At 42.2% G+C, this 930,921-nt stretch overlaps 4 protein-coding genes across 13 annotated transcripts; 1 reads left to right on the plus strand and 3 right to left on the minus strand.

Annotated features, from left to right (window-relative positions):
* Positions 1–2,540: 2,540 nt before the first annotated feature.
* Positions 2,541–413,176, minus strand: LOC132818418 (centrosomal protein of 128 kDa). Of its 4 annotated transcripts, none has more exons than XM_060829432.1 (23): positions 413,063–413,176; positions 376,786–376,942; positions 373,926–374,012; positions 370,222–370,339; positions 368,369–368,490; positions 365,755–365,846; positions 364,814–364,886; positions 356,551–356,667; positions 321,061–321,144; positions 311,713–311,787; positions 309,880–310,006; positions 298,635–298,795; positions 248,352–249,353; positions 246,104–246,268; positions 207,263–207,439; positions 197,095–197,154; positions 186,917–187,109; positions 67,602–67,663; positions 56,077–56,100; positions 44,243–44,320; positions 15,436–15,549; positions 8,015–8,123; positions 2,541–6,464 (listed from the first exon to the last, which is right to left on the minus strand). In XM_060829432.1, the coding sequence occupies exons 2-23, from the start codon at positions 376,933–376,935 to the stop codon at positions 6,343–6,345; spliced, it is 3,312 nt and encodes a 1,103-aa protein (XP_060685415.1). In that variant the 5' UTR covers positions 376,936–376,942; positions 413,063–413,176; the 3' UTR covers positions 2,541–6,342. The 4 variants fall into 4 exon arrangements, with proteins under 4 accessions (XP_060685415.1, XP_060685416.1, XP_060685414.1 ...); XM_060829433.1 differs by having other exon boundaries at positions 67,614–67,663; positions 376,786–376,949; XM_060829431.1 differs by having other exon boundaries at positions 376,786–376,949.
* A 28,204-nt stretch (positions 413,177–441,380) lies between these two features.
* On the plus strand, positions 441,381–520,338 carry tshr (thyroid stimulating hormone receptor). Its single transcript, XM_060829005.1, has 13 exons — positions 441,381–441,547; positions 470,543–470,614; positions 475,884–475,958; positions 480,328–480,402; positions 481,848–481,922; positions 491,083–491,160; positions 500,092–500,160; positions 509,938–510,015; positions 511,203–511,391; positions 513,071–514,451; positions 515,838–515,905; positions 519,699–519,863; positions 520,113–520,338. The coding sequence occupies exons 1-13, from the start codon at positions 441,381–441,383 to the stop codon at positions 520,336–520,338; spliced, it is 2,718 nt and encodes a 905-aa protein (XP_060684988.1).
* Positions 520,339–538,033: 17,695 nt separating this feature from the next.
* Positions 538,034–602,284, minus strand: gtf2a1 (general transcription factor IIA, 1). Of its 2 annotated transcripts, none has more exons than XM_060829443.1 (10): positions 602,081–602,284; positions 576,293–576,394; positions 570,037–570,259; positions 568,313–568,371; positions 565,864–565,954; positions 563,196–563,344; positions 554,474–554,578; positions 553,702–553,980; positions 552,827–552,916; positions 538,034–539,964 (listed from the first exon to the last, which is right to left on the minus strand). In XM_060829443.1, exons 1-10 carry the CDS (start codon positions 602,108–602,110, stop codon positions 539,857–539,859), a joined length of 1,236 nt encoding a protein of 411 aa, XP_060685426.1. In that variant the 5' UTR covers positions 602,111–602,284; the 3' UTR covers positions 538,034–539,856. The 2 variants fall into 2 exon arrangements, with proteins under 2 accessions (XP_060685426.1, XP_060685425.1); XM_060829442.1 differs by having other exon boundaries at positions 568,313–568,395.
* Positions 602,285–684,154: 81,870 nt separating this feature from the next.
* ston2 (stonin 2) lies at positions 684,155–825,203 on the minus strand. Of its 6 annotated transcripts, XM_060829436.1 has the most exons (6): positions 825,048–825,203; positions 802,054–802,305; positions 764,182–764,331; positions 703,971–706,274; positions 688,693–688,895; positions 684,155–686,720 (listed from the first exon to the last, which is right to left on the minus strand). In XM_060829436.1, the coding sequence occupies exons 2-6, from the start codon at positions 802,142–802,144 to the stop codon at positions 686,637–686,639; spliced, it is 2,832 nt and encodes a 943-aa protein (XP_060685419.1). In that variant the 5' UTR covers positions 802,145–802,305; positions 825,048–825,203; the 3' UTR covers positions 684,155–686,636. The 6 variants fall into 6 exon arrangements, with proteins under 6 accessions (XP_060685419.1, XP_060685420.1, XP_060685421.1 ...); XM_060829437.1 differs by lacking the exon at positions 802,054–802,305; XM_060829438.1 differs by lacking the exon at positions 764,182–764,331.
* Positions 825,204–930,921: the final 105,718 nt, after the last annotated feature.

Genomic DNA, 930,921 nt, shown 5'->3' on the forward strand with positions numbered 1-930,921 from the left:
CAGGGAGACAAATATGCTAGGGCCTGAACATTTCAGCCAGGAGATCAGGTGTTAGTGGTCCTGCCTCAAAAGCCCAGTTCAATGACCTGCCCACAGCGGCAAAACAGCTCAAGGTAGTGAACTGCCCCACTGAGACCCCAGACAGTGGCAAAAAGAGGCTGTGTCATGCCAACTTGATAAAGCCAAACCACCATCAAGAAATGGACAAGTGGGTAACAGTCTGTCCTATTGCCTTAGAGGATGAGGGTAGCCCTGGGGACAGCTGGAGGAAGACATGGGTGAGACCCACATTGATACTAACCAATACAGAAATACTCTCAAAGTTAGATTCCTTACTCACTCATCTAAGCGCAGCACAGACTTGCTGATGCTGTTCACTGCATTTAAAAAGTTTAAGCAGAGAAATGCCAAGCTCCACCACCCTCATTCCACATGGTGTGGATGTGATAGAGGCTCCTCCCATGAGGCAACCTCTCTATTTTCTACACCCAGTAAAATACCCCCAGGTTCCAGAGGCAATTAAATACATGTTGGAGCACCAACTCAGAGAGCTTAGCAGCAGTAGCTGGAGCTCCCTGGTAAGCCCAGGTGGACATCTCCACGAGCTTGTTTTATTCATTCACAGGAAGAGGACATCACTGGCTAGGCCAGCATACACTGCCCATCCCTAAATGCCCTGTTGGTAGGTAAGAGTCAACCACAATGCTGTGGATCTGGAGTCACATGCAGGCCTGACTAGGCAAAGATAGCAGCTTCCCTTCCCCAATGCGCATGAATGAATCACATAGACTTTTTTTGACGAATGACAATGGATTCAGTCATGGTTAGACTCTTAATTCCAGATATTTATTGGATTCAATTTCACCATCTGTTGTGGCAGGATTTGAACCCGGGTTCTCACAACGTTGGCTGGATCTCTGGATTAACAGTCTCCCCCTACTACAATGACTGTAGCTGATTTCTATCCAATACCTCAGCTGGAAGATTGCATAGCTAGGGTAATTAATACACCCTACATCAAAAAGAAAGATGTACTCAAAGCATACTGGCAGATCCACTTGACTACCCCTTCCTGGGCTCGCCTGTCCCAGAAGTGGAAACATCCTTTCAGCTTCAAATGTCAAGGGTCAATGTCAGATTCAATAAGCTCTTCTAGACTCCAAACCTGAGAAGTGAAACCAAAGCCCAGATGCTACAGGAAAGGTTATTTGGGAAAGGGTATGGGTGGGGGGATGTGCATGTTCAAACTGATGGAATCAGAAGAAAGGCTTTCAGACAAAACATTGCTGCATCTGACAAGTATTATACCTGACTTGGAAATGCTGGATGCAGGTGCTGGGTAACACAAGTAACCAGTTGTTAACATGGTCCATCCATCTGTGAAATGAGCTGATCATTCCCTACCCTTTGCTGCGCAGATGAAGATCCTTTGGGAAATGAACAGGTTTCTTCAGTCATTAAAGTTGTAAATACAGCATTTATTAAAATTCTTTTCATCTTATTCATTTCTTTAAAAATCAGTATTCCAACAATCACTAAATCAATCTGCACAGTGATTTTATTCAAACAGCAAGTCAAATATGCTTTAAATAACCTGAGTGGCAAATTACAGCTCAATCCAAGTAAATCCATAATGAATTAAATACTGGGAGCAGGATGTCCGATTAATTTCAGATGGAAAATAAAAGTTATATTTCTGTGCACCTTGACTCTTCAAATTCTACAAAGATTAAATACTTTGTCATGTAAAATGCAAGTTATGGTGTCAGTAAATAAATAGGTTTTTAAATTTGTATGGTATCTAATCACATGAAGATATCTCAAAGCACAAAACACACAGGATTATGCAAAATACAATTGGGAAGATGTCACCTCCAAGACACTACACCGTTATATTTTCAAGAGACATTAGTTGAGGCATGAATTCTGACCGAGGCTTGGAAATAGCTCCTCCTCAAAACGTGTCAGAGGGATCACTAATGTCCATCTGGTCCACCAGAACAGGCAGCTCAGACCTCAGTTTGACAACTCACTAGATGGGTGAACATAGTGAAACACTGCCACACTGAATATTTTATATCTTGGCCCTGCACATCTGGTGCTGTAATGTGGTACTGCCAGAGAGAATGGCAACAAATGTCTCTTCAGAACATGGGTGGCCACAGAGCCAGTGCTCAGCAGCAACACTTGCCAACAATCTTGCATTAGGATTGCACACAGAATTAGACAGTGTGTAAAATGCTGGCCAGTACACAGGGACTAATCAATTTACAGCACAGGACGAGGCCAAATATGACTCAGATTAATTTGCTCTCAAACGTGCACCACTACAGCCAGCAAGACTGTATAAAGTCAGGACGTGGAGGTGTTGGACTGGGGTGGACAAAGTCAGAAGTCACACAACACCAGGTTATAGTTCAACAGATCTATTTGAAATCACAAGCTTTCTGAGCGCTGCTCATTCATTAGGTGAAGTGCATTTCACCTGACGAAGGAGCAGCACTCTGAAAGCTTGTGATTTCAAATAAACCTGTTGGACTCTAATTTGGTGTTGTGTGACTTTTAACTGTATAAATTACTGACTTTAAACAACAACTTCAGGAAGTGTTTTGAGTAAAGCATTATGAGGCTTTCTGACTGGTGAGAAAATTACTCATCAAGGCTGGTGAAATGAAGCGTTGGAAAGAAATTAGCTCTTGGGCATTTTTGGCTTGAATGACAATGTAAGCATGATATTCAAGTACTTACAGGACCATTAGGGAAGCCTAATTAATGGAAGTAGGAAGTGGGTTTTTGGCAAATTAGTTAATCCTCCAAATGACTGTGAATACTGTGAGAATGGAGAATCATTTTATATATTAGGACTGGAAATTTTGGAAAATGATAGATGCTGATTTTGTCCAGTTGAGTTAAACTGCTTGACAGGATTAGTATGATGTATTTAATATACTGAAAAGTCTTTGCTGGGATGAGATGGACAGTAATTAGGAATCAGCTGTAGGTTTAAAACATACCTTTATATTAAATAAAACAGTATATTTTATTTTGCTATGGCTCTCCAATATTAAATGACAGGTGAATAAGGCATCCCAGCTGATTTGGAACCAAATAAGTGATGCTTCACCTGAGCCATTGGCTCAGCAAAAATCCGTAGTTTTCCTACCTGAGGATATTGTGTAAGGAAGACGCTGATTGTGCAAAGGAAGTCAGTCAATCATTCGAATTCAGTATTGTACAAGGCACTTCAACGATCAATGGAATTCCAAAGAGTGGCCTCAATTTCTGTAGGCCAGCTCCAAACATCCTGTTTCTGTAATATCAGGGTTGTGAAAAATGCTGCTTCACTCAAACTTGTTCTCCTCATGATTTGGAGATGCTGGTGTTGGACTGGGGTGTGCAAAGTTAAAAATCACACAACACCAGGTTATAATCCAACAGGTTTAATTGGAAGCACTAGCTTTCGGAGCGCTGCTCCTTCATCCTGTTGGACTATAACCTGATGTTGTGTGATTTTTAACTTGATTCTCTTCAAATTTCTTCAGATATTTGGTGCAAGCAGCAGTTGAACACTTTCTCCCTGCCCCACAATTTCTGCAGTTTTTAGTATGTTTCCCCAGTGGGGCATTTAAGTGCAAGGTTTCTGCAGAACCGCATGAGACTCAACCGACTCTTTACACTCAGTACAGTGTGACAGATAGTCTTCGAAGCAGTTAAGTCAACCTAAATGGATACAAGAAATACAACTTCTGAGATGTATGGGATCTTGTACGCATAATGACTTTGGCATTCTATGAACTGCAAGATCATCATCTCCTGAAATTGACGATAGCCGCCATGATTTTTGGCCATCAGTCTGAAGCAGAGCAACGTTTCTCCATGGACCGTCGGAAATAAGGTCCCACCTGATGACTGATGAGAGGATCAAAAAACAGGTTAATAAGGCCTGAAGATATAAATGCCTGACCTTTCTACAATTCAGAACAACGTGCAGAATGGCTGGACCTCATCCATGAGGGCTGTGTCTGGATGGTATAAGTTGGCAAGGTCAAAGCTAGCACTTACAGCACCTTGTTGAACCAAATAGGAAGATTACAGGAGAAGGAGAAGGAACAAGATTTTACCTCTGCTAAAGACCATACTGAATTTCATGCACCTAATATAGGCAACTTTCACAGACCCTCACCTGCCTAATCTTACTAGACAACACAAAGCTACATAAGGGTCTGAGTTTGACTGCAGGCTTTTCAACCCGACATCAGGTCCACATGGAGTCTGAACCCAACTTGCCAGTGCAATACTCAATGGTCCAATCTTCCTGAATGTGCCCTCAGAGATGCAGAAACACAAATCAAGAGGCCCAGAGGTAATCCTGTATATCAGAACATAAGGCAAACCCTTCCACAGGTATCAGCTTGGACTGAGAGTGTGGCCTTACCTGCTCACCTACTCCAACAGCAGCCCACAGCAGGGAAGCTGCCTCCACTGAGCTTGTAGTCTCAGCATGCACTCCAGATCTAACCTCCCACTGTGTAAAAATGTCTTTTCTTCATATAACCTTTCATTCTTTAGCCAACTTCTACTAACATAAACAGTTTCTCTCTACCTACTTTCTGTCCAGATCTCATGATTTTGGAACACATCTATCAAAGAACCCCTCAACCTTCCAGGAGAACAGCCCCAACTCCTCCAAATGAAGTCCCTCATCTTTGTAACAATTCTTGTAAATTTCTTCTCCACCCTCTCCCACACTTTCAAATCTTTCCTAAAGCATGGTAGCTAGAATTGGATGTGTTAGTTGGTTGCTGAAGCAATTTTTAAATAAGGTTTCACTGCAACTTTTCTTAATTTTGAACTTTATGGATAATCTCTGAAGAGAAGGGAGTTGTTGGGGGAGAGGTAAGCATTATTGAGCTACAGCACAGCATGGCTATTGTCACATGTGTTTGTGCAGTAGTCAAGGACCCGAGTCAGCTCCATGAGAGAGCTGTCCCAATGCAGCTTTCTCCCCATTTCGAGGCCCCACGCACTTCCAAGGCTCTCTCCATGAGACTATGAAAATCAGGCTTATCAGGCCCATCTGCTCCCACCACAACATTCATTTCTGTTTCAAAAACAGCAACCAAACTCTTTCAGGTTTGGAGGGTTCGAAAGAAAGGACAGAAGTAAATTTGTGAGGTCTTACCTCAGTGAATTGCAAAGCCAACATTGTTAGAGAGAAAACACCCCAAAAGAAATGCAGATGCTAGACAGCTGAAACAAAAACAGAAATTGTTGCAAAATCTCAGCAGGTCTGGCAGCATCTGTGGAGAGAAATCAATGTTAATTTTTTGGGTCCCATGACCCTTGCTCAGAACAAGGAACGTTAATTCTAATTTCTCTCCACGGGTACTGCCAGACTTGCTGAGATTTTCCAGCAATTTCTGTCTTTTTAAAATTAGAACTCTAACAAAAAGACTTCCTCTGTGGGCTTCTGACAGATGAACAAGAGTGGGGCATTTGGAAATGGCTGATACTCTTACAGTCAGTTGTGGTGCTGCCCCACCTCCATTTTGTTTATGCCTGGGACATAACTGAGCAAAACTTTCATTTACTTAAGGGTTTTAGAATTGTCTGTGTTTCAGTAAAGCTGAATGCCTGAAAGAGAATAGGATAACAGTAGATGAGTGGAGGGCACCTCTTTGTCACAGGATTGACAGATGCCCCAAGTTGCAGCTTCATTAAGAGAAGTTGTCAAAATAATGGCCCTCCTCACAAAAAAGAGCAGATACAGAGAGAGATAAGGGCGTCATTCTGTTCTTCCAGCCTAGAACTTCACTGCAGTTCCTTATGTTATCTTCAATGAGACAGATCTAATGCTGAAGAACAACCCTTCTCACATATTACCTCTGCTTTTAAATTGCTCTAAGGGATCATTTTTAAAGCTTCCTTGAATATCTGAAACCAAGAGCCTCTGGCCATTACTGAGCTAACACCGTCCTCCATGAACTGCATCGGGTGGAACCAATGCAAAATGTTTTACATTTTCAAAAAAAATATATATTCGTTCATGGGATGTGGGTGTTGCTGGCTAAGACAGCAATTATTGCCCATCAGTAATAAACCCTAATAAATTGTACTCTTTCCAATATTAATTTCAGCACACACTTCTGGTGTTGGTAAATACAAAGAAAATAAATTGAAAAGACTGTTTTTAAAGGCACTCGGACTGCCTGCTGCTGTCTCGTATATAATGGATGGGAACACATTTCAGTAAATGCTCTCAGCCACCCTGCTTGATACAAGGTAAGCTGACATCCATTAAAGCTGCTGGAAAAACACACCAAGTCACTCGGACTTTATGGCCTAATACTTGTCTTTTTCTGCAGGAGACTTTCTTCCATTAGCAGCCCTGCTGAGCTCTTGTCCTTGGCTTGCATCTTCCTTTCTGAAAGGCAGATTTCTGCGTCTGCTGCTGTCATCTGGTGCTGCAAGGAAAGGAGATTACAACAAGCTAAGTGATATTCCTGCAGAAAGGAGTTAATGACACTGACATCCTTCACTGTCCACTCAATAATGCTTTTTTTTAAGCTGTATTTTGGAGGGGAAGGGCATCCTGAATGTGCCCACTCAGTGCAGCAAAGAGTCTGGAAACATCCATGTACCCTTCAAGATGTGCATAACTGTACAGCAATATGACCAAAGAGTGGTTATTTGGATTAAAAACACCCTCTTTCTCTCGTTTAGATTACTTACAGTGTGGAAACAGGCCCTTTGGCCCAGGTCCACACCAACCCTCTGAAGAGCAACCCACTCAGAGCCATTCCCCTACATTTACCCCTTCTTCTAACACTACGGGCAATTTAGCATGGCCAATTCGCCTAACCTGCACATCTTTGCACTGTGGGAGGAAACCAGAGCACCCAGAGGAAACCCATGCGGACACAGGGAGAACATGCAAACTCCACATAGACAGTTGCCCAATGCAGCGATTGAACCCAGGTCCCTGGCGTTGTGAGGCAGCAGTGCTAACCACTGTGCCACCATGATGAGGAACTGCCGGTGTTGGACTGGGGTGGACGAAAGTAAAGATCACACAACACCAGGTTATAGTCCAACAGGTTTAATTGGAAGCACTAGCTTTCACAGTGCTGCTCCTTCATCAGGTAGGTAATGAGATGGGATCATCAGACACAGAATTTATAGCACAAGATCATTGTGTCATGTAACTGATATGATATATTGAACAAACCTAGATTATTGTTAAGTATTTCATCTTTTAGAACGGGTTGCAGGCTTTGATTCATTAATATATAAATCCCAGAACTTCTTTCAAGTCACAATCCTGAGATAACTGAGGGTTTTATAAAAGAAGGTGACATCTCAGCTCAGACAATGAGCTAAACGTGTGAGGTTAGTCTGTCTGTATTCTAATCTTGAGTCAGACTGGTTCTATTTCCAAAGTAGGAATTTATAAAATGTCACATGGATTGACTGCCTGTAGATTGTGTGCTTTTTGAGCAAAATAGAATGTATCTGCAATTACAATTCTGCAAATGCAAATTCACCCTATAGACTTAGATGTGTGTGCATGCATGTAAGTGAGTGAGTGAGTGAGTGAGAGAGAGAGAGAGAGAGTGAGTGAGAGTGTGTGTGTGTGTGTGTGTGTGTGTGTGTGTGTGTGTGTGTGTGTGTATACATGCAGTGTACTTGGGATTTGTGACTCTTCTTCAAACAGTTGTGTGCAGAAACAATGGAAACATGCCCATTGGTACCTCATTGACATTTCTGTAAAAGTAAAGATAAGTTCTTGCCCCACAGAGCAGAAATACTTTTGCAAATGTTGTGTTAGGATCGGCACAATGGCTACCTCTGAAGAAAACCAGTCTTAAGCACTCATGAGACTCTTGTCAGCAACTTTGTAATTAGAGATATCAATCATTACAGAAACACTGACCATTACCAAAATCCCACTTTTATCATAATGCTGCACTTGATACATTAGGGTGTGGGTTGAGAGAACTCTGCGTATACTCACAGCCTGTTTTTGGAGTGGAACAGCTAGGAGGGGAACCGTTTTGATTGTATAGTGCAACAGGAAGACTTTCCAACCTCTCCCTCCTTAAGATACTGTCAGACTCTTCTTCCTGATTATCAGGGAGAGGTAGTAAAAACAAAATCAGTTTAAGAAACACAAAGTAGTCAACTTCTCTTTCATCAGGACCTTTTGAGGTTAATATTTATAACCTGTTTCCAGTTCCCCTGAGGAGCTGGTGGCAGTTCTTCATCTTGAACCTCTGATGTTGGCATGCTTTGCAGCAGTAATTTAGTGGCTTGCTTGGTCACCTCAGAGGAAGCCCAAGAGATGCAACCGTATTGGGGTGGGCCTGGAGTCACAAAGACCAAACAAGACAAGGACCTCAGGTCTCTTTCCCGAAAGGAGGTCTGTAAGCCAGTTTTGTTTTTGCGTTCTGACAACTGTACTTTTACTAATAACAAGATTTTGTTTTCCTATTTCCAGAACTTTTAAAAAAAATAGAATTCTCATTTGCAGTAATGGGATTTGAACTGGATTATTAGTCACATATGATAATCCCACCATAGCCACAACGCATGGCTATTAAAGTACAATTTAAAAGCAGCTGGTAACTTAAACGCTTTCACCAAAGATATTCCAGTGTGGAAGATAACTTTATATGATACAAATATGTAGCATTGTGTTATAACACATACAATACGATGGCACAGTAACTAGAATTTAGGAGATTTGTGCTTGCAACAGTGACATTTAGTATAAAAATGCTCAGATAATGGTTGCTGTTTTATAGTTACAGGTTCCCATGGCAACTAACATACTCTAACGAATTGACCTGTAGTGACCTAAATCAAGTCTCTCTCACATAAGATATATGCAAAGAGAATGAAACCAGTTTGCCACTGTTTTTCCACAATGCTGGAGAAGGAAACCATTTTTCTTCGTTCTATAAAAAATCCACTTTTCATCTACCCACTGGTGAATCTATTGTGTACATCTGTGTACATCTATTCAGTGTCTCAATCCACACACATTCAGTTTTATCCTCCTTGGATAGGTTACAAGCAGCAGGAGAGTTGAATTCTTGCAGAAGAATTGCAGGCCAGAGAGAGCACAGAATGAAGTAACTTTCATTATCTCACACCCACTCAGAGGAACAGCAGGAATGGGAGTAGGCCATCCAGCTCTTTGAGTCTGCTCTGTTTTTCTACCATGGCTACTTTACCTACTTTATCTCTAAATCCCTTGATACCCCTTCTCTAAAGATCTCTCCTCACACCTCTCCACAGAAATCGAAATTACACTGGAAGAAATATATAAAGCTGCCCCTGCTTGAGGGCCCTCAAAAAATATTGGAGTTATACAGTCACATAGGAAGAGATTGGCTATCAAAGGAGCTTCACATAGAACATGTCACCAGGGAACCAAGAACACAGGAAGGGTACGGTGAATAGAACAAATGGTCGACAAAAGGTACTGCAGGCCTACAATAGTAAGAATTTTCAACTCACTAATGAGTTTCTTTTGGTAACTTCTTCAATTCTTTTAGAAGTGGAGATGCAAAGTGTTTTTTGCCGTCAAGAGATTGTTAGTCAGCAGAATTCTCTTCCGTAGACAGCAGTTGAGGCCGGGTCATTGAATATATTCAAGGCTGAGTTGGATAGATTCTTGACTGACGAAGGGTTGAAAGTAGAGTCAAGGCCACAACCAGGTCAGCCATGGTCTTATCCAATAGCATAGCAGATCTCGGAGGACCAATGGCCCAGTCCTGTTCCAAATTCCTGTGCTGTAGCACTGAGCTGTAGATCTCAGCAGGTCCTACATCCAGCCTTGCTCTGTTCTGAGTTGGTGACCACTGTGGTTGTAATTGCATTTAAAGGAGTTGGAGGAGGTTTGTATTTTATACTCTCTCTCGGCAAGATTGGAGCTATAGGGGAATTTAATTCGGTGGGATGGTAGTAAATGGGGAGCCACCTATTTCCTGCCTCTGCAGGTAGATCCACAGACCACCTTCCCACACACTGCCAGTTGAGGCACCTAAGGAGAAAATAATTCCCAATGAAGGGCCTCTTCATACCAGCCCTGGTATTAACCCAGCGACAGGTTGGCTTATCAGTATGGGGACTACACCATGCAAACCTGTATGGGTTGCTATGGCCTGCTGACTAGGGTTCCTTGTTCAAAGACACTCTGTGGGATATAGATTTGGGAAAATAAGAGGGTGTCATTGATGATTAGGCTCCTGCCCTTGCAGGTGATTCCCCACAATCCCCAAAGATGTGAAACACCCTTTGCCATCTTGCAATGATCCAATGAGCGTCATTCTGGCGCCAGTCTCCATCCCCCAGATGCCGCAGCTGTGTGAAAGAGTCACAGTACTCTGATTTGCCAGCAGCTCAATGGTCGGGACTTTCTAGCCCCAGAAGTCCAGGTCCAACGGTAGACCCACTGGGGACTTCTCAATTGTTTGGCCGGGATTAATACTGGGGTATTAATACTGGACTTCAACTTGGACCGGGACTGTGAACCTTAGCCTCTAGACTATCCCTCGATCGAGGAGTCCCCAACGTGCTGGAGGATGTGAGGCTCATTGTTTTCTTTTCCTTCCTTTTATTATTTATTAGATGTTCATAGTTCATAGAACATAGAACATTACAGCGCTGTACAGGTCCTTCGGCCCTCGATGTTGCGCCGCCCTGTCATACTAATCTGAAGCCCATCCAACCTACACTATTCCATGTATGTCCATTTGCCTGTCCAATGACGACTGAAGTGCACCTAAACTTGGCGAATCTACTACCGTTGCAGGCAAAGTATTTCATACCCGTACCACTCTCTGAGTTCAGTCTTTTATTTTTCTTTCCTTTTCCATCTTTTATTATTACTCAACAAATGTTCATATTTATGCAAATTACTACAGTTGAGTCTTCCCTTAACGACATTTAACCGAACCTGAGGAGAGCTTCTTGGACACACTCGGTGATCCAACACAGCAGCTCCAACGACACTCTCAGGAAGCAGGATGCCATCCACAATAAAGCAGCCTGCTTGAGTGACCCCCAATCTATCACCTTAAAGAATGCCTGTAACCATCCACACACAATGGCAGCAGTGTGCAGTCACCACCAGATGTACGGTTGCAAAGGTTCCTTCAACAGCACCCTCCAATCGTGTAACCACTGCCACCTAGAAATGCAGGGACAGCAGACAAAGGGCTCTCACCACCTGCCAACGCCCTTTCAAGCCACACGCAGTTCTGAATTGGAACTGTATCATCATTCGTTCACTGTTGCTCCTTCAAAATCCTGGACCTCTCTCCCTCACAGCTTTGTGGGTGTACCTACACCACATAGACTGCAGCAGTTTAAGAAGAAAATAGGGTATCTCACCAACACTGCCTCAAAGGTAATTAGGGATCATGCTGGCTATGGCGGTGATGCCCCTATCTCAAAGCGAGTACGATAGGCTGGGAAATGGAGGCTAAAACTAGAAAGAGAGAGAAATTCTTAACAGTCTTTTCAGTCAGGGCCTGTAATTTATTGTCCTCCAAATTTAAGAAGCGGTGTTAAACAATTTTGATCGTTGGTTTTATTCAGAAATGTTGCCAGTTTGCTTAGGTATTTGAACTTGGAAAACAATATTGTTTTCTTTCCCTTATTAGAAACTGTTACACAGCTTGTGACTGAGTGGTCAAAGAAACAACGTTACATGTGACCCATCATGGGTCAAATAGTGAGAAATAATGAATAAGCTTGATTTATTTCCTGCTTAGCACAGAAAGCTTTGAATTGAATGCTTATGCAGATAATCTGCCCAGAAAATTTTAAACCATTCAGATTCTCCTAGAAACAAAGGCACTGTGATTGTCTTACTTAGTAACACTGTAGAAAGTAGGCTGATTATCGTACATTGGAACTTCAATTCCCTGGCACTGCATGGATCAGGTCAACTGCTAAATAGGCAAAGGTTCATCGAAAGGAAGTGAAACAAGTCGTCACCATCACTAGAATAAGAAAATTTATTAGAGATGGCAATACTACGGGAGAAAATTGAGGGTCAATATCTGAGAGAGTCACCGTCACTTACTTGTCAGTCTTGGTTTGACAGTAACACTCTGAATGAGAAGGGGATAGGTTCAAGCCTCACTGCAGATATTTTGCCATGCTGACAGAAATGCTTTCATTTGGAAAAGCAATTAAATACCAGTCCTGCCTGCTCTCTCTGAGGAACATAAAGGTTCTGCAGAACAAGGGAGATCTCAAGGGAACATTGCTTCCCTCCCCACTCCACCCTACTTCAGTGGCTTATTTGTATAGGTTTGCTCTCTACATGGCTGAGCTATTTTCTGTGTTAAACGCCTTTTATTAACACTTCTTATTCATATATAGTTCTCCTCCATTCTCATTAGCACTCCCTTTTTCATTTGCTCTGGGCATCCTCATCATCTGTTCTACCTGACCCTTCTGCCCTGACGGCAACAGCATAAAAACTGTCATTTTCTAGCCTCTTCAAATACTGATAAAGAGCAATACTGAACTCTTAACTATGTTCCTCTCGCACTTTTTGTTTTTAAATCTCTAGCATCCATAGTACTGTACTTTGCTTCTTTTCAGGAATTCAGTACTAATTTCTCAACCTTTACAGCTGAGGTGGCTCATTCCTAAAACCATCCTTGTCAATCATTTCTGTACACTTTCCAGTGCCTTTACATCCTTCCACAGGGCAACATGCAGAACTAGATGCAATACTTCAGCTCAGGCCAAATTATTGTCTTATGCAGCTTTAACATAGCTCCTTGTTCTTGTATAAATTAGAGTGGTGCTGGAAAAGCCCAGCAGGTCAAGCAGCATCTAAGGAGCAGGAAAATCAATGTTTCGGGCAAAAGCCCTTCATCAGGACTCAGGCTTTTGCCCGAAACATTGGTTTTCCTGCTCCTCGGATGCTGCCTGACCTGCTGTGCTTTTCCAGCACCACTCTAACCTAAACTCTGGTTTCCAGCATCTGCAGTATCCATTTCTGCCTCCTTGTTCTTGTACTCTACGCCTCTGCAAATAAAGGCAGCGGATACATGGGACCACCACCAACTGCAAGTTCCCTTCCAACTACTCACCATGCTGATTTGGAAATAAAATGTCATTCCTTCACAGTCTTATGCTTTGTTAACCACTCTCCCAACCTGCCCTGAACCTTCAAGGACTTCTGCACATGTACACCCAGGTCCTTTGTATTTGTCATACTCATTATAATGTCTCTCCATGTTTTTCCTATCAAACCAAATCACTTTACATTTCTCTGCATTAAACTCCACCTGCCACTTAATCTACCAACTTGCCATTTTGAAATTCCACCTTCTCACAGTTTATAAGCTTCCAATTTTTGTATTGTCTGTAAACTTTGGAATTGTGTTGTGTACTCCAAGGTCTAGGTAGTTTATATATCAGAAAAAGCAAGGATGCCACACTGACCCCAGGGGAACTCCACTGCAAACCATTAACCAGCCTGAAAAACATCCATTAACCACCACTCTGTTCCTTGTCAATCAGCCAATTCTGTATCGGAATTGGCCTATGAAAGTCCACATCTCTCCAGAAACAAAAATAAAGTGTTTTTCCGTTAACCACATGAAATTCTTTGCTGAATAATTAATAGAACCATAGAAATTGACAACACTGAGGCAGTCATCATGCCAGCCTCTATCATATCCAGCCTGAACCCTCTTTCAGCTCTTCATCTGTAGCCTTATAGACTCGAATATCCAACTTGCTAGTTTGCTTTGAATCACATGGAGATTTACTTCTCTGAACATACTGCATGTGATACATTGTCAAAAGCCTTGAGAAAGTCCACGTAGACTACATGAAATGCACTGTTTTCATTCAGCCTCCTCATTAACACCTCAAAAAATTCAATCAGATTACTTAAACATGACCTAGCCTCAATAAATTGATCCAAACTTTCATCAATTAATTCATACCATATAAAAGGACTATTAATGCAATCTCTCAGAAATTTTTCCATGATTTGCCTACCAGTGAGATTAGACTGACTGGCCGTAATTATTTGATCTACCTCTTTCTCCCATCTATTAGTTCAGATGACATTCCATGCAGGCCTGTCAACCAATTCGTTTTGTAAGGCACTAAAACCTTTAACACTTGCTCTCACGCTGTTTACTGCCTCAATAATTCATACTTCTTCTAATTTACAAAGTCTTCTATCTCCCTCTTTTGTACCTTCAACACACTCCACAAGGTCCAGATTTTCACTCCTGAGGCAGATGTAGCAACCATCAGAAATGTTGTGGCTCATCACATTCGACTCAGGAGAAAGTATTGCTGATTGAGGAGGTCTTCATTTAGATGCCTTCTTCGTTAAGTAGTACGTCCTCCAGCCCTCATCCATCACATCCCCCACACACTCCACAGGCCCATCCATTCCTATATCTCTAATGGCCCCTCATACGTCTAATACCATCCCATTTCGCACCTACACGCAATATGTCCCTCATATACACCATGCCAACTTCATGCCGAATTACACACTCCATGTCAACTGACCCACTATCTACCATATGCAGACCTCAGGAACCATGTTCAGATGAAGTTCTAAATATCTATCATAGCCTTCACTATCTTAAGAAAAATGCTTGCTCTCATGATAGGCCTTTCAAAACGTGTAAATACCCTCAAGTTCATCAATCCTTATAAAAACAGACCACATAAACCCATCAATCAAGACATCTAAATCATCCAGCTGTCAATGAACTGTGAACTTAGGATCTCCCACTGAGATAATGACAGGTTGAAAGTAGCCAAATGTCAATAACGGTAAAATGATAACCTTTGAGGTAATGCAATTCTACAAGCAGTTATCTAAACAGTGAGCCCAGATTTTTCAACCTTCACTGGCATAGGCAGGTTGTTTATTTTTGGAAGGGCTGGGGCTTTAAATGATTTCAGAGCTTGAAACAGTTCTACAAGATCTTATGTGCCCATCAGGAGAACCACTAGAAGTACCCTAAAAAATTCATAACTCCATCAATTCATAACTTCATAATTAAGACCCTTGCAGCAAATGGATAAGGGTCTTTTGGATCTGCGCACTGCGCACAAAAATCTGGGCCTTTATGTTTTCTTGATCATCCCAACTCTCTTCATTTTTGTTTAATCCTACAAATGAGCTCATTCATTTCCAGATTCAGTTCTGACACCTGAACCATTAACCTATCTTTCCCTCCTGCATACCCTCACATATCGATTCTCAGCATTTTCCTCTTTCATTTTTGGTACTGACCTCAACTGAGCTGGGAAGGTGACTCAATGTTAGAACATTTTTCTTTGAATAAAATCCTTGCATTAAAGGCTCCTGAACTGAATTACACAAAAAGACATATCACTATAAATGGAATGCAAATCCTGCCTTACCTGGTATTTTCGAATCTTCCTTGTTGAATCTCGCAGCTGCTGCTGCAGGGAAGTCACTATCTCTTTGTATTTGGAGTATCTTTCTTCTATCATTTCTCGGTGACGCTGGGAATCCTTCAAATACAGAACATTTTCATGGGGAGGATAAACAGCATTAAGGTGCAGAAATATCCTAGCCACAGTGGGAAGGAAATTCTGAGATATCAAATTAAAATTTATTTTAACATGCTGCACAGTAAGGTGAGGAAGTAGTTTTGAAATCGGCTCATTTTTGTACCAATGAAACACGCTCAGTTTAGGCATGGTCAGAAGAAGAAAAATATGGCAGCAACAAGCAAAAATGCTGAAGCACAAAGCAGGTCTGTAAGTGACGGTAAAGAGAAAAGACAAGCAAACGTTTCGAGTAGAGGTTCTGTGGCGGAAACTCCCGGGAGATGGAATGCTGACAGCCTAGGTGCCCTCCAGTTCATCCCCCCCCCACCCCCCGGCCCAGGAAGAAACATAAGACTTAGGAGGAGTAGACCATTGTGCCTGCTCCCCCATTTACTAAGACTCTGGCCAACTGGTCGTAGTCTCAACCTCATCTTCATTCTATCTAACTCAGCCTTGAATAAATTCAGTAATTGTTTTATGAGGATAAAAAGTCCAAATACCAATAACCCCCAGAGGAAAAAAAAATTCAACTCAGTCTTAAAAAGGAAATTTCTTATTTTTAAGCTATGTTCCTGAATTCTAATCTTCCCCACAAGGGGAAACATCCTCCGAGTATTTACCCAACAAGTTCTCTCAGGATTGGTTTCTGCAAAATGACATCTCATTCATTTAAACCTGAATGGCTATTGCCTCACCCTTCAGTCTTTCTTGATAAGAGAAGCCCTTCATTCCAGAAGTAAATCTCCTTCCCTCAACTGTTTCAAGTGCAATTAAATCCTTTTCAAATAAGAAGCCAAATCTGTACACAGTCCTTCAGATGCGGTCTCAACAATTTCCTGTACTAATGTAGTATAAGCTTTTTACTCTTGCACTGTATTCTCTTTGTAATAACGGCATCATTCCATTCATGTTCCTAATCACACATATCTGATCGTAACTTATCATGATTCATGTACCAGGACACTCAGATCCCTCTGTACAATATTTGTACAATAGGTTGTGTAGAGCTGGTGAGAGAGCATCTCATTAGCATGTGGTAGGTAGGTGCTTATCTGATGCCTTCCTGTGATGCTGTGGTAGGAGTGGAAGGAAGAATAATTTATCCAGTGAAGTCTGCAATTCAGCTGCTTTCTGGAATTCGCTCCCTGCCTCTCCCCCTCCCAGTCCTGCTTTAACAATTGAACTCACTCCCTTGACTGAGTTATGGTTCAACTTCCCAAAATTTCCTTCTTTGAATGAGCGGTGTTATCCCTCTGTGAAGTGCCTTGAGGCAATGTCCTGAGGTAGGAGGTTGGGTGTGTGTGTTCACTGGAACTTCAGCAGTAGATTACATACTCAGGGCTTGGGGTTGAAATTTGAACTCACCACCTTCTGACTCGAGTGACACAGTTATGCACTGAGCCATAGCTACAGCACTTAGAGTTAACCGCTCCCCGCCAATGTCAAGGCTCAATGAGGAGCATTCAGGAATCTCAGATAAAAGGGTCCCTCTTCTTTTATAATGATGACCCTATCCATACTCTTAATCAATTCTGGCTGGATCATTTTATTGGACTAAATGCTAAGACTGGAAACTGGCAGGTTAACATTTTGTTAAACTAATTTGGCAAGAGTACAAACCCGAGTCAGCAATTTTCATGATGGCGCCTAAGGGGATCCTTGTCAGCCTGAAATCACTATCCTCCTGAACGTTTTATCTTTGCACAGACTTACTTTTCCAAGATGTCTTTTAAATTAAATACCAGTTAACCTTGGTATTCCCCTGTTGAAGCCATGCAGAACTGCTCGCTGGCCACAAACTGAGTAGATGCTATTTTCACACTCACATGCAATCAATACAGTTTATCATTTGTGAGGTATTTTACGAGCTATGATCAGCATAAAACTGATGTGGTTTGAGAAAAATATTGATAACAGAAACATATACATTCATAATAACAAGTTAATCTGGCAGAAGGTTATAGAGAAATCTGCCCCATGCACCCTAGTCAATCTTCATGCCATTCAACGTACGGCAATAAATCTCCTCCTTCTTCTCATTTCATATAACTTCTCTTGGGCATTTTGTCTTCTGTGCTTTTCCATCTTGCCTCGCTGCTTCTTCAATCTAATGAAGATGAAGATCTATAACCCCTTGCACCAGTTCACATTCTTAGACACTGATGACTATAAGTACTACTACAAAAAACAGATCTGTTGGAAGGCCAGTTACCACAGTGCTTCATGCAGACGGTGGGACACAAAATCAAGGCTCCATTTGCCTCTTTGTGTGGATGTAAGGAATCCTGCGGCATTATTTGAAGATCAGAGGATTTGTTCTAGAAACTTAGCCAACATCAACCAACACAGCTAGTACACATTATCTGGAGATTCACCTCATTGCTATTAGCTTGCTGCATGTAACCTCCCATTGATTTACATTTAGATTTATTGTCACATGTATATAAAAACACAGCGAAAAGTGTTTTCCGTGTGCAAATCGCAAAGGATCACCGTGCTTCAGCGTCATTTTGAAAAACTGAATATAATGCAAGAGGTTACAGCAATAGAGTTCATCGCTCCCTCTGCCACCCCTCGGTTCACCCCACTGTTAAGAGACAGAGTTCACAAAAAAACTATGAAAAAATTAGCAGAGTGCACAAAGTCCCCAATTTATCTGTCAGACAGACTCAGGTTAACAGAAAACATAGACTGGGTTGAAGTCCTTTATTACTTTGAACCACAGGTAAACTATGAACTGTTGTCATGTAACACTTACTTAAAATTCTAACCCTTTCTAAAACTTCCCGAAAGCAAACATAAAGCCAAACAAACAAAAGTTGTGTTGTGGGTAGAGGAGAGGTAAAAGAGAGCAGTTCATTGTTCCCAGTCCACAGGGTGTGCTAAGAGTTTTGATTGCCTGGATTTTCTGTTCTTCAACCTTTTTTCTCCAGATTGGTTAAAAGCCACAGCTAAAAGAACTTCAGGCTTTAGGTCATTTCCTGGAAAGAAAGACATGCAATCTACTCCTTGCAGCAGTCCCAAGGCTTCTACCAATATTGTACACATCCACAAGTTCAGCCATCCCACAGGCAATAGCTCATGTTAGGCTGACTGCCTTTGTCACACACAAATGGTCACAACTCCGCAAACCAATCGGTAACCTGTGCCAGCCGAATCTCACTTTGTATACACCAGACAAGCTGGCCTTATAAAAACAACCTCTCCAAATGCTTTAACTCAGCAACTATGTGCGCATGACTTGCAATGATTTGCAGTAACTTGCTTTTAAAAAGTGCAGCGATACCTTCCACAAACCTTCAGTTTAAAACAATCCTTTTCCCACTTTAGTCCACATTCAAAACTATCGAGATATAAACAAAATATAGTCTTGACATGTACAAAAAAAATACTATTAGTATATTTACTTACACAGGAATACAGGAACAGAGTAGGCCATTCAGTTCTTCAGACCTGTTCCACAATACAATTTGATTATGGCTGATCTTAATCACAGCTACTCAGCTTAATTCCATAACCAATGATACACCTAAATGAACAAATATCCTCGCTTCAACAGCTGTTCTGTGCAGTTGGACATAGGTGGAATTAATAATTCCCACACTGTATACTATCTGTCCGAGTTTGTCCAAGTTCTTCTACAACTTCCCCAATTCCTCAACACTGCATGCCCCTCCATCTCTCTTTGATTTATCTGCAAACTTAGCAATAATGTCCTCAGTTCCTTCATCAAGATTGTTAATGTACAATGTAAATAGAGTTATAAAAGTATACAGCATGGAAACAGGCCCTTTGGCCCAACCCATCCATGCTGACCAGAATAGTTTTGGTTCCAAAGCAGATCTATGCAGAATCATCAGCTGCCATCCTGAAAAAGACCACTTTATCCCCACTCTCTGCCTGCTGCCAGTCACCCAATCCACTCGGTACCTTACCCCAACACCATCGGTTCTTATCTTATTTAGCAACGTTCTGTGCAGCACCCTGTGTTTGATTTGATTTGATTTGATTGATTAATTGTCATGTGTGCCTCAGTACAGTGAAATGCTTTGTTTGCCAGCAGTATAGGCAGATCATAGTAAACAAATGCATACAGATCATAGATGAAAAAAACTGGACAGAGACATTCAAGTTACTTCGCATAGGGTGTGTGCAGGCAAGATCAGCATTATATGATGTTAGACAGTCCATCCATCAGAATAGTAATGGCAGGGAGGAACTGTTCTTGAACCTTTTAGTATGCGTGTTCAAGCTTCTGTATCTTCTGCCTAACAGAAAAGTTTGTAGGAGAGCACTACTGGGGTGTGATGGATCTTTGATGAAGTTGGTAGCCTTTCCGCAGCAATAACAAGTCTAGAGGTTGGCTTCTGTGATGGTCTATGCTACACACACAACCTTCTGTGGTTTCTTATGGTCCTGGGCAGAGCAGTTGCCGTATGAGGCCATTATGCACCCAGACAGTATGCTTTCAAATGGTACATCTGTAAAAATTGGTGAGGGTCTTTATGGACATGCTAAATTTCCTGAGCCGGCTGAGGAAGAAGAGGCATTGTTGTGCCTTCTTGACCATTGCATCTACATGGGAAGTCCAGGAAAGATTGTCGGTTATTATCACTCCTAGGAACTTGACACTCTCCACCCTCTCAACCTCAGCTCCGTTGTTGTAGATGGAGGTGTGCTCTCCTCCCTTCTTTCCTCTGCTGGTTTTTAAAGGCTTCCCAATAATCTTCACCACATTATATGCTTTCTCTTTTGCTTTTATGCTATTCCTGATTTCCCTGGTCAGCCATGGTTACCTCATCCTCCCCTTGGTATGTTTCTTCTTCCATGGGATGAATTTCTGTTGTGTCTCCCGAATTAGCCCCGGAAACTTCTGCCATTGCTGCTCCACAGCCTTCCCTGCTAACCCCTCTCTCAACAACTCTGGCCAGCTCCTCCCTCATGTCTTTGTAGTTACCTTTACTCAACTGAAACTGATTCAAGTTTCTCTCTTTCAAACTGCAGGGTGAATCTTATCATATTATGGTCATTGGCCCCTAGGGGTTCCTTCACCTTCAGCTCCCTAATTAAGCCTGCCTCATTACATACCACCAAATCCAGAATTGTCTATTCCTGAGTGGGCTTTACCAAGAGCTGCTCCAAACAAAAATCTTGTAGATATTCCATTAATTCTTTCTCTTGAGGTGCACTTCTAACCTTATTTTCTCAATCTATCTGCGTATTGAAGTGTCCCACGATTATTATAATAATAGGAGCAAATTACTGCAGATGCTGGAATCTGTACTGAAAATAACAAATGCTGGAGATCACAGCAGGTCAGGCAGCATCCATGGAAAGAGAGCAAGCTCTTGTTTCAAAATGGTGCCTCTTCATTAGAGTTGAAATGAAGTGTGGAGGGGACAGCATTTATGTGATAGTTTGGGGGTGGGGTGGGGGTAGAGGGTGTGGGGTGCTGGTGGAAAAAAGATGTTGCTAACTCAGATTAAGTGATCGGAAAGTGAGACTGGCAGAACAGTGGTGTGTCTCTTGTCAGACCTGAAAGGACAGTAATTGGGATGGGGGAGGGGAGGACATGATAACAAGCTGAAGGAAAGGGAAGATATGGTTCCCAGTTTGAAGGTGTTGAACTCAATATTAAGTGCAGAAGGCTGTAAAGTGCTTAGTCTGAAGATGAGATGTTGTTCCTTCAGTTAGCACTGTGATTCACTAGAGCACTGCAGCATGCTGAGTACAGACATGCGGGCATGTGAGCAGGATGCTGTGTTAAAATGACCCGCAACAGCTCATCAAGTGCCCATGTCCTGCAAGGACTGCATCCAATTTTCCGAGTTCGTTTGCCTACATCCCATCTGTTCCAATGGTGCCACCTTCAAAAACAGCGCTGCTAACATGGCTTGCTTCTTCCATGACCATGCTTTCCCACCCACTGTGGGTGACAGGCCCTCAACCACATCCGACCCATCACCTGTTTTCCCCCCCTTTTCCCTTCCTATTACTTACACCAGTGTTAAGTGCCCCTTGTCCTCAATTTTCAGCCCACCAGCCTCCGCATTGAAAGGATCATTCTCCGCCATTTCAGATAACTCCAGCAGAGCACCACAATCAAACACATCTTCCCCTCTCTCCCCCATCTACATTTGGCAGGCATCATTCCCTCTGGGACACCCTAATATATTCCACAACCATTAACACCAACCCTATCTCCATGGCACCTTCCCATGTAACCACAGAAGGGCAAAACCTGCCCCTTCAGCTCCTCCCTGCTCACCATCCAAGGGTCTAAACAGCGTTTCCAAGTGAAGCAGCATTTCACCTGGACCTCCTCCAATCTTGTGGATTGTATTCACTGCACCCAATGCGGCCTACTCAACATTGGAGAAACCAAATGCAGATTGGGTGACTGCTTTGTGCAACACCTTGGGTCTGTGCACAGTCAGGACCCCGACCTTCCCATAGCCGGTCACTTTAACACAGCATCCTGCTCACATGTTCCAGTGAAACACAGTGCAAACTGGAGGAACAACAGCTCACCATCAGGCTAGGCACTTGACAGCCGCCTGGACTTAATACTGAGTTCAACATCTTTAAAATGTGAACCATTTCTTCCCTTTCCTTTAGCTTGTTGACATGACCATCCACCACCCTCCCCCCCAAATCCCACTTACTATCCTTCCAACTCTGACAGGAGTCACACCATTGCTCTGCCATCCTCAAATTCTGATCATTTAATCTGAGTTATCAACATCTTTTCTCCACCAGCACCCTACACCCACTACGCCGCTCCCCCAACCCCCCAAACCTATCGCGTAAATGCTGTCCCCTCCAGACTTCACTTTAGCTCTGATGAAAGTCATCTAGACATGAAACATTAGCTTGCTCTCTCTCCATGGATGCTGTCTGACCCGCTGTGATCCCCAGCATTTGTTGTTTTCATTGCTGTAATTGTACCTTTCCTACATACCTATTCTATCTTCTGATTTATTTTCTTCCTCACATTCTGACCACTGCTAGGAGGCCTTTACACCAAGGCTCTAGCTGCCTGCTCAGGTGAACACAAAAGATCACATTGCAATATTTCAAAGAAGAGCCAGGCAATTATCTTAATGTCCTGGTGAAGGTCTATGCTTCAATCAACATCAGTAAAACAGATCAGTAAAACATTATCCCATTGCTGGTTTGAGGGAATTTGCTATGGACGACTTACCTGCTGAGATTCCTGTATTATAATAGTGACTACATTTCAAAAAGTGCTTGTGTTTTGAAGTGCTTTGCAATTTTGTGAGAAACGTTAGCTTTTCTCTGGCTTTCTTTCCTTCAAATGGCCCACTTTGATTTGAATGCTTTAAACACGGTTAAAGCCAAATACTCAATCAGATTTACCCAAACTGATTCTAAGATTAAGCTGCAGGTCCTACATTGACTCTTTTGCAGAAAATTATCTCTCATCATGTTGTGATAGCATGCAAACCATCTTACCTCTTAACTCGCATTAACACATGGTGAGGGTGGCTACTAACATGGTTCCTTCTACTGCAATTACTTCTTCCAGTCAATAATCAGCGCTCACTACAGCCTTTGAATTTCTTTGTAATTTACAAATAAAACTAACCTCAGAACAGTACTTCAATGTAAATCAATAAATTAAACTTCAATAGGTCCTGTAACAATGAAACAATTTGTTTTAGTTCTCTTGATGTTGATGTAGAAAATTGGTATGTGTGTGTGGAATAGAATGCTATCAGTCAATGTCAAAGCAAGAAACCTTAGCCTTTCAGTTATTTGACAAATTTCAATAATCTTACAAATAATGTGCAAAATGTTCCCCAGTGGAAACACGAGCAATCAAGCCAATCTAAAATCGGTCCTGGAAAACTTAAAGGGAAACTACATTATTTTGTTTGTTGGGAATATACAATCGTTTAGAAGAATATACAACCTAACAGATATCGAATTTGTGTTGCTAACAAAAAAAAAATGCAATTTTGAATAGATAACTACATATAAAATTATGCAGGATGATATGCCACATTTTACACAGTACTGTCCATCCACACTAACCTTATTTCCCTGCATTTAGTCCATGTCCTTCTAATCCTTTCCTAACCATGTATTTGTACAAAGGCCAAATGCCGTTTTAAGTGTTAATGTAACAGCTTCAAACACTTCCGCTGGCAGCTCATTCCATAAAGGCAAAAGTGAGGACTGCAGAATCTGGAGATCAGAATTAAGATTAGAGTGGTGCTGGAAAAGCACAGCAGGTCATGCAGCATCTGAGGAGCATGCATACCACCCTGTGTAAAAAAGCTTCCCCTCAGATACCCTTTTATTCTTTCCCCTCTAACCTTAAACTGATGCCCTCTAGTCCTTGATTCTCCAACCCTGGGAAAAAGACTGAGTGCATTCACCACATCCTTGTCTCTCATGATCTTATACTGTTACGACACAGGGTAAGCCCCCCCAGCTAATTTAAACCAGCAACACAGAAAATATTTACCCCGTGCAGTAATCTGTGAAAATTTGAGAGGTCAAGAATTACATAAAGTAAAAATTTTAAACTTCATTTCTTAAAATGTAACAGAGAATACTTGACCAACAACTATTTACAACTTCCTCTAACCAATGTTTTACTTTCCCTTGTATAATAATTGTCCGATAAAACCCCCGATTAAGATTTACTAAAACATCAAATTTCAAAACCAGCCAGCACTTCAAATCTTCTCTTTATATCTCTCTCTGTAGAGTTGCTCTCCAGGTCTGAGTTGATGTCTTTCTCTGTGCAAACTCTTTCCCTAGACAGGTACCTCTCAGAGAGTTCTGACTAGCAGCTACATTTGTTGGTGTTTTGGTAGTTGTCCCTCAACTGTTCAATTTTTCCCGGTCTTACATCCCCAAAGCATCAGATTTGTCATTGGTTTTTAATACTATCAATATATTAAATTGATTGGAGTTTTTTTTGGGGGGGCGGTATAATTTAAACTGATTGCCCTAATTCAAATTTGTTTTTGTCTCCAGGCAACCAGCTACTCTGGCTGCTGGACCACATGCTACATTATATCTTATTCAGAACACTTGGTGCTGTCAGGTAGTTCTGCTAGCTTTTATCACTCTTAAAGGTACAGTACACCCACATCTTCATAACAATACCCTTATATAAGATCACCCTCATTCTCCTACACTCTAAAGAAAAAGGTCCTAGCTTGTCCAACCTCTCCTTATAACTCAGAACCTTGAGTTGTGGCAACATCCTTGTAAATTTCTTCTGCACTCTTTCCTATAGCAAGGTGACCAAAACTGAACACAATGCTCCAACTGTGGCCTCACCAATGTCCTGTAAAACAGCAACATGGCTTCCCAACTTCTGTACTCAATGCCCTGATTGATGAAGGCCAGTGTGCCAAAAGCCTTCTTCACTGCCGTACCTGTGGCTCCACTTTCAGAGAACCGTGCACTTGAACTCCAAGGTCCCGCTGTTCCATTCCACTCCTTAAGGCCCTACCATTCATTATGAAACTACTAACTTGATTTGACTTTCCAAAATGCAAGGTTTATCTATATTAAACTCACTTGCCATTTCTTGGCCCACTTCCTCAGCTGATCAAGGTCCTGTTGCAATTCCTGATAACCTCTCTCACTGTCCATGATACCAACTATTTTAGTGTCATCAGCAAATTTATTAATCATCCAAATCATTGATATAAATAACAAACAGGCCCCTGAGGGACTCCACTAGTCACAGGCCTCCAGTATGCTAAAGCAACACAACTACAAGGTGACAGATTGTACAGCAGCATAGGCAGAGGCCTGAGAGCAGGAAATCAGCCTATCCTCTTGACTGAGGATGGTGCAAGGAATCTTGGAAAAGGAATCTTTGTTTTGAAAGAACAAACAGAAGTTTATAATAATGTAAATTGACTTCAGTGTAAGACTTTTGCCTATCTATTGGAGGAACATGCTAAACATTCAGACATTTTAATTTGCACATTCGCTGGCGAGGCTAGCATTTATTGCCATCCCTAAGTTAAGAGGGGACCAAATTGCTGTGGGCCACACCAGGCAAGAATGGCAGTTATCTTCCTGAAAGGACATATAATCGACAATGCTTTCATTATCATCATTTGACTCTTCGTTCCAGTTTTCTAAAAAATATCATGATCTTCAAATTTCACCATCTATCATATTAGGATTTGAACCCAGATCCCTGGAACATTACCTGGCTCTCTGATTACTGGTTCAGCAACAGTACCATTAGATCACTACCCCTGCATTGGAATTAACATGAAGTTCAGGACTATCTTGATGCATAACTCGAATATTTCCATCAAATTTTGCATATCTACCGAATGCTAAGAATGATATGAATTGTTTTCCTCCAGTGAAAGTCTCACCACTCTCAAACTCGGTAATTTGCCATGCCTTTCCTATTCTTTGGACCTCTCAGATTTGTTGTGGTCCAACTGATGCAGGTAGTTCCCTTGTTCTCAATCTGGGCGGCACAGTGGCTCAGTGGTTAGCACTGCTGCCTACAGCACGAGGGTCCCAGGTTCAATTCCTACCTCGGGCGACTATCTGTGTGGAGTTTGCACATTCTCCCCATGTCTGTGTGGATTTTCTCCAGGTGCTCCGATTTCCTCCCACAATTTAAAGATGTGCAGGTCAGGTGAATTGGCCATGCTCAATTGCCCATAGTGTCAGGTGCATTAGTCAGAGGGAAATGGGTCTGGGTGGGTTACTCTTCAGAGGGTCAGTGTGGACTGGTTGGGCCAAAGGGCCTGTTTCCACACTGTAGGGAATCTAATCTAAAGACTTGGCTTCCTTCTAATAGGTTGAAATGGTTTATAGTATCCCTTTCTTGCCAAAATGCCCTGCTTTGCATTTGTTATGAACTCACCAGTTCCAGTATAAAATATCATAGTAGGTATCCAATCATTCCTCCATAAACCAACATCACAAAACAAAATAAAGCAGGACAGAAAGGGTATAGTGATTGACAAAATGATGGCAAATGTCCGTAAAAGGTTGATTCTCATCAACGGTGTCTTTTTGACTTTCTTAGTATTAATACCTCAGTACTTATTTCTCCCAACCCATGATAGAACAAAGAACAAAGAAAATTTACAGCCCAGGAACAGACCCTTCGGCCCTTCAAGTCTAAGCTGATCCAAATGTACTGTCTAAACCTGTCAGTCAATTCTTAAGCATTTGTAATCCTCTACTCCCCTACTCATGCATCTGTCCAGACGCATCTTAAATGAACCTACCGCGCCTGCCTCTACCACCTCTGATGGCAACACATTCCAAACGCCCAACACCCTCTGTGTGAAGTACTTGTCGTGTGTATCCCCCTTAAACTTTCCACCTCTCATGATCTCTGGCTATTGAATCCTTCACCCTGGGAAAAAGCTTGTCTCTTTCCTTTTTGTGTTCTCATCTACATGCTCTCCATTAGTGACATCTAATACAAACATAGGACGAGGTTCTACAATTATCTTAGTGACACATAGCTTTACTTCCATGAAGTTGCTTGACAGTTCCATTGCCCTTGTTCTGTCAAAGTAATTGCCGAGTATCCAGCCTTTAAGCAGCCACAAGGCAAAACCACATCTTCAGAACTTGCTGGTTTCATCCATACTGTTATCATAGACAATGTGACATATTCTCTGCATGCCCTCAGCAGAGTGGGAGGGGGAGTTGAAATGTTGGGCCACAGGGCGGTGGGGTTAATTGGTGCGAATGTCCCAGAGATGTTTCCTGAAGCGCTCTGCGAAAAGGCATCCTGTCTCCTCAATGTAGAGAAGACCGCATCGGGAGCAACGGATACAGTAAATATTTACTGTATTTACCATCTTCATGACCTGCCCTACCTGCCTATCTTCCTTTCCACCCATCCACTCCATCCTCCTCTCCGACCTATCACCTTCATCCCCCATCTCCATAAACCTATTACACTCTTAGCTACCTTCTCCCCAGCTCCACCCCCCTCCCATTTGTCTCTCCACCCCAGAGGCTCCCTGCTTCTTTCCCGATGAAGGGTTTTTGCCCGAAATGTTGACTTTCCTGCTCCTCAGATGTTGCCTGGCTTGCTGTGCTTTTCCAGCACCACTCTAATCTTGACTGATCTCCACCCATCTGTAGTCCTCACTTTTACCCTTGGGTGCATATCAGACAAGCACCTTTCCTGAGGACAAGGTGCCCACTATGGGGATCACAGAAAGTGGTATTTTCTCCCCCACTCAATTTTCTGGTCTGGGGTCAGGAAGCCTTAGAAACACATATCTCCTTGCACGACGAGAAAGGAAACATTCTAAAAATAACCCTAAAATTGCTTACACCTTTGAATGTTGCTGTTGGATGATGTATTTCATTATAGAATCATACAGTACAGAAGGTGCTCATCAAACATACACTAAATCTATACAAGTCCAGTTTCCAACAACAGACCCATAGTCTTGAATGTTATGACATTTCAAGTGCTCCTCCAAGTGCTTGTTAAAGGTTGTGAGCTTACCCTCCCAGCCAGTGCATTCCAGACCCCTCCACTACACCCTCTGAGTGAAAAGCATTTTCCTCAAATTACCTCAAAATCTCCTACATTTCATTTTAAAAGTGTGCCTCCTTGTTATGACAAAGCTAGCATGGTAACAATTATTTATTGTTTTATTAATTATTATTAACTGATCTTTTTCAATTCCAGAAGCTGTTATCGTGAAATTGGAATCCATACCAAAGCATTCAGCTGGGTCTCCAGATTCCTAGCCCCCTGTAAATTACCGCTACACCATCACCTCCCTGTGGGTGTTTTATCACAATGATTCACCATAAGGAACTGTACTACAAAAGTACATTGACCAATACTGTGTAACTATTACTATACTTTTTTCATTGAAGGAGCCAAATACATTAAAAAGATGTAACCTAATGTTACTGCAGGTCCATGTTATCAAGCTTCATGCTGTAATTTAGATCAACTGATAGCTCTGGCTGTTAAACAGAAACAGCTTCTGAAAGTTGAAGACAAAGAAACTGCATCCTCTCCACTGATTGCCAGGCATTGTGCTTTGGAAGGGAAACTGTGTTCTACTCTGTTCTGTCGCCTTCATGAAATGTAGCAATCATCATTTTATGACACCTGTAGCCATGATGAATGTTTGCATGGTTTTAAAATTTAATAGTGACTTTGCTCTATTGATCTAAGAATTAAAAAATCTTTTGAGAAATTGTAATAACAAATGTCGGTTTGCTCACTGAGCTGCCAAGTTCATTTCCAGACATTTCGTCACCCTACTAGGTAACATCTACAGTGGGCTTCAGGCGAAGCAGTGTACATGACTCCTGCTTTCTATTTATATGTTTGAGTTTCTTTGGGTAGACTACAAACCCACCAACACACTAAAACAGCAGCTAGTGAACTTGAAAGACCCCATACAGACAAGCAAAACTAATGTCACTTACAAAATACCATGCAAAAACTGTAACAAATACTGCTTTGGACTAACAGGCAGAAAACTAGCCACCAGGATACATGAACACCAACTAGTCACAAAATGAGATGACCCTCTCTCACTAATATCCTTACATGCAGACAAGGAAGGATGCAACTTCGACTGGGACAACACATCCATCTTAGGTCAAGTCAAACAGACACGCACGAGAATTCCTTGAAACATGGCATTACAACCAGAACTCTATCAACAAACGCATTGAGTTAGACCCTATCTACCACCCCCTGAGAAAAAGAACAGGAAATGACATCACCACAGGAAATGACATCACCAACCTTAAGAAACCCAAACATATAAATAGAAAGCAGGAATCATGCACACTGCTTCACCTGAGGCCCACTGAAGATGTTACCTAGTATGGTGACAAAACATTTGGAAATGAACCTCCCAGCTCAGCGAGCAAACCCACATCCAGAACCTGAACCTGAGCTACAAATGTTCTCAAAACAGAATACACGGTTGATGTCTTTTCATGATTATTTACCATCCAAGTAGGAATCTAAAAGATGATGTTCTTGCTCTAGAGTAGTTTCTTTTTCTATTACCAATGTTAGTGTATTTAAAATCAGGAGTTTATTATATCAGTAGCACATTAATTTCTTTCCAATGATTTTAAAATTATTTTCAATTCTACTGCATGGATCCTGAAGACTGCATTGCACACTGGGTCACTGGTTCTGAAAGATATATGGAAGCAGCACCTGACAGGGCTTGGTTGATTTGAAGTGGGCATATGGTGGCACAGGCAATCTAAAGGGGCATGAGAAGGAACAGGGATAGGAAGAAGGGGAAGGGAAGAAAGATGAGATTTTAGCGCACTGGCATCCATACTGGGGCAGGGAGGAACTGTACCATTGGGATAGGCTCCACCCGAGAACCGAACTGGGACCAGGAAAGGCTAATAGGATGGTCACAAGGACTTTAAGCTGGTTAAAAAGGTTGGGCTCAGGAGACATGTATTATAATTTCAAGAACAAGAACAGAGACTATGGAAATGATCAGGGATCTAACTTCAGGAACAGTAAGGGGACAATTACGAGAACTGGATGGTCAATGCAGAACTGAGGGTGTTTTACATAAATGCACACAGTTTATGAAACAAAGTAAGTAAGCCTACAGTGCTGACTGAAATTGGCGGGTTTAATGTTGTGAGTGTCACAGTGACGTGGTTGCAAGGGGTTCTGGCTGTCAATTAAATCCATGAACATGCATCCTAAAGAAAGGACAGGCAAATGAACAGAGGGGGAAGGGTTACCTTGTAAGTAAGAAATTAAATTGATGGCAACAATCTATCAGGTCAGAATGCATAGAATCTCTGTGGGTAGAGTTGAGAAACTGCAAGGGCAAAAAGAATCTGATCGGAATTATGCTTCTGTCTCCTCTCAGTAGTCAGGATGGGGGGTAGAAAATAAATCAGGAAATAAAAAAGGCATATAAGAGAAGGACTACTGCAATAATCATGGGGTACTTCAATATGCAAAGGGACTGGGAAAATCAGGTTGGTAGCAGATCTCAAGGAAGGAATTTGTGGAATATCTTTGAGATTGTTTTGTTGGAGCCACATGTTGGCAGCGATCACTAGGAAACAGGCAATTCTGGATCTGGAGATGTGTAAAGTGGCCAAGCTGACTAGGGAGCTTAAGGTGAAGAAATCCTTAGGGGATAGCGACCATAATATGATTGAATTCACCCTGCAGGGAGAAGCTTTATTCAGCTGTAATGGCATTACAATTAAATAAATGTACCTACAAAGACATGAGGGGAGGAGCTGGCCAGACTTGATTGTTAGGGGACCTTAACAGTGAAGATAGTAGAGCAGCACTGTCAGGGGTTTCTGGGCAAATGACAGACTGTTGGCCTGACCTTGGTCATTAGTAAGAGTGTACAGTCCACTATTAAGTATAATATTCATGGTAAAATGGGTGGAGTCAGCATGGCTTCATCAAGGGGAGGTCATGCCTGACAGATCTGTTAGAATTTTTTGAGGATTTAATGTGCAAGTTAGACAAAGGAGAGCCATTGGGCATGATGCATTTGGATTTCTAGAAGGTCGCTGACAAGGTGTCACACAGCAGGCTGCTGAATAAAGTGAGAGCCCATGGTGTTGGGGGCAAGGCACTGGCATAGACAGAAGATTGGCTGACTGGCAGAAGGCAAAGAGTGGGGATAAAGGGGTATTTTTCAGGATGGCAGCTGGTGTTGAGTGGACTTCTGCAGAGGTCCGTGTGAGGATGACAATTATTCATGTAAATGACCTTAGTGAAGTAACTAAAGGCATTGTTAAGTTTGCAGATGACACAAAGATAGGGGGAGGGATAGGTAGAGTTGAATAAATGGAGAGGCTGCAGAAGGGCTTGGAAAGGTTAGGTGAGTGCACAACAATTACAATGTGGTAAAGTGTGAGGTTATGTACTTTGGTAGGAAGAATAGAGGCATAGATTATTTTCTAAATGAGGACAGGCTTTGGATATCTGAAGAATAAAGGGTGTTGGAGTCTGAGTTCAGGATTTTCTTAAGGCTCAGCTTAGGAAGGTGAATGCAATGTTAGCATTTATTTCAAGAGGACTAGAATACAACAAAGGAAAAGACCAAAGGATGTTACAGCACAGGAACAGGCCCTTTGGTCCTCCAAGCCTGCACAGATACAGATCCTCTATCTAACCCTGTCATCTATTTCGAAGGATCTGTGTCCCTCTGCTCCCTCCCTATTCACGTACCTGTCTAGATAGAACTTAATTGGCGTTATCATGCCCGCCTCTACCACCTCTGTTGACAATGCGTTCCAGGCACCCACCACTCTCTGCGTGAAGAACTTTCCACACATATCTCCCTTAAACTTTTCCCCTCTCACCTTGAACTCATGACCCCTAGTAATTGAGGCTCCCACTCCGGAAAAAAGCTTCTCGCTACCCACCTGTCTATACCTCTCATGATTTTGTAGACCTCAATCAGGTCCCCCCGCAACCTCCGTGATTCTAATGAAAATAATCCTAATCTACTCAACCTCTCCTCATAGCCAGCGCCCTCCATACCAGGCAACATCCTGGTGAACCTCCTCTGCACCCTCTCCAAAGCATCCACATCCTTTTAGTAATGTGGCGACCAGAACTGTACACAGTATTCCAAATGTGGCCGAACCAAAGTCTTATAAACTATAACATGACCTGCCAACTCTTGTACTCAATACCCCGTCCGATGAAGAACAGCATGCTGTGCCTTCTTAACTACTCTACTGATCTGCATTGCCACCTTCAGGGAACAATAGACCTGAACACCCAGATCTCCCTGTACATCAATTTTCCCCAGGACTTTTCCATTTACCATACAGTTCACTCTTGAACTGGATCTTCCAAAATGCAGCATCTCGCATTTGTCAGGAATAATCTTCAGCTGACATTTCTCTGCACAACTTTTCAATCTGTCTATATTCTGCTGCATTCTCTGACATGCCCCTTCATTATCTGTTACTCCACCAATCTTAGTGTCATCTGAAAACTTGCTAATCAAACTACCTAAACCTTCCTCCAGATCATTTATATATATCACACACAACAGTGATCCCAATACGGATCGCTGAGGAACACCACTGGTCACAGTTTTCCATTTTGAGGAACTCCCTTCCACTACCACTCTCTGCCTCCTGTTGCCCAGCCAGTTCTCTATCCATCTAGCTAGTACACACTAGACCCCATGCAATTTCACTTTCTCCATCAGCCTACCATGGAAAACCTTATGAAACGCCTTACTGAAGTCCATGTATATGACATCTACAGCCCTTCCCTTATCAATCAATTTTGTCACTTCCTCAAAGAATTCTATTAAGTTGGTAAGACATGACCTTCCCTGCACAAAATCATGCTACCTATCACTCAGAAGCCAATTTTCTTCCAAATGTAAATTGATCCTATCCCTCGGTATCCAATAGCAGGGTTATATTGCTGAGGCTGCATAAGGCTGTGGTCAGACTGCATTCAGAATATTGTGAGTAGTTTTGGGCCCATATCTAAGGTAGGATGTGCTTTTGCTTTGGTCCATAGGAGGTTTACGAGAATGATCCCAGGAATGAAGGGCTTGTTATACAAGGACCATGGGTCTGTACTTGATGGCGTTTTGAAGGATAAGGGGTGTATCTCACTGAAACTTACAGAATACAGAGAGGCCTGTCTAGAACCCAAGGGCACTACCTCAGAGTAAAGGGACTGAGATGAGGAGGAACCTCTTCAGTTTGAAGGTGGTTTATCTTTGGAACTCATTGCCACAGAAGACTGTGGAAGCCAAGTCATTGAGTGTGTTTAAGACAGAGATAGGCTTCTTGATTATCAGTTCTGAGTCGGTCCCGACTCAGAATGACCTGAAACACTAACACTGATTTCTCTCCACAGATGCTGCCAGACCTGCTGAGATTTTCCAGCAATTTCTGTTTTTGTAAACATATGAGGATCTTGATTCGAATTCCACCATGGCAGATAATAAAATGTGAATTTGAATTCAATAATAATCTGGAATTAAAAGTCTGATGGTGACCATGAAACTATTGTTCATTGTCAGAAAACTGATCTGACTCACTAATGTCCTTTAGAGAAGGAATTCTGCTGACTTTACCTGCTCTATCCTACATGTGACTCCAGATCCACACAATGCAATTGACACTCAACTGCCCTCTGACAATTAGGGATGGACAATAAATACTGGTCCAGTCAACAGTGCTCACAAATGCAATGATTGAATTTAAAAGTAGTCTATTTGTCTCCAGTTCAAGCTCTGCTCCCTCTCTGCCCATTCCATTCCCTCCCTGGAAATTCTCTGAGGCTGAACCAGACAGTACACAGCCTTGTCATATAGATAACTCCATACCTCCATAACGGCCACCCATTTCCACCTCCATAATATTGCCTGACTCTGTCCATCTCAACTCGTCTATTGCTGAAAACCTTCATTACGGAGAGATTGTTGGACATCAAAATTATGAATCTAAGATCAAGAAAAGCACGTACGTTCATTAAATCCCCTTGTTCTGGACCTCAATGTTTTAAATGGACAGTCTCCAACAAAATCATTTCTACATTCCCTACAAAAAGGAATCCCTAGTTTCCCGAAAAAAAATCAAAGGTGATAGCAGCATAACATTTCTTATGCAATGTCCAATAGGTTGGTGGATACAGATGCAACAGTAGTCTTCGAAGGGAATTGGACAAATGCTTACAGGAGATACTGCAAAGGTAGAGGTAAACAATGTGGTGGCATGTGCCAAAACAAGATGGGATTTATCATCATAGAATCCCTACAATGTAGAAACAGGCCCTTCGGCCCAACAGGTCCACACCAATCATCCGAAGCGTATTCCAACCAAACCCTAACCCCTGACTAATGCACTTAGCCTACACTCCCTGAACACCACGGGGCAATGTAGCATGGCCAATTCACCTAACCTGCACATCTTTGTGTTGTGGGAGGTAACCCATGCAGACATGGGGAGAATGTGCAAACTCCACACAGACAGTCACCCAAGGCTTGAATCAAATCCAGGCCCCTGGTGGTGTGAGGCAGCAGCACCAACCACTGAGCCACCATGCCAATACTGACATAGCTTTTAGAATGGTTGCAGGATCATGTATTAGAACAGTGGATGAGGTTGAAGTGCCTGTAAAATGCATCAGAAATAACATAGCAAGTTTGGGGTAGATGTCAGAATTGGCAAAACATTTAACTTCACATCTGGACAGTCAGCAGAGAAGAATTGTCAGCAATAGCACAGTACCAGACCCAATCATTCATTTCATGGGTTAAAAATTAAAGAAGGCTATTTGGCTGACTAGCAGTCTTTTCCAATTACATTTGTCAGTGAGCTATAAGCACCACCAGCCTTTCAAACCACTGGCAGGTGTGAGTGAAGTTTCATGGCAGGGAGTTAAAATGGAGCTCAGGTTAAATGCATGCAAATGTTTACACTTTGCTGGCTGACGTTAACCCATATGGACGAGTTCACTCCAGTTACTGGCCTACACTAGCCGACAACATCAAAGTGCATCGACTGGCCAACTCACCACAAACATTCCATAAAAAGATCACATTATCGGTTGGAAGGTATTTAAGAAATGGGCAAGAAAGTGGAGTGGAGGACGAGATGAGACCAGCCATGATCGTATTAAATGGTGGAGCATGTTTGAGGGGCTCCTAGTTCGAATGCAAGATGTGCGAAGTAAACTGCATGGATTAATGATAGCATGTCTCTTTGGATGGCCACACTACGGCGGATAAGTATATACTGATTACTAGCTGCCAATGTACTTCAAATAAGCTGTAGGTAGGCACAGTTTATACACTTAAATCTGATGAACAGAAGTTTATATAAAAGTTAAAGAGGAAAATTGAAATGAAGCAACCAGGGAAATGCAACACAAACAGGTTAATACTGAAAGGTCAGGAGGTGATTTCTAAACAGAACCTGTCATATGAAAGCATCAGGAGTTGTAATCTTTTTCCATTTTAACAAACTGTTATTAGTCCCTTAAAAACTGAAAGAACTGCAGATGGTATAAATCAGAAAGGTGAGAGGGGAATGATATAAAAGAGATTTAAGGGGCAACTTTTTCACACAGAGAGTGGTATGTGTATAGAATGAACTGCCAGAGGAAGTGGTGGAGGCTGGTACAATTGCAACATTTAAGAGGCATTTGGATGGGTAGATAAATAGGAACGGTTTGGAGGGATATGGGCCAGATGCTGGCAGGTGGGACTAGATTGGGTTGGGATATCTGGTTGGCATGGACAGGTTGGACCGAAGGGTCTGTTTCCATGCTGCACATCTCTATGACTATAACAGAAATTGCTGGAAAAGCTCAGCAGGTCCGGCAGCATCAGTCAGGAGAAATCAGAGTTAATGTTTCTCTGATTCCTCTTCACCTGTGTTGCCAGACCTGCTGAGCTTTTCTAGCAATTTCTGTTTTTGTTACAATCCTTGAGTCGGTCAAAGCACACTGCTTATATTTACTTCTCTGCACTTTACGAAATGTGATGACTGAGATTTATCATGGTTATATTTTTAGTTGCTTAAACTCTTCACTTAAAATAAAGGCTGCTTTGTTGGAACACATTGCTGGTGGCATGTTGAGTTTCTGGGAAATGCGTCATTCAGAGGCAAACAGCAGCACCTTTTGTGCATCAGCTGATAGATCCCAGAACTTTTACTGAGCATCTACTGTATTAGTTGTGAAATAAATGGATGAGTACGCAAAGGAAAGATAATACAATTTCCCCAATGCCATCAACAAAAAGGTCAACTTTTAAACCTCCTGGAGCAGTTTAAACATCCACCAACAACAGTTACGGACAGCACTTTTCTATCTTCATGAATTTAACCATCAACTTGACATTTGAGAAACTCAAATGGCAAGAAAGGCATTCTATAACCCACTGCCTTGTTAAACCTGCTGGTTTTGGACACAAGACCTGCGCCTTGCATCCACAATATCAGTTTTGCATTACTTTGCCACCCCAATCCTCTCCCAAGATACATTTTCAAGATAAGTTTGTTTTGTTTTTGTGCACAGGCAGGGGCAGGGAGAGAGAATACAATGTGATTCTTGAATTGCATTCTGTTTAACAAAAATAGTAAAGGGAGGAAAAACATAGATAACAATATTTAATTCAACACAAAATTAAATGGAATTGCTTCTTCAAGCCCTTTAATATCTCCAAGTAAATTCCCTTTTTTGATGCCACCTCTAAAATATTTGCAATTCATTATAATTCACTTCGCCTTCCCAAATTGCATTTGGTCTTGGGGACTATTAGTTTCACCATAATTATATAAGGTATGCTGATTAGAGCTCATGCTTATCACTATGTTCTATTTAATGCCAAGAGCTACACTGGTTGAGTACAAAACTGACTGATGCTGCCGGACAAACAGTAGTTGAATTTTATTAAGCAAAGGGGATCAGGGATATGGGCCAAAGGCAAGTGTATGGAATTTCACCACTGATCACACATAATCTCATTGACATATGGAACAGGCTGAAGGGCTGAATGGCCTATTCCTGTTCCTAAACACCATGTTTGAGCAATGTGTTAGAGTCCTTTGAGAAAGTAACATATGTTGCAGTTAAAAGGAAACCAATAGATGTGCTGTACTTGGACTTCAATAAGACATTTGACAAAGTCCTGTATCAAAGGTAAATGAAAAGTCATGGTATAAGAATTTGCATATTGTCATAAATAAACGATTGACTGTCTAACAGGAAGCAGACAGTAGGCATAAATGGGTCTTCTTCAGGTTGGCAAAATGCAGTGAATGATGCTGGGATCTTAATTATTTAAAGTTCATAGATAGTACTTGGATGAAGGGACAGAAAGTATGGCTGCCACACCTGTTGATGAGACTCAGCTAAGAAGGAGAGTAAATGGTGATATTGATAACTTTAGTGAATGGGCCAAGATGTGGGAATTAGATTAGATTACTTATAGTGTAGAAACAGGCCCTTCGGCCCAATAAGTCCACACCAACCCACCGAAGCGCGACTCATTCCCCTACATTTACCCCTTCACCTAACACTACGGGCAATTTAGCATGGCCAATTCACCTAACCTGCACATTTTTGGATTGTGGGAGGAAACCGGAGCACCCGGAGGAAACCCACGCAGACACGAGGAGAATGTGCAAACTCCACACAGAGAGTCGCCTGAGGCGGGAATTGAACCCAGGTCTCTGACGGTGTGAGGTAGCAGTGCTAACCACTGTGCCATCGTGCCGGGAAATGGAGTATAATGAGGGAAAGTGTGACAATATCCATTTTGGCAGAAAGAATAAAAAGAAACATATATATCTGCAAGATGCAAAGTGAACTGGGTGTCCTTGTGCACTAAATAGAAAAAGCAAGTATTCAGGTACAGCAAGTAATTAGGAAAGCTAATCCAATATTATAATTTCTGATCTGAAGATGGGTGACTGACCCAAAGCATTAATTCAGATTTCTTTCCACAGATATTTCCAGACCTGTTGAGCTTTTCCAGCAATATTTGCCTTTGTTTCTGATTTCTCACATCTGCAGCTCTTTTGGTTTTTTAACACAAGTAATGAGGCTATGTGTTGGTTATATGGGGCACTGGTGAAACCATATTTGGAATAAAGTCGCCAGAGTCCCAGAGAAGATTAGGACTGCTCTCTCACCAGAACAAGATGACTGGTGGTGCTTTGAGGGTCATCACACCTCAGCTGGCGCAGGAGTTGAATCTACATCGTTGACATAACTGCATTGCAAACTAGCCGTCCAGCCAAATGAGCTAACCAGCACTCCCTGCACATTGTTCTTAAAAATGGGAAACATCTTTTCAGCACTCACCCTGTCAACATGTTCTCAATGAAATGGCGCCAAATTCTTTTTGCTGAAAACAACCTAAGGAGGGTTCCTGTCAGTGCTTGCCTTTGTTTATAGCTGACATACTAGAAGTTGCTTTCCTTCCTAATGTTGCTGAAAGTCATGCTGGGCTCAGACCTCTAAAGATTTTCTATTGGTCACCTGCATTGGGAGGGGCAGGGAGAATGGTAGCACAGAGGAAAAACCACTGAAGTAAGAATTCAGAGGCCCAGTGTAATATTGTGGGATCATGGACTTAAGCCTCACTATGGCAACTGATGAAAATTAAAATTCAATCTGAAACATTAAGCCACCATCAGTAATGGTGACTATGACAATGATCATCAATCTTTGTAAAAATCCATTTGGTTCATTAATATCCTTGCGGGAAGAAAATTTGCTTTCCTTAACCTAGTCTGGCCTATATGTGACCCACGAAACAAAGTACAAAGAACAATGAAAATCACAGCACAGGAACAGGCCCTTTGGCCCTCCAAGCCTGCACTGATCCAGATCCTCTATTTAAACCTGTCGTCCATTTTCTAAGGATCTGTATCCCTCTACTCCTTGTTCATTCATATATCTGTCTGGATACATTTTAAATGACACTTTAGTTCCTGCCCCTGCCACCTCTGCTGGCAACACGTTCCAGGAACCCACCACTCTCTGCATAAAGAACTTTCCATGCATATCTCCCTTCAAAATTTCCCCTCTCACCTTGAACTCGTGATCCCTAGTAATTGAGTCCCCCATTCTGAGAAAAAATGCTTCTCATTATCCACCCTGTCTTTTCCTCTCATGATTTTGTAGACCTCAATCAGGTCCCCCCTCAACCTCCATCTTGCTAATGAAAAAAATTCTAATCTACTCAACTTCTCTTCATAGCTAGCGCCCTACATATGACACAACATCCTGTGAATCTCCATTGCACCCTCTGCAAAGCATTCACATCATTTTGGTAATATGGCGACCAAAACTGTTCGCAGTATTCCAAAATGTGGCCAAACCAACGTCCGATACAACTGCAACATGACCTGCCAATTCTTGTACTCAATACACTGTATGATGAAGGAAAGCATGCCGTATGCCTTCTTGACCACTCCATTGACCTGTGTTGCCACCTTCAGGGTCCAATGGACCCTGAACACCCAGATCTCTCTGCACATCAATTTTCCCCAGGGCTTTTCCATTTACTGTGTAGTTCGCTCTTGAATTGGATCTTCCAAAATTCATCACCTCGCATTTGTCTGGCATTTCTCTGCCCAGCTCTCCAATCTATCTATATTCTGCTGCATTCTCTGACAGGCCCCTTCACTATCAGCTAATCCGCCAATCTTAGAGTCATCTGCAAACTTGCTAATCAGACCACCTGTATCTTCCTCAAAATCAATTACATATAACACAAACAACAGTGGTCCAGCACAGTTCTTGAGGAACACCATTGGTCACTGGTCCCCATTTTGAGAAATTCCCTTCCACTGCTACTCCTGCCTAGCCAGTTCTCTATCCAAGTGGTTGATTCTTGACTGTCTAATGAAATGACTCAACAAGGTTCAACGGCAATTAGGGATGGGCAACAAAGAGTGGCCAGCCCACATCCCAAGTAAGAACGAAAAAGCTTTGCTTCTCCAACTTTCCAAGTTGGCAACACAACTTGCTATCTGTCTGCCCACTTTAATTGCTTTCATTATCTGTACTCACTTATTGATTAAAAAGCTGGTGGGAGGAAGGTAGGCTTTGGGACACTAACCCAACAAGCTTCCTACTCCTCTCATGCTCCCCTCCCACCAAATTGGAAACATTCCTCCCAAGGGTTGATTTTTTTTGCAGGCTTGTGGAGTGCAAATGGAAATACAAAGGTAGAAAAGTGGCTGCATCGTAAACTGGAAACAGCACCAACCATCAAAATACCCATCAGCTTTTCTATCACCAACTGAATTATCCGTCAACATTGAAATATCTCTGAAAAGAAGTACTTGCATTATATTGTGCTATATATCTTTCAGAAATCTCTCAAAGCACTTCACATATAATCAATTACTTTCAAGTGCGGTGACTGTAATCTAAGTAGACTGAACAAACAATGAAAGACAGCTAAGTAACACTTACGGCTGTAGAGGAACCGCTGCCTTCTCAATGAAGTTAAAAATCACACAACACCAGGTTATAGTCCAAAAGGCTTAATTGAAAGGACACTAGCTTTCAGAGCACTGCTCCTTCATCAGGAGGTTGTGGAGGACACAATTGTAAGGCACAGAATTTATAGCAAAAGTTTACAGTGTGATGTAACTAAAATTATACATTGAAAAAGACCTGGATTGTTTGGAATGAACATTTTGGTTTCAGTTCTTTCATATGTAAACTGCAGAATCTTTTTAAATTTACATCCTTAAGTGAACTTTAACAATTGGTGTCATGTCGGCCCAGATAATGTATTGAAGGTGTGAGCTGCACTGTGTGAGGCTGTCTGTGCCACAATGGTCAGACTGATTCTAATATAAAAAATGGATTTACAGAATTTTATGGAGTCATGCAGTTTTTGAGCAAAATAAGATGTAATTCTGCAAATACAAATTCACCCCACAAACATATGTGTGTGTGTGAGGGGGTTATCAGTGTCTGTGAAAGAGTGGGTTTATGTATGTGAGTGTAAAAGGGTATAAGTCTAGGAGAGGGTACATGTGTGCGTGGGAGCGTATGTGTGAACGTATGAGAGAGAGCTTGTGTGTGAGAGAGGCTCTGTGTGAGTGTATGAGTCTGTAGGTAGGTATGTGTGTGTGTGTGTCTTTGTATGTGTGTGTGGTAGTGCAGTGGGGTCACCTGTAGTGTGACATGAACCCAAGGTCCCGGTTGAGGCCATCCCTATGGGTACCAAACGTGGCTATCAGCCTCTGCTTGGCCACTCTGCGTTGTTGCCTATCCCAAAGTCTGCCTTAGAGGACAGTCGCCCGAGGGTCAGAGGTCGAATGTCCCAGATCGCTGAAGTGTTCTCTGACTGGGAGGGAACACTCCGGTCTATTGATTGTTGTGCAGTGTTAATTCATCTGTTGTCGTTGGCTCACTCAGTCTCGCCAATGTACCATGTCTCAGGGCATCCTTGCCTGCAGCGTATGAGATAGACAACGTTGGCTGAGCTGCATGAGTACCTGCCATGTACACAGTGGGAGGTGTCCCCACGCATAATGGTGGTGTCTGTGTCGACACTCTGACACGTCTTGCAGTGCCTACTGTGACAGGGTTGTATGGAGTTGTCCTGAAAGCCAGACAGTTTGCTACGAACAATGGTCTGTTTGAGGTTTGGTGGTTGTTTAAAGGTGAGAAGTGGAGGTGTGGGGAAGGTCTTGGCGAGGTGCATATCCTCATTGATAATGTGTTGCAGGCTCCGAAGAACATGGCATAGTTGTTCAGCTCCTGGGAAGTACTGGACTATGAAGGTTACCCTGTTGGTTGCAGCACGTGTCTGTCTCCTGAGGAGGTCATTACGGTTTCTTGCTCAGACAGATCATTGTTCATAGCAAACTGCCTGGCTTTCAGGACAACACTATACAACCTTGTCACGGTAGATGCTGCAAGACATGTCAGAGTGTCGACACATATACCACCATTACGCGTGGGGGCACCTCCCATCGTGTATGTGGCAGGTACTCATGCAACTCAACCAACGTTGTCTATCTCATACGCTGCAGGCAAAGATGCCCTGAGGTATGGTACACTGGCGAGACCGAGCGGAGGCTACGACAACAGATGAATGGACATTGCAATACAATCAACAGACCGGAGTGTTTCCTCCCAGACAGAGAAAATTTCAGCGGTCTGGGACATTTGACCTCAGAGCTTTGGGTGACTGTCCTCTAAGGCGGTCTTTGGGACAGGCAACAACAAAAAGTGGCCGAGCAGAGGCTGATAGCCCCATTGGGATGGCCTACATATATATATATATATATATATATATAATGCACACACACACACACACACACACACACACACACACACACACACACACACACACACACACACACACACACACTCTCTCTCTCTCTCTCTCTCTCTCTCTCTCTCTCTCTCTCTCACAGACACTCATAACTTCCACACACACACCCTACATGCACACACAACCCTAAGTGTGTGGGGTGAATTTGCATTTGCAGAATTACATCTTATTTTGCTCAAAAACTACATGAATCCATATAAGATCATGTAGATCCGTTTGTTAGATTAGAATCAGTCTGACCATTGTGGCACAGACAGCCTCACACAGTGCAGCTCACACCTTCAATACATTATCCGGGCCAACATGACACCAATTGTTAAAGTTCACTTGAAAATGTATCTTTTCAAAGTGTTTTGCGATTTACATATGAAAGAACTGAAACCAACTTTGTCATTTTAACAGATGAGAAACTTAACAAACAATCCAGGTCTTCTTCAATATATAATTTCAGTTACATCACACTGTAAACGTTCGCTATAAATTCTGTGTCTTATGAACTTATACTCCACCTCTATGTGATGAAGGAACTGTGCTCCAAAAGCTAGTGCTTACAAATAAACCTGTTGAACTATAACCTGGTGATTTTTGACTTTGTACACCCCAGTCCAATACCGGCTCCTTCAAATTATGACTTCTCAATGAATGCAATGGACATGCAGGAGCATACTGACCAAATGCATTGTGCTCCTGTGATATACAACCAACTCAAAGTTCAAAGTAAATCTATTCTTAATTGCATTCTGTTCCGAGATACACCTCATCAGTGCTGGCATGTGGATAATTCCTATGAGAACACGTTGAACAGACAGCAACCTTTTTCCAGGTATCAATGATATTGTGGTGCAAGAAAAAAATGCAAGAAATGCAGCCATTCACATATTTCTGCAGGAAACTTAGAAGGGTCACATTGGTAAGTGTCAGAGGGCTTCTTCCACTCACGGAACTCTACTAACCTGAGAGTCAGTGCCTTCATTAGAGATGAGTAGGAAAGAAAGAAAATGGAGAAGGAAAGACCAACCTTCTGGTCAATATTCTCCTTGTACAATACTGTACTGTGCAATAAAATACAAGAACTCAACCTGACACCGAGAACTTCAACGGCCTGTCCAAGACAATGTTCATCAGATATGCAGAAATTGCAGCTGGGAAGGGTGCAATCAGGTGGTATCACATTGGTTGCCAGTTATATGGCAACTGTTATTTTCTGAACATCAAACAGGGAATGTCAGATGTGTCAACTGTGGCTATATGTTCCATTCCTTCCCACATGCAGTTTTACCCCCACGTGCTACTGTTTAGATACTGAATTGCTTCCAGTGTGCTTCTGATACTTTCTGCTTCTATTTCTGGTTATAATTTGTCAAAATATTTTTCTGTTGATTCACACAACAGGATTTCTGTTGCAATTCTAAATTTCCCCTTTGTAGTCCTTCCCATTAAAGGGAGGTATGATTAAAGGACACAACCTTGGCAAATTCACAGTATTTGATACAGATTGAGTTGTAGTTCACAGATCAATACTTCATCTAAACTAGCAACCCTGGAATCCCAGGTACAGGTCCAGTAAAAAACTGCAATGTTCTTGGCCTTAAGGCTCTAACACAATATTTCCATATAAAGAGATCATGCCTGGAGACAAAGGAGTTCCAAATATTTTCAAAATCTATCTCCAACTTACCACAGTTAGAGATTAAGTGCTTTAGGCTTTACAATGTCATGATAAAAACGTCACGGATTTTCAACTAATTGTTTCCACATTTTTATATTTTGAAAATGGGCAATTAAAACAATCATCAAAATGTCCTTACCTCCAAATCCCGGATGCCGTCTAGGATACTTAACCTCTCTGGCACCGATTCAAGATGGTCCAATGCCATCCGTGTGCTCTAAATTCAAAACCAAGGTAAAACATATTAACCTCTCTATTTTACTGAAACCAGCCTCAATGTAGTAACACTTTTCTCATTAGCATCACACAGGGTCAAAATTCTCCTTAATAACAGAACACACAAGCCAACTTGTTCATTAGTAACAATACACGAATCAGTGTTCTTCAGAATAGTGCACGGTTCAGTGTTCTCTTTTGTTGATAATGAAAGGGATGTCAAGCGCTAGACCTTCCACAAGCATTCTATCTTGTAAAATACACTCGTATTTGTGCAGATTAACATTTGTTTTGCAGCATTTTTCTGCTTTGCTGAGCAAAGGTACAGGATTCTGGTAGAGGACAGGATGGAAAAAGGTCACAGGGGTTACATTGCAAACAATATTACAATAGTTTTCCTTCTTCATCCCCCCCTTTCCAGGTGTTGGTTCAGGCTAGACAAAGGTACCACAGCCATTTTCCAGTTTCCTACCAAGGTGCCTATTCTTCAAGTATTAACTCAGGCTGCATATGCTAAAGGAACTTTCAATGGTGAATCATGGGCAGGCAGGTTAGAAGCAGGAGAAGGGCACTCAGCCTCTTGAGCCCACCCCATCATTCTATAACAGCTGGTTTCATTATTCCCTATTCCCATCCATCACTGATAACATTTCCTCCTCTTGCTGATAAAGCATTTATCTACCTTTACCTTAAAAATATTCGAAGACTCTGCTTTCACTACCCGATGAGAAAGTTAGTTCCAAAGACTCACAACCCTTCAAAAGCAAAAATAAATCTAATTTCTGTTTTAAACAGGTGAAACATGATCTTCAGACAGTGATCTCTTCCCCTGGTACTAGATTCCCCTACAAGAGGAAACATCTATTCCCTATTCAGCCTCTCAAATTCCCCATATGTTTCAATCAAGTCTCCTCTTACTGTTTTAAACTCCAGCCAAAACCTGTCCAACATGTCTAACCTATCCTCATAAAATAATCTATCCATTCCAGGTATTAGTCAAGTGAACGTTCTCTGAACTGCTTCACATGTTTCATTAAATAGGGAGACCATTATTATAACAAATGTCCTACATATCTGAAGCATTACCTCCTTATTTTTGTACTCAATTCCCCTCAGGATAAATTATAACATTCTGTGAGCTTTCCAAATTACTTACTGTACCTGCATACTAACATTTCGAAATTGGACCAGCCAAATGCCTCTAGAATCCCTTACCCTCTTTAGATAGTATGTTTCCTTCCTACTTTCAGTCTTCCTCCCCTTTTGAATAAAGGAGTTACATTCATTATTTCACAATCTAATGGAAGCTTCCCTGAATCTAGAGAATTTTGGAAATTTAAAAACAACACATCAACTACCTCACTTATCACTTCTTTTAAGGCCCTAGGATAAAATCCATCAGGACCCAAGGACTTGTCAGCCCACAGCTCCAACAAGTAGTGGGGAGGCATTGACCTAGTAGTATTATTGCTGGACCTTTAATCCAGAGACCTAGGTAATGTTCTAGGGGCCTGGGTTCGAATCCTGTCACAGCAGATGGTAGAATTTGAATTCAATAAATACTTGGAATTGAGTCTAGTGATAATCATGAAGCCATTACCGATTGTCAGGAAAAATCCAACTGGTTCGTTAATGCCCTTTAGAGAAGGAAGTTATCTGGTCTGGCCTACATGTGACATCAGACCCATAGCAATGTGGTAAGTAGCCCTCTGGGCAATAAATGCTGATCTAGCAGTGATGCCCTTATCCGCTGAATGAATAAAAAAAAGTTGCTCAGTACTACTACCATGGTGATTGCAATTTGAGCTCCTTACATTTCCTGATTAACCACGAAAGTGAAGACTGATGCAAAACATCTATTAAATGTATCTGCCATCTCCTTATTTTCTTGTTTTAATTCTCTGGGTCAATTTTCTATAGGATCATTGCTCACTTTGTCAACGCTTTTCTTTTTAAAATGTCTATTGAAACTCTTACTACCTGTTTTTAGATTTCTAGCTAGCTTTCTCTTATACTCTAATGTTTTCTTTTTATCATTCGTTTAGCAATTCTTGCTTTTTAAAAATATATTTTGTCCAATTTTTTGACCTGCCTCCCATCTCTTCACAATTATATGTTCTTGAGGTTTGATACTACTTTTAAGTCAGTAACCAAATGGAGTTTGTCTTTCTGGTTAAAATGTATCTATTTTACGTATTCTTGCATATTCCTCCATAGGTTGTGACTGCATCTCTACTGACCTTGCTCTTAACCTAATTTGTGAGTTTGCTTCAGCAAACAATCAACCCCCACCCCCACAGCCTCCGCATTCCAAAACACACACCCACAACCCTCAATCCATCAAATCCTATCTATTTGTTCACATTTTGAAACCAGACCCGGAGCAGAAAGCGACAGGCATGGAACCTAATTCTCACTAGCCCATAAGGACTGATGCACAATTATATACAGTACAAGTCAACTAACCAGTGCACCAAACTCAGGGCTTTCTGGTCTATATCACAGTCCAGAATATGAAAAGATGTCTGCAAACTGAATCCAAAAACTCGCGAAAGCATAATTTGCTGCTGCTGATGTGACACTTTGGCCAAAGAATTACAACCAGTTGTGCAATTGCAATTTCAAGATTAACATCATCAATGCTCTACGCAGAGACTGGACTTTTAGGTTGTAAATATGCCATGTCTAAATACAAACTGGACTTCTAAATTCACAATATAGAAAAGCTGTTCTTGCCAAGGCAAAGGATAAAAGCTTTACCAGGGATCTAATCGCATCGTACCTGACCTCGCTCGATCCTGACAGAGTTTCTGAAACGGAAAGTGTGCCAGCTCTCAGTACTCTGATAAGAACATAAAACCAGGTTAATAAGGCCATAAAAAAGCTAAAATAGCAAACAAAGTACTGGCGTTCATTTCTCAAGGGACATAACTGAAAAGCAGTATGCTAAATCTACACAGAAACCTATTTAGACGATATTTTGAACATTTCAGACCTGAAAATTATGTAAAGGATTTAAAGGCACTGGAGAAAATGTGAAAATGACTTACTAGAATGGGGCTAGAATAAAATATTACAACCATCAGTGAAGATTGAATAGGCTGGGACTGTTTTCTCTAGAAGAGTAAAAATTGATGGGTGAATTGAGAGGGCTTTTTACCTCATGGCATGTATTTGATAACCCAGATGTAAATCTTTCCATTTTGCAGGCAAGACAGAACTAGAGGCCATCAAAATAAGATGATTATTAATAATTCAGACTGGAATTCAGAAGAAACCTCCTAACCAAAAGAGTAGGTTGAATATGGAACTCACCATTAACTGAGGTAAGTAGAATGGATGCAGTTTAGAAGAAGGTAAATATACAGGAGGGAAAGGAATAGAAATTATGTTTAAAGGTTAGATTAAACAAAATCGAGGCTAATGTGGAGAATAAATACTGACACAAACCTGTTGGGCCAAATGGCCCGTTTCTGTAGCGTAAGTACAACCTGACATTGAGTAAAAAAACTCATTGAACTATTTAACTTAACCAGTTCATTGGACATGCTATATATCAGAAATTAGTTAAAGAATATCATGCCATGGATCAGAATTGCTAAGTACCATGGATATTTTAAATATGTAAATCCAAAATATGTTTTTTTTTAAACTGGGCTCAAATAACCAAAAATGGCTACAGTTGTAAATTAAGTGAGTTTCTGGAGAGAGAGAGAGAGAGAGACATGGAATATCATACCTTCGGAGGTGAAGGGAATTTTAAACAAGAGCCCTTCAAAGGGAGGTGGGGTCAGGTAGGCAAGTCGAAACAGAATGCACTGTGATATCTTGTGAATACTTTATTCTTCATTCATGGGACATGGGCATCGCTGGCTGGGCCAGTATTTATTACCCATCCCTAATTGCCCAGGGGGCAGTTCAGAGTCAGCCACATTGCTGTGGGTCTGCAGTCACATGTAGGCCATACCAGGTAAGGATGACAATTTCCCTCCCGAAAGGGCATTAATGAACCGGATGGGTTTTTCCAACAATTGTCAATGGATTCATGATCATCATTAGATCCTTAATTCCAGATTGTCATTGAATTCAAATTTCACCATCTGCCGTGGCGGGATTTGAACTTGGTTCCCAGAACATTACCTGGGTCTCTGGATTAACAGTCCAGCAATAATACCACTAGGCCATCATCTCCCCACCAAGAGTTGGACTGAAGGGTCTGTTTACGTGCTGTATGACTCAGTGACAAAGATATGAAGGGCTGGTGACCCCTACTTAACAGCGAGCCACCCTCTTTAGATTATTTCCCAACTTGCAGACACATTTTGCACTTTTCCCTTTGGACAGGGGCTGAAACTTCAGTTTGAACTCTACTGGAGTATGCTAGTGGGATTTAACATTTTTGTGTGATTCAGCCTAAGTTCAAGCATTAGCATGCAGTGAAGGTCACATTTGAAGAAATATTCTCTAGTCAGTTCCAGAGAACAGCCATATCCGACTCAAAATGATAACTCTGTTTCTATCTCAACAGACAAGGCCAGACTTGCTGGGTTCCCTCCAGCATTTTCTGTTTTTACCTCCTAGTCACTCTTACATTTTAGATAAAGAAGAAGGGTCACTGGACCCAAAACATTAACCCTGATTTCTCTCCACAGATGCTAGCAGACCTGCTGAGCATCTCCAGCAATTTCTGTTTTGTTTCCGATTTCCAGAATCTGCAGTTCTTTCGGTTTTTATCTGTATGAAGACAGTGCTGAGCCAGTTAAAATTTAACATTGGGGTCTTTGGTAGAATTGGCATGACTAATTTGTTAATTTGGACACTTTCAGCTTTTTGTGTTTTTATTGGAGCATTGGATAATGGACAGGCAATGCATTTAGATCCATCAGGTATGCACTGAGACTTTAGTTCTGTTGCAAAACACATTCATGTTCCATTACTATTTAAGCGTCAGTGCCAGCATGTTTCATTTCATCAATGAGGGCATTGTCAGCAAGGCCAATGTTTGTTGTCCATCCCTAATTTCCATTGAACTAAGATACTTGCTAGGCCATTTCAAAGGACAGCTAAGAGTCAACCGCATTGCTGTGGGTAAGACCAGGGGTAGATGGCAAATTTCCTTCCCAGAAGGACCTCAGTGAACCAGATGGGTTTAAATGATAATAATCTATTACAGTAAGGATATTATTAAGGTGGAAAAGGTTCAGAAAAGACTTACCAGGATGTTGCCAGGAAGGGCGGATCTGAGGTACAAGGAGAGGCTGGATAGCTGTAACATTTTCACTGGAGTGTAGGAGGTTGAGGGTGACCTTACAGAGGTTTATAAAATCATGAGGGGTTCAGATAAAGTGAATAGCAGGTGTCTTTTCCCTAGAGGGAGATTTCAAGACTACGCATTTTTAAGATGAAAGATTTAAAAAAGACATGAGGAGCAATTTTGTTTTGCAAAGAGTGGTTTGCATGTGGAATGAACTTCCAGAGGAGGTGGTGGATGTGGGTACAGTTACAATGTTTAGAAGACATTTAGATAAGTAAATGAATAAGAAATGTTTGGGGGGATATGGGCCAAGCACAGGCAGGTGGAACTAGTTTAGTTTGGGATTATGGTTGGATCAAGGGGCCCGTTTCCCTGCTGTATGACGTTATGATTCTCTGTTTAGGCCTGATTGTTCACATTAATTGTTAACAACATGTCTAATGACACAGAAAGTCATATATACAAATTTGCTAATAACACAAAGTTAAGTAGCAGTACAGACAATATAAAATTACAAAGTGAGACTGATAGATCAGATGATCTGTGGCAGATGAAGTTCAATGAAAGCAATGTGACGTCAACAATTTTGGACCAAAAAAGGATAGTTTAGGGTACTTTCTGGGAGTTATGAAGTTAAATGCAATGGATGTCTAAAAAGCCTTAAAAGTTCAGGTTCATAGATCTTTAAAATACCATGAACAGGTGCAGAAAACACTCTAGATAGCTAATGGAAGCTGAAGTTGTGCTGCAGTTATACAAAACCCTGGGTGGATCTCACGTGGAGTACTCTGGGCACCACAAAACAATCTGGGCGCCACACCTTAGGATAGATACATTGGCCTTGGAGGAAGTACAACATAGGTTACAAGAACAATACCTAGATTTCAGGAGTTATGTCGAGACATTGTATAAATTAGGCCAAAATATTAACAGGAAAAGACAGGGCAGATAAAGATAAACCATTTCCACTGGTTGGTGATTCTAAAACTGGGGGGTATAGTCTAAGAGTTAGGGTCAAACCATTGAGGAAACATGTTAGGAAGTATCTACATACAAAGTGTGATGGATGTTTGGAAGTTTGGTTCACAAACAGCATGGATTCCAGATCAGTTGTTAATTATATATCTGAGATGGATAAATATTCGTTCAGCAAAGGAATTAAGGGATATGGGCCAAAGGCATAACTATGGAGTTAGGCCAAACATCAGCCATGATGTTAATGAATGATGGAACAAGCTGAATTGCCTGCTACTTGTTCCTTTAATTGTCTTGTGAGTCATTGAGAGAAAGAGCACAGAAGCAGGCCTTTCGGTCCAACTTGTTCACACCGACCAGATATCCTAAATTAATCTAGTCCCAATTCCCAGCATTTCGCCCAAACCCTCTAAACCCTTCCTATGCATATACCCACCCAGATGCCCTTTAAGTGTTGTCATTACACCAGCCTTCACCACTTCCTCTGACAAATCATTCCACACACACACACCACTCTCTGTGTGAAAAGGTTGCCCATTAGGTCCCTTTTAAATTTATACACTCCCACCCTAAACCTACACCCTCTAGTTCTGGACTCCCCCACCCAAGGGAAAAGGCCTTGTCTACTTACCCTATCCATGCCCCGCATGATTTTATAGATCTCTATAAGGTCACCCCTCAGCCTCCAATGCTCCAGGGAAAACAGCCCCAGTCTATTCACCCTCTCCCTGTAGCTCAAACCCTCCAGCCCTGGCAACATTCTTGTAAATCTTTTCTGAACCCATTCAAGTTTTACTACATCCTTCCTAAATGTGGGAGACCAGAATTGCATACAATATGCCAATAGTGGCTGAACCAATGTCCTGTACAGCTGCAAAGTGACCTCCCAACTCCTATACTAAACGCACTTTGAAGACCTTAGAATCCCTACAGTGTGGAAACAGGCCCATCGGCCCAACACTAACCCTCTGAAGAGTCTTCCACCCAGACCCATTCCCCAATGTTATTATCCTGCATTTATTCCTGACTAATGCACCTAACCTACTGATCGCTAAACACCATGGTCAATTTACCTGACCTGCACATCTTTTGAATTGTGGGAGGCAACATGGCAAGAACCCCATGCAGACATGGGGAGAAAGTGCAAACAGTCACCCGAGGCTGCAAATGAACCCAGGATCCTGGCGCTGTGAAGCAGCAGTGCTAACCACTGAACCACAGTGCCACCCAATAAAGACTAACTCTGTGCAGAGAAAGCAGAGTTATCAGCACTCTTAGTTCTGAGGAAGGGTCACTGGACCCGAAACGTTAACTCTGCTTTTTTTTCCATAGATGCTACCAGATCTGCTGAGCTTTTCCAGCAATTTCTGTTTTTGCTTCTAGATTTTTGATTGATTGAATGCAAATTCCACCAGCTACCATGGTGACATTTGAACCTACTGCTCCTATCACCCCTTATACAATGCAAAAACAATGTCCACCCTGTTTAACATCATTGGAATCAAACTCTTTCAAATGACTCTCAGGTTCTGTGACAGCACACAAAAAGTTGATGAAAAGATACATTGCACAGCCAAGCAAGGTGCTTGTATCATCATGTTTGCATGGAAGATTCATGTCTATTGAAACTATTCAAGGTCAGTTATACTCGATTACAAAAAATGATTGAATTAAACTAACTTGTTTGAAAGCTGCATGTCCAAGCATGAATTGCTAAGACAGTTGTGATGACTATATCTGTCCCCACTATTGCTTATAGAGACTCCCTGAAATTTAAAACATATGTGACAACGCCAGGAATTTTGCACTTTACTAATAAAAGGAGCAATTGCAGCAAGAGCAGGTTCTTAAAAATGTGAAACCAAAAGAGAAAATGCTGGAAAATCTCAGCAAGTCTGGCAGCATCAGTAAGGAGAGAAAAGAGCTGATGTTTCGTGTCTAATTGACCCTTTTCCAGCATTTTCTCTTTTGGTTTCAAATTCCAGCATCTGCAGTAATTTGCTTTTATTCAGTCTTAAAAATGTGAAACTGGGTGGCTGCTGAAAGAGAGAATAATATAGAGGAATGTTGTTACATTTTCTGAAGAGGTTAGTAACTTCTATAGAAATTCAAACTTCCAATTAACAGCTGGAGGAATGACAAAAGAATTCAAGTTTTAAAACATTTACAGCAGCCGATAATGATAAAGCACCATTGCCTAAACGTGATTTATTTTTTGTTGGCTACCTATACTTTAATTAACATAGAAGAATTTTCCCCTTTTACATTTATCATTCAGCATGCTCCTCACAGAATTAAATTCCCTAGAGCAAACCATCCACAGTAATGTCCAGTGATCATCTTTCAAGCACTTTATTTAGTTTTTGAAGAATGTCAAAAATTCACCTCCAGCAGTAAAATCTGGTGCAGTAATTCTCATTCCCTCAGTCATACCAAACAAATCTGATAGAAGTTGACCGCAGTATGCATTTCCTCGACTCCAGCCATGGTCATTTACAAAATTAAGAAGCTTCTTCTCTCTGCTGACCACACAGAACGGTCATTCACTCATTTGTAGGGAAGCCTGTGACCTAATCTCAAAAATGGCTTCCCTTCACTTGGCAATGTGAAAGACGTTAACCTTGTATTTAGGTAAAAGTGCTAATTAGCTATTCTATACCTAAGTCTCTTTCACCTTAAAAGCAAATGGACAGTTAACAGCACATTTATTTGCAACTGTATAGCTACAACACTTGTTCAGGAATTTGGGAGACTCGTCATATACTCAGGCAACCTTTGAATGGACTTGTCCAATGTTAATGTTGATCTCACTCCTTGCAACTTCTCTGTGGCTGTAACACTGTATTCTGCAAACAATTCTGCTACCCTGATGCACTCTGTATGGTACAACCTGCCTGTCGAGCATGCAAAGCAACACTTTTCACTGTATTTCGGTACATGTGGCAACAATAAATCAATCAATCAATCAGATGTTGTTGCCATTGTCTCCTTCTGTGAATTATTTGTACCCTTTTCTCAGTAAAGCGATCTAGCCTTCCTTTGATCCATAACAATTAAATCCCCAAAGCAGAACACACAAAATAAGAAGCAGGAGTAGGCAATTCGTCCCCACAGGCCCTGCTCCACCATTTAATAAGATCATGGTTGATCTGAATACAACCTCCAATCCCCACATTTCTGCCGACCCTGCTAACCTTTCAACCTCTTACATATCAAGAAGCTAGCTACCCTTGCCTGAACCTTCTTCATTTACTCTAATTTCGGGGCACAGTCATAATTGTCCAAACATCATCATTGTTACACTGTGTTAAACAGGCACACTAGAGGATTCCCAGTTCAAAACCCACAGATAAAGCCTGCTTCAACCACCCTCTCAGAATAGTTCGGAACAGTTGAGCCCAGCACCTAATGGGAGCTGGGGAAGTTGCTAGGAGCAGAGTTGGAGTCGGGCAGATGCTAGTATCAAGACAATGGGATAGATTTCTTTTGGCTGATACTAAGCTGAGGATCTGTTTTCTGTTTGGCTTATTGGGAGGCTTGAGGCTAAACAAGCTGTCAGCAAAGGTGGGAACAGTCTGGAGTCAAGGGTGTTGGCAAAAGAACCATGACTGGGTTCGGTCACCAGCACAAATATGAAAGTTATCCTTGCATCAGTGAATGATATTCCTGAAAGAAGAGCATGTCAATGACATTAATTTTATATTTCTAAATGGTATTTCAGTATGGTAAACACATACATTGAGAGTGTGTTGCTAGAAAAGCACAGCAGGTCAGGCAGCATCCGAGCAGTAGGAAAGTCAACGTTTTGGGCAGGAGCTCTTCATCAGGAATGAGACTGGGAGCCTCGGTGGTGGAGAAATAAATGGGAGGGGGGTGGGGCAGGGGAGAAGGGAGCTGAGAGTACAATAGGTGGATAGAGGTGGGGGTAAAGGTGATAGGTCGGAGAGGACGGTAGAGGCGATAGGTGGGAAGGAAGATTGACAGGCAGGATAGGTCATGAGGACGGTGCTCAGCTAGAAGGTTGGAACTGGGGTAAAGTGGGGGGGAGGGGAAATGAGGAAACTGATGAAGTCCACATTGATGCCCTGGGGTTGGAGGTCCTGAGGCGGAAGATAAGGCGCTCCTCCTCCAGGTATCGAGAGGTGAGGGAGTGGCGATGGAGGAGGCCCAGGACCTGCAGATCCTCAGCAGAGTGGGAGGGGGAATTGAAATGTTCAGCCATGGGGCGATGGGGTTGGTTGATGTGGGTGTCCCGGAGATGTTCTCTGAAGTGCTCTGCGAGAAGGCGCCCGGTCTCCCCAACGTAAAGGAGACCACATCGGGAGCAACGGATACAATAAATGACGTGTGGAAGTGCAGGTGAAACTCTGATGTATGTGGAAAGCTCCTTTGGGGTCTTGGATGGAGGTGAGATGGGAGGTGTGGGTGTGGGTTTTGCAATTCCTGCAGTGGCAGGGGAATGTGCCAGGAGGGGAGGGTGGGTTGTTAGTGGGCATGGACCTGACCAGGCGGTCACGGAGCGAACAGTCTTTGCAGTAACTGTTGAGGACCCAGGTGGACAGCTAATGCAGGTTGTTGGATCTCAGTGGGCATTGCTTTTGGAATTTCTAAAGAAACTGGTATCAGCTTGGCACCAGATGAATGTGAAACGTATTATCTGAAACCATCTGTGTAACTCAGAAGAAAGTGTAATGCACTGAGTCTCAATAAGAAATGCTCCTTTTCAGGCAAAGTGGGAGCTGCATTGGTTTTGTAGCTGTCCACCTGGATCTGCTCTCTGACCCAATATTATACCCGTACAGTTATTTTTGCATTACTAGTAATTAAATTGTAAATAATTTAGTGCTAATTAATGATCAAATAAGTACTGCCCATGGTTACTAATTCATAATGAGACGCTCAGATGGAGTAAAGAGAGAGCTCCTATTTCTGATCACAAGGTGGTGCATAACCAGAAGTCCAAATCTCAGGGAACTGATAAAAAACAAGAGTGTTGAAGGATGAGATTTTATTTCACTTCAGTGAATTGTAGTGATTTGAAATGCACTGCCTGAAAGGGTAGCAGAAAGAGATTCAATGGTAACTCTCAAAAAAGAATTAGATGTATGCACAGACATGGGTGAATACTGTGTCTAATTGGGTAGCTATTTTAAAATGTCAAATGGGTAAAGTGGTCTTCATTAGTGATGTACGATTCTGCGATTGGCAGAGAAGAATTCTATACCATATTGGATTGAATTCACCTTCCAATTTCCGCTATTATAAAATATTCAATTATCAGCCAGCTTTGCTAGTTTTCAAATTGCTGCATTGTACACTTACAAATTGAAGTGGTTCTATGAATAGTCTTAAATTGCATGGCTGATTCTTTTACTTGTTCATTCATGAGATCTCGGCAAAACTGGCCCATTATTGCCTATCCCAAATTGCTTATTCAGGATTCCTGTGCATGGAACAGTCAATCGTAAACACAGACTGAATGAAAAGTTATAGGCATAAACAAGGATTTAGCAAAATGAAATACTCACACTTTCTAAGTCTGCAATCCTATCCTGGAAAAAAGAAAACAAAAATGCAAATCAGTGATTAAATTCTCAATAATTGTCAGGCCCCAGAATTTACCACAAGATGATCATTCACAAATCAAAATTAGCAGAGTGTAAATTCTATCAGCTTCTTAGAAGAGAATAGACAAATTAATGTTTCGGGTGCTGGAGGTTAGAGTCAAGAGTGTGGTGCAGGAAAAGCACAGCAGGTCAGGCAGCATCCGAAGAGCAGGAGAATGAAGGGCTTTTACCCGAAACGTCGACTCCTGCTCCTTGGATGCTGCCTGACCTCCTGTGCTTTCCAGCACCACATTCGGGAACTTAATGTTCCAGATGTACAGCAAGTTAAAATGATCTAGAAAGCACTATATGTAAAAGATGGTAGAAACAGATTCAATTGCCACTTTCAGAGGAGAATTCAAGGCGATGGTGAAATACCTCAGGTAATCTAGTAACACATGAAGCTGAGTGACATCTTTTCATGCTGTGTGATTCTACTTAGACCATTCTCACTCAGAACTCAATCATGACAGCAAACTCCTAGGATGAAAGTGGAAACTTTTCAAAATGTCCAGAAATTAAAGAAATCAAAAACCTGCATAGACTAAAGGGAGATCCTGGCTCATGACCAACTGCAAGGAAAAGGCACATTCAGGAAGGTACTGAACAGTTTGAGATCCTTCATCAGGAAAGTGCAGATGTGAAGTTGAAGCACCACTGGAAGCGATCCAACTTCCAAACAACACACCTATCTAACCCGGAAAACACAACCCATCCCTCATGTTATAGTCTGCAGATTTTGCAGAGACTTATCAGCTACCTCAAAACCCATGAAACTGGAAGTACTGAGGTGCTGCCTAAGAAGAAGCCTTTCAGCAGATCTGGGATGTAAAATTATGAAGTCCCTCAGTATGGCTTAACCAAAACAAGAAATACTGTAAAGTAAAAAAAAAATGCAACTTCTGTTTTCTCCTATTAACAAGTTACCTGGCCGTCCAGGTCATAAAGACAAAACATAAAGGTAAGGATATTGTGTAAAAGTTATATATAGCATTGGGTAGCCCATATCTCGAGAGCTGTGTGCAGTTTCAGTCATCTTAATTAAGAGAGGATGTAAATTCACTGGAAGCAATATAAAAAGGTTGACTAGATTCATATTGTGCTTAAGGTGTATAATATATTATCATAATTTGGGAGTTAAAATCTTAAAGTAGAGGTAAAATAAATGTATGATTTCAATTTTATGCAAGCTTTTTTTAAAGAGGTCAGCAAATCATTTGGAACTGTAAATTGAAGACATTAATTCTAAGAAGGCATGTGATTTAAGTTAAATGCTGAGCAGGATACCTATGCTGTTGACTGATGAAATCTACAAAATTGAACTTTTATGACATACAGAGGAACTAAACCAGGACCCACTAGTTTTTTTGAGTTCAGCTCAGAATTAGATTTCTGTAGTAAATTGTAACGAAGTCAGCTAGGTGAACATCATATAATATGAGTTCCCTGATTGGAGCTGTTAATCTGGACCAATCAGGGAGCCCTGGCAGACAGATATAAACAGGAGTGTCAGATATCCTGTTCACTCCAAGAGCTGGCTCATCAGTGTCTAGTACCCTCCATGTGTAAATAAAGGTGACTGGATGACTGGGTGACAGGATACCAGCCTCTGTCCAGTTATTTTAGTTTCAGTTCAGGAAACAGTTTGTCTTCAGCAGAAGGGTTTTAGTTTGTTAAGTATCCAAGCTTTGAGAGTTTGTGGAGAGATTTTTCAAGCTATCAGTACTGAAGATGGTTAAGATATAGATCTGCAAAGTAGTCTGCAGGTCAGCAAATAAGGGCCACTTAACTAAGAAATTAAAGAAAACAACCAAAAGAACTAAGGATGCTGGAAATTGCTGCAAACATTTTGAGCAATTTTCACTTCTGTTTAAGTAATTAAAAATTAACACTTCACTAGGAACAGTAAACGATATCAGAGTCATAGAGTCAGAGATGTAAAGCACAGAAACAGACTCTTTGGTCCAACACATCCATGTCGACCAGACATCCTAACCTAATATAATCTCATTTGCCAGCATTTGGTCCGTATCCCTCCAAATCCTTCCTATTCATATACCCATCCAGATGCCTTTTAAATGTTGTAATTGTACCAGCCTCCACCACATCCTCTGGCAGCTCATTTTATTCACGCACCACCCTCTACGTGAAAAAGTTGCCCCTTAGGTCCCTTTTAAATTTATCCCCTCTCACCCTAAACCTATGGCCTGTAGTTCTGGACTCCCCCAACCCAGGGAAAAGATCTTGTTTATTTATCTTATCCACGCTCCTTATGATTTTATAATTCTTTATAAGCTCACCCCTCACCCTAAAGGAAAACACTATTCAACCCCTCCCGATAGCTCAAATCCTCCAATCCTGGCAATATCCATGTAAATCTTTTCTGAACCCTTTCAGGTTTCACATCATCCTAGGACCTTACCATGAAGTGTATAAGTCCTGCTAAGACTTGCTTTCCCAAAATGTAACACCTCGCATTTATCTAAATTAAACTCCATCTGCCACTCCTCAGCCCAATGGCCCATCTGATCAAGATCCTGTTGTAATCTGAGGTAACCTTCTTCACTGTCCACTACACCTCCAATTTTGGTGTCACCTGCAAACTTACTAACTATACCTTCTATGTTCATATCCAAATGACGAAAAGTAGAGGACCCAGCACTGATCCTTGTGGCACTCCACTGGTCACTCCAGTCTAAAAAGCAACCCTCCACCACTACCCTCTGTTTTCTACCTTTGAGCCAGTTCTGTATCCAAATGGCTAGTTCTTCCTGTATTCCATGAGATCTAATCTTGCAAACCAGTTTCCCATGAGGAACCTTGTCAAACACCTTAGTGAAGTTCATATAGATCATATCCACTGTTCTGCTCTCACCAATCCTCTTCGTTACTTTATCTAAAAATTCAATCAAGTTCACAAAGCCACGCTGACTGTCCCTAATCAGTCCTTGCCTTTTCAAATACTTATAAATCCTGTCCCTCAGGATTCACTTCAACAACTTGCCCACCACCGATGGCAAGCTCACCGGTCTATCGTCCCCTGGCTTGTCCTTACCACCTTTCTTAAATAGTGGCACTACGTTAACCAACCTCCAGTCTTCCGGTTCCTCACCTGTGACTGTCAATTAAACAAATATCTCAGCAAGAGGCCCAGCAATCACTTCTCTAGCTTCCTACAAAGTTCTTGGGTACACCTGATCAGGTCCTGGGAGTTTATCCACATTTATGCATTTCAAGACATCCAGCACTTCCTCCGCTGTAATATGGACATTTTGCAAGATGCCACCATCTTCCACATCCTTCTCCACTGTAAACACTGATACATAATATTCATTTAGTATCTGCCCCATCTTCTGCGGCTCCACACATAGCTTGCCTTGCTGATCTTTGAGGGGCCCTATATTATCCCTAGTTACCCTTTTGTCCTTAATGTGTTTATAAAATCTCCTTGGATTTCCTTCACCCTATTTTCCAAAGCTATCTCATATCCCCTTTTTTCCCTCCTGATTTCCCTCTTGAGTATACTCCTATTGCCTTTATACCCTTCTAAGGATGGGCTCGATCTCTGCTGTCTATCCTGACATATGCTTCCTTCTTCTTAACCAAACCCTTGATTTCTCGAATAATCTAGCATTTCCTGCACCTACCAGCCTTTCCTTTTACCCTGACAGGAAGATACTATCTGTGGACTCTCGTTATCTCATTTTTGAAGGCTTTCCATTTTCCAGCCATCCCTTTACCTGCGAACATCTGCCCCCAATCAGCTTTTGAAAGTTCTTGCCTAATACCGTCAAAATTGGCCTTTCTCCAAGTTAGAACTTCAACTTTTAGATCTGGTCTATCCTTTTCCATCACTATTTTAAAACAAATAGAATTATGGTCGCTGGTCCCAAAGTACTGACACCTCAGTCACCTGTCCTGCCTTATTTCCCAAGAGTATGTCAAGCTTTGCACCATCTCTAGTAGGTACATCCACATAATGAAAAAGAAAATTGTCTTCAACACACTAACAAATTCCTCTCCATTTAAACCCTTAACACTATGGCAGTCCCAGGCTATGTTTGGAAAGTTAAAATCCCCTACCATAACTACCCTATAATTCTTACAGATAACTGAAATCTCCTTACAAATTAGTTTCTCAATTTTCCGCTGATTATTAGGGGGTTTATAATACCCAATAAGGTGATTATCCCTTTCTTATTTCTCAGTTCAACCAAAATAACTTCCCTGGATGTATTTCCAGGAATATCCTCCTCAAGTACAGCTGTAATGCTATCCTTTATCCAAAATGCCACTACCGCGCCTCTCCTGCCCCCATTCTGTCGTTCCTGTAGCATTTGTATCCTGGAACATTAAGCTGCCAGTCCTGCCCATCCCTGAGCCATGTATCAGTCATTGTAATGATATCCCAGTCCCATGTTCCTAACCATGCCCTGAGTTCATTTGCCTTCCCTGTTGGGTCTCTTGTATTGAAATAAATGCAGTTTAATTTATCAGTCCAACCTTGTTCTCTGCTTTGTTCCTGCCTGCCCTGACTATTTGACTCACTCCTTCTCCCAACTGTACGAGTCTCAGATTGATCTTGTTCCTCGTTATTTCTCTGGGTCCCACCTATACGCTCCACCACCACCGCCCACCGCCCCCCCCACAACCTTTCTAGTTTAAATCCTCCCAAGCAGCTCTAGTAAATTTCCCTGCCAATATATTAGTCCCCTTCCAATTCAGGTGCAATCCATCCTTCTTGTACAGGTCACTTCTACCACAGAAGAGATTCCATTGATCCAGGAATGTGAATCCTTCTCCCCTGCACCAACTCCTCAGCCATGCATTCATGTACGCCATCCTCCTATTCCTACCCTCACTAGCTCATAGCACTGGGAGTAATCCAGATCTTACTACCCTTGAGGAACATCTTTTAAAGTTCTATCTTTCTATATTCCCCCTTCAGAATCTCATCCTTTTCCCTTCCTATGTCAGTAGTTCCAATGTATACAATGACCTCCTGCAGGTCCCTCTCCCCTTTGAGAACATTCTGCACCTTCTCTGAGATATCCCTGATCCTAGCACTGGGGAAGCATTATACCACTCTGATTTTTTGCTGCTGGCTGCAGAAATGTCTGTCTGTGCGTCTAACCAGAGAGTTCCCTAACACAATCAATCGCTTGGAACCCAATGCTCCTCTCATTACATTAGAGCCAGTCTCGATACCAGAAATTTGGCTGTTTGTGCTACATTCCCCCACAAGTCCATCACTCCCTATATTTTCTAAACGGCATATTTGTTTGAGATGGGGATAGCCATAGGAGACTCCTGCACAACCTACCTGCCCCTCCCACCTTTCCAAGAATTAGCCTATCTACCTGACTGTACCTGCGGCTTTTCTCCCTTTCTATAACTGCCATCCATCACGCCCCCTAGCTCTTGGTAAATTCCTTTTTGCCTCTAACTGCCACTCTAACCGATCCATGTAAACTGACATGATTCACAATAAAAGACACTTCCTGCATCAGTAACACGGAAACTCTCCCTAAACTCCCACATCAGAAAGGAAGAGCACATCACTCTACTAAAAGCCATTTTTGCTCCTTCAAAGTCTACAGACCTAGAAAACAGCACCATTGACAGTTTGTTAAGATCTTTCTAAAGTGACATATGTGTACAAAGCTTTTAGATAATACACTTATGTTCATTGGATAAAGATCACTGACAGCCTGCCATGAATATTTCTGGGGAACAACCACCACGGTAACCAAATGCAAAGATTAAACTTATCACTTATCAAACTTGGCTTCACTCTGTAACTTAACATTAGCAAGGATCATAACAATGCTAACTAATAACTGAAAGAACTGCCGATGCTGTTCTGAGGAAGGGTCACTGGACATGAAATGTTAACTCTGATTTCTCTGCACAGTGCACAGATGCTGCCAGACCTGCTGTGCTTTTCCAATAGCTTCTGCATTTTTTCATAACAATGTTACATTTGACAGGTTTCTACCCAATTAATCAAACTCTCTCAACCCACCTGCAACCTCCTTATGTCCTTTTCACAAGACACATTTCTACCCAATTTCATGTAATCTGAAAATTTAAGTACCTGGCCTTCATTCCCCTCAGTTCACTCTTTCAAGGGGTCAGTTAGTTCAGCTGGCTGGACAGCTGTGTGATTCTTCAATGCAGCGTGACACCAATAGCACAGGATCAATTCTCATACTTGATTTCTCTACCTTGCCCCTTGACTGAGGGGTGGTGATCCTCAAGTTAAACCCATCATTAGCCATCTTTCTCTATCTCTCATGAGACACCAGCCTATGATCCTCTGGAACTATCGCAGCCTTCAATTCACGCTTCCCGTTCATTTAAGTTTGAGGTCCAAGCAGAGATCCCTGCAGGACTCCACTCGTCAAAACCTGCCAATCAGACAAAGACCCATTTTGGCATGCTCTCTGATTTGTGTCAGCTGATTTTCTATCCATGCTAACACCTCTGAGGGCTGTGGAAGCTTAATCACTGAGCATGTTCAAGATAGAAATTGATAGATTATGCCAATAATAAAGAGATTTGGTGGTAGCGGGAAAAATGGGTGCAGAGACAATCGATTGCAATCTGTTTGAAAGCAAAGCAAGCTTGAAGAGTCAAATAGCGTATTTCTGCCCCTATCTACTATATTCTTACATGGCATTTCCATTTACGGATTTTCAGCATTCCATTGTACTTTTCTCCTCAATTTATCCTGGGTTGTAAATTTCTGGGAACAGAATCAGCATTTCACAGTTTATCACAGTTATCTTTAATATAGTTAAACTGCTGAATTAGCACAAGTGTGGAATTCTTGAAAATATATTTCTGAACATGGTCTATTATAAAATACTGCCACATTGCAGCAGGCTCTATATTTTTCTCACTGATTTGTAGAATAAACCAGTGTATTTTTTCAACTTAAAAACAAAATTATCTGCAGGAATTTCAATCACCTGAGAGCCCCATTACTTAATGGAATTGGATCAGAGTCCAGTAACAGTGCATTAAAGTTCAATTGAATGTTTGGGAGGAGAGAGGGTTTGAATAGAGGAAGAGTGAGAAGGGATACAAGACGGAATGCAGAAGTGGAGTGGTGGGGCAAAGTGCCTAGAGGGCGGGGAGAAGGGACACAGAGTGACAAAGGTACACGGCTCACCATATTGTACTGCACTTTAATCTTCATTTTTAAACGTCCAGTTCAAATTCTATTTTAATTAGGTATTTTATTGCTTTAACAAGATTTCAGCTATAAGCTCCAACAAACACAATATTTTATTTCAGGGTTCTATTCCCTTAGCTCCTGAAAGGCATCCGCAATGCACTTTCTTTCCAATAGCAATGTTATTTTGCCTCCTTTTCTTCTCTGTTCAATTTAAATAGGCAATGTTAAAGTGGACAGGCAATCCTGAATTAATGAACATTCGACTTACACATGCTTGTACTCATAAGCAAGATCCCATTACACTATTAATAATAAATATCCCACATGTGGGATCTGTGTGGTTGTACTTATAAACTGATATTTTATATTGTAATGTATTGTGTTTGGCATGCAAACAAACTGATTTACAGTCATACTCAGGAACAAATCCTGTTCGTGACCTGGACACTACTTAAAGGGTTTTACCACACACAAAACCCAAACCATTCAGCATAATAATTGAAAAAAACATGGTCTAGGCAGCACCTCTAATTCAGTGATTTTTAAAAAAATACATAAATAAGCTAAAGTAGTGAAAACTATCGTTTGTTTGAAGTTTGTCATTGGCTGTCAAATACTTTGAGACATTCAGAGTTCTTTATATTTGTGCAAAAAAAATGGTCAAAAATGTACTGGATTGCAGTACCAGCATCCAGTGGAACTGATGGGTTTGAATATACAATGAACATCAGAAAAATATATAGACTGATTACTAATTTTCAAAACATTCTTGAAAATTAAAGTAAGCTTTCACTTGTAAAGTGCCTAAAATGTAAGGAGAGAGATATTTCTATTGATTTACACATTAAGTAATGGTTAAGGAGTTAACTGAATGAGCATGAAACAAAAGATTGCTGATGCTGGAACTCGAACACAAAAATAAAAATTGCTGGAAAAACTCAGCAGGTCTGGTAGCACCTGTAGAGAGAACGCAGACTAAACATTTCAAGTCCAGTGACCCATCTTCAGAATGCAGAGGGCTTTTGAGGCTGAGTCATTAAGTAGTTTTAAGGTTGAGATAGAAAGCATTTTAATCAGTAAAGCAATCAAGGGTATTGAGGGAAAAGGCAGGAAAGCGAAGCTGAGGATGATCAGATCAGCCGTCGTCTCACTGAATGGTGGAACAGACTCAATGGGCTGATTGAAGTGGGAGAAAGTGAGGTCTGCAGATGCTGGAGATCAGAGTTGAGAGTGTAGTGCTGGAAAAGCACAGCAGATCAGGCAGCAATGGGCTGAATGGCTACTCCTGCTCCTGCACTTTATGGTTATATAGTCATTTGAACCATAATATCAGAATCAGAATTGGCTTTATTATCACATGCACCCAATTGAGTGCAGTGAAAGGTTTGTAATGGCACTGTTTTAGGTACAGGATACCTCAGTGTTTGGTACAGAATCAAAAGAGGAATAAATAGTACAGCATTGGAATACAAGGTTTTCAAAAAGTCTCGAATTACTCAAAAAGCCAAGTATAAGAATAAAACGTCTTTTCAGAAAGTACTCAAATTACAGAGCTTTTCACCAAGTCCTTGCCAGCAGCAAGATCCCCCTCATCCTTCTAAACTCCATCCAGTACAGACCGAGCATCCTCAAATGTTCCTCACGTGTTAAGCTTTTCATTCCTGGAACAATTCTTGTGAACCTCCTCTGAACATGCTCCAGGGCCAGTACATCCTTCCTGAGATATGGGGCCCAAAACTGTGCACAAAACTCCAAACATGGTCTGACCAGAGCCTTATAGAGCTTCAGACATACATCCCCTGCTTTTATATTCAAGTCCTCTCAAAATAAATACTATCATTGCATTTGCGTTCCTAAATACTGATTCAACCTGCAAGTTTACCTTGAGAGAATCCTGGACTAGAACTCCCAAGTCTCTTTACACTTCAAATTTCTGAATGTTCTCCCCAGTTAGAAAATAGTCCATGCCTCTGTTCTTCCTCCCAAAGTGCATGACCTCACACTTTCCCACAATGTACTCCATCTGCCACTTTCTTGCCCATTCTCCTAACCTGTCCAAATCCTTCTGCAGCCTCCCCACCTCCTCAATGCTACCTATCCCTCAACCTGTATTTGTATGATTTGCAAACTTAGCCAGACTGCCCTCAATTCCTCCATCTAGATCGTTAAAGTATAAAGTGAAAAGCTGTGGCCCCTACACGGAGCCCTGCGGAACACCACTTGTCACCGGCTGCCATTCTGAGGAGGGCCCTTTTAATCCCCACTCTCTGCTTTCTGCCAGACAGCCAAACTTCAATCCATGCTAGCATCTTGCCTCTGACACCATGGGCCCTTATCTTACCCAATAGCTTTCTGTGTGGCACCTTGTCAAAAGGCCTTCTTAAAGTCCAGGTAGATAATATCCATTGGCTTTCCTTGGTCTAACCTGCTTGTTACGTCCTCAAAGAATTCAAGCAGATTTGTCAGGCATAACCGTTCCTTGATGAAACCATGCTGACTTTACCTTATTTTACCATACACTTTCAAGTGTTCAGAAATCTAAACCTTCACAATGGATTCCAGGATCTTACTCATAACCAAGTAACGGGCGGCACGGTGGCACAGTGGTTAGCACTGCTGCCTCACAGCGCCTGTAGACCTGGGTTCAATTCCCGCCTCAGGCGACTGACTGTGTGGAGTTTGCACGTTCTCCCCGTGTCTGCGTGGGTTTCCTCCGGGTGCTCCGGTTTCCTCCCACAGTCCAAAGATGTGCGGGTCAGGTGAATTGGCCAAGCTAAATTGCCCGTAGTGTTAGGTAAGGGGTAAATGTAGGGGTATGGGTGGGTTGCGCTTCGGCGGGTCGGTGTGGACTTGTTGGGCCGAAGGGCCTGTTTCCACACTGTAAGTCTAATCAAGGTTAGGCTAAGCAGTCAGTAATTTTCTGTCTTTTGCCGTACTCCTTTTCTAAACAGAGGTGTCACATTAGTGATTTTCCAGTCCTCTGGGACCCTCCCTTAGAAGTCTGAGATGTAGTCCATCTCGTCCATGTGATTTATCCACCAACAGGCCATCGAGCATTTCTAGTACCTTCTCCTTGGTGATAGCCACCATACTCAGCTCTAGCCCCTGACTCTTGAATTTTTGGGATGTTACTCGTGTTTTCCACTGTGAAGATGAACAGAAAGTAATTATTCAGTTCCACAGCCATTTCCTTGTTCCCCACTACTATCTCTCCAGCGTCATTTTCCAGCTGCCCAATGTCCACTTTTGCCTCTCTTTTGCCCTTTATATATCTAAAGAAAATCTTACAGTCTTCCTTTATATTTCTGGCTAGCTTACTCACTTACTCACATATTTAATCTTCTCCCTTTGCAGTTCCTCAATTCTATCCACACAGATCCTAACCATCTGACTCTACTTTGTTTCTTACTACTGATTTAATTTCACTTCTTACTAATAAGGCAATCTTACCCCCTCTGCACATCTAACTATCTTTTTGACTTTGATCTAGCAGCAATAGAGGAACTGCAACATGTTACCAAGACAGGATTGAGATCGACTTGAAGGGAAACTTACAAGTCAATGATGTTGCCATGTGCCTGTTTTTCTACGAAGTAGAGATTGTGGGTTTAGGAATTGCTACTGAAGCAGCCCTGGAAAGTTACTATAGTTCAAGGTTACTGTTAATGTACCTTTTCAAGTGTGATGTTTTGTCTTGGATCATGTAAGTTTTCAGTGTCTTTCAAACTGCTTAGGGCACAGTTCGGTACATACGAAAAGTTATATGAATAAGGAATAAAACATTTGTGATATTATCTATTTTTATGAAACAATCACTGTTGCCTTCAAACAAACAGAGAGAATGCTGAGAAAGACAGCAGGTCTGGCAACAACTACGGAAAGGGAAAAACAGAGTGAATGTTTTGACAAGGTATGAGTTATGCAGAAGAAGAAGTGTTCTTGACCTGCTGAGTTTCTCCAGCATTCTCTGTGTTTGTTTCAGATTTCCAGCATCCGTGGTATTTTGCTTTCACTGTTGGCTTCAAGATGTTTTACCCGCTACACACCACTCTGATGACAGTAAGAGGAATGAGAGCAAAAAACAGTGTAACTGACCCAAAAAGTTGCTGTAATATTGATTTGGACAATGAAAAGAAGCTCCATGTCACTGCACCATCTTCAACAGACATACATAGTATCATTCCCATGCACTTTCTCAGTTCTACAAATGTTGCTGCCTGCTCCTTACGAGCTTTTACGTTACATGAGAAAAAGTCATACTCACGTCATATCGTACCTGCAATGCTCTCATCTCTTCATCCTTCTGACACATCTTTTGCAGTAACTCTATTGAAGGACAATACATAAACCAATATTAATTTAGGAAATCAAGGACTTTATTTTTATTATCACTTAGAACCATTCTTCATACTACTAGGATAAATTTGAGCTTATCTTAGATGACACTCAGGGCTGACTGGAAAGGTGGAGAAAGTGAGGACTGCAGATCCTGGAGATCAGGGTCGAAAAATGTGGTGCTGGAAATGTACAGCAGGTCAGGTAGCATCCAAGCAGCAGGAGAATTGATGCTTTGGGTATAAGCCCTTCATCATCTCCTGCTCCTCAGATGCTGCCTTACCTGTTGTGATCTTCTAGCACCACACTAATTGGACAGGTTCGGACCTTACTCCAATTCTAGTCCCTTGACATCCACAATTTCAATCGTTCCACCGTTGATGGCTGCAGCTCGGTCCTAACCACTGGAATTTGCAAAACCTTTGCATCTCTCTTACTCATCCTCCTCCTGTTGGAGACTCCTTAAAACCCAATTCAGTTACAAAATCTTAGGTCACCCATCCTACATTACTCGTGAAAAATGGGATCAGAACACAGTACTTGCTCTTTGAACACAGTTGAAAAGTATTTTTTCTCTCCTTTCAGACTTTAACAAGTATCAGGCTGCTATCTGTTATTCCTGTATTTGGGAGGAATTTTTTTTTTGCCATGTAGATTCATAAAGGTTAGAGAAATCACACAGGTCACAAAATCGCTTCACACTCAAATTTCTAATATGATCTTAAGCCTATCAGATCTCCCCAATATCATGATGCAGTGTTCTAATTAGACACTTCTGCATTCTTTAAACATCAAACCCCTCACAAACCTTTAACATATATAATCGATATATCTAATAGCATATTGCCTCACCTTTCCTTTCTTTTGTTACTATTTTTAGTTCTCCAACCTTCTTAGACCTATTTTATATCGAGAGCTAGTACTATATGCTGCAAATCGCCAGCCCAAACTGAAGCAATTGAAACTAATTTCTCTCTTGCTGATAATGCTCTGGTAAAAACCTCATTTATCTCTCCACTCTGCAGGCACCCTGCCTCTATTCCTAAGGAGGTGCTTTTGCCAGAAACGTCGATTTTCCTGCTCCTCGGATGTTGCCTGACCTGCCATGCTTTTCCAGCATCACTCTAATCTAGATTATAATGCTCTGGTAGTCACTGAGTTTGGCAAGTGTGGCCACAATTAGTGAAGATTGGGGACAACATTTCATCCTCACTAACACTCAACACTGGAGTCCCCCCAGGGGTGTGTACTCAACCCACAGCGGACTTACTGTATACCCATGACAAGTTCGCTGATGACACCACCATAGTGGGTCAAATCTCAAATGGCGATGAAACTGACTACTGACAGGAGGTGGAAGATCTGGAAAAATGGTGCTCTGAGAACAACCTAGCCAGCAAAACCAAGCAACTCATTACTGCCTTTTGGAGGGATGTTACTCATGCCCCCTCTAATATTAACAGCACAGAGATGGAACAAGTGGAGAGTGTCAAGCTCCTGGGAGTGGTCATCTACAACAAGCTTTCTTGGACTCTTCATAAGGTCGCATTGGTTACAATGGCCCAACAACGTCTCTTCTTCCTCAGGCAGCTGAGGAAATTCGACATGACGGTGAATACCCTCGCCAACTTTTATAGACGCATCATCGAGAGCATTCTGTCTGGATGTATCACCACCTGGTATGGCAACTGTAGCATTCAAGACAGTTACAGAGAGTGGTGAACTTGGCCCGGACATTTACTAAGGCCAACCTCCCATCTGTAGAATCCATCTACCAGGCCCACTGTCAAGTTAAGGCCACCAGCATTCTCAAATATCCATCCCACCCTGGCGATGTTTTTCCAAACCTCCACCATCAGGGAAAAAAGGTACAGAAACATGAACAACAAGCTCTAGCTGATTTCAAAACAGTTTCTACCCTACTGTTGTTAGAATACTGAATGAACTCACAAACTCATAACATTCGCCTGGACCTGTGTTTTGGTTTTTGCTGCTGTACACGTGACAATAAATTCAATTCAAGAGTACAAAACTGGCCCTAACTGATACTATTTTGGCAATTTTACCTTCGGAGGATGGCTAAATGATAATAAATAGGAAGATCAAAGGATGTGTAGATGGTTTGAGGTGGCACGATGCTAGTTACAACATGAGACTGTAGTGCCATTGGACAAGAACACAGCTTTTCTAGTGTTGCTTTAACTCCACTTTCCTGCCAGCTCCCCCAAAATCATCAACTCACCTGTGACCAAAAAATCTGTCTATCTCAACCTTGAACATATTCATTGTCTCAGCCTCCAGAGCTCGTTTGAGGAGCGAATTCTAAAGACTAATCACCGAGAAAAGAATAACCTCCTCATTTCTTTCTTACATGGGTGGCCCATTAATTTGAAACTGTGATTTCTCATTCTAGACTCTCCCATGGGAGGGGACATCCTCTCAGCATCAAGCTCTCTCAGAAATATTACAGGCTTCAATAAGGTTGCTTTTCACTCTTTGAAACTCCAGTGAGTACAGGCCCAGTCTGCTCAATCTTTGCATTTATGACAAACCCCTAATCCTGGAATCAATCCATGGAACCTTCTCTGAACTGCTTCCAATCAGGAAAGTGAAGGAACTTTTATTTACATGGCAGGTTATCATTTCCATGGGACACTCTGAGGTGCTGCACAGCTAATAAATTACCTTTGAACAGCAGTCTATGTTTATACAGGCAAGTATGGCAGCCAAGAGTAAAACAACGAATGAGCAATTAATCTGTTTTTAATGCTGTAGGTTGAAAGGCATATGTTGGACAGGGCTCTGGGAAAACTTTGAATTGTGCCTTGGGAGCTAATGCAAACAAGAATCCAGTTTAAAGCTTTATGCAAAAAGATGACACCTTAGACAATGCAGTATTGAAAAGTCCACGCATACATTCACAGATTCACGCATATCCAAGCTCACATATATTGATTTAAAGCTGGCATAGTGCCACTGGCTCCTGATATGCCAGTTCTTCTACAGTCAACAATACCCAAATAAACTACCAGTACTGAGACTACAACCATGGGAGATCTTGCCGTCTCTTTGCTGTCATCATTTGCAAATGCAGTAAGTTTTCTCTGAGGTTGTTACCTGCTAGTGGATCCTGGGTGTTAGAATCCAGCAAGACCAGCAAGCACCAGTTCATGTAAAGACCTCTTGTATTTATTTTTCTATACTTCTTAATTGTAATTTTTTTTAATTCGCTGAAATGTAAAAAGGACTGTTTTAAAAAAACACAAGGGTTGTTGAAGTATTACAGCACATTTTAAAAGCAAGCCACTTAACACTCATTATAAGTGCTGTTTACACAGCTGCTGGTTCATGCAATGATGGACAGTTTGCAGATGAGCTGCAGCCAAGGTCTAAGTACAACTGGAGATCCAGCCAGAAACAAGAAGCTGACTGGTAACTGATCACTAGTCCACAGACCAATGACAAAAGCCTCTACCTGTCAACTACATAATTGCCTCTCAGGTCACTGAAAAGCTTGGAGCTGTGAATGAGATAGTGAGAATCAATCAGGTCTCTGCAACTTCAGTCAGTGTCTCTGTTCTCTGCAGAAAAAAAACACTAAATCTGAAGAAAAGCAGTCTGTTTTGTCTTCAGCAGGTTATGTAAGCCGTGATGTTTAATAAGTTAGAGACCTTTATAAGGTGTGAACCAGTCACCATGTGCCTCCTGCAAACAAGGCTAAGTACTGGAGATGAAAATTAAGAAGCACCATTCTGGCAAGCACAAGAATTCTCTCAGCAAACCTTGCAAACAGCGACCATTAAACTGCTTTCCCAATCTTTTTGTCCATCCCCATACCCATTATTTTGTGCAAAAGTAGAGATTGCTGGAAAAGTTCAACAGGTCTGGCAGCATTTGTGGAGAGAAATCAGAGTTAGCGTTTTGGGTCAAGTGACCTATAGAACAATTCTAAAGTCCATTTATTTGTAATAAATAGTGATTCCTGTTAAATACTATTACCATCCATGCACTCTGTCAACCTGGGCCTGAAAGACAGTAAACTGGGAAATTCTGCACACGTTTTGAAATCTTTAACTTTTTGCTGATGACTTTGCAAATTGACAAGGTGTCATACAATCATCGAGGACGACATCAAAGAAAATGGCCTTTTGACCTATTGATTCTGTGCCGGTCAAAAACTACCACCTAACTATACAAATTTCATGTTCCAGCAGTCAGCCTAGAGTCATGTATGCCTTGGCATTGTAAGAGTATATCTAAATTCTTCTTAACCTTTGTCTCTGATGTCTGCAGAAAAAGACATTTAAGCTTGAAGAAAACCAGTTTATTTTTCCTTCAGCAGTTTATGTAAGATGACTTTGGGAATAATGGGGCTTGACTTCAAGTGTGCTATCACAGTGGGATGGAACAATCAATAGAAAAGCGACTACAGGCACTCAGGTCAGCCGTGCATCCATTGGCAGCATTCGCCTCTGGTTCAGAAGACTCCGAGTTTTATTTGCACTACAGAAATTTAAGCATAAAAATCTAGGCTGACATTTCAGTTGAGTTCTGAGACAGTGCTGCACAGACAGTGTGCGATATTTTGCTGATACACTAAAATGAGACCATGTCTGCACTCTTAAGTTAGATGTAAAAGAACTCTATTCTCTCATGGGATGTGAGCATCACTGGCAAGGTCAGCGTTATTTCCCTCTCCAATTAACCTTGAAGTGAGAGGCTTGCTAGGCCATTTCAAAGGGCAGTTAAGAAACAACTACATCGCTGTGGGACTAGAGTTACATGTCCACCAGACGGATGCAGTAAGGTTGCAGTACAGTTTCAAAGAAAACCAGGGGAGTCCTTGCTGATGTCCGGATCGATATTTATGTTTCAATCAACATTAATAAAAGATAATGATCTGATTATTATCGCATTGCTTTTTAATGGGAGTTGTTCTGTGCCTGTTTTGGTTCCTATGTTATAATAGTGACTACAAGTTCTTCAGTGCCTGGAGGGAACTTTGGGTCATCCCAAGACATGATGATGCTGAAATGCAAGACATGTTCTTATCAAATGCATGCAATTACTTTTATGTGCTCAACTTGTCAACATATACCCAACACACTCCCAGCTCCTCCAGTAACATTGTAAATATATGTTATCCAAGTCACATAGGATTAAATACTATGCGGAATTGACAGCAAAGAAACTTTGAGCCATTCCGCTGTACTTCATCTCATCTTATCTACACACTGTTTTATTCCCTTCCTTACTTATTTGGCTAATTGCTCAATAAGTTTATTTATGCTATGCACATCAACCAATCCATGTAGGAGTAAGGTCCACGTTCTAACAACTCTGAGCAAATAAGTTTTGCATGAATTCCTTCTTGGAATTATTGGTAACTATTTGGTATGGCTACTAATTTTGGACTCACTCACAAATGAAAGCATCTTCTCTACTTCTACCCTATTATCCCCTACTTAATTTTGAAGGTCTCTGTTAAGTTGACTCACAGCCCACAAAGGCTTCTCTTTTCTAAGAGGAAAGAAAAGTCTCATCCTGCTCTGCCTTTCACAATAGCTTTAACCTCTCAGTTCTGGTATCATCATTTAAAATTCATTACAGAGCTTAATTCAAATCTGAGAATCCAGTTTTGCCTAAAATCCCATTACCACATGCACCCACTTTGATAAGGGTTTTTTTAAAAAATCCATTGATTGTCATCCTGTGTAGGTTACATTTACAGCTGACTGAACAAGCTCATCTCCCAGCAGTGCCTTGTGCACTATCTCAATTTCAAATCTCTCAGTTCTTCCTCAAATCCACTCGGTTATCCTGATCTGAGCAATCAAAGTTATCCACGAGCTGGTATTTTTAGCATAACTCAAAAATCATTGCTTTGGTCTATAAAGCCCCATCTTTATATGTACCCTGGGCCCATCACTGCTAACCAAACACATTTAAATTCCTTACAGATGAATATCTTTACATTATTATGGGCCATGTGACATGCTACATTTGTCACATAGCCGATATCAATGAGTGCTTTTCAAGTTGTAATAGCCATCTCAAATTTAAAAGTCAGTAGAATTTTACAGCATGCTCAGATAGTTGCTCCAACATAGTGTTTAGTGTTCAAGGCTGGTGCTGATAGACCACCAAGTGCGAATGATTCAGTATGTACAATCACAGAGTCTGCAAGTTCCCTTTGGGAGTGCTTGAAGTTGGTCCAATGCTCAGTGTTAGCACTGGGCTGTGCAACGCTAGTTTCATACTTATTTTTCCTAAGGACCTGTATGGTCAGTGCATAATGCAGAGAAAAAAAAACTTGCATTTTTCTAGCATATGAGCACATTGATACCAAGTGAATCCCATACAATCATTTGATGTGTAAAGGTGCTTTTTGGTGGTAAATCAGACAGCCATGGTATACACAGCAAGGTCCCACAAACTGCATTGGTCAGTTAATCTGTTTTGTTGCAAGGGGAATGTTGGTCAAGGCACTTGCAGATGTCTCTACTCTTTTCTAACAGTACCATAGACATTTAACAGACAGATAGGTCAGTTTAATATCCCATGCTAAAGGAAAGTATCCCTGACAATATGGCATCAAAGTGGTGGGCCAGATTACTTCCTCAGATAGAATTTGAACCCATAAGCATCTGTCTTAGTGGGATCAACAATATGAACCAAACCAAACATTCTGCATAACATTTGAAAAGAGAATTCGGGTTGAAAGACCATTCTTTCACTTTCAGTCCTTCTGCTTTCCATTCTACCCAGCTCTAAGTTCTCCGCCCAGCTATATAAGAATGGATTGCATTCTGAACCAAGGCTGACACCTCAATAAAGTCCAACTTAGGCTCTCTTCTCATAACGAACCTTCGATGAGATCAGAGAAGATCAAAGCCCAGAACAAGAAAGTTAAGCATAAATCTTTCCAGTGTGGTTGAATCAGTACAACCCAAATGAATTTGTCACTGGAGAGAACCAGCATGCAGAGACGGAGACACTTCAAGTCAATGACCTTGCATCACCAGACTTTTGCAAAGTATTCCCGGAATTTTAATTTTCCTTTCAGATTTTCAGCATTCTCTGTACTTTGTTCATTATTTGTTCAAGTATCCTTCTGGCACAGCAAGACAAAATTAGAAACTGCAGAAGCTGGCCAATGTTGGCAAACTTCAACAGAGTGAGTAGGACTGATGAGGCAAGATGGTTTTCATTTGTAATTTGATGGAATAATAAACCTATTTTTACAGATTTTAATGATACTTCAATTAAAAAAAAACTATTCTAGATTTGCCACACAAATGCTGCCACAATAATCCCCTGAGGGAATTCTAGTGTTAGTGACCTGTGCAGATGTTGCTCCAGTTCTCAAATGGTTAATAATCCCAATCTCCTGTAGCTTCAGCCCCAGCATCTTCCATTCTGTCTGAAGCTCGCTGTTCATCAGCCTCAGAACCTTTAACCTGTTTAAGTAAGGTGCATCGACAGGATAAACCTTCAGGGCTCAATCTATCATGTAAGTTACAAACCTTTCAATGCTGCAGCCGTGGTCATTACTACAGGCAGAGCCAAAAATAAATCCTTATTTGCCTGCACACAACATTTCTGTCACTATTTATATTCAGCTCCTGCTGCAGGTTGGAACTGCCAATCCCCAAGAACTGTGGATACTAATGACATCATCTCATGTTGACCTAAATGGAAGTTTACACTTCCCCTTCTTATTGAGCTCCAAACCACTTTTGCAGATGAGAAATATACTACGTGCAAGGTCCTGTTTGCTTCAGGGCACAATTTCATTAAGCATATGCCATCATATTAGACATGATATGCACATTTGCCCCAACCTTATGTGGATGCATCACAGCCTGGTACAGTAACTGCTCCGAATAAGACCGCAATTATTTTGTATTCTGTTTTATTACCCTGATGTACTTTTGTAAGGTATGATTTGTTTGGTTAGCATGCAAAACAATGCTTCTCACTGTATCTCGGGTATATGTAACAATGATAAATCAAATCAAATTATTTCGACTTCACTGACTTCCCTATTTTCACCAACCAAACATACATTCCTCCACAATAAAACCGATATTCCATTAAATGGAGTTAGTGTATCAAAATGCTCCTAGGTTACAAAAGGTTGACTTTGCTCTCTCCATGGTGCTTTTCTCAACATTACCATAGCCTTTTTACAGCTGCTGATATACCTCATTATTTTTATTAGCTCATCTGAGTTGTAAGATTGCTTCATTTTAAAAACTTTTAACTCAGGATGACCTCACATCATCGAAATGTTTCATTAGCTAAGGAAAACCTGCTTTAGCGAGTGAAGCCAATTAAAAATGGATTTGTTGCAACACTGAACTGAGCAAATCCATTCACTTTCCAATAATACATCCAGCAGGAATTGGTTTAGCTCAGTTGGCTGGATCACTGGTTTGCAGAGTAGTGTGATGCCAACAGCACGGGTTCATTTCATCACTGGTTTGAGGTTACCATGAAGAACTTTGTTTCTGAACCTCTTCCATCGCCTGAAGTCTGGTGGCCCTCAGGTTAAATCATCACCAGTTGCTTTTCTCTAATGAGAAAGCAGTCCCTATAGTCTGGCAAGGTTATGGTGACACAACAACAAAAATACATCCAGCCCTTGAAACAAGTTTTTGTAGTGACACATTCAAAAGTTACTAACCTTACACTGACAACTTCTTTATTTCCCTTCATTGTATCTTTATTATCTAGTAACACATCATCCTCAACTAGGAAGGATATTATTAAGTGGGAGAGGATTCAGAAAAGATTTACCAGGATCTTCCCAGGTATGGAAGGTTTGAGTTATAAAGAAAGGCTAAAAAGGCCTTGTTATCACATAGTCTCCGATTACACACTACCACTGCGAGCCACTGACAGTCTCCATTGAAAGGTATACACCCTCTTAGCCAGATTATTATTTACTCTTTTGTCTGTCCAACTGTTCTTCTCTCTCTTTGGGCTCTATCCTCACCTATCATTTACTCCTTACTCCCTTCCTCCACCCTATCTTTTGCACGTAAACCGACATTTCCCAGCTACCATCAGTTACGGGACCAAAACATTAACTCTGATTTCTCTTCACAGATTCTGCCAGACTTGCTGAGCTTTTCCAGCAACTTCTGTTGTGTTTTTGATTTACAGCATCTGTAGTTCTTTTGGTTTTTATTTAACTCATTGCCACATCTCTTGTAGGTATGCCTGACTTGAAGAGGTTCTCCTCCTGTCTCTGTCGGGATTTCCATTGCAATCTTATTTCTTGTCCACTGGCATTAATTTGACTGTCACTCCTGGTGTTGAACCAGGTGTTTGCTCAAACCCAATTCCACAGCCACATCATAATTCTCAGAGTCTGCCTCCGGCTCAGACTTACTCCATGTGGATCCCAAATGAATTTTTATCCCTCGTGCTTTGAATCTGCCCAGGATCACATGATATTCAACATTCGCAGATAGCTGCTGTCACTGCATCCTGAGATTCACATTTAGTACCATGCGGCATCACATGCACACTCTTGATCTCTTTCTCCAACAGCATCGCATCACATTGGCTAAGGGCTGCACCATTCTGTATTTCCACTTCGTTCTCCGGCTCATTCACTGTGTTAACAAGAAACCTTTTCTGTTTTCATCAGGCATCAAGTCACACAAGATGCAACAACTCAGAAATACCCATGGCCCTATGGAATCTCCGTCCCTGCCCTCCCCAAGCCACACCTCCCTGTCGGGTATTCACCTTCCCTCCCAACCTTCTGCTCTCCAATGCTTAACGTTCTGTACTCAGCAAAGGTCTTAGCTTTATCCCTCTACACCCCCACCTTAATGAATTTTGGGCATGACGTAACATCAAACCTTTCTTCTGCCATCTTCACCTCCATGCCCATTTCTTTGGACAGGAGTCTTGTCCCTATGCCACAGATCTCTTTATCCAGCTCCGATATTCAATTTGGACTCCTCCCTCTGGCCTTCTACCCGTTCTCGATTTCTTCAATAAGAACTATCAATGTGATATTGGTTACTTCAATTTTTCTGCCCCTCTCATCCAAACCAACCTATCGCCTTCCGAACTAACTGCACTCCGTGTGCTTAGATCCAACCCTGACTTTGTTATGAAACCTGCCAATAAGAGTGGTGCTGTTGTAGTCTGGCGTACTGACCACTATATTGCAGAGACTGAGCACTAGCTTTCAGATATCTCCTAGCCTCCTCTGGACCATAATCCCACTATGGCACATCAGGCCATTGTATAGAGTATGGTAACTGAACGTATTTCATCTGGAGATCTCCCCACTCCCCTCCACACCCACTGCCTCCACGCTGATAAATCCTCACCTCATACAGCTCACTTCTACCTCCTTCTGAAAGTCCACAAACAGGATTGCCAGGGTAGCCCCATTGTTTCAGTCTGTTCCTGCCCCACGGAACTCAGCTCTTCCTACATGAATCAGTCTTTTCTCCCCTGGTCCAGTCCCGCCCAAATGCATCCACACTTTCTCTGACACTTTACATCAGTTTCAGAATTTCCGTTTTGCAAGATCCAGCCACCTCCTCTTTACCACGGAAATGCAATCTCTTTATATATCCATCCCCTTCCAGGATGGTCTCAGGGCTCTCCGTTTCTTCGTTAAACAAAGGCCTGAACCATCCCCACTCACCACCATGATCTGCCACTAGGCCCAGCTTGTTCTCACCATCAACAACTTCTTGTCTAACTCTTCTCATTTTCTGTAGGTCAGAAGGGTGACCATGGGTACCCGGTTGGGCCCCAGTGATGCCAGTCTCTTCAAGGGGTATGTGGAACATTCCTTACTCCAGTCCGAATCTGGACCCTATCCACAACTCTTTCTCCGATATATCGATGACATCATCAGCGTTGCTTCCCTCTCTTGTCTGGATTGGAAATGTTCATCGATTTCACTTCCAATTTCCACCCTACCCTCATTTTCACCTGGTCTATCTCTGATTCCTCCATTCCCTTCCTCGGCATCTATGTTTCCATTTCTGGGGATTGACTGGCCACCACTATCTACTATAAACCCACCGACTCCCACAGCTACCTGGACTACACAGCACTTTACCTGCACTTCACTCAATCTAATCTACTGCATTCGCTGCTCACAATGTGGTCTCCTCTAAAGTGGGAAAATGAAGCATACGCTGAGTGACAACTTCAAAGACATCTACATTCTGCCCACAAAAAAGATCCTGAGCTTCCAGTTGCCTGCCACTTTAACCCATCATCCTGTTCCCTGGCCAACACCCTGTCTCAGGCTTGTTGCAGTGCTCCAGTGAAGCTCAATGCTGGAAGCGCAATGCCTCATTTTCTGCAGCCCTCTGGACTCAATATCGATTTCAATAATTTGTGGGCCATGTCTTAGCTCCCTAGTCCACATTGCAAGCCTTGTGATCACATAGTGCGTAATAGGATGTGTGGAACTATCTACTGTTAGTTACTAACAGTCTCCATTAACAGCTACTCACCCTCCTAGTCAGATCGTTATCGACTCCTTTGTCTGTCCAACTTCCTGGACCGCTCTATCTCCATTTCCGGCAACTGATTCAACACAGATATTTACTTCAAATCCACCGACTCTGACAGCTACCTGGACTACACCGCTTCCCACTTCCCCTCCTGTAAAAATGCCATCCCTTACTCCTAATTCCTCTGCCTCCATTGCATTTGCTCCCAGGAGGACTAATTCCATTCCAGAACATCCAGATGGCCTCTTTCTTCAAGAACTGCAACTTCCTCTCCCATGTGGTTAACAATGCTATCCAGTTCATCTCTTCCACTTCCTGCACCTTTACCCTTTAACCATACCCCTCAATCTCAACAAGGGAAGAACCCCCTGTTTTCACCTTCCACACCACCAACCTCTGGATACATCGCATCATTCTGCGCCATTTCTGCCACCTATAAAGAGACCCCACCACCAGAGACATATTTCCCTTCCACCTCTATCTGTATTCCACAGAGACCATTCCTTCCGTGACTCTCATGTTAGGTCTACCCAGCCCCCCAGCCTCCAAACCCCATCAACCCACCCTCCACTCATGGCACCTTCCCCTGCCACCGCAAGAGGGATAAAACCTGTGCTCACACCTCCCCCCCTCACCTCCATCCAACAGAGGTTTTCTGCACATCCAAACCAGTCTGTTGCTCCCAATGTGGTCTCCTCTACATTGGGAGACTGGAAGTGGAATGTTTCAGAGAACATCTCTGGGTCACATGCACTAAACAACCCGACCACCCTGTGGCTGAATACTTCAACTCCCCCTCCCACTCTACCAAGGACATGTAGGTCTTGGGCCTCTCCACCACCAAATTCTAGCCACCTGATGCTTGGAAGATGAATACCTCGTCTTCCGCCTTGGGACCCTCCAACCACACGGGATCAAAGTCGATTTCACCAGTTTCCTCATCTCCCCTCCCCCTAACTTATCCCAGATCCAATCTTCCAACTCGACACTGCCCTCTTGAACTGCCCTACCTGTCCATCTTCCTTCCCACCAATCCATTCCACCCTCCGCTCTGACCTATCACAATCACCCCCCACCTTCATTCACCTATCACATCTCCATCTTCTACCCAGACCCAACCACTTCCATTTACTTCTCAGCCCCATTGGCCACCCCCTCCACCACATTCCTGATGAAGAGCGTATGCTCGAAACGTCAACTCTCCTGCTTCTCGGATGTTGCCTGACTGGATGTGCTTTTCCAGCACCACACTTTTTGACTACTTATAGGGAGCAACTGCTGCCATTATCTTCTATGACATTAGAGTCATGTGTGTCAGAGGTGTGGTGGCACTTCAAGCTTGAGTTGAACTGATTGTAGGTTCAAGTTCACAATATAACCTTGAGTGTTACACTCAATTTTCTGGGACCATAGTTCCACTGCTATTAAACAGAGGCATCCTCACGAGGTTCTAGTAGTTCAAGTGAAAAATCAAGATTACGGTTTGAGGTCATTCCCACCTTAATCAACACTCCCAAAACAAACAAAATCAACTAGTAAGTCATCTCACTGTTTGGTGGATCTTTCTCGGCACAAAGAAGCTGTAAATTTGTGTACTTCATGAATGTTGCACTTATTTATACAGCATGGGAAATTCAGTATTTCAGAGATGTGGTAGGATATTTTATGAATGCCTTTTAAATGTTTGCAATCAGGGTTTCAGCAGTTACAAACACAGCCAGCATTCTCCAATAAAGAAATGGAATTTGTACATGGATCCAGAATTCTAGAAGTGTGGTGTCATTGAGGAAGGCCACTGATATCTTAATTTTACAATTACCATCCTTCTGCTGATGTCCTTCCCTATGTCCTACAGGCCTCAGTTTCTGCACTCCTTGAGTTCAGGATCCATGTACATATCCTATTTTTTCTCTGCTGATGAATATGAATGTGGTAAAGCATTAATACAGAAATACATATACAATTTTGAACTTCAAGTCACTTCTGAGAATTAACAGGACATCAGCCGCAGTTCCTGGAAATATGGTCTTGGAGTGTTTACTTTGACATGGGTATCAAGTGCATACCTTTGGCAATTCATATATAGCATCCTTCACCAACACTGTCATTGACAACCCTTTAGTGGCCAGTCCCCAGTCGGTTAGAAGCAAAATGGCCAAAGACGCCTCGTTTTCCATGCACTGTTTGTAGGTGATTACAAAAAGCAGCACAGTGATAAAGCATAGAGATGCCCTCGGAAGATGTGTCAATGTCAGAATGTAGCCAACCGTGAAAGGATGAGGGAAAAGAAGAGTCTTCCTTTTGACAGTCTCATCCATCAAAGAGCCTGCAAGGTGGAAAAAGGCTCCAGTGTTTGATTTTAAACTGCCAGTGAGCTAAATTGCAGAGTGTAGCAAGTTGCCTGAAGCAGAATTTGCTCTCATTATGCAGACCCAGTACTGAGAATGCTTGTGTATCAAAACTCAAGCTCTGGGAGCAAAAGGGAGCTTTTTTGGGTGTGGACGGGGGAGAGGTATTGCTTTCATTAGTGAAAATCCCACTTGCATATACTTAGCCTTGATTAATAACGCAAGTTATTTATTTCCCTCTATGAAATCTCAGGTCTTTGGAGTAAAAGGCTACTTTGTAGTCCAACAGCGTACAGTGAATAAAGTTAGAAAAGTCTCATACACACAAACTAAGGAACTTCTGGATATGAGTGGATTCGCTGGTGTCTAAATGAAGGAATACAAATGGATCTCCTTTAACTTACTATTCTTTAAAAATTAGTACCCAATACCCTCAAAGTATTTGTGATTTTGAGATTGTTAATGCAGAGATTAGAACAATGTTGGGTAAATTGTTTAAGGGTGCTAGGAGCAAATTACTGCAGATGCTGGAATCTGTACTGAAAACAAAACATGCTGGAGATCACGGCAGACCAGGCAGCCTCCATGGAGAGCAAGCCAACATAGAACAGTATAGCGTAGTACAGGCCCTTTGGCCCTTGACTCAAACATCAGCTTGCTCTGTCTCCATGGATGCTGCCTGACCTGCTGTGATCTCCAGCATTTGTTGTTTAAGGGTACTGCTTTTTTTTCACTTCAACAAAGGCAAACTACTGCAGATACTGTAAATCAAAAATAAAATCAGAAATTACTTAAGAAACTCAGCAGGTCTGGAAGCACTCGTGGAAAGAGACACAGACTTAATGTCTTGCGCTGAGTACCTTGCCTGCTCAGAAGAAACGTCAACTCTGTTTCTCTCTTCACAGTTGCTGCTAGACCAGCTGAGTTTCTCCAGCATTTTGATTTTATTATGCTGTGTTTCACTTCTATGCTACAAGGTGCTTTGATGATCTGATATCAGGAAGGTACTAAAATGGAGCTATTATCCGCCTCTCAAAGTCAAAGTATTATCCCTTTTCTATACGCCTTCAACAGCTTCAAACTAACTGACATCATGAGTGTGTTTTTGGATCCATCCACTAATCTTGCATCTCCTGGTTGTCCCACACTCCTCAACATTCTCTCTCTTTTCCATCCCCTAGAACACAAACTGTAGCCAGAAGGCACACAACACCAGGTTAGAGTTCAACAGGCTTATTTAAAATCACTTCACCTGATGAAGGAACAACACTCCGAAAGCTTGTGATTCAAATATATCTGTTGGACTATACCTGACGTCATGTGACTTCTGACTTTATCCATTCCAGTCCAACACCGGCACCTCCACATTACAAATTATAGCAAGTCGGCATTTTGTCTGCAGGAAGGATACTACATGCTATTATTTCCAACTCAACAGCAGTGGTATGCTCCAAACGTACTGTGTCAGCTGTAAATCACTCAAGACTGTTCTCAGATTGTGAAAGGTTCTATATGATTGCAACTTTTTTTTTGAAAAATAAGTACAAATGCAGTTAATTTCACAAAATATTGGGAGGGCAACCAAGTGTTTCATTAATACCTTTCCACAGAGTGACATACAACATGTAGCAATACTGCAACTTAATAAGCACCCTAATAGGAGGTTCGAAAACAATCAAACCTCCCTCTCAGTGCATACCTGCCACCTTCTGCAGCTTGTTGGATAATTTTGGCAACATAATGCCCAGCCAAATGACTTTAAGATCCTACCGTCAAAGGTGTCCTCAAACTTGCTCCAGTGTGAAAGCCTTCCTTCGGCCCTTCATGCATCTTTCCATTTCAAATACTGGTTCATTGTTTGCGTTACCTAGAATGTAGACCCCAAAGAGCGTGCCATTGAAAGCCTCCTATGTAACCATGCTTTCACTTCACCTTTAGCCCCTCCTCAATCTACACATTAAATTCTTTTCCTCTCTTTTCTTAACTCAGACCCACATTCTTTTGTCACAAATCCATAGCCCTGTTTCTTACTCAAAATAATATTAGAAGCATCAATTTATTACTGGTTTTAGAAATGCTGAAAGCATCTAAACATTGGTTCCAGGCAGTGACTCAGAATTTCTGATGATTGTGGGGCCCAAAGATTCTTGGTCTGTTTGGGGTTCAGGAGGAGTGGGGCCTTTGTTGAGGGGAACCAGCAGCCAATTCTCACCCTTTGGAATGCTGTCTGAGCTGCTGTGCATTATCACACTCGTCCAAGTCCTTTTTTCCTTCCCTCACAAAATAAATGAAGTTTAATACTTCTATCTGCAATTGGGGAATAAATTCTAGCCAATACTTGAGGAGAGGCAGTCGTGAAGCAGTTAATGAACTGGGATCATAGGTTTGAATCCCACTCTGGCAGTCAGTGGATTTTGATTTCAATAAAATTTAGGAATAAAAAAAAGTTAGCTTCATCATGATCACTGTCAATTGTCGTGAAAACCTATCACTAAAGCCTTTTAAGGAAAGAAATCCACAGTCCTTACCCGGTCTGGCCTATGTGTGACTTCAGACCCACAGCTATGTGACTGACTTTTAACTACTCTCTGGGCAATTAGGGATGGGCACCAAAGGCTGGCCTGGCCAATGACACTACCATTCCATGAATGGCAAAAGAAAACCATTCAGAGCATATTACTCCTAGATTACATCTCTCATCAACTTATTATCACATGTGCAAATTGAAAATGTAATAAAATAAAAATATATGAATGAATTAAATGAAATGCCCAAACTGGAGAAGAAACATCCATGAAGGAATCAATCTCTTCAATCTGCCCAGATAAAAACCTAGCACAAAAGCGAAAGAAGCACCCGAAAACCCGTGCAGCCCAGATACCCGATGAACAGGCTGTGTTGACCCAACACTGAACTTTTAGTCACCTCAGAACCCACAACACCAGACTGGAAGAAAGTCATCTCAATCCTAAGGGGCTGCCTAAGCTGAAACATTATTCAGGGCAACCAGGAGGAACTCTCCTGCTGTTCTTCGAAACAATTGCGTGGTGTTTTTCACACCGACCCGAAAGAATGCAGCCATGTCATCCAAAACACAGCACCTCTGACAGCATAACTCTCCCGTTTGTGCTGCACTGGGTGGGTCAGCCTAGAATCTGATGTCAAGCCTCTAGACCAGAACTTGAATTTCTGCCTCAGAGGTGCAAATACTGACAACTGAACCAGTAAAATCAAGTTTGTGAATGTGATTTTACACTGCATGACAAGGTCTTTTCCGCTTTATAAAATGTTGGCAGTCTAGATATGAAGAATAAAGTTATGGCATGAAAACATTTTTGTTTGCTGAAGGAATAGACATGCTTTTTCACTGCTCCAGATCTGCCAAATGTCTCACGACACTTCTGTAATACCATCGATGAGTGCTCAATCCTTTGAGGCTAAGGTTCAAATTTGAAATGAAATCACAGAGTTCAGGATTTTCTGCTGTGCTGATCAACTGCAAATCAAAATGGCAGGAGTTTCACAATTTATATAAGCTGAAATTGACTCGACTCAAAGTACAAAATTGCAATTTGAAGAAAAAGTCAGGATTTAGATTCATTGCACTTAAGAAATCAAATGGAAAAGTTTGCTAAACTGAATATAAAAATCCTGCCCACCCGATTCATGACTAAATGACAGATCAAAAGATGCGCATTGAAAGCCAAAACACAAGCTATGATATTCTCAGATTACTTACTGAAGTACACAGTGGAGATGTAGAGCTCGATTCAGAAATAAAAGGGGACCTGGGTGATCGATGGCATTGAATGTTGATACTTCATTATGCTACCTCTCCAGCTAAATACTTGTAAGATTGGCAATTTTCATGCAAGTCCAGCTTGGTTTGATCCTGTGCAGAAAGCAATTGAAGAGTACTACATGACACATCACAGGATGTCCTAGGTTTAATTCCCAATTTGCATTGATCTGTTGTAGCTCTGTTTGCCGAGCTGGGAGTTTGTGTTGCAAGCGTTTCGTCCCCTGTCTAGGTGACATCCTCAGTGCTTGGGAGCCTCCTGTGAAGCGCTTCTGTGATGTTTCCTCCGGCATTTATAGTGGCTTGTCTCTGCCGCTTCCATTGTTAGTTCTTGCTGTCCGCTGCAGTGGCCGGTATATTGGATCCAGGTCGATGAGCTTGTTGATAGAATTTGTGGATGAGTGCCATGCCTCTAGGAATTCCCTGGCTGTTCTCTGTTTGGCTTGCCCTATAATTCCTGATGAAGGGCTCTGGCCCGAAACGTCGAATTTCCTGTTCCTTGGATGCTGCCTGACCTGCTGTGCTTTAACCAGCAACACATTTTCAGCTCTGATCTCCAGCATCTGCAGACTTCACTTTTTGCCCTATAATAGTAGTGTTGTCCCAGTCGAATTCCTGTGGCTTGTCATCTGTGTGTGTGTTGTGAGGCACAGGTCCAGTAGTTGGACACAATACACTTCGCATTCAACAACCAGATATACGAACAAATCAACACAACACCCATGGGCTCACCGATCTCTGGACTCAAAGCAGAAGCAGTAATGCAAAGGTTAGAATAAACAATCTTACCGCAAATACAACCCAAACTCTGGGTCAGATATGTGGATGACACCTTTGTAATCATTAAAAACACAGAAATAGAGAACACACACCGGATCATCAACACCACACTCACAGGAATCCGATTCACAAGAGAGGAAGAAAAGGACAACCAGCTCCCATTCCTAGACGTGATGGTACAGAGAACACCGAACGGAGAATTCACCACAAGGGTATACAGAAAAGCCACACACAGACCAAGTCCTGAACTATGAAAGCAACCACCCCAACACACACAACCGAAGTTGCATCAAGACACTGTTCAAAAGGGCCACAACACATTGCAGCACACCAGAACTGCAAAAAGAGGAAGAACACCTATACAAGGTATTCACCAAAAACGGATACCCGTGCAATTTCATCAACAGATGCCTAAGGGAAAGACAACGGAACGAGGACATGCCGCAACCCAAAGGACTAGCCACACTACCATACACCAGGAGCATTTCTGAACTGACAGCCAGACTACTGCGACCACTAGGACTCAGAACAGCACACAAACCAACAGCCACTCTCAGACAACAACTCACCAGAACGAAGGGCCCGATACCCAGCATGAGCAAAACCAACGTAATGTACAAAATCCCATGCAAGGACTGCACAAAACACTACATCGGACAAACAGGAAGACAGCTAACGACCCGCATCCATGAACACCAACTAGCCACGAAACGACATGACCAGCTATCCTTAGTAGCCACACACGCAGATAACAAGCACCATGAGTTTGACTGGGACAACACTACTATTATAGGGCAAGCCAAACAGAGAACAGCCAGGGAATTCCTAAAGGCTTGGCACTCATCCACAAATTCTATCAACAAACACATCGACCTGGACCCAATATAGCGGCCACTGCAGCGGACAGCAAGAACTGACAACTGGAAGAGGCAGAGACAAGCCACTATAAATGCCGGAGGAAACATCACAGTAGCGCTTCACAGGAGGCTCCCAAGCACTGAAGATGTCACCTAGCCAGGGGACGAAACGTTTGCAACACAAACTCCCAGCTCGGCGAACAGAACCACAACAACAGCACCCGAGCTACAAATCTTCTCCCAAACTTTGCATTGATCTAGCAGACTGAAGGCAGGCAGCTGCAATGGGCTTCATTGGCCTGTAAACTACGTCAGGGCATTTGGGGAGTGATAGCAAAAGAAGTCAAGATTCCTGGTCTTTAATACAATCCAGTGAACATGGGATGGCTGTCAGGTAGGAAGATGCACATCAGTTGAGAAGAGAACTTGACTGACTGCAGTGCTGTTAAAGGTCAAGGAGCCTGCTTAAATCAATCTTTAAATTCTCAGAGATCAATGGACTGCTTGAGCAAGGAAGCGTACATTAGAGCCTAAAAGATGGAAAAAGTTAAACTAAATTAAGCACCTGTAAAATAGTAATGGACAGGGAATTAACAGCGTTGCAACATCACACGGCCTCTGTCTGCTGATTGTGCTGCTGAACACTGTTGTATTTATCACAAAAGCAAAGTACTGGAGATGCTGAAAATCTGAATAATTACAGAAAACACTGGAGAAACTCAACAGTTCTGGCAGCATCTGTGGAGAGAGAAAAAAATGGAACTGAAGAGTCATTGGATTCGAAACATTAAATCCAGTTTCCCCTCTCCATAGATGTTGCCAGACTGGATAGGTTTTTTTCAGCACTTTGTTTTTGTTTTTTGCACTTACCCTGTTCTTTTCCATCCTTTAGTCCCCATATAAGTGCAATAATGAAGTTTAATAAACCTACCTAGATACATTCTTGAGTACATCTCAACCAACCTGTTCACTAATGTATTAACTATATTTCATATATTGTAAAGTAAAATATTTATTGCATAATGACATGATCCATTTATTGTTTGCACTATTCTAATCTAATGTAGGCAATTCATCTTCCCTGTACTCATCATAACCAATGATGACAAAAAGAAAAACTTGCATTAGGATAGCACCTTTCAGAATCTCAGTCCATACCGATGTGCTTTATAGTGTCAAATATACTGTGTTTGTGGTACAGTCCACTAGAATAAAATATTGAATGCAGTCACTTTGTAATGCAGGAAACACAGCAGTCAATTCTAAATAATAAAATTCGACTGTACAACAATCTCAATAACCTATGAATATAAAAGCTGCCATCCAAATCACAACAAAGAAACAGCATAAAACTGTAATACATTTTTGTGAATAAAGTGACACGGGGCAGACACAGCTTTATTCAAATTACTTGTCAAACATTCTGTGCTGACTCATAGCTGCCAGGATATGAAGATGCAGTTCAATTCTCAGCTTGCTGAAACAGAACTTGCTTTTATCAGATTTCAGTACAGGCAAAACATGGTCTAGCCAACCCTCACATTTCAAAATGATGGCCACTTCCCACTTCCACTTTGATCAATAGAATCAGATTATATTCCAATCACTATAATGTTGCCCACAAACTAATTAATAAGGTCCGTCTGTGACTAGAATGTTAAAATATGAACATAAGAGATATTAATGAACCCATCAGGAATTGAGTTTGTACGTGGGGACAGAAACAGTATTAATTTTTCAGGTCTGTGATGATTCATCAGAACTGAGAGTAGTCAGAACGAAATTAGGTTTTGAGCAAGTGAAAGGGTGAGGAAAGAAAAAGGGAAGGGATGATTCCCCACTTTCAGGGTAGAATGACATGAGAAAGGATTTATGCTTTTCATTGTCCTGACTCCACTAATACTTTTCCAGTGTATGGTGGATGGTCTTTTGCCAGTTGAGGGACCAACTAATGCCCACTTAAGGTCTTCTATCCATCACTGCTGGCAAACTACTACTGGGGAGGCAGGCATTTAACAACCAGGAGACCGCCTCATAAAACCAAAACCTCCCTGTGAGTTCAGAGAGACATATGAGACAGAATGCTCTTGAAGTGCATCATGTCGTCTCTGAGAGGCCTTGCCAGGACAAAGGACCACCAGCTACCCCACCATCTCCATTCCTGATTATCCTGGATCTCATTTACCCACATTCAAAGTCTCCTCCAGTTTAGTTTCACGGCCTGCCACAGTCCCAGAAGTGGCCACTGCTCCTACAGCCAACAAGACTGCTCGATGTAAATATCATTGAACACTGAGATTGCTGCTGATCTGAATCTAACCAGTCACATGGCAGCTGTTAGCTTAGATGCTCTGGCCACAGACCTTCCCCCATTGCGGACGTGCTGCATTCACTGGCTTTTAATGGGGAGTCGGGAGCACAGGTAGGTTAGGAGCAGGAGGAGGCCAGTCAGTACATTGAGACTCTTAGATCATCAGTAGCGACCATTTCCACTTTCCTGTGCTGCTGGCCAATCTGGACAGCTGGTGATGCTCAGAAATGGGACTTCCTTTTCTTGAATTCCCATTCTAAACTCACCAAGGTCAACCCCTATGTATTGTTGCTATGGGAGTGAAGTCTTATGGCATACTGGTAGTGTTCCTCCCTCTGGGACAGAAGGTCTTGGTTAAGTCCCAAATAAAAGGCATTTGGATGGGTACTTGAGTAGAGGGATTTAGAGGCATATGAGTCAAGTGTTGGCAAATAGGATGAGATTAAGTTTGGACATCTGGTCAGCATGAACGAGTTGGACTGATGGGCCTGTTTCCGTGCTGTATATCTCTATGACTCTAAGTGTCATAACATGTTGGAACAGGTTGACTAAAAGTACATGCTACTGTTGCAGAGGAGCCAGATTTAATTCCTTGAACTGCCATCCAAACATCTATTCAACTAAGGATTGGGAATGAGGAAGATAGGTCGTCGCATTCAATCCAGATCCATAATGGGATAAATTGGAGGTAAATTAGATATAATTCACAAAACAGCAACAAGCCATTCAGCTATGCTAGGTCGATGCCGATCTTGCTGTATTCAAATGGCTCCAGCAATATATTGACGAAACTAATAAAAAAAATTCCAATCTAATCTGCACATAGGCATAAGGCTCCTGGAAAAAAAGACTTTTCAACTTGTAAAACAGCTGGTGCTGCTTTCTTGTTGCTCAGAATAGAAGCTGCTTTCCTGCTGATGAAAGGAAATTTCTAGAGATTTTTAAAGCAATATTTCTCCTGTAGATATTTTTTAAATAAGCTGTTTGCAGTGGTTATAAGCAGTTCCGGAGCAGGTCAGACTTGAACCCAGCTCCCCACACCCCCATACTGAGCCTGTAAACGTGCTGCCAGACTAACCTTTCCTCACCCTTGCCCCAAACATTTAACACCATTGTCATATACCCTTCATGTTGCGCCAACCTGTAAACTATTCTAAGTTCATCCCCCTACACTATCCCATCATCATCCATGAGTAGTCAGATGAGTACTTTGTTCTTGAAGTCCAAGGTTGATGAAGATGCGCCAAAGTAGAACCGAGCATACAGATAAGCATGAATTTGGCTTTGATCCTTAGAATCTGCTGAGTTAGCAGACACCCAGGTTGAGGTCTTACCATTGTCCCCAGGTTGCTCAGCTAAATGGGAAATGAACTTCTACCGTTTTCTTTGCTAGCTGTGGCCACTGCTGAGTAATGTGGATGTGCACAGTGGATATTGATTGAAAACAGAATGGAGGTTTAATTTGGTGTTCCTGACAATGAAATAAAACAGGGTTGTTGAGATTTTGGAGAAGGTTTGTAGCTCAGGGTGTGGATCACTGAGCAAACAGAGGGTTTTCAATCGTTTTTATTCTGAGTGATGTGAATTCCACAGAATGCCTACAAAACAAGTTTTTTTTTGTTTTTTGCATTAAAATTTGTCACACAACCAAACACAGATGGCTGAAAAAAAAAGTACATTTTGTCAAAGCTTTTTATTTTGCATTCATCAGGACATTTGCAAGACCACCAATGTTTATACTGAACTAAAATATATTGTGAACACTGAAGATCTGAAGTAAAAACAGAAAGTGCTATTGAAATTCAGCAGGTCTGGTAGCATCAGTGGAGAGAGAAACAGAATTAACATTTTGATTCCAATATGAGAGTCTTCTTCAGAGAGTATTCTGTATGAGAACAAAGCATTGTTTAGTTGCTAGATGGACTCTGATTGGTAGGGGTGTTGCCATGGTGGATGACAGAGACTGCTAACAGTTATTATACAGGCTTACTCATGAATAACCACAAATCAAGGAACTGGAAGGAATTCAGTACTGGTAAAACCCAATTAAACTGCAACAAACATAAAACATGGATACAGTAATGGAACATTCACAATCTTAATTGACTACATTTAATTTAGCAACATTGGAACAACATTCCTGCAAGGTGTCAGAGAATGATTGCAGCACAACATGAAGCTATTTGAACCATTGCATCCATGCCAATTCTGTGGAAGAGGAACACTCCCTTGACTCTTACCTTGGCTCTGCAAATAGCTTTGCTTCAGATAATTTACCTAATGCTCTTTTGAAAACTTTATTTAAGCCAGCTTCAGCTAGAGCATTCCAGACCCCAACAACATGCTGTGTGCAAGGAATTCTCTCAGTTGACTATTGCTCCTTTTGCCGAACACCTTAAAATCGGTCAATAAAAACCAAAATAACTGCAGATGCTGGAAATCAGAGACAAAAACACAAATTGCTGGAAAAGCTCAGCAGGTCTGGCAGCATCTGTGGAGAGAAATCAGAGTTAACATTTTGAGTTGAGTGGCCCTTTTTATGCTGAGCTTCTCCACCAATTTCTGTTGTGTTTGTAACCTTTAAATCAGTATTCTCTGGTTCAAACCAGGCTGCTGAATCTTTAAGTCTACCTCCATCTTCTCTCTCTCTCTTAACATAAACTATTGGAGCAACGTCCTCTCATTGGTTAGGTCCATCTCCTTGATATTCACAGAGATTGATGTGAATATCACCTTGTCCCTGAACACAAGTCATCACAGAAGGAAAACATTAGGAAGACTGCACAACCAGACTCCTGAATTGCAGACTGGCACAACAACAGCTGATATTTTTGCAGATTTTGGCTCCACAGTGGAGGATGAATGCACAGAGCAAATGCACTTGGATGCTTTGAGCTGCAAGGATTACAAAGACAAAGAATGACCTGAAGAATTAAGATGGTTTACGGTGCAGACCCTGGAGGAACGGGATTCGGCAAGGGGGTGGGGGATCCTAGAATGAGGGGACAAAATCAAGTGCAAAGATTTAAAACAGCACAACAATTTTATTTTAATACAATGTCAACAGTCTATAAAATGTACAAGTGGAGTTAATCACCGAAGTAGAATTTATGTCAACTTTTAAGAACAGATTCAAGAGACAGTCGAAAGGAGAGCAGATAGAAAGGTTATGAAAGCAGGTTACAGGGTGCAGTGATGGGAATAGGGTTACGTTTTACGTGAAGAATAAATGTCAACATAGGATAGTTGTATTTTCTATGTTATTTGATGTCAGTGCCAGCAAAGGTCTATATATTCACAAAATCGTTATGAACCCAGTTGATGGTACAATTGGACAAGTCAGATCCTAAAACTAAATCTGGTTTGATAGAATTTTTTAAAATTTAGTTAGCTAACATGGTGGTTAATCTCATGAGGCTGCAGGCTTCCTTTAACAACAGAACTCAACTTATTAGACGCACAAAGAAATGAAAAAGAAATACAAGTTATCTAAATATCAAAAACTGCAGAAACTAAAACACACAGTGAAAAGAAACTTAACCTGATCCCTGACACTATCCACTACAGAGACTCAAGTCCAGAGAAATTACCCCTATATCTCAGTCTTACTTAACTGACTTCTGACAGTTCTTTTTTGATATTCGTTCATGGGTGTGGATGTCACTGGCTAAGACGTTAAAAATCATGCAACACCAGGTTATAGCCCAATACGTTTATTTGGAAGCACTAGCTCTCAGAACACTGCTTCTTAAGGAACAATGCTTCGCAAGCTAGTGCTTCCAATTAAACCTGTTGGAGTATAACTTTTAACTTTGTATACCCCAGTCCAACACTGGTGTCTTCAAATACTGGCTAAGACAACATTTATAGCTTATTCCTAATTCCATAAGGCAGTTAAGAGTCAGCCACATTGCTGTACATCTCGAGTCACATATAGACCAGACCAGGTAAGGACAGCAGTTTCCTTTCCTAAAGGACATTAGTGAACAAGGTGAGTTTTTCCTGACAATCTACAATGATTTCATCGTCATCACTAGATTCCTAATTCCAAATTTTTATTTAGTTCAAACTTCATCTGCCATGGCAGGATTCAAACCAAGAACATTACCTGGATTAACGGTCCAGTGATAATACCTCTTTGCTTTGGACTGTGGAGACAATTTGGTAAGTCCTTTTTGACAATACAGATGTGAACCTCTTCACAAATCTGACAGCCCAATCTTTCTCAGTTTGATGCAGATTTCTAACCATGCAGATTTCTATCCAAACTCTCCAAGTTTAGAACTTTCACACATTAAATCCATCTGCTGAGTTAATTTACTCCCTGAATTGCTCCAAATCCTCTTTCTAGGAGGGGAACTAAACTGGATTCTGAACCTCTGTAAAAACTTGTGTCTGAACTGAATATTTAAAAAAAATACTTGGTTGTTATAGATTGTTTTGAACTGAAAACAAAGCTAATGGCTTTACATCATTACCACACCTGTCGCAAACACCCATCGCTATAAATCTCTTTCCATTAATAGCAGAGGGATTTGCAGTCACCTGCTCTCTGATACTTACTGGATTAGGTCACCTTTCTGGAAGGACTCTTTGATTTGTTTTTTTATATAAAAGGAAAGCCCTTCACAAAAGCAGTTGACATCCATATACTACTATTCTGAAATCCAAACTCCAAAAACAGTATTAATATATGTAGGTCTTTCATCTTTCATCGCAAAAGAACAATTTAAGACATTGTTCAGGTACATGTCATTCTGGTCATATTAGCTCAAGTTATACACTTATTATTGCAAGTTATAAGCAAATTACTGTATTTCACCATCAAAATAGAAAGAAGGAGCTGCCATGTAAAGCTTCCTTACAGGAAACAAATTTACAACGCATTGACCAGCTTGGCAAATAGCATTTTATGGAGCAAATATGTGGCTACCATATGTTACCCAGCAATCACTGAAAACGAAATGTGTTTAACAAAAGCAACTCCTGCATCACCAATGTACTTACAGCACTGTAGTTAATAAAGGCTGCCAGATACAATTTCCTTTCCCTTCCCAAAATGACAAAAAAATGGCATCTGCATCTCAATGCAGGACAGGCTCAATGTTATTTTGTTTTGTCAGAACTGAAATTGTTTTCAATGAAAGCTAATTTACAAAAGTATTTTGCAGCAAAAATCTCCTCAATACGCTAATGTTAAACACCAAACAAGTGCACAGGCAACACAAAGCAAACATGTGCATCTCAGGCACTCTGTAGAAACATGTATACTCTTGTCACTCTATGCTTCAGCAACAGTGAAATCTCCTCATAGTCCATCAAGTATAGCTCCTTGACTGGCTTACAACAACCATCAAGTATTCTTTGATTGAAACTCAATGATTTCCTTTTAATTATCTGCAAGTACATAAAGCCAATGAAACCACTTAAGAGAATTTGCTGAGGTTGTAATTACAGAAGCAGCTTTCAGTCATCAAACTGATAACAGCATTCTATATGGGGGAGCCAGGGCATTAAAACCAGGCTTTACATGGCCAACATATCATATTGTTTTACATCAAGTGAATGTGCCAACTGAAAAAAAAGCAAAGACTTAGACTCCCCTTTATATTAATCAGTGGAAAATTCCTATATTTAAATAATTAGAAGATGCAAACTATTGTCTTTGCCCCCGACACATTTCATTTCTGAACCACTGTCAGAGGTTGAATCATTTTGTTTCCAATCTTAGCATCCAGTTGACCTCAAGCTGGACTTCTGACACCAGCGTTATCCTCCACAGCACGGTGGATCAGTGGCTAGCACTGCTGCCTCACAGCACCAGGGACCTGGGTTTAATTCAACCCTTGGGTGACTGGCTGTGTGGAGTTTGCATTGTCTTTGCCTGGGTTTCCTCCCACAGTCCAAAGATGCTAAATTGTGCATAGTATCAAGGCTAGTTGTATCAGTCGTGGGAAATGCAGGGTTACAGGAGTAGGGCCTCCTTTGGAGGGTTGATGCCGACTCGATGGGTTGAATGGCCTATTTCTACACTGTAGGGACTCTGTAATAACAATTCCCTTGAGGCACATAGCTTCTGGTCTAGAAAAGCCTTGTGTTTCTAATTCTTTATATCTGTGATCTCATCACCCTGTCTCTATAACCTCCTCCAACGCTATAGCTCTTCAAGATCTTTACATTCCTCCAATTCTAGCCTCTGCATAGTCTCAATCTCCTTCACCCCACTATTGGCAGCTGTCCATGAATCAAGCCAAATTCTTCAAGAAACCTCCCTGCCCTTCTTTGCTCTTTTAAGCACTCCATTAAGCCTACATCTCTGAACAAGTGGTAAATCACTTTATCTTTAACATGGCTCAATGACAACATTTTTTTGATAATGCTCTTATGAAGCAGCTGGGAACATTTTAGATTACCCATTACTTTGCTTTAAATGTACTTTCTCATTATAACTATACTAGTCACAAGAGTTTGTTGCCCACCAAAGAAGCTCTACAGCCCAATGAGTGGAGAAATCACTGGACAAAATCGCAATGCATGAATTAACAAATAAAAACAGGGTAATATAATATCCGAGACAGCAATAACATCACAAAAAAAAATCTAATTGGACTTTAGTTATTCAGTAGCTTTCTTTTTAGGAATAGCAATTGACAATATAACCTTGGAAAATACATTTTAATTAAACACTTGCCTGATGAGTCAATAGCAATTACATTGACAGATTTGAACTGGCTAGTTTAACAATGCACAGTTTCATAAAGTTCTGAGTTTATTTAAAAAGAACATTACACATTAAGTGAGGTCTATTAGTCATAGAATAGCATATACAATGGTTCTATATTTTAAAAAAAACTCAGCCTTGCTCAAAGAGGATGGATTCTAAGTAAAGGAATACTCAATAGGACAGTCAGCAGCCGGAAAAGCAAAATAAGTCCTTTCAGATTGGACTTGCCACAGTTGTTTGTATTATGGGATCTGCACAAGTGCAGAAACTGTCTCACCTACCACTCTTCTGAAACCCAACTCAATTTCCTTAGGACACTGATGAATAAAGGACATTTATCCATGACTTCAAAAAAGTCATACTGTCACCTTTGTCGTCCTTTTAAAGAATCTACCTTCTGTGGTATCTCAGAGATCTTCACATCTAGTGCATCGATGTACAGATAGCTTGGTCTCAGCAAATGTGGTTCTGGCTTTGCAGATTGCAAAATACCACAATAAGAATGAGAGAAATGGCTAATCGAATTCTAATGATATTGAATTGGCAAGACACCAGGAAAAATGCCTGCTCTTTATCATGCCATGGGATCAATGACATCTATTAAAGGACCAAAATGACTTTCATTATATTTGATTACTTACAGTGTGGAAACAGGCCCTTCGGCCCAACAAGTCCACACCGACCCGCCGAAGCGCAACCTACCCATACCTCTACATTTACCCCTTACCTAACACTACAGGCAATTTAGCATGGCCAATTCACCTGACCCACACATCTTTGGACTGTGGGAGGAAATGGGAGCACCCGGAGGAAACCCACGCAGACACGGGGAGAACGTGCAAACTCCACACAGTCAGTCGCCTGAGTCGGGAATTGAACCCGGGTCTCAGGTGCTGCGAGGCAGCAGTGCTAACCACTGTGCCACCGTGCCACCGGTTCAGTAGGACCATGACTCATGTGTGTTCCTAAATGCACAACTCTAGATCTAAAAACACAGAGTTAAAAATCACACAACACCAGGTTATAGTCCAACAGGTTTAATTGGAAGCACTAGGTTTCGGAGCACCGCTCCTTCATCTGGTGGACAACCATCTGTTGAAGGAGCAGCGCTCCGAAAGGTAGTGTTTCCAATTAAACCTGTTGGACTGTAGCCAGGTCCAACACCGGCATCTCCAAATCATAAAAACACAGAGTGCAGCCAATGGAGAATCAGGCAGCCCTCACCATTGCCTCACAGTAAGAAACTAGAGAATCATTCAATTTTCCATCTAAGGCCTGAGAAAAAGAAAGCTTATCCTCATAGCTAATACAAATCTACTCCGAGACATGAGTTACTTTCAACAGAACACAAAGGGTTATTTCACCTTTAATTCCTATTCTAAACCAAACTCTAGCATTAATGTTGGTCTGTATGCTTAGGGTTAGTGATTAACACATCTAGGCACTCATCACAAACAGATGAGATTGAGGGGTCAAGGATAGCTCCATGAGATCCTTGATGTTATAATATTCTATTTATAATACAATGCAGCCACAAATCTGCTATTACTGAAATTGTTGATAGTTGTATCGCAAAGTAAATCTACTTCTCGCAGGCCACGGTTTGAAGTCTGGCGCACAGAAGGAGATTTACAAATGTGTCAGTGTAAATTCCAAACACAAGCTGTCACTTGCTATAACTGTTGCAAGCAAATTCAATACATGCACCCAAGGTGGCAAATTATTGCCACCCACCACTTCAATTGAATCACAGGCTGCGTGTGTAAATGCACCAAAGATCCACCTGCTCAGCAGGAAGTGTTATTTTATAATGGTTCAGCACATTGTTGGTCCGCCTTTCTCAGAGGTAATCAAGTAAAGACTTCAACAATGATATCTTCAACCTGCTACACATAATTGGACACATAGTTACAAAGGCAAATTTAATTTCCTTTTCCACTGCACTCATGCCTCTTCAGCTTAAGGCAGTAAAGGCAAAAAAAAACGTCAACAACTAATTTAATAGAGATTGCTGGTTGCATATAAGCTGACAACATTCTGACACTTTATATTCAGTGGACATTGTCTATGGATTCTAAGAATATTTTTGACAAAGTGCCACATGAAAAGCTGTTTAACAATAAAATTACAGCTCATGCAATCAGAGGGTTACAGTCAACTTTGATATAAAAATTGGTTTAAGGATGGAAAATAGCAAGTGTGATAAATGGTTATTTTCAGATAAGAGGATTGTGGAATTTTTCTTTAAAGGGAGAGGCAGAATACACAAATTGATACAGTTCTAAACAATGAGATATGTACGAACAGAGGGACCAGTGAAGTCGTGTGCACAGATCTTTGAGGGTGGCAGAACATACTGAGAGGGTAGTTCGCAAAGTACATGAAGGCTTAAATAGTGGCATTAAGTACCAAACACAAGGAAGTAATGCTGAATCTTTCTAAAGTCCAGATTATGCCACACCTTGAGTGTTTTGCCCAGGTCTGGTCACTTTAGGAAGAATGTGCTATTCCTTGAGACAGTGCAGAGGAGGTTTACCAGAATGATTCCAGGGATGAGGGAGTTTAGCTTCAAGATTAATTTTGAGAAGCTGAGGTTTTCCTTGGGGCAAAGGAGTTTGAAGGAGATTTGATCGACCTGTACAAGATTATGAATGAATAAAGAAAAGAGGTTCCCATGAAGAGATGGTACCAAAGGGCGGGGGTGGGGGTGGGGGAGTGGCAGTTTGTACATAAGAGGCAGAGGGAGGATAAGCAAAATAACTTTTTTTTAAATCTGGAACTCGCTGCTTACAACACTGGTAGAAGTGGAAATGGTCGTTGCTTTTAAAAAAATGCATAGGCATTTGAGAAAAATAAACATGTAGAACCATGGGTGTAGAACCAGGCAATAATTAGACTGACTGTGTTGTTCCACAGAGGCAGCATGGATTTGACAGTCAGAAGAGTTGCCTATATTTTTACGAGACAAAGGAGCAGATGTAGGCCATTCAGCCCATTGAGTCAGCTCCACCATTCAATGCGATCACAGCTGACCTGATAATCTTCAGCCTTTCAAATCCTATCTATCTCAGTCTTGAATATACTTAATGGCTCAACAGCCCTCTGCATTAAAGAACACCACAGATTCGCTAGCCTCTGCGAGAAGAGATTTCTCTTCTCTGTCTTAAATGTGTGACCACATGAGATTGTGCCCTCTGGTCTGAGACTCTCCCAGAATCGGAAACAGCCTTTCATGTAAGCATGTTGTATGTTGAGTGATACAACTAAAACAAAACTGACCTTACTGAAGTCAGGTGACCATTTCTTTTCTACTCACTCATAGTCTAGAAAGAACTAAAACAAACTACATGTCTGGGAGTAAAGTAGATGCTAGACTTAACTGCATGAGTTGATTTCAACCGTTCAAAAAAAGATTGAAGAGGGCTCTGTCTTATGACAGCTACAACTAATTGATCCATCAAGAAGAAATATGAAAGATCGTTGTGGTTCTGTTTGCCGAGCTGGAAGTTTTTGTTGCAAACGTTTCGTCCCCTGGCTAGGCGACATCAGCAGTGCTTTGGAGCCTCCTGCAAAGCGCTTCTTTGATGTTTCTTCCGGCATTTATAGTGGTCTGTCCTTGCCGCTTCCGGGTGTCAGTTTCAGCTGTCCGCTGGAGTAGTTGGTATATTGAGTCCAGGTCGATGTGTTTGTTGATGGAGTTTGTGGGTGAATGCCATGCCTCTAGGAATTCCCTGGCTGTTTTCTGTCTGGCTTGCCCTATGATAGTGGTGTTGTCCCAGTCAAATTCATGTTGTTTGTTGTCTGCGTGTGTGGCTACTAGGGATAGCTGATCGTGTCGTTTCGTGGCTAGTTGATGTTCATGTATGCGGATTGTTAGCTGTCTTCCTGTTTGTCCTATATAGTGTTTTATGCAGTCCTTGCATGGTATTTTGTATACTACATTAGTTTTGCTCATGTTGGGTATCGGGTCCTTCGTTCTAGTGAGTTGTTGTCTGAGCGTGGCTGTTGGTTTGTGTGCCGTTATGAGTCCTAAGGGTCGCTGTAGTCGTTAATTTCAAAAACCACTAATCGCGAATGGACCCGGGCCATAGAACAGGCCGTCACTATAGGACAGAACAGGACAACACACCACAAAAAAACGGCACTAAAAGAAAAAATGGCCGAACTAACACGCAACAAAGAGGACACTACAACACACACCTGGGTTAAAAATCTCTCCCACAAACAGCTCACAGACATTGAAAGAACAATACGGGCCAAGGGACTCAACTACAACCACAGGGATGCCAAGACAGCAGACTTCCTAGCAGCACAGGAATGCACACTCAGGAACAATGGACTGACAGAAGAGACACAACAAACAGTGAGACAAACTGTCGTACCCATGATGATAAGGAAAAGACAAACACATAACCTCAACACCAAGGAGAGGGAAGCACTGAAAGCACTAAGAAACGATAAGAACATAATCATACTACCAGCGGATAAAGGCAGAATGATGGTCATCCTAGATAAATCAGATTACATCCAAAAAGCACAACAACTACTCGCAGATACCAACACCTACCAAATGAAGGAATGTGACCCCAAACCACAACTCACCAATAGAATAAATAACACACTAAGGAATCTACAAAAAAACGGACAGATAACCAAAGTGGACCTACAAAGAATGAAACCGGAAAGCAACAACACCCCCAGATTCTACGGACTACCTAAAGTACACAAACCAGACATCCCACTCAGACCCATAGTATCACTACCAGGGACACCAGCATGCAAACTGGCCAAAGAACTACAACAGAAACTGAAACACCTGGTCAGCGGATCCAAACACTCCATACAATCAACACAGGAATTCTTGAACATCATCAGAAATATACACATAGACAAAGAAGAAACCATGATCTCATTCGACGTGACAGCACAGTTCACTTCGATTGACAAAACCCTAGCCAGAGAAACAATAACCAACCTACTGGACATACAGAACAGAAAACAGGACGCGGAACCTATCAACAAAGACGGCATACTTAAACTACTGGACTTGTGCCGCACTACACACTTCACAATCAACAACCAGATATACGAACAAATCAACGGAACACCCATGGGATCACCAGTCTCGGGACTCATAGCAGAGGTAGTGATGCAAAGGTTAGAATAAACAGTCCTACCACAAATTCAACCCAAACTCTGGGTCAGATATGTCGATGACACCTTTGTAATCATCAAAAACACGGAAATAGAAAAAACACACCGGATCACCAACGCCACACTCACAGGAATCCGATTCACGAGAGAAGAAGAAAAGGACAACCAACTCCCATTCCTAGACATGATAGTACAGAGAACACCGAACGGAGAATTCACCACAAGGGTATACAGGAAACCAACACACACAGACCAAGTTCTAAACTATGAAAGTAACCACCCCAACACAAACGAAGCTGCATCAGGACACTGTTCAAAAGGGCCACAACACACTGCAGTACACCAGAACTGCAAAAAGAAGAAGAGGAACACCTATACAAGGTATTCGCCAAAAACGGATACCCGCGCAACTTCATCAACAGATGCCTAAGAGAAAGACCACGGAACGAGGACATGCCACAACCAAAAGGACTAGCCACACTACCATACATCAGGAGCGTTTCAGAACTGACAGCCAGGCTGCTGCGACCCTTAGGACTCATAACAGCACACAAACCAACAGCCACGCTCAGACAACAACTCACTAGAACGAAGGACCCGATACCCAACATGAGCAAAACTAATGTAGTATACAAAATACCATGCAAGGACTGCACAAAACACTATATAGGACAAACAGGAAGACAGCTAACAATCCGCATACATGAACATCAACTAGCCACGAAACGACACGATCAGCTATCCCTAGTAGCCACACGCAGACAACAAACAATATGAATTCGACTGGGACAATTCCACTATCATAGGGCAAGCCAGACAGAAAACAGCCAGGGAATTCCTAGAGGCATGGCATTTACCCACAAACTCCATCAACAAACACATCGACCTGGACCCAATATACCAACCACTACAGCGGACAGCTGAAACTGACACCCGGAAGCGGCAAGGACAGACCACTATAAATACTGGAAGAAACATCAAAGAAGCGCTTCGCAGGAGGCTCCAAAGCACTGATGATGTCGCCTAGCCAGGGGACGAAACGTTTGCAACAAAAACTTCCAGCTCGGCGAACAGAACCACAACAACGAGCACCCGAGCTACAAATCTTCGCACAAACTTTGAACACATATGAAAGATCACTAGACCAGTGCTTAACATAAAATTCTTGGGTGAATAGCACATTTCAAAGTTAACAGTGATGAGGCACTATGTTAAAACCTTTAATTCATGCAGAGGATGTGGACGCCATTAGAAAGACTACCATTTATTGCCCATCCTTGATCGCCCTTGAGAAAATAGTGGTAAGTCTTCTGCTTGAACCACTGCATTTGATGGTGAAGTTCCTCTCAGAGTAGTATAAGGTAAGGAGTTTCTCTTGGCAGAGATGGTCACTGCTTGGCAGTTTCCACGTCACAATTGAATTGAGTGTTAGGTCATGCATGCTGTTTCGTTATCTGAGGAATTGCAAATGAAGCTTAAGTATCTTACTGTTCAAATTATGGTGCTTTCTCTGATGACTGTATAAATCAACATTTTACCAATTCATATACAGATAACAGAGGGTGCCAACATGATATTTCAACCCATTATCACATGATTAAAAATAGAAACAGAAACATCAAACTAACATAACCAAGACCACAGATTTAAAAATCAATCAACTGTCAGAATTTTAATTATTTTGATTGAGAGCAAATTACTTTAAAGCTGAATCAATTACAATTTGTTTTGTCAATTGAAGAAGTCTCACTGCCTTTTGAAATAATCTCTGCAAAGCTGAAGATGTCAATTTCGTCTCCACTGCTACTTAAAGACAAACACTTGTTAAAGATTGTTACATTTGATCCTCCAACTACAATAATGCATCTACACATTTCCTGCCCTAATTCTGACCACTCCTTTCATTTCCTGAAGCTGTTGGACACATTTATACAGCTGTCTATTGGTCCATGGGGGATGATCGAGAATAGCTTGCCCCCAATATTCCCTGGCTCTGTACTACTTTAAAACTGCGTATCTTGAACATCTTGCAGTTCTGATGAAAGGTTATTGATTTGAATCGTCAGCTGTTTTTCTCTCTGCAGATGTTGAGTGTGCAGAGCATGCAAACAAAAATGCAAACATTTTTGTTTTGTATGAAGTTTTCACATTTCCAGATTCCACACTGTTTTACTTTTATTACAGTCTCTTGTTTGTTCATTTGCATTATTCCCAGCAGTTAGTGAAACCCACCAAGAGGTTATGTTAGTGGCTCATCCCAGTGGGTAGCATTCTCACTTCTCAGTTACAAAACTAATGGTTTAACTCTCATCTTGAGACATGAATTCAAAGGTTTGACTGGCATGTCAGTGAGGTATGGAAGAAGTGTTGCCTTTCAGATAAGGCATTAAAATTGAGGCCCTGTCTACCATCTAGGCACATCTTAAACATTCCTAACAGCACCACCTAAAATATAAGGAGAACTCTCACAGCATCTTGATCGACATTATGCCTAAGCTGAAAATGTGTTGCTGGAAAAGCGCAGCAGGTCAGGCAACATCCAAGGAACAGGAAATTCGACATTTCGGGCATAATTTCGAATTTCCTGTTCCTTGGATGCTGCCTGACCTGCTGCGCTTTTCCAGCAACACATTTTCAGTTCTGATCTCCAGCATCTGCAGACCTCACTTTCTCCTCGACATTATGCCTAATCCAACATTATCAGAGCTGATATTCTAGTTGTCATTTTACTGTTTAGGGGATCCAGCAGTGTACAAATTTGTTCCAAATTTCCTATATTACAACAGTGGTTATGTTACAAAAAATTATTAACTGACTATAAATTGCAATGCCCCAAGGTCAAAAAAGAATTCTATAAATACATGCATGTTTACGATCCATGGAAACACGGATCTTGACTAGCACAAGATAAATTGAGCAATTTATTGCAGAATGCTTGGTATTCAAGAGCTGCCCATCAAAATGTGAACACCACCACAGCAATCTCTTAACAAACGGCATGACTGCAAATTCATATCTGAAAATTTTAAATGGTGAGCAATTATATGCCTTAGAGAACGCAGTGAGACCTTTACATTGATGGAGATGCACAGATATTAGAAAGCTGTTCCTCAATGCTTATTGGGACTTTGCAGTTTCTGTTTGATCTGGTTCAGGATACAGAAGCAATGGTTAGGATGGAAAAATATTTATAAGCATGATACCAGAGTGGGTGGAGCCAACTGGAAACAATGAACAGACATAAAAAAGGTGAAAATCATACAATCATGGAGTATTTCAGCACACAAAGGGGCTCTTTGGCCCATCGTGCTTGACTAGTCATCAAGTAACTATTTATTCAAATCCTTGGTCCCTAGCCAAGCATGCTATGGTACCACAATTGTCAATTTTATTCACTCATGGGATGTGGACAATGCTGGCTTGGCCAGCATTTAATGCCCATCCCTAGCCTAGCTGTGCTTGAGAAGGTGATGGGTGAGCGAACTTTTTGAATTGCTGCAGATTACGTTTCTGTAGGTTGACCCACAATACCATTCGGGAGAAATTCCAGGACTTTGATCCAACGATATCGAAGGAACTGCGATATTGTTTTCAAATCAGCATGGTGAGTAGCTTACCAAATTAATCACATGATAGGGGTTTCAGAGTTGGTTTGATACGAGATTTATAAGCCCGTAGATCCTAATGACTGGTACCGCATTCAATGACCCATCCCATTGAACATTCACAGAGCGCAGCATGCCGACTGTGCTCAGAAAACCCGTGCTTGTGAGCCTCAGAAATAAACATCCACCAGTAGATACGTTTCTGCGACTGGAAATAATTCATTTATTAATTCAAATCAATTTAAGATAATCAGTTAGGCTCTATATAAGCTATATTATATAAATGCACAGGATCCTGTCTTATTTGGCAGAAGTAAATTTGTGGATACATTACATCTTTTTCATAAAAACGAATCATAGATAGAGCCAATTTTTGCTGTAACACCATAGCAACACCCTGCCTCATCAGAATCTTTATGCCTGGTCTGAGAATTAAACTTAACAGTTAACTATTCTTGCGGTATCTCCATGACAATGGTGGTCCAACTAACCAGCAGCCTTTCCCCATGCTGTCCCTTATTTCAAGTCTATTTCTTGCAACCTGGTTCTGATGAGGGCAAGACAAAAAGCTATTGCATCCTTTTAACAATGTTTAATTTCAGTTTAATTACTTACTCACTTACCAGACACTCTTCTCCTGTAGAAGATTAAGAATCTTCAAAATCTGAATCTGAAATATCTAGAAAAAGCTAATGAAATGGAGTGCCTTTTTCTTTTATCCCCCAACTCCCTAAATCACCCTAATCCAGAACTCTACTGGCTCACTAAAGTACTATGTTGCACTAAACTGGCTAGTTTATATGCTCCTAACATCTGACCTACTTACCAACGAACCAGTTTGAGCTTCTTCTTTGTTTAATTAGATCTAGCTACTATTTCTTAAGATTGTGTTTTAACTCTTTAGTTTATAAGCATAAAAATATTGGAAAGGAAGAGAGGAAAAGAAACTGAAAAAACTGAGACGCTTGACTGGCAGTGGAGACGAAATGCCATGAAACCATCAGGACCATATCCAACCAAAGCTGACAATCTATAGAGGAAGAAACGGGAGAAAAAAGATCAACAAGGCCCTGCAGTGATTAAATCAGGATGTTCTCCCCAACTCCACTCCAGAGCTGAGGAACCAATCCAACTGCCATCATATTTGATATTAAAGGCAGATGCCTCTGGGTGTATGCCTGTCAAACTGGTGGGCAAAGGACATATGTGGTACTAATTACAGGAATATGTCAGCAGATTGGGATCTAGGATGCCCAGCTGTACTTGTAATGTCTGTACACGGAAGAACTGCTGCACTGCAATTCTGTCAATAATGAGGAACTTATACTTTCTACATCCTACCGGTGACATTTCCTGGCACAATTTAAACAGGCATAGACGCCCACATCTCTCACACCTCTCTCTCTCACAAGTTTCTATGAACAATGTTTGAACCTTTACATGTAAGACTACCAAGATGTGTGAGGCAATTTAATGAATTGATGATAAGTAATATTAAAAAGATAAATTTATGGTTATTCAGATAATTAATTTTAACAAAAATGAAAAGGACTTTTTTAAGAAAATGTTTTCTTTATTCTTAAAATTATTGGTTTATTAAAGTGGCACCATACTATCCTACTGAAGCAAACACTTTGTAGACTGAAAGAGATTCAGTAGAGTAATAGATAAGACTACATTTATACTGGCAACTTTCCCTGCATCATAACACAGACTTTGACTGCTATGTCACAGAACACTGACCCTGACATTTCCAATGAAGAAGATCTATTTATCATACTTTACTTTTATGAATCTAAGCTGCACAGCAGGTTCCCAGAATAGGGTTCAATATGATCAGACAGATCACATTGTGCACTGTATTGTCTGGAGCTCAAGTTAGTTATCAATCGCACACTTCCTTCAGGTTTATTTAACAGTAAAATATCTGTTGTAATCCTTGTATTACAAAACATTGTTTATTGGGCGTTAGCTAATAACTGCCAATAACCAACTGTTTTTACCATTGTTAGTTAATGAATCATTTTTAATGCGTTTAAATTATGAAGATGTAACAATCTAGCTCATGTCTTTTAGAACATAGAACATCACAGCATTTTATTAACCTTTTTTCCATGGAATCACAGAACTTCTGTAGTGCAGAATGAGGCTATTAGGTCCATCATGTCTGCATCAGTTCTTTGAATGATCAACTCACCTGCTCAACATAGCCCTGTATATTCTTCCTTTTCAGATAGCACCATTTTCATTCCAGAGGGCATCAGGCGATTAATTGATTAGAAATAATGTGCAAGAATACAAAGAAAAAGCAGAAGATTGGCACTAAGTAATGACGCTCATCTGACGAGCCTGTGCAGACATGATGGGCTGAATGGCCTCCTTCTGTCTGTAATACTTCTCTGATTCTGTGATTTAAAGGCTTCAATTGAACTTGCCCCATCATACTCTCAGGTAGTACCGAGCCGGAAACTAGTCACTAAACAAAGATGTGCAAACTTGGCCGTGCTAAATCATCCATAGTATCCAGGGATATGTAAATTAGTTGTCTTAACCACAGGTCCTACAAGGTTACAGGGATAGGGTAGGGGGATGGTTCTGGGCAGGATGCTCTCGAAGGTTCGGTGTGGATTTGGTAGGCCGAATGGCCTGTTTCCGCACTGTGGGATTCTGTGAAACAATTTCACCTCATGTAAAGCTGTGCCCTCTCATTCTCAATGCTTACAAGAGTGGGAACAGTTTCTCCCTATGTAATCTAATGATGATGTACTCCTGAGAAAAAGACAGAATATTCAGGTGATTATAAATCACTACCATCAACAGGAATCAAACCAACAGCATTATTCAAGACAGTCAGCTTAGCTTGACTGTTAAAGCAAAATAATGCAACAGGTCCGGAGCACTTGTGGAGAGAGAAACGGAGTCAGGGGTCCAGTTAGCTCAGTTGGCTTGTTTACGTTGCAGAGTGATGCCAAATGTGAGCTCAATTCCCGCACCGGCTGACGTTACCATCAAGGATTCTCTTTCTTAGTCTGTCTGTTTGCCTGCGGCATACTGAACTTCAGGTTAAACCACCATTGTGTAATGAGAGAGCAGACCTATGGTGTGGTAAGACTATGGTGACTTTATATTTCACCTGGTGGGATACCCAAAGTATGCTGTTAATTTTGGGGTTATTGTGAAAGTAGCAAAAAAGGCAAGATTGTCCTTCGTGATATCATGGTACCTCAAAGTGGTTCAAAACTAACCAAATATTTTTGAAGTATAGACACAACTGTATTAAAATAAAATTTAAAATTTGCATCAGTTGATCCTTAGAGACTCCTCTGGCCCACATCTTAAATAATTACAAACAAAAACTGAGTTCACTATTACTACAGCAGACAATATTAAATGGCAAGATGATATAACCAGTAACAGGAGGGACGATCTTAACAAGTGCTAGTTGTTCATATAAAATATATGTGAAACTTTAAATTGTCTAACCTTATTGCTGATTTTTGATTCCCTCCCCCTTCAGGAGATAGTGCTCAATAGGTCTTGGCCCTTGCTAATGAGTAATCAATGATCAATCAAGCTCATTTTAAAGGATTATGAAGTCATAGAATTCTAGAATTTTACAGGACAGAAGGAAGTCATCCAACCCATCATATCTGTGCCAGCTCCTGAAAGAACTCCCAGCTAATCTCACTCTATCTCCATGTCCATAGCCCTTTAACTTCATCATAGAGTCATACATCATGGAAACAGACCGTCTGATCCAACCACTCCAAACTAAACTAGTTCCACCTGCCTGTTCCTAGCCCATATCCATCCAAACCTTTCCTATTCATGTACCTATCCAAGTATCTTTTAAATGTTGTAATTATGCCCACATCCACCATTTCCTCAGGATATTCACTCCCCATGCAAACCACCCTCTGTGTAAAAGGTTGCCCCTCATTTCATTATTAAATCTCTGTCCTCTCCCCATTAAAATGTGTCCCTAATCTCAAAATCTCCCATTGCAGGGAAAAACCTACCATTAACCCAATCTATACCCCTCAAATATATCTAGCTCCTTTTGAAACCTCCCATGGAATCCACTCCCACCTCTCTCCCACGCTGCGCATTCCAAATCCTAAAAACTGTCCGAGTAAAGAAGTTTCTCCTGTTTCTTCAGTCCCTGTTTTCAATATCATAAGGTTTACATATATTTCCACCACTAAAACCCATTCATCCTATTATTAGGGGTTTTTATTCGACAAATTCAAAATGAATTGATTGCCTTGATCTCTCCTGAGTCTGGATATTGACCAGATCTTGTTTCATTTGAACATGGACTACCTCAGCATCTGAGTCATCATGAATGGTGCTGAACATGGTGCAATTATCAGCAAACTTCCCTGCTGAAGGTTTGTAGTGGAGCTCCTCAGGGGTCAGTATTGTGATCTTGCTTTACCTGATATACACAAATGATCTGTATCTTGGTGTGCAGAGGACAAAGTTTGCAGATGACGTAAAACTGTGAGGACGATAGTGTGGAACTCCAATAGGGCAGTGACAAGTTGGTGGAGTAGGCAAATAGGTGGCAGATGAGGTTCAACACAGAGAAGTGTGAGGTAATGTTCTTTGGCAGGGAGGACATTGAAAGTCAATGCAAAGTAGTGGGTACAAGTCTCAAGGATTGCAGGTGAAGAGGGACCTGGGTTTATATATGCACACATCAGTGAAGGTAGCAGAACAGGTGGAGAGAGCAGTTAATAAAGTGGTTAATACAGTGTCATCAGCTTTATTAATAGGGGGATAGAGAACAAGAGCAAGGAGGTGATGTTCAAGTTATACAAGACTGTTGCCAGATCTCAGGTGGAGTATTGTGTACAGCTGTAGCAACCACGCATTGGATTGATGTGAATGCACAGGTAAGGGTGAGGAAGTGATTTACTAGAATGGTTCAAGGAATGAGAAATTTCCCTTATGTGGAGAGACTGAAGAAGTTTGGACTGTTGTCCTTGGAAAGAAGATGGTTCAAGAGAATCGAAAAAGATTTTCAAAATTATGATTGAGTTGGATAGAGAAGACAGGGAGAAGCTGTTCCCACTTGTAAAAGGAAACAAACAAGAAGGCATATTGTGAAATGAAAGTGGGATGAATGAGAAAAAGCTTTCTCACACAGAGAGTAGGTCAGGTATGGAATGTACTGCCTGGAAACGTGGTGGACGTGGATTCAACTTAAGCTTTCAAGACGACTTTGGACGGTTATTTGGATAGAAATAGTGTGCAATGGAGAAAGGAGATTGGCGCAAGGGTCTGAATTCCAGCAGAAAGCCTATCAAAAGCTGATTATCTGTCTCATTGCCAGAAGATCTCCTACTTTCAGACTTTGTGCAAAACTGGAAGATCTCCAAGCTTGGTCTCTGAAAATTCATGCTCTTTAATATCTTTTAGATAAATACAGGGTCCCATTTCTGGCTTTTCCTCATTCAATGCAATAATGTGGCAGAGCTTTGTGCTTTGTTTTAAGTGACTTCAGAAAGACAGAGTTAATGAAAAACCAATTCTCAGCAGCTGTAAAGGACTTAGAAGCAGGATTAGGCCTTTTGAGCCTTCTCTGCCTTATAAAGGATGCCTCTTACTCTTAAAACTGTACCCCCTAGTTCCAGCTTCCACAAAAGAAAATATGCTCCCAATATTGAATCTATCAAGTCCCCTCAAGATTTTGCGTATGCTAACAAGATCACCTTTAAGTCTTCTAAAATCCAATAGGTACAGGCCCAATCTGTCCTAATTTTCCTCATAGGCTAACTCGTGCATCCCAGAAATGAGACAGATGAACGTCCTTGAACTGCTTGCAATACAATTTTATCCACTCTCAAATAATGCATCTGTAAAGAAGTGGCAATGTCCCTTTGGCAGGCAGGCAAAGAGAGCACAAAGGTGACTAGTCTCATCCACATTTTCGATGAGAGCTGGGTGATCTTTCCTGTCAGTACAATTCTGTGCTCAGAACTAAGAGGTCAAAATCTGACTTACGATCAGCTGTCTCTCTTTAAACTGTTAATGTGTGTAAAATTGTAGCGTAGGAAAAGTAGACAAAAATCATTATCCCTAACAGCCAAACTCATCAAGAGACAAGTTTGCAAAGAACATTATTAATGCATCTACATTAGTATCTGTCACATGATGGACTTCTTTTGGCATAGACACAGTGCTGTGGCTGCTCAACTTCAGAAATCAACATACATGCTACATCATTGGTTCAATGGTATCACATCTACAGGATTTGCAGATTATTGGTTATTTCCAAGAAATACATTCTACGGTATATACTTTAATTCCTTCTAAACTGACCCTATCATTGTGTTCGAAGTACTTGTATCAATAGCAATGTGTTTAACGATTTCAATGTATTTTCAGAGACAAAAACAAACTGCAGATGCTGGTTTCTAAGGTAGAGAAGCAGGAGGCTGGGAGAACACAGCAAGCCAGTCAGCATCAGGAGGTGGAAAAGCCAATGTTTCAGGTGTAACCCTTCTTCAGTCCTGCTGGAATAATGATAATCAGGATTGCAAAGAGATAAGAGTGTTCAGAAAATTTCTGAATGGAGCATCTAGGTCATTTGTCAAATGGTGTATGTTACCAGAGTGCTCTACACAATCAGTAGGAGGAGCTGGATATAGAGTCAGAGAGATGCACGGAATGGAAACAGACCCTTCGGTCTAACCTGTCCATGCCGACCAGATATCCCAACCCAATCTAGTCCCACTTGCCAGCACCCAGCCCATATCCCTCCAAATCCTTTATATTCATATACCCATCCAAACTGCTGATTTAAATGTTGCAATTGTACTAGCCTCCACCACTTCCTATGGCAGCTCATTCCATACCCTACCACCTTCTGTGTGAAAGATTTGCCCCTTAGGTCTCTTTTATAACTTTCACCCTAAATCTATGCCTTCTAGTTCAGGAATCCCCAACCCCAGGGAAAAGACTTTGTCAATTATGTCCCTCACAATTTTATAAACCTCTATAAAGTCACCCCTCAGCGTCCGACGCTCCAGGGAAAACAGCTCCAGCCTGTTCAGCCTCTCCCTGTAGCTCAGATCCTCCAACTCTGGCAACATCTTTGTAAATCTTTTCTGAACCTTTTCAAGTTTCACAACATCTTTCCGATAGGAAGGAGACCAGAATTGCACGCAATATTCAAACAGTGGCCGAACCAATGTCCTGTACAGCCGTAACGTGACCTCCCAACTCCTGTAATCAATACTGTGGCCGGCACACTGGTTAGCACGGCTGCCTCACAGCGCCTGAGACCCAGGTTCAATTCCCGACTCAGGCGACTGACTGTGTGGAGTTTGCACGTTCTCCCAGTGTCTGCGTGGGTTTCCTCCGGGTGCTCTGGTTTCCTCCCACGGTCCAAAGATGTGCTGGTCAGGTGAATTGGCCATGCTAAATTGCCTGTAGTGTTAGGGGTATGGGTGGGTTGCGCTTCGGCGGGTCGGTGTGGACTTGTTGGGCCGAAGGGCCTGTTTCCACACTGTGAGTAATCTAATCTAATCTAATCTACTCTGACCAATAAAATAAAGCATACCAAACGCATTCTTCACTATCCTATCTACCTGCGAGTCCACTTTCAAGGAGCTATGAACCTGCACTCCAAGGTCTCTTTGTTCAGCAACACTCCCTAGGGCCTTACCATTAAGTGTATAAGTCCTGCTAAATTTTTTTTACCAAAATGCAGCACCTCGCATTTATATGAATTTAACTCCATCTGCCACTTCTCAGCCCATTGGCCCATCTGGTCCAGATCCTGTTGTAATCTGAGGTAACCCTCTTTGCTGTCCACTACACCTCCAATTTTGGTGTCATCTGCAAACTTACTAACTGTATCTCTTAAGCTCACATCAAAATCATTTATGTAAATGACAAAAAGTAGTGGACCGAGCACCAATCCTTGTGGCACTCCACTGGTCATAGGCCTCCAGTCTGAAAAACAACCCTCCACCACCACCCTCTGTCTTCTACCTTTGAGCCAGTTCTGTATCCAAATGGCTAGTTCTCCCTGCATTCTGTAAGATCTAACCTTGCTAACCAGTCTCCCGTGGGGAACCTTGTCGAACGCCTTATTGAAGTCCACATAGGTCACATCTACTGCTCTGCCCTCATCAATCCTCTTTGTTACTTCTTCACAAAACTCAATCAAGTTTGTGAGACATGATTTCCCTCGCACAAAGCCATGTTGACTATCCCTAATCAGTCCTTGCCTTTCCAAATACATGTATATCCTTTCCATCAGGATTCCCTCCAACAACTTGCCCACCACCAACAGCAGGCTCATATCTCAAAATTTCAAATGAATAGCATTCTAACAAAGGTGAGGTTGGGAAAGGGTGGTGGAGGGCAGCGGTAGCAAGCTAGTCACATCATATAGGTGCAAAGAGTACAGCACAGAAATAGGCCCTTTGGCCCTACAAGCCTGCAATGACACATGATGCCTTTCTAAACTAAAACTCTTTTGCATCTACATTGGTCAAAACCCTCTGTTTTACCTGCCTATTCATATATATGTCAAGATATCTCTTAAACACTGCTATTGTATCTGCCCCTATCACCTCCTCTGGCAGCACATTCCAGCTACTTACCATCATCTGTGTAAAAAAACCTGCCTTTCACATCTCCTTTAAACTTTCTTCCTTTAACCTTAAAGTTATGTCCCCTTGCAATTGGATTTTTCACCATGAGAAAAAAACTTCAACTATTCATGTCTCTCATAGTTTCGTAAATTTCTATCAGGTCATGCCTTCTGTCCAATTTCTCCTCGTGGCTAAAACCTTCCAAATTAGGCAACATCCTGTGAAATCCTTTTTGTATACTCTCCAAAGCCTCCACATCCTTCTCATCATATGGTGATTAAAATTGTACAAAATATTCCAAATGTGGCCTAACTAAAGTTCCATACAACTGCACCATCACTTGCCAGTTTTTATACTCTATGCCTCGACCCATGAAGGCAAGCATGCCTAATGCCTTCTTGAACACCTTATCCACTTGTGTTGCCATTTTCAGGGAACTGTAGACTCTCTGTATGTTGATGCCACAACAGTTCTGCTATTTACTGTACGTTTCCCTCATGCATTAGATCTTCCACATTGCATCATCTTACATGTAGTTGGATTAAACACCAGCTGCTTCAAAGACTCGGTCTGTCTTCAGTTTCCTCAATCTTATGGATACCTCCTTTTCTTTTGGCTAAGCTCTCAACTTCTCTTGTCATCAAGGTTCTCAAATCTTTTTACCTTTCATTTTCGTAGGAACATATTGGTTCCAAACACTAATCAACTGGCTTTTAAAAGATTCCAACATGCCACATGTGAATTTATACCCTCAAACAACTGCCCCCAATCTACATTCTGTAGTTTCTGCCTAACATTGTGATAGTTAGCCTTCCCCAGGTTAAATACTTTCACGTGGGTTCTACTCTTATCCTTACACAAAAATAAGTTAAAACTTGCAGAATTATGGTCACTGTTCCCGAAATGCTGCCCCAGTGAAACTTCAATTGCCTGGCCGGGCTCATTCTCCAATACCTGGTCTAGTACGGCCCCTTCCCTAGTTGGACTATTTACATAATCTTTCAAAAAACTGTCCTGGACACACCAAACAAATTCCTCCCCATCCAAGACCCTGGCACTAAGTGAGCCCTAGCGAATAAAGGGGAAGTTAAAATCACCACAACAATCCTGTTCTTTTTACACTTTTCCATAATCTGTTCCTCTAACAGCCGTTGGCTGCTGGAAGGCCTATAGTATAATCCTATCAAAGTGACTGCACCCTTCTTTTTCCCAAGCCCTACTCGTATAGCCTGGTTGGATGTAAATATAAAGCTACTAGCAAACCACTACAGAATAATTATCATGGGACAGAGATTATTGTGAACGATCCTTACCATTCCTTGGAAAATTGCTTTTCCCCAGTTATGATATCAGTAACATCAAAAAATGCATTATTCTACTGAATGCAATGTCAATGAAAAGTAAAGAGGAATACTGATAGCCATTATAGTTGAAATGAAGCACAAAGTATGCACTTAAAACATTTGAACACTGACAGATTAATAAGGAAACCAATATGCAAGTTCATTGACATTCTATCATTGAGCTATGAATTTATGGATTATCCAGGACATTGCATTAAGATTGAATCTACATGGATCAAGTTAAAGACTAGGACAAAAATTGTCCATTCATCAGGTATCTGATAAACCCTCAACCATCAAAGTGTTTTACATTTATTAATAGGATCAAGCCGTATTTCTCTGGAATAAAGAAACTGAGATGAGTTTTTCATTTTCATTTCTGTTACCTTCTGCAAGTGAATCTATATTTGAATTAGACTTTGCAAGGTTGATAAGGAGCAACTCCCCAGGAAGAAAGGGAGGACAGAGAAAAGATAGCAAGAAAATGAAAGGAAATGTAGGTATCTTCCACAGGCATATCATTTTTAAGACAAGGTCTACAGAAACAGATCTTGTAGACATCATCTTGAGGTAGTTAGCTTAAGGTTAGAACATTAAGAAGAAATAAAAGCCATTGGTCCCAAAGGAACTTGTTCTTTATCCAAATTCCACTTAATTTCTTCCCTTACTCAACAACTTGCATTTCTCTAGCATGTTTATGTAGCAAAGCACTCCAAGTTGTTCCACTGGTTCGGTCTAATCTTCCTCTTTCTCAGGCCTTTTCGTCTCAAGGCAAAACCAGATCGATATTTATAACAATCAACAGTAGTTGCACAGCTATTACTAGGCTAGCTTTTATTTCAGATTTTTAATGACCACTCAAATTTGAACATCTACCAAGATGGAATTCAAGGTCATGTCTCAGAACATTAGCCAGGGGTTCTGGATTTACTGACATCACCACTACACCACTGCTGTCCCCCTTTGTTGTTGTTAGATGGAGTCAAAGGTCATCCAGAACAGCCAAAGAAGGCACATTTCTTTCCCTAAAGGAAGTTTGTGAACCAGATGGGATTTTACTATAATTGATGATGGGGTCATGGTCACCATTACTATGAATAGTTTCAATTCCAGATCTTATATTAGAGTCATAGAGATATACAGCACAAAAAACAGACCCTTTAGTCCAACCTGTCAATGCTGAACAGATATTTGAAATTAATCTAGTCCCATTTGCCAGTGTTGGTCCCATATCCCTCTAAACCCTTAAACCCTTCCTATTCATACCCATCCTGATGATTTTTAAATGTTTTGATTCATTCAGCCTCCTCCACATCCTCTGGCAGCTTATTCCATATACACACCAACCTCTGCATGAAAAGGTTGCTCCTCGGGTCCCTTTTAATTCTTTCCCTCTAGTTTTGGATTCCCCCACAATGGGGAAAAGACCTTGCCTATTGACCCTATCCATGCCCCTCACAACTTTATAAACCTCTTTCAGGACCCCTCTCAGCCTCTAATGCTCCATGGAAAATAGCCCAGTCTATTCAGCCTCTCCCCATAGCTCAAACCCTCCAACTCTGACAACATCCTTTGTAAATCTTTTCTGAACTTTTCACGTTCATCCTTCCTATAGGAGGAAGATCAGAACTTCACGTAATACCTCAAAAGTTGCCTAATCAACGTCCTGTACAACTGCAACATGACCTCCCAACTCCTATACTCAATACTCTGACCAATAAAGGCAAGCATACTAAACGCCTATCTACCTGAGACTCTGCTTTCAAGGAATTATGAATCTGCACTCCAAGGTCTCTTTGTTCAGCAACACTCCCAGGACCACACCATTAAGTGTATAATCCTGCCCTGATTTGCCTTTCCAAAATGCAGCACTTCACATTTATCTAAGTTAGACTCCATTTGCAACTCCGCAAGATCCCTTTGCATTCAGAGGTAACCTTCTTCGCTGTCCACTACATCTCCAATTTTGGTGTCATATGCAAACTTACGAACCATATGTGCTATGTTCACAGCCAAATAATTTATAGATATGATGAAAAGCAGTGGACCCAGCACTGATCCTTGTGGTGCACCACTAGTCACAGGCCTCCAGTCTAAAAAGCAACCCTCCACTACCACCCTCTGTCTTCTACCTTCGAGCCAGTTTTGTATCCAAATGGATAGGTCACCCTCTATCCCATGTGATCCAACCTTGCTAAGGAGTTTACCATAAGGAACCTTGTCGAATGTCTTTCTGAAGTCCATATAGATCACGTCTATCACTCTGCCCTCATCATCCTCCTTGTTATTTCTTGAAAAAACTCAATCAAGTTTGTGAGACACGATTTCCCATGCACAAAGCCATGATAACTATCCCTAATTAGTCCTTGCCTTTCCAAATACATGTAAATCATGTCCCTCAGTATTCCCTCCAACAACTTGCCTACCACTGACGTCAGGCTCGCTGGTCTATAGTTCCCTGGCTTTTCCTTACCATCTTTATAAAATAGTGGCACAATGTTAGCCAACCTCCAATCTTCTAGCACCTCACCTGTGGCTATCGATGTTATAAATATCTCAGCAAGGAGCCCAGCAATTTCTTACCTCATTTCCCACAGAGTTCTAGGGTACACCTGATCAGGTCTTGGGGATTTATCTAACTTTATGCGTTTTAAGATGACTACCACCTCCTCCTCTGTAATATACATTTTTTTTAACATGTCATTATTTATTCTCCCACATTCTCTATCTTCCATATCCTTCTGCACACTGATGCAAAATATTCGTTCAGGATCTCCCCCATCTCCTGCAGTTCTACACATAAGCGGCCGTGCTGATCTGAAGGGGTTCTAGTCTCTTCCTAGTTATCCTTGTGTCCTTAATGTATTTGTAGAATTCCTTTGGATTCTCCTTAACGCTACTTGCTAAAGTTAACCCTATTTGCCAAAGAATTGCTTTAAGATAATTACTTTTAACTGTGTTTTGGCAACTGTACTTGCTAATAGTATTTACTAGACCTGCTCCCAGGGTTTTTTAATTCATTCATGACACAAAGGTGTCACTGGCTAGGCAGCATTTATTGCCCATTCCTAATTGCTCAAAGAGCAGTTGAGAGTCAACCACATTACTGGAGTCAATGTAGACCAGACCAGGTAAGGATGGCAGTTTCATTCCCTTAAGGGCATTAGACAACCAGATAGGCTTTTTCACGATTCAACAGTGGATTCATGACCATCATTAGGTTCTTAATTTCAGGGTTTTTAAAAAAATATGGAATTCAAATTCCACAATCTCCTGTGGTGGCATTCAAACCCAGGTCCCCAGAACATTATCTGGGTATCTGGAGTCCACTGATAATACCACTCGGCCATCGTCTTCCCATTTGTTAATACAAATTAAACAACAGCGGTCCAATAAAGTATCCCAAGACTTTGTTCATATGCTATTTTCAGCCTGAAAATTTCCATTTACTGTCACCCTCTAACTTAAAAGCAAGAATTAATATTCTAACCAGCTGCAAACCTCACTTGCTATTCCAAGATTCTTATTCCTTAGCCATTAATCACCATAGTGAAAGCTTGGCAAAAGCTCTTTGAAATATATAGCAATTACATTTCTCTCATCATTGTACTTGATAGGTCAGCATGGGCCTTCAATACTGAGTAATATATATTTCAGAAAGCTTTGCCAAGGCTTTACACTGGTGATTAATGGCTAAAGATCAAGAGCTTTAGAACAGCAAGTGAAATTAACTTGAATATTGGCTCAAAAACAAGAAACTGAGAAACTCTCAGATTAGAAAGAGCTTTTCAGCAGACTATCTCAAGAGCAAATCTTGGGAATCTTGACATGTCTCAGTGGGTTGCAATCTTGTCTCCAAGTCAGCGGGTTCCAGTCCAGATCCAGATACTTGAGCAAAATATCAAGACTGACACACCAGGACAGCACTGAGCAGTGCTTGTTTTTTGATGAGACCTTAAAGTAAGATCCCATCGGCTATTTAACTACTGTACAAGGTTCCATACACCAATTTGATGAAGAGTACTGGAGTTAGTCTTGGTGTCCTGGACAATATTTATCCTTCAAATTTATTCTCATATTGTTATTTGCTGGAGTTAGCTATGGGAAAATTAGCTGACTCATTCCTACATTGTAATAGTGACTTCACTTCAAAAGCACTTTAGGATGTCTAGTGGTCATGAAAAGTGCTATATAAATGCAAATGGAAATAGGAGCGGAAGGAGTGCTTTTATCATGATCATGATGATTTGATAATCGTTAATTCCATGTTCCTGCCTTATCCCCATAATCCTTGATTCACATACTGATGTGAAATCTGTCTCAGCCTACAAAAAACATCAAGACTCAAACTCTACTGCCTGAGTGGCAAAGAATTCCACGATTAGATTAGATTAGATTAGATTACTTACAGTGTGGAAACAGGCCCTTCGGCCCAACAAGTCCACACCGACCCGCCGAAGCACAACCCACCCATACCCCTACATTTACCCCTTACCTAACACTATGGGCAATTTAGCATGGCCAATTCACCTGACCCGCACATCTTTGGACTGTGGGAGGAAACCGGAGCACCCGGAGGAAACCCACGCAGACACGGGGAGAACGTGCAAACTCCACACAGTCAGTCGCCTGAGTCGGGAATTGAACCCGGGTCTCAGGCGCTGTGAGGCAGCAATGCTAACCACTGTGCCACCGTGCCGCCCACTGTAATATGAAAGCACTTGCCCATGTGCCGAGTTCACTATCCTCAGAGAAGAAATTCCCCAAAACTTTATTAAATGTGCAACCCCTTACTCTGAAACCACGCTCTCCGGTCCTTATATATCCCATACAGGGAAACAACCTCTTTGCATCTACCAGGTCAAGGCACCTAAGAATCTTCTATATTTCAATAAGATCATCTCTCATTCTTTAAACTCCAATGATTAGAGCCTCAACCTACTTTGCCATGTAAGAAAATCCCTATGAACCTGATATCTAGTGAACTTTCTCTGGACTGTCTCCAACGTCAGCATATTTTTCCTTAGATAAGAGGACTAAAACCATCATCAATATTTCAGGTGTGTTCTGATTAACACCGTTTCATACTTCATCCCTTTTGAAATAAAGGCCAACAATCAATTTGCCTTTCCAATTATCCACTGAATTTGTATGCTTGCTTTGTGTGATTGATGCATAAGGACTCTCAAATCCAAAATAAAAACCGAAACAAAGACAGAAACTGCACAAAACGTTCAGCAGGTCTGGCACATTAGTGAAGAGAAATCAGAGCTAATGTTTCGGGTTGTGACTCTTCCTCAGAACCCTCAAATCCAACTGGACTGCAGCTTTCTGCAGTCTTTCTTCTTTTAAATAATATCCAAATCTTTATTCTAGGATCTGAGGAGGGTATAGTAAATATTACTAAAATGTCCCAAAGCAATTTTCAGCAAATGAAGTGCGTTTCAAGTGAAACCACTGTTCCTAAGATAGTTAACGCAGCAACCAATTTGCACAGAGCAAGATTACACAACAGCATTGGGACAATGAGGTCATGAAAGGTGCAATGTAAATGCAAGTCTTTTTTTCTTTCATATTACAGTATAACTTGTTATCATGGTAACTAAATCCCAGTGCAACATCATTAATGCACAAGTTAGAAAGCTGTAAAGAGCATGACATTTTATTTGACTTTATTTTTGATTACAGACAGAAATAGAAAATTAGAAAAGTTAAAACCAAGGACTGTGGAAGGAATTGCTGCACTTGTCAAAACAAATTACTGAACCTCATTTGTGTGATATTTATACTGTTGCCTTGTTCAAGCAGTGGCAGGAAACGGTTTGTAGGTGAGCTAGGATGTGCACATAAACTGAGATTAAATCAGTAACAGGTTGCTGAGTGGTTTAGGAATTTTGACTAGTCATTGGATGCCAAAGGACATCAGCCTGATGACAACTCTGATGTTTTTCTTGGGTAGCTGAATAATTTCTGGGTGTGAACAATACAGGCCAAAGACTTTGGACTGCTGAAAAAGGCAGATGGTGTGACTCTCCCTTTCTCTTCAGTGAAGTACCTTAAGCCCAAATAAAGCTATTTCATTTTCATTCACTAGCTCCTGTCAGCCGGTGTCAGAGACATTATCATTTATGAACCAATCGCTCTGTGCCTCTTGCAAGAAGTGAAAGAACAGAAGGATTTGGAAAACCGAAGGGATCCCCGCATGGAATTCTGAGAACTGGCCTGCCCGAAACGTCGATTTTCCTGCTCCTCAGATGATGCCTGACCTGCTGTGCTCTTCCAGTACCACTCTAATCTAGACTCGTTGAACAGTTCTCCGGTTTTCTGTGCTCCATTCACTGATCCAAGGACTTGAAAATATTGAGGCCAACGGAGGTGGATCTCTAGCTCACCACTGCAAAAGATGGAGAGCTTCTTGGCAAAATGGAAAGTCAAAGGCAGAGTAACAATAACAACAAATACAATAATAAATGAAAAAACATGGCCACCATTCACTGTGAACAGACTCATACATTGTCACATCTGACTTTCAGGAAGCTATACGAATAAGGAAAGTCTGCCAAAGTTATCAAGGTAAGACTGTCATTTTAGTTGTACTACACTCTACTTGCAGTTTGTTGCTAGAAGCAAATGCCTCTATATCATACCAAATCAGTGCATTGCATAACTCCATCATATTAATTTGTGCTAATTACTGTGCAAAAGTATTTTTTTAAACTGAAGGCCATAGATGAAGTCACAACTCAGTGATAATCTTTCAGCTTGGTGCTTCTTTACTTTTAATCACATCTTTGTTGTTTACTTTTTGTTTTACGAAAGTACTTTTTCACATCCAACACATCAATTCCCACCACAACTGCTAGAGGAGATTGATTATTACACCAGAAATCTTTCCCTCAAATGAGAACAAATTGTTTGTGTCTTTTCACAGTTCAGTGATCCATAAGTTTAAGCAATCCCCATTTTGTTTCCCTTAAATCACTTTCACGGCTTTGATCTTTTGATGAGAACAGTCACAGAATTGTGCATGTTCAAACCAAGGCTTCACATAGAATCTGAAACTATTGTGTAAACTTAAGTTCTTGGACTTGGCACGCAGATGGTGTAAAGTGGGCACCAGAGAAAACTCTCTCTTTTCCTGGGTAACGGGATAGAATGACTGTAAATGGTGCAAACAATGACAAGTAGTAATGAAAATGAACATATTAGCAAGTATGAAGAGGATGCAGATGACAGGGGTGATCTGGTTGTGATTTTTCTCTTCAACATTGGGGAGTTTATCTTGCATAAGTGAAGAACAACTGATCATCATTCAAATCCCCCACCAATGTATATCTCTGTACCTCCCTACATTTACAGTTGAACATTTCAAGGTGATTCACAGGACATTCGTCATATATAAGATGACAGCAGTGTAGCAGTGTTTGGGCCCAGGCCCCGAGCCCAGTGCTCATCCATTCCGTTTGCCTTTCTTTCTTCTCTCTCTATTTTTCAACTTTTGCTCTTCTTTACTTGCTTTCCTTTTACAGCGGCATCAGTCCCCTTCCCGAAGCCTTGGCAGTGGCAGTATCGATCCCCTTCCCAGAGTGTCAGCAGTGGCAGTATCGATCCCCTTCCCAGACCGTCAGCAGTTGACCGTCTCCCAGGGTGTCGGTAGAAGCGGGCTCCTTTGCTGAAATGACAGTCCCTGGAGGCAGCAGCAGCAGCAGCCATATCAGCCAAAATGTGACACCAGCTGCTTTGAAGTGGTGGACCCTGTGTCAGGTTTGAGCCCAATGTGAACTCATGGCAGTAGAGGCAAAATGGCACCAAAGATTGGCAAAACAGCTCCTGGATAGGCTGGGCCTGTGTGCCTGATGGCGGAGGTAGTGGCACTGCCATTCAAGCTGTGGCAGCATGTGAAGACCCAGAGGACCTGAGTGTTAGCAGACTGAGTGATGGACTTTGATTTACTGACAGTGAGGACTCACAGCGGACGCGGGTGAGTGTTCTGGACATTTCCTTTTCTTCTGGCTATTTCTTTTCTTCCTGCTTCTGTCTTTAAGCCTGCCTTTTTTTATACTAAGATAGCACCAGAGAAGAGCACCTTTGTACACTTTTCACAGTACTTCTGTAATCCTGTATTGAGTACACATGACAATAAAATCTAACCTAACCTAACAAAACTAAAGAAAGAGACTGGGATTTTATCAAGTTGACATGTGTCTCCTCCAGTGGTTGGTGAACAGTAGGGTAGGCCGAGTGGAATCAAGTGCCATTCAAGCAATTAACTGGCTTTTGTTGGCCCTTCCCTGAGAACAAAAGCTACTGACCAATTAACTCATCACTGCTGCCAGCTGCCAATGTCAGCAAAGCACTCACCCGAAGATCAGGGTTATAAAGGGATCCCAAGTCACAGGTTGAGTGCAAGTGGTCGTGGGAATCAGATCGTTGAGAGGAGCAGTCAAAGCTCCAAAGGGGGATTTCAGCCGTCATTCCTTGTTCCATCTGGCATACAGTGCCGGACAGTGAAGGTCACAACTGGTTTTGCTGGGTGGCCTTCCAAGGTGCAGGAGACAAGTGTCTCCTTCATTTAAGCCCTGAGACACCAGTAAAATAAGGTGGGTATCAACCGACTCAATAATGAGATTAATTAAAATCTTGATGCAAGCAACGAGGAATTCTGCAGGACACTGCCTTCTAACTTGATATGAGACAGAGGTGCATGGGCCTGGTTAACATGATCCCTGAAGTAATGGACGACATAGATTCCTGTCCAGTCAAAAAAGTAGATTTAAACAGTCATAAAGGAGAAAACATGGAGAAGTTTAAATAGGGAATTTAGAGTGTAGGCCTAGAAGGCTAAAAGTAAAGCTGCCTGCAATGGGGCAAGGAGAATAGGGATAAGTAAGATGGTGAAGTTGGAAGAATATAATCGGATGAATCTTCCCTTTCTTTGCGAAATTTAAGTCACATCAGGTTCAGAGAAGTGATTATTGCAATGAGGATGAGCGAGTTATCTTGCTGGATAAGACGATTACACCAAAATACATAGGACCAGAAATTAGGCCATTCAACCCATCAAATCTGCTCTGCCATTCACTCATGGCTGGTAGGTTTATCAACTCCATTCTCCTGTCTTCTCCCAGTAAACCTTGATCCCTGAGATACTCAAGTATCTATCTATCTCAGTCTTAAATATACTCAATGACTTGGCCTCCACAGCCTTCTGTGGAAATGAATTCCATAGATTCACCACTCTGTGGCTAAAGAGGTTTCTCCTTATTTCCATTCTAAAAAGACTCTCCTTTACTCAAAGGCTTGTGTCTGGGTCCAAGTCTCTCCTACCAATGGAAATAGCTTCCTAACATCCACTCTGTCCAGGCCATTCAGTATTCTGTATGTTTCAATTAGATCCCCCCTCATCCTTCTAAACTCCATCGAGTATAAACACAGAGTCCTCAAACGCTCATCATATGTTAAGCTTTTCATTCCTGGAATCATTCTCGTGAACCTCCTCTGAACCCCCTCCAGGGCAAGTACATCCTTCCTGAGATATGGGGCCCAAGACTGCACACAATATTCCAAATGGGGTCTGACCAGAGCCTTATAGAGCCTCAGCCATACATCCCCTGCTTTTATATTCGAGTCCTCTCAAAATAAATGCTATCATTGCATTTGTGTTCCTAAATACTGATTCAACCTGCAAGTTTACCTTGACAGATTCCTGGATTAGAACTCACATGTCGCTTTGCACTTCAGACTTCTGAATTTTCTCCCCATTTGGAAAACAGTCCATGCCTCAATTCTTACTACCAAAGTGCATGACCTCACATTTCCCACGTTGTACTCCATCTGCCACTTCTTTGCCCACTCTCCTAACCTGGACCTTAACAATCTCACCAGATTAATCCTGTTTGAGCCCTCAAGTAAAGTATCACACCTGACTTTCATCCCATCTTACCACATGCCAGTCCCAGAATGACTGATCACTCACCAGATATCCAGGATATGACCAGGATCTCCAGTGCAGCTGACATCTTTGAAAGAGCATTATGCACCTAGAAAAGCACTATCGCTCCGGAGCTGTCCTGCACAGTTTCAGACAGGGAATCTAGAATGTATTAACTATTACCTGCAGCATTTTCCTCATTCGCTTTCACCCACTCCAACCCATGACATCACCACATGCCCTCTGTTCTGCCGACCTACTTACTCCGGCCACCTCTCAATCTGCATCAAAAGTAAAATGTCCACTTTCATCTTCAGTAATACCTGCTTCTCTCCCATTCCAAGAGGAAACAGCCCGCAATAGGGCAGAAAAAGTCTGTGTGACATTTGGCTCCTTGACCTTTATGATCCTGACCGTGACTGCCCCAAACAGGCCCTGGACTGGGATTGGAAGCTGTCCTTGACTTACTGTGCCAGGATCCTCTGAGAGAAGGCTGTCCCTCTTGATGTGTCTGATGCCTCCTGTCCACCATGACAACCTTTCAGGCTTTGTACTAAATGGCACAGAGAGACAGTAGTGAAATGAGCCTGGCATCTCTGGCTGACAGGGGAAAGTGTAAAAAGTCAAGGCAAGGCAGGGAAGCTGTGAGCATTCAGATGGACTCAGAGTGAGTTGTACTATGAGAGTGAGCAAAGAACCTGAAGGCCGTCTTTCGTCACTTCACGTAACCCCGCCCCCACGCTTATTTCCGTCACGACGCATGCCCCCGCCCCCACGCTTGACTCCGCCCCCACATCGAGCAACGTCGCCACGTCTAACTCCGCCCCTACTTCGATCTCTGTCCCCGCCCCTAACCCCGCCCCCAGCCCCAGCTCCAGTCCCACACCAGGTCCTAGCTCCCAGCCCTGCCGGATCTTCACCGTCCCTCCAGACCTCCCCCTCTCTGAGGATGAAAGATCAGTCCTCAGCAGGGGCCTCACCTTCATTCCCCTACGCCCTCGGATTAATGAGTTCAACACGCGGCGAGATATTGAACAATTCCTCCGCCGCCTTCGCCTCCGTGCCTACTTTCACAACCAAGACTCCCGCCCACCCTCTAATGACCCCTTCTCCCGCCTCCAACACACCCCATCCACCTGGACACCCCGTGCTGGCCTCCTACCCGCCCTCGACCTCTTTATAGCCAACTGCCGCCGTGACATTAACCGACTCAACCTGTCCACCCCTCTCACCCACTCCAACCTCTCACCCTCAGAACGTGCAGCCCTCCACTCCCTCCGCTCCAATCCCAACCTCACCATCAAACCCGCAGACAAGGGAGGCGTGGTGGTAGTTTGGCGCACTGACCTGTACACCGCTGAAGCCAAACGCCAGCTCGCGGATGCCTCCTCTTATCGCCCCCTTGACCACGACCCCACCTCCCACCACCAAACCATCATCTCCCAGACCATCCAGGACCTCATCACCTCAGGGGATCTCCCATCCACCGCCTCCAACCTCACAGTCCCACAACCCCGCACCGCCCGTTTCTACCTCCTGCCCAAAATCCACAAACCTGCTGCCCCGGCCGACCCATTGTCTCAGCCTGCTCCTGCCCCACCGAACTCATCTCCCAATACCTCGACACGGTCCTGTCCCCTTTAGTCCAAGAACTCCCCACCTACGTTCGGGACACCACCCACGCCCTCCACCTCCTCCAGGATTTTCGCTTCCCCGGTCCCCAACGCCTTATTTTCACTATGGACATCCAGTCCCTGTACACCTCCATCCCCCATCAAGAAGGACTCAAAGCCCTCCGCTTCTTCCTTTCCCGCCGCACCAACCAGTACCCTTCCACTGACACCCTCCTTCGACTGACTGAACTGGTCCTCACCCTGAATAACTTCTCTTTTCAATCCTCCCACTTCCTCCAAACTAAAGGAGTTGCCATGGGCACCCGCATGGGCCCCAGCTATGCCTGCCTCTTCGTAGGATATGTGGAACAGTCCATCTTCCGCAACTACACTGGCACCACCCCCCACCTTTTCCTCCGCTACATCGATGACTGTATCGGCGCTGCCTCGTGCTCCCACGAGGAGGTTGAACAGTTCATCAACTTTACTAACACCTTCCATCCCGACCTGAAATTCACCTGGACTGTCTCAGACTCCTCCCTCCCCTTCCTAGACCTTTCCATCTCTATCTCGGGCGACCGACTCAACACAGACGTCTATTATAAACCGACTGACTCCCACAGCTACCTGGACTACACCTCCTCCCACCCTGCCCCCTGTAAAAACTCCATCCCATATTCCCAATTCCTTCGTCTCCGCCGCATCTGCTCCCAGGAGGACCAGTTCCAACACCGCACAGCCCAGATGGCCTCCTTCTTCAAGGACCGCAGATTCCCCCAGACGTGATCGACGATGCCCTCCACCGCATCTCCTCCACTTCCCGCTCCTCCGCCCTTGAGCCCCGCTCCTCCAACCGCCACCAAGACAGAACCCCACTGGTTCTCACCTACCACCCCACCAACCTCCGCATACAACGTATCATCCGCCGCCATTTCCGCCACCTCCAAACGGACCCCACCACCAAGGATATATTTCCCTCCCCTCCCCTATCAGCGTTCCGCAAGGACCACTCCCTTCGTGACTCCCTCGTCAGATCCACACCCCCCACCAACCCAACCTCCACCCCCGGCACCTTCCCCTGCAACCGCAGGAAATGTAAAACTTGCGCCCACACCTCCACACTCACTTCCCTCCAAGGCCCCAAGGGATCCTTCCATATCCGCCACAAGTTCACCTGTACCTCCACACACATCATCTATTGCATCCGCTGCACCCGATGTGGCCTCCTCTATATTGGGGAGACAGGCCGCTTACTTGCGGAACGCTTCAGAGAACACCTCCGGGCCGCCCGGACCAACCAACCCAATCACCCCGTGGCTCAACACTTTAACTCTCCCTCCCACTCCACCGAGGACATGCAGGTCCTTGGACTCCTCCACCGGCAGAACATAACAACGCGACGGCTGGAGGAGGAGCGCCTCATCTTCTGCCTGGGAACCCTCCAACCACAAGGTATGAATTCAGATTTCTCCAGTTTCCTAATTTCCCCTCCCCCCACCTTGGTCTCAGTCGGTTCCCTCAACTCAGCACCGCCCTCCTAACCTGCAATCCTCTTCCTGACCTCTCCGCCCCCACCCCACTCCGGCCTATCACCCTCACCTTGACCTCCTTCCACCTATCCCACCTCCATCGCCCCTCCCCCAAGTCCCTCCTCCCTACCTTTTATCTTAGCCTGCTTGGCACACTCTCCTCATTCCTGATGAAGGGCTTATGCTCGAAACGTCGAATTCTCTATTCCTGAGATGCTGCCTGGCCTGCTGTGCTTTGACCAGCAACACATTTGCAGCTGTGATCTCCAGCATCTGCAGACCTCTCTTTTTACTCGAAGATTTTAAAGAACCTGAAGATGCAGCCTGGCCCAGCCCGATGGACAACACTGAAGTGCGGAAGTGCCCTGGAAGTGGATTGTAAATGTGCCATGACAGTTCTTAGAGGTTGGCACATGCTGGATGCCAATGTTGTGCACATGGAGGGGGGATGTAGACGGTGTCCATGGGTGTTGGTGCCTGGAGTCCAACCTGGAAGTTTGGAGCAAGCAACAAGCTCAACCTATGAAGCACCTACTCTGGCTTCCACGTCGGGTTTACCTGATTGCAAGCTTGTTCACCATATTTGGTAAGGTAAAAACCAAAACATTAATCAGCTGAGTTGGGTCATCAGTGAGGACCTTAATAAGTGATAATCACCAACAAATTGCAACTTACTCCTGCCCAGTGAGAATCTCACCATGCTGTTTGTGAAAACTGTAAAGGATGGAAGTGAGATGATTTCAACATTGAGATTCGCCTCACATGACCTCTCTCCCAATTCTGCCCCAAATCTCACTATAGCCACCATTGCTCAGCCCCGACAATCGGAAGGTTCACTTTTCCAATTGGCTTCAACCAAAACAAAGCAAAATTAACTTTCATTTGCATTTATGGGCAAGTATTTTCAAATAAAAATTATTTTATATTCGCAGGTACATTCAATGCCCTGGCTGCTGAGTGTAAATTTTGACAGCTTGTAACCACCTGCTCAGAAGATTAAAAGTGCTATCCCGCAATTGAAGAAATGCCCAGAGACCATAGCGTTCCATTTAACTGAGCAATTATCAAGCTCAGCTCAGCAACACCTTGGAGTGATACACAAGGCAACAAAAGAAAGAAAAACTTGCAAGGCAGAATCCTCCAGGCCTGCAGAGAGCTTTTTAAAGGGGTGAGGAGGACACTAATTGGGCAGAAGGCCAAAACCTTCTTGATGGTAGTCCTCAGGCAGGTTAGCTTCCCCAAATTTAATGGCTAAGAACTTCTTTCCCATTCATTAGCATTCCATGGATATTCATTAACACCCTAGAACACTGGAATTATGTTCATGAATCAGTCTTGTTAAGTAAAAATGGGAATAAGTATTCACAAAGAGAAAGTGAGGTCTGCAGATGTTGGAGATCAGAGCTGAAAATGTGTTGCTGGAAAAGCGCAGCAGGTCAGGCAGCATCCAAGGAACAGGAGATTCGACATTTCGGGCATAAGCCCTTCTTCAGGAATCTTCATTCCTGAAGAAGGGCTTATGCCCGAAACGTCGAATCTCCTGTTCCATAAGTATTCACAACCCAACTATATATGTGAGGCATGCACTTGGTAGGGCAGACAATTTCCTCCATAATCCAGTGACTACAAACTTCTTCATTAACTTGGCTTTATCAGAACAAATCTGACTCTGCACAAACACTTACAGTGCAGAGGGAAGCTTGAGTCAGCCAGCTCACCAGGGATGTCTTATATGGTGTTGCTTGTGGTTCGTACACCTGGACAACATCTGGGCTTAGCCTGAAATGTCACAAGTGACATTTGTGTCACACAAATGCCATGCAATTATTGTCACCAAGAAGAATCGATCTAACCACTGTCCCTTGATACTCAATGGTGTTACAATCACTGAATCCCCACGATCAACATCCTGGGGGTTACCATTGACCCAAAACTCAACTGGACAGCACATAAGTACAATGGCTACAAGAGCAGGCCACAGGCTAGGAATCCTGCAGCGAGTAATTCACCTCCTGACTCTCCAAAGCCTGCCCACCATTTATAAGGCAGAAATCAGGAGTGGGATGGAATACTCCCCACTTGCCTGGATGGGTGCAGCTCCAACAACACTCAAGAAACTTGACGCCATCCAGGGCAAAGCAGCCCGCTGCATCGGCACCACATCAACAAGCATCCTCACCTCCACGTCTGTGACTCAGTAGCAGCAGAAATTCACCAAAGATCGTTAGACAGGGTGTAATGATTGCTTTCATCTGGAAGGACAAGGACAGCAGATACATGGGAATATCATCACCACCACCACCAGAAGTTTCCAAGCCACACTTGGAAATACATCGCTGTCGCTTCAGTGTTGCTGGTTCAAAATCCTGGAACTCCTTCCAAGGGCACTGTGGGTCTACCTACAGGGACCGCAACGGTTCATGAAGGCAGCTCCCCACGACATTTTCAAGGGCAGCTCCGGACAGACACTAATCACTGGCTAGCCAGTGACGCCCACATCCCATGAGTGAATAGATAAACACAGTTTTGTGTTAGGTCAAGAAAAGGAGGAAAAAGACAAAATGAAGGAAACCTTTGTGGCAAAGTGGTAGTGTCCCCACCTTTGAGCCAAAATTTCTAGGTTCAAATCCCACCTTCTCCAGAGGTACGTAATAATGGTTGACTGGATTGATTAGAAAATGTCAAGAGAAGGAATGAATAATGTCAATAGAACCAGAGACAGGAAGTTCACAGAGTTGCAGTCGAGGATGAGCAAGTAGCACATCAAGAGGGGACCCAGGGTCCTCAGAGCTGTCCATCAAGACAGAGAGTACTCAAGACATTGCAGCTACCCACAGATGAATGGAAGACAGCGCCAAAGACATCTTCACATGACTAGTGACAATGTCACCTAATTGGTCACCTTGTACAGATTTGCAGCTGTGTGGCTTTGAAGGGAGCACTATGCCGTGGTGCTAAAGATAACAACAGCATTGAACTTCCTAGAAGTTTTCAAACCAAAACCAGTGGGCCACATGAGGCAATTCCCAACTGGCAGCCCATAATTGCAATCATGGATTCACTGACACCATTCACAGAAAAGAACACGGTTTGTCCAGTTTACTATGGATTTAGACAGCCAAGGTGCCTGAATCAAACAGAGATTGCTGGAAAAACTCAACAGGACTGGCAGCCACTGTCATACTGTACTTGAAACTTTAAGTCTGTTTCTCTCTCCACAGATGTTGCCAGACTTGCTGAGCTTCTCCAGCATCATCTATATTTGCTTCATATTTCTACAGTATTTTGCTTTTTTTTAACAATATGTGCATGGCACGGTGACACAGTGGTTAGCACTGCTGCCTAACAGCACCAGAGACCCAGGTTTGATTCCAGCCTCAGGCAACTGTGTGTGTGGAGTTTGCACATCCGCCCCATGTCTGTGTGGGTTTCCTCCGGGTGCTCCGGTTTCCTCCCACAGTCCAAAGATGTGCAGGCGAGGTGAATTGGTCATGCTAAATTGCCAATAGTGTTAGGTGCATTAGTCAGAGGGAAATGGGTCTGGGTGGGTTACTCTTCGGATGATCAGTATGGACTTGTTGCCCGAAGAGCCTGTTTCCACACTGTCGGGAATCTAGTCTAAACACTCTTTGATTTTTAGCTATTGATGGGTTCCCTCAGGTCCAAAGGGCACACATGGTGCTCAGAGGTTCATGGCATCATCCAGCCAGATTCCTGAACAGGAAGCGATTTCACACCCTCAGTGTCCAGCTCATTTGCGATCATGTGCAACAATTCATGCAGGCGCGCCCCCACTTTATACACAGCTGTCACACACTCAATTTTTTCAATTTACTCAGAGGATGTGAGTAACACTGGCTATGCCTGCATTTATTGCCCCTCCCTCATTTCTTAGAGGGCAGGTAAGAAGTTCCACATTGCAGTAAGGTCTACAATCAAATGTAGGCCAATGATATTATCACTATGCCATTGCTACCCCTCAACTCCCAGGTTCTGCAAATGTCTTCCCCTCAGCCTCCCATCACATTACCTCCAGGACTAGGTTTTGTGTGCTAATGGGTACACTAAGGCAGCACTGGCTATCCCAGTGCACAACTCACGGTCTGATGCCAAACGCCACTTCAGTGTTGCTTACATATCCACAAGGACTTTCATTAAACAGACAGTTGGTTTTCTCAGGAAACACATCTGTTGCCTAGCAACAATGAGATGCACTTCTCTATTCACCAGTCAGGGTCTTCAGAAGAGCGATTGTATCCTACATCTTGCCTAACCTAGCTCCATAACAGGTTGAGAACTTAGAAAAGGAGTAATTGGACAGTCTCGTCGCCTGAAGAAGAAAGGGAGTGTATCAGGAATGTGGAGGGAACCAACACTGATGTTCAGCAGCTAAGACAGAATTGAGAAGAGGCAGACAGGCACAAGAAAACTTGACATCAGCTAGCATCAACACATGTGGACATTCAGAACTATGGCAAGAGGTATTCCTGCCCTTAACAGTTGATTTACAACTTAATATTTTAAAGTCACTTTGTATCTTCCCTTTGTACCAACAAGTATTCAGTTTTCTGGCCAATAGGAGATCGTGCAGGATTAAATGCTAGTTTTGCATTTCTGGATCAAACACACATTTACAGAAGACGTTCATTTTCCATTGAGTTACAGAGGAGCTAAATATGCCAATGAATCCCAAAATCCAATCATCTCACTTAAATTTCCACTTTCCATAGGTGCAGAGGACAGCAATAAATAAGAGCCTCAGCACTCTGCACTGCTGTACATGATAGACATGAACATTTTCCTTCAAGTAGTCTACAAGGAAAACAAATCATCAGAAGATTCACAAAATCAAAGAGATCACAGGGCCACAGTGAAAGATGATGTACTTTAGTTAAGTGTAATGTTAAACAGAAGGTTAGCACCCGTGTACCCAAAGTGACTTGAATATTCTTTGATAGTTATTTTCCTACTTCTCCACCGTTTTGCCATGTTGGCAGCTCAGACAGTTTTGGCAGGTGACCTCTGCTGGCCCAGGCAGGCTGCCTGCACAGGAGTAGCATGCATTAATGATAAATAGATGTGCCAGTGCCACAGCTGTGAATGCCTATGTGTCTTAATAGTTAGAAGAATGTGGAATCCAGGAAGTTAGAAGTTAAGGTTAGTTAAGTTAGGTCCTGATTGAAAGATGGTTCAGCATCAAAGAGTTAATGCAATCAATAAAGCATAATATGATATCAGAAAGTTAAAAATCACACAATGCCAGGTTGTGGTCCAACAGGTTTATATGGAAGCGTTAGCTTTCAGAGCGCTGCTCCTTCATCGGGTAACTGGTGGGGCAGGATCATAAGACGCAGAATTTAAAGCAAAACCTCATAGTGTCATGTATCTGATATGATCTATTGAACACACCTAGATTGCTGTTAAGTTCTTCATCTTTTAGAATGGGTTGCAGGTATCGATTCATTAATGCGTAAATCCCAGAACTTCTTTCAAGTCATATTCCCGAAGTAACTTAAGGTTTTATCAAAAAAAAGGTGACATCTCAGCTCAGACAATGGGTTAAAGTTGTGAGGTTAGAGTCTGTCTATATTCCAATCTTGAGTCAGACTGGTTCTAATTATCAAAATAGGAATTTATAAAATGTCACATGGATTGACTGCCTGCGGATTGTGTGCTTTTTGAGCAAAATAGAACGTATCTGCAATTACAATTCTGCAAATGCAAATTCACCCTATAGACTTAGATGTGTGTGTATGTGTGAATCGATAACTGCAACCCATTCTAAAAAATAAAAGACTTAACAACAATCTAGGTGTAAGTAGGCAAAAGTGAGGACTGCAGATGCTGGAAACCAGAGTTTAGATCAGAGTGGTGCTGGAAAAGCACAGCAGGTCTGGCAGCATCCAAGGAGCAGGAAAATCGACGCTTTGGGATCAGGAATACAATCAGGTAGCCTCCAGGGTGGAGAGATAAATGGAGGGGGGCGGGGGGGTGGTGGGTGCTGGGGAGAAGGTAGCAAACAGTACAATAGGTGAATGGAGGTAGGGATGGAGGTGAAAGGTTAGAGGAGAGGGTGGAGCGGATAGGTGGAAAGGAAGAAAGGCAGGTAGGATAGGTCATGAGGTCAGTGCTGATTTGGAAGATTAGAACTGAGGTAAGGTGGGGGAAGGGGAAATGAAGAAACTGATGAAGTACATATTGATGTCCTGGGGTTGAACTGTTCCGAGGCAGAAGATGAGGTGTTCTTCCTCCAGGCGTCAGGTGGTAAGGGAGCGACGGTGGAGGAGGCCCAGGACCTGCATGTCCTTTGCTGAGTGGGAGGGGGGAGTTGAAATGTTGGGCCACAGGACGGTGTGGTTGATTGGTGTGGGTGTCCCGGAGATGTTCCCTAAAGCGCTCTGCTAGGAGGCGTCCAGGCTCTCCAATGTAGAGGATACTGCATCGGGAACAATGGATGCAATAAATGACATTGGTGGATGTGCAGGTGGAACTTTGATGATGTGGAAGGCTCCTTTGGGGCCTTGGATGGAGGTGAGGGAGGAGGTGTGGGGACAGGTTTTGCAATTCCTGCGGTGGCAAGGGAAGGTGCCAGGATGGGAGGGTGGGTTGTTGGGGGGCGTGGACCTGACCAGGTAGTCACAGAGGGAACAGTCTTTGCGGAAGGCAGAAAGCGTTGGGAAGGGAAATATATCCCTGGTGGTGGGGTCCATTTGGAGGTGGCTGAAATGTCGGCCGATGATTTGGTTTAGGCGAAGGTTGGTAGGGTGGAAAGTGAGCACCAGAGGCGTTCTGTCCTTGCTACGGTTGGAGGGATGGGGTTTGAGGGCAGAAGTGCGGAATGTGGATGAGATGCATTGGAGGGCATCTTCAACTATGTGAGAAGGGAAATTGCGATCTCTAAAGAAGGAGGCCATGTGGTGTGTTCTGTGGTGGAACTGGTCCTCCTGGGAGCAGATGCGGCAGAGGCAGAGGAATTGGGAATACGGGATGGCATTTTTGCAGGAGGTGGGGTGGGAAGAGGTGTAATCCAGGTAGCTGTGGGAGTCGGTGGGTTTGTATAAAATGTCAGTGTCAAGTTAGTCGTCATTAATGGAGATGGAGAGGTCCAGGAAGGGGTTTGGAGGTATCAGAGATGGTTCAGGTGAATTTAAAGTCAGGGTGGAATGTGGTGGTGAAGTTGATGAACTGCTCAAATCTAGGTGTGTACAATATAAGAACATAAGAACTAGGAGCAGGAGTAGGCCATCTGGCCCTTTGAGCCTGTTCCACGATTCGGTAAGATCATGGCTGATCTTTTCATGGACTCAGGTCCACTTACCTGCCCTCTCACCATATCCCTTAATTCCTTTGTTGAAAAAAATCTATCTTAGCTTTAAGAACATTTACTGAAGTAGTGTGAACTACTTCACTGGGCAGGGAAGAAGTTCCTTCTCAATTCAGTCCTAAACCTGCTCTCTCTAATCTTGAGCTATGCCCTCTTGTCCTAGTTTCACACACTAGTGGGAACACCCTTTCTCCTTCTATCTTATCTATTTCCTTCATAATTTTATATGTTTCTATAAGATCCTCCCTCATTCTTCTAAATTTCAAAGAATCTAATCCCAGTCTACTCAGTCTCTGCTCATAAACCAATCCTCTCCACTCTGGAATCAACCTAGTGAACCTCCACTGCACCCCCTCCAGTGCCAGTACATCCTTTCTCAAGTAAGGAGACCAAAACTGCACACAGTACCCCAGGTGTAGCCTCAGCAACTCCCTGTAAAGCTGCAACATAACCTCCCTGCTTTTAAACTTAATCCCTTTAGCAATTAAAGACAGAATTCCACTTGCCTTCCTAATTACTTGCTGTACCTGCAGACCGACACTCTGTGATTCATGCACAAGAACACAATATATCATATCATTTGCATGACACTATGAGTTGAAGAGTGTGGTGCTGGAAAAGCACAGGTGGTCAGGCAGCATCTGAGAAGCGGAGAATTTACATTTCGGGCATAAGTCTTTTATCAGGAATGAGGCTTGTGGGCCAAGTGGGCTGAGAGATAAATGGGAGAGGGGTTAGGCTGGGGAAGGTATCTGGGAATGCAATAGGTAGATGAAGGTGGGGGTGAAAGTGATAGGTCGGAGAGGAGGGTGGAGCGGATAGGTGGGAAGGAGGATGCACAGGTAGGTCCATTCTAGAGGGTAGTGCCAAGGACAGGTAGGACCATTCAAAAGGGCAGTGCCAAATTTGCAGGATGCCTACCTTAAAGAAGTTCTCAGGATGCCCACCTTGAAGAAGTTGTCCTCCTCCATCTACAATGATCTCCAGCATCTGCAGTCCTCACTTTTTCCACATGGCACTATGATCTTTGCGATAAATTCTGTGTCTTATGATCCTGCCCCACTTGCCTGATGAAGGAGCAATGCTCCAAAAGCTAGTTCTTCCAAATAAGCCTGTTGGACTATAACATGATGTTGTGTGATTTTTAACTTTGTCTACCCCAGTACAGCACCTCCACATCCTGATGTCAGAAGTCACACAATGCCAGGTTGACATGAGTTCAAACAACAACTGCATATCGAGTAAAAGGTGAGGTCTGCAGATGCTGGAGAGAAACGTCGAATTTCCTGTTCCTTGGATGCTGCCTAACCTGCTGTGCTTTAACCAGCAACACATTTTCAACAACTGCATATCATCAACATATAGCCTTGATCTCAAACTCATCTGAATTTTAAAACAAGGTTTGCTTTACGATTTAGATGCCAGTGTTGGACTGGGATGGAAAAGCTCAAAAGTCACACGACACCAGGTGACAGTCCAACGGGTTTATTTTATATCACAAGTTTTCAGAACACTGCTCCTTCATCAGCTGAAGATTGGAGGCTGAATGTCCTTTACTGGTGTAGTGTTCCCCAGCTGGGAGAGTACATTCATGTCTGGTAATTTTTGTGCCATATCCATTCATCTGTTGTTGTAGCATTGTGCCTTCTGATCTTGTCCACCCCAGTCCAACATCGGCACTTCCACAGCATAATATCATGTATAGGCCAGAAATACTTGTTCATCATGGTATATGGTGGTATCCTTGTGCCATGTAAACCTCTCGTACAAAGCTATTAGTTGAGCGCATTGTTCAGGTTGTGAAGAAAGGTCAATGTATTGGTGGCGCTTGAGCTGTCGAGTGGCATAGCTCTTTTTCTGTTTTATGTATGAACTTTAGTAGAAGAGCAAGAGGCAGTAACACGTGGTCTTACATTGGTCACTGTAATGAAGTGAAATTTGTTGATTGGATGAGGCATATGATGGAGATGCCTGGCACCCAATCATGGATGCAACAGTCCTCTGCATTCTTTTCTGCAGTTAGCATTAAAACTCATGCTGCCAACTAACCTAGCTGCTTGAAGCATTGAGTAGACATGATTAGTATGATGGCAGAGTATACCAGCTGTTCTAACCCCTTGCAACAGCACTACAGCCAGGTTCTCTTGAGCTAACCACATACATCTCTTTGCAGGTTGCCTTAGTCAGTCGGCATTGTCTCATTTGGGGAGAAATACTTGGAGAATCTTTAAGTAAATGTTGCCGCTTTTTGTCCGGTCTCCTCACCCCACCGGTGGTTGCCGATGAGCAGAGGCGAAGTTATGTTCCTTTGCAGTAAGTGTTTTTTGCGAGTGCCTTTTAAATATGGGAGCCAGAAGGTCCTGGTGTGGGCTGAATTTCCTGCCCATTAAATTTAGCATCTGACCTGTAATATGAGCAGAATGTAACTCTGCAGGAAAATCTGACCTGCCTCTGAGTGAATGTATTTCTTGCCTTTATGCCTAACTCCATACTCTTGACACGATTCAATCCTCTGTAACTTTCACCAACCCAGGCAACCCCAAAGCACTTTACAGCCAGTAGGATACTTCTGAAGTGTAAACAGGCAAACAACACATCGAATTATCACACAGCAAAATCCTAAAACCAGCAATATGACAATTTCCAGATAATCTGTATTAGCAATGCTTGATTGAGGGATAAATATGGAAGAAAATAAATAATGAACAAAGTGCTTCTCCTGGGAACTCTCACTCTGCTTCACTCTCCACATAGTTTTGGAATCACATTGTAATGAGTCAAAAGTGACAGCATTATTGCATCCTTAAATTACTTTGCTCTAACTGACTTAATTTAGAACAGAGCTGAAAGATCCTTTTCTTGTGTTTGCTGTTCAGCGCCCGTTAGACCTGCACTTTCTACAAAGCACTAACAGCTTCTCTTGAAAAGGTTAATAATTGAACAAGTTTATGTACAAGAAATATTACTTTCCCAACTCAGAGTTCAGCAGGATCCGAGGGATATAATTAGTTCTTGCAGGCAATTTTATAAAACATGTAACAATTTTAAAGATATCATGTTTATATGCTAACCCAATTGCAATTTAATTCTACCTCACTGGCAAAGAAGGGCAAGAGATTTCTCTGGATTTCCAAACATTACTCCTCTCATTCAAACATCGCAAAACTTTCAGTAAGTAGGATGTGCCTCCAGCAAACTTAGAGTCACAGAGATGTACAGCATGGAAACAGACTCTTCGGTCCAACCCGTCCATGCCGAATAGATATCCCAACCCAGTCTAGTCCCACCTGCCAGCACCCGGCCCATATCCCTCCAAACCCTTCCTATTCATATACCCATCCAAATGCCTTTTAAATGTTGCAATTGTACCAGCCTCCACCACTTCCTCTGGCAGCTCATTCCATACCTGTACCACCCTCTGTGTGAAAACTTTGCCCCTTAGGTCTCTTTCATATCTTTCCCCTCTCACCCTAAACCCATGCTCTCGAGTTCTGGACTCCCCCCAGTCCAGGGAAAAGACCTTTCCTATCCATGCCCATCATGATTTTATGAACCTCTATAAGATCACCCCTTCACCCTTTGACACTCCTGGAAAACAGCCCCAGTCTATTCAGCCTCTCCCTATAGCTCAAATCCTCCAACCCTGGCAACATCGTTGTAAATCTTTTCTGAACCCTTTAGATTGGTGTATTTTTGCCTTCTGGGATATTGTCGTAATGATCTAATAATTAAACCCAATTGTACTTACTTGCTTAATTGGGTTACAAATCCTACTTACACTTCTGTCTATTGGGTGACAGTAAGATTGCTTTCTAACAGTGTCTATTTCCAACTACGTTATTTTATTAATTCTGAAGATGTGGGCTACGTCCATAAGGCCAACATATATTACTCATGCCTTGCTGCCCTTAAGAAGGTTGGTAAGCCTACTCTGTAAAGTCTTGCAGTCTCCATAATGAAGATATCCCACAGTGCTATTGATTCAGAAGTCCAGAATTTGAACACAACGTTGCAGGAACAGCAATGTATTTTCAAGTCAGGACAGCCTTTGTTTTGGAAGTGATGCATGACAGTCCCTGTTGTCCTTTCTAGCAGCTGTCAAAGAAGCCTTGATGAGTTGTTGCAGTGCATCCTGGAGAAAGTACACAGTACAAGAGATGGTTTGCTCGTGATGGAGTAGATACACTTTCAAAGTGATGGAATGTTTTGCCTTGCATGGTGCTGAGCTTCGACCCTTGGTGTAGCTACAAATGTCAAGACAAGTAAAGAATCGTCCTTCATTTTCTGAATTGTATCTTGTAGATGACAAAGAGACTTTGAGAAACCAGGTGAGCTCCTTGCCACAGATCACCCAGCCTCTGGAGTTTGAAGGTCTACTGATTTATCACACAAAAGTCATTAAGCAGATAACACAGTACAGAAGGTACCAATGAATAAAAATACACACAATTAGAAATGTCTATTTCAATTTTCTGCTGCATTTCAAGAAAACAGCTTTTTACCATAGCCCTTATGCAGGGCACTCCACTTGCAAATCAAATTCTGAAAGAGGTTCTGAGTCTGGGTAAATGCCAACAATCTATAAAGGCACGCAGCACCTAAAGATTCACACATTTTAATTCCACTAACAACATGTACAATGGGGCTCCACATCATGATCCAACCGAGAATCTGGTTTTGACACAGCACAGATTCTCTTAATTATTCTGTGAAACTGGTCTGCAGTTTCATGAAGACAAGCCCTTGGAATTCTAAAACGATTAGAAACACATTGTCTACATGCCTGGTGTTTTCACACTTTAATGTTGATCACCACAGGGAGCATTCACTGGCATGCTCCACTACCAAACCTAATTTACTAAAATTCACAGTTATAAGTGTAAGACTTCCTTTCTTTTTAATTGAGTAGGAACTGGATCTGACAGTTCAGAAATAATAAGACAAAGTTTTTAAGCATGCTTTCAGGTTTAACAAAGCTAGCAAAATCCACTTCTGATTTGAACAAAATGACTGAGCTTCCTCCCTTCAACATTCCCTCCTTACATCAACACACTAATTTGCTTGATGTTGCCAGGATATATAATGTCACAATACTAAGCACAATTCATCATCTTCAAAGGGAATTAACTAATTCAGCCACTTTGAAGTACTGCTGATTTATGCATCAAATAAGAATCTGGACCAAACCAATCCCCTTAAAATGTCACAGCTGCAATATTTACAATATACAAATAGCAATTTCACAAGAAAATAAAAGCACAATTGCTGCCATCCCTCATTTTATGAAGGTTCCAATTTCAAGAATTGTTCTAGTTCTCCCTTACCCAATCCATTAAATTTATCATTGGTGTAAATTTGCTTACTGAAGGTTACTAGGAAATTCAGTCACCTCAGATAAAACCAAAATTCCAAGTAGAATTTGGCATAAAAACTTTCAATGTCCAATATCATGAAAATACCTTATACTCTGATTGTCTAGACTGCTGTCTGTAAATTTCATCAAGCATTGCACTGCATTCCATGAGCCTCTTGGCTGGAAGATATGAAGCCAAGGCCACAAAGAACTAATAAAAGGTTAATAATTTATTCACACTCCAGGCACTAAAAGTCTAATTTCATCATAAAAATTATTGCAATTTGTTTTTTTTAAAAAATCAGTTCACCAATGAGGAGGGTGGTAAGTTAAACGTTCCTTTTAGCTTTGTTAGAGCTAGCACTGAAGTTTGGAATCTGGAATGTGAAACCTGAATCAGTGATGGAACGACATTAAATAGCAATTTGCAGAAGTTGGATTTTTTTTTATTCATTTGTGAGAAGTGAGTATCACTGGCAAGGCCAGCAATTATTGCCCATTCTTAAACACTAAGAGAGCAAGTTTAGACTCAACCATATTGTTGGTCTGCTGTAGTCTTATTTAGGCCAGAATGGAAAGGATGGCATATTCCGTTCCCTAAATGACATGAGTAAACTGGATCGGTTTTTATAACACTGATCAGAATGAGGGAGATTTCACCTAGTGAGACAGAGGCTGAATGAGTACATCTCAGAGTTTGGTTCAAATTGGGAATTCAACTGGTAAATCTTTTTTCATCGTTCAATTTTAAAGTATAAGTCAGATTCAGACTGAGAACTAATAGCCTTTAAGCTAAAACAGCCTGTTTAATATTAGCAGTTGCTCATTCCATATCCATACCACCTTCTGCGTGAAAAAGTTGCCCCTTGGGTCTCTTATATCTTTCCTCTCTCACCCTAAACCTATGCCCACTAGTTCTGGACTCCCCAACCCCAGGGAAAAGACTTTGACTATTTATCCTAACAATGCCCCTCAAGATTTTATAAACCTCTATAAGGTCACCCCTCAGCCTCTGACACTCCAGGGAAAACAACCCCAGCCTATTCAAACTCTCCCTATAGCTCAAATCTTCCAATTCCTGCAACATCCATGTAAATCTTTTTTGAACCCTTTCAAATTTCACAACATTCTTCCAATAGGAGGGAGACCAGAATTGCATGTTATATTTCAAAAGTGGCCTAACCAATGTCCTGTACAGCCGCAACATGACCTCCCAACTCTTGTACTCAATACTCTGACCAATAAAGGAAAGCATACCAAACGCCTTCTTCTCTATCCTATCTACCTGCGACTCCACTTTCAAGGAACTATGAACCTGCACTCCAAGGTCTCTTTGTTCAGCAACACTCCCTAGGACCTTACCATTAAGTGTATAAGTCCTGCTAAGATTTGCTTTCCCAAAATGCATAATCGTGCATTTATCTGAATTAAACTCCATCTGCCAACTCTCAGCCCATTGGCCCATCTGGTCAAGATCCTGTTGTAATCTGAGGTAACCCTCTTCACTGTCCACTACAGCTCCAATTTTGGTGCCATCTGCAGACTTGCTAACTTGATTGAGATTTTTGAAGAAGTAACAGAGGATTGATGAGAGTGGTGGACATGATCTGTATCGACTTCATTATGGTGTTTGACAAGGTTCCCCATGGGAGACTGATTAGCAAGGTTATGTCTCATGGAATACAGGGAGAACTAGCCATTTGGATACAGAACTGGCTTAAAGGTAAAAAACAGAAGCTCACACCCAAACCATTTTTGTAAATGACGAAAAATAGAGGACCCAGCACCGATCCTTGTGGCACTCCACTGGTCACAGGATTCCAGCCTGAAAAACAACCCTCCACCAGCTTCTGTTTTTTACCTTTAAGCCAGTTCTGTATCCAAATGGCTAGTTCTCCCTGTATTCCATGAGACATAACCTTGCTAATCAGTCTCCCATGGGGAACCTTGTCAAACGCCATAATGAAGTCGATACAGATCATGTCCACCACTCTCATCAATCCTCTGTTACTTCTTCAAAAATCTCAATCAAGTTTGTGAGACATGATTTCCCACGAATAAAGCCATGTTGGCCATCTCTAAGCAGTCCTTGCCTTTCCAAATACATGTACACTCCCTCCAACAATTTTCAAATCACCACGACCACCGACATCAGGCCACAAAGTTGATCTCAGGTAGGGAGAGGTTGAGTAGGGTGTGGCTGTATTCATTGGAAAAAGTGAGGACTGAAGATGCTGGAGAGCAGAGCCAAGAGTGTGGTGCTGGAAAAGCACAGCTGGTCAAGCAGCATCAGAGGAGCAGGAGAATCGACGTTTCGGACATAAGTCCTTCATCAGGAATGAGGTCTGTGGGTTGGGGCTGAGAGATAAATGGGTGGGGTCGGGACGGAGCTGGGAAAGCGCGAGGTGAATGAAGGTGAGGGAGAAGCTGATAGGTCAGAGGGAGCAGTGATGGACAGGACCGGAGGGCGGCGCCAGTTTGGGACTGGGATAATGTGAGGGGAGGGGAAATGAGGAAGCTGTTGAAATCCACATTGATCCCGTGCGGCAACCGACTAACTATAGACCTCTCCACCACCGTCTCTGGCAATCAACTAACCACAGACATGCACTACAAGCCCACCGACCCCCACGACTACCTAGATTACACCTCCTCCCACTCTACCTCCTGTAAAAACACCATCCCTTATTCCCAATTCCTCTGCCTCCTCCACATCTGTTCCCAGGATGACCAATTCTACCTCAGAATGCCCCAGATGACTTCCTTCTTCCATGATTGCAACTTCCCTTCCCAAATGGTTGACGATACCCTCCAGCACATCTCCACTTCATGGACCGCTGCCCTGGAACCCCATCCCTCCCAATGGAACAAGGACAGAACCCCGCTGGTCCTCACCTTCTACCCCATCAACCTCCGCATACACCCCATCATCCTCTGCCACTTTTGCCACCTCCAAACGGACCCCACCACCAGAGATATTTTCCCTTCCCACATCTATCTACATTCTGAAAAGACCATCCCCTCCACGACTCCCTCATCAGGTCCATCCCCCACCAGCCAAAACCCGCTCCTGGCACCTTTCCCTGCCACCGCACCTGCGCCCACATCACTCCCTTCACCTCTGTCCAAGGCCCCAAGGGATCCTTCTACATCCACCAGAAATTCATTTGCACCTCTCCCAATGTCACCTACTGCATCCGTTGCACCCGGTGTGGTCTCCTCTACATGGGGGAGACATCTATCTGCACCCATCGCCGTGAACTCTCTTCTCTATCATGTATCTAACTCAGCCTTTAATACATTTAAAGGTTCCACTTCCCGAGAAACAGAATTCCACACACTAAGTATCCAGTGTGCAAAAACAAAACTCAAGTCTTAAAAGGAAGATTTTTTATTCTTAAATACATCCAGGTATATTAGTTCGAGAAGACATCCTCAAGGAATCCAGCCTATCAAGTCCCCTCAGAATCTAACCGGTTTCAATAATATCACCTCTCATTCTTCTAAATTCCAAAAAAAAGGTCTAATTTCAAATGTTTTTTTTAAGACCAGACCTTCAAACCAGGAATTAGGCAAGTGTTACCTCCTTTGAACTGTTTCTAAAGTAATCAAATTGCTTTCCAAATAAGGAAACCGAAACTGCATTCAGTATTTCAGAAGCAGTCTCACCAATATCCAATACAGTAATTTTAAAACTGGGGAGGTTTTGATGGGAGAAACATAAATAGTCAGGAATTATTCAATGTCTAGATGCAAAGTTGGAGGCAGGTGGGCCTGCAAAATTGCAAAGAACTGGTCCTGCTGCCAGGACATTGTATGGAAGGCAGGAGTGGTTGCAAGGAGGAACAAATGGAAAAGGCGATTGGGGGCCATTTTATGCTGCAGTCTTTGCAGAAGTGACCAGTTCTCCCTCTGACACACAGCTAGCTGGCTGCACCATTAAACATTGTTAAATCCACAGCAGCCCCACCGATGGAAAATGGGGAGGCTGCCTGTGAAAATATTATCAAGTGGGTCCCACTATCAGACAATGGAAGCTCGGGCTCCTACTTCTTAATCTTGACATCAAGGATCTCAATGCCTAGGTAAAATCTAGCCCACTGTTTTTGACTGTTAAACCATATTCATGCACACATTGCTGGTACATATATTTCTTTTTAAATTAGATCACCTAATATGGCAAAGCTAAATTGATTGTACATCTTCAGCTGCTTTGAACTGGTTGCACTGCAGTATCTTTGTTAATGGTGACAGGCAGGGCCTTCTGAAATATTGACCTAGCAGTGATAAAGGAGCAATAATAAGTACCTAATTAATTGTTAAGTACTTACTGTGTAGGTTAGCAATAAGTTCCTAACACATAATAGCTTCAGACTGGGAGTGAAGCCTGAAGGCTATTGCAATCTTGGTCACAAGCTTTTGTGTGTTACAACACTGCTGCTCTTGTTTCTCTGCAGTGCAAGAGGTCACAGAAATGAGAAGGGATTTTGAAGTAAGCTTGGTAACTCGTTGAGGTATACCTCAAGATAGTGCAGCCACAGTGATGGGGGTACTGGATAAAGCCCTGAAGCAACAATAATGATTATACCATGTACAGGGTGCTAGATGAGGCAGAGCTAAGTTCCAGGCATTCCATCACACTTCTGACAATTAGTGGTAGAGGGGTTAGGATTAGTGTTCCCATGAAGTTGCACAGCACAGGCAATCCACAAGTCCACCCCAATAAGTTAAAAGGTACAATGGCTGTGGGAAAAAAAAATTAAAGGGGTCAGACAGAAAATCACCCACTCACTCCAAAATAAAATTGGAGCATACATTGGTCAGGATGCAAGTCATTCATCAAAGAATCAACAGTTGTAATGCTGTTGGTCTTGGTGCAGTTGGTTTAGCAAAGCTCATGCTGTGTGACTCTCACAGTACTGTTTCTGATTGTCCCTCTCCCATTATCAGGAGGAGAAGGTGAGGACTGCAGATACTGGAGGTCAGAGTCGAGAGTGTGGTGCTGGAAAAGCACAGCAGGTCAGGCAGACCTGAGGAGCAGGAGAATTGACAGAAAATTCCTGATGAAGGGCTTATGCCCAAAACATCGATTCTCCTAGGATGCTGCCTGACATGCTGTGCTTCTCCAGCACCACACTCTCAACCCGACTCCCATTATCAATCACACAGCTGAAGTCAGGGAACTGGGCAGTAGACATGATTGGACTTCCTTTTCACTGTCTGATATATGCATGGTGTAATATTATCTGCATTTGTCAGAGCCTGCCAAAAATATGTTAGGCCCTTCTGCAAACTGCTTTGTTATTGAAATAGCTAAAGATACAACTATCTACAAAAAGTCCCATTTGTGATCCAATACTAGGAAGAGAAGATCACTGATGCAGCTTTAGTTGGAGCAAGGTCTGTTCTGTGAGGAATACCTGCAGGCAAGTGTTATGGCTGAAGTAGTTTGTCTCCGAGTACTTTCTTTTGCAGGGTCGCTGAGAGTTTCCCATTGAACTCTATCGACCTCTGTTTCTCTAGGGCTTTTTTGCACTTTGCTATCTTGATTGTGCAAACCATTCTTACCTCTCCAACCCCATCAATACCAGGAATTACCAGTAGATTGTCCAAAAGGATCCCGCAACTAAATGTGAAAGTTTAAGACAACATGTTCCAGCTTTCTCAAAGTGAAGCTCCAGTATTATAAACATAATTTGTCAATAAATGGATAGCCAGATTGTGCATCTTTCTGGTTGAAGCACAGCTCTTCAAATACATTAGCTAACCTCTGCAATTGAGAGTTCTAGTGTGTCAAATGTATCTGAACAGCTGCTATTGAAATTTTCCAAGTTCAGTAAAATTATTAAGTGTTGAAAATAATTCTGCTCTATTGGTACTGAACAAACTGTATGATCTGATAGACTTTGGAAATCTCCTGCAATCCACAGAAATTGCTTTAATCAACCTTCTATAATTCGATTTGCCAATACTAACAGGTCACAGATGTATTGGGAAATTAATTTTGCATTGTCTCTTGCATGCAGTCTAAAATAGATCAGAGTTAATTAAATCTCACCTATATGCCTAATTTTAACCTTCATTTAAATCTGATGATGAATGGTGGGTAACCTTCCCTTAATTGTCTATTAAAAGTAATTGAAAGATGGTTTGTTTAGCAGTTGGATCTTCAGCTCATTTTCTAATAAATTGTCTTAATGATTTTCATTTATACTTTTATCCCACATTAACAGAAATGATAGAAGCCAGAGGCTCAACTAATCATGCAGCAAATGAAAGGAGCAAGGATAACAGTTTATACATTTAATTATTTGTTTTCATGATCATAGTGCAAACTTTTAAATTAAATGAGAGAAGGATAAATCCAGAATTGAGAGGGGAAGGATACAGTCGTGGAAAGTAGGGAGAGGGACGAGGAGAGACAAGTGGAAAAGGGAAGGAGGTGGGATTGAGTGAGAAGACGGTGTGGAGGGAGGCAGAGAAGGCATGGCCAGTGAAAAGAGTGGAGACTGCACGGGGAGGGGAAAGCTTGGAGATGGCACAAGGAGAAAAAACAGTGGAGATGTCATGGGGAATGGAGCAGAATCAAGAGGGACGGTGGAACAGGAACCCAGCAGAGGAATGGAAGAGAGTCTAAAGCAAAGAAAATGGGCAGAGATTATCCAAGTTTTTAGGTATGGGTGGCAAGGGGACGTAGTGATGGGGGATGTGGTCAGAAATTAAAAGAAATGGGGAAGATTGAAGAGTTAAAACAGAGGAGGATGAAAGAACAGATAGAAAACGTATGGTGAGCAGAAATAACAAAAATGTAGAAAGGGTAAAGAGACACAGTGGTGGTAAGCCCTATCTAGAGTAGTATATTCAGTCCTGATCAACACACCTTAGGAAGAATATGGGAGTTGAGAAGCTGCAGAGGGGCTTTCTCAGTCGTGGGGACAGGAAAAGAAGGTGCATGGGGTGGGTGGAAATAGCAGGGATGTCGGAGTGCTGTGGGCATTGGCTTCTAGAAAATTACCACTCAGGGTCAAGAAGAGTGGGCTTGGTGGAGATGATAGGGGAGAGGTGACAGCAGGAACAGAGGATACACCATTGTTGGAAAAAAGCAGGTAGTTCAGGAACAAAGGGTAAAGGCAGTGGTGACAGAGGATGTAATCTTCCAGTTAGATCAATTCACATGAACAAATCCAAATTATATGGATTTTTCATTTAAGTTAAAAGTAAGTAAAAGTATTTAAATTTAAACTGGCTGCACCACTTCTTATGGTGGAAGGCAACTGATTGAGGTTGCTTTAGCTCAGCTGGCTGGATGACTGGTTTGCTATGCAGAATGATGCCAACAGAGTGGGTTCAATTCCCTCATTAAGGATTCTCCTTCTCAATGTCTCCCTTTTGCTGGGTCATGGTGCAATCAGACTAAATCATCACCAGTTATCTGTCTCCTGTGAGAGAGCAGCCCTATGGTCTGGGAAGACTATGTTGACTTTACCTTTGCTTTATTCACAACCGAGAATTTGCTTGCCACGCTGGCAAGAACCAGAAGAGAAGGAGTGAAAAGAAAGAAGTCAAAACAGAAACTAATGTCAAATATCAGCTCCGGCACCCACATCCTGTAAACTGGAAAAGTTTTGGATAGTTTGTACTTTGTTATGTGTAGGAATAGCAGCTATATCTTCAGGGATCAACCAGTGAAAACATTAAATGGTCCTATGCATTTCTCTAAATGAAGAAACATGCTGGTTTGATCTTTCTGACAAAATTAATAAAATTTGAAAATAAAGTGGAAATTTTTATCACATCTTTCAGGCTCAGTTGGTGCAAATAGCCCATGTCATTCAAGGAGACTGGGCTGAGCTCCTTTACTCAGGAAATGTGCCAACACTGGATGGCCAGCATTTATTGCCTGTTTCTAAATGCCTTTGAGAAGTAAGCTGCCTTCTTGAATCACTGTAGTCCATGTGCTGTGGGTTGATCCACAATGCATTAGAGAGGGAATTCCAGGTGAGTAGCTTAGAGGGGAACTTCCAGGTGGGTAGTATTCCCACATACCTGCTGCCCTTGTCCTTCTAGATGGAAGCAGATGTGAGTTTGGAATGTGCTGTCTAAGTACCTTTGGTGAATTTCTGCAGTTCATCTTGTAAATAGTACTCACTGCTGCCTCTGATTGTCAATGGTGGATGCATGTAGATGTGCGTTCAATCAAGCGAGCTGCTTTCTACTGGGTGGTATCAAACTTCATGAGTGTTGTTGGAGCTGCACTCATACAGTCAAGTGTGGAATTTTCCATCACACTCCCAACCTGTGCCAAATAGATTATGGAATGGCTTGGAGGAGTCAGGTGGTGAGTTACTTGCTGCAAGACCCCAAGCCTCTGCATTTGTATGGCAAGTCCAGTTACATCCTTGGTCAATCCCTGGACATTGATAGCAGGAGATTCATTGATTGTTGTGCCAATGAATATCATGGAACAACGGTGAGCCTGTCTCTTAATGGGGGTGGTCGTTGCCTGGCACTTGTGTGACGCGAATGTGAATTGCTACTTTTCAGGGCAAGCCGAGATAGCGTTCAGATCTTGTTGAATTTGGACATGGACTGCTTTGGTAGCTGGTGAATACAGCTTAATGTTGTGCAGTCATTGACATATATAGCTATTTCTGGACTTATGCTGGTTGGAAGATAACTGAAGAAGCAGCTGAAGATGGTTGGGCCGAGGACAGTCAGTCATCACGGGATCCAATCACCTCCAGGAGACTGGGCTGGATTCAGCTGTCATTGAGTCTGATCACATCCAGGAGACTGGGCTGGGTTCAGCCGTCACTGGGTCTGATCATCTCCAGGAGATTGAGCTGGGTTCAGCTGTCATTGAGTCTGATCACCACCAGGAGACTGGGCTGGGTTCAGCTGTCACTGGGTCTGATCATCTCCAGGAGACTGGGTTGGATTCAGCTGTCAATGGGACTGATCATCTCCAGGAGACTGGACTGGGTTCAGCTGTCATTGAGTCTGATCACCACCAGGAGACTCGGGTGGCTTCAGCTGTCAATGGGTCTGATCACCACCAGGAGACTGGGCTGGGTTCAGGGGTCACTGGGTCTGATCACCAGCAGAAGACTGGGCTGGGTTCAGGGGTGACTGGGCTGGGTTCAGGGGTCACTGGGTCTGATCACCACCAGGAGACTGGGCTGGGTTCAGCTGTCACTGGGTCTGATCACCTCCAGGAGACTGGGCTGGGTTCAGCTGGCATTCGGTCTGATCGTCTCCCCCGTTCACTGTCTTGTCAAGAAAGGGATACTTATGACTGTTGAAAAATGAAAGCCCAGGACAAACAGTGACTTGATTTACCTCTCATCTCTTTATGTTAATGGGAATGTTCAATTATTTAAAAGTCATTGAAAAATAACAACTACAAATCCCTTTTACTAATTTTCAGCATTAAGCTTTGCAGTGTTCATTGTTATTAGACTTAATACACTTCCATTTCTTCCTTATTAGCAAGATAAGGGGAAAGTGGATTTTTAGTGCATTTTAAGCTCAACTTTAAGTTCTTAGATTGTTTGCTGACCAAGGAAAAAGAGAACCAACAAAAAGGTTGTACAAGTTAACCCAGGAAGACAGATAAGGGAGGCTTCAGTTCTGTGCCTGGACGCAGAGCTTTTCAGATCCATGAGTGAGCACGATTAGCAGAAGATAAATGATTGGATAGATTTCTCTGTAGGTCCATCTTGTCGGGGATATCTTGGCAGGTTTGTCTCTTTCTGAATGAACACAGGCAAAGACAGATGCAGATAGTTGTAGGCAGCTTCATGAGGAGAAGTAAAGTGGCTTATACAAATGCTAAGTCTCAAATTTGATTAAACACAGCCATAATTGTTTCAAATTATTGAACCAACTGTCTTACCGGGACTTCAATCTTTCCTTACAACCAGAAACTGCCTGCTGAAGGAGATTCAGAAGGAAATAAGAGATGCAAAACGCTACTGTACCTCAATTGCATGACACAGCTTGCAGCACTTCATTACCCCCTACACAGCAATCAATGCAAACAATCCAGGTATATTTTTGCAAGGAGTAAAGAAACAGTGCAGTAGCTGCAGATGACAGGCCAGAGAGCATTATCCCATAACTGCCACTTTCACAATAAGCCTGATATGCTGAAAAGTATAAGCCTGGCAATGCCTGCTTACAGTCCCTTGACGTTTTCTGTCAGCTTTGTTTCACTCAACCTATAAATGTCCCAGCTGTAAATCATCAAAATCTGACAGCCGCTTATTAAGAGGATACCAGAATGCAATTTACCTCATTTTTGCAGCCCTATAAGATTGTCAGTTTTCCTATGTCAGTCTAAGGAAAGCTCTTCCAATGGAACAAAGAAATTCTCAGGCTACGGACCAACTACATCTTTCCTACTAATGCCACAGCTTCCATTTGGAAGTGAAAAATAAATTCAGGATTTTTATGTTGTTCCTGTTCCTTAATGAAATAAAACGCTTCTGTACCTTACATTTATACCACGTGAGTAGCAGCACCTGAATACTCAATCACAGATGAGAAATAGCGCACTTAACTTTGCGCCAACTCTGCTATTCAACAAAATTATAACTGATCTAAATAATTGCCACATTCCCATTACAGGAGAAAGTGAGGACTGCAGATGCTGGAGATCAGACTGAAAATGTGTTGCTGGAAAAGCGCAGCAGGTCAGGCAGCATCCAAGGAACAGGAGAAGGGCTCCTGAAGAAGGGCTCATGCCCGAAACGTCGATTCTCCAGCTCCTTGGATGCTGCCTGACCTGCTGCGCTTTTCCAGCAACACATTTTCAGCCCACATTCCCGTTACACCCAAAAAGCAGTCAACCTCTCCTTGCATGCTCACGAATAGCTTCACATCTGCAATGCAAGTTGCTAGAGTGAGGTGAAATAAATTGGTACAAGACTTGCATGCCACAGGTTTCAAATGCTTCATACAAAAGTAGGTTGCTCTAGGTGTTAAATGTTGAACACCTCAACCACAAGATCCTGTCATAGAATTTCCTTAGGGTAGTATCCCAAATCTACCCTGATTGAAACATAAAGGTGGGGATTGTTGCTGATGATTGCAAAGTACCAACTCCTTAAACACTGAAGTAGCCCATGCCCAACATCGTGCAAGGTAGAAAATGGCAAAAGCATCTATGTTGGATAAACTGTCAGTCTCACAAGTCCCAGAAAGGTGTTAGGAATGTCATGTTGACATTTATACTTTAAACTGTCTATTAATTTCATAATGGAATGGAGAGGAGGGTCTAGTGGGTAGCTAAGTAGTATTTTCACCTGGATAAAAGACCCATGTGATTCACATTGCTTGGAGGTAGGTTTTGAGAGGCAGAAAGTCCAAAGGAAGTCATTGTAAGATTATGTTAGAGGGTTTTCTAACATACTTACTGAACTTCTCAGACAGGTTCAGTCTGTAAGAATTTGAGGGGGAGAGAACAGACTGATGAGTAGCAGAATGTTTCTATGATTCAACAGACAAGAATGAGGCCTGGATCTCACACTTAAAATGAAGAGACTAAATCTGAGAGGATTCAAACAAAGTGGAAAGTTTTTTTAGGTTTGGTGAGAGGGAGAGTTCTCCAGCGTAATGCTCACTCTGAAAACCAGTTTGGGGATTAAAGGTTATCCAGCTCGAAAAGGAAAAGTAAAGTAAGCAAGCCATCAGGAGTTAAGAATTATCTTGGACTGATTCAAGGAGAATTGTGCCTACCTAATGAAAAGAGTAAAACATGACTTTGGAGTAAGATTTTCAATTGTGTTAAAGCATTAGCAAGGGTTAACTTTTTTTAAAAAGAAATATAAGTTGCTGACAAAATAATGCCCAGCAAATGCTGCTTCCAAGTTGTTTATTACAGTAAAAACCTTAAAACCTGAAATCTTGTTATGGTATTTCTTGAGGTTGGCTATTGGAAAATTGATTTCTTTTTAGAAGTTAATTGTCTGTAGGAGATCATAAAAAAAATGCAGCCCTCCTTGATCAGGACCTTATGCACCATCCTAAACATTCACTCTGTCCACCATTGACACACAGCAACTTCAATACTAGCTACAAGATACCTTGCAGCAACTCATCAAGGCTCCTTTAATAGCACCTTATAATCCTATAGTTTCTACCACCAAGAAGGACAACAGACACATGTGAACACTGCCATAGAGTCATAGAGATAAGTTCCCCTAAAAATCACACACCGTTCAGACTCAGCACTATATCGCTGTGTTTCACTATCCCTGAAATGCTTGCTCTAACAGAAATGTGGATGTGCCTACAAATGTCCACTGTGATGAATCAAAAAGGGAGCTCATCCACCACCTTCTTAATAGCAATTCACAGGTGAATAACAAATGCTAGCATTACCAACAATGCTCATATCCATAGAATTTTTTTTTAAAGAGGTATCCAGTTAATCTATTTAGGTATATGAGCTGACGTACAACTGTTGGTTAAAATACAGTTGTGACTACAAATTATTTCATTGGAAACAAAATGCCTTGGAACATTCCAGGGTCACAACAGGCACAATATAAGTGCAAATTCTTTCTTTCTAATAGCATCAAAAAGAGTCCCAGGCTGGTGCTCAATTAGCAGCATGGTTAACATCCACCTGGAAGGAGTCTAGTTTAAAGACCCATTCAAAAAACAGTGGGGAACTCACTCAATTCCTTACTTGAGGAAATACAACTGAAGATTTTACAGATGCCAAACTGCACAGAATGATTTAAATACTTATCTTCCATGGCACCAAAATCATATGGTGCTATTAATAGATTTGCAGCTGCAGACGAGCATGAACCAAGGATACAGAATCATCACATAACAAATGATAGGGATTTGCAAGAACGCTTCAGATGGCAAAAGAAATGAAACAAGCACCTTGATAACTCATTGAGTGCATGCACTATGTTTTGCTGAATTATATTTGACTATGTGCAAAGTTCAACCCCTGGTTTATATTGGGAATTGGGGTTTTCTGACAAGACATTAAATGAGTGGGCTGCAACTGACTTCTAGCAACGTGAAGGTGGGAAGGAGAAAATAAAGCAAACAGGGTGCTGTTTTCGCATTATTAATCTATGCAGGAATACGCCAGGATGAAATTTGACCACAATGTTAGAAATCTATAACAGGGCAGGCAGCCTCTATAAAGAGGACATATTGTTGATAAGAACTGTCCTCAATGAAAGTTGAATATTTCTGTCACTTTCTGATTATACATCAGGTTTACAGTGTTTACAGATTTTCTGTTTTGTGCTGCAAAGCCACTTGAACTCATGGAGGTTCACCCCAGCACAAATCATCAGGTTTGGGAGACGAGGGTAAAACTGGGAGAGAAAGCCAAAAAGAAAAAATAACATTATCAGCAGTTTCACTGAAAATGAGAATATTTCCTGAAGTAAATAAAAACGCATACAATTATGATTAAAAGGTTATGGCAAAATCAAAATTGAATCTAAAACTATTCATCACATCCTGCTTGCTAAACCGAGCCACAATATTACACAAATTGACAGAATAATTGGTGTTATTACAGCTAAGCTTCCATCTCTGAATAAAAAACCCTTCAGCAAATCCATAGTGTAATCCACAGGTTAACTACTGAATTGCAAGCTGAACAAATTCAATCCCCGACAGAATGATTCATTCGATGTACCCATCTGACAACAGAAAATGTCCCAGTATTCTCGCAGAAATGACATTCAACCAGAATATGATATTATTCAGCATACTCCATGTTTAACCCCTCTGGCACCTGATGGACAAGGATACTACAAGGACTGAGCTTGTTCACAAGATGAGAGGCAGTTGGCATACCAATATGAGAAATTTATTCTTGACCTCATTGCTAAAAAGGGAGCAAACTAAAAAATGACTTACTAATAAAATTTCAAGGGTGAAACAGCTCTTCAAAAACTTGCATATTTGTTTTAAACGTTGTATATTTGTTCACAGTCTATTTCTTCGGAAAATAATTATAAACAGAAACATTCTTAGATTGGATTCTTAGATTATTTACAGTGTGGAAACAGGCCCTTCGGCCCAACAAGTCCCCACCGACCCGCCAAAGCGCAACCCACCCAGACCCATTCCCCTATATTTACCCCTTCATGTAACACTACGGGCAATTTAGCATGGCCAATTCATCTAACATTGAAACAGACAAAATCCAACTTCCAGTTTCAGCACATTGCTGCTCAAAGCATAAATGAGTTAATTTATGTCATTTGAACAGTCATATACTTTACATAAGTAATTCTAAACTGCTTGCTCTGTGCAGTTTAATAGACTTAGGTTTGAATCACAGAGCTCTCTTCCACAAAATGTTGTTTACAATTTATTTTCAGTAAAGAAACATACAAGTATATCCTGCCAAAATGATGGGAAGGAAATTACCACCTAGTCCGATGAGGCTTGCTCACCCTCATCATGCCAGCAACATGATGAGTAAATACTTCCCAAACCCACAGGAGCCACATTATCTGCTGGGAGAGGTGAAGTAAACAGTAATAGACAGCCATTTTCTGATTCTGCATTCTTAAGTTTAATCATTGGCATAAGGTTCAACAATCAACAAAGTCAAAATAATAATTACACGTCCAACCCCGGTGGTCCAATTCAGCATACAATGATGACTCTTTTTTTGCTGAAAGTCTCATTTAGTAAAAGCCACCAGGTGATCAGGTTAAAACAAAAGCACCAAGAGGCTTGAAGACGATTAGCTAAATCTCGATATTTCTCAATATTAGTTGCTGCTGGGTTACGAGTGCACTTATAATCTGTTGAACAGAACACAAATTAGAGTGAAATGATATTATTCTACAAATGGAAGCACAAGTATTCCCATCTAAAAATGTAGATATTCTCATGCCAAGCACCAACTCTCAGTCATCAGATCCAGAATTATCTTCCTCTCTTAGTTCAACAGCTAAGCTAATTATTTACTCTCCCCTCTGTAGGCAATTGCCTGACTTCTACTTGACCTATCTCTATAAATGGCACAGCCAAGCTTAATTGGAGCAATCACAAGACATTAAGCATACACTTCATAATTGACAAGTCAATGCCTCTAAACATACATTTGCCACCCTTTCCCATCCATTTTTGATAAGGGAAGTATTTATATTTCCTTGTGTGAGGTCAGTGTTTTCCATTTGCCTCATCACTGGATCAGTTATTGGTGTTTGCTTGTCGTCTAATAGTTCCAGGATTGGGTTGGGCAGAGACTGTAGGAGGCTTGGCATGTGGTAGACATTACCATTTATTAAATATTGTTTTTTGGCTATTGACTGGACAAGATTTTACTTGACATTTGTAGATGGAACAATATGCTAGTAAATGTGGTACTTGTGTAATCTTACATCACTGATGTAGACTGTTTTGTTTAAATATTAACATTAACTCAAGCATCTCATCCCCATAAATGACAAGACTTGAATGACATTCAGGCTTATCCTGTTAGGTAACAAACAAGGTTTGCACCACACAAAAGACAGACAATGATCATCTTCCATGACAGAGGAAGTAAACACACCCCCTTGATGTTTAATGGCATTACACAGTTAAATACCACACCATTAATCTCCCGGGCAGCACTGCTGACCAAAAGCTTAACTTAAACCAGCCACCTAAATGCTGCGGCTACCAGAGCAGATCAGAACCTGAGTATTCTGAAAAAAGAAATTCACTTTCTAGCTCACCAATGCCTCTCCACTAGCTACACATTAGAAGTGTACAAATATTCTAATATCCACTTCACTGAAGGAGTTCAGCTCCTGTAACATTCAAGAAACTCAGCACAAAACAGCACAGTAAAGTCTGCTGGACCAACACTTGCCCCACCACTTTAAAACACTCATTCATTTCACTATAATTTAAACTGACTGCAGTATACAAAATCTATAAGATACAAAGCAGAAACAGGCAAAGGATTTTTCAATAACATCTTCCAAACCCATAATCTCTACCATGTGGGGAAACAAAAAGGAGCAGATACCTTGGAACATCATCACATCAGAATCAAATTGCCTGAAGGCTGGTATTTTTGATATTGTGGATCTCCAGTGGAAGCCAGGACTACTAGCTGAAGATGCTTTCAAATGTTTCAGCCTTGTCTTTTGTACTCATGTGCAGGGTCTTCCCATTGCAGAGTCGAGAGTGTGGTGCTGGAAAAGCAGAGCAGGACAGGTAGCGTCCAAGGAGCAGGAGAATCAATGTTTCAGGCATAAGCCCTTCACCACCACAGATATTCCCACTCTCCTCCATTGCAGAGAGTGGGAATATTTGTGGATCCTCCTCCTCCTCCTCCTCCTTTCAATTGTTCAATTGCTCACCACCATTTATAACTGGATGCCACATAACTGATCTGTTCTGTTAATGGTGAAAATGCTTAGCTCTGCAGATTATATAATGCTTTCACTGCATGGGCCACAGGCAGTCCAGTGTTATTGCTTCATCAAGTCAACACCTTGTTGTTAGGTATGACTGGGGCTGTTCCTGATGTGCCCTCCTGTATCTTCATTGAACTGGGGTTGATGGATTTGGTGGTAATGACAGACTGGGTGATATGCTGGGCCTTCAAGGTTACAATTTGTAAATGAATCTGATTTTGCTGCTGATGGCCCACCAAGGTTCATGGATGCCCAGTCCTGAGTTGTTAGATCACACAACATTATAAGACTCCATATTTTAAAACAGAGTTACTGGAGAAATTGCAAACGAGATTTACTAGAGTCATGTCAGAGATCAAAAACTATACCCATCATTAAAGATTGAACGTATTGCGGTGTTTTTTAAACTTAGAGAAAAGTAGGCTGAGGTGCAGGAAATCTTTGCTATTATAAATAGGTTCATTATGGTTTTACTGTACCAGAAGTTTTTGATTAGATTTTACAGCCATCAGTCACTCCGCCTCACATCAGATGATAACTACCAGCTATCAGATGGTCTTCACTCCCTGTCATTGAACAGGAGTAGAAACCAATAAGTGTGTTATCTCACTTGCAGCCCTACTGAAAGGGTGAAGCTGTAATAGGATGCGGGAGGGCCTGCGGGAGAGGTCACATCATCGCTTTACGGTGGTTGAGGCCTTCCAGGTCATCAGGGTTGATCATTGTTCAGCAACTTAAAAACCTCCAGCATCCTGACAGCAGGCAACCTCCTGGCACGAATCAGCCCCTGATCAAATACCAACAAAGGCATGTGGCTGACAGTAGAACACCCCTGCACTGCCATCCAACTCTACTCCTCCACACTCTACTAATATGCAGCTTGGTGAGGTAAAGTTGCAGACACATGCCTTTTAGGCACATGTTGTTCTGATTTGTGAGGGAGACTACAAATATGTTGGCCACTAATAACACCAAAAGGGAATTCAGAACAAACATCTTTACCCAGAGAAGGGCTAAACACAGAGGTCTACTGCAAAGAAAAATACTCTTTGGCCCATTATCTCCAATTCTCCAAGCATAAATAGTTGTTGAAGTGAGCAGTATAGATTCATCCAGTTATGCAGAAGGACAAAGGAATAGAACAATGTGATGATAGGGTTAGATGTGAAATGGTGGTAAAAGGCTCATTTGGAGCATAAACTTCAGCACGAGCCTTTTGGACCAGGAGGCCTGCCTTTGTGCTGTATATATATTGTAATTGATTGTGCAAGTTAAAGGTTAAGTATGTAGGATGTAGTCAATGGTCAGTGTTATTTTTTCAATAATAATTAGCGATAACTTTTTAGACAGTTTTAAAGTGCTGCTCTGACTGAATTGGCCTCTGGTACAAAGTGAAAACAGAGTCCCAATGCCAACGACCTCACACATCGATCACTACCATATCACTCCTTGGCACACAGTGCCAGTGCACTGCACTCTTCGCTATGTGTCATCTGCTTGTGTGTAAACCACAGAGACAAAATACTTCACAGCTCAGCAATTTCAGAGTCAGTGGGTACATCTGCTGGCTGTTAACTTTCTTTCCAAATCTGTGTTTGCTTTCACAACAAAAACCATCTAAGCCAAACCCTCCAAATGCAAGCAGCTCAGAAATACAGACACTAATTTTGTAAGGGTTGGCATCAGGGGAATATAAGTCCAAACAAAATTAAGATTATGACTGTTGCAACCAGTCCCTGGATAAGGTTCCCCAATTTGTTACTTTACAGATGGGATACTCCAAATAATTAAGGTCCTGGGTGAAAAGGGATGACTTGGCTCCCCTACTTCATTCACACATCTCTTCAATTGGTTGCAATAAGATTACTTTTGAAAGAATTCCTTCCCTTGCAGATACCTTTATCTCAGACAAAATGAATCTATGCTGTAAAAAGATACCAATTTGACCAGGCTTTCATACATAAAGAAATAATAATACAACAAATAAACGAGGAATAACAAGTGTGGTCAAAGAAAGATATTTGGATCAATCTTCAAGTTATTCATAAGAACGATTGTGGGACACTGTGATCAAAACATGGGATGGTACCTGTCATATGAATATTAGGAGTTGAACAGTTGATTTTGAGATCCTTTGTTTATTTGTACGTTCATTGAAATTCATTTATCCTGGGTCCTTCTGGCAGTAGGATGGCTCACAGCATTCAGAACAAGAGAAAATATTTCACTTTTTCCCCTTGGCATTGGAGCGTTCTCAAGCTGTGATCTTCACAGCAACTGGTCCACAGCCTAGCACGTCAGGCCACTAACACAGAAACACTTGCAGTCGGTTTTTAACCCATAACTTCATATATCCCTGGAAGTGTAGAACAATAATATATCTTTGGAAGATGTCTTCCTGTTGGGGCGTTAGGATGGTGTAGTCAGTCTCTCATTATCTCTTTCATTTTAGTCTTCCTGTATGAAGTTTGCACGACTCTGTACAGGTATCACAGTCGATGAGTCCACATGTGACTGCCCAGACTGTCACACAACTTATAAGCACAGCTAAGTTTTGGTTATGGCAGTTCTCTTTTGAATAAAAAGCTTTGGAATTATAAATCCAATACATCCACATCAGGGTTCTGATTGATTGTCATGATGGTTGATAAAATCTAAGCAAAATAGAATTGGACGTAGATTTGAAAGGGAAATGTTTACAGGACTGGGAATTATAAGGGGAATGGAATGAATTGGACAGATCTTTCAAAGCACTGGGTACAGTAAAATGGGCCAAACTGCCTCTTTAGTGCTCCATAATTCTGTAGAAGCAGTTTATGTTACTGATTATGAGTTACAAATTACGTTTTTAATTACTAAGTTAGGACTATAAACTAAAATAGAAGTAAAATAAGAGACAATAAATTGCTCAATCTGCAACCAACACTAAGTATGATGAACCTTATATCAGGTTAGACATACTCGTTGAATATTACAACCAACATATAAAGATAATGCATGGCAATCACCTAAGTATGACAAATAAACTTTGCTAAAGATGGCAACACTGTTTTATGGAAGTGAACCCAAACTGATGCAACACAGAGAAAGGGAGAGCAGGAGACTGGAATTTCCATAATTCTAAACTTGTGTCAAGTGAAACATATGTGAATCGAGTAACCAGAGACCACCAGCAGTGATCTGCAAAGTACTGAAAGAATGACATTTTTGTGCAAATCTGGCCCAAAGAAAAGAATCCACCGTGAGAGGGGAAAGATTTAAAAAGGACCTAAAGAACAACATTTTCATGCAGAGGGTGGTGTGTATGGAGTGAGCTGCCAAAAGTTGTAGAGGATGGCACCATTACAACATTTAAAAGACGTCTGGATGGGTATATGAATAGGAAGGGTTTATAGGGACATGGACCAAGTGCTGGCAAATGGAACTAGATTAATTTAGGATATCTGGTCAGCTTGGATGAGTTGGACTGAAGGGAATGTTTCCATGCTGTACATTTCTGTGACTCTATCTGATTCGTACTGAGGCCCTGGCAGTGGCAACGATTTCTTTAGTACAGCCATCATACGTGACACTGCCATTATTCGCAATCCATTCATGCTCACTGTATTATCAGCGCTCTGTATTGCAGTAAAATAATACTTGACAATATTGCAGCCAGAAACGGTACCTTTTTGTCATTTCTTTTTCAGGGAAGCTTTGTTGGCTACTAATCTAATGTTCTGAATTACCTAAGGAACAGATACGTTTATATTGTAGGTTAGGGGATATTTTGAAGATGGCAATACCCTTCTTTTCCAAAGTTCTCCCTTTTTCTCCTAAAGATGCCTATTACTGCAGTCATAAAGATAAACTCCAACAAGGAGGCCATTCTGTTCCAGTCAAGCAGTCAAACCGCCTGCAGCTTTGGCCTCTATTAACCTACTCAGATCATTCTACAAGCTCTGATTTTTCCCACTGGTCATTGTCCAACCAGTTAAGAGTTGAACACCCCCCAACTTTATTTGCCAACTTGATACTATCCACAAATTTACACAATTTGACCCTCTGCCAATCACTACCCACTCCTCTTCTTCAGCTAGTTCCTCACACAGCTGCAGGTTTTAATGCCATAATTCCCTGACTTTCAAGAAGAATTTTATTAAAAGAAGAAAAGATTTGCAGTTAGTGAAGGAGAGGGAGTATTTTCTGATTTATTAGAGTCCTTAACCAAGAACAGCAATGTCAATATAAATCTCTTGAGGCACTCCCTAGGTTAAAATCAGTTGTTAAGCAAAGACCAACCACTGCATCCTAGAGCCATCTTGGTTCCACACAAAGTGCTGTTTTATCCACCAGACCAACAAAGCAATTGTTTCTGGATCCTGAGCTTTTTATATCTGTTGGAGATGCTTCATTTTGTGTGAGATGTTAAACCAAGATCCCATCTGCCTTTCAAGTGGATATAAAAGATCCTATGACACGATTTCATACAAGAACGAGGAAATTATCTCCAGTGATATGGCCAATATTTAGCCCTCAATTTATTTGACAAGTCAAGTGGTCATGCACAAGCAGCAGGGAATGCTCAGTACTGGTAAGCCACACTGGTTTTTCTGCTTAAAAGCCAGTGGCAGGCTGAGAATTCACAAGCGTAACCTCTGCTAATAGATGCTTAAGTTTTGTAGATTTGAATAAATGAGTGGGTCCTCATGGAGAACTTCATAACAAGCAAATAGATTTTCCAAATCTCATTTTGCTCGAGTTTGGCTTGAGGTGTCCATGGTTGTCCGTGTCAAGCACCTAACTCAGTAAAAACAAAAATTAATTGGCTGTAATTTTATTCTTCCATTTCTTGCAAAAGAATGCAGTAATCCTGTAACTTAAAAACATTTTTCTTACTGTTTTCTCTCTGTTCATATTTTTCCATGAAATTTTAATCTTGCATTATATAATCTGAGGGCCATTACCCTGGAGCAAATGCTAACGATTTATTTGTGTATGAAGCAACTGTACTGACAGGGAAACCTAGTTTTCAGACACTACCTGCCAAGAACGATTGCAGTTGATGTCTCAATCAATTTCTGTGAACTTTAGCGTTGTTCCCATCACACCAGGGTTCAACACTGTACGTATATAGAAGAATAAATAAACCACTAAACTTTTGCATGACACTTTAACACATGAATTTCCTTTGCAATCTTAACTGCACACATCTTATTAGCAGTCTTAAAATACAGCACTCGCATAAAAACAGTATCCTGTAAACTGGCTAAACAGAAGGTAGATTATTAGTTCCACGATATTTTAATATCATGTCACCTGTTATATCAACTTTTAATCATGTAGTATCTTTAACATGAGAAACATCGTCCCGAGTGGTTTACAGAAACATAATTAGACAAGACAGACACAAAGCTAAAGCAGAACAGTTTAAGATGAGGTTTTATTTTGGAAAGGGGTTGAGGGGCATAGCATGAATTTAAAGGAGGAGAAAGAGACAGAGTAGGAAATTTCGGAGTTGTAAGGATATCCTGGCTAGGGAGACATTTTTTGCATCATTTCACCACTGTGAGTATCACTGGCAAGTCCAGAATTATTACTTAAACCTAATTGCCCTTAAGAAGGTATTACATCTTCAAGTAGTGTGTGAGACCATTTCAGAGGGCAGTTAAGAGTCACTACACTGCTGTGAGGCTGGAGTTTCATATAGGCTAGACTGGGTAAGGGCAGCAGGTTTCCTACCCGGAAAATAAGAAAGTACTCAGAATTTTAATAACAATTCATTAGTTTCCATGGTCACCGTTGTTGATACTAACTCTTAATTCCACATTTATTTTATTAATTGACTGCAAATTCCCCACCTGCTGTCGTAAGATTTGAGTTCATGTTTCCAATTAAGTGTCCAGGCCTTCGGATTACTTGGCCAGGAACATAACCACTGTGTGAATGCTATTACAGCACATATACGCAAGAGTGAGGATTGCATTTAATCTCATAGGATTTAAGATTTTTGTTTAATTCTACTTAATGAAATTGATTCACAATTGTTCATTTCTAGGATGCTTTAAGGTTATGTAGCTAGCTCATTTTGGGATTTAGCCATTGGTTGAAAACAAAATGAAGACATAAAAGATATGTGTCTCTTAACTTGTTTTCGTGGCCACATGGCCAAAGTTACCCCAGGCAATTTTGAGATAAGAAGCAGAACAATAACTGAAAAATGGAAAACCATTACCTGTGCTATTTTGAAGGAAATGTGTCCTTTCTAGTGGGGCAAAGGAATTAGGGGATGCTCTTATTCACAATTACACTTATAGAGTCAGAGAGTCATAGAGATGTGCAGCACAGAAACAGACCCTTCAGTCCGACTCATCCATGCTGACCAGATATCCCAACAAAATCTAGTCCCATTTGCCAGCACTTGGCCCATATCCCTCCAAACCCTTCCTATTCATATACCCAACCAGATGCCTTTGAAATGTTGCAATTGTAACAGCCTCCGCCACTTCCTCTGGCAGCTCATTCCATACACGTGCCACCCTCTGTGTGAAAAAAACTGTGCTTTAGATCTCTTTTATATCTTTCCCCTCTCACCCTCAACTTATGCCCTCTAGTTTTGGTCTCCCACAAAACAGGGAACAGACTTTATTTATCTATCGATGCCCCTCATGATGTTATAAACCTCTACGAGGTTACTCCTCAGACCTTGACGCTCCAGGGAAAACACCCCAGCTTATTCAACGCCTCTCTGTAGCTCAAATCCTCCAACCCTGACAACATCCTTGTAAATCTCTTCTGAACCCTTTCAAGTTTCACAACATCTTTCCGACAGGAAGACCAGAATTGTACGCAATATTCCTAAAGTGACCTAACCAATGTCCTGTACAGCCGCAACATGATCTCCCAACTCCTGTACTCAATACTCTGATCAATAAAGGAAAGTATAACAAACACCTCCTTCACTATCCTATCTACCTGTGTCTCAAGGAGTTATGAACTTGCACTCCAAGGTCGCTTTGTTCAGCAACACTCCCTAGGAGCTTATCATTAAGTGTATAAGTCCTGCTAAGATTTGTTTTCCCAAAATGCAGCACCTTGCATCGATCTGAATTAAACTCCATCTGCCACTCCTCAGTCCATTGGCCCATCTGATCAAGATCCCATTGTACTGTGAGGTAACCTTCTTCACTGTCCACTACACCTCCAATTTTGGTGTCACCTGCAAACTTACTAACTATACCTACTATGTTGATATCCAGTTCATTTATATAAATAACGAAAATTAGCGGACCCAGCATCGATCCTCATGGCACTCCACTGTTCACAGGCCTCCAGTCTGAAAAACTACCCTCCACTACCACCCTCTGTCTTCTACCTTTGAGCCAGTTCTGTATCCAAATGGATAGTTTCCCCTGTGGTTCACACGATCTAACTTTGCTAACTAGTCTCCCATGGGGAGCCTTGTTGAACGCCTCACTGAAGTCCATATAGATCACATCCACTGCTCTGCTTTCATCAATCCTCTTTGTTACTTTTCAAGAAACTCAATCATGATTTCTCACGCACAAAACCATGTTGACTATCCCTAATCAGTCCTTGCCTTTCCAAACACGTGTACATCCTGTCCCCCAGAATTCCCTCCAACAACTTGCCCACCACTGACGTCAGGCTCACCGGTCTACAGTTTCCTAGCTTGTCCTTACCACCTTTTTTAAATAATGGCACCATGTTAGCCAATCTCAAGTCTTCTGGCACCTCACTCCTGTGACAATTGATGATATAAATATTTCAGCAAGGGACCCAGCAATCACTTCCCTAACTTCTCACAGAGTTCTAGGGTGCACCTGATCAGCTCCTGGGGATTTATCCACCTTTATGCTTTTCAAGACATCCAGCACTTCCTCCTCTGTAATATGGACATTTTTCAAGATGTCACAATCTATTTCCCCACTATTCCCATGTCCTTATCCACAGTAAATACTGATGCAAAATACTCGTTTAGTATCTCCCCCATCTCCTGCAGCTCCACACATAGGCTTGCCTTGCCCTATACTATCCCTAGTTACCCCTTTGTCCTTAATGTATTTATAAAATCCCCTTAGATTCTCATTTACCCAATTTTCAAAGCTATCTCATGCCCCCTTTTTGCCCTCCTGATTTCCTTCTTAAGTATACTCCTACTGCCTTTATACTCTTTTAAAGATTCACTCGATTTCTCCTGTCCATACTTGACGTATGCTTCCTTTTTCTTAACCAAACCTTCAATTTCTTTAGTCATCCAGCATTTCCTACACTTACCAGCCTTTCCTTTCACCCTGACAGAAATATACTTTCTCTGGACACTCATTATCCCATTTCTGAAAGCTTTCCATTTTCCAGCCTTCCAGCTTTTGAAAGTTCTTGCCTAATACCGTCAAAATTAGCCTTCCTCCAATTTTTTTTTTAGATTAGATTAGACTTACAGTGTGGAAACAGGCCCTTCGGCCCAACAAGTCCACACCGACCCGCCGAAGCGCAACCCACCCATACCCCTTACCTAACACTACGGGCAATTTAGCTTGGCCAATTCACCTGACCCGCACATCTTTGGACTGTGGGAGGAAACCTGAGCACCCGGAGGAAACCCACGCAGACACGGGGAGAACGTGCAAACTCCACACAGTCAGTCGCCTGAGTCAGGAATTGAACCCGGGTCTACAGGCGCTGTGAGGCAGCAGTGCTAATCACTGTGCCACCGTGCCGCCCACTAAATTTAGAACTTCAACTTTTAGATCTGGTCTATTCTTTTCCATCACTATTTTAAAACTAACAGAATTAAGGTCACCGGCTCCATAGTGCTTCCCCCACCCCCGACATCTGAGTCACCTGCCCTGCCTTGTTTTCCAAGAGTAGGTCCAGTTTTGCACCTTCTCTAGTAGGTACACCCACATACTGAATCAGAAAATGTTCTTGTACACACTTAAGAAATTGCTCTCCATCTAAACCCTTAACACAATGGCAGTCCCAGTCTATGTCTGGAAAGTTAAAATCCTCTACCATTACCACCCTATTATTCTTACAGGTAACTGAGATCTCCTTACAAATTTGTTTCTCAATTTCCTGGCGAATATTAGGGGGTCAATAATACAATCCCAATAAGGTGATCTTACCTTTCTTATTTCTCAGTTTCATCCAAATAACTTCCCTGGATGTACTTCCAGGAATATCCTCCCTAAGTACAGCTGTAATGCTATCCCTTATCAAAAACGCCACTCCCCCTCCTCGCTTGCCTCCCTTTCTGTCCTTCCTATTGTGTTGGTATCCTGGAACATTAAGCTGCCTGTCCTGTCCATCCACGTCCAGCCACGTTTCTGTAATTGCTATGATATCCCAGTCCCATGTTCCTAACCATGCCAAGTCCATCTGCCTTCTCTATTAGACCCCTTGCATTGAAATAAATGCAGTTTAATTTATCAGTCCTAGCTTGTTCTCTGCTTTGTTTCTGCCAGCCCTGACTGTTTGACTTGCTTCTGTTCTCAACTGTATCAGTCTCAGATTGATCTCTTTCCTCACTATCTCCCTGGGTCCCACACACCCCCACCTTATTAGTTTAAATCCTCCCAAGCAGTTCTAGCAAATCTTCCTGCCAGTATATTAGTCTCCTTCCAATTCAGATGCAATCCGTCTTTCTTGTACAGGTCACTTCTACCCTAGAAGAGATTCCAATGATCTAAAAATGTGAATCCTTCTCCTATACACCAGCTATTCAGCCACGCATTCATGTGCCCTATCCTCCTATTCCTACTCCCTTTAGCTCATAGCGTCGGGAGTAACCCAAATATTACTACTCTCGGGGACCTCTTTTTTTTAAAGTCCTGCCTAACTTTCCATATTCTCCCTTCAGAATCTCATCCTTTTCCCTTCCTATATCGTTGGTACCAATGTGTCCAATGAAGGTCCATCTCCCATTTGTCAACATTCTGCACCCTTTCTAAGACATCCTTGATCCTGGCAACAAGAAGGCAACACACCATTCTGTTTTTTCGTTGCTAGCCGCAGAAACGTCTGTATGTGCCCCTTACTACAGAGTCCCATAACACAATCGATAGCTTGCAACCCGATGTACCCCTCATTACATTAGAGCATGTCTTGATACCAGAAACTTGGGTGTTCGTGCTACATTCCCCTGAAAGTCCATCACCCCCTCTACATTTTCTAAAACAGCATATTTGTTTGAAATGGAGATTGCCACAGAAGACTCCTGTATTACCCACCTACCTCTCCTACCTTTCTTCGTGTTAACCCACCTACCTGACTTATTGCTCTACAACACTGCTCCAGGCTAACTTAATACTTGTGGCTTATATTTTTAAAATTTAATCAAGATTCATAGAGACATAGAGATGTACAGCACGGAAACAGACCCTTTGGTCCAACCCGTCCATGCTGACCAGATATCCCAACCCAATCTAGTCCCACCTGCCAGCACCCGGCCCACATCCCTCCAAACCCTTCCTATTCATATACCCATCCAAATGTCTCTTAAATGTTGCAATTGTATCAGCCTCCACCACATCCTCTGGCAGTTCATTCCATGCATGTACCACCCTCTGTGTGAAAAAGTTGTCCCGTAGGTCTCTTTTATATCCTTCCCCTCTCACCCTAAACCTCTGCCCTCTAGTTCTGGACTCCCCGACCCCAGGGAAAAGATTCATGCCCCTCGAGACAGATTCCAAAATAAAAGCATATAATCAAGAAAGAACCCACTGTACTCACTGTTGTAGATTCACAGCAAGGCTATACTTAAATCTGTTTACTTATCTGTTTCTGTGCTGTGACCTCTCCCAAACAGGTTCCTCCAAGAACAGTTGTGAATTTCGCTGTTTGTTAAGTTTTCCTCAACACATTCTGATGTCCAGTGATACATGAATTCAAACAGCAAAGGCAGTAACTGTGCAAATTTACTGCTGTGTCAGTTAGAAGTGTGGGTTTATTTCTCTCTCTCCCTTACAGATCATGTGCTTGTTGCCTTTGTCTGTCTTTCTCCCTTGTAAAAGTGCTGTTGTTTTAACTTTTTTGTTCAAAGTTCCAAAACAATCGCAATAGCACATAAAACAGTAATTGCTGCTCCTGGAATTTGAGGAAATCACCTCCAACACCTAAAATACCTCAAAATAGGAGCAGCCTGTTACAGCCAGAAATTTTTCCCGTCCTCCATCAACACTTGTCACCTCAAAATTATTTACTCCTGAGAGTAACAAACTTTGTGAGAAACAAACTTTAAAGATCCTAAGGAGAAAGTGAGCACTGCAGATGCTGGAGATCAGAGTCGAAGAGTGTGGTGCTGAAAAAGCACAGGCCGTCAGGCAACATCCGAGGAGGAGGAGAGTCTGATTGACTACTTTTCCAGCATCGCACTCTTCAACTTTAAAGATCCTAAGCTCTTAATAGTGAGCTGGAGAGAGTGCATTCTGTTCTGAAAGGACCAACATGGCTCATATTTCTATTTGGGGAAAATAGTCGGATAATATTGTTTCTTTCTCTGCTTAAAGTTCATGCTTTCAGTTGAAATATATTGCACATATTTGGAATTGGTTGATTACAAATAAATGGAGAATGTTGCAAATGGAGAATGTTGTATTTGGTGCCAGAATTAATCAGTTACTGTTAAGGAGTGGCATCTGAGACAAGTAGAATGAAGCAAAGATAGCATGAAAAGCTGGGCTCAAAGTAAAAACACACAAATTAGGAAGAGGAGAAGATCATTCAGCTCTTCAAACGTGCTCCACCATTCAATAAGAACATGGTTAACATAATTAAGGCCACAACTCCTACCTATGTTCTGATAACCTCAACTCCTTTGTAAGTCAAGAATCAATTTACCTTTGCCTTGTCAATAGCTAATGACCCAGCCTCCACTGCTTTCTGAAGGACAGAGTTGAAAAGATTCACAACCCTTTAAAAGAAAATTCCTCCTCAGCTCCAACTTAAATGGAGGAATTTTTTTTTAAGGTAAAAACAGAAAGTGCTGAAGAAACACAGCAGGTCTGCAGGCATTTGTGAAAAGAGAAACAGAATTAACATTTCAAATCCAATGTAGCTCTGCTCCAGAACACTTTTTAAACAGTGATAGCCTCTCTCATGGCCATAAGTATCACATTAAAATAATCTCTTATTCTTCTAAACTCCAATTGGTATAAACCTAGCAAGTCCAACTTTTCTGCATATGCCAACACCATTACCTTCCTGCAAACCCCTCAACTCTAAACCCACGTATCAGTCAAGTGAATTCTGTACAAAATGCTTCTAATGCATTTGTATCATTTAATGAAGAGCTCAGGGCAGAGTTATAGTTCTATTGTTGGAAACGATTACAAAGGTATGGACAAGCAAGACCATGAAGTGATTTAACATGAAAATTAAAATTTTAAATGACATGTTTATCATCAATAGAGTGTGTGTAAGTAACAAAATTAAAGTCACCATAGTTTTAACAGATCATAGGCTGCTCTCTCATTAGAGGGGACGACTGCTGGAAGTTTAACCTGAGGGTTACCACACCTCAGGCAATGGTGAGGTTGAGATGGTGGAACCTTCATGGTAACCACTGCAGTGCAGCAACTGAACCCGTGCTGTTGGCATCACTCTGCATTGCAAACCAGCTGTCCAGCCAACTGAACTAACCAACCTGTGAGTACCACTGGTAGGGCCAGTATTTATTTCCCACCTTTAAATTGTCCTGAAGAAGGTGGTCTGACAATGAAGAAACAGCAACAATTTCTGAAACAGAATGGTGTGCGACTTGGAGAAGTTGTAGATGGGGTGGAACTGGGTAGTATTACAGAGCATCATAACTTAATCATCAGAATGGTTTCATCAGGTTACCATTTGGAAACTGATAGGGACACTTAATCCTCAGTGCTGACTTGGAGATAGGGCAAGAGTAAAAAATCTCAGTATCTGATCTTTAGGAGGTCTTAGGTTCTGTGGAATAGGAACACTGAAGGAGATTTTTCGTTGTCCTTTCTCTTACACTCTTAAAAACACAATGCTTCAAGTATATAAACCCCAAGAGTATCAAACTCTGCCATCAACCATAAGCTAAATCTCTTCCTGAAATTAAGATTCCAACAACTTTGGGTAGTCATCAACAACTGAAAACTAGTCAACAAGGAAGGTATAATAGCGTAGACACAAGAAGGTGATTACAATTAACAACATATCACTTGTGTGAATGTCATTCCTGATGAAGGGCTTATGCCCGAAACGTCGATTCTCCTGCTCCTTGGATGCTGCCTGACCTGCTGCGCTTTTCCAGCAACACATTTTCAGCTCTGATACTCCAGCATCTGCAGACCTCACTTTCTCCTCAAAGATTTTACAACATGGTTCAGGCTCTCAGTTTACAAAGAGATGACAGTTGAGAACGGTAAGTTTGGAAAATGACTTTCTGGGCTCATTTCAAGCAGGTTCAAAAGGAAAAGAAAGCAAGACTCCTAATTCCACCTGTGTGAAATTTGAGAAGTGTAATACATAGGCAAACTACTAATTCTTGGTGATTTCTTTTTCCCTACAAATCAAACTATTACAAAATTTACAAAAACTATTACTATTAATAAAACAAATATGCTTTTGTAATTTGCATGCAGTTAATTACTGAAATCAGTGCCTGCCTGTGACTATGAAAAACACCAGCTCAAAAGTTATTTCACTCCACTATTGCACAATTCCAAATACTAAAGATAAATACCAAAGCACAGAGTAGCTGATGTAGATATGTTACCAACTACAGAATTAATTTCAGCACAATTATGGCCTTTGTATGCTTACAATGTCAGAAATCAAACTTGAACAAAATCAGTAATACGGTGCTTAAACCCAAAAGGGAAGAAATACATTCATTATTACAAATGGAAACTATGAATGCCACTGATCCCTGTCTTCCTCTAACAACAATTTAGTAAGTATTCACTACCTGTTCACATACTCTAAAGACCAAACTGATAGAATTTTAGTAGAAATAATAGATTTTTAAAGTCAATAACACCACAAGAAACGGGAGCAGAATTCAGCTATTCGGCTTATGGATTCCATTCTGCAATTGATCACAGCTGATATGTTTCTCCCCAGAATCATAGAAATGATACAGCACAAAAGGGGGCCATTTGGCCCGTTTTGTCCATACCAACCCAAAGACCATATCCTTTCTAATCCCATCTTCCTACACATAGCCCATAGCCCTGCCGCTTACAGCATTTAGCATGCAAGTCCAGGTACCTTTTATAACAGACTCCACCACCAACTCAGGCAATGAATTCCACAGACCTACCAACCTCTGCATAAAAAAGATTTTCCTCACATCCCCTCTAATACTTTGCCACTTGGCTTGAATCTGTGACCCCTGGTTTTTGAACTCTCTGCCAAGGGAAACAAGTCTACTCTGTCTTTATCCCTCACAATTTGTAAACCTTAATCATGTCACCCTCTCAACCCCAACCTCTCCAATCTCTCCTTATAGCTACAATTCCCCAGGCCTGGCAGCGTTCTGGTATATCTTCTCTGTTCTCTCTCCAGAGTAATTATGCCCTTCCTGTAATGTGATGACTAGAACTGCAAGCAATACTCCAGTTGGGGCTTCACCAGTGTCTTATACAGTTTCATCATTATATCCCTACTTTTGTGATCTATACTCTGCCAATGAAGGACAGCATTCCATATGTCTTCTTTATAACATTATCTACCTGCACTGCCACCTTTAGGGGCCTGTCTATGTGCATGCCATGATCTCTCACTTTGTCTACCCCCTCCATTGATTTCCATTAACCATGTATTCCCTTTTACTGTTTGACCTCCCTAAATGCATCACCTCACATTTATCAGAGTTGAACTCCATCTGCCACTTTCCTGCCCACTCCACCAACACACCTGTATCATTTTATAGCAAACAGCTATCCTCTATCCACTACACAGCCAATTTTTGTGGCATCTGTAAATTTCCCAATTGTGCCCTCACTTCCAAGTTCAAATCATTAATGTACAAAACAACAACAGCAGTCCCAACACCAAGTCCTACAGAACACAACTTCAAACAGCTTTCCATTCACAAGGGCAGCCATTGACTATTACCTTTTGTTTCCTGTTATTAAGCTAACTTTGGATTCAATTTGACACATTACCCTGTATCCCATGGCTTTTACATTTTTGATCAGTCTGCCATATGAGACCTTGTCAAATACCTTACTTAAATCCATGTAGTCAACATCCGCTGAACTACCCTCATCGATCCTCCTTGTCACTTCTTCAAAGGATTCAATCATATTTATAAAGGAAGACCTACCCTTAACAAAGCCATACTGACTGTTCCTGACTAGTCCATGCCTTTCTAAATGACAGTTAGTCCAATCTCTCAGGATCGATTCTACTATTTCCCCAAAACTGAAGTAAGACTAAATGGCCTGTAATTGTTTGGCATTTTCTTTTTACTCTTTTGAAACAACGGAACCACACTTGCATTCATTCAGTCCTCCAGCACCTCGCCTATATACAGTGAAAATTAGAAAATAATCCTCAGAGCATTTGCTATTTCTTCCCTGGTAAATGCTGATCCATCTGGTCCTGAAGTCATATCCATTTTCAAGAATTCCAACTCCTCTAACATTTCCTCTCGTTATGATTACTTTTTTCAACATTTCACATTGCTCCTCTTGAATTACTATGTCCACGTCATCCCTTTCCTTTATGAGGACAAAAAATTCATTCAAAATTCTTCTTACATACTCTGCACCTTCACACAAGTTCCATTCTTTACCTCTGAGAGATTCACTTTTTTTTTAACTATCTTTTTGCTCCTCATATCTTTGGGTTTTCCTTTATCTTGCTTACTAATATTTTTTCATGCCGTCTCTTTGATTTCCTTTTTTTTTACTTGATCCCTGTAATTTCTATATTCCTCTAGACTATCTGCAGTTTTGATACTTTGGTGACTATCATAAGCTTTCTTTTTCTGTTTAATCTTTCCCTGTGTTTTTCCAGTCAACTATGAGGGTCTGGATTTGACATTACCATTCTTATTTTTGGAGGGGACATTTTTGTTTTATGCAATAAGGATCTCACTTTTTACTGTCTCCCACTGGTGCCGTCCAGTCCACCACAGCCAAATCATTTAGCAGCTTGATAAAATTTGCACTCCCCCAGTTAAAAGTTTTTCCTCCTGATTTTTCACATAATTTTCCATAATAATACCAAACCTAACCGAATTGTGGTCACTGCCCCTGACATGGTTGCCCATTAGCACTTTACCAACTTGCCCATCTTCATTTTCCAAAACTAATTCAGAATTGTGTCTCCTCTCATGAGGCTTGTCATGTATGGTTTTTAAAAATTCCTGTGCTTAATCCATGAATTTTTCACCCTCAATGTCCCTTTAAAACCAAGTTGATGATGGGTTGTTTAAAGTTTCCTACTAGTATTACCCTGTTATTCCCACAGTCAGACATTCATGTTAATTCTTCTATCTCCCTGCCACTGTTTGTGGTCTGTATTATACTCCCAGCAGTGTGACTGCCCCTTTTTTTATTTCTAAGCTCAATCCATAAAACCTCATTTGTTAACCCATTTAGTGTATCATCCTTTCTCACAACTGTAAGTGATTCCTAAACCAATACTGCTACACCAACTCCCCCTCCTTTTTTATCACCCACTCTATTTGCCTGAAAATTCTATATCTAGTGGATATTGGGATGCCAGTTCTGCCCCTTCTTTATCCATGCTTCCATGGCAACAATTTCGAGCTGTCATGTGTCTAACTGTGCCATTAGTTCATCTGCCTTATTTGTAATATTCCTTGCATTGAAGTATAAACAGCACAACCCATCAATTTACTTTGCTGGATGCTTTTTAATCCTCATTTCTTTTGTCTTTCAAGTCACTGACTACATCATTAATTAATGTTCTACCTCTGTTTCCTGACCTGAATCTGACCCATCTAAGCCTACACTTTGATACTGATTTCCCTGCCCTACGAGTTTAAAACCTCACCAACAGAAGTAGCAAAAGCCCTTCAGTGGGGCTTTCTCAATCCCGTTCTCCTGCCTTCTTCCTGTAACCTTTGATCTCTTTATTAATAAAGAACCTATCCATCTCGGTCTTTAACACACTCAGTGACTTGCTTCTACAGCCTTCTGCGGCAATGAGTTCCACAGGTTAACTACCCTCTGGCTGAAGAATTTCCTCCTCATCTCAGTTCTAAGGGTTTGACCCTTCACTCTGAGGCTGTGCCCTTGGGTCCTAATCTCTCCTACTGTTGGAAAAATCTTTTCCACATCCATTCATCCAGGCCTCACAGTATTCTGCAAGTTTAAATGAGATCCTCCCGCTCATCCTCCTAAACTCCACTGAGTACAGATGCCAAGTCCTCAATCTCTCATCACATGACAAGCCCTTCATCCTCGAGATTATTCTTGTAAACTTTCTCTGGGCCCCTTCAAGGCCAACACACTCTTCCTCAGATACAAGACACAAAACTGTTCACAATATTCCAAATGCACTCTGACTAGATCCTTATATAGCCTCATTAGTACACCCTGTTCCAGTATTCTAGACCTCTTGAAATGATTGCAAATATTGCATTTGCTTTTCTAACTGCCAACTAAAATTAGCATGTTAACCTTAAGTCAATCTTGAACTAGGACTCCTAAGTTCCTTTGTAATTCAGATTTCCTTAGCTTTTCCCCATTTCCAAAGTGGTGTACGCCTCTATACTTCATACCAAAATGTACGAAACCTCTCAATAAAACCAAAGAACTGTTAATGTTGAAAATCAGAAATTGCTGGATACAAAACAGCTGTGGATACAAAGCAGAGTTAACATTTTGGTCAAGTGACCTTTCTTCAGAACTGTTCGGTCTTGAGCAATTTCTGGGTTGTTTTGCACAATCTCACACTTTCCCACACTGTAGTCTATCTGTCACTTCTTTGCCCACTCTACTGCTAGTACAAGTCCTTCTGCAGCGTATGCCCCCCCCCCAACACTACCTGTCCCTCTTTGTGTCAAGTGCAAACTTAGCAACACCCTCAGTTTCTTCATCCAGATTGTTAATGTATAACGTGAATCATTATAGTCCCAACACTCACCTCTGCAGAACTCCACTAGTCACCAGCAGCTATCCTCAAACAGAACCCTTTAATCCCACAGTGTGCCTTCTGTCAGCCAGCAAATCCAACTAATTTCACCATTGCATACATTTCTTTTACATTTATTCTGTCCCTGACTTCCTTGGCCAGCCATGGTTGCCTTGTCCACCCCTTGATACGCTCTCCTTCCTTGGGATGAATTTCCACTGTGCCTCCCGAATTATCACCAGAAACTCACGCCATTGCTGCTGCTCCATCTTCCCTGCTAGGCTTCTCTTCCAAACAACTCTGGCCAGCACCTCCCTCATATCGGTACCTTTACTCAATGGTAATATCATTACGTCTGATTCCAGCTTCTCCCTCTCAAGCTGATGAGTGAATTCGATCACATCACGGTCACTGCACCAAGGGGGTTCCTTCACCTTAAGCTCCCTAATCAAGTGAAACACTACCACATCAACAAATCCTAAACTGCCTGCTCTCCACTGGGCTATATCGCAAGCTGGAACAAAGTAAACCCATCTCAAAGATGTTCCACAAATTCCTTTCCTTGGGATCCGCTACTAATCTGATTTTCTTAGTTCACCTGCAAATTGAAGTCCCCCCTTTCTCACATGCCTTTCTTATCTCCTGATTTATTTTCTGACCCATCCTGACTCCTGAGCCAAGGCTCCTTTAAACAAACTCCTGGGTTCCTCTACCTGCCTTCCTCATAGTCACACCCTCCTGTGTCTGACCACTGACCTAATTCAAGATAGTTATTCTAAGGGGTGTAAGTGCGTGCTAAAATAAGTGTATTAAGGGCAAAAGAGTAACCAGGGAGAATAAGGCCCCTTAAAGATCAATGTGGCAAGGTGGGATACTAAACGAATATTTCATGTGGGTACTTACTATGGAGAAGGATATAGAAGCTAGGGAACTTGGATAAATAAATAGTGATATCTTGAAAAAAGTTCATCTTACAGAAGAGAAGGTGCTAGAGATCTTACAATGGATAAAGGTAGATAAATCCCAGGACCTAATCAGGTGTTTACTAGAACTTTGTGGAAAGCTGGGGAAGAGACTGTGGGGTCAACTGCTGAGATAGTTCTACCACTGACAGCCACGAGTGAGGTTCTGGAAGACGATTGGTTGACTAACGTGGTGCCATTATTTAAGAAAGGCCGTAGGGCAAAGCCAGAGAACTATAGACAGGTGAGCCTGATGTCAGTGATGGGTATGTTGTTGGGGGATATTCTGAGGGACTGGATTTACATGCATTTGGAAAGGCAAGGACTGACTAAGGATATTCAACATGGTTTTGTGCATGGGAAATCATGTCTCATGAACTTGGTGGAGTTTTTTGAAGAGGTGACAATGAAGATTGATAAAGGCAATGAAGTAGTTGTTGTCTATATGGATTTCAGCAAAGCTTTTGACAAGGTTCCAAATGCTCAACTATTTAGTAACATGAGGATCCAGGGGAGCTAGCCAATTGGATATAAAATTGGCTTGGTGGTAGGTGATAGAGGGTGGTGGTGGAGGGATGCTTTTCAGACAGGAAGCCTACAGTGTGCCACAAGGATCGGTGCTGTGTCCACTGCTTTTTGTCATTTACATAAATGACTTAGATGTGAATACAGGAGATGTGGTTAGCAAGTTTACACATGACACCAAAATAAGTAGTATGGTGGATAGTGAGGAAGGTTATCTCAGAATAGAACGGCACCTTGAACAGATGGGCCAATGGGCCGAGGAGTAGCAGGTGGAGCTTAATATAGATGAAGGTGTTACATTTTGGTAAGGCAAACCAGGCAGGACCTATGCAGTTAAAGGTAGGGCCCTCGGGAGTGTCGAACAAAGAGGTCGAGGGCTTCAGTTGCATAATTCCTTGAAAGTGAAATTGCAGGTGCATAGGGTAGTGAAAAAGGTGTTTGGCACACTTACTTTCACTGGTCAGGGCATGGAGTACAGGAGTTGGGATGACATGTTGTGGCTATACAAGACAGTTACAAGGATATTGCTGGGACTGGAGGGTTTGTGTTATAGGGAGAGGCTGAATAGGCTGGGTTTTTTTCCCCGGAACATCAGATGCTGAGGGGTGATTTTGTAGAAGTTTGTAAAGTCATGAGGGGCATAGATAGTGTGAATAGCCAAAGCCTTTTTCGTAAGTGGGATGTCCAAAACTAGAGGACGTAAGTTTAAAGTGAGAGGGGAAAGACTTAAAAGAACCTGAGAAGTAATTTTTCACAAACAGGATGGTGCATATATGGAACAAGCTGCCACAGGATATGGTGGAGGCATGTACAATAACAACATTTAAATGGAATCTGGATTTGAATATGAATAGGAGGGGTTTAGAGGGATATAGGTCAAAAGCAGCCAAATGGGACTAGGTTGAGTTGGACTGAAGGGTCTACTTCTGTTATACAGCAGCTCATCAACTCTGAACCAGAATTCCTCAAGCTACCAACATTTTTTTAAAAAAAAATTCATTCATGGGCAGTAGACCTTTCTAGCTGGCCAGCATTTACTGTCTGTCCCTAGTTGTCCTTGAGAAGGTGGTGGTGAGTTTCCCTCTTGAACCAACGCAGCCCACATGTTGCAGCTAGACCCACAATGTTCTTAGGCAGAGAATTCCAAGATTTTGACCCAGTGACAGTGAAGGAACGGTGTTATGTTTCTAAGTCAGGATGGTGAGTGGCTTGAAGGAGAACATGCAAATAGTGGTATTCCCATGTATCAGCAATCCTTGTCCTGCTAGGTGGAAGTGGTTGTGGGTTTGGAAGTGCTGGCCAAAAACCTTTGGTCAATTTCTGCAGTGCATCTTGTAGATAATGCACGATGCTGCTTCTGAGTTTTGGTGGTCAAGGGAGTCGATGCTGGTGGATGTAGTGTCAATCAAGCGGGCTGCTTTGTCCTGGATGGTGTCAAGCGTCATGAGTGTTGTTGGAGCTGCACCCACCCATGTAAGTGGGGATCATTTCATCACAGTCCTGGCTTGTACCTTGTAGATGGTGGACAGGCTTTAGGGAGTCAGGAGGTGAGTTAGTCACCTCAGTATTCCAAGCTGCAAATGTGTTGCTGGTCAAAGCACAGCAGGTTAGGCAGCATCTCAGGAATAGAGAATTCGACGTTTCGAGCATAAGCCCTTCATCAGGAATAAGAGAGAGAGAGCCAAGCAGGCTGAGATAAAAGGTAGGGAGGAGGGACTAGGGGGAGGGGCGATGGAGGTGGGATAGGTGGAAGGAGGTCAAGGTGAGGGTGATAGGCCGGAGTGGGGTGGGGGCGGAGAGGTCAGGAAGAGGATTGCAGGTTAGGAGGGCGGTGCTGAGTTGAGGGAACCGACTGAGACAAGGTGGGGGGAGGGGAAATGAGGAAGCTGGAGAAATCTGAATTCATACCTTGTGGTTGGAGGGTTCCCAGGCGGAAGATGAGGCGCTCCTCCTCCAGCCGTCGTGTAGTTGTGTTCTGCCGGTGGAGGAGTCCAAGGACCTGCATGTCCTCGGTGGAGTGGGAGGGGGAGTTAAAGTGTTGAGCCACGGGGTGATTGGGTTGATTGGTTCGGGCGGCCCGGAGGTGTTCTCTGAAGCGTTCCGCAAGTAAGCGGCCTGTCTCACCAATATAGAGGAGGCCACATCGGGTGCAGCGGATGCAATAGATGATGTGTGTGGAGGTACAGGTGAACTTGTGGCGGATATGGAAGGATCCCTTGGGGCCTTGGAGGGAAGTGAGTGTGGAGGTGTGGGCGCAAGTTTTACATTTCCTGCGGTTGCAGGGGAAGGTGCCAGGGGTGGAGGTTGGGTTGGTGGGGGGTGTGGATCTGACAAGGGAGTCACGAAGGGAGTGGTCCTTGCGGAACGCTGATAGGGGAGGGGAGGGAAATATATCCTTGGTGGTGGGGTCCGTTTGGAGGTGGCGGAAATGGCGGCGGATAATACGTTGTATGCGCAGGTTGGTGGGGTGGTAGGTGAGAACCAGTGGGGTTCTGTCTTGGTGGCGGTTGGAGGAGCGGGGCTCAAGGGCGGAGGAGCGGGAAGTGGAGGAGATGCGGTGGAGGGCATCGTCGATCACGTCTGGGGGGAATCTGCGGTCCTTGAAGAAGGAGGCCATCTGGGTTGTGCGGTGTTGGAATTGGTCCTCCTGGGAGCAGATGCGGCGGAGACGAAGGAATTGGGAATATGGGATGGCGTTTTTACAGGGGGCAGGGTGGGAGGAGGTGTAGTCCAGGTAGCTGTGGGAGTCAGTCGGTTTATAATAGATGTCTGTGTTGAGTCGGTCGCCCGAGATAGAAATGGAAAGGTCTAGGAAGGGGAGGGAGGAGTCTGAGACAGTCCAGGTGAATTTCAGGTCGGGATGGAAGGTGTTAGTAAAGTTGATGAACTGTTCAACCTCCTCGTGGGAGCACGAGGCAGCGCCGATACAGTCATCGATGTAGCGGAGGAAAAGGTGGGGGGTGGTGCCAGTGTAGTTGCGGAAGATGGACTGTTCCACATATCCTACGAAGAGGCAGGCATAGCTGGGGCCCATGCGGGTGCCCATGGCAACTCCTTTAGTTTGGAGGAAGTGGGAGGATTGAAAAGAGAAGTTATTCAGGGTGAGGACCAGTTCAGTCAGTCGAAGGAGGGTGTCAGTGGAAGGGTACTGGTTAGTGCGGCGGGAAAGGAAGAAGCGGAGGGCTTTGAGTCCTTCGTGATGGGGGATGGAGGTGTACAGGGACTGGATGTCCATAGTGAAAATAAGGCGTTGGGGACCGGGGAAGCGAAAATCCTGGAGGAGGTGGAGGGCGTGGGTGGTGTCCCGAACGTAGGTGGGGAGTTCTTGGACTAAAGGGGACAGGACCGTGTCGAGGTATTGGGAGATGAGGACTAAAGGGGACAGGACCGTGTCGAGGTATTGGGAGATGAGGACTAAAGGGGACAGGACCGTGTCGAGGTATTGGGAGATGAGACAGGACCGTGTCGAGGTATTGGGAGATGAGACAGGACCGTGTCGAGGTATTGGGAGATGAGTCAGGACCGTGTCGAGGTAGTATTCCAAGCCCCTGATCTGGCCTTGCAGCTACTGTGTTTATGTTGCAAGTTGAGTTGCGTTTCTGGTCAATGGTAATGCCCAGGATGTTGATAGTGGGGGATTCAGTGATGATAATACATTGAATGTCAAGGGGTGGTGGTTGCATTGTCTTGCATTTGGAGATGGTCATTGCCTGGCATTTGAGAGATGATGGCCTAATGGTATTATCACTGGACTGTTAATCCAGATATCCAGGTAATGTTTGGCTAACCCAGGTTTGAATCGAACCACGACAGATGGTGGAATTTAAACTCAATAAAATTCTGGAATTAAGAATGATGACCATGAATCGATTTTCAATTGTCGGAAAAACCCATCTAATGTCCTTTCGCCAAGGAAACTGCTAGTCTTGCCTAGTCTGGCCTCCATGTGACTCCATTTCAACAGCAATGTAGGTGACTCTTGTCTGGGCAATCAGGGATGGACAATAAATTCTGGTCTAGCCAGTGACATCCTCATCTCATAAATGAATCAAAAAAGGTTTCAAGACTATCCCTACATGAAACAGCAAGATTGTTAGCTCAAATAAAACATACTTTAAATTTAAACGGGAGTTGAAAATATGTTTTATATGCTCATGATTAAATTGCAGGTACTGAATTTCAAATGAAACAATTTTGCAAATTTTAATAGCTCTAAGAATTCAAAAACCTACAATGGATCATCTTGCAAGCAGTGATACCCAGATTAGCATTGAAAAATTTAATCTTTATCTCTTCCAGACAATGCTCAGTTTTACACATGGATGCAGTTAAGGACTGTCAATAAAAATGATACAAGTTGGCAACTCCAACAATAATTCAACATGTGTGCCTCCTGCAGAACCATAGATACCTGACTTTATTCTCTTCCTCCACACCTCCACAGTCTAGTCTTTCAGGATTGTTACCCAAAATAGCACTTCAAGGAATGGACTCCTGAGGCATACACACAAGTACTATCAAAACACCAACTGGATTTCAACCAGACATTAGCTCCTTTGAAGTTTACATTACCCAATTCACAGGCTACACTACAACTTTGCTAAAGCTGCAGCCTTCTGAACTAATTGGTATCAAGCAATTTCAGTGCTCTCCATAATCACTATTTTGAACACCATTCACCAATAGTGAGTAATCTGAATAGGCAACATATCTGTGGATGACATCAATACATTTGTATTGCATATCTAAAAACATAGTGATACCAATGCCCAAGCACTGTGGGCTGGATTCTAAGCTTGCAGACATGACCAACCTTAGTGTCCATGGTATTATCCATCTGCCACCATAATGTGTCAGTTTAGATTCCTGCTTGCAACCTGAGCCTACCCTCTAAATATGCACCTTCCTACTGGACAGCCCCTACTTGTCCATCCAATGCTCGATTGAACAAGCTCAAACAGAGATGGATGCAAGTGGGGTGCAATGGATGCAAGTTTCTATTCTGTCTGCTCACTCCCACTGAAAACCTCAAAATCCAGACCTACAATGTGACTTTGGAGCTCAAAACAGTGTTGTCATGTGTACCCTAAATAAACACACACAGAATGGAAATGTATAAATAAATAGCAAATAGTTTGCTAGCTTTCACTTCATACTACACATTGATATTAACATTTGTGGTATTAGACAGCTATTTTGTATGCTTAAGACTTTCGACACAGTGTCCCCTCCAAGTTTACAGTCAGAACCACAACTGTCATGGGAATAAACCTTCAGCCAAATATTTCAATACATGCATCATTCTTATCACATTTCACTTTTGTCACAAACAATGCTCTAGCTTCCAAGTTGTGCAGGAGGAGCTGGACAAGATTTTGTGGTGGTACATTCCCAAGAACTGGATTAACTGCAAGCTGCAAGTTCAATCTGTGGAAGACGCAAGAAAATACACTGGCATGTTGCTCTTGGGCATTTACGGAGAAAACAAAATCTGTCCAAAGCTGTCCACTACAAAAAGATTTCTTCAACCATGTCTCATAAATCTCACCACTCTGTTTCAAAGGCTGCCAAACCTGAGATTAGTGATTGAACTCAGATTTCTCCAGTTTCCTCATTTCCCCTCCCCCCACCTTGTCTCAGTCAAATCCCTCGAACTCAGCACCGCCCTCCTAACCTGCAATCTTCTTCCTGACCTCTCCGCCCCCACCCCCATTCTGGCCTATCACCCTCACCTTGACCTCCTTCCACCTATCACATCTCCATCGCCCCTCCCCCAAGTCCCTCCTCCCTACCTTTTACCTTAGCCTGCTGGACACACTTTCCCCATTCCTGATGAAGGGCTTATGCCCGAAATGTCGAATCTCCTGTTCCTTGGATGCTGCCTGACCTGCTGCGCTTTTCCAGCAACACATTTTCAGCTGAGATTAGTGATTCCAATGCAGATATCATCAATGCAAAAGAAAAAATTGGAATCCCCTTCAGGATGTAAAATGCTTGTATTCCAAATAATTAAACTATAGCAAAATAGTAAAAGCCTATAGGAGGTATAGCAATAAAGTATTAAATAAGTCCAATTTATATATCTACAATGTCAGCTTACTGAGTAGACTGTCCCCTAGAGTCAGAAGGCTTGGAGGGTCAAGTCTTCATTCCAGAGATTTGAACATGTCAAGCAGGACAGAAAGGGGTGTGCTCGAGAGCTGCTCATTTCAGAATGGACCTTAAACAAACCATCCTGCCCACCCTCTCAGGTGAACAGAAGAGATCGCCTGGCACTTTTGGAAAGAGTGTAAGGGAATTCTCACCTGTGTTCTGGTCAACCAAAATCACCAAAACAAAACTTGTCTGGTCATTATCTCACTGCTGTCTGTGGGGATTTTCTACATACAATTTGATATTTTTCATAGAATCTTTACAGTGTGGATTTGGCCCATTGAGTCCACACCGACCCTCTGAAGAACATTCCAGCTGAACCCAACCTCTTACACTATCCCTGTGGCCGTGCATTTCCCATGGCTCATCCACCTAGTCTGCACATCCCTGAACACTATGGGCAATTTGCACAGCCAATCCATTTAACCTGCACATCATGGACTGTGGGAGGAAACTGCAGCACTTGGAGGAGACCCACGCAGACACATGGAGTATGTGCAAACTCCACACAGACAGTCACCTGAGGCTGGAATTGAACTCAGGTCCCTGGTGCTTTGAGGTAGCAGTGCTAACCACTGAGCCACTGTCTCATCACAGCTTACATCACAACATGACTACTGTTCAAAATGAATATCATTTGCCTGTAAAACAGTTTGAGACGCAGGATTGTAAACGATGTTATAAGAAATACCATCCTTTCTAGGATTAAAATGTAGAATTATGTTAACAAAGCTGAATTAAAGACACCATCTGTATGCACAAAGCGTTTGCAATAAGATTAATGATTGAAATGCACAACTTGAGGTAAATTCAAGGGGAGGCATTGGCCTAGTAGTATTATCACTAGAGTGTTAATCCTGAGATGCAGGTAATGTTCTGGGGACCCAGGTTTGAACCCCACCACGGCAGATGGTGGAACTTGAATTCAATTTTTAAAAATCTGGAATTGATCATCTAATGATGACCAAGAATCCATTGTCGATTGTTGGAAAAGCCCATCTAGTTCATTAATGTCCTTTAGGGAGGGAAACTGCCATCTTTACGTGGTCTGGCCTACATGTAATTCCAGACCCACAACAATGTGGTTGACTCTTAACTGCCCTTGGGCAATTATGGATGGGCAATAAATACTGGTCTAGCCAGCGACGCCCTCATCCCATGAATGAATGAATAAATAAATAAATATGATTTTAACTTCCATTGCGGAGTGCAGACTATAAGGCGACCAAGATTGGTAAACGAATAGCCAAGGTTAATCTACATTGAGGAGGAATAGACCCTGCTAATTAGGAACGATAGCAGTAAATTAGTAAGAGATGATCTTTGATTGAAGGATCAAGATGGAGCTAAGAAACAATGAGGAAAGATAGTTGGTTATACAACACCAAACCTTTTGGGCATGTTATAAAATCAGGAAGTTAGAGATACACGAAACATGTGTGTATAATAGGTGACTTCAGTTTATAGATGGACTGGGTAAACCAAGTCAGTTTGATGCTTTGGAGGATGAATTCCTGCAGTGTGTACAAGGTGGGTTTCTGGAATGGTCGGTCAAAGGGCCACATGGGATTCAGTTTATTTTGATGTGCAACGAGAAAGTGTTAATTAGTGTCATTTCTGTAAAGGAACCTTGAGTATTAGTGACAATTATACGATAAAATTTTACATGGGGTTTGAGTGTGATATGGTGAATTGAAACTAGAGTCATTGTTGTCTTCACTCAGATTTTACGATCTGTGGGGCCATTTGGATAGGGTGAATTGAGAAAAGGTATGAAAAAAATTAAGTTAAAATTTACACAACACCAGGTTATAGTCCAACAGGTTTACCTGGAAGCACTGGCTTTCGGAGCGCTGGTGTTGTGTGAATTTTAACTTTGTACATGCCAGTCCATCACCAGCACTTCCAAATCATAAAACAATTAATGGTACATTGGAACTAGCTAGCACTTGAAGAAATGCTCCAAAGTCTACAAGATATATACAGTCATCAGGGCCCTAACACAAAAAGAAAAGGCAAATCAACTGTGGTTAATAAAATAGGTTAATGCTGCATAAGACAAAAAGAAGCCTGAATTTTAGATTAGATTACTTACAGTGTGGAAACAGGCCCTTCGGCCCAACAAGTCCACACCGACCCGCCGAAGCGCACCCACCCAGACCCATTCCCCTACATTTACCCCTGCACCTAACACTACGGGCAATTTAGTGTGGTCAATTCACCTAACCTGCACATTTTTGGAGTGTGGGAGGAAACCGGAGCACCCGGAGGAAACCCACGCAGACACGGGGAGAATGTGCAAACTCCACACAGTCAGTTGCCTGAGGCAGGAATTGAACCCGGGTCTCTGGCGCTGTGAGGCAACAGTGCTAACCACTGTGCCACCGTGCTGCCCACAAATACTGCTTTACTGAAATATTGCTTTGCCTGAGGTTTAGAAGTCATTTAGGACCAACAAGGAAGGGCCAAGAAATTCATAATGGGAGGGAAAAAAGAATATGAATACAATCTAGCAAGGAACAGAAAGGAGGACTGTAAAAGCTTCTGTCGGTATGTGAAAGATAAAAGATTAGCATGGATAAATGTGGGCTTTGTACAGGTGGGGGTGGGGACAGTTTATAGTGGAGAACAGGATCTCCTTCTGTACTGTAAAATTCTATAATTTTCAAGGGTACTACTTATAGGTGAACCAGTAGATATTATGTATTTGGATTTTCAGAAAGTGTTTGATAAGCTCCCATACAGGATAGTAGCAAACAAAATAAGAGGGTATGGAATTAGGAGAAACATTCTAGCATGAATTGTGAATGGGTTCGTAGACAAAAAGCAAAGAATAGAAATAAATACATCATTCCCAGAATGATAGGCTGTTACAAATGGGTATTACAAGGGTCAATGCTAGATCCACAACTATTCATCACCTATATAAAAGATTTGAATGTGAGAACTAATTGAATTATTTCCAAATTTACTGATAAGATCAAACTGGGTGGGAACACAAACTGTGAGGACGATCCAAAAAGGTTTCAAGAGCATTTACACACATTTGGTGATTGGGCTAGAAAATGGAATATAATACATAAAAGTGTGAATGTATTCACCTCTGTAGAGTAAAGAAATTTATTTCCTAAATCGGTGGGATTGGCATGTGCTGGTGTCCAAAAGGATCTGGGTATTCTTGTCTGAGGAAGGATACACTTGCCAGAAAGGGAGTGTAATAGAGGTTCACCAGAAATATTCCTGGGATGGCAGAAGTATTTTTTGAGGAGATATTGAGGAAATTGGATTCCATTCTGCATTCTGTACAGTTATGAAGAATAAGAGATCTCAGTGAAACCCGCAAAGTTCTTACAGAGTGTGACAGGGTGGATATAGATTGGATGCTTCCCCAACTGGTGACCCTAGAACCAAATCCTAGGGTAAGGGTCAGACCATTTAAGACTGAGATGAGGAGAAATATTCTCACTCAGGTAATAGTGAATCTTTGGAATTCTGTACCCTGGAGGGCTGCTTAAGTCCAATCATTCAATACAGAATCAATAGGTTTCTGTAGACTAATGACATTAGGGGATACAGAGAGAGATCAGGAACATGACACTGGTGAGATGATCAGCTGTGATCTAGAATAGCAGGCTGGGTAGATAGCTGAGTGGCCTACTCCTTTTCCTATTTTCCAGAAGTACAAAAATTACACAAAAGTATAAATCCATAATAATATTCAGATTACATACCAACCACTCTACACAATCTCAGTTTCTTCCATCTTCCTAACTTTCCATTTTGCTGAATACAACTAGATATTCTTAGTGCATATATTTCAACTCTATTATAGTTGATTCCTGTTGGGAAGTACTTACATGAATTTCACAAATAAAACCGGGGTTCTTTTAGATATTTGAACCATAACATCACTTCCAAAACAATAGAATTGCTTTTCTTTAAACAGGTATAGACAATAAAATCTTATTTATTATACACTCCCACTCAGCACCAGCGACAGGAAGTCTAAATCATTACAATCATTTTAACCTCACAATCCTACAGCTGGAATCCCACATTGTACCCATACCTGATTAATTTTCCTTTACTATTTCTGTGTCCAGAAATTTCAACAAAGACCAATTACTGCATTCAGTAATAGCTCATCACTCAACAATACAATCACTGTGGGAGGTCAAAGTGGATTTTAATTACAAACACTGAATGTTTCCCCTCTACCCAACACCTTGAGAAAGTGCACTGGTGTTGGTCAATAAGGTATAATTGTTTCTCCTGGTTACATCTGACTTATACCTCATCTTAACAATGATGTTAGAGGACTAACCTCTTTTTTCCTTGTGTATTTCCTCAAGGAGACGTTCTTGTTTTGCGATTTGCTCTATGAAAAGCTGGCTCTCGGACTCCTTGTCCTGTAGGAGTTCCTTCAACTGCACACGACACTGTCGGAGGTGGGATCGTAGTTTGAGCTCTCGTCCTTCTCGTTCCTTCATTTCTTCACATAGCCACTGTAGTTTGGTCTAAAAGGCAATATTGTTAGTCAGATTCTGAAGTACCATTTGTATCAAAGTCTGATCCAAATTAGTCAGAACTTTTGGACAAAAAGGAAGAAACGGAATTTAGATCATATGAATTAGTAATAATGTCAGAAGTCATACAACACCAGGTTTATTTGAAATCTCAAGTTTTCAGAGCACTGCTCCTTCACCAGGTCCTTCATCACTTCACCTGACGAAGCAGCAGCACCCTGAAAGCTTGTGATTTCAGATAAACCCATTGGGCTACTGCATACTGGTGTTGTGTGACTTCTGATTTTGTCCACCCCAGGCCAACACCAGCACCTCCACATCTTAATAATAATGATCAGAGGTGGTTTGAGTCATACTATTGTCTAAAATTTGGATAATATACTACTTTTAGAACTTTACATTAATTACAACTTACATCTAGGAATCCTATACTAATCACATTTTGAATAAATTAATTTAGGTTTTGCCTGCTGAGAGAGAGGTAATTAACAGTTAAATTGATCAACTGCAGAGACAGCTTGAAAACAAATGCAGACTTGTCAGTACATGAGAAATGACTTATTGATAAGAGTTAGCTTGGCTGAAGTGCTCACAAACAGCACCCCTGTCTTAAAGAGACTGATTCAAGGCTTCCTAAGAAATCATAGCACGTGCCCCTCCCTATCACACGATAAAAGCTCTTAGCAACACAAATCACAAATGGATTTTTGATGAGAATAGTCTTCCAGCATATTGATCAATTAAGTATAATCAATATTAAAATATTCAAGACAAATTATTTGCTTATTTTTCCTCATTTTAACACAGGACACCACTTTTCGCTGATACTAATGAATTATTTTAAGTACCTGTGAAAATGTTGAAAAAGCCTACTAAACATATGTTCTGTTACCAGACAACTTCATTTAACATCTCGAAACATCAATTGTTGGAATGAACACCTGTTTTTTTTTCAGTAACTTGTTAATGACTTCAGCTATGAAGGGAGAGGGAGCAATCTCCTGACCTAAACAAATGATTGTTAATACAAGCAATTTCCAAATACGGCACAAGAAATCCCAAAACTATTTTTAAATGCCGTATGTTTCAAGTCATTTAGAGCACAGCCAACATCATCACTCTACGGTGAAAACTGTCCCAAGATGCATTAAACCAAGTGGCATGGTGGCTCAGTGGTGAGTGCTGCTACCTCACAGGGCCAAGCACCCAGGTTCAATTCCAGCCTTGGGTGACTGTCTGTATGGAGTTTGCACGTTCTCCCTGTGTCTGTGTGGGTTTGTTCCAGTTTCCTCCTACAGTCCAAAGATATCCAGGTTAGGTGGATTGGCAATGCTAAATTGCCCATAGTGTTCACGGATGTATAGGCTGGTGTTTTAGTCAGGGGAAATGAGGAGTAATAGGGGATGGGTCTGGATGGGATACTCTTCACAGGGTTGGTGTGGACTTGTTGGGCCAAATGGCCTGTTTCTACACTGTAGGGATTCTATGAAATCCAACTATACTATTAGCATCCAAAGACTTCACACCCAGTGACATCTTTAAGTATATTGAACTTTAACTAAGTAAATTCTAAATTTATTTCATCAAGTTAGTTTGTCCTTCTCTGTAATTTTCATTTTAACCTGTCAGTCAGTAGAACAGGACCCATTGATCCAATTGTGAATTTGTAATTTAAAAGTTAAATTGGTTTAAAGATATCAGTAAGCTCAAACTTTAATCAGATCCAAATTCTTAAGTGATCTTCAAAGAAATATTCTTCCAAGTATACCCATAAGTGTACTTATTAGATGCACTGCTGTAGAGTGTGAAGATCCTGTTAGCATCTGAACCTTAGATTTTCAGAAGGTTAAAAAATTTTGATCAACAACGTTTTTCACAAAAATAATTTCTTCAGGCAAATATGATCTGAGCAAAGATGAGCTTAAAAAGTTTACAATACTAAAGTGGTCACAAATTTTATCCAAAACTGATACATTCTTAAGGTCTTAAGAAATAAAATCTATTACAGGAATGAGAAAAATTGTGTTGATGCCTTTAAAAGAGATTAACCCACAATCTTCGTACAGCCTGCATCTCTGTCCTCCATCTGCCTTTCTATTCCAAATTTAGCTACTGTCAGGCATACTGACCTTCACTGCTAAACAACAACAGCATTTCTTTAATTATATTTATCATAGTCAGGCATTTGTAAAAACACCACTGCAGTCACAAGCTGAAAGATTTCTGAGTCACTATTCACCCATTTTACAGTCAAAGGCGATCAGAGGTGGTCTAACTTTACCGAATAGAAGTGAGACATCTACTCCTCTACGATGGAGCAAGAGGGCGCCTTCTTGATATACGTCTATGTTACAATTTCAAAAAATGGAGGAAAAAATTAGCCTACTGAATGATGGTGATGGTGAACTTCCCCAGATCAGAACCAGTCCCATGAGCAGTTGTGCTTTGCTCTGAAAAAAAAATCTGGCCTGAAACATTTCAACTTATTTGCTCTCATGTTTACATGTGGTCTACTGTGAAAGCAAGTTTCCTGGCAAGCAACAGTACATCATGTGAAGCGACTGTATTGATTCCTGATGCTTTGTGATATTTTTAAACAGAGAGCAAAGCAATTTTTTTTTTACATCTAGAGCAAAAATATAACAATGATAAGAAGGAGATTTGAAAAGATTTTGATTGCAGACTGGTATGAAACCAAAGCTTTAAATTTACTTGCAGGTGAGCAGAAAGGTGTGTGGAGTCATGAGCTTGGGCTCTTTCTTCCTAATGTTGAATGCCTTTGAATGAGTGATCCCGCTCAGTACAAGTGTTTTGCTTCCTAGGTTTCTGCATGATGAGCCACTACCATCAGCTTGTGATGAAGTCCTTAGATGAGCGTCAATTGCCCTTTTAGATCCTTAACTGGTGGCAGAACAGGAAAGTTACCACAGGTCTTCCCAGCCTGGACTTAATTGGGTCAGGACCTGCCATCCATCATCCAATGAAATATCCTCATTTTCCAAACTTCAGGGTAAGACTTTAATTTCCATGCCCAATGACTGATTTTCACTTCCGTAACCAAAATCTAGGTCTAACATAAAACTGAAATTAAGCTGCAGACTAAGAGATGAACACTGCAGTCACCGATTCTAAGTTCATCACCAATGCACATTCACTGGGGAATTAATGCTTTCAACCATGGGGTGAAATGTAACATGGTACCCTTTATATCGTGCATAAAACAATCAACACTTAACTTCACAATAGTGGCTCACAAGTCAATCAGTCATTCAGTCAGATCTGATTTTAATCTCATTTTAACCGATATTCCTGCAGATCTGTAATAAACTTTTATGGTAATTAAGAATCAACCTACCTTTGTATTCAAAATATTTAAAGGTTCATAGATAACATGAAAAGCAATAGTCTTTTCTCGAGGATGGGGGAGTTCAAAACTAGAAGGCATACTTTTAAGGTGAGAGGAGAAGGATTTAAAAGGGACATGAGGGGCAATGTTTTACGCAGAGGGTGGTTCATATGTGGAATGAACTGCGTGAGCAAGTGGTAGATGTAGGTACAGTTCCCACATTTAAAAGACATTTGAACAGATACATGAATAGGCAAGGCTTAGAGGGATTTGGGACAAATGCAGGCAAATGAAATAAGTTTTAGTTTGGGAAACTTGTTTGGCATGGACGAGTTGGATCCGAGGGTCTGTTTCCGTGCTGTGTGACTCTCTGACACTGACTTTTGAGGAAGGCAATTCTAAAGACTCAGAACGCTGAGAAAAGAAGGTTTTGTCATCTCTGGCTTTAAAGGACACCTCTTTATTTATAAACTATGACTCCTCGTTCTAGATTCTCCCACAGGAGAAAACATCCTTTCAACATCAACCCAGTCAAGTCCCCTCAGGGTCCTCCAACTCTAATAAACTCAAGAGGATACAGGCCTAGCCTGTGTAGCCTTCTCCCATAAGGCAATCTGCTCATTTCAGGATTAAGCTTTGAACAAATTTTCAAAATATGAACTTTTTTCCTTTTTCAAGTTAAGACAACTACTACATAGTTTAATACAATACATTTAGCATAAAAATACATTCCAAAGAGCTTCACAAAAAAACGCAAGGAGAATAGATACCAAGGAAAAAGTAGAAAATTGGGAGAGGAGACTTAAAGCTTAGGCAAATGGACAGGTTTTGATGAGATAACAAGGAGAGCAGCAGAGAGATTTAGAGGAAACCCAAACAGCAAAGTGGGTAATGATGGTGCAACGGTAGAGAAGAATATACAAAAACCGACTCAGTTGAACAGATCACACATGGCAGGATACAATATTACACTGATCAAGTACTGCAAGATGATTGGGGATCTGCAGAAGACAACATGAATTTCAAATGAGTTATGTTGATATGCCATAAATTAGTCTTGGTCAGCAAAAATTAGGCCTAGAGGTAAATAAATACAAGGGACAATTTGTGTCGTAGTATTGCTCAGAACAAGCTGAAGTGTGGAGAATAGGAGGTCAGCAAAAAAAAATGTTTCATTGATCAGCCCAGCATAGCAGATGAATGCTTGGTATCTCAGGTGGCACAGTGGTTAGCACTGCTGCCTCACAGCGCAAGGGACCCAGGTTCGATTCTGACCTCGGGTAACTGTTGGTGTGGAGTTGGCACATTCTCCCAGTGTCTACGTGGGTTTCCTCTGGGTGCTCTGGTTTCCTCCCACAGTCCAAAGATGTGCAGGTCAGGTGAATTGGCCATGCTAAATTGCCCGTAGTGTTAGGTGCGTTAGTCAGAGACGTCTGGGTGGGTTAATCTTCGGAGGGTCAATGTGGACTTGTTGGGCCGAAGAGCCTGTTTCCACACTGTAGGGAATCTAATCTCATAATCATAGGGGAAAGATCGAACAAGGACAACTCAGATTCAGGTCAGGTGTGTGGCCGTGGGAAGGAATATTAAGTCAAACTAATACATTCTAGACCACTTAAAACATTAAAGAGTAACAACACAATCCATTAGAAATCTAGGTATTTTTAGAAGCTGCGAGGCTAGCTTCATGTGATAATGAGGGTACGTGTGAATTGTGCAAGGAAAAGCATTTAAAAAGACTTGTGACAAATAATATGTGATCACGTTTTATTCCAAAGAGCACAGAAAACTTACACATTAAGACAAACAACATTATAACAGGTTAAAACTTATAATATCAGAAGTTGTTCACAGTCTCATTTGAACAAAATACTAAAGGTGGAAATTTTTTCAATGTAATTCAGTGGGTGTGAGCTCACTCTCTGTAGGCTTGAGAATCAGCACCTCACTGTCGTTGCAACAGAACTGAATGATTCAACAAAACCGCACATATATCAGAAATCCATAGCCCTTTGATCCAATCTTCACATTTCTCTATTTTCTGATTCGAAGCTAAATTCTTGTGAGTTTCATTTTGGAAGTGATTGGGGGTTGGCATCCATGAACTCTGAGGAGAAAGTGAGGTCTGCAGATGCTGGAGTATCAGAGCTGAAAATGTATTGCTGGAAAAGCGCAGCAGGTCAGGCAGCATCCAAGGAACAGGAACTTCGACGTTTCGGGCATAAGCCTGATGAAGGGCTTATGCCCGAAACGTCAAATTTCCTGTTCCTTGGATGCTGCCTGACCTGCTGTGCTTTTCCAGCAACACATTTTCAGCATCCATGAACTCTGGTTAATATTTAGCTCTTATTTGCATTGGCTCAGTGTGAGATGTCTCAATATTATTGTGTGGCTAAAACGCAATTGTATTGTTGCTCTATAACGTACTGGTCAGGCCCTGTGTCTTGTGTCATGATCAGATCTCATCACTGCCACTGATACCTCATTTCTACCCATGAGAGGGTGCAGGAAGGGCAAAAAAACATGATTTCAGGTACCAGAAATTCTAGGTGTGAGCTGAAGTTATAAAGGCTTGTTTTCTGAGTATGGATGACACTTTGGAGACAACATTAATTAAAGTTTGAAGATTACAAAGGAGAGCGGGTGAGATAAATTCACACTGGTTAAAGCTCTACCACACCAGAAGACAACTAGTTGTAAGAAAGAAGCCAAGTCAGACAGAAGGACTGTTATCCCGTGGTGGGAAAACAAAGAAATTAGCACAGAAGATCATTGAAACTATCTGCAAAGTTGGACCATTAAGGGACAAATTAGAGTATTTCTAAATAGAGAAATGAAGTGGAATATAGTGATACCATAGATTAGCAATAGGTATGAGACCTCTTTCGGTTCTAAGATTTCTTGTTTTAGCAAGCAGCCATATGTGCTGCTTCTTCCTAGACCACCTGAACTTTCCTCTCGAACTTTCAAGGGATCATGAGGTGTGCCTCCAAACCTCTTTATCTGCAGAAAAAAGAAAAATATTTGGTTTAACTGACATGGGATTATATTAATTGAAGTGAAGCATAGCTTCATAATTCTCACAACGTTTTAATGGTAATGTGCATCAGCTTCATGCATGCCCCCAAAACATTTACTAATTTAGTTCAAAAGCATTTGCAGTTAAATTATTGCCAAGCACATTTCATAACCTGTATTAATAATTGCTGAGATATCCATTTCTAACACAATAAGAACATGGTATAAATTACTCACCAGAAGCAGTGGAGAAGTCAGCTTCCTCTCGGGTTGGTACATTTCCTTTTTAAAAAGACTCGTTTGTTCTTTTATTTAAGGACACCCGTTCATATATGCTCTTGAGAAAGTGATGGTGTGCTGCCTTCTTGAACCGTTTCAGTCAGGCGATATTAGCGAGGGAGTTCCAGGACTGACCAGCAGAAGTGAAGGAATGGTGATATAGTTCCAAATGAGATGCACAACTTGGAGGGAAGATTTCAAGGTGGTGACCTTTCTATGTACCTGCTCCCTTGTCATTCTATGTAGTAACAGTTACAGGTTGGAAGGTGATAACTGAAGACCCAAGGTGAGTTACAAACATAGAATCATAGAATCCCTACAGTGTGGAAGCAGACCATTCAGCCCATTGGGTCCACACCAATCCTCCAAAGAGTATTCCACCCAGACCCACTCCCCCAACCTATCTTTGTGACCCTGCATTTCTCATGGCTAATCCACTCAGCTTGCACATCCCTGGACACTGTGGGCAATTTCGCATGACCAATTCATCAACCTGCACATCTTTAGACTGTCCAAGGAAATCAGTGAGCTCAAAGGAAATCCACGCAGGCACAGGCAGAACGTGCAAACTCCACACAGGCTGTCGCCCGAGAATGGAATTAAACCCATGTCCCTGGAGTTGTTAGGCAGCAGTGCTAAACATTGAGCCACCATGCAGCCCCCCACAAGATGCTGTGATGAATCTTGTAGGTGGTATAAACTGGTGCCAGAAAGTGTCAGTGCTAAAAGATTTGAATACTGAAGGTATTGACAGGGTGCTAATCAAGCAGACTGCTTTGTCCTGGATGGTGTTGATCTTCTTGACTGCTTTGAAGCTGCACCATCCAGGCAAATGGAGAGCATTCCCTCACATTTCTAACTTGCTCCTTGTAAATGGTGGACAAGTGTTGAGAAGAAAAGCTGAGTTAATCAATGCAGAATTCCTAGTCTCTGATCTGCTCTTATTGGTGCAGTATTTATATGGCTAGTCCAGTTCAATTTCTGGCCAGTAATTACCCATAAGATGTTAATATTGGGTCTCAAAGTATTTGCATATTTCCAACACTATGCTTTTCACATTATTGTTCTTGTTTTAACAAACGTCATTATGTGGACTATCACAGATGATCAATGGCTTTTTAAGAGTCCAAATGAATACATCCAATATTTGACATGCGAATATTTTCATAAACAAAAAAGTAATAATTTTCCAGCACGCTACAGTACAAAATTAATCTTTCACCACAAGTGATGTCAGGTCCATTTCATTTGTTTATTGAGATTAGAATCCCTACAGTGTGGAAACAGGCCATTTGGCCCAACAAGTCCACACTGACTCTCCAAAGAGCTTCCCATCCAGACTCACCCCCTCCCCTATTCCTGTAACCCCGCATTTCCCATGGATAATCCTCCTAACCTGCACATCCCCGGACACTATGAACAATTTAGCATGGTCAGTCCACCTAACCTGCATATCTTTGTACTGTGGGAGGAAACTGGAGCACCCAGAGGAAACCCATGCAGACACGGGGAGAATGTGCAAACTCCAGACAAACAAATCATCTGAGGGTGGGATGGAACCCGGGTCCTTGGCGCTGTGAGGCAGTAGTGCCTCCTTCTGCAAGGAGTAAGGAAAAAGTAATTTGCCCAAGTCAGAATGGTTTACTTTTAAGTTGCGACATGAGTATGTTAAAGCAAGTGACATCTGATGAGGCGCCATTCTTTTCCTGCTGGAAGAATTCCTAGTCTCACCATGTTCGATGATACAGAAAGAGCAAATCCTCTTTTATAAAAATCTAATGATCACAAAACCTCCATGAAACAACATTTACATTGAGAATGAAAGCCTGACTGTATTCTCCAGCGGCATAAGCAATGCAATGTTCAGAATAGTATTCTACCATCCCAAATTATTTTCAGAGTTTTAAAACTGCATGAGCATCACCCCACTGCAGAGGTTGTCTGTTGAGATATTTCATATTAACTTTCACATGCAAGCACAAATTTAGGATTTGGCCATGGAGTTCATGACAATTTATTTATATGAGCCATTTTCTAAGATTAGTTGCTTTAGTCTTTTGTGAAGTGCTCTAAAGGAAAACTAAAGTATTCCAAGCACCACACTTTAATAATAGGTATATCAGGATATGGGAAAAAAAAAGCCATTTACTGGCCTGATTATTTCTAATTATCTTGAAATCAGATAGAGCTGACAGTATAGATACAGGCCCGTTGGCCCAAATGGCCAGCGCCAGTTCTCTAAACAGGTTTCATCTTACTCTCCATCTTGTAACTCTACCCGCTCATTCCTCCATTCCTTTCTTCTTCATGATAATTATGCAGTTGCTTCCCTTTGGGGGTCGGTTTTGGGACCATTGGTTTTCTTGTTATAAATGATCAGGACTTGATGTAAGAAATAAGATTTTAAAGATTGTAGATGATACTAAACTTAACATCACAAATACTGGACAGGATTGCACCATTCATCAAGAGAACGTAGAGGGTCGGGTGAAACGAGCAGACACACAGCTGATGCAATTTATGTGGAGAAATATGAAGTAATACAAATTGAGAGGAACAACATAGAAAGAAAATATAAACTAATGGTACAATGTTAGGAAAGGCTACGAGACCAGAAAGGAATTCACAAATCTGTGAAGGGAGGAAGATTAGTTGTTAAGGCATTTTGAAAAACATTATGGAATACACTGTTCTGTAAATAGTTGAACTGATTATAAGAACAGGGGCATCATGTTAAATCTTTACAAACCAATGATTAGGACTCGACTGGAGTATTGTGTACAATTATGGGGATCACACTTCAGAATGTAAAGACTTTGGTGAGGGTACAGAGAAGGTTGATAGGAGTGTTATAGGGATTTCAGTTATGGGAAGACAATGGAGCAACTAGAATTCTTATCAATGGACCAGAGGAGTTGTGCATTTTACCATTCTGTACTAAAATATGGTCCTCCTTCCAAATTCCTTATTGGATTTATTTGTGACTATCTGATAGGGGTGTGGTTTCCAAACATGGAATTACCTTCTCTCGGCTTACTGTACAAACAGCTTCAAAATTTTAAATTAAAGAATGTTTCAGGTCCTCTGACCCTTCCTCAGAAGGCTCAACTTCTGTTTTGGTTCAAAATTTTAAAGATCATTATTAGACCTTACAGTCTCACCTCACCACATAACCTCAAATTGTCTTCAACATTTTCAATTAATGCAGATGCAGTGCTGTGTTCTGTGACTCTGAAAGTCTTGTTGCCAGAATGTCAAAGACATTTTTTGTAAATTTACCAGCACCATAGAGACCCCAAAGTAGTCAATCATATCGGTGCCCTGAATACGTACTTTCACTTCAGCCAGCCAGCGATGGGGATCGTTTTCTAATCCATGTGTAAGTGTTATTGCCTGCAAAGAAAATTAGATTGCAATTTGTTTGTTAACAGAAGAGATTGAATTTGGAAAGAATGATCACTCAAAAAAAATCTACTTTCCAGGTGGCAGCTCCACACAGTTTATAAAAGAAATTAATTAGGCTCATGATTCTGAAGCATGAACCTTGATTGATTTGCTGCTGAAGCCCTGAGCTGCAATCTCTGTGAAGCTTGTACACAGTGTGCAATCAGGAGGCAACCTCGCAGCAACTCCAGTTAGGCACCAGTCACCTTTCATCACTTGCACCTTTTTTCATTCAAATCCAAACATGACTAGCTACTCAGTCCATCACAAGTTATTGCTGTAGTGCAGAGTATAATTTCAATCTTATAAAAAGACATTTAAGCCTGTTTGTTGCATATAAGCTATGTACCTACGCAGAAAACATTCATTGTTACGTCCAAGCTAAAAGTGTCTGGCAAGGAGTTACAAGGAGAAAGGTTAACTGCAGAGATTCTGACTTGTGATCTTTATTTATCTCAAGAGGGTTGGAATGTAAAAGCAGCGACGTACTTCTGAGACTTTATAAAGCTCTGGTTAGATCCCATGTGTCCAACTCTGGGCCCCACATCTCAGTAAGGACATACTGGCACTGGAGCGTGTCCAGTGGAGATTCACACAGATGATCCCTGGAATGATAGACCTAACATACAATGAATGGCTGAAGATCCTGGGATTGAATTCATTAGTGTTTAGAAGGTCGAGGGGAGATCTAAGAGAAACTTACAAGATAATGCATAGCTTAAAAGGGTGGGCGTGGGAATTTGTTTCCATAGGGCTGGGATACTAGGACCTGTGGGCACAGCCTTATAATTAGAGGGGGTCAATTTACAATGGAAATGAGGAGACATTTCTTCAGCCAGAGTGGTGGGCCTGTGGAATTCATTGCCATGGAGCGCAATGGAGGCCAGGACATTAAATGTCTTCAAGGCAGAGATTGATAAATTAGAACATAGAGCATAGAACAATACAGCACAGAACAGGCCCTTCGGCCCACGATGTTGTGCCGAACATTTGGCCTAGCTTAAGCACATATCCATGTACCTATCCAATTGCCGCTTAAAGGTCACCAATGATTCTGACTCTGCCACTCACACAGGCAGTGCATTCCATGCCTCCACCACTCTCTGGGTAAAGAACCCACCCCTGACATCCTCCCTATACCTTCCACCCTTCACCTAAAATTTACATCCCCTTGTAACACTCTGTTGTACCCGGGGAAAAAGTCTCTGACTGTCTACTCTATCTATTCCCCTGATCATCTTAAAAATCTCTATCAAGTCACCCCTCATCCTTCGCCGTTCCAATGAGAAAAGGCCTAGCACTCTCAACCTATCCTCGTACGACCTATTCTCCATTCCAGGCAACATCCTGGTAAATCTCCTCTGCACCCTCTCCAAAGCTTCCACATCTTTCCTAAAGTGAGGCGACCAGAACTGACCACAGTACTCCAAATGTGGCCTTATCAAGGCCCTGTACAGCTGCAACATCACCTCACGACTCTTGAATTCAATCCCTCTGCTAATGAACGCTAATACACCACAGGCCTTCTTACAAGCTCTATCCACCTGAGTGGCAACTTTCAAAGAGCTATGAACATAGACCCCAAGATCCCTCTGCCCCTCCACCTTACTAAGAACCCTACCATTAACCCTGTATTCCGCATTCTTATTTGTCCTTCCAAAATGGACAACCTTACACTTGACAGGGTTGAACTCGATCTGCCACTCCTCAGCCCAGCTCTGTATCATATCTAAGTCCATTTGCAGCTGACAACAGCCCTCCTCCCTATCCACAACTCCACCAATCTTCGTATTGTCTGCAAATTTACTGACCCACCCTTCGACTCCCTCTTCCAAGTCATTAATAAAAATTACAAACAGCAGAGGACCCAGAACTGATCCCTGTGGAACTCCACTTGTAACTGGGCTCCAGGCTGAATACTTACCATCTACCACCACTCTCTGACTTCGACCGGTTAGCCAGTTCTCTATCCAACTGGCCAAATTTCCCACTATCCCAAGCCTCCTGACTTTCCGCATAAGCCTACCATGGGGAACCTTATCAAATGCCTTACTAAAATCCATGTACACTACATCCACTGCTCTACCCTCATCTACATGCTTGGTTGCCTCCTCAAAGAATTCAATAAGACTTGTGAGGCAAGACCTACCCCTCACAAATCCGTGCTGGCTGTCCCTAATCAAGCAGTGTCTTTCCAGATACTCATAGATCCTATCCCTCAGTACCTTTCCATTACTTTGCCTACCACCGAAGTAAGACTAACTGGGCTGTAATTCCCGGGGTTATCCCTATTCCCTTTTTTGAACATTCGCCACTCCACAGACCCCTGGTACCACACCCATTGACAGTGAAGATGAAAAAAATCATTGCCAACGGCTCTGCAATTTCCTCTCTTGCTTCCTACATAATCCTAGGATATATCCCGTCAGGCCCAGGGGACTTGTTTATCCTCAAGTTTTTCAAAATGCCCAACACATCTTCCTTCCTAACAAGTATCCCCTCTAACTTACCAGTCCGTTTCATACTCTCCTCTTCAACAATACGGTCCCTCTCATTTGTAAATACTGAAGAAAAGTACTCATTCAAGACCTCTCCTATCTCTTCCGACTCAATACACAGTCTCCCACTACTGTCCTTGATCGGACCTACCTTGATAATTCTTGATCCCACAAGGAATTAAGGGCTATGGGGAGAGTGCGGGTAAGTGGCGTTGAAATGCCAATCAGCCATGATTGAATGGCGGAGTGGATTCAATGGGCCGAATGGTCTTACTTCCAGTCCTATGTCTTATGGTCTTTATAGCATGGATGCGGGAAAGATGTATTCTGTTGTGGTCAAATCAAGAGCAAGGGATCATTCTTTAAAAATAAAGAAAGACGGAAATGTTTTTCCCACAGAAGATCACAAGTCTTTTGAATTTTATTCCTCAAAAGGCAGTGGGAACAAAGTGTCTGAATGTTTTTAAGGGAGGAACAGATTCTTGATAAGCATAAGGTAAAAGGGTTTTAGGCATGGTGGGGACAAGCCAGCATTTTCGCCACATCATACTTTGCACTTGTGTGGATAATGGACAACTACAATCCATTTGCTGTAGGTACACCCACAATGCCATTTTGAGAAGGTGTTCCAGGATTTTAACCCAGTGACAGTGAAGGAATAGTGATATGTCACTAAATCTATGTGGTGAGTGGCTTAGAAGAGAACTTGTAGGTGGTGGCGGTCCCTTTTATCTGCTGCCTTTCTCCTTCTAGATGGTTGAGATTGTTGGTTTGGAAGGTGCTGTCTCAGGAACCTTGATGCATTTCTGCAGTGCATCTTATGGATGGTACACACTGCTGTTTGGGAGTGTTGGTGGTGGCAGGAGTGAACATTTGTAGATGTAGTGCCAATCAAGCAGGTTGCTTTATACTGCATACTGTCAAGCTTCTTGAGTATTGTTGGAACTGCACTCATTCAGGCAAGAGAGCATTCCATCACACTCCTGCCTTGTACGTTGAAGGTGGAGGAATGACTTTGGGCACACAGGAGGGGAGTTACTCATTGTTGGTAAACCAGCCATGTTGATAATGGAGGATTTAGTGATAATGCTGTTGAATGTCAAGGGGCAATCCCTTCCCTTGTTGAGATGCTTGTTTGTATCATAAATCAGAAGAACATTAATCACATGTATTACCACATCTTTTCAAACCTTTGCATTCAATAAGTAGCATTTGAATGGCACATGCTTTGGTGCACAAAGACCATAAGGCATAGGAGCAGATTTAGACCACTGGATCAAGGCTGAGGTATTTCTCAAACTCATTCTCCTGTCTTCTCCCTGTAATTCTTGATTCCCTTACTAATCAAGAACCTGTTTATCTTTATCTTAAATACACTAAATGTCTTGGCCTCCACAGCCCTCTCCACATATTAAGTAGCCTCTGGCTAAAGAGCTTCCTTCTCACCTCAGGTCTAATGTATCCTCGCTTCACTCTGAGGCTGCGCTCTCGAGTGTCCTAGTCTCTCCTACTGTTGGAAACATCTTTTTCATGTCCACTGTATCCAGGCCTCTCAGTATTCTGCACGTTTCAAGCGGAACACCATTCATCTTTCTAAATGCGATTGAATACTGACCCAGAATCCTCATCTGCTCCTCAGTGACAAATCCTTCATTCTCAGGATCATTCTTGTAAAGGATGGCAGCAACTTCATGCACAGCAAAATCACAGAACAATGAGATGAATAACTAACTGAAGGATGGCCAAGAGCAGCTTGCTAAAGCTATTCCTGAACAGAACTATAACCTAAAGCAGAACTGATGATGATGTTACCTAGTATGGTGACAAAACATCTGAAAACAACCCTTCAAACCCAGAGAGCTAACTTACACATGCAGAATTATTGTCTTAAATTCCGTTATCTGATTTTCCCCCATTTCACCAATTAGACCATTAACCTATAACACTTAAGAATAGTAGACCATTCAGCCCATCAAGTCCACTCTGGATTTCAATGAGATAATCTGATAATCCTCAAATCTACTTACCTGCTTTATCCCATAACCACTGATTTGCTTACTATCTCAGCCTTGAATACACTTAACAACCAAGTCTTGATAGCCTTCTGCAGTAAAGAATTTCAAAGATTCACCACTCTCAAAAGAAATTTCTACACACCTTTGTCTTAAATGGGTGATCTTTTATTCTGAGGTTATGTTCTCTGGTCCTAGATTCTCCCAAAATAGAAACAGTCTCTCCATCCCGATTTATCAAGCCCCCAGAGATTCCAATATGGTCAGCTGCTCTTGGTTATTCATCTTACTGGTGTGCAATTTTGTTGTGTGAGAATTGTACCTTTCTGAACATCAATGAGTCAATTAGCCTCTCCTCTTAAGAAATGGAATTCACCCAGTTAATCTTCTGGGGACTGTCTCCAGTGTGAGCCCTTAGATTAGGGGACCAAACTTGTTCACAATATTCCAGGGATAGAAACATAAAATGCCAGAGAAATACAGCAGGCCTGGGAATATCTGTGGAGGGAGCAACAGCGTCTACACTTCAATTTTATCATGACACTTTTTTTAGAACTAGAAGCGTCTGGAAAACTTTTTTCATGTTGTGACAAGGCTGTAGAAGGAGCAAGTGGAACGAAAGGTATGGGTGCCTAGGGCAAAAGATAAAGGGAGAACTGATAATGGTAAAGGAGAGATAGAGATGTAAAATAGGAGTAAATAATAAACGTGAGTGGACACAATGGGTCTGTCTGAAAGCAAAACCGAGAAGATGCACAGAAGGCACAGAATTAGGGGTGGGTGGGGGATGTAGAAGAGTTATGAGAGAGACAGAGAGACTATGTGTGTGTGCGCCCACGCATGAGAGACAGAGACAGAGTGTGAGAAAGAGAGAGTCTTTGTGTGTGTGAAAGAGAGAGTGAGCGTGCATGTGTTTGAGAGAGTGTGTGCGCGTGCGCGTGTGAGAGCATGTTTGTGTGTGTGCGTGTGAGAGAGAGAGAGGTACGGTGTGTGAGACAGTGTGTGTGAGAGAGTCTCTGTGTCTGTGTATGAGAGTGTGTGTGTGCGTGTACGTGTGTTTGTGTGTGTGAGTGAAAGAGTGTGTATGTAAGCTGACCATATTGGAATCTTTGGGGGCTTAATAAGTTAAAGGCAGAAAGGCTGTGTGTGCACGGGCGAGAGCATGCATGTGAGAGGGGGTGAAAATATGCGTGAGACTGAGAGTGTGTGTGAACATGCACACGTGTATGTGTGTATGTGTGTGAATGAGTGTGTGGTGTGCACCCATGTGAATGAGAGACTGAGAGACAGAGACACAGAGGGAACGAGAGTGAGAGTGACTGAGTGAATAAGAAAGTGAGTGAGCAAGAGAGAAAGCGCGGGCCATCTCGAAATCTTTGGGGACTTGATAAGTTAGAGGTCGAGAGGCTGTGTGTGCGCGTGTGTGTGTGTGAGAGAGAGAGTGTACGTGAGAGAAAGAGTGTGTGTGCGTGTGAGTGAATGTGTGGGTGAGAGAGGATAGTGAAAGAGTGAGTATGTGAGCCAGTGTGTGAGAGTGTGAGTATGTGAGTGTGTGTGTGTGTGAGTGCACGCATCAACATGGAGAACAGCAGCCATTTTCCAGACATGAACTCAAAGTCGAGTCCTTGAGGCTGTGAAGTGACCAAGTGGAAAATGAACAACACTCCAAACTTCAGCATTAAGGTCAACAACTTTGGCGAATGATCTCTACCATCCATTCAATCCCACCCTCCCCAACCCACTGTTTGTTCCTTATACCTTTTGGCTTTGCAACTAACTCATTTCAAATCTATCCCTTGCACCTGCATTACATCTTAGACCTTCTTGACCACCATCAACACTCCCTTTGTTTTTTGCTCTGGGCATCCTCACCATCTGTTCCACCCCCTCCGCCAAACCATTTGTCAACAGCACCAAAACCAACATTTTCTGGATCTTGTCAATTTTGATGAAGACTCTGCTGACTGTCCACAGATGCTGCCAGAGTTTCTCGAGCATGTTCTTTTTCTTATATTCCTGGAATACTGTGATCAATTTTGGTTTTCTATTCCTCCTGCCAAACTGTGCAATAGCACACTTTCCCACATTCTATTCCATTTGCCAAGTCTTCACCCACTCACTCAGCCTGTCTATATCCATCTGTAACTCTGTGCATCATCCTCCGTATTTACTTTCCCACTTATTTTTATGTCATCCACAAACTTGACTACATACATTCACTTCCCTCATCCCAGTCATTCATATAATTCTAAATAATTGTGACCCCAGCACCAATCCTAGTATCTCAGGGATCTGTGACTCCAGTCCTTGGGTTACAGATTGCCGTCCTGAAAATGCTCCCTTTATCCCAACCTTCTGTCTTGTGTTAGCTAGCTAATCTACCATTCATGATAATATAATACCCCGACACGTGGGCTCTTATGTTATTAAGGAGCCTTATGTGCAGTAGCTAATTGAATCCCTTTTGGAAATCCAAATGTGTTACATTAATAAAGTGAATGCACTTAGGTAGAACTGGCTCTGTGTTCATGAGTGTGGAAATTGGACACTTCAGTGGGTTTTAACCAGAAAATTACTCAGAAATCTGTTTAGGAAACTAATGAAGTTGTAAGTAGTTAAGAAATGCTTCCACAGAACTACATAACCTGAAATTGTCCATTCCTCAGTGGTAGTAGAATGACATCAAAGTCTCAGCAACTGCAGTTACCTGCAGCTACTGTAACAGTGTTTCAAACAGTAAGTTAATTTCAGGCATGATTTTATATTAGTTCTGTAGCTGGAGTTAGGATTACTGACAATTACTTTATTTCAGCAAGGTAAGACATTAATAAGGGATAACTTAGCACCCTCTTCTGGAAAGAGGTGATGGAGCATCAAGGTACAGAGACTTTTGCAGGATGTCAAAAAAAAACACATGCTTTATATAGCACTTTTCGTAACCGCCAGTTAACCCACAGCACAATGAAGCACTTTTCAAAATGCAAAGGTAAAGTCAACATTGTCCTACCAGACCACAGGACTGTTCTCTCATGATAGAAAGACAACTGGTGGTAGTTTAACCTGAGGGTTATCATGCCTCAGGAAAGGGGAGAGGTTAAGGAGAAGAGTCCTTCATGGTAACCTCAACCTGTGTGCGAATTGAACTTACACTGTTGTATCATTATATGTTGCAAACCAGCTATCCCACCAACACAGCTAACTGCTCCCCTCTTTTAAAAGGTAGTCACTGTCATAATGAAAGAAACATGGGAACCAATTTGCACACGACAACTCCAGAAAACTGCAATTCAATAATAATTGTTTTTGGGATGCTGGTTGAGATACAAATATTGCTACGGCCCTAAAGGAATGTTCTCTGCTCTTCAGAGGAAGGGTATTCTGGAACCTCATGTCTTCTTGAGAGGGCAGATGGAATGGTTTAACACCTCATCCAAAAGACAGTATGCCCAACAGTGCGGCATACTTTCAGTTTTGCATTGCAGTATCAGTCTTGATTTTTGTGCTCACTTGAACCCACAATCTCGTAACTCAGGGACAGAGGAATCACCCACTGAGCCGTAACTGATCAACAAGGAAGAACTACAGTGAAAGTATCAATGGAATACAATTTAACTGTCTATAGAATCTAATGCCCAGAATTCAAGTGGCGAAAATGTAATCATACAGAATAAAAACAGCCAAATAAAAATCTATTACTTCAATTGTCAGTCACAATATTTCAATAGCTGTTAACAGATTTACTGTGCAGTACTGGGATTGAAAAACATTCGAAGCAAAATACATATATAAGGACAATGTATTGTTAAAGGAACGAATGCAGCAAGCATTTTTATGATTTGCACTTCAGTCAAAAAGACTTAAATTAAATCACTAAACTGCTGAGACTGACAGAAATGAGATGTAGGGTAAACTGGAGTTTATTGCACATATGAATCTACCCCCTTGTTCTTCAAACACTTTCTCTGAAATGAAACCTTCTGCTATAAATATGGTGAAGGAAAAATATTCTAAGAAAGTGCCTCCATATGAAATAATTCTATTGATCATCAATGATTTATGTACAGTACTGTAGGCTAATGTCAGATAGGCCTAGCAAAGCTCTCACTTCTTCAATCAGATTGAGAATTCAAGCAACATTCCAGGGAATTGAGCACATACAATGCACTTTAATGCACTGTTGAGGAAGTGGTGCACTGTTCAAAGTGCTTCCTTTCGTTTGGGGTATATTGCTAAAGACTCAACTGCCCTCTCAATGGACCATCAATAAATAAGGCAGAAAGAATACTTTAGGTATGCTTGCCAACATTTGTAAACCAACATCACCAAAATATACAAATGGATCTCATATGATTGTGAAATGTTGCTACATGCAAACTGTCTTGTTTACAAAACAAGTGCCTAGTCTGTATTGCAAAACAACTATTGTCTACAAAGAGAGAACATGAAAGTTGTGTCAATGTAAGTCCAGTTCTCCTCAACAAATTGCATTTGAACAGGACATTTAAAGTAGCCAAAAGTTCTAAGGAACTGTACTGGAGCAACAGCAAATGAAACTTAATGCAACAGTATTGAGAGAAGCAAGTCAGATGGGTATATTTCAAGGAGTGCCTTAAAATAATGGCACCAAAGGTTGGATAGTGGAAAATGTGATACCTTCATTCAATATAATGTGCAAGGACATTTCCAGTTATTCTAGTTGCTCAGTTGGCTGGATGGCTGGCTTGTGATCAGGAGTTATGCCAATAGTAACCGACTGAGGTTACCATAACGGACGTTCCTTTTCAAGCCTTTCCCTCACCTGAGGTGTAATGACCCTCAAGTTTAACCACAATCAGTCATCTCCCTCTCTGTCTCTAATGAGAGAACAGCCCTATGGTCTGGTGGGTCTTTGCAAATTCACTTTTATTCAGCAACTCATAACAACCCCAAACTGCCTATGAGGGTGATGGAAACAGAGGCAATGATTTCACAAGGGAATTTGACAGTCATTTAATGAAAAGGAACTTTCAAGTTCACAGAGGTAAAGTAGGGGATGTGGCTGATTAGATTGCTACACTGAGACCTGGCTTGGACTCGGTAGGCTGATTGGCTTCTTTCTGTGCCATTACAACTTTGAAGAATAGAGAGGTTTAGAAAGGGAATGCCAGAAGTCAGGACAAATTAAGGAGCAGCCTCCAGTGGGTTGCACTGATGAAAATCGGCATGCGCAGGAGGCCAGAATTAAAAGAGATCTCAGAGCAGCTTTCAAAAATAGGGAAAGTATGAATCCACGCAGCACCTTAAGTATGGTTTGTCACAAGTTCCAAAGGAAACTTTCAGTAAGGACTGGAGGAAATCTCAAAGCAAGTCACACTGAGCTACTCTCAATTATTTCCACTTGTCCTCATCAACTATTACTCTCAACAAAGGCTTAAGTACAGGTCATCTGCCTGTGGTCCATGTTAAAAAAATGAAATACAGATGAGCAAGATCAACATCGCAGATGGTGGTGGAGGGGAGGAAATTTACTGTAATTGTACAAAGTCAAGAAGAGTTTACATTGATTACTTTGAACTTGTCACCAGGATCTCTGGAGAGGAAATCACACGCAGCATCAATTTCTTTTCCCACAGAACAAAGGATTGTCTCTTGCTCTGTTTGGATTCTTCTAATTTGATCATTAAGCTGAAATGTCATTTGCTCCAGTTGCCTCACAGATTCTTCTCCATTAACAGCCAGCTTACCCTGCAGAAAGCACATAAACAATCACTGTTACAGCTTTCTCAACTAATATGGTGTTCAATACTTCTACACAAAAAGATGATAGGGAGAAAAAAACAACTTATTAACACAGTGCTGCTGCCTGGCCTGCTGTGCTTTGACCAGCAACAAATTTGCAGCTGTGATCTCCAGCATCTGCAGACCTCATTTTTTACAGCCAGAATATTTCTGAACACTTCATGTCTACAGAAGTCCTTCCCAAGTGCAGACAGTATTTAAATGTAGTGAGGCATTGAATATGTGCATAGCAAGATCCAACAAATAGTAATGATGTTAACACGAGATAAATGTTTACAGATCACCAGAATTCTCTTGCTCCTTTCAGAGTTTCATCATGGGAACTTTTGCACACACATGGGGGCCGCAATATAACATTTCATTCAAAAGGTGACACTGCGGTACTCTCTTTGTACTGCACTGGAGTGTCTTCCAAAATTATTTGCTTAAGCCTGTGGAGTGGGGCTGAAATCCACCATCCCTGACTCAGAGAAGACAGTGCTAACACTAAAGGTGATGCTCTTGACTGTATTTTCAAAATAAATTACAGTTGTGTTAATTAGCTATGCCTCACCTCAGGAATCTCACTGAAACTCTCCCAAAACCATTCATGAAATAATTCAAACTGGGCTGTTCAGCTCAGCATGCCTGTGAGTATCCCCTTGCAATACAATCATGGCTGATCTGATCGCGAACTGATCCCACTTTCCTGCCTGTCCCTCATAACCCTCAACCCTTTTAATAATCAAAAATCTTTCTGACTCAGCATTGAATCGATGCAATGACCAAGTCTCCAATCTCCAAATCTCTCTGAGGAAAAGAATTCCAAAGATTAATAGCACCCTGATAAAAAAGTCAATATTGAATTGGAAATTTATTTTCATATTTTTCCCCTGAACCATCATATTTGGCTGACTTGACCAGCATTTTCCAGAATAACTATCATTTATTCTCTCACAGTACATAATCCTATTCACCAAGATCTATGGAAAAATATAAATCTTAATGCACAGGAAGAGGCTGTTTGGCCATGGTGGCCATGTCAGCTGAATAAAGTTCTTACCCTTTCTAATCCCACTTTCCAGCACGTTTCCTAGCAGGATACAGTACTTCAGATGCACATGCAGGTACCTGTCATAGATCAGGTGAGGATTTTGCCTCAACCTCAAAACTAGGCAGAAAATTCCATACATCAACCACCCTCTGGGTGAAAACATTTTTCCTCACATCCCCTCCAACCCTACACCCCAATCATTTTAAAACTGCAATGACTTCACTGTTAGGGGAAATAGGTTTTTCTCTGTCCACTCTATCCAAACTCCTCATTATTTTTTTACATCTGAATTAAGACATCACTTAGCCACCTCTGTTCTAACAAAATGAACCCTAGGCTGTTCATACCTACAATTTTCAAGCCTTGACAACATTCTTATAAATCTTTTCTGTACCCTCTCTTGAGCAATTGTGTCCATGTGTAATGTGATGATTAGAACTGTACACAAAACTCCAGCCATGGCCTTACCAGTATTTTATAAAGTTCCAGCATTACATCTCTGTTTTTGAATTTAATGCTTTGACCAATGAAGGAAAATATCTTACGCTCTTCCTTTACCACCTTATCTACCTATTCTGCCCTATTTAGGGATCTGTGAGCAAGCATTGCAAGATGTCTCTCTTTCTCTATATGCGTCTGTAACTGCTGTCATATGGTGCGATACTTACTGTACCTGACCATCTATTATACTTGTCACTTTCTCTTCACCTGCTCTAGTTAGCAATATGCCAACTATTTTTAGCATCAACATACATTACTTTACAAACCGTAAACATCATAAACAACCTACCTGAAAAAGCCTTTGCAGTTCTTATCATCCTCTTGGCCAAGCTTCTGCATTTGCCAAATAATCTAACTATTCATTCTGCTTCCAATACCACCTTCAAAATCATTTACAAATGTTATCATCCATAACACATGGGTAGTGCCAGAGGCAGAAACTCCAGCTTCAGGCCCTGCTAATGAACTTGATGGCAAAGGAAGATGGAGTCATGATGCGGCAAAGCAGGTCAAGTTTCAAATTACAAAACCTTTCAATACATGCCAATAGCAGACAGTAAGTATGGGAGAAATTCCTGGTTGGCGATATGATAGAAAGAAGTTGGACCTTCCATTGTTCCATATAGCTTTAAGACTATGTCATGCATATAAAAGTCCATGCTGTCATTATAATTCTGAGTCCTTGGGTCTGATTAGCTGGTTCCTCTCAAGAAAGTTCAGGGATGTAGAGAGGCTGGGATTGACCATTTTAGACCTGAGAAATTTAAGAGGAGATTTAATCTGTGTTCAAAATTAGAGATGGATTTAACAAAACAATGAAACTATTTGCTCTGGATAAGAAAGCAAGTAACAAATATTATACTCCAGATAGCTAGTTGCAAAGGGCAAATCCAACCCTGTCTTTATTCACAGAGTGGAGCAGATTTCTCCTGACTCCACCTGACTGGTATTAACAAGTGTTTCTACACGAAAAAAAAATATTTTTAATCAACTTGTTCAGGGATGCTATAGCACAATTCTAGGGAAGGTAGATCTTGAACCTAGACCTCTGGTCCTTCTATCATTGCACTGTAAGACTCCTAAAATTTATCCAGCTTGAGGTTCAACCCAATTACCCTGGAAGTAAGAGTCTCATACCCTAACAACCAAGCTAGCAGGAAATAGTCAGTACTTGTTCATCAAAGTATGTAGACATGTTATGACACACCTCTGAGGCAGGTGGAACTTCAACTCACGCCCTCTTGCTCAGAGGTCGAGACACTACCAGTACATCACAGGAAACCTTACCAGTGCCTCCTTATATAAAAGTACATATTATCAATCAACCTGCTCCAACAATCAACCAAAGAACAGACCTTGTCTCCAAAGACAGCGCTGTGGCCATTCCTACATTACTGTCATGAACTGGTGCATCTGTGACATTTGATTGGTAATGATGACATCAAATATCTGCTCCTTCTTATTGGTTACTTCACCACCTTGAGGGCGGCACGGTGGCACAGTGGTTAGCACTGCTGCCTCACAGCGCCAGGGACCTGGGTTCAATTCCTGCCTCAGGCGACTGACTGTGTGGAGTTTGCACGTTCTCCCCGTGTCTGTGTGGGTTTCCTCCGGGTGCTCCGGTTTCCTCCCACAGTCCAAAGATGTGTGGGTCAGGTAAATTGGCCATGCTAAATTGCCCGTAGTGTTAGGTAAGGGGTATATGTAGGGGTATGGGAGGGTTGCGCTTCGGCGGGTCGGTGTGGACTTATTGGGCCGAAGGGCCTGTTTCCACACTGTAAGTAATCTAATCACCTGCAACTGACCCAGTCTAGAACTATTCCCTCTAGGATACATCTAGCTTGGTCAGCAGTAGTGCTGCCAAACCACTCTTGGAGACAGACACTGAAATCTCCTACAGTACACTCTGCACCCTTGCCACCCTCAGCACTTCCTCCAAGTGACATTCAACACGCAGAGGTGCTGATTCAGCAGCTGGGAGTGGATAAGTGGGGGTTATGGTGCAAGGTAATCAGCAGGAGATTTCCTTTGTTCCTGTTTGACCCGTTGCCATCAAGTTTCATCAAGTCTGGAGTCAATGTTGATTAATTCTCCTGCAACTCCCTTCCCACTGTTTACCACAGTGTTTCCATCTCTGTTGAGTCTGTCCTGCCAATGGGACATAATTAAAGTTCTTAACTGGAGTAAGGCAAATTTTCAGGGTATGAAACAAGAACTTTTAACAGTTGATTGGAGTAGACTGTTCACAGGTAAAGGGATGACTGACAAGTGGTATGGGAACTACAGTTCAGAGATATTAAGTTGCTGCTAGAGTGAAAGGGAAGGCTGGTCAAATTATAGAACAATTGATGAACAAAGATATTGAGGTTCTAATCAAGAAAAAAAAATTATATATTAGGTATAGAACAATTGGGATCAACTGAATCATTTGAAGAATATAAAGAGTATAGGGACATAAGAAGGAAATCAGGAAGGCAAAGAGGGGACATGAGATAGCCTTGGCAGATAAGGTTAAAGATAATTCAATAAAATTCGACGAATACATTAAGAGCAAGAGAACAACCAGAGAGAGAGAGAGAGAGAGAGTAGGACCCCTGAAAGATTGACAAGGTCATCTTTATGTTGAATGTCAGGAATTGGAGATATTAAACGAATATTTGTGCCAGTGTTTACCATTGAGAAAGAAATGGAGGCTAGATAACTCAGGAAAATAAATACTGATGCTTTGAAAACAGTTCACACTACAGAAGAGGAAGACTGGAGGTCTTAGAAAACATAAAAGTGGGTAAATCTCCTGAACCTGAACAGGTGTATCCCAGGATATTGTAGAAAGTTAGGGAAACTCTGTGGGACCCCTAGCAGAAGTATTTGTATGATCTATAAACATGGGAGGTGGGCAGCAGGAGTGGCTACTGTTGTACCATTGTTTAGGAAAGGCTATAAAGGAGAAGCCTAGAAGCTATAGACCTGTGAGTCTGACATCGATGTTGGTTAAGTTATTGGAGGTGATTCTGAAAGATAGGATTTACATGCATTTGGAGAGGCAAGGATTGATTAGGAATAGTCGGCTTGACTTTGTGCAAGGAAAATCGTGCCTCACAGACTTGTTTGAGTTTTTTAATAAAGTAACGAAAAAGACATATACAGAGTGGTAGACGTTATTTACTTGGACTTTAGTAAAGCCTTTGACAAGGTTCTGCATGGTAGACTAATTAGTAATGTTAGATCACATGGGATTCAGGGTGAGCTTGCTAACTGGATACAAAATTGGCTTTACAGTACAATACTGAGAGTGGTGGTGGAAGGTCGTTTTCAGATTGAAGGGCTGTGACCAGCAGTGTTCCAAAGGGATTGGTACTGGGTTCACTTTTGTCTGTCATTTACATTAATGATGTGATTGAGAATACAGGAGGCGTGGTTTGTAAGTTTGTGGATGACATCAAAACTATTGGTGAAGTGGACATTGAAGAAGGTTATCTAAGATTACAAAGAGAGTCAACAGGCTGAGGAGTGGCAGATGAAGTTTAATTTGGATAAATGCGAGGTGCTACATTTTAGTAGTTCAAACAAGGACAGAACAGGTATAATTAATGGTAGGGCTGGCCCGAAACATTGATTTATCCTGCTTGTCAGATGCTGCCTGACGTGCTGTGCTTTTCCAGCAACACACTCTCAACCCTGGGTAGTATTGCAGAGCAAAGAGAGCTGAGGGTTCAGGTATATAATTCTATGAAATTTACATCACAGGTAGACATGATAGTGAAGAAGCTGTTTAACACGCTTGCTTTCATTGTTCGGACCTTTGAGTATAGGAGTTGGGATGTCATGTTGAGGTTGTACAATATATTGGTGAGGCCTCTTCTGGAGTACTTCGTGCAGTTCTGGTTGCCCTGTTATAAGAGGGATATTATTAAACCAGAGAGGGTTCAGAAAATATTTACCAGGATGTTACCAAGAATAGAGGGTTTGAGACATAAAAAATAGACTGGATAGGCTGAGAACTTTTCACTGGGGCATAGGAGATTAAGGGGTTACCATATAGAGATTTATAAAACCCTGAGGGGCAGAGATAAGGTGAATGGGTCCTTTCCCTAGGGTGTGGGATTTCAAAACTAGCATATTTTTGAGGTGAGAGAAGAAAGACTTAAAAAGGATGAGGGGCAACTTTTTTATGCAGAGAATAGGTCACTGTGGAATGAACTACCAGTAAGTGGTGGATGCAGGTACAGTTACAATGTTTAAAAGATATTTGGATAAGTACATGAACAGGAAAAGTTTGGAGGGATATGGGCCATGTGCAGGCAGGTGGCACTAGTTTAATTTGGGAATATGGTCGGTGTGGACTGGTTGGACCAAAAGATCTGTTTTAATCCCGCGTGACTCTATGACTCTATAACACACCTAGAAATGATGACGCTATTATCTCGCACATTATAAAAAATGATTCTGTGAGTATGATTTAGTCTGTTTGAGAATTCTCCTTATTTTGATTAGTCTCAGATGTTGACATGGTTGACAGTGGTGTGTTTGCCATTGTTATATCTGGAACCAATGTGGCCTCATTTCAGTTTTTGAGACTTCCAAGCAGTTGATTAAATAGGATAGCTTGCTAAGCAATTTCAGAGTTAAGAGTCAATCACATTGCTGTGGGTCTGGTGCTACATGGAGATCAGACAGCAATTTTCCTTCCCCACAGGATAGGTTCTACAGCATCAACAATGGGATAATGGTCATCATTATACTTTATTGAATTCAAATTCCATTTGCCGTGATGAGATTTGAATCCAAGTTCTCTTAATATTACCTAGGTCTCTGGATAACTAACGATAATTGAAAGTGCAAGAGAAACTCAACAGGTCTGGCAGCATTTGTAGAGAGAAAGCAGAGTTAACATTTCAGCTCCAGTGGCTTTCCCTCAGAACACTTATGAAAAAGGGTCATTAGAGTCAATTGATACAAAAATACATTCAGAGCTGCAAATGGCATAGCTCACATTAATGTTGAAACAATAGTCTGCATCAGATGAACGCAGTACAAAAATTGGATAGTATCAAATACATTTAAAAAGGGGGGGTGCAAATTAGCTTGGATTGTATAAAAATAATACATCAACCAGTCCAGAAACAAGGATGAGGGAAGCTAGGATGGTGATAAGAGAACTTTTGAACATAATCACTCAATATTGTAGACTAATGAGTTGTAAATGCACACTTCTGCTTAAAAAAAAGGATGAGGGATTCTCTTCTCCCTACAAAACAATTTACAAGGAATTTGCAGTATCAAGTGAAGGTGATGAAATATTCTCCTCATGTCTAGATGGGTGCAATCCCAACGACATGCATACATTTCAATACCATCCAGCTCAAAGCAGCCCACTTGACTGGCACCCCAGCCATCATCTTCAATACCCACTTCCTTCATCAACTATACATAATGGCAATAGCATGTACCTCCTACAAGAAGTTTCTCTAGTAATTCTCCAAGAGTCCTTCAATAGCAACTTCCTAAGCTGCTACCACCACCCTAAAGGGACAAGGGTAGCAAATGCATGAAAACACCACCTGCAAGTTCCCCTCCAAATCACATACATTCCTGACTTGGTGCTATAATGTAATTTCTCCACAGTCAAAATTCCGGAAGTCCTTTCTGAGCAGTACGATGTGTGTTTCACAATGCATAGATTGTAGCAGTTCAAGAACCACCACCTTTTCCGGTGCAATTAGGAATGGGCACAAAATGCTGGCCTAAACAGTGATGTTGACATCCCATAAACCAATAAAAAGAAAAATCAGCCTCTCTGTGATGAGAAAACTTCTAAATTCCACTGGCAAAGATAAAAGTAATTCCCAATTGGAAATGCACAAGTTAATAATGGACAGTCAGCATGGATATGTTAAGGCATAACATGTCTGACTAACCTGACTGAGTTCTTTGAAGAAGGAGTGATGATGGCATAGCAGTAAATTTTCAATTTAGTCCCAAACTCTAGCTTTTTCCACATTACCCTGCAAATTAGTTTTCTGTTCCTTCATCAAAGAATTCAATCAAGTTACTCAAACATGCTTTGCTATTAACAAATTCATAGCCTTACTTTTCTGATGCTTGAAGATTTCAACAGTACTCTGAATGAAACAGAGAATACTCAAGACAGAAAGCAAGTTTTGCTTCAAGTGTATCTCAGTCTAGTTATTATTTAAGATCCCCTGGAGATCAGTTCAGATGAACCCTATTTTAAGAGGACACACAATCAGTATGCCATTTTTCAGATCAAACCTTTGCAAAAGACGTGGTACAGAATGAAAAATGTTTTGTACTCTGCTGCTTTTCACTAGGTTGAAACAGAGCATGGTGATGACATAATCAGGGAATCAACTTTAGCAGAGTTAAGCAACCAACAGTGAGGGCGCTGTGTCAATGCCAATCATTAGTTGCTAACCTTGAGGCACTTCATCTATCATGTCATTCCACCAGTGCATATCAATTCACATTCCTTATTCCACCAAGTCCAGCTGCTCTTCTATCACAGAAGCACAACAGGAACTCAAAGTAAAGCAACTTTTACTTCTGTGACGCACTTTTTTTTATAAATGCAAATCCAAAACCATATTTTCAAACAAGCAGGATTTGCACCTTTTTAATTAAAGTTTAACTTGAATGCACATGCAACAAAGACTATTTGGTGCATCCCATTTTCAAACTAGTGAAAGTTGTATATCAGGAAATTGGTCAGACTCACTGAGTAAAGATATTGTGCCGTGTTAGTTATCCATTGTGGACTGGGAAAATTCACAATGGTCAACGCTGATGTGATCAAGAAATTTCAACTTTTCAAACATAAATTAGGTAATAACTTAGTAACAAAGTTTTAAAAGCTTCCATACTATCCGTATAGTAAGTTTAATTTATCTACAGGGATCATGCACTGTCTAGCTCTTCTAAAAAACTGGTGTGTTACAGAGTCATATGATCACAAAATACAGATGGAAGCCATCATTATACCTATGCCAACACAACAAGAGTTACCTACTCCCATCCTGTGTAATTCTTTTCGCTTCAAGTTCTCCATTGCCTTTTGAATCCACTTTTATTATCCTTTTACTTAAGAAAAGAAGAACTAGGAGCAGGAGTAGGCCATCTGGTCCCTCAAGGTCTGCTCCGCCATTCAATAAGATCATGGCTGATCTTTACATGGACCCAGCTTCACTCACCCGCCTACTTACCATAACCCTTAATTCTTTACTGTTAAAAAATCTATCTTTGCCATAAAAACATTCAATGATGTAACCTCAACTGCTTCACTGGGTGAGGATGTTTCTCCTCAGCTCAGTCCTAAATCTGCTCCCATTTATTTTGCAGCAATGGTCCCAAGTTCTCAATTCACCTACCAGTGGAAATAACCCCCTTGTTTCTATCCCATTTATTCCCTTCATAATTTTATGCACTTCTTTAAGATCCCCCCACTCATTCTTCTAAAGTCTCAGCCTTCACAATCTCTCTTCATAAACCAACCTTCTCAACTCCAGAATCAACCTAGTGAACCTCCTCTGCACCCTCTCCAGTGTCAGAACATCCTTTCTCAAGTAAGGAGACCAAACCTATACACAGTACTCCAGGTATGGCCTCCATAGCTACAGCACAATCTCTCTCTTTTTAAACTCTATCCCTCCAGCAATGAAGGACAATATTCCATTTGCCTTCTTAATTCCCTGCGGCACCTGCAAACTAAACTTTTATGATTCATGCACAAGGACACCCAAGCCCCTCTGCACAGCAACATGTTGTAATTTCTCACCATTTTAGCCCAGTTCCTGCTTTCTGTGTGAAAGAAAATAAAATGCCATCTCAATTTGGTTCTTTTGCCTATTATGCTCCATGATGTAACAATGCCCTAGGAGGGGCAAAATGTTCTCCCAACTCACCAACAAACTGAGCGGCATCCAAGCTAATGGCCGAGACTGTTACAAAGTTAATCACCTAAAATGACAGACAGAGGTTTGCTAATATGGAGGCATGAATCAACACTTTTGGGATAGCAGCTGTTGTAAGTTAAGATTTGTAAAAGTCAAATAGTGAGAAACCATATTGTGCAGAGACCGTGAGTAAACATCTGAAATCAGCTAACAATGTGCTTCTGAACAGTGTGACTTGAGAAGGGTATTCAATGCTGCTGTACTGAACCAGGATATTCTATAAAACTCTAAAAGTGAAAAAAGAAGCACTAAATCATTTACATAAGTGCATCTGTGGGAACAACCTCCAACTATTCGTCTACAAAAACTGAATTCTGACTTCAAATTCTCAACCACTTCATTTTCAAACTAAGACCTTCAAGCAAGGCAGATCCATTACAGTGAAGGCTGATCTCATTTTTATTTTCATATTGTAAGAAATGGGAGATGTAATAGATTATACTTCTTAGAATAAGAATAGAAATAGTGAATAAGAATATGCTATTTTATGATAAGAATAACTTGGACCATATTGGCAGAGCAATGGTTATCTTTCTCAAATTTTAGATTACTTACAATGTGGAAACAGGCCCTTCGGCCCAACAAGTCCACACCGACCCGCCGAAGCGCAACCCACCCATACCCCTACATTTACCCCTCACCTAACACTACGGGCAATTTAGCATGGTCAATTCACCTGACCCACACATCTTTGGACTGTGGGAGGAAACTGGAGCACCCGGAGGAAACTCACACAGACACAGGGAGAACGTGCAAACTCCACACAGTCAGTCGCCTGAGGTCTCTGGCACTGTGAAGCAGCAGTGCTAACCATTGTGCCACCGTACCGCCCATCATTTACGTGTTAACGTGTTTTCTCTCTGGAAAACACATAAATATCTATGGAAATGCTGGAGTCTCTCTGTTCAGAGACATGTTACCATTCCTAAGTCAGTAGAATGCTGCTGTGAGTGCCTCAGATGATAAATAAAACATAAATAAAATCACCGTTGCCAAAAGAAATACAGGTAGAACTGGGAGGAATAGTTCTAGGAAGAAAGTGGAACATAAAACGCCTCTGACCTATTTTGCTGCACAAAAACTGATGTCAAAATTCTCCCTCTAGGTATTGAGAACTTGACTATACAAAACATTTTTGAAATATGAACCACTTTAATCTTATGAGAAGTCATAAAATATTTTACTTTCATTTAATACACTTAGCCACTTTAGTCATAGTAGTTAGGACAAAACCACTGTCTGATTTGAATGAATAACTTGAATGTAATTACTACAGCACCATCAGTAAATCAGAAATATTTTGCTTGAGACTTTGGAAAGGATCAATTATCATAACGGCCCAGGAGCAACTGCATGTTTGCAAGTGGCTAATACCAGCCAAATTTAATGGAGGCACCTATTTTCTTCCTTGGGAACACACATTCCACTTACCTTTACAAGAAAATGGTAAGGGCAAGCAAATGACCCTCAACATGATGTAAACTAAAAAGGTGACCAAGAGTTTGATGATGGAAAGGGAGAGAGGTGAACATCCCTGTAGTGATTGCAATGAGGTCAACCAGGTAGACCTCAAAGAATATGAGTTCCCTGATTGTGGCGGTTAATCTGGTCCAGTCAAGGAGCTCTGACTGACAGATAAGAACAGGAGTGTCAGACATGCTGTTCACTGTGAGAGCTGGATCAGTGTCAAGAACTCTCTACATATAAATAAAGGGTGACCTGGTGACGAGATACCAGCCTCTGTGGAATTATTCCAATCCTGACATCTTCAGTAAGTGTTCATTGGCTAGAAAAATTCAAATGAATAATGAAAATAAGGTAAACTACCAGCTCCAGCACCTCAAAAGTTAACTGAGACAAAAGAGCAGTCCTAGTTAGTTGGTAGTCCTCATTAGGCAATCACTTTCTTCAGAAGGAAGGTGGATCGGGAAAGATGGAATAGTCCCCTAACACTTTGACAAAAGCACAGGATGTTGCCTCCACAAACTATCAATCAATTGCTCTACGGCAATTGTCCCTTCATTCTCTGGTATCAGTGAACCCTCAGGTGTCATGGGCTTTCTTTCCTATTTAGCTGTTATGAAATTGAAGGCATGTACTGTACCTTTAAGCGAGAGAGAATGTTGTTCTAAACTGAGAGATTACAAACACCTGTGAATAGGATTGGGTGGCAATCCCAAAGTGTACTGAAAATTTGAAAACATATAAACATTTGAAATGGATACCTGAGTTTTGGTTGCTGTTTTGACAACAATTTGAATTTAGCCAATCAGTTGACATCTTGATGAAGGGCTTTTGCCCGAAACATCGATTTTCCTGCTCCTCAGATGCTGCCTGACCTGCTGTGCTTTACCAGCACCAGTCTAATCTTGAGTTTAAATTGGGCCCCACGATACTAAAACCCCCCAATTGTGTTTTAATTTATTGCTTTGCCAACATCAAATTAACGACACAGTCCGATGTTGGGGAACATAAGAAGGCGGACGTTTTGAAAATTAGTCAGAGAACAACTACCGTGGAGCCAGAGAGCTAGCTGACAATATAATATTGTGCTTTCCAAGAAATTAGGAAACACTCTGTATCAAAGCTACGTTCTCATGTGAAATATACTTCCAGTAAAACAAAAGGCAACGATCCAGGGAGATCCACAGCTGGAAGAGTGAAGACACAGGAGATAGAGACTGTGTGGTTTTGAAATTAAGTTGATGTAATTCTACTGTGTCTTATTGGAACAGCATATTATAATTGAGTTGGAGGCAAGTAGTAGAGGTTAAGAGAAAGTAGGGCTTAGATTTGCGAACAGTTGTTGTTTAATGTCCACTTTTATTTTCTTTAAATAATGGATTTTGGGAGTTCTGTGGAACTCATATTTTAACAGATTACAAGACGAGATGAGCTTTTCTGGATGTTTAGTTTAATTAACAGAGGGGTTAACGTCCATGTCGTAACCATAGTCCCCTAATACTTTAACAAGAGAGCAGGACGTTGCCTCTACAAGCTATTGTCAATTGCCCCTTCATTCACTGGTAACAGTGAACTCTCAGATGTCAATCCTACTTAGCTAATTGAACTGTTGTTTCTTAATAAACTAAAATTACTCACCCAAGATAAGCTGTTAATTATTTGGAATCATATGAATAGGAAGGGTTTGGAGGGATATGGGCCTGTGCCGGCAGGTGGAACTAGCTTGGGTGAGGATATCTGGTCAGCATGGATGAGTTGTTTCCGTGCTGTACATCTCTATGAGTCTATGACTGTATGTCTCCTGAGCCCAAAATCTTGCAGTTACTTTAAATTTTGAAGCTACATTTGCATAGCAAATAGCTTTATCATGTTTTATTTAAATAACTTTCAGCAACAGTTTTGTAATAAATTAAGCTTTCATCTTATTTAAAGCGCAAAGCTCCCTTGTTGGTTATTTAATACTGAAACATTCAAAAAATAAAACTGGTTACAAGTGAGCTTAAATAAATTTGTAACTGACAGACCACTTGAAGGATACACTTGGTATGACTATGACAATACCTTCCTGGCTTTTATATTCTCTACATCTATTTATAGTGCTACATCGTGACCAAAAGGACATAAAGTTACTAAAATTAAGGCCATCTGCAAGTGAAGTGGATGTCAAGCATTCAGCAAACGATATGATCAAAGATCAAATACATGATAGCATGTAGAAAGATAACTTACTGAGAATCACATTATTTTGTTCTGCCAGTAATAAACTATAATGATCTTCCAAGTCATTTTCTTTTCAAACTTCAGAACAGCCATTTCAGTCAGTTCACATCGGTAGTTTCCAGCCAAAAAAGTAAACAGTGTGTTAAAAAAACAAGGTGGAATTCAGATAAAAGATGTCAAAGTTTAATAAATAAATCCAAAATTAGTTCTAGACTGAAAGTTGTTTGTGTTGAATGTGTGTATATGAGAGAATGAGAGAGAGAGAGGAGAGAGAACAGAGGACAGTAGAAAACAGGCATAGTAGAGTTCTTCTATTTTCCTGGAATTATTTTACACTGGGTAGAGTTGAATTGATGTCTCTGTGACAAGACTTATTTATGCTGAAAATAACAAAAGCTAGATCTGATTTTTGGACTCAAACAAATATTAGAATCAAGAACAGAAGTAGGTCACTCAGACCCCAGGCCTGCTCCACCAGTTAGTAAGATCACGGCCAGTTTATTTGTTTCAAATTCCACATTCCCATCCATCCTCGATAACTACTGATTCCTTTATCTAAGAGAGTCCCTACCTCTGCCTTAATAATATTCAATGACCCAACTCTTAATCCTTTCTGAGTTCCAAAGTCTCACAATCCTCTAAGGGAAAATAAATCCCCTCATTTCTGTCCTCGAGTCAGAGATAGTAAATTCTACAAAATGAAGAAAAAATCTCAATAGGGAGAAATGAGGAGATAGTAAGATGCCATAAATAGATCAAGTGAGTAAGGAATATGGAGACAAAGTAAAAAAAATGTAACTGTACGTCCTTGGGATATATCCATGCTTTTAACAGCTAATTACATATTTTTTGAAGTGCAACCACTGTTGTTAAGTCGACTAATGCAGCAGTCAATTTACACACAAGGAGGCTTCACAAACACTAATTAGATATACGAACAGTTGTTCTGGAAGGTTTTAGAGTAAAGGTAAGTATTTGTCAACACACTGGGAGAATTCCTCTGATGATCAAAAATAATGTGATAGGATTCTTTTGCAAACCTGAACTTGCAGCTGAGCCTCAATTTAACTTCTCATAAAAAGATAATATTTGCAACAGTGCGACCGTCCCTCAATGCTCCTTCAGGGCCAAGAGCAACGCGACAGTATCAAAGACTTGGAAGGTGGAAGCAAAACTTCGAATTAAGTGTCACCTGATCAAAGTTCATTTTCTCCAACAGCTCAAACCTGCTGAAATTAAATGTTCCTACCAAGCCACATTTGCCAGGATCACTAATATTCATTATTTCAAACTGCAATGCATGTACATTTGCCACATTGTCTCCTGTCTATTAACCAGGAAATGTAGAAACATAGCAAAAAAAAGCAGGAGTAGGCCATTCAGCCTTATATGCCTGCTATGCCATTCGGTATGATAATGGCTGATGATCCAACTCAGTACTCTATCCCACTAGCCCCCCCCCCACCATAACTTTTGATCCTTTTAGCTCCAAGCACGAAATCTATTACCTTCTTGAATGCTAAAAATCTCAACACCAGATTATAGTCCAACGGGTTTAAGTGGAAGCACTAACTTTCAGAGCGCTGGTCCTTCATCAGGTGATTGTGGAGTACATCCATATACTCCACAACCACCTGATGAAGAAGCAGCGCTCTGAAAACTAGTGCTTCCAATTAAACTTGTTGAAAGCATTCACATTACTGCAGAAAGGCGGTTAACATTATCAAAGATCCCTCCCACCTCAGTAATATGTGCAGAAGTTACAGAAGTTGAAACACACGCACAAACAGGTTCAAGAACCGCTTCTTCCCAGCTGTTATTAGACTGTTGAATGGACCTCTCTAATTTCAAATCTAATGTTGATCTTGTTTTTGGGCACCTCCTGTGCAGCAATAAATCTGTATGCCTCACTCTGTCTAAACACCCTATGAGCTGTATGTCCTTGCATGTTATGGTCCACCTCTTCTGCTTACAAAACAAAACTTTTCACTGTACATAGATGCATGTGACACCAAGAAATCAAACTAAATCAATACTTTGGCCTCAACCACTTTACATGGCAGAGAATTCCACAGGCTCACCACTCTAGTGGGTGAAGAAATTTCTTATGCCTGTCTTAAATGGTCTACCCTGTATCCTTAGACTGTGATCCCTAATTCTGGACTCTACTGTCATCTGGCATATCCTTCCTGAGTTTTCCCTGTCTAGTCCTGTTATAATGTTTTAGATTTCCGAGATACCATCATTGTTCTAACCTTCAGTGAACATCAGTCCTATCTGATCCAGTCACAGTTCACACATCTGTCCTGCCACCTCAGGAATCAGTCTGGCACTCTCTCCATTGCCAGAACACCCATCACAGATAAGGGGGCCAAAACTGCACACAATACTCAAGGTGTGGTCTCACCAAGGCCCTGTAATACTGCAACAAGATATCCCTGCTCCTGTACTCAAATCTTCATGCCATGATGGCTATCATTTGCCTTCATTACCACCTGTTGCACCTGCATGCTTACTTTTAGTGACTGGTGTAAAAGGAAATCCAACTCTCATTACACCACCCTATTTCCCAATCTATCACCATTTAGATCATAATCTGCCCTCCTAATTTTGCTACCAAAGTGGATAACTTCATATTTATCCACATTAGATTCAGCCGCCATGCACTTGCCCAATCACTCAATTTTTCCAAATCACATTGAAGCATCTCTGCAACCTCCTTTTGGTTTGTCCTCTCAGCCAGCTTTGTGTCATCTGCAAACTCGGAGGTATTACATTTAGTTCTGTTATCTAAATCATTAAGTTAGTTGCTGGAAGTAAATGTTCACACTAATCTCAAAAGTCAAACCATCAATTCTATGGGAACAGCAATGAGACCCCATCAGGTAACTGAGATTAAGGGAATGGCAATGAAGTTTAATAATTTACAGATTTTCTTTTACAAAGGAGCATGGAACTATGACTGCAGGAGTACCTAAAGAGGGTTTGGTAAAGCCACAGCCAGAGAAATTCATAAAAATTAGTGGGAGCTAAAGAATTACCTTTCCCATATGGTGTACATCCAAAATTAGGGAAAGAGATCAAAGAAGAAATAAGGGAAGGAACTAATCAGAATTTGCCAAAATTCTTATAGAGTTATTGTTTCAACTGTTACAATACTGCCCATAAATGTTTAAAAAGAGAAGACAGAAATTAAAAGATGATCAATCTTACCTGAATGTGGATTAGCTTTCAGAGATAGCCAGCACAAATTGGTCAGAAGAAGGCCACACTTGACTAGTTTAACTGATTACTTTTATGGAAACCACAGAATATATCAAAGTTGAGAGTTGAATAAGTTGATTTTTAGAAAATGTTTGAAGTGATGTTCTACAACAGACATTTCAAATATTACGGTACAGGCAGTCCCAGGTTGTGAACAGGTTCTGTTCTGGAGTCCGTTTACAAGTTGATTTGTCCACAAGTCAGAGCACAATACAGGATAATGGAAAAATAGCTGTTTGTAAATATGGAAATTGTTGTTTGTCAGGTCTTTAACATTACAACCACATATGGGATTGCGTTCATAAGTATTCATAAGTTGGATGTTTGTAAATCAGGGATTCAATGCACGTGATATTAAAATGGATATAGAAGCATGGCTAAAGAAAACTAAGGAATAGAATGTCAAGGTAGGAATAATTAAAGTTAATAAAATGTCATTGTGCTCTGTGATGGTATGTCTTTTGATTTCTATCGCCACAGTCTCAGAGGGTTATGGAACTGCTCTTTCATTAGAGAGAGACTACTGGTGATCGCCACTGGTGAGGGACAAGGTCAAAAGGTGGGACCTTCATGGTGACCTCAGTTAGTGCAGAATTGAACCAGTGACTGTTGGCATCACTCTTGCATTGCAAACCAGCCAACCAGCCAACTGAGCTAACCAAACCCTGCCAACAAGTATGAGCAATTATAGTTACTAAGGAAGAAACAAGAACATTTTCCGCTAAAAGAGGTTACAGGGAAATTAAATGGAATTTTTCAGAATTATGAAGATTCAGAGATTAACAATTGAAAGAGTTCCCACTGCTTGATAATTTAGTTACAAAAATGCATACCTTTGGGATTTTCACTGGTAGAATTGAAATTAGATTAGATTAGACTTACAGTGTGGAAACAGGCCCTTCGGCCCAACAAGTCCACACCGACCCGCCGAAGCGCAACCCACCCATACCCCTACATTTACCCCTTACCTAACACTACGGGCAATTTAGCTTAGCCAATTCACCTGACCCGCACATCTTTGGACTGTGGGAGGAAACCGGAGCACCCGGAGGAAACCCACGCAGACACGGGGAGAACGTGCAAACTCCACACAGTCAGTCGCCTGAGTCGGGAATTGAACCCGGGTCTACAGGCGCTGTGAGGCAGCAGTGCTAACCACTGTGCCACCGTGTTGCCCATAAGCATGACAATTCCAATTTTGCTTTCCACAAAATTTAATCAAACCAGAGTTCTCTACCACAAATGACTGTAGCATTGTCTATAAAGAGTAACTGAATCAGTGTTATTAACCAGGCCAACCCCCCTCAAAATATTCGGAAGATAGTCCAGGCCTAAGCTTTCTTATTTTAAACGTAAATGTAAGGTGTTGTATTCCAGATGTGAATTGATTGGTCAAACTACTGGATTTAAAGCAAAACACACTTTATTCATTACAGTTAAAAGACATCAAGATAAAGAAGGAATTAAAAGAACAACTCTATTGGAAAGTTTAACAGAGTAATAGAAAAAGTAGCTATTACTAATTAACTGTTCCAATATAGTAACATCCCATAAACACACCCTTCGCAAATGCAAATTCAGAAAACAAATTGTCTCCCATGCAACTCCAATAGCAGTAAGAGAACCCACAGCTTTTGACTGTAACTGTGAGAGAGAAAAAATAGCTTCCACTTCTTCAAGACTCCAACAGCAACTGCTGAAAGCTAGATCTAAACATCCTGATCTGTGGGAGCCTGATCACACCCATTCTGGCTGCTTCTATTGGTGCAACGTATAAAAAAAAACTCTAAGGCCTCACAAGCTGTTTACTCTAGTGGCTCTGGTAGACTGCTCAAACCTCTGCCTTAAAACCTCTCTTCCAAAAAAAGGACAAAACACCCCTCTAAAGCCACAGTTTTGTCACATTAGCACTTGAAAAGCAAGAATTTAAGACGTCATAAGGAACAGGAACATAAGATAGTTCCAGTTGGGAGCATAATGTTACAGATTATTCACAGAGTTCATGTTGCTGTAGCAACACAAACCATTACATGCAGTTTAATCAAAATCGGTGCTTCTTTTTAAGATAGGAATAGTACAGTCTACAATTTTCTTAAGTTCTCCCTCTCGAGGTGACATCTTTGAAACGTATAAGATTCTTAGGAAGTTGGCAGAGTAAATGCTGAGAATGTTTCCCCTCATGATAGAGTTTAGAACTAGAGGCCTCAGAAGTAAGAGAGACTAATTTAAGCCAGAGATGAGGAGGATCCCAAATGGTAAAGTGTCATTAGAACTTCTTGCCACAAAGAGCTACGGAGGAAGCTAGTGTATATTTAAAGCTGAGAGAGATAGATTCTTGATCAGTCGTGAATCAAGGGTAATGGGGAAAGGGCAGTAAGTAGATGTGAGGAATGTTGGATCAGCCATGATCCTACTGAATGGTGGAACAGGCTCAAGGGGTCTAATGGCCTACTTCTGTCCCTATTTCTTTTGGTCTTATATGACTAACTGCCACTGGTGTATGTTGGAAGGGTTTGCTGGTTGATAACACAACTTGTTTGATTGCATTAAGAACAGATCTTCCTTTGTCACCCACTTTGGGGTGGGATTTGACCCCAGAGCTTCAGGTTCAGAAGCAGAACAAGACATTCTGATTGGTTAAATAGTGAATACCCCCATGTTGGAATTTTGCTAATTTTCACTTAACTAATCCTTCCACCAACATCCAGACTAAAAGCAAAAACCAAACAAATTTCACAGCATGGTCAATGTAGAACGTTGCAAACCTAGATTTGGGCATTGATTCAAATTAATACCTTAACTTATACGTTATGTTTTAATTTATTAAGGTTAGAAGGTTTTCTTGCTGCTAACCTGTTAATGAAACTAGGAAAGCATCAGACAAGTTGACAACATCATTGTGTGGATCACGTGCATTAATGATGAGATTATCAGAGGAACAAGTCTGTAACATCAATATCTCCATACTGTGTAAGAAATTGACAAAACAATTTATATTTCAGCCTGTGATCCATATATATCCACAGCGATTCTGAATGGAATTGTGACCTTAAGCACACACTGCGTGAAAACTACTGAAAAAGTAAATCATTTTACCGTCTGGCAAGGACATTACAGATTTAACAACCAGGACATTTAGGCCTGAAAATTTAACTATCTAAAATGTATCTTGCTTCTTTAATCTGTGTAAATAAATCTAGTTCAATCATGTGGAATCTGAACAATCATGGACCAGCTGAAATTCCCTCCCACCTTGAACAGAAGAACAGTTGAAAAACACAATCTAAGATTGAGAATATCCAAAAGGAGTGCAAATCTTTTTTTCATTCATTCAGGGGGTATGAGTGCCACCAGCCAGACCAGCAATCCTTATGCATTCCAAATTGCCCTTGAAAAGGTTGGACTGAATCACCTTCTCAATCTGCTGCAGTCCTCATAAAGCAAAGGTCAAAATCGTTATATGGTCTTACTGGACCATACGGTTACTGTCTCATTAGAGGGAGGCGACCGATGGTTGGTCGAACCTGAGGGTTACCAGAATTTAGGCAAGGGGAAGAGGTTGAGAGGAGAGGCCTTTTTGGTAACCTCAGCCAGTGTGCGAACTGAGCCACTTTGTTAGCATCACTCTACACTGCAACCAATACACCAACAGCATTGTTCAGCTGAGAGTTTCAGGATTTTGACCTAACGACGGTGGAGATGCAGCAATATAGTTCTAAATTATAATGTGGCTTGGCTTAGGAAGCTTGAAGGTGGGGATATATTTTGGTCCAAAGTTCAAAGACAGACAATATAAAATAAAGAGTATTATTCTAGAGGGTGTGCACAAACAGAATGACCTAGGTGTATATGTATGTTATTAAAGTTGACTAGACAGGTAGAGAGAGCAATTAATAAAGCATATGAAGGAGTATAGGCATCACAAAAAGGGAAAGAGTACAAAAGGGAGGGAAGTTATGCTGAACTTAGGAGGATATTTATTAGGCCGCAGTTGAAGAATGGTCTACAGTTTTGGCTACCACACTTTAAGAAGGATGTGAAAGCATTGGAAAGGGTGATGAAGTAGTTTACAAAATTTGTTCTAAGAATTAGCAACTTCAGTTATGAGGATCGATTGGGAAGTTCTTTGGAGAAGAGAAGACCACAGGAGATCTAATAGATCATTTCAAAATCACGGGGCTTGGGGGTCTGGACAAAGAAGAAGAGGAGAAGCAGTTCCAGCTTGTAACGGAATGAAAAATCATAGGGCACATTTTAATGTGCTTTGTAAAATAAGCAAATAGAAAGTGGGAGAAAATCTTTTCCACAAAGCAGGTAGTTAGGGTCGGGAAGTGGAGTGCAGACAGGCTAAGTGCAGACATTTAAGAGGCTGTTAAATGATTATTTAAATAGAATCAATGTGCGGGGCTATGGGAAAAAGGCAGGAGATCACCACAAAGCAAAATGCTCAGAGAAACAGTGCAGACATGATGAGGCAATAGTCTCCTCCTCCACCACAACAACCCTCTGATCCTGTACTTCCACAAACCAGTTTTTTTTAATTCTCTCTTAGGATCAGGCCATTGCTGGCATTTATTATCCATCGCTAAGTGTTGTTAAATTCAGTGGCTCGCTGGGATGTTTCAGACAGTAGCTAACAGTCAACCACATTGATGTGGTCTGGAGTCACATTCAGACAAGGTAAAAATGGCAGATTGTCTTTCCTGAAGGGCAATGTGAATCAAATGGGATGTTATGACAATCAGCAATGATTACACAGTTGCCATTAGGTCAGCTTTCAAATACAGATTTTTATTGAAAGCAAATTTCACAATCTGCAATGGTGGGATGGGAATCTACATTCCATGAACATTAGTGCCATGACGTTACCACTACACCACCAGCTCCCCAGATCCCTCTATCCTTGTCAGTGCGAGAGCTCATGAGTCTAAAAGATATGGTTAAAGGTTTAATAATTTGTTTCAATGCACTTTGTAGATGATATCTACTACTGCCACTGTATCTAAGGAGGAAATAAATGTCCCAAGGTGATGGATGTGGTCCTGTTCAACTGGGCTGCTGGATGTTCGGATGGCATTGAGTTTCCTGAGTGTTACTGGAGCTGCAGTTCATCCAGGTAAGTGAACAATATTCCATCACACTCTTGACTTGTCTTTTGTAGCTGATGGACAGACTACGGGGAGTCAGGAAGTGAATTAAAACCACAGAACGGGTGGCACAATGGCTCAGTGGTTAGCAATGTTGCCACACAACTCCAGGGAACCAGATTCCATTCTAGATGTTGTGAAACTTGAAAGGGTTCAGAAAAGATTTACAAGGATGTTGCCAGGGTTGGAGGATTTGAGTTATAGGGAGAGGCTGAATAGGCTGGGACAGTTTTCCCTGGAGCATCGGAGGCTGAGGGGTGACCATATGGTCAATATCTGGCACTTGTGTGAGGGTGAATATTACAGCTTAAGCTTGAACAATTTCCAAGTCCTATCCTGCACTTGGATACAGGATGCCTTCAGTATCAGAGGAATTATGAATGGCACTGAGTCCTGTGCGATCATCACTGAGCATCTCAACTTGTGAGGTTGTGACGAGGAGATAATCAATAAAGAAGATGAAGATGGTTAAACCTAGAACACTATCCTGAAGAAGTGAAGCATTTGTGGTGCAGTGGTAATGCCCCACCCCCTGATCCAGGAGGCCCAGATTCAAGGCCACAGGCCTCTAGAGTGAATAGAAAATATCTACCCTGAGGAATTTAGGGCTCTTGTGGCACAATTGTAATGATCCTACCACTGAGCCAAGAATCCCAGATTCAAGTCCCACCTGCTCTAATGGTTGATTAAACAAGTTGATTAAAAAATACCCACCCTGAGGAACTCTTGCAACATTGAAGGGTAACTGTCTCAGTCCCATGACAACAGCCACATATACTTTCTTTTGTGCTATGTATGATCACAGCCAATGGAGAGGTTTTTCCCCACCTTGTGCCAGACCTCTCAAAGTGCTGCACTGAAGATAGGGACTCTCAGCTCACCTTTGGATTTCATCTCGTTTGTCCATCCTTGCACCAAGACTATAACAAGGTCTGAAACAAAATGGTCTTGAAGCAATCTAAACTGAGCATCAGCAAATAGTTACCCTTCAATCAGCAAACAAGATATTGATAAATAAATGTTTCTTGTTACAGAGGTGCCAATGTTGGACTGGGGTGGACAAGGTCAAAAGTCACACTAGACCAGGTTAGAGTCCAACAGGTTTATTTGAAATCACAAGCTTTCGGAGCGCTACTCCTTCATCAGGTTAAATGAAGAGAAGCACACAGACACAGAATTTATAAGCAGAGAGATCAAAAGATTGTGCAAATGGCGTGCATGGGGTGTCAACACGCTGAAGCAAGTCTCTGCAGGTGATCAAAACTGTGTGAGTAAAGTGTCAACAGCTGAATAGCAAGTGAATGGATGACCAATGATCTGATTAATTGAGGCAGAGAGATAATTTTTAAAAATTAAAAATATGTTTGTGCTACAGACAAACCAAATGGCTGGAATAACATGATAGATATAAGACTCTCTTGCCGAGAGTCTAACCAAAGTAACTCTTATAACGATCATGTAATTCCTGGCATTTGGTTTGCCTCCAGCACCATCTTATTTTTTTTCCCTGTAATTATCTCTCTGCCTCAATTAATTGAATCATTGGTCATCCCTTCACTTGCTATTCAGCTGCTGACACTTCACCCACACCGTCTGACACTTTCGATCACCGGCAGATACTTGTTGTTAAGCCTGTCGACACTGCACTCACATCTTTTGGATGATATTTTGATCTACCTATAAATTCTATGCCTGTGTGCTTCTCTTCATTTAATCCGATGAAAGAGCAGTGCTTCGAAAGCTTGTGATTTCAAATAAACCTGTTGGACTATACCCTGGTGTCATGTAAACGTTTCTTCATAGTACTGTTGATAACACCTTCCAGAATATTGCTGATGACAATAGGCTTATGCAGTATTGATCAACCAGGGTACACTGGACCACTGAGTAGATTAGATGACTTAGATTAGATTACTTACAGTGTGGAAACAGGCCCTTCGGCCCAACAAGTCCACATTGACCCGCCGAAGCGCAACCCACCCATACCCTTACATTTACCCCTTACCTAACACTATGGGCAATTTAGCATGGCCAATTCACCTGACCTGCACATCTTTGGACTGTGGGAGGAAACTGGAGCACCCGGAGGAAACCCACGCAGACACGGGGAGAACGTGCAAACTCCACACAATCAGTTGCCCGAGGCGGGAATTGAACCCAGGTCTCTGGTGCTGTGAGGCACAGAACATACTTGGCAATTTATCAAATTGTCAGGTAAATGTTGCAGAGGTACTGGAACTACTTGGCTCGGGTGTGGCAGTTCAATACTACAGCCGGATGGGTGCTAGGGCTCTGGACCTTTGCTGTGTCCAGTGAACTCAGGCATTTCATAATATCACCTGGACTGAATCAATGTCACTCAAAACTGGTACATGTGATGCTGGAAACCTTAGGAGAAGGTCAAAATAAATAACTCAATACCTCTCACTGAGATTGTTACACTGAGATCTCTGTTGGGATATAAATCACAGGGCTCCATATTGATAGCTATGCCTTCTGGGCCTTAAAATCTGGAATTCTTTCCCTCTACCTGTCTTTCCTCTGGTTAAGACTCCTCTAAACACACACACACACACACACACACACACCCACACACACCCTTGCTCAGGATTTTATCACTTGTAAGATTCTGTGATTTGGTGCTTGCTAACTCTCCAGTGAAAACACTTAATAACATTTTATTACATTAAATAGAAATACAAGTTATTGTTACAGGACAGCGATGCGTTACAATTTTCGGTTTTTAGAATTTTTACAGTGTGCAAAACACTCTATAGATAAGTGGGGATGAAAAAAAAGTAGATGGTCATTTTGGGCAATATGGAAATTACCATAGCACAGACTGAAACAGCAGGCCTTCCGATAGCATTACTAATTATTACCCATTAACAGCTTCAAGCAGATGTTTGCACAACCCTGAAATTGCTAATTACGTAATTAAGTTTGAATTCTCACTTTGCCATAATTAACTGCAAGCAATACAACCTTAAAACATTTCTGCAGAACAAAAGCCACGTGATTAAAAACCATTCCAGCTCACAAGCTGGGAAAGATTTTGAAAATAAAGGATGGCTTTTATTTAAAGCAATCTGATGCACAATTTGAAGAAAGAACACAAAATATAAAACGTAAACAGAAGTCAACTGCAAGGTCTGAAAAACTGATTTCAATGCAGAGCAATGCTCTGTGAAGGCAAAACTGAACACATTTACAACTAGTATCAGCAGAATAAAAAATAGAAAGTGAACTGTGATTTGCTTATAGAAACAGGAATCATTCATTTTTGACTGCTTGGTCACATGTATTTCTCCGGGCACACCTGGTTCACAATCAGGAAAGGAATCAGCCATCTTCATCTGGCCTCTATGTGATTCCAGAGCCACAGCAACGTGTTTATTCTCAACTATCATCTGAAATGGCCTACCAAGGCACTCAGTTATATCAATTGTTATGAAGTCTCATCAAAGAAATGAAACCAGATGGATCACCCACTATCGATGAAACTTCATTATTCCCGATGAAGAGTTTTTGCCCAAAATGTTGATTTTCCTGCTCCTCAGATGCTGCCTGACCTGCTGTGCTTTTCCAGCACCACTCCAATCTTGACACCTAATTTTGAACCTAGGCACCAGAACCAACAGTGGCAGAAACAGCCCTAGAAATCCTGCAAAGTCAACCTTACTAACATCTGAGGCTGCTGCCAAAATTGAGAGAGCTGTCTCAAAGTAATCAAGCAAAAGCTCTGACGTGGTCATACTCACAGAACCATACCTTACAGACAATATTCCAGCTACCACCATCACCATCGCTGCATATGCCCTAGCACACTGGCAGCACACACCAGCAAGGAGGGCACCACGGAGGTATATAGTCAGGAGGGAGTTTTCCTGGGAGTCTCAACAATGACTCCAGATCCCATGAAGTCTCATGGCTTCAGGCAACATGGGCTAGAAAACCTACTGCTGAACCTTCAGCCAGAATTGCCGAGTAAATGATCCATCTTGGCTTCCTCCAAGTATCCAGCATCACACATGCCAGTATTCAGCCAATTCGATTCACTCCATATGATATCAAAAAACAGTTGGAGGCACTGGATATTGCAAAGGCTATATCAATATTCCAGTAATAGTATTGAAGACTTGTACTCCAGAACTTGCTGCTCCCCTAGCCAAGCTCTTCCAGTACAGTTACAAAAATGACATTTACATGACGACATGGGAAACTGCCCAAGTATGTCCTATACATAAACAGGACAAATACAAGCAGGCCATTTATTGTCCCATCAGCCTACCCACAATCAGCAGTAAAGTGATTGAAGATGTCTTCAACAGTGCTATCCAGCAGCACCTGCTCAGTGATGCCCAGTTTGTGCTCCATCAGAGCCAGTCAGCTCCTGACCTCAGTACAGCCTTGGTTCAAACATGGACAAAAGAGCTGAATTCCAGAGATGCTATGAGAGTTGACCAAGTCTAGCATCAAGGAGCCCAAGCAAAATTGGAATCAATGGGTATCAGCAAACTCGCTGCTGGTTGGAGCATACTTGGCACATAGCACGATGGTTGTGGTTGTTGGAGGTCAGATACCTCAGCGCCAATTTTGCAGGAATTCCTCAGAGTAAAGCAGATGCACAACAATCTTCAGCTGCTTCATCAATGACTTTCCCTCTCCAATGGGCTGTTTTGCTTTGTTAAAGGTGTTGTTGAAATAGAAACAAAAAGTTATTATTGTTCTATCTACATTGGAGAGACCTTGCTCAGCTCTCAGAAGGTCAGGAGCTTTGGGGAACCCACCGTCTTATGTGATCAAATGTAACTGAATTACTAGAAATCCAGGATGCACATTTCTAACCGAGTGGGTCTGCTACCATATTCTATTTAAACAAAATCTCTTCTCCATGGTATTCTATTTATTATACATTTATACAAGGTACAGTAAATATGTAAGCAATCAGATAACCAGCTGTTTTGCAGCTAAAAATCTAAGGATTGATGCTGTATCACTGTGATACCCTTGATATCTGTACAAGGCTAATCCTGTTTGCTGTAGTTACCTCAAGAGTAGCATCTGTGATGTTTTTCAAAGGGAGCTTGCGTTCTGCTTGTCAAAACCACTTTATGAAACACATTTTCATGGAATGATTCTTGCCCTGATAAATTAATGGTTTGATTTTAATATATTCATTTCGGTTTTTCAATCACTCCATCGCCTTGTGAGCAGCACAGTGGCTCAGCAGTTAGCACTGCTGCCTCACAGTGCCAGGGATTTGGGTTTGACTCCCGTCTCGGGCGACTGGCTGTGTGGAGCTTGCACATTCTCCCCGTGTCTGTGTGGGTTTCCTCTGGGTGCACCAATTTCCTCCCACAATCCAATGATATGTAGGTCAGGTGAATTGGCCATGCTAAATTGCCCATAGCGTTAGGTGCATCCGTCAAGGGTAAATATAGGATAGGAGAATGAGTTTGGATAGATTACTCTTTGGAGGATCAGTGTGGACTTGTTGGGCTGAAGGGCCTGTTTCCGTATTGTAGGGATTCTAATCTAATCTTGTCCCTCCCTATCTTTAATCACCAACCCCAAAAACTGCTGAGATATCTGCACATACCTCTTAAGCATTTCAAATTTTAATCACACTCCCATTGAGATCCTGTCCATACCCTAATCCAGTTTAGATTAGATTAGATTACTTACAGTGTGGAAACAGGCCCTTCAGCCCAACAAGTCCACACCGACCTGCTGAAGCGCAACCCACCCATACCCCCACACTTACCCCTTACCTAACACTACGGGCAATTTAGCATGGCCAATTCACCTGACCCGCACATCTTTGGACTGTGGGAGGAAACCGGAGCACCCGGAGGAAACCCATGCAGACACGGGGAGAATGTGCAAACTCCACACAGTAAGTCACCTGAGTCGGGAAATGAACCCGGGTCTCAGGCACTGTGAGGCAGCAGTGCTAACCACTGTGCCACCGTGCCGCCCAGTTGTTGGAGGGATTCCTGAGGGACATGATTTACATGTATTTGGAAAGGCAAGGACTAATTAGAGATAGTCAACATGGCACTGTGCATGGGAAATCATGTCTCACGAATTTGATTGAGTTTTTTGAAGAAGTAACAAAGAGGGTCGATGAGGGGAGAGCGATGGATGTGATCTATATGGACTTGAGTAAGGAGTCCAACAAGGTTCTGCATGGTGGACTGATTAGCAAGGTTAGGTCACATGGAATACAAGGAGAAATAGCAAGTTGGATACTTGGCTTGAAGGTTGTTTTTCAGACTGGAGGCCTGTGACCAGTGGTGTGCCACAAGGATTTGTGCTGGGTCCGCTGCTTTTTGTCACTTACATAAATGGTTTGGATGTGAACATAGGAGGTATGGTTACTAAGTTTGCAGATGACACCAAAATTGAAAATATAGCGTACAGCAAAGCAGGTTACCTCAGAGTTCAATGGATCTTCGTCAGATGGGCCAATGAGCTGAGGAGTGGTAGGTGGAGTTTAACTTAGGTAAATGTGAGGTGCTGCATTTTGGAAATGCAAATAAGGGAAAGACTTATACACTTAATGGTAAGATCCTGGGGCATGTTGCTGAACAACGAGACCTTGGAGGGCAGGTTCATAATTCCCATGGAAGTGTGGTCGCAGGCAGATAGTGAAGAAGGCGTTTGGTATGCTTGCCTTTATTGTGAGTGAATTGAGTATAGGAGTTGGGAGATTATGATGCAGCTGTACAGGACATTGATTAAGCCAATTTTGGAATACTGTGAGCAATTCTGGTCTCCCTCCTATAGGGAGGATGTTGTGAAATTTGAAAGGATGCAGGTAAGATTTGCAATGATGTTACCAGGGTTGGTGGGTTTGAGCTGTTTTCTCTGGCGCATCAGTGGCTGAGGGTGACCTTATAGAGGTTTATAAAATCATGAGGGGTACAAGGAGTGAATAGACAAGGTCGTTTCCCCAGGGTGGGTAAGTCCAAAACAAGAGGGTATAGATTTAGGGTCAGAAGGGAAAGATTTAGAAGGGACTTAAGGGGCAATCCTTTCGCACAGAGGGTGGTGTGTGTATGAAGTGAGCTGCCAGACAGAGTGTGAGGCTGGAACAATTACAACATTCAAAAGGCATTTGGATAGGTATATGAATCGCAAGAGTTTAGATGGACGGGGCCAAATGCTGGAAAATGGGACTAAATGTATATGAAATATCTGGTCGGCATAGACGGGTTGGACTGGAGAGTTTGTTTCCATGCTGTACATCTCTATGACTCTATGAGGTCAGAAGTGTGAAAGTTTGCTCATAATTCCACAATGTTCAGCATCATTCACAACTCCTCAGATACTATAACAGACCATGTTCAAATGCAACAAGATCAGGACAATAACCTGGCTTAGGCTCACAAGTGGCAAGTAACATTTGCACCACACAAATGTCAGGCAATGACCATCTCCAATAAGAGATGATCTAACCACCATCCCTTGGCATTTAACATCACTGAATCCCCCATTATTAAGATCCTGGAGGTTACCATTAACCAGAAACTCAACTGGACCCGCCACATAAACACAGTTGCTACAAGAGCAGATTATAGGCTAGGAATACTGCAACAAGTAACTCACCTCCTGATTCCCCAAAGACTCCATCTACAAGGCACAAGTTGGAGTGTGATGGAATACTCCCCACTTGCCTAGATGGGTGCAGCTCCAGCAACACTCAAGAAACTTGACACCATCCAGAACAAAGCAGCCCGCTTGATTGCACTACTTCCATTGGCGTCCACTCCCTCCACCACCGACACTCAGTAGCAGCTATCTAAAAGGTGCACTGCAGAAATTCACCAAAAACCCTGAGACAATACCTTCCACACTCACACCCTCTTCCATCTAGAAGGACAAGGCCAGCAGATATAGTGGAACACCACCACCTGCAAGTTTCACCTTCAAGTCACTGACCATCCTGACTTGGAAATATATTAGCATTTGTTCACTGTTCCTTGATCAAAATCCTGGAATTCCCTCCCTAAGGTATTGTGGGGCAACCTATAGTATGTGAACTGCAGCTATACAAGAAGACAGCTCACCACCCCCTTATTAAGGGCAACAAAGAATGGGCATAAATGCTGCTGTAGTCAGCTGCAGGCACATCCCACCAGTGAATAAATACAAGGTCCACCATTATTCTATCAACCAATGAGTAAAAAGTGACGTCTGCAGATGCTCGAGATCAGAGCTGAAAATGTGTTGCTGGTTAAAGCACAGCAGGTTAGGCAGCATCCAAGGAACAGGAAATTCGACGTTTCGGGCCAGAGCCCTTCATCTCCTGATGAAGGGCTCTGGCCCAAAGCGTTGAATTTCTTGTTCCTTGGATGCTGCCTAACCTGCTGTGCTTTAACCAGCAACACATTTTCAGCTTCTATCAACCAACAGTGAGTAGAAGCCCATCACATGGTAAACAAGAAAACCCTGGCAAGGCTTGCATACTCCCAGAAGGATCCATGTTGAAAGGGTTTGATCAAGGCACTTGGTATCAAGAAGTGGGAAGTAAGTGAAAGTCAACCTACCCCATCACCAGTCACTGACGTGTGACTGAATTGCATCTCGAATGGTTTGTTACCAGCAGCTTCCACTCCCTGTTTACTGGAGCTGCTGAGAATAGCGGAGCTGCCAGCCTCTGCTTAGCTAGCACCTCTTAGACAGGACTCCCATTCTCACTGTCCCTGAGAAGTCCGCTGCTGGCCTGTGGAATACAATGTGGCAAGCCTTCCTAAAAATAAGCAGCATGGGGATCTTAAGCCAGCGGCCAAGATTGCTGTCATCTCCACAAATTTCTTCCCAATGATATTTTGATGATGCCTGAAATCAGTGCAATGTAATGTTTCTAAAGAACTCTCAACATTCTGATATAAATTCAATAGTAATTATGAAAAGTTTGCTTCCAATTTCCCTGTCCATTTTACAGTGGGCTACATGTTGTTATAGGCCAGGCAGATGGTGCTAATGGTCAAGTCAGATCCCAGAATGAAATCTAGCCTGATACATCATATATCTTAAGGCAATTGATTTTCACTGAAACATAGCCATACCAGGCTGCAGAGTTTTTTTCACAGGTTTACCATATGAAACACAAAAACATTCCAAGTTATATTGATACAGAACAGAAGGCACTGACAAAAAAAATCAGCAGATCTGTGGAGAGAGAAACATAGTTAGCATTTCAAGTCCAGCATGATTCTTAACTCTAACCCTTTTTCAGTTCCACAGAACCTGATTGGTGCTTGATTGGCACCACATCCATGCACATTCACGTTTTCCATCATCAATGCTCAGTGGCAACAGTGTGTAGCATCAACAAGTTGTCCTGCAGAAATTTACCAGGGTTCTTTAGATAGTACCTTTCAAACCCACGACCATCTACTAACCATCTAGAAAGATAAGGGCAGTAGATACATTGGAACACCAACACCTGCAAGTTCCCTTCCAACATACTGACATCCAGCTTGGAAACATACAACCATTTCTTCAGTATCCCTGGGTCAAAACCCTGGCCCTACCTCCTCTACAGTCTTGTGGGTCCACTGATACGAAATGGACTGTAGAGGTTCATGAAGGATGTTTATCACTGTCTTCTCAAGGGCAACTATGGATGGGCAATAAATGCCCATATTCCATGAATGGGTTTTTTTTAATTTACAGGGGGTTAAAACTTGGCAGTTTAAACAAAATGTGGCAGGAAGAATAGAGGAGCTGAATATTACTTAAATGAAGAAAAGCTACAGAACAAAGGGAAATGGGAGTCTTTTTCCATAAATCACAAAAAAAACTAATATTCAAGTTCTGCAAGTAATAGGGAAGGGAATAGAATGTTTGCCTTCATTTCAAAGGGAATGGAGAAAATAAGTAGGGAGGTTTTGCTAAAACTATACAAGGCACTGGTCAGACCACAGCTGTAGTACTACAAACAGTTCTGAGGCACTTATCAAAGGGAAGATATACTGGTATTGGTAGTCCACAGAAGGTTCACTAATCTGTTACCAGTTGTGGAGGGACTGTCTTATGAGGAGAGGTTGATTAGATTGGACCTGGAATCATTAAGGCAAGTGAGGAGGAATTTCTCACTGTCACAGGTAGCCTTCTCCTCACAGTTTGCAATTAGGGACTGTGACAATTCCGAAGCTTCAAATGTGTCACAATGGGGGCAAAAATTAAGCACTGTGTTATATTTAATAGACAATAGGTGCAGGAGTAGGCCATTCTGCCCTTCGAGCCTGCACCACCATTCAATATGATCATGGCTGATCAGCCTTAATCAGTATCCTATTCCTGCCTTATCTCCATAACCCTTGATTCCACTATCCTTGAGAGCTCTATCCAATGTTTTCTTAAATGAATCCAGAGACTGGGCCTCCACTGCCCTCTGGGGCAGAGCATTCCACACAGCCACCACTCTCTGGGTGAAGAAGTTTCTCCTCATCTCTGTCCTAAATGGTCTACCCTGTATTTTTAAGCTGTGTCCTCTGGTTCGGCACTCACCCATCAGCGGAAACATGTTTCCTGCCTCCAGAGTGTCCAATCCTTTAATAATCATATATGCCTCAATCAGATCCCTCTCCGTTTTTAAACTCAAGGGTATACAAGCCCAGTCTTTCAGCATAAGATAGTCCCACCATTCCAGGAATTGACCTCGTGAACCTATGCTGCACTCCCTCAATAGCCAGAATGTCTTTCCTCAAATTTGGAGACCAGAACTGCACACAATACTCCAGGTGTGGTCTCACCAGGGCCCTGTACAGCTGCAGAAGAACCTCTTTGCTTCTATACTCAATCCCTCTTGTTATGAAGGCCAGCATGCTATTAGCCTTCTTCACTACCTGCTATACCTGCATGCTTACCTTCATTGACTGGTGCACAAGAACACCCAGATCTCTTTGTACTGCCCCTTTACCTAAATTGATTCCATTTCGGTAGTAATCTGCCTTCCTGTTCTTGCCACCAAAGTGGATAACCATGCATTTATCCACATTAAACTGCACCTGCCATGCATCTGACCACTCACCTAACCTGTCCAGGTCACCCTGTAATCTCCTAACATCCTCCTCACATTTAACCTGCCACCCAGCTTAGTATCATCAGCAAATTTGCTAATGTTATTATTAATATCATCTTCTATATCATTAATATATATTGTAAAAAGCTGCGGTACCAGCACTGATCCCTGCGATACCCCACTGGTCACTGCCTGTCATTCCGAAATGGAGCCGTTTATCACTACTCTTTGTTTCCTGTCAGCCAACCAACTTTCAATCCAAGTTAGTACTTTGCCCCCAATACCATGCACCCTAATTTTGCTCACTAACCTCCTATGTGGGACTTTATCAAAAGCTTTCTGAAAGTCCAGGTACATTACATCTACTGGATCTCCCTCGTCCATCTTCAGAGTTACATCCTCAAAAAATTCCAGAAGATTAGTCAAGCATGATTGCCCCTTCGTTAATCCATGCTGACTCTGACCTATCCTGTTACTACTATCCAGATGTGTCGTAATTTCATCTTTTATAATAGATTCTAGCATCTTTCCCACCACTGAGGTCAGACTAACTGGTCTATAATTTCCTGCTTCGATATGATATTGCCCAATGTCAAAGTTTGGAGCTGCAGAAGACCAAGAGGCATGCCGCACACTAATTGAATACTATTCAAAAATGGCAAGATTATGAGGAGGAAGGCAATTAAAGTAAACATAGCATCAGATGCTTTCAGCTGTTGTCTATCTCAGCTATTAATATACTTAATGGCATGAAATTTACTTACATTTCTATAGTTTGAGGAGGGAAGGAAGGAAGTCCATTAAGAGATTGCTATTCAGGAACCACTGCAAAAAATATACTATTTTCAGGTAATGCCACTGATAGGAAGCATGCAGCTAAGACACAGAAGGAGACTCAAAACAGATCCCTGGAGACATCAAATGTCAAGTGAGGAAGTGGGAAGAGAAAGTCACTGTCAGTGATCGATTGTGATTAGATATTGTAATTCCCTAACTTCGCTTGTGCCCAATGCCTGATTCAAATGTAAATAGAGAGAGAAAAATGTAGCTTAGCTTAGTGTCAATTCCTGAATCCAGTGTTGAAATATAATGGTGTTCCACTTACTGTATCGGCATAATATGATAAAATAGCAATTGAGTTTATGTCAATCAATAAGTCAAGACACCCAAACAGAAATCATTTGGAATCATTTAAATAGCATAGTCAGTCACTTTTTGGCAAGCTCCTCCCACTTAAAGGACGAAATATCTTTTGAGGATGATTTATAAATGTATAAATCTCTCACCATTTCCCAATTTTATCTCAAAAAGGAACAAATGGCACCTGGGAGTGTGTCATTGTGTTATTTCTCAGTAATCAATTTTAGGACTCTTGGTAAGCTTCAGTGATTATATCATAGTCATTAATTTGCTAGCATGGACTATATTATGTCAGGCAGCATCCAAGGAACAGGAGATTCGACATTTCAGGCATAAGCCCTTCTTCATGAATGAAGAATGGCTTATGCCCGAAACGTCGAATCTCCTGTTCCTTGGATGCTGCCTGACCGGCTGCGCTTTTCCAGCAACACATTTTCAGCTCTGATCTCCAGCATCTGCAGACCTCACTCTCTCCTGGACTATATTATGTATCAACTACCTGCCCAATGTCCTCTATTGGTAGCATTGGCAATAAAAGACAATAGATGAAAAAAAGCATCGCTGCCAAAGCAAATACATGATGAAAATAATGGGCATGACAGTAATTCTGAGTCTGTAATTTAAAAATTTGTGTCAAACAACTGTTTGATGGCAGTATGTATATGTGATCTGATCCCGCCCAATGAAATCATCGCTTTGTAATCACTGTCAGATCCCTATTATTCTCTGATTAAGTGAACCACTCACAACTACAATATCACTAGCCAATTATTGAAGCATTTGGCATTTTGAATAAGTAATAGTAATATAACAACATTACAATTTTAACATGTTGAGCTACATGAACAGTTAGATTGTCAACACGCAGCAAAACTGTAACCAAGAACTATAAAAAAAGGACAGAATACTGGCTGCTGGCTTGAAATGTCAGTATCTCAACATGGAGTTGGACAAAACTGCAATTGGTCCAGAATTCATTTATTATGGCGAATATGAGAGCTCAGCAGATAGGCATAACTTAATTTTGTGGTACAAGAGTCCATAGGGTTTACTTAAGTGATAAATGACCAGAGGCAACATGGCAGCTTGATCCCTGCAATGATTCTGCTACAAATCAGGAGTGCTAATTACAACTGTAGGAGGGTTTTCTTCCCCTGTCAAGTGCAAACATTCCATCACTAATTTGCAAACTAGGTACTGGGAGAAAGGTTGCGTCCAGCCCTACTATCATCTTTTATTTTCAATCCAAATTAAGATCCTATTGCATATACCTAGCAGTAAACAAACACAGGCAAAGGAATGAAAATAAATTTATCCCAACAATAATGACCTAGATTACACAAGTTATTGAAAATAATTGCAACAGTAAACTTACCTTCAATATTGCAATATCTGATAATGATATCCAGACATAATGCAAATGAAAAGAAAGTTCTTTCTTTGCACATAAGTAGGACTGGAATTGCTTAGGAAGTCATTATAAAGGTGTCATTCGAAGCAAGCAACAAGAGACTTTACATCAAATGCCACAGATAACTAGCACATTTTAATAAAACAAGTCTCCACAGTTCCAAAAAAATCACTTAGTCTATTGTGCCTCTTACTACTCCTCATAATTTAATGAAGGCTACATATTATAAAAATAGTATTCTTCCAGCCACCAAGGGAGGAAAATTTCACCATATTTAATATTCAGTTTTGAATTGCAATTTTTTTGATACAAAAAGGAACAGCTTGTTCACAATGTTCAAATGCAACTCTAAAAAAAGTCTGCTAAGTAACAAAATTCCAGCTGTAATTTTCACAACAAAGATAATTCAATATAATATTGTTTTTAACACCTTGACACTTGCAAATTGGTAAATATCCTTGATAATGTTGAAGTGTTCCAGCTGAATAAACTTAAGATCCCTTTGGTATGTGAGGGACAAAAAGTGAATGGTTATTGTTTTTTCAAACCTTGTATGACCAACAAAAATCGGTCAATAATATTTATTGCACTAACTGATGTAGTTCATTTCAGGCTGAAGTGCAAGTGATAATTGTGGGGCTATACAACAATCACCGAAACAAAACACTTGTTAATTTACAGCAAAGCTGCAGGAGTGTAGGGTTTAAAGGAGGTGCTCCCTGATAATAGTGGATCTGTAGTAGAGTAGCAGAGAGATCTAGATACAACAAAATGATTTGCTGAATCTGCACCAGCCAATAGCTAATTAACAGAAATTGAACTAGTCTCTCCAGATAAAATATTGTGGCTTACAAGTACAAGTTAGCAGCTAGGACTTCTGCAGTGAGGAACTCACCCCATGACTCCTCAAAACCTGTCCATCATTACAATTCACAAGTCAGGATTGTGATGGAATAGTCTCCATTGCCTGGATAAGTGCAGTACTAACTCAAGAAGTTCAACATTATCCCCAGGGCAAAGCAGCCTGTTGATTGGCACACAAACAAACACCTTCAATTTTAACTCCCTTTGCCACTGATACACAATGTGCATTATCGACAAGCTGCATTTCAATAACACATCAAGTCTTCTTTGACAGCACTTCCAAGGCCATGGCCTCTACCACTTGGAAAGACAGGCCAGCAGGTGCAAGTGCCCCTCCAAACCATATACTATCCTGATTTGGAACTATACCGTTATTCCTTCAATATTGCACCGTCAACATTCTAGAAATCCGTCCCTAACTATAGCATGGTTGAGCATACAGCAGATGGCCTACAACAATTTAAGAAGGTATAAATTCTTTGAAATGTGTATCACGGACAGACAGGGTGGTTAAAAAGGCAGGCAAAAACAATGACTGCAGATGCTGGAAACCAGATTCTGGATCAGTGGTGCTGGAAGGGCACAGCAGTTCAGGCAGCATCTGAGGAGCAGTAAAATCGACGTTTCGGGCAAAAGTCCTTCATCAGGAATACAGGCAGAGAGCCTGAAGGGTGGAGAGATAAGTGAGAAGAGGGTAGGGATGGGGAGAAAGTAGGATACAGTACAATAGCTGAGTGGGGGAGGGGATGAAGGTGATAGGTCAGGGAGGGAAGAGGGTGGAGTGGATAGGTGGAAAAGAAGTTGGCAGTAGGACAAGTCAGGACAAGTCATGGGGACAGTGCTGAGCTGGAAGTTTGGAACTGGGGTGAGGTGGGAGAAGGGGAAATGAGGAAACTGTTGAAGTCCACATTGATGCCCTGGGGTTGAAGTGTTCTGAGGCAGAAGATGAGGCGTTCTTCCTCCAGGCGTCTGGTGGTGAGGGAGCGGTGGTGAAGGAGGCCCAGGACCTCTATGTCCTCGGCAGAGTGGGAGGGGGAGTTGAAATGTTGGACCACAGGGTGGTGTGGTTGATTGGTGCAGGTGTCCCGGAGATGTTCCCTAAAGCACTCTGCTAGGAGGTCCCAGTCTCCCCAATGTTGAGTAGACCACATCGGGAGCAACGGATACAACAAATGATATTGGTGAATGTGCAGGTAAAACTTTGATGGAAGTGGAAGGCTCCTTTAGGGCCTTGGATGGAGGTGAGGGAGGAGGTGTGGGCACAGGTTTTGCAGTTCCTGCGGTGGCAGGGGAAGGTGCCAAGATGGGAGGGTGGGTTGTAGGGGGGCGTGGACCTGACCAGATAGTCACGGAGGGAACGGTCTTTGCGGAAGGCAGAAAGGGATGGGGAGGGAAATATATCCCTGGTGGTGGGGTCTGTTTGGAGGTGGTGGAAATGTCGGCGGATGATTTGGTTTATGCGAAGGTTGGTAGGGTGGAAGGTGAGCACCAGGTCCTTGTTACGGTTGGAGGGGTGGGGTCTGAGGGCGGAGATGCGGGATGTGGTCAAGATGCGTTGGAGGGCATCTTTAACCACGTGGGAAGGGAAATTGCGATCTCTGAAGAAGGAGGCCATCTGGTGTGTTCTGTGGTGGAACTGATCCTCCTGGGAGCAGATACGGCGGAGGCGGAGGAATTGGGAATACGGTATGGCATTTTTGCAGGAGGTAGGGTGGGAAGAGGTGTAATCCAAGTAGCTGTGGGAGTCGGTGGGTTTGTAAAAAATGTCAGTATCATGTCGGTCGTCATTAAAAGAGCATTTAGCATGTTTGTCTTCATTGGTCAGACCATTGAGTATAGGAATTGGAATATCGTTTAAGGTTGTACAGCATGTTGGTGAGGCCTCTTCTGGAGTACTGTGTACAATTCTGGTCACCCTGCTATAGAAAGGATATTACAAAACTGGAGAGGATTCAGAAAAGATTTACTAGGATGTTGCTTGAATTGCAGAGTTTGAGTTATAAAGATAGGCTTGGGACTTTTTTCACTGGAGCATAGGAGATTGAGGAGTGACGTTATTGAGGTTTATAAAATCATGAGGTGCAAAGATAAGGTGAATAACAACGGTTTTGACCTTAAGGTGGAGGAGTCCAAACTTGGGAGCATATTTTTAAGGTGAGAGGAGAAAGATTTAAAAAGGACAATGGGGCAACTTTTTTTTTAACAGAGAGTGGTTCATGTGTGGAATGAACTGCCAGAGGAAGTGGTGGATGCAGGAACAGTGACAACATTTGAAGACATTTGGATAAGTTCAGGAATAGGAAAGATTTGGAGGGATTTAGGCCAAACACAGGCAGGTGGGACAAGTTCAGTTTGGGAAAGTGGTTGATGTGGACTAGTTGAACCAATTTGTTTCCATGCTGTATGACGCTATAAATCTATAAGACAGCTCAGCACCAGCTTATGAAAAGCAATTAGAGATGGGTAATGATGATGGCCTTGCCATCCAAAGTTATTTCACATGAAGTAAGTTCTGAAAACATTCCAGCCACATTTTACCCACCCAGGGAACCTCTTACCTTTTCTTCCAGTTCTTGCTTCAGCAAATGGTACTTCCTTCTGAGTTTTGAATTTTCTGCCTCACCCTGAATTAGCTCTTCTGTCAGTTTGTTACATTCTGTTTTGACCTTTTCCACCTGGCGTCGTTGCGCTTTTGCAAAACTCTTGTCGTCTGCCAGCTCAGCCTAAGGACCATAACAAATCAGCCAGAGTAATCGAAAAATACTGACTGCACCTACAGTTTACGATTAGGAGGCTTGTCATTAAAAATTTGCATACAATACTGTGCTTTTTACAAAGCATAGTAGTTTTAAAAAGAGAATAGGTAAAGAACACAGTCCTCCACATTTCAAACCTGGAGTTGTGTTTTCAACATTACAAATGTGTCTATACATCAGAAGCAATCTATTTGCTGTAAAACACTTTTGGACATAGTGTGGTCATGAAAGCTACTACATGAATGCAAGTCTTTATTGCTTTACAAGTACATATCCACATCAACTCATCACTATCGTTTAAGAGAATCTAGGAAATAGTATTCGTCCTGTAATTTATACAGTTCAAAGAGTCCAATGGATACACATAGGAAAGAGAAATTAAAGCTTTCAATCATTGCTTTGGTACCATTAATGATGACCTCAACCAATAAATCCCAAAGCAGCAGATGTAATTTTATTATTATAACATAGAAAATAAGTTACTCTTTAAAGTTTAACATTGTTTGAGCCACAATATGCTACCATTTCAGTCTGAGTCCATGTCAATGAAAAGTCAACAACCAAAAATATAGAGCTCACCTCTATTTTCTCCCACAGGGAAACCATAAGTGTTTTGCAGCTGAGAAGAAAACACCTTTAATAACTCTAAGAGAACATTTTGTCAACATCATAAATCTCTTTCATCTAAATTATTTGCAGGACCATAGTTTTTGTTTTACATATACTCGTGTCAACTTCTCAAAGGCACCACTATGGCAACCCTTGAGTATTGCTAAGTCAAGCTGTTAGCTGTACACACCTCCATTAAGTCTCAGAGTAACATGGACTAGGTTCTGAAAGCCCAGTGTCAACCAGCTAGGGTGCATGGTATGAGGGCAAATATATTTCAGTAAAAGAAGAATTAACTCCAAATACAAAACTGAACAGAAGCAGTTTACAACTGGGTTTCTTTCAATCCACCCTGCATTCTCGGCAAATTATATTGCAACATATTGCAATTTTAACTATCTAAATCATTATCAGAGAATCAAAGAAAATAGCAGGTGTAAACGTTTCACTTCTTTGAGCCTGCTCTGCTGTTCAATATGATCATGGCTGATTAACCAACTCAGTCCCCTGTTTCTACTTTCTATCTATACCCTTTGATCCTTTTAGCCCGAAAAACTATATCTAACTCCTTCATGAATGTTTTGAACTGAACCATTTTCTGTGGCAGAAAATTCCATATGCCCATCAATCTCTGGGCAAAGAAACTGCTCCTCATCTCAGTCTTAAATGGCCTACACCATATCCTTAGACTGTAACCCCCAAGAGCATATGACATAAAAGTAGAAGTAGGTCCTCAGCCCATCCGGTCTGATCTGCTGTTCAATGAGACCATGGCCGAACTGATAATCCTCTTGTTCTGAACAGAGATTGGACATTAGCTAGCAATTATAATTTTAAGTATCAGCCTTTACTCTATAGAACATTTTTTGAGTCAAGGAAAAAGTCATGGCTTGACATCTCACTCTAAAACAAGCAGAACATAAAGGTTGAGGGCTGTACTATTGAAAGTGGCCTTTTTCAAAGAAGATGTTAAATTGAAACCCAGTCTTCACTCTCAGGTAAAACTAAAAGACCCCATGGCAAAATGTGTAGGAAAACATGCAAGGTGTTAACCAATTTAAACCCTCAATGGATGTCAATAGAACAATTCATCTGGTAATTTCTCTCATTGCTGGTTTGAGCCTTACTGTTTGCAAGTTGTATGTTGTATTTGTGTATAACAATGACCATGTTTCATAACTCTTTATAGTGCAACTGACTGTCAATCAAGAAGTTACTGAGTGGCTGAGTGGGACAACATCTACACTTTGGTAGAACAGATTCAGTTGAATAATTTAAACTATTTGATGGGTTTTGAAGTGATTTGGGATGGTCTGAGGACACACTATAAACAATAGATTTACATCTTTCTTTCAACAGCAAAGCCAACTGAGAAATACATTTAATGCTTTGAAATCATACCTTTAAAAGGAAGTGCTCTGTTCCAATTAACTGTCCTTACCTTTAACTCACTTAAGTTATTCTCTAATTTATCCCGCTCTTGTTGAAAATTTTTAAGTACTTCCTGCATACTCTTTTCATGTTTATTTCTTAAGGTCTGCATCTCTGATCTGATGCCTGCAAGTTCTTGTTGGTGTGCATCCCTCTCCAACTTCAATTGATTGTTCAGAGAAGCAAGTTCCTCTTGGGCTAAGGCCTGTTTTGCCTGAGCTTCTGAGATGCTCTTTCTACTCTCCTTACTGGATTTCTCTTCCTGAGCTAGTTTATCACTGAGTTCAGACCGAATGGCACTTAGCTCGGAGATCATTCGCTGCATTTCCAGTTGCTTCTCCTGACTCTTTTCATTCTGCCTGTTTAAGGCCATCAACTCATGCTCCAGGTGCTGTTTCTCCTCTTTGATCTGAACATGCAACATACACTGCTCATGCAAGTCAGCTTCTAATTTGCTAAAAGACTCCTTAGAGTCATGCAGTTTTCCATCCAAGTCCAATAGCTCTGATTTCAACTCATTGAGCTCCACATCTTTCCGTCGCATATCTTCCTCCTGCTGCACCCGTTTGAGTATGACATCATTGAGTTCCTTACGGAGGCTCTCTATCTGATGCAAAGCCATGGAATGTTGACCCTGCAGTGCTTCCTTCTCTTTACTTGCCTGATTGTGCTGCTCCATCCAATAACTAATATTCTCCTTCTGCTTTTCCAAATCATGCTCCAACTTCTTGCATTTGATTTTCCACTGTCTGATGGACTCCTGAGCTTTTATCTTCAATTCATCTTTCTTCTTTTCACTCTCCAGTCGAAGGTGTTCAACTTCTTTCAACTGAGCCCTGCATCTGTCAGCTTCCATACTAGATTCCTTCAACTGGCGGGCTAGATCCACAATCTCCAAACCTGCAGACTTATGATCTTGCATACAGTCATCATAGCGGCTCTGGATTTCCTGGAGCTGGTTCAACATCCTCAATTGCTGCCTCTCTCTCTTCTCCAGCTCAGAGTTGAGAACCTTGAAACACATGGAAATAGTATCAGTTTATACTCGCTAAACAATGCCTAGCCATTGGAGCAATTACAAAATTTGACACTGACTGATACAGTTTTATAGTTATGCATTAATTTGAAGATTTTGCACCTGAACACATGAACTACAAGGTAAAGAAAATGAGAAAACAACATTAAATTCACTGGAATATTCTCCTTTAAAACTTAAGACTTTCAAGATATGTCAATGGCACACTTTGCCATTTTCCAAAACACCTGGCATACTAACTCCAACAGGTGAGAAGCGAGAATTTGAACATCCTTCTCAAATGAAAATGTATAACGGAGTAGATATTGACAATCCTCAACTCATCTATTTCATGAAGCATTTATAAATAGTAGGTGGAAGGAAGAGAAAGCAAAATCGTAGAAGGCAATAGTGCACTCCAGGTCAGCCACAATAGTCCTTGAAGCATGACTGTGTATAATTTCACTTTCAACCTTAAGAGTTGAAGATTTCTACCTGGTTTCCTGATAAGGATTTTAGTTGACTAAATCATCACAAACAATCCCCAGAGGCAAAACAGTTCCAAGGCTTAATTTATATAATATTAGAGTGCATAGATAAATCAACAAAAAGTTTACAGAGAGCCCCTCAAGAAAGCAATTCATTGCACAATGATTCTCCTGGCTGGGATGTCAAGAATGGTGGGTCGTAGTCTTAGGATAAAGGGCTGCATATTTAGTCTTAGGTTGAGGAGAAATACTTTCGTTCACGTTCAGGAGGGTTGTGAACCTTTTGCATTCTCTACCACAGAGAGCTGTAGGTACTCAGTTAATGAGCAAATTCAAGAGTCAGAATCATTGCCGCACAGAAGGTGGCCATTCAGTGGATCATGTCAGTGCTGGACCCCTAAGGAGCAATTCCTATACTGTGCGTGTTCACTAACGTTACCCCACTAAAAAGGCAGCTACTTCTAGGACCTAAATGTGTGCAGAATAATCTAGAAATTACTGCCACTGATTCTACGCTGCCCAAGATGTGCAGGTTAAGTGAGTTGGTCATGCTACCACCACTGTGGTTTGTTGATGGCTGGGGTAAATTTCGAAGATGGTTGTAAGGTGCTAATTGAGTGGGCTTTGCTCTATGTGGTGTTGTGACCTGAACTCAAACATGGGCAGCACGGTGGCTCAATTGTTAGCACTGCTGCCTCACAGTGCCAGGGGCCCAGAGTCAATTCCTGCCTCGGGTGACTGTCTGTGTGGAGTTTGCACATTCTCCCCGTGTCTGCGTGGGTTTCCTCTGGATGCTCGGGTTTCCTCCCACAGTCCAAAGATGTGCAGGTGCATGACAAAATGGCCCATTGTGTTAGTCAGGGGTAAATGTAGAGTAGGGGAATGGGTCCAGGTGGATTATTTCTCGGAGGTTCAATGTGAACTTGTTGGTCCGAAGGACCTGTTCTCATACTGTAGGGAATCTAATCTAATCTAAATTGCCCATTATGTTCAATGATGTGTAGTTTATGTGCATTAGTCAAGGGTAAATATAGGAATATAGGGCAGGGGAATACTCTGGGCGGGTTTTCGGAGGATCAGTGTGGACTTGTTGGGCCAAAAGGCCTGTTTCCACACTGTAGGGATTCTAATTCGAAAAGAGTGTACACTGTAGAGGCAAATCTCCACAGATTGCAGTCTTGGAAATCAATAAAACTGAACAGAACTTCAACTTTTCTGCCATTAATCGCACTACAAAACCTTTGAAAGTTACACATTGTTGAATGAAGTTTTCTGAAGTGCTGAAGGCATTCTAATTTCATAATTTCATTGGTTTTTAATACATTCATGGGGCATGGGCATCACTAGCTGGGCTAGCATTTATTGCCTTATCCTACTTTGAATTGAATTTGCTTTTTTGTCACATATACTCAAATGGGTACAGTGACAAGTTTATAAGTCACCATTTACAGCACCATCTTAGGTACAAAGATTCCTCGGTACAATCCTTAGTTCCAGTATAGAGAAATTTTTAAAAGTTCCTTTACAGCTATTCGCAGTATGGCTATAGGTCAAAAAAAAAGCAAAGTCAAGAAGACAAACATCACAGTCTCTCTCACAATTGCCCATGAGAAGGCCGTGTTGTGCAGCGTTCTTGAACCACTGAAATCCATATGCTGTAGGTAGACCCACAATGTTGTTAAGGAGGGAATCCATCTCAAATGTTCCTGAAAAGCCAATTTTGTATTTGCGGACTATTAAATCATAAAGATTTCTCCATATTCTATGTAAAGTTTATCTTCATTTTCTAATCAAAACCATTTTATTCACCATCTGAAACTTTAAATTAAAAGTAAAAGATTTTAAGTGGATTTCATTTGCTGATTTATTGTTTATAAAAATATTCCAACATGACTGGCTGCTGACCCAGATACAAACATACAAATCTGAACATAGAAATGAAGAGAGTAGGCCCCTCAGCCTCTCGGGCTGATCTAACTGTAGCCTCAACTCTACATTCTTACCAATACCCAATAATTATCAACTCCCTGAGTTAGTCAGAAATCTATCTGCCTTTGTCTTAAAAGTATTCAATGATCTTGCTTCCATAACTCTCCGTGAAAGAGTTCCAAATCTACTTAACACTCTAAAAGAAAGCAATTCCTCCTCATCTCCATCTTAAATGCTCAGCATCCAAGTTCAGTAGATAATACAGAAGGCAAATGCTGGCCTTTATTTCAAAAGCACTGGAGCACAGAAATGAGGATGCCTTGCTAAAACTATATAGGGTACTAGTCAGACCACAGTTAGAATCCTGTGAACAGTTTTATTTGCCTTATATAAGGGAAGATATAATGACATTGGAGGCAGTCCAGAGAAGGTTCACTAGATTTATGTTTAGCATGGAGGGATTTTCTTGTCGATACAGATTAATTAGGTTAGTCTTGAATCCATTGGAATGTACAAGAATGAGAGGTAGCCTTATTGAAATTTCTAACATTCTTAAGGAGCTTGATTGGGTAAACGCAAAGAGGTAATTTCCTCTTGAGAGATGTAATTTCCATACCATGTTCACAACTGCTTTGACCCTCAACAGAAAATCAAATCTCAAAATATGTCAATTGATTGGTTTCTATCTTGTTGCTATTAGCAATAGCCAAGAAAAACATTTTCTAATGGTAATTTTAATAGCTCTGCACGTGGATAGCAGTGAAGAAATAGATACTCAATTCCCTGAAATGTCGTGCACATTATATGCAAAAGTGAACTGACATCATCTAACCATGATGATAGCCAGTTAGATCTACTCTGGGAGTAAACTTTCCAAATAGGGCCAATTGGCAGATTTGGGACAAGGTAGAAATTTTGTATGTCTTGGTGATGTACCTCTCACCCTATCTAGTTTTACAGGTCAAGGTATTCATGTACTGTTTGTAGACATCTGCACCTTTCATGGTGCAAAGGTGGCACAGGTCTCAAGGAAAAAAACAGTGGAACTCAACTGGACAGGCTACGCATTATATATATCATCTGTGCTTTTAGTAAGATTGAGACTGACTGCAGTAGAACGTCTCCAGCCTTTTCACATTCAATACACTGAGCAATGATGGAACACAGAGACACAAGATTGTTCCTAGAATCAAGCACAGATGGAAAATGCAAAGTCTTTTAATAGACACTTCTAGTTCTTTGTTACTACCTGTGAAATGAACAAGGACCAAGAGAAATCAGGTCCTGTTCCAAATTTCACCATTCATCCACTCATACTTTGAAATATGTTGCGCAGATTTGTTATTACCAGAAAACATCATAAGAAAAACAAATGAAAGGATCATCCAGTGAGGCTTTGTGGAGCTAAGAAATAAGAAGGGGACGGTGACGTTATTGGAGTTGCATTATAGGCTCCCAAATACTCAACAGGAATTAGAGGAACAAGTGTGTAGGGAGATGGGGGAGACTTGCTGGAGCAATAAGGTTGCCATAGTAGCAGATTTTAATTTTCATAACATAGACTGGGACTGCCAGAGTGTTAAGGGCTTAAATGGGTGGAATTTGTTACGTGCATTCAGGAAAGGTTCCTCAAGCAGTATATAAAGAGTCCTAATCGGGAAGGGGCAAAACTCAACTATTCTTGGGAAATAGGTCAGACAGGTGACGGAAGTGACTGGGGGGGGTGCATTTTGGGACCAGTGACTATAGGTCTATTAATTTTAAAATAGTTATGGAGAGGGACAAAATGGTCCACAGGTTCAAGTTCTAACTTGGGGTAAGGCAAATCTTGATGGAATTAGACAGGAACTTGCAGGGGTTAATTGGAGTAGATTGTTTGCAGGAAAAGAGATCTCTGGCAACTGGGGGGGCCTTTAAAAGTGAAATAGCTAGAGTTCAAGGTCTATATCTTCCTGTGAGGATGAAGGGCAAGGTTAGCAGGAATAGGAAACCCTGGATGACAAGAGGTATTGAGGCTTTGACCAGAAAAAAGGAGGTATGGCTCAGGTACAGGCAGCTGGGATCAAGGAAATTCCTGGAGTTGTACAGGGAATACAGGCGTTTACTAAAGAAGGAAACGAGGAGGGCAAAAAGGGGGTATGAGTTAGCCTTGGCTGAGAAGATTAGGGTGAATCCAAAATGTATTAAAGGAAAAAGAATAACTAGAGAGAGAATAGAGCCCCTCAAGGATGAAAGCGGACATGTAAGTGCAGAACTGCAGGAGCTGGGTGATGTTATCAATGAATAGTTCTCCCCTGTGTTCATCATGGAGAAAGACATGAAAGCTTGGGAACCTGGGGGAGTTAGTGGTGATATCTTGGGGACCGTCCATATCACAGTAGAGCTGGGGGTCGATGTATTAGAATGTATGAAGGTGGATAAATCTGGAAGTGACCAGGTAAATGCAAGGACACTGCAAGAGGTTACAGAAGAAATTGCGGGGGCCCTGGCTGATATTTTTGCATCATTGCTAGCCACAGGCAAGGTCCCACAGGACCATTATTCAAGAAGGGCTGCAAAGAAAAACCTGGGAACTATAGACCAATAAGCTTAACATCTGCCCTGCTAAGTTACTTGAGAAGATTCTGAGGGATAAGATATACATGCATTTGGAAAGATAGGCTTTGATTAGGAATAGTCAGCATGGCTTTGTAAATGGGAGTTCATGCCTTACAATTTTGTTAGAGTTCTTTGATTAAGTGATCACGAAGATTGATGAGGGCAGGGGGTTGACATAGTCTATATGGATTTCAGTAAAGTCTTTGATAAAACATAGAATGTACACCACAGTACAGGCCCTTTGGCCCTCGACATTGTGCTGGCCTGATGTTGTGATAAGGTTCCACATGATAGGCTGCTCTGGAAGATTAGATTGCATTGAATCCAGGCAAGCTGGCAAATTGGAAACAAAATTAGCTTGATGGTAGAAAGCAGAGGGTAACAGTGGAAGGATGCTTGTGAGACTGAGGGGGCCTGTGACTAGTGGAGTGCCTCAGGGGTTGGTACTGAGCCCATTCCCTTTTTGTTATCTGTTTCAATGATCTGGATGAGAATATACAAGGCATGATTAGTAAGTTTGCAGATGACACTAAAATAAGTGGTACCGTGGACAGTCAGGAAGGTTATCAGAAATTGCTGCAGGACCTTGATCAGCTGAGGAAGTGGGCTAAGAAATGGCAATTGGAGTTCTTGTGAGGTCTTGCATTTTGAAAAGTCAAATAAAGATCGGAGTTTCATGGTGAATGGTAGGGCCTTAAGGAGTATGGTGGAACAAAGGGATCTTGAAGTTCAGCTTTACAGTTCTCTGAAAGTGGAGCCACAGGTTGACAGGGCAGTGAAGATGGCTTTTGGCACACTGGCCTTCATCAGTCAGGGCATTGCGTATAGAAGTTGCTAAGCTATGCTGCATTTGTACAGAACATTGGTGAGGCCGCACTTGGGAGTATTGTGTTCAATTTTGGTCACCTTACTATAGGGAGGATGTTATTAAACTGGAAACAGTGCAGAACAAATTTACAAGGATGTTGCCAGGACTCAAGGTTCCCAGTTATACGGAGAGGTTGGAAAAGCTAGGACTTTTATCTTTAGAGCGTAGGAGACTGAGGGGGAACCTTATAGAGGTGTATAAGATCAGAAGAGGCATGGATAGGGTGAATGCACTCAGTATTTTTTCCCAGGGTTGGGGAATCGAGCACTAGAGAGCACTTGTTTAAGGTTAGAGGGGAAAGAATAAAAGGGATCCTGAGGGGCAACTTTTTTTTCACAGAGGGTGGTACACATACAAAATGAGCTGACAGTGGAAGTGATTGAGGCAGGTACAGTAATAACAGTTTAAAAGGCATTTGCTCTCTGATTCTATAATTCTGTGGAGGACACTTTTGGGTGGCCTTCCTATTAAGTGAAGGGAGTTGCCAACAATATTACAGTCCTGCAATATTAAACCTGTACTTTGTAGGTGAAAAATATGCTGAGGATAAAAGTTAAAAGTAGGAACACATTATGGAAGTAAATCTAAACAATAAGAAAATGCATTTTTTAAACTGCATAATGCACATTCATATGCCATATTAGCTTGGTGACAAAGAAGGAGAAGTGTAAAGAAATAGATTCCATACGCCTGCTGAAACATGTTGGAGGATTAGTGGCCAATCACTTATCTGCATCCAACAGACTTGTTCAAACAAAAACAAAACAAACTGAGTAAATGGATGTTGGATAATTCCATTGATTTTTCTACACTCAACCCAGTCCTGTATTGCCTGGGATTCAGTTGCTTTGAACTATCACTGCACATGATCTATTCTCTCAGAATGAAAAATTGCTTTCATACAAAATTCACATTGGATAGAAACTGACTATTCAGTCAAATGCCTGCTGCCACTTCATATCATGTAAGCTCTAGACTAGGCATATGAAGCACCTACAATAGCACAGAAATCCACTTAGAAGGGAAAACAATGTTTGGGCTGTGTCTATTGATTTACCCAGTCGCGTACATCACCTGTACAAAGTGAGCATTTGCTATGACCAAGTTATTTAAAATAGTAGTGTCAATAAACTAGATAGGAATATGTTTATACACACACACGCGTATGTGCATGTATGTGTGTAAAATATATGTCTATCTAATTTATATATATATGGGAATTTTGAAAATATCACTTCTCAAAGTAGAGGACAATGGCTAAAGCAGCAAATGCTAAATTTGCAAAGATCATAAGCTGCTCAACTGGGTCTGTGAGAGACTGAAAGAGAGAGGTCACATGACTCAGTTTGAATACAAATTTACAGAAGCATGACTGCAGATAATACTCCAGTTGATACCTAACTTGTGTCTTAAAGAAATTCAGCATAATCTCCCTGCTTTTGTCAGAGCCAAAAAGAAAGGTATTAATATGAGAAATGGTGAATAGATTAGTCTACAATGTACAAAAAGAATATAAAGATAAAACCAAAGGCTCTGAATCTAAATGCATATATTTTAGAAAAATAAAATGAACTGAGAATAAAAATATAAATCATTAAGCCAACCTGATAGCCATTACAAAGACATAGCTACAGAATGTGATGCAAGGTATGTAACTCATATGTATTATAATATCATTTATTTCAGAGATTGGATTTTTAACTGGTGGCATTAGGGTTTTGGTCTGTGTATGACTAACCTGTCAGTATTTCTGCAGCCATGATTACTTTGAAACCAGCATGAATGACTGACTCCCTGGGTTGATAATGAGAATTTGAATGCATTGGGATTATTTTACAAAAGACAGTGTAAACACCGAGGACCATTAGCTTGTTTTCAGTTTAAAATGATTTGGACTTTTCTTACAATTAGGAGAAAAATCACACTTGGAAAGCTTTTGTTTTCAGATCAAGGAAGTCTCCATTGAACTTGGATGAAACTAACAAGTTCTTCTAGAGAAAGGATTGAGTTCAGAAAAATTAGGAAATAGGTTAGCACAGCATAAATGTTTTAGTTGAAGTTCCAGACCAGAAGTGTTTGGTTAGAGCCCTGATAGAGTTTTTCTAAGCTGAGAAAGTTTAAGCTTAGTTGTATAATGAATAAAGGAAGATGCTACAAAACTCTCAAGTCTGAGAATTGAAAGAATCAGTTCAATTAAATTTATTGATGTGATAAAGAAGCAAACTCAGTCTGGTGTGCGAATTTTGTAGCATGATGGTGTTGAGTTATATTTTTACGGTGAATTTCAAAATCTTTCAAATTTTGTTATATACAAATAGTTTGGTTTATTCTACTTTATCTTTTCTTTTGTGTAATAAACTTCTGTTATTAAAACCAAATCTACAGCTCTGTCTGCTTGTGTTTCAAGTAAAAGTAACCTTGTTAAATAACAAAAACATTAAATATGATTTATCAAGCAAGATTTCAGTCTGGGATCTGTTGTGCCCAATTGCAACATCAGCTGGAATAATAACGAGGATTGCATGTTTTGGGCACCTTGAAAGGTCCTGGACATTTAGGTATAACAGTAAACTAGGAAATAATGGAGGAATCGCTCTATTAGTTAATGATGATATTGGCACAATAGAGAGCAATGACCTAATTTCAGGTAAGAAAGTTGTGGAAATAGTTTGGGCAGAAATGAGAAATGCTTTTTAAAAGTTCCTTGTGGAAGTGCTATAGATGTCTCCTAACAGTAACCACATGAAAGGGTGAATCACAATGGAAAAGTAATGAGAACTGCAACAACATTGGGAGATTTTAATCTACAAATCAACCAGAAAAGTACAATGGCAAACCTTCACTGATAAAGAATCCAGGTAAGGTTTTCAGGACAGACCGTTTTTAGCATATTCTGCAGTTGATCAGAAGTCAGATGTGGTATTAAAGAGATAGGATTAATTAACTATACCATAGTGAGGGTGTCTCTAGGTAGCATTATGGTTCCAGCTGATATTACTATTAGACGAGTCAGGTCCCAGACTGAAATCCGTTCTCTCTATATAACCACTGCTGTTTTAATATTCATTTCCTCAACCACTCTTCGTATAACAAGCTCTCATACCTGGGACCATTCTTGTAAACCTCCTTTGGACCCCCTTCAACACCAGCACATCTTTCCACAAGTTTAGGGACCAAAACTGCTCACAATATTCCAAATGTTTTCTGACCAGACCTTTATACAGCTTTAGCTGTATATCCTTACTCTGTATTCTAACTCTCCATAGATAAACTCTAACATTACATTTGCCTTCCTTACTGTAATTGAATATGCATGTTAACCTTAAGAGAATTCTAAGTCCCTTCATGCTTCAGATTTTGAAAGTCTTTTCCCATTTAGAAAATTTTCTACAGCTCTATTCCTCCTACGAAAGTGAATAACTTTTCCACATTGTATGCCTTTTCTGAAAATTCCTTAGACACTCTGACTACAGTAATCAGTCTTCTAAACTGAAAGCAAGGTAATGCTTTACAATGTTTACTCTTTTCATTCATAAAATTCTCACAACACAAACAAATTCACATCATCACTCCAGGAGTTGCTCACTTACACAAAGTTATTTAAAATTATGGCATTAGAAAGACTGATGAGTAAATTATTAATCTGCTTCACTCACACAGACCAAAACCCACAGTTCAAATTAGAAACTCTAAAACACATTTTATTCTTATATATACATCATACTTTGTCCCTGCTGCTGTCAGATAAAGTGTAAGATTGAAGTTTACTTCAGTTTGAGGGAGAGAAGTGTGGGCCCAAAACTATTTTTAAAAATTTAAATATGAGCTGGCTAAAATGAATTGGCAAATTAGGTTAAAAAGTAGAGTTACTGTGGGAGACGTTTAAAGTGGTATTTCAGAATACTCAGAATAGATGCATGCCAATAAATCCTAGGGACAGACCTGTGGTTAGCTATAAATATAATTGTATAAAACTAAAAAAAGCATACAATTGAGCAAATACAGGTAGAAGGTCAGAAGATTGGTTGGAAAATAAAAGTAAGGCAAGGAATGAACAAACAAGTTAATAAAGAAGTAGAACTAAAGTATGAGAGAAAGATGGCTAGGAATGTAAAGAAATAGTAAGAGATTCCAAAAATACTTAAAAACAAAAATAGCTAACCAAGTGAGTATTTGCTCTATGGATAAAGTAGAATGGGTGGAGGTATTAGCCTTATATTTTTAGAAGACATTTGATAATGCTGCCATATCAAGGGTTATATAAGAAAATAAAAGGTCATACTGTACAGGATCACACAATAACTAACTAACAAGAAACAAAGTAGGCATAAATGAGTCTTTTTCAGATATAATGACTGAGTGTGTCACAGGAATTGGTGCTGGAACCTCAACAGTTTGCAATCTATAGATGCTGCTTGGCTGAAGGAATGGAAGATAGAGTCTTCAAATTTGCTGAACTCATAAAGGTATATAGTAAAGTGCATGGTGAAGACAACATAGTGGGGGTTACAAAAATATATAGATAGATTAAGTGAGTGGGCAAAGATGTGAAAAATGGAGCATATATAGAATATGTTAACTTGTCCATTTTCAGGAAGAATAAAAAAACACACTATCTCAATGATAAGAGATTGCTGAGCTCTAAGATGCAAAGGGATTAGAGTGCCCTTGTTTGAATTACATAAGATTTGTATGCAGGTAGAGAAAGTATTTAGGAAAAGTATGAAATGTTATAATTTATCCTGTGGGGAATTGAATATAAAGAGTTATGTTTCAGTTATACAGGACACTGGTGAGACTGCATCTGAATTACTATGCACAGTACTGATCTTCTTATTGAAGGAAGGATGCAAATACACAGGAGGCAGTTCAGAGAAGATTTATTAGACTAATACCTAGATTGGCAGCAGGGGAGTCAGTCTTATGAGAAAGTTTTGGACATAACGGCTTATAATCACTGGACTTTAGAAGGCTAAGAGGTGACTTGACTGAAACATGATACAATGAGGGGTCTTGACAAGATAGATATGGGGATGACGTTTCCACTTATGAGAAATCCAGAAATAGGGATCACTGTTTAAAAATCAGGACTGTGCATTTAAAACAGAGGAGGCATTTTTTTTTAAACTCAAAGGATCATGAATCTTTGGAATAATGAAAAAAATGATGGAAGGAGAGCCTTTGACTATTTTTAAGGCAGAGGTAGGTACAGTTTTGTTAAACAAGGTCAAGATTATCAAGAGAAGATTGGAATGCAGATGCGCCATTACAATCAGAACAGCCATGATCGTATTGAATGGTGCAGTAGTGTCAGTAGCTCTAGGGGCTAAAAGCGAACAACTGCTTCTAATTCATATGTTTGTATGACAGTTTATCCAAAACCTCATCCTTCTCAATTTTGAACATTTCTAGTGACTGAGTTTCCACTCGGCTGATTCTTAGTTAACCTAAAAGTTGAAGGAACAGGAGACAGCGATAAAAACCAAAAGAACTGCGGATGCTGAAAATCAGAAACAAAAACAAAAAGTTAATGTTTTGGGTCTGGTGACCCTTCCTCAGAACTGAGGAACTCCAGATCTGAGGAAGGATCACCAGACCCAAAACATTAACTCTGATTTCTCTTCACAGATGCTGCCAGACCTGCTGAGCTTTTCCAACAACTTCTGTTTTTGTTTCTGACAAGAATAAAACATTGGTTAAAACATAAGAAACAAGGATACTTACTTTGAGATCTTAAGAGTGTATGAGGGTATCAAAATATTGACTGAGGTACCACAGTGATCAGTGTAAACACTATTACTGTTTCTAGTTTACAGCAAATGCCATTGGCCCTGACAACAGCCCAACTTTAATGCTCAAAATTGTACTCTAAAACTACTGCTCCAGTACAGCTATAACACTGGCAACTCCATGACAAAGTGAACAATTGCCCACGTATGTTGCATCCAGAAAAAGCAAGATGAATCTAAAGCGGCTAATTACCAGCCTGCTCAACCAAGTCAATCACCAGCAAAGTGATAGAAGGTATAATCAACAATGCTGGCAAGCCACATTTACTCACCAGTTGCCTACTCACTTTCACTCACTTTGGCTTAAACTCGACTCCAGACTTCATCACACCTTTGGTCCAAACATGGACAAAACAGTAGAATGATGAGGTGAGATTGACTGGCCTTGACATTAAGACAGCTTTTGATTAAGTGTGGCATCAAGAATGATTATATTTAAGATATAAAATAGGGATCAACATTAAGTTGGTAAAGGATAAAAAGCAGTCCAGGTTTAAGATTCCAGACTGATAAAGGGAAGCTTTTAGACTCTTAAAAGTTGAACTGGAGCAGGTTGACTGGAAATGCATTTTGTGGATAAAACAGTGGATGAAAAATCGGAGACTTTCAAAAGAAAAATTAATAGAGTACAAGCTAGGTACATACCTAGGAGAAATAGATCTGGGGTAGCCAAAGTTATTGTGCTCTGGATAACTGAGGATATTGTTGAGAAAATAAGAAAGAAAAGGGAGGTATATGATGCATACCAAAATAACAAGAGCAATAGGAAATCAGGAAAAGTGTTTCATATGCAGGAGAGAGGCCAAGGCTGAAATAAGGAGGGCTAAGAGAAAGTATAAGGACAGGGTGACAAAAACAATAATAAAATGTTCTTCAAACATATTAATAGCGAGGGCCCATAAGAAACAAGCAGGGTTAACTGCTCACTGAAGCAAAGGGCATGGCAGAGGTATGGCCCATTGAAAATGTGGGTATTGAGCAAGTCAACGATGTAGTGATGGATAAAGAAGAGTTGCTAAAAAGGCTGGCAGTATTCTAGGTAGAGAAGTCACTAGGCCTGGATGGGATGCATCCTAGACTGCTGAAAAAGGTACGGGAGCAAATCACAGAGCCGTTGACAAAAATTTTCCAGGCCTCCGTGAACAAAACTTACTCCTGGGGACTGGAGGATTGAAATTGTGATACCATTGTTTAAGAAAACCAGGAAACTACAGACCTGTCAGGTTGACATCAATAGTTGGAAAAATGATCGAGGCTATAATATGAGTTAAGATAAAAAAACACTAAGATAAAAATTCACTCATACTAGTCAGTCATCGTGGCTTTATTAGGGGAAGGTCATGTGTGACTAATTTAATTGAGTTGTTTGACACGGTGCCACAATAGATGAGGTACTGCTGTGGATGTTGTACATTTCGACATTCATTTGAGATAATGCCACATAGCAGGTTGGTTGACAAATTAGAAATGTTTGGAATTAATGCGTATAAGTTGCTAAAAGGTAGGTACAGATGGGCCTTTTACAGACTTGAAAGTACAGATGGTTGAAAGTAGTGCTCCCCAGGGATCAGCGTTGAAGCCCTTGCCTTTTGATTTACATAAATGATGTGGAGGTGGGTGTTGAGGAACGTATCTTTAAATTTGCAGATGATACTAATCAAAGGAGAATATTTAATTGTGGGGATGATGCTAAGTGACTTCAGAGAGACAATGACAAGTTGGTCAAATGGGCAGAATCCTGGCAGATGAATTCCAATGCAGAAAAATGTAAGATAATCCATTTAGGTAGAAGTAACATGGAGAGACAATACAGGCTCAATAGCACAACTTTGATAGGAGTACAGGAACAGAGAGACCTCAGGGTTCACGTTCATAATTCTCTGAAGGTGGCCAGGCAAGCTGAAACAGTTGTTAACAAGGCTTATGCAATCCTTTGCTTTTCAATACAGCACAGAATGTAAAAGCAAGGAACTGATGACACATCTCTACAAAGCATTGGTCACACCACATTTGGAGTATTGTGTTCAGTTCTGGGCACCTTATTTAAGGAAGGATGTTAAAAACCAGAGAGAGTGCAAAGGATATTTACTGAAGTGATACCAGGAATGAGGGATTTTATATGCAAGGAAAGATTCAAGAAATTTATCTTATTCTCCATTGAGGAGAAAAGATTAAGATGTGACATTATTGAGGTGTTTAAAATTATGAACAATTTTGACGGGATAAAGAAAGATATTCTGTTTCCACTAGTTGATATGTCAGTAACTATAGGTCACAATTTCAAGACTGTCATTTAAGGGGTAAGAGTGAAATGAGCAGAAATTCCTTTATTCAGAGAATTTGGAATGTGCTGCCTGGGGATGTGGTGGAGGCAGATTTGGTAGGAGGTTTTAAAAGCAAGCCGAACACATGTTTGAAAGCGAGGAATTTAGAGGATTACAGAGATTGGGCTGGAGAATGGGACTAGCAGGGTAGCTTTTTCAGGAATACAGACACAGTGGGCCGAATAGACAGTATAATTCTGTGATCCTATGATTCCTCAGAAGCCACAGTAGAATCAAAGTCAATGGGTATAGGTGAAGTGCCCTCTACTGGCTCAGGTGGTAGCTAGCACAAAGGTCTTTGGTTGGAAGTAAATGATCTCAGCCTCAGGACAATACTGTTGGAGATTCTTAGCAAGGTTTTATAGTCCCAACTATTTTCAGCTCATTCATAAATAATCTTCCGTCATAAGTGCAAATGTTTGCAGACTGTAATGCTTGCAGGCACCAAGACCTGGACGATATTCTAGCATGTTCTTAGAAATGGCAAATAACATTCCTGCCACATAAGTGCAGACAATGATTATCGCCAACTATAGAAAGTCTAACCACCTTTTTGACATTCACTGACAATCATCAACCAATACTTAAGTGGTTCACTTGACTAGAAACATACCTGTACCAGCTGTTTCATGCTATGGGTTTGAGGCAGATTAAAAGCTGCGTAATTTGTGATAAATTATCTCTTGCCCAATGTATCCCCGACCTTTTTTTTCTCAAGTTGACAAACAATTTTTTTTTTTTACATTGCTCATCCATGTACAATAATTTAAAAGGACCAAATATATACAAAGCAAAAGATAAAATCACTGGAACATAAGACTACGCTCTCATTAGAGAGCTGACTAGTGACAGTTTAACCTGAGGGTCATAAGACCATAAGACATAGGAGTGGAAGTAAGACCATTCAGCCCATCGAGTCCACTCCGCCATTTAATCATGGCTGATGGGCATTTCAACTCCACCTACCAGCATTCTCCCCGTAGCCCTTAATTCCTTGTGACGTTAAGAATTTATCAATCTCTGCCTTGAAGACATTTAGCGTCCCGGCCTCCACTGCACTCTGCGGCAATGAATTCCACAGGCCCACCACTCTCTGGCTGAAGAAATGTCTCTGCATTTCTGTTCTGAATTGACCCCCTCTAATCTTAAGGCTGTGCCCATGAGTCCTTGTCTCCCCACCTAACCGAAACAATTTCTTAGCGTCCACCCTTTCCAAGCCATGTATTATCTTGTAAGTTTCTATTAGATCTCCCCTTAACCTTCTAAACTCCAATGAATACAATCCCAGGATCCTCAGCTGTTCCTCGTATATTAGACCAACCATTCCAGGGATCATCCGTGTGAATCTCCACTGGACACGCCCCGTGCCAGTACGTCCTTCCTGAGGTGTGTGGCCCAAAACTGAACACAGTACTCCAAATGGGGCCTAACCAGAGGTTTATAAAGTCTCAGTAGCACACGGTGATTTTATATTCCAACCCTCTTGAGATAAATGACAACATTGCATTCGCTTTCTTAATCACGGATTCAACCTGCATGTTTACCTTTAGAGAATCCTCGACTAGCACTCCCAGATCCCTTTGTACTTTGGCTTTACGAATTTTCTCACCGTTTAGAAAGCAGTCCATGCTTGTATTCTTTTTTTCCAAAGTGCAAGACCTTGCATTTGCTCATATTGAACTTCATCAGCCATTTCCTGGATCACTCTCCCAAACTGTCTAGATCCTTCTGCAGCTTCCCCACTTCCTCAGTACTACCTGCCTGTCCACCTAACTTCGTATCATCGGCAAACTTCGCTAGAATGCCCCCAGTCCCTTCATCCAGATCATTAATATATAACGTGAACAGCTGAGGCCCCAACACTGAACCCTGCGGGACACCACTTGTCACCGGCTGCCATTCCGAAAAAGAACCTCTTATCCCAACTCTCTGTCTTCTGTCAGACAGCCAATCCTCAATCCATCCCAGTAGCTCACCTCGAACACCATGGGCCTTCACCTTACTCAGTAGCCTCCCGTGTGGCACCTTATCAAAGGCCTTTTGGAAGTCTAGACAGACCACATCCACTGGGTTTCCCTGGTCTAACCAACTTGTCACCCCTTCAAAGAATTCTAACAGGTTTGTCAGGCACGACCTCCCCTTACTAAGTCCATGTTGACTTGTTCTAATCCAACCCTGCTCTTCCAAGAATTTAGAAACCACACCTCAGGCAAGGGGAGAGGTTGAGAAGGAGCATCCCTTGTAGCAACCTCAGTCAATGCAGGAATTGACCCCATGCTATTGACATTACTCTGCACTGACAATCCAGTGGTCCAGCCAATGAAGTTAATTGACCCCCATGCATACAAAATACTGTGACTATCACAGCATAGAAAGGCGAGGAATTTTGGGCCAGGTAGCTCATCTTGACGGCCTAATAGTATCATCACTAGACTATCAATCCAGATAATGTAATATTCTGAGGATCTAGGTTCAAATGCTGCCATGGTGAATGGTGGAATTTCAATTAAATAAACATTTGAAGAAGTAACAATTAGGACTGATGATGGCAGAGCAGTCTATATGAACATCCATAGGGCATTCAACAAAGTTCTTCATGGCAGATTGGTTAGCAAGGTTAGATTACATGGAATATAAGGAGAACTCGCCATTTGTATACAAAATTGACTTGAAGGTAGAAGACAGAGGGTGATGGTGAATAGTTTTCAGACTGGAAGCCTGTTGACCAGCAGTGTGTCATGAAGGTCAGTCCACTGGGTCCATGCTTTTGGTTATTTATATGAATGATTTGGATGCGAACGTAGGATGTATGATCTGTAAGTTTACAGATGACACCAAAATTGGAGGTGTACTGGACAGCAAAGAAGGTTACCTCAGAGTACAACAGGACCTTCATCAGATGGGCCAGTGGGCCAAGGATTGACAGATGGTGTTTAATTTAGATAAATGTGAAGTCCTGCATTCCGTAAAGGCAAATCAGGACAGGACTTATACACTTAAAGGTAAGGTATTGGGGAGTTTTGCTGAACAAGAGATCTTCAAGTGCAGGTTCATAGTTCCTTGACAATGGTGTCGCAGGTAGATAGGATAGTGATGAAGACATTTGGCATGCATTTCTTTATTGATCAGTGCATTGCGTATCGGAGTTCAGAGGTCATGTTGCAGCTGTACACGACATTAGGTCACTTTTGGAGCATTACGTGAGATTCTGATCTCCCTCCTATAGGAAGGATGTTGGGAAATTTGAAAGGTTTCAGACAAGATTTACAATGAGGGTTTGCGTTGTATGGAGAGGCTGAATAGGCTGAGACTATTTTTCCTGGACTGTTGGAGGCTGAGAGGTGATGTAATAGAGTTTTATAAAATCATGATGGGTATGAATATGGTAAATAGGCATGGTCTTTACCCGGAGTGGGGAAGTACTAAACTAGAGGGCATAGGTTTAATGTGAGACAGGAAGATATAAAAGGGACCTATGGGGCAACATTTTCATGCAGAGAGTGGTGCATGTATGGAATGAGCTGCCAGAGGCTGGTACAATTACAACACTTAAAAGGCATCTGGATGGAAATATAAATAGGAAGGGTTTAGAGGGATATGGGCTAAATGCTGGCAAATGGGACCATATTTATATGGGATATCTTGGCAGCATGGACACATTGGACCAAAGGGTCTGTTTCCATGCTGTATACCTATATGACTCTCCGACTCTATCTGGAATTAGAAGTCCAATGATGACCATGAAACCATTGTCCGTTGACAAAAGAGAACCAAACTGGTTCACTAATGTCCTGTTGGGAAAGAAACTATCATCCTTACCTGGATTGGCCTACATGTAACTTAAAGTGATTGACACTTAACTATCCTCTGGGCAATTAGAAATGAGTAATAGAAATTGGCCTGACTAGTGGCAGCCATATCCCATGTATGAATTTTAAAAATGCTCCAAAGCCTGGATACCATCTGAAGTCACGATAGAAAGTTATCTGATTACATATATTATATATCCTTTTCTGAGATTTTAAACTAGTGGCATCTGGGTGTTAGTCTATTTTTTTGTGACTGGGTTTATCTAGGTCAGACTTTGAAGAAGCAGTATGTGTCAGTGATCAGATGATTGGAAGCCTCCTAGAGGATTAATGCAAGTTTGTTTATATTGTTTAGTTTTACAACAGGAGAGAGAAAAAACATTGAAATAAATTAGCTTGTTTTTGGAGTTAGAATAATCAAGATTTTTTTAGCTTATAAAAACTAATATGGGAAAGTTTTTTGGGTCAATCGAAAGTGGCCTTAAATTAATTCAAATTTAAGAATAATTTTCCTGGAAAAGGAATTTTTATTTAAAAATCAGATCAGCTAAGGGAATAAGTTATCTCAGTGTTAGGATCCCAGTTGGGAGAGTCAAAGAAAAGGTTTCCCAGCTCAAAGGACCAGAACTAAAAAGAAGCATTTACCGATTTGATAGGGAAGGAACATTTCGCTGGACTTGATTAACTGCAAAGTAATAGTGTTGAGCAGTAGATGAGATATTGCTTTCCCAGGTCTTTGAAATCTTTTCAACTGTGTTACATTTAGGCAGCCCATTTTTTTATATTTTTGAGTTTAAAAAAAAGTTTTTTTATTGTTAAAACAAACCTAAAGTATTATGGTTCAATGAATGACCACAATGTTAAAGATCTCTCGAGTCAGATTTCATTTTGAGATTTTTTTCTAATTCCTCATGGGAGGTGGATATCACTGACTAGGCCAACATTTATTTCCCATTCCTAGTTGCCCAGAGGGCAGTTAAGACTCAATCATATTACATGGAGTCACATGTAGGCCAGACCAGGCAAGGATAAAGTCAACCAGATGGGGTTTTATGACAATCAATAATGTTTTACTCGTCTTCATTAGACTCCAGATTTTTATTGAATTCAAATTTGATTATGTGCCATGATGGGACTCTATGGGAGCCTGGGCCACTAGAACATTATGTAGGTCTCTAGATTAATAGTCGACTGATAATACGACTAGGCCATCGTCTCTTCAATGTGACCGCTCCAGAAGTAACATCAACACAAGACATAACTTGGCAGTGTGATGGAATAGTCCCTAACTGCACTCATTTGAGTGCAACTCCAACAACACTCAAGGAGGCCAACACCATCCAGAACAAAGTAGCCCCTTGAGCGGATGATCATATACCACCTCCACCAACAGCACTCCTTGCTCAAAGTACCACACAACAACAAGGACAGCAGGTGCAGGGAAACAAAATCCTAACTTGGAAATTGATTGATTTTCCTTCAAAGTCAATGCGTTAAAATCTTGAAACTCTAACCAATAACACCCTTGGAGTACCTTGAACACATACTCTGTGTTAATTCAAGATGGTGCTGCTTTCAAAGACAATTGGGGATGGGGAAGGGAATTAAAAATTTTGCCATTGTACCACATCCCATGTCTGACTTTTGAGCAAATCAATGAATTACACTCAGAAACACAAAGCAAACTGATCAAATTGAAAACTCAAATTAGAAGGGGCAGTAGCACTTAGAGAAGGCAGCCCAGAAATTACCAAGTCGAACAAAATATGAAAGTGGACAGAACAATGACAGATGCAACTTAATGAAGATGAGCATAAATGCATTCTGTTCATGCAAAATAAAAATGGTCATATATTCCATGAGTTACATTAAAGTGGCTAAGAATACAGTTCGAAGAGATCTAGAGCTACTAACAGAATCTACTTTCAACATATCCAACCTACATCTATCAATTAAGCCAACAGAGTACTGACCGTACATCTAAAACAATGTGATAGAAGTTAGATTAAATCATAATCATAAGGTCATTTCAGAGTACAACGGGATCTTAATCAAAAGTGAAAACCAAAAAAACTGCAGTTGCTTTGAATCAGAAACAAAAACAGAAATTGCTGGAAAAACTCAGCAGCTCTGGCAGCAGCTGTGGAGAGAAATCAGAGTTAACATTTCAGTTCGAGTGACCTTTCCTCAGACCTTGATCAGATAGGCTGATGGGTTGAGGAGTGGCAGATGGTGTTTAATCAAGATAAATGCCAGATGTTTCATTTTGGGAAGACAAATCAAAGCAAGACTTAAGCAGTTAATGCTGGGGCCATAGCGAGTGCTTATTGCACTTTAAAATATTTCTGAGAATAGCAAAAATGTGCTACATATGTGCAAATTCATTTCTTAAAATATGAATTCATATCTTTGGTAGTTTGAGAGAGGGTGTTTTTAAGAAAGGAGGTCACTGAGAAAGAAATTCATAAAACTGAGTAAGGAAAACTGGGAGGGAGGGAAATGAAGGAGAGCACAATAAATTATTGTAATTACTTAACACAAAAAAATCGTGCTAACACTTAAAAGGAACAGGGAAACTTCAGAAAAATAAATCTTCAGTTACTGGGGCCTTCAATATATTGACTGATGTCAGCACTTTGCGAATACACATTGTAAGGGTGATTAGACTACTACTATCACCATAGCAACTTCTATTTTTCCAGTTACTGACAACTCTGGGAAGACCATACAGGCACAGCATTTCCAGCTAATTGCAAATGTTTTATAAATAATTTTATCCTAATAGATCTTCAAAAAAATGTTTGCACAAAAAAAAGCAAACAAATTCAATTACTTTAATTCACTTAATGTTGGTTAGTGTCTTTGCCCAGGAAGTAACATCTTCATTGAACGCAATTCAATGCTCTCAAAGCTTAGGAGACAATAAGGCAAACTATTCAGTTAAATTTTAAAATGGCATAAGACTAGAAACAGAATTCCATAAGCAATTAATTTCACATATTAACAACTTCATTCACAAAATCATTCACTGGGAAATTTGATTGCAAACTATCAGCATGCCATTTCATTACAATGAAGAAAACAAGACAAAACACAATGAAAGTAAGCCATTTGCTTACTACCATAAATGAATTACATCTTCCTTGAGGACTTGGAAGGTAAACACAGTGCTGCTGCTTTTGAAAAAAATACGGAACAGTTAGGGTACTTTAATCCAACAACATTCATGAAAAGAGCCATTTGTCTTCTCAACCACATTACCTGTGACAAATGTATTGAAAAATAAGAAACAGCAAGATGTCTGCAACGAAAAATGGTTATGAATTCAAATACCAACATTTGTTATACGATATAAAAAATATGACAGTGATGGAAATCGCCAATAATGGAGACAAAGTATTGTTTTTAAGCTATCAATAGCATTTAACTACTTTGCTTTTTTTTGCTTAAAGCGATATCCCTTTGCCACCTTTCAAAACCTCTTGCTTGTAAACTTCATTTAAATTAGCGCAGACACATATTGAAATGACTTATTGCTATCTCCTTTAATTAAACTCTTTAGATTATTTTGACCAGATGAATTTGGAATTTATTGTTTAAGTGCTGGGAACAGAATGTACATCAACCATTCACAAGTACATTAAAAAGTTAGCTCCTCGGATGCTGCCTGACCTGTTGTGCTTTTCTAGTACACCACTTTTCGACTACTGCTGTACCAGACATTGTTAAGGCCACATTGGGAATATCCTGTACAATTCTGGTCGCCCTGCTACAGGAAGGATGTTATTGAACTGCAAATGGTGCAAAAAAGATTTACAAGGATGTTACAGAGACTGCAAGGTTTTGAGTTAGAAGGAGAGGCTGGATAGAATGGGACTATTTTCCCCTAGGGTATAGGAGGCTGTGGGGGACCTTACAATGGTTTATAAAATTGTGGGGGAAGCATAGATAGGGTGAATAGCCCAGGTCTTTTCCCCAGGATAGGAGAATTCAAAACTAGAGAGCATAGTTTTAAGGTGAGAGAGGAAAGATTTAAAAGGGACCTGAGGGGCAACATTTATCGCACAAAGGGTGGTTCGTTTATGGAACAAGCTGCCAGAGGAAGTGGTAGAGGGGGTACAATTACAATGTTTAAAAGACATTTAGACAGGCAAATGGATAGAAAAGGTTTAGAGGGATATAGGTGAAATGCATGAGTCAGTTGGGCCAAAGGATCTGTTTCCGTACTGTTTGACTCTACAACTCTATAAATATGAACTAGAAATAGCAAATGTAGGGTTATTTTAATGATTTTAAATAGAACTAATTTATATAAAGCTGAAAATGTGTTGCTGGAAAAGCACAGCAGGTCAGGCAGCATCCAAGGAACAGGATGCCTGACCTGCTGCGCTTTTCCAGCAACACATTTTCAGCTTTGATCTCCAGCATCTGCAGTCCTCACTTTCTCCTCGAATAATTTATACAAAGGCCACAGTAGTTCAGTTCAGCTATCTTGACAACACTAGTTTATTTTATTGGTCAGAGTATTGAGTACAGGAGTTGGGAGGTCATGTTGCAGCTGTACAGGACATTGGTTAGAGCACTTTTGGAATATTGCGTGCAATTCTGGTCTATCGGAAGGATGTTGTGAAACTTGAAAGGGCTCAGAAAAGATTTACAAGAATGTTGCCAGGATTGGGGGATTTGAGCTATAGGAAGAGGTTAAATAGGCTGGGGCTGTTTTCTTTTGAGATTGGGAGGCTGAGGGGTGACCTTATAGAGGTTTACAAAATCATGAGGGGCATGGATAGGGCAAATAGACAACGTCTTTTCCCTGGGATAGGGAAGTCCTGAACTCGAGGGCATAGGTTTAGGGTGACAGGGGAAAGATAAGAGACCAAAGGGGCAACTTTTTCATGCAGAGGGTGATGCGCATGTGGAATGGGCTGTCAGAGGAAGGGGTGGAGGCTAGTATAATTGCAACATTTAAAAGGCATCTGGATGCATATATGAATAGGAAGGGTTTAGAGCAGGGGTGGGCAATTAATTCTTCCAAGGAGCCACATGAGAAACCTGAGTTGTGTTGGAGGGCCGAACCAACAATAAGTTGAACATAATTCTGCTCAGTATTAATTTTCTCCCATTGTAAAAAGTACTCAATTTTCTAGTTTTGCACTGAAACTTATAATCAAAAGAATAAGGATATTCTGTTACAATAAAGATATGAAATTGTGGAGTGGGTCAAATATAGAAGCAATAAACAGTAAAAACAATAATTTCAGTATTTCATTTTATTTTTAACATGTTAATCTCACAAACTAATAATGAAAAGTTGTTTCATTATTGTTCAGTATTACAAACAACAAGCAACTCAATACAAAAAGCAATAAGTGATTTTGATATTTTCAGTTCATTTTACTTGTTTAGTGAGAAAAATCCAATCTGTTTTGGGCTTGAACAAGTGCACTGAAATCTGGTTGAATGTCTGAGGTGGATATGCGAAGGACAGCTGAGAGGTGATCATCAGTGATAGAGGATCTGTATTTGGATTTGTTGAACTTCATCAATATATAGGTAGATCCAAAGTGGACTAGAATCTTCAGAGCATGCCTCCTCATGTGTGAAAAGTTCTCCTCTTTGAGGGAAGAATAAAAATCAAGCAGTGAGACTGATCTAAAGAACTCTGCCAGAAGTGTGTCAGACTGCAGGTCACTGAGTTCAAGCTGAATATCACTAGGTGCATTCTCCACACATGTAAATGGGGAAAAAAAATCATGTACATTTCATTCTCAACCGTTTTAAAGTCTTCAAAGTTTGGGAGAAGATTTGTAGCTCGAGTGCTCGTTGTTGTGGTTCTGTTCGCCGAGCTGGGAATTTGTGTTGCAGTCGTTTCGTCCCCTGTCTAGATGACATCCTCAGTGCTTGGGAGCCTCCTGTGAAGCGCTTCTGTGATCTTTCCTCCAGCATTTGTAGTGGTTTGAATCTGCCGCTTGCGGTTGTCAGTTCCAGCTGTCCACAGCAGTGGTCAGTATATTGGGTCCAGGTCAATGTCTTGAAATCGCCTTGGAAGTTCACCATATCTACCTTCTGACATAGATGAGTACCTGTGGGGGTGATCTACTGAAGGTGTGACTTCCTTCAGTGTTGGCAAGTGGGTGAGAATGTTGTCCGCCATTTGGCTTGAGAGAAGCTGCAACTTTCTCATAAAAGCCTTCACCTAATACATTTCATGCACAAAAAGGCCCTTGCACTACAGTTTCACATTTAATTCATTCATAAGTGCAGTCACATCAACAACAAAACCAAAGTCTGCAATCCAGTCTGCATCTGAAAGCTGTGGAATGCCATTCCCTTTCTTCACACAGAAATCTTGAATCTCTTCTCTCAGGTCCCATGCACTTTTCAGCATTTTGCCCAGACTGAGCCACCTGACAGCTGTGTGGTAGCCTATGTCACAATGTTCAGTCTCATTTTCCTCCAACAGTGCAACAAACTGTCTGTGATTCAAAGTTCTTGCCCTGATGAAGTTAACTATTTTAGTTACAACATCAACCACATGGTTCATTTTTAATACTGACTTACACAACACTTCCTGATGTATAATACAATGCAAAAATACCACTTTCTCTTCAGGGTCAATTTCTGTCACTTTTTCCTGCATTCTCTTTAAGAGTCCCAACATTTTTCCCGTTAGATTTGGACAACCATCCGTTGTCATACCCGCCAGCTTGTCCCATTTTAGTCTCAATGTATCCAAATATGCATTTCCCTCCATGAACAAACCATTACCAGTTGTTGTTCCTTTCATTGACTGCATGGCTACCAGCTCCTCCATGATTTTAAAGTCCGTAGTTAACCCACGTATGAAGATGAGTAGCTGGGCTGTGTCACATAACGTCGCAGCTCTCATCCAAAGCCATGGAAAACAGTCAAAGTTGACCGCTCTGTGCTGCAGCTGAAGCTCCAGATTTCTCGCGATGTCCCCAGTCCTTCTCGTTACAGTGTGTCAGGAGAGGGGCACATTCTCAAATGCCTGCTTTTTCTCCGGGCATATTAGTTCTGCAGAGTCCAACAAGCATTCACAATAAACTCTCCATCAGGAAATGGTTGACTGTTTCTGGCGATTTTGTGGGATATGACATAACTTGTCTTGGCGAGAGCTGACATTTTGAGGGCTCGCCAGCAAGCACCACTTTTAGCTGTTCACACACGCACATACACGGGCATGTGCGTCCATACGTAAATAAAAAAAGCACCCTTTTCAAAACAAAAGCAACACAATTGTATTGCGTGCGTGGCGTAAATACTTTTTCATTTATGTTCTAAGTTAAGACTGACCTCATATGGGCCGGACAGGAACGACCAAAGGGCTGGATATGGCCCACGGGCCATAAAATGCCCAGGCCTGGTTTAGAGGGATATGGGCTGGGTGAGGCAGGTGGGACTAGATTGGGTTGGGATATCTGGCCAGCATGGACGAGTTGGACTGAAGGGTCTGTTTCCATACTGTACATCTCTATGACTCTATGATTTAGATTCTGAATTTCATTCACAAGTCTGAAGAGAGTGTACTTAGCAATTACAAAGTTGTTCTAGAACATAGAACATAGAAAAATACAGCGCAGTACAGGCCCTTCGGCCCTCGATGTTGCGCCGACCGAAGTCTACCTAACCTACACTAGCCCAATAACCTCCATATGCTTATCCAATGCCCACTTGAATGACCATAAAGAGGGAGAGTCCACCACTGATACTGGCAGGGCATTCCATGAACTCACAACCCGCTGAGTAAAGAATCTACCCCTAACATCTGTCCTATACCAACCTCCCCTTAATTTAAAGCTGTGTCCCCTAGTAACAGCTGACTCCATACGCGGAAAAAGGTTCTCACTGTCAACCCTATCTAAACCCCTGATCATCTTGTACACCTCTATCAAATCTCCCCTAAACCTTCTTTTCTCCAATGAGAACAGACCCAAGTGCCTCAGCCTTTCCTCATACGATCTTCCTACCATGCCAGGCAACATCCTGGTAAACCTTCTCTGCACCCATTCCAGTGCCTCCACATCCTTCCTATAGTATGGCGACCAAAACTGCACACAATACTCCAGATGAGGCCGCACCAGAGTCTTATACAACTGCAACATGACCTCACGACTCCGGAACTCAATTCCTCTACCAATAAAGCCCAGTACGCCATATGCCTTCTTCACACAACTATTTACCTGGGTGGCAACTTTCAGAGATCTGTGTACATGGACACCAAGATCCCTCTGCTCATCCACACTACCAAGTAGCCTACCATTAGCCCAGTAATCCATCTTCTTGTTACTCCTACCAAAGTGAATGACTTCACACTTAGCTACATTGAACTCCATTTGCCACCTTTCTGCCCAGCTCTGCAACTTATCCATATCCTGCTGTAACCTGCCACATCCTTCTTCGCTGTCCACCACTCCATCAACTTTCGTATCATCCGCAAACTTGCTCACCCAACCTTCTAGCCCCTCCTCCAGGTCATTTATAAAAATGACAAACAGCAATGGTCCCAAAACAGATCCTTGTGGAACACCGCTAGTAACTGCACTCCAACCTTTACCATCAACTACTACCCTCTGTCTCCTTCCAGCCAGCCATTTCCTAATCCAAACCTCTAATGCACCCTCGATGCCATACCTCCGTAATTTTTGCAGTAGCCTACCATGGGGTACCTTATCGAATGCCTTGCTAAAATCCATATACACCACTCTACTGCTTTACCCTCATCCACTTCCTTGGTCACCTTCTCAAAGAACTCAATAAGGTTTGTGAGGCATGACCTGCCCTTCACAAAACCATGCTGACTATCCTTGATCACATTATTCCTATCCTGATGTTCATAAATCCTATCCCTTACAATTCTCTCTAAGACAGTTTGTTCTAGTTTGATGATTTTTTGGCAGCATAAATATTTTTGAATTCATCAATGTAACAATGTCAGCACAGAAGTGCAGTGTTCTCACTTTAGTAATGTGCAATGTAAAGCTTCTTCTGTAATACTGAAACAATGTGTTTTAAATCCATACTCAGAGATGCCTATGCAGTATTTCTATTTCTCATACAAATACCAGCAAAACATGATGCTTGCGTAGGACTTGTCAAGTGTAATTCCATTTGCGATTTGTAGGTGGTTCTGTATTAAACTAGCAACAAGAAACAAGTTAAGACCTTCCTAAATTCAATTCACTCAGTCTCCTTAAATTCTCCAGTTAAGATTCTCAGAACAATGTTGGTGGATTCAAATTAGAGTTCAAGAGGTAGTAATTCAGTAAGATCACAAAGAAGAATGAACTCTTCAGAAGACATTGAGCCAATGATCCTAGATACCTCAGGGAGATAAATAATTTCCTATCACCAGCCTAATGTTCCTTTCCAAACCAGCACCACCAAAATCTTTCAAAGTGTTATTCATTGCCTAGGATTCGTAGGATCTTACAGTGGCCAGTGTTGAAAATTTAATAACATGCAGTATAATGCATACACAGCAATTTACATAAAAGTGTTTTGAGGGTTTTCAGAGGAATGTGAAACGGTACACTTCTTTTTGTCTTCAATCAATCAGTCCAATGCAGAAATATTTGTATATGCTAATATTTTTATGCAAATTTATTTCAAATTAACTAATGTTTAGGATTTTTTTTTCCCAAAACCATTTTGACTGCACCATGAAAGCCACACAATTCTTGTTTTTTTTTCAAAAATATTAATCTATTCAGGCATGTTACAACAAACACTGGAGCAGGTGGAACTCTACCACTGTGCCACAAGAACCCTCCACTTAGAAGATCGCAAGAGGTAGCTTCTCTGCTACATACAAAACCCATCGGTCAGGACCAGTTCAAATGTTTCTGTGGTGTTATTTTAATCAACCTGTTCAGCATACTACAGGTCTGGGGCACATGGGACCTGAATCCAGGCCTGCTGGCCTAAACGTAGGGACACCACCACTACAACACAGGACCCTCAATACTCCTATGGGAGATATTTTTTAATCAACTTGCTCACAGATGTTATTACACACCTCTGGAGCAGGTGGGACTTGAACCCAGTCCTGACCCAGAGGTCGGGGCTGAGCTCCTAAATGCTTCTGCCATGATAATTTCTAGATACTTTCTAATCAATTATGCACATCTGGAGCAGGTGGGAAGTGGACCTAGGCCTTCTGGCTTAGAGACAGTGACACCACCACTGCACCTCAAGAATACCAAGATGATTCAATGGTATTTATTAAACAACCTGTTCAGGGATGTTATTATGTAGATGGGACTTGAACCTGAGCCTCGTAGCTTACACCTTTTAATATTAATTGCCTCTCAATTTTAACCATCAATCACATGATGATGCCTCCTACCATCTTTGTCACCCTCCCATAGTTCAAAACAGCAACAAACGTATGAACAAACCCTTCTGTTTTATGACTGCAGCATAATATTCCTCCAACTTCTCCTCCTCAACCACTTAGTAGTCTTCAATGCAGTCAACTGAACTGTCCCCCACTAACCCTCTTCTCCATTAGCATTGTTCTCTGTGACTGTGCTTTCTTGGTTCTACTCATCAGACTTATATTCTACCAACTACATTCACAGTGTATTACATTAACACCTCTATGGTTCCGTTCATGTCAAAGTATTGCCAAATGTTCACACCATTACCTTTTCAACTACAGTGAATTGTACAAGTAAAGGCAGGCATTCTGCACCAGCAATTTCATGTAAACAATGACATTTGCTTCTACAGAAGCTGAACAATTGTCAAAAAGCTGAAGAGTTGCTGAAAAGATCGTCCATCCTCATATAATGAGTAGTAAAAGCTCAGCAGTGTTTTCAAAAGGGTTTCAAGGACTGCAAAAGGCCACAAGAATTGTGAGAAAAATATCCTGTGTGTGCTACAATTGGCCAATTATTGAGAAAAGGTCAGTGATGATCAGCTTCCACAGTCGAAAAATAATCAAAGAACTAGGAAGGCATCTGGAGAAAATAGTTCTAGAGTTTCAAAATAGTACCATAGGGAAACAGACTATTAAATAATATAAATTCATTTAAATGTAGTATTAAATTGTTCTTTCCTATGAGTAGAAATATGATGACAATGAGAAAAAAGCACAATTAACCAGAACCTTTAGTCCTCCACATTCTATGACACATTTTCTCAAACACTCCCTTAGTTCCAGACAGGGATAGTCAGCATAGCTTTGTCAGAGGGAGGTCATGCCTGACAAATCTAGTTGAACTTTTCAAACAGGTGAGCAAATGTGTAGATGAGAGTTGTGCAGTTGATGTAGTTTGTATGGATTTCAGCTAAGCCTTTCACAAGGCCCCAAATGGTAGACTAACAAAGACGGTAAAATCTCACGGAATCTAGAGCAACTGGCAAGTCAGATTCAAAATTGGCTTAGTGGCAGGAGACAGAGTGTGATGATAGAAGGTTGTTTGTGTGACTGGAGCTTGGTGTACACTGGCGTACCATGGCGATCAGTGATGGGTCCTTTATTGTTCATATGGAAAAATTATGCACATGAGAATGTTGGGGGATGACAAGTTTGCAGATGACAGTGTCATTGACAGTGAGGAAAAGGTTGTAGATTACAGGAGGATATAAATGGACTAGTTAGAATGGCAAAATAGTTGCAAATGGAATTTCATCCTGATAAATTTGAGATGAAGTACTTTGGAAGAAGTAACAAGACAAGGGATACCCAATGAATGATAGGACACTAGGACGCTCAGAGGAACAGAGGGATCTTAGAATGCTTGTCCATAAATCCCTGAAGGTGATAGGACAAGTTAATAAGGTAGTTAAGAAGGCATACGAGACACTTGTCTTTACTTGTGCCTCACTTGAGGCACAAATTATAAGAACAGGGAGGTTATGTTGGAGCTGTACACTACTTGTGCCATATTTAGCGTACTGTGTTCAGTTCTGGTCTTCTCAATACAGGAAGGATGTGTTTGCACTGAAGGACATGCCGAGGGGATTCACTAGGATGTTGCCTGGGATGGAGCACTTTAGCTACGAAAAAGGAATGGATAAACTCAGGGTTGTTTTCTTTGGAGCAGAGAAGGTTGAGGGGGTTCCTGATAGAGGTGTATAAAATTATCAGGGGCATGCAAAAGTTGAATTGAAATCTCACAACCTTTATAAGTACTTGGATGAGCACTTGAAATGTCAAAGGATTCAAGGCATTGGCCTAGTAGTGGGAAGAGTCTCTAGCAGATTTAGTGTAGCTTTTGCGGTAAGACCTGATGGGCCAAAGGACCTCTTCGGTTTGCATGATACAATATTTCCACACTTTCACAGCTTTGTCCCAGCAACTCTCTCCCATCCAGTATCTTCACTGTCAATGCCACTGTCTTCACTCTCTCAAGTCAAAGCAGGCTGACTTGAGTATATATTCAACTCACATCTGTCTTAGTCAACCATCAGCAGCTCTAGTTGGTGAACATATGGCACTGTTTTTTCCTTACAAAAGCACCATCACCAACTACTTCTGAAAACCCAAAGAACAAGAACTACCTCACAGAAGGAAAACACTTCTACCTTTTTGAAAGCTACAATTCTGGCTTGCAGTGATGGAGAACCTATTATTCCAAAATAGCAAAGGAAGTCAAAAATTAGAAACCCTCCTCCGCCCCCTCCCCTAAGAAGTCATTTGGAATTTGGGGTGGGGTGCATGCCACATGTGTATTTCATGGAAGCAGCTTTGAATTTAAACATCAGCAGTTACCTTGAGTCATCTTTGATGTTTGTGACCAAGAGGCATAAAACATAATGTATGTGGATCACACTTTCTGGATTCGCTTGGTGAGTCAAGATATCCTTTTAGATAAAGAAGGTACCCCACTGGATGTGATCCAAGGACATCTTTTAAATTTTATAAAAATAAACATAAATCTTCATAAAAGCATAAATTCATTAGAATATGAAACACACTGGGACTATCAAAAGTGTCATTGACATTTGACACAAAGCAACTGTCAAGCTGTGAACACATTTAAAACTCTAGTCCTTTAAAAATTTGAACAAACTGTCTGGAATGCTGAAAAAAATTACTTGCTATTTCAACTTGTTGTCATAAGTATGAGAGTTTCGATTACTTGATTTGTGAAGCCCAACTGGTTTCACTCACAAACTGGGAACAAAAATCCAAATGTCTATCTCCAAATTATACCTTTCTTTCGCAAGTTGTAAGTGTAGTCCCGAAACAGTTGCTTCCTCCAAAATGCATGTCCATTTTTTCTACAGCTCTATTTGAACATCAACAGATTTCTTCCAATCTCAGCACTGAAACAATACGTAGCAAGTCACAAATAACGTCTTCCGTCACAATGGCCATGATACATATTCATAGAACGGATTTCTTTTCTCAAGCTTCACATCATTGCAGTTTGGAGGTAACCTTATTAGATATATGATTGCAAGAGTCACTGCACTTCAAGAGGCTATGAATCATTTGAGAGTGACAAGACATTATATACTTGGTCCACTTTGGGTAGGTACACCCACAATACCGTTAAAGAGAAATTTCCAGGATTTCAACAGAGAAACACTGACATAATGATAATGTATTTCCAAATCAGAATGGTGAGTGGTTTTTGAAGGGTACTTGCAGATGGCTGCGTTTGAATGTGTATGTAATTAGTACAATTACTCTTAAATAACCTCTCAGTAAAAAGTTATGATTTATTTTAAACAATGTTACTGCAGATTGTACTTTGATTCAAGGGAGTTAGGGTATAAGGAAAATAATCCAAAATAAGACATCAAAAAACACACAACTCATTAATTCTTTATTTCACATTTAAATATCCTTTAGCCCACAACATACTTAATCCATTTCAAATTGATATTGAAGATGGGATCTCACATTCTATTGCAGGGAAGAATTTAAATATTTTTATTCATAGTCTCCAGTTCCTTGTCTTTTCAATTTCTATGCTATGCAATAATGTAGGGATTCAAAGGGTAAGATTCTACAGGAGAAATACATTGCAGTAATTGACAAAAAAATGAAAGAAAAACAAATTAATCAGGCAAAGCTAGTGGGGGTAGGCTGCACTCTCACTTTTATCTGACACAGTCCAAAGAGGCTGATCTTGTTTTCACTGAAACATTCCCATAAAATGATATCCATAAACAAATCTCAAGCTTCAACATTATTTTCTATCTGGCTCTAAATATTAGCTAAATAGAGCAAATTGTAAAAGTGAGATTAAAAAAGATTTAATCTGTGCAAAAGTGTTGGCAACCATTGACAGGCTGAAGTCCAATTTTCACCTTTGAGCATATCCACAAAATTGGGTGCTATTTCATACATTCCCTGCCACTGCAGCAAAAACATGAATTGTAAATTAAGTTCCAACACTTCTTATGAAGCCAAGTATCTTTTTTGTAACACAATTATGATTCAACCTTTAAGGAAATAGTACGCTGCTATTCAATGAGATCATAGCTGATTTGGTAATCCTCCACCCCATTTTCCTACTTCTTCCCAATAACCCCTGACTCCTTTACTCATTAGAAATCTGTCTATCATACCTCTGAATATACATAATGACATTGCCTATACAGCTCTCTATGGTAAAGAAATCCACAGATTCATTACTCAGAGAAAAGACCCCTTCTCATCTCTGCCTTAAATGCACAACTTCTTACACTGAGATTATGCCTTCTCGTCCTACTCACCCACAAGGGAAAACAACGTCTCTGTATTTACCCTGGCAAGCCCTCCCAAGAATCTCATATTTTTCAAAAAGATCACCTTTCATTCTTCTAAACTCTAATGAGGAGAAAGTAAGGAATGCAGATGCTGGAGATCAGAGTCGAGAGTGTGTTGCTGGAAAAGCACAGCATGTCAGGCAGCATTTGAGGAGCAGGAGAATCGACGTCTCAGACATAAATCCTTCATCAGGAATGGGCTGACGAAGGGCTTATGCCCGAAATGTCGATTCTCCTGTTTCTCAGATGCTGCCTGGCCTGCTGTCCTTTTCCAGCACCACACGCTTGACGGTAAACTCCACTGAGGGTAAGCTCAATTTACTGAATCTCTCTCGGTAAATTAATCCCTCCATACCCAGGAACAAACTAGTGAACCTTCTCTAGTTTGCCTCCAATGCCGGTATATCTTTGCAAAGGGTCCAAAACTATTCACAGTACTCCAGTTGTGGTCTGACTAGTGCCTTGCATTGTTTTAGCAAAACTTCCCTATTTTTATACTCTATTCCCTTTGAAATAAATGCCAAAGTTCCCTATTGCCCACTGAACTTGGATGCTTTTTTTTTGTGATTCATGCACTAGGGGCCCCAAATCCTTTTGTGCTGCATCTCACTGCAATTTTTATACATTTAAATAATATTTAGCTCCTCTATTAAGCTGCCAAAGTGTATAACTTTGCATTATATTCCATCTGCCAAATTCTGACCACCCATTTAACTCCTTGCATCATCCTCACCTATTACCTTCCCAACTATTTTTGGGTCATCTATATACTCAGAGATAGTATATTCACCTCAGACATCCAAGTCATGAGCATAAATTATAAATAACAGGGAAGCAGAAACAGAATGAATAGAATCTTTCAAAAGGGAACCAATCATTTACTTGAACAAGAAAAATTTACAGGGCTATGGAAGTAACTGTACAGCCATTTCAAAAACCAATACAAGCATAATGGGTCAAGTAGCCTCGTTTTTTACCATAAGAGTCTGTGATTTGCTTTAGCTGTAGTAATATTACACTGCTCACTACATATATAGTCAATCCTCCAATTACAATAAGGATCCTCAGTATTGGGGAAAAACAACTCCAAATTTTTTTTTAAAAAGCAGTCAAGCATAAGAAAACAAAAATCAAAAGAAAAACAGATTGCTGGAAATACTGTGGCATCAAGGAACCTGAGCAAAACTGAATGAGAATGAGAATCGGGGAATATTCTGCACTAGTTGGAGTTAGACCTGCACAAAGAAAGGAGATTGTGCTTGGTGAAAATCAGTCATCTCAGCTTCAAGACTCCTGTGTAGTGTCCTAGGCTGAAGAATCTTCAAGCGCTTCAACAGTCTTCGGTCCATCAGGAGGTCAGAAGTGAAGTTTGCTGATATTGCATAATTTTCAGTACCATTTCCACCTCCTCAGATGCTGAAGTAGTCCATGTCCAAATACAGCTAGACCTGGACAATATCCAAGTTTTAGGTTGACAAATGACAAATAACATTCACACCACCCCCTAATAAGACATAATCTAACCGTGATCACTTGACATTCAATTGCATTACCACTGCTGAATCCTCCACTAGTATCGTCCAGAGAGTTACCGTTTACCAGATACCAAACTGGACCAGCCGTGTAAACATTGTGGCTAGAAGAGCTGGTCAAAGCACAGCAGGTTAGGCAGCATCTCAGGAATAGAGAATTCGACGTTTCGAGCATAAGCCCTTCATCAGGAATATATGCTCGAAACGTCGAATTCTCTATTCCTGAGATGCTGCCTAACCTGCTGTGCTTTGACCAGCTCTTCTAGCCACAATGTTTACACGGCTGGTCCAGTTTGGTATCTGGTAAACGGTAACTCTCTGGACGATACTAGTGGAGGATTCAGCAGTGGTAATGCAATTGAATGTCAAGTGATCACGGTTAGATTATGTCTTATTAGGGGGTGGTGTGAATGTTATTTGTCATTTGTCAACCTAAAACTTGGATATTGTCCAGGTCTAGCTGTATTTGGACATGGACTACTTCAGCATCTGAGGAGGTGGAAATGGTACTGAAAATTATGCAATATCAGCAAACTTCACTTCTGACCTCCTGATGGACCGAAGACTGTTGAAGCGCTTGAAGATTCTTCAGCCTAGGACACTACACAGGAGTCTTGAAGCTGAGATGACTGATTTTCACCAAGCACAATCTGCAGACCTCATTTTTTGCTAGAAGAGCTGGTCAGGGACTAGGAATCCAGTAGCAAATAACTCATCTTCTTCCCTCCCAATACCTGTCCACCACAAGACACAAATTGGAGTACGATGGAATACTCTCCAATTGCTCAAATTCGTGCTCCTCCAACAACACTCAAGATGTTTGATGTGCTCAGTTCTGGGCACCTTAAGGAAAGACAGTATAGCCCTGGAGAGAGAGTGCAAAGAAGATTTATTGAAATTAAATCAGGGATGAGGATTTTTAGATGCAAGGAAAGATTCAAAATATTGGGCTTACTCACCTTGCAGCAGAGAAGATTAAGAAGTGATCTTATTTAAGTGTTCAAAATTATGAACAATTTTGAGAGCATTAAGAAGGTACTCAGTTTCCACTAGTTAATACATCAGCAATTGCAAGTCACAGTTTCAAGACTGTCAGCAGGTCAGAGGAGTGAGAGGAGGGGAAACCTCTTTACTCAGAGTTGTTCGAATTTGGAACGTGCTGCCTGGGAGAGTGGTGGAGGTGGGTCCCATAGGAGGTTTCAGAAGAGAGCTAGATATACCTTTGAAAGTGAGGAATTTAGAGAGCTAGGGGAGATAGGGTGCAAGACAAATAGACTGGATAGGTTAAGACATTTTTCACTGGAATGTAGCAGGTTGAGGGGTGACCTTTTAGGCGTTTATAAAATTATGAGGGTTTTAGGTACTAGGTGGGTAGCTCTTTTGGGAGCTGGTACAGACACAATCTCTGTACTTTAAAATTCTATGATTCTATGCTTAGCACAATCCGTGGAGAAAGCATCCTGTTGATAGGCAACCAATCTACTGCCCTCCAGGGTCCATGCATGGCAGTGACTTCCACATGTGAATGCCAATGCATCAGCACATCAGTCATGGTTTGCGGCAATTCCAAATACAGCTTCGATGGAAAGTTACACACCACAAATAGACTGGATAGGTTAAGACACTTTTCACTGGAATGTAGCAGGTTGAGGGGTGACCTTTTAGGCGTTTATAAAATTATGAGGGTTTTAGATAAGGTGAATGGTAGGTGTCTTTTCCCTAGGGTTGGGGAGTTTAAAACCAGGGGCATATTTTTAAGGCCAGAGGAGAAAATTTTAAAGAAGGACATGAAGGGCAACTTTTTTTTGATACACAGGGAATGGTTAGTGTGGGAAATGAATTGCCAGAGGAAGTGGTGCATGCAGGTACAGTTGCAACATTTAAAAAACATTTCGATAAATACATGAATACAAAAGCTTTGGAGGGAAATGGACCAAACACAGGCAGGTGGTACGAGTTTAGTTTGGGTACATGGTAGGCATAGGATAGTTGGACTGAAGAGACTGTTTCCATGTTGTATGACAATGATTCTATGGCATTTACAACATTCAGCCCCTTTACTAATGATGCACAGTGGCAGCCAGTATACCACCCATAAGACACAATTCAGAAACTCACCAAATCTCATTAAACAGCACCTTCCAAGCCTAAGACAAGGGAAGTATATTCATGAAGCATCACAATCTGCAAATTTCTCTTCAAGCCACACATAATCTGGTCTTGGAACTATGTCAATGTTCCTTTACTGTCATTGAGTCAAACTCTGATATTCCCTTTCAAATGACACTGTACATATAAGTAACCATTCCCACCTCCTTCCCCAACTGCATCATTTCAAGAATGCAACACTAAGCCACTTTCTCAAAGGCAACAAATGCTGGCCTAGCCAGCAATGACCACATTGCATGAACTTATTTTTTAAACATAGTTGCACAATATTTAATAATTTGAAATGTTCTGAAAACAATTAGCCTGAGTATTGCCGATCTATTCTGTTTATTGTTAACGATGAAACAATTGCTGAAGCCTTGACAGAAAGAGAAAAAAAGAAGAGCTTCTTCAGAAGAATTACTGAGCCACAGAATTGTTAACAAATCCAGTCATTAATCAAGGACATCTTAGCACCAGTTTTCTTCAGTAGTGTATGTAAATTCAGCTCAGTCATAAAGCTTGGCTCAGTAACTCTTTCAAACCAGGTTCCCTAATGAAGCTATCAGCATTCATTGTTGGAGAAATATTCAATAGGAATAAAAAAAATCTTAAAATGAATCTGAACTCTACAACTCTTAATATCCCTTGTGAGAGTATCACAAGGTATATTTAGCATATTGGTATTGATATGCTGTATAAACAGTGCATTTTAATGTTCATTATGCTTGTGCAGTACTCATAATTCACTGCAAATTGGTCTCGCTACCAGCAAGACACCTGTAATCATCAAGACTTCACCCTGGTGTTACAGAATTCAAAATGCCTCACTTGACACAATTCAACATTTGAAAGACAAAAACATAATTATTGAACCTCGAGTGCTTTTAAACTGAAAATACCTGCCTGGTTCAGCAAGATCCTAGTTATACTGCCACTTCTTGACATGCAGTGCCAAGTCCCAAGAAGGTTCTACTTGGTGAACACCCTTCCTCCACACCTGAAACTCCCTCCTATCCCAACCACCCCATGAAACAAATGATACTACTGGATTTTCAAGCTTCTAATTGAACAAGCAAATATATATTAGATTTGGCGTCATTAGAATTATAGAGTCACAGAGATGTACAGCATGGAAACAGACCCATCGTCACAACCCGTCCATGCCGACCAGATATCCCAACCCAATTTAGTCCCACCTGCCAGCACACGGCCCATACCCCTCCAAACCCTTCCTATTCATATACCCATCCAAATGGCTCTTAAATGTTGCAATTGTACCAGCCTCCACCACATCCTCTGGCAGCTCATTCCATACACGTACCACCCTCTGCGTGAAAAAGTTGCCCCTTAGATCTCTTTTATATCTTTCCCCTCTCTCCCTAAACCTATGCCCTCTAGTTCTGGACTCCCCGACCCCCAGGGAAAAGACTTTGCCTATTTATCCTATCCATGCCCCACATAATTTTAGTAAACCTCTCTAAAGTTACCCCTCAGCCTCCAACACTCCAGGGAAAACAGCCCCAGCCTGTTCAGCCTCTCCCTGTAGCTCAGATCCTCCAACCCTGGCAACATCCTTGGAAATCTTTTCTGAACCCTTTCAAGTTTCACAACATCTTTCCGATAGGAGGGAGACTAGAATTGCACACAATATTCCAAAAGTGGCCTAACCAATGTCCTGTACAGCCGCAACATGACCTTCCAACTCCTGTACTCAATATTCTAACCAATAAAGTAAAGCATACCAAATGCCTTCTGCATTATCCTATCTACCTGCGAGTCCACTTTCAAGGAGCTATGAACCTGCACTCCAAGTTCTCTTTGTTCAGCAACACTCCCTAGGACTTTACCATTAAGTGTATAAGTCCTGCTAAGATTTGCTTTCCCAAAATGCAGCACCTCACATTTATTTGAATTAAACTCCATCTGCCACTTCTCAGCCCATTGGCCCATCTGGTCCAGATCCTGTTGTAATCTGAGGTAACCCTCTTTGCTGTCTACTACACCTACAATTCTGGTGTCATCTGCAAACTTACTAACTGTACCTCTTGTACTCGCATCCAAATCATTTATGTAAATGACAAAAAATAGAGGACCAAGCACCAATCCTTGTGGCACTCCACTGGTCACAGGCCTCCAGTCTGAAAAACAACCCTCCACCTCCACCAAAGGTCTTCTACCTTTGAGCCAGTTCTATATCCAAATGGCTAGTTCTCCCTGTATTCCATGAGACCTAATCTTGCTTATCAGTCTCCCATGGGGAACTTTGTTGAACGCCTTACTGAAGTCCATATAGATCACATCTACTGCTCTGCCCACATCAATCATCTTTGTTACTTCTTCAAAAAACACAATCAAGTTTGTGAGACATGATTTCCCACGCACAAAGCCATGTTGACTATCCCAAATCAGTCCTTGCTTTCCAAATACAAGTACACCCTGTCCCTCAGGATTCCCTCCAACAACCTGCCCACCACCGAGGTCAGGCTCACCGGTCTATAGTTCCCTGGCTTGTCTTTACTGCCCTTCTTAAACAGTGCCACCATGTTTGCCAACCTCCAGTCTTCCAGGACCTCTCTTGTGACTATCGATGATACAAATATCTCAGAAAGAGGCCCAGCAATCATTTCTCTAGCTTCCCACAGAGTTCTCGGGTACACCTGATCAGGTCCTGGGGATCTATCCACCTATAACCGTTTCAAGGCATCCAGCACTTCCTCCTCTGTAATATGGACATTTTGCAAGATGTCACCATCTATTTCCCTACAGTCTATATCTTCCATATCCTTTTCCACAGTAAATACTGATGCAAAATATTCATTTAGTATCTCCCCTATTTTCTATGGCTCCACACAAAGGCCGCCTTGCTGATCTTTGAGGGGCCCTATTCTCTCTCTAGTTACCCTTTTGTCCTTAATATATTTGTAAAAACCCTTTGGATTCTCCTTAATTCTATTTGCCAATGCTATCTCATGTCCCCTTTTTGCCCTCCTGATTTCCCTCTTAAGTATACTCCTACTGCCTGTATACTCCTCTAAGGATTCACTCGATATATCCTGTCCATACCTGACATATGCTTCCTTCTTTTTCTTAACCAAACCCTCAATTTCTTTAGTCATCCAGCATTCCCTATACCTACCAACCTTCCCTTTCACCCTGACAGGAAAATTCTTTCTCTGGATTCTCGTTATCTCATTTCTGAAGGCTTCCCATTTTCCAGCCGTCTCTTTACCTGCGAACATCTGCCTCCAATCAGCTTTTGAAAGTTCTTGCCTAAAACCGTCAAAATTGGCCTTTCTCCAACTTAGAACTTCAACTTTTAGATCTGGTCTATCCTTTTCCATCACTATTTTAAAACTAATAGAATTATGGTCGCTGGCCCCAAAGTGTTCCCCCACTGACACCTCAAGTCACCTGCCCTGCCTTATTTCTCAAGAGTAGGTCAAGTTTTGCACCTTCTCTAGGAGGTACATCCACATACTGAATCAGAAAATTGTCTTGTACACACTTAAGAAACTCCTCTCCATCTAAACCTTTAACACTATGGCAGTCCCAGTCGATGTTTGAAAAGTTAAAATCCCCTACCATAACTACCCTATTATTCTTACAGATAGCTGAGATCTCCTTACAAGTTTGTTTCTCAATTTCCCTCTGACTATTGGGGGGTCTATAATACAATCCCAATAAGGTGATCATTCCTTTCTTATTTCTCAGTTCCACCCGAATAATTTCCTTGGATGTATTTCCGGGAATATCCTCCGTCAGCACAGCAGTAATGCTATCCCTTATCAAAAATGCTGCTCCACTTCCTCTCTTGCCTCCCTTTCCATCCTTCCTGTAGCATTTGTACCTGGAACATTAAGCTGCCAGTCCTGCCCATCCCTGAGCCATGTTTCTGTAATTGCTATGATATCCCAGTCCCATGTTCCTAACCATGCCCTGAGTTCATCTGCCTTCCCTGTTATGCCCCTTGCATTGAAATAAATGCAGTTCAATTTATTAGTCCTACCTTTTCCCTGACTCTTTGACTCACTTCTGTTCTCAGTTGTACCCGTCTCAGATCAATCTCTTTCCTCACTATCTCCCTTGGTCCCACCCACCCACCCACCTCCACCCCATACGCACACACTCAGTGCACACATATACATGTACATTTGTGGGATGAATCTGCACTTGCAGAATTACATTTTACTTTGCTCAAAAGCTGCATGAAACCATGTCAGATTCCGTAAATCCGTTAGATAGATGAGAATCAGTCTGACCATTGGGGCACAGACAGTCTCATACAGGGCATACCTTCAATACATTATCTGGGCTGACATGACACCAACTGTTAAAGTTCACTTGAGAATGTAAATTTTCACAGAGTTCTGCAATTTACATATGAAAGAACTGAAACCAACATGGTCATTCTAAAAGATGACCAACTTAACAAACAATCCAGCTCTTTTTCAATATATAATTTTAGTTACATCACATTGTAAACTTTTGCTCTAAATTCTGTGTCTTACAATGTTATACTGCACAACCACCTGATGAAGGAGTAGCGCTCCGAAAGCTAGTGCTTCTAATTAAACCTGTCAGACTGTAACCTGATGTTCTGTGATTTTTAACTTTGTACACTGCAGTCCAACACTGGCATCTCCAAATCATATGTGGAGTTTGCACATTCTCCCTGAGTCTGTGTGAGTTTCCTCCGGGTGCTTCCCACAGAACAAAGATGTGCATGTTAGATGGGTTGGCCATACTAAATTGCCCATGTTATTCAGGGATGTGCAGGTTGGGTAGGTTAGCCATGGGAAATTGGGATTACAGAGACAGGTAGGGGGGTGGGGTGGGTGGGATGCTCTTCGGTGAGGTGGTGTGACTTCAATGGGTCAAATGGTGTGTTTCCACACGAGAGGGATTCTATGACAAAAAGTCCATCAGTGTGCACAAAACCAATTCACTTTAAAGCCAAGACTTAAAAACTGTTTTTAAAAGAAATCACTGCGGCTTCAAAAACATAGAAGTACTTCCAATTATTAACTTCAGAAACACAGCTGACCAGTAACTAACCAGTAAGAACGGAAACTAAAATTCACATCAGACATTAAAAACACAGATATAAATCCCATAGTTTCCATCACAGTTCCCAACATCCTGGAGATACTCCAGCAAGTACTCTTCTCCTCAGATGCGAAATATACAGCCACGACAGGAGTGTGTATCCATCCCATTTAGAACTTCAGCAAGGCTATGTAATGTTTCAGCTGCTGAATGGCTTCTTCTACTTGGTTCTGGGCCAGGTTAGATCTCAGGCCAGAGGTATGGAGGTAGATTGTTTAAAACATTCACATGAAAGAGAGTATCTTATGCACTTCTTCAAGCTGTCCTCTCTCCAATCTCCTGACTACTTCCCTGCTCTTGATGAGCTCCCCACCATGTCTGGCTCTAAGCAGAGTTTGTAGATCTTGACCCCACTAAAGACAATGCATGTCATTAGTGTCACCCAAGTGTGGATCACCAAGCTCCCTTCACCCACGATTTGTTCTTTATGCTGTGCTACCATTTTTGACTGCCTGGAGGATTAATTATTTTCCTTTGAACCAAGGGTTGTTTCTGGTGATTGATAATTTTGCGCTTGAGCTTGATGAGGACCTGTATCTCTTTATGATTCTCAAAACAGTCATAATGGTTCCTTATAGAGAGAGACTAAGGACATTGTTGAAGATATATTTTTATACTGGACAATTGGCTTGACCAAGCACAATTGTCATGCCACAGATCCTGTCAGTTGGAATTGCAGAGATTGATAGTGAAAGATTAACTCTGAGAGCACTTTGGTGGGATGTTTCAAGGCCTCTAATATTAATTATTTGGTAGCATTGGTTCTGTTGCTTCTGTTTGGGAGTCAGGTGACAGAGGTGGTAGATTGGATGAGCAAACAATTTGTCAAGCTGTCAGCAGGATCTGTCATGGCACAGGTGATGTGACCATCCCTATGGTCCTTTGAACAAGCAACAATATACTCAAGCAAGTGTCAGAGTTGATCCCATGTGTATTGCTATGAGGTTTTGTGCGCTTCTTGCTGGCAGAACAGAATGTTGGTTAATCGAAAGGTCATATTCTCGAAATTTTATTAAGAGGGGAACCCCACTGAAATTCTGTTTCTCTACTCCCTCTTTGCCTCTCATACTTTTGCAGAAGTACATGTCCTTCCTCCAACTATGATATTAAAGTCTCAGAGGAGGATCACAACATCAGCAGCATGCTGATTCCATGTTAGGGTGAGCCAAACAGTCATGTTTATCTTTCAGACAGTCACTGAGCAAAACAAGCTCAGTTTGTTTGGTAAAGTTCACCTCACAGATGCATAATTCCTTTGCGAAAAGGAACGGTAGCTGTCCTGTTCCTTCAGTTGGCCTTCTCCTGAACGCTGTGTATCACTTAGGATGGCAACACTGATGTCAAGACACCCAGATTCCCTAGTTAGGATGGCAGTGTGGCTGTCTGGTCCACAATTCTTGGAGTTGTCCATGAAAATTCTGATGCTCCAAGGCCCCAGAATTTTGATAAAAGCTACTTCTTTTAAAATGACTTCTCTTTAAAACTGAGGCAGTCATTTCACTTGGACTACCACAGAGTCATAGCACAGTAAGCCTTGCACCAATGACAACACAAAATAAAAATATTAAAGTAGAAATATAAAATAAGCAATTAAAATAAAGATGAAAAAAATGATTTAGCACTCTTACAATTTTTCTGCAATTTTGCAGGAAGTAATATTTTCACTAGATAAATGTGTTAATTAGTGACATTCCAGGACAATGAAGTAGTCTGGACCAGCCCATCTCCCACTTCATCTTGTCATAGTTCTCCATTACTCCTCCACACAAATCCTGCATTGGTGCTATCATATGGTTAAAATTGTATCTTTTATTGTAATGAAAGAACACAACCACTAATACCAAAAAACTCAGTCTTATTACAACTACGTGAGAGAGTTTTTCCCTCCTCCTCTCTTGAGATCACAGTTTAATGTATTGTGTTCTCTTTACTATCCTAGCTAATAAAAAATTCATCAGGCTAAATTGCCAAAAACATAAGGTAGCTGTGCAGTGAAGTACTGTAGTTATTCAGTGACTATTGCTGTACATTTATATAAAACTACAGGACTTCAAAATGTCCCTAAGTGCTTTATAACTCAGTTACTATCCTACCAATTATGATAATTTATTCTATATTGCTTTAAACATATTTTCAGCACATCGTGCACTCCCAGTAATAGATTCCTGGCTCAGCAACAGAAGAGGGAAAATGCACATAACAATTTGAGCTCTGTTTACAGGTCATTAACAAAGCTCTTAATGTACCATTTTACAAAGGTTAAATAATTGAAGCTGAGTTGTAGTAGTGGTGAGGCACACATTTGACTAAAAATCAGCCTCTCGAATTATTTTTAAATGCAAGGTGAGAAATGGAACAGCTAGGAACAAATATAAAATACTTCAGTTTAAGAACTGAACTCTTTTGAATTCAGAGCAAAAAGCATTCGACTTTGTCCAATCTGGGTCTCTCAGAACAAATTGCACATGCTCCATTTTAGCTTAAGGTACAATTCTGGATTACTCATCTATGAGTTATGTACTGAGGAAACGATCTTAGTTCAATGTTGTTATCCTTAGTTGACCGAAACAAAAAGGACAGTGTGAAGCAGCTATTCCGCACATCATCTGACCTTTCTGGAATTGAGCACAGAACTCAGTCAGACTATTGACAGAAAAATCACCTTTGGCATGACCTGCAGGCAAATCCTCAGTGGTTCGCATTGCTACCTCACAGCGCCAGGGTCTCGGGAGGCTGTCTGTGTGGGGTTTGCACATTCTCCCTGTGTCTGCGTGGGCTTCCTCTCAGTGCTCCGGTTTCCTCCCACAATCCAAAGATATGCAGGTTAGGTTGACTGGCCTTGCTAAATGGCCCACAGTGCCTAGGAATGTGCAGGCTAGGTAGATTAGCCATGGGAAATGCAGGGTTACAGGGACAGAGTAGGGGGATGGGGGTGGGCGGGATGCTCTTCAGAGGGTTGGTGTGGATTTGACCAGCTTGACAGCCTACTTCCACAATGTAGAGATTCGATAAAATCATCCCTGGCAAGCCAAAGGACTGTCATCTTCTGTCAGGAACATAAATTGGAATCTCTTTTGGGGTAGAAGTGACCTGTACAAGAAGGACGGATTGCACCTAACTTGGAAGGGGACTAATATACTGGCAGGGAAATTTGATAGAACTGCTTTGGAGGATTTAAACTATTAAGGTGGGGGGCGGGGGGCAGGGGGCGGAGGGGGGGGGGAGGACTCAGGGAGATAGTGAGGAAAGAGATCAAACTGAAACTGGTACAGTTGAGAACAGAAGAGAGGCAAACAGTCAGGGCAGGCAGGGACAAGTAGGACTAATAAATTAAATTGCATTTACTTCAATGCAAGGGGCCTAACAGGGAAGATTAGGAACATGAGACTGGGATATCATAGCAATTACAGAAACATGGCTCAGGGATGGGCAGGACTAGCAGCTCAATGTTCCAGGATACAAATGCTACAGGAAGGAAAGAAAGGGAGGTAAGAGAGGAGGGAAGTGGTGTCTTTCATAAGGGATAGCATTACAGTTGTGCTGAGGGAGGGTATTCCTGGAAATATATCCAGGGAAGTTATTTGAATGGAACTGAGAAATAAGAAAGGGATGATCACCTTATTGGGATTGTATTATAGACCTCCTAATAGTCAGAGGGAAATTGAGAAACAAATTTGTAAGGAGATCTCAGCTATCTGGAAGAATAATAGGGTAGTTATGGTAGGGGATTTTAACTTTCCAAATATAGACTGGGATTGACATAGTGTTATGGGTTTAGATGGAGAAGAATTTCTTAAGTGTGTACAAGACAATGTTCTGATTCAGCATGTGGATGTACCTACGAGAGAAGGTGCAAAACTTGACCTACTCTTGGGAAATAAGGCAGGGCAGGTGACTGAGGTGTCAGTAAGGGAGCACTTTGGGGCCAGCAACCATAATTCTATTTGTTTTAAAATAGTGATGGAAAAGGATAGACCAGATCTAAAAGTTGAAGTTCTAAATTGGAGAAAGGCCAATTTTGACGGCATGAGGCAATAACTTTCAAAAGCTGATTGGGGGCAGATGTTCACAGGTAAGGGGATGGCTGGAAAATGGGAAACCTTCAGAAATGAGATAACGATAATCTAGAGAAAGTGTATTCCTGTCAGGGTGAAAGGTATAGGGAATGCTGGATGACTAAAGAAATTGAGGGTTTGGTTAAGAAAAAGAAGGAAGCATATGTAAGGTATAGATAGGATAAAGTGAATCCTTAGAAGAGTATAAAGGAAGTAGGAGGGAAATCAGGAGGGCAAAAAGGGGACATGAGATAGCTTTGGCAAACAGAATTAAGGAGAATCCAAACAGTTTTTACAAATACATTAAGGACAAAAGGGTAACTAGAGAGAGAATAGGTCCCCTCAAAGATCAGCAAGCGGCCTTTGTGAGGAGCCGCACAAAATGAGGAAGATACTAAATGAGTATTTTGCATCAGTATTTACTGTGGAGAAGGATATGGAAGATATAGACTGTGGGGAAATAGATGGTGACATCTTGCAAAATATCCATATTACACAGGAGGATGCACTGGATGTCCTGAAATGCATAAAAGTGCATAAATCCCCAGGACCTGATCAGGTGTACCCTAGAGCTCTGTGGGAAGCTAGAGAAGTGACTGCTGGGTCTCTTGCTGAAATATCTGTATCATCGATAGTCACAGGTTGGTGCCGGAAGACTGGAGGTTGGCTAACGTGGTGCCACTGTTTAAGAAGGATGTAAGGACAAGCCAGGGAACTATAGACCAGTGAGCCTGACATTGGTGGTGGGCAAGTTGTTGGAGGGAATCCTGAGGGACAGGATGTGCACGTATTTGGAAAGGCAAGGACTGATTACGGATAGTCAACATGGTTTTGTGCGTGGGAAATCATGTTTCACAAACTTGATTGAGTTTTTTGAGGAAGTAACAAAGAGGATTGATGAGGGCAGAGCAGTAGATGTGATCTATATGGACTTCAGTAAGGCGTTCGTCAAGGTTTCCCATGGGAGACTGATTAGCATGGTTATATCTCACGGAATACAGGGAGAACAAGCCATTTGGATACGGAACTGGCTCAAAGGTAGAAGACAGAGGGTGGTGGTGGAGGGTTATTTTTCAGACTGGAGGCTTGTGACTAGTGGAGTGCCACAAGGATCGATGCTTGGTCCTCTACTTTTTGTCATTTACATAAATGATTTGGATGCGAGCATAAGTGATACAGTTAGTACGTTTACAGATGACACCAAAATTGGAGGTGTAGTGGACAGCGAAGAGGGTTACCTCAGATTACAACAGGATCTGGACCAGATGGGCCAATGGGCTGAGAAGTTGGCAGATGGAGTTTAATTCACATAAATGTGAGGTGCTGCATTTTGGGAAAGCAAATCTTAGCAGGACTTAAACACTTAATGGTAAGGTCCTAGGGAGTGTTGCTGAACAAAGAGACCTTGGAGTGCAGGTTCATAGCTCCTTGAAAGTGGACTCGCAGGTAGATAGGATAGTGAAGAAGGCGTTTGGTATGTTTTTCTTTATTGGTCAGAGTATTGAGTACAGGAGTTGGGAGATCATGTTGCAGCTGTACAGGACATTGGTTAGGCCACTGTTGGAATATTGCGTGCAATTCTAGTCTCCTTCCTATCGGAAAGATGTTGTGAAACTTGAAAGGGTTCAGAAAAGATTGACAAGGATGTTGCCAGGGTTGGAAGATTTGAGCTATAGGGAGAGACTGAACAGGCTGGGGCTGTCTTCCCTGGAGTGTCGGAGGCTGAGGGGTGACCTTATAGAGGTTTAAAAGATTATGAGGGGCACGGATAGGATAAATAGGCAAGTCTTTTTCCTGGGGTTGGGGAGTCCAGAACTAGAGGGCATAGGTTTAGGGTGGGAGGGGAAAGATATAAAAGAGACCTAGGGGGCAACTTTTTCACACAGAGCGTGGTAAGTGTATGGAATGAGCTGCCAGAGGAAGTGGTGGAGGCTGGTACAATTGCAACATTTAAGAGGCATTTGGATGGGTATATGAATAGGAAGGGTTTGGAGGGGTATGGGCCGGGTGCTGGCAGGTGGGACTAGATTGGGTTGGGATATTTGGTCGGCATGGACAGATTGGACCAAAGGGTCTGTTTCCGTGCTGTACGTCTCTATGACTCCATGACTCTATGACCAAGGCATCTCTGCCCCTTTTGGTATACCTAATAGATAAGTCATATTTGGTACAGTGCTAAAAATGCTAAGGAGTGGTGGTGGGCAAAGTCTCCTTGATAGCTTGCTAATGCCTGAGAAAATTTAATCAAGGGCTTGACTGATTGAGGATCAATTGCCTCTTGAAGCAGAATGGAAAGAATTGGTGAGGAGCAAGTCCTCCAGTCCCCAGGCAGTTGTCTCTCGCATTTGTTGTTCCCAGACTCAGAGTGAATCACGATCAGCCAACGTGAGAGAAAAATAGCTGTGGAGAGGCAATAAGCAATATTGTAAAGAGTGCTATAAATAGTGGTAAATAGTGTAGTGAAATAGTAAATGAGCCAGCAAGTTTTTGATGATCCTTTTGCCTATACAGGGAAGCCTTTTTCTGGGGCTGGGGGCACTGTCTGCCAGGAGTTTCATATTTTCAGCACCAACTCGCCTAGTGGCTTCAGAACAGGACATGCCATTTGATACCATCTGCCAGTTGCTGGTAGATCTAGCATACCTGACATCACAGTCACTGAAAGTCATACATTGTTCAATTGTGTGGTAAGTAGGGACATCTTTCTGGAATGATAGCAACCTGCTCGTGGCAAGTACACCTAATTAACCACTCCATAGTGCTGGGCTTCCACATCCCTCTTTCAGTGGCACTACCTACAATGAAGAGCTGCAAGCTTGAAAAGTCTGCTTCTGGTTTAATACAGTAGGCCTTACCCAAAGGAGGTTTTCAGCAGCACCCAACCTGTGGGCTAGATCCCCACTGTCTGGATTAAACTGCACCTATCAGTCATACCACCGGGAGCAGCAATTTCTACCTTCGCAGTACAATATCTGACATGTACTGTACCAGATTAGAATAAATTTAATCATTGTTTCCAACAACATCACTGTTGATTGCACTTAAAATTACTTCATTGAAGCTATAAAGTGCTCTGAGATGTCGGAAATCATGAAGGCATTATATAAATCTAAGTCTTTTCTCTGTTTTTTTTCTGCCACAACCAGAAAATTTATTGAGCATACCACAACTATAAGAAGGATTATACAACTTCAGATGCAACTGAGTGCACATACAGTACACGTTGCAAAATATAATTTTAAACTCTTACCCTTGCTAGGTTCAGGATAATTCCAGTGTTCAGGTTCACAGCTTGATAACACTTCCACATTTTTATTTCTCAAAATTTTCACGTCATAAAGTCTGGAGGCATGAATGATAACTTCCAGCAATGGAGATTGATAACTTCAAGTTTGGGTCATAGCTTAAAAGAAATTACAGGGCTGCTATTCCTGAGTACAGTGTTCAGTATAGTCAAATGGCAAGTTAAATCCTTTCTGGGTCATACTAACCTTTACATTGATGGTCACACAGAAAGGTTAAGATGTTTTACAAACACATGATAGAAGTTGCAAGAAATATTAGTCACTAAGTTGGACCATGAGGGGGTGTTTTGCAAACTAACTAAACACCAAATATCATCCAACCTTTTTAATTCAAAAGGAAGAGACATGTGTCATTGCAGAGTGACAAATCTGCTGACAATTAATCTATGACATTGTAATTTCCAGTGAATAAGTCTGTGCCACAAACTGGATCAGAATAAGTGCGCTTTTCAAATTAATGTTACATTTACCTGTAACAGTGCAAGTATAAAAGCAGAAATTCAATCCAACTGATTAAAGTTCTGTAATGCATTTCCAGCAACAGAGATTTTAAGAGACTCCTTCATCACTCACCCAGCTCATTAGAGTTACCTCAATATGTGCAGAAAGTTGAGATTTCTCCTTGTCTTTTCTCTCAAGGGACCGTTTTAGCTCTTCCACCTCAGAAAGCATAGTATTACAGTTCAGCTGTGCCCGGAGCTCCAAAATCTGCTTCTCCAACAACTGTTTCTCATGCTCTGAAATCCCAGCCACTGCAAGACATGAAACTTAACATTTAGGAAGGAGACAAAGAGAGAACAAAAAGAAAATCTACCAGTAATGATCGCCCAACTCTCCATAATATTACAAAAACTTAAATCAAAGCTTGCTGTAAAGTCCAAAAGTTTTACATTTTATTTTGAACATTTTTATAACTTCTTTAAAACAGAGATTGAAAGCTACAGAAAGAAATTGTGAAACAAAACTTGGAGGACCCTCTCAAAATACTATGTGAATATCTCAAAATGGAAAGATCCATCCCAGGTTCCAACAAAACCATCAGCCCACCATGAGCAAAGTCAATGGGAGATCTGTGCACAACAATTAAACAACTTAATACTGAGGATTTCTTATGAGTGAACAGGAAGGTAAAAATGTGGATTTTTTTCTCCTTAGATATTATTTATTCACTCAAACTCAAATCAAATTAAATCAAAAATAAACAGGAAGATATCATTCATTTTGTGGCATAAATATGGATTTGAACACATCAGTGCCTGGCCTCTAAAAACACACCACCAATTCAGATGAATAATGGCCTTTTCATTTTCTACAGTTTACTTGTCTTCTATTGATCAATGAGATGTTGATGAGATGATAAACGTTTGCATTCCAAGCAGAATTCTTCTCTTTCACAATTAGCAGACCTGCTCAATTGCAACATATGACAGTGCTTCAAAGTGCTCAATCTCTGCTGCTGAAGCAAAGCCAGTAAAGCAAAAAAGCCTGGGATTTGTTGTCCATCCCTTCCACTGTAGTCAGCTACTACTACAGGAGCCCAACTATTGACCGAATGGACCACATACTTTGCTGTGACCTCATTAATATTTTTAAAACAAGTAATCAATCAAAAACGAAAATTGCTGGGAAAACACAGAAGGTCTGGCAACATCTGGGGACAGAAAGCCGGGTTAACCTGATCATACACCAAATTTGAATGGTTTAGCCTGAGGGAGTGACTGCCTCCTGGAGCGAAGTTTCCAGGTAACTTTCCTACTCTCTGATGTTGCACAATGTCCATGGCTCAGACTCCAGCTCCTTAACTTCAATATGAAACTCCTCAAACTACAAACCAGATAAATGTTTGATGAAATTTCAGTAATTTTATGATTAACCATGACTAATGCTGGTTTTTATTTCAGATTTAATGTGTCTTATTTATGTACTTAATTTCCCCAACCTCCATTTCTGAATCATGAGTCTAAAACAGAAGTCTGGCAAAGGCTCAAATAATGTCCTGTGACTGGAACAGCTTGTACTACACTCCATCATATAGGACTTCCTAACTTCATCATCTTATTTATACTCTTCACTGGGTGAAATCAGATTAAATCAAATGGCAGCTGTCAACAGGATGATGAATTTCCTGTTGTCGTAGTAACTTTGTAACTAGCCTAGAACACAGATATGTATGAAGGAAAAGTCCAAGACTTCAAATTTGTATTAGTGGATCTTTCAAAGTAAGTAAACTTCTTTTAAAGACTTGATGTTGGTCTTCAAATCAATATATGGTGCAACTACGACTGAAGTAAACAATATTTAAGGTTACAATGAATTTAGGAGTAGACAACAAGTGTAAAATTCCCACAACCAAAGTTAAGAATCAATAAAAATATGACTAGTCTCCCCACAGGTGGAACAAGTGGATTAGATTCCTACTGACATATAAATCCGCATGAGAATGGGAAATGTGCAAACTAAAGGAGAATTATACAGGTCTATAGCACAGCAAAAGATCCTTCAGCCCATTGAGTCCATACCAATCAAAACGACCACCTAACAATTCTAATCCCATTTTCTATCACTGGGCCCATAGCCTTGCATGCCTTGGCATCATCCCACATCTAAATACTTCCTAAATGTTATGAGGGTTTCTACTTCTGCCACCCTTAGAGGCAGTGAATTCCAGATTCCCACCACCCTCTGGGTGAAAAAAGTTCCTCCTTACATCTCCTCAAAAGCTCTCGCCCCTTATCCTAAAATCTATAACACCTGGTCATTGGTCCCTCTGTGCAGAGAAAAAGTTTCTGTCCATACTATTAATGCTCCTCATAGTTTATACATTTCAGTCATGTTGCACCTCAGCCTCCAGTACTCTGAAGTAAACAACCCCAGTCTATCTAATTTCTTTCTCTCTCTCTATCTCTTCATAACTAATATTATGCAGTCAAGACAATGTCTAAATAAATCTCCTCTGAACCCTCTCCAGTGCAATTACATTCCTCCTAAAAGGTGAATTACAGGACTGCACACAACAGCTGATGCCTCAACAATGTTTTATACAATTCCAACATAACATTTCTGCTCTTAAACTCTCTGCCTCAGCTAATAAAGCCAAGTATCCCAAATGACTTCTGGACCACTTTATCTACCTGTCTCACTACCTTAAACGACCACTGAATATGCATATTGTTATGCACTAGGCCAAACCACTCAAAATATTCTTGAGCAGGCAACCCAGACTATAACTTTGCAATTTGTTTCAGTAAGTGGACAGTGAAAATTACCCAGAGTACATTAGCTAGTTGACTACTAGGTTTTAAAAACAGACAGAAATTTATTCATAAAATTACGAATGAAACACAAACTACAGAATAAAGAACCTCTAGGGAATTCAGTCTATCCAAATTAGACTTAATTATGCTGTTCCGAATAAACACAACAGTCCCAATAAGCAAACCCCCTTAAAACACAGTTAAAAAAATGGAACAGATGCTTACAGATTGAAGTTAGAAGGGCAGAAAGAAGGATGAGTTTCCACACAGCTCACTGTTGAACTAACTAGGTCTGAACTGAACTGCTCAGCTAGAGAGCTGACCACTCCCCTTTCATTATACAGGTCACTTCTAAAACATGACCACTTTGGCCTGAAGTCTCATCTGTTTACATATAAACAAAAAGGCCTCTCAATACCCTTTAATCTCTATACCAAACCAGTCCAATCAGAACCGGGAGCTAGTTTATGACCCCTCTAAAAAAAAACCAAGGACCACAGTATCCTTGACAAAGGGAACAGCTTTTAGAAAAAAGGGACCAGCTTTGTGACAACATGAAGGTCCCTCTGATCCTTGGTGCTTCCCAGGATCTTACCATTCATCATTCATTGCCTTGCCTTGTTTCTCCTGCCCGAGTGCATCACCTCACAGTTGTCCTGATGGAATCCTGTTTACTACTGATCAGCCCAACTGATTTGCCCATCCTGTAATCTAAGGCTATCCTCCCTACTACTAACCACCTCACTAATTTTCATATTATCTGCAAACTTACTTCCTGCATTCAGGTTTTCCTGGCACTCAGATGCAATTCATCAGATTTCCTGTGATCCCATGGGCTCTTACCTTCCCTATTAGTCTCCCACATGGAACCTTATGAAAAGCCTTGCTGAAGTCCAAACTGACTACGTCGAATGCAGTGCCCTCATTTACATACCTATCACTGCTTCAAAAAATTTAATCAAATTGACAGATGTGACCATCCATTAACAAAATCACGCTGACTGTTCTTGATTAATCCCTGCCTTTCCAAGTACAGATTAATTCCGTCCCATAGAATTGCTTCTAATAGTTTCTCCATCACTGAGATCAGATCAACTGGCCTGAACTTTCCTGGTTTTTCCCTTGTTCCCTGTAGTAACAGACTTCTTTGTGAAAGAATCAGAGCAACACAATCCTCCCAAAACTGAGAATCAGGTAAGTGGCTCGGTAAACAAAGAAGAGTAGAATCATGGGATTCAGGGTAGAAAGCTTGATCCCAAAAGGGCTTTTACTGCTTTGGATTTTATGCATATAATTGCAAGTCTGACTGATAATACACTCCAGGTGCAATACAGAATGCAGCACTGGTGGTGAGACATTATCTAAGATCTTAGCAACACACTCCTCAGATGGACCAAAAAGGTCCCATGATACTGTTTTAAAGATAAAAGGGAATTTCTCCCCGATCAATATTTATACCTTGACCAATGTATAAGGAAACCAGTTTACTTATTCATCATCTATTTGTTTGAGGCATCTTACATATGCAAAATGACACCTCACTATAGAATCGGCCCATTCGGCCCATCAAATCCACACAGACTCTCTAAAGAGCATCCTACCCAGACCCACGTCCCCATCCTCTCCCTATAACCCTGCATTTTTCATGGCTAATCCACATAGCGTACACATCCCTGAACATCTCCAACATTATTACACCAACACATAATCTAGTTATTTCTGTAAAAATAGGCATGCAGTTGAAGCTTTCCATCTTGTGCTCATCAGGACAGAATGACAGGAACACCAACAGTTCAATATGAAATATTTATACTACATGACAAAAAAGGTATTGCATGGTTGGCAAGTGAACTCTGAAATGTCAAGTTATTGCCATGGAGAATGCACAGGGGCAACAGTTTTTCTTAAGATTTTAATTCAAACCAGCAAGTCATTGTAATTGGGTAAGATGTCACCATGGGAAATGCCCCAGGGAAACACTGCACCCCCAAGCTTTTGTTCAGGGAAAAAGCACAATGCCTGGATATGTTCTTGTTGTTTACAGAGAACAAGGCTCTGTGTGAGAATATATGCAGCTTCTGACAAGCATAAGCGAGCCCCATTCCAAGTCTGACTGATAATCTTGAAATGATTTTTGGGGTTCCATAACTGAATTGTCACATTGTGAATGGAAAAGTTTTCATAATTGCTATAACTTAAACCTAGCTATTCTGAAATGTGGTGAAACTTTAATTAACTTAAAGAGCAGCCCTCACACAAGTACTTATGAGTGTACAAGAATTACACAAACAACAAAGACGCTGATGTCTTGTACCTGTAACATACTGTTGACACGGTGTAGCAGAGATGATGGAATGAATGTTTGCGGTGATGCTTAGCGTACCAAACAAGCAGGCTGCTATGTCCTGATCAGTGTTAAGCATCTCGGATGTTGTTGGAACTTCACTCATCTAAAAATTGGAGACTTGTTCTATCATATGCCTGACTTGTGCTTTGTAGGTGGTGGACAGGATTTGAAGAATTAGGACATAAGTTATACAATCCAGAAACCCAACACTTTCACCTGTTTAGGTGACCCTAGTATCTACACAGCTGATTAAGTTCACTTTCTTAGTCCTTCTTTGTCTAAATGTGTGGTGAATATTAATTGTCACTTATTGTGTGTGTGCAATCATCAGCGAACATCCCCACCTGAGCTCATCCCAGAATCACAGAATTATTACTGTGTAAAAGCAGGCCACGTGGCTCATTTTGTCTGCATTTGTGATGGAGGGAAGACCATTGATGAAGCAGCTGACAATGTTCATGCCTCACACACTGTCCTGCAGCAATATGTTGTAGCTGAGATGATTTGTCTCCAACAACCACAGCCATCACCTCAAACTTCAAATAGCCATGAGCCTAGATGAAGAAACAAGATCGACGATGCCCTCCACCGCATCTCCTCCACTTCCCGCTCCTCCGCCCTTGAGCCCCGCTCCTCCAACCGCCACCAAGACAGAACCCCACTGGTTCTCACCTACCACCCCACCAACCTCCGCATACAACGTATCATCCACCGCCATTTCCGCCACCTCCAAACGGACCCCACCAACAAGGATATATTTCCCTCCCCTCCCCTATCAGCGTTCCGCAAGGACCACTCCCTTCGTGACTCCCTCGTCAGATCCACACCCCCCACCAACCCAACCTCCACCCCCGGCACCTTCCCCTGCAACCGCAGGAAATGTAAAACTTGCGCCCACACCTCCACACTCACTTCCCTCCAAGGCCCCAAGGGATCTTTCCATATCCGCCACAAGTTCACCTGTACCTCCACACACATCATCTATTGCATCCGCTGCACCCGATGTGGCCTCCTCTATATTGGGGAGACAGGCCGCTTACTTGCGGAACGCTTCAGAGAACACCTCCGGGCCGCCCGAACCAACCAACCCAATCACCCCGTGGCTCAACACTTTAACTCTCCCTCCCACTCCACCGAGGACATGCAGGTCCTTGGACTCCTCCACCGGCAGAACACAACTACACGACGGCTGGAGGAGGAGCGCCTCATCTTCCGCCTGGGAACCCTCCAACCACAAGGTATGAATTCAGATTTCTCCAGTTTCCTCATTTCCCCTCCCCCCACCTTGTCTCAGTCGGTTCCCTCAACTCAGCACCGCCCTCCTAACCTGCAATCCTCTTCCTGACCTCTCCGCCCCCACCCCACTCCGGCCTATCACCCTCACCTTGACCTCCTTCCACCTATCCCACCTCCATCGCCCCTCCCCCTAGTCCCTCCTCCCTACCTTTTATCTTAGCCTGCTTGGCTCTCTCTCTCTTATTCCTGATGAAGGGCTTATGCTCGAAACGTCGAATTCTCTATTCCTGAGATGCTGCCTGGCCTGCTGTGCTTTGACCAGCAACACATTTGCAGCTGTGATCTCCAGCATCTGCAGACCTCATTTTTTACTCCAAGGCAAAATTTGTTCAGGGACATGATTTCTTTAAGTTAATTAAAGTTTCACCACATTTCAGAATAGCTAAGTTTAAGATACAGCAATTATGAAAACATTTCCATTTATAATATGACAATTCAGTACAAATTAAATTATGTCACACCATTTTGATATTTGATACTCAAAGCTATTGAAACCCATATGACTCGGTGCTTTAACTATCTACCATCCTGACCTAGTACTAAATTCATTGTGATGCGAATGGTAGTTGAAGGAAGCTCATGTAGTGAATAAACTTTGACATGGATCAGCTTATATATGTACATTCTACATAATGCTATCTAAGATCAATTAAAATCTGTTTTGCAGGATCCAATCTCTCCAAAGACAGTTTTGACATAATTACTTTGAAGATAGAGCATAGAACATTACAGTGCAGTACTTCGGCCCTCAATGTGGAACCAATCTGAAGCCCATCTAACCTACACTATTCCATTTTCATCCATATGTTTATCAAATGACCATTTACATGCCCTTAATATTGGTGAGTCTATTACTGTTGCAGGCAGTGCTTTCCACGCACCGACAACTCTCTGAAACTAACTCTGGCATCTGTCCTATATCTATCACCCCTCAATTTAAAGCTATGTCCCCTTGTGCTAGCCATCACCATCCGAGGAAAAAGGTTCTCACTGTCCACCTTCTCTAACCATCTGATCATCTTGTATATCTCTATTAAGTCACCTCCTAACCTTCTTCTCTCTAATGAAAACAGCCTCAAGTCCCTCAGCCATTCCTCATTATACCGTCCCTCCAGATCAGGCAACATCTTGGTAAATCTCCTCTGCACCTTTCCCAATGCTTCCCCAAATTTCCTATAATGTGGCAACCAGAACTGCACACAATACTCCAAGTGCGGTCGCACCAGAGCTTTGTACAGCTGAACATGACCTCATGGATCCAAAACTCAATCTCTCTACCTATAAAAACTAATACACCGTACACCTTCTTAACAACCCTATCAACCTGAATGGCAACTTACAGGGATCTATGCGAATGCTCTTCAGGAGGCTTTAAACTAATTCAGTAGGGGGATGGGAACCTGAATTGTAGCTTCAGTGTACAGGAGGTTGAGAGTAGTGAGGTCATGAATAAGGTTGCAAGGTCACAGGAGTATACCAGCAGGTGGTTGGAAGTGTGTCTACTTCAACGCCAGAAGCATCCAGAATAAGGTGGGTGAACTTGCAGCATGGGTTGGCACTTGGTACTTTGATGGTGTGGCCATTTTAGAGACAAGGATAGAGCAGGGACAGGAATGGTTGTTGCAGGTTCCGGGGTTTAGCTGTTTCGGTAAGATCGGGAAAGGTGGTAAAAGAGGGAGAGGTGTGGCATTGTTAGTTAAGGACAGTATTACAGTGGCAGAAAGGACATTTGATGATGACTCATCTACTGAGGTAGTATGGGCTGAGGTTCCAAACAGGAAAGGAGAAGTCACCCTGTTGGGAATTTTTTATAGGCCTCCAAAAAGTTCCAGTGATACGGAGGAAAGGATTACAAAGATGATTCTGGATAGGTGCAAAAGTAAAAGGGTAGCTGTTATGGAAAACTTTAACTTTACAAAAATTGACTGGAAACGCTATAGTTTGAGTACTTTAGATGGGTCAGTTTTTGCAGGAGGCTTTCCTGACACAGTATGTAGACAGGCTAACAAGGGACAAGGCCACACTGGATTTGATACTGGTAATGAACCAAGCCAGGTGTTAGATTTGGAGGTAGGCATATACCGCAGGGCAAGAGATATAGCTGGGGGAAAGGCAATTATGAGGTGATTAGACAAGATTGAGGATGCATAGGATGGGGAAGGAAACTGCAGGGGATGGACACATGGTCTTTACACTGGGTGGGGGAGTCCAGAACTAGAGGGCATCATTTTAGGGTGAGAGGGGAAAGATATAAAAGAGACCTAAGGGGCAACTTTTTCACACAGAGGGTCGTGCGTGTGTGGAGTGGACTGCCAGAGGAAGTACAATTGCAATATTTAAAAGGCATCTGGATGGGTATATGAATATGAAGTGTTTGGAGGGATATGGGCCTTGTGCTGGCAGATGGGACTAGATTGGGTCGGGATATCTGGTCGGCATGGATGAGTTGGACCGAGAGGTCTGTTTCTGTGCTGTACATCTCTATGATTCTTTGACTCTATAATTGAAATGTGCAGCTTATTCAAGGAACAGCAACTGCATGTCCTTGATAAGTAAGCACCTGTGAGGGAGGGAGGAAGTGGTCAATAGAGGGAACTGTGGTTTACTAAAGAAGTGGAATCTCTTGTCAAGAGGAAGGAGGAGGCTTACATAAAGATGAAACATGAAGGCTTGGTTAGGGTGCTTGAGTGTTACAAGTTAGCCAGAAAAGACCTAAAGCAAGAATTAAGAAGAGCCAGGTGGGGACATGAGAAATCATTGGCAGGTAGGATCAAGGAAAACCTTAAAGCTTTTGATAGCTATGTCAGAAATAAAAGAATGACTGGAGTAAGATAGGACCAGTCGAGGACAGGAAAAAGTCAATGTTGTCAAGTAGAATACTGAGATATAGGCTATTAGACTAGGCGGGATTGAGGTTCATAAGGAGGAGGTGTTAGCATGCCTGTAAAGTATGAAAATAGATAAGTCCCTGTGCTGGTTGGGAGTTATCCTGATGACCACTTTGCACAAGGCATTATTTCAAACACATCAATAATACACATCAATAAGATAACTAAATCTTATCTGATGGTCTTCATTAAAGAAGAATCAGCAAAACTTCTGGGAATTTATTTTCTGAGAATGGTGCTACCAACTTCAACACATGCCCAAACCAGCAGTTTTATGAAAACTAACTAGCATCCCATTTGGAAGATAGCAACACAATGCAATCTTCACTTAGGATAACACTGCATTAGATTAGATTAGATTCCCTATAATGTGGAAACAAGCCCTCCGGCCCAACAAGTCCATACCAACCCTCCGAAGAGCAACTCACCCAGACCCTAAATTTACCCCTGACTAATCCACCTAACACTATGGGCAACTCAGCATGGCCAATTCACCTAACCTGCACATCTTTGGATTTTGGGAGGAAACCGGAGCACCGGGAGGAAACTCACGTAGACACAGGGAGAATGTGCAAACTCCACACAAACAGCTGCCCAAGGCGGGAATTGAACACGAGTGCCTGGTGCTGTGAGGCAGCAGGGCTAACCACTGAGCCACCGTGCCATCCATCTTAATTACATAAAACATGGTAGAATGAATTTAAGTGGAAGATTTGAATTGTTGTTACCTTTTAATAGCCAAAATATTCAAAGCCTTGGAATATTTGGAAATAGATATACGCAATACTTTCAATATCAAAACATGCAAAAGGTAATAAACAGAATGTATTACAGTGGAGTGCAAACTGATAATGTTGTGCTTAGATATTGCAAAACCAAGGTCCATGTTACTCAACAATATTGGATTATTCAATTCAGTTTATACCACATCACAAACATGACAATCCAAAACTGGAGAAAGGAACCCAGAGTCTTCTTAAGTTGAATGAAATACTCAGGAAGACTAAAGAAGATTAACTGTAATGCTGGGGATAGACCTTAGTACCAAAATAAGCACATTATGCTCAGATAATTTTTAGTTAACCAAAACGAAGATCATAGGAAGACCAAACTTAAATAAGCAAATTAAAGCATTTGAAAGAATTGTTTTACTTAACTAAACGTCTCCCAGACAGCAAAAAAAGAGGAAACAAAAAATTTGAGTTTTGAAGGGGCATGTATACTTAGCTTGATCATCTTTCTGTTCCTATAACTTATGTCTTATATCATGTCTTCCAAAATGTTATTTTTTTGTATAAATTAGAATTTTTTATAAATCCTGAAAAGTACTATAAGTTGAAAATTTCACCAGACAAATAGTGTCTTTGACAAAATTCAAAATTAAGCCACTTTTTAAAATTGTATATCATGTGTGGACTTCATTGAAAGGCTAGTAATTACTGCTAGCCCCTGACAAGATCATGATGAGTTGCCTATTTGAATCGTTTTACTTCTCATGTTAAAGATACTCCAACAATACTGGTGTTGGGGGGGGGGGAGACATTCAATGATTTTGACCCGATGATGATTAAGCGACATCGATATATCTCCAAGGCAGAATGGTATCTGACTTAGACAGAAACTGGCTGATGGTTGGTTTTCATGTGCTTGCCACCTTGTTCTTCTAGATGCTGAGATTTAGAAGGTGTCGCTGAAGGAGCTTTGGCAAGTCCATTCAATCAGAAAATAGTTACAACCCAGGAAGAGGTCTGCCTTCATTCAGCCTGACTTGTCCACAGCTGCTGCAGTGTATCTTGTTGGTTGTACATGCAGCACCTGGTGGTCAAGTGAGTAAATGTTTAAGGCGGTGGACTAAAGTCCATCACTCTGCTATCGCTCACAATACTGTCACGGTCTCATATTCACTATCATTGAAATCAAGTGCCACAATGCTGCTTAAACTCATTTTTGACTGATTTCTACCTGAAAAAAACTGCATTGTAATCTGTTGCAGAAACCAGTAAATATATCAATGAGAAAAATGCGGTAGATGTAGCTGACTTATCACTTACCTCTTTGGTTCAGTCTGCCATCCTCCTCTACGCCACGATATCTGCGTTGCTGTGATTCTGAAATTCTATGTTCCAAGGTTGCTCGTTCTTGCTCAGTCTTCAACAGTTGAGAGCGCAAATCATCTATCTAAATTCACAGATAAGACTCAGTGGATCAGCAGAGCATTACCATTTTTGCATTTCGTATCTTTTCAAAACGCATGTGTTTTCTGTGTTCAGCAGCAGAAGTGTCCAGCAGTTAAATAGAAGATTGCAACAAGTTTATAACTTGAGCAATGAACAAAGGAGAAATAAAAAATATTATCTGGCATGTTCTTTCAGAAATAGTTTTGAATATACTCCATCAATACAGGAATAAAATGTGACAGACGCCAAATAATGGTTCAATCAAGGAACCACAGCTAGCTTCTGTGAAGCAAACACAGCTGGAAATGAACTACATGTAAAAGTCTTGCAGTTATTTGGTGTCTAAAACAGCAGGAGATAGAATATTAACAAAAATAAAGATGTTTTTTTGAGATTAATGCATTCCAGTTATGGTCAGACATAAAACAGAAAAATAAACCACAGGAAACAAAAATACATCAGGATCCAAATTAGTTTCATTTGAACACCTGACACCATTTAGCAACTATTTGCATTTATGTAGCACATTTAATATTGTAAAACTTTCACTAGAGTGCTCAGACAATATTTGACACAGCCATATATGGAGACATTAGGAGATCACCAAAAGCTCAGTCCACATAATAGATTTTAAGGAGCATTCCAAAAGGAGCAGGAGCAGCTGACCAGAGCAGAGGTTTGGGGAGGGAAATCCAGAGGACAAAGTAACAATGAAGGGGAAGGCCATAGAGCGATATAAACACAAGGATAATAATTTTAAATCTGAGCCATTACTGGACTGTGAGCCAGCACAGGGGTGATAGTGAATGAGAGATCAATACCAGGCAGATTTGTTTTTAGATTATATTCCCTACAGTTTTGAAATAGGCCCTTCGGCCAAACAAGTCCACACTGACCCTCCGAAGAGTAACCCACCCAGATTCATTTCCCTACATTTACCCCTGACAAATGTTCCTAACACTATTAGCATGGACAATTCACCTGACCTGCACATCTTTGTGATTGTGGGAGGAAACCGGAGTACCTGGAGGAAACCTGCGCAGACACGGGGAGAATGTGCAAACTCACAGGGTCACAGTAATAGATTCGTCAACTTTAAGGACATTTAAATAGTCATTGGATAGGCATATGGACAAGAATGGAATGGTGTAGGTTAGATGGGCTTCAGACTGCTTCCACAGATTGGTGCAACATTGAGGGCTGAAGGGCCTGTACTGCGCTGCTATGTTCTATGTTCTATGTCATCGTGGGAATCTGTTTGGATTGTTAAAGTATTATGATCAAAGTGAATAAACACTGAAAAAAAATGTTTGTTTTTCTTTCTGAAGAATCAGAAATTGATTTTTTTTTACTCCTTAGTGGAAAGACTTATAAATTGGAAAGCTTTTGGTTTCAGTTTGCACTGCACGGAGTTGTCAGCCAAAATTACATATTAAAGTTAGAGTTTGCTGTTGAAACAGCTTATGCTTCTTGTTTATACATGAAGGTCCAACTTGTAACTGAACAATGTTTATGCTGTTGCTACAGCAAACCTTGCTGTCCAAGTTTTAGTATTGTTAGCCACAATTGTTAGGGAGGAGAGGCTTTATTCTACACAGTGAGAATAGTTATAACTACATAAATCCCCTAAGGATAAAAGAGAACAATAAAAATGTCTTTCTTCACTTCACAGGAATAGCTGAGCGTTAGGCAATTTCTCCAGTATACCTGACAGGCAAGAGTCTCTCGGCTTCCTTCTGACTGCTCCAACTTCCGGCGTGTACGATCAAGCTCTTGTTCAATCTTAATATATGATGCAAAGAAAAAAATAAGTATACAAATGTTGTTGTTATGCCATAAACCTCCTGTAGCATTACTTGCTCTGAGCTCTGAGATTCAGAGTACTGCTGATCTTTCTTTTTGACTTGACTGGTTCCCCCCTCATTATACACTTCTCTCAACAGAAAAATCTAGGGCCACTGTGCCTACTCAAACTGTTGACATCAGACCACAACTTTAACAGGTTGTCTATTTCAGGCCAGTATCATATCCTTGTTTTGAAATAAAAAATGGCTATTTTGAAATTCATAAAAAGCATGTGGCAGAACAGTTACACAGAAATGGAGGATTTTCAAGTTCTAACTATAACAGTATATAACTCTATATTGAGTTTTTTAAAAAATGCATTAAAAAATTCTTGCATTTTAGACAAAGCTACCAATTTGTTTTTAAGCATCTCAAAACACCTACAAGACAGCAATAACGGCATTTCTGCTTCATAGCACCTTGGAACCTTCTGTTAACATTAAAGGTGCTACATAAATCCAAGTTGCTATTGGAATGATTCTTTTGACAGTTCACATTCTGCTGAGAACACTTCAGAAGGCATTTAGAGACAACCAATTAGTTGACTAATATTCCCTGATGAAAATCACTGATGAAAATAACATTCTGCACTTTTAGAAATAAACCTGATGGGAAAATAAATATTAAAGTACATGAGTCAGCTAGACACAATCCTTCTCTTGGAGGCATGGGATTGAATCAAGTCCAGACAGATTGAGACAACAGTGTCTCTTCAGTGTACCGGTTTGATTTGAATTTGGATTGAATTTGGGCAGTTTCCAACCCTGTCTGATGAACTGCACCCAGTTGTCATTAATGGCACTATCATTCAGTAGGAGCACTAGATGGTTGTGTACATAAGTGTCTGTGGTGTAACAAAGCATTTTCAAGAGGTCAGGGCTGAAAAGCAGTGTTGACGTAGAGTTGCAGTAGCTTTCCCGGCCTGGAGGTGAACAATGATCAAGTACTAGAACTGTTCCATTTCCCATGCACTAAGATTTCCCCCCCCCCCCCCCCCCCACCCACTAAATTCAGCAACATTTTCACAATAAAATTATCTTCTAAAAGTGTTTGCTTGCTTGTTTGCAAATTTTTATTGAGCACACGATGTCGGGATTGCTTGATGAGATGAACTTCACTCCAGCCGATTCACATTCCATGGTTAATATTATGGTTCAAAATTTGTTATCAAAATCAACGTAGCTGATAGCACTCATCATTGTTTATACACAAATTTCAAAGCATATTCAAACAAGGTCAATCGTAAGGTCGAGAACATCCAAAGGTTGCTACCTGAAATGTATCACTCCACTGTGAGCTTCATCAAAACAAAATCAATTGATCTAGCTCATCATCAAAATGATTGCATGATATGAAATTTCAATGTTTACACAGCAGGTACAGACAAAACCAGCAGTCTAGATGGTCTTAATGGGGTAAGATGTAGTATTTACCACCAGCCAATCTCCCTGACACTATAAGTCAATTTTGCAAGGATGGATCTCATTTGTTCCAGTTTTAATTGTTGTTGGAAATATTTTAGAATAGTAAAGAAAACCTTTTCAAAAATGCTTGTTGATTCATTTTTCGTCAAACTTTCATTACCTCTCCATTTATCTTCCTCTAACTGATACAACACTAAATTCGCCAATTTTAATTTATTCTTGCCTATCAGTTCTTTAACTGCTAATTTTATAACCAATCAGATTAAAAGATTAAGGAGTCTAATTCACTCAAGTGCTGGACACCAGATTTCCTTCTAAGAGACATTATCAAGTCACATATAAAGCACCAAACCATTTTAAAAATCTAACTGTGCAAACAGGTCCAAGTAACAACAGACATCATTAGATTCATTCCAACAGGAAGTTATAGGCAATGAGTTCTATTTGGCAATTATTTTAAAATTCAGTTGAAACAATTACGGTAAAATAAAGATAATCCCTCCAGTGATTTCACATTATTACAATTTGTTCATTTGTGAAAGAAAAGCAACAGCGGTATCATTGCTCTGATATTCTACTTACATTTAAAAATTGAGGAAGCTTTATAACTTGAAAGCTCCATTAACACAGAAAATAACTTTTTTTTAATTTAAACACAATGCCAGTGTACTGCAGTTCCCCAATACGTCTGCCATTGTGAGCTAATTGTCAGTAGTTTCAAAGAATCCATTCTTCATAATTTATATTTAAAATAATATATGCCTAACTACAGCAATTATAGCAATGATTGCCCAAAGTGTACAATGTGTTCTTTTGAATTGGATTACATTAGAATTGTTGAAGTACTGCATGAATCATTGGCAACTCATGGAAAATGACAATGCATTCACATCACACCCATTAAGAAACCTATGGGATAATCTCAAAAATTTGATTTTAATCCTAAATTTACAGCAATTTGAGTTTTAGACAACGTGTCATTATTAACATATAAAAGCTAGATCGCTCATGTTTATGTTATCTTCTCTCAGAGGGTTGCAAATCTTTCGAATTCCAAACCGTGGAGGGTTGTTGAGTATATCAAAGGCTGAGATCAAGAGAGTTTTGGACTCAGAAGAGAGTTAAGCAATGTGGGGATTGGCAGGGAAAATGGCATTAAGATCAAGGATCAGCCACCATTTTATTAAACAACAATGCTTTCTCGAGAGGGTGTGTGTGACATTCTATCCCTCTTACTTATGAATCACATTTGGGGAAGTACTTCTACCAGGGCCTTTGATTTTACATTGTACTCAAAGCAATGCTGGAATGTATTGTTTGTTACCAATCCTTATTTCAACTCAAAGGCATGTTTATTCATCAGAGTCTGAAAAGTTCACTTCTCCTTACAAATCCCATGAGCCAATTTAATATTTTTAGTACAGATTAATAAATCACGCATCAATTAAACTGTAATTGACTGAAGTGAAAGTTCCAGTGTCATAAATTTTCAATGCGAGGATGCCAAGTTCAAGTGTGTTAGACATTCACCATCCTTAGTAGCATCATTAACCTCTTGGAGTAACCAACAATGCCAAAAGGATTACATACAACTGTGGGCTTTCTTACTTAAGTAGCAAGAATCCTCCACTAATTCAAGCAAAAAGCAGCATTTCATGGGCTTATATTTACCTCAGTCTAAAATATATAGTCAAAATGTCAGAAAACAAATGTTTGGCTTCAATCAGAAGGCAAGCATCTCCCTCAACTTAATGAAACTCAAGATGGAATATTTGAAAGACAGCTAACATTTTCCTTAAAAACAATATCTCAAAGCTTTCTCTGTTTGTATTAGCAAAAGAAACCCAATGTCAAATCAATTAAGTAATTAATTTCCAAAAATGTATTTGCCAAACATATTTTAAAATATTTTTCTCCTTCATCTATTCACCCTGCCAACTAATATCCTAACTGTTGTTCTCTGCCATCTAAGCTCCACTTACTCTCTCACCTAAGTATCCTCACTTATTCTCCCTCAGCCTCTGCACTGACTGACTTCACATCCTCAACAGCTTTAATCACATACAACCTTCTTTGCCCCATTTTAAATGATTTCATTGCACTCTAGTTCTCTCTTAATGTCTGCTCCCTAATTCAGAGCCTTTCCATATCCCTTGCCATCTCCTTGATCTCTTAACTCCCAGTATCTTAATCTAAACAAGGTTATTTTCTCCATTTCCTCATTACTCGTACTCATAGCCCCTTTCAACCTCATTTCCTTCTGCATTTGTTCCAAAAAATGCACTCTGGTGAGGGCGCATCAACTTTTTAATTACCTAGTCTTTGGTGGTCTATTGCCATAACGCTCTGAAAAATGCTAATCTACTCAATCACTCCATTGACAGCTTGTATGTCCCATTCCTTTCCTTTCCTGACCCTTTAGGTGAGTTGCAGCACATATTGTACAAGGAGTATTTTTCAGTGCAAAAACAATACCCACAAACCAAACACACCACACTATACATGAGGCTTTTCTAAGATGTTGATAAAGACTTCTGATGCTCAAAATATCCAAAGTGAGAAACAAGTCAAAATATCTAGATTACAACTCAAAACATGTGACAAATCCTACTCACCAAATGCAGGCATTGTCACATATAATTTAAAAAATTGGATAATGCACACATTACATTGATTAGAGACAAGCCTAGATATTGGTCACAGTTGCCTATTAATTAATGTAAGTGCATAATTGAGACCATCTCAAAAGAGCTCTTGTGGTGCAGAGGTAGAGACCCTACCCCGGACTGAGAGAACTGGGTTCAAATCCCAACTGCTCCAGAAGTGTGCAATAACAGGTTGATTAGAAAAATAGATTGATGAAAAAGAAATTGAGCGTATGACATTGCTGAGAGCCTGGAATCACAGTTCAAGCCCCAACAGATAAGGATGGTAGATTTCTTTTGCAAAAGTACATGAATGAACCACATGCTAGATTTTTTTATTTTTAAATTTAAAATGTTTGTTGAGGTGGAGTTTGAACTCAGCTCATCACACCATTAGTCTAGGGTCTATGGAATGCAAATCCAATAGCATAATCACTTTACTACCACACACAAGTTCCTGAAGAACGTATGAGATGAAGCCAAAAAAGAAGACAGTTAAGAAATGAATTCTCAGTGCAACAAGGCAATGATTATGATTTTGGCAAGTGGAGGAACGGTGGTGAGAGTCCTAGAAATGAAACTCAAAGCTCATAAGTTCAAATCATGGGAAACTAAGCTAGAGAGTGACTCATCATACAGTGTGGAGGGCAAGTTGGCATAGGATGTTGAAACTGCATGATTAGCTATGATCATAGTGAATGGTAGACCAAATGGCCTATTCCTGCATGTATTTTCTATGTTTCTAACACAGTCCTACAAAATAAAAAGAATTTTGGAGCATGATCCATCTCAAAGAGACTTTGCCCTAGTAAGACAGAGGCTGAATAAGTATTTCTGGAAAGCTGGTTCAAAATGCAAATTTGTTGCATGGGGGAAAGAGGTGCTTTAAGTAATGTTTACACACCAAGGAGTAAAGTGTGCTGAGTAAGGAATTCAGTGAAGAGTGCAGAGGTGGCATTTTCATTTTTTACTTTATCAGCCACCAGCATTTGATTTCCAAGTTTTTGGAGCTGATGAATCAGTAAGTGGTATTGATTCAAATTACAGTTTATCAGCAGAGTACGTACTGTATTGTTATAATTGGTGTTGCAAAGTTTACTGGCAGTGCGAAAATGCTTCAGGAAGTGCACGCTGGAATGATTATAAATAAATTAATTAGTAATTACTAATATAATTAACATATATTTGAATCGGCAGAGTAGGTGAAGTGCTATGATGCAAAACGTGGGTGGTTTTAGATTCTGATCCAGGGCAAACACATCTAAATGCTTGTGGCCACAGGCACTACAGCTCAAAGTTATCAAGCTGCAGGCCAGTCAGGGAGGGGTAAGCTACCTGGATATTTTATTAGGATTACATCTTCCTTTTGGACCAGTGGTCAGGGAAAGGAAGTTGTGACTGCAAGTGAGGCAGGCAAGGGGACCCAGAGGGCAGGTGCCTTAATCTCAATAATTGTTTACGATTTTCACAACTTGCTTGGGTGGAAGAGCTTCAGGAAGGTTAAGCTAACTGAACACTGTAGTATGGTATAGGAAGCCACTCAAAAAGGGAGAGCAAGGAGAAATTAGTGGTAGGAGGCGCAGTACAATAAGAGGAATTGACACAGCTCTCTGCAGCAAAGAGCATATGTCCAGGTGGCTGTGTTGTCCACCAGGTGCCAGGATTCTGGATACAAGCTCTGGATGGAGAAGAACTTGGGAATAAAGGGGATCTCAGGTTGTGATGCATGTTGGCAGCAATGACAGAGTTAGAAAAGGAAAGAGATTTTGCTGAGGGTGCATGAGAAGTTAGGTGCTAAATGAGAAAGCAAAATCTCAAAAAGGTAATAACCTCTTGGGTTGCTACAAATTTAATAGGATGTATAAGAGTGGCCAAGTGAAAGACTGATGTGGGAGAAGTGGGTTCCACTTCTTAGGGCATGCACCAATTCTTGATAAAATGGGATCAGTACCATTGGGACAGTCAACACCTGATCCATGTCCTTGTGAACTGCATAAAAAGGAAGGTGGAAAGGCTAGAAATTAAATGAAACGGGTGATGGTTCAAGCTTGGGTTCAAGCAACAAGGGATAGAGTTGCAGCAGCAGAATGAAGTACTGATATGAGAAATGAAGCTTAGAAAATGGCAGGAAGGAACTGAGTATTAAATCTGAGAACGTAGCAGCAGTCAAGATTAGATGCTGCAAAGATAACAAAACAACAATATTAAAGGCTCTGTATTTGAGTGTGCATACCAGTCACAACAAAGTGAATAAATTGAAAGCACGCACTTTGATGAATAAATATGATCGGACAGGCATTACAGTGATGTTGCAGCAGGACAATGAAAACTGAATATTGTAGGGTATGAGACATCCATGAAGAACAGAAAGCTAGATAAATGCAGAGGGATAGGACTCCGAATCAAAGGTGGTGGTACAATAGTTAGAGATTACTTGGTCCATGAGTTCAAGATGTAGAATTGATTTAGGTAGCGATGAGGAATAGTATGGAAAAGAAGTCACTTATAAGAGAGATTTTCAGGTCTATCAAAAAAAACACTATCCAGAAAGACATATACAAGAAGAAATATTGGGTGTTTGTGATAAATGGATGGGAATATATCTAAAATCTTTCTCTAAAATGGAAAATTTAGATTGGCAATAGCAGCGTTAACACGGATTTCATAGAATGCTCTCAATAGTTTCTTAAAGAAGCCCTTCTGGGACCAACTAGAGAGTTGAGCATACTAGACCCGGGACTACATAATCCTGAGATAGGATTTATTAATTACTTCAGAGTAAATGTTTTAAAATGTCTTCTACCTTTGAGTCAGTTCTGTATCCAAATGGCTAGTTCTCCCTGTATTCCATGAGATCTAACTTTGCTAACCAGTCTCCCATGGGGAACCTTGTGGAACGCCTTACTGAAATCCATATAGATCACACCTACCGCTCTGCCCTCATCAATCCTCTTTGTTACTTCTTCAAAAAACTCAATCAAGTTTGTGAGACATGATTTCCCATCCTAAGACCGGGGATAAGAAGAAGTTGTTTCTTTCAAAGGGTCGTGAATCTGTAGGATTCATTATTCCAGAGTGCAATGGATGCCAGAACATTGAGTAAATTTAAGGAGAAAATATATGCAAATTTTTAATTAATAACAGGTTAATAGATGATGGAAAGTGGGTAAGAAAGTGGAATTGAGGGCGACATGAGATCAGCTGTGACCATATAAAATGGGAGAGCAGGCTCAAGAGGCTGAATTACGTACTCCCGCCCCTAGTTCTTTTGCTCTTACTATATTCTAAAGGGACCGTATGGTAGCAGTGATCATAACAGGATTGAAATGTACATCCAATTTGAAAAGGACAAGAGTGAGTCTAAGACTAGTATCTTAAACTTAAATAAGATGTCGACAGAAAGCTGAGCTAGGCGAGGTGAACTGGCCTATTAGGCTAGGGGATAGATCAGTAGGGAACCAGTGGCAGAACTTTAAATCAAATTTCAGAATACACACATTCTTATAATGAAGAAAATTTCCAAGGGGAGGAGCCACCATCATGGTCAACTGAAGAAGTTAAGGAAGAAGCATATAAATGCACAAAAGTGGCAGATGAGAGAATTGGTCAGAATTTTTTAAAAAGCAAAGAATTACCGAAACATTAATCAAAAGAAAGAAATTAAAACATGACTGGAAGCAAGCCATAAATGTAACAAATAGCAACAGACTCTATTAGTATCTACAAAGAAAAAGAGAAAGCAAAACGACTGTTGGTCCTCTACAGAGCGAGAAAAAAGAGTTCACAGTTGATCAGAAAGAAATATCAGATATGATTAATAAATGTTTTGATCTGTCGTCACTAGAGGATACAATAAAACATCTCAGTAATACCTCTAAATCAGGAGGTTAAAGGAAGACAGGAACTTGACAAAATTACTTTGATTCAGGAAATGGTACCAAGCAAACTGATGACATTTTGGGCTAACTACCCAAAGTTAAGGACCCAAGAGAAGGTCCTGATGGACTTCACCCTATGGTCTTAGTAAAATAGCTAATTGAATAATAGATGCATTGAATGTGCATTTTCCAAAATTTGTTAGATTCAGAAAGGGTTCCATTAGACTAGAAAGCAGCAAATAAAACCCGTCTGTTCAAGAAAAAAGCAAGGTTAAAAAGCAGAAAATTGTAGGCCATTTAGCCTGACATTTGTCATGGGGAAGGCTTTTTTCTATTCAGTCATGGATGTCACTACTTGTTGTCAATCCCATGTAGAGAAGCTGGTAGTGAGCTGCCTTCTTGAACCACACGAGTCTATGTGTTGAAGGTAGAGTCACATTGCTATTAGGGAGGAAATTCCACAATTTGGCCCAAGTAAAACGGAGGCATTTGGCACGCTTGCCTTCATTGCTCAATTCTTTGGGTATGGCAGTTGGGAAGTCATGTTGAGGTTGTACATGTTGAGTTCTGGTCTCTCTGTTATAGGAAGGACATTATTAAGCTAGGGAGGGTTCTGAAGAGATTTAGCAGGATGTTTCTGGGAATGGGGAGTGTGAGTTATAAAGAAAGGGTGGATAAGCTGGGACCTTTTTTTTACTGAAGTGTGGGAGTTTGAGAGGTGACCTTATGCAGGTTTATAAAATCATGAGGGGCGTATATAGGGTTAATGGTAGGTTTATTTTCCCTAGGATGGGGGAATTCAAGACTAGGGGGATATTTTTAAGATAAGGGCACAACTGCAACATTTAAAAGACACTTAGGTAAGTACATGAATAGGAAAGATTTGGAAGGAAACAGGCTAAAATCAGGCAGGTGGGACTTGTTTAATTTGGGATTATGTTTGGCATGGACTGGTTGGACCAAAGTGCCTGTTTCAGTGCTGTATGACTTCATATTTCCAAGGTGAGTGGCTTGGAGGGGAACATGCAGGTGGTGGTGTTCCCATGTATCTGCTGCCCTTGCTCTTCCAGATGGAAGTGGTTGTGGGTTTGAATGGTGCTGACTTTTGGTGACAAAAAGCTGGTTTCTTACAGTAAAATTCTGTACATATAAACAAATAAAGCTCTTCAGACAGTGATATTTATGACTCAATATCTTTAAATGCTTCCAAACTGTGACTGTTTCTCAGCCAAAGAAGCACAATCAGACAGAACATTAACTTACCAGGGACTTCTCACCTTCGGATCTGGAAAGTTTATTCTTCATTTCTTCCATTTCATTAATTTTACCATTGCGTTTTCTCAACTCCTTTTAAAAAAAGCAAATGTTCAAATATTATAACTTCTGTTAGAATCTTAAAAAGAAAGCAACGTTTGGAAGACAGTAGAGCACTTCCTTGCCTAAAGAATTCTAACAGCTACATGGAATCAATCCCCTAAAAAATAGCAAATCTTCTACGATAAAGGAGAGACCAAGTTTACAATATTTTATTAAGACAGGGATTATCTCTTCTTGGCAGCTGATCCTGGGTATTTTTATGTCTCGAGAGTATCCTGCCCTGAAGGATGATCAATCTTCCTCAGCTTAAAAGGCAACTGGAGTGGGGTCAAGGTTCTTTGTCCTCATGTTTCTTTGCTGTTAGTGCAGAGCACCAATGGATGGACTGATGGAGCGCCAGCCCATGCATTCATCCTGTAGATTTGGAATGCCAGCCCTGGATCTCCATCGCTGCTGCCAACCCAGCCATAGAGGCAGCATGACACACATGCACCAAAGACAGCATGGCGCAGTCAGTTGTGTCAGTTTACCAGGTGAGTCTGACAACCTTCCCGAGCTGCTGTGTCTAACTGTAAATATCGACGAAATTGCTAACTGCCAACACTTCCTCTTCTACCTCAGGCTAAGCAGGTGCCTGATCTTTGACAGTCATCAGAGTGTCAGCAGCTTGAAGCTCCTCTTCCTCGACCTGATACAGAGATGTGGTAATGATGTACTCAGAAGCAGATGCTCTCAGCTCTAATCTACCTAACAGACCCATCAAGGTATCAATATCTTCTCGTCAAAAGGAAGAAGGCAGCTTACTTAAGGCGGAGGAAGCAAGGATCTAGCACAGCATTAGAGGATTAGAGGCTTATAGAAAGGAGCTCAGAAATGAACTAAGGAGAGCCAAGAGTGGGGCATGAAAAAGGCTTGGCAAGAAGGATTAGGGAGAACCCAAAGGCATTTCACTCATACATGAGGAATAAGAGAATGATCAGAGAGAAGGTAGGGCCAATCAGGGATCGTGGAGGAAACTTGTGCGCGGAGTCCGAGCAGATGGGGAAGCCCTAAATGAGTTTTTTGCTTCAGTTTTCACCAAGGAAAGGGAGCTTGTTGTAAATGAAAACTTAGGGGAGCTGGGATACAGTATTGACAGTTCAAGGTTGATGAAGTTGATGTCCTAGAAATTTTGGAAAACATTAAGATTGATAACTCTCCAGGTCCAGACCAGATTTATCCTAGGCTGCTCCAGGAAACGAGAAAGGAGGTTGCTAAGCCGCTGGCGAGGATATTTGCCTCCTCACTCTCCACAGGAGTCATACCGGAGGTTTGGAAGGAGGCAAATGTTGTTCGTCTTTTCAAGAAGGGTAATAGGGAAATCCCTGGCAATTACAGACCAGTCAGTCTTACGTATGTGGTCAGCAAAGTTGTGGGAAGAATTCTGAGGGATAGGATTTATAACTATTTGGCAAAGCATAGTGTGATTAAAGGCAGTCAGCATGGCTTTGTGAGGGACAGGTCATGCCTCACAAATCTTATTGAGTTCTTTGAGGAGGTGTCAAGACAGGTCAACGAAGGTCAAGCAGTGGATGTGGTGTACATGAACTTCAGCAAGGCATTTAATAAGGTTCCCCATGGTAGGCTCATTCATAAAGTCAGGAAATATGGGATACAGCGAGAGTTGGCTATCTGGATTCAGAATTGGCTGGCTGACAGAAGGCAGAGAGTGATTGTAGATGGAAAGTATTCTGCCTGGAGGTCAGTGTTGAGTGGGGTCCTGCAGGGCTCTGTTCTTGGGCCTCTACTCTTCATAGTTTTTATAAATTACGTGGATGAGGAAGTTGAGGGGTGGGTTAGTAAATGTGCAGATGTTACAAAGGTTGGAGGTGTCGTCGATAGTGTAGAGGGCTACTGCAGGCTGCAGCGCGACATAGACAGGATGCAGAGCTGGACTGAGAAATGGCAGATGGAGTTCAACCTGGATAAATGCAAAGTGATGCATTTTGGAAGGTTGAACTCGAATGCTGAATATGGGATTAAAGACAAGATTATTGGCAGTGTCGAGGAACAGAGGGATCTGGGTGTGCAAATACATAGATCCTTCAAAGTTGCTACCTAAGTGGATAGGGTTGTTAAGAAAGCACATGGTGTTTTGGCTTTCATTAACAGGGGGATCAAGTTTAAGAGCCGCGAGGTTTTGCTGCAGCTCTACAAGTCCCTGGTGAGACCACACTTGGAATATTGTGTCCAGTTCTGGTTGCCCTACTATAGGAAAGATACAAAGGCTTTGGACAGGGTGCAAAGAACGTTTATCAGGATGCTGCCTGGACTAGGGGGTTTGCCTTATGAAGAAAGGTTGAATAAGCTCAGACTTTTCTCTCTGGAGAGAAGGAGGAAGAGAGGAGACCTGATTGAGGAAAATAACGAGAGGAATGGATAGAGTCAATGATCAGGGCAGGATTGACTGGTACGAGGGATCATAGTTTGAAGATATTAGGAGGAAAGTATAAAGGATCGTCAGAGGTAGGTTCTTTACACAGGGAGTTGTGAATGCATGGAATGCGTTGCCAGCGGTGGTGGTGGAAGCAAAGTCATTGGGGACATTTAAGCAACTGCTGGACATGCACATGGATAGCAGTGAGTTGAGGGGTGCGTAGGTTAGGTTACTAAATTTTACATTAGGATTAAATCTCAGCACAACATTGTGGGCCAAAGGGCCTGTTCTGTGCTGTACATTTCTATGTTCTATGTTCTACCTAGTTGTAGGAGGGTGTTGGAGCAGGGTGCTGGAGGAAACCTTGCCAGTGTATTCTCTGAGGGATCTTAGCTTCTTCCCTAGAAGTGGAGGAGGGCATGAACTGCTGGGCTGGCCTCCTTAAGGGGTAAATTGTGCAGATTCCACTGGTGACCACAGGAGACAAAAGAGAATAGGCATTGCAAACTTGGGGCAGAAGTCCAGGCTGGTTAGCAGCACATTCACAGTGACAGTAACGGGAGAGATGCACAGCAATGGATCATTCCTCTTCCTTGGTTGTCAGGATATGGATGTTTCAGCATCACCAGATGGGCAGTCTAAGTCCCCATGGGCCAGGATCAGGATCCTCTCCTCTGAGAAGATGGGGATATAAGGTGCCAAATGTAAGGCACCCCACCACTGATCCTGCCTCCCCCCAACCTATAATGTGCTATTTTATCCTGGAATTAGACAATTAGAGGAATGGATTGAACTAAAAGTGGCTGAAAGAACTGTCCATGCTAGTGCCAGTAGGGAACAGATCAAACGTCCTGAATGAATGAGGAGGAGGCACAAAGAACACGCAGCATGAATAGATTACAGTGAGTGAGGGAAGATGTTGCATGCAATACTGAGAGTGATAGACCATAAGCTTTGGTAGCAATGAGAAGATTTATTCTCGAAGACCAGAGAAGATAATTGACTTTCTGTGGCATTTTGAGTATTTCTCCAGACAGTTGACACCACATGGACCCAGGTGACAATCCCACGCAAGGCGGGCAGGGTCTGGTGTTGTGATCTCCCCTGCCAGGCCTGGGGAAAGAGGCACTCCTCTGCAACACTCTGTCCACCAGGACCTTGCCCATGTCTGCCACATCCACAGCAAATAATACAAACTGTCCAGGACAGTGCTGGACTGCCAGAGCTCAACCTGATGCACATCTGCCCATCTGGAATAAGCTGGCAGTGGCAAGCATTTTCACCGACGGCAAATGAGAGAATACAAGCTGGGCACCATAGAGGTATGGTGCAGTGGGCTTTGGAAAATAGTGTGAGAAAACTCACTAGGCTTCATGGTAGAGTAACCTTCCGTGAATCTTGCCAAAATTGATAATAAGACGACTTCTGGTAAGTTCGGCCCGCCTCTGTGTCTGTCTGCATCTTATGAGTGCCAGTGAGCAGAAGGCTTTAGTTTGTGAAATTAAAATCACAACATATAATTACCAAAAATAAAAACAAAGAGTGTTGGAGAAACTCAGCCAGTTTGGCAACATCTATGGAGAGAGAAACAGAGTTAGTGGTCTGAGCCAAATTGCTTTTGTAAAATACTAGACCCCTCAGCTTGCAAACTACAGCTTATTTTTAAAAATAAATAAATTAGGATAATAAAGGATTTTCTCTCTCAGTTTAGGATGCTGTTACCCGAAGGCTGTAAGCATTTATAATTTATATACCAAAGTTACAATATGCAGGCATTGCATTTTCCTTTGCACTTACACAGTCAACCTCAAATTACATTTTAAAAATTTCAATCAGCTTTTGTTAAAGGTAAAGAAAAATAATATTCTATCACCAGATGTCAGTCCTCATCATGGTTTCCTTGGTATCTCAGTTTTAGAAACATTGGAGACACCTTTTTAAAATAAATTCCTCACACTGCTTCTTTTAGTATACAACATTTATTCATCCAAAATATACCTAAGTAATCTTAACATTGAACTCTCTTGCTTTTCAAAATTGCAAAAAACCTATTATTCAAACAGTCTGATGGTTTTTCCCTCACCAATTACGAACCTCGTAATTAGAGAATAAAATTAAAATCATAAGTAGGTATTCAAGGTGAAACTGTGTGTTAATGAGGAGTAAGGTTCCCTGCAATTTTGTAAACATAGAATATGATATTAAACAACTTAAATCACACTCATTTGTACCTAATCATTAGCAGTATTTCAACAGCATTACCATCATTGATCAACTTCAATGGAACAGAAAGACTGCCAGATAGGATTCAAATTGGAATATTTCTCAGGTTAAGGTCACAAACAAAATGATCAGTGACAAGATTATGCTGTGAATTGTACAGAGCATCAAGGAAATTATTTAGCATCTAGACTCTGGACAAAGATATTTACAGCAATAGTGAAAGGATTAATCACAGTCAGACACACGAGTGATTGCTAATATATCATGGCACTAAATGATTCTATCAGCTAAAACCATTTTGGACGTCAGTATTGATATGGATCATTTACCGCTTCTCAAAAAAATTTCTATGCAGTTCAAAAAGACAAGTTGTGGTAAATAATTTTGGTACATTATATTACATAACAGAATTAAGAAGTTCAGCTCCAGCTTTCTAAAGAATATCAAGACCTTAAAACAGGAGAATAACATTATAAGTGAGAGCTTAAGTAACAATTGAATTGAATTGAATTGAATTTATTGTCACGTGTACAGAGGCACAGTGGCAAGCTTTGTCTTGTGAGCAATACAGGCAGATCACAGAGTTAAATAGCATAGATAGCAAATAATAGGTAAACAGTGGCAAAAACAAAAGCACTGGTACAGGTGAATGTTAAGTTTGTGAGTCCATTCAGTATTCTAACAAGAGGCAGATAGAAACTGTTTCAAAACCAGCTGGTGCATATGTTCAGGCTTCTGTACCTTCTCCGTGATGGTAGAGGTTGTAGAAAAACATTGCCAGGGTGGGATGGATCTTTGAGAATGCTGGCGGCCTTTCCTTGACAGCAGGCCTGGTAGATCAATTCTTTAGATGGGAGGTTGGCCTTTGTGATTGTCCAGGCCAAGTTCACCACTCTCTGTAACCGTCTCCGATCTTGAATGGTACAGTTGCCATACCAGGTATTCAATACGTATGGCAAGATATGTGTGCCAGCAATTTTCCCATGTACATAATTGTCTGGACAAGATGAAATGATGCAGTCTTTCCCTGGAGCATCAAAGGCTGAGGAGTGGCCTGACAGAAGTTTGTAAAATCACAAGGAGCATGGATAGGTAAATAGACAAGGTGTTTTCCCTGAGGTGGGGGAGTCTAGAACAAGACGGTATAGGTTTAGGGTGAGAGGGGAAAGATTTAAAAGGGAGCTAAGGCACACTTTTTCACAGAGAGGGTGATGTGTGCATGGAATGAGCTGCCAGAGGAAGTGGTAGAGGCTGATACAATTGCAACATTTAAAAGGCATCTGAGTTGGTATATGAATAGGAAAGGCTTAGAGGGATATGGGCAAAGTGCTGGCAAAAGGGGCTAGAAATAATTTAGGATATCTGGTCAGCATGGACGAGTTGGACCAAAGAGTCTGTCTCTGTGCTGTATATCAATAGACAATAGGTGCAGGAGTAGGCCATTCTGCCCTTCGAGCCTGCACCACCATTCAATATGATCATGGCTGATCATCCTTAATCAGTATCCTATTCCTGCCTTATCTCCATAACCCTTGATTCCACTATCCTTGAGAGCTCTATCCAACTCTTTCTTAAATAAATCCAGAGACTGGGCCTCCACTGCCCTCTGGGGCAGAGCATTCCACACAGCCACCACTCTCTGGGTGAAGAAGTTTCTCCTCATCTCTGTCCTAAATGGTCTACCTCTATTTTTAAGCTGTGTCCTCTGGTTCGGCACTCACCCATCAGCGGAAACATGTTTCCTGCCTCCAGAGTATCCAATCCTTTAATAATCATATATGCCTCAATCAGATCCCTCTCAGTCTTTTAAACTCAAGGGTATACAAGCCCAGTCTTTCAGCATAAGATAGTCCCACCATTCCAGGAATTGACCTCGTGAACCTATGCTGCACTCCCTCAATAGCCAGAATGTCTTTCCTCAAATTTGGAGACCAGAACTGCACACAATACTCCAGGTGTGGTCTCACCAGGGCCCTGTACAGCTGCAGAAGAACCTCTTTGCTTCTATACTCAATCCTTCTTGTTATGAAGGCCAGCATGCTATTAGCCTTCTTCACTACCTGCTATACCTGCATGCTTACCTTCATTGACTGGTGTACAAGAACACCCAGATCTCTTTGTACTGCCCCTTTACCTAAATTGATTCCATTTAGGTAGTAATCTGCCTTCCTGTTCTTGCCACCAAAGTGGATAACCATATATTTATCCACATTAAACTGCACCTGCCATGCATCTGACCACTCACCTAACTTGTCCAGGTCCCCTGTAATCTCCTAACATCCTCATCACATTTCACCCTGCCACCCAGCTTAGTATCATCAGCAAATTTGCTAATGTCATTACTAATACCATCTCCTATATCATTAACACATACTGTAAAAAGCTGCGGTCCCAGTACTGATCCCTGCGGTACCCCACTGGTCACTGCCTGACATTCCAAAATTGAGCCATTTATCACTACTCTTTGTTTCCTGTCAGCCAACCAATTTTCAATCCAAGTTAGTACTTTGCCCCCAATACCACGCGCCCTAATTTTGCTCACTAACCTCCTATGTGGGACTTTACTAAAATCTTTCTGAAAGTCCAGGTACATTACATCTACTGGATCTCCCTCATCCATCTTCAGAGTTACATCCTCAAAACATTCCGGAAGATTAGTCAAGTATGATTTCCCCTTCATAAATCCATGCTGACTCTGACCTATCCTGTTACTACTATCCAGATGTGTCGTAATTTCATCCTTTATAATAGACTCCAACATCTCTCCCACCACTGAGGTCAGACTAACTGGTCTATAATTTCCTGTTTTCTCTCTCCCACCTTTCTTAAAAAGTGTACAACATTAGCCACCCTCCAATTTGCAGGAACTGATCCCAAATCTATCGAACTCTATGTCTCGATGCGCTGTAGGTGTACCAACAGTGCTGATTGGAAGATGGTTCCAGAATTTTAGCCCAGCCACACTGAAAGCATTCAGGATAGTTTGAAGCTTGCACAGAACATGCAAGTGTGGTGTTTCAATATGTCTGTTGCCCATGACCTTCAACATTGTAGAGGCTGCAGTTTATACAAGACCTTGATGAGACCATACCTGGAATACTGAGTGCAGTTTTGGTATCCCTCCCTAACAAAGGATATATTTGCGAAAGAAGGAAATGCAGTGGAGGTTCATTCAGCTGATACTGACAGGACTGTACCATCAGGAGAGATTGCTTCGACTAAGCCTGTTACTCACTGGAGTTTAGAAGGATGAAGGGGATCTGATTGAAACCTATAAAATTCTAACTGGGTTGGATAAACTAGATGATGAGACGATGTTTTCCCTGATTGGGCAATTCGAACCAGGGTCACAGTCTCAGATTGGAAGGAGAAAGTGAGGACTGGATTTCACCAGTTTCCTCATTTCCCCTCCCCCACCTTATCCCAGTCCCAAGCCTCCAACTTGGCACCGCCCTCTTGACCTATCCACCTTCCTCCCCACCTATCCACTCCACCCTCCTCGGCAACCTATCACCTATCCCTCCCTCCACCTTCATCTACCTATCACATTTCCAGCTACTTTCACCCCTCAGCCCTAGCCCCACCCCCTCCATTTATCTTTCAGCTCCAGACCCCCTCACAGACGGGCCCAAAAGCCTCATTCCTGATGAAGGGCTCCTGCCCGAAACATTTACAGCACCACACTCTCAGAATACAAAATATACTCTATAAAAATATAAAACGAAAAAGAGTGGCTAAAATAAACATTGCTCCTTTAGAGGATGAGAAGGGGCATTTAATAATGGGATATGATGAAATGGCCACTGAATAGATATTTTGTGTCGGTCTCTTGACAAAGAGACAAAAGTAGGTGAGGACCTGGAAACAATCATTATTACAGAAGAACTAGTGTTGGACAAGCTAATGGAGCTAAGGGTAGTCAAGTTTCCTGGCCCTGATGGAATGCATCCCAGGTTACTAAACGAGATGGCAGGAGAAATAACAAGTGCACTTGTGGTAAAAATTTCAAACTTCGCTGCACTCTGGGGCAGTCCCGGCAGATTGGAAACAGCAAATGTTACGTCAATGAAGTTGATGTGCTGGAAACCTTGGAAAACATTCAGATTGATAAGACACCAGGGCCAGACCAGATTTAGCCTAGGCTGCTCCGGAAAGCGAGAAAGGGGTTTGCTAAGCCGCTGGCGAGGAGATTTGCCTCCATACTCTCCATGGGGGTCATACTGGAGGATGGATAGGAGGCGAATGTTGTTCCTCTTTTTAAGAAGGGTAATAGGGAAATCCCAGGCAATTACAGATCAGTCAGTCTTACATCTATGGTCCGCAAAGTTTTGGAAATAATTCTGAGGGATAGGATCTATGACTTTGGCAAAGCATAGTGTGATTAAAGGCAGTCAGCATGGCTTTCTGAGGGGCATGTCATGCCTCACAAATCTTTTTGAGTTCTGTGAGGAGGTGTCAAGACAGGTCAATGAAGGTTGAGCAGTGGATATGGTGTATATGGACTTCATCAGCAAGGCATTCGGTAAGGTTCCCCATGGTGGGCTCATTCATAAAGTCAGGAAGTATGGGATACAGGGAGATGTGGCTATCTGGATTCAGAATTGGCTGGCTGACAGAAGGCAGAAAGTGGTTGTAGATGGAAAGTATTCTGCCTGGAGGTCAGTGTTGAGTGGGGTCCTGCAAGGCTCTGTTCTTGGCCCTTTGCTCTTTGTAATTTTTATAAATGACTTGGACGCGGACGTTGAGGGGTGGGTTAGTAAATTTGCAGATGACACAAAGGTTGAAGGTGTCGTCAATAGTTTTGAGGGCTATTGCAGGCTGCAGCGCGACATAGACAGGATGCAGAGCTCGGCTGAGATGGCAGATGGAGTTCAACCTGGATAAATGCAAAATGATGAATTTTGGAATGCTAAATATAGGATTAAAGACAGGATTCTTGGCAGTATGGAGGAACAGAGGGATCTGGGTGTGCAAATACATAGATCCCTCAAAGTTGCCACCCAAGTGGATAGGGTTGTTAAGAAACCATATGGTGTTTTTGGGTTTCATTAACAATGGGATCGAGTTTAAGAGCCGCGACATTTTGCTACAGCTCTACAAGTCCCTGGTGAGACCACACTTGGAATGTTGTGTCCAGTTCTGGTCGCCCTGCTATAGGAAAGATACAGAGGCTTTGGAGAGGGTGCAAAGAAGGTTTACCAGGATGCTGCCTGGACTGGAGGGCTTGTCTTATGAAGAAAGGTTGAATAAGTTCAGACTTTTCTCTCTGGAGAGAAGGAGGAAGAGAGGAGACCTCATCGAAGTATATAAGATAATGAGAGGAATAGATAGAGTCAATAGCCAGAGACTTTTCCCCAGGGCAGGACTGACAGGTATGAGCAGTCACAGCTTTAAGATATTAGGGGAAAGGTATAGAGGAGACGTCAGAGGTAGGTTCTTTACGCAGAGAGTTGTGAATGCGTGGAATGCGTTGCCAGTGGTGATGGTGGAAGCAGAATCATTAGGGACATTTAAGTGACTGCTGGACAGGCACCTGGAGAGCAGTGAGTTGAGGGGTGCGTAGGCTGTTATTATATTTTACATTAGGATTAAACCTTGGCACAACCTCATGGGCCAATGGGTCTGTTCTGTGCTGCACTTTTCTATGTTCTATGCTTAAAAAAGGGAGGTAGACAAAAGATGGGGAACTATAGACTGGTTAGTTTAACTTCTTTATTGGGGAAGGTGCTTGAGTCTATTATCAAGGAAGAAATAGCAAGGCATCTAGATAGAAATTGTCCCATTGGGCAGATGCAGCATGGATTCATGAAGGGTAGATTACGCTCAATAAATCTTTGGGAATTCTATGAAGACAGTACGAGCAAGGTGGACAACGGGGACCCAGTGGATGTGGTATACCTAGATTTCCATAAGGCCTCTAACAAGGCCGTACATGAGGCTGCTGCATAAGATAAAGATGCATGGCATTACAGGTAAAGTATTAGTATGAATAGAGGATTGGTTGACTAACAGGAAACAAAGAGTGGGATAAATGGTTACTGCTCTGGTTGGCAAGCTGTAACTAGTGGTATGCCTCAGTGATCTGTGTTAGGACCACAATTATTAACAATTTGCGCAGATTAGTTTACTTACAGTGAGGAAACATGCCCTTCGGCCCAACAGGTCTGCACCAACTCTCTGAAGAGCAACCCCCTACATTTACCCCTGCACCTAACACTACAGGCAATTTAACATGGCCAATTCACCTAACCTGCACATTTTCGGACTGTGGGACGAAAACAGAACACCCGGAGGAAACCCGCACAGACACGGGGAGAATGTGCAAACTCCACACAATTAGTTGCTCGAGGCTGGAATTGAACCCGGTCTCTGGCGCTGTGAGGCAGCAGTGCTAATCACTGTGCCACCCATCTGGGGATCACTTGTAGGGTGTCAAAGTTTGCAGATGACACTAAGATGATTGTGCAGAGGACTAGGAAACTTTGCAGCGGAACATAGATACGTTGAATAAGTGGACATAGGCATGGCAGATGGAATACAATGTTAATAAACATGAAGTCATCCATTTTGGTAGGAGTAACAGTAAAAAGGACTTTTACTTGTATGGTAAAAAGTTGCAGTATGCTGCTATGCAGAAGGACCTAGGTGTTCTTATGCATGAATCACAGAAGGTTGGTACAACATTCAATTAGGAAGGTAAATGGAATTCTGTCCTTCATTGCTAGAGGGAGATTATGTTGCAGCTGTACAAGGTGCTGGTGAGCCCTGATGGAGTACTAGGTGCAGTTTTTGTCTCCTTCTTGCTGGCACTAGAGGTGGTACAGAGAAGGTTCACTAGGTTGATTCTGGAGTTGTTGGGGTTGGCTTATGAGAAGAACGCAAGAACAGGGATTATATTCCTTGGAATTCAGAAGAATGTGGGGAGATCTTATAGGAATATATAAAATTTTGAAAGGAATAGATAAGATAGAAGTAGAGAGGATGCTTCCACTGGCAGGTGAAACTCGAACAAGAGGGCATAGCCTCAAAATGAGGGGGAGCAGATTTAGGACTGAATTGAGAAGGAACTTCTTCACCCAGAGAGTTGTGAATCTGTGGAATTCCCTACCCAGTGATGGAGTTGGCAGTACTTCAGTAATTGTTTTTAAAGCTAAAATAGATATTTTTGAACAGTAAAGGAATTAAGGGATAGGATGAGGGGGTGGGTAAGTGGAGCTGAGTCCACAAAATGATCAGCCTTGAACTTATTGAACGGCAGAGGAGGCTCAAAGGGCCAGATGGCCTACTCCTGCTCTTAGTTCTTATAAACTATTGAGGACTGAGATGACAAAACATTTCTTCATTCAAAAGGTAATGAACATAAGACCATAAGACATAGGAGTGGAAGTAAGGCCATTCAGCCCATCGAGTCCACTCCACCATTCAATCATGGCTGATGGGCATTTCAACTCCACTTACCAGCGTTCTCCCCATCGCCCTTAATTCCTCGAGACATGTGGAACATGTGGAATTCTCTACAATAGAAGGTTATAGAGTCCAAGTAGCTGTGGAGGTCAACGCTACAGCTGTGACTTTTATATTGAAGCAGAGGTTATTCTCTATACAGTAGAAAAGGAGTAGTACAGATTTAATGGAAACACGCAAAAATTTTCATATCAAATACAGAGAATCCATCACCAACATGTCAGAAACTAAGCACAGAGAGTTGAGACAATTATGATCAGGAATAGTCTAGAAGGGTAAGAGAAACAGATTAGCATTTCTGGCATGTTGGGAGCAGAGTAGGATGTCCAGCCATGGCTCATCAGCTCCACACACTCTTTTTCTTTTATCCTTTTCCTCCCCTCTATTTATTTTCCTTTTTCGGTCTACACAAACATTCAGCCTTGGACACGTGGACACAGCCTCCAACTCTCAGCTTCTGAAATGGGAACACGAGCATCCCAGTGAAGAGCATGGCGATGGTGCACAGTGAGGGGAGGGTGCAGAGCTTGGCAGGAGTGCAGAGTGAGGAGGGGCGTGCACTGTGGCAGCAACCCGGTGCAGAGTGAGGTGGGGGGAGTGTAGAGTGTGGCAGCGACCTGGTGCAGAGAGAGGCGGGGGTGTGTAGAGTGTGACAGCGGCCTGGTGCAGAGTAAGGCAAGGGTGTAGAGTGTGACACCGGCCCAGTGCAGAGTGAGGCGGGGGGGTGTAGAGTGTGACAGCGGCCTGGTGCAGAGTGAGGCGTGGGTGTAGAGTCTGACAGCGGCCCGGTGCAGTGAGAGGCGGTAGTGTGTAGAGTGTGACAGCGGCCCGGAGCAGAATGAGGCGGGGGACTGTAGAGTGTGACAGCGACCTGGTGCAGAGTGAGGTGGGGGTGTGTAGAATGTGACAGCGGCCCGGGGCAGAGTGAGGTGTCGGTATGTAGAGTATGACAGCAGCCTGGTGCAGAGTGAGGCAGGGGAGTGTAAAAAGTGACAGCGACCTGGTGCAGAGAGAGGTGGGGGTGTACAGAGTGTGACAGCGGCCTGGTGCAGAGAGAGGCGGGGGTGTGTAGAGTGTGACAGCAGCCTGGTGCAGAGTGAGGCAGGGGTGTACAGTGTGGCAGCAGTCCAGTGCAGAGTGAGGCGGATGGTGTAGGATGTGGCAGCAGTCCGGTGCAGAGTGAGGCAGGGGGTGTGTAGAGTATGACAGCGGCCCGGTGCAGAGTGAGGCAGGGGTGTAGGGTGTGGCAGCAGTGCGTTGCAGAGTGAGGCAGGAGTGTGTAGATGTGACTGTGTCCCAGTGTAGAGTGAGGCGGGGGAGGGGGGGCTTTAGACTGTGACAGCGGCCCGGTGCAGAGTGAGGCGGGGGGGCTGTAGAGTGTGACAGATGACGGTGCAGAGTGAGGCGAGGGTGTAGAGTGCGACAGCGGCCCAGTGCAGAGTGAGGCGGGGGGGTGTAGAGTGTGAGAGCAGCCTGGTGCAGAGTGAAGCGTTGTGTATAGTGTGTGACAGCAGCCTTGTGCAGAGTGAGGCATGGGCATAGAGAGTGGCAGCGGCACAGTGCGGAGTGAGGCGGGAGGGCGGGGTAGACTGTGGCAGCGACCTGGTGCAGAGTGAGGCAGGGGTGTGTGTAGAGTATGACAGCGGCCCGGTGCACAGTGAGGCAGGGGTGTGTCGTGTGTGACAGCAGCCCGGTGCAGAGTGAGGTGGAGGGGCTGTGAAGTGTGACAGATGCCTGTGCAGAGTGAGGCGAGGGTGCAGAGTGTGACAGCGGCCCGGTGCAGAGTGAGGCGGAGGGGTGTATAGTGTGTGACAGCAGCCTGGTGCAGAGTGAGGCAGGGGTGTAGAAAGTGGCAGCGGCCCAGTGCAGAGTGAGGCGGGGGTGTGTAGAGTGTGACAGCGGCCCGGTGTAGAGTGAGGCGGGGGTTTGTCCAGTGTGGCAGCGGCCCAGTGCAAAGTGAGGCAAGGGGGCTGTAGGGTGTGGCAGCGTCTTGGTGCAGAGTGAGGCGGGGGTGTGTAGAGTATGACAGTAGCCTGGTACAGAGTGAGGCTGCGGGGCTGTAGAGTGTGACAGCGGCCCGGTGCAGAGTGAGGCTGGGGGGCTGTAGAGTGTGACAGCGGCCCGGTGTAGAGTGAGGCGGGGGTTTGTCCAGAGTGGCAGCGGCCCAGTGCAAAGTGAGGCAAGGGGGCTGTAGGGTGTGGCAGCGTCCTGGTGCAGAGTGAGGCAGGGGTGTAGAGTGTGACAGCGGCCCAGTGCAGAGTGAGGGGGGGGGGTGTAGTGTGTGGCAACAGCGCGGTGCAGAGTGAGGTGGGGGCGGTGTATAGGGTGTGGCAGCAGCCCAGTGCAGAATGAGGAGGGGGGTGTGTAGAGTATGACAGCGGTATAGTGCAGAGTGAGGCAGGGGTGTAGGGTGTGGCAGCCGCCTGACGCAGAATGAGGCGGGGGGTGTAGTGTTTGGCAGCAGTCCGGTGCAGAGTGATGGAGGGGGGGGGGGGGGGGTGTAGTGCGTGGCAGTGGTCCGGTGCAGAGTGAGACAGGGGTGTAGGGTGTGGCAGCGGCCCAGGCAGAGTGAGGCAGGGGGGTGTAGTGCGTGGCAGTGGTCCGGGACAGAGTGAGGCAGGGGGGAAAGGGTGTGACAGTGGCCCGGGCAGAGTGAGGCAGGGGTGTGTAGAGTGTGACAGCGGCCCAGTGCAGAGTGAGACGGGGGGGGGCTGTAGAGTGAGACAGCGGCCAGTGCAGAGTGAGGCAGGGAGTATGTAGAGGTATGTAGAGTATGACAGTCGCCTGGTGCAGAGTGAGGCAGGGGGTGTAGGGGGCAGTGGCGCGGTGCAGAGTGAGGTCGGGGGGGGTGTCTAGGGTGTGGTAGCAGCCCGGTACAGAGTGAGGCGGGGATGTGTAGAGTATGACAATGGCCTGGTGCAGAGTGAGGCGGGGGTTGTAAGGTGTGGCAGCAGTCCAGTGCAGAGTCAGGCGGGGGGTGTAGAGCATTGTGACAGCCGTCTGATGCAGAGTGAGGCGGGGGGGTGTAGAGTATGACAGTGGCCCTGTGCAGAGTGAGGCGGGGGGGGGGGGGGGGGGGGGTAAAGTGTGGCAGCAGCCCAGTGCAGAGTGAGGCAGGAGTGTAGAGTGTGGCAACTGCGCGGTGCAGAGTGTGACAGTGGCCTGGTTGGATAGGATAACTCCTTCAAAGAGCTAACACAGTCTCAATGGGCTGACTGATGTTCTTCTTTACTGCAATATTTTATACTACCACGTTTTTGTTTTACTTCTTACAAGGCATACATTCATTGGCAAAACCTTTATTCAATGCCCATCTCGAGATGGCCTCAAAGAAGAAGGCGTGTCACCCTCCAATGAATCACTGATGCCGATGGGGAAATCAGGACACCTATGATGCTGTTAGAGAGGGAGCTCCAGGATTTTGACCCAGTGACAGTGAAAGGCCAGCAATTTATTTGTAAGGCAGGGTGACTTGTAGACCTCAGAGAGACTACAAGAACCACCATTCTTTTCCAATGCTGTCCACATAACAGGTAGAAACAAAAGACAATAGACTACTGTTCATTCTTCAACAATTTATTGATGTTGTTGAGAATAGATGAAATCATACAGGTCAACCCCCCCAAATCAATGTCTCAAAAGAAAAACTAAATGATTTAGTGACCATAAGCCGGTGCCCCTCCCCATCTTTAATCCAATGGCAGCATCTACAGTGATGGTTGCATAGCTTTGTTCTTATCATACAAATCACTCTACATATCTATAAGTCAAATGTAAATTTAGAATTTTGAGTTTTCAGGAGGAAAGGACATGGTTGGTTACTTGTAGAGTTTCATCCTGGAGGCTGTGGTGACAAGAGTCTGAAGGTCTGTTTTATTTAAATACATTTTCATGAGGTTTTACAACTTTGACTTGAAGATTTGGGAAGGGTTAACTGTTCAATGTTTTATAAAAACTGCACTGTTGCCTAGCAACAGGTAGTGCTTCAGGTAAACAATTATCCAGATAGTCAATCAGAGTGGGTAAGCCAGAGAGTGGTCAGCAAACTTGGAGTTGCTCTGAAATTAAAGTCACAATGACTTTAGATGGCTTAAGGTTTCTTAGATTAAGGAAAAACATATGTAGTGACTGGACAGAAATTCACCAAAAGGAAACCAGTTGCTGATGTACCAGTCTGAGTGAGAACAGAGTGGTGACTCTGTGCTGAGGTTTGGGCAAATGAGCAGTGAGCACTTGAGTATTTTCCTGAAGTCTATAATATGTCCAAACTTTCTTTTAATCTAACATAAAAGGGCTTTCTTTCCTCATTTAACATTTTATCATGTTAAAAGTATACTGGCAGCCTCTTGAGTATGTTCAATAACCGACCTCCACTCTTTTTTTAAAATATCAAAGTTGAATCTGTTAAGGCAGGTTTCATTCTGGGATCTGACATGTCCAGATTAACATCAGCTGGGATCACAACAGCACAGACATAGGAAACGACATACATCAGTGTGTGACTGATTACGGGATCTCCTGCGCATTGCACTCAATCAACCTACTGAAAATGGAGATTTAAAATATTGCATACATACACATACATGACAGTTGTCTTTTGCTACTAGTTTGTTTCGAGACACTGTGCGTCTCTGACATCCAGCACAGATGTCCTTGTCTAACTTAGTCCTCTCAGCACTATATCCATTAACAATAAAATGTGATCTAACAGCTGTAGACAGTTCTTATGTTTAAACTTTAATGGCTTTCAACTGCGGCTAACATACTTTCCGTCTACTGATCAATACTTAACAGCTTGGACCAGCAGTGCTACTGTAAGCACCTGTCAAGGCAGACAGACTTCTTAATATATCAAGCATGGCAAAAAAAAACACATTTATTGGCTCAAAGGTTACTTTATTACATTTTGGTATTGCTTTCATAATGCAACTCAGAACTTATAAAATTTGAACCATACCCTGAGCTCAAAGTTGAAAAGCTGGCCAAACATTCAAGGTTGGTCTGTGAAGCTTGCTGACAAATATCTTTGCAATGTCATAATACTTAAATGGTTCTCCATCTGAGCACAAGGCAATGGCCTTTGACAGTAAAAAGATTTAAAATCTGAGAATGTCTGAAGATGCCGAACTTCTACTCCGTAATGTTCTGTTGTGAGGCTGGCTTTCCCTCACATCACACAGTGCAAAGTGCCAACTGGATACTTAAAAATGCTCATCCACATACACCATTCAAAAGACAGAAGAACAGGTCACTCATTTCACTGCTGTTTGAGAGATGGTACAGGCGCAGAATACATACATGATATTATTTATTAAAAATAAATCAATTAAATGAAAGGATTTTGCAATATAATGAGGCCTTCTTTGATTCGCAAAAGAATTCTTTAAACACTAACTTTGTGCTGCACAACTGAACATTGATTGACAAATAGAAAATACATTACAGCGAAAAATAAATCCCTTTAACCTGTAGAAGATCATAACATGGAAGAGAAGAAACATTGAATTTCCTCATTCTTTCTATGCTCAGAACTAGGTTACCAAATGGTCTACCATATACTTACACTTTCACTTAGCAGAATCAAGGTCCATTACATTGCTTTAAGATTTTACTGTATATTTTATCCAACACAATGAAACAGTTTACCATCTTCATCTGCCAAGTCTCGACAATCTACAGTTTTTACAAACCAAATGTGCAGTTTATGATACAAGGATTTATTGATTTGTGCAATCTTCTCAGTTATTCTGTCGTATAATGGCAGCATTCTGTCTCGTGACATTTGTTCATATATTGTCAACTTACTTGCCTGATTCAAGATATAAATTAGTGGGTCAAAGTTATTATTGTCATTCAAATGCCACGAGTTTTGATGCCTAGTCATCAACTCCATTCCTCAGTATTAATGCTGTTAGAGACAGATTGGCAAGAGTCTGGCCTCCCACCTTGCCTCCTTCTATAATCCTGAGCACATCTGAGACACAGCCTGTACCCTAATGTATACCAAGACCTATTTGTTGATGCACTCACTGACCAACATTGGCTTTTGGTCTGCCGAAGCCTCAATTTTAAAATTTTCAAATCCTACCATGGCCTCAGCTGTCCAGCCTGCAAATTCCTCCTGACCTGCAACCCAGAGATCTCACAGCACCTCTCTAATTCCAACCACTTGCACATCCAAATTTCCCTCATTCCACCATTTTTGCCTATTTCAGCAAAAGCGTAGGTCCGAAGGTCTAGAATTCCCTTCCTAAATCGCTCCAGCTCAAGTTGGGTGGCAAGGTGGCTCAGTGGTTAGCACTGCTGCCTTACAGGTTCCATTCCAGCATTGGGTGACTGTCTGTGTGGAGTTTGCACACTCTCCCAGTGTCTGTGTGGGTTTCCTCCGGGTGCTCTGGTTTCCTCCCCCAGTCCAGAGATGTGCAGGTTAGATGAATTGGCCATGCTAAATTGCCCATAGTGTTAGGTGCATTAGTCTGAGGGAAATGGGTCTGTGTGGGTTACTCTTCAGAGGGTCAGTGGGGACTTGTTGGGCCGATTGGCCTGTTTCCACAGGGAATCTAATCTCAGCTCGCTTCCTTTCTCTCCTCTTTTAAGACATTTATTTAAACCTATCTTTTTCATCAAACATTTGGTCACTTGATTCAATATATTTATATAGCTCTGTCAAATTATGTTATTAATGCTCCAGAGAAGCCTTGGACAGAGGGCATAAATAGAATATATAACCTCACATGTCATTGCCAGATAGGGATGTATCATCCCAGGCCTGTAGAAATAGCAAATACCATATGACAGGTACATACACAACCTGCTTTTTTGGTCCTAATCTTAGACTTGTTAAAAAAAATTTACACCCTTACATGAATTTCAAAAGGCATAATCTCATTAACTTAAAACATTTGCAAAAAGTCGCTATATTTTTAAGAACTCTCGATCAAGTTGATCTTTAATGACATTACAACAGATGCGACTAATGCCACTTCTTAAAGGAGTGGCAGATGCAGTTTAATTTAGATAAATATGAGGTGATGAATTTTGGTAAGGCAAATCAGGGTAGGACTTCGACACTTAATTGTAGGGTTCTGGGGAGTGTTGCCAAACAAAGAGACCTTGAAGTGAAGATTAATAATTCCTTGAAAGTGGAGTCACAGCTAGACAGGGTAGTGAAGGAGGCTTTGGTAGACTTGCCTTCATTAGTCAATGCATGGTTTTTGAAGTTAGGATGTCATGTTGCATCTGTACAGAACATTGGTAAGACCACTTTCTGAATACTGCATTCAATTCTGGTCCCTCTGCCAAAGAAAATATGTCATGAAACTTGAATGGGTTCAGGAATCCTGAATGTTGCCATGGTTGGATGGTTTGAGCTACAGGGAGAGGTTGAATAGGCTGGGGCTATTGTCCCTGAAGCAGAGGTTGAGGTGTGGCCTTATAGAAGTTCATAATATTATGAGGGGCATGGATAAGGTAAGTAATCAAGATCATTTTCCTAGGGTAGGCAAAAACCACAGGGCTTAGATTTAAGGTGCGAGGGGAAAGATATAAAAGGGATCGAAGGGACAGCTTTTTCACACAGAGGGTGGTGCTTGTGCGGAATGAGCTGCCACAGAAAATGATGGCGGCCAGTACAATTACATTTACAAGGGACCTGGATGGTTATGTGGATAAAAAGGGTTCAGATGGATATAGACTAAATACTGGCAAATAGGACTAGATTAATTTAGGATATCTGATCGGCATGGACAAGTTGGACTGAAGGGTCCATTTCTGAGCTGCACAGCTCTGACTCTAAATAAATGCTGCATACCAAAAAAAAAACAACTTTGTACCTTTCTTTTTGCAGCTGTATTGCTTCAAAGGTTTATTTCCAAATGGATGCAAGACTAATCTTCACAATAACATAGATAAATAAATCTCAATCTAAACCTTCGCTAAACCTAGCTAGCACTGTCCTTTCTCCACAAACCCTTAATTCACGGTGTTTGTATATATAATTCACATATATACTGTTTTTACACATTGCATAAACATTATATCAGAGAAAGACAAAAAAAATACAAGAAGTTAGAACAAGAGTTTAAGTATTTCAGTCTGAAATACTCAATGCTACGGGATCAATGGAGCACTGCTTAAATATGATTAAAAGTTTGAGACACAGCATACTTATTTTACTTAAAGATGCACCTTGAAGATGCATTCTGTCAAAAATCCTCAACTAGGCCTTGTTTTTATTCTTTATCTGCATGCTTCCGGGGGCAATATTTTCTCACATCCCAAACTCCTTACCTGGAGAAGAAATTTCATGTCAATGTTGCTTATCTACAGAACTAGATAGCAAACAGTTGCCTAAGTCATGTCACTTTGATTGATCAAAGAGAGCATTACCTTCACAATCAATGCCAAGCCCAATTCTCAAATGTACATATCTGCTTCACTTCAGATCTATCAGTGTTTCTTAAACTCCCATTTTCAGTCTCTCATCACCAGTCTTCTCTATCAGGTTTTGAAACAATGAGAAGTGATAAAACAATGATTTCTCATCATTCTAATTGCACAGGCCATAACTAAGGGTAGGAATACCTCTACAAAAAGCCTAATAATTATTGATCAGAGTTGGAAATATCATAATCAGAAAGGTCATCACCTTTCTAGTCAGTGAAATAATAGAATAGTTATTGTTAACTGGAGGCCAAGATTTATTCAGTTCATGTCTGCTAACCTTTGGGTATGAAGTATTTCAAGACAGCATATTGTGGTAAACACTGCACGCAGCCAGACCCGTCTCTTTTCATCATGTACTACTTGTACAGATAATGAGAAATCCTCTTTCCCTTCTCCGCTGTTTGTCCATTTCTGAAGCTATGCACCGACTACTCCGGGGAATATTAAACATCTACCTACGATTGCAATCTCAGACGGGATTGCAAACCACTATTACGCAAATAAATGGTTTTGCTCTCACTCAACAACTGATCAGGATTATAGCTCCTCTGTGGTTACTGACCTGAACAAACTGCTTATTTATTTTATCCAAAAAGATTTTCTCTTTTCTGCCACTGCAGACACTGCTCATACTGAAGTAATTCCCCACAGGTACTGGGCGTCTTTCACTACCTTGTTCAAATGATTATATTTCACATTTGAGCTTTAGAAACATCAGTAGGCAACTTAATAATTGGGACATTAGACAAGAGTTCTATCAACATCTTGCAAAGTGACATAGATATCTGGCAGGGGTCACTGAATTGCAAACCATAACACTGTCCACCTCATCTTGTATTGAGCATAACTGTCCCATCCTCACATGATACATCACAGCTAAACCTGCAGCTACTCACATCTGCAGGAATCCTTCCTGGAAAGCCTGACTAGTTATTAAAGGAGTAAAGGGGTTTCCCCATAAAGTCCTGTCAATGGGCAGAAGCAGACAAGTCTCTGCTCACCTATTCCTGTCTCAGGCAATATTGAATGAGGTCAGTCTTGAGCCCTCATAAAGCAGCCCAAAATACAGTAGCTGGCATTTTAGACACCATGCAATTTTGATAGAGACCAGCTGGCGACTGTTGAAGACAACACAGTGGTAACACCAGCCTGGAATGTCTTGATAGCTAAGTTCACAGGATTACTTCGTACAGTTAAAGGAGGAAAACTATTGAGTGCATGATGTTGATGGGGTGAAAAGAAATGAAAGAGAATGAAAGGCTTAAGGTGGGAACAGAAAGAAAAAAGAAAACACATGGGGAAACATTGCTTTTATTAATACACAATTCCAACCAAGGTAGCTTAACACAATGATCTTATTGCAATTCAAAGGAAAGGAATCCCTAGTTGTTGAGCAAGAGATCTGAACTTTCCATTAAAAAGCTACAGCAATATTGGCTAAAAGGGTCAGACATTGAGGAGATGTTACAAAGACTAAGCTTGCATTTGCTCCAGAAAAGATTATCTAATTGAGATGTTTAATTGTAGTTGATTGGTAATTGCAAAGATAATATTTCCTGGAGGTGGTGGGATGGGAATGTCCAATAAAAGGGATTATAACCTTAAAATCATAAGCTTAAAGTTGAAGTCTGTTTTCCAGTATGGACATCTGCACAGAAAAATATGGAATTTTCACTTCAAATAAGTTGTTAAGGTTCAGAACGGAGATGGAGTGGGGAAGGGAATGGGCGGCACGGTGACTGAGTGGTTAGCACTGTTGCCTCACAGCACCAGGGACCCAGATTCAAATCCAGCCTTGGGTGACTGTCTGTGTGGAGTCTGCACATTCTCCCAGTGTCAGCATGGGTTTCCTCCAGGTGCTCCGGTTTCCTTCCACAGTCCCAAGACGTGCAGGTTAGGTACATTAGTCGGGGTAAATGTAGGGGAATGAGTCTCGTTGGGTTACTCTTCGGAGGGTCGGTGAGGACTTGTTGGGATGAAGGGCCTGTTTCCACACGGTAGGGATTCTTTGGGTGGATGAGTTGAACATTTATAAATTAGGGTCGAACGATCCATATCCAGAAAATGTATTGAGGCTACAAATGGAACTAAGATTTGGAACAGCTGTAAGCTGAAAGGATGGCAGAAAAGATTAAGAGGCTAAATGGCTTCCCTCCTGTTTCGAAGTCTCTAGTAATAATATTATTCAAAGGGATTTGGTAACTGCCAGGAAAAAGCTTGCCAGAGTAATTTCTGAGCTGTTTTGAGCATGCATTAATCTGATTGAAGGATATCACGACCCACAAACAAGGTTCTGAGGAAAGAAGAGGGGTTTATGGCTTCATAAATAAAAAAAACACCTTGACTCACCTACTGTAGTCAACTATTGATTTTACTGTGAATTAATAAAAACTAAAGAGAGAACATTTTCAAACCAAGAGAATTTCTGCCTACAATGATGACATTTACAGTCAATGAGTTCATTATTTTATTGACATTTAAGTTGTCTGCAGAATGATTTTTCCCTAAATCCATCCTATCAGCTGCAAAATTGGTTGACCATGCTAATTAGAAGCAAGAGAGGACTGCAGATGCTGGAGATCATAGTCGAAGAGTCTGGTCCTGATGAAGAGCTTATGCGTCTACTGTCCTGCTTCTCACATGCTGTCTGACACGCTGTGCTTTTCCAGCACCACACTCTTAGACTCTGACTGTGCTAATTCAAAATCACAGAATCCCATAATAATATGCTGTGATCATTTTCAATGTCATTTAGAAATCAGAATTAGACTACCTGGTGTAACACCAATTCTTCCTCATTGTTACAAGGTCAACCGCAGTATAATAGGAATTTCCATCAACTCACAGGGAAAGTTGCCCATAGCACTACTCCTTTGAAGGAAATTGCTCCACCTCTGCTCCATTTATATGTCCAGTTCTTGAACCAAAGGAAATAGTTTTTATTAACTCAAAACAACAGCAAAGGGAACAGAAACACCAGAATAAATAAAGCTAAGAGTTGAAAGAGAAAGCTGCAAGTGGTAAGATTGGCAAAAGCTTCTTCAGGGCTGTTCTGACAATAGCTTTGCACCGAAAATATTAACCCCATCTAAGTATACTTCACAGAATAGCTATGGTAAACTCTTTTACCAAAGGAGATATATGTTCACATTTTAAAGACTCGTCTACAGCAGACACAATGGAGCTTCAAGTAAAGCAGACATCATGTCATTAACTGACCACAAGGAGGAGGTAGGAATTATAGTAACATAATTAAGTCAATCAGAAGGTGGTAGGGGAAGCGACAATACAAATAGTATCTAGTTACATATGCACTGGTAAAGATTAAAATGTTAAAGGCCCCCAACGGCTGTTCTGGTTGCAAGATAAAATATGAAAGAGTTCCACACTAAAGGCACAGGTTTCCCTTTGAGTGTCACTTTGCTAGGATGTTATATAGCAAGAAATGAGGAAATATACCTATGGCACAAAATCTAGTCGTGGTTTTGAGAAGCCACGTCTCCAGGGTTGCTTAGAGTACATTAGCAAAAACTCATTATGACAGGAGTTCAAAAGGTCAAAGGAAGGTATCAAATCGCCACATTCCCAAGAAGAGTGGAATTGGAGCCAAAACAAAAATCAGACCAGCAAGAAAAGCAAACCATTTTAGAAACAGTGTTTTGCTATAGGTAAAAGGACAAAAACTCAGGAGGTCAATGAACACTGTGACTAGTAACACAACCATAGTTCAGAGCAATAATGAAGCAGGAATAGAAACAGGCCAAAAGACAACCTTAAACACTTAGCACCATCCATCAATGAGAAAAAGCTCAACTCTCACTGAAGCCTTAGCAATGGCTTTGTTACCTCTAGATTCTACTGTTCAAATTTCCACCTGGCCAGCTCCCAACTTCCACAAACTTGAGCTCATCCAGCACTCTGCCACCCATATTCTCATTCACACCAAGTCTTTTCTATCAATTGTCCGCCCCCTCTTCGGACTAGCCTACATCAGCTCTCAAAGCCTTGATTTTTAATTATCATTCTTCTTTTGAAGTTCCTTCCTATCAGTGATCTCCGCCTACATTACGACAAACTACATCCCTTCAATTATGGCTTCTGATGCATTTCACCATATAGATAGATGTGACATTTTTAAAATGCTATTCTAAATGAAGTGAGCGTTCTCTGTTGGATTTTTTTTACTTCATAAAATAGCCATATTAGTGCTGTAAAGTTATTGTAATTTCATTATATGAGATCATAAATTCCTATTCTAACTGAAGATAAAAGAAGCACTTATTAGAATATACTGCACCTGAAGTTTTTTTATTGTACGATTGTGCTAAAGGTTTATAACAGATTAATATTCCATTCTATGCAGCTATAACATTAAATATGCTACTGAACAAATCTCCATTGAATAGCTAATACTCTGCAATTGCATTCAAACTGCATAATGGTGAATAACAGCACATTTTAATAAACTACACACCATTGTCAAAAAAAAACTTTACCACAACGGCTTTTGGGATTTGGTTCAGTATTTAAAAGGAATTTTGCAATTTTCTTTAGAAGGCATTGTATTTAATGTCACATGCATTTGATGTGCATTCTGTGTCATCACACCATTTTTCCCCCAAGAAGTCAGTTCATAAGGTATTCCCACTGTTGTTTAAAAGCTGATTAACTGAAAAATATGAGATAATTTCATTTTTGGAGGGGGGGGGGGGCATTAAAATGCTGGAATAAACCAACAGAAGCCCAAAGGAAGCAAATCTCCCAGCAATGAAGATAAAGTGACCCCTGGTGGTTACTTTCTTCTGAAGCAGAGGGCAAAATGGAAAATAAAAGCAGCAGGATTACAAACTCAATTGTTTCTCCACAATATCTTTAATTTAAAAAAAACATAAATGAAGACACAAATTAATAAAAACTGACAGCCAAACTAGCAAGGAAATATCTTCCACACAACCTCCATTAGCTATGTCTATTCAAATAAAACAGTCCTATTTTCCATTGCCGTGCTCAAAGACTGAAACCAATTAACTTCTATTGCTGGTGTTTCTTATTGAGTGTCAGCTTGAAGGAAATGAAGAAAAAGAAAAGAAAAAGCATTGTACTTATGCATCACTTTTCATGACTTCGAGATGACCCGACACAAACCCGAACCCTAACTTGACACTCAATTAAATACTATTGAAGTCTAGTCACAGCCACACTGTCGGAAAATGCAAATCGATTTGCACACAGCAAAATCCCACAAACAGCCGTGAAATAAACAAACAGATAATCATTTATTTTAAAATGCTGGTTGTGGGTTAAATAGTGGCCTGGATACTCCTTTTTCATTTTTGATGTTGTGCCCCTGAGTTTCCCCATCTACCCAAGAATTGGAGATGCTTCAGTTTACAGTCTCAGTTGGAAGAGATGCCTCAGGCAATGCAACAACTACCTCCATACTTTGTCTTCAAACCGAATGCAGTAAGACTCAACACCAGCAGTGTTTGGGTCAGAGGGGAGAGTGTGACCCACACAACCACAGCAAAACAAAGTGCAAAACAGACATTTTGCCATTTGATTAATGTGTTCTATGCTGTAAAAAGAAATTGAGGCATATTGAACACCTAGGTCCAATGTTGTTGTGGTTCTGCTCGCCGAGCTGGAAGTTTTTGCTGCAAACGTTTCGTTCCCTGGCTAGGGAACATCATCAGTGCTGTTGGAGCCTCGTGTGAAGCGCTGCTTTGATGTTTCTTCCGGTATTTATATTGGTTTGTTCTTGCCGCTTCCGGGTGTCAGTTTCAGCTGCAGTGATTTGTATGTCTATCTCTTAGGCATCTGGTGATAAAGTTGCGTGGGTATCCGTTTTTGGCGAATACCTTGTATAGATGTTCCTCTTCCTCTTTTCGCAGTTGTGGTGTACTGCAGTGTGTTGTGGCCCTTTTGAATAGTGTCCTGAGATAGACCGAGATAGACCGAGGAACGAGGACATGCCACAACCAAAAGGACTAGCCACTCTACCATACGTCAGGAGCGTCTCAGAACTGACTGCCAGACTACTGCGACCCTTAGGACTCATAACAACACACAAACCAACATCCACGCTCAGACAACAACTCACTGAAACAAAGGACCCAATACCCAGCATGAGCCAAACTAACGTAGTTTACAAAATACCGTGCAAGGACTGCACAAAACACTATATAGGACAAACAGGAAGACAGCTAACAATCCGCATCCATGAACATCAGCTAGCCACAAAACGACACGACCAGCTATCTCTAGTAGCCATATCAGACAACCAGCAACACGAATTTGACTGGGAAAACACCACTATCATAGGACAAGCCAGACAAAGAACAGCCAGAGAATTCCTAGAAGCATGGCATTCATCCCCAAACTCCATCAACAGACACATTGACCTGGACACCATATACAAACCACTACAGCTGAAACTGACACCCGGAAGCGGCAAGAACATCCATCAACAGACACATCGACCTGGACCCCACATACAAATCACTGCAGCTGAAACTGACACCCGGAAGCGGCAAGAACAAACCAATATAAATACCGGAAGAAACATCAAAGCAGCGCTTCACACGAGGCTCCAACAGCACTGATGATGTTCCCTAGCCAGGGAACGAAACGTTTGCAGCAAAAACTTCCAGCTCGGCGAGCAGAACCACAACAACGGATACCCGAGCTACAAATCTTCAATCAGACTTTAAACCTAGGTGCAAATTCTACCCCTGAAAAACATTTAATTTCAACACTCAGGCTAGCAAACAGCTGAAGTATGACACTTGGCACAGATTCAACAAGGTTGAGATTCCACCCTCCTGGGGGAGCATACTGGAAATTAAGCTTTCACTACTCTGCATGAATCACAAAATTAAAGAACTTATAAAAAGTACACAAAATTTCCAAATTTATGTTCCTTTGAACCAGGTTAACTGAAAAAATGGATCAGGTTTCTGTACTTAACGATTGCTCAATAATTGGATTCCAGCTACAAGTACACAATTATGAAACACTGATATTAAATTCCACTAGTTAAAACTCTAACCCTGCTTACAAAAATCCTGTGTGTACGTACACACACACACACACACACACACACCAAGACTGGCAAGGCAGGTCAACTGTTCCTGACCCCAGGGTTTGCTAAGATGATCCTTTTGGCCAGCCAAGACTTGCTGTTCCTCAATTTTCTTTCTCCAGGTACTTTTTACTTACTTGCAGGAGGCACAGAGTCACTACTTAAAATCTCTGATTAAAATTAACAGCTTACAGCAACTAAGGGAAAATAAAGTTACTTTTTTCAGAATCGAGGTATTTCTTCACTGCAGAAAGAAGGACAGCAGATTCCCTTCCAGAGCTCCGATAGCTTCTTCTCAAACATCCTCAAACTTTTCAGCTACCTGGGAGCCAATCATATAGTTGTTGGCAGGCAGAAGGTCTTTATCATAGACAATTGTCTCCATTCTATAGAACAATCAGTTGCTCGTTGCCGGCCAAATCTCCCATCATGCTCACCTCTGGCTCCATCTAACACTACCTGGCCTGCTGCTTGAACAAACAGCAGCGTAAACAGCACTTACGATGAGCATCAAGTAACTTGCTTTTTAAAAGTTTAGTAAATCTTTTTTAATCGGTTTTTAAAACAGACCTTTTCCCATTTTAGAACTCAATTGAAAATACAGAAAAAAGACGTTTTTTTACAGAGGAAAGGGTTGAGGGAAGGGGAGTAAAGAAATAGAGATATTAAGTCAACTTGCACAGTCAGCTCCTACTGCAAAGTGCACATGCAGATGTTAAGGACAATGAGAGATTCAAGCTCGACAGCCTGCCTATACTGACATGATTTACCATTTCTGGACACAGACCAAAAATGGCTTTACTGGACGTTATAAACTTTCTTGATTTGACTGAAGCATTGTTTATTTTCTGCTTACAGAGACAAGGTTGCCAATTCCCATAAAACAGGCACTCCAGCAACAGACAGAGCTTTCAAAGTTAAGAGAAGGAAACATATTTAATTCAAAAGGGAATATAAAATCATGGACTGGATTCTGCAGATAATAAGACAAAACTGTCAGAATTTGCCATTTATTATTCCACCAAAACTGACAACAGCTTCAGGAGTTCACACACGCATAGAATTATGTTGAAATGAATAGGTTTCTGTCAGTGATTCTGTGCTCCACCCAAGGATGGGTTACTAAGGTCTGTTTCCCTCCCCTACTCCAAAAGTAATGCCTAAACAATCAGTGAATTCATAAAAACCTCCATGTTTACAATGCTGGTCTCATTCTTAAAAGCCCTTCGAGACATAGAAATATAGAAGATAGGAGCAGGAGTGGGCCTTTTGACCTCTTGAGCCTGCTCTACCATTCATGATGATCATGGCTGATCATCGCACTCAATATCCTAATCACACCCTCTCCATGTCCCTTGATCCCTTTCAGCCTAAGAATTGTATCTACCTCCTTTTTTGAAAACACAATGTTTGGCCTCAGCCACTTTCCGTGGTATTAAATTCCACAGGCTCACCATACTCTGGGTGAAGAAATTTCTCCTCATTTCCATTCTAAAAGGTTTACCTTTTACCCTTAAGTGATGATCCCCACCATCAGGAACATCCTTCCTGCATCTAATCTGTCTAGCCCTGTGAGAATTTTATAGATTTCTAGGAGTTCCCCTCTTATTCTTCAAAGTTCAAGTGAACAGAATCCTGGAAATCACTGAGAATTCCATCAAATTAAAGCAAAATACTGTAGGTGCTGGAAAGATTAAACAACAAGAAAATGCTGGAGAAACTCAGCAGTCAGGCAGCATCTGTGGACAGAGAAAAAGAGCTATCATTTCATGCCTCTTCTTCAGAACACTTCTTCAAATTCAAGAGCTCTATCCTATCTCAGATCACATTCCATTCCCTTGTAAACTCAGGACCTTTCCAACATTTACCAGCTCAGTGTCCATGTGCACATCACTTTTGAGAAACCTTCTGATTTATAGCCTCATCATGCCTGTCCCTACATCATCATTCAGTCCTTTTTCTTTCACCACATTCAATTCTGGACATTTTTTGCATTTCACTATTCGCTTTGCTCCATTTTTGAGCTATTTTGGCTGTGTCAGAACCCTCACCCCAAAAGAAAAATAAAGGTTTGCATTTGTACCGCAGATTTCATGATTTAGGGTCATCTCAAAAATGGTCTACAGTCAAAAAAGTATATTTTTAATTTCTCTTACACAGGAAACATAGCAGCCAATTTATATACATTAACTTTCCATTTACAGCAACGAGTTAACAACTGAGTTCTCTGTTGGAATGATATTCATTAGAAGATGGAACATAATTCCCTTGCTCTTCTTCCAACAGTACGGCAGAAGTGCTGGCCTTTCCTTGAGAAAGTAAATCAGGTTCAGTATGATATTTCACCCAAAACCTAAGACAGTGTAGCATTGCCTTAATACTAAACTGGGGTGTCAGTCTAGATCACACAGTTGCATCTCCCTGAAATGTGAGCTGAACCTGTAACCTTCTGTGTCAGAGGTGAAATTGAACAAAGACTGACACTCAATGCCTCAGCCTTGTTTTAAATTCATTCATCAGGTATTGGGGTCACTGACTGGGCCAGCATTTATTGCCCAGAGAACTTAAGAGTCAATCCATATTGCTGTGGGTCTGGAGTCACACAGGCCAAAGCAAGTAAGGATGGCAGATTTCCATCATATGGGTTTTTAAAACAACAGACATGGTCAGCACATGGCTAGCTTTTTATCCCAAACTTTATTTTTCCAAACTGAGTTCAAATTCCATCACCTATATAGTGGGATTTGAACCACCGGACATTAGCCTGGCATTCTGGATTACTAGAGAGGAACTCTAGATTCCTGAGGTTTGCCCAAAACATTGATTTTCCTGCTCCTCGGATGCTGCCTGACCTGCTGTGCTTTTTCAGCACCACTCTAACCTAGACTCAGATTGACAGCAATTGAAGTACTCACTTTTGCCTCTTCTGGATTACTAGTCCAGTGACATGACCATAACTTCCCTCTTACTTCCTGCTCTTAAATCCTTCAATCTCATCAAAACCTAGTCCCTTTAGATACTGTCATAATCCATCCTCCTCCAACCCTCACTGTCTAATCAATCCTTCCCACAAAAGGTTGAACAACTTCCTGGTATTAATGGTACTATTAAGTACAAGATGTTAGCAATTGTAATAATGTTTACAGAAATATGGATTGAAGATTTAATAGTAATGTTTTACTCTTTACATCTTTTCTCAAACTAGCTGACCTTGTTTTCTATCCATGTAATGAGTCATAGCTTTAAAAGTTGATGAGACCCACTTCCCCCCTCCCCTGTCCTTTGTTCATTTTAACCTTATGGCATGCTTAAAGAAAAGTTTCAAGATCAGTTTCATTTTCAATCACATGTGCCATTTGTGTTGAATATCCAGAGGCTTGCGGACCTCAAAAATGGCCAGAAACAGTTTGGGTGCATGCACGGAGTAATTTGTGGCATAACACCATTAAGTAAATCATTAAGACCATCATTGGTCCCACAAAATCTGTACAACTTCAAAAAATGTATAAGCAAATCTCTCACTCATACATGCACATCCACGCGTGCAGACATCTGTGCTGCAGTCAGCTTCCTAGAGCATGAATTCATCTCACAGGTCAGAACAGTAAAGATCCAGCTGATTTAAATGGAGCTCATCATAGCTTATTGGCTTGGGAATTCAGCCTGCTAGAGAAATTCCAAAGGAGCAAAAAAGACAAGACACAATAAGAAATTGAATGCAGGAAAGCAGACAATAACGAGCATTAAACCTGTCCACCTACCCAAGCTCTGAGATAAACTCTCCAGTATGTTTTAACATATTTACTTTGCCCCATTGCAGAAAAAATTGCAAACGCTGAATCTTTCAGCCAAATGGCTGAAGCTTTGTCCATATTAGATCATTTTTGTTTTATTAATTTTAATGGGAATGGAATTTGACTCGGAATTCAAATCCCACATCAAAGTGAAATTCATTAATCTAATCAGTCGCAGACTGATACTACAGAACAAAAGGATGATTAAAATTGCTGGATTATCATGAAAACACAAGTCGTACAAGAAACAACACCCAGGGAAGGATAGTGAAGTTAATTTCAGTGCACCAGTTGGGTGGAGGCATTTATGTAGTTTTGTTCATTGGCATACCATATAGTCATGTGAAAGTCAAGTTTGAGACCAGCAAGCTTTACAAATTGTAGAAGGTCTATTTTGAGTGCATAAGTCCATGTCGGTTCTTGGGAACTGCCAATAATGACCACTACTACATGATTGCTGGCCATGGTCCTGAATTCACCCCAGAACTGATGATTCAGGCTATCTTTTTCTGACCGCAGTATACGCTACAAAAGCCAAGATGACTGGCAAAGGTGGCTCCCAGCATAGCAGTCAAAGATGGCCACCTGTGCACAAGGTAAAGATGGTCACCACCTACACACTGGCAGATAATACCAGTCACACTCGACATTTGCAGCTTTCATATTGCAGTGACCACAAAGGAAGCCCCTGGCTGCAATAAAGTACGCTTTGACTGGCAGACGGTTGACATGGAGAAGCTCCAGTCCCAGATCAGGTTCAATATGTGGAGGGAAGGTGGGGAATTGTTCTAGTTCATTAAGAAGGATACTCAGGGCAAATGGTAAAAGCAGCAAAAAGTAAACGACAAGCAGGAAATAAATAGAGAAGAAACACGGCTATAAAATAAAACTTTGAAAATGCAAAACTCTGAAGCTAAAAGACAAAAGCTCAGAGGCATCATGGCTCTCAGGAAAGTGAAAACTCAAAGTGTGAAGAGTCACAGGTATATGCTAAGGTGGTAGCCACCTTTCTCTTAGTGTTTAGGGAGTATACTCTGCTCAGAAACAGAAAGCCAGAAGCAGCAGTTTCCTGCTGAACAAAAAATGATCCCCGTTCTGCTCCAGGCTCAGAGATAATTTCAGATTAATACAATAGCCAAATACTGTAGATGCTGAATTGCATCTGAAATGAACATTTGTTCAAGTTCGGCGCTCCCTGTCATAATAAAGATGTCTGGTAGACATTTCACTTGACCATTCTGCAAATGCCTGCTTTTTAAGCCATCTAGAGATAGAGCTTATGCAACTTAGTTGTTCATTATAGTTTAAATCAGAAAAGAGCAACTTTAAAAAAATAGGACTCTCTAGATTGCTCCCAATAAACCGATTCAAAAGGTGTGGTGCTGGAAAAGCACAGGTCAGGCAGCAGCCGAGAAACAGGAGAATTGACATTTTGGGCATAAGCCCTTTATCAGGAATGTCATTCCTGATGAAGGGCTTATGCCCGAAACAGCAATGGTCCTGCTGCTCAGCTGCTGCCTGATCTGCTGTGCTTTTCCAGCACCACACATTTCGACTCTGATCTCCAACATCTGCAGTCCTCACTTTCTCGCCCCCTACTAAACCAATTCTCAAGTCTAACAGGAGCCAGGTGAAAAATTCAGAATTTTTGGGCCAAAGGTTGGGGTACACATGGTCAACTATTACGCAAGTTTTTAAAACTGTATTTTATTGACGACAAAATCAGAATCAAAGCTAAAATGTTAAACAATGTTAAAAAATGTTAAACAATTTACCCAGGATTAATGGAGTTTTATCTTTTCTGGAACGTTGCTCCTCAAAGCAGACAATGTGCCTAAACATCCAGTATGATATTACATATTTGCACCTTATTACCATCTAGGCACCTGGAACATTATTCACATCCCAAATACAATGATAGCAATTAGAAATATTCCTGATTTCCACCAACATTTGGACAGTAATCTTAGATTTTTAATATAGTTGTTTACAAGGGTGTCCAACATCCCAATGGGATACATTTCATTATATATTGCCTAGAAAACAAAGAGTATCTAATTTTTGTTTAAAACGGAAATTCTGATAATTAAAAAATCAAAATTTATGTAAACGTTCAAATTTTCTACAATTGCTTTGGCACAAACACGAGATTGAACAAAGATCACACCCTAACCACCACAATCAAATCGAAAAAAATTTCATGACACTTCCCTAAACGAGACAGCGAAGAATTTGCAACCAATACATTTATGTTCCAACTTAGATTAACTATTAATTCATCACAAGGTTGGTCATGGGAAGACAATGCAGTCAAGGTGACTAATACATCTTAGTCTACATAACAATTGTCACTATACCTCAAAAGTAATTTAACAGCTCTGGGGTGGTATTCAGCCTTGAAAAATCACTATATAAATGGGCATACTTATCTTCTTCATTAAAAGTGCACGTTGTTAATATTTATCACTACACTGCCATACCAATAGGGTCTCCATTTTCAATATGTAACATGATATAAAGGGAACATTACACATAACACAAGAAAATAGACATAATGAAAAATAAAAAGTAATCATTTTAAAAAAAGATATTTAACTTCAGCTACCAAGGAAGCAGTATTATTCGCAATACACATCAATGACATAGATGAGGAAAGTTAATGTACGAGTTAAGTTTGTGAACAACCCAAAAATAGGTGGTAAGGATGCCAAAAATGAGAGTCTGCAGAGGGATATGATCAGGTTAAGTGAATAGGAAAAAACTTGGCAGTTGAAAAATAACGTGGGAAAATGTGAAGGAAGGAAGCATAGAGGATTGGCTTATTATTTAAGATGGAGAGAGACTGTAGAAAGTTATACAAGAATTGGAAATCCTCATCCATGAATCACAAAAAGCTAGCATCCAAATTAAGCATGTAATAACGAAGGTAAATGGAATGTTGGCCTTTATTTCAAACAGAACAAATCTATCCAAAGGACCAGTCAGCTGGAGTACAGTTTTGGGCCCCTTATTCGAGAAAATAAACACTAGCATTCGTGGCATTCCAAAGCAGATCCCTAAGGATGATACAAGATATGGAGGAACTGTCATATGGGGAAAGGTTGAGTAGATTGGGCCTGCACTCATTGAAATTTAGAAACACGAGAGGCACTCTTATTGAAACATAGAAGATTCTTAGATGACCTGACAAGGTAGATAAGGAGAGGTTGGTTTACCCTGTGGTAGAGTCTAAATCCAGAGGACATAATCTCAGAATAAGCATTACATGCTTAAGACAGAGAGGAGTAGGAATTTCATCTCTGAGGACAGTGAATCTGTGGAATTCTTTATTGCAAAGACTGTCAATGCTGGGTTATTAAATACATTCAAGGCTGAGAAAGGCAGATTTTTAATTGGCAAGGGAAACAAGGATTATAGAGAAAGGGCAAGAAAATGAAATTGAAGATTATCAGATCAGTCATTAACTCATCAAAAGCAGTGCAGACTCAATGGGCTGAATGGCCAACTTCTGCTCCTACATCTTATGGTTGGAACATTCCACTACATCTGTCAATACTTCTCAATCTCTTGCTTTTGGGAAAATTAATCTAATGTCTTCTGGAACCCATTTAGAAGGGACATGTTCAACCATGGTGTGGACAGCAGGCAGCTTTCCAATTTATTACCAAAATTCCCAGGACATGAAGGCAATAGAAAGGAAAATAAGGCAGTGCATGTGACAGCAGCTTATCAGTGCTATTACTTTCTACAGCCTAAAGTCAAAATATTCTCCCACACTATTTCCTTGAATAACACTGCTTAGTAACTTAATTCACTATTCTCCTTTGAAGTAGAAATGTTGGACTTCATTTAATAGCTTTCAAAATCATGATCATTGGCAGTGAACCCTTTCATGCAGCCTTGCCGAAAGACACTCAAGTTTGTTCAGAAACCAAAACAACTGGAACAGATGACTATCTTTACTGTAGAACCAGCAAATGTTTCAAACCTCCAATGTGAAGACTATGTCTCACCTCCTTCAGCTGTACAGCCATGTGTCCAAGCTGGTCTTCACGACGTTCTGCCAAATGCCTTTCCGTTCTCATTTCCTTTTCAATTTCTTGCAGGCGCCTTTCAACTCTCTCTGAAACCTGTGCACGAGAGGGCACAGCATTAAGGAAGTTTGCATTTACCACTAGCACAAGGTCAGTTATTACAGTGCTAAAAAAGTAAATGCAACAGACATTCTTCTCACTGGGTACAGACACTTCTACAACACAATGTCCACTCCTCAGTTTATATCTAGTCCACATAAAGAGTTTTGAGGTCTGCCACCTAACTGTAACTGTTTGTCAGACTGGAATCTGAATTCAAGTGCAGAAGGTTTTCAGTTGGGTTAAAAAAAAAGGAGGATTCTAATTTAGTCATGAATAAGCCATCAGCTGCAAAGGATGGTCAATTATCAATTAAACATTAGTAGCAACAAAAGGACAGTAAGTTCCGACCACTGCTGATTGCAATCTCAAGAGAGAAGGTGCAATTCTGTCATTAAGGTTTCAAAATCCAAGAAGTGAAACAGTCAGTCCAAGAGCAAAAATGGATGGGTGAATATGGAACTAAGGATTGTTTTAATGCTGATTTCCTAACGGTGCTTGAAGTAAAGTATAGATTAAAGTATCTGATTTAACAATTAACAGTCAATCATGACACCTCAGTAAACTGGAAAGGGGGAACTTTTTGGGTTCTGCCAATTACTGTACAGTCTGATTTGGCATTTCGTAAAGAGGGCAATTACAATTAATACTGGAATAAGATTTAGCAGAGTAACTTAAGAAGATGGAAAATCTCTGTAGAGGAATTGGTGGAAAGTAGAAGAGAAATATACATAAATAGAAGAGAAAAATACTAAAATACATAATCAGCACACAAATACAGAGATACAGAAGTGAGACAGTTACTCATCAGCAATTCTCTAGAACCCCGTTTATCATCAATTCCTTTCAGGTGACACATCCTATATAAACACAAGTCAGTCTTTCCTATAAGTAAGATAAATGAATGATTCCAAGATGGTAATATAGAACGCTCCAGCCAGATCTCGTCCACACCGTCCTTACTTTTTTTCTCTATTGCACACATTTTTCTCATCTGATCTTTTCCTCTTCACTCAGCGTGCCCAGAGCGGATCAGGGACAGAGGTCAGCGAGCCCGGACCGGAGCAGAGCCAAGCCGAGATGGAGAGGAGCGGGAACAGAGCAGAGCAGAGATGGAGGCCAGCGGGCCCGGAGCAAAGATGGCTACTGGCTGGTAACCAGTGGAGCCTGATCAGACCATGTGGAAGCCATTATAAAAAGACTAGAATATCTTTTTAGCTTTATTTCTTATTTTCCTAACTTATACTATGTATATCTGTAATGCACCATAACCTTTTTCTTTGTTATTTCTATTTATTGTACCTGAGATTTGCACTTTACTACTTTGTACCTAAGATGATGCCATGTGTTCGGCAACATTATACACTTTTCACTGTACTCCTGTTCTTGACACGTGACAATAAACCTAATTCTAAAATACATCACCTCACTCACTGATGCATTCTTCTGAACAGCAATACTGGAGATATATAATTGTTTTATATCTCCCAAATGATCAGCTATCAACACTACATCATTAACCTGCTCAGGGTGCTGAACATTCTTACGGAGAATTTATCTAGAAATTAACAGCATAAAATGCTTACCTGCTCCATAAGTGTGATACCACAGTATTCTCACAAGATGGTAGCAGAGAGCTACATAGATCACAAAGTCATGGAACTGCTACAACACAGGAGACCTGTTGGCCTATTGTGTTGCTGCTGGCTCTGTGCTAAGATAATCTGGTTTTCCCACTCCACTGCCTTTTCCCCATAGCACTGTGACTTTTTCTCCTCTTCCAATCTTTTCAAAGCCACCACTGATCTGATCTGCTAGGCACTGTGTTCCACCAGGCGGCACGGTGGCACAGTGGTTAGCACTGCTGCCTCACAGCGCCAGGGACCTGGGTTCAATTCCCGCCTCAGGCGACTGACTGTGTGGAGTTTGCACATTCTCCCCGTGTCTGCGTGGGTTTCCTCCGGGTGCTCCGGTTTCCTCCCACAGTCCAAAAATGTGCAGGGCAGGTGAATTGGCCATGCTAAATTGCCCGTAGTGTTAGGTAAGGGGTATATGTAGGGGTATGGTTGCGCTTCGGCGGGTCGGTGTGGACTTGTTGGGCCGAAGGGCCTGTTTCCACACTGTAAGTAATCTAAGATCTTAACACTCATTATTCACTTTAAGTCCATGCATCGGCCATCTTTCTGCCAATGGAAAGTTTTTCATCATTTATATAAATGGAGACTTGGATGTGAGCATAAGCGGTATAGTTAGTAGGTTTGCTGATGACACCAAAATTGGAGATGTAGCGGACAGCAGAGGTGGTTACCTCAGATTACAACGGGATCTTGATCAGATGGGCCAATGGGCTGAGAAGTGGCAGATGGAGTTTAATTTAGATAAATGGGAGGTGTTGCATTTTGGGAAAGCAAATCTGAGCAGGACTTATACACTTAATGGTAAGGTCCTCAGGAGTGTTGCTGGAAAAAAAAAGAACTTGGAGTGTAGGTTCATAGCTCCTTGAAAGTGGAGTCACAGGTAGGTAGGATAGTGAAGAAGGCATTTGGTATGCTTTCCTTTATTGGTCAGCATATTCAGTACAGGAGTTAGGAGGTCATGGTGTGGCTGTACAGGACATTGGTTAGGCCACTGTTGGAATATTGCGTACAATTCTGGTCTCCTTCTTATCGGAAAGATGTTGTGAAACTTGAAAGGGTTCAGAAAAGATTTACAAGGATGTTGCCAGTGTTGGAGGATTTGAACTATAGGGCGAGGCTGAACAGGCTGGGGTTGCTTTCCCTGGAGCCTCGGAGGCTGAAGGATGACCTTATAGAGATTTATAAAATCAAGAGGGGCATGGATAGGATAAATAGACAAATTCTTTTCCCTGGGGTGGGGGAGTCCAGAACTAGAGGGCATAGGTTTAGGGTGAGAGGGGAAAGATATAAAAGAGACCTTAGGGGCAACTTCTTCACATAGAGGGTGGTACATGTATGGAATGAGTTGCCACAAGAAGTGGTGGAGGCGAGTACAATTGCAACATTTAAAAGGCATCTGGATGGGTATATGAATAGGAAGGGTTTAGAGGGATGTGGGCCGGGTGCTGGCAGGTTGGACTAGATTGAGTTGGGATGTCTGGTCAGCATGGATGAGTTGGACCGAAGGGTCTGGTTCCATGCTGTACATCTCTAGGACTCTATAATGGTTCCTCATGGTTAAGAGCAACTTAATCAAATCTTCGCTCAGCCATCTCCTCTCTAAGGACAGCAGTCCCAGATCCTCTAATCTATCCACGTAACTAAAGACCACTATCGCAGCAACTTTGCCATGAACTTTTGCTACACCCTCTCACACTACACCCTTTAGTATCAGTATGGTAACAAAGGACAGGAAAACTATGGGGAGAAAGTGGAGTGGGCAAAGGAATGAGAAAAGAAAGCTGGAGAAAGGAGTTTGGGAAAGCCAAGGGAAGAGGGTGGGCAACTGGAGAAAGAAGGCAGAGGAGGATTAGAGTGGGGAAGAGTGGTTTGCATGAATAAAGGTATCTTTCCCTGAATTTGGCAGTCTATAGAATACACTCAATAGTGACATAAAACCTCTGTTGCTATTTTCCTCCAACTAAGTAAATTCTATCCTTCACCCTTCTAATGCGTCCTCCCTCTTCAGCATTATAATAAACTCCGTAATCTCTTACTTTAGCAGAGTAACTTAAGTACTTACACGGCACTTGCTAGGAAAGTGTGAGATCATGCACATTTATACAAAGAATCCAAAGGCAGACAAATATTTAAATAGAGCGAGCTTCCATAAAAACTGCACTGCACAGGGATCTGAGTTTTCCTGCGCATGAACCAGTAAAAAAAACATTTAATTTTGTGTGGTAGCAAATCTCAAATATAAAAACAAAAAAAAAGCAGACTCAGCAACTGGAAACACAGGTGATTTACTGATGGTGATTAGTAGAGGTGAAAAAATACCACCACAATTTGTTGATAGCAAAAAGCGTTCAGTTGTATAACAGCACTTCTGAATCCAAGGTGAAAATGTGTTGCTGGTTAAAGCACAGAAGGTCAGGCAGCATCCAAGGAACAGGAAATTCGACGTTTCGGGCATAAGCCCTTCCTGATGAAGGGCTTATGCCCGAAACGTCGAATTTCCTGTTCCTTGGATGCTGCCTGACCTGCTGCGCTTTAACCAGCAACACATTTTCAGCTCTGATCTCCAGCATCTGCAGACCTCACTTTTTCCTCTTCTGAATCCAAGGAGGGAAAAAAAAGCAGACGGGTCTACAGAACTTCCTGTCCCGGCCTGGGACTAGTCTGTGTACACCATGAAAAGTGGCTCTATTTTGGGGTTTACATGATCCTTTCCAGATGGGTTTCCTGAGTTATTACAATATCAATGACTTAAATAAGAACAGACAAAACATGGTCACTAAATTTACAGATTACACAAAGATAGGTAGGGAAGTATATTGTGAAGATTTTAGAAAGATCTTGCAGATAGATATAGACAGGTTGTGAGCGACAGATGGAGTTATAATGTGCAAAATGTGAAGATGTTCACTTTGGTGAGAAGAATAAAAAACAATGTCACTCAATCATATAACAGCAGAATTCTGACATTCAGAATGATCTAGGTGTTCTAATGCATGAGTCACTAATTAGCATGCAGGTATAGGAAGAAATTAATAAAAGGATAGCTTTTCATTAGCCACTTTATGAGAAGAATTGAACATAAAAGCGTGGATATTATATCCTGCTATACATGGCATTGTTGAGACCACACCTCAAATACAGTGTACAGTTTTGGTCTCCTTGTTTATGGAGAATATAAATGCATTGAAGGCAGTTGAGAGGAAATTTGATACCTGGAATAAGAGAGTTGTCATAGGAGAATAGGTTGGTCAGACTAGGATTGCTTCCATTAGAGTTTAGAAAAGCCAGCAGTGACTTGACTGAAGTGTACAAGATCCTGAATGACCTCGAAAAGATGGTTGTGGAAAGGATGTTTCATCTTGTGCAGAACTAAAGAACAGCATTTAAAATTAGGTAGCGCCGTTTTATGACAAAAACATGAGGAAATATTTTCTTAGAGGTTTGTACAACTTTGAAACTCTCTGGAGGTGAACACTCTCAGTACGTTTAAGGAAGAGGTTGATACATTGGTTAGGAAATGAAATCAAAAGTCTTTGGGGGTGGATGAGAATGTGGATTTCAAAACACACGCAGATCAACCATGATTGCACTGAATGGCACAGCAGGTTTAAAGGTTAAAATGGCCTAATTCTGCTCCTGTTGGCACAAAACCAAGGACGCAATTTTAAATTTTTAATAAGGTGAGGCCTCAGGTATACCTTGTCCAAATCTCAATACCACACTTTCGAGAGAATATCAGGGCTTCAATGATAATGGCAAAAATATTTGCTACAATTATAACCAGAGATTTCCATTATACAGATAAGTTAAGATCAAGGAGAGACTTAATAAAAGATACATGAACTATAAAAGGCTTTGATAAGGCCAAAACTATTTCCAAAGGCAAAACGATCAACAGAGGAAACAGTTTAAGTTAACTAGCCAAAAAAAAAAGAGCCAAAGAGAATGGGGTAGAGGAAATGAGCTTTTTTTAAATTCCATCAGAATAGGATATAAAAATCAAACTCAAATAACTTTCAAGAGAGTATGGCTAAATACTTGGAAAAGAAAAACTGCAGAACTATAGAGAAAAAGCAGGGAGTGGGGTTAATTCCCAGATATGGCACAGTCACCAGAGTCACAGAGAAACTAGTTCCTCTGCTAGTGGAATCCAGAACAAGGAAGCATCATTTTAAAACATAGCAAGGCTCTTTAAAGGGTGATGCCAGGAAGCATTTCTTCACATAGGGCCTCCTCTAACTTCCCACTTAAACAACTGCTCAGGCTGGAGGTCAATTGAAAATTTCAATGTTTTTGATTGATAGATTTTGTTAGTCAAGGGCATTCAACATAGACCAGTCACCTGGGTCAAGACACAGATCAGCCAATAACGAACTGAATTGAAAACCACTGGAGGAACTGAATGGCCTTCCCATGCTCATTACTCCTTTAGCATTCTAAGATACTAACTAGAAGTACTTTGCAAAATTAGAGAAACAGTTTAAAAAAAAATCTAGTATGCTGAAGTTTCAAGACCATTTTATCTCTTACAAGAAGCTACATATCCTTACAGCTTCCAGCAATTTATGGTGGTGTCTGCTCTCCAAATATACAAAGAACGTGAAAAGCCTTTGAAATTAATCTTGCAATCTCCTTCAAAATACAAACTTGTTCTGAATCTGGAATGAGGCGCCTCACCAGGAAGGAAGAAACACTTTATTTTAGAATTAAGTATCAATAAAAGGGAATGCAACAGACAGTCTTATTGTACTGGCATCCTGGTGAGAAATTCAGGATTCCGGTGGGGGAAGGAAGATGTCCAAACTGTTGGAGAAGACAACCCACTCAGGGAACTAGAGACAGGCAATGAATGCCAACCTTGCCAGCGATACCCACTGCCTGAAAATAAAAAACAAGCTGCCTTCATAACAACAGATTAAATTCTCGGGTTTTTATCTCAGTATATTGCAGATTCTTAATTTGAGACAATAATTGCATGTTTATTGTGCAAAAAACGAAACCTCAGTTGGTAATATTTTTCACCTGACTTTCACTGAATTTGCAACCTCTTGCCAAAATCATATATCAATAGATTAGATGAGGACTGGGTGGTGGCTACATGGACATAATTTGGAATGATTTAAAGCAGATCAAATTCAGGCAACGAGCACTTACTCAAGTTGGGAGATAAAGAATTTCCAGATAGCTCTTTGATAAGAAATTCAAGTTAATTAAAGATTAAAGATACATCTGGTCGTCTTTGACTCATGTTCCTTGAGGATTATTGAAGTGTCAATCTAAGTATTCCAATAAAAGCTGCTACTGAACATAATTTTAAAATGGAGAGGGAAAGCTAATGTGTTACACAAAAAGAATTAAGTAGTTTTTGAGGAATATATTCATGTAGCAGACAAGGGAGAGGGCTTCGTTCAGGTTGCTATCATTCTTTGTTGCATATAATTAAAGGCACTAATGCTTCTGTTAGCCAGAACAAATAGACGCAAGACCCCTCCAGGACTTTATGAGCTTTGGAAAGTTCTTTTGCAATCCAAATAGGTTGAGTACCAACCTGTAAATCTAACATACACCAACCGCAGGTAATACAAGTGGGAGAGATACCTGGTCAGCTCTATGGTCAAAAGAAAATTGGAGACTCAATTACGCTATTCATAGCTTGCAGCCACAGCAACTCGGGACTTCTTGTAGGGTGTTTGGTTCAGTTGGCTGGATAGCCAGAGTGGATAAAACAGGTGCCAACTGTATGGCTTTCGATCCCTCTTTTGACACCTAGCTCCTTGCCCAACCCTGCATTCAGGCAAGAAACTAAAGGAGGAGGATACTTAAGGTATTTCATCAATGCATCTTTGGTCTGTATAACCTGTTGGAATTCCAAGCCTTGTGTTCTTCGACATGTTATCAACATAGAAACTAGGAGCAGGACATGTGACCTTTTGAGCCTGCTCCACCATTCAATATGAGCATGACAATATGAGCTCCATACACTGCATTCTTGATGCCTACAACAATGAAAAGTTGAAAAATCTTTCTTGAATATACTCAGAGTCATGGCCTCACAGCCTTCCCTAGCAAATTCCACACATTGACTACCCTTCGGAGTGAAGGGATGGTTCCTCAACTCAGTCCTAAATGGCCTAGCTTGTATCCTTAGATTATGACCTCTGGCTCAAGACTGTGCAACCAGGGAAAACGTCCTCCTTGTATCTAGTCTGTCCAGCTTTGTTACAATTGTATATGAAGTTCAGTCTCCACACTTGTGGATTTTGTCATGAAATTAAATACAATCTTCCCATTGTCTGTTACTTTGTTCAACAGCTGACTAGCTTACATGCAATTACAACACATTAAGATCACAATAATTCTAGGATAAATGAAAACAATTATTTCCTTTGGTTAAATAAATATGTCAAAATCCACTTGTGTTAAGATAGCACAATATGGTTGCCTGCTTTGCTATGCTTCAAACTATGAATGATAATATTTTTCTTGAACATATGTTCAGAACTTACAGTTTCTGTCCTGGACATGTCTCGGAGTTTCTCTGATATGGAGTTCATAGCCTTTCGAGTCTCTGAATCAGTCCTGTTTTTGAAAAAAAATGTTTACATCATCTATGTTGAAGACAAACCTGACAGGCAATCTAAAATTCAGCCCATCTAACCCCCCCTCACACCAACTACCCCACCCAAGAGATTTTACTTTTAGCAGTGTAAAACTAATGATTGCTTCCTGCCTCAGGCTTGGCAGAGTAGAGATATTCAGTTGAGAGGTCCACCAAGACTGAACCAAGAGGCAAGGCTGATCAATAGAAAACATCAGATTTACTCAGAACATTTGATCTGTTCCTGCTGTGCTTAGCTGGTTAAACAGGGTTAAATTTGCTCTGCTTCACAGAGGCAGCTTTAGAGACTGTGAAATTCAGATAGCAGTGGGTCACGATGGCTTCCTGATGACACTGACCCCTCCAGGCTACTCTCCCAGGACAAGCTGCCACAGCAATTAGCAATCCATTCCACAGAGGCAAAAAGCCAATTTGATTGATTAAGGGCCCATTTCAGGAATTAAAGACTAAGCTCCAAAATGATATTGTGAGTAAACAGATAGAGAACATCAAATATCTTAAAACATAAATATGCACGTGAACTTTATTTAAATCTATTAATTATGAAAATATTAATAATGGGGGACAATGGTTATTTGGAGGATCAGTTAAGAGCCATCCAATCAGCTTTAGGAATTGCACAGGGAGGCAATGCACTGTAATGTGATTTGTTGAGTTGCCAACAGTGAAGGAAGGCCATGGGTTGAAATATATGCACCCAAAGTTTCAATTTTGATAACTTGACTGGTTTTCTTAAGTCAATCGCTGCATGGAGGCTAAGAGCTTTAAGCATTGAAGTACACAGCCCGCTAATGAGTAGCAAATGGAGGAGAAAAGAGGAATCCATACCTATTCCGCTTTGCTACTTCCTCATCAAATTCCTCTCCAAGGCGTAACTGGTCACTCCTTAAATCTCTTACTGACCTATGCAAGGTGTGCACCTGCAGGAAAATCAGACGTCTTATTTGGATCACTGTTTTACACTGCAATTTCCAGTATCATTTCTACAGAAATAAGATCAGTTGCTTATTTGGATCACTGTGTTACACTGCAATTTACAGTCTCATTTCTACAGAAATAAGATCAGTTGCTTAATCATCACTGCTTTTTTCGATACAGCAACACACAATCAGGAATGCTACACAGAGATGCCAATGTTTCATCCTGATTTGCAATGGGAACTGGAAATAAATGGAAGATCTTTGTTGAGCTGAGGAGCTACATTTGATGGCGCTGATTTCTAAACATAAGGAAAAAGAGGTTAAACTTATGTACATTTTTGTGTAGCTAGGTGCCTAACAAATTCAGAAATTCATTGCCATGTTAAGATCAGCATGCTTAAATCAAACCACTGAAAATCATAGCTGTGTGGAGAGAGCATTCAGTCTGTATTTAGCTGTATTAGTGGCTGTACACAGGTAAGCAGTGTGTACACAGCATTTTAACACAATCCACTAAGCAAAGTCGAGGAAATACAGGTAGAAGTTGTCACAATTTAAATATTCTACTCTGTCGTTCTCCAACAGTAAAGAGGGGCAAAAGCTGGAAATAAAACAACCAATGTTGACCTGCAGCTACCAAAAGGCCAATTGCAAACTACTTATGAAAAAATGAAAAGAAAAAGCCCCCGCCTTGATGCAAAGCCCTGGATAGATCACACCTCAACAAGTAGATGGAGCCCCGATTTAACATAGCGTCTGAAAGAAGCACTCCCAGTCCAGGGAGAGCACGGAATTGAAATGTTGGTGATGGGTTAAACAGTTCTGGCTGCATCACAACAGTTAAGTACTAGTATAAAGCCAGGCGGTCAACAGACACAAGTATAAGTAAAATACTTCAGATGCTTTACATCTTAAATAGAAACAGAATGTTCTGGAAATCCTCAGGTTAGGCAACAGCTGTTGAAAGAGAAACAGATTCTACATTTCACAGACTAGATGGTCGTCAGCCTGAATTGTAAACTCGCTTTCATTGTCCACAGATGCTGCCTGACTTGTTGAGCATTTCTGAAAACTGTGTTGCTGGAAAAGTGCAGCAGGTCAGGCAGCATCCAAGGAACAGGTGAATCGACGTTTCAGGCATAAGCCCTTCTTCAGGAATGAGGAAGGTGTGCCAAGCAGGCTAAGATAAAAAGGTAGGGAGGAGGGACTTGGGGGAGGGGTGTTGGGAATGCGATAGGTGGAAGGAGGTCAAGGTGAGGATGATAGGCCGGAGAGAGGGTGGGGGCAGAGAGGTGGGGAAGAAGATTGCAGGTCAAGAAGGCAGTGCTGAGTCCGAGGGTTGCGACTGAGATAAGGTGGGGGGAGGAGAAATTAGGAAACTGGAGAAATCTGCATTCATCCCTTGTGATTGGAGGGTTCCTAGGCGGAAGATGAGGCGCTCTTCCTCCAGGCGGCATGTTGCCATGGTCTGGCGATAGAGGAGGCCAAGGACCTGCATGTCCTTGGCGGAGTGGAGAGGGAGTTAAAGTGTTGAGCCACGGGGCGGTTGGGTTGGTTGGTCCGGGTGTCCCAGAGGTATTCTCTGAAACGTTCCGCAAGTAGGCGGCCTGTCTCCCCAATATAGAGGAGGCCAAATCGGGTGTAGCAGATGCAGCAAATGATATGTGTGGAGGTGCAGGTGAATTTGTGGAGGATATGGAAGGATCCCTTGGGGCCTTGGAGAGAAGTAAGGGAGGAGGTGTGGGCTCAAGGTTTTCATTTTTTGTGGTTGCAGGGGAAGGTGCCGGGAGTGGAGGTTGGGTTGGTGGGGTGTGTGGACCTGACGAGGGAGTTGCGGAGGGAGTAGTCTTTCCGGAATGCTGATAGGGGTGGGGAGGGAAATCGATTATTTTCAGTTTTTACAAAATAAACAAATATGTTGCTTTTTCACTATTTCATCATAATTCCAACCCTTTGTAAGACCTCCCCCTTTCTAAAGTAACTTCCACAATTTCAAAATATTGTCTGTGCAGCCAATGAAGTACTTTGAAGTGTAATGTAACTAGCACAGCAGCCACTTTGCATACAAGGAGAGGCAGCAAGAAGAGAATGATCAAACAATCTTCCCCTATTACATTGGCTAAGAGGTAAGGATTGCCCAGAAATACATTTCTCTTCTTTGAAATGGGAGGGCAGACACCAGCTTTACAAAAGTGAGGACTGCAGATACTGGAGGTTAGAGTTAAGATTAGAGTGGTGCTGGAAATGCACAGCAGGCCTGGCAGCATCCGAGGAGCAGGAAGATCGACGTTTTGGGCAGGAGCCCTTCGTCAGGAAACAGCCCGAGTCATTCCATTCCTTAGAAAAAAAATTAAGGACTTTGAAGGTAGATAGCTATAAAATAATAAATTTGTAGAAAATTATAAACATTGAATCAAGAGGCACCATGGACAAATAGATGCGGAGGTCAGAGATCTCTAGATTTCAATAGAAAGATTCAGATGGGCAAATTGACACTCCATGTATTCAATATTTTAACATACGTGATTCAATGGCTCCAGGTCATCTACAAATCTCACAGTTGCAGATCTGGATCTTCTACGGTCCGTTCCTCGGTACTCTCCAGGTTCCCTGAGGGGTGAGGTAGTACGGTACAGACGACTGTCTGGAAAAATAATACTACAGTAAGTTTACTTGATCAACTAGCAAGCGCAATTTTAAAAAGTTGTAAATAATTCAAGGAAACATTGAACTGTTTAAAAAAATGACTTTAACTTAGTAAGAGAGGGTAAATTCATTGGCAAGAATATTAATCAACAGGAATAAAATGGAGGAATGAAAAGTTTAGTAAGTCATCTGCTTGAACAGCTGTAGTCTATCTGGTGGAGGTAGACCTACAGTGCTGTTAGGAAATAAATTCCTTAAATTTGCCTCAGCAACAGAGAAGGAACAGCAACACAGTTCCAAGTCAGGATGGTATCTGACTTGGGGATGAACTGGCATCCCCAAGGTGGAGGTATTTCCATGCTTCTGAGTGCCCTTGTTCTTAGAGGTGATAGAGGTTGAGAGTTTAAGAAGGTGCTAGCTAAGGAGATTTGTGGGGTTGGGGATGGGATGCACAGGAAACAGACACAAGCACACCATAATACAAAACAACCAACTATTACAACTGTTATGGAGGAAGATAAAATGGACCAAAATACTGACAAAAAGGTAGAACAACAGAAAAAACCAACAAAATCCAGGAGAAATATGTTCCTCTAAAAAACAGAAACTAAAACTTAGATGCCACAGATAGACAAAGAGATTGTCCTGAACCTAAAGGAAAATGCACCGGTAAAGGAGACATCAAAAAGACCATCAGTACACCAAAGTGGAAATACGAAATAAAAATATCAAGTTATGTTAAAAAAAGTAATAATAGAAACAATAAAAAAAAAGCAATGCAATTTACGTGGCATACAGAGACTTGCAGAAGGACTTCAATACGATGCTTAGGCTCAACTGAAATGGAGAACACCGCAGTATGGTGCCGTCCATCATAGTTAACCCATAACCCACTGAACAGCTACGGGTGGACAGGCAACCTTCTACAAATTAGAACTGGACTTTGGGCTGATAGGAAAGGTAAGCAAGGGTCCCCATCACAATAGCTGGATAATGAATAGATACAGAGAAGGATATTATTAGATTCATTGAGATCCAAGTTCATGCAAATAACAAACCATACTTCAGCAGCCTCTTATTTTCCCATTCATGGGATGTGAGCATCACCAATAGGCCACCATTTATTAGTCATCCCTCAATGCCCATCAGAAGTCAGTAGTGAGCCTCCATCTTGAATGAGTCCATATGGTACAGATAGCCATAGCTAGGAAGCAAGTTCCAGGATATTGTTTCTTCACTGTTGCAAGATCAAAGAGATAGTTCCAAGTCAGGACAATGTGTGACTTGATGGTAACCATGCAGGTAACAGTGTGCCTCTGCTGTCCTTATTCTTCTAGATAAAGGTTGTGGGTTTAAAAAGCTGTCAAAGAAATCCTTCATGGATTGCTGCATCAAAAGATGACAGAATCAGATTGTGGATGGAATGGTGGTCAATCAAGCAGAGTGCTTTCCCCTGGACAGTGTCGAGCTTCATGGATAGTACTGGAGCTGCACTCATCCAGGCCTCAGGAGAAAGAAACTTATAATTGGATGAATTTCATTAGATGCCATCATTTATACCACAAACAGCCCACCCTCCTCAGGATCATTCAAGAAAAATCACAGAAGGAACAGCTGCAATGCTACTGCATCTACAGTATTTTTCTTGTAATGGTTTGTATGGACATCAAATTTAAAGAACAATCTATTCCACCATCTTAGAGTCTCATTACGAGAAGGCTTTTCTTACTTGTTGCTGAGTTATCTTGAAGGTCACTTGTACGAAGAGAAGGAATTGAACGTCCAGCTTGTCTGCTCAATCGCTGACTTCGCAACTCATCAATGGATTGTTCCAAATCATCTCGTAGCTTCAAATATTAAGAGAAATTTAGGTTAAAATCTCATGTTACTTTATTCAAAATATAATTTCCACAACTGCGCCAAAACTAAGGTTATGACATTCACAATGCCACTTCAGAACAAATCAATTTATTTAATTGTTTACGAATTTCCAGCACATATCTACGCTGTGTGATGATACTTCACCACTGACTTTACTGAATAAAAGTTACCAGAATAGTCATTAAAACATCTTGTAATAGATTCAGAAGAGACTGAACTTCACAAAACAATCCGATGTCCATGGTATGTTAAAAAAAAGCCAAGGAATCCTCCATCTTAAAGTGCCAGGATTCTTCAGCCTAATTGGGCTTTATGTCAGTTCGCATCAGCACTGCTGAGAGCAAGTGACAAAAAAAAAAGGCAGCTCCATAAAACTCAGCTGCAAAGTATATGCTGGAAATTACTACATAACAGAATCTATCATAATTTAAGTGTCTTTGAATCCAAAATCAGAAAGTTTTGTCAACTCAAAGTCCGTTCAGCTCTGAGGAAGGGTTACTGGACCTGAAACAGACCTGCTCAGTTTTTACAGCAATTTCTGATTTTCTTTCAGGAAAGTTTTTTTCAAGCTGGTATGCAAGCACAAAAGAGGAAAACAAACAAAGTATGGGAGGTCAGACCACAAAGATCGCCATTTTAAACACGTTTACAAGTACATAACAGTAATTAATGGGTTTAACGGATTCTTCTTAAAAATGGAGGGAGATGGAGGGTATTGTCACAATCACAAAACCCATTCTGAGGAGACTTGTTCCATTAATTTTTAGCTAGTTCTTTGAAAGAGTGAACCAACTCGCTCCAATATCTCAGTCCAGCTTTACAAAGGCAAATGAAGGGCTTTGTTTATAAGATTAGATTCCCGACAGTATGGAAACAGACCCTTTGGCCCAGCAAGTCCACACCAACCCTCCAAAGAGTAACCCATCCAGACCCAAGCCCCTATCCCATGACTGAATAATAATAAATCTGAGATCCTTAATTGGAGTATTCGCAACGGCGGATGGCGGTTAAAATGATCCACAACAAAGCTGACACAACACCCTCCACCTCACAGATCAGCACAGTCCCTGATGACCAACCCATTGTACCCCATCCATACACCTGACTGCAACAAAGAGATTCTGTCCAGTAAGCAGCATTGTCCTTTGCTCCGTCAGAGGAGCCTCATTCCTGATGAAGTGCTTATGCCCGAAACATCGATTCTCCTGCTCCTCAGATCAGAAGTTGGGAGGTCATGTTGCAGCTGTACAGGACATTGGTTAGGCCACTGTTAGAATATTGCGTTCAATGCTGGCCTCCCTCCTATTGGAAAGATGTTGTGAAGCTTGAAAGGGTTCAGAAAAAATTTACAAGGATATTGCCAGGGTTGTAGGATTTGAGCTGTAGGGAGAGGCTGAACAGGCTGGGGCTATTTTCCTTGAGCGTCGGAGGTTGAGGGGTGACCTTATAGAGGTGTACAAAATTATGAGGGGCATGGATAGGGTAAATAGACAAAGTCTTATCCCTGGGGTCGAGGAGTCCAGAACTAGAGGGAATAAGTTTAGGGTGAGAGGGGAAAGATATAAAAGAGACCTAAGGGGCAACTTTTTCACACAGAGAGTGGCACACGTATGGAATGAGCTGCCAGAGGAAGGCTGGTACAATTACAACATTTAAAAGGCATTTGGATGGGTATATGAATAGGAAGGGTTTAGAGGGATATGGCCCAGGTGCTGGCAGATGGTTTGGGTTGGACAAAAGGGTCTGTTTCCATGCTGTATACCTCTATGACACAATGCTGCCTGACCTGCTGTGCTTTTCCAGCACCACACTCTCGACTTTGCTCAATCATTGTAACGTAAATAAAATCTCAAAGATGTAGCAAATATGGAATTAATAATGGAGGATGTGGAACAACTATAATTAAAGAGTAAATTAAATGATATGTTTCTCATGCTCCAGCAGACTTCTGACTATGAAAACAACAGGAGGCTCAAAAGAGATGTTTTCTCACTTGTTTTTTATTAATTTGTGGGAAGTGGGCATCACTGGCTGACCAGAATTTATTATCCGTCCCTAGTTGCCCTTGAGAAGGGGGTGAGCTGCCTCCTTGAGCCACTAACGTCCATCTGCTGTGAGTTGACCCGCAATGCCAGGATTTCAACCCAATGACAGTGAACGAACAGTGATATATTTCCAAATCAACATGGTGAGTAGCTTGGAAGGGAACTTGCAGGTGGTGGCATTCCCATGATTCTTCTACCCCTGTTCCTCTAGATGGAAGGGGTGGTGAGTTTGAAAAGTGCTGTCTGAGGATCTAATTTCTGCTGCTGCTGACCGTTTGCGATGGAGAAAGTGGATGTTTATAGATGTGGTGCCAATCAAGCAGACTGCTTTGTCCTGGATGGTGTCAAGCTTCTTGAGCGTTGTTGGAGCTGCATCCATACAGGCAAGTGGGGTGTATTCCATCACACTCCTGACTTGAGCTTTGTAGATTGTGGACAGGCTTTGGGGAGCCAGGTGGTGAGTTACTCACCACAGTATTCCCAGCCTCTGACCTGCTCTTGTAGCCACTCTGCTTATGTGGTGAATCCAGCTGAGCTTTTAGTCAATGGTATCATCCCCAGGATGCTGATAGTGGGGAGTCAGGGAATAGAAACACCAATAGACGTCAAGAGACAGTGGTTTGAACGTCTCTCATTGGTCATTGCCTGGCCTTTGTGTGGAGTAAATATTACTTGCCACCTCTGACCCCAAGCCTGGATATTGTTCAGGTATTTGAATACAGACCACTTCAGTATCTGTGGAGACGCAAATGGTGCTGAACACTCTGCAATCATTAGCGTACATCCCCACTTCAGATCTTGTGGTGGAGGGAAGGTTATTTATGAAGAAGCTGAAAATGGGGTTGGGCCTCAGATGCTACCCTGCGGAGATCCTGCAGATGCGTCATGGAACTGAGATGACGGACTTCCAACAATCACAACCATCTCCCTATACATCAAGTATGACTCCAACCACAAGAGAGTTTGCCCCCCAATACCCATTAATTCCAATTTTGCTCAGGCCCTTTGATGCTACACTCAATCAAATATCGCCTTGATGTCAAGGGCTGTTGCTCTCATCTCACCTCACCTCAGGAGTTCAGCTCTTTTGGCCATGTTTGAACCAAGGCTGCAATGAGGTCAGGAGCTGACTGGCTCTAGCAAAACCCAAACTTGGTGCCATTGAGCACGTTATTGCTGAGCAGGTGCTGCTTGATAGCCTATTGATGACACTTTTCATTACTTTACTGATGATCAAGAGTTGACTGATGGAGTGGTAACTGACCAGGTTGGATTTGCCCAGCTCTTCACGTACAGGGTTTACATGGGCAATTATCAGGTAGATGCCAGTGTTGTAACTGTACTGGAAGAACTTGGTTAGTTCTGAAGCACAAGTCTTTGATTGCCGGAATGTTGGCAGTACCCCTAGAATGGTCAACGATTCACACTACACACTGAAATAGGAGAAGGGGAAATAAAGCAAGAGTTGTTTTTCTTATAAAATTATTAATCTTTCACAAGTACCTACCTGTGCCACTGTCTCCATTTGTTCATTGGTGTAGCCTCTATAACGCCCAAGCATCCGATCAACATTTGTTAGGTCTCGACTGGTTTCCTGAAATGCATTCAAACATTAAAAAGCCCTGAACTCCTCAAACAGAAAGCAAGTCACTGCTAAGGCTGGTTTTTATCATTTAAAGTTTTTAACAAAAATATGCCATATAAAAATCACAATCTATATTTTGATATCACTGGGGGTTACTGCCTGAAATAGAGAGATCTCTAAGCTGTCACAGTGAATTCCTCACTAGTCCTGTTGGGCTACCTCAAAGGCACTGAAATTAGGAAACTCAAATTCATCACAAGATTTTTAAACAGATAATCATGTTATAATTGCTTAATTGAGTATTGCCAGTTGTATACAGATAGATTAAAAAGGTAATTATCCAAGTTCTGCCATCAATGGGGAATTAAATTCACACCAACATCCCCAGCTCTCAATAATACTCTCAAAACCTCTTTGCATAAATGTTACTACTCTCACCTTGCACTTAATTTCTCCCAGATCACTGGATCATTCAAAGGAAATAAATACCTTCACTCTCCACATCTATTGGGAGGATGCTTAAACATCATTTGACATCCTTAACGTAATTCCTTAAAAAGTCATCCAAATGTACTTCTCCATTTTAAAAAGCATCTCAATGAACTACAAATGGTCCTGGATTACAGTTTGGGGGTGGATTTTAGACACATCACTGAAAAGGTATTATATATAAACATGAGAGTTAAAAGCAGGAGTAGGCCATTCGAGTGAACTGACTATAATCTCAAATCCACATTCCCACTTGCCCCTAATAACTGTTCTATCCTTGATCACCAAGAATCTATTTACCTCTACCATAAAAATATTAAGACTCTTGCTGCAGCCATTTTTACTTATCCAGCATCCTGACAGTTTCTGTAATATCTAAAGACTGACATCAGATTTACATAACCCTTTCCCATATTTAATTATGTGATTAGTTTTGTTCCAAGAGTTTCCTTTACATTTTTAAATTTCAGGCAAACACTACAGGAAATTGCCAAAACATTTAAGAATTTCAAGAAGATAAATGTAGTTCTTAGGGCTAAAGGGATCAAAGAGTGTGAAGAGAAAACAGAAACACACTGAGATGGATGAACAAGCCCTGCTCAGGATTTGCTCAGACAAGGAAGAGCACAACGGACCTAAAGGTGCTGTTTGGGATACAATGCCCAACTCATCAATCGCCAGCTCCGATGTGCCACAGTGAAAAACCACAATGACATCCTCAGAAGACAGACACATGACATGACATTTAGAGTACCCTTCATCGTCCAGTATTTCCCTGGAGCGAAGAAACTAGGTCATGATCTTCACAGCCTTCAATACATCATTGATGACTACAAACATCTCACCAAGATCATCCCTATACCACCACTCTCACCTTCAAACCTTAAACAGACCATTGTTCGCAGCAAACTACCTAGCCTTCAGGACAACATCGACCACAGCCCTGTCATGGCAACCTCTACAAGATATGTCAGATCATCAACATGGATACTACCATTACATGTGGGAACACCACCCACCCCATACATGACAGCTACTCATGTGAGTCAGCCAATGTTGTCTACTTCATACGCTGCAAGCAAGGATGCCCTGAGGCATGGCATATTGGCGACACCGTGCAGATGTTACAACAACAGATGAATGGATACCATGTAACAATCACCAGACAGGAATGTTCCCTCCTAATTGGGGAACACTCCAGTGGTCAAGGGCATTCAGTCTGGGGTAATGGCTCACTGCCAAATCCTTACCATCTGACGCCTGGAGAAAGAGCTTCGTCTTCCACCTTGGGACTCTGCAGCCACACAGGATCAATGTGGATTTCACCATTTCCCCTAATCCCACCTTATCCCAGATCTAACCTTCCAACTCGGCAACGGCCTCTTGACCTGTCCTACCTATCCATCTTCCTTTCCACTTATCCCCTCCACTCTATCACCTTCATCTACCTACCGCATTCTCAGCTACCTTTTCCCCCAGCCCCACCTCCCTCCCATTTAACTCCTAGCCCCCTTGGGCCAACCCCTCAGTCCTGATGAAGAGCTTATGCTCTAAATGTCGATTCTTCTGCTCCTCGGATGCTGCCTAGCTATCTGTGCTTTTCCAGCACCACACTCTTCGATTCAGACCTTGTCCATCCCAGTCCAGCACTGACTCCTCACATCATGATCATATTGAATGACATGGCAGGCTCGAAGGGCCAAACGCCCTATCCCTGCTCCTAATTTCAATGTTTCTAAATACAATAAAAACATATTAGTATCCGGCACCTACAGGACCAGGAGTGTGCCAATTGATCAAATATTCCAGATGATCAAGAGGTCCATATAAACAATGTAAAAACGCAGTAATAGTAACATAATGCAGGGGTATACTCATCACTGTTATACTTTATTTCCAACATAAATCACTTAAATAATAATGCAGCTTTGTCTTAAATAAAACTTACCCGCAGAGAGCCTTCTCCACTCTCAACCTCAACTGGCTACTCAGACATCATGGGAGATTACAGTATTTGAGGAGAAATGATCTTGAAATTGAATGAACTGTTGATATTTCACATGGCCACTCAATTGAATAGGAAGTATACTTATATAGAGGTAAAAGGATTTATAAACTACAATATAATTGGACAGAATAATACAGTAAACTTCATTGCATTTGAGGTATATAATTTTTGTTGGTTTATCAAGTGTCTTGATTCATAAGATGCTGGTTAAAACAAACTGTGCTGTCCTTCAAGTGCCCAAGAATGACAATCAACATAAAGACATTTATAAATCCAACAAAGTACCTGTAAAGTGCTTGCTAATGCGTCTATTTTCTCAGACACATCACCAGCATTGTGTATTCCGCTCCTTCCCTTAGTCGCTCCTCTCTGTGGTCCTCGCTGCCAGCGAAAGTGATGAAGGTGCGTGTCTGAATCGCTTGATGAGTCCGCCATAAGGGTGCTGCATCCTGCAAATGGATGAAGGAAATTATGAACTCTCTCACTCTGTTGGGCAAAATGCAACAAAAGTCTTCATGCCCAGAAAAGAAAACTGCTGGACCAGTAGGTGGGGGGGACAATAGACAATCTGCTACTACAATGATCAAGTAGGTATATTTTGATCATATACACTTTTTTTTTAGGTATCTAGGGACATCAGGCTGGCGGAGTATTGATCTAGCACATGTAATTATAATTCATCCCTGTTGTGAAATTGTATTTCTCCCCTTGATTTTGAATTACTATTATAAATTAACATCTCTGTCCAATGGATGCTTAATGTTAGCCAGTTAAATACCTGTTGGGCATTTAATGTGTCAGGCCCTCTTTCATGGGAGTGGAGGAGGGTGGATTGTTTTTGCCCACTCTTCAACCAGCAGGTGACAGCGCTGTCACATAGATTAGTTGCACTTCAATGTGTGCCCTATGGTTATTGTCAATCATACTTACAGTTTTATTTACATTCATACTACCAAAGTGGCATTCATAGGAAATCACAGCAGGATACTGGTTCATTCAAATTCAGAGGAAAATGGTTGAGAATGAAGGTCAGTCATTTCAGCCCCAAGCCATAGCTGCAAGAGCTCCTCAGAGTATTAAGAATATAAGGACTAGGAGCAGGAGTCGGCCATCTGGCCCTTCAAGCCTGCTCCACCATTCAATAGGATCATGGCTGATCTTCTCACCGACTCACCTCCACTTACCCACCTGCTCACCATAACGTTAATTCCTTTACTGTTCAAAAATCTGTCTTTGTCTGAAAAGTATTCAACAAGGAAGCCTCAACTGCTTCACTGGGCAGGGAATTCCACAGATTCACAATCCTTTGAGTGAAGAAGTTCCTCTTCAAATCAGTCCTAAATCTGCTCCCTCTCATTTTGCATCTATGCCCTCTAGTTCTAGTTGTTTGCAGGAAACAACCTCTCTGCTTCTATCTTATCTATTTCCTTCATACTTTATGTTTTTCTATGAGATCCCCTCTCATTCTTCTAAATTCCAAGGATAGTCCGGGTCTACTCAATCTCTCCTCATAAGCCAACCCTCTCAACTCCAGAATCAATCTAGCAAACCTCCTCTGCACCCCCTCCAGTGCCAGTACATCCTTTCTCAAGTAAGGAGACCAAAACTGTACACAGTACTCCAGATGTGGCCTTATCATCACCCTACATAGTTGTAGCATGACCGCTCTGTTTTTAAACTCCATCTTCTAGCAATGAAGGACAATATTCCATTCCCTGTAATGTCCTAGGCTGAACCATCAATGGCTACTTCAATGATGATGTATCAAAATATCATGCCCGCACGTAACAAAACCAGGAGAGTATCCAAACTTGGATTAATAAATGGCACGCAATGTTCGTACCACATGAGCCAAGATCATCTTCAGCAATGTTGATTCCCAACAAGATTGGCAACACTAAATTGCCCACCCTCAGCATCCTTCAGATAATCATTAGGCAGAAAATGAACTTGACCAGCTTAATATTACTGGAGATACAAGAACAGGTCAAAAGTTGGCAATTCGGCAAAGAGGACATCACCTGCAGACTCCCAAAAGCCTGTCCACTATCCACAAGATTCATTCAGGTGTGTGACATAATCGTCTCCACATGCTAGAATGAGAGCAACTGCTACAACACTCAAAACTCAACATCATCCTGGATAATGCAGTCCACTTGATTCACATCCCATCTACCTCCTTCAACCTATTTTTCCAACCAGCCCATTCAGCGATGTTATTACAGACCTCTGGAGGAGGTGGAACTTAAAGAACATAGAACCATACAGCACAGGAACAGGCCCTCCAAGCCTGTGCTGATCCAGGTCCTCTATATAAACCTTCCACCTATTTTCTAAAGATCTGCATCTCAGACCTGAACCCACACTTCGCAGTACAGGGATAGCGTCATTACCACAGCGCCACAATAGCGCCTATCTACCTCCTTCCACATTTATACACTTTATCAGCAGCATGCTTGCATGATGAACATTTATTAAATGTTATTATTGTTTGGAAATTTGGGTTGTAAAATGGAGAGAATCATGTATTTAATTAAATTTGATGTGTATATCCAAAATTGACTGTGTCAAAAAGGAAACGACTTGGTTGAATTTTGAGATCTGTGTGTGGTACCAGGGTCATCAAGCAATAAAAATGTACAGCATGGAAACAGACCCTTTGGTCCAACTCATTCATGCTGACCAGATATCCTAAACTAATCTAGTCCCATTTCCCAGCACTTGTCTGATATCAACCTAAACCATTCCTATTCATATACCCATCCACCTGCTTTTTAAATGTTGAAATTATACCAGACTCCACCACTTCGTCTGGCAGCTTATTCCATACATGCACCACCTTGGGTGTGAAAAAGTTACCCCTTTAAATATTTCCCCTCTCATCCTCAACCTATGCCCTCTTACTCTGGACTCTCCCACCCCAAGGAAAAGACTCTATCTATTTATCCCATCTATACCCCTCATGATTTTATAGACCTTTATAAGGTCATCCCTTAGCCTCCGATGATCCAGAGAAAACATCCCAGCCAATTCAGCCTCTCCCTATAGCTCAAACTCTCCAATCCTGCCAACAACCTTGTAAATCTTTTCTGAGCCCTTTCAAGTTTCACAACATTCTTCCAATGGCAGGGAGACCAGAATTGGATGCAATACTCCAAAAGAGGCCTAACCAATGTCCTGTACAGCCGCAACAAGACCTCCCAACTCTTACACTCAATGCTCTGACCAATAAAGCCTACCATACGCCTTCTTCACTATCCTATCATTTAAATTATATTTTAAAGAACTATTGAGGTGAATAGTTCAGTGCTTTAGAAAACAAAGAGAAAGAAAAAAAGGCCTTAGCAACAAGGTGCCTAATGATAGAGGTAAAGCTTTCTTTTAGAAAAGGGGGGACCATCCAGATTGTTTCAATCAGTAAGTTTGAAGGCTCCTGTCAGACAGAACTGACCTACAACAGCATAGGAGCTATTACTTTACAAGCATCCAAAATCGTGTTGGCTGAAATTTAGTCCTGATTGGTTTAATATCAATAACAGAAAATTCCAGGAAGTCAGCTGGGAAGATGATCTCAAAATCCATGTTAAGAACTAAGTCAGCCGTGCTAGTAGCTTATTTAAGGGGCTTATGAAACAACATTAATCAGAAGATAGAATGGATTGGATGTAGAGGTTTACTGGGGAAGAAACCAAGTATGGCCACATCAACCAGATGAGGAACTTTAAAGAGTGATCAGGGTGACTGCTCACTGAGGTTTGATTGTGACACTAAAAGGTTTTGAATTTCTGATATTTCTAATAAGACTGTTTCATAAAGTTCTTATATGGTTCATGTTTACTTCTCACAGGTAATAAACTTTGATGTTCTTCCATTAAAATTACATTGGCAGGCTCTTGTGAATATGTTCAGAGACTGACCACCACAATAACCAACTTTCAAAAATAAGACTATAGTCTGTGAAGCCATGTTTCACTCTAGAATCTGACTTGCCCAGTATTAGCATCAGGTGATATTAGAACATACACCATCTAGAAGATGCATTGCAACAACTGCACTGGACTGTCAAGGACCCTTTGACAGTATCTTCAAAACCCACGTCTACAACCCAGAAAAACAATCACATCAGCGATTATTAACAGCATCACAACCAACACAAAGGCAAACATTGGAAATGCTGGAAATTTCAAATATAACAAAACTCTGGGAATATTCAGTATATCCGGCAGCACTCATGGAGAGACTGGGAGACAGTCAAAGTTAATGTCACCTTTCAAAAGGATTATCATAGTGCAAGACCAGTAATTTTCAGTGTCACTGTGCCCAAAGCTTTGGGAATGTTTGGAGGGGCAGGACACAATGCCAGTGATCAATGCCAAAGTCCTGTTGCCTGTGAAGAAGGTTTTGTTTGACTTTCTTGTACTGCTACAGTTTGTGTGGTGAAGATGCTCCCACAATGCGGTTGGGATATTACAGGTGAACAGCCAGATGGGAATCAATGTAATTGTAACACCGAATTCTGGCAGAATTACTCAATTCGTCAGGACCTGGATATTCAAATTGTGTGTACACATCAGGATTGTGTTGGAATATTCTCCACTTGCCTGCATCAGTGCAGCCTCCAACAATATTAAAGAAAGTGATCATCCTCCAAAACAAAGCACTGTGCCCGAGTGGTGTCCCATCCACCACGTTCAACATCCCCTCGCTCCATCACCAAGGCACAGTGGCATCACTATGCAAAAAGGATGAGGGCATCACTGGATAATCAGCATTTATTGCCCATCCCTAATTGCCCAGAGGGTAGTTAAGAGTCAACCACATTGCTATGGTACTGGAGTCACATGTAGGCCAGACCAGGATATTAATTGAGAATAACTGAGACCGGGATCTCAAAAACAAGGTTTTACAGTCAGCAGAGTCATCAGGATCTGAACATCATTGGCATTTAACTGTGGAAGGAGAAAGGCATGAATCCTGGATGGTATGTTACCTCCCTGGTGCAAGGATCCGCGATATCATGGAGTGGCTGCAGGACATTCTAGAGCTGCAGGGTAAACAGCCTGTGGTCGTGGAACACTTTTTCTTTCCATGATCAGAACTGTATCATTCACACTGGGGAGAAACAGGATTATCTGTGTGTGGACAAGTCTGTCAAGATTCATCTGAAATGTCCAAATGCCAGTGCAATGCCAGAGAGCTTGTGGAAATGTGGAGATTGTGAGAAGGGGTGTCTTTATCTATCCCAACTGTAAATGCACCAACACAATCACACTGGGGAAAAGCTGTTCATCAGCTCTGACCAATTTCCACCTTACCCCAGTTCCAACCTTCCAGCTCAGCACCGCCCTCATGACCTGTCCCATCTGTCCATCTTCCTTCCCACCTATCCACTCCACCCTCCCCTCCGACCTATCACCTTTATCCCCACCTCCATCAACCTATCGTACTCTCAACTTCCTTCCCCTCAGCCCCAGCCCCCTCCCATTTATCATCTCTCCAATCCAGAGGCTCCCAGCTTCATTCCTGATGAAGGGCTTTTGCCCGAAATGTCAATTCTCCTGGTCATTGGATGCTGTCTGACCTGCTGTGCTTTTCCAGCAAAACACTTTTGACTCTAATCTCCAGCATCTGCATTCCTCACTTTCGTCACAATTTAGTGTAGTTAAATGTGTGACTATCTTCACACTGATAACCACCTTGGCATGGAAGGAAGAAGAGAGAAAATACAAGGATACTTTCAGCAGCTAACATCGTCTCTAGAGTTTCTCCATTCACAGGTAAAGCATGCCTTCTGCCCCACCCACCCACCCCTCCACTGTCTGATCCAACAGATTCAATTAGTTCCCCAGTCATGAGCATGAAAAGTGAAGAAGCTAACAACAGTGAAGAGGGGTTCTGTATGTTTTTTTTTGTCAGTGGCCTTCCTATGGACATTAAACCACGTGAGCTTTACCTTGACTTTTGATCATTTAACTCAAAACTCAAAAAGGGATCATGCTGTAAGGTTGAGTGAAATAGGAGTTGATGAGTAGGGTGAGGGCAGTAACAAATTAAAAATACTATATATGAATGCACGAAGCATTAGAAATAAGATGGATGAGCTTGAGGCTCTTTTGGAAATTGGCAGATAGGATATTGTGGGGATAACTGAGACATGGCTTCAAATGGACAGGGCCTGGGAAATGAATATTCAAGGCTACATGTGCTATCGTAAGGACAGACTGACGGGCATGGGGGTGGGGTGGCCATGTTGGTGATATTCAGTCCCTTGCACAGGGCGACCTAGAATCAGGGGATGTAGCGTCAGCATGGATAGTGCTGAGAAATTCTAAGGGTAAAAAGACCCTCTTGGGAGTTATCTACAGGCACTCAAACAGTAGTATGGATGTCGGATGGAAGTTGAATCAGGAGCTGAAACTGGCCTGTCGCAAAGATGTTACTACAGTTGTTATGGGGGGTTTCAACATGCAGGTAGACAGGGAGAATCAGGATGAACTTGGACCTCAAGAAAGGGACTTTATGGAGTGCCTCCGAGATGGATTGTTAGAACAGCTGGTGCTGGAGCCTAACAGGGAGAAGGCAATTCAAGATCTGGTATTGTGCAACAAACCAGAATTGATCAGGGACCTCGAAGTGAAGGAGCAATTGGGAAGTAGTGACCATAATACAATAAGCTTCAATCTACAATTTGAGAGGGAGAGGGTACAATCGGGAGTGACAATATTTCTGTTGAATAAAGGGAACTATGGAGCTATGAGGGAGGAGCTGGCGAAAGTTCAATGGTGCAATACCTTAGCAGGGATGACAGTGGAGGAACAATGGCAGATATTTCTGTGTATAATGCAGAAGATGCAGGATCAGTTCATTCCAAAAAGGAAGAAAGATCCTAGGAGGAGGCATGGGTGGCCGTGGCTAACGAGGGATGTTAAGAAACATGTAAAGTTAAAAGAGAAAAAGTATAACATAGCAAAGATAAGTGGGAAAACGGAGGACTGGGAAGCTTTTAAAGAACTAAGAAGGAAATATGCAGAGAAAAAATGAGGTACGAAGGTAAACTGGCCAAAAATATAAAGGAGGATAGTAAAAGGAACGTGAAAGGCAAAAAAATGGTTAAGACTAAAATTGGGCCCTTGAAGACAGAAACAGGGGAATATATTACGCAGAACAAAGAAATGGCAGAAGAATTGAATTGGTACTTCAGATCTGTGTTCACTGGGGAAGACACAAGCAATCTCCCTGAGGTAACAGTGGCTGAAGGACCTGAACTGAAGGGAATTTATTAGATTAGATTAGATTACTTAGTGTGGAAACAGGCCCTTCGGCCCAACAAGTCCACACCGACCCGCCGAAGCATATACCACCCAGACCCACACTCCTACATTTATCCCTTCACCTAACATTACGGGCAATTTAGCATGGCCAATTCACCTGACCTGCACATTTTTGGATTGTGGGTTATATTTGCCAGGAATTGGTGTTGGAGAGACTGTTAGGTCTGAAGGTTGATAAGACCCCAGGGCCTGATGGTCTACATCCCAGGGTACTGAAGGAGGTGGCTCGAGAAATCGCGGATGCATTGGTGATTATTTTCCAGAGTTCGATAGATTCGGGATCAGTTCCTGCGGATTGGAGGATGGCTAATGTTGTACCACTTATTAAAAAGGTGCGAGAGAGAAAGCAGGTAATTATAGACCAGTTAGTCGGACCACAGTGGTGGAAAAGATGCTGAAGTCTATTATAAAGGATGAAATTACGACACATCTGGATAGTAGTAACAGGATAGGGCAGAGTCAGCATGGATTTATGAAGGGGAAAATGCTTGACTTATCTTCTGGAATGTTTTGAGGATGTAACTCTGAAGATGGACGAGGGAGATCCAGTGGATGTAGTGTACCTGGTGTTGGGGAGAATCTGCCATCGGGGTACCTACATTGGGGCTAGGGAGGGGAGCACCATTATTAAAGCAGACACTGTCAGATACCAGCTAAAACACAGCCATGTAAAGTAAACCCAGCCACTGCAGGACTGTCTGCCTGGGGCCACATTCCTGGGGGATTAGAACATGTCCGTCAGTTTCAGATCATCCTGCTACACTCTCATTGTTAATAAAGGAAACCGGTAACTATCGGATAGTGTAAATCGCACCGATACCACACTTGATTGATAAAGTACTTGCTAATGCCTCCGCTGACGTCAAACTCATTCGGGTCCTATGTTAAAATGATAATATCTGTATATTCAACTATGGAGAACTATTGTGAACGCCCAGACAGCCAGACGCATGGCAATGAGGAAACCCTTCCAACAATAAACTTTTAATTTACAAGATCGGAAACTGCCGAACCCAGGATGTCTACCCATTGTTCGGCACAGCAGGAGTGGGACAGGTATCTCGGGGCAGCCAATAGAGACACTAATCCCTTCACAGACAGGTGAACCGACCAATGAAAGAGCCGAACAAGGGGAACCTGACCGGGAACTCGAGGAAGCGCGAAGTATAACTGCACCAGATCTGAAGGGAGAGGCAGAACGCCTTCTCCAACGAATTTGCATGCTTTTGAATTCGTTGTATAGTTTGCCAGTCTTGATTCTGTAATAAACGGTGTTTTTGCTCCAAACTCTAGCCGGTTTGATCTCTCCTTCCAACGAACACGTAGAGACGAGACCATTCGGTTTCCGTCTCAACAGATGGTGAGCCTGAACGTGGGAAGGGAAAGAGACGACCGCAAGTTGGCCACGTTGGCGGACCAGAGGGCAGACAAACTTTCGACCGAACTTTTAAAAGGTCAGGAAGCGCCTGTTAAAGCAAAGACTTCCAGTAGGTAAATTTTTTTAGTTAGTCAGTCTTTGTCTGCTCCCTGATCCTCACCAACACAAACAGTACTTTTAAATCAGTTTGGCAGCAACGTTGCAGAGTCCATACTGGTAAGCTATTTTTCTCACTTCTTCACTAATACCTGCCTGTTTTCGCGGTACTGAAGTGACTAATTGATCCATGGCTAGCCTTAAGTTAATGCGCAGCTTTTCGAGTTTGAGTTTTACGCGTGGATTTCGGATCCTGGACGCGGTTTTTGAGTTAAGTTAATGCGTGGATTTCGGATCCTGGACGCAGCTTTTTGAGTTTGAGTTTTACGCGTGGATTTCGGATCCTGGACGCGGTTTTTGAGTTAAGTTAATGCGTGGATTTCGGATCCTGGACGCAGCTTTTTGAGTTTGAGTTTTACGCGTGGATTTCGGATCCTGGACGCGGATTTTTCAGTAAAGTTTATGCGTGGATTTCGGATCCTGGACGCAGCTTTCTGAGTTAAGGTAAAAGCGTGGCTTACGGAGCCTGGACGCTTTCTGAAATTAATTAATACAGCGCTGACTGCACTTGACTGATTGGATCCTTTCTTTTTAGTAAGCACTTTATCTCTGACAACTATCGATAGACACACTCGCTGCTAGCATCCTAAGGGGACAGAGGGCGGATCTCATCTCCTGGATAGGGTTTACCTGCACAGGCGTTTGCCTTAGACCGGTTGTTAAGAGCAGAAATCTGCCACGCGAAGGTCAGGCTTTTGAAAAACGCACTGGTTTTAAAGCGGTACCCACCAGGTGAGATCCGTCATGGGGGACTTGAACTTTGGACCACCAAAAATGACCCACTTTCGACCATTACGCCCCGGAGTGCCCTGGTAGCACCTCACGGTTGGCACAGACGTAACTTGGCATGCTCTTTTATTACTGGACAGTGTAACAGTGCACAAGACAGCACTGGATCAAGTGTTTAACCAAGCGCCCGCCCAAAAAAAAAGACCTGATATTGACCAAACTAAAAGAGACCCTCACAAATACGGCGCTAATGAACAAAATTTTACACGGTCTTCTACTCTCGCCGCAATATTCAGTGCGGCAAACAATAGCCCTAGGAAAACCCCCTACTGATTGGGCACCACTGACCGCCGAAAAACTCCCGGGGTGGAAGACGAAACTGTTAATCACATTCAACCCGCAGTGGCAAGGGGGCCACTGTACCTCCACCACAGCCCCAGTCATTTCGGACGCCCCTGCCAAACATGTCACTAAAACTAGGGACAAGGGACTGCGACAGGCTGAGACGAGAGTACGGACACACCGACAGTATGCGTGGATTGGCATGTATGTGGATGAAAACCAGTGTGGGGCCGGCCCAGTGAGAGAGGGAGTGAGTGAGTGAGTGCAGTGATTTTTAACAGACGTGGCGAACGGAGGTGTCGCAACAAATGTTTCATCCCAGGTCTTGGTGTACAGTGGACCGGCACCGACAGCCTGAGTGACGGACAGGGACCGTGGGAAGCCGCCCAGCAGCCGAAAGCAGTTTTACTGGTGTCAGAGTACGTGAGTGTTGTTCTCTACACTTAGCGGTTTGGGATTGATAACTTAATGGTCTGGGATTTTTCTCCATAGTCTCATCTTGATTTTTAGGGTTAAATGCCGCTTGTCCCCCCACTATCACTTTTAATTACTCTTATACTTGGAAAGGAATACCTGAATGTAGGGAGGGGGCGCAGGAAGGGATGGTTGAGCTTTTATTTTAATAACACTACGGTTGTGGAATCCTAAGACGGTAAATCCCGGGGTGTCCCGTGCTCACCCTAGTTTTGGCGGGTCACCCTTCTCTGGGCAGGTCACCTTAGTTCTTGGCGGGCTTTCTTGCTTTTGGCGCGATGGCTCAGGTTGGGCGGGGCCAGCTGACTTTTGGCGCGAACGCTCAGTTGGGGCAGTGTCCGTTCGCTTTTGGCGCGAATGCTCACTCTTGGCAGGATTGCACAGTCTAGAAGGGGCTGCTCGCCTGCGGACGTTCCGCCACCCCATTACCTCAACTACCGCGCCACCACTACAGCGATGAGTCTCTCAAGCGTCATTGCCCTACTCCAGGGGATTGCTCGATGAACAGGTCCTCTTCAGTTACTGGGATGTCGATATGAATCATGCCTCTAACCACATCTTCTCTGACAGGTTGTACCTTTCTAACTCTAACGTCCTGACCAACAACATGCGCATTGCCGCATCGCCACACTGTGCGTTTTCATTTACAATGTTTTGTATGTCCAGTGGTTGGCCGTCCCACTGCCCGAATATCCCCCAGCCCACTTATTTTGTCTCTCTCTTTTTCCCCCGCTGGTCACAGGCATCAGGCCTCCAACTAGGACGTGCTACTCAGCACACAGCAGGGTGCTTGGCCCATCTCTCTTCCTCGCGGCCGCTCACTCATCTTTTTGTCCGCCGGCATGGGTGTTTAGGCCATCCCTTTTCCCTTCGTGTTCACAAAGTGCCAAGAACGAGGGGGGGGGGGCCCACCTACTCCTTCTTCCGTCTATGCCCTCCAAATTTTAATGCCCCTTCTCACGCACCCATTTTTATCTTTTCTCCCAAGTCCACAGATTTTTTCTTTCGCTAAAGCATTATGGACGCTCATTTTAAAGCAATTTCCTCCTGCTACTTGCCCCCCTCCTCAAGTTTGCGGCTAGGGAGGGTTGAGCTACTGCTGCCACAGACACTGCCATTTCCACTCCTTAAAGTGGGTATTAGCAACCGTGCGGGGTGAAGATGCCAGCCAGTCAACCTGGCTGAAATTACACTCTCCAATGCTTTGAATATGCAACCTGTAACTGCCTGACACAGACTCCTCTTGCCGATTGTACCGCCCTATCCTACACCCCGCTCTCCATTCCCCACGCCGTGGTCACACCCCTTCATCGTCTCCTCCCAAACCTACACACTTTATGGTCACCGCCGGATCCGAGGTCATCTTAGCTTTGTCCTTCACTCAGCCTGCATTGAATTCAACTGGGTCTTGCTGAATAGAAGATCCGCGGATCCTTACGCTCCATCTCTTTTAAGGTTTTCAGCTCCCTGAGGTTTTCTACCAGGACACAGTAACTCATCTTCTGGCCTCATCTCTCCATTAGGGCATTTCACTCACTACGCTTCCACTGCCGTGCTCTGCGCCCCATCTTCTTTCCAAAGTCTTATGCTTCCTGAGGTTTTGCTACCAGGACTTTCCCCACTCTCATGCTCCCTGAGGTTTGCTACCAGGATTCCTCACGTTATCTCCAAATAATAAATGGTGCCACCGCCACTGCAAACTTAAAGGTTCCCAACCCCTCTGTTGCACTGTGGGCGCTCACGCCTGCCTTTCATTTTTCTCTGTTACACTCCTGGCCAACGCTCTCTTTTGTCCTCCACCGCACCTACAGTATCGGCAGCACTTTGCTGTCGCCTTTTGCTTGAAGGCATTATACATACAATCGCCTCCCACAGGGATCAATACTCAGCTCCTGCCCAAATCCTTCAGTCTCTTCAACTGCGAGTAGTCCTCTCCAACTCATCTGTTCGTATCTTTTGCAAGGCGCTGGTTCGTGCTGAGAACGGCAGGGTCACCAGGTTCCTTTATGATTCTTTTCCCGGGGTATCTTTTAAAGGCTGTTACTTCCCTCAAACTGATCAAATCCTCAAGTGTCAAACGGAGGAAAGTGCTACACAGACAATTTCTGTCCTGACCTGTCTGACCATCCTTTTATGATACTCTCCCTCTCCCTCTCCTTTACACAGGGATGAAGTCCGATATGCCCGCAGCACCTGCGCATTCTCTTTTGTCTATGCCACACGGCCCTACACACACACAGATTCTTGCATACACAAGGATTATACTTGCACCTCTCGTTTTGTATCTCGTTTGGGGGGACAAGTCCCCTCAGGCAAACAGTCCAATTTCGTCCCACCGCAAATCTCCTAATTGCCCAGAGTTTTACATTGTCCCCCTCTCCATAATCATCATCATCATATCTTATACTGAGCTGGCTGGAAACACATAGGCCACCGCACGCACCACTTCTCTCATTGCTCCAGGTCGGCGCAACCTAATATATCCCTAAAGTCACTCGATGAGACGGGACCTGACGGGGAGGTGCAGAAAGAGAGGGGATCATGCAACCCCACCTTGGCACAGTTTCTACGTAGAGTTTGGGTTGCTGCCCTTCTACACCGACATGGCTCTGTTTCACTGATATCTTTGCTCTTCTGGTACTTTATTCTGCTGTCTAAACTCTTCATTGGGCCTTCTCTTGGGAGGTCCACCTGGTTTATCATAGACTCCGCTTCGAGCGGGCAAATAGCCGCCAGGATAAGTTTGTGCCCTTTAGCTGGTGACTCAACCCCTTTTTATCTACATTGGTCTTTCTCCATTGTATAGGCACCTTTCTCGATGTTACCAATACTGTCTGCCTCACAGTCGCGGTTCGCTCCAATATCATACCCAAGTGTCTGGGGGCGAAAATCCCCGCCCTGCCTGCTAGACGGGGTCCCGGCCGCCTTGAGGCTTACGCTGCACGCCCTGAGAGGTTAGGGGGATCTCCTGCGCTGTGTCTTCCCTAACCACACGGTGGAAATTTACCTGCTCTATTGTCCTGTTGCCACAGAGTTGATGGGGATCCTCATCATTTCCACATTAATGACCCTTGTCCTAAACGGTCTCCATGGGTGACTCATCAAACGATTGTCCTACGACAACCCCATTGGTTGTGCGCCCCGAGCACGGGCAGTTCCCCGGGGTGCAAATCGAGATTGCTTGCGCCCCTTACCGCGCAGTATCAAGGCGTACCGTAGGCCTTCCCCTATGCAGTCTATTGTAGTTCCCTTCTCACTATTACCAATCCCACTTCCCTCTCGAGGGACTTACTCTATTTTTTCGACACAACTCCTGTACGAATGTTTTTACACTTCAAACATTGCGTTTTAAAACATACAGGCGCCTGCGTTCCTGCAGCTGCTAGTATACATTCCTACCGAGTCAGAACTGCCACTCGTACTATCTTGCATTTATATCAGTGTCCCGACTTTCATCTCCCCCGTGTAGTGCTGCTGCTCAAATGGCCACGGATTATCCTACTAATTGTCTTCCACACTATGCGCACACTTGATTTTAACTTTGTCAGAATATTGCGACTTGCCACCGTTTGCGTGACTGCTCCCCGCAATTACCTCACCGACACTGGACCAGTGTCATGATTACGTTTTTTACATTTTTCCTCTGCCTCTTCGTAATTCGACAAACATTAAAACACCTACAGTATAATCTGGCTACCCCTGCCTCGACTGCCTTTTTGTGGCAGCCCATGCTGGGGAGCCTTTTTCTCTGATTTGAGATCACGAATCCCTCTGACTACCTTTGTGTAAAGTTGTACCCTTTCCCTTACATGAAACCACTCCTTCTACCTCACACAGAGTTCTCTCTATTTTGATGTGACTCCTTTTTGTGGAATACTGCCACATACAGGTCCGCGACTCATAAGAATAGTTAAGGCTTTCACACTACCGTCATTATTTTCACCATGGTCTTTATATCTGCCCCCCATTCCTCTTACACAAATGGTTGAGTACACTCTTCCTGGTTGCATTTGACAGTCCACATGACCACAGACCTTATGTTCAGGAGTACTGACTGGAGACTTTGGGGACTGCCTCCCGTCCATTCCGGTCTCCCAGACATGCCACCCCAAAGACCCCTTACAACACAACACTTTATTTCCCATAGTAGTCACATAGTTCCTGACTGACCCCGCCATATATCACCCTGGTGATGCGGCGACTCCTTTTTACTGCATTCCCACAGCCCCATCTCACTGATTTAAAGGTGATGAGGTATCATTACTTTTCAACCGGACCCCCATCCGTTGAGCTCCACCAGGAGACGCCGCTGCCACCAACTCCAACAACACGACAGCCTGTGTGTGACCTCCTACAAACGGACAGGGACACATCCACTACATGCTGTAATGCGACGTCCGCTCGTGAGCCATGATACCGGGTTTCTTGCTTACGGCTGGTTGCGATAAGGGCTGGCGAGTGGGGACCTCCCAATTCTTTTCCCCACTGGTATATTACCGCCGTTCCATGAGCTCACGGGTTGGGCGTAGTAAATTCTATCTCACCGGTGCGTGTCAGCTCCCTCAATGACTTTCTTTCGCATTCGTCTGATCCTGTTGTACTCATGACTAACTTTTCATCTTCATGTACGCTAAATGCAGCCTGGTTGTCCAAAGAGCCCCCACTTATTTATTTTGCCCGTTTAAATTGGGGATATGTGAATTGATCCTTCCATAACAGCGGGTGGGTGAAATGTACTGTGTGCCTTGGCAATTGAAACACTGCTGTTCTCGCAAGCGGCCCTTGCGGACTGTCTAATATTCCTGACTGGCCTCAGCCACCCTCGGAGGCCACTGACCATGCTACTGAGCTGCCCATGCCTGTCCTTGGGGTGGTGAAACGGATGTCGGCGTCGATTACTCAATGCAGCACTACTGGTTAGCCAATGACGGGTAAGATCCCTCAGGCGAGGGGCAACCTAAGACAGGCACAGTCGCGCATTGACATTGGAACGGGTGGCCTCCGTTCGTCTCCCTTTGATGAGATTTCTGCCTGCTTGCATCCGTGTCGGACGGTTGGACAGCACTGCTGCTCTCTGGAGCATACTGATCTGCAGGACCACCGGGGCACAGTACAGTTTCACACTGGGTTTCACATCTCTAGCGGGTACCTACCTGCTGGTACCAGGCTGTTCCTACTCCCTTTCCAAACTTACAACGCCTATTTACATTTGCCGGCTCTTTGGACTACAGACTTCCGTTTACTAAATGGCTTACTCATTCTAACGCACTCGCGTACATTTCGCCAGCTCTGAATGACTTATTGCAATGCTTGTCTAATCCTGTGCTTTTCGTTATTTCTGCAGACACTGCCTCAATTACTTCAACTATTAGTTTAGCTTAGCATGCAGCTGTGACTATCTATTGCTTAATTGTGTAGCGGCGCGTTTTTCAGGGCACCCTTCATCCCCATATGACTGTCTCCTTAGAACCGGTGAGTCTGGGCGATACAACACCGGACACCGGTCGCCTCGTGGCGTTGCGTTCCTTACGGGATAAGGGGGTGTGGCCTCTTTCGAGGCCAAGGGAGGGAATGTTGGGGAGAATCTGCTATCGGGGTACCTACATTGGGGCTAGGGAGGGGAGCACCATTATTAAAGCAGACACTGTCAGATACCAGCTAAAACACAGCCATGTAAAGTAAACCCAGCCACTGCAGGACTGTCTGCCTGGGGCCACATTCCTGGGGGATTAGAACATGTCCGTCAGTTTCAGATCATCCTGCTACACTCTCATTGTTAATAAAGGAAACCGGTAACTATCGGATAGTGTAAATCGCACCGATACCACACTTGATTGATAAAGTACTTGCTAATGCCTCCGCTGACGTCAAACTCATTCGGGTCCTATGTTAAAATGATAATATCTGTATATTCAACTATGGAGAACTATTGTGAACGCCCAGACAGCCAGACGCATGGCAATGAGGAAACCCTTCCAACAATAAACTTTTAATTTACAAGATCGGAAACTGCCGAACCCAGGATGTCTACCCATTGTTCGGCACAGCAGGAGTGGGACAGGTATCTCGGGGCAGCCAATAGAGACACTAATCCCTTCACAGACAGGTGAACCGACCAATGAAAGAGCCGAACAAGGGGAACCTGACCGGGAACTCGAGGAAGCGCGAAGTATAACTGCACCAGATCCGAAGGGAGAGGCAGAACGCCTTCTCCAACGAATTTGCATGCTTTTGAATTCGTTGTATAGTTTGCCAGTCTTGATTCTGTAATAAACGGTGTTTTTGCTCCAAACTCTAGCCGGTTTGATCTCTCCTTCCAACGAACACGTAGGGACAAGACCATTCGGTTTCCGTCTCAACACTGGACTTTCAGAAAGCTTTTGATAAAGTCCCACATAGGAGGTTAGTGAGCAAAATTAGGGCGCGTGGTATTGGGGGCAAAGTACTAACTTGGATTGAAAGTTGGTTGGCTGACAGGAAATAAAGAGTAGTGATAAACGGCTCCATTTCGGAATGGCAGGCAGTGACCAGTGGGGTACCGCAGGGATCAGTACTGGGACTACAGCTTTATATAATATATATTAATGATATAGAAGATGGTATTAGTAATAACATTAGCAAATTTGCTGAAGATACTAAGCTGGGGGGCAGGGTGAAATGTGAGGAGGATCTTAGGAGATTACAGGGTGACCTGGACAGGTTAGGCGAGTGGTCAGATGCATGGCAGATGCAGTTTAATGTGGATAAATGCATGGTTATCCACTTTGGTGGCAAGAACAGGAAGGCAGATTACTACCTAAATGGAAAGGGGCAGTACAAAGAGATCTGGGTGTTCTTGTACACCAGTCAATGAAGGTAAGCATGCAGGTATAGCAGGTAGTGAAGAAGAATAGCATGCTGGCCTTCATAACAAAAGGGATTGAGTATAGAAGCAAAGAGGTTCTTCTGCAGCTGTACAGGGCCCTGGTGAGACCACACCTGGAGTACTGTGTGCAGTTCTGGTCTCCAAATTTGCGGAAAGACATTCTGGCTATTGAGGGAGTGCAGCGTAGATTCACGAGATCAATTCCTGGAATGGCGGGACTACCTTATGCTGAAAGACTGGGCTTGTATACCCTGGAGTTTAGAAGACTGAGAGGGGATCTGATCGAGACATAGAAGATTATTAAAGGATTGGACACTCTGGAGGCAGGAAACATGTTTCCGCTGATGGGTGAGTGCCGAACCAGAGGACACAGCTTAAAAATACTGGGTAGACCATTTAGGACAGAGATGAGGAGAAACTTCTTCACCCACAGAGTGGTGACTGTGTGGAATACTCTGCCCCAGAGGGCAGTGGAGGTCCAGTCTCTGGATTCATTTAAGAAAGAATTGGATAGAGCTCTCAAGGACAGTGGAATCAAGGGTTATGGAGATAAGGTACGAACAGGATACTGATTAAGGATGATCAGCCATGATCATGTTGAATGGTGGTGCAGGCTCGAAGGGCAGAATGGCCTACTCCTGCACCTATTGTCTATTGTCTATTATCATATGAAGGATCACTGATCAAGCTAACATCACAGCAGCCAATTGGCTTTGTTACATTTAACAGCAGAGCGGGAGCAGAAGCAGCAAAGAATGCTGCATTCATCCAGCCTGCTGCTGCATCTGCAGCTGCTGCACTGCATGCTCAGACGCGCTGGTATCCTCCATCTGGAGCATCTCCGGGAAGGATGGAAGTCTCGTCAGTTTTGTTAAGTATTTTAACTGCCCTTATCCAAGGATTCAGATTTCTCTGTGGAGTGATGCAGAAGGACAGACTGAATTTTGTTTTCAGGTTGGACTTTACTGCAGGAGATTTTGGAGAACTGGCTCATTTCACTCGACTTGGAGGGAATGGAGTGGTCACTAATGACTGCAGATTTAAGAACTTTACTGGTGAATTTTTTTCCACATTCTTCAAATTCTGTATACTGTAATGGACTAATAATTTTTGTTGTTGTAAACATTGTCTACTGTGTGTCAATATCTTGCTTTAAATACTGGCTGTCAGAGCCTCATGAAAGCTGGTAGTGCCACCTCAGTGGGTATCATGAAATGATAAAAGAAGGGAATGAGAATGTGTAGAAGGTATAAGCAGGTAGGGAAAGAGTTAAGTTTTGAGTTTTATGAAACAAAGATTCAGCTAAGCATGACTCAAATTAGATAAGAATTTGCAGTAAACAATGAGGTATTGGAGGCAAGCGTAGTGGGTTAACAAGGTTAACAACATTTATTATGTAAAGCCACTTAATAAGATGAAGAAGAATTCAGTACGTAAAGTCAGTTAACAAGGTGAAAAGCATTCATTATGTGAAGCCAGTCAGTCATTCATTGTATAACACCTGATGGCTTAATCTCTACTATTGACACTTGGTGATTGTAACGGTCACCCAATTGATATGTATGTTTCCTTATCTGGATGCTCCTCCTTGTAAAATGACTATATAGTTCATTGAGAAACTGCTGTTCCAGAGAAGGCCATGAGCTCATGTCCCGGTGTACATGGGCGATCGGTCTCTTTCCCTCCAGGGCCCAGAACAGAGATGAAGGAAGTAAAACTTTACTATGTCTCTGAGCATTTTGCTTCGACTAATACGGGGATAGGGAAACAAGACGACAATTTTTCTTTCCACGGATATTGTCAGACCTACTCAGTATTTCCACCATTTTCTGTTTTATGGCACCAATTTCAAAATTCACTTCCAAGTCACATACAGTCTGAACTTGAAAATATTCACTGTTCCCTCGTGGTCACTGGGTCAGAACTTTGGAACTCCCTGAATAAAAGTAATATTTTCTTTTGATTTATTATCGTCACATGTACTGAGATATAGCAAAAACTATTGTTTAACACAAACTGCACCACCTTCTCAATATCAATTCCAAATTAACAATAAGTGCTGTCTTTATCAGTAAAATCCACATTCCATGAAAAAAAGAAAAGACATCCCAACTTTAAAAGTTTACAACCTTTCATTCTCAACCATTATCGATCCTATAAGCTTATCCACCCACACAGCTATGCCAAATAATCTTTTTTTTAAAATCCATTCATGGAAAGAAGGCATTGCTGGTAAGCTAGTATTTATTGCCCGTGTCTAATTGCCCTGAGGTGGTGGTGGCAGTGAGCTTCTTGAACCACTGCAGTTCATGTGCTGTTGGTTAATGCACAATACCCTTTGAGAGGGAATTCCAGGAGTTTGACCCAGTGAGAGAAGGAACGATGATATATTTCCAAGCCAGGATGGTGAGCAGAGGGAAACTTCAAGGTGGTGGGTGCCCAAATACCTGCTGCTCCTTTCCTTACAAATGGAAGTAGTCATGGGTTTGGAAAGTGCTGAGTAAGGATCTTTGGCGAATTTCTGGAGTGCATCTTGTGGATAGTACACACTGCTGCTACTGAGCATCAGTGGTGGAGGGAGTGGATGCGTGTGGGTGTGGTGCCAATCAAGCAGGCTGCTTAGTCCTCGATGGGGTCAAGATTCTTGAGCATTGTTGGAGCTGCACTCATCCAGGCAAGAGGGGAGTATTCCATCATTCTCCTGACTTATGCCTTATCGATGATGCAAAGTCAGAATGCGAGTTGCTCATTGCAGCACTCCTAGCCTCTGACGCTGCTCTTGTAGCCACTGTGTTTCTGGTCAATGACATGTCAATTGCAGGATGTCAAATGCAGGATTTTCTCACTGACTAGGCAGGTCTTCATCTCTAGAAGGACTGTACAGTAGTCATTCTTACAATACTGTCATAGACAGATACATCTGCTGCCAGCAGCTTGATTAGAGGGTGGTCAAGTACATTTGATCTGTGGCAGGTAGTGAGGTAACCAGTCTCACAGTTGTGTTCTTTAGGACCCGACCAGCTTGATCAGTAGTGCTGCTGCCCAAGCCACTCTTGGTGGCAGACAATGAAATCCCTCACCTAGAGAAGAATCTGCATCCTTGGCCCCCTCAATGCTTCCTTCAAGTGTTGTTCACATGGACTGATTCATCAGCCAAGGTCAGACTGGGTATGTGGTCATCAGCAGGAGGTTTCCTTGCGCATGCTTGACCTGAAGCCATGAGACTTCATGGTTCAGAGTCAATGTTGAGGACTCAGAGGGCAATACCTCCTGACTGTATACCACTACGCCACCACCTCTGCAGAGACTGTCCTGAAGAGACAGGGCATATCCAGGAATGGTGATGGTGGTGTCTGGGACATAGTCATACTCACTGAATCATACTTAACAGACAATGTCAAGCAATGTTTGACTAGTCTGTGAGAAGATCTCGCAGTTTTGACACTAGGCCCCAGAGGTTAGTAAGGAGAACTTTACAACGTTGACAAGGTTGTTTCTGTCATTGTCTTTTCTGGTGCCTAGGTCGATGCTCAGTAATCTGTTTGGTTTCATTTCTTTGTTCAAACTTTGTAGCAATTGACGCAACTAAATGGCTTGCCAGGCCATTTTAGAGGGCAGTCAAGAGTCCCATAATTGCCCTGAAAGACTAACCCCTAATTTTAGACCAGTGCCCCTAGTTCTGGATTTATCTACAAGAGGAAACATCCTTTCCATGTCCACTTTGTGAAGACCATCCACTTCAATTAAGTCACGCTTTCATTACCCAGTCTGGACTACATGTGACTCCAGACCTACAGCATTCTGGTTGACTTTTAACTGCCCTCTGGGATGAGTAATAAATGCTGGCCTAGCCAGCAACTCCCTTATCCCATGAATGAATAAAACACTTCTCAGTTCTAAACTTCAATGACAACAAGTCTGGCCTGTCCAACCTATCCTCATAAAACAAACCACTCATTCTAGGTATCAATCTAGTAAACCTTAAGTATTCTAAACTGCATCCAACACATTGACATCCTTCCTTAAACAAAGAGACCACATTTGCATACGGTATTCAATGTTGTGAAAACAACACCTTGTATAAATGAACTACAGCATCCTCATACGCAGTTTCTCTCACAATAAAAGATAGTATCCCATTAGCTTTCTTGATTATGCACTCGACTGAGAAAGCATGTAGCCTTAAATGCGACACATTTGTTGCAGAGAATGCAGCAACGTGCTTGTTCAGAAGAGTTGGGGACATCTGCTCTTGGTGTCAATGGATCAGTGTAAATAAGGTGATAACATTTGTTCACTTGTAGAATGTGTGGCAATACTTCCTTCTCACGCTGGACACTTGAGGCACACATATTTCACAGTAGGGCGTTTAATAACTAAATTGCTGGTTTTTATCAAAGACTCTTAATAACACTCAAACTCAATAGGAAAAGAACTTGTAATTTAATAAGCTGAGTGGAATATGTATGTAATATTACAATCCCGATACATTTTCATGTATACCACACTGATCAGATTTGAATTTATGAAGCTCAGCTCCCTCATCTTGACTGCTCTGGAACGTGAATGTCTCAGTACCATTACAGCCTGAAAGTTGGAAGATGTTCATGCATGAGTGAGAGAGAAAATGATAAATTACATACACTGACTGAAGGATTCAAGGGAGAGAGAGAGAGACAGACAGACAGACAGACAGACAGACAGAAAGCTGATGAAAAGATTAACCCTTAATGGTCTGATTGAGTGAACAGACTGGCTTGTCATGAATTGAATGTTTGTAGATTGTTCCCTGGAGCTCGAGATCAGGGAAGGTTATGAATTTAATTTGCATTCTGGGGACCTAAGATGATTTTAAAAGAAAAAGCCATTTTGTAGGACAATGATACTGGACATCTTAGCTGAGCAAGATTACCTCATGAGCTTTCCACATAGTTTAGACTAACGGTACCTCATAACGAGGGACGAAAGGGAAGGTTATCTAGCTATAGCAATCGGCCATTTGGGGCCTGGCTGGATCATGGGTTCCCACTTTGATGTGTGTGTAGCTTAGTTAGTCAAGCATATTCAGACCTGTCAATGAGTTTCTCTTCCTTTGCAAACTTTTAGCATTGCATTGCTGCCTATCTGACTAAGGACATGTGGTGTTTTTGTAATTTTAATACCAATTTCTGTGTAGAGATAACGTATTTGCAACAATAAGGGGAGCAGCTTGAGAGTGCTCTTTGGGGTAAGAGCTGGCGCCGCTACTCTGCTAATGGTTTTAGAAACTTAGCTCAAGTTTGGTTTGTAGATGTCTATGTTATAGCGTAACATTGAATTGAATTGGAGTAAAAAGAAAGAAGCCATATCAGTGTGGAAAAATGTTGCTAAAGAAAAATTGGAAAAATCCATGTAATCATCGTGGAGACAAAACTGTATTAAAAGGGGTATCGGTCCATTAACTGAGGAAGGATTTGGATTAGATTGGACAGAACTAAAACGCAAATGTGAAGCACATGATTTAGAAACAGAATTGGAGTTCGCTAGAGAACAAATAGTAAAAAATAAAGAAGGCAGAGAACCACAACCTATTCTAAAATTTCAGGGACCCCAAAGGAAAAGGAAACTGGTAAATAATATTCAGACTGCAGCGCGTAGGACCAGACAGACAACAAGGACAATTCCGTATACCCCACCTATCCCAAAGACCCATTATTAGAGGACAATGATTCCCCTGCAAGTGAGGAATTTGAATCAGATTCGGAGGAGGAGACCTTCAGGTTCCCCAACCAAAGTTAACACGTGCCATGAAACAAAAGCACTTTAACCCCCATTCCTATTCCGAGGACGAACATGCCAAGGCTCACACCCTTTTTACCTCAGTTGCCTCTCCTGTCCAGCATAGAAGAATTCAGATGACCATGGTTACCATAATCCCATTGCCATCCACACTAGGAGTCAACTCAGATTCAGACATGAAGGAAACCCTGCAAAGGGACATTGAATGCCACTGCCCCACCACAAATAAGTCACAGCGACACAGAGTCACAGAGATGTACGGTATGGAAATAGACCCTTCGGTCCAACTCGTCCATGCCGACCAGATATCCCAACCAATCTAGTCCCACCTGCTAACATCCGGCCCATCTCCCTCCAAACCCTTCCTATTCATATACCCATCCAAATGCCTTTTAAATATTACAATTGTACCAGGCATCGCTTCCTCTGGCAGCTCATTCCACACACGTACCACCCTCTGTATGAAAAAATTGCCCTTAGGTCTCTTTTATATCTTTCCCCTCTCACCAGAAACTTATGCCCTCTACCTCTGGACTCCACCACCCCAGGGAAAAGACTTTGCCTATTTATCTTATCCATGCCCCTCAGTTTTATAAACCTCTATAAGGTCACCCCTCAGCCTCCGACACTCCAGGGAAAACGGCCCCAGCCTGAAGACATTGATGAATTACAATCAAAGTTTAGGGATCTTAATGTTAGACTTCGCACTCACCCTGATATGAAATGGCCAAGGGAAATTTCCCGACCAGAAGAGTCCCTAACCCACTTGCCTAGAATCAGGGACAAAATCCATTTGTTAACCTTTATCAACCTTGGAAGCCTCATGAACTCTCTAGCATTACCAATAAGGCTCCAGATTATGGAAAGAATCTCGAAGGATTCATTAATTATATTAATAGGGCTAGAACCATTTACAATGCGGCCTCCAAGACTTACTTAATCTCATAGAATGCACTCTTTCCCCTGAAAAATGGACTAAGTTCTGAGAACTTCGACAATGTAATAATCATACCCAACTCGTGCTTATGCACCCAGGTAAACCTAATCAATCAGATTGGATTGTTACCTCCCTCTATTAAGCAGTGCGCCATGCAATCAACATGTAAACCTCGCTCACGCAAAGCAGTTGAGCATTTCCTCGTCTGCTTTAAGGACTGCTATGGTGCTTACTCTGGTGACGGTCAGCACCCACAAGGATAATCGCCCCAATTTAATGCTTTTGTCTGACTGTCCTTCCTGACAAGTACAGAAAGCTATTAAAACCCATAATATGTACTGTCAAGGTTCGATCTTGAACAATTCCACTGAGAAGGATGTTACTTCTGGGAATTAAAAGGACCCTGACAGTAAGGCCTCAACAATCAAGGTCAAGACCAAATTTACCCAAATTGCAGGAGCTAGACCCAAAACCAGAACTCCAAACAGACCTTCCCAACTGCAAGGCCAGCTCAGCTATCGAATGGAACCCTCATACTGTCACCCAGTATGGCAAGACAATAGGGCTGGTACCATATAGCAACAGCATTCCTATGGACCTTGGGGTCCGCCTATGTACCCTCCCCAACAGTCAATGATGTCCCTTAGTCGCTATACATACTCTTACTATTCCTCCCCACCTCTTCCACCCCCAAGAGCCCCCAAATGACCAGACATTTGCTTCAACTGTAATCAGCCAGGACATTGGTCCAAGAACTGCCCTTTCCGAAGGCAGCCCCCGTTGATCACCAGAATGGAAGAAGTCAGCGATCTTCCAATTCCACCACCACCCCCCACCCGCCCCCCGCCCACCATAACCACCCTATTTATCTTATAGATAACAGATTTCCTTAAAAGTCTGTTTCTCAATTTCCCTCTATTAGAGTGTCTATAATACAATCCCAATAAGGTTTCTTTCTTATTTCTCAGTTCAACCCAAATAACTTCTCTGGAAGTATTTCTGGGAACGTCTTCCCTGAGTATAGCTGTAGTGCTATCCTTTATCAAAAATGCCACTCCCCCTCCTCTCCAGCCTCCCTTTCTGTCCTTACTGTAGCATTTGTATCCTGGAACAATAAACTGCCAGTCCTGCCCATCCCTGAGCCACATTTTTGTAATTGCTATGATATCCCAGTCCCATGCTCCTAACCAGGCCCTGAGTTAATCTGCCTTCCCTGTTAGGCCTCTTGCATTGAAATAAATACAGTTTAATTATCAGTCCTACTTTGTTCTTTGCTTTGTCCCTGCCTGCTCTGACTATTTGACTCTTTTTTTTTCTCAACTGTACCAGTCTCAGATTGATCTCTTTCCTCACTATCTCACTGTGTCCCACCTCCACTCCATCCCCCCCCCACCTCACCTTAATAGTTTAAATCCTCCTGAGCAGCTCGAGCAAGTCTCCCTGTCAGTATATTAGCCCCCTTCCAACTCAGGTGCAATCTGTCCTTTTTGTACAAGTCACTTCTACCCCAAGGAGATTCCAATGATCCAAAACCAAACACCAGCTCCTCAGCCATGCATTCATCTGCTCTATCTTCCTATCCCTATCCATCCTTATCTTGATGCGCCTCCCTGTAAAATTATTATATAGTTTCTGAATCATCTTAATCTTAATGGGAGTTACAACATAGCCACATTGATGGAGATGGTTCAGTAAGGTAATGTGTCGCTTGTTCCCCTCCCCCTCTCCCCCCACCAGTCGAAGCAAAACGCTTAGACAACTTTCCACCCTTGTGGGCAACACGGTGGCTCAGTGGTTAGCACTGCTGCCCACAGCACCAGAGACCCAGGTTCAATTCCTGCCTCAGGTGACTATCTGTGTGGAGTTTGCACATTTTCCCCATGTCTGCATGGTTTCCTCCGGGTACTCCGGTTTCCTCCCACAGTCCAAAGATGTGCAGATCAGGTGATTTGGCCATGCTTATTCCATTGATCCACCCTGTTCTGCCCAAAAAGCAGAGTTCCTTGTTCTCACCGTTGTTCTCACTTGCTAAAGGGAAGTCAGCTAATATCTACACTGACTCCCGCTATGCCTTTAGATGTGCCCATGATTTTGATCAACTCTGACAACAGCACGGCTTTCTTACCTCATCAGGAACCCCTATCCTCAATGCTGCCTAAGTTGCTAACCTGCTCCATGCTATTCATCTTCCCTCTCAATTGGCAATTATCAAATGTTCTGCCCACTCCTCCGATGCTCCTGATGTCACTAAAGGCAACCATGCTACTGACACGGCTGCTAAGAAGGCAGCTTTTGAACAAAGAGATACGGTCACTCAAATGACGAACAGGAAACCAAAGGAAGACTCTCCTTTTTCCTCTTCTGATACCCCGACCATGCCTGACCTAGCACAAATACAGACCCATAAGAGGGCGCTTCTGATGACGAAAAACAACCATGATGGATGAACCACGTTTGTTATATAAATAGTTATACTGAGCTTTGGGTTACGCAGGTAGGACAGACATGTCTGCCTGATCCGCTTTTGCCTATTCTAGTTGATTATGTTCATAAGCTTACACATGTAGATAAGGAGGGACAGAATTCTCTAAACTTGGTGGAATCCCCACCTGCAAGAAAAAACAAAACAAGCAGCTGCAAATTGCCTAATTTGTCAAAAGCATAATCCCGGGAAAGGAGTAAAGTGTCCATCAGGTGAAACTCCCTTGCCAAGTGCACCTTTTGATACTATCCAGTTAGATTTTACAGAATTACCTAGATGCCATTATTACAAGTATTGCTTAGTGATTATTGATGTATTTAGTAGATGGATTAAAGCTTATCCCTGTAGACTGCACAGCAAAACCTACCTGTAAAATTCTACTAAGGTAAATCATACCCAGGTTTGGAATACCAATAACGGTCTCTTCCAATAATGGCCCCCACTTTTGTGCAGAGATAAACAACGAACTATTTAAGAGTCTGAATATGAATCAGAGATCCTGTCCACCGTCCCCAAGCAATGGGAATTGTAGAAAGAACCAATGGTGCTTTAAAAGGCCAGCTAAGCAAGTTGGTCGAGGAAACGGGCCTTAATTGGCTGCAAGTACTCCCAATTACCTTTTTTAATATGAGAACCTCGATCCAGAAAGAGACAGGATTCTGGGTGGCTGAACTAATATATGGAGAGCCCTTAGGACTCCCTGATCTGCACCATTAACTGCTCAACATCCTGTTGTAGAGCATGTCATGGCAGAAGAGATGCTCAGGTACCTGATTAAGCTAACCAAAGCATTGCAGTCTTATCACCAACAAGTCAAAGAAGCCTATTGGTTACCAGGGAAGGAAAAAGAAAGAGCTCCAACATTTAAACACATCAATCCTGGTAACTATATATTATTGAAAAAGTTTTAAATCAAGAAAACTGGGGCCTTCACTGAAATGGTCCTTATCAAGTTCTTCTGGCAACTGAAACTGCAGTAAAAGTAAAAGGACATTCAACATGGGTCTACAAAGGACATTGCAAGCTTATATCACCCTATCACCCTAGTATTAGTACGAGTGCAATCATCTGATGAAAACCCAACCCAAGTACATGTGCCCAAATGTAATCTGCCAATCTGTAATATCTCCGATGGACTAAACCTCCAACGTGATTGCATGAACCGAATTTGTGTCAATGCTAATGAATCAAATGGAGAAGTGACTAAGGTGGTATGTACATTTGTTGGTATGAACAATGTCACAGGAATTACTTTTATCAAGCTAAACAATACTTCGGAGGATGCCATATGCTGAAAAAATGAGACCATTAGATGCCCAATGATTCTTGCCCCTGCACCAACGACCACATCATCACCTACCACTATCACTAACATTGTTACTACCACTCATGACAAGACAACCCCAATGACCACAAAACAGCAGAAATTAACAGCACTCACTCTGCTAACCACTACCTGTTTTACTACCCCTGTTGTGATTCTGACTACTACCTTTCATTGCGTGAGAACACTAACATGTCCCACTTGTCACCCTGATGCCACTTGCATAAACAAAGCCAACAATTTAGGTGTAGAATGCCAGTGTAATCACGGCTACAGCGCAAATGGCATTGGTGCTTCTGGATACTCCAATGACGATTGATGTATTATCTTCCCCACTGCTCCCCCTGAAGATAGGATTTGTCAGCTCCATGAAACTTATACCAATACTGTTGAAAGCTATGAATGTGGCTGTCCAGCTGAAATTCATTTAAGCTATTCACATTGCACAGCAAAACCATCATTTTCAACATAAGTGTCACTCTTACAACACATCTACACCAGTTGTCATGAGATGACACGATTCCACAACTTCATCCACTCCATCAACCGAAAACTGTTACTTTGAAATGCTTGTGAGTTCCCCTCCCAAAATGAACCATACAAAGTGCGGTATTGAACACAGTACTGAAATCGCAGAACCTTAAGGCATCTTTGGCTCTGAGACTGTCAACCCATACCTTATCAACGGAACCTTCTCCTATCTGACCTACCGCTACTAGCAGAAATACCTTTACATGGCTTCTGCTACTGTAGCTACTGTAGTTAACAAGACAAGCTGGAAAGGTGAAGAAAGACGAAAATTACTATGCACCCTAATCTCCCTTCCATTGCCAATGGTTTCTTTATTCAAGCTGAACACACCGATCCATGCATTGGCTGCTCACTCTTCCATCATTCTGATATACAATGTATGAATAAGACTCATTCAACTAGGCAACCCCTCACCTGCGATGACAAAACCCATTCGGTAGAAGAAGTGTATGACTGTGTAAAGTGCACTAACAAAGCTAAAGGATTCAATGTTAACGTTGTTCTACTGTTGGAATGGTGCATTGAAAGAACTTTCGGCATGCACAACATGGGGCAAGTGGAGCAAATACTGTGTAAAAATGTTATAAAAGACACTGGTCGTACTCCTACTCTCCATCCGCTAATACACTTGGATAACCGAACATTTGATAACACCCACTGTTTACAAGATTCAGCCCTCACTCTGAGTGGACTTGTCATTCACTTACAGAAGTCCACCCTCGGAACTCCATTTAGCCTTCATGGGCTATGCGAAAAGAAAACCGACCCATATTTACCCAAAGACTGGAATGGACATTGTGCTTGAGTGCACACCTTACCACTTTTTACCCTCCACCATAAAATACTTAAAGTAGATAACGAATGGAAAGCCCACCAATATGTGAATTGCTATGGGACAAAAATTAGAGGAAGAACAAAACAAGACTTGCTGACTTCTTCCATCAACAAACCTGGTGGTCTAGGTTGATGGGAGGCCTTATTCCTGGCTAGGGTGTTGAGATGACCCTAGATCAGATCGGTGACCTTGCATACAATATCGAGAAACTGGCCAACCCATCCACCATGCATTGAAACTAATGAACAAAGAACTACAGGAAACCCGGATGACGACACTTCAGAATTGATTAGTGCCAGATTTCCTTCTTGTTAAAGAAGGAGGCACTTGAACTATCATTGGCCCACAATGTTGCACCTACATAGATGACTTCTCTAAAGACATTGTATATGACACAAATGTCATCGACAAATGAGTCAAGACACAGGGAAGATACTTGCCCCACCATCGTCTGACTCATGTGGATGGAGTCTACCTGTTGGCTATAGTCACTGTGTGGGTGGTACATGCGGGATGCACTGATAATTCTTGGTCTCATCCTATGAACATACATTGTCAGATGCTTATGCATGGAGTGGACCATGCAATGCTTTTCACCTAAGCCAAAGAAGAATCTTGCTAAATAACCTTTGTTCACTCCTGGACCTCCATGTTGGAACTTTTATGCCAGAACAGGTATCTTTCCAACTCTGCTCTCCGGACGGCGACTCACCAGAAGTGGCACTCGACTTGTTGAAAAATACAAATGGACTGAATGGACTAATTGCACTTGTGTACGTTGTATTCTTACCATGAAATGATAAAAGAAAGGAATGAGAAAGCGTGTAGCCTTAGATGTGCCAGGGTTGGAGGATCTGAGTTATAGGGAGAGGCTGAACAGGCTGGGACTGTTTTCCCTGAAGCGTCAGAGACTGAGGGGCGACCTTATTGAGGTTTACAAAATTATGAGGGGCATGGATAGGATAAATAGGCAAAGTCTTTTCCCTGGGGTCGGGGACTCCAGAACTAGAGGGCATAGGTTTAGGGTGAGGGGAAAGATATAAAAGAGACCTAAGGGGCAACGTTTTCACGCAGAGGGTGATACATGTATGAAATGAGCTGCCAGAGGATGTGGTGGAGGCTGGTACAATTGCAACATTTAAGAGGCATTTGGATGGGTGTATGAATAGGAAGGGTTTGGAGGGATATGGGCCGGGTGCTGGCAGGTGGGACTAGATTGGGTTGGGATATCTGGTTGGCATGGACAGGTTGGACCGAAGGGTCTGTTTCCATGCTGTACATCTCTATGACTCTACGTGACGTATTTGCTGCAGAGAATGCAGGAAAGTGCTTGTTCAAAAGAATTGGGGACATCTGTCCTTAGTGTCAATGGATCAGTGTAAAGAAGGTGACATAACATTTGTTCACTGTAGAATGTGTGGCAGTACTTTTTTCTCACACCGGAGGCTAGAGGCATGCATATTTCACAGTAGGGTGTCAGGTAACTAAATTGCTGATTTATACCAAAGATTCTGAACAAAATTCATTCTCAATAGGAAAAGAACTTGTAATTTAATAAGCTGAGTAGAATATGCATGTAATAGAACAATCTTGACACATTTTCATGTATACCACTCTGATCAGATTTGAATTTATGAAGCTCAACTCCCTCAGCTTGACTGCTCTAGGATGGCGGCACGGTGGCTCAGTGGTTAGCACTGCTGTCTCACAGCGTCAGAGACCCAGTTCGATTCCCACCTCCCAACTGTGTTGAGTTTGCACGGTCTCCCCGTGTCTGTGTGGGTTTCCTCCAGGTGTTCCGGTTTCCTCCCACAATCCAAAGATGTGCAGGTCAGGTGAATTGGCCATGCTAAATTGCCCCATAGTGTGAGGGGTATACCCTATTTACATATAGGGTAGGGGAATGGGCATGGGTGGGTTACTCTTCAGAGTGTCAGTGTGGACTTGTTGGGCCAAAGGGCCTGTTTCCAGCCTGTAGGGAATCTAATCTGGTAATGTCTCATTACCCTTACAGGCTAGGAAGAGTGTGTTGCTGGAAAAGAAGAAGGGTTTATGCCCGAAATGTCAATTCTCCTGCTCCTTGGATGCTGCCTGACCTGCTGCGCTTTTCCAGCAACACATTTTTCAGCTAGGAAAAAACAAAGGCTGAAAGTTGGAAGATATTCATGTCTAAGTAAGAGAAAGCATTCTTCTGTAAATTACATTCACTGACTGAAGGGTTTAAGGGACACAGAGGGAGAGAGACAGAAAGGACGCAAGCTGGTGGAAAGATTAACCCTTTATGGTCTGATTTGGGTGAACACAGGCTTGTCATGAATGTTTGTCCATTGCTCCCTGGAGCTCAAGATCCAGGAAGGTTATGAATGTAATTTACATTCTGGGAATCTAAGATGATTTTAAAAGAAAGAGCCATTACATAGGACAATGATACTGGCCATGTTAGCTAAGTGAGGTTACCTCATGACCTTTCCACATAGTTTATTCTAGTCCATCGTACTGATGTACTGTTAAAAGGGAACGTTCTCTAGCCAAAACAATCAGCCGGTTGGGGCCTAGCTGAATCAAGGTTTCCCACTTTGACGTGTATGTAGCATAGTTAGGCAGGTATACACAGGCCTATCAACGAGTTTCCCTTCCTCTGCAAACTTTTGCCATTTTATTGCTGCTTATCTGATGAAGGACATTTGTCATTTTTATAATTTAAACACCAATTTCTGTATCAAGACAGCTTGTTTGCAAGAATAAGGGGAGTAGCCTGAGAGAGCTCTTTGGGGTAAGAGCTGGCACTGCTACTCTGCTAAAGGTTTTAGAACCTTAGCTCAAGCCTGGCTTGTAGGTATCTATGTTATAGCATAACAGTGAATTGAATTTATTGTCATGTATACCGGGACACAGTGAAAAGCTTTGTCTTGCAAGCAATACAGGCAGCAATACATTGATGCCATTGGCAAATAAAAGTAATAATTTAAACTAAACTGTCTGTAAGTGTTTTATATTCCAGATTACCACAGAGTACAACCTCCGGGACAAACCAAGAGAGGCTACCAAGAGAGTCCATCAGGGAATCCCTGAGCTATCTCGAATAGGTACTTTACCAATATCAGCATATTAACTTTTTGCAATTCATGCACTTACAAATCAAAACCCTCTGCATCCTTCTCTGCTGTTCTCCATTTAAGTAATACTCTGTTTTCTGTTATTTATCCAGCCAATAGGAACTTCACTTTTTCCCCATTCAATCCGCCAGATTTTTGTCCAATTCAATATAACGAAGGGTGTGTGAACGGCAGCCGTTGTAAAGGTAGCTATCAAGAGTTTGGGCAGCATAGCTGGAGGAAAGCAAGGAAATAATCCTAAGCAAGTGCAGAGAATTGCTCTGGGCTTACCTGGAGTATTCTTTATTATATTTTAATAATGTGTGAGAAAAATATTTTTAATCCTTTCTCCGATTGAGTTCAGGTTGCCTTGTTATTTATTTCTATTTATTACTTCATGTTGCAAGCCATTGGTACCAATTCCTAATGGGTTTGCTAGGGTAGGTTTGGAGTCACATGCAGGCCAGATAAGATAGTAGATGACAATCAATAATACTAATGGCGACCATGAAACTGAGACTAGTTTTCAAATCCCTAATTAAATTTCACCAGCTGCCAAATTGGGATTTGAACCTGTGACTCCAGAGCATTAGGAGAAAGTGAGGACTGTAGATGCTGAAGATCAGAGTCGAGAAATGTGATGCTGGAAAAGCACAGCCGGTCAGGCAACATCCAAGGAGCAGGAGAATCAATGCTTCAAGCATAAGCCCTTCATAAGAAATCCTCAGATGCTGCCTGACCAGCTGTTCTATTCCAGCACCACACACTTCAACTCCAAAGCATTAGTTTGGGCCACTGGATTATTTATCCAGTGACATTCTGTCTGTCTCATTCTCTCTCCTGTCCACCTCCTGCCCCCAGATTGGTACCGATTAATGATTCTGTGAATTAATAAATAAAGTGCAGAAGCAGTTTCATTGTTCTGCTGTCTCTCAATAGTCTTGCAGATTCTTCTTTTTAGACAACAATCTAATTCCATTTTGATCATGTAAAACAAATCTGCCTTCATTATTCTCTCAGACAGTGTATTCTAGACCCTAATCACTTGCTGTGTGTGAAAAGGTTTTTCCTGAAGTTATCACTGCCTCATTTGCTCATTACATTAAATTTATATCCATTAATCCTTTCACAAATTGGACAGTTTCTCCTCACCTAGACTGTCTGGAACACTTGTGATTTTGAATAGTTCTATCAAATCATCTTGCAGCCATCTCTGCTGCAAGAAAAACAGTCCATTTGCTTCAGTGCACCATTTACAATTGTAGCCTCTTTTTAATACGATCAATCCATATACAAATTTTGTTCTAACAAAATGAATCATTTCACATTTCGCGACCTTGAAGCCACTGGCCAACCCATTCCACCAAACAATCCGCGTGAGTTTGAAGTTTATATTTATCAAAGAGTCTTTCAGACAATAAACAATAGACAATAGGTGCAGGAGTAGGCCATTCTGCCCTTCGAGCCTGCACCACCATTCAATATGATCATGGCTGATCATCCTTAATCAGTATCCTGTTCCTGCCATATCTCCATAACCCTTGATTCCACTATCCTTGAGAGCTCTATCCAACTCCTTCTTAAATGAATCCAGAGACTGGACCTCCACTGCCCTCTGGGGCAGAGCATTCCACACAGCCACCACTCTCTGAGTGAAGAAGTTTCTCCTCATCTCTGTCCTAAATGGTCTACCCAGTATTTTTAAGCTGTGTCCTCTGGTTCGGCACTCACCCATCAGCGGAAACATGTTTCCTGCCTCCAGAGTGTCCAATCCTTTAATAATCTTCTATGTCTCAATCAGATACCCTCTCAGTCTTCTAAATTCAAGGGTATACAAGCCCAATCATTCAGCATAAGGTAGTCCCGCCATTCCAGGAATTGACTTCGTGAATCTATGCTGCACTCCCTCAATAGCCAGAATGTCTTTCCTCACATTTGGAGGCCAAAACTCATACAATACTCCAGGTGCGGTCTCACCAGGGCCCTGTACAGCTGCAGAGGTACATCTTTGCTTCTATACTCAATCATTCTTGTTATGAAGGCCAACATGCTATTAGCCTTCTTCACTACCTGCTGTACCTGCATGCTTACTTTCATTGAATGGTGTACAAGAACACCCAGATCTCTTTGGTACTGCCCCTTTACCTAAACTGATTCCATTTAGGTAGTATTCTGCCTTCCTGTTCTTGCCACCAAAGTGGATAACCATACATTTATCCACATTAAACTGCACCTGCCATGCATCTGACCACTCACCTAACCTGTCCAGGTCACCCTGTAATCTCCTAAGATCCTCCTCACATTTCACCCTGCCACCCAGCTTAGTATCATCACCAAATTTGCTAATGTTGTTACTAATATCATCTTCTATATCATTAATATATATTGTAAAAAGCTGCGGTCCCAGCACTGATCCCTGCGGTACCCCATTAGTCACTGCCTGCCATTCCGAAATGGAGCCGTTTATCACTACTCTTTGTTTCCTGTCAGCCATCCAACTTTTAATCCAAGTTAGTACTTTGTCCCCAATACCATGCGCCCTAATTTTGCTCACTAACCTCCTATGTGAGACTTTATTAAAAGCTTTCTGAGAGTCCAGATACACTACATCTACTGGATCTCCCTCATCCATCTTCAGTTACATCCTCAAAATTCCAGAAGATTAGTCAAGCATGATTTCCCTTTCATAAATCCATGCTGACTCTGACCTATTCCTGTTACTACTATCCAGATGTGTCGTAATTTCATCCTTCATAATAGACTCCAACATCTTTCCCACCACTGAGGTCAGACTAACTGGTCTATAATTTCCTGTTTTCTCTTTAAGAAAGGTGCGAGAAAGTGGTTCAACATTAGCCTCCAATTCACAGAAACAGGTCCTGAATCTATCGAACTCTGGAAAATAATCACCACGCATCCATGATTTCTCGAGCCACCTCCTTCAGTACCCTGGGATGTAGACCATCAGGCCCCAGGGACTTATCAACCTTCAGACCTAACAGTCTCTCCAGCATGGAAACAAACTCTTTAGTTCAACCAGTCCATGCCAACTATAATCCCAAACTAAAGTAGCCCCACCTGCCTGCACTCAGGCCTTATCCTTCCAACATGTTATTCTTGTACTTATCCAGATGTCTTTTTAAATGTTGTCACTGTATCCACATTCACAACTTCCTCTAGAAATTCTTTTCACATACAGACCACACTGTGTAAAAAAAAATTGTCCCTCATGTCTCTTTTTAAATCACTGTCCTCTCACATTCAAAATATGTCCCCTAGTTTTGAACACCCCCATCCGTGGAAAAAGACCTTTTCTATTCACCTCATCTGTGCCTGTCATGGTATGTTAAATCTCTATAAGGTCACCCCTCAACCTCCAGGGAAAAAATTCCCAGCCTCTCTGTCTCTTATCACCTTTGCACACAGAAAACACCAGACTCCCACCACCCTCTTGATGAAAAACAATTTCTTACATCCCCTCTAAACATTGAGCCTCTTACTTTATATCTCAACCCCAGTTGTTGATTCCTGTAAGGGGATCCTTTGTGTCTATGTCCGCCCCATGATTTTATAAATCTCAATCATGTCTCCTCTGCTCCAGGTGAAACAACCCCCATCTGTCCAAAAATGAAACAAAGAACTATAGATGCTGGAAATCTGGAACAAAAACACAATACTACAGAAACCTGCAGATGATGGAAATCAGGAACAAAAACAGAGATTGCTGGAAATACTCAGCAGGTCTGGTAACATCTGCAGAGAGAGAAACAGGATTAATGTATTGATATAATATATTAATGTAATGTATTAATGTATAGATCACTAGAATTAATCTAGTGACCTTTCTTCGCAACCTGAAAAGTTGACTCCGTACCTCCCTCCACAGTTGCTGCCAATCTTGCTGAGTTTCTCAAACAATTTCTGGGTTTTTTTGTCACTGACAGTCCAATCTCCTTTTATGTCTGAAACTCTTATCTCTAAAGCTCTATCAAAATCCCCTCTCAGCCTTCTTCCAAAGGAGGGCTGCTCAGATCCTGAAGGGGGATGTGAACCCACGACTTTGAGAGCCAGCCAGTTTAGTAGTTCTGAGCTGCACAAGTTAGTTACTAAAGGCACCCAGAAGCAGCTTTTGTCCCCTTCTCCCCCCTCTCCCCCTCTCTCCCTCTCTCCCTCTCTGTCCCTCTGTCCCTCTCCCCCTCAGTGCCCAGGCCTGGCTCAGCCCTGACAGGGGATGATGTGAACCACAGCCCCTCTTCTCCATCAAAATGCAGGGTCAGAAGGATACTCGTTATAAGAAGCTGTTACCTTTAACTCGCCACAAAGATCCATCCCGCCCTCATTGGCGGTCCGTCCCGGGCCATCGGCAGCCGCCCTCAGTCCCTGGGAGGGCAGCTGAAGCGTCTATGGCAACTTGAAATGTCCGCCTTCGCCCCGGCTTGGACCTACCGCGCGGCACGCTGGGAGATGCAGTCCCTCCCCCAACTAAACACTCCTCCCTGGGAACTGAAGGGTTGGGACAAGGAGACTACTATTCCCAGAAAGCACTGCGTGCCTGCCCAACAGCGCCGCCCTACTGGTGTCTCGCTTTAATGCCTGTTCGGAAATTGCGCCAAACGTCCCGCCTCCTCCCCTCAGATCCCACAGAGGCGCCAGAGAGCAACTCCAGAGCGCTAAGTCTGAACCACCCACCTACCCACTCATTCATTCATCCACATACATGGCCAACTCCTGCTTTTAATCTTTGTTCCCTTCTCAGTTAAAACTTGGAGGCACAATGTTATTTCTTTTAAAGTATAAAACTTATTCAAAATTGAACACTGAGCAACAATTTTAATTTATTTTACACTTAATGTAGAGGTTTACAAAATCATGAGGGGCATGGATAGGAGAAATATACAAGGTCATTTGCCTGGGAGGTGAAAATGTGTTGCTGGAAATGCGCAGCAGGTCAGGCAGCATCCAAGGAACAGAAGAATCGACATTTTTGGTATGAGTCCTTCTTCAGGAATGAGTAAAGTGTGTCCAACAGGCTAAGATAAAAGGCAGGGAGGAGGGACTTGGGGGAGGGGTGTTGGAAATGCGATAGGTGGAAGGAGGTCAAGGTGAGGGTGATAGGCCGGAGTGGGGTGGGAACTGCCTCATTCCTGAACCTGCTGGAGACACTTTCCTCATTCCTGAAAAAGGGCTTATGCCCGAAATGTCGATTCTCCTGCTCCTTGGATGCTTCCTGACCTGCTGCGCTTTTCCAGCAACACATTTTCAGCTCTGATCTCCAGCATCTGCAGTCCTCACTTTCTCCTTTTCCCTGAGTGGGCATAGGTTTAGGGTGAGAGAGGAAAAATAGAAAAGGGACCTAAGGGGTAAGTTTTTCACACAGAGGGTGGTACATGTATGGAATGAGCTGCCAGAAGAAGTGGTGGAAGCTGGTACAGTTGCAACATTTAAAAGGCATCTGGATGGCTATATGAATAGGAATGGTTTAGAGGGATATGGGCCAAGTGCTGGCAAATGGGACTAGATTAGGGTAGGATATCTGGTTGACGTGGACCAGTTGGACCGAAGCGTCTGTTTCCATGCTGTACATCTCTATGACTCTAACATGCACAAGTTCTCACCCCACACTCTCCGCCGCCAAGGCCCTACCAGACCATTGGGCTCCTGTCTGTGTAGAGAGAGAGTGAAGTTGTGTTGGTTAAAGTGTCCTCAATGGTAGTGTCAGCCGGTGCAGGAAATTAATCCACTCTACAACACAAACCAGGTGATCAGAGGCCGGGATTAGATTAGATTCCCTACAGTGTGGAAACAGGCCCTTTAGCCCAACCAGTCCTCACCGACCCTCCAAAGAGTAACCCACCCAGATCCATTTCCCTCTGACTGAAGCACCTAACACTAAGGGGCAATTTAGAACATAGAACATTACAGCGCAGTACAGGCCCTTCGGCCCTCGATGTTACGCTGACCTGTCATACCAATCTGAAGCCCATCTAACCTACACTATTCCATGTACGTCCATATGCTTGTCCAATGACGACGTAAATGTACTTAAAGCAGGGCCAATTCACCTGACCCGCCGTGGGCGGCACGGTGGCACAGTGGTTAGCACTGCTGCCTCACAGCGCCTGAGACCCGGGTTCAATTCCCGCCTCAGGCGACTGACTGTGTGGAGTTTGCACATTCTCCCCGTGTCTGCGTGGGTTTCCTCCGGGTGCTCCGGTTTCCTCCCACAGTCCAAAGATGTGCGGGTTAGGTGAATTGGCCTTGGTAAATTGCCCGTAGTGTTAGGTAAGGGGTAAATGTAGGGGTATGGGTGGGTTGCGCTTTGGCGGGTCGGTGTGGACTTGTTGGGCCGAAGGGCCTGTTTCCACACTGTAAGTAATCTAATCTAATCTTTGGACTGTGGGAGGAAACCGGAGGACCCAAAGGAAACCCACGCAAACACGGGGAGAACGTGCAAACTCCACACAGACAGTCGCCCGAGGCTAAAATTCGAACCTGGGACCCTGGTGCTGTGAGCCAGCAGTGCTAACCACTGAGCCACCGTGCCACCTGTCCCAGCACGCTCAGGAAACAGCCAGGGATCCTTTGATCGGAGACTGTGAGTGGATCCTGCCCAAGCACATTCTGGGATCCAGCAAGGGATCCTGTGATTAGAGGCTGTGAGCGAACCCAACCCAAACCTGTTCCAGGATCCGGTTACACCACTGGTAGTTATAGATTCAGAGCCAGTGGGGGCAGCAGGAGGAGATGGGAGGCAGGAGGATCATTAGCAGCAAGTGCTCAGCTCCTCCCAAGACTCCAGGCTGTGGCCTGGTCTGGGTACCTGCATGAAGACAAGACTTTAATCAAGCTTAAATATCTGGATGTATCACATTCTTTTTGGTTTTGTTTCCTTTATTTCTGCTGCTTTTTAAAATTCTGGTTTTGTAATCAAAAGTGTAAGCAAGTTAGTGCCGGTTACATTGGTGGAGACGAGAAGGCACCTAAGTGTGAGCGATTTTCATTCCAGCAGCAGTGGCATGGTGAAGGGGACTTGTGCCTGGCCACCAGGCCCATGGCTCATGATGGAGTATTTTACAAGAAAGTTTTGAAAGTTGGACACTTTTCTGACTTCATATGCTATGTTTTGGTTTATTTTTCTTTTTTTCAAGATGACACCAAAGAGTGATGATGTTACGCGACACTTTCAATGTGTTTTATAACAAGATCCTCATGACAATAAATAAATCAAGTCAAACCAGCTTTCCAGCAAACTGAGCTGACCATTCCCCTCGATAAAGTCACCCTAGTTTTGCCAGATCATTGGGCCGTTCTCTCACTGGTGAAATGACCGGTGGTGGTTTAACCTGGGGGGGGGTCACCATGTCTCAGGTAAGGGGACAGGTTGATCCTGGAGCTGAGATGACTGATGTCCAATGACCACCTCTATCTTCCTACGTACCAGGTATGATTCTAACAAACGGAGAGTTTGCCCCCTGACACCCATTCATTCCAGTTTTGCTAGGACTTCTTGATATGGTCAAATGTGGCTTTCATGTCAAGGGCTGTCACTCTCAACTGACCACTGGATTTCAGGCTTTTGTCCATGTTTGAACCAAGGTTATAATGAGATCAAGAGCTGAGTGGCCATGGGGGGATCCCAAAGTGGGTGTTACTGAGCAGGTTATTGCTGAGCAGGCCCTGCCTGATAGCACTGTTGATGACACCTTACATTACGTTACTGATGATTGAATGTAGATTGATGGGCTAATAATTGGCCGAGTTGAATTTGTCCTGTGTTTATTTACAGGTGTAAATATCAGTGTTGTAACTTTTGCCCGAAACGTCGATTTCGCTGCTCTTTGGATGCTGCCTGAACTGCTGTGCTCTTCCAGCACCACTGATCCAGAATCTGGTTTCCAGCATCTGCAGTCATTGTTTTTACCTCACTGTACTGGAACAGTTTGGCGAAGGGAACAGCAAGTTCTGGAGCACAAGATCTGGAGCATTTAGAACTAGAACAAACAGAGATGTTATCTCTGGTTTGTTGCCCGCACCACGTGCTAGCGAGGCGAGGAACAGAGAGAGAGCGGAGTTGAACACATGGCTGCAGAGATGGTGCAGGAGGGAGGGGTTTGGATTCTTGTATAATTGGAGCTCTTTCTGGGGAAGGTGGGACCTCTACAAACAGGATGGACTTCACCTGAATCAAAGGGGTACCAATATCCTGGGCGGGGGGGATATTTGCTCATGCTCTTTGAGGGGGTTTAAACTAATACAGCAGGGAGATGGGAACTTGAATTGTGGTTCCAGTGTGCAGGAGGTTGAGGGTAATGAGGTCAGGGATAGGTTTACAAGGTTGCAAGAGGACACCGGCAATCAAGATGTTGGTTTGAAATGTGTGTACTTCAATGCCAGGAGTATCCGGAATAAGGTAGATGAACGTGCAGCATGGGTTGGTACCTGGGATTTCGATGTGGCCATTTTAGAGACATAGCTAGAGGAGGCACAGGAATGGTTGTTGCAGATTCCAGGATTTAGATGTTTCAGTAAGAACAGAGAAGATGGTTAAAGGAGAGGGGGGATGGCATTGTTAATCAAGGGTAGTATTACAGCGGCTGTGATAACGATTAAGGATTCATCCACTGAGGTAGTTTGGGCTGAGGTTAGAAACAGGAAAGGAGAGGTCACTCTGTTGGGAGTTTTGTATAGGCCTCCGAATTGTTCCAGGGATGTAGAGGAAAGAATAGCAAAGATGATTCTCAATAGGAATGAGAGTAACAGGGTAGTTGTTATGGGGGACTTTAACTTCCCCAATATTGACTGGGAATGCTATAATTCAAATAGTTTCGATGAATCAGTTTTTGTTCAAAGTGTGCTGGAGGGTTTTCTGACATAATATGTAGACAGGCCAACAAGGAGCGATGCCATTTTGGATTTGGTATTAGGGAGTGAACCCAGCCAGATGTTGGAGGTAAGTAAGTACTTTGGCAATAGTGACTACAATTTGGTTATGTTTACAATAGCAATGGGCAGGGATAGGTATATACTGCAAGGAAAGAAGTATAACTGGGGGAAAGACAATTATGATGCAAAAACGCAAGATTTAGCATGCATAGGATGGGAAGAAAACTGCAAGGGATGGACACACTTGAAATGTGGAGATTATTCAAGGAACAGCTATTGCGTGTCCTTGATAAGTATTTACTTATCAGGCAAGGAGTTGGTTGTCGAGAGAGGAAACCATGGTGTACTAAAGAAGTTGAAGCTCTTGTCAAGAGGAAGAAGAAGGCTTATGGGAGGATGAGGTGTGAAGACTCAGTTAGGGGGCTTGAGCATTATAAGTTAGCCAGAAAGATCTAAAGATCTAAGAAGAACCAGGAGGGGAAATGAGAAGTTGTTGGCGGTTAGGATCAAGGAAAACCCTAAGGCCTTCTATAGGTATATCAGGAATAAAAGAATGACTAGAGTAAGATTAGGACCAATCAAAGACAGTAGTGGGAAGTTGTGTGTGGAATCTAAGGACGTAGGAGAAGCGCTTAATGAATACTTTTCATCAGTATTCACATTGAAAAAGGGCAATGTTAGTGAGAATATGGAGATACAGGCTACTAGTTAGTGAGAATACAGGCTACAGTTGACAAAGAGGAGGTTTTAGCAATTTTGGAAGATCTGGAAATAGATAAGACCCTGGGGCCAGATGGGATTTATCCTTTGATTCTCTGGGAAGTCAGGGAGGAGATTGCAGAGCCTTTGGCTTTGATCCTTATGTCATCATTGTCAACAGGAGTAATACCAGAAGACTGGAGAATAGCAAATGTTGTCTCCTTGTTTAAGAAAGGGAGTTGGGACAACCTGATAATTATAGTCCAGTGAGCCTTATTTCAGTTCTGGGTAAGATGTTGGAAAAGGTTAGAAGAGATAGGATTTATAATCATCTGGAAAAGAATAATTTGATTAGGGATTGCCAACACAGTTTTGCAAAAGGTAGGTCATGCCTTAGTAACTTTATTGAGTTCTTTGAGAAGGTGACAAAACAGGTGGAAGAAGGTAAAGCAATTAATGTGGTGTATATGGATTACAGTAAGGCATTTGTAAAGATTCCGCACAGTAAGTTATTGCACAAAATACAGAGTTTTGGTATTGAACGTGATTTAGCGATTTGGTTCAGAAATTGGCTAGCTAAAAGAAGGTGGTGGTTAATGAGAAATGTTCATCCTGGAGCTCAGTGGTGTACCACCAGGATCAGTTTTGGGGCCACTGCTGTTTGTCATTTTTATAAATGATCTGGATGTGGGTATAGAAGAATGGGTTAGTAAATTTGTGGATGATACTAAGGTAGGCAGAGTTGTGATAGTGCCAAAGGATGTTGTGGGTTACAACAAGACATAGATAAGATGCAGAGCTGGGCTGAGAAGTGGCAAATGGAATTTAATGCTGAAAAATGTGAGGCGGTTCACTTCAGAAGAAGTAGCAGGAATGCAGAGTACTGGGCTAATGGTAAAATTCTTGGCTGTGTAGATGAGCAGAGAGATCTCAGAGTCCAGGTGCAAAAATCCCTGAAAGTTGCCACCCAGGTTGATAGGGTTGTTAAGAAGGTAAATGGTATGTTGGCATTTATTGGTAGAGGGATTGAGTTTCGGAGCCATGAGATTATGCTTCAGCTTTACAAGACACGGGTAAGGCCGCACCTCCCATCAGCCATGATTCAATGGTAGTGTGGACTCGATGGGCTGAGTAGCCTTGCTTCCACTCCTATGTCTTGTGGTCTTAGAGTATTGTGTGCAGTTCTGGTCACAGCGTTATAAAAAGGATGTGGAAGCTTTGAAAGGGTTCAGAGGAGATTTACTTGGATGTTGCCTGGTATGGAGGGATCATCTTATGAGGAAAGGCTGAGGGAACTGAGGCTGTTTTCATTGAAGAGAAGAAGGTTGAGAGGTGAATTAATCGAGATGTATAAGATAATCAGAGGGTTAGATAGGGTGGACAGTGAGAGCCTTTTTCCTCGAATGGTGAAGGATGGTGAAGGCTAACAGAGCTTTAAATTGAAGGGTAATAGATTGAGGACAGATATCAGGGGAAGTTTCTTTACTCAGAGAGTAGTAGGGGCATGGAACGGCCTGCCTGCAACAGTCATAGACTCACCAATGTTAAGGGCATTTAAATGGGCATTGGACACACACATGGATAATAATGGAATGGTGTAAGTTAGATGGGCATCAGATTAATTTCACAGGCTGGCGCACCAAAGGCCCTGTACTGTGCTGTAACATTCTATGTTCCATGTTCTATGTACTAAGTCTTCAATACTATTACAGGAATGTCATCAAGGCCTGTAGCCTTTCCAGTATCCAGTGCCTCCAACCATTTCTTGACCTCAGGTAGAGTGAAACGAATTGACTAAAGACTGGTTTCCATGATGCTGGGGCCACTGGAGGAGGCTGAGATTGTATTTTGCACTGATGTGTAGAACTCTTCAAGCATTGAGGGTGGGGATATCCGTGGGACCTCCTCTGCCAGTGAATTGTTTAGTTATCCACTATCGTTCGCAACTAGATGTGGTAGCTTAGTAAAAACCGAAGAACTGCAGATGCTGTAAGTCAGAAACAAAAACCGAAGTTGCTGGAAAAGCTCAGCAGACCTGGCAGTATCTGTGCAGAGAAATCAGAGTTAACGTTTCAGGTCCGGTGACCCTTCCTCAGAACTTTCTCTAGTTGCTGAAACTTCAGCTTGAATATTATGTTCAGTTTGGTCTCTTTATTTAAAGAAAGATGTACGTGCGTTGGAGGTGGTTCAGTGGAGATTTACTGGATACCCAGAATGAGCAGGTTATCTTATGAGGATAGTTTGTGCAGGCCTGGCTTGTATTCACTGGAATTTAGAAGAGAGTGAGGTGACTGGATTGAAGTGCAGAAGATCCTGAATGGTTTTGACAAGGTGGACTTGGAAACGATATTTTCTCTTGTGTGACAGCCCAGAACCTGGCAGTACAGTTTTCAGTTTACAGAAATATAGAATTCGAAATACAAATAAGTGAGCCATTATCTGACTGAATGGCGAAGCAGGCTCAAAGGGCTGCATGGTCTATTTCTGCTCCTATTTCACATATACATACATTCATATAACTTACTGACCCGTGAGATATAACACAATAAAACATTCTGTGACAGATTGAGCTTGTTTTTACATACAATGTGGCAGCTTCTCAAGGAGAATCTGGGATGTGCAATAAATGTGCAATAAAGCCAGTGACACCCACATCCCAGGAGCGAATTAAAGTAAAATGTACACGTATTTAGACAAGTTGAACTTCAAGAAACAAACTTAGCTTTTTTAATACACAATGTGCAAACATTAAACTGTTTATTTGTGGCTATTCTCTGCCTCATAAGGCAATGGTTTGCACTATTGAGAAGCCTAGCATGGCAGTCTCTGCTGTCTTTGCTGCAGAGGAAAGCAGTGAAGTGAGAATCTGCAGAATTCAACTGAGGCACCTCAATTGTCAAGGGCTGCTGGCTGACCAGTGACCCTGTGATGGAGTCTCCTGTAAAGAGAGCCTGGGAGCACCCATTTTCTACACATCTTGAGTTGAGATTATCAGTCATCATCGCTGCCTGCGGTGTTGTTATAATGCACTGTGGCAAAACTAGTGTCCCCTCCAGGACATGTCTGGGCAAAATGTATGGAGATGCTCGGCTGTACACATACCAGGATGCCACCCTCAACTTCCCCATTTGAGTTCAAAGGCGTGCCAAGCATTTTGACACTAGCTCATTTGAGGGGTTTCTAGAAAGTTGACCAATTTAGACATCAGTGCACCTTGGGGCTCTCGTCTAGGCCTTTTCAAGGTTTTACTTCATCAGACCTCAACTCCCCAGAGGTAATCACAGCTGGGAGTTTGGTTTCTGAACGACCAGTTCAAGTCCACAAACTGATTGCCTGCCCAGCATAATCTTTCCGCATAAGAAAATCTACTAGTTTCAGATATCAATCTAGTAAACCTCCTTAAGAGCATCTTAAAAACAGGGATGAGAAATTGAGACAGAGGGGATTAGGGACAGAATTCCAGAATGTAGGGTCAGGGTGAATGCACAGTCACCAATTAGAGTCATATAGTCATAGAGTCCTATGGCACAGAGACAGACCCTTTGGCCCAAACTGGTCCACCATGCCAACCAAAATGTCTATCTATGCTAACCCCACTTCCCTGCACTTGGACTCTATCCATATAATCCTTTCATATCCATGTATTTGTCCAAATGCCTTTTAAATCTTGTTAATGTATCCATCTCAACCACTTCCTCAGGCAGCTCATATGTGTACCACCCTCTTTGTAAAAATGTTGACCCTCAGGTTCCCTTTTATTCTTTCCCCTCTCACCTTAAACCGACGCCCTTTAGTCCTCAATTCCCCAACCTTGGGAAAAAGACTGAGTGCATTCGGCCTATCTATGCCTCTCATGATATTATACACTTCTATAAGATCCTCCCCAGTCACCTAGACTCTAAAGAGAGAAGTCCTAGCTTGTCCAACCTCTCCCTATATCTCAGTCCCTTGTGTCCTGGCAACATCCTTGCAAATTTCTTCTGCATTCTTTCCACTTTAATAACATCCTTCCTATAGCAGGGGGACCAAAACTGAATGCAATACTCCAATTGCAGCCTCACCAAAATCCTGTACAACTCTAACATAACTTCCCAACTTCTATACTCGATGCCCTGACTGATGAAGGCCAGTGTGCCAAAAGCCTTCTTCAAAACCCTAACTGACTCCACTTTCAGAGAACCGTGCACCTGAATTCCAAGGTTCTTCCGTTTCACTACACTCCTTAAGGCCCTACCATTCACCATGAAACGCCTACCTTGATTTGACTTTCCAAAATGCAAGACCTCACATTTATCTATATTAAAATCCAATGACCATTTCTCAGCCCACTTCCCCAGCTGATCAAGGTCCTGCTGAAATTTCTGATCTACTTTCTCATTGTCCATGATACTGCCTATTTTAATGTCATCTGCCAATTTACTCATCATGCCTTGTACATTCTCATCCTAATCATTGATATAGACAACAAACAGCAATGGGCCCAGCACCGATCTCTGACACCACTAGTCATAAGCTTCCAGACTGACAAGCATCCTTCCACTATTACGCTCTCCTTCCTACCATCAGGCTAACTGTGTATCCAATTTGCCCACTCCCCCTGGATTCCATGTGATCTAACCTCCCAGAGCAGCCTACCATGTGGAACCTTATCAACGGTTTTACTAAAATCCACCTAGACTATGCCTACCACCCTGCCCTCGTCAACTTTCCTGGTCACTTCATCAAAGAACTCTAACAGATTTGTGAGGCATGAACTACCATGCACAAAGCTGTACTAACTATTCCTAATCAAACCCTGTCTTTCCAAATGCACACATATCTTAGATTCTAAAGAAACTTACCCACCACAGATGTTAGGCTTACTGCTCTATAGTTCCCGGGCTTTTCTTTGCAGCCCTTCTTGAACAAGGGCACAACATTCACTACTTTCCAGTCATCCGGGACCTCACCCGTGGCTAACAATTATGCAAAAATATCAGCTAGGGTCCCTGCAATTCCTTTTCAAGCATCTTGCAGTGTTCTTGGATATATCTGTTCAGGACTAGGAGATTTATCCACCTTCATACATTCTAATATGTCCAACACTTCCTCTACTGTGATGTAAATTGTCCCCAGATATGACCACTAACTTCCCCAAGTTCCCAGGTCTTCATGTCTTTCTCCACAGTAAACACAAAGGAGAAATATCCATTGAGGACCTCGCCCATCCTTGCGGTTCTGCACGTACCTGTCCACTATGGTCATTGAGGGATCCTATTCTCTCTCAGTTATTCTTTTTCCTTTAATATACTTACAAGTATCTCTTTGAATTCACCCTAATCTTCTCAGCTAGGTCTATCTCGTGCCCCCTTTTCACCCTCCTGACTTCCTTCTTCAGTAAACTCCTGTATCCCCTATATACCTCCAGGGATTCCCTTGATCCCAGCTATCTGTACCTGAGCCATACCTCCTTTTTTCTGGTCAAAGCCTCAATATTTCTTGTCATCCAGGGTTTCCTATTCCTGTCAACCTTGCCCTTCACCCTCACAGGAACATATAGACCTTCACTCTAGCTAGGGGGAGAAAGTGAGGACTGCAGATGCTCGAGATCAGAGCTGAAAATGTGTTGCTGGAAAAGCGCAGCAGGTCAGGCAGCATCCAAAGAGCAGGAGAATCGACGTTTCGGGCATGAGCCCTTCTTCACTCTAACTATCCCACTTTTAAAGGTCCTCCACTTGCTAGAGGTCCCTTTGCCTGCAAACAAACTACTTCAATCAACACCTGCAAGCTCCTGTCTAATTCCATCAAATTTTGCCTTGCCCCAATTTCAAACTTGAACCTGTGAACCGGAGTTGTCCCTTCCGTGGACCAATTAAAATTGGGGATGTTTGAGGCCAGATCTAGAAAAATTTAGTTATCTTGGAGTGTTGTGAACCGGGGGAGATGACAGAGGTAGGTTTGGGTGAGGCAATGGAGAGATTTCAATGCATGGATGAGATTTTATAATCAGGGAGCAATGTTAAAAGATTAAATTGTACTATCTCTCTAGACATTAATGTAATATTAAAGGATTAAACTGTGCTGTCTTTAGGTGGGAACGACAGCCATGAAAGGGTGTGGATGTCTATCAATTGTAAGTTACACTTCATTTAGACATTACTCCCCTGCTATTGTCAAGTTAAACTATCAATTCAATCTCTTCCATTCAGAAATACTTTCTGGCCAGAGATATGTCACACCTGTATTGTCTTGGAATCGCTGAGTCAGGAAATCATTTGCATAACAATTCCCCAGGATTAGGACATTAGCATTTGCATTATCTCCAAGGAGGAGTTCATCCTGCCATTGTACCTGGGGTAACACATGACTGTGAGTGACACGGGGTTATGACTGTGGGGGAGTATCTGTAAAGCATGGCCAACTGACCTGTATAAAGGGGATGTACTTTCTTTGTTGAGTGCCTCACTTTGACTCAACCTCACATGCCTGCGAGGGGGACACCTTTGCTTGTACAAGCTTTAATAAACTTCAACTGTTTCCTTTGTTCAGAGAGAGTTTTTTGTCGTGACCCCACAAGCTCTATGAGGTGTGTGTTAAAGGTTCCTCCAGAAAGCTTATACTGTACTGTGCTTAATAAATTTGGTCTGAAAAATGTGTTGCTGGAAAAGCGCAGCAGGTCAGGCAGCATCAAAGGAGCAGGAGAATCGACGTTTCAGGCATAATTTGGTTGCTTGTTCACAGAAGTTGGTGTGTTGCAGTTGCATCAAGTGTTTAAGAACCTCAAGAGTAAAATAATCTAACAAGGATAAGGTTACTTGCCTGGGGAGAGTGGCTGAAGAACCAAAACCTGTAAGATTTGATAAATATACCAACATGTTACTTTTGACAGGAAGAGTATTCTGACTTTTATGATTTTGTGTACTTAATGGTATACTAATAATGTTCTCTTTCTATTGAAGGTGCTCTGTTCATGGCTAAAATAACTGATAATTATCACACTGCTGTTTGGCATTTTGCTGTGCACAGATTCACTGCCAAATTTCCTGTATTACAACAGTAATTCATTGATTGTCGTGCCTATTGAGACATCTCAAAGTTACAAATAGCATTACATTAATTCTAATTTTTGTTCACTAAAACCAAGAGAACAGGAAAACAATCCACTTAAGATCTGATGTCTTCCAATAAGGCTTGTAAAGTTTTGTGTGAATTGCTGAAACAAGACACTATGCTTATAAACGATGATAAACAATGAAATCACTTCACAGTATTTCACTTACTACTGCTGGTTATGTAAGTGAATAAATGTTCATTGGCTTCATATAGCAGGGCTTTTATCTATAAATGAGAGGTTTGCTGTTTTAGTATATGAGTTCACACTAATTTGAAAAGAGTTGACCAAGGAATACAGCGTAATTTCATTTACAGCTTTTAGGCTGTTCAGTGAAATATTGGATGATGGAGTACCACCACAACATGCGCAATACACTGTAAATGTGTAAATAGTATCCAATCTTAATGCAAGATTTGCTGCAAAGCTTTCCAATTTGAGAGTTAGTTCAAAGTTTTATTAGTGAAACGACACTTTCTAAGCTTCTCATTGGTGTCTTTCATTGTTTGCATACCTTAGTGATCACTGTCATAACAACACAACAACAAACAAAGTCAAGCCTGATGTAGGTTCAGGAAGTAGCTTCCACAAATCTAATTGACACAGAAGCTGTTCTTCCCCTGTATAATCTTGCAATTAAAAGCAGAGTAAACAATCTCTCCACTAAGTGGCAAAAGAAGGAAAAATAACCCCCATTGCATAATTGGAAAAATGGCTTCGTCATCACATGCATTCAGAATGGATAATGTACATTTTTTTAAAAAACTAGAGGGATGGATCTACTGATTGAAGAGAGGTGGTTGGTACTTTCAACTTTTCTTTCTGGAATGATTTAGTATTGAAGAGAGAGCAACTAGGCTGAGGTTGTTTTCCATAGAGCAAAGAAGGTTGAAGGAGATCTGACTGAGGGGTGGAAATAGAGTAGATAGGAACAGCCTATTCCCATTAGCACAGGGATCTGTGCACAAGGGATCCAGCACAAGGGGAGCACAGTTTCATGGTAATGAGCAAGAGGTTTAGAGGTGATTTAATGAGATCGTGTTTCACTCAGAGGTGGTGGGTATCCAAAACCTACTGTAGAGGCAAGAGTCAATAAGACATTTAAGAGGTACTTAGATGAGCACTTGAAATGCCAGAGCATAACAGCTATGGCGTGAGTGCTTGAAAATGGGATTAGAATAGATAGGTGCTGGATGACGGGCATGGACACAAATGGGTTGAAGTGCCTTTTCCATGCTGTAAAACTCTTTGAGTCCAAGACTCAGAATGAGCCTTTGTAAGTTGCTGCAGTGTATTCCTATGAACGGCAGATACTAATGCCACTGTGCACTGATGGGAGAGGGAGTGATTATTTAAGCTGGTGAATGGGTGGCAATCAAAAGGCTGTTCTGTCCTGGATGATGTGGCTGCATTCCCTCTGTGCATTCTGATCATGACAGCTTGCTGTGAAAAATGAAATATCTTAATATATCTCTGCTTTTTCTCCCAATTATCTGAATAAAGAACCTTTTTGGTTAGATTTGAGTCAAGTCTTACAATGAGTCTTCATCTGAAACAATGCAGATTTTTCTCTTTCAACATATAAATGTTCAGCAAAACAAAAACAAAGAACTGCAGATGCTGAAAACGAGAAGCAAAAACGGAAACTGCTGGAGAAACTCAGCAGGTCCGTAGAGAGAAAGCAGAGTTAATATTTCAGGTCCAGCATTCTGAAGAAGGGTCACTGGACCCAAAATGTTAGCCTCCACAGATTCTACTAGACCTGCTGAGTTTCTCCAGCAATTTCTGTTTTTGTATATATATTTAGAATTGACTGTTTTTAAACTAGATTGGAGAATTTAGGACTGTTTCCTTGGAGATGGGAAATTTTTAAAGAGATTTAATAGAGAAATCCAAAATCAAGTGGGGTCTGGACAGAGCAGATAGGGAAAAAACTGTTCCCATTGGCAACAGGATCAAGAACAAAGAAAGGGCACAGATTACAGGCAATTGACAAAAGAAGCAATGGCAACACATGAAGAATGGTGGCACGGTGGCCCAGTGGTTAGCACTGCTGCCTCACAGCGCCAGAGACTTGGGTTCAATTCCTGCCTCAGGCGACTGACTGCGTGGAGTTTGCACATTCTCCCCATGTCTGCGTCGGTTTCCTCCCACAGTCCAAAAATGTGCACATTAGGTGAATTGGCCGTAGTGTTAGGTGAAGGGGTAAATGTAGGGGAATGGGTCTGGGTGGGTTGCGCTTTGGCAGGTCGGTGTGGATTTGTAGGGCCGGAAGGCCTGTTTCCACACTAAGTAATCTGTAAATCATTTTTCCAGAATAGTGATAAGGATCTGGAATGTTCTGCCTATGCCAATAATTGAAGAAGGTTCAATCAAGGCATTCAGGAAGGACTCACATTTCTATCTGACAAGGAAGAATGTGCAGGGCATAGAGAGAAGGTAGAAAAATTGAACTGGGTAAATTGCTCCAAGGAGAGCTAGTACAAACTTGATGGGCTGAATGCACTGTAACCATGTGACTCTGTGAAGTGGGGTCTGAAGTAGGAAGATTATCTGGAACAAAAATGCAAGCATGACTCAGTTGGACACAGTGGTCTTTTTTCCAATTCATTCACGGGATAAGGGTGCTGCTGTTTAGGCCAGCATTTATTCCACATCCCTTAATTGCCCAGAGGGCAGTTAAGAAACAACCACTATTTCTGCACTATAAATTATATAAATTGTTTCAATGGTAATAAGTTACTTATTGAAGCATAGCTTCTGTTGTAATATACGTAGGTTTGGCAGCCAGATTGCGATGCTGCAAGTGACAGAGACACATCTGTGAACCGAGTAAGTCCCACTTTCTGCTGAATGGACCTATTCAAAGCATTAACCTTACACTTGCTTGCAGACAGTGGCTTGCTGTGGCTTTCCAGCAATTTTGATTTGAATCCGTTGCATCTTGGAAAGTATCTTGCTTCCCTCTGTCTCTCCCTAATTCTATGCTATATTATTTGATTCACTCATGGGATGTGGTCATCACTAGTTGGCCCATCCCAAGTGTCCTGGAGAAGATGGTAATGAGCTGCCTTCTCAAACCATTGCAGTCCATGAGTATAGATGCATCTACAGTACTGTTAGCAAGGGAGTGACAATGAAGGAACGGTGATCAAGATTCAAGTCAAGATGGGGTGTGATTGGACGAGAGCTTGTGTGTCCATGCAACTGCTATCTTTGTCCTGCTGGTGGTAGAGGCTGCTAGTTTAGGAGGTACTGTCAAAGAATTCTTGGTGAGTTTAACCATCACCAAATTAATATTTGCTTCTGTTTGACCCCATGCAAGCTCATGGCACATCATCTTTGCAGACCTCACTGCTACATTTTTGACCAAATCTAAACTGTGTTAAGTATATTGCATGCAGCTGTCTGTTAACCTTGCTATTGTGGTAGCAACCTCTGAGTTAGAAAGTCATTGGTTTCAGTCCCACTCTCAGAAATGCGCCCAAGCAGGTCTGAGGAAGTGCTGCACTCCCAGGGGTGCCATCTTTGCAATAATTACCCAAGACATCATCTCTTTCCTCAAATCTCACTATTTCCATGAGGATCAGGCATCTCTTGTAAAGATAGGTTTTAATGTATATGCAGATGAGCCTCTGGAGGATGCTGTGAAGATATGAGAACTCAGTAGCCCCATGATAGATCTCTGCTAGAAGTTTGAAACTAGTACAGCTCAGAACATTGAGCTCTGTAGCCTTGCCAATTATATGCATATTGTTAATTGCTGTTTTTGAAAATTCAGCTAGAAGCCTAATATAAACTTGCATGGAGAACAAATTAACCTTACTGAAACACATCTCCCCAGTCTACAGGCCAATAATTATCCCTCAGCTAATGTCACCAAGGAAGTAATTATCTGCTCACTGTCACATTGGTGTTTGTGGAATCTTGCTGTGTATAAATTGATTGCCACTGATTTTATATCAATTTGCAAATGTACATCATGGACAGTAAAGCAGTTTTTGGCATTTTTGAGATGCACCATATAAATGCAAATACTTCCTTTTTAATTGCTGCCTTATGAAAGTAAAAGTTCTAAATTAGAAGAAGACAAATTTTATAAAGCTGAGAAATTATCTAGCAAAAGTGGGGTGGATATAATTTTTTGAAGGAAAATCAGTCCGAAGCATTCAAAAGAGAGATTCTACAGGTAGCATCCCTACAAGGGAATTGTTCATGCTAAATCTAGCTCCCCCCCAGTTATCTGAAGCATACAAGATAAAATAGAGCAGCAAAAATAGAGCTTCTGACAATCTCAAGAATAGCAATACTTCAGGAAGCTTACAGAAGTATAGAAAGTACAGTGGTGGAGTGAAAAGGAAATTAGAAAAAAGCAAAGGAAGGATATGAAAAGAATATTGATTAGTAAGACTAAAAAGTTTTTTTTATAAGTTATTTTTCTTTCAAAGGGTAGTAAATCTGCATAGTGCATTACTGCGGAGGGATGTTGAAGTTGGGTCATGAAGTGTACTCAATCTGAGATAAGTAGATGTTTCATCAGTAAGGGAATCAAGGATTATGAGGTTAAGGCAGGAAAGTGGAGTTGATGATTATCTGATCAATGGTGGAATGGGTCTAATGAAATGAATTTTGCTCCTATGTCTCATGATCTAATGGTCAGTACATTAACAGCAGGAAGACAACTACAAACGAGTAGGCCCAACTAGGATGCACAGGATAACATGTGCGAGAATGCAGAAGAAATGGATAGAGTTCCTCATAGAGTCATAGAGATGTACAGCATGAAAACAGACCTTTGGTCCAACCCATCCATGCCGACTAGATATCCCAACCCAATCTAGTCACACCTGCCAGCACCCGGCCCATATCCCTCCAAACCCTTCCTATTCATACACCCATCCAAATGCCTTTTAAATGTTGCAATTGTACCAGCCTCCACCACTTTCTTTGGCAGCTCATTCCATACACGTACCACCCTCTGCGTGAATATGTTGCCCCATAGGTCTCTTTTATATCTTTCCCCTCTCACCCTAAACCTATGCCCTCTAGTTGTGGACTCCCCACCCCGGGAAAAGACTTTGCCTATTTATCCTATCCATGCCCCTCATAATTTGGTAAACCTCTATAAGGTCACCCCTCAGCCTCCGAGGCTCCAGGGAAAACAGCCCCAGCCTGTTCAGCCTCTCCCTGTAGCTCAAATCCTCCAACCCTAGCAACATCCTTGTAAATCTTTTCTGAACCCTTTCAAGTTTCACAACATCTTTCCAAAAGGAAGGAGACCAGAATTGCACGCAATATTCTAACAGTGGTCTAACCAATGTCCTGTACAGCCGCTATATGACCTCCCAACTTCTGTACTCAATACTCTGACCAATAAAGGAAAGCATACCAAATGCCTTCCTCACTATCCTATCTACCTGCGACTCCACTTTCAAGGAGCTATGAACCTGCACTCCAAGGTCTCTTTGTTCAGCAACACTCCCTAGGACCTTACCATTAAGTGTATAAGTCATGCTAAGATTTGCTTTCCCAAAATGCAGCACCTCGCATTTATCTGAATTAAACTCCATCTGCCACTTCTCAGCCCATTGGTCCATCCGGTCCAGATCCTGTTGTAATCTGAGGTAACCCTCTTCGCTGTCATCTGCAAACTTAGTAACTGTACCTCTTATGCTCTCATCCAAATAATTTACGTAAATGACAAAAAATAGAGGACCCAACACCGATCCTTGTGGCACTCCACTGGTTACAGGCCTCCAGTCTGAAAAACAACCCTCCACCACTACCCTCTGTCTTCTATCTTTGAGCCAGTTCTGTATCCAAATGGTTAGGTCTCCCTGTATTCCATGAGATCTAACCTTGCTAATCAGTCTCCAGTGGGGAACCTTGTCGAACACCTTACTGAAATCCATGTAGATCACATCTACTACTCTGCCCTCATTAATCTTCTTTGTTATGTCTTCAAAAAGCTCAATCAAGTTTGTGAGACATGATTTCCCACACACAAAGCCATGTTGACTATCCGTAATCAGTCCTTGCCTTTCCAAATACATGCACATCCTGTCCCTCAGGATTCCCTCCAACAACTTGCCCACCACCGATGTCAGGCTCACCAGTCTATGTAGTTCCCTGGCTTGTCTTTACCGCCCTTCTTCAACAGTGGCACCACGTTTGCCAACCTCCAGTCTTCCAGCACCTCACCTGTGACTATCGATGATACAAATATCTCGGCAAGAGGTCCAGCAATCACTTCTCTAGCTTCCCACAGATTTCTTGGGTACACCTGATCAAGTCCTGAGGATTTATCCACCTTTAACCATTTCAAGGCATCCAGCACCTCCTCCTCTGTAATCTGGGCATTTTGCAATACTTTGGGTGAAGAAAATATTTAAAACTCCAGTAAATAATGAAGTCACTACTTTGTTTGCGTAAGGAGCAGGATGATGCAGTTGTGCCAGTGAAAGAAATGTGATTGTCAGATAAAATAAGCATGATAAGATATACATGTATTTGGAGAGACAGGGTTTGATTAGGAATAGTCAGCACGGCTTTGTGAGTGGGAGTTCATGCCTCACAAATTTGTGAGAGTTCTTTGATGAAGTGACCAGGAAGGTTGATGAGGGCAGGGCAGTAGATGTAGTCTATATGGATTTCAGTAAAGCCTTTGATAAGGTTCCAAATGGTAGGCTGCTCTGGAAGGTTAGATCACATGGAACCAGAGGGAGTGGGCAAATTGGATATATAATTGGCTTGACAGTAGGAAGCAGAGGGTAATAGTTGAAGGATGCTTGTTGGACAGGAGGCCTGTGACTAGTGGAGTGCCTCAAGATTTGGTGCTGGGCCCACTGCAGTTTATTATCTATATCAATGATTTGGATGAGAATGTATAAGGTATGATTAGTAAGTTTGCGGATGACACTAAAATAGGCAGTATCATGGACAGTGAGAAAGTTGATCAGAAATTTCAGCAGGACCTTGATCAGCTGGGGAAGTGGGCTGAGAAATGGTCATTGGATTTTAATATAGATAAATATGAGATCTTGCATTTTGGAAAGTCAAATCAAGGTAGGAGTTTCATGGTGAATGGTAGGACCTTAAGGAATGTAGTGAAATCATTTATGTAAATGACAAAAAGTAGAGAACCCAGCACCAATCCTTGTGGCACTCCACTGGTCACAGGCCTCCAGTCTGAAAAACGACCCTCCACCACCACCCTCTGTCTTCTACATTTGAGCCAGTTCTGTATCCAAATGGCTGGTTCTCCCTGTATTCCATGAGATCTAACCTTGCTAATCAGTCTCCCATGGGGAACCTTGTCAAGTGCCTTACTGAAGACCATATAGATCACATCTACTACTCTGCCCTCATCAATTCTCTTTGTTACATCTTCAAAAAACTCAATCAAGTTTGTGAGGCATGATTTCCCACGCACAAAGCCATGTTGACTATCCCGAATCAGTTCTTGCCTTTTCAAATACATGTACATCCTGACCCTCAGGATTCCCTCCAATAACTTGCCTATCACCGATGTCAGGCTCACTGGTCTATAGTTCCTGGCTTGTCCTTACCACTCTTCTTAAATAGTGGCACCACATTAGCCAATCTCTAGTCTTCTGACACCTCACCTGTGACTATCGATGATACAAATATGTCAGCAAGAGGCCCAGCAATCACTTCTCTAGCTTCCCACAGATTTCTAGGATACACCTGATCAGGTCCTGGAGAGTTATCCATCTTTACCCATTTCAAGACATCCAGCACTTCCTCCTCTGTAATCTGGACATTTTGCAAGGTGTCACCATCTATTTCCCTACAGTCTATATCTTCCATATCTTTTTCCACAGTAAATACTGATGCAAAATACTCATTTAGTATCTCCCACATTTTCTCCAGCTCCACACAAAGGCCGCCTTGCTGATCTTTGAGGGGCCCTATTCTCTCTCCAGCTATCCTTTTGTCCTTTTTGTCTTTGTAAAAACTCTTTGGATTCTCCTTAATTCTATTCGCCAAACTATCTAATGTCCCCTTTTTGCCCTCCTGATTTCCGTCTTAAGTATACTCCTACTTCCTTTATACTCTTCTAAGGATTCACTCGATCTATCCTGTCTATATCTTACATATACTTCCTTCTTTTTCTTAACCAAACCCTCAATTTCTTTAGTCATCCAGCATTCCCTATACCTACCAGCCATTCCTTTCACCCTAACAGGAATATACTTTCTCTGGATTCTCATTATCTCATTTCTGAAGGGTTCTCGTTTTCCAGCCGTCCCTTTACCTGTGAACATCTGCCCCCAATCAGCTTTCAAAAGTTCTTGCCTAATACCATCAAAATTGGCCTTTCTCCAACTTAGAACTTCAACTTTTAGCTCTAGGCTATCCTTTTCCATCACTATTTTAAATCTAATAGAATTATGGTATCTGGCCCCAAAGTGCTCCCCCACTGACCCCTCAGTCACTTGCCCTGCCTTATTTCCCAAGTGTAGGTCAAGTTTTTGCACCTTCTCTATTAGGTACATCCACATACTGAATCAGAAAATTGTCTTGTACACACTTAATAAATTCCTCTCCATCTAAACCCTTAACACTATGGCAGTCCCAGGCTATGTTTGGAAATTTAAAATCCTCGATCATAACCACCCTATTATTCTTAAAGGTAGCTAAGATCTCCTTACAGTTTGTTTCTCAATTTCCTTCTGACTATTGGGGGGTCTACAATACAATCCCAATAAGGTGATCATCCCTTTCTTATTTCTCAGTTCCACCCAAATATCTTCCCTGGATGTACTTCTGGGAATATCCTCCCTCAGCACAGCTGTAATGCTATCCCTTATCAAAAATGCCTGATGAAGGGCTTATGCCCGAAACATCGAATTTCCTGTTCCTTGGATGCTGCCTAACCTGCTGTGCTTTAACCAGCAACACATTTTCAGCTGTGATCTCCAGCATCTGCAGACCTCATTTTTTACTCTGAGTTCATCAGCCTTACATGTAAGACCCTTGCATTGAAATAAATATAATTTAGTCCTTCAGAACTACTACATACTCTGACTCTGTCTTGTCTTTCTTTTCTAATTGACATGCTCTCCTCACATTTAGAAGCTTCTTCATCAACCCTTCCGTTTACACTGCTAACAGTTAATCCTACCATTCGATCTTGGGCTTTATTGAAAGGTAGGATTAACTGTTAATTAGAAAGGCATCAATTGATTAGAGATAGATTGGATTGAATTCCCTACAGTGTGGAAACAGGCCCTTTGGCCCAACAAGTCCACACCAACCCTCCAAAGAGTAACCCACCCAGACCCATTTCCCTCTGACTAATGCACATAACACTATGGGCACTTTAGCATGGCCAATTCACCTGACCTGCACATCTTTGGACTATGGGAAGAAACCGGAGCACCCAAAGGAAACCCACACAGACACAGTGAGAATGTGCAAACTCCACACAGATAATCGCCCAAGGCTGGAATCAAACTTGGGACCTTGGTGCTGTGAGGCAGCAGTGCTTACCACTGAGCCACCGTGCAGTTTTGTTAAGGGAAGGTAATATCATACCAATTTGTTAAAGGAAGGTAATATTATACCAAACTTAATCAGATGTTTTAAGAAAGTAACGAGGAGGATGAACGAGGGTAATGGATCACACACTCACAGAATTGTTAAAAGAAGGAGGCCATTTGGCTCATCATCCCTGCAGTGGTTTCATCACCCAGTGTCACCTTCTACATTTTCCCCATATCCCTGCACACCATTTCAATCCAAATAATCATCTAATGCTTGTCTTGAGGACCCAAATTGAATCTGTCTTGACCACATTTCCAGACAGTGCATTCCATACTCTAACTACTCACTGAGTGAAAAAGAGTTTTCTCCCATCACCCTTGCTCCATTTGCTCATCACTTTAAATCTAAGCCCTCTCATTCTTTTTCTTTTCAAAATCCTGGAATTCCCTCCCTAAGGTCACGCTGCACTATAGGATCTGGACTGCAGTGGTTCAAGAAGGCAGCTTATCGCCACCTCCTCAAGAGCAACTAGGAACAGGCAATAAATGCTGGCTCAGCCAACAACACCCACATCCCAAAAAGTATCTTTGTAACTGAATTTATGAAGGCGTCGGCAAGGATTTTCCTAAGGCATTTGACAAGGTGCCAGATGACTGATTAATCAGAATAATTAAAGCCCATGGGACACAGGGGAATGTGGCAAGTTAGATCCAAAACTGGCTCAGTGACAGGAAACAAAGGCTAATGGTCAACAGATATTTTTGAAAAAGGGAAGTGTTTTCTTGAGGTACTTCACAGGGCGGTGTCTGGTCTCTTGCTGTCTGAGTTCTGTGTTAATGATCTAAACTGAAACGTGGGAGGCATAATTGGGAAATTTGCAATCAACATAAAATTTGACCAATTTGACCGCTGTCATCCCGATGCCAAAGGAAAATCAGACAATGTCCTATGGTTCTGACATCCATCATTACCAAATGCTTTGAGAGTTTAGTCATGACATACAACAACTCCAGCCTCCCAAACTGCCTTGATCCATTGCAATTCACCTATCATCACAATAGGTTCACAGCAGATGCCATCTCCCTGGTGCTACATTCATCCCTGAAACATTTGGATAACAAGGACACCTATGTCAGACTCCTATTTATTGACTTCAGCTCTGCCTTCAACACTATAATTTCAACACAATTATAATGTTGAAATACAAGACCTAGGACTCTGCTTTTCCCTTTGCTGTTGGACTCTTGACTTCCTGACCTGCAGACCACAATCAGTAAGGACAGGTGACAACACCTCCTCCACAATAATCCTCAACAATGGTGCCCAGCAAGTCTGTGCACTCAGCCCCTTACTCTACTCCTTATACACTCACGACTGTGTGGTCAAATTCAGCTCTAACTCCATTTACAAATTTGCTGATGACACCACCGTAGTGGGTTGGATCTCAAACAACGAGACAGAGTACAGGAAGGAGATAGAGAGCTTAGCGGCACGCGTAAAGACAACAATCTCTCCCTCAATGTCAGCAAAATGAAGGAGCTGGTCATCAACTTCAGGAATGTATCAATGGTGCTGAGGTGGAGGTGGTTGAGAGCTTCAAGTTCCAAGGAGTAAATATCACCAAAACTCTGTCCTGGTTCATCACACCGATGCTCCAGTCAAGGATGCTACATGGGGTGTCATGGTGGTTCAGTGGTTAGCACTACTGCCTCACAGCACCAGGGACCCGGGTTTGATTCCATCCTCGGGCAATTGTCTGTGTGGAGTTTATACATTCTCCCTGTGTCTGTGTAAGGTTTCCTGCAAATGCTCAGGTTTCCTCTCACAATCCAAAGCTGTGCAGGTTTGGTGGATTAGCCATGGGAAATTCAGAGTCATAAGGTAGGAGGTGAGTCTGGGTGGGATGCTCTTTTGGAGGGTTGGTGTGGACTCAATGGACCAAATGGCCTACTTCCACACTGTAGGGATTCAATGAAAAAAAACACAACAATGCCTCTGCTTCCTCAGAAGGCAAAAGAAGCTTTCCTTAACTGCGTGGTATGGCAACTGCTCTGCCCAAGACCACATGAAATTACAGAGAGTTGTGAACACAACCCAGTCTATCACAAAAACAGCCTTCCATCCATTGACTCCCTCTATATTTCCCAATGACTCCGGAAAGTAGCCAATATAATCAAAGACTCCTCCCACCCCAGTTATATTCTTTTCCGCCTTCCTCCATTGGGCAGAAGACACAAAAGTTTGAAAACACGTACCAACAGATTCAAGAACAGCTTCTTCCCCGCTGTCAATCATCATAGAATCCCTTCAGCCCAACAAGTCCACAGCAACTCTATGAAGAGTAAACCACCCAGATCCACTTCCCTAAATTTACACCTGACTATTACATCTAACCTACACATCCCTGAATACTATGGTCAATTTAGCATGGCCAGTTCACCTGACCTGCACATCTGTGGACTGTGAGAGGAAACCAGAGCACCCAGAGGAAGCCCACACAGACACGGGGAAAATGTGCAAACTCCACACAGTCACCCAAGGCTGGAATCAAACCCGGGTCCCTGACTCTGTGAGGTAGCAGTACTAACTGCTGAGCCACCATGTTATCTGACGTATGGGCCTGTCATATATTAGAGTTGATTTTTCTCACCACCTTCCCTGTAGATGTAATACTATATTTTGCATTCTGTTCTATTACCCTGATGTAAGGTATGATTTGCTTGTATCTCAGTACATGTGGCAATAATAAATCAAATTTAATTGTTAGTGATGAGAAATGGATGCTGACTGCAAGAAGATATCAAATGTTTGGTTGAGTGGGTGGGGAAACAGCAAATGGAGTCCAATCCAGAGAAGTGCGATATTATGCATTTGGGGAGAGAAAACCATGTAAAGGAATATATAATAAGCAGGGGAGTACTGAGAGAGGTAGAGGAGGCATTGCAGTGCATATCCATAGGTCCTGAAGATGGCAGGACAAGTAAATGAGGCGGTTGAAGGCATTTGGGGATGCTCTCCTTCATTGGGTGGGTGAGGTACTGAAACGAAAGACAGGGATGTAATGCTGGAAGTGTATAAGCTGCTGGGTAGGCCACAGCTGGAGTTGTGTATACAGTTCTGGTCACCACATTACAAGAAGGACATAATTGCTCTGGGAAGAGTTACGGGCAAGATTTACATGAATGCAGCGAAGCTTGAAAATTGCAGCAATGACGAAAGATTCGAGAGGCTAGGTTTGTTTTTCTTTGACCAGGAGAGGTCATAGAGTCATAGAGATGTACAGCATAGAAACAGACCCTTTGGTCCAACCCGTCCATGCTGACCAGATACCCCAACCCAATCTAGTCCTACCTGCCCATATCCCTCCAACCCTTCCTATTCATATACCCATCCAAATGCCTCTTAAATGTTGCAATTGTACCAGCCTCCAACACTTCCTCTGGCAGCTCATTCCATACTCATACCACCCTCTGTGTGAAAACGTTGCCCCTTAGGTCTCTTTTATATCTTTCCCCCTCACCCTAAACCAATGCCCTCTAGCTCTGGACTCCCCAACTCCAGGGGAAAAGACTTTGTCTATTTATCCTATCCATGCCCCTCATAATTTTGTAAACCTCTATAAGGTCACCCCTCAGCCTCTGACACCCCAGGGAAAACAGCCCCAGCCTGTTCAGCCTCTCCCTATAGCTCAAATCCTCCAACACTGGCAACATCCTTGTAAATCTTTTCTGATCCCTTTCAAGTTTCACAACATCTTTCTGATAGAAAAGCACACAATATTCCAACAGTGGCCCAACCAATATCCTGTGCAGCCGCAACATGACCTCCCATTGAGGAGTGCAGAATAACAAGGGGCGTGGATACAGCAGACAGAGAAGATCTGTTTCCCCTTGTGTAGAGGTCAAATGCCAGTCAGCTCAGATTTCAGGTGATGGTAGAAAGATCAGAGTTGAAAAGTCTGGCAGCAGGTCAGGCAGCATCTGAGGAGCAGGAGAGTCAACCTTTCGAGCTTAAGCCTACTCCTTGGATGCTGCCTGACCGGCTGTGCTTTTCCAGCACCACATTTTGCAACTGATCTCCAGCATCTGCAGTCCTCACTTTCTCCCAGAAAGATTAGAGGGGATGGGGGGAAAATTTGGTGGATCTCCGGAATTCATCATTGAAGAGAGTGGTGCTAGGAAAGCACAGCTGGTCAGGCAGCCTTCGAGCAGAAGACAGTCAACGTTTTGAGCATAAGCTCTTCATAGGAATGAAGATGCTGCTTGACCTGACGTGCTTTTCCAGCACCACACTCTTCAACTCTGATCTCCAGCATCTGCAGGGCTCACTTTCTCCTAGTCTGGAATTTTTTGTCCAGTTTGAAAAGGCAGCTAATAAATAGCCTTGTGGTTTTATCACTAGACCATTAATCTAGTGAGCTGCAAATGTGTTGCTGGTCAAAGCACAGCAGGCCAGGCAGCATCTCAGGAATAGAGAATTCGACGTTTCGAGCATAAGCCCTTCATTAATCTAGTGACCCTGGTAATAGAACATAGAACATAGAAAAGTACAGCATAGAACAAGCCCTTTGGCCCACGATGTTGTGCTGAGATTTAATCTTCATATAAAACATAGTAACTTAACCGACGCACCCTCAACTCACTGCTATTCATGTGCAAGTCCAGCAGTCGCTTAAATGTCCCCAATGACTCTGCTTCCACCACAACTGCTGGCAACACATTCCATGCATTCACAACTCTCTGTGTAAAGAACCTACCTCTGACGTCTCCTTTATATCTTCCTCCTAATATCTTCAAACTATGACTTCTTGTACAAGTCAATCCTGCCCTGGGGAAAAGTCTCTGGCTATTGACTCTATCCATTCCTCTCATTATTTTGTACACCTCGATCAGGTCTCCTCTCTTCCTCCTTCTCTCCAGAGAGAAAAGTCTGAGCTTATTCAGCCTTTCTTCATAAGACAAGCCCTCCAGTCCAGGCAGCAGCCTGGCAAACCTTCTTTGCACCCTCTCCAAAGCCTCTGTATCTTACCTACAGTAGGGCGACCAGAACTGGACACAATATTCCAAGTGTGGTCTCACCAGGGACTTGTAGAACTGTAGCAAAACCTCGCGGCTCTTGAACTCGATCCCCCTGTTAATGAAAGCCAAAACACCATATGCTTTCTTAACAACCCTATCCACTTGGGTGGCAACTTTGAAGGATCTATGTACTTGCACACCCAGATCCCTCTGTTCCTCCACACTGCCAAGAATCCTGTCTTTAATCCCATATTCAGCATTCGAGTTCAACCTTCCAAAATGCATCACTTTGCATTTAGCCAGGTTGAACTCCATCTGCCATTTCTCAGTCCAGCTCTGCATCCTGTCTATGTCGCGCTGCAGCCTGCAGTAGCCCTCCATACTGTCGACGACACCTCCAACCTTTGTGCAAATTTACTAACCCACCCCTCAACCTCCTCATCCATGTAATTTATAAAAACTATGAAGAGTAGAGGCCCAAGAACAGAGCCCTGCGGGACCCCACTCAACACTGTCCTCCAGGCAGAATACTTTCCATCTACAACCACTCTCTGCCTTCAGTCAGCCAGCCAATTCTGAATCCAGATAGCCACATTTCCTTGTTTCCAATACTTCCTGACTTTATCAATGGGAAACCCTCTCAAATGCCTTGATGAAGTCCATATACACCACATCCACGGCTCGACCTGTAATGTCCTGGAGATCTGGGCTCAAATATCCGTGATGGCAGATGGTGGAATTTGAATTCAATTTTGTTAAAAATAAAGTCTGATGATGACCATGAGGCTGTTGACAATTGTTAGTAAAAGCCCATCTGGTTCACTGATGCCCTTTGGGGAAGGAAATCTTCCACCTTTCCCCAGTCTGACCAACAATGGAGACCTGAAGCAATGTTGGTTTACTCTTAACTGCTCTCTGGGCAGTTGGGGATAGATAATACACGTTGGCCTGGGCAATAATATCCACATTCCGTGAATGAATAAGATTAGAGCCAGTTTATCCAGAGGTTGGATGGCTGTAACTTTTCTATGATTTGAAAACAGGCTGGTGTTTTCCTTTTGAAAAACAAACATGCTTTATCATAAACTCAGCCTTGTGCTCTTTAAGTTTTAACTGGGTTTTTATTTTTGGAAAAAAAATTGACTTACTTCTTGTAGTGGTCGATGGGAGATGACCTGTCTGTCAGTGTGCAGGCTCTGGAAAACACTCTCTCAGTGCTCGCCTTGCTGCGTGAAGCTGAGTCTGTCCCGTGCAAAAGCTCCTGGCGCTGAGAGGTAGAGAAAACCACCTCTGGGGGCAATTGGGGATTCGCAGCTACACAGTGTGAAGAGGGGAAACTTTACAGCGAGAGAGGGCGGAAAGAGAAAGGAAGGCACAGCTGTGCCCAACCCAAAACTAAAATCGAGTGGCATTGATCAGGAGGATGAAAGTGCAGGATCTGCCAGTGTTGGTGATTACAACTGTCTCCCTGCGACTGAGCGCCGCTGATCGCTGCCCCAGTGTGTGCGAATGCTCAGGGTGGAATATTTTCCAGATAACCTGTAAATTCATCGATCACATCCCGCCCTTTCCCCTGAACACCGAGAAGATGTGAGTACCTTGCTGTCCTTTTTGAAACAACCTTCTTTTGATCCGCAGAGAGTTAATTTGACCGACCTTTCCCCAGTCTGTCCCCCCTCCACCCCTCCCCAGAGTTTACCTGCAACTTGGGGATTGACTGGACAGGAATAATGGATGTGTGTGAGAGAGAGAGAGTTTGATGGATGCATTGTCGGTAAAACGGCTGGATTGCCCATTAACCCCATTTCTGCACTAACCGCCTGCCCCACATTGTTTCTGCACTGGAGTGGCGCCTGGTTTGGATGCACAGGGGAGAGGCAGCCTGAGAGGATGGACACTGAAACATCCATAGGAACACAGGAGCACTTTGTAAACCTTGTCTTCAAACCATTCTGTGTAGCTGCAGGGGTTGGGGGAAGGTGTTTGCAAACCGGTGAGCTCAGGGATTCCTTGCATTAACCATTTCCTCTCCATAGATGATGCTGGGCCTTTTCCAGCGATTTCTGTTTTTGTTTCTGATTTCTGGCAGTTCTTTCGGTTTTTAAAATCTAATTTCAACAAAAACAAAATCAGAAATTGCTGGAAAAACTCAGCTGGTCTGGCAGCAGCTGTGGACAGAAAGCAGAGTTAACCCTTCGGGTCCAGTCACACTTATTCAGTTCTTCAGAGTTGAGTTTCTCCTGCAATTTCTGGTTTTTTTTCTGTTTTCCAGCATCCTCTGTTTATTTTCTCATTTTAACTTTCTCACCCATGTTCTCAAAACCTTCAGCATTGCATTGACTGAGAGTTGGAGCGCAGGCTGCCTGTTGAGAACGGAAGAACTACGAGCAGGAGTAGGCCATTTGACCCATGAAGTCTGCTCTACCATTCAATGAGTTCATGGCTGATCTTTTCTTGGTCCCAGCTCCACTTACCCACCCTCTCACCATTACCCTTAATCCCTTTACTATCTTTGCCTGAAAAACATTCAATCGTGGGGTGGCACGGTAGCTCAGTGGTTAGCACTGCTGCTTCACAGTCCCAGGTTCGATTCTGGCCTCGGCCAACTGTGTGTGTGGAGTTTGCACATTCTCCCTGTGTCTGTGTGGGTTTCCTCCAGGTGCTCTGGTTTCCTCCCACAGCCCAAAGGTATGCAGGTTAGGTGAATTGGCCATGGGAAATTGCCCATAATGTTAGGTGCGTTACTCAGAGGGTGGTGGGTTACCCTTCGGAGGGTCGGTGTGGACTTGTTGGGCTGAAGGGCCTGTTTCCACACTGTAGAGAATCTAATAAAAATAAAATCCGATGAGGTAGCCTCAACCGCTTCACTGGGCCGGGAATTCCCCAAATTCACAATTCTTTGGGTGAAGAAGTTCCTCCTTAAACAACAGCTTTCTCCCAGGATTCCGAGTGAGATAGCAGCCAGGCATGTCCCAAAGCAGGCAAGCTTGTCTACTTTGGATTCCAGCACCTGCAGTTTTCTAGGCAAAAGGCTTGGACATATTTTTGTCAAAATTAATTGGAGGATGTGGACGTCACTGGCTGGGCCTGCATTAATTGACTATTCCTCCTGGAGAAGGTGCTTTCTTCAACCAGTGCAGTCCATACGCTGTAGATTGGCCCTGCAATGTCCTGAGGGAAGGAATTCCAGGAAACCCAGCGACAGTGAAGGAATGGCAATATATTTTCAAGTCAGGATGGCGAGTGGCTTTGAAGAGAACTTGCAGGTGATAGTTTTCCCAAGTATCTTGTAAGGAACCCCAACGTCCTTCCTGAACTAGAATTGGACACAATACTCTAGTTGTGGTCTAACCAAAACTTAATACAGGTTCAGCACAACATCCTGTTTTTGTACTGGCTTCTCCATTTGCTAGGTACCAGATTCCAGTGCTTTGCTATTATTGTCTCCCAGATCCCCCTGTCCTTGTATGCTATTTAGGACCGTGCCATTAAATCAAAATATTCCCACCCTTCTCTTCTTTGTATTAAATTCCATCTGCACTTGACTGCCAGTTAATTTGCGTCCTGTTGCAATTAATTGGTCTTGTTCTCGTTTGCCATTCTTCCAAGTTTAATATTATCAGATAATTTTGAAATATTACTTTGTACTCAGTATCGAAATCATTTTTACATCTCAAAAATCAGTGCTCCTACACTGTCCCTTGAGGAACACCACGACCTACCATGCTTCAATCAGCATAATCCACAATGTACTTCCTTGATATCCATCTGAGATAGTGTTCATGGCATTCTCTTCAGCAAAAAAATTCAATTAGATTAGCCATAGAGTCATACTGCATAGAAACAGACCCCTCAGTCCAACTTGTCCACGACAACCATGTTCCCAAAGCAAACTAGTCCTACCTGCTTGTGCTTGGCCCATATCCATCCAAATCTTTCCTATACAATAACTTATTCAAATGTCCTTTATCGTCGCACCTGTACCTGCATCCACCACTTCTTCTGGCAATTCATTTCAGACACGAACCACTCTCTGTGTAAAAGAAAAGTTGCCCCTCATGTCCTTTACAAATCTTTCTCCTCTCCTCTTAAAAATATGCCCTCTCGTTTTGAGTTTCCCCACCTTAGGGAAAAGACCTTTGCTATTCACCTTATCTATGTCCCTCATGATTTTATAAATCTCAATAAGATCACCACTCAACTTCCTAAGCTCCAGTGAAAACAGTCCCAACCTATCCAACTTATTTTTATAACTCTCACGCTCCATACCCGGCAACATCCTGGTAAATATTTTTTGGGCCCTCTCTAGTTTAATGACATCCTTCCAATAACAGGGCGACTAGAACTGCACACAGTTCTCAAAAAGTGGCTTCACCAATGTCCTGTACAACCTTAACATGACACCCCAACTCCTGTAGTCAAAAGGTCTGAGCAATAAAGGTAAGTGTGCTAAATGTCTTCTTAACCACCCTCTCTACCTGTGACACAAACATAAATGAATTATGTGCCTGAATCCCTAGGTCCCTCTGTTCTACAACACTACCCAAGTCAAACACAAAACAAAAACAGGAATAGCTGGTGAAACTCAGCAAGTCTGGTAGCATTTGTGGAGAGAAAGCGGAGTTAACATCACTGGACTCGAAACATTAAATGCTTTCTTTCCACAGATGCCGTCAGACCTGCTGAGTTTCTCCAGCAATTTCTGTTTTTGTTAAGCTCTTCAGCATTCGCAATGCTTTGTTTAATTTTAGTCAAACACAATCTGCCTTTCTCAAATCTGTTCTGGCCTACCTTGATTAACTCAAACCTCTCTGATTAACTGTTGATGCCTTTAACCTCGATTAGTATTTCTCAAACTTTAACCCACAACCAATGCTTAAATTGGCTGGGCTGCAGTGTTCCCTTCCATTGGAGGTTTTTGCACAGCGGCAGTTTCTGGAAGCCATCATCGATAGGCCAAATAATGTGTGTGGAACTTTCCAGCAACCGCATAGCTTAGAGGGAATGTTTCAGGGTAGTAGTTTATTTCTAGATCATGGGTGACTTGTTTGCCAGGTTCCAATTCTCTCCATCCCTGTACTGGGGAAGATTGGGAGATTATTACAAACTCTTCTACTATTTCCATTGCATTTCTTTCAGCAGCCTTGGATGCAAGCCACCCAGACACTGAACTTAGCTCGTCTTCCATCTAGTATTCCATCTATGTTCATTACTTATGCCCCTTTTACAAGTATTTTGTCAGCATTCTCTTCCTTTGTAAAGCTACTAATTAACTATTCTAGCCTTGCCCTGTGCCTATCACTCTCTATCACCTCTTTAACCCAAATGGACCCCTCCCACCTCTTGTTGCTGCTTGTTATTTGGATGGGTTGACACCATTTTGAGATGATGTTTTATTTTAACCATTCTGTTCTCACAATCTCTCTTTTCAAATCACATTTTCCTCTCAACTTTTGACATTTGACCTGGTTCTCGAATTCAATGAGAATTAAAATCCCTCGGTAACATCACTCTATTGCTCTTGCCCGTCTCTCTGACATGCCTGAAGATTTTCTCTTTTATCCCTCTTGCTATTTGGAGGTCTATAGAATGCCCCCAGGAATGTGATCATTCCATTTTGACTTTTCAAACCTAACTAAACGGATTCTGTCATTGAGTCATGAGAGATGTACAGCACAGAAACAACCCCTTCGGTCCAACTCGTTCATGCTGACTAGATATCCTAAACTAATCTAGTCCTATTTGCCAGCACTTGGCCCATATCACTCTGAACCCTTCCTATTTATATACCCATCCAGATGCCTTTTAAATATTGTAATTGTACCAGCCTCCACTATTTCCTGTCCTTGCCCCTTAAAGGACATCCTCACGTTCCAGTGCTAATCAGGATTGTAGCTACACTCTTTTTCCTCCTTACTGCCTTTCATGAACACATTACACCATTGAATGTGAACACCCAGTACTGTACTCATTCATTTTAAGCCAAGTGCCTGGTGTTGCTGTTACACCATATTCACAGAGAGCTACCTTTGTTTGTAACTCATTAACCTTTCCCACTACACCTTGTGCATTCAGAGTCTAGAGCTGCCATAGAATCATAGAATAGTGCAGAAAGAGGACATTCAGCCCATCGTGAATGTACCAGCTCCTTAAAGAATTACCTAACTAATTCCATTCTCCCGACCTACCTTCATAGCTCTCTAAATTCCTCACTGTCAAATATATATCCAGCTCTCTTTTCAAACCTCCTTCCAGGCAGCGCATTCCAAACCCAAACAATTCTCTGAGTGAAGAAGTTTCTCCTCACTCTCTTACTGACAATCTTGAAATTATGGCCACGCCTTACTAACATACCAACGAGTGGAAATCGAATATTTTCCTTAGTTCTGTTCTCAATATGGTCACGTCTTAATCTGCTCTGCTCCAAGAAGGGTACCCCCAATTTTGAGTCACATAGTCATTCAGCACAGAAACTGACCCTTTGGCCCAACTCATCCATGCTGACCAAGTTTCCTAAACTGAACTAGCCCCACTTGCCTGCACTTGGCCCATATCCCTCTAAACCTTACCTATCCATGTACCTGTCCAAATGTCTTTTTGATGTCGTAATTGTACCCATCTTTACCATTTCCTCTGGCAGCTCATTCCATACATGCACTACCCTCTATGTGGTAAAGTTGCCCCTCTGGTGCCTTTTAAATCTGTCTCCTCACAACTTATACCTATGTCTTCTAGTTTTGGACTCCCTTTCAAGTGGGAAAAGACTTTGACTATCTACCTTACCTATGTCCCTTAAGAAAAATAGGGTTGTAATAGCAGGGGATTTTAACTTTGCAAATATAGACTGGAACCGCCATACTGTAAAGGGCTTGTTAAGTGTGTTCAAGAAAACTTTCTCAATCATTATGTAGATGGCCCTATTAGAGAAGGGGCAAAACTCAACCTCCTCTTGGGAAATAAATCCCTTATTTCTGGTGTCATTCCAGTAAATCTCCTTTGCACACTCTCATAGGGTTTTAACATCCTTCCTTAAATAAGGTGCCCAGAACTGAACACAGTACTCTAATTTTGAGATTTGTAGCTCAGGTTGAGGTTCTGGATGTAGGTTTGCTTGCTGAGCTGGAAGGTCCATTTCCAGACGTTTTGTCACCCTACTAGGTAACATCTTCAGTGGATCTCCGGGTGAAGCACCGTTGATGATTTCTTGTGGTGATGTCATTTCCTGCTCTTTTTCTCAGGGGGTGGCAGATGGGGTCTAACTCGACGTGTTTGTTGATCCCATCTACCAACCCCTGAGAAAAAGAACAGGAAACGACATCACCACAGGAAAAGTCATCCCTATCCCAAAGAAACCCAAAGATATAAATAGAAAGCAGGAATCATCAACAGTGCTTCACCCAGAGGTCCACTAAAGATGTTACCTAGTAGAATGACGAAATGTCTGAAATCAATCTTCCAGCTCAGCGAGTAAACCCACATCCACAGTACTCAAACGTGGTCTGACCAATGATTTGTGTTTATGAGTTTGCATTTCTCATAGTCATTCTCAGTCTCTTCTAATCTAATATTCATTTTCAAGTACAAACTGATACTCTCACTCTATCCATTTGTTTGTCTTTTCTGTTACTGTAAGCTGGTGCCCATTGGCCTGCCTATTTATTCTACAGGACCCCAATCTCACAGGTGAACCTCCGTGCAAGGATATTGGTTCCAGTCCCTTTGAGGATTAACACACCTCTCCTGAATAGATGACTCTTATCAGTCCCAATGCCCTGAGAATCTGAAGCCTTCCCTTCTGCATGAAGTCTCAAGGCAACCATTGATCTGCCCTATCTTCCTGTTTCTCACTGTTGGTGTACCACATTGGTAGCGATCATTTTCCTACATTTAACTTCATGTCGTACTGCTGTAATGTAGGAAGCAAGAGTATCAATCTGTGCAAGGGAAGTTCCCATAAGCAGCAAAAATGAAATGACCAGATCACTTGTTTTAGTATCAGTGCTTCTTTTAGATTTCCAGCATTTGTGGTATATTGCCATTTTATTAGTTGAGAGATAAGTTAGAGCCAACACTGAGCACAACCCTGCTTTCCTTCATTGTGGTTATGTAGCATGGTGGCTCAGTAGTTAGCACTGCTGCCTCAAAGTGCCAGAGACCTGGATTCGATTCCACTCTCAGTCAACTGTGTGGAGTTTGCACATTCTTCCTGTGTCTGTGAGGGTTTCCTTCCAAAGTCCAAAAATGCGCAGCTTAGGTGGTTTGGCTGTGCTACCTGCCAATCGTGTGCAGGCTAGGTGGGTTAGCCATGGGAAAAGTAGGCTAGGGGGATGGATACGGGTGAGATGCTCTTCAGAGGGTCAGTGTGGACCAAAAGGCTTGTTTCCACACTGTAGGGGTTCTTTGTGGGATTTTATGACCACCTGAAGTGAGGACTCACTCTTACATCGTTTCTTACAAATAACCAAAAAAGAAGGACTCCCTCAATTCTGCAGTCAGGTGTCAGCTGGGAATATGTCCTTCAGCCTTTGGAAAGAGATTAACAATCTACAGCCACCTGATCCAAAACAAAAACCTCAAGTCAGCCTCGAAGACATCACTGATGGAAAGCTGAGCTGTTAAGTACAATTGTATTCTTTGCTATGTTTACCCATACCCCGTGCTGCCTTAGAGCATGTGTTTACCCATACTCGGGCTGCCTTAGAGCATGTGTATACCCATACCCCGTGCTGCCTTAGAGCATGTGTTTACCCATACCAGGGCTGCCTTAGAGCATGTGTTTACCCATACCCCGTGCTGCCTGAGAGCATGTGCTTACCCATACCCCGTGCAGCCTTAGAGCATGTGTTTACCTATATCCCGTGCTGCCTTAGAGCATGGGTTTACCCATACCCCGTGCTGCCTTAGAGCATGTGTTTACCCATACCCGTGCTGCCTTAGAGCATGTGTATACCCATACCCCGTGCTGCCTTAGAGCATGTGTATACCCATACCCCATGCTGCCTTAGAGCATGTGCTTACCCATACCCCGTGCAGCCTTAGAGCATGTGTTTACCCATACCCGGGCTGCCTTAGAGCATGTGTATACCCATACCCCGTGCTGCCTTAGAGCATGTGTATACCCATACCCCGTGCTGCCTGAGAGCATGTGCTTACCCATACCCCGTGCAGCCTTAGAGCATGTGTTTACCTATATCCCGTGCTGCCTTAGAGCATGTGTTTACCCATACCCTGTGCTGCCTTAGAGCATGTGTTTACCCATACCCGTGCTGCCTTAGAGCATGTGTTTACCCATACCCGCGCTGCCTTAGAGCATGTGTTTACCCATACCCGTGCTGCCTTAGAGCATGTGTATACCCATACCCCGTGCTGCCTTAGAGCATGTGTTTACCCATACCCGTGCTGCCTTAGAGCATGTGTATACCCATACCCCGTGCTGCCTTAGAGCATGTGTATACCCATACCCCATGCTGCCTTAGAGCATGTGCTTACCCATACCCCGTGCAGCCTTAGAGCATGTGTTTACCCATACCCGTGCTGCCTTAGAGCATGTGTTTACCTATATCCCGTGCTGCCTTAGAGCATGTGTTTACCCATACCCTGTGCAGCCTTAGAGCATGTGTTTACCTATATCCCGTGCTGCCTTAGAGCATGTGTTTACCCATACCCCGTGCTGCCTTAGAGCATGTGTTTACCCATACCCGCGCTGCCTTAGAGCATGTGTTTACCCATACCCGTGCTGCCTTAGAGCATGTGTATACCCATACCCGGGCTGCCTTAGAGCATGTGTTTAACAATACCCAGGCTGCCTTAGAGCATGTGTATACCCATACCCCGTGCTGCCTTAGAGCATGTGTTTACCCATACCCGTGCTGCCTTAGAGCATGTGTATACCCATACCCCGTGCTGCCTTAGAGCATGTGTTTACCCATACCCGTGCTGCCTTAGAGCATGTGTATACCCATACCCCGTGCTGCCTTAGAGCATGTGTTTACCCATACCCGTGCTGCCTTAGAGCATGTGTATACCCATACCCCGTGCTGCCTTAGAGCATGTGTATACCCATACCCCATGCTGCCTGAGAGCATGTGCTTACCCATACCCCGTGCAGCCTTAGAGCATGTGTTTACCTATATCCCGTGCTGCCTTAGAGCATGTGTTTACCCATACCCCGTGCTGCCTTAGAGCATGTGTATACCCATACCCCATGCTGCCTTAGAGCATGTGTTTACCAATACCCAGGCTGCCTTAGAGCATGTGTTTACCCATACCCCGTGCTGCCTTAGAGCATGTGTATACCCATACCCCATGCTGCCTTAGAGCATGTGTTTACCAATACCCAGGCTGCCTTAGAGCATGTGTTTACCCATACCTGTGCTGCCTTAGAGCATACCACTACTAAAGATGTCTCTATCAATACAGGTCACTGGGGAGTGCTCGTGATTCTTATCCAAAGTGAATATTTGAACTTAGCAATGATTGTTAACATCCCGAAGCACTTTGCAGTCCACTGGATTAATTTCAAAGTGTACTCACAGCTGTAATGTAGACAAACAGGACAGTCAAATTTCGATCAGCATGTTTCACAATTAACAGATCAATAGCTAGTTACTTTGATGTTTATACCCTGAAGACGGAATCTAAAACCAATGCATTCAGTTCACTCAACTTAGATATTGCATCACGTCAGTAAATCAACATTTGAAGTTTATGCCAAAATGGGAAAAGAATTTTAAATCAATTCTGGAAAAAAAAGCATTTTACAGCCACTGAAGGACTTTTGCAATGTACTCATTACTGTATTGGGATGTAGGAAATGTAACAGACAATTTATAATCACCAGTCAACAACTTACAATAACCAATGGCCAGATAAGCTACTTCAGTGACATTGATTGAGGAATAAATATTGCCCTGGAAATGGGGCACTTTCCCAGTTCTCTTTCAGAATAGCATCAGAAGATTTTTTAATTTCCTTCTGAAGGGAACCTTGATTTCTGCAAAAAGTGCTGTGTCACTTGAGACTATGGGACCCCAAAGTGATCTTTAAACTCATAATGTTTGCAGAGAGTAGACACTGATAATAACAATGATATTTATAAAAATAATAACAAAGGTATTTTATTCAGGAAACAAATCTATAGCCTAAGACTAAATTGCATTGTGATTATCATAGGAAAATGTATGGACAGTGTAAGTAATCGCACGGGAAAACATATAACTATCATAAATAAAAAACATACAAATTCAGCAGATAACAGAAGTGTTGAATTAAATGATAAAAGAAGTGTAAAATTGTATTAAAATTATATTAATGCTATAAATAATATACTGTTCTTACTTTAAAATGCAATATTTTATTTGCTCAATCATAGAGTCATAGAGCTGTACAGCACAGAAACAGACCCGTCCATGCCGACCAGATATCCCAACCCAATCTAGTCCCACCTACCAGCACCCGGCCCATATCCCTCCAAACCCTTCCTATTGATATACCCATCCAAATGCCTTTTAAATGTTGCAATTGTACCTGCCTCCACCACTCCCTATGGCAGCCCATTCCATAGACGCACCACCCTCTGCATGAAAAGGTTGCCCCTTAGGTCTCTTTTATAACTTTCCCCTCTCACCCTAAACCTATACCTAGTTCTGGACTCCCCAACCCCAGGGAAAAGACTTTGTCTGTTTACCCTATCCATGTCCCTCATAATTTTGTAAACCTCAGCCTCCTAAGTTCCTGGGAAAACAGCCCCGGCCTGTTCAGCCTCTCCCTATAGCTCAAATCCTCCAACTCCTGGCAACACCCTTGTAAATTTTTTCTGAACCGTTTCAAGTTTCGCAACATCCTTCTGATAGGAAGGAGACCAGAATTGTATGCAATATTCCAAAAGTGGCCTAACCAATGTCCTGTACAGCTGCAACATGACCTCCTAACTCCTGTACTCAATACTCTGACCAATAAAGGAAAGAATACCAAATGCCTTCTTCACTATCCTATCTACCTGCGACTCCACTTTCAAAGAGCTATGACCCTGCACTCCAAGATCTATTTGTTCAGCATCACTCCCTAGGACCTTACCATTATATGTATTAGTCCTGCTAAGATTTGCTTTCCCAAAATGCAGCACCTCCCATTTATCTAAATTAAACTCCATCTGCCACTCCTCAGCTCATTGGGCTCATCTCATCAAGATCATGTAGTAATCTGAGGTAACCTTCTTCACTGTCCACTACACCTCCAATTTTGGTGTCATCTGCAAACATACTAACTCTACCTCTTAAGCTCACATCCTTGTGGCAATCCTTGTGGTACTCCACTGGTCACAGGCCTCCGATCTGAAAAACAACCCTCCACCATCACCTTTGAGCCAGTTCTGTATCGAAATGGCTCATTCTCCCTGTATTCCATGGGATCTAACCTTGCTAACCAGTCTCCCATGTGGGTTTTCCCTGACTGGGCCGGCATTTACTATCCATCTCCATTTACCCTTGAGAAGGTGGTGGTGAGCTGCCTTCTTGAACTACTGGAGTCCATGTGCTATAGGTAGAGCCACAATGTTATTAGGGAGGGAATTCCAGGAATTAGGTTCTGCTACACTGGAGGAATGACGATATATTTCCAAGTCAAAATCGTGAGTGGCTTGGAGGGAATTTGCAGGTGGGTGGCGTTTCCATGTATCTGCTGCCCTTGTCCTTCTAGATGGTAGTGTATGTGAGTTTGGAAGGTGCAGTCTGAGGATCTTTGGTGGATTTCTGAAGTGTAAATAAAAACCTAAGAATTGTGGATGCTGTAAATCAGAAACAAAAAAAAATTGCTGGAAAAGCTCAGCAGGTCTGGTAGCATCTATGGAGAGAAATCAGAGTTAATGTTTCCGGTCGAATGACCCTTCCTCAAAATCTTCCTTTAAAGTGCATCTTGTGCACACTGCTGCTGCGTCGCTGGTGGAGGGGGTGGCTGTTTGTGGATGTGGTGCCAATCAAGCGGGCTGCTTTGTCCTGGATGGTGTTAAGCTTCTTGAAATTTGTTGGAGGTGCCCCCACCCAGAACAGTGGGGAGTATTCCATCACACTCCTGACTTGTGCCTTGTAGATAGTGCACAGGCTTTGGGGAGCCAGGAGGTGAGTTACTCGCTGCAGGATTCCTAGCCTCCAATCTGCTTTGTAGCCACTATTTTTGTAAGGCTAGTCCAATTCAGTTCCTAATCAATGGTCAGCCCCAGGATGTTGATAGTGGGGGAATCAGCGATGATAATGCTATCAATGTCAAAGCATAATAGTTAGATTCTCTCTTGTTGGAGATGGTTGTTGCCTTGTGCTTGTGTGACGTGAATGTCACTTATCACTTCTCAATCCATACCTAGAAATTCTCCAGGTCTTGCTGTATTTGAAGATTGACTGCTTCAGTATCTCAGGAATTGCAAATGCTGCTGAACATTGTGCAATAATCAGACTTTATGATGGAGGGGGGGGGTCATTAATGAAACAGCTGAAGATGATTGGGCCTAGGACACTACCCTGAGGAACTGCTGTTGAGATCTCCTGGAGCTGAAATGACTAACTACAAGCAACCACAACCATCTTTCTATGTGCCAGGTATGACTCCAACCACTGGAGAGTATGTCCCTGATACCAATTGCTTCCAGTTTTCCTCAGAGCCCTTGATGCCACACTTGGTCGAATGTGGCCTTGATGTCTCTCACCTCACCCCTGAAACTCAATGCTTTAATCCATGTTTGAACTGATGCTGTAATAAGGTCAGGAGCTGAGTGGCTCTGACGGAACCCAAACTGGGCATCACTGAGCAGGTTATTGCTGAGCAGGTGATGCTTGATAGGATCGTTGATGACCCCTTCCATCACTTTACTGGTAATTGGCCAGTTTGTATTAGTCCTATCTTTTGTATTTGGACATATCTGGGCGATTTTCCACATTGTTGGGTAGATGCCAGTGTGGTAAGTGCACTGGAAAGCTGTTGCTAGAATGTTGTCAGGACCCATAGCCTTTAGATCGTCCACAGGCTCCAGCCATATATTTGATATCGTGTGGACTGATTCAAATCGGTGGAAGGCTGGTATCTGTGATGCTGGGGACAACTGGAAGAGGCTGAGATGGATCATCCACTCGGTACTTCTTGTTGAAGATTGTTGCAAATGCGTCAGCCTTATCTTTTGCACGGACATGCTGGGCTCTTCCATCATTGACAATAGGGATATTTGTGGAGCCTTCTTTTCTGGTGAGTTATTTAATTCCATTGCTATTCACAACTAGATGTGGAAGGATTGCACAGCTTAGAGCTGATCTGTTGGTTGTGGGATCACTGAGCTGTGTCTATCACTTGCTGCTTATGCTGTTTGCCATGGAAGTAGTCCTGTTTGGTCACTTCACCAGGTTGACACCCCTTTGTGTTTGGGTATACACTGGTGCGGTTCCTGACAAGCGCTCCACTGAATCAGAGTTGATCCCTGGCTTGATAGTGGTAGTTGCGGAGGAAATTTGCTGTGAGATCTGAAGAACAGTTACATTTACTCAAAGCATCAGTCTGTTTCTCTCTCCAGAGATGAGTGAACCTGATAAAGATTCCCAGCATGTTCTGTATTTATTTCAGACTTGCAGCATCTGTAGGATTTTGCTTTTAAAACAGCCCTCTTTGGTGCATCTGATAATTCAGCTTGAATGGACTTGCAGCTGTGTTAATCGCCATCTTGTTGTTGGAGGTAGTACTTTGGCATGGATGGCGAATTGGTTCATGGGCGGGAAACAGTGAGTGGGGAGAAGGCATTCTTTTTCAGGCTGACAACCTGTGACCAGTGGGAATCCATGGGGATCAGTGCTGGAACTGCAACTGTTTACAGTATATATTAATGAGAAGGAAGTCAATGTATTGTAGCCACATTTGGAAATGACACAAAAATAGGTGGTAAGGCAGGTGTTAAGAGGGATACAGACAGTTTACAGACAGACATTGATAGGTTAAATGAATGGGACACAATTCAGCAAATGGAGAACAGTGTGGGAAAATGTGAAGTTGTTCATTTTGGAAGGCAGAAAAAAATGAAAAAAAATCACTCAAACAGCCAAAAACTGCAGAAAGCTACAACACAAATGGATTTAGGGCTACTTGGACAAGAAACACAGAAAGCTAGCTCAGGTGTAGCAGGTAATCAGGAAGGAGAATGGAATGTTGGCCCTTATTTCAAGTGGTCACGGAGTATAAGAGTAGGGACATCCTGCTGCAACTGTGCAAGGTGCAGCTGAGACCATATCTTGTGTACTGCGAGCAGTTTTGATCCCTTTATTGCTACATTGGTGGCAGTTCAGTTAAGCTTCACTAGGATGATCTCACTAGGATGCAGAAAGTTTATCCAATAAGGAAAAATGTTAGAGGTTGGAGCTCTACTCATTGGCGTTCAGAAGAATGGAAGGTGATGCTGGTGAAAAACATTAGATTTTTAAGGGGTTTTCCAGGGTAGATGCTGAGAGGATGTTTCCCCCATGGGAGAGTCCAGCGCCAGAGTGCACTGTCTCAGAATGAAGGGGTGCAAATTTAAGAATGAGAGGAGGAGGAATTTCTTCTCTCTGAAAGTGTGAGTTTTTGGAATTCCTTGCCACAGAGAGCTGTGGTTAGAGACAAAAAACTGCAAATGTTGGAATCCAAGGTAGACAAGCAAGAGGCTGGAAGAACACAGCAAGTCAGGCAGCACCAGGAGGTGGAGAAGTCACTGTTTCTGGTGTAACCTTCCTTCAGGACTAGGGATGGGTGTTAGGGGAGCTGCAGGTCACTGAGTGCACATCTAAGAGATGCAGAGAACGTTTTCAAAATGGCTGTCCTTTGAAGAGACTTTGCAGTGGTACAAACTTGGTTAGAGACAAAAGAACTGCAGATTCTGGAATCCAAGGTAGATAAGCAGGAGGCTGGAAGAACACAGCAAGCCAGGCAGCACCAGGAGGTGGAGAAGTCCCCGTGTCAGCACCAGTCCTGAAGAAGGGTTACACCCGAAATGTTGACTTCTCCACCTCCAGGTGCTGCCTGGCTTGCTGTGTTCTTCCAGCCTCCTGCTTGCCTACAGAGAGTTGTGGGGGCAGAATCCTTCTGCAACTTTAAGGTTGAGATAGGTAGATTCATGCTCACCAAGGGAATCAAAGGTTATGGGGAAAGGAGAGGAGCAGGCTTGAGGGGCTGAACCGACTATTTGTATTCCTATTTCGTCTGGTTTTGGGTTTGAAGTCAACATTGCTCACCTTCAGAGAGGTCAGCAACTTGAAATACTAACTCTTTCTCTTCTCAGCTGCTGCCTGAGCTGCATTTTCTATTTTCATTTCAGATTGCCAGAATCTGCAGCAATTTGCTTTTGTCTTGATATTCGTGCAAGGATTGCCAATGTGGTTAATAATGGCCCATTGCCTGGAGCTGGTACGATATTGTACACTGGAAACTACTCACATAACCTGTAGGCAGCGGCTCAAAGATTCTGCTGCTTTCCGAAAAAATAGAAACGTGTGTTATTTATTTTGGCACGCGTGTAAATGAAGTTTGCTTGCGAAGTGACTGCCAAAATATTCAAATAATGCTGTTACTTCAATGGTAAAACTTTCTGCAGATGATCAGGATATTATTTACATTAATATTCTTTTACTCTTTTATTCTTTTGGCAAATTTCAAATTACCACAAATATCTATACGGTAGGAGAAACATGGTCCACAGGAGAAAACTTTTTTATACAGTGAGTTGTTGTGATAGGAAATGCACTTTTCAAAAGTTAAAAAAGATTCAATCAGATGTCTGTTGCCAACATGAGCTGTCATTCATGGTGTATAACTTGACTATCTGTACATGTGCAGCTTCCTGTGCCTGCTCACATGACTTTTGTAATGCATACATTAGTATTTGTGCAGTGAGGCTAAGATATCCTATTGATCCCCAGAGAGCTTGTACAACAAAAACAGAATTTGCTGGAAAAGCTCAGCAGGTCTGGCAGCATCTGTGGAGTAGAAATCAGGAAATGGGTCGAGTGACCCTCCTTCAGAACTTTTGATGCCACACAATCTGTGTGTCTCTGTTAACCATGTCACCTGTACTTCCTGTGTCTCCCCATCCCTTTTCCTGCTCCCGTACTCTGGAAAAATGACAGCTTCTCAATAAATCAGGTCTCACATTCCAAAGCAGTTCCTTCTTATGTAGGAGAGTGTTTGTGAGATTTTGTTCCTTGTCTCACAACGTAAAGAACTTGAATTGTTCTCGTAGGTCATTTAAGGTAAATTATCACAGTAATCTGGAGTAAAGTCCTGCCTTGACTTCAGGATGAAGTTGTTTTCATTTGTAGTTATAGTGGATACAGCTAGCTGTTGAATTGTGCGCTCCAGATTATGAACTGTTTTACTCCATGTGCTCAATATATATTCTGAATTTGCACGTATATGTTAGGTTTTCTGCATAGTAGTACCATTGACTTCAAATGTAATCAGATTCAGTAATAACTTTCTGGATAAACACTTGAAGAGGAAATAAATCATTGGAACTAATTGCCAAAAGTAATTGGATAACTCTTACAAAGAATCGCCCAGGCCTGAGGAACTGAATGGCCACTTTCTGAGCAGTATGATTCTATGACTGAGCATGTGTATTTGAAGTCATATCAGCTCATCCTGATCCAATTGACGTCTACCCTTGAACCACTTCACCTAAATTCAACATTTGAACCATCATTTCCAATGCGTGATCCTGAGAAGAATGATCAGCCCTCCCTTTTTCAGACTGATAAAGCTCCATTGTCAAGTTATGGACCTCAGCTCTGTAGCCCAAAGATATTCTTTCAAGAAATTCTCATCAAAGTTGCCCGAGGATGCGTTGACTTTTTTAACACCTGGTTCCAGCATCATTTCCGCATACTTCAGATTGCAGGAAGTATGAAGCTGATAAGCAATGTGTCTGACTCCTAAATGCCCTTTGAAATGGCCCAGTGCGCCACTCAATTCAAATACTATGGAACATAAGTTTTAAAGAGAGAAAGGGGAAGTTTAAAGGAGATGTGCGAGAAATGCTTTTACACAGAGGGTGGTAGATGCCTGGAACTTGCTGCCAGGGAAGGTGGTAGAGGCAGATATGAAAGCAAAGCTTAAGAATTATTTAGACAGACAGATGAACATTTGGAGAATAGAGGAATATGGACCATGTGCAGGCAGATGGGAAGTTAGAATAGCATTATGGTTGGCACAGATATGATGGGCTGAAGGGTCTGTTCCTGTGCTGTCCTGTTTTATGTTCAAAAAAAGTTGAAGTGATCCCTAACTTCCAGAGAAAAGCCAAATGTGATATGAGCAGAGGTCAGGAAATTAGAGTCACAGCCTCTCACTAAGTCATTAATTGTACTCAAGGCTGAGACAAACAGAGTTTTAGTCAGGAAGGGAATCAAGGGTTATGGGGATTTTGAGGAGTTGAGGATTATCAGATCAGCCATGATCTTCTGGAATGGCAGAGCAGACTCGATGGGCTGAATTCTTAAAATGTGTTGCTGGAAAAGCGCAGCAGGTCAGGCAGCATCAAAGGAACAGGAGAATCGATGTTTCGGGCATGAGCCCTTCTTCAGGAATGATCGGCCTCCGGAAGCACTCGGGCGCCATTAACCAGGCGGCCGCTGCATAAACCACCGCCGCGATGCTTATGCCCGAAACATCGATCCTCCTGTTCCCTTGATGCTGCCTGACCTGCTGCGCTTTTTCAACAACACATTTTTAAGCTCTGATCTCCAGCATCTGCAGTCCTCACTTTCTCCTCCTTGATGGGCCGAATGGCCTATTTCTGTTCCTATGTCTTATAGTCGAAATGAAATTGTTTGAATAGGTGAAGCCTGGGAAAGCATGCATTTGTTCATGAATGACCCTTATAGGCTGACAGAGAATTGAGACAGAGATGAAGGCAGATTTGGTTCATGGATCAATTCGTGGTTTTGTCAGACCTTGCACAAGACTGAGAAAGTCATGAAATCATAGAGACATACAGCACAGAAACAGGCCCTTCAGTCCAACTGAAACACGCCAACCAGATATCCTTAACTAATCTAGTCCCATTTGCCAGCACTTAGCCCATACCCATCTAAACTCTTCCTGTTCACATATGCATCCATGTGTCTTTTAAATGTTGTATTTGTACCAGCCTCCACCACTTCCTCTGGCAGCTCATTCCATACACGTACCACCCTCTGTGTGAAGAAGCTGCCCCTTAGGTCCCTTTTATATCTTTCCCCTCTCACCCTAAACCTATGCCCTCTAGTTCTGGACTTCCCGACCTCAGGGAAAAGACCTTGTCTATTTACCTTATCCATGCCCCTAATGATTTTATAAACCTCTATAAGGTCACCCCTCAGCCTTCAATACTCCAAGGAAAACAGCCCCAGTGTATTCAGCCTCTCCCTGTAGCTCAAATCCTCCAACCATGGCAACATCCTTGTCAATCTTTTCTGAACCCTTTCAAGTTTCACAACATCCTTCTGATAGGAGGAAGACCAAGGTGACACATTTGAAAAAGCAGTACAAACCATGAGGCAAGTGGATCTTTAGACATCATTTGAGGGGAAACTGAGACAATGTGAAATAAAAATCAAGCAGGATCACTCTGTTCAAGGAGAATGCGCGTGAAAATTGTTGCTCATCAAAAGCGATAATATTGCAACGTTTTATAAAGTATCACCTAATAGGAAACATGTCCAGCAGGGGGAGCACAAAGCAATAACTGGAGAAGACTAGGTCGGTTAAAAATGAGGTCTGCAGATGCTGGAGATCACAGCTGCAAATGTGTTGCTGGTCAAAGCACAGCAGGTTAGGCAGCATCTCAGGAATAGAGAATTCGACGTTTCGAGCATAAGCCCTTCATCAGGAATAAGAGAGAGAGAGCCAAGCAGGCTAAGATAAAAGGTAGGGAGGAGGGACTAGGGGGAGGGGCGATGGAGGTGGGATAGGTGGAAGGAGGTCAAGGTGAGGGTGATAGGCCGGAGTGGGGTGGGGGCGGAGAGGTCAGGAAGAGGATTGCAGGTTAGGAGGGCGGTGCTGAGTTGAGGGAACCGACTGAGACAAGGTGGGGGGAGGGGAAATGAGGAAACTGGAGAAATCTGAATTCATACCTTGTGGTTGGAGGGTTCCCAGGCGGAAGATGAGGCGCTCCTCCTCCAGCCGTCGTGTAGTTGTGTTCTGCCGGTGGAGGAGTCCAAGGACCTGCATGTCCTCGGTGGAGTGGGAGGGAGAGTTACATCCTATCATTTTCAGATGACAACAAGGGGAAGAGAAAACAAATTTGAAAACATATGGAAAAGCCTCCCTTGACCTGAACTGCAGATTCCTTTTTGCCTGGAAATAGAAAGTAGAATCATACATGATAGAAAAGGCCCTTCAGCCCGTCAAGTCTGAATAAAATAGAATAGCAATTTATTGTCACATGTACTTCACAAACAAAATACAGTGAAAAGCTTTTAAAGTTACCATGCCTGTAATAATGACAGATGTTATAGATAACAAGAAAAGAGTTATCGTTTGGGGAAAGTCGATTAAGACAACAAATGCTGGAATACCAAGGGGCTGCTCCTGAATGATCCATATCGATGAGACCATCACGCCAGGACAAGGCTGCCAAATTGGGAGACCACCACGCCAGGCAGAGACTGCCCCTCCGGGATGAGGCCAACAGGAGATCGCCAGACCAAGAGCACTGAGCCAGGCTGAGACCATTGAGCCCGGCCGAGACCACCGCACCAGGTGGAGATTGGGCCTCCAGGCAGAGACCATCCCTCCAGTATGAGGCCATCACAACTGGAGATCGCCAGACCGAGACCACCATGCTAGACCGAGACCACTAAGCCAGGCCAAGACCACCACACCAAGCTGGAAGCCTCCTCTTCGCTGGGCCCAGTCCGGGAGAAGACACCTTCCATCAAAGAACATGAGAAATAAGAACAGGAGTAGGCCATCTGGCTGAGGTTAAAAAAGATCAGATAATAAGTGGAAACATTAAGAAAAAGTAAAAGATCTGTACCACCAAAGCGACATGACAGCTACATTAGTCCCAGTTTCCTGCAGGCAGCTGGTAGCCTTGAATGTTATTCTGGATTAGTGGTGCTGGAAGAGCACAGCAGTTCAGGCAGCATCCAAAGTGCAGCGAAATCGACGTTTTGGGCAAAAGCCCTTCATCAGGAATCCTGATGAAGGGCTCTTGCCCGAAACATCGATTTTGCTGCACTTTGGATGCTGCCTGAACTGCTGTGCTCTTCCAGCACCACTAATCCAGAATCTGGTTGCCAGCATCTGCAGTCATTGTTTTTACCGCCTTGAATGTTATGACACTTCAAGTACTCATCCAAGTACTTTTTACAGATTGTGAGGATTCAGCCTCAACTACCCTCCCAGACAGTGCATTCCAGATTCCAATATCCACTGGGTGAAGAATCTTTCCTCAAAGCCCCTCTAAACTTCCTGCCTTTCATCTTAAAATTCTGCCACCTTGTTATTGACGAATGGGAACAGTTGCTTTTTAGTCACCCTGTCCATGCACCTCATTCCTTATACACCTGTAACAAGATTCCACCCTCAAACTACTCTAAAGAAAACAGCCTTTCTTCATCACTGAAATGCTCCAAGTCAGGCAGCATCCTGACGAATTTCCTCTGCCCCCGCTACAGTGCGATCATATCCTTCCTACAATGCAGGGACCAGAACTGCACACCATTCTCCAGCCGTGAACTAACCTACGTTCTGTACAGCTCCAACATAATCTCCCTGCTCTTATAATGTGTACCTTGACTGATAAGGGCAAAATACTTTTCTAGTACTCTCTAGAACTTCCCATGAAATCTGTCCTCTCTATATAAGCTCAGTTTGTGTATTTTGCTTTGCAATTTAACATTTTAAGACCAGGTAAGAAAGCAAAAAATAGTAAACAGTGGATAACTTGCTGTTATAAAGGACTTTGCAATTTACCGTCATGAAGTGTAGACACGGTGTCAAATAGATGGCATGTCAGACTAGAGGCAACAGAAGAGGCAAATCGTAATGTTAGGAATGAGGGTTAAGAGAAAGTAGTAATGGATAGAGAAAAGAAAACCTAAGCATTCACCAAAAATCTAGACAAGGTAATGGCGACACGGTGGTTAGTACTGCTGCCTCACAGCACCAGACACCCGGGTTCAATTCCTGCCTCAGGCGACTGACTGTGTGGAGTTTGCACATTCTCCCCGTGTCTGTGTGGGTTTCCTCCGGGTGCTCTGGTTTCCTCCCGCAGTTCAAAAATGTGCAGGTCAGGTGAATTGGCCATGCTAAATTGCCCGTAGTGTGAGTTGAAGGGGTAAATGAAGGGGAATGGGTCTGGGTGGGTTGCGCTTTGGCAGGTCGGTGTGGACTTGTTGGGTCGAAGGGCCTGTTTCCACACTGTAAGTAATCTAAAAAAAACTATAACAGAAAGGCAGAAGTAGTCTCATTCTGAATATGCATAGCATTCATGATAAAGTGAATGAATTGATAGGGCACATTTAAGTAAATAAATATGATCTGATAGCTATTACAGAGATATGGTTGCAGACTGACAAGGTTTAGGTCCTGAATATTGAGGAATATATTACATTCAAGAAGAACGGGTAAAGGTGGAAGGGTTAGCACTGTTTATAGAGGTAGCACTATTTTACAATAGTTAGAGATGAGCTTGGTTCAGGAGATTAGAATGTGGAATCAGTTTAGGTGGAGATGAGAGACAGCAGGAGAAAGAAGTCACTACTGACAACGATATACAGGACCGCTAACAGTAATCACAACATAGGACAAAATATACAAGATGAAATATTGTGTAAATGAAAATCGAAAGAACTGCAGATGTTGGAAATCAGAAACAAAAACAGAAATTGCTCGAAAATTTCACCAGGTCTGGCAATATCTGTGGAGGGAAATCAGAGTTAATGTTTCGGGTCTAGTGACCTTCCTCAGGACTGATAGTAGCTAGGAAGTAGTTGCTTTTGAAGTTGGACAGACAAAGGAGTGGTTACTGATCAGCTTGGGGAATGAATAGCTACTAATGTGGACAATTAGTGACTAACAATGGATTGTGTGTAATAGCAGATAACAAGGCCTGGTGTGTGGGGGTTGGGGTAAGGAGATGGGACAAAGTGCCTCAAGCCGTAAATTATTGGGTGTTTGTGATAAAGGGGCAGCAGAAGTCATGGGTGACTTTAATCTACACATAAAACTGGAAAAGTCAGACTGGGTAATAGTAGTTTGGTTTAGTTAGCGATTTTTGAGAAGATAAGTCTGTAAGTTAGCTTGCTGAGCAGGAAGGCTTGTTTTCAGACGCTTCGTCACCATGCTAGGTAACATCTTCAGTGAGAGTCTCTGGTGAAGTGCTGGTGGTATGTCCTGCCTCTCTATTTATGGGTCTTGCTTTCTTCAGGTGGGTGATGTCATTTCCAGTTCTTTTTTTCCCAGGGAAGGTAGATAGGATCTAAGTCGATGTGTTTATTGATGGAGTTCTGGTTAGAATGCCATGCTTCTAAGAATTCTCGTGCATATCTCTGTTTTGTCTGTCCTAGGATGTGTGAGTCGTCCCAGTCAAAGTGGTGTCCTTCTTTATCTGTATGTATAGAAACTAGTGAGAGAGGTTCATGTCTCATGGTGGCTAGCTAGTGTTTGTATATCCTGGTGCAAGTTTCCTGCTAGTTTGTCTGATGTAATGTGTTTTACATTTCTTGCATGGTATCTTGTAAATGATGTTAGATTTGCTGGTAGTATCTAATGGATCCTTTAAGTTCATTACTCGTTGTTTAAGTGTGTTGGTAGGTTTGTGGGCTACCATGATGCCAAGGGGTCTGAGTAGTCTGGAAGTCCTTTCTGATATGTCTGATGTACGGTAATGTGGCTATAGTTTTTGGTTGCGTTGTGTTTGCTTGTTTGGGTTTGTTTCTGAGAAATTGGCAGATTGTGTTTATTGGGGACCCGTTTTTCTTGAAAACGTTGTATAGATATTTTTCTTCTGCTTTTTGTAGTTCTTGGGTGCTGCAGTGTGATGTAGCTCATTGAAGTAATGTCTTGTTTCAGCTCCATTTGTGACTGTTGGGATGATTGCTTCTGAAGTTAAGCATTTGGTCTGTGTTTGTTGTTTTTCTGTAGACGCTAGTTTGAAGTTCTCCATTAACTGTCCATTCAACTGTCACTGGTCAGCTCTGATCTCCAGCTGCAGACCTCACTTTTTACTCATTCAACTGTCACGTCTAGAAATGGGAGTCTGTTGTCGTTCTCCTTCTCTTTTGTGAATTTTATGCCTGTCAGGATATTATTGATGGTGTTGTGTGTTTCATCTAATTTGTTCTGTTTTGTGATGACAAAGCTATCATCTATGTAGCAGACCCAAAGTTTGGGTTGGATAGATGGGAGGGCGTGAGGACTGAAGATGCTGGAGATCAGAGCTGAAAATGTGTTGTTGAAAAAGCGCAGCAGGTCAGGCAGCATCCAAGGAGCAGGAGAATCGATGTTTCGGGCATAAGCCCTTCTTCAGGAATGGGAGGGCAGCTTGTTCAAGTCTCTGCATTACTACTTCCGCAATGAGCTCTGATATTGGTGATCCCATAGGTGTTTTATTGACTTGTTTGTAGGTTTTGTTGTTGAATGTGAAGTGGGTTTAGTATTTCATAGAATTCCTTTGAGCAGCATATTTGGAACAAAACAGAAACCAAGTTACATTAGACTTGGTATTGTTTCATGTGACAGGATTAATTAATTACCATAGAGTAAAGGCAGCCCCAGATATCAACCACAATATGATTGAGCTGAAAATGTGTTGCTGGAAAAGCGCAGCAGGTCAGGCAGCATCCAAGGAACAGGAGATTCGATGTTTCGGGCATAAGCCCTTCTTCAGGGCTTATGTCCGAAATGTCGAATCTCATGTTCCTTGGATGCTGCCTGACCTGCTGCGCTTTTCCAGCAACACATTTTCAGCTCTGATCTCCAGCATCTGCAGACCTCACTTTCTCCACAATATGATTGAGTTTTGTATTCAGTTTGAAAGGGAGAAGATTATGACTAAGGCTCATATTTTAAACATAAGTAAATGTAATTCTGGGGACATGAAATTTGAGCTAGCTGAAGTATCTGGGATACTAGGCTTGGAGGCGGATCAACAGAGAGCAGATAAAAATTTAAGAATATTTCTAAATATTCAGTGTATGCATATTCCCACTAAGGAAATAAATTCTGAAGGGAGGACCTACCAACCAGAGATTACAAAGAAGTTGGGGAAAGCATTAAACTTACGGGAGGAAAAAACATATAAATACACAAAGATGAGATTCAGGCCAGAATATAAAGAATGGCAGAGAATGACTAACAGGTTAATCTGGAGGAAGAAATCAGGTAATGAGAGGAAGCAATCTAGAAATGTAACAGAAAGCAAGAGTTTCTGCACATATTTAGGAAAGAGAAGAGTAAGTAACTCAGTGTTGTCCTTTGAAGATTGAGGATGGGGAGTTAAAAGTAAGATAGAAGAAATGGCAGATGTAATGAACAAATATTTGCTTCTGTCTTCACTATGGAGAATGCAAAAATCATTCCAGGAATAGCTGTAAATCAAGAAGTGAAAGAGAAAGAGGGATGTGGTGGACTGACAATCACCATGGAAGTGATACTGCACAAACTGATGGAGCTGCAGGTTGACAAATGGCCTTCATCCTAGCGTCATGAAAGGTAGTGTGACAGTAGATGTGTTGGTATTAATTTTCCAAATTGCTGGTGAATCAGGAAAAGTTCTATCAGACTGGGAAGTAGCAAATGTAACCTTTGTATTCATGAAGGGAAAGCAGGGGAAGGTGGGACAGAAAAACAAATACTATAGGCCAGTTCGCTTTATATTTGTGACTGAGAAGATTTTAGAATCAATCATTAAACAGCTTTTGCTGGGCACTGAGAAATATTCAAGGTCATTGGGAAACGTCAGCATGGTTAAAGACATCATGTTAAACCAATGTATCCAAGTTCTTTGAAGGAGTAATGTGTGTTGTGGATAAAGGGGAGCCCATTGACAATTTCATGAAAACCCTACAGTGTGAAAGCAGGCCATTTGGCCCTTCGAGTCAACACTGTCATTGGGAAATTGTTGGTGTCCATTATCAAATATTAGAGTCAGCATGGTTTTATGAAGGGTAAATCATTTGGGTTTGACTAATTTGCCCGAGTTCTTTGAAGATTTAGTATTCAAAATGGTTCAAGAGGGTCCTGTAGATGTAGTATATCTGGACTTGCAGAAGGCATTTAACAAGGTGCCCCACAAAAAGGTAATGCATAAAACAAGATCATATGGAGTTGGGGTGATTTATTAGCTTAGATAGAGGATTGGCTAACCAACAGAAAACAGAGTGGGGTGACACAGGGTTGAATCCTCTGGCCCCGACTATTTATAACCTATGTTGAGACTTGGATTTGGGAAAGTATTATAGCCAGTGACACTAAAATGATGGAAAAGTAAGCCACAATGAAGAAATAAAAGAATTACAAACGGATAAGGCAATTTAGGTGAATGACCAGAATTTGACAGATGGACTTGAACATGGATAAGTTTGAGATTATCCATTTTGATAGAAAGAATAAAAAGCAGTGTATTATCAAGATGGAGCAAAACATTAGTGCAGAGGGATCTGGGTAAACTAGGGCAGGATTTGGAGAAAGTGAGTCTGCAGGTACAACACGTAATAAGGAAAGCAAATAGAACAGTTGCATTTATTGCTAAAGGAATAGAGTATAAAAGTAGGGAAGTGTTGTTGAAGCAAGGCATTGGCGAGACCATACCAAGGGTACTGCATGCAGTTTTGGTCCCTTTACTTGAGAAAGGATGCAACTCCATTGGAAGCAGTTAGAGAAGGTTCACCGATTAGTTCCAGAGATAGAATGTTTGTCATATGAGAAGAGATTGAGCAGTTCAAGACTGGACTCATTAGAATGGGAAGGAGATCCAATTGAGAAGATCTAATTCGGGTATATAAGATGCTAAAGGGGATTCACAAAGTAGAGAGAATGTTTCTCCTTGTGGGGCAATCTAAAAGACAGGATAAGGACTAGCAGATTTAAAACAGGGATGAGGAGGAATTACTTCTCTCAATGGGTCATGAATCTGTGCAACTCACTGTCCCAGAGAGTGGTAGATTCCGGGACATTGAGAAGATTTAAGGAGAAAGTCAAGTTTTTAATGAGTTGAAGGATTATGGGGAACAGGCAGGAAAGTGGAGTTAAGGCTGAGATGAGATCAGCCATGATTGTATTTCGTGGCAGAACAGGCTTGAGGCACCATTAACCTACTCCTGCTCCTGGTTTTGATTAGATTCCCTACAGTGTGGAAACAGGCCCTTCGGCCCAACAAGTCCACACTGACCCTCTGAAGAGTAGCCCACCCGGACCCATTTCCCTCTGACTAATGCACCTAACACTATGGGCAATTCAGGATGGCTAATTCACCTGACCTGCACATCTTTGGACTGTGGGAGGAAATCAGAGGAAACCCACACAGACACGGGGAGAATGTGCAAACTCCACACAGAAAGTCGCCCGAGGCTGGGATCAAACCTGGGTCCCTGGGGTTGTGAGGCAGCAGTGCTAACCACTAAGCCACCATGTCGCCCACCGTTCTTATGTTCTGAAATAACACATTGAAGCCTGTCCACAACAAGTTCACCTATCTCAGAGATTGTAAATGATGACAGTTGAAAGGTTGAGACAAAGAGTTCACTGTTAACATTCGGTGTCTTTGCTCTGAGGGAAGGCTGTACTTTCCTCAGGCTAAAAGACATCTGAAGACAGAAGGTCTTCATGGAACTGGATGGGTGTGGAGAGGGGGAAGGACAGAGTGCCAGTGCTTTGCACAAGGAAACTATTGTCAACATGCAGCACTCAGTCGTAACAGAGCAGCGCTGTTCCATGAATTATTAGTCAAAGGCTCTTTTGCACAATTTGAAAATTCAGGCAAGCACTTCTTCTCTACTGACACCAGGCATGGTGGAGTTGTGAAAGAGATTCTCAGAGATCATTGCTGCATGACTTCGGTTTAAGCTGCTATATATACACAACCCTTTTCAAGTAGCCACCTCTGCCTACAACATCCAGCCCTGAGTTCTAACACCAACTATTTCCTCCAACATGGATTTGTACAGAACAGAAAGGCATGTGTGTGACTATAAACAATAATGTATGGTTTGAACTTGCATCTACATAGCGACTCACTCAACCTCGGAAAATGCAGTTGCCATTTTCCTGCTGAAGTTTGTTTCTCAGTTGCTTCTGGCATTTTGTTGTATTTTGAAATGGCTAGCCTCCTTTTACTTTAACTGGCAGGATATTCCAAACATTTACAGAAGTTGTTAGAAAAACTCAGCCGGTCTGGCAGCATCTGTGAAGAGAAATCAAAGTTAGCGCTTTGGGTCGTCAGACCTGAGGAAGGGTCACCGGACTTTTATTTACGGCATCCGAAGTTCTTTAAGCTTTTATTCCAAATTTTGGCGTCCTTGACCAAAGGGAATAGTCTGTTCTGAATTATCATGGAAAGATTAATGATGATGCAAATTAATAAGACTATTAAAAAAACACAGGGGGAAATCCCTGTAAGGGCCTGAACAACATGGGCAATGCTGAGTAATATGTGAGAAGTCAAGCAAGCCCTATCAGGAACAACTTTGCTGCATCTTCTGTGAAGGTGAGATTCTTAATCAGTGCCAGTGTTTTGTCTATTAAAGAGATTATTTCTTGTTAATGACCTCATCACATGGTTTGGGTAGCATGATGGCTAAGTGGTTAGCACTGCTGCCTCACAATGCCAGGGATCCAGGTTTGATTCCAGCCTCAGGTGACTGTGTGGAATTTGCACATTCTCCCCCGTGTCTGCGTGGGTTTCCTCCTAGAGCTCTGGCTTTCTCCCACAGTCCAAAGATGTACAGGTTAGGATGGATTGGTCATGCTGAGTTGCCTGTAGTGTCCAGGGATGTGCAGGTTAGGTGGGGTTAGCCATGGGAAATGCAGGGTTATAGGGGGATGGGGCCGGGTGGTGGTCAGCATGATGGTCAACAGGTCTCAGTCAAGTCAATCGAGATAACCCTCAGTCAGAGGGCCCTGGCATAGTCAGTAAAGGTCAGCCACTGATACCAGCCTGAGGCATGGATATGGTTAGTCAGTGCTTGGGGTGGTCAGAGGGAGCACATTCTCTACGTAAAGAATGACGAGTTAACTCTATATTTTAGTAGTGGACTAAAACATTAAGGACATTTAAATGGTCATTGGATAAACATATAGATGAGAACGGCGTAGTGTAGGATAGATGGGCTTTAGATTGGTTTCATGGGTCGGCGTAACATCGAGGACCGAAGGGCCTGTACTGCGCTGCAATGTTTTATGTTCTATATAATCCACCGAACTCTCCTCTTTAACTATTTCCTTATTTACTTTGAAATCTAAGCTTCTAATCATCCTCTTTAAAAACAATAGCTTGCATTTATGTAGCACCATTGATGTGGTAAAACATCTGAGGCACTTTGTTGTGATATGGTCAAACAAAATCTGACACTGAGCGACATAAGGAGATGTGATCAATGGTCTGGGCAAGGAGATACATTTTGGAAAAAAGAAGGAAAAATAAATTTCATGTTCGACAACTGAGGCAGGGTTTAAAAAGAAAGAGAATGATGGAGAGGTTTAAGAAGGGAGTTCCAGAGCAGAGAAGCTAAATACTGAAGGCATGGAAACCAATGGTGGATTGAGGTCTGTCAGGGATGTGCAAGAGGCCAGAATTGAAGGTTGAGGACTCGGGGTTTTAGGGTTAGAGGAGGTTAGGGAGAAACAAGGACATAGAGAGATTTGAAACTAAGGATTTGAAATTTTAAATGGAGGTTTGGTATTACTTTTTAAAGCAGTATTGGTGCTACTCAAACATTTACAATGATATCTTCCATGTCATGGTGACCAAGTGTCAACGTAATGTTTAAAATACAGTTTGGGCAACTGGTAACTGGGCTAACAGTGATGTCCCCAACCTACACCACCCAGAAGCACAAGTCTGTATGTCATGAAAGTTGGAATTCCATCCCTAAACCACTTTTGCTTCTTGCAGATGTAACCTACCTCTTGCTCTGAGGTTTTGGTCATCTGTCCTAATATTTCTTAATGCACAATACGTTGGATTACATTCCTGTGAAGCACCTTGGAATGTCACACTGCAAGAGGCATGAAAGAGGCTCCATGAATGCGGATTGTTATTGTTGGTTTCGCACAGCAGCAAGCATTGTGTAGAACATCCCAGGAGCACCACCACGGGACCCCACTGATCTGTCGATGATGAAGGTGGTTGAGATGGACCCAGAGAGGTGCCTCAATCCCAAACAGTTTCCCAACAGACAATGTCAAGCACTGATCATGTTCATGAAGGGAGAAAATACAATGAGCAGAATGGGCAGCAAACTCTGTTTTTCTCTCTGCCAAACCTGCTGAGTTTCTCCAGCATGTCTCTATGAGCGAAATGTTAGTTTTCAATGGTTTCTCAGTGTTGTCATCGTTGTCAGCCAAACTTCATTATTAAATAAAAATCTTTCTTTTCAACAGCCGATTCATGGAGACTCGACTCAAGACCATTCCTGCTGAAGCTTTTACAGACCTCCCAAACATTTCGAGGATGTAAGTATTTGTGACACACTATTAGGCTTTTGATCATTCCCTTTACCCTAGACCAGACCTGGCAAACATATATTTGCTGACCTCTAAGCCAACAATTCACTCCCAGTTTCTGTTATCTCCTAAAGTGCTCAGGCATTTCTGTGGTGTCTTTCACATTTTTCACATCCCACAATTAATGGCCAACAGTGTTGTCATTCACTGTTGTAATGCGTGGAAAGTTAGCAAGCAGTGTGTACACAAGAAATTCCTACAGACAGCCAGAAGACACACAGTCAGTTTATCTGCTTTCGTAATGCTGGCTGAGGATTAGCCTCGGGCAGGACACTGAACTTGTTCTTCCTCAAATCTCTCCCCAAACAAAGGTGGGGATGAAAATAATGCGGAGGTGAACAAAGAACAAAGAAAATTTACAGCCCAGGAACAGGCCCTTCGGCCCTCCAAGCCTGAGCTGATCCAAGCCTGTCGGTCAATTCTTAAGCATCTGTATCCCTCTGCTCCTCATCTACTCATGCATCTGTCCAGACACATTTTAAATGAATCTACCGTGCCTGCTTCTACCACCTCCACTGGCAAAGTGTTCCAAATGCCCACCACTCTCTTTGTGAAGTATTTGTCACGTGTATCCCCCTTAAACCTTCCACCTCTCACCTTGAAAGCGAGACCTCTCATTACTGGATCCTTCACCCTGGGAAAAAGCTTGTCTCTATCCACCCTGTCTATACCCTTCATGATTTTGTAAACCTCAATCAGGTTCCCCCTCAATCTCCTTTTTTCTAATGAAAATAAACCTAACCTACTCAACCTCTCTTCATAGCTAGCACCTTCCATACCAGGCAACATCCTCATAAACCTTCTCTGCACCCTCTCCAAAGCATCCACATCCTTTTGGTAATGTGGTGACCAGAACTGTACACAGTATTCTAAATGCAGCCGAACTAATGTCTTGTACAATGTTAACATGACTTGCCAGCTCTTATACTCAATACCCCGTCCAATGAAGGCAAGCATGCTATATGCCTTCTTGACCACTCTATCCACCTGTGCAGCAACCTTCAGGGTACAATGGACCTGCACTCCCAAATCTTTCTGCCCATCAGCTTTTCCCAAGGCTCTTATATTCATTGCATAATTCGTTCTAGAATTAGACTTGCCGAAATGCATCACCTCACATTTTTCTGGATTGAAAGCCATCTGCCACTTTTCTGCCCAACTCTCCAGTCTATCTATATCCTCCTGTATTCTCTGACCGTCCCTTATGCTTTCTGCCACTCCACCAATCTTTGTGTCATAGAACATAGAACATTACAGCGCAGTACAGGCCCTTTGGCCTTCGATGTTGTGCTGACCTGTCATACCAATCTGAAGCCCATCTAACCTACACTATTCCATGTATGTCCATATGCTTGTCCAATGACGACTTAAATGTACTTAAAGTTGGCGAATCTACTTCTGTTGCAGGCAAAGCATTTCATACCCTTACTACTCTCTGAGTAAAGAAACTACCTCTGACATCTGTCCTATATCTATCACCCCTCAATTTAAAGCTATGCCTCCTCGTGTTCACCGTCATCATACTTGGAAAAAGACTCTCACTGTCCACCCTATCTAACCCTCTGAATATCTTATATGTCTCTATTAAGTCACCTCTCAACCTTCCTCTCTCCAACGAAAACAGCCTCAAGTCCCTCAGCCTTTCCTCGTAAAACCTCCCTTCTGTACCAGGCAACATCCTAGTCAATCTCCTCTGCACTCTTTCCAAAGCTTCCATATCCTTCTTATAATGCTGTGACCAGAACTATACACAACACTCCAAGTGCGGCCGCACCAGAGTTTTGCACAGCTGTAGCATAATTTCATGGTTCCCGAACTCAATCCCTCTATTAATAAAAGCTAAAACACTGTATGTCTTCTTAACAACCCTGTCAACCTGGGTGGCAACTTTCAAGGATCTGTGTACCTGGACACCGAGATCTCTCTGCTCATCTACACTACCAAGAATCTTACCATTAGCCCAGTATTTTGCATTCCGGTTACTCCGACCAAAGTGAATCCCCTCACACTTGTCCGCATTAAACTCCATTTGTCAGCTCTCAGCCCAGCTCTGCAGCTTATCTATGTCTCTCTGTAACCTGCAACATCCTTTGTCACTATCCACAACTCCACCGACATTAGTGTCATCTGCAAATTTACTAATTCACCCTTCCACGCCCTCATCCAGGACATTTATAAAAATGACTAACTTGAGCCTTGATCCAACCCCTAACCCTAACCAAAACCTTCACCCTGACCATATCCCAAGCTTCGACCCTAACCTTCACTCTAACCATAGCGCAGACACAGGGAGAATGCACAAACTCCACACAGTCGCCCGAGGCTGGAATTGAACCTGGGTCCCTGGCGCTAACCATTGGGCAACTATGTTGATATTGATGCAATAGGAGAGAGTGCACGTGGTGAATGTGAAAACTTGATCTGATAAAACTAGTGTTCCCAACCTTGTTTCCTTTGATAAATTTCCCCAATTGTCAGACATAATATTCTGTGATGATTCACCTTGTGACTTGAATGTTTACGCCAGAGCATGATTTGCGATTATTGTTCAGGATATGGCTGGAGGTATGAATCATAGACTGTGGATGGTCACTGTGTGTCACAGCACAGAAACGGCCTTCTCTTTCATATAGTCTGTGACAGAAAATCTGTAACTCCCTGTTAAGTGAGGGTTTCCGCTTTAATTGAATCAGCAAGGGAAGACTTGCCCAGCCACTCGACAACCGCCAGCAAGGCCAGGAGGAGGACCTTCATTGGCTCCGTCAGTGGCTCACAACTAGCTGACCTCTGGGAGGGAGATCTGGCTGGTGTCCCACTCCAGGTAGGATTGTAATGTGGAAAGTATATAATATCCCCCCCACCCTGCCTCCCCTCCCAAATTCTAGCTTCCTAGACCATTCTGTGGTCTAGACCGCCAGTGTTGGTCAAATTCAAACTCGTACCAGTGTGAGAAGGTATTTGTAATTCTCTTGCATGGCATAAGTCAGGAACTTCACCAACAAGGAGAAGAGTGAGAGGTAGAGGGAGAGTGAGAGGAAGAGAGAGACGGAGAGCTTTAGGAAGAAAATGAAACTTTTGTGGTATTGGATGCAGTCCAAAGAAAGTTCATTAGGTTAATCCTGGGTATGGAGGCGCTGTCTTATGAGGAGAGATTGAGCAAGTTGGGACTGTACTCATTGGAATTTAGAAGAATGGGGGATGACCTTATTGAAAGATACAGTATTCTGACAGAATTTGACAAGGCAAATGCACAATGGTGGGGAGATGCCGGCATTGGACTAGGGTGTACAAAGTTCAAAATCACACAACACCAAGTAATAGTCCAACAGGTTTAATTGGAAGCACACTAGCTTTCGGAGTGACGCTCTTTCGTCAGGTGATAGTGGAGGGCTCAATCCTAACACACAGAATTTATAGCAAAACTTTACAGTGTGATGTAACTGAAATTATACATTGAAAAATTGATTGTCTGTTAAGTCTTTCATCTGTTTGAATACCAAGGTAGTTGTTTGGCCTTGTGGGAGAGTCTACGACCAGAGGGCATTATCACAGAATAAAGATTTAAGATAGCGATAAGGAGGAATTTCTTCTCTTAGACGAGAGTGAATTCATTACCACAGAGTGCTGTTGAGGCTGGGTCACTAAGTATATTCAAGACTGAGGTGGACAGATTTTTCATTAGTGAGGGAATTAAAGGTTATGGAAAAAGCCAGGAAAGTGGAGTTGAAGATGATGAGATCAGCCGTGATCTCATTGAATGGTGGAGCAGACTCAATGGGCTGAATGGCCTGTGTCTGCTCTTACATGTTATGGTGTGACACATCAGATCTTATAGTTTTAGAAAGAGAGAGAGATGTGGTGGTAGTGGCACTGCCTCTGGGGATGTGAGCTCATGTTTCATGGGATGGGAACTTTTGGAGAGAAGGGAAAAGGAAGATAGAAATTAATCTTGTGTCAAGTCAATGTGTGAAATTACAGGAATGTGAACATTCAAGTATTTGTCTAAATGTGGCAAATGAGAAAAAAGTGGCTACCTCTCAACTTTTAATGGTTACATTCCAATTAGAATCATAATCATAGTACATATTTCATGTACAGCATGGAATCAGACAGCAGCTTGGTGGCTCAGTGGTTAGCACTGCTGCCTCACAGCACCAGGGATCCAAGTTCGATCTCAGCCTCGGGCAATTGTCTGTGTGGAGTTTGCACATTCTCTCTGTGTCTGTGTGGATTTCCTTTGGGTGTTCCAGTTTCCTCCCACAGCCCAAAGATGTGCTGGTCAGGAGAATTTGCTGTGCTTAATTACCCACAATGTGAGGTGCATTAGTCAGTGGTAAATATAGGGTAGGGAAATGGGTCTGGGTGCATTACTCTGGGGAGGGTCAGTGTGGACTTGTTGGGCCGAAGGGGCCTATTTCAGTACTGTAGGGAATCTAATCTAATGGGGTGGTATGGTGGCACAGTAGTTAGCACTGCTGCCTCACAGTACCAGGGATCTGGGTTCAATTCCAGCCTTGGGTGACTGTCTGTGTGGGGTTTCCTCCAGGTGCTCCAGTTTCCTACCACAGTCCAAAGATGTGCAAATTAGGTGAACTGGCCGTTCTAAGTTGCCCACAGTGTTCAGTGATGTGTGGGTTGGGTGCATTAGTCAGGGGTAAATGTAGGGGAATGGATCTGGGTGAGTTACTCTTCGAAGGGTCAGTGTGGACTTGTTGGGCTGAAGGGCCTGTTTCCACACCGTAGGGATTCTAATTCTTAAAAAAGACTCTTTGGTCCAACTCGTCCATGCTGCCCAGATATCCCAACCTAACCTAATCTAGTCCCATTTGCCAGCACTTGGCCATATCCCTGCAAACTCTTCCTATGCATATACACATCCAGTTACCTTTAACTGCTGTACTTGTACCAGCCTCCACCACTTCCTCTGGCAGCTCGTTCCATACATGCCCCAATCTCTGCATGAAAAAATTGCCCTTTGGATCCCTTTTAAACCTTTCCCCTCTCACCTTAAACCTATGCCCTCTAGTTTTGGGCTCCCCTACTCTGGGAAAAAAGACCTTGATATTCACCCTATCCATGATTTTATAAACCTCTATAAGGTCATCCCTCAGCCTCCAATGCTCCAGGAAAATAGCTCCAGCCTATTCAGCCCCTCACTGTAGCTCAAAACTTCCAACCCCATTAACATCCTTGTAAATCTTTTCCATTTCCCTTCCAGATACATTTCAATTGATGCAGTACTTCAGAAAGTGGATGCACATGCATTCTTCAATTTGGATAAAGTTACACACATGTGAGTATATGATTCCTGAGGCTGCAGGAAAGTGGAATAACGTGGAAAGTGACCCTATGTACAGCAATGGTGGGGGTGGGGAGTGGGGGTCTTTCTAAACCCAAAATTGCCAGGGAGGGTCATGGGACATTGAAAATTTCAGAAAGAGCGTTTCTGTGAGTAGTACAACCAACCCATCTAAATGTGTTTTAAATGTTGCAATTGTACCAGCCTCCACCACTTCCTCTGGCAGCTCATTCCATACACGTACCACCCTTTGCATGAAAAAGTTGCCCCTTAGGCCTCTTTTATATCTTTCCCCTCTCACCCTAAACCGATGCCCTCTAGTTCTAGACTTCCCCACCCCAGGGAAAAGACTTTGTCTATTTATCCTATCTATGCCCCTCATAATTTTGTAAACCCCTATAAGGTCACCCCTCAGTCTCCGATGCTCCAGGGAAAACAGCCCCAGCCTGTTCAGCCTCTCCCTGTAGCTCAAATCCTCCAACCCTGGCAACATCCTTGTAAATCTTTTCTGAACCCTTTCAAGTTTCACAACATCTTTCCAAAAGGAAGGAGACCAGAATTGCACGCAATATTCCAACAGCGGCCGAACCAATGTCCTGTACAGCCGCAACATGACCTCCCAACTCCTGTACTCAATACACTGACCAATAAAGGCAATGCTATTGAGACACAGATTCACTTAAACTTCGCAATGGTTTGAGGGGCTGAATGGCCTCCTCCTGGTCCAGTATTCATATAGTGAGAGTAGAAGCCATCATATTCATCACTGACTTCACAAAGGCAATGTTGATGGGCATTAAGAGATTCCTTCTCTTCCCAAATGAACAAAGTCCCAAGAACCATGAAAAGCATAACAGCGTGCAGGATTTCAAGCCTCAGGCAACTGTTTGATCTCTAAAGCTCACTTGGAATAAAGCAGTGAGTGAATCCAATGCTACATTTTGTGCATATTCAAAGTGTCGAATCCATTTGTGGTCTTCCGGCTTTTTCTTTTCCTTTCTCATGATGTTTGAGTCGGCATTAGAGACAGGCCGTTCTGCTATAACGTGTGAATTTTGTTATACTGTGATTGACAAATCGGGAACACTGTTTCTAAATCATGAAGTTTTAAAGCTTGTATTGGTTTAAATGCGGTTCTGGCCCCATTACTTTAAATGGTGCTGCTATTATGCGATTTTCTTATAACATTGGATTGCACGAGAACGGAACTACGGCATTATTAGTAAAGTAGTTAACCGGTAAGATTTAGGATTATTTTTGCAGGATCATATTGTTCAGAAACATTGCAAAGTGCTTCAGCCCATGGGTGAAAATCCCAAAGTGTTGGGGCCCGGTGTGTTTACTGGTGGCTCAGAGCCACCCCCACCTCTGGAGAGACCCGTCCATTCGCTGAGAATGGGCAAGTTCCTGGGCAAAATGTCCAGCCTGAATGCCAGCCAATGCCCCCGCCCCCCCAAACTGTCATCAGAAACTGCCCATCAATCAGAGACCAACAGGTTCTGGGTCCTAAAGTCCACTCATCCAGAAATGTTCCAGCGCAGAGGAAAGCAAAGATTGCATTTTATACTCTTCTCACGTGAAGAGTGTTGCAGGGTGGTGGGGTGAAGAGGACCAGAGGAAGGAGCATCCCTTTGCCATCCCTCCCACCCAATCCGTGCTTCTGATTGCCACCTCAAACTGGGGGCATTTGTAACCCCAGTCTGAACTCAGCCAGAGATCACTGTGCCATATTAGTCCTGCACCTCACCTTTTTACCTTCCAGGAAGACAGGAGATCAGGGAGATAACAAGTTGAGGGCCTGACATGGCCACTTTAGAGCCTTAATTGTGGCAGATCCAGAGCTCACCCATGGGCCTTATGCTCAGAACGGAATTAGTTAAAGTGTCAGGAAGGGAGTAAACTTCTATCTAGAGCCAACTCAACCAAATGTTTCATGTCATCACCATGCCCTGTGTGTAATTTTTACATTGTCATGTTTGTGCAAAGCAAGATCCCACAGAGAAAACCAAGGTGACCGATTTGTTTGCCCTGTCAGAGAAAACCAAGGTGACCGATTTGTTTGCCCTGTTTTGTGGGCGACATTGATTGAGGAGACACGTTGTGTAGGGCACCAGCAGGAAATTCCTGCCCTTCTTCATATGATTTTCACCAATCTACCTCAATCTCTGGAACAGGAGGGCAGAACATAATGCAGTGTCTCATTTGGAAGCACTGCACCTCTGACACTTCTGCATTCCCTCGCCACTGGGCTGAAGAGGTGGCCCAGATTTCCCACTCACAAGCGAGGTTTGAAGCCAGAGCCCTCTAACTTTGAGATGTAAGAATGGACCTGATAGTCAGAATCATCTTCACTATTGTGACCTGAGGCCTACGTCCTGGATTGCAACTGCCTCCATCTTTTTGTTTCTCTCTGTCTTTTTCTCTCTGACCTTTCAAGACGCTTCTTAAAACTAATTCATGACCAAGGCTGAAGGGCTTTTGCCCGAAATGTCGATTCTCCTGCTCCTTTGATGCTGCCTGACCTGCTGTGCTTTTCCAGCACCACACTCTCAGCTCTGATCTCCAGTATCTGCAGTCCTCACTTTCTCCGAGGTTGAACTCCTGATGAGTGGGAGACAAAACGACCTAAAAGTATGTCCCCTTGCTCAGTGCAGAAGGAACTATTCAGCCCAATAAGTCTGTGCTAGCTCTTTGAAAGTTACTGAGTTACGGAGTGCTGCTATCCCGTTTTCTCCCTATGACCCGAAACATTCTTCGAGGTCTGTTGATGATTTCATTTTCTCTTAAAAATCTGCCTCCAGCACACTGACAGACAGTGTATTCCACATCCCAACTACTTCTCCTCATATCCCCATGACTTCTTTTACCTTAAACCTCTGCCTCACATTCTTTCCATAAATGGAAATAGCTTTTCCCTGTCTACACTGTCTGGACCCTTGTGATTTCAAAAACCATTATCAAATCTCCTCTTCTGCAAGGAAAGCAGACCCAAACTGCCCAATCCATTTGAAGTTCATCATTCTTACAACCAGTGAGTCTTTTCCGTGCTATCTTATCCTTCAAAGAAGGTGGGGCCCAGAACAGGATAAGCATCCAACCGGGGTGAGGCCTCAGTTTACCATCTCATTATAAGACTGCATCATCAACAGTTCGGCCCTCCCTCCGGACTGCTGCTGTGATCTTAGTCTTCATTATCCTCAAGTCCCAGAGTGAGGCATGAACCAAGAGGTTCAGAGGTAAGTGCACTAACAACTGAGCCAGGAATACTGCAGTGAGTAACTCACCTTCTGACTCCACAAAACCTGTCCACCATCTACAAGGGACAAGGCAGGAGATTGATGGAATATTCCCCACTTGCCTGGATGGGTGCAGCTCCAACAGCACTCAAGAAGATTGACACCATCCAGGACAAAGCAGCCCATTTGTTCAGTACCACATTCACAAACATTCACTCCCTCCACTATCGATACTCACTACTATCTACAAGGTCAGAAGTCACATGACACCAGGTTATAGTCCAACAGATTTATTTGAAACCACAATCTTTCAGAGCGCTGCTCCTTTGTCTGGTGAACAGTGACTTCACCTGATAAAGGAGCAACCCTCCGAAAGCTTGTGATTTCAAATAAACCTGTTGGACTATAACCTGGTGTCATGTGACTTCTGACCAAGTCCAACACCAACACCTCCACATCATTACTACCTGCAAGATGCACTTCAGAAATTCACAAAAGATCCTCAGACAGCACCTTCCAAGCCCACAACCACTTCCATCTTGAAGGACAAGGACAGCAGGTACTTGGAACACCAGCACCTTTATGGTCCCCTCCAAGCCAGTCACCTTTCTGACTTGGAAATATATCACCATTCCTTTACTGTCGCTGGGTCAAAATCCCGGAATTCCCTCCCTAAGGGCATTGTGGGACAAACCATAGCAGGTGGACTGCAGCAGTTCAAGAAGGCAACTCACCCCCAGCTTCTCAAGGGGCAATTAGGGACGGGCAATAAATACTGGCCCAGTCAGCAATGCTCACATCCCACAAATGAATTTTAAAAAAAAGAATCATGGTACCCGATCACAATTTCCGATCCCTGCTGGAAAGTGGACTTGTACTGAAGTAGGGTAAGGGCTGGATTGGTATTATCTGTGACGCAGTACATAGTCTGAGAACATTCACAGTCTAGGCTGAGATGTTACTGATTGACTGATACAGTACTTGTCATTGGTTCATACTGATCACCGTCTCACAGAGATCGTACAAGCTGCAATCTCTGATCTGTACTGCTCCTTCACTGGAGGAAATGAAGAGAGGATAAACTACAATAACAGAATGCACCAATAACTCATTTATTTTTAAAACAGAGAAATACGGAACACAAAGAGCTTGAGTCACATTGAACCAGATGCTTTCAAGAATCTCCCAGTTCTGAAATACCTGTAAGTATAGAAAAGTAAAATCGAATGCTTGGTATTTCTGGTGGATGGTTCTTGGGTAAGGGAAGCTCTTGTAGTTTGGTGCCTAATGATTACAAATGCTTTTAAATTTGACTTGTCTTTAAAGACAGAGTATTTTTGCCACACTGGCACTTTTGCGGGAGGGCCTTTGTCCAGTTGGTGAGAGGCCTTTAGCCTGCTTACATTTTGAGTCCGCTCTGAAATGGGAAATGAGACAGAGTTTGGGCCAAATCGGATAATTGTGGGACAAATATGAGGATTTTGAAGGCAGCTAGCCGGTCCAAACAGAGAGCTGGCAGCCTTGGGCTCCCCTCCCCCGACCCACGATGGGAGAGGTGGGTGCTGCTGAGGCAAGTCGGAAACTCTCGGGGACTCCTCAAGCTGGGGTGCTACCTCCACAGAGGTCCACGTTATACTGCAGGGAAGCAGAGTGGGAACGCCCAGCCAATCACAGAGCAAATCCGATGTGTGTGGGTGTGTGAGGGGTGACCTAGGTTGGGAGTGGAGGCTACAGTGATCACTTCCTGCTCACTGCCCCTCAGTGGGACTTCAGCCCTAACGGACTATAAGGCTCGGTGAAGGCCAAAGCTGCTCCAGCCCCAACATCAGAGGGCAGTATAAAATATTCAACAAAACCTCCTTATCCAAATCAAGTAGTGAGATTGTGGAATTCACTACCAGAGAGAGAGAGTGTCGCTGGAGTGGATACTCTAGACACATAGTCTAAGGGAAGTTAAACAGCAGATTAGTGAGAAAGAAATACAATGTTTGATTTCATTAGATTTGATTTGAATTATTATTGTCAAGTACTGAGATACAGTGAACAGTATTGTTTTGCTAACCAGGCAAATCATAGCTTACATAAGTACATCAGGGTAATAGAACAGAATGCAGAATATAGTGTTACAGTTACAGAGAAGGTACAGAGAAAGATGAACTCTAACACATGAGAGGTCTGTGCATTAGTCAGATAACAGCAGGTAAGAAACTGATCTTAAATCTGTTGGCATGTGATTTCAAACTTTTGTATCTTCTGCCTGATGGAAGAGGATGGAAGAGATTAGAACCGGGTTGGGAGGGATCATTGTTTATGTTGACTGCTTTCCTGAGACAGTGGGAAGGATAGGTGGAATCAAGAGATGGAAGGCTGGTTTGTGTGATGGACTGGGCTGTGTTCACAACTCTCTGTAGTTTCTTGCAGTCATGGGCAGAGCAGTTGCCATACTAGGTCTAGTTGAGAATCGATTGGAAGAGACTGAAGGGAAGTCTGACCACTGACATGAATCGTGTGGACTGAGAGCCCTCCCCCCCCCACCCAACCTTGTACGGTATACCTCATCTGTGTAATCATATATCAGGTGCGTTTGCAGACAGGATGGACACATTAAAACCTTTTAACCTGTCAACTGTTTCTGCTTCAATTTCAGGGGCATTTTTAACACCGGGCTGAACACATTTCCAGACCTGACGAAAATTTGTTCCACTGACGTGAACTTCCTGCTGTGAGTAGTTGAAAAGATAACCATTTCTCACTCAGGTAGTTGTAGGTACTAAACAAACCAGCATAGTTTTAGAAACGTCAGGCACAGACCGTTTTCTGAATCCTCACAAAAATGTCACAGCTCCATCTGGTACACGTCACGTTGAGGTATGGACTCTGATGTACAAAGCCCTTTCACTTTACTCCATTCTCAATGACTTGCCAAGTGGAGCATATACAGATGGAATGCTGAGGGAGGGGGTGCTGACTTGAACTTAATCTATCCTGGCATGTCCTGGACTGGGTGTAGAATGGGTACCTGAATCATCAACGTCATCTTTTTTTTTGTTTTCCAATGACTTTGAAAATATTGCCAAAATGTTTCCAATTCAAGGAACTGACAGTGAGAAATGAATCTCCATAAAGAAATTGAACCACCATGCGCACTTCAGTAGAAAAGATTGAAAATGTTGCAAATTCATTTAGCACCAAGTTATTTTACATTCCTGATGGAACTAATCTCACCTCCAGTATAGTTCATTTGGGCAGGTTGGATTGAATATATCTACGTTGACCTCTGCATCACTATGAGAGTCTCACTCTATGGTAGCCTTCCAGCCTGTTGGAGCACTGACCTTTTATCGATCACGCACAAAGGGTTAAATGGCCGGTCCCTACACCTATGAATTACCTCATGGTACATTTAGGGATGTTGCATATCAGTGGGCTGTGTTATGGCAAAAGTTTCATCATGAAAATGTTATGCCAACTCAAGTGATCAACTCTGTAAGAATTCTTGCTAACAAGCCAGCAAAGCTGAAAATTGGGTAGATCAAGAATCACATTTATACGCAATGACAACCCTTTACCCTCTCCGACATGGACAATGGCATCACTGACACTCTAAGGTCAGTGGAGAAGCATTCAAGTGACCATCAAACAAAGCTTCACATCCTCTTGAATCACTCCAAGGCCACGGAGATGGAAGGAGGTTACAGAGCAACTAAAATCTCACCAAATAATAGGGTGCAGGCGCTCCCTTTTAATGACTTTCACTCCTTACCATAAGTTAGTAAAATATTGAAGGTTCATCCCAAATTCAACATTTACTTGTAAAAAATAAGAGTGAGGTAGACATCACTGGAAGGGAATTTGCTCAGGGCGGCACGGTGGCACAGTGGTTAGCACTGCTGCCTCACAGCGCCAGAGACCCGGATTCAGTTCCCGCCTCAGGCGACTGACTGTGTGGAGTTTGCACGTTCTCCCCGTGTGTGCGTGGGTTTCCTCCGGGTGCTCCGGTTTCCTCCCACATTCCAAAGATGTGCGGGTCAGGTGAATTGGCCATGCTAACTTGCCCGTAGTGTTAGATAGGGGGTAAATGTAGGGGTATGGGTGGGTTACGCTTCAGCGGGTCGGTGTGGACTTGTTGGGCCAAAGGGCCTGTTTCCACACTGTAAGTAATCTAATCTAATCTTCTACCAAACTTCTAGAAATCGAATAAAGATTTCTGACAATCTTAACTCAGTGTTACACCAGGAGATCAGGAAATCCCCATACAACCTCAACACTGTAGAAGTTTAAACCCATTTCTTGTCATCTTATGGAATTTGTTTCAGTGACTTTGACACAGCGAAAGGAGAGGAAAAGAGGCCATTCCAAACACTTTAGAAACAACTTTTAATATATACGTATACACATATAATACATACACTTTACAATTTCCACAATATAAATATTTTGATGTGTCAGTACCTCAGTCCAGCCAAGTTTGTGTTGCACTTGGAAGAAGCACAAAGATGTAAGGAATGGAACATGCTACAGGCACAAGCTCGTAATCTCTGAACTGACTTGTATCTGAACTCACCTAGTGCTCACGTAAGGCCAATGAGTAGCCTTAGCAGTCTACACTCCAGTAGCAGCACCTCTTCAGGTACAGGGGTGGGATGGACTTGGCACCTGCAATGAGGTGAGCTAACCTCACCTGAGTTCAAAGATCAAATATTCAAGGTCGGTTGCAAGCACGAATATTTCCACTCATTGGTCACTGAAGCTGTTGATGCGCATGAAAGTGCCTTGATGTTTTCAGAGATGGGGGATTTTGGTGGGAAATGGTGGTTATTAGTGGAAGGGGTACTGGCAAACTGGGCTTCTCCATGGCTAGAATGGAAGTGTTTCTGAATCCAGTTTGTCACAGGAATAGGAATGTGCATGGGAGCAGAGCTCATTAAGAGAGGTCCTTGCCTCAGCTTTGCCAAGACTCTTGTTTCTAGGATTAGGATCGCATGGAATTCCACCAAAGTGGATAGTTTTCAAACCTTTTGGAGTTTAAGTCAAATCTTTATTTATTCAGTGGGTCAGTATGAGAGGTAAAGAAAGCCAGGGCATTGCTTTAGTTATGGAAATTCGTCCAGAAGCAATCAGCCAACAAAAACACAGCAAGCCCCAACCATGGGTTCAACAATATTTAGTTAATGAAACATTAAACATAGGGCAGCTGAGAACCTCTGCTGTGAACAGCAACATATATTGAAATGTTATGCTTGGATTGGTGTTCCTACACAATGGCAGTGATGGGAAGTGGTTGGATCTATTGGAATTCTATGCTTAGCATAGAATAATAATTGGATGGAGTCTGTGTTTATCCAACTCTGCCATTTCATTTAAGTTCCTCACTTTCCAAATAAAGGTAAAACCAAACACAAGCAAGTCTTTTCAACTAGATATGGTACCACTCAATTGTATGCTCCTTATAATACCCAAGTAGATGGGTGAATCCCCAAGTAACTATTGGAGGGATGGTGTAATGCTCTCTCAACACCAAGATATTTCTGCCCACCATTGGAAATTTGAGAACTTTCAGGGTATTATCTCAGAATACAAGAAACAATGAACAAGTAGGGATTGTGAAAATGATGAAAGAGTTTGGTATAGTGGAGACAGGTGTTATGTTCGAGACCAGACTCCATCAAAATACATTAAAAAGTTAGCCTAGATCCGTACATTTTCATATTTCTAAGGGAAATGCAAGGTGCTGTGTTCCAGATGCAATTCAATTGGTCAAATTATTCGACTTTAAGCAAAACACAGTTTATTCAAATACCACAGTTAAAATACAAACAAAAGAAAGAGGAACGTGGAACAACTTTAACTCTATGGGAAAACTGAACAGAATAATAGGTTATTTTATGACTAATAGTCACTGTTCCAAAACATTAACTTTCCATAAATGTACCCTAACCAAAAAAGGCAAAGGGAGAAAAACAGATTGTCTCATCTGTAATCCTATCAGCAAGAAAGAAATACATGCAGCAACTCCCCATAGAGAGAGTGTGTAGTGGCCGGGAGAGATTCACTGCTTTCTATCCTGGCCTAGACCCCAGCAACAACTGCTGAAAATTAACGAAAAATCCTGGATGTGTAAGCACATGACCACACCCATTCAGGCTGCTTCTATTGTTCTAACGTAAAAGAAACCCCAAGGCTTCAGAAGTTGCTTAACTGCTCATAGACTGTCACCTGTCACTCAGTCCTGCTCTAAGAGAAACCAGGACAAAACACACCTCATAAAGCTACAGCATCATCACTCAGGGAGAGCCACTTGTGGAGACAGGTGGAACTACAGGTTGTAAATGCGAGAAAATCACCTTGGGGTCAAATAGGGAATTCAGAACTTTATGTGGAGAGTGATGAGATTGTGGAGCTTACTACCACAGTGCTGTTGGCATGGGTGAAGAGCTGCAAGCCTTATCAAGTCTCCTAACTCCGTCTTTGAGATAGTAAGGACTGTAGATGCTGGAAAGTCAGAGTTGATAAAGTGTGGAGTTGCAAAAAGCACAGCAGGTCACACAGCTTAGCCTGCTGTGTTTTTTTTCAGCTCTACTCCTATCTCTAGTCTGCCTGGCCTTAAGAACAGCAAATCCTGCTACAGGAAATTCAAATGGGAAATTCTGCCCATTGTGTCTGTACTAGTTCTGTTACCTCGAGCCAATCTCCATCCTTTTCTACCATATATCTGCACACCATTTCTATCCAAATAATCATCCAGTCCGTCTTGAATGGCTCAAATCCACCGGGATCCACCATATTCCCAGGCAGTGATCCAATGTCACTCGATGGTCTATGGAAAAAGGCCTTCACTGTCGAGGTCTCAGAGCTGACCTTGTGGGCTGTTGAATGAACAGGAGCCACAGAATGTCCATCGTACCTGGCCTGCCTTAAAAGCCATCAGATGGAAGCTTTGGCTTTCTCCACCGGGAAACATCAAGACTGGTTTGGTGAGAGTGGCCAGGTTTTCCAGGAGCTGCTAAAGCACAAGTGTAAGGCACTCTCAAACTGGGAGCACTCCAATACTCGAGGGAAGGCAAGCAGCTCTACAAACAAATGGAAGCTGTGGTTCAATTAGAAAGGTCTGGTTTAAGAAATGAGTGCTGGGTAGAAGATAGGTAGGAAATCTGGCAAACACCAACCACCGATGAGAATCTTAGTGTGGACAAGGAAGAACCCACAAAGAAATCAACTACTTCGGATGTCCCAGACAGATCACCCTGTACAAACAGCAGAAGGAGTGTGTGAAAGCCTATCGCAGGAGATGGAAAATAGAGTTGAGGTCAAAGATCAGCCAGGATTGTGTGGAATCGTAGAACAGGTTCGAGAAGCTGAGACACCTACTCCTGTTACTATGATTTCTGACTCCATGAAATAGAATAGCATGAGGGCTCTGAGTGTCAGTTGTTGAAATATTCTTTGGTCCCTGCTTGAAGAAGAAGGATTAGAAATGAGCTTGAGAGAGGAAATGTGAATTGTCTAATGTTTCAGCTAAAAACCGGAGTAGTATGCTGGCACACTGCAATGTTCTTTCTTTGGTTTCCATTCGTGAATGAATTTAAAACAAAAAGATCTTTTTGCTGGCAGTGTGTACTTTAAGCTGTGCAAATGTCTAACTCTTAGAATAACGCAGCTCAAACGGAGACCATTCGGTCTGTCACACCTCTACTGGCACTTTCAGAGAGTTCAGCAATGAGTTCCATAATGCCTGCACTATCCCCGTGACACTGGAAACTTTCCATTTTAAAAATCTACCCATTGTGTTTTTCTCAAGAAGCATCATTGCCTTCTCCTGATCTTCTCCCTGAGGTTGGGTGATCAGTATTGACAACTTCCTCCCAGATTTTGCAAATCACTGGCTGCTGGACAACTGTAGAAGTACCTGGGAATGTGGTGAGCTTTAAGATGAGGAATCCTGAATTTATACAGTATCAAAACAGAAGAGCATGAGTAGGACATTCTGGCCTGGTAGACTATGGCCTATCTATATCTGAACTCCATCTCGAGTGGGAGATCTGAAATACAGGGTTTTTTACTCCAAACAAGGCAGTATAGGGACTCGTTACCTCAATAATCAACTATGCTCTGGTGTCAGCATGTTAAATACCATCTGATGAAGGGCTCTGGCCCGAAACGTCGAATTTCCTGTTCCTTGGATGCTGCCTGGCCTGCTGTGCTTTAACCAGCAACACATTTTCAGCTCTGATCTCCAGCATCTGCAGACCTCACTTTTTACTCAAAGATAAATACCATCTAGTCTAGTTAAAAAAAACTCTTTCACCTCAAAACTATACTGACCAGCAGTTGACCAGCAAACCGATGACTGCAGCGTTATAGCTCATTCAGTAAGACACTTCAGTGTGGTTTGAACATGTTGACTGATTGAGTAAATACACAGCAGGTGAAGGAAATTGGGGAATAAATGTGAGGCTATCCACTTTGGTAGCAAAACCAGGAGGGCGGATTATTACCGGAATGGTGATGGATTTGGGAAAGGGGAAAGTGCAATGAGATCGGGGTGCCCATGTACACCAGTTGCTGAAGGTGAGCATTCCAGGGAGAGCAGTTGGTGAACAAGACGAATAATCTATTGGCCTTCATGATGAGTGAAGTCAAGTGCAGGAGCAGGAAAGTCTTACTCCAACTGTACAGGGCCTTGGTGTGACCACACCTGGAGAACTATGCGCAGTTTTAATCTTCTTATGGAGTCATAGAGTCATACAGACACAGACCCTTCGGCCCAACCAGTCTCATGCCAACCACGTTCCCAAACTAAACTAGTCCCACCTGCCTGCATTTGGCCCATATTCCCAAACACCTTTCCTATTCATGGACTTATCCAAATGTCTTTTAAATTGTGTAATTGTACCTGCATCCACCGCTTCCTCTGGAAGTTCATTCCACACACAAACCGCTCTCGGTGTGAAAAAGTTGCCCCTCATGTCATTTATAAATCTTCCTCCTCTCATCTTAAAAATATGCCCCTTACTTTTGAACTCCCTCACCTTAGGGAAAAGACCTTTGCTATTCACCTTATCTGTGCCCTCATGATTTTATGAACCTCTATAAGGTCAGCCCTCAATCACTACACTCCAATGAAATATGTCCCAGCTTATCCAGCTTATTTTTATAAATCAAACCCTCCATTTCCAGCAACATCCTGGTAAATCTTTTTTGAACCCTCTCCAGTTTAATAATATCCTGTCTATAGCAGGGTGACCAGAACTGCACACAGTAATCCAGACGAGGCCTCACCAATGACTGTACAACCTCAACATGACATCCCAGCTCCTATACTCAAAGAAGGATGTTCTGGCTCTGGAGGGATTTCACCAAAGGTTTATCAGAATGACTTGACAGATGTATGAAGAGAGACTGGATTGGTTATGAGTATGTTCACTGGAGTTTAGAAGACTGAGGGAGGATTCCATGGAAACATATAAGATTCTATCAGGAACTAGACAGGATAAATGCAGGAAGAGTGCTCAAAATGATTGTGGAGTCCAGAACCAGGTTGGGGGTCACAGTCTAAGGATATGGGGCAGGCTATGTAGGACTGAGATGAAGAGAAATTCCTCACCCACAGAGTGGACTTCTCTACCACTAAAAGTGGTTGAGGCCAAACATTGAATGCTTTCAAGAAGGAGGGTAGAGCTATAGGGAACAAAAGATACAGGGCAAAAGCAGGAATGGGAACTGAGTTGGATGATCAGCCGTGATGCACCTGGCTGGAAGGGCTGAATGGCCTACTGCAGCTCTTATTCTCTATGTTTCTATCTACATTTCACCCTGCACCAGATTTTCCAACCACTCCCAGTCTTTTCAATTCTGCTGACAAGGAATTTGGCCTGAACTATCAATACAAAACTCATATCACTCACACCCAGTCACCTCCTATATGTTTTGAAGCTGCAATTCTGGAATATGTTGGGAACCTCTCATTCCTTTGGCTGTCATCACTTGCAAAATGGCCCCCATTGACCAGATCAGGCCAGGCTACAGCAACAAGTGTTTGGCAAATAAGACCTCCACAAGTCTACAAATCAGTCGTCATTGCTACACTCCAGTAATGCAGCAACTTGGACTGTGTCTCAGTGGCCCATTACAATAGAGTTATTCTCCAGCAATGTCTCTGCCCCATGCTCTGGATTCAATTAGAGCACTGTTGAACAAACACTAGTGTCCTTCATGAAGCCAACTCCACACACATTCGGGCAAAACCTCCTGAAAAGTCTGACTTCACCTGATGAAGGAGCAGCGCTCCGAAAGCTTTTGATTTCAAATAAACCTGTTAGACTATAACCTGGTGTCATGTGACTGCCCAATCACACCCTAGTCCAACAGATGGCACCTCCACATCCTGAAAAACCAACTATGATGGACTGGGTGCTGTGACTGGATGCCTGACAACCATCTCCTCTATCTTCCCAACTCTGAAATGCCAATCTTCTGCGGATGACATGTTCTGGCCCTTATTATTTGCATTGTAAAGAATAATCCCTCCCTATTGATGCAAACTTAATGGTCTTCCCTCTGTAGGAGCATGGATAGGATAAAGAGACAATGTCTTTTCACTGGGGTGGGTGAGTCCAGAACTAGAGGGTATTGGTTTAGGGTGAGAGGGGAAAGATATAAATGACACCTAAGGGGCAACACTTTCACACAGAGGGTGGTACAGGTATGGAATGAGCTGCCAGAGGAAGTGGTGGGGGCTGGTACAATTACAACATTTAAAAGGCATCTGTATGGATACATGAATAGGTAGGATTTGGAGGGATATGGACCAGGTGCTGGCAGGTGGGACTAGATTGGGTTGGGATGTCTGGTCAGCACGGATGGGTTGGACCGAAGTGTCTGTTTCTGTGCTGTACAGCTCTGTGACTCTATGGTGCTATTCTCTGCTTCCACCCTCATTTCACCCCTGAATTACCCCATAATCATCAATACCACAAGCCCAGATGCCAGTCCATTAGGGTGACAGTGGGATTTGACTTCTTCTGTTTCACTACTAAATTGGCGCTTCAGGAACAACTTCGTTTACTCCGAGCGTGGTGGGATTCACGTGCATGTGGAGTTGTTGAGGTGAATGACTTAGATATATATCAATGTGGCACATTTGTGTGTACTGGAAGCCACCTACGTTTACATAAAGGGCCCTGTTTGGTGCAGACAGAAAGGGTGTGTAAACACACTCTGCCTCTTTCAAATCAAAATAGGGAATGGCCATTCACTCATTTATTTCTCATACCAAATCCTTGACCAGTCAGTCAACCTGCTTGGTTTCAAATTTAAATAAAGATTGGTATTTAGTCATCATTAACTGATGCACTCTCGATCCAACATCTCCACCAGAGTCCACATACCAACTACCTTCCAGCACATCTTCTCTACAACCACCATTTTTCTTTAATTTGGTATTCTTGTGAATTGTCCTGATGGGTGCAAGATCAAAAGCTTTGATAAAATGCGTTTGTTTTAGCAATACTGCAGTTCTGTACTTCCAGAAACCTATATAACTATATTAACAGAAAAGCTAAATATGTACATGAGGATGAACGAATAGAGGGACATACTAATAGGATGAAGAAGAGGAGGAGCAAGCTCATATCAAGCATAAGCACTGGTATCGATTGGTGGAGCTGAGTGGTATGTTCCCGCTCATTCTGTGTGATTGGATGTAATGTTTTCCATCACTGGGTCCATCAAGCCTTTGAGTCTTTCTGAAGCACACTGTGAATGACCAACTCATTCCAGACTTATACTTTCCATCATATGGAACTCAAGCCAATTGTTTGCTTGCTTTGAATTAGTGCTGGGCAGCTTTATGTGAGAGCTGTGTACATTCTTCTGTTTTACAGGGAAATTGCTGACAATCCCTTCATTTCTACCATCCCTGCAAATGCCTTCAGTGGATTATCCAATGAGTCACTAACTCTGTAAGTATAGCTTCACTGTGATTGAAGAATCACCTTTACTACCAGCCAGCAGAAGGTGCTGCATTGAAGGAGGAGACATAGCCAGGGATTTAAGGTTCACAAATATCGATCCTTCATTAATAATATAGATAACGATCTACAATTTTGTCAGAATCTAGTGTTTTTTTTAAAGTTCATCCATGGGCATCACAGGCTAGGCAAGCATCTATTACCCAGAGAGCAGTTAAGATTCACATCTCTATGGGTCAGACAAGTAAGGAAAACAGATTTCCTTCTCTGAAGTGCATTACTGAACAAATTACCATCAGGCTAGATTTTAATTCCAAGTTTTTGGTGAATTGAAACTTCACTATCTACCATGGTGGGATTCCAACCCAAACCCCAGAACATGAGCCAAAGGCTAGTGGGTTATTAGATTAGTGACATTACCACTGCACCACCTTCTTCAGGAACGGCTCATGCCCGAAACGTCGACTCTCCTGCTCCTTGGATGCTGCCTGACCTGCTGCACTTTTCCAGCAACACATTTTTAGCTCTGATCTCCAGCATCTGCAGTCCTCACTTTCTCCTAGATGATAGCATAAAACCCACTTCCTGTGGTACACCCACTCCTGCACTGACACCCAGAGAGAGATGCAGTAACATGTGTACATTGTGATTGACTAAAAGGTAACTAACAGGCAGGTAATCCATCTTCACCTCTTTACCATGAGTGCTGGACTATCACATAGTAACACAATGCCATCCACAGACAAAACAACTTTCTGGCTTTTACATCATTCTGTGAAGGCACAGTCATAGCTAAAATAACTGCACAGAGGCTGGTATCCTATCAACAAGTGACCCTTTATTTACACATGTATAGTGCGAGTCACTGATCAGGCTTTCTCAGAGCCAGCTCTCAGAGTGAACAAAACCTTTGACACTCTTATTTATATCTATCAGTCAGGGCTCTGATTGGACCAGGACCAGATTAACAGCAAAAGTCAGGGAACTCCTATTCTGTGAGGTCCACCTGGCTGACCTTGTTACAATTACTAAAGTATCCTATGAAATTGTTTAAAATCCAGAACACTGCAAAGGATTTATAAGAGTTCCTTCTTTTTTGACTTCATGCCCCTAGTACAGCCCATAGTTAACACTGGCCCTGTTTGTGAGTATCGCTGGTAGAAGCTGAAGAGAGAGTGTTAATCAAGGAACGGTGCATACAACTTTGGCTTCCTTAGTTGCGGAGGGATGTAGTTGCACTGGAGGCAGTTCACAGGAGCTTCACGAGATGGATTCCAGAGATGATGGAGGTTTGTCTTCTGAAGAGGGATTGAGCAGTTTACTCTCTGGGGTTTAGAAGAATGAGAGGAGATCGAAATGAGGTGTATGAGCTGCTGAAGGGGATCCACAAAGCCGACTTGTGTGGGGCAATAAAACAAAAGGTCATAGATTTAGGATTAAAGATGACAGGTGTAAAACAGAGATGAGGAGAAATTACTCCTGTGAAAGGGTGTGAACCTGTGGAATTCACTATCCTAGAGAGCAGTGGATGCTGGCCATTGAGTATATTTGAGGAGAGGATGGGTTGAAGGGTTGGAGAGAGCAGGCGGGAGATTAGGAGTTGAGACCAAGATGAGATCAACTATGATCATATCAAATGGCAGAGCAGGGCTTGAGGAACAGCCTCCTTTTCCCAGCTCTTAGGCGTTTAGGTTTGTTATGCTTATGATCGTTTGCCAGTGGAATTGAATCGCGTTTTAACTAATTTGACAGGGTTGTGGGAAGTATTAGCAAGGAGATACAATGTGCACAGAGTCAGATAGCATCAGAATAGGAATAATATGACATTAGATGGGGTCAGTTTAAGAGGGTATGCCCAAATTCAGTTTATTGTTCATATATATGAACACATTGAAGTGAAAGTTCCCATGTGGGAAGATGATGATAGGACCATAAAACATCGGAGCAGAAATTAGGCCATTCAGCCTATCAATTCTGCACAACTATTCAATCAACCCCATTCTCCCGCTTTCTCCCTGTAACCCTTGATCCCCTTGACACTCATGAACCTATCAATCTCATTCTTAAATATACTCAATGACCTGGCCTCCACAGCCTTCTGTGGCAGTGAATTCCATAGATTCCTCACTCTCTGGCTGAAGAAGTTCCTCCTTATCTCTGTTCCAAAAGGTCTTCCCTTTACTCTAAGGCTGTGGCCTCGGGTCCTACTCACTCCTACCAATGGAAACATCTTCCTAACATTTACTCTGTCCAAGCCATGCATATTCTCTAAGTTTCAATTAGATTCCCCCTCATCCTTCTAAACTCTATCAACTATAAACCCAGAGTCCTCAAACATTCCTCATGTGTTAAGCTTTTCATTCCTGGCACCATTCTCATGAACCTCCTCTGAACACGCTCCACGGCCAGTGCATCCTTCCTGAGATATGGGGCCCAAAACTGTGTACAATACTCCAGATGTGGTCAGACCAGATGTGCTGGTGCCAACAGCTTGCTGAAAAATAAAGCAGCACTGGATACTAAATACTTATTACAAAACAAAGAGCTGCAGATGCTGGAGATCTGAAACAAAAGCGGAAATTACAGGAGAAACTAACAGGTCTGGCCGCATCTGTGGAGAGAGGAACACTGAGCCTTCTCCATAAGGTTTAGGTTCACTCTGGGCAGGGGTATGGAGTGGTCTACAGCAAAAATAATTAATTGGGGAACTACATTTTTAAATGGGTGCGAATATAGAGTCATAGAGATATACAGCATGGAAATAGACCCTTCGGTCCAACCCTGTCCATGCCGACCAGATATCCCAACCCAATCTAGTCCCACCTGCCAGCACCCGGCCCATATCCCTCCAAACCCTTCCTATTCATATACCCATCCTAATACCTCTTAAATGTTGCAATTGTACCAGCCTCCACCACATCCTCTGCCAGCTCAATCCATACACGTACCATCCTCTGTGTGAAAAAGTTGCCCCATAGGTCGCTTTACCAACCTGAGTATATTGGAATCAAAGATCGGCATCATGGAGCAGTTTTCAAAGAGGAAATAGTTCAGAGAAAGCTGAGATACATTTCCAGGAAGAGGAATGGTAGAAAAACAAATTTATATCTCCCAGGAGGACAGACAGAAAGTCATAGGGAAATAAATAAAGCAAAAGAAGCATGCATTCAGGTGGACAGGCAAAAGTGAGGACCGCAGATTAGATTAGATTAGACTTACAGTGTGGAAACAGGCCCTTCGGCCCAACAAGTCCACACCGACCCGCCGAAGCGAAACCCACCCATACCCCTACATTACCCCTTACCTAACACTACGGGCAATTTAGCATGGCCAATTCACCTGACCCACACATCTTTGGACTGTGGGAGGAAACCGGAGCACCCGGAGGAAACCCACTCAGACACGGGGAGAACGTGCAAACTCCACACAGTCAGTCGCCTGAGTCGGGAATTGAACCCGGGTCTTCAGGCGCTGTGAGGCAGCAGTGCTAACCACTGTGCCACCGTGCCACCGTGCTGGAAACCAGAGTCTAGATCAGAGTGGTGCTGGAAAAGCACAGCAGGTCAGGCAGCATCCGAGGAGCAGGAAAATCGACGTTTCGGGCAAAAGCCCTTCATCAGGACTGAAGGTAGGGAGCCTCCAGGGTGGAGAGATAAATGGGAGAGGGGGTGGGGATGGGGCTATGGAGAAGGTAACAAAGAGTACAATAGGTGGATTGGGATGGGCATTAAGATGATAGGTCAAAGAGGAGGGTGGAGCAGATAGGTGGGAAGGAAGATGGACAGATAGGACAGGTCATGAGGATGGTTCTGTGCTAGAAGGTTGGAACTGGGGTAAAGTGGGGGGAGAGGAAATGAGGAAACTGGTGAAGTCCACATTGATGCCCTGGGGTTGAAGTGTTCTGAGGCAGGAGATGAGGCGTTCTTCCTCCAAGCGTCTGGTGGTGAGGGAGCGGCGGTGAAGGAGGCCCAGGACCTGCATGTCCTCGGCAGAGTGGGACAGGGAATTGAAATGTTGGGCCACGGGGTGGTGGGGTTGATTGGTGTGGGTGTCCCAGAAATATTCCCTACAGCGCCCTGTGAGAATTGTACTCTTAGCTACCTTCTCTCCACCCCCACCCTCCCTCCCATTTATCTCTCCACCCTGGAGGCTCCCAGCCTCATTCCTGATGACTGGCTTTTGCCCGAAACGTCGATTTTCCTGCTCTTCAGATGCTGCCTGACCTGTTGTGCTTTTCCAGAACCACCCTAATCTAGATTCAGATGGATAACACAGTCACGAATCTGGCTGAATATCCACATTTCAGAGAGGAAATGGAAAGATAAACAGAAACAATGAGAGGGTATGAGAAGAGACGGGCAGTTAAAACGAAAGGGAATGCAAAGGTCTCTGAGTGTCATATAAAGAGGAAAGGGGGGATTGGAGTTGATTCGGGATGAAAGAGAATGTTTTAAGGATGGAGGCAGGCAGTCTTTATGAGATACTAACTGAACACGTTACATACCTCTTTACCAAGGAGGAAGGTACTGCCAAAGTTACAGTGAAAGAGGAGGAAGTTAGGAGCTAGAAATTGGTAAAGAGGAGTCCGCGGATAGTCTGGCTATACTTAAAGTTCTTAAGTCACTAGGAATGGAGGAGATACATTCAAAGATACTATGGAAAGTAAGGATGGTAACTGTGGAGCCATTAGCTATAATCCTCTTTAAATACAGGGGTGGAAAATTGTAAACTTGGTTAAAAAGTCTAGAACTATAAGGCAGTTACCTTAACCTCGCTGATGTGGAAGCTTTCAGATGAAGTCATTTTGAACAAAATTAACATTCATTTCAGCCAATATGGATTCATTAAGAAAAGTCAGCCTTGGTTTGTTCAGGGTAAATTATGTTGAACTAACTTGGTTGTGTTTGTCGATGGGGTAGTGGCAGATGAGAAGAATGCAGTTGATGTGGTGCACACAGACTCTCAAAAGGAATGAGATAGTGCTACACAAGGCTAAACAGCTGAGGCCCATGAACTAACAGCCTGGATGTGAAATTGGCTGAGTGACAGGAAATGGAGAGTAGCGATGAACATTTGCTGTTCTAATTGGTGGATGGTAAATACTGGGGATTTCTCAGGGTTTTCAGTGTTAGGATCAATACATTGTCTGATATATATTAATAACTAGACTTTGGGACATAAAAGCACAACTTCAGAATTTGCAGCTGACTCAAAATTTGAAAACATTGCAAACTGTAAGGAAGATAGTGATGAACTTTAAGAGTATATCAACATTTGAAGGAATAGACGGATAAGTTGAATGCAGAGAAGTGTGAGTTCATTTTAGTGGGAAGAATGAGGAGAGGTAATAGATAAGCAGGTGTGGGTCAAAAAGAGAGGACCTGGGAATGGGAATCACAGAACCCCTACAGTTTGGAAACAGGACCTTCGGCCCAACAAGTGGGCGGCACGGTGGCCCAGTGGTTAGCACTGTTGCCTCACAGCGCCTGTAGACCCGGGTTCAATTCCCGACTCAGGCGACTGACTGTGTGGAGTTTGCACATTCTCCCTGTGTCTGCGTGGGTTTCCTCTGGGTGCTCCGGTTTCCTCCCACAGTCACAAAGATGTGCGGGTCAGGTGAATTGGCCAAGCTAAATTGCCCATAGTGTTAGGTAAGGGATAAATGTAGGGGTATGGGTGGGTTGCGCTTCGGCGGGTCGGTGTGGACTTGTTGGGCCGAAGGGCCTGTTTCCACACTGTAAGTCTAATCAAGTCCACATCGATCCTCTGAAGAGAAACTCACCACACCCAATTTCCTACCCTATTACTTTACATTACCCCTGACTAAAGCACCTAAGCTACACATCCCTGAACACTATGGGCAATTTGACATGACCAATTCACCTAACCTGCACATTTTTGACTTGTGAGAGGAAACCGGAGCACCCTGAGGAAACCCACACAGACACGGGGAGAATGTGCAAACTCCACACAGACAGTAACCCAAGGCTGGTGTCAAACGATGAGGCAGCAGTGCTAACCACTGAGCCACCATGCCACCCAGAAGTAATCTGAAATGATGTGAATAATAAAGGATACAGGATCCTAGGTTTTAAAAATAAGGGCATAAAGTACAAAGCAAGCACCTTATGAAGAGTAAAACCCTGGTTCTGTCTCAACTGGAGTATTGTGTCCAGTTCTGGGCACCATAATTTAAGAAGGATGTGGATGATGGATTGGTTCAATAGAATGAAACAATAATGAGAAGCTACAATTTTGTCAAGGAGATCAATTTAAAGGAGATTCTTAAGGCCATACAAGTCAGAAAAGAAGTAGACCATTCAGCCCATCAAGTCCACTCCAGCAATTCAGTGAGATCATGACTGTTGTGATCATCTTCAACTCCACCCTCCTGCCTTGTCCCCATAACCATGGATTTCCTTACTGATTAGAAATCTATCTGTCTCAGCCTTGAATGTACTTAATGGCTCGGCCTTAACAGCCCTATGTGGTAAGGAATTCCACAGGTCCAGTACCTTCTGAGAGGGGAAATTCCTTCTCATCTCTGTGTTAAATGTGTAAAATGTTATTCTGAGATGATTCCCTCTGGCCCTACACTCTCCCACAAGGGGGAAACAACCTTTAACTGCTGTATGTTAAACAGCTTTTGTTCTTCCAAACTCTAATGAGTACAGGCTCAACTTAGCCTGTCTTCATAAGGTAGTCCCTATATATGTGGAATCAGTCGAGTGAACCCTCTCTGGACTGCATCCAATGCCTCTATTTCTTTCCCTAGATAAGGGGCCCAAAACTGCTCAGAGAGTTCCAGTTGTGGTCTGTCTAGTTCCTTGTATAGTTTTAGCAAAACCTCCATACGTTTATATTCCAATCCCTTTGGAATAAAGGCCAACATGCTATTGCCTTCCCTATTATTTGCTCAATTTGGATGCTAGCTCTTTGTGATTTATGCAGGAGGACCCTCAAATCCCTCCGTTTGGTAGCTTTCTGCCCTATTTCTCCATTTAAGTAATGTTCAGTTCTTCTGACCCTTCCTGTCAACATACATAACCTTGGTCTTAAAGGAGGGAAGAGGTTGAGAGATTTAGGGAGGGGGGTCTCCAGAGCTTAGTGTTAGGAGGTTGGGTCCAGCTGCAATTCAGAGTGAAGTCAAGCAAATCCAGGAAGGTCAAGAGGTCAGAATTGGAGGAGCTCCGAGATCTCAGAGCTGAGAGTCAAGGGCATGGTCGTGGGTTTAAAATGGTCAGCATGTATTTGTAGGCAGGTTGAGAATGCCAATCCAGGGTTGTTTCATACTAATTTCACCTCAGTTGACTCGGGTTTGTTGACCTTGAATCCAGCTCCCAGCCTCTGGAAGAACTGCCAGGCTAAAGTCAGCTTGGCAAGTCCTAAGCCTGATCTGGCACTCAACAGCTTCTTAAACTGAGAAACCTGCCCGAGTTCCAAGAAACCCAATCCTGGTTGACTGAAGCTCACTTGAACCCCTGCCAAGTAACTCTCTGTTCCTGCTCCACAACCTGATGAAATACTCTGTGTATGTTGCAGCATTCCATCAGCAAAGGGCATTAAGTCCACTTTCAAATCAGGCATGTCATCCTGGCAGAGCATGCCAATGTAAAAGTCAGGAAAAGGAGCAGCACAGCATCGGGATAAGAGTCTGGATAGGGATCAGGATAGGGTCAATGATGTGGAGTCAGTGCAGGGTTATTGTAGGGTTAGTAGAGGGTCAAGGTGTGGAGTCACTGCAGGGTTATTATACGGTCAGTATAGGGTCAGGGTGAAGGATCAGTGCAGGGTTATTATGGGGTTAGTATAGGGTCAAGGTGTGGAGTCACTGCAGGGTTATTATAGGGTCAATATAGGGTCAAGGTGAAGGGTCAGTGCAGGGTTATTATAGGGTTAGTATAGGCTCAAGGTGTGGAGGCACTGCAGGGTTATTATAGGGTCAGTATACGGTCAGTGTGAAGGATCAGTGCAGGGTTATTATGGGGTTAGTATAGGGTCAAAGTGTGGAGTCACTGAAGGGTTATTATAAGGTCAGTATAACATCAGGGTGAAGGGTCAGTGCAGGCTTATTATGGGGTTAGTGTCGGGTCAAGGTGTGGAGTCAGTAGTGCAGGGTTATTATGGGGTCAGTATGGGGGTATGGGGGGGTGAAGGGTCAGTGCAGTGTTATTATGGGGTTAGTATAGAGTCAAGGTGAAGGGTCTGTGCTGGGTTATTAAGGGGTTAGTATAGGGTCAAGGTGATAGGTCAGTACAGGGTTATTATGCGGTCAGTATAGGGTCAAGGTGAAGGGGCAGTGTAGAGTTATTATAGGGTCAGTATAACTTCAGACTGAAGGGTCAGTGCAGGGTTATTCTGGGGTCAGTATAGCATTAGGATGAAGGGTCAGTGCAGGGTTATTATGGGGTTACTATAGGGTCAAGGTCATAGGTCAGTGCAGGGTTATTATAGGATCAGTATAGCATCAGGGTGAAGGGTCAGTGCAGGGTTATTATGGGATAGAAAAGGATCAGGGCAAGGGGGCAGTATGAAGTCAGGATGAGGGGGTCACTGCAGAGTTCAGATGGGGTCAGGGTGAGAGGGTCAATGCAGGGCTAACATGAGATTAGTGCTGGGTCAGGATATGGGGTAACTACAGGGTTAAAATGCAGTCAGTATAGGGTAAGGATGAGGGGTCAATCTGCTGCCTCTTATCCTGTTCTCCACTGGTTTGTTGTTACTTATTCTCCATGTATGGCATTTCTTTCAGTGTTGCTTGTCATGGCTCCCTTCCCCCACCAAGTTGGTTCTATCGCTCTGTATCGTTTACCTGTCAATAAAAGCCTCACTGTTAAGCATCAAAGCTTATGTGTGACAGAATTGAATGTATCTTTTTACATTGTGAAATCATCACCTTCTCTTGTATTTTCCTTCCGATAGAAAGCTGTACAACAACGGGTTCACAAAAGTACAAGCCTACGCATTCAATGGAACGAAACTAGATGCAGTGTAGGTATTACATTTACTGGTCGGCTGCATTAGTGGCTAACATCATCATCATTGAAGCATTGCCCTCATACTTGACGATTATTTATAACGTCTTCCCATTCTCTCTGCAGCTTAATGGTGACACATAATCATCTAATCACCTTCTGCCCTATCCTTCTTATAGCAATCAAATGAAGAAAGACTGGCTGTGGGTTTAAAACTTCATTGTACATACTCTGCAAGTGTAAAGAGTAATATTATAAGGAACTTAAATATTTTGAATGGGTTCATGAAGTCGTCCTCCTGACTACAGTTCCTTTCCTTATTGGATTGGATAGGACATTCTTCACATGAGGTTAGAGGAATGAGGTGATCTCGTAGAAATCAATATTATTCGTCTCATTCTGTTTCCATATGAAGCCAACACCCACTTGTTACCACAGATACAGAAAGCATGTTTTCATGAGACTTCATCACCATTTATAGGGATTACTAAGAATACAAATGTCCCCAAAAACTGAAATGTAGTTCCTGAAAATGAAAACGTAGACCATGAGAAAATTTCACGAGGAGCTCTCAGGGGGAAAAATAGAAATTATTTTGACCCCATATCTCCATTTTTGTCACTTGCTGGTCATGACTTTTGCTGCCGAGTTCCTAACCTCTGGAATTCCCTCCCTGGACCTTTCCAACTCCCTTTACCATCTTTCCAGTGAAATTTTAAACCACAGATTCCGTCTCCTCTCTCAGGTGGAGGTCAAAGATCCCTTGGTAATGCTTTAAGGAGAGCAGGGTAATACTCACTGGTCTCTTGGCAATGTGTTGCATCCTTGGACCAGATCGTACCTCTACACTATTCATGCAGTTTGCTGTTTACAGTTTGGTTTCTCTCCTCCCAGTAGTAACCACATTTCATGAATTCATCATCTGCCCTGATAGCTCCTCATCTGGCTCAGTATTGAATCTGATCTGATTGTGCTTGTCCCAGTAAGTTCAATGATGTAAAAAGTAACACAAAATTTTTAGAATCCTTTCATGGGATGTGGACCTTACTGGCTAGTCCAAAGTTTGTTGCACATCTCTAAATGCCCTTGGAGTGAGTGCCCTCCCAAGTCATTTCAGAGGCAGCTTAGAGTTAGCCACATAGAATCATAGAGTCATAGAGATGTACAGCATAGAAACAGACCCTTCGGTCCAACCCGTCCATGCCGACCAGATATCCCAACCCAATCTAGGCTCACCTGCCAGCACCCGGCCCATATCTTTCCAAACCCTTCCTATTCATATACCCATTCAAATGCCTTTTAAATGTTGCAATTGTACCAGCCTCCACCACTTCCTCTGGCAGCTCATTCCATACCGGTACCACCCTCTGTGTGAAAATGTTGCCCCTTAGGTCTTTTTTATATCTTTCCCCTCTCACCCTAAACCTGTGCTCTTTAGTCTGGACTCCATGACCCCAGGGAAAAGACTTTGTCTATTTATCCTATCCATGCCCCTCATAATTTTGTAAACCTCTATAAGGTCACCCCTCAGCCTCCGACACTCCAGGGAAAACAGCCCCAGCCTGTTCAGCTTCTCCCTGTAGCTCAGATCCTCCAACCCTGGCAACATCTTTGTAAATCTTTTCTGAACCCTTTCATGTTTCACAACATCGTTCTGATAGGAAGGAGACCAGAATTGTATGCAATATTCAAACAGTGGCCTAACCAATGTCCTGTACAGCTGCAACATGACCTTCCAACTCCTGTACTCAATACTCTGACCAATAAAGGAAAACATACCAAAAGCTTTCTTCACTATCCTATCTACCTGCAACTCCACTTTCAAGGAACTATGAACCTGCACTCCAAGGTCTCTTTGTTCAGCAACACTCCCTAGGACCTTACCATTAAGTGTATAAGTCCTGCTAAGATTTGCTTTCCCAAAATGCAGCACCTCGCATTTATCTGAATTAAACTCCATCTGCCACTCCTCAGCCCATTGGCCCATCTGGTCCAAACCCTGTTGTAATCTGAGTTAACCCTCTTCACTGTCCACTGCACCTCCAATTTTGGTGTCATCTGCAAACTTACTAACTGTACCTCTTATGCTCGCATCCAGATCATTTATGTAAATGACAAAAAGTAGAGGGCCCAGCACCGATCCTTGTGGCACTCCACTGATCACAGGCCCCCAGTCTGAAAAACAACCCTCCACCGCCACTCTCTGTCTTCTACCTTTGAGCCATTGTGACTCAGCAGCCAGACCAGGTTAGGATGGCAGATTTCCTTCTGTAAAGGGCACGAATGAACCGAATGGATCTTTATGACAATTGATGATTGCAGTCCTGCTGAGAATTTGTTGATTGAATTAAAACTCCACAGATTGCCGTGGTGGGATTTGAACCCACCACCCCAGAGCATTAGCCTGGATTCTAAATCTAAATGTATTAGCAGTACACCACTGGACTTGCTTCTGCCCCGGAATGTCAGACTTGATTTGTGTGCTGGAGTGGGACATGAATCCACAACATGATGTCACTTGTTAGCACTCAGACCTTTCTCATGAGCTTCTGTCATGCCCCGTATGTCTCCTCCCCACAGTGTTCATTCAGGAGAAAGCCAGGAGCAGTCAGAGACTTGTTTACGAAGGAGCAAAGCTCCTGGAGAGGAGGGTTATTCAGGTCGATGGCTATTGATCTGCTGTTGGGTGATGGACAGAGTGGGAGGTGAATGGGGAAGATGTAGAAATTAGAATCGGGGTCGGCCAATCAGCCTCTGAGCCTGGTCCACCAATCAATATTATCACGGCTGATCATCCAACTCAAAAGCCTCCTCCACACCTTTATCTCATATTGTTTGATTCATTTAGCCCTAAAAACAATATCTATCTCATTCTTGAAAACATTCAATGTTTTGGCATCAACCACTTTCTGTGATAGGGAGTTCCACAGGCTGTCCACTCTCTGACTGAAGAGATTTCACCTCATCTCAGTCCTGAATGGTCTACCCCATATCTTCAGCCTGTGACCCCTGGCTCTGGATTCACCAGTCATTAAGAACATCCTTCCTACATTTACCCTATTTAGTCCTGTTAGAATTTTATAGTGTTCTATGAGATCTCCCCTCAACCCCCATTCATTGAGTCATAGAGGTGTACAGCACGGAAACAGACCCTTCGGTCCAATTCGTGCATGTTGATCAGATATCCCAAACCAATTTAGTCCCATTTCCCAGCATTTGGCCTATAGCTCTGTAAACCTTTCCAATTCATATACCCACCCAGATGCCTTTTAAATGTTGCAATTGTACCAGCCTCCACCACTTGCTCTGGCAGCTCATTCCATACACACACCACTCTCTGTATGAAAAAGTTTCCCCTTTAGGTCCCTTTTAAATCTTTTCCCTCTCACCTTAAACCTATGCCCTCTAGTTTTGGACTCTGCTACCCTGGGGAAAAGACCTTGGCTACTCACACTGTCCATGCCCCTCATTATTCTATAAACCTTCACAAGCTCACCCCTCAGCCTCCATCAACACCAGTGAATATACAGAACAACCTTGGTTATCCGAACATCAGTTATCCGAATTTTGGATTATCCAAATAAGAGCTCAAAGTCCCTAAAAACATTATCAGTTATTCAAACAATCAGTTATCCAAACACTCAGTTATCCAAACAAAATACTCCTCCGTCCATCTCATTTGGGTAATCAAGGTTGTTCTGTAATCCTAACTGATCCAGTTTGTCTTCATAGGTGAGTCTTGTCATCCCAGGAATCATTATGGTAAACCTTCACTACTCACTCTCCATCGACAGAACACCCTTCCTCAGAAAAGCAGGGCAAAACTGCACACGGTTCTCTCGGTGTGATCCCACTAAGGTCCTGTATAATTGCAATGAGACATCCCTCCTCCTGTACTCGAATCCTTTTGTGAAGAAGGCCAAACTATCAGCAACTGCTTTACAAGATTTTGTTGCACCTCCTGCTTTCCCAATCTGGCAGCAGTCTGTGGAGTTCTGAGGAAGGGTCAGAAGGAGAAACATTAACTCTGCTTTCCCTCCACAGATACTGCCAGATCTGCAGAGTTTTTCCAGCAATTTCTGTTTTTCTATCTGGGAGCAAGGCTGGAAGCAGTGGTGCCCAAGTGAGACAGATTGTTACATGATATTAAAGACACTAACATTGTGTGTCAGCTGTGGCTGTGATGGTATTACTGACGGTCGTGGGTCCAAGTCCCACTGCAGTATTTACTGCACATTTCAGTGACTGACAATGAAAGTCTGAGGGGCCAACGTGCAGATGATGTGCTAGACCCAGCTCCTATCTGCCCAGTTCTAGTCCAATAGGTTTATTTGAAATCACAAGCATTTGGAGCGCTGCTTCTTCATCAGTTGAAGTCACCTGGCAAAGGGGCAGTGCTCCAAAAGCTTGTGGTTTCAAATAAACCTGTTGGACTATAACCTGGTGTCATGTGACTTCTGACACTGTCCACCCCAGTCCAACACTGGCACCTCCACATCCTATCCGCCCTGAGCTAGAGGTTCAGGATCTATTAACGCCATAGAGTCATAGAGATGTAGAGCATGGAAACGGACCCTTCGGTCCAACCTGTCCACTCCAACCAGATATCCCAATCCAATCTAGTCCCATCTGCCAGCACTCAGCCCATATCCCTCCAAACCCTTCCTATTCATATACCCAACCAAATGCCTTTTAAATGTTGCAATTGTACCAGCTTCCACCACTTCCTCTGGCAGCTCATTCCATACCGTACCATCCTCTGCGTGAAAAAGTTGCCCCTCAGCTCTCTTTTATATCTTTCCCCTCTCACCCTAAACCTATGCCCTCTAGTTCTGGACTCCCCCACCCCAGGGATATCTATTTATCCTATCCATGCCCCTCATAATTTTGTAAATCTCTATAAGGTCACCCCTCAGCCTCTGACGCTCCAGGGAAAACAGCCCCAGCCTGTTCAGCCTCTCCCTATAGCTCAAATCCTCCAACCCTGGCAACATCCTTGTAAATCTTTTCTGAACCCTTTCAAGTTTTACAACATCTTTCCGATAGGAAGGAGACCAGAATTGTATGCAATATTCCAACAGTGGCCTAACCAATGTCCTGTACAGCCACAACATGACCTCCCAACCCCTGAACTCAATACTCTGACCAATAAAGGAAAGCATACCCATTCAAAGAAAAGCAAGAAAGTTATTCCTGGTGTCCTGACCCATAGTTAGCCTTGAACCAACATCACCAAACCCTACCAGCTTATCTCACTGCTGCTTTATGGGATCTTGCTGTGCACAATTCAGCTGCCGTGCTCCCTCGCCACATTTCAGAAGAGACACCTTCAAGTTGGTTTGGGCTGTCCTGAAGACGCGATGTTCTCGAATGCAGCTACTGACACCATTAAAAAAAAGGGCCTCAGGAACGGGGGGTGAAATGGTGACTGGTTGTTGCCAACTCTGCTCAATGCTTGGAGGAATTGTGGTAGATCCTGTGAGGTTAGGAATGTTTACAGAAAAAAGTCCCAGGGCCTGGCAAAGCCGTCCCAGTAGCCACAGAGAGCAGTGGAAATGTGCTAAATTTAAAAAGGAACTGCAGGTGAAGCCAGGATTTATTTACTTTGGCGCTAACTCAATCCAAACCTGTCCTGTGTTCAAACAGATGACCACATGGCACTTTGAGACTGTAGCCGCGCAGAGCACGACTTTGAAATGAGACACCTCCTAACTTTAATCCTTATGTTTAGCAAAATCACATGTACTGTTATTTCAATATCCGACCTCAGAACTCTCTCTCTCTGTATTGAAATCAGAATCATAGAGTTCCCTATAGTGCAGATATGGGCCATCCAGCCCACTGAGTCTGCACCAACCCTCAAAAGACTGTCCCACCCACACTCAACCCCTTGGCTATATCCCCACATTTACCCTAACCAGCCCACCCATCCCAGGACACTTTGGGCAATTTAGCATGGCCAATCCACCGAAACTGCCCATCTTTGGACTGTGGGGAAACCGGAGCACCCGCAGGAAACACACGCAGACAAAGGGAGAATGTATAAATTCCACGCAGACAGTCACCCGAGGTTGGAGTTGAACCTGGGGGTCCCCAGCACTGTGAGGCAGCAGTGCTAACCACTGAACCACCTTCAGGATTGAACGTGAATGCACTACATCCCTCCCACCCTCACCCCAGCTCCCCTCCCTCAGGGGCTGCTTCTGGGTCTGAGGAGATGTGGCTAAGGGATCAGGACTTACATCAATCAGATTGTGGTGAAATGCTATGAATGTCTATTTGATAAGCAGTACATATGGACTCCAGGCCTGAAACATAGCAGGGAAAAGACAGAAGAATAGTGAAGGACTAGATAAGAGAGCCAGTGCACGCATGATGGGCCAAATGGTCTCTGCACTGTAGTGTGTCTACGATAACCCATTCAGAATGGTTAGGACTTCCAAAAATCTAGATTTCCAAACATTGTCCCTTGATCCTTGGCACATACATCAGCAAGAACTGCAATAATATTGTGAGTGGCAAATTGGGGAGGGGTGGAGTGTGAAGGGGACTGAGCACACAGACACCCATAGATACACACACACACACACACACACACACCCACACACACAGTCATAGACACAACCACATACACATAGACACATACATACACACAGATACCCATAGACACGCACACACTCATAGACACAATCACATACACACAGACAGAAACATACACACAGACACCCATAGATACACACAAAGTCATAGACACAACTACATACACACAGACACATACATACACAGAGATACCCAAGACACACACACACACACACGCATAGGCACAACCACATACACACAGACACATACATACACACAGATACCCATAGACACACACACAGTCATAGACACAACACATACGCACAGACACATACATACACACAGATACCCATAAACACACACACACTCATAAGCACAATCACAGGCACATACATACACAGAGATACCCATAGATACACACACACTCATAGACACAACCACACACACAGACACATACATTCATACAGATTCCCATAGACACACACACAGTCATAGACACAACCACATACACATAGACACATACATACACACAGATACCCATAGACACGCACACACTCATAGACACAATCACATACACACAGACAGAAACATACACACAGACACCCATAGATACACACAAAGTCATAGACACAACTACATACACACAGACACATACATACACAGAGATACCCAAGACACACACACACACACACGCATAGGCACAACCACATACACACAGACACATACATACACACAGATACCCATAGACACACACACAGTCATAGACACAACACATACGCACAGACACATACATACACACAGATACCCATAAACACACACACACTCATAAGCACAATCACAGGCACATACATACACAGAGATACCCATAGATACACACACACTCATAGACACAACCACACACACAGACACATACATTCATACAGATTCCCATAGACACACACACAGTCATAGACACAACCACATACATAAAGACACATACATACACACAGATTCCCATAGATACAACCAAACATACACACATATACATACACAGATACCCGTAGACACACACATACTGACACCTACACAGACATGCATATACACACACAATCATATGCACACACATACTGACACCCACATATACACAGACACCCATACACTACCCAGGCACAAACACCCATAAGACACACATATATACACATGCACACCTACATTCAGACACAACTACACAGACATACACAAATACCCACATACATACACTCCAAAGACACCTAAAGAATCATATGTACACACAAACACACACAAACTCCATCTAGTGGCAATGGTAGCTATGTGAGGCTCAAATTAATCAAATGGTTGGAAGATTGCCAAGGCTTGTCCTCAAATCCCACCAGTAAATGCCAGCAAGAGAGACCCTTCGTGATGTTTTTGGTGACTGGGATTTGAGAAGGGGTTTAAGCAGGAGAAGATGGGAATAGGTAAAAGATCTAATCGCTGGAGCTGTGGAGTCAGGGATGGAGGAAGAAACTATTCTTGCCCCTGAGAAAGGTGCTTGTATTATCTAATCATTGGGAGGGGTTTGGTGGGGAGGGGTTTAGTGGGAGGATTGGTTTGGATGCTAAGGTGGGGGGGGGGGGGGGGGGGGGGGTGGGAGGCGGTCAACCAGCAGGGCTATGGTACCAGGGATATGGTGGAGGCGCCTGAGAATTCCAATCTGAAGGGTTTGTTAGAGATTTTGCTTGGAATGTGAAGGGATGGTAATGATAATCCAGAGGCCCAAGATGGGCACATGGGTTCAAATCTCATCATAACAGCTGGCGGAATTAAAGATCAGTTCCTGAAAAATTGGAAGTAAAAGGCAGTCTCAGGAATCAATTCTCAAAATAAAAAGCAAAATCCTGTTTGGTTCATGAATGCATTCAGTGAAGAAAATCTGTGTCCGTACCTCGTCTGGCCTAGACGTGACTCCTGACCCTCTGCGGTTGATGCTGTAACTGCCCTCTGAAATGGCCCAGCGTGGCACTGGGTTCAAGAGCAATTAGATCTGGGCAGGAATCATGACTTTGACAACATCACCCACAGTCCATGCAAGTTTAAACTAGTACAAGAGATCAAGGCGTCCTGGTGGAGGTGAGGGATCAAAGGTTATACCGGGGCTGGGATGACCCTGACTTTGCCACTTTCTCTCACCCCACAACCCCCCAAACACTTGGGTCTCTTCAACCTCCAGTACCTTCAGTCAGCCTCAAGATAAAGTTGGGTTTGAGTTTGGAAACAGATTTTTAAGACTTTGAGTCAAGACTCTTGACTCAAAACTCCACTTTTTAGACCAATAGTCAAACTCAGTTGGATTAATGCTAACGAGTTATAATTGGATCGGCTGGGGCATTTTTTAACAGGACCTGGTGGGGTGACCTTATTGAGGTTTATAAAATCATGAGGGATATGGATAAGGTGAGTAGCAAAGGTCTTTTCACTGAGGTGGTGGGGGGGGGGGGGGGGGGGGGGGGGGTTCAAAATTGAGGGGGCATATTTTGAAAGTTAGAAGAGAAAGATTTACAAAAGACATGAGGGACAATGTTTTTACATAGAGAGTAGTTTGTGTGTGGAATGAACTGCTGGAGGAAGTAGTGGATGCAAGTGACAACGTTTAAAAGACCTTCGGAAAAGTTCAGGATGAGGAAAGGTTTGGAGGGGTATGGGCCAAACGCAGGAAGGTGGGACTAGTTTAGTGTGGGAACATGATCAGCATGGACTGGTTGGATCAAAGATGAAGGGCTTTTGCCTGAAACGTTGATTTTCCTGCTCCTCGGATGCTGCCTGACCTGCTGTGCTTTTCCAGCACCACTCTAATCTAGAATCTGGTTTCCACCATCTGCAGTCCTTGTTTTTACCTGGTTGGTTTCTGTGCTGTATGACTCCTAAAGTCATAAAAATTGCCAGTTATTTTGTACCATATTGTACATATATTGTACGTATATAAAAATGTTTCAAGAAGATGGTAAATAATTTTTCTCAAATGCCTCCCTCTTCAGCTGACTGTTGCTCAGAGCAGGCACTTACTGGTTAATGTCCTGGAGACTTGAAACCTGGACATTTGCAAACATTTAACATCAAATCCTCAAACTCGTTTTGCAGTCTCAAGTGTGTTGTGTGTTTCTAACAGAGTCTCGGGTTTTAACACCGACAGAATCAAGAGCAACTTGAATCCTGTTGTTTATTTTCTTTTTAACAGTTACCTGCACAAGAACAAGCTCTTGTCATCCTTCAACGACGATGTCTTTACAGGAGTCTTGGATGGACCCACTCTGCTGTACGTAATTACTATTAGAAGGCCAGTTGAGGATTGATTTAGTCTCAGGAGAATTCCTGGAAGACCTGCATTAATAAAGCGAAGACAAGCATCACAAAGAGATGGCCAAACAGTGCCTGTTGGGACGTGCAGTATTTTAAATCATTGGGATGGCGGGTGCTGATATATTAGGGGCAAACTGGGTGTGGGGAGGGTGAGCTTATTGTGGAGTTGGGAGAACACAGTGTGTGGGAGGGGAGGAACATCGTGTGTGTGTGTGTGTGAGTGTGAGTATGTATATGTGCGTGGGTATGTGCGTGAGAGTATGTGTGTGTGAGTATGTGTGTGTGTGTGAATGTGTGTGTGTGAGTATGTGTGAGTGTGTGTGTATGTGTGTGTGGGTATGTGTGTGTGAGTATGTGTGTGTATGTGTGTGTTTGTTTCTAGGTGGCTCATTGTGGAGAGGCGGGAACACGTTGTATGTAGGAGGTAGGGCCGATTGCAGGAGAAATCAGGGACTCCAGTGGGTTCTCCAACATCTGCATTGATTGGATTATCACTTGATCATTTCTGTTTTTTTCAAATGTCCCAATGAAAATGTTTCCCTCGTGACAACACTGTTCTTGCTGGATATCCTGACAGTGCTTTTTGGTCCTGTAGAGATTGGGACTGGAAGGGAGTTAACTCAAAGATCATCCAATTTACCCCACAGGTGAACAGAAATGACTAGGGGTGGTTTTTAGGGACACGAGGAGCAGGGTGGGAATGGCACTTGAGGTAGTGTCCTGTTACATTCTGTTTCCACAGGATTTGGTGACATTTCCCTGTTCACGGGTGAAAAGGGGCAGGGCCAGTGTTTGTTTCTTCATTCATTCAGGGGAGAGGGGCAATTCCAACCCCATCCCTACCCCAGCTGCTCCCATTTAGCCCCTTGTGCAGAATCCCCACTATGCTCTGTATGTAGTCAGTATCCTGCCTACTTTGTGGAAGTACCCCTGTCCCAGTTGTGTATTGGGGTGGGGTCAGAGATGAGGTATTTACCTAGAGTGGAACTGGAGGGGGAGGGGCACAGGAGGAATGGTCATCAAACACAGGTTCAACACTCCATGGTCTATTGCTCACTCTCCCACTCTATATTTATCGAAAGGTTTGATTTCAGCTTGAGAGTGGCCAGTCCATGAGTTAATAATGGCCTCTCCTTCTCATAGTGATGTTTCTCAGTCCAGTGTCCACTCCCTCCCAAGCAAGGGGCTGGACCAACTGAAGGAACTAATGGCAAAGAATACATGGACATTGAAGAGGCTGCCTCCTCTGAAGACTTTCCTTCACCTCACCAGAGCAGACCTCACGTACCCGAGTCACTGCTGCGCTTTTAAGAACTGGAAGAAGAACAAAGGGTGAGTTAGTGACTAGTGCCCACCTCAAAATGGTATTTCCCTGGGACCATGACTCCAGATGCTGAAACCCACCTGGCGACAAGGTAGTAAACAAAATGTCTCTGTGTGACCGCTGAGTCCAGGTTTAATAATGAGGACGTTGCTGACTTTAAGAGACTGGGGTGGGGAGGGAAGGGGAATAGATAATGAAGAAGTACTTCCCTGTAAAGTAGTCACTACTGTGGAACTGAGTCTATCAAAACCATCCCAAAGGTGCTGCACAGATACTATTACCCGACAAAACTTGACCCTGGGCTAAGTAAGGAGATGTACATCAGGTGAAGAAAATCATGTTTAGATCAAGTGGAGGGTTTTAAGAAGTGTCTTAAAAGAAACTGGGATATGTAGAGGGGATGAGGGGGGAGTTGAATCTCATCAAACATTGGATTTCAACCTTTTTTATTGAAAGAACTTACAATACATTGTGAACTACAGTGGCTCAGTGATTGGCACTGCTGCCTCACAGCACCAGGAACTCAAGTTCAATTCCAGCCTCAGGCAACTGACTGTGTGGAGTTTGCACATTCTACCCATGTCTGCCTGCTTTTCCTCTGGGTGCTCCGGTTTCCTCCCACAGTCCAAAGACGTGCAGGTCAGGTGGATTGGCCATGCTAAATTGCCCATGGTGTTAGGTGCATTAGTCAGAGGGAAATGGGTCTGGGTGGGTTACTCTTTGGAAGGTCGGTGTGGACTTGTTGGGCCAAAGGGCCTGTTTCCACACTGTAGGGAATCTAAACTTGTCCTTTCTCGCCACTCTCACATTGTGAACCTAAAATGCCGTAGAATGAATAAAGGCTATTTTTCTCTGAATGGAAATTCTCAAAACTTAACAATTTTGAAACTACTTGAAATTTTCTCAATGCCCTTTCCAATGCTCAGGAAACTCCTGGATCCTGGAAACCTGGTTGGGCCCAACACACTGGCTGAGATAAAGTGTGGATGTGACCATCAGGGGAACAGAGATTAGAATCAGTAAGGGTTGGGTGGGGTGGGAGGGTTGGTATTGGGGGAAGAAGTCAGGTTTGGAGAAATGCAGATAACACAGAGGGTTGTAAGAATGCAGGAGGTTACAGAAGGAGAGAGGGCTGAGGCAATGGAAGGATTTGAGAAAAAAGGATAAGAAATTTAAAATTGATCGCAGGCAACATGTAAACCTGAGAGGTCAGCACTGCTGCCTGACAGCATCTGGGATACAGGTTCCATTCCAGCCTCGGGTAGCTGTCAGTGTGTTGTTTGCACATTCTCCCCATGTCTGTGTGGTTTTCCTCCGGGTGCTTGTACCTCAGTCCAAAGACATACAGGTTAGGTGGATTGACCTTGGCAAATTGCCCACAGTGTGCAGGCTAGGTGGGTTAGCCATGGGAGATACAGTGTGGGGAGGAGGGGCATTGGTCTGGGTGGGATGCTCTTTTGAGGGTTGGTATGGACTCGATGGACTGAATGGCCTGCTTCCACACTATGGATTCTGTTAAAAAATTGGGTTTTGCTGTTCAGATAGTAAGAGTTAGAGTAGAAGACTGTACTCTGAGTCCTGAATTCAGCTGCACAGTGATACTGAAGCACTTGTCAGATTTACTTCAATAATTATGATCCACATATTCTGCAATGTCTTTTTTTTTGCTCTCCAGTTTGCCGTACAGGCTTTTAGAGTCAATAATGTGCAACCATAGCACAAGTCATGGTTTCCGGCAGAGACGATCCTTCAGTTTACACAGTGAGCTCTTACACCGCGATTACGCTGAGGATAACAACGCAGCTCACTCCTCTAGCCAGGCTTCCCAGCTCCGCGATTTCCATAGTAACTCTCACTATTACGTGTTCTTCGAGGAACAAGGAGATGGAGATGTTGGGTTTGGCCAAGAGCTGAAGAACCCTCAAGAGGACCACGTGCAAGCTTTCGACAGTCATTATGACTACATGGTGTGCGGAGGCAATGAGGAGATTGTCTGCAAACCTGAGCCAGATGAATTTAACCCTTGCGAGGACATCATGGGCTACGACTCTTTGAGAATCATAGTGTGGTTCGTTAACCTGTTGGCCATTCTCGGCAACACCTTTGTGCTCTTGGTTCTGCTGACGAGTCACTACAAGCTGACGGTCCCTCGTTTTCTGATGTGCAATCTGGCTGTGGCTGATTTCTGCATGGGCGTTTACTTGCTGCTGATCGCCTCCGTCGACCTCTACACCAGGAGTGAGTATTACAATCACGCCATCGACTGGCAGACTGGGCCCGGGTGTAAAACCGCTGGATTCTTCACGGTCTTTGCCAGTGAGTTCTCAGTCTATACGCTGACGGTGATCACACTGGAGCGCTGGTACGCCATCAACTTCGCCATGCGTTTGGACAGGAAGATGCGACTACGGCATGCCACCATGATCATGGTGGGCGGCTGGGTAATCTGCATCACCTTGGCACTTCTGCCCATTTTAGGAGTCAGCAGCTACATTAAGGTTAGCATCTGCCTGCCAATGGACACAGAGTCCCAGTTGGCTCAGGGCTACCTCGTCTTGGTACTGTTGGTCAACATCTTGGCATTTGTCATCATCTGCGCCTGCTATGTCAAGATTTACATCACGGTAAAGAACCCGCATTACAAGTCTGGCAGCAAAGACACAAAAATGGCCAAACGCATGGCAATCCTCATCTTCACTGACTTCACCTGCATGGCCCCCATTTCTTTCTATGCGCTGTCCGCCATCTTGAACAAGCCGCTGATCACCGTGACCAACTCCAAGATTCTGCTGGTCCTCTTCTACCCACTCAATTCCTGCGCCAACCCTTTCCTCTACGTCATCTTCACCAAGGCTTTCCGCCGAGACATCTTCGTCTTGCTGAGCAAGGTGGGCCTCTGCCAGTACCGGGCCCAGCTCTATCGGGGGCAGGCCCTCCCTGGCAAGAATGCCAGCACTCTTGCTAGGAACCGGGGCAGTACAAGGACACCCGCCAACCTTACCAACGCCAGCCCTCACCAACACCCCAATAACCGCGGACAGTCGAAGTCTGCTACAAGAGAGTGTATTGTGAGTGAACTGTAACTGCAGTCCTGGGGGCCCCCAGGGAAATATCATTAGACTTGAAGGTTAACTTGTGACTGAACTGGCTGCAGTGGGGAGCAATGAGAAACAAAAGTAGGTTTATTTGTATTATTACAAAATGGTTCAGTTGTTGTAAGTTCAAGAGAGGCTATTGAACTGGTTCCATTAATGTATGAGAAGATTATTGGTGGGTGTCTAATTCCAATGAGCTCGATGATCCCTATCCAGCTACTGGGCTTCCTGGGGGGGGGGTCACAAAGTTTCGAGGGGATTTGAGGAATAAATGCTTTCACCCAGAGGGTGGTGGCACTCTGGGACTCACAGCCTGTAAGGGTGGGAGAGGCAGAAACCCTCATCACACTGAAGAAGTATGTGGCAATGCACTTAACACACAAGGCCAAGGGCTCGGTGCTGGAAAGTGGGATTAGAAGAATTAGATGTTTATGACCAGCACAGACACGATGGGTCGAAGGGCCTTATTCTGTGCTGTAGTTCTCCGTGTCTCTTTGACTGTATCCAGGCCCCTTATCATTTTACATTGGGCGTAAAAGTAAAGCCAGACCCCATTAGTCACTGTCAAAGCTGTCAGTATTCTGTTTGTCAAAGGCTGTACTCACAGTCTGGCTCCCGCCTCAATGAGGTGCAGTGAATCAAGAGCAAACAGAAGTAGTGTTCAATTAATTTGTGTACATTTGAGACTTTCAAATCCCCTCAAGTTGGTGCGGGATTACCGTTAGTACTAAACTCCGATAGCAGTTTAAAGGAAGCTAATTGCAGGTTATGGACTCCACTACACCCCTGATATCTAACAAAGTAATAGCACTATCTTCCTGTACCGGGCAATCCACGTTCACATTCAGAATGCCTTTGAACGATAGTGTCTGTAACACTTCAATTCCATTCCAATTACTAAAATGGAACTGTTCACAAGGGGACTAACCATACCCAGTCTGGAGAGTTAGTAACATCACTCGAGAAGATCTCCCTCTCCAGCACTTCACTCAGACGGACAGTCAAACAAATTGAGACAAGAGTCTCTAGTTGAAATGCTCCCATGAACATTTATTCAAAATCTGCGAGAGTAGAATAGTGAATATTTCTGAGTGCTACCATTGAGTATAAGATCAATTGAATTGCAAATGATTTGCTCCTGGATTTCATGTGTACCGAAAAAGAAGAGACACTTGTGGATAAATGTTGAGACATTAAAGCTACTTCATTTCAACTCTGGTTTATTGTATTGCTTGCAGATAGACTGATGTTATTTTCAGGGCCCGAGCTGGTTTGTTTCTGCATTAAAATGAAGGAGTTTGAATTCTGTTTTAAAGAAGAAACAGAAATTTGGACATCCACTTCTTTCATTGTTCATAGGATCTGGGCATCACTGGCTGGGCCAGCACTTATTACCCATTCCGAGGTGCCCTTGACAAGGTGGGCAAGTGCTGCCTTCCTGAACCAGTTGGCCCTACTGTGACACTAAGGAGGAAGTTCCAGCTACAGGGATATTATTAAATTGGGAAGGGTGCAGAAAAGATTTACCAGGATATTACTGGGACTCAAGGGTTTGAGGTACAGGTGGAGACTGGAGAGGATGGGACTTTTTTTCCGCTGGAGCTTGAGGGGTGACCTTAAAGAGGGGCATGAATAAGGTGGATAGCCAAGGTCTTTCCCAGGGTGGAGGACTTCAAAACTTAAGGGCATGGGGAAAGATATAAAAGGGACCTGAGAGGCAATTTTTACACACACAGTGTGGTGTTTATATAGAAAGGTCTGTTTTCATGTTGCATGACTCTATGACTCTGTGACTTTGACCCAAGTGACATTAAAGGAACAGTGATAGTCAGACAAACAAGGAACAGCAGTGGGCCATTCGGCCTCTCAACCCTTCTGTACCATTCAATACCAGTAAAGTGCATTCCTGCTGACCCTGGATAAACCTTACCCACTGCTTAACAAGGATCAATCTACCTCCACCTTAAAAATATTCAAGAGCTCTGCTATTCAGGAAGAATGTTCCAAAGATTCACAACCTTCTGAGAGGAAAGGTTTTGCTTCATCTCTGTTTTAAGTGGGCAACCTGATTGGTCTAGATTCTTCAATCAAGGAAACATTCTCTCCATTCTCTCCCTCAGAATCACTTGGAAAGGCATGGACCAGTCAGGGATAGCCAGCATGGCTTTGTTAAGGGAGGTCATCCCTTACACATTTGATTGAAATCTTTGGGGAAGTGGCAAGGAGGGTCGATGAGGGTGGTGCAGTGGATGTTGTCTACATGGATTTTAGTAAGATATAATGACAAGGTCCCACACGGAAGACCGGTCAAAAGTCTATTTTGTGCCAGAAATGTGCAGCAATCAAGTTACCCCAATCCCAAGGCAATGGTTGAAGTGTGAATCTAAGTACGAATAGGTTTCTTGATGATTGCTTAATTTACAAATTACAGTATCATGGATGTTTGCTTTCTCCTCACCCACCCACCCTCTGGCTCTCTCTTTAAGTGCTCTACTTAATAATGCCCTGCCCCTGTGCATCTTAAGAAGTGGCACGTCATTTAAATAACCAATCAATAAAAAGGGACATGGCTTCTTCCCTCACAATTCCTCTGCTTTAACACTGGCTATATCCCCTTATACCTAAAGGTGGCTGCTATTAGGATGTTAAGCAACATTAGTCTTGGTATCTAGGTTGGACCAGTTAGCTGCCAATACAAGTGAAAAGAAGATATGTATTGCTGCACCTATCATATTTGGTCCTTTACATTGGAACACTGTCTGCTTTCTCAATATTTACAAGAAATATCACCTTGGAAACAAATCACTCTGACCAAATAATGCTTTTTGTTTTAACCACGGAAGTATGCTTTGTTGTCTTAAACAAAGTCTATATTGTACACTTTGGTTACTTTAGTATGTTCCTCTGTGCACAGAGCTGCTGTGTCACAACTTGTCAAAACGGGTCTGCTTAAAACTAAAACCAAAACTAAAAAGCCCAGCCTGTGAGGGTTGGCCCCAACCCAGGCTGAATCATAGAATCCCTACAGTGTGGAAACAGGCCCTTGGGCCCTGCAAGTCCACACTGACTCTCGGAAGACCCATTCGGACCCATTCCCCTATCACTCTTCATTTATCCCTGACTAATGCACCTAGCCTACACAAATCCCTGGATATTGTGGGCAATTTAGCATGGTCAATTCACCTAAACTATACATCTTTGGATTGTAGGAGGAAACCGGAGCACCCGGAGGAAACCCACACAGACACGGAGAGAATCTGCAAACTCCACACAGACAGTCACCCAAGGCTGGGATGTGCTAACCACTGAACCACCGTTCCAGCAGCTTCCACTGACTTTTAAGAAAACCCATGGCCTCACAAATTGTTACTTTCTCAGAGACGGCTCCACACCTCTGCCTTACAACCTGCCCTCAAACAAAATAAAAAATAAAGTGACATCATCATCACAGAATGAACTGCCCCAGAAACCTGTGGATATATATGAAGACAAAGATCAATGGGTTTTAGGATACTCAATAGTTGCAGTCGGGTCAGAGAGACAATTAACCATTCCTACTCTTTTTTTATGTTCTTTTTAACACAATCATAATTGTTATGAATTCTCAACCATAATTAGTTTGCACAGTTTTGGATTATGTATTACTTTGGTTAGGCCCTTAGCACGTGACTCTTCTCCCTATCACATTATTCCAATCATTTAGCTTGTCTCCAGCACCACCTTATTTTTAATTTTTTGTAATTATGTAATTATCTCTCTGCCTCATTTAATTGGATTATAGGCCTTGCTATTCAGCTGTTGACACTTTACTCATGGTAAAAACAATGACTGCAGATGCTGGAAACCAGATTCTGGATCAGTGGTGCTGGAAGAGCACAGCAGTTCAGGCAGCATCCAAAACGCAGCGAAATCAACGTTTCGGGCAAAAGCCCTTCATCAGGAATAAAGGCAGAGAGACTGAAGCGTGGAGAGATAATCTAGGGGAGGGTGGGGGTGGGGAGAGAGTAGCATAGAGTACCTGGGAGTTGCAGTGGGAGGGGGACTCCTTGAGATTCTTGTAGAGAGAGGAGGAAAACTTCTTCAAGGCAGGCATCCTTGCAAGAGGATTCACACTTTACTCATGGCATCTAACTCTCTTGGTCACCTACAAAGATTTATTAATCAACACATCAATCACCAGTTGCATGATCTCTCTGCTCTTGATCTCTCTGCCTACAAACTCTGTGTATGTACAAATTCTACAAATGTGTATGTGTGCTCTTTTCCCTTTCTTCACCTGGTGAAGGAGCAGCGCTCTGAAAGCTTGTGATTTCAAATAAACCTGGTGTTGTGTGACTTTGTCCACCCCAGTCCAACAGCAGCATCTCCACATTTTATGTTCTGGGCATACCCTCCTTGCTTTTGTACCCTATCTCACTATTAATAAACCTAAGCTTTCCATATGCTTTTTATTTTATAGAATCATAGAATTATACAGTACAGAACAGGTCCTTTGCCTCATTGTGCCTGGACTGTCAGAACTACACTAAACCTACACTGGCTGCACTTGCTAGGACTTGGCCCAAAACTTTCAATGTTATGACATTTCAAGTGTTCATCCAAGTAATTTTAAAGTTGGTGAGGTTTTCCACCTCCAGTACCCTCCCAGACAGAACATTCCAGGCCCACACCACCCTCTGGGTGAAAAATACTTTTCTCAAGTTCCCTGCAAACCTCCTGCTTTTAAATTTATACCCCCTCGTTATTGATTCATCAACAAATGGGAACAATAGCTTTCTATTCACCCCTCATAATCTAATACACCTCTATCAGGTTCCCTCCTCCCCCTCCCCATTCCCGCACTCACAATCAGCTCTGCTCTAGAACCACCTCTCTAACTTGTGCCCACTCTGAAAGATCAGTATGCACCATCCCCAGGTTTTCATTGATCTTTAGTTACAGCATTTGATTCACATTGCCTCTTCCAGCTCAAAGTAAACAGTAAGTTTGCCTTTATTGCAAGGGGTGCTGAGTACTGGAGTAAAGATGTCTTGCTGCAGTTGTATAGAACCTTTGTTCAATAGCACTTGGAGTATTTTGTACAATTTTGATTTCTTTATCTAAGAAGGAATGTACATGCCATAAGGAGGGAGAGGGTTGACTTCATTAAAACTTTCAAAACTCTTACATGATGTGACTGGTTGGATATAAATAGGATGTTTCCTCTGGTTGGTGAATCAGGAAACGCAGTGCCATTAGCAAATATGTGCAGGACTGCATGCCAAAGAAGTCTACTCGAGCGTTCCCGAACCAGAAATCTTGGATGAACCGGGAAATCTATCACCACCTAAAGACCAGGCGGGCAGCATTCAATTCAGATGACCCCGACTTGTATAGAAAATCCAGGTATGACCTCTGCCAACCCATCAAAGATGCTAAGAGGCAGTACTGGACCAGGTTAGAGGCTCAAACCAATCATAGGTATGAAGGCCTAAACAAAACTGGACATGAAATGACGCAGAACAAGGGACAAAAATATATCCCTCCCTGATGTGCTCAAGGCTTTTTATGCTTGTTTTAAGCAGAATGCCAGTGGTGAGGTGTCGCCTCCCTCAACAGTCGCAGATGCACTTGTTCCCTCCGTCACCGCTGCAGATGTCAGATCGGCCTTCCTGAGAGTCCAACTAAGGAAGGCAGCGGGTCATCTTCAACCTCTTCTTTCCTACAAGTCAAAGGCCCGATCTGCTTCAAGACCACCATCATCCCGGTACCCAAGAAAGCGAACGCAACATGCCTTAATGACTACTGGTCAGTGGCTCTGAACTCCAGAAGAGAGGCTGGTCAAGACCCACATCAACTGGAGCCTTCTAGCCTGCCTTGATCTCCTGTAATTTGCTAACCGAAGTAACAGCTGCACAGGGGATGTCATTTCCCTAGCCCTTAAAATACCTGGACAATAAGGGCACCTATGTCTGACTTCTGCTTATTGACTACAGCTCTGCCTTCAACAACATTAATCCCCTTCAGACTGAGCTCAAACCTTGGCTTCATCCTGTGCAACTGGATCCTCTGCTTCATAGCCCACAGACCGCAATCAGTGAAGACAGATAGCTGAACACTGGAGCACCCCCAACCAAGGGTGCGTTCTCAGCCTCCTACTGTACTCCTATATACCCACGACTGTGTCGCCAGATTCAGAACAAACTCCATCTACAAGTTTGCTGGTGACACCACCATGACAGGATGGATATCAAACAATGATGAGTCAAAATACAGAAAGGAGATAGAGGGCTTGGTGACATGGTGCGATGAGAACAACCTCTCTCTCAACGATGGCAAAACGAAAGAACTGATCACTGACTTCAGAAAGAAGGGAGGAGAACACGCCCCCATCTACACCAATGAAGCGGAGGTTGAGAGGGTTGAGAACGTCAAGTTCCTAGGCTAGACTGACTGGCCTGTAATTTCCTGGTCTGTCCTTTCCTCCCTTTTATTTAATTATGGGACAATGTTAGCAGTCCTTCAGTCCTTTGGCACCTTGCCTATGGTCAGAGTGGATTTGAAAATGACTGCTATGATACCTGTACCTTCTTCCTTGCCTCCCTCAACAGATATATCTCATCCGGCCCTGTGCATTTCTCCACCTTGAAGGCTGCTAAACCTGTGAGTACCTGCAGATCTGGGCGACACACCTCAGGAAGGATATATTGGCCTTGGAGACAGGACAATGTAGGTTGACAAGAGTAATATCCTGACTCCAGCAGCTCAGCTCTGAGAAGAGATTATATAAATTAGGCCTGCTTTTGTTTGATTTTAGAAGATTGTGGGGTGGTTTGATTGAAGTCTTCAAGATATTAACAGGGAAAAGACAGGCTAGATATACATAAACTATTTTCACTTATTGGGGATTCTAGAGAACCATGGGGCATAGTCTGAGGAGGGATGAAGGGCTGAATGGCCTACTCCTATTCCAATGTTCCTAAAGTCGATATCAGTCATGATCTTATTGAATGACAGAATGGGCTCAAAGGGCTGACTGGCCTACTGTTGTTTTTGTATCCATGGCAGGAGGTGAAGGTGGGAGTTTTCTACAGCTAGCCCCAGATGTGATGGGGCAGTGTGCAGGAGCTGCTGTTTTAGCTGGAACCTCTGGGTGACCTTTTCCAGGGAACACTAGCTACATAAGCATGGCCTCAGTCTGTCTCATTAGATGGGGAGACCTCATTAGTCCTAAACATATTCATGGTGGGGGCACCTTTAAGCAGGGTGCTGTCATTCACGGCCAGACTCGCTGATGGCAATTGCAAAGAGTTAGCAAGAGAAAGCTCCCCATCCATCATCTGGACAGTCCCATTAACCTCCAGGCCAATCAAAAAAAAAACCCATTTGGTTGCTCATGTACCACAGGAAGACGGAGACACAATAATTAATCTGTCAATCATTACCAGGACCAGCAGTAATAACCTGAAACCAATTTCTCAAGCACAACCTCATCTCACTCAGCAGATGGTTAAACTATAACATTGTACAAAGTACCAACATTCCCATTTTTGAGGGAAGTGCTGGGAATTAGAAGATATTGAGTAAGGATAGATACTCATACGTTCAATAAAAAATTCAGGTGAAAGTTCTTTGTTCAGAGGTGAAATCATTACAATGAGATTAAAATGAACAGTATCACTATCTTCAGAGGGAGCTAGATATGACAATGAGTCAGAGAGAGAGAGACAGAGAGAGAGAGAGAGAGAGGAATAGGAGATTAAGCAGATGGGGTGTGATTAACAGAGGTGGAAGGAGCTTATTGGAGGTGAGCTGGAACGGATAGGATTTTTCTGTGCTATCAATTGGATTGAATTCTAGTCAACACTAAAATTCTGAAGATAATGTTGTGTTTTCACCCAGAGGGTGGTTATGACCCAGAACAGTGGTTCAGGCAAAACTCCCCACCATGTTTAAAAAGTATCTTGCTGTCTATACAATGAACCATGATCTGCAAGGCAATGGTCCAAGTGTAGGAAGGTAGTGGGATAAAGCTGGATAGCTCCTTGCCAACCAGGAAATACAAAGAACCAAATGCTCTCCTTCTGAATTGTAAATGTCTACAAATTCATGGCTCTGTATTATTAACACAGCACATGCCCGACTGGCACATAACCAGCACTGGGGAGGGAATGGCTTCCTGGTATTATCGCTGGACTGTTTCTCCAGAGACGCCGGTCATATTCTGGGAACTGGGTCGAGTTCTGCAATGGCAGATGGTGGAATTTGAATTTCAGTGAAAATCTGGCATTATGAGTGCAATGCTGACCATGAATCCATTGTTGATTGTTGGAAAAACCCATCTGGTTCATAATGTCCTTCTGGGAAGGAAACTGCCATCTTTACCTGGTCTGGCCTACATGTAACTCCAGACCCACAGTCATGTGGTTGACTCTTAACTGGCCTCTGGGAAATAAATGCCCTCAGTGATGCCTTCATCCTGTTAATGAATAAAAAAATGCCAGGGAGCTAGGTAGTAGAGTGAAACATCTCACTATACGTTACTGCCTTCATGGAAAGAATAAACTTAAACCTGAATTGAGACTGGTAGGGCCACATTAGATGTCCTTTAAGCCCCTTTGATGGCAGTCTTCTAGTACAGTGGGTAAGGTACTGTAGTACAGTGGGTAAGGTATTTGCTTCTTGAACTCTGTGATTCAGTCTCACATCAAGGCTTGATGATGGAAGAAGCCAAACACGTTGATTGTGTCAACCTTTCAATGATAAACGTGAAAATGGAAGAGATTCCTGGGTGGCACAGTGACTCAGTGGTTAGCACTGCTGCCTCATAACGCTAGGGAGTAGGGTTCAATTCCACCCTTGGGCAACTGTCTGTGTGGAGTTTGCACATTGCCCTCCGGGTGCTCTGGTTTCCATCCACAGTCCAAAGATGTGGCCGGTCTGGTGGATTGGCCCGTTGGGAGATGGGTGGCACGGTGGCACAGTGGTTAGCACTGCTACCTCACAGCGCCTGAGACCTGGGTTCAGTTCCCGACTCAGGCGACTGACTGTGTGGAGTTTGCACGTTCTCCCAGTGTCTGCGTGGGTTTCCTCCGGGTGCTCCGGTTTCCTCCCACATTCCAAAGATGTGCGGGTCAGGTGAATTGGCCATGCTAAATTGCCCGTAGTGTTAGGTAAGGGGTAAATATAGGGGTATGGGTGGGTTGCGCTTCGGCGGGTCGGTGTGGACTTGTTGGGCCGAAGGGCCTGTTTCCACACTGTAAGTAATCTAAGAGATTGCACATAGTATCCAGGGACATGCAGGTTCTGGTGGATTAGCCTTGGGGAAATGAAGGGTTCTGGGGTAGGAGATACTGTTTGGTGGGGAAGTGTGTACTTGATAGGCCAAATACCCTGCTTCCACACTGTAGGGATTCTAAGGTCACCTACATGATTTATAAAAAACATGCTGGAGCCTCTATCATTACTTTAGCTTTAGGAAAATGTGCAATTAGCCACAGCAACTCTGATGGCACACCCACTGTTTCACACCATCAAAAATAAGACTTGCCAATGAAAAGGCAGCAAATTGCTTTGCACAAACATGACAATAAAACTAATTCTAATTCTAATGAATAGCTTGCTGAACCAATGAAGAAGTTCTTAAAGAGACAACGTCAAAAATGGTTTGCCTGGACTCATGTGTAAACCAGACTGAGTGTCTGGTTTAGGGGATAGAACTATTTCACTAACATCTCACGAAACAAATCAGCACCCAATCCTCCTCTCTGGGTGATGCAAATGTTCCTGAGGTGGTGTTCTGAAGAGGAGCAGGGGAGTACTTCGCCTGGCATTCTGTCCAATATTTGTCCCTTACCCAGCCCTACTGCGATTGTCTTGTTATTGTCACATTATTGACTGTGGGATCTCACTATGCAGAAGATTGGCTTTACTGTTTCCTGTGACAGTGATGGAATTGCATCATTGGCTATAAAGTGCTTTGGAATGAGGCTGTGAGAACTGCAAGATAGATACAAGCTTGTTTCTGTCGGGGAGAACCAGATTTCTTTTTTGCAACAAGCACAGTTCTCAAATGCTAGCCAAATCTTTTTAAATCCATGATATTCAATGTCTCAATGAGCTCTACCCATTCATTGAGCTACTAGTGGCCACTGCACTTTCTACTGTTAAACACAAAGATTATATTCCCAATTCTAGACACCAAAAGAGTCTGACTGTAAAACCAAGAGGAACTGTTTTAATGTAACAGTCTTGACTGATCCAGTGGTCTGCTCTGTCTTAAAATTTATTTTTGTCCTTTGTTATTGTAATAAAGGATTAAATGAACAGTAGCCACATACTCAAGTCTGGGAACTAAAGTTGGTCTGATCCAGCACACGTACTGGCTTCACACCAGAACAAATAAATGTTGGGTGACTGAATCTGAACTAAAGGAACTAATCAGAATCAAATTTAAAAATGAGTTGCAAAATATGCCCAGCTTATTCAGGATGTGTTGCCAGTTTTCAAAAGCAATTGATTCAGTGCCCATCAGGGATGGATCAGATCTGAATTAGGACGATCTCCTCTCAATTACTGATAAAGGAGTTCAGAAAATCTTAACCTGTAGATGTAGAAGGTGAAATTGGCCATTCAGCCCATCGAGTCTACTGTACCATTCAGACTGATTTGATAAAGGCAATATAAAGACAAACATTCATAGTCATAATTATAAAGGTATACAACACAGAAAAAGGCCAACTGGCCCATTTAATCTGTGCAAGTTATAAACAAGCACCTAATTATTTTAATCCCATTTTTTTGCAAGTCTATATTTTTTATACCTATCACAAATCACAAGGGCCCTGTAGTGATTGAAGCGAGGGGCAGGTGGATCTCATTGACTATAAGAACCTTGATTGGAGTTACTAACCCTGGGTCAATCAGGGAGCCCTGGCTGACAGATATAAACAGGAAATTCAGGGAGTCTTCTCACTTTGGGGACTGGCTCTGAGCTGGTTGGTCAGAGCCTATGTACTGTGCACATGGAAATAAAGGGTGATTTGGTGACAGGGTACTAACCCCTGTGCAGTTAGTTCAAGCCTCAACACTGATCCCTGAGGAAATTCACCGGACCCAGGCTTCCAGTCACAAAACACCCCTCGACAATCACCCTCTGCCTCCTGCCACTCAAGTCAATTCTGGATTCCATTAGCCAAAATTCCTTGGATCCTATGGGCTCTCACCTTCCCTATCAGTTCCCATGTGGGACCTTATGAAAACCCTTGCTGAAGTCCAAGTAGACTACATCAGATGCATTGCTCTCATCTACACACCTGGTCTTCTCTTTGAAAAATTCAAACCAATTGGTCAGGCAAAATCATGCTGAATGTTCTTGATTAATCCCTGCCTCAACAAATGCAGATTAATTAAGTCCCTCAGAATTTCTTCCAATAGTTTCCCTACCACCGAAGATAGACTGACTGGTCTGTTGTTCCCTGGTTTATCTTTTGCTCCTTTCTTGAATAACTATATCACATTAAGATGTCCTCTGGCATCTCTCTGTGGCCAGAGAGGAATGAAACATTATTGTCATTGCCCCTGTTGTTTCCTCCCTTACCTCACTCAACAGCTTGGGACACCTCATTTAAACAAACTGCACCTGCACCTACTCAAACGCAAACCTAAAAATACCTTACAACAGCCAATCTATGATATACAGGTTAAAAAATATTAATCATGCCACATAAGGGTTTTGATGGAAAGGAATTTGTTAAGTGTTTACAAGACAATTTTCTGTTTCAGTATGTGGATGTACCTACCAGAGAAGGTGAAAACCTTGACCTAGTCTTGGGAAATAAGGCAGGGCAGGTGACTGAAGTGTCAGTGGGGGAGCACTTTGGGGCCAGCGACCATAATTCTATTAGATTTAAAATAATGATGGAAAAGGATAGACCAGATCTAAAAGTTGAAGTTCTAAGTTGAAGAAAGGCCAATTTTGACGGTATTAGGCAACAACTTTCGAAAGCTGATTGGGGGCAGATGTTCGCAGGTAAAGGGATGGTTGGAAAATGGGAAGCCTTCAGAAATGGGATAACAAGAATCCAGAGAAAGTATATTCCTGTCAGGGTGAAAGGAAAGGCTGGTAGATATAGGGAATGCTGGATGACTAAAGAAATTAGGGGTTTGGTTAAGAAAAAGAAGGAAGCATATGTCAGGTATAGACAGGATAGGTCGAGAGAATCCTTAGAAGAGTATAAAGGCAGTAGGAGTATACTTAAGAAGGAAATCAGAAGGGTAAAAAGGGGACATGAGATAGCCTTGACAAATAGAGTTAAGGAGAATCCATAGGATTTTTACAAATACATTAAGGACAAAAGGGCAACTAGGGAGAGAATAGGGCCCCTCAAAGATCAGCAAGGCGGCCTTTGTGTGGAGCCATAGAAAATGGGGGAGGTACTAAACAAGTATTTTGTATCAGTATTTACTGTGGAAAAGTGTGTGGACAATATAAAATGTAGGGAAGTAGATGGTGACGAAGGGCTTCCTGATGAAGGGCTTATGCCTGAAACGTCGAATTTCCTGTTCTTTGGATGCTGCCTGACCTGCTGCGCTTTAACCAGCAACACATTTTCAGCTCTGATCTCCAGCATCTGCAGACCTCACTTTCTCCTCCAAGTAGATGGTGACACCTTGCAAAAAGTCCATATTACAGAGGAGGAAGTGTTGGATGTCTTGAAATGCATCAAAGTGGATAATTCCCCAGGACCTGATCAGGTGCACCCTAGAACTCTGTGGGAAGCTAGGGAAGTGATTGCTGGGCCTCTTGCTGAGATATTTGTATCATCGATAGTCGCAGGTGTGGTGCCGAAAGACTGGAGGTTGGCAAACATGGTGCCACTGTTTAAGAAGGGTGGTAAGGACAAGCCAGGGAACTATAGACCAGTGAGCTTGACATCGGTGTTGGGCAAGTTGTTGGAGGGAATCCTGAGGGATAGGATGTACATATACTTGAAAAGGTAAGGACTGATTAGGGATAGTCAACATGGCTTTGTGTGTGGGAAATCATGTCTCACAAACTTGATTGAGTTTTTTGAAGAAGTAACAAAGAGGATTGATGAGGACAGAGTGGTAGATGGAATCTATATGGACTTCAGTAAGGTGTTTGACAAGGTTCCCCATGGGAGACTAATTAGCAAGGTTAGATCCCATGGAATACAGGGAGACCTAGCCATATGGATACAGAACTGGCTCAAAGCTAGAAGACAGGAGTTGATGGTGGAGGGTTGTTTTTCAGAATGGAGGCCTGTGACCAGTGGAGTGCCACAAGGATCGGTGCTTGGTCCACTACTTTTCATCATTTATATAAATTATTTGGATGTGAGCATAAGAGGTATAGTTGGTAAGTTTGCAGATGACACCAAAATTGGAGGTGTAGTGTACAGCAAAGAGGGTTACCTCAGATTACAACGGGATCTTGATCAGATGGGCCAATGGGCTGAGAAGTGGCAGACGGAGTTTAATTTAGATAAATGCGAGGTGCTACATTTTGGGAAAGCAAATCTTAACAGGACTTATACACTTAATGGTAAGGTCCTAGGCGGTGTTGCTGAACAAAGAGACCGTGGAGTGCAGATTCATAGCCCCTTGAAAGTGGAGTCAGAGGTAGATAGGATAGAGTCATAGAGATGTACAGTATGGAAACACACTCATCGGTCCAACCCATCCATGTCGACCAGATATCCCAACCCAATCTCGTCCCACCTGCCCACACACAGCCCATATCCCTCTGAACCCTTCCTATTCATAGACCCATCCAAATCCTTTTAAATGTTGCAATTGTACCAGCCTCCACCACTTCCTCTGGCAGCTCATTCCATCCATGTACCACCCTCTGTGTGAAAAAGTTGCCCCTTAGGTCTCTTTTATATCTTTGCCCTCTCACCTAAACCTATGCCCTCTAATTCTGGACTCCCCCACCCTAGGGAAAAGGCTTTGTCTATTTATCCTATCCATGCCCCTCATAATTTTGTAAACCTCTACAAGGTCATTCTCCAGCCTCTGATGCTCCAGGGAAAACAGCCCCAGCCTGTTCAGCCTCTCCCTTTAGCTCAGATCCTCCAACCCTGTCAACATCCTTGTAAATCTTTTCTGAGCTCTTTCAAGTTTCACAACACCTTTATTGGTCAGAGTATTGAGTACAGGAGTTGGGAGGTCGTTGTAGCTGTACAGGATATTGGTTACAGACTGGCCAAAGAACTACACGCAAGACTGAAATACCTAGTAGAAGAGTCACAGCACTCCATCCAATCCACCCAGGAATTCCTAAAAATCATCAAAAACACCAAAATAGAGGAAGATGAAACAATGATCTAATTCAACCTAACAGCACTGTTCACCTCCATCAACATCGACCTGGCAAAGGGAACACTTAGTACACTTTTAGAAGAGACCATCACACACACCCCAACCACCACCAATCACATTACCAACAGAAACATCATGAAGTTAGTGGACCTGTGCCTCACCACCCACTTCACCTTCAACAACATAGTCTACAAACAAACCAACGGCACACTCATGGGATCTCCGCTATCAGGATTCATAGCAGGTGGTAATGCAAAGAGTAGAACAAACAGCCCTACCAACCAACAAATCAATAATCTGGGTCCACTACGTAGATGACACCTTTGTCATCACAAAACGAAACAAGATAGAAGAAACATTTAACATCATCAACAACACCCACACAGGCATAAAGTTCACCGAGTAAGAAACCCGACAACAAACTCGCATTCCTGGGTGTCATAGTCGAAATAAAGGAAGGAGAACTACAAACCTGTGTATACAGAAAACCAACAAACACTGACCAAATACTTAACTACACCAGCAACCATCCCGACACACACAAACAAAGCTGTATCAGAACATTATTCCTCTCACAAAGCTATGCTGCCTGTGATTAAGAGGCCCATATTTTCCAAACGCGAGTTAATTCCTATCCATAAGAGTCTTCTCTGATAATTTCCCTCCCAGTGACGTAAACCGCACTGGGCTGTATTTTGCCGCATTATCCCTGTGGCCCTTCCTAAACAAAGGACAAACATCGGCTATTCTCCAATCCTCTGGGCCTTTCCTGTGACTAAAGAGGATACAAAGATTTCGTACAAGTTCCCAGCAATTTCCTCACCTGCCTCCCTCAGCATTCTGGGAAATGTCTTGAGGAACTTGTCTCCCTTAAAGCTTTTCAGAACACCCAAAACTTTCTTTTATATTGACATGTCTTAGAATATCAACCTACCTCTTCCAAGACTCACCATCCACCCTGTCCCTCTACTTTGTGAATACCAATGTAATTTATTCCTTGAGGACCTTACCCACTTCCTTTGCCTCCACGCATATACTCCCCTTCTTCTTGAGTGGTCTAGCCTTTCCCTTGTTGCCCTCCTGCTCTTCATATGTGTATAAAATGCCTTGAGATTTTCCATAATCCTGTTTGCCGAAGAGATTTCATAGGAGAAAGTGAGGTCTAACTCGGAGAAAGTGAGGACTGCAGATGCTGGAGATCAGAGCTGAAAATGTGTTGCTGGAAAAGCGCAGCTGGTCAGGCAGCATCCAAGGAGCAGGAGAATCGACGTTTTTGGCATGAACCCTTCTTCAGGAATGAGTTAAGTGTGTCCAGCAGGCTAAGATAAAAGGTAGGGAGGAGGGACTTGGGGGAGGGGCATTGGGAATGCGATAGGTGGAAGGAGGTCAAGGTGAGGGTGATAGGCCGGAGTGGGGGTGGGGGCGGAGAGGTCAGGAAGAAGATTGCAGGTTAGGAAGGTAGTGCTGAGTTCAAGGGATTAGACTGAGACAAGGTGGGGGGAGGGGAAATGAGGAAACTGGAGAAATCTGAGTTCACCCCTTGTGGTTGGAGGGTTCCTAGGCAGAAGATGAGGCGCTCTTCCTCCAGCCGTCGTGATGCTATGGTCTGGCGATGGAGGAGCCCAAGGATCTGCATGTCCTTGGTGGAGTGGGAGGAGGAGTTGAAGTGTTGATCCACGGGATGGTTGGGTTGGTTGGTCCGGGTGTCCCAGAGGTGTTCTCTGAAACGTTCCACAAGTAGGTGGCCTGTCTCCCCAGTATAGAGGAGGCCACATCGGGTGCAGCAGATGCAGTAAATGATGTGTGTGGAGGTGCAGGTGAATTTGTGGCGGATATGGAAGGATCCCTTGGGGCCTTGGAGGGAAGTAAGAGGGGAGGTGTGGGCGCAAATTTTGCATTTCTTGCAGTTGCAGGAGAAGGTGCCGGGAGTGGAGGTTGGGTTGGTGGGGGATGTGGACCTGACAAGGGAGTCACGGAGGGAGTGGTCTTTTCGGAACGCTGATAGGGGAGGGGAGGGAAATATATCCCTGGTGGTGGGGTCCGTTTGGAGGTGGCGGAAATGACGACGGATGATACGATGTATCTGGAGGTTGGTGGGGTGAGGACCGGTGGGTTTCTGTCCTGGTGGCAATTGGAGGGGCGGGGCTCAAGGGCGGAGGAACGGGAAGTGGAGGAGATGCGGTGGAGGGCATCGTCGATCACGTCTGGGGAGAAATTGCGGTCTTTGAAGAAGGAGGCCATCTGGATTGTATAGTATTGGAACTGGTCCTCCTGGGAGCAGATGCAGCGGAGACGAAGGAATTGAGAATATGGGATGGTGTTTTTACAGCGGGTGGGGTGGGAGGAGGTGTAGTCTAGGTAGCTGTGGGAGTCGGTCCGTGTTGATTCGGCCGCCCGAGATAGAAATGGAAAGGTCTAGGAACGGGAGGGAGGAGACTGAGACGGTCCAGGTAAATTTGAGGTCAGGATGGAAGGTGTTGGTAAAATGGATGAACTGTTCAACCTCCTCATGGGAGCACGAGGTAGCGCCGATACAGTCATCGATGTAGCGGAGGAAAAGGTGGGGGGTGGTGCCAGTGTAGCTGCGGAAGATGGACTGTTCCACATACCCTACGAAGAGACAGGCATAGCTGGGGCCCATGGCTACTCCTTTGGTTTGGAGAAAGTGGGAGGATTGGAAAGAGTTGTTCAGGGTGAGGACCAGTTCAGTCAGTCGAAGGAGGGTGTCAGTGGAAGGGTACTGGTTGGTACAGTGGGAAAGGAAGAAGCGGAGGGCTTTAAGTCCTTCGTGATGGGGGATGGAGGTGTACAGGGACTGGATATCCATGGTGAAGATACGGCATTGGGGACCGGGAAGCGAAAATCATGGAGGAGATGGAGAGCGTGGGTGGTGTCCCGAACATAGGTGGGGAGTTCTTGGACTAAGGGGGACAGGACCGTGTCAAGGTATGTAGATATGAGTTCGGTTGGGGCAGGAGCAGGCTGAGACAATGGGCCAGCCGGGGCAGTCAGGTTTGTGGATTTTGGGCAGGAGGTAGAAACAGGCGGTGCGAGGTTGTGGGACTATGAGGTTGGAGGCGGTGGATGCGAGATCCCCTGAGGTGATGAGGTTATGGATGGTCTGAGAGATGATGGTTTGGTGGTGGGAGGTCGAGGGGGCAGTAGGAGGAGGTATCTGCGAGCTGGCGTTTAGCCTCAGTGGTGTAAAGGTCGGTGCGCCAAACTACTATCGCGCCTCCCTTGTCTGCAGGTTTGATAGTGAGGTTGGGGTTGGAACGGAGGGAGTGGAAGGCTGCACGTTCCGAGGGTGAGAGGTTGGAGTGGGTGAGAGGGGTGGAGAGGTTGAGGCAATTAATGTCACAGCGGCAGTTGGCTATGAAGAGATCGAGGGCGGGTAAGAGGCCAGCAAGGGGTGTCCAGGTGGATGGGGTGTGTTGGAGGCGGGAGAAGGGGTCGTCAGAGGGTGGGCAAGATTCCTGGTTGAAGAAGTATGCGCGGAGGGGATGGCGGCGGAAGAATTGTTCAATGTCTCGCCGCATGACATTTCATAGCTCATTTTAGTCCTTTTAATTTTTTTGTGGTCTGTCCTGCTTTTTTTCTATCCTTCAAGGGATATCTTTCAGTTTCCTAAACCTCTTTTTTCCTTTTAGACAATGATCTCAATTTCTCGTCCTCTAAGATTCATGAATCGTCATCTTTAACCTTCATTTTCACAGGAACCTGCCTTTAAAAGATTCCCACGTGCCAGGTGTGGATTAACCCTCAGTCATCTCCAATCTACATCCCCAGGTCTTGTTTAATATTGTGGTAGCTCCTCTTCCTCCAATTTAGTACTTACACCCAAGGACGACTCTTATCCATAAGTAACTTAAAATTTACAGATTTATAGTCACTGTTCCTGAAACGTTCCCCCACTGAAACTTAGTCTTAGCTACCTTAGTCTGACTTCTCCTGTCATATTACACACTGACCTACTGCCTCACCCAAGCCTCTGCTTCACTAGTCAATTGGAGGTTGGTTAACTTGGCACCATTATTTAAGAAGGGTGGTAAAGACAAACCAGGGAACTATAAACCCATGAGCCTGACGTCAGTGGTGGGCAAGTTGTTGCAGGGAATCCTGAGGGACAGGGTTTACACATTTTTGGAAAGGCAAGGGATAGCCAACATGACTGCATGTGGGAAATCATGTCTCATAAACCTGATAAGAGTTTTTTGAAAAAGTAACAAAGAGGATTGATGAGGGCAGAGTGGTGGACATGATCTATATGGACTTCAGTAAGGCATTCAACAAGGTACCCCAAGGGAGTCTGGTTAGCAAAGTTACATCTCACGGAATACGGGGAGAACTCACCATTTGAATACAGAGCTGACTCGAAGGTAGAAGACAGAGGGTGGTGGTGGAGGGTTCTTTTTCAGACTGGAGGCCTGTGACCAGTGGAATGGCACAAGGATCGGTGCTGGGTCCTCTTACTTTTTGTCATTTACATAAATGATTTGGATGCGAGCATTAGAGGTACAGTTAGTACGTTTGCAGATGCCACCAAAAATGTAGGTGCAGTGGATAACGAAGAGGGTTACCTCAGATTACAACAGGATCTTGACCAGATAGGCCAATGGGCTGAGGAGTGGCAGATGAAATTTAATTTAAATAAATGTGAGGTGCTGCATTTTGGGAAAGCAAATCTTAGCAGGACTTATACACTTAATGGTAAGGCTCAAAGTGTGTTGCTGGAGAAACACAGCAGGTCAGGCAGCATCCAAAGAGCAGAAGAGTCAATGTTTCAGCTAAGAGTCCTTCATCAGGAATGATTCTTCACTTTCTTGTACTTAATGGTAAGGTCCTAGAGAGTGTTGCTAAACGAAGAGACCTTAGAGTGAAGGCTCATAGCTCCTTGAAAGTAGAGTTGCAGGTAGATAGGAAAGCGAAGGCATTCGGTATGACTTCCTTTATTGGTCAGAGCATTGAGTACAGGGGTTGGGAGGTCATGTTGCCGCTGTACCGGACGTTGGTTCGGCCACGTTCGGAATATTGCGTGCAATTCTGGTCTCCTTCCAAAAGGTGTTGCCAGGGTTAGAGGATTTGAGCTATAGGGAGAGGCTGAATAGGCTGAGGCTGTTTTCCCTGGAGTGTTGGTGGCTGAGGGGTGACCCTGTTGTGGTTTATAAAATCACGAGGGGCATGGATAGGATAAATAGACAAGGTTCTTTCCCTGGGGGTGGGGGAATCCAGAACGAGAGGGCATAGGTTTAGGGCAAGAGGGGAAAGATATAAAAGGGACGTAAGAGGCAACTTTTTCATGCAGAGGGTGGTGTGTATGGAATGAGCTGCCAAAGGACGTGATGGAGGCTGGTACAATTGCAACATTTAAAAGGCATCTGGATGGATATATGAATAGGAAGGGTTTAGAGGGATATGGGCTGGGTGCTAGCAAATGGGACCAGATTATGATTTGGAGATGCCAGTGTTGGACTAGAGTGTACAAAGTTAAAAATCACACAACACCAGGTTATAGTCCAACAGGTTTAATTGGAAGATTAGGTTGGGATATCTGGTTGGCATGGATGAGTTGGATTAAAGGGCCTGTTTCCGTGCTGTATATTTCTATGACTCTAGTTTAAACCCTTGAGTGGCACTAGCAACATGCCTGCCAGAATATTAATGTCCTGGTGCAACTCATCCTTCTTGTATAGGTGGCATCTGTCCTGGAAGACATCCTAAAACTCCACATATCTGAAGCCCTCCCTCCCACACCAGCTCTTTAGCGTGATATTTACTGCACTATCTTCCCATTCCCAGCATATGACACAGAGAGTAATCCAAAGATTACAATCCTCGAGATTCTGCTTTTCAACTTCGTACCTAACCCCCTTTGCAGGACCTCGTAACTCTGCCTACGTCATTAGTATTACAACCTCTGGTTGCTCACCCACCTCCAGAGTCAAAATGTGTGGTGCTAGAAAAGCACAGTCGGTCAGGCAGCATCCGAGGACCAGGAGAGTCAAGGTTCCGAATTCCTGATGAAGAGTTTATGTTCAAAACGTCAACTCTACTGCTCCTTGGATGCTGCCTGGTTGGCTGTGCTTTTCCAGCACCACACTTTTTGACTCTGATCTCCAGCATCTGCAATCCTCACTTTCTCCTACTCTCCCCCCATCAGAAAACCCTGTGCTCACTCAGAGACATGCTTGAACCTGATAGCAGGGGGTGTCACTTAAGGCCACAGAAACAGCTGCGTACCTGCCTGCGGAGTTATTACTACTGCTGGCCGACACTTTGGCAATTTTGTACAGAAGGGAGGGTCAGTCATAGGGCTGCTGCTGCTTTCCTCCGAGAGGCCACCCCCCACCCCCCCACCGTATCTAAAGTGGCTTCTCTGTTTGAGGGGAATGGCCACAGGGGACTCCTGCAATGCATGCTCACACTTACTGGTCCTCTTGGAACCAACTCCTCACCCAACTCCAGTCTGTGCAGCCCTCGCTGATGGTGTGACCAGCTCAATAACTGTGCTTCTCATGATACCCACATCCTCATGGATGCTCCATACTGAGTCCATCTGCAGCTCCAGGCGTTCCATGTGGCAAATCAGGAGCTGCAGCTGACCACACTTCCTGCGCACATGGTCACCACCTCCACATTGCAAGAGGAGCATTCAAAGGGGCCAACATCTCTTGCCATTTTTCGAACCTTAGGAACTGATGACACAACCTCAACCATTTACAAACTCAGGTCACTCACTCCTGCTCTCTATTCCTGGTAGATTACAACTGTAAAAAGTACGTACTTTATCTCTCTCCAGGCACTACTCACTCAGTCTGTAAACCTGGTTCCTCAGCAACTAAGCCATGGAGAGACTAAAAAAAACTGCAGTTGCTGGAATCCAAGGTAACCAGGCAGGAGGCTGGAAGAACACAGAAAGCCAGGCAGCATCAGGAGGTGGAGAAGTCAATGTTTCAGGTGTAACCCTTCTTCAGTACAGGCAAGAGAAGAGATTGAACTAACATTAAAGGGAATCAAGTCTCTGTAGCCATGTAAATTATAAAAAGATGGGGGTGAGTGGAGAAGGGTGATGCCTATTGGGGTCCAAAGAAGAGACTGCTGCATTGAGACAGAGGACATTGAGTATTTTGTTCCTATTTTCTCCAAAGGAAGAAAATGCTGCCAAAGCCAAAGCAAAGCAGAAGAATAAGTAACTAATTAAGGAAAGTCAGATTTGTTAAATGTGAATTATGATTAACTAGCTTTTTCAATTAAATAACACAGTTGATCTGAATTATACAGTTGATATGGTTTATACAGACTTCCAAAAGAATCTGATAAAATGCCTCTCAACAGACTTAAAAGCCAAGATTAGAGTGGTGCTGGAAAAGCATAGCAGGTCAGGCAGCATCAGAGGAGCAGGAAAAACGACGTTTCGGGCAAACGCCTTTCATCATGACCTGCTGTGCTTTTCCAGCACCACTCTAATCTTGACTGATCTCCAGCATCTGCAGTCCTCACTTTCACCTAGACTTAACAGCCAGCAAAGGTCATAAGAACTAGGAGCAGGAATGGTTATCTGACCCTTTGAGGCTACTCTGCCATTCAATAAGATCTTTTCGTGGACTCAGTTCCACTTACCCACACTCTCACCATAACCTTTAATTTCCTTACTGTTAAAAAAAATTACCTATCTTAGCTTTAAAAACACGCAATGAGGAAGCCTCAACTCCTTCACTGGGCAACCCCTCTGGGTGAAAAGGTTCCTTCTCAATTCAGTCCTAAATTGATTTAGAGCATAGCTTTAAATTGAGGGGTGATGGATATAGGACAAATGTCAGAGGTAGTTTCTTTACTCAGAGAGTAGTAGGGGCGTGGAACGGCCTGCCTTCAATAGTGGTCCACTTGCCAACTTTAAGGCCATTTAAATGGTCATTGGATAGACATATGGATGAAAATGGAATAGCGGAGGGCTTCAGATTGGTTTCACAGGTCAGTGCAACATGGAGGGCCGAAGGGCCTGTACTGTGCTGTAATGTTCCATGTTCTAAATCTGCTCCCCCTAATTTTGAGGCTATGCCCTCTTGTCCTCGTTTCACCCACCAGTGGAAACATCCTCTCTACTTCTATCCTATTTATTTCCTTTAAGTTGAAGGAAAGGAGAATAAAGGAGATGGTTACAGCAATGATAGGAAAATAGATGACAGTAGTAGTGAATGATTGTTTTACAAATTAGAAAAAATATGTAGTAGAACACCTGTCTCATTCTAGGTACGAAATGACATCAATCCCACAAATGTGAACTGCACACAAAGGCAGGTGAAACCATGCAATGTGAAGGTTTACCTGTTCCCCGTGGAAGGAATTTTCATTGTTCTGTATTAAAGCTTGGAATACTTAGCTTCAAATCCTAGGCTTGATTGTTGTTGTAATAGTTTTTCTGGCCTGTATCAGGAACTGGGAATTCTGTAGTAACTCACCCCCTGACTCTCCAATGCACGTGCAAAAGGCATTAATCGGGATGTGATAGAATATGCTCCATTTGCTTGGACAAGTATAGCAGCAATAACATTCAAAAGTTTGACAAACATCAGATTTGAGTGACACTGCATTACATTAATTTCCTCCAGTGCTGATACACAGTGGCAGCAGTATGTACCATTTACAAGGTGTACTGCAGCAACTCGCCATCTTTCACACTATGTTCCTTATCATTTTTCCTGCATGGCAGTAACTCTGGAACTGGTAGTCAGTATGTCCGCACACTAATTGGGTATTAGTGGAAATACTTAGAGGGAAGATTGCTTTCAAACCCACAATCTCTCGTACCCAGGAAGATACAGGCAGTGACTATGGTGGAACACCATCACCAGCAAGTTCCCCTCCACACATCATCCTGACAACTCGGAATGGTATCACCTTGGCTTCAACTTAACTGAGTCAAAACCCTGGAACTCCCTCATTAACACCGCTTGGGTGTTCCTACACCACAGGGTACAGTCTTCTCAAGGGCAATTAGGGGTGGACAATAAATGCTGGCCAGGCTAACATTTCATAAATATGTGAAAACTTGAAAGCTGGAATCCTTCAGCCCAGCTGAATTGGCTTCCTGGTCAGCAACCAATATTTAAGATATTGATAGAATCTAGACAGCATAATTTTGGTAACCTTTGTTAAATGAAAGCTGAAATACTCTATTCCAAAGCATTACAAATAGTGAACTTTTAATTTTTGTACAATGAATTGTCCAATTTGAGCGATTCACAATATATTTGAAATGAAAAATATAAATTATAACAAAGCATTCATTCTCACTCGGTTTAAAATGTTGAAGCTAGGGTTAATTATATACATATATACACACATCCACCCAAATACCAATCTGAATTGAAACCTACTATGACTAGAGTCAAAGAAGAGCCACATTTTGTGTTTCCAACTCTTTTTTTTTCTCACCCAAGATAAAATAACATGAAATCTAGAAAATTAAAGCAATAAACACAAACTTTAAGGGCATTTTTAATTAAAATTTTTGCAAAGGCAAAATACTTTTAAGTAACTTAAAATAAATCTTAGTACAACAAAATACTAAGTTCTCTAATGGTCTTACAAGCAGGGTCTTAAACGAAGATGACTATATTATTAAGAACCTTGATTTAAATGGTACAAGATGAATTATACAAACATAATAAATAGATTTCCCTCTTACACGTATGTACAACACCAGGTGACTAAGTAGCTGTGGGTAGTAGAAAACAGATCAGCTAATGAAAATTGTCATTTTATGTCAAATAGCCATGTGGCTTTGTTTTTAATTTCATAAAAGCAAAATTCGTAAATGGTTGGCTTTTTATTTCTTTTTCGTTTAAAAGGCGCTCAATTTATTTTCCTCAGGTTTCTCTGTTCCATGTGCAAACTTTGCCATTTCTTTTCCCCTTTATACTCAAGAATCATTTCAGTAATCACATAATACTGTCTCTGTTGAAAGCACAGCTAAAAGTGATGTCTCTCGTCATTTTTAAAAAGGCAAATCCCTCAATTTGTTTTGTGAAATTCCAAAGTCTTTCAAGATTAGAAAACCATTGCATGAAACCAATGGGGGTAGGAAAAGAAAACCTCAAAACAGGCATGATGATTTCTATTAAAACTTAATATAATGGTCTGGTACAGTCAGAAGTAAAAATGGTCAATTAAAATTAGATTTAGCACTGATCTACAGTATAGTGTGATGTGCCACATAGGTGAAACAGAGAAAAAAAAATTAAACTATGAAACATGCCTGCGAAAGGAACACTTGATAATAGCACTATATATAAGAGCACAGTTTGGTATGTTCAGCCTCTGGGATCTGGCTGATATTTCAAAATTATCACAGGTATGGTGTGAAGACAATAGTTTTGAAGAGTCCATCTCAACTATATTGCATACCGTAATAAAATCACAGCATAAAAAAGGTAAACGGAATACATGTCTAGGTTATCAAATCGTTTGCAATTCGAAGTCATCTATCAACTTTGTTTTTCTTTTATTTTAAAATATATCAGCCATTGTTACACCTTAAGAATGTGTTGGTCCTGGGTCAGGAAGTTATTCAATCACGACACGAATGTGAAGGGTCTTGAATTTACAAGGCCTTTCTTCCCCAGCTATAAACCTCCCCTATAAAAGAACCTTTTTTTTAAAATGTTTATTTATTTCAGTTTCTATTCAGTTTCAAATGACAGCACTTAGCATAAAGCACAGTGACTGGGTCCTCTAAACGCTTTCTCCTTAGAAGAGTCTTGCTTGATGGTTTGTAAACTCGCTAGCTCTGTAGATGGTAATTCATCAATCAGCAAGCAGTGACTGTATTATGGGATGACTGATAGTTAAGCATATTGTTTTCTTTTTCTCTCTGTAAAATGTGAGCCATTTCAGTGGCAAGGCCTTTCCCCACATAACGTAGTGTTGTACAACTCAGTAGCTTGGGTACCAGTAGTTCTGTATTCATTTCACTTGCAGGCTTCGTACTTCAGTTTAAGCACACATTAGTCCAGTCCGATGAGCCTGTCCATTCTCAGGAGGATCTGAATTCTTACCACTCTGCATCTCCGATGGCTTTGGAAAACACATAATCTCTCCCATTCAGGTTCATGATCCCATCCTTCAGGTGAAACTTCCATTTATTCTTACTCCGGTGGATCTAAAGATAAACAAGTATCATTAAGGCAGATTAATAGTGTTTACAAGGGTAACAGATACTGCTTTGTCCTTCCAAATGCCTTGCCCTTCAAAGATGCTGATCCCTGCTGGCACTGGGAGGTAAACAGCACACTTACCTGCAGTTGCAATCACTGATAAGGGTGACCACAAGGTCAAGGTTACACAGATATTCCTGATCTGGCACAGATTTGCCTGCTGCTGGGTTGATATTCTGGAATTCGCTATCCAACATCACCATGAAAGATTACTAACCCCACAGGACAACCACCAACAGGACTGCAGCAGATCCATGAAATTGCTTTTTCACAGTAATTAAGAATAGGCAGGAAGTGTGCTTTGACAGCATCATTCACTTTCTGAACTCAATTGCAAAGGGCACTGGTTGCCCTCCAAATCATCATTTACCTCATTTGCTCTTTCATAAGGTTATTTGATTCACAAAATATTGCAGCACAGTTCTAATGATAGAAAGCCTGGATCAGTAATCTTGTCTTGTCCTGTGTCTAAGTCTAGGGAGCTGTTCATCTGTGGATGGGATCACATCCAAGCCAGATCCTGTCATCAGTTGAAACTGACCCCATGCAGCATATTTGGAACACAGGAACATTGGAAAAGGAGTAGGCCAATCAACCCCTTGAGCCAGTTCTACCATTCAATGAGATCACAGTTGATCTGTGGCCTAACTCCACATAACTGTCTTTGGCCTACACCCTTTAACACCTTTGCTTAACAAAAATTTATTTACCTCAAATTTATAATTAACAACTAATCCAGCATCCATTGCCATTTGAGGAGGAGAGTTCCAAACCTCTACTATCCTTTGTGTATAGAAGTATTTCCTAACATCTCTCCTGAATAGTCTGGCCCTAATTATCAGACTATGCCCCTAATTTGCAACCGCCAACCAGTAGAAATAGTTTATCTTCATCTCACTTGTCTTCTCCTATTAATACCCTGTAGATTTCAATCAGAACACCTCTTAACCTTTAAATTCTAGAGGAAACAGACCTAATTTGTGAAATCTCTTCCTGTAACAATGCCTGAAATTCAGGTTCATTCTTGTAAATCTACATCTTTTCCATGGCATCCTTCTTAATGTCCATTTAAGTGACTTAGTACCACATTTGATTTTATAACATTATTCTAAGTGCTTTAAGTACTCCATTAAAAGTGCTGTGTAGATGCAAATTATTGTTCTTTCCATTTATGAACAAATCACTTATTATGCATTCCTGATTGCAGCTTATTTAGTATCATTCAGATTTCAATAGAAGACGGTGCTTTTTATAACCAACGGATAGCTCAAATTCGTTACTAGCAATTGCATACTTTTGGACTGCAATTACAGCTGGAATGTAGGACATTTACAGGCCAAGTAGCTGCACAGTAAACTCTCATAAACAGTAATATGATAATCAGATTGAGGCATAATAACTGGGGATAATTATATCAAGGATAATTTCCATACTCTACTCCAAAATAGGATATGGGACAGTTTTCATTCAGCTGAGCAGGGAAGGTGGGGCCTTGGTTTAACACCTTATCAGAAGGTTTGCACCAAGATTTAGTTCAGGTGATGACTGCCATGGTTGTGGGTACATTCGCGGAGCTGGGAAGCTGATTTGCAGACGTTTTGTCTCCTGTCTAGGTGACATCTCCAGTGCTTTGCAACCTCCTGTGAAGCACTGCTGAACTGTCTCTTCTGGAATTTATTTGGTTCCGTTCCTGCTGCTGCCAGGATTGACCTACAAAGGATGAAATCAGAAAGCAACAAGACCCCAGGATTTTACAAATTAGCCAAGGTACACAAACCAGACATATCACTTAGACCCACTGTTGCACTTCCAAGAACTCCATCATATAAATTGGCAAAAGAACTTCAACAAAAACTGGAACATCTTATCAGCAGATCCAAACACTCCATACAATCATCATATAATTCCTAGGCAACATCAAGAACATAAACATAGACATGGAGGAGACAATGGTGTCATTCGATGTAATGGCACTGTTCACTTCAACTGACAAAACTCTAGCCACAGAGACAATAGCCCACCTCCTGGACAAACAGAACAGATGACCTGACGGAGAACCTATCTACAAGAACTGCACACTCAAACTACTAGACCCTGTGTTTGATGACACACTTTACATTCAACAATCAAACAGATGAACAAATCAATGGGACACCTATGGGCTTATCTATCTCTGGGCTCATAGCAGAAGCAGTGATGGAAAGACTGGAACAAACAGCCCTCCCACAAATCCAACTTAAACTCTGGATCAGAAACATGGACAACACTGTTGTAATTATGAGGAGAACAGAAACTGAGAACACACACTGGATTATCAATACCATGCTCACAGACATCAGATTTAAAAGAGAGGAGGAAACCAATAATCAACTCCCATTTCTGGATGTGACGGTAAAAGAACACAGAATGGTGAATGCATCACTAAAGTTTACAAAAGAGCCACACATGGAATAGATCCTGAACTACAACAGCAACCACCCAGAGACACACAAGAGAAGCTGCATTAGGACCCTGTTCAAAAAAGGCTACAACACACTGCAGCACTCCGAGAAAAAGAACACTTCTACAGAACCTTCACCAAGAACGGATACCCTCGCAACTTCATCCGGAGATGCCCGGCAGATAAACAACATGACAAGGACATGCCACCAGCCAACACACTAGCCACTCTACCTTAGATAAGAAACATCTCGAACTAACAGTCAGACTTCTCCGACCACTCAGATCCATGACAGCACATAAACCGACAGGGACACACAGACAACAACTCACGAGAACAAAAGACCCTATACCCATCATTTGCAAGACTAACATAATTTACAAAATTCCATGCAAAGACTGCATGACACACTATATACGACAAACAGGCAGACAACTAGCAATCCGTGTGCATGAACACCAACTAGCCACTAAACGCCATAACCAGTTGCCCTAGTAGTTACACTTACAGATGACAAGGACCTTAAATTTGACTGGGAACACAACAAATGATAGGACAAGCTAAACGGAGGACAGCCAGAGAATTTCTAGAAGCATGGCACTCATCCATGGTCTCCATCAACAAACACATAGATCTAGACCCAATAGACCGGCCACTGCAACAAACCCCTAGAACAGGCAACCAGATGCAGCAGGAACGGAACCAAATAAATTCCAGAAGACACAGTACAGCAGCACTTCACAGGAGGCTCCAAAGCCCTAAAGATGTCACCTGGACAGGAGATGAAACATCTGCAAATCAACTTCCCATCTCGGCGAATATACCCACAACCATGGCATCCTATCCAGAAGCTGGTGTATCTTCAGAAAGTTGAGAACTTGTGGAACTCTGTAGCACAGAAAGCAGTTGGGGCCAGTTTGTTAGACATATTCAAGGAGGAGCTGCATATGGTGCTTACAGCTAAAGGGATCAAGGAGTATGGAGAGAAAGCAGGCTTTAAGGGCAGATTTTTGATGTTCTTATGTACTAACTACATACGCATGTGTCAAACCCTTGACAAAATTTAGGCTTTGGCTGACAGGTAGGAAGTAATGCTCAAGTCACCTAAGTACCAGGGAATAGTAATACATGAACTAGGAGCAGGCATAGGTAAAAAACAATGACTGCAGATGCTGGAAACCAGATTCTGGATCAGTGGTGCTGGAAAAGTGCTCTTCCAGTACCACTAATCCAGAATCTGGGAGCAGACATAGGCATTCAGTTCAGTCTGCTCTACTATTTGACATGATCATAATTGATCTGATCAACTCCACTTTCCTGTCTATCCCAGATAACCACCATTTCCTTTGTCAGCAACGTTTCCTCTAAGCTGTGGACATGCAATCACTCCAAGGATCTCTGCACAGTGATCAGCTAACTGTTCCATTAGCAGCAATGATTCTGGAGGTTGGTGCTGTGCATGGATCTGAGAAGACTGTGTAGAAGAAAAAATAATAGCAGGAAAACAGCTCATCAGACAAGAATGTATCAACCTGTGCCTTAAATTTCTATGACTCTATCTCCCCTGCTCACGAGGGAAGAATTTCAAAACTCAAAATCCTTTGACAGAAAGACTCCTTATTTTCAAACTATCCCTTCTAGTTCTAGTCTCTCCCACAAGGGAGAAACATTTCTTTCAGCATCACCCCTGTCAAGCTGTCTCAGGTTCTTAGATGCTTCAGAAGATCACCTCATTCCTCTAAATGGCATTGGATACATGTACAGCTTGCCAAACTTTCCTCATGATATCTCTTTCTCATCCCACTACCACACCCAGCTGTCACTGAATGGACCTCCTCTGAACTGCTTTCAAAACATTATATTCCTTCTTAAAGTGAGGAGATCAAAGATGTCCAGACTGGACTTACTGTTGCCCTATACAACTGCAGAAACAGAGCCCTACATTTATACTCCACTCCCCTTATAATAAAGCATTCGAGTAAAAAGTGAGGTCTGCAGATGCTGGAGATTAGAGCTGAAAATGTGTTGCTGGTTAAAGCGCAGCAGGTCAGGCAGCATCCAAGGAACAGGAAATTCGACGTTTCGGGCTAAAGCCCTTCTTCATTCCTGAAGAAGGGCTTTAGCCCAAAACGTCGAATTTCCTGTTCCTTGGATGCTGCCTGACCTGCTGCGCTTTAACCAGCAACACATTTTCAGCCCTTATAATAAAGGCCAACTTTCCAACTACCTTTCTAATCATTTGCTATTCCTAACATTTTGTGATTCACGTACCAGGATACACACATCTGCAATCTCTTTTTAAATACCAAAAAGTGGACAAATTCACATTATCCTAGATTATGCTAGCTGCCAAATCTTTTGCCACTCACTCACTCTATACCATACCCTCAAGCAGCTTCTTAGTCTTACTATTTATCATCACCACCCAAATTGATTCTATAGCTGGAATAACAATGTCATCCTTAATTAAGGTCAAAAGTCACACAACACCAGGTTATAATCCAACAGGTTTATGTGAAACCACAAGCTTTCAGAGAGCTGCCCATTCGTCAGTTGAAATCAACTGACAAAGAGGCAGTGCTCCAAAAGCTTGTGATTGCGTTCCAATGCCAAATACTTACTGTATTTATTTTTATTTGCACTGTCAGTTCATCAACTTCATTATGAACGCTAAATGCATTCAGATAAAGAACAATGGCCAACCCGAATAAGAAAGAATCAAACCATCTATCTATGACATTCAATGATATTACCATTGTTGAACCCCCACCATTTCAGCAGTTACCAATGATTGGAAGCTTAATCGTACCAGCTACAATAGCAGGTCAAAACCTGGGAAATCAGTGGCGAGTAATAAATCATCTTCTAACTCCCCAAAACTTGTCAACATCTACAAAGTAAAAAGAAAAATCAGGAGTGTGAGCGACACTCCCAATTGCCATGATAAGCTCCAACAATATTTAAAAAGCCTGATGCCATCTCTGACAAAGCTTGGTTATGCCCATTCACCACATTAGTTATCCATCCTTTTTTCACTGCTAGCACACAGTGAAAGCAGTGTGCATCATTCCAATGTGAGCTGCAGCATTGCCTTATCCAGGAGCAGCACTTTCCAAAACCCCATAATGTCTACTACCTAGAACAACATGAACAGCAGGTGCAAGGGAGCATCATAACTTGCAAGTTTTCCTCCAAGTTATACATCATTCTAATTTGAAACAATATCACCATTCCTTTACTGTGACTGGGTCAAAATCTTGGAACTCTCTCCCTGGAAGTACCTAAACTGAACAGACTGCAATGGTTCATGGTGGTTCTACACCAATTAAGGATGAGCAATAAAAGACCTTCCAAGAAACAGACTCAGTCCAAGAGCATTTTTAAAATAAATCCATCATAGTTAATATTCTGAGTGATGGAACATTTGCCTATAACTTTCTAAACTTCTAATAACTCGCATTTCAGAATTTGGAAGGAATCTACAGATTTGTAGCTTCAGCGTGAATGGCAGTACAGTGGTTTAAGACCATAAGACAAAGGAGTGGAAGTAAGGCCATTCGGCCCATCGAGTCCACTCCGCCATTCGATCATGGCTGATGGGCATTTCAATTCCACTTACCAGCATTCTCCCCGTAGCCCTTAATTCCTTGTGACATCAAGAATCTATCAATCTCTGCCTTGAAGACATTTAGCCTCCCGGCCTCCACTGCACTCTGCGGCAATGAATTCCACAGGCCCACCACTCTCTGGCTGAAGAAATGTCTCCGCATTTCTGTTCTGAATTTACCTCCTCTAATTCTAAGGCTGTGTCCACGGGTCCTAGTCTCCTCTCCTAACGGAAACAATTTCCTAGCGTCCACCTTTCCCAAGCCACGTATTATCTTGTAAGCTTCTATTAAGTCTCCCCTCAATCTTTAAAATTGAGGGGTTTAAAATTGGTTGAAGCTTTTCAGAGATTAGTGTCGGAGTTTCACTCGATATAGTAACAATCTGTAAGGCAAACAACAAATTACTTCTGAAAGTAACTCAGTTAAGAAAATTACTTAGTAGCCTACAAAAAGTTTGGACAGCCTCATAAGCAGCTTGTGAAACCAACAAAAGGATTACTGCCTTTTTCTTAACAAAATTAATAAATGTGATGAATACAAAGCATGTCAAGACTCACTACTATCTTCAATATAGCGTTTGCTGAAATAAATCAAATATCCTATTTTAACCACACACACTTCAAATAAATGCCCTTTGCTTTCCTTTGTAACTATATTTTGTCACTGGATTCTGACAATAGCTTAATCTCAATGGGAATATTTACATGTCTGGAAGTAACTGCACTGACATACCTTTCTTGTCTCATCTGTAATGCACAAACTGCTAATCAGTTATTCATCCTGGAGGGCTGCTTGTTTCTGATAATAAGGGAATGAGCCCACTTAACCTACTCTTCAGCCTTGATCACAAGCTTGGAGTATAAAGAAGAGAGGAACAGAAACAGTTCCAGCTGATAAGCCAACAATTTTGTTGCAGAAAAGGTTCAAAATATGACATTCTTTCATCCTGCTTTACTAACCATGATGAATACAACTGGTATCATGCAGGCACCTTCAGTGATCCCAGTGTCTTCTATTATCCTGAACTTCAGCTGCCAATTTCAACAGTAGCATAGTTTGTTAGACATCTTGTGTGTGTGCCATCTTCAGTTGCAGAAGCACAGGTGATGCCAACACCCACTTGTTTCTCACATTTTTAAAGGTGAGTACAGATACACTGTATATGTTCACAGCTCACAATACCCACATTAGTGAAGAAAGATAACGACACAAAAAAAAGGAGCAAAACAAATAATAATCAGTCTTTCTCTTTCAGATGTCAGATGACTGAAATGTTATTTTGATTCCAGATTGCCAGCATTCTTGCACTTTTTAAATTCCTTTCTTGGTAAAAATAATGCATTTACTCAACCATCCACATCACCATTTGTAGCAACAGAACCCAAAAGTGCGAGGTACATTTTCTTTCCTCCCAATACAAAATACAAAACATCGTTTGCAAAGGAAGTTGTAAAAATAGATCCAATTATTCGTAAGATAATAAATTGAGGTGGCTACAGTGCTACAGATTAAATTACATTTAATATTCCTGTGCAACAGAGATTCTCAATTCAAAGCTCTTGAAGAAGACTTGACATTTTGAGTGTCACCCATTGAAACAATATTATTTCTCTCCTTTGATTTTTTGTAAGCAATTTTGAAACAATCTTTTTTCTTGAACTTAAAGCTTAGGAGTCCTCCAGCAAAAGCCACTGTCACCTTGAAATCAATTATCTGCATTATAGACAATGGACAATACTCTTACTCAGTTCAGCAGTTACGAGCATGGATCTATGTGAACTTAAGGCTTTGTACTGATTTACTCATACACTAGGCGTGACTTGAGTACATACACCGTCCATATCGAAGTATTAAGAGCCTGTACCATTTGTAAGTGGTTTTTGTTTATATAAAGGCAACTCCAAAATGCAGCAAAGCCTTTTCCTCAGGTGGAACCAGTAAACTGGTTGAACATCAAGGGACAAAGCAGCTAGGAGTTTCCACTCAGTTACGCTGGTTCTCAAAGCAAGTTTGCCTGAAATTGGCATGACCTGTGTGAAAAATCACAGTCACTTCTAAAGTACAAATTGCGTTAAAAGCCACCTGCCCAACAAAATTGACCATGCAACCTAGGATGAATGAATGACTATTGGGAGATTCATCCAAGTTTACTTGGTTGTAGGCTTCATCAAGGTTCTAAAACTTAAGTTGAGTCTTTGAGTTCAAGAACACAACTACATACATTTTAAAAAATTAAAAACTTTTTTTTAATGTACAAAGAAACTGAACACTGAGCAGCTTCAACATATGACAGAGACAGAGTAGATCAGTGCAGTTCCAAGTGACTAACCAGGGTTTAACAACAATAAAGGTTTTATTGAGAATAATAAAATCGAAAGCATAGGTGAGTGTGTAGGCTAGCAAATAAACACCTGCAGAAATGTGGTAATGGACAGCCAACAACTAAACAGATGGAATTTTAATATTAAGAGAATTGAGGGATAATTCGCCCCTCCCCTGCCGCGAGGAGCACAGGAAACAGAATCGGAATATGGAAGGAGGTTGTTGTACAAAATGATACATGGAAGGAACCACTGATGGTTCATCTGTGATTGATATTATGGGAGTAGTGAGGACTTATGAGATAGCAAGGTCAAGGAGGTGGCTGGGCATGATTTGGGGAGTTCACATGGAGAGAGAGATCAAGAGAGAGAGAAGAGGGCAGTGAAATCAGGAAAGCACAATGAGTTGAGATGGAGATTGAAATCATCAAAGATGAGAAATTACTTGGTACAAAGGGAGGAATGCACAAAGATTCTTGAATGAGAACACTTTTATTGTACTCAAGTGAGTAGTACAGAACAAATATGCTTGACGACGGGGCGTTGGTTAACAAATCACTGCAGCACTCCAAGTGTTGAATGATCAGAGGTAGTGTATTTAGGATAATGTATTAAACCTAACATGGGTACAGACCATTAAAAGGAGTTCACAGTTTCTCCAGATCAACCCTACTTATGCTGGTGACGGAAATGACAAGCCTGACAGGAAGGTCTATTTAACTGATCAGAATTGTACAGTAGCTATTGAGAGTCATGGGTTGAGTCATGATGGAAGTATACATTTATGACCTTTAATACAAACTAATATACTGCACTCAATGGCATCTTTCATCAAGTTATTGCTTCATTGTCCAAATTTAAGGAGTGTTATAACCCACAGTCATTTTCAAATGCTAATAATCTGTGCAACTCTAGACAATCTGATCAAGTATAAAACTTAAACCATGCTCATTTGTTCAATGAATAACTAATTTTCCAGTTAGTTTACATTTCAGGCCGTTTATTAAAAAAAACAGAGTAGAATGCCAGACATTAACGTGCAAAAAGCTGTAACCACAAACCGGTTAGAAGCAGACCGCAGAAGCTTAATGTAATCAATTCCGATTAATGTCAGGCACAGCAAACCCTACAGCACAGCACTTGCCTTTAAAAGCAAACCTCCCTCAAATCAACAGAATAACTTTGCTGATACTCAGAAAATGGGTAACATTTCAGAATTCTAGATTCCACAAACTCCCAAATCAGATTTTCTCCAAAACGTTAAAATAAACCTACACTTCTCAAGTTTTGAAAGGCATGATTAATGGCAGCTTGCAAAGGTTTTTCATTCATTTTATGTGAATCTCAATATAAGCCATCAATATTATTAGCACATAGTAACTGAAATGGTGCCCTGTGAAGAGGTGAAACTCTGCCTGCCAGATGCGTCTGTTTGTTTTACTTGGTCTAAGTTCCTTTTTTCAAGTTTTCTTGTGCTAATATGAATGTATAAATCAATATTAATATAATAAATCAAACAAGGCTCAAAATGCTCACTCAAATACAGGCACGTCATCAAACTCCAAGAGGTGAAATACCAATTAGTGAATACTAAATTGAAAAGACTTACTAGAGACCAACATAACTTGGTTATGGCATGCTACATTACAGCAACCAAATTTTCAATTAGCGCAATACAGCATAAACATTTCTGGTGGTGAATCACATCAAGCAAAAGTTAATTCAAAACAAAGCATTCTATAAAACATAACAACATTATAATTTCTCTTCTGTAACTGACATTGTAAAGGTACTAACCAGATTATAAGTGGACACCAGTTCTGTGAAACCTCAGGCAGGTGTTGGAAAACATTTTGTATTCAATTGCAAGCTTACTAATTTGCATCATGTAATAGTTTAGTATTACCATTGTACTTGTGGTATTAGTTTAAAAAGGTAACATTCTATTATCACTGGAGAAACTCAGCAGGTCTGGCAGGGGGAAAGCAGAGCTAACATTTCAAGTCCAGTTACCCTTCATCAGAAATGACAATGAAGAGTCACTGGACTCTACATGAGAAATTTGCTTTCTTCCAGATGCTGCCAGACGTGCAGAGTTTCTCAGCAATTTCTGTTTTTGTTTCAGATCTCTGGCATTTGTAGTTCTTTATTTTATTTTAGTATCACTTTTTGATTGCCTTTTTTTCAAGTTTATAAACTTCTAGCTTTACAGTTAAACTTTGGAATTTTGGGGCTTAAAAGTCATCAGAGCAGCAGATTACTGAGATACCACTCTCACTTCAAGAGGTGATTTTTCCAGGACCAGAAAACCTTTAGGCTATTCCCAACTTGGGTACATCTGATCAAACGTTTGCTGCTCATATAGCACCTACAAGTGATCCTCTCCCATTCCACTGCTGAAGTGGACAAAACGACTAGACATGTTGTCCATACTGCTATTTGTGAGGTCTTCAAAAAACTTAAGTTGTTGAGCCAATACCTAACATCATCATGACAGGGAACAAACTTATAGACTATAAATGTTTTCCATTAACAAGGAACCTGGAATATCACTTTTGTTTCATAATGAAAAATGGTGTTCCAGCCAGTTTAAGTCATAGAGATATACAGCACGGAAACAGACCCTTCAGTTCAATTCGTCCATGCCGACCAGATGTCTTAAAATAATCTAGTCCCATTCGCCAGCATTTGGCCCATATCCCTCTGAACTCTTCCTGTTCATGTACAGATCACATGCCTTGTAAATGTTGCAACTGCACCAGCCGCCACCATTTCCTGTTAGCAGATTACTTGAAAATAAAGATTCTTTGCTGGGCCTCTGTGAATCAAATTCAACTCCTGAACCAGCGATCACAGATTTAAAATCATAGGCAAAAAGCTAAAGGAGAATGGAGGAGAAACTTTCCATTAAGAATTGTCGGGATTTGTAATACTTTAAATGTAAAGGTCCTGGAAAGTGATCCATAAATAATTTTAAAATGAAGTTCAACAGGTATTTAAGGATGAGCAGCTTACATGGTAACTGACAAAAACACATGGTGTGGGACTTTAGTGTGAATGTTTTCTCAGACAGCTAGCACAGTCGCATACAAACACATGTAATAAAAACAGAGATCAATAGAGGATTCTGTCCCTTCAGCTGCTCCACCATTCCATAAGACCATGACTAATTTGTTGGTTTTGAATTCCATGCTCCCATCTACTCCTGACAATGCTGAATTCCATGAGAACGTATCCCCCTCTGTTTTAATAACATATAATGACTTAGCCTCCACTGCCTTCTGAAGCAGAGTTCCAAAGTTGAGAAACCTCTGAGACATAACTTTGTAATGAAAGGTCAATTCCAGATTTTAGAACAGTCCTCTCTGCTTCTGGACTGGGCCATAAGAGGAACTTTCCACATCCACCCCATAAATAGCATTCATGATCTTACGCATTTCAATAAAATCATCCTTCATTCTTCGGAACTCCAGTGAAAACAAGCCCAGATCTATTCTGAAGCTAACCTATTTGCTCAGGGTATCAAACCTCCTCTGAATCACCTCTCTATGGCCTCTGGTATTGAACGTGTCCATGCTTTTAAATCAGTTTAGAGATCTAAAGATCAATTTTTCTATCCTGGTTAAGATAGTCCATCCACCAAAATGGCGGCAGCATGGTTCAGCAGTAGTGTTCAGGTTTGTTGGGGTGTGTCTGCTCCAGGCCAGCAGCATCGTTTTCTCAATGCGCTTTTCGCCTTTTCTTTTCCTTCTTCCTTTCTTCTTCATCTTTGAGGCCGGAATGTTGTCAGCAAGGCAGTGACTGCAGCATTGGCAGCATGGATGGGGACACCTGGTGACGGTAGGCCTAGAGCTTGGACTCCCAGTGAGATGACAGCAATAGCAGAACTGGGGTCTCCTGCTGCATTGGCATTGTTATTACTGTTGCCAGAGTTGGACTCTGAGGACCAGACGATCTTGCAAAGCCCTGAAGTGTTCTTGAGACCCCAGTTTGAACAGAAGATGAACTCTTACTTAAGTAATTTCTTTGTACCCTTAAGGTAACTCTCCAGATTGTGGTGACAAAACACATTTTACGTATCTTCAAGATATATGCGACAATAAATAAATCATTCATTCATTCATATAAATCATTTATATTATTCCTAGCTACTAGGAGCTAGTACAACAGTCCTAGATAGGAGGTTCCTAGACTACTAGGAACTAGTTGCTGCAGTTTAGCAGAGACATGAACAATAACTTCCATTCTAGTGCCATCAACTGGTATTACATGGAAAGTGAACAGTAAAGTACTGCTCTTCGAAGCCAGCATTTTTCCACAGGAAATGTTTACATAGGAGTTGTGAATGAAGCACACAACATTGGTCATGATTTTAACATTCATAAGAGCCATGCACTGGGACAAGTGCCAGGCTCTATTCTATTTGTTAGACTCTCACCTTATCATACTGGCAGACAACAACATTTTCTGTGTCAAAGAGTTCTTGGCCCTCTTCATCACTGACATCATCCTCACTGTTGAGTGGTTCCTTAGAAGGTTAGAAAAAAAACAATTAGGGCAGAATTTAAACAAATGCAGAACAGTCTGCACTTTGCTGAGGGCAGACAAGCCAGGACAGGTTAAACATGCATGTACACATGGTTTACACACAAGCCTGACATTTCTCAGAGAATTTCACATTTCTACAATTCCAGTTTCTTGAGCATTCCTCACTCTCCCTAGTTTGAGGTTGGAGTCTGCGCTTTCAGCTGTGTAGACTCAGATTTGAAATTCCCACCTTAACTTTCTCTGCCTTTTCTCCCTGAACACCTTCCTTAAAATTCACATCTGACAAAGTTTTCATCCTTCCCTCCAGATACCTTCTTCTTTGATTGGGTGTCAATCTGTCAAATTATGGCTTTTGCAAAGTACTTTAAAGCAATTTTCTTTATGCTAATGATACATTAGTGCAATGTATTACTATTGCATTCATGAAGAAATGGGGAAATGTGAAAAATTTCAAACAGTCATATCAATTTATACCACAGAAGAAAACAGTGATAATTGATTAGCAAGTTGACCCTGATTGGCAGAGGCATTGCCCTGGAGAAAGCAGGGAACGCCTTAAGTTCCCAGTTAATTTTGAAAAGTGCATGTGTTTTCCTTGTCTAGTGACATGTGCCTCTTTTCAGCAATATTCTCAAATTCTGCTCTACCAAGCACCAGGGTACATGACCTTCTTAAAGCGTATTTTTAATGGTAAATGAAGAGATTTCAAAGATAACAAGTATTTAGAATGTTGTATAAACCAGCTTTTGAAGCATGTCCAGTTACCTCTTCAACTTGTCCATCTTCCCCAACCTCCTCCTTGTCTTTTTCTTCTTCCTCATCGTCATACTCATCCTCTTCGTCGTCCTCATCTTCCTCTGAAGAAGTGTCTCCAGAGCCATCTACTTGCACCACTAAAGGGGGTTGTGGTTGTTGCTGTTGCTGCTGTTGCTGCTGTTGTTGTTGCTGCTGTTGTTGCTGCGGTTGCTGCTGAAGGGGAGCGGAGCTGTTTGTTTGACCAACCTGTGTTGAAGGGGTTGCTGCTACAGTGGTGGCTTGCATAACCTGAAAAGTTTATTTTAATAGCTGTCATTTTCAAATAAAACAAAGTTAGACAGTCTAGCATCATTACAGCCACCTCACCCTGAACATATTTAACTTGGACATAAAAACAGAACAGATATTTTAGACAGATTTTAATTCTAAGCTCACATATACAAATCTGGTAATGAGGTACAAGAAAGCACAAGAATTTCAAAACAAACCCATGGTCTCGTACTGGTTAAATAAGCTTTCTTGCGTTCTTTGGGCCAAGTACAGAACTCTTGACAATGGTAACATCAATGAGCTGAACACTGGGAGTTAATCCAAAGACTGAGGCAAGCCTGCAGTCTGTAAGTCAGTTAAGTCAGATTCCAGAAAGCATCACAGTCAAGTGGTGCCAGATGACCAATGGAACTGAATGTACGATGTAAAGATATAATTTCACTTTCATATTTATGAAGCAAGTCCAGTAAATAACATTGTTACTATCCTATCTACTTCTACTACAGGATACCTGTGTGTTTGAAGGAACCTTGTTCCCTGCAACAAGAATTTGCTGGGGTTGAATGATCACTCCAGTCTGCTGAGGGATACTTCCAGGTGGCAGTGGAGCCAGCATCTACAGGGAAGGAAGGTGTAAATCAAGCTTAATGACTACACTCCACAACAGGATTTCAAGTATTAAGTAAATATCATAATGTTACTCAAACACAGTAAAAGATTAGTGAAGGATAGAATGAGGTCCATAAGGAACATTAGTGTAAGCTGCTCACTGAAACAAAGGATGTGGCAGAGATACTACATGAATATTTTGTTTTTGTCTTCACCACATTAGACAAAGGTGACAATGGCCTAGTTGAAATATGGGTGTTGAGCAACTGAGCATTATAGTGATGAATAAAGAGGTGCTAAAGAGGCCAGCAGCACTCCATGTTGACATGTCAACAGGCCTGCATGGGATGTTTTCTAGATTGGTGACAGACGTAAGGGAGCAAATTGCAGAGCCATTGATAGAAATTTTCTAAGCCTCTCTGAACATAGGATTAGTCCCTGGGAACTGGAGGATTGCAAATGTGACACCATTATTCTGTTTAAGAAAGGGGCAAAGGATAACTCAGAAAAATGCAGACTTATCAGCATGACATCGATAGTGGGAAAACTGATAGAAGCCATAATACATGATAACATATGCTTAGAGAAAAATAAGTTAATACTAAATAGTCAACCTGGTTTTATCAAGAACAGGTCATGGCTGACAAATTTAGTTGAGTTATTTGATGAGATAACACAGGCAGTAGATGAGGGTAGTGCTGTGGATGAATACTTAGACTTTCCAAAAGCACTTGACATGTTGCCACATGGTAGGTTGGTTAGCAAATTAGAAACGTTTGGGATGTTTTTTTTTGTTTAGATTACTTACAGTGTGGAAACAGGCCCTTTGACCCAACAAGCCCACACCGACCCTCCGAAGAGCAACCCACCCAGACCCACTCTCCTACATCTAAATCCATGGGCAATTTAGCGTGGCCAATTCACCTAACCTGCACATTTTTGGACTGTGGGAGGAAACCGGAGCACAGGAGGAAACCCACACAGACATGGGGAGAACGTGCAAACTCCACACAGACAGTTGCCTGAGGTGGGAATTGAACTCGGGTCTCTGGCGCTGTGAGGCAGCAATGCTAACCACTGAGCCACTGTGCTGCCCAAAACCAGAGCGCCTGAAGGAAACACACACAGACCCAGGGAGCATGTGTGATCACCACACTGTCACCTGAGGCTGGAATTGAACCCAGGTCCCTGACACTTTGAAGCAGCAGTGCTAACCACTTAGCCACCAGGATTTTGACCCACTGGTTTCTTGGCAATATGGATTAGAAGTTGGTTAAAATGTAGGAAACAGAGGGCAAGTACAGATGGACTTTTCTCAGACTGGAGACAAGTTGAAAGTGGTGTTCCCTATGGGATGAGTATTGGGATCTTTGCTTTTTCTGATTTATTTAAGACATTTGGAGATGGATGTTGAGGGTAAAAATTTCTAAATTTGCAGATGATCCTAAGTTAGGAAGGATAGTGAATTGTGAGAATGATGATGAACGACTACAGAAGGAATTGAAAAGTTGGTCAAATTGGCAGATCCCTGGCAGATGGTTTTCAATGCTGTGAAATGGGAAATAATGTATCTTGGTCGAAGAAACAAGGAAACAATATAGGTTCAATAGTACAATTGTGAGGGGAGTATAACAGCAGAGAGACCTCAGGATCACTTGCATGATTCACTGAAGGCAGCCAGGCAAGTTGAAACAGTTGTTAAAGTGGTTAATAGGATTCTTAGGCTTATAACCAGAAGCATAGTGTGTAAACAAGGAAGTAAATGCTACAACTCTACAAATCATTGGCCTGACCACAAATGGAGTACTGTGTTCAATTCTGGGCACCTTATTTAAGGAAGGATGTTGAAGCTTTGGAGAGGGTGCAAGGGAGATTTACTAGAATGGTACCAGGATGGAGGGATTTTAGATACAAGGAAAGATTAGAGAGGGTTTATTCTCCTTCAAAGTGACTTGAATAATTTTGACAAAGACAGATATTCATGTTTTCACCAGCTGGTATGTCGGTAACCATGAGTCTCAATTTCAAGACAGTCAGGAACAGAGCGAGGAGTGAGATGAAGAGTCATAGAGATGTACAGCACGGAAACTAATCCTTCGGTCCAACTCATCCATGCCAACCAGATATAACCCAACCCAATCTAGTCCCATCCATCAGCACCTGGCCTATATCCCTTCAAACCCTTCCTGTTCATATACCCATCCAGATGCCTTTTAAATGTTGCAATTGTACTAGCCTCCACCACTTCCTCTGGCAGCCCATTCCACACACACGATCCTCTGCATGGAAAGGTTGCCCCTCAGGTCTCTTTTATATCTTTCCCCTCTCACCCTGAATCTATACCCTCTAGTTCTGGACTCCCGTAGCCCAGGGAAAGAACCTTGTCTATTTATCCTATCCATGTTCCTCATGAGTTTATAAATCTCTATAAGGTCACCCCTCATCCTCCGACATTTCAGGGAAAACAGGCCCAGCCTGTTCAACCTCTCCCTGTAGCTCAAATCCTCCAAACCTAGCAACATCCTTGTAAATCTTTTCTGAACTCTTTCAAATTTCACAACACCCCTCCGATAGGAAGGAGACCAGAATTGCACACAATGTTCCAAAAGTGGCCTAACCCGTAGAGTTGCAACATGACCTCTCAACTCCTGTACTCAATATGTGGCCTATAAAGGAAAGCATATCAAACACCTTCTTCACTATCCTGTCTACTTATGACTCCACTTTCAACGAGCTATGAACCTGCACTCCAAGGTCTCTTTGTTCAGCAACACTCCCTGGGATTTTACCATTAATTGTATAAGTCCTGCTAAGATTTGCTTTCCCAAAATCCAAAACCTTGCATTTATTTAAATTAAACTCCATCTGCTACTCCTCAGTCCACTGGCCCATCTGATCAAGATCCTGTTGTTATCCGAGGTAACCTTCTTTGCTGTCCACTACGCCTCCAATTTTGGTGTCATCTGCAAACCTACTAACTATACCTCTGAGAGTTGTTAGGATTTGGAATGTGCTGCCAGGGAGAATGGTGAAGTATGATTCCATAGGAGGTTTCATAAGAGAGCTGGATAAATATTTGAATTAGAGGGCTACAGAGATAGGGCTGGAGAATGGGACAAACTGCGTAACTCTTCCGGAAGCTGATACAGGCACGATGGGTTGAATGGCCTCTTGCTGCATTGTAAAATTCTATGAGACAATTACATTCATATGTGGAACATAGAATACATCTTACTCTTCTGAAAAATGTGTTGCTGGAAAAGCGCAGCAAGTCAGGCAGCATCCAAGGAGCAGGAGAATCGACGTTTCAGGCATAAGCCCTTCAGGCTTATGCCCGAAACATCGATTCTCCTGCTCCTTGGATGCTGCCTGACCTGCTGCACGTTTCCAGCAACACATTTTCAGCTCTGATCTCCAGCATCTGCAGTCCTCACTTTCTCCTACATCTTACTCTTCATCTCTTGATTTTTTTCAAGGATTGGTGAGGGTAGAACAGTGGATGTTGTTTACATGGATTTTAGTAAGGCTTTTGTTAAGGTCTCTCTTGGTAGACTCATCCGGAAGATTAAGACGAATGGGATCCACAGTGGACTCTGCCAGTAGAGGCAGAGTGTAGTGGTGGAAGGGTATTTTTCAGGTTGGAGGTCCGTGACCAGTGGTGCTCCACAGGGATCCGTACTGGGACCTCTGCTGTTTGTAATATTTGTAAATTACTTAGATGAAAATGTAGATGGGTGGATTAGAAAGTTTGCAGATGATACAAAGATCAGTGGAGTTGTGGATAGTGTAGAAGGTTGTCAAAAGATACAGCTGGATACAGACCAGTTGCAGATATGTGCACAGAAATGTCAGATGGAGTTTAATCGGGGTAAGTGTGAGGTGCTGCACTTTGGGAGATCAAATGTTAAGGAAAAGTATACAGTTAATGGCAGAATCCTCAACAGCACTAATGTACAGAAAGATCTTGGGGCTTCAAGTCCATAGATCCCTGAAAATGGCCATGCAAATGAATAGGGTGGTAAAGAAGGCGTAGGGCATATTCGCTTTGATTGGTCAAGGAAGTAAGTATAAGAGTCAGGATGTCATGCTGCAGCTTTATAAGACTTTGGTTAGGCGACACTTAAGAGTATTGAGCTAAATTCTGGTTGCCACATTACAGGAAGGATATGGAGGCCTTGGTGAGGGTGTAGAAAAGGTTTAGCAGGATGCTGCCTGGATTAGATGATATGAGCTCTAAGGAGAGGCTAGAAAAGCTCTGGTTGTTTTCTCTTGAGAAGCAGAGACTGAGGGGAGACTTGATAGAAGCCTATAAAATTATGAGGTGCATAGATAGGGTTGACGGCCAGAATATTTTTCTCAGAGCTTAAGGTGAAGGGTTAAGTTCAAAGGAGACATGAGGGCAGGTTTTTGTTTACACAGAGTGGCAGGAGTCTGGAACGCATTGCCAGGGATAGTGGTTGAGGCAGATATGATAAGGGCATTTAAGGAACTTTTCGATAAACACAGGAATATGCAAGGAACAGAGGGATAGGGATCAAGGGCAGCAGAAGAGATTGATTTCAGTTGGCATCATATTTGGCACAACATCAAGAGCCAAAGTGCCCATTCCTAAGCTGAACTGTTCAATCTTCTAGGGTAAAAGCATATTGCATTTCAACAATATCAAAAAGGCATGTATAATGTTTTTTAAAATATTGGGCAGTGTTTTACAAATTAATTGAGAAAAATTCAAAGTTTGTGATAAGATTTGTAGCTTGGGTGCTCATTGTTGTAGTTCTGTTCGCTGAGCTGGGAGTTTTTCTTGCAAATGTTTCGTCCCCTTTCTAGGTGACATCCTCAGTGCTTGGCAGCCTCCTGTGAAGCGCTTCTGAGCTGATTCCTCCGGCATTTATACTGGTTTGAATCTGCCGCTTCCAGTTGTCAGTTGCTGTCCGCTGCAGTGGCCGGTATATAGGGTCTAGGTCGATGTGTCTGTTGATCGAATTCGTGGATGAGTGCCATGCTTCTAGGAATTCCCTGGCTGTTCTCTGTTTGGCCTGTCCTATAATGGTGGTGTTGTCCCAATCGAATTCATGTTGTTTGTTATCCGAGTGTATGGCTACTAGGGATAGCTGGTCGTGTCGTTTCGTGGCCAGTTGGTGTTCATGGATGCGGGTTGTTAGCTGTCTTCCTGTTTGTCCTATGTAGTGTTTTGTGCAGTCCTTGCATGGGATTTTGTAAACCACGTTGGTTTTGCTCATGCTGGGTATCGGGTCCTTTGTCCTGGTGAGTTGTTGTCTGAGAGTGGCTGTTGGTTTGTGTGCTGAGTCCTAGTGGTTGCAGCAGTCTGGCTGTCAGTTCCGAAATGCTCCTGATGTGTGGCCAGTCCTTTGGGTTGTGGCATGTCCTCATTTCGTTGTCTTTCCCTGAGGCATCTGTTAATGAAATTGCGCGGGTATCCGTTTTTGTTGAATACCTTGTATAGGTGTTCTTCTTCCTCTTTTTGTAGTTCAGGTGTGCTGCAGTGTGTTGTGCCCCTTTTGAATAATGTCCTGATGCAACTGCGTTTGTGTGTGTTGATGGTACAAAGAACACCGAACGGAGAATTCACCATGAAGGTATACAGAAAAGCCACACACACAGACCAAGTCCTGAACTATGAAAGCAACCACCCCAACACACACACAAACGAAGTTGCATCAGAACATTATTCAAAAGGGCCACAACACACTGCAGCACACCTGAACTACAAAAAGAGGAAGAACACCTATACAAGGTATTCAACAAAAACGGATACCCGCGCAATTTCATTAACAGATGCCTCAGGGAAAGACAACGAAATGAGGACATGCCACAACCCAAAGGACTGGCCACACTCCCATACATCAGGAGCATTTCGGAACTGACAGCCAGACTACTGCGACCACTAGGACTCATAACAGCACACAAACCAACAGCCACTCTCGGACAACAACTCACCAGGACAAAGGACCCAATACCCAGCATGAGCAAAACCAACGTGGTTTACAAAATCCCATGCAAGGACTGCACAAAACACTACATAGGACAAACAGGAAGACAGCTAACAACCCGCATCCATGAACACCAACTGGCCACGAAACGACACGACCAGCTATCCCTAGTAGCCATACACTCAGATGACAACCAACATGAATGCGATTGGGACAACACCACCATTATAGGACAGGCCAAACAGAGAACAGCCAGGGAATTCCTAGAAGCATGGCACTCATCCACAAATTCGATCAACAGACACATCGACCTAGACTCTATACACCGGTCACTGCAGCGGACAGCTACTGACAACCGGAAGCAGCAGATTCAAACCAGTATAAATGCCGGAGGAATCAGCACAGAAGCGCTTCACAGGAGGCTCCCAAACACTGAAGATGTCACCTGGAAAGGGGACGAAACGTTTGCAAGAAAAACTCCCAGTTCGGCGAACAGAACTACAACAATTGAGAAAAATCGTTGAATACCACAAATAATTAACTTTACTAGCTGCAATTCACAAATGGAAAAATTTACACCTAAGAACTTAAATTAAGAATTCAGGTTCACTACATATGGGGCATATTGCAAAGATATGGTTCCTCCTGATAAGGAACAAAATGAGATAATATTTATTGACACTCCTCTGTTTGGTTCTCCTTTATCTATAACTGAGGAGTTTTCTTTGGTAAACCACATTATGGTGCACATATATTTGATAGTTTATACAATATCAATTTGTAAAACGATAGGATTTTACTTTACTTGATTTAACTTTAAAACACAGTCAGAATCATAAAGCCATACAAGGTTACACAGCAGAGGTGACCATTTTTGTGTTGAAACAAACCAAATTGACCCCATCTACTCTCCTCTGTTCCCACAGCTCTTATTTTCTTCTGCTTAGAATATTTACCTTTTCTTCCACAACGCGTAATGGTCTTGATTAGGCACAAATTTGAAAACCAGCATCTGAAAATTCATTATTCACTTAACGGTCCTGAATACAAAGAGTCATTTGCAAACACAGAACTTAGTAGCACTGGAAAAAAATACATATTTGGTGAAGCTTGCAGTCTTGCATTTATCAGGACAATTCTTCCAGTTTATTTAATGATTATGGTTAAACTGTCATTGCATCTATAATCTCAATCCAATGCATTTTAAATGAATAAAAAAGAAACTTTTCTATGCCTTGTTGACCTCAGTATATCCTGGAATACTAAAGTATCTCAGAATTTGAGCAACTAGCTGTTACACATTGTCAATATGCAGTAGAAACTTGTGTGATGTTTGCCACTAACAAGATGCGGCTGTCAAATCATAAACAAAAGTTCTATCACACAAAATAGCAATGTGCTATAAAACTTTTAGTGCCAGTCTGATACTTGGTATAGAAGCCACATTTCTCAAAGACTGGCAGATTGTATCAAATAGCAAACACAAGGTAGTGACTGCATCCAAACAACCCATGTTTGCTAAACTCATGCACGTTGTCTAACATTAGATAGGATTTTGCAATTAGACAACAGTTGCTAAATCATTTTGAGCATGCAAAGAATTATGCCAATAACCAATTTAGGATGTTCAGTTACATTCAGGATACATCTGCATAGTTTAGTTTTTTCATTCTTTTGTGGGACATAGGTGTCAGTGGGTGGCCAGCATTTACTGCTGGTCCCTAGTTGCTCTTGACAAGGGTGTGTGTGTGTGTGTGTGGTGGTGGTAAGGTGCCTCCTCGAACCGCTGCAGTCAATGTGCAGTGCCCTTTGGGAGTGAAAATTCCCTTCAGCATTTTCACCCAGTGACAATAAAGGGACAGTGATATATTTCCAAGTCAGGGTGGAGACCGGCTTGGAGAGGAACTTGCAACTAGTGGTCTTTCCATTAATCTGCTGTCATAGTCATAGAGATGTACAGCACAGAAACAGACCCTTCGGTCCATTGTCCTTCAAGATAGAAGTGGTTGAGGGTTTGGAAGGTGCTGTCTAAGGATCTTTGCAGTGCTGTTTGTAGGTAGTACACACTGCTGCGACTGAACAACAAGCTTCCAATTCACACAAGCAGATACAAAGAGTATGTACATACACTGCACCTGTTTCAGCTCAACAAGATAGGTTAACAGCCATTCTCTGGTTCATTTCTCAAGGTAATACTTTGACCAGAGTCAACCTATCTAGTTTAAAATTTGGGCAAGCTTGATAGTAAACTGTCGAGCAATGGTAACTAGTGCATTCCCCATGGCAATATTTCTACCCATCAGAGTACACATGCCAAATAACCATTTTTTGTGAGTTGTCCTGATAAGCACAAGTTGAGAAGTTATGGAAAATAGAAATTTAGTTATAGAACAGAAGTCTGGTTATAGAAATTCATTTTCTTATCAACCTCAACTGTCACGAGATGACAACTAATCAATCGGAAGTCACACGACTCCAGGTTATAGCCCAAAAGGTTTGTGCAAAACCACAAGCTTTTGAAGTGCTGCTCCTTCATCAGGTGAGCAGTGCTCTGAAAGCTTGTGATTTCAAATAAACCTATTGGACTATAACCTTGTGTTGTGTGGCTTCGGACTCTGTCCATCCAAGTCCAACATCAGCACCTCCACATCATAACTAATCAGTCGTACACACCTGCTGTATGACAGGTGCCTGCACACCACCAGACTGCATCTGCTGAATAACCTGCTGCTGAGTCACCGATTGTGCAAGTACAACTTGCTGGTGTGGCTGGAAAAAGTAGTGGGCTCCATTAGGAGCTCGTACAAACTGCAGCAGTTGCCCTGTGGAACAACAAGAATTTGCACAGATTACATATAGGCAGATAGAAAACATTAGTTCGATTTTGAAGAGCACAAATTTGTAAAACAATTTATATTCATGTAGCATCTTAGACATTATAAAAATGTCTCAAGGTTTTTCATAGGCATATTCCTACATTTGGAGTGGCATGGTGGCTCAGTGGTTAGCACTGCTGCCTCACAGTGCCAGGGATCTGGGTTCGATTCCCACCTCAGGCGACTGTCTGTGTAGGTTCTCTCCCACAATCCAAAGATGTGCTGGTCAGGTGAATTGGACATGCCAAATTGTCCCATTGTGTTAGGTGCATTAGTTAGGTATAAATATAAGGTGGGGGAATCGGTCTGGGTGGGTTACTCTTCGGAAGGTCAGTGTGGACTTGTCGGGATGAAGGGTGTGCTTCCTTCTAATACATTAAATTTGATGCCAACGGATCACAAAAAGGGATATTAAGTTACGGTCCAAAAGCTTGGTAAAAGAGGTAGCATTTTCAAAGGATCTTAAGATATAGAGAGGGAAACACATTTAACATAATTCCTAAGTTCAGGCACTTGGTAACTGGAGGCAGAGCTGCTAATTGTGGTGTGATTAAAATTAGGGATAAGATAGATACCAAAATTGGAAGAACATGAAGATATCTCAAACAGTGTTGTGCTGCAGGAATAGAGCTCAGTGCAAGGATAGGGAGACCTTTGATAGTAAATATGAGAATTTTAAAGATTAACTAGCATTGTAATATGAAGTAACATGAAATTAGAATTCTTCTAAGGAGGCATGCTGCTGAAGTTTTTTGCCTCACCTTTAATGGGACAAATACAAAACTGCTACACTTCAAATGATCACAGCAATTTAAACTACTGGAGTAAAGTACGCTGATTGGCTGGCAAATATACTTTGCACTGTTCTTGAATGCTCTGGGAGATTGGGCTCCTCGTTAGTTCCTCATTACTTTTTCCATGGCAACACCTCGGCCAATTAATCAGCACCTATTTCTCCTGCAGTATAAATTGCTGACCGCTTGAAATTTGGAATTGTTGCATACTTCCTGATGTGTGAAAGACTAACGGTTTCATCAACATCTCTCCCTAATCAACAATATTCAAATCCCGTTTATAAGTGGCTGCTTAAATGAAAGAAAGAAATGATTCAGCTCCTTGTGCCTGTGTCAGTTCTCTGAAAGAGCCAAACAATTTTGTCACAGCTCTGAAAATATTTCTTTATCGCATGGTGGATCAGTGGTTAGCACTGTTGCCTCACAGCACCAGGGTCCCAGGTTTGATTCCAGCCTCAGGCGACTGTCTATGTGGAGACTGCACATTCTCCCCATGTCTGCGTGGGTTTCCTCCTGGTGCTCCGGTTTCCTCCCACAGTCCAAAGATATGCAGGATAGGTGGATTGGCCATGCTAAATTGCCCATAGTGCTAGGTGCATTAGTCTGAGGGAAGTGGGTCTGGGTGGGTTACTCTTTGGAGGGTCGGTGTGGACAGGTTGGGCCGAAGGGCCTGTTTCCACACTGTAGAGAATCTAATCTAAAAAAAAAGTATTTCCTTTTGAAAGTTACATCCGCTTTGTTCAACCTGTGATGATGCTGCTCCTTTTACCAGGTTAGGTTGTCCTTGGGTTTTTTCCTCACAGGGATCGTAAACGCATAGATTCCGAAATGTCTGGGTTCTTCTCCTTAAAGATGCTTTTAGGTTTTTAAACAAACACTTGTACAATAAAAGGGCAGTAGTGGTTCTCCCAGCTCAGCTTTTCTCTGGTTTGGTTTGAGCAAGCAGTCAAGTTTTGAAGCTGCTGGAACTAAAGAAGCAGGTCCTGGCTGAGCCTCCCTCTCTCTGACATCTCTCTTGTAAGACCCCGTGTTTGATTTTACCTTTTTTTGCCATGGGGTGTTAATGGGGATTGTTGCAGAAATTTGGAACAGCATCATTAAGTTGGGACAATCTGTTGGGTTTTTGGATAAGTTAAGTTATTCGGTATTCTGTTCTCTTTGTGTTTCGTTCAGTACTCTGTAAAAAAAATTCTGTTTTGTTTAAAACTGAGGGGTTTTGTCGAGCTGCATCACTCCTGAAATATCCACTTAACACCTGCTCAAAACAACTAGCAAATTAGGGTCTGAGCTACCTTCTCGAAATGTTTTTAGGGGGCTTGGCTTTGTCCATAACAATCCTATCAAACAAATGCGTTGAAACATCTTTAGTTTTCCACTTTCCCAGAGAATTCATCTCCTCAGCCTGACCTCATCCAACTCACCACATTTTGACTCTCAGTCAGATGTATGATCATAAAACAGTTATTTTAAATTCAAAGTAGAAGTACATTTACAAAGCACAGATGAAGGTAAAGAAGAAAAGCAAAAGGAAAAGACTAACTCCAAACTTGGCAATCAGAACTGAAACAAGTAGAGAGCAGTATAAATGAAACGCAAGAGTCCAGAGGATGTTCTGAGTTGGTATACAGAGCTCTTTCTGAACCATACTGTCAAATGAGCGTTTGTTCATACCTGCATTCGTTAGGATTGGTCCATTAGAAAGCTGGTAGGGAGTCGGAACACCGGCTGGTAATGCCAGAGTTGCTGCAGTGGCAGCTGCACTCTGCAAACAAAACATAAAGCATTTAACTGACAAAAAATGATCATCATGGAAAGATTCATTCAACCTTGGAGTACATACACAATAAAAATTACATTTCAATTCAGTTGCAACTGTGGTGAAATACACATTTGCAAAACAGTACTGAAGCCACTTTCAGTTTTGTAACTGTAAGGAAGATTTTTTAGGATTAATACTAGACAGAGTAAGGGAGAGTAAGGCTATGGACCAGATATAGGAACGTGAAATTAGAATGGGCAGCTAGTTTATCCAATCTGTGCAGACATGCCTGACATCCGCCTGTGCTGTACCTTTTCTATGGCTCCAATAGACGAGTTTATTTTTAATATATGTGTTCTGTTAATATTAAAATGGTCTCTGGCATAGGTAGGACTTGAAACTGGTCCTTTACAGTTCACAGGCAAGGACACAACCACCGTACCACAAGACCTCCTGGTTTCATGGACTACAATACCTGATGTAATTTAAATCACATTTGACAGGATATTGACCTAAACAAAAATATATAGCACAAGGAAAGCCACTAAAATTAAATGTTTTTGAAAAACAAAATAAACCCAGTACTAGGCAGCAAACTTGAATTGCATCTTTTTAATCATTATGAAGGTTAAGATGTATCTGATGAGCTTTTCAAATTCTAATAAGCATCAAGGCACTTGCTAAACAAAACAATTTCCAAAGTTGTACCCTTTCCCCTTTCTATATCAGGGGTTATAAAAATATTGTAAATTTTTCAGAAGTATGTAACTGAAATAGTATCCCAGAACATTCAGACACTGCATGGTGGGACAGCAACACACAGGAACTGATGCCCTCCTATCACAGTAAGGTTTGACTGACAATAATTTGTTGTGGTTCTGTTCGCCGAGCTGGGAGTTTTTGTTGCAAACGTTTCGTCCCCTTTCTAGGTGACATCTTCAGTGCTTGGGAGCCTCCTGTGAAGCGCTTCTGTGCCGATTCCTCCGGCATTTATACTGGTTTGAATCTGCCGCTTCCTGTTGTCAGTTGCTGTCCGCTGCAGTGGCGGGTATATAAGGTCTAATGTGTCTGTTGATAGAATTTGTGGATGAGTGCCATGCCTCTAGGAATTCCCTGGCTGTTCTCTGATTAGCCTGCCCTATAATAGTGGTGTTGTCCTAATCGAATTCGTGTTGCTTGTCATCTGAGTGTATGGCTACTAGGGATAGCTGGTTGTGTCGTTTCGTGGCTAGTTGGTGTTCATGGACGCGGGTTGTTAGCTGTCTTCCTGTTTGTCCTACGTAGTGTTGTAAAACATACTATGTATGTAAAACACTACATAGGACAAACAGGAAGACAGCTAACAACCCGCATCCATGAACACCAACTAGCCACGAAACGACACGACCAGCTATCCCTAGTAGCCATACACTCAGATGACAAACAATACAAATTTGATTGAGACAACACCACTATTATAGGGCAGGCCAAACAGAGAACAGCCAGGGAATTCCTAGAGGCATGGCACATCCACAAATTCTATCAACAAACACATTGACCTAGACCTTATATACCGGCCACTGCAGCGGACAGCAACTGACAACCGGAAGCAGCAGATTCAAACCACCATAAATGCCGGAGGAATCAGCACAGAAGCGCTTCATAGGAGGCTCCCAAGCACTGAAGATGTCACCTAGAAAGGGGACGAAACGTTTGCAACAAAAACTCCCAGCTCGGCGAACAGAACCACAACAACGAGCACCCGAGCTACAAATCTTCTCACAAACTTTGAGACAATAATTTCCACTCTCATACATCTCCTAGCATGGGGAGGGAAGGAATAATCTATCACAGCCATCAGTTGATTATTAGGAAATTCACTGCTTCTACAAGCAAACTGGAAAACCAGAAAACAAATTAGCCAATTAAACAATTTTGACACCAAAGCTAATTCAGCAGTAAAATTAATTAAATGCCCTCTTGTGGCTATAATTTTAATTGCATGGAATACAGAATAAATTTGAAATCCAGATAGCCAAACTGACAGCAGCTCCAGCTCAACCCAAAACAACTACAATGATAACTGATGGTCAGTTTTACCAAATTACTAATGCTTAACATTTCCTACCTTACTGCCAGTAACAAAATTTTTTCACATAATTGAAATTGACTGCAAACAGGATTGTAAAATAATGCTTACTGCCAAGATCCGTGTGAATAAAAACTAATTGAATGAGGCACTAGAGAACTGCCAGTAGCTGTCCTGTAGAAATGTATACTAGCAATATTCAACACCTCAGGAGGGGGTAAGGAGAAGAAACAAGAATATGTGCAATATTTAAACATGTGTTTGTATCTGTGTGCGCTTGTGCATATCCTTACCATGCCAGTCGGATTCATGTGTTGTATTAGTTTTCCATCTTGCATAATAACTTGCGGTCCTGATTTATGAGAAGATGAGAAAACTATGGGATAAATTAAGCAAAGTGAAATACCGTGATTAGTATTTTGAATAAATGAACTAAATGGGGAAAAGGTTAGCATCATGGTCCTCAGGTCTTACATTTCTCATGTACTATAATCAGCACAGTCAAATCAGGAACAGAGTTATTTTAATTGATTGACTTTCCCTTCCCTCCCCATATAAGGAATAATTAAGCAGAAGATGAAAATCTAGGACATAGGAGGAGGAGGTCCTTTTAAAATTATTCTTTCATACAACGTGAGCATCACTAGCAAGGCCAGCAGCTGCTGCCCCAACCCTAAGTCCCTTTTTAAGCTCAGTGTACTGCTGGGTCTATTTCAGAAGGCTGTTAAGACCAACAACATTGCTGCAGGTCTGGAGACACATACGAAAATGCTGGAGAAACTCAGCAATTCTGGCAAGAAAGATTTTAATGTTTCACACCTAACATCATTATCCAGCATTTTCTAATTTTATGCAAGATTTCCAACATCTGCAGTATTTTGTTTTATATTAATCTCAAGAGTTTAATAGTGACAAGCACTACAGATAGGATAAATTCTAATTTCGAAGCTGTATGAATTATAACTTATTATTGATTACCTAAGCAAATCAAAAAGCACTGATTGAACTGTTATCACTTTTCTGCATTAATCAGGGTCTTTTAAAACATTGATATTTATTAGGCACCTGAAATGTTTTCTTCCTCTCCTCAGTTGTATAAATGATGGAACAGAAGATGGGACAAAGATCCCACAGAACGACCACATGAACAATACATTAATAAAACTCTGAATCAGCAACAATCTCCCTCACCACCCAAACATCCCTTCCACAGTCTTTTCCTACGGGCACAATTTTAACATAATTTACCAAGTGGGAAACTGAAGTAACCTGCATCAGCAGTGTATTTTTAAAAAATCTTTCCAATGGTTGTGATGCAAATACCTAAAACAGATGGTATGATTGACTGTAGCACTACCCCAGCAGATCAATTAGACTGAAGTTCATGTCTTGACAAAGACAAAAAGTTTGGTACTATATTAACCCAGGGTAAGTAACTAACATGAACAATCCTCCAGTGCCATCAGCAGTACCAACATCTCCAACTCAGACACACAAGGGATTAGCAAAACAATAACTGCATCTATCATTGTCTTCAATATGCTTTATAAACAAATTTGGGGCACTGCATGGACTTCTAGTAGGAGGTCTCTGAAAACTGTAACAAGCAACATTAAATAAAACGCCTTTTCCAACTCAGGATACTGCCAGGAGTATTGTTCAAGTGTTTTCACTCTTATAATGTAGGAAATTCAGCAGCCAATTTATTCATAACCAGATTACACAAACCGTCACACTCTGTTTCTGCAATGTTGGTTCCAGGTTAATCATTTAACAGGTAGAACGACCTCACCCTTTTTCAAAGGAGTGCATGTACCAAGAAAAGCAGAAATTGCCTTGCTTTAAGAGTTGATGTGAAAAATGGCACCTCTAATAGCATATCATGCACTCGGCAACGTTGAGTGAACTCCTTTTCTTCATACAACTCACATCATGTATCTGTCATATCTATGCATTGTGGTGCATCTCTCACTTGCACTCCCTAACTGAAAGGTATAACAAGGTCACTGGAACTGACCTGAATTAGCAGGTATTGTGAGCACTTGCTGTGTCTGTTGCGGCTGAGCCTGATGCTGATGTTGCTGCTGCTGTTGCTGTTGTTGTTGTTGCTGCTGCTGCTGCTGGTGCTGCTGGTGCTGTTGTTGTTGCTGCTGCTGCTGCTGCGCCTGAATTAAAATCTGTTGCTCCTCTGAGTGGAAACCGTCAACAGCTTTTGACTGCATTAGCTTGCTCTCCCATAGCTAAGAATTAAGGGGGAAAACAAAAGAGAATTATTAACTTTAATATGAATGAGAGGGGCTTGATTCAGAGATTTGACTTCAAAGAGTTTGGCACTGAAAAGTCAAAGATAGGTCCGCAAGGATAGATTAACAAACTGATCTGAAAACATGCCCGTAAGCTAAAAGGTGACTGAGATGGTGAAATTTTGATAAAAACAATGACAAATTCTTAATATTGCTAAAAGAAAGAGGCACACTAGCAAAAGTGTTTTGTCTTTCACTCATCAGGACAGAATAGCAAGATTACCAAATTCAATGGAACAAGAATTTACGCCTGAAAGGAGGGTGTTGATTGGTTGGCAAGCACATGAGGCATTGTAATAGAAAATGAACCAAGAAGCAGTTAAAACTCCCCCCAAGTTTTTATTTAAATTCAAATCAGGCAAGTTGACTCTCAACATATCACATAGGAACACAGCAAGGAATGGTCCACGCGTAAACTTTCGTTTCACTGTAAAGAGCACAATGCCACATTTCTTTCTCTTGCTAAAAGACAAGAATATATGGAGCTTTTAGCAAGCATAAGTGTGTCACATTATGAACCTGACTGATAATCTCAAATTGTTTGTTATGGTAATTCTCAGTCTGGATTTTTTTGTTGTAAGGTATCATCCAACCTTGGCAATCACATCTCACGTTAAACATGATGCTCAGAATTCTGTGCGCACAATCAGGTGTATGTAGGTCAATACTGTGCCTGCTGCAAACCATTAAAGGGACATTCTGTTTAATTCAATTTGACAGTTGTTGAGATGTACAGCTGGCATACCTTGCATCTTACCGACACTGAAATCTAGATATTACTCATTAGTAGGCAGAATACCACTTTTGGCTTGATCAAAAATAGCAACAACAAACTATAAAAGCAATACCAAGAAGAACATATATTATATAATTACAATTTGATCTCCAGTTTCCTCCAGGCTAGGGGCAATTGTAGAAAAGCCCCCATTGTCTCGATCCATTTTGCTCCATTTGGAAAATGTGTAGATGTACAACAACAAAGTCAAACTTGATCAATAAAGTTGCAGCTATACTTAGAAGAGAATAAAGAAATGCTTTCCAAAACATTAATTACAGAAGAACCTCATGCATCCAAACAACAATGATCTGAATTTTGGATTTTCTGAACAAGATCTCATGGTCCCATAAACATTTCTTGAATTTAAATAAAAGCACAGTGAGAGCAGGTAGCCTGGGCTGGCGGCAGGAGCAGGAACAAGGTTACCACTGGAACGTGTTCCTGCTATTGTCGCCACCACTGGACCCTGTTCCAGCTAATGTCGCCGCCACTGAACCCAGTTCCTGCTACGGTCGCAAACACTGGACCCTGTTCCAGCTAATGTCACCACCACTGGATCCTGTTCCTGCTAATGTCACCGCCACTGGACCTGGTTCCAGTTACGGTCGCAAACACTGGACCCTGTTCCCGTTATGGCTGCCGTCACTGGACCCTGTTCCGGCTAATATCACCGCCAATGGACTCTGTTACTGTTACGGTCGACGCCACTGGACCCTGACCCTGCTACAGTCACCGCCACTGGACCCTGTTCCTGCTACAGTCGCCGCCACTGGACCCTGTTCCTGCTACAGTCGCCGCCATTGGAACCTGTTCCTGCTACAGTCACCGCCACTGGACCCTGTTCCTGTTACGGTCGCAAACACTGGACCCTGTTCCTGCTAATATCGCCGCCACTGGACCCTGTTCCTGTGACGGTCGCAAACACTGGACCCTGTTCCGGATGTCACCGCCACTGAACACTGTTCCTGTTACGTTTGCCATCACTGGACCCTGTTCCTGTTAGTGTCAACGCCAATAGACACTGTTAATGTTACGGTTGCCACCACTGGACCCTGTTCCTGCTCCAGTCGCCCCACTGGACCCTGTTCCTGCCAAGGTCACCGCCACTGGACCCTGTTCCTGCTACAGTCGTCACCACTGGACCCTGTTCCTGCTCCAGTCGGCGCCCCTGGACCCTGTTCCTGCTACGGTCACCGACACTGGACCTTGTTTCTGCTAATGTCGCTGCCACGGGACCCTGTTCGAGTTACGTTCGCAGCTACTGGACCCTGTTCCTGCTACAGTCGCCGCCATAGGGCCCTGTTTCAGTTATGGTCGCAAACACTGGACCCTGTTCCGGATGTCACCGCCACTGGACACTGTTCCTGTTACGGTTGCCATCACTGGACCCTGTTCCTGCTACTGTCAACGCCAATAGATCCTGTTAATGTTACGGTTGCTGCCACTGGACCCTGGACCCTGCTACAGTCACCGTCACTGGACCCTGTTCCTGCTACAGTCGTCACCACTGGACCTGTTCCTGCTCCAGTCGCCGCCCCTGGACCCTGTTCCTGCTACGGTCACCGACACTGGACCTTGTTCCTGCTAATGTCACCGCCACTGGGCCCTGTTCCTGTTATGATTGCCGCTACTGGACCCTTACCCTGCTAAAGTCACTGGCACTGGACCCTGTTCCTGCTAATGCGGCCGCCACTGGACACTGTTCCTGTTATTGTCACCGCCATTGGACCCTGTTCCAGTTACGTTCACAGCTACTGGACTCTCATGCTGCTACAGTCGCTGCCATAGGGCTTTGTTCCTGTTACAGTCGCCGCCACTGGACCCTGTTCCAGTTATGGTCGCTGCCACTGGACCCTATTGCTGCTACGGTTGCTGTCACTGGACTCTGTTCCTGTGACGGTCGCCATCACAGGACCCTGTTCCTGCTACAGTCGTCACCACTGGACCCTGTTCCTGCTACAGTCATCACCACTGGACCATGTTCTTGCTACGGTCACCGACACTGGACCCTGTTCCTGCTAATGTCGCCGCCACTGGACCATGTTCCTGCTAATGCTGCTGCCACTGGACCCTGTTCCTGCTACATTCACCGCCACTGGACCCTGTTGCTGCTAATGCTGCTGCCACTTAACCCGGTTATAGTCGCTGCCACTGGACCCTACTCCTGCTACTGTCGCCGTCACTGGACCCTGTTCCTGCTCCAGTCACCACCACTGGACCCTGTTCCTGCTACACCCGCCATTACTGGACACTGTTGCTACTACTGCCGCCGCCACTGGATCCTGTTCCTGTTACAGTCCTATTACGGTCACGGCCACTGGACCCTGTTCCTGTTACAGTCGCCGCCACTGGACCCTGTTCCTGCTAATGTTGCTGCCACTGGACCCTGTTCCTGTTACAGTCGCCGCCATTGGATCCTGTTCCTGTTACAGTCCTATTACAGTCACAACCACTGGACCCTGTTCCTGCTACAGTCGCCGCCACTGGACCCTGTTCCTGCTAATGTTGCTGCCACTGGACCCTGTTCCTGTTACAGTCGCCGCCACTGGATCCTGTTCCTGTTACAGTCACGACCACTGGACCCTGTTCCTGCTAATGTCACCGCCACTGGACCCTGTTCCTGCTAATGCTGCTGCCACTGGACCCGGTTACAGTCGCCACCACTGGACCTTTTTCCTGCTACTGTCACCGCCACTGGACCCTGTTCCTGTTACAGTCGCCGTCACTGGACCCTGTTCCTGTTACATTCCTATTACAGTCACGGCCACTGGACCCGGTTCCTGCTATGGTCACTGTCACTGGACCTGGTTCCTGTTACAGTCACCGCAACTGGACCTTGTTCCTACTACACCCGCCGTTACTGGACACTGTTGCTGCTACTGTCGCCGTCACTGGACCCTGTTCCTGTGACGGTCGCCATCACTGGACCCTGTTCCTGCTACTGTCGCCACCACTGGACCCTGTTCCTGCTACAGTCGCCGCCACTGGACCCTGTTCCTGCTACAGTCGCCGCCACTGGACCCTGTTCCTGCCACCGTCACCAGACCCTGTTCCTGCTACTGTCACCGCCACTGGACCCTGTTCCTGCTACAGTAGCCATCGCTGGACCTTGTTCCTAATACAGTCGCCAACACTGGACCCTGTGCCTGTCGCCGTCACCGGACCCTGTTCCTGCTAATGCTGCTGCCAATGGACCCTGTTCCTGCTACAGTCACCGCCACTGGATCCTGTTCCTGCTATTGTCACCACCATTGGGCCCTGTTCCTGCAACAGTCGCCACCACTGGACCCTGTTCCTGCTACTGTCGCCGCCATTGGACCCTGTTCCTGCTACAGTCGCCGCCACTGGACCCTGTTCCTGCTACACCCGCCGCCATTGGACCCTGTTCCTGTTACAGTTGCCGTCACTGGACCCTGTTCCTGCTACTGTCGCCGCCACTGGACCCTGTTCCTGTTAATGATGCAGACACTGAACACTGTTCGTGCTACAGTTGCCGCCACTGGACCCTGTTCCCGTTACGGTCGCAAACACTGCACCCTGTTCCAGCAAATGTCACCGCCACTGGACCCTGTTCCTGCCGCCGCCACCAGACCCTGTTCCTGCTACAGTTGCAGTCACTGAACTTTGTTCCTAATACAGTCGCCAACACTGGACCCTGTTCCTGTTCCTGTCGCCGTCACTGGACCCTGTTCCTGCTACTGCTGCCACCATGGGAACCCTATTCCTGCTATTGTCACTGTCAGGGGAACCTGTTTCTGCTATTTCCGCTGTCATGGGACCCTGTTTGGACACACTGTTTGCTCACTGACCAGACTGAATTCAGTGTCACTAGCTGGCCTGGAGGTCACCCAGGCGGTATGAAGTCCTAGATTGGCTCCCTTGCTAAAATGGAACTCTTCCCACTGTGGGAAGTTGCTCAAACTGAATCACAATTCCACCGGCACCCTGTCCCATGTTCAAGCACCATCTGCAACCATCCTGAACTCAAGTGGCTGGCTTCCCACCACTTGAAACTCTTAACACTGACACATCACAGACATGTGGCCAAGAGAATGCGACAGGACGTCTCCGAGGAGTCAGAGTGACAGGGCCACACAGGCCTCGGCAACAACAATTTGGCCTGGCACGGCGCGGTTGGTTTGGAGACCTCGGGAACAGTTCGTCCCTTCTGCTCTTCCTCGCAACGCAGCTTGCCAACAAGCCACTGACCACTGATCATCGCCAGGCACCCTGACGGAGAGCCTGATCCCTCTGGACAATGCATTCAGACATCACCTGCATGGAGCAGTAAGACGAGTCCTTAAACCACTGCCGACAGCCTGCAAACGCAGAGAGGCCCTTACGAGAATGTGCAAGCGATGTGCTGAAGGGAGTAGGAACCCTGTAGCGGGGGCATGAAGGGAGCGTGATCAGTCATCCTCCCCTCCATCTTGTTCTGCTAATCAAGGTTGTTCTGCACAGTTAACCAGTACAGACCCAATAGACCAGGATTACAGAAATTTTATTTTAGGCCTTCCTGAATTACAAGGCATGTTTTTAAAAAATGCATCGTTCACATTTACTGTTGCTTCACATTGAGTCAGGAAAAACAAATTACAGGTGAGAGTTTGTTAGTTCGGTGATGTATTTACAATCCTCACTGGAGCTACAACAGTGCCACTAAACAAATCAGAGCAATTATGCAAGCTTATGATTACAGTACATTAAAAGTCATGGTTGGCATCTATTGTGCTTTACACCTGAGAAATAACGGTGAACCTAAAGTATACTTTAGCAAAAGAGTGGCTTTTGAAACCTTTTTATATTGTTAAAATAATCACAAAATGGAATTTAGTATTACAGCGATATTGTACTGTCAATGGAATAAATTGTGCAATCTAGCATTCATCTTGAGTAGCAAAAGATGAATTTGAATTGCTGTATGGTAGTAATTTACTACCATAGTATACAACCGCCAAAACCAAGTCAAAATATAGAGAATCAATTTCATGTGTTAGGATTCTGCCAGTAAGTGTTTTGTTCGCCAACATCTAACATGTCAACACATGGTACTGCCAAGCTGTGAGAACAGATCATCATTAGAATGTAAACTGTGATTCAATGTAAACACTGAGGAAGGTTTTCATTACAAGTGCATTTTTCTACTTAGCTTTTGTTTGAAAGTTAGGTTGGGGTATTTTAAAAAATCGTACCGTTTTTAATTCTATAAGAACTTGTTCATCCACTCCATCATCAAGGAATTGTTCTCGTACATCATTGATTACATCTTCAATTACTGATCTGTAGAGTTTAGGCTAGAGAAACAAAGAAAAATTAAAGAAATAGAAAATTAGAGATTTAGAAAGTGCGAACTACATTTATTACCAGTTAGTCATTACTAGTGGCAGTAGATTATATTGAAAAGATGTTGATTAGTTTTATCCTTTCCTTTTCTAATCAATTGGTTCAGAGATTTTTACACATCTCTGCCCAGCTGGGACTTGAACCCAGGTCTCTTGGTTCAGGGGTAGGGCTACAACCACTGCACCACAAGAGGACCCATAAAACAGGTGAATAAAACAGGAAACCTTATCAAAAGCTTTCAAATTAAATGCAATAACATCCTCACAGTTGACCTCTTAACTGTATTATTATTCAAAAAGCCTTTGCTTTAATGGACCTGGCATTTAAGTTGGCACTCTCACTGAACTGATTCAACCTGAAGGTACGGGCATATGGAGCCAAAAGGCAAAAGACCATAATACATCATAGCAGAAACAGCCCACCTAGCAGCCAATATGAGATAATGGCTGACCTAGTAATCCTCAACTTCCACTTTTCTGCCTTTTCCTTCATATATCCTTCAAGATACTCAATTCGTAATCAGTGGCTGTCAAATCATTTGGCTACCTGGGACTGGACCCAAAATTATGTGAGGTGAATATCACATTCTCTCATTTTCCAGAAAACGCGTTATTATGTCAACAATAATGGAGAAAACCTAGGTCACTTACCTTCTTCCTAGCTCAGGATGCAGAAAATCAATAAATATCACTCCACTCCCTCACCGCTGCCCCCCCACCCCAACCCACCCCCCAATCTTGCCCTCCCCCAACACTCTAGCTCAAATTTGCCAAAATTGAGGATGTATGCTTTGAGCAGGTAATCTGTTTCCCCAAATCTGTTCAAAACTTTGCAGCAGTTCTGGGATTGCTCAGCACTTGCAGTTTCCACTGATTGCTACAGAATGACCAGAGATTAATTTTTCGTCAGAACTGCATCTGCAGAAGGCTGTGGGAGTGGATGGATTGTCTGTGGCAAGCAGGTAGAGTTCATAAAAATGGCTTCATTTTCGTCAGTACTTAGTTGAAAGAAAGTGCACCTCATCTTAAAATAGAAATTGCTGGAAAAGCTCAGCAGGTGTGGCAACATTTGTGGAGACAAACCAGAGCTAACATTTCAGGTCAAGTGACCCTTCTTCAAAACTTCATCCTTAAATGCCTGGTGTGCCCAATTCCAGATTCCACTGTTGTGGTGTGCCCAAGAAATTCAACGAGGAATAATTCACAATAGACAGTGAGAATAGCTGAAAAGCAGCAAATACACTGGAGAAATTAGGAGTCTGAACGAAAATGAGCATGGAACCAGGGTCAATAATGCATTTGTCGATGCTGTCAGTGGAAAAGCAGGTTAGGTGTAAAATTGGATATGGCAAATACAGGTGGGCCCGGGTTAGGATATGTTTTAGTGAAGTTGTCGGAATGAAAATCATTTTAAAAAGCAAAAGTGTAGCCAACAAGAGAATCAAGTGTTAAGATTAGTGTGAAGGTTTGAACGGAAAGGGATTTGAGACTAGAGGACAAAAGGAGAAAGCAAGCAATCTAAATCCAATATTCCCAATGTTGGATGACAGGGTATGAATAAACATTCTACTCTGTTATCTTGATTTTCATAGAATCCCTATAGCTTGGAAGCAGGCCATTCAGCCTTCTGAGTCCAGACCGACCATCTGAAGACGAGCCCACCCAGACCCATCCCATTCCTGTAACCCTGCATTTCCCATGGCTAATCCACCTAAATAGCATATTGCTGTATACTATGGGCAATGCACCATGGTTAAATCCACATAACCTGTACATTTTGGAACTGCAGGAGGAAACCGGAGCACCTGCAGAAAACCCACGCAAGACACAGGGAGAACGTGGATACTCCACATAGACAGTCACCTAAGGCTGGAATCAAACCTGGGCCTCCGGCACTGTGAGGAAGCAGTGCTAACCACTGAACCACCTATCATGCCTGTGCCGATTTTGAGTGACTAGATTCCATTTTAATTGTTTTGAGGCATTGGCACTGGAAGTGACATTTTTGATGTTATTCACAGGTGTCTCTGTGTTAATTGGATTTTTTTTCTTCTTATACATTGTGTCCTACATTTTTACAATCTGTGTCCAATTTATATCAGTGTTAAATTTGGCCTGCCACTTGATTAGCTGAACATTAAATCTATTCCATAAGGCATTTCATTTCTCTTGAGAGCTGGTTGGTTGCAGAGAGGATGGTTTCCACTTGTAGGGCAATCTAGAATGAGATCACAGCTTTAGGATAAGGGGCAGTAAGCATGAGAATGTACTTCTCTCAAAGGTTTATCTATGGAAGTCACTACCACAGAGTGTGGTGGTTCCTGGCACATTGAAGAAGGAGATTGATTTTTAATTAGTAATGGGTTGAAGGGTTATGGACCGTATACAGGGAAATGGGTTTGAAGCCAAGATGAGTTCAGCCATGATCTTATCAAATGACAAAGCAGACTCATGGAACTGAACTGCCAACTCCTGCTCCTAGTTCTTATATTATACACCATATAATATTACATTATATGGAATAAAAGCACTGAATAGTCATTCTTCTGCTAAAAATAAAAACAAAACATGCCATCCTTCGGACCTTAATGTAGCTTCTGGATTAAATATTTAAATTATGAAACTCTCCCTGCAAAAGACTGCACTAACCTCCACAATGGACTGCACTGGACTTTTGTGCACTGCTTATTTTGCGAATTCATTTATTTTGTATTAAAATGCGCATAACGTTTCTAACCATTTGTACTATTAATACTTGAACTTACTTGCTGTTGTCTACAACCTGCTTTTTTCCTGTTCTATCGCTATTTAATTATTCTGAACTCTCTTCATTGCTGTGTCCAACTAAACCTCGTCATTGCTGTTTCCTTGCATGCATTAAGCACATCTTCTTGATGTCCACAACAGCTCAATGCCCAGGACGTAACTAAGCTATGTCAGCCAAAATATTTTTCCAATTCGTATTGAACTAGCAGATTTCAACAATGTTGGTTGTATTGATAAAAACAAAGGCCATGGTGTCAAAGATCTTTCATCCTACAGTCCTCAGGACAGACACAAGAACATCAAATTTCAAAAGGGAGAAACAACTTGTGTGGCTTGAGAAAAGGGTGTTCGTTGCTGATTATTTGAGGCATTGCCATGGAGAATGAAACAGTTGTTGGGACCCACAGGACATGTATGTAGCTGCACAACAGAAATGAAATTCACATTACTCATTTCAATGGTATACAGACTGTCCCTTTGGCTTGACGACAGCATCATACCAATGGAAAATACCACTTGTTGTTACTGCATAGTAGCAGCATGAAGAAAATGTTAGAGACTCTGGGCACTGGGCGAAGGATATGGGCCCTGGCAACATTCCCCCAGTAGTAATAGAGAACATCTGTGCTCAAAAACTTAGCATGGCCCTCACCAAGCTGCTCCAGAATAGCAACAACACTGGCATTTGCCTGAACATGTAGAAAACTGTCCAGAAACATCATGTACAGTTGGACTAATTCAATCTTAAGTAGCAGCAATGTGCACCATCTACAAGATCCACTGCAGAAATTATCAAGGCTCCTTAGACATCACTTCCAAACACACGACCACTTCCATCTGCAAAGACAACAGCAGTTTTTACATGGCATAGGAAAACCATTAACCACCGTTAATGCATGGACTACAGCTCAGCACCACTTTCTCAAGGGATGAGAAATAAATGCAAAACTCACATCCCATGAGTGAATGGGAAAAATATGGCTAGCTTCGCTGTTGTCCAAATTATTTTGCTATTATAGTCTTCCATGGTAACAACATAGATTGGGTATTTTTAAAGCTCAAAGGTATCTTCGGCCCATTTTGTCATTATGTGCAATCCATTGTGAGCAGTGATCTGATTCAGGTAGCTTTGATGCACTCTATTTCTGCACCAGGCTTGCACATTAAGCAAGTGTCTCAGGCCCTTTCTATGAGATTGCCAATAAGGCCAAAACTATAGCACATGGAACTCTAGAATATTGCCTAGGGAGACACCTTCTGGTAGAAAATGTTGAAGAACCAATCAATGAATTTCTCATGGAATATGTTGAATAAAGGGAGCTTAACGCGACTGCTCCAGTTCAAAGTTAAATCTGAGCTCGAATTGAAGTGCATCAAGGTAGATAAAAAAAACTTTACATACAACATACGGAAATGAAGAATTATGTTGCATGAGATACAATTGACCTTCTCAACTGTGGGATTGAAGAGGATTTTATTTGGTGCAGTTCAGTAAGCGCTGCTGAAAGGAGCTTATTGGTGGCCATGATTCTTCTTTGCTATATTAGCTTTCATTGTTAAATAGTCGGACAATAGATAACCAGGTTTAATATGGAGAAGAGACATCAAGAGAGATATTGGATGAGCGTAAGCAAGGAATTACACCTCACCAGAATGAAAGGAAGCAGATAAAAACTGGGAGTAGGGGCAAGAGGGCAATGTATTGATAACATCACTATAAAAGATGGAACAAATAGGCTGTGGGTTGTGTAATAACCATTCTTATCCAATCCAAAATAGAAATGCAAATAATGTTGAAATCAAATTAGTGCAATCATCTCTATATCTACCAAGTAAAAGCATTTTCTCCAGTTTGCAGTGTGTTAAAAGCATCAACTCACCTTCCCAAAGTTTTGGCAAATACAGAGCCTAAGCTCTCATGGTGCAAAGGCAGAATTCCTACTTCTGAGCCAGCAGGCCCGGGAGCAACACATACCCAATCCAGAGGTGTTTAACTAACATTTCTAAACAGGTTGACATTAGAAAACATTTAAAAAATATTTATAAAAGCACTCAGCTTTCCATCAATGAAACTTGGTGCAGAACTCAATCTGCCAATCCAATCCAGTAAGAAAGTCACTACTGCGACTGGCTAAAACAATGACCACGCTAACCAACTTAATTTCTTGACAAAACTTTGATGGACAACCAAAAGCAATGAAAAACAGTAAAGACCAGTCTATCCAAGCTGCCTCACACTAACAGCTCTTTCAACTACTTTCATCAAGCTCAATCTCTTCATTTGTCTCACTGCAGGAAAAGAATTTCCATCTTAGCTACCAATACTGATGTCTCCACAGTACCTCAACTGACGCACCTGTAATCCCTGGTCTGGTTGGTTGCACTTGATCTGCAGGACAGACTGTGGACCAATCCCGAGACTCTACTAGGATCAAGCACCTCACTAACATGACCCAACCCTCAGACTGGAATCAGACAAACCTCTTGTTTAACTGTAACAGGGACCTCTTTCTTGACTCTGGCAACAGCCCCTGACTGACCATAGTCCCCCTTGACCTCGCTACAGACTGCTTCATTTTGACTTCCAGTCATAGTCAAATGGGTGAAGAAGGTCATGCAGCATTCGCCACAAAAGCTGCTGGCATATGCTGTAGGTACTGACATAGACAGATGCCCTACAGTGGCATGTTCATCTTTTTAACTGTTCTGTGCTCCCCACTGTGATAAGGTGCTTGCCTATTCTTCTAGACTAAAAATTAATGCAGGCCACAAAGTGTGGCAAGAAAGTGAGCAAGTACCCAGAAATCAAGCCAAGATGCATCTTATTTAAATGCATGAGTTGGTAGAAGAGCAGACATGATGATATGGTGAAGTTGGATAGTATATAGTGAGCCTGGTAGCGGTGCCAAACAAGCTACCATGCTCACTGTATACTATCCAACTTCACCATATCATCATGTCTGCTCTTCTACCAACTCATGCATTTAAATAAAATTTGCATGTCGAATGGTTTCCAGAGAGCTGATGGGGGCCACTTTGTGGAGGAGACAGAGGTGGTGAAGAAAGCTGGGGAAGACAGTTGGTGAGCTGCAGCAGCTGGTTTAATGTCTCAGGGAAGAAGAGAATCTGAACTGTTAACCAGGCTAACAAATACACAGAAATAAGTATTCACTGTTCAATAACAAGATTCTGAAGTTACAGCTTAAAGTTTATTGGGAAAATTGGGAACTTTTCTTGACATTGCGAGTCCTATGTTTTAATTCTCACTACATTTTCACTGTCAACAACTATTTTGGGTGTGGCAAAAATAAATTGGAGGGTGTTTCAAGAAATTTTACCTAAAATAAACAAAATGCTACTCAATAGCTCTGACAGTATTCATGAAGAAGAAATATTGCTCACGTTTCAGCTTGACGATCCTGGATTTGTGCAAAGTCATGGACCCAAAGCATTAACTCTGCTCCTTTGTTTTGTTTTGGTATCTTCATATCCACAATTTTTTCCTTTTGTGCTCTGAAATGCTTTTTAAACAGGTGAGGTTCATATTTATAGTAGTTTAGTTGGCTTTGTTTATATGTTGGCTATATTTACTGCAAGGTAACTGCACTGCAATTAGAATGTAACTGTGCACTATCATCTGTAATAGCATGCATTTAATCTACATTAATCCTGACATGGGGCATTACTACTGGGCAATGAACACTTTGCGTTTCAGTGTATAGGTGTCAGGATGCTATCCTTAGTCTGCCTGAACCTTAAAACAGCTACAACTATTGGACACAACTCCTGGCTGGAAACTTGTGGATACTTCTCGTGTCCTGGGAAAGTACATGTGCAAGATGTGTCATGAGCTAGCTCCGGGCTTTAATGATTAAGCAGCAGCTGGTGAAACTACACCACATTTTCAAGGTTGAGTGCTACATTGGAAGAGGTTCAGAAGAAAAGTCTTTGATCTGAAATGTTAACTTTATCTCACTCTTCACAGTCGGTGCCAGACCTACTGAGTATTTCCAGCAATTTCAGTTTATCGGTTTCAGAGTATTTTGCTTTTGATGTAGAGGAAAGTGGTATTATAGTGAGAGATACACACAAAGTTTAAGTTTTGTAATCTACTTTTACCTGCATAATTTTTATAGAAATATAGATTTGGCTTGAGGACAACAGATGGTTTGAATATTGAAAAGGAGATAGCTGGATTCAGACAAAGCCAAAGCAAAATCTGAAGGGGTGGATCTCAAAACTTCAATTGCCTTTTTGACAAAACTCCATTTAAAAAGGAGTGGGGAATCCTCCCAGTGTGGCTGGTAACATTTCTCAAACATTACTAAACCAGATCATCTGACAGTTTCATCAAATGTGGTTTGTAGAACTTTGCTGTGTGCAAGTTGTTTGTCCTGCCTTCCTACAAAACAACCATGACTAGAATTTGAAGTCTTTTATTATTGGAGATGGTGAAAGATGCTATTAAATGTAAGTTCTTTTAATCATTTCAATTTGCTGGGATAAGAGAACCTTAGGAAACGATCACTGCAAGGATGAAAATGATGTAAATCTTCACATGGGTGAAGATGCAAGTTCCACAATCAAAGTATTATAATGAACATAGAACATTACAGCGCAGTACAGGCCCTTCGGTCCTCAATGTTGCGCTGACCTGTGACATTAATCTGAAGCCCATCTAACCTACGCAATTCCATTCTCATCTATATGCCTATCCAATGACCATTTAAATGCCCTTAAAGTTGGCAGGTCTGCTACTGTTGCAGGCAAGGCATTCCACATCCCTACTACTCACTTGAGTAAAGGAACTACCTCTGACATCTGTCCTATATCTATCATCCTTCAATTTGAAGCTATGTACTGTCATGCTAGCCAATGAGAGTTCAGTGAAGGAGAGGCAGCTATGGATATGTAACATTCATAATATTTGATATCAAAATACAACCCTAATGAAATAGATTATAAAACGCATTTAAATTTACAGTGTGTTGTAAAAAAATAACATTATGTCCTCTCCTTTCAAATGCCACTGACTTGAATAACAGTAATAAGAAAATTGAAATTAGTCATTTATTCCCACATCCAAACAGTTTCTAGCTACAGAACAGCCAACCAAAATTAACACCAAAAACACCTACAATACAGCAACAACTGATCTGATTACTGTTCCAATGTTCAGGTGTCACCAATTCAATCAGTGCAATGGCAAGACATAAACACACAAGCCCAGACAAGCAGCTAGCTGACACATTAAACAAATTATGGTGTAGACTGGGAAGGGAACTTAGTTAGATGCTATCTCTGTCTATGCATTTGCCAGCCAGTTATTTCCTCCAGTCATAAACATGTACAGCATGAAAACAGACCCTTCGGTCCAACTTGTCCACGCTGACCTGATATCATAAACTAATCTAGTCCCACTTGCCTATTCCTTCCTACTTATATATCCATCCAAATGCCTTTTAAATGTTGTAATTGTATCAGTCTCCACCACTTCCTCTAGCAGCTCATTCTATACAAGCACCACCCACTGCGTGAAAAGCTGCCCCTTGGTTACCTTTTAAATCTTTCCCCTCTCATTCTAAACAGGAGACTGAAGTTGCAGGTTTAGTGAGCGCAATATATGAAAGCCTGGTCAGAGTCAGTTCAAATTCAAATGCACCAACTCAAGGTAATTTGTTGCATTACAAAAAAGGCAAATATTACACAGTTTTAAGATCCAAATGACAAAGGTTACAGGAATCTCAACTTCAAATTCTTAAATTGTTTTAATATTGCTCCATCTCAAACAATAATAATAAATAATTCATAATAAAAGCACTAACTCTCCCTAGTTAGCTGTCACATATATGTTCAAAAGCGGAGGTGATGTTCTCATAAAAGGTGATCTGAGATTACTGACCTTCAACAACCATAACCAGCTTGTTACGTGCCAGATATGACTCCAACCAGCAAAGAGTTTGTCCCCAATACCCGCTGATTCCCATTTTGCTAGAGCACCTTGATGCCACACTCAGCCAAATGTGGCCTTAACGTCAAGAGCTTTCACTCTGGAATTCAGCTCTTTCATCCATATTTGAACTAAGTCTGTAATGAGATTAGGAGCTGAGTGGTCCTGGCAGAATCCAAACTGGGTGCTGCTTGTTTATGACATCTTACATCACTTTGCTGATGATTGAGAGTAGACTGATGGAATAGCATTTGGCTAGGTTGGATTTGTCTTTTCTGTGTATAGGACATACCTGGGCAATTTTCCACATGGTGCAAAGAACTTGGTTAGGGACATTGCAGTTTCTGGACACAAGTCTTCAGCACTATTGCCAAAATGTTGCCAGGGCCATAGCCTTAGCAATATCCAGTGCCTTCACCTGTTTCACGATAGCACATGGAGTGAACTGAATTGTTTGAAGACCGGTATTGTGATGCTGGGAAACACTGGAGTAGGCTGAGATGAATCATCTGCTGGGCAACTGTTCACTACCATTCACGACTGGACGTGGCAGGACTGCAGAGCTTGGATTTGATCCACTGATCTCTTCATAGCCTTAAGAAAAAATTACTGATCTGAGGGATTTTTGAAATTTTCTTTCAGTTCTAACAGCTTTTTTTGGGATGAGCACTCCAGATTTCCAGGAACATTTCCGCATTGAACCATCTCCCAACATCATATTCAAATAGTCTAGGCCATGTCGTTAAAAAAAAGTTGTTTTTTTGTTCTGAAGCCCTTACACCAGACAAAACTGTTTCCATGCTCCCCATCCAACAGGTTAATAAGCTGAAATACTTCACTTAAATCATTCTTTAACTTCGCATTTTCAAGGGAATACAAGCCTGGTTTATAAACTGTCTTTCTTCAACATAACCATCCTGGAGAGTAATTCAGAGACTTGAATGTAATAACCTGGGTGATATGTAACTGCAGTTTCTTACAATGTCTACACAATATGAAGTGCTTTGGAACAACCTGAATCTATAAAAAAAAGCATTTCGCACAGTTCCTTATTAAATCTGACTTGATGATAATCAACTGAGCGTCCATGTCCTCTTTTGTACAGAATGTTGAAAATTTACAACAAAGCAACCCTTTCTTTTTGGTCCTAAATTGCTGACACCTTATTGAGACTGAACCCTTTTGTTTTTAAGAGCTTAGCCAGGGGAAATGTACTTTTCACAGTCATCCAATCAATCTTCCTTAAACATTTTCTAAGTTTCAAAGATCTCACGACTCATCCATCTACACAATATAGATTATTAACACACTGAATCTAGTTATGTGAATAGTTCCAGAGTCATCAAGAAGTTATACTGGATTTGAAATATTAACTCTTTCTTTCTTCACAGATACTGCCAAGCCTGCTGAGTTGCTCCAGCATTCTGTTTTGACTCTATTGAATAAGAGCCTAGTTTAATCAAACTCTTTTCATAGGATAACCTACTGGCCAAAGAAATCAGTATATTAAAGTTATGGCCTTCTGAATTTCATCTAAGCTCATTGGCAGAGATTTCAAGCATTGAGATTAGTGGTATAGCTTTTCAAGAACAAGAAGATGGCTTAGATTTCACCCATGTTTAGTGCAAAGTGCAGTTTATTTATTCCTTTTCTTAAAAATAAAACTTCTTAAAAATTGGTTGGAGAAGGTGATGCTGCTCCAGTCCTCGGGTGTGACCTTAGGGAGTTCCAGGATTGTGACCCAACAATAATGAAGGAACAGCGATATAGTTCCAAGTCAGGACTGTGTGAGGCTTAGAGGGGAACTTGCAGGTGGCAGTGTTGACATGCCTCTGCTACACTATTTCTAGGTGGCAAAGGCTGCAGGTTTAGAAGGTGCTGTGGAAGGAGCCTTGGCAAGCTACTGAAATACTTGTAAATCTTAGAGAGTGCACACTGCCATTACTGCGAATAGGTGGTGAAGGGCACAGCACCTTCTCATGCAATCACTAAAGATGTTAAACTTGCCTGTTCTCCTCCATTCTCCTCACTATCCCATGCCCCAGACATTTTTCACATGTAGCAGTAATTTACTTGCACTTCATCTAATTTGGCTTACTGTATTTACTGTTCACCATGTGGTCTCCTCTACACTGGAGAAACAAAACGCAGACTGGGTGACTGCTTTGCAGAACATCCATGTTCTGCTCATAAAAATGACAAAGCTTCCAGACACCTATCACTTCAATACAGCACAGTGTTCCCATGCCAATATTCCTCTCTCAAGCCTGCTGCAGTGCTCAGAGAGCTCGACACAAGCTCTAAGAACAACATCTCATTTCCCACTTGCTGGTTTACTATTAGCCCTTGTCTGCCTATCTCTTTCATATCTCTCCCACCCTCTTTGGGCTCCATCTCCACTTATCAATTCACCTCCCACATTTTTCTAGCTTTTCTAGACTTTATTTAGTTCTGATGAAGAATCGCTGGCCTCGAAACATTAACTGCTTTCTCCCCACAGATGCCGCCAAACCTGCTGAGTTTCTCCACCAATTTCTATTTTGATTTTAGTTCATATTTTGATTCTGTGATGATCACAAGTTTTTAAAGAAAAATGTTTAAGAAACCAAAATTATTCTGCATCTATACTCATCTCTGCAAATTCTAGCAAAAAACTTGTGATTACAAATTATAAATCTTATGCCTTCAATTCCATTCCAAAAGTTCCAAATTAAGTGAAACTACTGCAGAGTGCAGAGAAAAGAGGTTAAAAATACAATTACTCTGCATATCAGTCTGCCCAGGCTTGTGATTATTCTTAGTACATAGATAAAGAATCAAATTGCTACTTCTGTTGCCACAGCAAGACTACACATTCAGAAAATGTTGGAAAACTTCAGCTCTGGGTCTGATAGCATCCAAAGGCCAAAAAAGCAATCATTTTTCTCACACAGATTTGAAAAATTCTATTTCTAGTATTTTTTATTTTAATTTGATATTTCCAACAACTGTATTCTTCTCCAATCTCTCTCTCTCTCTTGAGTTGGATGATGTAATACAGTACTTACATAGAGTCCATGAAATCATAGCTTTAAGAATTAAACCATTTTTTTGTTTGCATTGACGACATTCATTTTCAACTCAAAGATAGATAATTTATTTTTTTAAAGGTCTTGAAAATTTATTTCTAATTGTATGATTCAAATGAAAATTAGAATCATAGAGTTCCTACAGGATGGAAGCAGGCCATTCGGTTCATCGGGTTCACACTGGCACTCTAAAGAACATCCACTCCTTACCCTATAACCTACATTTCCCATGGTTAACTTCTAAATTTTAAAAAATTCATTCGTGGGACTTGGTCGTCAATGGCTGGGCAGCATTGATAGCCATCCCTATTTACCCTTGAGAAGGTGGTGGTGAGCTGCCTTCTTGAATCACTGCAGTCCACTTGCTGTGGGTTGGCCCGCAATGCAACTGGGAGTGAATTCCAGGATTTTGACCCACCGAGTGTGAAGAACGGTGGTATATTTCCAAGTCAGGGTAGTGGGTGACTTGGAGGGGAACTTGCAGGTGATGGTGTCCTTGTTCTTCTTGGTGGAAGTGAGTGTGGATAGTGCAATCTAAGGATCTTTAGTGAATTTCTGCAGTTCACCTTGTAAATAGTACACACTTCTGCTACTGTGGGCGGCACAGTGGTTAGCATTGCTGCCTCACAGCGCCTGAGACCCGGATTCAATTCCCGACTCAGGCGACTGACTGTGTGGAGTTTGCACGTTCTCCCCGTGTCTGGGTGCTCCGGTTTCCTCCCACAGTCCAAAGATGTGCGGGTCAGGTGAATTGGCTATGCTAAATTGCCCGTAGTTGTTAGGTAAGGGGTAAATGTAGGGGTATGGGTGGGTTGCGCTTCGGCGGGTCGGTGTGGACTTGTTGGGCCGAAGGGCCTGTTTCCACACTGTAAGTAATCTAATCTAATCTGAATGCCAGTGGTGGACAGAGTGAATGTCTGTAGATGTGGTGCCAACTAAACGGGTTGCTTTGTTCTGGATGGTGTCAAGCTTGAGTGTTGTTGAAGTTGCACCCATTCAGACAATTGGAGGGTATTCCATCACGCTGACTTGCATCTTGTAGATGCTGGATGGACTTTAGGGTGTCAGGAGGTGACAGTATCCCCAGTCTCTGACCTGCTCTTGTAGCCACTGTGTTTATATGGTGAGTCCAGTTGAGTGTCTGGTCAATGGTAACTCCCAAGGATGTTGATAGTGGGGGTTTCAATGATGGCAATACCGTTAAATGTCATGGGGCAGTGGTTAGAGTGTCTCTTATTGGTGATGGCCATTGTCTGGCATTTGTGTGGCACAAATGTTACTTGCCACTTGTAGGCCCAAGCCTGGATACTGTCCAAAACTTGTTGCATTTAAGCATGGACTGCTTCAGTGTCCAAGGAGTCGCCAATGGTGCTGAACACTGTGCAATCATCGGTGAACATCCTTACTTCTGACATTATGACAGAGGATAGGTCATTGATGAAGCAGCTGAAGACTGTTGGCTCCAGGACACTACCCTGAGGAACTTCTGCTGCGATATCCTGGAGCTGAGATGTCGGACCCTCCACAACCACAACCATCTTCCTTTGTGTCAGGTATGAGTCCAACCAGCAGAGCGTATGCCCCTTGATATCCATTGATTACGGTTTTGCCAGGGCTCCTTGATGCCATACTCGGTCAAGTGCAGCCTTGATATCAAGGACTGTCACTCTCCCCTCCCCTCTGGAATTCAGCTCTTTTGTCCATGTTTGAACTAAGGCTGTAATGAGATCAGGAGCTGAGTAAACTGGGTGCGGCTGAGCAGGTTGTTTCTGAGCAGGTGCTGTTGGATAGTATTGTTGATGACCCCTTCCATCACTTTACTGATGATGTAGACTGATTAGGCAGTAACTGGCCAGATAGATTTGTCCTGCTTTTTGTGTACAGGACATAGCTGGGCAAATTTCCACATTGTCGGGTAGATGCCAGTGTTATAACTGTACCAGAAAAGCTTGGCTAGGGGAGCAGCAAGTTCTGTTGCACACGTCTTCAGTACTACTGCCGGAATGTTATCAGGGCCCATTGCCTTTGCAGCATCCAGCTGTTTCTTGATGTCACGTGGAGTGAATCAAATTGGCTGGAGTCTGGTATCTGTGTTGCTGGGGACCACTGGAGGAGACCGAGATGGATCATCCATTGGGACTTCTGACTGAAGATTGCTACGAATGCATCATCCTTATCTTTTGCACTGATGTGCTGGGCTCCTCCATCATTGAGGATGGGGATAATTGTGGAGCCTTCTCCTCCAGTGAGTTATTTTAATTGTCCACCACCATTCACGACTGGATGTGGAAGGACTGCAGAGCTACAGTCTGATCCACTGGTTGTGGGATCGCTTAGCTCTGCCTATCACTTGCTTTATGCTGTTTGGCACAGAAGTAGCCCTACATTTCTCACGGTTAATTCACCTAGCCTGCACAGCTGTGGACATTATGAGTAGTTTCACTTGTTTAATCCACGTAAACAGACCATCTGTGGACTGTAGGAGGAAACCAGAGCACCTGGAGGAAGTCCATACAGGCAGGGAGAGAATGTGCAGTCAGTTGCCAGAGGGCTGATTTGAATCTGGGTCCCTGGCGCTATGAGGTAGCAGTGCTAACTGCTGAGCCCAAATAGTGTAGAGAAAATGGAAATATATCCAAGTAACCCCACTTCATCATTTGCTTTGCCTTGAGGCAACCTTTCAGTTTATTTCTTGCTGGGTGCCTTTTGTTAACTCCTACCACACTCGTCTTGATGTGAAAGTAGGAGAAACTTGATATGGAGGTACATGACTCCAGCTTGACAGCTCAGGAACATCAACATGGAGGCCTGTACCAGAAGAGAGTGTTGAGAAAACCCATCTGATTATCTGTTTACCTCCATTTCTGACTGCTAAAATGTTTTCCTTCAATGATAAGAAACATTGTCTGAGAGGCAGAGTATTACGCATGCCAATTCTGAAATATTCTTGAATATACCATTTCTTGCAACCTGCCCTTTGAAGAATTATACTTGCCAACATTTCAGCTGATTTTTAGCCAATCTAGCTATTCCTAATCCAAAAGTTTGTTTCCCTAATTTCTTGATTACACACAGCAGAAAACATACTTTTTGAATAATGTGGTCACAGATTACAGGAGACCGCATCGAGTAGTTCTGGTTGACAGCCAATTTTCTTCCCTTTAAAACAAACCACCTTTGCTCCCATGACTGAAACTTTGATGAGGTTAATGATCTCCTCAGCTCTCAGGATTTCTTTTGCCACTTTCAGATTTAGAAAATCATGTTGATTATGGATCTGCCAATTCTGAAACATAATGGGATTCAGGATAAATGTGTTCAGCCAGGATTGCAATCTGACACAAGAGCAACATGGGCTAATACAATTTCCAGCATTGCTCAACAGGAAATACTTGGTAACCGGTTCCCTTATTTTTCCACAACGTAATAAGCTTTGCATCATGTGTATCCAGAGTCACTGACCCTCCTTCCAGCAGGGCCAGAGGCTTATGTAAATGCAGGACTGCTGTTTTCCCCACAAGTTGATGAGTTCACACAGCTGGTCAAATGTCCCTCAATTTGAGGATGAAATCTACTCAGTCACAGGTTTCACGTGACTGAAATGCTGATTCTCAACCCACGGACCTTTAGATTCATGGGACAAGATATCTCATAAGATAGAGATCTGCAGTTCAGGATGTGCTTCTTTTAATTTCCTATTCTGCCACTGCTTTGCCTCTGGATTAAGGTATTTGGATTCAACATATAGGAACATAAGTGCAGTAGTCAGCCATTCAACCATTCGAGGCTGCTGTGCCATTTTAGATCATGACTGTTCATGCACCTCAATGATTTATGCCAGCACTATTCCCATCTTCCTGATGATATTAGTAATTAAAACTTGCATAGCCTTCTGGGGTGAGAATTCCAAGCATTAACCATGCTCTGAGTGAAGAGGTTTCTCATCTTAGAAACAGGAAAATACAAGGAATAGACCATTCAGCTTTCAAGCTCGCTCAACCATTCAAAATGATCAAAGGTACTCAGCAGTAACCTGCTCCCACTTTCTCACCAGACTTTGGAAACAATTTAGCCCCAAGAACTATGTTTAATTCCTTCATAAAAATGTACAATATTTTGGCCTTAACCACATTGTGGTAGAGAATTTCAGATGCTCCTTGTTTGGGGTGAGGACATTTCTTCAGTCAATCCTAAATGGCCTATCGTAGACTATGACCTATTTCGGGAGTCCCTAGTCACCAGGAATATCCTTCCTGCATTTAGCTGTCTTGTTCGGTTAGAATTTTATAAGTGTCTGCGAGATAGCAACTCATTTTTCTAAACTCCAGTCTTTCATACATCTATCCTGCCATTCCAAGAATCAGCCTACTGAGGCTTTGCCATGTTTTGTGCAGAGCCAGAATATCGTTCCTCAGATAATGGCAACTAAAGCAGCTCACAATAGTTGAGGTATGGTCTCATACCTTCAGTAATGACTTAGTGGTATTAACGCTAGCCTATTAATATAGACTCTCTGCTAATGTTCTGGGATCCTGAGTTCAAATTCCACCATGAATTCAATTCAAAACAAAACAAAAAGTTCTGGAATTCAAAATCTACTGATGACCTTTGCTGATCCGTTAGGGAAGTACATAAACCACCCTCACCTGGTCTGGCCTATGTGCGACTCCAGGCCCACAGCAATGTGGGTGACTCTCAACCGACCTCTGAAATGGCCTAGCAAGCCACTCAGTTCAAGGACAGCTAGGACCAGGCAATATAAATGTGGGCCAGTCAGCAATACCCACATCCATGAGTCAATGAAAAAATATCGCATTTCATTGCACAAAGACATCCCTGCTCTTATATTAGAATCCTCATACCAAGGCTAACATACCACTTGGCCTTCTGCCACATTTGCATCTTGCTTTCAGTGACTGATGCACAAGAACATCCAGACCTCTTGCATCGACCACTTTCACAATCTATCTCTAATCCGATAATAATCTGCCTTCCTGTTTTTGTTACCAAAGTCACATTATACATCATGTCACACACTTTTCCACTTACTCAACATGTCTAAAACAAAGGCCTAAACTACATGCCTTTTATTCTGAGACTGTGCCCCCTGGCTCTACAACTCACAGCCAAGGGAAACATCCTTTCTGCATCTACTCTAACTTTCTTAAAGGGACTGAGTTTTTAAGAGATTGCGTCTCATTCTTCTAAACTCAAAAGAATACAGGACAGTCCACAATCCCAGGAATCAGTCTAATGAACATCTGCTGTACTTCCTGCACAACAAATATATCTTTCCTTAAGTGAGGGATTATGGCAGTGGTAGAATCCCTACCTCTGGGCTAGAACATCCAAATTCAACTCCACTTGCCTCGTATGAGTCATAGGCAAAAGTGAGAACTGCAGATGTTGGAGATCAGAGTCAAGATTAGAGCGGTGCTGGAAAAGCACAGCAGGTCAGGCAGCATCCAAGGAGCAGGAATATCGACATTTTGGGCAAAAGCCCTTCATCAGGAAATGTCGATTTTTCCTGCTCCTTGGAGGCTGCCTGATCTGCTGGGCTTTTCCAGCATCACTCTAATCTTGATTCATATGTGCCATTTTATGTCTTTTATGTTGTTATAAAAATAAGTTTGCAAAAGCAAGAGGAACAGAATGGCAAAATACTCCAAGGGCGGTCTAATCAGTGTGTACTGGTCATCTGTTCTCTGGTGTATATCTACTTGATATGCAACTGAAACTAAGATGTCTTTACTCGTATGCTCAAGTTCTTTTGCGATAAAGACTAATATACCATTTGTTTTCCAAATCGCTCTCTAAACCTGCTTGCTTGCTTTCAGCTACTTATGAAGGACATCACAACCAATTTGTACATCAACAGCACCAGGGTCCCAGGTTCAATTCCAGCCTCGGGCGACTTTGTGTGGAGTTTGCACATTCTCCTCGTGTCTGCGTGGGTTTCCTCCGGGTGCTCCAGTTTCCTCCCACAGTCCAAAGATGTGCAGGTCAGGTGAATTGGCCGTGCTAAATTGCTCATAGTGTTAGGTACAACAGTCAGAGGAAAATGGGATTGGGTGGGTTACTCTTCGGAAGGTCGGTGTGGACTTGTTGCACCAAAGGACCTGTTTCCACACTGTAGGGAATTAATCTAATCAACAATTTATTTAGACAACTGAAAAAAATCATGCTTTCGTTCCTCCAACTAAACCTCACCGATCCACGGTGTAATCCATCTGCCACACACCTGCCCACATATTCAGTCTATCCAAATGGCCTCTTTGCATCTTCCTGAACACTCATTTCCACTAAATTTGGTACCATCTAAGAACTGAAATAATTCAATTCGTCCTCATTGAAATGTAGATAGTGGAAAGATTAGGGCCTGAGCACTAATCCCTGCAGTACACATGGTCACAGCCCAAGAATGACCCATCTATTCCTCCTGGTTTTTTTTTTGCATGGTAAACTAATTCGCATTCCATGTTAGTTAATTACGCACAATTCTTTAGTTTTGTTTACTAATCTCCAGTGAGAAGTGAATCAAGAGCCTTCTGAAAATCCGAACATATCAACTGATTCCTCCTTATCAGCACTTCTAGCAACATCCTTTAAAAAGCAGGTTTGTCAGACATTATTTCTCCTTAGCTTCACCCAAACAAACTCAACACACTTTTCTTCTGATCAACAATCCTTGATCCCACCTCTTATAATCAGCCTGCTTATACTTCCTAAATATTCTTCAGAGTTCAGTTCTCAGATTTAGTCACCCTGCAGCCATGTCTCAATCATATCAATTAAATTATACTTCTACCAGCACCACCAATTAACCTAACGTTTTACAAATTCTGCAGGCATTCAGAAAGAACACTTAATTCTGCCTTTTTCATATTACTCTGTAATTTGACCCTGGTTATATTTGGCACTCCCCATGGCCAGCTTTGATTTTCTTCTGAATTTCCCAAGTTACCAACCCCTGACAAGCTATCTTAAATCCCCTTAAAAAGCGCTAGCAGATCTCCTCTGAGGATATTAATCCTAGTGCTGTTGCGATACAACCAGTCCTCCTCAGGCAACATTTAAAAGGCATCTGGATGGGTATATGAATAAAGGGGGGTGGGGGAGATAATTGCCGGGTGCTGGCAAGTGGGACTAGATTAGGTGGCATATCTGGTCGACATGGGCGAGTTAGACCGAAGGTTAAAAATGGTGTTGCGGGAAAAGCGCAGCAGGTCGGGCAGCATCAAAGGAACAGGAAAATCAACGTTTCGGGCATAAGCCCTTCTTCAGGATTCCTGAAGAAGGGCTTATGCCCGAAACGTCGATTCTCCTGTTCCTTTGATGCTGCCTGACCTGCTGCGCTTTTCCAGCAACACACTTTTAAGCTCTGATCTCCAGCATCTACAGGCCTCACTTTCTCAGAGTTAGACCGAAGCGTCTGCTTCCATGCTGTACATCTCTATGACTGGTCACACCTACCCCAGAATGGTCCTAGGTCCCAGCAATCCAACCTAAAGACGTCCAATCTTGCACCATTAGTTCAGTCACATGTTCAAACTCAAACTTTATATATCTATATTCAATAGCACTTGATGTTGGGAGTAATCCTGAGATTGCTACCAGACAGATCTTGAATGGGACCCAAAATCTACCTTTTCCAGGACTTTTTTCCTCTATCATTGATACTGTGATGCCAAGCACCACTCTGGTTCTTCACCTTCACGAAAACAAATGCCCTGCAGTAACGCCAGGGAGGCGACATACCATTCTGCAGTCTCAATTACTGGCACAGAAACAACTGACACTTCCACATTTTCAGTGTAGCTTAGTGAATAAGTTATTATTTTACTCAGTTGGTAGCAAGCTCCTCCTGGCATTGTCACTTCGGCCACATTTCAATGAGAGCTTCATTGTCTTGGTAGCATTCCTTTTTCTCCTCTTGGACCTTGCCCATTTAAGTGTTGAGTAAATAAGAGCGAGAGAGGGAGGAAGTTTGCAGTCATTCAGATATTGCGTCCAGTTCATCAGATGATTGTGCAGGGGTTATGCTGGAATGCTTATAAAGCTAGCTTCCATCAGGACACTTCTGCCTGTTCCATGTTCCTCCCACTGAATCCAGAGAATGCAAAAAAAAGTGTGAAATTTTTGAGCTCATTTCACTGATAATACACCATCTCTCACTATTGCACAGGACTAAGCTGACAACAAAAACTCCGTAGCTATTCTAAAATGAACCTGCTCAGACATGTTATGACATATCCAGAACAGGTAAGGCTGAATCAGGACCTTTGTGCCCATAGGTTGGGACATGACCATTGCACCACAGGAGCCCTAAAGTGGAACCAGCTCAACCCTCAGGATGCTCAAACCCAGGCCTCTTCAGATTAGTTCTGCTGGTGTTCAGATCCAACAGCTGGAACATATTGTCATACTGCAACCAGTCTGCAGACAGACTTCTGGTGTCAAGCACTTACAGCTGTAGTTTATTGAAAATAGAGCTTGCACAGATAATCCATCACCTTTTGAGGCAATAAATAGCTGAACAGGTTAGATGCTTTTTATTAATTTGAGTTTAGAAGAATGAGATGGAGACAGAATTTGAAAAGGCATGACAGGATTATGTTTGACAAGTGTAGAAAATGTCAAAGTTACAGAATAAGGGAACACATTTAAAACAGACATGCAGGAATTTCTTCTCCTGGAGTTTACTGAACGCTTGGAATCCTCTAAACAGTTATAGCATTTTTAAGAGGTGGGAAACCAGTTTTTTTTGAAGCATCAAGAGTTGATGTCTATGTTGAGCTGGCATGAAAGAAATTTGCAGTCTGGGGCAGATCAGCCATAATCTTGTTTAGAAGCAGAGTTAAAAATCACATGACACCAGGTTATAGTTCAAGATGTTTATTTGAAATTGCAAGCTTTCAGAGGGACCCTCCTTTGTCAGGTACAGTGAGAGAGGGCACACTGACAGTTTAAAGGCAGAGATCAAAAGATCATTAATTGGTGTAAGTGGAGCAAACAAATTTAAAATGGATGATAGAGAACTCTGTTAGAAAGGAGATACAAGTTTCAATTAAGATGCAAATATCAGATCTCTCTGCCTGTAAAGTGCCTGCAGGCCCTCTTTCACTGCAATTCAAAAGGAGGAACTGCTCCAAAAGGTTTAAGATTTCAAAGAACAAAGAAAATTACTACACAGGAACAGGCCCTTCAAGCCTGCGCTGATCCAGATCCTCTATCTAAACTTGTCACTTATTTTCCAAGGATCGGTGTCCCTCTGGTCCCTGCACCATCTTAAACACCACTATGCCCACCTCTACCGGCAACACATTTCAGGGACCCACCATCCTCTGTATAAAGAACTTTCCACACACATCTCCCTTAAACTTTTCCCTCACCTTGAACTTGTGACCCTTTGTAATTAAGTCCACCACTCTGGGGAAAAAGCTTCCCACTATCCACCCTGTCTATATCTCATGATTTTATAGACGTAAATCAGGTCCCCTCAAACCTCCATCTTTCTAATGAAAATAACCCTAACCTACTGAACCTCTCTTCATAGAGAGTGTCCTCCACACCAGGCAACATCTTGGTGAATGTCCTATGCACCCTCTCCAAAGCACACACATCCTTTTGGTAGTGTGACAACTAAAATTATGCAAAATTCCAAATGGAGCCAAACCAAAGTCTATACAACTACAACATGATCTGCCAACTCTTGTACTCAATATCCCATCTGATAAAGGAAAGCATGCCATATGCCTTCTTGACCACTCAATGCCCATTGCCACTTTCAAGGTACAATAGGCCTGAACACCCAGATCTCCCTGTACAGTTTCACCAAGGCTTTTCCATTTATCATTGCTTGCTCTTGAATTGGATCTTCCAAAATGCATCACGTTGCATTTGTCAGGTTTGAATTCCATCTGCCATACTACACTATATTCTGCTATATTCTCTTACAGTCCCCTTCACTATCTGTTACTCCACTAATCTTAGTGTCATCTGCAAACTTGCTAATCAGAGCACCTATACCTTCCTCCAAATCATTTATGATTATCATAAATAACCATAGTCCAAATACAATCCTTGTGGAACACCATTGGTCAGTTCTCCATTGAGAAACACCCTTCCACTCCTCCCATCTCCTGCTGCAAGGTGATGTTGAGTTTCTCAGTATTGCAGATGCCACTTTAAGGAGGATGTAAACAAATTGGAGAGTGCAGAAATGATTTACAAGGTTGGTTCCAAAGACAAGGAGTTTGGTTATGAGAAGGTTGGCAAGAAGGCAGCGAAGAGGACATTTAGCAGTTTTCAAAATCTTGTGCACTAGATAGGGAGAAACGGTCACCACTAGCAAAAGAGAACATTAGAGGGAACAATCTGCAAAACGCACAATCATGAAGCAAAAAACTTTTTCACACTGTTAAGGGATGGAATTCAATTGAAGGAGGCATCGGATGATTATTTGGATGAAAACCATAGGCAAGGATTTGGATAAAGCAGAGTACTGTTGCCTTGTGCCAACTTAAGTCACAGACACAATGGGCCACATTGCCACCTTTACACTAACACTTCTAATTCTGAAGTTGCAAATGTGAATTGGAAATTTCCAAGGCACACAGGACAGATTGAGTGGAAAAAACCAAATCATGTAAAATTTAACATGGAAAAGAGGGAGAGCATCCACTTGAAAAAGACAAATCAAAAATGTTGTTAGTGGTGACAGAATATGTACTGCTTACGAGTTTGTGCCCAGAAAAACTAGGATTTAACAAGATTTTCAAGTTATATAGCTTCTTTAAAAGTAGTTGCAATATCCCAAGGTACTTCACAGGAGCATTATGAATCAAAGCATATCATGACATTTTAGGTCGGATGACAAAAATCTGATCAGAAGCAAGTCTTAAGGAGTGCCTCTGAAAAGAGATAGGGAGAGAATTCCAGAGTTTGGGGAAAGAGACAGTAGAATCATAAGTGGTGAAGCAATTGTAATTGGGAAGGCACAAGAGGCCAGAGTTGGAGGAGTGTAAGTGTCTAACAAGGTGAGAGGATGGAGGAGTGTATAGACTTTTGAATAGGAGCCAATGCAAGTCAGCAATCACAGATGTGATGGACTAGCTGATTGAATTTTAAGACACTAGTTGGGTTTTAGTCAGCATCAAGTTTACCTAGTAAAACTTATGAGACACCCAGGAGTGTGGGCAATAGTCAGATCTAGAAAGTACAAAAATGATTAAGTGTCAGCTTTTATGCAATAGTAAGTAAAATTCAAAAGTGAGGAAGCAATGCGTCTGTTCTACAGAATTTGCTCATTTCTTATTTGGAGTAGCATATGCAATTATAGACAAACAAATTTTACATTCAGAAGGGATACAACTTAACCTGCTACACCCAGGGACATCATGACAACAGGTTGCATAACATTGGCTTGTAACCTCTTGTTTAAGTGGCTATGAACTACTAATGAAATAATTGAGGCAAACAACAGTGTAGAAAAGAAGCCATTTTGTTTGCTCAAAAGTCCATAGTACAAGGGCATAGTCTTAAAATGAGAGCTACGTCAAAGCAAAAATCAGAGCATAATTCTACTCAAAGGGTACGGAAAATCCAGCCTCCAAAATCAGGAACATTGCATCAATTTAAAATTTTGCCTAGCAAGAATGGCAAAGAGTAAAGATTGATAAGTGGAGACGGTGTACAAACCAGCATGACCTAATTAAATAGCAGAAACAAGCCAAGAAACAGTGATCTACTTGTGTTCCTCCTCCTTACAAGAACAGTTATACTTGGGGAAATTTTCTTAAATGCTGCCAGACTATTTTCAAAAAGAACTGTTTTAATTACAAGTCTCCTGAAAATGCCAAGAGTTTAAACTAATGTAATGACAACATTTTAAAATAAGAGCAATAACAGTAAAAAGTCTAATGAAAACAAGACAACTATATTTACCTTAATGCTACATAGACATTTGTGTAATTAGATGATGATTCTCACCAAGACGGAGCTTTAAATATTCTCCAACTGAAATTTGAAAAAGCTATCCAATTCATCCCACGGGCCTGCCCTTATTGCCCACCATGTGCTATGCAAATTCAACCCCAGCTCCCACTTAAGTATTTCTATGTTTAGAGAAAGTATCATTCTGGCTAAACAGTTACCAACATTCCAATGGAATTAAAAAGTTGAATTGAGAAACCATTTGCTTCAGATTTTCAACATTACTATCTTCATTTTAGAAAAAGAAAAGTGGTTTATATAGTTAATGCATCTTGGTTGAATTACAGATGCGAAGAAAAAATGCTGTGCTGAAAGAGGGGCTGTTGCAGGTTGGAATGCACATTCACAGACTGAACACTAGAGCTCACTGCTCAAGGAACACTCACAGCCTCCCAAAAGAAAAAATTAGACAACTAGGGATAAGGATGGAAGGCAAAGGAAAGAAGGTTTGTCAAGGTAGATGAGTCACAACGTAAACAGATCAAGGGAATGCATGTCAGCGGGTTGTTTACCCTTGGGCCTTGCAGCTGCTGTTAAGCCTCCCTCTCCCCTTTTGCTTGCACAGCCCTCACCAGTCTGGCCTCTTATACGCAGAGGGCCCCCTCACCTCGTGACGTAGAGCTGGCAAGCACATCCCCACCATGCAACCGAGATTATAATAGAGGAGGCCGTCTAGCAGCGAGGGGAAACATAGGAGAGAGGAGGAAGGCAGGCACAAACAGCAGGCCATCCTCCACCACAAAACATTAGCTTACGGAGCAGCGACGAGGGACTACAAACACCAATTTACCAGACTTTTACCACAAAAGGCAGAGGGTGAAAAACAGGAGTCAAATATCTTCAGGGCCCTGAGAAAGGGGAAGAAAGCATCTCATGCCTCACCTTCAGACCAGCAACAGAATTTTTTTTAAAAATCAGCCAGGAAACAAAATGGTTCATCAGCAAACAGTGCAGCCTCCATCACCCTGTGTTTCTCTAGAGGATTGTGTGTTGGTGTTTCAGTTTTATTTTTAAAAATTGTTCAAAAATAAGTTTATATTATTAAACTTGAAATCTGAAGTTTGTAATATTCAGAGATCAACCCAAAATCAAAATCTTAGTGCTTTTCTTGGCTTCAAACTTGATCCACACACCCACCCAAGTATACAGCTAAAGTAGCTTCTGAATTGTAATTTTCAGGCAAAAATCACCTCATGAATTTTAGTTTCTTTTAATTGAATTACCATTCTTTATGATGTGCAACCCCACAATCAAATCTTCCTCCCCATCCCATTTCTTTCCCAAGCCACTTTAGCAAGCACCACAACTTAAAAATGTAATTGCTAATCAAGACAAAAGAAATTGTCTGGAGATAGATAGATAGATGCAAAAATGTGGGTTTTTTTTCCTCCATCTGCCAGTAAAAAAAGTAAATCTCCAGCCACAGCTCTCAACAAAAACAAAAATCCCCACAGTTTGTTCAAGATATGGCTTGCTTAGCTCCAGTTATTTAAAAAGGCTGTTGGTGGAAAAGGGAGTCAGATCTTGTTTTAATTAAAAAAATTGTTTCATTCCTTCACCCTCCTCCCCTTCAAATTCCAACAAGTTCTCACTTTGCTGAATTTTGCTTAAATTTCCCCAGGTCAGAGAGAAAAAAAAACAAAACACTACTTTTCACCTTTGTTTTTTTTAAAAGAAAGGAAGTAGAAATATAAAAAAAAAATCGTTTTCATCCTGGGTAGTGGTTAAAACAGATTTTAATGAAAAAGTATAAATGTTTTTCTAAGAATATATCTATATAATGGTTCCCATCTTAAAGTCTCTTTTATTTTCGGAGGATTAAAAAAAACAACCACGCTCAACACACAAAAAAAATCTTACCACCGGGTTTGAGTTGGCCGAACTCGCCATGTGGATACGGAGGAGAATTTAAATGAAATATCCAGATGAGGTGGTTTGTTTTTTTTGGTCAAGAAAAAGATTTTTCGCTTTAAAACAAAAATAAAAATCGACTAATATTGTATTTTGGCGGTGCTGCCTGGAGCGGGCTTGGGAAAGCCGTCCGTCCTCTTCCAGCGAGCGCTTATATACTGCCGAATGGAGCTTCAATTGCCGCTATAGGGAGGGTCCGGCAAATGAGGCGCTGCGTCAGCGCCTTCCCTCCCTCCACCCCCAGTCATCTCGCGAGAGTACCCAGCGCCACATCCGGGTCTCGCTCCTCCCCCCCGGGCATGCCGGGCGTTGTAGTCTTTCATCCTCCCGCCGCCATGTTTTAACGCCCCGGTTTCCACAACATCATGGCATTCCTCACGGTGCGGGAAGAGTGCTCACCGGCCCTCAGGAGAGACCCTGCCCCCCATCCACATTGCACCTCATTTCCCATGGCTAATCCACCTAGCCTGCACAGTCTTTGGACACTGTGGGACAATTTCACATGCCCAATCCGCCCTGGCCTGCTCATCTTTGGACACAATGGGACAATTTAGCAATCCTGGTGAAGAGCTTATACTCAGAACATCAACTCTCCTGCTCATCGGATGCTGCCTGACTGGCTGTGCTTGTCCAGCACCACACTTTTTGACTCTGATCTCCAGCGTTTGCAGTCCTCGTTTTCTCCTAGTTGATGATAACCTTACTGGGAAGCCTCTTCCAAGGATGCCCACCTTGAAAAAATTCGCCTCCTCCTTCTACAAGAATCTCAGTGAGTCTCTCTCTCTCACTTCACCTCTTAGGTAATCTCCTCTGCCCTTAAGCTCTTCAGCTACATCCTGAAGCATCGGGTAAAAAAATGAGGTCTGCAGATGCTGGAGATCACAGTTGAAAATGTGTTGCTGGTTAAAGCACAGCAGGTCAGGCAGCATCCAAGGAACAGGAAATTCGACGTTTCGGGCATAAGCCCTTCATCAGCCCTGATGAAGGGCTTATGCCCGAAACGTCGAATTTCCTATTCCTTGGATGCTGCCTGACCTGCTGTGCTTTAACCAGCAACACATTTTCAACTACATCCTGAAGCAGACCCACTACTACAGCCATATCCCCTTCCTCAACACCAGGCTACGCACCCAACAGATCACATTCCTGATGAAGAGCTTATGCTTGAAATGTTGATTCTCCTCCTCAGATGCTGCCTAACCGGCTGCGTTTTTCCAGCGCCGCACCTTTTGACTGATAGCAATTTAGCGCGGCCAATCCACCCTGACCTGCTCACCTTTGGACACTATGGGGCAGTTTATCATAGAGGAGAAAGTGAGGTCTGCAGATGCTGGAGATCAGAGCTGAAAATGTGTTGCTGGAAAAGCGCAGCAGGTCAGGCAGCATCCAAGGAACAGGAGATTCGACGTTTCGGGCATAAGCCCTTCTTCAGGCTGTTTATCATAGCCAGTTCACCCAGTCTGCACATCTGTTATTAGAATGTGGGAGGAAACTGGAGCACCTGGAGAGCAACCCAAGCAGATACAGGGGAGAATGTGCAAACCCCACACTGACAGCTACCCAAGGGTGGAATTGAACCCTCGTCCCTGGCAACAGTGCTAACCACTGAGCCACCATGCCATGGGTGAAGCTGAGTTTGGGTTCCTCGTGGTATCTGCATCCAGCGCAGATTCATGGAGGCAGTAGTGGAGGCAGATTTGGGCCCAGAGCAGACTCTTGGCAGCAGAGGAGTTGAGTTTGGGCTGGTGCGGGATGTGGCAGCATGAGTGGCGGCTGCATTGGTGAGGTCCAGTGAGGACTCACAGTGGCAGCAGTGTCAATCAACAAAGTGACGATTCTTGTTCCACCTGAACGTCAAGGGGACACCGCCATGGCTGAGCATTTAACAGGATGGACTGTAAAGTCGAACATAATTTCTTTCTTTTTCTGCCTTTATATTCTATGTTTTGATTTATTTTTCTGTGTTTTAAGATGGTGCCAGAGAGTGGTGACACTATACAATGCTTTTCACTGCAGTTTGTGATAAAATACACTTGATAATAAATCAGATCAATCAATAAATCTCTTGAATTGAACATTCCCTTCAATAAGAGAGACTACACAAACCGTGCTTGCACCTTGAACTGAGCATTCCTTTCCCCAGGAAAACATTTTTTAAAAAATCATAAATGCCTCTCTCGCTGGGCCAGTAGTTATTGTCAATCCCTAATTGTCCAGAGAACAGTTAAGAATCAACCACATTGCTGTGGATCTGGAGTAATGTGTAAGCCAAACCAGGTAAGGATGGCAGATTTCCTTCCCTAAAAGGGCATTAGTGAACCAAGTAGGTTTTTTTGACAATGGCTTCATGGTCATCATTAAACCCTTAATTCCAGATTTTTATTGGATTCAAATTCCACCATTCCTGCCATGGCGGGATTTGAACACAGGTACCTGAGTCTTTGGATAAACAGTCGAGTGGTAATACTGCTAGACCATTGCCTTTGCTAAAGGAGCAGATAAAGCCATTCAGCCCATGGAGCCTGCACCACTAACAAATGGTTGACTGATTTATTGTCACATTTACCAGGTACAATGAAAAGCTTTATTTACGAGCAGTACAAGCAGATCATAGGAAATAAGGATGAACAGATCAAAAAGACTTAAACTGAGGCATACAGCTTGCATTGCACAGGGCGTGCACTAGGCGAGGTCAGCATTTGCGAGATCAGCATTATTTGAGGCTAGAGGTGTGTGTGTGTGTGTGTGTGTGTGTGTGTGTGTGTCTTTTCAGACTTTTGTCTCTTCTGCCTGACACAAGAGGTTGTACGAGTTCGTTACCAGGGTCTTTTGTGATGCTGGCAGCCTTCCTGCAGTAGCGAGCTGTATAAATGGAGTCCATGGACAGAAACTTGGCATACGTGATGGTCTGGGCTGTGCACATCACTTACTGTACTTTCTTACAGTCCTGCGCAGAGCAATTGCCAAACCAGGCCTTTATGCATATGAATAGTTTGCTTTCAATGGTGCACCTATAGAGGTTGGTGAGGGTCTTTATGGACATGCCAAATTTCCTGAGCCGCCTGAGGAAGAAGTGGCGTTGTGCCTTCTTGACTGTGGTGTCTATATGGCAAGTCCAGGACAAGTTGTCGGTTATTGTCACTCCAAGGAACCCGACGCTGTCCACCCTCTCAACCTCAGTTCCATTGATGTAGATGGAGGCATTTCTCCTTTCTTTCTGAAATCAATTATCAGTTGCAAGGTTTGTAGCTCAGGTTGAGGTTTAGGGTGTAGGTTTGCTCGCTGAGCTGTAGGTTTGATATCCAGACATTTCATTATCTGGCTAGGTAACATCATCAGTGGCGACCTCCAAGTGAAGCGAAGCTGTTGTCTCCTGCTTTCTATTTATATCTTTCTCCTGGATAGGGTTCTTGGGGTTTGGGGTGATGTCATTTCCTGTTCGTTTTCTGAAGGGTTAATAGATGGTATCTAGATCTATGTGTTTGTTTATGGCCTTGTGGTTGGAGTGCCAGGCCTCTAGGAATTCTCTGGCATGTCTTTGCTTAGCCTGTCCCAGGATAGATGTGTTGTCCCAGTCGAAGTGGTGGTTTATTGCATTTTAATCTTAACATCTCAATTTACACCCATTCTGCATCTCTAATAGGGAGAAAGGGTCATGTCTTTTTGTGGCTAGCTGGTGTTCGTGAATCTTGATGGCTAATTTTCTTCCTGTTTGTCCTACATGGTGTTTGTGGCAGTGCTTGCATGGAATTTTGTAGATGTCGTTGGTTTTGTCCATGGGTTGTACTGGGTCTTTTAGGTTTGTTAGTTTTTGTTTGATAGTGTTGGTGGGTTTGTGTGCTACTAGGATTCCAAAGGGTCTTAGTAGTCTGGCTGTCATTTCTGAAACTTCTTTGACGTATGGTAAGGTGGTTAGGGTTTCTGGCTGTGTTTGGTCTGCTTGTCATGGTTTGTTCTTGAGGAATCTGCGGACTGTAGTTTTTGAGTATCCGTTCTTCTTGAACACGTTGAAACAAACACATAGATCTAGATGCCATCTATCAATCCCTGAGAAAACGAACAGGAAATGACATCACCCCAAACCCCAGGAACCCCATCCAGGACAAACGTATATTAGAAAGCAGGAGACAACAGCTTCGCTTCACTTGGAGGTCGCCACTGATGATGTTACCTAGCCAGGTAATGAAACGTCTGGATATCAAACCTACAGCTCAGTGAGCAAACCTACACCCTAACTCTCAATTATCAGTTCTTTAGTTATGAGATAAGAGGTTAAATAAGAGGATATGAGAAATCAGATAAGAGGTCAAACAAATCATGGACCATCCCTCTCCTCATTGGGGTTTTAAAAAACCTGTTCACAGGATGGGGACATGGCTGGCTAAGCCAGCATTCATTGCCCATACTTACCCACGTTGCTGTGGGCCTAGAGTCACATGTAGGCCAGACCAGGTAAGAATGGCAGATTTCCTTCCCTAAAGGACGTTAGTGAACCAGATGAGTTTTTGTTGTGACAATCAACATCATTAGACTTTTAATCCCAGATTTTCATTGAATTCAAGTTCCACCATTTACCACGGCAGGTTTCAAGCCCAGGTCTCCAGAACATGACCTAGGTAACAGAAGTAATTGTCTAGCAATAATACCACTAGGCCATCACGTCCCCTTATTGCATTTAATCTTAACACCTCAATTTACACCCATTCTGCATCTCTATTTCTCTTTCATGCCTATTAGCAACCCCTTAAAGATGGCAGTGGAATAGGTATCTAAGTCAATTTATTTTCTTCCTTATTCTCTTTTTGTTTGTTTTTCTTCTTTCTTTTTCTCTCTACTTATCTCCATTCCTTGGATGGCATCAGTAGTGGAGAGTTGAGCCAGTATGCACTCGAGACTCTCGGCTTTGAAGAAGCCCAGCACGGACTCCCAGCCTTGAGAAAGCCCAGAGTTGACTCCCAGCCTCGAGGAAGCCCCGCGTGAACTCCCAGCCTCGAGGAAGCCCAGTACGGACTCCCAGCCTCGAGGAAGCCTAGAGTGGACTCTCAGCCTCGAGGAAGCCCCGCGTGAACTCCCAGCCTCGAGGAAGCACAGTACGGAATCTCAGCCTCAAGGAAACCCAGTACAGAAGCCCAGCACAGACTCCCAGCCACGAGGAATCCCAGCGCGGACTCCTGCTTTAGAAAGACTGTAATGTGAACCTTTAGTATTATTTCTTTAAAATTTATATCTCAGATTTTGTACCTAGGTATCTTTTTTACCTAAGACATCACAGGAAATGGCAAATTTGTACACTTTTCACTGTACTCATGTATCACTCAACTTGAGTATATGTGACAATAAACCTAATTCTAATTCTAACATGTCAGAGCAGATTAATTAAAATTTTAATAAATAAGTAGTTAAAAGAACAGGCAGTCACTAGGAATACTGCTGGACTCACCCCTGACTCCTCAAAGCCTGTCCACCGTCTACAAGGCACAAGTGTGGAGTTTGAGTAGCAAATGCAAAAACCTTCATTACGTTTAAAATAATTAGATTGTATAATTAGACATGCTGCACTTGAACTGTTGAAGGATGTTGGAAGCCAGTCAAGGAGGATTTACCAGATTAGTGGATTTAGAACACTACAGCACAAGAATAGGCCCTTTGGCCAGCCATGTCCATAATACTATTTTAAACTAATTTCCCATCTGCCTGCACATGGACCGTATCCCTGTATTCTCTGCCTGTTTATGTGTCTGTCTAAATGTCTCCCAAGCTTTGCTTTCATATCTGTTTCTACCACGGTCCCCGATACTGCATTCCAGCTACCTACCACCATCTGTGTAAGAACTTTCCCCCACACATATCCCTTAAACTTTTCCTGTCTCACCTTAAACCTATGTACCTTTCCAAGCTGGAAAAGAGATTCCAACAATCCCCTCAATCCATGCCACTCATAATTTTATATATTCCTTTCAGGTCGCCTCTCAGCCTCAGTGGCTCTAGCTGAAACAATCCAAGTTTATCCAACCTCTCCTTGTAGCTAATACACTTCAATCCAGGCAACACACTAGTAAACCTCTTCTGCGCATTCTCCAAGGCTTCCACACCCTTCCTATAGTGTGGCAACCAGAACTGTTCTCAGTACTTCAAGTGTGGCCTGACCAAATTCTTATTAAGTACAACATGACCTGCCAACTTCTTTTATTAATGTCCGGGCCAAAGAAGGCAACATGCTGTATACATTCTTTACCACCTTATCTGGTTGTGTTGCCACTTTCATGGAGCAATGGACTTGGACTACAACATCCGTCTGTATATCAAACCCTTAAGGGTGCAACCATTTACTGTATGCTTGCATCTTGCATGTGACTTCTCAAAGTGCATTACATCAACTTGTCCGGGTTAAACTCCATCTGCCATTTCTCAGCCCAACTTTCCAGCTGCTCTATATTCTGCTGCATCCTTTGATAATCCTCCTCACTATCTACAACTCCACCTATTTTCACGTCATCTGCAAACCTACTAATCAGAACACCAACATTTTCTTGTAAATTGTTTATTTATATCACAAACAACAGAGGTCTCAGCACTGATCCTTGAGGAACACGACTGGTCGCAGACCTCCAATCACAAAAACATCCTTCCACAACTACCTTTTGTGTTCTATGAGCAAGCTAAATTTGTATCCAATTTTCTAACTCAATGGCTGTGATTGATCTTCTGGATCAGCCTACAGTGCAATACAATACAGCACAGGAGCAGGCCCTTTGGCCCACCAAGCCTGTGCCAATTCCCAATCTTTATTTAGACCCACTACTTATTGCCCATTCACAGTTTCGAGCCCTCTGTTCACCTCCTGTTCACGTGTGTGTCAAGGTATACTATAAATGTCGCTAATCTGCCTGCTTCCACTGGCAATACATTCCAGGCACCCATCACCTTCGATGTGAAAACTTTTCCCCACATTGCTCCCCTAAACCTTGCACCTCTCATCTTGAACCTTTGCTCTCTTGTAGTTGACCTTTCCATCCTGGGAAAAAGCCTCTGACTACATAACTTATCTACGTCTCTCATGATTTTGTAGAACTCTATCAGGTTGCCCCTCAGCCCCCTGTCTTTCCAGTGATAACAATTCAAGTCTATACAACCTCTCCTCATAATTAAAACCTTCCACACCAGGCAACATCCTGGTAAACCTTCACTGCACCCTCTCCAAAGCATCATTGTCCTTCTGGTAGTGTGGCAACCAGAACTGCACACAATATTCCAAATATGCTCCAACTAAAGTTTTATACACATGTAATATAACTTGCCATCATTTATATTTGATGCCCTGGCCAATGAAGGCAAGTGTGCTGTATGCCTTCTTGACCACCTTATTCACCTGCGTTGCCACGTCCAGGGATCTGTGGTCTTGTATGCCAGATTCCTCTGTTTACCAATGCTCCTAAGGGTTCTGCCATTTATTGTATAATTCACATATGAATTCGATCTTCCAAAATGCATCATCTTGCATTTGTCCAAATTAAACTCCACCTGCCATTTCTCTATCCAAATCTGCAATCTATCTGTATCCTGCTGCATCCTTTGACAATCTTCCTCACTACCTGCAACTCTGCCAATTTTGGTGTCATCTGCAAACATCCTAATCAGACCACCTACATTTTCCTCCAGATCATTTATATATTACACACAACAAAGGTCCCAGCACTGATCCACGTGGAACACCACTAATTATTGATCTTCATACAGAAAAGTACCTTTCCACTGCTATTCTCTGTCTTCTATGACCAAGCGAGTTTGTCCCAATGTAGCCAGCTCACGCCTGATCCCATGAAACTCTACTTCTGTACCAGCCTGTCATGAGGTATCTTATCAAATGCCTTGCTGAGGTCCATGTAAACAACATCCTCTGCCTTTCTCTCAGCAATCATTATTGTCACCTTGTCAAAAATTTCAATCAAGTTGGTGGGACATGTCCTTCCCCGCATAAACCCATGCTGCCTATTCAAGACCAAACAAGACCATTCATTTCCAAATGTTGAATGTTGTTGGAGCTGCACTCATTCAGGCAAGTGGAAAGTATTCCATCGCACTCCTGACTTGTGCCTTGTGGCTGGCAGATGGGCTTTGTGGAGTCAGGAGGTGAGTTACTTGCCAGACTACCCTAGCCTCTGACCTCCTCTTATAGCCATTGTGTTTATCTGGCAAGTCCAGTTGAGTTTCTGGTCAATGTTAACTCCAAGGATGTTGATAGGAGAGGATTCAGCGATGAATGTCATTGAATGTCAAGGGCCGGTGGTTAGATTGTCTCTAGATGGTCATTCCCTGGTCTTTGTTTGGCTTACATGCCACTTGTCACCCCAAGCCTGAAAATTGTCCAGAACCTGTTGCATTTGAACATGGATTGCTTGATAAGCCTCAAATCCCCTTTCCTGCCTTTTTGCTATAAGCCTTGATTCCCTTACTGATTAAAAATCTCTCAATGTCAGCCATGAATATACTTAACAATACAGGCTCGACACCATTCTGCAGTAAAGAATTGAATCGTAAAATCCTGAGAGGTCTTAACAGGGGAGACATGGGAAGGATAGTTCCTCTTGTGAGAGAATGTAGAACTAGAGGTCACTGTTTACAAATAAAGGGTTGCACACTTGAGACAGATTAAAGAGAAATTCTTTCCTCACTGACGTTTGAGAGTCTTTGGAGCTCTCTTCCTCAAATGTTGGTGGAAGCAGAGCCTGTAATCTTGTTAAGGCAGAGATGAATAGATTCCTAACAAACAAGGTTATCGAAGCTGATTGTGAAGTAATCAGCCATGATTTTATTAATTGGGGGACAGGTTCAAGGGCCCCTCCTGTTCCTAATTTGTATGTTTGTACAAATTCACAAGGTTCTGGACCAAGATTTGGAAAAGTAGAACTGAAATGAATAGTTAATTTTCAGATGTGACAAGACATAAAAGAGCTTCTTTCTGTGTGCCACAAATATTCTATGTTTCTCCATAAGTCACCTTGTCTCTTTATCACTCTCTTCCTTAAAACTTCACACTGAGCCGTTATGCTTCCAACCACCTCTGCTAATACCTCAACAAAAAAAAACTGCAGCTGCTAGAAATCAGAATCAAAAACAGAAATTGCTGAAAAAAAGACACAAGTCTGGCAGTGTTCTAAAGAACTTTAACTCTGTTTTCTTTCCACAGATGCTGCCAGATCTGCTGAGATTTTCCAGCAATTTCTGCTTTTGTTTCTAATAATGCCTCCTTTTGTGGCTCTATGTCCAAAGTTTGTCTCTTGGGATAGCTTGCTGCACTGAGGGAACTATAGAAATACAAGTTGTTTTTGGCATCACGCATTGGTGACTAGGAAATAAAAACAGGTAGGCCATTCTGCCAATCAAGCCTTCTCTGATATTTAATCAGAATAGCACTTAGCTCTGTCTCAACTCCATTTTCTCATCCTATCCACATATTTCACGATTCATGACCAAAAATCTATCAATCTCAGTTTCTGAATGATGATTATTTGGACAGTAAAAAAAATTGCAGCGTGTTGTTGTTCAAAGGGATCTGGGTGTCCTTGTACATGAATCACAGAAAGTTAGTCTTCAGCTGTAACAGGTAATTAAGAAGGTAAATGGAATTCTGTCCTTCATTGTAAAGGAACTGAGTTTAAAATCTGGGACGTTATCTATAGGGTGCTGGTGAGGCCACACCTGGAGTACTGTGTGCAGTTTTGGTCCCCTTACTTGAGAAAGGATATACTGGCACTAGAGGGAGTGCAGAGGAGGTTCACTAGGTTGCCTCTGGAATTGATTGGGTTGGCTCATGAGGAGGGAGTGAATAGATTGGGATTATATTCATTGGAATTTAGAAGAATGAGGGGGAATCTTATAAGGGAAACATATAAAATTATGAAGGGAATAGAGGATGTTTCCACTAGTGTGTGAAACTAGGACAAGAGGGCATAGTTTCAAGGTTAGGGGGAGCAGATTTAGGACTGAATTGAGAAGGAACCTCTTCACCCAGAGGGTTGCCCAGTGAAGGAGTTGAGGCTTCCTCATTGCATGTTTTTAAAACTAAGATAGATAATGTTTTGAACAGTAAAGGAATTAAGGGTAATGATGAAAGGGCGGGTAAGTGAAGCTGAGGCCACGAGAAGATCAGATCAAGGCTCATAGGGCCTGATGGCCTACTCCTGCTCTTAGTTCTTATGTCCTTATGATGATCTGCTATTCTCTGGAGTGTGGACAACCTTAGTCTTTCCAAACTTTTTTGATTGTATTCACAGGCAACCATTTTCACTGCCTTTAATTTGAACCTGATTTAAATTTACTGTAACACCTACACAAATCTGTTGCGTAGGTGGCTGAAAATAGCAGAGGCCCAAGTGGTTTCAAGTGTGTTTTATGATGATGTTGCACCTGTGGCATAAGACTGCAGCTTTCTGTGATTCGGCCAGTGTTACAAATTCAACAAACTGTGCAAACCAATCTCTGCAAGCAGCGTTTTTCACAACACTGCAACGAGTTTGTTGCAATACCAGCTGGTGAAGTGATGCCAATCCACAAAAGCCATCCAACTTTACAGACTGGCTAACAAGACTGTAAATAGAATACACTATGCCTGGGTTTGTAGAGTGCCATTCACAATCTCCAGATCTCCCCATTGTGCTTTGCAGCCAGGTAAAGTGTGTTCAAAATGTTCGAGTAAAAAATGAGGTCTGCAGATGCTGGAGATCACAGCTGCAAATGTGTTGCTGGTCAAAGCACAGCAGGCCAGGCAGCATCTCAGGAATAGAGAATTCGACGTTTCGAGCATAAGCCCTTCATCAGGAATAAGAGAGAGAGCCAAGCAAGCTAAGATAAAAGGTAGGGAGGAGGGACTAGGGGGAGGGGCGATGGAGGTGGGATAGGTGGAAGGAGGTCAAGGTGAGGGTGATAGGCCGGAGTGGGGTGGGGGCGGAGAGGTCAGGAAGAGGATTGCAGGTTAGGAGGGCGGTGCTGAGTTGAGGGAACCGACTGAGACAAGGTGGGGGGAGGGGAAATGAGGAAACTGGAGAAATCTGAATTCATACCTTGTGGTTGGAGGGTTCCCAGGCGGAAGATGAGGCGCTCCTCCTCCAGCCGTCGTGTTGTTGTGTTCTGCCGGTGGAGGAGTCCAAGGACCTGCATGTCCTCGGTGGAGTGGGAGGGAGAGTTAAAGTGTTTCCTCGGTGGAGTGGGAGGGAGAGTTAAAGTGTTAATGTTGTCAATGTTGTAATGCAGGAAATCCTGCGGCCAATGTTTTCACAGAATCAGCCTTACAGTAAGACCAGGAGACACTGGAGTGATGGAGACCTTTGGCCCAACAAGTGCACTCTGCCTTTCAATGAGATCATGCCTGATCTGATAGTCCGCAGTTCCACTTTTCTGCCTTTTCCCCATGACCCTTGATTCCCTTACTGATTAAAAATCTATCTTGACTTTGAAAATACTTAATGACCTAGCTTTGACTGTCCTCCACAGATTCACTCCCCTCTGAGAGAAGGAATTCCTCCTCATCTCTGTCTTAAATGTGTGATGTTTTATTCTTGGATGACGCCCTCAAGCCCTACATTCTCCCACAAAAGGAAACAACCTTTTCATATCTACCCTGTCGGGATCCCTAAAAATATTGTTTGTCAGTAAGGATGCCTCTCCTTCTTCTATAATCCAAAGAATACAGGCCCAATCTACTCAACCCCTCCCCTTATTAGATAAGCCCTCCATATCAGGCAACAAACATCTTATCTTACAACATTCTTACACGAACGTTACGGTGGATACTCACAAGGTAGTGAATCTGTGGAATTTTCTACTGCATCAGGTTTTCAAAGTTCAATCATTGACCAAGTTCAAGTCAGAAATCAGTAGTTTTCTGGAGACAAATTACATCAAGGGAGGTAGAGATGTTTATTGACACCACACGTATACTGTCATGTGCCACTTCAAAAACCACACATGTGTGTGCCCTGGTACTAGGGCATATTTTAACATTTGTTCACAGGATGAGGGCATCACTGGCTAGGCCTGCATTTAATACCCATCCCTAATTGCCCAGAGGGCAGTTAAGAGTCAACCACATTGCTGTGGGTCTGGAGTCACATGAAGGCCAGATTGTGTATGGACAGCAGTTTTCCTTTATTAGTAAACCAGATGGGCCTTCCTGACAATTGAGGAGAAAGTGAGGACTGCAGATGCTGGAAATCAGAGCTTAAAAATGTGTTGCTGGAAAAGCGCAGCAGGTCAGGCAGCATCAAAGGAACAGGAGAATCGACGTTTCAGGTATAAGCATTTTTAAGCTTCCTGACAATTGACAATGATTTTATGGTTATCATTAGACCCTTAATTATTAAATTCAAATTCCACCTTCAGTCCTGGCGGGAATCAAACCCAGGTCCACAGCACATGACCTGGGTGTCTGGATTAACAATTACAGTGATACCACCAGGCTGTAAACCTCCTCCTCATTTATGATGGTTTAAAAGCAAGGGTTGGGGTGTGTGTGTGTGTGGGGTGGGGGGCGGGGTGTGGGGGGGTGGTAGGTGAGGTGGAGGGGGGTGATGTGATGGGAAAAGAGGGGATGTGATGAGGGAGTGAGGGGAATTTGATGTAAGAGAGGGATGATGATTTTAGAGGAGACTATGATTTAGGAGAGGAGGCAGACTGCGATTCTTTTGCTTATGACATCGTTAGAGATCTACCTGATGTTGTATGGCCTGACTGCACACACATTGGTGTTATACAGGTAAAATCATCACACGTACACAGTCTCTAAATTGAACTGTGCCTGCTCAAACCGTTTACATAACTGCAAAGGGCAGTTCCAGTTTCTGTGTTCTCCAGATATTTGCTACAAAAACTATAACCAGCACTGGCTGTCAGCAGACACTGTCTATTGAGATAGTGGGAGAACATGGCATCAGTCATCATCTAGAATAGTAGAACATGCTCCTGTCCCCTGTTCCTATCTGTTAATTGAGTGATAAAACAAAAACAAATTGCTGGAGAAACTCAGCAGGTCTGGTGGTATCTGTGGGGAGAAAGCAGAGTTAATGTTTAGGGATCCAGTGATTTATGTAAATGATTTGCACGTGAATGAAGACAGTATGATTTTTAAGTTTGCAGATGATACTAAATTGGTGGTGTAGTGGCACTGAAGATGGTTATTTCAGAGTACAACAGGACCTTGATCAGGTGGGCCAATGGGCAGAGCAGTGGCAGATGGAGTTTAATTTAGATAAATGTGAGGTGTTGCATTTTGTAGGGCAAATCAAGGTGGGGCTTTTACTCTTAATGGTAAGGACCTGGAGGGAGGGGTGAGTTGCTGAACAAAGAGACCTACGATGCAGATGCATCGTTCCTTGAAAGTGGAGTCACGAGAAGACAGGATTGTTGAGAAGTTGTTTGACACACTTGCCTTCGTTGGTATGTGCATTGAGGATAGGAGTTAGGATGTCATGTTGCGGCTATACAGGAACTAATTAAGATCACTTATAGAATACAATTCTGGTGTCCCAGCTGTAGGAATGATGTTGTTAAACTTGAAAAGGTTCAGAAAAGATGTTGTCAGGTTTGGAAGATTTCAGCTGTAGGGACAGGCTGAATAGGCTGGGGCTTTTATCCCTGAAGTGTCGGAGGCTGAGGGGCGACCTTATTCAGGTTTATAAAATCACGTGGGACTCACCCAAGATAGGGTGAATAGCCAAGGTCTTTTTCCCAGGTAAGGGAATCCTATAGTAGAGGGCATAGATTTAAGATGAGGGGGGAAGATTTAAAAGGGAACTAATGGGGCAACTTTTTCACACAAGGATGGTGTGTGTGTGCAATAAGGTGCCAGAGGCAGGGGTGGAGGCTGGTACAATTACATTTAAAAGGCATCTGGATGGGTAAATGAATAGGATGGGATTAGAGGGATATGGGCCAAATGCTGGCAAATGGGACTAGATCTGTTTAGGAAATCCGGTCAGCATGGAGGAGTTGGACCAAAGGGTCTGTTTCCATGCTGTATAACTCCATAATTCTATGACTTTTTTTCAGAATAATTCTTTGTTTTATTTAGATTTTGGGGGGATTAGAAGGAGGAAGATTAGCTAGGCTGAAATAATCCAGTGAGCAGCAAATGAGCTGAAGCAGAAGATAGGGGCCACAGCTGTACAGAGTTTCAAATAGATGGCCTTAGTGACGAGAGTGGTATATAGTCAGAGGTTCAGGTCAGGGTCAAATAAAACAACAAGGTTAAAATGTCCGGTTCACCCCAAGACAGTTACCAAGGAAAGCAACATAGTTTTGACAAGGGTAAAGACAATAGCTTTGGTTTTCCCAATGTTAGGTTGGATGAAATTTCTGTTCATTCTTTTAAAGCAATGTGTAAATGAAACAGGGGTGATGCAAGAAAAATCTCTTTTACATAGCAAGTAGTTAGGGTGTGGAATACACTGACAGGAAATGTAGGGGAGGCAGGGTCAACTGGGGCCTTCAAGACAGGCATTGGATGGTTATTTGTATAGATATATTGTGCAGAGAAATGAGGAAAAGGCAGGAGATTGGCACTAGGGAGTAGAACTGGTGCAGGCACAATGGGCTGAATGCAACATGACATCATAACTCCTATCCTCAATGCACATACAATGAAGGCAAGCACGTCAAACAACTTCTTAACCATCCAGTCTCCCTGTGACTCCACTTTCTTCCACAAGGAAGTATACATCTGCGTCATAGGTCTCTTTGTTCAGCAACTCACGGTGGCCCAGTGGTTAGCACTGCTACCTCACAGCCCCAGAGACCCGGATTCAATTCCCACCTCGGGCAACTGTCTGTGTGGAGTTTGCACATTCTCCCCGTGCTCCAATATCCTCCCACAGTCCAAAGATGTGCAGGTTAGGTGCATTGGTCACGCTAAAATTGCCGTAGTGAAGGGGTAAATCTAGGGGAATGGCTCTGGGTGGGTTGCTCTTCAGAGTGTCGGTGTGGACTTGTTGGGCCGAAGGGCCTGTTTCCACACTGTACGTAATCTAATCAAAAACTCATCTCCTCGTCCAGGGCCCTACCATTAACTGTAAAAGTCCTGGCCTCTTTCAGTGCCATAACAAATCTGTGATTCTGTGGTTGTCACATAAATAGTCTGTTAATCTATGGAGCTAAGAGAGCTGACATGGGGCTGAGTCGCAAGCGTACGCATGGAACTAGATATGTCTCTTTTTGTCCTTTAGGATGATGTTGCTGTGGGTTAAAAGGATGGTGAGGAATGGAGTGGGTGGGGGCAAGTATCGATCCTTGGGGCAAACAAGAGAGAATGAAGGAGGAGCAGGAATTGGGACCATTACAAGTGATTCTCTGGCTCCGATTAGATAGGAACAAATGGGTGTAGGTGGGAGTAGTCCCACCTAACTGGACAACAATTGAGAGGCATTGAAGGAGACAGTGTGTCATATGTTGCTGACAGATCAAGAATGAGAAGGGGAATCGCTAAGCATAGTCACACAGGATGTAATTTGTAACTTTGGTAAGAGCTCTTTTCAGTATTGTGGCAGGGGTGTCACTGCAATTGGAGGGCTATTAACGTAAAATTTGGAGAAAGATGGCAATGGTTTTGAGGAGTGCTAAGTATGTGTGTGAGTTGCAGATTCAAGCGTGTTTCTCTTTGCCCTAGTAATTTGATAGTTTATCATTTCAGTTTTAGTCTATTGAAACCCTTATACCTTCAATCTTGCTTGCATTTGTAGCTTCAATCCATATTGCTTCTCTAGGTTGTGGCTTAGTGAGTCAGATGGTTGTAGGTTCAAGTCCCACTCTAGAAATTCACCCACATATTGAAAGAGTACAGTTCAGCAAGAGTGCTGTGCTGTCGTAAGTTCTGCCTTTTGGATGTGGCATTAAAATTGAGGAAATGCAGTTCTGAAGAAGCAAAATGCTGAACTCAAAACGCTAACTCTGTTCCTCTTTCCTCTGATGCTGCCAGACCTGCTGAGTTTCTCCAGCATTCTCTGTTTGATATTAAAGGGCTCCATCTCTCCTTCCAGTGGATGTAAAAGATCCTGTTTGATTACTCTGTAAAACGAATATCAATCGCCCTGATGTCCAGGCCTTTCTATCTCTTGATGAACAACACAGGAACCCAGTTAATGTTACATTGCTGAACTCAAACGGGCTACTCCATTTCCTACACAATAACAGTGACAGCGTTTCTAAAGTACTTAATTGGCTGTGAGGTATTTTGGGGCATTTTAAAGAAATGCTAGTCATTTCCTCACGTCTGTCTCTGGGACACACTGCCTCTTACAGCTCATACATTTTCAAACATTTTCAAAAATTCTCTTCATAAGAGGAATATTTGTCCTGATCTTGAATCTTACTTAGGGCTTATATGGTATTAGGGTTGTATCTAGTTTTCGATTGGAGTCCAAGTTAAGCAGTTGCCTCATGCCATCTCTGCCTTCTGGCATTTCAATAAACCTATCAATTTTCTCTCCTTATATCAAAACAAATGTATTTTTGGAAATCTTCCTTTGCATGTTGCAGATCTGCAGCTCTCAAATGTTTTCATTCACCCTCCAAACTTAAAGTAGCGAAAGACCCCAGGGAACAATATTGGGATTTATGACGCTGCTTTTAATGAAATGCCAATGAGCTGATATCTGGGCCTGAACTGGAGAGCAATCAGTCTCACGTCAGGCTTTACGTCCAGTTGGTTCCTCTTCCTTGTTTTTAGACCCATAATCGCTTTTTAAAAATTCAGATACGGGATGTGGGACTCATTGGCTGGGTCAACATTTATTCGCCATCCCTAGTTTCTCTTGAAGACATGATGGTGCTAATCGAGGTCGTAAATCTTTAAACAAGTTAAGGGGGGGGTGGCGGTGGGGGGGAGGGGTGGGAAGGTGGGGGTGGGCGCAGGAAGACTCAGGAGAGAACCTGAGTCCAGAGCAAGTACAGTAATAGGACAGAGTGTATGGAAAGGGTCAGGAAACTATCTTCAGGCACAGCAGAAAAGGGGTTAACTATGAGAAGGAGTGCAGTCAACACAGGACTAAGGGTGTTGTATTTAGATGCACACAGTATATGAAACAAAATAAATGTGCTTGTAGCAGAGATTTAAATCGGCCAGTGTGATGTAGTGGATATCACAGAGACATGACTGCAAAGGGATCGGAGGCTGGGACCTAAATATCCAAGGATACACGTCCTATCAAAAGGACAGACAGAGGGGACAGGGTTGTCTTTTTAGAAATAAATTAAATGAATTTGACAGCATAGAACATAGAACATAAAAAAATACAGCGCAGTACAGGCCCTTCGGCCCTCGATGTTGCACCGATCCAAGCCCACTTAACCTACACTAGCCCACTATCCTTCATATGCCTATCTAATGCCCGTTTAAATGCCCATAAAGAGGGAGAGTCCACCACTGTTACTGGTAGGGCATTCCATGAACTCACGACTCGCTGAGTAAAGAATCTACCCCTAACATCTGTCCTATACCTACCACCCCTTAATTTAAAGCTATGCCCCCTCGTAATATCTGACTCCATATGTGGAAAAAGGTTCTCATGGTCAAACCTATCTAAACCCCTAATCATCTTGGACACCTCTATCAAGTCACCCCTAAACCTTCTTTTCTCCAATGAAAACAGTCCCAAGTGCCTCACCCTTTCCTCAATATCTTCCTACCATACCAGGCAACATCCTGGTAAACCTCCTTTGCACCCGTTCCAGTGCCTCCACATCCTTCCCATAGTATGGCCACCAAAACTGCACACAATACTCCAGATGCAGCCGCACCAGAGTCTTATACAACAGCAACATAACCTCAGGACTCCGGAACTCAATTACTCTACCAATAAAAGCCAGTACGCCATATGTCTTCTTTACAGCACTATTTACCTGGGTGGCAACTTTCAGAGATCTGTGTACACGGACACCAAGATCCCTCTGCTCATCCAAACTACCAAGTATCCGACCATTAGCCCAGTACTCCATCTTCTTGTTACTCTTACCAAAGTGAATCACTTCACACTTACCTACATTGAACTCCATTTGCCACCTTTCTGCCCAGCTCTGCAGCTTATCTATATCCCGCTGTAACCTGCCACATCCTTCCTCACTGTCAACAACTCCACCAACTTTCGTATCATCCGCAAACTTGCTCACCCAAACTTCTAGCCCCTCCTCCAGGTCATTTATAAAAATGACAAACAGCAATGGTCCCAAAACAGATCCTTGCGGAACACCGCTAGTAACTGCACTCCAAGATGAACCTTTACCATCAACTACTACCCTCTGTCTTCTTCCAGCCAGCCAATTCCTAATCCAAACCTCCAACTCACCCTCAATGCCATACCTCCGTATTTTTTGCAATAGCCTACCATGGGGAACCTTATCAAACGCCTTACTAAAATCCATATACACCACATCTACCGCTTTACCCTCATCCACCTCCTTAGTCACCTTCTCAAAGAATTCAATACGGTTAGTGAGGCACGACCTGCCCTTCACAAAACCATGCTGACTATCCTTGATCACATTATTCCTATCCAGATGTTCATAAATCCTATCCCCTACAATTCTCTTTAAGACTTTGCCCACAACAGAGGTAAGACTCACCGGCCTATAGTTACTAGGGTTATCCCTACTCACCTTCTTGAACAGGGGAACCACATTTGCTATCCTCCAGTCTTCTGGCACTATTCCTGTAGACAACGAGGACATAAAAATTAAGGCCAATGGCTCCGCAATCTCCTCCCTTGCTTCCCAGAGAATCCTAGGATAAATGCCATGAGGCCATGGAGACTTATCTATTTTCACCCTTTACAGAATTTCCAACACCTCTTCCCTACATACCTCAAAGCCATCCATTCTAATTAATTGTGACTAAATATTCACATCAGCAACAATGTCCTGCTCCTGAGTGAATACTGACGCAAAGTATTCATTCAGTGTCTCCCCAATTTCTTCAGCCTCCACACGCAACTTCCCACTACTATCCTTGACTGGACCTATTCCTACCCTAGTCATTCTTTTATTCCTGACATACCGATAGAAAGCCTTTGGGTTTTCCCTAATCCTACCAACCAAGGACTTTTCATGTCCCCTCCTTGCTGCTCTTAGCTCTCTCTTTAAATCCTTCCTGACTACCTTATAACTCTCAATCGCCCCAATTGAACCTCCACATCTCATCTTTACATAGGCGGCCCTCTTCCCTTTAACAAGGGAGTCCAATTCCTTATTAAACCACGGCTCCCTCACATGACCCTTTCCTCCCTGCCTGACAGGTACATACTTATCAAGGACACTCAATAGTTGCTCCTTGATCAAGCTCCACATATCGATTGTACCTTTCCCTTGAAGCCTACTTTTCCAAGCCATGCATCCTAAGTCCTGCCTCACCGCATCATAATTTCCCTACCCTCAGCTATAACTCTTGCCCTGCAGTGCACACTTATCCCTCTCCATCACTAGAGTAAAAGTCACCGAATTGTGGTCACTGTCTCCAAAGTGCTCACCTACCTCCAATTCTAACACCTGGCCTTGTTTGTTACCCAGAACCAAATCCAGTATGGCCTCACCTCTTGTTGGCCTGTCTACATATTGTGTCAGGAAACCCTCCTGCACACATTGGACAAACACCGACCCATCTAACGTACTCGAGCTATAGCTTTCCCAGTCAATATCTGGAAAGTTAAAGTCCCCCATAACAACCACCCTATTACTTTCACTCTTCTCCTGAATCATCCTCGCAATCCTTTCTTCTACGTCTCTCGGACTATTAGGAGGCCTGTAGAAAACTCCTAACAGGGTGACTTCACCTTTCCTATTTCTAAGTTCAGCCCAAACTACCTCAGATGGTGAGTCTTCATCCTTCGTCCTTTCCACTGCTGTAATGCTATCTTTGACAAGCAATGCCACACCTCCCCCTCTTTTACCCCCACCTCTGACCCTACTAAAACATTTAAACCCTGGAACCGACAACAGCCAATCCTGTCCCTGTTCTATCCATGTTTCCGTCATAGCCACAACATCGAAATCCCAGGTACCAACCCACGCTGCAAGTTCACCTACCTTATTTCATATACTTCTCGCATTGAAGTATACACACTTCAAGCCACCTTCCTGTTTACAGGCACCCTCCTTCGAGATTGATGCCATGTTCCTCACCTCCCAACACTCCAGGTCCTGCACCCTAAAACTACAGTCTAGGTTCCCATGCCCCTGCAGAGTTAGTTTAAACCCCCCGAAAGAGCACTAGCAAACCTCCCCCCAAGGATACTGGTGCCCCTCAGGTTCAGGTGTAGACCATCCTGTTTATAGAGGTCCCACCTTCCCCAGAGAGAACCCCAGTTATCCAGAAACCGGAATCCCTCCCTCCTGCACCATCCCTGTAGCCCGCATTTAACTGCTCTCTCTCCCTATTCCTCGACTCTCTATCACGTGACACAGGTAACAAACCAGAGACAACAACTCTGTTTGGTCTAACTCTGAGCTTCCAACCTAGCTCCCTGAAAGCCTGCCTAACATCCTCATCCCTCTTCCTACCAGCAAAAAGGCACCTGGATGGATATATGAACAGGAAAGGTTTTGAGGAACATGGGCCGTGTGCTGGCAAATGGGACTAGATTAGATTAGGAAATATAGCTGGCAACGACTGGAGAGACAGACGGTCTGTTTCCATGCTATCCATAAGACTCTATGACTCTAATGCTTCATTTTCTACTTGGGCACTTTGCGGTCTTTAAGACTGAACATGGAGTTCAAGAACTTCAGACCATGAATACTGTTGTTCATTTTGATTACACAATGTCTATCCCCAGCCCCCAAGAGTGTTACTTACATGGGTTTGCTCTCAGCAAAGCTGGCCAATTTTCTACTATTTATATTATTTTGCATCTCTATCACTTCTCTCCAACCACCACCCCATCTTGTCTTTTAGAACATAGAACAGTACAGCACAGTACTGACCCTTCAGCCCTCAACGTTGTGTCAGCATCTCTAAGATCAGACTAACCTACGTAACCTTCATTGTACTAACTACCATGTGCTTATCAAAGAGTCGCTTTAATGTCCCTAATGTATCTGTCTCTACTACATTACTGGCAGTGCATTCCATGCACCCAACACTCTAAGTAAAGAATCTACCTCTGACATGCCTCCTAAACCTTCCTCCAATTACCTTAAAATTATGCCCTTCACGATAAACAACTTCGCCATGGGAAAAAGTCTCTGGCTATCCACTCTATCTAAGTACTTAACATCTTGTACACCTCTACCAAGTTACCTCTCATCCTTCTTCGCTCCAGTGAGAAAAGCCCTTGCTCCCTCAGCCTTTCTTCATTACTTGCCCTCCAGTCCAGGCAGCATCCTGGCAAATCTTCTCGGCACCCTCTCTCAAGCTTCTAAATCTTACTTATATTGAGGAGATGCAATATTCCAACTGTAATCTAACCAGGACTCCACAGAGCTGCAGCATAACCTCGAAGCTCTTGAACTCAATCCACCTGCCAATGAAAGCCAACATACCATACATCTTCTTAACAACCTTATCAACTTGGGTGGCAACTTTGATAGATCTATGGACATGGTCCCCAAGATCCCTCTGTTCCTCCACACTGCCAATAATCTTGCCTTTAACCCTGTATTCTGCATTCAAATTTGACCTTCCAAAGTGAATGACTTCTCGCTTTCCCAGGTTGAACTCCATCTGCCACTTAATTAGCCCAGTTCTGCATCCTGTCGATGTCTCATTGCAAGCTATAACAGCCCACCACACTATCCACAACTCCACTAATATTTGTGACATCGGTAAACTTACTAACCCACTCTACCACTTTGTCATCCAAGTCATTTATAAAAATCCCAAAGAGCAGAGGTCCCAGCGGAACACCACTGGTCACCAAGCTCCAGGTTGAATACTTTCCATCTACCACCATCCTCTGTCTCCTATGGCCCAGCCAATTCTGTATCCAGACAGACTGGTTTCCTAGTATCCCATGTCTCCTTACCTTCTGAATGGGGAACTTTATCAAGCGCCTTGCTAAAATTCATGTACATCACACCCACTGCTCTACCTTCATCAACGTATTTTGTCTCATCCTCAAATAATTCAATAAGGTTTGTGAGGCATAACCTCCTCACAAAGCCTTGCTGACTATCTCTAATCAAACAATAGTTTTCCAAGTAATCATAAATCCAGTCTCTCAGAATCTTCTCTAATATATCGCCCACCAAAGATGTAAGACTGACTGGTCTGTAATTCCCAGGATTATCCCTATTCCCTTTCTTGAACAAGGGAATAATATTTGCGACCCTTCAATCATCTCGTATGACTCCAGTGGACAGTGAGGACACAAAGATCATTGCCAAAGGTGCAGCAATCTCTTCCCTCACTTCCTGTAGTAACCTAGGTTATATCCTGTCTGGCCCAAGATTTATCTATCCTTATGTTTTGCAAACTTTTCAGCACATCCTCCTTCCTAACATCAATCTGTTGTATTATATCAGTCTGTTTCATGCTGTCCTCAGAAATATCAAGGTCCCTCTCAGTAGTGAATATTGAAGCAAAGTATTCATTAATGACCTCTCCTACTTACTCTGACTCCAGGTACAAGTTCCCTCCATTAACCTGATTGGCCCTACCCGCATTCTAGTCAACCCTTGTTCCCCACATTAGTGTAGAACACCTTAGGATTTTCCTTAATCTTACCCGCTAAAGCTTTTTCATGCCCCTTCCAACTGTCCTCAGTCCATTCTTCAGTTCTCTCCAAAGCTGTCTGATACTTGCCTCCTCAACCTTAAGAAAGCTTCCTTCTTCCTCTTGACTAGATGTTCCACATCCCTTGTCACCCAAGGTTCTTTCACCCTACCATCCCTGCCTTGCCTCAGTGGGACAAATCTGTCCAGCACTCTCAGCAGGTGCTTCCTAAACAACCTCCATATTTCTGTCATGCATTTCCCCGAGAACATCTGTTCCCAATTTAGGTGCCCCACTTCCTGCCTAATAGCACTGTAATTCCCCCTCCCCCAATTAAATACTTTCCCATACCATCTTCTCCCATCTCTCTTCATGAGTATAGTAAAGGTCAGGGAGTTGTGATCATTATCACCAAAATGCTCTCCCAACGAGAGATCTAACACCTGGCATGGTTCATTGCCAAGCACCAAATCCAATATGGCTTCCCCTCTAGTCAGCCTTTGTACATTGTTGCATCAGGAACCCTTCCTGGACAAATGACAAAAACTGTTCCATCCAAACTATTTGAATTAAGTAGGTTTCAATCAATATTAGGGAAGTTAAAGTCACCCATGACAACAACCATCTTATTTATACACATATCCAAAATCTGCCTCCCAATCTGCTCCTCCATGTCTCTCTTGCTACTGGGGGGGCCTGTAGAAAACTCCCAATAAACTGACTGCTCAAAGAGAACAAAACAAAGAACAAAGAAAATTTACAACCCAGGAACAAGCCCTTCGACCCTCTTTTTTACAAACCCACCAACTCCCACAGCTACCTGGATTACACCTCTTCCCACCCTACCTCCTGTAAAAACGCCATCCCCTATTCCCAATTCCCCCGCCTCCACCGTATCTGCTCCCAGGAGGACCACCTCCACCACAGAACACACCAGATGGCCTCCTTCTTTAGAGACCGCAATTTCCCTTCCCACGTGGTTAAAGATGCCCTCCAATGCATCTCGTCCACATCCTGCACCTCCGCCCTCAGACCCCACCCCTCCAACCATAACAAGGACAGAACCCCCCCCGGTGCTCACCTTCCACCCTACCAACTTTTGCATAAACCAAACCATCTGACAACATTTCCATCACCTCCAAACGGACCCCACCACCAGGGATATATTTCCCTCCCCACCCCTTTCCGCCTTCCACAAAGACCATTCCCTCCGTGACTACCTGGTCAGGTCCACGCCCCCCTACAACCCAACCTCCCATCCTGGCACCTTCCCCTGCCACCGTAGGAATTGCAAAACCTGCACCCACACCTCCTCCCTCATCTCCATCCAAGGCCCCAAAGGAGCCTTCCACATCCAGCAAAGTTTCACCTGCCCATTCACTAATATCATTTATTGTATCTGTTGCTTCCGATGCGGTCTCCTCTACATTGGGGAGACTGGACACCTCCAGCAGAGCGCTTTAGGGATCATCTCTGGGACACCCGCACCAATCAACCACACCACCCTATGGCCCAACATTTCAACTCCCCCTCCCACTCAGCCGAGGACATGGAGATCCTGGGCCTCCTTCACCACCGCTCCCTCACCACCCAACACCTGGAGGAAGAGCACCTCGTCTTCTGCCTCAGAACACTTCAACCCCAGGGCATCAATGTGGACTTCACCAGTTTCCTCATTGCCCCTTCACCCACCTCACCCCAGTTCCAAACTTCCAGCTCAGCACTGTCCCCATGACTTGTCCTACCTGCCTATCTTCTTTTCCACCTATCCACTCCACCCTCCTCTTTGACCTATCACCTTCATCCCACCCCAATTCACCCATTGTACTCTTTGTTAACTTCCCCCACCCTCCTCTCTGACCTATCACCTTCATCCCCACCCCCACTCACCTATTGCACTTTATGCTACTTTCTCCCCACCGCCACCCTCCTCTCATTTATCTCTCCACCCTTCAGGCACTCTGCCTGTATTCCAGGTGGGGCAGCAGTGGTGAGGGCAGTGGCGGATAATCACTGTGCTTCAGTTAAGCATGAGGCCTCTCCTGCTCAGGAGGCCAACAAACCTACCAGCTCAGCGAACAGACCGACAACAAATCCCGGCCTCTCCCAAACAGCTGGGTGTACGGCAGGTGTAGAATTATTGTTCACATTTCTACTGACCTTTAATATTGTAAAATATCCTGAGATGCTCCATGGCAAGATTACCAAACAATATCTGATGGCCAAATCACACAAAGCAGTTCGTGATATACATAAATGATCTGGAAGAGGGATTGTTGGTCTGATCAGTAAGTTTGCAGATGACACGAAGATTGGTGGAGTGGCAGAAAGCATAGGGGACTGTCAAAGAATACAGGAGAACAATGATACACTGGACAGTTGGGCGGAGAAGTGGCAGCTGGAGTTCAATCCAGGCTAATGTGAGGTGATGCTTTTCGGGAAGTCTAATTCTAGAGTCAACTATACTGTAAACAGAAGAACCTTGGGAAACGTTGATGAGCAGAGAGATGTGGGAGTTTAGGTCTATTGTACCCTGAAGGTGACTCCACAGGTGGATAGAGTGGTCAAGAAGGCATATGGTATGCTTGCCTTCATCAGGCAGGGTATTGAGTATAAGAGCTGGCAGGCCATGTTAAAATTGTACAAGACTTTGGTTCGGCCACATTTAGAATACTGTGTACAGTTCTGGTTGCTACGTTACCAAAAGGATGTGGACGCTTTGGAGAGAGTGCAGAGAAGGTTTACGAGGATGTTGCCTGGTATGGAAGGTGCTAGCTATGAAGAGAGGTTGAGTATGTTAGGATCGCTTTAATTAGGAAAAGAATATTGAGGGGGGACCTGATTGAGGTTTACAAAATCATGAAAAGTATAGATAGGGTGGATAGAGACAAGCTTTTTCCCAGAGTGAAGGATTCAATAACGGGAGGTCATGCTTTCAAGGTGAGAGGTGGAAAGTTTAAGGGGGTTACACGCAGCAAGTACGCAGAGGGTAGTAGGTGCCTAGATCACGTTGCCAGCAGAAGTGGTAGAGGCAGGCATGGTAGATTCATTTAAGGTGCATCTGGACAGATGCTTGAGTAGGTGGGGAGCAGAGGGACATAGATCCTTAGGAATTGGGCGATAGGTTTAGACAGTGGATTTGGATCAGCTCAGGCTTGGAGGGCCGAAGAGCCTGTTCCGGGCTGTGAATTTTCTTCATTGTCCTAAGTATTAAGTTGGACAGTCAAAAGCTTGGCCAAAGGGGTAAGTTTTAGACCATCTTAAGAGTGAGAGAGAGTGTGAATTAAGGAGAGAATTCGAGGGTTTAGTGGCATACACAGACAATTGAAGATGTAGTGATTAAAATAGAGATGAAGATGGGATAGAAAAAGATAAGAAGTCACAAAATTAATAGCAAGATGGAGTCTTGATTCTTATCACAACAAGCTTTTCAGATGCAAAGTGGGTCCTAAGGAGAAGCAATCAGGAGATGAATCGAAGGTGAAAGCGAGTGAGTCCTGCCATTGGAACCAATTCTTCATTATCTATTCTCACCAAAATCCCTCCCATCTCCATTAAACTTCCCTTTAAACTTTGCCCTACACAGAACAATCCCAGCTTCTCCACACAATAGAATTTCCCCATTCCTGCTCCAATTCTTGTATATCTGGGGGGTGAAGTATATCCGGTGAAAGAAGCTTTCAATAAGAGCAATAGGAATGACCGTGGATTGACAGGAACAATGGTACGTCAGTCTGAAATGAAAGGGGCTGGACTTTTTCACATTGACAGAGAAAGGAGGTCACTATGAAATCTGATCCAATTAGCCCTTTCACACAAGGAATGAATCCTGTTCATTTAGTCCTAGTCTCCTAGTTTCAATACCTAAAGGCACTTAATGCTTATACATAATTAATCACAGCTTAAGTCAGTCAGGTTGTAAATATTGACCTCTAGCTTTAAGCCCTCAGAATATAACTGTATCTTGGCTGCAGCATCGAACCCAATCTAAAACAAAAATATAAGATGTCATTAATGAATCCAGTAAGGAATTCAAAGGAAAACTGTTTACCCAGAGAGTTGTTGCAATATGGGACATGCCATTGCAAGGAATGATTGAGCTGAATAGCGTAGCCACCACTGGATTGTGCTGCTTGAAAACAGATTCCATAATACCTACTCGAAGCACATTGCATCAGTTGCAAAAGGGAAAATGTATGCAAGGGTTGAGGGGTGAGATGAATTGGATACAGTAGAAGTGTACAGAGGATACAGAGATGAAAATGTGTTGCTGGTTAAAGCACAGCAGGTCAGGCAGCATCCAAGGAACAGGAAATTCGACGTTTCGGGCCAGAGCCCTTCATCAGGAAGCAGAGAGCAGAGAGAGGATACAGAGAGTTTAGCCACAAGACTGAATAGTTACCCTCTTTCTATATTATTCCAGGAGACAGAGGGGTAGATTTGCTCCTTGCTGGGTTCAGGAATTTTATTTTATTCTATCACAGGATGTGGCCCTCACTGGCTGGAATAATATTAGTTGCCCTTGAGGTGGTGGTGGTGGTGGTGAGCTGCCTTGTTGAAATGCTGTGACCGATTAAATGTAAGAACCCCAACATACAGAACCTGCTAAAAACCAGGAGTGAGGCCTTCAGAACAGCAGACCCACTCAAATATAAGGAATCCAAGTTTGACTTTTGCAGAGCCATTAAGACAGCCAAACACCAATACCAATCCAAACTAGAGACCCAGACAGACACCCGGTGACTATGGCAAGGACTGAATGACATCACAGGTTCTAAAAAGAGACAGTGCAAGATAGCAGACGATGACCTATCCTTTCCAGATCATCTCAACACCTTCTATGCTCACTTTGAGCAGAATTTCAACAGAGAGGTAACACCTATAATGACAAGTCCTGATGAACCTATCCCAACAGCCACTGCATCAGAGGTCAGATCAGTTTTCCTTTGTATGAATCCAAGGAAAGTGATAGGACCAGATGGAGTACCAGGCCGTGCATTCAGAGCATGTGCAGATCAACTGGCAGGTGTCTTCTCAGACGTCTTCGACCTCTCCCTGCAGCAGGCCATTTCCCTGCCTGTTTCAATGGGCGGCACGGTGGCACAGTGGTTAGCACTGCTGCATCACAGCGCCTGAGACCCGGGTTCAATTCCCGACTCAGGCAACTGACTGTGTGGAGTTTGCACGTTCTCCCCGTGTCTGCGTGGGTTTCCTCCGGGTGCTCCGGTTTCCTCCCACAGTCCAAAGATGTGCGGGTCAGGTGAATTGGCCATGCTAAATTGCCCATAGTGTTAGGTAAAGGGTAAATGTAGGGGTATGGGTGGGTTGCGCTTCGGCGGGTCGGTGTGGACTTGTTGGGCCGAAGGGCCTGTTTCCACACTGTAAGTAATCTAATCAACATCATCCCTGTGCCTTAGAAGGTTCACGCAACATGTCCCAAAGGCATTAATCAACTCCAGTCTCCCCACTACTCTTGACCCACTCCAATTTGCCTATCGGACCAACAGATCCATGTTGGGTGCCATATCATTTGCCCTTTACTCCTCCCTAGAACATCGTGACACCAAGAACAGCTACATAAGAATCTACTCAATGACGACAGTTCAGCCTTCAACACTATTATCCCCTGGAGACTGATTACTAAACTTCATGATCTTGGACTAAGCCCCACTCTCTGCAAATGGATCCTCAGTTTCCTGACCCATAGGCCACAATCAGTGAAGATTGGGGACAATATTTCATCCTCACTAACGCTCAACACTGGAGCCCCCCAGAAGTGCATACTCAGCCCCCTACTGTACTCACTGTATACCCATGACTGTGTCGCCAAATACCAGACTCATGCCATTTACAAGTTCGCTGATGACATCACCATAGTTGGTTGAATCTCAGATGGCGACAAAACAGACTACTGACAGGAGGTGGAAGACCTGGGAAAATGGTGCACTGAGAACAACCGAGCTCTCAATGCCGGCAAAACCAAGGGACTCATTACTGACTTTCAGCGGGATGTTACCCATACCCCCCTACACATTAACAGCACAGAGGTGGAACGAGTGGAGTGTGTCAAGCTCCTGGGAGTGGTCATCCACAACAAGCTTTCTTGGACTCTTCATGTGGACGCATTGGTTACAAAGGCCCAACAACGTCTCTTCTTCCTCAGGCAGCTGAGAAAATCTGACGTGACGGCGAATACCCTTGCCAACTTTTATGGCTGTTTAGATTAGAGTGGCGCTGGAAAAGCACAGCAGATCAGGCAGCATCTGAGGAGCAGGAAAATCGACGTTTCGGGCAAAAGCTCTTAGTGGCTATTGCCTGAAACATAGATTTTCCAGCTCCTCGGATGCTGCCTGACCTGCTGTGCTTTTCCAGCACCACACTAATCTAAAATCTGATTTCCAGCATCTGCAGTCCTCACTTTTGCCAACTTTTATAGGTGCGCTATCAAGAGCATTCTGTCTGGATGTATCACTACCTGGTATGGCAACTGTACCATTCAAGATCGGAGACGGTTACAGAGAGTGGTGAACTCGGCCTGGACAATCACAAAGGCCAACCTCCCATCTATAGAATCCATCTACCAGGCCCGCTGTCAAGGAAAGGCCGCCAGCATTCTCAAAGATCCATCCCACCCTGGCAATGTTTTTCTACAACCTCTACCATCGGGGAGAAGGTACAGAAGCCTGAACACACACACACACACACACACCAGCCGGTTTTGTAACAGTTTCTACCCGACTGTTGTTAGAATACTGAATGGACTCACAAACTCTTAACATTCACCTGTACCTGTGTTTTTGTTTTTGCTGCTGTTTACCTATTATTTACTTATCTATGCTACCTAACTCTGTGATCTGCCTGTATTGCTCGCATGACAAAGCTTTCCACTGTGTCTTGGTACACGTGACAATAAATTCAATTCAATTCAATACTTTTAGGGAGCGAGCTGCTGGATTTTGACCCAATGAAAGTGAAGGAATGGTGATACATTTCCAGATCAGGATGGTGAATGGCTTGGAAGGGGCCTTGCATGTGGTGATGTTCCCATGTATCTGTGCCCTTGTCCTTATAGATAGAAGTTGTCTTCGATTCAGAAGGAGCCATTGCGAATTTCTTATACATGGTACACACTGTTGCTATGGAACGTCAGCAGCGCTTGGGATGTAATACCAATCAACTGGGTTGCTTAGTCCTTAAGTGTGTTTATGTTTCTTGAGTGTTGTTGAAGCTGCACATATCCAGGCAAGTGGAGAGTATTTCATCACTCCTGAGTTATACCTTGTGTAGTGTTACCATTCACCAAGTCAGAACTGGACTAGCTATATGAATACAATGGCTGCAAGAGCAGGTCAATGGCTAGGAAGGCTATAGCAAGTAACTCACCTCCTGGCTCCCCCAAGCACGCCCAGTGTCCACAAACATCCACTCCCTCCATTCCTGATGCTCAGCAGTGTGTTAAACACAAAACAAAATGTTGAGGTTGTACAGGATGTTGGTGAGGCCTCTTCTGGAGTACTGTGTGCAGTTCTACTCGCCCTGTTATAGGAAGGATATTATTAAACTGGAGAGGGTTCAATAAAAGATTTACCAGGATGTTGCCAAGAATAGAGGGTTTGAGATATAAAAATAGACTGGATAGGCTGGGACTTTTTTTCACTGGAATATAGGAGTTTGAGGGTTGGCCTTACTAAAGTTCATGAAATCATGAGGGGCATAGATAAGATAAATGACAAAGGTCTTTTCCCTCGGATGGGGGAGTTCAAAACTAGGGGGCACATTTTCAAGGTGAGAGAAGAAAGATTTTAAAAATACATGAGGGGCAACCTTTTTACACAGTGAGTGGTTTGTGTGTGGATTGAACTGCCAGAGAAAGTGGTTGATGCAGGTACAGTTATAATGTTTAAAAGTCATTCGGATACGTTCATGAATAGGAAATGTTTGGAGAGATATGGGCCAAATGCAGGCAGGTGGGGCTAGTTTAGTTTGGGAATATGGTCACCATGTACTTGTTGGACCGAAGGGTCTGTTTCCATGCTGTATGAGTGTACAACTTTACAAGGATGTTGCCAGGGTTGGAGGATTTGAGCTACAGGGAGAGGCTGAACAGGCTGGGGCTGTTTTCCCTGGAGCATCGGAGGCTGAGGGGTGAGCTTATAGAGGTTTACAAAATTATGAGGGGCATGGATAGGATAAATAGACAAAGTCTTTTCCCTGGGGTCAGGGAGTCCAGAACTAGAGGGCTTAGGTTTAGGGTGAGAGGGGAAAGATATAAAAGAGACGTAAGGGGCAACTTTTTCATGCAGAGTGGTATGTGTATGGAATGGGCTGCCAGAGGAAGTGGTGGAGGCTGGTACAATTGCAACATTTAGGAGGCATTTGGATGGATATATGAATAGGAAGGGTTTGGAGGGATATGGGCCGGGAGCTGGCAGATGGGACTAGCTTGGGTTGGCGTATCTGGTTGGCATGGACGGGTTGGACCGAAGGGTCTGTTTCCGTGCTGTACATCCCTATGACTGTATGGCTCTTTGACTCCATGACTCCACGACATGAAAAAAACAAAGAACTGGAAATCTGAAACAGAAACAGAAATTGCTGGAGACACTTAGCAGGTCTGGCAGCATCTGATGAGATAAAGCAGAGTCAACATTTCGGGTTTAGTGGTCTTTCTTCAGAATTGGGACTTCAGTGGCAGTGCGTACCATCCACCATCTTCAATGGTATTGGATCAAAATCTGGAATTCCCTCCCTAACAGAATTGTACTTATACCAAATGTACTGCATCAGTTCAAGAAGGCAATTGATGATGACTTAGAACATAGAACGTAGAAAAATACAGCGCAGTACAGGCCCTTTGGCCCTCGATGTTGCGCCAACCCAAGCCCACCTAACCTATACTAGCCCACTGTCCTCCATACGCCTATCCAATGCCCGTTTAAATGCCCATAAAGAGGGAGAGTCCACCACTGCTACTGGCAGGGCATTCCATGAACTCACGACTCGCTGAGTAAAGAATCTACCCCTAACATCTGTCCTATACCTACCACCCCATAATTTAAAGCTATGCCCCCTCGTAATAGCTGACTCCATACGTGGAAAAGGTTCTCATGGTCAACCCTATCTAAACCCCTAATCATCTTGTACACCTCTATCAAGTCACCCCTAAACCTTCTTTTCTCCAATGAAAACAGCCCCTGGTGCCTCAGCCTTTCCTCATACGATCTTCCTACCATACCAGGCAACATCCTGGTAAACCTCCTCTGCACCTGTTCCAGTACCTCCACATCCTTCCTATAGTATGGCGACCAAAACTGCACATAATACTCCAGATGCAGCCGCACCAGAGTCTTATACAACTGCAACATGACCTCAGGACTCCGGAATTCAATTTCTCTACCAATAAAAGCCAGTATGCCATATGCTGTCTTCACAGCACTATTTACCTGGGTGGCAACTTTCAGAGATCTGTGTACATGGACACCAAGATCCCTCTGCTCATCCAAACTACCAAGTATCCGACTATTAGCCCAGTACTCCATCTTCTTGTTACTCTTACCAAAGTGAATGACTTCACACTTACCTACATTGAACTCCATTTGCCACCTTTCTGCCCAGCTCTGCAGCTTATCTATATCCCGCTGTAACCTGCCACATCCTTCCTCACTGTCAACAACTCCATCGACTTTCGTATCATCCACAAACTTGCTCACCCAACCTTCTAGCCCCTCCTCCACGTCATTTATAAAAATGACAAACAGCAATGGTCCCAAAACAGATCCTTGCGGAACACCGCTAGTAACTGCACTCCAAGATGAACCTTTACCATCAACTACTACCCTCTGTCTTCTTCCAGCCAGCCAATTCCTAATCCAAACCTCCAATTCACCCTCAATGCCATACCTCCGTACTTCTCAAAGACAACTGTGGATGGTCCAAAAATGTTGCTTCAGCCAATGATGTCCACATCCCATGAATGGATTAACGCAAAACAGACTTCAAGCAGTCAGAAGATGTGTCTTGTCCCAGAATTCCTAGTATCTGACCTGCTCTCGCTGTCGCAGTATTTATATGACAAGTCCAGTTCAGAGTTTGGTGAATAGTAACCCAGAGGATATGATAGTGTGAGATTCAGTGATAGCTATGGCATTGGATATCATGAGACAACAGTTAGGTTCTCTCTAGTTGGTGATGGTCACTGTCTGGCACTTGTTTGGAATGTTACTTAGCAGCCCGAGTCTGAATGTTGTTTGCATCTTCCTGTAATTGGACACAAATTGCTTCAGTGTCTGAGGAATCTGACACTGAACATTATGCACTCATCTGGCCTTACAATGAGCCACAATCATACGGAATAGTGGAGCAAGATCTAAGAGCCAAAGACTCACAACTGCTGCTATTCCTTGTAAGCACTAGGTTTGAAAATACTGTGCACAAATTCCCCATCTCCAATCTACCTCCTGGTCATTTTGACATGAGGTCAGACTGGAGGCAGACAGGCCTACCCACTCCAGGGTGATTCAGCATTGATGTGACTGTCCTGTTATTTAGCATTTTGTCCCATGACCTGGGTCAGACCACCCCCCAGGATTCATTTTGCCTCAGATTTATTCTGTCTGTTTTTTTTCAACGATGTTGTCTCTGGTGGGAAGCCTTGCACCCCTAACACCTCAAGGTTCACCAGTTAACCCTCACCAACCTCTCCTAACCCACATGTCCCACCTCTCCCATCAAAATATCTGCTTTTAAACAATATAGCCTGGGAGGGGAGGTGGGATGGGGCAGAGGGAGTGGGGTGTTGCTCGTGACTATGAAGGTGTAGATAGGATTTACCAGAACGGTTTCAATGATGAGAAACTTCACTACAGGTTTAGATTAGTGAATCTGGGATTGTTCTTCTTGGACCAAAGCATATTGAGGGGAGATATGACTCAGTCATAGAGGTCCACAGCACAGAAGGAGACCCTTCAGCCCATTAAGTCAACACCTGTCAGAAACAACCACTAAACTAATCCCATTTTCCACAGTGGCCCATAGCCTTGTATGGCTTTGGTATCACAGTTTGCATCTAAACTTCTTAAAGATTGTGAGAGCTTCTGCCTCTTACCGCCCTTACAGGCAGTGAGTTCCAGACTCCCATTAACCTCCAAGTGAAAAGAAATTTCCTCACATGTCCTCCTACTCCTTATTTCAAATTATGTACAAAGTTGTGTTGGATTTCGATAAGATACACAATTAAAAGTGAGAAAGAATGTTTCCATACAGCAAGTGGGAATAACCTGCAATTCACTGCCTCCAATATCAGAAGATACAGAGATGACGAATTATTTTAAACAGTCATTTGGACAAGCACTAGTGAGTTATAGGGTTAAGGTGAGGAGTGAGATTGACTGATTTTCCTATGGAGTATAGAATGGATGTGATGAGCTAAATGGCCTACTCGCCATTCTTAGACAGACTCATTGAATTGAGGCAACTTGTGCTCACTCAGGTTTGATGGATGGCAGAGATGTCCACTGTATCATTGGCAGACTTTGTCACAAGTGGGGCAGCTGATGGGTTGGACGGGTGAGGTATTTGGATGACTGTACACTCCCTCCAATACTTTACCTCCTTATGACCCTGACTATGTCTCTCGCTGTGTTTGGTGCCTTCTAGAGCAATCTGACCCGGTCGGTCACAGGCCAAGGACTTCAACGAGCTGGAAGAGATGCTTGATCGCTTCAGGGATGCCTTGAGATCCTCACTAAAACATTTCCACTAACCTGGGAGGACCAAGTTCCAAATGGAGCAAGAAAACTAAACAGGGCATGGCAATATAAAAAAGGTAGACAAGTTCCCAGGACCTGGTGGAATCTACTCCAGAATGCTGAGGGAGGCAGGTGAGGAAATTGTTGGGACCTTGTACAAAATCTTTCTATCCTCTTTAGTCACAGGACAGCCCCAGAGGACAGAAAAATAGTCACTGTTGTTCCTTTGTTTAAGAAGGGCAACAGGGATAATCTGGGAAATTATAGGCCAGTGAGCCTTATGTCAATAGTAGGGAAATTATTGGAGAAAATTCTTAGGAACCAGATTTATCCACATTCGGATAATTATGGACTCAGTAACAATAGGCAGCATGGCTTTGTGCGGGGGATGCTGTGTCTCACAAACTTGATTGAGTTTTTTGAAGAAGTGACAAAGATGATTGATAAGGGCAGGGCAGGAGGTGTTGTCTACATGGATTTTTGCAAGGCCTTTGACCAGGTTCCTCATAGCAGATACAAAAGGTGAAGTCACATGAGATGCATAGTGAGCTGGTAAGATGGATACAGAACTGGCTTGGTCACAGAAGACATAGAGCAGTGGTAGAAGGGTGATTTTCTGACTAGTGGTGTTCCACAGGGTTCAGTGCAGGGACCCGTATTGTTTGTAATATATATAATGTATATATGATAAAGAGGAGAATATAGGTGGTCTGATTAGTAAGTTTGAAGAGATCACAAAGATTGGGGAGCTGCAGATAGTGAGGAGAATTACCAGTAGATTCAGCAGGAATTGGTAGGCTGAAGACTTGGGTGGGCAAATGGCAGATGGAATTTAATCCAGACAAATATGAAGTGATGCATTTTGGAAGGTCTAATGCAGCAGGGATATATACAGTAAACGGCAGAACCCTTAATGGCATCAACATACAGAGGGATCTGGGCGTACAAGTCCACTGTTCCCTGAAAGTGGCAACACAAGTGGATAAGCTGGCCAAGGAGACGTATGGCATGCTTGCCTTCATCAGTTGGGGCATTAAATATAAAAATTGGCAAGTTATGTTGCAGCAGTATAGAATTTAAGGCTACGTTTGGAATATTGTGTACAGTTCTGGTTTTAGAGAGGGTGCAGAAATGATTACCAGGATAATGCCTGGTTTGGAGGGCATTAGCTATGAGAAGAGATTGGACAAATTTGGTTTGTTTTCACTTTTCACAGTCAGATGCTGAGGGGGAACCTGATAGAAGTCTACAAAATTATTAGAGGCATGGATAGAATGGAGAGTCAGAATCTTTTTTGCCCAGGCTAGAAATGTCAATAGATTTAATGCAAAAAGGGCAAAAGTTTAAAGGAGATGTGAGAGGCAGGTTTTTTACACAGAAGGTGATAAGTGCTTGGAATACGCTGCCAGAGGAGGCTATAGAGATACATACAACAGCAATTTCAGAGTCATCTTGACAGGTATATGAAAAGGCAGGAAATAGAAGGATACGAACCACAGAGAAGCAAAAGGTTTTCAGTTTAGAAAGGCATCATGGGTCAGCACTGTCTTGATGGGCCAAAAGGCCTCTTCCTGTACTGCAATGTTCTTTCTTCTTAAAAACAGGAATTGCTTGAGAAATCCAACACGTCTGGCAGCATCTGTTGGGAGAGAAAAACAACGTTAGTGTTTCGAGTCCAGTCATCAGAAGAAGGGTCAACATTAACTCTGCTTTCACTCCACAGATGCTGCCAGACCTGCTGAGTTCCTCGAGAAATTCCCGTTTTTGGACTAGTTGCCTCAGGATTTGGGCTGTCAGGTGTAGAAAGTGCAGCAGGTTTTCATCGCTGGGGCAGCTTGGTTTGGCAGAGGGGTGACATCAATGTTGGCCCACATCGTGTACTCCCGGATTCAGAGGGTCTAGCGAAGGCAATGGCTGCTGCTGTTTCTCCAGTGTGACAGGTTGTCTGAGTCTCCGAGACACAGTGTAGAATGTCTGCTCTAGTCTCTAGAGTGGGGGACTTGAAACCAGCCCATTCTGACTCAGAGACCACAGTGCTACCCAATGAACTGTGACAGACACATTATTCCGAGACTGCGATCAAGTATGTTTTTTAATCATTTGTTGTAGTTCGCAACACTTTGTTCTGACATCTGCTGGCTTGGATAGAGATCAGATAAAAATAAAGATGCCACGAGGACAAGGTGGCTCTAGGCCACATCCCTTGATCACAAACACCAGCGAAAGGCTCATCACAGCTGCCAATCTCTGTCAGCACTAGATCCACAGCGCATTCTCTCAGGAGAGATTTATCAACAGTCAACAAGCAGATGGCAATTTGTGCCTGTGGGAGAGTGTTGGTAAACCATGACAGAGCTAGAGCTGGAAACCTTTCTCACTGATAAATAGGTGCTAGGAAGCTTCAAAAATGGCACAGCATTTGTAGAAAAATAGAGCAATGTCCTGAGAAGCTGCAATGTTGGACGTACCACCTTTCAGATGAGATACTAAGCTGATGCCCTGAATTAATTTTTTCAGATTTTATTAAAAGCACAGTCACAATGTCACTGGACTAATCAGTCGACGATCTGAATTAATGATCCAGGTGATACAGGTTCAGGCTGGGGCTGTTTTCCCTGGAGTGGTGGAGGCTGATGGGGTGACTTTATAGAGGTTTACAAAATTATGAGGGGCATGGATAGGATAAGTAGGCAAAGTCTTTTACCTGGGGTTGGGGAGTCCAGGACTAGAGGGCACAGGTTTAGGATGAGTGGGGAAAGATATAAAAGAGACCTAAGCGGCAACTTTTTCAAGCAGAGGGTGGGATGTGTATGGAATGAGCTGCCAGAGGATGTGGTGAAGGCTGGTACAATTGCAACATTTAAGAGGCATTTGGATGTGTATATGAATAGGAAGGGTTTGGAGGGATATGGGCCGGGTGCTGGCAGGTGGGACTAGATTGGGTTGGGATAGCTGGTCGGCATGGACGGGTTGGACCAAATGTGCTGGAAAGGCACAGAAGGGTCTTCTCCACCTTCGAGCATAGAATCCCTACAGTGTGGAAACAGGCCCTTCGGCCCTAACAGATCCACACCGATCCTCTGAAAAGTAACCCGCCCAGACCCATTCCCCCTACCCTATATTTACCCAACTGCTGCACCCAACCTACACATCCCTGAGCACTATGGGCAATTTAGCATGGCCAATGCACCTGACCTGCACATCTTTGGAGTGTGGGAAGAAACCGGCGCACCCGACGGAAACCCATACAGACACAGGGAAAATGTGCAAACTCCGCTCAAACAATTGCCCAAGGCTGGAATCAAACCCGGGTCCCTGGTGCTGCCAGACAACAGTGCTAACCACTGAGCCACTGTGTTCCCCACCGTGTCCCCCCTCTGTTCTCTTATCTGCAGTCCTTGTGTCTTTACGTCTCTTGCCATCAGGTCTTTCTGTCCAATGAAGGCCTCCATCTTTCCCTTCTTCCAGATCATCCACTCCCTACCCATCAAAACACATACACTCTCACTCTCCACAACAAATGAACAGGTGAAAATGAGCACTGCAGATGCTGGAGATTTGAGTCGAGAGTGTGGTGCTGGAAAGGCACAGCAGGTCAGTCAGCATCCGAGGAGCAGGCACCTCAGGACTCTCCAACCTCACGGCATCAATGTGGATTTCACCAGTTTCCTAATTTCCTCTCCCCCCACCTTCTCCCTGTTCCAACCTTCCAACTTGGACTGCCCTCATGACCTGTCCTACCTGTCAATCTTCCTTCCCAGTCACCCAAGGGAATTCCTGATGAAGGGCTCTAGCCTGAAACATCAATTTTCCTGTTCTCCAGATACTGCCTGACCTGCTGTGCTTTTCCAGCAACACACTCTTGACTCTGATCTCCAGCATCTGCAGTCCTCACTTTCTCCCATCTTCTTTCCCACCTATCCATTCCACTCTCCTCTCTGACCTAGCATCAATCCACCCATCTCCATCCACCTATCGCACTCTCAGCTATCTTCCCCCTAGTCCCACCCTCCTCCCATTTATCTCACCACCCCCTCGGCTGACAGCCTCATTCCTGATGAAGGGCTTTTGTCCAAAACATTGATTCTCCTACTCCTCAGATACTGTCTGACCCCTTATGCTTTTCCTGCATCACAACCAATGAATCACCTACTCCAATCTTCTTTTGGGTTACAATCTTTGATGTCCCAACAATCTTCACCAGTCCCTGGTGTGCTGGTTACTGATCTTTTTACTTCTTGTTATTTCAGATGCCCATCTTAGCATTCACATCTCTAGGTCATATCAAACCCTGGTTAGATCCAACTTGGAGCTGAAAATGTGTTGCTGGAAAGGCGCAGCAGGTCAGGCAGCATCCAAGGAGCAGGAGAACTGACGTTTCAAGCCCTTCTAGGGCTCATGCCCGAAACATCAATTCTCCTGCTCCTTGGATGCTGCCTGATCTGCTGTGCCTATCCAGCAACACATTTTCAGCTCTGATCCCCAGAATCTGCAGTCCTCACTTTCTCCTAGTAGATCCAACTTGGAGGATGGTGAACAAATCTGGGTATCAGACCTAGGTTTACAAAAATGATACCTGGATATCAGAGGTAATATTATGAGGAGAGATTACACAAATTAGACCCATTTCCTCTTGAATTTAGAAGGTTAAGGGATAATCTGATCGAAATCTTCAAGATATTAACAGCAAAAGACAAGGCAGATAAAGGTAAACTATTTCCACTGTTTGGGAATTCTAGAACTAGGAGGCACAGTCTGAAAATTAGGGTCCATCCATTCAGGAGAGATGTTAGAAAGCACTTAGAGTCACAGAGTCATAGAGATGTACAGCACAAAAACAGACTCTTCAGTCCAACTCATCCATGCTGACCAGATATCCTAACCTAATCTAGTCCCATTTTCTATCCCTCTAAATCCTTCCTATTCACACACCTAATCAGATGCCTTTGAAATGCTGCAATTGTTACCAGCCTTTACCACTTCCTCTGGCAGCACATTCCACACACGTACCACCCTCTGTGTGGAAAAGTTGCTCCTTAGGTTCCTTTTATATCTTTCCCCTCTCACCCTAAACCTATGCGCTCTAATTCTGAACTCCCCCACCCCAGGGAAAAGACGTTGTCTATTTATCCGATCCATGCCCCTCATGGTTTTATAAACCTCTATAAGGTCACTCCCCCCACCCAGCCTCTGACGCTGCATGGAAAACAGCCCCAGCCTATTCAACCTCTCCCTATAGCTCAAATCCTCCAACCCTGGCAACATCCTTATAAATCTTTTCTGAACCCTTTCATGTTTCACAATATCCTTCTGATAGGAAGGAGACCAGAATTTCACACAGTATTCCAAAAGTGGCCTAACCAATGTCCTGTACAGCATCAACATGACCTCCCAACTCTATACTCAATGCTCTGACCAGTAAAGGAAAGTGCACTAAACACCTTCTTCACTATCCTATCTACCTGCAACTCTAATTTCAAGGAGCTATGAACCTGCACTCCAAGGTCTCTTTGTCAGCAACACTCCCTAGGACCTTACCGTTAAGTATATAAGTCCTGCTATGATTTGCTTTTCTAAATTAAACTTCATCTGCCACTCCTCAGCCCATTGGCCAATCTGATCAAGATCCTGTTGTAATCTGAGGTAACCTTCTTCGCTGTCCACTACACCTCCAATTTTAGTGTCATCTGCAAACTTAGTAACTATACTTCCTACGTTCACATCCAATTTGTTTATATAAATGGTGAAAAGCAGTGGACCCAGCAACAAGCTTTGTGGCACACCACTGGTCACAGGCCTCCAGTCTGAAAAACAACCCTCCACCACCACCATCTGTCTTCTACCTTCAAGCCAGTTTTGTATCCAAATGGCTAGTTTTCCCTGTATTGCATTCTACTCAAAAAGAGTGGTAGGTGTTTGGAACTGTCTTCCACAAAAGGTGGTTGATGCTAGTTCATTTGTTAATTTTAAATCTGAAATAAATAAATTTTTGTTAAGCAAAGGTATTAAGTGATATGGACCAAAAGTAGGTAAATATAGTTAGGCCATAGATCAGCCATGATCTAATTGAATGATGAAAGAGTTTTGAGGGGCTGAATGGCCTTCTCCTGTTCCTACGTTCCTATGTATCTAGTGCTGTTCCTTTTTTCTTGATGCTGCCCAAGTTTTTGCACTGAATGGCAATGCCAGGTTCACAGTGATCCATTCAGTTTCAGAGATACAGACAGAATCTGGGGAATTTTAGAAGATTACAATCAACAGGAAGAGTGGGAGCTTGGACAGGGGCCTGTTGGGAAATATGAGTCACTAATTTAAATACTTAAAAGCTTACCTCGGAGAGCAGAGGTTTGTGGGAACGGAGGAACTATATTTTTACCCCTCAGCTGTATAAGTGAGTGGCCCTGTAGGGCCTCCCACCCATCCACCTCCTCTAGCCTTAAACACCAGGGACACATCAGGTAAGCTTCTCTTCTTTCTTTACTGTCTAATAAGGGGATGAGCAGGGATGGCAGTGCAGGAAGAGGAATGTTCCTCCTGCACGATGTTTGAGGTGAGGGACGCCATTCAAGCACATCTGCAGGAAATGCACTCAACTCTCGTTCTCCAAGACTATGTTAAGGAACCGGAACGGGAGCTGGATGAACTTCGGATCATTTATGAGGCAGAGGCTGTGGTAGGTAAGAGCGACAGGGAAGCTGGGTAACTGTTTGAAGGGGAGAAAACAGTCAGTGCAGGGATTCCCTGTGGGCATCCCCCTGAAAAACAGGTATACCATTTTGGGTACTGTTGGGGGGGAGCGACTTACCAGGGGCATGTAGTGTGGGGCAAGTCTCTGGCACAGAGTCTGTCCCTGTTACACAGAAGGGAAGGGGGTAAAGGAGGAGAGTGTTAGTCATTGGGGACTCAACAATTAGAGGGTCAGATAGAAGGTTTGTTGGGAACAAACGAGACTCACAGTTGGTCTGCTGTCTCCCAGGTGCCAGTGTCCGTGATGTCTCAGATCGTGTCTTTGGGATCCTGAAGGGAGAAAGTGACCAGCCTTAAGTCGTGGTCCATGTAGGGACCAACAATGTAGTTAGAAAGAGGGATAGGGATGTAAGGCAGGGGTTTCAGAGAGCTAGGGTGGAAGCTGAGACCGAGAACAAACAGAGTTGTTATCTCTAATTTGTTACCCGTACCACGTGATAGCGAGGCAAGGAATAGGGAGAGGGACATGGATACAGCAGGATCAGGAATGGATCTTGTAGGTTCCGGGGTTTAGATCTTTCATTAAGATCAGGGAAGGCGGTAAAAGAGTGGGAGGCGCGGCCTTGTTAGTCAAGGACAGTATAACGATGGTTGGAAGAATTTTTGACGAGGATTCATCTACTGAGGGGGTATCTGCTGAGGTTAGAAGCATGAGAGAAGAGGTCACACTGTTGGGAGTGTTTTATAGGCCTCTACAAATTTCCAGGATGTGGAGGAGAGGATTGGCAAAATGATTCTGGGTAGGAGTGAAAGGAGCTGAGTGGTCATTATGGGGGACTTTAACTTTCCCAACATTGACTGGAAATGCTATAACTTTAGTACATTGGATAGTGGGTTTCCTGACACAGTATGTTGAAGGGCTGACAAGAGGGGAGGCCACACTGGATCTGGTACTTGATAAGGTAACAAGCCAGATGTTTGATTCAGTGGCAGGTGATCACTTTGGAGAGAGTGATCATAATTTGGTTATATGATTTAGTTTAGTGATGGAAAGGGATAGGTACATGCCAAAAGGCAAGAGTTATAGATGGGGAAGGGCAATTATAACGCAATTAGGCAAGACTTAGGAGGCATAGAATGGGGTAGCAGAATGCTGGGGATGGGGACAATCAAAATGTGGAGCTGGTTTAAGGAACAGATATTGCTTGTCCTTGATACGTCAGGCAGGGAGGAAGTGATAAGGTAAGGGAACCATGGTTTACTAAAGAAATTGCATCTCTTGTTAAGTGGAAGAGGGGAGCTTATGTGACATTGAGACAAGATGGTTCAGATGAGGCGATGGAGAGTTACAGATTAGCTAGGAAGGATTTAAAGAGAGAGTTAAGAAGAGCAAGAAGAGGACATGAACACTCTTTAGCAGGCAGAATAAGGGAGAACCCTAAAGCTTTCTCTAGGTATGTGAGGAATAAAAGGATGACTAGGGTAGGAATAGGGCCAGCCAAAGACCATAAGTGGAAAGTTGCATGTGGACCCTGTGGAGATTGGAGAGGTGCTAAATGAATATTGTTCATTTTTTTTCACTCAGGAAAGGGAGAATATTGTAGAGGAGAAGTCTGAGATACGGGCTATTGATTGATATGGTGCTGGGAAAGCACAGCAGGTCAGGCAGCATCCGAGGAGCAGGAAAATCGATGTTTCAAGCAAAAGCCCTTCAGTAGCCCATTCCAGCACCACTCTAATCTTGACTCTAATCTCCACCTAGCAATGATTGAGGTTAGTAAGGTGGAGGTGTTATCAATTCTAGAATGTGTGAAAGTCCCCTGGGCCAGATGGGATTTATCTGAGGATTCTCTGGGAAACTAGGGAGGAAATAGCAGAGCCTTTGTCTACAAATTTAGTACTAGAGAACTGGAGGATTGCAAATGTTGTGCCCTTGTTCAAGAAGGGCAGTATAGATGACCCAGGTAATTATAGACCAGTGAACCTTACATCTGTTTTAGGAAAAGTTTTGGAAAGGATTATAAGAGATAGAATTTATAATCATCTAGTAAGCAACAATTTGATTGGGGATAGTTAACATGGTTTCGTCAAGGGATGTCGTGTCTCACAAACCTCAAGTTTTTTGAGAAGGTGACAAAGCATGTAGATGAGGGTAGGGCAGTTGATGTGGTATACATGGACTTGTGTAAAGCCTTTGATAAGGTTCCACATGATAGGCTGTTGGAGAAAATGCAGAGGCACAGACTTGAGGGTGATTTAGCAGTTTGGATTAGAAACTGACTTTCTGTAAGAAGGCAAAGAGTGGCGGTTGATAGAAAATATTCAGCCTGGTGTCCGGTCACTAGTGGTGTGCCACAAGGATCTGTTTTGGGACCACTGCTGTTTGTCATTTTTATAAATGACTCGGCTACGGGCAGAGGTGGATGGGTTAGTAAGTTTGCAGATGACACTAAAATCGGTGGAATGGTGGACATTGTGGAAGAATGTTGCAGGTTGCAGGGGGACTTGGATAAACTGCAGAATTGGGCTGAGAGGTGGCAAATGGAGTTCAATGCTGATAAATGTGAAGTGATGCACTTTGGGAAGAATAACAGGAAGGCAGAATACTGGGTCAATGGAAAGATTCTTGGTAGTATGGATGTGCAGAGGGATCTTGGAGTCGATGTACATAGATCCCTGAAAGTTGCCACCCAGGTTGATAGCGCTGTTAAGAAGGCATACAGTGTGTTAGGTTTCATTGGTAGAGGGATTGAGTTCTGGAACCGTAATGTCATGCTGCAACTGTACAAAACGCTAGTGTGACCACACTTGAAATATTGTGTACAGTTCTGGTCGCCGCATTACAGGGAGGATGTGGAAGCATTGGAAAAGGTGCAAAGGAGATTTACCAGGATGTTGCTTGGTCTTATGAGAAGGCCTTATGAGGAAAGGCTGAGGGACTTAGGTCTGTTCTCATTGGAAAGAAGAAGGCTAAGAGGGGATCTAATAGAGACATACAAGATGATGTTTGCGCGGCATGGTGGCTTAGTGGTTAGCACTGTTGCCTCACAGTGCTAGGGACCCAAGTTTGATTCCAGCCTCGGGGAACTCTCTGTGTGGGGTTTGCATGTTCTCCCATGCCTGTGTGGGGTTCCTCCGGGTGCTCCAGTTTCCTCCCACAATCCAAAAATGTGCAGGTCAGGTGAATTGGCCATGCTAAATTACCCCATAGCGTTAGGTGCATTAGTCAGTGGTAAATATGGGGAATGGGTCTAGGTAGGTTACTCTTTGGAGGGTCAGTATGGACTTGTTGGCCGAATGGCGTGTTTCCATTACTGTAGGGAATCTAATCCAATTAAACAGGGTGGAAAGTGAGAGTCATTTTTCCAAGGATGATGACACCGGCTTGTACAAGGGGGCATAGCTGCAAATTGAGGGGTAATAGATTTAAGACAGATGTAAGGGGCAGGTTCTTTACTCAGAGAGTGGTAAGGGCCTGGAATGCTCTGCCTGCCGATGTAGTAACTCAGCCAGATTCGGGCATTTAAACACTCTTTGGATAAGCACATGGGTGATGATGGGATAGGGTAGGGGGATGGGCTTAGATTAATTCACAGGTCTTTGAGGGCCGAAGGGGCTGTTCTGCGCTATATTGTTCTGTGTTCTACATGGTATAACCACTATCCACCATCGTCAATTCCTTTAAGACTCTTGGCTACATCTCATTGTGTCCAGGGGATTTTTCAGGGTTTAAATTAATTAATTTATGAAACAGAACAGTAACAGGAAGACAAGACACATAAGCAAAAATAGATCATTGACATATGTCAAGACTGCACTTCATTCAGACGGATTATCGCTGATCCAGGGCTCCAATTTCACTTTTCCATCTGATCCCCAGAGATTCCCTGAGACTCCACCTCTGCCTTAAGTGTACTCAGTCATAAGTCAAATTCAGATGGTGCAGCAGGAACAGATGACTGATTGTAGACACTACGCGCTGTTTACTAACAAACAGATGGCAAACCGATCATTGGCTTTTATTCAGAATAGATTTCCTTGGTCGAGCTGCATTGCAGACATGCCACTTGTTACCATGGACACAGCGAAGCCTACAGCCTAGTTCACTGATACATTATAGTTCATGAAGTGACTAAATATTAAAGAAACAACATAAGGGGGAAATGGTGTCATGGTAACATTACTGACCTAGTGGTCCCAAGATTCAATCTAATACTCTGGGGACACTGGTTCAATTCCAATCATGGCTGGAATTCATATTTCGTTAATAATTCAGGGCCTTGGCGAGATGTATGGCATTATTGAATTTTAATATGGTCATAACACAGGAGTATAAGGTTAGAAGCCTTAGTCCCTTGCAAAGCTAGTCTCAGGTATATTAACGACTGAACTATGATGAAAAATATAAGTTTTTAATTATCAGTTTCAAACAGTGTCATACATTAGTCTGGTGTAAATGTAGGGGAATGAGTCCGGACGAGTTTCTCTTTGGAAGGTTGTTGTGGCCTTGTTGGGCCGAAGGGCCTGTTTCCACACTGTAGGGAATCTAATCTAATCTAATCCCACAATGGTGGGTGTGTGGAATGCACTGCCGGCAGTGATAGTAGAGTCAGATACATTAGGGACATTTAAGTGACTCTTGGATAGGCACATAGTACAATGTAGGGTATACAGGTTAGTTTGATCTTAGAATAGAAAGAAGGTCAGCACTGCATCAAGGGCCGAAGGGCCTGTACTGTGCTGAAGAAAAAGAATATTGGAATCTTATAGGGGCCTGAGCAATTGTGCCCTTGGCGAGATGTGGAGTATAATTGAACTGTAATATGGTCATAATGCAGGAGTACACGTTTAGGAGACTTAGTCCCTTGTCAGCGGAAAATATTATTTATTTACTTCGAGAACAAAAATCAGAACAGCTTGCAAAGTCTTGCTTTGCTTCTTTTTCGATAACATCAATTCACCGATAAGCGTACAGTCGGTTCTGCTGTAACATGATGGTTCTGTTCTCATGCAATCCCATGTTACAAGAAAGTTGTGTAAAAGCAGCACCATTTAAAGTAAAGGAGCCGGAATCACATTATAGCCAATACATGCTTTAAAAGTTCACACTATAGCAACAGTGTCCCCAAATGTGTTTTAGCAAATTCACAGTAATGAAACTTGCACTGTAGCAGAATGACCTGGACACTTCTGGAGTATGGCATTGGTCTTCTTACTTGAGGAAGGATGTAAAAGCCCTGGAAACAATTCAGAGAAGGTTTACTGGATTGGAGGAGCTGTCTTATGAGGATTGGTTGGGCAGAAAGGTTTGTATTCGCTGGAGTTTCAATGAATAAGAGGCAACTTGATTGAAATATACATGGTCCTCAGGGGTCTTGAGCAAGTGGATATGAAACAGCATTGTTCCTCTTATTGGGAGGATCAATAACTGGAAGTCACTGTTTAAACATAAGGGGGTCACCATTTAAAACTGACATGAGGAGAATTTCTCTTTCCTTCACATTTGGGTTGGGAAAGGCGGTGGAATCTGGGTTTTTGAATTTTTTAAAGACAGAATAGATATATTCCCATAAAAAGGCATGAGAAGTTATCAGGGGTCAGTGGAAATGTGGGACAAACAGATAGGCCATGAAAGTATTGGATAGCAGAACAGGCTCAAGGGGCCAAGTGGCTTACTCCTGCTGTTAATTTGTGTGTTTGCAGTCACAGACTCAAATAGCAATCGCAACAACTGATGTTTTTGAATGTAAAGCATAGGGTGGAGCCTCTGATAACTGAAATCAAAATGAGATCAAAACTTTTGATCCAAGTCATAATATCTGACATAAAGCCATTCTCTGACTCAGGGAACACCTGACCATTACAGCTGTTAAAAACCACGTCCAACTTCTATGTCTGGTCATGGAGTTAAAGCAATACACTAATTTGAGTGGGTGGTCTTTTCAGGGCTGGCTTCATAATGATTAACAAAACATCTCTGAAATATTTCTCTCAGAAATTAACAATACAGCCTCAAAGTTTACTATAATTATCTGAGATCAGTTCAGAAAGCCATCGATTCAACAAACAAGCTGAAGGAAACCCACTCACTCAGGGATTAAGGTAATCTTTCATTAATATGGTTAGCCCTTTTAAAATATTATTTTGTAATAATTAATATTTAAACTTAGATCTCTATTATACTTATTACTGCTATTTCTTCGTTTCCTCGATCTGTCCAGTGATGTGATTTACCTTTTCTACTCAGGCATTGAATTGCATATTCTGTTACAGAGTCCTAGAGATGCACGGAAACAGACCCTTTGGTCCAACTCGTCCATGCCGACCAGATATCCTGAATTAATCTAGTCCCATTTACCAGCATTTGGCCCATAACCCTCTAATCCTTCCTATTCATATACCCATCTAGATGTCTTTTAAATGTTATAATTGTTCCAGCCTCCTCCACTTTTTTTTCACACCTTGTTCCATACACGCGCCACTCTCTGTGTCAAACAATTGCCCCTGAGGTCCCTTTTATATCTTTCCCCTCTCATCTTAAACCTGTGCCCCTTATTTTTGGCCTCCCCCACCCTGGGAAAAGACCTTGGCGATTTACCTTATTCATCCCCTGCAGCCTCAGATATACCAGGGAAAATAGCCCCAGTCTATTCAACCTCTCCCTATAGCTCAAACACTCCAACTCTGACAACATTCTTGTAAATCTTTTCTGAACCCTTTCAAGTTTCACAACATCCTTCCTAAAGCAGGGAGACCAGAATTGCTCACAATATTCTAAAGGTGACCGAACCAACGTCCTATACAGCTGCAACATGACCTTCCAACTCCTATATTCAATGCACTAACCAATAAAGGCAAGCACACTATCCAAATGGCTAGTTCTCCCTATATTCCATGTGACCTAACCTTCCTAATCAGTCTAACATAAGGAACCTTGTTGAACGCCTTACTGAAGTCCATATAGATCATGCCCACTGCTCTACCCTCATCAATCCTCTTTGCTACTTCCACAAAAAACTTAATCAAGTTTGTGAGACCCGATTTCCCACACACAAAGCCATGTTGACTATCTCGAATCAGTCCTTGCCTTTCCAAATACGTATACATCCTGTCCCTCAAGATTCCCTCCAATAACGAGTCCACCACTGATATCAGGCTCGCCAGTCTATAGTTCCCTGGCTTTTCGTTACCACCTTTCTTAAATAGTGGCACCACATTAGCCAACCTCCAGTCTTCCGGCACCTCACCTGTGACTATCCATGTTACAAATATATCAGCAAGGGATCCAGCAATCACTTCCCTGGCTTCCCACAGAGTTCTGGGGTACACCTGATCAGGTCATAAGGATTTATCCGCCTTTTTTACATTTTAAGATATCCAGCACCTCCTCCTCTGTAACATTGATATTTTTCAAGATGTCGCTATTTATTTCCCCACATTCTCTATCTTCCATATCCTTATCCACAATAAACACTGATGCAAAATCCTTGTTCAGTATCTCCCCCATCTCCTGCGGTTCCACACATAGGTGACCTTGCTGATCTTTAAGGGGCCAAATCTCTCCCTAGTTATCCTTTTATCAGTTATTTTCATGGTCCTAGCTACAACTACTGTTATCAGTGGCACAACCAGCCCATAGTTTTAGAGCCTAGGAAGTATTTCAGAGTCTAGGAGAGCAATTTCAGAGCATCTGAGTCAGAATGGCAGCAAGTCACAGCTCATGATAACAACTGGTTTATTGGGAAGCACTAGCCTTTGGAGTGCTGCTCCTTCATCAGGTCCATGTTCATGTCCAGCAGTCACTTAAATGTCCCTAATGACTCTGCTTCCACCACCATCACTGGCAATGCATTCCATGCATTCACAACTCCCTGCATAAAGAACCTTCCTCTGACGTCCCCTCTATACTTTTCTCCCAATATCTTAATCTCATGCCAGTCAATCCTGCCCTGGGGAAAAGTCTCTGGCTATTGACTCTATCCATACCTCTCATTACCTTGTCTACCTCGATCAGGTCAAAAGTCTGAGCTTAGTCAACCTCTCTTCATAAGACAAGCCCTCCAGTCCAGGGAGCATCCTGGTAAACCTTCTTTGCACCCTCTCCAAAGCCTCTGTATCTTTCCTGTAGTAGGGCAACCAGAACCGGACACAATATTCCAAGTGTGGTCTCACCAGGGACTTGTAGAGCTGTAGCAAAATCTCGCAGCTCTTAAAATTGATCCCCCTGTTAATGAAAGCCAAATCACCATGTTTTCTTAACAACCCTATCTACTTGGGTGGCACGTGAATTTTGAGAAGATTTGTAACTCAGGTTGAGGTTTTGGATGTAGGTTTGCTCACTGAGCTGGAAGGTGCATTTCCAGATGTTTCATCACCCTATTAGGTAACATTTACAGTGGGCCTCAGGTGAATTTTCAGCAGTGCTTCGCCTGAGGCCCACTGAAGATGCTACCAGTAGGGTGATGAAACGTCTGGAAAGGAACCTTCCAGCTGAGCGAGCAAACCTACATCCAAAACGTAGGTGGCAACTTTGAAGAATCTATGTACTTGAACACCAAGATCCTGTTCCTCCACACTACCAAGAATCCTGTCTTTAATCCTATGTTCAGCATTCGAGTTCGACCTTCCAAAATGTATCACTTCACATTTATCCAGGTTGAATTCCATCTGCCATTTCTCAGCCCAGCTCTGCATCTTGTCTATGTCACGCAGCAGCCTGCAACAGCCCTTGATACTATCAACAGCACCTCCAACCTTTGTGTCATCTGCAGATTAATTAACTCACCCCTCAACTAACTCACTCCTCATCCAAGTCATTTATAAAAACTACAAAGAGCAGAGGCCCAAGAACAGAGCCCTGCAGGACATCACTCAACACTGACCTCCAGGCAGAATACTTTCCATCTACAACCACTCTCTGCCTTCTGTCAGCCAACCAACCCTGAATCTAGATAGCCAAATCTCCCTGTATCACATACTTCCTGACTTTATGAATGAGCCTACCATGGGGAACCTTATCAAATGCCTTGCTGAAGTCCATATACACCACATCCACTGTCATCGACCTGCCTTGTCACCTCCTCAAAGAACTCAATAAGATTCGTGAGGCATGACCTGCCCCTCACAAAGCCATGCTGACTGCCTTTAATCACGCTATGCTTTTCCAAATAAATGTTTCTGTAATTATAAAATCTTGAAAGCAGGAAGTGAAGAGCAGGTTCTTAGAACAGGTGTTGAAAACAATGCCTTTTAATAAAGTGCTTATGTGACAAAGACTTGCATTTGTTTGAGGCAAGCTGTGTTCTAATACTTTTGGACACAACATAAACATGCTGTACTGTAAACGCAGCTTCACACTCGTGTTTCATTTCACCCAGGCTTGAGACATGGTGGTTCAAGTCCCACTTCTTCCAGAGGTGATTCATAACATCTATGAACAGGTTAATTTTTAAACATCTAGAACTTCAAAGGAAAAAGATCAATATCTTGAGTCAATTAATTGCAGCATCATACCCTGCTAATTTAAACTTACGGCAACAAAATTTTACATTGAAGTCAGGTGAAATTTGAGACCTTTCAATATGTCTTTTTTAAAATATTGTTTCATTTTGTTAGCTTAAGATTAAGAGAAGATCAATGATGAAGCAGCTGAAGATGGTTAGACCTACGGCACTGAGGACGCTCTGGGTCTGAAGTGATTGGCTTCTGATAATTTCCATCCCCTGGGACTAGTATCCTTTGTGCTTGGTATGACCCCAACCAGTGGAGTTTTCCATCTACGTGCCATTGTAACAGTTTTGCTCACACTTGACGAATTGTTGCCTTGATGTAAGACCCTTGAGACTGCTTTCACCCCTCCTATGTAATCCATCTCTCATATTGATGTTTCGACCAAGGCTGCAATGTGATCCGCAATTAAATACTTCTTAGCGAATCATAAGCTGAGCACAGGTGAGGTGACTGGTGAGTTTGTACCATTTCCTGGCACTGCTAATAATCCACTCCATTGGAAATGAAGAGTAGGCCAAAGTTTTATATTTTAAAATGTTAATTGTCTCACATGGTCTTAGTCATAGAGTCATAGAGATGTACAGAACGGAAATAGATGCTTCAGTCCAACTCATTCAGATATCCTAACCCAATCTTGTCCCAATTTTTTTGATTGGATTAGATTCCCTACAGTGTGGAAACAGGCCCTTCGGTCCAACCAGTCCACCCTGACCCTCCAAAGAGTAACTCACCTAGATCCTTTCCCTCTGACTAATGCACCTAACACTACGGGCAATTTAGCATGGCCAATTCACCTGACCCGCACATCTTTGGATTATGGGAGGAAACCGGAGCACCCGGAGGAAACTCATTGCCAGCATTTGGCCCATATCCTCTAAACCCTTCCTATTCATATACCTATCGAGATGCCTTTTAAATGCTATAACTATACCAGCCTCCACCACTTCCTCTCGCAGCTCATTTCGCACACGCACCATCATACGCAGGGTATGATGCTGCAATTAACTGACTGGAGATATTGATCTTTTCCCTTTGAAGTTCTAGGTTTTAAAAAAATTGCCCTTTAGGTCCCTTTCATATCTTTCCCCTCTCAAATCTATGCCCTCTACTTTTGGACTCCCCCAACCCAGGGAAACGACTTTGTGTATTTACCCAACCCACACTCCTCATGATTTTATACACTTTGATAAGGTCACCCCTCAACCTCCGACGCTCCAGGGAAAACAGCCCCAGCCTGTTCAGCCTCCTCCTGTGCTCAAATCCTCCAACCCTGGCAACATCCTTGTAAACCTTTTCTGAACCCTTTCAAGTTTCACAACATCCTTCCAATAGGAAGGAGATCAGAATTGGTCTTCTACATTAAAACTCAAAAAGCCCAACTCCATACTCTCTTCACAGCTGAAACACCAACTGATGGGCTTCCATTGGACCTTTGCAAAACCACACTACACAGACTCATCAAAATGTACAGCTTGGACATAGACCCTTTGGCCCAACCCATACATGTCGACCAATTATCCTAAATTAGTCCAGTCCCATTTTCCAGCATTTGGCTCATATCCCTCTAAACCCTCCCTACTCATGATGCTTTTCAATTGCTGTAATTGTGCCAGACTCCACGCACCTCCTCTGGCAGCTAATTCCCTACGTGCACCACCCTCTGCGTGAAAATATTGTCCCTTAGGTCCCTTTTAAATCTTTCTCGCAGTTATTTATTGACAAAGCTATCAAGAGGAAGGTAATAATCTTGGTTAGCAATTTTTCTTCAGAAGATAATAATCAGTTCTGCTGACCCGTTTCGGAAAAGGAGTCACTGGACCTAAAACGTTAATTTTGCTTTCTCTACAAACATGCTGAGTTTCTCCAGTACTTTCTGTTTTCGTTTCAGATTTTGAGCGTCCACAGTTCTTTGGATTTTTTTGCCCTGATTAAGTACCTTTGTGTCGAAAACAGAGTTTGCTGGAGAAACTCAGCAGGTCTGGCAGCATCTGTGTAGAATAGAAACAGAGTTGGTTTTTCAAGTCTGGGGACCTACCTTCAGAAATGGGAGCTACTTCTAATCTGGAATAGGCCGAAAGGAGTTGGGTTTGCAGGACAGCAATCAAAGAAAGCTGATAATCAAGCAAGTGACGTTCACGTCACACAAATGCCAGGCTATGACCATCACCAGTAAGAGACAATCTTACATTCAATGTTGTTACCATCACAGAGTCAAGAGGAGGTCAGAGGTTAGGAATACGTGACCTGACTCCCTAAAGCCTGTCCACCATCCAGAAGGTACAAGTTAGAAACGTGATGGAATTACCCCCCACTTGCCCTGGACGGATGCAGCTCCAACAAATCTCAAGAAGTTTGACACCATCCAGGGCAAAGAATGCTTCCTTGATTGGCACCACATCCACAAGCATCCACTCCCTCCACCATTGATGCTCAGGTGCTGTGGTGTGTACTATCCACAAGATACACTGCAGAATCTCACCAAAGATCCTCAGACAGCACCTTCCAAACCCACAAGTATTTTCAACGAAAATGGCATGGGCAGCAGTCTATGGGAACACCACCACCTGTGAGTTCCCCTCCAAGCCACTCACTTTCTGACTTGGAAACATATCGTCGTTCCTTCATTGGCCCTCCCTCAGGGCATTGCGGGTCAACCTACAGCACAAAAGGACTGCAGCGGTTCAAGAAGGCAGCTCACCCCCAACTTCTCAAGGGGCAACTAGGGATGAGCAATAAATGCTGGGCCCAGCCAGCGACACTCACATCCCAGGAATGAATAAAAAAAAGCTAGGATGCAATGATGTCCTAAACACTCTGATTAAAAGTCTGGAAATTTTAATGAATGATTTGGTTTTAAGTTTGTAATTGTGGGGGGGGGGGCATCGTGGTTACTGGATAGACCTTCAGAAGAGATCTAAAGTCCCAGCCTCTATTTTTGGCTGCTTCATTGCTAAGGGGCATCGTGTTGGCCTGCTATTGTCACCTAAATCTTGGCACCTTCTCTGAACCGGATGATCTTGGCAAAATTAGTCACCCAGTGCCAGTGTGGAAGGAAGCTCGATGCTCTGCTGACTTTCAGGGAGACTCTATTTTGGGCATCTGTTGCTTGACAATTTGCTCAGTTTGATAATTAGAGAATTGCAGTAGCATGGGACTGGCAGAAGAGGGAGGTGTTGGCACTCTAGTGAAAGGATATAATGTAAGTCTGATTTCATTTTCCTGCATAGTATTACGTAAATAACAGGTAATCATACAGAAATAGGGCAACAAGTCCAGATCAGAAAATATGCTGCATATATGCCTCTTCCCAACTTATTTAATACAACTCCATCAGCATCTCCTTCTAACCCTCTCTAGCCTCCCCTTAAAGATATTTACAGCATCCTGCCTCAGCTCCTCTTTCCAGGACAGAATTCCACACACTTCCTGCTCCATGGTGAACTAAAAGGTTCTCCTAATTTCCTTCTTGGAGTTATTATTGCCCATCTTATTTTGATGCGCCCTGGTTGTTATGGATTTTCCTTTGTCAAGGGGAAACATTTTCTCTATGTTTACTCAGTTGCCTCCGTTCATGGTGTTAAGTTACACCTTCAGGTCACCCCCCGCTATAAATCTCTTCTCTAGATATAAGAGTGTTCAGTTTTACCTGATGCTGCTATCCTGGTGGCTTATCACAATCAATGACCCATTCCGTAAAACTGGTCACATTAGAAATCGATCTGTAGTACAAGGTCCAGCAGCATGTTCTGGTTGTTCTAGCAGTCAGCTCGATGGTTTACAAAGTCAAGCATGGAACTGAGTGCAATCCATAACAAGATGGCCTTCAATTACAAATTTAAAACCAAATCATTCATTAAAATTTCCAGGCTTTTTTATCAGAGTGTCTAGGACATCATTGCATCAAGAAGATGTGAAATCAATCCCTGGTCTTAGGTGAATTTCTCCTCACAGTCAACACTGTAAACATTAGGACAATTGGCCTGAAGGTTCCTTAATTCCCAAACTGCCTTGGAATACAGAGAAAGAAATTTTTTTGCCATTTGTTTAGCATCTGTCACCACCACATTCTAAAGTGGTTTATGCCAACAAAGCACCTCTGAAGTCTAGTTACGATTGTAATGAGGAGGACTCGGTAGCCATTTTGGGCCCAGCAAGGATTGCAATCACCAACGAAATACTGGCAAAGCATTCTGCTTTTTAGTGGCCTTCATTGAGACGTAAATGTTGGTCATGGAGAACAACTCGTGGTCTTTTTCAAAATAATGTCACGAGAGCCCTTAAAGCAACGAAAGAGATCGGCGGTGTCCAGTTTAGCATCTCTTCTGAAATGTGATCTCTGGTAGCCCAGTGCTCCCTCAGTACAGCAGGTTCAATTTTGTGTTTGAGTCTCTGGATTGGATTAGATTAGAATCCCTACAGTGTGAAAACAGGCCCTTTGGCCCAACAAGTCCACACTGACCACACCAAAGAGTTACCCACCCAGTCCCATTTTCCCTCTGACTACTGCACCTAACACTGTGAGCAATTTAGCATGGACAATTCACCTGACCTGCACGTCTTTGGACTGGGGCTTGGAGGCACAGGTTTCTGACTTCGAGGCAAGAATGCCACAAGTTGGTTGACCTTCACCTACCGGTGCCCTGGACGAATCCAATTGACAAGGTTTCTCTGTGGGGCATTGTATCCATTTGTCATTATTGCACGGAGACACCAGTTGCCAGGTTCTCCAAGCAGAGGTTCATGGAAGAATTTTGTCACCGTGCAACTCTGAACATGGCTCAAAGATCAATGGCAAACCAAGTGGCTATTTCCCGTAGTATTGATAGTGGTGGCCTCTGTCTCCAGTGACCAGAATTTCCTGACAGTAAACAGTTATGAACAGAGGTAATCTCAGTGAGATATATCAGATTCTGAAGGGGTTTGACAGGGTAACTGCTGAGAGAATGTTTCCCTCATGGGAGAGTCTAGGACCAAACAGAATAAACTTAGAATTAAGCGACACCAAAACTGAGATGAGGAGGACTTTCTTCTCCTTGCCACAGAAAGCCGTGGGAGCAGAGTTCTTAACGCTGAGAGAGATTCTTGATCAGTTCGGGAATCACGGGTTAGAGGGAAAGGGCAGGAAAGTGGGGATGGGGAATGTCGCATTGACCACTATTTTATTGAATGGTGGAGCAGGCTTCAGGGGCACTACAGCCTTGTTCAGTTCCTATTTCTCATGGTCTTATGTATTAAGATGGGGGAAACATTAAGGAAACTAGCTTTCACTGTTTGAACATGGCTGTTGCAGCTGGTGAGATGCATGTGTTGATTTAAGGATCAATTGTCTCAGACAGAGATTATAAAGGACACACAACTTTATACTCACTGTTTTTCTCATTTCCAATCCAAAAGAGACTTTGAAGTTTGAGAATTTGCACTACAAAATACAGTATCATGAAGGGAAGACCTAGTCTCTGTCATAGATTCTCAGTGATTATTTTGTATCAGTGTACACTGAGGAACAGGAGGTGATGAATGCTGAGATTCTAGGCAGAAGTTTGTTTACTTGGATCATGTTGACATAAGTAGGGAAGATGTGTTGGGTATGCTAGAGGTTATTATAGTGGACAAATCCCCAGGACCAGATGGGATCTATCCCAGGTTGTTGAGGGAGGCGAGAGAGGAAATAGCTGGGGCCCTGACAGATATCTTTGTGGCATCCTTAAATACGGGTGAGGTGCCAGAGGACTGGAGGGTTGCTCATGTTGTCCCCCTGTACAAGAAAGGTAATAGGGATATTCCAAGTAACTACAGACCAGCAAGCCTGGCGTCAGTAGTGGGTAAGTTGCTAGAGAAAGTACTCAGTGATAAATATTATTTATATTTGGAAAAGACTGGGCTGATCAGTGATAGGCAACATGGTTTTGTGCGGGGTAGATTGTGCCTTACCAACTTAATAGAGTTCTTTGAGGAAGTGACCAAGTTGATAGATGAAGGAAGGGCTGTAGATGTCATATACATGGACTTCAGTAAGGTGTTTGATAATGTTCCCCATGGTAAACTAATAGAGAAAGTGAAGTCTCATGGTGTGCAGGGTGTTCTAGCTAGGTGGATAAAAAACTTGTTGAGCAACAGGAGACAGAGAGTAGTAGTTGAAGGGAGTTTCTTGAAATGGAGGAAGGTGACCAGTGGTGTTCCACAGGGGTCAGTGTTGGGGCCACTGTTGTTTGTGATATACATAAATGATCTGGAAGAGGGCACTGTTGGAATGATCAGTAAGTTTGCAAATGACACGAAGAGTAGCAGAAAGCATAAGGGACGGTCAAAGAATACAGGAGGATATACATAGACTGGAGAAGTGGCAGACGGAGTTCAATCTGGGTGAATGTGAAGTGATGTATTTTGGGAAGTCTAATTCTAGAGTGAACTATACTGTAAATGAAAGAGCCTTGGGTAAAGTTGAAGAGCAGAGAGATCTGGGAGTGCAGATCCATTGTACCCTGAAGGTTGCTGCACAGGTGGATAGAGTGGTCAAGAAGGCATATAGTATGCTTGCCTTCATTGGACGGGGTATTGAGTATAAGAGCTGGCAGGTCATATTAAAGTTGTACAAGACATTGGTTCAGCCACATTTAGAATACTGTGTACAGTTCTGGGTGCCACATTACCAAAAGGATGTGGACACTTTGGAGAGAGTGCAGAGAAGGTTTACGAGGATGTTGCCTGGTATGGAAGGTGCTAGCTATGAAGAGAGGTTGAGTAGGTTAGGATTGTTTTCATTAGAAAAAAGGAGATTGAGGGGGGACCTCAATCATGAAGGGTCTCCAAAATCATGAAGGGTATAGACAGGAAGGATTGAGATAAGCTTTTTCCCAGGGTGAAGGATTCAATAACAAGAGGTCATGCGTTCAAGGTGAGAGGTGAAATGTTTAAGGGGGATATACGCAATAAGTACTTAACACAGAGAGTGGTAGGTGCCTGGAACGCATTGCCAGCAGAGGTGGTAGAAGCAGGCACGGTAGATTCATTTAAGGTGCATCTGGACAGATGCATGAGTAGGTGGGGAGCAGAGGATACAGATGCTTGGGAATTGGGTGATAGGTTCATGCAGTGGATTTCGATCAGCTCAGGCTTGGAGGGTTGAAGGGCCTGTTCCTGGGCTGTAAATTTTCTTTGTTCTTTGTAGGGACCACAAAGCTGTCAGATTATCATTATAAACCAAGATTCCACTACTGAGATTTAGGGAGGAAACCTGGGTCCTTATCTGGTTTGGTCCCAGATTGGTGACTCGAAACCTCCCTCCAAAGTGGCCTAACCAACCCTTCAGGTATACAACAGAGAACGCTAGAGAAATTCAGCAGGTCTGGCAGCATCAGTGGAGAGACATACCACCTTGACATACCACCTCACTTTCCCCAGGTGCTGCCAGACTTGCTGAATTTCTCCTCCATTCTCTGTGTTCATTTCAGCTTTCCAGTGTCTGTAGTATTTTGCCTTTACTCATATATACCATCTCGTCCCAGGGGGACTTTAGGAAGGGCAATGAATTTCAGCCTTGCTGGTGATCACAAGAATGAATATGCCATCCCAAACAAATTACCTTGAAAATAACAATTGCAGCTTTTACAAAATGTGTGTTCATTTAAAGATCAAGAGTTCCAGAGAGAGATTATAAGGGAATAAGGAACCTCTGACATGCTGTCTTCCTGACTGTTACTCATCAAGGCAGATGGCTTACAGTCAGGGGATGGAAAGGGAACCAGCAGATAGTGCAGGGATCCCCTGTGGCCATTCCTCTCAATAACAAGTATACCGTTTTGGATACTGTTGAGGGGGATGACTTACCAGGGGAAAGCAGTGGGGTATGTGTCTCTGGCACAGAGTCTGTCCCTGCTGCTCAGAAGGGAAGGGGGAAGAGGAGCAGAGCAGTAGTCATTGGGAACTCCATAGTTAGGGGGACAGATAGGAGAATCTGTGAGGACGAGAGAGACTCACGGTGTGCTGCTTCTCAGGTGCCAGGGTTCATGATTTCTCGGATCGTGTTTTTGGGATCCTTAAGGAAGAGAGGGAGCAACCCCAAGTCGTGGTCCACATAGGCACCAATCACATAAATAGGAAAGGGATGGGGATTTAAGACAGAAATTCAGGGGGCTAGGGTGGAAGCTTAGAGCTAGAACAAACAGAGTCGTCTCTGGTTTGTTGCCCATGCCACATGTTAGCGAGGTGAGGAACAGGGGGAGTGCCGAGTGCTATAGGGATGATGCAGGAGGGAGGGATTTGGATATCTGGATAATTGGGGCTCATTCTGGAGTAGATGGGACCTCTACAGACAGGATGGTCTAAACCTCTGAATCAGAAGGGTACCAATATCCTGAGGAGGAAATTTGCTAATGATTTTTGGGAGGGTTTAAACTAATTCAGCGAGGGGTGGGAACCTGAATTGTAGCTCCAGTGTGCAGGAGGTTGAGAGTAGTGAGGTCATGAATAAGGTTTCAAGGTCACAGGAGTTTACCGACAGGCAGGAAGAGTGGTTTGAAGTGTGTCCACTTCAACACCAGGAACATCTGAGGTAAGGTGGGTGATCTTGCAGAATGGGTTGGTACCTGGGACTTTGATGTTTGGCCATTTCAGAGACATGGATAGAGCAGGGACAGGAATGGTTATTGCAGGTTCCAGGGTTTAGATGTTTCAGTAAGAACAGGGAAGAAGGTAAAAGAGGGGGAGGTGCGGCATTGTTATTCAAAGACAGTATTATGTTGGCAGAAAGGATGTTTGATAAGAGTTCATCTACTAAGGTAGTGTAGGCTGAGATTAGAAACAGGAAAGGAGAGGTCACCCATTTGAGAGTTTTCTCTAGGCGTCTGAAAAGTTCCAGAGATGTAGAGGAAAGGAAAGCAAAGATGATTCTGGGTAGGAACAAAAGTAACAGGGTAATTGTGATGGAAAACTTTAACTTTCCAAATATTGACTGGAAATGCTACAGTTTGAGTACTTCAGATGGGTCAGTTTTTGTCCAATGTGCAAGAGGGTTTCCTGACACAGTATGTAGATAGATCAACAAGAGGCGAGGCCACATTAGAGGTGGTAGTGGGTAATGAACCAGGCCAGATTTATTAGATTTGGAGATAGGTGAGCACTTTGGTGATAGTAACCACAATTTGGTTGTGTTTACTTTAGTGATAGAAAGGGATGGGTGTATACCACAGAGCAAAAGTTATAGCTGGGGGAAAGGCAATTATCATGTGATTATACAAGATTTAGGATGCATAGGATGGGGAAGAAAACTGCAGGGGATGGGCACAATTGAAATGTGGAGCTTATTCAAGGAACAGCTACTGTGTGTCCTTGATAAGTATGTACTGGTCAGGCAGGGAGGAAGTGGTCGAGCAAGGGACCTGTGGTTTACTAAAGAAGTTGAATCTCTTGTCAAGAGGAAGAAGGAGGCTTATTAAAGATGAGACATGAAGGCTCAGTTAGGGTGCTTGAGAGTTACAGGTTAGCCAGGAAGGACCTAAAGGGAGAGCTAAGAAGAGCCAGGACGCGACATCAGAAGTCTTTGGCAGGTAGGATCAAGGAAAACCCTAAAACTTTCTATAGGTATGTCAGGAATAAAAGAATGACTAGGGTAAGATTAGGGCCAGTCAAGGACAGTAGTGGGAAGTTGTGTGTGGAGTCCAAGGAGATAGGAGAGGTGCTAAATGAATATTTTTTGTCAGTATTCACACAGGAAAAAGACAATGTTGTCAAGGAGAATACTGAGATACAAGCTATTAGACTAAACAGGATTGAGGTTCATTAAGAGGAGGTGTTAGCAATTCTGGAAAGTGTTAAATAGATAAATCCCCTGGGCCTTATGGGATTTATCTGAGGATTGTCTGGGAAGCTAGGGAGGAGATTGCAGAACCTTTGGCTTTGATCTTTATGTTGTCATTGTCTACAGGAATAGTGCCAGAAGACTGGAGGATAGCAAATGTAATCACCTTGTTCAAGAAGGAGAGTACAACCTTGGTAACTGTAGACCAGTGAGCCTTATTTGGTTGTGGGTAAAGTGTTGGAAAAGGTTATAAGAGATAGGATTTATAATTATCTAGAAAAGAATAATTTGATTATGGACAGTCAACACGGTTTTGTGAAGGGTAGGTTGTGCCTCACAAACCTTATTGAGTTCTTTGAGATGATGACCAAACAGCTGGATGAGGGTAAAGAGGTTGATGTGGTGTATATGGATTTCATTATAAGGTTCCCCATGGTAGGCTATTGCAGAAAATATGGAGGCATGGATCTGAGGGTGATTTGGCGCTTTGGATCAGAAATTGGTTAGCTGAAAGAAGTCGAGAGTGTGGTGCTGGAAAAGCACAGCAGGTCAGGCAGCTTCATCAGGGTTTTGCCCGAAACATCATTTCTCCTGCTCGTTCGATGCTGCCTGACCTGCTGTGCTTTTCCAGCACCACACTCTCGACTCTAATCTCCAGCATCTGCAGTCCTCACTTTCGCCTAGCTAAAAGAAGACAGAGGGTAGTGGTTGATGGGAAATGTTCTTCCTGGAGTTCACTTACTAGTGGAGTACCGCAAGGATCTGTTTTGGGGCCACTGTTTTTTGTCATTTACATAAATGACCTGGATGGGGGGTTTAGAAGGATGAAATAGCATATTTGTGGATGACACTAAGGTCGGTGGAGTTGTGGATAGTGCCAAAGGATGTTGCAGGTTACTGAGGGACATAGATATGTTGCAGAGCTGGGCTGAGTGGTAGCAAAAGGAGTTTAATCAGGAAAGTGTGAGATGATCCACTTTGGAAGGAGTAACAGAAATACAGAGTACTGCGCTAATGGTAAAATTGTTGGTAGTGTGGATGAGCAGAGAGATCTCAATGTCCATGTCCATAGATCCCTCAAAGTCGCCACCCAGGTTGATAGGGTAGTTAAGAAGGCATATGGTGTGTTAGCTTTTATTGGTAGAGGGATTGAGTTTCGGAGCCAGTTTTGCAGCTGTACAAAACTCTGGTGCGGCTGCACTTGGAATATTGGGTACAGTTCTGGTCATCGCATTATAGGAAGGATGTGGAAGCTTTGGAAAGGGTTCAGAGGAGACTTACTAGGATGTTGCCTGGTATGGAGGGAAGGTCTTATGAGGAAAGGCTGAGTAACCTGAGGCTGTTTTAGTGAAGGGGAATAAGGTTGAGAGGTGACTTAATTGAGACACATAAGGTGCTCAGAGGATCAGATAGGGTGGACAGTGAAAATCTTTTTTCCTCAGATGGTGATAGCTAGCACGAGGGGACATAGCTTTAAATTGAAGGGTGATAGATATAGGACAGATGTCAGAGGTAGGATCTTTACTACAAGAGTAGTAAGGGTGTAGAAAGTCCTGCCTGCAACAGTAATAGACTCGCCAAATTTAAGGGCATTTAAATCGTCATTGGATAAAAATATGGATGAAAATGGAATAGTGTAGGTTAGATGGGCTTCAGATCAGTTACACAGGTTGGCGCAACATGAAGGGCCGAAGGGCCTGTACTGCGCTGTAATGTTCTATGTTCTATGTTCTACATTCCTCATTTCATATGTTAATATCTTGGAAATTGCCTTCTTGCATAAGTTTTAAAATTATTTCAAGTAAAGCAGAGTTATAGAAGGATTTATCCAATAATTTATGATGGAAAAAGTTAATTTTGTGTGTGAAAAAAGCTAATACTTTTAGCCACTAGTCACATTGATAAAACAGATTGCCTTCGAGATGGCGCCATGGAGTCACAGAGTATTTCAGCATGGAAACAGAACTTTTGGTCCAACTCATCCATGCCAAGGAGACATCCCATTCTGACTTAGTCCCATTTGCCAGCATTTGGCTGATATCGCTCTAAACCCTTCCTAAGCATATACCCATCCTGATGCCTTTTAAATGTTATAATTCCACCTACCTCCACCACTTCCTCTGGCAGCTTGTTCCATACACACACCACCCTCTGTGTGAAATAGTTGCCCCTCAGGTGTTTTTTAAATCTTTCCAACCTCACTTTAAAGCCATGCCCTCTGTTTTTGGACTCCCCTACCCTGGGAAAAAGGCCTACCCATGCTCATCATGATTTTATAAACCTGTAAAAGGTCACCTCTTAGCCTCTGACACTCCGGGAAAACAGCCCCAGCCTAATCAGCCTGTCTCTATAGCTCAAACCCTCCAGTCTCAGCAACATCCTTGTAAATCTCTTCAAGTTTAACAACATTCTTTCTATAGAAGGGTGACCAGAATTGTATGCAGGATTCTAAAAGTGGCCTCACCAATGCCCTGTCCAGCTCCTAACTCCTATACTTAATGCTTTGACAAATGAAGGCAAGCTTTTCAAATGCCTTCTTCACCACCACTCTACTAATTGTTCATCAACAGACTTGGAAAGGGGAACAAAATTCTGATGCACCTCCTGCTGCAATATTAGGAAATCACTGCAGGATCACCACAGAAAGACAGCAAGCCTTTCTGTTAACAAAGAACTGTTGAATTGAATGCCCAATGGGGTCACAAGAGTCTGTCAGAAAGGTCAAAATTTCTGCACAATGCTGCAATTCATTATAGAATGCAAAACCACAGACATAACAGTTGCTGCTCATCAATAAAAGAAGCAAACAAATCACAAATGAAAGGCTTTCAAAGAACGGGGAATGTGACAGCAGATCTCCCAGCAGAAGTAGCTACGAGAAGCTATGGTAACAGACAACAGACTAAACCATCAATCTTACCCCAGTACAATATTACTCCTTATGTTCATTTTGGCCAATTTGTAGCTGCTGTCATCTTAAGTAAAACACAATAATTGGCTGCATTTGGTCTTTGCAATTATAATAATGAATGGTCTTTTTTAACTTTCGGAGTTTGGTATGATTTGGCCAAACTAATCTGTCAATAAAATGGATTGTGCTCCTCGTATTATTTATCTCCAAGACACCCTCACAATTAAGGATTCTAACTGCTCGACATCTCTTAGATTGAATTCTAAATCTATCAGGTAGAAGCCCTCATTCCTGATGAAGGGCTTTTGACTGAAACCATTGATTTTCCTGCTCCTGGATGCTGCCTGACCTGCTGTGCTTTCCCAGCACCACTCTAGTCTTGACTTCTAAATCTATCATCCCACCTCCACCAATGCTACCTCTATATTGTAAGGAGTTGCAGCCTTCCAATTGGGTGAAGACATTGGGAATTTAGAGACAGGAGGTCAGGAAGCCCCCCCCACTACCTCCCCACCAACCCCCACCTCCCCCCCACCCCAGTCTGGAACCTGGCTCAGGTCCCCAATTACATCTTTCAGACTCAGTACAGACATTATGTGTCAAATAGCCTCCTTCTCCACGCTAAAATTCTATGATTCTTTCCTGATATTAGGGTTCTAAAGTCTGAGGGAAAACCCTGTCTGAAGCTCAGTGGTTTCGCAAGCCGAACCTTTTCAGGTGGAAGTTTGATTGAACCGTGACTGGCTGCAGCCAAACAGGAAAGCTACCTAATTATATTTCTCAGCTGCCATCAGTGTTTCCTGACAGCATTTTGGATTGCAAAATGTGACTCATGCCTCTCATTTACCCAGAGGTCACTGTGACTTTTCACTTAATGCCAACGCCCAAGCTTACTCAGTCTCAGATTGGAATCCGAATGGACGGGAACTGAAACTGTAACACCAAACACAGGTGTGCTAATAAATCAGCATCCCACAGCAAGGGCAGTTCACCCGTCAGGGCATTTCTTGAATTACAAAACTCCTGACAAAGCAAAGTCTTTCCAATAATTTCATCGAGCATTTTCATTTTGAATGGTTGCATTTTGTTTGAAGAACTGGCAAGTTGGCATGAAATGTCACTGTATAAAATCAGCATCGGAACTGTAATTAGTTTTAGCTTGAGTCTGTTGAAAAGCTAAATGACAGAGCTAACTGAAGTCATCATACGTATGTCACGCATTAACAACAAGCTAGAGATACAAACACAGTCTAAGTTTCAAGCAACAAAGTCAAACATTTTTTCCCTCTTCAGCCAGACAGTGGTGAATCTGTATAACTTATTGTTGCAGAAGGCTGTGGAGGCAAAGTCATTGAGTGTATTTAAGACAGAGATAAATAGATTCTTGATTAGTAAGGGTATCAATGTTTACTGGGAGAAGGCAGGGGGGGAGAATAGGTTCCTCTCTGGCCATGGGGCAAGTGCCAGAGGACTGGAGGACAGCTAATACAGTTCCACTTTTCAAGAAGGAGGATAGAGATGAACCAGAAAATTACAGACCACTGAGTCTCATGTCAGTGATAGAGAAACAATTGAAGAAAATTCGAAAGGAAATAATTAATATCCACTTGGAAAGCCATGGGTTAATTAAGAATAGTCAGCATAGATTGGTAAGAGGGAGGTAATGCCTCACAAATCTGTGAGAATCTTTCAAAAATGTGATCAAAATGAGGGAAGTTCAGTTGATGTAGGTCACATGGATTTTAGCAAAGTTTTTGACAAGGTTCCACATGGGAGACTGACTGAGAAGGTTAAAGCACGTGGAATTTAAGGAAACCTAGCACGATGGAGCAGAAACTGGATTAATAACAGGACACAAAGGGTAGTGGTAGAAGGCTGTTTGAGTGATTGGAAGACAGTGTCCAGCAATTTACCACAAAGATCAGAATGTATTGGTCATTATATACATATATATTCCTGGAGAGAATGTTAAGCAAGTTTGCACATGACACCAAGATCGATAGAGTGGTTAATAGTGAAGAAGCCGGTTATTGGTTGCAGGAAGAGATAGACAGATCGGTCAGATGGGTTTGACAAATGAACTCTATGCACATTCAGCCACTTTGAGTGGCCATTTACAATGACTAAGAACATCATCGACCTAACCTCTCACCAACATTTTCATTTTGGAGATCCCTGGATGACCCAGGTGGAGTTCTGCCAGTATGTGGCAGTGACCTTTGCTCGGGACAATCACTCTTGCACCCCATAACAATATGCCATTCCCTACTGTGAGCTGGTCTGTCCGGGTCCAATAAGGTTTCAATTCTAGTTGTGACGGTCCTTTGGTTTCCCTCATCACAACCAGATGTTTCAACTTTGAAAGGACCGGATCTTCCTACCAAAGTCCAGTGTCTGATCTTGTCAGCTGTGACAATATCTCTGCCATTGGGGATACCCCCACTGGTGTATCTGCTATCGGGAGGTGGTTCAATGCATCTGCATTCGCTACCTGGCCTCCCAGACAGTGTCCTAATGTGTAATTATAAGCATTTAGTATTAGAGTCCACCACTGAATGCAGCCCAAAGCTATGGGCAGCACAGCCTTGTCCTCTTTAAGCAGAACAAGTAAAGACCTGTGGTCTGTGATTATCACATATCTTCATCTATAAAAGTATTGGTAGAACTGCCTGGCTCCAAATATGATCACCAAACCTTCTTTCTCTATCTGAGCATATTTACGCTCCGCATTACCCAAAGTCTTAGAATTAGAGGGGATCAATTTAGAACGGAAATGAGGAGACATTTCTTCAGCCAGAGAGTGGTGGGCCTGTGGAATTCATTGCCACAGAGTGCAGTGCAGGCTGGGATGTTAAATGTCTTCAAGGCAGAGATTGATAAATTCTTGATCTCGCAAGGAATTAAGGGCTACGGGGAGAGTGAGTGGAGTTGAAATGCCCATCAGCCATGATTAAATGGCGGAGTGGACTCGATGGGCCGAATGCCCTTACTTCCACTCCTATATCTCATGGTCTTATGGTCTTAAGTCCTAGATGCATACACTATTGGGCATTCCTCTCATTCTGCCACCTGTGAGCTAATATTTACCTTAGTGCCGTATGGGGAGGCATCAAATGTCATTACCAGATTTCACTTGGGACCATGGAGTGCCATCACCTTAGAGGATGATAGCTCTTCCTTTACTTCACTGAAAGTTATGGCTTATCTATGTGACAATTTCAAAAGGTGATACTTTTTCAGGAGTTGTTGCAAAGATGTCAGGATGGAGACTAGGTTATATATGCACTTTCCTTAATACATGCCCCCAAGGAAAGACCTAAGTTCTGGTATAGACATGGGAGACAGGGCACGTTTAATCACCCTCACTTTATCTTCCAAAGGGTGTAACCTGGCCTTGTCGACTCTGTAACCCAATTAGGTCACTTGGGGTGTCTAGAACACACAGATTTCCCTTCTAAAGTATATGCCCGTCTTGGAAAAAGGGCACAGGACTATATCCAAGTTCTCTAAGTGTTCTTTATTAGTTTTCCCTATTATTAGCACATCATTTAGACAAATGGCGACCTGAGGTAGTCCTTGCAAAATGTTCTCTATCATCTGCTGAAATCTTGAACAGGCAGACGATATCCCAGTTGACAGTCTCACGCATTAGTACATGCCCTTACAGGTATTAATTGTAACATACGTCTGGGAATCCTTGTCTAAATGCAATTGCAGGTACTCATGGCTCCAGGTCCAGCTGCATGAAGGACAGCCTCCCTCTGCCAGCTTTGTGCATCACCTCTCTGTGAGGGATTGGGTATTTATCCTGCTGTGAGAAATGGTTTACCATTTGTTTAAAATCACCACAAATGTCAGACTTCAAAATCTGAATGACTGCTGCTGCCCATTCTGCAAATTGGACTGGTTTGGCAATTCCTTCATTTTCCAGTCTCCTGATTTCTGCAATGGCACTGGATGGGCCCTGCAGAATCATAGAGTTGCTTCCTGGTTAACATGCATGGTGGCCTTGGCTCTTACTGTCCTTAGACCTTTCTGGAAGACTTCCAGGTATTTAATTAGGATTTCAGTAAGGCAGACACTTCCTGATGGAAAAATATTGAGCTAACCTCGGTGAATCTCTCACAACCAATTTTGCCCCATCAAGCCTGGGCCTGAGGCTTTTACTACAATAAGCGGTACCTGAACCAGCTGCTATTCACAAGAGACCGGAACTGAAGCTGTACCCTTAATCTGGTAAGGTTCCCCGTTATAGGGGCTCAGTCCAGTCAAGATCTTCTGCAAACTTGAGGTGCCCAGAGCAAATTGTGTGAAAACCAGTCTGTGATCACCATGCCAGTATTGACCGCCATTAGAACCAGATAACCATTTAACCAAATGTTTATTTTGATTGGTTCTGATTTTGATATTAGAAGCAATGTAACTGTTCCAAACTAGGTGTAGCTAGGCTTTCCAGGGTGTGTACTCTTACTCAATTCAGGTCTAGTTGGACCCGTTGGCTGTCTCGGGTCCACATACTGGCAGCAATTACAATGGCTTGCCAACCCATTCCTGAAGAAAATTGTAACTGTTTGGCCAAGGCTTGGCTTTGTTTTGGGCTTTTGTTGTGGGCTGACCTAGAGTCCCTCTGATCAGGATATGTCCTAAATGAGGCTATGCAATTGCTGGTGTTCCCCAAGCTCAGTTGGACTAACGAGAGTGTTCACTTCCATTAGAACACCCTGCAATTCATGTGCTCCATTTACCACATTTTCCAGTGATAAAGCCAGTTGTAGTGCCTGGTTGAAGTCCAGTTGGGCTTCAGCTAGAACAGTCAGTTCTGCAATAACACGCAATTCTTCAACACGAATTGATTTTAACATGATTGAAGAATTTAGACCATTATGTGTAGAATGCGAACGCTTCTTACCTGTATTGACTATAACACGATTCAGGCCCCATTTGTTTAAATGGTGTGGCTGTTGAACAACTTACTTATAACGCAAGATCACATAAGAATGGAACCATCACATTGTATCAGAACTGACTGTAGGTGTTTTTTGTATAATTACAGCGTGAATCCCACATACCAAAAGGTCTCTCAGCATCTCACTAAAGGTTAAATCAAAGTCACATGCTTCTGCCAGTCATTTTAACCTAATAAAAAATCCCAATATGGATTCTTGAATTGTCAAGTAAAACCAATAGACTCTCAGAATTAGAGAATGCTTGAGGGTCATAATACTCCTGAACCATGTCTGTCAATTCTTGAAAAGTTTTAACATCTGGTGCCTCAGGGAAAGTTAGGTTCCTAATTACAGAAAAAGCTGTGGGTCCACAGGTTGTCAGGAAAAGTACTCATTGCTTTTTGAGTGCTACAATGTCATTTGCCTGCCTTCCGGCCTTCCACAGTGACCCCTGAAACACCCTGGACCACTTCTTCTTGACTCCCAAGAACTTCCCGCAGCCCCATGGCACCTTGCTGTGTAATCACAGAAGGTGTAGCCCCTACCTAATTACTTCCTCCCTCTTCAATACTTGAAGGCCAGACCTACCTTCGTGGTGAAGCCGCGATATATCTGCACCTCACTCAATCTAGTCCACTGTGTTCACTGCTCACAATGTGGACTCTGCTACACTGGGGACACAAAGCACAGACTGGGTAACTGCTTTGCAGAAAGCCTATGTTCTGTCTATAATTATGACCCTGAGCTTCCAGTTATCTGCCACTTCAACGCACCCTGCTCCCTGACCAATATTTCTGCCTCAGACCTGCTGCAGTGCTCCAACAAAGCTCAATGCAAGCTGGAAGAACAACCCCTCATCTTCTGTGTAGGTACATTACAGCGTTCAGCACTTAATGTCAACTTTACCAATTTCAGAGCATGAAAACCTCTTTCCTTGTCTATTACACAACTCACAATCCTAGGTCATGTCATGAAAGGGGTTGCTCTCAGTACAACCAACTCACTTTCAATTGCTCATTGCCCCCGTGATCATCTATTCACCTTTTCTTCTTCTTTCCTGGATTACTATCAACAATCCCTTTGTCTGCCTGCCCTTTTTTCTTTCTCTCTCTCTCCTACTCTCTCTCTCTCTATCTATTTATCTATCTCTAGGCTTCATTATCATCAATCTACTCACTCATTTTCCTTCTCATTCCCCATCATCAGCACAAATACGTTTTCAGATCTGAAGAAAGGTCGCTTGACTCAAAACGTTAACTCTGTTTCCGTTTGTTATAGAACTTATATTGGTCATTGTTTTAGGTTAAAGTGTAGCAGGTTTCAAACAGAGATAAAGAGGAATTACTTCTAAAAGTATTGTGAATCTGTGGAATTCACTGCCAGAGACTGCAGTGGATGCTGGGACATTGAGTAAATTTAAAGAGGAAATGGACAGATTTTTAAACAGTAAGGGGCTGAAAGGTAATGGAGAGTGGGCAGGAATGTGGAGTTGAAGCGAAGATGAGACCCGCCGTGATCATATTAAATGGTGGGGTAAACATGATGGCCTGAATGACCTATTCCTGTTCCTAGCTCTTATGTTCTTAATTTGGCTGGTCCAGTTTATTCTCCGGTTAATGGAAACCCCCAGGTTGTCAATGGTGGGGGATTCAGCAATGGTAGTATTATTGAATGCCAAATAACAATTATTCGATTCTCTGCTGGTGGAGATGATCATTGCCTGGCCATTGCATAGTGGGAATGTAACTTGTCAATTATCAGCTCAAGCCTGGATGTTGTCCAGGTTTTGCTGCATATGGAAATGGACTGTTTTAGTAATTAAGGAGTAATAAATGGTGCTGAATAGTTGCAATCATCAGCGATCGTCTCCACTTCTCAACCCCATATAGGAAGAAAGCTTAGAAATTGATGAAGCAGCTGAAGATGGCTGTGAGGAACCCCTGCAGAGATACCCTAGTGTTAAGCTGAATGATCTCCAACAACCACAATCACAACCATCTTATTTTACTGGGGTATGACTACGACCAGCAGTCTCGCTCCAGTTTTACAGGGATTCCTTGGCCAAATGCGGCCTGGATGTAAAGATCAGTCACACTCACCTTATCTCAGGAGTTCATGTCCTTTTTGGATCAAGGTTGTAATGAAGTAATATCTTCTGGAAAACAATACATTCTAATCCTCTCAATGAAAACAAATGCTGCACATTATATGGATAAGCAAAGCAACAGGCTCTAGGTTCTAATGAATGATTCCACAAAAAACATGCATGCATTATACAATTATCCAGTCAGCACATAAACCAGTGTGAACATTCTGCAAATACAAAATTGAGAGAAAAATAAATCCACCTGCTGAGTCATATTTTAAGAATGGAGTGTGGTTCTGAATTGTACTGTTTTGATTTGATGCTCGTCAATGCTGTGTTAGTTAATCTTAAACTCTGGCAAATGTGAGGACTGCAGATGCTGGAGATTAGAGTGAAGGGTGTGATGTTGGAAAAGCACAGCTGGTCAGGCAGCATCTGGGGAGCAGGAAAATCGAGGTTCCAGGCAAAAGCCCTTCATCGGGGTCACTCCTGATGAAAGACTTTTGGCCGAAACATCAATTTTCCTGCTCGCTGGATGCTGCCTGACCTGCTGTGCTAATCTTAAACTCTTCGAGTAAAAAATGAGGTCTGCAGATGCTGGAGATCACAGCTGAAAATGTGTTGCTGGTCAAAGCACAGCAGGCCAGGCAGCATCTAAACTCTGTCATTGTTACTTCTGTAACCACTTTCTTCCCAGGAAAGATGAGTGAAACAACTCAATTTTGAACAATGACACTTCCAGATTTCAATAGATATTAATATAGCAGATAGCTTCAAGGCTGAATGGGGCGTTTAGGTTAAAAATGAAGAGTTGCTGATAAAAACTTGCCTTTGGACAAAGAGCATAGGTTTGAAGAATTATCATTGCAGTTCTGTAGATGGGCTCAGACAAAAAAAAACAGGCAACAATAAAGAAATAAAACTGTTACACAGCTATTCTTCAGATCATCAAGATGTCTCAAAACAATTCCAGCTTCATTAATTGTATTTAAAATATTGCTGTCGAAAAAAAGATTAACTGTTGAATTTTTTTTGTTTTGCACTTTTTTAATTGAACAGAAACCTGTGGTTTGGCTGATGGCATGTCTCAATCAGAGTCGACTTGTTTTCAATTTAACCAAAAACTGTTCCTTTGTGTTCTTTCAACCAATCAATCAGCACACTGTCCCTCAACCAATCAATCAGCACACTGTCCCTCAACCAATCAATCAGCCCACTGTCCCTCAACCAATCAATCAGCACACTGTCCCTCAACCAATCAATCAGCACACTGTCCCTCAACCAATCAATCAGCCCACTGACCCTCAACCAATCAATCAGCCCACTGACCCTCAACCAATCAATCAGCCCACTGACCCTCAACCAATCAATCAGCCCACTGTCCCTCAACCAATCAGCCCACTGTCCCTCAACCAATCAATCAGCCCACTGACCCTCAAGCTGCAGGAATTGCTGTTTCCTTTGAAATGTGGTATCCTTCAGAATCTGTCCTGATGAGTACAATAGTTTAGATGTACTTTCTGTACTTGTAGGTGACTTGGGTCATCATGGTGATGTAGGAAACATGGTGACAAGTTTCGTACAGCGAGGTCCCATACAAAAGAGCTAACAGTCAGCTGGGGAATTAAATAACCTGTTTTAACGATGTTGGTTTTTAAAATTATTTTTGGACATGTGAACATCACTGCTAAGCCTGAAATAACTTCCCACCCATAATTGCTCTGGGATTGAGTGGCTTGGTAGACCATATCAGAGTTGAGATTATGGTGCTGGAAAAGCACAGCAGGTCAGGCAGCATCCGAGAAGCAGGAAATTCGACATTTTGGGCTGGGGCCCTTCATCGGGAATGAGGCTGGGAGCCTCCAGGGTGAAGAGATAAATGGGGGCTGGGGGGTGAGGCTGGGGAGAAGGTAGCTGAGAGTGCAATAGGTGGATGGAGGTAGGGGTAAAGGTGATAGGTCAGAGGGGAGGATGGATCGGATAGGTGGGAAGGAAGATTGACGGGTGGGACAGTTCATGATGGCGGTGCTGAGCTGGAAGGTTGGAACTGGGGTGAGATGGGGGGGGAGGGGAAATGAGGAAACTGGTGAAGTCCACAATGATGCCCTAGAGTTGAAGGGTCCCGAGGTTGAAGATAAGGTGTTCTTCTTCCAGACGTTGGGTGATGAGGGAGTGGCGATGGAGGAGGCCCAGGACCTGCATGTCCTTGGCAGAGTTGGAGGGGGCATTGAAATGTTTGGCCACGGGTCGGTGGGGTTGATTGGTGTGGGTGTCCCAGAGATGTTCCCTGAAGTGCTCTGTGAGAAGGCATCCAGTCTCCTCAATGTAGAGGAGACCGCGTCAGGAGCAACGGATACAATAAATGACATGTGTGGAAGTGCAGGTGAAACTTTGATGGATGTGTAAGGCTTCTTTGGGGCCTTGGACAGAGGTGAGGGGGTGTTGTGAGCGCAGGTTTTACAATTCCTGTGGTGGCAGGGGAAGTTGCCAGGAGGGGAGGCTGGCTTGTTAGAGGGCGTGGACCTGAATGGGGGAGTCACGGAGGGAACGGTCTTTATGGAAAGTGGATAGGGATGGGGAGGGAAATTTATCTCTGGTGGTGGGGCCCATTTGTAGATGACGGAAATGTTGGCAGATGATGTGATTTATGCGGAGGTTGGTGGGTGGAAGGGTGAGGACGAGCTGAGTTCTGTCCTTGTTGCAGTTTGAGGGGTGGGGTTTGAGGGCGGAGGTGCGGGATGTGGATGAGATGCGTTGGAGGGCATCTTCAACCACATGGGAGGGGGAGTTTTGGTCTTTAAAGTAGGAGACCATCTAATGCGTTCTGTGGTGGAACTGGTCCTCCTGGGAGCAGATGCGGCAGAGGCAGAGGAATTGGGAATACGGGATGGCATTTTTGCAGGAGGTAGGATGGGAAGAGGTGGGTTTGTAAAAAATGTCAGTGCTAAGTTGGTTCTCTTGGATGGAGATGGAGAGGTCAAGGAAGGGGAGGGAGGTGTCAGAGATGGTCCAATGAATTTAAGGCCGGATTGGAATGCGTTGGTGAAGTTGATGAACTGTTCAACCTCCTTGTGGGAGCACGAGGTGGCGTCGATGTAGTCATCAATGTAGCGGAGGAAGAGATGGGGACTGGAGCCTCGAGTACTCAACAGTAACATTACCCTCCCCACCCATAACATCACATCCGCTCCCATTAACTTAACCATAAGCACCACTTCTGTCCCCTTTGTAAGCCCCCTCCTTTGGTGACATCACTATTGACCCCAAACCATACCCACTCAAGCCACTGTCTCCGCCCCCATTGCAAACTCCAGCCCCATGTCAGGTCCTAGCCCCAATCCCACCTCCAACTCTAGCCCCACTCCAAGTTCTCGCTCCCATCCCTGCCATGTCTTCACCATTCCCCAGACCTCCCCTCACTGAGGACGAATGTTTAGTCCAAAATGAAGGCCTCACCTTTATCCTTCTATGGTCCCAGATTAATGAGTTCGACACACGCTGCGACCTTGAACGTTTCTTCCGCTGCCTCCACCTCCTTGCCTACTTTTACAACCAAGACTCCTGTCCTCCCACTGAGGACCCCTTCTCCCACCTCCAACACACCCCATCAACCTGAGCACCCCGTGCTGGCCTGCTACCTGCCCTTGACCTCTTTATTTCCAACTGCCACCGTGACATCAACTGCCTCAACTTGTCCACACCCCCCCACTCCAACCTCTCACTCTCACAATGCCCTCCACTCCCTCTGCTCCAATTCCAACCTCACCATCAAACCAGCAGATAAAGGGTGTACAGTGGTAGTTTGGTGCACAGGCCACTACACCGCTGAAGCCAGGTGCCAACTCGATGTCACCTCCTCCTACCACCCCTTTGACCATGACCTCATCATCACCAAACCATCATCTCCCAGACCATACACAACCTCATTACCTCAGGGGATTTCCCACCACAGCTTCCAACCTCAGTTTAGGAACCCTGCACTGCCCGATTCTACCTCCTACCCAAGATCCAAGAGTCTGACTACCCTAGCCGACCCATTGTCTAAGCCTGCTCCTGCCCCACCAAACTCACCTCCACCTACTTCAAGGTAAAAACAATGACTGCAGATGCTGGAAACCAGATTCTGCATTAGTGGTGCTGGAAGAGCACAGCAGATCAGGCAGTATCCAAGGAAGGGCTTGCCCGAAACGTCGATTTCGCTGCTCCTTGGATGCTGACTGAACTGCTGTGCTCTTCCAGCACCACTAATCCAGAATCCACCTACCTCAATACTGTCCTATATCCCTTCATCCAGGAACTTCCCACATACGTTCGGGACCCCACCCACACCATCCACCTGCTCCAACACTTCCGTTTCACCAGCCCCCAACGCCTCAAACTTCACTATGGACATCCAGTCCCTCTACACCGCCATCTGCCATGACCAGTGCCTCCAAGCCCTCTGTTTCTTCCTCTCCTGATGTCTCCACCAGTACCCTTCTATTGACACTCTTATCCGTTTGGCTGAAATGGTCCTCACCCTCAACAATTTCTCCTTCCAATCTCCCCACTTCCTCAGGACAAAAGGGGCAGTCATGGGCACCCGCATGGGCCCCAGCTATGCCTGTCTCTTTGTCGGCTACGTAGAACAGTCCATCTTCCAGAGTTACACTGGCACCACTTCCTGCCTCTTCCTCCGTGAGATTGATGACTGCATCGACACCACCTCATACTCCCATGAGGAAGTCGAACAATTCATCAACTTCACCAACACACTTCACCAAACATCGATTCTCCTGCATCTTGGAACCTACAATCCACTGCTAGCTATGAACATTTTTCCAAATTCCCTCATGAAAGTTACTATTGAATCTTCCTTCATACAGTTCATACAAGATCAGAAGTTGCTACTGAAAAGGAAAATCTCATCTTCTCTCTGGTTCTTTTGGCAATTATTGGTTTCCACATTTATCAGCAACTAAAAGCTCAGCTAATCAAGAGAATGCCCAGAGAAAACAAAGGCCAGAAAATTCTGCACCTTGTCAGCCGATCATCTTCTACAAAGTGGAGCAGCCACACCACACCAGGTAATGCTCAATATATAGTCGATAGTGGGGTGCTGGAAATGACTCTCCTGCTCCTCGGATGCTGCTTGATCTGCTGTGCTTTTCCAGCACCACACTATTGACTCTGATCTCCAGCATCTGCAGTCCTCACTTTCTCCCAGTTGATGCTTAATACATAGATGAGTTGAGCATCACGGTCTCAGCCGTTGCTTTATGAGATGGACGATACCATTGCCAATAGTTACCACCCTCCTGCCAGTCTCTTTGTCAAAACATTTCAAAAGATTCCACAGTTTAATTTTCAACTTGAGGCTTTTTAATCACTGACTGATGAATGGAGGTTCCTGAAGAGAACTGCTTGGCTTTTGTACTGACATACTGCATGTACACAATTCAAGCATCTGCCGGTCTCCAATGACTACAACAAGCTTGGGCTTTCTGAAAGTACACAGTAAATAAATTGTATAATTTTAAGTTTTTGTTTTAACTATGGTGGCACAGTGATAGGACAGCTGCCTCACAGTGCTTGGCACTCAGGCTTGAATCCAGCTTTGGGTTACTGTCAGTCTGGAGTTTGCATGCTCTTCCTGTTTTTTTTAAGATTCCCTACAGTGTGGAAACAGGCACTTTGGCCCAACAAGTCCATACCGACCCTCCGAAGAATAACCCACCCAGAGCCATTTCCCTCTGACTAATGCATCTAACACTATGGACAATTTAGCAAGGCCAATTCACCTGACCTGCACGTCTTTGGATTGTGGGAGGAAACCGGAGCACCTGGAGGAAACCCACACAGACAGGGGGAGAATGTGCAAATTCCACACAATCACCCGGGACTGGAATTGAATCTGAGACCCTGGTGCTGTGAGACAGCAATGCTAACCACTGAACCACCTTGCCACTATTTCTTTCTGGATTTCCACCAGTTTCCTCCCACAGTCAAAGATGTGCAGGTTAGGTGGATTGGCCATATTAAATTGCCCCGTATTATCCAGGGATATGCAGTCTAGGTGAGTTAGCTATGGAAAATGTGGGGTTATGGGGATAGGGTGTGGGTCTGGGTGGGATGGTCTTTGGAGGGTCGGTGCAGACTTGTTGGGCCAAATGGTCTCTATCTGCATGGTAGAGATTTTATGATTCTATCTTCCAACAAGAATTCATTGTTTGGTCTCAAGTAATAGATATTTAGCACACAAGTATATGTTTCAATTAATAGGAAATGTGATATGAATGTTGGTCTTTGAACGGAGTCCCAGATAGCATCAGGTTTTTCTCCCTTTAGGATGCAACACTTCACCTTTAATGCTTCTGAACCTGAACTAATTCCTGAAACAATTCACCTACAGATGGCTTTTGATTATTATTAGCTGGTTCAGTACTAACTTGTATTCAATGATGAGGTAAAACTGATAGCTCACTGACCTGAAATGTTAACTCTGTTTCCTTCTCCAGATGCTGTGAAACTTACTGAGTGTTTTCAGCATTTTCTGTTATTATTTAAAATTGTATCTGATTTCTGTCAGAAAAAGTCTGATGGTTGAACAAACAATTCTTTTGTTTCCTCCCACAGTCCAAAAATATGCAGATTAGGTGAATTGGCCATGCAAAATTGCCCATGGTGTTAGGTGAAGAGGTAAATGTAGGGGAATGGGTCTGGGTGGGTTGCTCTTCGGCGGGTCAGTGTGGACTTGTTGGGCCAAAGGGCCTGTTTCCATACTGTAAGTAATCTAAATAAACAATTGATCTTTGCTCTTTAATAAAAGTGTTGGCATTTTCACAAACACCATAATCCCAGAAGTACACATTACCTTTTATGTATACTGAATATAACACAAATCAAAGATGGTGAATGTTTTGTCTTTCTGAACACAAGACCTTCAGTTTGCTGATGACCTTCTAACAAAGGTTGCTTTGATTGCATTATCTACTAAAGAAAAAGCTGATCAGAGTGAAGCATGCATTCTGCAGCCCAAACTAAATGCTAGAAAATCCAAATATTTATTTAAAAATATAAACAAGTACCATATTATGTGAAAGCTACAACATGAAACACTTCAAGTAGGTAAAAGTGCAAATGTCTCAGTGCACATATTCTGTTGGACAGCCCAACTTTGGTATTTTTAAGATTGAAAAGTACTAATGTGATCAAACAAAAACTCATATTTATATCACGCTTTTTAATGTAGTAAATATCGCCAGGTGCTTCAAGAGAATGTGAACAGGCAAAATTTGAAACCCGGACAGGCAAAGAGATGTTAAATCCTAATGGCAAAGCTGGTTATTACAAGTGGCTTAAAAACAGACAGGAAGAAGCAAGATAGAGGGGTAGTGGGTTTCAGAAGGGAATTTCAGAGTTTAGGGCCTAGATGGTCAAAAGGCATACTTACTGAGTCACCATCATCTTACCAGACCATTGGGGGCTGCTCTCTCATTACAGAAAGATGTAACTGGTGGTGTTTCAACCTGAGGGCAACCAGACCTCAGGTGAGGAAAGAAGTTGAGAAGGAAAGTCCTTCATGGTAACCTCAAAGCAGTGAGGGGAATTGAACCCACACTGTTGGCTGTACACACCAGCAATCTAGCCAACTGAGCTAAACCGATCCCTGGCATACTTATGAATGACGGAGCAAAGGAATTTGTGGATTGACAAGTGGCCAGATTTGGAGGAACCAAGATCCAGGGAGTTCTAGGTTGGAAATAAAATATTCAATGTAAGATGAAAAAAAAATGAAATTTTAAAACAAAATCAGGCAAATCATAAGATTCTCCCAAGTTGGGAGGGATTTCAAATTTAATTTGAAAAATGTCCGGAAAGTGTCTAGGTAGAACAGCTTAGGTGAAGGGTTCCTTTCTTTAACTGAATAGATTCGACTACTTCATGAAACATTTTATAGAAAAGGCATTTCATTCACAATGATTAGCAGCTTTGGGCTTTATCATATAGGATGAAAAAGAATAAAGGTTCAGCAAAAAAAATGCAGGCACTTCTTTCAGAATGGATTTGATTGTTGGTTTTCTCAAGTAGAAATGCTCTTCACTCTGTACCTTTTAAACTTGTTTCACTGTAGTACTCAAGTCTAAAAAAAATTCCCTCTTTCCAACTTCCAAAAATGTTACCTGAGACTTACGTGAAGCAGCAACACTTTTGCATTATAGTTTCATTAATTAAATACTAATTTTATGACTCAAGGTTAATAATGAAGAAAACAAAATAGGCAGAATGGAAAACGTCCTCCAGTGATTGTCTACAGGGTTCAGTGTTGGATCCCTTGCTGGCTGTTACACATATTAATAATTTGGATTTAAATATTGAGGTATAATTGGAAAATTTGCACAGTAAACAAAAATTGGATGTGTAGTTGATAGAGAAGAGGACAGTTTTTTTATTAACTTGTGGGATGTGGATGTCACCGACTGGCATTTATTACTCATCCCGGATTAGTGGTGCTGGAAGAGTACAGCAGTTCAGGAAGCATCCAAGAAGCAGCGAAATCGACGTTTTGGGCAAAAGCCCTTCCTGATGAAGGGCTTTTGCCCGAAACGTCGATTTCGCTGCTCCTTGGATGCTGCCTGAACTGCTGTGCTCTTCCAGCACCACTAATCCAGAATCTGGTTTCCAGCATCTTTTATTGGAGATTCTGGATCAGTGGTGCTAGAAGAGCACAGCAATTCAGGCAGCATCCAACGAGCAACGAAATCGATGTTTCGGGCAAAAGCCCTTCATCAGGAATAAACATTTGTGTCACACAAATGCCAGGTAAAGTAAATATTGTTGTCTAGATCTTGTTGCATTTGAACATGGATCAGTATCTGAGGAATCATGAATGGTGCTGCACATTTTGTAATCATCAGTGAACATCCCCACTCCTGACTTTATGATGGATTGATTGATAAAGCAGCTGAAGATGGTTGGGCCTTGGACACTATCCTGAGGAACTTCTACAGCGATGTCATGGAGCTGAGATGACTGACCTCCAATAACCAAAATCATATTATTATGTGCCAGATATGACACTAACAGGAGGATAATTTGCCCCAATACACACGGATTTCAGTTTTGCTAGGGGTCCTTGATGCCACACTCGGGTCAAATGCAGCTTTAATGTTAAGGACTCTCATCTCACGTCTGGAATTTAGCTCCTTTGTTCATGTTTTGACAAATAAAATTTAAAGCTGTAGGAATGTGAATTAATGCATGTGGGGAAAGCAAACAAACCAAGGAAATATACAAAAAAAAAGGATATTGAGAGGGATAGAGGAAGTGAGAGAGTCACAGAGTCATACAGCATGTAAACATACTCTTCAGCCTAACTCATCCATGCTGACCAGTTTTCTGAACTGAACTAGTTCCATTTGCCTGCACTTGACCCATATCCTTCTAAAAATTTCCTATCCACGTAACCGTCCAAATGCCTTCTAAATGTTGCAATTGTACCTGCTTCAACCACTATCTCTGGCAGCTTATTCCATATACACAGACCATCCTGTGTCTGAAAAAGTTGACCCACAGGTACCCTTTAAAAGCTTCCCCACTCACCTTAAACCATGCCCTCTAATTTTGGACTCCCCTACCCTGGGTGAAAGAACTTAGCTATTCACCTTATCTATGATTTGGAGATACCGGTGTTGGACTGGGGTGTAAAGTTAAAAATCACAACACCAGGTTATAGTCTAACAGGTTTAATTGGAAGCACACTAGCTTTCAGAGCGCTGCTCCTTCATCTAGTCACCTAATAGTCACCTGATGAAAGAGCGATGCTGCAAAAGCTAGTGTGCTTCCAACTAAACCTGTTGGACTATATCCTGGTGTTGTGTGATTTTTAACTTAGATAAGGTGTACAATGTCCTTCATGATTTTATAAACCTCTAAAGGTCACCCTCAGCCTCCTTTGCTCCAGGGAAAAAAAGGCCCAGCCCAACCAGCCTCTCCTTGTAATTCAAACCTTCCAGTCTCAGGAATATCCTTGTAAATCTTCTTTTGCATCCTTTCCAATTTAACAGCCTTCCTCTAGCAGGGTGACCAGAACTGTACACAGTACTCTCCACATGCAGAGTCGTATACAGCTGTAATATGACATCTAAACTGCTATACTCACTGCTCTAACTGATGAAGTCAAGCGTGCCAAACGTCTTCTTCACCACCCTGCCTACCAATGATGTCACTTTCAAAGAACTATGTACCCGCATCCCTAGTTCTCTGTTCAATAACACCCCCTACTATTAACTGCATAAGTCCTGCCCTCGTTTGCTTTTCCAAAATGCAACACCTCACATTTATCTGAATTAAACTCCATCTGCCATTCCTTGGTCATTGGGCTGAGTTGATCAAGATCTTGCTGTAATTTTAGATAACCTTCTTCACTATTCACGATACAATAAATTTTGGTGTCATCTGTAAACTTACTAATCATATGTCCTATATTCTCATTCAAATCATTTATATAAACGATGAACAATAGTGGACCCAGCACAGTAGGTCTTTGCAGCACATTGATCACAGACCTTCAGTGTAAACAACAACCTTCTATCACATGTTCTGTCTTCTATTTCAAGCCAATTTTGTGTCCAACTGACTGTTGGTGTGCATGTCCTCATTTTCTGAAGATGTCAGGACAATTTGATAAGATTGTAATAGATGGAATGTTTTACTATATTTGATGAAAGTATAGAATACTAAAGCAGATGTCATGCTGGAACTGTAGAAATACATTGGTTAAGGCACAGCTGGAATTCTGCATACAGTTCAGGCCATAACAGGAAGGCATAATTGTTGTGGGAAGAGTACAGAGGAAATTTACAAGAATTACCAAGGCTTGTGGAAATATTGGATATGCTAAGGTTATTTTTCATAGCATACAGGAGGCGGAGGGGTGAGTTAAATGAAGTGTATTAAATGGGGGGCCTTGATAGAGCAGTCAGGAAAGTCCTGCTCCTCTGAGTGTTTTCTCAGAGGATGGATTTAGCAGCTATTCAATCCCCACAGTGATCTTTCACCACTCATTTGTTTGTCCAACTGTTCAGCTCTTTCTTTGGACTCATATCTCTCCCTTTCGCTTATTCTCCCCACCCTATCTTCTGTACAATTACCATCAGTTCTGAAAAAGGGTCACTTGACCTGAAACGTTAACCTTGATTTCTCTCCACAGATGCTGCCAGACCTACTCCGTTTTTCCAGAAATTTCAGTTTTGATTTTGTTTCTGATTTCCAGCATCTGCAATTCAGTTTTTTGATGGATTTAAGGCGATTGATAGGAATAAAGGGGAAACAAGGAAAATCCTTTTCACCCAGAGAGTGGAATTTGGCACAGCAGATTCAATAGGCTGAATGGCCTAGTTATGCTTATCTAATGGCCTGGTGATGGGAGGCAAAAACCTATGGCTTGTTTAAAAAGGAATCTGGAACTGCACCTGAAATGTAACTTGCAAGGATATGTACCAGGTTCTAAAGGTGCGATAAGAATGGGCAGCAAGGTAAATTTCAGCTAGATGACTTGATGAACCGAGTAACCTCTTTCCATGCCATAATTTTTCTATGACTGTAAATCTTTCTTTTGCTTCTGATTAAGGATTACTATCTCATAAAGTACAGATAATGCTTTTAGGTAACAGTCTGCAGCTCATTATGTTTTGACAATGAAACTGTTGAGTTGCGAATCACTTCCACTAAATAATGCACACAACCAGTTTGGTCTCACTCAGCAACACTGTACTTAAAAATAAAAATATTTGCAAAAGGATAAAATGCTATATAAGTGCACATATTTATTTCTGATGCCTGTGCATATAATACATTTTGTTTCAAGACTCAAAAAAAAAGATTTAGTTTTAAACATTCTGGCTTTGCACTCATACTAATCCCAGTATTTCTTCTTGAATAAATGCATGCCCTTGGTATCTCAATATCCTTCCAGTTTTCAGAATATACAAACTATAATCATGAAAAAAGTATAAACAAACTATGATATGTCAAAAGTTTCCTTTAGGTCTCGCATACTTAACATCCTGTCAATTATGCCCTATTGTTACAAAGGTAACACAGGACTCAGAAGCCACTTGGCTCAGATATCTGTGTTGATGTATTGTGAGAGTTATCTTTATCTATATAATAGACACATTTTTGATCATTTAAGGGAATCAAGGGTACTGAAGAAAGGGAAGAAGTGAAGCCGAGGATCATCAGATCAGCCATTATTTCATTAAATGGCGCAGCAGCTTCAATGGGATGAATAGCCTAGTTATGCTGATTTTATGATCTATCCAATCAATCCCAGTAACCAAATCCCACATCCAAACACATTTCTTTTTTTCAAATATATCTAATTGAAAGTTAGAGCGCATCGGATTCCACAACCTATTCCAGATCATAATTCTCTGTGGAAAGACAAGACATTTTCTCTGGTTCTTTGGCTAATTTTCATAAATCTGCATCCTCTGGTCATCTGGTCTGCTGCCAGTGGAAACATTATCTACCAAAATCAAACCTCTCTTCAACCTCCTATTAACCTTCTCTGCTCAAAGGAACAATACACGTTTTTCTAGCCTCTCCACATAATTGAAGTTTCAACTTCCTGATATTTTTCTAATAAATCTCCCTTGCACAAGCTAAAAGATTTAATATCCTTCCTCCAATTCTTTGTGCAATTCAGTAGAAAAGTCTTGCAATATTATTATTTTGTTAACATTACTAATACTTGTTCAGCAACATTATTTTAGTCAAGCTATCTGATGATGCCTGCTGTGACACTTGCAGCAATGTCTAATCTAAGGAGTCTGTACCCAATACAGAGATACTAGATACAAACTTCTGTTGCATTTTCCTCCTTCTTGCCTTTGTACTACCTTCACCTTTGCATTCTTGTACAATTCACCTTCCAGTCTAGGCATACTAATTTACAGTTTAGATCCATAATTATCTCCCCTTTCTGTTTTTTCCGTTTTGCTCTATCATATAAATGTTTATCTCACATCCTAGTGCTGAGCTATGTATTATAATTTGATTTTTAAAATTTAATAGAATGATAAAGATTCAATTTTTGTCCAAAGATATCATAATTGCGGAAGTTATGGAGATTTAGCAACAATCGACAAAGTCCCTATGTAATTGTTTCCTGTTGATATTATTGATTGATTATGTTTTCCACAGAAACTGGCAACCTTCTAGACTTACATAATTCATGAGTTAGGATACCGAGTGGTTCATACGGAATTACACAAATGACGCAAATTTGAGCTGATTCTTTTCTTTGCTGTGCCAAAGATGCTGAGGCTAATTACAGCATTGATGCCAGAAATGAGATCAGCAAATTCACCTCAGGCTGGGGCTTGAACCAGTACTCCTAGTCAGTATGACAGTCAGAATGTCTATCTAACTAAGATATCAGTGTTGAATTGAAATAGAATATTAGCAATAAAATAATTGTTTGCAGCTGTGCAAAACATTTAATTTTCAAGTACAGGACCTCATTGTTCCAAAGGCTATTCATTTTTTAAAAATAGACAATCATGGAGTTTGAAAACTATCATCTCTCAGCAGATCAAAGGAATGAACCAGTGCATCTTTAAATTTAAAGATTTTCATTTCAGACCCATTTGAAAAAAAGTGTCCATTAACAAACCTCAATCTCAGATACACACTGAGCAGGAAGGCAAGAGCAAAGAGGGCTCCTGAATGCAAATGTGAGATGATTCTTCTCTTCTACCCCCAAAGAAATGGGAAAACAACAAAATAAAAGATCAATATTTACCCTAAAATATGACTTGTATTACCCACATTTCCCAACTCTGCTTAAGTTTCTGAGTATGCACAAGATTAAAAATAATATCAGTTATGCGTTATTTAGTGAGAATGACCGTAAAATCTGTAGAGGAATTGAATCCACACTTGTTCTGTCATCTAGGTTCTTAACTGCTCCTGTCACAGTATCTTGGCCCAATCAAATTCATAAAACACTGAATTCAAAATTCTCTTTTGTTCTCTTCGGTGCTTGAAACTTGTATAATAGCAGCATTGTGCTATTTGATACATAGACGGGTTGAATTTCCATGGTAAAAGTACTAAGTCGATTATCTTGCTTCTGAATTTAGAGGATTTCATTGCTGAACGCACTCATTTGGATGATCAGTTTCCATACCATCCACATTTGCAGCCTGAATCTTTTTCTGTTCCATTTCCACCTGAACAAAATTGAAATAGAAGCATCAATGCAGATGACATCAGTGCTGCTTTTAAAATTATTCCAGAATAAAATCACATTGCACAACTGCCATAGTAAAAGAACAACATGATGACTTCTATCTTTGCCAGATAAGAAAACAAAACATACCAGTTTTAAAATCAATAATTCTAATGTGGAGAAGGATCTGGGTGTATGTGTGGAAGTTATTGAAAGGTCAGGTTGAGAATGCAGTTAATAAACCATATGAGGATCCTAGGTTTTATCAATATGGACAGAGTACAAGAGCAAGTAGGTTATGTTGAACTTGTGAAGAAGTTTGATCTCAACTGGAATTGCTTCCAAACGGGGCATTACACTTAAGGAAAGATGTAAAGGCATTAGAGTGCAGAAAAGAATCATAAAGCAAGTTACAGGGATGAGGAATTTCAATAATGTGGATGGATTGGAGAATTTGGTACTGTTTTCCTTGTAACAGACAGAGTGTTGAGGACAGATTTATTGAAGATATTCAAATATCAGGAGTCTGCATAGGACAGAGATGAAGAAACTGGTCCCACTTTTGGAAGTATTGAGAATGAGAGGGCACAGGTTAAGGTAATTAGCACAAAAGTAATGAAGACATGAGGATAAAAGTTTTCACACAGCAACTGGGTTAAGATCTGGTATTGCTGCATGACAGTGTGGTGGAGATAATTTAATTCCATCTTGAATATCTCAACTGAAACTATCTGCAAAGGAAGAGTATGCAGAGTTACAAAGAGAAGCTGGAAAATTGCACTGTTCATTTGGAGAACTGAAGCAGACAAGATGGGTGAATTGCTTTCTTCTGTGTTGTAACAATTTTGTGATTCTGTAATGCTCTGGAAAAGGTGGTATTTTCATGAATAGATTTAACTTACTTTGTAACTATTCCCATTTGTTGCAAGATTGTGGTTTGAAAATATAAGAACACTGCAAGACAAAGGATATTCCAGTGGCTAACTCAAAAAAGGCAACTAGGAATGGGCAATGAGTGCTGGTTTTGCCAGCAATACCCAGATCCTATGAATGAATAGATATATTTACAGCAGAAGAAGATTGGGTTATCCTATTCTTTTGTATTTTCCTTGTAGTTTGGTTTATTGATTTATGGCATAGGAACCTTTGATAGGAATTTATATGGCATGAGCAATTCAGCAATAAATTTTAGTGGGGGAAGAAGCAATGGCCTAGAAGTCAGAACTTCCTCAGTTACAAGGAAGGGTCACTCAACCAGAAATGTTAACTTGATTTCTCTCCACAGATACTGCCAGACCTGCTGAGCTTTTCCAGCACTCTCTACTTTTGGGACTAGAAGTTTATCTCTAGATTATTAATCCAGTGACCAGGTCATAAAAGAAACCAGATGACGACCATGAAATCATTGCTAATTGTCAAAAAACCATCTGTGTCATTAATGTCCTTTAGGAAAGTAAACTGTTCTCTTTATCTAATCTTTTCTACATGCGACTCCAGACACACACCAATGTGTTTGACTCTTAACAGCCTTCTGAGCTCTTAGGGAAGGGCAATAAACGCTGGCCTAGTCATCATTGCCCACAACTCATAAATTAATCTTTAAAAAAGCCTCAGGGATAGAAGTGGATGTGAGGGATATATAGATCTGAGCTTTTTGCAACTTAAGATATTGGTTCTTTTGTACTAAGTGTTCATTTTTTAAAAGAAAGTAAATGCAATACAGGTTGTTCTGCTATAACGTGATGGTTGCTATTGAAAATTACGCTATGTAAAACTGCTCTGGAAAATCACACTGTAGAAGATTGTTACATTTAAAAAAAAATAAATGCCCAGTCGAATATTTGCATTATTCAAACAGCAACTATGATTCGTCAATCACGTTATAGCCACTTTGTGTTAACAAGAGGTATGTTATATCAAAACGATCTGTAGTAACATCCCATATAGTGAATAAAAAATAAAAAGAAGTGTACCTGATAACTGTAGTGAGCTTTGTAAACAACCCATTTTCTCACATCACTCTTATTGGCCACTCCAATTGATCTAACTGCTGCTTTGGATGCTGAAGTACTGGGCATGTCGAATTCCACATCCACATAGTGGGCAAAACTAACAGGCACCTCCCGGTCAGATCCCAGTTCAAGGTGGCAGTAAAAAGAATGTGGATGGCCTGAAGCTGAAGAAACAATTTTATTGGCATAAAGAACATTACAAATTTTTAACTATTTTAAGAGCAATAACTACTAACCTTTGCTGCACTGGATCTTGTGGAGTACAGTCAGTTATAAATAAATAGCTCAAATAAAAGCTCACACAACATAGTTAGCAACTTACTGCATGATGTTACGGCCTGAACAAGGTACAATTAATTAGACTATAAAAATGAAAATAGAATTCTAAGTTTTAGCTCAAGAGATATTAGAAGGAAGTCAATCAGACTTGAAATATTAACTTTGCTTCTCTTCTACAGATGCTGCCAGACCTGCTGAGTTTCTCCAGCACTGTTTTTATGACTGAATGTTTTAAGAACATTTTGTTAACATTTTAGAACATAGAACATAGAACAGTACAGCACAGAACAGGCCCTTCAGCCCACGATGTTGTGCTGACCATTGATCCTCATGCAAGGCAAGCCTAATGTACGAACCCTCAAAATTCTGTGACCATATGCATGTCCAGCAGTCTCTTAAATATCCCCAATGACCTCGCTTCCACAACTGCTGCTGGCAACGCATTCTATGCTCCACAACTCTCTGCGTAAAGAACCCACCTCTGACATCCCCTCTATACTTTCCGCCAAACAGCTTCAAACTATAACTTCTCGTGTTAACAATTTCTGCCCTGGGAAAAAGTCTCTGGCTATCAACTCTATCTATGCCTCTCATTATCTTGTACACCTCAATTAGGTCCCCTCTCTTCCTTCTTTTTTCCAATGAAAAAAGTCTGAGCTCAGTCAACCTCTCTTCGTAAGATAAGCCCTCCATTTCAGACGACCTTTGTCATCTGCAAACTTGCTAACCCATCCTTCAATCTCTTCATCCAAGTCATTAATAACAATTACAAAGAGTAGAGGCCCAAGAACAGAGCCATGTGGAATACTACCACTCGCTGTCTTCTGTCAACCAGCCAATTCTGTATCCAGACAGCTAAATTTCCCTGTATCCCATTCCTCCTGACCTTCTGAATGAGCATACCTTGGGGAACCTTATCAAATGCCTTGCAGAAGTCCATATACACCACATCCACCGCTCAACCCTCATCAACTTGCCTAGTAACATCCTCAAAGAACTCAATAAGATTTGTAGGCATGACCTGCCCCTCACAAAGCCGTGCTGACTGCATTTAATCAAGCCATGCTCTTCCAGATGGTCATAAATCCTATCGCTCAGAATCCTTTTTAACACCTTGCAGACGACAGACGTGAGACTGACTGGTCTATAATTGCTGGGGTTTTCCCTATTTCCTTTCTTGAAGGGAGGAATTACATTTGCCTTCCCCAGTCCTCAGGTACGACTTCGGTGGAGAACGAGGGTGCAAAGATCTTCGCAAGCGGCAAAGCAATCATATTTCTCGCTTCCCAAAGCAGCCCAGGACAAATCTGGTCTGGCCCTGGCGACTTGTCAATCTTAATGTTTGTCAAAATTTTCAGCACATCAGCTTCCTCAATCTCTATCCATTCCAACAGGCTTACCTGCTCCTCAATGGTTTCATTCACTATAAAGGTCCTTTTCTTTAGTAAAGACAGAAGCAAAAAAACTCATTTAGGGCTTCCCCTACCTCCTCAGACTCTATACACAAGTTCCCTATGCTCTCCCTGATTGGCCCTACTCTTTCTTTGATCAAAGTTTTGCCACAGGAAATGGTTAAGGTGAAGTGTCTAAATGTATTTAGGGAAGAACTAGAGATGCATATGAAGGAGAAAATTAAAATGGTAGATTTAGAGGAGGAAAAAATATAAGGAAGTTCAAAGGGCAACTTTGGTTGGACCAATTAGCTCCGTTTTATACTATATAGAGTCATAGAGCTGTTAAGCATGGAAACAGACCCTTTGATCCAAATTGTCCATGCTGACCAGATATCCTAAATTAATCTAGTCCCATTTGCCAACACTTGGCCTATATCTCTCTAAATCCTTCATATTTATACACCCATCCAGTTGCCTTTCACACGTTGTAATTGTGCCAGTCTCCACTTCCTCTGGCAGCTCATTCAATACACATACCACCAACTGAAAGAGTTGCCCCTGAGATCCCTTTTAAATCTTTCCCCTCTCACTTTCAACAAATGTCCTCTAGTTTTAGACTTCCCCACTCCAGAGAAAGACCTTGTCTATTCACACTATCCATGCCCCTCATTATTTTATAAACCTCTATAAAAGGTCACCCCTAAGTTGCCAATGCCCCAGGGAAGATAGATCCAGCCTATTCAACCTCTTCCTTTGGCTCAAATCCTTGTAAATCTTTTCTGAACCCTTTCAAGTTTCACAACATCCTTCCTATAGCAGGGAGACCAGAACTGCACACAGTATTTCAAAAGTGGCCTAACCAATGTCCTGTACAGCTACAACATGTCCCAACCCCTATGCTCAATGCACTGACCGAAAAGGCAGGCAAACCAAACGTCTTTTCCACTATCCTGTCTACCTGTGACTCTACTTTCAAGGAATTATGAACTATTTGTCTTATGCAATCCATATTGCAACCTTCAAGACTCAGCATGAACTTCAACACTTTCAGATCATAACCACTGCTTGTATGAGTTTTGGACACGCGCCAATATTTGTTGCCATCTGCATCTCCCCTATGCCCACAGAACATAGAACAGTATAGCACAGCACAGGAACAGGCCCTTCAATGTTGTGCTGAACATGATGCTAAATTAAACTAATCCCTTCTGCCTGTCATGGTCCATATTTCTTCCAGTTGTTGCTTTTTCATATGCCTATTTAAAAACCCTAAAATGCTCCTATCATATCTGTCTCCAGCACTACCCCTGGTAGTGCATTCCAGGCGCCTATCACTCAGTGTAAAATAAACTTTCCCCTCTTACCTGAAATGAATGCCCTCTAGTATTAGATGCTTCAACTCAGAAAAGATTCTGACTGTCAACTGTATATGTGCCTCATAATTTTACAGATGTCTAACAGGCGTCCCTTCAGCCTTCACCACACCAGGGAAATAACCCAAGTTTGTCCAGCCTCTCTGTATTGCTCATACCCTGTAATCCAAGCAGCATCCTGGTAAACCTCTTCTGCAGCATCTCCAAAACCTCCACATCCTTTCTGCAAGACGGTGACCAGAAATGAATGCAATACTCTAAGTGCAGCCTAACCAAAGTTTTATAAAGCATCTTCTGATTCTTGTACCATTACCACACTTTATGCCTTGGATCATATCATTCATTTTGTAACTTAATAATATTGACAGATATACCTTCTCTTTCCACTCGCTGCATCCTTTCCATACAACTGTACTAGGTTAGAAACTGTTAGATTTCTAACAAAAAAAAAATCAGAAATTACTTCAAATACTCAGCTGGTCTTGCAGCATCTGTGAAAAAGATCAACACTTAATCAGATTTTCACTTCTGAGATGGGTAGCTCAAATTGGGAAACTTACCAAATTGGTAGACCCACCTCAGTTTAAGAGGACCACGTTTGATCCAATTTTAATTCCTTGGATGGGATAGAAGAGGAGAATTGAGTTGGGGTCTTCCAATTCCGGAAGCAGATCCGAGGTGGCCACTGGAGTGGGTAAGTGCCAAAGTGTTCTAGTTAGAAGGTCTAAAGTTGGCAATCAGGAACATTTTAGAAGCTTTTAGGCCCTCTAGTGTTTAGCCACGTCCCTGTGCCACCCACCCTGCCATGGACTGCAGCTCGAATCAGCAAGTAATTGGAGTCTGGATTGTCTTTTGTCTGTGGACATCTGAGTGTCCATTCATGCACTTTATAGTAAAATCATCAGCTGTGGGAATGCTGGCTCAACTTTTAATCCCTCTATCTCAGGGGCATATAGAGCAATTATGGGACTCAACCACTATCCCCTCTGCACTGCTAATGCAGAGCAGATCAGAAAAACTTTACCTTGAAAAATGTCCTCTACCCCACTCCCCAGTGCAGCCTTGTTCAATATTGATAATTCTTTTGTAACTGTGTTAAAATTCCTACTTAGCCAAGATAGCAGTGTAGACAGAACAAAGATTAATGCTTTGGGTACAGTTTGTTCTAACATAAAGACAGTTAATAACATCTACACGAGATACAAATTAGGCAATAATCATTGTTTTAGTCGATTGTTCACACACTAATTTATTTCAAATTTTGCCAACTGCAACCCCTCTCATTGAAACAATCGATGGAACTAGTCTTATTTCCTGCAGTGTGTAAAATTAATCACTGTCAGAATCAAAAACAGAAATCTGCAGGTCTTTTTCGATGACAACAATTTATATTCATAACACCTGTAAAGCATAAAAATATTCCATGATCAATGAACAAATCCATTAACAAATTGAGAAACAAAATTTCTCAGCAAGACCACATAAGGAGGCAGCTGCAAATGTGTTGCTGGTCAAAGCACAGCAGGCCAGGCAGCATCTCAGGAATAGAGAATTCGACGTTTCGAGCATAAGCCCTTCATCCGCCCCCACCCCACTCCGGCCTATCACCCTCACCTTGACCTCCTTCCACCTATACCACCTCCATCGCCCCTACCCCTAGTCCCTCCTCCCTACCTTTTATCTTAGCCTGCTTGGCTCTCTGTCTTATTCCTGATGAAGGGCTTATGCTCGAAACGTCGAATTCTCTATTCCTGAGATGCTGCCTGGCCTGCTGTGCGTTGACCAGCAACACATTTGCAGCTGTGTTCTCCAGCATCTGCAGACCTCATTTTTTACTCGAAGATTTTAACCTACTGCGAATCCTCTTACAAGGATGCCTTCCTTGAAGGAGCTCTCTTCCTCCCTCTACAAGGATTTCAGTGAGTCCCTCTCTCACTGCACCCCCCAGGTCACCTCCTCTGCACAGAAACTCTTCAGCCACGTTCTCAAACAGACTCGTTACCACAGCCACATCTGCAATCCTCTTCCTGACCTCTCCGCCCCCACCCCACTCCGGCCTATCACCCTCACCTTGACCTCCTTCCACCTATCCCACCTCCATCGCCCCTCCCCCTAGTCCCTCCTCCCTACCTTTTATCTTAGCCTGCTTGGCTCTCTCTCTTATTCCTGATGAAGGGCTTATGCTCGAAACGTCGAATTCTCTATTCCTGAGATACTGCCTGGCCTGCTGTGCTTTGACCAGCAACACATTTGCAGCTGTGATCTCCAGCATCTGCAGACCTCATTTTTTACACATAAGGAGGCAGGTAACCAAAAGCTTAGTCAAAGAGTAAGGTTTTAAAGAAAGACCTAAAGACAAAAGATCTAAAGAAGAGAGTTAAAAATCACACAACACCAGGTTATAGTCCGACAGGTTTATTTGGAAGCACTAGCTTTTGGAGAACTGCTCCACATCATTGCTAAAGAAGACAGATTTCCAGGGCTAAGGGCATAGGCTGCTGAAGAGATATCATCAATGGTGGGGTGATTAAAATCATGGAAACTCAAGAAGGCAGAATTGGAGGACAGCAGAGATCACAGAGGCCGGTAAGTCTTGAGAAGATTGAGGAGTGTTGAGAGCTTAGAGAGATCTGTGAATAAGGATGCAAGTTAAAATCAAGGTATTGCCAGACTAAGACTCAATGTGTTTGAATGAGATTAAACTGATGTAGAACAGAGTTAGGGGACTTACCAGGAGGCCAGATTTAATTAGATTCACTATAGTATGGAAACAGGCCCTTTGGCCCAACAAGACCCCTGACTAATGCACCTAATACTATAGGCAATTTAGTATGGCCAATTCACCTGACCTGCACATCTTTGGATTGTGGGAGGAAACAGGAGCAAACCCACACAGCTACAGGGAGAATGTCTGTCTGTGTGGAGTTTGCACAGTCATGTGAGGTGGGAATCAAGCCCAGGTCCCTGGCACTGTGAAGCAGCAGTGCTAACCGCTGAGCAATCGTGTCACCCCAATGTATACATGTCCACACTGATACATGTAGAAAATAGCAAAGTAAGTTTCAGCAGCATATACTAAGACAAGGGCTAGGTTCGGTGACATTAGGAAGGTAGAAATGGTCATCCTTATTAATGGTGCAGTCAAAATTAATCTTATTGTTAAACAGGATGTTGAAGTTGCAAGCAGTCTGGTTAAATTGCAGTATGCAATCAGATAGAGGGATGAAGTCATGAGGTGCAGAACAGGGTTTGCAATGGGAGCAGAGGATGGTAGATTTAGTTATTCAGACAACATCTCTATTCATCTATGACTTGGATAAACAGCATGACAAATTAGACACGGTGAAAGGGAGAATGGTGATAGTTGTGAGGTTGAGCTGGTGTCTTCATTAAATGTATGAAACTAGATATTTTGTTTCAGATTAGTTTGCTGGAGAGGTAGTTAATGGATGGGATTTCTTGACAAAAACAACACTTATTGATGCACATACGGAAACGTAATACTGAAAAGCTATGGTTACATGGACCTTTTAATAACCATTTGCTTTCTTCTTTTGATGCTTTGACACACTTAAGGAAAGGCAGTGGTACAGTGGGAATGTCCCCAATGTTTTCTCAGAGAGTTGTGGGACTTTGGAACTCTCTGCTCAATTTGCAGGGCGTGGGGTCATTAAATATTTTTAAGGCACAGGCAAATAGACCCACGTTTGGTTTGGGAATCAGAAGTTTAGGGATAAATGAAAATGAGGAATTCAAAACACAGAGAGACAAGCCACAATATCACTGAATGGCAGAAAAGCTCAAGGGACCAAAATAACCTACTTCCGCTCCTATTTCATATGTTAGTATATCCTACCCCAATGACAGGGCAGAATTATCAGCGGTGGCACAGTGGTATATGGTAGTGAGGTCTGGGAGTTGTCAACATAGACCCCAGACTCTTTGGGTTCATGGCATCATAGAGTCATATAGCATGGAAATAGATTTCGCAGTCCAACTCGTTAATGCCAACTAGGCTTACTGAAGCAAACTAGTTCTATTTACCTGCAGTTGGCCCGTATCCCTTTTAACCTTTCCTTTTTACATACCTGTCCAAGTGTCTTAAATGTTGTAACTGTACCTACATCTATCACTTCCTCTGGCAGTTTGTTCCACATGAAATGTTGCTCCTCAGATCCCTTTTAAATTTTTGCCCTCTAGTTTTGAAATCCCCTACCCTTGGGAAAAGACCGTTATTTATCTATGCCCCTATGATTTTATAAACCTCTGGCAAGACATCCCTCAACCTCCTACACTCCACGGAAAGATTTTCTCTGCCTATCCAGTCTCCCCTGATAATGCAAACCCTCCAGTCCTGGTAATATCCTTGTAAATCTTTTCTGCAACCTTTCCAATTTAATAATATCCTTCCTATAGCAGGGTGATCAGAATTACACACAGTACTCCAAAAATGGCCTCACCAATGTCCTGTACAGCTGCAATGTGACATTCCAACTTCTGTGCTCAATGCTCTGATCAACAAAGGCAAACGTGCAAAACTTCTTTCCCGTCCTTTCTATCTGTGATGCCACTTTGAAGAAAATATGCACCTGAATCTCAAGGTCTCTGTTCGACAACATTGCCCAAAATCCTAATATTAATTGGTCGCACATGCAGAAGGAACCCTGTTAATTAACACCTACCACATTCCCTCTCCTCAGCTGTGGAACAATACATACCGATGTCGAACATTACGTGGAAAAAGCACAAAAGATTGGCAAGAGCACAGAATGTACGTTCTGAGCAGAACTTCAACATCCATTCCCAAGAGTGACTCGGTAGCACCATTATCATAGTATTTAGCTTTCAGCTTTAAATGAGAAACTTTAATTGGAAACAGCTGTGCTAAACTTAAGTAAGGCCAATTACATAGGGATGAGTGTAGAGTTGGCTGAAGGTTTTTATTCACTCATGGAATATGGGCATCACATTAAACAGATAGTCAAGGACCAGAGGGCATAATCTCAGAGTAAAGGACTGCCCAATTATGAGAGTTTTTCCTCTCAGAGGGTAATGAATCTATGGAATACTTCACTGTTTTAGGCAACAACAAAATACATGCATGAGAAAGGTCTGTGAATCATACTGCAATTTTACATAGACAATGGAGGAATCTTCAGATTGAAATGGGTGGATAGCAAATGTCAGCTATCTGAATGTTTCACAAAGAAATGAGCAAGTTCGAAGAAACTGTTGAATATACTTGAAAATGTTCAAAGACAGAAGATCAAATATTACAGAATAGAAGTCATTTTTAAAAGTTATATATTGGTTTATTTTACATTAATAAGGGAATCTTATCACATAACATAGTCAGAAGAAATACCTGAAACAGATTGGATAGAGTGAACAGGAGATAAATATATTAATTAAGGGTTAATTGGTAATGAATTGATTGCTTGTTCCACATATTTGTACAATCAATTCATTACCAATTAACCCTTAATTAAGATATTTATCTCCTGTTCACTCTATCCAATCTGTTTCAGGTATTTCTTCTGACTATGTTATGTGATAAGATTCCCTTATTAATGTAAAATAAACCAATATATAACTTTTAAAAATGACTTCTATTCTGTAATATTTGATCTTCTGTCTTTGAACATTTTCAAGTATATTCAACAGTTTCTTCGAACTTGCTCATTTCTTTGTGAAACATTGCTTGTTCCACATATTTGTACAATGTTTCACAAAGAAATGAGCAAGTTCGAAGAAACTGTTGAATATACTTGAAAATGTTCAAAGACGAAAGATCAAATATCGCAGAATAGAAGTCACACATGTGCCCATGTGTGATCAGGTGCCGAGGATGTATCCACCTTTATGCATGTTAAGTTGTCCAGTATCTCCTCCTCTGTAATATGGAAGTTTAAAGACGGTGCTATTTATTTCATTCATGTTCTTGATTTTCCATATCCTTCCCCCACAGTAAACAGTGATGTAAAATATTTGTTTATTATCTCCCCCACCACCTGCAATTTCACACATAGATGGCTTTGCTAATCTTTAAAGAGGCCATATTCTTTCCCTTGTTACTCTTTTGTCCTTAATCTCTTTGGATTCTCCTTAATCCTATTTGCCAAAGCTATCTCAGGACTCTTTTTCCCTCCTCAGCATACTTTCTTTATACTCTTCTAGGCATTCACTCGATCCTTGCAGTCTACCTGACAACTATGCTCCATGAGCAAATCTGAGGCTAGCAATTCTACAGCAAATAACACACCTCCTGATTCCCCAAGGACAATCATCTGTCTCGAGGTACATCTTCCAGGGTCTCTGGATTAATAGGAATACTACCACAAGACCATCACTTCAGGTGTGGCTTGACCAGTATGGTGTGAAGTTCTACCATAGCCACCCTGCTCTTGCATTCTATGTCTCAACTAACAGGCAAGTATCCCATATGCCTTCTTAACTACCTGTCCTGCTACTTTCCAATGTCTTACCATTCATAGTGTAATCCTTTTGACTTGTTAACCTTCCACAAGTACATTCCCTCACATTTTTCTAGGTCAAATTCCATTTGCCATTGCTGTGATCAGTCTGTTGACAGCCTCCTGCAGTTTGCAGCTATCCTCCTCTATTTATCACCTTACCAATTTTTGTGTCACCCACAAACTTCTTGAACATGCACCCCACATTTAAGTCCAAATCAGTAACGTACACCACAAACAGCAAGGATCCGACAGAACCCTACTGGAAACACACCTCCAGTCACAGAAACATCCTTCCACCATCACCCTACTTGCTTCCTAGCTCTTTGCTACTTTGTCTGGAGGATCCAGTGGGCCATTACTTTATAGACAATAGATGCAGGAGTAGGCCATTCAGCCCTTTGAGTCTTTCATAGAATCATACAGTACAAAAAAAATCCTGAGGCCCATCAAGTTTACACTGACAAAAACTACTCTAAATCTGCACTAGTCTCACTTTTCAGCACTTGGTCCTTTGTCTTGAATATCATTACATTTCAAATGCCTATCCATATACTCTGAAAATGTTGCTTAGTTTCCTGCCTCAGCTACTTCCCCGGACAATGCATTCCAAATTTCCACCAACCACTGGATGAAAAGATTTTGTATCAGGTCCCTTTTCAATCTCCAGCCTTTGGCCTTAAATGTATGCTCCTCAAATCAGTTACCCGCTCAGCTCTAAAGAAAACAACCCAAGTTTATCCAGCCTCTTTCATTGCTAGACTGCTCCATCTCAAGCAACTTCCTGGTGAATCTCCTCTGTATCATTTCCACCAAATCAAGTCCTTCCTATAGTTTCAAGACTAGAAATGTATGTAGTACTCCAGCTGTAGTCTAACAAAAGTCTTTTAAAGCTCCACCATAAACTCCCTGTTCTTATAATCTAAGCCATTACTGATAAAATGCATATGTTCCATATGTCTTCTTAATCTGGCCTGCCACCTTCAGCAATCTGTAGATAAGTACCTGAAGATCCTTCTGTTCCTTGGAGTTTCCTAGCGTCCTGCTATTTGTTCAGTACTCTGTTGTACTGTTAGTTCTTCCAAAGTGCATCACCTCATACTTAGAATTAAATTTCATCTGCCAATCTGACTAAACTATCTGTTTCTATTACTTAATATAAGACCTTCTTCCTCACTAAAAAACCCAGCCAATCCTGGTGTAATCCGCAAAAGTACCTACCATGCCCTACACATTTTCTTTTATAATGTTTATATATAATAACAAACAAACGACCAGATGGCCAATGGGCTGACAAGTGGCAGATGGAATATAATTCAGATAAATGCAAGGTGCTGCATTTTGGGAAAGCAAATCTTAGCAGGACTTATACACTTAATGGTAAGGTCCTAGGGAGTGTTGTTGAATAAAGAGACCTTGGAGTGCAGCTTCATAGCTTCTTGAAAGTGGAGTCACAGGTAGATTGGATAGTGAAGAAGGCGTTTGGTATGCTTTCCTTTATTGGTCAGAGTATTGAGTACAGGAGTTGGGAGGTCATGTTGCGGCTGTACATGACATTGGTTAGGCCACTGTTAGAATATTGCGTGCAATTCTGGTCTCCTTCCTATCAGAAAGATGTTGTGAAACTTGAAAGGGTACAGAAAAGATTTACAAGGATGTTGCCAGGGTTGGAGTATCTGAGCTACAGGGAGAGGCTGAACAGGCTAGAGCTTTTTTCCCTGAGCGTCGGAGGCTGAGGGGTGACCTTAGAGGTTTACAAAATTATGAGAAGCATGAATAGACAAAGTCTTTTCCCTGGGGTCGGGGAGTCCAGAACTAGAGGGCATAGGTTTAGGGTGAGAGGGGAAAGATATAAAAGAGACCTAAGGGGAACTTTTTCATGCAGAGGGTGGTACGTGTATGGAATGAACTGCCAGAGAATGTGGTGGAGGCTGGTACAATTGTAACATTTAAGAGGTATTTGGATGGGTATATGAATAGGAAAGGTTTGGAGGGATATGGGCCGGGTGCTGGCAGGTGGGACTAGATTAGGTTGGGATATCTGGTCGGCATGGACAGGGTTGGACTGAAGGGTCTGTTTCCATGCTGTACATCTCTATGACCTAATAAGGCATCCAGCACTGACCCAGTATGCCAGTGGACACTGGCCTCTAGTCACAAAAATAACCTTCTGCTACCACCTGCTGTCTCATATTACTAAGTCAATTTTGAATTTAACTTGCCAAATTACCCTGGATCCCATGTGGGACCTTGTCAAATTATTGCTGACATCCATATACTCAGGGACCTCAATTATCGGGCATTTGATTATCCGAATATCAGATTATCTGGCAAGATCACAAGGTCCCAATGCTTGGCTAAACAATGTTATCCGGCATTCGATTAACCAAACGAAATACTCCCCACCTGTGTCCTTCAGATAGTTTGAAGTTCCTCTGTAAAATCCATCAACTGTACTGTCCTCACCTGTCCACCTCAAGAAAATTCAATCAAATTTGACCTTCCTCTCATAAAACCATGCTGACTATCCCTAATTAAACCTTGCCTGTCCAAGTGGAGATTAATTCTTTCCTTTAGAATTTTCTCAAATAATTTCCCTACCACTGACATGAGGGTCATTGGTCTATGATTCCCTGGATTATCACTACCATCTTTCTTGAAAAGTAGAACATTGAACAAAGAGAACATAGAAATGTACAACACAGAACAGGCCTTTTGGCCCACGATGTGCCGAGATTTAATCATAATGTAAAATATAGTAACTTAACCTACACACCCCCCAACTCACTGCTATCCTTGTGCATGTCCAGCAGTCGCTTAAATGTCCCCAATGATTCTGCTTCCACCACCACTGCTGGCAACGCACTCCATGCATTCACAACTCACTGCATAAAGAACCTACCTCTGACGTCTCCTTTATACCTTCCTCCTAATATCTTCAAACTATGACTTCTCGTACCAGTCTATCCTGCTTGGGGAAAAAGTCTCTGGCTATTGACTCTATCTATTCCTCTCAATCAGGTCTCCTCTCTTCCTCCTTCTCTCCAGAGAGAAAAGTCCGATCTTATTCAACCTTTCTTCATAAGGCAAGCACTCCAGTCCAGGCAGCATCCTGGCAAACCTTCTTTGCACCCTTTCCAAAGCCTCTATATCTTTGCTATAGTAGGGTGACCAGAATATTCCAAGTGTGGTCTCACCAGGGACTTGTAGAGCTGCAGCAAAACCTCACAGCTCTTAAACTCGATCCCCCTGTTAATGAAAGCCAAAACACCATATGCTTTCTTAACAACCCTGCGCACTTGGGTGGCAACTTTGAGGGATCTATGTACTTGCACACCCAGATCCCTCTGTTCCTCCACAGAATAACATTAGCTGTCCTGCCCTATAATTTCCTCCCCCATCTCCGACAGTAGCCTAGGATAAAATTCATCTGGACCTGGGAGTTTGTCCACTTTTATGCCTGCCAAAACCACTTCACCCCTCATATCAAAACTGCTCAAGATCTCTCAGTATCTATTCCCAAAAATACTGTACCAACATCTTTCTCCTCCAAGAGTGAAGACAGATGTGAAGTACTTGTTTATACCCTACCAATGTCTTCCTGCTCCATGCATACAGTGCCCTTTGGCCCTGAATAGGAAATGCCCTTTATCCTTGGTTACCCTCTTCCCCTTGGTGTACTTATAGAATATCTTGGGATTTTCCCTTGTTTTACTGCCAGTGTTTTTTCAAGCTTACTCTTTGTTCTCCTAGTTGCTTTCTTAAGCTCCTACCTGCACTTTCTAAACTCCACCGGGCCCTCCATTGAGTTGCTCCCTTTGTAACTGTTAAAAGCCTCTCTTTACCTTCTTGTCCAGACCTAAATATTCAGAGTTCTCTGAGCGATCACTATCACTCCTTTTTTCTTCTTCCTCACCTCTGTCATTCATAGTGCCAGAAGCTTGGCTCTGTCTGCATATTTCAACCTAAAGAAAACCAATCCCAGTTTGAACACCCCTCCCCAGTGTTCTGCCACAGATTTACCTTGAGTAGCCATTTCCAGTCCACTTTGGCAAGATTCTGCCTTACTTTAATATAATCTGCCTTTCCCCAATCCAAAATCCTTTTCTGTAGACCTTTATCCTTTCTCATAACAAAATTAAATCATACTATGATGCACTTCCTTGACAAGTCTTCCCCGAGGAACCTTATCAAAAGCCTGGCGATAGTCAATGTCAACCACATCAAATGCATTACCCTCATCAACACTCCTGCGTAGCTCCTCAAAACATTTCATCAAATTAGTCAAAGGTGGCCTTTCTTCATATAGTGATTGTAAAATACAGAGTCAGGTGAATCTCATAGAAAATAAGTTTCCTGATAAGAGCTATTAATCTGGTCCAATCAAGGAGCTCTGACTGACAGATATAAACAAGAATGACAGAAGTTCTGTTCACTCTGAGAACAGACTCTGAGGAAGCCAGACCAGTGTCAGTGTCAAATACTACGTGCATGTAAATAAAGGGTCATTTGGTGACAGAAAACTAGCCTCTGAAGGGTCTTTCCATGCTGACTATCTCTGATTAATCCACATCTTTGTTGCAATAGTTTAGGTCGAGAAGTATCAAAAGGATAAGGGTTTGAGCAAGTGGGCCGAGACAGCAGAGTTTTGAAGTGTTCTGAAATGGAACTATGTAGTCTTAGAGATGATGATGATATGAAAAAAAGGAGAGAATACAAGAACTTGTATACAAAACTTGAAAGTGGCAGGACAGGTTAACAAAGCAGCCAATAAATTAATGGAATCCAAGAATTTGGATTTAGAGTTTAGCATTGAGAATTTTTTTAAAAAACTGGAAGTTATGCTAAATATACATAAACACATTTACTCTTCCACAGTTGGAGTATTATGCCCAAGAAACAGATGCAACATGAAGAAAAACCATTCAGGCAAAGAGTAACTGTAAAGGTAACTGCCTGATTGGAGGCTGTGTATCCATCACCCTAAAATATAAGGATAAATAATTGGAGAGAAATTTGCAGAAGTAGGAGGTCTAAAGAACAGCTATAACAAACATCCTCCTGTGCTAAAATATACTATGACAGCAAACTTTGCCCTTAATGTAACATTCACAAAAACATAATGAGATTGCTCCAATACAACTACTCAAGCATAAAGGAGAACCAATGTGAATAGGTTTCTCTAATAGGAACAATTTCCACTTACTGTTGTTACGGTTGTACAACTCTGATCACTTTTACACAATCTATTAAGACTCAAGGTACAAATATGACCAATGCTGTAGAGATCATTAAGTGTTTCAATTTCATCCCAAGTTGATTCCAATTTATTGGCTGCTTTGTTAACCTGTCCTGCCACTTTCAAGTTTTGTGTACAAGCTCTTGTTCTTGTATCCCCCCTTTTACAATCCCAATTTTTGCAAAAGGAGTTATTTCTACTACCTTTCAAAATTTTAGATTGCCAGTAAGCAAATGAAAAGAAACTTTTTTTAAAAAAAGACTACACTGTATCAATATGTAAATTATATTGTCATGAATTCTTTTGATACAAAGCTTGCCTGCCATTTCATGGAACTTCTCTCAGGAGACATTTATCTGTGGTACTTTTACCCTTTTCCTTTATAGGTCAACATATACTTTAGTGATAAGAATTAGAGTGGTCGGGGTAAAACATTAACAGTTAAGAGCTTCCACACAAACAACAGTAAACTGTCACTCACCTGAATTTTTGTCCGGGAGTCTGTTGATTCGCCATACAATAGCCTTAAAGGCATGTTCATACTTGGCACTTCCCAATGTTACTCTCATGACAGGCTCTGAGCCAGACATGCTAGCACTACCAAAGCTGGCACTCCTATTAACTCTGGCCTTCAGGGACTTTTCTCGCAAGACACCTTCTCGTCGAAAGTTCTTAACCCAATCTGTTGGGACTGGATACCGAATCATCACATTTTCACAAGGCATTGCTGCAAAATGATCCCGATTAGACACAAACCCAGATGACATCACCAACCAAGACTGAAGCTCCACTTCAGCACCCTTAACAGTCGCTAAGGTTTTAAGGGAGAAAGGAAGTGTCTTTTCACCAAAGGTAGTCCTGAAACGCATTAATTCAAACCTATGACCATCTAATGGTAAAAACTTAATTAATCTGGAATTTTTGAATTCATCAACAGCCACACATGTATGGAACTGGTAGTCATTCATTTTAATCCATTTAGTTGTGGTTGTGGGAATAATGTCATGCCGTGACACAACTTCACGTCCCTTCATTTGAACATCATTGAAGCCTAGCCTACATTCTGGCATTCCAGACACAAATGCCAGAACATTGACATGAGTGACCACAGAATGCTGGATGAGTCTGTTGTCGGCTTTAGCCACAATACCTTTAAATTCATCCTGTACTTCCACAGTTATCTCTTCTTCAAAGTAATTGGCACAAATATCTCTGCCACTCGGTAATTTCATTAGTGTATCCTGAACTGTAGTCATAAAACTTACATAATCTTCATAAATTGTGGTGCCCAATTTCATCACTTGCACCCGGACTGGTGTCTGTACTACTGTTAGCATCGGATGATATTTCCGTTTTTCCTTGTATAATACTTTATCTATACTTATAGTGTGTATTTTCCCATTTTCATCAAAGTTCTGAAGTTTCAGTTCAGACAGCTCATGGCAGGGCAGAAGTTGAACCTCCCGAAAAGGCTTCTCAAGACCCTTTTCATAAAAGAGCTGTAAACATGCATTATCTAGCATTTTGACATATATAGGGCCCCAGTGTCTTGATGACATGATGTTCTTTTTCTCAGGTATTCTCAGCATCATTGGCCAACCATCCTTAGGCTGCAGGTAGTTAAAGTTAAATGTATTGCTTTCTGCCTCTGGAGAGTGCAAAGGGTCATCAGGTAAGGTAGGACTATCAAGCTGATCTGGATCCTCAATGTGAATTTGTTTAAGCCGAGTTAGAGCATCAAGATGAGAGCTGTAGTTTATTGGGTCATCTGTAAATGTGGCATTTAAAGCATTACTAAACATAATAGAATCTCTTTGACCATTAATGTGAGAACTGGAAAAGGGAGAGTCTGGACAGTGGTCAAATGCCATAATAGAATCCCTTTGACTATTGATGTTTCCATCATTTACAATTGCAGAAGGAAGTTGTGAGATCATATCTTCAGAATTCATGATTATAGAACAATTCATCTGATTATTAGATTTTCCATCAGGAAATGGGGGAATCAGATCTTCTTCATCACTGAAAATAATAGAATCCCTTTGATTTCGGATTTTTACATCAGAAAATGAGGACATCAAATTCGAAGAATTAATGAAAACGGAATCCTCCTGATCATTAGCACTTACAGTTGGAAGTGGAGAGGCCAAATCTGGAGAATTCTTGAACATAACTAAACTCCTTTGAGCATTTAGATTTCCAAAATATGGGGAAATAGGATCTGGAGGATGACCTGATGTAGGAACAGAATCCTTTTGGCATTTGGGATGTAAATCAGAAAATGGAGAGTCCGGTACATTTTGCTGTTGAAAGATCTGAGATGTGTCTGCTAATGAGTTCACCAAGGCTGACTTTTCATTTTGGTCAAAGAATGCTTGAAATGGATTGATTGGTGATGGCTGGACATCACGTAGAGATTCATCCAAAAAAGGGTTAGTGGTGCGAACTGGCGAAAATGGGTTTATGGTTGGACTGATTAGTGCAAGTGCATCATTCTTTTCTTCAGCAGAAAAATCCACCAAATTATTCTTTGATGCTGTTTTTTCAAAGCCTGTTTGAGGTCCCTGGAGAATCTTGTTGTTTTCTTGAGTTGTACCGTTGTGAGAAATTCCTGGTTTTAGAGGAGATGTTTGTACTGGTGAAATAAGATCTGGATCATCATCAAATGTCACCCAGCTTGAAAAGCGTGCTGTTGACATCTTGCACCCATTCAGCTGCATGTTATTGGGATTTCTATTCACTGTTTCCATTCTTGTTCCATGGTGACAATAGTAAGAGCCTGTTTCTGAAGAAAAAGAAACAATATTAACAAGAGTTAAAACCAAAACTGTGAATGCTAAGATATAGAAACAAAAGAAGAAAATGCTAGAAATAGACCATATCTACAGGCTTATCACATCTGAAAGTAAAAGATGTTAATATTGGTTCTTCTATTCAGCTTCCATAACATCAGGATTGATATATATTCTGATTTCCCATCAATTTAACAACATCCTACTATTCAAAATCCACAACCCCCACTGTTTAGCCATCATGAGAATATGTGTCAATGGCTCACTAAAAAGGTATATAATCCCAAGTGTAGTGGAGGCTGAAATAGTATTGAACAAAAGAATTATTCAAGTAAAAACACACAGCGTTTGTAGTTCTAATAAAAGTTGTGAAGCAACAAAGTGCAATGAGAAGTACTGCAAGATCTTACAGATAATTTGAATATAATTCAATGGAAACCCAACTAATTCAAAAATACTTCATTAGGAATATGGTCAAGGTACTCTCAGGGATACTTTGGGTGATAAAGTTAATATACAATATTTTGGTACATGGTCTTTTGAGAATTGATGTTGCCTGAATTTGGAATCTTGTAAATGTACCTGGCTGTATGACATCAAGACTGGTCTGAATCAACACCTCTGAGGTATACAGGGACTACCCGTATGCATTACTTCTCCTGCTACAATACCATTCAGGCTGCCCAGTAAGCAGCTAATATTACTGGTCACAACTGGTGCAAAGTATTTTCGTGCCCATTGGACAGACTCTTCCTGTGGGAAAAGGCAATTTACACAGCAGAACATTGATTTGGCAATCCCACTTCAACATGATTTTGCCACCTAAGAGGTTATTCCAGTAACAGTTACCCACTTAACAACAGTGGATAATCAATTTGATAGTTATGCAGCGATATGAGGACACTGCCACAATCCAGCAGACAGATCGCCTATTGAGGCCATATCCTGAAGATAGCAGAAGGTTGCCTCGCGATGGCAGAGAGTGGTGTGTGTGTGTGTGTGTGTGTGTGAATTTCTTTAGCTCTGTTTCCTAAAACCTACCCAATAATACTGGAGCCAAGTCTGCCAGACTGTTAACAGCTGTAGCCGCATTCCACCACAGTGAGTATTTTTGCTGCTGAGGATTGATCCTCTCCAAGGTTGTCATGACTTTCCTTCCTCTGTCGCCAAATTTTAGTTAATGCTACCACCAAGGGCATCAAAATCATAATTACCTATCCACAAAATGGAAAATCCCAAGCCTAGCAATATCTCAAAAACAAGGATTAACTTATTACAAAACAAAACTTTATTTTTGAAGAAATATTATACATTGCATGGCCAAACATTTTCAATTTAAAAATCCACATCTTTCTGCAAGCTATAAAATTTTCCCTTGTACCAATCAGTGCTTTGTTATGCATTGAGAGAAAACAACCAGGTTCTAGTAAATATAAACGTGGAAGGTTGAGAATTATTTTTACATTAAAATTAAATAAGAATGCTAGGAAACTTGAAATCATTTCACTTCATTTTGCCATTTGTTTTTGTTAATGTGTTGCAATGATTGTAATCTACTGTATGTAGATTATATCTCAAATTTAACGTTTGTTGGACTCAACCAAGCATGCATTCTGGGGCTGAAACATTAACCATCTTTTCATTTCTTCCAGTAACTACCAACATAAAGGTAGGTTTGAGGTGATCAGTATGAACGGATCCATTTCTTGGAATTTAGTGACAATTTGAGGACATTTTTATAATGATTTATATCAAGTCCACATTCAGATAACCCCCAGGAAAGTGGAGTTTGAAACATTATTTTCTCATATTCAAGAGCACTTTTATTCAATTAAAAACAATGCAAAGAATTTAGCTACAATCCCATTTTCACATATTAAGAGACTATAGCACCACAGTATGACTAATGCATATTTCTCAACAAATTCATGTGCTTGATTCTATTGTATCTAAAAGGGAAGTTATTGACAAAACCAAGGTTCCTATGATTTGCAAATGCAGGTTTTGGACTTGGATGTACAAAGTTAAAAATCACACAACACCAGGTTATAGTCCAATAGGTTTAACTGGAAGCACTAGCTTTCGGAATGCTGCTCCTTCATCAGGTGGTTGTAGGAATAATGCAGATTCTTGAGCAAACAGCTCTGCCAACCATCCAACCCAAACTCTGGGTCCGCTATGTGGATGACACCTTTGTGATCACTAAATGAAACAAGTTAGAGGAAACCTTCAAAACCATCAATAATTCCCTTATTGGCATAAAATTCACAAAAAAGGAGGAAAACATCAATAAACTGTCATTTCTAGATGTCACAGTAGAACGAACAGCCAATGGGGAACTTCAAACTAGCAGCTACAGAAAAAACAACACACACAGACCAAATATTGAACTACAGAAGCAATCATCCCAACACCCACAAACAAAGCTGCATCAGAACATTATTTCAACAAGCTAACATACACTGTAGCACAGAGGAACTACGCAAAGCAGAGGAAAATCACCTATACTGTGTATTCAAAAAGGATGGGTACCCAATGAGCACAGTCCGCAGATTTCTCAGCAACAAACCCAAACAAGCAGACAAAACATGTCAGAAAGCCTAGCCACCCTACCTTACATCAAAGACATCTCAGAAATGACCACCATTCTACTCAGACCCCTTGGCATCATGGTAGTCCACAAACCCACCAACACACTAAAACAGCAGACCCTATACAGACAATGAGCAAAACTAACGTCATTTACAAAGTACCATGCAAGGACTGTAACAAACAGGCAGTAAAACTAGCTATCAGGATACATGAACACCAACTAGCCACAAAAAGACATAATTCTCTTTCACTAGTATCCTCACATACGGATGAGGAAGGATACCACTTTGACTGAGCAACACATCCATCCTAGGACAAGCCAAACAAAGACATGCACGAGAATTCCTAGAAGCATGGAATTCCAAACCGGAACTCTATCAACAAACATATCGAGTTAGACCCCATCTACCACCCCCTGAGAAAAGGAACAGGAAGTGAATTCATCACAGGAAATAACAATCACAGGAAATGATATCACCAACCCAAAGAAACCAAAACATATAAATAGAAAACAGGAATTTTCAGCATTGCTTCGCCTGAGGCCCATGGAAGATGTTACCTAGTAGGGTAACAAGATGTCTGGAATTGAACCTTGCAGCTCAGCGAGCAAACCTACATCCAAAACCTCAACCTGAGCTACAAATCTTCTCAAAACTCGTTATTTAGCAATGCAGCTATGCATAGATCTGATGTAGGATTTCTGTTGTGAATGCTCCAATTTCTCTTTCCTTTCTAGTTTTGATCAAAACCATCTCTATGTTTTTCATTAACAGGACTGATGACTAGCCTATAGAATCTTGTTCTTGCCTTTGCATTCATTGTTGTGACTTTCTTGACATGATAGCACAGTTGAAATGCTGAACTTTGTGGGATGAGTGTTCATTCGAACAACATCAAGTGGCATTTCAGAGGTTCTCTTTTATACAAACTCAGTAAATGTACCAAATATGCCCTACTTAATAAACAAAAACAGACTTCAGGACTCTATATTTTGTGTCTTTGCTTTTGGCAGGAGGCAGTTTAAACAAAGTAAATAACGATGTGGATTTGAAAAGCTCAAAAATATTTGTTTATTTAACATTACAAAATATGTAATCTGGTCAATTAGCATCTTTATCATTTATTGATAAACATTTATATTTACTTGTTGTGGTTCTGTTCGCCGAGCTGGAAGTTTTTGCTGCAAACGTTTCGTTCCCTGGCTAGGGAACATCATCAGTGCTATTGGAGCCTCCTGTGAAGCGCTGCTTTGATGTTTCTTCCGGTATTTATAGTGGTTTGTTCTTGCCGCTTCCGGGTGTCAGTTTCAGCTGTAGTAGTTTGTATGTGGGGTCCAGGTTGATGTGTCTGTTGATGGATCTTCTTGCCGTTTCCGGGTGTCAGTTTCAGCTGTAGTGGTTTGTATATGGGGTCCAGGTCTATGTGTCTGTTAATGGAGTTTGTGGATGAATGCCATGCCTCTAGGAATTCCCTGGCTGTTCTCTGTCTGGCTTGTCCTATGATGGTAGTGTTTTCCCAGTCAAACTCATGTTCCTGGTTGTCTGAGTGTATGGCTACTAGGGATAGCTGGTCGTGTCGTTTTGTGGCTAGCTGATGTTCGTGGATGCGGATTGTTAGCTGTCTTCCTGTTTGTCCTATATAGTGTTTTGTGCAGTCCTTGCATGGTATTTTGTAAACTACGTTAGTTTGGCTCGTGCTGGCTATTGGGTCCTTTGTTCTAGTGAGTTGTTGTCTGAGTGTGGAAGTTGGCTTGTGTGCTGTTATGAGTCCTAAGGGTCGCAGTAGTCTGGCTGTCAGTTCTGAGACGCTCCTGACGTATGGTAGTGTGGCTAGTCCTTTTGGTTGTGGCATGTCCTCGTTCCGTGGTCTCTCTCTTAGGCATCTGGTGATAAAGTTGCGTGGGTATCCGTTTTTGGCGAATACCTTGTATAGGTGTTCCTCTTCCTCTTTTCGCAGTTCTGGTGTACTGCAGTGTGTTGTGGCTCTTTTGAATAGTGTCCTGATGCAGCTTCGTTTGTGTGTGTTGGGGTGGTTACTTTCATAGTTTAGGACTTGGTCTGTGTGTGTTGGTTTCCTGTGTACCCTTGTGGTGAATTCTCCGTTGGGTGTTCTCTCTACTAACACGATTAGGAATGGGAGTTGGCTATCCTTTTCCTCTTCTCTCGTGAATCGTATTCCTGTGAGTGTGGCGTTGATGATTCAGTGTGTTTTTTCTATGTCTGTGTTTTTGACGATTACAAAGGTGTCATCGACGATTACAAAGGTGTATCTGATCCAGAGTTTGGGTTGGATTTGTGGTAGGGCTGTATGTTCTAACCTTTGCATAACTGCCTCTGCTATGAGTCCCGAGATTGGTGATCCCATGGGTGTTCCGTTGATTTGTTCGTATATCTGATTGTTGAATGTAAAGTGTGTGGTGAGGCACAGGTCTAGTAGTTGAAGTATGCCGTCCTTGTTGATAAGTTCGGCCTCCTGTGTTCTGTTATGTATGTCCAGTAGGTTGGCTATTGTTTCTCTGGCTAGGGTTTTGTCAATTGATGTGAACAGTGCCGTCACGTCGAATGATACCATGGTTTCTTCTTTGTCTATGTGTGTATTCCTGATGATGTCCAAGAATTCCTGTGTTGATTGTATGGAGTGTTTGGATCCGCTGACTAGGTGTTTCAGTTTTTGTTGTAGTTCTTTGGCTAGTTTGTATGCTGGTGTCCCTGGTAGTGATACTATGGGTCTGAGTGGGATGTCTGGTTTGTGTACTTTGGGTAGTCCGTAGAATCTGGGGGTGTTGTTGCTTTCAGGTTTCATTCTTTGCTGGTCCGCTTTGGTTATCTGTCCATTTTTTTGTAGATTCCTTAGTGTGTTGCTTACTCTGTTGGTGAGTTGTGGTGTGGGGTCGGAGTCCTTCATTTGGTAGGTGTTGGTGTCTGCGAGTAGTTGTTGTGCTTTACTGATGTAGTCTGATTTATCTAAGATGACCGTCATTCTGCCTTTATCTGCCGGTAGTATGATTATGTTCTTGTCATTTTTCAGTGCTTTCAGTGCTTCCCTCTCCTTGGTGTTGAGGTTATGTGTATGTCGTTTTCTTATCATCATAGGTACGACCGTTTGTCTCACTGTTTGTTGTGTCTCTTCTGTCAGTCCATTGTTCCTGAGTGTGCATTCTAGTGCTGCTAGGAAGTCTGCTGTGTTGGCATCCCTGTAGTTGTATTTGAGTCCCTTGGCCAGTATAGTTCTTTCCATGTCTGTGAGCTGTCTGTGGGAGAGGTTTTTAACCCAGGTGTGTGTTGTAGTGTCCTCCTGTTTGTGGGTTAGTTTGTCCATTTTTTCTTTTAGTGCCGTTTTTTTGCGAAGTGTTGTCCTGTTCTGTCCTATAGTGATAGCCTGTTCTATGGTCCGGGTCCATTCCTGAACATGAATTTGACTGGGAAAACACTACCATCATAGGACAAGCCAGACAGAGAACAGCCAGGGAATTCCTAGAGGCATGGCATTCATCCACAAACTCCATTAACAGACACATAGACCTGGACCCCATATACAAACCACTACAGCTGAAACTGACACCTGGAAACGGCAAGAAGATCCATCAACAGACACATCAACCTGGACCCCACATACAAACTACTACAGCTGAAACTGACACCCGGAAGCGGCAAGAACAAACCACTATAAATACCGGAAGAAACATCAAAGCAGCGCTTCACAGGAGGCTCCAATAGCACTGATGATGTTCCCTAGCCAGGGAACGAAACGTTTGCAGCAAAAACTTCCAGCTCGGCGAACAGAACCACAACAACGGACACCCGAGCTACAAATCTTCAACCAGACTTTATTTATATTTACTGCAATTATTAATATTACTGTGTTTTTCCACATTAAATTTTAATGGACTAAAAAGCAAAGTGTTTCAGATGCTGGAAATCTGAAACAAACGGAATACTGGAAAAATTTAGCAGGTCTGAAAGCATGTGTGATGAGAGAAACAGAGTTAACATTTCAAATCTGATATGACTGTTCTTAAGAACGGTAGTTCAACTCTGAAACATATGGCTCTTGATATGTTACTTTCCTTCCTCTTACAAAATATGACTCTTGATATGTTACTTCTGTTTCTCTCACAGATGCTCCTAGACCTGCTGGGTTTCTCCAGTATTCCCTGTTTATTTTTTATATTTTAATTCTTGCTGTTTTCACTTAATTAGCTTATAGCTAAAAATACTGAAATATATTTATCGGAATTGTAAGAATTTTATCTTGACATAGCGCTTCAAGGTACAGAGTTTTACAGGATGATAAATGAAAGTATATAGCAGTAGAGTAGGTACATGCTGCCATAGTACACTTTCATCTCCTACGCATTGAACATGTACAAGCTTGTTCTGTAGATTTAAGTCTTTGGCTGAAAGTCTTTACTTGCTTGGTCTTTTAGGAGAAAGCATGTTGATTGAAATTAAAGGATAAAAATCAAAGACTGAGGTCTAGATTTAATTTGAAAAGAGTAGAAACTTGGACAATTCAAAGAATTTAATAATTATGCTTTTAGAGTTATAACGTCACACAGAATATCAGCTGTGAAGCCACATTCGGTCTTTACTGTGTAATTTTCTTCCATCCAGTGCCAGAAACTAGATATCTGTCCCTTTTTCTTGCGTAAGTTCAAAATAATATTAATGATTACCTGCTGAACCCAGAACCATCAGACCATGCATTAGACCTTGGGAAGGCTCTCAACTGGTCTTATAATATCTCATTGTAAATATTCAAGGTGCTTCTGCATTTCAAATAACCCTTTTTTGAAATGCATCCTCATGCTGATAATGTCCAGCTATGATATGCTGTTATACAATTAAATAACAAACAAAACAACAACTTGCTGTTATAAACTATTGTATTTCCTCACATTTAGGAGCCCAACAAACAACTATCCTAATACTATACCTTCATACTCAAGTATCACATCAAAATTTTACCAGCCACAGCCAAGTCAACTGAGAAATGGAGAATAAAAGAATCATGTTGTTCATTAAATCTCAACTTTCCTTCCTCTTACAAAATCTTCAAAATCTTCTTCTAATTTATTATAAAATTATAGAACAAACAGCACAGAGGCAGCCATTCGACCCATTCTATCTGCGCCAAGTCCCAAGAATAACAAACTCATATGTCCTTCATTCAAACGCTCTCCAGTGCTTCAAATGTTCCAACTATGTGGGAGTAAAAATAATTAATTAGGAATTCCTCAGACTTGATTAACCTTGCAGCATAAGTGAGCAAAAATCTTTGTTAAATTATTTCTAACCCCACCAAATTGTGCCTTTTTCAACTTTACAGACAGATATCTATTGTGGTCACATTGTTACTTCCCGTTTCATTTTATATTACCTTTAGATTATCCAGCATAAATTTTTTGTGCAATGTCTTAATTTGATGAGATTCCTTTGACTGCAATGATCTGTCTGCTGCCAGACACTGAACTATATAACGGCATCATCAACAAAAGCAAAAATATATCATGCAATGGAAGTGTTCTCTACTTCATTATTTACAGGTAGCATCAACAACACAGACTTTGTGGCATTCTTTGTGGAAAACTTAATTCAGGAAAGTAATTTTTCCCACACATCTTAAATGACCATTGTTGAAAAAGGTTATTGGTGAAATGTACTGCCCTCTGAAAATGACGCTACAAATTCACCAGGATAACTAAAAATGATTGGGAAATACTTAAAACAATAACACAAAAAGTGAAAATGGACATCAGTTAATATTTTAACATTATAATAAACTACAGTTGTTGTGAGAATCATCTGATAATTGGCAATAAGGCCATAATACTGTCGAAGTTACAGAAGTTGAAAGCCGACATGTCTGCACCGAAACCCGACCGAGTAAGAGTTCTTCAGCTGTTTCTAACAAGCGAGCAGTACTGAACAAAAAAAAAGCTGAACCTGTTGCTAAGTGCTGACGGCAATATAAATCAGCAACTCAATTCTTCTAGATTAGGCTGCAGTCTCTCCCAGTCTTTTAAACATTCCAGCTGGCTAATACATCAATCTCATGAATACACAAGGCTCAGATTTATAAAAAAAAAGCATCGAATTCATTAAAACTCCTCCAGAAGCCCACAAACATTCGCTTGTCCATTCTTCAAAGCACAAAACCCAATTTGTATCCAAACAGAAACAATCCGTAAATATATGGGAAAAATCTTTTATGTTCCACAAATCCCATAAAACAATTTAAATGTTTGCTTCTGTGCTACATTATTCTCATACCAAGCACAAGCTGTTCATTTCTACTTCAAATAGCTAAAGATTCAAACAGGTAACAAGCAGATTTTTAAAAAAATCATTTTACAACTCAGATGAACCACAACAATGCAGAAATCACCACCTATACTTTACTAGACTGCTGACATAAAATGTAAAAAAAGATCAAAATAAACATTTTTCTCGTGCTAACATGAGCTCAAAAATTAAAATGCCAACAAAACTTACTTTACAGGTTACAAAAAAACTTGAATTAGAAAGTTCTTTGGGAAAAGGTGGTCTAAATACTTACTGAAGACCCAAAGTTAGGATCTGTTTTCACAAGGTTCTAGTTTGTTTCCCAGCAGATCCTTTCTGACACTATCGTTTCTCTTGTCATGTGATGAGTTTATACACGCTGCATGCATGACAAAGACTTGCGTCTGCCGAGGACACGGCTAGCATTTAATTGCTCAAGTCAAACATTTAAAGACGACACAAGACGACATGACACACTCACAACATATGAAAAAGCTTGACAAGGTTGACAGAAATTAATTTTTACAAGATTTCAACTTAATTATCCCTTCATTAAGATCAGAGAATCAGAAACGTTTAAACGAAAAAAGATTGTTAATTTTGTTGTGTTCATTGTAGTGGCAGTGCATGAACTACATTATTTTATAATTGCAATTTCACTTATTATGTGCAAATCCATCAGCCAAATGCTCAATTGTGCAATCGCACAACAAAACGTATTTTGTTAATGCTGCCACTCACAGAAACAATATGCTCATGTTCAGCAATGATATACAAAGTAAAAAGTAACAAGGGAAGCAGACTTTGATTTTTTTAAGTGCTCTGAAGAGAAAAAAAATACAGGTTATGGGGAAACAGGTCAAAAGATGATGGAGCTAATTGACCTTGAGGAAATTTAGTGATCATATCTTGGGGACAATATATCACAGTAGAGGAAGTGTTCGATGTATTGGAATGTATGAAGGTGGATAAATCTCCTCATTCTGACCAGATATATCCAAGAGGGAGAAAATGAGAACTGCAGATGCTGGAGATCAGAGTCAAAAAGTGTGGTGCTGGAAAAGCACAGCTGGTCAGGCAGCATCTGAACAGCAGGAGAGTCAACATTTTGAGCATAAGCTCATCATTCCCATGGTGATTCAGCACCACACAAATATATCCAAGAGTACCGCTACAGGCTAGAGAAGTGCCAGGCCCTGGTTGATATTTTTACATCATCATTCCGTATGAGGTCTCAGATACTCGAGGGTAGTGAATGTTGTGTCCTTTTTCAAGAAGGTGATCTGTAGACCTGGGTAAATTACTTGAGAAGATTCTGAGCTAAAATATACATGCATTTGGAAATACATGGTTTTATTAGGAACAGTCAGAACAGTTTTATGCTTGGGTGATCATGCCTCACAAATTTGTTACAGCTCTTTGATGAGGTGATCAGGAAGGTTGACGAGGGCAGGGTGGTGGACAAAGTCAATATGGATTTCAGTAAGGCCTTTGATAAGGATTCACATGGTAGGCTGCTCTGAAAGGTTAGACTGCATGGAATTCAGGGGGACCTGACAAATTGGATATACAATTGGCTTGAGGGTACAGGGTATTAGTGGAAGGATGCATGTCAGACTGGAAGCCTGCGACCAGTGGAGTGCCTCAGGAGTTGGTGCTGGGCCCATTACCTTTTTGTTATCTGTATCAATGATTTGGATGAGAATGTACAAGGCATGATAAGTAAGTTTGCAGATGACACTAAAATAGGCAGCATTGTAGACAGTGAGAAAGGTGGGCGGCACGGTGGCACAGTGGTTAGCACTGCTGCCTCACAGCGCCTGTAGACCCGGGTTCAATTCCCGACTCAGGCGACTGACTGTGTGGAGTTTGCACGTTCTCCCCGTGTGTGCGTGGGTTTCCTCCGGGTGCTCCGGTTTCCTCCCACAGTCCAAAGATGTGCGGGTCAGGTGAATTGGCCAAGCTAAAATTGCCCGTAGTGTTAGGTAAGGGGTAAATGTAGGGGTATGGGTGGGTTGCGCTTCGGCGGGTCGGTGTGGACTTGTTGGGCCGAAGGGCCTGTTTCCACACTGTAAGTCTAATCTAATCTAATCTAAAATTGCAGCAGGACCTTGATCAGCTGGGGAAGTGGGCTGAAAAATAGCAAATGGTGTTCAATATAGATATTTGTGAAGTCTTGCATTTCGAAAGTCCAGTCATGGTCAGAGTTTCATGGTGAATAGTATGGCCTTAAGGAGTGTAGTGGAATAGAGGCACCACTCAGGTGCTTGGTTCTCTGAAAGTGAAGTCACAGGTAGACAGATCAGTGAAGACAACTTTTGGCACACTGTCCTTCATCAGTCAGGGCACTGAGTATAGAAGTTGGGAAGTTATTTTGCTGTTGTATAGGACGTTGGTGAGGCTGCATTTGAAGTATTGTGTTCAGTTTTGATCACTTTGTTATAGGAAGGATGTTATTGAACTGGAAAGAATGCAGAAGAAATTTCCAAGGATGTTGCCAGGACTCAATGGTCTGGGTTATAGGGAAAGTCGAGAGCATGGTGCTGGAAAAACAAAGCCAGTCAGACAGCATCTGAGGAGTAGGAGAATCGACCTCTCGAGCATAAGTTCTTCATCAGGAATTCTGATGAAGAATTTATACTCGAAATGTCAATTCTCCTACTCCTCAGATGCTGCCTGACCGGCTGTGCTTTTCCAGCATTACACTCTCAACTCTGATCTCCAGCATCTGCAGTGCTCACTTTCTCCTCCTGAGTTATAGGGAGAGATTGGACAAGCTAGGATTTCTTACTTTAGATCGTAGGAGGCTAAGGGGACACCTTATAGAGGTGCATAAGATCATGAGAGGCATGGAAAGGGTGAATGCACTTAGTCTTTTTCCCAGGGTTGAGGACATCAGTTTAAGGTGAGAGGGGAAAGAATAAAAGGGAACCTGAGGGGCAATGTTTTTTGCACAGAGGGTGGTACACATATGGAATGAGCTACCAGTACAGGTTGTTGAGGTGGATACATTAACAACATTTAAAAGGCATTTGGACAAATACATGTATAGGAAAGGTTTAGAAGGATATGGGCCAAGTGCAGGGAAATAGGGTAAGCATAGATGGACATTTTGGTCAGCATGGACCAGTTTGGGCCAAAGGGCCTGTCTCCATGCTGTAGGACTGTATGACTCTATGACCTTTTCAGAGAGTTGGCAGAGATATGATGGGCTGAACAACCTCTACACAGCAAGTTAGTATCCTTGTGTTTAAGAAATATAATTGGCATGCAACAAACAAACTTTTCAGTGGGGCTTGTCTTCAAAAGCTGAGAACCAAATACTATGCAAATATATCTCTTGGATACATTTACCGATGCATTGAGGTCAGATGCCGAGCAATCAGCTGATAGTCCATTAGCCACATGGAAAGCTGCAAGAAATACACCCAATAAAGTTCCAACATTTTGAGTCTAAAGGTGTAATTATTTTGAACTTTAGCAACCATAAAGCATATTAGTCTTATTCTGTGCTGTATCCAATTTACGATTCTAACAGTTTTGGATATGGGAATGAGTAATTTCTATTAGAAGTTAGATCTTTCCTTGTCAGCCTGTAAGATCTATCGTGCATTTTGGTCATAGTTATTCAGGATGCTAGCCTGGATAGACTGTAAAACAGAGAAGGTTCCAGTTAGAAATAGTCATGAGACGTGTCAAGAACCAAAGGCTGCAGACTCACAGTCCAAGAGCTAGTTCAGTGGGATAACTGAAATCTGGGGGGACTGAGAATCTTTAAGTTCTCAATGGGTACATGCAGTACAAACAGAATCGAATTTTACTGGAAATCCAGAAAAGAAGTCAACATTACTTAAACTTTCCATCTAAAGAAACTGGTCTGGTTGAGATCCTTGACAGGTCTCCCAACTGCAAAACACTTGACAAAATCTGTCCTTGGATTTTCCATTCTGATATTGAGTTCCAAATGCAACAAAGCTCAATATTCAGCAGTGCTAGATATTGAATCAGCTAACACTGGAATTCTGTTAGCAATATATAGGACAGCAGTTCCTATATAACATTGTCATGGCTGAGAATGCACCCATCCAATAGATATATAATAAGCTCCACAGACAGAAAAGAGTAAAAAGGGGTGGGTCTCTAATATGTTGCTTTACCAATAGGAAGTACAATCTCCTTCCTCTATAACTCATATGAAGGGTGGCATGTTAAATGCAGAAGTAATTCCTTTCATTCATAAAGGCTGGCTCCTATGTATCAAGGATCCTGTATTTTTACAGCATAGCAGATTAAAACCAGTTCTGCTAAATTGGATCACATAATGGCTTGATGCAATTCAACCTCATCAAGAAAAAAAAGTTCTTCCAAATATATTGTTGTAAGGACAGAATTTCCCATAGACATAGTCGAAAATAGCTTTCCATTCTCATCTGACAATCACTGGACTAGTAACCAAGAACTTGAGGCTTTATTCTGGGGATGAATTAAATTCCACTGTGGTGGAAATGAAAATCTGGAATAAAAAGTTAAGTGAATGGTGACCATGTAGCCACTGTTAATTGTTATCAAAAGCCATCAGTCAACTGTCCTTGCAGGCAGAAAATCTGGCATCCTTACCTGGATCTGATAATATGAGTAGATGTCTGGAGAATGTGGAATTAATGGAGCTGCAAGGTCCTGATAAGATCATCAAGTCTTTTTCAGAATTACATCCAACTCTTGGAACAAATTCCAGTTGTTCACTTTCACAGGCAGTTTTTATTTCAAAGAGGATGTCTCTTCCTCTTGTTTGCTGGGAATGATGTTTCTCTGCAGAACTTTAGAGGGATGCCTCAGGGAATTCTGGGAGTGGAGATGAGAAAGTGATTCCGCCATTGAGCTTCCTTGAGTTCCCCTTCCTCATAATTCTGCAAATGAGCCATTCTGTTCCCCACCTAGCTCTGTTTAAGTATAGAACCATCAATTATCAGCATGGGTCATCACAATGCTTGCTTGCTTTAATTCCTAACAGAATTATTTGTGCACTAACACCAAGAGCACAGAAGTGGCTCAAGGAGGCAGCTCACCATCACCAATAGTGATGGGCAATAAATGTTGATGCAGCTAATGACGTCCTGTGAATTAATTTTTAGAAATTGAAAACAAATGGTGTGGCTGAGCTAGAGTTACAACAAAGCCATTTCACAAACTTTCAGCCTCTATATGGTCAAAGGGAAGTGTTCCTGCCCAAAATTTCAGTAAAATTAATATTGGCTTCTGAGACTTGACTTTTAGCCAAAAAGCAGAAGTCAATTTTGCACAAGTTATGGCTGAGGAGTTGAAAACCATCATCCACCTTCTTGCTATCACAGACTTGCCAGTTTGAAGACAGATCCTGTCAACTCAATCCCTAAAACTGATACAAAAAGATCAGCATGCACTGGTGACATGGTAGCCTTAACATTACAATTGGCATGCACAGATATCAGAAACTGAACAGCTGCCTTCAACAGTGTGCCATTCCTCTGTTCCATCAATAACAAGGCTTGCACCAGGGCAAATTTGACTCCTGCTATGACCAGCTGGTGTACAGAAAGAATGTAGATATCTCAAATTGACTTATAGCCAAAAACAATTTATTTTATATCTCATGTATAAGTCTACCCCTGATTCTTGGCAGAGAAATCTAATAGTATACCATTGAAAGCAACTGTCAACTTCCCGTATCTGTGCACATCACAAAGAATGATTTTTGATACCTACCGGAGATTGATGACTATTTTAGTATATGCTAAATCATTCAACTTTTGTAAGAACATGGACTCAGAGCCACTTCCCCGCCTTTATAGAATCAGAGAATGATTATTGTATAGAAGGGAAATAAATTACAAGGATTTATTTCTTAGTATGCTTTCTTTATTGGTCAGTGTATTGAGTGCAGGAGTAGGGAGGTCATGTCACGGCTGTACAGGATGTTGGTTAGGTTATTTTTGGAATATTGCATGCAATTCTGGTCTCCTTCCTATTGGAAGGATGTTGTGAAACTTGAAACAGTTCTGAAAAGATTTACAAGGATGTTGCCAGGGTTGGAGGATTTGAGGTACAGGGAGATGCTGAATAGGCTAGGCCTGATTTCCCTGGAGCATCAGAGGCTGAGAGATGACCTTACAGAGGTTTACAAAATCATGAGGGGAATGAATATGGTAAATAGGCAAAGTCTTTTCCCTGGGGTGGGGATGTCCAGAACTAGAGGGCATAGGTTAAGGGTGAGAGGGGAAAGATAATAAAAGGGACCGAGGCAACTTTTTCACGCAGAGGGTGGTGCATGTGTGAAATCGGCTGCCAGGGGAAGTGGTGGAGGCTAGTACAATTGCAACATTTAAAAAGCATCTCAATAGGTAAATAAATAGGGAGGGTTTGGAGGGATATGGGCCAGGTGCTGGCAGGTGGGACTAGATTGGGATGGGATATCTAATCGACATGGACGAGTTGGACTGAAGGGTCTGTTTCCGTGCTGTACATTTCTATGACTCTATGACTAGTGATGTTTTAGCACAGATTTACAATTTTAGAGATTTAAAACCTAGGAGAGTGGTTATCAAAAGACAATAAAGGCAAATCTTTCCAAATGGCAGCTATCATCAGAGATTTATAAATGATCTAGAGGAAGGACTTGAAAGCTGGGTAAGCAAGTTTGCGGATGACACAAAAGTCGGTGGAGTTGTGGATAGTGAGGAAGGAAGTGGTAGGTTACAGCGGGATATAGATAAGTTGCAGAGCTGGGCGGAAATGTGGCAAATGGAATTCAATGTAGCTAAGTGCGAAGTCGTTCACTTTGGTAGGAATAACAAGATGATGGATTACTGGGCTAATGGTAGGCTACTTGGTAGTGTGGATGAGCAGAGGGATCTTGGTGTCCATGTACACAGATCTCTGAAAGTTGCCACCCAGGTAAATAGTGCTGTGAGGAAGGCATATGGTGTACTGGGCTTTATTGGCAGAGGAATTGAGTTCCGGAGTCCTGAGGTCATGTTGCAGTTGTATAAGACTCTGGTGCGGCCTCATCTGGAGTATTGTGTGCAGTTTTGGTCGCCATACTATAGGAAGGATGTGGAAGCTTTAGAACGAGTGCAGAGGAGGTTTACCAGGATGTTGCCTGGAATGGTAGGAAAATCTTATGAGGAAAGGCTGAGGCACTTGGGGCTGTTCTCATTGGAGAAGAGAAGGTTTAGGGGAGATCTGATAGAAGTGTATAAGATGATTAGGGGTTTAGATAGGGTAGATACTAAGAACCTTTTACCGCTAATGGAGTCAGGTGTTACTAGGGGACATAGCTTTAAATTAAGGGGTGGTAGGTATAGGACAGATGTTAGGGGTAGATTCTTCACACAGCGGGTTGTGAGTTCATGGAATGCCCTGCCCGTATCAGTGGTGAACTCTCCTTCTTTATGGTCATTTAAGCGGGCATTGGATAGGCATTTGGAAGTTATTGGGCTAGTATAGGTTAGGTAGGATTCGGTCGGCGCAACATCGAGGGCCGAAGGGCCTGTACTGCGCTGTATCCTTCTATGTTCTATGTTCTATGTTCTATTTGAAAATTACGATTGTACCAAAGACACAATTGTTAATGAAAATTTATTGTGCCAGTTTTATAAGTTTCTCAGAACACGACTTTTGTCCCATAAAGAAATGGCTTGTTGGCCTTCACCTGGCCTCTTCATTAGTTCGGCTTAGAGTACATAGGATCCAGAGAAACAAGTCTTGTTCTCACCAGACAGCTGCATTGTCACTCAATCTTTATTTTCTACAGGCTTCCGGCAATATTCTGGAATGTGCAATATTAACCACATCCATCTCACCTATTCATAAGCAGGTTTAAACACATCCATGAGAATGACAAACCATTTTACTTATTGCAGTTGCCATGGTGACTACACAATGAAAAATATCCATTACAATCCAGTGCAGTGCAAGCAACCAATGCTGGTCCATGAACGTGGGATTTTGAGATTGAAAAATGATTGATATTTAGACGAGCAATGCCCCATCTGAATCTTGTAGTGCAATCGTGTGTCGTTCTTTTAAGCAGCATTAATAATCACCTTTGTTGAAACATGAAAATAATATTTTGAAAAAAACTGTAACCATCATCAGTAACCAGATTCTGGTTTTAAGTTACCCTATTTATTGGTTGTAGAAAATGGCCAAAAATTTCACAGCTCCAATTTTTGGACCTCCTTAGAAAAAAAATCAGTTTTACGTTTCTAGTGTAAAATGTCCAAAGTGTACAAGTAAATATGGGGCATAGTACTAGCAGCATTGAAAAGTAGTCAGACCACTCAATTGTTTGATCTCGACTTGGCAGATTTATAAAATACAATGGGCCAAATTTTTCACTCTCTTGAGTAGTATGGGAAAGGAGAAATGTGGGAAAATTCCCAAGAATGAAAAATCTGAATCGCAATGAAGACAGAAGTGTTTACTATTTTCTCCTTAAAGTTTAAGTGGTGAGTTCAGAATCTCGCTAATGAGCAGCAACTACCTTATTTCCATGACTTGCACCTCATTATTTGCTGAAAATGTGTTGCTGGAAAAGCGCAGCAGGTCAGGCAGCAGCTGAAAATGTGTTGCTGGAAAAGCGCAGTAGGTTAGGCAGCAAGCTGAAAATGTGTTGCTGGAAAAGCGCAGCAGGTCAGGTAGCATAGGTGAAAAGGTGTTGCTGGAAAAGCGCAGCAGGTCAGGCAGCAAGCTGAAAATGTGTTGCTGGAAAAGCGCAGCTGGTCAGGCAGCATAGGCGAAAATGTGTTGCTGGAAATGTCTCTCTGATCTCCAGCATCTGCAGTCCTGACTTTCGCCAAGAAGATCTCATTATTTGCCCAACTTTCCTCCTTTCTATACAATTCCAATACTCTTCTCCTTCTCCAAGAAACTAAATGATACCAATTCCTGATATGAAAGTCAGAGCGGTTGCCTGGAGGCAGCAGTTTGTCACTTGCTTACTAGGTATTCATCCAACTCTGGCTTCACCACCATATCCTTGCATGCTCTATGTATACCCATCCTCCTCTTCCTCCATTCATACACGTGGGCATCGACAAACAACCAGCCACAACACCGTGCAATGGGGCGGCACAGTAACTCAGCAGTTAGCATTGCTGCCTCACAGCGCCAAGGCCCCAGGTTCAATTCCCGCCTAGGGCAACTCTGTGTGTGGAATTTGCACATTCTCCGTGTCTGCATGGATTTCCTCCGGGTGCTCCAATTTTCTCCCACAATCCAAAGTTGTGCAGATCAGGTGAATTGGCCATGCTAAATTGCCCATAGTGTCAGGTGCATTAGTCAGGAATAAATATAGGGTAGGGGAATTGGTCTGAGTGGGTTACTCTTCGGAGAGTCGGCGTGGACTTGTTGGGCCGAAGGACTTGTTTTCATACTGTAGGGAATCTAAATCTCATCTAATATCTACTTTCAGACCAACTCACACTTCATCAGTTCAATTTCGAGATCTGGGACACTTACAAGTTCAATGCTTCTGTCCGGTTGCTTTGTGCAACATATGTATCTACACAGGAGGCAGCTTATGGCTATATTTCTTACAACTCAAACACTTTGCATTTACTTGGAGGCTGTCAGCCTCTGTGGCTAAGATTGTTTATTGGCATATAGCCTCGTCAGTGTTAAATTACAAGATGTCAGCATCGGTGGTTTGCATTGTTTTGCAACACAGAGGGAAAGACAGGCAGCCTGTCACAGTTCAGAGCACTGAAAAGTCAAGAGATGATCATTTTGATGCATTGTGAATCAATTTCACACTTACAGAATGTGCCAGCAGCTGTTATGGCAAACACATTGCTTGTTGTTCAACCAAATGTCCACATCTGAAAGTCAAAGGGGACCAGTTCTTAGTGGTGTCAATGGGGTACCATTATTCAGTCAAGGAGCTTGTCCAGTTCCAGTCCAAATGGTTGTCCATAATCAGACATTTGGTCCTCCCAGAGTTTGAGGATTCATATCTTTGCAGTCTAAGGATTGGACCACAATCAATTCTGCAGGTGCTGCGACCAGTGAAGGGATTATAGGCTTGTCAGTCAGAGATCTATGGGGACATCAGTTGAGTGGAGAGGGTGGGTTGGACATTAATGATCAGGGCGCAGTCCATGGAGTTCTTGAGAGTCCTTGGTGGCTCAAGTTTGGGATAGGGTTTATTGGACTTGGTTACTGAGGGAATTATTACTGTGAAAGGGGGCAATTCAAAATAGAAAAGTGAGATCTCAGGACAAAGCAGAAGGTGGGATACTCTGGGAAATCTTTTTCATACGTTACAACACTTCATTCTCTAATGAGGACAGAGTATGGCTGACAAGGATATAGCAATTCACAAAACCACAATCCTCCACCTCTGAGGAAGAAGCCAAAGATCCTCAGAGGGTGCACTGACAAGGATGCCTCTTGCACCCTTCAGCATCTTAGTTACTGACAGCTTGGTGAGTATTTTTACTAGATTAGAGTCAGGATCACATGTTCATGAGCACATCATTTCCACAATTCAATGAAGAATAGCCCTTGGTTATTGGCAATTAGAGGACTACTAGAATTCAGACACTTGATCAGCCCCAAGTAGGAGAAGATCCCATGGTGTTAACAGTTAACAATTTTATTCAAATGCACAAGTACACAAATGAGCAGCAGGAAGACTTGTCACAGGCAGTAACCAAACTGGCTCAAGACTGTATCAACAGTGTTTACACCATTCGCTTTTTGACATGAGTGTCTAGTTGCTTTCATGGACAGTTTGGTGACTGCCCTGGTGAGTCAGGTCCAGGACACTCAGTGTATGCTGAATATATACACAGATATGTGCTCCAATTCTCAGCTATTGGTGTTCAGCACCAATGGTAAAGCAACTGGAGGACAAGTAACTTTGACCACACTTCAGGTGCTGTTTCCTCTAAAGAACATAGGGCAGTGACAAGGAGTAACCACATATATGTCCTTCAGAGATGTCCTCTCCGAACGCTCCAGAGGTGACAGGGCCATACATCACTGCTGTCCACCTTTAGCTCTGTTGGAGCTCAATCTACGACTGGTGCCCCTGCCTCAGGGCAGGATATACTCAGCATGTCTGGCCCACCAGCACAAATGGCTTCAGAGACACCTGACAAAAGTTACAAGGCCAAATGCTCCACATTAAGGATAGCCACCGCACCCCCCCCACACTCCACCCCACCTCCATCCCAGCTGCGGAGCTCAGGATAGCACCTAAATATAAGGCTACAAGATACAGGAGCAAAATTAGGCCTTTCAGCCCATTGGGTCTGCTCTGCCATTCAATCATGGATGACACAGTCGGAAAGTGAGGTCTGCAGATGCTGGAGTATCAGAGCTGAAAATGTGTTGCTGGAAAAGCGCAGCAGGTCAGGCAGCATCCATGGAACTAACATTGTGGGAGGCAAGGAAGACCCTCAGAGGCATATTGGCATGGCTTTGGTGACACTTAATAATGAATATGTTCTCATATTTGTACACATACATTCACTTTTTATTATTGGCTGTATGAGCTAATGTCTTTTTAGTAGCAACTACAACTTTGAAGCCTAGCCATCCTGAGTGCTAAATGAGGTTCAGATGTGAGCAGCTTCTACAACCTAGCAAAGTGGAAATTTGAAAGGTGAGTGCAACCTTGACAACTAGGGTGAATCTTTCCAGACTGCAATACATTGGTTGTGCAACATAACTATTTAGGACCAAATTGAGAAGGAATTTCTTCACACAGAGGATTGTGAATCTATGGAATTCCCTGCCTAGTGAAGTAGTTGAGGCTTCCTCAGTAAATGCTTTTAAAGCTAAGATGTATTTTTTTTGAACAGTAAAGGAATTAAGGGTTACGGTGAGAGGGTGGGTGAGTGGAGCTGAGGCCACAAAATGATCAGCCTTGATCTTATTGAATGGGGGAGCAGGCTCAAAGGGCCTATTCCTGCTCCTGGTTCTTATATTGTTATCGAGGGAGGATGATATGTGGTTATTAGCAGGAGGTTTCCTTGCTCATGTTTAACTGAAGCCATGAGACTTCATAGGGTTTAGAGTCAATGTTGAAGACTTCCAGGGCAGTGGAATATAATGTGGGGAATTGTGAACTTATGGCAGGAAGAAGAGAGGAGTTGAAAATTATTTATATGGAGAAAGATTGCAAAATGTTGCAGAACAGAGGGATTTGGGAATCCTTGTCCATGAATCACAAAAAGCTAGTATCAAATTCAGTGGGTAATAGGAAAGGCAAATGGATTTTTTCTAATATTCATTTGTGGGATGTGGGTGTTGCTGGCTGGCCTTTATTTCAAAAGGAATTGAAAATAAAAGGGAGGCTTTGCTAAAATTGTATGAGGCAATCGTTAGAATATAGCTGGAGTACTATAAACCATTTAGGGCCCATTTTTAAGGAAAGATATATTGGCATTGGAGCAGTCCAGAGAAGGTTCACCAGGTTAATATCAGGTATGGAGGGACTATCTTATGAGGACAAGTTGAGTAGCTTGGAATATGGAATATGGAAAAACGAGAGTTGACCTCACTGAAACATACAAGGTTCTTAGAAGAGACATATATAGTACATTTAAGACAAGATGAGGAGGAATTTCCTCTGTTGAGGTTGGTACATTAAGAATATTCAAGGCTGAGATAGATATTCCCCCAGTAAGGGAATGAAGGATTATGGAGAAAATGACAGGAAAGTGGGATAGAACATGATCAGTCCTCCACCTGTTCTTGTTTTTTTCTCAACCATTTGATCAAACAAAGTTTCTGATAAATTGAACTTAACTTCCTTATCTCCATTCTTCGCTTCTCCTCTTGCTTCAATCTGTGGCTTTGTGATCTTGTTATCACACAGTCAGGAAAAATCCCAGGATATACTTCCTGTTATACCTCAGTTGCCTGATTTCCACTGGCTTTTCAACCACAGTAGGCTTCACTCCTATGTGTTATCCAGCCATATCATTACCAATGACAAATTGTATTTCTGGAGCTGAGAGTTTCTACAATATTCCTACCACCACTTCCCCACTTTTCACCGGACTCTTCAACCTCACTGTATATAATGGAGCACTCCTCGACTCACTGTGAATTCCATGTAATACCACTTATTCTGGCAATACTCCTTCTGAATTATACATCTCCTCACCTCTCACCATCGAAGATTGATGTGCTCACGTAGCTGTTAAAATTGTAATTTCTTTACCTGCTCTTACTGGCATATGCAAATAAACCTATCCTTACAAGTGAATGGTTTGAGGAAATATGACACTTTCTTCGCAACCAATCCCTGATCAGATTGTACATTCTGGTGCAGCTTTTTAGCTTCTACTGTGCTTCAACAAAACTCATTTACTTATTTTGTTTTACCACATCTGTCTTCCCAGTGCTTATTCTAAACTGCCAATACTGCAACTACATGTGACCAACCTTTTGCAGTGAAAACACCTGAGCCTTTTTATTTCTCTTTCCCCCTCATGGGTTACCTTTTTAACCTGTGTTAAACTATCTTTACTATCTTCAATGAGATCTCCTTTTCCTTACCACCTGAGTACTTCTCTTTTCCCTCACCAGATTGAAATTGATGTTGGAAGCCAAATATTGATTTATGAACCAATTCATAGTCATCAGCCATTTCCACTGCTAATCTTGCAGTTTTATCTCTTTGTTCTTCCACATGAGTTCTCACTATTTCAGGAAGTAAAGTTTTGAACTCCTCCAAAGTAATCGTCTCTCTAAGAACATCATGTTTGATTATTTTCAATGCCCTTATCCACCTATCAAAATCATTTTGTTTGATCCTTTCAAACTCAATATATGTTGACAAGGGTCCCTCCTTACATTCCTGAAACCTTGTATGTAGGCACTTAAGATGGTGTTTTTCACCTCATTATACTTCCCACATACCTCCTCTGATAGTGATACAAATACCTCACTATTTCTACCGACCAATTTTGTTTGGATCAACAATATCCACATGGTCCCTGCCATTTCATTTGTTTAGTCACTTTCTCACACAAAATGAAAAAAAGGCTTCTACATTCTTCTCTTCAAATTTAAACAATGCTTGGACCTATTTAAACAGTTCCCCCCAGGCCTTTGGCTTCGATGGGTTTGCTCGTCTTCACTATCCTCCTCTCTAAGTCTACCTCTACCTTCACCTCCACCCTTTTAAGTTGACTTTCCTCTCTAATTGCCAATTTCCGAAAATCAAGCTCTTTCTACTTTTCTATCTCTTCCTGTTTTTCTTCTGCTAGGGCCTTCCTCTCCTTTTCTTTTCCCTATGCTGGGGCTATTCTTTGCCTCTGCTTTTAACCATAATTCAAACTGTTTCATTTCCTTTTCATGTTCAAGCTGCTTCATTTGCAACTGAATTTTAGCCATTTCTGAAGATTCTGATGGCATTTCCAGCAATCATAAACATCGAACTACTGCTGTCATTACCTCCCCTGTACGCGGGGACAGAGGCAATTCCAAGTGCAGCCGGTTGCAAATTTCAACAGCTTTGCCTTGCCTACTTTCTGTAAACCTCCTGCAGTGACTTCTTTTACCCCAGAAAACTCTTAGTGACTGAAAGAGCCATTACTATTCTATTTAAACCAACTGAATTCAATACCGAAAACAAAAGACACTAGCACCCACCACTCACCACTTTTGAGTCCAACAATCCTAAACCCCACCTGGAATCAAAGATTTTGATCCCAAAAAGATCCCCCAATTTATTATGACCAGACCAGACCCCCCCTCAAAATATTTTAAGAAGGTAGCCCAGACCATAACTTTTTCTTATTTTAAAGGCAAATGTGAAGTGCCATGTTCCAGATGCAATGCGACTGGTCAAACTACTTGACATTAAGCAAAAACAATTTATTTAAGTACTATAGTTAAAGTACAAACAAAAGAAAGAGGAACTTAGAATAGCTTAACTCTATTAGAAAATTTAACTGAATAATAGATCCAGTAAAATTACTAATCAACCGTTCCAATACAATAACAATCCCATAAACACACCCCTTGGCAAAAAAGGCAAATTCAGAGTCAGGTTCTCACATGCAGTTCTCCAATCCAGGAGGTAAAACCATTAAGAGAAAATTCAGAAAGACAAGCAGCTAGGAGCCTTTCACTGAAGCCTCCAAATCAGTTTGAGACCCCAGCAGCTTCTGATACTACTGAAAAACTAAAACCCAGAAATCCTGATCTGTGAGAGCTGATCACACCCATTCAGGCTATTGGAAAAAAAAACCCAGAGGCCTCCCAAGCTGTTTACCTTACCCCAGACTGCTCAACACTGCTGCCTTACAACCCCTCCTCAAACAAAAAAGGACCAAATAACCTCTTACAGCCACAGCATTATCACAAGTGGCAGGCAGTGACCAATGGGGTATTGCAAGGATCAGCATTTGTCCCAGCTATTCATGATATGTATAAATGACCTGAATGAATCAAATGAAACAGTTCCAAGCTTGCTGACAATAGCTAACATGGTGAGATTTAATTGTGAGGAGTATACAGGGAGGCTTCAAGGTGATTTGGACAAGGTTAGTGATTTGGGAAACATGTGGAAAATGAAGTACAACATAGCTAAGTATGCAGTTACACACTTTCATGTGATAAATAGAAAGGAAGAGCATTATTTAAATGGTCATACACTGGTAAGTGTCATTGTCCAAAGGGATTGGGTGTCCTTGTACACCAGTTGATGAAATTAAATAAGCAGGTGCATCTAACAATTAGGAAGGCAAATGATATATTGGTCTTCATTGCAAGACAATTTGAGCTCAGCAGTAGGAATGTCTTGGAATGGCAGGACAGTCCTACGCTCAAAGGGCTAAATGGCCTACTCCTGCTTCTATTTCTATGTTTCTACTCTTTTTTTTTGGAGTTCGGTCCATAGTTTAATGTGTGGTGTAAACCACCTGCTATTTACAGAAAACATCAAGGGACTTGGAGTGAACAGCCAAAGCTTACAAGGAGCTAAGAGATGTATTAAATTATTGAAAAACCTAGGTGAAGGGCCTCTCTGCATATGGTTGCCTAACAACCCTTTCTGGACTTAAAGGACTGTGTTACAGTTCAAGGGAGTCAGCAAAGACAGTATATGCGAAGCTTCACATCTCTCTCTTGAAATCCTATCCTCAAGTAGCAATATAAGAAACAGGAACAGGACTAGGCCACTTGGCCTTTTGAGTTAAAAATCACACAACTCCAGGTTATAGTCCAACAGGTTTAATTGAAAGCACTAGCTTTCGGAGCGCCGCTCCTTCATCAGGTGGTTATCAACCTGATGAAGGAGCAGCGCTCTGAAAGCTAGTGCTTCCAATTAAACCTGTTGGACTATAACCTGGAGTTGTGTGATTTTTAATCTTGTACACCCCAGTCCAACACCAGCATCTCCAAATCATGGCCTTTTGAGCCCATTGTGTCATTCAATATGATCGTGGCTGATCATCCAACTCAGTACCCTGTTTCTGATTTCTCCCCATACCCTTTGATCCCTTTAGCCCCAAAAAGCTCCCAGGAAACTAAAAAAAATTACAAATACCATTATTTCTCACTACCTTTGAAAATCTGCAGGGGAGGGGGGTCTGAGATCAATTCCCAAAGACTGCAATCCAGGTTAATTCCAGCCAGAATGAAGTTCTACTAATTGATCTATAGTTGTCCACAATTCAATTTCATCAAAAGAAAACATACTTCAATCAATTGGTCCAAATTATTCAACCAGAAATACATTAGGCATGAAAAGAGTTCACCTTCTAAACTTTGTTTCCTTGGCTAATAGGGACTGTTTTTTCACTTCTGAAAGACTGAAGTGACTGGGCTTGTATACCCTTGAGTTTAGAAGACTGAGAGGGGATCTGATTGAGACATATAAGATTATTAAAGGATTGGACACTCTGGAGGCAGGAAACATGTTTCCGCTGATGGGTGAGTGCCAAACCAGAGGACACAGCTTAAAAATACGGGGTAGACCATTTAGGACAGAGATGAGGAGAAACTTCTTCACCCAGAGAGTGGTGGCTGTGTGGAATGCTCTGCCCCAGAGGGCAGTGGAGGCCCAGTCTCTGGATTCATTTAAGAAAGAGTTGGATAAAGCTCTCAACGATAGTGGAATCAAAGGTTATGGAGATAAGGCAGGAACAGGATACTGATTAAGGATGATCAGCCATGATCATATTAGATGGTGGTGCAGGCTCGAAGGGCAAAATGGCCTACTCCTGCACCTATTGTCTATTGCCTAATCTGCTTTCTATTTAAGAAAAATCATCGCTACAAAAACGTGTTGAGAGAGTGTGTTTCTGTTCCTGGGATTAATCTTAATTTCAGATCGAGGCTAGATATTGGTCCACCTTTGTTGCTTGTATTAAGAATAAATTTTGTTTATAATAAACAGGGAACATTTGAGTTTATGAAAGAAGCTGGTAAATGTTTCTTTTATTCTGGATTACTGTATAAAAGAGGAGCAATTTTAGTTAATATATCAATACAGTTATACTAATGGTGTGACGAGTGGAGTGATGGGGTTTGATTTTCAGCAGATTTCTCTTGTCACAGTCATAACACCTGCAATAAACAATCATTCAGATTTTAGTCCTACCCTAGTTTCCATGCTTTGAAAATGTTACACTTGAATAAGTTTTCATTTACATTAGAAGCACAAAGAAAGAGATAGTAGATACACCCAAAAGGAAAACTGGGTATTGCATATGTCATGCTCAATTTGAAACATTCACTATTCGACATAGAGTTAGTAAAAGATATGTTTCACATCTGTTGACCACTCCTCAGCAACAGTTTTCACTGTGAAGCTATTACAGAGAAAGTGTTCTCTTACAAAAAGAGAAAATTTAAAGAATTAAAATGGGTAAAAATATCATATTCATCCAGAGTAGATCAGGCTAATCTAACTAGATACAACTTTCTTTTAACTTTAAAGCAGGAGGACATACAAGGTTGTTAGGAGCTGCCTTTGATCAGGAAATTAATAACTTCACTAGTTCTGTTCAAAAGCAAACTGACAATTCCTTTGGATTTTCAATAGTACATGGAATTCTCTGATAGATTTTATGTAATGCATGCTGACAATAAAGGCATTTTTTGCAGGCCTCAAATGTTTCCTTTATTGGGTATTCTAATTCATGAAAGCATATGATGTGAAATAATGTGAAACCATCAAATTGATTCATTAGAAGTAGTAAATTGCAGGAAAAGTGTGACTTTTACCCACAAAATTATTATCCTATATCATCTATAAATTCTTATATGATAGTACAAATAGTTACTGGCCTGTGCTGTGAGTAAGTGCGTGCATGATGGGGCTACTCATCTCAAGCAGGAAAATTCTCTCTCAAATAACACTCACTTGTTTAACATTTTAAAACTGTGAAATTACTTCCATAATAGAAACATATCAATCTTTCAACTCCTTGCACTTGATTAATTGTGAAACCAGTAACTAGAACTGGTTTTAGGTCAAACATGGGCGAAAATAGCAATTGAAATCCAAGAGATTTAATAATATCAATGAACAATGTGATTTCTTAGCAAGAGCTCTCGGAACGTGATTAAAAGCAAAATACAGTGGATGATGGAAATATGAAATACAAATAGAAATTACTATTTCTATTACTAAGAACTTACTAAGAACTCAGCAAGTCTGGCAACATCTGTGGACATAGAAATATCATTCTGAAGGTGTCAACTAGACTCGAAACGATAAATCTGCTTCTCTTGTCCACAGATGCTGCCAGATGTACTGGGTTTGTACAGCACTTTGACTCCAGGAGCCTGAATTTTGATTTTACGTTTCCATGAAATAAATTACAGAAAAGACACAAGTCTCAGAAGTTGAAAATTATACATAATCGGTTTAAAGGGTCTGGATAAAGGAAGTGTAGAAATAGAATCGCAACAATAAAATGCTTTTGCAAAGCCTCAAAAAGCATTCAAGCTACTTGGCAGCAAAATATTACTCCTGAAGAATTGAGGAGTAATTTCTTTCTTACTTTATTTTAGCCAATTTAGCCAATTTGTTAGCAAGTGATGGAACAACCAAGTTTCTGCTTGGTGGCTTCTGTATTAGAGGTGATTTGACCGAAACGGATCATGATATTTGCATCTCCACTACATCACCCCAATTAGCTAATTTCTCACCTTAGCTGCAAGGAGATGAAACCAAACTTTAGATCAAATCTGACATTATTGCCAACATAACCAACTGCCAGTACTTTTGCACAGGAAGAAAATGTTATATTTGATTCTGTTGGTCTAAATCCTGTGAAACCAGTTTTTAATTTTATCCAGTCTTGGGATGAAAGTACTACTGGTGAGGCCAGGATTCATTGCCTATTTCTAGTTATTCCTGAGAAGGTGGTGAGCTGTCTTCATGAATTGCTGCAGTTAATATGGTGTAGGTACACTCACAGCACTGTTAAAAACAGAGTTCCAGGTTTTTGTACCAATGAGATTAAACAAAGGGCAATCTAGTCCCAAGTCAGTTGACTGCATGGCTTGGAAGGGGATTTTTCAGATGGGACTGTCCTGTGCATTTAATACCCCTGTCCTTCTAGCTGTTAGAGGCTGCAGGTTTGAAGGTGCTCTCAAGGGAAGCTTGCCACGTTGATGCAGTGCATCATGTAGATGGGACACACTGCTGCCAGTATGTAGGGAGTGAATGTTGAAGGATATCCATCTAATGAGGACCTGTTGGAATAAGAGATGGCACAGTGGCTCGTAGTTAGCAATGCTGTCTCACAGCGCCAGGGACCCAGTTTGATTCCATTCTCGGGCGAGTGTCTGTGTGCAGTTTGCACATTCTCCCCATATCTGTGTGGGTTTCCTCCGGGCACTCCGGTTTCTTCACACAGTCCAAAGATGTGCAGGTTAGGTGAACTGGCTATGCTAAATTGCCCATTGTGTTCAGGGGTGTGTAAGTTAGGTGCACTCTTCAGGGGTAAATATAGGGGAATGGATCTGGGTGGTTCACTCTTCGGAGGGTCAGTGTGGATTTGTTGGGCCAAATAGTCTGTTTCCATACGGTAGGGATTCTATGATTCTACAAGTTACCTTGGAGTGTAGGTTCATAGTTCTTTGCAAGTGGAGTTACAGGTAGACAGGGTAGTGAAGGAAGGGTTTGGTATGCTTGCCTTTATTAGTCAGTGCATTGAGTATGACAAATGGGAGGTCATGTTGCGGCTGCACAGGACATTGGTTAGGACACTTTTGGAATACTGCATTCAATTCTAGTTTCTCTGCTATTAGAAGGATGTTGTGAAACTTGAAAGGATTCAGAAACAAATTGCAAGGATGTTGGAGGGTTTGAGTTATAGGGAAAGGCTGAATAGGGCTGGGGCTATTTTCCCTGGAGTGTCGGAGGCTGACAGGAGTGACCTTATTGAGTTTTATAAAATCATGCAGTACATGGATAAGTAGAACAGTCAAGGTCTTTTTCCCAGGGTAGCAGAGTCCAAAACTAGAGGGCACAGATTTAAGATGAGAGAGGCAAGGTTGAAAAGGGACCTAAGGTGCAATTTTTTTCAGGGCAGGGTGGTGCATGTATGGAATGAACTGCCAGAGGAAGTGGTGGAGGTGGTACAATTACAACATTTAAAAGCCATCTGGATAGGTACATGAATAGGAAATATTTAGAGGGATATGCCAAATGCTGACACATGGGACTAGATTAATTTAGGATATTTGGTCATCATGGATGAGTTGGACCAAAGTGTCTACTTCTATGCTGTAAAACTCTACAATTCTATAATTTTATAATATGAAGCAAGTTTTTTCCTTGAATATAAATGGAGCACAGGATGTTTATTCAGACTTTGTCACCAACTGGGTGTAAAAGCAGAGTCAAGATTAGAATGGTGCTGGAAAAGCACAGCAGGTCAGACAGCATCCAAGGAGCAGGAAAATCAACATTTTGGGCAGGAGCCTTTCATCAGGAATGAGGCTGGGAGTCTTTATTCTCGACTCTGATCTCCAGCATCTGCAGTCCTCACTTTCGCCTAGGTGTAAAAGCAGCTAAGTGGTGCATGGACTTCATTAAAGGCACATGCAGTGATAAAGTAAGGGTAATAATACTAACATAATATTTCCTTGAAAATGCACTCAGCTTCAACCTCATAAAAGGCAGATGGTAAAAGATTTGCAACAATACAGATAACTTATTAACTGCAGACTCAGATAAGTCAGTGCCGTGAACTAACACTCAAAGCCAGCATGGATAGTTTCAAGGGATATAATCCAAGTGGTGGAAGGTTGCAACCACAAGTACATATCCCAGTACTCCTTGCATTTGCCAGGTGCAAACTTCCAGATAAGTAATAACATACCTCTACAAGGGTAACGAGTCTGCACATGAAATGAAAATACAATCATTGTTTTAATCATGTATCAGCAACCTTAAACATGCACAGGTTCAAATGAACAAATATTTTGAACTAAAAAGTAGAGAAGCAGGTTGAGGCAGCAGTTAGGAAAATAAATTGATGCTGCAGTAACTTTCAACTTTACAAGTAAAGCAACAAAACATGCAATTCAGCAAGTTTTCCCAACCCATTAACCACATTAATAAAATTTACATAGTACCGAAGAAACAGGAACATGAGTACACTATTCGCTTTTCAAGCCTGTCCCACCACTGTACAAGATCAAGGCTGATCTGCCCCAGGCCTCAACTCCTCTTTCATGCCAGCTCCTCAAACATCTCAACTCTGATTTTTCAAATCCATCTTTCTCCTGTTTAAATACTTCATTGATTTTGACTCCACAACACTCAGGTGTAGAGAATTCCAGACATTCACTCCCTCAGGGAGAAGAAATTTATTTGCATCAGTTTTATATGAGTGAACCCTTATTTTGTAAATATATCCAAGATTCTCTCACTAAAGAAAACAACTCAACATCTACCTCATCAAGCTCCCTAAGAATCTTATATATTTCAATAAGATCATTCTTCATTTCTCTAAGTTCTAACAATCATAGACCTAACCTATTAAGCCTTTCTTGATAAGTTAATCTCTTCATTCAAGGCATCAGTCTAGTGAATCTTCTTTTGAACAGTCTCCAAAATCAGTATGCCCTATTTTAAATACAGGGACCAAAAAAGGTACTCCAGATATGACTTCACCAACAGTAGAGTCGTATAGTTGTAGGAGGAGTTCTCTATTTTTAAACTCCAACTCCCAGCAGTAAAGGCCAAAATGCCACTTGCCATCATAATTACTTGCCGCACCTGCATACTAACTTTATACAAGCTCATAAATATCCAGATCTCTCTGCGCTGCACCGTTTTAAAGGGTCTCACTCCATTTAAATTAATTGTCTGCTGTTTGATTCTTCCTACCAAGTGCATGATCACATTTTCCAATATTAAACTCCATCTGACAAGAAATTTCCCACTCAATCAACTATTCATATAGCATAGCAGATTCCTTATGGCCCTCATCACAATATCCAATCAAGAAGTGAGGGATAAACAAGGCATTTCATGGACAGAGACACAGAACGGGATGGGTGGAAGAAGAGTTGGTACAGAAGGATTGAAGAATATTCAATAGTATCTTTCCTAGCCAGAATGCTGAATTCTGAAGCACAGTGAAAGTACTGAAAACACATTCTACTCCTAGCCTTTGCAAAACAGGTGCCATCTAGTATTTTCAACATTTTGTGTTTCAATTTTTGCAAAAATCTGTTGTCTAGAATCCAAGCAAGTCCCACTTACCGGTCTCATTCTTGCTGCGCCCATTAAATCCCACTACTTACAACTGTCACAGTGTTTGATACACCCGATGTAATTAAATTGTATATACTGTCATATACATATGATTGGACAAGGACCAACATTGCATGCAAATAAGCTTCCATTCAAAGCAAAGCAATCTACAAGAGGAGGATACTGCTTGGATTAATCTGTTTTGTTCTTTATTATGTACGAAGTATTTATTTCACTTGTGGGATGTTGCTGTCATGGTCTGGCCAGCATTTATTGCTCGTTCCTAGTTGCCCTTAAAAAGATGGTGGTGAGCAGCTTTATTGAACCACTGCAGTCCATCTAGGTAGATGCACAAAGCCCTTAGAGAGGGAATTCCAGAATTCTGACCCAGTGACAGTGAAGGAGCACCATTATATTTCCAAGTCAGGATGGTGAAGTGATTAGAGGGGAATTTGCAAGTGGAGGTGTTCCCGTGTATCTTCTGTTCTTGTCTTTCTAGATGGAAGTGATTATGGGTATGGAAGGTGTTGCCTAAGGATCTTTGGTAAATTTCTGTAGTGCATCTTGTAGAAAGCACACACTGCTGCTACTGAGCATCGATGATGGAGGGCATTTTACTTGCTACTTGCCAGCTCAAGCCTGGATATTGCCCTGATTTTGTTGTATTTGAATATGAACTACTTCAGTATTTGAGGTGTTGAGAATGGTTGCAAACATTGTACAAGCACTGGCAAACATCCCCACTTCGGACTCTAAGATGGAGGGAGGGATATTGATGAAGCAGCTGAAAGTGGTTGGGCCTAGGACACTACCCTGAGGAAGTCCAGCAGAGATGTTCTAGAACTCTGTTGACTGATATTCATTGATTCCTGTTTCACTAGGACTCCCTGATGCTACATTCAGTCAAATGAGGCTTGATATCAAGAATGGTCAGTCTTACCTTGCTTGTGCAAATCAGCTCTTTCGTTCCATGTTTGAACCAAGGCTGTAATGAGGTCAGGAGCTGAGTGGTCCTCCAGTAGATTATTGCTCAGCAGGAGCTGCTTGATAGCCTCTTCCATCACTTGACTGATGGTAGATTGATAGGACAGTAATTGGCTGGTTTGGATTTGTCCTGCTTTTTGTGTACAGGACATATCTTGGCACTTTCCTGCATTGTCAGGTAGCCAGTGTTGAAACATACTGCAAGAGTTTGGCAATTCCTGGAGTACAAGTCTTCAATACTATTGTCGGAAAGTTTTGAGAGCTCATAGCCTTTGCAGTATCCAGTGCCTCCAAATGTTTTGTGATATCACGTGGAGTGAATCAAATTGGCTAAAGGATGGCATCTGTGATGCCTAGGATTGAGATGAATCATTCAGTTGGCAATTAAAGTCATAGAGATGTACAGCATGGAAACAGACCCTTTGGTCCAATCCGCCCATGCCGACCACATGTCCCAACCCAATCTAGTCCTACCTGCAAGCACCTGGCCCATATCTCTCCAAACCCTTCCTATTTATATACCCATCCAAATGCCTTTTAAATGTTGCAAGTTTACCAGCCTCCACCACTTCCTCTGGCAGCTCATTCCATACACGTACCACCCTCTGTGTGAAAAGGTTGCCCCTTAGGTCTCTTTTATATCTTTCCCCTCTCACCCTAAACCTATGCCCTCTAGTTCTGGACTCCCCGATCCCAGGGAAAAGACTTTGTCTATTTGTCCTATCCATGCCCCTCATAATTTTGTAAACCTCTATAAGGTCACCCCTCAGCCTCCGACGCTCCAGGGAAAACAGCCCCAGCCTGTTCAGACTCTCCCTATAGCTCAAATCTTCCAACCCTGGCAACATCCTTGTAAATCTTTTCTGAATCCTTTCAAGTTTCACAACATCTTTCCGCTAGGAAGGAGACCAGAATTGCATGCAATATTCCACCAGTGGCCTAACCAATGTCCTGTACAGCTGCAACATGACCTCCCAACTCCTGTACTCAATATTCTGACCAATAAAGGAAAGCATACCAAACGCCTTCTTCACTATCCTATCTATCTGCGACTCCACTTTCAAGGAGCTATGAACCTGCACTCCAAGGTCTCTTTGTTCAGCAACACTCCCTAGGACCTTACCATTATGTGTATAAATCCTGCTAAGACTTGCTTTCCCAAAATACAGCACCTTGCATTTATCTGAATTAAACTCCATCTGCCACTTCTCAGCCCAATGGCCCATCTGGTCACGATCCTGTTGTAATCTGAGGTAACCTTCTTCACTGTCCACTATACTTCCAATTTTGGTGTCATCTGCAAACTTACTAACTGTACCTCTTATGCTTGCATCCAGATCATTTATGTAAATGACAAAACATAGAGGACCCAGCACCGATCCTTGTGGCACTCCACTGGTCACAGGCCTCCAGTCTGAAAAACAACCCTCCACCACCACCCTCTATCTTCTTTCATTGAGCCAGTCTGTATGCAAATGGCTAGTTCTCCCTGTATTCCATGAGATCTAACCTTGCTAACCAGTCTCCCATGAGAAACCTTGTCGAACGCCTTACTGAAGTCCATATAGATCACATCTACCGCTCTGCCCTCATCAATCCTCTGTTACTTCTTCAAAAAAACTCAATCAAGTTTGTGAGACATGGTTTCCCACTCATAATGCCATGTTGACTATCCCTAATCAGTCCTTGCCTTTCCAAATACATGTACATACTGTCCCTCAGGATTCCCTCCAACAACTTGCCCACCACCGACGTCAGGCTCACTGGCCTATAGCTCCCTGGCTTGTCCTTACCACCCTTCTTAAACAGTGGTACCACGTTAGCCAACCTCCAGTCTTCCGGCACCTCACTTGTGACTGTCAATGATACAAATATCTCAGCAAGAGGCCCAGCAATCACTTCTCGAGCTTCTCACAGAGTTCTCGGGTACACCTGATCAGGTCCTGGGGATTTATCCACCTTTATGCGTTTCAAGACATCCAGCCCTTCCTCCTCTGTAATACGGACATTTTGCAAGGTGTCACCATCTATTTCCCTATATTCTGTATCTTCCATATCTTTTCCACAGTAAATACTGACGCAAAATACTTGTTTAGTATCTCCCCCATTTTCTGCAGCTCCACACAAAGGCTGCCTTTCTGATCTTTGAGGGGCCCTATTCTCTCCATAGTTACCCTTTTCTCCATAATATATTTGTAAAAACCCTTTGGATTATCCTTAATTCTATTTGGCAAAGCTATCTCTTGTCCCCATTTTGCCCTCCTGATTTCCGTCTTAAGTATACTCCTACTTCCTTTATACTCTTCTAAGGATTCACTCGATCTATCTTGTCTATACCTTACACATGCTTCCTTCTTTTTCTTAACCAACCCTCAATTTCTTTAGTCATCCAGCATTCCCTATACCCACTAGCCTTTCCCTTCACCATAACAGGAATATACTTTCTCTGGATTGGTGTAATCTCATTCCTGAAGGCTTCCCATTTTCCAGCCATTCCTTTAACTGCAAACATTTGTCCCCAATCAACTTTCAAAAGTTCTTGCCTAATACCAGCAAAATTGGCCTTTCTCCAATTTAGAACTTCAACTTTTAGATCTGGTCTATCATTTTCCATCACTAGATGGAAATAAATAGAATTTTCAAACAAATAGAATTATGGTCGCTGGTCCCAAAGTGCTCCCCCACTGACCCCTCAGTCACTTGCCCTGCCTCATTTCCCAAGAGTAGGTCAAGTTTTGCACCTTCTCTAGTAGGTATATCCACATACTGAATCAGAAAATTTTCTTGTACACACTTAACATATTCCTTTCCATCTACTGTGGCAATGGCAGTCTATGTTTGGAAAGTTAAAGTCCCCTACCATAACCACTCTATTATTCTTACAGATAGCTGAGATCTCCTTACAAATTTGTTTCTCAATTTCCCTCTGCCTAGTAGGAGGTCTATAATACAATCCCAATAAGGTGATCATCCCTTTCTTATTTCTCAGTTCCACCCAAATAACTTCCCTGGATGTATTTCCACGAATATCCTCCCTCAGCACAGCTGTAATGCTATCCCTTATCAAAAACACCACTCCCCTTCCTCTCTTGCCTTCCCTTCTTTCCTTCCTGTTGCATTTTTATCCTGGAACATTAAGCTGCCAGTCCTGCCCATCCCTGAGCCATGTTTCTGTAATTGCTATGATATCCCATCCCATGTTCCTAACCATGCCCTGGAGTTCATCTGCCTTCCCTGTTAGGGCCCTTGCATTGAAATAAATGCAATTTAATTTATTATTCCTGGTGAAGGGCTTTTGCCCAAAACGTCAATTTTACTGCTCCTCGGATGCTGCCTGAACTGCTGTGCTTTTCCAGCACCACTAATCCAGAATTTGGTTTCCAGCATCTGCAGTCACTGTTTTTACCTAATTTAATTTATTAACCCCACCTTTTCCCTGCCTGCCCTGACTGTTTGACTCTCTTCTGTTCTCAACTGTACCAGTCTCAGACTGATCTCTTCCCTCACTATCTCCCTGGGTCCCCCCCCAACTACATTAAAAAAAATCTGCTCAGGAGGATTTAAATTCCTGCCTAAATCTCTGTAATCATTCTTCAGAATCTCAACCTTTTCCCTCTTATGTCATTGGTTCCAATGTGGATAATGACCGCTTGCTGGCCCCTCTCACCCTTGAGAACATTCTGCACCCTCTCTGAGACATCCTTGATCTGGCACCAGAGCAGCAACACACCATTCTGATTTTTCGCTGCTGGCCACAGAAACATCTGTCTGTACCTCGGACTAGAGAATCTCCCAACAGAATTGATCTCTTGGAACCCGACGTACCCCTCGTTGCATTCGAGCCAGTCTCAATACCAGAAACTTGGCTGTTCATGCTACGTTTTTCTGTGAATTGATCACCCCCTACATTTTCCAAAACAGCATACCTGTTTGAAATGTGTATAGCCACAGAAGTCTCCTGCACTAGGTGCCCACCTCTTACCTTTCCTGGAGTTAACCCATCTATGTGACTGTATCTGAGACTTTTCCCCCTTCCTCTAACTGCCATCCATCACATACTGTTGCTGTTGCAAATTCCTCATTGCTTCTAACTGTCTCTCCAACTGATCAATTCGATCTGATAACATTCGCAACCAACAGCAGTTATTGCAGATATAATCCGCAGTAACCCTTACACTCTCTTTAAACACCCACAACTGACAAGAAGCACACGTCACTCTACTAAAGGCCATTTTGCTCCTTCACAATCTACAGACCCAGAAAAAAACAGCATTTTATTCCTCTACAGAACACTGCCCCAGGTTAAACTAATAGCTATGACTTATATTTTAAGTTTAATCAAGAGACATATCTCAAAAAAGATATATAATCAAGAAAGAACCAACTCTACTCATTACTGCAGACTTACTGTAGGCCACTTAAACAGTTAACTTATCTGATTCTGTTCAAAGTTTGGGAGAAGATTTGTAGCTCGGGTGCTCGTTGTTGTGGTTCTGTTCGCCAAGCTGGGAATTTGTGTTGCAGATGTTTCGTCCCCTGTCTCGGTGACATCCTCAGCGCTTGGGAGCCTCCTGTGAAGCACTTCTGTGATCTTTCCTCCAGCATTTGTAGTGGTTTGAATCTGCCGCTTCCAGTTGTGAGTTCCAGCTGATCGTTACAGTGGTCGGTATATTGGGTCCAGGTCAATATGCGCATTGATTGAATCTATGGATGAGTGCCATGCCTCTAGGAATTCCCTGGCTGTTGTCTGTTTGGCTTGTCCTATAATAGTAGTGTTGTCCCAGTCGAATTCATGTTGCTTGTCATCAATGTGTGTGGCTACTAAGGATAGCTGGTCGTGTCATTTCGTGGCTAATTGGTGTTCATGGATGCGGATCATTAGCTGTCTTCCTGTTTGTCCTATGTAGTGTTTCGTGCAGTCCTTGCATGGGATTTTGTACACTACATTGGTTTTGCTCATGCTGGGTATCGGGTCCTTCGTTCTGGTGAGTTGTTGTCTGAGAGTGGCTGTTGGTTTGTGTGCTGTTATGAGTCCTAATGGTCGCAGTAGTCTGGCTGTCAGTTCGGAAATGCTCTTGATGTATGGTAGTGTGGCTAGTCCTTTGGGTTGCAGCATGTCTTCATTCCGTTGTCTTTCCCTTAGGCATCTGTTGATGAAATTGCGCGGGTATCCATTTTTGGCGAATACATTGTATAGGTGTTCGTCTTCCTCTGGTGTACTGCAGTATGCTGTGGCCCTTTTGAATAGTGTCTTGATGCAACTTCTTTTGTGTGTTTTGGGATGGTTGCTTTCATAGTTCAGGACTTGGTCTGTGTGTGTGGCTTTCCTATATACCTTTGTGCTGAATTCTCCGTTAGGTGTTCTCTGTACCATCACGTCTAGGAATGGGAGTTGGTTGTCCTTTTCTTCCTCTCTCGTGAATCGGATTCCTGTGAGTGTGGCGTTGATGATCCGGTGTGTGTTCTCTATTTCTGTGTTTTTAATGATTACAAAGGTGTCATCCACATATCTGACCCAGAGTTTGGGTTGAATTTGCGGTAAGACTGTTTGTTCTAATCTTTGCATTACCGCTTCTGCTATGAGTCCAGAGATAGGTGAGCCCATGGGAGTGCTGTTGACTTGTTCATATATTTGGTTGTTGAATGTGAAGTGTGTTGTGAGGCACAGGTCCAGTAGTTTGAGTATGCCGTCTTGTTGATAGGTTCAATGTCCTGTTGTCTGTTCTGTATGTCCAGCAGGTTGGCTATTGTTTCTCTGGCTAGGGTTTTGTTGATAATGATTCTGTGCTGTGAACTTCGCCCAAACAGTTCCTCCAAGATCAATTGTGAATTGCACTGTTTGTTAATTGCCCCATACGCACTCCGATGTCCAGCGATACGTGAATTCAAACAGCAAAGGCAGTAACTGGGCAGGTACACTCCAGTGTCAGTTTCTTTCTCTCTCTTTCTCCTGCATGTGCTTCCTTTGTCTGTTCTTCTCCCTTTTAAAACTGCTGTTTTGATTTTTTTTCCCAAAGTTCTAAAACAATGCAACAGCATATAAAACAGTAAATGCTGCTCCTGGAATTTGAGGAAATCACCTCCAGTACCCAAAATACCTCAAAAAAAAAAAGGAGCAGCTGTTACAGCTAGAAATTTTTCTTGCCCTCCATCTTGGATTAATTCTGGCTGAAGATTGCTGTGGATGCTTCAGCTTTTGCACCAATTTGTTTATTATTTATAAAATAAGTTTGTTCATTCATCTTCTCCTTAACTGTAACTGGGAATTTCTTTTAGAGTTAAAGTAAATTCTATAAATAGTGTCCTAAATCTTACAAGTATGAAAAAGGTTTCTGTCAAATTTAATATGGCAGATCAGTGGATCCTAACTTCCAGAAAAGAGAGGAAATTAATGCTGTGACTTCATGAGACCATTATTAAGGAAGCTGCAAGTTCTAAGCATTGTAATGTTTGTTTTTAGTGGTGGATACAAAGTCAAACATTCAAAACTCCTGTCAGGGACATATTGGCTTGAATTGATGGTCATAGAACATAGAATATTACAGTGCAGTACAGGTCCTTCAGCCTTCATTGACCTGTGAAACCAATTTAAAGCCCATCTAACCTACACTATTCCATTTTTGTCCATACGTCGGCAAGACTACAACTATTGTTGGCAGACTATTCCACACCCCTACTACTCTCTAAGTAAAGAACCTACTCTGACATCTGTTCTATATCTATCAACCCTCAATTTAAAGCTATGTTCCCATGTGCTAGTTGTCGCCATCTGAGGAAAAAGGCTCTCACTGTCCACTCTATCTAACCCTCTGATTATCTTATATGTCTCAATTAAGTCACCTCTCAACCTTTTTCTCTCTAACGAAAAAAGCCTCAAGTACCTCAATCTTTCCTCATAAGACCTTTCCTCCATAGCAGGCAACATCCAAGTAAATCTCCTATGAACCCTTTCCAAAGCTTCCACATCCTTCCTATAATGCAATGACCAGAACTGTATGCAATACTCCAAGTGCGGCCACACCAGAGTTTTGCTCAGCTGCAGCAGGAAGTCATGGTCCTGAAACTCAATCCTTCTACTAATAGAAGCTAACACACTGTATGCCTTCTTAACAGCCCTATCAACCTAGGTGGCAAATTTCAGGGATCTATGTGCATGGACACAGAGATCTCTCTGCTCATCTACACTACCAAGAATTTTACCATTAGCTCAGTACTCTGCATTCCTGTTTCTCCTTCCAAAGTGAATCACCTCACACTTTTCTGCATTAAACACCATTTGCCACCTCTCAGCACAGTTCTGCAGCTTATCTATGTCCCTCTGAACCTACAACATCCTCAGCATTCCTGACAGACCATTCCCTCTGTGACTCCCTCGTCTGTTACCACCTTGTCTGTCTCCCCACTGTTACCACCCGCGCCTGGAGGAAGAATACCTCATATTCCACCTTGGGACCCTGCAACCACCTGGGATGAATGTGGATTTCAACAATTTCCTCATTTCCCCTCCCCCCACATTATCCCAGTCCCAAGCCTCCAACTCCGCACTGCCCTCCTGACTTGTACATCACCTTTCCCATCCATCCGCTCCACCTCCCCTCCAACTTATCACCTTCTCCCTCATCTTCATCTACCTATTGTTTTCTCAGTTACCATTACCCCAACCCCACCCCCCCTCCCACTTATCTCTCAGTCGCTCGGCCCACAAGCTTCATTCCTGATGAAGGGCTTATGCCCAAAATGTCGATTCTCCTGCTCCTCGGATGCTGATTGACCTGCTGTACTGTACTTTTCCAGCATCACACTCTTAACTCTAATCTCCAGCACCTGCGGTCCTCACTTTCTCTATCCTTCGGCACTATCCAGAACTCTACCAACCTTCGTGTCATCTGCAAATTTACTAACCTATCCTTCTACAAGGGCTACTCCAGGTTGTCGTTTATCTGGATGACATGCTAATAACAGGGAAGACCATTGACAGCACTTGAAGAACTTCAACACGGTACTTAAATGTTTCTCCCAGGCGGGGGTATGCCTTAGACAGGAGAAGTGTGTTCCAGGCACCCCAAATGACCTACTTGGTTCGAGAGGCGACAAACCAGGTTAAGCCCATTGGAAGAGAAAGTGAGGGTGATCAAACGACCTCTTGCTCATATGTCTGTACCTGAACTTCGGTCTTTCCTTGGGTTAGTGAATTATTATTATTATGGAAAACTCATGCGTAACCTGGCCTCCACCTTGGCACCTTACACCTGCAAATGAAAAAGGGTTAGTCTTGGAAATGGTCATGAAGCCAAAAAGCAGCCTTTAGAGAAGTGAAAAAGCAGCTATTGTCATCAAAGGTGTTACCCACTACAGTGCAGAATGAAAAGTAGTGCTGACACGTGATGTCTGCCCATACAGTATCAGGATAGTGTTGGCTCACCAGTGGCCCATCAGAGAGGAACGCCTGATAATGTATGAATCCCAGACTTTGGCTGATGCCAGATGCAAGTATGCCCAGATAGAAAAGGTAGGTTTGGTGGTCATCTTTGATGTAAGGAAGCATGACTAGTATTTTTATGGACGGGAATTTCTCATAGTAACAGATCACAAAACCCTGCTTGGGATACTGAAGGAAGACAAGGTGGTGCTGCCCATCGCTTCCAGTAGAATTAAGCGTTGGGGCCTTAAGTGGGGAAAGCGGTTGTCTTGAGCCACCTCCAACTGGCAGATACTCTACTGGTGATGCCTCCACTGGAGAAGTCTGTTTTGGTTTTAAATGTTCTGGACATCCTTGCAGTCATCACAGACAATATCTGACTGTGAACACAAAAAGAACCTGTCCTAGCCCCTGAAACTGAAACAGCTGGTTGTAATGGGCAAAACAGAAGGGCCATTGCAACCAGGAGTGAAAACTTTTGGGACCCCATGAGACCAGATCAACACAGAGGATGGCATATTACTGTAGGGAGTAATGGTCATTGTCTCGAGTAAAGGTCATGACCAGATACTAGTCAAACTCCACCAGAGTCATCTAGGGGTTTCCAAGAGCAAGATGCTAGCAAAAAGCTACGTCTGGTGGCAAGGTTTGGATGCTGACATAGCTGCATTGGTGGGGCAGTGCCATGACTGCCAACAAGGACAAAACTTGTCACCAGTAGCACCCCCACATTTCATAGGAATGGCCAGGGTAAATCCTGGATTCGATCGCATGTCGCCTATGCTGGTCTTTTCATGGGCTCAAGTTCCTTGTCATTGTGGACACCCATTCAAACTGGTTGGACATACATAAGGTTTGTTCAACAAACTCAGGGATGACAATTGAGAAGCTACGAGCATCATTTGCGATACATGGACTCCTGGAAGTATTGGTCACAGACAACGGGACATCATTTACCAGCAGGGAATTTGAATATTTCCTAAAGTCCAATAGCATTCAGCACATAAAGAGAGCTCTATACCAACTACTGTCGAATAGTCTAGCGGAAAGAGCAGTCCAAACATTGAAAGCAGGCTTAAAGAAACAGAGTATGGTGTTAATTGAGACCAAACTGTCCTGGTTCCTGTTCGATCATAGGACCATCCCACACATAATGACAGAGATAGACCCAGCAGAGTTGCTGATGGGGAGAAGACTCCGCACCAGGTTAAACCTGATATTTCCAAACCAGGGCAGGATTAGGTGGGAGGTGAAACAGCAGTAGCAATGCCAATGCTTGCCAAAGCCTCCTCTATGCGAGAAAGACAATTTAATTCAGGTGATGACGTTTGGTGCCAGAACCATGGAAATGGCCTTGTATGGGTACAAGGTAATAGTGACACGAGGTAAGGTCCTGTGACTTACAAAATTCAGGTAGGTGATACAGTTCAAAACAAACACCTGGATCACCTGAAAGCCATTACTTTGCAAACGGGGAAGAACTGTATCCCAGCACCTCAAAGTTTTCACTCGCAACAAGTTCCCTTTCCTTGGTGAAAACCAAAGCAAAATACTCATTTAGGGCTTCCCCTATTTGCTCAGACTCCATGCACAAATTCGCTCCGCTATGCCTGATCGACCCTACCTTCTCCTTGATTATTCTCTTATTCCTTACACGAGTAAAATGCCTTTGGGTTCTCCCTAATCCTTCTTGCCAAGCCTTTTTCGTGCCCCCTTCTGGCTCTCCTCAGTTCATTTCTGAGCTCCTTTCTAGCTAGCCTATAATCCTCTAAAGCTGTGCTAGATCCTTGCTTCCTCCACCTTACGTAAATTGCCTTCTTCCTTTTGACAAGAAGTTCCTCTGTACTCGTCATCCAAGGTTCCTTAATCTTACCTCTTCTTACCTGTCTCAGAGGAACAAATTCATGCATCACTCGCAACAACTGCTCCTTATTTAGTCACCACATGTCTGCTGTGCCTTTTCTGTGGAACAATTGCTCCCAGTCCGTACTTCCCAACTCCTGTCTAATAGCGTCATAATTTCCTTTTCCCCAATTAATTATCTTCTCTTGGTACCTGCTCCTTTCCCTCTCCAAGGCTATGGTAAATGTGAGGCAGTTGTCATCACTTTCACCAACGTGCTCTCCCACCACGAGATCTGACCTGTCCTGGCTTGTTGCAGAGCACCAAATCCAAAATGGCTTCTCCCCTAGTCGGTCTGTCTACATACTGAGCAAGGAAACCCTCCTGAACACACCTGACAAAAACGGCTCCATCCAAACCATATGCACCTAGGAGGTTCCAATCGATCTTGGGAAAGTTGAAATCACCCATAACAACAACCCTGCTACTTCTGCATTTGTCCAGAATCTGCCCGCCTATGAGTTCTTTAATCTCTCTACTGCTATTAGGTGGTCTGTAGAAAACCCCCCAGTGCAGTGGCTGTTCCCTTGCTGTTCCTAACTTCCATTCATATTGACATTTGTTTCTGTAGCTGAGATGCACTCTCTGATTAGCAATGCTAGACCCCCACTCCTCTTTTTCCACCTTCCCTGTTCTTTTTAAATGTTCCAAACCCTGGAACATCAAGCAACCATTCCCGCCCCTGTGAAACCCATGTCTCTGTTATGGCCACAACATTGTAGCCCCAAGTACTGATCCATGCTCTAAGTTTGTCACTCTTATTTTGGACACTCCTTGCATTAAAGCAGACACACTTTAACTGATCCCTTTGTTTCATCGCGTGAGAAACCTTTCTGATAGATTCAATGCATCCTGTCACTGCCCCATCTGCAACTGACCCCCTCTCAGACATATGGCTCTGATTCCCACTCCCCTGCCAAACTAGTTTAAACCCTGCCGAACCACACGAGCAAACCTCCCACCCAGGACATTTGTGCCCCTCCAGTTCAGGTGCAACCCGTCCTTCATATACAGGTCCCACTTTCCCCAGAAGGCATCCCAATGGTCTAGGTATCTGAAGCCCTCCCTCCTGCACCAGCCTCGCAGCCACGTTTTAAGCTGCATTTGTTAACTGTTCCTCCATCTCACTATATTGTGGCACTGGTAGCAAACCAGAGATCACTACTCTACTCATCCTGCTCTTCAGCTTCCAATCTAACTCTCTGTCATTACTTTTCAGATCCTCTATCCCTTTCCTGGCTATATTATTGGTGCCAATATGTACTACGGTTTCTGGCTGCTCACCCTCTCTCTTCAGAATCTTGTAAAACCGATCGGCAACATCCCGGACCCTGGCACTGGGGACGCAAAACATACCTCCCGTGAATCCCATTCCTGACCACAAAATCTTCTGTCAATCCGTCTAACTATTGAGTCCCCTACCACTAACGTTTTTCTATTTTCCCCACTTCCCTTCTGAGCCACAGTGCCAGAGACCTGACACCTATGGCTTTCCCCTGGTAGGTTGTCCCCACCAGCAGTATCCAAAACAGTATACTTATTACTGAGGGGAACAGCCACAGGGGATCCCTGCTCTGCTTCCTCCCCCTGACAGTAACCCAGCTGTCCTTATCCTGTGTCTGGGGAGTGACCAACTCCCAGTACATCCTTTCAATTTCCCCCCAGCCTCCTGGATGATCTGAAGTTCATCCAGCTCCAGCTCCAGTTCCCTAACTCTATTTTCGAGGAGCTGGAATTGGGTGCACTTCCCGCATATGTAGTTGGCAGAGATACCCACTTAAAAACTTCCCAGCGGTCCTTCGCTCCTCCCTCGCACCTCTCGGCAAATGGAGGCCCCGACGCCTGAAGTAAGTCTTTTAAACAGTTAGACTCATCTTCCCAGTGGTCCTTCACCCCTCCCACACACCTCTCGGTAAATGGAGTTTGTGCCAGTGCCAAATCCCCTAAGTCCCTCTCTCTCAACATCACTTTTCGGCCAAGATGATCAAGATTCTCAATGCTCTTAGAAACATCACCAATTGAAGCATCTATGTTGACCCAATAATGAACCCATAGGTAAACATCAGCACCCATGCATAACTCCATAAAAATTATAACAAACACTCATGACTCTTTGCTTTATCCCTTTGCAAAATATAACACACCATCTTAGAAGTAGTGACTGTTGTAGTACGTGCATTTGTATTTGGGAAATCAAGGATGAGCATGTCCCTCCCACATATTGGCCTCTGGCAATGTGGTCTTATGGTTTTTTTTATTCAAAACAGATCAGACTTCACAATTCAGAATATGCAACAGCCAATTACTACCACAAGGTGGCACCTGCATTGTGCCAATCTTTAAATATTAGATTGGATTAGATTCCCTACAGTGTGGAAACAGGCCCTTCGACCCAACAAATCCACACCGACCCCCCGAAGAGCAACCCACCCAGAACCATTCCCCTCCATTTACCCCAGGCTAATGCACCTATCACTATGGGCAATTTAGCATGGCCAATTCACCTGACCTGCATATCTTTGGGCTGTGGGAGGAAACCAGAGCACCCAGAGGAAACCCACGCTGACACGGGGAGGATGTGCAAACTCCACACAGACAGTTGCCCGAGATGGGAATTGAACCCGGGTCCCTGGCGCTGTGAGGCAGCAGTGCTAACTACTGAGCCATCGTGCTGCCTGTAATTTGTTTGGATATGTTATGACAAACCTCCACGCTGATAGGTACACTATCACTGTATCAGAAGACCCATGCAAATTTCATCAGCTGTTATGGTAGGATCCAAAATCAGGTCCCCATGATTACTACTAGTCCAATTACTTTTTGTTATTCACGCTTGGGATGTGGGTGTTGCTGGTAAAGTCTATCCAAATTACTCTTGAATTGAATGCCTTGCTTGGCCATTTTAGAGGAAAACTAAGAGTCAAACACATTGCTATGGAGATGGAGTCACATGTTAGCCAGACCAGGTGATAATGGTAAATTTCTTTCCCAACAGGACCTTAGTCAATCAGGTGGGTTTTTACAATAATCAACAATGGTCATCATTAGGCTAGATTTTAATTCTTGATTTTTATTGAATTCCAATTTCACTATTTGCCATGGTGTATTTTGAACCTGTAACTCCATCTCCAATGGCATCTTCCTATACAATCTCCCAAGGTGTGTGATTTGCCCATTCACATCCCCCCTTATCACTGTTCAAGGTTCCAAACACACCTTCTCAGTGAAGCACCGTTTCACTAGTACTCCTTTCAGTCTCGTCTACTGCACTTACTGCTCACAATGTTGTCTCCTTTATATTGGGGAAATCAAAGGTAAATTACGTGACCACTTTGATGAGCACCCTTGCTTTGTCAGTAGAAGTAACTATGACCATCCAGTTACCTACCAATTCAATAAGCCATCCTGCTCTTATCTCTTTTTCTCTTTCTTTACCATTAACAACCCCTTTATCTTTTGCATAGGGCTGCTGCATCTGTCAAAAGTATGTAAAAAATGTTTTCCAACACCTTTCAGTTTCGAGTAAGAATCAAAAAGGACTCGAAACATTAACTCCTACTTCCACAGATGCTGCCAGAGCTGCTGAGTTTCTCCAGCATTCTCAGCATTTGTTTAAAATTTGAGCATTTGCACTATTTCACCTTTATCTCCAGAATACTAGCTTGGGGTTCTGCATAACTAGTCAGGTGACATTACCTAGCATGCTACTATTGTCTCTTAATGTTGGTCTTTAAAAATAAAGGGAGCTTGTTTACATATTTGGGTTCTCCCAAAGAAATTTATATGCAAAGTATTTGCAAAATGTAGTCACTACTTCGTAATCGCAGATATAATAACAACCTTTGAGATGCATGCAGATGAGATAACAATGTTTAAGTATATAGATAGACATGAACAAGCAGGGAATAATGGAATACAGATCAGGTGCAAGCAGGTGGGATTTGTTTAGAATGGCATCATGGTCAGTGCAGACATGGTGGGCTGAAGGGCCTGTTTTTATACTGTACAGTTCCATGTTCTGTTCGTTGTTCTAAACTATGCCAGCTCCTACAGAGTATAATCTAATAATGACTGTATAATTTGAATTTGAGCATTAGAAAAGCTAACCTTAAATATTGTGCTTTTAACACTGTGCATACTTAATTTAACAAAGCAACAATTTCACAATTCTACCCAGCATCAGCAAAACTCTTGAACATGTCAAATTGATAATAATTTACCTTTACTCATGGAAAGGCTGACAATGGTTATGAGACTTGAAAGGCTTCAGAAAAGATTTACAAGGATGTTGCTAGGGATGGAGGGATTGAGCTTCAGCTATTTTCCCTGGAGCATCAGAGGCTGAGGGGTGACCTCATAGATGTTTATAAAATCATGAGGGCCGTAGATTTGAGGTGAAAGGGTAAAGATTTAAAAGGGGCCCAAGGGGTAACGTTTTCACACAGAGGGTGCTGTGTGTATAGAATGAACTGCCAGAATAAGTGGTGGAGGCTGGTACAATTACAACATTTAAAAGGAATAATTCTTCCGCCACCTTCACCTCCGCACCTACTTCTTCAACCAGGATTCTCGCCCACCCTCTGACGATCCCTTCTCCCATCTCCAACACACCCCATCCATCTGGACATCCCGTGCTGGCCTCTTACCTGCCCTCGATCTCTTCATAGTCAACTGCCGCCGCGACATTAATTGCCTCAACCTCTCCACCCCTCTCACCCACTGCAACCTCTCACCCTCGGAAAGTGCAGCCCTCCACTCCCTCCGTTCCAACCCCAACCTCACTATCAAACCTGCAGACAAGGGAGGCGCAGTAGTAGTTTGGCGCACCGACCTTTACACCGCTGAGGCTAAACGCCAACTCACAGACACCTCCTCCTACTGCCCCCTTGACCATGACCCCACCTCCCATCACCAAACCATCATCTCCCAGACCATCCATAACCTCATCACCTCAGAGGATCTCCCATCCACCGCCTCCAACCTCATAGTCCCACAACCCCGCACCACCTGTTTCTATCTCCTGCCCAAAATCCACAAACCTGACTGCCCCGGCCGACCCATTGTCTCAGCCTGCTCCTGCCCCACAGAACTCACCTCTGCATACCTCGACATGGTCCTGTCCCCCTTAGTCCAAGAACTCCCCATCTACGTTTGGGACACCACCCACGCCCTCCACCTCCTCCATGATTTTCGCTTCCCCGGCCCCCAACGCCTTATCTTCATCATGGACATCCAGTCCTTGTACACCTCCATCTCCCATCATGAAGGACTCAAAGCCCTCCACTTCTTCCTTTCCTGCCGTACCAACCAGTACCCTTCCACTGACACCCTCCTTCAACTGACTGAACTGGTCCTCACCCTGAACAACTTCTCTTTCCAATCCTCCCACTTCCTCCAAACCAAAGGAGTAGCCATGGGCACCCGCATGTGCCCCAGCTATGCCTGCCTCTTCATAGGATATGTGGAACAGTCCATCTTCCACAACTACACTGGCACCACCCCCTCACCTTTTCCTCCGCAACATCGATGACTGTATCGGCGCTGCCTCGTGCTCCCACAAGGAGATTGAACAGTTCATCCACTTTACCAACACCTTCCACCCCGACCGCAAATTTACCTGGATCATCTCAGACTCCTCCCTCCCCTTCCTAGACCTTTCCATTTTTATCTCGGGCGACCGAATCAACACAGACATTTACTATAAACCGACAGACTCCCACAGCTACCTAGACTACACCTCCTCCCACCCTGCCCCTTGTAAAAACGCCATCCCATATTCCCAATTCCTTTGTCTCCACCGCATCTGCTTCCAGGAGGACCAGTTCCAATACCGTACAACCCAGATGGCCTCCTTCTTCAAAGACCGCAAATTCCCCCCCAGACGTGATCGACGATGCCCTCCACCGCATCTCCTCCACTTCCCGCTCCTCCGCCCTTGAGCCCCGCCACCAGGACAGAACCCCATTAGTCCTCACCTACCACCCCACCAATCTCCATATACATTGTATCATCCGTCGTCATTTCCGCCGCCTCCAAACGGACCTCACCACCAAAGATATATTTCCCTCCCCTCCCCTATCAACGTTCCAAAAAGACCACTCCTCCGTGACTCCCTCGTCAGGTCCACACCCTGCACCAACCCAACCTCCACTCCCGGCACCTTCCCCTGCAACCGCAAGAAATGCAAAACTTGCGCCCACACCTCTCCCCTTACTTCCCTCCAAGGCCCCAAGAGATCCTTCCATATCTGCCACAAATTCACCTGCACCTTCACACACATCATTTACTGCATCCGCTGCACCCGATGTGGCCTCCTCTATATTGGGGAGACAGGCCGCCTACTTGCGGAACATTTCAGAGAACACCTCTGGGACACCCAGACCAACCAACCCAACCACCCCGTGGCTCAATACTTCAACTCCCCCTCCTACTCCACTGAGGACATGCAGGTCCTTGGACTCCTCCATCGGCAGACCATAGCAACACGACGGCTGGAGGAAGAGCACCTCATCTTCCACCTAGGAACCCTTCAACCACAAAGGATGAACTCAGATTTCTCCAGTTTCCTTATTTCCCCTCCCCCTACCTTGTCTCAGTCCCAACCCTCGAACTCAGCACCACCTTCCTAACCTGCAATCCTCTTCCTGACCTCTCTGCCCCCACCCCCACTCTAGCCTATCACCCTCACCTTAACCTCCTTCCACCTATCGCATTTCCAACGCCCCTCCCCCAAGTCCCTCCTCCCTGCCTTTTATCTTAGCCTGCTTGGCACACTCTCCTCATTCCAGAAGAAGGGCTCATGCCCGAAACGTCGATTCTCCTGCTCCTTGGATGCTGCCTGACCTGCTGCGCTTTTCTAGCAACACATTTTCAGCTCTGATCTCCAGCATCTGCAGTCCTCACTTTCTCCTACAAAATCATGGTTGCAAGACAATGAAAACTGGGAACTTAACATTTAAGAATATTTGACCATTCAGAAAGACAATAAGAATGGAAAAGCTGGTGGGATACTACTGTTGATAAAAGATAAAAATGAGACAGTTATGAGAGACACTCGAGGTGCAGATAACATAGAACCAACTTCAGCATAAGTAAAAAACAGCAAGGGAAAGAAGACATTGGGAGGAGTAACGTACAGACCCCCAAACTGTAGCCATTCTGTAGGAATGATTATAAAATTAACAAATGATAGGAGTGTGTGAAAAGAATAATTCAATAATTGCATGGGCCTTTAATCTTCATGTTGGTTAGGTTCATCAAATTGGAAGTGGTAGCGATGATAACAAATTTATAGTGTATATTAGGGATAGTTCCCTAGAGCAATAAGTCATGAAGCCAATCTGGGAACATGTTATCTTGATCTGGCAATGGGTAATAAAGCACTTTAATAAATGACCTCAGAGTAAAGGATTCCCTCAGAAGCAGTTAGCATGACATGATAACATTTAATACTCAGTTTGAGAGTGAGAAACTTGGATTGGAACCAATGTGTTTAACTTAAATAAAGGAATTACAATGAAATGAGGATAGAGGTAGTTAAAAAGTGAACTGGGCGGATAGATTAGCAGGAATGACAGTAAGCATACAGTGCAGGTGTTTAATGACTCTCAGCAAAAATAGATTCCAGCAAGGAAGGTTCTAAGAGAGAGAGAAAAACCAACCATGGCTAATCAAGGAAATTAAGGAGAGTATTAATTTCAAAGGAAAAGCATTGTAGGAGCCAAAAGTCAATAAAACCCCAAAGACTGGGATAAATTCAGAATCCAGCAAGGGAGAAGTAAAAAGATAATAGAGAGAAAATAAATTATGAGGGCAAACTAGCAAGGAATATTAGAACTGACAATAAGAGCTTCTTTAAATAAATAAAGAAGAGAGCAGTCAAAGTGAACATGGGTCCTTTAGAAAATGTTTCCGGGAGATTCAAGATAGCGGCAATCTGATTAGATCAGCTTTGCTGAGCTCTGCACCCTAACCCAGTGTAGTTATATTTTTTACCCCCCACTTTAGTGTTTTTGGAAACAATTATTGTTAAACACTAATACAACCAATCAAAACCTTTTTCGAGCATCCAAGAATGACTAAGGAGAAGCACACTGCCACTGGGGAATCAGCTGCAGCTCCCTTGGTCACTGTGAACATTGTGTAAGAACTCGGAGCAATCCAATAGCTGATCCAGGAGATGAGGGAATACACTCGTAATCGAGTGGATCCCATCTCAGCCATGCTACAAAACCATGGGAAGGAGTTGGAAGGGCTCGGGAAGTGAGTTGAAGAGGTTGAATGGCAGACTGTGGCATCAGAGACAGAGGCCGAGTCCTAGGCAGGGCCGATCTAGCCCTTGAGAAACAGGTTCAGACCCTGATGAGCAAGTCGATGACCTGGAAAATAGAGGTAGGAGAAATAATATCTGGTCATTGGCCTGCCGGAGGGAATAGAAGGTGGGCAGCCAGTAAATTGTTTTGAAGACCGGTTGCCACAATTTCTTGGCTGAGATGCCGAGGCAGACTGGGTGAAGGTTTACAAAGCTCACTGGGTTGCGGTGTGCAGATCTGGTCAGGGTCAATGCCCCAGCCCAGTTTTGATACAATTTCAATGCTACAGGGACGAGCAGAGGGTCATGGAAACTTCTAGAAAGTTGGGGAGAGATCCGCAGGCCCTGATCTATCAGGGAACTAAGATAATATTTTTGCTGCGGCATTGATTCATAACAGGAAATCATTTGATTAGGTTAAGAGAAGGTTAAAGGAAGGTATTCAATAATCAATGAGTTACCCAGCTGTGCTTCATATTACTTACAAGGAGACTGTGCGGTTGTTTGATTCTTTGGAGCATGCCAAAAACCTTGGAAACTTTAAAATAATGTAGATGTATTTATGGATATGGACAATAATGTCTGTTTGTTTTTTTGTCTTGTTTTATTTCTTGTAAATTGGAGGTGTAGTCGACAGCGAAGAAGGTCACCTTAGAATACAGTGGGATCTTGGTCAGATGGGCCAATGGGCTGAGAAGTGGCAGATGGAGTTTAATTCAGATAGACGTGAAGTGCTGCATTTTGGGAAAGCATATCTTAGCAGGACTTATACACTTAATGGTAAGGTCCAAGAGAGTGTTGCTGAACAAAGAGACCTTGGAGTGCAGGTTCATAGCTCCTTGAAAGTGGAGTCGCAAGTAGATCAGATCGCGAAGAAGGCGTTTGGTATGCTTTCCTTTATTGGTCAGACTATTGAGTACAGGAGTTGGGAGGTCATGTTGTAGCTGTACAGGACATTGGTTAGGCCACTTCTGGAATATTATGTGCAATTCTGGTCTCCTTCCTATCGGAAAGATGTTGTGAAACCTGAAAAGGTTCAGAAAAGATTTACCAGGAGGTTGCCAGGGTTGGAGGATTTGAGCTATAGGGAGAGGTTGAATAGGCTAGGACTGTTTTCCCTGGAGCATCAGAGGCTGAGGGGTGACCTTATAGAGATTATATAAAAACATGAGGGGCATAAATAGGGTAAGTACACAAAGTCTTTTCCCTGGGGTGGGGGAGTCCAGAACTAGAGGGCATAGGTTTAGGGTGAGAGGGGAAAGATATAAAAGAGACCTAAGAGACAACTTTTTCACTCAGAGGGTGGTACATGCATGGAATGAGCTGCCAGAGGAAGTGGTGGAGGCTAGCACAATTGCAACATTTAAAAGACATTTGGATCGGTACATGAAAAGAAGGGTTTTGAGGGACATGGGCCAGGTGCTGGCAGGTGGGACTAGATTGCGTTGGGATATCTGGTCGGCATGGACAAGTTGGACCAAAGAGACTGTGTCCTTGTTGTACACCTCTATGACTTTATGCTCTACTTTCACTCTTTTCCCAAAGAAGTTGTTGGTGAGAGTTTTTTCTCTCCGAGCTGGAGTGGTATTGATATATTGTGGGGGTGGGCAGAGTGCTCACTGCTTTTAGGCGAAAGTGAGTATTGCAGAGGCTGAAGAAAAGAATCAAGAGTGTTGGGCTGGAAAATCGATGTTTCGGGCAAAAGCCCTTCATCAGGGTTTCATCCGTTGATTTTCCTACTCCTCAGATGCTGCCTGACCTGCTGTGCTTTTCCAGCACCACAATGCTCACTGTTTTTGTTATTCCTTTGTGCTTACAATGTCCTTTGTTTGGTTTCTTCCATTGCTTGGGTTTGGGGTGAGGCTCAAGCTGGAAGGGGGGATGAAGGTTTGTGTGGGAAATGTAAGCACCCTCTATGGGCAGGAGGTACAGCCCCCCATTAAGTGCCTTTTGTGTTTTGTAGTTAGTTTATTTTTGTGTTTTTTTTTGTAAATAGACTCTATGAGTCTCCTCCTGCGTATGCTCAGCATGTCGCAAGACAAATGTTTGCTCTCGGCAGGTCAAAAAGTGGTTGTGAAGGATCATAGCTAGCAGCATTCTTAAATGGTACACCTGGAATGTCAGAGGGATTTATTCATCAGTTAAAAGAAAAAAGGTGTTATCGAGCCTTGGAAAGGAGAGGGCGGATGTTGCTGTGCTGCAGGAGGATCATCTTAATGACAAGGAACACTTGAAGTTGCAGCAGGTTGGGGTTTGATTGGGTATTTTTCTTGTCTTTTAGTACTAGGAACAGGGGAGTGGCAATACCCACCCAGAAAGGTCTCTCATTTAATTTAATAGATTGTGTTAAAGATGAGTATGTTTGTTACCTAAAGGCTCTTATACATGGCAAGGAATATGGTATTTTGAATGTCTTTTGTCTTCCAGCTCACCCTCTTAAATTTATGACTGATGCACTAAGTAGATGGCCTTGGCGTAGCGGCATATTATTATGGAGGGGGGGACTTTAATTGCCTGGTGGATCCTGTGCTGAATGAATGCTCAAAGGCCCCCTAAAGTTTTCTTCATAATCTAAGCAGTTGGTTGATTATGTGCGGAATCAGGGTTGGTAGAAGTTTGGAGACATTTACACCCTACTTGCAGAGATTTTACGTTCTTTTCCAATCCTCATAAATGCCACACAAGGATTAATTATTTCTTAACTCCCGTGGCTTTTTTAGATTTGGTGGTATCCTGCTCGATTATGAATATTGCCATCTCTGTTCATGCAGTGGTGTATTTAATAGTTAAGATTAAGGGTGATGCAATGGACTCACAGTACTGGCAAACGGATCCCTTCATCCTCAAGGACAGCAAGTTTGTAGAATACTTCTCGAGGGAATTAGAAGCTTTTTTGGCCACCAGCTCAGGTACAGCTAATAATCTATCCATTCTTTGGGAGACTCCTAAGGCCCATGCTAGAGGCATAATTATCTCATACTCTGCCAGCCAGAAACAACAGAAGGGAGAGCAGCAGCGTCTGCTTGAGGCACGACTGAAGGCAGCTGAGACACATATTACAATATCCCATCAATACTAAAGAATAAATAATTAAGTACTATTACTAATCAGTAGAGAATTAGTATTCGACAAACTAATGGGATCCTAAACATGGCAGCTACAGAGATAGTAGATGCATTGGTCTAAAAATCCTTGAATTCTGGAGAAGTATGAGATGACTAGAAAACTGCCAATCTGGAATACCATGAGCAGTTTTGGTCCCCTTATTTAAGCAAAGATATTATTTCACTGGAAGTAATTCAGACAAGATTTCACTAAGATGATCTCTGGTATGGAGGGATTGTCTTTGAGCAAAGGATAAACAAATTAGATTTCTACTCACTGCAGTTCAGAAGAATAAAAGGTGATCTCATTGAAACGTATAGGATTCTTAAGGGGCTTGGCATGGTAAATGCTGAGAAGAGTTATGGGAGAATTTAGAACCGGAAAGCATATTCTCAGAATAAGGTGGCGCCAATTTAAGAAGGGGGCATTTCTTCTCAGATGGTTGAGTGTATTTGGAACTCCTTGCCCCCGATAGCTGTGGGGGCAGAGTTCTTGTGTATATTTTAAGGATGAGAAAAACAGATTCTTGATCAGTAAGGGTAACAGTGGTTATGGGGAAAGTGCAGGCAAATGGATATGAGGAATGTCAGATTAACTGTGATTCTATTGAATGGCCTAGCAGGCTCGGTGGGCTAAATGCCCAACTCCTGTTTTTGTTTCTTATGATCTTAAGCTTTCATACACATATCTGTACCATTACCAGGATCGTCTACTACCATTTCCGTAACATCACATGTCTATCCCATCTCACTTGCTACTCAGACCCTTCCTTACCTCTGCACTCAATTAGTCCAACGCTTTTCTGATTAGCTTTCCATCTTACATCCTAAAGAAAGCTCATCCATAACTCTGCTGCCCACATCTGAACTCACATCAAGTCCCATAATCTCATTAACCCAACACTGGCTAGTGGTCTGTCAACATCTGAATCTCACGTTCTTATCCCTATTTCCCTATTGTTCTATGACCTGACCTATCCCAATCTCCAGCCTTTTCCAACCATAAAATCCTCTTGTATAGTAAAAAGTAAGTTTAAAAATATCCCTTAGAGCTGCTCTTTCATTAGATAGATAGAGAGAGAGAGAGAGAGAGAGAAAGAGAGAGAGACAGAGAGAGAGAGACAGAGACAGAGACAGAGACAGAGAGACAGAGACAGAGAGAGAGAGAGAGAGAGAGAAAACTGATGGTGGCTTAACCTTGCCTTCGGCAAAGGGAGAGATTAAGGAGGAGGGACCTTCATTGTAACCACAGCAGGAACGGGAATTGATTCTTCACTGTTACTGTCATTCTGCATTACAAACCAGCTTGCAGCCAACTGAGATAACCAACACCCATTGTACACCTGTAAAATAATTACAGTTGACATCTGTGCTTTTAGCTGTCTAAGTTTCCACTACTTTTGTCTGCTGCATAAGATATTCCTTAAAACCTACCATTTTGACCAGGTATTTTGTCATCTGTCTTAACATTTCATGTAACAAGAAAACGAAAGAACTGCAGAAACTGGAAATTAGAAACAAAAACAAAATTTGCCAGAATAGCTCAGCAGGTGTGGCAGTATCTGTGAAGAGAAATTAGAGTTAACATTTTGGGTGCAGTAACCCTTGTTTTGAATACATATCACATTTGAATAGACATCACTCAGTTCAGCTGAAAAATTAATGCATTCCAAATAACCGGTCTCGTTACTTCCAGGTACTTTACAGGTTGGTCATAACAACTGCACTGAAGATGATTCCTTGAAAAACTGGTTATGTGCTTCTTAACACTATGAAGATTACTATCAAACAAGACTGCTGAACACTCTTTAATTTTGAACCTAATGATTAAGCATATATTATTTCCACATTTTGAGATGAAGCATTTTGAAAATTCTGCTACCATTTTTTAAAAAATGTAACTAACCTCCTGTTCTTTTAAGAAAATGTGAGATTAATATATTTATTGAAGATTTATGAATGACTAAACTATTTTAATAATTTGAGTTGCTGTAGCTCAAACAGCAAAGCTCATACTTTATAATGCGAATGCATGGACTGTAATAGTTGTATAAGGCAACTCACAATCACATTCTGAAGGCAATTAAGGATGGACAATAAGTGCTAGCCTAGCCAGCAACACCCACACCCAAGGAAGAATAAACAAAAGAAATCTATGATCTAAACTCACAATAAAGGATAAAACAAATGTACTGATCTTAAGTTCACTCCATCTTGTTCTTCAATTTACTTGAACAGAAGTGTACTTTCCTCCATAAAGATGCTACAGTGTTAAAGCTTCAAAATTAAATATACCTATGCTTTTCATTTCGCAAACTATCAAATGACAGAGAACCATTGGACAAAAGCTACTAGTTATCAGCTTTAATGCAAATGAGCAAAATACAGCATATGCTGAAAATGCTAAATCCAGAAACTGCTGGGAATCTATGGATCCACGTAAATAAATAATTAACATTTCTGGTTCTGATGAAAGGAATATAGCTAAATTAAAAAGTAAAATCATGCACAAGTCATAATTTCCAAATTTTAAAATGGCAATATTATTTCTCCTATATCTTGAAAGAAAAAAAAATCAAATCCAGTTTAAAAAAAGCACGCGTCTAGCAAACATTGCCCAATCTATTGTCATCATTCTGTAAATCCAGTTTTGCCTGTTATGGAGAGCAGCATAGCCAAGCTGAACACGTAACATTGACAAGAAAACAATCATCAACACAGCTGTCAATGTATACCAATAGGAATCTTACTGACAGAAATGTACATATAAAAGTTTTAAAAATAATAAAAGAAAGCATATTCAGAGGTGCAAAAATCTATTGTTATAATCTGGATATCCTTCACAAATATGATATCAGTCTTGTGGTATCTGAACCATAGCACATCTGTTCATGTACTCTAATCATTTTTCTGTGAATAATTAATTTATTATGCCCATTCTGGTTGTAGCAAAGATATTCATGTTTCCAGTTACTTTACGGAGCTGTTTTAAAGTTGCTTAAAATTACTACTGCAGACTGGATGTACATCAATGCTGGTTGTAATCGCCTGCCTTTTAATTGCTTTCAAAGTGCAAGCCGACTTTCAGGATTAACACTCTAATAAAAACAAAATACTGCAGACGCAGGAAATCTGACACAAACACAGGGAATGCTGGAGAAACTCAGCAGATTTTGCAGCATCTGTGGAGAGAAAACAGAGTTAATGTTAACAGAAACTCTGAAGAACTGTCATACCAGACTGAATATGTCAACTCTGTTTCTCTCTCCACAGATACTACCAGAGTTATGAATTTCTGCACATTCTCTGTGTTTGTCTCAGGATTTATAAATGAATTTTCTGACTGCAGCCATATTTTATGATTTATTCCTTTCATAAATTATATTTGTATCTTTGCGTCCAGGCAAAAATCTACCCTTCTTTGGCCAAGTTCAATATGCATGAGAAAAGCATATGTATTTTTCTTAAAAAAAGTGAACCTCCATAATTGCGTATTGCATTTTAGTGGTGTACACAGTGGAGTATAGCAGATATAATGAAAAATGGTCTCTTAAAAATCCAGATTAATATGCACTTACCTGGAGTCTCGAGTCTGGAAATTCTGCTAATGTGCAGATCGTCTGTATCAGTAGAATGCAAATTTGTTTTAGACAAAGCCAAACTCAGATTATTGAGTTCTTCAGAATGGGTTGTCCAGCTGACTTCTGAAGTAGGAAGCACTCTTGAACCTAAAAGTAATATATAATCCTTACAATATTGTATTTTACTGGAAAATAATCTGGGAAAATATAAGTTTACCTGATTTTGTCTCTTTGCTTTTCTAATTAAAGTTGTTACATCTTCAATTTTCTAATTCTCTGGGACGTTTCCAGAATCTAAGGATTTCTAGAAGATTACTACCAATGACAGAGTCATACAGCACTGAAACAGACCCTTCAGCCTAACTTGTCCATGCCGACCAGATTTCTCAAACTTAACTAGTCCCATTGCCTGCATTTGGCCCATGTCCCTCTAAACCTTTTCTATTCTTCACCTATCCAAATGTCTTTTAAATAGAACAAAGAACATTACAGCACAGGAACAGGCCCTTTGGCCCTCCAAACCTGCGCTGATCCATTTATTCTATCTAAACCTGCCACCTATTTTCCAAGGATCTGCATCCTTCTGCTCCCTCCCATTCATGTTTCATCTTAAAGGACGCTATCGTCCCTGCCCCTACCACCTCCGTTGGCAACACTTTCCAGGCACCCAACACCCTCTGCATGAAGACCATTTCACTCATATCTCCCCTAAACTTTCCCCTCTCACTTTGAACTCATGACCCCTAATAATTGAGTCCTCCACTTGGGGAAAAAGTTTCTTGCTATCCACTCTGTCTACACCTCTCAAAATTTTGTAGGCCTCAGTCAGGTTTGCCCTCAACCTCCTTCTTTCCAATGAAAATAATCCTAATCTACTCAACCTCTCTCCTCATAGCTCGCACCTTCCATACCAGGCAACATCCTGGTGAACCTCCTCTGCACCCTCTCCAAAGTATCCACATCCTTTTAGTAATGTGGCGTCCAGAACTGTAAGCAGGATTCCAAATATGGCAGAACCAAAGTCTTATACAACTGTAAGATGATCGCACTTGAATTTGATCTTCCAATATTCATCATCTTGCATTTGTCTGGATTGAATTCCATCTGGCATTTCTCTGCCCAACTCTCCAATCTATCTATATTCTGCTGTATTTCCTGAGTGTCGCCTTCACTATCTGCTACTCCACCAATTTTAGTGTCATCTGCAAACTTGCTAATCAGACCACCTATACCTTCCTCCAAATCATTTATGTCTATCACAAACAACAGTGGTCCCAGCATGGATCCCACTGGTCATTTGTCTCCATTTTGAGAAGCTTCCTTCCACTACCACTCTATATCCTGTTGACCAGCAGTTCTCTGTCTATCTAGTTAGAACACCTTTGACCCTATGCGACTTCACCTTCTTCATCAGCCTACCATGGGGAACCTTATCAAATGCTTTCTACATCCCTTCCCTCGTCAATCAACTTTGTCACCTCTTCAAAGAATTCTATTAGGTTTGTAAGACATAACCTTCCCTGCACAAAACCATGATGCCTATCATTGATAAGTGCATTTTCTTCCAAATATGTAATATTGTAACTGTACCTGCGTCTACCACTTTCTCTGGCAGTTTATTCCATACAGCACCACTTTTCTGTGAAAAAAAATGATATTTTCAAATCCTTTTAAATCTTTCCTCACTCACCTTAAACCCATGCCCTCTAGATTTGGACTCCCCTACCTTAGGGAAATGATCTTTGCTATTCACTTTATCTATGCCTCTCAAGGACTGTCACTCTCACCTCATGTCTGAAATTCTGCTCTCTTGTCCATGTTTGAACCAAAGCTGTAATGAGGTCAGGAGCTGACTGGTCCTGGCAGAACCTAAACTGGGTATCAGAAAGCAGATTATTGCTGAGCAAGTACTGCTTGTTACTATTTATGACACAATCCATCACTTTACTGATAATTGACAGTTGACTGATGGGGTAGTAATTGGCCAGGTTGGACTTGGGCTGCTTTTTATGTACAGGACATGCCTGGGCAATTTTCCACATTGTTGGGTAGATGCCAGTGTTGTAACTGTACTGGAAGACCTTGGCTAGGGAAGTGGCACATTCTGGAGCACAAGTCTTTAAAACTATTACTGGAATGTTGTCAAGGCACACAGTCTTTGCAGTATCTAGTGTCTCCAACTGTTTTTATATCACGTGAAATTGGGTGGCATTTATTCCACCCAAATAAATTTCTTATTTACATCAACCCCAATAGTCAGAGGGAAATTGAGAAACAAATTTGTAAGGAGGTATCAGTTATTTGTAAGAATAAAAGGGTGGTAGGGGATTTTTAATTTTCCAAACATAGACTGGGACTGCCACAGTGTTAAGGGTTAAGATGGACAGGAATTTGTTAACTGTGTACAAGAAAATTTTCTGATTCAGTATGTGGATGTACATACTAGCGAAGGTGCAAAAATTGACCTACGTTTGAGACATAAGGCAGGACAGGTGACTGAAGTGTCAGTGGGGGAGCACTTTGGGGACAGAGACCATAATTCTATTAGTTTTAAAATAGTAATGTAAAAGAATAGACTAAATCCAAAAGTTGAAGTTCTAAATTGGAGGAAGGCCAATTTTAACGGTATTAGGCAAGAACTTTCAAAAGTTGATTGGGGACAGATGTTCGCAGGTAAAGGGATGGCTGGAAAATGGGAAGTCTTCAGAAATGAGATAATGAGAGTCCCGAGAAAATATATTCCTGTTATGGTGAAAGGCAAGGCTGGTCGGTGTAGGGAATACTGGATGACTAGAGAAATTGAGGTTTTGGTTAAGAAAAAGAAGGAAGCATATGTCAGGTATAGACAGGATAGATCGACTGAATCCTTAAAAAAAGAGTATAAAGGCAGTAGCAGTATACTTAAGAGGGAAATCAGAAGGGCAAAAAGGGGACATGAAATATGTTTGGAAAATAGGGTTTACGGAATCCTTTTGGGCCCCTCAAAGATCAGCAAGGCAGCCTATGTGTGGAACTGCAGGAGAAGGGGGGTGCTACTAAACAAATATTTTGCACCAGTGTTTACCAGGGTGAAGGACATGGAAGATATAGAATGTGGGGAAATAGTTGGTGACATCTTGAAAATGTTGTTGGAGGGAATCCTGAGGGACAGGATTTATATGTATTTCAAAAGGCAAGGACTGATTAGGGATACTGAATATGGCTTTGTGAGTGGGAAATCAAGTCTCACAAAATTGATTGAGTTTTTTGAAGAAGTAACGAAGCGGGCAGAGCAGTGGACATAATCTATATGGACTTCAATAAGGCGTTCAACAAGGTTCCTCATGGTAGACTGTTCAGAAAGATTAGATCTCATGGAGTACAGGGAGAACTAGCCATTTGGACACAGAACTGCCTTGAAGGTAGGAGACAGTGGTGGTGGAGGGTTGCCTTTCACATTGGAGGCCTGTGACCAGTGGTGTACCACAAGGATCGATGCTGTGTCTACTGCTTCTGTATAAATGATTTGGATGCAAGGTTTGTGAAGGTTTGTAGCTCAGGTTGATGTTTAGGGTGTAGGTTTGCTTGCTGAGCTGTAGGTTTGAAAACTGACAAACACTGACCAAATACTTAGCTACACCAGCAACCATCCCAACACACACAAACGAAGCTGTACCAGAACACAATTCCAACGAGTCACCACACACTGTAGCACAGAAGAACTTCGTATTCAAGAAGAACGGATACTCAAAAAATACAGTGCACAGATTCCAAACACAGCCAGAAACCCTAACCACCTTACCATATATCAAAGAAATTTCAGAAATGACAGCTTAGACGACTAAGACCCCTCGGAATCCTAGTAGCACACAAACCCACCAACACTCTCAAACAAAAACTAACAAACTTAAAAGACCCAGTACAACCCATGGACAAAACCAACGTCATCTACAAAATTCCATGCAAGGACTGCCACAAACACTATGTAGGACAAACAGGAAGAAAGTTAGCCACCAGGATACACGAACACCAGCTGGCCACAAAAAGACACAACCCTCTCTCCCTCGTAGCCCTATACACGGATGAAAAAAAAACACCATTTCGACTGGGACAACACATCTATCCTGGGACAGGCTAAGCCTAGAGGCCTGGCACTCCAACCACAACGCCATAAACAAACACATAGATCTAGATGCCATCTATCAACCCCTCAGAAAATGAACAGGAAATGACATCACCACAAACCCCAGGAACCCCATCCAGGAGAAAGATCTAAATAGAAAGCAGGAGACAACAGCTTCGCTTCACTTGGAGGTCGCCACTGATGATGTTACCTAGCCAGGTAATGAAACGTCTGGATATCAAACCTACAGCTCAGCGAGCAAACCTACACCCTAAATGATTTGGATGTGAACATGGGAGGTGTAGTTAGTAAGTTTGTAGATGATATCAAAATTAGAAGTGCGTTAGACAGTAAAGAAGGTTACCACAGAGTACAATGGAATCTTGATCAGATGGTCCACTGGACTGAGGAGTGACAAATGGAGTTTAACTTCGATAAATGTGAGGTGTTACATTTTGGAAAGGCAAATCAAAGTGGGTCTTATGCACTTAATGGTAAGGGCTTAAGGAATGTTACTGAACAAAGAGATCTTGGAGTGTAGGTTCATAGGTCCTTGAAAGTGGAGTCGCAGGTAGATAGGATAGTGAAGAAGGCATTTGGTATTTTTTCCTTTAATGGTCAGAGTATTGAGTACAGGAGGTGGGAGGTCACGTTGCAGCTGTGCAGGACAAATTTATTAGGCAACTTTAGGAATATTGTATGCAATTCTGGTCTCCTTCCTATTGGAAGAATGGTGTGAAATTTTAAAGGGTCCAGAAAAGATTTACAAGGATGATGCCTGGTTTGGAAGATTTGACCTATGGGGAATAGTTGAATAGGCTGGGGCTGTTTTGCTTGGAGCGTCAAAGGCTGAGGGGTGACCTTGTAGAGGTTTATAAAATCATGAGGATCTTGGATAGGATAAATAGACAAGTTTCTTTTCTGGGGTGGGGGAGTACAGAACTAGAGGGCATAGGTTCAAGGTGAGATGAGAAAAATTTAAAAGGGATCTAAGGGGCGTCTTTTCCATGCAGAAGGTAGTGCATGTATGGAATGAGCTGCCAGAGGAAGTGGTGGAGGTTGGTACAATTACAATATTTAAAAGACATCTGGATGGGTTTATGAATAGGAAGGTTTGGAGGGATATGGGCCAAGTGCTAGCAAATGGGACTAGATTAGGTTAGGATATCTGGTCAGCATGGACGAGTTGGATGGAAGGGTCTGTTTCCATGCTGTACTTCTCTATGACTGTATGACTGTACCGTGGTCACTTTTCCCAATACTGTTGTGGATAAATGCATCTGCAACTAGTGAATTGGCAAGGATGAGGCCCAGTCTAGCAGCTATGTCTTTAGAGTCCAACCAGCCTAATCGGTAATGCTGCTACCAAGCCATTCTTGATGGTGGACATTGGAATTCCCCTCCCAGAGTACATTTTGCACCTTTTCCACCTTCAGTTCTTCCTCCAAGTATTGTTCAACATAGAAGAGTGAGGGCAGTACGTGGTAATCAGTAGGAGGTTTCTTTGGCCACATTTAACCTGAATCTAAGAGACGTCTGGAGTCAATGTTGAGGACACCCAGGCTAACTTCCTCTCAACTATACACCACTGTGCTGCCCTCAATGTCGGATTACCTTTCTGCTGGGACAGAACATATCCAGGGACAGTAGCGTCTAGGAAATTGTCTATACATTATGATTCTGTGAATATGACTATGTCAGGCTGGTGCTTGATTCATCTGTGAGACAGCTTTCTCAAGTTTGGCACTAGCCCCAGATGTTAGTAAGGAGGACTTTGCAGGGTCCACAAGGCTGTTTCTGCTATTGTCTTTTCCAGTGGCTAAATTGATGCCAGGTGGTCCAGTTTGAGACTTCATAGCAATTGATATAATTAGCATGCTAGGCCATTCAGAGGAAAGTTGAAAGTCACCCATATTAATGTGTGTCTGGTGTCACATGTAGACCAAACCTGGTGAGGATGGCAGATTTCGTTCCCTGGAGAATGTTAGTGTCCCAGTTGGGTTTTACTGACAATCGGCAATAGTTTCATGGACTTCAGTAGTTTCTTAATTCTTAACTACTTAATTTTTAAAAAAAATTAAATTCCACTATCACTGGAAAAGCACAACTGGTCAGGCAGCATCCAAGGAGCAGGAGCATTATGTTTCGGTCATAAGCCCTTCATCAGCATCTGCTGTCCTCACTTTCTCCAAATTCCACTATCAGCCTTAGTGGGATTTGAACCCATCACATTAGTTGAGTTTTTGGATTAGTAGACTAGTGATGACACCATTAGACCGTCACCTCCCCTCCAGTGATAGTATTTATTTCTTTTCATCTTTTTGCCCCTTGATTATTTGGTAATTTCAGAATGCTGTTCTACTGTGACAACTGATGTAAAGTGTTTATTCACCTCGCCATTATTAATTCCTAGCCTCGTTCTCCAAGGGCCCATGTTAACTTTTGCCTCTCTCTTCCTTTTTATATTTTGAATTATTGATTCACCAGAGACTGGTCCCAGCATCGTTCAAATAAAACTTATTCCACCAGATTATCCTGCTTTGGTCACGATTTCCCTAAAGGACCTTTCACAACAAGATTATTAATCAACTCTTTCTCATTGCACAAAATCAAATCCAGGATGCCTGACTCAAGTTAGTTCCTCAATATTGTGGTCGAAAAATCCATTGTATCCAGGAATTAATCTGCCACAGTATCATTACAAATGTGGTTTTCCAAGTCTACAATGTAGTATAAAATCACCAATGATTATAGTAGCACCTTTGTGGCATTTATTTCTAATTTCCTGCTTAATGCCATACCTTCGTCACCACTAATATTTGGGAGCATACAGATAACTCCCACTCATATTTTTTGCCCCTTGTTGCTTCTTAGCTCCACTCAGACGAGTGGATTAGAATTGGCCATTCACCTCTTGAGTCTGTTCCATCATTCAGTGAGATCATGGCTGATCTCTGGCCTATCCTGTCTTTTCCCTATATGCCTTAAAACTTTCCCTTACCAAAAATTTCACATATTAAATTAACAATTGATCTAACATCCACTGCAATTTGTGGAAGAGAGTTCCAAATATTGAGCATCCTTTGTTTGTAGAAATGCTTCTTAACATCTCTCCTGATGGCATTTACCCCAGGATCCTATGGGAAGCTAGGGAGGAGATAGCAGAGCCATTGGCCTGGATTTTTATGTCGTCATTGTCTACGGGAATAGTACCAGAGGACTGGAGGATAGCGAATGTGGTCCCATTGTTCAAGAAAGGGAGTAGGGATAGCCCTAGTAACTATAGGCCAGTGAGTCTGACTTCAGTGGTGGGCAAAGTCTTAGACAGAATGGTAAGGGATAAGATTTATGAACATCTGGGTAGGAATAACGTGATCAGGGATAGCCAGCATGGTTTTGTGAAGGGCAGGTCGTGCCTCACAAACCTTATTGAGTTCTTTGAGAAGGTGACTAAGGAAGTGGATGAGGGTAAAGCAGTAGATGTTGTGTATATGGATTTTAGTAAGGCGTTCGATAAGGTTCCCCATGGTAGGCTAATGCTAAAACTTCGGAGGTATGGCATTGAGGATACATTAGAGGTTTGGATTAGGAATTGGCTGGCTGGAAGGAGACAGAGGGTAGTAGTTGATGGATTATGTTCATCTTGGAGCGCAGTTACTAGCGGTGTACCACAAGGATCTGTTTTGGGACCATTGCTTTTTGTTATCTTTATAAATGATCTAGAGGAAGGACTTGAAAGCTGGGTAAGCAAGTTTGCGGATGACACAAAAGTCGGTGGAGTTGTGGATAGTGAGGAAGGAAGTGGTAGGTTACAGCGGGATATAGATAAGTTGCAGAGCTGGGCGGAAATGTGGCAAATGGAATTCAATGTAGCTAAGTGCGAAGTCGTTCACTTTGGTAGGAATAACAAGATGATGGATTACTGGGCTAATGGTAGGCTACTTGGTAGTGTGGATGAGCAGAGGGATCTTGGTGTCTATGTACACAGATCTCTGAAAGTTGCCACCCAGGTAAATAGTGCTGTGAGGAAGGCATATGGTGTACTGGGCTTTATTGGCAGAGGAATTGAGTTCCGGAGTCCTGAGGTCACGTTGCAGTTGTATAGGACTCTGGTGAGGCCTCATCTGGAGTATTGTGTGCAGTTTTGGTCGCCATACTATAGGAAAGATGTGGAAGCTTTAGAACGAGTGCAGAGGAGGTTTACCAGGATGTTGCCTGGAATGGTAGGAAAATCTTATGAGGAAAGGCTGAGGCACTTGGGGCTGTTCTCATTGGAGAAGAGAAGGTTTAGGGGAGATCTGATAGAAGTGTATAAGATGATTAGGGGTTTAGATAGGGTAGATACTAAGAACCTTTTACCGCTAATGGAGTCAGGTGTTACTAGGGGACATAGCTTTAAATTAAGGGGTGGTAGGTATAGGACAGATGTTAGGGGTAGATTCTTCACACAGCGGGTTGTGAGTTCATGGAATGCCCTGCCCGTATCAGTGGTGAACTCTCCTTCTTTATGGTCATTTAAGCGGGCATTGGATAGGCATTTGGAAGTTATTGGGCTAGTATAGGTTAGGTAGGATTCGGTCGGCGCAACATCGAGGGCCGAAGGGCCTGTACTGCGCTGTATCCTTCTATGTTCTATGTTCTATGTTCTATGAACAGTTTAGCTCCAATTCTCAGTCTGTATCCCCTAGTTCAAGAATCCTCAACCAGCATAAACAGTTTATTTTTATCTACATTGTCTTTTCCTGTTAATATCTTGAAGATTTTGATCATCTCTTAGCCTTTTAAATTCTGGAGAAACCAGGCCTAATTTGTGTAATCTCTCCTCACAACTTAACCCTTTAATCATTCTTGTAAACCCATGTTATACTCTCTCTAATATATGTTTCCCAAGGTGTGGTAGACAGACAGGAGGCTGGAAGGACACAGCAAGCCAAGCAGCATCAGGAGGTGGCGAAGTCAACGTTTCAGGTGTAAGCCTTCTTTAGGTGTGGTATTCAGATCTGCTTAAAATACTCCAAGTGAGATCTAACCAGGGTTCTGTATAACTTCTGTCCTCTAGAATTAAATGCCAGCATTTCATTAGCTTTCTAGATTCTTTTCTTCACCTATTTATGACATTTCAAAGATTGATGCACAAGAACCTCCAAGTACCTTTGATATATTCCTGTGCCAATATCCTCTCTCACTATTGCACAGATTTCTTGTGTCACTTATAATGCAACCCCACCTCCATTTGCTCATCCTTCCTAAAAATTGAATACCTTTAGATATTCAGGAACTAGCCTTGGTCTCCCATAGCTATATTTCCTTAATTACAATCATATTATGCCAGTTTACAAATACCTGCACTATTAGTTTGACTACCTTATTGCAAATTCTCCATGAATTCAGTTATACTACCTGAAGCCTTGTCTTTTCAATATTTTTACTGTTTTTTATGCTCCAGCTCTATTTGCTGCTAGTCGTCCACTTTTGTATTCCACTTTTCTACCTTTTCCCTTACTCATCTCCTGCTCTAGTTTCTCTCTGTCACCCTAGTTTATATAAATTAAAGGAAAGAGGAGTCATCCAATTCACAAAATTCACAATCCCAACTATAAAACTGTAATAATGCTTTCCATTTACTGAGCTGCATAATAAGCAGACAATTTTCCACAACTGAGATACCACCAAGATGCATCCTGGTCTGTTTCACTAGCATGGTTTTAACATTACTTGGAGATGAAAATTAATTTGGATTAGGGGAGGGTCTCCCACAAATGAATCAACAAATTTATGTTGCATAGTTAATGTACAGGAGGAAGCTAATCTTAAAATTGGACCTCAGCAATCAATGATTGAATATAGGGAGACAAAGATTAGCAAGGATAATAATTACTGATGATTATTCATTACTACACACCCCATTGGGCACATCTTTTGCTTGCAGAGTGAGCTTAGGTTTGGTTTCCTGCAATGCCCACACCACTTCTCCATAAACAAAGTCTGCCATTTACACTGACACATGATGCCTTTCAACTAGTCATTTATTATCAGCAAAGCAATGTCAGTGAAATCATACTATTTCAAAACACTAACTCATTTTGAAGAGGAGTTAGGAAAATTTGCAACATATCTGAAAAAAAAGTTAAAATAGAGTGTACTGAGCAGAGGAATTGGAGTGTCATGTTGTGGCTGCAGAGGACATTGGTGAAGCCACTTTTGGAATACAGTGTTCAGTTCTGGTCTTCTTGCTGTAGGAAAGATGCTGTGAAACTTGAAAGAGTTCAGAAAAGACTTACAAGCATTTGCCAGGGTTGGAGAGTTTGATCTATAGGGATAGCTGAGGTTATTTTCCCTGAAGTGTCAGATGCTGAATGGTGACCTTACAGAAGTTTATAAAATCATGAGAAGCATAGATAGGGAGAATAGCCAAGGTCTTTTCCCCAGGGTAGGGGAGTCCAAAACTAGAGAGCATGGGTTTAAGGTGAGAGGGGAAAGATTTAAAAGGGACGAAGGGGCAACGTTATCATGCAAAGGGCAGTGCGAGAATAGAATGAACTGCCAGAGGAAGTGGTGCGAGGCTGGTACAATTACAATATTTAGTCATAGAGATGTACGGCTCGAAAACGGACTTTTTTTTTAAAAAAGGCATCTGCATGGGTATTTGAATAGGAAGGATTTGGAGGGATATGGGCCAAATACTGGGAAAAGGGCCAAGATTAATTTAGGATGTCTGGTCAGCATGGATAAGTTGGCTAAAGGGTCTGTTTCCATGCTGTACATGTCTCTGACTCCATGACTCAATGAAAAGGAATAATGGTTCTGGAAATCAAACAAGAGGCTGTGTCACACTGTACCAGATTATTAGAAAATTCACTATTTTATCTTTCCTCTATTTCAAATATTCACCTCGCTCTTTAATTGCTTTCAAATAAGTAAACATCATCTGGCTCTTGAAATCAGAAGTATTCACTGCAACAAAATGAACAAAGTCCTCAGGACCTACAAATGTGTCTTTAACATTTTACTTTAGTGTCTCAAGAAACCAGTCTGTTGTATAGAATCAAAATGCAGTTCCATGTTATTATGAGAATAGAATTAAAAGGTACATAGTTCATACGTCCTTGAAATTTATTGATTAAATCAAGTTAAATGTGCCTTTGGTTGTTCATACTTGGCAATATAGATCATACTCAACCAGCAGGTGCCAGATGTCAAAACCAAACTTCTATAATTAGATGTAAATCCCACAATAGTTTCAGAATGTGGGTATTACTGGCTAGGCCAGTATATATTGTCCATACTAATTGCCCTGAAGAAGGTAATGGTGAGATGCCTTCTCGACCGAGTGCAATCCATGTGTGTTGATACACCCAGTATTATTAAGGAGGCAGTTCCAGGATTTTGACCCACCCACAGTGAAGGAATAGTGGTGTAATTCCAAGTCAGGATGGTGTAATTTTTGTTTAATTTACTTGCAGGATGAGGGGCATTACTAGCTGGTGAGGATTTATTGCCTATCCCTACTTACCCTCAAGAAGATAAACTACCTTCTTCAACTATTGCAGTCCAAGCGTTGTAGGTAGACCCACAATGCCTTTAGGAGGGAATTCCAGGATTTTGACCCAGCAACAGTGAAGAAATGGAGATATAGTTCCAAGTCTGGAGTGAGCAGCCTGTGGGGATCTTGCAGGTGGTGTTGCTCCCATGCATCTGGTTCCCTTGTCCTTTTTGATGGAAATGGTCGTATGTTTGGAAGGTGCTATGTAAAGATCTTTAGGGAATTTCTGCAGTGCATCTTGTGGATGTATACCTTGCTACTACTGAGTACCGATGGTGGAGGGATGCTTGCGGACATTGTGCTTTGTCCTGCATGGTGTCAAGCTTCAAGTGTTGTTGGAGGTGGACTCATCCAGGCATGTGAGGTGTATTCCATTACACATAAGAACAGAAGAATAGGAGGAGTAGGTAGTTCATCCCCTCAAACCTGCTCTGCCATTTGGCTGATCTCATCTCAGCCTTGACTCTATTTCCCTGCCCGCTCTTCTTAACCCTTCCGCACATTATTAATTAAAAATCTTCGTAAATTTTAAAAGATGATCGACAATATCCTGCATTTACTGCGCTCTGAGGCAGTGAATTCACAGACTCTTTAAGTGAAATAATTTCTCCTATTCTGTTTTAATTTTGCTGCTCCTATCCTAAAACTATGACCACTCATTCTAGATTGCCCCACTTGAGGGAATATCTTTTGTATATCTATGCTGTCAATCTCTTTAGCATCTGATATACCTCAATTAGATCTTTTCTCGTTTACCTAAACACCAGACACTAGATGCTTAAACTGCTCAATCTCTACTCATAAGACAAACCCATCACCTCCAGATTCAACCTAGTGGACTTCCTCTGAACTGTCTCTAATGCAATTACATTGCTCCTCAAGTAAGGGAACCAAAACTGTACGCAATATTCCAGGTGCAGTCTCACGATTGCCTTTCCTAACTTTTGTCTTGTAGATGGTGGACATGCTTTGGGAATCAGAAGACAAACTGCTTGCTGCAGTCTTCCTAGCCTCTGATCTGCTCTTGCAGCCACTGTATTTATGTGGCGAGTCCAAATCAGTTTCCAGTTAATGATAACACCTGGGATACTGATAGTAAGGAAATCAGTGATGGTAATGACATTGACTGTCGAGGAATGTGATGAAATTAACTTTCATTGGAGATAGTCATTGCCTGGCAGTTGTATGGCACAAATGTTCCTTGCCACTTGTCATCCCAAGCTTGGATATTGTCCAGGTCTTGTTGTGTTTGAACAGAAACTGCTTCAGTATCTAAGGAGTTGCAAGTGGTACTGAACGTTGTGCAATTGCCAGTAAATATCTCCACTTCTGACCTTATAAAGAAGGGAAGGTCATTCATGAAAGCAGCTGAGGATGGTTGGGTCCAGGACACTACCTGAGGATCTCCTACAGAGATGCCTAGGAGCTGAGATGCATGACTTCCAAAACTGTAATCATCTTCCTATGAGGCAGGCATGACTCCAAGCAGTGGAGAGTTCCCCCGACTCCTCTTGATTCTTGCGTGTTTAGGCTTCTTAGAACATAGAACATAGAACGTTACAGTGCAGTAAAGGCCCTACAGCCCTCAATGTTGTGCTGACCTGTGAAATTAATCTGATAGGAGAAAGTGAGGACTGCAGATGCTAGAGATCAGAGCTGAAAATATGTTGCTGGAAAAGTGCAGCAGGTCAGGCAGCATCCAAGGAGCAGGAGAGTCGACATTTCGGGCATGAGCCCTTCTTCAGGAATCAAATTAATATGATGCCCATTTAATCGACATCATTCCATACTATCCATGCGTATGCAGAATGCCCATTTAAATGCCCTTAATGTCGGCGAGTCTACTACTGTTGTAGGCAGGCTGTTACACGTCCCTATTACTCTGATATCTATCCTATATCTATCACCCCTCAATTTAAAGCTCTGTCCCTTCATGTTAGCCTTCACCATCCGAGGAAAAAGGCTCTCATGGTCCACCCCGTCTAACCCTCTGATTATCTTATACGTCTTGATTAAATCATCTCTCAACCTTCTTCTCTCCAATGAAAACAGCCTCGGTTCCCTCAGTATTTCCTCGTAAGACCTTCCTAGTAACACACTAGTAAGTCTCCTCTGAACCCTTTCCAAACCTTCCACATCCTTCCTATAATGCAGTGATCAGAACTGTACACAATACTCCAGGTGCGGCCTTACCAGTGTCTTGTACAGCTGAAGCATGACCTTGTGGCTCCAAAACTCAATCTCCCTACCAATAAACGGCAACACATCATATGCCTTCTTGACAACCCTATCAACCTGGGTGGTAACTTTCAGGGAATTATGCACCTGGACACTGAGAACTCTGTGTTCATCTAAACTGCCAAAAATTTTACCATTAGCCCAGTATTCTGCATTCCTGTTACTTCTTCTGAAGTTAACTACCTCACATTTTTCCACATTAAACTACATTTGCCGTTTCTCAGCCCTGCATTAGTTTAAACCCCCCACTCCCCTGAAGAGCATTAGCAAATTTTCTTCTTGATGAAACACTCAGTCAAATTGTTCATATTAGCAGAATACAGGACAGAACATTCTCAATTGGCATTCACTTCCAAAAGTCAAACCCAAACTTCTACAGTGGAATATAAGTCCACAATAATTTTGGTTTTGCTTTGATTTGATTTATTATTGTCACATGTACCTAGATACAGCAAAAAATTTTGTTTTGCGTGCAGTACGGGCATATCATAACAAACAAAGTGCGTAAGGGGAATAGAACAGAGTGATGAATACAATGTTATGGCTGCACAAAAGGTGCACAAAGAGCAAGGTCAATATTAAATTTGAAATTTGAGAGATCCATTCAGAAGTCTAATAAGAGCAGGGAAGAAGGTGTTTTTGAATCTGTTGGTATGTGTTTAAACTTGTGTATCTCTGCCCTGATGGAAGAGATCGGAAGAGATTATAACCAAAGTGGGAGGGGTCTTTGATTATATTGTCTGCCTTTCTGAGGCAGCGAGATGGAGTCAATGGATGGAAGGTTGGCCTGCAGGCTAGACTTGGCTTTGTTCACAACGCTGTAGTCTCTATGGTCCTGGGCAGACCAGTTGCCATACCAAGCTGTAATGCATTCAGATAGAATATTTTCTTTGATGCATATATAAAAATTGGTAAGGGTCTGTATCAACTTTCTTCAGCTTCCTGCGGAAATAGAGTCATTGTTGTGCTTTCTCAACCATCGCATTAACATGGATGGACAAGGGCAGATTGCTGATGATCATAATTCCAAGGAACTTGATGCTTGTGACTATCTACACCTCAGCTCCACTGATGTAGATATGGCGTGCCCTCTACCTTACTTCCTGGTCAATGACCAGCCCTTTTATTTTGCTGATGTTGAGGAAGAGATTGCTATCTTTACATCATGCCACCAAACAATCTCTTTCCTGTATTTTGTCTCGTCATTGTTTGAGATCCGGCCTACAACGAAAGTGTCATCAATGAACCTAGAGATGGAGTTAGGATGAAATTTGACCACACAGTTATGGGTGAACAGGGAGTATAGTAAGGGGCTGAGTACACAGCCTTGCGGTGTGCCGGTGTTAAAAATTGTCGTGGAGGTCTGAGGCAATAGAAAAGCTTCTAAGCAATGGGACTGCTTAGAATTGATTAACTGGTCCATATTCAGGAACTCAGAGGCCAATGTAGAAGACTATGCCACTACCATTACAGACTTCATTAGCGAGTATGTAGAAGACTGCATGCCTAAGAAGTCAATTCAAATATTCTCCAACTGAAAACCACAGATAAACAGGGAGATCCATTGCCTACTGAAGTCCAGATATGTGGCATTCAGGTCAATCGAGTCTAACCTTAACCAAAATCCAGATATGACCTCTGAAAGGCAATTTCAGATGCCAAGAGACAATACCAGACTAAGCTAAAAATCCAAACTAACTACACGGACATCCATTGTTTATGGCAAGGCCACATGACATAACAGACTACAAAGCAAAACAGAACAGAATAGCAGACAATAACACATCCTCCCTGATGTGTTCAATGCATTTTCAGCTCATTTCAAACAGAAGGTCAGTGAAACAATGTACTTGTTCCTTCAGTCACCGTTGCAGATGTCAGGTCAGCCTTTTTGAGAGTGAACCCATAGAAAGCAACTGGCCCAGATGGAATCCTCAGCCATGCACACAAATCCTGCATTAGATTGGAGGGGAAACTTGCAGGTAGCAGTGTATCAATACATCTACTAACATTGTCCTTCTAAGTAGTAGAGATTGCAGGCCTAGAAGGTACTATCTATAGAGTTTTGGTGAGTTTTGACAAGTTTTCTTGCAGATGGTACACACTGCTACCACTGTGACTTCATCCCTAGCATTCAATAACAGATCACATCCATGATACCCCACTCAACATTGAAAGTGGGTTAATATGCTGCAACCATTTAGAAAGGGCAGCTAGCCCTGAATGGAATGACTCCTTTTCTTCGTGTTGAGCCCAAAAAGAATTAAATGTTCTGTAAATGGCATTTTATAGCCTTTTAACAGCTTCTCCACTGTTTTTCTCTTAAAGTACATTTTGAATTGTGATGGTTACAATTTCAAACGGAAATCTGACAAACAGACCAAGCATGCTAGGACAAAATCTTCTAAAAGTTTCACTGTATTGATACTGTTGGAACCTGCAGCCCACTACTGCATTCTGGAAAACTAATAGAGGGAGAGATACTAGTTGCTCAAAGCATGATAGTCACCTTCCTACTGCAAGAAACCAGCTTAAAGGTTGCTTTGTGTGTTACCTTCTAACCCCCAGCAATGCGGCCTCAGGGATGCAGTGAACATGCAGTCTGTAAAAGAATGTCAGCTATGCAATTATGGTAAATTCAATTAATGAGTAGCGAAGCTTTAGGTCGGTTGTCTAAAAATATCTATCACCTCTATTCAAGTCTACATGGGCATTCACAAAAGGCTTCAAAAATAATGTGATTGTTAAAATTGTACAAGACTTTGGCTTGGCAGCATTTAGAATACTGTGTACAGTTCTAGTAGCAACATTACCAAAAGGATGTGGACGCTTTGGAGAGGGTGCAGAGAAGGTTTACGAGGATGTTGCCTGGTATGGAAGGTGCTCACTATGAAGAGAGGTTGAGTAGGTTAGGATTGTTTTCATTAGAAAAAAGGAGATTGATGGGGGACCTGATTCATGTCTACAAAATCATGAAGGGTATAGATAGGATGGACAGAGATAAGCTTTTTCCCAGGGTGAGGGATTCAGTAACGAGAGGTCATGTGTTCAAGGTGAGGGGTGAAAAGTTTAAGGGGGATACATGCGGAAAGTACTTTACACAGCAGGTGGTAGGTGCCTGGAACACGTTGCCAGCCGAGGTAGTCGAGGCAGGCACAGTAGATTCATTTAAGGTGTATCTGGACAGATGCATGAGTAGGTGAGGAGCAGAGGAATACAGATCCTTAGGAATTGGGCGATAGGTTTAGACAATAGATTTGGATCAGCTCAGGCTTGGAGGGCCGTAGGACCTGTTCCTGGGCTGTAAATTTTCTTTGTTCTTGTTAAGAGTCATAAGGTAAGGATTGCTGACAGTTTCTTCACGCTGTTCACTTGAAGACAGGCAAACAATGTATTTTTCATTTGACTTAACTCTGCTGAGTCATGAAATTCTTAAGCATGAATAATCACTGGTTCACAAGTATATAGTGTAGTCACTGTCAAAAAACATGAGTGTGCTGATGTTAATTAAACAGAGATGTAGAAATCAGAGATGTAAGCTTTAGAATGTTGGCAAATGGGAATTCTGTTTTCTTTATGACAGTTAGTATTGAAATGCCTGATGTCGCTATCTTAACGTTTCTAATGGGAATTTCAATTTTGCATCTCCAATTCTCACATAAAAGCAGGTAATGCACATGGGAAGCAAGGTGACACATACATAATTATAGACCAGGAGAATATGAATAATAATGAAATTATTTATTCAACCAGAATGCAATTACTGTATCTTAATGTCAACTGTTAATTGTTTCTGAAATTTCCTGTCTCCATCTTCAAAGTTCTGGCACATTCTGGAATATTTCTAAGACTGTTGCTTTAGTATAACCAATATTCTGCTGGCACAGTCCAATGTTAAAATAAATGCTGAAGCAGTAAAATAAACATGTATTTTTACATGCATTGTTTGAAAAGGTTCTGCATTTTGTATATCGCAAACTGCTATTATAGAGTCATAATTAAAAAATCATATTGCACTTTGTCTATATAGCACAAAAATATAAAACTAAAAATATTTTGTTCTGCTTTTCCTTTCTTTTTTCTGCCTACATTCATAAAACTGTTTTATAAAGACTGAGGGAGTAAATTATGAGAAGTGCTCCATCCACTCATCTGTTTGAATACAAAATATTGACTATTCTACTTAACAGAGATGTCAAAACCCGTTTTCACTCAACATTCTTCGTACAACTTAATTTTGCTTGAATAGTTCACATGTTTAACATATCGCTTTGGCTTATCAGACACTGGGTACCTTAATCCAAATTATGATGTTCTTAGAAGAGACAGCTCCACAATACCAGCATCATTTCCATGTAGATTTGTTCCATACAATTGCATTTTCACACTCAGTGACAAAATTTCAAACAAATTTTTAAGATCTGAAGACCTGTGACCAGTGGAGTGCCACAAGGATTGGTGCTTGGCTCTCTACTTTTTGTCATTTACATAAATGATTTGGATGCGAACATAAGAGGTACAATTAGTAAGTTTGCAGATGACACCAAAATTGGAGGTGTAGTGGACAGCGAAGAGGGCTACCACAGATTACAACAGGATCTGGACCAGATGGGCCAATGGGCTGAGCAGTGACAGATGGAATTTAATTCAGATGAATGCGAGGTGCTGCATTTTGGGAAAGCAAATCTTAGCAGGACTTATACACTTAATGGTAAGGTCCTAGGGAGTGTTGCTGAACAAAGAGACCTTGGAGTGCAGGTTCATAGCTCCTTAAAAGTATTGTCGCAGGTAGATAGAATAGTGAAGGCGGCGTTTGGTATGCTTTCTTTTTATTGGTCAGAGTGTTGAGTATAGGAGTCGGGAGATCATGTTGCAGCTGTACAAGACATTGGTTAGGCCACTGTTGGAATATTGCATGCAATTATGGTCTCCTTCCTATCGGAAAGATGTTATGAAATTTGAAAGGGCTCAGAAAAGATTTATAAGGATGTTGCCATGGTTGGAGGTTTTGAACTATAGGGAGAGGCTGAACAGGCTGGGGTCGTTTTCCCTGGAGTGTCGGAGGGGTGACCATATAGAGGTTTACAAAATTATGAGGGGCATGGATAGCATAAATAGGCAAAGTCTTTTCCCTGGGGTCGGGGAGTCCAGAACTAGAGGGCATAGGTTTAGGGTGAGAAAGGAAAGATATAAAAGGGACCTAAGGGGCAATTTTTTCACGCAGAGGGTGGTACGTGTATGGAATGAGCTGCCAGGGGATGTGGTGGAAGCTGGTAACAATTGCAACATTTAAGAGGCATTTGGATGGGTATATGAATAGGAAGGGTTTGGAGGGATATGGGCCGGGTGTTGGCAGATGGGACTAGGTTGGGTTAGGATATCTGGTCAGCCTGGACAGGTTGGACCGAAGGGTCTATTTCCATGCTGTACATCTCTATGACTCTATGACATACAGGTCAGGAAACATGTGACTTCCTCGGGTTAAAAACTACACTCCAATTAAATTAATGCAATTTTCATTGAAATTTAACTGTGCATTTTTGGGATTTACACGTCAAATATATTCAAGCTAAAACAAAGCCAAATATGTTCTGGGATTGCCTTATAATAAAGAATATCTTCTTTGTCATCACCAAACACAAGCTGTTCAATGGTCTCCTGCCATTGGCATTAGATCAGCATTTAACGAGAAGTTTACTAAATCAAGTAAACTTTCAGATGGTTCTTTTCCTTGTTAATTTTCACACTATTTTCACAGTCAGTTTTCAGTAGGTTAGAACTGCAGCTATTGAATAATTTTTAAAAATAAATATCCAATACCGCAGATTTCAAATGCACACATTTTAATTCCATGTTTATATATTATAAACAATTACTAAACTCGAAAAGTACTGTACGTAACGGTCATAAAACACATTATGTTATCCAGTGATCGTGAGAAGCATAATAAAAATGCAACCTTTTGTTTAAAAAAAAAGCTTGTACCTCAGGCAAAGGTTTACAAGTAATATTGAGTTGCAGAAGTTTTCCTATAAAAGGGTTCTTAAACCTAAAAGGTTTAAACCTAAAACTTAGCATCACCGATGCTGTCACAAGATTAGGCTCTGGTCCAAGCATCTTATATTCAAAAGATATTCTGGCACTATGGTATATGATAGGATAATATAGAAAAGTACCAATACAAATCCCCCAAACTGAATGTATATTTATTTCAAGTACAGTAGCGCCTCGACATACGAACAACCCCGTTCACGAACAAAAGTACGAACGCAAAAAGCCCGTGTGCGACCACGTAGTTTCATTGTTCTGCTTTGCTACGCGCTTGTTGAAGGCAAAAGCTCTCGGGCCCCGCATGATCTCATTCAGTTCGTCTTTGGCACGTGTGCTGTGAATAGCCGTCCAAGCATTCTTACGCTATCCGAACAATGGGAAAAATTGATTCAGTTCGTGAACTTTTCAGTTCGCGAACCGGGTCCCGGGACGGATTAAGTTCGTAAGTCGAGGCGCTACTGTGTTTGTTTTTCGATCTTCACATTGTTCCAATGGAGAACAGTACAAAGTACTGAAAGGATTCACTTGCTAATTGATGTGCTAACACACAAAGCAGGAACAGAAGAGGTAGTATAGTCCTGTCAGTCCTCTGAAGTTTTTCTAAATGCATGTATATAAATTTTTTTTTAAACCCATTCATGAGAATGAAGACATTGTTGGCTAGGCCAGCATTTATTGCTCATGCCTAATTGCCCACAGGGCAGTTTAAGAGTCACCCACATTGCAGTGGGTCTGGAGTCACATGAAGCCCAGACCAGGTAAGAGTGGCAGTTTCTTTCCCTAAATAATATTGGTGAACCAGATGGGTTTTTTTCCAACAATCGACAATGGATTCATCATTAGATTTCTAATGTCAGATTTATTTTTCATTGAATTCAAATTCCACCATCTGCCATGGCAGAATTCAAACCTGAGTCCCCAAAATATTACCGGGGTCTCTAAAGTAATAGTCCAGTAATAACAACACCCGGCCATTACCTCCTCCTCTTTCATGATTGATTCGAACACCTTCCCAAAACTGATAACAGGTTAACTGGTCTACAGTTTCTAATTTCTGCCCCCCTCCCTTCTTGAAAACAGGGGCTAGATTTTCTACTTTCCATTCCAATATTACCTTGACTGAATCTTGGGAATTTTAAAATGTTAATAATCTGTGCATCTACTACCTCATTAGCAATCACTTTCAAGATTTGAGAGAGGGCTCTTGTTGTACAGTGGTGGTGTCCCTGTCCCGGACCAGGGAGTCCAGGTTCAAATTCCACCTGCTCCAGAGGTGTGTAATAACATCTCTGAACTGGTTGATTAGAAAAATAGGTCCAGATCCATGGGTGAAATCTATCAATACCCAGGGATTTGTCAGCCTGCAGTTCCAACAGTTTGCATTGTGCCATTTCCCTCATGATTATAATTTCACCAGATTCTCTCCCTCCCACTCCCTGATCTACAGCCATTGTTGTAATTGTTTTTTTATCCCCCTATAGTGAACACAGCTGTCAGCCTTATTACCTGCTAATAACTCCCTGTTCTCACTTTCTAGAGCACCAATACACACTGTAATTTCAATCTTTTTAAATACTTGTAGAAACTCTTGCTATCCATTTTTACATTCCTTTCATATTAGCTTCCTTTCATATCCTAATTTCTTCCTTCTGATTAACCCTTTGGTAATTTTCTGCTGTTCTTTATAACTGATTTTTTCATGGTCATAACAATATTTCTGTCATCTCTGATGCAAGGTGTGTGATTTATATATATTTTAATACTCTAATATATTTTGAACTTTTAGTAAGTGAACTTTGGTCTGTTTCTATGAAATGATTGTAAGGCTTTCTGAAACCGTGATTTATTTTTAAAAAGCATGACAGATATAGTTCCTGAAAGCTAATCGTGGAGCAATTTGTTTAGACTGGGCGAGTTTTCTAAGTGAGCAAAGTAAATAGTATACTGGATTAGACTTCAGGAGTAAGAACAAGCTATTGACCCCTCAATCTACTTAGAAAATACAATAAAATCTCAGTTGATCTAATTATGTCTTCAACTCCACATTATCATTTACCCAATAACCTTTAGATTCATGATTAACAAGGAAGTTAATCATCCTCGCCTTTAAAACTATTCAATGACTCAGTTCCAAGGAGGAAGGGAGTTTCAAAGAGTTATGACCCTCTGAAATAAAATAAAATTTCACCTCCATCTTAAATAATCATCAATAGCAATTTTTGAAGTCATCTTACAAATAATGTTCTCACCTAAATCTAAATTATTTTAAGTGCTTGGGTATTTGTGAAAATGGCTCACAGGTTTTAACAATGTTTAACGGACCAGCAATTTTAAATATACTCTGTAACTACAGCTTTTAGTGTGTAACTACAGTGTTTTAGGTGCAGTACGCATAAGTGACTGTATAAGATTTAAGGAATTTTAAAAAGGCAAGATTGTTATTAGAACAAATACATGATAAGTCTAAATATGCATGATACCTATCCCAAAAGTAGCACAATTACCATATACACTCAAGTAATAGTTGATCTCATGTAAAAGTTGACCCCCTATGTTTGACCAAAAAATCTGAAATTTTCCATACATTTCATGTAAAAGACCCTAATTCTTGACAGTTAACAGATCAATATTTGTGAGTCAAGGTATTATTCTGTACATAAATGTTACAATGAGGAAATAAAGTTTTTTGAGCTAAATAGGATCTATTTATATTTGGAAAGGAATGAGCTTATCAGTGGTGGACAACATGGTTTTGTGCGGGGAGATTGTGCCTTACCAACTTGATAGAGTTCTTCAAGGAAATGACCAAGTTGTTAGATGAAGGAAGGGCTGTTGATGTCATATACATGGACTTTAGTAAGATGTTTGATAACTGGATAAATAACTGGTTGAGCAATAGGAGACAGAGAGTAGTAGTTGAAGGGAGTTTCTTGAAGTGGAGAAAGGTAACCAGTGGTGTTCCACAGGGGTCAGTACTGGGGCCACTGTTGTTTGTAATATACATAAATGATCTAGAGGAGGGCACTGTTGGTATGATCGGCAAGTTTGCCGATGACATAAAGATTGGTAGAGTAACAGAAAGCATAAGGGACTGTCAGAGAATACAGGAGGATATACATAGACTGGAGAGTTGAGTGGAAAAGTGGCAGATGCTTTCAATCCAGACAAATGATAGGTGATGCATTTCGGCAAGTCTAATTCTGGAGCGAATTATACAATGAATGGAAGAGCCTTGGGAAAGGTTGATGGGCAGAAAGATTTGGGAGTGCAGGTCCATTGTACCCTGAAGGTTGCTACACAGGTGGATAGAGTGGTCAAGAAGGCATATAGCATGCTTGCCTTCATTGGACGGGGTATTGAGTATAAGAGCTGGCAAGTCATGTTAAAATTGTACAAGACATTGCTTCGGCTGCATTTAGAATACTGTGTACAGTTCTGGGTGCCACATTACCAAAAGGATGTGGACGCTTTGGAGAGGGTGCAGAGAAGGTTTACGAAGATGTTGCCTGGTATGGAAGGTGCTAGCTATGAAGAGAGGTTGAATAGGTTAGGTTTATTTTCACTAGAAAAAAGGAGATTGAGGGGGACCTGATTGAGGTTTCTAAAATCATGAAGGGTAAAGACTGGGTGGATAGAGATAAGCTTTTTCCCAAAATGAAGGATTCAATAACAAGAGGTCATGCTTTCAAAGGTGAGAGGTGGAAAGTTTAAGGGGAATACACACGGCAAGTACTTCACACAGAGAGTGGTGGGCGTTTGGAACGCGTTGCCAGCAGAGGTGGTAGAGGCAGGCATGGTAGATTCATTTAAAATGCATCTGGACAGATGCATGAATAGGTGAGGAGCAGAGGGATACAAATGCTTAGGAATTGACTGACAGATTTAGACAGTACATTTGGATCGGCTCAGACTTGGAGGGCTGAAGGGCCTGTTCCTGGGCTGTAAATTTTCTTTGTTCTTTGTTATTATGTGATTTGATGTACAATTCACACCAATTTGGCACGAAAGTTTAAGACACATCAGGTCAGAATCAGGTAACAACCAACCTCGTGGAATACAGTCATATACCTAGTTGAAATTTCTTCATCATTTTGTGCAAAATGCCCTGCAGAAAAAACAATAAACAGCATCGTTTAAGCTGAAAGTTATTTAAGTCGCAGAGAAGCAAGAGATTTTTGTATTTCTGAGAAACTTGTGAGAGACTGGAGAAAGTTATAGAACCAACTTCAGACAATGCTAAAACGAAAAGTGTGCCAACAGAGTTCAACCTAGCAATTGGCCACGATTGGAGAAAAAAAATTGCTGAGTACTTGAAAATAGTCAAAATAGAAAATGTGTTAGTTGTGAAGTCATCCAAATCCATGCACGAAACAAACCCATGAAGAATGGAATTTCAGATTTTCAGGCAAGTGCTGGATGGTGCATGAGTTTCTTGAGAAGGCATGACTTAGTACTTTGGCAGAGAACTAAGATTGCACAAAAGCTGCCAGCTGAACTAGAAGATACTACAGTTTCACCAGTTTGTAATCAGAAATCACAGTGGAAACATGGGTGAAACGCCTATTACTTTTGACATGCCAGTGAATCGAACTGTGAACCAAAAAGGAGAAAAAAAACTGTATTGGTGAAAACCACTGGCCATGAGAAAAGTAGGTTTACTTCAGTTCTTTCTTAAATGGTTGTTGGCACTAAGTTAAAACCAATGGCTGTTTTTAAGAGAAACATTTTGCCAAAGGAGAAATTTCTGAAAGGAATTGTCATCCTTATGCATACATATACATAAGAATATAAGAACTAGGAGAAGGAGTATGCCATCTGGCCCTTTGAGCCTGCTCCACCATTCAATAAGATCATTGTTGATCTTTTTGTGGATTCAGCTCCACTTACTCACCCTCCCAATGTATTCCTTAATTCCGTTATTGTTAAAAAAAATCTGAGCTTTAAAAACCGTTTACTGAAGTAGCGTTAACTACTTCACTGAGCAAGGAATTCCATAGATTAAGAACCCTCTGGGTAAAAGGGTTGTTCTCCATTCAGTCCTAAACCTGCTCCCCGTAATCTTGAAGTTATGCCCTCTTGTCAGAGTTTCACCTGCCAGTGGAAACGTCCTCTCTACTTCTACCTTATCTCTTCCTTTCATAAATATTATACGTTTCTATAAGATACTCCCTCATTCTTCTGAATTCCAATGAATATTATCACAGTCTACTCAGTCTCTCCTCATAGGCCAACTCTCTCAACTCCAGAAACAACCTAGTGAATCTCCTCTGCACACCCTCCAAGTGCCAGTATATCCTTTCTCGAGTAAGGAGAGCAAACCTGCACATAGTACTCCAGGTGTGGTCGCACCAGCACCCTGTACAGCTGCAACATAACCTCGTTGCTTTTAAACTCAATCCCTTAAGCAATGAAGGACAATATTCCACTTGCCTTTCTAATTACTTGTTGTACCTGCAGACTAACCCTCTGATTCATGCACAAGGACACCCAGGTCCCTCTGTATAGCAGCATGCTGTAACATTTTACCATTCAAGTAAAAATCCTTTTTACTGTTACTCCTACCATGAATGATTTCACATTAATGAACATTGCATTCCATCTGCCAGACCTTTGCCCACTCAGTCAAAATATCTACACTCCTCTGCAAAGTTTCACAGTCCTCTGCACAGTTTGCTCTGCCACTCATCTTCGTGTCATCTGCAAACTTTGACACACTACACGTGATCCCCAACTCTAAATCATCGATATAAATTGTGAATAATTGCAGTCCCAACACCAATTCCTGAGGCACAAATAAGGCTAGATGGATGAAGGTGGATGTAGAAAATGGATAAAGGAAGTTTGGAATTTACAACCTGGTGAACAATGCAAGAAAAAGAGCTTGCTCATCCAGGACCAATTTAGATCACATCTAGCGAAGGTATTGATGATAACATCGAACAAATAAGCACACAATTTCCAGCAGACGTACGAGCGTTTTTCAACCAATAGATGATGGTATCAATAAGCCATTTAAGGACATATTGAGAATGAAGTGGAATAACTGAATGCATCATGGAGAAAAAGCAAACACAAGAGGAGGCAGTATGTGGACTCCATCACTGCCACTAATGTGTGAATGGCCCGTTGATTCATGGAAGGAAATAAAAGCTGACACTAAATCCAAATCATTCAAGAAATGTGGAATTTCCAATGCATTAAATGGTACAGAGGATGATTATCTATGGGATGGCATAGAAGAAGAAGAAGTAGATGATGTGCTACCTCTAACTACGGATAGTGAAGATGAAGAGAATCCATACAATGATATCATTCATATCATTCATCCTGATTATGAAGTTTTATTCAGCACTCAAGTTGTTGGACAGTATGATTTTGTAGGATTTCAATGAACGCTTGTATTTGACATGTTTAATTTAAGATGTATTATGTAATTGTGATTTAAGGCCATATATTTCTATTTCACTTTTTGTATGTATAAATAAAAGCTTACCAATTAATTTTTGTCTTTATTGTCTTTATCCAGTAATTACCGTAATTTGTTGTGTTTTTATTTTTTTTTCCATTTAGAAATCAATTGGGTTTTTGCTTATGATACAGTATATTGGACTGCAGCATGAATTTCAGCCCCTCAAAAGTAGAATCCATGTAATACTCCACCCCTGTGTTTAACCTTAAAAGCACAGTCTGAAAAATTTGACTTTTACACAAGTATATATGGGTATTAATTTGTTGAACCATAACTCTGAATGATAAAGTTATTTGAAATTATTTGAGAGATGAAGAAGAGTTTATCCATCTTTTTAAAAGAATTTGCATTTTTGTCACCACCTGTTACAGCTTTGACCTGGGTTTTATTTTTAAAATTAATTTAGTGGACGTGGGTGTCACTGTCAAGGCAGCATTTATTGCTCATTCAGCATTCAACCACATTGCAGTGGGTCTCTAGTTACATGTACAATACATTCGGCCCAGGTAAGGAAAGCAATATTTCTTCTGTTAAAGAAATTCATAAATGTATTATTATTTGAGAACTAGAGTTCTAAAGTGAAGAACAAGTGGAATTTAGCTTTCCAGCTCTGTGAAGATTTCACTCGTATTTAAGTTCAAAAATTAAGTTTGAACATAGCATTTACATGAAGTAATATGATTTCACATAAATGATCAGTAAATCACCTGGGAAGATAATTACGAAGTTGTTTGCTCCTTGAGTTTTGCAAGAGACAAAGACAAACAGATAGAGAAACCAGAAGCCAAAAACAAGTTTATGTACAAAGGGGTAGAAAGGGGGCCTATTCCAGTAAAGCTAATGTTATTACTCATTTCCAGGTATTCAGTACTAGTGAGAAGTCCAGATGTGCTCCAAAGCCAGCAAGAAGAAAGCTCCAGAAGTAGAGGGGTTTTTGGGAGTTAGACCATAAGACATAGGAGTGGAAGTAAGGCCATTCGGCCCATCGAGTCCACTCCGCCATTCAATCATGGCTGATGGGCATTTCAACTCCACTTACCAGCGTTCTCCCCGTAGCCCTTAATTCCTTGAGACAACAAGAATCTATCAATCTCTGTTGATGGTAGTGGTCAGAAAAGATAACCCACAAGGCTGCTAGAAACATGTTTAGGCAACTACATTAAACAATTATGAAGGGAGTTAACAGTTTGCTTGAAAAAGGTCATTAACTGAAGACATGCACTAAATGTGTGGCAATTTGCCAAAAGGAAAATGATAATATCTGTGCCAAATGTGCAAAAGCTTTAGCTGAGAGAAAGGGGTAGCTCTTCACTGAGGTTTGAATGTCTCCAAGAGTATTATTGTGATGGAAACACTGTAAGTAATCTAATCTAATCTAATAGGAAGGATAGGCTGTTCATGCTCTGCTATTCAGTGTTATCATAGCTGATCATCCAATTCAATACCCTGTTCCCACATTTTCCCTATACCCTTTGAGACATGTAGTTCTAAGAACCATCGCTAATTCCTTCCTGAGACATACAGAGAGAGAGAGAGAGAGAAGAAGATTAAGGGTGCAATTTTGGTTCTGATCTCTTATGAGAAACAGCTGGTTCAGTTAGCATTGTCTGTAGTCAAAGATTTAGGCCCAAGCTCGACAGGGCAAAACTGGTTGAGAAAGATTCACCTTGACTGGCTTGACATTTTTTTATTAGATAATGGCTGCCTGAGTTAAGTCCTAATTAAGTATCTGCAAGTATTTTTAGGAAGGTCTAGGGACTAGCAAAAGAATCAAGGCTACTTTGTATATTGACCAGGAAGCAACTCCATGATTCTGGAAGGTTCACCCAGTTACATTTGCATAAGGGACAAAAGTAGAGGTATAAATCAGAAGGCTGGAAAGCAAAGGAATCATCAAACCAGGAGAAAGTGAGAACTGCAAATGCTGGAGAGCAGAGTAGAGAGTGTGGTGCTGGAAAAGCACAGGAGGTCAGGCAGCATCCAAAGAGCAGGAGAATCGACATTTCGGGCAAGAATGCTGATGAAGGAGTTTAATGCGGAAAAGTGTGAAGGAGTTCATTTTGGAAGAACTAACAGGAATGCCAAGTACTGGGCTAATGGTAAAATTCTTGGTAGTGTGGATGAACAGGGAGGTCTTGGTGTCCAGGTGCATAAATCCCTGAAAGTAACCAGCCAGGTTGATAGGGTTGTCAAGAAGGAAAATGGTGTGTTGGCATTTATTGGTAGGGAGATGGAGTTTCGGAGCTACGAGGTCATGCTTCAGCTGTACAAGACACTGGTAAGATTGCACCTGGAGTATTGCGTGCAGTTCTGGTCACTGCATTATAGGAAGGATGTGGAAGGTTTGGAAAGGGTTCAGAGGAGATTTACTGGTATGGATGGGAGATCTTGCATGGAAGGGCTGAAGGAGCCGAGACTGTTTTCGTTGGAGAGAAGAAGGTTGACAGGTGACTTTTTCGAGATGTGCAAGATAATCAGAAGGTTAAATAGGGTGGACAGTGAGAGCCTTTTTCCTTGAATGGTGAAGGCTAACACAAAGGGACATAGCTTTACATTGCAGGGTGATAGATTTATGGCAGATATTAGGGATAGTCAGAAAGTAGTAGGGGCGTGGAATGGCCTGCCTGCAATAGTAGTAGACTCACTGATGTTAAGGGCATTTAAATGGACATTGGACATACGCATGGATAATTTTGGAACGGTGTAGGTTAGATTATTTTCTCAGGTAGGCGCAACATCAAGGGCCAAAAGGCCTGTACTGCACTGTAACGTTCTATGTTCTATGTCAATTATGCTGCTCCACGGATGCTGCCTGACCTGTTGTGCTTTTCCAACACCACACGCTCGAATCATCAAATCAGCCCAGTTTGCGGAATGGGCAGCTTTAATCGTACTGATTATGAAGCCTGACAGATTGTCTAAAATCCCCACAAAGGTAAACCAAACAATAGAGTGCATTCTGCAGCTGGATAAATACCCAGTCCCTTGCATACAGAATTTAGATGCAAAGATGGGAGTGTGGTGTTATTCACAAAGTTGGACATGAATCATGTGTACTTGCAATTGCGATTGGGTGAGGATTCCGAGGAGAAGGTTACAATTAATACCCGTAAGGGTTTATACCTACGTACTAGACTGCCATTTGGAATATTGTCAGACTGTGCAATTTTCCAGCAGATGATGGAAAACAATTTACAAGGTCTACCCCAGGTCACTAATTATCTTGATGATGTGCTAATAATAGGGAAGACCAATAAGGAGCACTTAGAGGACTTGAACATAGTCCTTATACATTTTTCCCAGGCAGGCATATGCCTTAGAAGGAAAACATGTGTGCTCCAGTCACTCCAAGTGACATACAGGGTTACAGAGTCAACAAAAACAGGTTACCCACGTTGGAAGATAAAGGGAGAGTGATCAAAAGTGCCCTGGCTCCCACGTCTGTACTGGAGCTTAGATCTTTCCTTGGACTACTGAATTACTCAGGAAAGTTCACACATAACCTGGCTTCCATCCTCACACCTTTGCATCAAGTCCTAAAAAGCAGTCAGCCTTGGAAATGGTGGGGTGGCTGAGCCATATGTTTCAGGGAAGTACAAAAAAGTTATCCTGTGAGGTGTTAGCACATTATGATTCCAAGTGAGATCGGGTATTAACATGTGATGCCTCCCTATATGGCATCGGGGTAGTATTAGCTCATAGGTGACCCAATGGAAAGGAATGCCTAATAGTATATGCACCCAGGACTTTAGCTAATGCAGAGCATAAATACCAGATAGAGAAGGAAGGTTTGGTGATCATATTTGATTTGATTGATTTAGTGTCATGTTTACCTAAGTACAATGGAAAGCTTTGTTTCTGAGCAGTTCAGGAAATTCATAGTAAGCCAGGACATATAGGTCAAACGGGGGGGGGGGGAAAGACTAGACAGAGGCATACAAGTTACAGGGCGCGTGTTAGGCAAGATCAACATTAGCAAGATCTGCATATTTGAAGTTAGAGAATACATTCATCAGTCTAATAACAGCAGGGAAGAAGCTGTCCTTGAACCTGCTGGTGCGTGTGTTCAAGCTTCTATATTTTCTGTCTGATGGAAGAGGTTGTAGGGGAACATTGCTGAGATGTGATGGACATTTGATGATGTTGACAGCCTTTCTACAGCAATGGGCAGTGTAAATGGAGTCTGTGGGTGGAAGATTGGCTTTCATGATAGTGTGGGCTGTGCACACAACCTTTTGTAGTTTGCTTCGGTCCCGGGCAGAGCAATTGCCATACCAGGCCATTTTACACCCAGATGCTTTCAATGGTGCATCTAATAAACATTGGTGAGGGACCTTGCAGATATGCCAAACATTCTGAGCTGCCTGAGGAAGAAAAGGCATTGTTGTATCTTCTTGACCATCACATCTACATGGGAGGTCCAGGACACATTGTCAGTTAATGTCACAACTTAGAATTTGATGCTCCCTATCCACTCAACCTCAGCTCCATTGGTGTAGGTGAGGGTATGTTCTCCTCCCTTTTTTCTGAAGTCAGCGATCAGTTTTTCAGTTTTGCCATCGCACCATGTCACCAAGCCCTCTATCTCCTTTCTGTATTCTGACTCATTGTTGTTTGATATCCATCCTGTCCCGGTGGTGTCATCAGCAAAGTTGTAGATGGTGTTTGTTCTGAATTTGGTGACACAGTCATGGCGTACAGAGAGTACAGAAGAGCGCTGAGAACACATTTTTGGGAGAGCAAGGAGGTTGAGGAGGTGCAGTTGTCTATCTTCATCGATTGTTTTCTGTCAGTTAGAAAGCTAAGGATCCAGTTACAGAGGGAAGAGCTGAGACCTAGGTCTTGGAGTTTTGAAATCAGTCTGGAGGGGCTTATGGTGTTGAAGATGGAGCTGTAGTCAATGAGCAGAAGTCTGATGTCGGTGTTGTTGTCCAGGTATTCCAAGGATGAGTGCATGGACAGGCAAATGGCGTCTGCTGTGGACCGGTTACATTGGTAGGCAAATTGTAGGGGATTGAGGCACGCTGGGAGACTAGAGTTGATGTGGGCCATGACCAGCCTCTTGAAGCACTTCATAATTATAGAGGTCAGAGTCACTGAGCAGTAGCCACTAAGGCATGTTGCATGTGTCTTCTAAGGCTCTGGGATGGTGGTGGTCTTCTTGAAGCAGGTGGGGACTTCAGCTTGTAGGAGGGAGAGGTTGAAGATATCGATGACTAACTCTGTCAGCTGGTCTGCACAGGATTTAAGTGCTTGACCAGGGACTCCATCCAGGCCCATCGCTTTCCATGGGTTGACTCTCAGGAAGACTGATCTGACGTCTGCAGCAGTGACAGTGGGCACAGGTACATCTGGGGCTAACAGCATCCTGCTGGCATTCTGCTCAAACAGAGCATAGAAAACATTGAGCACATCAGGAAGGAATGTGCCTTTGTCCTCTATCTTGTTCTGCTTCACGCTGTATCCCTGTCAGATTCAAATAGAAGTGACAGATACCCTGACACTCTGGGGGTTGACACTGACAAGCCTATACCAGAGTCAAGGACTTACCACATATAAATAACAGTGACATGGTGACAGGATACCGACCTCTGAAATTATTTCAATTTCACTCTAGAATATAATCTGTCCAGTATTATATTCTGCTGGGATCATGTCCTTTTTTCAGGAAAATATTATCACTGAACCAGATTGAAATTTGTTGACAACTCAGCAGCTTTATAATGAACCATCACTGATACCAACTTTTATTTCAGACTTAAATGCATTTAACTTACATACTTAAAATTTCCCAACTGCAATCTCTGGATCACGAGTCTCAACCTCAGAGTCATAGAGATGTACAGCATGGAAATAGACCCTTCGGTCCAACCCGTCCATGCCGACCAGATATAACAACCCAATCTAGTCCCACCTGCCAGCACCCGGCCCATATCCCTCCAAACCCTTCCTATTCATGTACCCATGAATGTTGCAATTGTACCAGCCTTCACCACTTCCTCTGGCAGCTCTGCCGAGGACAAGGAGGTCCAGGGCCTCCTTCACCGCCGCTCCCTCACCACCAGACGCCTGGAGGAAGAACGCCTCATCTTCTGCCTTGGAACATTTCAACCCCAGGGCATCAATGTGGACTTCATCAGTTTCCTCATTTCCCCTTCCCCCACCTCACCCCAGTTCCAAACTTCCAGCTCAGCACTGTCCCCATGACTTGTCCTACCTGCCTATCTTCTTTTCCACTGATCCACTCCACCCTCCCCCCCCCTCGACCTATCACCTTCAAACCCTCCCTCACTCAACTATTGTACTCTATGCTACTTTCTCCCCACCCCCACCCTCCTCTCACTTATCTCCCAACCCTTCAGGCTCTCTGCCTGTATTCCTGACGAAGAGCTTTTGGCCGAAAAGTCGATCTTACTGCTCCTCGGATGCTGCCCGAGTTGCTGTGCCCTTCCAGCACCACTAATCCAGAATCTGGTTTCCAGCATCTGCAGTCATTGTTTTTACCTATTAAACCACCGTTCCACTGCTACTCTGTCTTATTTGCTCAAGCCAGTTCTGCATCCATCCTACCAGCTCACTGCGGATCCCATGTGACTTCACATTTTGTAACAGCCTGCAGCAAGATACCTTGTCAAATGCTTGCTAAAGTCCAAATGCTTGCTGGAAAAGCGCAGATCAGGCAGCATCCAAGGAGCAGGAGAATCGACGTTTCAGGCATGATTCTTCTATGAACTGCTTCCAATGCATTAACATCTTTCCATAAATAAAGTGACCCAAAATTGTATGCAGTACCACAGATTAACTGAGACATAACATCCCTATTCTTGCATCTAATTTTTCTCACAATAAACCCTGACATTGTATTAGCTTTCCTGATTATATGCTGTGGAGAAAGTGGGGCCTGCAGGTGCTGGAGATCAGAGCTGAAAAATGTGTTGCTAGAAAAGCGCAGCAGGTCAGGCAGCATCCAAGGAGCAGGAAAATCGACGTTTCGGGCATTAGCAAGTTCCTGTATCCTGGTGGCTAACTTTCTTCCTGTTTGTCCTACGTAGTGTTTGTGGCAGTCCTTGCATGGAATTTTGTAGATGACTTTGGTTTTATCCATGGTTTGTACTGGGTCTGAAGAAGGGCTTATGCCCGAAACGTTGATTCTCCTGCTCCTTGGATGCTGCCTGACCTGCTGCGCTTTTCCAGCAACATATTTTTCAGCTCTGATTACATGCTGTATATGCATATTATCATTCTGAGATTCATGCAGTCAGATCTCTTTGCATCTCACAGCTCTGCAAACTCTCACCATTTAGATAATATGCTTCATTTTTATTCTTTCTGCCAAAATAGACAATTTCATGTTTTCCCACATTATACATCATTTGCCAGATCTTTGCCCACTTTTTAAACTTGTATTTGTAGGCTCTTCATGTTCTCTTCGTGACTCACCTTCCTACTTATCTTTGTATCATCAGTAAATTTAGCTAGCAGCCCTTTGATCCCTTCAAAATCATTTATAGATGTTGTAAAGTGTTAAGGTCCCAGGACACATCCTTGTTTAGGGTGTAGGTTTGCTCGCTAAGCTGTAGGCTTGATATCCAGACGTTTCATTACCTGGCTAGGTAACATTATCAGTGGCGACCTCCAAGTGAAGCGAAGCTGTTGTCTCTATATATATATATATATATATATATATATATATATCTATCTTTCTCCTGGATGGGGTTCCTGGGGTTTGTGGTGATGTCATTTCCTGTTCATCTTCTGAGGGGTTGATAGATGGCATCTAGATCTATGTGTTTGTTTATGGCATTGTGGTTGGAGTGCCAGGCCTCTAGGAATTCTCTGGCATGTCTTTGCTTAGATGTCCCAGGATAGATGTGTTGTCCCAGTCGAAATGGTGTTTTTTTTTCCCTCCGTGTGCAGGACTACGAGGGAGAGAGGTTTGTGTCTTTCTGTGGCTAGCTGGTGTTCGTGTATCCTGGTGGCTAACTTTCTTTCTGTTTGTCCTACGCAGTGTTTGTGGCAGTCCTTGCATGGAATTTTGTAGATGACTTTGGTTTTGTCCATGGGTTGTACTGGGTCTTTTAAGTTTGTTAGTTTTTGTTTGAGAGTGTTGGTGGGTTTGTATACTACTAGAATTCCGAGGGGACTTAGTATGGCTGATATTTCTGAGACTTCTTTGATGTATAGTAAGGTGGTTCAGGTTTCTGGCTGTGTTTGGTCTGCTTGTCGTGGTTTGTTCTTGAGGAATCTGCGGACTGCATTTTTAGAGTATCTGTTCTTCTTGAATACGTTGTATAGGTAGTTCTCCTCTGTTTTCCGAAGTTTGTCTGTGCTGCAGTGTGAGGTGGCTCATTGGAATGGTGTTCTACACATCCTTGTGGCATACCACTATGACATCCTGCCAACCTGGAAAAAAACATTTCCTCCTATTCTCTGCTTTTTGAGAGTCACCCAATATTTGATCCATGTCAATTTGTTACTCCTACACCATAAGCTTTTATTTTCAATTTGGTCAGGTATATTTCAAAAGGTATTCTGGAAACCTAAAGACAAAATATTCACTGGTTTCTTCTCAAATCTATTGCACAAGTTACTGCTTCAAAGAACTCCAATAAATTAAACATGATTTTTCTTTTGATAAAACCATGTTGGTTCTGCCAAATTACTTTGAACTCATCCAAGAATCTTGTCATAATGTCGAATCTAAACAGCTTAATCTTTCTGAAATGGGGAGATGGATAAAAGATTGCTAAAAATCTTTGATATTGAACCCCAACACAGATACAGGAATCTGAAGGCATGTATGATATGGCAGGGGGTGCGGCAGGCAAAAGAAAACTGTCATGGGCCTAGAAGAGCCTCCGTGGAAGAGACTACTAGGAAGATCAATTTCTGGAATCAGGACCTGACATCAGTGTAACAAGAAATTTTAAAAGGCATTCATCTGTGGCAAGTATATGCCCAATAGTGCCACAGAGCCACTTACATTCTGTCCTCTGTTTTGCAAAACAAGATGGCACACAATAGAAGGAAGCAGAGCAACCCAACAGGGATTGGGAAACCTGTGTCCATTGAGCCCTACAGAATAGACGTTTTTCTGCACTATGAAGTGATTTCAATAAGGGCTTTAGCATTAATCACTGAGATTACCAAGGATAACAACAATTTCCTTCGTTAAGTTCCTTGTTGTGGCCTTGTACACCTTCACCTTGCCATTTGCTTAATGATGAACAAGCTGCTGATAAAATGACCATGGACCTCTTCCTTCAAACTGAAACCTACTTTCTTCATACCAACATTCCCCTTCCATATTTCTGCTTGTCAGAGGATGAGTCACTGACAAACCCAAGTACTCAGTTATGATAATACCTCCAAAAGCATGCTTTAACACTTTGCAACAGAGAAAAAAATAGTCAAAGCATTTACTTATGTTGCAATCAAGGTGACTACCTATATAAATAACGCCATTGCAGGGCCATCTTGCAGCCTCAATTCTTTTTACAATTGTAGGCATGCAAGTATTTCCAGGAGCTCCACTCCGCAAATTTGAAATCTTGGATCCATGTCAACAAAATTGAGTTAGGAGTTTGGGTAGTGTCAAATTCAATGTATTCGGATTCCTGTATTCTAGACAAACTGCATGTGTATTGAACCAGCAGAGGTTGCCTCCAGGAAAAATAGGTATGCTTTCATGTAATAACCAGCAAATGCAATCTGCGTGTGAATTTTGCATTCTAAAAGTTTCAGAAAAGCTAAGCAAATGCTAATGGAAGGAATTGCAAAAATTCTGTCACTGGGGATATTCATTTGGATCATGAATAAATAATTCAGAGATACTTTCAGCTGAATTCAAACTCTAATCACCAATCTGTTGGCGGAGGGCGGGGTGGTGAAAGATTAAGAATCCATCCATTGAGCATGAATACCATTTGTGTCAGACACATTGAACTATGCTGGCTTCTGGCCAAAGGACTAGCTTGAATAGATGAGGAGGATTGCTGGATTGTATAATCCAGATAATTATTATCTCCAAGTGATGCAGATGAGGCTGGTGAATAGTTTTGTTGATTACCAACTGTTGATCATTAAACTAATTTTCACATTATTTCACAGACCATCAAACTTTTCTAATCCCATAGATTAAAAATCAAATTTTGATTTTTAAAAAATGACAAGATTTGTTCAGAGGACTGGAGAATAGCTAATGTTGTCCCATTGTTTAAGGGTAACAGGGGTAATTCTGGAAATTACAGGCCTCTGAGCCTCACATCTATTGTAGGGACATTTTTGAAAACTATTCTCAGGGAAAAGATCTATATGCATTTAGAAGCAAATGGACTTAGTGATACAGATCGTTCTGTTATAACAACAATTGTGTTCCTCTGCAACCTCACGCTATAAAAAATTGCACTATGTAAAGTCACGCTGTAGAGGATAGCTAATAGAAAATTGCTATAGCCGTTCAGTAGAAAGTTTGCATTATCCAAACAGCTTCCACAATTTGTCAACTAAAATAATAATATTAGAAGAACTATTCCAACGGTTTTTCAACATCAACTAATGATAGTCATCTTTACTTTTAAAAAATAATCTATGTTTACCCCTCAAAAACACTGTCCAAATTTTTGCTATGAGCTTCTATAAACTCATACCACATTTCCCACCGGCTGAGGTTACCACAAAGAACTTTCGTTCTCAACCTCTCCCATTGCCCGAGGCATAGTGGCCTCGGGTTAAACTGCCAGTTGTCTTTCTCTAATGAGAGAGCAATCACACTGTCCAGCAGGATAATGGTGGCTTTTTTTAACCTTTACATAAGACATTCCTCCAGTTTCTCCACCATTGTCATAACTGTCGATGATGCAACCTTCCATCAGGGTGCCTCCAACATGACCTTTCTTCTCAATTGAGAACTCCTTCACTCATCCCCCAGCATCATGGCCAACAGGGCCCTCAACCATGCCCCTCTCACCTTCTGCACTTTTGCCCTCATCCCTTCTCCTCCCTCTCAGAACAATAGACCCCACCAGTCTCCGCCTTCTAAAAGATCATCCTCTGCCATTTTCACTGCTGGGTTTCTCCAACACTGTTTTTATTGTAGATTTCCAGCATCAGCAGTATTTTGCTTTTATTTACATTATTAAAAGTCTGTGTTTCTCAGATGGATCATTTAATGTTTAGAACCCAATTTCAGTGAACTGCATTCTTTGTATACATGACAAGATCAACATTCTGTGCATTTTTACATCAAGAATACTTTTCTGAAATGTGATGTGATTTAAAAGATGGAATTCAAATCAGTGCTTGTAGTGAATAAATAAAACTTTTTGAGAAAGAAAATAGTTATTAAAGAAGAGCACGTAAAACATTGTCAGTACCTTTTCAGATAATTGAAAATTAAGAATTTTTCTTTTAAAAGTCTGATGTACAGTACTTTAACTTCCCATAACATAACTGAAATAATTTTACCTGCTTCACTTGCATACACTGTGCATTGTGCATCATCATTAAAGGAGACCCAGTCTGATCTGTGGGTCGTGATCACATTAGCAGATAACATTGTTATATCAAGCGCATATGAATTGTTCAGTTTGGTACAGCTGCAATATTGTCATAGGGCAGCAAAGTTGAAGGTTAACATCCATCCAAAGCAACTTCATCAATTTCCTTAGTAACTCCTCGATTAGGGAATCAATCATGGTACAAATCCATGAAATTTTACTGTAAAATGTAGAAACAGTTTATCAGTATATCAGTTAGGGGAATAAAACATTAAATAATGCAGCAACATTTGTGAATGATTAACTTAACTTTCTCAACAAACAAATATTCAGGATCACAAAAATCACCATGCAATGTGCTTTAAAATTTCACTTTTAGATTGCAAGTTTGGCTTCCTTATATAGGTTTCTGTATAATTATTGAATGAGAAGCATTTATTTATTGAAAAATATAGTGCTGTACATGTGAAATTTTGTAACAGTAGCTATCTGCACACTTACCACTGTAACACTATCTCATAATTTGAGGTCATTGTTTATGAAATAGTTTCATAATTATACAAACAGTTGGATAAGGCCAGAAGATATATTTTGCATGGCATGTCACTCTGCAATAGACTAACCCAGTGATGCAGTGACCTAGTACTGTAGTACATGTTAACAACTTCCTATGAAATTTAACTAGAATTTAGCATCTGCTAAATAAACATTCTGACGTGCTACACAGAAACTATACAATGGAAATCAAAAGGTAAGATTAAAGAAATAGGTTTTTTTTAAAAAAAAAGAGACATTCAAAAGGGAGAAGAATAAGAAGTTGGATGGCTTTAGGGCAAGCATCTAGAATATGAAATCAAGACAGCTAAAAGCTTTGCCTGGAAATAACGCTGAAGGAAGTTACAGAATCTTAGAGATATACAGCACAGAAACAGACTCTTTGTCCTACTCATTACGCTGACCAGATATCATAAATTAATATAGTTCCATTTGCCAGCATTTGGCCCATATCCCTCCAAATCCTTCTTGTTCATATACTCATCTCGATGACTTTTACATGTCGTCTTAGAATGAACTCCAATGTTCAGAGATACTTGAAAACAGACAGCAAAGCAGCAGCTGTGCGGGTTACTGCTGGGTCACATTTGAATCACTGTTTCCACATTTGAATCACTGACCATGTAGTCACTGCCTTGTCCCTCTTCCTCCTTTTTAAAGTGCCATCGTTTTGATTAGTTTTCCACACTTCCAAAACAATGCAACAGCTTATAAAACAGTAATTACTGCTCATTGAATCCAACACTGAAAATATCTCAAAAAAGGAGCACCTCTTACATCTACAACTTTTTTCCCATCCTCTATCATGGATCATAAATAAGGATGGTGGTGGCCATAAATAGGGAACCAGAAATTTGGACTGATGGATTGATGGAGAAAAGTCAAAACATACACGTGCTTATCTTCATAGCGCAATGAAGCAACAATCACTAAAACTGGAAACTGAAAGATGGCAAATCTCACAAATACTACACTAAATGTAACGTTGATACTCAACATGCATTAACTGCATATTAAATAATGTCACAAACATATTATGAATGATTTGCATATTCAGAATCTAACTCCAGATCATAAAACTGATGTATTTGGACTTTTAGTTTACTCTTGAAAGGCAGTTTTACACTCAGTAGTGTAGTGCTGATTAATGAGTTGAACAGGAAGTCAGGAGAGTTAAAATGGGCCAGGAAATGACCTTGGCAAACAGGATTAAGGAAAATCTCAAGGTTCTTTATGTACAGTATACACGTATGAAGTAAGAGTGTAGCTAGGGAAAGGGTGGGTCCATTCAAGGAGGAAATTTATGCATGGACTTGGTGGATGTGGGTGAGATTCTTAACAAATACTTTGTATTTGTGTTCATAAAGGAGAAGGAAATGGTGGATGGTGAATCTAGAGAAGGGTGTGTTGATATTCTAGTGCATGCCAATATTTTAAAAAAAAGGTGTTGCGTTTTTGTCAAGCATTAAGGGAAACAAGTTCCCAGGACCTCAAGGGATCGATTCTAGAATTCAGACGGTTGCAAGGGAGGAAATTTCCAGGGCCTTGTTCGAGATCTTTGTATTCTCTTTAGCCACAGATGAGGTTGGAGTGGAGAATAGTTAGAGTTGTTCCTTTGTTTAAGAAGTGTATCAGGGATAAATCTGAGAAATTACAGGCCAGTGAGCCTTACTTCAGTAGTAAGAAGATTATTGGGGAAGATACTTTCGGACCAGATTTATCAACATTTGGAAAAATATAGACTTATTAGCAAGAGGTAGCATCACTTTGTGTGGAGAAGGACATATCTCACAAACTCAATTTTGTTTTTTAAGGAAGTGACAATGACAATTGATGAGGACAGAGCAGTGAATGGTGTCTGTATGGAACTTAGCAAGGCCTTTGACAAGGTCCCTCATTGCCAGCTGATACAAAAGGTGAAGTCACATGGGATCCACAGTGAGCCGGTAGAATGAAAGCAGAACTGGTCTGGTCATTGAAGACAGAGAATTGTCGTGGAAGAGCTTTTTCTGACTGGAGATCTATAACCAGTAGTGTTCCGCAGGCACCCCTGTTGTTTGCAATATATGTACTTGATTTGGAGGAGAATGTAAGTGGTCTGATTGCAAGTTTGTAGATGACACAAAGATTAGGCTAGCTGTGGCTAGTAAGGAGGAGTGCTAGATAATATAGCAGGACATGGACAGGCTGGAAAATTAGGTGGAAAACTGGCAGATCAAATTTAATCTGTACAAATATGATGTGATGCATTTGATCTAATGCAGGAGGGAAGTATATAGTAAATGACAAGGACCCTTAGAAGTATTGGCATACAGAGGGATTAAGGCACACAAGTCCACAGACATAGAAACACAGAAGATAGGAGTTGGAGAAGGCTATTTAGGTTTTTGAGTCTGCTCCACCATTCATCACAATCATGGCTGATCATCCAACTGAATAGCCAAATCCTGCTTTCTCCCTATAACCTTTTGTCCCATTCACCCCAAGTGCTACACCTAACCGCCTCTTGAATACACATTCAATGTTTTAGTATCAACTACATCCTGTGGTATGAAGTCCACAGGCTCACCACTGTTTGGGTGAAGAAATGACCCCTCACCTCCCTCCGAAATGGGCCACCCCAAATTTTCAGACTGTGATCTCCGGTTCTGGACGTACCCACATCAGGAACATCCTCCCTGCATCTACACTGTCTAATCCTGTTGTTAGGATTTTATAACTCAATGAGATTCCCCCCCTCACTAGTCTGAAACTCCAGTGAAAACAATCCTAACCTAGTCAACCTTTCCTCGTGAATCAGTCTCGCCATTCCCAGAATCAGCCTGGTAAACCTTCACTACACTCCCTCAAGAGCAAGAGCATTCTTCCTCAGAAAAAGGAGATTAAAACTGCACATAATATTCTAGGTATGGCCTCACCAAGGCCCTGTATAATTACAAAAACACAACCCTGCTCTTGTACTTGAAAGTAGCGCACAAGCGGATAAGGTGGTCAAGACCTATGGCATGCTTACCTTCATCGGTTGGGACACAGTAGAAAGATTGGCTAATTATGTTGCAGCTATACGGAACTTTAGTGGCCACATTTAGAATATTGTGTTCAGTTCTGGTTGCCACACTACCAGAAGGATGTGGATGTTTTGGAGAGGGTACAGAAATGGTTACTACAATATTGCTTAGTTTGAGTATATTAGCTATGATGAGAGATTGGAAAATCTCAAATTGTTACACTTGAACTTCAAAAAGGATGAGGAATGATCTGACAGAAGTTTACAAAATTATGAAAGGCATGGATAGAATGGATCATTGGAGTCTTTTTCCCAGGAGTAAAAATGTCAATTACTAGGGGGCATAAATAAAAGGAGGAAAATTTAAAGAAAATGTGAGAGGCAAATGCTTTGTTATTTTACACAGAGGGTGTTAAATGCCTGCCGCAGGAAGGTAAGGAAATGGACAATTAGGGAAGGAAAAGAGGAATACGGACAACTTAGAGGCAAAAATGTTTTAGTTTAGAAAGTCATCATTTGTCAGCGCAGGCTTGGTGGGCTGAACAGTCTGTTCCTGTGCTCTAGTATTCTTTGACCTTTGTTCACAGTAACAATGCTGCTACCCCATAGACTCAATAGCATCAGCTGGTAAAGCCAAAATCTAAATAATCCACATAGACCATTCTGTAAGGGAGGCAAGTACTTTTGACAAGAGAGGAAAAGAAAAACATGAGAGAGAGAGAAAGAAAATTGAGACTGCAAGAGAAAGGAACAACGAGACATAAGAAGAGAGAAAGAGAAAAAAAATGACACAGAAAGAGAGAGAGAAACACACAACAGACAGAGCATAAAAATGGAAGAATACAAGTAGTAAAACCAGGAGTAGGCCATTCACCCCTTCCATTGAAGCCTGCACTTCCATTCAAAACAAAGACTGATCTGCCTCAGGCCTCAATTCATAGAGTCATAGAGTCATACAGATGTACAGCATGGAAACAGACCCTTCGGTCCAACCCATCCATGCTGACCAGATAGCCCAATCCAATCTAGTCCCACCTGCCAGCACCCAGCCCATATCCCTCCAAACCCCTTCCTATTCATATACCCATCCAAATGCCTCTTAAAATGTTGCAATTGTACCAGCCTCCACCACTTCCTCTGGCAGCTCATTCCATAGACATACCACCCTCTGAGAAAAAGTTGCCTCTTAGGTCTCTTTTATATCTTTCCCTTCTCACCCTAAACCTATGCCCTCTAGTTCTGGACTCCCCAACCCCAGGGAAAAGACTTTATCGATTTACCTTGTCCATGCCCCTCATTATAGAGGTTTATAAAATAAGGTTACCCCTCAGCCTTCGCGTTCCAGGGAAAAACAGCTCCAGCCTAATCAACCTCTCCATATAGCTCAAATCCGCCAACCCTGCCAAGATCCTCGTAAATCTTTTCTGAACCCTTTCAAGTTTCACAACATCTTTCCAATAGGATGGAGACCAGAATTGCATACAATATTCCAAAAGTGGCCCAACTCCTGTACTCAATACTCTGACTTATTTTGTGGTGTCCGCAAATTTGGCTATAGAGTCTTCTATACCTGTATCCAAGTTGTTAACGTGGATTGTAAATAGCTGGGGTCCAAGCACCAAACCGTGTTAGTTACTTCTTGCCATCCAGAAAATAACCCTTTTATCCTGACTCTCTGCCTTCTGCCCTTGTACGCGGCAGGTACTCATGTCACTCAGCCAGCATTGTCTATCTGATACGCTGCAGGCAAGGATGACCTGAGGCATGATGCATCGGCAAGACCAATGCAGACACTACGATAACGAATGAATGGACATTGTGCAACAATTACCAGAGAGAGGAATGTTCCCTCCCAGTCGGGGAACACTTTAGTAGTCAGGGATATTTGGGTGACCATCCTCCAAGGCGGACTTCAGTGTATGTAACAATGCAGAGTAGCCAAGTTCCGTACCCATGAGGATGGCCTCAACTGGGACTTTGGGTTCATGTCACAAAAACCCTCTCTCATACACATACTTTCTCTCAGGCACACCCCTCCCCTCCAAATTCACACCTATGTGCACACCCTCTCACAGGCATATACTCCATCACACTCATGCACACATTCTATCAAACACATGCACACACACTCACTCTTACTCTCTCCCACTCACAGACACACTGTCTCTCTTTCTTCTTCCTCACATGCACGTGTACACACACACACACACACACACACACACACACACACAGTGAACTTGCATTTGCAGGTACATTCTATTTTGTTCAAAAAGCACACAATCGGTAGGCAACCTTTTTTTTAAATAATACATGTGAAATTTTATAAAGTCCTACCTTGGAAACAGAACCAGTCTGACTCAAGATTGGAGTATATACAGACTCTAACCTCACACCTTTAATGCATTGTCTGAGCTGAGATGTCACTTTTTTTTATAAAACCTTAAGTTATCTCAGGAATGTGACTTGAAAGAAGTTCTGGGATTTACATATTAATGAAGTGAAGATGAGAGACTTAATAGCAATCTAGGTTTGTTCAATATATTGCATCAGTGTGGGACACTATGATGCTTTGCTATAAATTCTATGTCCTTTGATCCTACTCCATGAGCTTCCTGACAAAGGAACAGTGCTCTGAAAGTTTGTACTTCCAAATAAACCTGTTGGACTATAACCTGGTGATGTGTGATTTTTAACTTTGGAGAAAGTGAGGACTGCAGATGCTGGAGATCAGAGTCGAGAATGTGGTGCTGCAAAATCACAGCAGGTCAGGCAGCATCCGAGGAGCAGGAGAATCAACGTTTCGGGCTTAAGTCCTTCATCAGGAATCATGATTTTTAACTTTGTCCACCCCAGTCCAACACCGGCACCTCCACATTCTGAGCCAGTCACCTATCCAAGCTAATAAACTACCCTTAATCCCATATGATCCAACCTTGTGTATTAATCCTTTATGTGGTACCTTATCAAAAGCCTTCCAGAAGTCCAGATATATGATATCTACAGGATCCTCATTATCTACTTTGCTTGTTACATCTCCAAAGAACTCGAATAAATTAGTCAAACATGATTTGCCCTTCATAAACTATGCTTACTCTGATGGATAGCATTTTGACTTTCCAAATGGACTGATATTGCTTCCTGGATAATTGATTCTAACACTTCCCCCAACAACAAATGTTAAACTACCTGGTCTGTAATTTTCCACATTTTGTCTCCCTCCTTTTTTAGGAGGGTGTTATGTTAACAGATTTCCAATCCACTAGAACCTTTCCTGTATCCAGAGGCTTTCAGAATATTCTAACCAATGGATCCACTGTCTCTGCCTTCACCTCCTTTAATATCCTAGGCTGTCGGCCATCAGGCCCAGGGGAACTTGTCAGCCCTCAGTCTTAATACTGTAGTTTGCTGAGTACCTTTTCCCGATGGATGTTGTTTGTTCCAAATTTTACTTTTGATATTGCCTGACTTGCCCGTCCCAACAGGAATGGTCCTAAAGTCTTCCAGTGTGAAAACTGAGGCAATGTATTGATTTAGCACCTCTGCCTTTTCAGTGTTTTCCACTATTAACTCAGTTTCATCATCTAAAGGATCAACATTCACCTCAGCAACTCATTTCCCTTTTATATACCTATAGAAGCTTTTGCTATCCTTTTTGATACTTTGTGCTAGTTTTCTTTCATAATTTACCTTAGCTCTTCTTATTAATTTTTCAGTATCCCTTTGTTATGTTTGGAAGTTTCCCAATCTTCCAGCCTACCATTGGCCTTTGCAATATGTTATAACTTGGTTTTTGACTTTGTATTGTTCTTGACTTCCTTGTTTCGCCATTGATGTGTTTACCCCCCTTAACATCTTCCTTCCTCACTGCAATAAATTTAAGTTGCGAGGGATTGAGAATGTCCTTAAACAACTGCCACTGCTCAACTGCTATCTTACTTGTCAGCCTTCCTGCCCAATCTACTCTGGCAAAATCTGTCCTCATGCCTATGTAATTGTCACTTTATAGAGAGGTTTATAAAGTCATGAAGGGCATGGACAGGGTGAATAGATAAGGCCTTTTCCCTGGGATTAGGAATTCCAGAGGACATAGGTTTCAGGTGAGAGGGGAAAGATTTAAAAGGGACCTAAGGGGCAACTTTTTTATGCAGAGGGTGATATGCATATGTGGAATAAGCTGCCAGATGAAGTGGTGGAGGCTGGTACAATTACATTTAAAAGACAACTGGATGGGTATATGAATAGGAAGGGTTTAGAGAGATATGGGCCAAGTGCAGGCAAATGGGATTAGATTAATTTAGGATATCTGGTTGGCATGGATGAGTTGGACTGAAAAGGTCTGTTTCCGTGCTGAACATCTCTATGATTCTAAGTGGTGTCAACCTAAAGGAAATTTGAACTGCCAAGTTGAATGGCACAAGGACTCGAGTTTGGCAAATGGTAGGAATCAGATTTGCATGACATGCTTTCATTGGATAAACCATAGATTTACAAGGGGGTGGATGGCAGGCAGTGCTGGGGTTCACCTGAAAGTGAGGTTGAATGACTTGTTAAAAATCACGCAACACCAGGTTATAGTCCAACAGGCTTAATTGGAAGCACACTAGCTTTCGGAGCGACGCTCCTTCATCAGGTGATAGTGGAGGGCTCAATCGTAACACAGAATTTATAGCAAAAATTTACAGTGTGATGTAATTGAAATTATACATTGACAAATTGGTTGCCTGTTAATCCTTTCATCTGTTAGAATACAGTGCCTGAGAGAAAGTATGTGTATGACAAAGGGTGTGTGTGTGTGTGTGTGTGTGTGTGTGTGTAGTGTGTACAGTAAGTCTGTAAAGGGGTGCATGTGTGAGTGCGGGAGTATGTGTGTCTATAAGAATGTGTGTGGGTGTCTGTGTGCGCGTCTGTGTGTACCTGTGTCCATGTGTAGGAATATATATGTGTGTGTGTGTAGTGCAATGGTGGTCACCTAAAATGTGACATGAACCCAAGGTCCCGGTTGAGGCTCTCCCGGGCATTCATGGCATTCATCCCCAAACTCCATCAACAGACACATTGACCTGGACACCATATACAAATCACTGCAGCTGAAACTGACACCCGGAAGCGGCAAGAACAAACCAATATAAATACCGGAAGAAACATCAAAGCAGCGCTTCACACGAGACTCCAACAGCACTGATGATGTTCCCTAGCCAGGGAACGAAACGTTTGCAGCAAAAACTTCCAGCTCGGCGAGCAGAACCACAACAGTGGTATCTACGTCCACAATCTGACACGTCTTGCAGCGTCCACCGTGACAGGGTTGTATGGAGTTGTGGGAACACCTCCCACCTTGTACATGGCAGGTACTCATGTGACTCAGCCAACGTTATCTATCTTATACGTTGCAGGCAAGGATGCCTAGAGGCATGGTACATTGGGGAAACCGAGCAAAGGCTACAACAACGGATGAATGCACCACACAACAATCAACAAATAGGAGGGTTCCCTCCCAGTTGGGGAACACTTCAGTGGTCCAGGACATTCAGCCTCAGACTTTTGGGTGACCATCCTCCAAGGTAGACTTCGGGACAGGCAGCAGAGGAAAGTGGCCGAGCAGAGGCTGATAGCTAAGTTCAGTACCCATAGGGAGAGCCTCAACTGGGACCTTGGGTTCATGTCACATTATAGGTGATCACCATTGCACCACACACACACACACACACTCCCAAACTCACACATACACCCCTTCACAGACTTAAGACACTCTGCACTCACTACACACACAATTTCTCACACTCACAACTCCCACCCCAGACAGACACACACACACAGACAAAGACCCACAGGCACACATATTTTGTGGGGTGAATTTGGACTTGCAGAGTTACATTGTACTTTGCTCAAAAACTGCATGCATGCATTTAGAACTCTGAGCTCAAAAACTGCATGAATTTATGTAAAACTCTGTTATCTCACTTTTTAGATTAGAATCAATCTAAACATCATGGCATAAACAGAGAACACAGAGGGCCAACACCTTCAACATATTGTCTAGCTATCACCATTGTTAACTGCTAACCTGAGAATGCAACTTTTAAAGAAGGTTTTGTGATTTACACATGAAAGAAGTGAAACTATCACTGTATTCTAACAGATGAAAGGCTTAACAGTCAATCAATTTTTCAATGTACAATTTCAGTTACATCACACTGTAAATTTTTGCTATAAATTCCTGTGTTACGATCGAGCCCTCCACTATCACCTGATGAAGGAGCATCGCTCCGAAAGCTAGTGTGCTTCCAATTAAGCCTGTTGGACTATAACCTGGTGTTGTGTGATTTTTAACTTTGTATACCCTAGTCCAACACCAGCATCTCCAAATCTTGAATGACTTGTAATCTTGTGTTTTGGTAATAGGAAGAGGCAAGATTAATAACATTCAGCAGACCATGGCTTTGCAATCAAATTAGTTTAACTGAGTTGTCCTGGAAATGAGCTTATTCAAAAAGGTTTTTTTAAACATTTCTGATATCAAGCCATAAATGCATTATAATAAGTAAATATTTCAGTTCAGAGGTTCTCCAAGATGATAATTATTCCTTTGGGAAATTCCACCCACTGTTAAACAAATGATTTGGAGTTAAGGGCAACAAACTTCTGTTTCCTGTTTTGGACTGGTTTTAAATTTTTCATTTGGAAGGTAACAGCACTGGGTGTGTTCCAATATGGATATTGCTTTTCTCTTTGCTCTATATTCTGAAATACTGCAGCTAATGCAAAATTACAACTAAATTATGTACATATGTGCATATTTCATGTGCATTTTTGTTTGCCCAGCATCCCTTGTATCCTAATGATCAAAGCTTGAATCAACTATTGAAAGAAATAGGCCAACTTTGCAGATTTTAATGTGTGGTTTACAACTGGAAATTTTACACATTTAGGAATCTGTATGCTGCTTTGCTGATCACAGGTGAAGCCAACAGATGACTTCGAACCTTCCTTGTAACCTCATGCATTTTAAAAACAACACGCTGGAGATCCAAAAGACACAAAAACACAAATTGCTGGAGGAACTCAGCAGGTCTGGCAAGTATCTATGGAGACACACAGAGGGAGTGTTTCAAATCCAGTGACCCTTCTTTAGATTTATGGGCTGTGTGTCACAGGTAATGCCAGTTCCATTGCTAATTGCCCTTGAGAAGGTAATGTAAGTAGCTAATGTGGTATGGGTTCATACATGTTGACCCAGTGCCAATGAAGGAATGGTGGTGTAGCTCCAAGTCAAGATGGGATGTGTCTTGGAAGGGAGTTGCCCTTGTTCTAGATGGTAGGAGCTGTAGGTTTGCAAGGGTGGCACAGTGGCTCAATGGTTTGCATTGCTGCCTCACAGCACCAGAAACCTGGGTTCAATTCCAGCCTCCAACGACTGTCTATGTGGAGTTTGCACAATCTGTGTCTGCATGGGTTTCCTCCCACAGTCCAAAGTATCTTCAGAGGGGCAGTGTGGACTTGATGGGTTGAATAACCTGCTTCCATACAGTCAGGATTTTGTGAAACTTGGCGAGTTACTGTAGCCCATCTTGTAGGCACTGTGCACTGCTGGCATTATGTGATGGAAGTGGAGATAGAGAATGTTTTTGGAAGAGATGGTATCTAATACACTTCTAAAGCAGGTGGTACTTGAACCTAGACCACCTGTCTTACAAGTAGAGATACTACCACTATGTCACAAGAATCCCCTCAGTGAATATTTGTTTTTAATGTGATGGGTTGGATGCCAATTAAGCAGGCTACAATGGCTTGGATATTGTTGAACCTCCTGAATGTTGTACTCACACATTCAAGTGGTGAACTTACCTTCACGATCCTGACAGATGTTGAAAATATGTCAACAATAGATTAATGGTCATCACTAGACTTTTAATTCCAGAATTCTTAAAATGAATTCAAGTTCAAATTCCACCAAGTGCTGTGGCAGGAATCAAAACAGATCCTGCGAACATTACCTGGATCTCTGGGTTAATAATCTAGTGATAATGCTACTAGGCTATTGCCTCCCCTAGTGATAACTTACAATCCAAATGTGGAAAAATTGATCAGAAGCACAACAGGCAATCTGATCCTATCATCAGATTAAAGAAAGACAATTATATGTTTTATTTTTCCTGTTGTATACATGTTTGCACAAAGTTTTCACAAAATTCAAATTTTCTGATAATGCAGTATCTCAAGCATTATATTTGGACTGTACCATTGCTACATTGCTTAATTTAACTGGATATAAGATTCTTTCTACCTCTAGGCAAAGATTGACAGGCATATCAAGGGTAGATGGTATCTCAAAGTGCAGGATATACAAGTTATTAAAATGCCCAGAGAAAGTACTATGAATAAAATGACAAGTAAAACCTTGAAATACAGTTAACATTTATCAGTCAGCTGCTATGTTGCTGTTCTGATTTATGACGCAATTTAAACTTGTGATATTTTGTTACGGTTGACTCTTGTTTATTCTGCATTTAGCATACAGGATAGTTTCTTATTGTGGCTCAGAATTTGCTAGGGCAAGCATATTTGTGGATTGAGCTGGATTTCTCTACTCTTTTCAATTCTGATAATCTTTGTGTGGCAAATAGCTGAAAGAGCAATTACACAACAGTGCAAGGTCAGTGGAGTATCTGGAACCTTGTTGAATGACGGAAGCCACAGTTTATTTCCTGAATCAGTGACAAGTAAGGCAAGGGAAACGGGAGTTATGGAGAAATAAATAGGGTGACTTAGAGTCAAGCTGTGCACAAAAAGAGAATTTTTAAAAATATTATTACAGAGTAAAATGTCTGTGTGCAAACATTGCCAAACTTTGAATAACGGCAACCAGAGGAGATAACAGTAATTGACTCCAACATAAAATAGGCTAGCAGAATGTTAATTTTTCAATTGCCTGCCCAAAGTGTGAGGTGACAGGAAGCATAGAAAAAAGTGTTGAACAATAGCATTGTCTTTTTTGACAATATTGGTAATTTCAAAACCTTTGATGCAATGTTGCTTATGAGGGTAGTTGCACTTTTCAATCTTTGAATTTTTTTTCTCTTTTCATAATCTAATTCTTCCACATCTTTTTGATACTGTCCTTGAGAGATTTATTTAAAGACACTTCCAGTGGCTGAGGAACACTCACAAAACTACTGGAAATAACTGCCACATATTTGAGTTGGTCAATCACATGTCTTGCTCAATCCAAAACAAAAAACTGTGGATTTTGGAAATCTACAATAAATACAAATTGCTGCAGAAAGTAGCAGGTCTGGCAGCAGCTGTGAGATAAAGTAGAGTCAACATTTTGGACTCAGTGATCCTTTTTCAGAACAATTGTAGCTAGGAAAAGGTGGTATGTATACTAAAGATAGGGAGTGGAGTTAGCCCGGGATGTGGAGGTAGGGGGCGGTGTGCAGTGTTATAGAGTCACAGAAATATACAGCACACAAACAGACCCTTCAATCCAACTCATCCATGCCAGCCTGCAATTCTAAATAAATCTTGTCACATTTGCCAGCATTTGGCTCATCTTTCTAAATCCATTCTATTCATATACCCATCCAGATGCCTTTTAAATGTTGTAATTGTACCAGCTTCCACCACTTCCCCGGAGGCTCATTCCATTCATGCAACACCTTCTGCGTGAAACAGTTGCCCCTTAGATCTCTTAAATCTTTACCCTCTCACCTTAAACCTATGCCCTCTAGATTTGGACTTCTTCCATCCCAGGGAAAATATCTTGTCTATTTGCCCCAACCATATCCCTCATGATGCTCGAGGAAAAATAGCCCCTGTCTATTCAGTTTCTCTGTATAGCTCAAACCCTCCAACCTTGACAACATCCTTGTAAATCTTTTCTGAACTTTTTCAAATTTCACAACATTCTTCCTTTGGCAGGGAGACCAGAACTGCACACAGATTCCAAAAGTGGCATAACCAATATTGTGTACAGCTGCAACATGACCTTCCAACTCCTATATGCAATGCTCTGACCAATAAAGACACGCATACCAAATACCTTCTTCACTATCCTGTCTTCCTGGGACTCTACTTTCAAAAAACTGAATCTCCACCCAAAGGTCTCTTTGTTCAGCAACACTCCCCAGGACCTTACCATTAAGTGTATAAGTTCTGCCCTGATTTGGCTTTCCAAAATACAGAATCTCACATTTATCTAAATTAAACTCCATCTGCCACTCCTCGGCCCGTTGGCCCACCTGATCAAGGTCCTGTTGTAGTTGCTTCTAGAAATTGGACCTCTGGACTTGGCATCACTCGGACATTCACTTTGTTGGCCAAATAGTGTATCGTTCTAACTCACTTGCTGCTGGCCAAGTTGCAGATGAGTACATCACAACACTGATGTTGCAACAGTGGCCTAGGCTTGCAGGTTATTCAATAGTGCTTTTTTTTTAAAAAAACAGGCCAAGGCTTGGAACTCCACATCACTTAACCATTTATAATTGACAATTAGTCAAATGTGTCTTATTTGGTTGATACTCTAAAGTTGTGCATCAGTCAGCATTGTTTAATTTAGTTCGTAACCCAAGTTCTTTACTCGACATAATAAAACATTTTATCATGAGGGAGATAGTAGTCATGCACAATGTCCTTCTCTCTTGCATCTCCCAAGATCTGCTTTATCTCACATTGAAGAAGTAGAGAAACAGTGGCAATCCAGGAAAATTTAAAACTGCCCAAGAGTGGTGCAGTGGCAAGAAGTATTCAGGAAAATAATTTGGATCTGTGTTTTAGAACAATAGGTGCTTACAGCAGTGATTCAAACTTCCAGAAATGTGCTACATCTTTTGAGACAGCAATTCATAACTAAGCTTTTTTTTTAATTCTTTCATATGAATTTCACTGTCAAGTCCAACTTTTGTTGTCCTTGAACTGATCTCAGAGGACAGTCAATAGTCTGCAGCAAGTATATGAAGTTAGAGTAGATTTGGCACAGAGCTTATGAAATGAAGGCTAAACTACAGGTGCTGCAATACAACAGCAGGACAGGAGAGGAATTATCTTGATTATTTGTTCAAGAAGACAGTCACATCTCAGGATAAGGTCACCTAATTTGGGCAGTGTCCAGGAATGGTGGAGGTGGTGGGTAGAAGAGACAAAGAGAGAGCCACAGAGAAAGGCATGTAAGGGGAATCCAGAAAGAAGTGCAGGAGCTTCAGCCTTTGCAACTGTCCACAATTTCAGGTTCTTTCAGCTTGTTTGAACGAGAGTGGGCTCTGCAGGGTGAAGAAATCAGGAAGTCATTCAAGTAGCAGAGACTAAAAAGGAATGTCGTGGTGCAGAGCACAGTTTAATCAGTACCTCAAAAGGTCGTAAAGTCTAGACTGTTACCTGAGCCATATGCAATTTAGTACAGGGAAAATCCTATTAGAGAGGTGCTCAAAGACTAGTGTGGGGCAGGTTTGTGGGTTATTTTGCCCTTTTTTGTGAAGATAAATTGTAAGGCAGAGATTCTGAGCATCTCTGAAGACCACGTGAGTAAACAGCTTTCAAGCCTTGGGTTTTTCTAAATAGCCTGAATGGGTGTGGCCAGATTAGGATTTCTGGGTTTTGGCTTTTCAGTAGCATCAGGACCTATTGGGGTCTCAACAGAGTTGGAAGCTTCAGTGAATGTCTCCTGGCAGGTACTCTCTCTGAATTTTCTCTTGATGTTTTTTCCTCCTGGCTTGGAGAACTGCATGTAAGAAAGTATGTCTGAATTTGCATTTTTGCCAAGGGGTGTGTTTATAGGATGATACTACTTTGGAACAGTTAATTATTGTATCCATCATTCTGTTAAATTTTCCAATAAAGTTAAGTTATTCAAAATTCCTCTTTCTTTGGTGGTATTTTAACTGCAGTGTTTAGTCTGGGGTAAGCAACAGTCAATCCTGTAGGCCAGCATACACATTCAGGTGAGGCCTGTATCATTCAGCCAGGAAATGCAACGGCAGAGGTCAGAGTTCTGGTTAGTGATGTTTTCAGTCTGCTCAAAGTCAGTCAAAAACCTGAGCTGAATGTAGTCGGGGGGGGGGGGGGAGGCGGCTCCATCTGTTGGTCTTATGGGTACACGAGTGGCTGACAGGGCCAGCAGGGGAAAATCCACTGCCAAAAAAAGGGTGAAGGAATGATGGCTAGGGAGGGGAAAGCAGAGGTATGTGTGGAGGTGGGAGTCAGGAAATTTACAATCGCCAGAGACTTGTTACATATTTGGAGGTGTGAACTAGCAATGCCCAGGTACGGATGGATTTCATCCTAAGGTCTTACAAGTAGGAAGTGGGAGGAATTAGTTTAAATTTTTCAAAATATCCCAGATTCAGAAAGATTCCATTACATTGAAAGACAGCAACATCTGTCAAGGGAAGATATTAGATGCTATTAAGAAAGAAGTTATGGCAGGGATCTTCAAAAATTTCCAAATATACACGCAGAGTCAACAGTTTTGTGAAGTAGAAAGCAGGTTTCGTCATGATGAATCAAAAGGTCACATGGATGTTTCTGCTACAACAAGGAAAGACAGAGAAATCAAAGAGTGAGAGAGATCAAAGATAGCAAGATCAAAGAGAGACAGATCAAAGAGAGAGAAAAGAAGGAGAAAGATAAAAGAGAGAGAGAGAGAGAGAGAGACAGACAGAGAGAGAGTTATTCCCAGATTCCACAACTGGTCCCGATTGCACTAACCAAACAGCAATCCATGTCTGGATGAAGCTTGCACACACACACCAAGAGTGCTGTGGAACCTTAAATACCTCTCTCTCCATTTCTTCTACTAGGCAACAGTGTAAACACAAAATGCAATGATTTCTAGTAACTTATTTCTTAAAAATGTGCAACAAATCCAAAATAGAGAATAATAATAATGTGTTATTTACAGTAATCATTCAATCTCAGGCTTGAACTCTTTATTTAGACTTTTATTTTAGGGGATTTAACAAAGTTGATCCAAAACCAAAATTTGTGTTTTGTGTCAATATTTATCCATCATTATAACAGTGCAACAGAAATGACAAAGAAACAATTAATCATCTAACTTTAAAGGGCGTCATCGTGTCCTACAATAATACTGAAAAGATGGTAGCAATTTTACACAGGAATGAGCTACTTTTGAATTTGGGTAAAAGATTAAAACAGCCGATAACCAATCTAACACTAATTATATGCCTCTATGACTCCATTCACTTCAGACATGCCAGTACAATTTCCCTACTCTCATAAAATTAAGACATTAGCCTAGGGGACAGTGAAAAATTATGTTTCCACAGGAACATGAGCAGTAACAAACCACAAAAGAACTGCTACATAATGGAAAAACATAATAAAATGTTATTTCTGTATCACAGAACAAGGTAATCTGATAAAGAATGAGAAATAGTAATATTTCACATTGAAAAATTACAAATACGACTAATTCTCTAACTACATTAAATTATTAATACTATCTTCTTGCCAGAGCTTTGAGCTACACAACTATCACCATCAAAATACTTGAATCAAAAGTAGTGTTATTAATTCAGAAAAAGTAACACTTGCTTTTCGTACAAACCTATTTTATAGAGGCCATTACTGACAAGAGAGGAACCAATTCTCAAACTAATTATTAGTGAGAGGAATTCTGTTATGCAACAGAAGATACAGACAAGTCTTTTGTGCAAGAGAATTTTATGATTATATCATCAAGTATCACTAATTACAGATCAAACTCATTTTCTTTGCTGGCAGGCTATCAATATATTAAGACCATATTTTACTTTACTGGTTGAATGGAATCTAAACTGAATAAAGATTTACAATAATTTTACAATAAAGAACCAAGGAAAATATTGCCGTACTTTCAGTAACTTGCTTTATAAAACTCATTGTAAGTCATGTTGACAATGTTGCTTTGCAAGCAGTGAGATAAGATGCAATATATGGCATGGCTGGATGAGTCTGCACACAATGTGTAACAATTGGAACAAGGTCAGCAGGTGGATCTCAGAGTATGAGTTCCCTGACTGAGGCTGTTAACCTGGTCCAATTAGGGAGCCTGGGCTAACATATATGTTTGGAGGCCCTTTTGAAGCAAAGCTGTAGTGTCCCTACGCCTAGACTGAGATGCCTCGGTTCAAGTCCCATCTGCTCCAGAGATGTCTAATAACATCGCTGAACAGGTTGATTAGAAAAGAAGGCTAAGAGGGGATTTGATATATACAAGACATACAAGATGTTCAAAGGATTAGATAGGGTAGACTGTGAAAGTCTTTTTCCTAGGATGATAACGTCAGCTTGTACAAGGGGGCATAACTACAAACTAAGGGGTGATTGATTTTAGACAGATGTCAGAGGCAGGTTCTTTACTCATAGTGTGGAATACCCTGCCTGCCAATGTAGTTAACTCAGCCACATTAGGGACATTTAAACAATCCTTGATAAGCACATGGATGATGATGGGATAGTGTAGGGGGATAGGCTTAGATTAGTTCGAGGGCCCAAGGGCTTCTTCTGTGCTGTATTATTCTATGTTCTATGTTTCTCCAAGGCAAGTGCACACCTTAGGAAGGAAAAATGTGTTCCAGGCACCCCAAATGACCGACTTGGACTACAGAGTCGACAATACTGAGTCACAGCCGAAGATAAAGTGATGATGATCAAAAGTGCCTTGATCTCCACATTTGTACCAGAGGTTAGATCTTTCATTGGGTTGGTGAATTATTATAGAAAATTTGTATGTAACCTAGTCTAGATCCTGGCTCCCTTACATCTCCTATAAACTACAGAAAATAAATAACGGGTAATTTGGTGATGGGATACCAACCTTTGTGGCGTTTTTTCACAATGATTGCTGAGTGTTCACATAGAAAATAGGAGCAGGAATAGGTCATTTGGTATTTTGAGCCTGATACTGGCAAAAAATATTTGGACTGTTGAAAGAGATGATGATATGTCGCACTTGCTCGCTCTCTCTCTTGAGAGAGAGAGAGAGAGAGAAATACCCAAAGCCTGAAGAAAGCAATTTAAATTGTGAACCAATTGTTCTGTGTCTCCTGTGGAAAAGTGAAAGAACTAAAGAATTTGGGAAACCAAGGGAACCCGTCCATCCATTCCTAAGGACTGACGTCATTGAACTGATTCCACACCACTTTACCTCTCCACTCATAAGGCCAATTTTTTTGCATGTAAGTAAGAGAATTTTAGAAGGTGTTAGTATTTTAATGAGTTATATGTCAACAGTTGTTTACCTTTAATTAGAATATATTTATTTGTAAATAATAGTAATTCTTATTAAGAACAGAAACCTGAACTATATTTACTGTTAATCTCAGTGTATCAGATGAATTGGGAATTTGCTATTTTGATGCAATTTTTATCGCTGATAATGATAACTCCAGGCATAACAGGGGACTCATTTCCAGATCACTCCTCAGTGAGGTGTAACAGATATCAAACATCTCCAAATCAGGACTTCAGCTGAAAAAAAAACCTTTGCTCACAGCAAAACATGCTGTGTGCTCCCAAGAAGCACCTTGGATATTTCACTGTGCTGAAGATACTTTATAAAAATGCAAATTTGTGTTGCTTTTATCAGCATGAGATGTATTCCTAAGCATTCCCCTTACCTACAAAGCTCCTCATTGCTAATGGGCAGACACCAAAAGGCAGGTGTGTTGTTGGAAATATAGTTCTTTCAAATAACATCACCTGTGGTGGTTCTTGTATTTATACAGCATTGTAAAACATTCCAAGTGCTTCACAGAGATCAGAGATATGTTTTAAGGACCATGCCTCAAGATAATGCTAATGCTTAGTTCACTGAATTAAATTTTACTTCAAGCTAATGACAACAAGATAGAATTTTTGCAGAAACATGCACTAAGAGAAGATTTCATCAAACGATACAATTAAAATAGAGATTTCAAAATGGTTTCTAACAGTGATTTTAATTTGTAGAAATGTATAACTTGCAATAAATTAACTAATTGAAATACATGAATGGCTAGAATTCTTTCTTGAAAAAAAAAATAGCCCAGGAATATACACCAAATATCCATGTATTTTTTGCAGCATGTAGTTCAAAGAAAAGGTCATTTTCAGTTCTGGGTTATATAAATTTGCTCACTCTGCATGAGGTTGATAATTTTTGGATTATGCAAACAGAGGCCTGTCTTTGTATTCTGCCTTATTAGTGTGGACAGAGTGCATTGGGAAAAATCCAATTTGCTGCTGTTGTGATATAATAGAATAAAGTCAAATCTCATATTGACCTATCTCTTAATACAATCAGAGGAGTTTCCATGAAAGAGCTAAACAGAACTAAAGCAAACAACGTTGGTTGTCACTCCATTTCTGCAGGAAAGAAAAAGTGAACATGCAAGAGGGTGTGGTGGATAAGTGACAGAACTAATCAGGGTCAAAAAGACAGAATACATGACTTCATCCATTTAGAGCTTGCTTCACAATTCACTTTTTCTTGGTTAAAACTCTCGTGTCTTTAGAGTTTAGGTCCTGCACATTTTGAGGCATAGTTTATTATAATTCATAAAATATTTTATGTCATATGTTCACCTCTATAGCATTTACCACCTTTAAAAGACATTCAAAATTTACTAGCTAGAATATAACTATTGTATCTGTAAACCAACAAAGTACTTATCTTCTGAAGATTCACATGGATGTGATCATGATAAGAAGTATAGAGGACAATGTAATTGGTGAGTGCTACTGGTCCTTCAATTTATAATGGGTTGAATACAAAACTTGGTAACAGTTTTGTCTTTTTGGTGGTCAGTTGCATGCACACACTTTTATTCCTCAATTGCACTCATTTTATTCCTTAAGTTAGTCTTCTTTTTTAAATAATTAGCAACTTGTTTACTATGTTTAGTTTGCAGAAAACATAGTTACACTCAAAAGGGACATAGAACATAGAACATAGAAGGATACAGCGCAGTACAGGCCCTTCGGCCCTCGATGTTGCGCCGACCGAATCCTACCTAACCTATACTAGCCCAATAACTTCCAAATGCCTATCCAATGCCCGCTTAAATGACAGATACTCAACTATTACAATATCTTTAATAATATAAATAAAGATGTCTACGATTACAGGTTTGTCTCCATAACCTTCTGATATCGTGGCACAGAACACCCCATTTAAGTTACTTGAGCTAAAATTTCATATCATTAGAATTTAATTTAGATAACACTTTTGTTTCCACACTTTCTATAAAAGTGTATTTAAATAAACGCTTGAAAGGGTAGAATGCACTTATTTTCTGATGTCTCACTGGAATATTTGGCTAGTTTTATTGCAATAGTAAAAGTAAAACCTTTCTTGCATTTTCATTCAACGAATCGCAACCTGTCCAGTGCAACTCCATTTGCTATACAAAACAATTAAAATCGCAAATCTAATTCCTATTTGTTAAACACAACTTAGTTGTGAACATGATACATGAACACTTTGCATCTTCCCTTATTTGTTTATAATTGTGAAGGAGCAAGTTCTCCAAGTTTTAAAAGAAAATAATCTTCTTTACTCTGCAACAAGCACACCAAAAAGAGTTCTCAGAAAAATAATGCGATCTATTTTCCATACAATTCCAACCAACTGCACAAAAGCGATTCATCCCTTCTGTTACAGCAGCTTCAAGACATAAACCTAGATTGCAGTTGTAGCTAAGGAACCACAGATTGCAGATGTTAAATACTGGGGTGCATTTTCATGAGCTGCGTTTCCCCTCAAATCCAAATTAACAATATTCACAACAGTATGTGCTGAACCGCCACAATGATTACCCACTATTTCTGACCACAATGAATTACAATAATACTTTGATAATATTCCAAGAGCCAAGGCATACTCTTCATTAATCTTATGCATTCTTGGTTGCTATTTTACATTTTCCTACTTTTCTAACAACTACATCATATCTTAAATTCACATTCAAAGAACAGCAAATATAATCCTTAAGTATCTCTTAAGGTTTATTTTTGGAAATTTATCTTAATATTTTCTTAGGTGGCATTGCTATTATGTGCATCTATTTCAATCATATTTATGCAAATGCTCATTTACTTTTGGCTTGAACACTTAAAAGTGTAAAAAGGAACTCACAGGCAACTCACATTATCCATCAAAATAAGAAACCAAAACAAAATTGGGTTCTTCTCACTAGCAGCAGTTGACAGCAATTTTTCTGCACAATTCATTTATGCAATATTTTACTGTTGGGAAAAGCTTGTTTTTCTAATTTTGTAATTTTCCAGAAGATCTGTTGCATTTCCTCTTTTTCATAAGATTTTAGTCCTTTTAATTTTGAGTTTTGTTATTTTTAAACCCAAGATTAAACATTTTTCAAAGAAAGATGACTTTAAAGCGAAGACTCCAGTGATTTAAATAGCTATACTAACCTGTCAACGGCATAGTAAAAACAGAAAACCTTTAAAATAACATCTGCACAGGTATTGCAAACAGATTTTTGTTTGGTTAATTCCATTCAACAAATTCCAATACAGGCCTGTCATAAAGTTTTTTTTTCCCCATTACCTATTACTCAAGTCATTTGTACTTGATAAGCTTCCACCTGAAGTCTTCTGACGAGGAATTTTTAGAGGTGTACAATGAGGGCAGCAGATGGTCACATTGATTGTTAAAAAGTTGAATAGTGAATCCTTAGAGGGCAAAGAGATTTTTAAAATTTTTGGAAGATTGTTCCAGACATTAACTGGGGGAGAAAAGGAGTTAGCAATAAAAGCAAAGGCGTAAAAGAGTTGTTTGGTAACGATGCTTCTTGCTCAGTCACTTGCGTGATTAACACATTTTTGGGGGGAAATTTAACGCTTCATTCAAAATTTCATAAAAAGAACATATCAACCTGGAGCTTTAGTTCGGTTCTGGATACCTTGCCATTTCGATTTAGAAAAAAAACCCAGAAATTACTGGGATAAACTCAACATTTCTGGCAGCATCCATGGAGAAAAGGCAGAGTTTGTTCACATTTCCCTTTCGATGTTCAAATAAAACTGGAAAACAAGTTTCCACATCCAACAACACGAAAAGCACAGCTGAGCAAATACTTAGAACTGTCCGCACCTTCACCTTTATATTCCAAAAAGATGTGGAGGTGCTGGGGTGGACATTCCAAACAGAAGTCGACATCGATCACGAGAAAAGTTTTCAGACACCGAAACAGGAGAACTGGAGTTTATCGTACTTTGGGATTTCTCATGGAGAAGGAGAGGAGGGGCACTAGGACCCCACTGAGTCCGCGATGCTCACACAGTGCAACCTGCTAACACAAACACACCAGAGCTGCTGGGGAGTGGTGTGTGGAAGTTTTATACAAATGAATAAATACTTTATATAGGAGATCTATCACACATAATCGATCATTCACCTTGATTCTGGTACACTGACATTTCCGGACTCCACCGCCGCTGCCCGTGTTAATTTAAAGAGCCGCTCTCCGCTCGAGCTGAACAAACGGCCGTTTCAAGCCAACATTTAAAAGGCTGGCAAGCCTGAGCCGCACGCTCGCGCCCGTTGCCTTGACGCCCCCTCACCCACACACGAAACCGACTCCTCCCATTGGCTCCGCACGCCCGGGGCCTCTGACAAGTCAACAACGACGCCACGCCTCGCTGCCCCATTTCCGATCCCATTGGTCGAGTGTGCCGAGCGCCTTCTTTCTCTGATTGGATAAGGGGCCTAAGCGCCCTCTGATTGGTCAGTTGTGGAGCCGCGAACGAGGAGAGGGCAAAGAGGATTTTGATTACCCGAAAAAAAACGACCTGTGCCTGATGGAGGCAGAGAGGGGGTTTTAAGATTGATGAGTTTTACCCTCTTCCGCTTTCTAACCCCTCACCACCGTTTTGGAATGATTAATTGGGAATTATTTGTCCTGGGTGAGTAATTGTGAACAATCAAACGTTTTATGAGGCAGTTACCTGCAAGGATTAGGCGAGAAGCTCCGCCCTTTAGGATATCATAGACAATTCATGGGAGGAGTTCAATGCTATGTTTATGTTAACATTGATGCATTTGTGGTAAATATAGCCTGAACTCGAAAAAAAGGTCTGTCACGTAACTTTGATGTCATGAAATTAAGTATTAAATATTATATCACTCATTCTAATATCTGTAAGAAGGATTAGTGACAATACATCTACCCCAATGCATTTCAGATGGCTCGAATGGATACGACCACAGGATCAATAACTCATACTAATATCAGTAAGAAGGATTAGTGACAATACATCTACCCCAATGGATTTCAGATGGCTCTGATGGACACGACCAGAAGAGGTACCATGCTGGCAGCGATGATATCTGCAAATATACCATCAGTGCGCAAAGGTGACCATGTACAGGATTTATGCACAACAATCCAGCGTTGTGGTCAGAGAGTGATGCACTGTCCAAGGTGCTGTCTTTTAAATGACGCCATATGCGTTAACACTATTTTCGCCTTTAAGTGGAATCAAAAACTCATTTCAAACACGTGGAACTTATCTGCAATGACCTGACTAATATTCATCCTTCACTCATCAGAAAATACAAATTATTGGTTCATTAACACACTACTGTTTGCAGAGCAAACTGACTACAAGCAATGTATCCTCTAAGCCATGTGTGCATGCAGCCACTCCAAAGTTGCAGACACACCTTGGAGGCCCGTCCGGCTGCAAAGAAAAATGGAGGGAAAGCCTTTTAAGTTATCACGTTTCCTACAGCACGGCAATAACTATGGTTCAAAAGTGCATTGTTGGCTGTAAAATACTTAGGGACATCCTAAGGTTAGAAAAAGAAGTATGGAAATGCATATTTTTCATTTCTGTGTACAAATTTGGCATACAGGTTAAAAAGCAAATCAGCACAAAAGGAGAATTTTATTCAGTCCATCATATCCAGGCCAGCTCTCTGAATGAGCTTTCCAAGTAGGCCCATGTCCCTGTTCTTTAGGTCTTACTACTGTTAGTATGTGAAGTTCAACACCTCTCTGATAAATGAAACATGAAACACCCAGAGAAGATAACCCTGCCTGGTAATCTCATAAAAACAGGGTGACAGGTGGTAAAATCTATCTCTTACCCCAAACTATTATGAAGGAGTGGTGAAATGGAATGGAATTCCTGATACTCATTTTATAGAGTCGTAGAGATGTACAGCATGGAAACAGACCCTTCGGCCCAACCTGTCCATGCCAACCAGATATCCCAACCCAATCTAGTCCCACCTGCCAGCACCCGGCCCATATCCCTCCAAACCCTTCCTCTTCATATACCCATCCAAATGCCTCTTAAATGTTGCAATTGTACCAGCCTCCATCACATCCTCTGGCAGCTCATTCCATACACGTACCACCCTCTGCGTGAAAAAGTTGCCCCTTAGGTCTCTTTTATATCTTTCCCCTCTCACCCTAAACCTATGGCCTCTAGTTCTGGACTCCCCGATCCCAGGAAAAAGACTTTGTCTATTTATCCTATCCATGCCCCTCATAATTTTGTAAACCTCTATAAGGTCACCTCTCGGCCTCCAACGCTCCAGGGAAAACAGTCCCAGCCTGTTCAGCCTCTTCCTATAGCTCAAATTCTCCAGCCCTGGCAACATCCTTGTAAGTCTTTTCTGAACCTTTTCAGGCTTCACAACATCTTTCTGATAGGAAGGAGACCAGAATTGCACATAATATTCCAAAAGTAGCCCAACCAATGTCCTGTAAGTAAAAAATGAGGTCTGCAGATGCTGGAGATCACAGCTGCAAATGTGTTGCTGGTCAAAGCACAGCAGGCCAGGCAGCATCTCAGGAATAGAGAAGAGCTCTATTCCTGAGATGCTGCCTGGCCTGCTGTGCTTTGACCAGCAACACATTTGCAGCAACCAATGTCCTGTACAACCACAACATGATCTCCCAACTCCTGTACTCAATACTCTGACCAATAAAGGAAAGCATACCAAACACCTTCTTCATTATCCTATTTACCTGCGACTCCACTTTCAAGGAGCTATGAACCCGCACTCCAAGGTCTCTTTGTTCAGCAACACTCCCTAGGACCTTACCATTAAGTGTATAAATCCTGCTAAGACTTGCTTTCCCAAAATGCAGCACCTCGCATTTATCTGAATTAAACTCCATCTGCCACTCCTCAACCCACTGGCTCATCTGATCAAGATCCCATTGAAATCGGAGGTGACCTCTTCACTGTCCACTACACCTCCAATTTTGGTGTCATCTGCAAACTTACTAACTGTACCTCTTATGCTCGCATCCAAGTCATTTATGTAAATGACAAAAAGTAGAGGACCCAGCACCGATCCTTGTGGCACTCGTCTGGTCACAGTTCTGTATCCAAATGGCTAGTTCTCCCTGTATTCCATGAGATCTAACCTTGCTAATCAGTCTCCCATGGGGAAACTTGTCGAACGCCTTACTGAAGTCCATATTGATCACATCTACTGCTCTGTCCTCATCAGTCTTCTTTGTTACTTTTTCAAAAAACTCAATCAAGTTTGTGAGACATGATTTCCCACGCACAAAGCCATGTTGACTATCCCTAATCAGTCCTTGCCTTTCCAAATAATGTACATCCTGTCCCTCAGGATTCCCTCCAATAACTTGCCTACCACTGAGGTCAGGCTTACCAGTCTACAGTTCCCTGGCTTGTCTTTACTGCCCTTCTTAAACAGTGGCACCGCGTTTGCCAACCTCCAGTCTTCCGGCACCTCACCTGTGACTATTGATGATACAAATTTATTTATCTAACTCCAACAATGAACAAATTAACAGAACCACTAACAAACCAAGAACTGCTTCCTAACTACTATCTATTCCTAATTGAGTTGAATTCTACATTATTTTAAATGCTGTTTCAATAGTACAGGTCCCACTTATATAAATCCAATTAATGCGAGCAGTAAATTAAAACTTAATCTCTCAAAACTGCAGTGAAAATGTCTTCCAAATATGCTCCTTGTCCTCTCCATTGCTTCTGATGTCTCTCCTACTGTCTTCCTCTGTCCAAAACATCTTCTTGGTCTGCCAAATTCTGGTGTCTGAAATATTAGTTGAACATGCCCTGTACCTTAACAGATAGATTTTTTTTCTCTGAAAGCTGCAAAGTTCTAATGAGAGCCCAGTATTTCTTGGATGATGGGTTGTTCAGTGTTCAGATGACAGTTGATTCTCCATCAATTTTCAAAAATTCTGGGTTTATAAACCCCACCCCCCCCACCCCATGACACATCAACTATCTCATAATTTGATTGATTTCCATGCGTCAAAACAATCCACTTTAAATTCAGTTGTTCATAGAGTCATAGACCTTAGTCTTCGTGTCTTTTTAGATTAATTGGCTGAATTTAAACTGTTGTCTGGGTAAAATTCTGCTTGGGCCTGACAACTGTAAAACCTTTCGATACACTGTTTCATTTCAATAACTTGCAGCAGCACAGACGTTCATTTTAACTCTAAGCATCAAAAACAATACTATTTCTTAAAGGGATTACACAATTTTTACACACCAACTTCGTGACACCACTTCTTAGGACATCCAGCCCTAAATGTGCCCAAAGATATATGGACTGGGAATTGGGTTGTTGTTTACATGAAACTTTGTCCTCAAGTCACTAACCATTTTTCTTTAGTTATTCTCATTAAAATACTGATTTTTGAAAGCCTTCATTAAGTTTGCCTTAACCTCTCTGCTCTAAGCCTTTATCGCATGGAGACTGAAGTACAACACCACAGTTGGTGTTCCAGCGATCCCTCACTTAACAGAAATTTGCTTAATAGAACTAATGGGGCCAAAAATCACCCAAGAGCCTAACTCAAAGTAGCACAACCTGAATGAAGATTTAAATCATATTTGTTCACAAAACAAAAGTAAATTTAACACATTACATTGAAGAAACATTGTTAATGCAGGGACAGAGTCATGATCATCATCAACTTCAGGTGCAGTTGTGGTTGCAGAAGTGGATGGCTGTGGTCGATAGTCTTCTGATTGTTTCATGGCGGTTGGTTTTAAAAAAGACATGCAATTTTTGCTGCTTTGCCCATTTTCTTTGGTCTTGAAGAGGATGTTGATAGGGTGCCAGATGATATCTTATTGAACAAACTATCACTCTGCATTGTAATCATCGTCCTCTAAGAGCTGCAACTGCCTCTCAATTTCCCTCAGGATAGAAGACAAAAGAGAAGTGGAAAGTTCTCATGGCGCTGCATCCTGGACTTTATCTTTTTCATCTCCAGCTTCCATTTCCCCTTCAGGAACAAACTATAGTAGATCAGCTATAGAGAGATCTTCACAGTGGGACTCAAGCAGCTCTTCAATTTCCTCATTTTCCACTTCAAATTTAGGAGTAGGTTGTGTGATATACAGGTACAAAAACAAATTAGAAAGGCAAATGATATGTATAGGAATTATGCAGTCCTGCAGGAATTATCTCTGAAAGTTGCCACCCAGGTAAATAGTGCTGTGAGGAAGGCATATGGTGTACTGGGCTTTATTGGCAGAGGAATTGAGTTCCGGAGTCCTGAGGTCATGTTGCAGTTGTATAAGACTCTGGTGCGGCCTCATCTGGAGTATTGTGTGCAGTTTTGGTCGCCATACTATAGGAAGGATGTGGAAGCTATAGAACGAGTGCAGAGGAGGTTTACCAGGATGTTGCCTGGAATGGTAGGAAAATCTTATGAGGAAAGGCTGAGGCACTTGGGGCTGTTCTCATTGGAGAAGAGAAGGTTTAGGGGAGATCTGATAGAAGTATATAAGATGATTAGGGGTTTAGATAGGGTAGATACTAAGAACCTTTTACCGCTAATGGAGTCAGGTGTTACTAGGGGACATAGCTTTAAATTAAGGGGTGGTAGGTATAGGACCGATGTTAGGGGTAGATTCTTCACACAGCGGGTTGTGAGTTCATGGAATGCCCTGCCCGTATCAGTGGTGAACTCTCCTTCTTTATGGTCATTTAAGCGGGCATTGGATAGGCATTTGGAAGTTATTGGGCTAGTATAGGTTAGGTAGGATTCGGTCGGCGCAACATCGAGGGCCGAAGGGCCTGTACTGCGCTGTATCCTTCTATGTTCTATGTTCTATGAATTATCCAGGGCTTATACAGGAATTATGCAAGAATATTCTAGTCTCAGAGGGAGAGCAATGAACATTCATTAATTTAATTTTTGAGATGAAGCTGCTGAACGTATAGTACTGTATTTCTCACATAGTCAGACGGCAGCTGACATTGGCACATGTGCAGAACAGCGCAGAGACTTCAACATTGACATCCGCACATGTGCAGAACGAAATGTGCAAAATGATTGCTGCTGAAATCACACTATTGCGAACAGAGATAAGTGTTCTCAAAAATACCATTCCCTAATTCTTCAGCAACATTATAGCCAAATTGCACTGCCAAACATACTTTATATGAGAACTACCTGTACAAAGGGAAGAAGTGATAATTCACATGATCACACCCAATCTGGGGTATGTCATCTAACTTTGGGCAATTCAATCAGGAAGGAATGACCTTGGAGGGGATGGAGTTTTTATCTTCACACAATGAGGAAGATAAGATCACACTTGGAGTGAAGCACAGCCCAAGTATGTACATTTCTACAATCTTGAAGCGTTGTGGAAATTCAGTACAGAGACAGGGAGGTACATTTTGCTTTTCTCGGTTCATAGTTTGTTGGGTCTTTTTTAATAGGATAAACTGAAACCCAGGATCAGTGACCAGCACAAAATAAAGAGTGATATCACAGGAAAACTGTAAGTTCATCAGCTGCTAATTTGACTATTAATTATATGCTATGTTCAGATTAAAGATAAATGGAAAAATATTTTAGAGATTAAATACTATGAAACCAGTAGGAACTTTTTAAAATTAAGAACTAAGTAAACAAAATAAAGATGCAAGGCCAAATGATCTGTTGTATCTGCATAATGTGGGAGCCGATGGATCCCATTTTGGTTCATAGTGGCCACATCTGCAGCAAGGATTGGTTGCTAGAGAACACCAGCTGAGAGTTAATGAGCTGGAGTCTGAACTTTGAACACTGTGGCACATTAGGGCAGGGGGAGAGTTACCTGGACACTGTGTTTCAGGAGGCAATCATACAGTTTAGATAAACTCCCTCAAATTCAATCAGTGGTCAGGGATAGGAGGGTGTGACTACGAGCAAGGCAAGTACAGGGATCGAAGAAGTAGTGCTGAAGGACCCTCAACCCTGAACTTGTCCAACAGGTTTGAGAATTTTGCTTCCTGTGTGGGTGAAGCCTCATCTGGAGTACTGTGTCCAGTTCTGGTCACCCTGTTATAGAAAGGATATTATTAAGCTAGAGAGGGTTCAGAAGAGATTTGCCATGATATTGCCAGGAATGAGAAGTTTGAGTTATAAAGCAAAACTGGATAAGCTGGGACTTCTTTCAGTGTAGCATAGGAGGTTGTGAGGTGACTGTAGATGTTTATAAAATCATGAGGGGTATAAATAGGGTTAACGGTAGGTATCCTTTTCGTAGGATGGTGATTTTCAAGACGAGATGGCATATTTTTAAGGTGAAAGGAGAGAGGTTTTAAAAAAAGACATGGGGTTTTTTTACCTTGAGGGTGGTTCGCATGTGGAATGAACTTACTTAGGAAGTGGTTGGTGAGGGTACAGTCACACTGTTTAAAAGATACTTCGATAAGTACATGAATATGAAAGGGATATGGGCCAGGAGCCGGAGGATGGGACTAGTTTAGTTTGGAATAATGGTTGGACTGGTTGGACCGAAGGGTCTGTTTCCATGCTGCATGACTCTATGACTAAGAGAGTTTTTTAAGGAAGTCTCAACGAGAGTGGTTTAAGAGGAAGCAGTAGATGTGTTGTATTTGAACTATCAGAACAGGTTCAACAAGGTATATGACAAAAGGTTAAGTCAAAGGATAAGAGCCCACTGTGTTGCTGGTATATCGACATGAAGTTAGCAACCAATCTCCAGAAGTTGTTTGTCAGCAACCAGCTTGCAACCAAACCCATAGCCAGTCAATCTACTAACAATAGTGGCCAGTCATCTGCTAGCTGATAGCATTAAGTTGAATGAAAAGAGGACAGGAAAAGGGAAACATTAGAAATACAAGGTTGTATAGAGTATAGAACAGATTGAGACGTCTCCACTATTCAACAAGTTCATGTGTGATCCTCTGCCTTAATTCCATCTACCACTTTATCTTCACATCTTATCATTCTCTTAGTTTACTAAAATCTATTGATCTTAGTTTTGAATATGCTCCCTCTCTCAGGTAAAATATTCCAAAGATCCTCAATTCTCTGAGGAATGGAATTTCTCCCCTTCCTTGTTCCTAACTAAGAAATCTATTATTTCAGACTAGGACGCCTAGACTAGATAAGATTACTTCCAAATCTTCTAAATAACAGAATGTAGGCTCAACCTCGTCTTGTAGGACAGCCTTCCCATTCTAGGAATCAGTCTGGTGATTGAACCTTTGTTTTGCCCACTGTAAAGGTCTTCAAGGTAGATCCCTCCTTGGTAAGTAGAGTAGGGTCAGTGTCCAAGTAACAGGAGCTATGAGATGAATGTAGGTTATGGAATGAAAGCAATGCAGGAGTGGGAGAAACAATGCAACAGAGTATTAAACGAAAATATTAACATAACTGCCAATATGCCAGATGTCACACCTGCCAGATTCCAGTAAAAACATTTAGTTAAATAACACCTTTAAGCAGAAAACCATCTTCACTCACTTTGGCAAAAACAAATCAGACAAAAATCCATACCAGGACAAAGAGTGAGATATTCTGAATGGGTGATTCAAAACAAAGTCAGAAATGGGTTTTAATGAGAATCTTAAAGAGAAATTTAAATGACAGAAGTTTGGATAAGAACAATTTCAGTGTTTAGATACCTGATCTGAATAGATAAGCAAGATAGAAGAAAAGACAGTTCTTGAAGGCTTGTAGGGAAAATGAAGGTTACAGAGGTATGCAGGGCCTTGTAGGAATTTAAACACAGAGAGCGGGACTTTTAAATTTGAGGCATTGGGAAACAAGATCTTCTAATAGTTGTACTTGCAATTGAAAATAGAGATTAAATGGGTAAAGAGGAAGAGTTTAAAGATATAGTTGATTGACTTCAATGAATGAAAATAATTGGGTAGCACTCCATTGGCACCTATTTTTGCACTTAAATTGAAGATTAATTTTACATCTGATATTCTAATATACGGAAGGGAATAGGATTAGAGAAAAATTAGTTTATGCAGGAATCTACAGAAAAAGTTAGAAGGTGTAGTCCTCCAAACCTCCACTCCTTAACTTGTGCTGCCCTCAAAATTACTGCTTTCTAATTCCATGCAATTTGACAATACAATGTGCCTATATTTCAAATATCCATAACAAAAATAGAAACTGCTGGAAAAGCTCAGCAGGTCTGGCAGCATCTGTGGAGAGAAATCAAAAGTTAAAGTTTTGTGTCTAGTGACCCTTCTTCAGGACCGATCTGTTTCTATTTTCATCTCTGATTTACAGTATTCAAAGTTCTTTCAGTTTTTATCTCAAATATCCACGATAAGTTTAAAAGAATCAGTCATTTATTCAATATTTCAGCCAACTCAAAGGCAGTATAAAAATTTAATGAGGCAATTTCCTTCCATTCCATTTTTAAAAAGTCACTTACACAAAGCAAGATCACAGTGGCAATTAATCAAACAGCAAGGTCACATGTCAAAATGTGGCCTTTGGAGGAAAATTTGAATAGTGACAAAGAAATGTTGGCAAGATAAGGCAGATGATGCTGAAGAACCTGGCAGAAAAACATATGTACATATGCTTAACCAGATGAGTCAACACCTGCAATACAGTTTAACAGTTTGGGTGAGAACCGGCCTCTGCCTCTGAAGTGAGTCACTACAGATTACCTGTACAGACTTACTTGAGGTTAGCTGAGTCACTAATGATTGTAAACTGGCTCAGATGATTGCGAAACTGGACATGTTGCAAGAAATCTGGGGGAAAAACATGTTAACAAAAGCAGTTATTCATCAGGAAAACACCATGGATGCTGGAATTTTTATATTATGAAAACAGGAAACACTAGAAATTTTCAGCAGGTCAGACAGCATTGATGGAGAGAGAAACATAGATAATGTATTAGGTCATGTCTTTGGGTCCTGATTTGCATCACATCAGCATTTTATTGAGACCATATCAGCTGTTGTAGGAAAACAGTGTAATGAACCTTTGAAATCTCAGGTGTAAAACTGGTAGCTTCAGTGGATCACAATTTGCTGTTATAAAGCTCCATTAATATAAATGTCCCATAGTGATCAAGGATGTGCAGGCTAGGCTTAGCTATGGGAAATGTGGGGTGACAGAAGTTAGGTAGGGGGTGGGATACACTTCAGAAGGTCAGCATGGACTCAATGGGCAAAATGGCCTGCTCCCATGCTGTAGGGACTCTTCTGGTCCATGAACACCATCTATACTTTCCACTGCTTCAGAAAAATAGCCAACATAATCAAAGACCCCTCCCACCCTGGTTATATGCTCTTTCATCTCTTCCATAAGGCAGGAGATCAGAATTTGAAAACACGTACCAACAGATTCAAGAACAGCTTCTTCCCCGCTGTAATCAGACTTATGAATGGACCCATAACATATTAGCATTGATCTTTCTCTGTAGCTTCTCTGTAGCTGTAACATTATATTATGTATTCTGTTCTATGACTCTGATGTACTTATGTAAGTGTTATGAAAATGTGAGTGTACTGTACCTTTAAGAGGGTTAAAAGCTTGTAGAGCTACCTGACAGTGTTCTCAATAAGGTAACAATGTAATACTTGGTCGAAAGCTAAATTAACTGGTTGCCTGGAAACAACAAAACAGATTCGAATTATATCCCGAAAAATACCAAACTCCAATCCAGTTTGAATTTAGTATATTGACAATCTTAACAGCCAATGACACAATCCAATACTTTAGGGGTATAAAACCAGGGAAAATTGAACAGTTGAGAGAAGAACTGCCCAGCTACCAGCATGTAAAAAGACTGCCTAAAAAATAGTTCTCTTAAAAGTACCTTTATCAATCAGTAACCTGTGAAGCAGAATCCCTAAGAAGAAGAAAAGAAGACACTGAAAGTTCCAAACAGAAGAACCGAAAGCTGCCTGGTTTTGAGATAAGAAGTTTTGTTTTGTAAATCTTAATTGGGAGTTTTATCAGACTAGCATTGTGAAATGGGAAGGTAAACGATAGGCTAGAGGACAGAGTTGTAAATAGGTCTTAGTTAATTATTCCATGTTATACTGTTAGAAATAAGGTTATTTTTACTTTAAATAGTTCTTGGCCTCTCAAATTTTCACAGAGTACTGCATGGGGTAAATGTTTTCTGTGTTGCTGAATTTAAATTAAGCAAGAGAGTTTACCCCATGTCTTAACATAAGGTATGATTTGCCTGGATAGCACGCACAACAAATTTTTTTACTGTATCTCAGTACATCTCACAATAATAAATCAATCAAATCAGAATTGGCAAGATGTAGAAGTGTCTTTTTTTTTAAGAGCTTATGGAAGCAGCAAGTGGTGTGGAGGAATTCCATGCCAGATGCAAAGCCAATATTGTTCAACTGAGATACCGAGTTGATGAAGCTAACAAACAATACAACATGCATGCTACAGAGTAAAAGCAGCAGATAATGAAACAAAGCATTTTATAAATGTCATGTCTTTTTATTTAGTGGTTTTTAAAACCGTGGACTAAAATGACAAAGAATTCTTTTGAAACCCAGGGATTTAAAAGAACAGCTGCATGTTTTCAAAACAAGAAATACAATACTTTCCATTAACCCTGCTTTGTGAAGCTGTGAGGTACAGCAATGTGCAGACAAACTGGATCCAAACTGTTTACAAGTGAAGCTGATTGGTGTGGAGATTAGTGCCCAGACATCTATGATGGAGGAGTGTCAGAGGTTCTGGCACTTTGAGAACTAACTCTGAAGAGGCAGTTCTAGAGTCAAGGATTCTTCATCTGTAAATGGAGGGTAACTTGGTGACAGGGTACAGGTTTCTGTAGAGTTATTGGAATATCTCCATACCTGGCACCAGCCTTCTCTGGACTGTTTCCAATGCCAGTATCTCTACCTTTAAATAAGGGGCCCAAAACTGTTCACCCTCTGCCTGCTAACAACAACGTGATTGATTGTCAGGTAGTTGAATAGCTCTGGTTGTGAGAAAGACAGAGAAAGGCTAGGTCAGATCAGAAGAGAATCAAGCAGGTCTACAGCTGCCAAAAACCCATTCTCTCTCAATTCTCTGCAATAAGTCTCTTTACACCTGAAGTAAATGAGTTTACCTTTCCTCAGAGATACTGCATGTAATGACTTTGCATTGGATAAGTGAATCCTTTCATAAGTGAACCAGCCAAACTGTGTTTCTTGAAAACTAGTGGAGATATTAACAAAAAGGAAAAGTCAAGGAGAAACTTTTGGATCAGTAAGAACTAACTCAACAGAACTTATGAACAAAGACTACGAAGATTTCCCTCCAATCATGTTTCTTTTTTTGTTTGTTTATGTTTACCTTGTGTGTGTGTGTGAGAGAGAGAATGAGACAAAGAGAGAGAGAGAGAGAGAGAGACGTTAAAGGCGTTTAGAGTTTAGTTTATAGAGGTTACTTCATTTAATTGCTTACATATAACTCGACTCTAATTATCAGTAACAAATCATTGATTAAGTACAGAACTCTGGTCCATGCTTCTATCACCTGGGTCCAAAAATCAGTTTGGAGATTCTATGTTTTTCTTTTAAAAACATTAACTTTTGTGACAACTTGGAATAGCAGGCATGATTTCCAGTATGCTACGCCAGTGAGTCATGGTAATTCTCACAATCAGTGAATCAGATCAATTATGAACCAAATCCCCTCAAAATATGTTAAGAAGATAGTTTAGGCTCTAACTTTTTCTTATTTTAAAGATAAGTGTAAGGTGTTGCATTCTAGATGCAATTCAATTGGTCAAACTATTCAACTTGGAAGCCGTCCAGAGAAGGCTCTGTAGATTGTTTCCCTCTGCTGAAGGGTCAATAACAAGAGGGGACATAATTTTAAGATGAAATGCAGGAATTTAGAGCAGATTTGGAGAAAAATATCTGGAATGCAGCACCTAGGAGGGTACAGTGCAACTGTCGTATCCATGGAGTTCGTTTCCACGGTTTAAGTAACCCACAATTTACTGTGACCCAAACATAGTACATGGAACATTCCAGAACCAGGGACCAGGGGGCTGATGGGGAGGTAAGTTTCCCATTTAAGTGAATGGGTTTGCTACTATCCATAGTTTTAGGCTTCGGTGGTAGGTCTTGGAATGTATCCCCCGCAGGTACGGGGGAGTGGGGAGGGGAGCTACTGCACCTAAGGTGGGTAACCTCACAACCTTTTAAAAAGTACTTGGATGAGCACTTGAAATGTCATAACGTTCAACAATATGAGCCAAATGCTAGAAAGTGGGACTAGATTTAGATTTGGAAACTGTACCCTTCCACTGACACTCTCATTCGTTTGGCCGAACTGGTCCTCACCCTTAACAATTTCTCCTTTGAATCCTCCCACTTCCTCCACACCAAAGGGGTAGCCATGGGCACACGTATGGGCCCCAGCTATGCCTGTCTCTTTGTTGGCTATGTAGAACAGTTGATCTTCCGTAATTACACCGGCACCACTCCCTACCTCTTCCTCCGCTATATTGATGACTGTATTGGCGCCACCTCGTGCTCCTGCCAGGAGGTTGAGCAATTCATCAATTTCACCTACACATACCACCCTGACCTTAAATTTACCTGGACCATCTCTGAGACCTCCCTCCCCTTCCTGGATCTCTCCATCTCCATTAATGATGACCGACTTGACACTGACATTTTTTACAAACCCACCGACTCCCACAGCTACCTGAATTACACCTCTTCCCACCCTATCTCTTGCAAAAATGCCATCCCGTATTCCCAATTCCTCCGCCTTCACCGCATCTGCTCCCAGGAGGACCAGTTCCACCATAGAACACACCAGATGGCCTCCTTCTTTAGAGACCGCAATTTCCCTTCCCACCTGGTTAAAGATGCCCTCCAACGCATCTCGTCCACATCCCGCACCACCGCCCTCAGACCACACCCCTCCATCCGTAACAAGGACAGAACGCCCCTGGTGCTCACCTTCCACCCTACAAACCTTCGCATAAACCAAATCATCCGCCGACATTTCCGCCACCTCCAAAAAGACCCCACCACCAGGGATATATTTCCCTCCCCACCCCTTTCCGCCTTCCGCAAAGACCATTCCCTCCGTGACTACCTGGTCAGGTCCACGCCCCCCCCTACGACCCACCATCCCATCCTGGCACTTTCCCCTGCCACCGCAGGAATTGTAAAACCTGTGCCCACACCTTCTCCCTCACCTCTATCCAAGGCCCTAAAGGAGCCTTCTACATCCATCAAAGTTTTACCTGCACATCCACTAATATCATTCATTGTATCCGTTGCTCCCGATGCGGTCTCCTCTGTATTGGGGAGACTGGGCGCCTCCTAGCAGAGCGCTTTAGGGAACATCTCTGAGACACCCACACCAATCAACCACACCGCCCCATGGCCCAACATTTCAACTCCCCCTCCCACTCTGCCAAGGACATGGAGGTCCTGGACCTCCTTCACCGCCGCTCCCTCACCACCAGACACCTGGAGGAAGAACGCCTCATCTTCCGCCTCAGAACACTTCAACTTCAGGGCATCAATGTGGACTTCAACAGTTTCCTCATTTCCCCTTCCCCCACCTCATCCTAGTTTCAAACTTCCAGCTCAGCACTGTCCCCATGACTTGTCCGGACTTGTCCGACCTGCCTAGCTCCTTTTCCACCTATCCACTCCACCCTCTCCTCCCTGACCGATCACCTTCATCTCCTCCCCCACTCACCGATTGTACTCAATGCTACTCTCTCCCCACCCCCACCCTCCCCTAGCTTATCTCTCCATGCTTCCGACTCACTGCTTTTATTCCTGATGAAGGGCTTTTGCCCGAAACATCGATTTCGCTGCTCGTTGGATGCTGCCTGAACTGCTGTGCTCTTCCAGCACCACTGATCCAGAATCTGGTTTCCAGCATCTGCAGTCATTGTTTTTACCTTTTAGATTTGGAATACTTCAGTTGATGTAGAATCAATGGGCTGAAGGGCCTGTAGTATGTGATTCTATGATCATTCAACCCTGGAATGCTTCCTGACGAGGAAGCTTCAAAGGTAAATATTTCAAAAGGAAAAACGCATTGCAAACTCTCTTGCATTTTCCAGTGAATTATCTCAAATTATAAACATGATCAATTTGTGTTTTCCTCTTTCAAAATTGTGCACGAACAAGTGCTAAAAGCCAATTTCAACTCTGGCCTCCATGTGTTAGAGGGCGAAGATGTATGCTCTAGTGTCATAGCTAATAAAGCAAAATTGATCTCTGCAGAATAAAGGTCTCATACTCTTCACTGAAAGCAACAAAAACCACAGTAGAAAGGAAATCGGACAAAGGCGTTTCAGCTAATGTGCAGAGCTAAGCATTCTGAGATGAACTATTCACTGTCCAAGATCAGTGCTATCACCCAAAATAATGGCTGCAGCATTCCAGTGTCTATTCATCACGTAACTCAGAGACGAATCAATATATATTTTTTCACACTTATGGTTTTATGTTACCTCTCATTTCCTATCCACACATATTTATGTTATGTTATTCACTCTTTGTTAGCAGACTCACTCTTCACAGATGTACTCACAAGGTTGGCCCACATGCTATTCCCTTTTCCTAATTGACATGTCCCGACAGTTTGCACACTCCTTTGCGGTAGACAACGTGTTTCTATTATAGTCCAGTCTGTGTTTTTATGTTATCTATGGAGGTTTATGCCTCATCTCCCGTGAATAAAAAGGATTTGATGAATTTCTTCTATAATTTGATAACTAGTAAATGCACTATTACACTAACTCAAGAAAGCCTGTTTAAATTGGGTCCTTTTGAAATATAAGTTAATTTGGGCTAGGATAAAGGCATGCACAAAGAAATCCCTTCTAAATTAATCTTGTTACAAACAACTGAGGAGACAAATGCATAAACAAAAGGGGCTAGTTCATCCCTCTCATCCAGGAACTTCTCCCTTTGGGATATCCCATCTGAAACCATAATAAATTGTGCAACATCACCAAGGGCCTAGAAATTTGAAGTGGCTACAAGTCCAACTGGAGTATGGTGTGGTGCTCCCATGCAACTTGTCCTTCTAGGTGGTCATGAGTTCAGAAGGTGCTGACAAAGGCACCTGGGTCTTATGGATGATAATCAGTTTCTTCCACTGTACATTGGTGGAGAAGGGAGTGAATGTTGAGGGTGGTGAAATGGGTGCGAATCACGTGGGCTGCTTTGTCCTTATTGCTTTCAAATTTCCTGAGTGTTGTTGGAGCAAGTGAGGAGTATTCCATTACATTGACTTGTGCCTTGTTGGTGGCAGACAGGTACTAGAGACACAGGAGGTGATTGATTCCCTGCAAAATTCCCAATATCTGCCCTGTTCTTGTAGCCACAGTACGCATATGCAAGCCCAGCTAATGGTAACCCCACCCAGGAAGTTAATAGTTGGGGACTTAGTGATGGTAAGGCCACTAAACAATAATCAGCTTCTTTCTTATTAATTCCATTAATCTGAACTGAACTCAAGCCCAGATGTTAAATGTGAAGTTCACAGCCAACACAGCATTAATATCCTGATCTGTAATATTCCTCTGTCTGCTTAAGCAATTAATAAATTTCTAATCACTCAATCATCTTGCGATCCTTGTGAACTCACTGTTATAGCAGCCACTTCTTCAACTGCCTTCAATACTAAATGGTATGAGAAAAGGGAGGAAGAAATTATTGCTCAAAACCAATGAGAGAGCTTTATGATAGTAAAAAGCTGCTGAACGAAAAGGCTAGCAACATATTCTTTTTCCATTAGCTTCATGTCACATAATCAAATCATGAAGACAGACTAGCAGGCTGCAAAACAATTAACAATGGCTGTGACTCTCCAGCCTTCCACCTTCTGGCTATGCTGAAAGTGGGGATGCATTTATAAAATGTTTCCTTTGAAAAAGATGTTTCTCTGTCTAACGTCTATTGTTTCAAGACATGTATTAAAAGGTGTTATGCTCTAACTGGTGGCATGTGTGTTTTTTACAATCAATAACTTTGAGCCTGTCATTTTAACCATTCTGCATCTAGTACTCAGATCTTATTATAGATTGATCTTCCATTCATTGCAATGACCTGATGCACAACTTTGAGCATCACTAGGAGGAGAACTTGGAAGTGGTGATCCTCCCCTGCATCCTCTTCCCTTGTACTTCTCAATGCTATTGGTCATTGGTTTGGAAGGTACTAATGAAAGAGCCTTGGGGAGTTGTTATAGTCTATCATGTGGATGGTGCATACTTCTGCTGCTGCTGTGAGTGAGTGATGAAGGAAGTGAGTGATGAAGATGGTAGATGGGGTGCCAGTCTGATAGAGCTCTTTTCCTTGATGGTGTTGAGTGTCTTGAGTGTTTTTGGAGCAGTACTTATCCAAACAAATGGAGTGTATTCAATCACACACCCAATTTGAGCCTTGTTGATAGTCAACAGGCTTTAGGGAGGCAAGTGGTGGATTACATGCTACAGAATTCCTTGCTTCTGACCTGTTTCTGAAACCACAATATTATATGGCTAGTCCAGGTTAATTGCTGGTCAATGGTAATCCCAAGATGTTGATAGTAGATGATTCAGAAATTCTAATACCTTCGACTGTCAAAGGCAAGCTGGTTGGATTCTCTCTTGTTTGAGATGGTCATTGCCTGGCATTTGCACAATGCAAATGTTATTTGCCACTTATTACACCAAGGCTAAATCTTCAGCTTTTGCTGATTATGAACCTAGGCTGCGACAGTACCTGAGGAATCACAAATGGCGTTGAACATTGAACAAATATCAGCAAATATCCTCCCTTCTAACTTTATAACGGAGGGGAGGTCATTGATGAAGCAGGTGGAAGATGGTTGGACATAGTACATTATCTTGAGGAATTCCTGCAAAGATGTCCTGAGGCTGAGTGGCCTCCATGAACCATAATTACCTTCCATTATGTCAGTTATGACTCCAACCTGTATCAAGTTTTCCGTCTGATTTCTATTTGCTCAACTTTTCCTCGGGCTCCTTGATGGCATACTTGGCCAAATACAGCCTTGATATCAAGGGCAGCCCCTCTCACCTTGCCTAAGGAATTCAGTTGTTTTGTCTGTATTTGGTCCAAGGCTGCAATAACGTCAGAAGCTGAGTGACTCTGGAAGAATCCAAGCTGAACATCAGTGATCAGGTTATTCCTGAGTACCTACATTGTCAATTGCACCGTCCCTTCCACCCTTGTTGCTCATAATCAAGAGGAAATTGATGAAGGGTTAATTGGCCAGATTGGATTTGTCTTGCAGTTTGTGGACAGGACATATCTGAACATTTTTCCACATTGACACTTAGTTACTGTGCTAAAATAGCTTGGATAGGGGTAAAAATAAGTCTTCAGAATAATTGTCAGAATGTCATCAGACTATCATGTTGCAGAATATAGACAGTTTTCCCACTCCAATCAACAAAAATTAGGTAAGGCACAATGGGCAGGGACATTAAACCTTACTGACTCAATCAATTTACGCCCATCCAGTTCACATTCACAGTACAGCTGAGCCTCAGTTGAATTCTCTCCTCTCTGAAGTATGGTTAATCTTGTAGGGAATTTGGGAGCCAATTTATGCACAGCAGGCTGCTACAAGCAACAAAATGTTTATAATTATGTTTTTTTTAAGTGTTACTGATTGAGAAATGAATACTGGTCTAGGAACCAACATATAAAAAATGAGGTCTGCAGATGCTGGAGATCACAGCTGCAAATGTGTTGCTGGTCAAAGCACAGCAGGCCAGGCAGCATCTCAGGAACAGAGAATTCGACGTTTCGAGCATGAGCCCTTCATCAGGAATAAGCCTTATTCCTGATGAAGGGCTCATGCTCGAAACGTCGAATTCTCTGTTCCTGAGATGCTGCCTGGCCTGCTGTGCTTTGACCAGCAACACATTTGCAGCTAGGAACCAACATAAACTCCCTTGCTCTTCTTCAAAATTATACAATGGGATCTTTTTAATTCACTTGAGAGGACAGACATTATTCAATGAACATCTTACCTAAAGATTTGCACCTGTGACAGTGCAGCATTTCTACAGTACTGAATTGGAATAAAGTTTGTGCTCAAATGTCTGGACTGAACCCACGACCTTCTGATACAGAGACAAAAAACTACTATCTGAGCAATGAAGGATGAAATATTTTCCTTTGAGGTCATACATAGCAAGTTCAGCAGGACACAAAAAAGACACAGTTCTCCTTCGAAAATAAATTATTTTCTTTCCCACTGATAACAAGGCCTAGACATCAGTATACATGATAACCCCAGATCTGACTTTTAGCAAGCAAACACAACAAAAATACTGATGAACATACAAATTAGGAGCCTGTATAGATTATTTGGCTCCTCAAGCCTGCCCCATAAATTAATAATGCCATTGTTCATCTATTTGTGTTTTGTGTTCTGTATTTCTACCTTTGACAATCTTTGATGCCTCTTCCCTTAAAAGAATCTATCTCCACCTTATAATATTCAATACCCTACTGGTTTCTGAGGAACCTTAAGCTGAATGGATGAACTACGTTAGCTTCTTTGAGGTCCCCAACTTCACATATACCAGTACTCAGCCAATTTGATTTACTCATCTTGTGATAAAGGATAGTATTTTATGAGCTTTCCTAATTCCTTACTATACCTGCAGGACATTGGTTAGGTCACTTTTGGAACACTGCGTTCAATTCAGGTCTCCCTGCTGTAAGAATGATGTGAAACTTGAAAGGGTTCAAAAGAGATTTACAAGGATGTTGACATGGTTGGAGCATTTGAGCTACAGAGAGAATAGACTGGGACTATTGCCTCTAGGAAAGTTAAGTCCCTTATTACCAAAAATGCTATAGATCTACATGCAGTCAAAAGGATTACTCATTGCTTTTCATCTGCCCCAATGTCATTTGCCCTGAAAAAGTATTGCATAGTTTCCATATGCTGGGGCCAGTCTTCTACAGCAGAGTCAAATGAGTCAAGCTTCCCAAATAAAGGCATGATGCCAGAAATGCCTACCCGAACTCCAAGATGACAGTTGGAAGCCAAAGTTCTTTAGGCATGTCCAGTTTTCTCCGGTCACCACTGAAATAACTGCACAGAAGCTGATGTCCCGTCACCAAATCATCCGTTGTTTATTAGTGCACAGTACACAGCTTAGTATTAATCCTCAACTGAGGAGATTCTAATCTCCTGTTTGTCTTTTCTTTCACATGGAGCATTTTAGGCTAATACACACGGAGCATTTTCTACCTACACAGAGCATTTTTGGTCTATGCGCACTTTACATCTGCAGCCTACATACAGAACATCTGTGATCCATACACACAGAACATCTTTGGCCCGCACACATGGGACATCTCCGGCCTGCATACGGAGCATGTCTGGCCTACATACAGCACTGTTGACCCACACACGCAGTGGCCCCATCAGAGGCCTACAAGCTGAAATAATGGCACAGAAGCAGGGCCCTGTCACCTTTCATTAGTACATCAGCACACTGACTGTGGCCAGCCAGCTCAGAGTTAGTCCTCAACTGAGTAGATTCTAATCCCCGGTTATATTTTTTTGTAGGATCAGGCAGCAGCAGCAGTAGTAGTGTTGATGATAGGTGCAGATGAAGGGCTGATGAAGGGCTTTTGCCTGAAACGTCGATTTTCCTGCTCCTCGGATGCTGCCTGACCTGCTGTGCTTTTCCAGCACCACTCTAATGTAGACTCTGATTTCCAGTATCTGCAGTCCTCACTTTTGCCTAGTTGATGATAGGTGCAGCTGAACACAGCTCTAAGAAATAGGACAAAACAAAAACACAAAAAAGGAAGGCAAAAAATAACTTTTCCTGCAGTACACTGGCTGTGGCCAGCCTGCTTGGAGTCAGTCCCATGAACTGAGAGGATTCTAAAGCTTCTGTTTATATATATTTTTCCTTTTTTTAGTCGGTCCTCTGAACTGAGGAGATTCTGAATCCCCATTTAAATTTTTTTTTCTTCTTATAAACCCCCAAACTACCCCCAAACAGTGGCAGTTCTTATTTTCCCCTAGCACCCACATCGTGTGTGTGCCAGTGTAGTACACAGTGAATAAACAACGAGTGCAGAAACTGTTATGCATTGGTCAGCCAAGGCTTTCCTGATTGGCCCGGGTTAACAACACCAATCAAGAACTTAGTAGTTAATGAGGTCCACTTGGTTCCAATTACTGAAGAAAAGTCTCCCATGCAAAATCAGTTCAGCAGTATTGGCTTAGACGAATGCTGCACACACAAAATAAATTTTCCACCACCCCCTCTCTCTTTTGTCTCCACACTTTGTAATTGTACCATTAGCATCGTTGGCAGAAAAAAGGGCCTCACTATTGTTATCATCTTTATTGTTTAGTGTTTATGTGCCACAGCTGGATTGGAGAGCCACAGATCTTAATTTTAACAAGATGGGATTTAAGAGAATGCTGTTACCACAAAGTACTTACTGTCCCTCCACTCTCATGTCCCCACTGCCGCTCCCTGCAGTTAGAGGACAATATTTGAGAGCTAGATAAGGAAAATGTGTTCCTGATTTCACACTCACCATCCATTGGAAAGGTATTTAAGAGCACAGTTATGAAACAGAGAAAGGTAATTACAAACTAACTTTGTCCATTCTTTAAAATATAAAGATTGCCCAAATTCTCCAATTATTGTGGAAATGTAGCCAAAATTAACAGAAAAATTACGACTGTTAACAGAAACAGCAGTCCTTCTTCCTATTCTGACAATTGGAATCCATCTCTTTCACCAGAGGTCAATCAGACCTCAAACTTCCACTAGTTGAGGAGCTCTTCAGCTAAGCATTATTCAAATAATTTAAGTTTAAAAAGTGTTCCACATTACAACCCTCAGCTAAAAGACCAGAAGTTAACAGCTAAGTACAATATTCTGAGAAACTGTAACAATATAAATAGTATTGTCCACTAAATTAAATCCTTCTGTGATTATATTCTAGTGGGACTTATGTCTGACAGGAAGATATGCTACAAGATTAGTTTAAGATAGCTTGTCAGAAGGAATGAGAATCTTAAGTGTAACCCAAATTAGAATAGAATTAAGCTGGTAACAGGAAATAGAAAAGCTGTGAGGGAGGGGAAAAAAAGACAGGAAAAACAAAGCCAAGCACTGAGATAGATAAATCTAAAGGCATAAATAGATATAAATGGTAATGATATAATTGCCATCACAGAAACATGGCTGCATGGTGACTAGGACTCGGAACTGAATTTTCAAGGACATTTGATGCTTAGCAAGAGACAAGAAGGTGGAATTTCACTGATAATAAAAGATAAGATCAGTTTATCAGAGAGGAAGAGCAGTTTTGTAGAATCTGTTTCGTTGTCACTAAAAAAAAACAGCAAGGGAATGCAGATTTTGGATTTATTCATAGGCCACCAAAAAGAAGTGGTAATGTGGGACATGGTATAAGCCAGAAGATGAGAAAAGTTTGCTGTATTTGCAACATAATAATGATGAGTGATTTTAATTTGCATATAGATTGGCTAAACCAATTGAGTGCTAAATGTATAGATTACAAGTTTTGGAATTGTCTTAGGGATGGTTTTTCATAGCAGCATGTTGAGCCAATTAAATGACAGGCTATTTTGGATCTAGTATTATGTAGTTATGCAATGCACAATACAATGCAGCACAGAAACAATCCTGTGCCAATTCTTAATCCATATTTAGACCCACAACTTATTGCCCATTCGTGGCTTCTACCCCTATGTTCCCATCCTATTCATGCATCTATCAAAACATGGCTGCTTCCTTCACTTTGCTGGCATTATGTTCCTGGCACCTCCCACACTTTGTGTGAAAACCTTTTTGCACTTCTCCCATAAACTTTCCCTCTCTCACTTAGAACCTTGCCTCATAACTAAAACTTCTAGACCAGGCAACATCCGAGTCAATGTTCTCTCTCCAAAGCATCCATGTCATTCCAGTAGTGTGACAACCAGAACTGCACGCAATATTCCAAATGTGGCCTAAAGTTTTATACGGCTGTAACATAATTTGCTTACTTCCATATCCAGTGCCTCAGCCAATGAATGCAAGGATGTTATACGCCTTCTTGACCACCTCATGCACTTGTGTTGACCTGTATGCTTAGATCCCTCTATATGTCAATGATCCTAAGGGTTCTGTCATTCAACTCCATCTGCCATTTCTCTACCCATATCTGCAATCTCTCTGTATCCCATTGTATCCTTTGATAATCCTTGTCAATATCTGCAACTCTGCTAACTTTGGTGCCATCTGCAAACTTACTAATCAGATCACCTACATTTTACTCCAAACCATTTATACATGTTACAAACAACAAACAGCACTGATCCCTGCAGAACACCACTAGTTACTGATCTCTTTCAAAAAGCACCCTTCCACCGCTACTCTGTCCTCTATGACCAACCCAGTTTTGTATCTAGCTAGCTAGCTCACCCCAGATCCCATGAAACTCTACAATCTGTACCAGCTTGCCATGAGGTACCTTATCAAAAGCCTAACTAAAGTCCATGTAATCAATGTCTACTGCCTTCCCTCATCAATCATTCTTGTCATCTCCTCAAAAAACTCAATTGAGTTGATGAGACATGACCTTCCCTGCACAAAACCATACTGCCTGTCACTAGCAAGTCCATTCACTTCGAAATGTGAATAAATCCTTTCTCTCAGTATCTTCTCCAACAGCTTCCCCACCACTGACATCAGTCTCACCAGCCTATAATAACCTGGATTATCCTTGTTTTGCTTCTTAAACAAAGGAACAACCTTGGACATTTTGCAGTCTTCTGGTACCTTACCTGAGGCCAAAGGCGATGGAAAGATAATCTGTTAAGGCCCCAGCAATTCCTCCTTTGCTTCCCACAGTATCCTGGATAGATCCCATCTGGCCCTGAAGACTTGTTTACCTTAATAGATTTTAAAACACCCAACCTTTGCTCCTTCATTATGTTGACCTGCCCAAGAGTATTTACACACCTTTCTCTAACCTCAACATCCCTCACGTTGCTATCTTTGGTGAATACTGATATAAAGCACTCATTAAAGATCTCACTCATTTCCTCTAGCTCCACACAGAATCTCCCTCCCTACTCTTTCCCTAGCTATCCTCTTGTTCCTAATATATGTATAAAATGCCTTGGGTTTCTCCTGAACGCTGCTGTGGTCAAGGCCCCTTTTAGGCCTCCTAAAGCCTGGTTTAAGCTCTTTCCTACTCTGTCTATATTCTTTAAGGAATTTGTCAGTTTTTAGTTAGATCATAGAGTCACATAGATATACAGCATGGAAGCAGACCCTTCAATTTAACTCATTCATGCCGACCAGATATCCTGTATAAATCTAGTCCCTTTTGCCATATCCCTCTAAACCCTTCCTATTCATATATCCCTCCAGATGCCTTTTAAATGGTGTAATTATACCAGCCTCTACCACTTCCTCTGGAAAGTAATTCAATACACACACCACTCTCTGTGTGAAAAGGTTGCCTCTTAGGTCCCTGTTATACCTTTCACCTCTCGCCTTATATCTATGCTCTCTAATTCTGGACTTCCCCCCCCCCAACCCCGGGATAAAAAAACTTGTCTATTTACCTTATCCCTGCCCCTCATGATTTTATAAACCTCTATAAGGTCACCCCTCAGCCTCTGATGATTCAGGAAAAATACTCCCAGCCAATTCAGCCTACTCCCAGCTCAAACCTTCCAACCCTGGCAGCAACCTCGTAAACCTTTTCTGAACCCTTTCAAGTTTCACAACATCTTTCCAGAATTACACACAATATTCCAAAAATGGCCAAATCCATGTCCTGCACAGCCACAACATGACCTCCCAATTCCTATACATCAATATACTGACCATAAAGGCAAGTTGCCCAGACCTTAGGTACGTTTCCTTTTTTTGACTAAGCTGATAATTTCCCCTGTCATCCATGCTTCCTAAATTTTGCCATTCCTGTCCTTCGTTTTCAGAGGAACATGCCTGTCCTGTACTTTACTCAATTGCAAAGACTGTCAGATGTGGCTTTACCCTCAAACAGCCACATTTTTCAATTCTTGCCTAATTTGGTTATGCTTGGCCTTCTCCCAATTTAACACTTTCATCCAAGGTCCAGTTTTGTCCCAATCCATAAGTATCCAAAAATTTATGGAACTATGGTCACTGTTCCCAAAATGCTCCCCAACTGAAACTTTGAACACCTGACTGATCTTATTTCCCAAAAGCAAGTCCAGTATGGCCCCCTTTGACGTTGGACTATCCACATTCTGTGTGAAAAAACCCTCTTGCTCCCCATCCAAACCCTCAGCACTAAGGGAGTCCCATTCAATAGGGGTGGGGGGGGGGGGAAGAGTTAAAATCACTCACAACAACCCTGTTATTTTCACATCTTTCCAGAATCTCTTCATTTACCTCCTGCTGGCAGCTGGGAGGTCTGTAGTACAATCTCAGCATTGTGATTACACCCTTCCTATCTCTGAGCTGTACCCACAATGCCTCACAGCAAGATCCCTCCACATGTGTCTTCCCTTTGCAGCTATGATCTGCTCCCCAATCAATAATGCAACTCCCCAAAGTCTTTTGCTTTCTTCTCTGTCTCGTCCAAAATATCGACATCCCAGACCATTAAGCTATCAATCCTGTCCCTCTTTCAACCTTGTCTCTGTGATTGCAGCAATCTCACAATTGCATGAATGAATCCAGACTCTACATTCATCTGTCTTACTTGTTCTACTTCTTGATTTGAAGCAAATAGAGTTCAAGTCTCCAGTTCTGCTGACCTTAGCAACCTTTCCCTGACTGCTCTTCCTTTTAGCCACATTTGCCTTAGTCTCAAAAGCTCTTCCCCTTTTTCTATATCTACTGACCTGCTACTCCAGTAACTGTCTTCCTGCCACACTAGTTTAACCTCTCTTAAGTGGCAGTATCAAACCTCCCTGCCAGGATATTAGTACTCCTCAAGGTTAGGTGCAAATCTTCCTTCTTGTAAAGGTCTCACCTTCCCTGGAAGACAACTGGCTATTCCCAATTTCCCCCACTTGTTCCATATTCTTCAATTATGATAAATTGTTAGGTAAGATGGTGGCAGAGTAGGACGCTCCACTTGGAGCTCCTCTGCTCCACTTGTTCTCTCTTTTTAGCAGTCTGGAGCAGCGTGCCGGGATGCAATCCCTGAGCAGTGCAAGGGGAAACAAGTCTCAAAACAGCATGCAGGGAGGCAGTCCCTGAGCAGCGCGAGGCGAAACGAATCCTGGAGTAGTGAAAGGGGAAATGAGTCCTGGAGCAACACAATGAGTCTCAGAGCAGTGCAAGGGGAAATGAGTTTCAGAGCAGTGTGAGGGGAAGTGAGTCACGGTATAGCGCAAGAGGAACGAGTCCTGGAGCAGCGCACCATACCCGAGAGCTGTCGAGTGCTGGTTGCAGAAAGGACTGGAGGCTTGGAACGGAGCAACATAGTTGTTGGACTGGTGGTCAGATCATGTGCTGAGCTGCTGCTATTTGAAATTCTTTACTAGATGTAACATAAATCTTTTAACTATGTTATAACCATCTTATTTATAACTTATTCTTTAGACACAGTAAGTAATAGGGTGTAGGTTTGCTTGCTGAGGTGTAGGTTTGATATCCAGACGTTTCATTACCTGGCTAGGTAGCATCATCAGTGGCGACCTCCAAGTGAAGCGAAGCTGTTGTCTCCTGCTTTCTATTTATATCTTTCTCCTGGATGGGGTTCCTGGGGTTTGTGGTGATGTCATTTACTGTTTGTTTTCTAAGGGGTTGATATATGGCATCTAGATCTATGTGTTTGTTTATGGCATTGTGGTTGGAGTGCCAGGCGTCTAGGAATTTTCTGGCATGTCTTTGCTTAGCCTGTCCCAGGATAGATGTGTTGTCCCAGTCGAAATGGTGGTTTTTTTCATCCGTGTGTAGGGCTATGAGGGAGAGAGGGTCATGTCTTTTTGTGGCTAGCTGGTGTTCGTGTATCCTGGTGGCTAACTTTCTTCCTGAAGAACGGATACTCAAAAAATACAGTGTGCAGATTCCTCAAGAACAAACCACGACAATGCAGACCAAACACAGCCAGAAACCCGAACCACCTTACCATACATCAAAGAAGTTTCAGAAATGACAGCCAGACTACTAAGACCCCTCAGAATCCTAGTAGCACACAAACCCACCAACACTCTCAAACAAAAACTAACAAACTTAAAAGACCCAGTACAACCCATGGACAAAACCAACGTCATCCACAAAATTCCATGCAAGGACTGCCACAAACACTATGTAGGACAAACAGGAAGAAAGTTAGCCACTTTCATGAACATGAACACCAGCTAGCCACAAAAAGACATGACCCTCTCTCCCTCATAGCCCTACACACAGATGAAAAAAAACACCATTTCAACTGGGACAACACATCTATCCTGGGACAAGTTAAGCAAAGACATGCCAGAGAATTCCTAGATGCCTGGCACTCCAACCACAACGCCATAAACAAACACATAGATCTAGATGCCATCTATCAACCCCTCAGAAAATGAACAGGAAATGACATCACCACAAACCCCAGGAACCCCATCCAGGAGAAAGATATAAATAGAAAGCAGGAGACAACAGCTTTGCTTCACTTGGAGATCGCCACTGATGATGTTACCTAGCCAGGTAATGAAACGTCTGGATATCAAACCTACAGCTCAGCGAGCAAACCTACACCCTAAACCTCAACCTGAGCTACAAACCTTCATAATCTTTACAGTAAGTAATACTACTACTTTTCCTTTTATTCCTCTTTTGTATCCAAGATTTGTACCTAGGTACATGTACCTAAGAGGGCACCTTTAGAAGGCAGCTATTGTAAAAGCTTTTCACTGTCCTTCTCTACTGGATGTTCTATTTAAAGTACTCATCCAAATTTTTTGTAAGGTTTCCAGCCTCCACTGCCTTCCCTGGCAATGCATTTCAGATTCCCATGACAGGCTGAGTGAAAAGGGTTTTTTCCCAAATCTTCTCTGAATCCCTTGCCCTTACCATAAAACTATGCCCTCTTGTGACTGACCCCTCAAATAAGGGGAACAGCTGCTTTCTATTCACCCTGTCCATACCCCTCATAATCTTATACACCTCAATCATGTCTGCCCTCAGTCTTCTTTGCTCTAAAGAAAACAATCCAAGCCTATCTAATCTCTTCTTATAGCTCAATTTCTCCATCTCAGGCAACATCCTGGTGAAACTCTGCCGCATCCTCTGCAGTGCTATCACATTCTTCCTGTACTGCAGTGACCAGAATTGCACATACTATTTCAGGTGAGACTTGACTAACACCCTTGTGAAAATCCAACATGACCTCTTTGCTCTTATACTCTATGCCACGACTGATGAAAGGCAATATCCCATATGCCTTCTTAACTATCCTAGTCACATGCTCGGGGATCTGCAAATAATTACCCCAAGATCCCACTGTTCCTCTAAGCTACCCAGTGTCCTGCTATTCATTATATACTTCCTCATCTTGTTTCTGCTTCCAAAGTGCATCACCTTGCACTTACAAGAATTAAGTGGTATCTACCAGCAGTCTGTCCATCTGATCAATCGTTCTGTATTTTCGTGTACCCTACAGCTATCTTCACTATTAACCACTCAAGCCACTTGGTATCATGTGCAAACTTGCTTAACATTCCTCTGATATTTTCATTTATATAATTTATGTGTATAATAATAAGGATTCCATTATGGATCCTTGTGGTATACTGCTAGACATCGCTCTCCAATCACTCAGACAGCCTTCTACCACTACTCTTTGTGTTCTATTACTAAGCTAGTTTCTGATCTATCTTGCCAAGTTTTCCTCAATTCCATGTGCTTTAACCTTCTTAATCAGTTTTCCATATGGGAAGTGAGGACTTTTGGTACATGTTTTCAAACTTTTATATCTTATGGAAGAGGGTGAAAGAGAGTATAACCAGGGTGGAAGTGTCTTTGATTATGTTGGCAGCTTTCCCCAGGTAGTGCGAAATATAGAAGGATGGAAGTCTGGACCAGGCTGAGTTCACAAAGCGCTGTGATTTCTTGCAGTCTTGGGTAGAACAGTTGCCATTCCTAGCTGTGATGCAATCAGGGAGGATGCTTTCTATGGTGCATCTGTAAAAGTTGCTAAAAGCCATTGCGGACATGCTGAATTTCCTTAGCCATCTGAGGAAGTAGAGGCATTGGTGTGCTTTCTTCACCATAGCGTTGACATGGATGGACCTGGACAGATTGTTGATGATATTTACTCTTTGGAACTTGATGCTCTCAACCATCTCTCCTCAGCACCATTGATACAGACAGGGGCATGTCCTCCACTACGCTTGCTGAAGTTGATGACCAGCTCCTTCATTTTGCTGATATTGAGGGAGAGATTGTTTTCTTTACACCATGGCAATTTGCTCTCTATCTCTTATCTGTACTCAGTCTCATCGTTGTTTAGGATCTGACTCATTACGGTGGTGTCATTTGCAAACTTGTAAGTGGAGTCAGAGCCAAATTAGACCACACAGTTGTGAGTTTATAAGGAGTATACCAAGAATAAGAGATGATCTCATTGAAACCTACAAAACACTTAAAGGGATACACAGGTGAGATGTTCTCCCCAGCTGTGGAGGTCTAGAACCAGAGAGCACAATGTAGAAATAAGGGGGATGCTATTTAGGAGAGAGCTGTGGAAATTTTGTTTTTATTCACATGGTGAATCTTTTGAATTCTCTACTCCAGAGAGCACAGTCTTTTGAGTATATTTAACTGAGAGGTTGATAATTATTTGATTATCATTGGTGTAAAGTGTTCTGGCAATGGTGTGGGTAAAAGGCACTGAAATATTCAATCAACCATGATCATTTTCAACAGTGGAGTAGACTCAATAAGCTGAATGGCCTTTTACTGTTTCCATGTTCATCATTCTACTGCATTAACCACTATCATGGGAATACTGAGATACATGAAGCAATTTAATATTTAGATAATGTAAATAATTGAAAATAACAGGTGAAACCCATTAAGTCCAATGTTGCTTCTTGAAATACTAAAGGATCCACTCCCTTCACCTTTCATTTTTCCCAAACAATTCTACGATTCACTTTAATGAACTTCTCTAGAAATCTAGTTAAAAGCATTACTTCTTCGATCACCTATTATAATTCCAGCTGATAGTATAACTGGAAAACTCAATGAAATTTGGCTTGATAGAAGACTCTTTTATTTTAGAATTGTGGTGTTCAGTGACTGAAACATATTCACAATGAGACTGCGAAGTTTCATTAATAATACAACATAAATTTTTAACACAAAGGACCAAAGTCAAAAAAAAACAAGCTTTTTAAAGACTATCGTGTAGAAGAATCTTAAAACATGCAGCAAAACAAAGTTTTCAACTGATTCCCCAAAACATCAATTTACAGAGATTCAAATCTAAAGAACTGGAGTCATAGAAGTGTACAGCACAGAAACAGACCCTTCGGTCCAACTCGTCCATGCTGACCAGATATCTAAAACTAATCTAGTCCCATTTGCCAGCACTTTGCCCATATCCCTCTGAACCATTCCTATTCATGTACACATTTACATGCCTTTTATAGTTGTAATTGTACCAGCCCCCACCACTTCCTCTGGCAATTCATACATGCACCACACTTTGTGTGAAAAGGTTCCCCTTAGATCTCTTTTAAATCTTGTCCCTCTCACCCTAAATCTATGCCCTCTAGTTCTGCACTCCCCCAACCCAGAGAAAAGACCTTGCCTATTTACCCTATCCATGCCCCTCATGATTTTATAAAACTCTATCAGGTCAACCCTCATCTCTCCAACACTCCAGGGAAATTAGCCCCAGCCTATTCGGACTCTCTTTATAGGTCATACCCTCCAACCCTGACAACATCCTTGTAAATCTTTTCTGAACTCTTTCAAGTTTCACAACATCCTTCCTAGAGGAGGAGGACCACAATTGCACACAATATTCCAAAAGTGGCCTAATCAATGTCCTGTACAGCCACAACATGACCTCCCAACTTCTACACTGCACATCCACCAGCGTCATTTGTTGTATCCATTGCTCCCAATGTGTTCTCCTCTACAATGGGGACACTGGACACCTTCTCACAGAGCGCTTTAGGGAACATTTTTGGGACACCCGCAACAATCAGCCCCACCTACCCATGGTCCAAGATTTCAACTCTCCCTCCTACTCTGCTGAGGACATGCAGGTTCTGGGCCTCGTCCGCCGCCATTCCCTCACCACCCGACGCCTGGAGGAAGAACGCCTCATCTGCCGCCTCCGAACACTTCAACCCCAGGACATCAATGTGGACTTCACCCGTTTCCTCATTTCCCCTCCCCCCACCTTACCCCAGTTCCAGCTGAGCACCATCCTCATAACCTGTCCTACCCGCCAATCTTCCTTCCCACTTATCCGCTCCACCCTCCTTGCTGACCTATCACCTTCATCCCCACCTCCATCCACTTGGCTACCTTCTCCCCAGCCCCAGCCCCCTCCCATTAACTTCTCCACCCTGGAGGCTCATTGCCTTCATTCCTGATGAAGGCCTTTTGCCCGAATCATCGATTTTCCTGCTCCTCCAGATGCTGCCTGACCTACTGTGCTTTTCCAGCACCATTCTAATCTAGACTCCTACACTCAATGCTCTGACCAATAAAGGAAAGCATACTAAATGTCTTCTTCACTATCCTACCTACCTGAGAATCCATGTTAGCCCTCAAGTCTGCTTAATGGCTGCCCAGCTGACTTCAGTTACATCTTCAATCCAGGAAGTGACTCTTGAGTAATTTTAGGATGATAACAATGTTCAACATCAAACAGCAAATGGCCAGAGATCCATCCAACACTCTGGTAGATCTGGCTTGCAACAGCCATAGGCCCTTTGAACCTGCTCCACCATTAAGTAAGATCATGGCTGATCTGAATCTGCTCTGGGAGCAGAGATTTAGTTTGGAAAGGTGAACTACAGCATGCACGCCTTTGTAAAATCTTTCTTGAATCTCATTTGTTCTAACAAGAATGAGACTAGCTTCTCCAACCTAATCATATAGCTAAAATCTCATCCCTGGAAGTATTCCAGATAACTGCCTCCTTCTATGTCACACCCTTTTCATAATGTGTTGACCAGAACTAGATGGACTATTCCAGTTGTGACCTAACCAGAGCTTTATGAACATCAGCATCTTGTACTCAATCCTTCTATTCAGTACTTGACAACCATTAGACAGTCATCGAGGGCAATAAGATTTTGTGGAGAGGCACATTGATACTATGGCAAAAAGCTGAAGAGAAACCTCACAGAGCTTTAAAATAATATGAGCAACTTTTCACTGTGCCCAGAGCACTCTGAACATAAAGCTTTTACTAACCCAGAATATCTTCATTCAGAAACTTTAAAAGGTACTCAGGATGTGAGAGAGATTCAGTATTTAAACCAGCGTTGAATTAATACCAGTTGCTGTGACAGAACCAGTGTTCTAATGCTTTGCTCTTGGATCACGGTGGAATTAGACTCCAGTAATATTCTCACTGTCTCAGCTTGGGGAGCAGAGATTTAGTTTGGAAAGGGTGAACAACAGGAAGTCAAAATTAATTTCTTTGGATTCTCAGCAGATGATTACACCAATTATTTAACTAGAACTTCCTTCACTTTTTATGTTCAACATTAATTACTTTCAACTTACATTGCAGTGACAAATATATTAAGACCCTCAAGTGCAGCATTCCAACAGACACCTGGGAACCACTGGCCCAAAACTGTCCAAATTGGGGAGTAGATCATCTGGGAAGGTGTTGAACACCTCAAGATTTGCTGCTGGGAAAAAGTGGAAGCCAGATAAAAACAATGAAGGAAGCGTGCTGCCACACCAACACTTCACCCACCCCTTCCCATTACCATCCCCTCCCCCATGTGTAACAGAACTTGCAATAGCCGCGTTGGTTTGTACGTCCACCTACAGTCTCACCCTGAAAGTGGAAAACAAGTCACTCTCGTCTGCAAGAGACCGCCAATGATGATTAAGACTCAGTCTGAAGTTGCAGTTTGCTATATATGCCCACTATCATGACAGCAGCTATCTGGGAAGGACGGTTACAATGAAAATATCTGAGAAACTGATTATTGTGCATTTCCAGAGCTGTCAAAATTTTATATAAATGTCAATTCTAAAGTTATTGTTTGTAAGCTCTGGGTGGACTGGACCCTCACAAAAGTTAGCATTCAGTATGAGTTCCATGGCAGCCATTGCTGCCTCAGAGTTTGTGAACCCAAAATCCATTCACATGGCAGTTGTGACCCTCAGTTCGGTAAGCCCTTCTGTAAAAGACAGAATACATATCAGAAATAAAGGGTAAGCTACACACTAACAAGAGTGATGAACATAAGCTAATAATATCAGCATTTAAATTGTACTGGAGAAACTTAAGAAATTTAAATCTGACAGACCCCCAGAACCTTTTGGCCTACGTCCTAGGATTCTAAAAGAGGTGGCTGTGGAGATAGGTAGCTCTGATTTTTCAAAATCCCATTGATTGTAGAATATCCCACTGTGTTGAAAGTTAGCAAATATACCATTCCTATTTCAGAAAGGAGAGGCTAGAAAACAGAGTACAGGCCAGTTAGCCAGACACCAGTCATCAGGAAAACATTGAAATCTTTTATTTAAGGTAGACTTAACAATACACTGAGAAAATCACAGCCATCATCAGACAAAATCAACAACTTGATTTCATTTCCTATAATTAATTAATTTTAATCCATTATTCATTTTGAGATTGCTAGTGGAGTAGACAACCAGCAGATGCGACATACTTGGATTTCCAAAGAGCTTTAATAAGGTACCATACAAAAGGTTTACAATCAAGATAAAGGGTTCATAGTGCTGGAGATAATATATTAATATGGATAGAGAATTGGTTAACAAATAGAAGACAAAGACCAGGAATAAATAGGGCCTTTTCAAGATGTGACTAGCATAGTCCAGAAAGGATCAGTACTGAGGTCTCAACTCTTTATAATCTTTATGAACAACTTGATGAAGGGACCAAGAGTAATGTATCCAAGTTTGTTGACAATAAGAGTCTAGATGGAAATTTAAGCTGTTAGTGCAACCCAAAGAGGTTGCAAAGAGACCTAAGTAAGTGGGTAACAAGGTGGTCGATGAAGTCTAATATGGGCAGGTATGCAGTTGTTCATTTGGAACCAAGAATTCAAAATCAGAATATTTTTAAAGGATGTGAATATTGTAAGTTTTGGTGTTCAGAGTGTCCTACCTGTAATTATATTAGAAACACAAAGTTAGTATGCATGTACAATAATAGAAATCAACATATTGAATTTTATTACAAAGGTTGATTGGTGTGCAATCAGAGAGTGGGAGGGGGATCACCGTTTTTAACCCTATGTTGTCCCTGACCCTGGAGTCTTTAATGGGGACGGTGTCAAGGTAACCTTGCTTTCAAAAGAGTCGAGGGAACGTTATTTCCAGTTTACTTTTACTTTGAGGCATAGAGGAAGCTTTACTCTATAATCAGCCCTGTGCTGTCCCTGTCCTGGAAGTGTTAGTTGGGGTGGTATGAAGAGAACTTGACATTCTATTCATTTCACTTTTTGTCTAAAGAACAAAGGACCAGGAAGTTCATTTGATAGAAGAACACAAGGAATCAAACTGTAAATCATGAATCTTTGGAGCTACAGCAGCGATAGTCTAATGCAGAGGGATTGCTACTTCGTACAGATTAAAATAAAAATCCTTTTACAGCACCTGATCCTAGATTTTGCATAAGTAAGAGTTGAAATCCTGGAACTCCCTTCTAAACTGCACTGAAGTTCTAACATCCCAAGGACTGAGCCAAATCAAGAAGGCAGCTCGCCACCACCTTCTCAAGGCATTTAGGGATGATCAACTAATCAGGATAGCCACAGCACATGAACAAATAAATAATGTAGTCGTTTATGAGTGTAGACCTATACAGCAGACATCTGCAAGTCGAACTGAACGTCTACCAGTTCCATCAGACATCAGGTAATGCCACGAGATATTAAAGAGAAGTATCCAAGGTGTCAAGATTAAGGTATCGTACAATTATGTCAAATAGTTATGATCTAGTATGGCACCATGCTAAAGATGTCAACTAATAGGTGATTACTGCATCAGTTCTATGTACGTATTGAATCCAATAGTGACATCTTAAAACAAAATCAGCTTCAGAATATTGGATTGGACAAATAGTTATCCATCCTCCATCCTAATATAGACTGACTGAATTTGAAAGCAAAAGTAGGATTGCAACACAGAATAAGATCAAGAAGAGTTACAAGGATTAAACTTGAAAAATTGAGTCTATTTTAAACTAACTTATTAAAACACAAACATAATATTTTGCCATCAGCTTAAAGTTATTGATAAAGCAAAATATTTTAATTAAAGGAAGCTGTTAGTTGAATTTAAAGAAAGCAAACTATGTTTATTAGTGAATGTAAAAGAAGTAAATGATCACTTACGGGTCATTAAAAGAGTTGTATTTTTAATTATGAATGTATTTGAAGGAGATAAACTATTAGTTGTCTTGGATGGTGTCAAGCTTCTTGAGGATAAAGCAGACTGCTTGATGGGCACCACATCCACAAGCATCCACTCCCTCCAACATCAATGTTCGGTAGCAGTGAGTACCATCCACAAATTTGATTAGATTCCCCTACAGTGTGGAAACAGGCCTTTCAGCCCAACACTCCGAAGAGTAACCCACCCAAATCCATTTCACTCTGACTAATGCACCTAACACTATGAGCAATTTAACATGGCCAATTCACCTAACCTGCACATCTTTGGACTGTGTGAGGAAACCGGAGCACCTGGAGGAAACCCACGCAGACATGGGGAGAATGTGCAAACTCCCACAGACAGTCACCCAAGGTTGGAATTGAACCTGGGTCCCTGGCGGTGTGAGGCAGCAGTGCTAACCACTGAGCCACCATGCTGCCCATAGCAATACTGTACATATACTGTAGCAAGTCATCAAGGCTCCTTAGTCAGCACCTTCCAAGCACATGATCACTGCCAGCTAGGACAGGACTGCAAATACATGGGAACACCACCACATGCAAGTTCCCCTCAAAGCCACACAATCCTGACTTGCCATTCCTTCAGTGTCACAGTGTCAAATTACTAGAACTCCCAAAAGGTTTATATGCATAAACCAAATGGATTACAATGGTTCAAGAAGGCAGCTCACTGCCTCCTTCTCAAAGACAACTAGGAATTTGCAATAAATGCTAGCCTGGCCAGCAATGCCTAAATCCTTTTCGTGAATACCATAACAATATATTTTAGAAAGGCAGAGATAATAAAAATGTCCAAAGGTGCTTTGTAAGTTCATTGTCAGACAAAAACTAGACAAAATAGAAAGGTATTAGGACAGGTGACCAAAAGCTTGGTTGAAGACAAGGGGTAGAATCTTCTGAGGATCTGAATAACATGGGATATTGTGAGAAACCTGAGAGAAACATCTGAGAATTCCAGCAAGGCCTATCTCAATATCAGGATCAACTTGTTAGGTTTACCAAATGGCAGGATTGACTTATGAGGAGTGATTAAGTTGGTTAGGATTGTAATCACTGGAGTTTAAAAGATTGAGGGTGGATCTCATAGAAACCTATAAAATTCTAGACAGGTGAAATGCAGGAAGGATGTTCCTGATGGTGAGTCTAGAACCAAGGGTCATACTTTAAGGATAAGGGGTGAACATTTTAGGACTGAGATGAGGAGAGATTTCTTCACCCAGGGTACCTTAAGCCTGTGAAATTCACTACCAAAGAACAAGGCTGAGTACAAAATATTATGTACTTTCAAGAAAGGTGTATGTATAGCTCTTGTGGTTAAAGTGATTAAGAGAAATGGGAAGAAGGCAGGATTAGGGTATTGACCTTGCTGACCAATCATGATCATATTGAATGGTGGAGCAGGCTAGAGGGTCAAATGGTCTACTCATGTTCCCATCTTCAACACTGCTGTATAGCTGCATTTTCCAACTATGTTCCAGTATTGAGGCAAGATTCCCACTTGTTGACAGCCTCACAATCACTGAATCTCACCTCATTCATATGCAGATTACTATCCTACTACCTACCACAAGGAAACTATAAGACCATAATAAGACCATATGACATAAGAGCAGAAACAGGCTATTCAGTCTATTGAATCTGCTTCACCATTCAATGAGATCATGGTTACTCTGGTAACCCTCAACTCCACTTCCTAACCTTTCTCCCATAACTGTTAATTTTCTTACTGATTAAAAATCTATTTATCTCATCCTTGAATGTACTTAATGATGCAGTTTCAACAGCCCACTGCAGCAAAAATTCCACAGAGTCATTACCCTTTGAAAGAAATAGCTCCTCAACTATTTTAAATGTACAATTATGCCATCTGGTCCTAGCGTCTCCAACAGGGGAACAACTATTCCACCTCTACCCTCTTATGTCCCCCAAATCTTGTATGTTTGAATGAGATCACTTCTTAGATCCAACCTACTCAACCTCTCCTCATAACACAATCCCTCCAAACTAAGGATCATGCCGGTTTACCTTCTCTGGATAATATATAATGCCATCATATTTTTTCTTTGATAAGGGGCTTAAAACTAAACTTCAGCTGTGGTCTGACTAGTACCTTATATAGTTTTAATAAAACTCCCTACTTTTATATTCCATTCCTTTGAAAAAAACGGCCAATATTCCATTTGCCTTCCATAATATCTGCTGGATTTAGATACTTGCTTTTTGTGATTCATGGACGAGGATGCCCATATCCCTTTGATCTGTAGCTTTCTACAGTTTTTCCCCATTTAATTAATAATCAGCTCCTCTATTGTTCCTGCCAAAGCGCATAACCTCATATTTCCCACATATATTTTGTTTGCTAAATTTTTGCCAACTTGCTTAAATGTCTACATTTCCTTGTAGAATTTTTATGTTCCCTAATTATTTGCCTTTGCAGCTATTTTTGTGTCATCCTCAAACTTGACATCGGTACATTCACTTCTGTCATCCAAGACATTAATATATATTCTAAATAATTGTGGGCCTAACACTGATCCTTGTGGCACTACACTAATTACAGGTTACCATCCTGAAAATGTCCCCCAATCCCAATTGTCTAACTTCTATTTGTCCAATTCTCTATCCATGCAACACAAACAAAAAACAAAAAACTTATGCTGGAAATCTGAAACTAAAACAGAAATTGCTGGATAAACTCAATAAATTTGGCAGCATCTTTGGAGAGAAAGCAGAGTTAACATTTCAGTTTCAGTGATCTTTCTTCAGAACTGGACCCGAAATGTTAATTCTGCTTTCTCTCCACAGCTGCTACCTGACCTGCTGAACTTCTCCAGCAATTTTGATTTTTGCCTATTTCCATGCTAATACTCCACCTCCAACACCAGGGGTTATTTTATCTTAATATGCAGCCTAACGTGTGGTATCTTATCCCAAACATCTTCTGAAAATCCAAATATATTCCATCTATGCTTTTTTTTCCATCTTGCTTGTGACATCCTCAAAGAATTCTAGAAATTCTATTCAGCATGAGTTCCCCTTCAAGAAGTCATGTTGATTCTGCAGATCATGTTATATATTTCTAAATCCTCCAAGATTACATACTTTATAATAGACTCTTAACATTTTCCCAATAACAGACATAAGGCTAACTTACATAGTTACCTGTTTTTTGTCTCCTTTCCCTTTTACATAAAAGTGTTACATTGTAGTTTTTCAATCTTTTGGGACTTTTTAGAATCTATGACTTCCTGGAAGATGACTACCGGTGCATCCATATCTTTGTAGTCACTTCCTTAATGTCCTAAGATGCATCCCTTCAGGTCCAGGGAACTTATCAACTTTTAGTACCATTAGTTTTCCTAGTGCTTTTTCTCTAGTAATAATTAGTATTTTTTTTAAAATAGTGATAGAAAAGGATAGGCTGGATCTAAAAGTTAAAGTTCTAAATTGGAGGAAGGCTAATTTTGACGGTATTAGGCAAGCACTTTCAAAGGCTGATTGGGGGCAAATGTTCACAGGTAAAGGGACGGCTGGAAAATAGGAAGCCTTCAAAAATGAGATAATGAGAGTCCAGAGACAGTATATTCCTGTGAAGGTGAAAGGAAAGGCTTGTAGCTGTAGGGAAAGCTGGATAGCTAGAGAAATTGAGGTTTTGGTTAAGAGAAAGAAGGAAGCATATGTCAGGTTTGACAGGTTGGATCGAATGAATCCTTGGAAGAGTATAAAGGCAGTAGGAGTATACTTAAGAGGGAAATCAGGCAGCCAAAAAGAGGACATGAGATAGCTTTGGCAAATACGGTTAAGGAGAATCCAAAGAGATTTTATAAATATAATAAGGACAAAAGAGTAACTCGTGAGAGAATAGCACCCCTCAAAGATTAGCAAGGCAGCCAATGTGTGGAGCCCAGGAGATGGGGGAGATATTAAACAAGTATTTTGCGTCAGTGTTTACTGTGGAGAATGACATGGAAGATATAGAATGTAGGGAAATAGATGGTGACATCTTGAAAAATGTCCATTTTACAGAGGAGGTGGTGCTGGATGTCTTCAAATGCACAAAAGTGGATAAATCCCCAGAATTTGATCAGGTGTGCCCTCGAACTCTTTGGGAAGCTAGGAAAGTGATTACTGGATCCCTTTATGAGATATTTGTATCATCAATAGTCACAGGTGAGGTGCCAGAAGACTTGAGGTTGGCTAATGTGGTGCCACTATTTAAGACAAGCCAGGGAACTATAGACCAGTGAACCTGACATCAGTGTTGGGCAAGTTGTTGGAGGAAATCCTGAGGGATTTACATGTATTTGGAAAGGCAAGGACTGATTAGGGAAAGTCAGCATAGCTTTGTGCGTGGGGAATCATGTCTCATGAACTTGATTGAGTTTATTGAAGAAATAGCAAAGTAGATTAATGAGGGCAGAGTGGTAGACATGATCATTCTGGACTTCAGTAAGGTTTTTGACAAGGTTCTTTGTGGGACACTGGTTAGCAAGGTTAGATCTCATGGAATACAAGGAGAACTAGCCATTTGGATAAGCTCGAAGGTAGAAGACAAAGGGTGATGGTGGAGGGTTGCTTTCCAGACTGGAGGCCTGTTATCAATGCCACAAAGATTGGTGCTGGATCAACTGCTTTTCATCAGTTATATAAATGATTTGGATATGAACACAGGAGGCATAGTTAGTAAGTTTGCAGACAAAATTGGAGGTGTAGAGGACAGCAAAGAAGGTCAACTCAGAATACAACGGGATCTTCATCAGGTGAGCTAATGGGCTGAGGAGTGGCAGATGGAGTTTAATTTAGATAAATGCAAGGTGCTGCATTTTGGAAAAGCAAATCAGAGCAGGACTTATACACTTAATGGTAAGGTCCTGGGGAGTAATTCTGAACAAAGAGACCTTGGAGTGCAGGTTCATAGCTCCTTGAAAGTAGAGTCCCGGGTAGATAGGATAGTAAGGAAGGCATTTGGTATGCTTTCCTTTATTGATCAGTGCATTGAGTATCAGAGTTGGGAGATCATGTTGCGGCTGTACAGGAGATTAATTAGGCCACTGTTGAAATATTGTGTACAATTCTGGTCTCCTTCCCATTGGAAAGATGTTGTGAAACTTGAAAGGATTCAAAAAGTATTCACAAGGATGTCTTTCAGATTGGAGATATAGGAAGGTATAGGGAGATGCTGAATTGGATGGGGCTGTTTTCCCTGGAACATTGAAGGCTGAGGGGTGACCTATAGAGGCTTATTAAATCCTGAGGGGCATGAATATGATAAATAAACAAAGTCTTTTCCCTGGGGTGGTGGAGTCCAAAACTAGAAGGCATAGGTTTAGGGTGAAGGGGAAAGATATAAACGGGACCAAAGGGGCAAATTTTTCACAGAGTGTGGTGCGTGTATGGAATGAGCTGCCAGAGGAAGTGGTGGAGGCTGGTACAATTACAGCATTTAACAGGATCTGGATGGATGTATGAATAGAAAGGGTTTAGAGGGATATGGGCCAGGTGCTACCAAATGGGACAAGATTAGGTTAGGATATCTGGTTGGCACAGATGAGTTAGACCGAAGTGTCTGTTTCCATGCTGTACATTTCTTTGACTCTATAGTTCTCCTTTTGCCCATTGAATATTTAGTAATTTTGAAATGGGGTTGGTATTTTCCACAGTGACAACTGATGCGAAATGCTTATTTGAATCCTCTACCATTGGGTCCACCATTATTATTTCTCCACTCATTTTCTCATGGGCCTATGTTAATTTTGGATTCTCCCTTCCTTTTTATACATTTAAAGAAACTCTTGCTTCAACATCATAATTCCCAGCACCAAAATTTGAGGAAATACATGGCAACTCCAGCTCACTACTTACTGCTCCATGCTGCCATCTTGGAGAGCTGACAATAATGTGTTGGAGCATGGCCCAGGGCACCAGCCACATGCACAATCACCCATGGATACAGTCTTTCAAAACTTGCCAGTCTGTCTCATCTACTTCAATGCTGTACCTCAGGGCATACCAGCAACTAGCAGTGAAATGCTGCTGTAAGGTCACTTTGTGCACAGGATCAGAGCTCCTGCTCCTGATACTACATATCAGGCCTGGTTGCTCACTGTATTACCACACACTCACTTTGAACATCCCTGTTTTTGTGTTATGTCCCGTCAGTCAAAGGTTCACAGTACCTCTGTCTTGCCTTGCAGACATTAAAGCTAGGAAGCTTGTCTTGATTATCAGCAGTCCTCAGATATGTCAAGGGAGACAGCCTTCAGCCAGGGGCTGCTGTTATGTTAAGTGGTCAGCCAGCCACTTAGGTTGATCAGAGTTAGGATCTCCTTGTAAGGGATGAGGATCCAAACATCAGCCAGCTCACCACCCGTCATGGCTCTTTTTGTCATATTGAAGGCTGTTTTTGCTTGCAATGAGAGAAGGGGAGGGGTTGAGTGAAATAAAAGCGGTTGTCACAACTGATGGTGCAGGGTAGTAAAAGTGGTAAGTTGCCTTCAGTAAGTAGGTAGCTTAGAGGGTATGCTGGGTTTGTGGCATTGGTGTTGGTGTTATAGCTCATGAAGTGGGTTTGGGAAGATATGGTGATAATTCTCACAGGGAGAAGCCTTCCATGAAACCTGACAAAACTGACATGGCCAAAATATAACAAAATTCACCCTGTTGCTAATAAAAATATATTCAAAATAACAAAAGAGAAGTACAGCACAGGAACAGGCCGTATGGTTTGCCAAGCCTGTGCCGATCATCATGCCCTAACTAAACTAAAAAAACAATCTTCAGCCCTTATTTGGCCTGTATCCTTCTATTCCCTCCCTATTCAGTTTTGTATCCATCTCACCAGCCCATCCCCAATACCATGTGAGTTCAGTTTTTGTGCTAATCTGCCATGTGGGACTTTATCAAATGTCTTACTAAAGCCCATATAAATTACATCTACAGCCCTTCCCTCATCAATTATCTTTGTCACCTCGTCAAAAAATTTAATCAGGTTGGTTAGACATGACATTTCCCATGCAACACCATGCTGCCTGTCATGAATGAGTCCATTTTCTTCTAAACGTGCATATATCTTCTTCAAGAGCTTCCCCACAACAGATATCAGGTTTACCGGCCTATAATTTCCTGGATTATCCCTGCTTCCTTTTGCAAACAATGGAAGAACATTTGCTAATCTCCAGTTCTCTGGAACCTAGCTTGTGGTCAAAGAGGTTGTGAAGATTTCTGCTAATGCCCCAGCTATTTCTTGCATTGCCTCTCGCAGTAACCTGAGATAGATCCTATCTGGCCCTGCGGACCTGTCTACCTTAACGCAATTTTGGATATCCAAAACTTCCTCCTTCAATATATTGACATTGTCTCAAGTATTCATACACTCATCCCTGACCTCAACATCAGTCATGTCCTTCTCTTTGATGAATACTGGTACAAAGTACTCATTAAGAATCTCTCCCATTTCCTGTGATTCCATGCATAACTTCCTCCTTTGTCCTTCTAGGGAGGGAGAAAGGCAAGGAGAGGAGTAGGGCTTTAGGGGAGGAATTTCAGAGCTTAAAGAAATGAAGCATATTATTTATTTCCAAACTATTCAAAGAATGTAAACCATTAATTATTCATATAAGATTAGTTTCTAGTGAATTGAAAGGAGGAATATATCAGTTGTTAGTCTGCTTTAAAAGGTGGTTAACTGTTTGCCACTGCTCCACACTCAAAGGGTATGGATTCTCCTCTTTATTGGATGTAAGAGTCCAAACTGTTATTCTGCATTTGATAATGCATTAGGCTTGCAAACCCTTCAGGATTGTCCTGAAGTTGTCAGGAATTAAAGGTTAGTTAATTAAAAAGTAATGCTCTTTACTGGAATGAAAAAGAAATATATTCCTCAGAAATTTCCAGTCAAACAGATTACAGAGGCTGGGAGGACAACTTAATAATTGTGATTGGAAGCCAGTTGACACACACCAATTCTTTCAACACAGCTGAAATACTCAGAATTTCACTGATTTTGTAAAGCTAGCTTGTTCACCACAGCGTAATGTGTTTAAAATCAGACATATTTACAAGTGAACACTAGACCTTTTAGATTTTCTTCCAAAGTATGAACCAGGATAAGTAAGTGAAGACATTGCTGTTTGTGGGAGCTTGCTGTATGATAATGGCGACTGCATTACCTATAACAGTGACTACATTTCAAAGAGTTTTTCATTGGTTGAAAGTGCTTAGGTCATCCTCAGCACATGAAAGGTGCTACATAAATGCATATTAATCATTGGTTAATTTCTAAAGAGAATATCCTGAAAAATCAGAGTCAATCTCTCAGTTAACCTTGGAGGTTAACTGCCAATCAGTATTAATAAGTGCATTTTTCATGAGGAGAGCAAAATACTGGTCAACAAGATTAAGGAGAATCCTAAGATATTCACCAAGGATATCACAGGGAAGAGAATAATCGGGGAAGAGTAGAGTTTGTTGAGGAACAAGGGGCTGCTGGAAGACATTGGCAAAGTATTAAATGAACAGTTCACTTGGGAAAATTTTTAAAAATCGAGAAGATAGATTGTGAAGTTCTTGAGCAGATTGATACAAGAGTGAGGAGGTATTGAAGGTTTTGCAAGATTTAAAAGTGGACAAATCCTATGTCCAGATGAGTTGTAGACCAGGCTGCTGCAGAGACGAAGGAGGAAATTCAGGGGCCTCGACCAAAATTTTCAAATTGTTTCTGGCCACATGGGAGGTGCCAGAGGTCTGGAAGACAACTAATGTAGTTCTACTTTACAAGAGAAGTGATAGAGATAGACCAGGGAACACTGAATTTATCATCAGTGGTAGGGAAACTATTGGAGAAACTAGTCAAGAAGTAAATTAATTTCCATTTAGAATGGTGAAGTTTGATAAGGGATAATCAGCATTGCTTGATTAGAGGAAGATCATGCCTAACAAACCTAGTGAAGGAGGTAATCAAATTTTTGGATGAGGGTTGAGCAGTTGATGTAGAGTCATAGAAATGTACAGCACGGAAACAAACCCTTCAGTCCAACCTGTCCATGCTGACCAGATATCCCAACCCAATCTAGTCCCACCTGCCAGCACCCGGCTCATACCCCTCCAAACCCTTCCCAATAATATACCCATTCAAATGCCGTTTAAATGCTACAATTGTACGAGCCTCCACCACTTCCTCTGGCAGCTCATTACATACATGTACCATCCTCTGTGTATGTAGCTTATATGGATTACATTAAGGCCTTTGACAAGGTCCCACATGGGAAATTGATAAAGAAGGTAAAAGCTCATGGGATTCAGGGTAAGTTGGATAAGCTCAGGTTTGGAGCAGAGAAGGTTGAGAGGGAACCTGATAGGGGTGTATAAGATTATGAAAGGTATGGACAATGTGACTAGAAAGTAGCTGTTCCCCTTAGTCAAAAGGAAACAAGGGGCATAATTTTAAAGTGAAAGGCAGGAGTTTTACAAGGCATTTGAGAAAAAATGTTTTCACCCAGAATGTGGTGGGAATCTGGGAGGGCAGTTGAGGCACCACTTTTAAAAAGTATATGGATGAGCGCTTGAAATATCATAATATTCAAGGCTGTACACCGAGTGCAGGGAAGTGGGATTGTGCAGGTAGCAGTATAGTTTTGGTGATACAGACTCAATGGGCCTAAAGGCCTCCTCCTACACACCTATTGGCATGGCAGTGCACCAAATCAAAGCAGTGAAGTAACACATTCAAAGCAAAATAACTCAGGATGTCCCCACAGGGTGCACCTAGGGTAACAGACCTAGGGTACAGCTTCAACTTGATTGTCCCATATCCATTCATAACTGAACCACTCAGACCAAGGATGTACTGTAATTGTGTTTCATTTTCTGATCTGTACCAAGTCAGCTGATCTAAGCTGGAACGTGGTAGCCTTAAGAGGGGTGTGCCAGTCCTTTGAGCAACAAGTTATGATGACAAATTTCATAGACTAGGCATGTATTTTCTTGAATTTAGAATGTTGTTAGGTAATCCAGATGTTTCAAATGATAAAGGGATTTAAAACTATTTACAGCAGAGTAATCGGCCTTTCACCCCATCAGATCATAATATTTAGTGTTTTATAACAGTGTTCATGTTCCACAGGTGCCTGGGAGAATCAAGCACACAGTTGCCTGTATTGGGGAATTAGAAATAAGGGATAGGGACTTCAAATTAGAGCTAGGCCATTTACAAGTGTAATTGGGAGCACTTCCTTCACCCAAAGCATATTTTAAGCCCAGTCTACGAGTATGGGTCAATTGAAATTTATCAACTGACTGATAACTTATTATCAGATAAAGGTTTCATAGAATATATAAAAAGGCTGGGTAAATGGCATTGAGGCACAGATCAGCCACACGTAAGTCAATCACAAGCTCAAGGGACTGAATGGCCTCTTCCCACTTGCCAGCTACAATGTTTTGGGTTAGAGAGGAAGGAAACTGGTTAAAATCCCATAAACCATCCAATGACTTTCACTGAAATGTCATAGTGGACACTGGACACACATGGGATGGAGTTAACTGTGTTGCTTCTGTGGTTGAATAGTGCAGAACTCATTATCAACATCGTACATAAAATAGTTCCATGTGCAAGGTGGCACAGTGTGACTAATAAATAAATTGCATAGTTACAGAAAATTACCAGGTAACGATATAGTAGATAATTAACTTAATTGATGATGAGTCACAGTTATCTATTCTACTACTCCATTAGAGTTTCTCATGAAATACTTCCTGACCATTACTTTGAATGTACCTGTCACAATCTCTTGACACAAAGTATAAGTAAAGACTGTCATCAGACATATTCACTTAGCTGCTTAAATGGACATACATCTTAGCAATAGGAAAATCAGCTGACTTACCACAAACAGCATCATAAACAAATCCCTACAATAGATACTGCAGTTTTAAATGCCAAGGATTACAGACTAAAATTAATGAGGTGGATCATAGTGACTGCATGCATGTTGGGGGATATACACATATATGTAGAAAACTATTTGTACATTTAAATCCTGCTCTCGACTTGGAGAGGAACTTACCTGTGAGGCCCATGATATTTATCCATTGATAATAAATCAAAATTTTAACAGTCTTTTGCCAAAGGAGAATAATCCAAGTAACTAGTACATTTTTCTCTTCAGATCTGAGCAAGACAGTAAATTGACAGTTTACAGTCAAATTTAATCAATTTGCAGCTTGAATCTTTTGACAAAATAAGAAAAGTTTTGGCAAACACATTCGCATGAAGATAGCGTCCTTTAAACAATAAACATTACTCCAAAAGTCATCTCTTCCTCCAGTTGCTTCAAAAGGGATTTATAGAAAAGACAAGTAAAGTTTGGATCATGGAGGTGTTTCCTCCTCCTGCTCCAGATTTCCGGCATTTCCTCACTGACATTTTACACACATTGTTATGTTCAAATCTGAGCAAAAACCATTTTAGCAACAATAACAAAACCTCAATCTATTTGACTGTGTATGTTTCTAAAAAAAACACTTCATCCAGGAATCCTACATTCAGTTCCAACTTCTCCATTCCCTTGTATGTCAGTCATTTCCCAAACACAGTGGGTCCTTTATCACAAGATTAACAACTATGGGAAGATTTGTTTGTTCAAAGCAAAAACAAAGTTTATTTTCAATTTCTTTACCAATTGTGACAGGTGTCATCTCCAATTTAAGAACAAGACGAGGCCATTCAGCCCCTTGAGTATGTGGCCCATTCAGTGGCTGATCCAGTCACTGACTCGATTAATGACTCTTGAATACTGTAGCTTGAATGCTAAATTTATGCCCTTTTATTCTGGATTCTGAATCAGTTGAAATATTTTCCTTAATTCTATCTAATTGAATCATTAATAATTTTGAACACCTCAGTTAGGTGGCATCTATATTTAAGAGATTACAAGCCTGGTCCATTGAGACTTGTCCTCATAATTTAACACTTTAGCCCGGTTATCATTCAAATTGAACTGTATCCTTCAAAGCCAATACATCTGGCCTGAGGTACGCTGTCCAGAACCTGATGCAAAAATCTAGATGGGACTTGACCAAAGGTTCATACTCCAAAGTACTATTCCCTTCTCTTTATTCCAATCCAAAGGAATTTGTCTTCTTTATCCTTGAAGTTCTCTTGAAGCTTAAGAGCTGAAAATGTGTTGCTGGTTAAAGCACAGCAGGTCAGGCAGCATCCGACGAACAGGAAATTCGACGTTTCGGGCCGGAGCCCTTCATCCGGCCCGAAACGTCAAATTTCCTGTTCCTTGGATGCTGCCTGACCTGCTGTGCTTTAACCAGTAACACAATTTCAGCTCTGATCTCCAGCATCTGCAGACCTCACTTTTTACTCTTGAAGCTTAACCAAAACAAAGATCATTCATCATTACAAATTTTAAAAGTATTGAAGACAAGGTTCTCCATGAACAAAAATTTGTTTGCATCCTCTGATACTGACCTCATGTGCATCCCTTCTTCTCCCCTCTGGTGACTATGTCTGCAACTGCAAAGACTCCTGCAGGGCTAGATTTTGCTGGAATTCCCGGATTTAACCCTTGAGCCTCTCATGTTTAAAATTCTTCTATCATGGTTTTCTTTAACTAAGCCTTTAGTCATTGCTTTTTTGGCTCAGTGTTTTTTTTCGTCATGTTAAAGACAGTAAATAAATGCATATGGTCGTTGTTTAACATACCAATGGAGATTCAGGCATTGCACTCACACACTAACCCACCAGATGCAGCAACAAACTTCACTGAGTATTCTCACTGAAATATATATGCAAAGTCAAGATAGCTAATGTTCTAAGAGACCAGGAGCTGATTGGCATCTTATAGACAAGGATTTAATATGGGTTTTTGAAATTAGAGAGCAAGAGAGAGATAGAGAGAAGGGGGGGGGGGAGAGAGAGGGAGAGAGAAGCTTTTTATTTGTGATTTCTACCATATATAACTGATACAGTAAAAACTAAACAGTGTTCCTCCAGGACCGAGGATGCTACATGGGCAGCACAAATACACAATAGCACACAACATAAAGGAGATAGCCATGGATAAAGGTACCTATATCTCAGCCAGTCAGAGGAAGATACAACAAAGCAGAGGATGCTGGTGGATAAAACACATTGAGGTGATTTTACAGCTCCAAACAAGCTCTTCAATGTTGTAAAATATAAGCATTGTCTGTATAGCTTTTTATTGAGCCCAAAAGTACAAAAGAATCTCTATCTAATAGAGGAACAATATTTCTTCATTGGGTTGATATAAAGTATGGAAAGAATTCTGAATCTGCTATCAGCTTTTCCAGCCTTTTGTGGGGACGTCAGTCTTGATGACCTACTCAAGTCTCTAGCAGAAACCCATATACATACTTTAGTGGGCTAATGCTGACACCTTGTGGCACTTGAGATAAGCACAGAAAGTAGTGTTGGAAATGGTAAATACAGTATCTGGATTAGTGGTGCTGGAAGAGCACAGCAGTTCAAGCAGCATCCAAAGTGCAGCAAAATTGATGTTTCGGGCAAAAGCCCTTCATCAGGAATAAAGGCAGTGAGCCTGAAGCGTGGAGAGATAAGCTAGAGGAGGGTGGGGTGGGGAGAAAGTAGCATAGAGTACAATGGGTGAGTGAGGGAGGGGATGAAGGTGATAGGTCAGGGAGGAGAGGGTGGAGTGGATAGGTGGAAAAGGAGCTAGGCAGGTAGGACAAGTCCGGACAAGTCATGGGGACAGTGCTGAGCTGGAAGTTAGGAACTAGAGTGAGGTGGGGGAAGGGGAAATGAAGAAACTGTTGAAGTCCACATTGATGCCCTGGGGTTGAAGTGTTCCGAGGCGGAAGATGAGGCGTTCTTCCTCCAGGCGTCTGGTGGTGAAGGAGCGGCGGTGAAGAAGGCCCAGGACCTCCATGTCCTCGGCAGAGCGGGAGGGGGAGTTGAAATGTTGGGCCATGGGGCGGTGTAGTTGATTGGTCTGGGTGTCCCGGAGATGTTCCCTAAAGCGCTCTGCTAGGAGGCGTCCAGTCTCCCCAATGTAGAGGAGACCGCATTGGGAGCAACGAATACAATAACTGATATTAGTGGATGTGCAGGTAAAACTTTGATGGATGTGGAAGGCTCCTTTAGGGCCTTGGATAGAGGTGAGGGAGGAGGTGTGGGCACAGGTTTTACAGTTCCTGCGGTGGCAGGGAAAAGTGCCAGGATGGGAGGGTGGGTTGTAGGGGGGCGTGGACCTGACCAGGTAGTCACGGAGGGAACGGTCTTTGCAGAAGGCGGAAAGGGGTGGTTAATTCCATTCAACAAATTTACAAATTCCAATACAGGCCTGTCAAAGTTTTTTTTTCCATTACCTATTACTCAAGTTATTTTTACTTGATAAGCTTCCACCTGAAATCTTCTGAGGTCAATTCTTGGAATGGCGGGATTACCTTACACTGAAAGACTGAAGTGACTGGGCTTGTGTACCCTTGAGTTTAGAAGACTGAGAGGGGATCTGATTGAGACATATAAGATTATTAAAGGATTGGACACTCTGGAGGCAGGAAACATGTTTCCGCTGATGGGTGAGTGCTGAACCAGAGGACACAGCTTAAAAATGCGGGGTAGACCATTTAGGACAGAGATGAGGAGAAACTTCTTCACCAAGAGAGTGGTGGCTGTGTGGAATGCTCTGCCCCAGCGGGCAGTGGAGGCCCAGTCTCTGGATTCATTTAAGAAAGAGTTGGATAGAGCTCTCAAGGATAGTGGAATCAAGGGTTATGGAGATATGGCAGGAACAGGATACTGATTAAGGATGATCAGCCATGATCATATTGAATGGCGGTGCAGGCCCGAAGGGCTGAATGGCCTACTCCTGCACCTATTGTCTATTGTCTATGTCTATTGACTAGGAATTTTTAGAGGTGTACAATGAGGGCAGTAGATGGTCACATTGATTGTTAAAAAGTTGAATAGTGAATCCTTAGAGGGCATAGAGATTTTGAAAATTTTTGGAAGATTGTTCCAGACATTAACTGGGGGAGAAAAGGAGTTAGCAATAAAAGCAAAGGCGTAAAAGAGTTGTTTGGTAACGATGCTTCTTGCTCAGTCACTTGCGTGATTAACACATTTTTGGGGGGAAATTTAACTGTTCATTCAAAATTTCATAAAAAGAACATATCAACCTGGACCGTGCCATTTCGATTTAGAAAAAAAACCCAGAAATTATTGGGATAAACTCAACATTTCTGGCAGCATCCATGGAGAAAAGGCAAAGTTTGATCACACTTCCCTCAAATAAAACTGGAAAACAAGTTTCCACATCCAATAACACAAAAAGCATAGCTGAGCAAATACTTAGAACTGTCCGCACCTTCACCTTTATATTCCAAAAAGATGTGGAGGTGCTGGGGTGGACATTCCAAACAGAAGTCGACAGCGATCACGAGAAAAGTTTTCAGACACCAAAACAGGAGAATTGGAGTTTATCGTACTTTGGGATTTCTCATGGAGAAGGAGAGGAGGGGCACTAGGACCCCACTGAGTCCGCGATGCTCATACAGTGCAACCTGCTAACACAAACACACCAGAGCTGCTGGGGAGTGGTGTGTGGAAGTTTTATACAAATGAATAAATGCTTTATATAGGGGATCTATCACACATAATCGATCATTCACCTTTATTCTGGTACACTGACATTTCCGGATAGGTCCTGGGCCTCCTTCACCGCCGTTCCCTCACCACCAGACACCTGGAGGAAGAATGCCTCATTTTCCACCTCGGAACACTTCAACCCCAGTTGACTTCAACAGTTTCCTCATTTCCCCTTCCCCTACCTCACCCTAGTTCCTAACTTCCAGCTCACCACTGTCCCCATGAGTTGTCCGGACTTGTCCTACCTGCCTATTTTCTTTTCCACCTATCCACTTCACCCTCTCCTCCGTGACCTATCACCTTCATCCCCTCCCCCCACTCACCCATCGTACTCTATGCTACTTTCTCCCCACCCCCACCCTCCTCTAGCTTATCTCTCCACACTTCAGGCTCACTGCCTTTATTCCTGATGAAAGGCTTTTGCCCGAAACGTCGATTTCGCTGCACTTTGGATGCTGCCTGAACTGCTGTGCTCTTCCAGCACCACTAATCCAGAATCTGGTTTCCAGCATCTGCAGTCATTGTTTTTATCTGGTAAATACAGTAGTCCACATCTGACTGGGAAAAGATGGATTACCTTTGCAAGCTTAACCTTTTTCTTTTACAAGACAGTTTCAAAAGCTGGAAAACAGGTCTAAATGTGAATTTTATGAGATCCGTGACTTTGTGTGTCTAACTAAACCAATTATTCAACAGCATTCACAAGTAAAATATCATTTTTCAACATCTTGAGGAGTTATACATTTGAAAGATATGACAAATATCACATGAAAATAAATGTCAGGTTTGCTCTATACTGATGACATTACAAAAATATGAACAGGAGGAATCCTGAAATATTGAACAAATTATTGTGGTTTAATCAATATTCAAATATTATGTAAAGGCTATTTCAAAATGTTGATCAATATTTAAAGCAATAGATCACACTTTACATGAAACAAAATCAATGTGGATTCTTTTAATCCAATGACAGGATGTGGGTGTCACTGGCAAAGACTGGTATTTATTTCCCCTGTAAATGTGGTGGTGAGCCACATCTTGAATACAACTGAATTGCTTACTTGACCACTCCAGAGGACAGTTAAGAATCAACCACATTGCTTAGGATCTAGAGTTATGTACTTATATTTGCTTCCTTAAAATATATCAGTGAACGAAACGGGTTTTTATAACAGTCCGGCATATTTAATGCTAATTTTGATTTCAGCTTTTTATTCCAGATTTATTTCATTGATTGAACTTGACTCATCAGCTGCTGTGAGCTTAATCCTAGCCTCAGCATTTCTAAACCAATTATTTAACAAAACTCTTAAGATATCTGAGCTTCCAGCTCCAAATATACATTAAATATCAGCATAGAATAGACCTGAATCATGAGTCGGTAAATAGGTGTGTGGTACATTGTTACAATCAAGTTACATTGTTTGTGGACTTTGTTATTGACAGCATGATTGGAAGGGAGGGAGTTTTGTACAGACTTAGATGGATGTAATAATTAGCTAAGGCCTGATCATTGCACAGCAGTGGAAATCCCAGATCTGAATGTAGTTGGAATTCTCTTAGGAGGCTCAACAACAGAGCCCCACCCCCAAATGTTTACCAATGTGATGAAAGTGGAAAGGATCACACAAACATGCGTTAGTACCTACATGGAGGGAATAAAATAAATTACATTCCACAATGTCTTTCACAACCTTAAGAAAAATTGAAGCACCTTAGAGCTAACTAAGTACTTAAGTTGAAGTGCTGTCATAATGTCGGAAACATAGTATTCAACTTGCACAAAATATCCTCCCATGTCTCAGAAGAGATCTCAACTCCCATCTCTCTCCCCTAGACCTTACAAAGCCACATGACCTCGTCTGAAGGGCCACCCCCCAATATGTGATAAACAGAGCTGACAGAAAGTGTATTCTTAGCACTAAATACCCTCTTCTCTGTGTCAGAACTATAAGGATCGGTTAGAAGTGTAGAACATAGAACAGTACAGCGTAGAACAGGCCCTATGGCCCTCGATGTTGCACGACCTGTGAACTATTCTCAGCTCGTCCCCCTACACTATCCCAAAATCATCCATGTGCTTATCTAAGGATCGTTTAAATCTCCCTAATGTGGCTGAGTTGACTACATTAGCAGGTAGGGCATTCCATGCCCTTACCATTCTCTGCGTAAAGAACCTGTCTCTGACATCTGCCACAAATCTATCACCCCTCAATTTGTAGTTATGCCCTCTCGCACAAGCTGACGTCATCATCCTAAGAAAAAGACATTCACTTTCTACCCTATCTAATCCTCTAATCATCTTGTATGTCTCTATCAAATCCCCCTTTGCCTTCTTCTTTCCAATGAGAACAGACCCAAGTCTCTCAGCCTTTCCTCATAAGACCTTCCCTCCAAACCAGACAACATCCTGGTAAATCTCCTCTGCACCTTTTCCAATGCTTCCACATCCTCCCTGTTATGGGGTGACTAGAACTGTACACAATATTCCAAGTGTGGCCGCACCAGCGTTTTGTATAGTTGCAGCATGATATTGCAGTTCTGGAACTCAATCCCTCTACCAATGAAACCTAACAAACCGTATGCCTTCTTAACATCACTATCCACCTGGGTGGCAACTTTCAGGGATCTATGCACATAGACTCCAAGATCCCTCTGCACATCCACACTAGCAAGAATCTTTCCATTGCCCCAGTACTCTGCCTTCCTGTTATTCTTCCAAAAGTGCATCACCTCACATTTAGCTGCATTGAACTCCATTTGCCACCTCTCAGCCCAATTCTGCAGTTCATCCAAGTCCCCCTGCAACCTGTAACATTCTTCCAAACTGTCCACTACTCCACCGACTTTAGTGTCATCTGCAAATTTACTAATCCATCCACCTATGCCTGCATCTAAGTCATTTATAAAAATGACAAACGGCAGTGATCCCAAAACAGATCATTGTGGCACACCACTAGTAACTGGACTCGAGACTGAATATTTTCCATCAACCACCACTTGCTGCCTTCTTTCAGAAAGCCAGTTTCTAATCCAAACTGCTAAATCACCCTCAATTCCATGCCTCTGCATTTTCTCCATCAGCCTACCCCATTCTATGCATCCTAATTCTTGCCTAATTGCATTATAATTGCCCTTGCTCCATCAATAACTCTTGTACCTATCCATGTGGCATGTACCTATCCCTTTCCATCGCTAAACTAAACGTATGGTCACTCTCTCTAAAGTGTTCACCTACAACAAATCAAACACCTGGCCTGGTTCATTACCAAGCACCAGATCTAGAGTGGCCTCCCCTCTTGTCGGCCCTTCAACATACTGTGTCAGGAAACCCTCCTGTACACATTGGACAAAAACTGATGCATCCGACATACTAGAGCTATAACATTTCCAGTCAATGTTGGGGAAGTTAAAGTCCCCACCCTGTTCCTTTCACTCCTACTTAGAATATTTTGCTAATCCTCTCTTCCACCTCCCTGGAATTCTGCGGAGGCCTATAAAAAAAACTCCAAGCAGTGTGACCTCTCCTCTCCTGTTTCTAGCCTCAGCCCACACTACCTCATCAAAAATTCTCTCAGCCACCATTATACTATCTTTGACTAACAAGGCCACGCCTCCCCCTCTTTTACCGCCTTGCCTGTTTTTAATGAAAGATCTAAACCCTGGAACTTGCAACATCCATTCCTCACCCTGCTCTATCCATGTCTCCGAAATGGCCACAACATCGAAGTCCCAGGTATCTATCCATGCTGCAAGTTCACCTACCTTATTTTGCATATTTCTGGTGTTGAAATAGACACACTTCAAACCAGTTTGCTGTCTGTCAGCACATTCCTGTGACCTTGAAATCCTGTCCCTGTCCTCCCTACTCTCATCCTCCTGTGCACTGCAACTACACCTCCGGTTCCCAGCCCCCCTGCTGAGCTTGTTTAAACCCACCCGAATAGCACCAGCAAATTTCCCACCCAGGATATTAGTACCTCTCTGGTTCAAGTGAAGACCGTCCTGTTTGTACAAGTCCCACCTTCCCCAGAATGAGCCCCTAGCTGCCCAGAGTGTAAACCCAGAATCCATTATACCTGGTTGGAAACCCAGTATGCCAATTATAGGGGTGAGAAATGATTTTTGGCTATGTTGCCCTCGCTCTGTCACATTGCTCTCCATGCTTTAAAGGTATTGATAATTATTGGATTATGGCAATATTCCTTATCTGTCCTCATTTTATCTAGGAACAGCAGACTAAGGAGAGGGCACTTTGCTGGCGAAGTTTCGATGTCTAACCATATTGAAGCAGAATCCCTGCAGCCCAGTCACTCTCATGAGATAAGGCAGAGTTTAATTGGTGGTTTAATTGGTGGTCCACACTCCCCAGTCTGTGGGGCAGTTGCAATTTGATAAAGGGTCGTTTATAGTGTGAGATGCAAGAGCTGAATCAGCCATTCAGTCTCCTGAATGTTTGTCAAGGAAAGATCAAAGGAAGCATTTGCATCGGGTATAATAGGCGAGAGAGGATATTCATTTTAATAAGACCCTCCAAAGGCATGGCCTCCGAGTTTGTAAAATTGATCTTATAGCCCAAAAAGGCGCCAAGTGAATGAATACATTGTATCAGATGAGATACCGAAACTGTTGGGTTTGACAGAAAGGTAAGAACATCATCCACATACAATGTAATCTTGCGTGATTTTAATCCCACTTCTGGGCAGATATGTTGGGGTCACTATGAATGGCCTCTGCCAGCAGCTCAATTGCCAATGTGAAAAGCAAAGGCGAGAGGGGACAGCCTTGTCGACTACCCCTGTGGATACTAAAATTACTTGATCGCACACCATTAGTGAGAACCGTGGCCAGAGGGTCGCTATAAAAGACCCATACACATCTACGGCCACATAAACCAATCGAATGCTTTTTCTGCATCTAGAGAGATCACTAATCCCTGTACAGCTTGTTGTTGGCACGCTTGGATTATGTTGAGAAATCTCCTAATATTGTTGGAAGATCTGCGGCCCTTTATAAAGCACGTCTGGTCCTCTTTGATGATGGAAGGCAGTACAGTTTCCAGCCCTAGTGCAAGGGTCGTAGACAGGATTTTGAAATTAACATTTCAAAGTGATATGGGCCTATAGGAGACACAGTCTTCTGGGGTCTTCCCTTTCTTAAGAATAAGAGAGATGTTAGCTTCTCTTCAGGATGGTGGGAGGCAGTCGTGATTGTACGAGTGATTGAACATGTTAAGCGTTAGCCCTGAAAGTATGTATATAGATTCTTTATAAAATTCACTAGGAAGACCATCAGGACAGGGCTCCTTTCCACTCTGAAGCTGCTTCACAGCCTCCTGCACTTCCCATACTGATAATGGGGTGCTCAGGAAAGACTCTTGCTCAGGTATACACCTGGAAGATCCAGGTTCTTGAAGAAAGACACCGTCCTAACCCACCTATCCTCACAATATTCAGATTGATATAATTCAGAGTAAAATCTCTGAAATGCTGCGTTAGCCTTTTTAGAATCGCAGGTAAGGGTTCCAGTCCCTTCCCTGATTGAGGTAATGGCTTGGGGAGGGGCACCCTTTTTCCTGGCGAGATATGCTCAGTACTTACCCGGTTTATCATCATGCTCAAACAATCTTTGTTGCGCAAAAGTGAGCTCCTTCTTAGCTGTAAAAAATGAGGTCTGCAGATGCTGGAGATCACAGCTGCAAATTTTTACAGCTAAGAAGGAGCTCACTTTTGCGAAACAAAGATTGTTTGAGCATGATGATAAACCGGGTAAGTACTGAGCATATCTCGCCAGGAAAAAGGGTGCCCCTCCCCAAGCCATTACCTCAATCAGGGAAGGGACTGGAACCCTTACCTGCGATTCTAAAAAGGCTAACGCAGCATTTCAGAGATTTTACTCTGAATTATATCAATCTGAATATTGTGAGGATAGGTGGGTTAGGACGGTGTCTTTCTTCAAGAACCTGGATCTTCCAGGTGTATACCTGAGCAAGAGTCTTTCCTGAGCACCCCATTATCAGTATGGGAAGTGCAGGAGGCTGTGAAGCAGCTTCAGAGTGGAAAGGAGCCCTGTCCTGATGGTCTTCCTAGTGAATTTTATAAAGAATCTATATACATACTTTCAGGGCTAACGCTTAACATGTTCAATCACTCGTACAATCACGACTGCCTCCCACCATCCTGAAGAGAAGCTAACATCTCTCTTATTCTTAAGAAAGGGAAGACCCCAGAAGACTGTGTCTCCTATAGGCCCATATCACTTTGAAATGTTAATTTCAAAATCCTGTCTACGACCCTTGCACTAGGGCTGGAAACTGTACTGCCTTCCATCATCAAAGAGGACCAGACGTGCTTTATAAGGGGCCGCAGATCTTCCAACAATATTAGGAGATTTCTCAACATAATCCAAGCGTGCCAACAACAAGCTGTACAGGGATTAGTGACTCCCACAGCTACCTGGACTACACCTCCTCCCACCCTGCCCCCTGTAAAAATGATATCCCATATTCCCAATTCCTTTGTCTCCGCCGCATCTGCTCCCAGGAGGACCAATTCCAACACCGCACAGCCCAGATGGCCTCCTTCTTCAAGGACCGCAGATTCCCCCCAGACGTGATCGACGATGCCCTCCACCGCATCTCCTCCACTTCCTGCTCCTCCGCCCTTGAGCCCCGCTCCTCCAACCGCCACCAAGACAGAACCCCACTGGTTCTCACCTACCACCCCACCAACCTCCGCATACAACGTATCATCCGCCGCCATTTCCGCCACCTCCAAACGGACCCCACCACCAAGGATATATTTCCCTCCCCTCCCCTATCAGCGTTCCGCAAGGACCACTCCCTTCGTGACTCCCTCGTCAGATCCACACCCCCCACCAACCCAACCTCCACCCCCGGCACCTTCCCCTGCAACCGCAGGAAATGTAAAACTTGCGCCCACACCTCCACACTCACTTCCCTCCAAGGCCCCAAGGGATCCTTCCATATCCGCCACAAGTTCACCTGTACCTCCACACACATCATCTATTGCATCCGCTGCACCCGATGTGGCCTCCTCTATATTGGTGAAACAGGCCGCTTACTTGCGGAACGCTTCAGAGAACACCTCCGGGCCGCCCGAACCAACCAACCCAATCACCCCGTGGCTCAACACTTTAACTCTCCCTCCCACTCCACCGAGGACATGCAGGTCCTTGGACTCCTCCACTGGCAGAACACAACAACACGACGGCTGGAGGAGGAGCGCCTCATCTTCCGCCTGGGAACCCTCCAACCACAAGGTATGAATTCAGATTTCTCCAGTTTCCTAATTTCCCCTCCCCCCACCTTGTCTCAGTCGGTTCCCTCAACTCAGCACCGCCCTCCTAACCTGCAATCCTCTTCCTGACCTCTCCGCCCCCACCCCACTCCGGTCTATCACCCTCACCTTGACCTCCTTCCACCTATCCCACCTCCATCGCCCCTCCCCCTAGTCCCTCCTCCCTACCCTTTATCTTAGCCTGCTTGGCTCTCTCTCTCTCTTATTCCTGATGAAGGGCTTATGCTCGAAACGTCGAATTCCTTCTTAGCTGTCTGTGTGACCATGGAGTTCTGTGTAAATCGAAGTGCTGTGACCCGCTGTAACTTAGCCTCCAAGGGTCTATTAAAGTATGCCTCCTCAGCTGCCTTCAACCATGTTCCAAGCAAGCGTTGCTGCTCTCCCTTCTGTCTCTTCTTAGTGGCAAGAGTAGGAAATAATTATCCCGCTGGCATAAGCTTTAGCAGTTTCCCAGAGGATGGATGAGTTACTGGCCGAGTCTGAATTAATGGCTAGGAAAGCTTTGAATTCATTGGAGAAATACTCAATGCACTTACTATCCTTAAGAATGAAGGAGTCCATTTGCCTGTGTCCCAGAACTGTTATACTGTCCTTAATTTTACCTAATAAATATACTGCTACATGATCAGAAATGGTCACATTCCCAATTGTACAGGGTACCACCGAATCCAGGAGTGCTGTGGGGTTTAAAAAGAGATCAATTCTGGTGTGGCACCTCTGTGTGTTGGAGAAGAATGTAAAATCCCTGCCTGTGGGGTGGAGATGCCTCCAGACATCAACCAGTCCTAGTTCTGCACATAGATCCATTAATTGTTTAGTTTGTAAAAAAAGGTATTTGGCGGGGGTGGGGGGCATTGGGCATTCTGTCTACCGTAGGATCCATAAAACAGTTAAAATCTCCCCCAATAATGCCATGACATAAGGTTAATCAGTTTGAAAATGCATCTACCAGAAATTTAAGGGGGTGGGCCAGGGACAGCAACCATTTAACATACTGTATTCTCCTCCATATATCGTGGCTTTAAGGATTATGAACCTCCCATACACATCTTTAATACAATCCCGTAACATAAATGAGAGGTTCTTCCTAACAAGTGTGGACACTCCCCTACTCCTAGTATTAAAAGATAAGAAGTAAACCCGATCAAACCCACTTTGTTGTCACTTCAAATGTTCCCTATCATCTGGGTGCACCTCCTGCAGTAGGGCAATATCCCTTTAAAGAATGGAAAGTACCTTTTTCCTCTTGACTGGCGAGTGGCTCCCCTTGATGTTCCAGGTGCACCATTTAAGCATGTAATTAGCCATAACATTCTGTAGCAACATTTGGACTCCAGAGAGGAAGAATCTGAATCACAAATCACAGACGTCGATGAAAGCAAATCTACAAAACATAAAAATTACACAGACTAAAACTACTACAACTAACAAATCTTCAAAAGTTTTAAAAACTATGTACAACAAGAACCAAAAAACAAATACAACACTGCAATGGTGCTGAATAGGGGATCTTAGCCCCCGCCCAAAGAGAACACCTACACATCTCAAAACCTTACCTTCTGCCCCATTACCAATATGGCAATCAAGGAAATTGAATACAAAAAGCTAGGCTTGAACCACTCATAGATAGGCATCTAGCCATTGCAAACACCTTCTGAACTCCTTCGAGCTAGAGCCACACCACAGACACAAGCAAAAAGAGAAAAAAATAGCAGCGTTAATGAAGGAGTTAAAATTGAGTATTCTGCCTGTCCCCAAGTATAATTTAATGCTTGTTACTACCAGAAATAAACCCAACATTTTAAAAAGAAGAAACGCTATTATCTGTATCTATTAAATAGTCCACTCTAAAGTATCCACAAAGGTTTTTGCTTTCTCTGGAGAGTCAAATGAGTGTATGGATCCATTGAAAGCAAACTGAAGCACTGCTAGATCCCGAGATCCCTTAAGCCTTACTTGATATCATCAAAAGACTTCCTTTTCTGGATCACCGTCACTGAGAAGTCCTGAAGAAACATGATCCTGGACCCCTTGTGAACGAAGACCTTCGGATCTTTCCTCTGGGTTTTGGAAGCTTCTTTAATTCTTTCTCTGTCCCTGTAGCTGTGAAACCACACGAGGAGAGGACGAGGGCGGTGGTCCGAATTTGACCTGCGCGCCACAACCCAGTGAGCTATTCCAATTTTCACCCACCCCATTTCGGTGTCTCAGCTGGGGAATCTCGGCAGCGAGCTGACTGCCTTCCTTCCCCTCTGGCAGACCAACGAACGGACATTTTTCCTCCTGCCCTTATTCTCAAGATCGTCAACTTGACCAATTAAATTACGGACCTGCTTTTCAAGGGCTTGGATCCAATCTTTGGATGCATCAATCGTGGTCTCTGCCATTGTGGTTCGGCACTTGACCTCACCCGCTCACTTCCCGAGGTTTGCAAGCTGCTGATCGTGTCTTTGAATTATGGCAGGGAGCAGGCCAACTTACTGCTAAACTTTTCTGACATCTTGTGTTCAAGTTTTTCACACAATTTCGGTGAGCTCCACAACAAGGACCTGGTGAGTAATCGGATCCATCACTATGGTAGGGGGTGACCGCAGTCCCAGCCACAGTCAAACTAGGTGCACCATGGGTTTGGAGTTACTCGATCCCTTTCCGTGTTTTGTCATTTCCATTCAGAAGAAAAGAGATTCTATAACTATTCCAGCATTGACATTTAGAGAAATGGTTTGTCTGGGGTGGGTTAAAGCACTGCTTTGCTCGTGCTGTGATGCAGAGTCCAGCAAAGCAGTCCATTCAGATCACCACTGTCTTAGATCCCCCCCCCAACCCGGTCTATTATCTTATTGAGTAACAGTGACCTGTGTGGGATCGCTCAGTCGTGTATTCACAGATGTATCAGGAGAATGAATGCTGCCATCCGTGCAAGGTCACACCGGTTCATTGTGTTAACTGATGACAAGGAAAGTTCAAATGCCTGGGCAGTATGATTTATACAATACAATACAGCATAGGAACAGGCCCTTTGACCCACCAAGCCTGTACCAGATTCTTAATCCTTATTTAGACCCACTATTTATTGCCCATTTGCACTTTCTATGCCTCTGTTCGCCTCCCCGTCATGTGTCTATCAAGATATGTCTTAAATTTTGCTAACATGTCTGTTTCCACCATCTCCACTGGCAATGCATTCCAGGCACACACCATCCTCTATGTGAAAACTTTTTCCCTCTCTGCTCCCCTAAATGTTCCCCCTCTCACTTTGAATCTGTGCCCTCTTGTAGTTGACCTTTCTACTCTGGGAAAAAGCCTCTGACAATCCACCTTAGCAATGCCTCAATTTTGGAGACTGCTATGAGGTCACCCCTCAGCCTCCATCTTTCCAGTGAAAACAATCGAAGTTTATCCTACCTCGGCATGGTGGCACAGTGGTTAGCACTGCTGCCTCACAGCGCCAGAGACCTGGTTCAATTCCCGCTTCAGGCAACTGTCTGTGTGGAGTTTGCACATTTTCCCCATGTCTGTGTTGGTTTCCTCCCACAATCCAAACATGTGCAGGTTAGATGAATTGGCCATGCTAATTGTTTGTAGTGTTAGGTGAAGGGGGTAAATGTAGAGAAATGGGTCTGGGTGGGTTGCTCTTCCAAGGGTTGATGTGGACTTGTTAGGCTGAAGGGCCTGTCTCCACACTGTAAGTAATCTAATCTAACTTCTCCTTATAAATAAAACCCTCTAGACTAGGCACCGTTTAGGTAAGCCTGTCATGAGGCGACCAGAACACCACACAATATTTCAAATGTTTCCTATCTAAAGTTTTGTACAATTGCAACATAATGTGTCAACTTTCATATTCAATGCCTCAGCCAATGAAGGCAGTGTGCCATATGCCTTCTTGAGCACCTTATCCACCCGTGTTGCCATTTTCAGTGATCTGCATGCTCAGACCCTTCCTAAGGTTTTTGCCATTTATCGTATAATTTTCATGTGAATTTGGTCTTCCAAAATACATCACCTTGCACAATTTGCCCAGATTAAACTCTATCTGCCATTTCTCTGCCCAGATCTATCTATGTCCTACAATATCTTTTGAAAACATAGTGGGGCACCATCAACTATACACACCTGGTATTGAGACCAGGCTATGAAATTCATAAACAGGAAGGAATTCCATTTGCTCAGGTCACTGTTACCGCTTCCTTGGGATGTATATCTGCTACCCTGGCAGCTGCCTCAACTCCTACATCCTGGAGCATTCTCATATACCTGGTGTGGTTGAGGGTCCAGGAGATTTCAAAAGCACATTAAGGGATACCCAGTGTGACCACAGCTCATGAAACCATTGTGCAATACCCGACTGATGAAGTCTGTAGGTTTAAAGCCACCCATGTTTTGGCAAGAGCCGTGGTAGAGCAGAGTATAGGGCTGTGAAGTTGTGGTTCTGCTATTTAGACTGGTCTGCCAAGTCCAGACAGAGTGTGCAGCATTATTCTGGCATGTAGTGCTTAGCATCATTGGAGCAGGCAATGGATGCTGAGGAACTAGGGGAGTGGGAGCAGTCTTCTGAGGAGGAAGATGTCATTGCCTTTGACAGAAGTTAGTTTTGTCAGGGACTAAAATCCAGACAGAACTTCATTGACATTCACTTGTAATCGATGAGAGCTAAGTGGTGGAGTCAATCGTGGGGTTTGTAAAATGGTCATGAAGAGAAAATCTGGTAGCTTCAGCATCCATTGGTTTTGTTGTGCTTGCTTTTGCTGTCTGTAAGTGAAAGCTCATGTTTGAATTTATCCCATTTCTTGCCCGTATGTGTTGTTTACCTACTGGAAAACAACAAGCTGTAGGTCTAGAGTGGACATTAGGAATAGGATAGTGTCTACTTAAAGGGGGCTCAGATGGTATGTCGCTACAGACAGGTAAAGCGTGTGACATGGTAGTTAAACAGTGACTCGGGTGAGAGAATGGGGTTGGATGTGTACGGGAGTGTCAGCCGTATGTACCATTATGTCATTAGCACTGTGGCTTAGTGGCTGCTGTGCCATTATGCTGCAAGTGAGCGGGAACATCAGATTGTCAACACTTGGCCAGGTGCACAACAGCCTTTCAAAGATGGTGTGGGCACAACGGGTGCCAGGCTTTCACTGGATATCTGTTAAGTGGCACGTGGTAAAATGAGGCCAGAATCAGATGGTGAGGGATGTCACTGGGGAGGTGTAGGTAGTTTATGAGGCGACTTTAGTAAGATATGATTAGGTAACCTGCTAGGACTATGAGTTGAGAGGTCACTCAGCCCCTAAGGCTTTCTGCACCATTCAGTGAGATATTGGCAGATCTGATTATCTCTACTTCCACATTCCCCCTTCTCCAACTCCCATAACTTTTCACCCCCTTGTTTATCAAGAATTTATCTACCTCAGCCATAAAACCTATGCAGGGACCCTGCTCCCTCCACCCAACCCTCAGTGAGAAAAACAATTCTCTTCATTTTCGTATTAAATTGGTGACCCATGATTTATTTCAGTGTTTATTTCTAGATTCTCAGTCTAAAGAAAATGCCTTCCCACATTCCCCCTGTCAAGATCACTCAGATTCTTATGCTTTTATCAAGTCAGATCTTGCTCTTCTGAACTCCAGCAGATGCAAGTCTAGCCTGTCCAACCTTTCCTAATAACTATATTAACCTTCCGCAGTTCATGCATGGGGACACCGAGATCCCTCTGCATCTCAGAGCTCGTCTGCTAAAATGTACTATTTCACATTTTCTCAAATAAAACTCATTTTTACCACATATTTACATGCTTGCTTAACCTATATATGTCCATTTGTAGCATCTTTATGTCTGCTTGATAATTTATTTTGCTACCTATCTTTGTCATCAAAAAAGTCTATCAACCATACCTTTCATTCAAGTCATACATATCAATGATTAAAAGTTCAGACTTCAGCACTGATGCTCTGCAATTCCACATCTTGCCCATCAGAAAATTACCCATTTATACTTATTGTGTTTCCTGTTGACTAGCCAATCATATCAATGTCTTCATGACCATTTTACAGCCCACGATTGACTCCACTACTAGCTTTTATTTTCTATATCAAAAAGCACAGTGAAAATGATTTTTGCAGCAAACAAGTCCAAGAAGAATGCAGTGAACAGCAATGATCTTTACACATGGCCTGCTTTAATCTCACAAAGACAATTAAGGATGGGCAACAAATACTGGCCTCGCCAGTGATACCCACATCATGTGAATGATTAAAAATAAATATGGCTGCCTATAGAAACTCATCCATTTTCCACCTCCTGCATGTAAATTGTAATTCTCATTAATGGATTCACCACAGACCCAATATATGTACAAACTAGGGACAACCAAGGCTGTATCATCACACCGATTCCCTAATCCATCCTCCTGCTGTGACACTTCATTCCATATCCATGAAGCATCCTGCTAAAGTGGAGCTTCTCTTCGCTACTGCCAGTCTATAACCAGGACAATCCAACCTTTGTAACTGAGCTGCAGTATACTCATAAAGCTTGTGTGTATACACACTCAAAGATCAAGCTCTGAGCCATTACAACACATTCATGGATGCATATGAGAGAACTGGCTTAAGGCTAACTAACTGGAAGCCCTCTATCAGCCTGTTTCTGCATGACTATCAAGATCCACACAAAGCCACTAGACAATATGAATTAATTCCCAAACTTCAGGTGCCTCTGTGTAGTAAGGGCAGGCATCAGCAATGTAATTCAATATCATCTTCTCCAGTGTGCTACCACAGCACTTGGTCATCTAAAGAACAGAATGTTTGATGGCAAAGACCTCAATCCTGACACCAAGATCATGATGTACAGGGCAATTGTGTTACCTGCTCCTCTGTATGAATCAGAGACATGGACAACGTGCTGTAGATGACTCAAATCCCTGGTAAATATCACCTTCTCTGAGGTCCATGCGCAGAACCAAATGACAATGTTGTGAATGGCATCAGCACACCAGTCACCAAGTGCAGACCTTCCATGTGGTTATGAGTGCACATAGACACACAACTCAGAGGGAATGTTGTTCAAGATACAATCCAGGAATAGAGGAAAATTATCCTTAGTCTCAAGGAACTGTCTAAGATGAAGAATGTTTTCTGTAATGTACCACCTTATCAAATGCATATGTTACTTTTGCAAAGAACTCAAACAGATTGGTCAAACATGATTTCCCTTTTATAAAATCATTTAAAAGTTTCTAAGTGCCTACTATAATGCCTTTAATAATAGCATCTAACATTTTCCCTGCCACAGCTATAAAGCTGACTGGCTTGTAGTTTCCAGTTTCTGTCTTATTTCATTTTTCAAATGAAGGAGTTAGATTCAATTGAAAAATAGTGAGTCTTTCTCAAATTTTGGATATTTAAAATTAACACATTAATTATTTTACTCGCAATTTCTTTTAAAACAATACAACGAAGTTTGTGAGGACCCAGAACGTACAGATTAATGGGATGGTACTTCTATGTCTGTACTGTGTGTTTAAAAATCTTTGAATATACACTATAGTAGGTGGTTATTTTGTTAATAACCTTCTGTTTATGGTTAAAGCAAAATCAGTGGCATTTAATAGCAATCTTTTGGTGAGAAATCTCTTCCTTGAAATCAAAATAAATCAAACTATGATCTATCAAGTCAGGGATCTGACTTGTCTGGTAATAACATTAGCCACCCAAGTTTCTATCCAAAATTGAGAACTCATTTGTGAACAAATGTCAATTCTTTAAAATACAGTAAATTGGTAGCTATTACAAAACAAAGGAACATTGATTTATTTTGGGAAAAGATATATAGCTGAAGCATACCTGATAAACATGTGCAGCAATTGTATAGAGTAGAAGCAGTAATTATTATCTGTACAAAGCTGGGATCATAACATAGAACTCATATTATGCTGGAACTCAAAGTTGTGCATTCGGTAACTCCTTCTGGAAATGTTTTATCTGGGACACATGGCTTGTCGATGACTGCACACAGGATGTACACTCCACTTGTCCCACTGTCCTATTATCCTGTAACCCTGAAAACTATTTGTTTCCCTTAGGATAAATAAAGATTTACTACAAAAAGAAAGTGTAAATTTACTTATCTTTGGTTAACTTTATTTTCCTGCAGTTTTACTTTATTATTAGTAGGCTTTGAGAAGACTTGTAGCTCAGGTTGAGGTTCTGGATGTAAGTTTGCTCGCTGAGCTGCAAGGTTCATTTTCAGATGTTTTGTCACCATACTAAGTAACATCATCAGTGGGCCTCCGGTGGAGCACTGGCGTTAGTGACCTGCGTTCTATTTATGTGCTTCCTTGAGTTGGTGATGTCATTTCCTGTGGGAAGTCATGCTTCTAGGAAATCTCATGCATGTCTCTGTTTGGCTTGTTCTAGGATGAATGTGTTGTTCCAGTTAAAGTAGTGTCCTTCCTCATCTGAATGTAAGGATACTAGTGAGAGTGGGTCATGTCTTTTTGTGGCTAGTTGATGTTCATGTATCCTGGTGGTTAGTTTTCTGCCTGTTCGTCCATTGTAGTGTTTTGTTACAGTTCTTGTAAGGTACTTTGTAAATGACATTTGTTTTGCTTGTCAAAAGAAACCTTGCAAGAACTGTAACAAACACTACACTGGTTGGACAAACAGGCAGAAAACAGGAAGGACATCACTTTGACTGGGACAACACATCCATCCTAGGACAAGCCATAGAGAGACATGCACAAGAATTCCTAGAAGCATGGCATTCCAACTGGAACTCTATCAACAAACACATTGACTTGGACACCATTTACCACCCCCTGAGAAAAAGGACAGGAAATTACATCACCATAGGCAATGACATCACCACTGGAAATGGCATCACCAACCCAAGGAAACCAAACATATAAATAGAAAGCAGGAAACGCCAGCAGTGCTTCGTCCGGAGGCTCACTGAATATGTTACCTAGTATGGTGACGAAACATCTGACAATGAACCTTCCAGCTCAGCGAGCAAGCCTACATCCAACATTCTTCACTATCCTATCTACGTGAGATTCCACTTTCAAGGAACTATGAATCTGCACTCTTTGTTCAGCAACACTCCCCAGGACCTTACCATTAAATATATATAAGTCCTACTCGGATTTGCCTTTCCAAAATGCTGCACCTCACATTTATCTAAATTAAGCTCCATCTGTCCCTCCTTGGACCATTGGCCCATCTGCTCAAGATCCCATTGTACTCTAAAGTAACCACTTTCGCTGTCTACTACACCTCCAATTTTGATTTCATCTGCAAATGTACTAACTATACCTCCTATGTTCACATCCAAATCATTTATATAAATGATGAGATATTTGATAAATCTTTTTGTAAAATTGTCCAAATTCAATATTTTGATTACTTCCTCAATGTCACTATTTTTTTTGATGCATTGAAACCACTGAGACTTTATGCATGCATTTTATCTTTTTCCAGAACATTTTAAAATTTTCAGATAGCTACTCCCTTTAAATGTATTAGAATGGCAGGCCATTTCAGGCTTAATATATTTTTTTTTATCACGATATACTTAAGTGTATCCAGGCTTAGTGGTTTGAGATTCCTAATACTCAATATATTTTTCACAGTAGTTCTCCAATGCGGAGATGCATTGTTAAGAAATGGCGTGATGGGTGGAGAATGCCTTGTCCATCATTGCGCTGAGATGCTGAAAGTCTGCAGACAGGTTCAGAAGTTCATCGCCATTGATGAAAGACTTCAGTACCTTCAATTATCTGAAAAACAAAACAGTATTCATCTAATCCACTTCAAGCAGAATGGGCCAATTAGTGTATTGCTGCTTTAAAAGGGGAGGGTGAAAATTCCTGGACGTAATTATATCAACAGTGTTTCTTCCTCCTGTACAGAAATAAGAGCCGCTTGTTTGTTGGGAGGTCATGTTGCTGCTGTACAGGACATTGGTTAGGCCACTTTTGGAGTACTGTGTGCAATTTCGGTCTCCTTCCTATAGTAAGGATATTGTGAAATTTGAAAGGGTTCCAAAAATAAATTTGCAATTTATGTTGTCAAGGTTGGAAGGTTTGAACTATAAGGAGAGGCTGAGCAGGCTGGAGCTGTTTTCCCTGGTGTGTTGGAGGCTGAGGGTTGACCTTATAGAGGTTTATAAATTCATGAGAGGCATGGATAGGGTAAATAGATAAGGTCTTTTCCCTGGGAGGGAAAGTTGAAAATTAGAGGGCATAGCTTTAGTGTGAGAGAGGAAAGATTTAAAAGGGGCTAAGGAGCAACTTTTTTGCGCAGAGGGTGGTGCGTGTATGGAATGAGCTGCCCAAGGAAGTGGTGGAGGCTGGTACAATTACAAATTATAAAGGAATCTGGATGGGTATATGAATAGGAAGGGTTTTGGAGGGATATGGGCCAAATCCTGTCAAATGGGTCGAGATTAATTTAAGATATCTGGTCAGCATGGACGAGTTGGACCCCAAGGTTCTGTTTCTGTGCTGTGCATCGTTCTGACTGTATGTTATAATTCATTTCTGAATGAAGGAAAAGCCTATCTCCTTTGTTAGAGTCTACTCTTCTTCAAACCCCTCGGTATAAGTTTTCTCAGATTTTAGAACATATTTTTGTTCACAGAAAACTGCATTTCTAAAATTCTAGTTTTCCAAATATTTAGATACGTTCAGATCAAGATGAGCACATCTTATCAGACGGACTTAAGGATTAGTTACTGGAAGTTTACTCTGGTCAGAAGATGAAATTCCAAACATGATCATCTAAAGATAAAGATTCTGGAATTAAATATTTACCCAAGGCTCCTTCATCAAACTAAATATAGCATATTACATTATTTTGAGGAAATAAGTTATGTCTTTTGACCTTTTGTTTTCTTCTACGATTAACTTTAATCAACTGTAACCAATTACAAGTGGTAATTTCTTTTTTTCTTGCTTTAAGAAAGAAACTCTAAATCAACATTTCACAGCAGGTTTCTCTTTTACATGACCAGTGCTAGTTCTTCCAAGAGAAGACCCACACACATTCCACACTGATATAGGTACATGTCACACTTTCAAATCACCGTACATTCCAAAAATACAAACTAAAGTCAAAGTATTCCCAGATCCCAACCTCCAAAGAATGAAAACACACATATTACGCAAGACAACACTTAACAACGAATGAATGAAGGTGCATACAAACCAGACCACAAAAAGTTAATACTTAGTTCGGGGACCACAGCACAAAAATCTCTATCTCTCTCTCTCTCTCTCTCTCTCTCTCTCTCTCACACTTATGAACATTTCCTTTCTTTTTTTCAATCTCAGTCACAATAAGGGAGTTTACCTCCATAAATCTTGGCTGAGATAAATATCCGAGTAAAAAGTGAGATCTGCAAATGCTGGAGATCACAGCTGAAAATGTGTTGCAGGTTAAAGCACAGCAGGTCAGGCAGCATCCAACGAGCAGCGAAATCGACGTTTCGGGCAAAAGCCCTTCATCAGGAATAAAGGCAGGGAGCCTGAAGCGTGGAGAGATAAGCTAGAGGAGGGTGGGGGTGGGGAGAAAGTAGCATAGAGTACAATAGGTGAGTGGGGGAGGGGATGAAGGTGATCGGTCAGGGAGGAGAGGGTGGAGTGGATAGATGGAAAAGGAGCTAGGTAGGTCGGACAAGTCCGGACAAGTCATGGGGACAGTGCTGAACTGGAAGTTTGAAACTAGGATGAGGTTGGGGAAGGGGAAATGAGGAAGCTGTTCAAGTCCACATTGATGCCCTGGTGTTGAGGTGTTTTGAGGTGGAAGATGAGGCGTTCTTCCTCCAGGCATCTGGTGGTGAGGGAGCAGCGGTGAAGGAGGCCCAGGACCTCCATATCCTCGGCAGAGTGGGAGGGGGAGTTGAAATGTTGGGCCACAGGGCGGTGTGGTTTATTGGTGCGGGTGTCTCGGAGATGTTCCCTAAAGCATTCTGCTAGGAGGCACCCAGTCTCCCCAATGTAGAGGAGACCACATCGGGAGCAACGGATACAATAAATGATATTTGTGGATGTGCAGGTAAAACTTTGCTGGATGTGGAAGGCTCCATTAGGGCATTGAATAGAGGTGAGGGAGGAGTTGTGGGTGCAGGTTTTACAGTTCCTGCGGTGGCAGGGGAAAATGCCAGGATGGGAGGGTGGGTCGTAGGGGGGCGTGGACCTGACCAGGTAGTCACGGAGGGAATGGTCTTTGCGGAAGGCGGAAAGGTGTGGGGAGGGAAATATATCCCTGGTGGTGGGGTCTTTTTGGAGGTGGCGGAAATGGCAGCGGATGATTTGGTTTATGCGAAGGTTGGTAGGGGGGAAGGTGAACACCAGGGGCGTTCTGTCCTTGTTACGGTTGGAAGGGTGTGGTCTGAGGGCGGAGGTGCGGGATGTGGACGAGATGCGTTGGAGGGCATCTTTAACCATGTGGGAAGGGAAATTGCGGTCTCTAAAGGAGGAGGGCATCTGGTGTGTTCTATGGTGGAACCGGTCCTCCTGGGAGCAGATACGGCGGAGGCGGAGGAATTGGGAATACGGTATGGCATTTTTGCAAGAAATAGGGTGGGAAGAAGTGTAATCCAGGTAGCTGTGGGAGTCGGTGGGTTTGTAAAAAATGTCAGTGTCAAGTCGGTCATCATTAATGGAGATGGAGAGGTCTAGGAAGGGGAGGGAGGTGTCAGAGATGGTCCAGGTCCACATATTAAGGTCAGGAAGCAATGTGTTGGTGAAGTTGATGAATTGCTCAACCTCCTCGCGGGAGCATGAGGTGGCGCCAATGCAGTCATCAATGTAACGGAAGAAGAGGTGGGGAGTGGTGCTGGTGTAATTACGGAAGATCAACTGTTCTACCTAGCCAACAAAGAGATAGGCATAGCTGGGGCCCATACGTGTGCCCATGGCTACCCCTTTGGTCTGGAGGAAGTGGGACGTTTCAAAGGAGAAATTGTTAAGGGTGAGGACCAGTTCGGCCAAACGAATGAGAGTGTCAGTGGAAGGGTACTGTTGGGGACGTCTGGAGAGGGAAAAATGGAGGGCTTGGAGGCCCTGGTCATAGCAGATGGAGGTGTAGAGGGATTGGATATCCATGGTGAAGATGAGGCGTTGAGGGCCGGGGAAACAGAAATCTTGGAGGAGGTGGAGGGCGTGGGTGGTGTCTCGAACGTATGTGGGGAGTTCCTGGACTAAGGGGTATACGACAGTGTCGAGGTAGGTAGAGATGAGTTCAGTGGGGCAGGAGCATGCTGAGACAATGGATCGGCCAGGGTGGTCAGGCTTGTGGATCTTGGGAAGGAGGTAGAACCGGGCAGTGCGGGGTTCCCGGACTATGAGGTTGGACGCTGTGGGTGGGAGATCTCCTGAGGTGATGAGGTTCTGTATGGTGTGGGAGATGATGGTTTTGTGATGGGGGGTGGGGTCATGGTCGAGGAGGCAGTAGGAAGAGGTGTCCTCGAGTTGGCGTTTAGCTTCAGATGTGTAAAGGTCAGTGCCTGCCTCTACCACCTCTGCTGGCAACGCATTCCAGGCACCTACCACCCGCTCTGTAAAGTACTTTCCACATGTATCCCCCTCAAACTTTTCACCTCTCACCTTGAACACGTGACCACTCGTATTGAATCCTTCACCCTGGGAAAAAGCTTATCTCTATCCATCCTGTCTATACCCTTCATGATTTTGTAAACCTCAATCTCCTTTTTTCTAATGAAAACAATCCTAACCTACTCAACCTCTCTTCATAGCTAGCACCTTCCATACCAGGCAACATCCTCCTAAACCTTCTCTGCACCCTCTCCAAAGCGTCCACATCCTTTTGGTAATGTGGCACCCAGAACTGTACACAGTATTCGAAATGCGGCCGAACCAATGTCTTGTACAATGTTAACATGACCTGTCAGCTCTTATACTCAAAACCCTGTCCGATGAAGGCAAGCATACCGTATGCCTTCTTGACCACTCTATCCACCTGTGCAGCAACCTTCAGGGTACAATGGACCTGAACTCCCAGATCTCTCTGCTCATCAACTTTTCCCAAGACTCTTCCGTTTACAGTATAGCTCGATCTAGATTTAGACCTCCAAAGTGAGGTGAGTATATGGGAATCTACCTAGTTTTAACCATTTGGACACCAGCAGCTGCCAATCTGTAGACTCCATCCTACACCTTATTTGCTTCATCCTCAACTACATCTTCATCTTCAACTACGAGCTCTTCATCCAGACATACAGAACAGCCATGGGGATCAAATCCACACTCTAATACACCAACATTTTCATGCATTAGTTCACTGCACAATCAACGCTACACACCAGCTGCATCAACAACTTCTTCTTCCTTTGTACTCATGGTGTAGAATCACTGGAACAATTAGATGACAATGTCAACAAGTTCCATCCCAGCATCAGACTCACCATAGACTACTCTTCAGAATCGGGTTTATTCATGGACACACACATCTCTGTCAAGGATGGACACTTCAGCACCTCACTCTACTGCAAGCCCACAGATAACCTTATGATACTTCACTTTTCCAGCTTCCACCCTAGACATGTTAAAGAAATCATCCCCTCCGGACAAGCTGTACATATACACGGGATCTGCTCAGACAAGGAGAACACGCCGGACCTACAGATGCTGAAAGATATCCTCACAAACAAGGGATACGACGCTCAACTGATCAATCAACAGCTATGATGTGTCACAGTGAAAAACCACAACAATCTCCTCAAAAGACAGACCTGGGATACAACCAGCAGAGTGCCCTTCATTATCCAGAACTTCCCCAGAGCAGAGAAACCATGCCATGTTTTCAACAGCCTTCAGCATGTCATCAATGAGAACGAACATCTCGCCAAGACCATCCCTATACGTTCACTACTCGCTTTCAAACAACAACATACACAACAACGTAGAATTGCCGAGCAGAAACTGATAGCCAAGTTCTACATTCATGGGGATGGTTTCAACTGTGATCTTGAGTTCACATTGTGCTATGTGTAACTTCACCATACTGTTCTGCGTTTCTAAAGCCTTCACTAACTCTCCTGTTTTGACACCATTACCTTGATCACTTGCAATCATCTCTCTGCCTTCATTAGTTTGTACAGTTTTTGATTATTTGTTCCTTTTGTTAGACCCTTGTTACGTGACTCTGACACTTAGTCATGTTATTCCAGTTTACTTTTGATTATTTGTGATTATCTCTCTGCCTTACTTAATTGGTTCATAGGTCATCCTTTCACTTGTTAGTCAGCTGTCAATACTGTACTCATACAGTTTGTTTAATCTGTTGACATTCTTGATTACCTGCAAAAACTTGTTATTCAGCCTGTCAACACTCTACTCACACTATTTATACTTAACTGTTGATACTCTTAATTACCTGAAATTACTTTGCCATTATCTCTCCACCTATATATTCTGCGCCTGAGTGCCTCTTTTCACCCGATGAAGGTGCAGCACTCTGAAAGTTTGTGATTTTAAATAAACCTGTTGGACTACAACCTGGTGTCGTGTGATTTTTGATTTTGCCCACCCCAGTCCAACACCAGCATCTCCACATCATGTTCTGAATTAAGCCACTCATTACTGTCCATGCTCTTTTTAAACTCGCTCCTCCATACTCAGCACCATACTCAGAATGAAGTCACTCCCTGCTGAAAACCACCCAATTTAGGAGCCACCCAATTTATCTAAACTTGAGAATTCACTGGTGAACAAAAGTAAATTTCACATGCTTTAAAATAGTATATTGGTAGCTAATATAAAATCAGCAAGTTTGATGCTGGAAAACATTTGATAGACGTGTATAGCAAATATACACAACGGAAGCAGTTAATAATATCTGTATCCAGCAGGTGGCAGCACAACCTCAGTTAACTGTGAATGTTGAGAGCAACATTTTAAAAAGTTAAAAAATAAAAGTATTACTTTATCATCACAATTCCTTCAAAAATGTGCTTTGGAATGTTTCCTCTTCATGTTTTATGTAACCTTTGAGATGTTCCCAGTTTGATAACGAAATTTATGCAGAGCAAAAGCTCCCTTGACACTCACCCACTAACTCTCCAAGCCAGAAAATAATTGGTTTACTTTCAGTGTCCTCCTGTCCACAGGAGTCAGCCCATTTCTCATCTGACCACTTTCCTGAAAGCTGCTTATAGAGGTGGCATATTTTAGATGGGTTATTAACCCGAGGCTCTACATTTTCAATTATGTGGTGACAAAAAAAAATCTGTAGTGCTATTTTGAAGATCAGAGAATTATCCCTCATGTCTCAGCCAATATTTATCCTAATCCAATATCTAGTCATTGTCTCTTTATTTGTAGAACTTTCTATGTGTAATTAACTGCCATCTCTTCTGCATGATAATGGTTACCATGTGATAAAAGTACTGTGTTCTGTAAAAGTGTTGTGCAGAAGGATCACTAGACCCAAAATGTTAACTCTGATTTCTCTCTACAGGCGCTGCCAGACCTGCTGAGCTTTTCCAACAATTTGAGAGAGAGATAGTAGTTTTTATTTGTCATTTCTACCAAATACAACTGATTCAGTAAAAACAAGACAGCGTTCCTCCAGTACCGAGGGTGCTACATGGACAGCACAAACTATACAACCATACATGACATAAAGTGTGTAAGAAGTGCAAAATAAGTTATAGAAGAATGATGAGTAATAGATGTTTTTCTAGCAGCAATACGAAAAAATGTCAGATGGGAAAGAATCCAATCATACTGTGTTAAGGAGCCTGACGGCTTGGGGGAAGAAACTTACACAGTCTGACTGTGAGAGATCGTATGCTGCAGTATATTCTGCCAGGTGGCAGGAGGGAGAAAAGTTTGAGTGAAGGGTGTGTAGGGTCTTCCACAATGCTCTCAGCCTTTCGGATGCAGTGTGTGATGTAAATGTCTGTAATGGAGGGAAGAGAGACCCCGATGATCCTCTCTGCTATCCTCAATACCTGTTGTAGGGTCTTACACCCTGAGACAGTGCAATTCCCGAACCAGGCAGCAGCTCAGGGTACTCTCAATAAATCCTCTGTAGAATGTGGTGAGGATGGGGGGTGGGGGTGGGACATGAGCATCCTCTCAGCACTCTGCCAGGGATGTTACCTGGTCCAGCAGCCTTGCATGGGTTGACTCTACAAACATATTTCCTCACATTGGCCGTGGTAAGACACACCTGGTCATTCTTTTTTGTTTCCCATTTCCAGCATCCACAGATCCTTCTGATTTTATTTAAAAAATGTTTAATTGGCTGTATAACACTTTGGGACATAAAAGACACTTTGTTTAATTCATTCAGAGATGTGGTCTCCATTGGCTATGCTGGTATTTATTGCCCTACCCTAATTGCCCTTGAGAAAGTGGTAGATATTTGGTGGAGATAAACATTCAGCATTCTTAAGGAGGGAGTATCGGACCTTTGACCCAGTTATACTGAACAAATAGTGATACATTTCCAAAACAGAATGGAGCAATTTGCAGGTGGTGGTGTTCCCCTGCATCTGCTGCCCTTGTTCTTCTAGATGAGAGAGGTCTTGGGTGTGGAAAGTGCTGTCTAAGGAATCTTTATAATGCATTATGTAGATGGTACACACTGCGATGAATGTTAGCTGGTTGCTTTGTACTGGATGGTGTCCAGTGTAGCGTTTTGTTGGAGCTACACTCATCTAGTCAACATAGAACATAGAACATTACAGCACAGTACAGGCCCTTCGGCCCTTGATGTTGCGCTGCCCTGTCATACTAATCTGAAGCCCATCCCACCTACACTATTCCATGTACGTCCATATGCCTGTCCAATACGACTTAAATGCACTTAAACTTGGCGAATCTACTACCGTTGCAGGCAAAGCATTCCATACCCTTACTACTCTCTGAGTAAAGAAACTACCTCTGACATCTGTCTTATACCTATCTCCCCTCACTTTAAAGTTGTGTCCCCTTGTGTTTGCCATTCCCATACTTGGAAAAAGGCTCTCCCTGTCCACCTTATCTAACCCTTTGATTATCTTGTATGTCTCTATTAAGTTACCTCTCAACCTTCTTCTCTCTAATGAGAACAGCCTCAAGGACCTCGGCTTTTCCTCATAAGACATTCCTTCCATACCAGGCAACATCCTAGTAAATCTCCTCTGCACCCTTTCCAAAGCTTCCACATCCTCCTTATAATGCCCTAGTTCTGGTCGCCCTATTATAGGAAAGATGTGGATGCTTTGGAGAGGGTTCAGAGGAGGTTTACCAGGATGTTGCCTGGATTGGAGGGCTTATCTTATGAAGAGAGGTTGACTGAGCTCGGACTTTTTTCATTGGAGAAAAGGAGGACGAGAGGGGACCTAATTGAGGTATAAAGATAATGAGAGGCATAGATAGCCAGAGACTATTTCCCAGGGCAGAAATGACTAACACGAGGGGTCATAGTTTTAAACTGGTTGGAGGAAAGTATAGAGGGGATGTCAGAGGCAGGTTCTTTACACAGAGAGTTGTGAGAGCATGGAATGCGTTGCCAGTAGCAGTTGTGGAAGCAGGGTCATTGGGGACATTTAAGAGACTGCTGGACATGCATATGGTCACAGACATTTGAGGGTGCATACATGAGGACCAAGGGTCGGCACAACATCATGGGCTGAAGGGCCTGTTCTGTGCTGTACTGTTCAATGTTCTATGTTCTAATGCGGTGACCAGAACTGTACACAATACTCCAGGTGTAGCTGTACCAGAGCTTTGTACAGCTGCAGCATAACTTCCTGGTTCTGGAACTCAATCCCTCTGTTAATAAAGGCCAAAACACTGTATGCCTTCTTAAGGAGGGAGTACCGGACCTTTCCGGTCAATCCTGTCAATCTGGGTGGCAACTTTCAGGGATCTGTGTACATGGACACTGAGATCTCTCTGCTCATCTGCACTCCCAAGAATCTTACCATTAGCCCAATTCTTTGCATTCCGATTACTCCATCCAAAGTGTATCACTTCACACTGTCCATATTAAACTCCATTTGCCACCACTCAGCCCAGCTCTGCATCCTATCTATGTCTGTCTGCACCTTACTACATCCTTCGTCACTATCCACAACTCCACCGACCTGAGTGTTGTCTGCAAATTTACTAATCCACCCTTCTAAGCCCTCATTCAGGTCATTTATAAAAATGACGAACAGCAGTGGACCCAACACTGACCCTTGCGGTACGCCGCTAGTAACTGGACACCAAGATGAACATGTTCCATCAACTACAACCCTCTGTTTTCTTTCAGCAAACCAATTACTGATCCAAACTGCTATGTCTCCCACAATCCCATTCCTCTGCATTTTGTACAATAGCCTACTGTGGAGAACCTTATCGAATGCCTTGCTGAAATCCATATACACCACATCAATCTGTTTACTCTCATCTACCTGTTTGGTCACTTTGTCAAAAAACTCAATAAGATTCGTTAGGCACGACCTACCCTTCACAAAACTGTGCTGACTGTCCCTGATGAGATTATTCTTTTCTAGATGGTTATAAATCCTATCTCTTATAACCTTTTCCAACACTTAACCAACAACTGAAGTGAGACTCACTGGTCTGTAATTACCAGGGTTGTCTCTACTACCCTTTTTGAACAAGGGAACCACATTTGCTATCCTCCAGTCCTCAGGCACTATTCCTGTAGACAATGATGATTTGAAGATCAATGCCAAAAGCTCAGCAATCTCTTCCCTTGCTTCCCAGAGGATCCTAGGATAGATCCCATCTGGCCCAGAGGAATTGTCTATTTTCACACTCTGCAGTATTTCTAATATCTCTTCCTTGTGAACCTCAATCTCTTCTAGTGTAGATGCAAGTATCTTCCTCGCCAACATTTTCATTTTCTATAGTGAACACTGTCGAAAAATATTTATTTAGTGCTTTCCCAATCTCCTCTGACTCCATACACAACTTCCCACTATTATCCTTGATTAAGTGGAACATTTTCCATCATAGTCCTGACATACCCTCTAAATGTTGAAAATACTTTGTGGAGAATTCCTAGCATCTAACCTGCTCTTGTAACCACAGTATTCATATAGCTAGTACAGTTCACTTTCTAGTCAATGGTAAAATTCAGGATGTTGATATTGAGAAATTCAGTGATGGGAATGGTATTGAATGTCAAGGAACAATGGTTTGATCCACACTTTTTAGAAATGGTAATTACCTGGCACTTAGGTGTTACATGTCAGTGATCAGCCCTAGCCTGGATACTTTCCAGTTCTTGATGCATTTGGATATGGACTGCTTCAGTATCAGTCATGAATAGTGCTGAACATTGGGCAGTCATCAGTGAATACCTCTGATCTTATGATGAAGGGAAGATAGTTGATGAAGTTACTAAAGATGGTTGGGCCTAGGACACTACCCTGACAAATTCTTGCAGAGATGTCCTGGAGCTGAGATGACTGACCTCCAACAACTACAACCATCTTTCTTTGTGGTAGGTATGACACTAACCAGTAAAAAATGAGGTCTGCAGATGCTGGAGATCACAGCTGAAAATGTGTTGCTGGTTAAAGCACAACAGGTTAGGCAGCATTCCTGAGATGCTGCCTAACCTGCATGACTCTAACCAGCAGAGAGTTTTCCTCTGATTCCCATTGATTCCAACCTTGCTAGGGTAACTGGATGCTATACTTGGTCAAAAGTTGCCTTGTTGCAAAACCAGTCACTCTCAGTTTACCGCAGCAGTTTTTTTGTCTGTATTTATGATCAGATTAGATTCCCTACAGTAGGGAAATAGGCCCTTCAGCCTAATAAGTCCACACCGACCCTCCGAAGGGTAACCTACCCAGACCCATTCTGCCACCATATATTTCCCTCTGACCAATGCACCTAACACTAGGGACAATTTAGCATGGCCAATTCACCTGACCTGCACATCTTTAGACTGTGGGAGGAAACCGGAGTACCCGGAGGAAACCCACGCAGACACAGGGAGAACGTGCAAACTCCACACAGACAGTCACCCAAGGCTGGAATCAAACCCGGATCCCTGGTGCTGTGAGGCAGCAGTGCTAACCACTGATCCACTGTGCTGCCCCATGCCAACATTGTAATACGTTCAGGAGCTAGGTGGTCTTGGTGGATCCAAACCTGAGTGTCAGTGAGCAGGTTATTGCTCAGCAAATGGTTTGACAGCATCCCTTGCATCATTTCACTGACAAGTGAGAGTAGATTGATAGAGCAGACATTAGTTAAGTTGAATTTGTCCTGTATTTTGTTCTACAGGAAATAACTGGGTAGCTTGGCTAGGGACACAACATGTTGGATGTACAAGTCTTCAGTACTATTGCCGGAATATTATCAAGACTCATAGCCTTGCCCAATCAGCCTTTTCTTGATATCGGGGGGAGTGAATTAAATTGGCTGAATTCTGGTACCTGTGAAGCTGAGATTGAGATGGATCGTCCACTACTTCTAGCTGCAGATTGTTACAAGTGCTTCAGCCCTATCTTTGTGAGTACTTCCTTTAACTGTAGTCTTTGACACAATTACCTGTCATGATTACATCAGGAATATTCTTAGAGGGTCATAAAGTCATACAGCATGAAACAGACCCTTTAGTCCAAGCTGTCTATACTGACCAAGTTTCTCAAACAAAACCAATCCCATTTTCCTGCACTTGGCCCATATCCCTTTAAACCTTCCTTATTCATGTACCTGTCCAAATATCTTGAATGTTGTAATTGTATCTGCGTCGACCACTTCAAGTTTATTTAGTTCATTTGTAACGTCTTTTAATTTTCAGATGTTTCAATTAAAATAAAGCCAGCAGCAAAGCTTTAGTCTTAAACAAGATGAAGGGTAGTTCCTTGCAACGCTGCTTCTATAGTTCTTCAAGTGAAAAGTCCTGAGGTTATTAGCTAAAAATAAAATACAAAGATGAAAAGTGGATTAAAATGATTCTTATAAATATTTAACTAAGAACAGTCTCTCAGACGATTGTCTGTCTATTACTTCTTGAAGTTTCTTTTTCTGAAGTGAAAGGGTTGAAATTTGAATTCAGATTTAGCAACTACAATAACTTCAGCAGGGTTTGAGGGATGGAAAAATGTTCCTTGTTTTTCACTAGTTCTGTGGCTATAGTACCAATAGGTTGCCTTGACTCTTTCTGGGAAGCAACAGTTGATTTCTGAAAGCCCTCTTCCTTTTACACTCTTTGGCTGGGGGCCCTCACTCTGATGGTGTCTGTCAGAGTTATATCAAAGGGATTCTGCCCAAATAGATTGTCCAAGTCTGAGGCATAGTCTCATCCATAAGGCATTACCTTATAAATGCATCAGCTATTAGCTTGGAATGCTCTCAGTGGCAGGTTATTGTGGGGTAGTAAGACCTATTCCCACATTCAGGAACATCATCATCTCGGAGTTTCTGCTTACTGTTGTAAATTTTGATTGATTTCTTCCTGAGGTAGGTTTAGGTCCATTAGAAGCTGAACTCCAGAAGGGTAATTTTGTGAATTCAAGATGCCATTTTGTTAAATAATTCTTCTACCACACAAGGCTGCATCATGCCAATGATATGATCTAGCATTTCAGATGTAAATAGTCATATTTATTAGTGAGTTTTGAGAAGATTTGTAGCTCTGGTTGAGGTTTTGAAAGCAGGAATTTTCAGCAGTGCCTGAGGCCCACTGAAGATGTTACCCAGTAGGGTGATGAAACATCTGAAAATGAACCTTCAAGCTCAGTGAGCAAACCTACATCCTATTTATCTCTCCAGTTACAACCTCGATCTGCTAACGATGTTGGACATGTAATATTTTCTGGCTAGCATCAATTTGCTAATGATTCAGAACTTCCTTCCCAATGTTGGAGACATGGAATTCAATCTGTTGGGTCTTTGTTTGAAAGTTTGCTGTCTAGTCATCCCTCACTCCCTTCTTCTAAGCTGAACTGAATGTTGGCTAGGCCATCTCAGACAGGAGTTAGGAGCTAACTACATTGCTGTTGGTCGAGAGTCACATGTAGGCCAGACCAGGCAAAGAACATCAGATTTCCTTCCCTGAAGGAATTTTCGAACCAGATGGGCTTTTCTGACAATTGACAAGAATTTCAAATCATCATTAGAGTCTTAATTCCAGACTTTAAAAAAAAATTCAACTCCACTTTCTGCCATGGGTGGATTTAAACCAGGGACCCCAGAAATGGCCTGGATTGCTGAATTAATATTCTAATGATCATATTACTAAGGCCATCACCTCCATGGAATTCCCTCTATAATGACATTGTGGGATGACCTACAGAACATGAACTGCAGAAGATCAAGAAGGCAGCTCACCCCCACCTTATCATGGGATGGCTAAGAAATTGTAGTCCAGCCAGCAATGCCCAAGCCCATGAGTGAATAAAACGAAAGTTCACCAAGGTTCCTCATGGGAGACTTGTTGACAAGGTTAGATCTCAGAGAGACCTAGCCATTTGGATACAGAACTGGCTCAAAGGTAGAAGACAGAGTGTGGGGGTGGAGGGTTGCTTTTCAGACTGGAGGTCTGTGACCAGAGGAATGCCACAAGGATCGGTGCTAGGTCCACTGCTTTTCATCATTTGTGACCATAGGAGGTATAGTTAGTAAGTTTGCAGACAACACCAAAATTGGAGGTGTAGTGGACAGTGAAGAAGGTTACCTCACATTACAATGGGGTTTTGATCAGATGGGCCAATGGGCTGAGGAGTGGCAGATGGAGTTTAATTTAGATAAATGCAAGGTGCTGTATTTTGGGAAAGCAAATCAGAGCGGGACTTATACGCTTAATGGTAAGGTCCTAGGGAGTGCAGGTTCATAGTTGCTTGAAGATAGAGTCGCAGTTGGTTAGGATAGTGAAGAAGGCATTTGGTATGTTTCCCTTTATTGGTCAGAGAATTGAGTACAAGAGTTGGGAGATCATATTGTAGCTGTACAGGACATTAGTTAGGCCACTTTTGAAATAATGCGTGCAATTCTGATTTCCCTCCTGTCGGAAGGATTCAGAAAAGATTTACAAGGATATTGCCAGGGTTGGAGGATTTGAGGTATAGGGAGATGCTGAATAGGCTGGAGCATCAGAGGCTGAGAGGTGACCTTATAGAGGTTTATAAAATCATGAAGGGTATGGATAAGGTAAATAGACAAGGATTTTTCCCTGGGGTCGGGGAGTCCAGAACTAGAGGGCATAGGTTTAGGGTGAGAGGGGAAAGATATAAAAGAGACCTAAGGGACACTATTTTCACACAGAGGGTGGTGCATGTATGGAATGAGCTGCCAGAAGAAGTGGTAGAGGTTGGTACAACTGCAACATTTAAAAGGCATCTGGATGGGTATAAGAATAGGAAGGGTTTGGAGGGGCATGGGCTAAGTGCTGGCAAATGGGACCAGATTATGTTAGGCTATCTGGTCGGCATGGACAAGTTGGACCGAAGGGTTTGTTTCCAGGCTGTAATCTCTATGACTATGATTCTATTAAGGGTCAGCTTAACTCTGTGCAGAGTGTTCCTGTTCATTCCAAATGTCCAGCTTTCAATTTCACATTCAAAGCATTGCTGCAGTAATGCTGTCACTCCCATTGTTGTGGTAGACTGCTCAGTGTTCAAATATATCCAAACTGTCAATGATTTCATTAACCACTATGGGCTGTCACATGGCTGGAGAGTCCATTGAGAGATTTTTATGGATCTCCAAAGAACCTATAGTTCCATATCACAGAATTGTAACGGCACAGAGGATATCCATTTGGTCCATTGTGCCTGTACCAATTGGATCACCTAGTGCCAATTTCCTGCCTTTTTCTTATACCCCTGCACACTATTTCTATCCAAATAATCATCCAATATACTTCTTGAATGCCTTCATTGAATATTCCCCCACCATCTTTCTCAACATTCATTCTGCATCCAAACTACTTGCTGTGTGAGAAAGGTTATCCTGCATCAACCTTATTTCATTTGTAAATCATTATAGATCTAAGACTCTCTTATTGTTTTTCCCTTTTTTGGGCAGGAACACCTTCTTTGTATCTGCCAGCTCATGATTTTGAATCTTTTATTAAGTCTCCTCCAAGCCTGCTTCTTCTAAGAATACAGTCCTAACATATCCAAAATATCCTCAAAACTGAAGTTTCTCATTCCTGGAACCATTTTTGAACATCACTGCAACACACCCTCTAATGTATTCACATCTTTTATATATTGTGGGTGCCACATTTGTTCTGGATGTAGATTTACTTGCTGAGCTGGAAGGTTCACTTCCAGACGTTTCGTCACCTTACTAGGTAACATCTTCAGTGGGCCTCCAGGTGAAGCACTGTTGATAATTCGTGCTTTCTATTCATATGTTTTGGTTTCTTTGGGTTGGTGATGTCATTTCCTATGGCGACATCATTTCCTGTGGTGGACCAACCAGAACTCTATCAACAAACACATTGAGTTAGACCCCATCTACCACCCCCTGAAACAACAGGAAATGATGTCACCACAGGAAATGACATCACCAACCCAAAGAAACCCAAACATATAATTAAAAAGCAGGAATTATCAACAGTGCTTTGCCTGGAGGCCCACTGAAGATGTTACCTAGTAGGGTGACAAAACGTCTGGAAATGAACCTTCCAACTCAGCAAACAAACCTATAACCAGAACCTCAACCTGAGCTACAAATCTTCTTAAAACTTGCCACATTTGTACACAGTACTTCAGCTAAGGTCTAAAAAGTATCTTGTATAAATTCCCAGGACAGAGAATATACTCCCATTACCCAATGAAACCTTCATCAAAGCATGGAGATCACAACCACCATAATTCCCACTATTCGCTGAAACTCTCATCAACACCTTGACCACTTTCAATCTCAAACTCCAACTAATCAGCATTCTACTGCAAATGAAATCACTCTTTACAATCCTGATTCTTGCTGAACTACAAGATCACTTCCTGCAGCAGCGATCGAAGTTAAGAACCTTCTATGCCTCAGTTTTTCCTTTAAAACCATCTGTTTAGATGAAAGTTAAATTGATGACTTTTCAGCTGTCTTGGATATACATACGTGATCCCGAGGAATTATTTACAGAGAATAAAAGTTTTCCTTTGTGTCAGTACACATTTATTGCTGAATCAACATGACAATCAACATCAACATTTTATCTTTTTTTAATTCATTAATGTTTCTGGGAGATGGCTGTGCACATTATAAATAACCAGTTAACTACAATGCATCAATGAAGAGAGATCTAAGGGTGCAGGTACATAATTCTTTGAAATTTGTGTCAGATATTGACAGGGTAGTTATATAGGTGTTTGGCACACTTGTCTTCATTGCTCGTCCTTTGAGTTTAGGAGTTGGGAAGTCATGTTGAGGTAGAACAGGACATTGGTGAGTTCTGGTCACCCAGTTATAGGAGAGATATTAAGCTGGAGATGGTTCAGAAGAGATTTAATTAGATTAGATTAGATTAGATTACTTACAGTGTGGAAACAGGCCCTACGGCTCAACAAGTCCACACCGACCCGCCGAAGCGCAACCCACCCATACCCCTACATTTACCCCTTTACCTAACACTACGCGCAATTTAGCATGGCCAATTCACCTGACCCACACATCTTTGGACTGTGGGAGGAAACCAGAACATCCGGAGGAAACCCACGCAGACACGGGGAGAATGTGCAAACTCCACACAGTCAGTCGCCTGAGTCGGGAATTGAACCCGGGTCTCTGGCACTGTGAGGCAGCAGTGCTAACCACTGTACCACTGTGCCGCCCACATTTACCAAGATGTTGCCAGGCATGGATGGTTTGAATTCTAAAAACATGCTGGATAGACTGGGACTGTTTCACTGGAGCATTAGATGTTAAAAGGCGACCTGATAGAAGTTAATAAAATAATAAATAGTATAGATAGAGTTAATGGTAGTCTTTTCCCAAAGATTGTAGATTTCAAGGCTGCAAGGCACATTTATAAGATGAGAAGAAAGAGATTTAAAAAGACATGGGAGGTAGATTTTTTGCACAGAAGGTGGTTCGTATGTGAAACGAACTTCCTGAGGAATTGGTGAATGTGGGTCCAATTACAATGTTTAAAAGACATTTGGATAAGGACATGAATAGGAAAAGTTGGGAGGGATATGGGGCAGGAACAGGCAGGTGGGACTAGTTTAGTCTGGGATTATGTTCAACATGAACTGGTTGAACCGAAGGGTATGTTTCCATGTTGTTTGATTCTATATCTACACTTGAAAATTATTTCATTAGCTGAAAAGAAGAGTATAATGAGGAGATAATGGGGAATCTCACATCCATCACCAGTGAATGCAAATGGATTCCAGTTACAATAAACTAGATAATGACATTCACTTTTTGTCTTTCAATCAGTACATAATCTTTTCATTAAAAGCTTTCTCCTCACCTAGCCCTCCCAAATTAGGCAAGCTCTGACAGGAGCATAAAACAATGCCCTGTGGAGAAATTCTTCAGCTTTTAAGCAAATGCTAAAGAGAGTGTTCAATTCCTGATGAAGGGCTTATGCTCGAAACGTCGAATTCTCTATTCCTGAGATGCTGCCTGGCCTGCTGTGCTTTGACCAGCAACACATTTGCAGCTGTGATCTCCAGCATCTGCAGACCTCATTTTTTACTCGAAGTGTTTAAACTAGTTCAACATCAAATTAAGCTGTCATTATGACCTGTTTTGGTCACTGCTTTGTGCCAATGGGATGGAAATGTGACAAGCCATTACCACACTGAAAACAGCAATGCATAAATGACTAGAGAATCTGTTTCAGCATTGATAGTTGAGCGATAAATATACAATGACCTATGTTTATGTGACTTTAATGAGAATTTGTAAATTACTTCATGGGAGTTTTACAAAACTGGGAGAACTTCTCTGACCTTGTAATAGCGCTGATGGATCTTTGCTGTCCCTGAGGGACAGTTTGTGAAGGAATCTTGCATTTTGAAAGAAGGTGTCAGAACAGGAGGAAGTCATTCAACCGCTTCTGCCTTTTCCAACATTTAGTTGCCTAATCTGCTCCTTAACCTCAGTTATCCAACTTAGTTCAAAATCTCTGAATACACTTTTGAAAAATAGGCTGCCCAAAGCAATTACGTGACAAACCAGAAGTTGAAAAGAAATGTAAGGATTGTTTCTGAGGTAGATTGTGGAATCATAGAATCCCTATAGTGCAGGAAGAGACCATTCAGCCCTTTGAGTTTACACTGACCCTCCAAAGATCATTCTACCCAGACCCACACCTCATCAACGTAGCCCCACATGGATTTTTATACCATGGCTAACCCACCTAACCTGCAAAGCCTTGGACACTACGGAGCAACTTCTGGCATGGGAATCCACCCACCCTGCACATCTTTGGACTGTGGGAGGAAACCGGAGCACCCAGAGGAAACTCATGCAGACACAGGGAGAATGTGCAAATTCCACACAGACAGGATAGAATTGAACCGGGGTCCCTGGTGCAGTAAAGCAGCAGTGCCAATCCACAATGCCAATGAGTATTCTTGGGAAAAATTCTTTTAAAGGAATGTAACATTGATTAAAATTATGCAGGTGCAGGATATGCCATTTCAGCACTTGAGAAGGCTCAAACACTCTTGCATTTTCCTGAAGCTGTTATCACACTGCTGACTGGTCAGTGTCTCTCTTAATAGACTGCACCATCAGTTGCTATGCAATCCACCAGTAGTCACCTATCCGTGCAAAACAAATGCACAATGATAAGACACAACTAACAAACAGTCAGTCATGAATTTGCAGAGATTTAAATCAATTGTTAAGGAAGTTTATCAGAATGTTTGGAAAATCATAATCTAATCAAGCAGAGTCAGCATGGCTTCTTAAAAATAATCATATCTGACTAATTTATTAGAGTTTTTTGAGGAAGTCTCAAGCAGAGTGGATGCAGGGGAACCAGTTTGCATTTAGATCGCCAGAAAATGTTCAACTGTACATCACAAAAGGTTAAGTCATAGGACCCCATGTTGTTGGAGATACAGTAATCTTTTCATTATTCAGCACGTTTGGGACCAGGAATGTGCCAGTTCATCAAATTTTGCAGATAATTAGGAGGTCCACAAAATCAATGTAAAAACACACATAAGTAATAGAAATGTACACACATCACTGTTATACTGTGTCCTTGGGCCTCTACTGTTTGCAGTTTTTAGTAATGACTTGGATGAGGGGACTGAAGGATGGGTCAGCAAGTTTGCAGACAACACAAAGGTTGGAAGTGTCATTAACAGTATAGAGGGCTGTTGTAGGCTTCAGCGGGACATTGACAGGATGCAAAGATGGGATGAGAGGTGGCAGATGGAGTTCAACCTGGATAAATGCGAGGTGATGCATTTTGGAAGGTCGAATTTGAAAGCTGAGTACAGGATTAAGGATAGGATTCTTGGCAGTGTGGAGGAATAGAGGGATCTTGGTGTGCAGGTACATAGATCCCTTAAAATTGCCACCCAAGTGGACAGGGTTGTTAAGAAAGCATATGGTGTTTTGGCTTTCATTAACAGAGGGATTGAGTTTAAGAGTCGTGAGATCTTGTTGCAGCTCTATAAAACTTTGGTTAGACTGCACTTGGAGTACTGCATCCAGTTTTGGTCACCCTATTATAGGAAAGATGTGGAAGCTTTGGAGGAGGGTTCAGAGGAGGTTTACCAGGATGCTGCTTGGACTGGAGGGCTTATCTTATGAAGAGAGGTTGACTGAGCTCGGACCATTTTCAATGGAGAAAAGGAGGAGGAGAGGGGACCTAATTGAGGTATACAAGATAATGAGAGGCATAGATAGAGTCGATAGCCAGAGACGATTTCCCAGGGCAGAAATGGCTAACACGAGGGTCATAGTTTTAAACTGGTTGGAGGAAAGTATAGAGGGGATGTCAGAGGCGGGTTCTTTACACAGAGAGTTGTGAGAGCATGGAATGCGTTGCCAGTAGCAGTTGTGGAAGCTAAGTCATTGGGGACATTAAAGAGACTGCTGGGCATGCATATGGTCACAGAAATTTGAGGGTGCATACATGAGGACCAATGGTCGGCACAACATCGTGGCCTGAAGGGCCTGTTCTGTGCTGTACTGTTCTATGTCTATGTTCTATACTTTATTGACAGCATAAATCACTTAAACAGTAATGCACCTTTGCCTTAAATTGAACTTGCTGGTAGAGAGTCTTCTTACTCGCACCCTCAACATATAAACTTGTACATAAAATAGAAGGATCATAGAATCCCCACCATGTGGAAAGAGGCCATTCAACCCATCAAGACTGCACTGACCCTCTGAACAGCCTCCTACCCAATCTCTGTAACTCCACATTTCCCATGGCTAATCCACCTAACCTGCACATCCCTAGACAGTACAGGGCAATTTAGCATGGCCAATACACCAAACCTGTACACTTTTGGACTGTGGGAGGAAACCGGAGCACCCGGAGGAAATCCATGCAGACATTGGGAGAATGCACAAACTCCACACAGTCAGCCAGTGGTGGCCCACACATCACGGTAGATCGTGGCATTTGTGGAGAAATTGACTCGAAATTTAAACAACTGTTGTTATTTTATGTGGCCATTTGATTGAACAAGTATAAATTAATAACTTTAATAATTAGACAGAATAGTACAGTACAGATATACAATAGACAATGGAAAATAAATGCAGGAGTAGGCCATTCTGCCCTTCGAGCCTGCACCACCATTCAATATGATCATTCTTAATCAGTATCCTGTTCCTGCCTTATCTCCATAACCCTTGATTCCACTATCCTTGAGAGCTCTATCCGACACTTTCTTAAATGAATCCAGAGACTGAGCCTCCACTGCCCTCTGGGGCAGAGCATTCCACACAGCCACCACTCTCTGGGTGAAGAAGTTTCTCCTCATCTCTGTCCTAAATGGTCTACCTCGTATTTTTAAGCTGTGTCCTTTGGTTCGGCACTCACCCATCAGCGGAAACATGTTTCCTGCCTCCAGAGTGTCCAATCCTTTAATAATCTTATATGTCTCAATCAGATCGCCTCTCAGTCTTCTAAACTCAAGGGTATACAAGCCCAGTCGCTCCAGTCTTTCAGCATAAGGTAGTCCCGCCATTCCAGGAAGTGACCTCGTGAACGTACGCTGCACTCCCAACTTGTACTAGTTCACAAGGTGCCAATTAAAACAAGGTTTGCTGTAGTCTAATGGCATAGATGGAGAATTGGCTAACAGGCAGGAGACAGCGAGTGGGGAGAAGGGATTCTTGTTCAGGTTGGCAACCAGTGACTATTAGGGATCCACATGGATCAGTGCTGGGTCAACAATAATGACTTGGAGGAAGGAAGTAAATGTACAGATCGTTCTATGACAACGCACGTTTCGTTAATGCAAATCCTCTATAACACGATTGATGAACTGTTTCTAAAGTGCCAACTTTTAAAGTGTGTGTTGGGTATAACACTATTCTGGCCCTATTGGTTCAAATGGTGCAGCTATTTTGTGATTTATTTTATAACATGACGTTGCACAAGAACAGAACTACAGCATTATAGCAGAACCAACTGTACTGAGCAGATTTGCAAATGACACAAAAATAGGTGGAAAGGCAGATTGTAAGAGAGCCACAAACAATTTGCGGGGAGATATTGACAAGACAAGTAAGTGGGCCAAAGTTTGGTGTTTAGAGTGTAATGTGAGAAAATGTGAAGTTGTTAATTTTGAAAGACGAAACAAAAGGAACTGCAGAAAGCTGTGTAACAAAGAGACTGTGACTACTTGTGAACAAAACACAGAAAGCTAGCCCACAGGTGCTAGCAGGTAATCAGGAAGGCTAAAGGGGCTTTAGAGTTTAAGAGTAGGGGAGTCTATTGCAATTGTGCAAGGTTCTGGTGAGACCACATCTGGAGTATGCTCAGCAATTTTGGTCCCCTTATCTCAGAAATATGTTATTTCATTGGAGGCAGATTATGAAAGTTCACTAGGGAGATCCCTGTTAAAGAAGGATTGTCTCGTGGCAAAAGGTTAAGCAGGTTGAGAACTCTGCTCATAGCAATTTAGAAGAATGAGTGGTGATCTCATTGAAACATAGAGGATTCTCAAGTGGCTTGACAGGAGGATGTTTCCCCTTGTGTGAGAGTAAAGGACAAGAGGACATTGTCTCAGAATTAAGGGACACAAATTTAAGACTGAGATGAGGAGAAATTCTTTCTCTTAGGGTGTTGAGAGTCTTTGCAACCCCCTGCCACAGAGAACTGTGGGGCAGAGTCCTTGCTTATATTTAAGGCTGAGATAGATTTGTGTTGAGTTGAGGAATCAAGGGTTAAGGGGAAATGGTAGGGAAGTGGATATGAGGAGTGTTAAATCAGCCATGATCCTATTGAATGGCAGAACGGGCTCAAGGCCAAAGGGCCTCCTCCTATTTCTTATGGAGCTGTGTTGATTGACAAGACAGACAGAAACACACAGCTGTAACGTTCTCATCAAATTTTCAAAGATTATTCTTTCACAGATTGTGGATGTCACCGGCAAGGAGAGAACTTTTGCTGTCCATCCTATTTATTCTTGGACTAAATGCTATACTTAGCTATTTCAGAGGGCAGTTAAAAGTTAACCAGAATGCTATGGGTCTAGAGTAGGCTAGACCAGGAAAGGTACTTCCCTCAAGGGTATTAGTGAATTCATTATTCCATGATTCATTGTCTCTCCATTGCGATTATGATAAGCATGAGCCACTAGTCTAAATATATTTTAGTGAGATAAAAATGAAGAATTTGCCAAACTTCCATTGTTTCACAGTTAAACTTGCAGGAGAGGACTAATGTCCTTTGAACTGCAATTGCAATCCTAAATGCTGTCCTAATGAATCCAAAACATCATCTTGTACTCAGACCAAAATTGGTCTCTAGATGGTCCAGGGTAACCAGATCAGTCAGCTAGTGATCTTTTGTATCTCTGTCTGCCCCATTATACACTTGTTAGATTACTGTAGTTTTATTTACAGCTTTTTAACGGAGTAGACCATTTAGTATCTCAAGCTTGTTTCATCTTTCAATGTGTTTGTGGCTGATCTGTCATCTAACAACCGAGGGTTTTTGACTGATATCCTATCATATCTTTGGATAACAAGAATATGTCAATCTGAGATTTGATATTCACATATGATTTAGCATCAATTTTTATTTGTGTAACAGAGTTCTGGACTTCTACCATAACGTGTTTCCTAATTTCATTCCCAAAAGAAAAAACAAAAGAATTGCGGATGCTATAAATCAGAAGCAGAAATTGCTGGAAAAGCTCAGCAGGTCTGGCAACATCAATGGAGAGAAATCAGAGTTAATGTTTTGGGTTGAGTGACTTCCTCAGTACTGAGGAAGGGTCTGAGGAAAAGTCACTTGATTTGATTTCTCTCCACTGATACTGCTAGACCTACTGAGACTTTGCAGCAAATTTTATTTGTTTCAAGCCCAAAAGGTCTGGCTTTAATTTTTTAAAGAATTTCTAAACACTACTTACAAATCTCCTCAATCAGTAGAAATAGGGTAGATTGAATAAAACAATTTGTTTTCCTAAATATCTTGAAAACTTTGATCGAATCTCAGCTAAATTGCAGAGAATGTAAAAATGGAGACAATTGGGACAATGCTCAAGAGCTAACTTTTGATTTGCACAAATTGCAGTTGGTGAGGTCACTTCAAAGGCCATTGGGTAGAGTGAGATTGGAATCCTGTGTAGGCCATATCATTTAGTGAGAGGTGCTGACTAAGTTTCAACTGTAAAATCATAAGCTACATGCAAAGAGGGCTTTAGTTTTTGATTCAGTTGTCTGAACTAATTGATTTTTCATTTTCTAAATTCAGACAGTAATTATAACTAGGAATGTTTTATTTTCCCTATCAGTATTTAATGTAGTTCATGGTGAAATGTGAAAATCTAGCCATTTTCCAATTGATCATTCAATCTGTACTCATAGGTTTCAAAAGGCTTCAAACGGTCATTAAAGTTTAATTTAATTTGAAACACATTCAATACTATCCACTAATAGCACAGGGAACATTATAAAGGCTTAAAATACCAGGGGCCTGTGGCTGTGAGTGAGCTAAGGCAGGAAGTGTTTGAGCACTGAATTGTAGCACAATGTAGATTCTGCGATACCCTCAAAAATATCTCAATGCAGTAATAGATCCAGCAGCAAGCATGAGAATTAAAGGCAAAAAATTGGTACTCTATAAATGATTAATCTTGCGAAATAGTGATTACTTAAACTCGAGTACAGCAGGTTGTGAAATGGGAACTGCTCCCATTAAAGGTAATAGTGCAGCGTGGCTCTGCTGGTATAGAAACATAGAAGATAGGGGCAGTAGGCCATTCAGCCCTTTGAGTCTGAACCACCGTTCAGTATGATCATGGCTGACCATGCACTCTCAGTATCCCACTCCAGCTTTCTGTCCAGACCCCTTGATCCCTTTAGCTGCAAGGGCTACATCCAGCTCCCTCTTGAATATATCTAATGAACTGACTCCAACAGCTTTCTGTGGGAGAGAATTCCACAGGTTCACAACTCTCTGAGTGAAGAAATTCTTCTCATCTCAGGCCTGAATGGCTTACCTTGTATTCTTAGACTCTGACCCTTGGTTCTGGAATTCCCCAACATTGAGAATGTTCTTCCCGCATCTAGCCTGTTCAGTCCCGTCAGGATTTTATATGTTTCTATGAGGTTCCTACTCGTTCTTCTAAATTCTAGCAAGTATAAGCCCAGTCAATCAAGTCTTTCTTCAGATACCAGTCCTGCCATCCCAGGAATCAGTCTGGTGAACCTTTGCTGAACTCCCTCAGTAGGAGACCAAATTGCACACAATAATCAAGGTGTGGCCTCCTTAAGGCCCTGTGTAACTGCAGCAAACCATCTCTCCTTCTACACTCAAATCATCTCGCTCTGAAGGCCAGCATGCCATTAGCTCTCCTCACTGTCTGCTGCACCTGCACGTCAACCTTCAGTGAATGTTCCACCATGACACCAGGTCTCATTGCACCTCACCTTTTCCTAAACTGCCACCATTCAGATTTTTTTAGATTAGATTAAATTCCGTACAGTGCGGAAACAGGCCCTCAGCTCAACAAGGCACAGAGTAACCCACCCAGACCCATTTCGCCCTGACTAATGCACCTAACACAATGGCCAATTTAGAATGGCCAATTCACCCGACTAGCACATCTTTGGACTGTGGGAGGAAACCGGATCACCCGGAGGAAACTCATGCAGACACGAGGAGAACGTGCAAACTCCACACGGAGAGTAACCCAAGGCTGGAATCAAGCCTGGGTCCCTGGCGCTGTGAGGCAGCAGTGCTAACCACTGAGCCACCGTGCAACCCTGTTTTTGTGACCAAAGTGGATAACCTCCCATTTACCCACATTATATTACATTTGCCCACTCAGCCAGCCTGTCCAATTACCCTGCAGCCTCTTAGCATTCTCCTCACAGTACACACTACCACCCAGCTTCGTGTTATCTGCAAATTTGGAGATATTGCATCCAATTCCTTCATCCAAATCACACACTGTCCTTGGTGTTTTTCTTTATTTAATGATTATAATTGGAGAGGCAATTCAAGTGTGCAAACAGAGACTGCTGTATCTTGGGGGTTGGGATTTACTTTGAAGGTACTGTAAGAACATAAAGAAGTCCAAACTGAGCTGACTTGAAGCTCTTGCTGGTTTCAATGTGTCAGTTTCTGCCAGTTGGCAGCACTTACATCTTTGGGTCAGAGATTGCAAAGGTCGAACCTTACCCAACAGCTGTAGACCAATCCAGGCTGACCATCCCAGTGCAGGACAGGAGAACACTCCAGACTGACCATCCCAGCTTTCAGTTTGTGAGACGCCATATTGCTCAATAATTAAACATTAAATTCAGGCCCCACCTGTCACATCAAACCCAGTCACTCTTTTGAAAGAAAAGGTTGCTTTCCTGAGCTCATAGTCAACATTTCTCTCTCAAACAATACCCCATAATAATAAAGCAGATTGATAGCCGTACTATTTTTTTTAGATTACTTAGAGTGTGGAAACAGGCCCTTCGGCCCAACAGGTCCACATCGACCCTCCGAAGAGCAAACCACCCAGACCCATTCCCCTACATTTACCCTTTCACCTAACACTACGGGCAATTTAGCATGGCCAATTCACCTAATCTGCACATTTTTGGACTGTGGGAGGAAACCGGAGCACCCGGAGGAAATCCACGCAGACACAGGGAGGATTGTGGATTAGTGCTGGTCCAACATGAATATTATGTTTGTCAACATTGCAAGACACTTAAAAAAGACAAATAATATATTTTCTGAACATCAAAGCATGCTGAATACTTGATATGATCATCTTTAAATCAAATTATTACTTCAGATCCATGGACCTGTCTTATTCTGGAGTTTTAGTGTAAATGAAGGCTGATATCTACTGTTATTTCAGTTGCCTTGTTTTGTAGCCATTTGTAACAGAATCAACAATTAAAGTGCTAGAGGTGCACATCACGTTTGTAAAGTGCAGAGGCCTAGACAGTGAGAAATGTTCAGTGCATTTACCCGAGAGAATAGATACCAGTGTAAGGATTTGGGGAAGTCTGTATGACTGTAGGTATCAGAAGAATATGGGGACAGTATCCCCAAAAATCTGTAGGAATCTGCAATCAGAGCTGGAAAAAGACAATTGGAAGCATTACAAAGATTTTTTATTCATGCCTACAGTGAATTCAATGCTCTTGTGGTTAATTTCTTTTGTCTACATTCAGTCATTTTACATTATTTCCCCTGGACACTGATTGAGTCAGACTCAGGTGGTTATCTTGTGCTCAATACGCCTTGTACATGAAATCACCCACATTCAGAACTATCAACTCAATAACCCACCCCCACTTATCTCACTTCACTGGGATGGGTGCAGGGTGTGAAGTGAAGGGTTTCATTTCACACCCTCCATCTTCTTTTACAAAAAGTACGTTCTCTAGATGAAGTATGCTATATAAAACCATGGGTATAATGAAAACCTCCTGTTTTAAAAATGAAAAGTGCAATTTAAATGAACAAAATTTGCGTGTGTATATCTCTCAGTCTTGATGTTAATACTGGTGTAGTACTTTTCGGATTTTGTTTAGAAGGTTTTTTTAAGTGTCTGTTTAAAAGTCTGTTTTGAGATGACATCTCTACCATCTCTTGCTCTCTATCCACACATTTCTCTTTACAATAATATCTATTCTTACTGGGGGAAAAAAAACCACTCCACTAGAACTGTTAAGGAGAGTACTGGACTCAAACATTACCTTGTTTCTCTCTCCAAAGATGCTGCCAGATTTGTTGAGTTTCTCCTACATGCTCTATTTATCACTAGAAATTTTGTGAGTTTGAGAGAATTCAACCTGAGGGGTAATGATTTGTAGTCCTTTGTAATGCTGATTCTATATCCATCCATTTACCCCAACCCTTTGTTGTTGGACTTGTGGTAATCTCTTGGCTTACAGAGTCACTATCTCTTTCTTGAGACATACTTTTCTCAGTTAATTTCGAATGAAAACAGAGGGAGGTAGGTGAAAAGGTACAAAAATGGTTCACAAGGATTTATCTGTAACTTATCAATCGGAAAGATTCAGCAAATTGGAGTTGTAGTGTTTTGAAACTTCGCAATACTGACTTAGAAGAAATATTTTGTGATAATTCTGAGTGCCTCTATTGAATATGTTCCATCCCACAGCACTGACATTCTTTAAGAAAAATGGAGAGATGCACATCTTTTCCTCTTCTCCTCTATTAATTAAAAAAAAATGTTGGTTCTGCCCCTAATTCTCTGAAAGTTGCCACCCATGTAAATAGTGCTGTGAAGAAGACATATGGAGTATTGGCTTTTATTGGTAGAGGAATTGAATTCCGGAGTCCTGAGGTCATGTTGCAGTTGTATAAGACTCTGGTGCGGCTGCATCTGGAGTATTGTGTGCAGTTTTGGTCGCCATACTATAAGAAGGATGTGGAGGCACTGGAATGGGTGCAGAGGAGGTTTACCAGGATGTTGCCTGGTATGGTAGGAAGATTGTAAGAGGAAAGGCTGAGGCACTTGGGGCTGTTTTCATTGGAGAAAAGAAGGTTTAGGGGTGACTGAGGTGTACAAGATGATTAGGGGTTTAGATAGGGTTGACCATGAGAACCTTTTTCCACGTATGGAGTCAGATATTACAAGGGGGCATAGCTTTAAATTAAGGGGTGGTAGGTATAGGACAGATGTTAGGGGTAGATTCTTTACTCAGCGAGTCGTGAGTTCATGGAATGCCCTGCCAGTAGCAGTGATGGACTCTCCCTCTTTATGGGCATTTAAACGAGCATTGGATAGGATAGTGGGTTAGTGTAGGTTAGGTGGGCTTGGATTGGCGCAACATCAAGGGCCAAAGGGCCTGTACTGCGCTGTATTTTTCTATGTTCTATGTCCTAATTATCATATTTATCCAGGGTAGTAAGTGGTGTTGAATAGACTGTTGTTATGATCCGAAGTATCCAATTACCATTTTAGCAATTAATTTGAAAGCTGAGTGGCCTAATTTGATTTGATAGGGAGGACACAAGAACAATATTCCCATTGATGCAGGAGATTCATACTACTGGCCATAAATATAAGATTATTAATAAATCCAATGAGAAATTTAGGAGAAACAGCTTTTACTCAGAATGTAGAAAATTTGGAATTTGCTACCACAGAGTGTATTGGTGGCAAATAGCATCAATGCATTGAAGCAGAAGCTGGTAAGCATGAGGGTAAAAGCAATGCAAGGTTATTCTAATGGGGTTAAATCACATAAGTGATGGAACATTGACCAATTTCTTTAAAAATTCACTTTTGGGCATCACTGGCTGGGTCATAAGTGGACATTTATTGTCCATCTCTGGTTACCCTTGGTGATGGTGATAAGCTGCAATATTGAACCACTGCAGTCCATGTGCTGTACACAGACCCACAATACCCCTTAAAGAGGGGATTCCAGCAATTTGGCGCAACGACGGTGAAGGAACAGCAATATATTTCCAAGTCAAGATGGTGAGTGGCTTGGAGACGAACGTGCAAGTGCTGGTGTCCCTATGTGTCTGCTGCCTTTGTCCTTCCAGATGGAAGTGGTCATGGGTGTGAATGGTGATACGTAAGGAGCCTCGGTGAGTTTCTGCAGTACATCTTGTAGCTAGCACATTCTGCTGTTACTGAGTGTCAGTGGTGGAGATTGAATGCTCATGGATGTGGTGCCAATCAAGTGGCTGTTTCATCCTGGATAATGTCAAGCTTCTTGAGCATTGTTGGAACTATAGTTATCTAGGTAAGTGGTGAGCATTCCATCAAATTCTTGACTTGTGCCTTGTAGATGGTGGACAGGCTTGGGGAGTCAGGATGGGATAATCCTGCAATATTTTGTAGCCACTGTGAATATATAACAAGTCCAGTACAGTTTCTGGTCAATGATAACTCCCCCAGGATGTTGATAATGGGGGATTCAGTGAGAGTAGTATCAGTGAATAAAAAGGGATAGTGGTTAGATTGTCTCCTATTCAAGATGGTCATTGTCTGGCATTTGTGTGGCATAATTATTACTTGTTGAGTAGGGTAGCCTGTGTCAGGTCTGCAGTCAGAAGCATAAAGTCAGAAATGCTCTCTGAAGTTGCTGCTACTAAATCAACCCTTCAGCAAAGACTGGGAAAGCAGAGCACAAGGCTATTTACTTGGAACTCCTGTTATAGATTCAAATGGAGGTCTATAGCCAATTATCTTCAAGTGACAGATCACCAGTCACATCAGTAAGTTCTGTGAAAGTTGATGATGCCAACCTGTTTTGTTCTATTATCCTGGAGTATTATGAATCTATGTAAATATTCAAAAACTCAAACTGGGGATGAATAATCCATAGACTTCAATCGTGTCGCTGTATTCATGCTGAGAGATGCCAATGATTCACATGATTGACGTGTGGGGTGTTAATCTGTACTTTGATTGAATTTGATACTGCGTGTGCAATTCATCTCCAGAGATTCGCTCGTAATCTTTACACCACTCAAAGTTTCTTTTGTAGCTGATCTCCTTTGCTGTGTGCACATTTTCACATCAGAGAGGAACCTCTGCGGAGGTCATTTTGCAAAGTGTTTCTACATTCTTGTAACATGACGAAAGTTGCATCTTTATCAGCGTGTAGGAGGCCATTCTCTTTTTAAAAATAGTCAGCAAAAACATGTAATGAAGAAAATTCTTTTAACAAAGTAGATTGTCTCAAGGCACTTCACAGGAGTATTATCAAAAATGTTTCTGATACCCAATCATAAGGATCAATAAGGCGGGGGTGGTCAAATACTCAAAGAGATTAGTTTTCAAGGACATTTTCAGGGAGAAAGGTGGGCTAACAAATCCCCAGGGGTCCTGAAGGACTTTATTCTGAAGTCTTGAAAGAAATGACCCTATAGTTGATGTTTTGAGTTTGATTTTTATAATTGTTCAATTAGATTAGAAAATAGCAAACATAACTCCTTTTTCAAAAAGGGGAAGAGAGAAAAAGCAGTAAACTACAGGCCAATTAATATTACAGGGAAAATGTTATGGTTTGGAGATACTGGTGTTGGACTGTGGTGGACAAAGTTAAAAATCACACAACACCAGGTTATAGTCCGACAGGTTTATTTGGAAGCTGTAGCTTTTGGAGCGCCGCTCCTTCAGCAGGTGGTTGTGGAGGACACAATTGTAAGACACAGAATTTATACCAAAAGTTTGCAGTGTGATGTCACTGAAATTATACATTTTTTAAAAATCTTGATTGTTTGTTAAGTCTCTCATCTGTTAGAATACCCATGATAATTTCACTTCTTTCATATGTAAATCACAAAACTTTTTTTTTAAAGTTACATTCTCAGGTGAATTTTTTCGTGATCCGTAATCCTTTCGGGATCTTTCCTGCTTGCCTGCATTTCTGTAGAAACTTGATGTCTGTGTCGATATGTGTGATCTTCTTGGAGATCCTCTCCACTTTAAGTTGACGGTTAGTGGTGTCGATGATAGCCATGATTTGGAGATGCCACTGTTGGACTGGGGTGGGCAAAGTTAAAAATCTCACAAGACCAGGTTATAATCCAACAGGTTTAATTGGAAGCACTAGCTTGTTGTTGGAAGCTATTATTAAAGAAATTTTTGTGGGGCACTTCAAAAGTTCAAGGTATTTAGATAAAACCAGGGATAGTGGTTACCTTAGACAACTTCTTTGTGACTAGAACTTGTATATGCCTTATGTTCTATAATATCTCCTAAAATGTGCACTACTGCAACAGTGTTGATCCTTACTTAACCTAAGTTGTTGTTTCACTCTCATTAGATCTGCTTTTATGCTCTCATAATTGACCGTATTTAAGTGCAAAATAATTGCTTTGGATCCACATTCCCTTCCCTTGCTGAATGTAAAATTAAATCAAATTATTTTCACTGTTACCATCTTCACTAAGGTCACGAATAATTCTCTCTGGTCAAAATCAGGTCTTGTTTATTTTTGGTTGGTGCCAGAACACGTTCTTCTAACTTATCCTGAAGACATCTATGAATACTTCACCAAGGCTACCTTTGCTTTTCAGATGTGATTAACCCAACCACGAGGTAACTGTTAAAGACCTATCCACTACTTGCACAATTAACTTCTTGCCTTATCATTCCTCATCTCTACCCAAACTACTTTTACATCGTAGTTCCTGGAACTTCAATCATCCCTCTCTACTGTGTTTTAATCAATGGAGCTGCCCCTCCACTGTTTTAGTTTCCTGTCCTTCCTAGCGCAAACTTTGTTTTAACTGGCACCCGACGAACCGACATTTTCAATAAACCGGCAAAAATATATACCCGAAATACTAGAAGTTTACTTTATTATTGTAATCTCCGAGTACTCACCTGATGGAGTGAATGAGAAGACTCTCCTTTGCTAAGTTTTATTTAAGGTGAAGTTACATTATTTTATTTACGTTATAAATAAAGTATTACAGTCATAAGTATATCCCTGCATTACATTTTAATTACTTAGTGTGTCTTTTTGTTTTTATTCATTCATTCACAGGATGAAGGCATCGCTGGCTAGGCAGCATTTGGTGCCCAGAGGGTAGTTAAGAGTCGACCACGTTGCTATGGGTCTGGAGTCACATGTCAACTAGATCAGGTAAGGATGACAGTTTCCTGTTTCTATTACTATTACTTTTTCATTTATATTTTTATTACTTAGTTTTTACATTGGTCATGTGGACCTCTTGGTCAACTAGAATATTTAGTAAACCAGCACACTCCATAAGAGTGATCATCACACTGTCCTTGTGGAGACAAAGTCCCGCCTTCACATTGAGAACACCTTCCATCATGTTGCGTGGCACTATCACCGTGCTAAATGGGACAGACTATGAACTGATCCAGCAACACAAGACTTGGCATCCATGAGGCATTGTAGGTCATCAATAGCAGCAGAATTGTACTCCAGCACAATCTATAATCTCATGGCCCGGTATATCCCCCACTCAACCACTAATGTCAGGAGGGCATTCCAGGAGCAGCACCAGGCAGACCTGAAGATGAAATGTCAACCTGGTGAAGTGACCAAGCAGGATTACTTCCATGCCAAACAGCATAAGCAACAAGTGATAGACACAGCTCAGTAATCCTATAACCAAGGGATCAGAAATAAGCTCTGCAGTCCTGCCACATCCAATTATGAATGGTAGTGACAATTAAACAATTCACTGGAGGAAGCTGCTATATAAAAATCCCCATCCTCAATGCTGGAAGAGCCTAGCACATCATGGCAAAAGATAAGGCTGAAGCTTCCACAGTGATCTTCAGTCTGAAATGCAGAGTGGATGATCCATTGCGACCTCCTCCTCCAGCATTACAGATACTATAGAGTCATAGAGATGTACAGCACAGAAACAGACCCTTCTTTCCAAATTGTCTATGCCAACCAGATATCCCAACCCAATCTAATCCCACCTGCCAGCACCCAGCCCATATCCCTCCAAACCCTTCCTATTCACGTACCCATCCAGCTGCCTTTTAAATGCTACAATTGTACCAGCCTCCACCACTTTCTTTGGCAGCTCATTCTATACACATACCACCCTCTAAGTGAAAAAATTGCCCCTTAGGTCTCTTTTATATTTTTCCTCTCCCATCCTAAACCTATGCGCTCTAATTCTGGACTCCCCACCTCAGGGAAAATACTTGGTCTATTTATCCTATCAATGCCCCTCATGATTTTGTAAATATCTATAAGGTCACCCCTCAGCTTCCGATAGTCCAAGAAAAACAGTCTGTTCAGCCTCTCCCTATAGCTCAAACCCTCCAACCCTGGCAACATTCTTGTAAATCTTTTCTGAACCCTTTTAAATTTCACAACATCTTTCCAATAGGAAGGAGACCAGAATTGCACGCAATATTCCAAAAGTGGCCTAACCAATGTCCTGTACAGTCGCAACTCCTGTACTCAATATTCTGACCAATAAAGAAAAGCATACCAAACACCTTCTTCATTATGCTATCTACGTGCGACTCCACTTTCAAGGAGCTATGAATCTGCGCTACAAGGTCTCTACAAGTCTTCAGCCAATTCGATTTACTGCATGTGATATCAAGAAAAACAGTTAGATGCAATGGGTACTGCAGACTATGGGCCTTGACAACATTCCAGCAATAATACTGAAGATGTGTGTTCCAGAACTTGCTGCTCCTCTAGCCAAGCTGTTCCAGTACAGTCATAACATTAGCATCTCCCTGACAATATGGAACAGTGCTCAGGTATGTTCTGCACACAAAAAGCAGGACAAATCTAACCTGGCCAACACAGCAGTATCCCATCAATCAATTCTTGATACTCAGCAAAACAATGGATGGTGAATTCAACAGAGCTATCAAGCAGCGCCTGCTTAGTAATAACCTGTTCAGTGACGTCTGACTTGGGTTCCACCAGGGCCACTCAGCTCCTGATCTCATTCCAGCCTTGGGTTCAAACATGGACAAAAGAGCTGAATTCTCGAGATAAGGTGAGAGTGCATTTGACATCAAGGCTGCAATTGACTTAAGTATGGCATCAAGGAGCTCAAACAAAACTAGCATCAATGGGTATCAGGGGCAAACTCTCCACTGGACTCATACCTCACATATAGGAAGATAGTTGTGGTTCTTGAATGTCAGTCATAGAGTTATACAGCACAGAATCAGCCCCTTTGGTCTAACTCGTGTGCACTGATCAGACATCCCAGCATTTCGCCCATATCCCTCTAAACTCTTCCTCTTCATATGCCCATCCAAATGCCTTTTAAATGTTGCAATTGTACCAGGCATCACTTCCTCAAGCAGCTCATTCCATACGCATACCACCCTGTGTGAAAAAGTAATACTTTCGGTCCTTTTCAAATCTTTCCCCTCTCTCTTTAAACCTATGTTCTCTAGCCTAGAAATAAGACCTGAGCTATCCACCTCCTCCTTTTACACATCAAGTTAAAGATGCTATCTAAACATAAATTACACTTAATGTCAACAGCACCTTTAAACTAAAATGTCACACTACAGAAATCTACTCAAAATAAAACACTGAATATTTTGGGGGTGAAATTGTACTTCAGTGAGGCTACAGGTTGGATGGCAACTTTCCATAGAGGATACATTGAAACTGTGTGATTTAAGTTGAAAGAAAGCATATTTACTTTAGAATGATTTAATCACTGTTCAATATTCAACTCAAATTGCTTCATGCAACTTCTAAAGTACCACAGATTTCAGCTATTTGGTAAAATCATTTTAGATAGAAGAAACCAATCAAAACTCATCTCAGCTCCAGAAACATCACTGCAGGAGGTCCTCAGGGTAGTGTCTGAGAACCAACTGTCTTCAGCTGCTTCTCTACATCATTAGGTCAGAACTGGGGATATTTAACGATGATTGCCCAGTGTTCAGCACCATTCAAGATTCTTCAGATACTGACACAATCCATGTTCAAATGCAACAAGATCTGACAATATTCAGGCTTGGGCTGATAGTGGCGAGTAACATTCACACCACACAAATGCCAGGTAATGACCATCTCCAATAAGAGACTATCTAACCACCACCCTTGACATTCAATGATGTTACCATCATGGAATGCCCCATTATCAACACACTTGGGGTTACCATTGACCAGAAAACGAATGGACCCAGCACATAAACACAATGGCTAAAAGTGCAGCTAAGAGGCTAGGAATACTACAGTGAATAACTCACCTCCTAACTTCCCAAAGTCTGTCCATCATCTACAAGCCACAAATCAGGATGTGGCTGAATACTCTCACTTGCCTGGATGGATGCAGCTCCAACAACACTCAACAAGCTTGACACCATCCAGGATAATGAAGCCCACTTGATTGGCAACACATCCACAAGCATCCACACCTTCCATCACTGACACTCAGTAGCAGCAGTGTGTACTATGCACAAGCACAGCAGAAATTTGCCAGAGAGCCTGAGACAGGATCTTCCAAACCCAAAGTTAAAAATCTCACAACACCAGGTTATAGTCCAACAGATTTAACTGCAAGCACTAGCTTTCAGAGCGCTGCTCCTTCATCAGGTGGTTGCGGTTCCAAACCTAAAACCACGTAGAAAGACAAGGGCAGCAGATGCGTAGGAACACCATCAGCAGCAGATTCCCCTCCAAGTCACTCATCATCCTGATTTGGAAATATATAATCATTCCTTCATTCTCACTGGGACAAAATCATAGAATTCCCTCCTCAAGGGTATTGTGGGTCAACCTACACTAGAGGAACTGCAGCAGGTCAGGAAGGCAGCTCACACCCACCTTCTGAAGGACAAGTAGGGACAGGCCAGCCAGTGATGCCTGTGTTCCAGAATAGAGTTTTAAAAAGGCAGCACAGCTGACTGGACCCATGCTCTTTGCTGCAGAGAACAGCATCAATCCTCCTCACCATACTGTTTCCTGATACCACACTGCTCTTTGATCCACCCTATTTGAAGCGCTTCCTATACTATTCAATCTCCTCACCCATCTTGCAAACTTACTTTATCTACACAGGTTGAGAGAACCTCAATTCTGTTGACAATTGCAAAGCCTGAGGCTCCTCCACTGCTGTCTGTTCAGTCATGAATAAGTTCTGTCGATGAAAATACCATGAAATTAACTCTATTCTAAAACTTGTGACTGTCTGTTGGATCAAAGCATCCTGAAATTTCTGCCCCTCGTCTCACTGTTGTACAGTGTCTGCAGTTCAGTTTCCAGATCAAAATCCTGACCGGAAATGCATCTCGTTGCTTACACTTTCTGCAGATGCATTTGCTCTGAATTGCCATGGTATGGAAAAGCTCCTGCATTTCATAGCTGCAACAGAACACCTGTCATGATACTTGGGCTCTTTTGGTTAACTAGTTCTGTTTAGTTGATGTTGGTAATTAACTAGAAATAATTCCTATGGATGGTAATATTTAACAAGCACAATAAATTCTAATACTACCTACAACAATTGTTATACATTTCTTAATTACATAGATGTATTTCATGTACTTATTTTAATTAGGTTCTGGTTTATTTTCTAACTTATTCTATTTTAAAGTTATATTTTACAACAGAGCTACAAAAGAAAGCAGAGGACTGGTGCAATTTTCCTGAGAGAAGTCAATTCCAATTTAGAGTTGGGAGTGCTGTGAAACAGAAGTAGCTACAGGCTGCACAAGTGTTGCAGTTAGATTTCAAGCAGTCAGAATTCAGGAAAAGTCCAACTGAATGGTGGCTCCGTGCCATGGGAAAAGGTTAGGGCTTAAAGAAAGTATTGCAAACCACTAATAATTCATTTCAGCTGAGAGTGAGGTGATTGAAGCTGTTTGATTAAGCTGAGAAGGATTGGAACTTGGAAAAGTTCAGCCACAGCTTGGAGAAATAAGCAGTTTTATAAAAGTTTAAATTGCGCATGAGATTAGACACTTGGGAGCAGTTGCTGTATGTTCGCTGAGCTGGGAATGTGGTTTGCAGACGTCTTGTCCCCTTTCTAGGTGACATCTTCAGTGTTATAGAGCACCTGTGAAGCGCTGCTGTACTGTGTCAGTTGGAATTTATTTGGTTTCGTTCCTGCTGCTTCCAGTTGCTCGTAGCAGTGGCCGGTTTATTGGGCTAGGTCGATGTGTTATCGATGGAGTCCGTGGTTGAGTGCCATGCTTCTAGAAATTCTCTGGCTGTCCTCTGTTTGGCTTGTCCTATTATTGTTGCGTTGTCTCAGTCGAATTCATGGTCCTTGTTGTCTGTGTGTATAGCTACTAGGGACAGCTGGTCATAGCGTTTAGTGGCGAGTTGATGTTCATGAATGCGCATCGCTAGTCATCTCCCTGCTTGCCCTATACAGTGTTTCCTGCAGTCCCTACATGCCATGACCCAACACACTAACCACT

The sequence above is a fragment of the Hemiscyllium ocellatum genome, chromosome 8 (genome assembly GCF_020745735.1).
Source record: "Hemiscyllium ocellatum isolate sHemOce1 chromosome 8, sHemOce1.pat.X.cur, whole genome shotgun sequence".
Taxonomy (NCBI): domain Eukaryota; kingdom Metazoa; phylum Chordata; class Chondrichthyes; order Orectolobiformes; family Hemiscylliidae; genus Hemiscyllium; species Hemiscyllium ocellatum.

Coding starts and splice junctions, on each gene's coding strand:
- LOC132818418 (XM_060829432.1), bottom strand. CDS start 376,935: ATGGCGGACTCATCAAGCGATTCAGACACGCACCTTCATCACTTTCGC. Junction 365,847..368,368: donor ACCTGGAGCCATTGAATCAC/GTATGTTAAAAT, acceptor ATTTTCCTGCAG/GTGCACACCTTGCATAGGTC. Junction 246,269..248,351: donor ATAACTTAAGTGAGTTAAAG/GTAAGGACAGTT, acceptor TATGGTCCTTAG/GCTGAGCTGGCAGACGACAA.
- tshr (XM_060829005.1), top strand. CDS start 441,381: ATGAAAGTGCAGGATCTGCCAGTGTTGGTGATTACAACTGTCTCCCTG. Junction 481,923..491,082: donor ACTGACGTGAACTTCCTGCT/GTGAGTAGTTGA, acceptor TCTGTTTTACAG/GGAAATTGCTGACAATCCCT. Junction 515,906..519,698: donor GCCCTTGACAAGGTGGGCAA/GTGCTGCCTTCC, acceptor TTGGTGAATCAG/GAAACGCAGTGCCATTAGCA.
- gtf2a1 (XM_060829442.1), bottom strand. CDS start 602,110: ATGGCGAGTTCGGCCAACTCAAACCCGGTG. Junction 568,396..570,036: donor CACAATACCTGCTAATTCAG/GTCAGTTCCAGT, acceptor TTTATCCCATAG/TTTTCTCATCTTCTCATAAA. Junction 563,345..565,863: donor ACCAATCCTAACGAATGCAG/GTATGAACAAAC, acceptor GTTGTTCCACAG/GGCAACTGCTGCAGTTTGTA.
- ston2 (XM_060829436.1), bottom strand. CDS start 802,144: ATGTTATCTGCTAATGTGATCACGACCCACAGATCAGACTGGGTCTCC. Junction 688,896..703,970: donor ACTCCCGGACAAAAATTCAG/GTGAGTGACAGT, acceptor TTGTTTCTTCAG/CTTCAGGCCATCCACATTCT. Junction 686,721..688,692: donor AAGCTCACTACAGTTATCAG/GTACACTTCTTT, acceptor AATTTTGTTCAG/GTGGAAATGGAACAGAAAAA.